This window comes from Aotus nancymaae, unplaced genomic scaffold (genome assembly GCF_030222135.1).
Source record: "Aotus nancymaae isolate 86718 unplaced genomic scaffold, 86718_ANA_hifiasm-v0.15.2.pri h1tg000006l, whole genome shotgun sequence".
Classification (NCBI taxonomy): domain Eukaryota; kingdom Metazoa; phylum Chordata; class Mammalia; order Primates; family Aotidae; genus Aotus; species Aotus nancymaae.
The window spans coordinates 73,043,977-74,197,409 of NW_026988417.1; the positions used below are offsets into that span (position 1 = coordinate 73,043,977).

A 1,153,433-nucleotide genomic window follows, 5' to 3' on the forward strand; every position below is an offset into this window, starting at 1 on the left:
CAAAAGCATTGACAACAAAAGCCAAAATAGACAAATGGGACCTAATCAAACTCCACATCTTCTGCACAGCAAAAGAAACAGTCATTAGAGTGAACTGGCAACCAACAGAATGGGAAAAAATTTTTGCAGTTTACCCATCTGACAAAGAGCTGATATCCAGAATTTACCATGAACTAAAGCAGATTTACAAGAAAAAAACAAGCCCATTCAAAAGTGGGTGAAGAATATGAACAGACACTTTACGAAAGAAGACATACATGAGGCCAACAAACATACGAAAAAATGCTCATCATCATCACTGGTCATTGAGAAATGCAAATCAAAACTACATTGAGATACCATCTCACGCCAGTTAGAATGGCGATCATTAAAAAATCTGGAGACAACAGATGCTGGAGAGGATGTGGAGAAATAGGAACACTTTTACACTGTTGGTGGGAGTGTAAATTAGTTCAACCATTGTGGAAGACAGTGTGGCGATTCCTCAAAGACCTAGAAATAGAAATTCCATTTGACCCAGCAATCCCATTACTGGGCATATATCCAAAGGATTATAAATCATTCTACTATAAGGACGCATGCACACGAATGTTCATTGCAGCACAGTTTACAATAGCAAAGACCTGGAACCAACCCAAATGCCCATTGATGATAGACTGGACAGGAAAAATGTGGCACATATACACCATGGAATATTATGCAGCCATCAAAAACGATGAGTTTGCATCCTTTGTATGGACATGGATGAACCTGGAAACCATCATTCTCAGCAAACTGACACAAGAATAGAAAATCAAACACCACATGTTCTCACTCATAGGTGGGTGTTGAACAAGGAGAACACATGGACACAGGGAGGGGAGCACTACACAATGGGGTCTGTTGGGGGGATATAGGGAAGGGGACAGCAGGAGGTAGGGAGTCAGGGAGAAATAACATGGGGAGAAATGCCAGATATAGGTGAAGGGGAGGAAGGCAGCAAATCACACTGCCACGTGTGTACCTATGCAACAATCTTGCATGTTCTTCACATGTACCCCAAAATCTAAAATACAATTAAAAAAGAAAAAGAAAAAAATTAATTTAGCCCTTTTTTTCATTATGTTATCTTATGTCCAACATCCACTACTGATCAAGGCACTTAAATAAACTTTACAGTAGCAACCAGGTTGTCTTGCTAGGTACTGAGGCTACAACTCCCCAGGGACACAGGGAATTACTCTCAAATTACTTAGAGTCTAGTGTGAAGGTATGCCATGATCAGAACCACACTAAGTAATAGACTATGTATCTGCAGGACCTATGCACCTTGGGTTCCAGGGGGAATGGTCTTGGTTTCAGTTAGTCTCTTCTATTTCCCCATAAGTATATAACAATCTATTAGAATATGTGTTTCTTTATGTGTATTTGTGTATGTGTATATACATATATATGTATATACACACACATACACATATATAGTCATCCATCTCCTGTTATCTGTCTATCCTTCCCCAAATGTTTCAAACACAGATGTTAAGATAAATTGTGAGAATAAATGTAAAGTATTTTCAATAAAAAGTGCTGGAGCAACTGAATATTCACATGCAAAAAAAATGAATCTAGACATAGATCTTAAACCCCTCACAAAAATTTACTCAAAATAGCGTATAGACCTAATTGTAAAACACAAAACTATAAAATTTATTGAAGATAACATAGGAGAAAATCTAGATGATCTTTGGTTTGCTGATGACATTTTAGATACAACATAAAAGGCATAATCCATAAAAGAAAGAATTGAAAAGCTGGACTTCAGTAGAATAAAAACTTTCTGCTCTGTGAAAGACACCATCAAGAATATAAAAAGAAAAGCCACAAACTGGGATTTGCAAAAGGCAAATCTGATAAAGGACTGTTATCCAAAATATATTAAGAACTCTCAAAACTCAACAACAAGAGATCACCTAATTAAAAAATAAACTGAAGACTTTAACAGACACCTCACCAAAGAAGATATATAGATGGCAAATAAACATATGAACAAACATCAACTCCACATCATGTCATCAGAAAAATGCAAATAAAAACAACAGTGAGATAACCATTACACATCCATTAGAATGACCAAAATCCAAAACGCTGATACCACCAAATGCTGGCAAGGACGTGGAGACACAGAAACTCTACTTCATTGCTGGGGAGAATGCAAAATGTTGTAATCACTGTGGAAGACAATTTGGCAGTTTCTTACAAACTAACATACTCTTACCATACAACCCAGCAATCACACTTCTTGGTATATTCCAAAGGAGTTGAAAACGTATGCTTACACAAAAACCTGTAAAAGATGGTTACAGCAGCTTTATATATAATTGTCAAAACTTGGAAGCAACCAAGATGTCCTTCAAGAGGAAAACTGCTCTATAAATTGTGGTACACTAAGCACATGGAATTCTATTGAGCACTCAAAAAGAATTGAACTGTCAAGCCATGAAAAGACATAGAGGAAACTTAAATGCATATAGCTAAGTGAAACAAGCCAATCTAAAAAGGCTTATTACTGTATGATCCAAGGGACATTTTGGAAAAGTAAAAACTATGAAGACAGTAAAACAATCAGTGGTTTCCAGGGATTAGGAGGGATGAATAGGCAGAGCACAGAGGACCTGTAGGGTAATGAGAATACTTTGTATGATACTATAATGGTAGATACATGTCATTACACATTTGTCCAGACACATACAACTTACAACAAAAAGTATGAACCCAAATGTAAACTGGGAAATAATGATGTGCCAATGTGGGTTCATGAAATGTAACAAATATACTACTCTGGTGAGGGATATTGATAGCGGGAAAGGCTCTGAATATGTGGAGGCAGGCTGTACATGAAAACTCTCTGAACCTTCCTTTCAATTTTGCTATGAACCAAAAACTGCTCTAAAAACAGTCTTTAAATTAATTAATTAATTAATTTAATGTAATACAAAAGAATACAATTTTAAACTAAATCTAACTTCACATGCCTGTAATCCCAGCCCTTTGAAAGGCCAATTCTGGAATATTGCTTAAGGCCAGGAGTTTGAGATCACTCTGGGCAACTTGACAAAAATCCATCTCTACCAAAAGGGAAAAAAATAATAATAACTAGGCGTGGTCGGGCGCCTGTAGTCCCAACTACTCAGGAGGCTGAGGTGGGATGATCCCTTGAGCCCAGAAGTTTGAGGTTCCATGAGCCATGATTGGGGCACCACACTCCAGCCTGGACCACAGAGACTCTGTCTCTAAAAAAATTTAAATGAAAGTAAATAAATAAATCTAACTACCCCCCGCTGTGTTAAATTCTATGGAAACAAAGAATCCAAAAAAAAAAAGTTTAAAACTCTACAACAATCATAACACATTTTTAAATCATTTATAAATAAAATGAAAGGTATTTTAGAATTACTTTATCGGAAAAATTTGTCCCCAAGTCTTTTAGACTTAGATGAAAATAAAGACAACCTGTTACAAGTCCAAGGATGTGAAGTACTCAGAAAAGCTTATTTTCAAAGCATGTATTGAATAGGTTCACTTTTCTCTATTTTCACGGCCACTCCATTCTGGTCCAAGCCACTGTTATCTCTCCCTTGGAAAATTAAATGGTTTTCTATCTGGTTTCTCCTTTTCCACTCTTGGCAGTCTTTAATGCACATTTTACATGGCAGCTAAATTCATTTATAAAACCACAAACTTGATAAGGATACTTCCCTGTCTACAGGGAAGCTCTTCAGTGGCTTCCTACTGCACTTAGGATGAAATCCAGATCCTTAGCATGATGGCTCCTGCCCACATCCCCAGGCATCTTGGGTTATTCTCCCCTCATGTTTTATGCTCCAGACATATCAGTGTTCTTCCCACTCTTTCCTTCCTTGAGGTCCTTAAACATCCTACCAATTCTTCATGGAATGTTCTTTCCCACCCCCATAACCTGGCTAATTCTTAAACAATTATTCTGAGTCATCTTCCATAGCCTCTTCCTCCACAAATCCAGGTGACGTCTGTTGCAGTTTGGGTTCTCTGGGAACCAGATTCTGAGATGGAATTTGGAGTAGGAATGTTTTTTTGAGGGGCAACGCCTGTACAGGAGCTGAGAAAGCAAGACTGAGCAAGAGGTAGCTTCAGATTATGATGCTGAAGACAAATTCTTTGCCAGACAAGCCAAGAGACCTGGAACAAAGGTTGTCTATTCCAAGGGTCTTACATTGGATAGCAATGGCTAATCCCTTATGCTACTGCCTTTTTCAGCCACTTACTAGAGCCACCTCTTCAAAGCAGAAGCTAATCCTTATGAAGCTAAAAGTTGAAGATTACCAGCTAGCCACCTGCCTGGGGTCTTGGCAGGAAGTTATTTCTTTTTTTTTTATTTTATAATTTTTTAGAAAATAGAGATGGGCTCTTTCTATGTTGACCAGGCTGTTCTTGAACTCCTGACCTCAAGTGAGTCTCCCATCTTGACATCCCAAAGTGTTAGGATTACAAATGTGAGCCAACGCAACTAGCCAGCAATTTATTTCTCTATTTTAACATTTTTTGAAGTAAAGCATGCATATAAAATACACCGTCTTCATCATTTTTAAGTGTACAGTTCAGTTGTGCTCTAAAAACAGTCTTTAGAATATATGTATATTCTTTCCTTTTCCCTTCAACCCCCTTCCTGCTAAACCTTCCTACCTTATGTTAACCACAGTCTACTTTCTGTCTTAGTGAGATCCACTTTTTTAGCTACCACATGTAAGTGAGAACATGTGATATTTGTCTTTCTGTGCCTGGCTTATTTCATTGAACAAAATGACATCCAGTTCTGTCCATGTAGCTGCAAGTGACAGGATTTCATTTTGTTATGACTAAATAATATTCCATTGTGTATATATGCCACATTTTCTTTATCCATTCATTCACTGATAAGCACTTTGATTGATTGTATATCTGAGCTACTGGGAATAGTGTTGCAGTAAATATGGCAGTGCAGATACATGTTCGACATATTGAGTTCCTTTTCTTTGGATATATATCAAATGGTAAAATTGCTGAATCATATGAGAGCTCTATTTGTAGTTTTTTGGAGGAACCACCATACTGTTCTCCATAGTGGTTGTACTAATTTACATTTTCAACAACAGTGTATGAGGGTTCACCCTTCTCTATATCCCCTCCAACATTTGTTACTGCCTGTCTTTGATACAAGCCATTTTAAATCAAATAAGATAATACCATCGTGGCTTTGATTTGCACTTTTCTGATGATTTGTGATTTTGAGCATTTTTCATATATCTGTTGGCCAATTTTATATATTCTTTTAAGAAATGTCTATTCAGATCTTTTGACCTTTGTTTAATTGGATTATTTATTTTTTGCTATTATTGTTTGAACTCCTTATAAATTCTGCTTATTCATTCTTTGTGAGAAGGATAGTTTGCAAATATTTTCTTCCATTCAGTAGGTTGTATTTCCACTTTGTTTATTGTTTCCTTAGCTGTGAAGAAGCTTTTTAGCCTGATCCCATTAGTTTTTTATTTTTATTTTTTGTTTGTTGTTGTTGTTTTGGTAGCTTGTGCTTTGAGATCTTACACAAAAATTATTTGCCCAGAGCAGTGTCCCAGAGGATTTTCCATTGTTTTCTTTGAGCAGTGTCATAGTTTCAGCTCTTAGATTTAAGTCTTTTGTCCATTTTGATTTGACTTTTTTTGTGGTGAGGGAGATAGGGTGTAGTTTCATTCCTCTGCATATAGTTATCTAGTTTTTCTAGCACCACTTATTGAAATGACTATCCTCTCCCCTTGTATATTCTTGGCACCTTTCTTGCAAATGAGTTGGCTGCAATATATGAATTGACATCTTGTTTCTCTGTTATGTTCCATTGGTCTATGTATCTGTTTATGTGATAATACCATGCAGTTTTGGTTACTACAGATTTGAAGTAAATTTGGATGTCGGGTAGTGTCATATTTCCAACTCCATTCTCTTTGTGCAAGGTTGCTTTGGCTATTCAGTCTTGCAGTTCCTTATAAATTTTAGGACTTTTAGGGACCAAGATGGGATCCCAACAAATGTGTCTACAACTTTGGGAAGGCGGAAGGTCTGCATGTACTCCTTGGAAGGGGGCAGCATCCAGAAAGACAGGCTGCAGCATTATTCTGCACTTCCACAGCACTTCACAAGATAAGGCCCACTGGCTTGGAATTCCAGGCAGCCACTGGCAACAGGGTGGAGCCCACCTGAGACCTAACAGAGCCACTGAGGGGAGGGACAGGTACCATCTCTGCTATATGGTCAACTCAGCTGTTCCAGCCTATGGGCTTTGGAAAGTCCAAACAATCCAGATGAGGAAAGGTGCCCACAGCAGTGCAGCACAGCAACTTTGACAGATTTTGTTCAGACTGCTTCTTTAAGCAGGCCCAATCCATCTTTCCTCACTGGACAGGGCCTTCCAGCCAGGCCCTCCAGCAATGCCCACCCACACATATTACAGATAGAGCTTTGATCTCCCCCTGGGATAGAGTTCCCGGGAGAGGGGATAAGGACCACTACCTGGGTTGGTTGGATGACTCAGCCATTCCAACCTACAGGCTTTGGAGAGTCCAAGTTGACAGGAGCAGAAGCAGTTCTCCAGCTTGACGCAGCTGTTGTGTGTGATCAGACTGCTTCTTTAAGTAGGACCCCAATCCACTACTCCTTCTGGCAGTTTCTCCCAGCTGGGTCTTCTCAGCCAGGGCCTCTGGCCACTACCACCTGTGTTCTAGGAGGCCAAAAAAGCTCTAATTTCTCCCTAGGACAGAATACCTGAGAAGCTAGGCAGGTCACCAACTTGGCTGTTCAGGCTTCTCAGCCCATTCAGCCTGTGGGCCCTGGAGAGCCCAAACTGATTGCAGGCTGAAGGTTATCCTCAACACAGCACAGCTGCTCTACCAAAAAGCAGCCAGACTATTTCTTTATCTGAGTCCTTGATCCCATTCCTCCTGTATAGATGAGACCTCCCAGCCAGGGTCTCCAGCCACCTATAGGAGCATTGGGCCAGAAATAGGTCAGTAACCCCCTGGGACTGAGCTTTCATAAGAAGGAGTAGGCTGCCATCTTTGTTGTTTCATAGCCTACACTGGTGATACCTCCAGGTATGGGAAAAACTGAGGCAACTATGGTCTAGAGAGGATTCCCATAAAACCACAGCAACCCTATGGAAGAGTGGCCTGACTGGATAAAGAAAAAAACAAACAAACAGAAAACAACAACAACAAAATCCAACAAAAACCCCATCCAAAGGTCACTAACCTTAAAGATCAAAGGTAGATAAGCCCACAAAGATGAGAGAGAATCAATGTAAAAATGCTGGAACATGAAAAGCCAGTTTCCCTTTTCCTCCAAATGACCACAACACTTCTCCAGCAAGTACTCAGAACTGGGTAATGTTGAGATGGCTGTATTGACAGAAGTAGGCTTCAGAAGGCGGGTAATAACAAACTTCACTGAGCTGAAGAAGCATGTTGAACCCAATGCAAGAAAGCTAAGAATTGTGATAAAACAATACAGGGGCTGATAGCCTAAATGGCCAGTTTAGAGAGGAACATAACCAACCTGTTAGAGCTGAAAAACACACTACAACAACTTCACAATAAAAATCACTGGTATTAATAGCAGAATAAAACAAGCAGAAGAAAGAATTTCAGGTCTTGAAGACTATCTATCTGAAATAAGACAGGCAGACAAGAATGCCTGTCTTCAGGCACAGAGAAAAGAGAATGAAAAGGAATGAACAAAACTTCTGAGAAATATGGGATGATGTAAAGAGACCAAATCTAAAACTGATTGGGCTACCTGAAAGAAATGGGAAGAATGGAACCCAGTTGGAAAACATACTTCAGGATATTATCCAGCAGAGCTTTTCCAACCTAGCAAGAGGGCCAGCATTCAAATTCAGGAAATCCAGAGAACCCCCGTAAGATCATCTATGAGAAGATCAAGATGAAAAGATCAGAGTCATAATCATCAGATTCTCCAGGGTCAAAATGAAAGAAAAAATGTTAGAGGCAGCCAGAGAGAAAGGCCAGGTCACCTGCAAAGGGAAGCCCACCAGATCAACACCAGAAACCCTACAAGCTAGAAGAGATTGGAGGCCAATATTCAACATTCTTAAAGAAAAGAATTGTCAAAACAATTTTATGTCCAACCAAAGTAAGCTTCACAAGCGGAGAAGTACGATCCTTTTCAGACAAGCAAATACCAAAGGAATTCATTACCACCAGACCTGACTTGCCAGAGCTCCTAAAGGAAGCACTAAATATGGAAAGGAAAAACCGTTACCAACCACTACAAAAACATACTCAAATATACAGACCAGTGACATTATAAAGCAACAACATACACAATTTTTTTTCAGACATAAGATTATGTTATAGAAACAAGGCTAATTTCACTTTTTCTTTTGCAATTTGGATGCCCTTTATTTCTTTCTTTGCCTAATTGCTCTTGCCAGGACTGTCAGTACTTTGTTGAGTAAAACTGGTGTAAGTAGGCATCCTTACCTTGTTCTAGATTTTAGTAGAAAACCTTCAACCCTTCACCATTTAGTACAATGTTATCTGTGGGTTTGTCATATATGGCCTGTATTATTGTGAAGTATGTTCCTTCTATACCCATTCCGATGAGTTTTTTTGTCATGAAGATATGTCGAATTTTATCAAATGCTTTTTTGGTATTTATTGAAATAAATATGGCTTTTATTATTGATTCTCTTATTGTGATGTATCATGTTTATTGATTTGCATATGTTGACCCATTCTTGCATCCCAGGAATGAATCCCACTTGATCGTGGTAAATAACCTTTTTTAATACATTGTTGAATTCAGTTTGCTAGTATTTGTGTATGTGTGAGTGTGTTTTGTTTGTTTCTATTATTTTATTTGTGATCTACAATATCTCTTTAAAATAACTTGCTATATCCGTAAGATGTTTTTCATAAGTCTCATGATAACCACAATGCCAAAATCTGTAATAGAGACATTATACCAGATAAAACCACTTCAACAAAAAGGAATATAGTAAGAAAGAAAAAGTCTGAAAACAACCAGAAAAAAGGCAACAAAGTGGCAGTAATAAGTTTTTACTTGTCAACAATAACATGGAATGTATGGTCTGAAATCTCCATGTAAAATGCAAAGACTGGCTGAATATAAAAAAATCAAGACCCAATTATATGCTGCCTTCAAGAAACCCACTTTACCTACAAAAACCCACATAGATTGATAGTGAGGGGGTAGAAAAATATATTCCATGCAACTGAAAACCAAAAAAGGCCGAGAGTACTATGTTTATATCAGAGACTACAAATCTAAGAATGTAAAAAGAAACAAGAAAGGTCACTATATGATGATAAATGGGTCAATTCAGAAAGAGAACATAACAATTTTAAGTATATATTCACCCAACACCCGAGCTCCCAGGTATACAAAGAAAGCATTAGAAGATCTAAAGGGAAAGATAGACTCCATTACAATAGTAGTAAGGGACTTTTACACCACACTCTCAGTTATGGGAAGATCATGCAGACAGAAAATCAACAAAGAACCAGTGGAGCTAGACTGCACAATAGGTCTAATAGACCCAACTGATATTTACATAACATTTTACCCAATTGCTGAAAAAAAAAACACATTATTTTCACTAGTACATGGAACATTCTTTGCAATAGACTGTATCTTAAGCTACAAGACAAGTCTGAACAAATTCAAAAGAATAGAAATCATATCAAGTATCTTTTCAACCACAATAGAATAAAACTAGAAATCAGTAACAAGAGGAATCTTGGAAAATACACAAACACGTGAAAATTAAACAACATGCTCCTCAATGGTCAATGGATCAATGAAGAAATTAAGAATGAAACAAATGAAAATGAAAATATAACATACCAGAATATATGGGGTACAGCAAAAGCAGTACTAAGAAGGACATTTATAACAATAAATAACTGTATTGTAAAAGGAGAAATAAATAACCTAACAACACATTTCAAGAAACTAGAAAAGAAAAAACAGACTAAACCCCAAATTAGTAGAAAGAAAGAAATAATGAGGGTCAGAGTAGAAATAAATAAAATTGAGACAAAAAATACAGAATATCAACAAAACAAAATGTTGTTTCTTTGAAAAGATTAACAAAATCAACAAATTTTTAGTTACACCAAGAAAAAAAGAGAAGATCCAAGTAAATATATAAAAACAAACAAAAAAAGAGGGATAACAACTGAGACCTCAGATATACAAAGAATAATTCAAGACTGGTGTGAGCAACTATATGCCAACAAATTGGAAAAACGAGAAGAAATGGATAAATTCCTGAACACATAAAACCTATCAAAATTGAAATATGAAGCAATAGAAAACCTCAACAAACCAACAATGAGTAATAAAATCAAAGCCATAAGTCTCCCATCTAAGAAAAGCTGTGGACCTGATGGCTTACTGCTGAATTCTACCAAACATTTGAAGAATCACTCTTAATCAAACTCTCAAAAAAATTAAAGAGGAGGGAATACTTTCATAAATTCATTCTATATAGCTAGGATTACCCTTATAACAAAACCAGACAATGACCCAACAGAAAAAGAAACTTACAGGCCAGTATCACTGATAACCATAGATGCAAAACTTCTGTCTTTTCTTGAAGGAAGATCTGAAAAGCTCATCTCTGTGTCCAGTACAATGTCCCTGCCTCTCTTCTTCTCAAAGCACCTGTTACTTTTCTTTCATTTCTCTACAATTTGAAACTTTTGTGTATGTATGTGTTCAATTGCTGGCTTCTCCACCAGATGGTAAACTTTATGAGAGCAGAGGTTGTGCTTTTTTCGTTTTCTACTATATACCCAGCACCTAGCCCCATGGCTGGCACATTGGAAGAACGTGAATGTTTGATGAACAAATGAATAAATGTTGCTGACACCTGAGGATAATTTGCCTTGAAGGTACTTTTCACTGGGATCCTGAGTAGTCAACAGATGCAGACCACTGCACATGACTCAAGCCTCTACAAGATTCAGATAATTCTGCTTTTCCCTGCCAGGTCTATTGCTTTTTCAACTAACAGGCCTTAGTCTAGCCTGTGAAATTTGGTCTCAGACCCTTGTGGTTTGACTCATTTTGTTTCCATATCCAGCTTAAAATAAAATAGTGCCTTCAGCTTCTAATCATCCTCAGTCTTTGGGAATCTAATTTTCTTTCGTCTTTTGTACTAGATAAAGTCATGAAGAGCTAATTTGAGTGAAGTCATGGTGATGTCATAACCACATTTACTATAAGCTACTGTTTCCTGCACCCCCCAAAAATCTAAATTTTCTCTCTCTAGACTTTGAAGCTTGTACGTTTCTGACATCATTTTCCCCCCTAAAACTACTTTCATGCTGTGTTATACTGGGTCTTATTGCCCATTCAGGCGGACAGCTAAGCAGTCCTCCTGACTCTTAGCTAGCAGTTCTCATTCAGGTATTTCCACTGTCCATTCATGGGGCAGAAGGGAGAGGAGAACAGCTATTAAGGCTATCAAATATTACAAAATTGAAGATCCCGCTGCTGAAATTTTACCAGCTGCTCTGCATACTGTCTACTAATCTAAGCTTGACCATGTGATTCTCAGTAACAATTTAGGGAGGAGGGGTTCAGATATCTAGGCTATAATTATTAAATGGTGAGAAAAATTTGGAGACTCCAACAATGATCCATTCGGTGTCTTTACAGAGGACTAGCCTCACCCCAAGTGATCATTAGGAGTTTCTTTTCAATCTGCTCAGTAATGTGATTGAGGAAAAGGATCTCTGGGCCCAGGTTCAAAGCCCAGCTCTGTCACATATTAGCTGCATAATGCTGAACAAGTTGCTTAACTTTCCATACCAACATCTTCATAAATAAGGAGGTAAAATAAAAGCATCTACATATAAAGTGTTTGTAAGGATTAATAAAGTAATGTGTACAAGTTGCCTAACAAAGTTTCAGGCACAGAAACAGAAGAAACACATAAAAATGTTATGGATTATTGTTATTTTCTGTATCATCACTCTTTTGTTCAGTTGACAATTTCTCTCACCTTCCTTTTTTCTCCTTTCTAGTCACTCTTTCTCATTCTTTCTCAGAGCTTTTCTATGAATGAAGGGAAAAAATAGTCTTATCTACTCCTGCCTTCACTAAGAAATTAGTCATTTATTGATAATGGGAGGCAATATTGCAAAGTGGTTGGTCTGGTAGACTCTGGAGCCTGATGTCTTGTGTGATATTGCCTCTGCCACATCCTTGCTGTGTATTCTTTGGCAAGATACTTAGCGTCTCAGTTTTCTTATCTGGAAAATGCAGATAATATTTGTGTCTGCTTCACAGAGTTATTTTGAAGATAAAATGATTTATATGAAGTACCTAGTGAGTAAGATTTCTAAATATTAACTTTATTTCTTATAGCTTATTTTTTATTTTAAAATAAAGAAAAGAATTACTGAAAATAAAAAATAAATAAAAACAAAATAAAACAAAAAACCCTGGCATGAACAAGGGAGGTGTCTGGGGGCAGATAGCCTCTCCCTGTTATAGATCCAAGGTACTATGTCTACTGAAGACCTCTCTTAAATAACATTCCCAATAGCCATCTCTCTTTCAACTAACTTTTCTCTTCTCTCTTGGGAGATTTCCCCTGGGTTGCCTGTTAGTGACTCACTTCCTACCGCCAGTCTTGTTCACACGTTAAACATCCTGACAGTTAGTGAATCACCTCTACATCCTGCTTTGTTATTGATTTATTTTTGCTTATCCCCTCCCTGTCCCTAACCCTACCTCACACCAGCCACCTAATTCTCCTGGAGAAATCAAACACAGAAGAGAAAAGACATTTAGGCCAAGAACATTGGATATCCATGGAAACTCAATGCCTTAAATACCTTTGGATGAGGCCTCAACTCAAATGTTGGTAAAATGTCTCCTCCCTCATTTCTCTTAATGTTAGAACCTACAATCTCGCAATTCTAACCTGTTCTTTTCCTCAAAGCCTCCAATTAAAACCTTGGGTACAAACACTTACTTTTGTTTAGTGAGATGTTTTTGGAAGATAAATTTCTAGACAGAAGAGGTAGTGTGATGAGAGAGAAGGAGAGGATAACAGTAAAAAGGATGGGGATGATGATAGTATAGGTAAAGAGAGAGGATGAGCGATAAAGAGAAATTGGAGAGACTAAAAAAAAACCAGAAAATAAAAACTGAAGAAAGTAGACTATAATTAGTCTGGTGATTAAGAGTACTGGTTGTAGAGTTAGAGTATCTGTTCACATTACAGCTTTAACACTCACTAGCCATGTAACCCAGAGCAAAGTAGTTAATGTTTCAGTACCTCAGTTTTATCTTTAAAATTGGAACAATAGTAGTACCCACTTCTTAGGGTTGTTATGATTAATGAGGTAATGCTTGGAAAGCATTGTGAACAATGCCTGGAACACAATAAGTGCTCAATAAAGGTGGCAGTGGTTATTATTAGTAGGAATATTTATTCTTATATTCAAGGTCATCATAGTAATGATTGCTTTCTTAAATTATCAGTATTTATAGCTACAACAACTTCTGAATGTCTACAAATCCAAATAATCAGGAAAACTTTTACTAGAGATGCCCAGTATATTTGTCAGTGATATTGAATGTTGCTATCTCACTAAGAATGTGCTAAAGAAAATTCAGCAAAACAAATTATTTACAATTTGCACAAACGTGCTACAAACATGCAGAAGAAAAATTTAACTGCATCTTTGTACTGTATTTAGTGTATCTATTTTAGAATATCAAGGCACTCTCCTAGGGCCATGACCTCCCGTTTTAAAATACTAGGGTCAGCGGGGAGGGAAGACTCAAAAGCCTATGCGTTAAATGTGTTTCCATACATTTCACAGGGAGCTGACCCCAAATCCCAGCATGTGTGTATAACTGCCTCAGATACCTGAAAGTAAACAAAGCGGATAACTAGTCCTGCCTATTGAACCAACGTAAAAGCTCTGATCAAAAAGATCTTCTCATCAGATGTTCATATATTCAAAAGTTTACCACATCCCATAATGTGTTGACATGTTTACTGTGATTTGCTAAGAGGCAGGAGAGACTTTTTTCCACTTAACAGGAGGCTTCTCCAATCAGGCTCCTGAAGGGTTTTAGCAGTTCAAGCAGGTGAGTGACAAATGTGATTATAATCAACAGGAAATAGAAGCTAGATCTTCTGCGTATTCTCCTACCCACCCCTCCCCTATAAAATATCTCACATTAAACTGCCAACATGATGAACTTCAGAAAATATTCATAGCCCAGTGACACTCACATATTCAAGCTGCTATTAACAACCACTCAGACACCTACTACTGCCTTGTTTTGTGTGACCTGAAGACTGATGAACCTGAGTTCTTTCCTTTTCACTGTTAGCTGACACTATCATTGTATAATAGTTGGGGCAGAAAGGGAAAATTTGCCTCAAGGAAATAGAAGACAATGTTTATGATATTATAGAAAAAAATGAAATACAGTTTACAGATCCTGTTTTTGCCAATAACCATGCCTTTGCCAATTAAAACATAAAAACAACGGTGTTTTACATGCAATACTTTCCACTAACTTTTCACACGTACAACCTCTTATAATCTTATCAATAAACTTAAGAAGACTTAACCTCTAAGATTAATCTCCGTGAAATATCCTAGGGCTAAATTTCCTGACCAATGAACAAAAAGTCTAAGATCTAGAAGAAAGAATGTTTATAGAAAAATAGTCTTTTCAAGCCTAGTAACTGCATTACCTTTTTTATTGTTTTTTTTCTTTTTCTTCTCTCCCTAGAAGTATGAAGCTCTCAGGCAACAAAAGTAAGATTTGCTAAAATGTGTTTTTTATTGTTTTTCTATAAATGATTTCACTTATTTCTCAAGTTTGCTCTAATTGATAAAGCTAACTTGGCTAATTCAAGGTGGCTCAGTCACTTTCAGATGTATCGCAATCTCTTTTAGTTTTGAACTCTGTTTCACGTTTTTCCCCATTCCCCTCTCCCTAAGGATAATCTAAATTCTGAGAGACGAACTTTTTGTCTCCAGGATCAGAACTGGGATGTCTATAAAGTATGCCGTCATCCTCTACCCACACTGGCCAAAGCTGAGTGTTTTGTTCATTTAGCCTTTGGGTACCATTCTGTCCGTTGATGCTTGTCTTGGCTTGGACAGTGTATCCTGTCATCCACCAGCCTACATTTAGCCCTTGCTACTAGGGTACATGGGGCTCTGAGAGGCTGTCTTTGGACCTATTATTAGACACCTCCTTCAGTAATGGTCAATTGTCACTCAGGCATGATGTTGGACTTGGGACTTCTTTTACTTTGCAGTTTGGGAGCTGCACCCTCTGAAGCTCTATCTGCTATGGATCCCCACACACTTAGCCAGGCTTTCTTTTACCCTCCCTATGAGGTTTAGACTACACAGAATGGAAGTAAGCAGGACCCTTTCTGGCACCCATTAAAGCCCTGATAGGGCCTTCTCAAATTTTTCTTTTCCCACCAGCTGAACAGACTTTCATCTCCCTTAAGTGACCAAAAAAAGACCCAGATCCCACATCATCCTGCATTTTTGTCAACTCTATAATGTACAGGATAAATTACATATCTTGCATCCTCTTTATGTTCAAAACCTACCTCTTGAAATTTTAAGGAAAAATATATTGTCTCTCAAGAAGGCTCAGGTAAATCAAAAACACTGGCTTTTGAACTACCTACATTTTCTAATGTACAGCATTAATAGCCCATTTAGTCTACTGTTAGAGTGAGTAATATGTAATGATTAGGCACTTAGTTTCAAGGGCCAGAATGCCCAAGTTCAAATCTCAGTGTAAATGTTTGCTACCTATCCAACATTACATAAATCAACCTGTCTGGTTTTTTCATCTGGAAAAATGAGCCTAATAAAGGTTCCTGTCTCAAAGGGTTGTTGTGATTAAGTAAGCTAAGCACGTAGTGCGGTGTCTGGAATATACATAGTGTTTAGGATTGTACATGGCATATAGTAAACAGTTTGTTTGCTATTAAAATTATCAAAATTATTATTACTTAGGAGCTGAAAAGTCAAGAATTTGACTTGCCGGGTTCTCTTGTGTTTCTCATCTTAAGGCAATAGTTTACAACCTAATAGGGAAATATTTAAAAATATCATTTTGCTATAAACAATGAAATCTAGTAGCTTGCAAACTACTGTGTACAAACCACTTAGACTGTATTGAACATAAACAAGTTGCTATAATGGCTAAGATAGACCCAGTAAGAGATAGCAGTTTATACTTTTTTCAAGTGTATCTAGATTTATCTAAATTTAGATTCAATGAATCTAAAACAATTACATTTTATTGATGAGTACTCTGTGCCTCCCCATAGATTCCCAACATTCCTCCTCTAACATCCCCATATACAACTAAATGTGATTTCTCTACTTTGATGTCTCATAACTCTGTTTCTATCTCTTATATGTACTTTTACTAAATATTGCATTATTGTGATTTTTATACTTGTTCACTCTCCCAGTTTGGATTGTTTGAATCAATTCCTTTTCCTTTACTGACAGTGTCTGCTGTAATTCTTCGAACTAAGAAGGTTACAAATAAATGCTATGAAGCTAAGTTGTAATGTGAAAAGATTATAAGAAACACTGAGCAAGATAAACACAATGCATCATAGTAGTTAATAGCAAGGACTTTATGTAAAGATGTAACAGGTTTCAATCCTAGCTCTGTTATGCTGCGACCTAGTATAAAAGTCCTCACAGTCTTTTCATCTTAAGCTGGGTACATTTAAAACCATAAGAGAGGATAGTTGTATGAATTAAGATTATGTACCAAGTACTCAGCACAGCATTTGGCATATGATAACCATCAATTAATAGTAGCTATTAAGCCTGAGAAGGTGATACCAAAAACTTTGTATGTACCTCAAAGTTTTGGCTAAATGAGTATTCTGATTAAAACTATTTAATTAGAAGGTTAGAGCCTGTGGTAGGCTGAAAAATGGCCCACTAATATAGCCACATTCTAATCCTCAGAACCTGTGACTATTACCTTCTATGCCAATTGGGACTTTGTAAATCTGGTTAAGCTAAGGATCTTGAGATAGGGAATATCCTGGATTATCTTGGTAGGCTTAAGGTAATCACAAGGATTCATCCTCAGAAGAGGGAGTTTAGAGATTAAAGAGACAGTAGGAAATGCGAAGACAGAAACAACATACTGTAGTGATCATGAGCCAAGACATGCAAGTAGTCATTAGAATATAAAAAAGACAAAAAGTGGATTCTATCCTCCGAGCCTCCATAGGGAACGAGCCATAAGATTAGTTTTGTACTTCTGACTTTCAGGACTGTAAGATAATTAATACAGGTTATTTCAAAGCACTAAATGTATGGTAATTTGTCATAACAGCAGCAAGAAAATGGTTTTCTTGTTTCTCAACCAGAGATTATGAAATAAAAATCAAAGCATTAGTACTTTGAAAAGTAACTTGATAATTTAATATAAAGTTAAACATACATTTACTTTGTGACCAAGCAATTCCACTTATAAGTACATTCCCAAAAGAAATGCGGACACAGAGTCTTATACACAGTTATTCATAGCAGCTTTATTCATAATAACTCCAAACTGATAAGAACATAAATGTCCATCTGAAGGTGAATAGATGAGCAAATAACTGTACATTCATTCAATGGAATACTACAGCATTGCAATAAAAAGAAACTACTGATAGAGTAACATGGATAAATCTAAAATATTTTGCTAGCTGAAGGCAGAAACAAAAGCATACATACTATATCATCCCACTTTTATATGTTTTAGACAAGGTGAAATTAATCCATAGCAATAGAAATCAGATCAGTGGTTGCCTCTGGGTATGGGGGCATTGGCTGTAAAGGAACAGAAGATAGGATGAAGGAAACATTTTACATTTTGATTGTGATGGTGGATACATGGACATGTAAATGTAATAACACTCATTAAATTGTCCTGGAAAAAAACCAATGGCTGTATTCAAGACCTTAGAAATGCTGAAGACGTTGGTCTAAACTAGAGCCTTAAATCCATATGGATTTCAAATGTTTCATTGTCATTTTCACAAAGTAGCCTGGGAAATTGCATGAACAAATACATATCTAATAAATTACAAGTAGTAAAATTGAAAAAAAACATGCTATTAAAAATATTCAAAGCATAAAAGAGTTGGTTTTTATTTTTTTATTTTTTGAGACAGCGTCTTGTTCTGTCACCCAGACTGGAGTGCAGTGGCCTGATCTCTGCTTACTGTAACCTCTACCTTCTGGGGTTCAAGTGATTCTCATTCCTCAGCCTCCTGATTAGCTGGGATTACAGGTGCATGCCGCCATGCCTGACTAAGTTTTGTATTTTCAGTAGAGATGGGGTTTCACCATGTTGGCCAGGCTGGTCTTGAACTTCTTGCCTCAAACCATCCACCTTCCTTGGACTCCAAAATGCTGAGATTACAGGTGTGAAGCACTGCACCTGGTAAGAGTTGTGATTTTTTTTTAAGTATTTTTTTTGGGGGGACATGTCTCTTTGAAGAAGACACATGTTTTAGATTGAACTACATGAAATTATCCTCTGTGTAAGTTAAAAAAATAAAATAGTGATTTTGTATTATTTTATTTAATGAGAAGTCAATTTTTCAACTAGCTCATTTCTTAGTCAAATACTAAAGCATAACTAAAATATTGACATTTTTCTTACAAGGTAAAAAATTACATCCTTGAGTGAATATCCTCTTACAATGTACACTTTAGAAATTAGAATAGAATAACTGTTATTGTTTTATTCTGTCGATTGCATTTCAAAGATGGTATATATTTTTAAAGGTTTTTTTCATACAAAATGCTGTCGGTTTAAAACACCCTGCATATATTTACATTCCAAATCAGTGTCACTTTCATCATATGTTACCATAGAAGAATGTTTCTTCTGTAGTGAATTTTAAAAAAGAGCAAAAACAGGGTATTCTTAAGCAGGCAGACTTTGACGAGCTGCTCTGCAAAGCTTAAGCGCATGTTTTTGATTAATTCAGGTATCTATAATTATCTAAAAAGCAATCTAGAAAAAACCAACTTCAATCCAATTCAGGTCATTCCGTGTTTCTAGTCTCTGGTTAAAATAGTGGTCTTGGAATGTTTGGAAACTGCTGTCTTATGAGTGACGTGGGGCAAGAGGGATAAGATGAGAACCTATTGTAAACATAAACTAAGAAAGTCAAGGAATATAACTGTGCTGCTATCTGCTTCTATTTGGCAGTAGCAGCCATAACTGACCTGGAGTGAAAGAGTACTGGGGGAAACCTGTAACACTTATGTCTCCTTTCTTGCTTTTTCTTTCTATTGGGTAAAAACAGAGGAAATTAGATCAGCTGTTTTAGTCCTTTGGAAGTATACCTACTGAAAGCATAGTTCTAGCAATCTTTTTTCTTTGACTGGAAGGTGCTTAAGTAAGTTTGGATTCAGAAACAAACAAACAAAAAACGTTCTGTAAAAGAAGAATATAAAGTAATTTATCTTACTAAGACTGTAGATTTGGGTCCTGGGAGAAGTTTCTAATAAATTCTGCTTTTCATTATAGAATAATACCTAAACTGCTGAAAATAAAGCAAAGAGAGGTGGTACTACCACCAGAATATATATTTTTCCCCTGGATATTTAGAAAGTATCCCAAACACATTATCTTCCATTATTAAACTTAGAAAATACTATGTATAAAGATGTTAATATTTTGCTTTAAATTTTTGTTCTGAAAAGTTCTCCCTTTGGATGCTGTAGAAAGTGTTTCATAAAATTTTTAGTGTTTTCTTCCAGGGCAATCAATTCCTTTCTCATGTCAAACCACTTGTGATCTACTTTTTTTCCAAAATCTAATTGTCCTTCCTTTCTCAGTAATTCCAAACTTCCAAATCCTCTAAAATTGCAAATTAACAAAGGATATGATTCTTAAGTGTATTTTTATATTTTTGCTGCTATAGCCAAGTCCACATATAATTCAGTGACTGAAAATAACTCTGTTTGGGGGTAAGGAGATATATTTTAAATACCTCCCTATGAGATGAAAATAAAACCCTCTTGTTTGTTTCTTCTTAAGCAATCATACTTTTAACCTTCTGTTTGTCAGATGGTGGAAGTGAATATCCACTTAACATGAGCGTGGTACCTAGGTAGGATAGCATGAGTCACAACAGGAAGAAAATAGGAATGTTTATTTCTCTATGATTTTTTAAAGTATGGTTTTTATTTTCTCCTCATTTGCCTGACTCTGAGGCACTGAATACTGATTATAAAAGACACATTGGTGCACCCAACTTCAGTCCGTTTTATCCATCTGGGTAGAGAAAGTTTGACAGGCGTGCGTGGGTGTGGATGTGTGTTGTGAGAATGTATAAGCAGGAATACAGGCTTGAGAGAGCGAGAAAGTGAGAGTGAGAAAATGGACTGTGAAAATTTAAGTCTACCCCAAATTCTGATTAACAAGTCTGTTATTTAATCTTCATTTATCTTCACTCATTTTGTAGTCAGGGCACAGGGGCATGATTTTTGTCAAGGAAGTGTTCTCTGATTAGAAATGCAGAGTCAATAGACCTGATGGCTCTTATTTCAAATGCTTCCCTGGACCTTATCTTTGGCTATCTGTCAGTAAATACAGAGACAAATAGGAAGGTCTCAAGTGTAATAACTAAAGCAAAATGTAGGGGATAACCCTGGTAATGGAAACAGACACACATCCAGGCCTGCAAGCTTCCTATTCAGTGCATCGCCTGTAGGCTCTGATACCTACCTTCAGCTAGACCTACTTTCATTAACTTTGCCTTATTATTTTTCTCCTGCACTCCCGTTCTTGGGTCTATTTTGGTTTTACCCTTTACCTTTCATCTTCCACTTCTTTTATTTTCTCTAATTTCTCATCCTTTTCTTCTTAAATTCCTATCATTTATGTCAGCTACTACAACTTCTATTTTCTCTTTTTACATATTTTAGGATTTTTTTTCTCTATAAACATGCATTTCATAAAATCTTCTAATTATCAGATAATTTAATTTTTTGGAGTGAAGTGGATTATACCAGATCCTCCTTCGACTTACTTCTCACTTAGGGGAAGTACACGGAGTTAATAAGCCTGTAGGTTGTTCACAGAGAGGAAAATGACATGTGTTAACCAATGACCCAGAGAAGTGAGAGCGGTGACTAGTATTTGTAGATTTCTACAAAATCCTTCTCATCAATATTATTTAATTCTCACAATCTATCAGTTTAGAAAGAAAGAATCAAGACTTAGAAAAGTTAAACCTCTTCCACAAAGTCATACAGTTAGTAAATAGAACAGGCATGAGCCCAGGCCCTCTGACTGTAAATATTATTATCTTTTAAACATGTAATCCTGAGCAGAGAACTGATCTTGAAAGTAAAAACCTACTGTGTACACAGGTTGAGCTGAAGGTGTTTCCTGTGAAATAGAAGCTTTAATTTAATGTGTTTATTATTGGCTGGCCTGTGCCTGCTTTTGAAAATAAAGTTCTATTGGAACCAACAGCCACACCTAAATGTTAATGTACTGCCTCTGGCTGCTTCCACATTGTAATGGCATAATTGAAGAGTTGCAACAGAGACCATATGGTACAAAAAAGCCTAAAGTTTTCATTGTTTGGAACTTTTCAAAAAGTATTTGCTGACTTCTCACATTAGATACTTTTTTACTATGGCTCATTCATAAAAAAACAGGTAGAGGAGTAAGAATAGATTGTAACCAGCAAAGTATTAGCTCCTTAGAAGTGAACTGTGTCTATACATAGCTGCCAAATTAACTATTTTAAGATTTTTTTTAATAGATCAAGTGCCAGTTACATTATAGTTGACTGATTCTACCCTGGGGTACTATTAATCAGTTATTGAAAATCAATAATACTGAAACAATTAGGTAGTGGTCCAGTTATTTTAAACACATGAACTCAAATTGTAAAGAAATTCCTGAGGTTTCAAGTGATTTTAAGCAGAGATTTTTCTGATATTAACTAATCTCCCCTAGGTGAGAATTAATTGATTTGCTTAAAATAGAGAAATGTTGAGAAATGTTTCTGTGTTTTGCACAGATTAAATCTGTTGGATGTTCACTGCTTTGTCTCAATAATAACTAAACAATATGAGGTGACAGATGTTTGAGAAACTCATGTAAATAATTATACATCTTCATTTTTAACTTCTCAATTCATGAAGCTATTGGTCCTGAGGAGGTGCTTTTTACCCCTGTCTCTGGTGAAACACCAAAGCATAGTAAATGAGAATGTATTAATATTCAGGTTAAAAGGCTAGAGATAAATCCAATAAACTATTTTTTCTTGAATAACAACTTAAACGCATACTATAAGAGTCTAGTAAATTCTTTTTGGAAATTCTACTTTTATCAGGTACTATCTCTCTCTTAAGAAATGAGTTTCATAAATCTATGCTGAATCTTTCAAATGAAACTTCTTTTGATTTATTCTTTCTTTTGCCTCTTTTATAAGAATTACCTGATTTTTACATACAAAACAATTATTTTCTCTCAAACTTCACCATTCCATTTGGAGTTTAAATCTTTTTGGTCTCCACTTAATATGGCAGCATGGCCATTCTTCCTGGTTGTTTCAGATGTCTGACCCCCACTGCTTTCCTTTTCATCATGTTCCTGACTGTAGTGATCAGAACTGTAAATAACAGACACATCTGCAGCTTGATTTTCTCTAAGAGGACATTGTGTTCTGTTTTGTTTCCTTTCCCTTTCTCATGATTGTCAGAATTCCATCAGTCTTTAATGGACTCATCCCTGTCCTCAGAGAAGAGTTCACAATGATCCCCGAACTGTAACAGATAGCTCCAAGCCCATTACTCTGCAGGTATAGTTTGGATTATTATTTTTCTACATGTATTGGCTCATTATTTTATCTTTGTCCCTTCTGAGGCTCCTATATCAACTTTCTGTTCATGAACGTAGCTTGATGAAGTCTTTCTGCAGTTTATTTCCATCAGCGTGGCATTTTCGTTAACCAGAAGAGCTTAGGGTCATTGGCAAACTTGGGAATTTCAATGTGAACATTTCCTTTCCACAGTTTATGAAGATGTTAATAAGACCAGCCTCTGAACCCATCCCTGATACTAAACTAGTGAATAGATCACTAAAATAAAAAAATTTATGGGGAAGAATTAAACCTTACATTTATCATTTCAGTGTATAACACAGTTTTGAATTAATGTCATTTAGAAAATGGATGAACTAAATCAACTGTTGTAAAAGGTGAAACAATATTTAAAAAGACCTTTACTTATTCACAGTGAGACCCTGTAAAAAATTGCTACCTTTCTTAACAAAAGACAAAAAAAAAAAAAAGGACAATCTCCACAGTAGTTAATTTGAGATTCCTCTTGCAGATTCCCTTATTCTTAAACTACTACCAGGATAGACCTTATAAGTGCTATTGTCTCTTAAAACTAAAAACCAGTTGTGAACATCAAATCTTTTTATGAGCACAATAGAGAGCAAACTGGAACATTTCAATAAGATTTTATTTAATGCCAGAGGATAACAAAATTAAAAGGACCTAGAGAATCTGGCCTACAAATTATGACATTTTTTTTTTCTAGAGCTTACGTTGCTCATCCCATCAAATTCTGACTGACCTTCAAGAAAGAGGTTCTCTTTAGCATCCACCCTTAAATAACCTAAGTTTTCACATTCAGTTTCCTCCCTGGGGACTGCCCTCAAAGTCAGTGCAATATAAAGGAAATGTTGACTGGATCAGTGGAGAGATAGAAAGCTAGATAGACACATACATACATATATAGATACATAAATAAAGTCATAGATGTAGATTAAAATAAAAATACAAATATACAGATATATCTGACAGTTCTGGAATTTGAAAGCTTTGCAAATAATTGTTTAGTCATATCAGGCCAACAGTTAAGGCACATATTGATGGGATGAATGTGGTAAATGTTTTTTCTTCTTTCGCGTATTTTCTGAATCATACTTGGAGCGGATGCTTTGTAAGCCCTGTACCACATCCTGTCAGTTCACGTTGGGTTGCATCTGCAGCTGTGGTGGAGAGACAGATCCTGTGCAAGCTGTAAGCATCTTTACCTGTCTCAAGCTTCTGCTCTTGCCACACCACCTTTCTTCATTATGCTGGCACAGGAGGCATTCCAGAAGTTGGGGGAAGTTAACCCTCCACCAACTGAGGACAGTCAGTGGACAAAGGACCCTTTTCCCTGTCCTCCCAGTCTCTTGGCCCTTTGGAGTTGTTTCTGAGTGCATTCTACATGACTCCTCAGAGGATCCCCAGTAGGACTGAGCTCCAGCTGTATGTAGCAACACAATAATATACCGCTTATCAACTTTTCATCATCTCCTGCCTCATTCTCCTCGTTTTTAGCCATGATTCCCCCCGACTGCTACCAAATAAACTGACATAATTCAAAGTTATGTCTCGGGCTCTGCTTAAGGAAACCCAAACTAATACAGTATTTGTGTATCAGACTTAACACGCTTCTCATCAAACAATACATTTTACCACCTGAAAAAATGGCAAATTATTACAATAGCATTTAGCAATGATAACCATGGGTATCATGAACACCACTAACAAATAAAAGAAAAACAATGCTCACCCATTAAGAATGATGTTGTAAGGAACTGAAATCATAGAATGATGAAAAGTACATCACAGTTCTACCAAAGTTGTGAAAATATGTGCTTGTTGTGGTTAAAAAAAAAATGCAAATCTAACTCTAGATATGAAATTGTGGAAGAGGAACTACATTCATGACAAGAAGTTACATACCATCACAATAGTCGTCATTTGTAACTACATTCAACAAAAAGGCTTGTAAATTTTAAGCTATGTTCTTACGGTTTAAAGGTACAACAATGTTGGGGTGGGAGTAATAAATAGCACCCTTTTTCACAGCCTCATTTTGGACTAATTAAGAAGAATCAAGCAGACAGAAATTTAAATATTCCCTTTATTGCTTTGAATGGCCCACAGGTCAGAGCCTTTTCTCATATTTCCTCATTCAGTCACAGAGAAAAACTGGCCACCGTAAGCAGCCCTAAGTAGAAGGTTTGCCCTGTAAAACTTACGCTAGGAGGAGCCAAATTGCTCTGTGCAGCTAGATCACAAAAGAACTAAAGAAATGAGAGGACTAAAATACACCTGTCTAGCTCCTCCTTCCAAACTCGGCTTTCAAATAAGTCACTCTTTCTTCTGTAGCAGATGAGTAAGGAAGAGGGCCACGAATGCCACCATCAGAAGAGGCCATGAATGTCATACTAGTTAGTACTCTCCATGTAAAATGAGACTCAGGCTGGGGGAAAGAGTAAGCTGTCAGCCCCCAGCAGACTGGACAGACTGTCACCAGATGAATTATCCCACAATCTCCTACAACTCTCAGCATTTTCTACTTCTGGTTTCTCTACCAAAAAGAATGTATTTGTTTCTTAAAGTGGGTTTGGTCAGGCACAGTGGCGTCTACCTGTGGTCCCAGCTACTCTGAAGACTAAGGCTGAAGAATTATTTGAGCTCAGGAGCTAAAGGCTATATTATACTGTGATTGTGCCTGTGAATAGCCACTGAACTCCAGGCTGGGCAACACAGAGAGATCTTGTACAGACCTCTATTAACTAGCAAAGAATCAATTAAGAATGGGTTTTTCTGAATTCTTTCATTTGAATTAGAGTTTTTCACACACTGAGAAGCCCAGAAAGGTTCAAAAATTCCCAGAGGCAACCTTCAACCAATGAAAGAGTGTCATTGGATAAAAGCCTTGACTTTCTGTCCTTTGGAGGGAAAAATTTGAGTGCATTCTACATGATTCTGCAGAGGATCTCCAGTGGAACTGAGCCAGTTCAATAACACATCCATTAGCAAGAAAATCATTGATTTTTAACCAGTAGCAATATTATCTCCTTTCAATAGTTTCTACTAAAAAATAATTTTGATGACCTCCTCCCCACCCCCGTCCCCTGCCACACATAAAAAGGTTAACTATTTGTGATGATGGATGTGTTAATTTCAATTTGGTAATCATTACACAATGTATACATATATCAAATTATCACACTGTGCACCTTGAATATATATAATTATTTGTGAATTATGCTCAATAAAGCTGTAAACATTTTTTAAATTCAGAAATAAGCTTAGAATCTGTGTTACAACTAGAAAATGCAAGTGTAACATTGAAAGTCACTCTCATGTGTATTGGGGGAAGAAAGCTACAGAAGGCGCGGACAGTTCAGAGTCATTTACAATTTTAGGAGTTCCTCATAGTTAATAGTCAATATTGATAGATTCTTTAATGTCCAAGGAGCTTTAATGTATCAATAAAAGTATCCTTAATGTCCAATTTACTTATCTAATAAAAACATTAAGCATGTAATACTCTTTCAAGCATTAAAATTAACATTCCTATAAATATCTACACTGTATTTACATAATAAATCAACATTTATCCAAATATAACATTGACTACAAACTTATTTATTTCTATTATTGTAAAATTCAATTTAAAACAAATCTAACATACAATAAGCTCCTGATACTCTAATGCTTTAAACTCCTTAAGAAATAGACAAATCACATGCTCAAAATAACAATAATTTAAATTTATTATTGCACTTATACAAAAACCAAAGCATTTAAAGAATTTTTCTGGAATTTAAAATCCACATATTTACATGTTATTTTGTTATTAGCTCTCTTCTTATTCTATTGCTTGTCCTTATTCTTACCTATGGGTTACGGTGAGGTTAGCAGACAAAACTTCCTAGCACAAGTCTTAGCAGAAACAAATGAAAAAGAGTTTTATTTGTAGCCTAAGCAGCAAATTCTGGATTATCTGTCAATAGATTCCTGATTGGGATGTGGGACCAGGATACACCTAAACTTCATTTCCTATCATTCTCGGTGTACTAATTACTTTGCTGCATAACAAATTATTCTTGAAATTTAATAGCTTAAAACAAAACTATTATCTCACAGCTTCTGTGGATCAGAAATCTGGGCACAGCTTAGCTGAGTCCAAGATATCACTAAATTTCCAATTAGTATAATTAGTAGAGTCATCAAGAAGTCTCATGTCCTAGGACATAGGGGTAAATTATGTGAAGATGAAGTTCCTCTGTAAGACACTTATCTCAGCATATGCAATTAAGCCCTCTCTGTGTGTGGTTATTGAGAATTTGACTAGCGGTGTTGACTATGGGTAACCACCAATACTGATCAGTACTTTTTGTTTATTCTTCTTTAAGAATCACTTGTTTTTCATATTGTTCTCTGTATTACTCATATTTACCCCGAGAGAAAAATATATCACCGTAATTTGTAAAATTCATATGTTTAATGGAAGGAGCAAAGTTGTCCTCTACTTATTAAAATTATTTTTAAAACATAATCCTGTTCTGCTACATTCTCTTGCTTTTTTGTTTTCAAACTTTTACACATAACTTTTTCTTTTTGATGTGTTATGAATTCATAGGCTTTCACAATTTATGTGAATTAATAATAATTATCAAAGTGATTTGATGCTCAGTGTTTAATAACTCAAACAGTACATTTTTCATTAGAAAGCTCTTTTATCCTTTCAAGCTTTACCCCTTGACATTTGTAAAAACATCTTTCCTCTCTGGCAAAAACTATATGTTTCAGATATTGTTTCGAATCCTAACTTCTTCCTGCTTCAAGTCATTTAAATAGCTGCCCTCTAAGGAGTCATGATTCTCTTCAGAGAAAAACAGCATCAGAAAAAAAAAAAAAAAAATCTGGGCATTAGTGGTACACACATTTGGTTGTAAGAGAGAGCTAATAATTGTTAAATTTTAGAAAAAGATACAGAAGAAGTTTATCTTTTTAAGGCTAAGTTTCAAGTTGATTTTTCTAATCTAATATGTTTAACATTACATTGTTTTATTTTACTTTTTTAAAAATGAGTTTTTGCAGACTACTGACAATTTCTTGTACATGAAACGCAATCAGGTGAGTAAAGCTCACCATTCATAGTCTCCTAATGAGGAAATGAAGAACTTCCTGATTCAATCTAAGCAACTCACGTCAACAGAATTGTAAAACTCATTTCAGTTCAATAAACATTATTGAGCAATCTTTGTGTGCACCTTCACCATTTCTCACAATATGCATTCCTGTGATTTTTTTTTCTCTGTGATCTAGTAGCTTCTTAGTGATCAGGTACAAAGGCTTTTTACTCTTGCCTGTTTAAAACTGCTTTTAGGTAAAGAAAGAAAAATCTGTATGGAAAATCTCCAGTCCTGTTGACCATTGTTAGTATTTGGGTAGCACATCCACCATCTCTAACACTTCTCCCAAATAAAAACAAATATCTTTACTTTTACAATTTATGCCATCTCCTCTACCAACTACTATCTCACTACTCATTCTGCATTTTAAGGGATAAACACTATTATATACACAGAAGATAGAATAAACCACACATGCATTGACATGCATGTATCAGTGTGTGTGTTTATATGTATAGTTGGATAATGTTTTTTACATACCTTCTGTGGCAAACATTGCTATTTGACTGAGCCAATATTCACTTCTATCCTCTTTCTCTCTTTCTGCTTCACATGGTAGCAGTTAGGAAAACTAAATTTTCACTGGAATGATCCCAACATAATTAGGTCATGTGACACCATCTGGACAATGAGATAAGAGTTGCTAAATCTACTTGCATTAGAATCTTTATTTTAGAATATTTTTTCTGGAGGAAATCAAAGTAAGGCAACAATGGAAAAGTGATAGCTTTGTAGTACTCTAGCAACACAATACGCCCTACTTATGGTGAATTGGGATGGACTACAGGTGAAAGAAGATACATGGCATTTGCAACATCCAAAGGGTTTGAGAGACAAGGAAACAATAAGATCTGTGGAGGTGTTTGTGTGTTCTTGTGCCATAAAAGTGACAAAGGAAGATAAGAGTAAATCACAAAGTCAGATCACTCAACTATCAACTCAGAACACAGCGTGGAAGCCACTGGTCTGCTGTGATAGTACTTAAATAGACCCTTATCTCTAGCAGCCAGAGGACATATTCTGCTAAAATTAGGCTATGGATTTTACCAGGACAGTAAAAGTTACAAATAAGGCTAACTTTACAATCCATTAGCAATTCCTTACGTTACAGTCCTGGCCCTGATAGGAAAAACAGAAAACTAAAATTCAAAATAAGAATATCTGAGTACATACACACGAATATATTGAACCACTAAATCTCCTGTAACTAGCAGAAGCAACTTTCTGCTCTTGGGCAGAGAGCAGCCTTTCCTTACCAAGAGACCATGAAAAGGCCTCATCTGAGGTAGGTGCCCCACAAGATGATGTCTGACCTTCTGAAGATCTGCCCCCATTTCTGCTCATGGCTTCTTGATAAGTGGTTCTCAAACTTTAACATGTATCTGTATCACCTGGAGGTCTTGTTAAATCATGGATTACTGAGCCCCCATCCCTAGATTTTCTGATTCAGTAGACTTTGGATGAGACTTAGAAATTTGCGTTTCTAACAAATTCCCAGGCAGTACTGCTGGTCCAGAGACCATACTTTGAGAACCACTGCTTTAGATCAACAAGCAGTAATAACTTTCAACCTAACCCTGACTAGGGAAGTACTATATCTGCTATAAAAGATTATCTACCCCCAAACCATAGAAGTTGACTAATTCATATTCAGATCATGACCAAAAATGAATCTGTGGGCATAGAGTAGGTAGGGACAGATATAAAGCTATCTAAGAGAGTGTGTTGATCTGCAGACACTCTTCTGTGATCAGGACTGTGGGAACAAAGATGCTTTAAGTCAATCTTAACTTGCTGCTGGGATAGTCCTTGAAGCATGAAGATGATAATGGCCTATAATAAATGAGGTAGAATTGCTTGAATTGCCTTGGTAGAGTACTGATGATGAGGCCAAAGTCTCACATTAATTGTTATATATGAGAAGAGAACCCACCAGTCATATTCCACAGGAGAGCCAAGAGGATATTTCCTTTATTAAAGCAATTTGCTTCACAATGCACTCTTCATTGTATTTCTTTTCTACTCTCACTTCTTCACTCCCTTACCCACTGTTTCCACAGATTATCTCCCAGATAAGCTATTTGCACTCAAATGTTACTTTCAAGGGAGGAATGTATATTAATATGTACAAGTAAGCAGAAAGGAGAATAAAAAGTTTCTTTCCTTTCTCCTTGAGGATTCTGGCATGATCACCACCTGCATTGCCCATAATTAACAAAGGATGTCCAGGAGATTTAGAATCTGTCATGTGCCCATTAGGCAAAAAGAAAAGACCAGGAATAGCACCCACTGAGTCTTTCTTTTGTGAGGTTTGTAAGAGATTTAGAAATTCTCATGTGAAGTAAATGAGTCAAGAGCCAGAAGGCCTGCTAAGGGGGATGAGAAATGTGGCATCGTTGTTGCAACTACTGAGGATTGGCAATGCTGCCAAGAGTTAAGGAAGAGGCAGTTATGTAAGTGGAGGATCCCTGTTCACTGGCCATGCCAAGAGAGCCCACCACAAGTTTCATCAGACGCAGACTTTGGCAGGTGATTCCAGAAGGGTGCCTAGTTTACTATTAGGGACAAAGAACATATCCCAGAAGCCAGGGAGAACCTAAAGCTCATTCGAGATGAACCCCCCACTGCTCCTACGACCATGAAGACCTATGAATCCTTTTGAATTCACATGTCATCTTTCAAGCAGAAGAAGGAATTCTCATAGAAAGCTGAACTTTGAGATGTCTGAGTAGTTATATATGATAGGACTGTTTTAAGCCAGAAAAGACTGAGATAATTTTAACCGGAAGCCTAAATTCTGCCACTGTACAATCCATACCATCCAGCACAGGGGGCTCCAAAGGAAGTTTTTACATGAACATCACCTTCGCTATATATAGATTAAATGTCTTCAAAGAATAACTATGCCCATGCTTTTCTTTGCTTGTTATAAGAAAAATGCTGTTGATATATAATTGATTTTAAAATGTAGCCTTTGAGTACATCAAGAAGTGCATGTGTACACAGAGACTTTCCAGAGATGTAGAGAAAGAAAAAGGCAAGGGCATCAGCACAGCAGGCTGCATAGACAAGAAAAGTCCTTGGGAAGCAGTCAGCTGCACTGACCTGAAACCAGGAAAGAACTGGGGCCATGAACTAGAGGATTTCAAACCTCAGGAAACCTGAAAACAGGCCAAAATCAAATAACAACCTTCCCTATCCATTTTCCTCTCACTGGAAACTCTTGTCCTCACATTCACTTCTGCTATATCTGTCCTGTGTCTTTTACTAATTCAGCCACTCTGAACCAAAATATTATTAAGAAAGATAACCCCACATAAAAGGGATCTTTTAAGCTACTTTAGGCCTAAAGAAATTTGTTTAAGAGGAAAAAATAATTGTATACTGAAACCATTAAAATACATTGAATTAAATATTACAGAATGGGTCCTAATACAGAAACTAGAAAAAGAGCAATGTGAGGTTCTGAGAGGTTAACTTGCTCACACAACTGTTAGACTGAACTTCAAATCCATGTCAGTGTTTCAACGCCTTGAATCACACTATATAAGGGCTTTACAAAGTGCTACATAAAAAATGATACTGTTATCAGAAATCTAAAACAGAAAAGACAATACCATACATAAAATTCCCTTTACAGATGCAATCTGATAATTAGTATGGGGAAAGGAAAAGTGAGGATTAGGCCATCCATACGCCTGGAAAGTAGAGGAAATGTTGGTAATGAAGAAATCGAGGGGTATCACTAAACCTTCTGTCAAGAAAAGTAGCAAAGTAAAGTCCTACTTTGATACCAGATAGACTTGAATTTTAATCATTGTTCTCTCACCTGCTACTTGTGCAATCTTGAGCAATTTATTTAACCTTTCTGAGAATTAACTGAATGTTGTATAGATTAATTGAGATCATATAAAGTTTTAGGAACATCATAGATACCCAATAATTACTAATCTTTTCACTCCATTCAAACCAGTCCCTCATCTGGGAGAGGGAGAAGTGGAACTTAGGATAAATTAGATTAAATATACAGGGGGAAGCTAGAAATCCAGGGAAAAGCACAGAAAGAAGATAAACAAAGCACTCTGCAGAAGGTGCCTTGATTTTCTAGCACACAGATTCTGATAAATCAGAATATTTTTATACTTGTATGTTTTTATTTCTAATCTAAGCAACCAGGCATTTACCTCATCGTGACGCCTATCAGGTCATTCCCAGCCTCCTCAAAATCCTCTGGAGTGGCCAGGTGTGGTGGCTCATGCCTGTAATCCCAGCACTTTGGGAGGCCCAGGCGGCTGGATCACCTGAAGTCAGGAATTTTAGACTAGCCTGGCCAACATGGCGAAACCCCATCTCCACTAAAAATACAAAAATTAGCCAAGCATAGTGGTGAGCATCTGAAATCCCAGATACTTGGGAGTCTGAGGCAGGAGAATCGTTTGAACCCAGGAGGCAGAAGTTGCAGTGAGCCGAGATTGTGCCACTACACTCCAGCCTGGGCAACAAGAGTGAGACTCTATCTCAAAAAAAAAAAAAAAAAAAAAAAAAAAATACTCTAGAGCCCATCTGAGATCAGGGCCAAGCTGAAAAATTGGCTAAAATAATTATCCCAGATCCCATGCTCAGAGATTCTCATTTAAAATATCCAACTGCATATTCACAAAAGAGGCTAATATTTTGAGATAACAGGTTTCTCTCCCCATTTCTCATCCATTACTTAATTTTTTTGTTGCTCTTCCCCTATTCAGTCAGAAGCAGCATTACTTTGAGGTACAAAAAGAAGAACAAGAACCTAATTATTAGTTTTTAATATACCGTTAAATTCCACAAAGTCCATAGCTTTGAAAGAGGGAATAATGCTTATTTTGAACAGCAAATCCAAGGATTATTCATAAACAATAGGTTCAGAGATGAGCTAGATAATCCCTCATTCTCCACCTACCCTTAGCTCTGACAAGGAAAAGGAGCCTAAGAGAGAGAAAATAGAATTCATTGTGATTGTAGAATTCCTGATAAGTAAAGATGACAAAGTTTTAAGGATATTTAGGCTAAACCCCTGATGACATAGAACCATTGAAAACAAAAAAACAACCAACCAACAAACAAACAAAAAATAGAAAAACCTCCAGAGCTTAGATACAACTTCAAAAAACAATGGTGGAGTAGAATGCTGAATCGGAATGGAGAATAATCCCAAATTTCTAGGTTTAACTTAATATGAGTAGATTACATTTTCTGTCATCAATTGATAACAGTGACTCTAGACAGAAATTAAATTCAAGTACATGACAACTTTATAAAAATTGTACTTTTCCACATATTTTAGAAATGGTAGTATCTACTATAATTTAAAGATTTTCTAAGTATTCTTGATACAAGTGGTGTGCAAAACACACTGAGAAATACTGTGAACTTCACTGAGTAGTTCTAGATTCCCTTCAGAACAGACATTAAGCCTTTCTATAAAATAAGAATAATGGTGTCTACTTCATAGGGTTAAGGTGAAGACTTAATGAGATCATGCACATTACTTGGTACATAGTAAGTTATCAATAACTATTGTTATTAGCAGGAAAACCTTTTTTATCCCTTCCTGATATCTCTCCCATACTGAGAGACCTTAATTAGCACAACTGCTGTCATGTTTTATACAATTTTATCATCTGTCCCAGGAACGACTTACCTGATTGGTAGATTTTGGAAGAATAAACAAGAGTTTTGTCAGCTCAGTTTCTTCCTCCTTCCTGCTGGGAAACTGTTGTTAGTGGCCTTTTACTGGGTGCTTCAGACAGTAAACCCTGTCTCTGGAGGAGTAATTAATATGACAAAGCTTCTCCTGGTCCAGGATTATGTGTGCTTGGGCAATCCTACTTACCCTGTGTTCAGTTGGCAGGTTCCCTCACACCATCTAACTTACCTTCTCTATGCATAAAGGTGCCATTTTGACTTACAGCTGGCATTCCTTTTTATTATGTATTAGTTTTAAAATGTTGTAGTCAAGAAGACTGCTATTTAGTTAGTTCCTAAGGAATCCCAGCATTTATTTTAGATGGGATAAGTAATATCCATATAATTTACAAAAACAAAAACAGAAAAAAACTTGGTTTTTATGTAATCTTAGACTTAGATATTTTAGGTAAATAAATATTTGAAAAAATATAGAAATATGTCTGCATGATATTTATGCAAAACAAGTTCCATTATTGAAAAAAGGTAAATATTCAATAATAGGTCACTAGTTTAAATATGGCACATCTATAAAATGGAATACTATGCAGAAATTAAAAATGATATTGTAGACTTCCAATGTAGACCAGATGAAATAACGTAGACCAGATGATATAATGCAAACCAGATTTACCCTCTTACTTTAAACAATGAAAAACATGAATAAATATATGGCAAAAATACTTTTCGGATGTGAGACTGCAGGCAGAACAGGACTTTGATATCTGAAAGTTGGAAAACAACAAACTGAGCCCTACATTTGCACTAGATTACAGCTTGCAGAAAGTTTCCAGCCCACAGTTGAGGAAGAGCCAGAGACCAGTAGCATTGCTGAGTTGAGGAAATGGAGACTGGAATTCATAAGGATTTATGTAATTGAAGGGCACAAATCTTAGGCGTACTACAAACAGCAAGTATGACTATGAAATCATAGATGATGTTCTATGCATCTAACCTGTCAAAAATAAAAAAGTAATTTCAATTAGCTATAATAAATATTTTATTCTCTTTATTAAAAACAATTCTACAATTTCTTTGTCATAAGAGAGGCAATCAAAATGTATTGTCACTGAAATATGAAGCACACTTAAGAGATAATTAAGTTTATTAATGCAACAGCAACAGAAGCTGAGGCAGGAGAATCTCATGAACCTGGGAGGTTGAGGTTGCAGGGAGCCAAGATTGTGCCACTTCATTCACTCCAGACTGGGTGATAGAGTGAGACTCTGTCTCAAAAAAGAAAAAAAGTATGCAACAAAAAAGGAAAAGGAAAACATTATAGAGACGCTAGCAATTCATGTTACTTACATTTTTCTGGATTTTACAATGTTTGTAATAATTGCCAGCTTTTCTATTTCTTTCGTTTCTATAATTTACTTTCTTCTCATAAATAAATATTTACTATTCTGCCTAAATTTCTATTCCTCAATTTATATTCTTGTTTTTAATGAGGGTCTCCAAAATTCTATAAGTTTCAGGTCCCATAAAACCTTGATCCTCTCTAAACATAAATGTTAAGGTGTACTTAAAGAATGTCTTATTGTTTACCACTGAAATATGAAGCAAACAGGAGATAATTAAATTTATGAATGCAACTGTCTGCCCTTCCTTACAACAGAATAGTTCTGAATTGTCAATGAGATCATCATTGGGAAAGCACTCTGAAAAGTATGAAATGCTGTATCAATACAAACTATTATCTTTATTATCCTTTTAAATATAAGCATCTGAAGTTCTCAACATTTGTTTGATAACTGTTTACTGATCTTCACTAAGTGCACGGCACTCTGGGGCTGTGGAGGTTATACAGATGAAATACATCCAGTATTTGCCTTTAGGGAGTTCATAGTTTCCAGGGTGAAAATACTGTACTAAACACAGAATTAAAAGAGAAATTCTATGTCAGTGAATTTCAGCCATTTTTTATTACAACTCACATTTTAAAGTGGAGATCATCATCCAGTAAAAACACACACATGCACACTTACATAAACATACACATTCGTATACACACTAAAATAAAAGTTTCACAAAAAAATTTTATTTACTATATACAATAATACTTTTCTGTAGTTTTCTATTCTATTCTACTTCAATTTTTAAAATGCTGATCACAACATTTTAAACAGACTTTATAGCCTCTAATCAATCACAATCTACCGTTTGAGAAATACTGTTCTCTGTAATTATTTTGTCCTGCTGGATATGGACTTAAAAATTGATGAACATAAACTCAATGAAAATCTTCATTAGCTCTAATAATATTTAAGTCTACTAGATGAAAAACTAAAGATGCTGAAGTCCTACAGACCCCTCCTGCCAATTATTCGTATATATTTTATTAGATCAGAGACATCAGCTGTCCTTCTATATACATACATACACACATATGTGAGAGCACAACACATATGCTCTCACACGCCTTCACTCCCTGTATCTATATGTTAAATCCGATTGCTTTTGCACAGTGACAACTGCAGTGAAAGCTCCCTGCAGGGAATCACAGGAGTCTGAGTGAAAGGGTTATTTTAGTGGTTCTTCACTATCTGAGAATTACATTGAGGCACAAGAGCTTTCTGACAGGACTTGGCAAGCTTTGCATTGTAGTCAAGATTGTTTAATCTGTTGGCAGATTTGTCATAAAGGGGTTTGGTTCTTTTCTAAAGTATGTTGTGTGTGAGCACATACATGTATTTATAAGTAGTCTATAAAATATTTTATATTTATTTTATAGAATGGGTATAAAAATACTTTCTTAATTCCTTATTGGCAACATTTGTACCCGAGTTTTTATGTATATACCATTATAATGGTAAACATTTACTTAGAAAATACATCATGCTGATAGAATAATGCTGACACCACAGAACTTACCTGCATTTAAAATTTACTTCCCATCATCAATTCTTTTTTTTTTTTTTTTTTTTTTTGTACTTTAGATTCTGGGGTACATGTGCAGGTCATGCAAGATTTTGAATAGGTACATTCATGGCAAGGTGGTTTGCTGCCTCCATCTCCCAATCACCTATACCTGACATTTCTCCCCACATTATCCCTACCCACCTTCCCTCCCACTGTCCCTCCCCTAGCCCTCTGCAATGGACCTCAGTGTGTGATGCTCCCCTTTCTGTGTCCATGAGTTCCCATTGCTCAACACCCACCTATGAGTGAGAAGATGTGGTATTTGATTTTCTGTTCTTGTGTCAGTTTGCTGAGAATGATGTTTCCAGGTTCATCTGTGTCCCTATGAAGGACACGAACTCATCATTTTTATGGCTGCATAGTATTCCATGGTGTATATGTGCTACATTTTCTTTGTCCAGTCTATCACTGATGGGCATTTGGGTTGGTTCCAGGTCTTTGCTATTGTAAAGAGTGCCACAATGAACATATGTGTGCATGTGTCTTTATAATAGAATGATTTATAGTCCTTTGGGTATATACCCAGTAATGGAATTGCTGGGTCAAATGGAATTTCTATTTCTAGATCCTTGAGGGATCACCACACTGTCTTCCACAATGGTTGAGCTAATTTACATTCCCACCGACAGTGTAAAAGTGTTCCAATTTCTCCACATCCTGTTCAGCATCTGTTGTCTCCAGATTTTTTAATGATCGCCATTCTAACTGGTGTGAGATGGTATCTCAATGTGGTTTTCATTTGCATTTCTCTAATGATCAGTGACGATGAGCATTTTTTCATATGTTTGTTGGCTTCATATATGTTTTCTTTTGAAAAGTGTCTGTTCATATCCTTCACCCACTTTTTAATGGATTTGCTAGCTTTTTTCTTGTAAATCTGTTTTAGTTCTTTGTAGATTCTTGATATAAGCCCTTTGTCAGATGGGTAGATTGCAAAAATTTTTTCCCATTCTGTTGGTTGCTGGTTCACTCTAATGACTGTTTCTTTTGCTGTACAGAAGTTCTGGAGTTTAATTAGATCCCATTTGTCTATTTTGTCTTTTGTTGCCATTGCTTTTGGTGTTTCAGTCATGAAGTCCTTGCCCATGCCTATGCCTGTGTCCTGGATGGTTTTACCTAGGTTTTCTTCTAGGGTTTTTACTGTGTTAGGTCTTATGTTTAAGTCCTTAATCCATCTGGAGTTAATTTTAGAGTAAGGTGTCAGGAAGGGGTCCAGTTTCTGCTTTCTGCACATTGCTAGCCAGTTTTCCCAAGATTTATTAAGCAGGGGATCCTTTCCTCATTGCTTGTTTTTGTCAGATCTGTCAAAGATTAGATGGTTGTAGATGTGTGGTGTGGCTCCAGAGGCCTCTGTTCTGTTCCATTGGTCTATGTCTCTGTTTTGGTACCAGTACTATGCTGTTTTGATTACTGTTGCCTTGTAGTATAGTTTGAAGTCTGACAGTGTGATGCCTGCAGCTTTGTTCTTTTTGCTTAGGATTGTCTTAGCTACGTGGGCTCTTTTTTGGTTCCATATGAAGTTTAAAGCATTTTTTTCCAGTCCCATCATCTACTGTTATGTGTGTTCAGAAGAAGATGATTTACAAGAAAAGATACAGTCACAATAAAAGGAAAATATGGTTTAAAATAAAATGTTAGTAATTTTATATTCTAGTTGACAAACAAAAGGTTTACTCAATGTATTTCTCTCTTTGCATGTGAATGAATGATGATACCATTGCCCTTCTTTGTAGTTTGCTCTTCATCAGAATTCACCAGAAGATTCACTTCCTTTGGCCATTTCAGGAATGGGCAAAACCAGGCTGGAGTAAGGGCCATGACCCAACAACTTTGGGGCATCCAAGGAATATCCCTGGTATAACCCTTGGAGTCATGCACAGTAGCTTGTGAGAGTTGCTCATAAACCCTCAGCTGGTTTAGCCATGCTACAGTGCCATGGAGACTAGCTACAGAAACATGTAGTGAGGTGGTCATAGGGAGGTGAAGAGAATGAAGGGATAAGGAGGTGGGGGAAATTATAAATATATGACAACCTGTTGCTACTTGAACAATAATTTTCTTGTTCTTAAATTAGTAATAAAATTTAGTAACTGTACTTCCCAATTTCCAAAATATCTATTTTTCTTAGTTTATCAGCCAAGTTCATTTTTGCTATAAACTACTGTGTCCATAAGTTCTATTTTTCTGTTTCCTGCTCTTTCCAATATGACTCTTTTAGGCCTTCTAAATGCTGTTTCTCCCAACTATAATGTTTTCCCTCCCTTTCTAAAAAACCAGGCTTCTATTTGTCTCTCAAGATCAAGCTTACCTCTGACTAAGTCCAGTAGAACAAAGCACTCTTTTTCTCATACCATGATTAAAATGTGTCTTGCATAGTTATTTCAGTCTTTTCTTCCTCTTCTACTAGATTACAAGCTTCTTGAGAGTTGAATCTGTGTAATATTTGCATTCTATCCTCAGTAGCTCTTATAGAAGCTAGTTCTAGGGTACTGAATTGATTTGTAGATTTATTAATCTATTGATTAATATATTTGTCCTGGATTATCTACTGTTCTTGAGACCCCTACATTATTCTGAAGCACTTTTCTCTATTCTTTCTGAATTTTCAAAAATGTATTTATTAGAAGTTCCTGAGACTAGTTTGTACCTATTTGGAAGTCTGTCTTCTTTACCAAAAATTTAAGCTATGTGATGACCCCGTCTCACTTGAGAATTGTTACCATCAGTGGTGGATAATGCCACTCTCTGGAGTCTGTATTACTTTGTTTCCTTCTAATGATCAGAGATAAGCTATCTGGAAAGTTTTGTCATGACTATTTTTTTTCTTACTGAAGGATTTCACAATTAGAACAGATAATCTAACAAGACATGGGTTTATAAGTAAAATCAGGACAGCAATTTGTTGCTGTTTCTGCTGAATTTGAGAATGCTTTCCCCTCTAAGCCAGACATGCTCTCTGTCTGAAGATGAAAAATGTTCATTGTTAATAGTCCCTGAGTTGTGATCATGATTTCTCAGTAATTGCTAATTCTGTGTAGTTTTTTTTCCCATCTACTATACCTGGGAGAAAAGTATTCTTCACTTATTATTACTTATTATTTTTTCCAGGCAGCATTTGGAACCATTCCACCTGTGATGAAACTCAAATTGTCTTGCTTAGACACAATTTTTTCCTATTTTATGTATGGATCTAAACATATCAATTGACTAATAAGATATAATTTTAAAACGAGCTTTTATAAAGAAATTTTATTTATTTTTTTCTTTCTTTTTAGTGACAGAACATTACAGAAAAGATATTGGCAAACTTAGACCACCTTGTTTAAGAAAAATAGTCAGATTTATCAGTCTTATTGTACCTATGGGAAGGAAATTATTATTACATGGTAGCATTCCGGAGATCTCAGGCCCCATTTGGGGACTCTTTTCATAGACTTCTCTATAACACAGCTCCATCTACTTTTCCTATATAAAGATCAAACCATAGAATCACTCCTTCCAGACAGTTGTCACCTACAGGTGAGAAGAGGTTTATCTCCCAACTCCAGTGACTAGCAATGAGACTACAGGGTGGACAACTTTAATAGTTGTTCTAATACAAGTTTTGTTACCTTATGTGTGTGTATACATATATGTGTGTGTGTGTGTGTATATACATATGTGTGTGTGTGTGTGTATATATATAATATGTGTGTGTATGTGTGTGCACATTTATTTATTTATTTTTTAAGATGGAGTTTGGCTCTGTTGCCCAGGCTGGAGTGCAGTGGCCCGATCTCAGCTCACTGCAGCATCCACCTCCTGAGTTCAAGCGATTCTCCTGCCTCAGCCTCCCAAGTAACTGGGGTTACAGGCACTAGCCACCACACCTGGCTAATTTTTGTATTTTCAGTAGAGACAGGGATTTGCCATGTTGACCAGGCTGGTCTCAAACTCCTGACCTCAGGTAATCTGCCAGCCTCGGCCTTCCGAAGTGCTGGGATTACGGGCATGAGACACTGCTCAGTTTCGTTACCTTATATAAGAGTTTCCTGATTCTTGATCTTATCTTCCTCTTTCGAACAACTCTTAGTACCCCCTTCTTAAATATGCAGTTCCTCTTCCCAACATTCTGTTAATGCCCTTAACATCTGTTTATTAGCTATATCTTGGATCTCAGACTAAACGTGGAGATAATTTGCTGACCCTACCAACTGTATTTCTACTCCTCTTCCTAGTCCTTCAAATTATTATTATTGCTGCCACAGAGAATTATTAGGTTGAATATTAGATGGAGAATATTTCAACAATCCTAACAAGAAATAGCTGGACTGCAGCAGTGGTAGTCAGCAAAAAAGTTCACGTTTAAGAACCATTTCAGAGTTATAATCAAATAATTTGATAATGAAGGTGATGAAAAGAGAAGAAGCTAGTAAGCAGAAATGGAAATGAGACTGCTCTTCTAGTTCAGTCACTGCAGTAACTTGAAAGGAAAAGATAAGCATGTGTGTGTGTGTGTGTGTGTGTGTGTGTGTGTGTGTGTGTGTGTGTGTGAGATATCCATCAAATATTTGATGGATTTGTGGGAATCCATCAAAATAGCTAAGGATGATCAAATAGTTTGTCTTACGTGAGACCATTTTTTACCTATATAAATGGCAATTTCATTTGCTTCAACCTAAAAGAATTAAACCCAGAAGGAGTCATTCTCATTGTTAACCATCTCGTTGGTACATTCACAATTTTCCATCTCCAATATTCCTTCTACATTTTTGTGTGTATTGAAAAATAGTGGTGAGTAGTACAAGCCTCCTTAGATCTCTAAACTACAGTAAATCTACAGATGTTTTCTCTTTAATAATAAAAATGCTAGATAAGTGCACTTTTACAAAGATTATAGCATATTATCCTCACAGTAATATCCCCAGGGAAGACATTATCCTCATCATACATATGGAAACAAGCTCAAAGAGGTTAAACGGCTTGTCTGATGACAAGTGGAACATAATGACCTCTAAGTACTCTCTCTGTCCTTTCCACTTTGTATCCACTGCCCCTCTATGAAACAGAAAGGAGGAGCTTATTTTCCATCAGCTATATGCAGTTAGCAGAGAAAACAAAACAAAACAAGACTGACTTTAATTTCCTACATAATCATTATCTCAAAATTGTGATTTTTTTTTTAACATGGGCTTGAATGCTTGTAGCAGCTTAAAAGTTATTAAAATTCTCATTGTTTACCTTTTTAAAAGTAGTTATATCCATAGACCGCCTCTTACATCACATCCTATGGAACTTCAGGGTTGGGAAGACCACTGGACATCCTCACAGTAAAGAAACTTCTCCTGTTCTTCTGCCAAAATTTGCCTTTCCTGGTGTTATCTGCTTTCGCCTTGTGACTGCATGTTATCTAGAGAACATACCCAGTGCATTTTCTTTGTTTCACAAATAAGGCCTGCAGAAGACTTTGGATTTTAATTTGAAAAATAAATAAATGCCCTCGAAAAAGGATGAATGTATTCCCCCAGGCCTCTTTCATTAATATGAGCTTCCTGAAATACAGAGTTCAGTAGTGAGATTGAAGGTTAGAGTCAGAAGACCATACAAACTTGGAGAAGCCTTAAAAAACAAGAGAGAAAAATGTGGTTTATTAGTTATACTAGTTACAGAATGAACAGCATATTGTATGTGCTGTGTTAGAGGTATGTTATGAATAACAAAAGCCCTGGAGCATTTACATATTTGTTTTCAGCAATCCTGGCAGTTGGATTTCACCATTCTATGCCTCTTTGCCAGAATCACTAAACACTGGTACATATGGCATCTGAAGTACCATATGCCATAGAAAATGTTAGCTGATGCCTATACTTCTATATTATATTTTTATTTCAGATTTTTGCAGTTTGAACAAAGAATAGTAGAAAAAACAAAATATTGGACAAGCAGTAAACAGTAAAGTGAAAAAAATGCCTTCAGAGAAAGCAAATAAAGGAAATGAATCCACCATGAGCTAACATGGCTATATGGTAATGAGTCAAATATGGGAAGTAATTGTTTTGCATGAACGAATTTCCATAGCCTTTCATTCTATTATTTTGGAACTAAAGGCTGCAGCAGGAAGAGTGAGGGCTGACATACTATTTTTACCTTATTCTTTCTGACATTTCTTGCTAGAATCAGATTCTTCATTTGATTGAAGTTAATTAGCATGAAGGCTATGGTCAGCAACATATAATATCTTGGTTAAAAATAAAAAATTCAAATACAAGAAATTATTTTGTAATATTTATTGAGGTATTAACTGGGATTTTTCAGTTAATATCTAGTATTTTTGTTTTTGTTCTTAGACACAGGAAAACTATAAAATTAAAATCAGTAATAATTAGATAGCTAGGTTTCCCAAATCAAGCAAAAATTCCATGGCCAACCTTTTGTCTATAAGAAAAATATCAAAATAACTAGATAGCTCAATATATAACAGGTAAGTTATGGCCCACTGGAAATGACTTGAGAAATACATTAATTCCAGGGGGAAAAATGCTCATTCACAATTTTCCAAACATTGTTATAATAGCCTCAAAAACTAGATGCAAACTTCTTAGTCTGAATTTGGATGATGGTCTGGAATAGGCAAGTGATCCAAAATTGTGGAAACTGATGTCAGGATAAATGACTCAGTGTTTGAATTAATTTAATAAAATAAAGAATGAGGGAAAATAACATGTTAACATAAAGTATAAATGTTGTAATATTTCAGCTTAAAATCGTCTAGCAATATTAATAGTTTTAAAGTACATTTGTGTAGTGTAGTGTCTTATAGCTTAAAAAGCATGTTCACATTCTTTCTCATGTAAAATAAACAATTGTTCAAGTTAGATACTAATGTTTTCTTATTTCACAGATAAGAAACCCAGCTCAAAAAGGTTTCCTTCTTGTCCTTATGTCCTAACTATATACTGAAATTACCTCCCATTGTAGAAGTAATCTTACTATGGATTGGAAGGAGAATAAAAACAACATACCTTTTCAGTGAAATCCTATATTGCCCAATGAGTTGCAAAATTGGATGTGACGTAGAATCTTATGCTTTCTTAAGAGTTGCTCTTCATGGGGGCTAATAAGAAGTCTGTGTAAACTTAGGGCTGTATTTTCTGTCACAATCATTTTAAAAATGAGAATCCCAGGCTCCCAAACTTACACAAAGAAACCAAATATATATGAGGGTTCTTCTATAATACTAGTGTGATCCTCACTTACACGAGCTCTAAATCTAAAAATGTAACAAAGTAGATGTATTTCTTTCCTAGGGCTGCCATAACAAATTAACACAAATGGTGGTTGAAAACAATCAAAATGAGTTATCTCATAATCCTGGACACCAGAAGTCCAAAATCAAGGTGTCACTCTCTTTGAAGGCTTTAGGGGGAAATTCTTCCTTGCCTCTTCCCTGATGGCTCTAGGTTATTTCCTGGTTTGTAGCTGCATAGCTCCCATCTCTGCCTTTGTCTTCTGATGATCTCCTTATCTTTCTATGTGTTGCTCTCCTGTGTGTCTCTTAAAAGGATAATTTTCACTGGATTTAGAACCTATTTACATAATCCAGGTTGACCTCATATTGAGATTCTTAATTGCATCAACAAAGAGGCTTTTTTCAAATAAAGTCACATTCTCAGGTTCTGGGGATAAGGATATAGACATATCTTCTGAGGGTGGCATCATTCAACCCCCTACATCTCACCCTCTGGCCCCCCACAATTCACACCTGTCCCACATAGAAAATATACTCATACCATACCAATATCCTCCAAAGTCTCAACCCATTACATCATGCATTCTAAGTACAAAGTCCCATCTAAATATCATCAGCTCAAAACTCCCAATCTCATCACCTAAATCAGGTGTAAATTAATCTCTGAGTGTATTAGTCCATTCTCATATTGCCATAAAGAACTACCTGATACTGGATAATTTATAAAGAAAAGAGGTTTAATTGACTCACAGTTCCACAGACCATACAAGAAGTATGGCTGGGGAGGCCTCAGGTAACTTACAATCATGGTGTTAGGGTGAAGTGGAAGCAAGCACCTTCTTCACATGGCAGAATAGGAGGAAGAGAGAGAGCGGAGGGGAAAGTGCTACACATTTTTAAACAACCAGATCTTATGAAAAGTGTATCATAAGAAAACACTAGGGAGGTAGTGCTAAACCATTCAAAACCACTCCCATGATCTAATCACCTCCCACCAGTCCTGACATCCAAGAGTCAGGATCACAATTCAACATGAGATTTGGGTTGGAACACAGATGCAAACCATATCACTAGATATGATCCATTCTGAAAAACTGTTCTCTTTCTGTGGACATGTTAATCAAGAAAACAAGTTATCTGAATCCAAAACACAATGGTGAGACAAGCACAGGCATTAAATATAGAGAGTATAAACTTCTTATTCCAAAAGGGAAAAATTGGAAGGGATAGAGTCACCAATTCCAATTAATTTTAAAATACACAGGGAACAATTTTGTTAGGTTTCAAGGCCCATGTAACTCCCACAAATAATGTATGAGAATTATAATTCCTCTGCATCCTAATCAACACTAAGTATTTTCAATATTTTTAAATTTAAGTATTGTAATATCAAATGGCTAAATTTATTCTAATATTGAAAATTATGTGGTTTTAATTTTCATATCTACAATGACTAAAAATGTTAGATATCATTTTATGTGGTTTTTTGTATCCATATATCCTCATTTGTGTGTATCTGTTCAAATCATTTACCTATATTTTAATTGAACTTTTTTATTTTCTTACTGTTGAGTTTTGAGTTTTTTTCTTTTTCTATTTTGGACAGAAGTCCTTTGTTGGATATATACATTGAAAATATTTTATCCTAGTATGTAGCTTATCTTTTCATTTTCTTAACAGTGTCCTTTCCAGAGGAAAAAGTTTTAAATTTTTATTAAATCCAATTTATCTTTTCCATAAATGAATAGTGTTTTTGATATCATGTCCAATAACTCTTTGATATCTTGCCTAACCCCAATTCCTGTGTTCTTCTGAAAGCTTTATAGTTTTAGGTTTCACATTTAGATCTATGATCTACTTTGCATCAATAGTGATATAGCCTTTCCATGCTACCCACAGAAGGGTCTATACAGCATTGTTGAGGATTCCCATTGTAACTTAAAGGGAAACTTTTACAATGTCCAAAGCCCTTGATGTCCTGCAAATGAAGAAGGAGGACATCCTTAAGTTCCTTGCAGCAGGAACCCACTTAGGTGTCACCAATCTTGACTTGCAAATGAAATAGTACATCTATAAAAGGAAAAGTGATGGCATCTACATCATAAATCTGAAGAGGACCTGGGAGAAGCTTCTGCTGGCAGCTCATGCCATTGTTGCCATTGAAAACCCTGCTGATGTCAGTGCTATATCCTCCAGGAATACTGACTGGAGGGCCCTGCTGAAGTTTGCTGCTGCCACTGGAGCCATTCCAATTGCTGGCTGCTTCACTCCTGGAAACTTCACTAACCAGATTCGGTCAGCATTCTGAGAGTCACAGCTTCTTGTGGTTACTGACCCTAGGGCTGACAACGAGTCTCTCATGGAGGTATCTTATGTTAACCTACCTACCATTGCTCTGTGTAACACAGATTCTCCTCTGCACTATGCGGACATTGCCATTCCATGCAACAAGGGAGCTCACTCAGTGGGTTCGATGTGGTGGATACGGCCCAGAAGTTCTGCCCATGTGTGGCATTTCCTGTGAACACCTGCGGGAAGTCATACCTGATCTCTATTTCTACAGAGATCCTGAAAAGATGGAAAAAGAAGAGCAGGCTGCTGCTGAAAACGTTATAACCAAGGAGGAATTTCAGAGTGAATGGACTCCTCCAATTCTTGAGTTCACTGCTACTCAGTCTGAGGTTACAGACTGGTCTGAAGGTGTGCAGGTGCCCTCTGTGCCTATTCAGCAGTTTCCTACTGAGATCGGAGTGCTCAGCCTGCCACAGAAGACTGGTCTGCAGCTCCCACTGCTCAGGTCACTGAATGGGTAGAAGCAACCACTGAATGGTCTTAAAATTTCTTGCACGGCTCTTAAGCAACATGGAAATAAGATTGATGAAAAATAAACACGAGTTTCTAAAAAAAAGATATAGGGATAAAGTTTAATTTTTCCTTTTATGTTTTGTTTGCAGGCGGATGTTCAATTGTTCCAACACCATTTTTTTTTTCAAAGAAACCAAACCTATTCTTTCTCTATTTACTTATTTTTCACCTTTGCCAAAAATCAAATGGTTACACCTATACAGGTTTATATCTGGATTGTCTATCCTGCTCCAAGACTGCTCTAGACTGATGTATGAGTCTGTTCCTTTGCTAATACCACATTTTCTTGATTACTATAGTTTTGTAGTATATCTAAAAGTCAGGTGCTATGAATTCTCTAATTTTTAAGACTGCTTTAGCCGTTTTAATTTATTTGGCTTTCTATATACATTTTAGAATCAGCTTGTCTACATCTACAAAAAAAAACCCACAAAAATTTGGTTAGAATTTTGCATAGAATTGTAATTTGGCCAGAATTAACAACTTTTCTTTGTTGAATCCATGAACAAGCCATATTTTTCCATTATTCAATTTTTCTTTGATTTCCTTCATCAGAATTTTGTAGTTTTCAGCACACAGATATTGCACAGTTTGGTTAGGTTTATTACTACATACTTCTTCTTTGTAGAGTGTTTTGTAATTTTAAAAAACAATTTCATTATCTAATTGTTCATTGCTAGTGTGCATAATAAAAATTGTCTTATGTGTCTACCTTGTAAACAACAAGGTCTGTGTTCTGTGTTCTGTGACCTTGGATTTAAAAAATAAATTCCTGGGAATTGTTATGTTGGAAATCATGTCATATGCAAAGAAGAACAGTTTATTTCTTCCTTCTCACCTTATACTACTTTTATTTTATTGTTTTTCTTGATTTATTGCAATGGCTATGTTTTCCAGGATGATATTCAGTAGTATTGGTGAGAGTTAATATTCTTGCCTTTTTTAGGACAAAAACTTTTTTAGGAGAGAAACTTTCATTCTATTACCAGTAAATAAAATGTTAGCATAGATTATTGTAGAAATCCTTTATCAGGTTGAAGAAGTCACCCTCTATTCCTATCTTGCTAAAATTCTTTATCAAGAATGGGATACTGACCATGCACAGAATAATAAAATTGGACCCTTTTATCACCCCATATACATACATCACCTGAAACTACAAAACTACTAGAATAAAATATAGAAGAAAAAACTTTCTTGACATTGATCTTCTCAAAGGTTTCTTAACTATGACCCCAAAAGCACTGATGATAAAAGCAAAAATAGTCACACTGAATTGAATCAAAGTAAAGAGGTTCTGTACAGCAAAGAAAACAATTAACAGAATGAAGAGACAACCTGTGAAATAAGAGAAGATATGTGCAAACTATACATCTGATGAGAGGATAATATCCAAAATATGTAACGAACTCAAACAACTCAATAGCAAGAAAACAAAAAACCTGAATTTTAAATGGGCAGAGGACCCAAATAGACATTTCTCAAAAGACATTCAAAGGGCTAACGGGCTGACACAAGTATATGAAAAAAATATTGAGCATCACTAATCATCAGGAAAATGCAAATTAAAGTCAATGAGAGACCACTTCAAATCTATTGAATGCCTTTTATGTTTAAAAAAAGATAGAAGATGCAGAAAAGATAGAAGATGTTTGTGAAGATGCAGAGAAAAAGGAATTCTTGTACATTGCTGGTGAGAATGTAAATTAGTATAGCAATTATAGAAAACAATATGGAGGTTTTTCAAAAAATTAAAAATAGAACTACCATATGATCCAGCAATTCCACTTCTGGGTATATATCCAAATGAAATGAAATCAGTTTGTGGAAGAGATATCCGCACTCTTGTGTTTGTTGCAGCATTATTCACAATAGCCAAGATATGGAATCAACTTAAGTGCCCATCAACAGATGAATAAATAAAATGTGGTACATATGCACAATGAAATACTATTCAGTCTTAAAAAGGAAAAAAATTCTGTGATTTGCAACAACATGAATGGATCTGGAGGGCAATATGCTAAGTGAAATAAGTCAAACACACAAAGATAAATACTATATGATCTCACTTATATGTGAAATCTTAAAAAGTTGAATTAAAAGATGGAGAGAGCAGAATGGCAGTTACTAGGGGCTGACTAGGGAGAGAGAGTATGGGAAGATCCTGACCAAAATGTTTAAAGTTTTAGTTAGACAGCAGAAATAAGTTCTAAAGATCTATTGTATAGCATGGTAACTGTAGTTAATAATAATGTACTGGGTACTTGAGAATTGCTAAGAGAGTAGATTTTGAATATTCTCATCACAAAAAAAAGATAAGTATTGGAGGTGATGTACATGTTACTGATCTTGATGTAATTATTCCAAATGTATACATATATCAAGGCATTATGTTGTACTGCATACATGTACACAATACAATTAAGAATATATATATATAGGCCAGTGTGGTAGCTCATGCCTATAATTCAAGCACTTTGGGAGGCTAAAGCAAGAGGATGGCTTGAGCCAAGGTGTTCAAGACCAGCCCTGGCAACACAGTGAGACCCTGTCACTACAAAAAATAAAATAAAAAATTAGCCTATAGTCATGAGGGCACACACCTATAGTCCCACCTACCCAGGAAGCTGATATGGGTGGATTGCTTGAACCAGGAAGGTGGAGGCTGCAGTGAACTGTGTTCACACCACTGCACTCCAGCCTGGGTGACAAAGTGAGACTGTCTCAAAAAATTTCTGTATCTATATCAAATGTATGTCAAATATTGTCAAATGCTATTTCAGGATCAATTGATATAATGTGGGTTTTTCTTCTTTAGACTGTCCCTGTGATGAGTTACACAGATTACTTTTCAATTATTGAACCAACCTTGCATTCTTTGAGTAAATTGCATATTTTCTTAGTGCTGTTTTCCTGTTTTCCTTTTATATAATTCAATTTACAAATGTATACCCAGGCACTTTTTGTGTATGTTCATGAGGAATATATTGGTCTTTGGAATTTTTTTCTGTATCATCTTTCTTTGAATTTTATTTCTAGCTTCATAAAATAAATTATGAAACATTTCCTTTCTTCCCTTTTCTGGAAGAAAATATATAACATTAGTGTTATATCTCCTTTTTTAAAAAATTGTACCGTAGGTTCTGGGGTACATATGCAGATCATGCAGGACTGTTGCATAGGTACATACATGGCAAGGTGGTTTGCTGCCTTTATCCCCCCATCACCTATATCTGGCATTTCTCCCCATGTTATCCCTCCCCATCCTCCCCATCCCCCACTGTCCACAACTGACTACAGTGTGTGATGCTCCCCTCCCTGTGTCCAGTTGTTCTCATTGTTCAACCTCCACCTATGAGTGAGAACATGTGGTGTTTTTCGTTTTCTGTTCTTGTGTCAGTTTGCTGAGAATGATGGTTTCCAGATTCATCCATGTCCCTATGAAGGACACAAACTCATCATTTTTTGATGGCTGCATAGTATTCTATGGTATATATGTGCCACATTTTCTTTATCCAGTCTATTGTTGATGAACATTTGGGTTGGTTCCAAGTCTTTGCTATTGTAAACAGTGCTGCAATGAACATACATGTGCATGTGTCTTTAAAACAGAACAACTTATAATCCTTTGGGTATATACCCAGTAATGGGATTGCTGGGTCAAGTGGCATTTCTATTTCCAGGTCCTTGAGGAATCGTCACACTGTCTTCCACAATGGTTGAACTAATTTACACTCCCACCAACAGTGTAAAAGTGTTCTTATTTCTCCACATCCTCTCCAGCATCTGTTGTCTCTAGATTTTTTAGTGATAGGCATTCTAACTTAGATGAGATGATATCTCAATGTGGTTTTGATTTGCATTTCTCTAATGACCAGTGATGGTGAACATTTTTTTGTGTTTGTTGGCCTCATATATGTCTTCTTTTGTGAAATGTCTGTTCATAACCTTTGCCTACTTTTGAATGGGTTTGTTTGCTTTTTTCTTGTAAATATGCTTTAGTTCTTTGTAGATTCTGGATATTAGCCCTTTGTCAGACGGGTAGATTGCAAAATTTTTTTCCCATTCTGTTGGTTGCCATAAACACTTAGTAGAATTTAACAGTTAAGATATCTAAGCATAAAGATTTCTTTTTTAGAAAGATTTTTTTGTTTAACTTTGAATTCAAGTTTTTAATAGCTGTATGACTGTTCAGGTTATCTATTTCATCTTGGTTAAGTACTGGTAATTTGTGGTTTTTCAAGAATTTAAATTTCACATAATTTGTCAAATTTGTTGCATTTTTCATAGTATTAACTTCATATCCTCTTAATTCCTGCAAAGTCTGTTATGATGTCTCTTCTTTTATTTCTGATATTGGAAACTTGTGTCTTGTCTCCTTTTGCTTTGTAAATCTTGCTAGAGTTTTCCAAATTCTATCAACCTTTTAAAGGATCCAGCTTGTGTTTTTATTAATTGATTATTGTGTTTCTGCTTTTCATTCATGTAATGTTGTTATTTTTGCTATTTCTTTCTGTTTTTTATTTCTTGTTTCTAGTTTAAGGTGGGAGCTTAGATTTTTTTTTTTTTTTTTTTTTTTTTTTTTTTGAGGCGGAGTTTCGCTCTTGTTACCCAGGCAGGAGTGCAATGGCGCGATCTCGGCTCACTGCAACCTCCGCCTCCTGGGTTCAGGCAATTCTCCTGCCTCAGCCTCCTGAGTAGCTGGGATTACAGGCACGCGCCACCATGCCCAGCTAATTTTTTGTATTAGTAGAGACGGGGTTTCACCATGTTGACCAGGATGGTCTCGATCTCTTGACCTTGTGATCCACCCGCCTCGGCCTCCCAAAGTGCTGGGATTACAGGCTTGAGCCACCGTGCCCGGCCAGCTTAGATATTTTTATTTGAGAGTCTTTTTACCCTCTTTTATCTCCTCCTTCCTTCCCTCCTTCCTTCCTCACTTTCTGTCTCACTTTGTCACCCAGGCTGGAGGGCAGCACAAACATGACTCACTGTACCCTCCATCTCCCAAGACCAAGAAATCCTCCTGCTTCAGCCCCCCAAGTAGCTGGGAATGCTGGCACCCATCACCATGCCCAATCAATTTTGTATTTTATGTAGAGATGTGGTTTAGCCATGTTGCCAAGGCCGGTCTCGAACTTCTGAGCTCTAATAGTATGCCCAACATGGCCTTTTGAAGTGCTGGAATTATAGGCATGAGCCACTGCACCTGACCTCTTCCTTTTTAAGTATCTTGTTATAAATTTTGATCTAAACAGTGACTTAGCTGCATCCAAAAGTTTTTATGTATTTTTATTTTCTTTCATTTCAAAATATTTTCTAATTTGTCTTGAGATTTCCGCTTTGATACATGGGTTATTTCAATGTGTGTTATTTAACTTCCAAGAGTCTAGAGATTTTTCTATTAATTTTCTGACATTGGTTTCTTGTTTAATATCCACTGTGGTCAAGGAACATACTTTATACATTCCAAATATTTTAAATTAGTTAATTTTGTTTTATGTTCCAGGACATTATGTAGCTTTGTAAATGTTTCATATGCATGTGGAAAAAAATGTACATTTTGCTGTTGTTTGAGGGAGTGTTCTATAAATGACAATTGGATCCAGTTGTTCGATAGTGATATTTTTTCTTCTATATCTTTGTTGATTTTTGGTCTACTAGTTATTCTATTACTGAGAAAATAGTATTTGAGTTTTCAATTATAATGCATATTAGTCTATTTACCTTTAAACTTCTGTTCATTTTTGTTTTGTGTAATTTAATGTACTATTACTAGGTCCATACAGATTTAAGATAGTTTTGTCTTATTGATGATTTGACTCTTTTAACATTATATACTGAGCCTTTTATCCCTGGTAGTATTTTGGCTGTAAAGTCTATATTGATAATCTGTATAGCCACTCAGCTATCTATTGATTAATGTTTTCAAGTATTCATTTTTATCATTCTCCTATTGACCTGCATCAAATTATACTTGAATATACTATTTTGTACACAGCATAAATTTGTTTTGTGGTGGTTTTTTTCCATGTCTTTTCCACTGATGTGTGTTTAGAACATTGGCATTTAATATAATTATTAATACATTTGCATTTAGAGCTGCCATTTTATTATTTGTTTCTGTTTAGCGTATCTCATTTCTGTTCTTCTGTTTTCCTTTTCCTATTTTAGGTTAAGCATTTTTTAGTACACTGGATTATATGGTAACTCTGTGTTTAACTTTTGGAGGAACTACCTACCATATCTTTGGCCACACTTATTATGTTTTTTCTTACAACCATTCTAATGTTGTGAGGTGATAGCGCATGATTTTGGTTTATCCATTGTTTTTTATTATATCTCTTTGTATAGCTTTTAAGCAATTGCACTATGGCTTATAAGATAGCGTGTTAGTTTTGCACAGTCTACTTAGAATAAGTATTTCACTACTTTAGGTAGACTATAGATATATTACCAGCCTATGTTTCTTTTTACCATCCCGCCACATTAAAACCCCATCAAAAAATATTCCCTCACCTGCAACATGTGCAGTTATAATAAAATATGTGTAAGAGATGGTCTAATAGGAGCAGCTCTGGAGTGTAGTTCCCAGTGAGAATGCAGAGGGTGAGTGATCATTGCATTTCCAAATGAGTTTTTACTGCCCACAGACCAGGAGATTCCTGGGAGGAAAAGTGCCATGAGTTTCCAGCATGGCTGTTTCAGCTGGTGCATCAGGTCTCCGCACAAAAACTCACACAAATCTGGGCAGCTGTTTCAACTGGTACCTGGAATACCTGGGAGACAGAGTCACCCGAGCCAGGTGATCTGGCTTGGTGGGCCTCATCCCCACAAATAACAGCAATCTGAAATGCTCTGGATTGAGAGTTTCAAAGCAATTGCAGCTGGATCCAGGACAGTCCAGCTCTGTGCAGGAAACAGCATCCGCCATTACTTAGGCAGTCCCCACTACCTAGGCAGCCTGCCATTACTGAGGCAGTTCACCATTACCGAGGCAGTCTGCCATTACAGAGGCAGTCTGCCATTACTGAGGCAGACTGCCATTACCTAGGCAGTTCTAACTATACCTCTATAAACAAAACCACAAGGAAGTTCACACAGCAGCTGGGCAGAGCCCACAGCAGCTCAGCAATGCCTCAGCTGGCAGACTGTGACTAGGCTACCTCCTCTCTGGACAGGACATCATTGAAAAAAGGCAGCAACGTGTCAGGAACTTATAAATAAAGCTCCACCTTCCCAGGACAGAGCATCTGGTATCCTTATCAGAAGAGGAAGAAACACCACAAGTGCATGCACACATAGGAGGAGACAGTGAAAAGGCAGCTATCTGTAACCCAGGAAGAAAGTTCATACCAGAAATCATCCCTGATGACACCTTGATCTTAGCCTTTCAGCCTCCAGAACTGTGAGAGAATATACTTCTGTTGCTTAAGCCATCTAGTCTGTGATATTCTGCTATGGCATCTGCACAGATAAAGAAAAATATGTTTGTCTTGTGCCAGTATCACTCTGTCATGATTACAATTGCTTTGTAGTAGATTTTGAAACTAAGATATATGAGCTCTCCTTATTTATTCTTTTTCAGGTTTGTTTTGATATTCTGAGTTTCTTGCAATTTCACATTAAGTTTAGAGTCAGCCATCAATGTCAGCAATGGCAGCTGGGATTCCAATAAGAATTGTGTTGAAACTGTAGATCAGATGGGGATATATTGCCATTTTAACAATACTAAGTCTTACTATCCATGACCATGTTACATATTTCCACTTAATTAACCTTCTGTAATTTCTTTTAACAATATTTTGTAGTATTCAGGGTGTAAATTTTATACTTGTTAAATTTGCTCCTGTGTGTTTTATTCTTTTTGATGCTAATATGAATTGCTTTCTTATTTTCATATTGTTTATTGTAAGTATATAGACATACAAATTATTCTTGCAGAGTGATTTTGTATCCTGCAAAACTGTTTAACTTAGTTATTAGTATAGCCACAACAGCTATCTTGTGGTTGTTGTTTGCTTGATTTTTTTTTCTTTGAGATAGGGTTTCACTCAGTTGCCCGGTTTGGAATGCAGTGGCACTGTCTCAGTTTACTGCAACCTCCACCTCCCAGGTTCAAGTTATTCTGATGCCCCAGCTTCCTGAGTAGCTGAGACTACAGGTGTATGCCACAATGCCCAACTAATTTTTGTGGTTTTAGTAGAGATGAGATTTCACCATGTTGGTCAGGCTGGTCTCAAACTCCTGGCCTCAAGTGACCTGCCCACCTCAGCCTCCATAGTAATGGAATTACAGGCATGAGCCACTGCAACTGGTCTTTGACATTTTTAAATTCTTTGATTTTCAATCTATTTATGTCTTTGAATATAGTTTTTCCTGCAGACAATATATAGTGAGCATGTTTTTAAATAAAGTCTGACAGTCTCTGCTTTTTTATTTAGTTGTTTAATTTACTCTGATAAATTTATTCTGTTGCATATTTCATCCAGTATACAGTTCATACTTTTCCATTCTTTTGCACTCTTCATATTTTGTTGTTGGAAACTGGACATTTTAGATAATACACTGTAGCAACTCTGGAAACTGGTACCCATTCTCCAAGATTGTTATTATTATTTTCTTGTTTATTTGTTTAGCAAATGTTGGATTATTTTATTAAAGTCTATTCCCCAGCTTCCTCATCCTCACTTCTCAACATGCACACAGTGGTAAGCCTCTGATGCTCTCTGATCAGGGAGGCACACTTTTGTGTGTATCCAACAGTTATCCTGGGATGTTAGTGGTACTGGTAAGACTCTCTTCCACCCTTTCCTGATTACACCTAGCTGTTAAACTCTACTAATTTCTGACACATTGCTTAATTGTTTCCAACAGTGCCCTGGAACATACATTAAAAAAAATAAATCTAATCATATTATGGCACTTTATATGGGAAAGTTTCTGAAATCAGTGTTTTCAGTTTGTATTAACCCCAAGAGAGCTCCTCTTATTTCTGAGATCAGTGTTTGCTATTTGTATTAGCCCCAAGAGGGCTCCTCAGCTATCTTATTTCCCATTTCTCTCTTACAAACTAGCCAGCCTATAGTCTAGGCTATGTCTTCATTAGCTACCCAAGTTTCCTCTCAATTGCTTTTAACCACAAATTCTACTGTTCTTGAGAGTGCCCTTAAGTTTAAAATTATCTACACTTAGTTCAGAATAAAGTAAGCTACCTTAAGAAGAGATAAGGAGTTGCCTCTTTTATGGCCTGATTCTCCTGCTAAGCAAAATTTCTGAGCTAGAGCTCCAGAGTTAGGGGTGGAAACAATGACAAGCTTGTGTCTGAGTGACACCATGGTTCTAAGAGCTGAATGCTTGGTGGATGGGGTGAGAGAGGAGTGTGGAGAAGCAGCATTTTGCAGGTCTTTCAGCTTGCCACACATGGTGTGGAACCTTTACTTCAAAGGCCAAGGAAAAGGCTCCCGGGGCTCCAGTATTCCCATAACAGCCTAATGCCTTAATCTTGCCCATTGCCCAGAAAAGCCAATTCCCTGAAAACAATAGATACTGTAGCAAAGAAAGCATTTAAGTATTGAAAGCTCAGAGGCTAAGGATAATTTAGCAGGCAGTGGCATAGGGACTAGGTGCTGCTGATTGGTTCAGGATGAAATCATAGTGTAAGGTCTGTTCTCGCCGAGGATAAAATGAAGAAACTGAGGCCAGCACAAAAATAATTCAATTCAAAGGGTTTTATTCAGGCTCCCAGGTGAGGTTCTGCGGTCCGACAGGAAGGGCCGGAGAAGTCGCGCAGACTCCTCTCAGACGTGGGGTTTTATAGGGAGTGGAGGCACTTGATTGGTTGTGCCCAAAGTGAGTGGGACAAAATGGCGGGGAGTGGGGCCCAGATGGAACAAAATGTCAGGGAGTGGGGCCCAGATAGGACAAAATGGTAGGCAGGAAGACAAAATGGCAGGCAGGGAGTGGGGCCCAGATAGGACAAAATGGTATCAGGTAAGTCCTGGTGGGGCTTTTTTTCCCGGGCTCCTTGGTGAGGGGGTGTCCGAGCTCCTGGCAAGGGAAGGAGGTGTGTCCGAGCTCTCTGTGAGGGAGGGGGGTGTGTCCGAGCTCCCAGAGAGGGAGAGGGGTGTGTTCGAGCTCCCCGCAAGGAAGGGGGGTGTGTCCAAGCTCCGACACAACCAACCTTACACATAGGTGTATCCAAAATAGTCTTCTTGTGCCCAATTTCAGGGTAGGGGTCACAGGACTGGTTAAGCCAGTTTCCTGGTAAGCGTCACAGATACAGATGGCATCAATTGATCTGCCAAATGCAAAAGTCTGAAAAATACTTCAAAGACCAATATTGGGTTTTGACCTGTTGTTATCTATAGGAGTAAACAGAGAACTTACAAATCTTGTCACCTTCGGAACTGTGGCTGGTTATCATTAAACTGTATCTACATCTTAGCAGAGTTCCCCACTTATAATCCTACGCTTGTGGCCTTTCATTAGTTTTACAAAGGTAGTTTCAGTCCCCAGAGGGGGTCAGATTTTCAGAGAGACTATTATCCCTTCTTCAATGTTAAACTATAAACTAAATTCCTTCCACAGATAACTCCATCTATACCCAGGAATGAGCAAACACAACTAGCTTGTGAAGTTAGAAGCAAGACAGTGTCCACTAGGTTACATTTCTCTCACTGTCGTAATTTTTGCAAAGGTGGTTTCATCTTCAATGCACCACACCCAAGGTAGAACTTCCCTTCTACAAGTAAGGGTTGGGTGAGAGAAGGAAGCTTCCTCCTCCCAGTTGTATTCACCTGAGAGTTAGCTTTAGCAACAGGAAGCTAAGGGCAGGACCAAAAAAGCTGAAGTATGTCCTATTTCAGCAAAGCTCTGCAGCTGAGACCTAGGGATACAGAGAGCCATATTCTTGGCTGCAGCAGTCTGGAGTAGAGTCTCTGCCTCACTGAAGCTGGGAGGGGCCAGGAAAGTAGTAGTTTCAGTTCAAATGTCATAGACTCACATTTCTTGCCACATTTTCATAGATTTTCTTGAATAGATATTTCTTTATTTGCTGTTTGCCCTTAGGAACATTTCCAGAGAATTTAAATGGTTGTTTCTTTATACATAATTTTCACCAGTTTCACTGAGGAATGGATCAGCAGTGTTTCCCACACTGCCATTCTAGAAGTCAATCTATTTCACTTATATTTATTGTTTAGCTATATATGTTACTTACAAGACTCATCTTTGCTTTTCACTCCTAATTTTCAGTTTTCCTATAGTTAACTTTGTCTCTCTCCATTAAAACAGTGGCTTTCAACTTTGTATCAGTTCTCTCAAGTTTTCAAACTCTTGGTTTATAGGAGATTTAGAAGTCAGACTTTTGTTTGTGTTGATGTTTACAGTGAATATTCAAGACTCTGATATTAGCTATAATTTCTTTTTTTTATTGTTAGGGTCTTGCATTACTGCTCAAGCTGGAGTGCAGTGGCAAAATTTTCACTTACTGCAGCCTTGAACTCCCAGGCTCATGCAATCCTCCCACCTCAGCTTCATGAATAGCTGGGACTACAGCCATGTGCCACCACAATCAGATACATTTATTTATTTATTTATTTATTTATTTATTTATTTATTTATTTATTTTAGAGACAGACTCCTGCTTTGTTGCCCAGACTGATCCTGAGCTCTTGGTCGCAAGTTGTCCTTCCAGCTCAGTCTCCCAAAGTACTGGGATTGCAGGCATGAGCCATGGCTACCTGCCTTGAGTATAATTTTAATCTAAGACTTCAGGGAAGACAGCATGCTTCTCCACCACTGTCCTCTTCCATTATTTTGTCTGTGGGTTAGTTCAGGTTTAGGAGGAAGAGATAGGGATGGCAAAGTTGGAGAGAGAAAATGTTACTTCAGTCTAAAATCTACACAGTCTCTGACATCAAGGGAAGCCGTTAGTAGGAATTCCTATTGCTGTGTGGTTGATTTGTTATGAGGTAGTCACCCTTTGTTGCAGCCTGGCTGGCTTCCTTGAAAACAATCAGCATGTGACTAACCAGGCATAGCAAGACTGGTGCTGACACAGGAAACCACAAAATGATGAGAGACCTGGGGATGCCCAAAGGAAGTCAATAGAGGCATACTCTCAAATTCTTTCAGGTTTTGGCTTGCAAAGCCTCCCAAGACTTCTGGAAATCCTTCATAAGTGCTACTAGGAACATTCCAGCCAAAGGGCTCTGAGAAATGATTCTTTAAAAGCTTGGATGCTTCAGTTTACAAAACCCATTAAGTTTTTACTTCCAGTTGAAATTGTGCATGAAAAATATGTTTTCAGCAAGAATTCTCAGATAATTCTATTTGTGAATAATAATAGTAGTGTCATGGTTATTCTCCATTTTCTCCCCAAAATCCATTCTCTAGCCTTCTCTCCTGGCTCTGTATTCTCAGAGGCTGACCCATGCAGATTCATTAGCATGCTCCAGTACCTTGCTGTTTAGTTAGTTTCCAGTTGGGTTTGGCCATTGGAATACATTAACATGACATTGGCTGGTGTGAGAAGAGAAAAGATGAGTTATTTCTTCCCTGTTCTCTCCTTGCTACACCATTGCCTCTGTGGCAGTAGCTGTGTCTCTATGCCTCTCCCTGGGCCCTTCTTCTAAGGTTCTGATCCTTAGCAGGCTGTGGAAACACTAATTCCTCTCCTAAGAGCTTCCTGTTATGCTAGTTTCTGTGTCTCTCACTCTCTTGTTTTTTCCCATCACCTGGTCCACATCTTTGTAGCATTCCCTCACCTGGGGAGGGGACAATTATTTCCAAGACCACCAGCGGATGCCTAAAATCACAGATCTTACCAAATGCTATATATGCTATGTTCTCTCTAATACATAAATACCCTGAAAATAATTGATTTATACATTAGTCACTGCAAAAGATGAACAATAAGATAAAATAGTACAAGTATAACAATATACCGTGTATTCCTATACATGCATGCATACACACACACACGTGTGTGTGTGTGTGTATATATATATGTATAAAGGAAAGTTTATTAAGTATTATCTCACATGATCACTAGGTCTCACAATAGGCCATCTGCAAGCTGAGGAGCAAGGAGAGCCAATCTGAGTCCCAAAACTGAAGAACTTGGAGTCCGATGATAGAGGGCAGGAAGCATCTAGCATGAGAGAAAGATGTAGGCTAGGCCAGTCTCTCCTTTTCACATTTTTCTGCCTCCTTTATATTTGCTGGCTGCTGATTAGATTGTACCCACCAGATTAAGAGTGGATCTGCCTTCCACAGCCCATTGACTCAAATGTTAATCTCTTTTGGCAACACCCTCACAGACACACTCCCATCCAAATACTATTACATAAAGTTAACAATACTTAAATGCTGATATGAAATCAATAAATCTTATGTCACATGATAAAGGAAAAAGAAATAAAATGCAGATAATTCCTTAGTACAAGTGTATACATCCACAAGCATGTTTTTTTACAAAAGAAGGAGGAAATACTCATGATAGTTTTAAGGTCCTCATTTCTGCAGCTGGTCACATGGTCATAGCTGTTATTGATGACTACCTTCTCCTACTACCCATTCTGTATTCCCTTTGCCTTCAGCAAGTACCTCAGCAGGTCATGTCTTTTTTTCCTGGTAGAGTGACCCAAACCTTCATCCTGAGGGGTCTGGACCATGTAGTCCTGCCTGGATTGGGCTGTTATAGTTCCCCATTAACCTTAATCACAGGACATGGTAATACTAAGAGACATCCTAATAGAGCTCCTGTATTCCATGTATATTCTTTCCTTCTGTTGTGGAGTAGTAGACTGATTTCATCTTGATAATCTGGGTCAGTCACCCCAGCCAACACCATAACTCCCTTTTCAGTCTGTTGACTTAAAGGTAGGAGAACCCTAAAGTGTCCAGGTGGCAATCTTAACTTCCAGTTTAATGGAATCGTTGTTGTGTTGTGTTGTTGTGTTGTGTTGCATCTCACAACACAACAATGAACACAAAGGAACAGGTGGCAGTGTTCCTCCCTCTGGAACTAAAACCTCTAGGCCAGCAGAAGTGATGTGGGAACAGGAAGCAAAACTTTTGCTAATGCATCAACTAGAGGTGATGATGAGTGGTGTCACTTCCACTTCCACCCCTTGATTCCTGGACCAGTGAATCATGGCTATGAGAGTAACAATACCTTATATTGGACGTTGATTCAGAGCATACATGGCCTTCTAGAGAACTTTGCCCTATCCCTGAAAAGTACTGTCACCTAGTTGGCATTGTAATTGTGACTTCAAAAGGCCATTCCACTATTCTATCAATCAAGCTGCTTCAGATTCATGGGGAATATGCTAAGACCAGCAAATTCCATGAACATGAGCCCACTGTCACACTTCTTTAGCTGTAACATGAGTGCCTTGGTCAGAGGCAATGCTGTGTGGAAACCATGTTAGTGAAAAAGGCATTCCATGAGTTCATGGATGGTAGTTTTAGCAGAAGCATTGCATGCAGTATAGGCAAACCCATATCTGGAGTAAGTGTCTGTTCCAGTGAGGGCAAACTTCTGCTCTTTCCCTGATGGAAGAGGTCCAATATAATCAACCTGCCACCAGGTAGCTGGCTGATCAGCCTGAGGAATGGTGCCATATTGAGGGCTCAGTGTTGATCTCTGCTTCTGGCAAATTGGGCACTCAGCAGTGGCCATAGCCAGGTCAGCCTTGGTGAGTGGAAGTCCATGTTGCTGAATCCATGTGTAACCTCCATCCCTGCCACCATGGTCTCTTTGTTCATGGGCCCATTGGGCCATGACACGGGTAATTTGGGAAAGAGGCTGAATAGTGTCCACAGTACAGGTAATTCTATCTACTTGGTTATTAAAATCCTTCTCTGCTGAGGCACCTATTGGTGAGCACTCACATGGGATACAAATATCTTCATGGTTTTTGACCACTCAGAGAGGTCTTTTCGCATACCTCTTTCCCAAATTTCTTTGTCACCAGTTTTCCAATCATTATTCTTCCAAGTCCCTGATCATCCAGCCAAACCATTGGCTACAGCCCATGAATCAACATATAATCACACATCTGGCCATTTCTCCTTCCATGCAAAGTGCACAACCAGGTGTACTGCTTGAAGTTCTGCCTACAGGGGAGATATCCCTGCATGGCTGTCCTTCATGTCCTAGAAAGGGGCTGTAGTGCTGCAGCAATCCACTTTCAGGTGGTGCCTGCATATTGTGCAAAACCATCTGTGAACCAGGTCCTAATATTCTCTTCCCCTGTCATTGATCATAGGGAACTTCCTATGAGGCCATCGTTGCAGGCTGGGGAAGAGATGGTAAGTTGCAAGAGTGGAGACAATGGGCATTTGAGCCACTTCCCCATGTAATTTACTTGTGTCTTCAGGACCGGCTCAAGCCTGATCAGATATGTACCACTTCCATTTGATGATGGAATGCTGCTGTGCACAACCCACTTTGTGGCTAGATGGGTCAGAAAGCACCCATTTCATGATAGGCAGTTCAGGTCACATGGTGACTTGATGATCCATAGTCATTCAGTTTCCACCAAAGCCTAGTAACAGGCCAAGAGCTGTCTCGCAAAAGGAGAGTGGTTATCTCTAGAAGATGGGAGGGCATTGTTCCAAAATCCTAGAGGCCTCCACTGTGATTCACTTATGGGGGTCTGCCAAAGGCTCCACACAGCATCTGCCACTGACACCTCAAGCACCATTGGATCTGTTGGGTCATGTGGTCCAAGTGGCAGAGCAGCTTGCACAGCAGTATGGACCTATTGCAGAGCCTTCTGTTCTGGATCCCACTCAAAACTGGAAGCCTTTCAGGTCACTTGACAAATGGGCTGGAGCAACACCCCCAAATAAGGAGTGTGTTGCCTCAAAAATCAAAATAGGTCCATCAAGCATTGTGCCTCTTTCTTGACTGTAGGAGGGGCCAAATGCAGCAACTTATCCTAAACCTTAAAAGGAATATCTCAAAAGAGCCCACACCACTGGACCCCTAGAAATTTTACTGAGGTAAAATGTCCCTGAATTTTTGTCAGATTTATTTCCCATCCTCTGGCACACAAACATCTCACCACTAAGTCCAGTGTGTTTGCTTACTGGACTTATTTCTTGCTTACTGGATCTAAGCAGCATAATTTCATCAATGTAATGGATCAGTGTCATATCTTGTCGAAGCAAAGAGCAGTCAAGTTCTCTCCCAATGAGACTGTGAGACAAAGCTGGAGAGTTGATATACCCCTGAGGTAAGACAGTAAAGGTATATTGCTGGCCTTGCCAGCTGAAGGCAAATTGCTTCTATTGGGCCTTATGGACAGGAATGGAGAAAAAGACATTTGCCAAGTCAATGGCTGCAAACCAGGTATCAGGAGATGTGTTAATTTGCTCAAGTAATGAAACCACATCTGGTACAGCAGCTGCAATTGGAATCACCACTTGGTTAAGATTACAATAATCCACTGTCATTCTCCAAGATACATCTGTCTTCTGCACAGGTCAAATGTGAAGGTTGAATGGGGATGTGGTGGGAATCACCACCCCCAGGTCTTTCAAGTCCTTGATGGTGGCACTAATCTCTGCAGTCCCTCCAGGGTTGCAATATTGGTTTTGGTTTACTACTTTGCTAGGTAGTGGCAGCCTCTAATGGCTTCCATGTGGCCTTTCCCACCATAACAGTCCTCACCCTACCAGTCAGGGAGCCAATGTGGGGGTTCTGCCAGCTACTAAGTGTGTTTACGCCAATTATGCATTTTGGCACTGGGGAAATTACCACAGGATGAGTCTAGGGACCCACTGGACCCATTGTAAGTCAGACCTGAGCTAAAACTCCATTAATTACCTGACTTCTATAAACTCCTCGTTTAACTATGTCTGATCATTGCCCTTTCCCCAATGTACACTTATCCTGGAAAAAGGCAGGAGGTCTCCTTGGGGAAGGATGAAGGAAAGACTCACTGTATAAATTGTTGGTAATGCAGTGGGGTCCTTCCTCAAAATGACCTGGCCTCCCTTTCATTCAAGGGGTTCTGTGTCAGTAAACTGACTCAGGTCTGGAAATTGATTGAGGGGCCATGTTTTCTGATTTTATAACTCAAATTAGTCTTCTGTTCATTTTACCTAGATGTTTTCTGCATATATAAATTAAGTAGGAACGTAGTAGGCTTCCTATCAATTTCACTTCTAGGAACACTGGATTATCTCAGAGCTCTACATGAGTCAGACTATTCTCATTGCCAGTTTGCCTCTGCTCTCCATTACAGTAGCTATGCCCACCTTGCCTTTGACAATTGAGCACCACCACTTGGCCCCTGACACCGTGGGATCCAATTATTCCCATTGTATTTAAATTTTGTAGTTGAGTTACTGCAGTTCTCACTGTTAGATCTGACATATAGACAAGAGCAATTACTGGGCTCATCAAAGATGTAGGTAATGACCTCACAATTCTATTTCACCAGGCATTGGACAAGGGTATATTTTCTGGACCCTCCCAGCTGGAATGAGGCGGTCTAAAGTGACTAGTCTACTCCACAATCTCAATCTCCATAAGCCTTTAGATTCTTTTCTCTACATTAAACCTAGGGAGATCAGGCATGTCCAGCTTGCTCACAGTGGGCCATCTTTTAATCCATATTTCAGCTAACCAAGCAAATAAACTATTAGAACCTTTTTTAAGTCCCCAAGCTGCAATATTAAATGCAGAATCCCTACTCAGTAAGTCCAAATCAATAAATTTAGCCTGATCCAACTCCATGTTTCTTCCACCATTATCCTATACCCTTAAGGTCCATGCCTGTTCTCCAGATTTCTGTTTATATAAATTAGAGAACTCAAATAGTTCTTTTGAGTGTAGTCCCTCCTCATGGGTCACACTCTCAACCTCACCTCTAGGGTCCTGCCGGGACTTCAGTCTAGTTATAGGCCTAGAAGCAAATAGAAGAGTTGGGGTGGCTCCTGAGGAGAATCAACATTATCTTGCCTGGTAACTGCCTCAGGGGAGGCCATCACTGTTGCCTCAGGCAGCACAGGTCTGTCTCCTCAGACAAAGGTGGAAAGGCTGATGGTTTCATGGGCTGGGCTGAGGAAAGGATGTTGTCACTACTGGGGATAGGGAAGCTTTTTCTTCTGGCAAAAAAAGGTTCATCAGAGTTTACAAACTCAGTGTCCCCAGCTTTATCAGGGTCCTCCCACACATCCCCATTTTAAGCTGCAGGGTCCCATTCTTTTCCAATCAATGCATCTACTTTAATAGTAGACAGCTCGTGAGGCTGTGCATGCATCTTTCATTGCAGGTCAGCCACTTGCATGGTAAGAGCTTGTGTCTGTTTTTCCACAATTTCAGCTCTTTCTCTATAGGAGATATGACTCTCACTTAGTGCAATCTTAGCAGATTTGAGGCTCAGTATCTGCTTCTGAACCTGGGAGACAGAATCCCTGAGTTCATCATTTTGTCCACTGAACTTAGGAGCAACCAACCAGCTTCATTATGTTCCTTGGTTCTCCACATATGGTCATATGGTCAAAGGTATTATGTATAGAGTCACTAAACTCCTTGCCTCTCATATATATATAATGTGTGTGTGTGTGTGTGTGTGTGTGTATGGGACTTTATTAAGTATTAAATTACACATACACAAGGTCCCATAATAGGCTGTCTACAAGCTGACAGAGAGCCAGTCCAAGTCCCAAAACTGAAGAACTTGGAGTCTGATGTTCAAGAGTAGGAATCATCCAGCACAACAGAAAGATGTAGGCTGGGAAGCTCAGCCAGTCTCTCCTTTTCACGTTTTTCTGCCTGCTCTATATTTGCTGGCAGCTGATTAGATTGTATCCACCAGATTAAGGGTGGTTCTGCCTTCCCCAGCCCACTGACTCAAATGTTAACCTCTCTTGGCAACACCCTCACAGACACACCCAGGATTAATACTTCATATCCTTCCACCCAATCAAGTTGACACTCAGTATTAACCATCACATACTATAATACAAGTTATATAAATGTGGCCTTCCTTTCTCTCTCAGAATATCTTATCAATACTGTATTCACCTATTTTCCAACTGCAGAAGGCAGAACCACAGATACAGGGAGACTACTCACCTCAATATGATTCATTTGGGCTGAATTCTGTTTCCTGTTGGGTCTCTGAGAATTGCCATATTTTAAAACCTTCTATGTGTATCATCTAAGCCTCAGGATAACCCTCCAAGGCATCAACATTAACCCATTTTACAAATGGGGAAATATTACTTAGATGAATAAAATACCCGAAGTCACACACCCAATGAGTTGTAGAATGGGAATTCAATTCTTGGTCCTTCCAACACTGAGTCATTTTCATTGTTTCACTTAAATTTATAAGTACATTCTAATTATACTACTAATGCAAATACTAATTTCATCTAAATTTAAGATAAATTTTACATCAGCTGTCTTCTGAACATATTAAGACCAAGCCCTTATTTTGAAATATTTGATAAAATTCACAAAGAAACTGCTAAACTCAAGAACAGTATCCCTTTAATGACTATAATGAAAACAGAAAACTTTTATTTAAAACAATGACAAAACTTGGTAAGCTATACTCTTGTTTGATGTTAATATTATTTCTTCTTTGATCTTTGGTTTCTTTGTCAGACACCCTTGGTTGCAGCCCAACAACTATTCCCAGTCCCTTATCCCTATCTTTTTATACTTTAAAGCCTAATTTTCCCTGACTCTTTTTGCAGAAAGAGTGGCCAGGTGATTCAGGTCTGCCTAATGAAAAGTGAAAGTATTCATTTCATTGATTAAAGCAAACAACCACAGCTCTTTGCCCCTGTTCCTTTCTTCATGTTTCAAACAATGGTTTGATGCTTGGAATTATGGCAGCTATATTGTCACCATAAGCCAACATGCCCAGCGTTGCTACATTTAGCAAATAAACATATGGAATGGCCAGCTAAAGTTTCAATTTTATATAAACTGTAAATAAATTCATAGTATATAGCCCAAATATTTTATAACATATACTGAAAAGAGTATGATAATTGTATAATGCACACAAACGTATATTATAAATAACCTAAAGAGCTTAAGCTAAAGTCAACCTAAACACTGAGTTCCACAAACTGTCAAAACCCTGAGTTTTGTTGTTGCTTTATTAAATTGTGAATGGATAAAAGGAATGTAAACTATGTGCATGGCATAAAGAAAAACAATATGCTGAATACTGTGTTAACTGCCACCCAGCCTAAGAAAAAGAACAACTTCAGAGGCAATTTCTATCCTGGATTTTGCGTTCAATCTTCCTTTGCCATTTTAATAATTTCCTTGCTTTCCTTTGTTCATCTTTATCCCCTCTGAAAAGCTAAGAATGGAAATAAGACCTTTGCGCTTTAAAATGCACTGAAGATAGACTGACAATCTTCCTTCCCTTAGCTCCCAAATTACTAGTCTCTGAGAATGATGCGAAATCTAAAACAGGAAGGTGCTCTTTATCTTGGTCCTCAGAAAAAACATTGCAAAAGTTGAACTTTGCAGAGGTAGTTAGGTTTCTAGACAAAAAGAGATACAAGTGACAAATGAAGGTGGGGGGGGTGGAATCCTACATTTAGGGGGTTGAGGTTTTAGTCTTTGTGTGTTTTTAGAGAAGCCACTTCAACTTTCAGATTTCTGAAAGGGCTCCCCTGCCTTTCCTTCAGCTCAGCCCTAGGCAAGCAGACCCCCTGCCCAAGCCTCCCTCCTGATATCATGCATATGCTTTCTTGCTAAATGACTCTTAGCACCGTTATCTCCTCATGGGATACATCTGTTGGGTGCCTCGCATCCTCAGCTCTACTTTCATCTCTTCTATCTCAACACATTGTTTCCTCCACTCCTGGTGCCAGGGTGGAAGGAAGCCATCCCGCCCGGCCGCGCTCGGGGATTGGCAGCCAATGAATGATTGGCAGCGGGCATCTCTGTCAGAGCTTTGGCATGTTGCAGAGTAGAAGTCCCGTGCTAATGAATGCCATCTACACCTACCAGATGTGCCACTGGGTGACATGCCAGATCTTTTACATAATGCCATTCTGCCGGACACAAGACAGCTGGGGGTGGGGAGGGTGTCTTAATGCTTTGGGATGGGAGTGGATCTGGCTTTCCTTTATTTTATTTCTTATTCAGACCACTCGCCACCGCCCATACACCCATTCAGCTCCCTTTACATTGGGCTAAAACCTAGGGCTCTGGGCATCTCTCTTAGAGACAGTGGTGAAGCAGAAGAGTATCCCCTGTCCAGGACAAATCCCCTGTCCCCTGGCTCTCCTCCGTATTCATCATTTCCTTGAGTTCCCTCCCTGCCCGCATCCAGATTCAGGAAAGGGAAATAGTTTTCAAAATTAAAGAAATAAAAACACTAATAGGATCTGAAATGAAAGGAAGAAAGGGAGGGAAAGCTACACTTCCCATCCTCCTACCTCCACCCCGCCCCCGTCCCTAATATTCTCTTCTTTTGTGCAAGGATGAGCTTCCCACAACTCATCCCTTTGGCAGCTTCTCTTGTTCTTTCCTCTTCCACCGTCCACAGGAAACTGGAGAGTGTTTATCCCCAAGGGTGATATCCTGTTAGTGCCTGTCCCACGTTCTGGCTGAAGTAGCTGTCTTAAGGTGGAGGCGTCCAAAACTCCGTGCCGTTTGGGGAGGAATATTTCCTGGAGTGGGATGGACATGGTGGGAGGAGAGGGAAATGAGCAAACCACTTCTGACGGACAGCGGGTGCGTGCGCCTGTAGGAGTGTTTGGGCTCTCCTCGCCCAGCCCTCCATCCCCGGAGGGAGAATGGCTGGAAGGGGCTGGGGGTTGCCAAGAGGGTCCCCTCTCTTTCGCTAAACCTGCGGGTACCGGCTGCCCCGTAATCTGCGGGACTTGAAGAGGGCAGGCCTCCGCTCCTCTTCCCCAGGGGCCGTGCCCCTCACACACACACCCACACCACCCCTCCCGCGACACACACGCAAGTACTTGGGGCGACTGGGCGCCGCTCCCACGCCAGAGCGCTGCCCCGCGCCAGCCTGGGGCCGAGCCGCCAGGCCCCTTCTCCTGCACCCCCACCCCCGCCCGCTGCCGAGGCTCCAGATGGCGGCTCCTTGCGCTCGGCTTGCAGCCCCCAGACGCCGCCCGGCAGCAGCCGGCGGTCGCTCGCTCCCTCCCTCCCAGCTGCTGCGGCAAGACCGGGGCCATTTCGCGAGGCGGGCGGACTCCTCGGCAGGCTCGGATTGGGGTGGGAGCGCAGCCGCCGAGAGGCCCGCAGGAGCTGCGCTCGCGGGGAAGGAGCCCCGCAGTCCCCAGGTAAGGAAGCCGCGGTCAGGCGCGGGGCGGGAAGGGAGGAGCGTTCACCGGACCGAACCCGCTCTCTCTCCTGACCTTCCTCCCCTCTGCCCCTTCTTCCCCGGCGCGGGAGGCGGGACAGTTTCTGGACCAGAGCACCCGCGAGAAGCAGGGAGCGGCCGCACAGCAGCCAGGAGAGGGCGCCAGCACCCCAGGGCCGGAGCTGCAGGGCTGGCTCTGCCGGGCGTCCCGCCCCCGCCCCGGCGAACGCTCCCTTGGCCGCCAAGGTGCCCCCTTCCGCTGGAAAGCGGTAATGCCCACCGCGACCCCCTTCCGTTCTCACTGTACTCCTCTCTCGCTTCCTTTTTGCAGCTCTCTTTCCTCCTCCTCCCTCCCTCTCTCAGTCTTTCTCCCCCTCTTCCCTCTCTCTGTCTTCCTCTCAGACCTTTTTCTTTTCTTTCTCCCTCCCTCCCCGCTGGCCCCCCCAGTACTTTTCCTTCTCCTTTCTGATCGCTGTCTGGGGCAGGGTTTGTCACCCGCCGGGAGGTAGTGTGGAGGGGATGGACGCATTTCCCGCTCAGGCTCTAGTTCGGGCTCCTCTCCGTAGGTGCCTCCCTGGGTGCTCGCGAAAGCAGCCCTGAGAATAGCAGTTCTCAGAGTTTGAAGTCATTATTTTCCGGGGACGGGGCACGGCAACTGTTTAATTTGGGGGCGAGTTATGCATTTGGGGCAGCGATTCCCTGGAATGCAGAGCTGGGGATTTCCCTTGCTAGACGGTTGCCTGAAGTAGTGAGCCCCTTTCTCCCACCAAAAAGGACAGTCGAGAGTCAGTCTCTCTCTCTCTCTCTCTCTCTCTCTCTCTCTCTCTCTCTCTCTCTCTCTCCCTCTTTCTCTTTCTCTCTCTCCCTCTCCCTCTTTCTCTTTCTCTCTCTCTCTCCCTCTTTCTCTTTCTCTTTCTCTCTCTCTCTCTCTCTCTCTCTCTCCCCAAAACCGAATGACAGCCTCCCTGTACAGTCTTCACCGTTTTCCTCCGAGGCAGTTCCGCCGGGGGTGGGGAAGGGGAGGGAAGGGACGCTGAAAGACCGAGATGGCTCGCATCTCCGCGCCCATCTGATGCCCTCTCTAATCCCCCAGTGCTCCGGCGCGCGCCCCAGTGTCCCCAGACCCTCCGCTCGCCCCTGCGCAGAGGTCGTCGGGTTTTAGACCTAGAGAGCACCTTCCGTAAGCTCCCGGTCCAAATCCCCTCGGAAACATTAATCACAACGACCAGCGGTTGCAAAATGTGTGCTTATGTCGAGACTGTCTTTTAATCCCGAACATAATTCTAAAAAGCAGCATCAGACAAGAGCTTTATTAATCCCTTACAGGAGCAAATGTGATCTCTGACCTACTAGACTTGTTTTCCTGCAATTTCACAGAGTTAGCCTCACTAGAGGAATGTGCAAGGACAGAAGGGAAACTATGAGGAGATCTGCGGCTCATTAGCGAAATAATAGGGTGCACTTCAATAAAAAATACGGTCCTGAAGTGGAGTGGACTCGCTGTCCAGGAGTCCGGAAATTCAACAGGGGCTGCAGCAAAGTGAGTGATGGGGATTGGAGGAAGGGGTATCTGGGCCTCAGGTGCAGAGTGTGGTTGGGAGCTGGGGTGGAAACCCAGTTCTGTCTCTTCTGAAGCCTTCCAATCCATGTGACTTAATTTGGGGGCTGTCCCCTTGCGAGGGCTCTATGACAACCGGAGGGGCTCACCTGCAACACGGATGAGTTCAGAGTTTGACCCCTTGGGGCCTGTTTCTTGCACTTGAGATTTCACTATCATGTAGTTCAATTAATCATATCTCCCTTCTCCCATTTTATTCCAAACCGTCTTCCAGTTCCCTCATAATCGTAATTTGCGTCATTGCTTTTTATCGTTGATTAATTAGGAAGCCGAAAATGATAATGGAGGGTCGGGCCAATAAATTAGCTTTAGGAACAGACGGACGGACGTCCGAGGCTGCCGCCTGGGTGGGCACTGTCCACTGAAGCGGGCGGGGGCCACCGTCGCTGCCGCTGGCCGCGCAGGAAGGGGTTAAGGAAAAGGTGCGCGGTACTGGCTGAGTGGAGAGATCCACTCTGAAATAAACCCGGTGGGTACAAGGAAAAACTTCTCACTGTACTAAGTGGAGATACTCCTATGACACTTAGCTTTTCCCGATTTCGTATAGAAAAAGAGAAAGGAAGAATGGGGCAGGATAAGAGTCAGACTCCTGTTTCTTTGAGAGGCCTCCCTACTAGCTGGTAAACAGGTTTAAAGTCTGGGACTTATTAGGAGTCAATTTTTTTTTTCCAGAGCTGAAATGTTAGATTTATTTTTGCAGCATTTCCTTCCTCTTTCAATTTACCTACTGGCCTGAAAGAAGAAAGAAAGAAGGGAGGAAACGAGGGAGGGAGGAAGAAAGAGGGGAGAGAGTGAGTGAGAGAGAGAAGAGAGATTGATTGTCAAGATCAGATCAGTTAACTCCCTGGCCAAAGAGGAAAGTTGCTCACGCAGAGTTGCTCCCTGCCCTTGAAGAAGCAGCAGCTCTAGGTAGACGGGTAGGGTCTCCTCTTTTCTCCCTTCCTGAAATAGATCACTCCTCCAGAGGGCTGAAGGAGAGCACTTTGCCAATCTTCACAGCTTCGCCCTGGCCTCTTTAGCTTTCAATTGAAAACCAATTAAAAGTTTCTATAAATCTGTTAGTGCCCCTTTTATCTGGGGACCCCTGATGCATGTGATATTGCCCTTCAGATGCCTCTCCCGTGTTTTGTTTTACAATTGTTGCATCAATATAATGCGGCCTTTCTTCTCCTGTCTCTATAGATACAGATACACAAGGAAAACCAAAGCTATTCAGGCTCCTCATTTGTCCAGCAGCCTAACAGTGGTGCCCTTTCTCTGCTGCTGCTTTCCCTGCTTCGGAAGCAGCAGTTATGGTAGAAGCAGATGGCTACTGATTGGGGGAGCTTTGTGGCTCTAATACTGAATACTTTATGGAAAAGGACTTTATCATGCTTCGTTCGGCAGAGGAACAAGGCATGAGATTTATGGCCAGGAAAAATCAATCTTTTTTCAAGTTGTGGCTTCTTCTCAGCAGTGTCTCCTTGGCCCCCGGGGGGTCGAACACTGAGGAATTGGTTTTATCTTATTCTTCTTTTTGCTGACAGCCCCTTTTAGTCAAGACAGTGTACTAAGAGCCAGAACTTCACGAAATACTCCAGGTTGTTGCTGTATCAGCATTCTCTGCCCTCAGGGGAAAAAAAAGCAGAGGGATATCTTCTGGAATGCTGTTTCAGGTCATGTTTTCTTGGATGTTCTCTTAGTTGATGGATAAAATATCATTGTTCATTATTTTATCGATGAAGAACAGAAAAGAATGTTAAGAGCTTCCATTTGAAGTCAGTGGAGGATACTGATATTGAAGGAGAGGGGAAATGATGGGGCATTTGGTGATGCAGGTGTGCTTCTCTACTTTGAAAGGGTCTGAGCTGTGAAGATAATTAGGGGATGCCTGTGAATTTAGGGTTTGGGGCTCCAAATTGAATTTTCAAGGTTTGGGGGATATACAGAGTCCAACCCTATACTGGAGGCCTAATTCGCCACAATATAGTCTATATCGTTTCTCTTTTCTTCCCTTCCCCTGAGTTTTACTTCTCTAACTTCTCTTGAGTCAGGTTTGCTCTGGGTCTCTTGCTGGATTCCTTCTCTATATGCAGGGGGATGCATCCTTCTGCTCCTCCTGTCCTCAGAGTCCATTTTTGTAGAGTAGTGTCACCCCCCCCTTCCTGAGATCTATAACAAAGTCACACAGAAATGCTTCTAACATATAGAGCCCTAAATGCCTACTGGCAGCCTGGCACCAAGAAAAGGTAATCAATTCCAATTCTGGGTCTCCATTCCCATTTCAGACACTCTTTGTCTCCCTGATTTTAGAAATGTCATTTTATGTTCAAGAAACATTTGTTGAGTGCCTTCCATGTTCCAAGTCTCTTTTCTCTGCCTTTCCAATTCTTTTACCTTGTACCCAAACACTGAAAAAGGCCAGGAGGACAGCATTCAGCTTTCACAAGGGTCACCTAACTTTCTACCACAAGGTACTTCCTTCCAACTCTCCAAGCACTGCCACCCCACAGTCTGGCATGCATCTTTGCATCTTGTTTCTCTCCAAAGAGGAAAAAAAAGTGGGAAGAGAGAGCTGATATTTTAAAAATCCTTTTTACCCAGGATTCCAAAGCAGAAGACACTGAGATGCTGTAAACTTGGGGCATTTCTTCTGTGCTAGGCTGAATGCTCTGCCAGCCTCATCACACTTAATTCTTATGCTGACCCTTTAAATATTATGTTACTGATGTTAAGTATTATAATACCAGGATTTCACAGATCCCCCTGCTTTACAGGAAACAAAAGCATAGAGATGCTAACTAACTCAAGCAGGTGGCCTAGCTGGGATCTGAACCCAGGTTTGACCGGCAATAGTCATAGCCACTCTATAAATAAATGTTGTCTTTACTATTTTACGAATGAAGATACTAAAATTCAGAGCCGTCAAGTGATTTGCTTAAACACACAGGTAAGAGATTACAGACCTGGGGTTCAGACCTGAGTGTTCAAAACCCCAAACATCAAACTCTTAACCACTGCCTCTTGCATCCTTCAGAAGGAAGAGCAACTGGAAACCCACAATTCGCTGTTACCTGATCCCCAGTCCTAGACTGGGCGGGAAGTTTCTTGTAACGTGAGACGGTGGGCTGGGACAAACGTAAAGCACCAGCTCATGGCTGCGCGTGCGCAAAAGCAGCGTGGGTTAGGAGAAGGAGGCCCCGCTGGGCATCCCGAGACAGGCAGCTCCGTCTGTCGTGCGGCCCACAGTGCTCCGCTCGAAGCCCACGCGAGGACGCTGGGACAAGGAGTGAGGGCAGCCACGGGAAGAACCTGCCCTGCACGAAGCTCTAGTACCAATGGTGTAGCTGCGGCCTCTGGGCACCAGTTACCTCCTCCTGCGGAGCTCTGGGACTTGAGTGTGTAGGGGAGGGCTGGGGCCATCCACCTTGTCGGCATCTGAGCCACAGCGCTTCACAGGAGAGGGGAGGTCGCGCGCGCTCTCAGAGGCCCAGAGCCCTGGTCAGCGCGGGAGGCCCGATCCCCCAGGTTTCTCTGCCCACCCCCAGACCTCGGCTTTTGGCCGCGGCGCTAGACTTTACCACCATCAACGTGTTCATAAGCTTCTTATCCCACGGCGTCTTCCGAATCAGCCTTTGACAGCCTGACTTACCTGCGTTTCTAATGTGGCACAGCGATCCTGACCCTTGGCGCTACCAGGCTTAAAGAAGTAACTCCCAAGATGGGCATGGGAGGATAGAGGTCAAATCTCAATCTACCAGGCAGGCCTTCCTCAGCAAACTGATTGCTCTTCCATTAAACCAGGGGTGGGGGTGGGGGGGCGGTGCGCGGTGCCAGCTGGGAAGGAGGAAAGGGATGACTGCCTTTCCTTCCGTTTCTCCCTAGAAACTTCGGGAAATCTTCAGCCCTCGCTGGGTCACTTGGAAGGTGGGTACACAATACAGTTCCCAGTTTTCTAATGAGGAAGGAAAGGCAGTGCTAGTCACAATAGGCAGCCCTGAAATGGGTATTTAGTATGTACCAAGCGTTGTTCTATGCTTGCTGAGTATCCACTCAGCCCTAATTTATGAACAGTGTCCCTTTACTGCCCTCAGTTCACAGATGAAGGACTGAAGTACAGACAGGTTAAATTACCTCTAGGGGGCTAGGATTTGAACCCATGCAGTCCTGGTTCCCCTATGGAGTTGTGGGCTTGCCCGACACTCAATTGTTGGTCCTTCTTCTTGGGTCAGTTTTCCAGACTTCTAAGGATAATGTTCATTAATGAAGGCATTGAGACCACCTCGTGTTCAAGACTGAAATGAAACTAGCCCTGGCTCTTGGAAGTGATCCCTTACCATCTGCTCAGCAACTGGCTTTCCAAAGCGCGCTCGCCCTCGTTCCCTTAGAGTCCTCACTGCGATCCGGGAGGCAGCTCTTGCCAGCTTTAGTTCAACCAGAGGAAAACCGAGGCTGAACAAGGTCACTAGCAGCCCAGCTAGTAAGAAATGGAAACACAGGCTCGTGCCCCGCGAGACAAGATCAGGCAACCAGCTGGTCGAGGTCGTGAATAGAGGCAGGTAGAGAGGGAGGTGGAAAGAGGGCTAGGTTCCCGCAGGTCCCGCCCTTGGGACGCCTTTCCGCAGATAAAGTGGTCACCTAAAGGGAAGCAAATGATGGCACTAATTCCCAATGGGAGGCTAAAGAACTTGGGAAATGTGGCGGGCCCTTGGGAACTGCACGTTGTCCCTGCTTCGCCTAGGGCGCATCTGGAGCGTACCTAGCGCGCCGCTTGGCCCCACACTGCCCCAAGTTCACGGTTTGTGCACTGTGCGTCTATAAGGGCGCCACCGGGCAGATGATGGCTTGTTTTGTTCTGCCCTGGTCTCCTCCCATGTCAGGGCTCTGCACTCTTTGGTGAATCAACTCAAACGGTGTGATCCGAGTCTGCGTTTCCTGATACTGTGGGGGCGTTGCCCTCCTTGAATCTCTCCCAGGGAAACGTGGTTTGCCCACATTGAAGTCTGCCATTTGGCCTTCTCTGGACTCTTACTTACTTTTGTCTCTGCACATTTTACTGAGACATGGGCATCGCACAACCTAGACATCAGGGATTGTCCTTGTCTAGCGGGCACTTCTGTGCCTTATCTTGCTGGCCAAACTTAGGACTCAAACTAAGCTGTGTAGGGTCTTGAGGATGAGCAGCTAATTCAGTTCCCCAGGCAAGAAAAGAAACTCGTTGTATTCAGTGCATTGGCATTGGGTTTCTAGAAGATATTTTCACAAGCTCAGGGGAACCCCACTTACATGGAACATACATCTTAGGGCTTCAGGAAACTGACTCTAGAATGTAGATAATGCTGTGGGACAGCTGATCACACACACAAGGTATTAGATAGTAATACTATACTCAGGAAATATATTCTTTATAACTCTATTCAGTTTGCTCCCTTGGGACCAATTGCTGTCCTGTGTGACTTCACACAAACTATTTACTCAAAACCATCTTACATGAAAACATTCAATGAAGAGCACTGGCTGCTTAATGAACAAGCATTCGAGGAAAATGACAGTCCTAGAACTTATTTTTAATTGCTACCTTTGACAACATTCACCCCAACCTTAAACACACACCCACAGCCATACACACATAGAAGACAATTTCTGGTCGGGTATAAAGTTGTTCAGGCCTATGTTAAATTCTAGGCCTAGCAAATCTCAACATCCAGGTCATTATATTCAATACGTTTGTTTTTAAGAATTTACGAGTGTTTTATTTAGCAATTCTGGATATTATTTCTTTTAAAATATGAGTTTTCCTTTAAACTTCCTTAAAGGGAGATTATGAATGATATCATGATTACTATATTGCATTACAGATACTATCAAATCAGCCTGGGAAGCAGCTTTTCATGCAGCAAGTTCAAGAGAACAACTATGTTACAGTCCTTGCCTATTCTTTCCTCCACTTCATAATGTAAGTCCACAGGTGTTTGTAGTAGTCGCGATATTGCTATCATTTGTGACATGTTGATCTTTGAATTTCTTTTTAGGAGACTACATTTACACGTATTAGCAGTGAGGAAAGACTTTACATTGGTAGCTTTTGAGTGTTTTTGAAAGTCTTCTGAGAACTAACAGCTTTTCATGTAATGTTTAGGGAGACATCCCCCATTGATGCTAAATTAATACCCCTGGATTAAATCATAGAATGCCTGGGATTCATCTGAATTTAAATCAAGAGGAATAGTTTTTACTCAAAGCATTCCATTGGCAATATGAGCAAGGGAGCAGTTTGGGAGCATAATTTGTAAAGAAATTGAACCCTATTTCCAAGACTCTTCAATACAATGTGAATCATCACTGTGTAGTTCCTAACTGGTATCTACTTCTCAAATCCTCTTTCTCTGTCTCTTTCTTCCTTCCTTTGTTTTTACTTTCTTTATCTCACTTCTCTTTTCCTTGAGAAAATGAAATGTCTCTCTCTTCGGGCCTCCAGAATGTGTACCATAGGTGTATTTCAAGTACTGGACATTTGTGTCCCCTGCTTAGACCCCTTTCCCAGAAAAGCCAAGCCTTTCACTGCTTTTTCCCCAGGAGCCCAAATTCTCATAGTCCACACCTCAGAAAGCAAACTGGGATTGGATGCCAAGGGGTGTAGTCTGCTCAGGATATATATGCTGTGTGTCTATTGTTGCCTCTTTATTTAACTCAGGGATTACATACTACCGAAAACAGAAAGGAAGAGGGGTGGCACACAGGTACTGAATCTTGGGATAATGTCCGTTCTCCTGGCCGTGTGAAGAAATTTGATGTAGAGCCTCTCAATGTTGTCACATTCCCAAGGCCTAGAGTTAGACTTCTCAAAGTGTCATTTGAGACTGCTGGACACAAATTTGAGATTGCTAGACATACCCTGATCCCCAGTCTGTCTAAAAAGCCTGACCCAGAGGGTAAGGAGGTTCAGAGTGGCTGATGGAGATTTGGCTACAACCAGCCAACCCCCCTCACACTGAGATGCATTCAAAGGCTTTATAACTCTATTCAGTTTGCTCCCTTGGGACCAATTGCTGTCCTGTGTGACTTCACACAAACTATTTTCTCAAACCCATCTTACATGAAAAGATTCAACAAAGAGCACTGGCTGCTTAATGAACAAGCATTCGAGGAAAATGACAGTCCTAAAACTTATTTTTAATTGCTACCTTTGACAACATTCACCCCAACCTTAAACACACACCCACAGCCATACACACATAGAGGACAATTTCTGCTCAGGTATAAAGTTGTTCTGTGATGTCTGAGTCTAGGAGGGACTTTGGAACCTACAGATTTGACAAAAATCCAGGCTTTTTCTTGCCAGATATTTACACACTGATCTGGGGAGGAGTACAGAAGTTGGGAGAATCTAGGGGGTCAAAATATTGGATATTGGATTTCGTTCAGAGGTCACACTCACATAGATGAGTATGAGGCACTGATTTCATACCTGTTGGTAGTTGCCTCCAATATCATTTCGGTTTGCTAACCCCTCTAAAAGTCATACTCAGAGGCTATGAAGCCAGTTGACTACAACCCAGATCCAGGAGAGGAAGATAACATATAGCTTTCAAAGACTATCCCATTCTCAGCTGAACTGCAACAGAAGTGTAAGTCAAACTTGGGAATGATCAGAGAGAAAATTTTAAACTTGCGAAAGGTAGATTACCATCGTAATAATAGTGGTAGTAGTAGCTGCAGGAGCAGCAGCATTAAAAGCAGGACCATTTATGAGGAAAAACCCAAGAGAGATAAATTTGAGTCAGGAATAATGACCCCTACAGTTGGGAGCCTGAAGTCCTTCCTCACAGGTTACAAAATTACCCAACTCTGAGTCTCTGGCTTCCCCAGGGCCAGCCTGGAAAACATTTGCTCATGTAATATCCAGTGAACCAACTACAATACTTAGGGTGAGGAAGAGACCCAAATGGAGCTTGTAATCTATACTTATAAAAAACAAGCACCTCTCCTCACACCCAACTCCCTCAGGTCATCCTTTATCCAAATCAGCAAGCAGACCTCTTCTTGACTCACCAAGATGTAAAACAAACAAACAAGCAAACAAGCAAACCCCTCTGTGTTTCTTTTAAAAAACTCACCATGTATCATTATCTTGATAAAGGCAAAATGGTAGAAAATGAGTTAACAACCTCTGAACATTTTTGGCACAGGCCTGGTGTTTTTCTTAATTGACCAGCCCATCATTTCTGTCTCTCTTTCATGTACAAGTAGTCAATCAAGTTTATCCCTTAAAAATTTCCTTATTCTGAACGGTGAGGCTAGGTAATGCAATACTCCTCCTTGAAGATCTTTTCTCTTGTGGGAAATTAATAAGCTTAGGAAGGAGCTGCCACTGTCTGCTCCATTGCCATTCTCTTATCTTCCAGTGTGAGGGCTCTTTTTTTTTTTTTCCTTTCACCACGAATTGCCATGCTCTTGACAATGAAGCCTTTGCTGGTGTAGTGTTTTGGCAGCAGGGTTAGAGGTGGGTAAGCCAGGACCTAGAAAGATATAGAAAAAGAAAATTAGTGTGTTTTCATTCTCATAGGATAATAATCCTTACTTGAATTATTATTAGAGATGTTACCTGCCTCTTATCACAGAAGTTGAAATATTTTGGGCTTCATTTTTCAACCTTGGGAAGAGAAGGGGTGTTCCCATTCTAATACTAAGAATTAAATTTCCCTTTCTCACCCTTTCTCCACCCTCTCACTTAGATCATAAAAGGCACCACCTTGGGTATCATTTATCAACCTCTCTCCAGCCTTCTCTTCCAAAACAACACTACAGTTTCCTACATGTGCATTTTTGCCAGGACTGCAAAGAGCCTTGCTAAAGTGAAACAAGGTGAGCATACCCACTCTTCATTGTCATCCTTCTAATCACTTAATTGGAAATAAAATCCTAGGGAATAGAGCTCCAAATATATGCATAAACCCATTGTTCCATGTGAATTACATAAAGCTATTGACTAGGTACATTTTTATAGTACTGTCTGAGGCTGAATTCCAGTAAGTATTAATGCAGAGTGATTTCCAAGTAGTTTATGTACCATTTTAGCCCATAAATTTCTACAGAAATAAAAGTAATTTGCAGATTTTCTTTATCCCCTATTAATGATTGTCATTAGGACATTTATATTACCAAGCAAAATGTGTACCACTTAAATTACTGGAAAACTCACCAAGTAAGAATTTCAACTTAATCTTACCCATATTGTTTTGTTATGTCAGCCATCTAACTCATAATAAAAAGAGTAGGTCAGATTCATAAAATGTGAGAAATTCTTATATTTAAGGATCTTTACCTGAAAGCAGTAGGGAAAAAAATTAATTAGAGGGCAAGAAAGTGAAACTGAAAGGAAGCATCTGTTGGCCAGATTCTCAATAAATCACTCCCCTCTCAAATGTATAAAATTGTCGCTATTTTCTAGCTTGAGATTTAAAAGGTCAAGCTCTTCCACCCTCAACTTAAGTACCAAAAACATTGTTTTATACAAACTGGAGTCAAAGCTTTAGTATCTCAAAAGAAACATAGTTTAAATGGTCTCTATACTCAATAAGAGAAAGGCTAGGCACAAGAAAAATGCCTTCCATTTAGATTTTATTTTCTAAATATCCGTATTCCGGAGTGGAGGCTTATATATTTCCAATATGTAAGATAAATTTTTAATGATTTGCATGGACAGATGACTTTTCCTGAAAGGTAAACTTCCAATTCTCTAAATAACACCAAAAGAAAGCACTAAGGAGTGTTCTGTTCAACAGGTTAATGAAATTATGTTCTTAAACACTGCTCCCCACACACCATATTGCATATATCAGTCTGTGGTTTCTAAGGGACCACGTGACTTTCTTATGGCTACTTTTCTATCTTGACTTGCAGCAGTTTATAACCGAGCCTCTTCTGTCCTTTATTTTTCTTCTTTCTTCTATGCTGAATTCACTTAAGTTTCTGGCCACTATCTTCAATCCTGAGGTTTATTTTCCAGATGTTTGAGACATGATTTTGACATTTCTAAATCTTCCACCCATTCTTTAAAGAAGTATTAGGGGGCAATGTGTCCATGCTTTGTGTGTGTGTGTGTGTGTGTGTGTGTGTATGTGAGAGAGAGAGAGAGAGAGAGAGAAAGAAAGAAAGAGAGAGTGTGTGTTTCTGTGGAGAGAGACAGGGAGAGAGAGAAATGAGTCTAGTATTCAATGGAGGAATCAGTCATAAGACAATTGGAAGCTCAGCACAGCAGCAGATTCCTATATACAGACATGTGAGAGAGCCCTCATTGCACTGAGCCTTGGTTGTTAGGAGTCATCCTCAGCCAAAGTACATAAAACTGCACATACTTGCATAAGAGAGATGATATATTAAGATTAAAGAAAACTGCACTTCAAGAAGCTTTCTTTGAAAAGTCAGTAGCTAACCTGAAAACTAAGGGATTCTCCACTTTCTCTCAATGTATGGGGATATTGCAGCCCTTTCTTCTGTGAATTTCAGCTTTGTCCTAGGCGGCGATTCGGAACTTGCATTGGGTACTGACCAGAAGAGAAAAAGAAACATGCACACGCACACACACGCACACACACACACACACACACAGAGAGAGAGAGAGAGAGAGAGAGCACCCAAGGAAGAAAATGAACTTCATGGGAAAGTCCTTGTACTTACTTGTTTCCTCTCAGCAAAATCCTCCCCTGGCCTCCTGGGACTGCAGTCACCAGGCTATCAATGCCTCAGTGTCCCACTGTGTTCCAGAGAAGGGTCCCAAAGCTGGGACAGGATCAAACTAACATGGTAAGCTGCTCTTTGACAACTCCCCAAACACATTATTTCAAAACTAGGAAAAACAACAACAGCAGCAGCAACGAGGCTGTCTCCTTAAGCTGTGGTTCTGCCTCCTCCACTTTAGCCAGCTACACAATCCGATTTATTCTATTGCTGACAGATTGCCCACTTCAAAGTAGTGGTATGTGGATGGGGCTGAAGGAGTTGAGGGACTGTCTATACCACTGAAAGGCCTTTCTTCCCTTAGGAGTAGAGAATTGAACTGTGAAAAAGAAGCCCGAGATCACCCAGTGAAATAGTGTTGCAGCCCCTGTGGAAGAGTCAACTTGCAGGCTGTTAAAGACCTCAAGTCATTAGCATCAGCTGCTGCACTAAAGGGGCAAGTCAGCGCCTCTAAGTGGCTTAGCGCACAAACGAGGCTCCCGAGACAGCCTCGGCAACTCCATCTCCTCCTCCTCCACCCGCTAGATGTGAAAAGCTTTCCGGAGCCCATCTTGGTAATCATTTTTACTTTCAATCACCCTTGCCCCGCAACCCCAAGGTCTCAGAGTGCCAACAGCACCCATTATGGGACCCCCTCCGGGACTGCGCAGAATGCACCAAGCCGAGGGCAAAAACAACCCAGCAACTGTTTGAGCTCAGTAACCAGCGCTCTTCCCATCAACCTCTCCACCCTACCTCCGCCCACGTACCCGTGTCCTGGGATTAGGAGGTACCTTTATGTCCCCTTCCGGGGTCTGGTGGCATTCACACGCCAACCTCATCTCCAGAGTTATGGGAAGGATGAGACAAGTTCTCACCAAAGCGCATCCTTTCTGAATTTTGCAGGGGGAAGCTTGGTAGTGTTGGCGCTCTTGTAGAGCCGGCGCCCGTTTATCACCCCCAGGCAACTATCTAGAGACTCCCTGGGGCTAACCGCACCCTTTTCCCTTTCACGGAACTCGGACTCCCGGGGAAATACGCACGGGGTCCGCGCGCGCTGGGTGTCCAACTCTCTGTCATAGCTTCTCCAAGTGCCTAGTGAAACAGGGAAAGGCCCTCTCCAATCTTTTTGGTACCTTCCTTTCCAATCCTGAAACGATTTTCCCCTCCTAGCAGTCCCAGAGGGCCCGAGCTTTAGGAGGAGGCGTGCCGGGACGCTGTCTAACAGGCGTTGCCACCCGGGGTAGGCGCTCAGGATCTGCGGGGCGCGGGAAGGCCAGGGGGAAAAGCTGCGAGGCAGGCGGCGCCGGAGGGAGCGCCTGGCCCAGCAAAGAGTTAAAGGGAGGGGACGTGGGCTGTCACGCGTCATTGGGCAGATTATGTGCAGCAAACAAAAAGTGTGTGTCTGCGTGCCAGTCAGTCACTGCATCGGGTCCATCTGTACAACTCTCTCCGTTTCTCTCTCTCTCTCTCTCTCTCTCTCTCTCTCTCTCTCTCTCTCTCTCTCTCTCTCTCTCTCTCCCCCCCCGCCCTTCTTCCCTCCACCCCCCAATCTATTTCTCCCCATCTCTCCATCTCTCTCTTATCTCTTTAGGAAGAGCCTAAAAGACCGCAACACCAATACCTCTTGACATGGAAATACACTGATACAATAGGCAAAAAGAAACACTGGATTGCGCATCTTCCCGGTTCCAGGTGGCCTTATTTGGGAGATTCTATACTGACCTTATTCCTGGTAAGTCTATTTGCATTGATGTGGGAGGGGGATGGGAGGAAGGCAGTTTGGTGAAAAGAGTAGAAATTTTTGTCTCCCGTCTCCTTATTATCCAGAAGAGAGAGAAAAATAATTGTTGAGGGGCACTCTACTGCCAATAATATTGTACAAAAGGAGGAGCGGGTAGGGAGCACTTTGCCGGAGAAGCCAGGGACTGGGGAGCGCGCGGCCGCTAGACAATGCCTGCCTAGAGGGAAGGGCTAGCGGCTGGCAGCGGCGACCGGCTTTCAGCGAGTCCCGCCGGCTCTGGGGCGGATTCTCAGGGCAGGCGGTTAAGAACCTGGGCCTACAGCGGGGCACAGAGCTGTGAAAGGTTGGGTGGCAAAGGCGACCGCACGCGGGCGGGCGCTCCCAGGCTGTTGCCCAGCGGTTATTGTGATGGGCTTGAGGCTCGGGTGGCTGGCGCCGCGACTCCGACAGCTATTAGCGCGGCGTAGTGAGGACCTTTTCACCGTATTGTTAGGTAGAACTGCATTTTAATGACTGTGTCCCTGCTGTTGCCCGAAGTGATGGGGGCGACCTCCCGGCACAATGAATCGCTTGTGTGAAAGAGATTTTTAAAAGGAAGAGAGAAATTGGGGCATAAAACGCTGAATTGAAGAAAATTGAAAAGAGGAGAATAGGATTCCGTTGAAAAGGGGATGAGAGGGTATGGGTTTTTTTTTTTTTTTAATGTATTTTAATTTGAAGTGAAAAATCAGGATGTCTACCTTGTGTGGGGTAAAAATGTCCAGGGATGGATGATGTAGCATGAGAAAGTTTCTACTTCATGGATATTTTCCCTTATTTCTGCTGCCTGGGAGATACAGCCCAACACTTGACATTTGGGGAATCCAAGAGGATGAATGGAAAATGAGACTAACCAAAGTTTTAGGCTATGTTGGCTGGAATGGGGAAAAAAAGCACTACCTTGTAATCACACGTGTAAGGTTAATTGGTTAATAGAAATTAAAACAAAAATACAAGTCACTGATATTCTTCCACAATGAACAGCTTTGCAGGAAAACAATTAGATCTATGCTTTCCTGCTACTTTAATTATTAAAAAAATACATAAATAATTGCCAATTGTGGCATTATTAAGGAACAACAAACTTAGAGGACTCTTTTGATTAGTCTGAAATACTAAGCAATGTACCTAGTTCAAAGCTAGTTTAAAAATTTAAATACCTGTTTTGTTTTTTTAATGATAAGTCTTGTACGAGGTATCCAGAGGAAGGAAAATGTCCCTTTATGACAGCTTAATAGAGAACCCTCCATTGGGGCATTACTTTCTAAATTGCTGTGGATTAAACAGCTGGAGAGCTCACTGAGGAGTGCTCAAGCAGGGCTGCCCCCTCTTGCCCAAACAGGGTCGTATGGGGTAGGGGGAGTAACTATTCACCAGTCATTACACACAGTATTTCAGACTGGGGACACTTTAGGCCTGTCCTGTACCTGCTTACTTCATGAGCCACATGTGACTCAATCCACCCCCTTGTATAACAAGGTAACAGGGATTCACTCTCATCCATAAATAAGCATGCCCAGACAAAAAATTACCTCTGCTTGCTGCTTTTAATTAAAGCCTCAGAGGAACAGTGTTGGATTATGGTAATGAGTAGACATACGTCCCTTCTTGTAGGCTGCAGAGAAAGGTTAGCTGACACAGAATTAGTGGCCCTGACACTCCACTTGAAATCCATTCGCCATGCTCCGCTGTCTCCGCCTGCTCACTAATGCTACTCCCCTCTTTGGAAGAAAAGAAAAAAATCAGCTCCCGGGCACCCAGTTCAATACATAGGCAGAGAGGCACTTTCCCCCAAGGGTTAGAAGTTTCTTTCAGAAAGGAAGGTCTATAGGCTAGTCTGAAAAAAAAAAAAAAAAGTATTATTCTGCCTTGAACTTCACCTCCAAAACCTACCCAATCCAACATCAACGTAATGCAAAAAATGATCTAGTCTTTCCTAGCCCCTTCTTTTCTTTCTCTCAAGAAGTCAGCTTCAGATCTCTCACTATTCTAGTTCTTTTAACAAGTATTCCTTAGTTTTCATCTTTAAAATATTCCATGTTAATCTGCTTTAATTTTGAAATAAGAGCTATGCAAAAAATCAGGCAAGTGTAAGGAAAATCTTCCTAGCACTTGAACAGTTCTGCCTGGGTTAATGGCGTGGAAGCATTAATGTAACTCACTTTCTTGTGCTGTGTGTCTATCTCCAGTGATGGAGGATACGGGCATCCAGCGAGGCATCTGGGATGGCGATGCCAAGGCTGTCCAACAATGTCTGACAGATATTTTTACCAGCGTTTACACCACCTGCGACATCCCTGAGAATGCTATATTTGGTCCCTGTGTCCTGAGCCATACTTCCCTATATGACAGCATAGCTTTCATAGCTCTCAAGTCTACTGACAAGAGAACGGTACCTTATATCTTTCGGGTAAGTCTCCGCTGGAGCTGTGTAGGTGTATGAGGGTAATGTCCTGTTGGAAATGGCCTAAAAATAATTCTAATGACAAGTGGAAATAGGTTTTACCTGTGGAAAATGCAATAATGCAAGCGATCCCATTTAACATATCAAAAATTCGAAAAGGAAAATTAAACTCAAATTATTGTCAATTGATTTTTTGGAATAAATGAATTTGATTTGGAATGTTAGAAATATCTAAATCAATGCTCTAGTTCTGGGTTTTCCTGCTGATGAACACGACTTCCTGAACTCTGGGAGATTTCACTGGGGCGGAGGCTATTTGCATACTAACTAGTTTCTCCAAGTTCTTTGACAAGTATTGGGTACATTTGCCTTCCATTTGAGAAGGTTTCTTCATCCCCTAAGTATTAATATCTTTAGTAATATTAGCTAGTGCCTAGAGTTTGTATTGAGATAAAAATGTTAATGATTTTGACAGTAAAGCATCATTAAATCTATATTCCTTAATTGGAAGATATAAGGCCTCTCATTTCCTATTCTTCTTCACAAAGGAAAGCTATTAATTGTTTAAGCCAAGATTAGGAACATGATTGCCATAGCATAATTTCTAAGATCTAAGCTTGCTTTATTTCTGAAACAAGCACAATTCTCCATACCTTTGTAATGTGGGATAACTTAGAATTAAACTCTCAAGAGGTTAACACTAAATTCTAAGAAGAAATTCCCTCATTTAGTATTCAATCAATATATAAAAACGGCGACTTAAATAATCTATATGATGATGCAGTGTTTCAAAGAATGGTTATCTTCCCTACTGGTTACAAACATGAGGACAGGTCCAATTTGGGCCAAATTTTTGGAAGCATGGTCTCAGATAAATTTTGGAAAAGACTAACATGGAAGAAATGGTCTTGCTTCTTCTGATTTCATTTCTTTCATGGGGGTCCCTCTCCCCCTCCTTCTTGTCTTCTTGCTTCTATTTCAAACCGCAGGTAGACACCTCAGCAGCAAATGGTTCCTCAGAAGGTCTCATGTGGCTGCGATTGGTCCAATCGGCCAGAGATAAGGAAGAGCAGAACCTTGAAGCCTATATAAAAAACGGACAGCTGTTCTACCGCTCTCTCCGCAGGATTGCCAAAGACGAGGAGTTATTAGTTTGGTACGGGAAAGAACTGACTGAGTTACTCTTGCTCTGCCCCTCTAGATCCCACAACAAAATGAATGGTAGGTTGGCTCGCGACCGGTGTGTGGGCCCTTCACTAGCCGGGGAGAGACGCGGGGAGCGGCCGGGGCTAACCCAGAGCGCTGGCGCGCCTTTCTTCCCTTTGGGTGTCTCACAGGAAGCTTCCGAGATATAGTGCGGAATGAAGCTAAACAGATAGGTGAGGATAAAGCGGGGACACTTGGCTTGTTTGCTGTATTCCCCCTAAATCAGGGGGAAAGTTAGATCAGGTTGGTCATTCTTTTCTCCGGCACTCAGGCCGTGAGAAATGAAGGTGGATTTGTCAAGGGGATGGTGGCAAACTGGCTTGGGGGTGAAGCTGAGTAATCATGTGGTGTGCGTGTGTGTGTGTGTGTGTGTGTGCGTGTGGTGTTTGCTCACTAAGCAGGGTCGTCCCCTTACACATGCCTGGAATGCAGCCAACGTTTCCAGTTTGAGTTCCCCTATGTGGCGCATCTGCGTTTCCGCTGCCCCAAGAGACTTCACAGCGCTGATATAAGTCCCCAAGACGAACAGGGCGGCGGCGTGGGCACCAAGGACCACGGGGGCGGCGGCGGCGGCGGCAAAGACCAGCAGCAGCAGCAGCAGCAGGAGGCGCCTTTAGGCCCGGGTCCCAAGTTTTGCAAAGCTGGCCCCCTCCACCACTACCCAGCCCCCTCCCCCGAGAGCAGCAACCCACCCGCTGCCGCCGGCGGCAGCAGCGCTAAGCCATCCACGGACTTCCACAACCTGGCCAGGGAGCTGGAAAACTCCCGGGGAGGCAGCAGCTGCTCCCCAGCACAGAGCCTCAGCAGCGGTAGCAGCAGCGGCGGCGGCGGCCACCAGGAGGCGGAGCTGAGTCCCGACGGCATCGCCACGGGCGGCGGCAAAGGAAAGAGGAAATTCCCGGAGGAGACTGCGGAGGGCGTCGGTGGCGCGGGGCTGGTAGGAGGCCGGGGCCGCTTCGCAGAGCGGCCCCTCCCAGCCTCCAAGGAGGATCTGGTGTGCACGCCGCAGCAGTACCGAGCCTCGGGCAGCTACTTCGGCCTGGAAGAGAACGGCCGCCTCTTCGCGCCGCCCAGTCCCGAGACGGGCGAGGCGAAGCGCAGCGCCTTCGTGGAGGTGAAGAAGGCAGCCCGGGCGGCCGGCCTGCAGGAAGAGGGGACCGCCGACGGCGGGGGCGTCGCCGCCGAGGACCAGGACTCTGGCGGCGGCGGCGGCGGCGGCTCCTCCACGCCCGCGGCCCCGTCGCCGGTGGGCGCCGAGAAGCTGCTGGCCCCACGGCCCGGGGGCTCGCTGCCTAGCCGGCTCGAGGGCGGCAGTCCTGCGAGGGGCAGCGCCTTCACTTCGGTGCCGCAGCTGGGCAGCGCGGGCAGCACCGGCGGTGGCGGCGGCACGGGCGCCGGGGCTGCAGGCGGCGCGGGCGCTGGCCAGGGCGCCCCGTCGGACGAGCGCAAAAGCGCCTTCTCGCAGCCAGCGCGCTCCTTCTCGCAGCTGTCCCCGCTGGTGCTGGGCCAGAAGCTGGGCGCGCTCGAGCCCTGCCACCCTGCCGACGGCGTGGGCCCCACCAGACTCTACCCTGCCGCCGCGGACCCTCTAGCAGTGAAGCTTCAGGGGGCCGCGGACCTGAACGGAGGTTGCGGGTCCCTGTCGAGCGGCGGCGGCGGCCTGCCCAAGCAGAGCCCCTTCCTGTACGCCACCGCGTTCTGGCCCAAGAGCTCCGCTGCCGCTGCAGCCGCGGCTGCGGCGGCGGCCGCCGGGCCCTTGCAGCTGCAGCTGCCCTCGGCGCTCACGCTGCTGCCGCCCTCCTTCACCTCGCTGTGTCTGCCCGCGCAGAACTGGTGCGCCAAGTGCAATGCCTCCTTCCGCATGACCTCCGACCTGGTGTACCACATGAGGTCGCACCACAAAAAGGAGTATGCGATGGAGCCCTTGGTGAAGCGGCGGCGAGAGGAGAAACTCAAGTGCCCCATCTGCAACGAGTCCTTCAGGGAGCGCCACCACCTCTCCAGGCACATGACCTCGCATAATTGACTCCGAAAGGACCCCAGCTTTCCACGCGCGCGCACGCACGCACGCACAGTCAAGCCACCTGCAGGAATAAACACGCGAGAACATCCACCGCTTCCTTGCACCACAAAATACTGCACACAGACACATACATCACCCCCACACACTACACAGGTCCTCCTCTCCCAGGAACCTCATTGAGATAATTACCCGGTACACACACACACACACACACACACACACACACACACACACCAGGATGGTGGATTTTTGATTGGGTGGGTTGTTTGAGAGAGTTTTCTTTTGAATGCACGCATTTTCACTTTCCCCAAAACAAAGGTACATTTTAAAAAATGTCATATATTGCAACATATTGATGCATTTGTCATACGTTTCTACTTAAATTATTAAGCACTTACGGTTTAGATGTAATAATTATATGTAAGGGCAAAATTTATTTTAGATATAAAGTAAAGGAGGAGGGTGAGATGCTTTGCATTTCTTGATGATCATTTGTGTTCTTACAAAAATAAACAAAATGAATAAAAAGGGATCGCCATTCAATTTGAGTTTCCAGGGGGAAGTGCATGTATAATGATATGATTATGGACTTCAATGAAGAATGTCATCAATTATGTAAATATGTATTTCCTTTTAATACAAAGTGTAATTTTGTGCCAGTGAAATGGAGTCTGAATAGTTATGTGTTTCTTTTATCCCTGGAAATATTTATTAAACTTTATAGTTTATCTGAGTATGTTGGATGCTTTGACAATAAATGACTATTTTCTTCAAAGCAAATATTTGGGAAGTTTTAAAATTTTATTGTTGTAGCTGAGGACTGTACTTTGAGTAAATGCCATTCATTTTCACTGAGTTCCTGAAAAGAAGGGAAGAAAGAGCATCAGAGAAGAATTATAAACCTGGCACCGTTTGCATTTATTTACTCTAAGCCAATTTTGAGCCTAAAAGGAGAAAAGTTTTTATTATCACTTGGAAAATATTTAGCTGGAAAGTGTTGGGCATCTTGATCAAAGACAAATCATTTAGACAAAGATGCCTGCCATGCAGCTAACCCTTCACTGGGACACCAGCATTCTTTTCAGCAGCAGGATAATTAGCATCTTCACAAATGGACTGAGACAATGTTCAGGCTGGGATCTGTGAGACCAGATGAAAAGCCCACTTTAGGTTCTACTAGTAATGGCTACATAGAAGGGTATCTTGTACTCTAATGTCATTACAATGGCATTTTGTCATAAACTATTAGAAGACCCTGTGGGGGAGTTTCCCTAAAAACCAAGGTGAAATGATTATGGTTGATCGTGGTCTATGTCTTGCAAGGCCCAGCTTTCTTTCTAAAGGCATGGACAACTGCATAGCCTCTGTAAAAAACTTGTCCTGAAACATTATAATGCAGAAAAACCTGACAATTTCCCTCCTCTTTCTACTCTTTCATTTTTGAAAAGTACTTCTGTACTCTTTATATACTGGTAATAATTCTTAGTTAAATATTGAGTGTACAAAGTCTAGGTGTATGTGGTATGACTAGTAACCATTAGACATAAAACCAATGAACAGTGATCCTTTAGGCTTTAAGATAGCATGCACTTAATCCACAGGAATCTCCATAGTCACTCTGGAAACAGGCACTACACTGGTGTAGCTACCACAGGAGTTGTCCCACTTTTTTTTTTCTCCTTTCTTCACATTCTGAAGACTCTCCCCTATATATGAAGGTGGATACTTGTGAAAAGGTCTGAAATGTACAGAGGTCTCAATACAGGCTTTGCAATCGTTTTCCCTAATAGGATATTAAAGCCTTCATTATTTTAGGACCTCTACAAAGCAAGTTATGATTAGGGCAGGGAGCAGGTTAAGAGTAGCTTTAGAGCAAAGTGATGTATCTACTGGGAATGTGACTTAGATTGGTAAAAAAGCAGGTGGGGTTCTTTAAGATCATCTTTTTTTTTTTTTTTTTTTTTTTTTTTTTTTTTTTTTTTTGCTACATTTCTTTAAGGCCTGCTCTCAGTTTTCCTAGGCAACATTTGGATAATCTAAAACACACAACCCCAGCAAGATGTGGTGAAAACAGTCCAAAATTCTAATTCTACCTCTGCTATTCACAACTAGTGTGACCCTGCATCTTTGCTGACGTAATTTGATTTACTTGCAGCTTGGTTTCCTCATCTGTAAAATAAGCAAAGCAGATTCTACTATTTTTAAAGTACTTCTAGCACTGGGAATTTTTTTTTTCCCTGATGAGTTAATCAGGCTCCAATTGAACACAAAGAGGTCTTTCTGGAGAAAGGCCAAGATTGTGAAGAAAATTTGATGACAAGAAGTGAGGAAGTGAATTGAAGGCAAATTTGAAGGCAAATTGAATCAACAGATCCTTAAATCACAATGCCTGATAGGCAGACTAAATTGTCCCTGTCTTGGACACTGTATCTCTGGAGCAAAAACAAACAAACACACACAGCTTATCTTAGGGCCTACCTCTACAAAAAAAATCCTGAATGCCCTTTTCCTTTCTATCTGATCCTTCTGGAATCTCCTTTTCCGTAAGGCAGCTTTGCTTTCCACTGAAAATTCAGACAGGGATGAACTAAGGTCTAGGAAAAGGTAAATATTGCTTTTTGAAATCGGCTTTGTTATAGGCTGGAATCATATTTTCTAAAGAGTACGCGTAGACACTGCCACGAGGAGACACTCAGTGAGCCTCCCCTGTGTTTTCTTTTGTATGGTCGTTAACTTAATCATAGGATCAGGAAGAGAGCCGAGCCTTGGCTGAGCTACTGCCCAGGCGATCCAGGTAGGTGTGTTAGTGGCAGCCACTTTCGGGCTGGGTAGCTATGCTGTTCAATCTGCTCACAAGGACATTTTGGCGGGAAGTAGTAGACGAAGAGTACCCAAAGCTACTTTTGCCTTCAGCCAAGGCAAACTCAGAAATGTTTTATTTTAATGCTGCATTTTCAAGCGTTCAGAGGTATCATAACCCTTTCCTGTGTCTGAACCTTCTCAGAGGGGAGTCTCAAGGATTTTATAACTCCATCCGTCTGCCAAACTAGTTGAGGTCACTCACAGCTGAGGTGGAAATGAGGTCACGGGTCATGCAGGCATCAAGCCAAGCTGGTCCCACGACGTCCAGGCAGGTGGCTGGGCTTCCAGCATAGGAATCCTAGGTTCTAAGGACGGGAAATTGAAAGCCAAGCGGTTGCTTCACCAGCATTTGTCGCATCCCAATCAGTGGAAGAATGCCCAGGATTGACTCAGCGCTTGGGGCCAGAGAACTCCAGACGTGTCTGCCCGGAAGATGAGTCCCTGGCCTCATTTGCCTTTCTACTTTTCCTAGGCCTTTGCGGGTGGGGCCGCCTGTACTCTCCAGGTTGGGTTTGCAGGGTACAGCGTGCGCCCACAGGCCTTGGAAACCAGAAGGCCCGGGAAGGGACCCACACATCTCTTTTTGCAGGCATTGGTCAGCCAAGATGGAAACCGGACGCTCTCCGGGAAAGTCCCCAAGGTCCCAGAGTCCCACCCGTAAGCTCTGCGGCCGTGCGACGCCCAAAGTCTCGCGTGTTGCAGCAGTAGTCTTGCGCGGGCTAGTTGTAAGCACGGGTGCGAGGCATGGGAGACGGGCTCCCAGCCCCGGGCCCTCTGAACCGCGCTCCCTGTTCTTTAAGTTTTCTCCGCAGTTGGTTTTTCATAGGGCGCCCTGCCCAGGGTACAAGACCCTGAACCGGGAAACCTTGAACACCCAGCACCAGTCACATTCAGAAGAGGGCTGGGAAATGCAGTCCTCCTCCCTGGCTCCCACTCCGAGGACGGGAACCCCGAGGCAGCCTCACCCCGCTGTCTGGCGCTGGCTGTCTCTCTCCCTGCCGCCAGTCCGCCCGGACTTTCCTCCGCCCTTCCCGGGGCCGTGCAGCCTGCTCGGGTGCGGGAGAGCGTGCGCTGCTCCAGCCCCGGGACCAGAACCGAGGAGCAGCCGGACGCGGAGCGCCGCGGAGGCGTGCAGCGCGACGGGCCTCCTTAGGCAGGTGTTAGCTTTTCTCTTTTCTTCTCTCGTTGCCCAATCCCATGTCCTGGAATCAATTCACCTCATTCTATGGTAGCTTCCATTTCTTCTTCCCTCAGCTCCTCCTCACCTGCACACTTTTCCGTCTCTCAAGCACTTCTGGAGCTTTTCGTCACCAAAGAAAGTTTTTTCCAGAAAGTTCCTTTGGTGACTCTGCGCCATCCACTAAGCAACTGACTGCTAAGGTGACGACGGTATCAGCCTAGAAGGAGACTGCACTACCGCGCTCTCCATTAGCTGGGCGCTAGGATGACCCCACCCAGCACCCAGGGATTGAAAGGAAAGGACAGGCACCAACACTCTCTCGCCCTCAAATACACACATACACACCACACATACCGCACGCACCACACCGCACACCACACACTGACACCCACACAAACACACCACACACACTCTCCACACACCACACACTCCACACCATACACCACATACACGCCCCACATACCCACACAAACATACTACATACACACACCACACACACTCTGCAAACCACACATGTTCCACACCACACACACACCATATACCCGCACCACACATACCCCCACACACACCACATACATACATCACACACATGCACCACACATACCACACACTGCTCACACACCCACACAAACACACCACAAACACACTACACACCACACACACTACACACCACATACACACCCCACACACCCACATATACCACATACACTAAACACACTCCACACCACACATACACCACATACCTGCACCACACACCACCCCCACACACCACATACACACACCACACACATGCACCACACATACCACATGCTGCTTACACACCCACACAAACACACCACATACACACACTCCACACACCACACACACTCCACACCCACACAAACATACCACATATACCACACACACTCCACACCACACATACACCACATACCTACACCACACATCGCCCCCACACACCACATACACACACCACACACATGCACCACACATACACCACACATATCACACACGCAACAACCCCACACACAACACACTACACACAAACACCACAGCACACATATATACACACCACACACCACACCACACACACCACACCACACACATACACACCACACAAACAACACACCCCCCACACACATACCACACACATACACACTACACATACCACATACACCACACACCACACACACCACACCACACATATACACACACCACACATACACATATATCACACACATACACACACACACACCACACATACACACACTACCAGCTGACTCCTGAACAGTTTCTCCCAGCTTGGAAATTTCATTGTCTTTCCGAAGGTGAAAAATGACCCCAAAGTGGTGTAGAAAATTTGGCTTGCCCAAGAGCTTAACTGGGATTGGGGTGAGAAGCTGGGCCACTCCCTTTTCCTCCTCTGAATGCATTTTATTTGACAGAAGGCCCAGAACGTTGAGGCAGAAACATATGCCTCAGGCTGGTGCGCCTGAATGATTGCCTTCTGGCTGGGTAACCTGCTTGGGCAGGAGCCATAGAGCTCTTTGCCTTTCTGCTCCACGGAGCATATTCCTAGAGCAACCTTTGCTTTTCACACTTTAGATATGGAACTTAGAACTTTTTAGAAATCTCTATTCTGCAGGACTAGTGAATAAAGAAACTGAAAAAAAATTTTTTAATTCTTTTTTTTTTTTAATCTATAAGGTTAGAGGTCTGCTACAGATGTTCTACTTGAATAGCTAACCTGGATAGGTTATTATTTACTTATCTCTTTTCAAGTTGTGTATGAGCACTAGAATATAAATCTATGCAAGTTTGCAAGCATGTTTATATGTGTTCAAATATGTAAGTATATATTACAAACGCCAAATTTGGTGGCCTTTCCATCTATTTATCTTAGTTTTTTTTTTTTTTTAACTTGAGAATGTGAATAATACCACCTGTATTATTGGGCTTATCACATAGGGGTGTCTTGAAAAGCAAACACATTTCTACATGTATCAGCTTTTTATATTATTAAGTATGACTGACTCCCATGTTGGTGAAAGAGATATGCTTTTGACCTCACCTTATCTTTCTCAGGTGGTCAAAATGCTCTAGTACCTCTACAAGAAGTCTTCTGTGGCTTTCCGCGCCACCTGCCGAGGGCTCCAAACAGCATTGTTCTGGATTCCCATCGTAACTTAAAGGGAAACTCTCACAATGTCTGGAGCCCTTGATGTCCTGCAAATGAAGAAGGAGGATGTCCATAAGTTCCTGGCAGCAGGAACCCATTTAGGTGGCACTAACCTTGACTTCCAGATGGAGCAGTATATCTATAAAAGGAAAAGAGATGGCATCTATATCATAAATCTGAAGAGGACCTGGGAGAAGCTTCTGCTGGCAGCTCATGCCATTGTTGCCATTGAAAACCCTGCTGATGTCAGTGCTATATCCTCCAGGAATACTGGCCAGAGGGCCGTGCTGAAGTTTGCTGCTGCCACTGGAGCCACTCCAATTGCTGGCCGCTTCACTCCTGGAACCTTCACCAACCAGATCCAGGCAGCCTTCTGGGAGCCACGGCTGCTTGTGGTTACTGACCCAAGGGCTGACCACCAGCCTCTCACGGAGGCGTCTTTTGTTAACCTACCTACCATTGCTCTGTGTAACACAGATTCTCCTCTGCGTTATGTGGACATTGCCATCCCATGCAACAACAAGGGAGCTCACTCAGTAGGTTTGATGTGGTGGATGCCGGCTCGGGAAGTTTTGCGCATGCGTGGCACCATTTCCCGTGAACACCCGTGGGAGGTCATGCCTGATCTCTACTTCTACAGAGATCCTGAAGAGATTGAAAAAGAAGAGCAGGCTACTGCTGAAAAGGCTGTGACCAAGGAGGAATTTCAGGGTAAATGGACTGCTCCAGCTCCTGAGTTCACTGCTACTCAGCCTGAGGTTGCTGACTGGTCTGAAGGCGTGTAGGTGTCCTCTGTGCCTATCCAGCAGTTCCCTACTGAAGACTGGAGCGCCCAGCCTGCCACAGAAGACTGGTCTGCAGCTCCCACTGCTCAGGCCACTGAATGGGTAGGAGCAACCACTGAATGGCCTTAAGCTGTTCTTGTGTGGGCTCTTAAACAACGTATAAGATTCATGGAAAATAAACATCAAGTTTCTAAAAAAAAAAAAAAAAGAAGAAGAAGTGTTTTGTGGCCTTAATCTATTTTAATGATCTTTGCTCATTTTTAACCAGAGGTGGGAGTAACTGCTGGTTTGATTTTGTGGTTGTACATGTAATTACTCAGAACTTTCTCTGTGCCTCAAGCTTACAGGAAGGTCACTGAAGAAATATTTGATACATAACATCATATAAGCCTATAGGTTCATTCATTTTACATATATATATACATACACACACACACGCACATTCCACACACACACAGGCACACCACATAAAACTGTATATATATATACACACACACACACACACAGATAGTTCTATGTGTGTATATATATATAAAACTTGGCTTAGCTGTAATAATCTTAAATTATAAATACAGTGTGTTCCTGGTGCTTAAAAATTATAAATCAGCCTAATGTTAAGGATGAAAAAAAGCTGTAAGAGAAGTTCTAGATATAATTGCCATGCTGTAGGAAGTACGGTTACAATGCAGGAGAGAAGCCTATCCCTTTTCCTAGTTACTATGTAACAAATAGCACTTTGCTTAGAAAGCTACACTGTGCTCAGTGCTTAATGAAGGCAATGTTCCCTCTACAGATCAAAACAGATACCTCACTCCAGCTCAAGTTTTTTAGTGTTTTTAAATGGATCTTTAAAAATAATGCATAATTTTAAAAATCGTAAAGAACGCTAATGCTACTAAAACATGGAGACTTGAAGAATGCATACAATATCTTGTTTCCCAAATTATTTAGGGAATAAATTCTTCAGGTAAAAAAGAAAGAAGGGGAGATGGGGGAAGGGAGGGGAGGAGAGGGGAGAGGTGGGGAAGGGGAGAAAGAAGAAAGAAAGAAAGAGGAAGGAAGGAAAGAAAAGAAAGAAAGAGAAAGAAAGAGAAAGAAGGAAAGAAGAAAGAAAGAAGAAAAGAGGAAGGGAGGGAGTAAAGGAAAGGAAAGAAGAAAGGAAGGAAAGAAGGAAGAGAGAGATTGGGAAGAAAAATAATCATGGGATGCATTTAACTTTTCGTCCCTTTACTTATAGCCCCAGAAATGTCCAGCCACAAATTCCAACTTCCTGTTACCCTTTTTCTTTTTTTAATGTGGCATTTTCTTTGGAGAAGAGCATTACTGTGGGTTTCAGAGTAGAAATCCAGAAATCAGTCCTACCGTTCACTAAGATCTATTGTGCACACCTGCTCCTGGGGTTAAAATCTGGATAGACACACCGTGATTGCACTTTTCTCTGAGGATTCAACTCTGGGTGGCTGTGTTGGTGTTACACTATTGCCTGTGCAACTCAAAGCAATTTTTTCTGTGTGTTGTTACTTTTTTGTGTGAAGTGTGAATTTTTTTTTTTTTTTTTTAAGCAATTGATGACTTTTTTCTCTCCCAAACAAATGAATAAAGATCTGTTTTACCCTCTGGCAAGATTTCACTGGGTCTTTGAGAGAGACAAACATAGCCAAACAGTGACACCCAGCCCCCAAATGGATGCAAATCATGTAATTAGAAAAATTTTAGTATCCATGATGTTCAATTCTTCTTTAGGCTCAGAGGTCCAGTGTCAGGGCTAAGTGAAGGTGGAGGAAAGAAAATAAAGGAAATATTCCTACAGGGTTCTTCCTAGAAAGATAAAAGTCAGCCTTTAGGGAGGAGTAAATTGACTTTTTCATTAAAATATTTTTGGAGACAGTACATTTTAACTATTTGCTTTAGCAGGGCTAGGAAGATAAATGGTGAATGTCATGAAGCTTATTTTCAGGGACATTCAATCTGCTCTCTAAATTCCATCTCAGAACCTCCCATTTTCAATGGTCCCTTACCATTAGACTCTCTTAGATGCCCCTCAGTTCTGTCCCCTCCGACAAAGAGTAGTATCCAAAATTGCCACCTGTATGAATAAACAGCAAAAAAAAAAAAAAAATAGTTTGAATTTACATGAAGATTTTTTCTTCTTCAGCTTAATTTCTAATTTTGGAGCAGTCTAAGTAAAGATGAAGCATTGATATGCAGAGGTACTTCTCCACCAGGGTACTAATGCCTAAAACGCCTTCCAAATCAGAGGTATTTGACTTTAAGGCTCCATCTGAAAGTGTTTATTAAACCTCATAACATGCCTAAACTTAAAACCAGGGAGATATTTAGGAAACCTAACACTCAAAAATCTAATTCCATGCATAGTAAAGCTAATAGCATGGTTAAACAAGTCTCATCAAGTTATATGATTGCCAGCAGCTCACATTTGAATTTCTTAAATCCTTTAAATATTCAAAATACATTTATTTATAACAACTCAGAAATAGAAACTTGGAATTTTAGACATATATTTTTTTCATATATATATTTTGGATATATAGATATATTCACAAATTACTCTCTTCTCTGGGGTGGGGGGTTTCCTTTGAATACATTTCAGGAGAAGAAATTTAAAGTTTAATGTACAATTTATGAGTGCCTATCATACTGGATCTTTACAGCAGTCTGCTCGAAGACCCAGGGGCATGACCAAATAGGAAATCAGATAAAGATGCTAAAAAGAGGGGACCTCCAGCAATGACTTCCCCATCTTATTGACTCCATAAAGGAAAGACTAAAAAAGAAGATAATTTTCTCCAAGACTTCCATCCTCAGAAAATTTTATTATAAACCACAGATACTGAGAGCTCACAAAGGAAAGAAAAATACTATCCATAGGACACTATGAAGATAGATCACACAGGGAGAGACATTTCTAAATCACCAAGGTAGCTGTTAAAAATGCAGTTTCCCATAGGTCCCATCAGAGATTTGATGAATCTTATGTTGGACCTAAAATCTTGCATTTTCAACAACCAGCACCAGATGATCTTAGAGTAGGTGGTTCTTGATTCTCACTTTTGGAAACACTGAAGAGAGGTTAGAACCAGCCCTATGATGACTTAAATTAAAACGTAGGAGCACATCAGTCTAGAAAATAGCTATGTTCCAGAAATATTGAGAGTAAATTGAATTATGTTGTTGGAAATACAGACTTTAAAAAAAAAAAAGTTATTTATGTTCTACCTTTGTTTCAGATTGATTTTCACATTTTACTCCTCCTTTCCCACTCAATTCTGGGTCATTAGTAAGAATAAGAAAAATGTAATTGCACAAGCAAGTCCCTATTTAAGGAAACTTTTAAGCTAAATCTTAATGGAAAATTTAGAATGTTCATCTATCATCACCCTCTGAAGGAATTCACTTTTTATTTTTTGGATTTTATACATTCATTTTCTAAAATTGTTTCACAACTTATTTATATGTATGTGTTCACAAACTTCACCAATTCAGGCTCTGACATCAAACTCCCAAGAGCTGTCTGAAGCTGTGTGTTTCAAATGAATAATAACAGCACAATTGAAAACTTTTGAGCTACCATTTTGCTCTCAACTCCAGCCTGCTAGTCAACAACTGTTGCTTCTCTGCCAGCTGATGACTACACGGAGGCTGCCACTTTCTGATGGTGAGTGACTCTGAGCCTCAGTTGATTCAGACACCCCTGATCCTTGCTGCAGAAGCTTCTGGTACTAGGGAAACAGACTCTCCCATTCACTTAATGTCACTTAACTTTCTACTGCAGTGTCCAGTTACCTAGGACTCAGGCCTGAGTCCGAGGAGATGGGGCCAGAGGAGCACCAGGTATAATGCAGTATTCACAATCACCCATCAGTTCTGATGTTGCTTATTATCTCCAAACACAATAATGGCTCTTGGAATGCAACCCTTATGTAAACATAGCTGTGATGATCCTGCCTTCTAGATGTGTCAGCACATGCCTGAAAGAAAGGGTAGGTGCTCACTAATTCTGAAGCCACAGCTACAGGAGCATTCTAAAGTCCTCACAGTTGCTTATAAGCACAGAGAATCCTGCTAAGAAATTAGATTAGATGTCATATTGAACATCTATTCTCATTGTGCCTCCACCATTCCCTAGCTGTGTAACCTTGGATGAACTGACTTCTCTAAACTCCAATCTTCTCATCTGTACATGAAAGGGTTAGATGAGATCAGAGATTCTCAGACTTCAGGATTTGTAATAATTACTAGTGAGAGTGGTAAATAGGCTTGGCTCTATTTCTAGAGATTCAGAATGAGGGAAGCAGTGGCTAGGATACTAAATTTTTAAAAAAATATTATTTTATTTTTTATTTTTTTTAAAAGATAGGGTCTCACTCTGTCACCTAGGCTAGAGGGCAGTGATAGGATCATAGCTCACTTCACCCTCCAACTCCTGGGCTCAAGCGGTCCTCTGTCTCAGCCTCCTGAGTAGCTGGGACTAAAAGTGCGTTGTCACTGTGCCTGGATAATTTTATTTTAAATTTGGGAGATGAGGTCTTGCTTTGCTGCCTAGGCTGGTCTTGAACTCCTGGTTTCAAGCAATTTTACTGCCTTGGCCTCGGGAAGTTCTGGGATTTACAGGAAAGAGACACGCTGCACCAGGCCTGAGATTTGCATTTTAATAACCTCCCCTGGGTAATTCTCTGACCACCTCTGGGAAATATTTGTCTAAATCAATGATTATTCACTGTGGTCCTATTAGAAACATTTGGAAAGTGTACAAAAATACACTCATGACTGGTCTGTCTTCAAATTAATTCATCATAATATCTGGGTATTTTGTCAAGTCATTGGTAGTGCCCCAAAGAAATCTTTGTGCATCAAGGATCAAGAATCAGTGGATTAAATAATCTATGGGAACTTTCCTCAGCTTTTGAACTCCAACTTCCAACCTAGCGTTCTTGGTTCTATACCACAATGCCTCGGTTATAAATGTGGAGTATGCTGTGTATGCAGACTTGCTAGTTATTATGAGCTGAATTATGCCCTTCCCCTCAGCCAAGTTCATATGTTGAGGTCTTAACCCCCAGTACCTTGGGATGTGAATGTATTTGGAGATAGGGCCTTTACAATTAGGTAATTGGTTGGGTCCTAATCCAAGAGGACTGATGCCCTTATGAGAAGAGTAGACTAGGACACACATAACAGAGACTATGTGAGGATACAGCAAGAAGGTGGCCATTTGCAAGCCAAGGAGAGAGACTTCAGAAGAAACCAAACCTGCCAACACTTTGGTCCTGGCCTTGTAGCCTCCAGAATTATGAGGAAATGAATTTCTGTTGTTTAAGTCACCCAATATGTGGTATTTTGTTATGGCAGCCCTAAGAAACTGATACTCTAGTCAAATAGTTTACTGAAACCTGTCATACTTTGAAGAAAATAATGTTTGTCTAATTAGTTCAGAAACAAAATATCTCTAAGTATGGACACAAATACACTAAAACAAAGGCTTAACTGTACAAAAATAAATGATTTTGTAGTTTCTTCCCAAAGTCATGATTGAAAACAGGTTATGGAAATAAGTAATGCCTTTTAAAATACCATGACCTAATCTTGAGGATGATGTTTTAAATAAAAGGATTAAGAAGGAGCAGGACTAAAAATAATTTCAGTGCTTTTTGCTGCCAATAATGAATAACAAATCCAATTCCAATTAAATCAACAAATAACTACCAAATGTTTATCATTATCTTGTAAGATATAATGTAAATTTTAATTATGAGCATATATAAAGCAGAATCTATTATTTTAGTTTTGATACCAGGTTTTTATAAGACAACCCTGTCTTTCATCCTTATATATCCCAATTTCCAAGGTGTCTCCCTTAAGGTTTCCTCAATCTTAATTTTCATTGTTTCTACTCAAAGTAAAAACACTCACAGATGTATTTGAAATCATACCCTGGGAAAGAACGGACTAATAAAGAAAAAGATATATTGCCACCTAGTGGAAGACAGGCAGAATCATCTGCTTGTAATTCAAGTTTTAAACCACAAAATGATTAGTACAAGCAATGTTTTTAACTGGTTTTTGATAGTGTGATATTATGCTTTGTTGTTTAGAAGAGGTATTTCATGCTTAACTGATAAATCACTTTTTATGTTTGAGTTATATATTTAGCAATCACTTAAATGTATATGCTGCTGTTATATATATTGAATAATAAAGTTGAACATGTCTTTCTGAAAAACATTGAGCTAGAATGATAAAAGCACTTACAGGTAAATCTAAAAAATATTTACCACCCACAGAAAGTCAATAGTATGGCAAACAGCCAATGTAAATATAGCTGACCAAATTTCGGCAAGTCATGTCTCTGAACCTGTATTCACATCTAAAACAATAGGGTTACACTATGTGATTTATAAAATATTTTCAATTCTAATATAATTAGATCATATAGTTATAATATACACTTATATTTATTAAGTTTCAGGTCTTTGTAATAATTAGGTGAGTGATCACACTTGGTTTAGAAAGTAGTATTGGTGAACTAATCTGTGTATGCCCTTGAAATAATATTTCATCATAGAACTAAAAGAAGTTTATGAATGGGAAGGAAGTTTCTATCTATTTATTTGGTTGCCAGGTTGCCAGAGTTTTTTTTTCCATAAGAGTAAGGTGACCTGGCTAATTTTAACTTCAGCAATTGCACTGTATCCAGTGAAGTTATCTTTGCAACTTTTATTTGGATATAGCATCCTTTATTGTTTCCTGTCCTAAACTTTTAGGAAGTTGTTATTAACTGAATTACCCTTATTGACCTTTAACAAATATAGATAATGACATTAACTACTGGTAATTCTATAAGAGCCTTTCTTACTATAAGCCGGGGAAGGAAAGGGGAGTTTAAAGATACTTCCCTTTTAGTAGCCCTTGGTATGTTCCAAGAATGTCACAATCCTTAATTAGTTAACCATACGATGTGCATGCCCTCTGAGAAGGTTCTATGTCAGATGGTGTCACACAGGGAGCTTAAGTTATCAAATTGTTCTGGCTCCAATTGTTGGATACAATTTCCTTCTGTACAGTATTAAGATAGAAGTGTCACCAAAAGACTTCCCTTTTAAACAGAATGAACTAAATGTGAAAAATGTCAATAAGTCTAATAAAAATAAGAAAGTATGGTAAATCAGTAGGTGTCTTAAATACTACCAATAGGAAGTTTGCTATCATCAGTCAACTTTTAAATAATTACTTGTGAGAAACTGCATAATATAATACATGATCATTAATAAAATACAGTACTTAGAAAAAATTGATATCTAAACTTCTGTTTGAGGGTTTGTCCAGAGATAAGGCACACAGAGAGGCTAATTATAATATTTCTAGTAACTTTGCTCACTTTTTCCTTCTATCCCATTAGCACAAAAAAAAAAAAGAAAAGGAAAAAGAGAAAAAAGTGTTAATTTTTCAGTTTACATTTATTCTGAATAAAGTTTGGAAAATAGTTTGGAAAAATAAAGTTTGGAATAAAATCCCAAATATGAAGCTGGAATATTTTCTGCCTTGTTAGAATATTTAACTGTTTCTCTGCATTGCATTTGCTATACAAATTATATGGTCATCAGATTAAACTAGTTTCAGAAGTAAAAGTTTCTGTTTATAATGTGAAATACTCTTCCTTTTATCAGCTTACACAGCTGCCTCACATCACTTTCATTATCCATGTCACCAGCCTTTTATATATTGTCTTCAAATTAGTCAGGTAGGTAGCTTCAGCAATTTACATATTTTAAATATATATACACTCACACATATATATTTTAAAAATATATACATAGATATATTTAAAAGAGGTACTGCATGCCTGAAACAACAGTTGAATGTGACAAAAATAAATTAAAGGTCATCACACATGTCATTAGAGAAATCATTTCTACAGGTTTGAAAAACCTCTCAGATTGATCTATATCTTAAATTTCAGCATAATTTAATATATCTGTTCCTTGAACAGATGCATCTGTCAACTGATTGCCATTATTATTCTCTTTAAGATAGCATTATTTCCTTAAATTATAATGTAGTAGTACCAAATAACAAGCATAATGATGAGATGATGCCCTACCTAGTGATCTGTGTCTGTCTGTTTACTGTTGCTTATCACATAGTACCTAAAACTAGGTAATTTACAAAGAAAGGAAACATTTCTTACAGTTGTGGAGGCTGGGAAGTTGGAGGTGGAAGGGGCACATCTGGTGAGAGCCTTCTTGCTGGTAGGGACTCTCTGTGGTGGGGCATCACATGGTGAGGGGACTGAGCATGTTGACCTCCTTGCTCAGGTCTCTCTTTCTCTTCTTATAAACTACCAGTTCTCCTTTCATGATAACCCACTAACCCATTAATCCATGAATAGATAAATCAATTCATGAAGGCAGAACCCTCATGAGCCAGTCACCACCCAAATGCCCACCCCCCAATACTGCCACATTGAAGATTGAGTCTCAACATAAGTTTTGAAGGGAACATTCAAACCATAGCATAACCTCTAATAAAAATATTCCATTTCAGTTAAAGAAGTCATCCTAAGTGGAGACCCATGGAATGGATACTTGAAAAGGTAACTTTTTTTTTTCATTTTATTACCCAAATGTACATTCATTTGATACACATTTTAGGGAAGGTGAATTTAGAAAATTAAAGGATCTTTGCCATGGTAAATGAGAGGACATTTCTGAAGTTATACATGTTAAATTTCATGTATTTTCTATGGCTCATAAGAGTAAGAAGCTGTAGTATAATGAAGTACTTTGGAAATGCTGGTACTCAGAATTTGGAAAGTGTTAAGATGAAAAATGTCCTAGGAAGCATAGGCCTACTAAAATGCCTCTTTTTTTTCTGGTAAAATATCAGTCTGCCTAGGTATCAAGTGTTTTATTAACCCTCAGTTGTATTGTATGCATTTATAAGCACACATGATAATAAGCTTATTTATATTCAATCAAACATTTATTTGGCAAGCAGCCTAGAATATTCTAGTGTTCTAAAGTCAAACAAATGCCTCAGAGATTCAAAGTCTTTTGCTTCTTTTTCAGTATCTCAAAGCATAACAATTCTTCGTCTTCTTGTTGCTGCATTCTAAACGTGTATTAATTGACAACCTACACAAGCTACCTGAAAGTTTTCTAAACCTACGTTAAAGGCAGAGTCTTCATTTGGGAATTATATTTGACATCTTTAATATCTTTGTGTACTTGAGTGGATGTATTTGACTTCTAGGTAGACTGAGAAAAGTCACAGGTGACATGTTTTTGTTTTGTTTTGTTTTGTTTTGTTTTAGTATAATACATCGGTGAAACAGAACTTGTTGAGTCAGGGTTCAGAATTATTGGTTAGGCAGCTAATAAAAATGCTAATTCAGATATTGAGAATCCTGATGGCTTAAGGAGTGACCACGGCCCTTATTGCCCTTCTAGACTGTCTTGGGAAGTAGAGCAAAAACAGAAACACTGGAGTCAGAAAGACCATGGCACTCCCTGTACCATTCAGTGGTTGTGCTCTGTTGGAATGAGTACTGTTGACAAGTCACCTTACTTTCCTGAATCTCAGTTTTCTTCCCTGTAAGCTGGAATATTGACAACTATATATGGTTGTAGTAAAGCTTAGAGATAAAATGTGGGAGTCCAAGACACACGATAGGCTGATAGGCACTACATACATTAATTCTATTATTTTCATAATCCCCCTTTGTAGGTCTTTGTGAATTTTCCATTGTCTTGCAGTTTCTCAACTTTAGGACTATAAACGCTTTTCTCTCTTTTGTGAACAAAGAGAGTTGTTTCCTGTGTTCCTTCTGTGCAGTAAAGAGGATGTTGTTGGGAAACTATGAAAGGGATACAGCTTGTACATTTTCATGAAAATGGTAGATGGGAAATTAAATAAGACAAATAAACTTGGGTGTGAATGATGGACTCCTCTACTCTTCAGAATAGATTCATTATTTTCCCCAAACATCTTGAGTAGAAATCCACTCCCCCAGACTCATTTGGAATCTCAGCACTGAGGAGTTCCCTTCCCTGGTGGTCTGGTGGAACCTAGGAATGCTGGCCTTTAGGGCACACAGCCAGACTTGTTTGCTCACTCATGCTTGGGGTGAGCAGCATGGGAGGTCCTGATAAGCTGGCTACTAAAGGATGCAAGATGCATTCTGAGCATTGGTATACACTAGTGAGACAAGTTGTCAAATAGTCACTAAGAAATCTGTATTCTAAAAGAATAAAGGCATGAATTTTACTGGTGTATTAGCCTATGAAAGCCCTAAAAATGATTCTATGTGAAATATTTTCAAATATCTATATGACTTTGGAAAATAACCAGCTAATCCCTTAAAATAATCTCTCAGATCTCCTCTTTTCTAAAGGACCTAGAAGAATCAAAACCTAAGTATCTATTAATAATGATGAAAAACTTCTTGTTTTGTAATTTATATTTTACAACAGAATAAAGTTAAAAAGAAATCAGGGAGAAGAGGGTAAATTTTAATCCTTGTTTAATTCAATCTCTGTCTGAATGAAGTTTTAAGTCTATCTGAAAAGTATATCGAAATAATACTAAGATTACACATCCCCATTTCATATTCATATTTCTCCAAATAAGAGTGGAGCTGAACTCGCAAAAGTTTTAAACAGTTACTGAAACCTCATTAATACTATAAAATGACAATATTTAATTGGAGAAGACCTACAAAGTTCAGCTTCTAAAAAATCCCCTAAACTTAAGACAATTTTCCCAAGTTAGGAAGAAAATAAAATGATAGTTTAGTATGTTTCAGCATATTTCCATATGCTCTTTAGAACTTGCATGTTTTATTAACCCTCAATTGATTTCTATGTTTAAATGAAAACATAGTTTGTGAATATATTTCTCTTTGTACTTAATAAATATCATTTTTTTAACTCTTTGGAAAAGACAGCTATCCTTTTTTAAAAATAAAATATAATTTATGATGACTTTTAAGAGAAATTGCATCTTTAACTTAATGAAGATCTCTTCTACTTTTACTATTTCATTACACTACCATAAATCAACATCTTGTTTTCAGCGTGCCCTTTGTAGATGATTTCCTTTAAGATCCTGAAGTCAGGAAACAACTGTTGCTGGTTTATGGCACTTGTTCAGCAGAGGATCTGGACTGCTGCAGAGGATTAATCTTATTTTAGAATTCGGGAAACCAGCAGGTGCTGTCTGGTCAGTCTTGGAGAGGTGTGCCACAGACCAGCTAAATGAAAGGTAAAAGAAATGAAACATCAGTCCCAGAAATGCATGTGCTGATGAGATTCCATCACTCATTTCTCATGAATCTAATTTGTATCCGTCATAGGCCAATTGGAAATGCATTTGACCGATAAATATCATGCCATGTGTGAAAAGTAGCCTTTAAAGTTTATCTTACTTTCAACATATTAGATCATATTAAGAGAACTTTTGAAATCCTTTCAAAGAAATGATTTTTAAATTTGGAAAGCAGTCAAAATAAATACATTATGTTACCAGGAGTGTTTTTAAAATATGTAATCCAGATTCTATGCCCTTAGTCATTTGTATTTATAATAAAAACTTATATTTATTCCAAAATGAAAAGAGCCTACTTTATGAGTGAAGCTAAGAGCCCACTAGAGGTCACTTTTTCAACTTATTCTCCTTAATAACTGAAAAATTCAACCTTGATTCTAGTCACTGAGTCTTTCTTACATGTCCTTCTTCGCAGAGTTAGAACTTTTGTTTCCTTCCAGAAAAAAATTCTGCTGTTTCTCAAACTCTTCTTTTCTAAAATCCTTCTAATAATACTCCTAAGTACTCTTTCTTATTCCCTGAGGTCACATTTTTTTCCTTTCTCTTTTTTTCAAAACGAGAGTCTCACTATGTTATCCAGGCTAGAATTCATATAGATATGATCATAGCACACCACAGCCTTGCACCCTGGCTCAAGATCCTCCTGCTTCAGCCTCTGGAGTAGCTGGAGCTAGAGGTACGCAACACCTCACCAAGCGTCCTGGGTCATACATTCTTATTTTTAAGTATAATTTCTATTGTGACATTTTAGTGACTTTCTTGAGCATCTAATAAAATCTATATTATTTTTGCTTATGTAAATGCTATTATTTGCAAACTAGCAATGTCTATTTCCTAAAGTTTTAATGGACTTTACAATGTTGTACTAGTATGAAAGAATCAGAGGAGGTACAGTCTTACTTAAGACTTAGAAGTATCCATTTAATTTCTATTTCTTGCTGCAAACACCAGTACTGCTGAAAAACGCCCAGCATTAATACCTGTTGCATTGAATCTCTATTTTCATCATCTTGATTAAATTTCCCTGGTGATCCATTAGAGCTCTGTTTTGAACCATGTTTTAAAAAGCAATAGTTCTAAAATGTGAATGCCTGATGTAATTTACCTAAATAAAGGACATTTTGTCATTTTTCTTCTTACATTTGAGATTTTGACTAGCATGAAAATGTTCACAACCTACTATTAGGTTGTTGGTTTAGCTACGCGTGTGTGAAAAGTAGCATTACAAACCTAGTCTTCTGTGTATACTATTAGACCATCTGGAATAAGGTTATGGTGTCCAGGCTTCCCAAATGCCCACATATATTTCCTGTATTCATAACCACATTAATTCTAAAGTATTTTCTTAGTAATTTAAAAAATTCAACAAAATTGCCATTTTAAAACTCAGAAGTAGTATGATATCTCATTTATCTATGGAATAGGGACAGTAGTAGGAAAATCACATACAGAGACTTATTCTTACCTTCCAAAGAATATCTATCTCTTTATGTCATTCATCTATCACTTGCCTATCTAAATGCCCTATAACAGAGGCCACTTTAACACCCTGTACCACTTTTGGAAAGACCTTATTGAAGAATATATTTAATATCTGAAAAAGGAGTTAAAACATCAGAATGGCTTTAAAATGTTATAGAAATAATAACTAATTTTGACAGTGTTGCCTGTTAAAATTACTTTTATGCATCAATACTTTCCTGATGTAAACTATTCAAATATAGATAAGCTGCTGCCTCCATTGTCTACTAGCCTTAATCTTCAGACCTTTCAAAGGTCACTCCTGTTGTGTGTTCTTCCAGACCTTGTGATGAACATTTTCATTCAAATGAGTGTTCACTTAGAATATATATCATAATATTTTGTTGTTCTGCGTACACAAGTATTTTAAATAAATGTTATGTAACACTGAACAAATTCTCCTATGTGTTTGGTTTATATTCAGTAATAACTGTTGGAGATATTTACATGTTGTTTTCTATAAATCTCTCTCATTTATTTTGAACTACACATACTGTCCTTGAGAATGAATGTACCCGTAGTTTACCCATTTTTCTAGTGGAGAACATTTAGTTTGTTTCGACTTGTTCCCTCTTACAAACAGTGTGGCTATGTTAATCCTTGTATACATGATCAAGCATTTCTCTACAATTGATATTGTGATATGATTGCTAGATTGTAAAGAAGAGGCATTTATTTTATTGATTCTGTAAAATAGCTCTTCTAAGTGGCTGCACTTAACAGTGCTTGTAGAATACCAGAAAATCTACACCTTTGCCAGCATTCAGTATAAAGCTTTAAATTTTTTATTTTCATGCTATCTCACATTTGAAATTGCATTTTCCTAGTTACTAGTATTAGTTAAGTTTATCTTCTTTTCATTTGCTTATTGGATATATGTATTTCTTCTGTGAATTGCTTATTCATATTTTTGCCCTCTTTTTTCTATTGAAAATTTGGTTTTTGTTCTTTTTTTTTTTTTAGTAGAGATGGGTTTCACCATGTTAGCCAGGATGGTCTTGATCTCCTGATCTTGTGATCCACCCACCTCAGCTTCCCAAAGTGCTGAGATTACAGGCATGAGCCACCACACTGCTTTTTCTTACTAATCCCTAATTTTAAAAGGTTTTGAATATTGAAGACTTCTTATATTCATGCAAATACTTTTTCCAGCCCATCTCTTGAGCTTTAATTTTGTTTATATGACTTCTCTGCCCTAAAGAAGTTTTTATTTTGATAGTGCCAGATAGATCCATTCTTTCTCTTATAATTTCAGTTTTGACATCTTGCTAAAGAAGACTATCCCTATCTTCAAAACATGCACCTCTGATATTTTTCTTCAAATTATTTTATAGTTGTATTGTTATTGTTGTTTAGGTCTTCAGATTTTCTGAGAAGTATTTTCATGTGTGAGGTATGAATGTAACTTTATTCTATTTCCTAAATGAATATCAGATACTTCTGACACCATTGGATGAGTGGCCCATATTTTATTACTAATTTAAAATTCTACTTTTATCATCATGTAAATTTTCTTATGTGCATAGAATTATTCCTCGGCATTTTTACTATTAATTATTATTGCTCTATTAATAGTAGATATACTATTATTACTGTTATTTTTGTATTTCTGTGTAATCCTGTATTAAAAAAGTATTATCTGTTTTGCTAAGTAGTAGAACAAACTCTTTTTCATTTTTATCAAAACTATCTTTGCTGCTGTTTCTCATGTATTCTTTCATGCAATTTTAGAAATGGCTTATTAACTTACTGAAAAATTATATGGAAAGTGAGAATTGCACTGTATTCACATATTAATCTTAGGGAGAAATTGCATACTGAGTCTTCTTATCAACAAATATAATGTATCTCTGAATTTATATGTCATATTGTTCTTCAGTTAGCATATTTTTCTGAGTCAGGCCTGGTCAAGTTTATTTCCAGTCATCCTATATTTTTTTTTTTGCTTTTGTTTGCTTTTCTGTTTGTTTTTTTATAAATAGAACCTTTAATTTTTTTTCCATTTCTTATGGTTGCTTGCATAAAGGAAAGCTACATAGTTTTAAAGATTGATCTTGCATTTGCCTACCTAAATGGATTAATTCTAATTGTTAATTTTAACAGTTTGACAGGTGATCATCTTAGATAGTTCTTTTATGTCAGTGATCATATGAAATTATGACAGTTTTGTTTATTTATTCATCAAATATAAGCCTCTTATTTAAATTTTCTGATTTATTGCATTAGGTAGGACCTTAAAAATGTTGAATAGAAGGAGTATTGGACATCTGTATCTTTCATTGACTTTAATGGGAAAATATTAATATCTTATTATTAAGATTTTACTGAACTGTTCTGACAGCCACTCTTTAATAAGTTAGAGAACACTGTATTAATTTTAAAGTTGCATTTAACAATAAAATATCGTTCTTGTCAAATAGGATAATTACTATTTTGAAAGTGTTGAGCTATAATGTATTATTTTGTTGCCTGGTACTCCAAATAAATTACATATAATATAAATTAGTCTATTAGATATCTAATGTGAGTAAAGCTGGGACTAATCTTTAAAAAATGCTCAGATGCCGCTGAAACAGCTAGCCTTTAGATTCTCTCTTAATTGAAATTCATTTTTCTAAGATTGCTTGTCAGTGAAATATATTGCAACAGATGTAAAGAATATACCACTGGTGTTGATTAAAATATCAAATAAAATGTACTTTTAAACTACATAATAAATGCTTTGTCTAATTTTTCCTGAGAACACTAATGCTTAAGATTTACTAATAGGTAGTCCAATATTGATCTTGACGTTGCTGTAATGAATACTTCTAACCAGTGACAATATAGGGAATCTATAATTTATTCAACAAACATTTATAGAATGCTTATTTCATGCCAGGAATAGAAAATAAATAGTCACGAGTTGCTTAATAATGGGGATAAGATCTGAGAAATGCATTATCAAGCCATCTCATCATTGTTGGATTATCCCAGGGTATACTTATCAACCTATATGGTACTGCGTACCTAGGCTACATAGTATACCCTATTGCTCCTAGTCTATAAACCCATGCATTGAATACTGCAGGTAATTGTAACACAATTGTGTCTGTGTATCTAAACACAGGAAAGTTAATGTATATGTTCTAAACATAGAAAAGCTAATATACTGTTGTGTGATGTTACAATGACTATTTCGTCACTAGATGATAGTAATTTTTCAGTTGCATTATATTCTTATAGGACCACCATCATATATGCAGTCCATTGTTGATGTAAGCGTTGTTATGTAGAGCATGACTGTATTGAATGTCAGAGGAAAATTATACTCTGAAAAGCTGAGGTGGTCATTTCCATGTTCTAAAAGTTGAACATGAGAAGGCATTTGTTTTACTTACCAGGCAAAATCTTAACCCAGGTTAAATCCAATTCCCACTTATTACATGCCAACACAAGTACCACCAAGCATGTTTGTAAAAAAAAAAATATGCAAACATGATGACTGGTCTCACTGTAAGTTCTGGACCATTAATCTCTTGTGGCTTAAGTGCTGCCCAGCGATCCTGTTATGTTTCTGTGTTTGATTCATATGCACATTGTCTCAGATAAACCACCTCCATCTGTGGTCATATATCCTGCTTTGTAGCTATTCCTTTTGATGAATTATCTCTGCATCTATCTGAGGACAAGCTCTCTAGATGTGTCCTCTTCTCATTCCCTTTTAATTAACACAGGGACTTGCCACTAAAATTATTGTATTGCTCTTTAATCATCACATCTTCTCTCACTCCTAGATTGTTTCCATCAGCAAATAAAAATGCAGCAATATCTCCCTTCAAAAGTAAAACTTTTTAAAAATATTCCTTTGGCCCATATTCCCTTTTAATTACTGTCCCATATCCCTGCTCTTTTATAACAAAACTCAGTGAAATACTAGTTTTTACTGACTTTGTCTTCCCACGTGTTTTCTTGACTCCATTCCATACGGCTTTCTTCCACACCACTTCTCTGACACAGCTCTTGGCAAGGACGCTACTGAATACCACATTGCAAAATCCGATGGTTATTTCTCAGCCTTTAATTAACTTAAGCTACTCACACTGTTATGTACTTCTTTCTTCATGAAGCCTTTTTCTTTTTTTAGCTGACAAGTAATGGGTTTTTCTTCCTGTGTTTTTGTGACATAAATGAATAAATCCACAAAGCATTAAAGCCTCCTTCTTGTTTCCTTAGGTTAAATTCCTAGCTGTGTATGGGTACCTATCGCAAGTGGCTCTTGGAAGGTCATTTCCCGTATATGAGTTGTATTTCTTTTTCTATTAAAGGATGATTCCCTCATAAAACATATTCTTCTTTTGCTTTCTGGAACACCCCTCTCTGAGTACTCATCTAACTTCACTCAAAACTTTTTCATTTCCTTTGTTGTTTTATTAATATTTTTTATCTCCCTGAATCTTAACTGTTCCAGAGCTCCATCCTTAGATCATATTTCGTCTATATCTCCATTTATTCATCTAGCCCCATTTCTTAAAACATCATCCAAAGATGGACAAATCCAGTTTGGATTTCTTCCCCAAAGAGAGAGACACATGTGTATTCAACTCTTATTTGATGTCTCACTTGGTTGTCTAATAGACAACTATATTTAACATGATTCAAACATAATTCTTAGTTCACAGCTTTCTCAATCAAACACACTCTGCCAATACTTCTCCTCATCACAATAAACATAAATTATATTCTCACAATTTCTCATGCCAAAACCTTGAAATTACTCTGGATTCCTCTATTTCTTTCCCACTCTATGTATAATCTATCAATATATTCAAAATATATCAGAATATTACCTACATCTCGCCATCTTTGCCATTACCAGCCTGTCTGGTTCAAGCCATGATGATCTCAAGCCTTCATTATTATAATAAACTTCTAATGTTTCTCCCTGCTGCCATCCTATTCTTCCTTCAGTGACTTGATCTGATTTAAATTTAGCTGTGCTGAGAATAGGCTATAGAAGGGGGCAAGGGTAAAATCAGTACGATCAATTGCAATAATTCTGGTGAGAGATAATTGTAGCTCCACTTGAGCTAGTGATAGTGAAAGCAGTGCCAATAGATGATTAAATCCTGGATGCTTTTTATTATTGGAAATTTCAAACACATACGAAAGTACAAAGAATAGAATAATAAACCCACATGCACCCACCTTCCAACGTCAATAGTGATTTACTCATGACCAATTCTTTTTTTATCTACAGCTTTCTACTCCTTGCTTTACAAGATTATTCTGAAGCAAGTTCCAGACAGCAAATCATTTCATTCATAAATATTTCAGTATGTAATCTTAAAAGACAAGGGACATTTTTAAAACAAAAATAGGCATTATCACATTTTTCACTTGATTAAATTCTTAACATCATCAAGTATTAAATCAGTGTTCAAATTTCCTTTATTGCCTTATACTATACTAACTTTTTAATTAGAGTGAATTAACAACTAAATTATAATTGATTTATAAGCCTCTTAATTCTTCAAAAATCTACAAATTCTCTTTTTAGTTTTTTTCTTGCAATTTATTTTATAAAGAAACTGGGCTATTTGTCCTGTGACATTTTCTATATCCTGGATTTTTTCTGATTACATTATTATAACGTCATTAAATCATGTTCCTCTGCTACCTTTACTTTCTGTTAATTGGCTGTTAAATCTTTAGAGACTTGACCAGAATTCTTCATAGGTGGTTTTTGTGAACACCTATCAGTAGTCACATGTTTGGTTGTCTCTTTTAGGAATGATAATGACCACTGCTTGTCACTGCCTTGACTCAATATTTCATTAGATATTTTAAAATGGGGATTTTCTACTTCTAACATTTTTTTCTTCCATTATTACCTGGAATTTTTTATTTTATCCTTATTTAATCCAGAAAGTAGAGCCTGAGACAAAGACTTGGATGCTAATAATTTTTTATAAAAAGTGATTCCAGGAAACAAGATAGAGACGAATAAAAGAGGAAAGGTGAGAAAGTCAATGGAATGATATGCTGTTGAGTTGGCCACCACCGTGGGCAGCTGAGATACAATCTCACTGGATTTCCTGAGTATCTGTGTAGAATGTACTTCACACATTTCTTTTCAAGGACAGAAGAGGCAAATTTATCCTCTGGCTCTGGTTCTCGATTAGCCAGTGGCCAATTTATAGGGTATTAACTTTTTTTTCTTCTAGGTTGTGTATGTACTGAGTGCCAGGAAGTTTTCAGCAAGTGTTCCACACCGAAGTGATTGAGTCTTCCCAGAGCAAACAGAACAAGACTGGTGGTACAGCTGAGGCAATGTGTTTTTAGGTTACAGCTACATGAAGCAGTCCTAAGTAATGGCCAGAACAGAAAGCATAGCAAGAGGTTATGAGACAACACAAACAATTTACATGAAAAGAAAATTTCTTCATTTAACTGTTTGATCATTTTGAGGTACAGGAAAATCACACTTGATCTCACATTCTTATTTTTACCAGTTTTCACAATAGTAAGTTGGGTTGCTAGCATCCTCTACAGATGATGAGCCAAGGTGTGTTACTGTGTGTGTGCGCTTCTTTGATATATAATGAACTGATAACAAAACATATTTGGTAGGTTTAAGTCCACTATGTATATAATTATTATTGATGAGAAATTACTGCAAGTGTGGTCAGTAGCTATGCCTTCAAGTTGGCTCCTAAGTCTTTAATGGTCTTTGACAACTTCTTTGCACTCTAGTTTAACAAAACAGCAGAATTTCTGCTCCAGATCTTGAATCAGCCGTGTCTCTAAGGAGCTCTGGTTCTATTAATAAGGAATGGTATTTACAGATTACTTTCTGAACACCAAAGATGGACATATTTTAAATGTAAATACAAAAGGATTTCCTGATTGGACATGCAGCATGAGCAAAAATAAGTGTAATAAAAGAGGGCTCCAACGTTTTTAGTTTGTCCAACTGGAAGAATAGAGCTGCCATCGAGTAATAGGGGACAGTTTTCAGGTCAAGCAGGTTTGGGAAGTGAAACTGGAGGTAAGATTTGTACATGGTGAGTTTATAATTCTATTAAAAATTCAAGTGTGGATATGCAATTGGATGTAGGAGCATGGATTGGATTCATGGGCATATAGGTAAATATTGGGAACCATGAGAGTTGTTGAATTCATCAACAAAGAATATTTAATTAGAGATAAGACGAGGTCCAAGATTGAGACTTCAGATAGTTCTTATGACAAAATTAAGAGGATGGTGAAATAAGTTGGTACCAGAAAAGAGAACAGGAAAGGAGTGTCTAGCGACAGGAAGCAAGCCAATGTGGTATCCTGGAAGCCAAGTGAAGAAGGTGTTTCCATGTGTGGGTCATGATCGATTGTATCAATGCTGCTGAAAAGGGAAGAAAAAACCAGGACTGAGACTTGTTCGTTATATTTAGCAAGTTGACATCATTAGGTATCTTACAAGCAGTTTGAGTGGTATTTTAGGAATGAAAGTAGAATTGAGTTGAGCATAAGCTCTATACGCATACGTGCTGCTGTTCTCTCTATTCTGTTTCATTGATTCATTTATCTATGCCTGGGCCAGTACTGCACAGCCTTAATTACTATGACTTAACAGTAAATCCCACTATCTAGTATAGCAAATTCCTCTTCCTTACTCTTCAGAAGTATCTTAAATATTCTTAATGTATTAGTCAGCTATAGACATTTATATAGAAAATCCAAAAGAGTCGACAAATAAATGACTAGAATGAATAGAAGTGCTTAGCAAAATGACCAGATTTCAGAGCAATATACAGAAAGTCAATTGTGATCCTACATACCAGCAGCAAAAGCTAGAAAATGTAATGAACAAAAAGACACTTTTATAAGAATCAAAGTGAACATCAAGGAATATCAAATACCTGGAAATAAAAGTATTTTTGTAAGACCTCTAGTAGGAAAATTATAAAACATTATCAAGAAATAGAAGAGAAAACCTAAATAAATGAAGAAATATATCATGCTCATAGAGAGGAAAATTTAATATTATACAGAAGCCAGTTCTTCTCACTATATTATAACAAGATTAACGAAGGAGAGAAGAGGACTAAGATAGAGCTTCAGAGAACAATTGCTCTTGGAGGTGGGAAGAAGCAGAGGAGTCAAGCAAGAATTTCTGGAAGATGCAAAGTGTCTTCTTCAAGGAGTATTATGAGAGAGTGCCTTGGCAAACAAGGATGGAGAACATTTCCAGAAACATTGAATAGTCAACATAACTTGATCATATCAAGGCTGGATTTAAAATGCTCAGATCTGGCAATTAGGAAGTCATCACCGAGTTTTGAGAGAAGAGTTGCAAGGAGAGAAGCAAACGGTTAGGAGGGAAGTGGAGACAGTGGACTCAGAAGGTGAAAGAAAAGGGAGAAAGAGATGCTAGCCTGACAAGACACAGTAGTCAATAGAAGATTTCAAAATAACGTTTTTTATTTCTGGGTTGAGAGGTTTTAGCTTAAATACACAGAGAAAGAACATAGCGAACCAATAGAGGCTATTTGTTGACCACAGGAAATAGTACAATAGGATGTGTATCTAAGCTTATTTTTCTTAAAACTGTCAGAAAATACCAAAGTTCACTTCATCATTATAAACCAATGGAATATATAAACTTTATAGTTTATAGAAAGCTAATAATTTTAAATATAGCTGTAAGCTATATAATTTTGTTGGCTTTCCATGCCATTGCTTTGTATTAAAGTGCTTCTCTTAGAGTTTACAAATCCCTTCCTCACATACTATCTCATTCAAACCTCAGAACAACACAATGAATTAATTTAGTTAAGTAACACTGCTGTATATTACAAATAAGGAAGCCTAAAATATTTTTTTAAAGTTTTAAAAACATTAACTTTCATCAAGTATTATAGCAGCAAATTAAGACTGTGTAACTTAGCCATAAATAACTATTGCATTGCCAGTGTTCATAGTTGTGTTGCTGAGGACGCAAGGAATGGATGAGTCAAAGGATATGTATGTGCAGCATCACTCGATCATGGCTAATTTGGCTCACCTGAATATTCTGAATGTCAACCAGCCAGGAGTGGGCCACAGGATATATAGCTGGGATGTGAATGAGCAAGCAGAAATAATTATCAGCGTAACATAAGAAGCATCAAACTTAGAAGTCTGTTCCTGACTCAGTTTGAGAATTTAGGCAAGCAGTTCCCTCTGCCTTATTTTCCCACCGGACCATAAATGAAGAAATTGTAGATGTTTTTTAAAAATTATAGGTGTTTTAACTTTTCCAGTTATATTTTGCATTGATTATAGGATTGAAAGGGTAGAAGGAAACCCAATTAACCAATGATCTTAGAAAATTAACATAATTGGTTTGGGCTGGTTTACAAAGAACAGATTTTAGAAATATAAATGAAAACATTTCAAAATGAGATAGTTTCTTCAATTTAAAAAAAAGTAACAACACAATCAGGTTATTTTAATATCATTCAATGAGTTCAAAATGACTACAGTCATTTTTCTAATTAACTCTAAGTTTTAAAACATTTCTGAGGTAACATGAATGTATATCCAAAATGAGTAATGTAAAATACCAAAAACTATATATAAATTTTACATTTTCTTTTGACTTTGATTTTTGTACATTTTCATTTCAATTTTTATTCAAAACATTTAAAATTATATAGTCATATAATCAGTAATGCAGTTAATATCCTGTAGCTCCTAATTTATCACCTGAGAAAGCTAAAACAGAATAAGCATATGGGTTTCCTTCTCCATGTTACTTATACACTTAACTTTTGAACTTTTGATTTCATATACTTTCATTAAGTCTCTCTAAAAAACATTTTTTTTCCTCTGTTATAGTGGAAAGAGTATCATCTTTGCTGCCATCCAAGCTGAGATTCAAAATTCTACCACTTTATTAACAATGTGGCTTCAGGAAATTTACTTAATCTGTAAGCTTTATTTTTCTTGTTCTTAAAATGATGATTTTTACATATATCTCATAAGCTAATTGTGAGAAATTAGAGTAATACCATGAACAGTGTCCAGCACTTAACAGGTGTTTTGTACACAGTAGTGTTTTCTTTTTTTTTCTTTTATTTTATTCCAGAAAACTTTTTTGCAAGTTGTTTTATTTACATGCCAACTTTTAAAGGTCACTAAGGTTAACTGGACAATAAACTAGGTAGACTTTGCTTTACAAAACAGAGGGAAAGCCCAAAATGCCACTTACAGAGAACCCACAATTCAGTTTTATTCAGAGAGAAGAAAAAAGAAACTTTCGAACATACTAGAAGAAACTCAGCCATAGGTCTGGAATCTGTACCCAAACTACAGCCACATTGAGGACAATATTCTGCTAATACAATTGAATTGCTGCTGTTTGTCTAATATTAACAATTATAAGCATAGCAGTGCAACTAGTATTTAGAACAATCCTGACAGTGTTACAGTGTCAGGCACATTTCACTTCTCTTCACACCACTGGTTCTCTTTGTGTAACTGGGTTTCCTCCTCTTCAGTAAAGTCATTTTTGATATTGAAGGTCTTGCGAATCTCCTCAGGAGTTTTCCCCTTTATCATAGTGGCAAAAGTCTTGCATGTAACATTAAGCAAACCTTTGAGGTCTAAGTAGTTTGTAGCCAGAATGAGTTCAAAAATTGTTCCTTGGTCAACTTTCAGGAATTCTTGGTCCCAAACAGGCATATCGTCTGTTCGCTTTTCTTTGTTCTCATCATCCTCAAGAGAAGGAAGGTCATCTTTGTGGTGGGTGCACCACTAAATAACCTTTCTAATAATATTGCTGCATTAACATTTGGTAGAGGAACTGGGTCATCATCTTCATTCCCAAATCTTCTAACATGGTCTTGATAGTCACAGATTGTTTGGTAATTTCCACATCAACTTCAAATATCTCTCCATCAGAACTCTGCAACTTGAAGGCATGGTGTTTGGTGTTAAGGAGAGGCTGGCTGGAGGCTGATGAGAGCCAGGAGGTGTCAGCGAAGGAAGAGAAAGGCGGAGGACGAAGCCAGTTACAGTAGTGTTTTCTATCCTCTGTTTACTTCTTTTTTTAACTTTTACGTAAGGATTTTAATTATAGAACTGGTCTTGTGAAAAAGTGAAACAATTCATCTCCTGCAGCCCCAATTCTTTTCCTTTCAGATATCAAGAGTCTTTTTCTCTAATAATCTCAAAATCCGTAAAGAGTTCTATAGTTTAGCCATTCATATGTGCTTAACACAGATTTAGTTTCAGATTCCGTTGAGTTTGAAAAGGACTTACAGATAGATAATCTAGCCCATTTTACAGTTAAGGCAATGAAGGGATAAAAAAATGTACATAATTTTCTCAAATACACATAGTGACAGTGCCAGAATTCAATCACTCTTTTAAAAATCAGGTCCACTGCTATTTGTATTACATCTCTTTTAGTATTTTAAGCTTCTTGGTAATTGTTGAATGATAAGCTTTGTGTTATCTTAACAGAATTTGAGTCCCAGTAAGTGAAAAGGTGTTTTGGGTTACAGCTGGGAAATGGTGCAGACATCTCAGACTGGTCTGGCTGCATAATTTTCAGGGCCCAGTGCAAAATAAAAGTGTGAGATATCTTTTAAAAAAAAAAAATAGAAAAAGAGTACCATTAAAGGTGTTCAAATATAAAGGTTTTTCTTCTATTTCTCCTTCTTTTTCAACTTACACTGTTTTTATTAGCATTTAATTTTGTTCCAAGTAGAAAATCTTTTAAATTTAAAATCATTAGCACAAATTTTACTCCTTGTCTTCATACTGTGCCATGCACAATATGTAAATATAATATGTAAATATAAGACCATTTAACCTGTATGCAGAATCACCAAAATTATACAATTCTATTTTGTATCTTGTATGTATTCTGTTGTTACCAGAACAGTAGAAATCTACACAAAGCTAACATGTTTTTATATTTTCTTTCTTGAAGGATACACATTCTACCAATACATTCTACTTTTGACTTACTGATAAGTAAGGAAGGAAAGCCAAAGGCATTGTGGACTGTCCTATCTTTCCCTTTTCTTCTGTCCTTATTTTCAGCATAAGTGGTTGGCTAATATGTAAAAATCAGCTCAGCACCATTGCCTTCTTTCTGCATTCCAAACAAGTTCTAGTTGAAACTCAAAGGGTGGTCTCCCAGGGACCTGAGCAAGTCCCCCCTACATCCCCACCCCACCCTTAGTCAATCTTAGTTGTAACAAACTGACCTCATACTGGCTTTATGTCTCACTGAACTACTACACCCTATGAGTCCACTGGAATTCTATGCTCATGGAGCATCACAAATGCTATATATAAATGTGGCAGCAAGGAACAGTGGTGGACACTCATATTGAGGCATCTATCTCCTGTGCCCACTCATAGGCTCCATCGTCCCATTAGATTTCATTTGCAAAACATAATTTAGGGATAAATTTATTTAAAATTTCAAGATGGCAATGGCAGAGCTTTAAACCTAACATGAGGTCTTTCTGAGTGTAGGACTCTGTGACACTGCACAGATTGCAAGCTCATGAAACTGAACCTACTTCAGAGGTTCTTGAAATCAAAGAATCGGGCCAATGCTTGGCTAGCCTATGCAGAGGGACAAAACTGTTCTACTTTGTGTTACTTCTTCTCTTCTTCATTTTTTTTCTTGTTTTTAGACAGAGACTCATTCTGTCGCCAGGCTGTAGTGCAGTGGCGGGTGATCTCGGCTCACTGCAACCTCCAACTTCCTAGTTCAAGCAAGTCTCCTGCCTCAGCCTCCCAGGTAGCTGGGACTACAGCCATGTGCCACCACACCCAGCTAATTTTTGTATTTTTCGTAGAGACGGGGTTTCACCATGTTGGCCAAGATTGTCACAATCTCTGGACCTCGTGATTTGCCCGCCTCGGTCTCCCAAACTGCTAGGATTATAGGCATGAGCCACCGCGCCCGACCACCTCTTCTCTTCTTCCCTTATTCTTTCAAGAAGTTTTTATCTAGAAATTCTTCCTTCACACCTGACAGTAACTTTCTACTGCCAGTTTCCTTTGCTTACTGATCTTTTATTTTATATTGTTGTGTTTTAACTTAATTTCTCTTTAGCACTGTTATTCACCAGTCATATGAAAGATCTGAAGTAGTTTATCAAATTTTCCAATCTTTTCAAAGGTATTTATTAACATTGTACATTATAACAAAACTATTGCTTGACTATTTTTTATTATTATTTCTGAAATATGTCCTACAAAGGCAAGCTATTTCTGCACAATTTTTTCCCCCAGGTTAAACCTAATACATTTTCATGTTGGGAGGGTGATTGTCTCCTTATAAAAGTAATAGTAGTAAAGGTTTTGCCTCTTGAAACTTTGCTTTTTTTTTTTTGCTTTCCCTTTTATAGTGCTTTCATAGTGTTTACTAAACTTCATGTTTCTCCCTAAATGTGCAGGAACTGAATTGTCTTTCTTCAGATGTATTTTATCATTTAACATCTTGCTTAGTTGAAGTATCAGTAATGAACATCTACAATGACTAATTTCAGGAGAAATATGAATAATAATAGAGTTTGAATTTCTTTAGTGTTTTATGGTTACCAAAACATTTCACATACATTTTAAAATTTGATTTCATGGCAACCCTGGGACTGATCTACAAATATTTGTTAGTCTTACAATTAATAAACAATACATTAAATAGCATATTAACATGTTTATTTCTTCCATCTTATGTTTAAACTTTCATTAGAACTTCTTTGGAAATTATACATTAGTCTACTTTCTAAAAGCCTCTAAAGGGGACTATCAAGCCTTCATGGTAAAGAAATAAAATAGTCATTTTGGAGTCATCACAGCCAGTTGAGTTTGTAGCCAACTGCAGCTAGCTACAATCTATAATCACAATTAAATAACTTTAAAGTAAATGATTCCTTATTACAATATATTTTTAGTTTGGCCTGTGTTATGTACTAAGTTAATGTAGAACATAGGAAAAGAGGTGGCTGGGTAATTAGGTTCAGCCCTTTTGTAGAGGCTTCTCGTGCTAAGCAGACTTAGCCTTTTGATGTTATAAAACACAGCTCCAAAACTATCATAAAACCAAACCCAAGCCCCACTTTTTTTCTCTCTTTCCTCTTCTTTTTTTTTTTTTTTTTTTTTTTTTTTTTTTGGCGACAGGCTGGAGTGGTGCAGTGGCATGATCCATGATCATGGCTCATTACACCTTTGACCTCCTGGCTCAAGCAATCCTCCTGCTTCAGCCTTCCAAGTATCTGGGACCACAGGCACATACCATCATGTTCAACTAACTATTCTTTTACTTTTTGTTGAAACATGGTCTCTCTGTGGTGCCCAGGCTGGTCTCAAACTCCTGGACTCAAGCAATCATCCTGCCTCAGCATTCCAAAGTGCTGGAATTACAGATGTAATTCCAGCTATACAGTCAGCCCCAATTTTCTTGAAAATATTTTATACATTACCTTCCTTCAAAATTTAAATTACATATGCTTATTCTTGATATCTTTATGCTTAAATAATTTGTTAGAGCCTCAGCTGTCTATTCTTAGGTAAATTTTAACAAAGCCTTCACTGTTTGCTGCCTTCTTTAAATTTTATTCTGATGACCAATTTCTATTTTAAATTCAGATTTCTTTTCCTTCTGCTAACTTTCCATAACTTTAGCTGTGAGACACCAATAGCTGGAATACTTTTGAACACCCATCCTTCCTCTCTCTGTGGTTTCACATTCCTTCCTTTTCCTCTCAGGTGTTCAGTTTCTCTATTCTCAGGTCCTTCCACATATGCTCCCTCCCTGCTCCTTCCTTCCGGTTGATATAGCTGACTAGGAGTCATCAGTTCCCAAAAAGAAGAGGCAGAAAGCACATTCATAGCCTATACTTTTTGGCTACTTTCCTGTTGTTGCTTCTTTTCTACACGTTTCTCCACCCTGTCAACCCCACCTTTCTCTATCTCCAAACCCCTTACCTCCCTCTCTGTGACTGTTATCTCTATTTCCAGCACATTCTCTCTATTTTTGCCCCTTTATTAATTTCTCATAACTGTTACTGGAATTATTTTAATCATTCTCCAGTTATTCTTCCATGTGGTAGTCTTTATGTTACAGCTTAAGAATAAAGGCTAAAAGATACAGTTATTATCTTCAAAAAGAAGAAGCATCATACATTAAACTCACTGAGTAAGGGTCACACTGACTGTTAATATTGGGGCTTAGGCTGGAAACTGGCAACCTCAGCCTCAGGCAGTTTCAAAACTTTTATACTTCTTGAATATTAAGAGTCGTGATAGGCCGGGCGCGGTGGCTCGAGTCTAATCCCAGCACTTTGGGAGGCCGAGGCGGGTGGATCACGAGGTCAAGAGATCGAGACCATCCTGGTCAACAAGATGAAACCCCGTCTCTACTAAAAATACAAAACATTAGCTGGGCATGGTGGCGCATGCCTGTAGTCCCAGCTACTGAGGCAGGAGAATTGCTTGAACCCAGGAGGCGGAGGCTGTGGTGAGCCGAGATCACGCCAGTGCACTCCAGCCTGGGTAACAAGAGCGAAACTCCGTCTCAAAAAAAAAAAAAAAAAGAGTCATGATAGTGGATTCTGGCTTTCCACTGCCAACATGCACACTAGAAGTAAGTGCCCTGCTTTTGGTGTGACGCCAATAATGTATAAGATAACTATGCGTTCATAAAAGAAACAATTTTTCTTCGGTTCTATCCCATATTTGTGTTTATTGTCAATGTCTTAAGAAGCATGTCTGTTGCATGCCTAAGGATGCCTTGAGGAAGTATATTCTTGCTTTAATTCACATAGAGATAAAGATACCTTATACTTTTTCTCCTGGGCTCCCATGAAAATTATTCACAAGAAAAATTCACTAGTATGTCATCGAAAAGGATTAATTCAAAAAGAAGAAGAACTTGAAGGACATGTCTTCAAGTAGCTGAAGTGTTATTAAATGGAGTAGCAATTAAATAATTAAACAAATTAACAGAGGATAGTAATAGGACCAAAAGTGAAAGAATATTAAAATGGGGGAGAATTTTTCCTAGTCGTACGTTTCCCTATCTTTAGATTATATCCTTTCTCTACGGCTTAGCTACTCTAGGGGAAAGGAGTGTTTTCTCCATCCTATGGGAGATTCTATCTTAAAGTCCTTCAGATCTGGCCTCATAGCTTAAATATAACTTAAAGAAATTTGTCAAACCTCTATCACAGTAGTTTTTAACTAGGGGTAATTTTGTTCACATAAGACAGTTTCTGGAAACATGTTTGGTAGTCACAACTTAGGGTGCGGTGCTCCTAGGGAGAAGCCAGAGATGCTGCTAAACAACCTGCAATGCACACTACGGTACCCCACAACAAAGAAATATTCATTTCTAAAGGTCAGCCATGCTGAGGATGAGATGCCCTAGTTTATCAAGACAATAGCCTGATTAATTAGTTCTGCTGCCTAATCCCATTTTGCATATTAGAAGCCAAATACAGTGGTCCCTATTTATCCATGGGCAACATGTTCCAAGATCCCCAGTGGATGCCTGACACTGTTAATAATACTTAACTCCGTATATACTGTGTTATTTTTTCCAACACAAACATACCTATGATAAAGTTCAATTTATAAATGAAGCACGGTTAGAGATTAACAACTTCTCTTTGGCATATACTTGGCTTCTTTTTGATATATTTGAATTGCCAGCATCACTACTCTTGTGCATTGGTGCCATCATTAAATAAAATAAAGTGTTACTCAAACACAAGAACTAAGTGACTAAGGACAGGTAGCATGTACAAAAGGATGATTCATGTCCCAGGCAGGATGCAGCAGGATGGCATGGGATTCATCACACTACTTGGAGAGACATACAATTTAAAACTTATGAGTTTCTTATTCTGGAATTTTTCATTTACTATTTTTGGACCAGGACTGACCATGAATAACTGAAACTGGGGAAAGCAAAACCATGGACGAGGTGGGGGATGGCTGTATGACTTCATTCTTTCTCTCATGCTTTCTATAAATCCTTACCATTGCTTCCCATTCCTAGGCAGTTGGATATTTTGGACAAGCTTGATGAAGGGCTCACAGAAAGAAAAAAGAGTGTATTTACAATTTTCCAAATATGGTCCTTGTTAGAAATATCTTACCATTAGAAACACTCACAAATAGTTTGTTAATATAGCTGAATAAGAGTTTGAGCTATTAATTTAAACTCCTTTAGCTCTGTATTTCCTCTTTCCATGATCTCCATCCAAGCAAATGGCTGACTCTACAGTTTGTTGAGTCAGAGAGACCATATGATTATGTAGAAACGAGAGCAGCATACAATATTTTTGGGATTTGTAGTAAAAACCCTAACACTTAGGAGAAGTTGGAGGCTTTGTGGATGAAGACAAAGGGACAAGGGGATTCACATACATCAGCAGGGTATCCTACAGACTCAACAGCAGAAACTAAAAGAACACTCACAAACTAACTTCCACCCACAAACTGAAAGAACCTCCAACATTGTAGGAGCATTTGTTCAGGAGGCAAATATATGAGGAAAGAAATAACTTGGGGCTGTAAAACTCTGGTAGCTTTGTCAGAGAGGAAAAAGACTTAGAGAAAAGTGTCTGGCAGATTTATACTGCAAATACAACACACATATAGCTGAGCTTTAATAATAATTAAGGAGTAGTTTAGGGCAACAATGATCATTCCAATGGCAATCAATATTAACAAATGGCTAATAATCGAGGTCCCCTAAATTACCCTAAGCTTGCTCCAAACCTGGAAGGCAGGATAGAAAATGCAACAGTGACTCATTGATATTTTGCCAATTTGACATAATGAAGAATTAGAGGACAGTGAACAATTGAGTTTACTTTTCTGATTCTTCACTATGATGGATCAGCAAAAATTGTATTAATGAGTCACTCTGGAGCTTTCCATCCCTTCCTCCAGGTTTACTCAATTGTAAAATTTTAAAAATTACATTGCTTATATCTGTAGATTTGGAAATTCATGTTTCTTAACAACAGAGTAGTACTTAGTTCCCCACCACTGAAAAGTGTTTAAGGAAAAAGCATATTTCCTCAACCATTCACATTTCACCTGTGCATAATCTGTTTAAAATTATATTTTTCAACCTGCTAATCATGGTCTATTCGTGAGTTGTGAAATCAAATCAGTAACTTACATTTTAAAGAGAATAGTTCAGATGAAAACAGAGTATGTCAAATGTATGACATATGCCTAGCTTAAGTATTGCTTGGTGAAAGTGTGTGCCAGAAGTCACATAAAATTTACTGCTTTAGCAAAATGTTTTAAAGACGTTGTTTCAGGAAACAATTAGTACTCATCCCATCTTCCCCTACATTCCAGTTTACTAAATCATCATAAGAAGTCTATTATCTTCATATAATTCTGAGCAATTTCTCATCGAACCTTTCTTCCCGCTTTCTTACCTCTCATTTTCCATGGTGCCATCTGGAACTCATGTTTCCTCATGAGAAAAATCCATTATATCTTCAATGGCATTTAAAAATGTCCCTTTATCCTCTTGTCCTAACTTAATCTTTGCTCTCCCTCAATGATCCTGCTTCCCCTACAGCCCTCTCAAGTCACATCTATTTCTCTCATGCTCTCTATGCAAGTTAGGCCAGAAGTGGGGTAAGTACTCTTCCAGACCACTGTCCCTCACTTCTTTTTAAAACCCCTGACTTTAGACCTGTTGCCATCAGATTACACCACTTGGTGTCCTACTTGTTGGGGACATCTACAGATGCTCAGATCTTCTTATTTCTTATAAATATTATTTCCTGGTTCTCTTGCTCCCTCATTATTTCCATTCTTTCTCTTCATAATTATTTCCATATCCATATTGTATGTCCTTCAATACCATTGCCTCTCATTTTTTCAATCTACTTTTCTCTGATGATCTTGCCCTCCACCCACAGCCATAGATATAATGCCTTAAGCATGCTGACTGGTTTTTACTTTAAATTCATTACCACTACCTTTTGCTCTCTGGCAATCTAATCCCTAGACTATTCACCCTCCCACTGTCCTAGATGCTGCTCTTCTCCTCTCCAATTTCCAATGCATTTTTTTCATTCTTATTCTCAAATGAAACAGAAACAATCAGAAGTAATATCATATAATCCCATTATTACATCTTCAAAGTTACCAGTATTCATGACCATTTTCCTGCTTTTCCTCCTGATATGACAGACAGACTCTCTGTACTTCTACCTAAGAGCAAGTAGTACACAAATGTTTCTCAACCAGGAGTGATTTTGTCCCCCATGGGAAAAATGTCTAGATGCATTTTTGGTTGTTACAAGTCAATGAGAGGGAGCAGGTGATTCTGGCATCTAGTCTGTAGAGGGCAGAGATGCTGCTAAACACCCTACGATATACAGAAGAGCCCCCACAACAAAGAATTGTCTGGTCCAGGGTCCAGGAAGTCAGTAGTGCCAAGGCAAAGAAGCCCTGTCTAGCGATAATGCACTGAAACCTGTCCCTCCCCAGCACTGCTCCCCTCCCTCTTTTACATCACCAAGTTTTCTTCTTATCCGATCATTTCTACCTTCATACAAACACACTGTTGATATTTCATATTTTAATAAGATTTTTCTCATTGCCATATTTCCTTCTAGCTACCTCTCCATTTCTCTGATCCCCATAAACAACAAAATTCATGAATGAGTGAGATAATTTTCTGCTCCAGAAATCACCAAACCTTTTCTTCCTGCTCTCTCTCTTGAGCTCAGAGAGTTCAACCAAACTCTCTCATCACTCACGATAATAGTGTATCATGTTGTCAAATGTCAGTTATTCTCATGTGACAACTATTAACATTTAGCATGATTGATCACTTCCTGCTTCTTGAAAGAATTTCTTCTCTTGGTTGCTGGCCACCTATCTCAGTTTGTCTCTTACCTCACTGGCTGAGGATTTTCAGTGTCTTGCTTACATTTTATTCATGGCTTACCTTTAAAACCCTTTGATCTCTTTTCTAACTATACTAGTTTCCTGGATGACATCATCTAGCCTCATGGCTTTAAATTTTATCTATCTGCTGATGGCTTCTGAATTTATCTCTCTAAGATCAATTTCTCTCTAACTCCAGACTTTTATAATCAACGCCTATTCAACATTGTCATGTGTTTACCTAATAGATAGCCAAAACAGAACTCCGAATTTTATCCCCCAGACCTGTTCTTCCAGCAGGTCTTTCCCTTCTAAGTTAATGGCATACCTGTTCTGCAAAACTGCTTAATTCAAAAAACTTGGTGTCATTCCTGTCTTCCTCTGTTTCCTCTGTACTGTACACTTTCTATCAGCAACTCCTGTTGCTCTATCTTCAAAATGTATCCAACATCCAACCTTTCAATCCCCTCCAGTGCAAATACATCAGTAAAAGCTGCATTATCTTAGGACTGAATTATTTCAATAGTCTCCTAATAAAACTCCAGCTTTCACCCTTGTGTGAAAGCTTTCAATCTATCCTTTCAGTCTATCCCTTTCAGTCTATCCTTTACCCAACTCCCGAGAGATCATTTTGAAAATTAATTAAGACCATGTTATTTTGCTCAGAACCCTTCATTGGTTTTTCTCTTTCAGATTAAAATTTGCAATCCTTGCCATTATCTATAAGCTCACACATGATAATGATCACTGTTTTCTTTGACCTCTTCTTTTACCAGTCTTACTCTCTCTCACTCTTTGTCAATCACACTGGCTTCCTTGCTCTTCCTGGACTACATCAAGCATGATTTTTCCAGAACATTTTTTCTCTCCATAGCTTTGCAACTTGCTTCCTCACTTTCCATGTCTCTGTTCAATGGCAATTACTCAAAAATGCCTCCCTTGACCACCAGTTGTTATTTAACAACACTTGCTCCTCCCACCTGATATCGCCATCCTGCTTACTATGAAAAACTATTCCTCTCTTCTCTTCTCTTCTGAAACAGGGTCTTGCTCTGTCACCCAGGCTGAGTTCAGGGGCACAGTCACTGATCACTGTAGCCTCAGCCTTCTGGGTCAAGCAGTCCTTCCACTTCAGCCTCTCAAGTAGCTGAGACTACAGGCATGTACTACTATGCCTGGCTAATTTTTTTCCCTTTTTTGTAGAGACAGGATCTTGCCACATTGCCTAGGCTGCTCTTGAACTCCTGGATGCAAGCGATCCTCCTGCTTGGGCCTCTCAAAGGGCTGAGATTACAGACTTGAGCCAATATGCCAGGCTAAAATATTTTATTTTTTAAGTGGTTTATTTATTATTTGCCTCACTCTATTGGATTGCAGTTCATAAAGGTCATGGTTGTTTTGTTGTTATTGTTATTTATTATCATATCTCTAGCACCCAGAATTGTACCTGGGTGCTATTATTTTAGTAAACACTTTTAATACATTGTAAAATTTTGTCATTACAAGTTGACATTTTAAAAACATCACTTTTAAAACTATTAAGTGTCTCAGAAAACACATCATAAGGTACTGAAATTAAACTCTGCTCTGTATCTCAACCCTCCCCTGAGCAGGACTGACACTTTTGGAATACTATCCTCCTAGAGGACTGCTTTCTTGTGTGAGACAATTTGTCAAGGCAAACATAATAAAATATTGATGGAATTCCATCACATTGAATTAAAACGTCTGCACATTATACTGTTACACAGTGTCAGGGCGGAACCCAAATCCAGCATTGCAGGAGTCCTCAGTGACTTGCTATTTTTTAGAACTTTAATGCAGCAATCTGGCATCAGTAAATATGTACTCAATTGAATCATATGACAGAAGTACTTTACAATCATCTATAATTACCCATCTTGATACATGGTCTTAACATGTCTATAGAATTGGTGCTCTAACAAGATGTTCAATCTCTGATTTCTAGGCTAAGAACTCTGGGTTTTTAGAGTATTTGCAGATGCCCAAGTGCTCCTCTCAGATTATTGTTCCCTGAGTGGAAAAAGAACAAAGCATCAACAACAAAGGAAAAATAAAATATCGCTAAGATTCACTTCTCTTTGTTTTCCACTCTCCGTGGTGGCTGCAGTGTATCACCTGCCTTCTGGCATGTAAGCTCTGGGTGACCCTCGGGTCTGCTGGAGTACTGCAGGCTTGCTTCCCTGTCATCATGGTGTGATCCTCCCAAGCCAATTTGGGGCTGCAGGCCACCACTTCCACTCTCATCACGTTCCCTGTTTGTGCGTGTTTGGGGGGTACCTATCATCCTGCTATGACAGTCTGTTCTGCCCTGCTTCTTTATCCCATGCCACTGTCTCTGCATTTTCTCTGCTATTACTAGTTCCTGAACTCTGGTTACCGACAGCTTGCCAACAGCACACTCTGTGCCCTTGTCATCTCTAGCCTATCACACCTGCTGCTGCCACCTGCTCCAGTACCTTGCCAACATCTCCCCTACTGCCTTCAATGCTGGCCATGCTCCTTCAGGAGGAGAAAGGACTTTTTCCAATCAGTGGCTGCTGCTGGACAGTGACACGCTAAACAGTGACATCTGGGAAATATCAAGTCATCTGTCCTTGAGATGGTGTACTACTATTATAGTTGCCAAGATATTTTACCACCAAATTCTGGGGTCTGTGGCGTTTACTGTTCTAATACCTTCTTTTCCTGGCTAATACTTGCAGACTCTATTAAAATAAATTCTAACCATTAGTTTAAACTACTCCATTGTCTTGTTTTCAGAGTCTTCTCCTTTGATTGTCATATCAAAATTTAGTTATGCGGGGAGGAAGGAATATGTAGTGGTTAAAAGTTTGGTTCCGGCATCACTGACATTAGCTAGGGTCATAGAAATAAGTCAAAACAAAGAGCGCTCTATTATGTTTACAGATATGCCTGAATTAAACATTTACATTTTAACATGAGTATTAAGTTGGTAAATAATCTATAAAAGATAATTAATTAGGATATTGGTAACTATATTACATACTTCTAGATAAATAATGTGTTCCATAGTATTCCGTTTTTCCAAAGTGCCAAGGAGAAGACTGGAGGTGTGTGTGTGAAAGAGAGAGAGAAAATGCGAGAATATTAATATAAATTTTTTATTTATATCAATATAAATTAAAACAATTGTTTTTAAAATGTATATCTATAAAATAACAGATTAGTAGAGATACACAGATAAATAGAAATCAAAACATAGTAATGTTCTTTATAAACAACAAATTACAGTACAAATATGAAGATGATTAATAGAAAGGTTATTTCCAAAGCACAGCTTCCAAAATAGTAAATTAACTTCTTAATAAAGCGGTCTATGTCACTAATGAGTAGCTCTAGTGCTAGAAAAATTACACTAAGCCAAAAGCTACTTTCCTTTATACTAGCTCTATGTTCTAAGTGACACAAAGTAATCTAATCTCACTTGCAAAGCTTATTAAATAATTGAAGACACTTTTATGAAATTGTAAAATCTAGAGCAGCCATATTTCCTTAGAAGTGAGGTGTCAAAAGAGTTTCATGCATTGCTCAAAGGGTTTGTGGAGAGCTTTTTGAAAAGTAATCTGGCAATACATATTGTAACATAAAATACACATAAACTTTAACCCAGCTATTCCAGTTTTAGGAATCTATGTCACATAAATACAATTACTGATACATTTGAATGTACCAATGTATATTAATGCATTGTAAACAAATGGTAAAAAATTACTGGAAACAACTTGAATAATTATAAAGTATATATATATATTTATTTGATGAAACTCTATTAAACATAAAGCAAATATTTAAGAAAGAGAACTATATCCATATATATTGATCTAGTTTGCCCTTGGTATATTTTTATGTGAAGAAAGCACAACCGTGTGTATTATAAAATCCAATTTCTTACAACTAACTATCCAAATATATATTTGGGGATAACAGCATAGAAAAGACATGGCAGAACATAGTACACATTGTTAACTGTTCATTATGCTTTTAAAATATTTAAAATATACATCCCTTTTATTTGAATGTTTGAATTTCTTTTAAAATTAAATTGTCTAATATCTAAAAATGTAAATTATTAAAAAATAAAGCACAATCTATGCTATTTCATAACTACATGAAAATATATTTGCTTCTAAAATTTCTTCTGGTTTGGAAATTGTATGCTTATTTTCTAGTCACAGACAAACTTATACCAAAAAACTCCTGGTTTTCAGACATGAATCACTAAAGATCTTGTTAATAGTTATTCAACTTCAGTAAAGTTATTCAACTTTAATAAAGTTATGACAAAAAGGCCCCTGTTATTTTAAAAGTACACACTTTTGTATTTGGATCAAAAGTGGGAATATATCTAAGTAAACGTCAAAAGGTTATACCTGCAGGAAAAGGTATGGTCCCCACAAATACTTTATTCTCTAGCCTAAACATCTTTCAAACAAAGAAAACATTCCCAGATCCTTTACGTCATGTTGATTGCCATTCTCTGGTTTCGGTTTAAGATATGTTATTCTGCTTTGGAAACATTTATCTATATCTTTCTTAAAGTATTTCAATATTGCAACTGATTTTTAGAAGACTTATCTCAATGGAGATTTACACTGATAGTATAGCAAATGTGTGTTGTATTGTAGTTGTGAATGTTTTAACATCGCTACGTTGAGTTGTCTATTATCTATTTTGTGTTTGAGCAACATTTTTTTTAGCGTAAATGCAGGACTTTACCGTTATTCATTTTCAATTTGATGATGTTCACTATGTTAAAATTAGAAAAGAACTATACTGTGCATACAGTATGGTAACCACTACATGAAAAATATACCTACCTGTTAAAATAAATCATGCTTACAGTGGTGCTATTCACAATAGCAAAGAGGTGGAAGCAATCCAAATGTCAATCAATGAATGAATGGATATACAAAATGAACATACAGTAGAATTTTATTGGACTTTAAATGGAAAGGAAATCCTGTCATATCCATAACATGGATGAACCTTGAGGACATTAGGCTAAATGCAATAAGCTAGTCACAGAAATACAAATACCGTGTGGTTCTATTTACATAGGGCGATTTAAAATAGTCAAACTCACAAACACAGAAAGTAGAATGGTGGCTACCAGAAACTGAGGAAAGGGGAGAATAGGAGTTGTTTAATGAGTACAAAGTTTCGTTTTGCAAGATGAAAAAGCTCCGGATATCCGCTTCACAACAATCGGAATGTACTTAACACTACCAAGCTATACACTTAAAAATAGATAATATGAGAAATTTTATGTTGCATGTTATTTAATACAGTTTTAAAAAGCAGAAAGAGCAAAACTTATTGATATAGATGTGAGGGATTGAGGGATAAGGTTGTAACAATAACTCAAAGCATTCTGCCTTAGGCAACTTGATAGATGGTGATTGCATTAATAGAAAGTTGAGCCCGGGTATGGTGGCTCATGTCTGTAATACCTGTACTTTGGGAGGCTGAGGTGAGCAGATCATTTGAGGCCAGGAGTTCGAAACCAGTTTGGCTAACATGGTGAAACCCTGTCTCTACTAAAAATATAAAAATTAGCCAGGTGTGGTGGTGTGTGCCTGTAATCTCAGCTACCTAGGAGGCTGAGGCAGGAGAATCCCTTGAACTCAGGAGGCAGAGTTTGCAGTGAGCTGAGATTGCACCACTGCACTCCAGCCTGAGTGACAGAGAGCAAGACTCCATCTCAACAACAACAACAAAACACACAGAAAAAAGGTGAATATATATGGGGAGGAGCAATCTGAGTAAATATAATAGACACTGTGGTGCTTTGCACTATCTCTTCTTTGCCCAAGTGATTTCAGTACTGCTCTGGTAAGCAGTCCCATGCATATTGCTAGAGTCCTATCTTAATGAGAAGGTTTACACCATTGCTTTTCTACTTCAGGGCTTTCTCCTAAGGCACAAGTACTCCAAACCAACACACAGATGCAGCCTGGAAGTGGGAGAAAGAGGAATCAATGGATCAATGCTCCTACTTTCCCATCCTGCTGGGATGCTGTTTTTAGGCAATTTCTACAGGATGCCTAATCTGTCCTCAGTGGATCTGAGCCCCAGTTGCTGATGCTGGTAACCAGTTTAATAATGTACCCCCCTCTTACTTTTTTTGTCTTTTTTTTTCAATTTCTGGTTTTATTCTCTGAATGCTCTTTTTTTCCCGGATTCTTAGAGTAATCTTCCAAATAAAATATATATTAATACACCCAATCTTTGACTCCGGCTTTCATCAAAACTACAGACAGTTTTCAAAAGAAGACATACATGCAGCCAGCAATCATATGATGAAAAAGCTCAACATCACTGATCATTAGAGAAATGCAAATCAAAAAACTACAGTGAGATACCATCTCACACCAGTCAGAATGGCTATTACTAAAAAGTTGAAAAATAACAGATGCTGGCAAAGTTGTGGAGAAAAAGAATGCTTATACACTGTTAGGGGGAGTGTAAATTAGTTCAACCATTGTGAAAGACTGTGTGGCGATTCCTCAAAGACCCAAAGACAGAACTACCATTCAATCAAGCAATCCCATTACTGGGTATATACCCAAAGGGCTATAAATATAAATTGTTCTATTTTAAAGACAAATGCACATGTTGGTTCATTGCAACACTATTCACAATAGTAAAGACAGGAATGTCAACCCAAATGCACATCAATGATAGACTGGATAAACAAAATGTGGTACATATACACCATAGAACATCATGCTGCCATATAAAAGGATGAGGTCAAGTCCTTTGCAGGGACATGGATGGACCTGGAGGCCATTATCTTTAGCAAATTAATGCAGAAACAGAAAATCAAATACCACATGTTCTCACTTATGAGTGGGAGCTAAATGATGAGAACACATGGACACATAGAGGGAAACAACACACACAGGGGCCTGTTGAAGAGTGGAGAGTGGGAAGAAGAAGAGAATTGGGAAAAATAACTATTGGGTACTAGGCTTAATACCTGGGTGATGAAATAATCTGTATTACAAAGCCCCATAACACAAACCTATGTAATAAATCTGCACATGTACCCCTTATTTTAAAATAAAAGTTAAAAAACAAAAAATAAATGAAATATTTAGGACATACAAAGTTTTAGGAACCTTTGGGAAATTTAGTTGAAGATGTGCACTAGAAAGTTAGAAATTGGCCGGGAATGGTGGCTTATGCCTGAAATCCCAGGGAGGCCAAGGTAGGAGGATCGCTTGAGCTTAGGAGTTCTAGACCAGCCTGAGCAACATAGTGAGACCCTGTCTCTACAAAAACAAACAAATAAATAAATAAACATAATATAATTAACTGATGTGGTGGCTCACACTTGTAGTTCTAGCTACTTGAGAGGCTGAGGCAGGAGGATGACTTGAGTCCAGGAGTTTGAGGCCTACAGTGACCTATAAACAAGCTACTCCACACCAGCCTGGGTGACAGAGCAAGACCCTGTCTCAAAAAATAAAAAATAAAAATTTACAAAGGAAGAAATTAATTAATGTCACCTCAAAAGTAGTTGTCTTTTCCATTTCTTGATCCATTCTACTCTTCATCTTCCAGAAACTGTTTTCTGCTACTCATTTACATCTGTCATTGTTTCTGTGCTCCTTCTCCCATTTTACTAGTGGTTTTTTGTTTTTTAAAGTCAGAGATCTTAAGAAAGTTCACTGAATAGAAAGTTTATTTAAAATGTCTCATCTTGACCTTCCTCAAATTGACCTTTTGTGACTATATATAGCTCTAGTTTCTTTTCGGAGACTCTTCTGTTCTTGAGTTTCTGGCCATAGGATCATACCTAATTTGTTTCTTAATCAAATTGCTCTGAATATTTGTATGTTCTCTACCTTCTCTGTAACTTTATTTCATCAAATGAAAAAACAAAACAAAACAATATCCTTTAAATATAGTGTGAAAAAACTTAAAGATATTTTGGCTTAATCTGGACTTGTCAGTCTAAGAGAGATTTACTCTTAAAGAGGTAGGTTTTCTTTCTTTCTTGTTTTTTTTTAATACCTGTAGGAACCCATTCTGTCCATGTGTCATATCTTATCTGATGCACAATGTCATAAATGTGGTTGAAATCTGGAAAAAATCCTGGATCTTTGGCACTTTTCCAAAGGCTAAAAGAAATGTTTGCAGAAATGATAGCTGTTGTGTCCTGGGAGAAGTAAAATTGTTCTGCTTAAATTCAAGTTATTGTTTTAAAGAGAACAAAAATGAGAAGTTTGGAAGATGAAGTGATGATTAATCCACTCTTGTAAGTTAGAGTACTCTTCTCCTTTTCGTTTTAATAGCTGCTGTGACTGTTTCCTTGTACTAACCATCTTCCTGCAAGCACGATGATCCCTATTTCCTGGGATATCATTTCCCCACTATGCTTTGCTTCTCCCAGTTTTATACCTACCTCTATTGTATTTTTCAGAAATAATTTTTTGCTATTAATTATATCTTCATCATAAAGTTTAGAGGACTTACTAATTTGACTTAAGTTTAAAGAGGATCATTAGAAATTGAACAGTTAAAATACGTTAACTCAAGAATTTTTTTTCTTTTTTTTTAAGACAGGGTCTCTGTTGCCCAGGCTGGAGTGCAGTAGTGTAATCTCAGCTCAAGGCAACCTCTGCCTCCCAGGTTTAAGTGATCCTCCCACCTCAGCCTCCCAAGTAGCTGGGGTTATAAGCTTGTGCCGTCACACTCGGCTGATTTTTGTGTTTTTAGTAGAGACAGGGGTTTTGCCATGTTGCCCAGGCTGTTCTTGAACTTCTGACCTCAAGTGATCCATCTTCCTTGGCCTCCCAAAGTGATGGAATTTCAGGCACCATGCCTGGCCTAATTAAAGAATTTTTATAATTTTAAATAAAAACCAGTAAAAGATACTGGAATAATCTGATGTTGATATTGAAAAATATCAGAAATATCTTTGTTATTCTCCTAAGTTTATACATAAGAAAATGAAGGTTCATGCAGTTTAAATAATATGTCCAAAGCCACATATCAATAATCAGCATTAGAAGAACTCAAACATTCTCTGTCATCTAATATAGTTTAATTTAATTTAACAAATTTAATATGATCAGTAAACCCTGAGATTAAGAGGAGGCATAAGTGACTTTTTCTTGTTGATTCTATATTTATGACTTTCACTTATTTATTTTATTTTATTTTATTTATTTATTTTTTTCTCAGATGGAGTCTCACTCTGTTGCCCAGGCCAGAGTGCAGTGATCCTATTTTGGCTCACTGCAGCCTTCACTTCCCTGGTTCAAGTGATTCTCGTGCCTCAGCCACCTGAGTAGCTAGAGCACAGGTGTGGGCCACAATACTCAGTTGATTTTTTTTATTTTCAGTAGAAACAGGGTTTTACCACGTTGACCAAGCTGGTCTCAAACTTCTGCCCTCAAATGATCTGCCTACCTTGGCCTTCCAAAGTGCTGGGATTATAGGTGTGAGTTACTGTGCCTGGACTCTATCTAGTTTTCAAAAGGTTTTAGCTGAGTGTGGGGGCTCAATGCCTGTAATCCCAGAACTTTGGGAGTCAAGTGGACGAACCCCTCACTGACTCCAGGAGTTTGAGACCAGCCTGGACAACAGGTGAAAACCCGTTTCTACAAAAAATACAAAAATCAGTTGGGCATGATGGTGTGAGTCTGTAGTCCCTGCTACTCAAGAGGCTGAGGTGGGAGGATAGCTTGAGCCCAGCAGGCAGAGGTTGCAGGGTGCCACGATGGCTCCACTGCACTCCAGACTGGGCAACAGAGGAAGATTTTGTCTCAATAATAATAACCATAATAAATTTTACATATTTTACATTTTATAAATGAGATTGACACATGGAGGAGGTAAGTAACTTGTCAAATCATATGGTTAATCAATGGCAGAGCCAGAGCTAGCACTGACTTATACATACATTTGCTTACTCGCGCAATAAATATTTTGAGTGCACACTCTGTTACAGGCATTATGCTAGGTAATGGGGATTCAATTCAATAATAACCAAAATAGAGTCTCCAATGGCATAAATGCCATGACTGGGTTGCTACATATCAATAATGATGGAAACAAGAGAATTCAAGAGCATTTAATTGTGGAATAGCAAGAATTCCTAGTTGATAGAACCTTCAGTGCTGTTGTGGCCTGTTCCCCCTATAAAGCATACACGATGGTAGTTTTACGTTTTTATTTCTCTTGACTCCTCTTACCCCATTAGCACTTTAAAGGAAAGACTAAATCAACATACTTTGCACATGCCAAAATGAAGAACTTAGGAAGAAATGAGCAGTCATATACAGTCCCTCATAAATTCATGTGATGCATGCCCTTTACTTATTTGTGGGTTCTGCAGTAAAGCAAAATGAAAGAAACCTTTGCTATTCTCTGAGTTGCCTCTCCTGCCAGTTTTTGAACCCAGACCAACTTTTGTGGACCAGCCTAGCTTAGAGCATATTGTTCAGTAAAAGCTACTAAAAAGTGCAGCAGACTATAGAATTTAATTCTAGAGGGAGTGAGACTAGAGGCAAATGTTCTGTCATTTGTTAGTTGGGCAATAAGTTCATACAAAGAAGTTTCCATATTTAACTTTATTTACATGCTTTATAAATCACACTGTTGATTTGCAGTTATACACTCTGACTCTTACTTCTCACAGCTTTTATCTAATTACTAGAGAACTAGGTGGGTTATTAATTTAAAATTTAATGGAAAGAATAGGCTTCTTTTAACATAGTACCTTAAAAGAATTGTTAAAACAAATGGTGTTCTTTAGAGAGACTGAAGGACCAACCAACACTCAACTCCTTTTTTAGTTGAGTTAGTGTGGGAGACAGACATTAGACAAATTATCCAATAAAAGCTATATACAGTTGGACTCGGTGGCTCACACCTGTAATCCCAGCACTTTGGGAGGCTGAGGCGGGCAGATCACGAGGTCAGGAGTTCAAGACCAGCCTGACCAACATGATGAAACCCTGTCTCTACTAAAAATACAAAAATTAGCCAGGCATGGTGGCATGCACCTGTAATCCCAGCTATTCAGGAGTCTGAGGCAGGAGAATTGCTTGAGGCAGAGGTTGCAATGAGCCAAGATCACACCACTGCACTCCAGCATGGGCAACAGAGTAAGACTCTGTCTCAAAAAAAAAAAAACAAAAAAACTGTATACATTAAAAAAAACTTATGTAGATATAATTTTGGTAAGCAGAGACACTTTAAGAAGAAGAGTATACTTTTGAAAACATTATGGAAGGACTTAGGTGTGGATTAGTCTAGATTTGGGGTAGGGGATGAGTTAGGGAAGGCTTTTGTGAGAAAATGGCTTTTAAGCTGAAATATTAGAAAAACAAATAAAAGAGAAGACATCAATTGAAGAAAATTGTGAGAAGTGGATGATTTATTGCAGAAGACAGAAGTACATCTCAGAAGACAGAACTTTCCTCTGATATTTTTCTCCATTCTTCATGTTTTCCATTTGAAGGACTGAGTCAGGCACACTTTGTCATTCAAATGATGTATTTCATAGTGCCAATTGAAACCACATTAAGATCTTGATTGTGATGATAGCCTATATGACTAAGCATTTGTCCCAACTCAGATCCGTACACCAAAAGAATGACCTTTGCTATACGTAAATTAAAAAAAAAATAAAATCAAGATAAAAGAAAATACAAATTAAGTTTACATCATTAACTACTGTTGCCCAGTTGCTTTTTCATCTTCATACCGTAAAGCAACAAGTAATATGTAAGTGTACACAGGATTATGTGTATTTCCTGGAAACTCTAATCTCCCCCTTGCAAATAAAATATTTGCTCTTGTTTGTATTTGTCTGATTTTTTCCATTTCAATCACAAGAGGGACGTTTTAATATGGTTTTAACAGGTGGATGGGCTAGGGAAATCCCCAAAAGAAAAATGTGTTTTGTAACATACTGATTTGACAAATGGAGTGTCATTTTAAGGCTTTATTCTGGCACTACCTGACAGGCACCTTTATTGTCTAGAAGAGATATGGCTACACTTGCTGGTAGAACACATAATGGAGGCAGCAGAAAGTCATCACTCAAGTAATGACAAGACACGAGAGATCATTATTTCCTAGCCTGAAAAACTTGTGTCCCATTGTTGTTAAATTGGAGGCCTGCCATTTTTCTGTATGTCATCTGATGACATTATCTCTGATATTTATGACAAAGGAAACGCCCTGTGATTTTTACCACTCAGGATAAATAACATTTTTTAATCATTCAATGGATTGAAGAAATCTTAGGAAAGGAAAGGAAAGTCCATTTAGATATATTTGTTGACTTGCATTGAAATGTCAATCCCTCTCTCCTCCAAAATGATTTCCTCCAAAATCTCCAAAGGGGAAGAAAGAGAGATTCTATTTTGACAGTTAATGGCAGTGAGGCTTACAATATCCCAGAAACTGACAGTCCTGATTTGCGCCTTAATTTTCACAACAATAATTGCAAATTTATTTCCCACAGTAGCTGGAAAACAGCACTCCTTGAGGCAGAAGTTATTGCTGTTTCAACTTTACAAAAGAAGAAACTAAGGTTCAGAGAGGTCAAGAAACTTGCTCCAGGTGGCAGAACCAGGAAGTGTTCCGAGAGTTGTGCACGTCACGGAGGCTTCCATGCTTTATCTTCTTGGGTCAGGTGTGCTGCTGGAGAGGAATAATGCTGCATCGCTTACCCAAGCAGCAGCCAGTGCTGATGCTTAGATGTGTGCTGATGTCTTCCCGTCAGATGCTTGAATCTTATGTCAATTCATATTAGGACCTTAGTATTTCCTGCTTCCCAGCATTAATCTTCCCTGTAATAAACTTCTTTTGATTCCCTTTAAGGAGCTCTAACCAAAGAGTCCCTTGAGTTTTGCTTAGTTAACAATCTTGCTTTCAATGGCAGTATATTAACTATGAAACAATTGTAAAAGAACAATATAAGAGTTTCCCTCTGCCTTATTAATAAATAAAAGAGTAATACAAATCCTTTTTTTTTTTTTTTTGAGAAAAAGTCTGGCTTTGTTGCCTAGGCTGGAGTGCAGTTGGTGCAGTCACAGCTTACTTCAGCCTTGAACACTTGGGCTCAAATAATCCTCCCACCTCAGCTTCCTGGATAGCTGGGACTGCAGGTTCATGCCACTATACCTGACTAATTTAAAAAAAAAATTTTGGTAGAGATGAGGTCTCACTATGTTGCTCAGGCTGGTCTGTAACTCCTAGATTCACATGATCCTCTTGCCTCTGCCTCCCAACAGGCATGGGCCACCATATCCAGCCATAAATTCTTAATAGCAATTTCAAATGTTAGTAACAAACCAGTGGTGATCTTTCACATTGATACATTGATATAGATTTTTTGTTTGTTTGTTTTTCTTTTGAGACAGAGTCTCACCCTATTGCCCAGACTGCAGTGCAGTGACGTGATCTCGGCTCACTGCAACCTCTGCAGTAGCTGGGATTACAGGTGCATGCCATCATGGCCAGCTAATTTTTGTATTTTTAGTAGATGGAATTTCACCATGTTGGCCAGGCTGTTCTCGAACTCCTGACCTCAGGTGATCCACCTGCCTTGGCCTCCCAAAGTGCTGGGATTATAGGCGCAAGCCACCATGCCCAGGCTGATATAGACTCTTTATGATTCTTCTTTTTCTTAAAACCCATAATCTTTTAAATTCTTAATCTTAGTCATGCTCAAAACTTTTACTAATATGACTTGTTATAGTAAACATACTGTCCTGTTGCTTATCTTTCTCCAACAAATCAAAGCACATAATAGATGAAACAATGCAGTAAGAGGTCAGAAAGTACTTTTTAAAACTTTAAAAATTAATCATAAATGAGGAAAACAAAGTTGACAAGATTGTATCTTGGTTTTATTAATGGAGAAAGTGACGTGAAAATGAGTTAAAGTCCATTGCAACTAAGACACGGCAAAGTTTAACTCAATCAATGTGAGGTTGTTTTAAGACACGTAGCTTTAACTATCATGGCATGAGGATATCTGTTACAAAGATGTTCTGACATGGAAACCTGAAATGAATTCCCTTTCTTTTAGAGAGTGGACAGGTTATCATTATGGATCAGCGTCAAAAGAGATGATGCATTGGTGACACTTGCCATCTTTATATAGTGTGGCAACAACAATAAAAATACTACTATTTGAAGAAGATGTTTGAAAATGCAGATGGACTTCTTTAATTACTTTCCTTTCCTTTACTGTTGTCCTTCAAAATAAGGCAGATAAATTTCATTCATTCTATAATCCACAAATGTTCACTGGAATTGCCTTTCAGCTGCTGAAATACCAATAGATAATCATATCAACATTGTAAAAAGCTACTGGACCAAGCTTCCTATCACAAAAAAACAAAGAAGTTGATTAATTTTATTTGCTTTACTGTTTGTATGTCCCTAAGACAAAATGAACTGATTAAAATACTTTTATACTCATACGTTAGGCGACATACCACATAATTATATTTGTATAATGATTTCACATTCAGAGTCACACGTGTGTTATTTTCTTCTTACAACAAAGAATACCAGATCAAAAGTTATAACTCCCATTTTTATAGAGAACAAAAAAATGAGGCTTTGGAGTTTGATCATGGCTATGTAGCTACTGTGTGTGTGTGTGTGTGTGTGTGCGCGCGCGCGCTACAGAATTAGACTTCATGTATATTGGTTTGTACTAGCAGTTTCTATCATTCTCTGTGCTGTCTTTACAAAATGAACTAACTTTTGAAGCACCACAGGCTTCTACTAGGTCCTGCTGGCATTTTAAGGAGATCTGGATGACAATGTTTTCTTTGTTTGCTTTTCAGTTGTGGGTACCACAAAGAACCAGTGGCATTTCTGGCACATGGTTCAATATTCTGGTTCCCAAACTATCTATCTGTCTGATGTTGTTACTATGAAATTCGTATAGAAAATGAGGTTAAAAGGTTAAGTGGTTTTGGTATGTGTAAGAACAAGGGTGAACACCCTACTACTTTTCTTTTTTTCCTGAATTTCTCCCACATTTACTTACTTCATTAATGGGGTACAGGAGGATGAGTGGAGTTGTAAAATAAGCATAATAAAAGCAGAGGGAAATAAAAGCAGCACCTCTGAGGAAATTTCCTGTATTCAAAAATTATAGGCTGAAATAAAATGTCTGGATTAGAATGCTGTTTCTCCTCATTCTACTCTGCCTGAAGCCACATGGAGTAAAGCTGAGGTTCCTGAGAAGTGAATGTTCTTGACAATGAACTTGAAATAATGTATCTCAAGCTGGAGAGCAAACGCTCAATCCTCAAGTTTATCATTTATTCAGAGAATAATTATTGGGTACTGACAATGTGTCACACATCATTCTCAGTGTTTGGTAAATACTTGTGAACAAAAGAAAGATTTCTCCCCTCATGGAACGCATTACTCCTAGAGCCACACTATCTGATTTGAAACCTTAGCCCCATCACTTCCTCATTGTGTGACTTGGTTAAGTTATGTACCCCCCTGTGCCTCATTTTCTTATGACCTATAAAATAGACAAGACAATAGTGCCAGAATATCTGGCTTATAGTAAGAGCTCTGTAACTGCTTTTAAAAAAATAATTAATGTGGAAAAAAATTAAAAGATAAGCAGTATGGATATTAGGGACTGTATAGAGGGGACAGGTATCATTTGAGGGGAAAGCAAGTGAGCAAAGACTTAAGGAGGGGAAGGAGTTAGCCAGACAAATATAATGGGGATGAGCAGTCCCAGCAGAGGACATGGCCTTTGTGAATGTGGGAAGATGAGAGCATATCTGCTGAGTTGGAAGAATGCAAGGAAGCCAGCATGTTTTGAAAGGAGTGAGCCAGGGGAGCAAGCAGAGACTTCAAGGTCGCTGAAAGACTTCAGTTTTGATTAAAATGATAGTTGATTGATGGTTTTAAGAAAGGAGTGGGCTGGGTGCAGTGGCTCATGCCTGTAACTCCAACATTTTGGGAGGCCGAAGTAGAAGGATTGCTTGAGCTCAGGAGTTGGAATCATGCCTGGGCAACATAGCAAGATCCTATCTCTACAAAAAAAAATTAAAAATATACTGGGAATGGTGGAGGGAGCATGTAGTGCAGAGAAATGAAAAAAATATCTGGGAATGGTAGTGGGAGCTACACAGGAGGCTGAGGTGCAAGGATCACTTGACTTGGGAAGTTGAGGCTCTATTGAGCTGTGATTCCATCACTGCACTCTAGCCTGGGTGACAGAGGGAGATTCTGTCTAAAACAAAGAAAAAAAAAGAGGAGTGACATAAACTGACTTTTATTTTTTAAAGGATTATTTTGATTGCTGCATTAAGAATAAATTTTAAGTTTCCAAGGCCAAAAGCAAGGAGACCAGTTATTTCAATCACCCGTGTGAGAGGTGCTGACTGTTGCAGTGGAGACAGTAGGAAGTATTTGGATTCTGGATATGTTTGGAAGATAAAGCCAAAAGGAGATTCTAACGGACTACATACAGGGAGTGCAGGAAAAAGAAAAATCAAGGATAAATCCAAGATTAAAATTTCTCTTAACGATTTCTCCTGTCTTCCCTCCTTCCTGCCTATAGTTTTTTTTATCCACCCCCATTTCCCTTTGTTTTTAATGCTAAGAGACCCCCCAAGACTAGGAAAATAAAATAAGGAAAGGAGAGTGTCTTTATGAGAGACAATGGGGCAGAATAGAAAAGCAATCTCCATCTGGAGGAAGAATTCAGGCTGGCAGCTTTTCCCACAGAATATTGTGGAGAGTAATTCTAACTGGAAAGAGATACAGATGGAAAAGCTCAAGTGCCCAATCCTTGTAACATCCAGCTCTGTGGATAATCTTTCACAGAATCAGGGAGGTTCAAGAAGTTTCCCTGAGCTATACCCCATAAATATATACACTTACTGTTTACCCACAAAAATTAAAATAAAAATAAATTTAAAAAGAGAAATTTCCCTGAGCCAGTATGGATTTCTATATATCTTAAGCATGAGCAACAAAAGACTAGGATTTCTAAAGATAAATACTGGTTCTAAAATTTATCTTTGAAAAAATGTGAGCTTTTTTTATTTCCTCTTTCTTTTTCCTTCCCAAAGCTTTTTTTTTTTTTTTTCATTTTGTTTTCCTCCATTTCCATGTACAGGCATAAGCCGCATTTAAGTATCTAAACTGTCAAGGGAATTGATAAGGACTTTTCCAGGGATGTCTATTATACTGGAAATGACTATTTCCATACATAGAACAAGCTCAGTACCACCAATGCACTCAAAAGGATCACTTCCGTAAAGAAATGATCACATAGGAAAAAATCATCTTTGCTTCCTTTTCCATATCAATATTTCTTTGTTTCCTCTCCTTTTTCTTATTACTTGCCTCTTTCACTCTTATCAGCTGGATATTCACCTATAAAAGCTGTTTAGATTTCGACGTCTCGAAGCCCTCATATCTCTTAAACTACAATTTCTTTTATAAAGTGATTTTCCTCAAATCTGATTACATTCATTCATTCATTAACAGATGTTATGGCCACAGGCTGCATTTCTCAGGAGTAGGCAGAGGAAAGGGAATGTATTCATCGACATCTTCTGTCAGAAGTCAATAAGCTGTCATTTGACCCTCCTGGGCCCTAAGCAGGTGCTCCTTCCTTTCTTCTGACAATTGCAAAGGTTCCCGAGACCCCTATGACAGCTCCTAAGTTAGTACTTAGTGGCTTCACTGACAGGTGTTTCTCTGTTTAACCAGACAACAGGTGTTTGCCCAGTGCAGCCTGCCAAAAGCCAGGGATTCAAAGTAGAAAACAAAGCCCATTTGCAAAAATGATTACTGTAATTAAGAGCCATGGTGATGCAAATGATGAAAACACTTGTATGTACACCACACACACATGCACACACACACACTCACACTCTCAAATCCTCACCCCCTTAGAAAAAGGAAACAGCAGACAAAAAAATCATTCACCATTACAATACACTTTTAAATACTGTAGGTTCTCACTTCTTTGGGGGAGAAAATTTAAATAATTATTAAGCCATCTTTTGAAGCCACTTCTTATAAGGATCTTCATTTAGGATTTTGATTATTGTGCATTCAAGAGATTACAAGGCAGTGTGTGCTGACAGATTTCCTTTGAGGAGCTTATGATTACGTGAGAGCATATATATCATAAGAAAAGTGAAACAGCTAAGCAATAATCAAATCACAATATGTTTGATGGTGACCCTGGTTACAACACAGAGTTCCACTGTGTGCTCCTTTAGCTCCCAGCATGAAATTGCCTCATTTACAACCAAGAAAAGTAGTATTGTAACATGCTGTATGCTCCTAAATCCCTCCCTTAAGGATTACACAAGAGTTTCAGAGATAGAGAAGACAGCAGGGTGACTTGCATGAAGTAAATTCTTTTGTTAAAAAAATCTAAGATTTTTTTTTAATGTAATTTTTCTAAAATGTTAGACTAGTCACTTTTTTTTTGTTTTGTTTCGTTTTTTGTTTTTTGTTTTCAGGAGCTAAGCTAGGACCTTCTTATTGCTCTGACCTGAGCCAGATACTGAAATGAAAAACAAATGAACCAAGGATGTGGACACAGTAGATACATGAGAAGTCATAGAATTTATCAGCATGATTGTCATAATATGAGTAAATGATCACAACGCTAAAACTAAGTTGTGTGTGTCATGTCTCTCTATTCCATTTTAAATCTCATTTTGTGTATGACTGCATGGGAGCTAATGGGGACCTGTAATAAGTTTGATTTTAATTGTTCTATAATGTGATTATCAAATGCTACTATACTGTGCTTATTAAATAAATAGTCCAAGATTGTTGGGCTAGCTAATTTGCAATTTGAAAAAAAAGATTAAAGGTGACAAAACGTGCAGTTCACAAATAATTCCCTTTTTAGAGGCCACAGAAAAGGAATTCTTTCTCTTCTCTCTTTTCTTTATTTCTTTTTTTTGTTAACAGCTTTTGTTTAAATCAAAATCATTTTTTTTTAAATTTCACACAAAGTGTCTGGTTTCAAGAAAAGTATGCAAGGAATATTTCTCTAGAATGTGATGCCTAAACTTTTCCTAAGAGAAAACAACAACAAAACACACCAAAAAACTAAACTGAAGCAAATTATCCACTCACTATTGTTGAGCACGTCTTTCAAATTAGGTGCACTCCCACCCCAGCAGTTGCATCTCCAATATTGTCCCCCTTCCCCTTCAGCAATGAAGAAAACTAAGCAACTTATCTGGGGGAAAAAAAAGGAAATAAGACATAGTTTGTGTGTTCTGGGTCTCAGACTTAATCTGAAATGTCACCTTTGATCTAATTATTTTCTGAACCAACAGGCTTTGAGTGGGTTGGTGAATGAATAGTATGTGCATCATAGTTCCAGCAGCTTCCTGCCTGTTTTCTTGCTGGTACCAGGCTTGGTCTCACTTCTGTTCTCTTTCTGCCATTCCCATTTGGCAAAGGAAATATGTGCTAGAAGAGGACACACATTTTCCCCCCATCCTCTACTCCCACTTTTCTTGAATGAGTACCATTTGCTTATAGCCTGTCTCTGTGGATATAAAACAAATGCTAAAGCTATTTGAATGGCAGATATGCTAATTTATCTTTTTTTTTTTTCTTTTCTCATAGATAAGAAAAATCTCTGATCCCTACCCAATGTACTCCTTTTGAGGAATTAAGACTGGAAGTATAGGCCGGGCACAGTGGTCCATGCCTGTAATCCCAGCACTTTGGGAGGCTGAGGTGGGCAGATCACTTGAGTCTAGGAGTTCAAGACCAGCCTGGGAAATACAGCGAGACTCCTCCTCCCATCCCCCATCTCTATGAAAAATACAAAAATTAGCTGGGCGTGGTGGTGTGCACCTGTAGTTCCAGATACTCAGCATTCTAAGGTGGGAGGATCACTTGAGCACAGGAGATGGAGGCTGCAGTGAACCCTGATTGTGTCACTGCACTCTAGCCTGGGAGGTAGAGTAAGACCCTGTTCCATTAAAAACAAACAAACAAAAAGACTGGAAGTACTATACCCCTCCACATATGCTTAGAATGTCCCCTTTGACGTTATTAGATACAGACTGTGCCAGTAAGAAAACCCATTACAAAGAGCAGAGAGGACTTTATTTGGGGGGCAGGGGATGGTGGTGTGATTTTAAATCATGATTTTCATACACGTGTAAGGAGTACAAGGAACTGTATCCTTTGTCTTCTATGGCTGGCCATAGACAGGATAAGGGGCTTCCAGTTCTTAAGAGCAATTATTTCCCTTCAATTGGATAATGCATGCTGAGATAACCGGGGGTCTGTAGTGCTTTGGGACTTAGTGCATGGATGTACCAGGAGCTAAAACAAAAATAGTCACTGGGATAATTGGAAAGCACAGGAGTTGGGCTTTATGAGAAAAACTGATTGCATTCAGTCCCCTTAGGTCACAAAATACTTCTCTTTAGTAGCAAATGCTGCTTTACTTTCTGACTTCATAGATATAATGCCCAGTGGCCAATGGCCATTTCCAAACAGACCTCTCCTCACAGGGAAGTACTAGACCCTGGGGAAAGAAGTCTAACCTCAGGACTTGCATAATTTCTAACTATACCTTCATCACCCTAAAAGTAGACATTGCACACATTCTTCCGTCCCTCTTGGTCTTCAGTTCCTCCTCACACAGCCGGCCCTTCCCAGTTCAGTGCTCCTTTAGCCACAGTCTATTTGTTGATGCAGTTGCTGCCAACTGGTTTGGTAAGAAGCCAGGCCTGGAGGAAACAGAGGATCCTGGCAAGAGCATGGACTACGGGCCCCCACCAGGTTAGCTTCCGAGTCCTGCAATGCACCATGCTTCTGTCTTAGTTGGCTTGGGCCATAACAAGACAACCATGGACTGAATGATTTAAACAACAAACGTATTTCTCATAGTTCTGGAGGCTGGGAAGTTTGCAATCAGGGTGCCAGCATGGAGGGACCTCTTCCTTGTTTCCTCATTTGAGGGATGTGGAAGGGGTTATGAGAGGAAGCAAGCTCTCTCCTGTCTCTTTTAATAAGGGAGAGGGGGAGGGGCATGCACTAATCCCATCATAAGGACTCCAACTTCATGATCTAATTACCTTTCAAAGCCCCATATCCAAATACTATCACATAAGAGAATAGGGTTTTACCATGAATTTCGGGTGATCCAAACATTCAGTCCATAGCAGTCTCTATTAAAAAGTGTATGAGATTTGAGGCCACTGTGGGGCTACCAGGGAATAATTAGCAAAAGATGGTACTATCTGGGTATAGCCTGAGAGTATGAAAGGGTGATAGGCATAGAGAGTTGGGTAGGGGCGGGGTGCAGAGGTCTTTCGGGCCATGTTTGAAACAGCTCTCCCAGAAAAGCATTCTAAAAATCCTTAGGCTTTCTTTGGATCAAAGATAACTTGGCCTTGGCTTAAACTGCACAGGCATTTTAAGCTAAGAACAGGCAAATTTCTCATAGCACCTTCACCTCCAGGACTGGAGATTTTGGGGTGACTGAGGCTCTTGGAACAGAAATCTGTGTAAGATCTGCCTGGCACAGTGGCAGCCTGGGTCCTGGGTCAGACAGCCTCCCAGGACAGTGGCTTGCATCGCCAGGATTGTTCATTCTATTCCATCACCTATCTCTCGTCAGTCCTTCCACCCCAGCATGAGACACTGTAGGATGAACAGTCTTGCCTTCAGGACCCTCTTCTCAGTGAGGCCTGGCCTCAGTTTAAACCCAGAGGAATGTTGTAAATATTGGGATTGTCTCTAGTGAAGGAAATATTGGGCACTGACTTATTCACCCTGACTTCTCTTTTCTTAGGCTTCTGGGTTCCAGCCTGAGGTCTCCGTAATTTTATCTTCTTTTGGATTGATTTCTGTCTCCAGTAACCAGATCACACTTGTAGTTACAACAGAGATAGGGGGAAATTAACCAACAGTTTTCAACACAGAAATAGGGGAGGCCTGGAAAGAGAGTTCAGATGCTGGGCTCCTGGAAAAGTGAGCCTGAGGGGGTTGGTCTAGGAAATGCGAGGCCTAGCGGGGTGAGACGCTGCAGAAAGTGAGCCCAAGGGGTGGGGGACCTAAGCCGAGGCCCACGCACTCACGGCCTGGCGCCTAGGTGACTGGTGGAACTTATCAATCTGTTGGGTAGTTTTTCCGTCCTCTGTCAGGTGGTGATGAGTGGAAACTAATCTTCGGGGCCCGTTTGTTTTACCTCTGCAAGAAGCCAGCTGCATGCATTTTTTCCCAAACTTGCTTTCGTGGCTGGGAGAACGCAGGAATTGGAGAAGCGAGCTGTGGGCCCAAATCCGCTCTTGCCCGGGAGATGTGGGCCGAACTTCGAGGCTTACTGGGGAAAGCCGAGATGTCTGCAGTAGAGAAAATGTGGTGTAGGCTTGCGCAATTTGTGGTGAAGTTCACAGGAGTAGGGCTCAAGGTAGCCCAGACAGTGAATTGAGATTCCTCCCCGCCCCACACTCCCCACTGCAGATTTGCTGTGGACACAGGCTCGCCAAGACAGGCTGCTCGGCGTGGAAGTCAGGGCGAAGACCGCCCTGGCGCATAGTGCAACCTTTTCCTCAGCGGAGCTGCGGAGGAAGAAGGCTTGGCAACTCAGCTCACGGAACAAGTGGAGTGCTGCCTTTCATGTTTCACTGTTCGGCTTTTGCAGGTCTTTATTAATGGCCCCAATACATAACCCTCTTGTTAAAAAAAAAAAAAAAAAAGTTTAAAAGTTTAATAGCATCCACGCTACACACGTATTCTCACTAATGGAGACTTCCTTTTAAGCCCAGCGCTTGTGGGCGCATTCCGCTGCCCGCCCAACCCCTAAGCCTCCCAACCCAGTGTGGAAGACAGTTAGGCGTTGAGTTCTGGTTTACCAAATTCAATCCTTTCCCGCAACAGCTGGTCACTTCTCTCCTCTTAGTGAGCCTCTGGCTCTTTCTAAGCCCTTGGAATCCAGAAAAGTGTATCTTGCCATCCTCCAGGTTAAGGTAAACTAAAGCCTGAGCAGGTGTCTTTGTCTTCCTGTCATTCCTAGGCAAGGATTTGATCCCCAGCTCGGCTCCTGCGGGAATCAAGAGGGAAACAAAGATGGTTATTTCAGCTCAGGCGGGGCTGCAGAAACTGAGAGAAGGGAGCAAGGGCAAGAGGCTATCAGTTGCAGAAACCGGGGCCCAGAGTCCTCTTGACCTCCTGGGTTTAGACAGGGGGCTGATAGTGCAGCTGGGGCAGGAACCACTCTCCTCCTCTTTCAGCACATTCCTTGGGTTAAAAAAAAGCGGGGGAGAAACAAGCAACTGGATTTGCTTTGGAGAATCTTTGTCACTTGAGGAATGGGTTGTGGATTGGTATGGCATTGGGGAACTTACGAATGGCATTCAGCAGCATCAATGTGGCTTAAACCCTGACAACTTTGCCACAGACCTCAGGCCATCATCTGAAGGAGGAACAGCACCCAGGTTCAGCATCCTGCAATCACCTACCCCAGGAAAAAAGGTGATTTCAATCAAGTGGACCATTCTGAGAGATGCCTTGACTGTCCTTAGTGTCTACTTTTACGGTTGCCTTGTAAGGATCTGCCTACCCACCCTAGTTAAGGGAGAAGTATATAACTTGAGCTTAGAACAGTGGAGAGGAGTGTATTCAGCCCTGGACAGTATCTCATAAAGGGTGCCCTCGTTATGCACATCTATGTGTGATGTCCTTTTTCTTTACCACAGTGTTTTTACTACGTTTTCCAGGTGACCTTCTGTTTTACAAGTACCTTGATGTTAAGTACTCTGGGGGTGGAAGATTCCAATCCTGAAAAATCTACATTCCTTTCATATGCTTTTCATTATTGAGACGGGAAACCTTAAGTGGGTACTCAATAATGGATAAGGCTGTTTCTTAACATCAACCTTGGCTCATGTGAATTGACCTTATCAGTCAATGTTACCGGCAGTTTCATTAAAATAACCAATGAATAATGTATCAAAGCTTAATTTAAAGTTTCAAAGATGTTTTCAGACAGAAACATTCCAAGAATGCAAGTCAGGTGTTTCTCAGATGCTGCATACGGGGAAATTCTCCGTTCTCAAGGAAATTCTCCGTTCTAGGTTTCCTGAGGTTGAAATCCAGCGTGCACGTCATTATTCATTCATAGGGTCGGTCCTTCAGTCAATGGCAGGTCTGAGTAAGCTAAATCGAGCGGTTAATCCTGCCATGGGGATCCTGGGGCGAAAGAGGACATCTGGGCGGTCAGTCACTTGTGCTGGCGGCCAGCCCCTGCCCCTCTTTTCCCGGTCCGAGCGCAGGGGTGCATGTGCCCTGACTCTCAGGAACACAGACCCAGAGCTTCCCAAAAGGAAAAGCAAATTCGTCATAATATTCAGCGCAGCCGAGACTTTCCAACAAGAAAGCAGCTCCAGTCGTGGCATGATGACTCAGGGTGGCGTTTAAACGCTGAATAAACCCTTTCCTTAGCTCTTTAATAAATCAATAACAACAACAAAAACATCCTCCCCCAACCGCACCACACCAAAGCCTTCCCAAGTTGGGCTACGAATCCCTGTTTGGTTTTCCGCCGCCGAAAGCCGTAGAAGCAGTGGGATGTCCTGGCGGGACGCGGTTCTCGAAGGGCTCCCGGGGAGGGGACGAGATAACAGGGTTTACGGGCAAAGAGAGGAGAATCTGGAAATCGTGTCATGGGGGGAAAGAATGCGTCGCCCAGTCGCAAGTGTGCGGTACAGGTGGGAGAGGACGAGGACCCATTTCCACATTTCAATCCCCCGTTTCTGTCGCTGCCCCTGGAGGACTCTGCTGCTCACGCAGAGCTGGTTTCCGCGCGGCTCTGGCCCTAGTCGGGGAAGCGGAGTGGCCGCGCTGCGCGTTGAGAACTGCTGGGGTGCATGGCTCTGGTATAGGCGCACCCAGCGTCCGGGGCGCAGCTTCTCTAAGCCCAGCTTCTCCTCCCACTCACTCTCTCGGATCTCCTCCCTCCTTCACACCCCCCGCCCCCGGGACTGCGAGGCTCCCTCCCCGCACCGGCCAGTGAGTACACAAAGCCGCGGGTGAGGGGAAGCTTCGCAGGCGTGCACGGAGCAGTGAGATCACTGGCGTTATAAATATCCCGGTGCCAGCGCGGAGATCCGCTCGGGTGGCCTCTCTCTCCCCCTCTCCCCTTCTCTTCCCCGAGGCTATGTCCAGCCGGCGCGGCGAGGCGGGCAGCGCCAGAGGCACTGAGCCACACAGGGGCTACAGAGCCCAGAATCAGCCCTACAAGATGCACTTAGGACCCCCGCGGCTGGAAGAATGAGCTTGTCCTCCCTTCTCCTCCTCTTCTTCAGCCACCTGATCCTCAGCGCCTGGGCTCACGGGGAGAAGCGCCTCGCCCCCAAAGGGCAATCCGGACCCGCTGCCAGTGATAGGAACCCTAGAGGCTCCAGCAGCAGACAGAGCGGCAGTAGCGCTATGTCTTCCTCTTCTGCCTCCTCCTCCCCTGCAGCTTCTCTGGGCAGCCAAGGAAGTGGCTTGGAGCAGAGCAGTTTCCAGTGGAGCCCCTCGGGGCGCCGGACCGGCAGTCTCTACTGCAGAGTGGGCATCGGTTTCCATCTGCAGATCTACCCGGATGGCAAAGTCAATGGCTCCCACGAAGCCAATATGTTAAGTAAGTTATTCGCTCTCCTACAAACCCTGTCCTAGGCGGGAGGCAGAAGATTCCGGAGGGACAGCAGGTATTCCCCGGGCCACAGGCTCACATTCCTGAGCCCGGGTCACTGGGACCAGTTGATACTCAGAAACAGCCGGGCGGGTTGAGTGGAGATGCATCTATGTGGTGTGCGCACACGCACCCCTCTCCTGGGCACGAGGAATGGCGATTTCTGAGGTGTATGTTACCTAGAGGCTGGTGCCCAGACGGGTACCTTGTTTCCAGTTTGCCCTAGCCTCAAAGACGAATCTCCAGTCATGAGGGGAGGGAACAAAAAAATCTCATTCCTTCTCATTCAATTTGTTTACCTTCTGCTTATGAACTAGCCTGGCATTTTTCATTAGGCATTAAAGTGCAGCCCTTCTCCATATCCATAACTGAGGTTATTTTTTAAAAAGAAGAATCAAATCTTAAATACTTCCCTCTTCCAACTGCTACCATAAACCTCAAATTAATATTGTATATGTATATGCATATGTGTATATATGTTTATGTATGCAATGCATGCACATAGGCATATATAGACACAAAATATAGATAGATAGATAGATAGATAGATAGATAGATAGATAGATAGATAGACAGACAGATAGATAATTAGGGGACACCAGAAAGACATTTCTGCTTGGAAGAAGATTGCGCTCTGGAAAACTGGACACATTTAGAGAGGGAGACGTGATAAACATTGTAACTACTAACTCCAGAGTTGGATTTAGAAACGTTTAGTATCTTGAGACCATGACTACACCTTGTTAGGAGAGTGGCCAGCCTTTGGTACCCTAGAACAGTTAGGGGAAAGTTTCTTATTTTAGAAGAAACACCGAGGTTAAACTTGGTTGGGGTGTAAATTTTGTAGGACATTTTATAAACAAAGTTTTAAATTTTCTCTCTGAGTTTTCTCTTTTAGCACGCGCTCTGTTCTCCTTTCTAATCTTCTCTTCCCTTCCATCCCATCTGTGTTTCCAGACCATCGCAGCCACTCCTCTGGTTTCCCTTTACTGCCTCTAGGCAGCTGGGGGCAGAGACGATTTGGGACTGTGTGTAGGACTAGAGGGATCTCTGTGTGTAGGACTAGAGGGATCTCTTCCAGCGCGGGTTGGTCAGCCAGGCAGAGCCCCAGCCAGGGCCTGTCAGGTACCCAGGGAGAGCGGAAATGTAGCCAGGAGACAGCACATAGTCACCTGTCTTTCAATGTCAGCCTAGTTGCTCCTAGATGTACTTACCTTGCTCCATCTGAGACCAACGACTCCGCGGGCCTTTGGGCTCCTTCTTTCACAGGCTCCAAGAGGAGCCTGGACGCCGCCGGCAGGCTGAAATTTTGGCAGCCAGCAGTCTCCGGAGCGGGATCGGAGCTGCGCAAGTGGGTTAGGTGGTAGGTTGGCAAGCCTCCTCCCGCGGGTTAAGGCGGCCTAGTGTGGAAGTCCTGATGGTTCATGCTGAGAGAGGAACAGGTCTATACCCGCCCCCCTGCGCCTGTCTAATCTATCTGGTGGCGCTGATTCAGCAGCCTGCTGCGCACGTGGTGAGGAAGACTGGAGTGCCCAGTTGGAGACAGCGCGCCCCAGTGAGTCCCAGGGCCTCCCTCACGCTCCCAAGAGGAACCTATTTCCGTATTTTAGAGTTTATTTCATTCATCAAATAACTGCTTATTTTGGGAATGGATAAAGTTCAAAATCTATTGGGGTGAAGGGAAATTTTCTGAGATTTGAGAAATAACCAGTAACGTCTGTTTCCCTTCGTCCTTCTCATTTTGTCTCAACCATCTCTTGACTCCATTAGCCATCACAGCTTATTCTCCACTTCAGTCAACCTTTCCTTCTCTCTCACAAGAAAATTTTCTCTCTTTCGTTCTTCCTGTAATTTATCCAGGAATCAGCAGCAACAGAGGATAACTTCTGTGAGCTCAAGGGAGACCCCAAACTAGCAGGCAGCAAGCAGCAGGTTGGAGCCCAGTGAGCTCAGAGAATGCCTCTGGGGAGGGTTTAGTTGTAATGGAGATCTCGGAAAGCAAGGCTTATTCCCAGGATATTCACCATCTTCTCTAGGAAGACACTATAAGAGACAAAGATAGTTTTACAGCTTAGGCCTTGCTAGAGGGGATGTTGTAGAAAAGCAAAGGGAGGAAAATAAGAGCACATCAAAAAGGATACATCCAGCTAAACCAGACATTTACAACTACCCAGTATGTAAAATGTACATTTTCTTTGAAAATCCATGTCGAAAGCTATCTACAAGAGAACAGGGATGTTTCCTAAAACTGTGCCAAAATAAAACTTAATTTAGACTTTTTCCTAATTTTTTCCTGTTTACAATAACCTTTCAGAGTTCAGTTTCTGTGTCTCTCACATGACTTGCTTTCATTCACATATTGATTCATTCTTTCATGTACCCAATATAAGACACCTATTTCATTAAGCATGATATTTTGGTTACTTTTGTGTTGTTTGTTTGTCTTCCATAGAGTACGCTTCCCCCCCGCCAGAAGAAAGCATAACAAATATTTAAATCATAGTGATTTTCTGCTTTGTGATGTCTGGAGTGTCTAATACTATTTCATGAAATTTTTACTACCATTGATCAAAGAAGAATTTGCACGTAATTTGGGAATTTAACATGGATCTCTGCCATTACCTAGCTGTAAAAGAGAAACAGAAGCTTGCTAATTACAATTGGTCATTTACCTCTTTGAATGCAGCACTTGACATTTCCTGACATTCCTGTAAACTAGGATGTTGGCCATGACCTTTCTTAGAGTATGTGAGGAAGTGTGTTTAAATCTCACAAGAGAGGCTGAGAGGGCTGGATCAAGATGTATCCACAGAGGATACATCAGTTTGATCTCATCATCTAATTCTACTGTCTGTGAGGTAGCAATGATAGAAAACATATTTCTTTTGTTACAAGCCTGATACTTCAGAAAAGTCAAATCTTTGCCATGAAACTTCATTCTAACAAGTTATTTTAAACCTAATGACATTCTGTAGTATTTGTCTGATAGACAGATAAACAGACGTGTTTCATAACTATTATTTGACAGTAAACTTTTTTATATATATTTTTGCAAATTACAAATATTTTCTGGTTTCACCATCAGAAGTATATTCTGGCCATGGACTTTCAAACATAATTTGTTTAGTTTACATGAACCAATTAATATATTCTTAGCTTCTTTTATACAATAGTTATCCCAAGTTTTGAAGACAGAGAATGAAATCAAGCTCATTGTATATAAATCCTTATTATGAAGAAACATGTGGAAAGATGAAGAAAGATGAACAAGACAAGATAGATGACCCAACTATTGCATGGAAACAAAGGGATTGCTTCAATTTATATGTCTTCAAGTTTAGTTTCAATACAGTGCTTCTGTTGACTTATCTTGGGCCACTGAATAATAGGTAATCAAGTAATTGCCAATTTAGGGAAGAAAAGTTTAAGGCTGTGGCTACACAAACTCAACACGATTACATGAAATATGAAAATTCCAAGCACATCTTTTGGCTAATAGAATCGCCAATGTTACTGCTTTTTAAAAAAATCTAAATTCACTACCAATTTTGGTGTCATGTGGAATCATTAGACAGACCCCTAAGCCTAAATAAATCAGAATCTATACTATGTAGAAAAAAGTCAAGTGGAAAATTTCTGTTACTAATTTAATCAGTGAAAGCTGCTAAACTGAATATTTCAAGATTCAGATTTGATAACTTGGCACAGCATATCTGTTACTTTGTGGATGCAAGTAGAGAAACTCCAGCTTTAAAATATTTTTCTCTGGGGATTTTCAGATGGGTTGTTGAAAGCTTCTGAATACATGGGATATCTATGCTTTTCTATATTTTATTCATAACAAAAGAGAGAAAAAGGAAAACTTTGTATAATTATACCAACCACTATCAATAGAGCCCTATTATATTAAAACATCTGCAGAGGACTAAGTCAAAAATCTAGAAATATATTTTTTTCAGAAGTAAACTTACTTCATAATGCATAAGTGGAATAGACTGTGTGTATAAGCTGAGAGACACCAAGAAATTCTTGCCTTCTTCATCCTAGGTGCCAATGCTGAAATCCCACGAAGAGAGAATAATTCCTTCTCTTAAGCATTCTCCTCTTCCTTTGACCCTCTTAAATGGGAACACCTTAAGAAAAAGACACAGGGTCACTAGCACTTTAATGTGAATTAATTCACACTGAACCACCCCCACCCACGGCTTCTAAGGCAGGAGAAGGCCACGGTATCAGGAGAGTACTAAGACACCTGTCCATACTTGTGTATACATGGGGTGTCCTGATGAGAGAAAAGAGAGGTAGTGAGAGAATCAAAGAAGACAGTCAAATTTAGCAAACAGTCATTGACTATCTATCATCTATGAGACAAGCTTCGCCTTCCACAATGTTGCTTAGAGATACTGTCTTGGCATTCATAAGGAGAATTGTTAAGTTTCCATCAAATTTAATATATCTGACTCCCAATGATAAAGGTCAGAAAATTACTGAAATTAAAAAAAAATCAGTGTCAAAGAAATGTTTTCTGAAATTTGTATATGTGTGATTTAATGTACATGGGTTTAAAAAATTATGTAGAATTCCTAAATGAGTTACTGAGATTTGTCATAGTAAAATCAATAGGCCTGTGACGTCTTGGGGGGGAGGGCAGGAAACTGAATCGTGTGATTTGTTGAATCTGCTCCAGTGTTTTAAAAAACAAGACATTGTGAAATCACTGCTGACATTACTTTGGAAATTATGATCATAATAGTGTTCTTAATATTAGATCATAATAATAGTAAGATTTAGAAGATCAATACCAGAGTTGCCTATGTGAAAAGTAATTCATCCATCCAATCTTACGTCTTACATCTCCTGTATTCCTTATAATAGTAAATAGAATGATATATGTAAAGTGTATTTTTAAGCTTTCAGTTAAAGATAATTTTCTTAAAGTTATAAAATCCTTTAACTCTCAGGCAATATATCATTTTTATCCTGGAAAATTTAAGAAGAAACCATGTAATATGTAATAAAATAATAACATTTTCACATATATTATTTCATCTTCCCCATATTTAAAATTCATTACATGCAAATTGTAAATAATATAGACACACAAAATGTACACTGTATTGAAATAAAAGTTAAATGATGCTAAGTGGGTCTTTCTCTAAAAAGAGAATAAGTTAGTTATCAGAAACTATTTATTTAAGCAAAGCGGTATTATTTCTATTAAAACAAATATTTATAAAGTCCTTTTATCTCAAAATCTTCAAAGTTAGCATACAAACACTTATCAGACTTTTATATTTTATTCTACCATATATTTTTCATTAATATACAATATATCTTCATGTTCAAAACCAGATAAATTTCCAGAGAATGGAATTAAAAGCCTCTGACAATCTAGCACCATGAGTAACTTGGAGGAACTATACAACCAAATCTCTCCTCTATCAACTCCATGTTGTCCCTTTTGTATCTATCATTCCACACATATACAATTTCTCACTTTCTTTCTTTCTCATTTTTGAATGCACATGTTTACATAAATATTTACAATCAATCACATCCCCCATTTCCCAAATATCTAAAAGCATTGATGCTATTCTCAGTATCATCCTGTAATTCTGATAGAAATTTAACTTTTTATCAGCATTCTAGTCACCCTTTAGTAGTAATATTACTATAACATATTACACCTGTGTCGAGTATTTAACTTTACAAAGCACTTGTTATGCTTTGTTAATATTTGATAAAATTATAATGCTTCTAAACCTTTGGGTGTGTATCATATGCAAATAATGTTCATAGTAAATTCTATTATAAATAGCATTTGAAAAACAATTTGAAGGAAAGGATTTATAAGACAATAGTGTTTTTTTGATTGTTTGTTTTTCAGCAGTTTGCTCCTAAAAGCAAAAGTAGTTTCCAATAGTTTTTAGTTTTTGTTTTTCAATCTAAAGAAACATCTATTAATGAGCTGGTACCTGCAGTTTCCCTAAGGTATGTTTTATTTACTATGGGTTAGAAACTTTTTTTTTTAAGTTGTTCAGTTATTCCCTTTTTCACATAAACTTTCTGATGAAGTTTTTTAAGAAACCAAGTTGAATAAATAGCAATGCTTGCTACAATTATAGATGTTAGCTCACATTGCACAATATAAGTGCTCAATCAAGTTGCTCACATATATTTATAAAATATTTTTTGTTTTCGGTAAGCAGAATAGTTTTATATGTACCTCAAATACTGTAGGGAGAAACTTCTATTTCAAGAAAATATGATGAATTTCTCTATTTGGCAGAGTCCTATTGAGATATCCTAATTTGTATATATGCTCAGAATATTATAGATCGAAGTATTGAGATATTCTTTTCTCCTTCCTCCCTTCTTTATTTCCATCTTTTCTTCCTTCCTTCCTTTCCTTTTTAAAACCAGAGATGAGGTGTCACTATTTTGACCAGATGGTCTTGAACTCCTGGCATCAGGCAATCCTTCAGCCTCAGACTCCTAAACTGTTGAAATTACAGGTGTGAGCTACTGCACCTGGCTTCCCTTTTTCCTTTCTAAAACAAGTCCCTTTTTAGCTCTATTGAACTAAAAACCTCTTTTTAAAAAATTTGAAATAGACAACTAATAAAAAACATTATGCTCTTTTCATGTTCATATAACATACATACATTTGTGTTAAATAAGCAGGCTTTCTAATTATACGCAGACTAAGAGTTTTATCTTATTGAAATACTCTATGAACTATGATGTGTAATTCTCTTGATTCAGTGGATGTGAACCTTGAAATTACTGTAGGAGACCAGAGAGACATTGACTTCATAATGCTAAGTATAAAATATAAAATATAAACAATAATGTAATAAACTATCTCATTAAATTTTTTCCACGAAATGATTTAAAATGCAAGATTTCTCAAAGCATAATCTATTAAACACTTAATTGAACCAATAATTTCAAATTATTTATAATGCTTTTGGTATTTTATATGTAGTCTTTAAATGTAGTCACTAAAAGACTGAGTATGGTATATGTTTATTTGTTACTACCATTAAAACCATGATGATTAGAGCAGAGAAATTTATTTAATGTAAATAAGTATTATTTTCCAGGCTTTCAAATGGTTATACTAGTCTTGAGCACAGAATTTATGTGCTTTAATATTCAAAGTGGTGTATTATCTTTGATGAAGAAACAATGGATGAGAATTATTAAAAATTTTTTTAATGTCTTCTCAGTTCTTTTAAAATCTGAGAAAACCGTATGTTCATTGTTTACTAAAAGCAAATTATTTGTCCAAAAAATTAAGATGAAGTAGAATTAAACTTTTAAATCTCGAAATTATCATGAATCCTAGTCTTGTTTTTCTACATAGTGAATGTCATGAAAAATAAGAATCTTAAATACAAAGTTCTTTTTTAAAATCACAATAATAAAGAATGAAAAGAATCTATGTAGAAATTTAATTCTTCACAATGATATAAAGAAGAGTCTGTTTTATTTTGGGATTTCTGTCATCCTAGGTATTTTGGAAATATTTGCTGTGTCTCAGGGGATTGTAGGAATACGAGGAGTTTTCAGCAACAAATTTTTAGCGATGTCAAAAAAAGGAAAACTCCATGCAAGTGTAAGTAGAACCACTTTATATTTGTTAAAGGTGCTATAAAGATTTCACATTTGTAAAACAGAATAAACTAATTTTCCAAATTGGTAGATGAGACAATTAGCCCAAAGAACTTAATTTTTTTTAAAGTATATATACATTTAACCAAGAGAATTTTGTGTGCTTCTAGAAGTAATCATTTAAATACTTAATTTGCTTGAAAAGATATTATAGAGTCTACAAAAAGTTTAAGCATAGGTGTATTTGGAAATAACATTCTCAAAGGGGTAGCCATCCATTTATTTCTTAGAAGTGGCCCACGTAAGAAGAAATATTATGGCAATAACATTTTTCATAACATATAAGTTTATAGTGATTGTGCGTTTGCTTAGTAGATGAAGTTCTTATTAATTTTATAAGCTCCTCATAATACCAAAAATTGGGTCTCAGTAATGTAAAATATTTTCATATTAACAAGTAGAGAGGGAAGAAACCAATAATTAGAAGACTCTGACTTTCATAGATAAATTTTATTTGATTAATTTGAAGAATTTTTATCTTGTATTTTTGTCACATCAAAAATAATAACAATACTATGAAAACAAATTTTGCATTCTCAAAAATTTATTTAGACCAGTTTTACATATTGTAATCAATTTACAAATTATTTATTTGCTTTGTTATGAAAGTTCCCATTACCTGGGAAGTATTCAAACATATTAAAGATAATAAAATATGTTCAGCTTAGTTTTCCCACTCATAGATTCTATTTGCATACTAATATATACTAATATATGCACCACACTTAAAGATGCTTTATGCTTTTTCTGTGGTATACTCATTTTCTTCATATTAAAATATTTTGAAAGCAATTATTCTTCAAAGTTAGTCCTTTAATCCTTATTCCTTCTAGTATTAAATTATTGGAATATCACTTTTTCAATTTTAAAAGTTATAGAAAGTTTTGATAGCTATCAATTGAAACTTACTATTTATAATTTTATTTTATAGATTTTTTAAAAATTCAATGAGAATACCACTTGGTTTAATATGTAAGACTTTTATAATTTTACTTTTCTTAACATCTAAAGGTGATTTGTTAATATCTTTCGGAAGAGACAGAATTTGAGTAATTGCTATAGTTATTTGAGGATTCAATGAGATAATGCATGCAATGTGCTTAGAATACTATTTGGTGTATTATAAGTGCTCAATAAATATTGCCCATTACTATAGGGTAACAATCCATAATCTGAATATAATAAACTACTAAAATCTCAATTTAATAACATGAATGGAAATCCTTTGTTAAACTCTGAAATCGCCAATTGCAAGAACTATTAAACAATTTACCTATTTCATTTTTTGAGCTGGTTACTATACTCTATCAAGCTATAACATAGTATTCATAAAAATATTTTTAAAATTTTTTCATTTATTTATTTTAAAGGACAAAATTCTGCATCACTGCGAAAAAGTAGGGTATTTAATTTTTTTAATTTATTTTTTATTTCAATAGTCTTTTAAGGAGTAGGTGGTATTTGGTTATATGAGAAAGTTCTTTAATAGTGATTTCTGAGATTTTGGTGCATCCATCACCTGAGTAGTGTGTACTGTACCGCATGTGTAGTCTTTTATCCCCACCCACTTCCCCTTTACCCCTGAGTTTCCAAAGTCCAATGTATCATTCTCAGGGCATTTAATTTTATTTAAAAATATTATATAAAATCCACATACAGAATGGAAAACAATGATTACACACATCTGAACAAAATAACTTTTCCTCAGTCTACTTTAAGTTTATAAAATATTAAAACACCTTCAAAATCTAACCATCATAATAATACACTATGCATGCAAAGAAACTTTCTCTTACTGGTTTGTTTTGGGTGAAAATCTTAACTTTTAAAATATTCTGATTTATGCTCTAGTACATGCAAAAAATAGTCTACACTTGGAACAGCTTAAGGATAATTGCCACAGAAAGTAACGTATTACAAATGGAAGCCAATTAGAAAGGTCAAACTAAGAGGTTAAGATACGTGATTCCTCTGTCAAATGCAAGTAACAAATTTCTAGAAATTTGACCCAAATGTCTAAAGATGGCTTGTTGAAATAATGCAGATAATGCAAAAGCAGCATCTGTTATTCTTTCTCATCTTGGCAGGCTAAAGTTATTTCATAGAATAATGACTTTCAAACAGTACAAAGCAAGTCTTGCTCTTGTCACTCACTGAAGCTCTTTGATATAAAAGTCATTCTGATGACTTTGAGCCGAATTGTAGATAAAAATATTAAGCCCTATGATTATGCGGATTCTTTTTAAACCAATTATCCAAGCTCACTTTCTCTTATCTGAGCTTTTATTAGCACTTTTCCTCTAGGTGAAAACCTAATTAAATTATAAAGTGATTTATTTTTTAAAGACGTTGAATTTAGAAATAGTATTAATGCTAGTAATTATCAGTTTTATGCCCAGTTGGTTTCTTTCCTGTTTTCAGATTCTAGTTAAATGTGTTGGGAAATTGTTCTTGTAACTCTAAATATGACTATTTGACTTAGTTAACAGTTCCGATATTTAAAACTTTACATCATCCCCAAAAAAGGTTAAAAACTCATAGAGTTTTAGGATTAGACTTGTAATTGGTGAGTTGCTTTAAATTAATAATTTTACAGAGGCACTTAAAGAGTACCTTTAGGGTTCTATCTACAAAGCAAAGGTGAACTAAATATATAAAATATTAATAGAATTCTGGGAAATGCAATCCCCCATTGTACTGAGAAATATTCATGGATACTTGTAGATATTCAACTCAGTTTTTGTAGTAATAATCAGAGTTTTATAAATTAGTTACTAGGCAGAGATAATGTACTTTCATAGTTCTCTAAAAGCTCTTTCACTCACATTAGCTCATTAGATAATGAGGTGATGAAAGAGTCTCATAGATGTTAAATTATTTTCCCAAGGTTACGCAGTTAACAAGTGATTGAACCAGAACTATATCCTCTTAAAATTTTCTCTTTTTCTTTAAATGCCATAGTGCTTGGTAGATAAAACTTAGCTTGAAAGAAGATATTAAGTTTTGTTTGGAACCAATTACATTGTTTTCATCTGTTAATTTATAGGAATTAATATGTGCATGAAAATATTTTCATATTACATATAAAAATGAATATTGTGGCATATCATCAGAATATTTATGGTACTTTACTTAATAGGCAAATAAACAGGCAATTTGAGATTTGTAGTTAAAGTTGCAAATTTTCCCATTCTAGGTACTTCCTTTTCTCTTTGATTCATATCACTTTTTTGAATTGGCATATTTTCCATCTACTCCTGCGTCTTCAGTGCTTCATTTTAGAATCTAGAGAAGAAGGGATGTGTCTGTCACAGAACTCATCACAGAATTTTACAAATGTTGGCTATTCTATGTCAATGATGAGTTGCATAGGGGACCCCTCCCTCCCAATATAAACTTTTGAAACAGAAAAGAGATCTGTTTTGCTCACAGAAATCTTTATTTAGTAAATATTTTACTGTCCATAGACACAAAGATGGCAAACTGAAAGTGCAGCCCAGAGCAGATTTAGGCAGCATTGATGCTAATTCTGTTTTTGTGCTAAATTTGTTAATACCATTAGAGAAGTCTTATTTAAACTTCAGCCATCTAAATGTGTGGGGCTCCATGGACTCATTCAAACTCCCGATCTAAAGGCAGCTCTCCTTCAAACCTTTATTGATATACTCTAAATATGCAATGCAAGCAAACTTCTGTCATGCAGGTTTTTCAGCAGTCTTCACAAGGATGAGGATGTATAGTCTTCTTCTCGTCCAAATGTATCAAGAATCATCAAGAGCAGAAGGAAGTAACTTTTCCAAAGAGCCATAAGGGCTACTCCGAGCCACAGCTGTGGCCAGCATGCTCTTTCTCAACACATTATGCTAAGGTATCTTCTGAGACTGAGCGCTCTTTTTCTGCCTTTCTTTGTCTGTCTGTCCCTGCACCCTCCTCGGGTTGGCATCATTACTGAAAACCCCTTTCTGGATTTATCTGAGGTGGGTCCAGACTAGGAGTAAAAAGCCTTGAGTGTGGTGGTAAAGACACAGTTAGATTGTCCCAGTTGAATCCCACTCCACCACTTCCTAACTGTGTCATTTTACTTCATCTTTCTATTCCTTGGTTTTAACAACTATTAAAGAAGGAAAATTAAAATCACAATCTATTGGGAGAGTTAAGTGTTTTAAACAAGATAATACGTATATAACACTTATTGTACTGCCTGAGAAGTGTTCTACACTTAATGTTTAAACAGATTTTCCTGAATTTGCTCTCAGGTGGCTGTTTGACAATCCTTAATCTCTTTCATTCTGAGGATCAGGCAGCTATGACCCTTAAATTATTCAGACCAGCCTCAAGTCCAATTAATCACTGATCTTTTCTTCCTTAGGTCAAAGCTTTGTGTGCTTATAGTTGTCCCTTATCTACTAGACTTTCCTTTTTCCAAGGAACCTAATTTCAAAGCAAAATTTCAAAGCTCAACCTTTTATAGAGGCATGAATTTCCTATGGTCATAATCTTGTTATTTTTTTTCATGGCTATGTCGTCCATCTTCATTTTTCCCTAAAAAATATAAATCTTGGAAAAGGTAGTTATCATGTATTCTTGTATTTTCATTAAAGCATGAATAAAGCTCATTGCCTATTGGGGAAAAACATGTTAGCTTATTTTAAACATCCAGAGAGAAGCATGTGGTGGAATTATTTTTGTTTCTCAGTGTTTTAGGGGATCATGTTTGGAAGGAAAGCTAATTGCAGAGTTTACGAAACAGGCATGGAATGTGTGCTTGATCAGTCCTAAGCAAGGACTAGAACATCCTCCTTTCCTGGTTTCAGAGGATGCCAGCTGGCTTGCCTGGGATGAGACTCCGGACTGGACTTCCTGCACTGCGGGCAGAGTGAAGAGTAGTCGGCAGCCCTAAAGCTGAGCATGTTTACTGAAAAGGGAAATGGAGCCTTGAGCAATACTTTTCATCATTAAAAAATAAATTTCTAAGCACTCCACTCTGCTGGTCAAGACCATGCATGAGCTAGATCAAGGCATTTGCATAGAATTTTTTATTGCCTTCTAAGGGCTTTCAATATACAGTAAAATTGAATGTTTGGCTATTCAGGCACAAAATGGGTTCAGATTCTGCCTTTGCAGTAAATACAAGTTTCCCCTCAAAAATAGTTTGCACTATGGAAGTCTGGTTAGAAGATCTATTTTATTGAGGAAATCTGGGTGTGATGAATTGCCTTGTAGATTCAGAAATCAATTTTAGCCAAAAATGAGAGATGGTAGTATATTTCTTTGATGATTTGGAGAGTGACACTTGTTATTCGTCAATATTTTAACAGGAAACAACTTCAGAGCAAGTAAGACTATATAAGCAAAGCCTAGGAGGTAGCTTTGGTTTGTATAGTGTTATGGAAAGAGCTTTAGTCTAGGAATCAGAAGATGTAATTTAAGTCACAGGTCTATTCTGGCACTTAATAAATGCAGGGTGATAGATGTATTATTTTCTTTACTTCCCTGGCTGAAAAATCAGACAATACTATCCTAATAGCAGCCATAGAATTACTCTGAGTTAAATTGTATATTTAAACCACCTGACACACAGTAGTCTCCAATAGTCCAGCTTTATGGAGTTATTAAGGGCCTCAGAAAGAAAGCCATATTACACTTTGTTTCTCCTGGTGTGGTCCTTACTTCACCTGCATCAAAATCACATGAGATGCTGGTTAGACATTAAGTCCAGAGTCTCTCTTCAAACTTACAAAAACACAGTCTCTAGAGATAGGGATTGGAGAACTGCATTTGAGCCTGCTCTCTGAGTAATTTTAAGACAAATTATAAAATTAAGAAAAGAGATCCTGTAGTTGATATTCTTTGCTACATTATCTCAGGTTGGCTAATATTAAAATCAACTAGTGTATTTTGTTGGTTGCTCAGTATGAAGAACTGAGATATAGAAGGAATGAATGTCCAGTACCAAGCAGGATATATGGCCATGCCTGGGAAATAGCATGGCAGGGCTGCAAGTGACCCACATACAGCTTATATAATCAGGAGTAAAAGGCAGCCCCTCTGCGTGCATGCTAGCCTGCACCAGGGCAAAAGTATACAAAATGACCTGAGCTCAGGGCACCTGTCCCAGGCAGCTCCATTGGCGGAGGGAAGGGATGGGAACCAAGCAGCACTGAAAGGAGGTAGGAGAACTAGAAGTGATGCATGTGGCAGGGAAACTTAGTTTAGAGCACAATTCTGCCTCTAATTGTTTTTATTATAGTCTATGATAACCTTCTTATTGTTTAATAATATTACAGTCTATAACAACAGTTTAATTATTTAGATTCGGCTATTTTTTTCTTAACTTTATAAGGTTTTTCAGGAGAAAGAAGCAAATCAAAGAAAACAAAATGAAATAAATCATTAAAATTGATTGAACACACACAAATTCCAAAGTTTATACTGGTGTCTGTTCAAAATCACTCCTATTTCTACATCTCATATACTGCATATTTACTTCTGTAGTTGCACATGAGCGTTGGTGTTTGCACAGCTTTAATTCATACTATACAAGGTGCTTAATCATCATAGAATGTGATATTTATTTACTGAGGAACAAAACTACAAAAAGAGATTTAGGGAGTTTTTTTTTTTAATTATCATTTTGGAAACAGTTTGTTTGGTTTAATTGAACTTTTGTTTTATTTCAACTTGGCAGAAATAGTCATTTCTGGAATATTGTAATTAATCAGAGTTGTATTTTCTTTGAATTTAATTTGACCTTTCAAAAATATACATTGTTTAAAACGGATCCTTCACTGTGAGAAGAGATGAGTAGAGCCAAGACAGTTTCCTTCTAGTAAAAAAAGGTTGTTTTTTTTTTTGTTTTTAAGATGTTTGCTCTTGTTGCCCAGGCTGGAGTGCAATGGTACAATTCTGGCTCACTGTAACCTCCACCTCCCAAGTTCAAGCGATTCTTCTGCCTCACCCTCCTGAGTAGCTGGGATTGCAGACATGCACCACCACACTTGGCTGATTTTGTATTTTTAGTAGAGATGAGGTTTCACCATGTTGGTCAGGGTGGTCTCAAACTCCTGACCTCAAGTGATTCTCTCACCTCTGCCTCCCAAAGTGCTGGGATTACAGGTGCGAGCCACCATGTCCAGCAGAAAGTTCTTATTTCCTTTAATAGTAGTGTGTTTCCTCTCCTTGTAATAATTTGAGTATTCAAGAAAAAATAGTTCAATTTAAGTTTTTTTTTTTGGTCAATTAGGAGTATACTAAACTACAAAAAATGCCGAAACATTTCATTTTAGTTTTGCAATTATGGCTTGTTGAACATAACTTGTTTTTATTCTTGCCAGATCTAGGAGAAATGAAAGAGATTTTAACATAATTTAAGTCAACAAAAACATGGGCAGGGCCATGCCAATATTGTTTTCCACTGTAGAAGTGGCACCTAGCATAGTGCCTAGCAAATGATAAACAATCAATAAACATCTGTGGAATAATTTAGTGAAAAATAAATGTAAAACAAAGATAGCATTTTTAAAAAAACAAATATTTAAACAATTGCTTCCATTGTAGTGGCTGATGGTAGTAAAACAATTAAATGAAGGAATCTAGATTTCAGCAACTTGTCCAAATTTTGATTCACCTCTCTGCTTCATACTCTTAACTATAGAAAAAGTCTGTTTGTCAACTTCAGTTTTATTTTTTCTAAAAAAAATAACGCAGTTCTATTATTTTATGCGGCTTTGACCATGTTAGCCAGGATGGTCTCGATATCTTGACCTTGTGATCTGCCTGCCTTGGCCTCTGAAAGTGCTGGGATTACATATGTGAGCCACCCCACCTGGCTCCTATTATTTTAAAGGTGTATATTTTATTAAAGGATTTCTTATAGTTAAAAAAAGATTTAAAAAATAAAAATCGGCCTGGAAAATTTATTATCCAAAATTTCCTAATGGTAAAAGTATGTATTTTACTATCTGTACCTAAGACCTATGACTCTTTGCTATAAAGATGGTCCATGCATGACATTATGTACAGAGATGTACTGCTTAGGGTCATCATCTTGTCTGAGTATGACCAGGAATATTAACAGAAATAGTCAGTCCTTCAAGATGAATAAATTCACTGAAATATTTGTTTCAAATGATTCTGTGTTCCATCATAGCTGGGAAAATTTTTCAAACAAAACATTAAATTAAAAGTCAATTAAGAAAGCCAAACCAGTCTGATTGCATTTACTCCCATATTAATGTAGAATGTAGGATTTGGATGGCTGAGGGGCTGTGTGTAGTGTGTGGGTCCTTAGAACTCTAGACATTTCTACGCTGGGTAACAGTTAGGTGACCTTTGAAAAATCTAAAGTCCGAATAACCATCTCCTTATAGGGCTCCTCATAAGAAAGAACTTTAGAATATGAATCTTGAGGAGGAAAACAAAGATTTTAGATGAAAAAATTTTAGAGGGTGGGGCAGTTTGTTTCACTCAAATGAAAGACTTGAAAACGGAAATGATATAGATTTCTTTTTTAAAAAAAAATGCTGTGGAGTGTGTTTTTACATGCACCCGTTCATGCCTATGTGTGCCCATCATCTGCATCAATTAAAAAATGACATGTTCTTTCTTTATGTTCTTGGACACTGTTGGGGGAAAATATTAAATAATGTAGTACATTTTAAAAATCTAACTCTGTCAAAATTGACTAAAGCAATCATTGCTGTTTTTGTGAAACAGAGGTAGAAGTCAGGTCAAGGCATAATGTATTATACATTTTCAAAAATGTCATTCAACTTCATTTTAAGAAAAAAAACCCTGAGACAAGGTAAACATACCTGATACTTTTTTAAATGAAATGTTTCACATCTTTCTAAAATTTTTATCCTTTTATAGAGCCAGAAAAATTCTAGATGTCTATAGCTTTTATTTTAAAATAATATATTGGGATTATCTAATTAAATGGGAAAGACCTTTTAAAAGCTAAGCAGCTGTAGACAAATCTACAATGAATTTGTAAGCAAATCTTTCTAATAAAAAATAGGAATAGTCAATGTGTGATCTTCAAAAGTGATGTCAGCATAGCAGTCCTGGCCTAAACGTAGACTGGCAAGGTGTATTGTAAGACAGGGTGAGAGGGATGCCATACCTAGGTGGTGATTCTTTAAAATACCTGCCTTCAGCTGGGCATAGTGGTGCATGTCTATAATCCCAGCACTTTGGGAGGCTGAGACAGGTGGATTATCTGAGGTCAGGAGTTCAAGACCAGCTTGGCCAAAATGGTGAATGCTGTCTCTATTAAAAATACAAAAATTAGCCGGGCATGGTGGTATGTGCCTATAATCCCAGCTACTCGAGAGGCTGAGGCAGGAGAATTGCTTGAGCCTGGGAGATAGAGGTTGCAGTGAGCAGAGGTTGTGCCACTGCACTCCAGCCTGGCCCACAGAGTGAGACTCTGTCTCAAGAAAAAACAAAAACAAAACAAACAAACAAACAACACCTGCCTTCAGCCTTCTCGAGATCATATCCAGAGATTCACTAGTAGACTCGTCAAAGATCTACATATATGGCTTCATATCCCCAAAATAGAACTTTGTTGACTGAACTACACTTAAATATAAGTAACTCTGGTAAACTATTATACATAAAGTTAATGTGTGGTTGGAAATTCTCTGATATTGGTTGACTTCTAATACGGTCAGTACCTTGCACTACTCAAAAATTCCATGTGGACTTAAACAGTGGATCTATGTAGATTGCCTTGCAATATTCAGATATTTAAATGTCAGTGTTATGATCAGTATTCCAAAGAAAAGTTTGGTGTTATTAGAAAAAGCAAGGGGAAAAAGGCCATTTTATTCCCATATAAATCTTCTTGATTTGATATAAAAGTATGTAGCTTTTAGTGCTTTTATATATAGGGGACAAAGTATTTTATATTCTCAAACACAGGAATTCTGTGTAAATAGTACTCCTTGAAATTATAAAACCTAGTAGTCTGAACTAGTATGGGAATTCTTATTTCTTTGGGGGTTATGGACTCTTTCAAGCTTGATAAAAGCTACAGATTCCTCCCTAGAAAAATATTTGGATTATTATAATAGCTCTATTGGTATAAGGTTTATGGATAAGGAGGCTAAGGCTAAGAACTTAATTGGCAGAAATGGTTTTTGATTGAATGTCTGACTCCAAGTTCACACTCTTCCCTCATTCTCCCACAAATTCCTTCAGATTTCACAACGTGGCTAACTAAGCCCTTTCAGAGCTGGTGGTGACCTACATTGGCAGGCTCATCTCCTTACTTCTCACATACATCCTAAGTAGAGGTCAGGCTGAACTACTTACAGGTATTTGAAAGTGTCATGCTGACCTTTGAACACACTGTTCCTTCTCCCTGAAAATCCTTTCTTACTTTGCCTGCCTCCCTAATGCCTAGTTGTACTTGAAGACTCAGCTCAAATGTCACCTTTTATAGGAAGACTTTTCTGCCCTCTTCTTGGCCACCTCCACCCTCTTAGATGCCCTTCCTCTATGCTGTCATTGTACCCTCTGCATACCGCTGTCATAATTCCATTTATCAAGCTGCACATGACGGATGTCTACTTGTCTGCTTTTCCTCTATTCTGTAAGTATTTCAAGGGCAGATTTTTTGTGTGTGTATCTAAGATCTGGACAAAGTATTGTTAGTGACTTCAACGACTTTTTTTCTTCCTGGAGTCAAATATGCTTTCCTGTATTGCCTGAGTAAAGATACTTTTTTTTTTCCTAAACATCTCTAACACGGGCAATATTAATGGGGGTCGTATGCTACTTCTCTCTCAGCGGCATGAATCACACTGATAATATTGAAGAAATGAGTGCTTGTTTCGAAGGAATAATTTTGACCCCATTTCTCTGAACAGGAATTTATATTTTACCAGGATATTGTTTCTTAATAGTTTAGTTCTATTTATTTTCTTGGTGAGTTAGGAAGAAAAACAATATGTTAAAAGATTTGTGACTATACGTTTCAAAGTATTTAAACAATAGTAATGGGGTTTAAATGTATCAAGAGTTCTGGTTATTTTTATATTCATTGATATTAATGTCACCAAGTAGGTAGTGAACAGAAATGTGATACAAAGATAAATGAAGTAGAAATATAGATACAAAAATAGTAATTTTAAAGCAACTTTAAAATAAGCAAATATATCTTTATAAAAGGAAATGGAGTAGAAGGAACAGACATCAACAAATTTTTTTTTTTTTCTACAAGATCTTATATTTTATTACATGCTGAAAAGATGGCCACAACTTAAATTTCCTTTTTTTTCTCCTCCCTAGGCCAAGTTCACAGATGACTGCAAGTTCAGGGAGCGTTTTCAAGAAAACAGCTATAATACTTACGCCTCAGCAATACACAGAACTGAAAAAACAGGGCGGGAGTGGTACGTGGCCCTGAATAAAAGAGGAAAAGCCAAACGAGGGTGCAGCCCCCGGGTGAAACCCCAGCATATCTCTACCCATTTTCTGCCAAGATTCAAGCATTCGGAGCAGCCAGAACTCTCTTTCACGGTTACTGTTCCTGAAAAAAAAAAGCCACCTAGCCCTATCAAGCCAAAGGTTCCCCTTTCTGCACCTCGGAAAACTCCCAACACAGTGAAATACAGACTCAAGTTTCGCTTTGGATAATATTCTTCTTGGCCTTGTGAGAAACCATTCTTTCCCCTCAGGAGTTTCTATAGGTTTCTTCAGAGTTCTGAAGAAACATTTTTGGACACAGCTTCGGCTATACTTACACTGTGTTGAAGTCACATCATTTGTTTCAGTGCGACTGAAACAAAACCTATTTTGATAGGAAGAAAACTGGAAGTCTTTGTACTAATACAGGGAGCACACTGCTTCAGTTCAGCAAGACATAAAGCCTTTTGCTTTATGCTTAAGGGATATTTAGAACTTTGTATTTTTGGAAAGTTAAATAACATGGACTATGTATTTTTCTGACTTTCACAGATCAACCTGAAAGAACATACATGATACATTTTTTATTTTTGGTTTCCAAAGAATATTTTGATGCAGATAAAATATTTTGTTAACTTTTGTTTTTCGTTTCGTTTGTTTCCTTAAAAGTACCTCTACATTGAGCGTTATTTTCTTACTTTTATTATTTTAATTAATATGACATAAGCAATCATTTTATGCTGTTCAGGAATTATAAATGTGTTTATGGCTCATTTGTAATGTGGAAATCTTTTACATTTTTCCTATTCATCGCACTTTTTTTTTCTAGCCATACCTCAGATACTATATTTACTTTTACATTTTAGTATGTTTAAATTCTTTTTTCATGGCACCAAAGGCTCAGCTTGAATTTGTGTGTATGTATATGTAAATTCATGACATTATGTGGAATCTACACCTTTGGTGGCTGGAATATGATGGGTTAGAAGCAAAGATAAAATATAAGGACATTTTGATGGATTTAAATTTGGGAGGTAAGGAAAAGGATTTAGAGGTAAAAGTACATTAAGTTTGCAACATTTATTGAGATCTAAGTCTGTCTTGCCTTCATTTCCCTTTTTATATACCCCTTGCCCTCATTCTTGAACAGCTGGAGGAATAAATTTTATTCTGTCCATCAGGCCTACACTATGAAATTGGAGTGCTTAAAAATACTTCTATGACTCTGTTATCCCACTGTATAGATCCACAGGGAGCAAACACTTAGAGGGAAATGACAGAGAACTGAAGGAGATGAATGGTTTAACAGTTGTCCGTGCCAAGTCCCATTGTCAGGCATATTCTTATTACTCAGTCAAACACTCTTTGAGCTTGCCTTCCTAAAGGTAACCATTCCAGTGAATAGATGTGTCCTTTTATAAGGAAACTTCTGATGTTTATTTTAAAAACTGGCCTTTTGATTGAGGTAACTAATTTGGGAATTCAACGTGTTGAAAATGGCATTTAATTTCAATGTAAATACTGACTGCTGGACATATAAATCACAGAAAATTTAACTTTAGAAAATTTACAAAATTTATTCTCAGTTAATCATTTTAATAAAGTTCTGCAAAATGCAAATGTTTATCTTACATTAGAAATGTGGCAAAAAAAAGAAAACCATATAGCTAATGGGTAAATGTATGGCTTTCATAGTAAGAACAAAAGAGTTCATAGAAATTTCATGGTTTGCATTTAAACATGTTTAAAGTATACTTACAAACTGTTTTTTTCTTAAAGCAAATTATGGCTTATTTCAGTGCACAAACACAAAGTGGAAACATCAAAATTGAACTAGCTACCATATAAGCAGATTGCTTTAATTTGATGGGAAAACAGTACATATACATATATATATATATAAAACATATATATATAACATATATATATAAAATAATAAATTTAAAAAGCTCATCCATCAACTAAAACATATGTATACATTAGTATAGTGTTTTATTATAAAGCCAATTATCTGATTAAACATTCTTTGCACTTAATGTATGATTTTTAAATGGAATAAAGTTAAATGCTACAAAAAATTGAATTAATTTATACTTTAAAGTATTTCTGGGTTAAATAAAACAATGAAATTTTTTAAACAAAGATATGTCCAACTCTCATCCAAATGGCATTTTATGTGTTTACACAGTATAAAGCTAAAAATATGACTCTAATTTATTCTAATCTATTGTTAAGTATTGCACACTGTATACCAAGTTCTTAGGGCACATGAAAAATTTAAGTTGTAAAACAGAAACTAGTAAACATAAGTTCCTAACTAAGGAAGGGAGAGGTGATAATGATGGTCAACAGCAAGCCACATTAATGCATAAGTTGTATAGGCTAAATGTTGCTTGTAGTCTACATTAATCTAAAAAGTAATCATTTACCTTATACTCCTAGTTTGATTTGATTAGCATGAATGTGAAAGCTAGCTACCAAATATATTATGCAAGTCAGGAATCGTTAATTTCAAAATTTAAAGCCAAGCTAAAATTTAAAAAATATATATTAAATTACACTTCTCTTTACTCATCATACACAATGAATTTTTCCTTTTTTTTTTTTTTTATTTGAGCCGGAGTCTCACTCTGTTGCCAGGCTGGAGTGCGGTGGCAAGATCTCAGCTCACTGCAACCTCCAACTCGTGATTCAAGCGACTCTCTTGCCTCAGCTTCCCGAGTAGCTGGGATTACACGCACGCACTCCCACATCCAGCTACTTTTTGTATTTTTAGTAGAGACGGGGTTTCATCATGTTGGCTAGGATGGTCTCCATCTCCTGACCTTGTGATCCACCCAAGTAGGCCTCCCAAAGTGCCAGGATTACAGGCACAACGATGTTTCATTATTGCTCAGTGAAGCATTAAGTTACCTACATCAATTAATTAAATAAACTATGTACAGAAAACATGTATAAATATATGTCTGTACTAATGCTTACAACATTCTAAGAGCGTTCTTGCTTATGTAGCTTTTTATTATTTTAGGTAACTAGAACCACCCAATACTGAATAAAATATTTGATTATGGTTATGTTCATCTAAACACAATACATTTTATATTAATATTTAAGAGCCTATTTTGCCTATAGGTGACAAACACCTCCAGACTAACATGTCAGTTTTATCAATTATATTATGTTTAATTATTTAAGATTTCTTTATATGGAACATCTATAAATAGAGGTTTTCAATTAGATGTAGTAACACTGTTATGTTTCTTTCACAGAGTCTATTTTCATTTCCTTCTAAAGAAACTAATTTGAGAATATAAGTGTATATTAATTTTCTTGATTCTTTCAGCTGAATTATATTGGTCCAGAAGTTCAAAACCATGTGACAATAATGAGGGATACTGATGATAGAAGTTATTCCCAAGTTTATATATATATATTAGAAAAGTTACATATATAAAACTAAGAGTTTTATTTATTTTTAAGCATGTATTTATTGTGACTAAAGATAAAACATCATAAATCTGATAGATACATTTCTTATGAAATCAATTTTGAGATAGAAAACATAATGATTTTATTAGAATTAGCATTTTTTTACCTTCCAAAGGAGGCAGAGAATAAATCATGACTTACCCCATTTTCAATAACAAAATGAAACTATTGCACTAACCAAAAACTTGCCTTCTGGCATCATTTTTACAGTGTCAGCAAATTGTCTCTAGAACTCATTAAAAAAAAAATAAAAGCATATTGCAGACATTGCTGCACTGGAAAGCAAACAATAACTTCTTAAAGGAATTCTACATCTCCTTTAAGATTTAATTCATTGTTACATCTAAATTCTGATAAAGTAAAATCCATGTTAAGCCAATAAAATTTTTAAATAGTTTTGAAAGAAACTTCTGGATAAATGGACAAGGCCTATTTTTTTTTTTTTCTGTCAATCCAATTGTACTGGCCAGTTTTTGAAATAAGATTATATGATTAGGTATTAGTAGAGAAAAAGAGTTACCTCCTCCATCTTACTCTGCCCTATTTGAAAGTCTCAGGGTAGAGAAGGGAACAAGAAGCCAACCCAACCTGAGTAGAGTCAGGTGAGGCATCTTTACATCTAAGAATCTTTATGATATTGAATATTTCAACTGTGCTACACATTATCAATCAGTACTTCAGCAATTATGCAATATAAAGAATATTAGATTATAAATCAAGAACTCTCATTTATGTTTTAGTTTATTAAATTGTTTTTGTCTTTATTCAGACATAAATACCACAAGTCACTCTCTCACACCTGTTTTGTCCTTCACCATTTGATCTCTAACGTGATTTCCAGATTTATCACCAGTGATTGTAGGAGTCTTAAAATGTTGAAAGTTCTACGAGATCATAAAAGGGACATGGTTCCTCCTCTGATGAAACTAAATCTATGTCCAGATGAAAATGGACAACCACATTAAAAAAAAAAAAAAGCTGTCAATGAAGTTACAAACACAGATCTTTTTAAAAGACCTTTTCTTAGTTTCAAAAACAAATCCACTGAGTAAGTGTATGAGATTTGATTAAGACATTTACAAAGCCGGGATCAATTCTGGGCTTAATATTTTATAAAGGATGTAAAATATTTGAATTAACCTGGAGGGGGAATGGTCAGAGTGGTATCATTGTTGATAATAAATAGTTCTACTTAATTAAACATGCAATTTTAAAAACACCTCTTTTGTGATTAAAATTTCCCATTCTACATGAACCCTTCTAGAAATTCTTGAAGAAATATGACTAGTTTCTTATTGGCATCACTCCTTCAAATAAGGATAGCTCAGGACACAATTTTATGTCACCATTCCCTTACTTTCACAAAAATTCAGGAAGTGTTTTCTGAGATCCCTCCTTGCACAAGGCACTTAGCTAGTAAGACATTCTTCAACTTGCTCAGCACTTCTTTAGTAGTTCTTTGTGGATATTTACATCAATGTACTCTTATATTTTGAACTTCTGGAGGGAATATATCTGCTATCATTTCATATTTTCCACCCTAAGATCAGGCTAATAAAAATAACTTAATAAATGCTCTTAGATAAAAGCAAATTTGAATAATGTGTTCCTCTGACTTAAACACTTTGTAGAGCTATTGGATATTCTAGTTATTCACAAAACTTAATGTATGATTATAATTATAGGTTCCTGGCATATGTTAGTTGCTCAGAAATGCTTCTAGGATGTATATAGGTGCTGAATAAAATTTACTGGACAAAAATGATGATGATGGGTAAGAGAACCCCATGTTAAATATAAAATATCTCCTACAAAAAAAGTAAGAACATTCACTGCCCCTCTTCGTGTACTTGAAGTTCTCAAACACAAATTTTTAGACCAGATTAAAAATATCAGGCACTTGCAGCTGCATTTAAGTATCAATGCATGTCATCATATGACACTTCAATTTCACTAGCAATCATAAAAATAGGTTACTATGCAAATCTCAATGCTTTTGCTATTTGTAGGCCAAACAAGCAGTCTAGTTGGATGCCAGTAGGTATCAGTGGGAGAGTAAAGACATTTCTTTTTGGTAATTTATTTCTAGATGTGTTTTCCCCTTTCCCTAGATAAACTCTCTCAGAGAAGACTGACATTTTTCTGTACCCTACAGAGAGATTAGTGAATGCATAATCACACAGTGACAGGTCCAGTTCCAGTGTGTTTCTCATTAAATTCTCTGTCGTTCCCTCTGCGGGAAACTGGACAATTTATCAGATTTTCATACAGGGCGGTGAATTTCTGCTGAGGCGGCAATACAATGTCTTTTACTTTCCGGAGTGCAATTATGGCTGAGCTTCCCCGATAGTACTCCATTTTACGATAGGGCTGTCTTTGTAGGATGTGGGCATTCTATAACTTGTTTCTATACTCTGACACAGGTTATATATTTACATTTTTTAAAGTTAGCTAGTTGTCCTACATTCGTCTCAATAAAGAATGTCTGAGATTAAGCGTACCTGTATACTAGAATATTGATTGTACAAGGAGAATATACAAAGACTTCTCTAACAGTCACCATCTTAATGGAGCATGTGAGAGAATAAGTTTCAATTCTGGAAACAGAAAGTAATGTAAAAGTGTATGTTTCAGTCAATTCTTGTGTTTTTTGCATAAAAGATGCATTTCAAAGGGAAGAAAAATATGTTTTCTGTTTAAGTAATGAAAGAATAACAGTGATGGCAATAACTACCATAAATTTTATCTGTGATCTGAAGTTCCTGTAAATTATGATTAGGAGGAAAAGTCACGCCCATTTAATTATGTTGCCACCTTAGTTGTATCACTGTGTAAAACAACAGATCATCTCTGACAGAGAGTTTAGATATCGTGTTGCTTAAGATTCTCAGCCTTTACCATTTAGTGATCTAACGAACAAATGGGAAAAGTACACACACATCCCACCTTGCTGGTGCAGAGCACAAACCACAAGATCTCTCTACTAGTCAAGGGAGTTTAATGTTTAATGATACAAAATCAACTCAGTGTAGCAAAACTCCAAGGTCCAAAGGAGCCAAGCAAACTAAAAGAATAATGATTTCTTGATTGCTAATAATTCATGGCAGAAACGACTAATAAATTTCTAATAAAAGCATCCACTGTTCATTTAACCCCTTATAATATACCTGGCATTATGCTGGGGTTGTGGGAATATAATTAAAAACATTGTTTTGAGGGAAATTTACATTCTTGCTTATAATATTAGGGAAGTGAACCATAGCTTTAGAACATGATATCCAGTTCTTGGTAGGTTAAAAATGACACTTATTCTTGCCTAAGGAATTTAGTATGTTGGGTCACTGTTGACCAGGATAGACCCCAAAGCTTAAGCTGTACTTTAGAAATAAATCACAAGTTTTAGAAATAAATAAATAAATAAATAAATAAATAAATAAATAAATAAATCACATTTTAGAAATAAATCACAAGTTTTTTGATGCTCCTTTTGGGAATTTTTAGCATTTTTAAATTGTTTAATAACTAATAGGATGTTATCAAAGATGCAAGAAGTTTCTATGCTTATTTAAAGATAGAGATTTAATAGAACAAAAGAAAAATGTCTGTAGGCTTTTCTAATTCCATCTGCTATAACAAACATTTACCTTACAGCTGGGATTGGAAAAGCAACATGATCTGATTTCAAGATTGCTCAGAAATTGGAAAAAAACTGACCTGTGCTTCTCAAATTTATTTCCCAAGACAAGGATGTCTATAGCACAGAAACAATTGCATGAATTAAAAAAATCAAGATGTAATATTAAAGATGGTCCTGAGTCTTGCTTAACATTTCAGTTCTTTTTCTACCTGTTTGCTGGAAGCAAGAACATTGTTAACAATTTAGCACCTTTTTTATTAAACACCACCTCCCACTGCTGGTCTTAAATAAAGGATTATATATATCAGACTTCCTTTGAGAACAGCTGCTCCTTTTTGGACTGCTAGGATTAGTGCAAACAAACCTCCCCCAGGACATTTAAGGGGGTTGGCAAATGTTGCTGTGTCTACTTTGGTTGTTATAGAGGCACCCTTGCAATGGTTTCAGCCAGCCTTCCTGTAAAGTTGGCCTGCAGTCAATAAATATTTCATGCTTCTTTCCCCTAGGGTGTGCTCAGAAGACCACCCTGCAAGTGTCTGCCTCTGTGGTCACAGCTTCATGCTGTGGGCGTAAAGGTGGGTGTGCAGCCAGAGGCAGGATGTGCAGGCAAGGCCCAGTGTGGTTAAAATTTGGGATCACTAGTCTGGCTTTAGGGAATCTGGAGACTAGTTTATGTTAACACTCATTCTAAGAGAGAAAGCATGTCCACCAGAGGATTATCATCAAGGATCAGTGTGACTCACTCAAGGATTAATGGAAGGAAACATTCATAAGAGGTGAGGTTTCAGGTTAAGAGAGAAATAGAAGTCTCTTGTTCTTCTCACCACAGTGTAGAATGTTCTCTTCCCTTTAGAAAGGAGATCCTCAAAGTTTCCAGAAGGTTCCTAAGGTTCCAAAAGGGACCCAAGTGAGAAAAGATCCATGTCTCTTTAACTCTTTAAAACATGTTATGAATCATACATCCAAACAATAATGTACTCAGTGACTGAGTAAACATCTAGTGAACGGAATGATTCAGAGATTGGTCAAGATTTATTAGTTGCTTAAAAAAGAGACCCAAAGGCCAGGGAGGACAGAACCAGTTTTGCTTTGCTTAAGAAAGTAAGAGGAAAAATGAAAATGATGTCGCACATTGATTTAGGGGCCTAATATCACTTCCCTCCATCCTCACAGAGGATGGGTCTAACTGTTGCAAATTATCATTTGGATGACTTGCTTAGTTATTCCCTATCTGTTTTCCATAGACATTGTTTGAGTACCTACTATATGGCAAATATGCCACTAAGTGATGGATGCAGAGATAAATAAGACCCAGTTTCTTTCCTCAAGAAGATTGTAGCCTAGATGAGAGGATGAACAATTAAACAAATATGCTCTATATATCCCATGGGGGAGGAGCTGGACAACTGTAATAAGTACTGCCACCTTACTTTTGAACAGCCCTTTTTAGTTTTAATGTAGCACTTAGAGCATTCAGAGTATATTTAGCTGCCTTGCCAAATTAGATATAGAAGTAAACCACCTAAAAGGAAATGAATGGCTTTGAAGATGTTAGCATTTAAACCTAGGATAACCTGATGCTTGGTTCAGATTCCCTCTTCAGTGCTTATAACTCAGCTGCTGAATATGCAGCTGGTCAAAGCTGTGCCCCTTACCCTTAGGGAACTGCCAAGGTGACATTCACTCCCAGGGTACCCTGAGGCCAATAACTAGCTGATTCAGAAATACAATGGCCTGATCTCCTTGCCACGATTCTTAATCAATATGAAGGACCGTAGCAGCTTCAAAACAGGATAATTTTCTCCCTCCACCCTGCATTTTTTACTTCCTTATGTGTAGCAACGCAGATACAATACTTTCAGTTAAATTTGAATTCCAGATAAACAATGAATATTTTTTTTGTATAAATATGCTCCAAATATTGCATAGGTATCCTGTATTTTTATTTGCTAGGTCTGGCACTACTATGTACTAATGTAACTCTGATGATCACTCCCTGTGAACCTCCTGTGTGCTACTCTCAGCCTCAGAGTGTTGCAGGGAAATCCATTCTCTGGGAAAAGGTGCTGTGGTCAGGAAACACAAGAGAGTGGCCTGGACTGCCAAAGAAGAGTGTGAGGGGAATAAGAAGAGGATCCTCTTTCTGCAACTGGGGATGGGAGCATATTTCAAGATTCTCATGGGCATAAAGAAGTTTATATGCATAAGCAAGGCAAACTTCAAAAGTTTCAGTGGCCATACGAAGCCTAAAATATTCTGTATTCAAAGCATGATCTTGAGGCCTTAATTCTTTGCTCAACCTCCCAAAACATTAGCTGTGTGTGTCTGTACATATAATCAATTTGTGACTTATTACCGATATTTCTGAAAGTCTCAAAAAGCTGATCACCCTTTCTTCATAAAACACATTTTTTACGTGTTTTACAAAGTGCCACATGCACCTGGCCTTTCTACTATCTCAGCAGCTGTTTCTTTTTTGTCCTTTTGGCTAGCTCTTCTTTTACCTGACCTGTAAACTTTGCAGGACCCCAGGGCTCAGTTTTTGCCTCTTTTGTGTTCTCTCTGTAGACTCACTTCCCATGTGATCTCACCTCTGCCTTACATACCAGATGTATGCTGACGACTTCTACATTTAAATCGCTAGTCTCAACCTCTCCCAGAATTCCACATTCCCGTAGCCAACTGCCTGTTGTAGCAATTCTATATTGCTACAGGATATCTAACAGGCATCTGAAGCTTAACATGTTCAAAACTCAACTCTTGTTCCCAAACCAGTTAAGCTTCCAGACTTCTACTATTTAATAAACAGCACGATGATTTATCCAGTGACTCGAGCCAAAAATCTAGGAATCATTCTTGTGCCTTTCCTTTCTCTCATAACCCTCGTCTAGTACGCCAGCAACTCCTTTGGCTAAACTTTTAAACAAATTCTGAGTTCTGTCTCTTTTATCTGTCTCTACTCCATACCCCATCTTTGGCTTGATCTGTCGCTATAGTCTCTCAACTGGTCTCTCTTCTTCTCACCATAGTGGATTTTACAGAGAAGACGAAGTGAAATTTTAAAAACAGAAATCACGTCTTTTTCCTGCTCAGAACTCTCCAGTGGCTTCCCAGCCCACTAAGATGGATCTAGTCCTTTCCTCACTCTCTTGTTAAATCCCCTAGTCTCTTTGACCTCACTAACTCTGCTTTAACCCAATGCCCGGAATGCCTTTCCCCCAGTTGTTCAGCTACTCTACTCTTTCCCTCCTCAGAGATGCCTTCCCTGATGACTGTTTGAACTATCTTCCCCCACTTACTCGATCTCATCTCCTTCTTATTTTTCTTAGTGTATTTTTCATGCTCCTTAATTATCTTGTATACTTTGTGTTCACTGATTTCCGCAGGGTTATATAAGCAGTCTGTTCCCCGCCCCTCCCCCCCAGTAGGATGTAAACATCTTGTGTAAAGACACTTTGCTAGGCTTCTTCACTGCAGGATTTCTGGTGCCTGGTGTGGACCTGCCACAAAGGAGGTACTCGATATTTATTTATTTATTTATTGGAATGACAATATTCTCTATTCTAGAAAAGGCTAGAGGGTTGAAAGTGAACTACACAATCAGCCAGAATGAGTCGTCAAGCTTTAATTCTAATAAGCTCTCCAACTGGAATACTAATTTGTCTGAAAGTGCAATTCATTCTCTGGCCAAACATAAAAAAACCTCACAACGATTCACTGATTTTTCAGTAAGGCAAATTTTGTAGAAGGGTTAGGAAAGCCTTAAACCCTAATGTGGCATCACCATGTTTGCAAGCTCCCCTAGACAATTTTCTATGCCCTTGCTGAATGTGATCAAGATTCTAAGGATCTGCTTTATGATAAACAGTTAAGAGCTCAGCACAAAATAGCATATTAATATTAATAAATATCTGTATGGCCTAAAACTGAGACATTCACCAACAAATATGCAAATATATAACTACTCTTTGATTAATTTTAGGATAATTCCCAAAAAGTAATATGAATATTATACTTTTCTCTTTCTACTATTAAAAAATGTAATTGACACATAATTGTACATATTTATAGGATACAATCTGATGTTTCAATACAAATATATGGTATATAATGATCAAATTAGGGTAGCTAGCATATCCATCATCTCATATATTTATGACTTTTTTGTGCTGAGAACATTCAAAAGCCTCTCTTCTAGATATTTTGTATTATACAACACATTATTGTTAACATAGTTACCCTATTGTGCAACAAACATTAAAACCTGTTCCTTCTATCTAATTGTAACTTTGTACCTGTTGACCTACATCTCCCCATCTTTCCTTCCTCCCTCCCCTCCCTATCCAGTCTCTGGTTATTACTGTTCCACTCCCTGCTTCTATAATATCAACTTTTCTTATTTGTCTTTCTGTGTTTGACTTATTTCATATAACATTATATCCTCCAGTTTCATTCATGTTGTCCTGATAACAGGGTTTCATTTTCCTTTATGGCTGAAAAGTATTTCATTGTGTATATTTGCCACATTTTCTTTATGTGTTTGTCCATTGTTGGACATTTATTTGGTCCCGTATCTTAGCTATTGTAAATCATGCTGCAATGAACATGGGAGTGCAGATATGTCTTCAACACGTGTATTTCTTCTGGATATATCCCTAGTGGGGAGATTGCCGGACAATAGGGTAGTTTTGTTTTTGATATTTTGAAGAAATTTCCTTCTGTGTTTCATAACTGCTGTACTAATTTATGGTCCCCCAAACCATGCATCAATGTTCCCTTTTCTTCACATCCTTGCCAACAGTTTTCTTTTGTCTTTTCTGATAATAGCCACTCTAACTAGAGTGAGGTGTATCTTGCTGTGGTTTTCATTTGTAGTTAGCACAAATGATTAATGACATTCAGCATTTTTTTCATATACCTGTTGGCCATTTGTCTTCAAAGTCTACTAAAAATGGTCTTTTGCCTATTTTTAAATTGGATTATTTGGGGTTTTTTGTTTGTTTGTTTTTGTTGTTTTGTTTTTTGTTGTTGAGTTGTTTCCGTTTCCTTTATATACAGGGCATTAATCCCTTGTCAGATGTATAGTTTACAAATATGTTCTCCTAGCCCATAGATTTTATTTTCACTCTGTTAATTGTTCCATTCACTGTATGCAAGCTTTTCCATTTGATGTAATCCCATTTGTCTATTTTTGCTTTTGTTAGCTGTGCTTTGGAGGTCTTACTTAAAAATATTTTGCCCAGTACAGGTTTATCCTATAAACATTATGCTGTGCAGCATTTCTTCCAGTAGTTTTATAGTTTCAGGTAATATTTATTGATTGAATGAACGAGCGAAATTAGTTTTGCTACAACAGTTGTTTTGAAAACACTAATTTGTTTCAACTCCATTGATAGAATGGAAAGCAATTTGAGCATAATGTAAATTTTGTGTTGACTTATATGCAACTTCATCTGTAACACTAGATATTTCAGCTGAACTGAGCTATGTGGAAATGTAAAATATACATATACACATACCTCATGAGATCAATGAGCCACACCTATTCATATCTGGTATTACAATTCAACAATGTTGTGGACTAAATTGTTTCCTCTCAAAATTATTATGTTTAAATCCTCACCCCTAATATAACTGTATTTGGAGATAGGGGCTTTAAGGAGATAATTGTGGTTAAATGAATTCAGAGGATAAGACCCTAATCCACTATGACTGGTCCTTAAAAACAAAGAAAGAGACACTGGAGGTCTCTTTCTCCCCATGCATAGAAAAACAGCAAGTGAGGACAAAACAACAAGGCAACACTCAAAGCCAGCAAAAGAGCCCTCAAAAGGAATTGAATCTGCTGGCACTTTGAGCTTGGACTTCCAAAACTGGGAAAATAAATTTGTTGTTTAACCCACCTAGTCTGTGGCATTTTGTTACGGCACCCTGGGAAGACTAACACAAACCACTTGACGATAGCTCCCAAGCTTCAACCCTTTCTATTGCTATCCTAGCCATGCAGCCCAGCATGTGTCCTTCTATTGTCCATGTCTTTAAGCTTTTTTGAATTTTTCCTCTGTTCTCTTTTCTTTTTCTCTTTCTTTTATGACAGAAGTTTTTTTCTCATTTAGTTTATTTCTTCTCTTCTTCTTTTACACAGAACAAACTAGAAACTTTAGTACAAGCAAACTTGAGACCCTTTTAAAGGTAAGATGCCCTATTTATTATAGTATTTGTGTATTTCTTAAACTTTTAACATGTTTAAAACTATGTATATTTTTATTGGGCTCCTATTTTTTCCATGTCTCTGATGAACGTTTGTTTTTTAGTTTTTATTTATTTATTTATTTTTATTTTACTTTAAGTTCTGGGATACATATGCAGAGTGTGTAGGTTTGTTACATAACTATATGTGTGCTATGGTGGTTTGCTGCACCTATCAACCCATCACCTAGGTTTTAAGCCCCACATACATTAGCTACTTGTCCTAATGCTCTCCCTCCCCTCTCCCCCAGCCCCCAACTAGCCCCAGGGTATGTCCATGTGTTCTCATTGTTCAACTCCCACTTTTGAGTGAGAACATACAGTGTTTGGTTTTCTGTTTCTGCATTAGTTTGCTGAGAATGATGGCTTCCAGCTTCATCCATGTCCCTGCAAAGGACATGATCTCTTTCATTTTTATGGCTGCATAGTATTCTATGGTGTATATGCAACACAGTTTTTTTTAATCCAACATAGTATCGATGGACATTTGGGTTGGTTCTGTGTCTTTGCTATTGTAAAACGTGCTGCCTCATGAAGGTTTTGAGTATTAATCACTAAACCCCATTTTCTTATGAGTCCTGTGGTTTTTATTCCACAATTTTGCATATTGCAGTGATTTTTTAAGAAATATATGTTGGGTTATAACAGAAATGACTGGTTTTTACCCTCACAAAAACCTAGTAAGTTAGAAAAATTTATCTTTATTTTACAGATGAAGCAGAAGTTTGAAGCATTAGGTATCAGCCACAGTGGGTTCTTTACTGTGCCAAATACACTTTTGTCTTGTTCTGTCTTGTATCTTCTGATATTAACTTTTATTTTTTAATGTTAGTAACCAGCTTTAATCTGATTAACTTTTAAAAAATTATATTTTTGTAGTATATTTATCTTGGTCCAAGGAAATGAGGACATGACCTAGATAATTTAGGTCCAAAGTCAAGTATTAACCATATGGTCTAGATTAAAATTTTAAATAGTCTGTCCTTCTTACTAGACTCAATTAATTGAGTTGGCAATTGCTTGATGCATGCTTCATTTTATTTTCTAGGTCATATATACATTATTAAATATATCAGTTTCAAATTAAACAGACTCAGCAGCAATTAAAAATTAATTATATTAACATTTAACGATTTTAAATATAACTTTAAGAAGCCATGCATTTTGTTATCAGCTAATATTTATCAAACTTACTATATGCATATGTGTAAAAATGACTAGAGAAGTCTTATTCTTCCTCTGGTTGTTCCATGTGTTTTGTCTTATTGGTTGTATAAGTTCTTTTGTTTGTGTGTGTGTGTGTGTGTGTGTGTGTGTGTGTGTGTGTTTTGATACAGACTCTCACTCTATTGCCTAGGCTGGAGTGCAGTGGCATGATCTCAGCTCACTGCAACCTCCGCCTCCCGCGTTCAAGGAATTCTTCTGCCTCAGCCTCCTGAGTAGCTGGGACTACAGGTGTGTGCCACCACACCCCGCTAATTTTTGTATTTTTGGTAGAGACAAGGTTTCACCATATTGGCCAGGTTGGTCTCGAACTCCTGACCTCGTGATCCGCCTGCCTTGGCCTTCCAAAGTGCTGTATTATAAGTGTGAGCCACCAGGCCCAGCCCAGTTGTTTAAGTTTTTTAAAGCTGGGAGCCATTTGTGTTCACTGCTCTATAAAGGAAAGAGCTGAGACTGGCAATAGAAATCTATTCTTTAGCTTAGCTCTGCCACAAATTAACTGAAAGAGCTTGGACATATTATTGGGGTTTGACCTGATAAACTGTAAAGTATCCCAGTAATAAGATCTGGGTTTTCTGCTGCTTCTACTCTAGCTTGGTTTCCGAATTGAATATATTTAGGACTGAACTATCTGTTCAGACTGTAAATGTCATCATGGAGAACTCTGTTCTTTCACCATAATTCCCCAGACCTTTATAAATTCCCTTTAGAAAGACACTGTTGTATAGATATGAATAAAAGGAAGTCTTCTTTTAGAATACACAGTCAATCAAACTTCTGAACATGGTGCATTCAGAAATGATCTATTTAACAGTTATAAACTGTTGAGATGGGGGGAAGAATGCCAATAAGACATAGTTTAATTAGTACAGTTGATTAAATGGACAAAAAATTAACAAACATTTCTTCATATCATTTTCTGGTGTAAGTCAATTCTCAAAGGTCTTTTAACATCATTCCACTCTGGTGTAGAAAGAATCAATGAGATGATTTCTATCTTAGAAGAAACCAAAAACATTAAACTCTCTAATGAGGTTTAAATCTTACTTTCAACTTGACTCTCCCAAGATAGAGCATACCCCCACCAATCTCTGATACAGAAGCTCACTTCTTTTCTAAGACTCTTTTTTTCTTTCTCAGAATAAATCCTTTTCAAATGAAAAGAGAAAGAGAAGGAAAAAAATTAAACAGTTATAAACACAAACATGACAAAAAACCAAGGCAAAGATAGAAATGTATACACAAAGACATAAGAAATTGGAGTAAATTGCTGCTAAGGCACTATCTAAATATAAGCTTTTATAAAAATATTCATTGGTGGTAAGCATGTTGGTTGACCAGCTGCTACATTAATTATAATTTAAGACATTTAATTAAAAGCTCACTAAAGTGGAAAATGATGGTAATAGCCCTTATAAGAACTGATCTTAACGTGTGCTTAAATATTTCTCTGATAAGCCACACATTCAGTAGTAAGGTACTCATTCAAAAAGCATATGATCTTGTGTCTAAGAGCTTTGTTAAGACCACTTTTCCACATATCTTGAGTAGAAGAAATGAGAACACCATTGTCAACAGCAACAAAATGAGCAGACGACTGCATGCTACAAAAGATGGTTTGTTTTGTCTTCAAAATACAATTGAGGGAAAAATAAAGGGCACTTGAAAAACGACATGCATATTTTTAGCAGAAGTTATGACCACTCATATGATTTAATAGAAAATATGTCACATCTACATAATAGCTTCATACTTGCTATTGTGCTAATTGAACTATGTACTTTTGACGCATTCCCCATTCATCTTAAAGTGTGGGTAACAAATGATCAAAGTCAACAGTCACAGCAATTGAACACACTGGATATCTTTCTTCTATGACTCTGAGTCAGTCTTCTCAGTGGATTACTAAACACATTCCAGAAATCTCATAAGTTACTACTGGTTTAAAAATGGATATAATTAAATATGAGTAAACCTACCGCAGAGCTTGATGTAATCTTCAGGCTAATTAACACAAACTATTTACAATAGACTTTTATTCCACTTTTTTAAAGATTGCATATATGTTACTACAAGTTCATAGACCTTACCATCACAGAAGTGACCACCTCCCCAACATATTCATACAAAGAAAGGAGATATCTGCATTGTTACAGCTCTAGGTAAGGTAGATCCAGTAACTGTGGTTGTAAACTTTAACCAGAGTCAGTCTAAGATCTGGGAATCCTTAATGAATTCCATTATTTAAAGGTTTACCAGTAGATACTTCTGGGTTTAGAAATGTGATGATTTGGAGCAATAACTTCCAATACTTAAGATTGGATTGCCTCATCTAGGTTGTTTTAAAAATTGCAATGTTACCAGCTGCACTCCATGGTGAGGGAAGAGATAATTAACTCCCCAAATTGTCTTTCATTTCAGGTCTGACAGAGTGTTATTAAATTCTTAAAAATAAGGCTCTTTTTCTTGCTGTCTCCTAACTTGCTCTTAACTCAGACACTAACTTTCTGTATAAGACTTTCCATGCTATGTGAACTAAATAGAAGACTTATGAAAGGACAGGACATTTCTGGATAATTTGCTGTATCTTTGCATTCATATTCAATGCCAGGTACTGTGCTGAGTGCTTTCATCTTCTTTCTTCAATTCTTATGACAATGGCATGTGTATGAGTAATTTTCTCTCTTTTAGGTTTAAGAGACTGAGGTTGAATAATTATATAAATTCCTATGGTTCACAAGGCAAAGCTCAGAATCATTTATTCTCTCCTGTCTTTTAGTTCAATGTTAGAAGGATAGTTGTTAATTACTAAGTTTTAGTTTATACAGTATCTTCATCTTTGATATATATACTCATAGTATATTACATAGTTCAAAACCTAAATTTTTCCTCCTTTATTGAGACAGATATGAGGGTGCTCTAGATTTAGAAAAGAAGAGCAAATGGTCAGATGTAAATTTGGTTCACTGAGCCAAAACAAGGAAAGTGTATGAATTTATGTTCTGATATAAATGAATTGCACCAAGCATTAAGGAATTACTTGACCAAATGAGAGGTTACTTATAGAATTCAGACATTGAGTTGACCTGCCTTAGTCACCGTATACTTCTAGAAGTGTCCGCTGATCTTTGGTATTTTTAATCCTTCTCATTTGTCCATTTTGATCTTTGAAAAATAACACAGAATTTTTCCCCATAGTTACACCTAGGGTTATGTCTGGTGTACTTCCATATTAGGGATTAAAATCACCTTTGATAATTTTTTTTTCTTGACATCAGAGATTCAGAAAACAAATTACAGAAATCAGTTGTCAGAAAACTCAGGACCCAAATTTTGTCTTCGAGATACCTTAGTCTCGTCATAAGTTGAGCTGATAGTAGTTTAGGAGTGGTTGAGAATATTTCCCTTATTCTTACCTGTCAAGATTCAGTTGATACATCACAGATCCCTAAAGCTATGTAGGGAACTCTCCCCTTAATTCCATCCACTACATTTCTAAGCATCTGTAATAGTCACGGCTGGGTTCAGTGAGAGTTCTGCTTGCTAGAAGTGTGAGATCATGCCCTAAGTAATTACAGTGAGCATGCAGTGAAAATATGTGGTGAATATAATGTCAGGAAATCATGCAAATTTTATTATCATCAGTGAAGTGGTGACTGGTAGAGAACTTGTCAGTATTTGCAACTTGAAGCCTCTAATTACCTTGATTTACTTGTAGTACCATTCATAACCTTGCTTCCGTGCTGTTCCTGACAGCACTTTTGCATTTTACAAGAAAGGAATAATGCCATGTAAATAATTTAAAAACAATAAATCATTTAGAGTGCCTTTAAACCAAAACCTAATGCAGTAGCTGGCTGAGTATTTGGTACACTTGACAGGTAGCTGGCATGCAGAATTCATCTGTGTCTAAGAGGTATTTACTTTTAAATTCACAAATTCAAAACAGGCAGACTGAAGGAAAAATGAGACCTAAGGCTTCTCTATCCTCAATAGCCCATTTCACCTTATCGAGGTGAAATGGGAAACAGGGAAATTAAATTCTACATGGAATAATTCTACTTCAAACACAGATTTGCTGAGTTATGCTAGGTAAATGACTAATTAAGGCTGATTTTGGAGCAGAGCTGGCTGAGTGTTGGAGGAATATGCAAACATGCCGGAGGCGCCACCCCCACCCACGCAAGAGCTGAGGGAGAGACTGGAGCGGTTGGGAGCGGGATGAGAGAACAGGGCTGATACGTAAGCAGTTCATGGAAGGCGAGGCTCATTTCTCTCTGGTCATTTCTAATCACACAAGACAAGGGAGATAATGAAAATGAAAATTCCATCGAAAAACTCCTACTTACAAAAAAAGGTAGGATGTCTTCCTTTAGCCAGAGGGAGAGCTGGGGCTGGCAGCTGCTTCTGGACAGTTGCGTTTCATGGGTGCCAAGCATGTCATTATCTCTTTTAATCCTCCCAACAATTCTCTGAGGTAGGTATGATTATCCCCTTTTATAGATAAGGACAAAACCTGAGCTAGATTAAGTAATTTGCCTGAGATCACCGGCTAGGAAGTGACTATAAGGATTAAGTCTGAATCTGTGTGACTCAGGCAGCACTCTCTCTCCATCCCCTGCTTTACCCTCTCTTCCAACCCGATTTCTTTCTTAACTCAATCTATAAATTCACTTACATCTGTGACATATTTTTAAGATAGTCCTATGAACATTCAGAATGGTTACATCCTATTCTGAAATGTTAAAAGGGATTCCAAAATCATCCAGTTGGGCTATGTCTGAAACATCCCCTCTTTACCTTCCAGAAAGGCTCTCCTAGTTTATTCTGCCTGAATACACTCATGATAGGGCAACAGGCACACATGCAGCATGTCTGACACAGGTGACAGCTCCATTTCTTCTTCAACATTGCTCCTACCCTGTAGGGTTCTTCTTCCCAAGTTTCCAGGCACCTTATTTCCCTTAGTATGTCTTTCTCTTTCAGGGGAAACCTTGCCAGGTCTGTTAAAACCCCAAAGAGTTTGTTTCTTGCTTCCAAAATGCCAACATTCAAATACGTATGTTCCTAGAGCAGTGGTTTTCAAACCTGAGTCTGCATAAGAATCACCTGAAAGGCTTGCTAAAACACAGATTGCTGTCTTGTGAATTAAAAATTCACAATGTAATGCTTTGGTTCATAGTAGGCATTCAGCAAATTTTAGTTCATTTTTTAATTCTAAATTTTTAGTGATCCACATTTTTTTTTCTTTTTTTGAGACAGTCTCGCTCTGTCACCCAGGCTGCAGTACAGTGGCCCTATCCCGACTCATTATAAACTCTGCCTCCAGGGTTTAAGCATTTCTCCCGCCTCAACCGCCCAAAGTGCTGGGATTACAGGTGTGAGCCACTGCTGCTGGTCTGATTCACACATTTTCTTGATTTAAGTTTATCCTGGCACTCCCAGACTTTAGGCTTCAGTTTTCCTTTACCAGCAGGAGTTTCCTTGGATTAATAAATTTAGAAGGAGGAAGATTAGGGGAACATTTTACCCATTTGTTTGTACTGTGTGAGGAAACAAAACGTAACATGCTTGCTACCCACGTCTGTATGCCATGGACAGGAGACACCGTAGTGTCACCACAGTTGTGCTACATTTCTATCTTTAGAAGATTGCTCCTTTCAAACATTATTTGAAATGCTCTGAGGAAAAGAGCGTTATTCAGTAAGAAATAAAAGCAAATAGCAGAGTCTTACTGGCAAAATCTGCTGGAAGGTTACTCATACTATTGAGAGGCCAGTACATTTGCTAGCCGTGAGTCACTGATGAGAGGGGAAGTAGTCAGGGACTTGGTAGAGTGAATTATCAAAGAATTTTGCCTTCCACGGAAAAAATCATTATAAAGGAAGAAATGAGTACACTTTTATCAACTGCTAAGGGTTCTCAAAGTGTGATCCCGGGAACAGCAGCAACAGCATCACCTGGGATCTTAGAAATACAGATTCTCTGGTCTCACCCTAGATATTCTGAACTTCGGTCATGGGGCCTAGAACTCTGTTTTAGCAATTTCTCCAGCCGATTCTGACGAACAGGAAAGTGAGAACATGGTCTTAGAGCGACTTTTCTAAATAAAGTAGATTAGAAAGTGCATTGACCTAAGATTTGAGCTGTGAGTCTAGTCTACCACGTCTAGAGAGTCTCTCATTAAGGACAATTAAAACTAGCAGATGGTCAAGAAGAAAGCTCCCATAGCTCTCCTCTGGAGCGTGGGGATTCTGAACCCTGATTGTACATTAAAAACACTCAGGGGCACTTAAAAAGAAATATTTCTCTTTTTTTTTTCACAATAATAGTAATAACAATAAAATGCTGTTCCAGGCTATCTCCTAGCAATTCTTATTTCATTGTCCTAAGGTGGTGGCCTTTGTTTTCATATTTTTCAGTTCTTCAGCTAACTCTAATGTGAAGGTCTGACTTGTGAGTTACTGTGGTAGAGACTTGAAGCTGGGAACATGGCAAAACTTAATACTGTGAGAGAAACTTAGTGATATTTCCTCAAAGCACAATTTAATTAAATACTGGATAATAACACCTACCATTTAGCTGAGTTATTAAAGCTCCTGTCCCAGTGAGGAGACTCTTCAGAATGCAAGTCACTGTCATGCTTCCTAGTATGACCTGTTATGCAGCCTTTCCAGGGCTCCAGGGCATTAGAAATGTCTACCCTTAAATCAAGCCCACTGCCCCCTTTGCAATTATTTTCCGAGGTGAAAATAAAAAAGTTCATGGAAAGAACTTTGGTTTCAGAGTAAGAAAGTTTGCACTGTGGCACCTGCTTTGCCAAAACAAGCTCCATAATGGCCAGACATTGTGGCTGACACCCCTAATCCTAGCACTTTGGGAGGCTCACGGGGGAGGATTGCTTGAGCTAGGAGTTCAATAAAAGAATGGGAAGCATGGCAAGACTCCATCTCTCTACAAAAGTAATAATACAAAAAATTAGCCGGGCGTGGTGGTCCATGCCTGTAGTCCCAACTACTCAGGAGGTTGAGGTGGGAGGATCATGCGAGCCCAGAAGGTTGAGGCTGCAGTGAGTGCACTCCAGCGACATGACAGAGCAAGACCCTGTCTCAAAAACCAAAAACCAAACCAAAACCAAAAAACTTCACAATGAGTCAAATAACATAAATGTTCCACACTTGTTTCCTTATCTATATTGCTCAGTAAATTTCCTCCTAGCTCAGAAATCGAAGCTTTGCTCATAGTTTCGTCTCATGGGAAGTGGCTATTTGTACATTTATATATTATTAAGAGACCACATAGTCCATTGCATCATAATTCTTAATCTCTAAGTCTTATTCCTTTGACTTGAAATTTCATTTATAAAGCTAAGCTTTTGCTTTTTGGTAAATAAGACAGATGGTCTGAGGGAAATGCAGAAATTGCCAGAATTATGTTCATACTGCGAACTAAGAGACTCCATGTTATCCCATCCAACTGTAAAATCACAAAAGTCACCAGGAGCAACCCACTAAGTTACTTATAAAATCAAGTTTTCATGAAAGAAACAGAATTGCCCATAGAAAGTAAGAAGCGTCTCAGGCTGCATTTTTTTTTGGACGACTGTTAGACGTGCTTCCATTTAATTTTGTGATTCCTTTTTATTATGAAGCCAATTTATAAGCTAAGACTGAGAAGGGATTGGATGCAGAACATTCCTTTCCTCTCATAAATGATGCTCAAGATAGCATGTGATTCTGAAAGGTACCATATGAAGCGTATCACACAATTATTACGCTCCATCCATCATGGTTGGTTTCAACTGCTGGGTTTGGAAACCATGCAAGGATCAGATTCTAAATGGAGTACTTAGGAAGGAGACAGATACGGCCTCTGTCTTTATTACATTGTACTTTATCCCTCTTACATTTAATGTTGTAAATATTCCTTCTGCTGTACCATAAAAGATCTTTTTCTTTTCCCATCTCTCTCTCTCCTTCCTTTCTTTCTCTCTTACTCTAATATATCTTCAACTATTAAGCCAGAAGACCTCATTTGAAAGCTTTGTGTAAACTTTTATTTTTGTTGAGGCACAGGTAAATCAATAAATGTCAATTTTTATTTACAAGATTTTGACAAACTTTGATTCACATATGTGTGTGTGTGTGTGTGTGTGTATGTATGTATGTATGTATGTATGTATTTGCTGCTTCCTTAGCAAAATCTTCTCCTTAACCAAAACATGGCCTTGGAGGCAGTCACATGACCCAGTACTAGAGGATGAACCAGGAAGTATTGGACCAGCCGAAATAAGACTTCTGCTAGATAAAGATGCACAATACCTTCTAATTAGCATGACAACCAATATTACCAGAGAAAATGGCAATTTATTTACTGGATTCCAACAAAAATTCTTTGTGTAATCAGCAAATGGGACTTAAAATGGTATTTTAATTCATTAAGCAGAGCCTACATTATACCTCCCTTATTTGGATCTATGTAGCTTGTAAAGGATGATTTTTGGTTATAACAGCCATTTAAAACAATATATTGCAACATACTGAGTTTAGAAGCAGCTTTCAATAGTTATACTACAAAGTGTTTGACCAAATCTTTTTAAAAAGTAAAACATTCAATGATATTGGTCTCAATAAAATATTACTAACATTAGAGAACAAAATTATTTCAATTGATAAGTAACAATTATTTAAAATATGGTAAATTTTATTTTATCCCGTCTTTTTTAGTTTCCATCTGATGTGTATTTATTACACATATGCTATATATAACACATATTACATATTCATGTTTTATATTCATATAGGAGGACCACTTTTCTAGAGGACAATTTATGACAGAAAATTAGTAATGAAGAAAGATTCTAAGATGAATGAAGGTACTGGGACTATTCACAAACAGAGGCAGCTACAGTCCTTTTATAAAACTAAACGAACAAACCAAAAACTAAGAAGCAAAAACTCCTACTGAAGGCTTGGTAAGAAGAATATTGCTATAATTCAGCAAGAGAAATACAAACAATACATCAAGACATGTTTTCCAACTATGAGTTGTGGAGTATTTCAAACACATAAATGTTTGTCAAGTAGAGTTACTTTGGTAACATAATTTGTGTGGCAGCTAAGAAGTTTGGGGAATTGGATACCTAAGAGACTTCTCACAATCTATTTTATGTTCACTAAATATTTTATGATATTTAGTCATACCTCCTGTATTCTATCACATCTGGGTGTAAACAACAAAAATTTGGGGTGAGAGAAATTTCAAGCTAAAAAAAGATGAGTGGATTAATAGTGAGATAGATGGTTATGTAGATGGATGAGGACTATTTTAGCACATACAAACCCTGTCCCAAGTCTCTGTATCCTTTATTAGTAAAAAATTGTTTGGCACCGCATGTTCTCACTCATAGGAGGGTGTTGAACAATGAGAACACACAGACACAGACAGGGGAGCATCACACACTGGGGTCCGTTGCAGGACTAGGGGAGGGACATTGGGAGGGAGGGTAGGGAGGGATAACATGGGGAGAAATGTCAGGTATAGGTGATGGGGGGAGGAGGCAGCAAACCACTTTGCCATGAATGTACCTATGCAACAATCTTGCATGATCTGCACATGTACCCCAGAATCTAAAGTACAATAAAAAAAAGTTTTTAAAAAATTGTTTGAGGCCACAGCCTGAATTTTTAATATTTATTTAAAAGTTATATGTAAGTACCACTGTATCAATACATGATTATCAGCAATACATATAAAAACAATGTAAAATATTTTATACTGGTTTATAGCATATCTAATGGGATGTTTTCCTTGCAATAGTCAACATTTTAATCTACCTTATCTTCTATCTTTCCTCAGGAGATGTAATTCTTGTTCACTGAACACTTTTTGAGTTCCTACTATGTTCTAGGTACTATGTTAAGCTATCTAGGTGATCGTCATAGGAATTGTCCTATCTCATCTACTGTGTGCTTAGTGCCTCTGAAAAGGATGCAGCCTGCACATAATAGCAACTGTTAATGTGGATATATGGTTCAATGGGGACTATGGTTTTCATCTTTTTATCTTCATTCAGAGTATGCTGCCTTCTTAGAAGTAAAAGAGGCAATAAACTGAATTTTAAGATAGAGAAGTTTAAAATCATATATACATAAATGTATGTGTATATTTTACATACTAAATTTGTGTTTCATCAATATCAATAGTAAGCATTATAAACTAATATGTTATAAATGAGAAATTTATAGTATATTCCTATCAGGTCTCGATTATAATTAAAATTATTGCATATAATACACATAAATTATTAGTGAATATTTTCAGGTAAGTAGGCTAAGAACGGGAACAAAATTCAAAGTCTATTTGAGAACTTACTATGTTCCAAGTACTGTGATAAATTTTTCTATGTGCATTTTCTCATTTAATCCTCTAAAACACCTGATAATCTACATACATCTGTTACTCCCAGTTTGTAAATAAGAGAACAGGCTTAGGAGAGATTTTGTGACTTTCTCAGTATAATATAACCACAGAGGGAGCAGATATAAGATTTAAATCTATATCATTCTGGTGAATAACTAAGGCATTGGGATCAATTCTAGATTGATTTTCCTTCCTCTTTACTAATATGGTTTCTTCAGTGTTTCATTGAGATTAAAATCAACGGTATTTAAATACCATTTATAGGGGCATGTTCAGATAAGTCACTTGTAAATAAACATTCTTGTGGTTTGCTTTATTATGAATTAATGATAACTTAGGCTATCAACTCTGCCAAATTTTAATATACATTTGATAAATGTTTTTATAACAGTTGAAGGCTTGGCTTGAAAAAATGTATGAGTGGGTAATTGCTAAAAATGTGAAATACAACCTGTCAGGCTAGAAGACTGATTGCTTAAAGCTTCCTTGTGAGTACATATATTTCCTTTATAGAAGCACATAATGCAAAATATCTAAGAACAGAGCTGAAGCTGTATTACAGATTAATCTCCTTCTGGTGAGTTTAACAATACTCTTAAGTGTAGCACCTTTGTCTCTTTCTGTTTTTCAGTCTCTTTCTTTATCAGTGTTTCTGTCTCCTAATATGTTAAACCTCTTAAAAGAGAATATTTTTGTGGAGAAACTTCATGGTCATACTCCTTGTAACATGCCCTGAGTTGTGGAGGTCACAGCCTGGGATCAAGAGGTTATCCCCAAACTCAATCCACTCTGTGGTAAAACACTAACCTGTCAGCTGAACTATTGAACTGGTGCCTCAGAAACATAATTCTAATGAATACAACCATATGTGGATGATACATGGATTTTGGACAGAAACAGACATGCTAAAAGCTTCATAGTGTTCCCAGAACCAGTTATATAATTCTTGACTAATTTTTATGGGTATCAGCTTTGTGCCAAAAGTAGACAGTTTTTATTTTTTAATCCAATGTGTAATAAGTGATTGCAGAAGCAGATTTCTAGGTAGAAGGCAAAAAGTGGCCATACATGGCAAGTATTTACATTTTATGATGTGGGGGACACTTATATTAAGAATTTAAGTTACCTCTTGCAGACAGATGTTCTATTGTACTATTCATATTGTTACAAACTTATTGCCACTTACTGTCAGTGATGAGACTAATGGGTTTTTGTACTTTTGATTCCTGTGTAAAATCATGTTATAGAGAAACTTGTCTAATTGTATGGAATCAAAGACTACTGGTCCTATGATTGGTTAGGTAATATAATCTCAGAATAAATAGTAATAACCTCCTTATTTTAGCAGGAAAGTAACAATTTTACTATGTAGAAGTATAGTAGCCAAAGGAAACAATTGTCGAAACAACTTATATTAAAGAACAGAAAACAAAAAGAAGAAGAAAAAGAATATTTTATTAGAGATAATCATGAACATCATGCACTTTACAACATTTCAGTCAATGATGGCTCACATATACAATGGTGGCCCTGTAAGATTATAATACCGTATTTTTACTAAACCTTTTTAATGTTTAGATATGTTGAGATACACAAATACTTACTATTGTGTTACAATCGCCTACAGTATTCAGTACAGTAACATCACAGGTTTGTAGCCTAGGAGCAATAGGCTATACCATAGAGCCTAGGTGTGTAGTAGGCTACACCATCTAGGTTTGTGTAAGTACGCTCTATGATGTTTACTCAATGAAAAAACACCTAACAATGCATTTCTGAAAATGTATCCTTATCATTAAGCAACATATGACTGTATTAGTGAAAAGTAGATTTTCACCAGGAAGACAAATCCAGATAACTAAGTGCTTACGTCAGAATATAGTACCTTCAACTGTTTCATTTAAGGCCAAAGCATTTTATATAATTATTTTAAAAAGGCATTATCAAGAAATAAAGCTATCTCTATTTGAGATGACATAGTTATATAGAAAAAAAATTCTAAATAATCCACTAAAAAACTATGACTAAATAACAACCTCAGCCAGATCGTGACATATAAATCAATACATAAAAATCAATTACATTTCCATACTATTGCAATAAACAATCCAAAAATGAAATTGAGTAAACAGTTTTATTTACAATAGCCTCAAAAGGAATAAAAATTTTAAGAACAAATTTAACAAGACAAATGTAAAACTAATACCTGAAAACTACAAAATATTGTTGAAAGAAATTAAAAATCTAAGTACATAGAAATATATTCTGTATTCTTAGATTGGAAAACTTAGTATTGTTAAGATGGCACTATTCCCCAGATTGATTTATAGATTCAACACAACCCCTATCGTGATCCCAACTGGCTTCTTTGTAGATCCTACAATGCATATGAAAACTCAAAGTGAAAAGATAACCTCAGAATGACAGAAATTATTTGCAAAACATATCTCATAGGGAGATCATGTCAAGAATATGGAAAGAACTTGTACAATTCAGTAATAAAAAGACAAATAACCCAGTTGAAAAATGGGTAAAGGATATGAAGGGACATTTTTTTCAGAAAAGATACATAAATGGCCAAAAGGCACATGAAAAGATGTTTAATATCTGTAGTCATCAGGAAAATGCAAATCAAAACCACAATGAGATGCCACGTCACATTCACTTGGTTGGTTATAGTCAAAAGTCGGAGAATAACAAGTCTTAACAAGATGTAAACATTTTGGAACCCTTATAAACTGCTGGTAGGAATATAAAATAGTGCAGCTAGTTTGGAAAACAATGTGGTGGTTCCTCAAACATTTATACGTGAAGCTATCATTTAACACATCAATTACACTCCTAGGTATATATCCAAGAGAAATGGAAACATATGTTCACACAAAATCATGTACATTGATATTTATAGCAGCATTATTCATAATAGCCAAGGGATGGAATCAACCCAAATGATTATCAACTGATGAATGAATAAACAAAATGTGGTATATCTATATAATGGGACATTTCAATCAGTAATAGGTATGAAGTACTGACACACGCTATAAATTGGATAGAATATTTATTAAGAGAAATAATTCAGTCCAAAATATACATGTTATATGATTTGATTTATATAAAATGTTCAGAATAGGCAAGTCTGTAGAGATAGAACATAGATTTTTGGTTGTCTAGGTCTGGTGGTGGGAGTTTGGGTGTTTTGGGAGGTGATAACTGGAGTACAGGGTTTCTTTGAGGAATGTGAAAATGTTCTAAAACTGATTCTGTTAATTGATTTCACAAATCTGTAAATGTACTAAAAATTATTGAGTTATGGACTTTAAATTTGTTAATTATGTGGTTTGTGAGTTATATTTCAATGAAGCTATTGCAAAAGACGGTATTACTTTTGAAGCAACAGTTACACAATTTTGGTATTAAGTATTCAGCCCTCTCCACATGGGGTTTTCAGCTGTATCTTTGCAAAATAAGCTTAAATTTTAGGCTGTTTTCTTGTTTTGAGAATGACTTTACTTGGTCTGGATGAGCAAATGTCCAATGCAATTCCAAAACACAGATTTATTTGAACTTAGTTTGTGACTTATTAGCATTGTGAAGTTAATGGTTGAAGGTCAAGGGATATGAAATAGGAGAACAAGTCTTTAGACTTTTTTTTCCTTTTAAAACAGGTGCACCCTATCCTGAGAAACAGTTGGTGTAACCCTTATATCCATTTTTGTTGTTGTTGATATCTCAGCAGAAAATACTATTTTCAGAAAGTATTGTTTTGCCAATGAGTTATACATTTACAACCCATTCATTGCTCTTACGCAACTATGAAAATAATCTTAAGACATTGCACCAGAATCCTGAAGTGCTGGTATAAGAGCCGATTCTGTTTGTCTCTTGTCTCTCTTTTGCCTGTGTGCCTTTCTACTTAATAAATCTGAAAAATGTATCAGTCACAGTGGTTTTGGATTCTGCTTTCCTAAAGCTCTGTTCTAAGTGAGCTCTTGCACTTCTAAACTAAAATTTCCCTGTTCTTTGCCATCTTTCACCCTGTGCTTTTCCAGACCTAAAATGTCAAAGTATCAAGCAGATGAAATTACATTTGGAACACTGGTTTGGTAGGAAATGACTCCATGCTTTCAGAAGATCTGTAGTTGCATTAAAAAAAAACACACACACACACAACAACAACAGCAACAAGGGACTGTTAATAAAAGGTTCACTGAGTCCAGTCCTTTGTCTCAGTTAACTACTGCATTTCGATAAAACACTTGATTCTGTAAAATAAAAAAATCAGTGCAGGCCATTTGCTGAGATACCTGGACAGTTATAGTAGACTAGATTTTTATTTAGTAATTCTTTAGAGGAGAGGGGTTTTAGGTACACTTGGATATACTTGAATTTCTGTGTGTGTGTGTGCACACATGCGTGCACATTTGGGCTTAAGAGGCTAAAACACTTCTGACCCCATTTGGCAGAAGATAAGAACGACTTTCTGTTTGTAAGGATCTTGTACCTATGGAGCATCAGGCAAGGACATTCTGTTATGCTTCTTAAAAGAACTGACACTACAGATCACTTAACTAGAAGTGCACAGTCATATTTTGTGATTGGCAGTATATTCTTTTTTGCTTTTATTTTTGTTGTTCCTCCTCTCTTTATGTATTAGATTGTGGACCTACATGACTCGGATTATGTCTTACTTACTGTGTTGTTGAATATGGCTAGAGAAAATGTGAAAATGAGTACTGAAAAAACAACTTACCAGACATCAGAAGTCCTTCTGGCTTCCATCACTGGTTTTGCCATACTCTCTGGCCTTAGATAAAATTTCCTTCACTCAGCTGATATTTTAAAACACATACCATGTGCAGAGTACTGTCTGTACGTCTAACCTCATTAGATCTCAGTTTTCTTGTCTGTAAAATAAAACATGAATTTTAAGCTTTAAACCTGACTGATTATTCTCCCATGATCCAGAGAGCAGAGGTTAACACATTTGACTGTCAGAGTAACTTCATCATGCCCCCATCAGAATTTTTGTTCCTATTTGCTAACTCCATGGTACAATCCTTTCTCACTCACTGAGATTTCCCCTATTTTTTTAAGTGGCACCAGTGAAGTCTAGTAAATGTGCTAAACTAAATTGAAAGTCATCTTAAATGAAAACTGTGTTTGTATATAAGCCTTTAGCAAGGTCGCCAGTTGAGTTGTGAAACTGAGCAACTTATGATATAGTGTCACAATTCTAAAATGGCTAAAAATTTCTTATACTTTGACTATAAGGGATGTAAGATATTTTCCTATTCTTGAAAGACTGTTAGATTTATTCCATTAGCTCTTCTATTTTTCAAGAAAAAAATGCCCAAATGCACATAGAGAATAATGTGGTTGTAGCCCAGTAGTTGTTGGCTGATGTTCTTAGTTTTGGAGACAAACAGAACGTGGGCCACGGGCCATTTTAGAAACTGCCCTTTGGCCCTGGTTGTGGGTGTCTCGGCCCCGCACAGGGCCAGTAAGCTTCCTCACAGTGGGAGATGAAGAGAAATAGTCCTGCCCCCACCCCACCCCTTTTTGTTTGAGACAGGGTCTCTGTCACTCAGGCTAGAGTGCAGCGGCACAATCACACTTCACTGCAGCCTCGACCACCCAGGCTGAAGTGATCCTCCCACCTCAGCATCCCAAGCAGCTGAGACTACATCGTGTGCCACTACTCCCGGCTAATTTTAAAATTTTTCTTTAGAGTGGAGATTGTGGGGGTGGTCTCACTATGTTGCCCGGGCTCATCTTGAACTCCAGGGCTCAACCGATCCTCCAGCCTCAGCCTCCCAAAGTGCTGCATTACAAATGTGAGCCACCACACCTGGCCATCCTTTTATTCTTCTCATTTCTCCCCACCCCAAATCAACATGGATAGATTTCCATTTGTTCTAAGAAGTGCCGTGCTGTTGTAAGTAGCTTAATTAATTAAATGTATCTTTGATGATCTGTTTATTAATTCATGTGTTCTTTCTTCTAGACAGCAAAGGGCTGGATTTTGTTAAAACTCACCCTTACTCAGAGGCTTTTATAAAAAAAATAACCTGCACAATAAAACAAAAATTCAGGGGAGATGTGGTGTGAGGTCCGCCCTGGGCTGCGGCAGGTGTTCTTTGGCTTCTCTTCTTTGCTGGTGCTGTAGCCACATGTCCCCCGCCAACCCCCGACCCACCACCACCACTGTCCCCATGCCCATGAAGGGCCGCCCCCCGCATTGCCACACCCTGCAGTACCTGAGTCAGAGGGAGCTGCTGTCCAAGGACTTGGCAACGGTCATGACAGTGAATTACAACACACATAGGGAGCTGGACGAGGGCACCAGGGAATTTACTTTTTTCAACATATTTCAGACTCAATACAAAAACCTATGAGTGCAGGTCATGATGTTTAAGAACAGGATGCCATCATCCTTCCTGTCTCTACGTCCACCAATACGTAGATTCTGGGGAGCAAGTCCTGTTGGATGTGGAGACCAAGAACAATAAGGAGGTCATAGAGCACATCAAAAAATATTGGGGAAGAATGAGGAAACCCTCAAGAAAGAGGAGCAGGAGAAAAAGCAGCTGTCTCACCCAGCCCACTTTGGCCCTGGAAAGTACTGCCTGCAGGAGTGTATTTGTGAACTGGAAGGACAGTTGTCCAGCCTGGGCCTGATATCCAAGAAGATGATGGGGAAGTGCAGAGCCACTGTGAAAGTCAGTGCCAGGACTAACACCCAAAGCCACTGTGGCTGTGGCAATTATGACTGACCAATAGAAAGACTGGTATGGGGTTACCTTGGCCCCAGGGAAGCCCTTGGTTCTGTCCCTGGAAATTCTGGAAATCCTTCTGCAGTAAAAGATTCCCTTTACACACCTGTATAAAAGGACATGGGGAGAGGACATCTGCAGCTGAACTGATAAATACATATCCCTACTCAATGGGTAAATAAAAGGCTTCCTAATCACTGCAACAAAGCAGCAATGACAGCAACAAAACAACCGCAACAATTCACAACATCCCAGGTTTTAGGCAGCAGAATCATCTGGTGGGGCTCAGTCTTCATACTTTCCCTTATGTGTCTGCTTGGATTTTTCTCATTTTGGTTACAGTTGCTGTCACTTCTGTTACCATCCCCCTGCGCTTGTACAATCCCTTGCCCTTAGTGAGAAGGCCAACTTCTTAAAATACTTTTTTTTTTCTTCTAAATACTAAAGTAGAGTCAAGGGGATATAAACAGATTACAAGAAACACAAAAACCCTGCTTTCCAAGCACCGTGTGTTCTGCTGTCATGATGGTTGAAATCTTAAGAAACCTTCAGTTTTCGGTAGTCATGTAAAAATAATTATTTCAGTAGAAAAAGGAAGGAATAGGGGCTGAAAAGATTCAGATTCAAAATAACAATGTTATTTTAAGAAGCAACACTAATGATCTTTGGCTGGAATTTCAGGTAGGCTGCCAGGGGAGTTTTGGCTGGCAAGCCTGATGCCCTTCAAATCACACCACATTACAGCCTTCACCTGTGGGTGAAGTTGATCCTGCAGGGCACCATGGCAGACAGAAGAGAAGCAGTGATTGGATCTTGCTCTCTGTGTCGGGAGACTCAGACAGGAGTGCCACCAACAGGAGGTTGAGCTAAATGCATTACTCAGAGAAAAGTAAAGCAATATAGACAGAAGAAATACACATCCTCAAGCCAGAAGCAGCAGTCAAGAAAGAACATAGCTAAGAAAGTAGGGTAGAATAGGGGGCAGAATAGCAATGTTAGACTGTACATGGAAGAATGACAAACTTCACCAGTAGCAGAAATGTCAGAAACAGGTTGGAATGAAGTATACAGATCAGCTCAAATGGTTCTGGACCAAACTAATGAACAATGGTTGGAAGCTGGCTGTTCTCTGATGTCTTGGGTACAGACCTCATGGACTAAACAGAGCAATATGACTTAGAAGAAAAAGCAGAAAACATGGTCTTTGTTTTATGTGGTTCATTTCTTACAGTTAACTTCACTGTTGAAAGCTGACTTTAGACTGGTAGAAATCTGTGACTTATCACCATTCTTCAATGGAGAAAGTAAGATACAAAGAAATTAAAGTATTTGATTACAGTTCCCAAGTAAATAAATGGAAGATTAGAATTGAACCTTGATTTTCTAAAACCTAGACCAGCACTGGGTATTTGTTGAATGTTGGCTTTTCAAAAAGATTGTCTTACTATTTTCTTGAGCTAATCAAAAGATTTAGTAAATTTTTGTTTCTGTTAGTATCCAAAGACTTACATGAAAAGCACATTAACCTTAAAAAGCTACTAATTAGAATTGTTTAAAACATGGAGGAACAAATTAGTTATGTAATCATGTGTATTATAATGGTCAATAAATTATATAAACCTATAATAGTATGAAAATATTTTATAAACAAAATTATTTTTCACTCGAATAATTATGCAGGTCAATCTTTCAGGAATCAGTGGGAGCTTTACTTTTATTTGTAACTACTTATATTTTTAGTCTGTTTTAAATTAACAATTAGATTTCCCTCTGTGTATCAATAATTAGATATACAAGTTTTAGGTTAATTAGAATGATTGCCAGTAGTCACATTGCTTTTTGATAAATTCCATTGTAATAATGCTTCAAGGTGATTACTGGTTCTTTAAGGTGTAAGAAATGTTATTCCTTTTTATTAAATTTTACTTTAAGTTCTGGAATGCAAGTGTAGAATGTGCAGGTTTGTTACATAGGTATACATGTGCCATCGTGGTTTGCTGCACCCATCAACCTGTCATTTAGCTTTTAAGCCCCACATGCATTAGGTATTTGTCCTAATGCCGTCCCTTCCCAACCCCCCAACAGGCCCTGGTGTGTGATGTTCCCCTCCCTGTGTCCATGTGAAGAAACAATATTCTTAAACTACATTTAAGACTCAGGAATTGGTTTTATGCTACATGTATACTTTTCCTGGAATACATAATCTACTGGGAAACATTACGAAAGAACATGGGAGTATAACTGTTTTGCTCTTCAGGGCAGTTATTATCAAAGGCTCTAAAAGTACTCTGCAATCAATTTTTATTGTCAGCCCTTTACAAAAATCCTCAAAGTCCAATAATTGGCTCGTAAAACTAAATAGTAAAGGGAAAGGGGAAAATTAAGCATGGTGCATTATACATGATATCATAAGTGGAGGCCTAATCTGTCACTATTAATGCATTTAGTTATTGATAAGCATGTGTCTGGAGTCACATTTTAAAGATTTGATCCTAATGTTGTCAGACGCACTGGCAGCCATTGCAGTGGTGTTGCTGCCATCATCTCCTCTGTCTCGATATTCTACCATGGAAATTAGGGATGCTAACACTGATGAACTCCGAGAGAAAACCACTTACAGAGAAATGTGAAATTCTGAGAATTATCAACAATGTTTTTTAAAAAATGGGCTGGCAGTTATATATTGGAATATTTACATGACAGAAGATGTTCTGAATGGATGTGGAACAGAGGAATTTTTAGGAAGATAAGGTAAAAAAAGAATCAGAGGCTGGGAGCGGTGACTCACGCCTATAATCCCAGCACTTTAGGAGGCCGAAGTGGGTGGATAACCTGGGTCAGGAGTTGGAGATCAGCTTGGCTAACATTGCAAAACCCCATCTCTACCAAAAATTAGCCAGTGTGGTGGCATGTGCCTGTAGTCCCAGCTACTCAGGAGGCTGAGGCAGGAGAATTGCTGGAACCTGGGAGGCAGTGGTTGCAGTGAGCCGAGATTATGCCACTGCACTGCAGCCTAGGTGATGGAGCAAGCCTCTGTTTCAAAAAAAAAAAAAAAAAAAAAATCAGAAAAATAACAACATCAGTGAAATGAAATCCTGGCAAAAACAGGCAACAACTGGGTACCATTTAATATGGTCAAACAATACATATTTGTGTTACGTCTATTAAATAAGTTTACATTTAAAATACTTACTGTTGAAACACAGTAGGTAGCTGGAATTATCTACTCTTGGTTATTGAAATGAATATATTTGTGTGTCAACCACACCATTTTGGCAATTCATTTTTATTAACAAATACATTCTGAGACATCACTATGTTTATTGTTCAGATTATTTGGCTAGCATTACCCTTATTTGTGTCTGAACTTTCCTAACAATAGTGTCCATCTTATTCATTTTTGCATTTGAAAATTAAACTGCTGGTCATAAATAAATTTATTTTCTACAATGGCAACAGTTAATCTCCTAAGTTAATATAGGAAGGACCTTTTCTATCTCAATAAGTAACATATTTGGTTCCAAATTAGCCACTTTAATTCCACTGCCACTGTTTCTTAGTAATCATACCATGTTTCTGGAAAATTTAATTTCACTTATTATGTGACTGGCTGGCCATCTGGGCATGTATTCTGGAAGAAGACTTTTGAAATAAAGCCATTCTTAACAGCCAGAATATAGAAAATAATCCTATTTTCTGAGTATCTATAGATGAAGGAAAGAGTATCTTCTTGTAACATCTTGCTGGGCCCTACACCTGAAGAAGATGAAAGCCAGCTGCAGCCCAACTAGCTGAACTGAGTAAAGACACAGATTGGTGTAATAACCATCCAGAAGCTCCTACCCACAGGCTGAAATTTATCCAAGCAATTTTTATAAGATAGTCTTATTCAAAAATTATCTTCCTATTTATGACTGGTATTTCCATTTCATTTCAATTAGCAGCATGTAAAGTAGTTTTTTTTGAAACTGTAGATATTAGATCCTGGAAGATAATTAACTCCATCATCTGGTTGTCCATATCTGCCGTCTGTAAGGTATATATGTTGTGTTCTTGCATGTCTGAATTATGGCTTTGGACTGTACCCTTGCATTTATTTTCACATCTCTATGGGATTGTGGGGTGTGTGTGTGTGCATGTGTGTGTGTGTGTTTGTGTGTGTGTGTGTGTATCCTATAACACAGCAACCTGTGGTTGGTTCATGTCAAATCCTTTAGAAGTTTGGAAAAAGAAAATGTGAAGCAGACAGGTGGAAAAAAAGCCGGTGTAATAAATAACAACTGGGAAGTTAAATTTCAGCTATGAATTCACAGATTACTTGAGACTTTATGTTCATTATGCCAATGTGCTGCATTCTGAGGAGATGGGGCATAGTTGCTACAGTGGTGTGATGCTGGGAGAGTGCTTGGGAGCAGAAATGATGATAATGAGCCACTCATCAAGATTTTTAAACCAGAATGACCAGTCACAATAGAAAACACTCTCAGACTATAGCTAGTCTGTGGTTTCTTCTGACTACTTTCTATAGTTTTCTTGAGGCACTAAGTGCTTTCTTATGGGTATCAGTGGACTCAGTGAGGCCTATTAGAAATAAATGTAGGTACAGTTTGTGTTCAGTTTCAACAACATTCTCTGATTTTAAATTCCTTTGGGTAGCCTTTTTAAAAATATCAAATAATTTTATAAAACTTCCTTGTTTATAATTTTATCTATAATTACAAAATTATATTTTTCACTTCTTTGTGTAGCCTTTTAAAGAATACAAAATGATTGTTATAAAAATTATTTTCATAATTTTATATATTTGTACTATAAAACTTGCATTCTTTTCATCATTAAATTTTTACTGAGCACCTGGTAGGTTCCAGGTGCTGTTATTGATTTCAGGCGTATACTAATGATCACTAGGCATATGATCTCTTTATTACATAGATTCTGCATTCCAATAAATAAATTTGACCAATATGTGACTAATACAATGCCAAGGATCATGTAATAACATATAATGAAGATTGGCTTGGTTACTTTGGCCTGGGAGTTTAGTATATGTCCTAATATATCTTTGACATTCTGATATCAGAAGGACAAAGAGGAGCTAGCTATTCAAACATTGGTGCAGGGAAGGAAAGATGGCATTCTAGGCCAAGAGTACATGACCAAGCATAGTAGATTCTGGGTAGAGAAAGAAACAGCATGACCATCAGGTAGAGTAGGATTGAGGTAGCATGAAGTAATAAATAAGACCAGAAAAACAGCCAGGGTGAGATGAAATGTAGACTTCATAAACCAAGGGAATGATTTTGGATTTTATTCTAAATCAATGAGGATTTAAATGGGAGAGTGACATGATTGGATATGCATTTTTAAATAAAATACCCTGGCTACTGTGTAGAGTCTGGATTAAGGAAAGAAGCAAAAGGGAAAATAAAGAAACTCTTTAGAAGTTTATTGTAGACAAGGCAAAATATCATGCTGGCTGCATTGAGATGAAAGTTGTAAAATGGAAAGCAGTGAATAGATTATGTTTTTATTTTATTATTTTATTTATTTTGCAGTTGAGAAAACTAGACTAGCTGATGGATTCCATGTGCAGTAGGAGGCAAAGGCTGAACCAAGTTAACTCCTAGATTCTTGGCTTGGACAACAGGGTGGATGGTATTTATTTAAAGCCATGGGATTTAATGAGATAATCTGGGGGCAGAGCTTATAAATTAGAAGAGGTGTGGGCCCAGGATTAAGCTCTGGAACATCCAAACATGTAGAAGTTTAGCCAAGGTGGTGGCATTAACAAGTTATGCTATAAGAACATGTAGTATGAGTGTAGTATGAGGGTGGTATTATGGAAGCTGAGAGAAGAGGGTATTTTGTAAATGACCCACAAGCTGTGCTTCATGCCACTGAAAGGCCAAATACATTAAAAGTAGAGCCACATCCCTATGATTTGAAAACAAGAAAGTACTTGGCGACCTGAAAAAAAAACAATCTTAGTCAAGTGCTGGAGAAAAAATTTGGTTGGAGAAAGCTTAGAAGAGAATAGGGAGATGAGGAAGTGGTGATGACAGTTACTCTTTCAATTAGTTTTTAAAATAAGGCAAAAATAAAAATGGCAGTAACTGAAACAAAATATGGGGTCAAAGGAGTTCACTTGTTTTAAAGACATGAGATTCTAGAACGTATACTGTTGGGGTGACCTAGAGTGGGAGAAATGGATAAAGCTAGGAAAAATGTGACTGACAGCAGGATGAAATCCTTGAGAAGGTAAGAGAGGACAGTATCCAGAGAATTGGAGGACATAGGTTGCATTTGATGGGAATATTATATTCATCCTAACAAGGGGCAAAATTAATACCTAAGAGCAAGTGTAGATAAGGTTGTATTGGGTGGGTAGGTAGGGGTGTGGTGGAGTGATGGTGAAGGGGAATGAAGAGTAAGAGAGAGGAAGATGACGATTTTGAATAGGAAAAAAGCTGTGAAATAGACTTAAAAAGTAACAAGAAAATAAACACACTAAGACAGTATGGCAGTATTGCCAAGTGTGTTGAGGCTTGTGGTCATGAATTAATTTAGTAAAATTCTGTGCTTTCTTCCAGCAAAGTGCATGATACGACAACTATTCCACTGTTATCCTCTCTTCTGAGTGATTTCCTGTAGGTTAAATCTGAACACTGGTTGAAAGTTTAAGTTAGAATATTATCACAGAATTCTGAAGCTAGATGTGCCTTCAGAGGCCATCCAATCCTAACTCATTGTTTTCCAGAATAAAAAATTACTTCCTATTGATTTCTTAAAACACATCATTCTTGCATTCTATGGTATGTACTTCACACATAGAATCCATTTTTTCTCATATATTTTCCACTTTGTACACCAAGCTTGTCAAACTTGCAGCCCACATGCCACATGCAGCCCAGGATGGCTTTAAACGCAGTCCAACACACATTAATAAGCTTTCTTAAAACAATATGTTGTTTTTTTTTTGCAATTTTTTTCTTAGCTCATCAGCTATTGTTAGTGTTAGTGCATTTTATGTGTGGCCCAAGATAATTCTTCCAGTCTGTCCCAGGGAAGCCAAAAGATTGGATACCCCAGCTGTATACTGTATCCATACGTATATGTTATCATGGCTCCTGAAAATTTCTATTTTTCTCACTTGTTTACACATTTATATATCCAATCTGCTTAGTTTTTCTCCTTCCTTTCTTTTATTCAGCCAACTACCAGTTCAGGTCCTCCTTCTGTCTTCCCTAAATGATAATATCCTTGAAGTTTTAAAGAATCAGATGTTGTTTGTTTGTTTATTTATTTATTTATTTATTTATTGCACTCTCAAAGCCTAGCACAGTGCCTGACTCTTTGGTGACTTTACATGATTATGGAGCTAAGTAAGTTTTACTTTTGCTTCAATAAGTGAGAATGAATAGGAAAGATGGATCAAAACATTTTTATTGTGATTAATCTGTAGCCAAGAATATTTGATATCCTAGAAAAGTAGAGCTGAGTATAATGAGTTGAATTAGCTCTTAATGGAATTGGCACCACTTCCTTTAATGTTTCCCTTGGGAAGTCTATTGATTTTTTTCCCTTTCTGTATCAGCTTGGTTGTGACTGGAGTTGTATTACTACTGTGGCTGCAGAAATACTTAAGTACCTGATGAGCTTTGATATGGTACTCAGAAGCTAGAAAAAAGATGTGGGTTTAAAATACATCAAACTCTTAGGAATTCTATAGAGATCATCTAAATATATTCCTCAGAGAGGCAGCCTATTTCCACCTTGTCTCTGGGGATTTAAAGGTGTCTCCTTTTATTTTCTCCGGAGATTTTATCTGAATTACCTTTTTACCCTCAAGTCAGCACCTCATTATTTGAGTTTATTATGTACCAGCACGGTTTCATTAAAAACCAACCATGTCATTGTTATTTCTTATTTTGAGCAGGTAAAAGTTTGATCTAAAATGAAAATCTTCTGACTTTTGCTTCAGGGCAAAAAGTGTGTAGTAAACTTGAAATCTCTCTGGCGGTAACATTCTTTCCCCCAAAGTTTCTTGAATCCATCTCCCCTGCAACTACTCCCAATTTCAACCTCCCCCCATTGTTTCCTTCTATCTCCTGACCTAAGGTGTCTTCCTACCTCCCCTCCAGTCACTTACTACTGTCAAAATAATCTTTAAAACTGTGGTTCTAATGATCACTTCTTTGCAAACACTTCTTTTGGTTCTCTTTTGCTTGGAGTATATGGTTAAAGCTTCTTAAATAGACCAGAGCACGGTCTACTTCAAACTTGCCTTTCCATTTTTCTGCCCTCTTGCATATATCCTGCGCTCCATATAAATTTCCCTCATCACGATTCTCTGAACATACCTCTCATTTTCTCACCTTGAAACTTTAGCACATGAGATTCAGTCACATGGACATTTATTCAGAGCCCCAGCTCCCCATCTCAGTACTTCATGTTCATCACAAAGGTCGTGTCCTCAAACTTTGCTTGACAACTTCCAATTGGAAGTAACTTTTCACTTATCTGAATTTGCATAGTGCTTCAAAATATCTCTTTGTCAAAAAGAATTCTGGCCTGTGCTATTATTATGTTGGTATTGCTAAGTAACTTTCTAAAATGTAGGTGCTAAAATTTAGGTTGTTGATCTTGATATTCTTCATATGGAGTGTAATGCCTTTCACCTTGTTTCCAAAATGAATGACTTATGTATAGAAAAACTGTTTTATTCAGCAAATACTTTTGAGGGATCATTATGTTTCAAGAACCATGTCAGATGCTGAGGATATAGTGGGGAAGAGGGTTGACATAGTCTTTGTCTTTATGTGCATGGATTCTAGTAAGCAGTATAGACATTTATCAAATACTTTATAATAAGCAAGATATTACAACAAATGATAAAGGCATTAGAAAGTGCTCTGGGGACATATAAGAGAAGACTACTATATCTCAATCTCTATACCTATATCTATAATAGGGAGCTAATAGGTAAATGGAAACAGTGTATACTGTGAAAGAATGTCCTAGGCAGAGGGAACAGCATGTTTGAGACCCAGTTGCAAAAGAAGTGGGGGCTCCTTTGAAAACTGAAAAAAGTCTGGTGTGATGGAACATGTAACGTGTGCAGTAGAGGCTACCAGAAGAAGGTCAGGATGTGGAATGTCTTATAAACCATGTCGAAAAGACAAAACAAAATTGTATTTTCTCCTAAGGGTAATGGGGAGCCAATGAAGGTTTTTAAAAGAGGCCTGATGAGAGCTGTGTTTTTAAACAAACACTAACTACATTGTGAAGAGTGGAATGGAAAGAGGCCAGAAGAGTATAAGGAAACAAGAAAAGATGATATTCTTGGAGTTTAGGTGCCAGACTTTGGCTTAGGCAAGGAAGCAATGTCAATTAGGTTGGAGAGAAATTTAAGCCTTCAAGAGAAGTACCTGAGAGATGAAAATAACACGCCTTACATTTCAGGGGTGAGGGAGGGGTAAGGTTCAAGACCGTCTTCCCTGTTTCTCACATCAACAACTGAGAGGAGGGAAACCTGTGTGTTGAAAGTGGGAACACAGGAGGAGGAACAAAATTAGGAGGCAGAAAAAGAGGAAAAAATTAATTTATACGTGTTATACATCCAAATGGCATCTGGCAGGTGTTTAGATACGTGGTTGGAAGAGTGACCTGGTTGATTACATAGATTACATTCAGAAGAGTGACCTGGTTAATTACATAGAGAGAAGAATCATATGCATGTTGAGCAGTAAGTAAAGCAATGAGTGTGGGTGAAACCGCCAAGTAAAAGTGTAGAGGGAGAAAAGGGTCTAGGGGAGAACCGTGAGACTCTCCAACTTTTACAAGCTAAGTAAGGAGAAAAGGAGCTACCAAAGAGAACAGAGAAGAAAGAGCTAATGGAAAACCAACCAACCAACCAACCAACCAACCAACCAACCAACCAACCAACTAACCAACCAACCAGCCTCAACGCGAAGTAACGTGATAGAATCTAAGAGAGGGAATTTTGAGGAGAAGGGCGTGGTCACAGTGTCAAATGCTGCTAAGTGTCAAGTAGTATGAGAACAGAAAAAATGTCTATTGATTATAATGGTAAAGATGTCATAACTGACTTTAGTGAAAATAATGGAGCAGTGCATGAAACCAGCCTGGAATATGTTGGGCAGAAAGTGGAAGGTAAGGAAATGGAGATAGTGATTGCAGATAACTCTTCCAAAAGCTTTGCTGGAAGGGCAGGAAAGCCTATAGCTAAAGTTGTCTGTGGAGGTGAGGGTAGTTTTGGGGATAATTTACTTATTTTAAAAATGGGAAAGAAGGATCGCACCATTGCACTCCAGCCTGGGCAACAAGAGCAAAACTCTGTCTCAGAAAAAAAAAAAAAAAAAAAAAAAAAAGGAAAGGAGCTGGGGTGGGGAGGGAGAGGAAGGATAAATTAACAACATAAAAGAGAGGGGATAATTAAAATGAGAAATTCTGAGAAGACAGAAGGTATTGAACCTGTGTAGTGAAGGTATAGGAGGAGGTAAATCTCTTCCTTTACACAATCGAAGAAGTAAATGTTGACATGAATGTGAATAAACTTGTATACAGCATTTGACTGCGGGAAATCTATTATGTTAACTTACCGCTTTTGGGAATAGGAGTTAAGTTTATTTGCTTTGAGAAAGGAGGATATAAGATTAAGGAGAGAGGAGAAAGTGGAAAAGCCATTGTAGAAAATAAGAGTGAATTGAAGAAAAAGAAAACATAGTAAGATTGTAGGGCAATTCTGAGCACCTGCTTGCAACTGGCAGCTTCACATTTATTGTGGTGGCCATCTATTCACATATGCTGTAGTCTGATCGCCCACTCACGGGGAGTGGAGTTTTAGGATACAGTCTGATTTCCATGTAGCCAAAAAGTTTGAGGGAATTTTCAGTGAGGTTGTTGGTAATGCCTTGTAGAGCCACAGAAAGCCCAAGTTTTTTTCTGTTCCAAAGTGGTGGCTGTGGTGATCATACCCCCATCATCTATCCCATAGCACAGTAGTGGTTTTCAATTTTTATCAGCTCCAGACATCTGTCACCCCAGTCCTGGAAGGAATTCCGTCTTATACTTGTATTTCTCTCTCTTCTGGAATTTTCCTTTCACACTGTCAGTGACAAGGCAGGAGCAAACTCCTGGATTATGACCATGAACACATTGTGTCTCTGGGACAGAGAAGCAGTGGAACCAGAACTCCAGCATCTTGGAGTAACTGAGACCATGTGGAAGTCCAGCGACATCATCACAAGAAACAGCTCAAGTAAATTTAGTGTCAACATTATTAGCATAAAATTGCACAAATTTAGTGCAAAAAAGCTCTCCTTGGCTAATGATTAAGCAATATCCCTCACCTGTAGTCGCAGACACTTAATAAGCAGTTGGGCAATATCAGACACAAATCTCTTGTCCTATTAGAGTAAGCCTATGTTTTTTCCCCCTACAATATAACATATGAATAGAACATCTTAATAGAGCCTCAAGTTCTTATTAACATAATAAGCAAAACATTACCCTTCTTACCATGTCAACAAACCAAAGTATGTTTTCCTTTCACTTTCTCAGCTATCATAATATATTGCCAAATATTTTGGAATAGAAAAGTGTAGAACTTAATTTGAAACTCTTCCACCAAGTATGTACCTTAAATCTGGCATATATTTTGTTATTCTTACATAACATATGTTTCTTCTCCCTCACATCTTTTGTAAGAGAGAGATTTGTTATGAATATACATAATCCTTGTTTGTCCTTTTGCAAAGAATGGAATTTCTGGGATTGGTGCTAAATTCCAGGTTTCAGTCTTTAAAAATCCTGGACTTGAAGTAGGAATTCATGTTATCCAAAATAAAGTATTTCTTGGTCATAACAAAGGCCTTGCGATGAAAAAAGAAGCTTGCTGAAACTTATTAATTTCTTTGTTGCCACCCTTTCATGTAATTTCTCAGGCACAGGTCTGAAAGTGGTTTTGAACTTAAATTGAAAGTTTGGAAAAAGACAATTGCTTATTATTAATTCTAGCCTTACTGCAAGGAACAAGGATAAATTTATGAATTTTCTCGATATTAACAGAGAAGCTAATTTGTTGAAAATCAGCCTCAGTGTTTTGAGTTAGAAGGCATTTCTAGTCTCATTGACTGAAAATAATTTCATGATTGTTTAAATTTAGATGCTGTAGAGATCACTTCATCAAAGAGAGGTTGACCAAGTGGTAAATTTAATGAGGTTTCCCTAAAAAATGCACAATCACAATTGATAATAAGAGAACAATATTATGATCAATTTTATGATCAGAATTATGATCAAAATTATGAACAATATTATGATTAGTCATGGCAAACCATGACCTCACATTTTACTAACATATAGGTCCTTTTCATTAAAGTGCTATAGTTTAATGAACCCAAACATTTCTTAGATGCTTTACTATATCTTAAAAGTGATGAAATCTTGATATAGGCGGACTTTAAAACAAATGTAACACATATAAGCACTCTGGAGACTTCAGTCGTATTCAGCAATGCATGGGCAGCTCCCAAAACCATTTTCATTGTATCCCTCTCTTGTTCAAGGATATGGGTGCTACTTTTTGCAAACTCTTCAACCTAGCATTCAAAGTTTTCCTGCCAGTCTACTGCCTGTATCTAGTGAGCTCCCTTCCCTCTGCTTTCCTTACTAGGCCCCTCACAACGGTCAAAACAATTTGCTGCTTTTTCCTACATAGAACTGATTTTTCTTGCCTCCCTATCTTGGAATATGCCATCCCTTTTGCTTCTTTGTTTTGTGTGCCAACTCATGTTCCCTATCACAAGTTAAATTATCTTTTTTATCCTCTTTACTTTTTAGAGACAGGGTCTTGCTTTGTTGCCCAAGCTGGAATGCAGTGGTGTGATCATAGCTCACTATAACCTCAAACTCTTGGGCTCAAGCAATCCTCCCACCTCAGCCTCTTGAGTATCTAGAATTGCAGGTACATGTCATTGTACCTGTTTAATTTACTTTTTTTAAATTTTTGTAGAGACAGGGTCTCACTATTTATTTTTGTAGAGACAGGTTGCCCAGGCTGGTCTTGAACTCCTGGCCTCATACAATCTTCCTGCTTTGGCCTTTCAAAGTGTTGGGATTACAGATGTGAGCCACAATGCTTGGCTTTTTTTTTTTTTCCTAAATAACAAATAAAGTTAATAATTAGTTCCATGTGGCTCTTCAAAATAATGAGTTCATGTAGCTCTCATTACCTCTACTATATTTATATGTGAAATCCAAAGTAATACATTGTGTTATTATTTTTGGAATTTTGGCCAAGTCATTTAAATTCATTCTGTATCTATATTGAGAACAGGACCAATGCTAGGTAGTGAGTTTGTTGTCATGAGCAAACAAGATAATGTATGTAAAGCATTTAGAACGGGTGCAGGCACATGGTAAGTTCTCACTGTTATTATTATTGCACTAAAGCAAACACCTATATTCTTTGTACAAAGAGACTGAATCTTTTCTAAGTTCACCCAGAATAATGCCTCTTTTGTGCTCAGTTCATCCAGCATAATGCCTCTTTCAGGAAGAATTTAGTGAACTCTCTAGACAACAGAGAATACTGAGACCTATATCCCTTACTAATGAACATGTTTTAGTCATATGTATTTCATCTGTATCCTTGGGCTACTTGAATTATCTTTAAAAATATTAGATGATGCCAAATTGTTGATGGTTGTTAATTTTAATACAATGAGGGTAATCTATTTTTGGCACTCAATACAGTGGCTGGCATGCAGGGTGCATTCAATAAAAGTTGTTACTATTATTACTTTTTTTTTTTTTTTGAGACGAAGTCTCATTCTGTCGCCCTGGAGTACAGTGGCGCGATCTCAGCTTACTGCAGCTTCCACCTCCTGGGTTCAAGCAACTCTCTGCCTTAGCCTCCCGAGTAGCTGGGATTACAGGCGCCTGCCACCACACCCGGGCAATTTTTGTAATTTTAGTAAAGATGAGGTTTCACCATGTTGGCCAGGCTGGTCTTGAACTCCTGACTTCATGATCCACCCATCTCGGCCTCCCAAAGTGCTGGGATTACAGGCGTGAGCCACTGCGCCCAGCCTATTATTACTTTTGATGGGTTACTAGTGTCTGAGGTTTTTCCTCCTTTTTGTTTTTCCAAATTCAGTGATTAAATTGCATTAAAAAATAAGGCCCAAAATATCCTTTAAAACATGCCAGAATACATTCATTGAACAAAAAACAAGTTAGTAATACCCTAAAGTTTGTGTCTATATCACTTCAAATTTGCAATTCATGATATCATAATTTTTGAGATGACCTTTTTAAATTAGGAAAGCTAACTGAAAGTGAAGTATCTTACCAGATGTTTTCATTAAAATTTTGTTAGCCCATCTGTGAAAATCTTCAAGATGAATTAAAAATGTACTTAGAGAGCAACAATTAAAGGCTTAGCATTGTATTATATGTTAATTCTCAAGAACGGTTTGTAAAATACTAAAATCCAAAAATTGGTTCTCAACATATTTTGCCAGCTGCTATGTTGGATTACTTTAAATTCATATTTTAAAAACACAATACTGTTCTGAAGAAAACCAAAAATCTTTAGTAAAAGCCTTTATTTAATAAGTTGTCACAGATATTTTATCCTTTAAAAAGGGCAGCTTCAACACAGCAAAATTTTCCAGTGTGCTAAAATAGTAAAACACATGAAAGCAATAACTTGGTGCCAAAAAAGGTCTGCAAAGACTTTTTTTTTTTTTAATTGAGCTTCTTTCCTTTGGGAATTTCATAAGTTGCTTCTTGTACACAAACATTAGCAATAATTTACCTTTGTTATAACTTTAAAAATAATTTAATAAAATCATTATTTTATTATTGTCCTTGTCACATCATTTCCATAGACTTGTTTTTGAGATACTCCTTTTGCCAAATATCTTCATATTTTTGTCTTGCATAACATCATTTTAGAATGCAATTGGGAGCTGATTCCTAGTATTTTGTCTGTCTCGGCGGTGTTATACTTTTTAACTTTGGATTGCAGTTTGCACCTCTCTGTTGCTCCACAGTTCAACTAAGCCTGAGTCGGTGGATGACTATCGGACCTGAACCTGGAGTGGGGTTAATAAAAGACAGTTTTCCCAGGAGTGAGGCAGGAGCCAGAAACTCAGCAACAAACAGGGGGTGGGATTAACGTGCAGAGCTCACGACGGCCTCAACTGATTGGCAGGAACTAAGTGGGTGGAGCTTCCTGACCCTGCCCCCCTACTTCCGTTGCTAAGGACGCTTCGGCTGAGGCTACCGCCATGGATCACGAAGAGGGGCTGAAGGCCGTGGACAATATCGTCACTCAGTTCAACACCTATGAAGATTTCCTGGACTCGCAGATCACTGCTGTGGACTTGTACTACCTGGAGGTAAGGAGGTAAGGGCGAAGCGCAGCAGAGTAGCCGCCATCCCGCGTCCCTCGGTCCCTCCTCGAGTTCCCGCTTCGTAGGCTGGTCGCCCCCTGGGGCTGAACAGCTCAGCTGTCAGGCTCCACGGTTTTGGGACGGCGACACCCGCTGGGGAGGTGAATTGCTGGGCCCTTCCCGCCCCGCGCTCCTCCGTCTGGACTGAACTTGGGCCCCTGGAGTTACAAAGCGCAGAAACGCGCGGGCACACGCACGCTGGGGAGTCCTGAATTTGTGCTTCTCGGCCTCCCCTGCCTCCTCCCAGCCCACTCCCCTTCCAAAGCCGCTCTCTGAGAGGAAGGAGGCCTGCTGAGAAGTCTCTGGCTGAGATCCAGGACAGACACCTGTTTCTCTTTGCCTCGCCAACTGATATATTAAAGAACAGAAGATGGCATCTTTATACCAACCTAGTGTATTTGGTGTTATATTGGGCATTTGGGTTCATAAACTTCCACCTCATGCTAATTGATTCTGAAAGTCCTTTCATTATAGACACCCATTACAGGTAATTGTGCAGACAAATTCCTGATTCAACTTTATCAAGTTGATGATCACAACTAACGTTGAGAGTAAAAATATACTCACAAAAAAGGCGCGAAATTGTATCTAATGGGTTGCTGTCCTCTGCCTAACAGCCAACTTCCCCTCCCCAGCTACCGCCGCTGCAGGGTGGTGGGGGACAGAGTGGAGGTCTAGTCCTCTGCCAGGGGAAAACCCGGACGCGCGGGAGTTAACAAGCCACCAGTGCTGGGAAGCTGGGAGGTGGACAGTGGCTCCCAGAGTCCCAGTATATTCCTAGCCAAACTCCCGGGACCAGGCCCACTAAACGGGCACTCACCTGGAGATTCTGCTGTGCTCGCCACAGGACTCAGAATTGCTCCATCCCTATATAGGCCAGAGAGAACAAGTGCCACTGTGTGGTGAAAAGCCACATCAGTCTGGGAAGGATATGCATCCTGCCACCAACCCCCCACACTTCTGATCTGTAACAAAGTAACTCTGCATTTTAGTGGATTGACACTTTTGGACTTCAAAGGTTGGTTACAGGGCCTTTCATTTAAATATGGATTACAGGTTTCAAAAGTGTTATTCTTCAGTACACTTAAAAAATAAATGTAGGTGGTATTTCCACTATAGGTCCTGGCTTCAAAAGCAAAATTTAAAAATATACAGATAATATATTTCAAGTCATGAAAGTCAGTTTTATGCCTTGCATCTAAGACACTGAAGGGAAAGAAAAAAAGTAATCCTGCTAAACAATGTTTACATCCAAATTTTTGAATGTGAGTATGGACCTAAAACATTAATATTAATTCAAGTGAGAAATTAAAAATTTGTGTTTCATCAGTCAGAGTTTTTGTTTTTTCTGAGATGGAGTTTCACTCTGTTGCCCAGGCTGGAGTGTTATGGCCCCATCTCGACTCACTGCAACCTTCGCCTCCCACTTCAAGCGATTCTTTTCCCTCAGCCTCCCAAGTAGTTGGGATTACAGGCCTGCACTACCACAGCCGGCTAATTTTTGTATTTTTATCAAATACCACATTGGCCAGGCTGGTCTCAAACTCCCGACCTCAAGTGATCCACCAGCCTTGGCCTCCCAGAGTGCTGGGATTACAGGTGTAAGCCACCATGTCTAGCCCATCAATCAGAATTTATTAAAGCTTTCTAAAATGGGAGATGGTAATTATATTTGTGGAAGTGATAAAGAAATTTATTTTTACATTTGGCATTGGTTAAGTTTATTTTTGTTGTACTTTCATAAAAAGTAAGATGAAGATTTAGTTGAATAATGATAATTAGATAGGTATATATATTATATATATTTAGATTGATTAATGATAACTTTTAAAGTGCTATTACTTCTGGAGAGCTACATTCTCAAATACTTTCTATGGATGCAAGTTCATTGTACACTTAGGTTACACAGAAACAAGTAGACTCCTCAGCATTCTTTCAGCGGTAAGGCAAGCATGTTTCACAAGTCATGGATCATGCTAAGGGAGCTAATACTTGTGCTTTTCCTTTCTCTCTCATCATCATCATCATCATCCCTAATTGACGTTGATTTGAATGGAACAATTTTTCAAACATTTTAGCTGACATAATTTTCTATATTTATCATATACAACATGATGCTTTAAATTACATATACATTGTGGAATGGCTAAATCAATTTAACTAACATATGTATTACCTCACATAATTCTCTTTTTTTTGTGGTGAGAACACTGAAAATCTATTTTCTTGACAGTTTAAAAGAGCATATGTTGTTATTAACTGTAGTCACAATCTTATACAAGAGGTCTCTTAAACTTATTTGAATGAAACAAATGGTAAACTGTAAGTTAGAGGTAGCATATTTAGTTAGAAGAGGCTAGAGTCATGAGATTTTTTTTTCTAACACTGCAATATTGTGTTTTTAATCAACTTGAAATTCCATTTTTTGCATACAAAATGAAGCAGTTGGATGAGATTACACTCAAGTTTTCTAATGTATATAAAATTTTATGAGTTATCTACACTTTCATCTACTTATCTATGTACTCATGTATTTATCCAGCCACCATTTTAGCTGATAATCCTTCACCAAGCACTTGATATAGTAGAGACTGCCTAAACTGCTAAGAGTTTTTAAAGAATCTGTTCTAGAATTGAGCTGAGAAACCTAAGTTTGGTATAGTGCTTACAGTCCAGTCTAAGTTTTATTTATTCAGCAAACATTTTACAAGCATTTACTATCTTCCAGGTACTCTTTTATTGTATAGCATATTATTCTGCTCCCAAAAGTTTTCAGTTAATCTTGATAGAAATTTAGTACAAATGATTCACATACAAAATAACCATATAATCTGTGCCAGATCCATTCTCTACCCTCTCTAGCTTTGTCTTTGCTCCTGGAAGATGACCTTCATGGTCATTAGTCAGGACTTTTTGGCTTTAGGTTGGTTTCAGCCAATAGGAGGTACCAGTGGGAGTTCAGGGAGCTGGAAGGAAGTAGTTAGAGGATTTATTCCCTGTCATCTTCCCACTGTCTGTGGTTTATAAGCAGCTGCATTCCTTAGGTCTGGCCATCTTCTCATTCTCTCCAGGGTCTGGCAGTGCTATAGACTCTCTCCAGGGTCTGGCAGTACTCCCTGTTCTAGGAATTGCTTCCTCCCTTACCTTCTTTTATGCCTAATGGTGTTAATGGCTTCCCACCATTGCTAATCCAAGGATGCTTACCATCCCATGTTGGTTTCCATTAATTTTGCCCATAGCTTTGTAAATAGTGCTTTTATTCTTTTTGGTAATTTCTTTTGAGTTTGCCAACTATTTGCTGCCATGACTCTAACCACTACATATAATCATTTAACATCTCAGATCACAATAAGTACACAAATAGTGTGTGATTCTAATAACCACACAATTTTTCACACGATGCTTGCTTAGGAAGAAAGAGAAATATGGAAAAAAAGGGAAACTAATACCAGTTAATTATTTGATGAGCTAGAGAGGAGTAAGTTGGCTCAGGAGAATAAAAGAAGCACTTTATGCTATGCACACTGTACTTTGCTTATTTTACTGAATAGCTTCAAGGCATCAAAAGAAATGCATCACATTGTAGCAATTAGATTTTCCTCTGCTAACCCAAATAACAATATTTGTTCTCGGAGTTAGTATCATCTAACCTAATTAACTTAATTCCCTAGATCAATATATAGATAGTTGAAGAGTTTTGGCAAAATTCTTAAATATAATTTTCCAGGTTCTTTATTGGCAATTCTTCTATTTAAATAAACACATGCCCTTTATTTTAATAAAGCTGCCTGTGACCACTGGAAAAATAAAAGTCCTGATTAACTGCTTTTCTCAGGTAAAGGATCAAAGAGTGTTAGAATTATTTAAAATGTCTCTGACTAATGGTTAGCAGTAACAGCTAAACTATTTACAGAGATAAACAACATGGAGTTTCACTTAGGGCATTGTCTTCCCATTATTTATAAAATAGAAATGGGGAGGGGCCAAGATGGCCAATTAGGAGCAACTGCAGTCTGTGGATCTTGTGGAGAAGAATGAAAATGGAGAGTGAATTTGGCACATTCAACTGAAATATCCAGATTTTAGCTCTGGGACTCACTAGGCAACCAACTTGACCCATGGAGAATGAAGAGAAGTAGGGTAGGGTGACGACGGTCCACCCCAGGGGTGGGACAGAGCCAAAGGAATCCTCATCCCCAGCCAAAGGAAGCTATGAGTGATTGTGCAACCCTGCCTGGGAAACCACGCTTTTCCCACAGACCTTTGCAAACCACGGATCAGGAGATCCCTTCATAAGGCCATGCTACCAGGGCCTTTGGTTCAATACACAGAGCTCTGCAAAATCTCAGCAGAGTAGTTGCTCAGGCTTACACAGAGGCTCACACAGATACCCAGGAGTTTTTCAGACTCCAGCCTCAGGAATCCTGACAAGGTGGGAGTTCCATCCTTACGTCCCCTTACATCCAGGGAGCCAAGCAGTATCATTCTGAAGGCCCCACTACCCCTGCACCTCACAAGTTAAGAGCCACTGGCTTGGAGTTCCAGTTGGCCAGTGCAGCAGGCTGGAGAATGCCTGAGATGGACAAATTTCCAGGAGGAAGGGTTCCTGACATTTTTGCAGTTTGGGAAACTCAGTTCTAGCTTCTCGTTCTGGGGAGTGTAGGCCCTGCAAGGAGGAGTCCCTCACAATGCAGCACAGCTGCTGTACCAGAATGTAGCCAGACTGCTGCTGCTGCTTTTTTTTTTTATCTTTGAGATGGAGTTTTGTTCTTGTTACCCTGGAGTCCAATGGTGCGCTCTCAGCTCACTGCAACCTCCATCTTCTGGGTTCAAGTGATTCTCCTGCCTCAGCCTCCCAAATAGCTGGGATTACAGGTATGTGCCACCACACCTGGCTAATTTGTATATTTTAGTAGAGATGGGGTTTCATCATGTTGGTCAGGCTGGTCTTGAACTCCTGACCTCAGGTGATCCACCTGCCTCAGCTTCCCAAAGTGTTGGGATTACAGGCGTGAACCACTGTGTCCAGCCCAGACTGCTTCTTTAAGTGGGACTCTAATTCATCCCTCCTCACTGAGCAGGGACCTCCCTGTAGGAATTTCAGTAACTCCAGCCAGGATTATACAGACAGACTCTGATCTCTCCCTGGGACAGAGGCCTTGTGGGGAGAAGCAGCCATTGTCTCTGCAGTTCAGTTGACTCAACCTTTCTAGCTTCCTGGCTCCGAAGAGTCCAGGCAGTGTGGATGAGGAAGGGTCCCCCCAACACAGCACACATGCTCTGCCAAAAAGCAACCAGACTACTTCTTTCAGTGGGCTCTTGATCCCATCCTTCCTGACTGAAGCCTCTTAACAGGGGTCTCCAGACACCTTCTACAGGAGTGTCTGGGCCAGCAAATGGTCAGTGCCCCACTGGAATGGAGCTCCCAGAGGAAGGAGAAGGCTGTCATCTTTGCTGTTTCACAACCTTCACTGGTGATACCTTCAGGTAAGAAAAACTGAGGCAGCTAGGGTCTGCAGTGATCCTCCAACAGCAGCCCTATGGAAGAATAGCCTGCTGATAAAAAGAAAAAGAGAAAGCAACAACAACAACAACAACAAAGACCCCACAAAAACCCCATCTAAAGGTCAGTAATTTCAAAAATTGGTTAGATAAGCCACAAAAGATGAGAAGCAGTCAATGCAAAAATGCTAGAACTCAAAAAGTTTCCTTCAAATAACTGCAACAGCTCTCCAGCAAGGGCACAGAATTGGACTGAGGCTGAGATGCCTGAATTAACAGAGGTAGGCTTCAGAAGGTGGGTAATAATGAGCTTTGTTGAGCTAAAGGAGCATGTTATAACTCAATGCAGAGAAGCTAGAATAATGATACAACAATACAGGAGCTGATAACAAGAATAGCTGGGTTAGTGAGGAGTGTAACTGACCTAATGGAGATGAAAAACACAACACAAGAAATTCACAGTGCAATCATAAGTATCTATAGCAGAATAGACCAACCAGAGGAAAGACTCTCAGAGCTTGAAGACTATCTTTCTGAAAGAAGACAGGCAGACAAGAATAGAGAAAAAAGAATGAAAAAGAACAAACAAAACCTCTGAGAAATATGGACTATGTCAAAAGACTGAACCTATGATTGATTGGGATACCTGAAAGAAACTGGAAGAACAGAGCCAAATTTGAAAACATACTTCAGGATATCATCCAGGAGAACTTCCTGAATCTAAGAAGACAGGCCAACATTCAGGTTCAAGAAATACAGAGAACTCTAGTAAGATACTCCACAAGAAGATCAACCTTGAGACACATAATTGTCAGATTCTCCAAGGTCAAAGTGAGAAATGAAAGAAAAAATGTTAAAGGCAGCCAGAGAGAAAGGCCAGGTCATCTACAAAGGGAAACCCATCAGACTAACAGTGGACCTTTCAATGAAAACCCTGTAAGCCAGAAGAGATTGCAGACCAGTGTTCAACATTCTTCAAGAAAAGAATTTCCAACTCAGAATTTCATTTCCAGCCAAGCTAAGATTCATAAGCAAAGGAGAAGTAAAATTTTTTTCGAGCAAGGAAATTCATCACCTCCAGCCCTGCCTTGCAAGAGCTCTTAAAGGAAGCGCTAAATATGAAAAGGAAAAACCATTACCAGCTGCTACAAAAACGCACTGAAGTACACAAGTACACAGACTAGTGACACTATGAAGCAACCACATAAACAAGTCTGCAAAATAACCAGCTATCATCATGATGACAAGATCAAATTCTCACATAATGATATTAAACTTAAATGTTATGTGAGAATTTGCTAAATGCTCCAATTAATAGACACAGAATGGCAAGCTAGACAAAGAGTCATGACCCATTGCTATCTTGTCTTCAAGAGACCCATCTCATGTTCAATGGCAAACATAGGCTCAAAATAAAGGAGAAAAATTTACCAAGAAAATGGAAAAAAGAAAAAAGCAGGGGTTGCAATCCTAATTTCTGACAAAACAGACTTTAAACCAACAAAGATTAAAAAGGAGAAAGAAGGGCATTACATAATGAGAAAGGGTTTGACTCAACAAGAAGAGCTAACTATCCTAAATATATATGCACTAATATAAGAGCATCCAGATTCATAAAGCAAGTTCTTGGAGACCTATAAAGAGACTTAGACTTTCACACAGTAATAGTGGGAGACATTAATACCTCACTGACAATATTAGACAGATCATTGAGAAAGAAAATTAACAAAGATATTCAGGACCTGAACTCAACTCTGGATCTAGTGGATCTCGTAGACATCTACAGAACTCTCCAAACAACAGAATATACATTCTTCTCATTGTCATATGGTGTTTACTCTAAAATTGATCACATAATTGGAAGTAAAACACTCTTCAGCAAATGCAAAAGAATTGAAATAGTAACAGTCTCTCAGACCACAGGGAAATCAAATTAGAACTCAAGACTAAGAAATTCACTCAAAAGCCACACAACTACATGGAAATTGAATAACTCCTCTTGAATATCTCCTGGGTAAATAATGAAATTAAGGCAGAAATCAAGAAGTTATTTGAAATGAATGAGAACAAGGAGGCAATGAAACTGGGATCTCTGGGATGCTGCCAAAGCAGCGTGAAAAGAGAAATGTATAGCACTAAATGCCTGCATCAAAAAGCTAGAAAGATTTCAAGTTAACAAACTAACAACACAACTAAAAGAACCAGAGTACCAAGAGCAAACCACAAAGCTAGCAGAAGACAGGAAATAACTATCAGAGCTGAACTAAATGAGACAGAGGCACGAACAACTCTTAAAAAAATCAACAAATCCAGGAGCTAGTTTTTTTTTTTTAAATTAATATAGGCTGCTACCTAGACTAGTTAAAAAAAAAAAGGAGAGAGAGATAAAGAAGAATCAAATAGACACAATCAGAAATGATAAGGGGGATATCACCACTGACCCTGCAGAAATACAACCATCAGATAATATTATGAACACCTCTTTGCACAGAAAATAGAAAATCTAGAAGAAACAGATACATTCCTGGACACATGCAACCTCCCAAGACTGAACCAGGAAGAAATTGAATCCTCAAGTAGAACAATAATGAGTTCTGAAATTGAAGCAATAATAAACACCCTACCAACCAAAAAAAGCCAGGACCAGAAGAATTTATTCTTGAATTCTACCAGAGGTATAAAGAAGAGCTGATACCGTTTCTACTGAACTATTTCAAAAAATTGAAAAGGAGGGACTCCTCGCTAACTCAGTTTATAAGGCCAGTATCATCTTGATATAACTTGGCAGAGATACTACAACAACAAATAAAACTTTAGACCAATATCCCTGATGAATATCAGTGCAAAAATCCTCAATAAAATATGGGCAAACTGAATCCAACAGCATGTAACAAACCTTATTCACCGCAATCATGTTGGCTTCATCCTTGGAATGCAAGGTTGGTTCAACATAGACAAATAAATATGTTGTTCATCACATAAACAGAACTAAAGTCAAAAAGCACATGATTATCTCAATATAGAAAAGGGCTTCACTAAAATTCAGCCTCTCTTTATGTTGAAAACTCTCAGTAAACTAGGTATTGAAGAAACATACCTCAAAATAATGACTAAACCACAATAATATGACAAAACCATAGCCAATATCATACTGAATGAGCAAAAACTGGAATTATTCCCATGAAAACCAGCACAAGACAAGGATGTCCTTTCTCTCATCATTCTCACTCAACATAGTATTTAAAGTTCTAAACAGGGCAATCAGGCAAGTGAAAGAAATGAAGGGTTTTCAAACAATGAGAGAGGAAGTCAAATTATGTTTGTTTACAGATGGCAGGATGCTGTATCTAGAAAATCCCATTGTCTCAGCCCAACATCTTAAGCTGATAAGCAACTTCAGCAAAGAATCAGAATACAAAATTACAAAATTAATGTGCAAAATTGCTAACATTCCTATACACCAACAACAGGCAAGCAGAGAGCCAAATCATGAATGAACTCCCATATACAATTTCTACAAAAAGAATGAAATACCTAGGAATACGGATAACAATGAAATACAGCTAATAAGGAGAGTGAAAGACCTCTTCTAGGAGAACTACAAACCACTGCTCAAGGAAATCAGAGAGGACACAAACAAATGGAAAAACGTTCCATGCTCATGGATAGGAAGAATTAATGTGAAAATGGCCATGCTTCCCAAAGTAATTTATAGATTCAAAGCTATTCCCATTAAACTACCATTGACATCCTTCACAGAATTAGAAGAAACTCTTTTAAAATAACATATAGAACCAAAAAAGAGCTCACGTGGCCGAGAAAATCCTAAGCATAAAGAACAAAGCTGGAGGCATTATGGTACCTGACTGCAAACTATAAGACTACAGTAACCAAACAGTATGATAATGGTAAAAGAACAGACGCATAGAGCAACAGAACAGAATAGAGAACTGAGCAATAGATTAGAATAGAGAAATTAGAAATAAGACCAAACACCTACAACTATCTCATCTTTGGCAAACCTGACAATAACAATGGAGAAAGGATTCCCTTTTAACAAATGGTGCTAGGAGAACTGGCTAGTTATATGCAGAAAATTGAAATTGGATGCCCTCTGTACACCATAAACAAAAATTAATTCAAGATTGATTAAAGACTTAAATGTAAAACTCAAAACGATGACAACCCTAAAAGAAAACCTAGGCAATACCACTCAGGACATCAGCATGGGCAAAGATTGCATGACAAAGATAACAAAAGCAATTTCAAGAAAAGCAAAAATTGACAAATGGGATCTAATTAAACTAAAGAACTTTTACTTAGCAAAAGAAAATCAGAGTGAACAGACAATATACAGAATTGGAAAAATTTTTGCTATTTATCTATCTGACAAAGGTCTGATATACAGAATCTACAAGTAACTTTAATTTATGAGAGTAAAACGATACTGTTAAAAACTGGGCAAAGGACATGAACAGACATTTCTCAGAAAAAAGGCATCCATACAGCCAACAAACATATGACTAAAAGCTCAACATCACTGATCATTAGATAAATGCAAATCAAACCACAATGAGATACCAACTCACAGCAGTCAGAATGGCAATTATTAAAAAGTCCAAAAGCAACAGATGCTGGCAAGGTTGTGAAGAAAAAGCAACACTTATACACTGTTGGTGGGAGTATAAATTAGTTCAACCATTGTGAAAGACAATGTAGTGATTTCTCAAAGATCTAGAGGCAGAAATACCATTTGACCCAGCAATCCCATTACTGAGTATATACCCAAAGGAATATAAATCATCCTATTACAAAGATACATGTACATGTATGTTCATTGCAGCACAATTTACAGTAGCAATGTACATGGAATCAACTTAAATGCCTATCAGTGATAGACTAGATAAGGAAATATGGTACATATACACACCATGGAATACTATCCAGACGTAAAAAGGAATGAGATCATGTCCTGTGTACCTAGAAATACAGCTAACAAGGGAAGTGAAGGACCTTTTCAAGATAAACTACATACCACTGTTCAAGGAAATCAGAGAGAATAGAAACAAATGGAAAAACATTACATGCTCATGGATAGGAAGAATTAATAAAATGAAAATGGCCATACTGCCCTTGGTAATTTATAGATTCAATGCTATTTCCATTAAACTACCATAGACATTCTTCACAGAATTAGAAGAAACTATTTTAAAATTATTATGGAATCAAAAAGGAACCCAAATAACTAAGACAATCCTAAGCAAAAATAACAAAACTGGAGACACTATGCAACCTGTTTTAAACTATATTACAGGGCTACAGTAACCAAAACAGCATGGTACTGGTACAAAAACAGACACATAGACCAATGGAACAGAATATAAGAACATCAGGAAGAATAACCACCAAGGCACACATTTATATGTGTAACAAACTTACACATCCAGTGCAGGTGCCCTGGAACTTAAAATAAAAGTTGAAGATAAAAAAAATTGGTATAAATGAATTATACAAATTAAACCTGTTGGATATAACCTTAAAATTATTTGGAAGGTATTAATAAGATGAGACTCTAGGGAAAATCTTGTAATATTATTCACAATGATTATATAATAAGTCAACTAACAAACAATGAGCCCATTGCCACACTTCAGTTGAGGGTCATGAGCAATGCTGTGTGGAATACCTTGATGGCGAATATGGCATTCTGGAAGTTCACAGGTGTGGTGGTTTTAGTGATATTGTGGACAGAAAAGACAAACCCATCCAGAGTAAGCCTCTCTATTCCAGTGAGAATAAAGGGTAGCCCTTTTTCTTCTGGGAGTGGTCCTATGTAGTTAACCTGGTACAAATAGCCAGTTATTTTCTTAACCTATGAAATAATAATTTTCTTTCCCCCAAGGCCTCCAACATGCTTAGAAACAACCAACTTTATTATACTTATTTCCACAAAAATGTCCTGTTCCATCTATTACAGGCAGAATTTTGTCCTCCTAAACTTTGTATGTTAAAAGTTCTAACCCCTAGTACCTCACAGTATTATTCTATTTGGAGATAGGGCCTTTAAAGAAGTAATTAATATAAAATGAGGTCATATGGATGGGCCCAAATCCAGTATGACTGGTGTCCTTACAAGATGAGGAAATTAAACACTGAGGAACTGAGGAACAACCATGTGAGGGCACAGTGAGAACTTGGCCATCTGCAATTCAGGAAGAAAGTTCTCAGACAAAAAACTCAACCTGCCGACACCTTGCTGTTCACCCTTCATAACCGTGAGAAAATAAATTTCTGTGGTTTGAGCTACCCAGTTTGTGGTATTTTCTTATGGGAGCCCTGGCAAACTAATATAGCAGCAAATACATGTTTACCTAAAATCTCATCCTTATTCCAGGTGTCTAACAGTGATAAACTAAATAACTTTTGCTTCTACATTCCATGGACTACACACACAGACAGACACAAACACACATAATTTATTTTATGGAGTTTTGACCGTACACAACGTGAGAGCTGTTTACACTGTTGATGAAAGGCTGTTTCTTTGGTGTTTCTGGTCCTGGAGCCTGAAGTCACACTTGAGACCTGAAAGGATAAGCTAGAATCCATGAGGACAGACTGAAACCTCTGTCACGTGCTCATCCCAGCCAGCCATACAGTTTTGATGATGGGGGCATTCTGCAGAAGAAACTGGCACCTTTAGTCACAGAGCTAACTATGCACCTGACACCGAAGTTGGAGAAGCTTAAGAAAGAGAGCCTCCAAAAGCTAAAACAATATTTTTGCTCCTTCACTTCTTTCTAAATGTATAACAAATGTCTCTTATGGCTCACCCTAACATGTAACAATACAAGGAAGTAAAATTATGGGAAATGAAATCTTAGCTTAGATAATTTGATGCAATACAATGCCATGTTTTAACATTTCACTATATATGCCATGTTTTAACATTTCACAAGGAGAATATATTTATGTCTGACTTGTATAAATAAAAATTATCACAAATAAAGGATGAGAGTTTCTCAAATTTGATAGGACATACATAGCCCTCACATCAATTTTAAGAAAGTGAAACAAAATAGAAAACTGAAGACTAATTTTACTTATGAACTGGATAAAAGAAATTTAAAATGAATCCAGAAATATATTAAGAAATAATATGTCAGTGTGAAAATAGTATGATTTGTTATGAGACTGCAAGGATGAACTCATGATATTAAATTTAAAAAGAGAAAAAGATTATTTCTATAGATGAAGAAAAAGCATAGATAAAATTCTAAAGCCACTCTTACTATAACTTGATAAGGAGTATATTCAAACACTTATAGAAAATGTCATACTCAGTGTTTAAACACTTGAAAGGTTAGCATTTGAATAAGAAACATGATAAAAATGGTTGCTACTACTAGTAATCTTTTATTGGCAGTCTACTGGTGCAGTGCTGCAATTTAAGAAAAGTGTCATAAATATTTGAAAAGAGTCAGAATACAATTAGATATAGGCAATATGATTATCTACAATGAAAATACAAGAAAAATTAGCTGATTTCTATTATAACTAATAAGTGAGTTTAGAAAGGAAATCTAAAATTGAGTGACAACAACTGTTCACCAGCAATAAATGAGATAATAACAAAAGACATAAACAAATAGAAATGAACACAGTCTCAGTAACCTGTGGGGCAATGTCATACTGTCTAACATACATTTAAATGGAGTCCAAAAGGAACAAAGGGAAGGAGGAAATAAAATATATTTGAAACATTAATGGCTAAACAGTTTCCAAATTTTATGAAAACTACAAACCCACAGAGCCAAGAAGTTCAATGAATTCCAAGCAGAATAAATGCAAAGAAAACTACATTAAAGGATATTTTTAATAAAATCACTGAAAACTAGTGATAAAGAGAACATCTTAAAAACAAAAGTAAAAGAACACATTATAGAGTAAACCAAAAACAGGAATGACTGAGTATTACCCAGCAATCCCATTACTAGGTATATACCCAAAGGATTGTAAATCATTCTGCTATAAAGACACATGCGCAGATATGTTTATGGCAGCACTATTTACAATAGCAAAGACTTGGAGCCAACCCAAAAATCCATCAGTGATAGACTGGATAAAGAAAATGTGGCACATATACATCATGGAATACTTTGCAGCCATAAAAAAGAATGATTTCACATCCTTTGGAGGGACATGGATGAAGCTGGAAACCATCATTCTCAGCAAACTTAACACAGGAACAGAAAACCAAACACTGCATGTTTTCATTCATAAGTGAGAGTTAAATAATGAGGACACAGGGAAGGGAACATCACACACTGGGGCTCTGTGGGGTGGGGGATGGGGCAGAGAAAGCATTAGGACAAATAGCTAATGCATGTGGGTCTCAAAACCTAGATGATGGGTTGATAGGTGAAGCAAACCACTGTGGCACATGTATACTTATGTAACAAACCTGCACATTCTGCACATGTATCCCAGAACTTAAAAAATAAAAAATTAAAAAATTAAAAAAAAGGAAATAATGCTAGACTAGAAAAATGGAATTACATCTTTAAAGTGCTGAAAGATTTGAAAAAAAGTCAACCTATAACATTAAATAAGAAGAAAAGACTGAGGTGAGATAATTTATTTTACAGCCAGGTAATTTGTTGTTAGCAGATATATATTACCAGAAATGTTAAATGTTCTTCAGGTTGAAGGAACACTTGGGTCAAAATGAAAATGAATAAAAAGCACCAGAAATGCAAAATATGAGAATTACAAATATTTTTTTCTCAGTTTTACATTTCTTTAAATATTATTGACTAAAGAAAAATAGTGACATTGAATTTTGTGGTTTATAACAAACATAGAAATACAATATGAAACAACAATAGCACAGAAGATAGGAGAGGATAATGTTGCAGTCGGTTCTTATACTTGAAAAGATGTAATATCATTTTAAAGTAGAATGTAGTAAGCTAATAACTCCTTGTAAATCACAGAGCACCTGCTGAAAAATAAAGTAGACATATAATGAAAAATGTAATAGTGGAGATAAAATGGAAATAAAAAAAGAAACGAAAAATAGAAAGCAAAACTAAAGATCAAAGCAAATGAGACTAAGAAGAAAGAAATAACAAGGTAGAATATTAAAACCCAACCATACTGAAAATTACATTAAATGTAAATGATCTAGACACTTCAATTAAAAGGCAGAGATGGTCAGAATAGATAAAAGTTTAAGAGTCCTATATGCTGTACCACTTTAAATGTAAGTAAAACAAGTTAATGTAAATTTATTAACATTAAGATATTAATATAATGTTAATTTATATTAATTATATATAATTAATGTTATATTAATACCTTAATGTTAATAAATTTACATTAACTTGTTTTATTTATATTTAAAGTAGGACAGCGTTATAATATAAATTTAACATTTATGTTAATATAACATTAATATTAATATATTAAGGGATATTTTTATATACTAATGTTATATTAATATAAATAATGTGAAATCAATAATTTATTAATGTTAATACATTTATATTAAATTGTTTTATAACTAATTTATTAATTATAAATATAATTTATAAATAATGTTAGTATAGTGTTAATTTTATATTAACAATAGATAATTTTTATTACATTAAAAAGATGAAAAATAGGTATTATAAAAGCATAAAGAAAAGAGGAGTTATAATGTCTATATTAATGTCAGGCAAAGTAGACCTCAAAACAAGAATTATTTCAGGGAAAAAGAAGGACTTTTTAACATACATAAATGAGTCAATCAGTACATTATAATAAACATTTAACCTACATGCCTCATACCAGATCTTCAAAATGCATTATGCAAAACTGATAAGAATTGAAAAAATAGACAAATTTACAATGTAACTAGAGACACGTAAACATTCGTTTTTCAGTAACTGATAGAACTAGAAGTTAGAATAAATGTAAGCATATCAAAGATTTAAAGAGCAGTCAAACGCCGGGCACAGTGACTCATGCCTGCAATCCCAGCACTTTGGGAGGCTGATGTGGGTGAATCATTTGAGGTCAGGAATTTGAGACCAGCCTGGCCAATGTGATGAAACCCCATCTCTACTAAAAATACAAAAATTAGGCAGGGATGGTGGTTTGCACCTGTAATCCCAGCTAACTGGGAGGCTGAGGCAGAACTGCTTGAACCTGGGAGGTGGAGGTTGCAGTGAGCCGAAATTGTGCCACTGCACTCCAGCTTGGGAGACCAGAGCAAGACTCTGTCTCCAGAAAAAAAAAAAAAAAAAAAATAGTTCCCACAACAATAGAACATCTATTCTTCTCAAAAGCACGTAGGACATTTATGAAGAGGGACCACATGCAGGGCCATAAAACAAATCTCAATACATTTAAAATATTGAAATCATATGAAAGTATATTCTGTGATCATAATAGAATTAAAACTAGAAATCAACTACAGAAACCCTCAAATTCTCAAATATTTGCATAGTAAACAACATAGTTCTAAATAACTCAGTCAAAAAAGAAAAGAAAAATTAGGAAAAAAAATTTATTTGAATAAAAAGAACACATAAATATTTGTTGGATATGCATAAAAGAATCTATAGAGGGAAATATACAGATTTAAAAGTATATATGAGGGGATAATCCAAGATGGCCAAATAGAAACAGCTCTGGATTGCAGTTTCCAGTGAAAACTCAGAGGGTGAGTGATTACCGCATTTCCAAATGAATTTTTACTGCCCACAGACCAGGAGATTCCCAGGCGGAAAAGCACCATGAGTCTCCAGCATGGCTGTTTCAGCCAGCACAACGTGTCTCTGCACAAAGACACACAAATCTGGGTGCCATTTTGGCGACTGGAATGCCTGGGAGACAGAGTTGCCCTTTCAACTGAAAAAAGGGGGCTGAAACAGGGAGCCAGGTGATCTGGCTCAGCTGGTCCCATCCCCACAAAAACCAGCAATCTGAAACGCTTTGGATTCAGAGTTTCACAGCAAGCACAGCTGGACCTGGGATGGTCCAACTCTATGGGGGGAAGGGCGTCTGCCACTACCGAGGCAGTCCGCCATTACCAAGGCAGTCCACCATTATAGACATAGTCTGCCATAACTGAGGCAGACCTCCATTACCAAGGCAGTTCTAACTATACCCCTATAAACAAAACTGCAAGGAAATTCACACAGCAGATGGGCAAAGACCAGGGAAGCTCAGCAATGCCTCTGTTGGCAGATTGTGACTAGGCTACCTCCTTGCTGGGCAGGGCATCTCTGAAGAAAGACAGCAGAATGACAGGAACTTATAGATAAAGCCCCACCTTCCCAGGACAGAGCACCTGGGAAAAAAAGGCGATTATGAGTTCCGCTGCTGCAGACTTAAATGTACCTGCCCAGCAGCTCTGAACAGAACAACGGAGGTCACAGCTCAGCACTTGAGCTTCTATAAGGGCCAGATTGTCTCCTCCAGCAGCTCCCTAACCCCTGTATAACCAAAGAGACACCTCATAAAGGAGAGCTCAGGCTGACATCTGGCAGGTATCCTTCTGGGACAAAGATAACAGAAGAAGAAACTGGCAGCAACCCTTACTGTTCTTCAGCTGCTGCAGGTGATCCCCAGGCAAGCAGGTGATTGTCTCCTCCAGCAGCTCCCTAACCCCTGTATAACCAAAGAGACACCTCATAAAGGAGAGCTCAGGCTGACATCTGGCAGGTATCCTTCTGGGACAAAGATAACAGAAGAAGAAACTGGCAGCAACCCTTACTGTTCTTCAGCCGCTGCAGGTGATCCCCAGGCAAGCAGGGTCTGGAGTGGACCTCCAGCAGTCCTACAGCAGGGGGGCCTGACTGATAGAAGGAAAACTAAGAAACAGAAAGAAATAACTTCATCAGCAACAAAAAGGACAACCACTCAGAGACACCATGTTAAAGTCACCAACCACAAAGACCACAGGTAGATAAATCCACAAGATGGGAAGAAGCCAGCGCAAAAAGGATGAAAACGTGCAAAAAGGATGAAAATACCCAAAACAAAGATGCAAAAATCTTCAATAAAATACTGGCAAACTGATTGCAACAGCACACCAAAAAGCTTATCCATCACGATCAAGTAGGATTCATCCCGGGGATGCAAAGCTGGTTCAATATACACATCTATAAATATAATTCACCACATAAACAGAACCAAAGACAAAAACCACATGATTATCTCAATAGATGCACAGAAGGCTTTCAACAAAATTCGACAGCCCTTTATACTAAAAACTCTCAATAAACTAGGTATCAGTGGAACATATCTCAAAATAATAAAAGCTATTTATGACAAACCCACAGCCAATATCATACTGAATGGGCAAAAACTGGAAGCATTCCCTTTGAAATCTGGCACAAGACAAGGATGCCGTCTCTCACCACTCCTATTCAATATAGTACTGGAAGTTCTAGCCAGAGCAATCAGGCAAGAAAAAGAAATAAAGGTATTCAATTAGGAAAGGAGGAAGTAAAATTGTCTCTATTTGCAGACGACATGATTGTATATTTAGAAGACCCTATTGTCTTAGCCCCAAATCTCCTGAAACTGATAAGCAACTTCAGCAAAGTCTCAGGATACAAAATCAACATGCAAAAATCACAAGCATTCCTATACACCAATAACAGACTTAAAGAGAGCCAAATCAAGAATGAACTGACTTTCACAATTGCTACAAAGAGAATAAAATACCTAGGAATACAACTAACAAAGGATATAAAGGACCTATTCAAGGAGAACTACAAACCACTGCTCATTGAAATAAGAGAGGACACAAACAGATGGAGAAACATTCCATGTTCATGGTTAGGAAGACTCAATATCGTGAAAAATGGCCATACTGCCCAACATAATTTATAGATTCAGTGCTACCCCATCAAGCTACCAATGACCTTCTTCACAGGACTGCAAAAAACCACATTAAACTTCATATGGAACCAAAAGAGAGCCCACATAGCCAAGTCAATTCTAACCAAAAAGAACAAAGCTGGAGGCATCACATTACCTGACCTCAAACTATACTACAAGGCTACAGTAATCAAAACAGCATGGTACTGGTACCAAAACAGAGATATAGACCAACGTAATATACCAGAGGCCTTGGAGGCAATGCAACACATCTACAACCATCTGATCTTTGACAAACCTGACAAAAACAACCAATGGGGAAAAAATTCCCTGTTTAATAAATGGTATTGGGAAAACTGGCTAGCAGTGTGCAGAAAGCAGAAACTGGACTTCTTCCTGACACGTTACACTAAAATTAACTCCAGATGATTTAAAGACTTAAACAAAGGACCTAACAACCGTAAAAACCCTAGAAGAAAATCTAGGCAAAACCATTTAGGACATAGGCATAGGCAAGGATTTCATAACTAAAACACCAAAAGCATTGGCAACAAAAGCCAAAATAGACAAATTGGACCTAATTAAACTCCAGAGCTTCTGCACAGCAAAAGAAACAATCATTAGAGTGAACTGGCAACCAACAGAATGGGAAAAAATTTTTGCAATCTACCCATCTGACAAAGGACTTATGTCCAAAATCTACAAAGAACTAAAACAGATTTACAAGAAAAAAACAAACCCATTCAAAAGTAGGCAAAGGATATGAACAGACACTTTTCAAAAGAAGACATATATGAGGCCAAAAAACATATGAAAAAATTCTCATCATCACTGATCATTAGAGAAATGCAAATCAAAACTACATTGAGATACCATCTCATGCCAATTAGAATGGCCATCATCAAAAATTCTGGATACAACAGATGCTGGAGAGGATGTAGAGAAATAGGAATGCTTTTACACTGTTGGTGGGAGAGTAAATTAGTTCAACCATTGTGGAAGACAGTGTGGCGATTCCTCATGGACCTAGAAATAGAAATTCCATTTGACCCAGCAATCCCATTACTGGGCATATATCCAAAGGATTATAAATCATTCTCTTATAAGGACACATGCACACGTATGTTCATTGCAGCACTGTTTACAGTAGCAAAGACTTGGAACCAACCCAAAAGCCCATTGATGATAGACCCGACAGGGAAAATGTGGCACATATACATGCAGCCATAAAAAACTACAGAATACTATGCAGCCATAAAAAACGAGTTTGTGTCCTTTGTAGGGACATGGATGAACCTGGAAACCATCATTCTCAGCAAACTGACACAAGAACAGAATATGAAACACTGCATATTCTCACTCATAGGTGGGTGTTGAACAATGAGAACACATGGACACAGGGAGGGGAGCATCACACACTGAAGTCTGTGGTGGGGGGACTAGGGGAGGGACAGTGCAGGGTAGGGAGTTGGGGAGGGATAACATGGTGAGAAATGCCAGATATAGATGATGGGGATGGAGGCAGCAAACCACTTTGCCATGTATGTACCTATGCAACAATCCTGCATGTTCTTCACATGTACCCCAGAATCTAAAATGCAATAAAATATATATATAAATAAAATTTATACTTAAATGAAAAAAAAGAAATAAATTATTTAAAGCTTTCATTGAAGAAAACTGCTTGACAAAGTCTATTTCAGAAATAGGAAAATGTTTGTAAAATATATACATTAACCCCAAACTATCTTTAGTTTACTTGGTTTAAGTGTCCTTCAGGAACTGAGGAGTTTTTCTGTTTGTAGTGGTTTTTCCTTTTTGCTAGGGGAGGGTACTTTGTGGAAATTAAATAGCTCAGAGGAACTTCTCAAAAAACAACAACAACAACAACAAACAAAAAAAAAGTATATATGTGAAAAGAAGAAAGGTCTAGAAATCAAAATGATAATAGGTTCTACCTTAAGAAGCTTTAAAAAATTACAAATTGAGTCCAAGTAAATAGACAGAAGGAGTAACAAAGATAAGAGCAGAAATCAATGAAGTAGAAAACTGAAAAATAATAGAGATCAATGCTATCAAAAGTTGCTTTTTTGAATATCAATAAAATTGACAAACCCCTTACTAGGCTGATTGTAGTCACCCTAAACACTCACCTTTTCCAAAGTCATACTCCCTTCTTGAGGCAGTTCTCTTTAAATTACTGCTTATTACGAGTTACAAAGATGTGATCACTTTAATCAATTTGGGTCAACTCTAAGAGACCACTCCAACTCCAGAGCTGCTGAGACTCTTTGTTATAAATCATCTCACCACCCAATCCTGCTTTCTTCACCCCACTGGAAGTGCAAGCTCCGGGAGTGCTCTCCAGTAAGCTTTCTGCACACAAATCCACATCCCAAAGTGTGTTTTGGGGAGATGCCTCCTGCTATAAGCTTATTCCAAAAATGTCATATTGTTTTAACATTAGGAAATCTGGTATTACAAATTATCCAGACTGCCATAATTAGTAGAATATGGCATTTGAATATTCCATGCTTTCTGACATTCCCAACCCTGACCTTTCTATCTTGAGTCAAGTAGCTGTACCTGGAAGCAGTTAGCTTGATACAAGTGAAGCTTGAAATCTGTGGAGGTCAAACAAGTTGTGGTGGAGCTTTCTCCCTGGGCAGGTTAAGAGAGCAGTATCCACACTATTCGTGATACAGATACAGTTGAGAGGGCAGAGAAACTAATTAATAGTACAGAATAGAAATAGAAAAATTTCGTCTAATATATTTAAGAATTGAATATACAAAATTGTAAAATTTCAAATCAGTGGAGAAAAAAGCAATATTCAACAATTAATGTTTCAGCTGTTCTTTGGAATAAAAAAACATTTTGAAAAAGTAAATGTATTTCTTTTTCAACAACAGGCACCAAAATATATCCTAAATGCTCTAAACATTTTGGTGTAAAACCTATTAAGAATTTCAGGAAAACTGACCTAGGAAAACAGTTGTAGATGTTTTGCAGACACTTATTGAATATATTTATTACATATGCAAAGTTGTTACTAGTTAGTAATAAATGAGCAAAGGGTTCATTTAATAATTCAAAACAATTCCAAAGGAAGAAATGCATATGACTGATGAATGTATGAACAGATGGTGAATCTCACTAGTAATCAAATCAATGCAAATCAAGTTAGGATTTCATATCATTTTCATTGTCAGAGGAAGGCAGTGAACTAAAGACACAATACTAAATTATTATATGTGCAAATACAGATTGTATGGAATATGTAATCACTAAAATTTTATTGTATATGTACTTAATGGAAAGGTGTTCAAGATGTACTGTTAAACTTTGAAAAAGTAGGTCATGAGAGATTTTACACAGTATGATTCACTTTTGTTTTTGCAAAATGTTTGAATGATTAAGTCTGCAAATTTTTCAATGACCTTTATTTAAACTTTATTAATTACAACATATTTTAATTTTTAAAGCATATATATGACTTTTCTTTTTTTTTCACTTTTATTTCAAGTTCAGGGGTACACCTGCACGTTTGCTACATAGGTAAAAGTGTCAAGGGAATTTGTTGTACAGATTATTTATTCACTCAGTTATTAAGTCTAGTACCCATAGTAATTTTTCCTGATCCTCTTCCTCCTCCCATTCTCTTCCCTCTGATAGGTGCCAGTGTGTATTGTTTCCCTCTATATGTCCATGTATTCTCACATGTAACTCCTACTTGTAAGTGATAACGTGGTATTTGATTTTCTGTTCCTGCATTAATTTGCTAAGAATAATGGCCTCCAGCTCCATCCATTTCCCTGCAAAGGACAGGATCTCATTCATTTTATAGCTACATAGTGTTCTATGGTATATATGTACCACATTTTCTTTATCCAGTAGGTAATTGATGGGCATTTAGATTGATTCTGTGCCCTTGCTATTGTGAATTGTGCTGCAATGAACATATGTGTGATGTATCTTTATAATAGAATGATTTATATTCTTTCAGATATATATAACCAGTGATGATATTTCTGGGTTTCTGTTTTTAGGTTATTGAGAAATTGCCACAGTGTCTTCTACAATAGTTGAACTGATTTACACTCCCACCAACAAAGTATAAGCATTCCTCTTTTTTTTGCAATCTCGCCAGCATCTGCTATTTTTTGGCTTTTTAGTAATAGCCATTCTGACTGGCATGAGATGGTGTCTCATTTTGGTTTTGATTTGCATGTCTCTAATAATCAGTGGTATTGAGCTTTTTAAAATATGATTGTTGGCCACATGTATGTCTTCTTTTGGAAAGTGTCTGTTCATGTCCTTTGCTTTTTAATGGGGTTGATATTTTTTCTCGTAAATTTGTTTAAGTTCCTTATAGGTGCTGGTTATTATACCTCTGTTGGATGCATATTGCAAAAATTTTCTCCCATTCTGTAGGTTGTCTCTTCATTCTGATGATAGCTTCTTTTGCTGTGCAGAAGCGCTTTCATTTAATTAAATCCCATTTGTCAGTTTTCACTTTTGTTGCAACTGCTTTAGTGATTTCATCATAAAACCTTTGCTTATGCCTATGTCCTGAATGGTATTGCCTGTATCTTCTTCTAGGGTTGTTATAGCTTTGGGTTTTACATTTAAGTCTTTAATCCATCTTGACTTAATTTTTGTATACAGTGTAAGGAAAAGGTCCAGTTTCAGTTTTCTCCATATGGCTAGCCTGTTCTCCCAGCACCATTTGTTAAATAGGGAATCCTTTCCCCATTGCTTGTTTTTGTCTGATTTGTCAAAGATCAGATGATTGTAGACATGCAGTTTTATTTCTGAGTTCTCTATTCTGTTGCATTGATCTATGTGCCTGTTTTTGTACCAGTACCATGCTGTTTTGGTTACTGTAGACTTGTAGTTTGAAGGCAGGTACTGTGGTGCCTCCAGCTTTGTTCTTTTTGCTTAGTATTATCCTGGCTATATGATCTCTTTTTTTAGTTCCATATGTATTTTAAAATAGTTTCTTTTAATCCTGTGAAAAATGTCAGTGACAATTTAATGGAAATAGCATTAAATCTTTACATTGCTTTGGGCTATATGGTCATTTTCACAATATTGATTCTTCCTATCCATAAGCATGAAATGTTTTTCCACTTTCTTGTGTCCTCTCTAATTTCCTTGAGCAGTGGTTTGTAGTTCTCGTTGAAGAAGTTCTTCACCTCTTTTGGTAGCTGTATTCCTAGGATTTTATTCTCTTTATGGCAGTTGTGAATGGGAGCACATTCAAAATTTGGCTCTCTGCTTGTCTGTTGTTGGTGTTTAGGAATGCTTGTGATTTCTGCACATTGATTCTGTATCCTGAGACTTTGCTGAACTTGTTTATGAGCTTAAGAAGCTTTGGGCTGAGTCAATAGGATTTTCTAGATATAAGATCATATAATCTGCAAACAAAGATAATTTGACTTCTTCTCTTCCTATTTGAATATGCTTTATTTCTTTCTCTTGCTTGATTGCCCTGGCCAGAACTTCCAATACTATGTTGACTAGGAGTGGTGGGAGAGGACATCCTTGTCTTGTGCCAGTTTTCAAGGGGAATGCTTCCAGCTTTTGCCTATTTGGTATGATATTGGCTGTGGGTTTGTCATAAATGGCTCTTATTGTTTCAAGATGTGTTCCTTCAATATCTTGTTTATTGAGAATTTTAACATGAAGTGATGTTGAATTTTATCAAAGACCTTTTCTGCATCTATTGAGATAATCATGTGATTTTTGTCTTTAGTTCTGTTTAAGCATTTAATTATGTTTATTGATTTACATATGTTGAACCACCTTGCATCCCAAAGATGAAGCCAACTTGATTGTGGTGGATAAGCTTTTGATGTGCTGTTGGATTCAGTTTGTCAGTATTTTATTGAGGATTTTTACATCAATATTCTTCAGGGATATTTGCCTAAAGTTTTCTTATATTGTGATATCTCTGTCAGGTTTTGGTATTAGGATGATGCTGGCCTTGTAGAATGAGTTAGGGAGAAATCTCCCTCTTCAATTTTTTTGGAATAGTTTTAGCATGAATGGTACCAGCTCTTCTTTGTACATCTGGTAGAATTCAGCTGTGAATTAGTTTGATCCTGGGCTTTTATGGTTGGTAGGCTATTTATTACTGACTCAATTTCAGAGCTCATTATTGGTCTGTTTAAGGATTCAATTTCTTCCTGGTTCAGTCTTGGGAGGGTTTACTTATCCAGGAATTTATCAATTTCTTCTAGATTTTCTGGTTTATATTCATAGAGGTGTTCATAATATCCTCTGATGATTGTTTGTATTTCTCTGGGGTTAGTGGTTATATCCCCCTTGTTGTTTCTGATTGTGTTTATTTGATCCTTCTCTTTTCTTCTTCATTAGTCTAGCTAGTGGCCTATTTTATTAGTTTTTTTCAAAAAACCCAGCTTCTCTATTCATTGATCTTTTGAATTTTTTTGTGTGTGTCTCAATATCCTTCAGTTCAGCTCTAGTTTTGGTTATTTCTTGTCTTCTGCTAGCTTGCTTTAGGATTTGTTTTCTCTTGATTCTCTTGTTCTTTTAATTATGATGTTAGGTTTTTAACTTTAGATTCTTCCAACTTTTTGGTATGGGCATTTAGAGCTATAAATTTCCTTCAGCACTGCCTTTGCTGTGTCTCAGAGATTCTGGCATATTGTATTTTTGTTTTCTTTAAAGATGTCTGCTTTAATTTCATTATTTACTGAAAAGTCATTCAGGAGCAGATTATTCAGTTTCCTTGTAGTTGTATGGTTTCGAGTGAATTGTTTAGTTTTGATTTCTAATTTGATTATGCTTTGGTCCAAGATATTGTTTGTTACGATTTCAGTTATTTTGCTTTTGCTGAGGTGTGTTTTACTTCTGATTATGTGGTCTATTTCAGAATATGTGACAGGTGACATTAAGAAGAACATACATTGTGTTATTTTGGAGTAGACAGTTCTGCAGATATTCATTAGTTCCATTTGATTTAGTGCTGAGCTGATGTCCTGAATATCTTTGTTAATTTCCATCTCAATGATCTCTCTAATATTGTCAGTAGGGTGTTAAAGTCTCCCACTATTAATGTGTAGGAATCTACATCTCTTTGAAGGTCTCTAAGAAGTTACTTTGTGAATCTGTATGTGCCTCTTTTGGGTGCATGTATATTTAGGATAATTAGATCTTGTTGAATTGAACCCTTTCCCATTATGTAATGCCTTTCTTCGTCATTTTTTTTTTTTTTAAATCTTTGTTTGTTTAAAGGCTGTTTTGTTAGAAACTAGGATTGCAGGATTGTAATCTCTGGTTTTTTTTTTTTTTTTTTCCTATTTTCCATTTGCTTGGTAGGTTTTTCTCCATTCCTTTATTTTGAGCCTATTTGCCTATTTATGCCATTGCTTGTGAGACTTGTCTCTTGAAGACAGCATACCGATGGGTTTTGGTTCTTTATCCAACTTGCTACTCGGTGTCTTTTAGTTGGGGCATTAGCCCATTTACCTTCAAAGTTAGTATCGATATGTGTGGATTTGATCCTGTCATCATAGTTTTAGCTAGTTATTTTGCAGACTTGTTTTTGTGGTTGCTTCATAGTGTCACTAGTCTATGTACTTCAGTGTGTTTTTGTAGTGGCTAGTAATGATCTTTCCATATTTAGTGCTTCCTTTAGGAGCTCTTGTAAGTCAGATCTGGTTGTAACAAATTCCATCAGCATTTGCTTGTCTGAAAAGGATGTTATTTCTTTTTTGCTTATGAATCTTGGTTTGGCCAAATATGAAATTCTGTTTTGGATTTTATTTTCTTTAAGAATGTTGAATATGGGCCCCCAGTCTTTTCTGGCTTGTAGAGTTTCTGCTGAAAGGTCTGCTACTATTCTGATGGATTTACCTTTATAGGTGATCTGACCATTCTCTCTAGCTACCCTTAACAGTTTTTCTTTCATTTTAATCTTGGAGAATCTGATGATTATGTATCTTGGAGATGATCTTCTTGTGAAGTACCTTACTGGGGTTCTCTGAACTTTCTGAATTTGAATATTGCCCCCTTTGTCTAGATTGGAGAAGTTCTTTTGATGATATCCTGAAGGTTCTCTGAATTTTCTGAATTTGAATATTGCCCCCTTTGTCTAGATTGGAGAAGTTCTTTTGATGATATCCTGAAGTATGTTTTCCATGTTTCTTCCATTCTCCCCATCTCTTTCAGGGACACCAATGAGTCATGGATTCCATCTGTTTATCTAATCCCGTATTTCTCAGAGGTTTTGTAAATTCCTTTTCATTCTTTTCTCTCTATTCTTGTCTGACTGTCTTATTTCAGAAAGCCAGTCTTCAAGCTTGAGATTCTTCCCTCCACTTGGTCTATTCTGCTGATAATACTTGTGATTACATAATGAAATTCTTGTATTGTGTTTTTCAGCTCCATCAGGTTAGTTACATTCTTTTCTTACTGTCTACTTTGTCTGTCAGAAGCTGCATTGATTTATCATGATTTTTAGCTTCTCTGCATTGGGCTTCACTGTACTCCTGTAACTCAATAATCTTTGTTCTTATCCCTATTCTGAATTCTATATCTGTCATTTTAGCCTTCTCAGCCCAGTTCAGAACACTTGCTGGAAAAGTGATGTGGTCATTTAGAGGGAAAAAGGCACTCTGGCTTTTTGAGTTTTCATCATTCTTATGCTATTCTTTCTCACCCTTGTGGGTTTATCTACTTTCAATTTTTGAGGTTGCTGACCTTGGGATGGGTTTTTTTTTTCCTTTTATCCTATTTGATGACTTTGAGGGTTTGACTGTGGTATAAAGTGGATTCAGCTGACTGGCTTTACTTCTGAGAGATTTTAGGGGGCCAGTGCTCAACTCTCAACTCCTGGACTGTGTGCTCTAAGTCTGGGGTACTTGTATTGGGCCCTGACTTTATTCTCTTACTCCTTGAGGTTTGGAATCCATGGAGTGAGGGAAGGGGAAGGAGGTGTGGCAACTGCAGCAAAGTGCTAGCGGGTGCTGAGGTGCCTACCTCCCTGCAGGCACTCACCACATGCAGAGGCAGTGCAGCTGGAGGGTGGATGAGCCCCTACTGAAGACTGTGCTGGAGGTGGTATTGACTTAAGGCATGCTGGTTGGGGATAGGTCTAGGTGCCTTCTCTGTGCCCTGCAAGCAGGAGTCATGATACTACTTTTGTTTAAAGAATTCCAACACATGTCAAGAGCAAAGATTGACAGGCTATACCCCAAGATGTCAGTGATTATCTCTGAATGATAAGATCATAGTGATATATGATGTGAATGATGTGTTTGTCTTATATTCCTAGATTTTCCACAACAATAATGTATTACTCTTGTAAGTAGAAATAGATAAAATGAAATTAGTAGCACTCATTTAGTTGTGAGGCGAGTGGCCAGCCACTAGCCTTCTGATTATTATAGATTTCACATTTCTGAATCCTAGGGCAGATAATGTAGAAAGGATATGCATCTTTTAAAAAACAAACTTTCCAGTGGACCTATAGATTTTATTTTCCAATTCAAGTCTATCTACCTTGTATTTGACAGAAAATTCTTATGGATTCTGGGAATATGAAAGCTGCCAAACCTTAGAGTTTGTCTTTGAGACTTTGTCTTTCTTTGTGTCCCTTAAAGACATTATTCTGGAGGTTGGGAAAAAGTTGTGTTAGAATATGCAAGTCAAGATTTCATTTTAAGCCAAATCCCCCAAGCAAGGCTCAGATTCCTGGGATAAACTTGGGCATTGTTCTTCCTTTGGGCTAGTAGCTTTACTCTTAATTAGGATATTTTGAAACATGTAAGAAATATGTTGTCATAATGGACAGATGACTTATGATTCCACCAGCTTAGGGCATGATAATGGTAAGTGAGGCAATCAATATAGACTTTCTGCTTGTTTTCTCAATAGATCATGCCATTTGTTGAAATATAGTTTAGCATTGGCGAGTCCAGAATTATTCAAATGATTTTGTGTAACCCAGATAGAGCATACAGGGATATAAAATTCACTCCGTGAGTAAATATAGCAAATTGTAAGTAATCTTTGTTACACAAAATTCTATACTGACCACAAGGAATTTATATTCCTACGAAAGAGTCCAACAACCTCACCGAGCTGAAAGACCTTTCTACAAACTCACTTTTAGTAATGTATTTAAGAAAATTCTTACTCAAATGATCTCACTTTTGTGAATTAATCCCCAAATCTGCATTGGTTTATCTTATAAAGATTAATTCCACTAGGTGGAGGTATTTGCTCAGTTTTGTGGTTCACACTAAATGGTACAGGAATAGAGAAATCTATTAAGTAAGGGAATGTCTCAGAAACAAGAATAATAGCCTTGGGCTTTCCAAGACCTGTTGCTTTGCATTGTTATCATTTGGCAAATGTGTACACATTGCTACATAGAGTTTAGTATTTGCTTTTAATGCTTATAAAAGAAAAGTGGTAGGTTTCTAGGCTTACAGTATATAATTGTTTATTTTGTTTGAATACTTATGACTTCAACCACTATGGTTGGAATAGACAACTAGACATCTTAAGTTTTCTCTTTTAACTATCAGACAGTTCTTGCATTTAACAGTGATATACTAATTGAGTGTTCATACTAATAAAATAGATTCTGTTTTCATCATGTTTTAGATATTTTACATTTAATTAAAATGATAATGGCCATTATTAATATATAAATACTGTTGTTTAACAGTTTAATCTTTATGCTAATAACTTTATGGAAAATGGTACCTCATCAAATAATGAGAAAACAATTTTTTTAAAGTATACCATGCAACTGACAAAAATGTATGTGATAATTCTTAAAGTAAGAAAAGTTTAAGGCCTAAAATACTGTGGGAATTTTTTTTTTCAATTTGAGATTTGTTGGTGATCTTGGTTTTCTACTTTCCTGTTTTTATTGGTACCAACATTATGTGGAAACAATCTTCATGGTTAAGTAAGAAATTCCTCTGATCTCTTTATTTTGCATTTGAAGTTATAATATTCTGTGCCATCAGTTAATTGACTTGAAGAGAGTAAGGCTTTGAAACACTGAACTCTCTGAAAGCAGTCTGATTCTCTCTTTCTCTCTTTTTTTTTCTTTTGCCATTGTTTTTAAAAAGTCTTTCGTGTATGACCACCATTGTCTCTAGTTTTATTGTTTTAAAGATACTAAATTAATTACCTACAGCTGTTCTCATAAATTGATTAAAAACACAACGGACTTTTGTCCTCTAATCTCTTAGAGAAAAGTTAACAATTGACATTTTCTTTTTTTTATCTTAAATATATGGGAAAGAAAGACCAAATCAGATTTGTATAATGTATTATTAGAAAACTTCATTTTTTATATCTAATAGATAATGTATAGTTTTAAAATAAATTTAATTTTTTATTTAAAGTAATTGCTTGATATACATTGCAGATGTAAGATGTACGTAAGTAAAAGTAATATGTCTCATTTGCCCACTGATCTAACAGTTTTCTCTTTAGGATGAAACCCTGGCCCGCCAGTTGGTGGAGCTAGGTCACCGAGGGACTGGAGAGAGAGTAAAAAGGAAAGATTTTGAAGCAAGGAAAGCATCTATAGAGATTGCAAGGCTGGCTGAAAGAGCTCAGAAAAAGTAAGTGTCCATGTTCCATATCCAGATTTTATGGTATATTCCAGATCTCTAGAATAATTCAATTTTGTTTAGATTGTTTAATTTAGAAGCACTGGCTGGAGCAGGTAAAACTTGGCATATCTTAAGCATGTATTTGTTCTGCAGATGAGCAACTGAAGCAACTGTAATGTGCTTGCAATAAAGCCACGTGCAACTTCAAGCTACTAATTTAAGAAATATAAATACCAAAATATGTCATCATACCAATAAAGTCTTGTTAAAAAGTAACTCGATGTTATTAGTTTTATATATTTATATGCTAAAAATATGAGTGACTTTTGCCTTAGAATTCTTTGTACTTTGAGGTCTGTAAATCTTAAGTATCATTTATGTTCTCACATTTTTCTAAGCATTAATTTATTCAACTTTATTGATAATCACTATTGTTTATATGACCAATTTATGTATATTAGTATATAATATGTGATTATGTTAAAAATAAATCTATAAAATATACTAAAACATATAATGAAAGAGATATATTCCTAAAGTGAACTGCACCAAACTTGTAAGACAACCTTATAAAGACTTGACTAGTTAACAAAGTAATAATCTATTTCATTTTTAAAAATGCATCATTAAAGTATAAATGTTGGGGATAATTACTTAAAAATCAGTGTATTATTATTAGATAACATCTTTAAAACTACCCAATAATTAATGAGCATAAATTTCCCATGTACTCATTATAAACAGCAACATTTGGTAGTGGAATGTGCCTTGGTCCTGGGAATATGCAATTGGAAGTGACTATTCTAGTGGTAATTGTGTTTCAAAACCACAGTATACTGAAGTTTAACATACTAATATTTGGGAATATATTAGTTTTCTATTGCTGCTATAACACAATACTGCAAATTTGGTGACTTAAAACACCTTTCTTTATTGTTTTGTACGTACAGTGTGGCTCAGCTGGGCCCTCTGCTTAGTATATCACAAGGTTGAAATTCTCATGTTGGCTGAATGGCATTCTTGTCTGGAGATTCTGAGGATCAGACTGCCTCCATGTTCAATTAGGTTGTTGGCCAAATTCAATTCCTTATGATATAGGGCTGAGCTCCCCACTTTCTTGGCTGTCATCTGGGGGCTGGTCTTTGCTCCTAGAGGCTGCTCACATTTCTTTTTAAGCTTTCCCACTATCTCCAGCAACAGTGGGTCAAGACCCCTGACTCTTCAGATTTTTTCCAACTTCCTCTTAAGAAGCTTCTTTCCTGACTCTGGTCAAAGAAATATCACTCCTTTTAAGGCCATGTGTGATTACACTGGACCTGTATAATGATCCAGGATAATACCCCTGTTTTAAAGTCTATAACATTTATTATATCATCAGCAAAGGCCCTTTGTGTGTGTGTGTTTTTTCTTCAACTTTTAAGTTCAGCGGTACATGTGCAGGATGTACAGGTATGTTACATAGGTGAACATGTGCCATGGTAGTTTGTTGCACCGATCATCCCATCACCTAAGTATTAAGCCCACCATCCATTAGCTATTCTTCCTGATGCTCTCCTTTCATCCAAGCCCCACTCTGGCAGGCCCCAGTGTGTGTTGTTCCCCTCAATACATCCTGTCCATGTGTTCTCATCATTTAGCTCCCACTTCGACGAGAGAACATGCAGTCTTTGGTTTTCTACTCCTGTGTTAGTTTGCTGAGGAAAACGGCTTCCAGCTCCATCCATGTCCCTGCAAAGGACATACTCTCATTCTTTTTATGGCTGCATATTAGTCCATGGTGTATATGTACCACATTTTCTTTATTCGATCTATCATTGATGGACATTTGTGTTGATTCTATGTGTTTGCTATTGTGAGCAGTGCTGCAATGAACATATACATGCATGTATCTTTGTAATAGAATGATTTATATTCCTTTGGGTATATACCGAGTATTGGGATTGATGGGTCAAATGCTATTTCTGTCTCTAAGTCTTTGAGGAATTGCCACACAATGGTTGAATAATTTACAGTCCCACCAGCAGCTTTTATAAAAGTGTTCCTTTTTCTCTACAACCTTGCCAACATCTGTTGTTTTTTACTTTTTAGTAATTACTATTCTGACTTGCATGAAATGGTATCTCATTGTGGTTTTGATTTGCATTTCTCTAATGATCAGTGATGTTGAGCATTTTCTTATATGTTTGTTGGCTGCATGTATGTCTTCTTTTGAAAAGTGTTCATGTAGTAAAGGACCTTTTGGTATGTAATACAACATATTCACAGTTCTTAAGATTAGAGAATGGACATCCTTAATCCCATTAATGTGAGAAAGGAGCATTCTACTTATCACACGTAATTTGATAAGCATTCTGCTTATCACACACAATAAAATCTCAGGAATTTACTGAACATAGTCATTCACTATCAACTTCTATTCTTGGATTGAAATGATGCAAATGTTATGTGTACAATGTAATGTGTGAAATGTGTCTTATGTAAAACATCAGGGAGAATCTTTTGTTTTTTGTGAGAATCAATAAACGTCTATCAGGAATGGAAGTGGAAATATTTTTGTGAGATTTTACAAGGAATTTGTGTAAATTCCTATGCGATTTTGTAAGTGATATAATCTATTTAATATTAAGAGGAGTTATTCATGTTTAAAGTGTGAGTTCTATCCATATCACATGTCCATTTTGTGTTTGAGGATCAAAGTAGGTATTTCCTTCATGCAATAGTCTCTTTAACTGGTCAGAGCTGGAAGTCATCAGAGCTGTAGGCTACTTATGAGTCAGTTTTGGGAGACTAATCCCCATTCAGAGCTGCTAGAATTTGAAGGCCCTTTCATCTGCAGATCTCCTCTGGTCGCCTTTGTAATGGGATGGGTACCATATGTTGCCTTTTGCCCCATGTGGGAGTCCATTCCTTTCCAGGTTCATTTAGTGTTGTTGACAGCAGGGCCAGCAGATGGTGTCCTAGAGTCAAATACGTTCTCTACCTATATTTGTTGGAGGATCACTTTGAAAATGTGCATGAACATCTGACTGCCTGCTAGCTGGCAACTTCGAAACACTTGGTTCCACTATCAGATCATCTTAAATTAACTTCTTTAATGCACAGGTGAGCAACTCCAAGTAGATCTCAATCCTTTGGTCTAGCAATCACAGACCATCTGTTTCAAGAAGTGCTGGTATCTAGGAGTATGTTAATTATTCATAATAGCTTCATAGGGGAAAGAGTCTGGAGAGACGAAAGTTAAAGATATCAGGAGTATATATTTTGCTTAGGGATGTTCCAGAAGAAGGCAAAAATGTTAAAAAATTATTTTGGGCTGCTATTCATCCATTCATTCACAATTATAGAAAACCATAATGCATTAGGCTCTGTGCTATAGGCTCTTGGGGATACAATAGAACACAAGACTTAGTTCTCACCCTCAAGAAGCTTGAGGACTAGAGAGATGAAAGGCATTACATTGTTGGTAGGAATGGAAAATGGAAAACAGTTTGGCAGTTCTTCAAAAAGTTCAATGTAGAGTTACCACTTGAGTCAGCAATTCTACCAACTACATATTCAAGGGAATTGAAAACCTAAGTCCACTTAAAAACTCATACACAAATGTCAATGGCAGTATTATTCATAGTAGTTAAAAGGTGGAAGTTGTCCAACCCAACAACTGGTGAATGGATAAAAAATTTGCTTCCTAAGTGTAATAAAATATTATTCAGTCATCAAAAAGTGTCAAACAGTGTTACATGCAACAACATGAGAAAACCTTGAACACATTAGGCTAAGCAAAAGAGGCTAGAAAAAAAAAGACTACATATTGCATGGTACCATTTATATAAAATGTCCAGGATCAGTAAATCTATAGAGACAAGTAGATTCATGGTTGCCAAGGGCTGGATGGAAGGGAGATTGGACAACGACTATCCATGAATATGGGGTTTCTTCTTGATGTGATAAAATTTATTATAAGATATTGGTGATAATTGCATAAATTTATAAATATACTAAAAGCCATTTAATTGTGTACCTTAAAAGGGTGAATTTATAGTATGTGATTTAAATTTCAGTTTAAAAAGAGTAAACATATCCATTTTGCCTTGATCCTATGATAAACTCCCCTTATTCATGAATTATTTTCTTTATTTTTTTGTCTTAATTTGTACCTGCTCCTTCACTAAGGCCTTTCTTTCTCCAAAAGCTATATCAACTAGAGGTACCAATTTCCACATTTATTGGGTTAGTATCCAAGGAGATGATGTGGGACAGGGTCAGGGGGATAGAGTAGATTTTTCATTCTTCTGGCTTCCTCATCCTTTGCTTCAAAATGATCTCTGCTCCACTATAATGTAAACATCTCTCATTTTTTCTCCACTGAAATTCATGCCACTGGTTATAGTAGCCATAATACAGAAGCTATAGAGGTTGGAAAAACGGATGGGAGTAATTTAGCTGATGCCTATTTGTCAGGACAGGGAATTCTCTTTCCCAGGGACTGGCCATGGTTTTCTTGCATAAGTGCCAGAGAATTTCTATTTATAGTGAGAAGTTCAGCTGATTGCCATGTGGTGGAGAGAAGGAACTTCAATGTTTGTGACACACATTAACTACTGGGTTCCTGGACCCTAGTTGGTAGTTATAACTTAGTCATCCCTCAGGCTGGATACTTTCCTTGATGAGCTTGTAAGATCATCAGTTTCTTCACTATAGGTCACCTTATCTTATTGGGAAATAAATTCACCCCTCTTAAAACTGGTTCTGAGATAATAACCTTATTTTACTAGAGCAGAGCATCCGAAATGCAAATGATTGTAATAAGTGGTAGCCCTGATGGATTCGATAATTATACTGGTTAGCTATTGCCATCTTTCTGGAAGATTTTGAGATGAGTCTTTGTAAATTACTGTCAGGATTCACTTGATAGGAGTTTCAGATGCTGTCAACATGGATCCATATGGTCTTTTTGTGCTTGATGAAGAGAATTTCTATAGTGATTTAGAGTAAGGTTCTTATGCCCTTTATCCTCAAGTATATCTGGAATTAAATGTAAAAGCTGGAAAAATCCCCAGCCTTTCTTATGCCGTTCAATCTAATTAATTCAGCATCTTTTAAATTCTACTTTCTGATATAATTTATAGTTATCTTCTTTAATTTGTTTTTAACTGTAGGAGGTGGAACTATCTATTCACTTATAAAATACTTTTAATTTTATGGAGATGAGCACTTTGGGAGGCTGATATGGGAGAATTGCTTGAGCCTAGGAGTTTAAGACCAGCCTAGACAACATAGGGAGACCCCAAATCTTTAAAAAAATTATGGTAATGAGTTGGATAAAATGCTAGAGTTTGTTTTATATAAGAATGGCTTTATCTTGTTAACTTTGTTTTATTTTTGCATATCATTTTATGATAGAAACTGAATACAATATATTTGAAAATTAAATGAGAAAATTTATATATTTTAAGTGTTCAGTGAAATAGTTTTAACTTTTTGCTTAGTTTCAAGTATCGTATTTTTAGTTATTCTCATGGTTTGTTGCTTTCAAACCAAAACAATGCAATTGTGATTTGTTGCAGATTAGCATCTCCAGGAAGCAGACAACGAGAGTTAGGAGTGCACAAGGTTTGTTGGGAAAGCAACACCTGTGAAAAGAAAAGTGAGGAAGCAGGACTGAGCAGGGTCAGAACCCTAACCTCAAACTTTCAGAGACTCACCCAGCACAGTGGAGAGCTCTGCACTACAAGTTATCCCACATGGGATGAAATAACCAGGACTTAGTACCTCCGCTGTACTCATTGACTGGGGATCACTAAGAAAAGTTGAGGCAGATCTTGAAAGAGTTAAAAGCTGGAGGCTGTCAGCTCACCAGGCGCCTCACAGCTGGCAGAAATTCCTTTATACAAGGTATAACTGAGTGATGTATCTTGTGAAATACAGATCTAGTTTATGTGCACATAGAGCAGTTCCTCTGAAGCACAGACGCCTCTCTTCATGAGAGGAAACTCACAATAAAGTCAATGGGAGGAGCTATAGCCCCTATCATTTCATAATCTCCCTGTTCCACTATCCATTCTAAATCTCCTGCCTTTGTCTGTCATCTTTCCAGGGTTCTGTGATGCAACCCAAAATCCTTATTCATAAATGGCCTGAGGCCCTTGTCATCCTCCTCTACTCAGGCCCATGTTGATACATTTGTCATTCTCTTTAAAATTTAGGAAAAGTATATGAACAGATGTCCAGGTGGCTCACCTGAATTTGTCATGTATTCTTCCCTATCCCCATTCTGTAACTGATGCCATTCTTTTTGCTGATCAGCATCAGTTACTCTTCATAAGATCATGTCTCCTCTTCTTGCCTGCTGCTTCCTGGACACGAGATGCCCAAGGTGCCTAGGTGGCAGCCATAGCTTGTAGTTCAGTGAGACACTTGCTGTTTTCCTTGGTGAGTATTCTAGTGCATGCCACAAAGATCTCTGAAATGCCCTTTGAGGCCTTTTCCCCATTATCTTGGCTATTAGCACCTGGATCCCTTTTTATTCTGCAAATTTCTGCAGACTGCTTGAATTTCTGCCCTGAAAATGGGGTTTTCTTTTCTCAATTTTGAACTGTATTGTTGCTGAGCTGGGAGTGGTGTCTTCAGTGGATATTCTAACACTTTTAGCTGACAGCTTCTGGATAGTGCATGCATAATATGACCGGAGGATCCCATGTTCATGAGCACTCTCCTGTACCTTTTTGCTATACAATGGATATATCAGTTTATTCTTACACTGCTATAAAGAAATAGATGAGACTGGATAGTTTGTAAAGAAAAGAGATTTAATTGGTTCACGATTCTGCAGGTTGTACAGCAAGCATGGCAGTATCTGCTCAGCTTCTGAGGAGGCTTCAGGAAACTTAACAATCATGGTGGAAGGTGAAGAGGAAGCTGGCACTTTACATGGCCAGAGCAGGAGGAAGAGAAAGGTGGGGAGGTACCACACACTTTTAAACAACCAGATCTCATGATAATTCACTATTGCAAGGAGAGTACCAAGGGGAGATTTGACCCCATGATCCGATCACCTCCCACCACGCTCCACCTTCAACACTGGGGATTATAATTTGACATGAGATTTGGTGAGGACAAAGAGTCAAACCATATTATTCTGCCCCTGGGCTCTCCAAATCTCATGTCTCTCTCACATTGCAAAATACAATCATGCTTTCCCAATAGTTCCCCAAAGTCTTAATTCATTCCACCATTAACTCAAAAGCCCACAGTCCAAATTCTCATCTGAAACAAGTCTCATCTTGAAACTAAACAATTCTTTCTGCCTATGAGCCTGTAAAATCAGAAACAAGTTAGTTACTTCTAGGATAGAATGGGGGATAGGCATTAGGTAAATACTCTTGTTCCAAAAGGAAGAAATTGGCCAAAAGAAAAGAGCTACAGGCCCATGCAAGTCTGAAAGCCAGCAGGGCAGTCATTAAACCTTAAAGCTCCAAAATAATCTCCCCTAACCCCATGTCTTACAACCAGAGCATGCTGATGCAAGGTAGCTCCTAAGGCCTTGAGCAGCTCCACCCCCACGGCTTTATGGATTCACCCCCGAAGCTGCTCTCTCGTGCTGGTGTTGAGTGCCTGTGGCTTTTCCAGGTGCAGGGTGCAACTTTTCGTGGTTCTACCACTCTGAGGTCTGGAGGATGGTAGCCCTCTTCTCACACCTCCACTAGGCAGCGCCCCAATGGGGGCTCTATGTGGGAGTTCTAACCCCACATTTCCCTTCCTTACTACCCTAGAAGAGGTTCTCCAGGAGGGTTCTGCCCCTGCAGCAGGCTTTTGCCTGGACATTCAGGCTTTTTCATACATCCTCTGAAATTTAGATCAAGGCTCTCAAGCCTCAACTCTTACATTCTGTGCACTTGCAGTCCTAACACCGGATTAAAGGCATCAAGGCTATGGCTTTCTTCCTCTGGAGCAGTGGCTCGAGCTATACGTGGGCCCTTTTGAGCCATAGGTGGAGCTGGAGTTGGGGTTTGGGATGCAGGGACTGGTGTCTTGAAGCTGCACAAGGTAGTGGAGCACTGGGCCTAACCCATAAAATTATTCAGTCCTCCTAGACCTCCAGGTCTGTGATGGGAGGGACTGCCACGAAGGTCTCTGAAATGCCTTTTGAGGCCTTTTCCCCATTGTCTTGGGTCTTAGCACTTGGCTCCTTTTTGTTATGCAAATTTCTACACACTGCTTGAATTTCTGCCCCGAAAATGAGTTTTTCTTTTCTGCCACATGACCAGGCTGCAAATTTTCCAAACTTTTGTGCTCTGCTTCTCTTTTAAATGTAAGTTTCAGTTTTAGGTTATATCTTTGCTCATACCTATGAACATAGGTTGTTACAAGCATCTAGGACATATCATGAATGCTTGGCACTTAGAAATTTCTTCTGCCAGATATCCTACATCAACACTCTCAAGTTTGAAGTTCCACAGATCTCTAGAGCCAGGGCACAATGCAGCCACATTCTTTACTAAAATATAACAAAAGTGATCTTTGCTCTAGTTTCTAGTAAGTTGCCTATTTCAATCTGAGACTACTTCAGTCTGCCTTCACTGTTCATATCACTATCAGCATTTTGGTTACAATCATTCAATAAGTCTTTAGGAAGCCTTAAGATTGACCTCATTTTCCTGTCTTCTTCTGGGTCCTCCACATTTTTCCCATTATCTAGTTTAAAACCTCTGCCCATTACCCAGTTCCAAAGTTGATTCCATATTTTTTGTTGTCTTTATAGCAATACCCAACACCTAGTGCCAATTTTCTATATCAGTCCATTTTTGCATTCCAATAAAGAAATACCTGAGACTGGGTTATTTATGAAGAAAAGAAGTTTAATTGGCTCATGATTCTGCAGGCTGTATAGGCAGCAGGGAAACATTTGCTTAGCTTCTGGAGAGGCCTCGATCCTCAGGAAACTTACAATCATGCTGAAAGATAAAGAGGAAGCTGGCACTTCACATGGCCCTAGCAGGAGGAGGGAGATGGGGGAGGTGCCGCACATTTTTTAGCAAGTAGATCTCACAAAAACTCACTGTCACAAGGACAGTACCAATGAGGAAATCTGCCCCCACGATCCAGTCACCTCCCAGCAGACTTCACCTCCAACACTGGGGATTACAGTTTGACATGAGACTTGATGAGGATGCAGATTCAAACAATGTGAATGGGTTCCCTGATTAGGATGCAACATTGTATTGGATTTGATGCTTCTGTAGCAGGCATTCAATAAGTCCCTAAATAGTAGTGTTGGCTAAGGCCAAGGAGGAGAAAAGGCAAAGTCCAGACTTGCAAGACAATACATTTCCATTTTAAGCCATCCTCTCTGTGATACTTTGTCATAGCAGTCCTAGACAACTAACACATTGAGTAAGGCTGTAGTATACCAGGGAAAATGTATGAAATGGCAGGACCCCAGAGCTTTGTAGGGTTTATCTGCCCTCCTCTGGAGTGACCATGCCTTTTGAAAGCCATGTACTACCCATCTCTTTTCATCCTTTCCAATCAGTGTGATGTCACTGATGGAATCAATCAGTATGAAGTTCTGTGGGATGTCCAACCAGCCTCAGTTTCACTATGACAGAGAACAGGAGAATAAACATAGCTCTAAGGCAAAATAGTAAGTACATGTTATTGTCTGTTTCATGTGTATTCAAACTGATTTTGACTTTATTTCCTAATTGGAGTAGAAAAGAACTTATTCACCAAATCAATAGGTACATAGTAACTATCTGAAGCCACATTAGTCTTTTCCAGCAAGTAGCACTGCAACTGCAATCAGGACTACTACTTGGAGGAGCTTGTGGTAGTCTATAGTTATGCTTTAGGATTCAACATGGGGGTTGTACCAGCTGCCAAGTATGACAATCTGAATTAGACATTTCAGTCAGAGATCCCTGAATGGTTGCATAGACCAGTGGACCTAGCATAAACCAGTGTTTGGCCAGGGCTCCATTTCTCTTCTGACCTCCATGAGTTTCCATTGTAAGAGTGGGACCACAGCGAAGCTTTGGATCTTTAGATACCAGTCTCAGCATGAATGCTGCATTCAGTAGTCTGTTAACTGTGTGAATATTACATTTTCCTTAATGTGTACTCATTTGAGTAAATGCCCATTGGTCTCCTTGGGGGAGAAGAGAATCATTGCAATGAATACTTGCTATGGTGAATACTGGACATGGTCACATCTTTAGAAGAAAGTTGGAGGCATCATGCTACCTGACTTCAAACTATACTACAAGGCTACAGTAATCAAAACAGCATGGTACTGGTATCAAAACCACATGGTACTGCTACCGAAGCAGAGATATAGACCAGTGGAACAGAACAGAGGCCTCAGAAGCAATGCCACACATCTACAAATAGCTGATCTTTGACAAACCAGACAAAAACAAGCAATAGGGAAAGGATTCCCTGTTTAATAAATGGTGTTGGGAAAACTGGCTTAACTCCAGATGGCTTAAAGATTTAAACATAAGAACTAACACCATAAAAATCCTAGAAGAAAACCTAGGCAACATCATTCAGGACATAGGCACAGGCAAGGACTTCATGACTAAAACACCAAAAGCAATGGCAACAGAAGCCAAAATAGACAAATGGGATCTAATTAAACTCCAGAGCTTCTGTACAGCAAAAGAAACAATCATAAATGTGAACTGGCAACCAACAGAATGGGAAAAAATTTTTGCAGTCTCCCCATCTGATAAAGGGCTAATATCCAGAATCTACAAAGAATTATAGCAGATTTACAAGAAAAAAACTCCATTCAAAAGTGGGTGAAGGATATGAACAGACAATTTTCAAAAGAAGACGTTTATGTAGCCAACAAACACATGAAAAAATGCTTATCATCATTGTTCATTAGAGAAATGCAAATCAAAACCACATTGAGATACCATCTCACACCAGTTAGAATGACGATCATTAAAATATCTGGAGACAACAGATGCTGGAGAAGATGTGGAGAAAAAGAAACACTTTTACTCTGTTGGTGAGAGTGTAAATTAGTTCAACTATTATGGAAGACAGTGTGGTGATTCCTCAAGGATCTAGAAATAGAAATTCCATTTGACCCAGCAATCCCATTACTGGGTATATACCCAAAGGATTATAAATGGTTCTATTATGACACATGCACAGGTATTGTTCGTTGCAGTGCTGTTTACAATAGCAAAGGAACCAACTCAAATGCCCATCAGTGATAGACTTGACAAAGAAATGTGGCACATATACACCATGGAATACTATGCAGCCATAAAAAATGATGAGTTCCTGTCCTTTGTAGAGACATGGATGAATCTAGAATGAATCATTCTCAGTAAACTGACATAAGAACATAAAACCAAACACCACGTGTTTTCACTCGTAGGTGGATGATGAACAATGAGAACACTTGGGCATAGGGAAGGGAACAATACTCACTGGGCTAGGTGGGATGGTGGAGGGGAGCCAAGGGGAGAGGAGGGACAGAGTGGGGCGGAGAGGACAGGGAGGGATAACACCAGGAGAAATGCCTTATGTAGGCCAAGGTGGAGGGATGGAGACAGCAAACCAGCATGGCATCTATATACCTATGCAACAATCCTGCAGGATGCAGGATGTGCACATGTACCCCAGAGCCCAAAGTACAATTAAAAAAGAAAAGAAAAGAAAGTGTCTAAAATCGTTCAATTAGCACATAGTAGAGCTGGAATTGAAATGGGAGCATAGTGTCTCCATAGCCCCTGGTGGTTTCAAGTTTAATAATTGACAATCAAAGAGATTTTTCCAGATTTATTAACATAGATTTATTGAGGTATAATTGTCAAAAATTGTACATATTTATGATATACAATGTGATGTTTTGAAATACATATACATTATGAAATGATTATCATAATCAAGCTTATATACATTTCCACCACAATACCTTTTTTTGTGGTGAGAACATTTAAGGTCTACTTTCTTAGCAAATTTTAAGTATATATTATGGTGTTGCTAATTATAGTTGCTATATCATATATTGTATCTCCAGAACTTACTCATTCTAAATTACTGAAACTGTATACCCTTTGACCAACATCTCCCGATTTCCCTTTTTCCTTAACCCCATCTGTTCTCTGCTTTTATGAGTTTGACATTTTATTTTCCATATACAAGTGAGATTACACAGTATTTGTCTTTCTGTTCCTCGCTTATTCCACTTAACATAATGTCCTCCAGGTTCACAGTGATGTTGCAGAAGATAGAATTTTCTTCATTTTATAGGCTGAATAATTACCTTCTCTCTCTGTCTCTCTTTGTGTGTGTGTGTGTGTGTGTGTGTGTGTGTGTGTGTGTGTGTATATATATCTCCCCTACATTTTCTTTATCCATCCATCTATTGATAGACAATTAGATTGATTATATCTTGGTTCTTGTGAATAATGCTGCAATGAATATGGGAGTGCAGATATCTTTTCAACATGCTAATTTCATTTCCTTGTATAGTCAGAACTTGGATTGCTGGATCATGTGGTAGTTCTAGTTTTAATTTTTTGAGAATCTTCATAGTATTTTGCATAATGACTATACCAAGTTATATTCCTACCAATGGTGTGCAAGGATTCTCTTTTGTCCACATACTTTCCAAAGTTTGTTAGCTTTTATCTTTTTGATAATACCCATTCTGACAGATGTGAAGTATTATTTCATCGTGGTTCTGATTTGCTTTCCCTGATGTCTAGTGATGTTGAGCACTTCTTTAAAACAGTCACACACTGTATAACAACATTTTGGCTAATGACAGACTGCATACGCTAGGGTGGTCCTATGTGATTATAATGGAGCTGAAAAATTCTTACTTCCTAGTGATGTCATAGTGCACTATAATACTCATATGTTTGTGGTGATGCTGGTGTAAACAAACTACTGTATTCTGTGCTGCCTCATATAAAAGTATGGCACAGTGTTTGGTGTGATGGCTCATGCCTTCAATCCTAGCACTTTGGCAGTCTAAGATGGGAGTATTGCTTGATACCAGGAGTTTGAGACCAGCTTGGGCAACACAGTAAGTCCCTAATCTCTACAAAAATTACAAAATTAGCCAGGCATGGTGGCACACGCCATAGGCACTCAATGCGAGCCAGTGAAGAACCTGAGAGGGGGTCTATACCCCACAAAGCCAAGGATTGGAGCTGCACAAGGCCATGGGAGCCCACCTCTTGCATCAGCATGACCTGGATGTGAGACATGGAGTCAAAGGAGATCATTTTGGACCTCGTGTCCTGGATTTGAGACGTGGAGTCCAAAGTTACTTTGGAATTTTAAGATATGATTTCCATGTTGGATTTCTGACTTAGCTCTTTTCAGCCTTTTAGGCCTTTCTTTGGCCTGTAGCCCTTTCATTTTGGCCAATTTCTTCCATTTAGAATAGGTATATTTACCCAATGTCTGTACCCCCATTATATCTAAGAAGTAACTAACTTGCTTTTGATTTTATAGGCTCATAGGTAGAAGACACTTGCCTCATCTCAGATAAGACTTTGGGCTTGGACTTTTGGGGGACTGTTGGAAGGGCATGATTGTGTTTTGAAATGTGAGGGTATGAGATTTGGAAGGGGCCAGGGGCAGAACAATATAGTTTGACTGTGTCCCCACCCAAACTTCATCTTGAATTGTAATCCCTGTGTGTTGGGGATGGGATCTTGTGCAAAGTGATTAGATCAAGGGGTTGGTTACCCTATGCTGTTCTCATGATAGTGAGTTCTTACAAAATTTGATGGCTTTATCAAGGGTCTTTTCCTTGCCTTCACTTGACACTTCTCCTTGCTCCTGCCGTGTGAAGAAGGATGTGTTTTCTTCCCTGCTGCTATGATTATAAGTTTCCTAAGGCCCTCCCAGCCATGCTGAACTGTGAGTCAATTAAACTTCTTCCCTTTATAAATTATCCTGTCTTGGGTATGTCTTTATTAGTGGCATTAAAATGGACTAACACAGACCCTATCTAAAAAATGAAAAAAAAAGTGTAACATTTACAATTGTGTATAGGACATACTACTTGATAATACTAACAAATGATTATTTTACTGGTTTATGTATTTACTATACTATTTATCATTATTTTAGAGTGTGCTCCTTCTATGTATTAAAAAAAATTTAAATGTAAAATAGCCTCAGGCAGGTCCTTCAGGAAATATTCCAGAAGAAGGCATTGTTATCATAGGAGATGACATCACTATGGCTGTTATTACCCCTGAAGACTTTCCAGTGGGACAAGACATAGAGAGGGAAGACAGTAATACTGATGATCCTGACCCTGTGTAGGATTAGGCTAATGTGCGTGTTTACATCTTATTTTTTAACAAAAAAGTTTTCAAAGCAAAAAATAAAATATAGGTTTTTAAAACAGGCAAATGCTTAGAGAATCAGGATATAAAAAAAGAAAATATTTCATGCAACTGTACCTTGTTTCTTTGTTTTAAGCTAAATGTATTACAAAAGAGTCAAAAAAGTAAAAAACTTTAGGTTTATAAAGTAAAAATGTTACAGTAAGCTAAGGTAAATTTAGTATTTAAGAAAGAATAACAATTCTGTGTAAATTTAGTATATCCTAGTGCAGTGTTTATAAAGTTTACAGTACAATAATGTCTTAGCTTTCACATTCACTCACCACTGACTCACTAACTTGTTGAAAGCAACTTCCAGTCCTGCAAGCCCCATTCATAAGTGCCCTGTACATGTATGTCATTTTTCATTTTTTATACTATATTTTTACAGTGCCTTTTCTGTTTAGATATGCAAATACTTACTATTGTGTTCCAATTGTCTATAGTATCCAGTACAGTAATATGCTGTTCATGTTTTTAGCCTGGGGCAATAGGCTATATCATATAGCTTAGGGATGTGATAGTTAATTCCATCTAGGTTTGTGTAACTACACTCTATGATGTTCAAACAACTACAGAATCACCTAGTGACACATTTCTCAGAATGTATTCCTGTTATTAAGGGATGCCTGACTGTACCTATTGACCATTTGTATGTTGATGTGGTTTGGCTCTGTGTCCCCACCCAAATCTCATCTCAAATTGTAATCCCCATAATCTCCACACGTTGAAGGAGAGACCTGGTGGGAGATTATTGGATCATGGGAGCTGTTTTCCCCATGCTGTTCCCATGATAGTGAGTGAGTTCTCATGAGCTCTGATAGTTTTATAAGTGTTTGACAGTTCCTCTTTCACATGCTCTCTTTCCTGTTGCCTTGTGAAGAAGGTACTTGCTTTTCCTTCACCTCCCTCCATGATTGTAAGTTTCCTGAGGCCTCCAAAGGCATGTGGAACTGTGAGTCAATTAAACCTCTGCCCTTTATACATTACCCAGTGTTGAGTACTTATAATAGCAGTGTGAGAATGGACTAATACATATCTCTTCTTTTGAAAAATGTTCATTCAATCCTTTGACCATTTTTTAATAGGGTTCTTGTGATTGAGTAAATTCCTTATACATTTTGGATATTAATTCTTTTTCAGATGTATGGTTGTATATTTTTTCTCTCATTCTGTAAGTCATTCATTAGCTGTACAGAAGTTGTTGTTGTTTTTTAATTTGATGCAGTTCCATTTGTCTGTTTTTGCTTTTGTTGTCTGTGTTTTGGGACATGTCTAAGAATTTATTGCTTCCTCCAATATTAAGAAGCTTTTTAGCTATGATTTTCTTTAGTATTTTTGCAGTTTCAGTTTCTTACATATAAGCCATTAATCCATTTTGAGTTGATTTTTATTTATAGGGTGAGATAAGGGTATAATTTCATTCTTTCGCATGCAGATAATCAGTTTTCTGAACAACACTTTTTGAAGAGAATTTTCTTTCCCCAATGTGTGTTCTTGGCACCTTCTTCAAAGACCAATTGACCATAAATATGTGCATTTATTTCTGGGCTCTCTGTTCTGGTTCATTGGTTTATATGTCTGTTTTTATGCTGGCACCATGCTGTTTTGATGGCTATTGTTTTCTAATATGTTTTGAAATCAGGTAATGTGATACCTCTAGCTTTGTTCTATTTGCTCAAGATTCCTTTCACTATTTGGGGTCTTTTGTGGTACCATAGAAACTTTATGATTTTTATTTCTACTTCTATGAAAATTCCATTGGAATTTTGAGAAAGAGTTAAATAAAGTTTAAGGGAGAAGCTTAAAGATTATGTTTAATGAGTCCTAACTTGATTATTTCAAGTTATTAGATAAAAGATCTGATTTTAAAATGGGATAATATAAGTAAACCTGTGGCAGTAAGCTTCTTACTATTTTTTTTTTTAACAATTTGGACTGAAGTATTAAAATTAAATTCCAGCTCATGAAACTGCTCATTTTTAATAAATTCATTGAATCAATCATTTACAACTATGCTAGTAAACATTGTTCACAATGTAATTATTCCGTAAGTTATTGGTGACATTAATTATAATTTAACAGAAAATACTTGACTAAGCCTAGAGAACCTAAAAAAGATTTATTTTCTGCACACATACACACACACACAGACATACTGTCTTTCTCTCCCTTCTTTTATTGTTCCTATCTTTTAATATGTTTAGAAACACCACTGAGAGAAATAAGTAAATAAATCAATAGATGTCTTCCATAGTGCTACGTATCATTGTCAAATTTGTCAGCATTCTCACTTAATTTGCTTAGTTGATAAATTATTTTTTGTGTTTGTTTTTATTTCTATTTAATGGGAAAAATCTTTAAAATGTAACTGTATGTTTGGTCTAAGGGAAGGGTGAAAAAAAAACACTACAATGGTCCTTTGCCTCTTTTAGAGTTAGAGATGTTCATTTCCAGCACTCAATAAATAATAGGAAGAGGTGTCAGGAGATGTGTAAACAGAATTTCTTCATGTGTTTTTTTTTTTATAAGCCAGCTCAGTACACCATAATATTAAACACCCATGTTTGCCTCCATCATTTTTTTGTAAACATTCACTGAGATAATAAGCATAATATATACATTTTATATTTATGATATTCAGTTATTGCAATCTAAGGATTTGTACAGTGCTTTTTATTAGCACTAGTATTACTATTAAGGAGGGGGACTATGTGATGAATTCTTTTTAGTGTACATTAACCTCGTAGTAGATTTATTTTAATCAAGGTGATTATAAGTGACCTGTGTAGTTTGATTTCTTTTTAAAATTTAAATGTTGAGACAGTTTTCAGATGTGGGCTAATTACTTGATCTGGCATAACTTACACATTCTAAACCAAAGGCTTTTATTTTGGGTTTAAGAGGGTAAAAGGATATATATCATATACTAGAAATTTATTAATATTATAGAAATACTAGACTTTTAATTAAAATTTAATTTCTCTATTTGTTGGATTTTTGCCAACTTGCAATATTATGACTTTAAATTTATGCTTTACTTACTTTATATATTCTCTTTCTCTTTGTGTATATCTGTTGATATAGATGCAATTAGACATATAATTGTGAATAATTTGACAGAGGACTTATACAAGTGTATTTTGCATATGATATAATAGTAGTAGTATTTTAACTATCATTTGCTGATGTGTGTCAGGAACTAGGAAGCAGTTTACATGTTCTAACTGGTTTAATGTTTACAGGCATTTTGAGAGACATGAAATTTTCTCCAGTTCATAAATGGGGAAAGTGAGTTGATATGGTTTGGTTGTGTCCCCACCCAAATCTCAACTTGAATTGTATCTCCCAGAATTCCTACATGTTGTGGGAGGGACCCAGGGGGAGGTAATTGAATCATGGGGTTTGTCTTTCCATGCTATTCCTGTGATAATGAATAAGTCTCCTGAGATCTGATGTGTTTATCAGGAGGTTCTGTTTCTGGTTCTTCCTCATTTTCTCTTGCTGCCACCATGTAAGAAGTGCCTTTCATTTCCCACCCTGATTCTGAGGCCTCCCTAGTGGAACTGTCAGTCCAGTTAAACCTCTTTTTCTTTCCAGTTTCATGTATGTCTTTATCAACAGCATGAAAATAAACTAATACAGTAAATTGGTACCAGTCAAATTGGGCGTTGATGAAAAGATACCTGAAAATATAGAAGAAATTTTTTGGGCAGAGATGGGAACAGCTTGGAGGGCTCAGAAAAAGACAGGAAAATGTGGGAAAGTTTGGAACTTCCTAGAGACTTGTTGAAAGGCTTTGCCCAAAATGTTGATAGTAATATGGATAATAAGGTCCAGGCTGAGGTGGTCTCAGATGGAGATGAGCAACTTGTTGGGAACTGGAGTAAAAGTGACTCTGTTATGTTTTAGCAGAGACTGGTGGCATTTTGCCCCTGCTCTAGAGATTTGTGGAACTTTGAACTTGAGAGAGATGATTTAGGGTATCTGGCAGAATAAACTTCTAAGCAGCAAAGCATTCAAAAGGTGACTTGGGTATTATTAAAGACATTCAGCTTTATAAGAGAAGCAGAGCATAAAAGTTTGGAACATTTATAGCCTGACTATATGATAGAAAAGAAAAACCCATTTTCTGGGAAGAAATTCAAGCCAGCTGCAGAAATTTGCATAAGTAGCAAGGAGCCTAATATTAATCCCCAAGACCATGGGGAAAATGTCTCCAGGCCATGCCAGAGACCCTCACAGCAGCCTCTTTCATCACAGGCCCAGAGACCCAAAAGGAAAAATTGGTTTCATGGGCTGGACCCAGTGTTCCCATGCTATGTGCAGCCTAGGAACTTGGTGCCCTGTGTCCCAGATGTTCCAGCCGTGGCTGAAAGGGCCCAATGTACAGCTTGGTCTGTGGCTTCAGAGGTAGAAGCCCCAAGTCTTGGCAGCTTCCACATGGTATTGAGCCTGTGGGCATACATAAGTCAAGAATTGAGGTTTGGGAACCTCCATCTAGATTTCAGAAGATGAATTAAAATGCCTGAATGCCCAGGTACAAGTTTGCTGCAGGGGTAGGGGCCTCATGGAGAACCTCTGCTAGGGCAGTATGAAAGGGAAATGTGGGGTCAGAACCCTCACACAGAGTCCCTACTGGGACACTGCCTAATAGAGCTGTGAGAAGAAGGTCACCATCCTCTAGGTCCCAGAATGGTAGATCCATAGACAGCTTGCACCATGCACTTAAAAAGCCACAGACACTCAAAATCAGCCTGTGAAAGAAGTCAGGAGGGAGGCTATACCCTGCAAAGCCACAGGAGCAGAGCCGCTATGACCATGGGAACCCACATCTTGCATCAGTGTGACCTGGATGTGAGACTTGGAGTCAAAGCAGATCATTTTGGAGCGTTAAAATTTGACTGCCCCTCTGGATTTTGGACTTGCTTGGGCCCTGTAACTACTTTGTTTTGGCCAATTTCTCCCATTTGGAATGGCTATATTTACCCAATACTTGTACCCCTGCAGTAACTAGCTTGCTTTTGATTTTACAGGCTCATAGGCAGAAGGGACTTGCCTTGTCTCAGATGAGATTTTGGACCGTGGACTTTTGGGTTAATGCTTAACTGAGTTAAGACTTTGGGGGACTGTTTGGAAACCATGATTGGTTTTGAAATGTGCGGACCTGAGATTTGGAGGGATCAGGGAGGGAATGATATGGTTTGGCTGTGTCCACACCCAAATCTCAACTTGAGAATCCCAGAATTCCCATATGTTGTGGGAGGGACCAAATGGGAAGGTAATTGAATCATGGGGGCCAGTCTTTTTTGTGCTATTCTCGTGATAGTGAATATGTCTCACAAGATCTGATGTGTTTATCAGAGATTTCTCCTTTTGCCTCTCTCTCATTTTCTCTTGCATCACCATGTAAGAAATGTCTTTTGCCTCCCACCATGATTCTGAGAACTTTCCAGCCATGTGGAACTGTGAGTCTAATTAAATGACATTTTCTTCCCAGTCTCAGGTATGTCTTTATCAGCAGCATGAAAACAAACTACTACATGAGTACACAGAGTTTATATCCAAATTTGTACAACCAATAAGAGGCAGGATTAAGACTCTAGCTTTCTGATGTCAGAGCAAACTTCTCTGGATTTCTAACAATATTCTCTTGCCTCATATAATAAAATTGAACAATAAATATTCTACCTTCAGAATGTAGCCTCTTCCTTAGACATTATTCCATGTATTTTCAATCATGTAAGTCATATGACCAAAACAATATTAAGGTAAAATTATAAGCACTGAGTACCACCTGACAATTTTTGGTTTGGAAAAAATGTCATGAAGTGCAGGTTTGTCTTTATCAGTATATAAGTGGCTGGTATAATTCACTCTAAATAGTAGATTTTGCAGTGGAGCTTTTGGTGACTAAACATTCATGTCCTTAATATGTTTATTTAACACGATATTAAATCAGTTTTGAAAAGGTGCAGGTGTGTTTGGGTGGCTTTTCTCTCTAAGTAGTGAATTTGCAACATTAGCAAAAATGTTTTTGCACTTGGATTTGGGCAGCAATAACAAACTTTCTCAGCCTAAGAAAAAACTGGACTCCTACTTAAAGTTTTTCTCTGTGATTTCAAAATGTTTTAACTCTAGTAGCCTTGAAAAAGCCCACAACAATAAATAAATTTATTTACATAGGTGCTAAAAAAATTTCCTTTTAATAGAAATAGTTGCTCTTTGCAATAAGTAAATAATCTTCAAGCAAAGAAGCTACGGTATAGAAAATAATTTATTTGTGGATTCCAAGACTGTTATCCCTAGGTTTAAAATGATTCTGTTGTTTTGAATCTTGTTCTTTTATTTTTCAATACAAACTATTAGCTCTGATTTTAATTCCTTAGTGAACATGAAGATTGTTCCTAACACAGGCCCTTTGCATTTACCATTCTTTCTGCTTGAAAATCTCTTCTGTCTGATTCATCATTGTATGTTGGCTCCTTCTTGTCATTCTAATCTTAGTTCCTGTGTCATCTCTCCATCACTTCTCCCAACTGTTCATCTAAACCAGCCACCCAGTCACATACTACAACATTCCTCTATTTTATTTTTCTCTGAGGTCACACATGACTTTAGATATTTTTGTTTGCATTGATTGATTAATATATGCAAGATTTTTCTCCTGAACTGCATTTAAGTTCCATATAAACAAATAACTTTTCTCTTTGCTCATCTCTGTCTTACCAGAATTAGTCATAGCACCTGTTAAATATTAGGTTTTCAATTATAGTAGATTAATCAGTTTCCGATTTAGGACTTGAGAATGCCAGTTTCTGTATGTATTATGAGCAAGGTAGCAGTAAGACTATTTGTCAGTCATTTTGCAACACTAATGTTTAGCCAGAATTGACAATGGGGTCCTATGTATGATGTCTGTGGCCTAGCCTAAGAAATAAATGACTTAAATTATGCCGTTTGAACATATATGATTTAAAAAAATCACATTACAAAAACCTACACCTACATATATCTTTTAAAAACTTATTTCAATTGTATAATTATATGCTTACGAAAATTGCTCGTAAGTGAAATTGCTGGGTCAGTGGTGATATAGCAATTGAGCAACCTAAGTATATAATATTATCATATACATACATATATATATACACAATATAATTTCTGTTTTTATTTGTGATAAAGTACACATATAACATTAAATTTACCATCTTAACCGTTTTTAGTGAAGAGTTCAGTAGTGTCAATTATATTCACCTTGTTGTGCACCCTATCTCCAGAGCTTTTCGCCTTGGAAAGCTAAAACTTCATACTCATTAAATAACAACTCCTCATTTGCTTATTCTTCAGCTCCTGGCAACTTCTATTCTACTTTCTGTTTCTATGAATTTGACTACTCTCGGTACCTTATCTAAGTAGAATCACACAATATTGTCTTTTTTTTTTGTGACTGGCTTATCTTACTTAACGTCCTCAAGGATTGTCCATGTTGTAGCATCTACAAAAATTTCCTTCCTTTTTGAGGCTGAATAATATTCCATTGTATGTATATACTACATTTTGTTTATCCATTCATTTATTATTGGACACTGGGGTTTCTTCTCTCTTTTGGCCTTTGTGAATGATGCTACTATTAACATAGTTGTACAAATCTTTCATTGAGAGCATGCTTTCAGTCTTTTGCATATATGCCTGTTAGTGGGATTGTTATATCATAATATTTTTAGTTTTTATTTTTTTAGGAACCGCCATACTGTTCTTCTTTTATTTTTCTTTTTTTAAAATTATACTTTAGGTTCTGGGGTACCTGTGCAGATCGTGCAGGATTGTTACTTAGGTCTACACATGACATGGTAGTTTGCTGCATCCATGCCCCCATCATCCACATTAGGTATTTCTCCTAATGTTATCCTTCCCCAGTGCCCCCACCCCCTGCTATCCCTCCCCTAGTCCCCCCAGTCCCCAACTGGCCCCAGTGTGTGATGTTCCCATCCCTCTGTCCATGTGTTCTCATTGTTCAATACCCGCTTTTGAGTAAGAATACGTGGTGTTTGGTTTTTTGTTCTTGTGTCACTGCTGAGAATGATGGTTTCCAGCTTTATCCATGTCCCTGCAAAGGACATGAACTCATCTTTTTTTATGGCTGCATAGTATTCCATGGTGTATATGTGCCACATTTTCTTTATCCAGTCTATCACTGATGGGCATTTGCTGCACCATTTGACATTTCCACCACCAGTGCACAAGTGTTCCAATTTCTTCACATCCAAGTCAACACTTGTTATTTTCTAATTTTTTGATAGTAACCATTCTGATGGGTGTGAGGAGTAGCAGTTACATATTGACACATATCATCAAACAAATGTCTCTTAGTTGTTATAGGCGATATGGACAATTGCAGAACATGAAGCTTTGAACTCGGCCAGTTTCTATACCTGCCCAATGTGGATCTCATTTCCTTGCTCCCAAGCTGCAAGAACTTCTGCAGGAAAAAAAAATGCCAGACACTGGCTTGCTGGCAGTGTGGCTTCTGTTCTTCTAAGTAGACCGATGCCGTATATTGCCTGTGGTAGTCTCAAGAATCAGTGTTTAGATGAGCTGAAAAAGACTCCTGATGGGGATTACAAAACTCTAATACTGTTTAATCATGACTAAATAGTGTTTAATCATGACTAAATGCTTTATTTTCTCTTGACATTTTAAATATAATTTGCAGGAATGTTCTATGCTTTTGATTTTCTCTTCATAAAATGAGAATAATAATACATTTCCCATTAAATCTTTAAATATTCATTAATAACTTTTGGGGTAACATTGACTTTATCTCAGAATGCATTTTGTGTGTATAATACTAATGTTCTCTCATTTGTAATTTAAAAAAATAAGGAAAAGAGCAAAAGCAGATTCAGTACATATTTGCACATTTAGAATGGGCTACTTCTTATGGTTGTTATATTAGTATGTATTCTAATATATTGTTTGGTATTATTAGTGTACTAGTAGTTAAGCATATCCTTCTGCAAATATCTAAATTAGTAGCAGATATCTAAAATATCTAATGCTTCAAATATGCCAACTGGCACACATTTGTACAAGGACTATGAGTATGAAACTAGAGTTGATTCTAAAATTTACTAGATGGAATACATTTTGTAATTTTCTGAAGAGCACATTATTTTTCTTCATTTTAGAGTTCCTTTTCAGCTCCTGAAAAATAATAGCTGTGCTTCTGATATAGTTATTAGCTATATCCCTGATGGTAGTTATTAATGATATCAACTCACATTGTTATTATTAGCTCATAGAAAATGATAGCATTATGGGTTATATTTTTACTGTACCTATTCCTCAGGATAGATCATGTCATGATTGAAAAAAACTCCAAAACGAAACAACAATAAAAAAAAACCTAATGCCCCACACAAGACCAAAGAGGAATGATTTTTGATAGAAATGATAATGTTAGTATATTGATTTAGGGTATAGTCAGCAGGCAGATTGTTTAATAAACCTTATACATTTGCTTTCAACGTGTCAAAAGAGTATGTAATGAACTTACACATTTGCTTCAAAATATCAAAGGCCTAGTTAAACAGACTCTTAAACCTCAGGTACAGAATGTGGTGTTGGTTGAAGTTGTGCATTTCCCAATGGGTGTCAGATTCACACTCTATCCATTCCTAATACAAACTTTTTTTAAGTTTAATTTTTGTTTTTTGAGACAAGCGCTCACTCAGTCACCCAGGCTGGAGCACAGTGGCATAATCATGGCTCACTGCAGCCTTGATCTTCTGCCCCAAGCAATCCTCCCACCTCAGTTACCCAAGTAACTGGGAACACAGGTCCATGCCACCACACCCAGCTAATTTTGTTTACTTTTTGTAGAGATGAGGTCTCACTATATTGCCCACGGTGGTCTCAAACATCTGTGCTCAAGAAATTCTTCCTCCTTAGTCTTCCAAAACGTTGAGATTGCAGTTATGAACCACCATGCCCGGCCCCTAGTGCAAACTTAATGTTAAATATCATTCACATCTATCAGGTAAAAAAAAATTTTCAAAGTCCAATACTAGTGAAACTCTTCACAATATTAATATGCAACTTGTTGATTATCTGTTGTGTTAAAGCTATGGATAAACATCCCATTTGTTTCCCACAACAACCTTGAAAGGTAAGTGTGCTTATCCCATTACATAGGTGATAGTAATGAGGCAGAGACAAGGTAAGCAGCAACTTACCTAAAATAAGTCAGTTAGTGGCAGGGCTTTGTATGTTTCCAAAATCTGGGCAATACCATATTTACATTCTTTTTTTTTTTTTTTTTTTTTTTTTGCAGGGGTTGGAAGGGTGATAAACCACAATAGCAAAATTTTATATTACTCTAAGTTAATATTCTTAAGATATAAGCAACTTTACTATGCTGCCTAATAATAAGCAGTGAGGTTAAGGGAACTGGTGTTATCACTAAGATGGAATAAAACAAAATAAATAAAAATTGTCAAGCAACGTCAATGAATGGAAGTATAGTTGTTTTTTTTTTTTAAACAGTAGAACACAAAATAATAAAAGCAAACAGAGTATAGCCCTGACTGCTTCAACCCAAGGGGTATCAATTATCTACTGTCATGAAAATGCTGCATTAAAACCTACCCCAAAACTATGTGGTTTAAAACAACCACCATTTATTCAGCTCACAAGTGTATGGGTTGGCTGGGCTCAGTCCTGCTGCTGTAGAACTGGCTCAGATGATCTTGGCTGGGCTTATTCCTCAGTCTGTGGTCAGTTTGTGAGTTGGCTGGGGCTGCCTGGTCTGGAATAGCTTTGGCTGGGATGACTAAAATCTGCTCCATATGACTTCCTAACTTCTTGCCGGCTAGCCTGACATGTTCTGGCAGAGGCAGGGTCTAATGGAGAAAGGCCTGGGCTTAGAACTTGCACCCTGTTATTTCTGTACAAGTCTGTTCACCAAAGCAAGTCACAAGGCTAGCCCTGATGCAAAGGGTGGAGAAATAGATTCCACTTCTTTATGAGAGAACTCGCAAATTTATATTGCAAAAAGTATAGATGTAGAGAAGGATGTGTGAAAAACTGAGCGCATTTTAAGAATAATTGGGGCCATTTTTACCTCCACAAAATAACCAACATTTTGAATTCTGTGTTCATTATCCTCTTTTCTTTTTTATATAATTTATTATATTTATAGGTGTTCCTAAAAAAAGTATGTTTTAAATTTTAGTTGTTTTGACTTTACAAAGAGATGATAGTACTAGATGTAATCTTGGGACTTACTTTTTCATGTACCATTTAATTACTAAGACTCATTCATATTATTGTGTCCTGCTCTATTTGTTTTGGCCAAATTTGTGTAACATTCTACTGAATGTATTACCATGGAGTCTTATATTTTCTTGTTGATGGAGATTTGGGTTTCTTATAGATTTTTTTCATGGTGAACAGAACTGCTATGTACATGTCCCTGAATGCACATAGGCGATAGTTTCTACTGGGTGCATGCCATACACTAGAATGTGTCAGATGTAGAGTATTATGTGAATATTTAACCTTTCCTCCAAAGTAGCTAAAACAATTTCCCCTCCTAACACCAATTAATAAAATATCTTTTGGGTCTACATTCTAGTACTTGTCCTAATTTGGTTTGTTTTTGCCATTCAACTATTTTAAAAGTAGTTTTTCTTTGTGCTCTTGATTTATGTTCCAAATCACTAAATATGTTAAATTGAAAATCTCTCAGTCATTTGGTCATTTCTTGGATTATTGGTCATTTGTGTTTCTCTTTTGTGAAAAGCCTGTTCATGTCTTTTGCCCTTTTAAAAACTCTATTATTTGTGCTTTTCTTTTTTATTTGGAGGAACATTTTATTTATATTTTTTGTTACTTATATTTCAAGCAGTTTCCCAGTTGATAATTTGTCTTTTTTAAATTTAAGGTGCCTTCAACAGTCAGAATGTGAAATTAACTTGGGCATGAGATTATTGGGAGTCACAGAGTAAGGTAGACATGTGCATTTGCTTGTGTGTAGAGCAGAAATGTATACTGGTCTCTTCTCCACACATGTCCTAGGTTATGTACTGCTATTTGAGGATATGGCTAAAAATGGTAGACTCCCAGAAGGGCTCTGATGTAAATGGGTGAAATGGGCAAGAAAATTACTTAATTTTTTAAAAATTGAATTTCTAGAATGAAAACATAACTTTTGCTGCTTTCTTCTAAATCATTGTAACATTTTTATTTTTATATCTTTGAGTTTTTGCATTCCTAAGCAATAAAATGGTTAAGTGGTGTCTTGAAAAATTAACCAGACATTGGTGGCATGTGCCTGTAGTCCCAGCTACTTGGGAGGCTTAAGTGGGAGAATTGCTTGAGCTCAGGAGGCAGTGGTTGTAGTGAGCTGAGATAGCACCACTGCGCTCCAGCCTGGGCACCTGAAGTGAGACTCTTTCTTGCTTCAGATGTATATATAAAAATATGTGTGTGTGTGTGTGTGTGTGTGTATATATATATACACACACACACATACACACCTGATAAATAATGTGTTAATAAACTATATAATTGTGACCTAACCTGTTTATGAACTGAGAATTTGTACATTATTAGGTATCTTCATAAAGGTAAATAGAAAAAGAAAAATATGATAAATTGTAGCTGGTTCCAAATATTATTATTTATAATAGGTCAAAGTAAAATATTTGAGATATTGGCAACTCGAAAACCCTCAGAAATGTATCGCTAGTTAAATACATTCAAGTATTTAAACTAATGCAGGTTTCAGAAAATGTGTTTGTAATGTGTAGTATTATAGAGTACAAATTAAAATTATAGAATTCAAATTAGATTTAAAATGTACTGGGACTTGCCATTTTTACAAATATATTGATAAAGTTTCCCATATATTTTAGCCTTTTATTTGTTTTGTTGTTGCTATTGTTTGCTTATAAAACACTCATACAAAGTTTGTTAGATTACATCATTCTTGTTTTAGAAAAAAATAAATTTCTACATACATATCATGAGAAAAACATGTTTTTAAAATGTCACCAAGATGTAAGTATTGATGGTTATTTCATGGATTGCATAGATTTTTGTTTTCCCAGCTTTACTATTTTAGCTTTTATAGAAGGTAGAAAAATGCTCTGAGGCAGTGCACTTCCAAATTTGATCCTTACTGACAGGAATTATTTGAAGCACCTGAAATCTGATATGAGCCTTGGACAAAAGTACCACAGATGATAGCATACATGAGTACAGAGCAAAGAGACTTAGAAAGAGCATTATATTTTTGGAAAAAAAGAGCAAGCACACCACTTCACTTGGAATGTTTTATCAAGAGAGGGATACAGAAGTGAAAAGTAATCCCTCTGCTTTATTTGGCATTGTTTCTGTGTTCAATTTTGGTCTTTGAATTTGGCAAGAGTGTGGAGACTCTGGAGAAGGTCCAGTGAAGATCAGCAGAAGTGATGTAAGGAATGGAGACTAGTTCCTAAGAGAGGGCTCAGTGAGATCAGGACTGTTTAACTTGGAGAAGGGAAGACGAAGGGGTGATTTAACTGTCTTCAAGTATTTGAAAGGTTATTATAGGGAAGATGCAGAACAGATGTTCTTTACTTCCACAGGAGACCAAATAAAAGGAAATGCTTTTAAATTGTAGCAAGAGAAAAAGTTCAGTTAGTCATAAAGATGGACATAAGTATAAAGAAGGGATTAAACACTGAAACAGGTAACCAAGGAATATGGGGAAATTTAATCCTTAGAGATTTTTCAAAACTAGGAATAGATAGCCATCTGCCTTGGATAATTTACGTGTCCTACCACCTCAGTGCAGGGAACTACCCTATATCTCCTTCTGAAACTCTTCCAACTCTCAAGAGTATATGCATGTTTTATTCACCCTGGTGAGAGTTACCTGGAAGATAGTTAATTAGGACCATATATCCAAAGACAGAAGCTAGCATTCAGCAGAGGCAGAGATCAAAGGGCTACCTGGTATTTCCATGGGTATCTCCGATCTCTCCTAACTAAACAGGTATTGGTGACTAGACTAGGGAAGAGAAAATATTTCTTATCCATCCATGCATAGAACTGTATTGCATATGGCCTTTTCCTTTAAACTTTCTAAATCAGCAATGATCATTCAGGAAATAATAACAGCTAATGTTATATTGAAGATCAAGCATTGCATTAATTATCTCACTTGTCACTGGCTGGTGGTATGTTTCTCCTTTCACATATAAAGAAATAGACTAAGAGAAATTTAATCATTAGCTTAAGGTCCTTCAACAGCTGAATACAGAATTCAAACCTTGGCCTGCTTGTCTGCTTTTTTTCTATTCTAGGAATAAGTTGTACATATTTAGAAACATCCTTCCTTAATACATGGCACCTTTCGTTAATATTAAGAATTATGTTGGCTCCAAAAAGTAATAATCTGCATTAGGAGAATATAAAGAAATGTGTGCTAAATGAATGAGGACTAAGACTTAGGTTTCAGGTAAAATTTGGTAATGCTTGGTATGTGTCATAATTAAGTCGCTCTTCTCCACTAAAATAGCATTGTATGTAACCAGGGATATTTATTTCCTTTGGCTATTGGACCCATTATTGGGATAATTGAATGCTGGCCTCTTGAATCATACAAGGTTTACAATTCAAATAATCCGTGGAGTTTGAGCATCTATATTTTCAAAAGCCATGAGTGACACGAGATATTAAAAATTTCAACAGTGAACTTAAATTTTAGAGGAAATTTGAAGAAACAGAATTTATATGCCTATGTTGGCACTTAATTCACTAATTCTTAATTGTCCTCAATCATCCTCAATCATTACTTCATTTAGTTTTATCACTGCCTAAGGTTTTCTTAGAGTTAACTTTTTCTGAATCTTTTTATTTCAAGTAAAAAATATAGTACTCTGGGAAAAATCCAGAAGGATGAAAGGAAATAATCTAAAATTTTAATTGAAAATTTAGACATTTACATGTTATAGTATTTATTCTTTAGAAAAATGGTACCTTTTTCATTTGTTTATTTAATAAGAATTTTTGAAGACCTGAAGCTACATTTTATGCACTATTGATTTTTTAGAAAAAATGTGTATTCTTTCACCATTTTTTGTTACTGTTTTGTTATGATATTTTCTGATTCCTATAAACTTATGAGACAAATAGATGTCAAGAGCCCTCAAATGATATTTTCTAGGATAAGATTTCTTTTTGGCTGTATTCTCTTTTGCATTCTGTAATTTAGACTTATTTTGCTTCGTAATAAAGAGGATGAGAGAACAGACATGTATTAATATAATAGTAATAATAAATAACATTTATTGAACATTCACTCCCAAGTGCCCACAGAGGGTATCATCTACAGTGTATTCTATGCAGTGGCTTGCCTTCTGTAAGTACTACTCTGAAAGCTTTTCATGTATTGTCTCTTCAAATCCTCAAGTCATCCAATGAACTAGGGGCTTATATTAGGTCCTTATATGGAATAAGAAAATAATTCACAGAGAGGTTAAGTACATTACGTAGGTCCCTCAGCTAGTAAATAGGGAAGTTAGAATTCATAACCAAGCAATCTAGTGACCATGCTTTTAGTCTTGTACTGTGCTTTCCTTCTATTGGAGACCACTTGCCTATGTAAAATTTCACAGTCTTTTTTTTTTTTTTTTTGATGGAGTTTCACTCTTGTCACCCAGGCTGGAGTGCAGTGGCGTGTTCTCGGCTCACTGCAAACTTCACCTCCCAGGTTCAAGCGATTCTCCTGCCTCAGCCTCCCGAGGAGCTGGGACTACAGGTGCACACCACCATGCCCAGCTAATTTTTGTATTTTTAGTAGAGACGAGATTTCATCATGTTGGCCAGGATGGTCTTGATCTCTTGACCTTGTGATCTGCCTGCCCTGGCTTCCCAAAATGCTGGGATTACAGGCGTGAGCCACCGCACCCGGCCCAGTCATCATTTTAACTGTTCCAAGCTTCTGCACTTCATTTCTGATCAATAGTCTGAATCCACATTTAATGCTTTTTTTTCCTGCTTATTAAACAGCAAGCATAAAAACATTATAATTCAAATATATATGTGTGTATTATAAGCTACTACTAAATGAATGTGTTTTCATGATATATTTTGAGATACAAAGTTAAGCAAGAAAGAACCCCTTTAAGAAGCTTACAGTTCACAGAGGAATAACACATAAACACAACTAAATATATTGCTTGAAGTGGAATGTGCTGACATAAACAACATATTCCAGTAGCACAGAGGAGCAAGTGATTCATTTTTATTTGGTGAGTGTGGTGCTGTGGACCTTACCTCAGGGAGAGAAAGCTGAAGGATTTGTATCAAGTAAGATAACTAGAAGACATGAGCATAGACAAATGCAGTATAAAAAATGGGGACATTTTTGCATCAGCTTTGCTCACTGAGGATGCTGAGGAATGCAGCAACATGTAGATATGTGTCTCAATTATTTACTGGATTTTTCTTTTTTTAAGAGATGGTCTCTCCATGTTGGCCAGGCTGGTCTCGAACTCCTGACCTCAGGTGATCTGCCCACCTTGGCCTCCCAGAATGCTGGGATTACAGGCATGGGCCACTGTGCCCGGCTGCTGGATTGTTAATATCAGGAAATGACCCCTTTCACACACATACCTATCCATTCACCTGTCATTCATGTTTTCACCAAATCCCTGGTTAAAGGAATCTCAGTTCATTGGGATGGCAATTATCTTCCTTAATGGGTATGCATCCTTCAGCCTCAAAAATATTTAGAATGTAGTATAAAAGTGCTTAAGATTCAGAATTTTAGCATTAATATTTGTGTTATAGAAGACCGTGTTCAGGTTTAGAATGTATTATATATTCATAAAATAAGAGAGTTCAGCCTTTTGAAATGGTAGCCTCATAACTTTAAGTTAAAATGTGCAATTGAGAATGTGTTCTCAACTTGTGTGAGAAGAGAATGGACCTTATTTGCATCCCAAAATCATCTGTACAATAACATCAAAAGTATGAGTGAAAGTTTAGAGTGAGTTTAACAGAGAATGGAAAGAGTGAAATTGCATAGCAAGTACAGATCCAAGTATAAAGCCAGACATTGCTGTCATTCCTTGAGCATTGACTATGGTGCTGGTTGTTGTTTTAAAGCCTTACTCTCAGGTGATTGTGAAAGCAGCAGGCAACCCAGAAAGGGACCAGAGTGGGAGAAGATAACAAGACTGTATGTGAGCTCACCTGTGACACTTTTCAGGGCAGGACCCAGGAGCTAGAGATGTTTACAGCTGGGTAGACGGAAAATAACACCTGCAAATTTAGCTTATTAACTTTAATGAAGACTGATTTGTACCTACAGACTTGAGAGCTGAGATGTACTTTACCTGAGTAAAAACAAAAGAAGAAAGGAAATCTGGGACAGTGAAGGGATTAAGAAACTGGAGGAACTATAGAGAGTGGATGTGTTAGCAATTCCAGATGAAAGAAACAAAAATTTGTTATTCGTCTGGGCCTCACGAGGCATGAAAGTCCAAGACCTCAAAGTCAGGAAATAAAGTTGACTCTGTTCTTCTCCAGAGCCTCATGGCCACTCATTCCTGCATTTGTACGTATGTTTGTATCTTTTTTTTTTTTTTTTTTTGCGTTTAACTGGCAAACCTGCTTCTCTATTTCTCTGTGTTTTTGCCGTAAAATTACTGTTGCAGTATTTTATCTTTCGGTCCAAGCACTTAGAAATTGACAAAAGTTGTGAGTCATAATTGCAAATTTCCAGGAGAGAAAAATGTGAGTGACCCAGGTTCAGTAATTTCTGGTTAAGAGGGCAGAATCATCTGGCCCATGTTCATCTTTATAAGCATGAATATCATCTCCGAAAAGAAGACTCAGTTATCTTCTTGGAGCCAGGCGTGAGAGGCATGCAAGAAACGAATGGACATTTTTATATAGTGAGACATGTCTGGAAAATGCAACTAGAGAAGAGTATTATTCCCAATCCAATTTTTTTAAATGCTTAATATTTTATTTTAATAATCAATCTTTAGAAGTAGGAGTTGGTTTCCTAGTTACTTTCTTTTTTTTTTTTAATTGCATTTTAGGTTTTGGGGTACATGTGAAGAACATGCAAGATTGTTGCATAGGTACACACATGGCAGTGTGATTTGCTGCCTTCCTCCCCTTCACCTATATCTGGCATTTCTCCCCATGCTATCTCTCCCCAACCCCCCACCCCCCGCTGTCCCTCCCCTACCCCCCACCCCCCGCTGTCCCTCCCCTATTTCCCCCCTACAGACCCCAGTGTGTAGTGCTCCCCTCCCTGTGTCCATGCATTCTCATTGAAAACCTTTGTTCACCCAGAATATCAAAGGATTCATATTAGTTTTAAAATAGTTTTTCATCAAGTTTAAGGAATGAAATGAAGCACAGTAATTAGGTCAATGGTTTTCAAAGCTTTTTGTTGTTGTTCCTTCAGCAGAATGTTTTTGCAAATTAAATCTCGTGCAGCTCTACAAGATAAAAGAGACTCAAGGGGGATGCTGTGTCTGAAGTATTGTCAAGAGTCATGGAATCCTCCCTGCCTATCCCCTGAAGGACATATGTTATATTCTAACAGGCTCCATTTTCTACTTCTATTACTAACCCCCTCTGTACCAACAACATCCACATGGAAGTACTCGTGAGTTACCTTAGGGAAATTCCATCTTTCTTGGCATATTTATTTACATACATCTACTCTTCATTTTGGCACATGTATTTTGTGTGAAAAGATTCATACACATTTGTGTTAAGTACCACTAAGGGTGAGACTATTCTCTTTTGGTTCATCATTGTGACCCTACCTATCCAAACCACTGCTTGAAACATAGAGGTGCTGAAGCAATAGTTGCACTGAATGAATATGTATAAATTAATAAAATTACATAGATGGGGGAAACCTCATTCTTTTAAAAAGAGTCTCCTAACAAAAGTCTAGTGGTTTTTCAATAAATATTTGCTAAATTACGTTAACTTAAAAAAAGAAAATGTAACCTCTATCATTTATATTACCTGGTAATGTTACAATTGTGGCAGTGACAACATAGCTAACAAAATTTTGGCAGACTTTCTGGATGAGCAAACTTTCGATGGGGCCTAAGAAATGACTTACAAAGTTAGAAGTTGCTACTAATTTTTTATGTTTGTATTTTCCCAAATAAATCTATATTACAAAGGAGGTATAAACATTCATTATTTACATAAAAATCACTGCCTCTTGTACAGTATAGTCAAGTACTAATTTGTGTATCAGTCTATGGGAACATATTGAATCTGAATGAAATAAATTTTTGAATTTTGTTTTTCATCTACATTTTAAATCTGTTTGCTAAAATAGTAGTTTAACTGTTAGTTTTATATAATTTTCACTTAAAAATTGTTAATATATACATGGAAATACTGTTTTACTTTGAAATATGTACATTGTAAAAAAGTTAATGTATTTATTTATGCTATAGACATTTGTTCCAATTATAATTTCATCAATAGATATAAATTCAAACCTCAGAAATAGGGATTTATAAAGTAATTTTTAGTAAAAATAAAATTTGAGACTTTTCTGAGGATTTGTTATATCATAGGGAATATCTCTCTACTCAAAGGATTTGTAGCAGTTGAGATTGCTCCTTAAGTCTCAGTAAAATATTGAAAAGCTAAGTTTAAAAGTCTGACGTACATACATGCATAGAGTGATTACTATAGGCTGAAATTGATGGATTTGTTTTGTTTGATTTTCACAAAGCTATAGAGCTATACAGAACTGAACATTAGAGCAGGTTGAGTATTTTATTCTGTGGACAGGATTAAAGTGGGTATAATTTCTGATAAAACAAATGATAAAAAAGCAAATAGGAGAAATTATTGTAATGGCTTTTTGAAGAGCATTCTTTCCTGAAAAGCTGTTGAAAGCAAGTACAAATTTTTATTAGTATACATACTAGAAGACCAGGTGACACCCATCCTATTGGAACTCTGGCACTGGGGTTGTTAAAATGTAGGCTTATATGGAAAATATCTTGACTGTGGGTTGTGTTTGTGATGGTCGACTTGACTTTGAAATTTAAAATTGTGCTTTTGTTATGTAACAAACTTGTTATGAATTCGTGTCCTAATCATAATTTTCCTTATACATATTTTATATTTTTTATTTTTACATTATTTAATTTTGTTAGGTTTTCACAAAAGACCTACTGTCCTTTCCTCAGAGGTTTATAATTTAGAACACGAAGCTGAAAAATGCATTAAAAGCATATATAGCTAATACAGACTCTTACCATAAGTGAAAATAGCACGGCTACTTGTCTGATATTGTAAATCTATATATTTCTGCCAATGATAAATAAATACAGCAAGTTTCTCTATGACATTTCAATATATTTCCATATATTTATCTTATCAGTTATTAATTTGAGTAAAATGAGAATAACTCCAAAAGGATGCCATTATAACAAGCTAACCAGATAAAAAGATGCTTTATACATTGCATCATTGTATTATAACTATTTACCTAAAGACTCATTTATAATGATCTCCTTGTGTATAAATGTAGCAGCTTGGGGATTTGGTAAGGTTCATAACATTGACATTCTGAAAAAGGAGGTATGGAGCAGGAGTCTACCACAGCAGCTCACCAACAGTAAAGTGGTCTTATTGTTACTGGAAAGGGGTCCTTATCTAGACTTCCAAAAGGGGGTTCTTGGATCTCATGCAAGAAAGAATTCAGGAGGTGTCCACAGAGTAAAGTGAAAGCAAATTTATTAAGAAAATAAAGAAAGAATGGCTACTCCATAAGCAGAGCAGCAGCCTGAGCTGCTGGTTTGCCATGTTTATGGTTATTTCTTGATTATATGCTAAACAAGGGGTAGATTATTTATTCATAAGGTTTCTGGGAAAAGGGTGGGCAATTTCTGGAACTGAGAGTTCTTTTTAGACCATAAGGTAACTTCCTGACGTTGCCATGGCATTTGTAAACTGTCATGGTTCTAGTGGGGGTGATTTCTAGTATGCTAATGCATTGTAGTGAGCAGTGAGGACAACCAGAGGTTACTCTTGTTGCCATCTTGGTTTTGGTGGATTTTAGTGGACTTCTTTACCACAACCTGTTTTATTAGAAGGTCTTCATGACCTGTATGTTTTGTTAACCTCCTGTCTCATTGTGTGACTTAAAATGCCTCACCTCCTGGGAATGCAGCCTGGCAGGTCTCAGCCTTATTTTACCCAGTCCCTATTCAAGATGGCATTGCCCTGATTCAAACACCTCTTACACTATCCCTGGATGTGAGGTTAAATATGAATACTCAACTTGGTACTGGTGGCTCTTTCCTTGAAGTGGTTACTCTTCAGTTTCCATTTTGATGATAATCAGCCACTTTGACTTTAACAGATGGATTAGCCCTTTGTTTCACAGTTGGGTGTCAATTTGAAATACAATCATATTTCCTGTTCTGTTACACTTTAGATTTTCAGTGCATCCCACTCCAGATGCAGGATGATGCATTGTCATTTGGGTAGGTTTTGACAAGGAGTGATTGTAACATGCTCCACCATTCCATGGCTTCCACAACTGTCTCTGCTTTTCTGTGTATACATACATGTATATGTATATGTACTTGTGTATATATATGCGTGCCATTTCACCATCCAAGGACCTTTTTGTCCTTCTGTCCCTTCCAACATGGGAGGACACAGCATATCTCCCTTCCAGAGGATAAAGCGACGAGGTACCATCCTAGAAGCAGACACAGCCCTCAGCAGATGCTAAATCTGCTTGCACCTTAATCTTGAACTTCCCAGCCTCTAGAACTGAGCAAAGAAATTTCTATTATTTATAAATCCCTCAGTCTGTGGTATTTTGTCATAGCAGCATAAATGAACAAAACCAGGTATTTATATACATATTTTCCAGGACTAATTTAGAAAGCCAATTGGAGATTCTGGGCCACTGGACAGTCTGGGACAATATATGTGGAAATAACTAACTCTTGAATCACTGTAAATTTTGTTATCCTGGAAGATGTACAAGCCCCACCAGTCTATGGTTTCCACATCTGTCTCTGCTCTTCTGTATATATATATATTCATGTATATGTATATGTACATGTGTATATATGTATATGTTTGCTATTTCACCTAAAGAATTTCTTTTTTTAGAAAATGTATTATACATTGATAAATGATAGTTATATATATTTATAGGATACAAAATAGTGTTATGAATTTTGAGTACAATGTGGAAGGATTAAATTAAGTGAATTAATTTCATCACCTCAAACATTTAACATTTGTGTGATTAGAACGTTAAAATGTATGATGAATGTTAGAAATGTATGAATAGAACTAATAATCAAGTTCTGCACACATTGTACACTAGTGATATTGAAATGTACAGAACTCGATTATTAGTTCTTTTCATCACACTGTGCAATTGATCTAAAAAAAATCAAACTTATTCCCTCTAAGGCTTTGTATCCTTTGACTATGATCTTTCCATTTCCTCCAACCCCCAGCTTCTTGTAACCACCATTCTACTCTCTGCTACTAATGAGTTCAGTTCTTTTAGATTTCACACAGAAGAGAAAGCATGCAATATTTGTCCTTATGTATTTGGCTTATTTTATTTAACATAATGTTCTCTGTTTTCATCAATGTTGTCAGAAATGACAGAGTTCCTTCTCTTTTTAAGGCTGAATAGTATTCCATTGTGTATATATGCCACATTTTCTTCATTCATTCATCCATCCCTCCCTTCATGGACACCTAGGTTGTTGATTCTATGACTTGTCTATTGTTAATAGCACTGTGATAAGCATGGGAGTGCAGATATCTCTTTGATACACTGATTTTCCTTGTTTTGGGTATATACCTGTTACCAGCAGCAAATCTGTATCCGTACAGGTCGCAGCAACCTCAATTCTTGCCTCCTCAGAAGAAAGAATTCGACTGAGGACCGTAAGGCAGAAGGAGAGACCCTGGCAAGTTTTAGAGCAGGAATAAAAGTTTGCTAAAAAGCTTTAGAGCAGGAATGAAAAGAAGTACACTTGGAAGAGGGCCAAAAGGGCAACTCGAGATTTCAAGCGTGCTGTTTGAACTTTGACTTGGGGTTTTATATGTTGGCATACTTCTGGGGTCTTGCATTCCTTCTCCCCTGATTTTTCCCTTGAGGAGGGCTATTCACATGCACAGTGGCCTGCTAGTGCTTGGGAAGGGAGCATGCACACTGTGTTTACTGGAGTTGTACACATGCTTACTTGAAGTGTTCTTTCCTTACCAGTCTAGCATTCCTATAAGAAGGTCATTTACCAGTGAAACTCTACCATTTTGCCTCCTAATGCACATGCTTGAGTCCACTTGCCCAACTCCTGAGATCTTATTGGGAAGCCTATGATCACCAATTTCAGGTTTTTTTCTGTCTATTGGAAGACTGCCTTTCCCTGGTGCTGACTGCGACCAATTATTATTTTACAGAGACTGTTAACAACCCACCTGATCATCACCTGATGGTCTCCTGAGATTCCCAATGCGTGGTCCCTCTCCTGCCCTGCTCATGCCTGACTACCTACCCATTGTAACATACCTAGTAGTGGGATTGTTGGATCATGTTATTACTATTTTTAGTTTTTTGAGGAACCTTCATACTGTTTTCTATATGATGTACTAATTTACATTTCCAACAACAGTGTACAAGGTTTTCCTTTTTTCCACAACCTTTTCTTAGGAGGCAAGAGAAAACTTCACCTTTGCCCTCTGAAAGTTTGCTGAGTAATTAACTGACAACAGGCATATGAGTTGGAGAAATGGCATACACATTTATTGACATGCACATGGGGGAGAAGCACAAAGTGATTATCACCTCCCCATGGGGTTTAGAAGCGTATATACCATTTTGAGGTTACAGAAAGAGTGGGGACCTGATCTTTGTCAAGCAGGTTATAGTGGCAGAATGGGTCATGGGAGGGGGAGAAGAGCAGGCCTGTCTAGCAAATGTGGTCTTATGATGTAAATGAAACCTCACAGGTAGCAGCTGTCAGAGGGAATAGATGGTAAATGTTTCTTTCAGACCTTTACAGGTGTCAAACTCTCAGTTAATCTTTCCCAGATCTGGACAAAGAAAAGCCTCAGAAAACCTGTTTCCATTAATGCAGATTCTCTATAAAAGCTTATCTCTCCCACAAAAGGCAAGGTTGCAGGGGAACTTCTGTTTGCAGGCCCTCTGAACAGTTATCTCAAAATATGTCAAAGAAGTGTATTTTGAGTGAGATAGTTTGATTTTTTAAATCTCCAACACTTGTTATCTTTTGTCTTTTTGATAACAGCCACAAATGTAAAGTGATAGTTGTTTGTGATTTTATTTTGCATCTTCCTACATACTGATTAGTGATATTAAGTTTATTTTCATGTATCTGTTACCCATTTGTATGTCTTCTTTTAAAAAATGTCTATTTAGGTCCTTTGCTCATTTCTTTTCTTTTTTTTTTTTTTTTGAGATGGAGTGTCGCTCTTGTTACCCAGGCTGGAGTGCAATGGTGCGATCTCGGCTGACCACAACCTCCGCCTCCTGGGTTCAGGCAATTCTCCTGCCTCAGCCTCCTGGGTAGCTGGGATTACAGGCACGCACCACGTGGCCAGCTAATTTTTTGTATATTTAGTAGAGACGGGGTTTCACCATGTTGACCAGGATGGTCTCGATCTCTTGACCTCGTGATCCACCCGCCTCGGCCTCCCAAAGTGCTGGGATTACAGTGCTCATTTCTTAATTAGATTATTTGTTTTCTTTTTATGGAGGTGAGTTCCTTATATGCTTTGAATATTTATCCCTTATCAGATGTATGGCATGTCAATCTTTTTTCCCAGTTTGGAGGTTGTCTCTTCACTCTGTTATTGTTTCTTTTGATGTGTGTCCTTTGATTCTTATATCTTGTTCTGTTCTCACTAAAACACAGCTCTGGTTTTGCTACCTTCTAGCTCCAATCCCTTTAATAGGTTTCCTTCACCTGTTGCTCCAGCCCACTTTGCACATCAATTTTGCTGGAGCTCCTTTCATATTTACTTTCACCAAAATTGCTCACTACACTGCACAAAAAGCCTTGGACTGACCCCTTCTTGGCCTTTCCATGATCTTTTGCTTGTTCATTTGTGGAATATCCATATATTGGGGCCTGCTTGGTGCTAGGGTCTGCTTTGTTCTTTCCACCAAGAAGGAAATGACCTCTTTCCTAATCTTCTCATATATAATCCTATCCATTATTCATAGCCCAGCTGAATACTCATGCAGCCTTTCTTGATATATACTAACAGCCCCACTCTCCAATTCTGGGATCACATAACCTTTTATTATATGATCTGTATTTTTCTAATAAGTCACATTCTGTTTTGCATTCTCATTACTTATGTAAGTGCCTCTATTAGATTACAGTCTCCTTGAAGACACAGACTTCATGTTTTAGTTAGTCCTTCTGGTTCCCCTATCAGATCTAGCATGATATTTTGTAAGTTTTCTTAAGTATTTGTGAAACAAATAACTAAGACTAGATTTTATACCACTTAAATACATACTGATTTCTACATGGAAAAATTAGAAAACCAAGAGATTTACTTTACAATGTTATCCAGTCTTGGTACAGAATTATTACTTAGAATTATTCAAATTAATTAGCACTTATTACTTATAGTCAAATGAATTATTTCCTTCTGGCTCTTGCTTATTTAAAACATTTACATAAGAAGAAGAAGAAGAAAAAACAAGATAAAATAACTTGATGTACACCAAATTAGTTTTTGAAGCTGGGTTTCTCAGACCCCTTAGAAGTAGGACTTCACAAATGAACTTGAGGAGGTCTTGGAATTCCATAAAGTTAGATGCAAATCTTCAGGGTGAGTTAGTAGTTTTCATTTAATTTTCAAAGAGATCTTTTACACAAAACCAAAACTAAATAAAGCCCCAGTGTTCTAATTCATCTGCTTTATCCATTTACTTTCTTCTGGCATTTCAAAGAATGCCACTATATATGAAAGGATTTTTAAAAACTAAGTTCTATATGTTAAATTAATTTTGGAGATTAATGTGGTTGCCAGCAAAACTGCATGACATAGAAACTACTAATTAGTGAGACAAGTGAATGTCAAGGGTAGTGTTTTTTTCCCCCTCCCCATCTTCCTAGGATAAGATACATGAATATGAAGTCAATAGACCTAAGGGCTGATGAATAATTATGAAAGAGAGTGTGATTTGTTCCTTAAGTACTAAAAGAGAGTAAAAAAATATACTACCTTGCTTAATGACTGCAGACATGACGCTCTCATTCCACTAAGTCTCTACTTAAAACCATACACCATAGTTCAGTGTCCTGTAAAGTTATTTGTATAACATACCAGATGGGAAGCAGACCTCTGTAGTTTATGAAATAAGTAGCTTTTCAGCTCACTCATCTCACAGCATGGGTTTTTCAGTGCTGCTTAAAGGAAAAAAAAAAAAAGAAAAAGGAAAAAAATTCCTTAGTTTAGCCCTCCATGAGTGAGCTACTTTTCTAACTGCATCTCCTACTATGTCCATAGGCAGATCCTAAGTTACTGACAGATGAGATTACTTGCAGGGTCTTGTACTTTTTCAAGTTTCTGCTTTTTCTCATCCTGTTGTTTCTTCTTTACCTATAATTATTGAATTTTATTATTTACCTAATCAGTTCTTATTAAATATCTTGGGCCAGGATCATGTACTGTGAGTAAGTGTATACTCATAGTGAGTATACTTAAATGCCCTGGCCATGTAAATAAAGTAAAATAAACTATTAGTAGATGATCAATATGTTTGTCTTGTATGAATGTAAAGTACAAGAATTTATGGGTGGCACTGCAGAATGAGGTGACTTCTCAAGGATGATTTAGGCAGAAAAAGTTACTGGTGATCATTAAAAAATATGGAGATAACAGATGCTGGAGAGGATGAGAAATAGGAACACTTTTACACTGTTGGTGGGAATGTAAACTAGTTCAACCGTTGTGGAAGACAGTGTGGTGATTTCTCAAGGACCTAGAAAAAGAAATTCCACTTGACCCAGCAATCCCATTACTGGGTATATACCCAAAGGATTATAAATCATTGTATTATAAAGACACATGCACACATATGTTCATAGCGGCACTGTTTACAATAGCAAAGACCTGGAACCAACCCAAATGCCCATCGACAATAGACTGCACAAGGAAAATGTGGCACATAGACACCATGGAATACTATGCAGCCATAAAAAATGATGAGTTTGTGTCCTTTGTAGGGACATGGATGCGTCTGGAAACCATCATTCTCGGCAAACTGACACAAGAACAGAAAATCAAACACTGCATGTTCTCACTCATAGGTGGGTGTTGAAGAGTGAGAACACATGGACACAGGGAGGGAAGCATTGCACACTGGGGTCTGGGAGGGACAGTGGGGGGTGGGGAGGTTGGGGAGGGATAGCATGGGGAGAAATGCCAGATGTAGGTGACAGGGGGATGGAGGCAGCAAACCACATTGCCATGTGTATACCTATGTGACAATCCTGCATGATCAGCAAGCACATGTACCCGAGAACCTAAAGTACAATTAAAAAACAAACAAACAAACAAACAAACAAACAAAAAACTATAGTCAGTCATGTGTTGCTTAATGATAGGGATACATCCTGAGAAAATAGTGGGTAATTTTTGTCCTTGTACAAACATCACAGGGTGTACTTACATAAACCTAGATGACATGGAGTACTAGGCACACCTAGGCTATATGGTACAGCCTATTGCTCCTACAAACCTACACAGCATGTTACTATACTGAATACTGTAGGCAATTATGTAACACAATGATATTTGTGTATCTAAACATATCTAGACTTATAAAAGGTACAGTAAACATAGGTATAAAAGATTAAATAGGTACATTTGCATAAGGCAGCTCCATTATAATCTTATGAAACTACCCCTGTATATATGGTCTTTTGTTGACAACAACCTTGTTGTGCAGTCTGTATGACTGTATAAGATAGGCCTTAGAGTCATTTCTACAAACCCAAACTGCCATCTTTATGTAAAGCACAATGGAAATATGCACATATGCCAAAGTTTAGAAAGTATTATTTTAAAATATATTTTAGATAACAAAAATCGAACAGAATTAGTAATAGTCCATTTGGGATTCCTGAGTAAAGTACAATATATCTCAGGTTGCCAGATTTAGCAAGCAAAAATACAGGATGTCCAGCTAAATTTGTTGCCAAAAGCCTTTTTCTCTAAATTTCCTAAATCCTCATCTTCTTCCTGGACTAGAACCAGCTGAGGATGGTATTGTTTTCCGGGGTAGCACTGGGCCAAGGTCTCAACTGTGTGGGCTGCAGACCCAGACTTCTGCTGGCGGAGCTCTCTGACCCCCTAGTCCATGTACCAAGCTAAAGGGTTTCATTCAGTTTCAACATTAAAAGAGATCACATTCTAGGAATGCAGTGATTGTGACCTAAAGAATTCAAGAAGAGACAGGGTAAGTATAACATGACCAGAAAAGGAATGATTATTTATATTTTTCTACGTTGTCTGGGTAAGACTTGCTTTTGTGGTCTTCATCAATAAAACATGTCATCTTTTGAGGGTCACCAGCTGTCAGCATTTATGGGAGGTACTGGGGATGAGGCAGCTTCTCAAAGATAATGTAATCAATAAGAAAGAAACGATATTAGGGAACTGTGGAGAGAAGAAGATCTATATTGCTTCAATACACACAAGTTCCAAAGAAGCATGGCATTATGAGTAATAACTGTCTTGCTACTTTTTTCTTGCTGAGAGAGATAGAAAATTAACCAAGAACAACATATGACAATAAAGAACATGAAGAGACAGTTTCTGGACCTATTCAGGATGAGATGATTGTTACCTAGGTATTAGGAGGAATCTTCAAATTCACTGACTGGATAATACACACACACAAAAAATGTTAAGAACCTCTTCTCTACCCGTTATATTAAACTATAATCAATCACTCAACATTGTATAGGTTTGTGATTTCTTAATGCATTATTTATTCAAATTGTTTATATGGAGAGGGGTCCTGCACAATCTTGAGGAGCCCAGCCAGAACCAGCACATAGTCCATGGATAGTACAGAAGAAATGGTGTCCATTTATTTCGGGAGACTCTTAGATGCTCATCTACTTGTAGGAGGACATTATCCCTTTTAATGGTCTGAGAATTTACAAGCCCTCTAAGACATAGGGTATGTCTGTTGCTGTGGTTTGAAGGTGTTCCCCAAAAAGCATGTGTTATAAATTTAATACCCAATACAACAGTGTTGGAAGGTAGGACTTAATGAGAGGTGATTAGGCCATGAAGGGAGAGGAAATAGATTAACTTAGTATTTGTGTTAATCATTTTTTAACCTCTTGCAAGGCCTACCTCATACTCTTTCACATGATATTTTTTCCCACACTCTATACCCAGCCCAATGCCTTACATATGAGTAACTGCATAATAAGCCCCATGGAACAAATTCTTAGTTCTTGCTTCTGGTAATGATTTCTCCATTAGGGGAGGATAAAAATTATTTGCCCCTTATCTAAGACATTTATTATTACACATAAATTTCTGAGAATGCAAGTAGCTTTGGGGATACCTTTGTTAGATCAAAGATAATCCTCACCCCTTCCTTTTCCTTGGGGAAGGACTAATTCAGGCTTCTGTGAGGATAAAGTTCAGTGTTATTTTCTTGTTCCATTATCCATCGCTAGGTCTTTTCAAGTAGAATCTTTGTAAATGCAGGTGTGTAAATAGCATTGTTTTCCATGAAAGGGAAACTTGCCTTTAGCAAGCCTCGGAACAGTTGTGCCCTGCACCTGCAGTAATAAAATTCGAGCGAGATAATGTACTGAATTTTAATCACATGTTGCCTTGTTACATATTCACTGTTTAAAAACATTTCCTTTTTGTGGAGTTGTTAGTAAAAGGGTGGTGTTGCCAATTAAGCCACTGAATAGCTTAGGGAGTGATTTTACACTGGGGAATGATTATAGTCTTGTGTAAAAATAGCAGACACTTTGGTTAAAGTGAAAAAGTCTAGTAAACAAGCTTGATGAAAGCCCATCTCACCAGAAATGCTTCAAATATGCATATGTATGTGTTTAAATTTGTGGATGAAGTTAGGTTTTTGTCCAAGTACACAAAAGAAAAGGATTTTAGTCAACAGCTATGTATATACAAATTTTGAGCACATCAGTATGTTTAATAAAATTGACCACAAAAGACAGCTTAATAGAATTCCCAGAGGTTTTAGTTTTCATATTTTTTAAATTTGACTTTAAAAAACAGTCTGACATTTAACATGTTGACTATTTCTATATTTATCTGAACATATTCATGCTTATTTAATAGATGTAATCTCAGTTGTTTTTTGAAGGGAATTATGAAAGGAAAAATGATGTTATATTTATTAGCCATTTATGTTTACTATATATGTTAATATGATCATTGCATTATGTTTTGCTATGTTTTCTGGAAGGTTTTTGATACAGTTTTTATATTGGAATATGGAGTTTTCTAAGAATTTCTTAAAGGAATGGAGATGAAAGCGTACGTATTGTTCTTTATAAGAAAAAAGTAAATCTACAAGCTAGAATACGGTGAATTCAGGCTATACATATATTAGAATTTTAGAAATTCAGCACTGAATGGTTTGAGGTTTTCCAAACTTGCCTGTTCGTTAAGAATCTTCTGCACAGGTTCCTTACTGAAATTGATTCTTGGGTCTTCCAGCCCTACCAAACCAGAATCTCCAGGGAGAGGAGGTTAGGACTCTATATGTTTAGCAAGCACTCCAGGTGATTCTTATGCTCAAACAAGTTTAGCAAACATTGGATAGTGGTTAAGAGCAAGTGTTTTGGATTAGAATGTCTGAGTTAGATTCTTGGTTTCACCATTTCTTAACAAGGTACTGTGCAGAAAGTATCAATAGCTTTAACCCTCAGTTTTCTCCGTTACCTGTAACCTGTCCTGACCTTCTTAATCCTTGTAGTTAATTCAAAGAAAACAGTTTTTGTATGAGTATAAAAAATATTTTTTCTAAATATTTTTTGAGAAATCTGCCCAGATGTATTATTTGTCTTTTATGTTGATATCTAGGTTTCTTTCAAGAGAAATAAAATGTAGATCTATAGGCTGATGTCCATTCAAAATGAATATTAATTAAAGCAATTGTTGATATTATCAAACTTGTCATCAGTAAAATAATTTCCAACAACAGATGCTTGGAGGAAAAGGGGATATCACAAGCAAAAGAATTTCAGGAAATGCTACAATAATCTGTCTCATTTTTGTATATTCATATAAGTCTGTGTTGTATAGTAAGGAAATACCCGCTTAACTTTGTTTAATCCAGCGTTTCTCCAGCTTATTTAACCATATAATTCCTTTCCACCAAAATATTTTACTTTACTTTGTATATCACTGATTAACTTTGAGCCTACTGTTACCTTTTAAGATCAATTTTAGGTTTGGAAATACAGATTTAATTTATTTATTTAATTTATTTAATTTATATGTGTGAAATGTTATTACTATATAATGATATAACTCATCTTTTCTTACCTTTTAAAGGTAATAACAAATCTTTAACTTTACTATGTTTTTTTCTTAAGATGGAGTCTTTCTCTGACACCAGGCTGGAGTGCAGTGGCGCATCTCGGCTCACTGCAACTTCTGCCTCCCGGTTCAAATGATTGTTCCACCACAGCCTCCCAAGTAGCTGGGACTACAAGCGCGTACCACCACGCCTGACTAATTTTTGTGGTTTTTAGTAGAGATGAGGTTTCACCATGTTGGTCAGGATGGTCTCAATCTCTTGACCTCATGATCCACCTGCCTCTACTGTTTTTTTCTTTCTTCTTTTTTCTTTTTGAGACGGAGTCTTGCTCTGTCGCCAGGCTAGAGTGCAGTGGGCAATCTCTGCTCACTGCAACCTCCACCTCTTGGGTTCAAGCGATTCTTATGCCTCAGCCTCCCTAGTAGCTGAGACCACAGGCGCATGCCACCATGCCCGGCTAATTTTCATATTCTTAGTAGAGACGGGGGTTCACCATGTTGGCCAGGATGGTCTCTATCTCTTGACCTCGTGATCTGCCCACCTCGGCCTCCCAAAGTGTTGGGATTACAGGCGTGAGCCACTGTGCCCGGCCTCTACAGTTCTTTTCTATGGGAAGTCCGCTCATGGACCTTTTCAGGTTTCAATAAATGACATGAAAAGCCCCAATACTGTGTGTGACATTTTGTGTGTAATATGCACATTTCTCTAAAAAAGGCTCATTGTTTTAAAATTAGATCCTCAAAAAGTTATGTGTCCCTTGAAAGATTAATACTCACTCCTATATAGGAGGTAATTGCCACTGTAGGTTGTTTTTCCATTCCCAAATCAAGGAGCTGCATTAAACAGCAATTTAAGTATCTAAACAAGATACACAAATACATTATAATACATTGGTGAAGGCATTCAGGACATTTTATTTTTATTTCAACTACCTATAATGCTTAGAATTTCTTTATTTTTAGATATTTAATAGTGATTTAAACTTTATTTTTCTGTATTGCTTCAGATTTCTGATGTTTATTAATTATATATTAATACTAATTCACAAGTAGTCATTAAATAACTGCCAATTGACACATATTAGAAACAGTGAAAAACAAAGAACCGTTGGGTGATTGTAAGGAGTAGCTCTCAATTTCAACTTTTTTATTTCTCAGGAGACAATAAAGTTAATATGCTAGACAGCAAGCCACTGAAGAAACCAGTGGCTCAATAAAAACAACTCAAAGGAAAGAGTTTTTGGAAGAGTTTGTTGAGTGGTTCTACACCTTTCCCTTGCTTTTGTTACCTCTTTTGGTATCTATTCTGATGCTATTATTCCTTGGCTGTGTATTATAGCTCCCCTAATTAATGACTGCCCTTTGTTTCTAGTTTAATTGTTAATTTGATTCAAGTCTCTACATTCATTCTGCTACCATCCCTATAAATTCAACATCTTTTTATAAAAAGGGAGTATTTTTTATCGGTAGTCTATAAAGTGATGTAACAGGATTTAGGTCACAGGTTATAATTTTAATAGTTTTAGTCATCTGCATGGAAATGGGGAATGGCTGGGAGTACAGGATTTGCACCTCCACCTTAGTAACAACATGTTTTAACCAGCTGAATTACTCTGGGAAAATAATGCATAAACATAGTAACATATGAAGAAAATGTTTTCCTGGGAGAAAAATGAACTACTTATGGTAAAAATATTTCAGCAGGAATAACACTGCTTTCTTTTTTTTTTTTTGAGACAGAGTCTAACTGTTACCCAGTCTGGAGTGCAGTGGCTCCATCTCGGCTCACTGCAACCTCTGCCTCCCAGGTTCAAGTGACTCTTCTGCCTCAGCCTCCCGAGTAGCTGGGATTACAGGTGGCTGCCACAATGCCCAGCTATTTTTTTTTTTTTTTTTTTTAAGTAGAGACAGGATTTCACCATGTTGGCCAGGCTGGTCTCAAACTCCTGACCTCGTGATTTGCCTGCCTTGGCCTCCCAAAGTGCTGGGATTACAGGCATGAGCCACCGCACCTGGCCAACATTGCATTCTTTTAAAATGAAATCATGAATAGAGGTAAACTAATATTTCCAGAATTATTGACACGCTATACACAATGTGTTTGTTTTTCTTGGCGTTAAACATTTTTTTTCCAGTAAATCAGATTCATTCTATTTGGCAAGATTTTCAGAAGGAGCACGAGGTTATTTGTGGGATGAGCATTTGACAAGTTCACACAATGTACAGTTCAGAGTTCAAAGTTGAAATTACAGTACTGTTTTTCTTGACGAGCTTGCTCTGGCAAATTGCCTATGAAAATTTTGGTAGGTTTCCATACATCCCACCCAGTACTCAACTTATATTATAAAATCACTCATCAGCTGGGACTAATTGCTGTAGAGCTATTTATTCGAATAATATAACTCTTTATTAGCCTTGTTGAAACAATAAGGACACATTTAATTGAAAGGATCAAGTAGTCTTTTGCCTACAAATTGGAGAGAAAATATATATTATACTTGTATCATTGAGAAAAGAAATACTTTAAACAATTATAAAATTGGTAAGATAATACTTCATATATCTTAGTATAAAATATAATTAGGAACTTTTTAGAAATGTTTCTCCTTTAACTTCATTTAATGACACATTACTGTTGCATTTTTACTGTGCCATCAACATTCCACACTTGTTCATTTATTTTGGTGGCATGGTGCTGAAATTTTGTGTCATTTTGAACTGCAAACTCAATTTTATGGAAATTTTATACATCTTTGGATAATGTGGACTGAGTTTGGTTATTATAGCATTACTCTGAAATTTGATATCAAGAACATGAGCAGGCTATGAAATGTTGAATAACTATTTCATAGTCAATCGTAATAACTATGTCAGTTACTCAACATATTAGTTTTTCAACGTATTCATAACTATGATTCTATATGATTCTACTGGAGTTCTTTAGTGTTTTTTAATAGAGTTAACCGTTGTTTTTTGAAAGAAGTTGATTTGGGGTTAAACACTGTAATTTGTAATATGTCATTGCAAAAAAAAAAAAAAGAAAAATGGCCATATTTGTAAAGGTACAAGGCTGAAGTAAAATAAATAATCTGGATGCTAAAGAGGACATTAGGAGTAAACATTTTTATATGTTATTTTCAAGATATTTTTTCTATATACTATCACTCTCTTCAAATTTTGTATTTCAATTGGTACCATCTAGAACATGAAGCTTTACAGCAATCTTCTACATTTTTTAATCTAATGAGCATTTTATGACCATACAGTATTTTCCATTACATTTTATTTTGGGTTTTTATATTTTTATTCATAAATGATATTCATTTATTTAATAATATATTTTTACCAAACATGAATTATGTACCAGGTACTGTTCTAGTTCCTGAGAATTAATGACAAAGATGGACAAAATTCCTGCCATAATGAAGTTTTCATTACAGTGAGATTAAGGATAATAAAGAAATCCTTCGGTCACTTCCCAGCCTTCATCTTATTTGACTTGTTGGCAGCATTTGACATAGATGATCTTTTTCTCTGCCTTGCAATACTTTCTTTCACTTAGCTTTGTGATTTTCCCAAGTTTTTCATCTTTGACTGTTAGTTCTCAATTTCCTTTGCTGGTTCCTCCTTATCTTCCTAATTTCTTAATGTTGTGCTCTGGGGATCAGTCCTTGAACTTCTCTTGCTTGCCTTAATTGCATATTTAAGTCACAAGGATGTATGATTTTGTATTTATTGGCAGGGCCTTAAATACACTCTCTAACAACTTCCTACTTCTTAGTCTTCAATCAAATCTCTCCCCTAAACTCCATTCTCATTATCAAATTGTTTACTACACTCCTCCTCTTGACTATCTAGTACATATAGACTCTGGAGCATCCCTTCCTAACCTGCTTATCCTGCAGGATTCCATTTAGTACATGGCATCCCCAGCCAAACATCTAGGGATTATCATTTGCTTCTCTCTTTCTCTCCCAGCACATCTCTATTAATCTGTCATCTTCTTACCTTATTAGCTCTAGCTTTCACCGCTCCAGCCATTCTAGCCTCTTTGCTGTTCCTTTGGTACTCCAGATATTGTCCAATATCAGGGCCTTTCGTGTGGGAACCTTTTCTTGCAGATAACCTCATAGCTTAGTCCCTTCACATCCTTCAGGTTTGTTTCCCACATTCGTGAAACCTCCTCTGACCAAGCCATTTAAAAATTACTCCCCTCTTCCTTCACAGCAGCTCTCTCTTCCTTGTCTATATTTTCTGTTAGGGTTTTCTTGGTTGCGTTTACCCTAACACAGTAAGTACATATTGTACTTACTTTGTGGTTATTGCTAGCTCCTCCCCCTACTAGAATGTGAGCTCCTTGGGCAGGATGTTTTATCTGTTTTGTTCAGTAACTAAGATGGTATCTGGCATTCAGGTACTCAAAGCAATGTGGGCCACTAGTAGCAGAGGAACTACATCTTTGCAGGGCTTTTCTTCCTTCTTCCCTCTCTTCCTTCCTTTCCTCCCTTCTTTCCTTCCTTCTTTTCCCTCACTCTCTCCCCCTTCCTTCTTCTTCCCTCCCTCCCTTCCTTTCTTCCTTCCTTCCTCTTTTTTCCCTGCCTCTCTTTCTCCCTCCCTTCCTGTCTTTTCCTCCCTTTTTGCCCCCCTCACCGGTTCCCTTCTTCTCTTTTCCTCATCTTCCTCTTTCTTCTCCTCTCCTTCCTCCTTCCCTTTTTTCCCTTCCCCTTCTCCTTCTTTTTCTTAAGAGACTTGGAGAAGCCACTGAGTTAAGACCAGTTTTCTATTTTTAGCCCTCTGTTTGGATTGGCAGCCACTTGGTTATAGGGAAAAGCAGTGTCTAGTCTTCATGCAGTATTGTCAAACTAGGACATCACAGAGAAGCCTCTTCACCTTCAGGGTCACTGCCCATTAACCCTATTATTCAGACTCTGCAGCTGGCAGCTTAGTAGCCACTGAATGCCATTGATATGTGACTGTAAAGATTATTCTGTTTTGAAAGTGATTTGTTCTTGTAGTAAGTGTTGGGGCTGCAGCATGCCAACATGGTCCTGGACGGCTTTTCTCTACTTCCTGTGATACTGTGCTACATTCACAGAAGAATTTATGGTTCTCTATGCCAATACATTGTAAGCTCTACTAGTATCGGGACATTTTCTGAATAACAAGGCCCACCTGGCTCACAAAAAGAACATAATATTTTTTAAATAAGTTAATGTACTATTCTCACTTATAGATAGAAAAATCTAAAAGAAAACCAAAATGGAAACTGTTTTGTGATTACAAAATCTTAGGAGTCAGCACTTAGTTCTTTGATTTGTTTTATTTATGCTTTTTCTAAAAAAAAAAAAAGTCTTTTTAACCCAAGTTTTTCAGTTCACATGCAATTTACTCTCTATGTTTTACATACTTTTGTGCGTGGTAATAGGAATCTAGAGTTGGAAGGAGGGTAATAAGTATGCTTAGCTTACCATCTTTCCCAGACTATTTTCATCAATGTTTATTTTTAATTAAAAACCTCTCATCTTCTTTACTCATCTTATATTACTGATGGAGCACTGACTGACTTTGTCCACTCTCAGAAAACAAAGTCTCTCATCAAGAAGAGTTTAGAAGATATCTGTTCTTAGTGTGGCATGGCGGATATTGAAAGTTTATTTTTCTGAACTTATTGTCCTTAATTTATTTTGTTCATGTGTTAGTTCCTAAATATGAAAAACCATAGAGAAAAAAAGAGATTCATAAAAGACTGAAATTACATGATTTCTCCTAAGGCATTATATTTTGGAAACCATGGAAGTACCATATACTTGAATAATTCAAACAAGTACTTTATGTGTATAGATGAAATTTTCCTCTTAATTCATAAACCACCTTCTAAATAATATATCTCAATGTGTACAGCTATGTATTCCTGAACATGATCTGTGCTGATAGCTTAATTCTGCTCCTAAGAATGAAAAATAAGAAAGAGGAACATTTGTGGGAAAATACAAAGAATACTTTACCTTAAAAAGAAAAACTTTACCTTAAAAAGAATAAAGTCTTGCTTTTGTCAGTTTCTCAAAACTATAATTGAATTATTTCATTCTTCAAATAAAAACACAAATGGCTTTAATGGTTATAAATAAATAGTTCACTTAGTTGTCACTGATTTAAATTAAAAATCCAATTTTAAGCAAATAATTACATGTCACATGTAATTTTTTTTTTACTAAAATCTTAAGTATGGAGTATTTGGCTACCAATTTTGTACAATATAAAATTATATAAATAAATAGCAGTTAATTTATTTGCTTTCAGAGTAACTTTTTCTTTCAAGCAAGTTAAAAAGAGGATACCCAATTAAAAATTATTTAAAGTTATAATAGTAAGAAAACAATTTAATTTGGAAAAGCTTTATTTTCTCTACACTCATTGGGAATTTTGTAACCAGTACTATCAGGCAAAATGCTGTCAACCTCTTCTGTTATGAGAACATACGTGATAATTAAAAAAACCTCTTCAATGTGTAACACATTTATAGTATCACATCAAGTACGCAATGCAATTTTTTTAATTGGTCAGTTCACTCATTGTTTCATTAAACAGCTATTTACCAAATGCCTGTTATGTAACACGAATTTACCTTAGAGATGACAGAGTTATGTAACAGGCATTTAATACAAAAAGTAAGCTGTAAATTTATATTTATTTATATTTTGAATGTTAAAAATATTCGATAAAAGTATTCTATAAAAAATTACAGCACCAGCTGTTTGTTTGCTGTTTTTTTTTTTTTTTTTTTTTTTTTGGAGACAGAGTCTTGCTCTGTCACCAGGCTGGAGTGCAGTGATACGATCTCGGCTCACTGCAACCTCTGCCTTCCAGGTTCAAGCAATTCTCTGCCTCAGCTTCCTGAGTAGCTGGGATTACAGGTGCCTGCCACCACACCCGGCCAGTTTTTGTACTTTTAGTAGAGATGGGGTTTCACCATCTTGGTCAGGCTGGTCTTGAACTCCTGAGCTCATGATCCACCTGCCTCGGCCTCCCAAAGTGCTTGGATTATAGGCATGAGTCACCATGCCCAGGCCAGCTGTTCTTAAAATAATGCTCTATTCAACTTGATTCTTATTGTTATAAATATTGTTTCACAATACCCCAATGTGTTAGATTAAAATAAGCAAGTCTCTTTTTTAAAATTGTAGAAAAAACACTTTTTGCTCCCTGATATCCATTTTTTCCTTCTCCCTTAATGAAAGGACTCTTGTTTTGTAGCAGGACTTATGGCTATGGAGTAAAGACTACATTTTCCAAGCTTCTTGGGAGATGATTCATGCAGCTTCCAAACATATCTTCAAAAAGAGGAAATGTTACATATTTTACCACCCTTTTCTCATCCTGCTGCTTTAAAAAGTGTTTTTTAAACACTTTTAAACAGGGATGTTTAAAAGTGGTGATGAGTTATATTACACCATGTAGGTAAGAGCAATACCTTAGAGATGACAAAGTTATGTGACATGAAGAGTCTGCATCCCCTGTAAGAGCCCTAGACAATATTTTCAGAATATAATGAACAGGCACTAAACCTCTGTTTTCTTTATGTACTGTAATTGAGACTCTGTTACACATTCCACACCTACATCCTAAGGCAGAATTTGGTGCCAGAAGTTGGGTGCATAAAGAGTCATAACCTAGATATGTGATGTATTATATTTAGCATTTGGGAGGCGGGAAAAGGAGACATAGATATTGGAGTCAGAAAAGCCTATTGATCCTTAAGGATGCTGAGGCAAACCATTGGTCTAATTGTAGGTTGTAATATCTTAGAAGGCAGTCCACAAGCTGAGACCGAACATTAGGGGAAATCATAGGAAAGCAGCAGAATCTCAACGTGTTGACTGCTTTTTGCTCTTTTAGTGAAATCTTAAAGAGATGAAGTTAGCCTAGAGTTAGCTAGTATGCAAGTGGAGGTGGAAAGGAATACAGTTCTGTGAAGAAAGGCTTTTTGTGCTAGGTTAGCAAATACCGAGAGTACTATAATTTGAGGACTTTAAGGGTTGAAAAAGGCAACTTTTCCTGTACTTCAAACCAAAGGAATTGTAATTGATGGCTTCAAAGCCACTGCCTTAGTAGGAGATAAGCTCAATGCCCTGCCAGATTTGGGAGCCAGACCAGAGGCAAAATAAAATTAAGGGTATTGCTTTCCCACCCAAACAAAATGGCTCAGAGAGCCTGAATGTATCTTCCATCCAGAGAGGGGGTGAGCAAGCACACAGGGTAATAAGGAAAGACAAGCATCTTTAGGGTTGAAAACTACATTTAAATTAGATCTTTGGCTATAGTTACTTACACATGGAACCAATCCAAAACAAATTGCCTAAAAGCTTACTAAGTTTTTGAGGGAATTGTATGAATAGAAAACAACAACATGGCCTGAAAAAGCCTATAATTGTTCAACCTCTAAAAACAGAAATCTCTGGGCTGCCAAACTTGGACCAGCAAGAAGCAGGCTACAAAAACATTGCAATCTCCAGAAGAATTTTTCTATAATGTCTACTTGATTCATGGCAAGGGAGGACACAAGATAGAAAAGCACCTTGCAGAGGGTTGAGCAAAGGGGTTTGAATCAGGTACTTCCAGATGGGCCTAACCAGGGGACTTACTCCATGGTTGATCAGGGAATATTTATAATTCCTACCTAGTGGGATGTGATTAATGTCACAGTCCAGGAACTACCATATGTCTATCAATTCCCCTTTTGCTTATGAGGGGCAGTTTAGATTGCCTTATCCAATTTCTTTACAACCCCTGAGTGTTGTGTATGTTGGAGACAGATAAACTTTTATTTTAGTTTATAGTTTGTAAAACCGTGAGGCCCTGTATATATATTTAATGCAAAGAGCCACACATCACCAGATGAGAGGGACTTTCAGCTGGGTGCAGTAATTGATGGGACTTGGAAGTTTCTCTTTTGTGGATGTGACAAATATGTTATATGTAAGTAAGAGAGATTGTGTATAGATATTTGGGTTGCAACATGGACAGACTGTGGCAAAGAATGTTAATTGCATTCAAATTTCCATTCTCTCCTTCTTTCACAGTGAAGTGGCTCCTTATTTTTAGTAATGATTTCAAAAAATATAGTAAGTTTTCTTACTTCCCTTAAAGCAAGGTGTGGCCATGTGACTTATATCTGATCAACAGTCTGTGAGGAAATTTAATGGGTACAAAATGTGGGCTGTCTTTAAAAGTGTGTTGCCTTTCTGCCTCTCTTCCACCATCCTAAATTTTTGGAAACATAGGTAAGGTATTAAGCTGTCTTGGAACAAGAGATAAAGATGATTTTGGATGGAAGATAGAGAAAAATATCACATGAGCTTTGCCCTTGGGTAATTTTGTGCAGATGAACTGTAATACTAGTCTTCTGCATTTACCTCCCTCTAGCATGTGACATAAGAGAGAAATAAACTGTTATCACATTGAAGGTGTTGAAATTTTGAGTCTTGTAACAGCTATCACTTCTGTTTAATAACAATACTATTAAAATCAAAGTGGCATAAAAAATAAGCATTTATTTTTTACTCATGATTTTAAGGAATTGTGGAAGATCTGTTTTATATTCACATAGTCTGGTAAGTTCTGCTGCATGTATCCCTCATTCTTCTCCTGAGACATAGGGCTAGTCAGATTATCGATACTGCTTGTAGCTAATAATTATATGATAACTAGATAAATGATATGATGAATTATTCTACATAAATGTTATGCAACTAAATACCATCTACATGAAAGGGAATTTGAGACAATGTTTCTAAGGTGTTATCTGTTATTATATTGAGTGTAATTGAATTACTATATCATTGCTAGTGCTGATGTACACATACAAAGTCCTATGATTTTGGCACCTGTCTCTCTAGAACTATAAAAAGTCTGAGATTTTACCTACTTGCCCACTACTAATAAGCTAGCCTGCCATAGTGTAATAAATGCTGACAGGAGACCAAGACTCCTGAGTTAGAGATGAAGGTGAATTTATTATTCACAGAAATAGCAGCAGGCAGAGTCTCAACAGCTTTTGTGCCTATTCTCTGAGCCCCAATTTCTGTAAGGGAACACAGTGAGGGTGAGCTGGTACCCTGCAGAGTTAGTGAGTCACATTACAGGAGAGGAATCCTGAGAGATAGAGAGCCCCAAATTTTAATACAAGGCAGTAAGCATGCCTGTCTTTTGCTCCAAGGGGAGACACTATCTCCATCTGCCAAAGTTCTAAGTTATATCTTCAAAGGCTGTTCACTATACAGATATCCTTGGAAAGATAGTCTGGAACAAAAGACAGTATCTCTGCTACTATCCTGTGTAGAAATGCAAGAGACCCATGGAAAATTGCTTCCCAGATTGGTCTTGACAAAGTGATTAGTAATATTCTAATTTTTATTCTAATGGGCACTTTTGTCTACTTATCCAACTATGCTTTTCTACAGTTTATAAAACTATTGTCATTGTCCTCCTTTTGACTTCAATTACAGCTTTTTTTTTTTTTCAGGTTTTTTTCTTATATCTTTGACCTTTTACTCTTTTCTAACTCATCAAAAATATTTTGAGCATTTAGTATGTCTTAGGCAGTTTTATAGGCATTGAGAAGTGAACAAAACAGAAAAAGCATTTTTGCTTTTATGAAGCCTAAAGTCTCATTGGGGAAGTTAGATGAAAAACACGATAAATAGCTACAATAATATGGAATATGTTCGATGGTGGCAATTGCTAAAGGAGAAAATTAATGCAAGCACAAGAATAGGAGAGTGAGTTTAGGGTGGGTTGCAATTTAAGACCACAGACCTCACTAAGATAACATTTGAATAAAAACCTCAAGGAAGTGAGCAAGTCATGAGGCTGTTTGGTGCAGGGTTGATGAAAGCGGTCTAGGAAAGCCTTCGGGAAATGCAAAGTCCTTGAGCTTCTAGAGGGCTTACTGTGTCTGAGGAATGGCAAGGAGGCTTACTCTTGCTTATCTCTTTCATGTCCAGCTTCCAAACATCATCCCAACTCTTACAATATAAATTTACTTTTACGCTACCAATATGTGTGTGCTTACATATTTCATCTATTTGTGAGGATTAAGGTTGTCTAATTTTTTTAAGACAATTTGAGTTATCTTTTTCTTTCTCCACTAATTTGAAATTTTACCTTTGCCATAAAATAAATTCCCATCTGAATTTGGTTTTATTTTTGACTTTCTACTGTTCTATTCATCTGTCTGTTTTTAAAATCTATTTAATGAACTGATTTAATTATTACAACTTTTATTCCTAGAAATGTCTAGGCTTTTCTCCTTTTTTCCCAATTGGAATTACAATCCTTATGAAATTTGAAGATCTTCTAGGTATTTTAATGTATATTGTACTAGTTAGAAAGAGAAATAGAATTGGCAAATGTATTAAGTTATTCCATACAAGAAAATGATTTGTCTACTTATTTCCTTAAATATTTTATGCTCTTCAGTTGATACTTCAATTACAATAGCATGTCTTTTTTGATTATTGGGTTTATATGTAGGTCTTTTTTGTAATTCTTATTTCAAATAGAATCATTTTTTAAAAATAATACAACAATGTTTTAAAAAGCTACCTGTTTTTCTATGTTAATCTTGTAATTTACTAGTATATATATGGTAGTTTTCCAATCCATTCCTTCATGTTATCTAGTAAAGGAACCTATACTGTTTGCGATTATTTTAAATTTGTCTTCTCCCTTCCTATATTTATCACTTATTTCTATTATCTACTTTGGTTTTGATTAGTAAATTGAGAACAATATTAAATTATAGTCATGAAATATGAGAGGACACAAACATATGGAAAACATTCCATGTTCATGGATAGGAAGAATCAATATCATGAAAATAGCCACACCGCCCAAAGTAATTTATAGATTCAATGCTATCCCCATCAAGTTATCATTGACTTTCTTCACAGAATTAGAAAAAACTACTTTAAATTTCATATTTAGCTAAGAAAGAGCCCATATAGCCAAGACAATCTTAAGCAAAAAGAACAAAGCTGGAGGTATCATTCTACCTGACTTCAAACCAACAAGGCTGCAGTAACCAAAATGGCATGGTACTGGTATCAAAACAGATATATCGCCTAATGGAACAGAACAGAGGCGTCAGAAATAACACCACACATCTAAAACCGTCTGATCTTTAATGAACCTGATGAAAACAAGCAATGGATAAAGGATTCTCTATTTAATTAATGGTGTTGGGAAAACTTGCTATCCAAATGCAGAAGACTGAAACTGGACCCCTTCCTTAAACCTTATGCAAAAAGTAACTCAAGATGGATTAAAGACTTAAACATAAGACCTAAAACCATAAAAACCTTAGAAGAAAACCTAGGCAATACCATTCAGGACATAGGCATGGGCAAAGACTTCATGACTAAAACACCAAAAGCAATGGCAACAAAAGCCATAATTGACAAATGGGATCTAATTAAACTAAAGAACTTCTTCACAACAAAAGAAACTATCATCAGAGTGAACAGGCAACCTACAGAATTGAAGAAAATTTTTGCAATCCATCCATTGGACAAAGGGCTAATATCCAGAAGCTATAGGGAACTTAAACAAATTTACAAGAAAAAAACAAACAACCCCATCCAAAAGTGGGTGAAGGATATAAACAGACACTTCTCAAAAGAAGACATTTATGTGGTCAAAAGATATGAAAAAAAGCTCATTATCACTGGTCATTAGAGAAATGCAAATCAAAACCACAATGAGATACTATCTCATGCCAGTTAGAATGCCGATCATTAAAAAATCAGGAACAACAGATGCTGACAAGGAGGTGGAAAAACAGGAATACTTTTACACTGTTGCTGAAAGTTTAAGTTAGTTCAACCATTGTGGAAGACAGTGTGGAAATTCTTCAAGCATCTGGAACCAGAAATACCATTTGACCCAGCAATCGCATTATTGGGTATATACCTAAAGGATTATAAATTATTCTATAAAGACACATGCACATGTATGATTATTGCAGCACTATTTGCAGTAGCAAAGACTTGGAACCAACCCAAATGCCCATCAATAATAGACTGGATAAAGAAAATGTGGCACACATATACCATGTAATACTATGCAGTCATAAAAAGGAATGAGTTCATGTCCTTTGCAGGGAAATGAAGCTGGAAACCATTATTCTCATCAAACTAACACAGGAACAAAAAACCGAACACTGCATGTTCTCACTCATAAGTGGGAGTTGAACTATGAGAACATATGGACAGAGGGAGGGGAACATCACACACCAAGATCTGTCAGGAAGTGGGGGGACAAGGAGAGGGATAGCATTAGGAATAATACCTAATGTTGATGATGGATTAATGGGTGCAGCAAACCACCATAGCACATGTATACATAAGTAACAAACCTGCATGTTCTGCACATGTATCACAGAAGTCTATGTGTATGTGTGTGTGTGTGTGTGTATATATATATATATGTGCATTTAAAGTATCACCATTAAGCATAAGGTGCTTATTTGTTTTGAGTCATATATTTTTATCAGGTTAAGCAAATATCTACTTCTGTGCTACTAAGAGTTTAAAAATTCAAGAATAGAAGATGAATATTGTTATACATAATTTGCTGGCATCTATTGAGATCATATGATTTTCTTTGACATAGTTAATATGGTTTATTACAGTAATAAATTTCCCATAACTGAGTTGTCATTGTATGCTAAAGATGTGTGTATGTGGTGTTGAGTTGGCATCTTTAAAAACTTTGAGGTCTTTTATTCTTTCACTCTGCCTGGAAGATATTGAAATGATGTGTCTCCCTTTGACATCTACGTTGCATGCTGAAGTGGCCAGGAGGAAGACTTTTAGATGGAGATGAGCATGCTTGACATGTTTTAGGGAGTGCCTCATTTGAGACCAATGAGGAAGAGGAAGAGAGGAGGACTGGGCAGAAGAAAAGGCATAGGTGTTTTGTAGATCAGTGAAGGCCTCAGCCAACCACCTGAGGAACTCTGCAGTTGTCCCTAGTTGTGTGTATGGAGGATGTATGGGGGAGGGTCAGGGGAAAGTGGCAGCACTTTTTATTCTTGCATCAAGCAATCATTGTATGTAGCCATTCAAAGCAGGAAGGGGGCAAGAACTTGTACAAGACAATGCTCTTCAACCAGAGGAAATTCCCAGGAGTCTGACAACTTGGGACTATCTGCCAACAGCAATCTCAGAAATGGTTGAAATTAGTCTTTCATTTCTGTAGGGAAGATCTAGTTGGCATATGACAGCATCTACCACATCTAATTGACTACTTTTATAATTCAGTACTCTACCTAAGTAATCTTAGCCTTTTCACTGTCTTTATGTACTATTTGGACCTTTATGCCATTTTTTTTTTCCAGCTTAGAGCCTTCTTTTGAGTTCTAGATCCAGAAATACAGCTGTCTTCTCTCCATTCCTTTCTGCATTAGGAACCTCAAACATCACATTATAAGACTGAACTAATTTTCTTTCTCCCAAATCTCTGCCACCGACTCTATTACATTTCTCACCTGGTAGCATTATAATCTATTTAGTCACTCAAGCTAGAAATTTGAAAGAAAACTTCTATCAATGACTCTTAACCCAGATGTTTAATAATAGTTTCTCAGGATATCAGTCAACTCATCAAAATGTGATATTTTATGTGTGCATTTTTATGGATCATGGCTTTTCAGATTTTCATAGTGTTTTGCAATTCAATAAAGGATTAAGTAAGCATCATGGTTCAAAGATTCTTTTTATGTAACCTCAATCAACAAAACTACTCACGAAGTTCTGTTGATTCTACCTGTAATAGAATCAATTTTTACCTACTCCTTCTATAAGTAGGCATTTACCCTCTCTTATGTGGTTAACAATTATAGAGGGTTTTTTTGTTTGTTTGTTTGTTTGTTTGTTTGTTTTGAGACAAAGTCTTGCTCTGTGGCCCAGGCTGGAGTGCAGTGGCACTATCTCTGCTCACTGCAACCTCTGCCTCCCAGGTTCAAGAGGTTCTCCTACCTCAGCCTCCTATGTAGCTGGGACTATAGGCATGTGCCACCACACCCAGCTGATTTTTGTGTTTTTACTAGAAACGGGGTTTCACCATGTTGACCAGGCTGGTCTCAGGTGATCCGCCTGCCTCAGCCTCCCAAAGTGGTAGGATTGCAGGTGTGTGCCACCATGCCTGGCCAACAACTGCAGTTTTACTAACAGTCTTCTTGCTTTCAATTTTAACATAATCCTCCCACCCCATCCTTTTTCCTGCTTTTCTAGTTTTCGATACTCTGGCCAGTTTAATCTTTTTATAGTGCAAATTGTCCAAAGACATTTCTCTAATGTAATTATACCATTGGCTTATAGATATAGATTCAAGCTCCTCAGCATGGCATACAAGGCTTTATATTTATATGATCTAGCATTTATGGATCTTTGCAGCCTCTCTCACTGGCACTCCCACCATCATGTTTTAGGTACCAGCAACCTGCACTCTGTGGAATAGATTTGTACATTGTATATTGTCAATGCATTCTCTCTGTTTGGATTACCCCATTTTGTGGCAATATTGGAGACTTTATTTCTCCTCAGTAAAGTGAGTTTTATTCTGGGTAACCTCTTTATTCACCTTTAGTGCACTCCATAGTACATGTCAGCAGCTGGGTTGTGTCTGGTGGTGAAAGTGTCAGAAAATCTTAGGAGCTATATGGCTGACTGCTGATTCAATATTACTTAGCATTTAAGAATGCCTAGTCCCCAAGAAAAAGAAATAAAGGGTATTCGATTAGAAAAGGAGGAAGTCAAATTGTCTCTATTTGCAGACGACATGATTGTATATCTAGAAGACCCTATCACCTCAGCCCAAAATCTCCTGAAACTGATAAGCAACTTCAGCAAAGTCTCAGGATACAAAATCAATGTGCAAAAATCACAAGCATTCCTATACACCAATAACAGACTTAAAGAGAGCCAAATCAAGAACGAACTGCCATTCACAATTGCTACAAAGAGAATAAAATACCTAGGAATACAACTAACAAGGAACGTAAAGGACCTCTTCAAGGAGAACTACAAATCACTGCTCAACGAAATAAGAGAGGATACAAACAGATGGAGAAACATTCCATGTTCATGGTTAGGAAGAATTAATGTCGTGAAAATGGCCATACTGCCCAAAGTAATTTACAGATTCAATGCTATCCCCATCAAGCTACCAATGACCTTCCTCACAGAACTGGAAAAAACCACCTTAAACTTCATATGGAACCAAAAGAGAGCCCGCATAGCCAAGTCAATTCTAAGCAAAAAGAACAAAGCAGGAGGCATCACACTACCGGACATCAAACTCTACTACAAGGCTACAGTAATCAAAACAGCATGGTACTGGTACCAAAACAGAGATATAGACCAATGGAACAGAACAGAGGCATCGGAGGCGACACAACATATCTACAACCACCTGATCTTTGACAAACCTGAAAAAAACAAGCAATGGGGAAAGGATTCCCTGTTCAATAAGTGGTGTTGGGAAAACTGGCTAGCCATATGCAGAAAGCAGAAACTGGACCCCTTCCTGACACCTTACACTAAAATTGACTCCAGATGGATTAAAGACTTAAACATAAGATGTAACACCATAAAAACACTAGAAGGAAACCTAGGCAAAACCATTCAGGACATAGGCGTAGGCAAGGACTTTATGACCAAAACACCAAAAGCATTGGCAACAAAAGCCAAAATAGACAAATGGGACCTAATCAAACTCCACAGCTTTTGCACGGCAAAAGAAACAGTCAATAGAGTGAATCGGCAACCAACAGAATGGGAAAAAAATTTTTGCAGCCTACCCGTCTGACAAAGGGCTGATATCCAGAATTTACAATGAACTAAAAAAGATTTACAAGAAAAAAACAAACAAGCCCATTCAAAAATGGGCGAAGGATATGAACAGATACTTTACAAAAGAAGACATACATGAGGCCAACAAACATATGAAAAAATGCTCATCATCACTGGTCATTAGAGAAATGCAAATCAAGACTACATTGAGATACCATCTCACGCCAGTTAGAATGGCGATCATTAAAAAATCTGGAGAAAACAGATGCTGGAGAGGATGTGGAGAAATAGGAACACTTTTACACTGTTGGTGGGAGTGTAAATTAGTTCAACCACTGTGGAAAACAGTGTGGCGATTCCTCAAGGACCTAGAAATAGAAATTCCATTTGACCCAGCAATCCCATTACTGGGCATATATCCAAAGGATTATAAATCGTTCTACTATAAGGACACATGCACACGAATGTTCATTGCAGCACAGTTTACAATAGCAAAGACCTGGAACCAGCCCAAATGCCCATCGATGATAGACTGGACAGGAAAAATGTGGCACATGTACACCATGGAATATTATGCAGCCATGAAAAACGAGGAGTTCACATCCTTCGTAGGGACATGGATGAACCTGGAAAACATCATTCTCAGCAAACTGACACAGGAACACAAAATCAAACACCACATGTTCTCACTCATAGGCGGGTGTTGAACAAGGAGAACACATGGACACAGGGAGGGGAGCACTATACACAGGGGTCTGTTGTGGGGAGGGGGGATAGCGGGGAGGTGGGGAGTTGGGGAGGGATAGCATGGGGAGAAATGCCAGATATAGGTGAAGGGGAGGGAGGCAGCAAATCATACTGCCACGTATGCACCTATGCAACAACCTTGCATGTTTTTCACATGTACCCCAAAACCTAAAATGCAAAAAAAAAAAAAAAAAAAAAAAAGAATGCCTAGTCCCTGCTTGTATTCATCTCATCACAAACTAATCATCATTCTATTTATACAATAAGTTTGAGAAGTTTTTGGAAGGTGTTAAAAATTGATTATATGGTTGAGTATATATTTGAGATGCTATTTAATATAATACTATGTAGTGGTAAATAGCTGTTTGTATCTTCTTATGACATTAAAAATGCCACCTACTCTATTATGTCACTAATTCTATTTAACATAAATGCTTAGAAAAGTTATTTTTACTTATCTTATTAAGAAATCTAGATTCTCTCTGAAAATTGGTGCGATCACCAGTACTTAAGGCTGAGAGCACAGAGTTTTCTGCTGTGTTTAGGTGTTAGTGATATCGAACATATAATAGAGAAACACACATCTCTGAACTCAATTTCAACTTTTTGGTATAATCCTTTTTCTCAGCTTCAAGTAATTTGTAGGATTCAAATTGCAGGGTTTTCAAAAATAATATCCTAATGAAATTATGACATATCCAATAAAGAAACTTACCAAACATATTTCTAAATGAAAGTGCTTGGTGCTCCAGATGATGAGGTAGTTATAGATCTTGGGACAGAAACATATCCCAAGTGACCATCTAATCTCCTACCTCCTCATAGGAAGAACTAGATTAAAAGCATCAGGCAAGGTCAAGTCGATAATGTACTTCTTGGAGATTAAGATCAAGAGAGGAATTCTACATCTTCCTCTGGTACACTTTACAAATTATACCAAATTCTTTTGTGGATGGTCTTATATCCCAATAGGTCAAATGCATATATCCCAGCAGGTCAAATGCAATTATGATTATAAGTTATATTTTCTGAGTTTTTCAGAAATGAATTGAATAATTTATTAATATTTTCTATTTTACTATCCATATACTTAATTTTTGAATTTTTTGTGATTGTTTTATATCATTTCTATGAATGCCAAAACCTAAAAATAACACTTTAAGGAATTAATTTTCTGAAGCCAGAAAGGTTCATGATTTCCTTAAGTACTTTATGTTTCATTTTTTTTAATATTCATAAAAATTATTTTCTCACCAGAATGTACAACTTCTTTCTCAAAGCTAGAAAGTTATCTAATTCACAAGATGAAATTCCTTGTAACTAATTGAACTATATAATGGGAAATAACTCAAATTACTTTTTTTGTACCCTTATAATTTCTCTCTTCCTTTCCCTAAGGATCTTATCTTCTTGGAACAGCTATGCAATAAAGCAGTGGAGCAAAGTAATCTATATTGGCACAAAATTTTTCCAAACATTATTTTGAAATTGCTTGCAACATTGTTAAATTGACTTTACAAATTAAGTGCAGGATTAATGACTAAAGCCAGGGGTAAACAAAATAAAACAAAACAAAACAAGATACCTCATATAACTGCAAATTGTTAATTTTACCAGCTTATATATGTATTTGAGACCAAAGAAGGAAAGAGAATTGAAAAGTTCTCCTTTTCAAAAAGTACTGTTAATAAATACATTGACAAACATGCCAAATATAATCAAGACAACATGAATTCAGAAGATTAATACCTCAAAAAGTTTTCATTGTCAATGGATGACTCCACAGAATTAATAACTATGCTCACATTGCTTAGAATCCCTGAGGAGAAATGCTTGGAAGAATATTATGTGTTCCAAAGAAGCTCTAAATCCAAGTACTAGGAATAAAATATTTAAAGTGGTAAAGGAATACTGAAACAAGTGAAATGCTAGACAAATACTAAACATACTAAATATTTTTGTGCACTGATGATTAGGTTAGATTGCAGGAAAGCATACAAGATTTACATGAAGAGTTCTTTTGAGAGTTGGAATTCAGAAATACAGTATTACTGAACATTTGATATGTTTATATATGTCAAAGTTTATCCATAGATCTATATTTCACATTAAAAGATGTTTTAAAAAATGATGAGTATAATAAATTCCTAGTCATTAAATTATTTTCAACTTTAATCAAGTAAATATAATCAGAACACTACTTTATACTGAAGTACATTCTGTTTCCCAAGCATAGTTAGGCAAGAGTTTAAAAAATAATGGATTAATGCCTCATGTGTGTGTATGTATGTGTGCGTGGCCGGGGGGAGAGAGAGAGAAAGAGCGCGCTGGCATGTGAGTGTGGGAGGGGAAAGGCCTCTGAACAATTCTGTACCCAGCCCAGCAGCTAGAACCCATCCAGCCTGTGATCACATTCAGATAATATCTGTTGAGTGAATAAGAGTTGTATTAGTTTGCTAGGGATGCCAACAAAATCTCACAGATTCAGTGGCTTAAATAAGAGAAATTTATTTTCTTACGTTTTGGAGGCTGGGAAGTACAAGATCAAGGTATCACAGGGCTGGTACTTTCGAGGCCTGTCTCACTGGCTTGCAGTTGGATGGCTGCCTCCTTGCTAAGTCCTCAGGTGGTATTTCCTCTGCGCAGGCACATATCTGGTATCTCTTTGTGTGTCCAATTTCCTCTTGTTATAAAGATACCAGTCAGAGTGGATTAGGGCCCACAAATGACCTTTTTTAATCTTAATTACTTCTTTGAATGTTCTATCTCCAAGTGCAGTTACATTCTGAGGTTAGGACATCAACACACATATGAATTTTGAGAAGACAGAATTCAGCTCAAAATATAGGGATCTATCTGTGCCATTGAGTACATTATAATACCTTATTAAAAATTGATTGTGCTTATTTTCTCAATGCAGAGATGATTTTTATATTATTCAATACTGATAAATGAAACAATTCTGTCCAGTACACAGTGTGGTGTTATCTACTGAAAAGAACTACATTCACTTAAAAGTTTCTTAATGCTTGATTTAAATCTTTTAACATAATAGATTCATTTTCTTTCCTCTTTTGGCTGTGTTACACAATTAAATGAAAGTTACAATGATATTTGGGTTAGATTAATTCAGTCTTCTCCTCACTTAACACATTAATATAAACAAACTATGCTATTGGCAAGATAGAGCTCAATTTAAGATTGACAACACTGAGCCGATAATTACTCGGTGAAAGATTAGATTCAATTAAATCTAAAGCCTGAGCCTGGTTTGTAGAAAATTGTACCTGGGAAGCTGACTTTCACTAGCTCCTATAGTAAACACTAGGATATGTGCTAAGATTGTTACCTTGTAACTTATGCCTACCTACTGGCAAATAGGCACATTATTTGAGTTTGGAACAGTTGATGGGAATGAAAGTATACATCCATCAGTAGAAATACAAAGGTAATTTCCTGAGGGCTACAGTAGATCTTCACCCCAAAGAGACATCCTGGTAGTGAATGTTTTATGGGGCCTGGAGGCAGGGAAGCCTGACCTCTGCCTGAGAGTGCTGCCACGTCATATGTGGTATATGTAGTAAGCTATATGTTGCAACCTGAATCCTTTACTTACATTAAAGTAACATGTAGCCTTTGCCTGGCTCTCTGGGTATCTTTCAGTCAATTACATCATTCTGTTGGGACCAACAGGCCCTCAGGTATTCATTTCATTCGCTATTTGTTCATCTTGATATCCCCCCAACTGAATAAATTATAGGATATATGAATCCAAATTAGTTTTTTCTGGCTACTGCCATTTCTGAGCAAGAGAAGAGTATTACTTTTAGAATTTCTTCTGAGAATTTATTGCTCTTAGGTTTGCAAAGACCATGGGTATCCTGTATAGAATTAGCTAAGTTACGTTAACATACTGCTATTTGTTATAAAATACTCTGATGGTTGGTTTATTTTAGATGATAGAAATTCAATGCCTTTTAGAATTAAAGCCACTATTGTTAATAGAGTTAACACGAAAAGGGATGTCAAAGCAAGCTGAATGAGAACAATGTGGTACAATAATATGTTTAAAATAATACAATTAAATTATAAGATTTTACTTGATTACTTCTTAAGCAGTAGAAATTGTGGGGGTAGATTATGGGATTTGTTTGAAGGGATGTAACACATTTCTCCAAATGAAAACATTTGTCCACATTGATGTTTTCCATTAGTCATCTTCAGAGATGTGAATTTAACTTAAAACAATTTACACTACTCTTATGATTACTTTTAAAATGATGTTTGCATTAGTTAAGTCAGAGACATCATGAGAAATGGGAGTGAAAACAGATGGCCATGACGATGCATTTGGTACTTTGAATGTTTAAAGCAGTGCTTAGTATTTGCTTAGGGATTGAGAGCAGAGTAGGAACTAAAATTGTCACAGATTATTAACATGCCTGGCTTGGAGAGTCAACCTAAACCCTGAGTAAGTCTCATAGAAACTGCAACATTATCATGTTTCATATGATTGACATAATGTGCACTCACCTATTATTCTACAGGGTCGTTGAGTAAGCAATGAAAACTCAATCCCTTTTCTTTATATTTAAGGAAAGTTTTTAGAATCATAAAAACTATTAGAAGAGATCATGCTTTTGTTTACTGAAATTTGTGTATCACAAACATTCTGGTTTTTAATAGGCAATAGAGTTTCTCTGAGTATTCAGGTAGAGATATTTAAATCCCTTTAAGAATACTCAAACTAAGATATGAGTTCTCATTTATCATTCTTTTATTGATTCTTAAATTTCAGTGTGTATGTAGCCTGTCTTATAAACCCTAATTTAATAGAGTGGCATGGTAATTTAAATTTTAACAAGCTTCTCAAATGCTTTAAATAATTTAAAATTTTTTCCTATACCCATTCTTCAAATTATCTCTTAAAAATAATCTTGTGGCCTGGCACTGTGTCTCACTGCTCTAATCCCGGCACTTTGAGAGGCCAAGGTGGGTGAATCATTTGAGGTCAGGAGTTCAAGACCAGACTAGCCAACATGGTGAAACCACATCTCTACTAAAACTACAAAAATTAGCCAGGTGTGGTGGTGTGTGCCTGTAATCATAGCTACTCGAAGGCTGAGGCAGGAAATCCCTTGAGCCTGGGAGATGGAGGTTGTGGTGAGTCAAGATCGTGCCACTGCACTCCAGTCTGGGCAACAGAGTGAGACTCTGTCTCAAATAAATAAATAAATAAATAAATGAATAAATGAATAAATAAATAAATAAATAAATAAATAAATAAATAAATAAATAACTTGCAAGCATGATGTTGATTTTCACATTCCTATTTAGTAATTTATTAGCATTGTACCTTTACAGTTGCTTTAAAGGTCTGAGAAGATTATTAGTTCAAGATAGCATGCTGATCTCATGTTGTTACGTCCTTTACCATCTCAGACCCCTGAGTTTTAAGGTTAAAAATACATAAACACTCCATAATGAAGATAATGTAAGGGGACCATTAGTGGTTGACAATTTTCACAATTTTCTGGCAGACAGAAAGCAGTTTTGAGAGAGGTATTGGAAGATGCAGGATAGAGCGACTAGAGCCTGGGAGGAGGTGATCTTCCTTGCTGCCTGGAGAGGCTCAAGACTCAGGAATGCCTGGTATGATGAAAAGCAGGAGTGAATAGTGAGTTGAAAAAGAAGGACATTAGAAAGCTATCAACAGAGGTCACTACAGTCATTTGATTCGCATTGAACAGGATATCTACCAGTGAGCATCATTTAGGCAAAATATTGAAGGGTTCTTGTCTTCAGAAAAAGTGACTGCCTGGATTGAACATGGACTGCGGGTATTGAAGTTGATGCTCAGCACAAAGACCTCTGGGAGTCCTTAGGCATGAGGATAGCTCATCACCAAAATATCCCAACAGCACTCGGGCACACATGCCCATATAATTGGGTTTTCATTGCCTCATTCCTAAATATATAAAGATAACTAAGGTTCAGCAGACATTTGAGGAAATTGAAACATAAGAAAACCTAATATACACATTAAAAATGCCTATAACTTCACACACAGGTGTAATCACTCAACAGGTTTTCCTTGCCTGCTGCCCAGACAGAGCCAGTTTATCAAGACCAGGGAAATGAAAGAGACAAAGAGTTTAAGTCATGCAGAGATGGCTGTACAGGAGACCAGAGTTTTATTGTCACTCAAATTAGTCTCTCTGAAAATTGGGAGACTGGGGTTTTTAAGGATAATATGGTGGGTAGGAGGTCAGGAAGTGAAGAGTGTTGATTGGTCTGGTTGGATATGAAATCAGAGGGAGTTGAAGCCTCTTGTCCTAAGTCAGTTCCTATGTGGGGGCCATAAGACCAGATGAGCCAGTTTACTGATCTGGGTGGCACCAGCCAATCTGAATGCAGAGTTTGAAAAATATCTTAAGCAACAATTTTAGGTTTTACAATATGATATTACCCCTAGGAGCAAATAGGGAGGTTTCAAATCTTGAGGCCTCTAGCTGTGCTACTCCTAAGCCATAATTTCTAATCTTTTGGCTAATTTCTTAGGCTTTCAAAGGCAATCTGGTCCCAGGGAAGAAGGGAGTTTATTTCAGGAAAGGGCTGTTATCATTTTTGTTTCAAAGTAAAACTATAAACTAAGTTTATCCCCAAATTAGTTCTGCCTACACCCAGTAATGAACAAGGACAGCTTGGAGTTTAGAAGCAAGATGGAGTGAGTGAGGTCAGATCTCTTTCACTGTCATAATTTTCTCACTGTTATAATTTTAGTCAGGGCAGTTTCACAAGCACCAATGAAACAGAAACAGATACTTATTCAAATTATATGGAGATTTGTGATACATATTCAAATCATTTAGGGATTTTAATAAACTCTTTCCATCCCACTCCTCACTTTTACACTTTATTCAATGTTCTTAAGAAACAAGGATAGAATACTACTCAAAAACAATACTTTGAGAGCAAGAATGAGCACACAAGGATTTGTAGAAAGACAGAGGCAATGAACAAATTCAGAAGTCAGAACAGCAAAGTTGTGGATGATTTCTAGAGAGTCAAAAAAAAAGATATTGAGTTACCTATTTCATTATGTAGCATATAGCTCAAGAGACCATGTATCTCTCTAACATGCCTTTAAGGTTTTCAAGTTAATATTTTCAGATATGAATATTGGTAGTCACCAGTTCATAATATTCAGTGACTCACATGTTAATAAATTATGCTCTTCCCATTATCTGATATTGATTGGGCACCTACTATATATTTGTCATTAAGCACCAAGGAATACAGCAGTGATCAAAAACATACAAAAATCCCTGTATCCACAAAGCTTATGTTTTAGTTGGGGAAGGTAGACAATGAAGAAGTGACAAAAAGATATGCTATGATAGGTGGTCATAAATTATTGGAAGAAAAATAAAGCAGGAAAAGAAGACAAGGTGATGCTAGGGCAGGGCTGTAGTTTTAAAGAGGATGATCAAGAAAGGCCTTATTTAGAAGGTAACATTTGAGCAAAAAGCTTAATGAACTGAGGTAGAAAGCCATGAGAATAGTTAGGAAAAGGCAAACTCTGTGCTTGGTCATAGCAAGGAGGTGAGTGTGGCTGGAGTTGGGTGATTTAAAGCAAATGAGATCAGAGAAATAAAGCGGGCGGAGAGGATTCATGGCAGGACATAATGTGGCTTGCACTTTTGAGATATGAAGACATTGGAGGGCTTTGCTCAAAGGAGTGACAAGATGATATTAAGAGATCTTCCTCTGGCTACAGTAAGAATAGTTTGTAGTGAGAATAAGAAGGCAAGCAGGGATAGCAATGAGAGGCTTTGTAATAAGCCAAGCAAGTGGCAGTTCTGCTTGGACTAGGATGATAACAGTGGAGGTACTGAGGAATGTCTGGGTTCTGGGTATATTCTGAAGATAGGACAGGTAGAATTTCCTGATGGTTTGAATATGAGATATGAGAAAGAAGATGACTCAAGGATGACTTTGGATTACCTGAGTACCAGAAGGATGAAATAGACCATGAGAGAAGGGTACATGGAGGACTGCAATCTGGAGTTTGTGTTTTAGATGTAGCAAGTTAGAGATCCCATGAAGAAATCTAAGTGGCTATGCAGAAAGCAGTTGGCTAACCATGTTGGAGTTCAGTGTAGAGGTCTGGGTTGGAGACATTAATCTGTGAGTTATGCATGTAATCATGTAAATAAATAAGATAGAGAAGAGTTCCAGGGATTGCGTCCTATAACACTCTAATACATAGAACTTTGAGTGATGAGGAAGAGCTAACTGGCAGAGCCAGACATGGTTTAGCCAGGAAGACCAAAGGCTATGGTGTTGTGGATTCCAAGAGGGGAAAGTATTTTGAGGAGGAGGAAGAAATCAGTTATTACAAATGCTTTTTTAAAATGCAGATGTTTTTGTCTGCAAATAGGTAGTGATAATATTCATATTATTAAAGAGACCATGAGAACTGTAAAAATGGAAGATTTATACAGCACAAGTAGTTTGCATTATGCCAAAATGTAGCCACTTCAAATACAACTTTGGAGTATAAATTATTCTATTAACCACCAAATTGAAGGAAAGAATTACAGTAATTGATGATCCACAAGCAGCGTTTTCCACAACAATAAATCACACAGGAAATTGAATTAGTATCTTTGTTATTAGCATATGTCCTAATAGCATTAACCTGAAATTATTATTGAGCCATGTTGGAAAGTTGTTTTTGGTAATTTTCCTAATTGAGGAAAAGAGTCAAATAGGCTATCATGTTAGTGGTATTAAAAAACATATTCTTTTGAGTTTTCACACTTACATAAAATTAAATTGGGTGACAGATGTTTCACCCACCAAATCCTTTTGGCTTGAATGGATTGGTGAAGTATCCGAAATATTCTTTTTTTTTAATACAGTTTTTGTGTAACTAGAATACTATTAACACTTCATGTACTGTAAATATATCAATATGTGGTAATTTGTTGAGATAGTATCTGTTGGTGTTTCCCCTATATTCCTCTGTACCCCAATCTCCTAAACAAGTACATAGGTCCTTTACCTTTCCTCCCCTCATTTATTTTCCTAGGAATCTTGCTTGGAGTCCTGTAGGGGAGAGTTCAACCTTTGAAAGTAGAGAGGTGTTCTAAGGATACCAATTAAACTGAATCTTCAGAAAGCATTTTCAAAGTGGGAGGAAAATAATGAATAAAATGAATGCATAATCTCTGCCATGATGGGCATTTGTTATCTAAACTAATCCTTTCAAAATGCTGTCAAGTATTCATTATAACCTCATCTTTTAGAGAAAATAAAAAGAGAGCCAGAACATGTTTTCCTCCTGAATTAGTTGAATGAAAGTTGACAGATCTTGAGTAGCAAGGGATCCATCTATACACCAGAACAATCTTCTGTGGAGTGGGCCTAGAGAGCATATGCCTAAGAATGGAGGGTAGGGGCTGTGCACCACAGATTCTGTGCTTGGGATGTGTCACAGGAGCAGCCCTCAGCTTCCATGGCCCATATGACTGTAGGCAACAAATGCCATTCATCTGTGACTTTTAGGAGACACTGGAACAAATTTATGTTTGATACTTTCATCTCTCTCATTCTTCCCGTTGATTCCTAATCTGCTTTAAAATCCAAGGTTGGGCCAGGCGCAGTGGCTCATGCTTGTAATCCCAACCCTTTGGGAGGCTGAGGTGGGTGGATCACCAGGTCAGCAGTTTGAGACCAGCCTGGCCAACATGGTAAAACCCTATCTCTACTAAAAATACAAAAATTAGCTGGACCGTGGTGGTGTGTGCCTGTAATCCCAGCTACTCAGGAGGCTGAGGCAGGAGAATCACTCAAACCAGGGGGGCAGAGGTTGCAGTGAGCCGAGATTGTGCCATTGCACTCCAGCCTGAGTGACAGAGCAGGACTCGTCTCAAAAAAAAAAAAAAAAAAAAAAAAAAATCCAAGGTTGGTAGAGTTTCTCTCTTGAGCCAACACTGTTTTGCCTGTTCCTTCTTGACCTTGGATCAATTTCAGATGTTTTTCAGGCCTTCTATAACCACATGCTACTATATCACTCATTTTTCCTGGGATGCTCCATGTAGTTCTTTTGCCCTAATTGAAACTAGCTGCTCCTCAATCTCCTCTGCTGAGGATACAATTTTTCTAGGAACTATCTATAATAGAGTCTATTTATTTATCCCTGATTTGCAGGGCTTGTAGCTCCCTGTTGATTTTCTGAAACATTACTTCTGCATTTTCCAGTAAAAACCGACATTCTACTTTGAGACTTAACTCCTGACATCCACCTCTATCCTTCTGTGGCATATTAATGCATCTCTTGTTTTTGTCAAGAACTTTGGCACCTGGATCTCAGTTTTACTTGTCACTCCAAGTGCCGTCATCTCTAACCATTCTGTTGACTCTCACAGCTCTGAATGTTCAGTTTTTAGCCCTTTTATACTCCAGAAAAAAAAAAAGACTCAGGAAAAATAGAAAAACAATAGCTCTTCATGGAGAGAAAAAAATCAGTAACAAATGGGTGCCCCAAAATTCAAGAGTCATATGAATATACATTTAAAATAAATAATTCAAACTAATTTTTACATACGTTTCTTTTTTCTCCTGAGTTGAAGGATTTATATCTCCAAGAGTCTAGTTCCGTGTCTGGGAATTGAATCCAAGCTGCGGTGCCTGCCAAATCCTAGCTATTGGACTATACGCTGGAGTGCATTTTTGCAAATCTCACAGGGGATCCAAGGCAGGCAGTTTGAATGTACAAAGGTTTTTAACTTAAAAAAAAATCTTATTTCTTAAAAAATCTTTTTTCTGCCTTTTTTAAAAAATCTCACCAAGGGAGTTTCTAAGGCTGTATTTTTGTGTGTATTTTTTATAGGTATAAGATAGCTGTTTAAGAAAAGAGCTCCCTAAAACATTTTTTTAAAAATATAGCCAATTTATTTATTTTATTAGCAGTTCAAGCCAAATAAGTCTTCTGCATGGAAAGCCCCAAAGATAAATTTCCAGGTTTAGAATACTATGGACATTAAGTGGCATTTTAAAAATGGGCACAGAAGGTGCAATCTTTCCTTCCAGGATCTCCCCAAAAATTCACTCCCAGAAACAGGCTGAAATAGCGAGGTTCCAATTGCCACAGACCATTAAGGATGAGGTTTTTGTGTTTAGTATCTTCAATATCCCAGTAACAGACCTGTTCATCTGTGGCACTGAGTAGGCCCTCCTGGGATTGAACTTTCCCAGGACTAACTAGGCAGGAAGCCTGGTTGAGACAATGAAAGCTCCTTGTGGATGGGACTTCTTTTTTAAAAAAATTTTTAAATTTTTAATTAATTAATGTATTCTAGATACAGGATCTTGCTCTGTCACTCTGGCTGGAATGCAGTGGTGCACTCACAGCTCACTGTAACCTCACACTCCTGGGCTCAATAGATCCTCCCACCTCAGGCTCCCTAGGAGTTAGGACTACAGGTGCATATCACCATGTCCTGGCTAACTAAAACAATTTGTTTTGTAGAGATAGGATCTCCCTTTGTTGCCCAGGCTGTTCTTGAAATCCTGGCCTCAAGCAGTCCTCCTACTTAGGCCTCCCAAATGCTGGGATTACCTGAGTGAGCCACTGCACCCAGCCAGACTTCTTATGAAGACAAACTCTCCCAAGAACTTGGCATATACAAGCAAAGTGTGCTGCTTAGTATCTGATGTGTCTCAGTCCTTTCAGACTGCCACCAGATGTGATCCAAAAATCACTCTCTCTGTATGGTGGAGACCTGGAAAGAGTGCTCCAACTACATCACTAGTGAAGCTCTTGAAGACATTAAACAAGATGAGAGAATCTTTATGACAAATACATATTCATATCTATTATCATATCAATCTATATATAATACAGATATTATATATCTGTAATATCTATGATAGAGACAAAGAAAAGACTATTTCTGGAAGGAAAAGGATTAGACAATATGAATAATCTTACCAGAAAATATACCAGAGTTGCTATAACTAAGACTAGCCTGTATAAATGCCTTCCTCCCATTGATATTGTTACAGTAGGTAGCTAGTCAGGCATGAGCAGTGCAGCAGAGGGCTCCTTGTCCATACACACACCAGGAATGTCAGGCCATTGTTAACAGTCTCTCTAAAATAATAATTGGTCATAGCCAGTGCCAGGAAAAGGCAGCCTCCCAACAGATAGAAAACACCTGAAGCTGGTGATCAACCACTTCCTGGTAAGTTCTCAGGAATTGAGTGAGTGGGCTCAAGCATGCAAATTAAGAAGCAAAATGGTAGAATGTACTGGTGAATGACCTTCTAGGAACATTTGACCGGTAAGGGAAGAACGCCTCAAGTGAGCATGCATACAACTCCAGTAAACACACTTATATGCTCCCCTCCCAAGCACTAGCAGGCCACTGCACATGCAGACAGCCCACCCCAAGGGAAGAATCAGGGAAGAAAGGATGCAAGACCCTGGAAGTATGCCAACGTAAAAAACTCACATTATAGGTCAAACAGTGCACTTGATGTCTCAAGTCACCCACTTGGCCCTCTTCCAAGTGTACTTTACTTCCTTTTATTCCTGCTCTAATGCTTTTTAATAAACTATCACTCCTGCTCTAAAATTTGCTTTGGTCTTTCCTTCTGCCTTATGCCCCTCTGTCTAATTATTTCTTCTGAGGAGGCAAGAATTCAGGTTGCTGTAAACCTGTACAGATTCACTGCCAGTAACAATATTAAACATGATAAAGAAAAACAAACAAACTGATTTTTACCATCAACACAACAAGACATCTGGAAATCCACATTCCACAACCAGACATCTGTAAATCTATGAAATTCTTACCCTTCTGCAAGCTTGTCAGGTCCAGAGTGCCCTTGACTGTGGCTTCCAGAAGAGCAGGGTGGTTGTGATTGTGTTGCTCACAGCTCCAAAACTGTAGAGGCCAAGGAAAAATTTCTGTTCTGCCCTCTGAAGGGTCACTGAAAATCAACTGACAAAAGGCAGGTTAATAAAAAAGGCATAAAAAATTAACATGCACAAGTGTGCATGGGAATTACAAAAAATATAAAAATTTAGGAAACAAGATGGTTGACATTTTTATACTATCTTGAGGTTACAGAAAGAATAGCAGATTGAAGCATGGCAAGGCAAGTGATGGGAGAGAGAGGAGAAGAAAGAAACTGACTTAGCTGGCAAAGACAGTTTTGTTATACAGATGAAACCTCACAGGTGGCAGTACTAAGAAAGCATAAGTTTCTGTCAGACCCCTGAAAGTGTCAGACTCTCATTCTCCCTTCCACAAGCCAATCTTTCTAACATCTGGACACTAGAGTTTGGGGTAGAGGGAGCTGGTGTGCCAGAGAAAGCTTGGCTATTTCACCAATGCAGATTTTTCTCTACAGATGCAAATCTCCACAAAAGGCAACTTTTTAGCTATTTTCTTGTGTTTTTAGACTCTGAAGAGCTATCTTGAAGGATGTCAAAGTAGTAGTATACATTTTGCAGTGAATTTTTTTTAAAGTGATGTATACTATCAAGCTCTGGCCTGACCCTCTACCTTCTCCCCTCAGCACCCAGAATGTTCATGAAAGTTGATGTTAAAGATGGCTAAAGCTTCACTAACTTGGCTTCCTAACTGCCTTCATGAAATCAATCCCATTCCTAGTTGAATATTTTTATGAGTAAGAAATAATATTCTATTGTGTTTAACCGCTGATATTTCTAAGTTAGGTACTGTAGCTAGTGTTATTGTAACCAAAGATAAATCCAATTCTATGTCTTTTCTCTTTCATATTTTTTTTTTTATTGCATTTTAGGTTTTGGGGTACATGTGAAAAACATGCAAGGTTGTTGCATAGGTGCATACGTGGCAGTATGATTTGCTGCCTCCCTCCCCTTCACCTATATCTGGTATTTCTCCCCATGCTATCCCTCCCCAACTCCCCAACCCCCACTATCCCCTCTCCCCCAAACAGACCCCCGTGTATAGTGCTCCCCTCCCTGTGTCCATGTGTTCTCCATGTTCAACACCCGCCTATGAGTGAGAACATGTGGTGTTTGATTTTGTGTTCTTGTGTCACTTTGCTGAGAATGATGTTTTCCAGGTTCATCCATGTCCCTACGAAGGATGTGAACTTCTCGTTTTTCATGGCTGCATAATATTCCATGGTGTATATGTGCCACATTTTTCCTGTCCAGTCTATCATCGATGGGCATTTGGGCTGGTTCCAGGTCTTTGCTATTGTAAATTGTGCTGCAATGAACATTCGTGTGCATGTGTCCTTATAGTAGAACGATTTATAATCCTTTGGATATATGCCCAGTAATGGGATTGCTGGGTCAAATGGAATTTCTATTTCTAGGTCCTTGAGGAATCGCCACACTGTTTTCCACAGTGGTTGAACTAATTTACACTCCCACCAACAGTGTAAAAGTGTTCCTATTTCTCCACATCCTCTCCAGCATCTAAAAACACTAGAAGCAAACCTAGGCAAAACCATTCAGGACATAGGCGTAGGCAAGGACTTTATGACCAAAACACCAAAAGCATTGGCAACAAAAGCCAAAATAGACAAATGGGACCTAATCAAACTCCACAGCTTTTGCACGGCAAAAGAAACAGTCAATAGAGTGAATCGGCAACCAACAGAATGGGAAAAAATTTTTGCAGCCTACCCGTCTGACAAAGGGCTGATATCCAGAATTTACAATGAACTAAAAAAGATTTACAAGAAAAAAACAAACAAGCCCATTCAAAAATGGGCGAAGGATATGAACAGATACTTTACAAAAGAAGACATACAAGAGGCCAACAAACATATGAAAAAATGCTCATCATCACTGGTCATTAGAGAAATGCAAATCAAAACTACATTGAGATACCATCTCTTTCATATTTTGTTTGCCATTGAATATACAGGAGAAATTCACACTATTACGTGTCTTTGTCCCAAAATCTACCACCTTCAACTTGCCAACAAAAAAAGTCAAACTCTGTAAAATATTTGAAGAGATTTATTCTGAGCCAAATATGAATGACCAATGGCTCATAACACAGCCCCAGAAAATCCTGGCAATATGCATCCAAAGCAGTCAGGCTACAGCTTGATTTTATACATTTTAGGGAGACATGACATCAACTAATGTATGTAAGATATACAATGCTTTGGTCCAGAAAGGTGGGACAACTCAAAGCAGGGAGCGGGGGGAATTTTCTGATTGGTAATTGGTTGAAAGAGTTATTATCTAAAGACCTGGAATCAATAGAAAGGAATATGTAGGTTAATATAAGGGGCTTTGGAGACCAAGATTTTGGTCTTTTCATGCAGACGAAGCCTCGGGCTAGCTGCTTTAGAGCTCTTAGCAGACCTAAAAAATGCCAGACTCTTAGTTAATTCCCTCTTGGATCAAAGAAGCGACCTGGAAAAGGAAAGAGATTCTCTATAGAACGTAGATTTTCCCCACAAGAGACAGCTTTCCAGTGCCATTTCAAAATATGTCAAATAAATATATTTTTGGGGTAAAATACTTCAATTTATTTCAGGACCTGCTGTCTATCATGTTGGTATCTTATTGCTAAGGAGTATTTGGTCAGCTACCAAGTCTAGAAACCCCTATCCAGGCAGCACTCAAGGCATTAAGAAGCAGACACCCCTTTGGGAGGCTGAGGCAGGTGGATCACGATGTCAAGAGATCTAGACCATGCTGGTCAACATGGTGAAACCCCGTCTCTACTAAAACTACAAAAAATTAGCTGGGCATGGTGATGTGTGCCTGTAATCCCAGCTACTCAGGAGGCTGAGGCAGGAGAATTGCCTGAACCCAGGAGGCGGAGTTTGAGGTGAGCCGAGATCGCACCATTGCACTCCAACCTGGGTAACAAGAGCGAAACTCCGTCTCCAAAAAAACAAAACAAAAAAAAGAAGCAGACACCCAGATAGAAAAGCAAAGTGGGACTATCTGGGGACCAAGAGCCTTCCGAGCTGAGAGCCTCAGGGGGCTGACAGCATTCTGGGCTGAGGGCCTTGAGCAGACTCTGACCCATGTATTTAGTCTCTGAACAGGTGATTATTAAGAAACAGGTGTTCTGTCTTCTCATAGAACCAAGATAAGCTAGGTAGGGAGCTGGTGCCTGCTTACTACTGATCAAGGACAAATTAGAAAGTATTCTCCATGAGGGAGCCACGGGGGCAGAGTCACATATCCCATGCTTAAAGAATTGTTTTAACCTATGTATGATATACATATACTGTTTTGCTACTTTAGAATGCCCCAAGCAGTTTTCACTGGGGTGGGGGCTGCTAGGTTATCCTTGCCGCTGTTCTTAGCAAACAATATATGTTATCACACACTCAGCATTTCTCAACATTTCCCCTATTTCCCACTTCCTGTTTTGACAAAGCTAGGTAAGCAAGCACAGCTTTATCTTGGTTAACTATTCTTGGAGTATTCAGGATCCACACCTGCAGACTACACAAAGAGAAACAAGACAAATTAATAACAATCACAATAGCAATCATAGATCCTCCAAGTATTTTCACCCAAATCACTGGATTTAGGGCTGCCAATCCATCAGCAGCTCCCTCACTCACCTCGGATTCTGAAATTAAAGATTGACGTGCTTGAGAAGCTTGACAAACTTCTTTTAATTTTCTCATATCCAGTGATAGGTCTTCAGCATGTCCTTCCAGGTGATGTTTTATTCTTTCCCAACTATGTTTAGTCTCATTACACTTTAGAGTTAATAAAGTCAATCTATACCTCTCTCACCACCAAAAGATACAGGGAATTTAACAGAGCTCTGAATCTAAAGAGCTTTTGTTCCTTATAAATTCTAATGAATAAGAATTAGGGCCTGATCATCTATAATATTTTCCTTCCCAGACCTTTATTGGTTTTAGGACCATAAGTATTTTCCAAAGTTCTTATTTAGCTCTTATCGTCGGCCGTACCATTTTTGGTCATGGTCCTACTAATCTTCCATTTATATCTACTGGGAGATCTAATTAAGTCATGGGCCACAACAAAGGAGGGAAAGGAATATATGCCCAATATGTGAAATTTCCTTTTTCTTCTGCCCCAGCTCCAGGTATACTCACTGCAATGGTGATAACTGTCATCATAGCTGCTATCAAGTTACTCACAGTAGGCTGTCCTGCTTTCTTCAGGTTTTCCTCAGCCATCTGCGAAAGCTTTAAATGTCTGGATGGTACCCACACTGGTTGATTTGGACCTGGAGAAACAAGCAAATCCTCTACCCCATATTATTATATTGCCTTTTCCCCCAATTCTTTGAGTGGATCTCACCACCAGATTAATTGCCCTACAGTTTCTTCCTTGGATTGTTCATTCAGGTGTTGTTCAGCCCTGTTAATTGTCCTCCTCTTGACAAATTCAAAAAATTTAAAGTTAATAATGCTAAATTTAGTTGCATCTGGAGTTCTCCACTATGTCCTTCCACAATTAAAACAAGCTCCAGGAAAAAACGCATTCCCTTTATTTTGAGTAAAGGAGCCCATGCACCAGTTCCTGTGAGCTATTCTATGGCAATATTAACCAGAGGTTGAACATTAGCATTTACATTAGCTTGAATATTAGACTCCTCAGTCCACCAGGTCTTAAATTGTAAAAATTTAGAGGGAAACAAACAAGCTCAGGTCAAAGTATCTAAATCTCCCTCTTTTCTCGCTTGTTGAGTTTCTGCCTGAATGAAACCAGTTACCATCGTTCTAGGAGTACACATCACAACACAAGCAGCTAGTTTCATTTTCGAGGTAGCTTCCGATTTCTCTAATGGAGAAATATCGGGAGGATCTGGCCATTCCTTGGCAAGATACTGAGGGTGGGCTGACAGGCATACCTTTTCCTCACTTGGCTTTTCATCCTTTTGCTCTATAATTTCTCTGCATACTTCATCATACACCCCTTCCTCTCCTAAATCTTCTTCATCGTTCATGTGAAATGGCTCTAAGGCAGAACGCATTAAAGCCCAAACAGACCACACCAAATAAGCCTTTTGTTTTCTTGATCTTTGTCCCATGTTACTCTAATACTACCACGCTCCCCCAGCTCACCCTGGGAGATTTTTTAAGAATTCTTGGGCTACTTCCAGCCTCTGCCTGACTCACCTGGGATATTCTTTCAAGAGTTCCCGGGCTGCTTCTGAGCTCCCCCAACTTACCATGGGAGATTTTTTCAAGAGTCCCTGGGATACCTTCAACTTAGCTTCTCCTTTCTCCATTACTCAGGCAACCCTTCATCCGGGTTGGAATCCCACGTCTGGGCACCACTTACCGAGTCCATCTTGGCTGTAGAGACCCCCCGACCCAGGCAGCACTGAAGGCATTAAGAAGTAGACACCCAGATAGAAAAGCAAAGTGGGACTATCGGGGGGCCAACAGCCTTCTGAGCTGAGAGCCTCAAGGGGCTGAGGTCTTAGAGCAGACGCTGACCCACATTCTCTCTGAACAGGTGATTATTATTAACAAACAGGTGTTCTGTGTCTTCTCATAGAACCAAGATCAACTAGGTAGGCAGCTGGTGCCTGCTTACCACTGATCAAGGACAAACTAGAAAGTATTCTCCATGAGGGAGCCACGGGGGCAGAGTCACATATCCCATGCTTAAACGATTGTTTTAACCGGTGTTGTAAATATACTGTTTTGCTATGTTAGAATACCCCAAGCAGTTTTCCACTTGGGGCAGTGCAGGGGTACGTGGCTAGGTTTTCCTTGTTGCTGTTCTTAGCAAACAATATATTTTATCATACACTCAGCATTTCTCAACAGTCAGCCTTAAGTTTTCTGTTTTACTGTTAACGCTGGTCATCTGTGCCTGAATTCCGAAGGGAAGAGTGTATAATGAGGCATGTCTGAGCACCCATTCCCATCATGGCCTGAACTAGCTTTTCAAGTTTACTTTGGAATGCCCTTGGCTAAGGGAGTGGTCCATTCAGTTGGTTGAGGAGCTTAGAATTTTATTTTGGTTTACAAACTGTAGCTAGTTTGCCAGTTATACTCAGGGATCATTCTGTATTTTATAATGCTTCCTTTTCTCATTTTCTTCAATTATTATTTTACACTTCACTATGAACTTCCTCACTTGGACACATTGATTTGCATCCTATATCATAGGATTAGAAAATACCTTGAAGTATGAACTTCCTCAAACTGCTGCCCTTTTCTCTCCATCTACAAACATGTCTGTATTCATCATGTCCACTTTACCCTTGTTCTGTCGAGGCACTGATTCTCCTCCTTCTTGAGGCTAATGACTCTGCTTGGAGTCTAATTTCATTTACCAATCTAAAACCTTTTGTCATTCTGGGATGCCGAGCAAGGAAGTAGCCAGGCTAATTTAATCCAACCTTGGATCCCCAACATGTAGTGCAGTGCAAGACAAACAGGCATTCAAAACAAGTTTCTTGAATGAAAACATAAATGCCTTTCCCCCTTGTATTTTCAACATCTTCCTTTTCACTGATACTTGCCCCTTAGTATATAGTCAGTCAATTCTGTTCTTACTAACAATAAATGAAGTAAATAAACCTCCTTCTACCTTTATTCTCCTCTAGCTCCTGCTATATTTTTCTTCCTTTCATGAGCAACCATTCTGGCAGAGTAGTCTACAGTACTCTACTCCTCTACCCACTATAGCTACACTTATGTTTCCATTGCTCCACTAAACTGCTCTTGCTAAGTTCAACAAAGGCTCTGTAGTTGATAAAAAGCTAAACAATCACTCCTCAGGACTTTCTCTGATTAAAACAATTTTGTCATCACTCCCCAACCTCCACCCCAATATGTTTCTCTGACACATAGATTTGGTTTGATCTCCTTATCCCTTCCCCACTCCCATATATTTACTTATTAATTGCTGGTCATACTCATTTGCTTTCTTCTCTCTTCATAGACTCTAAGTGATCTCATCCCACTCTTGCTTTTCCAGCTTACAATAGCTCAAACCTCTGCCCAGCTTCAGACTTGTTTACCAAACCACATGATCCAGATATGGGTGATCTGGAGATGCTTCAAATTCAGCATGTCCCATGGGCCCTCATCAGTCCATTACCCAGCAAAACTTCTTCCTCTTTCTAAATTTTTTTCAATGAATGACAAAGTCCCAATAACAGCACATACAGGAAATTTTAGGAGATTTTTTTAAAAAATCGTATTACTTTAGTCTAGAATATTGGAGAATGGGATACTAAGGGCAGGACAGGACTAGTTGACCCCTCAGGACAACAGAGCAAGACTAGATTAATACCCAAATGAAATTGAAAGTAGAAAGAGAACTATGAACATCAGCCTGTTTTGTAGTTGCAAATATTTGAAAAGAAATTGCCTGCTTCCCCAAAACAGTGAGTGAGGCAGAAGAAAACTCTAAAACCTATTTCTTGGCAACATTAAGTCTGATTAAAATGATTTTAAATCATTTAATGTCTTTTTAACACAAGACTTTTTAAAACTTTGATAAAACAAAGGAAACATCAGACTAAACACTCAAGAAAAGAAATACTTTAAAAATCACCTACAGCAAATAGCTATTTTAAAAAACACTATAATGAGAATGAGTCAATTAAGAATGAATGCTGCAAAATTATATGAAGAAAGAATGTATCACCAAAGGAACCTCTCTGAAGAATTTTATGAACAAATAAATGATCTTAAAGTGATTACATATAAATAATTTAATTGAAATTATCCTAGGTCCTTCCAGTTCTTCATATATTATGTGTATTAGTTTGCTTGGGGGTACATAGTCTGGATGACTTAAGTAACAGATTTATTTTTGTACAGTTCTGGTGCATAGAAGTCCAAGATTAAGGTGCAGTTAGGGTTTGTTTTTGGTGAGACTTTCTTCCTGGCTTGTAGATGGCTGCCTTCTTGCTGTGACCTCACATGGTCTCTTCTAAAATTGGCATCAGTCCTGTCAGATTAGGGCCCCAAACTTATGACCTTATTTAACCATGATTTCCTCCCTAATGACCCTATCTCTAAATAAAGTCACATCAATGGTTAGAGCTTCAACCTATGAATTTGGGGGCCTACAGCTCAGTCCATAACATTATACCAGACAGAGGGGAGGTTCACCAAAGTCATGTTTTCCTGTAAGTAAGAAATATTATTACTCCCATGTATAACCTCACATGCACAAACATTCAAGCTCTGCCAATTGGACCTGCTCTTTATTATCCAGAAAAGTCTGCAACATTTCATTTTTAAAGTTAAAACCGATTTTAAATAGAGATGCATAAAAGTATCCATATTCAGCCAAAATCATGTTATTTTTGGCTGTCTTTGACTAAATAACAAGAAAACTAATTTTGACTTTATTTTGTAAAATTAAAAAAAAAAGCACTCTCCAATCAAGAACTTCTGTGCCAAGTTTAAGCCTGAAACAAATGTTAAGAACAAATTATAACTCCCTAAAAATGTGGAAGTTTGCTAGATTCTTAAAATCACTGTACCGCCAATTGCTTGCTGCAATATTTACTTACATTACTAGGATTGAAGCTAAAGGAACTGGAACTGAGTTGCATAATTCAAGACACATGAAACTATATGCTATATTTTCTATGGATTTTACTCTTTTGTGCTTTTACTAAGAAAATGGATGTTTTTAGCTGGAGGTTAGAAAAGATGACATTCATTGGCCATTCAAAACATTGCAATGCTAACTGTTATAGCCGTGAGTGTCTTTGAGTTTTCCAGTTTTTAAAACTTTGCTCCTAACATTTCGAGCTTTACAGATGGAGTATCTCATCCAGGATTCCAAACTTCAAAGGCTTAAAAAATAAACTGCAAACTAGCAAACTTCTCATTTTTGTGTTACTTCTGTTATTTTTCTAACCTTTCCTTTTAAACACACTCTTTCTTGCACTTGCCATTTGCAGATAAAGTTAGCATTATTAAAATAATTCATTTTAATAAATTCTAAATGTGTTCAGCTTTCTGTGAGTTGGACCAAATGGCATACAACCTGTAAACTCCAGAAATTTTATAGCTTCTTGTACCTTGTCATAATATTTTGACATCTAGTGAGCTTCATATTAAAAAAGTATCTGGAATATTATTAATTAATAGAAAAACAAGGATCCTGTGAATTTCAGTGAATACTTTTATGTCTTTTAAGTTATTTAATATTCTACTCTGACAGGGTTTTTCTCCTCTTCTATAAGAATAATGCTTTAAGAATGGTATTAAAGTTATAAATTATTTTATAATTCCAGTTAAAATTAATTTTTCATGGCTAACTTGTTTTAAGGAATTAATCAAATTTTAGTTATAATTTATATAAAGATAAAAGTTATAATTCTTGGGCATGTGTAGAATATAATTCTTTTGTGTGGAACCTAAATAATCCCAATTGTTTTACTAAATTACTGCCCTTTTTACTGTATGTATTCAACCTTGTTTCCCAGCAGATAAAAGTCAAGAAAACAGAAAAATAGAATTTGACGTTTCCACTTCATATGATATCCTAATTTTGATAACTCAATTAAAAATGCTAGAAAACTCATAAGTAAACAAATCAAATAAAAACTCTAAACAGACTAAGCTGGCAGGAGAGGAGGGTGATGGAAGTGAGGTTCCTTTTGTCCAGGAGTCTCAAAACTCCTGGGACTCCAGAGAAAAAGAGAGGCAGGGTTCGTCACCTCAGACAAGAGGGAGAAGGTTGCAGAAGGTTTCAGAGGCAAAGATTCCAAAATGCCCCACAGATCCCAGGAGAACATGCAGTTATGTATTGTGGGGAGCAGTGAGGGACCCATGTGCTACAGTTTCCTATATTCTTCACTAACCCTCTGGACATTCTAAAAACTGTTGGTGTAAAATAAGTCCTTGCCCCCCAAGCTCCCATACACCCCATGCTTTGGTAGAATGAAAGAGAAAAGACTCAAATGAGAAATAGAGTGACATAGAATTAAAAACTAAACCAACAGACCAAACACACAAACATAAGGAATCACAAACTTCCAACACATTTTGGAGCTTGACCTCAACATTGTAACCCTCTTTAAGCTGTTCTTTCATTGAACATACATGAGTTGGGTTTCTAAAGCAGATGGTCCCGAAGAAAACAAAACAGAAAGAGGAATGCTGAAGGAATAAACACTACACATGTGATTAACATTCACAACCCTGAGGATTGCAGCTGGACAACCCCAAGCTGTATTTCACACGCAGAGAAATGTAAACTCTTCTTTCATTCGGTAGCCACAACTTCTGGGAAGAAGGAGATCTTCACAGAGGTCCAGAGAAGTACAGCAATTTCTAGGTTTTAAGGCTCCTGGTTGGAATTTTGAAATTTAAATGAGGATACCTGAAAATAATTCAGGTACTCTTAGAAAACAAAATTATTTTCTGATTTTGCCCATGAGTTAATAATCAAGAACAAAATAGCTTTGATGTAATGTCACCCTCGACCTGAATGGCATCTACTTAAATGTAAAAAATGGCATAAAGTACAAGTTAAATGCCCATTTTGAGCCAAGATCTTTCTAGAGTCTTTTTAAAAAAAGGAAATAGAAGTCATGGAAATAAACTATAAGTATTTGTTGTTACTTTTTTTTAACAAAAGAACTGATTATTTTAAGGTTCTAAAAATTCTTTCTGAATTGCTTATAAATGTTTGAAGAAAGGAAGAGGTATGAAGGTTTCCCTCAAAAAAAATTAAAAACAAAACAAAGCAAATATCCATTGCTATCTAAAATAAGTGCAAAGTATCCTGAGCCATATTTTAAAACATTGAACCTGAGGGCTCTGTTTTGAGGTACAGTCCTTTTCTGGACTGTTTACCAGCACTAAAATGATGGTAATAATGGCCACGGAAGCCTTCCACACTTGGAGGAATTGTTTTCCTTTTAGTCTCATCGAAGCCAACTTTGGTAGAGAGGCTTCTATCCTGCCCAGCCTACTCCAAACCACAGAGTCAGCAAAAGCAGCAGTCTTCATCCCTCAGTTCCTGAATCCTGTTTTCGTCGATGTGCCCAGAGCATAGACACTGTCCCTGACTTCAAGTAATGTTTTCCACCCTATTGAATGTCCTCCCACCCCATGCTTTTGCAGTCTTGCATCACTTCGGGCCCTTGCACTGCAATAGATAGCATCAGAGCAAGCAGAGATGTATGCCAGTACCAAAAGGTAGAAAACTGCATGCCCAAGTTTTGTTTAGAAACTTGATGAAAGGTAATCTCATGCCTCTCTATCAATTACAGGGGAGAGATGGCTTTCGATTTTACACAGTAGCATTTAAAATTCAACAGTCTAGCTGAAGGATATTGAGCTATTGTCTTGAACCTGTATTTGAACAGAAAGCCTGTTGTTTTTTGTTTTAGGTTATGTTATCATTTAAGGTGGGTTTAGAGCAGTATCGTGCTGGATCCAGCATTCACAGCCTGTAAGTCAATTGAGCATGACGCTCCTCAGATTTGCCACCTGTTGGCAGCTTGAAATTGGCCAAGCCAGAAGTATTTACACCACTAATATTAGCAAATGCTATCAATCATGACCCTCCCACTCCTGACCTCACTAGGTTTAGGCCTATTGATGGTGATTGAAGCAAAACAGCCAAAGCTGTTCTAAGTCAATACCTTGATGTTATCACTCTTATAACGACTTCCTAAAATGAAAATCTTGTCAATAATTATTTCCCTTTTTTCTCTCATCTTCATTTTGCTCTACATTTCCTCTATAGATGAATACTCCTTTCCTCTTTCCAACGTTTCCCACTCCACCTTTATAGTAAACTCACCCACCTCCTCAATCTTTTCACAGAAAGAGTTCCCTAATTCCTTGCCTTGCCCCAACCTGGCAAGCTTCTAAGATCACAGCTTCACCTTGGTTCCTCTTGTTCAATATGAAGAAGAATGTTTTGATGTGCTCTTCAACTCTGGAATATGTAATATAAACTAATGTAGATATTAATGCTAAGTGCCATGGTACAGGTGTGGATGTATTATAGTCAGTTTTCACACTGCTGTAAAGAAATACCCAAGACTGGGTAATTTATTAAAAAAAAAAAAAGAGGTTTAATTGACTCACAGCTCCACATGGCTGGGGAGACCTCAGGAAACTTACAGTTATAGTGGAAGGCAAAGGGGAAGCAAGGACCTTCTTGGTAACAGGAGAAAGAAAAGAGAGCAAAGGGGGAAGAGCCCCTTATAAAACCATCAAATTTCATGAGAACTCACTCATTATCACAAGAACATTACGGAGGAAACCACCCCCATAAGTCAATCACCTCTCATTAAGTCCCTCCCTTGAATTATGGGGATTATGCAGGTTACAAATCAAGATGAGATTTGGGTGGGAACACAGAGCCAAACCATCCATATCAGTGGATGAAAGTAAATTTATAGAAACTGAGTGTTGATACCAACATAGGTGTAATGTTGCCTGTTTTGTTTTAGTCCTTAAATGTAATCCAGATTTTTAACTCATAAAATAAGATTGAGCAAAGAAAATATTAAAATATGTCAAAGTTATAATTTATAATGTTCTTTTTTCTTTTTCTTTTTTTTTCTTTTTTGAGATGGAGACTTACTCTGTTGCCCAGGCTGGAGTGCAGTAGTGACTGGCCTGATCTCATCTCACTGCAACCTCTGCCTCCTGGGTTCAAGCGATTCTCCAGCCTCAGCCTCCCAAGTAGGTTTACAGGTGTCCACCACTATGTCTGGCTAAGTTTTATATTTTTAGTTTGCCCATATTACCCAGGCTGGTCTCAACTCCTGAGCTCAAAGTGATCTGCCTGCTTTGGCCTCCCAAAATGCTGGGATAACAGGCGTGAGCCACTGCACCCAACCTACAATGTTATTTTAATAAAAGGCAGTGAGACCAGGCACAGTGGCTTATGCCTGTAATCCCAGCACTTTGGGAGGCCAAGGTCGGTGGATCACTTGAAGTCAGGAGTTCAAGACCAGCCTAGCCAATATGGTGAAACCCCATCTCTACTAAAAATACAAAAATTTGCCTGGCATGGTGGCACTTGCCTGTAATCCCAGCTACTTGAGAGGCTGAGGCAGAGGTGAACCCAGGAGGTGGAGGTTGAACCCAGGAGGTGGAGGTTGAACCCAGGAGGTGGAGGTTGCAGTGAGGCAACATTGCACCATTGCACTCCAGCCTGGGTGACAGAGAGGTACTCTGTCTCAAAAAAAAAAAATGCAGTAAGAACCAAAATGAGAATTTGTTATTAGTTTTAGAAAACTCATTGGCAAATGTGATTTTAGAAGAGATAGTATTTCTAGGAGTCTCCTGGCTCCTCCTCTTTCATTATTCTTTTTCTTAGTAACTGGACCTACATTCAGACCCACATTGCCAAATAAATCTGAGAAAAAAAGCAATCAACAAAAATACTCTACTAAATGTGCTTTATATTTAGAAACTTTAGAATTCCAGGCCAGTGGTTGTTAATATATGGTCCTTAATTAGCAGCATTGCCATTTAAATTCTTGGGCCACAGCTTAGATTTACTGAAACAGAAACTCTGATGTGGGATCTCTGAGATCTGTTTTCAGAGGTCCTCCAGGTGACTCTGATGTCTGCTTATGTTCAAGAACCATTGCTCTGGGCTTTGGCCATTGAGAGACTTCCAATGTGGTGCAATGTATTTGTTTGAAAGTAAAAGCGGTTTTAGGAGTAACAAGGGGTGCATAGTTATTTAGCATTTACTGTTTATGTGATCCAGGGGTAGCAACTAAGTTTTCTTATTTGTCTAAGTGTTCTCATCTGTTAAGTGGGGATATTAATAGTATATAATTCAAATGATATTTTATGTGAAAACTAAAAATTATGCATTAGTATGAATATAATATTAATTATTATAGTACTGACAAAAAGTAACAATATATAGAAGGATGTCAGGTTGGGATATTAGGAAAGGACATTATTTAATATTATCTGTGGGTCTCCAATTGAAAAGACCAGGTGAGAAATTTCTTTAAGAGTGTAATGCCAGAAAAAATGTCTTATAGCTCAAGAAAAAGGTATCCTTATTCATTTTTATTAATGAGAATTATAATTTATCATGTTGTCATTTTGCTTTGGCTGCTAAGATTCTCAGGGCCAAATCTGACACTCAGTCAGACTAATTTTTTAAGTTTTCTTGTATATTTACCTGTTCCTTTCTCTGGTTCTCATTATCTTTTTTCTTAAAAAAAATTACTTATGAGTCCTTAAAAATATGCTTTTCATACTTCTTTTGCCTTAGTAAAAAATAAAACTGAGCAAGAAAAAAACTAGGAGTATCATTTGACTGAGTAAAATAACTCTGTTTAAGAATACTAGAAAAGTCTTCATTTGCACTGAAGGAATGTCTTTGTGTGTTCTCTGTGGTCATCAGCTATCTCAGTCTCTACTCTCTTTTGCCTAATGAAAAATGCTTCTCTAGTACCACAGACTAGTGAAAAAAAGCATTACACAGTATTCAGGAAAACCAAGAATCAGCCTCTGCCACCTTGGACATGTTACTAAATGTCTTATGTTCAGATCCCTCACAATGGATTGTGAAAATGTATGTAAAATTACTTGGTAAACAACAAAGAACTAGGTAAGTTTAAGCTGATGTATACAAAATTTTGGTTGCCTAGATACTATTTGTTGAAAAAAAATGCATGAATGAATGTTCAGTCTACGTTCTCATTTTCTTTCTTATGTTGCATATGACTATACTGGCTTTCAAAATACAGTCTAGGGCATTATTTTAATAAATCAAATTCATGTTGTCATTACAAACATGATATCATTTTATGTAAGTATCACCTTACCTGGAAATGTGTTACTTTTAAACACCTTATGCAAATCTAACTGTTATATGTATCATTACTGAGTCACTACATGTCACTTAATGGCCCATACCTGGTTTTATTTTCCTCAGCTTCAATTGAGAATGTGACAGTTTTGTCAATTTTATGAGATTGTGTTGACTTAAAATTTGTCACTTAGTTTTTGAAGCAGGATTAATAGCATGGCATAATATTCATGGAATTTGAGGATGCATTTCAGCAGGGCTTTATTTTTTTTACCCAAATGCTGTCTTTCATCCAGCAGAACATTGCCTCAAGAGAAGTGTTCAAAACTGAGAAAATAGGATAGGGTAGGGGCGAGATAATATCAGCAGAAAAATTAATTACAAATATGTTTATTTTTGTATTTTATTGTCAATTATACAATCAAGCAGTTTGGAAACCATACCAAATAAAGTTTAAATGAAATAAGCTGGTCCTAATTATAAAGTGATAAGGACAGCAATAATTATTTTGCACTATTACCAGGCACCGTACTAAGTGCTTTTTTTATTGAGTCATGTAATTATCCACAGAATAACCTCTCACAGGGAGTTATCACTGTTATCCCTATTTTACAAAGGAAGATCTGAGACTTGAGGGGTCACATAAATTGCTCAAGCCTCAGAGTAGTTGGTTGTTAGCTAAAATATGAACCCAGACTCTCTGCCTTCAGAACCTGTGTTCATAACTATTGACTACCCTCAAGATTATTGTATACTATGTTAACTGTTTTTGATACCAACTGATATATCAGAACACAAAATTAACTCCCCTCGAACAAATAACAACTACCAGAAAAGTAACATCCTAAAAACGAAAAATGTTCTCCAAACCCAAACCAATTAACAAACATTATTGTTATTGGTATATTTATTGATAATGTTTGTCATATTCATTATATATTATGCCTTAAAATAGCACTACTACACCATTCAAAAGACTTTGGCAGGAAAAATCTGGTGGCATTAATTCCATGCAACCATAAAAAGAATCTTTGCTAAATGCCAGCAAATGAGGTGGTAATAACTTCAGACTACTTTGCTCAGCAGGGAGAGACTCAGTGAGGGGGAGAAAAGATCTGCTTTCAAATCTCTTAATTTTGCAGTTGGAAACAATGATATAAGGTTCAGGTGTGCCTCATGAACCATTTAAATTGAGGATGTACTAACATGTGAAATAAGAAGTATCAATTTTACCAAAATGATATATTTTTGAAATTTAGCATTCAGACTCCACAGAGTGACTGCCAGTGTTTCTGCAACTGTGAGATGGGAGAGCGCTTGCACTCCTTCCCACACACCTGTGTTTACCTTGAGGCCTTGGCAGCACTGACGCGCGCCATCCTTCACTCCCAGCTTTCGGTTTGCTTTCAGCCATGGCAAGCCACACTGCCCCTGCACTTTCACTAGCTAGCACTGTTAGAATGTTGATTTAGGAGTCCTGAGCTTGGAATTTAATAGAAATCAGTTTGTTGAATCTCACTCATTTTAGAATGTTACACAGATATTTCCCTCAAGCCTAAACTAGAATTGATTATGTCTTGTAAATAGTGTTGAACTTTTAAAAAGGGGGCAGGAGAGGGAGTTGTTTTCATGTAACTTTTGCTTTTATACAGACTTAAGATATTTCCCCCCATTTGTGTCTCTTGGAAAATAGGGATTACAGACTTAAAATGAGTAAGTTATTTAGTAAAGTAGATAGTAAGATGGGAGGAGAGTAATGGTTTTTTTGAGGCTTCTTAGGTTTCAGGTACATATATTAAAGTGAAAGAACTCTATAATATAACACATTTACAGTGGCAGTTAATGTTTTAGGATGCTACCTTTTTAATAAAAACTTTGATGCATAATTATTTTTCCCCTCAAAACCATGCTATTGCTTTCAGAACCCAATGAATGAAACAGAGGAGTGCATTGGCCTCTTGATTTCTATATTCTGGTATAATAAGTGTGAATGAGGTGATGTCATGTGGGTCCCTATTGACTTCACTAGGGATAGCACCATGTTTGTGAGGATCAAGAAGAGACCCAGAGCCAGTGAAGGAGACATAGGATTTATTGAGGGAACTTATACACTGGACAGGAGAACCATAACCACTTATTAAAAGTATGCGGTTTATGTAGCACTTTTAACTCATCACCCTCTCCCTAGCAACCCCTACCTGGAAACTTTCATTTAACCCAAAACAAAGGAGAACCTCAATCCCCTGTATGGCACATGTTCCATGGGATGGAGGTAATTCAGATGTTCCTCATAGATAATAATGAATCTCCAGGTTGGCTTCTCCTGGATTCCTTAGTGTAGGACACTGAACACACATTCTTCTTCTTAAGTTATAGCTGACAGTTGCATCTGCAATACGGGTGATTAATTGGCACTCAATTCATTGAATCATGATGAAAATGATTACAAACTCTTTTAGTAGGGGCTTTGTGATAGATGCATTAGTGAAGAAGATAATCAGCTCCTGCCCTCAAGGGGCTTAAGATTTCTTAGGAGTTTAGACAAGCAAGTAGATCAGAACAATACAGTATTATATAAACACAAGAAGAGAAGTTCAGAGTGCTCTGGGGAATCAGAGGAGGCACCCCTAACTCAGGTGTTGTAGAGCCAGGAAAGACCGCATAGAGGGAGATACAGCTAAGTTAAGACTTTACAGATGAGTAGGGATCAGCCAGGCAAGGATCAGGGTAAAGAATATCCTAGGAAATGAGGAGAATGTATATTCTGTGGATTTGGGTTGCAGAGTTCTGTAGATGCCATGTGCAGAAAGCTGAAACTGGATTCCTTCCTTACACCTTATACAAAAATTAACTCCAGATGGATTAAAGATTTAGACATAAGACCTAACACCATAAAAACCCTAGAAGAAAACCTAGGCAATGCCATTCAGGACATAGGCATAGGCAAGGACTTCATGACTAAAACACCAACAGCAATGACAACAAAAGCCAAAATAGACAAATAGGATCTAATTAAACCTAAGAGCTTCTGCAAAGCAAAAGAAACAATCATTAGAGTGAACTGACAACCAACAGAATGGGAATAAATTTTTGCAACCTACCCATCTGACAAAGGGCTAATATCCAGAATCCACAAAGAACTAAAACAAATATACACGAAAAAAACAAACAACCCCATCAAAAAGTGGGCAAAAGATATGAACAGACACTTTTCAAAAGCAGACATTTATGTGGCCAACAAACATATGAAAAAATGCTCATCATCACTGGTCATTATAGAAATGCAAATCAAAACCACATTGAGATACCATCTCACACCAGTTAGAATGGGGATCATTAAAAAAGGAGACAACAGATGCTGGAGAGCATCTGGATAAATAGGATCACTTTTACACCGTTGGTGGGAGTGTAAATTAGTTCAACCATTGTGGAAGACAGTGTGGCAATTCCTCAAGGATCTAGAAATGGAAATTCCATTTGACCCAGCAATCACATTACTGGGTATATACCCAAAGAATTATAAATCGTTCTGTTATAAAGACACATGCACATGTATGTTCATTGTGGCACTGTTTACAATAGCAAAGACTTAGAACCAACCCAAATGCCCATCAATGATAGATTGGATAAAGAAAATGTGGCACATATACACCTTGGAATACTATGCAGCCATAAAAAAGGATGAGTTCATGTCCTTTGCAGGGACATGGATGAAGCTGGAAACCATCATTCTCAGCAGTCTGACACAAGAAGAGAAAACCAAACACTGCATGTTCTCACTCAAAAGTGGGTGTTGAACAATGAGAACACATGGACACAGGGAGGGGAACATTATACCCTGTGGTCTGTTGGGGGATGGGAGCTAGGGGAGGGATAGCAGAGGGTGGGAAGATTGGGGAGGGATAACATTAGGAGAAATACCTATGTAGGTGACGAGGGGATGGAAGCAGCAAACCACCATGGCATGTGTATACCTATGTAGCAGTCCTGCAAGATCTGCACATGTACCCCAGAACTTAAAGTAAAAAAAAAGAATATCTTAGGCACAAGAGTATGTGTGAATTCCCAAAGCCAATAACATATTTCTTCAAGACTAAGTAAAATAAGTTCAAGGTCAGTATCATTAATCCTTCCTAAGTGGTTCTGAAGTTTGATTTTTAACTTTGATAGCTTTTTGTCTGTTTAAGTGGTGTTCTGCTTAAAGAAAAATCTAATGTGTAAATTTCTTCTAGGTAGGTGAGCTCTCCCTCATGAAGTATGTATTTTATTTATAGATTTTGCATCCTTTCTGTGTAAAATAGGAAGAGCCCAGCCTTGTTAAAAAAATAGATTTTTTTTTGAGATAGGGTCTCCCCTTGTTGTCCAGGCTGGAGTACAGTGGTGCGATCATGGCTCACTGCAGCCTCAACCTTCCAAGCTTAAGCCATTCTCCTGTCTCAGCTTTCTGATTACCCTAATTGTTTTATTTTTTATTGTACAGACAGGGTCTCACTTTGTTTTCCAGGCTGGCCTCAAATTCCTGGGCTCAAACAGTCCTCCCACTTTGGCCTCCCAAAGTGTTGGGATTATAGGCATGAGCCACCATTCATTATAACTACATTAAAATAAATATCTTTTGGCTACCTAAAAATTTGTACTACTGCCAAATAATTCTTTTTGGTGTTTAAAATATATTTTGACTACTTAAACATTATGATTTTAAAATTGAAGTTTAAATCAATTTAATTCTTTCATGTTTTGATTATGTGTCAAGGTCCTCCAATATTATATTATCAGCATCTTCATTATGCACAGGAATATGTTGGGTAATAAGAATAAGAAAAATAATGTTTTTATTTGGACACTAATGTTTGAACAAAATTGTATCTCATAAATGTGATTATATATATACTTTTAACTTATTTAATTATGAATCTTTTTAAAGGACCAAGGAGTTGGATTACTGACATGACAAATAATATTTCTTACTTTAAAAATAGAAATAAACTAATTTATAATTAGAATCTGGCTTTTCTGCCTGAAATTTTTCTGTGTGGGACAATACATTTAAAGACAGTTTCTGAACATTTCAAGGTTAATAATGTATTAAATAACTGCCATGTTCATCTCTCAAAAACAAATCATCTGAGATAAATTTATTTTTTATTTGGAAATTTTAAAATGTCCAAGAATTTATTTGAACATTAGTATTTTCTATCCCATTCCACCTGGGACTTTAAGACAATTTTCTACATCTCACCATTCAGATACTACGATAAACTATTTATGGTTTTATATCATATACTAGAATGTGGGAAATGGGTAAGGTTAGAAATATTTTGCACTCTGCAAAGAATACAGTTGAGTTGTATAAGTCAGAAGTTGAAATTTGGTATTTTACAGTGATACAAATAATGAAAATGTAAAGGATATATTATTAATCAACTATCAATTTATTCAACAATATTATTTGTTGATGGAACTATTCTAGGTTCTGGGAACACAGAGGTGAAAAAAAGACATGGTACCTGTGTTCATGGGGTTTATATTCTAGTGAGGAAGACAGATCGTAAACAAGTAATGAGATCAATTCAAAATGTAATCTGAAGTAATAATTGGTACTATGAATATAATAGAGCTGAAAAAGGTGACTGGGTGACTTGAAGTGGAGCACATTATTTTAAACAGTGTGTTCAGGGAAAGCCCCAGCAGAGGTTTGCCAGCTGAGACAGTGAGCCCTGCAAAGATTCAGGAGTATCCAGACAGAGGAAATAATGGCTTTGAAAGTGAGAGCATGGCATGTTGAGGGGTAGTGAGAAGGCCAGGTGGCTGGGGCAGAGGAATAGAGGAGTGGAGGCTGGACCAATGCAGGTGCCAGTGTGGTATGGAAGTTGAAGGCCATGTAAAGATTTAGCTTAGAATGTTTAAAACAGGGCAGTAGATATGAATGCATTTGTGTTTGAAAAGATCTCTCTGGCTGTGGTGTTATGTGCAGATTATGGGGAGAAATACAAGCAGGCAGACTAGTAAATGGATACTGTAGTGCCCAGGCAAGAAATGGTAGTGGCTTGGTCCAGGGAGGTGGTGGAGGAAGTGGTTTATGACAGGATGAGGAATGATTTCTTTGGAAATAGAGTGGCAGGACATACTGATGGATTATTTATGCAGAGTGAAAAAAACAGAAGGATTAACTGAGACATCCAAGTTATTTTTGGCCCGAGCAGCTGGGTAAATTGTAGTGTTGTTAACTAACAGTGGAAGATGAGGACAGCTGAGATAGGAATGGGCTCTTCTGGAGGATTGGAAGGAGGGAAATAAGAATATCTTTTGGATATGTTAAAACTGAGATAGTTTATGTCATCTAAATGAAGATGTTGGTCCACTGTTGATATCTGAGTTTGAAAGTCAAGATAAAGTCAGGGTTAGAGTTGTAGGTTCAGAAATAGAAAAGCATCACCAACAAATACTTGGTGTTTGAAGCTATAAAACTAAGACCCTCTAAGGAGAGAGGTTGAATTAGAGGGCGAAGAACAGAGTCCTAGAATATTCTTAAATTTAGAGGTCAGTTGAAGAGGATGATCTAGGAAAGGTACTAAGAAAAACAGTCAATGAGGCTAAGTGAAAGCCAGGAGAATGTGACAGCCCAGAAACCAGTAAAGAATGATGTTGCTCAACTCTTAGTAGTTTCCAGTGAGGCCAAGTAGTTTATCCTTTTAATGAGTTACATAAAGCAAGATTCACATGGTGCTGTAATAATGCTGTCTCTCCTCCAACTCTAGAGCATTATTGACAAGAGTAAAAAAGGCTTTCTTGAACTCTCCAAACTCATGGAAAGATCTCCCTCACCCCTTACCCTATTCTCTTTACCCCTCTTAACACTCACAGCTGCACCATCATTCTCTGCCTTGATGGTGTTGGGAGGGAAACTTGTTCTCTTCCAAGTTGGGTCCAGTATTTGGGGATTGCAAATTAACTGACACTAGACAGATTAATAGGAGAAAAGACAAGTTAATTTGTGTATGTACAGGGTACACACAGGAATACTTAGTGATGAGTACCTCACTGGATGGCTGGAGGTTATTTGCCAAATTCAACAGGGGCAGCAGTGGGGAGAGGCTTCAATGGGAAGGTATGGAAGGTTCATCTGGACTTTTTGATACTAATAGAAATAGGCAGCCCATCTCCATGGCAGCAGAATTCCCAGGAAGCTTCCTGGGAGAGGAGTTAATGGCTGCTGTATTTTCTGAAGGCCTGTTTTGGGGAGGTTCAGATAAGAATTTTTTCTGCATCTTCTTTGGCTCAGATGTTTATACTTTCAAATAACTTTTATAACAACTCTGGGGGTCTGAGTGGGTCCCCACAATTAATCTCATTGTATTTTTCATCATTATTTGTATCAGTTATACAGAAACTCAGCATTTCCAAGGTTTATTATTCCCTGGAATTTCATTTCATTGGTACATCTCCTTTTCTGACTGTATCTGCAATCCAATTTCTGGATCCCCTCCACTGTGCTCTCTGGAGCTCTTTTCTGATCACCCCTTCACTGTCAGATGGCTCTTCCTTAAGGTTACTGTCTCCACAGTATGATGGTGGATTTTAACGCTTTCATATCCCTGGGGCCTGCTTTTTCTCAGGCACTGTGTGTGTGTGTGTGTGTGTGTGTGTGTGTGTGTGTGTGTGTGTGTGTGTGTGTGTGTGTCTGTCTTCCCCAGCTTCCCTCCCAGCTTTGAAAATCATGTCTTTAGACTATATCTTGTACCATCTCTGCTTCTTCTTCTTCTTCTTTTTTTTTTCTTTTGACACAGGGTCTCATTCTGTTGCCTAGCAGGTTAGAGTGTGGAGGTGCAATCATTAGCACATTGCAGGCTTACAGCCTCAACCTGCCAAGCTCAAGCGATTCTCCCACATCAGCCCCTAAGTAGCTGGGACTACAGGGATGTACCACTGTGCCCAGCTAATTTTTGTGTTTTCTGTAGAGACAGGGTTTCCGTATGTTGCCTAGGCTGGTCTTGAACTCCTGAGCTCAAGCAATCTGCCCACCTCAGGCTCCCAAGTGATGGGATTACAGGCATGAGCCACCACATCCAAACCCACCTCTGCTTCTGGATGTTATCTGTAGCCTCCTTTGCTCTCTCCACTTTCTTTATTCCTATGCCTGTCATAGCTCTTGGCAATTCAATATTCATGGAGATAAGCTTTCAATTTTGGCCACTCAGCCTTGGGCTATCCTCTCCTTCATTGAGCTTGTCCACCACCACCCATATTCATCTTATCTCATGATCACACCTTAGATCTTGAATTACTAATATCTGTAATCCTTCCATTATCTCAACTCCAAGCATTCTACTTTCTCACCACTATTCTAAACTTTCCATAAGTCTCCCCTTGGTTCTCTAGCTTTATCTGTTGACTCCATGAGACTTAGCACCTACTGTTCCTGCCACCTTTTAAAACTCTCTCACAGTCTCCATTCTCCCATTTGTCTCCCCTACTTAGTTTAGATTCTATAATCCATCATTATAATTGCTCCCTGGCAGCATTATCAACTCACTTGCTCCTACGTTTTGCTTTATTATTGTTGCCTGGCAAAACCCCAGCTCTTTTCTCCTGCTATACCTATACTTGCAAAGCTGAAAATAGCTAGAGAAAAACCTGCAAATAGAACTGATGTCACTTCGAATTCATGTTCATTAACCAGTATGGACCTTAGTGATCCTGCAATCCTACTTCATTTCCCTGGAGCAGTTATTTACTCTCCCACTGTCCTAAACCAGTGGTCTTCAAACATTATTGCTCATTTACTCCGCAAAAGAACTTTCAAAAACTATCTCCTTCCTCATATATTATTCAAGTTTACATATAATATATTTGCCATAATTTAAATTGTGATAAAGGATGTCGCACCTGGTGTATTGTATGCCAACTTTTAAGATGTATCCAGTGGAAGCTAAATACCACAGACAATGTCCACTATTTTCCATTTAGAAACACAGAAAAGCTGCTCTGTAACTGTTCATCATGTATGTTTCTTCTTGACTCTATTTCTATTCCATGTACCCCACATAATTTTATTTTATAATTTTTTTTGTTTGATAGCTTTTTATCATACTTATCTATAACAAAAGACATATAAATTGAAATTTAAAAATTCTTTTTTGTTTTGTGAGCACAGGTCTCTAGCAGTTAAAGTAGTTAATGAATTATCATTATAATTATTTTTAATTAGCAGTTTGTCAAATAAATGTCTGTTACACATTTTGAAAAACAATATTAAGCCTAAATTTTAAAAAATTACAGAAAGTTCAAACTCAAAAAGGGCCTGACATAATTTTTCAGTCTAATAACTATGCATACCCAGTGAAATCATTTTGTTTCTGCACATAAATGGTAGTTGGCTATGAGTTGATTCTATTTCCTTACATGTTTTCTATGGGAAAGTGTGACTTTTTGTCTAAATAAAAAATGAAATTTAAAGTACTTTGCTTTGAAAGACATTGTTATAGTGGAGTGCCCTGGTTTAAAAAAAAAGTCATATTTGGAGTGGGGAGGGAGGTAGGTGTTCATATGATGGGTTCACATCAATTTTAAATAATTTTCTCTTAACAAAGGAAAGTGAAACAATCTCAGACAAGTCTAAATGTTTAAAGAGACTTCTGACACATGAGGTATACTACATTGATTAGACTGATAGACCTAATGTTGAGTATCACAATTCAAGATGATTATAGATATTTTTTAAAAGGATTAGTTTCATAAGAATTATCAGATAGGTATAAATTGTGATTTATATAAAAATAGGACTTTGGTCTATTTAGTCTAGCAAAGTGAATCTAAGAGATGATGTAACAATTTTATAGTGTCAAAGCACAGTATCCTAGTGAATATTTACTGCATTGGAGTTGGAGTATATAAAAGTTGAGGTTAAGATTGCTATTTTACCATATCCTCTATTAAAAAATAAAACAATAATAATGAGACATAGGGACTTAAAATGCAAAAATATGGCTTGAAGATTTTGAAAACAAACTAATCAAGAATCCGAAATGAAGTTTCACAAAAGAATTTCCAAAAAATTTTGGAGGTATCTCTTTCATCTTCAGGCTTTTAAAGTATTTTCTCCATGAGGTTTATAGCTTTTAAGCATATAAGGATCCCATAGTCAAATAGCTTTGGGAAATGATTGGTTAAATATAATCAAATTGATTTCTTTATTGAAATATGCCAACATGCATACAAAAAGCAGATGAAATACTTTTTATATTATGTGAATTCACTGGGGAGAAATACCAAATGTTTCTATAATTAATTTCTCTTCAATTGTTAGGTAAAATGAGGACATATTTCTTGTCAAAAGTGTAAACATTTGCAACAGACTGATAATGAATTATTTGTTATGAAAACTGATCTATTTCAAATAATAGAGAACACTATGAAAAATCCATTAATTAGATTCATACTAGATATTTAAATATTAAGCAATTATATAGAATTCTTATTGTAACATTATGCAGAGCTACATTACTTTTGTCCGATAAACTTGTTTAGTTCCATAAAGTTAGCCTAAATCCTGGAATTTCAGATTGAAAAAAATTTTTATATTGGTACTGAATTAAGTGGACACCTGGAACATTAACACATTTTGGGAAGCCTTAAGAGACCAAGTGACAAAAAGCTCACAGCCTATTACTATAAAGCTAAAACATATGTTCTGATTTACACAAGCCAAGTATCTGTTAATGGTTGTATCCAGGTTTTTTTTCTTTAAATAAGTATGTGCAGCTGTAGCAATTTAATGTGGGCCTGGGCAATACCTAGTTAATGTATTCTTTTCCTTATGTACCAATGCATTTTTTAAAAAACACAAATTGATACAAAACTTTTTATTGTGTTCTTTCTTCAAAAATTCTCCTTATGGATGCTTTCTTATGGGTTACATAGTACTCCAAAGATTTTATATAAAAATGTTAGGTGGAAAATGTGAAGATGCTGCTGGTTGTTGTTTACAGTATTAAAAGGTAAACTGAGGCATAATAAAACTAATAAAGAGTAACAGACCTGCACGATCTGCACATGTACCCCAGAACTAAAGTATAATAAATAAATTAATTAATTAAATAAGAGTGTATTTGAGCAAATAGTGATTCATGAATCAGGTAGCTCCAAACCAGAAGTGGTTCAGGAGCTCCGAGGAGGGTACCCAAAGGGGAGGCTTTTATAGGATGTAGAAGGAAGAAAAGCAAATAAAATATTTGTTTGGTTACAGTTATACAGTTGTCTTATTTGGTCTATCCTGCGTTAGTTGACTGCTTCTGATTGGTTGACTTTAAATTCTGTTTTTCTCTAATTCAAGCATTTACAAGAAGTGATCCAAGTTAAGTTCTACTTAGGTTTGCAATTTAAGCAAGGTTAAGCTTATTTTCAAGGCCCAACTGGTTTTGTCTATTCAGATTTTCTTTTTGGCCTAGCTCCATTTTGATTACTCATAACAATTGGATAAACTGTTTCAAATGATTATATACCCAAGATACTACATTTCTATCAAAATGAATTTTCAGTGTTTGTATATGTTGAAAAACTCCTGAAGTTCTAGTATTTGATTTGTTCTGATCATTTGCAATTCAACCCAGTCTACAAACAGTTTGCAATATGAAAACCTATTTGCCCATAAAATATTTTAAAAATTATTGTGTATTAATTTACCTCATAAATTAGCTAAGTTATTAAGTGTTACCGTTAAACAGCAACTAATATCCAAAAAGCTGTTCATTATTACTGAAAAACTATCACAGCTATATATTATTTCAGATTCATATCATATTTTTATACCATTTTTCTCTTTAAGCCATTTAAGCAGAAATCACATCACATGTGGCAACTGGGATAGCATAGTCGTAGACACTTCTAAGAAGAGACAATACTATGTTGAAAAAACTTAGTAGAGGCAGCCAACAGACTTTCTATGGATTTTAGGTCTGAGCAGTAAAGGCCAATAGTTCAGACAAGGGTACCAGTACTTTATTGACTATAAGGATGCTATTGTGATGTTAATAGTTGGTTGTTTCTGGAAAATTTTCATATGCCACAAAAACAAAATAGTGTGCTGAAAGTATCAACCACCACCAATAAAATCCCCCTAAATGCATAGCAAATAATATAATATTTTAAAATATATTTATATTAGTGAGCTATTGATTTTTAAAATGAACAAAATTGAAACTCAATTGCTAGCTGTTGTACTCAGCTTAGACAAAGGCATATTTTTAAACTTCGTTGAAAGAGTAAATTGATCTGTTTTACTGGCTTTTTAAAGCACATGTGAAGTAATTTTGATAATGTGAAATTTTTTTCTTGGAAGAATTTGGGTTACTCACTATAGCCACCAAATGCTGTTAAAATTTTAAAACCGGAAGGGAGCTTGGAGACCCAGCCTTTATTTCTTATTTTATAGATTGAGGAAACTATACATGACCCTGAGTGCCTAAAAGTGACTAGTTTAAAAATTACATACTAATTAGTGACAGAGCTGGGGCTAAAAGTCAGCTATCCCTACTTCTAAACCTGAAAATAGAACATACATTGGAGCTATTAGATATATTAATTGTTACCAGTTAAAATATGGTGATAGTAGTGCTATGATATATTTTTTTCCATTTATTCTATGTAAAAATCTTCCAATATGAGCCTGGTTTAAATTTAGGACCCGGTACATGGCTAATATTCAATATCAAATATTTAATTAAGAGCTTTTTTCAGTGAAGAGAGAATATTTTTGTGTTTTTGTATATATGAAAAATATGGAGATTTACATGTTTTGCATGATTATATGAGAAAGGATTACTATTTAAAACTGGATCATAATAAAAAAGTGGAGGAGTCAGAAAATCTTGTAAAATGGCTCTATAACTGCACAGGTGACAATTCTATCTGGAAATATAGAATATAAGGAAACATTTTATTATGTTTGAAATTCTTTTACCAGAAGTGTGTACTAGATCAATAAGAGGGTGCACATTAAACTCTTTGCAGCAAAATCAGTTCTAGCTCTAACTGCCTTTTCTCATTTCTTTGACCATGGACAGGTATTAGATGATGAGAAAAATTCAGAGTGAAATATTGTCTCGTGTATCCTTTATTTAATAACATCATCCATAAGGTATTCTTTTTGGAAAAATTAAAATACCATTCAACATTATAATTCTGCTAAGAAAGCTCTTAAGTTATCCAAGAAATGAGAACATTTTAGCATATAAACTTGATAAAATATCTTGGTATGCAGGCTATAATAACAGGCATTTTAGACATTGTTCAAGTTACAGCAATAAAAAAGCAGTAGAGAACAGATGAAGGAAAACAGTCTTCTCTAGGCAGAAGTTAGAAGAGGTAGCATTACTATATTGTTTTTAATAATTGAATAATATTAGCTGGCATTGGAGGACTTACTATAGTAAGTCAGGCACTATGTTCATGCTCTTTCCTAATTTACCTTTATCCTCACAACAATCCTGTGAAGTATTATTGTCCCCATTTCTTAGATAATTTCAAAAATATGCTCCATCCCGCAGTCATTAAATACCAAAGCTAAAATTTGAATCAGATCTCTTGCTGAACTCTAGGTCTCAGTGAACTATAATGTTACCTCAATGTTTGTCTTTTAAATATATTTAGTAGTGTATATGTAAATTCCAAAGCAGGCGCTTTAAACAGAACTGAGATGTGGTAGGCAAAACATCTTCGCTTCCCCAAAATGTTCATATCCTAATCCCTGGAACCTGTGATTATGCCGCCTTACATAGCAAAGAGGTACTAAGGTTGTAGATGGAAATCAGGTTACTAGGCAGCTGGTCTTAAATTAGGGATAGGATCTTGAATTATACAGGTGCATTCAATGTAATCACAAAGGTCCTAATTAAAGGTAGAAGATGGAGGCAGAAGAGGTCAGGGTGGTTTGATGTGAGAAGGATTTGACCTGCCGCTGCTTGCTTTGAGAGCTGAAGGGAGCCACATGCCATAGAATGCTGGTGACCTCTAGAAGGTAGGAAAGGCATTGATTTTTCTCATAGAATCTTAACCTGTAGAACTGTAAGATAAGAAATCTATATTGTTTTACACCACTTAGTTTGTGGTAATTTATCGTAATAGCAGTAGTAAACTAATAACATCAGATGTAATTTTATTATTCTCTTTCTAATTACATTTTACATGAGTTGCACTGGTGATTTCTTATTTTTCATTCTTATTCGATTATGATTAAAATATAAATCATCTTGTCATCATTCTCAATTTTGTTTTCTTTGTAACCAGTATATTCATAATCTTTCATAATGTGTGTTTAAGGCAAGACTATAGTATAGGTTATTACCAGGGGAAGTATGAGGTCTATATCTTTTTAATGTGAATTAAAATATTTAAGAAAATTTCAGGACATGATTATAATAGCCAGTTCTAAAGAGCATACATTAAATGTTGAAAATATTTAAAAAAGTAACGTTCTTACAACTTTCTCCATGCCTTCTCCTTTTTGTTCAAAATGCATACCCTTGAGAATCAGAGACTCAGACCCTTCAATTCTTTTTGTTGTTAATTATTTCAGGAAACTTTAAATCTCTTGTGAAAACGTTTTCTTTTACACTTTTAAATACTTAGAACACTTAAACTTTTGAATTGTTATTTTGTTCAGTGCCAATTGTAACATTTGAATTTTCAGCAGTACTATTGAAAGCATTAATTTTTATAACTGTCTCAAAAGTTTATATATAGTTACAAGGCATACTTGAATGAATTTCTAATGCAAAACATAAAAAAAGGATAGTTTTATTTAAATACAAAGAAGTATTAATATAGCATAGTGATTTTTTAAATTATAAGTGATTTGCTTTTAGTTTGTGTTTATTTACCTTGTTATTTTCCTTTCTTCCCCTGAAGAATTGGTGAAATGACAAGTGAGGCAATATGCCTATTAGAAATATTTATAGGAAGTTAGTATGGAATGAGACTTGATTAACCAATACTTTTAATATTATTTTTCTGGCCTCTAAATTAGCATATAAATTTTAAAAATTATTTATTTCATAAATAAAGAACTTCTTGAAGTTGTTCAGAACGTTTTCCTGACATGAAAAAATATTAAAATGGTTTCCCCATATACTTGTATAACCTGGAGCTTAGCAATTTAATAGTGCGACTTTATATTTCTGAATTAGCTTCTATTGAAGAAAATGAAATGTCTAATGGGTTATTGCTATATCTTATCCATTCTTTGCTGAGATTATTCCTTACTCCTAAAAACTTTGTCTACTAAATGTAGTTAACTTCAGTTTCTCTGTGACTGTAATGCCATAATACAATGAATAATTGAATAGATCATATATAAGAATTAGTTTCTTTTTATTAACATCTGAATCATATTCACTAAAGTTAACTGTTAAAATGTATTGTATTGAAAATATATTTTATAAATGGAAATTAAGAATACTACATTTATTTTACTGGGCATAAATGAATATTGATGGCTGAAATTGTTTTATTATAGGACATTTTAAATAAGAACTTACTACAGGTGTGAGCATTTACTAATACAGTCACTTCTCAATTTTTATATAGTTGTGATAGAGGAAAAGAAATATTTTTCCTGTGACCTATGTGAACTATGCATTTCAGGGTAGAAATGACCCCAGCTGATGAGAGAACATTTCTTATAGAAAAACCTCAGCTATAAAGTATGGAAGGAATGACAGTATTAGCAAATTGCATTTTGAAATTCTATTGAATAATTGAGTGAGTCATTAGCATCAATGAATGTTAAGGCCATTAAGAGAAAGACTGACAAAAACTTTATAATGGAAAGACCAGGATTTTCTCATCACTACATGGAAGGAGACAGAGAGGCATTATGTGTCTCCTGATATGATTCTTTATGTATTTCACAGCACCACCAATGAAGTAGTTTTACTAAGAAGTTGAACCTGATTCTAGTAGAGTCTTTAGCTCTAACTACAATTTTTATTATACATTTGTAGATATATAATGAAATATACATGAAATATATATATATATACACACACACACACAGATATATGCGTGTGTGTGTGAAATTCAGAATGTGGGGTATTCTCAGGACAGCCAACCCAATTTCTCTGTCAATGGTTTGCATAAGTAACCAGGTAGATGGGAAGAAAACTTGTCGTAGACTAAAAGAGAATTCTAGAAACCGAAATACATGTGTGGACTTTGTTATGATCCCAGGTTTAATACACCAACCATAAAAAGCCATTTTTGAAGATAATTGGTAGAAAATTGAATAACACTTGATATTAAATATTTATGAAATCTTATTAATTTTGTTAGTTGTGTTGTAATTATGTAATAAAATGCATTTTGTGATACATATATAGAAATGTTTAAAGGAAAAATGGCATTATTTGAAGGATTTGCTTTAAGATAATAGAGAGCTAAAGAGAAAAAGGAAAAAAAAAGCGTAGATGAAGCAAATATGTCAATGTTAACTAAACACATTTTTAAGTCTTTATCCTAATATATTTTAAAGCATCAAAATTATGCATTTTCACGTATGTAGTAAAGGCCCTTTTAATTTCATTCTTCATAATGCATTTTTTTGCTTTCTGCTACAATGCCTTAGACACTAATACTCTAGATTTAATTTTCATTACAAAGCATTATAGCCCATGTAATTAAAACCTAGTCTCCAAATTCTGTTTTACTTCTTATTATATATTTATTTTTTTAGAAATAGGGTCTAGCTGTGTTACTCAGGCTGGACTCACACTCCTGGCCTCAATAGATTCTCCCCCCTCAACCTCCCAAGTAGCTGGGTCTACAGGAACATGCCACCACACCCAGCTTAAATTCTAACCTAGCCAGATTAGTGAGTATTAAGTTCTGTTTGCTTGGTCTTCAATAATATTTAGTTACTTGGTGTCTACAAGTTATTAGTGGAAATGGAGACAATGTGTGAAGTTGCATTTCTGGAAAGTCACAGAGTGCCTCTCACTACCCTTGTTTTCTAGAGAAAGTCTTCAAATGCCAGTGGTTTCTACACCCAGGGTTGCCTGCCTAGGGGTAAAATTCTTGCTATGTTTTATGGATCATGCTTCTGAGATGCAAATTCAAAAAACTGGGGGTTTTCCTTAGCCCTCACTCATCAAACCCAGGATACAGAGAAGTTCTTGTCCAGGTTTGGCTGCTAAAGGAAAAAGTCTTGGCCCTAATATTGAGCTTTAGGACTTTTATGATCTCTACATGACTTGTTTTTGGTTGCCAGAAAAATAGCCCAAACATTTGATTTATTTTCAAGGATGCAATGCAATAAGAAAACAAAATGTGCCTTCTCTCACTCTGCTAGGGTTCTTGTGCTTTTCTAAAGACAAATATCGCAGGCCTCAGCACTGTGTATCTCTGTGAGCATACCCTACCTAAAGGTTAACTACATCTTGGCTGCCCAGAGGCATACATATGACCAGTGCCTCTGCCTGGGTAGCTCTAACAGTTTTTTGACTTTCAGTTTCAATGTCCTCTGTAGGGGGCAGCTTTGATTCACCGATCCATTAAAAAAAACTAACCTGCATTTAGTCTACTGGCCAGCATTGGCTTGGTCCCTCGTTAGTTGTGTTTGGGTTTCTACACAATGTCCCAGGGTAGCCATGAGATTTAATGTCAGTAATGCACAGTGATATGGCTCAAAGTGAGAGAAGTGTCTTTGTGCTAGGAGCCAGCCAAATTCTCTGGAATAGTGCTTGAGTTCACAGTATCTGGGTTCACAACCTCTTCAGGTCCTGGAGACCACTGTGAATTTAGTTAGAATCAAGGCCTATATATATTTAAAATACCTTAACAATGAAGTAAAACTGATTCAACTCCTTTAACCTTTCCAGAAACTTGCATAAAATAACTCCCTTTGACAAGAATTTCCATGGGAGAATTTTATATATATTCTCCTTAAGTCTTTGAAATTGCCCATGGGAGAATTTTATATATAGTCTCCTTAAGTCTTTGAAATTGCTTTTCTTAATTTGCTGGTGAATGTAACATGCAAAATGGTCTTACTCTCCAAGTATATAACACTGTATCACTTCTCAGCAGGTATTTTAATTCTCAAAAATAATGGTATTTGTGGGATTTTAATTTACGGAAGTTACCAGTTTTGACTACTAGACAAGACTGAGGAGCACGGCATCAATCTCTTTCTAGTATCTTCTGCCATAGTATTTATTTGGCTTTCTGCAAAGGCAACTTAGGGAGAAAGAGGAAAGGGATGGCTGCCCATTCACAATGTTCTTCTTAAGTTACTTCTTTGGAGTCTAGAAGGCAGAGAGTGGTCTAATTTAGTCCTTTTTAGCTAAACATTTTGGTTATTAACATCAGCAAAGATTATTCAAGAGGTTTATTTTAGGCGTGCTCTGAATGAAGAGACCATCTAAACAGGCTTTGTGTGAGCAACAAGGCTGTTTATTTACCTGGGTGTGAGTGGGCTGAGTCTGAAAAGAGAATCAGCGGAGGATGGTGAGATAGGAGTTGATTTTATAGGTTTGGGGTAGGCAGTAGAGTGTTACAGAAGTTACAGTTCAGGGCTGTTTTTGCAAGCTGGGGGTGGGAGGTGTCACAAGGTCCAAGGTCCAGCGTCACAAGTCTGGCTTGTCAGTTGAGGCAGGAATGGTTGAGGCAGGAGCAATGGTGGAATGTCACAAGGTCAATTAATCAGGCACTGCAGGAGCTAGCCATTCTTCTTTTCTGGAGGTATACGTGTGGGTCACAGGAGTCACCACCCTGTAGTCCATGGTGCAGTCCGTGGTGCAGTCAGTTCAAATAACCCTGAATTTCTGCCTTTTTATATTAATGACGGAGAGGTAGAAAAGTGAAAACTAGAAAAAGAGTGGGGGCAGTGAAATTTTGGAGGTGGTACAGAGGGGTGATGGGTGATGTTTCTCAGGGCTTCTTTGAGCAGGATTGGGGGTGGCATAGAAACCCAAAAATGGGAAATAATTTTGCCTGCCAAGAGATTTTAAGGGAAGGGGTGATACTGTGGGTTGTTAAAAGGAGCATTTGTCATATTGACTGATTGGTTATAGCTTGGATACAATTTTGTAGGAATTGAGAGATTAGTTGGAAATGGCAAGGTCTGAGTTAAAGAAGGAGAAAAATTGGCATAAGGGAGCCTACTAATGGAAGGAGCCATGATACGCAGTTAGAGAGTGGCCAGCTAGATCCAGAATAATATTTGCCTGATTAGTGAGCTTTTGGGCCCTGTCTTTAAGTCTTTTGATGGCATCACGTACAAGGCCAGATTTGTTTAGATAAAAGTAGCATTCTTCATTTAGGTATAGGTGGAGTTCTCTTTTTTCAGCACTTAGTAGATTGAGGCCTCGGCAATTTTGAAGGACAACTGCCACCAGAAAATTAACTTCAGCTTGGAGGACAGCTAGTGGTTGAGTTATGTCTGTAATGCTGGCAGAGAAATCATTAGACTACGGAATGTAGTGATGGAAGTAGTAAGACCTGCTATACCTGTCCTGATTGCAGCAGTGGAAACTCCTAATCCTACAAGCAAGAGGATTAATGGAATGACTTTTTTGTCATGCAGGTGTTACAAAGGGGACCGGGAGGGGTTCATTTCCATTGGCAAACTGGATTTGGGGAGTAAGGAAAATTAAGGAACAGGTGCCTGTCCAGTTGGTAGGAAAGCAGAGATAGGTGGAAGAGCCACAGAGGAAAAAATGTCCTTGACTGAGGCAGAACTGGAAGTGTAGAATGAAGAGATGAGAAAGTGTTCTGGGAGGGCTGGAGTCTTGTACCCAGATACCAAGGGAACCAGCAAAGCCATGGCTATTAAAGGTTGTAGTGGGCTTTGATAGGGTAATTGTGTGGAAGAAGAGGTCTTGTTTTTATGATGTATGAGAAAGTGTTTGGTATCTATGGGTAACCATTCACTTTCATTAACATGGTTAGGTATGAGCAGGCAGGAAGAGCGGTCTGGAGGAGAGTCTGAGGAACAAGGGGAGGGCAGCCAAGGATGGAGTGAGAGACAGGGTAAATGCCTACCTAGGCAAAATTTGCTATTGACATTTTTAGGAGTGCTAGTAATGAGGGAGGGCCTTTCCGTAATGTGAAGCTGGTATGATCCTATTTCTTGGTTAACTTGAGTGACAGGGCCTTGCAGGTGGAGTGTAAAGGAACACAAAGGGAGTGGGAAGTTTCCTAGGGGAATTCCATTAGGTGATTGCTGGTAAATGCTTAAGGGAACAGCAATAGGGATAGTTGTTTGTGTGGTTAGTGGCCCAAAAATGGGGGTGTGGAGTTGACATAAGGGGAGAGATTACATAGATAGGTGCAAAAAAGAGCAGCAGCCTATTGGTACGAGATATTTGGGGTGTTTTTGTAGAATCTTTCTAGGAAGTAGAGGAGTTCTTCTTAGGGGGTACAGGTAGAGGTTGCTGAAGAAAGTCTGGAGGTGTAAAGAGATGGGAGAGTGCTCAGTCTGCTGGTAGGGCAGGGACGGCTGTGTAGGAGGAAGAGGAGATGGATATGCATAGCCAACAATTGCTGGCTAAGGAAGGGTTTGAAACAGGAGAGAATGGGTTAGGTTGATGGTATGTTGGAGGTAATTAGGTAGGGGTAGAGGGTAGCAGGAGAATGGGAGTGAGGTTAAGAGTGAGTATAAAAGAAAAGAGGACATCATCAGGGTGGAAGAATTGGAGAGTTCTTTGCCATAGAAGGTCATCTACCCACTCTAAGAGAGAGTTAAGGGTGGCAGCTTGCGGGTAAAACCATGAAATATCAGCTGTAACTGCTTGGAGGACAAGTGTATACCAGCAATGTAAATAAGACCATGGCATGTAAATAATAGAGACAGAGACTTTCTGAGATGTAGTCTAAATAGTAGGGGCGACTGCATTAAATAGTGGTGTTAGGAAAAAGGTGCCTAATGAAAAGGTATGTTAGGTTTATATAGGCTTATTCTTCCATTTTGGGGATATAGCTGAGTTTAAGAGAAGTTGGTGAGAGTATAGTGGTTTGGCACTACAGGATGGATGGAGAGCACTATCTGATTAATAAGGTGAAGATCTTGGATTAACCTGTAGGACTTCTCCCGTTTTTGGATGAGTAGGATGGGGGTGTTGTAGGGAGAGTTAGTGGGAACTAAAGGGTCATGTTGTAGTAAGCGAGTAATATCACACTTTCAGCCTTTAAAGCTTGTGCTAGGATGGGGTACTGGTGCTGGGAGGGATAAGGGTGGTTAGGTTTTAAGGGGATGATGAGGGGTGGGGGATTTGTAGCAAGGGATGGGGAGGTGGTGTCCCACACACTAGGGTTAAGGTAGGGGGATATACAGGGAGCTATTTAAGGAAGTATGGGTTCAGGCAGGAGGGTGGCAGTGAGGTATGGCTGTAGCCGAGGAATAGTTAAGGAAGCAGACAATTTTGTTAGGATATTTCAGCCTAACAGGGGAACTGGACAAGTGGGGATGATTAGGAAAGAATGTGGAAAGGAGTGCTGGCCTAATTGACACCAGACTTGGAGTTTTGAGAGGCCTGGAAACCTTGCTGTCAATTCCCACAACAGTTGGGAGGCCAAGGAGACAGGTCTTTGAAAAGAAGGCAGTGTGGTGTGGGTAGCCCTGTGTTGATTAAGAAGGGGATGGACTTCCCCTCCACTGTAAGAGTTAACCCAAAGCTTGGTGCCTGTGATGGTCCAAGGGCCTCTGAGATGTTTGGGCAGCATCAGTCTTCAGCCGCCAAGCTGAGGAGATCTGGGAAGGATTGGGTCAGGGAGCTTTGGATTGGTGCTCTAGGAGCTCTGGGAGCAGCAACGTGAATCTGACAGTCTGACTTCAAGTAGGGTCCCCGTACAGACGAGGCAGGGCTTAGGAGAAATCCCAGGCTGTGGGCATTCCTTGGCCCAGTGGCCAGGTTTCCGACACTTGAAGCAAGGTCTGGGAAGGGCTGCTGGACACTGCAGTCTGGGTGCTTTGAAGTCTTTGTGAGCCAGTGGTGGAGCTGGGGTTTTTCTTATGGCAGAGGCAAGCATCTGTATTTCTAAGATGCACTGCCACAGGGCAGCTTCTTTCCTATTATTGAACACCTTGAAAGCAAGGTTGATTAATTCCTGTTGGGTTTCAGGGCAAGATTCTAATTTCTGTAGCTTTTTTGTAATGTCAGGGTTGATTGGGTGATAAAATGCATATTAAGCATTTTTCAGGGGTGATAGTGAAGTCAGGATGACATTGCAAGTCACTCCAGGTTAAGTTATAGGACTGAGTTAGAGATTTGAACTCTTGTATATATTTAGTGGGATATGATGAAAAGGAGCCTAATTGTTGGCAGATTTGAGAAATGAATATGTAACGTGACTATGCCTTCAGCTCCAGTCACCTCTTGAAGGGGAGATTGTTGAGCAGGGGTGGGGGACTTAGCTGCAGGACGAAACTGTAAGCCGGACCGGGTATGATGTGGGGAGGGATGAGAGGGACATAAGGAGGTGGGGTTGTGGGCAAAGGAAGAGGAGGGAGACTCTGGGAGGGGCAGGGTTGGGTGTGGTTTGGACAGGCAGGGAGGAGAAAGGTTGGAAGGGTTGATGGACAAGGAGGATTCTGAGTTACTGGCAGTGGAGTCTGAAAAAATGCCTGGATGTATGGCACTTGAGACCATTTGCCCATTTGTTGACAAAAATTGTCTAGGTCTTGCAGAATAGAAAAATTGAAAGTGCCATTTTCTGGCCACTTGGAACCATTGTCTAATTTGTATTGGGGCTAGGCGGTATTGCAGAAAAAGGTGAGACATTTAGGTTTCAGATTGGGCAACAGCTGAAGAGGTTTTAGGTTTTTTAGGACCAGGCTCAGGTGAAGACAGAAGAATGGAGGGTGGAATATTGCCCCTGGTGATGGATGTGAGTTTTAAGGAAAGGAGTAGAGAGGAGGAGAATGAGAGGAGGGCAACAACTAGAGTTTATAGTCGGTGTCCCTGACTGAGTCCTGGGCTGTACCATGGGTGAGTAGTCAAGGCAGGCATCCCCTCTTTTGACCAGACACCAAGGAAATACTGTCTTCCTGAGTTTGTGACCAACGTTGGAGTTTTTGAGGGCATGGATGGAGAGTGTCTCCTTTGTCTCTACTTAGGAGAGGGATTTAAAGGAAAAGAGAGAGAGGGAGAGACTGGAGGGAGAGACTTGTCTCCTTTTTCTCTAGTTAGAAGGAGAAGGATTTAAAGGAACAGAGAGAGAGGGGAAGACTTGTCTCCTCTGTCTCTACTTGGAAGGAGGAGGATTTAAAGGAGGAAAGATAAAGGCAGAGACTGCTTACCCAATCTGAAGGTGGCAAGAAGATTGTTGAGCTGGTCTGATGCACTGAGGTTGCAGGTGGGTCTCTTCACAGAAGAGTGGGGACAGGGGTCAGGTATCCCGTTATGGGTTTTGTCACCAAATGTTAGGCACGCTCTGAATGAAGAGACCACCTAAACAGGCTTTGTGAGAGCAACAAGGCTGTTTATTCACCTGGGTGTAAGTGGGCTGAGTCCGTAAAGAGTCAGCAGAGGGCGGTGGGATAGGAGTTGCTTGTATAGGCTTGGGGTAGGCAGTGGAAAGTTACAGAAGTTACAGTTCAAGGTGGTTTTTGCAAGCTGGGGGGTATTGCCTGGGGGGGTGCCACAAGGTCTAAGGTCCAGTGTCACAAGGTTGGCTTATCAGTTGAGGCAGGAATGGTTGAGGCAGGAGCAATGGTGGAATGTTGCAAGGTTGGTTAATCAGACACTGAAGGAGCTAGCCATTCTTCTTCTTTTTGAAGGTATACACACGTGTCACGTGAGTCACCATGGTGTAGTCCATGGTGCAGTCAGTTCAAAGAACCTTGCTGTTTAGGGAGATCAAGCTGTGTGTACCCCACAGGGATGAAAAAAGGACAAGTATGGAAGCTCAGTGCATCGAATATTAATTTCTGTGTTGTTCATAATCAATACTCATGTTTTTCCTGCATTGCAACTATCAAGACTCTAAGTTATTACATACTTAGGCCTAAAATAACTTACGTTGACAGAAGGGAGATGGCCAGCAAAGAGCCATAGGTTCATGATTCAGTACTTCTCTCACATCGTTCTGCTAATTAGTCATCCATAGGAATTTGTGATAGGTGGAAAAGTAATGATGGTTCAATACCCTGTCTGTTTTCTATATTTCTAATGGAAAATGGCATAGCATATAGTACCTCCAAATTCTTATGCATGCTAACTTTTAAAATGTCATGACCACACATAGGCTTGACACCAGAAGTTAATAATAATCTTGGACAAAATATTAATATAAATAAAATGTAAAACAGTGATTTTGGGCAAAGTACTATTGCCTATGGGTATATAAATTAATCTGCAAAGAGATCTCTAGGAATGTTAAAATACATTATTCTTTCATATGTTTAAGTAGTAAAATGGACACAACCACAACAGCCCCCCACAGAAGTAATGCAATAGAGTGGGGTGTGGAGGAATCCTGAGTGGTTTTGGAAATACACAAAGATCTCAATTAAGAGTACTGAAATGTTGTCTCAGAAAAGAGACTGAACCATGATTGCAACTGAGAAATTTTAGGCATCATCAGCTTAATTTATTCATTAGTGATTACTGACTATTTCATACTATGTGCCAGCCTCTGTGCTAGGTAAAGAATAAAACAACAAAGAAAATAGCATGGTAACCACTCTTAACTGAATATGTTTTATCTTCTCCAAAGGTAGAACTCTGTTGAAAGAATGATGTTCAGCATGGAATCTGGAGTTGGACAGCAAAAAAAAAAAAAAAAGTTTATGTGTCTCCCAGCACTGTTCAGAGGAGTGGGTATTATAACATGTGCTCTTTCTGTTGGCCTTTCCAGATACTTCTGTACACAAGACCTTCTTCCTGGATCCTTTGTATTGATTCAGCTTTAGGGTTGTCTGAAACAAAAGAAATTACTCCATATTCCTTGTCCTTAAAGAGAAATGAAATTTATTTAGATTTAATAGAAAGGGTCAGCTGGAGCCAGGGTTGTTGTGTCCTCTCTGATTTCTTTTTTTTTTCTGATTTTTGTATGTTCTTCCAGGAGATGGGTCTAGCAATTAATAGGTCTTTGCTAGTTGGACAATGTAGACCTTAATTTTCCAACAAGATGTCTGTGAAGGCACTTTTACTATTATCTTTAAAACAACTTCCTCTTGTGGTTTTGAACTGGGAGCTGCCATTCAAATGGCTGAAGCTTCTCACTCATTGACTGATCTTGGTAAGCCCTGAAATTGGCAATTTCTTTAATTGCCAACTAGAGAAGGAGGTGGTGGTGAATGATGTACCAGAAATTCAGCTTATGGCAGCATGGAAATTCAGAGAGTCTGTAACTGAATGAAGTTTCAACTTTGGTTAGAATCACAGAAGACAAGAGATAATATGGAAGACAACAAATGCATATTTAGAAAACAAACATAGCCCTTCCTCTATCTGGGCTACATCAGAGAGTGCCTGGGAAAAGAGGTAGGATGAGCCAAGGTTACATGTAATGAACCACTTTAATTCAGACATCTGACCACCTCATCTCTTCTGCTAAAAATCAAAGTTCATTTCTCTGTCTCTGATAGCTACCTAACAGTGATAGGTTAGTGCTTTCATGTAATCAATTTTGAAGTAAGTTTTTCTGACCATTGTACCATATCACTTAAGCTTACCAGTCAGCTTGACAAATATGTATCATTATGATCTATCGGACTACTAATTATAATTTTGTTTTTGTTGACCATTAAGATTATTCAGCTATCTGCTTTTGTTAGAACCAGGGCCATTGAAGCAACTTTCTGATCTTAAATTTGCTTCCTGCACAGAATTTCCTGTTTTGAAGAAACAAGGTGATTATTAGCTGATGCAAATTTACTACTTTACTTCACAGTTATAACTCACATGTCAAAGTAGGTATCTGGTTTACATTAGTCTCTTAGGGGCTGGTTAGCAGAAATTAGTATCTCCTGAGCCTGATTACCTGTGACAGCCCAACTAAGTGACCAGCCAGCTGCTTCAGACATTAGTTGTCCTCCTAATTGTAACTTGACTTTGTATTTATTAAAATCCATGATACCTCTTACATGCAAAAAAATCTAGTAAGCAAAACTTTCTTTTTAGATACCAATTCTCAAGTGGTTTTTGGACACTTCACATAGCTTGGCCTCTCTTCTCCATTTCTAGGTGCTGCTGTAGTGCAGTGATTTTTCAATTATGTGGAATACTTTGAAAAAATGTATGTCACCCAAAAATGCAAAATAATCAATTTAGTAATTTTAAGTTTTTTTGTTTTTTTTTTGAGACGGAGTTTCGCTCTTGTTACCCAGGCTGGAATGCAATGGTGCGATCTCGGCTCACCGCAACCTCCGCCTCCTGGGTTCAAGCAATTCTCCTGCCTCAGCCTCCTGAGTAGCTGATTACAGGCACGCGCCACCATGCCCAGCTAATTTTTTTGTATTTTTAGTAGAGACGGGGGTTTCACCATGTTGACCAGGATGGTCTAGATCTCTTGACCTCGTGATCCACCCACCTCGGCCTCCCAAAGTGCTGGGATTACAAGCGTGAGCCACCATGCCTGGCCAATTTTAAGTTATTATTTAGTATACAAGTAATACCTACCTATACTGTGTCTCTTACTGATCCTCCTGACTTCAACAAATTACCACCCACTTTTGTCTTGATGTTTTCAACATCGATTCCATAGAATATGAGATCTATGAGTACAGAAAACTCCTCTGTCTTGTTCACTGTGAATCTCTTACACCAGAAGTGGTCCCACATTGTAATCTCTGTCAGTGAATAAATGCTCGACCAATTAGGCTTACATTCTATTATTCTTGTAGAAATAGTATAACTTACATATTCTTATAGAAATAGTATGACTTACATTCTTAACAGTTACCAACCTTGTATGGATATAATTTTTTTCATTTAAATTTTAAATCACTTTACAAAACACATGTATTTGACTTTTAAAAAAATCCCAGTTTGAAATTCAATGCATTAAGTAGTGATTAAGTGTGAGACCTAAGCTATTATAACAATTCAATAACTCAGTAAAATTTCTCTGCAGAAGGGATCACTGTCTTTTCAAAGACATAATTTACCCATTACTTTTTATTATTTACATTTCAATTTCTATAGTATTTATATGAGTAGGATTATGTGTGTGTGTGTGTGTGTGTGTGTGTGTGTGTGTGTGTGTGGTTAATCCATCTTATTTACCTCTCCATTTTAGGAAAGGCAAATAATTAGCTTTTATAGTGCTCAAGTAGCTTGTCATTCTCCTTGGAAAAAAATGAATTTAACATTTTACAACATTTGCCAAAAGTAAAAATATTCTAACACAAAATGCCTTGTTTAATATGTTTAATTTTGTTTAATATAGATGTCATTCAGCTTGAATCAAAATTACTTAACTGTAATAAAAATAACTGTAATACGGTTTTCAGAAAAGACTCACATTTTATGTAATGATTATTTTACTAAGCAAGACTTTAAAAAAATTATAAGAACAGTTTTATGATTTAAAAATAGAATTAATATACATTAAACACCAGGTTTCCTATAAGTTTTAAATGTTCATGAAATAAAGGTAATAAATTAGAATGTGGAATTCCAGTTGATAAAAACATTTCAGCAATAGTGAGTTTTGTTCAGGCTTTAAAAAAAAATTCTTTTCTGGAAAACATGTTATGTAAAAGCAACATATGTACATATATATCCAAATACAGTTGTTGACATTCATAAATAGGACTTAAGGATAATGTAGCCATTTTCTTTTTAAAGGATTTTTTTTTGTATTCAGATAAACACAATATTACACAGCTCATATATTTCTGTAGTAACTTCAGGAAACGTTCACTTTCCAGTCTCATCAAATTTTATAGGTTAATGTTGACTACTAAATTTTGATTTTTTTTTTTTAATCTTGCCCAAATTCCTATCTAAGGGGTCTGGGGAGTCATGCCCTGTAAATCATAAATTCTCATCAGATAGGTTTTATTTAACTCTATTTATCAGGATTTACTTTCCAACCTGACTCTGGCCATAACATTAAGACAAAGAAGAAAATCAAAATATTTGACCCCAAAACCTGTTTCTTTACTGTATTTTGAAATGGCCCTGCAAAACTGTTGTTTGTAAGACAAAATCTCCATCTGTAAAGAATCTCTGTTAACATAGCTAGATCTTTTTCTTCCAGATCCTCCCAATCCTAAAGAGATTAATTAAGATCTGAATAGGAAACATTTGTTACCTATTGTCTCTAAGCTAAGCCACTTTAAGACTTCAGAAGAACTTTGGTCTCCACAATCTTTAACTTAACATGAACATTCCCTTCTTGTCTATCCCAGGTCTTTAGACAAACTCAACCAATTGTCAACTAGAAAATATTTAAATTCACTCAGTCTGAAAGCCCCAGAGTTTGAGTTGTTCTGCCTTTCTGGACAAAACCAATGTATTTCTTAAATGTATTTGATTGATGTCTCATGCCTCTCTAAAATGTATAAAACCAAGCTGTGCCCCGATTGCCTTGGGCACATATTCTCAGGACTTCCTGAGGGCTGTGTCTTGGCTCATGGTCACTCATATTTGGCTTAGAATAAATCTCTTCAAATATTTTACAGAGTTTGACTCTTTTCATCAACAATGTTTTTGTCAGTGCAGTGTCAGAAAGAATTAATTATAGGAATGTTTGTGAAAGTAAATAAACATATGGTGGCTCATCATGATAAGCTGTTTCAAGGATCCAGATAAAATAGATGGGACTAAAAAGAGTTCAAAAGCAGAGTTTTTATATAAGAGAAAATATAGGGACTTGGGAAGTGTATGTATGGAGTCAGAGAGAAAAAGGACTTGGAAAGTGTATATATGGATCAGAGAGAAATGCAACTTGGTGTAGTATGATACCTAATTTTTTAACAACACTAGAATTTTCAAGACACATTTTCATGCATCTAGAATGTCTGTTTAAAATATAGGTTTCATTATTATTTAGATATGGTAAGGTCAACAGATCAGGAGAGAATCACCATTGAAAAGCTAATTTGTTGCTTACAGTTCCTAGGAGGAAGGGTTTTTCTCCTGGGCAAAGACCTTTATTATGGTTTCCTCAGAAAAGACAAAGCAAGGCTGAGTAAGCAGGTTTAAGATTGGCTTGTTTGAATAATTTCAGCAGGCCCTGTGGTGCTGAAGACTGGGGGATGGTGGCCTGGAGTGTGAGAGCTCAGTGAGAGCCCAATAAAGGAGGCTGTTAAAATGGGTGTGGGCCTTGAGTGGTTTGGTTTGCATGTAAAATATACACAGTCAGAATAGTTATTTCCTATCTCCAGGAAGTGACCAGCCCTAGGAGGGCAGCCTCGATAGAGTCAAGAAGACTCCAGACATCAAAGTATCGGAACAAAAAGACATGCTTGATACAGTCTTTTGCCTATCATTAAGGTGGATATAATATTTATAATTTTCCTCTTTAACTGCACATATTATCCATTCCTGTGGCTTCAAACTACTCATATGCTGTTGACTTAAATTTATATCCAGCTCTTCTGGTATATCTGTCTCTTTTATATCTTATATTCTTGAAGTTAGCAGAGTACTTGAATCCTACCTCAATGTTCTTCTTCCTGTTCTTCCCATCTCAGCATTTCTGAATCAGCTGGTTTCTGTCCAAAAGAGACCCTAAATTCCTTTCTTTGTCCCATCCCTCACATTTAACATATCAGCAAGTCTTACTGCTTATACCGTCAAAATGTGTCTCAAGCTCCTCCCATTATCCTCACCATCTTCCCACCAGCTCTTCCGACTATCCTAGACCAATTCACGGTCAAAGTATGTTGACTATTCCCATTATTTTTGCTCTCCTAGATTATTTCACATAATAGGCAGGATACATTTTTTTTAAACAACATGTATCTGACAAGTTAACTTCCTTGCTTAAAACCTTTGCTTGGCTTCCTGTTACAGGTAGAGTAAAATCTAAACTCCTTCTACCAGTTTATTAGACCCTGATGATCTGACTTTCCATCTGTGTCTCATAGCATTCTGTTTTACTCATAAACTTCTGGCACCCTAGCCTAATTTCAGTCCCTCATACCCTGAGAGCTTTCCTATTTTAACTATGCTTTCTTTCCCCTCTGCTTAGATTGTTCTGAGACATGTTCTACATGTATGGTTCCCCATTCTCCCCCAGCTCAGCTTAAATGTAATTTTATGTCGAGTAGTTAGTATCAATTATGTTGGATATGTTAATATGTATCCAATTATTTTACAAATATTGAGTATTTATTCTGATACAAGTTAATTATTTTCAAGATACAATAGGGATATAACTATTGGGTAAATATTCCCATTCCAAAAGGGAGAAATCAGCCAAAAGAGAGGAGCTACAGGCCCTACACAAGTCCAGATCCTAGTAGGTCAGTCATTACATCTTAAATCTCCAAAGTCAAAGTGATTATGGCAGTGAAGGGTCTTGAAGAGTTTTAATTCCAGTATCTGAATTTAATTCCAGCACTTTCTCCAGTTAGCCTAAGAAAGATGTATAACCATTTCACTGCATATGTTTTAAAGAAATCGCAGTTCATATATTAAGTTTTATTTCATTTTATTAAGACATATGTAGACAGGCTAAATTTTGTGGATTTGGTGTTTCTCCACAATGCTAAAATTTAGTATTAACTCATGTTTGTAATGAAAGTAGCAAGAAGAAAGAGAAGGAGAAAAACTATTGAATTTGGTTGAAACTCTAATTTCCTTCCTGAAATAGATACTTATATAGCATAATTTCCTAGCAAAAAAGGATGTGTAGCAAGGAAACATTTTGCCTATATATTTGAAATAACATTTTAGGAAATCATATAAAGAAACATTTAGACATTTAGCACCAAATTCTTGCAAAATTATTAATGTGGGTTACAAAAGAATTATACATACTCACTAATTATTAATGTCGGTTATTGTAAAATTATTAATGTGGGTTAAAAAAGAATTATATGTACTCATTTTCTCTTCATTTAGAAAGTTTTTCTTCATTTTCTATTTAAGTAATTTTACAATTCATATCAAATTTTTATTTTGATAAGTTTATTGGCAGGTGCAGTGGCTCACACCTATAATCTCACTGTTTTGGAACACTGAGGCAGGAAAACGGCTTGAGGCCAGGAGTTTGAGATCAGCTTGGACAACATAGACCCTATCTCTATAAAAATTTTGTTTAAAAAAATTAGCCAGGTATATTAGGCTATTCTCACATTGCTATAAAGAAATACCTGGGACTGGGCAATGTATAAAGAGGCTTAATTGGCCTATGGTTCTGTAGGCTGTACAGGAAGCATGATACTAGCTTCTGCTCAGCTTCTGAGGAGGCCTCAGGCAACTTACAACCTACCCTTGCTCATGATACTCTATTCACCCTCTTAAACAGTGGCCCAAGGTGTACCTGTACCCTTTTGAGCCGGGGCTGGAGCTGGAACAGCAGGATGAATGGAACAGTATCCCAAGGACCTGCAGAACAGTGAGCCCTGGGCCTGACCCAAGAAACCATGCTGGCTTCTTAAGCTTCAAGGCCTGTGATGGAGGGCTGCCTCTTAGATCTCTGAAAGGTCTTCCAGGCCTTTTTCTCATTGTCTTGCTTATTACGATTTGCCTTCTTTAAGTTATGCAAATTTCTCTAGCAATTGGTGGCTGTTTATCCTGCTTGAATTCCTTTCTCCAGAAAGCTGATTCTTTCTCTGCCACAGGGATAGGCTGCACATTTTTTAAACTTCTATACTCTGCTTCCCTTTTAAATATAAGTTCCAACTTTAAGTCATTTCTTTATTCCTGCATATTAGTAGAGTCTGTTAGAAACATCCATGCCACATCTTAAACACTTTTCTGCTTAGAAGTTTCTTCTGCCAGATAACCTATGTCATTGTTCTTAGGTTCAAACCACTGACCCCTGGAGCATGAACACAATTCAGCCAAGGTCTTTGCTAAGACATAACATGTCTGACCTTTGCTCTAGTTCCCAATAAGTTCTTCATTTTCATCTGAGATCTTATCAGCCTGGCCTACATTGTCTATATCACTATCAGCATTTTGGTCACAACCATTTAAGCAGTCTCTAAGAAGTTCCAAACTTTCCCTCATCGTCCTGTCCTGAGCTCTCTGCACTCTTCCAACCTCTGCCTGTTACACACTTCCAAAGCTCCTTCCCACATTTTTCAATATCTTCATGGTAATGCCCCATTTCTTGGTACCAATTTTCTGCATTAGGCCATTCTCACATTCCTATAAATAAATACCTGAGACTGAGTAATTTATGAAGAAAAGAAGTTTAATTGGCTCACAGTTCCACAGTCTGTACAGGAAGCATGATGCTGGTGTCTGCTTGGCTTCTAGGGAGGCCTCAGAAAACCTAGAATCATGGCAAAAGACAGAGTGGGAGCAGGCACATCACATGGTGAACATACATGCAAGAAAGAGAAGAGGGAGGTGCCACACTTTTTTTTTTTAAAAAAAAAAAAGGAAGAAAGAAAGAAAGAAAGAAAAATGAAGAAGAGGAAGAAAAAGGAAGAGAAAGAGAGAGAGAATGGGAGTGTTGCTTTCTTGCCCAGGCTAGAATGCAGTTTAGAAATGGGTATTGAAAACCTCTTTTATACCAATAATTATACTTAATGATGTAGACAGGAAGGAATAAGGGAGGAAAATAACAAACAACCAGCCAAACAATATTTCATTTAAACCTATGAAATGCTGTGCGATTACTGAGGAGTGATTTACTTCCAATTATGTAGTCATTTTTGGAATAGGTGTGAGGTGGTAATGTATGTTTTGTGTATTTGAAGTGGAGAGTTCTATAAATGTTTATTAAGTTTACTTGTTCCGGGTCTGAGTTCAAGTCCTGGATGTCCTTGTTAATTTTCTGTCTCATTGATCTATAGAATCGTTAGCTCTTCTTGTTACATTGATCCATTATGTAATGTCCTTCTTTGCCTCTTTTGATCTTTGTTGCTTTAAAGTCTATTTTATCAGAAGCGAGAATTGCATCTCCTGCTTTTTATTTATTTGTTTATTTTTACTCTGTTTGGTTGGTAAATCATCCTCCATCCCTTTGTTTTGAGTCTTTGTGTATCATTGCATGTGAGATGGGTCTGGATGCAGCATACCAATGGGTTTTGGCTTTTTATCCAATTTGAATATATATGAGTTTAATACTGCCATTTGATGCTAGCTGGCTGTTTTACCCATTAGTTGGTGTAAATTTTTCATTGTGTTGATGCTCTTTGCTTTTTGATATATTTTTGGAAAGGCTGATATTGGTTGTTCCTTTATATGTATAGTGCTTCTTTCAGAAGCTCTTGTAAAGCAGGCCTGGTGGTGGTGAAGTCTCTAAGTACTTGCTTGTTCGCAAAAGATTTAATTTTTCCTTTGCTTGTAAAGCTTAGTTTGTCTGGATATGAAATTCTGGGTTGAAAGTTCTTTTCTTTAAGGATGTTAAATATTGGTCCCCACTCTTTTCTGGCTTGTAGGGTTTCTGCTGAGAGATGAGCTGTAAGTCTCATAGGTTTCCCTTTGTAGGTAACCTGACCTTTCTCTCTGGCTGCCCTTAGTATTTTCTCCTTCATTTCAACCCTAATAAATCTGATGATTATGTGCCTTGGGGTTGGTCTTCTTGAAGATTATCTTTGTGGTGTTCTCTGTATTACCTGGAGTTGAATATTACCCTGCCTTGCCAGGTTGGGAAAGTTTTCCTGAATGATATCCTGAAGAGTATTTTCCAACTTGGATTCATTCTCTTCGTCACATTCAGGTACACCTATCAAACGTAAATTAGGTCTTTTCACATAGTCCCATTATTTTGTGGAGACTTTGCTCATTCCTTTTTATCCTTTTTTCTCCAATCTTGTCTTCTCATTTCATTTCACTAAGCTGGTCCTCGACATCTGATATCCTTTCTTCTGCTTGATCAATTCAGCTGTTTAAACTTGTGCATACTTCGCTAAGTTCTCGTGTTGTGTTTTTCAGCTCCATCAATTCACTTATATTCCTCTCTAAATTGTCCATTCTCGTTAGCATTTCGTCAAACCTTTTTTCAAGGTTCTTAGTTTCTTTGCATTGGGTTAGAACAAGTTCTTTTATTCACAAAAGTTTCTTATCACCCACCTTTTGAAACCTGCTTCTGATAATGGAACACACACGTTCTCCATTAAGCCTTGTTCCATTGCTGATGAGGAACTGCGATCCCCTGTAGAGGGAGAGGCATTCTGATTTTGAGTATTCTCTGTCTTTTTAGGCTGGTTTCTTCCCTTCATTATATATTTATCCCTCTGTCGTCTTTGTAATTACCGACTTTCTAACTAGGTCTCTGAGCGGACGTCCAACTTGTTGATTCCCAGTGCTGAAATCTGAGCAATCCACTGCACCGGCCAAAACAGTGGTGTTAAGATTGATGGTGCTTTTCTGCCTGGGAATCTCCGGACTCTGCACCAAGAACTGCCGTGCTGAGGCGCCAGCAAAACCTCCGCGCCGGCCACAAGAGTCGTCCTGGAGACCTGTGGGACTCCTCCACTTGGAATCTCTTGGCCCGTGAGCAACAAAAATTCGTCTGAAAGTGTGGCATCCTCTCGTTCTCTGCACTTTCACTGGGATCTACAATCCCGAGCTGCTAGTCATCAGCCATCTTGGATCTCTCTCACTGGGTGCCACACTTTTAAATGATCAGATCTCATGAGAACTTACTATCACAAAGACAGCATCAAAGGCTACGGTGCTAAACCATACATTAGGTATCTGCTCCCACAATTCAGTCACCTCCCACCAGGCCCCACCTTCAACACTGGCAATTATATTTCAACATGAGATTTGGGCGGGAACACACATCCAAAGTATATCAATAGGAATGGTGGTGCACACCTGTAATCCTAGCCACTGGGAAGGCAGAGGCTGGAGGATTGCTTGAGCCTGGGCGTTCAAGGCTGCAGTGAGCTATGATCATACCACTCTGAGTTGCAGCCTGAGAGATGGACCAAAATCTTGTCTAAAAACGAACAAACAAATAAGTAAATAAATGAGTTTCTCAAAGTGATAGTGCAATTTTTGGTTACTAGCAAATGACTTTTGTTATTTCTTTGATGTAGATTTCCTTCCTTGGTGTTGACAAATGAGACATTTGCCATAAATTAAAAATATGCTAATTTTAAAGTAGGTTACAAAATAAGGTAAAATAAGTGCTCACTATTCTAAAGGTAACTTTTTATTAAAAGTCTTTTTATGAAAGTGATATATGTAAATAGAAAAATGAGTGAACATAGTAAAGATTGCCTGTGATTTTTGTCACTGTTTGGGTATTTTTACATCTTTTTACCCTTCATTTTTTGCCCCATATATATGCATTTATATTTTGTATACTATTTAAGACTTGGATCATACCATATATTCCACTTTGAAACTTGTTTCTTAGTCTAACTGCATACAATGAAACACAATTAAAGTCATTTAATATCAGAAAAAACTATTCTAAAAGTCACATGGAACTGAAAGACACTGAATAGCATCAGCAATCCTAAGCAAAAAGAACAAAGCTGGAAGCATCATACTACTCAACTTAAAACTATATTGTAAGTCCACAGTAGCCAAAACAGTATGGTACTAATAGAAAAAAACAGACACATAGACCAATGGAACAGTTTAGAGAACCCAGATACAAAGCCATACACCTATAACCATCTGATCTTTGATAAAGTTGACAAAAACAAGCAGTAGGAAAACAACTCCTATTCAATAAGTAGTGCTGGGATAGCCGGCTAGCTATATGCATAAGACTAAAACTAGACCCTCTTGTTTTATCATATACAAAAATCAACTCAAGATGGATTAATGACTTAAATGTGAAATCTAAAATTACAAAAAACACTTGAAAGAAACATAGGAATCACCATTCTGGATATTAGACTTGGCAAATAATTTATCACTAAGTCCCCAAAAGCAATGGTAACAAAAAGGAAAATTGACAAATGGGACCTAATTAAATTAAAGAGCTTCTGCATAGCAAATGAAACTATCAGCAGAGTAAACAGACAAACTGCAGAAGGTGAGAAAATATCTGCAAACTAACATCTGACAGAAGTCTAATATCTAGAATCTATAAGAAACTTAAATTAACAAGCAAAAAAGAATCTTATTAAATATTAGGCAAAGAACATGAACAGATACCTCTCAAATGAAGACATACACGTGACCTAACAACCATATAAAAAAGTACTAAACATTAATCATTACAGAAATGCAAATCAAAATCATAATAAGATGCTGTCTTTCACCAGTCAGAGTGGATATTATCAAAAAATAAAAAAAAAATCAGATGATGCTGAGGTTGTAGAGAACAGGGAACATTTATATACTGCTGTTAGTAATGTGAATTAGTTCAGCTTCTGTGGAAAGCAGTTTGGAGATTCCTTGAAAAACTTAAAATAGAACTACCATTTGACTCAGCAATCTTATTACTGGGGATTTACTCAAAGGAATATAAATCATTCTATCATAAAGACACATGCACATACATGTATATGTTCATCACAACACTGTTCCCAATAGCAAATATATGGACCCAATCTAAATCATCAACAGTGGACAGAATAAGGAAAATGTGGTTCATATACAATATGGAATATTGCACAGCCATAAACAAGAGTGAGAGTCTGTTCTTTGCAGCAACATGGATGGAGCTGGAGGTCATTATCCTAAGCAAATTAATGCAGGAACAGAAAATCAAACACTGCATGTTCTCACAAGTGGAAACTAAACATTGGGTACACATGGACACAAAGAAGAGAACAATAGATTCCAGGGCCTACTTGAGGGTGGGAGGTAGGTGAAAACAGAAAACTTACCTATTGGGTACCATGCTTATTACCTCAGTGGTGAAATAATATGAACATCAAATTCACACATGTGATTTACCCATATAACAAATCTGTACATTTTCCCTCTGAACCCAAAATAAAAGTTGGAAAAAAAGAAAAATATAAAAAGTTGTTTGAGGGAAAAATGTGATTGGATATTTTTCTTTAACCTAATTTTTAATGGTACTATCATAATTTAGATGCACCATGTTAAGTTGTACTTTTTTATTGGGTACATTATTCTCTTCTAATACAGTATAATATGCTTCAAAATGACTTTGCTTTTTATAACACCAATAGATATTATTTTTTCCATAATATAATTTCCATATAATAATAGACATTTATTATTTAGCTCTAAGTATAATGTTTCTAACATTTCAACATTACTGTACATATTACTAACATTTGCCTCACGTATCTTTTTCATTCTTTACTTTTTACCTTTTTGTATTTTGAGTTAGGCATATATTTTTTTCCTAGGATAAGTACTGAGCATTAAAAACAACATTTCTTTGATTGAAATACTCACTTTAAAGTATTGTAGCAAAATATGTCTTATATGTCCTCACTAAACCTTGACATTTATATCTCATATTTTATTTATATAAATGAGGCATTAATAGCTAGTCTAGCACTAAGGACTTTAGAAACCTACTTATTTTATTGGCTTCATCTTTTTAGTTTGTTTGAATGACAGACTTTAGCATTTTGGTTTTGAAATAAGTTCAAATTTTATTTTTTTTGGTGGAGGGACTCTTAGCTAAAATTCTATTTAGCTCACAGCCCACCACAGTCTGGATCGAACCCCTATCTCAAGTAAAATTGCCCTGGCTGGCATGAATAGTGACTTCTAGTTAATCAATCCATTGATTATTTTATCCTGCTGTTCTACCTAGCCTCTCTGATGCGCTTCATATCCTTAAGAAGAAGTTTACAGAAGATGGTGGGATACCATCAGAGAAAGGCATTCTAACGGGTCTTCTTCTTTGGTGGCATCTGCTATGCCATGGAAAGCAGCTTCATTCAGTGTTCAGTCTTTGGCTCTGTTCCCTTCTGACTTACTAATGTCTCTTTGGGAGAGCTCATTGAAAAATTGTTTCCTAATTTTTCACATGCATTTTATTAAAGTGAGTATAAATCTGTGTAGGTTGTACTCTATCAATAAAATTAGGCTATACCAAACTATGAAATTTTGAATTGCAATAATTCTCCTGGTTCAACATACTTAATCTTTTCATTTGTTGGAATAACCTACTATTTTGTTGAAACTGCTGTCAAAGCAATAGTAAATTTATTCTAAAATGGTTTAATATTTGTGGTATTTGGCAGTATATTCAATAAGTCTTTAATTGCATCTGATAGAAATACAAGTTCCATCTGTCTCACATGTGCATCCTACTCAATGCATGGCACCAGAGCAAGTCTGTTTCCGATGCTCATAAATAAGATACCAACAAACCCACAATATTGGTACAGACTGTTCTGGGTTAGGTTCTAAAATGTTAACCACAGAAAGTGATCTTAGTTCTTTTTATAAAATGCTGTTTTCCCTTCATCAGCTGCCTACATGCTTGGTGTGGCACTTTAGATTTCCTGGATTCCGAAGGTATTAAAAATTACTAGAATAACCCACTGGAAGGGGATCTTATTTACATAAACAAAACATGGATAAGTAACTGCTAAAATCATAGCTATCTAAGCCTGTCTAGGATTGTTCTGATTGTTTTATTGAAAGTGGGGGTTTTAATAGGCCTACTAAAGTTTGTAAAATGTATGGTCATAGAAAATACAGATCAATGCATTAATGATCACTATTTCTAGTAATCTACAAGGTAACTTGAGCATTCATAACTCTAGCTTACCTTATCCCTGTTCTTGGTCATTTGTCTTTATAATATGAAATTACTTATTGAGTCTGAAATCATTTTAAATGATTGGAAACAAACGTACCAAAAATGGAATTGGTATATTATGCTTAATGATGGACCTAATTTTTCTCAGTAGTTGCTTACTTCTGCAATTAAAGTATATTTTCTATTAATTGAAATTTATATGAATGTATATTTACATAAAAATATATAAATATGTGATTTCATATAATTATATAAATATGTATAAATTAAAATACTCAGATTTATATTTATTAAATGATTTATAATTATACTTTTTTATTTGTAATGTATCTAAAAATATCTGTACATATAAATATATAAAATTTCATATGTAAATGTATGTTAAATATAAATATATAATTTATATGGAAATATATATAAATTATAATGAATTTATTAAAATTAGTTAAAAATTAGAAGCTATTTATTCATATAATTTTGGATAAGCTTCTAAGAGTTTTCTGAACAGTTTGAATTTATCTCAACATTTGTAAACACAGAAAAGATTTTACAATATTCAAAGATGTCACCATTTTTGATGGAAAATTGATCACCTTTACTTTTAATTAATTGACCACCTTTACTTTTACTTACTATTTTTATATTATAAAATGTTTAGCACTGGATGAATGAGTCAAATTTGTGCAGCGTTGGAAAAATGCAATTATATTCAAGACTACTATGGATCAGAATCTAATTTTATCAGAATTTAAAAATTGTTTTGAGTTTTGCAGGTATTGGTTTAGCAGATGATTTCTTAAATTAAGGAGTAAATAAAGTGTTATGCTTTGTACTTTGATGATATGAGATAAAAATCATGAATGTCAATGATTTTTATCTTGTATTGAAAACCAAAGCTGTAGGCAGGCCACCTTGCCCACGAGTTTACATTAATATCATGAAGAGCAAGTCAATTTTAAAGCTATTGACTTGAGTTTTATGCCACATATCAACTTATTTAGTGAGTTCAAGTTGCAGATTTCCTTTACTCAGGTGGTCCTTTTCTCTTTTCTAGATAGAAACAGGCAAATAAGATATACTAAATAAGTCAATCTGGAAAAACAAATCTATTGCTGTTTTTTTCTTCCTCTTACCTGATTTCTGTATAGCATTTGTCACTTCAGACCAACATCTCCTGATGTTACTGCGGCTCCTGCCTACCATGTAAACACCTCTTCCCTGGTTTTCTGTCTGCCTCCATGGATTCTTTTTTGGCTATTTCCCCTGGACCTTCTTCTGACTAAACTCACTGTAATAGTATTCTACTGGTATTTCACACCCACTTTTTTGTCTTTCACTTGACAAGTTATTCTTGGTTTATCTCTTCATTTATTCCTATGGCTTCAACTACTGATAACTTCCCATTTTATGTGAAATCAAATCCTTTCTTAGCTCAAGACACTGGTTCACACATGAAACCTAATTGCAAGCTGTAGTAGCTGTTAGAATAAAACTCTAGGGGAGCTATGAAAACAATTTAAGAAAATAAAAGGGTGAGTCCGAATAAGTTGGTGATACTTAGTTATAAAAGATTTCCTTAAGGAACCGATACTTGAAGTGGAAATTGAAGGTAGTGGTGGAAATAATGTCATGGAGAGGCAGAAGAGCAGGCAAGATTCTTGCAGGCTGCTGAAAACTGAACTTGTCAAACATCATTCTAATAAAACCAATACTTGATTAAAATCCTTCAGTGCTGTCTCATTGTCTAAAAATAAAGTTAAAACACTTTAACCTAGGATTCAAAGTCTTTCACCTGGCCTTAATTTTTATCTTATTTTTAGCACTCCCTCTGATCTGCTGGTGGTACCAGTTTAGGTGCATATATTATAAGTGCATATTAAGACTCTGATTTGTTGTCTACTATTCTCTTTGCCTGGATTGTCCTTCTCATTCTCTATTTTTTTTTAACTGGTGAGCATCTCTTACCTAATATCCAAAGCCCAGTGAAAAATTGTTTTGCTTTTGCAAGTTTTTCACACAGTGGGTTTTCATATAACTTTTTATGTGGCCGTATAATGTTCTTATTCTCAGGAGAGGCAGTGTTGTATTGATGCTAAGAGCAATGACTTTAGACACAGATCAACTGGAATTGGAATCCTGATTCCTCCATATATAACCTGTGTAATCCTGTACAAGTTAATGTTAGTACCTCCATCATAGAGTTGCTGTAAGGGTCAAAGGGCCTAGAACACTCGCCAGTATATATTAAGCAGTCAGTTGTATTAATAGTTGTTGCAGACAATCTTTAAATTATATATCTTCCACCATTTTCAGGCTACAAGCCCCTTTGAGAGCAGAGGATACTTTATTCACCTTTGTGCTTGCCATCAAGTAAATTAAGTAATTGATATTTGTAAGATTGAGTTGAAAGGGATGCCAAAACATTAATGTTCAGTCTTTAGTTAGTTGATGTGATGGTATTTCCTATTATGCATCAAAAGCATTCATTTATCCAGCATATAATTTATTGAGCATCTAGTCTGTCCCAGGCACAATTGTAGGAACTAGAGATGAATTTGTGAGCAAAGAAACATGATTCATACCTTTGTGAATTTTGTAGGATGGTACTTTAATTAAATAATTATGCAAATAGATGTATAATTCATACTGTGTCTAGTGCTACAAAGGGGTGGTATATGGCATTTCTCATGCTTATTTAGGGGAAGAATTTGACTTGGTTTGGGAGGTTGTGAATGGCTTTCCTGAAGGAATGACCAATGTTCTGAGGTGAGATGGCTAAGTGGATGTTAACTTGGTAGTAAAAAGAACCTGGTAAGCATGAGGGAAAGATGCCAGTGTGGGTATATTCTGGCTCCATGAAAGGATGACAGGTGCTTGCTGGTGCTTATACTTATGAAAATCCTTAAAAGTACACAAAGTAGACAGCTGCCCATGTGGTGAAGAGACTTTCTTGCCTGGGGTTTTTCTTCAGTTTTATTCTTTACTTTTTAAAAATTTGTATATTTTACTTACTTTTAACTTTTACTGAAACTTTGCTTAAAATCTCACCATTATACATATTTTTCCTTTGGAAGAATGCAAGATATTCTTTTTAAAAATTTCCTTGGAAAAAAAAATGAAGCTTCTGTTTAAAAATGTATGCAGTACTGGAAAGGCAACACATTATATTATTTTAGTTTGTTTATTAAGATCTAGGTTCTATTATTTGGGATTTTCTCAGGTTTTAAGAATAGGGGATTAAAAAAAATTGTAGAAGTGAGCGATTATGTGGCATTTGTAGTGAGGTCAAGGGTAGATGGGCTAAGAAGAGGGCAGCATGTGGTTACCAAGGCCTAAGAGGAGCAGGGGTGAAGTAGAAGATGAAGAAGGAAAATATATTACATATATATTTCATATATATAATAAAAAGAGGTAGAATATATGTTCCCCTGTTTTATGTACATCATATATAAAATGATGTATATTATAATTAATATATAATATAAATTATAAAAATGATTTAAATGATATATATATAATAGAGGGGATGAGCATACACTCTACCCATTTTATAAATTTTCTGGGGCAGCCATAAATTAGGTACTGATTTCTTTGATACTCCATAAGGAATATTGAACTATACACTAAATTGTGTAGTGACCAAATTAAATCCAGTTCTTTTCTGAAAAAGGAACTAACTTGGTACATTTTAAAGTACTGTTCTTTTTTTCCATTAATTTACTTGTATGAGTATTAATTGATATAGGAAATGGTGTCTTATTATTACAAGGCAGTGACATAAAATTTTATTCCCTTCTCTTGTGTCCAGGTGTATTTGTTTTGACAAAGACTGAAAATGATACAGTGAAGTTCTTAAAAGTAACAACTGAAAAATGACTATTGCAAAAAATTATAGATGCTATTCTATAAAATGTTATGAATAACAATCAAAATAGTTTCGACCACCCTATGTTTTTTTTCAGGCAAGACACTTGAATATTAAGCAATGCTAGAATGGTACCCACCGAAGAGCAAATGTATAATTATATGTGTGAACTTAAAATAGCTCCTCTCTAATATGAAATTTTGGAATAGACTTTATCCAAAGTGTTGATGTATATAGTTTATAATGAAGAATTTTTTTATTGCTTCATAAAGAAATCCCATGGGCCCTCCCTTTGTGTTCTTAATAAAAAATGTCTGCTTAGCTAAGCAGAGCAGAGTGGTGTGCACCTGTAGACCCACCAATTGGGTGGCCAAGGCAGGAGGATTACTTGAGGTCAGGAGTTGGAGGCTGCAGTACTCTATGATTATGGCTATAAATAGCAATTGCACTCTAGTCTGGGCAACACAGAGAAACTGTTTCTAATGTGTACACACACACACACATACACTCTCTCTCTCTCTTTCTCTCTCACACACATTTTAATGGTCATTAATTATTTATATATAATTGGTAATTTAAGTTTCTAGTTTAATTTGAATGTGCTTATTTCTTCCCTTTTTTTCTGGATCAGTGTAGGAGATGACACTTAGATGGATGTAAGTCATAAATATGACATTTTAATGACTTTCAACTTTAAATATAAAATACTGTCATTCATAAATCTCCAGGCTGAGTTATGATAGATAGGTATATTTTAACATCAGTTCTCATTTTAAGAAGTTTTGGTTATAGTAAATCCAGAGGAGACTATTTGAAACAGATATCAATATAAAAAGATGGCTGGATGTGGGAAATCTTATATTTTATATTCATATGGTTATTATTGGAAGCAGTGGGAGTTGTGTGTCTGCAAAGATTATAATTAGCTGAGGTAGTACATTGGTCAGGGGGAAATCTAATTGAAGTTAGACTAGCTACATGAAAGTCTATGGTTTGTTAGTTATAAGAAATGCTTTGAGTGAAATTTGTGGTACCAACCTTGCTTTAATTTCTACTCAAGATTTTGCAGAAAAAGAAAATTTGGAGAATCAACTTTGATTTTTCTGTCATTTGAATTAGTTGTCACTATATTGACTGATATGTTGATGTAAAATATCTAGAAAGCCCGTGACTGAATTCTGAGGCAGGAAAAATTTGTCTTTGTTCTCGTACTTTATTTTCCTTCAAGATGTCTTCTCAACTCTTAATCTCAGATAGTCAATTCTTTATTCCACTCTCATAAACTTCAACTCTTAATTATCTGGAAAGCAAATTAATGGTGATGGGATAAGAGACTAACAGAGAGATAAAGAGATAGGTGTGAATTATTGTCAGCGTTCTAGTTGCAAGGTTAATTCTGTTTATGCAGATCCAATATAATGTGAATAAAGAAAACAAACAAAAAAGCTGATCATGCATGGTCCATGGTCATTAATTCAGTTCTAGGAACTAAACTCTATCTAACAATATTTTTAATTTTTAGATGCAAAATATTATATTTTCCAGGGTTGTTTACATTTTAATAGATAAATGAATTTACTTCAAGTTAAAAGGAAGCAATCTCTGAATCATTTTAAACCCAATTTCAAGTTGTTCTATTATTTACAGCCCTAGAAATGCTGATTCTCCTGTTTCTTATGTCTGCTCATACTCTCATGGAGGCTTACTTCTTATAGTAAGCATTTAAGTGTTTGTAGTTTAGTGGTTGGGAAACAGAGCTGTCCATATAATCTCAATTCATCATATTGCCATAGATGCCTAAAGGCATTGGAAACGGTGAAATTTCAGAGTGACAAGCCCTGGGCAGTGGTGATGAGAGGAACATTCTGTGGGGGCCTCACATGGTCTTACTACTTCATCTGTTCCTAGGGTAGGTACTGATAATACTTATTTTAAACTATTGTTAGTGTATTTGAATGCCTTTAGAAATATATGAGAAAATATAATATAAAAGAATTGAGGCAACATTTCAAAGTAGTACATTTGGAGTGTCACATTAATTTTATAAGACTAGGTTTTGAAGCATTGCTTTCTTGGATCTTTACAAGTCTTCTTTTGGAAGATTCAGTTATAATTGAAATCTAATCTATCATCAAAGCATGCTCCTTCCACCTCAAAAAGAGATGCCAAATCCATTGACAGCTCTGTGTTTTCACAGCCAGTGCTCTGGTCTAATTACATCGCCTACCTAGAATACATGGTCTGAGTGCTCTCACTTCTGCTTTCCTTTTCCACAAGCCCCCAGTTTGGTGCTCTGATAGCCTGAATACACTATGGGTACCAAGTGGCAAAGCTCAGGAACCTTAGTGAGAGACGCTTGGGTCCTAGAAGCTCTACTCATTGGGGATTTATGTTGTTTCCTTCACTTAAAAATAATAAATTATAACTGAATTCAATCCCACGCTTGGCTTAATGTAAAGACAGATGACACAATAACAGTTTTATCCTCATCCTACACACTGTAATTAGTGACCCAAAATAACTTTAATTATTCTAGCTTCATATATTTTTTAAATTGGTCTCAGCTGGTATATAATAATAATCCGTAACTGAGACCTTAAAAAGTGTGTCATGTCTACTGTACTCTAGGAAAAAAGCAAAATAAAACAAAGATCTATATTTAGATTTTACTGAAAAGGTGTTATTTCTCTAGGGGGGAGCAATTAGTATGGCCTTAATTCTTTTTCGCTCATTTTCTTCTGACATTTTCTATGCTTTTGATTTTTAAATTTTAATGTCTAAATAAACTGACCACTATGCCATCAATTGCTTCTTGGAGAGGAGCTGTGAAATGATACTGTTCAATGATAAAATTATGTTACACAGAATTATTTTTCAATAGTGTGGTGAAAACAGATAATTTTCTCTTTTTTTCCTAATTTACAAACAATTCTGTGGGATGGACCGTCCCATATAAATAATTTCTGTGTTTTGGTTTGTTTTCTCTCCAATGTGTTAAAAAAGAAACTTGCTATAAGAATTGAGTTGTATTATCCTCCTAATGCCTTTATCTTTCTTTTAAATTGTTATTATTTTCATATTCTCCTCACTTTTTCAACTGTAATCAGCCAAACTGATCACCTAAGGTAAACTGAGACAGAGTCTTGCTCTGTTGCCCAGGCTGGAGTGTAGTTGTGTGATCATGGCTCACTGTGGCCTTGACCTTCCAGGCTTAAGTGATTCTCCCAAGTTGGCCTCCCCAGTAGCTGAGACTCCAGGAGTGCACCACCATTCCTGGCTAAGTTTAAAATGTTTTGCAAAAATAGGGTCCCACCATAATGTCCAGAATGGTCTTGAAATACTAGGCTCAAGCAATCCTCCTGACTTGGCCTCTCAAAGTGCTGGGATTGCAGGCGTGAGCCACACCACCCGGCCTGCTCAGTGTTTTTAGGTTTATTGTGGAACACAGCTCTCCAGTCACCAGAAAGGGCCAAATGACGGGCTGCCAACAGAGCAATATGAGATATGACGGAGAGCACATTGTAGGCTCAGAACTATAGACTTCTAGAGCTGAAGGGCAGCTTTAGAAGTTTAGCTTTTCCTAAATTTAAATCCTAGAGAGAACTTCCTAACCCCAGATGTTTCCATGCTGATCTTTGTTACTAATGAAGGAGAAGAGAGATGTTGAAACCACAGGATATAAGGTGGTTGAACATAGATGCCTAACTATGGCTGTTATACATTAAATACAGAATTTGAACATACACTGTTAATATGTGAAATTACTTAATTTTAGTTTTAAACACCTTATGAAAATAAGAGCATTGCAGTCTTTTATTAGCTTATAGCATGCTAAAATATATTGTTAATTCTTTGATTCATGTGGAAATATTTTAGAGCAAGCCTGAGTAGAGAAGGTGGAATTAAATGTATTTATTGACAGCTGTACTCTGCTTACAGAGGAAACAAAAGTTTAAGATGTATTTTGCTTTTAAGTGATGTGGGCCCAAAGTGAAAGCTGAGTAAATAACAGAATCTTCTGTTTTTTCCATGTGTGAATGTGGCATGTAGTCAAAGAATATGTTGTCATATGCATTTATTGTAATTTTCCTTTCTCAAGTCTTGAATCTTGACCTCTGAATGTGAATATTGGAACTCTATATTGTGCTCTTATAAAATTGCTTATTTCTGAAACATAACTAGCAACAGGATTTATCAGATCATAAATAATTTGAAGAAAACTATTCATTAGGGAAATACAATTATTATTTCTTCATACAGAATTGACTATCACAGATTTTAACTAATCTACAACCAAAAGTGGCCATAGGTTTTGAAGACTGAACATTTTGCTTCATTGAGATGAGTGATGAGACATCTAACTTGCCTAGAAAACACTGTGGGTTTTTCACAAAACTGATGAACATCTTCTGCACTGTTGCCTGATTTTTTAAAAAAAATACAGCTTACAGTTAATAGTTTTTCTTCTTCAAGATCCAGTGGGTTCTTCACTGCTCACAGATTCCCCACCATCAGCATCAACTTCATGGACAAGCAACTTGTGTCATTGCACAGAGTCCTGCCCTTAGAAGAGGGCCCCATGCTTGGCTTAATGCTCTGCCACCATCTTGAAATTTTTAATAATTTGAACAAGGCACCTGCATTTCCATTTTGCACTGAATCCTCAACATGATTTGGGAAGCCTTTTCTAGTTGCCTCAGAGAGAATTTGTTGTTTCCTCTTTTTTGTTATTATGCGTTTTTTGGTTTCATTTATCTGAATGATGATACTAAATTACGCTACACATTAATTGTAATCCATCTATCTTTACAAGAGGGGTGTAGTGTATGCTGTTGGTACTTATCCAGATCTCTTTTACCAGTCAGTTCACCCATCTTCTAGCTGCTGTCAGTGCTGGCTGCTCCTGTCCTGCAAGTGCTCTTCTCCAGAGAATTGTGATGTTACAGAGGTACAAAATTGGATTCTTTGCCTCAAGATGGGGCAGATCTATGGTGCCATACATGTTCCAAAACACCTCATAGTCTCCCTTGAGATCAACCTGAAATGGACTATAGCTGAGCTCACATTCTTTCTTGAGTCATCCTCTGACCTACCCTGTCCCCATCACTGCTTTTCCCCCCTGAGCATTCCCACGACAGTTCACAGGTACCTGAATCCCTGACCCAGCCTCTGCTTTTAGGTACTCCTGTGTAAGCCGGTCATGAATTAGTACTGGGATCTTAAAATAACACCAATATATTCCCTTTTTAAATATGAAGGTTATTCAAGAATCTGTAAATATGTTTTGACAATAAACCTGTGGAAACAAAAGCCATATTCAAGACTTGCAAGTGAACATCACCCCAACTATTTATCCTTTGTAGTATGTATTTCGTTAGATCCAAAACTCTGAATGAGCTGTCATTGACTCCCAGCCCTCCTGACGTATTTGGCACTGCCTTAGAAAAATGGGTATTCATTAACTTACTCTGGTGGATAACTGATAACTGTCCAGCCTCTGGCTTCTTTTGGCCATCTAGGGAGAATGAATTTGGTATTTCTCTGAGAGGAAGCTTATTGAGCTCCAGTAGCAGTTTTTATTAATACTTTGGTCTAATTTTTAATATTCCTATTTATTGAAGAAGCAATATAATGTGGTGATTAAGAGCATGAGTGCTCAAGTTGTACTATCTGGGTTCAAGTCCTGCTGCTTCCCTATCTGTATACTATCTTGAACAATCTGTTTTATTTCTTTGTGCCTCTCCTTATCTATATTAAAAGTACCTACCTAGTTCATGCAGTAATTATAAAGATGAACTAAGTATATATGAAAAGATGAGAATGGGGACACACAGATAGCTTTATATAGATGATGGTCACTGTTATTATTGACATGAAATACAGGAGATACACATAGCATCTAACAATGTATTTTTTAGTACAATCCAGCTATTTTCAATGTTGATTAATAAATGAAATTTACTTAAGTATAGAAAATGACTACATACTTTAATTTGGCTAATCTTTTATATTAGGAAATATGATCACAGTTTAACATAACTGTGACATATTGAAATGTTCAAAATGAGTTTTTCATATTTTTTCACTGAAGTGAATATGACTGACTCTTTAATATGTATTTTTTGTAAGTCAGTAGTTACTGACAGTGAAGGTAATGGCCATGAATGTGGTAATGAAGTTGACCATTATACACACTTAAGATGTTCTTCTTTTCCTTGAATGTTATTAAAGGCCAGGATCTTCAAACAAAACATATAGTGGCATTTTATAAAGCTACTGACCCCAGGGCCATCATATGACCTAAAGGTTGACTAGAGAGGATCTTTATGTATTTTAATGATGCAGCCAGTAACTATAGTCAAACCAAGCATAAAATAACAGGCCCTCTTCTCTTTAAAGTTATATTAACTTAGATATGAACTTAATGCTAAATTCTCTTAGGATTATTGTAGGAAAGACCACACTAGGAGTAAGATTTCATATGAAATACTGAGAGATTCATAGAAACCTAAAAATTAACTTTTAAAAATTCTTGAGTTTTGGAAATTATTAATCAACTTTTATAAGTTTCTTTAAACACGGGTCTCCTGGCCCTCGCCGTAAATGCTTTCAGGAACTAGGAAAAATTAAATCAAGTCATTCAACTTTTTCAACACTTTTTAACACTTTTATTTGTGTGAAATCAGATTAAAATGAATATTAAGTATAGTCTTGGAAGAGGAAATAGTAAAAAATCAATTCCACTTATTTTAGGTTGGTAGTGATGGAAGGCATACATATTATTCTGTGTGTGTGTGTGTGTGTGTGTGTGTGTGTAAGAAACAGAGTCACATCTTTTCCCATTAACTATCTCCTCGATTGATTACTTAGATTCCCACTAAGCTGAAGCAAGTGGGAGAAGGTGACAAAGCTTCCAATGCTGAGTGTCTTATAAAAGAAAAATTGCACCTAACTTTTACAAAATAACTCATGCTGCAACATGCTTATGAAACACATGTGGAAAACTGCTCTAAATGTAGTACTCAGCTTAAGGACTTATATTTTTGATTCAACTGAAGACATGGTCTTCAGGTCATTTGGCGAATAAGCTATATAATAGGTGTGATCTGCCTAATAGGAGAACTAGAACCACTTCATAGTGAGGCAGTGAGGAAAGGAGTTAAGTATGAAGCTCAGGAACTTACATTGCCTGGGTTCAAATCTCAGCTGTATTATTTACCAGCTGTGGGGCTTTATCTAGCTGCAGAAAAATTACGTTAGAGCTGTGATGCAAAAAGCATCTCTGGATGTCAAAAATAAGATGATTAAGTGATAATAATATTGAGGAAGACAATGCTATGTACTTCCCTCTTCAAGATTAACTTCAATTGTATATATTATATATAGTTCCATATTTGACATTTTTATAATCTCTCTCTTATAAATAAATTATATAATAACATGTTTTTAAGGTAATTTAGTTAAAAGCATAAAATAAAATGCAGATCAAGAATATTTCTAACTGTAACCTAAATTGAATTCACATTTTAACTTTGCAGAATTTCCATTTAAAGAAAAATTTATGGAGGAATTATATATGCTCATATCTGCTGATATTAATGAGACATATGCCTGTGGCTTAGACAGTTTGTCAGTTATCCCAGTATAATAACTCCTAACACTCTCTTTTACTCTCAGAAATATTGTGCTTTGATTGATAAAGCATATGCATATCCTACTTAATATAGGGAATTTACATAGGAAGTGTTGTTATACCTAAACAATTCTGAAACATTTCAGGCAGCAGCTGTGAGCCACAAGTAGTGATAAAAATTGTGTCTGGTCAGGGCAAGCATTCGCAAACTCTGGCTGGTTATTCTTACTTGTTTGCTGTATGACACATTCCTCCAAATATTTTGCAGCCCATATTCCTTAAAGTAAAAAGAATATTACTTCATAGTAGCATATTTTATTGAAATGATAGTCTAAAATGCAAGCCTACATATTTTCTAATGTATTTCATTCCTGTCAACATTTGAATCTGTGCAGTATTCCAGAGTTTTGGTTACTATTCAGTAGAGAAATGAATTTGTGGAAGCTATACATTTGTTAGATAATTTTCAGCCGCAAATAAACTCTGGCTTCTGAAAGGGTCCCCCTGAATGTAGCACAATGTCTGTTATTCAGTAGGTACCTAATAGATATGTGTTAAATGAGGAAATGTGTAATGATGGTAAATGGTTTTCTTAACTTTAAAAAAATGAATTTGAATTTTGTAAGTTAATAGTATTTTTTTTCCAATCATCCCAACTACTATGAGAATAATAAAATTTTACTCAAAAAGTCTCTCATTACTACTATTCATATTTATTAGGTAAAATATAATGTGTATACACTAAGGAAGAATTAATTAAATCATCCCAATAACATATTATGTGAGAGACCTCAGACCATATATGTTTGAATATGAAAGAGGAAAATATGTTTAAATATGAAGGAGAGAGAACCATGAGATAATTGAACTTCTTGTCATGGTTAATGGTGTTCCATTGAATTTCAACTATAGAATTTACTGTTGAAAGCCTGTCAGTGATCATTTTGGAGTCCCTCAAAAATGTGTTTTTCTTTAATGTTATGTAACAAATTCCTTTCATGGCCAAAGAGATGGCTTATAATTTTATACTAACATCATTTCAAAAAAATAGACTATATTATTAAGGAGAAGAAATTGACAACAATTAATAATGAACTTTTCAGCTGGTAATTTGAAACCAAAGTTTGAGGACCGCATCTTCAGGGATGGATGTTGCTCTTTGGTCATGTTATTAATCTTTCAAGATTTTAATAACACTTAAGGCAATTTTATTATTTAACTAGGGGGTAGCCAATAATTATTATAAACTTAAGTGTCCATAATAGCATGATGAGAAAAGAGAAGGCCAACAAAAATTTAGATCTTAAAATAGAGTTTTAAAAGTTTTTGAACTCTTCAATTCTAATTGGAAAATTATCGGCATAAAAATGAGCTAATTCAGGTTAATTATAAACAGGTGACTGGCAAGCCCTTACCAAATAAAAATGACTATTTAAATCCCACGGGTCCCTTAATACTGCAATTGTATGACATCAAAGACCAAAGCTTCATAGCCTCTTGGCATTACTAGCACATCTTTGTTTACCTGGTGATTCATTCTCTGCTGTTCTCCCTCTTTTCTCTTGGTTTTATCTGCCTCTTTGAATAGATTCAAGTTGATAAGAAAGAATATAATTTAATATTCTTTATAAAATAAAAATCTAATAGAGAGAAAAGCATGGCCACTTCAATGTTCAATAATTATGTGTTGAAATTGCTGGAATAAGTAAGATAAATAGTAATTTAGTAAGCTCAGATTATTTTATAAAATACTAATTTATCTTATTTCTAAATTTGATGAAAACAGTTTTCTAAATAGAAAGGATACAAAATATTAATAAGTCACCTCAACCCACCCAGAACTGTGTCTATTCTAAGAGAAAGAAACAAATTCCTGGCAATGCAAATTCCTTTGCTTAAATGTCTTTTAATGTAATGCACAAACATAAAAAAACTGCATGCAAAAATTTTAGCATCTTAAATTTCTCTGCATTTGTTTAATTTTAACATCCAAAGAATCATTTTTAAACCAAGCATCAGTTATTGCTATGTTTCCACCAAGTGCTTCTCCATTAAAATTGATTCTTTGAAGTATGCAAGTATCTGCTTTGGGAAGACATCTAGAAATATATTTTCACATGGAGGCTATTAAAATATGAAATTACACTAATGCTCAGGTTGTTGTTGAAATAAATGTTCCACCCCACTATGTTGTTACAGAAAATATCAACATTATTATCCAAGCTGTCTTTCTTAATTGATCTAGCTCTCATAATAATTGCTATGATATCCATTTCATTTTGTCTTTATAGGCACAATCTTTATCTTTAAAAAAATTGGCAAAAACTTAGCAGCATTCAGAATATTCTGTCTTTGAAAAGTTTGCATATTTTTCTATATTGTTTTTCTGATGAGAACATTTGTGTTTAGTTTACATGCCAACAAAACACAGAATTTTAAATTTATCTCCAGTGAACTTTCCTCTTAGAGTTAAAAGAAAATATGATGCCACAAGTAGTTAGGGATAACAATTAATAGTTGATTCCAGTGCCTCATGGAATTATAGAACCCAATAAAACAGTCTTTGTTTTAATAGACTTAATGTAAACCACTTGTTTCACATGCATTGATTTATCTGTTCATTTAACAATGGGATCTGATTTTTCAGTGAAATGGCTAGTTTCACAATCTGTTGAGGAGTAAATAGGAAATGTCTAAATATAAGCCAATGTGCAGCAGCACTTTCTAAATTGTGGGACAGGAAGGAAAGAAATAGGAAATGATTTAGAACAAATGGACACTGATTGAGTGTTCATTTAACAATGAACAGATAAATAAGGCTCTGGGATTTAGCTGGAGGATAAATGGATAATTTCATATAAAGCCTTTGCTGATGGAGCTGATGGTTGTGTAAATAACAAATAATTACATGATAACACAAGAAAGAAGATAAAGTAGAAAGTACATTGCAAATGCATTAATTTTGCAGAACAAAGTATAATATCTAATAGGGTGTGTTAGTCTGTTTTTGCATCTCTTTTCTTTTCTTTTTTTTTTTTTTTTTTGAGACAGAGTCTTACTTTTGTCACCCAGACTAGAGTGCAGGGGCTTGATCTCAGCTCACTGTAACCTCTATCTCGTAGATTCAAGCGATTCTCCTGTCTCAGCCTCCCAAGTAACTGGGATTAAAGGCATCCTCCACCATGCCTGGCTAATTTTTGTATTTTTAGTAGAGATGGGGTTTCACCATGTTGGCCAGGCTGATCTCGAACTCCTGACCTCAGGTGATCCTCCTGCCTCAGCCTCCCAAAGTACTGGGATTACAGGCATGAGCCACCATGCCTGGCCCTGTTTTTGCATTTCTATAAAGGAATACCTTAGGCTGGGTAAGTTTTAAAGAAAAGATGTTTAATTGTCTCATGGTTCTGTGGGCAGTACAAGCATAGTTCGAGTATCTGCTTCTGGTGATGTCCTCAGGAGGCTTACAATCAGACAGAAGATGAAGAGAGAGCAGGTGATATCACATGGTGAGAGAAAACTCTTTCAAACAACCATATCTCAGGTGGACTAACTGAGTGAGAACTCATTTATCACCAAGAAGGTGTTGCTAAGCCATTCATGAGGAATCTGACCCCATGATCTAATCACCTCCCACAAGGCCCCACTTCCAACACTGGGGATCACATTTCAAAATGAGATTTAGAGAGGACAAACATCCAAACTGTGTCACAGGGAGACAGGAAATGTGGTTATATCTGACCTTCAAGAAAGTAATTGCCATCTTAAAGCTTCTGAAGAGCCCTTGCTACAAGATTTAAAAGCCAATTGGGAATGCAGTATAATTAAGTTATTTCCTCAAGTATAGAATACTTATTCAAGAAGCACACCTCTCAGTGCACACTCAGATTATTATCACTGTAACTCTTTAGAAATCATATCCCCAAGGGCAGCATTCTTTTTTTTTTTCTTTCCATAATTCTATCTTCACCTAGTTCAGGGCCTTGATATAATAAAGGCTTAGTAAATATGTACTGAATGAATGAGTGGATTAAGATAAGGACAGATTACTTTCCATTGGGTTTAGCAGCAAGGAGTTGATTTATAACCTTTGTGGGATCTGATTTTTCAGTGAAATATCTAGTTTCACAATATAATGAGGAGTAAATAGGAGATAAGCCAGTGTGCAGCAGCACTTTCTAAATTGTAGGGTAGGAAGGAAAGATATAGGAAATGATTTAGAACAAATGGACATTCAGTTTAAATCAGTGAGGGTGTAGTAGAGAGACGAGTAAGGGAGTGAGGACATGGTAAGACAGTGATTGATGAACTGCACTATGAATACAAAAGGATATAAAGTAGAGACACAGGTAGGCTCTTTGATAGGAAGAAAGTAGAAGCATTAGGAAACTGGGTGCCTTGCTGAGATCTAAGAACAGATCTAAAATCTGAGTGATAGAGCTAGGATATTGGGCAGCTGTATTTGTTTGAATTTAATAGTTTTAGAGTGGACCAGTTTTAGATGATGACAAGGTTGGGGGTATGGACATATGAGTTGGTTGATAAAGAGGAGTAGAAGTAAGGTTAATTGAGGATGAGGAGGCAGAGGATCTGAGAGATTATGATTGTTCATATGGACTTTGAAGGCATCCAAGATGATATTAGCAGTTGGTGTACAGGAAATGATGCTGAGAACAAAAGCCTTCACTTAATGTGGAGAAATGACCAAGAAACTGGTAGATAAACAACAAAGAGGGATAGACTGGAAAGCCAGAGCACTATGTAAGCCATTAAAGATCAAGGGTTCCCAAAGAATTCTATAGATATAAAGATCTGGAGGCATCATTAATGATAATAACTTGTCCTGACTCTAACATAAACAGAATATGAGGAAGTCAGTAGATTGTACTTGTGAGTTCTGTACAGGAGAACCAAGCTTGAGTTAAGGTAAGAACACAAAGAAAATATGCAGTGAAGATGCTCACAATGCAAGTCAGTTTGCTTCTTGTGAAAATTGAAGTTTTGTTTATTTAGCACACAATTTTAAGAGGACAGAAAGCTCTAAGATGCTTGAGATGCAGGGAATTACAGAACAGTATAGAAATACATATTTAAGGGAGAAAAATGACTGAACAAGCTTATATATTGGCTGGTGACCAGGGAGAGTGTAAGATTTCTCGTCGAGTTCAAGGAGGAAACAGACTGGAGTAAGGAAATTAAAAGCCAATTTATTCAGCTCCCGGGAGAGGTTCTATGGTCCTGGAAAGGGGCCAAAGAAGTCACGCTTCTCTTCTTGGGACGTGGGGTTTTATAGGGACTAGAGGTAGCTGATTGACCGTGGGGAAACAAAGAGGAGGTAATTTCATTGGACACGAAAGTACTGGGGACGGACGAGGTGAACAAAGTGGAGGGATTTCCATTGGTCATGAAGGAACCGGGCACTGGCGAGGGGCTGGTCGAGGACATACAGGGGAAGCTACCATAGGGCAGGTCCTTGGCGGGCTTTTTCAAAATTTCAGCGGGTGCAGGGCTGAGATTGGAATGCGGAAACGGGTACAGGGAGCCCGCGTGGAGAGGGCAAATGCCGAGTAATGCGCTCAGAATGGTGACATTGTTTTCAGGCGCGGAGAGAGAGGGGCGTGTTCATTCAGCTCTCAACTGAGGCAACCAGCCTTACAGAAAGATAACAGGATTGTGTGTCACATGCTGGCTTTGCTTGACCATCAGGTTTCTCTGCTTGGTGAATGGAAGTATGGGACCCTCAAGTTGCTTAGAATTAGCAATTATGGCTTGCCTGGGTTGGCATTTGAACTAGCACTTGAAGAAATAAGTAGAACTTTGCTTTGAGAAGAAGCATGGGAGCGTAAAACAGGCAGAAGGAAGTACAAACACTGAAGACTTAAAAATACAAAAGTACTGGCAAGTGAAGTGAATGCTGAAAAGTTAAGTGTAAATAGATATGTGGGGTGGAGTATTAGACCATAAGGCTTGACTGTAGAAGAGTCAAAAATTTTGTTAATGTTGGTGATTAAATAAAAATTAATTTTGTCCACTTTATCTCTGCAACTCTACCTTTACTGCCTAGCATACTTACTAGTACATAAAAAACACTCTGTTAACATTTGTGTGTGTGTGTGTGTGTGTATGTGTATGTGTGTCTGCATGTGTTTTGAGATGGAGTCTTGCCCTGAAGCCCAGGCTGAAGTGCAGTGACATGATCGTGGCTCACTGCAATCTCGGCCTCACAGGTTCAAGTGATCCTCCCACCTCAGTCTCCCAAGTAGCTGGGATTACAAGCATGTGCCACCACACACAGCTAATTTTTGTGTTATCAGTGGAGACAGGGTTTCACGATGTTGGCCAGGTTGGTCTCTAACTCCTTAAGTGATCTGCCCACCTCAGCCTCCCAAAGTGCTGGGATTAGAGGCATGAGCTACCATGCCTGCCCTCAGTTAATATTTGTTGGACAAATACAATTGCAGTGACTTAAAGTTTTGAAGAATAATTAATATATTTGAATTGAAACTCAAAAATATAACAACAGACTGGGGTGAAATTAAACAATGAGATACAGTTAATAAAGGGACCAATATAAAATCTTAGATCCACGTTCAGTAAGTCAGCCACCTAAGTGTAGAATGGAGGTGGTAGTCTGATGGTGAGCCAGGCTTAAGAGCCATTCAAGGCTAATGAGTGTAGAAATTTCAATAGACCATGACGAAATACATCAACACTATCATGGAACTGCCCCCAAATTTTGGGTACATAAATGTATGTTGCATACCACAAATTACAAAAGCAAAATGAGCAAGATCCCTATAACATGTACATATCAGTCGACACCTGCAGTCTCATTTTGAGCTCTGAACACATAATTTTGTAATTAGAATGGCATAAAAAATTAGTTAGTGAGGGTCAGGATGGGACAGAATAAAGAGAGCTATACAGGAGAGGCTTTTGACACTTCCCTTGCCTCCCCTATCTCTGTTCTAGGCTATATTAATTTGGAGTTTCACTTGGAGACAAAGTGAAAAAAGCTGGTGATGACTTTTGAAGCTATTTATTTAGTTTTTCATTTGTTCTTTCTTTCTTTAAAAACTCTGTTTTGAGTACCTGATGGGCTAAGTTGTTTTACTACATTATGTAGCACAACCAAATAGAAATAAGTGAGGCTAAAAGAGTGTTCTGGGAGGGGCATTGCTGAACTCATTTTATCTCCTCTAAGCATCAAAATACTGACTGTACCAGCTAAATGGGGTATACCCAGTAGCAGTATCTTAGAGTTCACTGGGTCCTGTTCTCTATCAACATGCTTTCTGTGGTAACCTTCTCTGACACAATAGGGAGAGTCATACTTATCTTCATTTTCAGAATAACCTACTTGTTTAAGATTCTTTTTTCCCTAAAGTCCTCTCCCTCACCTTCAACATGAAAATGTCAAAGCATTTCTAAGGTGCCATCATTAAACATTTGCCAGAGGCAGTAGCTCAACTGCAAGGCAGCTTCACCAAATCATGTCTCAATAGCACTCAAGTTCCCGAGGTACTGAGGTCAGCCTTGCCTGTGAGAAGATGAAACCTTGAGTGTCTCTATCTATTCATGCATAGTGGGGAGGTAAGAATAAACTTCCAAAATTACACATACTTAAAAAGGTAGCTTAAAAAATAGAATTGAGGACAAGTTTTAAGAAATTGAAACTATAGCTATATTTATGCACATTAAACAAGACTTTCTAATGGCCTTTAAAAATTATAAGTTGTTATATTCTTATTCCACAAATGATTTAAGACAATTTATGACAAGCAAATGTAAATTAGAAGCAAGAACTACAAGGGATAAAATAAAGATCAAATAGAGCTAGGAACATAATTCTCATGAAAATGCACATATGGAGGACATGGTGGGGCACAAATTTGTTAATTACAGTAAATGAAAATAGGAAATTATTTAAGTAGAGAAAAGAAATAGAAGAAGCTTCTGCCATTAAAACAATGACATCAAATATGTAGACAAAAGAAAATCCTAGGATCACTTGAAACCCTACTGTTAGCATAATTAAAGTAAGTATTAAGAATTGGCCTGTAATCCCAGGCCGAGGCGGGTGGATCACGAGGTCAAGAGATCGAGACCATCCTGGTCAACATGGTGAAACCCCGTCTCTACTAAAAATACAAAAAATTAGCTGGGCATGGTGGTGCATGCCTGTAATCCCAGCTACTCAGGAGGCTGAGGCAGGAGAATTGCCTGAACCCAGGAGGCGGAGGTTGTGGTGAGCTGAGATCGCGCCATTGCACTCCAGTCTGGGTAACAAGAGCGAAACTCCATCTCAAAAAAAAAAAAAAAAAAGAAGGAATTGGAATGATGGAGATTATAGGTCTTTTTACTGAGGAACTAAACAGACAAAAAAATTTATTCATATATGTTGTTCTAAGTAAGACATTTCCCTAAATGAGATCAAATTAGGCATAATATTTCCCTAGGCACAATAAACAGGTAATTTTATTCTCATTCTTATTTGACTATCATAATATTGATGTTCATTTGAATATCTGATTTAAATGGCAGTGGTTTCTGTTTCTGTTATATGAAACTAGTGTTTTTATATTTTAATTTTACGACATAGTCTTTGGCTATGACAAAAATAGGTAAATGGTTATTTTGTTTTAATCTCGAAAAAGACTACATACATGAAATCTACCTGTTTAATAAATTTTAAAGTGTACATCACAATATTGTTAACTACATGTACATTGTTGTACAGAAGATCTCAAAAACTTTATCATATTGTATGACTGAAATTATTCCCATTGACAGTAACCCACCATTTTCCCTTTCCCCTACCCCCTAACAATCACTATTATACTTTCTTCTTTGATGAGTTTGACTACTTTAGATACTTCAGAGAGTGGAATTACACAGTATTGCCCTTCTGTGACTTGCATATTTTACTTAGCAAACTCTCCACAAGGTTCATCCATTTTGTAGCACATGGCAGGAATCCCCCTTTTTTTGTTAAGTTCAATTAATATTCCATTGTATGTATATGTCGCTATTCTTTATTCATTTAACTATTAATGGACACTTTAGATACTTCAGTTTGACTACTTCAGATACTTCAGAGAGTGGAATCACACAATACTGCCCTTCTGTGACTGGCATATTTTACTTTGCAAAATATTCACAAGGTGCATCCTTATTGTAGCACATGACAGGAATCCCTTTTTTTTGTAAGTTCAAATAATATTTCATTGTATGTATTTATCACTTTTGTTTATCCATTCAATCTAAGTATCCAGTGGACACTTAGATTGATTTCACCTCTTGGCTATTGTGAATGATGCTACTACAAACACTAGGGTGCAAATATCTCTTCCAGATCCTGTTCTCAAATTTTTTTTTTTTCTGGAAAAATACAAAGTGAGATTGTTGCATCATATGAGAGTTCTATTTTTAATTTTTTTGAGGAACCTCCGTACTGTTTTCCATAGTGGCGGCACCATTTTATATCATTCCCATCAAAAGTGCGCAAGGGTTCCAAGTTCTCCACATCTTCACTAACACTTCTGTTTTGGTTTTTATTTCCTTTCTTTTTCTTTCTTTTTTTTTTTTTTTGAGATGGAGTTTCGCTCTTGTTACCCAGGCTGGAGTGCAATGGCGCGATGTCGGCTCACTGCAACCTCCGCCTCCTGGGTTCAGGCAATTCTCCTGCCTCAGCCTCCAGAGTAGCTGGGATTACAGGCACGCGCCACCATGCCCAGCTAATTTTTTGTATTTTTAGTAGAGACGGGGTTTCACCATGTTGACCAGGATGGTCTCGATCTCTTGACCTCGTGATCCACCCGCCTTGGCCTCCCAAAGTGCTGGGATTACAGGCGTGAGCCACCGTGCCCGGCCTTTGTTTTTTATTTCTATTAATTTAAAATATAAGGGCCATTTTAACAGGTATGAGATGTTATTTAATTGTAGTTTTGATTTGCATTTACCTAATGACTAGTGATATTGAACATCTTTTTATATACTTGTTAACCATTTATATGTCTTCTTTTCAGAAATGTCTCCTTATCCCTTTGCCCATTTTTAAACCAGGTTATTTGTTTTTATGTTATTGAGTTGTAGGACTGCCTTATATATTTTGAATACAAACCCCTTATCAGTTCAAGGTCTGCAAATATTTTCTTCATTTTCTGTAGGTTGCCCTTTGACTCTGTTGATTGTTTCCTTGGCTGCATGGAAGCTTTTTAATTTAATGTATTCTTACTGGTCTATTTGTTATTTTGTTGCCTGTGTTTTGGTGTCATACAAGAAATCATTGCCAAGATCAGTATTTTGAAGTATTTCCTATACGTTTTCTTCTAGGAGATTTATAGTTTTAGGTCTTAGGTTTGTCTTTAATCTATCTTGATATATTTTTTGTGTATGAGGTAAAATAGGGTCTAATTTCATTCTTTTGGATGTGAATGTCCAGTTTTCCCAGCACTATTTGTTGAAGAAGCTCTTCTCTTTTTTTTTATTATTTATTTTATTTTTTTTGAGACGGAGTTTCGCTCTTGTTACCCAGGCTGGAGTGCAATGGCGCGATCTCGGCTCACCGCAACCTCTGCCTCCTGGGTTCAGGCAATTCCCCTGTCTCAGACTCCCGAGTAGCTGGGATTACAGGCACGTGCCACCATGCCCAGCTAATTTTTTGTATTTTTAGTAGAGACGGGGTTTCACCATGTTGACCAGGATGGTCTCGGTCTCTTGACCTTGTGATCCACCCGCCTCGGCCTCCCTATTCTTTCCCAATTGTGTAGTCTTGGCACTCTTGTCAAGGATGTGACAATATATGCATGAAAATATATGCAATTTGACCATATATGCATGGGTTTATTTCTCAACTCTCTATTTTGTTCCATTAGTTTATATGTCTGTCTTTATTCCAGTACCATACTGTTTGATTACTATTGCTGTGTAATACTTTTGAAGTCATGAAATATAATACTTCCAGATTTGTTCTTTTTTCTCAAGGTTGTTTGAACTATTTGGGGTTTTTGTGGTTCCACATTAATTTCAGTATTGTATTATTATTTCTACAAAAAATGTAATTGGGATTTTGATAGGAATTGCATTGAATATATACATCACTTTGGATAAAATGAACATTTTAACAATTTTAAGTCTTCCAATCATGAACACAAGATATCTTTAGGTCTTCTTTGATTTCTTTCAGCAATATCTGCAGTTTTCATTAGATCATTTGCCTTCCTGGTTAAGTTTATTCCTAAGTATTTTATTCTTCTGATGCTATTGTAAATGGGATTGTCTTCTTAGTTTCCCTTTTGGATTGTTTGTTGCTACTGTATAGAAACACAACAGATTTTTGCATGCTGGTTTTTTATCCTGCAAACCATGACTAGTATTATAATTTGGTCATAAACTTTTAAAGACTCATTATGAAATAATATAATGTTTTTATTGAGCAAATGATTTTATTGCCCAGTTGTGATGTTTCATTTTATATGGCAACTTGATTGGGCTAAGGGATGCCTAGATAGCTGGGTGTGTCTGTTAGGATGTTTCCAGAAGATAATAGCATTTAAATCCGTAGACTGAGTAATGAAGATTGTCCTCACCAGTGTGGGTGAAGCATCATTCAATCCATTGAGTTTAAATAGAAAAAAAAAAAGATGAAGGAAGGGTGAATTTACTCTTTGTGCATGAGCTGGAACACCCATCTTATCCTGCCTTCAAACATTAACATCCTTATTCTCAGGCCTTAGCATTTGGACTGTAACTACATCACTGGCTTTCCTGGGCCTACAACTTGCAGGTGGCTGATTGCAGGACTTTTCAGCCTCCATAATTGTGTGAACCACTCCCTCATAATAATTTTTTTTCTATATATCTTTTGTGTTCTGTTTCTGGAGAACCCCGACTCAAACACCAGGTATGCTAGTTATTGATTGAAATCAACTTGATTTTTTTCATAATAATATGAATAATAAGAGAACATGTTAATAAGAATCAAATCATGCAACATTGAGTTTTACAATAGCCAAGCCTTTGGGTTAGTTAACGCTGGAGCACTCACTTCTCTTGAAATAAAATAGTGGATGAGATCATCAAAGAAGAATATAGGCCAGAAGGGAAAATACATAGGACAAACTCTGGACATACTCAAACTTTATATAATATAGAACTTTCCCTTCTACCTTCCTTTCAACCTCATCTATATTTTCTTTGCAGGTTAAATTTTTATCCAGCCACAAAATGTTGACCTTCCTGAAGGATCAATTTTAAGTCATCTTGTCTTTTCACTTTATGCTTTTTCCTAGATAGTCTAACTAGTGCCCATGGACTCATACATCACTTGCATACAAATTAAAGGGTTTATATAACTAGCCCAAAGTTTCTCAACCTCAGCACTGTTGACATTTTGTTTCTAGAGGAAAGCGTAGGAATCTGTGCTGTGTATTATACGATGTTTAGCAGAATCCTTGTTTTCTCCCTATCAGATGCCAGTAGTAACTTCCAGTTATAACAACTCAAAATGTCTGTAGATGTTTTCAAATGATTCTTGAGGGATAAAATCACCATTGATCTAGCGTATGTCTTCTTTTGAGCTTTTTGGCCCATACGTATGACTGACTAATTGATATCTCCTCTTGGGTGTCTTAAGGAATTTCAAATTCCTTAAGACAAATTCCTTGATTATATTATATACTCAAAGGAAAACTCATGATGGAGCACCTAACCTAAAACCTGAGTCTTTACCATTGCTTGCTCCTTCACTGAGATGCACCACACCCTCTGCCTCACGGAGATGCACCAGAAATTTAGGTATCATCTCCATTACTTTAGATGTATTCATTATCTATTAATATGTAACAAACTACCAAATTTAGCATCTTAAAATAACTCACATTTTTTATGTCGCTGTTTCTATTGTCAGGATTCTAGGCACAATTTAGTTGGCTCTCTTGCTGTTTCTCACAAGGCTGCAATCAGGTGTTGGCAGGGCTGTATTCTTGTCTAAGGGACTGAGGGGGGAAGAATCTACTTTCGGCTTGGGTTGTTAGTCATGTTTGTTACCATGTATCTGTATGACAAGGTCCTGGCTTTTTGCTGGCTGTAGGTAGAGGTTGTCCTCAGATCCTAGAGGCTGCCCACAGTTCCCTGCCATACAGATCTCTCCATAAGCAGTTCACAACATGACATTTGCTTCTTTAAGGCCAGCAAAAGTATCTCTTTTTCTCTCTTTTTCTAAGACAGAGTCTCATATGACATAATGTCATGAAGGGCGTGGCATCCGATTACCTTTGCCATATTGTATTGGTTAGAAGCAAGACACAGGCCTTACCTGCACTTAAGGCAAGAGGATTATATAAAGACATGAATCACTGGTTGTCATTTTAGGATGTGTCTGCCACAGTGGAAAATCATTCCATCACCCAACACCTGTGAATTTCATCTTATCATATTTATCCATATCCATCAGCTTCTGTTTCCTTCTCAACCTTTATTATGAACTTATCCCAACCTACCATTATTTCTTACTTCAACAATTCAAGTATTTTCTTTAATGCATTTATCTGTATCTACTCTGGCCATTCTCCACCCTTCTGCCAGAGTTATTTCTTTGAATTGAAAAATATGGTCATTTCCCACTCTTGTTTAAACTTTTCTCAGGCTTTCGAGAGCCCTTAGGAGTGGGATAAAACTTTTTCGCAAAGCTTACAAAGCCCTGCATAATCTGACCATTTCCTCCCCAGTCTCCTCTCTTGACTATCTCTGCTCCAGCCATTTTGGTTTCTTTTAGATCCTTGGCTGCTTCTTGCCATAGGGTCTCTTTATTCATGCTTTAAAACTTCCTTACTACTCAATTACTGCCAGCTCACTTCTTCAGATAACTTTCCTGATACCTCTGAATATAATCTCTGATTATGCCAAATTCTTCCTCTTAGAATTTACAGTAGTTCCAATCTCTCTATCCTTCACTATATAATAACCTGTATGAACACAAGGACATGAAGATCTGGTTTAGACTTAGCATGAAACAATTTAATTAAGTGCATTTAAGTTTTTAAAAATCTTAGTGAATAAATGTTTTACCACAGAGTTAATTCAGAAAATTGTGGACATATAGGAGATATGGCTGCTTTCAGTTGGGCTTTTAATATCAACTGATTCTAAAGTGAAAACAGTACATGCATGCACTATTTAGCAGTTATGTATCTCACAGTTCCTTTCGGCCAGACCTTGATGTGCAAAGACCTTGATGTGGATGTGCTTTAAGGAGTCCTAGTGTGGATAAGCAAGAGAGCTGGTAGGAAATGAGATCCAAGACCTGAGTGTGGAAGTCAACTTCACTCCAGTAGAGACCACATAGGGCCTTGTATGTCAATATACAAACTTTGTGTTTCATTTAGTATGACTAGAATTTTTAGATGGTTTTAAGCAGAGAAAAACATAATTTGTATTTCAAAAGCATGGCTATGGCTGCTGTGTTGAGAGGCAGAGGAGGAAATAGAAAGATCAATTAAAAGACTAGTTTTATAATTAGTCCAGATAAGAATGGCTTGGATCATGAGTGACAGGAGGGCAGAAATAGCAAGAAGTGGCCATATTGCAGATATATTTTGAAGATAGGACTCGCAAAATTTCCCAGTGTATTGGTTTTTAAATGCTAGTGAAAGAGAGAAATCATGCATGCGTTGAAATTTTTTCCTTTATACTTCTGGCATTTATATATTTATATATAAATTTCTTTATACATTTTGTGTTAATGTATAGTGCACAATTTTAAGTATTTCTTAAAGTGTGAAGCAAAGTACTTGTTAATTTTGCCAATTTTCAGTATTTTAGCTTGTGGTTCAAAAATTTGTTTTTGACTTCACTCCAGGGCAGTAGACACCACCTACAGCTGATATAATTTTTCAACTTACTATTATGTTTCTAAATTTACATTTTTAATTATCTTTTAAAACCTACAGAGAAGAACCCCAAAGATTATCCTAGACTGTAGCAACTGATAGTGACCTATTCAATATCCATTCTGCCCTTCTTTATTGAAAATAGATTTCTGATTTGGTCAAGATGGCAATGTTCCTAGCTAAAAATACTAATTTTCCCAGCTTTCCTTGCATCTAGGTGTGGGTATGTGACCCATTTCTGACTGAGAAGATAGAATTTGTTAATGGGGCTCTAGGAAAGATATTTTAAAAGACATGGATGACATGATGATTCTCTCTATTGCCTTTGCTTCTTTTTGATGCTTAGACTTGAGCCATAGAGAAACAAAAGCCATCTTAAGATCTCAAGAGAGTATTTTATGTATTGTAGACTTTGGCTCTTTTGGAAATACCTTATTACGGCTTAATACTTTTTCGATTTTTAAAATAAGACAAATTAGCATGTAGAAGGATGCAGCATTTTTCAAGGTCCTTTACTAAGTGTTGGGGAAAAAAATGTCAGAAGGAAAAGTGATATTAAAAAATGGGAAGTAGTCCATTATAATCTTTTTGATTTTTAAAAAAATTTCTTTGCACCATTCTAGCATGTGTAACTGTAAAGCCACAAGTATCTTGCTTTGTTCACTTTTCTGTGGTGTCAAGTAGAGTTAGGATTGCCTCCTGTTACTTTTTAATCATTATGCAGCCTTAATCCAGTTGAGTAATCAAGCTAAGCCTTAGTTTCCTCATTTGCAAAATAAGATTAATAGTCATTTTCTTATTAATTAGTGAGGAGTAAATGACATAGTATAGGTAAATTATATAAATCCTATTAAGTCCTAGAGTCTGCATGGCACATGGTAAGAGTCAATTACATGTTAACTGTTATTATTGTGGTTATTATTTCTGTTGATATTCATAAATCTATGTGTTATTTATTAGAGCAGTGAAATATTTTGCAAATTAAACTTGAGTTGCACATATTGTTCGTAAAAGCAGGAATAAAACTCTGCAGAGCTAGCAGTGACTGTAGACCACTGAGGGTGGCTTCCAAGAAGGTACAAAGGACCTCTCACAAAGAGAAAGCTTGTAGCTAGCTCAGAACTTTTTCTGACCTTTTTGTTCTCATTACTTTAATGTCACCTGGCCACACATCTCAATACTAAAAACAACTTGATGAATTATTGTTTTTTGTGTGTCTGTTTCCCATCTAATAATATCTCAACCCTGTGTATACTATGCTTTATTGAATTCCTTCTAAGTATTGTCTGCATTTGAAAAGGTTTTCACCTGATCTACTGTAATCTGAGTTGAGCAATCTAACATGCAGAATGTCTGCAGAACAGGATTTAAGAACTCATTAGAAATATTAAATCCAGAGGAAAGCACAGGTGCAGGACTTCTGACTTCAATTTCATTTGCATAATAGTAGCTGGGTAATTGAAGCTGTCAGTGGTTACCTGGCTAAATACAGAAGATAAAAATACTGTATTCAAGCATGGTTCCCTAAATCTGTTCAGCTTTTACTCTTTAAAATGTTGAATGAATGTTGTTAACATTTACTAGTAAACACAGGTGTGAAATTCTAGAATTCCTATTTATAAATTCTTTTACTGGAATGTTCCAATCACTTCTTTAAACCTTATTTTTGACTCCTTTAGCTGGAAAAAAGTTTTTGCCACTAAATCCCTTTTTCTTTTCAAGATGGGTACTTTTTGCAGTTTTAATTATAGAAGAGCCTTAACTGTTGGCATAACAAAGCTATTTGGTTTCCTGCCTCTGGGAAAGTTTAAAAAAGGATTGCAGAAAATTCTATGCACTAAATATCTAAGATCCAGTCATTTCTCAAAGACGTTTAATGTTTCAAAAAAAAAAATTAAAAAGCCCTGTAACAACAATTTAGCAATACATATCAAAGGCCTTTTGATGTAAATTAATTTTCATCACTTAGTATACATGCTCCAAGGATGTTCATGAGAGTTATTTATAACAAAAAATACCTGGGAAGCCTTCTAAAGTGAAATATAGACTCCAACATAGAGTTACATAGTAAGCTGTCCATTCTAGTAGTGTTTAAAAACACCGTTTCATGGCAATATGTTCTGGATCTCTTAAGTAAGAAATAAAAATAACAAATATGATAAGTTCATAACATTATGTATGAATAGTGGGAATATACATAAGCATTGATTAAATTCAGTACCGTGCTCAGAATTATCAGGCAACTACTCTGATCATTGGAATAGAGCACCATGATTAATTAATATATCTACCTCTGTAAAATAAAGTAAACAAAAATCTACAGTGCCACATAGTTAAGATTCTTGTAAAAAACAAAAAACGTGATTATTTCTGGGAGGTGGAACCAAAGGGTATTTTTTTTTCTTATTTTTGTTTATCTTTATTTCTATCTTTGATAAAATCAATTTGTTATTTTTATAACACTGAAAAAGTCCTACTCTGTGTTGTGTGTGTGTGTGTGTGTGTGTGTGTGTGTGTATTTTTAAAAATTATACTTTAAATTCTGGGGTACATGTACAGAACATATAGGTTTGTTACATAGTTATACACGTGCCGTGGTGGTTTGCTGCATCCATCACCCTGTACATTAGGTATTTCACCTAATGCTAGCCCTCCCCTGACCCCTCATCCCCTGATAGACCTGGGTGTGTCATGTTCCCCTCCTTGTGTCTGTGTGTTCTCATTGTTCAACTCCCACTTAAGAGTGAGGACATGTGGTGTTTGCTTTTCTGTTCTTGTGTTAGTTTGCTGAGAATGATGGTTTCCAGCTTCATCCATGTACCAGCAAAAGACATGAACTCATCCTTTTTTATGGCTGCATAGTATTCCATGGTGTATGTATGCCACATTTTCTTTATCCAGTCAGTCATTGATGGGATTTGGGTTGGTTCCAAGTCTTTGTTATTGTGAATAGTGCCACAATAAACATATGTGTGCATGTTTCTTTATACTAGAATGATTTATAATTCTTTGGGTATATACCCAGTAATGGGATTCCTGGGTCAAATGGTATTTCTGGTTCTAGATCCTGGAGGAATCACCACACTGTCTTCCACAATGGTTGAACTAATTTATACTCCCACCAACAGTGTAAAAGCGTTCCTATTTCTCCACATCCTCTCCAGTATCTGTTGTCTCTTGATTTTTTAATGATCGCCATTCTAACTGGTGTGAGATAGTATTTCAATGTGGTTTTGATTTGCATTTCTCTAATGACCAGTGATGATAAGCTTTTTTTCATACATTTGTTGGCGGCATAAATGTTTCCTTTTGTGAAGTGTCTGTTTATATCCTTCACCAGCTTTTTAATGGGGTTGTTTTTTCCTTTTAAATTTGTTTATGTTCTTTGTAGATTCTGGATGTTAGCCCTTTGTCAGATAGGTAGATTACAAAAATTTTCTCCCATTCTGTAGGTTGGCCATTCCCTCTAATGATAGGTTTTTTTTTTTTCTTGTGCAGAAGCTCTGAAGTTTAATTAGATTCCATTTGCCAATTTTGGCTTTTGTTGCCATTGCTTCTGGTGTTTTAGTCATGAAGTCCTTGCCCCTGCCTATGTCCTGAATGATATTGCCTAGGTTTTCTTCAAGGGCTTTTATGGTGTTAGGTCTTAGGTTTAAATCTTAAGCCATCTTGAGTTAATTTTTATATAAGGTACAAGGAAGGGATCCAGTTTCAGCTTTCTGCATATGGCTAGCCAGTTTTCCCAACACCATTTATTAAATAGGGAATCCTTTCTACATTGCTTGTTTTTGTCAGTCTTGTCAAAGATCACATGGTTGTAGGTGTGTGGCATTATTTCTGAGGCTCCGTTCTGTTCTATTGGTCTATATATCTGTTTGGGTACGAGTACCATGCTATTTTGATTACTGTAGCCTGTAGTGTAGTTTGAAGTCAGATAGCCTGATGACTGCAGCTTTTTTTTTTTTTTTTTTTTTTTTGCTTAGGATTGTGTTGGCCATGTGGGCTCTTTTTTGGTTTCATATGAAATTTAAGGTGATTTTTTCCGATTCCATGAAGAAAGTCAATGGTAGCTTGAATGAGGATAGCATTGAATCTATAAATTACTTTGGGCAGTATGGCGATTTTCACAAATTGATTCTTTCTAACCATGAGGATGGAATGTTTTTCCATCTGTTTATGTCTTTTCTTATTTCCTTGAACAGCGGTTTGCAGTTCTCCTTGAAGAGGTCCTTCATGTCCCCTGTTAGTTGTATTCCTAGGTCTTTCATTCTCTTTGTAGCAATTTTAAATGTGAGTTCACTCATGATTTGGCTCTCTGTTTGTCTGTTATTGATGTATAGGAATGTTTGTGATTTTTCCACATTGATTTTGTATGCTGAGACTTTACTGAAGTTGCTTATCAGCTTAAGGAGATTTTGGGCTGAGATGATGGGGTCCTCTAAAAATATACAGTCATGTCATCTGTGAATAGAGACTATTTGACTTCCTCTTTTCCTAATAGGATAGGCTTTATTTTTTTTCTCTTGCTTGATTGTCATGGCCAGAACTTGTAATACTATGTTGAACAGGAGTGGTGAGAGAAGGTGTCCTTGTCTTGTGCTGGTTTTCAAAGGGAATGCTTCCAGTTTTTGTCCATTCAGTATGATATTGGCTGTGAGCTTGTCATAAATAACTCTTATTATTTTGAGATACATTCCATGAATACCTAGTTTATTGGGAGTTTTTGTTGAATGTCTTCTCTGCATCTATTGAGGTAATCATGTGGTTTTTGTTGCCAGTTTTCTTTATGTGATAGATTATGTCTATTGATTTATGTATCTTGAACCAATCTTGCATCCCAGAGATGAAGCCGACTTCACAGTGATGAGTAAGCTTTTTGATGTGCTGTTGGATTCAGTTTGCCAATATTTTACTGAGGATTTTCACATCGATGTTCATCAGGGATATTGGCCTGAAATTTTCTTTTTTAGTTGTTGTCTCTGCCAGGTTTTGGTATCAGGATGACATTGGACTCATAAAATAATTTAGGGAAGATTCCCTCTTTTTCTATTGTTTGAAATACTTTCAGAAGGAATGGTACCAGCTCCTCTTTATTTCTCTGATAGAGTTCAGCTGTGAACCCGTCTGGTCCTGGCCTATTTTTGGTGGGTAGGCTATTAATTACTGCCTCAATTTCAGAACTTGTTATTGGTCTATTCAGGGATTCAACTTCTTTTTGGTTTAGTCTTTGGAGGGTGTAAGTGTCCAGGAATTTATCCATTTCTTCTAGATTTTCTGGTTTATTTGCATAGAGATGTTTATAGTATTCTCTGATGTTAGTTTGTATTTCATTGGGATTGGTGGTGATATCCCCTTTATCATTTTTTATTGCATCTGTTTTATTCTTTTCTCTTTTCTTCTTTAGTAGTCTGGCCAGCAGTATATCTATTTTGTTGATCTTTTCAAAAAACCAACTCCTGTATTCATTAATTTTTTGGAGTTTTTTTGTTTGTTTCTTTATCTCCTTCAGTTATGCTCTGATCTTAGTTATTTCTTGTCTTCTGCTAGCTTTTGAATTTGTTTTTGCTCCTCTAGTTCTTTTAATTATGATGTTAGAGTATCTATTTTTTAGATCTTTTCTCATTTTTCTTGTGGGCATTTAGTGCTATAAATTTCCCTCTACACGTTGCTTTAAATGTGTCCTAGAGATTCTGGCACATTGTGTTTTCATTCTCATTGGTTTTAAAGAACATCTTTATTTCTGCCTTCATTTCATTATTTATCCAGTAGTCATGCAGGAGCACATTGTTCAGTTTCCATGTAGTTGTGCTGTTTTGAGTCAGTTTCTTTATCCTGAGTTCTAATTTGATTTCATTTTGGTCTGACAGACTGTTTGTTATGATTTCCATTCTTTTGCATTTGCTGAGGAGTGTTTTACTTCAAATTTTGTGGTCAATTTTATAATAGGTGTGATGTGGTACGAGAAGAATGTGTATTCTTTAGATTTGGGGTGGAGAGTTCTGTAGATGTCCATTAGGTCCACATGGTCCGGATCTGAGTTCAAGTCCTGGATATGCTTATTAATTTTCTGTCTCATTGTTCTGTCCAACAAAATATTTAAAGAATCTTTCTTTAAAAACATAAGTTATCCACAAACATAACAAACAGGAAACTCATTTTGCAAAAAAAATCAACCAAAATTTTCTGATTATATTTTTAAGATTTAGAAAGTTCAGATAACTTTTACAACATTTTTATACAGAGACATTCCATCTCATTTAGCTTTTGGCAATTTATGCTGACATATTCTTAGTTATAATGTACTTAGGTACAATGCACAATTAGCTTTTTTTTGTCTTTTCTTTTTTGAGATGGACGTTTTACTCTTGTTGCCCAGGCTGTAGTGCAATGATGAGATCTTGGCTCACTGCAACCTCTGCTTCCTGGGTCCAAGTGATTCTCCTTCCTCAGCCTCCCAAGTAGCTAGGATTACAGGTGCATGCCACCATGCCTGGCCATTTTTTTGTATTTTTAGTAAAGACAGGGTTCCACCGTGTTGGCCAGGTCTGGTCTCAAACTCCTGATCTCAGGTGATCCACCTGCCTTGGCCTCCCAAAATGCTGGAATTAGAGGTGTGAGCCACTGCACCCAGCCCACAATTAGTCTTGATAATTGGAAACAAAATTCGCTCTTAACATTTTGATAATTTTTTAGAGCTTAACAAATTTACTTTTATTTATCTACAGAAATGAGAAAATTTAGTGTAGCAGTCAATGGGATATAAAAATAAGATTTTGAATTTTCTGCTATATGTTTAAAGTATAAAGACATTTTCTGATAGGCTTATATGACCCTAGAAATGTAACTGAAATTAATTTTTATATGTATTAACACTTGTATAGAACAAATATATTTTATAAGTCACACTGAAATATTATAATGGCATCCACCAACTGACAGAGTGACAAGAATTTCCTTGTCAGCATTTTTAATTGCACATACATTTTCCCTTTTTGTGAAATGTAAGAATATTAGAAATGATGGAGCGATAGGAATAATTGAAGATGAATTTATATAATATGAAAGAATCTTTAAACTTCTAAATTCGATAGAGCATTTACTTGATTTCTGAACAATAAAAGTAATAAAGGTTAAAAGAGAACTGTCATCCCAACCCTGTGCATGACAGAGAGGAAAGACTAGGAATTTAGCAATTTGTGTGTGTGTGACTATTCTATTAAGAAAAATCGTCTTCAATCTGGGTAGGACAAAGCACCCATTATAAAAATATAATAAGATAAGTGGGAAATTAGTTCCCATTTCTCAGACCTAACAACTTACCTGATAAGAAGTTACACAGAAGGATCATTTTGTTTTCTGAGTCATTTTGTTTTCTGAGTTTTCTTTAACAATGGGAAAAATAATACCATACCTGAAAGGGGACCCTTCCTTCATTTTCCAAATGGTAAAAAAATGTTTAATTTCGCACTGGACTGAAGAGCTTCATGTCACTCTCCAGCCATGTTTCTGAATAGATAAATAAGCAGCTGATTGGTGAACATTTAGTGAAGAGAAGACATTAACATTAGAAGAGAACCTACATTCTCAGGTACAGAAATCTCAAAAGCCTCTCTTCCTGCTTTTGATAAATTTACTAGCTTGGTAGTCATTCATTTGCTTTGTGCTTTAACTGGGTATGACTGAACCTTGCTCATGCCTTGGGCAATTAAGTAAAAATAGCTTTAAGGTTTATTAAGATCACTATGTGTCAACAGCATGGTGTAATTACTTAGAAGTATAAAGCACAAGTTATCCTTGTATCCTCAGTTAACCACCTGTAGCATATAGTGCTAGAATGTGAAAACTGTATTTTGTAGGAAATACTCACTAATTGTAGTGTATTCAGGGGAGGGTTATCAAGCTAGGGAGAGATCTAGAACTACTGTGTGTGTTGAAGATGTTAAGGAATTTATAATATTTAGCATAAAGAGGTGAAGACTAAAGAGGTCACATAATAGCTATCCACAAATAGTTGAAGATATGACTGATAGTTAACATAATTGTGAGGCTTAAGAAAATAGAAGAAGCAGTGGGTGATAGTTATAGGGAGGATATTTCAACTCAATGAAGGAATCATTTTATAATAATTAGAACTGCTCAGTAGTGGAATAAAGTGCCTTTAAAAATTCCCTACCATTGAAAATATTTCAGTACAATCTGAATTACTGCCTTTCAAGAATGTCACTAAGTGGATTCCAGTAGTGGATAGGAACCCTTACGTGCTCTGATTTAATAAATCTATGATTTTTCTCTATGTCTGCATAATTACTCCACCAGTAATTCTAAATCACGGTATATATGTTTTATTTGAAAGCAATCTTGAGCAAAAGGAACAAACCTGGAGGCATCATATTACTTGACTTCAAAATCTACTGCAAAACTAATGGCTAATACTATATGCCGTAAAAACAGATATAAAAACCTATGGAACAAAATGGAAAGCCCAGAAATAAATTCACGCATTTACAGTCAATTGATTTTCAACAAAAGTGCCAAGAACACACAGTGAGGAAAGGGTGGTCCCTTCAAAGAATGGTGGTGAGAAAACTGAATATACACAGAAGAATGAAACTGGATGCTCATCTCATATCGTGTAAAAAAATTCCAAGTCAGAATGAAATAAGACTTAAATTTGAGACCTGTAACTATAAAATTAGTCAAAGAAAGCATAGATAAAAGGCTTCTTTACATTGATGGGTAATGAGTTTTTTGGATATGACTCCTAAAACAGAAGCAGCAAAAGCAAAATAGACAAATGGGATTGCAGCTTCCGCACAGTAAAGAAAATCAACATAGTAAAGAGACAACTTATGGAATGGGAGAAAATGTTGCAAACCATACATCTGACAAAGGATTAATATATAAGGACCTCAAACACCTCAATCACAAGGACAGTAAACATATAACCTGTTTAAAAAATGAGAAGTGGAACTAAATTGAGATTTTTCAAAGGAAGATATACAAAGGCCAACAGGAATAAAAATGCTCAACATTGTTAATCATCAGGGAAACACAAATTAAAAGGTCAATGCAGTATTACTTCACAACTCTAGAATGGCTGTTTTTGAAAAGACAGATAATAAGTATTGATGAGGATGTAGAGAAAAAGGAACCCTCATTCACTGTTAGTGAGAGTATAAATGGGTACAGCTGTTAGTATCAAAAATAGTATAAAGTTTCCTCAAAAAAAGTAAAGATAGAACTATCATATGATCTAACCATCCACTTCTGGGTATGTATCCAAAGGAAATGATATCAATATCAAAGAGATATCTGCATCCCCATGTCTACTGTCACGTTTTTCACAATAGCCAAGCTATGTAATCAACCTGAGTGATCACCAATGCATGAATGAATAAAGAAAATTTGTGTGTATGTACAACAGATTACTATTCAGCATTAATAAAAGAAAATCCTGTCATTTGCAACAGCATGGATAAACCAGAAGGACATTATGTTAAGTGAAATAAGCCATACACAGAAAGGCAAATACTGTGTGATCTCACTCACATGTGGAATCTAAAAGAGTTGAGCTTGTAGAACAGAGCGTTGAATGGTGCTAGCCAGACACTGAGGTGAGAGGGATAGGGAGATGTTAGTTAAAAGATACAAAGTTTTAATTAGGATGACTAAATTCTGGAGATGTATTGTATAGCATAGTGACTATAATTAATAATAATGTATTGTATATGTGAATGTTGCTAAGAGATTAGATCTTAAATGTTCTCTCAAAACAACTGATGTGATGAATGTATTAATTAGCTTGATTTAATCATTTCCCAAAGTGTACATATATCAAAACATCAAGTTGTACACTGAAAGTGTATAAAAGTTTTGTCAAAAATAAAATACTTTAACTACTTTGAAATTTGTCATATACAGACTGCAGTCATGTGCCACATAATCACCTTTCAGTCAATGATGGACTGCATAAATTGCCCATAAGATCATAATGGAGCTGAAAAATTTCTGTCTCCTAGTGACATCATAGCTATGGTAGCATTCCAGCATTACTCAGGTGTTTGTGGTGATGCTGGTATAAACAAACCTGCAATGCTATTTCAAAAGTAAAAATAGAAATTAAATCTTAAAAAATATAAAGTCTTATAGAAAGAAAAATATTTTTATACTTTTACAACGTTTGTCTTTTAAGCTCAGTGTTATATAAAAAAGTTAAAAACTTTTAAGAAATAGCTTATAAAGTAAAAAGTTATAGCAAGCTAAGGTTAATTTATCATTGAGGAAATAAAATTTAAAAAATAAATCTAGGATAGCTTAATTATACAGTATATGTAAGTCTATAGTAGTATACAAGAGTGAATGTCTCTAGGCCTTCACATTCACTCACCACTCACTCACTGACTCACGAGAGCAACTTCCAGTTCTATAAACTTCATTCATGGTGAGTGCCCTATGCAGGTGTACCATTTTTTATCTTTTATACTGTGTTTTTACTGTACCTTTTCTATGTTTAGATATGTTTAAATACATAGATACTCATTATTGTGTTACAATTGCCTACAGTATTTCAGTACAGTAACATGTTGTAGAGGCTTGTAGCCTGTGAGAAGTAGGCTATACCCTATATCCTAGGTGTGTAGTAGGCTATACCATCTATGTTTGTGTACGTGTATTCTATTGTATTTGCATGACAAACTTGCCTAACTATGCATTTATCAGAATATATACTCGTTAAGTGGTGCACAACTATATTTCATTAACCAAAATTCATAAAAGAGTGCTACATCTTCCCTAATGCTCAGATTAAGCTACTTTGAAACTTGTTTTATGAACGATAAAGTTGACATTTCTTTGTGCATTCCTTAATAGGTTTTTAGTTGAGTTCCTAGCTCAAAAACATCTTCACACTCAAGAGTTAATTTTAAAGATTAATGATGGTTTCCTCAGGGAAGCATGCTAAATTAAAATTTGTATACACTTTTTCCCACTAAATTAAATCAATAGAAAGAGTTTCCACTGGTAAAAGTATCTCATTTACCTAGTAGGTATATCTGTCATTTTTCATGTTTGTAGCTATACAACATTTGGAATACCCACCTTACATTTGGACAGTTCCTCGGGTTATACACCTTTCCTTCCTGTTCTAAAATTTTGTACCGAAGATTTTGATTTAATCAGGTATAAAAAAGTGTCAAACATGGAGACAACTGCCTTTGAAAGAATAATTAATTACTTATATTTTCCAAGAGAAGGGAACATGTCATGCCACAAAGAACCACATAGGGAAGTACCAGGTTCAACAGGAGATAGAAGCAGTAGTGAAGGGACAGCTCTGGACATAAATCCAGAGCCTTTATTGTGTTTCTCATGGGAAAGTCAAGGCAAGGGAGGAGAAATAGCTTAGGACTGGCTAGTTTGAATAATGCTAATGGACTCTGGGCTATAGGGCCTTTAGTTTTCTGTACTTGGTTCTGGGTAATTTAGGGCTGGTTGTGGGTAGGGGTGATATTGGCTTAGTGTGTGAGAGTTAAATACAGGAAGCAGGTGATGGGTTTGTAGTCGGAATTCATTGGAGAATTTGTAATATGATTTTCATAGTAATGGTAAAGCTGGATAATAGGAGAGATACAAACAACTTTAGCAGTTAGCTTGGCCCCGTGATTAATGGACGCCAAGTAGAAAAATATAGAATCTAAGAAAACAAACTTTGAATACCTCCTCAAAGTAGAAAATAAAGATTATTCTCCCAGTCTGTCTTGCTGCCAGGGCATAAAAATACGACTGTAGCGTGAATAATCAATGCATTGGCAGGAGATTTGGATTTAGAGGTGTCCAAAATGAGGGAAGCAAGTATATTGAGAATGCTTCTTTTAGTGAGCATTTAGTTCTTGGGGCCAGCAGCAGAGAATCTGAAATCTAGTTTTAGTATTTTGTTTAAAAGCTATGGAGTCTGTAAAAGCTTCACTGTCTTAGCCAAGTGCACAGGCATTCGTGTTTTTGCCAAAGGAGTTAATTCAGTATGGTTGAGCACTTTCTAAATGCTGTAGCTTGTGAGTCTGGATTTCTGGCCTTCTTAGAAGTTTTGTGAGCTCCTTAAGATCTTTCAATAAGTTTCCTTTATGCATAACCTATTCAGAATACATTTTGTTGCTTGCAACTAAGAACATTAAGGTATGCAGTGAATTTCTGGCATCTAATTTTTCCTGAATTTCATTTTAATAAACAGGACACACATAGATGAAACTATTATTTAACCATTTTAGGATTAATGAAATGTTCCTGGTTTGAGAAATCAGTAGCTACTCTATTGTTTGATGAAATAGAGAAATTGTAAGCCAGTTAAGTAAATAATGTTACAAGAGTATATAAATTTGATACTCCAAATAAGGGCAGAAAACAACAGTATGCAAATTAGCTTGTAAACTACAATGATAAATGTAGAGTTTGGTGACTATTCTGATGACACAGATCTACAGGAAAATGATTCTTTATAATGAGTACCTTTAGCCAGAAACCAAAACAAAGTCTGTTTGCACACAGAGGAAAGGCAGAGTTGGCGATCATACATCAGGGGTATCCGGCATGTTTCTACACATGGATAGCAAGTTAAAAACCTCTCATTCCAACCAGAAGGATGACGTGTGTATATTTTCCATGTGTATGTTTTATTTTCATGATCTAAAGTAAATTTGTATATTTTAAGATGTAGAAATAATGGAGAGCTCTTAATATGTTACAAATGGCACCAAGTATTTATTTCTTATAATAAACCTTTATAGTGATTAGCAGGAACTATCTAACAAGCCCTTTCAACTTTTATGAAACTCTCATCTGTTCCTTTGACGGGGATTTTTTATTCTTGATAATTATCAGAGCTTCTAACCACAAAGAAGGATCAGAGAAGCAGATGACTTAGTTCTTACTCTGATCTCTGTGTCCTACTCAAATTAAAACCTTGCTACCAAAAGAGAAATTTGCTTCCCCTAAGATATTTAGTAGTATTTTTAACAAGAAATATAATGGATATACTACTTGATGTGATTTAAACATATGAACGGAAAATAAATACAGTTTCATATGACAGTAAAGATAATTGTGAGAAAAACCATACATAAAGATTTTTCTGACTTTCCTTAGACATTGTAGAAGTATAATTTCTCTGTTTATGTGTACTCCATATAAACATGGTTAAGTTTATTTGAACTCTTTGTTTCCATGTTGCTTCATTGTGGCTGGTAATTCTGATCATTGTATGAATTAAACATTTCTTCAAAGAAACAGATGGTTTACTTCAATCAAAGTTGTAAATGTGTTGAAGACCTATATATGCATATATGCAAAAGAACCTTAGGATATTTTTGATGCAGTATTATATACCATTTTCTATAGGCTTATTTGGTACGCAGCTTGCATCAAAGATTTTACCAAATTTTAAAATTATCTGTTTGATGTTTTATCTCCCCTCATTGCATCTGTAGCTCTTTAAGGGTGAGACATACATAGTTTCATAGTTCTATCTTTAGTCCTATCAGAGTAACTGATGCAGTAGGTACTTCATATATTAATTTATTCAGTTCACAAACATTCACTTTGCTCTTCATTAGGTATGCAGAGTTCAGAAAAATATTCTTGCTCTCACTAGATTCAGCTTAATGAGGAGAATAGACATTTAATAATTAAACACGATAAATGTTATAAATGCTGTAAAGAAAAGAAAAGGATCCTGTGAATTTATGGGAACTGTAAAATAATGTTTACCTGTTACCATGGTACTAGGCCATTATTGAGCCATTACCAAGCATGAACAAAGGCATCAAAGACAGAAGTCGTATTCATAATAATAATAAGAAAACCCAAAATAGTTTGCTTGTTGAATCTGCTCACTCTCTCCAGTGCCCTGGCGTATGAGTGGCTACTTCTTTTGCCCTTGGACATCAGACTTCATGTTCTTTAGCCTTTAGACTTCAGGACTTGCACCAGCAACCTCCCAGCGACTCTTCAGCCTTCAGTCATTGACTGAGGGCTGTACTGTTGAGCTTTCCTGGTTTTGAGGCTTTTGGATTTAAACTGAGCCCTACTACCAGCTTTTTTCTTTACTTAGCTTGGATACAGCCTATCATGGGACATCACCTTGTAATCATCAGGCTTGAGAAAATATGGCCATTTAAATACAGCCAGAAGAACTTCTCCCACTGAGACAGACCAGAATATCCAGTAAACCAGCATACTCTGAACAAACCATCTGAGAAAACACACTGAGAGGCTAGATAGACGATCCAGATGTTGGGACTGAAGGAGGAGGACACTAAGAATGCTGTATGGGCTTGTGGAGTACCAGAATTCATTCCAGGCCTGGAACAACTCCTATGAAGGAGGTGGCTCTGACCTATGTTAGCTGTCAAACATGGAGAGAACAGGGCTGTCTTTCTTATGGGACCAAGGCAAGTCTGATCTGCACTCCCTGTTCTCTTCCAGTCCCTCCCAGAGTCCCTATATGGCTGTGGATTCACACAGTGTAGGCTCACCTACCCTGCCAGAGCACTTTTGCCAGTGGCCATCACCATAGTTTTTTCACCAGAGGCCACTACTACACCACTGGAGTGCTTTTGCTGATAGCCTCTTGCCAGAACATGTTTGCCTGTGACCCTGCTAGTGCCCCTTTAGAGCACATTTGCCCCTGGTCCCTTGATACATCACCAGAGTGCTTCTTACCTTCATGCCCCTGCTGCCCCTGCTGGAGTACTTATGCCACCACCAAGCACTGCCCACTGTCCCCTACAGAGTGCTGTTGCCAGTGTTCTGGGAGCACCTCGACCCCTCCATTAGAGCCAGGGCTTAGTCAACCTCAGAGTACTAGAGGACAAATTTACAGACCTGGTCCCAAACACCTAGGGTTAGAGCATGCAGCTCGGGAGTACAAAGCATTGCCTGAAATCTCTGAAAGTATCCAGAAACAGTCATTCAACTATACCCAACTGGCACCACAGTCAAACCATCAGGGTGATAAAGATCACAAAAACAAAAGCCCTATCCAAAGGACGACAACTTCAAAGTATAAAAGAACATCAGCCTTCATAGGTGAGAAGGAACTAGTGCAAGAACTGGCAACTCTAAAAGCCAGATTGTTTTCTTACCTCCTAATGATTACACCAGCTCCCAGCAATGATTCTTAACCAGAATGAAATGACTAATATGTCAGACATGGAATTCAGAATCTGGACAACAAGGAAACTTATCGAGATATAACAGGAAATTGAAACCTAATCCAGGGAAAACAGTAAAATGACCTAAAAGTCAAAAGATGATGTAACTGTTTTGAGTAAGAACCAAACTGAACTTAGGAAAATGAGAAATTCGTTACAGGAATTTCAAAACACAATAGGAAGCATCGACAACAGAGTTGACCAAGCCAAGGAAAGAATCAGAATCTGAAGCACTTCTTCAAAGCAACAGAGGGAAACAGCAATAACTTTTTAAAATGAACAAAACTTCTAAGAACATTAGGATTATGTAAAGAGAAGAAACCTATTGTTTCACATTCCTGAAAGAGAAAAGGAGAGAGCAAGCAACTTGGAAATTATATTTGAGGATAAAGTCCATAAAAATTATCCCACTCTCACTAGAGAGGTTGACATACAAATTCAAGAAATTCAGAGAACCTCTGTGAGATACTATGCAAAACAATCATCCCCAAGACACATAGTCATCAGTTTTCTAAGGTCAGTAGAAAACAAAAAATCTTAAAGGTCTTAAAGGCAGCTAGAAAGAAGGGGCAGCTCACTTAACAAAGGGAACTCCATCAGACTAACAGCAAATGTTTCAGCAGAAACATTACAAGCCAGAAAAGATTGGGGGCTTATTGTCAACATCCTTAAAGCAAAGAAATTCTGACCAAGACATTCATATTCTGCCAAACCAAGCTTCACAAGCAACGGAGAAACAAAATCCCTTTCAAACAAGCAAATGCCAAGCGAATTTGTTACTACTAGACCTGCTTTACAAGAGATCATATAAGGAATACTAAACATGAAAATGAAAGGACAATACCTGTGACCCCAAAAACATACTTGGAGGAATACCTCATTGGCACTATAAAGCAACTATACAATCAAGTCTACATAACAACTGACTAACAGCATGATGACAGAATCAAATCATCACATATTAATGTTATGTAGCTCTTTACATTTGGAATATAAACAGGCCAAATGCCCCACTTAAAAGACATAGAGTGGCAAGTTGGATAGAGAAGCAATACCCAATTATCTCCTATCTTCAAGATACTCATCTTGGGGAAAGTTCTGTCAGGCAAAAGGAAAACAAAAAAAGAGAAATTTTGCTATTCTTCTGTCAGATAAAACAGACTTTAAAACAACAGTGATCAAAAAGGACAAAGAGCATTACACGATGACTGGAGGCTCAATCCAATAGGAAGATGTAACTATCTTAAATATATATGCACCCAACATTGGAGCACCCAAATTTATAAAAACAAATTCTTAAGAGAGCTATGAAGAAATGTAGACAGCCACACAGTAATGTTGGGGGACTTTAACACCCAATAACAGTGTTATACATTATTGAGGCAGAAAAGTAACAAAGATATTCTGGACTTAAACTCTACACTTGACCAAGTGGACCTCCTAGACATCTATACAACACCCACCCCATAACAACAGAATATACATACTTTCTTCTTATCTGCACATGGCACATGCTCTAAGATCAATCATATGCTTGGCCATAAAACAAGTCTCAAAAAATTAAAAAAAAAAAGAACACATATCAACCACAGTCTTAGACCGCAATGTAATACCAAGAAGATCTACCAAAACTGTACAATAACATGGAAGTTTAAAAATATGCTTCTGAATGACTTTTGGGTAAGGAACAAAATTAACACAGAAATCAAGAAATTATTTGAAACTAATAAAAACAGATGCAACATACAAAAATCTTTGGGACACAGCTAAAGCAGTCTTAGGAGGAAAGTTTACAGCACTAAACACCTGTATCAAACATTTGGAAAGATCTCAAATTAACAACCGAAAGTTGTGCAGAGAGGAAGTAGAGAAACAAGAGCAAACCAACTCCAGGGCTAGCAGAAGAAAATAAATAACCAAAATTGGAGCTAAACTGAATGAAATTGAGATTGAAAAATTCATGCAAAAGATCAATGAAACTGAAAGTTGGTTTATTGCAAACCACCCTACAAAAGTAAAAAAAAACAAAACAAAACAAAACAAAAAAACAAAAAAAGCAAAACATACCTTAGAGACCATTACAAACATCTCTTCGCTTATAAATTAGAAAATCTCGAAGAAACTGAAGTCCTGGAAACACACAGCCTCCCAACATTGAACCAGAAAGAAATTAAAATTCTGAACAGACCAACAATTTGTTCTGAAATTGAATTAGTAATGAAAACCTTACCAACCAAAAAAATTCCTGGACCAGATGGATTCACAGTCAAATTCTACCAGATGAACAAAGAAGAGATAGTACCATTTCTACTAAAAGTATTGCAAAAATCAAGGAGGAGAGACTCTTCCCTAACTCATCCTCTGAGGCAAGCATTATTCTGATACCAAAGCCTGATAGAGACACCATGAAAAAGAAAAAAAAAACTTCTGGTCAAAATCTCTGATAAACATAGATGCAAAAATACTCAACAAAATACAAGTAATAGTAAACTGAATCCAGCAGCGCATCATAAAGCTAATCTGCCACAATCAAGCAGGCTTTATTCCTTGGATGCAAGATTGGTTCAGCATACACAAATCAATAAATGTGATTCACCACATAAACAAAATTAATAACATAGACCACATGATCATATCAGTAGACACAGAAAAGACCCTTGACAAAACTCAGCATCCCTCGGTGAAACACCCTTAACAATTAGACATCAAAGGAACATACCTCAAAATAATAACAGCCATCTCTCACAAGCCCAAAGCCAGCATCATACTAAATGAGCAAAAGCTGGAAACATTAACCTTGAGAAGTGGAACATGACGAGGATCCCACTCTCAGCACTCCTATTCAACGTAGTACTGGAAGTCCCCATATAGACTCTACCAGAAGGCTTCTAGGACTGATAAACAACTTCTTTGAAGTTTCAGGGTACAATCAATGTACAAAAATCAGTAGCATTGCTATACACCAATAATACCCAACCTCAGAGCCAAATCAACAATCCAATCTCATTTACAATAGCCACACAAAAAAGAATAAGATGCCTAGTAAATGCTGCTTACCAAGGAGGTGAAAAATCTCTACAAACAGAATTACAAAATACTGCTGAAAGAAATGAGATGATACAAACAAATAGAAAAATTTCCATGCTCTTGAATCAGTAATATAGTTTGAATATTTGTCACCATCCAAATCTCATGTTGAAATGTAATCCCCAGTGTTAAAGGTAGGGCCTGGTGGGAGGTATTTGGGTCATGGGGCAAATCCATCATGGCTCACTGCTGTCCTCATGATAGTGAGTACTTGTGAGATCTGATTGTTGTAATGTGTGACACCTCCCTTCCACTCTCTGTTTCCCTGCTTTTGCCATGTGAAGTGTTTTCTGCCCCTTTGTCTTCCATCATGAGTAAAAGCTCCCTGAGACCCTCTTAGAAACTGAACAGATGACAGCACCTTGCTTGTACAGCTTGCAGAACCATGAGCCAATTAAAACTCTTTTCTTTGTAAATTGTTCAGCTGCATGTATTTTTTTTATAGCAATGCAAGAATGACCTAACATGGATGGAAGAATCAATATTGTTAAAATGGCCATATTGCCTGAAGCAATTTATAGATTCGATGCTATTCCAATCAAACTTCTAACTTCATTTTTCACAGAATTAAAAAAAAAAACTATTCCAAAATTCATATGGAAGCAAAAAAGAGCTGAAATCACCAAAGCAATTCTAAGCAAAAAGAACAAAGCCAGAGGCATAGCACTACCTGACTTCAAGCTATAGTATGAATCTGACAACCAAAATAGCATTGTACTTGTACAAAAACAGATTACATAGACCAATGGAAAATCATAGGGAACCAAGAAATAAAGCCACACACCTACAACCAGCTGATTACTTGACAAAGTCAGCAATAACAAACAATGGGGAAAGGACTTCTAATTCAATTTGGGTGTTATTCAATAAATGGTTCTGGAATAGCTGGCTAGTCATATGCAGAAGATTGAAACTGGTCCCCTTCCTTCCACTATATTTGAAATTAAACTTAAGATAAATTAAAAATTTAAATGTAAGACCTAAAACAATTAAAAAAAAAACACTAGAAGAGAAGCTAGGAAATTCCATTCTCGTTATTAGCCTTGGCAAAGAATTTATGACTAAGTCCTCAAAAGCAACTGCAGCCAAAACAAAAATTGACAAGTGTGACCTAATTAAATTAAAGAGCTTCTGCACAGTAAAAGAAACATCAACAGAGTAAATAAACAACCTACAGAATGAGAGAAAATATTTGCAAACCATGCATCCAACCAAGGTCTAATAACCAGAATCCGTAAGTTAAATCAGCAAGCAAAAAACAACCCCATCAAAAAATAGGCAAAGGACATGAACAGACACATCTCAAAAAAAGACATACAAACAGCTAACAAATACATTTTAAAATGCTCATCAATTGTTACAGAATTGCAAATTAAAACCACATGAGATACCATTGCACACCAGTCAGAATGCCTATTGTTAAAAAGTGAAAAAACAAGATTTTGGTAAGGTCGTGAAGAAAAAGGGAACACTTGTATCTGCTGGTATGTAAGTTAATTCATCTACCATGGAATACAAGTTGGTGATTTCACCAAGAACATAACACAGAACTACCATTTAACCCAGCAATCCGAGTATTGGGTATATACCCAAAGGAAAATCAATTGTTCTATCAAAAAGACAAATGCCCTTGTATGTTCATTGCAGCAATGCTCACAATAGCATAGACATGGAATCAACCAAGATGCCTATCAATGGTGAATTGGTTAAAGAAAATATGGTACATATACACTATAGAATACTTAGCAGCCATAAAAAAGAATGAGATCATGTTTTTTGCAACAACATTGATATATCAATAGCTGGAGGCCATTATCCTAAATGAACTAATGCAGGAACAGAAAACCAAATATTGCATGTTCTCACATATAAGGGAGCTAAACATTTTACAGACATGGACCCAAAGATGGAAACAATAGGCACTAGGAGCAGCTTGAAGTTGGAGTATGTGAGGAGGGCATAAATTGGAAGTCTACATATCAGGTACTCTCCTCACTACCTTGGTGATGGGATCATTTATATGTCAAGTCTTAGTGACATGAAATTTACCCATGTGATTACACATGTAACCCCTGAACCTATAATAAAAGGGAACCCATTGTAAAACATGAGAACTAGATTTTTAAAATATCTGTCTACAGAACAGATATGAGAAGCCCAGGTTCTATGAATGCAGTATATTTTAGTCTTATTCCAGTGAGGTTGCTAAGGCTCCTTCATCCTCTTATCTCCTTGTGTGTGTTTGCATGTGTTAGGACTCTGATCAGGGTATGATGATTTGCTTAACTCATTTTTCCCTCTAACATTGCTATCTTCTATAATAAAATTTAGTTTTTATATGCTGTGTTGTCAAGTTCTAGAATTGTCTTTCATGGAAATCATATAATGGTATACAGTGCAACCTGATTTAGAATGGAGATCAATAAGGTCTCTATCAGGACATAGCATTGAAAGAGAAATTACAGATAAGCAGGAGTGAGGGAGACAAAAAAAATCCAGGTAGCATTTTCAACAAAGAAAACAACGTATAGGGAGACCTAAGGTGGGAAAAATCATCACATGTTTCAAGAACTATATGCATAGTCAGTGTAGGAGGAAAGCAGTCAGAGGAAGACAGTGGCAAGAAATGTCTCACAAAATCTTTTAAGACAGGTTTGTGATTTTTATTTTTTTTAAGTATTATGGGAAATGATTGAAGTGGTCTAAGCAAGAAAACAGCTCACACACCCACACAAACACAATTTTTAAACTATTCTGGCTTCAGTAAGGAAAATTGATTGGAGAGTAAATTTGGAGACACCTACTAAGACACAACTGTCATATTAAACATAAATGATAATGGTGATTTGGATTTATAATAGTGGGAGAAATTATAGAGGAATTCAAATGGATTGTAGATATATTATAGATGGAAACTTAGTAGGACTTGGTGAAGAGTGAAAAAGAAGACAGCATCAATTAAACTATTGGAATGTTTACCACAGCTTTTAAAAAGATATATTCTACAGTTTACTTGTTACACATGTTAACAGATGTTCTCTGAAAAGACGAAAGTGATTTTATGGTTAAGTAAATTTTAGAAACATTGGATTAAGACAAAGTTGAAAAGCGTCTTCAGTATAAAATGTTTCAGTGCCTTTAATGTGCTGCTGTGCATTGTGGATTTTCAACAGGGTAACTATGGAAACATTTTTGATCAAGTTCTTTTAGGCCCAGACTTTTACTGAGCATATTGTGATTTGCTGTTTACCTGAGTAAATGATCTCTCGTAAAAAAGTAGTTGTTCATATTAAATACTGTATTTGAATTTTTTTTAATCAATTGACAGTACTCATATGTTTTATGAATTAAGAAGAGATTTTTAAAAAATCCAATGCAAAACATAATTTTTGATACACACATTAAACAAAAGCAGTACTCATATGTTTTATGAATTAAGAAGAGATTTTTTAAAAATCCAGTGCAAAACATAATTTTTGATACATTAAACAAAAAAGGTTTACATACATTAAACATTAAAATTTGCTTTCTCATTGTTGCAAGGTAAAAGGAAAATATGAAAATTTTCCTACACAAATTACTTTGTTAAATTTTTTCTCTATTCATTCAAACTTCTTAAAATGTTACCAATTTATGAAATAACATATTAACTTTTATATTAGATTATGTTATAAATTAAAGTATTAAACTATCTCAAAAAATATTTATAATTTTAATATTTTTGATATTTAAATATTTTATAATTCTATATGATGATAGGGATTAAAAAATGCAGCCATCTACATTTTCATACAATACACCTTTAATATGTCCATCCCTATAGATTTTATTTATCAATTCACCAATCACTTATTAAGCTCAAATGTATACTAGGCATATGTAGCTTATAAAATCATGAATAAGACATGCTAATTATGTTATATCTAGTAAACATTTAGTTAATACTGGTATTTGTTGATTGATATGAGGTGCTGATTATCCCATTTTATTGCAATTGAATTAACTGAGTCCTGGGTCACTATATGCAACTCTTCAACCTCTCTTCCCTACGTTTAAATACACCTTTATCTACATATGTTTGACTGATCTGATACAGACAAACTATGTATTTTATAGTCAAGTCTCAACTTAATTCTCAAATGTCTTTAGATATTTGTTTGGGTAATATCATCTTCTTGTTTAAGTGACTTATAAGTGGGTTTTGGTTTATGATTAACTATTAATAATTAGTTAAATTGAAAATGGTATTAGAGTTTGACACTGATGATTCTTAATTCCCCACCATTTTAATCCTGATGTTAGCAATGTTTCTAATTTAATTTTCTGTGTGATTCAGGGAGTAGCCATATATATATATATATATATATATTTTTTTCTAAGTACTTAAAGGTATAACTGAAAACACACACACACACACACACACACACACACACACAGTCCTAAATATGAAATCTGAAAACCAAAAATTGCCTTTTCATATATACCAGACTATGCTGTAACTACTTAAGGAGAGCCTTTCAATTACATTGTCTTCCTTTCCTGGAAGTGATGAGTTTTACAAACTTAGCAGAAAGTTGATGAAGAACCTTAAAAAATATATCATTAATGATGGATAATTGACATAGGACATGCTGCTGTTAACTGTTTGAAACATTCATGTCGATATTTGGTCAGGTGTGGACTTCCAGTGTAAGGCAAAACCCTGATAACCATGAAAACTGTAATATTTATTAGAGTAACCATGCAACAATAATATTTAAAAAAACATTTAGTCTGTGGAGTTTAAAATATCATATAGTAAGTATAGCTTTGACAATTACTTGTTAATTTTATTAAAAAATAATATATGCCATATTAGGGTTCTTACAAAGGCCTATGTAGTACATTAGATTATGTAGGCAACAATCACATTTTTATAGTAGATTTTTCAGCTGACAACATGCCAACAATGTCAAAATGACTAACAGCCTACACTTTAGAAAATAACTTCCTAATCCGATTGTTTCTTGTAAAGGATAGAACATTTTAAAAGTCTTTTAATTTGGAAATAAAATACATTATAGAAAGATAGAGGTAAAATGCATGATAGAATGATATTTAGACATAAATAAAATATATTTATTATGATAACATATACATTATCTCTGATTCTATACTAAGTCCAGAGATCAACTAAGTCTTCTATTAATAGTATGATGTATAATCGTACCATGGTTTTAGAAAACATATCAGCTTTTTTTCCTTGAAATGAGTTTTAGTTATATACATGGAAATTTCTGTGTATAATTTCTCTAATATTGGAGATAAGATCTTCATATAACTAATACTCTAATTTTTTTTTTTTTTTTTTTGAGACGGAGTTTCGCTCTTGTTACCCAGGCTGGAGTGCAATGGTGCGATCTCTGCTCACCGCAACCTCCGCCTCCTGGGTTCAGGCAATTCTCCTGCCTCAGCCTCCTGAGTAGCTGGGATTACAGGCATGCGCCACCATGCCCAGCTAATACTCTAATTTTTTGTGTATAAAAGCTTTCCTTGTAAGTGATTTATCTACGAATGTTTTTAAAGGAGCTGAAACCATTAATCTGCTTAAGATATAAAAGCATTCTATGCCTTTAAATGATATATTTAAATACAAATGGTCAAAGAATATAAGGTAGTTTGTTTTCTTTATTGGGACAACATAACTGATATATACTGCCTGGTGACATCAGCTAATAAAGTGTATTAATATATTACTGGTTTAAATGGGAAAGATATCGCTAATTAAATGAAGTTATCGTACATGATCTCTTGTGTGATTGGGAAAATGTAAATAGATCCTATTTTTGCTAAATTAGAGAGTGTCTTCAAGTGGAAATGAGAAATGAAATGTCCTTTCCATGGCCTTGACCTGTTAAATGTTTTCATAGCACAAATGTAACTGTGCCAGTAACCCTGAGTCAGCCAGGTGAAATTCTCAGCCAGAATTGCATGTGCCATAGTGGTGTTTATTGGAAATGAGTGGTTTATTTTATTATCTAGACTTTAAAGTCTGTAATATGTCTTCTAGGTTTTTGTATGATTCAAAAAATTACAAAGGAAACTGTAGAGAGGAAAATGATTATGGAAAAATAAAAATGTTTTGCTAACATGAAAGATGACTTTACAAAGACTTAAATATATTTTGAATAATAGTTTATTACTACATCTAGTAGTTTGGGGTTTTTATTTAGAGATAGGGTCTTACTCTGTCACTCAGGCTAGAGTACAATGGCATGAGTACAGCTTATTGCAGCCTCATACTCCTTAGCTCAAGCAGTCCTTCCACCTCAGCCTTTCAAGTAGCTAGGACAACAGGCACATGCCACCATGTCCAGCTAATTTTTAAAGTTTTTAGAGATACAAGTCTCACTATATTTCCTATGCTGGTCTTGAACTCCTGGCGCTAAGTGATTCTCCTACCTTGACCTCCTTAAGTGCTGAAATTACAGGCAGAAACCACTGCACATAGCCAATAGGTTTATTCTTTTTTTTTTTTAACTTTTATTTTAGATTTGGGAGCACATGTGAAGGTTTGTTACATAGGTAAACTTGTGTCATGGAGGTTTGTTGTACAGATTATTTTGTTACCTAGGTATTAAGCTGAATGCCCAAAAGTTATCTTTTCTGCTTCTCTTTATCCTCCCACCCTCCACCCTCAAGTAGATCCCAGTGTCTATTGTTCCCTTCTTTGTGTTTATGAGTTCTCATTATTTAGCTCCCACTAATAAGTAGGAGTATTTGGTTTTCTATTCCTGCAGTAGTTGGCTAAGGATAATAGCCTTGAGCTCTATCCATGTTCCCACAAAAGACAGGATCCCATTTTCTTTTACAGATACATAGTGTTTCTGTGCATATATGTACCAAATATGTACCAAATTTATCTATCTGATCTGTCATTGATAGGCATTTAGGTTTTTTGTTTAATTCTATGTCCAAATTTTGCCAAATTTTATCTATCCAATCTGTCATTGATAGGCATTTAGGTTGATTCTACATCTTTGCTATTGTGAATAGTGCTGCAGTAAACACTGTCATGTGTGTATCTCTATGGTAAAATGACTTACATTCCTCTGAGTAAATATCCAGTATTGAGATTGCTGGGTCAAATGGTAGTTCTAATTTCAGCTTTTTGAGGAATCACCATACTCATTTCCACAATGTTTGAACTAATTTACACTCCCACCAACAGTGTGTAAGTGTTCTTTTTTGCCTTGTCAGCATCTGTTACTTTTTAACTTTTTAATTATAGCCATTTTGACTGGTGTAAGATGGCATCTTATTTTGATTTTGATTTGCATTTCTCAAATGGTCAGTGATATTGAAGTTTTTTTTATATTCTTGTTGGCTGCATCTATGTCTTCTTTTGAAAAGTGTCTGTTCATGTCCTTTGCCCACTTTTTAATGGGATTGTTTTTCTCTTGTAAATTTGTTAAAGTTTCTTACAGATACTAAATTTTAGATCTTTGTCAGAGGCATAGTTTGCAAATATTTTCTCTTATTCTGTAGTTTGTCTGTTTACTCTGTTGATTTTTTTTTTCTCTATAGAAGCTCTTATGTTAAGTTAAATCCCATTTGTCAATTTTTACTTGGGTTGCAATTGCTTTTGGCATCTTTGTCATAAAATCTTTGCTCATTCCTCTGTCTAGGATGATATTGCCTAGGTTGTCTTCCAGGGTTTTTATAGTTTTGGTTTTTACATTTAAGTTTTTAATCCATCTTGAGTTGATTTTTGTGTATGGTATAAGGAAGGGGTCCAGCTTCAACCTTCTGCACATGTCTAAGTTATCCAAGCATTATTTATTGAATAGCAAGTCTTTTCCCCATTGCTTATTTTTGTCAGGTTTGCCGAATATCAGATTGTCATAGGTGTATGGTTTTATTTCTGGGTTATCTATTGTGTTCCATTACTTTATGTGCCTGTCTTTCTACCAATACCATGTTGTTTTGGTTACTGTGGCCCTGTAGTATAGTTTTAAGTTGGATAATGTGATGTGTCCAGCTTTGTTCTCTTTACTTAGCATTGCCCTGGCTATTTGGGCTCTTTTTGGTTCTATATAAATTTTCAACTAATTTTTTTTTTTTTTTTTTAGTTCTGTGAAGAATGTCATTGGTAGGTTGGTAGGAATAGCATTGAATTTATAAGTTGCTTTGGACAGTATGGCCATTTTAATGTTATTGATTCTTTCTACCCATAAGCAAGGAATGTTTTTCCATTTGTTTGTCTCCTCTCTGATTTCTTTGAGCAGTATTTTGTCATTCTCATTATAGAGATCTTTAACCTCCCTGGTTAGCTGTATTCTTAGGCATTTTATTTTTTGTGTGACAGTTGTAAATGAGATTGATTGCCTTCCTGATTTTGCCCTCAGCTTGGCTGCTGTTGGTGTATAGGAAGACTAGTGATTGTTATACATTGATTTTGTATCCCAAGACATTGCTGAAGTAGTTTATCAGCTGAAGGAACTTTTGGGCAAAGACTATGGGGTTTTTAGATATAGGATCATGTCATTTGTAAACAGAGATAGTCTGACTTCCTGTCTTTCTATTTGGATGCCTTATTTCTTTTTCTTGCCTTATTGCTCTGGCTATAACTTCTAATATTATGTTGAATGGGAGTGGCGAGAGAGGGTATCTTTGTCTTTTTCCAGTTCTCAAGATAAATGCTTCCAGCATTTGCCCACTCATTTAGCTGTGAGTTCATCATAGACAGCTCTTATTATTTTGAGGTATGTTTCTTCAACACCTGTTAATTGAGAGTTTTTAACATGAAGGGGTGTTGAATTTTATTGAACATCTTTTTTGTGTCTATTGAGATAATCATATGGTTTTTGTCTTTAGATCTATTTATGTGATGAATTACATTTATTGATTTGCTTATGTTGAATCAAACTTGCATTCCAGGAATGAAGCCTACTTGATCATGGTAGATTAGCTTTTTGATGTGCTGTTAGATGTGGTTTGCCAATTTTTTTTAAAAAGTTCTACATTGATATTTATCAAAGATATTGGCATAAAGTCTTCATTTTTTTGTTGTGTCTCTGCAAGGTTTTGGTGTCGAAATTACGCTGGCCTCATAGAATAAGTTGGGGAGGAGTTTCTCCTTCTCAATTCTTTGGAATAGTTTCAGTAGTGATAATATCAGAACTTCTTTATACATCTGGTAGAATTTGGCTGTGAGTCCTTCAGGTCCTGGGCTTTTTTTAGCTGGTAGGCTGTTTATTACTGATTCAGTTTTCAGAGTTCATTACTGGTCTGTTTAGGGATTTAATTTCTTCCTGGTTCAGTCTTGGGAGGATGTATGTGTCCGGGAATTTATACATCTCTTCTAGGTTTTGTAGTTTTTGGGCACAGAGGTGCTCATTGTAGTTTCTAATGATTATTTTTATTTATGTGGGGTCAGTGGTAACTTTCCTATTATCATTTCTAATTGTGTTTATTTTGATCTATCATTACAAATTCTGGAGTAACTAGGCAGAGATAAAGAAATATGACTCAAATTCTTCTTATAAAAGCATGCTTAATACACATAAAGTATATTTCAAGACTATAAATAGCTCAAAAGAAAAAGATTCTCCAGACTCTGAAAATAAATGAAAGAATCAGCAATACTTCAAACAACGAAAGCCATAAAAATTGATTTTGTCTTCTTTCTACTTCATATCGGGTTAGCAATCTTAATGAACACATAAGCCTTTTGATTGGAACCCTGGAAGTTTTCTATCTAATCCAATGACGCAATCTCCAAAGTTGTCAGAAAACTTGTATTTAAGAGTCCTTTTCATGAACTCCTCCAAAGAAGCAAGCTTGAACTGTAGCTGAGTATAAGTCACTTTTTTTTTTGAGAAGGATCAAAGCAAAACATAAATTGTGGATGACAAAAGTCTTAAGACAGCCATGAAGACACAGTTAACAAGGAAATTTGGTTATTTCTGTGGCATGCAACAATTTAACAGAATAATTATATGTTATTGACAACATATAATAAGGCATATGAGAATTTTAGGAATCTCATACACTCCTGTAACACATCTATAAATATAAGTCGAAGGAAGCTAAACACCATCTTAGATTTGACAATGCTTCTTGTATAATTCTAACATTACAAATAAGCCTAATAAGCCCTCTATGTTTCTCTTGGACTTCAAGGAACTTAATATCCAAAAAGTTTAGTTTGAGGTCAAAAGATTAAATTTAACTTGAAATTTTGCTGTTGGAAAGTCTGTCAGATGTCAAAGGTTTAAGACACTAGATATCACAAAATAGGATTACAAGTTACTATAAAATTGTCATTTAGGTAGCCAAAATTACAATACAAAGATGTTTACTCTTCGTAGAGAGGATACAGATTTTCCCAACAATAAGACCTAATACTTAAGACAGCTTGAAGCCAACCAAACCTGTCTCTTCCCCCTCCATTTTCTCCCTGTAGTTTACCCAAAAGGTAAACAAAATCTTTTATCTCTTAATATTACATAAACATTTTATTCAAAAGAGAAAACCAAAATTTTACCTTTGTATGGTATATTACTAATGTTAAAGTTAATTGTAATAAAACCTTATACAAAATCTAATTTTAACCAGTTTCACCATAAGGTAAGATTTTCATAACCTTTTTAAATTTTCTATTAAACCACAGATCAATGCTTCAAGAAAGCCCTGTTATTCCAACACATGCGCCCAAATACTGGCCTTGCATCAGTGTCCTTTTTATATTAATGTTTAATTTACGGAAAATTTCTGAACTAATCTTATCCCTCAATATTGGCTATTATAGTCTCACACACCCACCTCTTCCATGACAGTCCCTGGGCCTAGAGGAATTGAATAATTTAATTTCTAGTCTTGTGTCTCACAGAAGCAGTTTATTTTGATGGTCACCTTCTCCTGAGTCTGTTGTTGATGCATCAACTGGTGTCAATACTCAGAATTTGGAAGGAGTCAGTGCCTTTTTCAGATCCAGGAGTCAAAGCCCTGTAACTTAGCAGTAGAAGCATTAGTTAATAAGATACTTACACTACAGAAGGTCATATTATTCTCTCTAACATGTTACAAATTAAAACACTGTGATACTGTGTTTAAGATTTAATGCCTGCAGTACTTCAAACCAGTGTATTAATGTAGTTAGGTTACTCATTGCATATATCTGACTGTTAGTATTCTGGTGACAGAACTGTGGCCAAAACCATGAAAAATGTCGTTGGTCCCATGCCAAACATATCAAAGTAAGACAACTAACTTTACTCTCCACCATAAAAAAACAGTAAATGCAAATAACAGTTTTGCAAATTTAAAATAAAGAGAAATAATCTCCTTTTACTTAAATATTATATGACAAAAAAGGACAAAGCAAGAACAAACAAAAAATAATTTCTTTTCAGCTACTTTAAAAGAGCATCGTCACATATTTCCAAGATTGGTTTCTGGATACAGTGATCAGCTGACTTTCACCACCAAAATCTTCAAACCAGTGCAACACTTGCACCTAATTTGTTTTCAAGTACACTCATGACGGCCCATCAATAATAAGTGGCTCGGGATCAAAAATCACTAGAAAGTCTCAAAATTTTTATTACTATTTAGTCCAAGTGAATGTCCCTTAATTTTAATAATGGTAACACAATCGAATTAGTCTGAGAGAAATATCAATCAACATAATTTTCTTAATGACAAGGTCAATTTTTTCTGAACATTAAAACTTTGTACCCATGTCACAGTTTGTCTTTGTTTTCTAAAGAAGATGTAAAACCTACTCAAATTACTAATTAAATCGAATTACCTTGGAAATGAACATCATTTAAATATTTTTATTCCTACCTACTTTTTCAAATAATAATATACAATTTCTGTTCAGAACTTATTTAAAAAGTCTTTTATGTAATTTTTTTCTTTTTTTGGACAGGAACCTTAAAGGTTTCATAGCTCTCTAGATTATTAGAGGCAAGCAAAACCAACCAGATTCTAAATGACTGCTATGCAAATCAATTCCTGCAGGCCCGACAAAGGTAACTTCGGAATTCCAGAGGTCATTCTCCTAAGAAGGCCCAGATCAACACAGACCTGAGGTTAACTCTTGACTCAGAATAGTTAGAAAACACCACCAAATAAGAACCCCAGGCACAGATGATTTCACAGAAATTGAAGAAACTTTTAAATATTATATAATCCCAGATGTGACTTAGACTATTTCAGAGCATTGAAAAAAAAAAAAGAAAGAAAACTTCTAAATTCATTTTTTGAAGTGTATAGAACATAGATTCAAAAACCTAATAAAGATTATATCTAAAAAGATATCTACAGACTGACCTCACTTATGAATATAATAGAGAAATAAGTAAAATAGAACACTGCATTTAAAAGTAATACCTCATGAGTAAGTGAGGATTACCCTAAGAGTACAAGAGTGATTCAGTAGAAGACAGGAAACAGTATAATCCACCATATAAATAGCACTAGGAAGAAAAGATGTAATCATTTCTATTTTGGTTATTTATTGCTGCATTCAAACCACCTCAAAACTCAGTGGTTGATAAAAATATTTATTTATCTGCTCATGGTTCCACAAATTGTGCAGGTCTTGGCTGGAGAAGCTTGTCTCTACTCCATGTGGTATCTGTTAGGACTGGAATATCCAAGAGGGCTTCTTTAGTTACATGTCTCCTCAGCTGAGAATGGCTGGAACAGCTAGGGGTTGGTCAAACATTTTTCTCTTCTCACGTGGACTTTCCATGTAGCTAGCTTGGGTTTTCATATAACAGGACAGGTTCATGGTAGTTGGACTTCTTCCATGGTGACTGGCTTCTCCCAAGTATAAAAGTGGAAGCTTTGAGGACTTTTTAATATCATTTCTGCCATAATATATAGCTCAAAGAAGGGGGAAGTAGATTATACTTCTTGATGCAGGAGTGTAAAACTCACATTATGAGAGAATATATGGGAAGAGGTGGAGCGAGATGGGGGAATAGAAGGCATCACCCATAGTCTCTTTGCCAAAAGGACACCAATTTAACAACTACCTACACAGAAAAAAAGCACTCTTGTAAGAATAAAAAATCAGGCGGGCCCTCAGTAGCTGTCTTTAACTTTATATCACTGAAAGAGGCATTGAAAAGATAGAAAACACAGTCCTGAGTGGTAGATGCCAGTCTCCTCTCCCCCACCCCAGGCAGCAGCTGGGTTGTGTGGAGAGCATCTCTGGCCACTGGTGGGGGAGAACATTGTGATTGTGAAACACTGAACTCATTGCTGTCCTGCTAGAGTGAAAAGGAAACCAGACCAAATTCAGCTGACTCTTGCCCATGCAAGGAGCATTTAAACCAGCCCTAGCCAGAAGAGAATCGAGGAACCTAGTGGTTGGAACTTGAGCTTCCACACACCTCACAATGGAGGGCTACAGAGCTCTGTGTCTCCAAGTAAATTTGAAAGGCAAATCTAGGTCATAAGGATTGGAATGCTTAGGTGGGTCCTAGTGCTGAACTACGCCTAGAGACAGTGGATGAGGGGGGTCACACAACATATTGAGACACCAGCTGGGGCAGCCAAGGGAGTGCTGGCAACATCCCTCTGCTAACCCCAGACTGCACAGCCCATGGCTCCAAAAGAGATCCCCTCCTTCTGCTTGAGGAGAGCAAAGGGAAGAACTGAGAGGACTTTGTCTTGCATCTATGATACCAGCTCAGCCTCAGGACAGGGCACTGATCAGAGTTGTGAGGCCCCTGTTTCAGGTCCTAACTTCTAGACACACCCTGGGTCAGAAGGGAACCCTCTGCCTTGAAGGAAAATACCCAGTCCTGGCAGCATTCATCACCTGCTAACTGAAGAGATTTTGGGCTCTGAATATCAACACGAATACCCAGGTACTATGTCAAGAGCCTTGCGAACCTCTGAGACTTGCTGGTTTCAGGTGAGATTCAGCACATTACCAGCTGTGGTGGCTACAGGGCTAAACTTCTTTGGCTTGGGAAAAGCAGAGGGAAAAGTAAAGGGGATTTTGTCTTGCACCTTAGGTACCAGTATAGCCACAGCTGGGTGGAACACTAAGTGGTCTCTTAAGGTTCCTGATTCTAGGACTTGACTCTTGGATTGCATTTCTGAACCTGCCCTAGGCCAGAAAGATAACCACTGCCCTGAAACCTGAGTCTCAAGCCAAGCAGCATTCATGGCAAGCTGACTAAACAGATCTTGACCCTTAAGAGAACATGAGCAGTAATCTAGCAGTACTCCACAGGGCCTGGGGTGATGGTGGCTTTGTGGTGAGACTCCTCTGCCTTTGGAAAATGAGGGAAGAAGTGGGAAGGACTATGTCTTGTGGTCTGAGTGCCAGCTCAGCTGCAATACCATAGAACACTAGAAGTCTAGGCTTTTTGACTCTAGCCCTTGACTCCTGGATGGCATTTCTGGACCCATATGGGACCTGGGGGACCTCACCACCATAAAGGGAAGGACACAGCCCTGTCTGGTTTTGCCACTAGCTGATTGTAGAGCTCTGGGGTCTTGAGTGAACATAGGCAGAAGCCGGGGAGTAGTTACAGCAGGGCTTGATGAGACACAGTGCAGTCATAGTGGTGGTGGTCACAGGGGTGTTTGTTTCACTACACTCCCAGCTTTAGGTGGCTCAGAACAGAGACAGAGACTCTATATACTTGGGAGAAAGTAAGGGAAGTGAGCAAGATTCTCTGCCTGGTAATCCAGTGAATTATCCTGGAACTTGTTTGAGCCCATCAAGGTGGTACCTTTAGGAGCCTGAAAGAACCATAGCATTACTGGGCTTGGAGTGCCCCCTAAAGCAGAGACAGCTTGGATCACAACACTCAAGTCCTTTTAGATACCTGAAAAGACTTCCCAAGAATGATGGCTACAAATAAGCCAAGACAATGAGGACTGCAATAAATACCTAACTCTTCAATGCCTAGTCACCAAAGAACAGTTAATCAGGAAAACATGGCTTCATCAAATGAACTAGATAAGGTATCAGATAAATCCTGGAGAAAATATGTCATCATTTGGGTAGTCTTTTTTTCTTTGTTAGTCTAGTTAGTTTAACTTTTCAAAAAACCAACTTTTTGTTTCATTGATATTTTTTGTTGTTTTATTCATTTTAATTTCCTTTATGTCTGCTCTGATCTTTATTATTTCTTTACTTTTACTAATTTTGGGTTTGGTTTGCTCTTGCTTTTCTAGTTCTTTATGATGCATCATTAGATCATTCATTTGAAGTTTTTCCTCTTTTGTTACGTAGACATTTATAGCTATATACTCACCTCTGAGTACTGCTTTTGCTATATCTCATAGATTTTGGTATGTGATGTTCCTATTATCATTTCTTTCAAGAAATTTCCTTCTTAATTTATTCATTGACCAACTGGTCATTCAGGAACATATTTAATTTTTATGTATTTGTATAGCTTCTAAAATTATTCTTTTTATTAATTTCTAGTTTTCTTCCATTGTGGTCAGAGAAGATGCTTAATATTATTTTAATTGTTTTGAATGTTTTAAGACTTCATTTGTGACCTACGGTTTATCCTTGGAAACGATCCTTGTGCTAAGGGAAAGAATGTGTATGCTGCAGCTCTTGGATGAAATGTTATGTATATATCTGTTAGATTCAGCTGGTCTATCCTGCAGAGTAAGTCTGATGTTTCTTTGTTGATTTTCTATCTGCTTTTGCTATATCTCATAGATTTTGGTATGTGATGTTCCTATTATCATTTCTTTCAAGAAATTTTTCAGTTTCCTTCTTAATTTCTTCATTGACCAACTGGTCATGAAGATCTGTCCGATGCTGAAAGTGGGGTATTAAAATCTCCAGCTATTATTGTTTGGGACCTCTCTCTTTAGCTCTAATATTATTTCCTTTATATATCTAGGTGCCCCAGTGTTGGGTACATATATATTACAATTGTTATGTCTTCTTGCAAATTTAGCAAAGTCCCAGGATACAAAATGAATGTGCAAAAATCACGAGCATTCCTTTACACCAACAATAGGCAAGCAGAGAGCAAAATCATGAATGAACTCCCATTCACAATTGCTACAAAGAGAATAAAATACCTAGAAATACAACTTATAAGAGATGCGAAGTACCTCTTCCAGGAGAACTACAAACCACTGCTCAAGAAAATAAGAGAGGACATAAACAAGTGGAGAAACAGTCCATGCTCATGGGTAGGAAGAATCAATATTGTGAAAATGGCTATACTGCCCAAAGTTAGTTATAGATTCAGTGCTATTCCCACCAAGCTACTATTGACTTTCCTCACAGAATTAGAAAAAACTACTTTAAATTTCATATGGTACTAAAAAGAATCCATATAGCCAGGACAATCCTAAACAAAAAGAACAAAGCCAGAGGCATCATGCTACCTGACTTCAAACTATACTACAAGGCTACAGTAACCAAAACACCATGGTATTGGTACCAAAACAGATATATAGAACAATGAAACAGAACAGGGGCCTCAGAAATCATGCCACACATCTACAACCATCTGATCTTTGACAAACCTGACAAAAAACAAGCAATTGGGAAAGGATACTCTATTTAATAAATGGAGATACTAGCTAAACTTCTCTAAATCTTAAGTTGTAGATTTTATTGTAGAATTCAGTGAATATTTTATATAATTAAAAGGAAAAATTTAAAATATCTTAAAAATTGAAAAATAAATGAACATGAATGTGTATCTAGCTGGTATCATACCTGTTTAAAAATGACCTTTTGCAACTGAAGTTACTTTAAAACATAGTTGTTTGACCATACATCCATAATAAGATATACCCTAAGGAAAAAAAGATCTGCAAAAAGCCTTAAACTGTTTTGAATAAGCATGTTATTGATAATAATATTGGCAGTTTTATTTTTCAATTATGTTTGTAATAAAGCAAATGAGTGATGTTGGGGTTTTTGGACCTTAGGATTTTTGATTTGGATGAAAGGAGACTGTGGTGAGGATAAGAGTGTATCTCATACAGGGAGTGTATCTGACTTAGGGTTTCATCACTCTTTGAAATCCAAGATGCATTTGTACCCTCATCACATCTACCATGGGCTGCTTTCCCTCAGTGACTAAGTGTGGACATGATATTAAGGTGAACCCATTGCAGGGAGTCATAGCCCTTTATGGACTGACTTTGGCTCAAGAACTCCTGTATGGCTGTGTTGAACCTTCCATAGAAGTCTAGGATAATTCCATCCAACTCTCTCACTTTCTCATTCTTTCTCTCTCTTTATCACTTGGAGTCAGACTTATATCCCAGTACTTCAAGTTTTATTAAAGGAGTAATACAGGCTATATAGAGAGGGCATCATGCAACAAGCCTTTCTGATAGTACTTTTTTAAGCATCTTTCTTCCCAGACTCTGATATGTAAACCCCTCTTTTTTCCTTACAGCCCCTACCCTATTTGTGTATTGCTCTGCTCTGAACATTAAAGAGCCTGCCATTCCTGAAGAATGACAGTCTCTACCACTTTGAACAGTTACTGAAAAATGCAGGTGGGCTCTGCTTTGACTGCTTTCTTTTGGCAAATTGTTGCCCCCATTTTATCAAGTTTTCACCTACTTATTAGAATCTTTCAAAAATTAGAAGAACACAGAGACTAGACATATATAGCACAAGGACCTTCAGCTTTCTAAAACCTCATTTGCTCATGACTAGTCTCAGCATTCTGCAGAGTAATGACTGCTTCACATGGATGGAGAGGAACCTGGAGGCAGGTGTACCAAACAAGAGGTTACTTTCTTTACTTTTAGTTTTTAAATTGGCTTTCCCTATATCACTATAACCAGAAGGCCAGGAAATACATTCTAAATCAGGATTAAAAATGTAGCTGCCTCCCAGAAGAGAATGAAAGTAAAGTTTTAATGTGTTTTCAGAATAAAATCAAACATATTCAGACACAAAGAACATTTATTTCCTCTCGAAGTACCTTTATCTTCCCAAAGTGTGAGCATATCTTGACCTACCATATTTAAGAATTAACTAGAGAAACTTGCCAGATGTACAAAAATGAGGAGCTCAGAGACAATTTCTTATACAGAAGGAAGCCGTTTTGTCTCCTCAAAAAAAAAAAAGTAAAAGTTTTCATCAAATAAAGTAAAATCTGACTGATTTAAGACACTATAGCTCCAAAGACTCCCACTTGGATCTTCCTCAAAATAGAAGATGAGAAGAAACCACTGTCTAGTGTGTATATTAGCATTTCTTGACTTTTTTCTGTGTGTCTGTAACAATCAAAGTTTTTCCCAGAGATGCTGATAGCTTTACTGTGCATTTGATGATTTGAAAACTTTTTCACATAAAAAAAGATGGGGAAAGTGATATCATTTTTCTTCTCAGTGGAAATTTGACCCTCATTTCTTCTCACCAATAAATGAATTTCATTTCTGAAGTAATTTTCTCCCTTTCTGAAAGTTATTAAAATACAAATTGATGAGCATTTCCATGAAATCTCCATAATGTAAAAGTTCTTAAACCACAAATCTCTCCAAATGTAATCCTGACTGACCTGGGTCCTAAAAGAATATTGTTTCAATTGAATTAAGAGTAAGTGAAAAGCCAATAAGAATAGTTTACAACAAAAGACAGGAGATTAAAAATGCCCATATAGAACTGAGCTCCACTGTTTTCTCCCTCCAATCTTTAAAAAATAATCTCTCAGATTCAAGGCAGATTGTTCATTGAATTAATGTACAAAGGAAAGGACCTGAAATTGTTCACTGGTTGTCTTTATCCTTCTATGCAATTTTGGCTTAAAAATGATATCCTAGTGTATTTATGTATATATATTAGTATATATGATTTTGTTGTTTAAATAAAAATAAAAAATTGTTTAAAGTCTAGGAAAACAAAACATAATTAGAATGATGCTTGAAATTTTCTTCATTTTTTTGCAACTGTGAAATGTAAGCAATGTATATTATTTTATAAGTTTACATTATATCATAATATAATGTACATTAGAGTCAATTGAATGTAATATGCACTATTAAATCAATAAAAACCTCATTTTTAGAACAATTATTTTTATTTTAATTATAGGTTCATTTCTGCTAATTCAACAAATAACTTCAAAAATTTTGAGGAAAAGATGACTGGTGTAAAATTTAAAAATAATAATAAAAGTGTGTTTCTAAAATGTTAGGAAAAATGAGTTAGGAAAAGTTTTAGGAAAAATGAGTATTGTGATTCTGATCAATTAATATTATATAAACACACTGAACCTGTTTTATACATTTGTATGCTTATAATTGGTCTACATTTTTAATAATCTAGTCAGTTACATGGAAGCTTCTACATAAAAATTTAATCTTAGAATTGAATGTTATTAGAATTTAATTATTTAGAATATAGCAAAATTATAAATGTTTCTTTTGCTATCCTCTGAAATATGTGAATGCTAAAATAATATAAAGTTAATCCTAGAAAAATCATAACCAAAGTTTTGTAAACTTAATTTTCTCTTTACTTTCAATTAAACTAAAATAAAAACAATGACAACAACACCAGAAATAAAAGTTGTTGAAAGACAGATGATAGTCAAGCCTTTTCCAAGCCTATGTTGTGGTGATCACACTGTTTTTCTCTTAAAAATAGTGAATATAGTAGATTGCACTAATTGATGTTCTATATTGTAATAACAATTAGAATACAATTTATTGAGTCTTTACTGCAGACTAAGTGGAAAATCAAAGTACTCAGTTTTTCTGGTGTCCTGCATGGAAAGGAGAAAGAAGAAAGGATGGCAAAACGAAAATGATTTATGGAGCACATGATTTTTCAGTCCTGCGTAGAGGTATTTAGGGAAGAGTGTTAAGAAGGACCTTCTGGACTGAGGGTTGAGGGCTATCAAAGGCACAGGAAACTGTGCAATGACTGTAGTGTACCATGCAATTGGATTGATGGCAAATCAAAAGACAAGGTTCTGGCCCCAGAGGATAATCTCTGTGTACTGTATCCTCAAGAACGAAACTGTAAGGCAGGAGGATATAGAGACTGGGCCACAATTTTATTGGTAGTCATGCTCTCTGCAGATGACCATACTGGCTATCAGGTGGCCAGCTAGTCAAGGTTCTATGTCTGTTACAGCATTCCCTCTTTGCCTCCTCAGGCTTGAGGGTGAGAAGAAGATCATCCTACTCCATCACTATGGCTAATTCTTGTGTGTGTCCATCACCCTGTGTGAACTTTCTTACCCCTGTTGATATCTCTATTATACTCTCTTCTTCTAAGCTCTTTCACTGTTTCATTTGTTTTCTGCTGGGACTCAGACTGATAAAGCGAATATTGGATGTGGACAGTGAGGAATAAAATCTCAGAGGATTCCATATATTTTGGTTTGGGTGTTCAGGCAAATGGTGTATAGTTGACCATTTATGTTGAAAAGTTATATTAATATATTTCTTTAGAAATATTCTATAATGTAATCTTGTTCAAAAATATTCTAGTTAATTTTAACTAGCTCTTTACTTTTATAACGTAAGACAAAAGAAGAAAAAGTTTTGAGAAATTTTAACCTAGTGTCAGGTTTGGTTTGTAATTCATAACAAAGATAAAATGACTAATGAGGAAATTAAAATCTGCATGTCAAATTAAAGAGAACTGATAAAAGTAGTAGGGAATAATAATGGAAGAGTTTAGCAAAACTGCATGATGCAAAGTAAAATACAAATTACATTTTATTTTACATAAAATCAAAAAGCAGAAAATAAAATAAAAAGCTTTCCACATTAACATTAATATCCTGTTGTTAGACATAAGTCTAACAAAAGATGTACAAGACTTATTAAGAACAAATACAATAAAACTTTATTGAACTTTAAAAATCATAAATAAGTAGTGAGACACACACTATTTTTAGCTTCATGATTGGAGGCTACAGTAGCATAAAGATGTTTATTCTTTACAAATTGGAAATTCAAAAAAATATTCCAAGAGCTTTTTAAAAGTGGAAGTTGACAAATATGTTTTAAAAATTTGACAGCGATATAAAAAAGATCAAAGACATTTTGAAAAGAAAGGATAATATTTCTTTTTCAAGATTTATCATAAATGTTCAGTCATTGATTGTATGATATTGGCATGAAGGCAGATACATAAAAACTGGAATAAAATAGAGAGGCTAGAAACAGATCTATGTATGTATAAATATTTGACATATGGTAAAAGAGGCATTGCAGGTTCTTTTCATTAAAGTTTTAAACATTGCATAAAGCAATATAGTGATTACTTCAGGGTGGGGAAAGATTTATTTAAAGTGAAAAAAGTCTATAACAATGAAGAATTTTGATATATTGTTATGGATTCAAAATAGATCTAATTATACAAACTCCAATAGAGAGAAAAAATACCAGCTATGTGTGGAATAATATATTTGCAGTGCATATAATAAATATAAATCTAAAATCTAGAATATATGAAACACTTTTACAAAACAATGAAATATAAATAACTCAACAGTAAAGTGGACAAAAAACTGGAATGAGCATTTTGCATGAGAGGAAATTAATATGACAAAACATCACTAAACTAATATTAGGAAAATGCAAATTAAAAGCACTCTGAGATTGCTAACCTCACACTGGGTTGCTTCATATTAAAAGGTTCTAAAATGTTACATGTTGGGAATGATGTAAAGCAAAAGGAATTTTCACAATCTCATAGTAAAGTGTAAATTGGACCATCAATTTTGAAAACAAGTGGCTTTATTTTGTAAATTTGAAATTACAAATGTCCTGTAACACAGCTCTTCTATTGCTAACCATAGATATTTGAGAAATGTATACTCAGAAATGTACACATGTACAGGAACTTCCAGCAGCATGTTTATAATAGACCCAAAAGAGAAACATCTCTGAGGTCTATAATAAGAGATAGGATAAATAAATGGTTGTATATTCATAGAAGAGAATACAAGGAAAATGAGATATAGCTACTTGCATCAACATGTGGAACATACTGAAGAAACGTGGAATATGCTAAAGAAACAATTTGTTACAAATACATACTTTGTGATTTCATTTACAGAAAGTTGAAAAACAAGCAAAATTATACCACATTGTTGAGGGGTACACACTTACATGATACAAAGAGGTGATGATTCTAAAATTTGGAGACTGAAATAAAGTGTGGGAGTAAATATCATAAAAGAGAGAAAGTAGTTAGCCATGTTGGAGGAGGTAGGAAGATGGGGTTGTGAGCAGGATGGAGTGATCAGGGGTTTCTATCTAAGTGTCATAGTCTTAGTTCTTATTTCAAAATATTTTATGAGTATATTATTTTAATACAAATTCATATTCAAGATAAGGAAGTTTTTTCCATGCTCTTTGAGACAAGTCTCTGTAGTCCCTTTCATTTGGGCCTTTTTGTGGTTATATGGCTTGAAATTTTTTTGCACTTTTCTAAAGAGAGCTGGAGAGAAATACTTTGGTAACTCAGTTCTGCATATTTCAGGAGGTGAACATACTCTAATTTAGCTCACATGGTGAAAGAAAACTTGAAGTAGTCTCAAGTTGTACAAAAGAAGTGATAAGCACGAAAGAATATTTAAAAAATATAATGTAGAAAATTATTACATCTTGTTTCAAAATGAGAAACAGCATGTTATGGACTAAACTGTGTCCCTCCTCAAAATTCCTATGTTGAAATCTTAACCCCAAACATCATGGTATTTGGAGACTGAGACTTTGGGAGGTAACTAGGTTTAGAGGATGTCATAAGTGTGGGGCCCTCATGATAGAATTAGTGCTCTTGTTAGAAGAAACACCAAAGTTTGTTCTTGCTTTCTCTGCCATGTTAATACAGTAGAGTAGCAATCTTAAAGCCAGAGAGAGAGCTTGTACCAGAACACAACCATGCTGACACCCTGATCCCTCACTTCCAGCTTCCAGAACTGTGATAAAAATAAATTTTTGTTGTTTACACCACTCAGTGTATGGCATTTTGCTATGGAAGCCCAAACTGACTAATACAGAGCAAATATGCAATGATACGTTGAGAGAAGGAATGTAAAGATTCAATAGCATTACAGATACATATGAAATATTTTTATTTTTTTAATTTTTTCTTTATAATTTCTGTTTGTACATAGGGTAGATATATATATTTATGGGAGTACATGAGATATTTTGCTACATGCAGAGTAAATGGGGCATCATCATTATTCATCACCTTGTGCATTTATCCTTTCTTTGTGTAATGAACATTCCAATTATATGTTGGTTCTTTTAAATGCACGATAAAGTACTGTTGAGTGTAGTCACCCTGTTGTGCTATCAAAGACTACATCTTATTCATTCTGTTTTTTTGAACCTGTTAACCATTCCCATTTCCCCAGCCTAACTATTCTTCCCATCCTCTGGTAACCATCATTCTACTCTCTATCATCATTAATTCAATTTCTAGCTTCCACAAATAAGTGAGAACATGCAAAGTTTGTCTTTCTGTGCCTGGCTTATTTCACTAAATAAAATGACCTGCAGTTCTGTCTGTGATGTCTGTCTGTGTTGTTACACATGACTGGATCTCAGTCTTTTTTTTTTTTTTAGATGGAGTCTTGCCTTGTTGCCCAAGCTGGAGTACAACGGCACAATCTTGGCTCAGTGCAACCTCTGTCTCTCAGGTTCAAGCAGTTCTCCTGCCTCAGCCTCCTGAGTAGCTGTGATTACAGGAATGTAGCACCATGTCCAGCTAATTTTTTGTATCTTTAGTAGAGATGGAGGTTTCACCATGTTGGTCAGGCTGATCTTGAACTCCTGACCTCATGATCTGCCCACCTCAGACTCCCAAAGTGCTGGGATCACAGGTATGAGCTACTGTGCCCAGTCCAAGCTTAGTCTTTTTATTCCATATATATATATACACACATACTACTTTTTCTTTATTCATCTGTTGAAGGACACTTAAGTTGCTTACAAATCTTGGTGATTGTAAAAAGTGCTGCAATAAACATGGGGCATGCAGACATGATATACTGATAAACTTTGTTTTGGGTATAGACATAGAAGTGGGATTGCTGTATTACATGATACCTCTATTTTCAGTTTTCTGAGGAGAACCTGCAAACTGTTCTCCATAGTGGTTATACTTATTTACAATGCTATCAACAGTGTATCAGGGTTCTCTTTTCTCCACATTGTCACCAGTATATGTTATTGCCTATCTTTTGGATAAAAGCTGGAATGAGATCCGATATCTCACTGTAGTTTTGATTTGCATTTTTCTGATGATTAATGATGTTGAGTACGTTTTTATATGCCTATTTGTCATTTGTGTGTCTTCTTTTGAGACATGTCTATTCATATCTTTGGCCCATTTTTTGATTGGATTATTAGATTTTAGCCTGTAGAGTTGCTTAAACTCTTTATATATTCTGGTTATTAATCCCTTGTCAAAAGGGTAGTTTTCTCCCATTCTGTGGATTGTCTCTTTACTTTTTTGATTGTTTCCTTTGCTGTGTAGAAGCTTTTTGACTTGGTTTGATCCCTTTTTTTCCATTTTTGCTTTGGTTGCCTGTGCTTGTGGGGTGTTGTTCAAGAAATCTTTGCCCAGATCAGTGTCCCAGAGATTTGTACTAGTGTTTTCTTGTAGTAGTTTCACAGTTTGAGGTCTTAGATTTAAGTCTTTAATTCATTTGGATTTGATTTTTGTATATGTTGAGAGATAGGGGTCTAGTTTCATTCTTCTGCATATGGATATCAAGTTTTTCTGGCACCATTTATTGAAAACTCATTATCCTAATATATATTCTTTTCACCTTTATAAAAAATGAGTACACTTTTTGTGTATGGATTTGTTTCTCAGTTCTCCATTCTGTTCCTTTGATTTATGTATTTGTTTGTATGCCAGTACCATGCTGTTTCAGTTACTACAGCTTCATAGTATGGTTTGAAGTCAGGTAAAGTGATTCATCTAGTTATGTTCTTTTTGCTTAGGATAGCTTTGACTATTCTGGGTCTTTTGTGGTTCCATATAAGTTTTAGAATTGTTTTTTCTGTTTCCGTGAAGAATGTCATTGGTATTTTTTATAGAGATTGCATTGAATCCATAGATTTCTTTGGGTAATGTGGACATTTTAACAATATTGATTCTTCCAATCCATGAGCATGGCATATTGTCCCATTTTTTGGTGTCTCCTTCTATCTCTTTTATCAACATTTTATATTTTTATTGTAGAGACCTTTCACTTATTTGGATAATTCCTAAGTCTTTAATTTTATCTATAACTATTGTAAATGGCATTAATTTTTGATTTCTTTTTCAGATTGTTCACTTTTGGTATATGAAAATTCTACTGATTTTTTTCTATGTTAATTTTATATCCTGCAACTTTACTGAATTTGTTTATCAGTTCTAATAGTTTTTTGGTGGAGTCTTTATGTCTTTCCAAATATAAGATCATCTTATGTGCAAACAAGGATAATTTGACTTCTTATTTGCACCTTTCTAATTGGATGACCTTTCTTTCTTTTTCTTTTCTGATTGCTTTAGCTAGGACTTCCAGTACTATGTTGAGTACAGTGGTGAAAGTGGGCATCCTTGTTTTATTGCAAATCTTAGAGAAAAGGCTTTCAATTTTTCACCATTAAGTATGATACTAGCTGTGGGTTTGTCATATTTGGCTTTTATTATTTTAGGAGTATGTTCCTTTTATTCACAGTTTTTGAGGGTTTTTGTTCTTCAAATACAGTTTACTGTTTTTGTTTTTCTTATCATAACTTCAATGGTAATTAAACTAAAGAGCTTCTGCACAGCAACAGAAACTATCAACAGAGTAAACAGACAATGTACAGAATGGGAGACAATTTCTACAAACTATGCATCTGACGAAGGTCCAATATCCAGCATCTACAAAAAGCTCAAACAAATTGAAAAGGAAAAGAAGCCAAACAACTGCACAAAAAAGTGGGCAAAGGACATGAACAGACACCGCTCAAACAAAGACATACATGAAAAAAACCTCAGCATAACTGATTAGAGAAATGCAAACCAAAACCACAATGAGATATCATCTAACATGAGTCAGAATGGCTATTATAAGAAAGTAAAAAAATAACAGATGCTGGTGAGGTTGTGGAGAAAAAGATTCCTTTTTTTAAAAAAATCAAGAATTTACCAGAGACAGGGACATACAGCAGTCTTAACTACATCTGCAAACCAATAGGTAGAGTTTTTATAAATTTCTTTTCAATAACTAGGTGACCTTTAAAGGATATTGGCTTTATTAAATGGTCGCCATCTCAGCTCCTCTCCCCAGATAACATTTCTTGTCTTTGCATTATCATTAAAACTGCAGTCCCACAATTCTTAAAATCATACCTGGTTTTAAAATGCATCTGGAATTTTCAATGAAACTGCTACCCTGCCTTTGAGTTCCCCCTTCATTCCTGCATCTAAAGGATTTACCTTCCTTTTCAGCTTGACTTAAACATAATTTTAATATAATTTCTCTAGTATCTGGAATTTAACTGCATCTTTAAGTTGTAGCTGGAGGGTGTGCCTACTAACTCAATCTGAGGTAAAGTTAGCACTGAGACCAAACTATTATTTAAAGGAAAAAAAGTTTATGGAAAATATTAAAATATTGTATTAAATATATTTAATTAACTAATTAAATATATAAGTATATTAAGAATGCATAAGAATAAGTTATTAAACATTATGAAAAAAGCCTAGTTTTGATTCCATTAAAAAAATCAATTCACCTTGTTTTAGATATTTGCTAAAATTATTTGCTTTTGTTCACTGAGAACAACTATTCTCCTCAAGTTCACTTGAGAGGCAAAAAATGTTTACTGTTTTTGGGGAGTACAAAGGGCCTAACTGAGAGCAATTTGCTCTTACATTACATTCTGAGCAAGAAGAAGGAAAAAACAAATATCTTATAATTTTGTATTTGTTTTCTCGTTTTAAAATTGCTATTTGAAATCCTCAGCAATATTTTCCTACAGAAACCATTTAAAGAATCTGTTTTCCAACTGAAGCCAGTGATCCTAAATGCATGCCTAGACTCAGGGTTGTGCCCGTTTGTTTACTCCTCTAATTCCATAGGTAGTACGGTTCTAGCACTAGCACATGGTAACTTTTCAAGAAATACCATGGCATGAATGGATAAATGTGCTCACAGCAATTCTCCAAGTACGATAACAAAAATGTGGTACGTGAGTTATTGCCAGAGAAATGCTGCTTAAGAAACTATCCCCACAACTCAGTAGTATAAAGTAATATTTATTTTTATATCAATGTGGTTTTGCTAATCTAGGCTGTGTTCAGCTGGTCTCACTTGTGTGTCTGTATGTTGAGGATTAAAAAACATAGGCTGGACACACTGAAGGCAGCTTATGTGGGCTTTTAAGTGTCTCTCTTGGTAGAGGTTTTCAAGATGGCCGATTAGGAGGAAGTCAGGATCGCAGCTCCGAAAGAAGGCGCAGAGGGTGAGTGGACGCTGCATTTCCAGACGGATTTTTACTGCCCACAGACCAGGGGATTCACAGGAGGAGGAGCCACACGGGTCACCAGCGCCGCTGGTTTGAGCGGTGCGCCGCTCGGCCTACGCCCTGAGGCGGGGGGGCGGCGGATCCACGTACAGAGCGAGAGAGACTGAATCCCCTCTGAGCCAGCAAGGAGAGCTGAAGCAGGGATTCAAGCCAGGACACTCACGGGCAAGGGCGCGCAATGAATCTCAGAGCCGCTGCTTTGGCTGATGCAGTGGGTCACAGGGCAGCGGATTTTTACTGCCCACAGACCAGGAGATTCACAGGTGGAGAAGCTCCACGGGTTGCCAGCGCTGCTGGTTGGACTGGCGCGGCTGCTCTGCCTGCACCTGAGGCAGGGAGCAGCGGCCCCTTGTGCAGAGTGAGCGAGACCGGATCCCCTCTGGGCCAGCAAGGGGAGCTGAGGCAGGGAGTCAACCCAAGAGATTCCCGGGCAAAGAGGAAGCCTCCGGAAACACGGCTGAACACGGGACGGTCCAGCTCTGTGGAGGAGGGGCGTCACCCACCGGGAAACACCCTGCAGTTCCCAGGACAATTTGCCATAACGAAGACAACCCGCCACTATAGAGACTCCGTCACTACAGGGGCGGGTCAGCATAGCGGAAGCAGTTCTAACTACACCCACATAAACAGGACTGCAGGGAAGCTCACACAGAAGCTGGGCGGAGCCCACAGCTGCTCAACGAAGCCTCTGCAGGCTGAGTGTGACTAGGCTGCCACCTTGTGGGCAGGGAAAACAATTGCAGCAGCGGAAAATCATAACGCCCTAATTGCCTGGGACAGAACACCTAGGGGGAAGAAAAGGGGGTTTATGAGTTCAGCTACTGCAGACTTAAAATTACCAAAGTCAGAAAGACAGCAACTACAAAGTCGATAGGTGGATAAATCCACAAAGATGGGAAGAAACCAGCGCAAAAAGGATGAAAACACCCAAAACCAGAACACCTCTCCTCCTACAAGGGAGCACAACTCCTCACCAGCAAGGGAACAAGACTGGATGGAGAATGAGCATGATGAAATGACAGAATCAGCTTTCAGAAAGTGGATAATAAGAAACTTCCGTGAGCTAAAAGAACATGTTCTAACCCAATGCAAAGAAACTAAGAACCTTGAAAAAAGACTTGACGAAATGTTAACGAGAATGGACAACTTAGAGAGGAATATGAGCGAATTGATGGAGCTGAAAAACACAACACGAGAACTTCATGAAGCATGCACAAGTTTCAACAGCCGAATTGACCAAGCAGAAGAAAGGATATCAGCGGTTGAAGATCAACTCAATGAAATAAAACGAGAAGGCAAGATTAGAGAAAACAGGGTAAAAAGGAATGAACAGAGTCAACAAGAAATATGGGACGATGTGAAAAGACCTAATCTACGTTTGATAGGTGTACCTGAATGTGACGAAGAGAATGCATCCAAGCTGGAAAATACTTTTCAGGATATTATCCAGGAAAACTTCCCCAACCTAGCAAGGCAGGCCAATATTCAAGTCCAGGAAATACAGAGAACACCACAAAGATATTCCTCTAGAAGAGCAACCCCAAGGCACATAATCATCAGATTCACCAGGGTTGAAATGAAGGAGAAAATACTAAGGGCAGCCAGAGAGAAAGGTCGGGTTACCCCACAAAGGGAAGCCCATCAGACTTACAGCAGATCTCTCAGCAGAAACCCTACAGGCCAGAAGGGAGTGGGGGCTGATATTCAACATCCTTAAAGAAAAGAACGTTCAACCCAGAATTTCATATCCAGCCAAACTAAGCTTCATAAGTGAAGGAAAAATAAAATCCTTTGTGAACAAGCAAGCACTCAGAGATTTCATCACCACCAGACCAGCTTTACAAGAGCTCCTGAAGGAGGCACTACACATAGAAAAGAACAACCAGTACCAGCCACTCCAAAAATGCACGAAATGGTAAAGAGCATCAACACAATGAAGAATCTGCATCAACCAATGGGAAAAACAGCCAGCTAGCATCAAAATGACAGGATCAAATTCACACATAACAATATTAACCCTAAATGTAAACGGACTAAATGCCCCAATCAAAAGACACAGATTGGCAAATTGGATAAAAAGCCAAAACCCATCAGTGTGCTGTATCCAGGAAACCCACCTCACATGCAAGGATACACAAAGGCTCAAAATAAAGGGATGGAGGAAGATTTACCAAGCAAATGGAGAGCAAAAAAAAGCAGGAGTTGCAATTCTCATCTCTGATAAAATAGACTTTAAAGCAACAAAGATCAAAAGAGACAAAGAAGGACATTACATAATGGTAAAAGGATCAATGCAACAAGAAGAGCTAACTATCCTAAATATATATGCACCTAATACAGGAGCACCTAGATACGTAAGGCAAGTTCTTAAACACTTACAAAGAGACCTAGACTCCCACACAATAATAGTGGGAGACTTCAACACCCCATTGTCAATATTAGACAGATCAACGAGACAGAAAATTAACAAGGATATCCAGGACTTGAACTCAGACCTGGACCAAGCAAACCTAATAGACATTTGCAGAACTCTCCACCCCAAATCCACAGAATATACATTCTTCTCAGCACCACATCACACCTACTCTAAAATTGACCACATAATTGGAAGTAAATCACTCCTCAGCAAATGCAAAAGAACGGAAACCATAACAAACAGTCTCTCAGACCACAGTGCAATCAAGTTAGAACTCAGAATTCAGAAGCCAACCCAGAACCGCACATCCTCATGGAAATTGAACAACTTTCTCCTGAGTGTTGACTGGATAAACACTGAAATGAAGGCAGAAATAAAGATGTTCTTCGAAACCAACGAGAATGAAGACACCACATACCAGAATCTCTGGGACACATTTAAAACAGTCTCTAGAGGAAAATATATAGCAATAGGTGCCCACATGAGAAGAAAGGAGAGATCTAAAATTGACACCCTATCCTCAAAATTGAAAGAGCTAGAGGAGCAAGATCAAAAAAACTCAAAACCTAGCAGAAGACAAGAAATAACTAACATCAAAGCAGAATTGAAGGAGATAGAGACACGAAAAACCCTACAAAAAAATCAATAAATCCAGGAGCTGGTTTTTTGAAAAGATCAACAAAATAGACAGACCACTAGCCAGATTAATAAAAAAGAAAAGAGAGAATAACCAAATAGATGCAATAAAAAATGATAAAGGGGATATCACCACAGATGCCAGAGAAATTCAAACCATCATCAGAGATTATTACAAACAACTCTATGCACATAAACTAGAAAACCTGGAAGAAATGGATAAATTCCTGGACAGTTGCCTCCTCCCAAGCCTAAACCAGGAAGAAGTTGAAACCCTGAATAGACCAATAACAAGGTCTGAAGTCGAGGCAGCAATTAAGAGCCTACCACCCAAAAAAAGCCCAGGTCCAGATGGGTTCACAGCCGAATTCTACCAGACATACAAAGAGGAACTGGTACCATTCCTACTGAAACTATTTCAAATAATCCAAAAAGAAGGAATCCTTCCCAAATCATTTTATGAGACCAACATCATCCTGATACCAAAACCCGGCAGAGACTCAACAAGAAAAGAAAACTACAGGCCAATATCCATGATGAACATAGATGCAAAAATCTTCAATAAAATAATGGCAAGCCAATTGCAACAGCACATCAAAAAGCTTATCCACCATGATCAAGTAGGATTCATCCCGGGGATGCAAGGCTGGTTCAATATACGCAAGTCTATAAATGTAATTCACCACATAAACAAAACCAAAGACAAAAACCACATGATTATCTCAATTGATGCAAAGAAGGCCTTCGACAAAATTCAATAGCCCTTTATGCTAAAAACACTCAATAAACTAGGTATCCATGGAACGTACCTCAAAATAATAAAAGCTATTTATGACAAACTGACAGCCAATATCATACTGAATGGGCAAAAACTGGAAGCATTCCCTTTGAAATCGGGCACTAGACAAGGATGCCCTCTTTCACCACTTCTATTCAATATAGTACTGGAAGTTCTAGCCAGAGCAATCAGACAAGAAAAAGAAATAAAGGGTATTCAATTAGGAAAGGAGGAAGTCAAATTGTCTCTATTTGCAGACGACATGATTGTATATCTAGAAGACCCTATCATCTCAGCCCAAAATCTCCTCAAGCTGATAAGCAACTTCAGCAAAGTCTCAGGATACAAAATCAATGTGCAAAAATCACAAGCATTCCTATACACCAATAACAGACTTAAAGAGAGCCAAATCAAGAATGAACTGCCATTCACAATTGCTACAAAGAGAATAAAATACCTAGGAATACAACTAACAAGGAACGTAAAGGACCTCTTCAAGGAGAACTACAAATCACTGCTCAACGAAATAAGAGAGGACACAAACAGATGGAGAAACATTCCATGTTCATGGTTAGGAAGAATTAATATCGTGAAAATGGCCATACTGCCCAAAGTAATTTACAGATTCAACGCTATCCCCATCAAGCTACCAATGACCTTCTTCACAGAACTGGAAAAAACCACCTTAAACTTCATATGGAACCAAAAGAGAGCCCGCATAGCCAAGTCAATTCTAAGCAAAAAGAACAAAGCAGGAGGCATCACACTACCAGACTTCAATCTCTACTACAAGGCTACAGTAATCAAAACAGCATGGTACTGGTACCAAAACAGAAATTTAGACCAATGGAACAGAACAGAGGTGTCGGAGGTGACACGACATATCTACAACCACCCGATCTTTGACAAACCTGATAAAAACAAGCAATGGGGAAAGGATTCCCAGTTCAATAAGTGGTGTTGGGAAAACTGGCTAGCCATATGCAGAAGGCAGAAACTCGACCCCTTCCTGACACCTTACACTAAAATTGACTCCAGATGGATTAAAGACTTAAACATAAGACCTAACACCATAAAAACCATAGAAGGAAACCTAGGCAAAACCATTCAGGACATAGGCGTAGGCAAGGACTTTATGACCAAAACACCAAAAGCATTGGCAACAAAAGCCAAAATAGACAAATGGGACCTAATCAAACTCCACAGCTTCTTCACGGCAAAAGAAACAGTCAATAGAGTGAATCGGCAACCAACAGAATGGGAAAAAATTTTTGCAGCCTACCCGTCTGACAAAGGGCTGATATCCAGAATTTACAACGAGCTAAAAAAGATTTACAAGAAAAAAACAAACAAGCCCATTCAAAAATGGGCGAAAGATATGAACAGATACTTTACAAAAGAAGACATACAAGAGGCCAACAAACATATGAAAAAATGCTCATCATCACTGGTCATTAGAGAAATGCAAATCAAAACTACATTGAGATACCATCTCACTCCAGTTAGAATGGCGATCATTAAAAAATCTGGAGAAAATAGATGCTGGAGAGGATGTGGAGAAATAGGAACACTTTTACAGTGTTGGTGGGAGTGTAAATTAGTTCAACCACTGTGGAAAACAGTGTGGCGATTCCTCAAGGACCTAGAAATAGAAATTCCATTTGACCCAGCAATCCCATTACTGGGCATATATCCAAAGGATTATAAATCGTTCTACTATAAGGACACATGCACACGAATGTTCATTGCAGCACAGTTTACAATAGCAAAGACGTGGAACCAACACAAATGCCCATCGATGATAGACTGGACAGTAAAAATGTGGCACATATACACCATGGAATATTATGCAGCCATCAAAAACGAGGAGTTCACGTCCTTTGTAGGGACATGGATGAACCTGGAAACCATCATTCTCAGCAAACTGACACAAGAACACAGAACCAAACACCACATGTTCTCACTCATAGGAGGGTGTTGAACAAGGAGAACACATGGACACAGGGAGGGGAGCACTATACACGGGGGTCTGTTGGGGGGAGTGGGGGGGACAGCGGGGGGTGGGGAGTTGGGGAGGGATAGCATGGGGAGAAATGTCAGATATGGGTGAGGGGGAGGGAGGCAGCAAATCACACTGCCATGAATGCACCTATGCAACAACCTTGCATGTTTTTCACATGTACCCCAAAACCTAAAATGCAATAAAAAAATTAAAAAAAAAAAATCAAAAAAAAAAAAGTGTCTCTCTTGGAGATGCAGTGACAAATTGGCTAGTCCATATGTTTCTTTTAAGGTCAGTGGCAGAAGCTAGGAGAGCAAGCCAATTTCTAGACTATTTTTTATTGTTACATAGTTATATATGTATCATGGTGGTTTGCTGCATCCATCCCCGCCGTCATCTACATTATGTATTTCTCCTAATGTTATCCCTCCCTGTTACTCCCAGCCCCTGCTATCCCTGCCCTAGTCTCCATTCCCCAACAGGTCCTGGTGGGTGATGTTACCCTCCCTGTGTCCATGTGTTCTCATTGTTTGACACCCACTTTTGAGTGAGAACATGTGGTGTTTGGTTTTCTGTTCTTATGTCAGTTTGCTGAGAATAATGGTTTCCAGCTTCATCCATGTGCCTGCAAGGGACATAAACTCATCCTTTGTTATGACTGCATAATATTCCATGGTGTATATGTACCACATTTTCTTTATCCAGTCTATCATTGATGGGCATTTAGGTTGGTTCCAAGTCTTTGCTATTGTGAACAATGCCTCAGTAAACATACGTGTGCACGTGTTTTTATAACAGAATATTTATAATCCTTTGTGTATATAACTTCAGCTTTAATTTTGTTACTTATTATTGGTCTGCTTACGTTTCGGTTTTCTTCATGGTTCAATTTTGGTAGGTTATATATATCTATACATTTATTCACTACTCGTGGGTTTTCCAATTTATTGGCATAGAGTTGCTCATAGTAGCCTCTAGTAATACTTTGAATTTCTGCAGTATCAGTTGTAATGTCTCTTTTTTCACTTTTATTAATTTTTTTTTTTTTTTTTTTTGAGAACAGATCTCACTCTGTTTCCCAGGCTGGGATGCAGTGGCACAATCAACCTCACTGCAGCCTCAACCTTCCAGGCTCATGTGATCTTCCCACCTAATCCTCCCAGGTAGCTGGAACTACAGTCAGGGCCACCATGCCCAGCTAATGTCTTCTTTTTCACTTTGATTTTATTTGTTTGGATCTTCTCTCTCTTTTTTTTTCTTAGTCTGGCTAGAGGTGTGCCTATTTTGTTTATCTTTTCAAAAAAACCAAGTTTTCCTTTTGTTGAACATTTGTATTGTTTCCTTTATTTCAGTTTTATTTATTTCAGATGTTTATTATTTCTTATACTGATTTTAGGTTTTTTTAGCTCTTGCTTTTATAGTTTTTTTAAGATGCATCATCAGGTTGTTTATTTGAAATTTTCTTGTTCTTTTGCTTTAGGTGCTTATAGCTATAAACCTTTTTAGTACTGCGTTCGCTGTATCCCGTAGTATGTTGTGTTCCCATTGTCATTTGTTTCAAGATATTTTCAATTATCTTTCTTAGTTTCTTTATTGACCCACTGGTCATTCAAGAATGATAAATAATTGTATCTGTGGAAATGTAGAATTTTTTTCTCCTAATTTATATAAAAGATAAAACAGAAAGATAACATATTTTCTGGGAAACATACAAAAATACTGTCTGTCTGATAGAGCAATAGGTGCCCCATGTCAAAACACAGTAAAAACATATCTTTCATATTTAATTCTCAAATGAGTCCTCTAAAAATGAATATATTATGGTAAATAAAATTTTCTTATCAAGTTTACAAATAATTTTCCATTTCGGCCTCTAAAAATAGAATATAAATTATTTAGGATCATACAAATATAAATATATACAAAAGTTCTGTCAGTAAATTTATCCATGGGATATAGAATAATTTCTGAAAACTGTGTTTTCATAGATATGTTCATTTGTTTTTTAAGAAGGTAACGTTATCAATTTTATATAATACAGTTTTACTGAACTACTATTTTTCACTGTACTCTTCATTGATTTTTTTCCAAACTAAGTATACAACACGTTTTAAGGAACTAAGGCACAGAGAAGTTGCATTATATACTGAAACAAGTGTGAAGGAGTTGAATGTAAATTCTCTAAATGTGAAATACAGGCTAGACTGGAGTTCTCTGGCTTAAAAATTAAATCTACCTTTGAAAAGAGCAGTTGATGAGAACTTCAGTCTAGACTGGAATGGTGATAATAGCTAATTAACTTTCCTGAGAGACTACAAGACCAGCAGACTCTGATTACTCCCAGGGGCACCCCCAGATAAAGGCTGCAAATCTCAGTCCTACTCTCCTACACCGCTACTAATTTATGTTACTTCTCCCAGTGAATTCTCATTGTTTTCACAATGTGAAAATATTATGATGTAGTGTTTATGATATGCTACTTTGATATGTTGTGTGTCTTTATTATAGTGAAATAAAGCCTGAAAATTGGTGAATCTAGAATAAAAACCAAATACCAGCTGATTATAATCAAGTTACAGATATACTTCTCATTAGAGTTTATTTGAAAATAATTAAAATTGTTTGCAATATGCCTAGTATAGAGACTAGTACAAAGACAGTGCCCAATAGCTAAAAAGTATTGCTGTTAGAATGAATTTAATCCCAGATTTGAATTAGGAATTATTAAGAAACCAGTTATTAGAAAACATCTTTTATTTATTTATTTATTTATTTTATTTTATTTTATTTATTTTTATTTTTATTTTTTTTTGAGACGGAGTTTCGCTCTTGTTACCCAGGCTGGAGTGCAATGGCTCGATCTCGGCTCACCGCAACCTCCGCCTCCTGGGTTCAGGCAATTCTCCTGCCTCAGCCTCCTGAGTGGCTGGGATTACAAGCACGCACCACCATGCCCAGCTAATTTTTTTTTTTTTTGTATTAGTAGAGACGGGGTTTCACCATGTTGACCAGGATGGTCTCGATCTCTTGACCTCGTGATCCACCCGCCTCAGCCTCCCAAAGTGCTGGGATTACAGGCTTGAGCCACCGTGCCTGGCCTATTTATTTATTTTTGAGACTGAGTCTTGCTCTATTGCCAGGCTGGAGTTCAGTGGTGCGATCTTGGCTCACTGCAACCTCTGCCTCCAGGGTTCAAGCCATTCTTCTGCCTCTGCCTCCTGAGTAGCTGGGACTACAGGCACACATTACTATACTCAGCTAATCTTTGTATTTTTAGTAGACATAGGGTTTCACCATGCTGACCTGGATGGTCTTGATCTCTTGACCTTGTGATATGCACACCTTGGCCTCCCAAAGTGCTGAAATTACAGGTATGAGTCACCATGCCTGGCCTAGAAAACATTTTAATGATTAATCAAACTTTGTTAGACACTTTCAACAAACATTAAAAAGGTTATACATTAAAAATCCAAAAAATAGATACCACAAATATGTAGTGAAAGAATTTATTTAACGAATAAACTCTTAAAAAAGTAACTTGAAGTAAGTTTCTACTTTAACAGTTTTCCAATTTTTTTTTGTTATTCATTCTTTTTGAGTGTTAAGCTAATAATGTCAGTTTGTGTGATGATGATATACAAACAACACACTTAAATCATAAAACCAGTAACCTAATTTTTGAAGATTAATAATATGTTTATAATCTTTCATGTAGCATTATATAAATAGCTTTAGCTATTGATTAAACATGGTTGGTAAAATTTAACTCATCCATATAACCTTTACCACATTTTGAAAGTGCAGTGGAGTATAAACAATAAAGATGGAGTATTTGCCTTTGTAGAACTTAGAACACTAAGATTTTGAAACAGACCTACTTCACTTCTTGACGAAGTAACTGCTTTTGTAATATTTACTTAAGCAAGCTTTCTCAGGTCACTGACTGTTAAAGAAACCTAGTTAAATAAGAGTAATGCATGTTGAAGATTTAAGAATTCCTTACCTCACACTGCATTAACTTTCATTCTTTTCCAATATTTTCTTTTGCTGAGACGTTTCAGGTTCTCAGCTGTAGCATGATATGAGTGATAACTATGTAACATTTTTTCTCTGCTTCACATAGCTTTGGAGCCAAAAATCTTTACCCTCTCTGTTCCAAATTCATATAATACTTCTATCTTCCTCACTGAGTTTATAAGAAATGATGTAAAACTATGTATGTGAGACTTGCATAGTAATGAAAGAAGAACAGTATGAACTTAGGATCTTGTCAGGATAATAGTCTTTTTCTTGGACTAATTATATTTTAATGATGTTTGGTAATAAATGATACAGCATGATTGCTTTAGACCACAAGTTTTACATCTGCTATTGGGCCTCGATATTATTTAGCCCATCATGAAATCCAGGTTCAGAAAAATGTGGTTGTTTGGACTAATCAGTTGGTAAATGAGTAGGAATTAAAGACTGATATTCCATCTTATATTTTAGTTTAATTTTCATTATCTTGTGCTATTATTTAATAGACTTTAATCTAAGACTGTTTTAGAAAATTCATTTTAATTAGGTAAGTAAGATGGTCTCCTGGGAAATTCTTAGAATATTTCAACTAAGGTTAAATTCCAATTTGATAACCAAGCCAATCCCACAAGAGCATCTTTTTCAGAAAAGTGAACAAATTTCAAATGGTCAAGTATCTTTTTGAATTAGGTTGGTAAAAAAAAAAAAAGAAAAGAAAAGAAAAAGAAAACACCAAAATGACAGTAGCTGAAATCAAATAGAAATTATTTTCAGTCTCATATTCAAGAAGTCCAGCTGGTATCACTCAAGGCTGTGTTGGTACTCTAAAGTATCGCGAACCCTGCTCCTCTCTTTGTTTCTCCATAATAGTGGCCTCCAATTTATGTCCAAGATGGCAGTTGGAGTTTCAGTTATTATATTGCATTCTAGCTACCAGGAAATAAGTACCCATCTCTACTTTAAGTACACTCCCTAGAAGTCGCAAATCATTTTCACTTGGCTCTTAATGTGCAAAAGTTAGTGACACGAACATAACTAGCTGCAAAGAGGCTAAGAAATGTGGTCTCTATTCCAGGCTGCTATATGCCCAAGTGAAAATTGAGGCTTTCATTTTTATGGAAGAAGGGGGAAGAGTGTCTGCCCTAGTAAGTGTCCAGGGACAGCAAGAATTCTATTGCCTATTACTTTATTTTCCTGTCCAGCCTAGACATCTGCTGAAAACCTCAGCCATTAGCAAGAGAGTCAGGCTTAGCAAAATATTAGGAGTTCCATCCTTATTAGTGAATGATGCCTAAAAATCTATTCTTCTGGCATTTCATATCTGATATATCAGGGATAATTTTTATTTTCTTGGAACTTTCATAAGCATCAACTTCCAGGAATAGTTGTAACAACAGCAATAAATCAGTAAGTTGTGAAATATGTAATGAAACGAACAACTGACCACATAATGCTATATATGTTTTTATTAGTACACAAATATATATCTATATATAATTTTAAAAAGCCTTAAAGCCTACAGGCAAAACTTCTAATGATTGTTACCTTTTGTGTTATGTGATCAGGGTTGATGATCAAATTGGACTTTATCTGTGAAGTTCTAAAAATTTACAACAAAACAAGGTACGCTTGGGAAGGTAGCAGGAGAAGGAAGTAGATATAGTTTGTGGAAACTCAGGAATTCTGGTGTGTCCTAACTGTATAGCCATTGTATCAATTATAGGTTTTTATTGTAAGCAACAGAAACCAACTCTAATGAATGAAATCAAAAAGGGAATTTATTGGAAGAGCACTGATTATCATAGATTCAAAGATAAAATTGAATAAACTATGTAGTAGGAAGTAAGGGTACCACTATAACTCCAGCTGCCTTTCATTCTTTTGTCTCTGTTAAAGATTCACCTATGAGGTGAAATGACATTGGCAAAGCTTGAGGCGTATTCACTAGCTGAGGTTTGGGAGGTCAGAGTTTTAAGTGGGTACCTTGATTCTACTAAGCCAAAGAGTGTGGAAAAGACAGTTGCCCAAGTAAAAGTTAGGGTCGTGTTGCCAATAAAAAGGGAGAAAGAATATTAGGAGGCAAAAGCAATAGATGTCTACAACTATCACAAAACCCTAATTCTATTAATAGTTCCTTCCTTCAACTGTAATTTGTAGGATGCTCTGTGAGTATTTAGGGGAAGTTTGGTTTTGGAGCTAGGATTAGTGATTTTCATTCTCAAAAGAGCCTTTACTTGGTTACATTACAGTGAACCAAGTTAACAAATTTTCTGTACTATCAGAATTTGTTCAAAAATTGTTTTATTTACTGCTCTTATATACTGAGCAATCTAGTCTCAACCTTTGTTTTTTATGGTATAGGAAGCCATGAGTGTCTGAGCTACCATTCACAAATATTTGCTACAAATGCCTGGACAGGATTGTATTTTCTCACCCCATTGAGTTCAGGGTTTGGCCAAGGAAATATGAGTAGAAGTGATATGTGTTACTTTTAAGCAGAAGTTCTGAGAGACATTGTGTGGCTATGTTCTCTTTTCCCTCTGCACAGTAACCAAAGATGGTTCCGATAGAGGATGTTTCATCAGTGTTTCAGTCCCTTAAGATGAAGAGCCACAGTAAACCTGCTATCGATGCATATTTTTATTGAAAAGTAATCTCATGCAATTGCAAACCACTGAGATTTGGACCATTGGTTACTATACTATAACCTGACCGCTGTTGATTGATGTACTTGTAAAATGAATTCTCTATTCAAATTTCACAGAGAATTTCCAACAGAATGTGGTTTTAAAACAGACCATAAGCAGGAAATTAGGTGGAAACTGAACAAGTGATTAGAAGCTTATGCTGTGAGCAGTAGAAAACAGATAGTTTTTTTCTAAACAAGCAACTGACAAAATTACTTTTTTGTTTTAGACATTTAATATTAAATTTAATATTAAAGCAGTACATAATGCATATTTTAACATGCAACACTCACTTATGGACAGAACAATGGATTAAAGAAATTCTCAAATATCTGACCTCTCCTTTGGTACTAATTAGTAGTTATTTTACACGTTTATTAAGGTTTTTCGATTATTAAGCGATATATATGTTATATATATTATGTGTATAATATATTATATATAATATAATATACATATTATATAAACATATTTATATATATATGTATGTATATAAAAAAAGCTGAGGAACATAAAGGTAGAAAGCAAAAGCAGACAAGTTATGATGAATTTAAAGAGTTGCATTTCTAGATCAGCAACATAAACAAAGGTTGCAATGATTTAACCTAGTAGTAATCTCTCCTTAACTCTTCACAAAAAGCAATCACTAGGTCCATTTTATCTCTTAAATATTTCCTAAATTCATCCTTTCCTTCCTATCCTTACCATCACTTCTTTAAATCAGATATTCATCATCTCTTTCTAAAGGTTTGTGATAGTCTCTTAATTAATCCCTGCAGTGTTGTTCTTCTTCAGGCTGCCTTTCTCATAGTTCTGAATACTCTTTCTGGAACACAGATTCGACTATTTTATTTGCTTGCATTAGACCCTTTTGGTTTAATGCTTTCTGGTAGTATGACAAGGTCCAAGCTCCTTAAGTAGCATACAAGCCTTCCCTGAAAGGGACTGTAAAAATGAATTCTAAAACCAGACTCTACTCTCTGAACTTAGTAAATATTTATAACAGTATGTTGATTAAAATCTTAACTTCTAATAATATTATCTGGTTTCCCCCTCACTTCCTGTGTTTACTCTCTGACTGCTTTGCCATTACCCAATTGCCTTGCAACTTTAAATCTGTATTCCTTCGTTCCTTTGTAGTTACTGATAACTCTCTCCTTCCACCCCTCAAACTATCTAATACTATCTCAAGTTTTAACATTAAATTCAAGAATAATTGCTTTTATATTTCAGATTAAGTGACTTTGCCTTGAATAAGTTACCTTCTCTTATTAACCCCTTTGTTACTCTGTCTGTATCTCTATTATTCCAGTTATCACATGGTATGACATTATGTTTATATATCTGTTTACCTCTATGAGACCATACACATCTTGAGAGCAGGAACTATGCCTTGTGCATCATTGTGCCCAGATACAGTTCCTGGTACTTAGCAGACACATAATGAAAAAGTCTGTGGAATATGTAGGAAATTGCTGTATAAAGAAAGGGTGATTTTACAAATCACTGTTAAACTTACTATTATGTGGTTCAGTTGTGCTTGATTGAGATCTTTGTGATATATTTCTTTTAAAATATATTTCCAGAGAACGTTATTTCTCTCTTGAATTCTTGATGCTTTCTTTCATCTGACAAAGATAAGTCAACCTAGTTTCCTTTCTTGCCTTGATTATCTCTACTCATAGGGCTAAAATTAATGTTCTACTCCAGTAACTGTATTAGCATAGGTGTCTAGTATTTTAATTTCCTTAAATTAATAAACTATACTTATAGGCAGTTAAACATTTTTGTGGGAAGTGAGAGGTACAAACATGGTGACTTTTCTTGGTATGTTAAAAAGAACAAAATGGGCATGTAAATGAAATTATATACGGCATGAGTCTTGATATGGATATATTATTTAAAGGCTTGATTCCAACTATTTATAAATACTCTATTACTATATAAAATTAAATTGAGGACTCTAGTAGATAATAATGATTGTGTTTATATGGTTTTCACATTGCAAGGAAATTGTCACTTGGAATAAAAAAGCATTATTGTTGGCCCCGGAGTGTTTGAAACATCTTTGTTATCTAATACATTGTAACTGAAGATCTGCTTTTTACAGGACTCTGACAAGTGCTGGTAAAGACCTACAAGATAATTTTCTGATGGCCCTGGCAATGAGAGAAGAAGACAATCGCAATGGAAAACTGAGTGTAAGTACATTTCACTCAACAGCTTAAAATGTATACACTAAAGGCACAATTAATATTAAAAATGTAATATTGAGAATGTTTTTCTTAATTTATGGGATATAAAATATGGTTCCTCTTTATTAATTATTTATTATAGGAATATATCTAGAATGTTAAAAATTCTCATTTACATCTCTAGAAGTAGCCAAATGGTTAAAAAAAAAAAAAAAAGAATTCTAAACATTCTTTTGCAGAGAAAAATGCCTATGCATGGCAGAATGGTTCTCTAACTCTATGCCACCTCTAGGTAAAGCCTCCTGCTTTTCTTAAGCCCAACCTCTTCTTACACTCTCTCAAGTGTCATCACCCACTGACTCTGAGTTTTGTCCCCTGATTTTATGTGACTCCTAGAATATAGTAGCATAGTCTGCCTTTTATTACTACCTTGGAAGATGTGATAGCAATCATGTAATAGAAGAACATGTGTTATTATTATTATTTTGAATGATTCAAGGAGAATATACTTTTAGTTTATTAAAATGTGTGCTATATCAATATCAAATACATAGAGTATGTGAATATTATTGGGAATAAAGATTTACTTTCACACTTTGTTAATATGATATTTGCGATAACAGTCTTTGTAAGTCTTAACATGTTCCAAATGAAATTTAATAGAAAAGGCAAATATTCACGCTAAAACTGTAGTAGGTGACTGACTTACAGAAAATTATTTGGAAGTAATGTGATGAAAAATTTAGAGGAACAGAAAAATATGTATATAAGGAGAGCTCTTCTACCAATGTTTTCGTAATAAAAAAGTTGGAGTTTTACTCACTATCAGGTCCACTGAAAATATCACATGAAAACAAAACCCTCAATGTACTTCAGAGAGATAAAAAAAATCATACCATATTTAGTTAATAGAATAGAACTAACCCTGATTTAAAATAAGGAAAAATTTCTTATAGGAAGTAGGCTGACAGAGATTTTAAAGGGGTAGGGATGGAAATATGGGCAGAGACTAGATTTTGGACAACCTTATTAATCACAACAGAAAAGTCTGGAATTTATCTGACTGTTAGTAGAGCAGCCAGAGAGGTTTGAGGAAAGGCAGGAGAAAAAGGTATCAAAGGAACATGGGTTAAGGATGTCCACAAAGGAGCAAGTGATTATCAGTGGTCAAACAAGATAAGAACTGGAAAAGCATCCATTGTGTTTGGCTGTATTTTTTTTTTTTTTTAATTTGTCAAGAACAAATTCTACCCATAGTAAAGGTGGAAATCGAATTCCATAGAAGTGAAAAAAATGGTCCATGATTATTAAATAGTAGGACCAGCAAGCACAGACAGCTTAAAAAACCCAGAGTCTGTGATTTGAATCAGAATAGGCTTCTTTTCAAGCACATCTTCTTTATCTTGTTCTTCCATTGGTATCCCCTTTGATGACAAATTACGGCACTAACCACCCATTTACTCAGATTAAAAGCATATCAGTTACAGACTCTAATTTCTTTCACCCATGTTGAATGAACTACCATCTTCTCTTAAGTATAAGTCAAATAAATTTACTTTATTCATCCTAAATATTATTTACCTTGATTCAAGCCACTATTATATCTTAAATAAATTAAAACAGCCTTTTACATGATATACATATATATTTTCTTGCTCAACGTTCATTCATTTTCCAGTCACTCAAAACACATTTCTTGTGCACTTGCACAAGCTTGGAATGGTTCTAGGCATTGGGAGCCTGGGGGTGCTGTGGCGTTCATGATCTTAGCGGGTTTATATTTTAGAGAGTGAAGATAGAAAGTAAAACAAAATAAAAGTAGAATAATTAAATTCAGCTCTGGATGGGCACTATAGGAAATATAATATTAATATTTAAATTAGTATGATCTTCCAGCATTTATTTATACAAAACATTCAAATTTATTTGCAATTTATGTACAAAAATACTTTTAAATATTTTTGATTTTCATATAGTTCTTCAAATGACGGGCACAATGAATGTTTTTTCTCTAGTGATATAGCTATTTAGCTTTATTTTAAATGTGAGCCATTCATGTATGAAAATGTTTCTACCTCATGCCTCATGTATTTCAGGTTTAAAAATTCTTAAAAGGCTAAAATGAATAATTTTATTATTTCGTTCTCATTTGTATGCAGATTTATTATTTCCTGAGCAAGTAATGTAGTTTTCTGACTGCTCATGTTGTGAAGTTAACACTACCACCACAGTGAAGCATTTATAAAGTGTGTGCTTGTGACAAGTGCTTGCTCCAGCACATTATACTGGTCTGGTTCAGAATAGCCAGCAACTCACATTAGAGGCACATGACAGTAATGCAAACAAAGATGTAAAAAATGCAGACTTGAACTCATTGAATGGATATACGAGATATTACAAATGCATTTTCCCAGAAATATCAATGGAAAAGTTATAGAAATTAAATATTTAAATGAGGCTGAGACTAGGACATAATTTAATATCCAGAAATAGGATACAAATGTAGTAATATAGCTATACTTGCAATAGGAATGGTAGAATTATAGAGAATGCTTTAATGAAGATGTACATCTTGAGAGCATTTCATGTATATGATAGAGACTAAGGAAAATCTTAGAGGTCAAGATGTGATAATTGAAGAAAAATCTAGTTACAAATTAAAGGGGTAAAATGGATTATTTTGAGACAATAATCTCCAGTTTCTTTCCAGACTACTCTGAGGTATTTACATAGCAGATCAGTCTGTTTTATTTTCTACCTTGGTGTCTATGACATAGTTATCTTGTAGTTTTTCTACCTTTCTTCTGACTTTTTAACTGAATCTCTTTTTTGGGCTTCTCATCTTATACCTCCAGTTGACCTGCATCTCTACTACTATACACATTTTCCCTTAGCGAATCATTGAAACCCATGAGATCACTAACTATGTTCCTTGTTACAAAAAATAGAAACCTAGATCTTTTTTGTCCATCTATTAATTACTTTTTTCAATTAGTCATTAAACAAATAGTGATAAATGGCTCTATACCAGGCATCATACTAATTGCTTGGAATACAATGAGTGGCAAGTGCTTATGGAGCTTATAGTTGGTTGGGGCAGAAAATGAATAACCAAATATCTATTTGCATAGAAATAAGAGCAAATTTGCACTGTGACAGGTGCTGTGGAGGAAAAACACTAAAAGCTCTAATTGTATGTAAATAGGTAGAGGATGATATAATCGATTTTCAGATAGAAAACATCAGTGTGCCTTTAGTATAGGGAATAAATTGCAGAAAGGATAAAGCAGATACCAGCAGATGCATTACAAATTCAGATGAAAATAAGAGAATGATTTGGGAGCTATTTAGAAGATAAACTTGACAGGACGCTGTGATAAGATACAGTTAAAGAAGGGATAGAAAGAAAGAGAGTGGTTTTGGAGATAGATAGATGATACTGCCACTCTGAGATGTAGAGCACTCCAAGATCAGAAATCGGACACAGAGATAATGTGTTTGATTTTGGGCGTAGTGAGTCTGAGTTGTTTTTGACAAAAGAATATGTTCAGTTAAGTAGGAAGCTGGAGAAAAAGATCTGAACTCCATTCCAATGTTTGCCTCCATGTTGCTATCTCTCAAATGCTCAACGTTTACTCTATTGCTCTATTGTGTGTGTTTTTTTTTTCCTTTTCTACTTATCAGATCTCATATCCATTTGATCACGAGCCCTGGTCAATTCTACTTGGTAAATATTTCTCAAATAAATTTGGGAGAGGAGGCAGGAAGTCAAAGTGATGGGCAACAGCCAGGTGTATAGGTTCTGTTGCTGTGCTCAGTAGCATGGACAGTGCTACTGAGATGAAGGTGATGAATGTCCTTAAAATAATTTATGCAAATGGTTGATGTGAACAGACATGCAAGTTAGGAGTACACTGGCAGCAGTGTATGGGGATAAGTGTGTGTATATAGAGATGGAAAATGAGATATAAGACAGGGAGGTCAACTGAGAGGATATTATAACAGTGCTGGCAATAGATAATAAAGGCTGGGATAAATAAATGACAGAATGAACAGTGGCAGGGGGGAAGATGGATTTGACCGGTTGCTTAGGAGACAAAATCTGCAAACCATGTGCTTTGTTTTTATGTAAGAAATAGAGAAGGAGCTGTGGAGGACTATTCCTATGTTTCTATTTGTGTGATTCAGTGGAAAGTGAGCAGCTGATAATAATTTTAATAAAGGAAAGAAGTATAATCCTGGCTTTAGAGGATTTAGTATAGTTCAGTGATTAAAAAAACAGAATTTTGAGGTAGACAATATCTAGACTGATGTTCCAGACTGACTTCCAACCAAGTATTATAGATTGCAAAAGGACATTATTATATTTTCTAAGCCGCAATGTCCTTCTCTGTAATATGAGGATTAAAAGAGTACCCTCATATTAATATTGATTATTTAAAATATAGATTAAACATTTGTCACACTTATGATACATGACAACTATTTAATATATAATAAATTTTTATAATAAAGGTGTATTATAACTGCTAAAGCTATAATTGTGAATAAAATAGATATGGAAAATATGCAATACTTTTGCTGATAGTATTTAAGGAAAACATGATTAGATTTGAATTTATCTTCAGATAAGATAGTTGAAACAGTTCTTTGAGACAATCAATTGCTTATAGATTTTATTAGAGATGTAAAGATTGTTGATCATTGTAAGATATTATAGCCATCAGAATACTTTCTTAAAGAAACGCTATATGGGGTTTTTTCAATGTTGTAGGAACCACTGTCCATTTTAACATATACTCAGCGAAAACCCCTTTACTGTTTGGCAGAAACAAACATGTATAGAAAATGGGACCTCCCTATAATGTTTCTAATGTAATAGGATTTTGTAACTCTTTATAGTGAACAAGCAGCTGGGGGAGGACATAATTGTTTTTAAGATGGTGGTAAACTAAGAATCTTTGATTTGTTGAATGAAAAACATAAAAGTAAAATGTTTCCTTACTAATCAGAGACTCATGAGGATTATAATGAGAGGTCACATGCTGTTCTGAGTGGGAAAAGTGAAACCCATTGACACTTGTTTTCCCACTAAATGTTGACTATGTAAACAGTCACATGAGTGACTAGTTTTAGCTTTGAAATATGCATTATTGAAGCTAGGAAAAAACATTGCCTACAGCTTTACTTTCAGAGTCATTCAAAGAAACCACTGTACCTGAATCAGGAAAATCTATGAATTAAGGCAGTTCCTAATATACCCATTTCCTGTGTTGAAATCTCTATGAAACATAAGATTGCGTTGTATATGACCAATAACATTGTGCTGACATGATCTTTTCCCTCCTTGCTATTTTCCAACTTTTATAAAATGTTCCCTTTCAAGAAAATGAAGGTATTATACAGATGTTTATTTCCTTTTTAATAGAATTCATGCTTGTCCACTAATAAACTCTTATGGAAATTACACGACTCACACAATCTTACCCTCATTTTAAATAAATTACATCAACGTTTGGGGGATAAATGCATATCAACGTTTATTTCACTAGAAAAAGTATAGCTGGATAGATCTTTAATTTCCTTATTTCCTGGATAAAACTATGATACAGAGGCAGTGAGAAGTGCAGGAAAGAGCAAAGATTATGGAGTCATCTTATCTGAGTTTAAATCTTGGATTTTCTGATTATCACAAGCTAAAGACACATTTCTCAACTCAACACAGCCTGAGTTTCCCCACTCAAAGTATGAGGATGATAATTTCCACACCGCTGAGATATTTCCAGAATAAAATTATATAATGTGTAAAGCACATTTAAGCCTAAAACTTGGTAGGTGTTTTTTCTCTTTTCTGAGGCGGTGCCTTGCTCTGTTGCCCAGACTGGAACGCAGTGGAGCCATCATGGCTCACTGCAGCCAGGAATTCCTGGGCTCAAGCATCCTGCTGTCTCAAACTCCTGAAAAGCTGAAACTACCAGCATGTGTCACCACACCCAGCTAATTTTTTTTATTATTTGTAGATACAGGGTTTCCCCATGTTGCGCAGGCTAGTCTTGAACACTGGGCTCAAGTTATCCTCTTACCTGGGGCTCCCAAAGTGTGAGCTACCACATAATAGATGTTTAATAGAGCATAAATACCGTGTGTTATGTTAGGTAAGGTTCCCTGTAAGCAGATCCTTGGATGCCAATTTTAGTGCCAGCGATATATTGAGAAAGTTCTCTCATCTCATTATCATATTGAGAAACCTCTCTTATAACGGGTTATGCATGAGGGAAGTATGATACTGTAGAGGAAGAAGTCAGGCAGAGATGTAGTTTCAGTGGAAATCTATTCTTAGTCTGGTCTCACAGAGAGCTCTGGTGTATAACTGTTTGGTCTGCCTGAGGCAGGGGGAATGTGCTTTTATACTCTTCCTTCCCCATTCCTCTCTCCGTCGATTAATCATCATCTGCCACAGAGGTGGAAGACTGAGAAGTGGCCCCTGTCAGTTAAGGACATTCCTTTTGAGGAGGGTGCAGGTGGGAACCATTAGCTTTTAACACCTGCAGGTCTGGAGCTGGGTACATATGCCTGGGAAATAAGATCTAAGAGGGACACTGCCAACATCCACTGCAGTGCTCTAGAACTACAGATGCAAAAGCTTAGTGCTAGCCATTTTAGGGAAAGATAAAAAGTATGTCATTGTTGCAATAATGTAATCTTATGTAAGCAAAACATAATTTTGTTTAGGTATTTAAATTTATCAATGATTTTATATGAAAATTTAATGACATCTTTAGTGTTCCATGTCTGACATAAGACATAGTCATTTGAATTAAAAATTTTACATATGTAAGAAGCTTTCCCAATTAAATCTAATGTCTGCTAGTACATGTCCCATATATAATCAGTGCTTCGTTTTTCACACTGACAGAATCAAGACAGCTAATTATACTTCATTAAGAGAGTTTAAAAAAAATAATGATGATTATAATTTCAGCAAAAGCTAATATGTATTAAAAGCTTACCAACTACTGAACATTTTTCGTAAGTGCTTTATATTCTTGAACTCTTAATTGTTACAACATATATGAAGTAGGTATTATTTTAATATCCCCTTTATAGATGAGAAATTTGAAGCATGAAGAGATTGAACATCTTACCCAGGTTTACATAACTGGTTAGTGAGTGAGTTGAATTTAAATCTAGGGAGTCTAGCTCCAGAGTCTGATTCTTAACCACTATGCAAATGAACAAAATTGCCCTTCAGAGAGCAGGACCTATTATAAAACCATGTTACTTACCACAGTGGGATGTTAGCTCAGAAGCAGCAGATAAAATTGATATTAATAACAACAGTAGATACATTAGTAGCTTGTATTGCATGACAGTCACTGCTCTAAGCACTTTATTTGTTAACTCAATCACACCTGATTTATATCTTTATTTCCAGGTGACAAAATGAGCCACAGAGAGGTTAAATATTTTGCCCAAAGTTCATGGTAAAAACCCATGTTTAAACCCAAGCAATCTGGGTCCAGATTCTGGGCTCTTAACAATCGAGCCCCAAAAGAGAGACATTCATCCATAGAAAACATGAATACTACTTCCATGTGATTAAACAGTTAAATATGAAAATATGGGAAAATATCTTTATACCTTTTGGGAATAATTTATTTAAAAAAATATTAAAATCACAAACCATTAAAATTTAGTGAATCTTATTTCATTAAAACTAAAACCCTTTATTGACAAAAGATAACTGTTTAAAGACAAGCCACATATATATGCAATACATAAAGCTGAAGAAGCATGTGTATCAATAATTTAAAAAGGATTTTTGCCAGCTAAAATCCAGTCAATAAGCATACAGATTATATACAGGAAATTCAGGGATGAAGAAGCCAAATAGTTCAATAAATAGAAAAAGGCACTCAAATGTACTCATGTTTCAGAATGAAGTGTGCAGAATGACTCTCAGTCACTGATAAGCCCTGTTCCTTCTTGTATCAGTTTCCTTATCTGTAAATCAGATTACTACCTGTATTAAATAGAAAGTGCCTGAGGATTAAATGAATTTATACACAGGTAAAAGTATTTAAAACACTATTTAAAACAGAATGTGCTGGGCGTGGTGGCTCATGCTTGTAATCTCAGCACTTTGGGAAGCCGAGGTGGGCAGATCTTGAGGTCAGGAGTTCAAGATCAGCCTGGCCAACATGGTGAAACCCCATTTGCTAAAACTACAAAAAACAATAGCCAGGTGTAGTAGCAGCTGCCTGCAACTCACAGGGTTGCTACTTGGGAGGCTGAGGCAGGAGAATTGTTTGAACCTGGGAGGTGGAGGTTGCAGTGAGTGGAGATCGAGCCACTACACTCCAGCCTGGGCAACAAAGTGAGTCTCCAACAACAACAAAACAACAACAACAAAAAATACCAAGCAAACAAAAACAAACACACACAGAATGCTTAATAGCTTATTATTTAAAATGTTTATATAAAGTTCAAAAACTAACAAAATAATCATTTTTATGGACATACTCATGTCCTAATCACATGAAAACTATATAGTACACACTGAGGGATAATATACCTTAAGTTAAGGAAAGTGATTACATTGTGCTAGGTAGGAGGAAGTTGGAAAAGAAAGGAGAGAAAATAATAGAATTGAAGAATAGGCTTTTATATAATGCTTTGTTTCTTTAAAATTTGTGATTTTAATGTGGGAGAAGGTTCAAATTTGAGCAAGTTGCTTAGCAGGATGTTGGCTACTGAGTATTAGGTATATTAGTTATGTTAATATTTGTTATTTTAATCTTTCTTAGTTTAGTTTATGTTTATGTTTAAAATATTTTATAGTCATACACAGAAGCAAGAAAGATATAACCCTTTAGGAAAATTTTTAAATGAACAATTATAGGTGAATTAATTATATCTAGTAACTTGTTTACAAAGAAACAACAACAACAACAACAACAACAAAAATGCAGCCAAGAGGTCAAACCTTGGGATGGCAGCTCACAATTTTTCTTCTCTGGAAATGGAATGCAGATCCAGGACAGGTGCTCCAGAGGCCACGAATGTCCTCCCTAATCCCTAACCCTCTCTACCTGGATGATAGATTATTGTTGAGCCAATAGGATTCTCTCTGTTGGCAATAGACATTAGAAATGAAGAGACACAGCCAAGGAGTCACCGAGGCTAATCTTTTAAAATATATGATCATAATTTCCTGTTGTTGAGGTCCCTGACCTACCTATGTATCTATCGCTTTGTCTGGAAGGGCCTTCAATAGGGTATTTAAATTTGGGAGATATTACAGGACCATTTCAGTAAATCCTCCATTTTGCTTAGAGTTCAATTTGTGGTTTATAGCAAAGAGAACATTAACTATAACTTTAAAATTAGTACAATTTATTTTTAACAAAAAAAGGATAATCTTTTAGTAGAATCCTTTCATGGAAACAGATTATTACCAATTCCATCCAGAAAAATCTTTCAAAAACATTAGTAAACTGGAGTCTATGGATTCACACTCTGTGCAAATAAGAAAGCTATTACATCTTTGCAACTCAATTTTATGTACTTTTTTCACTTATTAATTCAAATATTAAGAGCTATTAAAACTGCTACGAATTTTGGAGAAATCAAATGCAAAATGTGGCAGGTTCAATAAATGTAAAACTATTGAATATGCTGGTTGTAGTGATGTACATAAGGGTTTTTACTTTTTGAAATATTTGTGTTACTGAAATTAAGAAAGCTGCTGTTGTACATAACTGAGGAAGCATTTACAGATTGTTTTGAATTTGTATATGTGCAATAAAGGACAAATATATCCATGAGACTGTTTGACCCTCGATACAAAATGATGGTGATATTTCTTTCTTCAAATCTATAAATTGTAAGAAAAAACTTCTGGCTGCCTAACCTTAACAAGTACAATGGCTTTCATATTGCAAATGATACAAAACAAGCAAAGGAAAAAATAATTTGCTATGTGAAATATGTCATTAGAAACAGATAAATTAAATGGCTACTCTGTCAAACAAACAGTTTTACTTCTCAAGATTAAAAGAGGACCTCATAAGAAAGATTTGAATAAAAATCAGTTGTCAGGAAAGATGTTGAGTGTGCTATAATAAATAACAGAGCTAATCTTCAGAGCAATGAGTGGGATATAACCATGATTATTTTTTAAAATTTATGAAAATTATGGCCCAATCTAATTTGCAAATCATGATGGTGAATTTGGCAGAAAACACTGAAGTAATATGTAACAGTTCTAATTTAGTGTTTTTGTTATTAGGAGAAAATTAAATTGCACAATATTTGAAAAAAATTTTCTTCTGATTTTCCAGTTGAATATAATTTAATCCTTTAAGAGTTTGGTATCTATAGCAGAGTTTGGATCAGAAACAGAAATTTAGCAATCATGTTGATTTCTTTTTTTCTTTTTAACTCTAAGATGTGGTTAATTAATTAAATGCTCTTTACAACCTAAGTTTGAAGCAGTACTATGTTTATGTAGATGCTATAACTAAAAAGGGAACACAATTGAGCCTTCCCATTCCTTTTCTCTACTACTTTGTCCAGGAGAAGAATGTATTTTGCAGTTGAGTCTTCACAGGGTTGTGGTGGGCATATATTGGCAGGTGCTATATTTTGGACCAACTGTAGATGTCTGACCTCATTGTTGGTCTCTATTTACTCATTCTTGGTAGAGGGGAAAGTCTAAATCTGAACCAATGTCTTCGTTGCAGCTAAGATAGCAAGAATACCTGTTTGAATTGGCATGGTGGGTGACTTTATATTATACATATATATATATATATATATATATATATATATATATATATATGTATATATACTCTGCTTCGGTTTTTGAGATATGGAAGGGAAGTCTCAGAAGAATCCATTTACCTGTCATTCTTTTCCTAGGAATTGCTACTCATCTTCATATTTGACTAATATAGGGCTTTTGCAATGTTAACTATTGCAATGATAATTAAGGTTACTGTCTTTTATTGAATGCTAGCTTTGTGTTGGCATTTGTAGTTTGTCAAATCTATTGGTATAAAATTATTTATAGTATCCCCTTATTATTTTAGTGTCTGTGGGATCCATGATATTCACACTCTCCAGATATTGGTCTTCTATTTTTTCCTGAGCAGACTGGCTAGAGATTTATAAGTTTTGTTGGTCTTCTCAAAAGCCAGCTATTGGCTTCATTGATTCTGTCTTGTCCATTTTGTTGATGTCTGATTTTTATTATTATTTTTTTTCTGCTTACTTTGGGTTTAACTTGCTTCTCTTTTTCTAGTTTTTTAGATGAAAGCTTAGGTCATTGATTTGAAGCTTTTCTTCTATTCTAACATAGGTGTTTCAATGCTATACATTTCCTTCTAAGCACCACTTTTGTATACCATCAGATACTTTGATAAGTCATGTTTTCATTTTCATGCAGTCCAAATTTTCTAATCTCCCTTTTGGTTTATTTTTAACCATGAGTTATCCAAAAGTTGTTTTTTAGTTGCCAAATGTTTGAGTATTTTCCAGCTTCTTAAATTTCCCTAGCTTCACTGAGGTTGTTCATTTGATTAATTTTAAATACTCATTCCTTTTCTTCCTTTCCTGTGAAGATCTTATTATTTCCACATACTAGGTGTATTAGTACATTTTCACACTGCTATAAAGAAATATCCAAGACTGGGTAATACATAAAGGAAATAACCTTAATTGATTCACAGTTCCACATGGCTCAGGTAGGCCTCAGGAAACTCAGAATCATGGCAGAAATGGCAGCAGTCACCTTCTTCACATAGTGGCAGGAAAGACAGAGAAAGGGAAGGAGGAACTTTTCAGTCACTTATAAAATGGTCAGATCTCATGAGAACTCAGTCACTATCATGAAAACAGAGTGGAGGAAACCTCCCCCCATGATTCAAATACCTGTCACCAGGGTTCTTCCTCAACACCTGGGGATTACAATTTCAGATGAGATTAGGATGGGGACACAAAGCCAAACCGTATCACTAGGATTGGGCCGAATAGGCATATCACTAGTTTTTCATTTTTCTTTCCTCCTTACCCTTTCTACAACTTACCTTGTGTTAAAAAGCATGAGTAATCTTGCTTTATATGTCATTTTCATTTTAAAAATCGTATACCGTTTTATGTGATCCTGAGAAAACTAGAATTGTTGTTTTGATTTGTTTGCTTTAAATTTTATTCTATTCCCTGAATTACTTCTGTGTCTACCAGGATGAATTTTTCTCTCTGTATATATTTGTGTCTACCACATCATAAGATTTTCCTCAAATATCTAGTGATTCTTGGTTATTCATTCACATTTAAGAATAACATGACATAAAAGCTATTAGCTCTGTGATTCTAGGTAGGGTCGACTAGTTAGTAATCACTGATGGGTTTTACATTAATCTATGATTGGAGAGAAAGCTTGCCATTAGTCAGAGGCCCTATTAAATATGGAAGGCCTTGCTGTTTGGCATCAGCTCCCAAGCTATGTGTTCTAATTCTCCCCAAAGACTTGGTTCAGTTTCTTTATTTATTAGTCATCAATCCTTTGCCTGGGTGTTTGAGGGGCATGACTATCTGGCAATGGATAATTCTTTCTTATGGGTAGAGTGTATTTTCAGCTGACCTTCTTGTTTTAGCCCCACTTAACCCTTCTTACCTTCCACATCACTGGAATTCCTGAGTCCTGAGCTTCTCCAGGACTCGGCCAAGATCGGTTTCCTTCTTGCCTGCAGCCCGTCCTCTCTTGCCCCCTCCCAAAGATAACAAAGGTATATTTCTATTTCAAAGTCACAATTATATATTCTCATGTTATCTTCTAAAAGTTTTATTGTTTTAATGCTCACATTTAGATGTATATTTCACCTGCAATTACCATTCTTTCTCCTTTTCTTCTTCCACAAGGTAAGCCCAATTATGCCTGCTTCCCTTTTATTAATAATGTTCAACGCTAGCTTGTCCAAAATTTTATATGTATCTGTTGCTTTGCAATAGATGCAACTTGATAGGCTAGTTCTACAGTGACTTGTTGATATAAATGCTCTGTATCTTATCGGATTGGGGTAAAGAGTAACAAAATGGCATCTCAATTAGTTGAGAATTAATTTGCTGGAATGAATATAAAATTTAACAAGTTGCTGTTGTTTGAAGGTTTTCTGTAGACCTAAGAAATGAAAGTGTCTTTGAAAGAATGTTACATACCACTTTGACATCTGCAATCCAGTATAAAATATTTATCAAGTTTTCAAGCTAGAGAAATTATGGACATATTTTCTGGTGTATTTTCTGAGGTGGTGAAGTTATCCCAAATACTTGGAAAAATATTTGAGGAGGAGGAACATCCAGTTCCAAAACACTTTCTCTTTTAAGGAGAATGGATTTTGCAGTGTATGCAATACATAGCACTCTATATATGACCCCTCATGAGGGTTCCCGTTATACTGGTGAGTCTTTCTGAGACTCTCCTGAATGAAACAGAATTGAGCAAATGAAAGATCTCATTTTCTATAATTATCTTTTTGGAGTTAGAAGAGGGAGAGTGGGATTGTAAATGAGGGGGGAAGGAGAAAAGCAGAGAGGCACAGATACGTGTTTGACACAAATTTCATTATGAACTATACCCTCTTAGAAATGAAGGGAGCAGAGTTTATCTTGGTCAGCCTCTGACTCATTATGGGAATCCTCCTTTGAGCTTCTCTGACAGATGGCTATGCAGTCTTTGCTTAAATAGTTTAAATATTTTCATTGATAGGCAGCTCATTTCTTTGCAGGTTGTTATTTGGATTTCAGCAAGTTCTAATAATTAGACTGCAGTTGGCAAAACCTACCTTCTTTTAGTTATTGGCCTTTCGGAGCAATATAAAATAATGCTTCTGCTCCATTGTGATTTTTTAAGATAGCTTTCACATTTTCTTTTAAATATTTAGGGCCTTTTAAGGTTAAAATTTAAAATTTGCTCTTGGCATTTTGATTTTTTTTTTCTTTCTGGATACTCTCCATATATTCAGTGTCTCTTTAGAAACTTCTTTTTAAAATTGAGGTTTAGCAAACATATAAAAGCACACAACTCATAAATGTTCAAGTCCATAAATTACTACAAAATGAACAAACCATTTGATCACTACCCAGAATAAGAAAAAGAACATTACTGATTCTGAATAAGTCTTATGTATGCCCATTTAGTCACAACTCTCCTATTAGCAAAGATAATCCCTCTTCTGATTTCCAATACCATAGAACAATTTTGTCATTTTTAAATGTTATATAAATAGAACCATATTGTCCGACTTCTTAAACTAAATATTTTGTTTACGAGAACCATCCATGTTGTTGAGTATAGTTGTGGTATATACTATTTTATTTCTGTGGTTTTCCATTTTTTGATAACACAATTTTTTTTGTTTTACTTTTATGGACAATGGGTTGTCTACAATTTTTGGTTGCTATAAATAATGAGGCTATGCTTATACATATCTTTGTGTGCATATATGTATATGGGTTTCTATTGGTTATATATCTACAAGTAAAATTGCTAGGTCATAGGACCTATGTATGTTCAGTTTTGTTTAGTAGACAATGCCAAATACTTTCCAAGTGATTGGACCAATATAAATTCAGAACAACTGTGTATGGGAGTCCGTATTGCTTCAGGTCTTGCCAACATTTAGTATTTTAATTTCTGATTTTAAATATCCTAGTAAGTGTATAGTGTTATATCATTATTGTTTAAATTTGCATTTACATGATTATTAATGAAGTCATCAATATGTTTATTGGTCATTTTAATATTTTTTGAGAAGTGTCTTTTCACATTTCTTATCCATTTTTCTACTGTGTCTTTTGCCTTTTTCTTATTTAGGCATTTTGTACATATTCTGGCTAAAAATTATTTGTTGATTATATGTGCTGTGAATATATTCTCCCTATCTGTAGCTTACCTTTTTGCTTTCTTAATGAAAGTTCTAATTGTAATATGGTTCAATTTATTAATCTTTTCCTTTATGGCTAGAGATGTTTCCACACTGTTTAAGATAACTTTGCTATCTCCAAGTTACAATTATATGTTCCTGTGTTATCTTCTAGAAGTTTTATTGTTTTAATATTTACATTTAGATGTATATTTCACCTACAATTCCTTTTTTTTCTTTTTTTTTTTTTAAGATGAAATCTCACTCTGTCACCCAGGCTAGAGTGCAGTGACATGATCTTGGCTCACTGTATCCTCCCCCTCCTGGGTTCAAACGATTCTCCTACCTCAGCCTCTTGAGTAGCTGAGATTACAGGCATGTGCCACCATTCCTGGCTAATTTTTGTATTTTCAGTAGAGACTGGGTTTAGCCCTGTTGGCCACACTCATCTCAAACTCCTGGCCTCAATTGATCTGCCTGCCTGGACCTCCCAAAGTGCTAGGATTACAGGCATGAGCCACCGTACCTGACCTATAACTACTATTTGGCATATAGTGTGAAGTTACATTACGATACCCATTGCACATCCTAGCAAAGATGTCAAGCAGGCATAAATATAAAAATTTGGATTTTGAAGTAGAGGTCTGGATTGAAGTTAAAAGTTTAGAAGTTTTCTGTATACAAATGCTGCTATGAGATTAGATGGTAAAGAGTGTAGCATAGATAAACAAGAAGCCTGAGGACAAAACCTAGGACATTCCACTAGTATGGAATACAGTGTGCTATAGATTCCTATTACCTGGATACTACTTTTAGAAATGTACCCTACAATTGTATTGATTTATTACATTGACTTGTGCCTGTCACATCACTATATAAACTTCAATGTTACAGCAAACCAAAATGTGAGATATTTAAATACAAATTGTGTTTAAGCCATGCCCTTCATTAACCACTACTGGACTATAAAAAGCAGCAATTTACATGTTTTCTTAAGCATTTTATGGTGTTTTCATGTTATTCAGATTATTTGTTCAAGCCTGTCAGGGTATTTTGGAATCCTAAATAGTTAATCCAACATGTTAACTATTTTTCCTTTATTTGGGCATTCAGCATTGGCAGATATGATAAAAAAAAGTGACTAATAGCAAATACCAGATACTATAGGATCATACCCTAAAATCTCTGACTGATATACTAGAGGCCTTCCTCCTCTAGCTGACATTGCTCCCAACTGCAAATATCATTTAAGCAAAGCAATTTAATTGTACCTAATATACTGTCATCCAGGTCCTATTTCCTCATGTTTTCAAGAAAAGAAATCATAAGACAAGACACCTTTCTATGAATCCCTGCTTATGATTTTGAGGTAGGGCACCCACTTGACCACATTCTTAGAGTAAATCACTTTTTATTCTGTTAGAAAGAATACCCACAAGATGGTATGATGCATGTCTAAATGTCATACTTTGGCCTCTAGCTACCTCCAACTATGTGAAAGTAAAAGTTTTATGCAAAATAATTTTTATTTGGCCAAATCCAAGAAGAAAGTATTTAAATATGCATTCATTTCAGTTGCAACATTTATAAAGTGCCTGTTTTATGCAGTACACTATTCTACATATTATTAAGGCATAAAGGAATTATGGATCTCTGTCCTCACACCTTGTATCTAATCTCTGTATCTGTCCTTTATACTGCTGTTGAATCTACAATTCTATAATCATCTTCATTTTCTGCATAATTTGTTTATGAAATCACATCCTGTGATAGCACTGTTTCTTAAGACATCTCCATACGTTGTTGCAAGGTGCTTTTCTAACTCCTTATTAGCAGTGATATTAGTTGGCTCTTTACAGTTATGTGCCTAACATTCATATCCTGTGAATTATCTTTAATTCTCTACTGTTTTATATAGGTTTGGCAATATTTAAAGATAAGAATCTTTAAATCTTATCTTTAAAGAAATCTTTTAAAGATGCTTTAAAGATAAGCATCTTTAGTCTTATAGAGGTAAAGTCATGTAGTTAGTGACTCAGAGGGTCTAGAAAATACTTTTAAAAAAATCTTCAGTCCTATCATTTTTTTACTAGCCCACACAGTATAACTTCAAAATTACAGAGGTATTGACTTTAAGGACCCATATTAGCAATCAGTACAAATTCAAAACTCTCTTAGGATACCTCATGATTGCATTGTTATAAATTTCACATAAAATTAGGGCCTGCTTCTCCTGATCTTGCAGGCTACTACTGTTACACCCCTAGGACATATTTAAGGTGGGAAACTTGTGTTTAAGTTGTAAGGGATCATTTATTTTTGAAATATTTACAGTAATGCTTTTGTAAAGCATGTGACCAAATCATAATATGGGCCTTTAGTAATGATACAATGAAGGTTGTTGCTTATCAATGGAAAACTTGGATGTTATATACTTGAAATTGGGATACAAAAACAAAACAAAAAGGTGCAACTTATCATATCTCAAAGGGAAAATTCATAATTCATGAATAATAAACAAAGAAAGTATTTTTTAAAGTGAGGGTGTCCGAATGCCTCTGAGATCAGTTTAAGATATATGACCTACACTTATAAATAGCAGATTACCAAAATCCACACTGACCTTGGCCACTGTATGAAGGTGATATTTTTGAAAGAATGAGCTGTACTGAAACAGTTTCTGCAATATATTAGGCACAAATATGCTTTCCTTCCATGTTAGGCATGCAGAACCTTTTCCCACCTGTTGACTTTTCCTTAAACAAACATATTATGTGATGTAACTAGTCCAAAGAAAATTTTCTCTTCCTCTACGTGAATGAACTCCCCTTTTACCCTTTTGCTAAATCCTGCAGTTCTGATGTAGTTCAGGATCTTATATTACATCCATGTCACTTTTTGGAATCTCTTCAATGCTATAGTGCTTTGAATTATTTTCAAGCATTTAATCAACTTCTGTTTAGGTCTGTTTTCTCCTTTCACTGTGTACATTTATTCTCCAAATACAAATATAATACAGATTGGACTCCCTGGGCTGTTGCGAGCTTTTAAATTAAAAACAAGCTTTGTCTTACAGTCTTTAATAGTTGCAAAAATGACAAAATTAAGAATGTTTCATCAATCAGTTTGTACTGTAGCTATCATGACAATTATTGCATACTGTGGTTATTTGCTTTCTTCTCACTGTTGAAAAAGTCAGTTTTTTGTTGTTGTTGTTTATTCATGGGAATAAACAACTCCTGAGGAATGGCTCTATGTATCCAAAATACAAGGAAAGTTTCTGGGACATGGATTTAAACTTATTCTGTGGTAAAGATAGTTAGCTCTAGAGTTAGAATTTTAAATTTGTAGTTGAATTCTGATACTTACTAGTCGAACCACTTTGGGGAAAAAAAAGGCTTTTCCTTTCTGTGCCTTAGTTTCATCAGTTGTAGAAAGAGGGTGACTATTGTATCTACTCAATGGAATGTAGAATGATTTAAAGGAGATGGAATAAGTGATGTGCTTAGTATGGTGTCTGTATTTATTGAATGCTTAACAAATATTCGTTGTTATTAAGACTTATATATGAGAGTATTATATAAAACTGCAATCTTCCCAGATGGTTAGAGAGAAGAATCAATAGGAAAGAACTTTAAAAAGTTTCCTAGCTTTTAGTTAGCAGATAGTGAAATTGAGACTCAAAGAGGTGATAACTTATTATATACACCTTAGTTATCTAAGAAGGAACAGAACAGAGGCCTTGGAGGCAATGCCACACATCTACAACCATCTGATCTTTGACAAACCTGACAAAAACAAGCAATGGGGAAAGGATTCCCTGTTTAATAAATGGTGTTGGGAAAACGGGCTAGCAGTGTGCAGAGAGCAGAAACTGGACCCCTTCCTGACACCTTACACTAAAATTAACTGCAGATGGATTAAAGATGTAAACATAAGACCTAACACCATAAAAACCCTAGAAGAAAACCTAGGCAAAATCATTCAGGACATAGGCATAGGCAAGGACTTCATGACTAAAACACCAAAAGCATTGGCAACAAAAGCCAAAATAGACAAATGGGACCTAATTAAACTCCAGAGCATCTGTACAGCAAAAGAAACAATCATTAGAGTGAACTGGCAACTAACAGAATGGGAAAAAATTTTTGCAATCTACCCATCTGACAAAGTGCTAATATCCAGAATCCACAAAGAACTAAAACAGATTTACAAGAAACAAACAAACCCATTTAAAAATGGGCAAAAGACATGAAGAGACAGTTTTCAAAAGAAGACATTTATGTGACCAACAAACATATGAAAAAATGCTCATTATCACTGATTATTAGAGAAATGCAAATCAAAACCACATTGAAATACCACCTCACACCAGTTAGAATGGCAATCATTAAAAAATCTGTAGATAACAGATGCTGGAGAGGATGTGGAGAAATAGGAATGCTCTTATACTGTTGGTGGGAGTGTAAACTAGTTCAACCATTGTGGAAGACAGTGTGGCACTTCTCAAGGACCTAGAAATAGAAATTTCATTTGACCCAGGAATCCCATTACTGGGTATATACCCAAAGGAATATAAATCGTTCTATTATAAAGACACATGCACACGTATGTTCATAACGTCACTGTTTACAATAGCAAAGACCTTGAACCAACCCAAATGCCCATCGACGATAGACTGGACAAGGAAAACATGGTACATATACACCATGAAATACTATGCAGCCATAAAAAATGAATTCGTCCTTTATAGGGACATGGATGAACCTGGAAACCATCATTCTCAGCAAACTGACACAAGAACAGAAAATCAGACACCGCATGTTCTCACTCATAGGTGGGTGTTGAACAATGAGAACACATAGACACAGGGAGGGGAGCATCACACACTGGTATCTGTTGAGGGGTTCAAGAGAGGGACAGTAGTGGGGTGGGGAGGTGGGGGAGGGATAACAAGGGGAGAAATGCCAGATGTAGGTGATGGGGGGATGGAGGCAGCAAACCACATTGCCATGTGTGTACCTATGCAACAATCCTGCATGATCAGCACAGGTACCCCAGAACCTAAAGTACGATTAAAAAAAAGTTTTTTTCTCACTGTTTTATCATGTGACATTATTTAAAGTAGAAAATTTGTTCTCCTATAACTTAGTTTTGCCTAAATTTTGAGTGAATCTGACTTAAATACTTCTTAAAATTTTTCATTTGATAAATTTTCCTTGACTACACATACTGAAATGTAAGTCATATGAATAAATAATAAATACTGTTAGAGTTTGAGGGCATTATTTACTATGACTTCATTGTGCCACATGTACCTTTGCAATTAGTTGAGAGAAAATTCTAAAGTCAAATGGAATGAAAAAATAATATTAACTCTTAAACAGATAAATCTATACTGGAATGATGGCTTGGAATGAAAGCAAATGGGTTTGCCATTGCGGTATTTTTCCTCTTTTCTAGACTTTGGAACAGCCAGACTAAGAGAAAGTTTGTTGTGTATAGTGGAAAATACCTAGGGTTACCACACCACCTCACACTCATGGCTATTGCTTTGTTATCTCTATCCAGGTGAGATAAGCATGGATCATGCTCTTGTTCATTTCCCCAGGGAGGAATAAGGGATAGAACAATGTAATTAAAAGTTTCAGCACTATTAACAACAGTAGAGACATGTAATAAACCTAAATGCCAGTCAATGATAGACTGGATAAAGAAAATGTGTTACATATACACCATGAAATACTATGCATACATAAAAAAGAATAAAATCATGTCCTTGGTTGAAGGCCAATAATGGCTGAAGGCCATTATTCTTAGCAAGCTAATGCAGGAAGAAAAATCCAAATACTGCAGGTTCTCGCTTATAAGTGGGAGCTAAATGATGAGAACACATGGATGCTTAGAGGGGAACAGCACACACTGGGGCCTATCAGAGAGTGGTGGGTGAGAGAAGGCAGAGGATCAGGAAAAATTAACTAATGAGTACAAAGCTAAATACCTGGGTGATGAAATAATCTGTATAACGAATGCCCATGACACAAACTTAACTACGTAATAAACCTGCACATGTACCCCTGAACTTAAATGTTAAAAAAATATTCAACAGGTTCTAAATAAATGTAAATAAGGAGAAAGCAGTTATGAAACACTAGATACGTGCTTTTTAAAACCAGGTTACATGTCAGGAATGCTTGCAATCACTTTGGTTGTACAGGCTTATCCTAGTGGCTCTAACATAAGAAATAACATAATAAAATTAATAAAAAATGTATAAACATGGAAAGGAAGAGTCCAAAATATCTATAATGGAAAGAGATGTGTTTTTTTCCAAAGTTTAAGAGAACTAATTGAAAAATTATTAACACTACCAAGAAAGTTCTGAAAGAAGACCAAATAATAGATCTCTGCCTTATATCAGAGAATTCTAGCATAGAATTTTTTTAAATTATATTTTAAGTTCTGGGGTACATGTGTAGATCGTACGGGTTTGTTACATAGGTATACACATGGTATACACATGCCATGGTGGTTTGCTGCATTCGTCCCCGCATCATCTACATTAGGTATTTCTCCTAATGTTATCTCTCCCCAGTTTCTCCTAATGTTATCTCTCCCCTGCTATCCCCCCTAGCCCTGACAGGCCCTGGTGTGTAATGTTCCCCTCCCTGTGTCCATGTATTCTCATTGTTCAACATCTACTTATGAGTGAGAACATGAGGTGTTTGGTTTTCTTTTCTTGTGTCAGCTGAGAATGATGGTTTCCAGCTTCATCCATGTCCCTGCAAAGGACATGAACTCATCCCATTTTATGGCTGCATAGTATTCCATGGTGCATGTGTGTCACATTTTCTTTATCCAGTGTATCACTGGTGGGCATTTGGGTTGGTTCCAAGTCTTTCCTATTGTAATAAAGGTACGTGTGCATGTGTCTTTATAATTGAATGTTTTATAATCCTTTGGGTATATAACCAGTAATAGGGTTGCTGGATCAAATGGCATTTCTATTTCTAGCTCCTTGAGGAATCACTACAGTGTCTTCCACAATGGTTGAACTAATTTACTCTCCCACCAACAGTATAAAAGCATTCCTATTTCTCCACATCCTCTCCAGCATCTGTTGTTTTCTGATTTTTTAATGATCGCCATTCTAACTGGCGTGAGATAGCATCTCAATATGGTTTTGATTTGCATTTCTCTAATGACCAGTGATGATGAGCTTTTTTTCATATATTTGTTGGCTGCATAAATATCTTCTTTTGATAAGTGTCTGTTCATATTCTTTGCCCACTTTTGGATGGGGTTGTTTGTTTTTTTCTTGTAAATCTGTTTTAGTTCTTTGTAGATTCTGGTTATTAGCCCTTTGTCAAATGAGTAGATTGCAAAACGTTTTTCCCACTCTGTTGGTTGCAGGTTTACTGTAATGATAGTTTCTTTTACTGTGCAGAAGCTCTTAAGTTTAATTAGAACCCATTTGTCTATTTTGGCTTTTGTTTCCATTGCTTTTGGTGTTTTAGTCATGAAGTCCTAGGCACTACCATTCAGGACATAGTCATAGGCATAGAAATTTAAATATAGAAATTAACCCATCATTAATTTAGATTGATGAGAAACAAGTCTGGTTGGCCCTGGTGGCTAATCTTTCTTTCTTTCCTTGGTTGGCTAGTAGAGAGCTGGCTCAACAAGTCTATTAGTTTAATAGAAGGACAGCCTCTGGGGCCCAGAGGCTCCCACTTTCTAACAAGGCCGTTCTGTGAGAAAAAGTCTGCTTCCATTGCAAATCACAAAGGTTCTCCTGCCCTTTGGCCTTATGAATACATGAGGCATTACTGACTTCAAGGCCCTTCTCTGCTGGAACATTGGCCATGTGCACACAGACCTGGGCAGTGGGTGATGGAGGTGAAGAATGTGGAGAGGGTGTGCTCTACTGTTTTTCTGCTTATCAGTTTTCTCTTGATGCCCCCAATGCTATATTCTCATTACGAGGTGCTGGTGGTGTGTGCTCAGACCCCATACTCCCAAAAGTATAAGCAAATATTTTTATGTACATTTAGGATAAAGAAGATCTCTGAGCGTGACACCAAAGCCGAAAATGTCAAAGGCAAAGAATTATGAATTTGACTAAAGAAGACTTTAGCATGTTAAAAGTCCCTGTAAGCAAAATGAGAATATGAAAGGCCAAATGTGAAAACTATGTTAGCATATTTTATATATTAATTTTAAAAAGACATATTATGACATATTACTTAACAGAAAAATAAGCAGAAGAATGAATGGACATGAAAATGCCCAAATGTCCAGTGATCACTTTATAAATATATGGTGCAACATATCTAAGCTAAATTGAAACAATAATTAGGTACAATTTTTGCTTCTTAATATAATATATACGTAGATATATGCATACACATGCACAAATGTATATGTATATTATAAGACCTATCATTGAGTGCTGAGAGAGGCGATCCCATGATCACGTTGTACTATTAGTAGGAGCATGTTAGCAATATGTGACAATAAGTAGAATAATATGTATATCCTTTAGCCACTTATAAAAATCATTTCAAAGAAAATATTCATGAATGTGTTTAAGGACTTAGGTATGAAAATATTTGTTCAGCATATTGTTTTTTAATTTGGAAAAAATGAATAGCAACCTCAATCCTAACAGCAAACAATTACTGAAGTAATGCATTATTCATCTATATGATAGAATACTGTACAACTATTAATAAGGTTGAAAAATACATAATGGCTGTAAAATATTGTCAACACATTATTGAAGAATAAGAAACTCTCTTTCTCTTAATAGCCCCATTTAGGAAAGCAGGAAAAACAGTCTCTAGAATTATTTTTGAGTGGTGGAATAATGGGGTCTTATTAGTTTTTCTTTATTTCTCTCTTTTTTAAAAAAATTAACACAACATGTTACTTCAAGTGGTAACAAAGTGTTCACTTAAAAATATATGAATATAAAATTACATATTAGACTAGAATTAAGATATTTTAAACCCAGCAATTTTACTTGTTGCAATTATTATCTTTATCTCTAGGAACCTTAATTCCTTCAGGAGCTTGGCCTAGGGAAGGGAGGACCAAAATCAAAAGAAAAATTTAAAGCCTGATAATAGAGACACTGTCTTAAAAGAACTCACATTTCAAAATCTAGGTTTCGGGGAGAAGAAAAATCTTTTGAGTGTCAAAATCTCAATGCTTCTGGGACTCAGGTCATGTATAGAAAATAATAAAGTAAGGGAAAATGCAAGCTGATGCACTTTTTTTCTGCCTAATCATAAAACAAAAGTTTGGCCAGCTGGCAGTAAGATAATTGGAAGTGTACATGACTAAAAGTTAGGCACTGGTGGGTCCCTGGGCAACAGCCCAGTGTTCCACTCCCTAGGTGCGTCTTGATGTCTTGACACAATTGACGTCTTGACACAGTCTGACAATTGAAACTCAAGAGGGATCTTCACCTAGCTTTAAAAGTGTTGCCTGGATTACAAACCCCAGTGAAATGATCTGTGTCCAGAATGGTGCCTGGGTATTTGCAGTGAATGCATGAGATCTTTTGTCAGGTGGCCTGATGACAGACCCTTAAAGTCAAGTTCATTTAGGCAAACATGAAAACTTTTCAAATTTATTTCTTGGAGGACACAATGAACTAGATAGGACTGGCAACTGGAAAGCAAAGTGAGATGCTTACATTTCAAGGTGAATGCAAGGACAACAATTAAAAAACGAAGTATGAATTGTACAAAAGTATGAATTGCACATCACATCAGAAAGGCAGGATGGGTAGATATCAATAACCTTGTATCAGACACTTGTCCCCAGAGGGCAATATAATACCAGAAGAAAACATGTAATCCTAGGAAAATGGAAAGAATAATGGAGGGGAGAATTCTGAACTGCCCAAATATTTTCCTCAGAGAAAATGTGTTTCAGCTAGAAAAAAAAGTAACTGAGTTTATTTTATATTGGCAAGATGATATGTTTTGCTACCAGTGAAAATGGGGGCTAAGAAGGTAAGTTCAGTTATGAGAAAAACTTTCAAAGCTACATTTTTCATTCCTGAGTCATATAAAATGCATACCTTTAAAGAGAAATGATTATTTGTAATTCTATCTGAGGTCATGTTGAAATAATTCATTTGTATTTTAGAAGGTGAGAGATAGATGATTTTCATTGAAGAGATACTCCAGTGCAGATACATTATCTTTTGAACAACATTTACTTTTCAGCCAAATGCTTAATGAGCATGTCTATGACTTTATTTTCCAAAGGTAAAAAGTGGCCTGATGGGAGGGGAAAGAAAATACCAGAATGATTTTTCTAAAGTGTTTTCATGAAAATCACTTTTTCTTAAACATAAAAACACACTAATACATTTTACTCTAAATACAAACTGGAAAACTGAAAACTAGATTATATAGCCAAGAGGAAATGGCATTAGAAAATGCTCTTACTGACTTTACCACATCACCTTTTAAATAAAAGCAATAGAAACAAATGTCAGGAATGTGTTTTCAAGAATGAGATTTTGCTTGTGGTATTTCATGCTGGCTCTAAATAACCTCCAAATAAAATTAAAGAAGACATTTATTTGTTTCTATAATAATAAAATGTTTGCATGTCTCCTATTTAATAACATTGTCATGCTAGCTTTTGTTTTTTATTTTTCTTTAAATCTTTCTATTTGGAAATAATTTCAAACTGTAGGAGAGATAAAAAATAATACAAAGAATACCTGTATATGCTTTACCCAGATTTACCTAATATTGCTTATTTTTATTAACACTTAAGATTTATTTTTTAACATTGTGAGTTTTTTTTATCAAAAATTAGTTATACTGTATTGTTCTGTGTTGGTTTATAGGCAGCATCTCAGTCTCCCACAGCTTTGAGGGTTGGATAGCTTCTGCCTGACCATGGAAGTCCTCTTAGGGCAATAGGGGCCAACCTGCCTTTATTTTGCATCCTATGAGAAGCCACATCACTTGCTGTGAGAAGAGTCAGTGAAGCTCTTAACTGTTGTAGCTGATGAATACATTTTTTAAATTAATAAAGGTGTGGGCAAACAAGTCAATAGTGGTGTATATTGTAAAAGTGAAAAACCCATTCTCCAACTGTATGTCCCTTTCTTCAACTAAGAGTATCTTGTCTTTTCAGAAATATTCTGAGTACAGTATGTACAAAGATATATAGCCATAGCTACAGTAATAGATGTGTAGATACAGACAGGTATACATCTATTTCTTAAATTAAACATATAAATACAGAAATTTTTTTCCGTATTTGAAATAATGGTATTAGACTCTACACATACTCTTGTATGGCTTGCTCTTTGCATGTAATAATATATCTGAATTAGTTTGTGATATGAGTTCATATAAATGTGCTTCAGTCTTTTTAAAGATTGCATAATATGTCATTGTATGAGAATGCCATAATTTTTAAATCTATACTTTAAATGATATGCTTTTTTAAAAAAAAAAAAAGTTTCACTGTTGCAAATCTAAGATTTTTATTTTCCTTTTGTGAGAAATTTCCTGTAAGATACATTTCAAGGAGGTTACTTTTGCATTTAAATTGGGATAAGAACTTTGATAATCATCATTTGACTTTTCTTGTCTTTGGTGCATTTAGTAATGTTTGCAAAAGGAAGGAAGAAGAAAAGAAGAAAGTCAAGTAGGCTAGTTTTTTAGGAACAGTGCTTCCTTACATGAGTGAAAGAGGACAGGGAACTTCCTGTCAAGATTATCGTAGACTTTTCATACCAATTTTCTGTTGTGAACTTTTTATGTCTTTCAGAGGGAAGCCAAAGTATTACTTTCTCTGGAAAAGTATAGCAAATAGAATCTGAAATAATATTTTTATTGTATGGTCCTGTGGCACCCTAAATTTCTTCATTGCACCTGAAATTTTTCTCAATATCTATCTCCTTAGATAGATAAGAAACAGGAAGTACTATAGAGTCTTGTTCATTCATGTATTCTCTAATTCATAAAGATAACTGGATGCTCAGCCTTTCTTAAAAGCAAAAAATAGGGTGTGGAGAAAAAGAGAGAAAGTGGTGGAGACATCCAGTGAGACAGACAGAGAGACACCATGAGAGAGAGAGAGAGAGAGAGAGAAAGGAAGAGAAAGTATGAAAAAGAAGGAGGAGACATACAGGTGAGACAGACACACAGAGAGAGACCATGAGAGACAGAGAGAACGTAGGAACAGGAAGGAGGAATGAAGAAGGGAGGAAATGAGGGAGGCAAGAAGTTGATGATGCCAGGGGTTAGAGGTGTAAACATCAGAGAATTAGGGAGAAAATGAAATGTAAGGCAGAAAAAGGAGAAAACACCAAGATGTAAGAATTCAACATTTTTCTACTTCAGAAACCAGAGAAACATTGTGTTATTTTCCATAAAGTCAAAGAAGTCGACAATGATAGCTCAGCTTCTGGCTGCAGACTGAAAGCTATGTGCATTGGAAGGGCATGATTCAGAATAAAAAGGATTGTTTCGAGAGCTTGTATTATAATTTAGGTTGTGCAAGGAGAACTGGGAAATATGTCATTGCAAAGGCAAATCACTTGCTTTCCATTTCTTAATGCTATGGGAATAGAAATTTAATTATGGCCATGAATCTTTCATAGCAGGGCCAGCTTGGAAATTACATTGAACTAGGAGCCTATGTATTGTAACAATGTGAAGGTTATATGAAGTAATTTTGCTTAATTTTATTTTAGATTAGAATGTAGTATAGTAGAGACATTTAGAAATCATTTCCTAGCCAAAGTTTCTTTTTAATTTTACTACATTACAATTTTATATACAAATATGTGTGTGTGTATATATACACACATACTTACCTGTACAATTATAATGTATAGGGATATTCATGTTAAAGATATGTGCTGTTTTAATTTTTATACCATTCACAAGTATTGTTGAGCCTAAGTAATTAGGAAATAGATAAGTGGTTCCAACAGTACCAGAGGGTGGGATTCAAGCTATACTTTAGATAGAAGATTTGCTTACATGTGGAATACACCTCACTTGGATTTCCCCTCTTAATTTATTCAAGCTAAATCAACAGGAGGTCAATGCTGCTCATACCTTGAAGAAGCAACTGGCAGCAAGTACTGCTTATGGAAAAGTTTCCTTCACAAGTTAGAAAAACATTTTGGCTTCATCCTACGTATATGCTCCTCTCCAAGGTCTATTGCTACTGTTTTCCGAATTACTCACCGGCTTGATGAATGGCAGTCACTAGTAGTGCTTTTATTGCAATGTACAGATGTTGATATTTTCCATAATTTTCTTAAATGGAAGGCTTTCATTTTGAAAAAAACTAATTTAAGATTTAATGAAGGAACTTAGATTTTCACTTAAAAGAATCCATACAACTCTTACATTTTAAAATCTTATTTTTTAAAGAAAGTTTGTTTAAATAACCTGTTGTCTTTGGCATTGATAGAAAGCAGATGTAACCAATGGGATGAAGCCAGGAGGCTTAATGAGTAATAATAGAGTTAGAAACAGAATAATCATGTTAAGGGTCAGAAATGGGTTAGAATTCTTGTGTAAAACTGGGTTAAGCTTACAGTATGTGTGTGTGTGTCTTCATGTGCACAGAGAAGGAGACAGAGGGGATTATTAAAAGGAGAATAAAAAAGAAAATGTTACATGAAAACATTTTCCGATAAAATACGATTCTAAAAATAACTTGAGATTGCCTACATTTAAATTTATTGTATTGGGTATTTTATATTCACATAGTGTTTGAGACTGTTAAGTCAGGACTTATAACTCAATATAAAGGAATGTATAAATCAATTTTTGGAAAAGTTTCCAAGGGCTTTAGTGTGCATACATTTACTATTTGATTACTTTGCTGTATCCAGAAATGTAAAATGCTTTTAAAAAATAAGTATATGTTGGGTTAAACAATTTACAATATGTTGTAAATAAGTAGGACTATTGCCTTGTGTGCAATTACACTAGCAAAACTTCACAGTGAAATAAAAATAATATTCACGGTTATTAGGAGCTTCTTTCTGTGATATTATTTAGTTAAGGAATCTTGATAACTATGTCATGCTGTTCTACAAATATTTCCAAGGTTGGAAACTATGTAGTGAGAGAAGGAAGCTATTTGGTAGGAGAAGGATATCCTTTTAGAAATGTTTCAAGGTTTGGTTTATAGGGTTTATTTATTAAAGTGTAAAGGTTATTTAGATATGTCTCTTTATGTTGGATTTTATCAACAGAATATTTATTTAATATCATATAATTTTAAGTAGTCCAGAGTAATAAATGCTAATGTTATTTTTTATTTCTTGTTTATTTTTGGAAAGAGCCAAAGTAATAATGTAACATATAATGATTTTGTTCATGGCACAATTAATGTGTGCCACTTTTCCTGTTTTTTGTTTATTTAACATTTGTGGAATTTCTTACAATTGCTATTTTATGTGTAACTGTGCTTTGGTAGTTCTCTAGTAATACATAGTTTGTCTATATTTGCATGTTTATATGCTACATTCTATAAGTTTTTGTGTTCATATCCCTGTGCCTACTAATGAATTTTGTCCAGGAAAATAATTGTGAGTAGTCTATAAATGACCCTCAAAGTGATATAGTGAAAAGAAGCTAAAAACTCTAGACTATGTTTGAACAAACCAAATGCACTTTAGTAGGCCCATCCTCATCCAGATTATATCTGGGCATAATTTTACCCAAAGGCCATTTCTTCTTAAGACCTTCTAAAAGGCTGAATAATGTTTATTCGTGTCTATAGATTTGCAGAAAATTTGCCTACTTATTTTATTTTTATATTTTATAAAGTAGTTCTAAGTAATTTATTAATTGAAGAGATTCTGGTTCTCCCTTGTCTCTCCTCTTTCTGATCACTTTAACAATCTTTTAAATTTAACAGATGCTCTAGAAAAAGAAAAAAAAAATGACACCAGTGAGGTGTGGACAGAATTGGGAGTCTGCTCTCTGTTCTTAGAAGATAGTACATTAATTTCACTGGAGTGAATATTACTGGACCAACCAGCACTCCCAGTGTTCCCCAACCCCTAACCTGGCCTTAGTACTGAAGTGGTGAAATATTCACATTTAAGAAAACAAGAGCAAACTCTAACAAAATGGTATGCAAATTTAGTACCTACAAAGAAATAGCCACTTCCTGTTTTTGTCTCCCATTCTATCTTCTGCCTTTCTTAGGTCACTGTCACATTCTTTCTCAGGTTATAGTAATTCACATTTTATCTTCTCTCTTTTACAACCTTAATTTTCTGAAACTCAGTTTCTTAGCTTGGCATCTTAAAAATAATAGTACAGAATGTATGTTAGTTTAGTTAGTGTCATTTAAAGAACTTTTAAAAAAAGTTTTCATCAAAATGGACCTAAAGCTAAAAAGTTCCTTGAGACATTATTTTTGATACCATAAAGTCTACAAAGTCCCTTTCTAGATGCAAACCTATCGATTCTATTCAATGATAATAATAAAGGCTTTTTATACCCAGATGGCTATCTCAAATCTTGTTATCAGCCCAGCAACTTAGTGGCAGGAGGGTTTCACCAGTCATGACTATATTGCTCTGGGTGGGTGAGAACCATTATGCTACTGTCAGTTGGGGGATCAGCTGGTCACCCTATAAGTTTCTTTAAGTTGTTCTATCAGGCCTCCAAAAGTAAATGCAAATAAGCGGGTTCCAAACCCCTTTAGAGTACACTGTAAATCTTTGTAACTTCATGGCCAAATGGTAAACCGCAGGACCACATGGCTCAATTCCCTTGAGACAGTCATGTTATTCCTGTCAGACTTTTCTTCTCTCATTCATCAGCTTGAAGCTTTCATCTCCTTTTAAAGCCATGGCCTTTCAAGTAGGGGTGAAATTACACCTGTCAGTAATAAATGTTCCCAGTGCTCTCTGTCATTCTGTCATTTCACAAAAGATATTAAAAGGAAGCATAGCTTATTCCACATTCAGTTAGCACTACTTTTTTTTTCTTTCTCTACTTTTACATACCTTCCTGTTATGTAATTGTTGAGAAAGTTTTAAAATGTTCACTAAATCAGGGACATGTGGGAATGCTGGGGAAATTAGCTTCCATGTGAACTGTATGTTATATTCAACAGCTACATTAAACTTATTTGACAGAATGATTTAACTATATACACAATCTACAACGGCAATCTAAATGTGCCCTTTAGCACACTTGCTCTGTTTATTTTTTCTAAGTTACACTCTGATAACTTTGTGGTTGCCCATAATACCATACAGCAGGTGCACCTGTGTAGCCACCATTTTATTTACATAGAGAACCAAGTTAATGTTTTATCAAATCCAGACCACACCTGGGTTGGGACATTTGTAGGAAGCAGGATTCAAGTCAAAATTACAACTTGCTTTTAGCCTGATATTTGAACTCCACTGAGCAAACTCTTTTGAGTTTTCTTGGAAGTTTTGAGAACTTGGTCTCTTTACTCTCTGTTAACTGAAGGATGAAATGGGAACTGAAAGACTGAATACATTACCTGTAAACCCTGCCACTAACCGTGGTAGGTCTTGACTCAAGAAATAAGAATAACTGAATTGTGTCATTACAGCCCGCACCATACATACAGTGTCCCAGGCAGATAATTCTTCAAGTACAAGTGTATTTGGCTTGATGTACCTGAGTGTGAGGGCAAATATATATTTTGGTCAGTTTTCTAATGCTAAACCAGATTAATAAGTAAATGCAGTGTGAAATTTGCTAATCACCAGTGAAGGTCATGCTCTAAAGCTTTGTTGTTTTGTTTTATTTTATCCCTCATAGGGAAAGCATGTGCCATTTTTTTCGTAGATTAGTGATACTGCAAAGAATTTGTGAAATCACATAATCTCTCAGAATTATTAGCAAGCCATCATGTTTTATTTTTTCCAGAACACAGAGGAAGTATATAATTTCTCTATTTTTATACCCTATTTCTTACCTTCTGTCTTTTCTTATCTCCTTCCTCTTCAGGAGAAAAATAAAATAGTAAACTGAAAAACAGACCCTAAAACTCAGTGAGAGAGATAGATTGACTCAATTTGTCACTAAACTAAACAAAAAGTATCTCAAAGCACAATGTTGATCTAATTTCTCTGGAAATGGTTATACATTTATCATTAGAGTTTTTTTTCCTATCAAATAGGTTCTGGCATATTACTAGAGTTTGATGAGACAAAACCTATAGTATATATTTCAAGTCTAATCAATTAATAACCTTATTTGCAGAAACACCCCACCCATATATAGGGCTGAAAATAAATTACTATTATTTAAAATTATGTTTTGTGAAATCTCTGTAACTATATAAAGGATTTGAGAAGTTGAATTATTTCTATTTGTATAGCCAAATTATCCTTATATTAAATAATTTTCTGTGGTTTAATTTAAAGTATTCCAATAATACTCCCACCTTAAGTAGAGCTTGAACTTAATACCCTCAACTCTGAATTAATTACATAGTTTAAATTAATTAATTTAGTTCAGAATGCCTTTGAACTCTGAATTAAGTACATCATTTTAAATTAATTAAGTAGTTCAAACCCTAACATTGTGGCCTTAGGCACTCACTTTTATTTAGCATGTGTCTTAACAAGCTTGATTATCTGTTTTAGTCACCTTCTAAAGATAAAAATACATCAAACTAAAAGAACCAAGTATATCTTCTAAAGATAAAAATACATCAAGCTAAAAGAACCAAGTCTTGCAGTTTTGAGAATTGCAAGACTAATAGCCTAGGATAGACAGGAAATGTAACAGTGAAGTACTGGACATGTTACGAGGCTCTTTCATATTCATTACACATTTGATTCCCCACAATCCTACATAAGATGTGTAACTTATTTCACGAATAAGTAAGCAAGGTATAGAGAGCTATGCAGTTTTCCCAAGGCAGGTAATTGGCAGATTTGAGATATTAACTCAAGATATTTTATCTTAACTCAGTGGCAAATGTCATAAGTCACCTGTACCAGCTTAAATATTTTCTAGTATATTCTGTTTGTGCAGGAAGTAGAAAATTCATTTTAGAAAGAGTCCATAGAAATGCTAAAACATACAGAGCTTTGACACTTGAAATTATTGGCATCATATCTTTTGTGGAACCTCTCCTTTTCTAAGGATAGTTAATACATTATTTTACTGAATGATTTAACTCTAAAACTGATGTAGCACATATGGCAATTCAAATAGATTTAAATAACTCAATTCAACTCAATTTATCATAAACAAAAATTACATTATTTCTTTCATTATCTCTTCAAATCTAGGTTACATGCATAATGTCAATTAAGACAAATAGGAACACTTTTTCCTCCTGAACCTATCTCCTTCACCAAAATTGCAGCTGAGTTTTATGTTTTATTGCTATGCATGCATACCACATAGCAGTGTTTTACAAAATGCAGTCCATCTGTCACTTGCATCAGAATCACCTATGTTGATTTTGTAGAAAGCTGACCACTGAATTAGGTCATCTGGAATTCAGCCTTAGGCTTATTAAAGTTTGAAACCCACTGCCTTTCAGTTCAACATCATTTGGCTTTGCACTTTAAGATGGCCCTGCTCTACAACTGACTGCATTTCACAATTCATCTGTTCTTGCAAAGACTAATGCTTGACCAAAACACTGTTAGCTGAGACAAAAAAATGATGGGAAAAACATATATCTCTCTTCATTTTATGACTTTGATAACTCTTAGCTCTTCCTTATACCTTTGGTACAGGCAGGCAGGCAGGCAGGCACATGTTTGATTCATTTTCTCCAGTTTATTTTATGTATTACTATTGTTTCCCAATTAATATGAAGTTGGGTTTTGTTATTTGAAACTGTAGTTTGTGGGCACCTGCTTTGTCTGTTAAGGACACTTCTAATTTTGTATTCCACTTTTTCCTTTTTGGATATATAACAAATCATCCATTTTCAAGTGAAATTTACTCCAACAGAATATTGTCCGTTTGCACTGAAATAATGCTATTTTTTCTTCCTTAATGAAAAGAATTTTTATTAAAATTAACTGCTACTTAGAAGTCTTCAGGAGTGATTCAAAACAAATAGAAAATATGTTCCTGAGAGACAGTGTCCTAAGAGGTGCATTTGTGTGACTAATAATGACCTTGATCCCTATTGCCGTATATTTAATGGAGATGACAGACAGTCCATACTAGTGGTGAGGCAGTAACTTTAAACTAAGGCACATCTATTGAAAAGGAGCCCTTGATCTAATAGGCATCACAGATGATGTCATTAGAAAAGATGGCTTGGATTTTATTTGCAAGACGGGAAAGCACCAAGAGGCAACCACTCTGTGGGGGTGGCATGTGCCATGGGTATAGTCAGAGGCCTGACTGCCTCCTAAAAGATTGGGAGCAAAGTTAATGTAGTTTGGTTGACAGAGAAATTAGAAGACTCGGGACAATGCTTTTTAATTTTTTTCTTTCTTTTGTTTTTTAACTTGACAGATTAAGTACTAACAGTTGCTGGCAATATGGCTCATTCTGAATGGGGTTACAAGTCTTGAATTTCAATGAATTAATCGCTTTTATTAAACATTTTTTTTAAAAAAATGCTTACACATGCTGTTTAAATGTTGTTTGAAGTCAAAATGTTTTGAAATTGGTGTCTGATTAGCCCAGAAAAACACAATTTTAATGTCAACATGCAAGAAACACCTTTGGTTGCATTTATACCAAAATGTTGTAAATTAGTATATTTAATTATATCTCCTGATTTCCCATTTTTTCACTGATATATTTAAAAGTTTATCAGCTAATTATATGTTAAATACTATGTGATATTATGGATTTCCTCAGCGGTAACATGTTTTAAAACTTCGTTCATTTTTAATGATATACCTTATTTGAAAATTTCTATATTTTTATCTCATTAACTTTTTCTGGCCCTCTATGCCCCCAGTAACTTTTGACTAATATTGATAACAAAAGCTGCTAATATTTACAAATCTGAGCAAATTAGTTTACTAGACTTTAGGAACTCTAATTTGAGCTTAGGGAACTGCAAACAGTCAGAGTGCAGAATTTAGAAATCACCGGTTATCTACTAGTCAAATATTGTTCATTGGCTAGGTAAACAGTGATATGGAAGCAAACTTGTACAAGTGCAAAGTAAATAACAATGTGTTTACTTTTTCTAATATTTATATCTATGTATAAGAAATTGGTTGGAAGTCATACTTACTTACAAAGTAAAGTTTTAGAAGTATTTAAATACCTAACTATAGTGTATCTACTTTGAATCAGAAAGCTTAGATCTAAGCTTAGATTCACTCTAAGTTGGCTTGCAGGCATCTTTCTTTCTTTTTTTTTTTTAGAGGCAAGGTCTTTCTTTGTCACCCAGGCTTGAGTTCAGTGACATGATCATAACTCACTGTAGCCTCAAACTCCTCCTGGGTTCAAGTGATGCTCCTTGACTCAGCCCCCCAAGTAGCTGAGATCACAGGTGTGAACCACCATGCCCTGCTTAGGCATGCATCTTGATACTTTTAGCAAGATAGTTAAGAAGTAATTTCTAAATTACTTCTAAATAGGATCCTTCCCTATTTCATTCAACAAGCTCTGCAAGACCTTTAAGAGAAATTGAGGCACTTCTATTAAAAGAAACTACATTATTGATGGTGGTCCAAGAGTAAAGTGGGCTTCTGGCTCTCAATACCTCCTTCAAAATATTGTACCTTGCAGGGGCGGACACTCTCACTTCCATTCCTTCAGATTTTAGGAGCTGTTAATTGATCCTACTTTTCTACCATTAATACTTAGTTCCTAACTCATTCCAGGAAAAGATGACTATTTCTTCTCACTGGTCAATGTAAACTCAGATGTCTGAGCATTAACTTCACCAAAAAATTTAACAAATATTATATTTAATTGTATCATAGACGGTTTCCATGTAAGTTTTTGCTTCTGTGTCTTCTCAACTAAACTTTGAAGTTTCACCTGTGTGCTTATGGTGCCTAGGACTGGAACCAGGCCCATGTGACTCTTCTTTGTGACCTCAGGCCTTTTGTTTGTCCCAAAACACACAAAATAGATAATTTCTGAAGCTGAACTTATTCTCTGTGTATGCTAATACTTTGTATAACAGACTTCAAAAGAACTATAAAGTTCTATATATACATATAAAATTTATATACATTTTGTAGTTTTGTATATGTAATTTTTATACATAGACATATGTATTATATATTTTAAATATGCATATATACATAAATAATACCCCTGAGCTGAAAGGGCTTATAGAGATCATCTAGTCCCAACTTTGTTTTACAGATGAAAAAACACAAACTGAGCAACAAAAAGTGACTTTCCCAAGTTCCCAATGCAAGTTAGTAGCTAAGTTGGGGCAGCCGGGACTCCTAACACTCAGACAATGCTTATCTCACTTCATCACATGCTTTCCTGGCAGCCCTAAGAATGCATATTTAGGTTAACCCTCATTACATGTCTCAGAGTTGTATGATGTACTGATGGTCCTAGCATACTAGCCAGATCAAAAATGCAAATATTTTATTGGACAAGTATACACAATTCTAATGAGAAAATGAGCAGAAGATAGAACATCCATATAGGGGTATAATTAGACATTTATATGTACATATGCATATGTACATTTTATATATAATATACTTATTTTAAGAATTCTAAATACTGAATGTTTAATAAATCAACAATGCTAGCAAAGATGCTGAGATGGATTGCTAATGGAAAAATACCTCAATGCAACAGTTTTGGGGAGTTATCTATCTCTATACAACTAAAATGCATATAACTATAGATCCAGCTATTTCCACTCTTAAAACTATATATAGAAATAGAATTTTAAAGATATATGAATGAGAGTACTAGACCACTATTTATAGTGTGAAAAAAAAGAAAAACAAAATGAAGAAAAGCCAGGTGCTTCGTCATTAAAGGAAAGGTAATTTTAAAAATTTACAAAATTGTGAATATTAATTAGGCCTTTGGAGATATAACAGGAGGTTTGTACTTAATGGGAAAAATTGGGAGTGTTTCTATTTTAGTGGCCATGTTGCTGCTATAAAACATGTTCATATTTACCTGGAGTTGCTCAAAATTGTGTTAGATATTATCGTTAATTGAAAAAGAGCCTGATTTTCCTTGGGCTTGACCACCAGCCCCAGCTTCCTGACTGTGAGATGCCCCCATATCCTGCCATCAACTTACCTTTTTGTTCTTTGCAAAGCAAGAGAATGAATGACTTGCTATAAACTCACCAAATGTTCAGTCTGGTTCATGGTACACCCCTTTCCACTTCCCTAAGATTATTTCAGATGACTCAAGAAGTCTGTAGTCTAGAGGAGAATGTTCTTCTCAAATCCTACTATTAAAACTTTACAATAGAAAAAAAATTACTTCAAATTACTTCTATTAAGGGGGGCAGACATAAATTCCCACCTAATGTTAAAAGATATTCCTACCTAAACGTGCCCATCATAATGATAATCAAAACTATGAAAATGAATTTATTTAATAGGGAAGGGAACAGAGGAAAGAACTAAGGGATAACATAATGAAACTATAGTGTAAGCACTTTGATATGTTTTTTCTTGTGTGGTCAAAACATTAACAGAGGAAGGAGTTATTTGAAATTGTTTAACTGCATCTCTTGACCCACGTGAGTAATTGCAATGTTAAGATCTGCCCAAAGCAATTAAAAATACATAGGCTCACTTTTTCTTACTTCAGAATGGAATATATTGTCATTAACTTAAAAAAATAAGAAAGAAAAGAAACTAACCATCAAAATTGGAGGAACAAAAGAAAAATTTGTGATATATGATAGTCTGCATACTGCATAGGTTGTCCTATGCATGTTTGAAGAGGAAAAGCAGGATGAAGGTGTAATGATTAAACCCTGATAGCATATGAAGTATCTCATGGTCATGGTTGAAAGTTAAGTCTGGAAGGAATACACTTTACTCTGTCAGGTGTTTAAAGAAAAAAATTAAAGGTAGAGCAAAGTATACTTCTTAGAATTAAGAGGTAAGAGGTACAGTATAAAGGCAATGTGTTTTATAGAAAAACATTTAGTGTTGAAAAACATTTAGTGACCCGTTTCCAAAACATTTATTATTCTCTTCACTACTAAAAGAAGGAAAGAAGAAACCAATAAGAGAAGAAATCTACCATGTGTAAAAATTTTTACCTCATGAGCATGTGAGTAAGGAGAGTCAACAGTTTTTCTCAAACAGTGAATAGTACTCAAAGACAACCAGCCACGTCAGTACTTTGATAATAATGCAATTATAATCCTTTCAAATTTGTGATCAGGTATTCTTATGGTCAAAGTGTGTCATAGATCCAAAATTTTGATGATCTCCACTGTGTTCGGAAAAACAACGAAGGAATATATAGAAATAATTTAGAGGTAATGTGATATGAAGTAAATATTAATGAATTTTTAGATGAACATGGGAACATAAGTAAAAATCATATGAAAGTTACGTACAAGTAGTTGAGGCAGAGGGAAGGGAGTTCTCTATGAAGGATCTTGCAGCCTAATTAGCCACATGAACTCCAATTATTTCCATGACTTTTATTGTGACTCAATTAAAAGATACATTAAATTAATTCCTTTCCATTCCAATTGAGAATAAAGTGGCCAATAACAAGTGGATTTTTACCCTATTCAGGGTAAATATAAAATATAATGTTATAAATAAAATAAACTACTAGTTGTGGGAGCTAAAAAGAAATGCTTTCCAATAATAGAAATAAAATAAAAACTGTTTAAAGCACATATGAAAACCATGCTAAAATTATTCATTAAAAAATAGTGGAGTGTGACACCCATATGTGTAATAGTTATTACTTAAGGGATCTATGGATTTTCATCACTTTATGAAGTCATTCAGAAATTAGAGACAATTTTAAGTAGTTGAATATTTTATTTTATTAGATGGTAATTGTTCTGTCTGAACATGTAAAAATGCAAACAAGATATAAAAATAATTACTTATCACAGTATTAAAATGCAACTAGAAACAGTTCACTCCCAAAGTAAATATTCAAGAAAGATTACCACTTTTAAAATCAAACTTAATTCTGATTAATTAGGAATGTCATGTATCAAAACTATTGAACCAAAATGCCACAAGGTGGCAGTGGCCTGTCCAAGGTACAGTCACAGAGCACTGAAAAACCATCTCTTCAGTGTTGACATTCATTTTCTTCTTATTTTTTTTTTAAATAATTAATCTTTCTTCTTAAGCCAAGTGAAATTTTCTGAATATGCTTAATGTTGAAAAACATTTAGTAACCGATTTCCATACCTTTATTATTCTCTTCACTACTAAAAGAAGGAAAGAAGAAACCAATAAGAGAAGAAAACATAAATTTATTATATATTGCATTCAGCCACCTAACTAGATGGTTTACATATGTTATATATCTAGAATATAGTTAAATATGCGGCCAGGCATGGTGGCTCATGCCTGTAATCCCAGTACTTTGGGATGCTGAGGCGGATGGATTAGGAGGTTAGGCGTTTGAGACCAGCCTGGCCAACATGGTGAAACCCAGTCTCTACTAAAAATACAAAAAAATTAGCTAGGTATGGTGGCATGCGCCTGTAATCCCAGCAACTCAGGAGGCTGGGGGAGGAGAACTGCTTGAACCCAGGAGGCGGAGTTTGCAGTGAGCCGAGATAGCACCACTGCACTCCAGCCTGGGTGACAGAGCGAGACTCCATCTCTCTCTCTCTCTACATATATATATATATATATATATATATATATATATATATATATATGATACTGAATACTATTGAAAGGCTGAATACAGAATACAGTGTTTTCTGTCATCTTCAAACACAGTGCAGTCAATGACTAGGTATTACTAAGCAGTTAAAACTCTCTTGCTTTCCAGGCACCTATACTGACTGTGACAGTTTATTTCATTTACCTATTTAAAATATATTTTCACACATATATTTGTTAGTAGACATATATTATGTCTAATAAAATGATTATGTATTATCTCTTCATTGTAATGGGCTAAACTGAGATTGAGAGAATTTGTCACAGTGGATTTTGACTGTTTATTTTCCCCTGTGAAAATTCACAATTGCTACAAAGAGAATAAAACACCTAGGAATACAACTAACAAAGGATATAAAGGACCTATTCAAGGAGAACTACAAACCACTGCTCAAGGAAATAAGAGAGAACACAAACAGATGGAGAAACATTCCATGCTCATGGTTAGGAAGAATCAATATTGTGAAAATGGCCGTACTGCCCAAAGTAATTTATAGATTCGATGCTATCCCCATCAAGCTACCAATGACCTTCTTCACAGAACTGGAAAAAACCACCTTAAACTTCATATGGAACCAAAAGAGAGCCCACATAGCCAAGACAATCCTAAGCAAAAAGAACAAAGCCAGAGGCATCGTGCTACCTGACTTCAAACTATGCTACAAGGCTACAGTAATCAAAACAGCATGGTACTGGTACCAAAACAGAGATATACACCAATGGAATAGAACAGAGGCCTTGGAGGCAGAGCCACACATCTATAACTATCTGATCTTTGACAAACCTGACAAAAAGAAGCAATGGGGAAAGAATTCCCTATTTAATAAATGGTAATGGGAAAACGGGCTAGCAGTGTGCAGAAAGCAGAAACTGGACCCCTTCCTGACACCTTACACTAAAATTAACCCAGATGTATTAAAGACTTAAACATAAGACCTAACACCATAAAAACCTTAGAGGAAAACCTAGGCAAAACCATTCAAGACAGGGATAAGCAAGGACGTCATGACTGAAACACCAAAAGCATTGGCAACAAAAGCCAAAATAGACAAATGGGATCTAATTAAACTCCAGAGCTTCTGTACAGCAAAAGAAACGATCATTAGAGTGAAACGGCAACCAACAGAATGGGAAAATTTTTACAATCTACCCATCTAACAAAGGGCTAATTTCCAGGATCTACAAAGAACTAAAACAGATTTACAAGAAAAAAACAAACAAACCCATTTAAAAGTGGGCAAAGGACATAAAGAGACGCTTTTCAAAAAAAGACATTTATGTGACCAACAAATACACGAAAAAATGCTCATCATCACTGGTCATTAGAGAAATGAAAACCACATTGACATACCATTTCACGCCAGTTAGAATGGTGATCATTAAAAAATCTGGAGACAACAGATGCTGGAGAGGATGTGGAGAAATAGGAACACTTTTACACTGTTGGTGGGAGTGTAAATTAGTTCAACCATTGTGGAAGACAGTGTGGTGCTTCCTCAAGGACCTAGAAATAGAAATTCCATTTGACCCAGCAATCCCATTACTAGGTATATATCTAAAGGAATATAAATTGTTCTATTACAAAGACACATGCACACATATGTTCATTGCAGCACTGTTTAAAATAGCAAAGACCTGGAACCAACCCAAATGCCCATCGATGGTTGACTTTTGACGAAGGGTCAAGAACACATAATAGGAAAGGACAGTCTTTTCTATAAATGCTATTAGGTAAACAGGATATTCACAGGCGGAAACATAAAATTAGACCCTTATTTCACACCATATACAAAAATTAACTTAAAATGGATTAAAGACTTACATGTGAGACAGAAAACTATGAAACTGCTAGAAGAAAAGTTAGAGGAAAAACTCTATGACATTTATCTAGGCAATGACTTTTTGGATATGACCCAAAAGCACAGGCAGCAAAAGCAAAAACAGACAAATAAGATTGCATCAAACTAAAAAGCCTCTGTACAGCAAAGAAAACAACCAACAGAGCAAAGAGACAACCTGCAGAATGAAAGAAAGTATTTGGAAACAGTGCATCTATTACGGGGTTATTACCCAAAATATGTAAGGAATTCAAACAATTCAGTAGCAAGGAGACAAATAATTCAACAAAATTATGAACCAGGAAAGTGAATGGACATTTCTTAAGGCATCCAAATGGTTAACAGGTATGTGAAGCAAAAGCTTTATATTACTAATTAGGGAAACAAATTAAAAACACAATATGACATTACTTTAGATCAGTTAGAATACCTATCTTCAAGATAAAAGGCAAGTGTTGGCAAGATGTGCAGTAAAGGGAACCCTTTCACACTCTTGGTGAGAATGTAAACTGATGCAGCCATTTTGGAAAATGGTATGGATTTTCCTCAAAAAATTAAAAATAGAACTGTCACATGATCCAGCAATCCCACTACTGGATATATATCTAAAGAAATAAAATCAATATGTTGAAAAGATTCCTGTACTTTCATGCTTATTGTAGAATTATTCACAAAATCCATGATATGGAATCAACCTAAGTGCACACCACTAGATGAGTAGTTTAAAAAATGTGGACACAATGGAATACTATTCAGCCATAAAAAAGAAAGAAATCCTGTCTTTTGCAACAACATGGATTAACCTGGAAGACATTATGTTAAGTGAAATCAGCAAAGCACAGAAAGACAAATACCACATGATCTTGCTCATATGTAGCATTTCAAAAAGTTAACTCACAGAAGTAGAAAGTAGAATAGTGTTACCAGGAGCTAGGGTATTTGAGAGTCAGGGTGGGGAGATGTTGGTTAAAGAATATAAAATTTCCATTAGATAAGAGAAATAAGTTCAAGAGTTCTAATGTACAACTTAGTGACTGTAGTTAATAACAGTGTATTCTTGAGAAATGCTGAGAGAGTAGATGTTAACTGTTCTCACTACAAAAATGATAGCTATATGAGGGAATACATATGCTAGTTAGTCCTTCTGTCTATATATATACTTCAAACACTATGCTGTACACAATAATATGTGCATTTTTATCTGTCAATGTATAAAAATTGGCTGGGCACTGTGACTCATGCCTGTGATGCAAGCACTTTGGGAGCCTGAGGCTGGAGGATCACTTGAGGTCAGGAGTTCAAGACCAGCCTGGCCAACATGGTGAAACCTGGTCTCTATTAAAAATACAAAAATTAGCTGGGCATGATGGTGTGTACCTGTAGTCCCAGCTATTTGGTAGGCTGAGGCAGGAGAATCACTGGAGCTAAGGAGGCAGAGGTTACAGTGAGCCATGATTGTGCCACTCTGCTTTAGCCTGGAGACACTGTCTTCAAAAAATAAAAATTTTAAAAAAAGAGAGAGAAAAAAAATTATAAAGAATAGAACCAACTGAAACTTTTGTGAATACAGCTATTTTCATTGAAAATTTTAAAACTTCTAGGTGGAATAAATTCTAGAGTTAAAATAGTCTAAGAAAAAATTAGTGAACTGATCACAGGACTGAGGATTTTACCCAGAATGCAGCAAAGAAAGGCAAAGAGATAGGACTTATGGAGAAAGAAAAAAAAAAAAAGTCAGCCATGGGATAATGAGATTGAAAGGCTCTGACATACTTTGAACTGACCTTCCAGAAGAGAATGGAAGTAATGTTTTTGTGTATACTCTTTTCTTTTCTTGTGGCAGAGAGTAGAAAAGCAGTAAACAGTAAATTAACAGTAAAGTAAAATCATTCCAAAGTGAACCTCATCATTCTATATCTGTGAAAGTTGCATATGCGAATTCCAATAACTTTTCTGTTATCAGAGAATCTTACCTTTAAAGATGTCTTAAAAGGAAAATTCACATTATGCTCTAAATTTGTTTTCTACTTAATAATTTGATGAATGGCATACATTTAAAAAGTTCTGGGTTATTAGAGTAATGACTACATTAAAAATAGTGTTTTTAAATAAATCAAAATATTGATTTTATGAAACATTATCATTTAAGAATATCTTAGAAAATGCTTTAGTGGCAACTAATGCTAATTTTCTGTGAACATGGGAATCATTTCAATGAAGGACAAAGATACAATGAAGTGTTTAGTATATATGTTTAATTATTCAATACAAGGGATTTAAGTATTTTATTCATGAAATTAATGATCTGTATATATTGAGTAATATATTGGCAATAGAAGCATAAGATATTTATAAGCACTTAAATGAAATTATTTCATTAATAGCAGATTTTCCATGAAACAAATGCCAAGAATAGGCAGACTTGTAAATTATTTTTTTCTTACATATACATGATTAAGAGTTATGTTAACATATTACTTCAACACAAGATGTTTTAGAAATTAATTAGGCTTTAAAGAAAATAGATCCTCACAAATTTCCATTAATGACAGGAAGATGCCATTTAGACTGTTAAAATATTAAAATTAGAAAGCATAAAAGAGGTACAATCAATTGCAGGGCTATGCATAAAATATAGTTGTTTCCTTTATTAGAATAGTGTTGTTTAAATTAATTATAAAATAACATTATGTTCACATCAATTGGCCTAGTCTTTAGTATGTTAACTGTCATAGTCACTAGTTGATTTTATAGTTATTATTTATGAAAGTTGCCATTATTAAGTATTTATAAAAGTTGCCAGGGTGGTAAATAAGAAAAGTAAACTTTTTGTTGTTTTATAATTTATTTTTATAAGAAACATTTGTTAGTATAGCATTATATAATTCATGTCTTATTAATTGTGTTTACATTAATTGTATTTGGCTGATAAATTGTATAAATTGCATGAGATTCAATGCAAATACTTTGAACAGATACCTAGGCAAACATCAAGTACAAATTATAAAGTAAAGAGTAAGTCTAGAAATTGGTAGATATTCAAACTAAATATTAAAAGAAAAAACATATTTTGGGATTTCTGGCTGTTTGCATTTCTTCCCTTTTAAAAATTTTCTATTAATCTAGCATTTTTTTCTTATGCTTCTTGATAGGGTTATAATTTTAGTAGCTCCAATGTTTAAGGCTGCATCTTACATTTTGAAAAAGAGAAAGCACTTTATTTTGTCTCTCACAATATTTAAGTACTGTCATAAATCCATTTGTATAAATATTTTATTTTCGAGTTAGTCAATTTATTCAATTTTCTTTCAAATACATTTTCTTTTTAATCTATGTCATCATGGATTTTGATTGCTTTGGCCACATGAACAATAGTAAAAGCATTTTGGAAAATCTGATTATTTTCTGTATAGTTTCATGTTGTAGTTTGTTTTACAGGTTTAGGCTATCAGTCTGAATATTTGTGCCCACCCCAACCTAATTCATCTGTTGACATTCTAACATCCAAGGTGATGGTATTAGGCAGCGAGGCATTTCGGAAGGTGACTTGACTGGGTCATTCATGAGGCAGATCCCTCCTGAACAAATTTATGCCCTTATAAAAGAGGCCCCAGAGAGCTGTTTTGCCTCTTCCAACCCTGAAGAAGAGCCTCTCTAGAACCTGACAATACTGGCACCCTGATCTTAGACTTCTCAACCTTTAGAATTGTGAGAAGGAAATTTCTGTTGGTTATAAGTCATCTATTTTATGGCATTTTTAATAACAAACAAATGGATTATGACAACATTTTTTTTCAACATTAACATTTTGTGATAAAATAATTTTCTTGTATCAAAATTATTTTGAAAACAATTTGATTTTCCTTTCACAAAGAACAAATGTACTTTGAGTTATTATTAGAAATTGTAATTTCCCTTCTTCATGTTACTTAATTTACTCATTCATTCAATAAATATACATTTATTCAGCATTTATTAAAAATTGTAATTTCCTTTTTTCTTCATATTAAATTGATCATTCATTCAATGAATCTACATATATTCAGCATCCATTATGTGCCAGGCAAGTGCTAGCTACAGTTAATAAAACTCTGGACAATATTGACAAGTCACTTGCCAATATGGAAATTACTGCTCAGTGGGAGAAGCAGACTGCAATACTATGATGAAAATAAAGATAAAAACGGTGTATAGAGGCAGATTAACTTACATATATACATATGAGTAAACGTACAATTGTTACTTGTGCATATAATGAGGGGAAGTCTTTTCATGATGAGGTACCTATTTTCAAGCTTTTTTTTTTTCCATGCATTTAACACTTAAAGATCATAGAACTAGGAAAAAAATGTATTGTCAAATAAATATGAATTTAAATATTTTCCAAGAGAACATCAATGAATTTCGTTAACCCATTTATCTGATTTGTAAAAAAATAAAGAAAAGCTCCTTGAAAATTATCTCCTATATGAATAATGTAATCCTAAAAAGCACAATCTGTATCATGCTGAAAACGCATAATATAATGCATGGACAATATTATGTGATTTTTATTTGATAGCACAATTAAGACATAAAATCTTACTAAAAGAACGTATATTAAACATGCTTATTTCTCTTCTCTTTAAAATACTTTTTAAAAATTAAATTTCCATCTCATCACCATAATTTCTTCTTACAAGTGAGAAACACATAAATCATATAAATTAGTACCCTCCTTTTTTCTTCTTCTAACGTGAAAATGGGCTGGGCGTGGCAACTCGTATCTGTAACCTCAGCACTTTGGGAGGCCAAGGTTGACGGATCATGAGGTCAGGAGTTCAAGACCAGCCTGGCAAACATAGTGAAATTCTGTCTTTACTAAAAATTCAGAAGTTAGCTAGGCATGGTGGTGTGCATCTGTAGTCCCAGCTACTCAGGAGACTGAGATGGGAGAATCCCTTGAACCCAGGAGATGGAGGTTGCAGTGAGCCGAGATCATGCCACTGCACTCTAGCCTGGGCGACAGAGAGACTCAGTTTCATAAATAAATAAATAAAAGTGAAAATGGCTACTAAACTTTCTAAATTACGGCTTTAAATTACCATGGCAATTTTAATAGACCTCATATCTTGTTACAATTTGTCATCTTAAAAGACATTTTTGTAGAGGAAAAATGTAGTATAATTATACCATTGCTTTAGGAGTTTAGATATGACTAAATACTGTCAAGAATACTGATACTTTCCTTCCTAAATTTTCTTTGCATCTAATTAAGACTACTGCTCAACAAACCATTAGAAAAATAAAAACTTGCTCCTTTGACTGATTGAATTTCATGGGAAAATAATTTATTACTTTGCTCAGAAACCAAATTTGTATAATACTAATTATCTTAACATACATGAAGCAGTTTCTCCTGAAAATAGTCTTAATTAGAAGATTTTCTTTACATGGTTGATATTTTCCCTCTTTAAGCATTTTCAATAATGTAGAGAACAGACTGAAAAGTCATGGGGCTATTGCAATCAATAACTGAGTGTAAACTCTTGCTCACTGAGGAGCTAACTCCTGAGGTAGCACAGCATGGTGGCTAAGAATGTATGTCCTGGAGCCATAACAAATTCAGTTGAAATCAATTCCTTTGCCATTTACTTAATCAATTCTTTACTGAATCAATTATTGGGCAATTTACTTTATCTTCTTGGTCTTCAATTTCCTCATGTGTAAAATAGAGAAGGTAGTATTTACCTTAGAGTGTCATTTCATCATCTGTCATTTCATTTTGTATATGTGTATACATACTAGCATACTTAGAAGTGTGCCTGCTAGTTTATAAATACTATATTAACCTTAGCTATTATTTTAAACATTTTCTGCTTAGCTGTTTAAAACTTTTTACCACAGCTGCTGCGATTATTACGAAGTGGTATTATCTTACTGCATGTCGGGGAATGGGTATGTGAAACAACACACATTTTTAGATGGGCTATTATAATGGGATCACTAAAATATACTCAAAAGTACAACCATGTTGTATCTCCTAATTTAGATTTTAGAAGCTTCCAAAAGCATTTAGGAATTTTTAGTTATTTGAAGACATCATTATGAACATCTAGTATCATTTAATTGAAGTTGTATTAACTTTTTGGTTGACAGAGTTCCATTTAGTGAATGCCAACCAATCTAGAATTTGCTAACATGTAAAACATGTGGGATACCCCTTGTCTAACCTGAAATAAACAAAATATAAATAGTAAAATAAAATTAACATTATGTATTTCACTGAGATCATTATAAATCATCTCTTGTTAAGCTATCTCCCAGAGAAAGCTAATGTTATAAGATTACTTATCAAATAATTGCACTTTTCTTAATATAGGCACTCAATCTAGCTTTATAATCAAGCTTCATAAGTAATATAGCTTTATAAAGTTATATAATTCTTAAAATTAGAAAGCAGAAAATACATTTAGTGCAGTTTACAAAACTATTTCATTTATGACATTTCAGATCTAATTCCAGCTTATCTGAAGTTTAATACAAGTACAACTAAACTGAAGATAGCTGAAATTGCAATTGTCATATGCAACCTTTCCCATAGAAAGTGTTTCATGAGTAATACCCCACTGAATACTGAAACTATAATAAAGTCTTCCTACCAAAAGTTAGATTTAGAATCTACTTTTGCCTTCTTTTTCTTCTTACTACAGCTGTCTTATAACTAACACTTTTACTCTCTACATTACTTCCTTTACTCCTAACAAAAGTAAATAAAGAGAATAGACTTAAATTTTAATTTTTGTTCAAATATAACATTTTATTAAAATTTAAGATAAATTCTTAAAAACAAAATGGATAAGTTTTTAAATATATGTTGATGACTTGCTATGTTCTCTTATTTCTCTGTGACTTATCCTTGGAAGTAAAATTGATAAGAGAAACATAAAGATAAAAAGAATTGATTATTTTATAATTTTATATGCTCCCTTACCTTTTCACAGCTATTTTTAGATTCCTCCCAGGTGGTACACCAGTAATTTGGTAGAAAGCAGATTTTTATGACCCGTGTAAGTACTGAAAGTGGTAGCTGACATTGATTTTTCGGTTAGTATGCTAAAAACCATGGGCCCTCACATATTCAATTTTACTACCTTAGGCAACTGCACAGAATTTGGATATCTTAGGTCTTTTGTTAAACATGGCCTATTGACCATGGGTAGTTTCACGTTCTGGTAAAAATAGAAATTATGTATTTTCTGCAAGAGACTTTATGTAAGTTCACTGATACTAAAAAAATATGTACATTGAAAAGCAAATTTTAGGATTTCTCTTCAGTTAATAGAAGCCCCAAATTATAAAAATAACAAATCTTTTTAGTGTAATTATCACATATTCATGGTCACTAATATATCTCAGAAGGTTTAAATAATAAAGCTTTCTCTGAAACCTTACTCCCTTCTTTAAAAGTACAGACAGGGATTAGAGAGGAAGAAAGTGACATCTGCTTAGCTAGGTGGATCAGCAGCTTTAACTTTCAGCTGGTCTTAACCTTCACGTGACCATTTATTGTGTCCTCAGACCCTTCCTTTTCAATATTAAAAGGTCATCTATGAGTAAATGGAGCATTTCATTTGTAACCATTCAGAAATTTTATTGAGTAATTATGAAAGTTTATTTTTAAAAGAAAAGCAAGAAATAGTTTACAGATTAAAAAAAATCTTACCAGTTTTAGCACTGTGCTTCTTAGCATTTGTTCATAAATAGTCAAAGAACTGTTCAAGTGACTGAAAATATTACCAATTGATAACATTTGCCTGGACTAAACTCCTTCAATTTACAAATGAAGAAGCTCAGATACGTTAAGACATGCCCAAAGTGACATAGTTGGTAGAAAAGTGTTCTAAATCAACATATCTCAGTATCCTATATTTATCACATATACAATACCTCTTACACACTGAGATAGAGCAGGAGCTGGCAAACAATTGCTCATGGGTCAAATCCAGCCTACCTAATGTTTCATGGGCAAATAGCTGTACTGATTCATTTACATATTTTCTATGGCCACTTTTGCACCAGATGGCAAAGTTGACTAATTGGAACAGAAACTGTATGGCCAACTAAACCTAAAATATTTACTGCCTCATTAAGGAAAAAGTTTGTCCACTCCCAGTACAGAAAATTAAGGTATAGGTATATATTAGAAAATAAAAAATTGAAGTTTTTAAAAAAGTATTCTTCCCAAAAATAATAATTATAATTTAAAAAGAAAAAAAATTGTTCAATGTATCTATCAAGTAATTGTTTGATACTTCCCTCTGAATCAATAAACAAAACAAAGACTATGAAACAAAAAAGACTATGGTCATCTATGGATGCTACAAAGAATAGTTCTATCATAAATTAATTTTGTTCATTTTTTGTAAAGATCAAGGACCTAAAACCCATTATATAATGTTTAATAAAGATAAAGTGTTGGTTGGAAGGTCTGTACAAAGGGTATGATAATGTCCCTTAAATTGTATTACAACAAAATACAGGGAAAATGAGAAAAATATGCCATTGTCAGCAAGGTGTAATAGATATAATATAATATACAGTAAAAGGAGAAGTGATAGACATGCAATTTTTTTTTCCTGTGAAATGCCCTTACTTTGGAAAGAAATGGTTGTCAATGCCTGTGCATTTCCTTGACAGATTATACCATGCTGCACAATGGCAGCATTTGTCTTTGGTCTGTGGACCTAAGACATTCACTATCGGTGGAAACTTTTTCTGTACAGGTAATAACAAGGTGGTCAGTCATGCAACCGAAAGATCAAATTTAAAGTTAAAATTAAAGAGGAATTCCCAGCACTATAACATTTCATTTTATGTAAGGCTCCCCACCAGCCAAACTCGTTTACTTGTCATACCTACCCAAATGAGAATACAAGGTTGACATGAAAGATGCAAACATGTAAGGTAGTCTCATTCCATAGAAAAGGACCTAACAGAAACACTAGAACAAGCCTATTAAATGACTTACAAGAATAATAAAAAGAGTAATTAACAAAAGCATGTAACCTCTATCATGTCCTTCAAAAACTAACATGTGTAAGCAGTAGTTCAACTTGAGGTCAGGGTGCCTTGCTTCCCAGTCTTCACTGGAGAAGCCTCATTTAAAGTCAGTACAATCTCTGTATTTCTTTTATCACACAAAGTTGACTATCCTAAAATATTTAATTTAAAGTATCATGGTTGATTTCTAGCAATAAGGAAAACTATTTTCGAATAACTTTTTTTTAATGTAATTAGCATTTTGTGTGAGAGGAAATTTGGTGGCTATAGGGAATCTTCATGTGTTCAGAGTTCAAGGAGATCCAGCTCATCAAATTCTTTTTTACTGACAAATGAGAGAGAGGCTCAGAGAACCTCATTGCCAAAGTCACAAAAGAGAGTAGGAGCATGGCTGGTAGACCAGAAACAAATAACTCCAACTTCCTGCTGCAGGCCCTTTGCTCAGTGCCATCCTAATCCCCCTGCATGGAGAAGTTTTTATTCAGTTTTAATAATGGGGTGTGGCAGGGAGTTAATTTATGCCAAAAGTCTCCAATTTGAGGACATTTTCTTTAACATTTGAAGATTATGATACATTTTATTGATATGTGAATTTGTGATAACATAAGCTGTGAAGCCTATTTAGCCATACTTCTTGGGTCTAGTGATAGGTCTTCCTTGATGAGAATGCAAGGTTGACATGAAAAATACACAGAAGTAAGATAGGCTTATTTCAAAGAAAACAAACTAGAGATCTCCCAAATCAGAAACACTAGCGTAGACCCATTCAATGACTTAAAACCGGAGTCCAACTCTTGAGTCATGCTTGTGCATTTCCTTGACAGATTAGGAAGTTACAGGTCAGTTACAGGTCACAGTTTAACTGCCTGGATTGTGTTCCTGACGAGTTTCTAGATTACCGAAATCATCATTTGTTCTGATGGATAATTCTATTATTCTCCTTTAGTTCCTGTTTAAAGTCCAACAACAATGCCAAGTGTGATCCATTATGGGTGCATACAGCCCCTGTTGCTTTCAGTGAATATTTTAGGGCACTTACTACATATTAGGTTGTCTGTGCATGCTCCCATAATAAAATATCATGAATGGGGTGGCTTAAACAACAGAAATTTATTTTCTCACATTTCCAGAGCCTGAACATTTGAGATCAGTGAGTGTGGTAGATTTCTGTTGAAAGTTCTTGTCCTGGCTTTCAGATTGCTGCTTTCTTCCTGTGCCCTAATGGGCAGAAAGAGAAAGTAAGAACAAGCTCTTTGGTGTTATTTACTTATTTATTTATTCATTCTTTAAATTCTGGGGTACATGTGCAGATCTTGCAGGATTGTTACGTGGTGTCTCTTCTTATAAGGGCACTAATCCTATCATGAGGACCCTGCTCTCTTGACCTCACCTAAACCTAATTACCTCCCAAATCACCTCAAACTAATTATCTCCAAATACCATCACATCGGGGAGTTAGGGCTACAACACATGAATTTTGAATTTATTCCATAACCCATGTGTTATACCAGTAGCAAATAAGTAAGACACAAATAATTCCTCCAGCAAGAAAGACATATTTAAAAACAAAGAGTCACAATGCAATGGGAAGTGGGCCCTTAATGAGTAAAATACAAATACTCTAAGGAGCTTAGGGCACTGCAGTGTCTACTCTTCAACTCACAGAGGAGATGAAATTTAGGTGAGGCCAGAAGAACATGGAGATGTTTTTTTGGTATAGAGAAGATATAGGTAAGGGGTTATAAAAATTCACAGCAGGGCTATTTAATTTGTGAAGAATCCCATGCAAAATGAAAATGGAAAGGCCCTTGTTCCAAAATTATTGACAGTTTTAAGACAGTGACAGAAAAACATTAAACCACATTTGAGAAAAAGAACAAGTATTGTGTAATACCATTTATATGAGGTATCACCCCTAGAGTATTTAAATTCATGGAGACAGAAAGTGGAAAGGTGGTTACTAAGAGCTAGGGGAGGGAAGAACAGGGAGTTACGTTTTTTTGTTTGTTTGTTTGTTTTTGAGAGGAAGAATAGGGAGTTACATTTTTTTGTTTGGTTGGTTGTTTTTTTTTGTTTTGTTTTGTTTTGTTTTGAGACAGAGTTTCGCTCTTGTTGCCCAGTCTGGAGTGCAATGGTGTGATCTTGGTTCACTGCAACCTCGTCTCCCAGGTTCAAGAAATTCTCCTGTTTTAGACTCTTGAGTAGCTGGGATTAGAGGCATTCACCACCACACCCGGCTAATTGTGCATTTTTAGTAGAGACGGGGTTTCACCATGTTGGTCTGGCTGGTTTCGAACTCTTGACCTCAGGTGATCGGCCCGCCTAGTCCTCCCAAGGTGCTGGGATTACAGGCGTGAGACACCACTCCTGGCCAGGGACTTATGTTTAATGGGCATGGAGTTTCAGTTCATGATGGTGAAAAAGTTCTGGAGATGGATGATATTAATAGTTGCAATATGAATTTACTTAATGCCACTGAATCGTACTCTTAGAAATGGTTCAAATGGCAAACTGTATGTTATATATATTTTACCACAATAAAAAATAAAGTAAGTATGGGGCTCTTCTGACTTCATGCTGCTGTGTGACTGCCCAGGAGTTATGGCCATGAAGCCAGCTCTGATTTGCAACATGCTGGGGAAATGTTAAGTCGTTAGACCTGATTAGAATACTGGAGGCATGTATATGGGTATATCAGAGCTGGCAAGAGGTGAAAACTGGAATAGTAGACTGAGACTGGGTTGTTTTAGCAGATAGCATTGCTTGCCTACCCAGCCAGGCTTACCCCTCTTTCCTCTTAATAAGCCACCTGTTTTGTTTAGGTATATATCCCTCAGGCAAACTAATCCAATCTCAAGCTCTGAGATTGATGCTGATTAGCCCATGAAAACAGAGCCATACCCAGAGTATTCCCCTTGTCAGTGGTTGGATTAGCACCAGCCCCAAATTCCTCTTCATAGATTTTCTCCATAGAATGCTGAGAAACACATATAAACTTGTTTCAGAATTAGTCCCGGGAATTTCATAATTCCCCCAAAGTTAACTGCAGAAGTAACACTAAATATTACCTATCATATTCATTTATTTGCTTATGTGTAGTCTGTTTTTCCTCTCTGTTTATTTTCTGGTGTATTATTATTTCCCTCCTGTGTGCATGTTGCTTATATTCTGTGTCTCAGAGGGTTATTCAAGATTAATTAGTGTTCCCCTGGGTATAGAAAGTGACTACTTCTGTAGTTTATCATCGGAGCACATTATCAATTACTTTGCTCTACAAAAATCCAGATGAAAATGTTTTACTTTCAGTGTATGTGTCAAGGTAATATGCAAACAATATGCTATGTGCATTAATTAAAATTGTCTGGGTAATAGTGCCACTATAGATATAAAGTTTTAGTATCTGTAAAATATGACAGTGGTTGAATTACATGAATTTGAATAACTTTATCTGATGGGGTGGCATATTTTTACAACTGAATATATATATGCAGATATAACATTACATATCTGTATTTTGAAAGTCACTTATTTAAGTTAATATATTCATCATAACATATTTAGCTACATGAACTATTTTTTTTACTTCTTTTTTTTTTTTTTTTAAGACAGTCTCTCCGTGTTGCCCAGGCTGGAGTGCAGTGGCACAATCTTGGCTCACTGCAACCTCCGAGTTCCAGGTTTAAGCAATTTTCCTGCCTCAGCCTCCCAAGTAGCTGAGACTACAAGTGCTCACCACCAGACCCAGCTAATTTTTGTATTTTTAGTAGAGACAGGGTTTCACCATGTTTCCCAGGCTGATCTTGAACTCCTGACCTTGTGATTCACCAGCCTCGGCCTCCCAAAGTGCTGGGATTACAGATGTGAGCCACTGCACGCCCTATTTTTCTTTTAAATCCAAGTTCAAAATGGTATCTAGCTGAATATTGCCCTACATTTTACCCTATTTATCAACTTAGGTTAACAACTTTTAAATTTAAGCATATATTATGCACAAAATATTTTGTTAGGTGGTGTACAGAATTTAATCATCAATAAGGAATCAATATACAGCTTATACAAGAGTAGGTAATTAGAAAGACTACACAGGGCATCATATGGACATGATCTAAGTGAGCATTATTTGCCCATAAAGTGGGGTGATTTAGATATCATTTAACTAAACAGAGATGCTTTCCAAAAAAAAAAAGTGACATATGATATAAACAGATGGGATATGGGAAATCTGTTTAAGGTAAAATCATGTGAAGTACAATCTGACAAGTTTTTAATGAATGGGTCATTCTGGGTAAAGATAAATCTATAAAATCAGTGACGTTGCTGCATGAATGCATGTATCTACTTCAGGAAAAAAGAATGTTTCTGTTTTACGGATATTTGGGAGCCACTATATGAAGGTAATGCGACAGAAAAGTTCTGCATTTAGTATGGCCTTGAAGACCAGACCGAGGAGTTTGTATTTCATCTGTTACTTTCAGAGAGTTAATAACATTTATCAATTGTGAAATACCATGCTCAGTCTTCTGGTTCAGGGAGATTAATGTGTTAACAATGTAAAGCTATGGAAGGATATAGGCCAAGGCATCTGGTTGGAGGGGACATGGTGAACATAAAACCTCATAGACATTGGCAACTGATTAAATATGGATTTAAGTGTGCTTTTGAATATCCTAGTTGTTTAGGGAAATGAATGATGTCTTATTAATTAAGCTAGGAAAGTCATGGAAAATGCTTTGTGAGAGAATATAATTAATTCCATTTAGGTATTTTACAAATTAATAAGAACTCTTAGGATCCACAGTGCTAGAATTACCAGTATCTACCTTGACAATTCAGTTAAAAGTAAATAGTTTTCTTTTTTTCAGCATACTATAGATTTGTTCCATGGTCTCCTATATTCCAGACCGTACACTGAGTGCTGGGGTATTCAGCAGTTCACAAGAGACAAAAACGAACAAACAAATCCTCTCTTCATAGAGTTTACATTTTAGTTGAGGGTGGAGTGGGAACAGTAAAGGACACTGAGACATAGCCAGTGAAATAGGAGGAAAAACCTGAGAGATGTTAAATTAAAAGAAACATAGAGCTGGCTGTGGTGGCTCACGCCTGTAATCCCAGCATTTTTGGGAGGCCAAGAAAGGAGGATCACTTAAGCCTGGGAGTTCGAGACCAGCCAGGGCAATATAACATGACCTTGTCTCTAAATAAATAAATAAATGAGAGAAGTGAAATAATTTTTAAGAAGGTGTGATTAACTAGGCCAAACACTGCTGGTAGATTAAGAGGAAGACAAGCAAAAGGTCATTACATTTGGCTAGATGGAACTCCTTGGTCTTTTGAGAGAGGGGTGGTGATGATAGAAACCTGATTAGAGTGGGATCAAGAAAAAAAGAGAACTGCCAAAAGAGAAAAAGGAATGAATATGGACAACTATGCTACTTATTAGAGGAGTTTGCTATAAAGGATTATGGATAAATGGGCCAGTGGATCAAGAGGAAATGGAATGTTTTTTTGAAGTGGATGAAATTACAGGATGTATATTGATCGGAAAATCAACTAGAGAAGGAAGAATGATGATGAAGTAGATGAGAGAATTTCTAGAGTAATGTCTGAGTAGGTGAGGGGCAGTAGCATCTAGTATACCAGTTGGAGAGCTTGACCTTGGATAGGAGGATGGATGATTCATCCTATATGATAAGGGGAAGCCGTATTTGTGGGCCCAGATACAGCGATTGGTAGATTTGATCATGGGAACATGTGGAGTTTGTTCTTACTGCTTAGGTACCCCTTCAGTCCAGGGATGTAAGAATCAAGGAAATTAGCTGAGAATGAGTTTTTCGTGTAACTTCCATCAATAATTAGAAATATGTTATTTTATAATAGGCTTTAAAGAGAAAAATCCTTAGAATAATTCCATGTTATAATGTAATATGCTCTTTTCACAAATGTTTACAACATTTGGCAGTACTGGATGCTTTAGTATTTATATGAGATATTGATTTCTGCATTATGTGAATTCTAAGACGCAAATTTCAGTACCTCTAATGTCTATAGCAAAGTAGTTGAGTGCATCATAGTGTTTCCACACTGGGGAATACTGTGTAGTTATTAGAAAACAAATGTAAGTTAGATCTATATATATTATACTTGAGGGATATTCAATATGCTTTTGTCAAATCAGAAAAGCCACTTACAGAGTAATGTGCTTATTGTGATCCCTAGTTTTTTAAAAACAAAACATGTGCTTTGTGTGTGTTTTTGTATGTCATGTTATTATTATGAAAAACAATATAAAAGGATACTAGGCTATTAGCATTGATTATTGGAAGGGGTGGAGTATGGAAGGGTTATGGAGAGATTAGGAGCTTTATTTTTATAGATCTTTTCAGTGTTTTATTGTTTCATTTTTCACTCAGGATGATGAGTACACTTTTTGAAATTTGAGACTAAAAATCAAAAACTTCTGGAGACTATGAGTCACTCAATATATATTTGAGTAACACACCGACATTAGAACCTAGACCTAGCAATTTCATTCAGTGGTTCTTTCCATTAAAATAATCTTCATTGACACTCTGCATATATTGGACTTTTTATGCTACTATCCTATTTGCCTCTTTCTGTGTCCCTGTGGCATTACAGGTGAATTAGTAATTGGGGTGGAGACAATATAAGTATTGTCTCCAATACTTATATTGGAGACAGAATGTTTGGAATGTTTGGAAAATTTCAACTCCTGTTCCTTGAGTAGGATTTTGCACACTCCTTAGAATACTTTTATTCCAGGGAAGCTGCTGCCTCTGGAATGGTCCCATGTGTGACTCTGAGCCCACTGCCTGTCCTCACAAGGCATTATTTCTTAGGCTTTGATGTGAAATGAATTATTTTTTAAAAAAATGTCTAATTCATAGCAAAAATGTGAGGGGAAAAATATTAGATACAGGTTATTCTTCACCTCTACTCTTACTTATCTTTCAGCAGCATTAATCACATAAACCTTCTTGTAAGATTTTATTAACCTAGCTTCTATGATGCACCAGTACCCCTCAGAAATCTTACTTAACCCATATTTTTCAGTCCAGACTTATTACCTGAGTTTCAGAGTACATTACTTTACAGGTCCTCTTTGCTAGATCAAACATTTCAAAACTGGAGTTTCTCAAGCTAAATTCCTGATCTTTCCCACCAGTACTTTCTAATGTTTGCCCTCTTAATGAGTAGTACTATCATTCATCCAGGTGTGGATGTCCAATATATACTCTTAGCAACTGCCTCTTTCTCATTCCCTATGCTCAGTTTACTATCAGGACTTGTTGATTTTACTGTCATTTCTACACCACTCCCATATCCTCCTAAATGCCTACCTATCATTTATTCTATACCCATTCATTCCCCCCACATTCTTTGAAGTGTAGTCAAATTAGTTTTGATACTGGTTTGAATTTGCCAATGATTTCTCATTGCTCTTAGAATAATATGTCCAATAAGAGACTCTAGGCTCTCTGTCTACAGTCTGCTCTCTAGCTACAGTATTCTACCTACATTGACCTTCATTTAGTTCATGTTTTGGCAAAGCCCTCTCTTGTCCCTGAGCTTCTCCACATACAGTTTCTATTGGCGGGGGTGGGGGATGGGGAGTGAGGAGTGGGGGGTGGGGGGTGGGGAGTGGGGAGTAGAGGTGAGGGGTGGGTGTTTCATCACCACGTTCTTTACCTGGTCACCTCCTATTCAACCTTGAGATATCAGTTCAAGCATTACTTTCTCAGAAACGCTTACCTGGATTTTTTAGGCTAAACAAATTTTCATTTTTTAAGTTCCCATTGCACCATTTACCTCTCCATCTTAGTTACTGTCTTAATAAAAGTTGACATTTTTTATATGATTTAACATCTCTGCATTCTAGCAGAATTTTCAACTGTTTTTTTCACCGTTGTATTTCTAGTGTTTAAAGCCAACTATATTGACACTTAATAAATATTTGTTCAATATGTAAATGGATTAACTTTCATAAACATTTAAAACTTCATCAATATTTCTTAAAATTTACCATTTTTAGCATTGATATTATAAGCATACGAGAAATACACAAACATTGAGATCTGTTAAAGGGTTAAAGATGAGTAGATATTTTGACCTGTCCATTTAAGATGAAAAATTGGTTATTTATTTGTGTATATACTTGTCAACTTCCTCCTACTTCCTTGTCATATTTTCTATTATCTAGACAAACCAAATACTGTGAAGCATCAAAGAATGTTATTGTTAAATATTTGGGATCCTCTTTTATTTTTACTTTTATTTTTGTCAGGGTCTGATCTTGGGATACAATGAAGGCTGGAGAAATCGATACTAATTAGAAGCCATTTTTGGTGACTTTAGGCACTGGGATGGTATAATAAGCTCTCTATATATAATAAACAGAAATAAAAATTAGGTGAAATTGCAACAGGTCGTTGGACAAATTATCTTGATTCTGTGTGTATATCGTCATTTAAGTCAAAACTTGCATGAAATATAGAGTTGCGGTTGAGAATCAAGGGTTTTAGAGTTATACAGCACCAAGCTCTACTTACCTTCTTTTAGCCTAATTTTTTTCTGTTGTAAAATGGGAAATATTAATTTAATCTATCTTTTGAAGATGTTGAGAGAATAAAAAATGTATCTGTGAATATTCCAGAATAAAATATCTATATTCACAGATTCGATATATAAATACACACATATATGTGTGTATTTGTATTTGTGTCAAGTTATATGCACACACACACATGAACATACACATAAACACATACATATTCACCCTAGGACAGTGACTAGCACATTCAGTGCTCAAGAAAATTTACCTGTATTTAGAATTTAAGATGTTTATGTTGCATGCCATCTAACTTACAATGTAAAATAACTAGGAAAAAAGGGAGAACTGATAGAACTCCAGGTAATTTAAATAGCTTCCTGACTCTTGGAATATTTTTGAGGTTAGGAAGAGATGTTTGGCCTCTATCATGTGTTGTTCTTTCTCTTACTTGGCATATTTTCAAAGGTCTTTATGACTTAAAAGATCAAGTATTTATTGTACCTCTTCTCACAAACAATATCAGGTAAAATTGGGAAAAGTGCTTGGTAGATGTATCTGCAAAGAATTTTTGTTTAGAACTTTTGTTTTTGCTATGACTGAATTTCTTTCAGTTTGAAAATTTTGACATTTATCATGATCTTGAAGTATGTGATTCTTTCCACTGCTAGTTTTTAGGACTTAGCTTTTATCACATCAATCACCAAAAAAGCAGTATCCTGCCCTAAATGTGGTAGTATCTTTGAAGCACAAGTTAATGAAAATGAACAATTTTAACTGCCAAACCACAGCAGTCCCTCCAGTGTCTGTCATCTTGCTTTGAGCTGGTGCAAATGCATGTGTTCTACATCTGTATTAGAGAGTTTAGCCTTGACATTCTTTCGTCCCATGCAATATTTGTTAAATAAAAGAAAAAGAGAGGAACAGGCATGCTTCACCCAGATGTGATATTTAGTCAGCCTGGAAATTCTTTTGCTATGGCTTTACTGTCACTGAACAGTACTCACCAGTGCTGGCCTCCTGTATCCAATTTAAATTGATGATTGCTGGAGATATATTACCGTAATTTCTAATCAGCTAATTACAGTGAATCTACTGTGCAGAACAAGAGTAGTACAATTAACTCCAATAGAAGCTTTACTCTCAGTTTCATGTTTATAAATTCTATATTAATTCTCTTGCATAACCCACTTTAATTTTAAGTATCTTTCTTTTAAAAGCAATCCAAACATTTAAAAACTTTCATCAGAAAACAAGGTCACATATCACCTTCATTCCTAAAAAAATGCACAATGATTCTTATTGATAGAATCCATTGTCTTCTCTCAACTCTAGATGCCAGAAAACCTAGGAAATCTTGATATTGTTTGTTCTTTCTACCCTCCCTTTTGTCCCTTCTGTGTTGCTCCTCTTTCTCTCTTCTCTTTTCACTTCTCCTTCCAAAAGATAAACAGTATTTAGTTGTGCTACTAAAGTGGTATAAATGCTAAATGGATTAATAATTAATTCAGTTTTAGAACATGTTCTCCAATCTGGCAGTATAGGTTTAAAATATATAGAGTTATGCTGGGCACGGTGGCTCATGCCTAGAATCTCAACACTTTGGGAGACTGAGGCTGGCAGATCACGTGGTTAGGAGTTCGAGACCAGCCTGACCAATATAGTGAAATCTCATCTCTACTGAAAATACAAAAATTAGCCAGGCATGGTGGTGCACACCTATAGTCCCAGCTACTTGGGAGACTGAGGCAGAAGAATCTCTTGAACCTGGGAGGCAGGGGCTATGGCGAGCCGAGATTACGCCACTGCACTCCAACCTGGGCAACACAGCAAGTGTCCATCTAAAAAAATATATATATATGTGTGTGTATATATATATATATATATATAGAGAGAGAGAGAGAGAGAGAGGGAGTTAGAAAAATATGTTTGAAACTAGGTTTGGACTAGGTTTTCCAATTCTTCGATGGTGTGTGTGTGTGTGTGTGTGTGTGTGTGTGTATGTGTGTGTTTTAAATAGATAGGTATAGATGTACATATAGATGTTGATAGATACAGATATAGATTTAAAAATAGATAATCCTCAAGTATTTTTACTAGTTAGCAATATGTTAACAAATAGTTTGGAGACTGCCACTCCAAAACATAAATTCTAAAAGGAATGAATCATTTTATCATTTACTTCCAAAACCTAACACTATTGGTTATATGCTTTGGTAGCCAATAAATATTTATTAAATTAATTAATGGATGACTTCAGCACACTTCGTAGAGCTCAATCAAACATCAGTCAAGTCTCAGATATATCTATTTGGTGCATGCTGTTGTCATTGTAGGCATTTTAACAATATCAAGTAGTATTTTAATGGCAAGTAGTAAGATGATATCCTAAATAGATTTCATAGGCATTAGTTTTCTCTGCATTTTTTATTTATTTATAATGGAGTCCAAATATTGCTAAATAATTAGTATAACAGAAACTCTCTGAATCTGTGCTTAGTGACTCACTGGACAGTGAGATGACCCTTCTTCTCTGAAACCCTCTGACTGATGCCCACACTTGAATGAATGCTCATACTTAGTGGGATACTGCTTGTTACCCGTGCACTCTGCCTTTTATAGTTGTGCTGTATGCTAATCAAGAGCCATTCACATTTGTTTCCAAACATGTTTATGCTACTTGTTATTTACTATTAAATTTAATATTTAATTGTTCATGTAATTGAATCAAATGTTATAAAAGATGATGAAATGTGAGAGCAAAAAGAAATGTTTCTAGGCTGGGCACAGTGGCCTACACCTGTAATCTCAGCGCTTTGGGAGCTCAAAGTGGGCAGGTCACCTGAGGACAGGAGTTTGAGACCAGCCTCGCCAACATAGTGAAACCCCATCTCTACTAAAAATTAGCTGAGGATGGCAGCACACACCTGTAGTTCCAACTACCTGGGAGGCTGGGGCACAAGAATCACTTGAACCCAGGAGGCAGGGGTTACAGTAAGCCAAGATCGCACCACGGCACTCCAATCTGGGTAACAGAGTGAGACTCTGTGTCCAAAAAAAAAAAGTTTCTAAGAAAAGTAGTTAATGTTTTGGAAAGTTTTGGCTAACATTATAGTTAAATTAGGTGTGGAAAAACAATGTAAATCATTGGAAAGAGAATCATAAACATCTAGATGATTTTCATGAACAAGTCACTTAAAAAGTCACTTTAGCGCTCTCACTCATAAGTGGGTGTTGGACAATGAGAACACATGGACACAGGGAGGGGAATATCACACACTGGGGCCTGTTGGCGGGTGGAGGGCTAGGGAAGGGCTAGCAGGGGGTGGGGAGACTGGGGAGGGATAACATTAGGAGAAATATCTAATGCAGGTAACGGGGTCATGGAGGCAGCAAGCCACCATGGCATGTGTATACCTATGTAACAATCCTGTATGACCTGCACATGTAACCCAGAAGAGTATAATTTTAAAAAAGTTATTTTAGGTTCCTGCTATGCTTTCGAGAAACTGATACTAGAATTTATAAATAATGAATTGTAGGTAATTTGTATGAGAAAGATAATAAGAAACTCTGAGGAGCAGTCAATTCCCCAGAAGGGCCTTATTTATAGTTTTAAAATGGTTATTACTTGGACATTTGTATGTTTTACATTAAAAACTATGCTTTACGTGCTTTGTATGATTCTCTCCTTAACTGTTCCTTTAACAAACTGACTAATGACAGTCCACAGCTGTGTCAGATTAAGAGGATTTCTACTGTACTTCAACTTTGACAGTTCATTCTACTCCCTTTTCATGGTTCTGGGGCAATGTAATTGAAAAATCTTGATATAAAGACGGTGTTAAAATCAAGTACTATTTGCAATTTTCTTAATATTTTACTACCCAAAGAAAATCGAGAAATAAACAAAAATATACAGCTGATGGATGGGATAGCAAAAATTACTCAGATTTTCTCATTTCAAATATCTCTCACAACAGCCTATTTTTACTGATTAACAGTAATTTAAGTAAAAATTATAAATGCAAGCCCAATCAAAAAATTCTAAAGCGTATTTTAAAAAATTGGGGATCTATAAAAGTTTTGATCTGAAAAGTGTTTCTTTTTCAGAAGATGTTTCAAATGCTGTATTTTAGAGTGTACAAAAATGGTTAAAACTCTGTCCAAGCTTTCAAGAAACAACAGTAGAACAACATCAAATTGACACAAAGGAGATAGATGGTGAGTTTACTTCTCACTAAAGAGATAAGGGAGATTTCACCTAGAAAGTGTAGTTTTAACTGCAACTTAAAATAAGCAGTTTTCTGGTATGCAGCTAGAAGGAAAGCTCATTTCAGAGAGAGGAAACTGGACTAATGAAGGGTGATAGGAGGAGAGCAGAAAGTATTATAGAGGGAAGAAACTATGGGTAAGGAGAAGGGAGCTGCCTGAAGGCCAAGGGGTTGGAACTTCTAAGTATGTTGGTTATTTTAAGTACTGATGGTGTTTGAGTCTAGAAATGATAATTTATGGAACATCTGTTAAGATGGGTATAAAGTGTTACGGGAGACCCTGTGAAATAATGACTGGTTCTGCCTATTGGGAAGCTTCTTTACAGATGAGATGACACTTTATTTCCATTTGAATTATACACATTTTGAGGCTACTTAGAGGGCTTTGTTTGAACTGAGAGGAGACTAGAAGCAGAGACAGCAATACTGAAAGGGTGCAATGCAAAATAACTCATGAACTTAATGAAACAGTTTTATTTCATTTTCTGGCAATTCTTGTGGATTTAAAAATAAAATCTAAATTAATAGAATTTAAATTAATAAATATTTTATTTCATTAGTAGCATTCTTTTATTTTCAGAAATTACATCATTAAATTGGTATCTTGAAAGAATTTCCCTAAAGTAAAAAATTAATGAACTTTTAGATCAAAAACTGTGTCATTCTTAAATAAAATGAAAGGCAAAATTAAAATACAATTTTATTATGTAGAAAAAGGAAATGTTTGCTCAAACTGTTTGTTATTAAAAGGACACTAAAATTGGATTTTAAAATATTTTAAGGATTCCAAATTGTTGTCATGTTTCAGTTTTATGCACCTTTAAGTAGCATGTCTTCTTTAGGCATTAGGGAGTTCCCTTCATAAATCAATGAAGAAAATGTTCTTCTTAAAGTGGACATTAGTTTTTGTACATGATTAATAGGAAGAAGGAGTACAGTTTTATTATTTTTCAATGCTGTACTGGCTTTCAGTTGGGAGGTTAGCTTACTTTGTAAACATGCAAAATAGTGACACAATAATTTCATCGTACAGAAGTGCTTTGTAAATTGCATAAGGCATATGAAAATATGAATACCATTTATATGTATAATTATCTAAAATATGTTAGGAAGGCCAATATTTGCAAAACTTTTCAGAATTCAAACATCTATATATTGGGAATTAACATTTTTGAACATTGAGAAACACAATTTTTAAAATGACAATTTAAAATTAATAAATTTAAAAAATTAGAAATATCAGTTAAATAAATACTTTTCATCCTACTATCCAGAAAGTACTTTGTAGGATATAACTTTTATATGTACAAAAAAACTATGTAAACTACATTTTAAAAACCATATTCTCATAAAATTATATTGATACATCATTTTCCTCCAGTTCTTTATTTAGCATATCTCTTTAGCATCTTTTAATATTCAAAATTGTATTTCCAGAACACAATCTTAATGACTAGACAAATGTTATGCTATTTGATGCGTCAGATTTTGTTTGACCAATTATCTGTGGTTGGCACTTAAACTTTTTAAATAGTCTCTAATGTAACCATGGGGGTGAACTACCTGAGACCTAAATGTCTCTACCCATCACTTAGAAGTACAGTACAGGGTTAGGGTTAGGGAAGTAAACCTTATGCATCTTAATAGCTTTTCATTCATAGTATGAATTAGCTTTCCAATTTATATGCTCCTTTCTCTACACTTTCCCATCCTGGGTAGTATCTTTGTCTTCTTTTTTGTTATTTTAAAATTATTGGGAGCTAAACTATGAGGATGCAAATGCATAAGAATGACACAATGGACTTTGGGACTCCGAGGAAAGGCTGGGAAGAGGGTGAGGTATATAACGCTACAAGATATATAACACCCAGGTATATAACAGTACTGGGTGCAGTGTATCCTGCTCGGGTAATGGGTGCACCAAAGTTTCACAAATCACTACTAGAGAACTTACTCATGTAACCAAACACCACCTGTTCTCCAATAACCTATGGAAATAAAAAATATAATTTTTAAGATTTAACATTGTTTACAATTATTAGTGATTTTTTTCTGTAAATTTTATATTAATATACTTTTCTGTTAATTTATACAGGTGCCTGTTGCCATTTAGGTTGCAAATATTTTTCTCCTCTTGTTATTTGCTTTGATATTTTGTTATGGCATTTTGAAATGTAGATATTTATAATTTGGTGAGCCAAATCTAAGAATCTCACTTTGTTTCTTTCTTTTCTTCTGACTGGTTATTTTGTTGTTGTTGTTGTTGTTGTTTTTGAGACAGAATCTCTCTCTGTTACCCAGGCTGGAGTGCTGTGGCATGATCTTGGCTCACTAAAACTTCAACCTCCTGGGTTTAAGTGATCCTCCCACCCCAGCCCCTCAAGTAGCTGGGACTACAGTTGTGCACCACCACGTCTAGCTAATTGTTTGAATTTTGTAGAGACAGTCTCGCACTGTTGCCCAGGCAAGTCTTGAATTCCTAAGTACAAATGATCCTCCTGCCTGAGGCTCCCAAAGTGGAATTGAGAGCCTCAGGAATGAGCCACTGTGGAATTGGAATTACAGGAATGAGCCACTGTGCCTGGGCGAATCTCACTTTCTTTTTTTCTAGGCTGTTAGGTATGCACACGTGTGTGTGTGTGTGTATGTGTGTGTGTGTGTGTGTCTATGGTGGGCTATAGTAAATGGGCACAGAAGAGACAAAATCAAACAGGTAAACTTTGAAATATCAATTGACCATATATTATTCTAATCATTCAGGACAAAGTCAAAAATCCTATATGAAGAGTTCATGTGTTTATGAATTAAGAGGATTCGTTTAGTTGCAAGGATGAAGCCTTGAAAATTTCTTGGGATTAGTTAATGTTTTTCCGAAGGAAGATATTACTTTGACAATCAGGAACCAGAACAGACTCTACTCTAAAGCAGTGAATTTGGATGATTTTGAAAATACAGAAGAAACAATTCTTAGGAAGATGAAAAGTTAGGCTGCAATTGTCACAACAAAATTTTTGTCTGATGAGACCCCGAAGCTGACTACAGGAGTGCCAATAAATGTTTCCCATTAGAAGTGACACTGCACATTTTAGACAATGAAATACTGTTGTTAGTGGCTGTAGAACTTTAATGTTGCTAGAAATATTTTATGAAGTAGAGTCTCTGCATGCGGTAAAATTTCGTCGAGTGGAGTTGCTACATGAGGAAAAACTTCACCAAGTTAAAAAATTTTATGAACAATATTTTATAAACCATGTATTTATATATTTGGCAAACTTATAGAGAAAAGTAAGAAATTAAAAACATAAATTTCAGGATAGTAGTTACCTCCGGGAAAGAGGGAAGTGGGTGGAATCAGGGAGGGTAAATAGGGAGCAACAACTGGACTGGGAATGCCAAAGTCTGTGCTGGTTACACAGGGTTGTTTTACATTATTCCTTATATCTTGTATATGCATTGTTAATAGGCTTTGTTTGAATAGGATATTGAAATATTTAATAACTAACTTAAACAATTCCCAAAATATTTGCAATGGATACAAGAATGGTCAATGCATATTGAATACATTATATGAACCCTCAAGTCCTGGTTCCCTTCCTGGTCATTTTCTACACTGTGTTGACCACCTGCACTTCTGGCATGTCTGTGCTGCCTCTAGTGCTCCCTCATTCCTCTCTGATGCTTGGCCCTCCTATTTTGCTGTCCAGAGTTTTCTCTGAAAAATATCCTAGGAAAGTTCTCCCCAGCAGCATACAAATGAACTTGAGTTCCCAAGCTTGAATTTCCAAATCTGACTTGCCTCCAATGCAGAATTGACTTGCCTATGTCTTACTGCTTTGGAATTGCATACTCATGCCCTAGGTTTTCCATATGGGGAGTCAGGCAGTGTAGTAAGCTAATCTATGAAAGTTGTTAATAAAAGAAGTAGAGTCTCTCCTCTTGTATGTCTCAGGTCAATTCAGAGACAATGTACCCTGCCTTTGTTGTCTGCTTAAAACTGTGAAGTGATAGTTTCCAACCTAGATCTCTTTCTCAGGTTCAATCCTCTGTAAACAGCTGTATGCACACTTGTATATCAGATATACATAAAATTGGATGCATAGTTTTTCATACTTATCCCAAACATCCTCTTTTTGTCTCATAACTTGACAAATGGCAGAGCTACTGTCTGGTGGTTCAGGTAAGGCACATAGGAGATATCCTAAAGCCATCTCCTCCTCACCTCTTCATTTTCAGTGATGCTTCCTTTGCCATCTGTCTTCTTTTCATTTTTTTTTCCTCTGGCTTCATTTTTACTCAGCTAGATTATGTATGCAGTAAAAAACTGTAAAACTTACAAATGACCTCCCTACTGAGCTATAATGTCATCTACTCCAATTTATTTTCTACCCAAGGTGAATGCTATAGTACATTGATCTGTCAATGTCATTCTCCTGTTCAAAAATCACAATGTCTTCTCATTGTCCATATCACTGATTCCCAAACACATACCTGAGAGAGAAAGAAAGATGAACAAGTTAAGTGCATGAAAAAAAATTAGCACTTCCATTTATATTTGTTTTGAATGTAACACAAGGATACAATGCTTTATATGATAAAAGGATAGTATCAAGAAAGACTTCATTTTACATTTAAATGCATTTGAAGCATTCAATGCATTTTTAAAAGATTTTCACCAAAATCATTGTCTGTAACTTAAAATGCTGAATTATAATGTTGAAAAAATTGTCATAGTCTAAGTTGTTATTCTTGTTAAACAATAATATAGTAGTCTTTTCTTCCTGGACATTTCATATGAGTGTTTTATATAATTATTTACTGCCATCAAATTTGTATCTCATTTGTTCACACATCTGTAATGTGTGTTTATAAATATGTGGGTATGCATGTCATGCTAATAAAGGAAATTTATTTATATATATATATATATATATGTGGTGGGAAAGAACTAATGCATTGAGGTGATTTTATTTTAGATGCTTGCTCTGCAGTTTTGGGTTATACAATTTGTCCAAATTATGGCTAATCTATTAAAAAGTTCCTTTACATTGCAGTACTGGGGAATGATGGACAATTTCTTAAAGCTTAAAGATTAATACAATCAATAATAGCAATACATTATTGAATTTATGTTTTAAAAATTTTGATGTATGTTTTTAATTGCTTGTGTTCAAGATAGATAAAGTGCATTCAGTTATTTTTTTTGCCCTCAGGGTAAAGAAAGGCACTGAGATTTTTACTCTGTTGGAGTGGATATTTCAGTGGTATTTATAGGTCAATGAAGATTGCTCATGGAATTTTCTATAAAGTCTGTTGCTCCAGTGTCTGGATAGTGTGTTTACGGTTCTTGGACTTTCTTTCTTCACCTTTAGGGTAACTCTATATTTTATGTTTCACTAATCTATTGTAAAATTTTCTGTTCTAAATGAATAATTATTTGAAGGCAAAGTATAGTCAGAAATTAAAATAAATCCACCTTCTATATTGCACTGAGTTAATAATCTGTGCAATTCAATATTCATTATTCCAATTTTTTTGAGAGGAGGGAAAAGGTCTGACTTAGTTGCTTAGGCTGGAATGCACAGGCATGATCATTGATCATAGCTTACTGCAATCTCCTGGGTTCAAGGAATCCTCCCACTTCATCTCCTGGGTAGCCGGGACTACAGGCATGCATGCCACCATGCCTGGCTAGTTTTTAATTTTTGAAATTTTTTATTTTATTTATTTTTATTTTTGTAGAGACGAGGTCTCCCCAATGGCTCAGGCACTCCTAAGCAATCCTCTTGCCTTGGCCACTGAAAATGCTAAAATTATAGGTAGGAACCATCATGGCTAGCTACTCTAACATTATTTTTAAAAAATTAAAATAGATATTTTCATTTGTTGAAGTAACAAACATCCAAACACTTTTATTTCTTAGTCCCTTTAGTAAGACCACAAAATATAGTATTTTAATAAAAGACATTAAGGGTGAATTCTAGGGTGATGCCAGTTAATTAATAATACTTAATCTATTACCTTTACTTAAAAATCATTCCCTAGGAGTTTGTGCACTAAACAGAATAAATGACAGTCAAAACTTTTAATTAGACTGGTTGCCCTGAATAGGTGTTATCCATTTAATTATCTTTAACATATCAGTTGTGCATTTACTATTTCCAGTAATCTAATTTTTGGCTAAGCAATCTCTCTAATATGATGGAAAGAAAATATTTAAAATGAAGTAACGGTAACACTGAAAATTACAAAGATAAGCTATTGTCTATTGGTGCCAGATACAATATGACTGAAATGCTGATTTTAAAAGAAGCATTCTGGAATCATGACAGGAAATGTATTTTACATGGATTAAACTTTATGAAATACTTAACTTCAAATTTTGGCTTTAGTTCTGAAACTAAGTATGGAACTTCATATACCAAAGGGACTTTTTCCCCTACTATCACCTGCCTAACTACAATGTGCTTTATTAATACTGGGCAGTTAAAGATATAAAATCAAAAGCAAAACTATAATATCCTATATGACAATACTTTTATGACTTCCAAAAAGGATGAGATTAAACAAAATTCAAATGTGCAAACTGCAGAGGTAAAGTTAAAAATGCATTGATTATGAGAACTTCTGATTTCTGACCATCAAAATCAATGAAAAAAATAAAAAAGAGGTACTACACACTGAGAGATGATATTTTGTATACACATAAACGACAAAGGATTAATGAATATTCAAAAATAAATAAAAAGAATCATAATTTATAAGAAAAGAACAACTCAAAATAATAGGGAAAAAATTTAATAGGTACTTCGCAGAAAGCAAATCTGAACAGCCATAAATGATGCCCAATCTAATAAAAGTAAATAAAAATAAAAGTAAATAAAAATTAAAACCACATTGAGAGTTTATTTATAACTCACTACAGTGGGGGAAAAACAAAGTTTGTTATTTTTTGTGTGTGTTGGTGAGGATGAGAGTTACCAGATCACTTATGTGGTACTTCTCATAGATACAAAATGATATAACTACTCTGAAAAATAATTTGGCATAATCTGTACACTTTTTTGTGTTTCTGTCTTTACATTTTCTAGGAACAAAGAAAAAATTTATTTTGTAATTCTACATAAATTATATTTCAAGGTAACCAAATAAGTGATAAGGAAAAGTTTTGCTCTGTAGAAGAATTCAAGCTAAAAATTCAGAATAAATGATAGAATTACAGAGTCACCATTATTCAACCCTTAGTAAAAAATATTTAGGTAGCTTTCAATAATATGTGCTAATACCATTGGGTGAAATTTTATGGAAAATCTTGTGATGAAGTAATTAGACTGACACTACCTGAACCTACTGATCAAGCTCAGGAGATCTAAAATTGGGGCAATAGTCATTATGGAGCAACACATGTTAATATTTCTCACTTAGAAAAATACTATACTGCATTTAATCAAATCAGTGTACAGGGAATAGAGGATTATATATAGTAGAACAAACAGCACAATTTTACTGGGTCAGTAACATCCAGAATGTGAGACATTTCAGGACGATGTTTTTCAGGACCTGGTTTTTCCAACAAATAAATAACGTAGAAGATAAGAAGAAGAGGGGGACTGTTGTAAAGGAAAAATGATGCAAGAGGTCAAGATATAGTATGACAAAACAAAGTATCACTTGAATTTTGATTGGTCAAACCAACTATAAAAATAAATTAGACAGTCAATTAAATGTTAATAAGGGTGAAAATGAAATGTGAACTAGGTATTAGATGACATTAAGGAAAGTATTTTGTTAGGTATGATGTCATGATGTTTAAAAAATATTGCTAGATAAAGATGCATGCTGAAGTGTTAGCAGGTAAAATGAGGTATCTTACATTTGCTTTAACAAAACAAAACTGCTAAGATAATAGAATTCAGTGTTTTTAATAAATTATCAGTTATAAGGGTGGTGATGAAAAACAAGAGGTCTAGGATAACATCTGGATTTTGCCTTTGGTTTCAAGGGTGGTGTCATTTGCCAGGACAGGTGATACAGAAGCAACAGCAGGCTTCAGGAATTAAAATTACTTTAATTTTGAACATAAGTTTTAAGAGTCACAATGGGCTTGATTGAGTTTGGAAACCATAAATTATTAGTAGCAGCCATCCACACTGTTGTGAAAGTTTCTAAAATTTCCTTCAGCAGTACCCAGGGGTGTAGCTACAAGTGCAGGGAAAAAAGTGTCTGGATTAATCTACTTTGGAATGTTAGTAGGTCAGATATAACCAAAGACCAAAAAGACATGGGCAATGGGGATTATTGCAAGAAAGAAGTTAAAGGTTATGTTATCTTAGGTTGGATAGGAAAGTGCTAAGTCCATTAAAGTGGTGATGGAAGATGGGTGCGGTGGCTCACACATGTAATCCCGGCACTTTGGGAGGCTGAGGCGGGTGGATCACCTAAGGTCAGGAGATTGATACCAACCTGACCAATATGGTGAAATCCATCTTGTGGTGATGTGTGCCTATGGTCCCAGCTACTCCAGAGGCTGTTACAGGAAAATTGCTTGAACCCGGGAGGTGGAGGTTATAGTGAGCCAAGACTATGTCACTGCACTGCAGCCTGGGTGACAGAGCAAGACTCTGTCTCAAAAAAAAAAAAAAAGTGGTGATGGTTAGGAGGTCTTCAGATAATATCAGTAAGGATGGATGGAGGATAACAGACATCTCAGAGGAGGTATGTATTGTTATAATAATCAAATAATGATCTGAATGCAGCAGTGGAGTGTTAAAGCAGAATGCTGCTACTTAATTTTGGGGTTCTCTAGTTAAGTAAGAGAGAATAAAAAGTTTTAGCTTGCATGCAATGCTTGCTTTTAGAAGCCAGTAGAAGAATCCATCTGTGAATAGACTGGCAGTGTAGAGTAGATCCTAGATGGTAGATAAGGGTTCTAGAATAAAAAGCAAGGGTGAATAGCAAAAAGAATGATGCATGTGAAGGAATGGGTGTCCCGAAATAGGACAGAGATGAGAGAAATGAGGGCCAGCTGGTCAGGGGCCAGCACTTTGGCTGGTGACCAAAGAAAAGTGGAGCAAAACATGTTAGATGAGCTGCTCTTGAGGCTTCTGGGCAGACTAAGTCCCAAGTGCTGCAAAAACATCATGAGGTTAGCAAATTTTAGGCACTATTTATCATTGAAAAGGAATGTCACTAAGAATTTACTTATCTTGTCTCTGAAGAATCCTTTTTCTCAAGCTGTTGAAGGAAAAAATGGGGTTATATGCTTATTCCTTATTTTAAGGTTTAGTTCTTTTCATATTAATAATCAGTAATCAGTTGTATCACATTCCCATTATATATACATTAGCATTTTAAAAATTTTTATTATTTTTAAAAATTATACTTTAAGTTCTCAGATACATGTGCAGAATGTGCAGGTTTGTTACATAGGTATACACGTGCCATGGTGGTTTGATGCACCCATCAACCTGTCATCGATATTAGTATTACTCCTAATGCTGTCCCTCCACAGCCCTTCTGTGTGATGTTTCCCTCCCTGTGTCCACCTGTTCTCATTGTTCAACTCCCACGTATGAGAACATGTGGTGTTTGGTTTTCTCTTCCTGTGTTAGTTTGCTGAGAATGATGGTTTCCAGCTTCATCCATGTCCCTGCAAAGAACATGAACTCATCCTTTTTTATGGCTGCATAATATTGCATGATATGTATGTGTCACATTTTCTTTATCCAGTCTATAGTTAGTGGACATTTGGGTTGGTTCCAAGTATTTGCTATTGTGAATAGTGCTGCAATAAACATACATGTGCATATGTCTTTATACTAGAATGTTTTATAATCCTTTGAGTATGTACCCAGTAATGGGAATGCTAGGTCACGTGGTATTTCTGGTTCTAGGTCCTTGAGGAATTGCCACACTGACTTCTGCAATGGTTGAACTAATTTACACTCCCACCAATGGTGTAAAAACATTCCTATTTCTCTACATCCTCTCCAGCATCTGTTGTTTCCTGACTTTTCCATGATCGCCGTTCTAGCTGGCAGGAGATGGTATCTTTCTGTAGCTCTTATTTGAATTTCTCTAATGACCAGTGATGATGAGCTTTTATTCATATGTTTGTTGGCTGCATAAATGTCTTCTTTTGAGAAGTGTCTGTTCATATTCTTCACCCACTTTTTGATGGGGTTGTTGGTTTTTTTCTTGTAAATTTGTTTAAATTCCTTGTAGATTCTGGATATTAGCCCTTTGTCAAATGGATATATTAAAAAATTTTTCTCCCTTTCTATAGGTTGCCTGTTCACTTTGATGATTTTGCTGTGTAGAAGCTCTTTAGTTTAATTAGAGCCCATTTGTCAATTTTGGCTTTTGTTGCCATAGCTTTTGGTGTTTTAGTCATGAAGTCTTTGCCCATGCCTATGTCCTGAATGGTATAGCCTAGGTTTTCTTCTTGGGTTTTTATGGTTTTAGGTCTTATGTGTGAGTCTTTAATCCATCTTGAGTTAATTTTTATGATGTGTAAGAAAGGGGTCAAGTTTCAGTTTAATCAAAGATCAGATGGTTGTAGATACCTGGCATTATTTCTGAGGCCTCTGTTCTGTTCCACTGGTCTATATATCTGTTTTGATACCAGTATCATGCTGTTTTTGTTACTGTAGCCTTGTTGGATAGTTTGAAGTCAGGTAGCATGATGCCTCCATCTGTGTTTTTGCTTCAGATTGTCTTGGCTATACAGGCTCTTTTTTGGTTCCAGATGAAATTTAAACTGTTTTGTTTGTTTGTTTGTTTTCCTAGTTCTATGAAGAAACTCAATGGTAGCTTGATGGGGATAGCATTGAATCTATAAATTACTTTGGGCAGTATGGCCATTTTCACAATATTGATTCTTCCTATCCATGAGCATGGAATGTTTTTCCATTTGTTTGTGCCCTCTCTTATTTCCTTGAGCAGTGGTTTGCAGTTCTTGAAGAGGTCCTTTGCATCCTTTATAAGTTGTATTCTTAGGTATTTTATTTCTTTGTAGAAATTGTGAGTACGAGTTCACTCATGATTTTGCTCTCTGTCTATTATTGGTGTATAGGAATTCTTGTGATTTTTGCACATTGATTTTTGTATCCTGAGACTTTGCTGAAGTTGCTTATCAGCTTAAGGAGATTTGGGGCTGAGATTATAGGGTTTTTTTAAATACTCAATCATGTCATCTCCAAATGAAACAATTTGACTTCCTCTCTTCATATTTAAATACCCTTTATTTCTTTCTCCTCATGATTGCCCTGGCCAGAACTTCCAATACTATGTTGAATAAGAGTGGTGAGAGAGGGCAACCTTGTCTTGTGCTGGTTTTTGAAGGGAATGTTTCCAGCTTTTGTTCAATCCATATGATGCTGGCTATGGGTTTGTCATAAATAGCTTTCATTATTTTGAGATATGTTCCATGAATACCTAGTTTATTGAGAGTTTTTAGCATGAAGAGGTGTTGAATTTTATCAAAGGACTTTTGTGCATCTATTGAGATAATCATGTGTTTTTTGTCATTGGTTCCATTTATGTGATGGATTAGGTTTATTGATCTGCGTATGTTGAACCAGCCTTGCATCCCAGGACTGAAGCTGACTTGATCATAGTAGATAAGCGTTCTGATGTGCTGCTATATTTGATTTGCCAGTATTTTATTCACAGTTTTCACATAGATGTTCATCAGGGATATTGGCCTGAAATTTTCTTTTTTTCTTGTTTCTCTGCCAGGTTTTGGTATCTGGATGATACTAACCTCTTAAAATGAGTTAGAGAGGCGTTTATATTTTTATATTGTTTGAAATAGTTTTAGAAGGAATGGTACCAGCTTCTCTTGGTACCACTGGTAGAATTCGGCTGTGAATCTGTCTGGTCCTGGGCTTTGTTTGGTAGGCTATTAATTACTGCCTCAATTTCAGAACTTGTTTTTGGTCTATTCAGGGATTTGACTTCTTCCTGGTTTAGTCATGGGAGGGTGTATGTGTCCAGGAATTTATTCATTTCTTCTAGATTTTATAGTTTATTTGCATAGAGGTGTTTATAGTATTCTCTATGATACTTTGTATTTCTGTGGGATTAGTGGTGATATCCCTTTATCATTTTTTGTTGGGTCTATTTGATTCTTCTCTCTTTTCTTCTTTATTAGTCTGGCTAGCAGTCTATCTATTTTGTTAACCTTTCCAAAATCCAGCTCCTGGATTCGTTGATTTTTTTAAAAAGGTTTTTCTTGTCTCTATCTCTTTCTGTTCTGCTTTAATATTAGTTGTTTCTTGTTTTCTGCTAGCTTTTGGATTTGTTTGCTCTTGCTTCTTTAGTTCTTTTCATTGTCATGTTAGGGTGTTGATTTTAGATCTTTCCTGCTTTTTCCTGTGGGCATTTAGTGCTATTAATTTCCCTCTAAACACTGCTTTAGCTGTGTCCCAGAGATTCTGGTACATTGTGTCTTTTTTCTCATTGGTTTCAAAGAACATATTTTTTTCTGCCTTGATTTTGTTATTTACCCAGTAGTCATTAAGGAGCAGGTTGTTAAATTTCCATGTAGTTGTGCAGTTTTGAGTGAATTTCTTAATCCTGAGTTCTAATTTGTTTGCACTGTGACTTGAGAGACTGTTTGTTATGATTTTCTTTTTTTTCCATTTGCTGGGGAGTGTTTTACTTCCAATTATGTGGTCAATTTTAGAATAAGTGCAATGTGGTGCTAAAATAATATATATTCTGTTAATTTGTGGTGGAGATTTCTGTAGATGTTTAGCAGTCCATTTGGTCCAGAGCTGAGTTCAAAGCCTGAATATCCTTGTTAATTTTTCTCTCTCATTGATCTGTCTTGTATTGACAGTGGTGTTTTAAAGTCTCCCACTATTATTGTGTGGGAGTCTAAATCTCTCTGTAGGTCTCTAATAACTTGCTTTATGAAACAGGGTACTCCTGTATTGGGTGCATATGTATTTAGGTTAGTTAGCTCTTCCTGGTTGCATTGATCCCTTTACCATTATGTAATGCTTTTCTTTGTCTTTTTTTATCTTTGTTGGTTTAAAGTCTGTTTTATCAGACACTAGGATTGCAACCCCTGCTTTTTTTGCTTTCCACTTGCTTGGTATATATTCCTCCATCCCTTTATTTTGAGCCAATGTGTGTCTTTGCACATGTGATGGGTCTCCTAGATACAGCACACCAATGGGTCTTGACTATTTATCCAATTTGCCAGCCTTTGTCTTTTAATTGGGGCATTTATCCCATTTACATTTAAAGTTAACATTTTTATGTGTGAATTTGATCCTGTCATTATGATGCTGGCTGGTTATTTTGCCCCTGAGTTTATGCAGTTTCTTTATAGTGTTGATGGTCTTTACAACCTGGTATGTTTTTGGAGTGGCTGTTAACTGGATTTTTCTTTTCATATTTAGTGCTTCTGTCAGGACCTCTTATAAGGCAGGCCTGGTGGTGACAAAAATCTCTCAGCATTTTCTTATCTGTAAAGGATTTTATTTCTCCTTTACGTATGAAGCTTAGTTTGGCTGGATATGCAATTCTGGGTTAAAAATTCTTTTCTTTTAGAATGTTGAATATTGACCCCCACTCTCCTCTGGCTTATAAGTTTTCTCCAGAGAGAGCTTCTATTAGTCTGATGGGCTTCCCTTTGTGGGCAGCCTGACCTTTCTCTCTGGCTGCCCTTAATTTTTCCTTCATTTCAACCTTGGTGTATCTGATGATTTTATGTCTTGGGGTTGCTCTTCTTGAGGAATATCTTTGTGGAGTTTTCTGAATTTCCTGAATTTGAATGTTGGCCTGTCTGGCTAGGTTGGGGAAGTTCTCCTGGATAATATCCTGAAGAGTGTTTTCCATCTTGGTTTCATTCTCCTCGTCACTTTCAGGTATACCAATCAAATGTAGGTTTGGTCTTTTCACATAGTTCCATATTTTTGGAGATTTTCTTTGTCCCTTTTCATTCTTTTTTCTCCAATCTTGTCTTCATACTTTATTTCATGAAGTTCATCTTTAATCTCTGATATCCTTTCTTCAGCTTGATTGATTCAGCTATTGATACTTGTGTATGCTTCATGAAGTTTTTGTGCTGTGTTTTTCACTCCATCATGTCATTTATGTTCCTTTCTGAATGGGTTATTCTAGTCAGGAATTCCTCTAACCTTCTTCACTGTTCTTATCTTTCTTGTATTGATTGAGAACATGATCCTTTAGCTCAGAGGATTCTGTTATTACCTGCCTTCTGAAGTCTACTTCTGTCAATTCATCAAACTCATTCTCTGTCCAGTTTTGTTCCCTTGCTGGCAAGAAGTGTGATCCTTTGGAGAAGGCATTATGATTTTTTGAATTTTGAGTCTTTTTTCACTGATTTTTCTTCATCTTCGTGGATTTATCAACCTTTGGTCTTTGATGTTGACCTTTGGATGGGGTTTCTGTGTGGACATCCTTTTTATTGATGTTAATGCTATTCCTTTCTGTTTGTTAGTTTTCCTTTAACAGTCATGCCCGTCTGCTGCAGATCTGCTAGAGTTTGCTGAAGGTCCACTCCAGACCCTGTTTGCTTGGGTATCACCAGTGGAGGCTGCAGAACAGCAAAGATTACTGCCTCTCTTTTTCTTTGGAAGCTTCATCCTAGAGAGGCACCTGCCAGATGCCAGCTGGAGCTCTCCTGTATGAAGTGTCTGTTGAACCATGCTGGGATTGTCTTCCAGTCAGGAGGCATAGGGATCGGGGACCCACTTGAGGAGGTAGCAGAGCACAAGCACTGTGCTGGGAGATCCACTGCTCTCTTTGTAGCTGGCAGGCAGGAATGTTTAAGTCTGCTGAAGCTGCATCCAGGTGCTCTGTCCCAGGGAAATGGAAGTTTTATTTATAAGCTTCTGATTGCAGCTGCTGCCTTTTTTTCAGAGATGGCCTCCTCAGAGAGGAGGAATCTAGTGAGGCAGTCTGGCTATAGCAGCTTTACTGAGCTGCAGTGGGCTCTGCCCAGTTTGAACTTCCAGGTGGCTTTGTTTACACTGCGAGGGGAAAACTGCCTACTCAAGCCTTACTAATGGCAGACGCCCCTGCCCTCGCCAAGCTGGAGCATCCCAGGTTGACTTCAGACTGCTGTGCTAGCAGCGAGAATTCCAAATCAGTGGATCTTAGTTTGCTGGGCTCTGTGGGATTGAGATCCGCTGAGCTAGACCACTTGGTTCCCTGGCTTCAACCCCCTTTCTAGGGGAGTGAGCTGTTCTGTCTCACTGGTGTTCCAGGCACCACTGGGGTATGAAAAAAAAAAACTCCAGCAGCTAGCTTGGTGTTTGTCCAAATGGCCACCCCAGTTTTGTGCTTGAAACCCAGGGCCCTAGTGGTATTGGCACTGGAGGGAATCTCCTGGTTTGTGGGTTGTGAAGACCATGGGAAAAGTGTAGTATCTGGGCCTGAATGCACCATTCCTTATGGCACGTTCCCTCACAGCTTCCCTTGGCTGGGGGGGGCAGTTCCCTGACCCCTTGCACTTCCCTGGTGAGGTGATGCCCCATTCTGCTTTGGCTCACTCTCCATGGGTTGCACCTACTCTCTAACCAGTCCCAGTGAGATGAGCCAGGTACCTCAGTTGGAAATGCAGAGATCATCCACCTTCTTCATTGATCTCGCTAGGAGCTGCAGACCGGAGCTGTTTCTATTTGGCCATCTTGCCAGTCATTGAGTTATGTTTTAATTTATTTTCTGTATATTTTGGAAATTCCTACCAACCTTTGGCAAAAGCTACAGAAAATGTTTCTTATTAAAGTTCCAAAAACATTTTATTTAGTTTCTTTTATTATTACTCCTCACAATGATTAATCCTATTTTGGGCTGTTGATGATAGTCATTTGCTATTGTCAAAGTCTTGTCAAATAATGTGTGCCTTTCCACATTTTCTTCTCTATTGTTACGACAGTACTAATACTTTGTAACTTTTCGTTAATTTTCACTTTTTTTGCTCTGTTCTTGTGTGTGTCCAGCTGTATATTTGTTGTGTCTTTAATGTTTTCAAACATTTTAGTTTTTCAAAATTATTAACTCTCTAGATATGTCTTATGATTGCCTTAAATTTCCTCCTAAATTCTGCTTTATTGTTTGTAGTCTGACTTCATATTTTTTCATACAGTATCTCCAAACAAAAAGAAAAATATTGGTTGTCATTTGCATTTAAGATAATATGGTTTGAATCTGTGTCCCCACCCAAATCACATGTTGAAATGTAATCCCCAGTGTTGCAGGCAGGGCCTAGGGCAAAGAGATTATATTCTGGGGGCAGATTTCTCATGAATGTTTCAGTACCATCCCCTTGGTACTGTTCTCACCATAGTGAATGAGTGCTTGTGAAATCTGGTGGATTAAAAGTGTGTGGCACCTCCTCTCTCTCTCCCTTGCTCCTGCTCCTGCCATGTGAGATGCCTGCTCCCTCTTTGCCTCCTGCTATGATTGGAAGTTTCCTGAAGCCTCCTCAGAAGCAGAAACCACTATGCTTCCTGTACAGCCTACAAAACTGTGAGACAACTAAACTTCTTTTCTTTATAAAATTCCCAGACTCATATGAGATATGTGAGGCTAGAATTGTCTGCTGTAGCTAAATTCATTGTTCTTTTCCAAAATTTACCTTGATTGGATTATTTCTTATAGCATTTGTCAGTATTCGTCATTTATGTTTTTGCCTTTTTTAAACTTGCCCTCCTACCCTAGGCCTAGTACTTCTCTATAGCAGCTTTGTGTTTCTCTGCTAGCCCCTTAACAATGTACCAGAGTCTTATTCAGATTTGCTTATATTCCTTTCTCCCTAAGCCTGCTCTACCTCTTCCTTTTTTCCACGTTTTCATCTCATGGTGAAGGTTCACAAATCTCTATCATTTCTGCTCTCTTCGCTCAACTCTGGAACCACATGATCAGATTTTAGTGGAGATCTCCACTGGATTCTGATACCATAACGTTAGCTTGTCCAAAACAGGACTTATTTTTCATTTTCTTTTATCCCAACCTGATCCCAGCCCCTTATATCCCCACCACTATTTGCGAAAGAAAACAGCCAAGGATATCGTGATCTGGACACTGTCTTCCTTCTCATCTTATGTCTTCCTTTTCATCTTATATCTCACAATACTTATCCAGGTTCATCAAATTTAGCTTTTCAATACCGATAGCAAATTGTCTCATTAAATATCATTTCTAACCCCCTTTGACCTTGCCTTCTTTCATGTTAGAAACTGGAAAATGATAGAACTATATATTTCCAGACTCTCTTGTAACTGAATCTCTTCATGTGACCTGCATGCCACCAAACAGGAAAAAAAGCAGTAGTCACACTCACTGAGTATCTTCTCTCTCGCCAAAACTTAACAGCAGAGCTGTATGGCTTTTTGTGGACTGCTAATACAAAGTTTCTAGCATCCTGGATCTAAAAGGATAAAGAATGATGGAACATCTCTCCTGACTGAGTTTCCTCTACCTCAGTTTTTTTCAGGCTACATAGCATCAGAACTTGATACTTTTGTTCACCTAAGGATCCTGTGAATGTCTTCTATACCTTTCAGCTTAAACTCACTAGACTAGGTTTCGCTGTTTTTAACTGAAAATCCTGATAAATACAGTATGTCTCAAATTTATTTAAATTTTCCCATCACATAAGTCACTACCTTTGTTCAACCATTCTTTATCCGCAAAGGAAAAGGCATTGTGTCATCATTATTTGTTTTATATGTTCTCTTTTCAATTTTATCTTTTATTGATCTATAATAGATGTAAATATTTTAGGGTACCTATGATAATTTAATATATTCACATAATTTGAAAAAATCAAATCAGTGTAATTGTGATATTCATTATCTTAAATATTTGTCTTTTCTTTATACTATACACATTTGAAATATTTTCTGCCAGCTACTCTGAAATATACAACAGATTATTATAAACTAGTCATATTGCTGATATATGAAATACTAGGTCTTATTTCTTCTATCAAAATTGTGTTTGTATCTATTAATCAACCTCACTTGCCCCTCACTTACCCCTTGCTTGCCCCTCAACTTTTCCTGTCCTCTGGTCACCACCAATCTACTATCTTGCTTCATGAGACCCACTTTTTTAGTTCCCATATATGAACATGAAATGTTTGTCTTTTTGTGCTTGGGCTTATTTCAGTTAACATAATGACTTTCAGTTCTGTCTATGCTGCTACAAATGACAGGATTCATTATTTTTTATGGCTGAATAATATTTCATTTGTATATATATTTTTTCTTTATCGACTCATTCATTAATGGACACTTAGGTTGATTCCATTTTTGGCTATTGTGAATAGTGCTGCAATAAACACGGGAGTTTAGATATCTCTTTGATATGTTGATTTCTATTATTTTTGATATATACTTAGTAGTATAACTGCTGAATCATATGGAAATTCTATGTTTAATATTTTGAGAAACCTCCATATACTTTTCCATACTGGCTGCATTAATTTACACTTCCACCAACAATGTATAAGGATTCCTTTTAATTTACATTTTTGTCAGCATTCGTTGTTCCCTGTCTTTTGGATAAAAGCCATTTTAACTGGTGTGAAATGGTATCTCGTTGTGGCTTTCATTCTCATTTCTCTGATCATTAGTAATGTTGAACTTTTTTTCAGATCTCTGTTGGCCATCTGTATGTATTCCTTTGAGAAATGTCTGTTCAGTTCTTTTGTCCATTTTTAAATCATTTTTTTTTGCTATTTAATTGTTTAAACTCTTTATATATTCTGGTTATTAATCCTTTATAAGATGGACAGTTTATAAATATTTTCTCCTCTTCTGTGGATTGTCTCTTTACTTTGTCTGAGTTTTCTCGGCTCTGCAGAATCTTTTTAGTTTGATATAATCCTATTTGTCTATTGTTGCGTACTTTGCATGTGCTTTTAAGATCCTGCACAAAAATTCATCACCGAGACCAACATCCTAGAGCATTTCCCCAAAGTTTTTTGTTAGCAGTTTCACAATTTGAGATCTTGACTTCAGTCTGTAATCTATTTTGATTTAATTTTTATGTAAGTTGAGAAGTGGAGATCTAGTTTTTTTTTTTTTTTTATGTTGGTTATCCAGTTTCTCCAGCACCATTTATTAAAGAAACTGTCTTTTCCCTATTGTTTGTTATTGGAAACTTTGTTGAAAATGAGTTGGCTATAAATATATGGATTTATTTCTGGGTTCTCTATTCTATTCCTTTTGTCTATATGTCTGTTTTTAATGCCAGCGTTATGCTTATTTGGTTGCTATAGCTTTACAGAATATTTTGAAGTCAGGTAATGTGATGCCTCCAGCGTTACTCTTTTTGCTCAGGATTGTTTTGACTATAAGTCTTCTGAGGTTCCATATAAATTTTAGGTTGTTTTTCTATTTTTGTGAAGCATGATACTGGTTTTTTGATAGGGATTGCATCAAATCTATAAATTGCTTTGAATAGAATTGTCATTTTAACAATATTAATTCCTTCACTCCACAAACACAGAATATCTTTCCAATTTTTTGTGTGTCTTCTTCAATTCCTTTCATCAGTGTTTTACAATTCTCTTTGTATAGATCTTTCAATTCTTTAAATCGGTTTCTAGGGGTTTTATATTATTTGTAGCTCTGATAAATAAAATTACTTACTTGATTTCTTTTTTTCTTTTTCTTTTTTTTTGGTGAGGAAGTCTTACCCCGTTGCCCAGGCAACATTAGTAATAATTACTTATTTTACAAGACCAACATTACCTTGATATCAAAACCAGACACAGACATAACAAAAAAGAAAACTACAGGCCAATATCATTGATAAATGTAGATGCCAAAATCAACGCAACCTCCACCTCCCAGGTTCAAGCGAATATCTTGTCTCAGCATTCTGAGAAGCTGTCATGCGCCATGCCTAGCTAGTCTTTTGTATGTTTAGTACAGATAGGGTTTCAACATGTCGGCCAGGCTGGTCTAAGTTTAGAAGTGTTCCCTCCTCTTCAATTTTTTTTGAAGAGTTTTGGTAGGATTGGTGTTAGTTCTTCTTTAAATGTTTGGCAAACTCAGCAATAAAGATATCAGATTCTGGGCTTTTCTCTGAGGAAAAGACTTTTTATTATAGCTCCAGTTTCATTACTCATTATTGGCTTGTTAATGTTTTTTATCTTTCATGATTCAATCTTGGTAGGTATTATGTGTCCAGGAACTTGCTCATTTCTGCTAGGTTTTCTGATTTGTTGGAAAGCAGTTGTTCATAATAGTTTCTAATGATTATTTGTATTTCTGTGGTCTAAGTTGGTTTGTCTCCTTTTTTATTTCTGATTTTATTTATTTGGGTCCTCTCTCTTCTTGTGTTAGTGTAGTTAGTTAGTTTTATTTATTCTTTCAGAAAAACAACTTTTCGTTTTGTTGATATTCTACACTTTTTCAGTGTCAGTTTTCTTTGTTTCTGCTCTAAACTTTATTACTTTTTCTCCTTCTACTAGTTTGGGGTTTGCTTTGTTCTTGATTTTCTAGTTCTTTGAGATTCATCATTAAGTTGTGTATTTGAAGTTTTTCTGCTTTTTTGATGTAGGTGTTTATTGCTATAAACTTCCCTCTTAGCACTGCTCTTACTGTATCCCATAGATTCCATAAGTTGTATTTCCATTTTTCATTTGTTCCAAGAATATTTAAAAATGTTCTTTTTTATTTCTTCATTGACTCATTGCTTATTCAAGAGCACATTGTTTGATTTCCATGTGTTAGTGTATTTTCCAAAATTCCTCCTGATATTCATTTCTCGTTTTATGATATTGGGATCTGAAAACATACTTGGTATGATTTATGCTTTTGATTGAATTATTTTCTACTGTTTCTTCTACTTTCATATTGGGACGTAGGAAGTTTTTCAAAGGTTGTATACAACAACATTTAATTGTGATGTCCATCTACTTTTGTGGGGATAATTAATAGGGGTGTGTGTGTGTTTACATAAAAATAATGACATCTTTCCATAACTAAAGCTTAAGATTTTATTTTTCTCAAGGATAAAACAAAATAATGTGTCAGACCCCAGTTTGTTCTCCTCCTCTCAGAACGTATCATTATGATACAATAATATCATAAAAACTTCAAGAAGCGGCATTGATGGCAAAAATAAAAACAAATCTATATTGTTCCATATATATCTAGTGTAAACTTATAAGGAAAATTATTCACTATTTTTTTACTTTATTTTTTTCACTGTTATCTCTCATGTAATGCCTTGCTAGTAGTTGTAAAGTTAATTTTATAGTAGATACAAGAGTCAATTTTTGTCAGAAATTCTTCCTGTGTGGGGTTAGTTTAGTCCAAAGTCTTCATTTAAAAAGATAAATTCCATTTTTAAAAATTGCATTTCAAGCCAAAATTGTTTTCAGGGTATTTGATTGCAATGTGTTACTGAAAGCCAATCTTCAGAGGATCCTTCCTGTTTCTGTCTTTTCTATTTGGGAAATCCCCATTTCAGTAAATAGTTGCTGGTTAAGGATTCTCTTATATTTCCATTTTAAAATTTATCATCAGTCTAGTTGTAATACATTAATAGATGGCTTATTTGGGGGTTTTAACCTTTGGGATATTTCTTTTATGAAATATCCTTTTTTACTTTTAACTTAGGTATTAATTGTCTCCAAAATCCTGTCTGCTCTTCTCTGTCCTAAACAAACATGTTACCCTCCCCTCAACATTCAAGCTACTGCTCTGTTCTTTTTCTATTATGGCAAAGAAACACCCGTTTAAATTTGCTTTCATTTCCTTCTTACTCTTCCTTCTTGACAAAATGTGGCTTCTACTCTAAGCATTTTACAGTGGATGTTTTCTGCATTACAAACTAGCTTCCCAGTTACCTAATAAAGTAAAAATTTACATTTATTGAATGCTTATTATGTGTCCAAAATGATGATTACTTTTGGAAATTGACTTGTTTTCACTAATCAAAATGACCTTAAGATTTGTCTGGATTGTTTTGTGTAGGGACACTTTATTCCTTTATATAGATAAGTAATATTCCATTGTGTGGTGGTTTTAAATTTTGATTGCCCTTCACCCAATAAAGGACATTTTGGTTGTTATCAGTTTTTTTTTTTTTTTGCGATTACAAATTAAAATGCTAAAAATATATGTGTTTATTTATTTGTGTGAACATGAGTTTAATTTCTTAGCATAAATGCCGAAGAGTGTAAATCCCATTTAGTATGGCAAGAGCACATTTAATTTCATAAAAAAATGGCTAAACTATTTTCCAGAGTGTTTATACTATTTCACATTGCTACCAAAAAACATTTTAACTACCAATAGGTATATAGTGATATCTTAAGGTGGCTTTAATTTTCATTTCCCTAATAGCAAATGATGTCAATGTTTTTTCTGAGTGCTTGTTTGCTATCTGTATCCCCATTTTCGTGAATTATCTGTGTGTGTGGTTTTTGTTTTTCTGTGTGTGTTTGTGGGGGGTTTGTTTGGCTTATTTTCAAATTGGATTTTTGCCACTTCACTGTTGAGTTTTGAGAGTTTTTCATACATTGTCATACATTGTTGGATATGTGGTATGCAAATATTTTCTCCCAGACTGTAACTTGCTTTTTCATTCTCTTAACATACGGTTCATTGAGAAAAAGTTTTCAGTTTTGATGAAATTCAGTTTATGGGAACACCCCACCCTGTCATTCCTCAACTCCTGACTGTAGTCCTTAGCCATTCTGTCTTCTTTCTGACTTTCAGAGATTGCCTATATTTGTTACAGTATTTCTAATGGATTTCAATTGTAAGGTGGTGATATAGGGAGGAATAGGTCTACTGCCTTTTCTCTGGAACCAGAAGTCAACTTTCATTTAAAAAAATTGCCTAACACAGTTTCTGAGACATTTTATTTTTGCAGCATTCTCCTAATATCTAGGACTATGAGTGATTTTCATTTTCTATTCTCTATCAAATCTCTAATTTAGATATCTTTCCAAGATTTCTTCTAGCACCTCTTAACTCCCTCCCTTTCATTGTCTGCAGTCTCTTGACAGTAACAGTCAACCTCTGGACCAAATCTTCATTTCCATGTAAATAATTCCTCAGTTTATATTTCTAGCCTAGATCTCAGAACTTTAATTTCCTATTTTCATTTTGTTGTCTTCTTCAAGGTTGTTTTTTCATATTTTCATCTGGATATCTCCTTAGAGCTTTGTTTTCATATTTTCATCTTAGTATCTTCTCTAAAATAGTCCAATGACACATCAAATGAAATTGTTTTGTAACAAGGGCAATATCTTGGAAATAACAATCAACATTTTTTCCTGCCTTCTGAATAGAAGAGATGTGCATCTGCCTATTGGACAAAGATGGTTTCACAGAGGACAGGGAAAGACTGAAGAAAGAAAGAGTAACATTGTGATGTTCCATGTGGGATTTTTACAGTAAAATTTTGAAACGTAAAGTTTGAGAAGAAAGAATTTTCTAAATTCCTTTAACCTTCATTTAGGATTATTAAGGCCCAGACAAGGAAAACCTAATTGTGAAATCTCTCCCACTGTTCACCCTCAGCCATGAAGTGAAATTCAGGAAGAAGGTTATTAACTGAAGGATGTGAAAGAGAAGGCTGCCCCTTTTGGATCTAGGAGATTATTGAAGTGGATTGCAGACTTCAGAAGGGAATGGAGAGCTCAGTGTCAAGGATCATGTTTTCAAATCTCCTATCTTCTCCTGGGCCAATCCTAAGGAGATTATAAGGGAGCCTTGGAAGTATCTAGGGGCTTAGTGGAGGAATGGCTAGGGAAGAAGACTTTTGCTCTTCTCTTCAAGAACATTGTTCTAGAGTTGTCTCTGTACCAATTTAAATCTAAAATTTCATAAGAAATGTAATACTTTTCAACTCAGCATGATAGTGTTTTAATCTGTTCCCCCTACTAATCCTAGTAAATGTTATAATTTTGAAAAATAGCCCCCTCTCTATTGAATATGTATTTTATGTAGCCCCTCCTGTGACAGAGGAAATCTCATTCTGAGTTCTGTATATGCATATGTTTGTTAATGTTCCATCCATCAGGAGATTGATGACATGGAAGTTTAACAAAGGATGAAGAAGAAGTTGTACTCAGGTGTGCAGAGAAGAATGAGTCAGGTAAACAAGATAAATCACCAGGAGTTAGTGCCAGAGGCAAAAAAACAGAGAAATCAATGAAGAAAAGAAGTTGGAAAGTCTATAGAACTGTAAAGTTTGGGACTAAAATGCTGGAAACTTGGGCATGAGAGGACATTTCTACTTAGGCATTAGAACCAGAATTAGAGCTACCCTCTTCTTTAGTTGCACAGGAACCTAGAGATGAAGCAGTAGAAAGACAGAAATATTTCTAAAGTATAGGAAGAAAAGGGAGAAGCATAAAAACAGGTTCAAATTAGAAGAGAATGTAATATGGCATAGGCTTAGCCAAAAGTAATTTAACATATGGCATAATATAAGATGCATAATGTGATCCTGACCAGTGACTGTCAAATATTATGTAAAGTCTTCTATGCCCATGAATTCTTTGTGGGAAAACATTTTGATATGTGAAAACTGGAAAAGGGCTATTTTTATGTCTACTTTCATGTAGCACAGGGCAAAGGTAGCCCTTGAGAATTCTAGATCTAGAGCACTTTAACATAGAAATTTCCAGAACTTTGGCATAAGCCTTGGAAATTTACCACCTCAGGAGCTGGTGGAGAATGGGGATACAAGGTGTTACTGGGATAAATGTGAAGAAGAAAGAGGAGCAACTGGCTTATTGAATGGGCTGAGTTCAGCGGGATATACAGAAAAGGTTCATTTTATTTTTCAACAAAAGTGTTTTCAGATTTGTTCTGTGGGATCTGCCTTCTTTTTCTCTGGACAGTATCATAGACATAGTTTTCTAATGTCTTCACCCATAAAAATAGTTTTATGGTAATTCAAATTCACTTTCAGTATTTAAAAGCTCAATGCATTCTAAATCTAATCTTTAGTCTAATGTGCAACTATTATTATTAGCTAAGGCCTCACTTTACCTTTGGAGAAAGGAATTGTGATTTGTGTTGTTTATTTTTTATTTTTTTGTATCCACTTTCTCCTCTGTCTGGTTTCTAATTTGGGGGACAGAGAAGAAATATTAAAGGAAGAGGAAACAACAGTCTTATGTGATTAACAATGCTGTATTTCATAGATTTCAACCAACCCCTTTGGTTATAAGTGGTATCCAAAGAATGGTCTCCTTTGTAGAATATATATTGAACTCTTTGGAGGAACTTCTTTACCCTAACCATGGAGATACTCACTTTATAGTGTCCTGAAAGAGGTGATGCAATCTAGTTAACCTCTTTGCTACTGCAGTTAAGCTTCTTTGTCTAACTATACATAATCTACCAGACATAAAGGTAAAAATCTTGGACCATTAACTGACGATTAACTGACACTGGGCAGGTTACTAAACATCTAAATCTCACATTTGTAAACTTGAAATTGTACCTTCCACTTAGATACAATAATTTAAGCTGTATGAAGTGCTTAGAGCAGTGCCTGGCATATAGTGTGTCATATTATCTATTGTTATTGGAGTTGGATTCCTCCATGCCAGTAAGCATAGCAAAGAGTAGGGGAAGGCTGGACCCACCAAAATTGCTGCATCCTTATCTTGCTAAATGGAAAAATAAAATTTACACCACTGCTGATCACTATCTCCTAGCTGTAACTTCATGTAGCACTCCAGCTAGCTACTCAACCGAAGGGAACAGAGAAAAGACAAAACTCTCTTTACTGACAAATTTCCCTCAATGTGTCTTCATAATAACTCTCTAGCCATCTCTTAGCACACTTGAAAAGAGAGAGATTTTGACAGAGGAAGGATTTGTTCACGTACTCGGTTAATTCTGTCTAGCACCTCCCTTTAGAATATGGGGGCCAGGCACGATGGCTCACACCTGTAATCCCAGCACTTTGGGAGTCCGAGGTGGGTGGATCACTTGAGGTAAGGAGATTGAGACCAGCCCAGCCAACATGGTGAAACCCTGTGTCTACTACAAATACAAAAATTAGCCAGGTTTGGTGGCAGGCACCTATAATCCCAGCAACTTGGGAGGCTGAGGCAAGAGAATTGTTTGAACCCGGGAGGCAGAGGTTGCATTAAGTGAAGAATTCACCACTGCACTCCAGCCTGGGCAAGAGAGCAAGACTCCATTTAAAAAAAAAAAGAGAGACTATAGGAATACTGTTCAACTATTATCTTCAGTGTCAAATCTCTGGCTAAATTCTGAAACTACAGATACAAAATTTTGTTTAGTAATCTATTAAGGGACAAAAATTCTAGAATGGAGATTGTAAAAAAAAAAAAGGAGGAAGTCCTTTCAAGCACTGGGTGGTAACAACTACCTAACTGGTCCTTCAATTTTGTTACATGCATTAGATTGATACTTGGATGTTTTATTTTTCATCCTAAAGTTATAAATCTCATTAGTGGGCTTAGAAAAATGCTTAATTTTTGGCTGGGCATGATGACCCAATACTGTAATTTCAGCACTTTGGGAGGCCAAGGTAGGAGGATTGCTTGAGGCCAGGAGTTCAAGACCAACCTGGGCAACATGCTTCTACAAAAAAGAAAAATTAACAAAAATAAAAGAAAGAAAATAAAGAGAAGATGTATATATATTTTTTTGTATTCTATTCCTTGAATTTGTTCAGTCTGGGGTCTTTGTTGTAAGGCAGGAAAGTAAGAAAATGAAGTCATTTTCCTGCAACATTTAAAAAGCCATTAAATTCTTCATTAAAAAAAGAAGTCGGTTTTAAATACACTGTTATGAAAGATTCAGAAATCATAGATTCAATTTTAATTTATAACATAGTATGTTAAAAGTAGAAGCATGTTGTCTGTTTGAAAAATGTAATTTTAATAATTGTTAATATTTTTTCTTTACTCCAAATATATGATAGATAGGTTGGGCTATTAAATATGTCCCATCTATTGATCAGATTTCTCAAATTTCTCAGCTACACTTTATTTTACCTTAATTTATGAACTTAATTAGCAAATATCACAATTTGTCCTTCATAATGCAGTGGATTTGACTCCCTTATAGTAACACCTTTTCATGTGTTTGATGGATAAAACATATTGATAGAATTGCAATGACTGCATGGTGGAATCATTTTTGGAGAATTGGACAAACAACACAGGTTTGATAGGTTCAGCTTTTTGCTTTGAGTTTTTAGGTTTTAATTTTTTGAAATTTTAGTTGTTGGTAAAAGCAAATATGCTTGAGATGATCAAAGAATCAACCTTATATTAAGAAATTAACAGATGTAACTTTTTATTTCAAATAAAAATGAGAAGATAAGGGAGAATATTGGGGTATAGAAGGGTTTAGCAGAAAATGAAGTATCAGGAAAACTTAATTATGGAGAACTGATATTATCTTTCCAGTTTACCCAAGACTAACTCTTGACTTGAAGTTAGCATTTAATGAATATCTAATGAAGGCCTCAAGTACAAGATTTTGCATAAAATAATTTCTTAATCAATAGTAGGTATTATTAAGATCATCAAAATATGGAAATGCTTCAATCTCTTGTCAATAAAATGTTTAATATGAGTTTGAGGCACTGAAATAAATCACTTAAATTTCCTATCTTACAGATAATGAAAATTTAACTTCATTAAATTGCTTTATAAATACATGTTCTCTCATCTATTTCTTGTTTTGGGGTGTTTAAAACCCAGACTTAATGCTGAGTTCATGTTTCCACTCTCAAAATAGTGGGTTTTTTTCTGAAAAGATCCAAAATATTACCAACATTCTATATCCTTAATAGTAATAAAATTTTAATAATTAGAAGAGAAACAATGTGTCCTACTGAACAGCACATGGTACTTGTTATTGTGTTTTACTTTGATAGTTTGTCATGGAGTTACAATGATATTTGGTAAGTTTTAATTATCCCCTACAAGATATATTAATTAGAACTGTAGCTAAATTTTTTCCAGCCCCTATTAAATTCTAAGCAGTTATATTCTACATGCATAACACATTTATTTTTTATTTTTTGTAAAAACCTTACTCTTGCCTCCATCACATATATAAAGGAACAGATACTTAGAAGGTTAGGTTTCTTTTCCCAAAGTCACATTTTTACTGCTTTTAGTAGGCTAGATCTTATACCCTTTATTTTAAGACCAAAGGCAAAATTTAATGCCCATTCCTCTTAGATTTCATTCTTCAAGTTTCATTCTATCATTTTGACCCATTGGCATCCTTCCAGTCTTGTTTCTGTCATCCCACATATTAAAAATTCTTCCTAGCTCTTGAAACCTACCATTGGATAATACTTTCAGTGGCATCATCCTGATTATAGATAAAAATGTCGAGCAGATTGGTGCCAAGCATAGAGCCCTAAGGTCTTTTTCCAGAAAGCTTCCCAATTGCTATATCAATTCATCATTCAACATACTTTAAGGGACATTGATTAATAGATCTTGTATTACCTCTCATTAATCCCATTTTTTCTTCATCTGGTCCACAGATTTTGTCAAACTCTTTCTGCTTTTCTTCTATAACACTTCTATCTTAAGATAAGAATGAATTTGCTATTCTATGGACTGATGTGGTGATGGTAGTGGGAAGGGGAAAATTTTGCAGAATACAGTGTAAATGTGAATCATCTGTAAACAATTATTGATTCACAAAGCAAGAAAACATCTCAGAAAGTACCCCAATACATTCTCCTCTATATAGGTGTGTTAATTAATTTATTCAGTTCTTAAATCTCTACAGGTTCTTATGCTTTTTGGTAACAACATCTATACCAGATATGTAAATTTTCATAATGTCACAAATTCTGCATAAGTTCCTTTTGGTTATTCAATATAATATTTTTTTATTCTGTCATTTCCAAGAGATGTTTAACAGGGGAGTCTGATATTTATTTGATAACATAAAACTTACAGGTACACCTGGAAAATCTCTATCTTCTTTCACGACCTATTATAGATCCATTAATGCCAAATTTAATAAAATATCTCTTGCACATATTTATATTTTTAGTTTAACTCTTAATGTGTTCCATATGTTTACTACTTAACTGCTCAAAGTATCTTATAACCCTTTAATAATGCTAGTTTTTAAAAATAGGGATAGCACAAGCTTTGGAAATCAGTACACTTATACATGTTTTAACTGTGTATGGTTTTTGGGTTTCTGGAGATATAATTGGATTTGAGATATTAACAGTGTTTTGAAATATTTATCAAGCATGTACTATTTATACAGTACCTTACCCACAGCAGATGCTTAATAAATATTTGTTTTTAAATGCTTGTACGTTATCAAAGAAATTAGCGCATTTCATTTTCTGTATTATAAAACTTTTTTGAGTTTGAGTGTACATTACTTTTAGTACCTTATTATTTGGTGGATAAATCCATTTCGGTAACTTTCAGGATCTTATAGACTTCAATTCTGTATATTTAAAATTGTACTTTCTAAACTAAAGTCCCTGTTGATTCAAGTGTAGTTTTACATGAGAGATAAGCCTATTCTTGCCTATTACAGTTGTCCATATCTAAATTTTTGCCAAATCGATTATATTCATTCTGTTCTACACTAATTAATTGGAATGTAAGCTTTCAGGTGTATGTGACCATTGTTCTTTGTTTAAGAGCATCTTAAGACTTTTTTTTGTTTGTTTTTATTTCTGTCATTTACTCTGAGATGACTATTTTAAGAAATACTTCTACCTGTTAAATACTGGTTTAATTCATTAGAATCAAAGAGTCATTATAGTATCTAAACTAGACTTTGTTCTAAAATTTATTTTTTTGTGTGGTTCTTTAGTGAATGGATACAATTTAACCACTATTTGCCAGGAATACTAATCATTTACATCATTAAAATCTCCCATTACAGCCAATGTCATGCTTTTCCTTTCCAGAGCAAAAATTTAAAAAATGTACACTTTTCTGTACATTCTCAAGCCTACTTACGTAGTCTCAAAACAATGTATCTCTGTTTGTTAAGCCCAGGAACTTCAGACATATGTGTATATTATGTTTGTCCCATTTTAAAGGTTAATAAATTTTTGAAACTTAGAAATAAAAAAATAGTAAACTTCATATAAACAGTACAATAATGTTGATATGTATTATTTTGTATAATTACATATAATTTCAACATATTAGAAAATCATTGAAAATTTGAATCTGGATGTTGCTTTATTAAGACAACAAACAGGAAACTTTTTCTTAAATTCAGAATTAAATACTCTATGCAATGCTATCATTCATTAACAATTTTCAGATAAAAGAGACTCTTGGGCTTGGTCCCACACATTTACCTAACATTTCTCTGGAGTTTTCATCACTTATTCTAAGAAGCTCTTGTTCAGTGAATATATTTTTTGACTGTTATTAAATTTGGGTTACTAGTTTCTCAGATTTGGTTTGAGATCTCTGAGGGAAAAATCCAGGGCTTCAGCATTAGCTACCCAATGCATAATGTCTGCTTTCAAAACAATGCACAGGGAAATGTGACCCTGCGCTTGGGAATTGAAATCTTGCCAACTGTGCTGAAGTGTTACATTCATTATGTCATACCACACACATCTGATAAGGGCAGACATAATGCTGTTGGATAGGTTCTTGTATACAAAAACTCTGTAGGTCAAGTAAAGAGCTGTTTTTCATTTAATAACGGAACTATGCAGGTGCTAATTTAAACCATATGCAGGACAATGCAGAAATATGTTACTCCACAGTGGAATGGTTGTGTGTGGGGCGGGGGTGGGTGAGAGCGAGCGAGCGAATTGGTATTAAGGGGAATTTTTTGATTAATTAAGGTGCCTATGCTCTGGTTAGTTTAAGCCAGGGAGTTCAATTGACATAACTTATAACTTTGTAAAGAGTAAAGCTTGCAGAAAACTGTCATAATGCTGAATTTTTTTCCTGTTCCTTTTCTTCACACACCCTGACTTTTTGAAGCTCCCCATGGACCAGTTCATTTGAGAGAAACATATTGGACACTGGGAAAGGCCAAATTAGGGCTGAGGCAGAAATTGACTCCCTCATTAAATATGCCTGCCATGGGATCTACATAGTGTATCTGGCACAAGTAAAACTGAATGATTCAGGTTCTTAATATTTTTCATCTTCTTTTGGGAACTGAGTTAGAAAAAGAACCCCAGAGGTAACATGCTAAGAACCATTTTCACAATTTAATTGAAAATTTACACTGACCAGCCAAGTATAGCATACATATTGAAGATTAAATAAATCCATGGGAACGTTAATGAAAAAAAAATTAATGCTATTAGAATCAAACCCTAACTCTTTAGATTGTTGCCCTATTTAGTGAAATATACATTTCATAATCTTCTACTCATGAGTGACAATTGCTCATGAGTTCATTCTGGTCGTTCTCACACCGAGATGCTATTATTTCCTGACTTATGTCTATGATGAAAAGATGGCTTAGAGAGCAGCAGCAGGGAGGAGGAGCCTTTGGTTCAGAGAGTGTCAGGCCCCTTGGTTGATTATGCTTCTCTAGATTTCTGTGCTTGCTTTTTCTCTTTTTTAAGGCTAAGTTAAAAAAAAATGCCTTCATTTGTGTTGCAAGTATTTTTATCTGACTTCATCAAAACATCAGGAGAACTAAACGATTTTTCCATTTATTATATTTATAAAAATCCTACTAAATATAGAAATGCTGCCCCAGTTCTCATATTTTCATGTGTTTTACTGTTGTTAATCAACTGTGAGGTTAACAGTATAGTGGCAGTGCATGAATGCAGCCCCAAATTCCAAGGAACTAGAAAATTTTGGTAGAATATAATTATTAGTCTCTCTTTGGTGCTTCACCAGGAAGATGGCCTTTCTTGAGCCTAGATTTTCTCCTGTGATGTGAAGCATTTGTCTTGTAGAATGAAAATATGGACAAATTCCTGCCAAAGATGCATGTAAAAACTACAGCACAGTGATTCGGTGGCATGTGCATGGTATAACATTTCTGTTTCTTCCTTTATACTTCCAGCTGAAACCCCCTGACTACTGTTCTTTATATACCTGTTCTTACTCTCCTATAGCTTTCAAATTAGATGTATTCCCTCTGATATAACTATATATGCCAGTCTTATAAATTCCAATGGCAAATACTTTGCAAATGTTACTATTCTTCCTTAGAAAACACTTTTCACTCTTAAATAAAACCTGAACCCTCAGATAGACATTCAAGTCATTCCACCATCTGACCCAACTTACCAGCCGACTTTCTCTCCTACTGATCTCCAATGTGAGTCTCCACTTAAGTCAGTCCATCCCATCACAAGACTTCTCACCTCTAACCTGAGCTCACTCAATTCCACTTCCCTGGAATGTGCTCCTCCGTTCTTTCCGTTTATTAAATCCCCATATTTCACACTCCCAGGTCAAAACCCAGCTCTACCACTCAGGATGACTCTTGCAGTTTTTTTTTTATGGTATCTCAGAATTTCATACCTAATAGGAGCTTTGTAAATAATCTATCATAATGTCCTTGTTTTATAAATAAGAAAACTGAGACCCATGGAAGATAAAATTGCTAGCTAAAATTGCAGTTGTAGAAAGTTTTAAAGATAAACAGGGAGAATTTACACTGAGGTGAGCCATTGCAGTTGTAAATTCTTTGAGATCAGGGTTTAGGTCTTATATCCAACACTGAGTAAGCATGTACCTGCTTTGTAAATAATTTGTTGATGACATTCTGATCAGATTGACATGATAGAATTTAGTGACCATTTTTATTCATCTGAAGGCTGTCTACAACATAGAGCATTAGCTTCCATCATTAGAAATTTTACAACCCAAATGTCCATCAATGATAGACTGCATAAAGAAAATGTGGCACATACACAGTGTGGAACACTATGCAGCCATAAAAAAAGATGAGTTTGTGTCCTTCAAAGGGACGCAGATGAATCTGGAAACCATCATTCTCAGCAAACTGACACAAGAACAGAAAACCAAACACCGCATATTCTCACTCATAGGTGGGTGTTGAACAATTAGAACACATGGACACAGGGAGGGGAGCATCACACATTGTGGTCAGTTGTTGGGGGCTAGGGGAGGGACAGTGGGGGGAGTGGGGAGGCTGGGGAGGGATAACGTGGGGAGAAATACCAGATACAGGTGATGGGGGGATGAAGGCAGCAAACCACCTTGCCATGTATGTACCTATGCAACAATCCTGCATGATCTGCACATGTACCCCAGAATTTAAAGTACAATAAAAAAAAAGAAATTTTACAATAAAAATTGTAAAAGTTATTCATTCAACTCAGTAAATTATTACCATTATGGCTTTCATAAAAAGCCTAATTACGAAATTGAGGAAATCATTCCTGTGATTTCCCTATTGTTTATATAGAAAGATTATAAAAATCTTCTATTTGAAAAATTATCATTCATAAAATTGCCACTACCCCAAAACCTTTGTTATTTCTGGCTTACAATTTAATATTGGAAATGCAACAGTCAATTTCCAAAAGTCACACATGCAGTACATTCTTTGGAATCTTCTTTGTTTGATCACCATTGAACAACACATGAAGCTTTGTATTTTTTCACCTGAATAAATAGTACCCTGCATTTCACCCTTTGAGGTCAGTACATACGTCTCACAAGACAGGCGTTCATCAGCTCTTTTCCTGCCAATTCTAAAGAAAAGCAAAAGCTCAACATCCATGCCACCTGACTGAGAGTGAAGTCTATGCTTTATATTCTTATTTTGCAAGGCCAAATGCTGGTCACCAGTAGTTTATATATGGTAATGTTTTTTCAGTAAGAAAGGACAATATATATCTATATTCTCCCCTCAACTTTGATTACTAACAGTTTCAAATAATATGACTTACTAAATACTCTGATTAATTAAACTTCATTATAGTATGCAATAACAGGTGTGCAGAAGAGTTGCCAATGTCTGTATAGTGTTTATGAGTTCAGTTGTTATTTGCCAGAATAAAATGGTATTTAATTGATATCTTGAATTCTAACTTGGCAACAGCTCTCTTTCAAATGTTTCAGCTTTCAATAGGAATAATTGTATTTAATTATCTTTAAATGTCAATTGTGGGTAGAGGCATATTTTCAATTCTTAAAATATTTTCAAATTATTTACAGAATGAATTAAGGTGAAATTGCTAGTTTTGTTTTGAATGCATCTTAAGTTTTATGCTTTGAAAAAAATTACTCTGATTGAATTGTGCAGAATGAATATATTATAAATTTGAGAGTTCAAAACAGCAATAAAAGCTTCATTTACATGGCTTAGATGAGTCTCTATAACTTGAATTTTTATTAGATGCAAGAGCCAGATTTTTTGGGGTACACTTGTGCTAGCAGTGACCAAATCATTAGGGTTTTCTAAGAAACCCTTTACACTCTGTGGTATTTGGGCATGCCTCATGGTAGCATCATTTTAAAACATTAAGTAGATATGAAAGCCAAGAAAATACAAATATATGGATGGTTTCCATATTTGGGGACAGGATAGTATTTATAGTATTTCCATATTAAGTCCACATCTCATCCTTCGTTTGGATAAATATTTGATACATTGTTAAATAATAGCCAGCTACTTCTGAATATACTAGAAAATCAGTTCCATTATCATGTCTCCCAAGTAAAGTCTGGTGATTATTTATGGACTGCTAAACCCTTATTGTTTAATTTAGTTTTTGACCACCTAGCTTCTTTCTACTAATCTTATTCCAGAAGTAGCTTTCTCACAGATAGTTCAGTGTGAAGTCTGATTGCCATTCTCAACAGACACCTTCACTACCCAGATGGGACAAAGCTGTGTCCTATTCATCTATAGGTGGTTGTTGTTGTTGTTGTTGTTTTTGAAGGAGAATGAGGCCCAAATGGATGTAGGCACTTGTATAAATATTGTTTGTATTGCTTCCTACCACTACATCCTAAAATGAGCCTCTTCTTTTGTATAGCTGCAATTGACTGTATCAGAAATCAACCAATGTAGACCGCATACGCTCTGCACAGTAGAAAATACTGAGGATCTTGTGATCTTATCCTTATCAGTTTTTTTTTTTTTTTGAGATGGTGTCTTGCTCTGTTGCCCAGGCTGGAGTACAGTACAGTAGAATGATCACAGCTCACTGCAGACTTAACCTCTGAGGCTCAATGATCCTCCCACCTCAGGCTACTGGCATGCACCAAGACATCAGGCTAATTTTTGTATTTTTTATAGAGATGAGGTCTCACTATGTTGCTCAGGCTTGTCTCAAACTCCTGGGCTCAATCAATCTGCCAGCTTTGCCCTCTCAAAGTGCTAGGATTACAGGCATGAGCCACAGTACCCAGCTATTGTCTTAAATACTATAAAATCTTGGGGATAAACAGACTAAAGCCTCTCATATATAGAATTTTTAAAAGAGAAGTAGAATTTAGTCCACTATGCCTTAAATATACTAATTTTAAATGAGACATTTGTTCAGAGAATATACAGGAAAAGAAGTTATGTTTATGAAGAATAAGTATGGTCTTTCTGCAGTTTAAATGAATAAACACCCTTTTAAAAGTGACAGATGGCAATCAAATACGAATAAGAGACAGAAAAATAAAAAAATAAAATAATAAACAAAATGAAAATGAATAAAGTGCGCAATAGTAAAAATACTATTTTTACATAATGTGTTCTACTCAAGGAGACAGACAATAAACACATAAATATTTTAAAAACTTGGTAATTTCATGTGATAAATGTAAAAAGGAATAAAAATAGGGTGTGTGGTAATGAGTGAGTGGCAACATTCAAAGGATGATTATGGAAGGCTTCTCTGAGACAGTGACATTGGATGGCTAGAAGAACAATGGGAAGTACAAAGATGTGAAGGCATAAATGAACTTAAGGTGTGTGAAGAATACTAAGTCCAATGTGCTTGGACAGTGATGCATGCTGGGAAGAATAGAGTGAAATGAAGTTGGGGAAGTAGTCAGAAGCAAATCATGTATGATCTTTATGCATAGATAAGCAATTAGGATCAGATTCTTTTGTCAATGAAAAATATGTTCAATGCACTTGAGACATATAAAGGTCTAATATTTTTGTAAAGATTTTAATCAAGCAGTTAAATCTTTAAAAAAAATAGTCATTTCTTAAGAGTTATTTCTGCTGAGAGCAATGGCTCATGCCTGTAATCCCAGCACCTTCGGAGGCCAACGCAGGATGATTGCTTGAACCTAGGAGTACGAGACCAGCCTGGGACACATAGTGAGACACTGTCTCTACAAAACTTTGAAAAAAAATTCTACAATCTACTTATATATATTTTAAAAAATCTTTGTGAAAGAATTAGAGATCCTTGGTAAATAGATCTCAAATAGGTTGAATTTCTTTATAGACTAGTGTAAGGTTTAAAGATAATTTTAGAAGCAAGTATGTTTGTACAGTCATTGTTTTGGGTGTTTTTTAAATCCCTGCTACTCTTGTGACCCTCTTGCCTCACCTTTCCCAGTCTATTCAGACAGATACTGGAGCCACTAATACCCTGATTCCTAAACAAAGAAACAAACTAAACAAAGCAACAATAGCAAAATACAGAATTAAGTGAGAATCAATTATTCCTAATCTTTTGGATTGGTGTTCTGGGCCTATAAACTTTAGGCTAAGCCTTAGCAGGTGATGGTAGTGGGGACTACCTGGGTTTGATCATGGCCATCTCTTAGATTTTTGGAATAGTGGCTTTGGACCATGATGAAATATGAGAGCGATCATAACAATTAGATTTAGCATAATCAAGGCAGCCAAGGGTAAGATTTATGGCTGCTGCCATCCAACTTTCAATTTGGTCCTCTAATTTCACGTGAGCTAACATGACATAGGATAGTATATCCCAAGATGTGTCTAAACAAAGTGACACCCAAGATAATTTGGGGTGGCATGAGGAAAACCTTTTAATTTTAGGTACATTTTAGGTAATTTTAATGTATATTATGAAGAAAATAAGTTATTAATCAATCAAACCAAGGATTAGATTAATCAGTCAAACCAAGGATAAGTATTCATGTTTTTGAAAAGCCCAAGCCAATCTGTTTAAATTGAAATAATACCAAATAAGACAAAAAATTGCCAGTGTCATAGACGAATGATGGAAAATTAAGAAATGCTAGCATTTACCTAACACAGATGTCAAAATTGAAATTCTGGCTTGTAACTTCCTAGATGCATGACTCTGGAAAATCACGTTAATCTTTGAGTGACCACTTTTTATAAAATGTGGTAAATAATACAAATTTTATTATGTTGTGAGAATTAAATGAAATCATTCATTTAAGACACTAACAGAGTCTCTATCCCACAGGTAAGTACTCCCAAATCAGTAGTTCCTATCATTTTCTATCACAGTGGGATACTTAAAGGCAAGAATTATGTTTTGTACCACTACATTCCCAGAATCTAGCCCAATGCCTAGCAGTCAGTAAATGTTTTTGAATGGATAAAAGACTGGATATTTGAACTTCTTAATACGTGAAAGTAATTTGACTTTTTTCTCCATTTGTATTAAGTTTAGTGTAGTAAATATTTTACATGCCTGGTATTTACTAAGCACTGTTTTAGGTTGATGATTGTTGCCTTCAAAGACTTCACAATATATCTGCAAAATATTTACAACACAGACAAAGTGTATTAGTCTATTCTCATACTACTATAAAGAAATACCCCAAACTGGGTAATTTATAGAGGAAAGAGGTTTAATTGACTCACAGTTCCACAATGCTGGGGAAACCTCAGGAAACTTGCAATCATGGTGGAAGGGAAGGCAGGCACATCTTACATGGCAGCAGGCTGAGAGAGCATGTGAAGGAAGCAAAGTGGGAAGAGCCCCTTATAAAAATCATCAGATTTTGTGAGAACTCATTCACTGTCAGGAGAACACCATGGGGGAAACCACCCCCATGATCTAATCACCTCCCATCAGGTCCCCTCTCAACACGTGAGGATTATGGGGATTACAATTCAAGATGAGATTTGGGTGGGGACACAGTCAAACCATATCACAAGGGTTAGAAAAACAGTAAAAAGGTCACAAAAAATTGAAAAATTACCAAGCATTTACTATTTCCGGCATAATTTAAATTTCCTTAGTTCCTGTAAGATTGTTGATACTGAAGAAGTCACTTAAAAGTAATATTCTAATTCTGCAGCTTCTTTCTACCTTACAGTAAGTACCTTAGACTTGCCCCTTGGCAACCTAGGTATGTCTGAGATTAATCAAGTATTGTCTCAGATGTGCTTATAAGAAACTGTTTCAGATGTTCTGCATTTGCTTTATTGTGCATAAGAGACTCCTCTGATAGGCTGTAGGTGGTTTGTCAACATCTCACTGGACGTTCTGGCGTTGCTGCTTCAACAGATACCATGTTATCTATTGCTGCTTCTCCACACTCCCTAACTCCCGATCAGCTGTCACATTTCTTCCAGCTGCAGAAAGCACAATTACTATCGTACCAGGCAGTACCAGATACACCCTGAATCCTCATAGTGTTCTAGGTGGGACATATTCTGTGGCAAAATGGACAAAGGTGATTTTCTCTCCTCTTATCAAGAAATATTGTTAGCTAATGTTTTACTATATTCAAGTTCAAGAGAACAGCTGAAGAGATGGTCAATGTGCCATATTTGAAATAACTTTTCAGTTCCTATAACTAGGGCATTGTTACTAGATCAAGTCATTTGTGAGCTCACTGGCCCTCCAATTCAATATTTCAAAAATTTAACTCATTATGTTATCATTGAAACTTACCTTGACTCCTAACCTTGGCCAGTTTTATTTTTTATTTTTAACTCTAGGTCTGAATTAGCTCAGAAAGTTTCTAACTCTTTTGCTCAAGAGACTTTGCTAGGTTATCACACATGCCTGAACACCACCTAGACTTAATTTGGAATTGCTGTTTTCCTGAAACATTATATGTGGTAAGAAAAGTGACAATCAAGATAATTTGGGGTGGCCAAAGTTGGCTTGGAAGAAGGAGGCAATGTCTGTATCACTCAGCTTAAGTTTCTATTGCAAATATCATTGAAGCATGGAAATAACTCATCAGAATTTAATATTAGATACATCCTTTTGGAAGGATTAGAAAAGAGATTGGAAATAACTTGAAGCAAAGAGTATAGCCATCATATAAGTGAGAAAATTATAATTTGAAGAGATCTGTTTGATACCTAAATAGTACTTAAAAAGAACAGAATTTGGTACTAACCCATTAATGGAAGTGAAGAAAAATGCGAAGTTAAAGGTGATTGCCATCTTTCTGATCACCGTGCTGAACTCATTATAGTAAGGTAGTTAAATGTTCCAAAGCCAGAATACTAGCCTTTACTACTTCCTAGCTGTGTGACCTTGGGCAAGTTACTTATACTTGTTCTTTATCAAATAATATTAATAATTATTATTTCATAGGAATTTTGTGAACACTGAGTTAATATTTGTGACTATACTTAACAATGAATGGCATTTAATAAACATTTAGTAAGTTTTAGTTACTGCTTTTGTACTTTGTAATTAATATCATAATACTTATTGTTTCAATATAGTCAGTGTGATGGTGATGGTGCTGCTAACTAGAATAGGTAATTGAAGAGGAAAAGAAAGTTGGAAAACTAAGGTATTAGTACTTTAATTTTAGATTTACTGAATCCAAGGGCCACTCGTGTATCTAAGTAGCAGTGTACAGCAAGATATATCTGGAACTCTAGTTCGACACTGGCTAGAAGAAAGTGAGAATGTTAAGACTGCCTTCTGAAAGAGCTAGGGTACTAAGCAGAAACCAGTACATTCAGGAGTACATGAAATGAGACTATGGGGATAGGATATTTAGCCTATTCTTTCAAGAAATTGTAAAATGAGATGGTAAATAGGTATGACAATAGCCAGAGAAAAGGAGAATACCTAAAAATAATTTTTAAAATGTAAATAAAAATGCGATAGATTTAATATCGTTAGACTGAGTTTATACAAAGCCAGAAGAGGGGTAGGCAAGGAATAAACAAAAACCACAATGAAAACTAAAAAATACTAATGATTTACTAATAGAACGACATGTTTATTTTGTGCCAGCCACTGTTCTAAGCACTTACATGCATTATCTTTATAGATCCTCAGAACCAAGCAAGATTGTTACTAGAAGAGAAAGCATGGGGTGTGAGGGCTAAGCTGGAGCGAGTGGCCCTGAGCCATGTGTTGTCTGGTACCCAAGTTCATACTTTTTAGCACTGTGCTATTTTGCCTTCCATACTTTGAAAAAAAAGGCATAATGAATAAGGATCTTAAAAACATTAGTATGGATTAGAATTGAGAACACAAGTGGAAAAATCAAGAACATCAAATAGTTGAGGATATGGTTTAAGAATTGTTGGGTTGGGTTAGAAGAGAAGATATTGAGTGAAGGATATAGAAAACAGTCTTGTGGATGTAAAAATGATATTATTTGTACTAAAAATATCTGAATTCAAACATTCAGTTGTCAAACACCAATCATCAAACAAGTTTACTTACTTTTTCAAAAATAGCTAAATGTGTTGGTTTTCTTGAGAAAGTGCTAAGACTCTTTTGGCAAGGAGTGCTATTTAAAAGTAATAATCCTTTTTTTTCTTATTGAGAGCCTAGTCTGATGTGAGTCCATTTATCTACACTGGTTTTAGGTAGGAAATCCAGTGAGATTTATTGGTGTCTCTATTATTTTTCCCACAGAAGTTCAAGTGTGGTTAATGGTGTAATTGTTAGCAGAAACTTTCTTTTTTTTCAGCAATGTTGGTGGGCTTTAAAATCTCTTGCACTTATCTTTTTTCCTTCTTGCTTTTAGCTCTGCAATATTTTCTTGAGGTGGAAAAATCCCTATTGATTTATACCAGGCTTATAAAACAAAATGTGTGCTTTTACTTTTTATAGGCAAATGAAATAGAATGATTACAAACAATGAACTTGCCAATGTGATACTGCTAATCAGCTTGTTTAAATAAAACCCAAATCATATGCCAGATACCTGCCATCTTGTAAAGGAACATTTTATGTTCTTCATATGTAGCCAGGTTTTATCTCCCAGAGATTTTATCACCCAGAGGCTGGAATTCAATTTGAATTTGGTTAGGAATGATATTAAGTCCTAGACACTCTGCCAGAGCATATCTTTCCAAACAGGTGGGAAAATGAGGTGAGGTGGAAAGAACTCTACAGTGATGCAGAAGAGATGCATAAATAGATTTATTTTTATAATATCTTTTCAAAAATCTCAGCCTTTTTCAATTACTCAACTAGATCACAAGGTTAGGAAGTTTTCATTACCTACTTTAACACAATACAGAGGAGACAGTTCAATATTTGTAAATATTCATTTTTATAAACTCTTTTGACATGTATTTCATAGATCTATACACAGCTTATTTGTTTTGTTTTGCCTCTGTTAAAAAGACATTTATCCTTTAAAGAAAGCTATGGCACAGAAAATTTCTCTTGGAAATGCAAAGAAATAAATTATCTCTCTGCTTTTATATATGACACTGAGCTGTTTCTTAAGTGGAATGGAGATAAATACCTTACCAAATGTATGAAATGTTGCCATCAGTGCATATTAATCTGCATGTCTGTGGTGAAGAGTTGGTCACTCTAGAACACTGTGCTCAGGTAGGACCATACAACTATTTATATTTATCCCTTTTAAAATTACTGCTATTTGGGTAAATTCCGAAATTTTATTGAATATTACTTCCTGGCTCTCTTGCCTCACAAAAAAAATGGTTTGCTGCATTCATCCCCCTGTCATCTACATTACATATTTCTGCTCAGTAAAAGAATGTGTCTCTGCAAATACTACATATTTTGAATTTTAAAAGTAAGCATATGGGTTCTCAATAAAATTAGCTTATATTAAGCATTTCATTCTACTTAATTACTAGCAAGGTTTAAAATCTTGTATCATGTAACAAATGTCAGAAAAACTCAAAACAATTCCAATCGAGTCTGTATTCTGAATCATGGAGTATTTCTGTAGTACTCGGAAAACATGACATACTGGAAGAAAAAATGCTTAACTTTCTGGAAAGATACCATGGAAATAAACTGTGCTAATGCCATCCTTCAGAGAGATCAACCTCCAGCGCTCCATATACTGAGCTGTCTCTTTCTTATTTGATTCTATTTCACCTTCCATGACCCTGCCTTGACTTCATGAGACTGGAGAGGAATCTTCACTTCCTCCTTAACAGATACATAGCATATGTCTATTTAATAAAGAAGTTAATGGCTTCTTGCTTGCTAAATTGTAACCTCAGGTAGCATCTATAGGATTTTTGTTCAATAAACTGAAATCTCTCTTTATTTGAACCTGGATCTGCTGACCCTACTAGTCTCTGTAACTAATAATCTATTACCTCAGCTGAAATGCTGGTGTCTGAAAGACTGATGAAGAGAATAATCTAGGTTGACCTATAGATATTCTTAAAGACAATGATGTGCTAATATAGCCCCTAGATTATTGAAATGACTCTGATAATGAGCATATCTTTTTCTTTTCTTTTCTTTTTTATTATACTTTTAAGTTCTGGGGTACATTTGCAGATTGTGCAGGTTTGATACATAGGTATACATGTGCCATGGTGGTTGGCTGCATCCATCCTCCTGTCATCTACATTAGGTATTTCTCCTAATGTTATCCCTCCCCAATACTCCTACCCCATGCTATCCCTCCCCTAGTCCCCGACCCCCTGGCAGGCTCCGGTGTGTGATGTTCCCCTCTCTGTGTCCCTGTGTTCTCATTGCTCAACACCCACTTATGAGCGAGAACATGTGATGTTTAGTTTTCTGTTCTTGTGTCAATTTGCTGAGAATGATGGTTTCCAGCTTCATCCATGTCCTTGCAAAGGACATGAACTCATCCTTTTTTATGGCTGCATAGTATTCCATGGTATGTATGTGCCACATTCTCTTTATCCAGTCTATCATTGACAGGCATTTGGGTTGGTTCCAAATCTTTGCTATTGTAAATAGTGCCACAATAAACATACATGTGCATGTGTTTTTATAATTGAATGTTTTATAATCCTTTGGGTATATACCCAGTAATGAGATTGCTGGGTCAAATGGTATTTCTAGTTCTATATCTTTAAGGAATTGCTACATCGTCTTCCACAGTGGTTGAACTAATTTACACTCCCACCAACAATGTAAAAATGTTCCTATTTCTCCACATCCTCTCCAGCATCTGTTGTCTCCAGATTTTTTAATGATTGCCATTCTAACTGGCATGAGATGGTATCTCGGTGTGGTTTTGATTTGCATTTCTCTAATGACCAGTGCTGATGAGCTTTTTTTCATGTGTTTGTTGGCTGCAAAAATGTCTTCTTTTGAGAAGTCTCTGTTCATATCCTTCCTTTTGTGCAGAATACTAGCATCTTTCTTGTGACCAAGAATCAAAGTATTAAGAAATAATACTGGCTTAAATTAAACTCTTGGAAAGCAAGACCTGTATATAACATTGAAATATCTATAGAAATTTATAGAAATATTCATGTAGATGTCTATGAAATTATTTTTTTCCTTCTGCCTCTCTCTTTGCTCTTCTTTCTTCCTTCTCAGGTCTCTAATATTTGTTGTTTGTTTGTTTGTTTTTGAAACAGTCTTGCTCTTGTTACCCAGACAGGACAGTGGCAGGATCTTGGCTCACTGCAACACTCGCCTCCTGGGTTCAAGCAAATCTCCTGCCTCAGCCCCCCAAGTAGCTGATATTACAGGCACCCACCACCATGCTTGGCTAATTTTTATATTTTTAGTAGAGACAGGGTTTCACCATCTTGGCCAGGCTGGTCTAGAACTCCTGACTTCAGGTGATCCACCCACCTTGACCTCCCAAAGTGCCAGGATTACAGGCATGAGCCACCATGCCTGGCCAGTCTCTGACATTTGCAGGAGAAATTTCAATTTCCATTTGTCGCTCTGGAGTCCCCAGTCCATAACTTATCTTGGACCTTCCCTACCATACAGAAAAAAAAATCTAGTATCTGTTTAGTTATTAGAAAGCAATGTCACCTGATTTCTAACCTGACAGCAGGTAAACTAACCCAAGCAGTTTATTACTGGGGAAAAGTATAGTATCTCTTTTCTCTGATAACTTTCCCTTAAATGGTGGCATTTTTGTGAAAGCACTCCTTGCCTTTCTTGTCTGCATGAATTATTTTTACTGGATTTAAAATTTAAAACAGTTTTTATATATACATATGGATACTTTTGATGCCCTAGGAATGGCCCAAATGATGCCATGATAAGAGAATGAGCCTGATACTCACCTGTGTTTTACACTCACTACTTATATGGCCTTTGTCCAAACTCTTGACTTCTCTGGGCCACCCTTTCTTGTTTTACAAATTTAAAAAGTTAGTAAATATAAAGCCTATATAACAATGTCTGGAACACAGTAAGCTTTTCATTTCCTGCACGTAGTTGTGTACATATTAGGTCTGCCATAACTTGCGTCAGCAGGTACATGAAATGCCATTACACATCATAACTGCATAAATACCATTATATACCAAAAGCTTGAAAGGATCAGTGACAATCATATACATTTACCTCGTAAAAGAGCACATCTGTTTATAAGGGTGAATTAGCAACTCAGGAAGCTCCCTATTATAATCACAGCAACCTTGAGAAAGAATGAGATCTCAAAAAGCCCACAGGAAGTCTTAGAAGTAATGGTAAGCAGTTATTTATCATGCTTTTAACCAGAATTTCCTTTATTAATGACTTATTCACACATTCAGATTTGTATTCACTGCCTGTCATATGTTATGTCAAATATAGTATGTGTAAATCTTCATTCTGATAGTGACAAATAAAGCTGTGAAGTATGTCATAGTATAATAAGGACATTGACCATTGGATTTGCTTTAAAGGCAGAAGTGTACAGTAATAGGAAGAGACAAAATAGAGCCAAAGACTAGGAGGTGGAACTGAGACGAGTGGCTGGGTCTCTGTTATACATTTTTCTGATTTTAAATTGTTTCTGCTTATAGTTGGTGGTGTTAAAGATTGTGAAGTATTTGTTTGCTTAAAAATACTTGCAATGGGCCAGACACAGTGGTTCAGGCCTATAATCCCAGCACTTTGGGAGGCCAAGGTGGGCAGATCACAAGGTCAGGAGATCAAGAACATCCTTGCTAACACGGTAAAACTCTGTCTCTACTAAAAATACAAAAAAAATTAGCCAGGCAAGCACCTGTATTCCCAGCTACTCAGGAGGCTGAGGCAGGAGAATTGCTTGAACCCTGGAGGCAGAGGTTGCAGGGATCAAAGATTGGGCCACTGCACTCCAGCCTGGGTGACAGAGTGAGACTCCTTCTCAAAAAAAAAATAAATAGGCTACACTGGAAAGATGGCAGAGCAAGAGCAAAGAAAAATCCCTTTGGTTCCAGAAAATCTCCTGAAAAAGAGGAAGGCTTATTAAGCCCTCAAAGCCATCCAGACAAAGCAGGCACTTTTGACAAAGAAGGAGCAGAAGAAAGGAAAGGGGCCCAGGTTTAAGCAACTGGAATCATTCCTACATGATTCCTTGCGGCAGACACGTGACAAGTTGTGTGTCAGACGACTAGAAGTGAAACCTCACACCTTGGAATTGCCAGATAGATAAACATTCCTTGGCCTTTGTTGTACGCATCAAAAGGATTGATGGCGTGAATTTACTGATGCAGAAAACCATTGCAAGTCTTTGCCTAAAAAATTTTTAGTGGTGTCTTTGTAAAAATCACCCCCCAGAATTTAAAAATGCTGCGTATAGTGGAACCTTATGTGACCAGGGGATTTCCAAATCTGAAGTCTGTCTGGGAACTCATTTTGAAACATAGACAAGCCAAGGTCAAGAATAAGACCATCCCTCTGACAGACAACACAGTGATCGAGGAACACCTGGGGAAGTTGGGTGTGATTTGCTTGGAAGACCTCATTCATGAAATTGCCTTCCCGGGGAAGCATTTCCAGGAGATTGCATGGTTCTTGCACCCTTTCCACCTCTCAGTGGCCCATCATGCTACCAAAAGTAGAGTGGGCTTCCTCAAGGAGATGGGCACACCTGGCTATCAGGGTGAACGTATTAGTCAGCTAGCTCACTGGCCAGCTGAACTAGACCCAGGTGCCAAACTGCAATAAATTTTTATAAATGAAGTGGAAGCATGTGTTTTTCGGTTTTGGAGACTTTGTATCAGGTATCTTCAGAGAAGATTATTTCCTGCTTTATCTTCAAACACCAGAAAGGAAGGGTCAAAGAAAAGACAGTAGCTGGCTGGGTGCAGTGGCTCATGCCCGTAATCCCAGTACTTTGGGAAGCTGAGGAGGGCAGATCACCTAAGGTTGGGAGTTTGAGACCAGCCTGACCAACATGGCGAAACCCCGTCTCTACTAAAACTACAAAAATTAGCAGGGTGTGGTGGCCCATGCCTGTAATCCCAGCTACTCAGGAGACTGAGGCAAGAGAATCACTTGAAATCGGGAGGCTGAGGTTGTGGTGAGCCAAGATTGCACCATTGCACTCTAGCCTGGGCAACAAGAGCGAAACTCTGTCTCAAAAAAGAAAAGAAAAAACAGTAGCTTATGTTCATGGCAAGCACCTCTCATCAGAGTCCAGTTTCAAGGAAAAATTATGTCATTTTCTACATTGGCTGCCCCCTCGTCTGAAATCAGCACATTCCATGGAGGAAGGAGTCCTGCTTTGCTGCATCTCCTATCCTAGGGTTTAATGTTGGTAATTGAGTAACTCTAGCATTTGTACAAGGCTCCCTAAGACTCCTGCAGCAGTGGACAAGCCCAGGGACATAAGTGAATCTGGAGATTCCTGGGGCCTTGTTGTGAAAAAGACTTGAAATACATATGGGAGAAAAGGTGCAAAAATAAATGTTCACTTGTCTCTGCAAATAAAATAAAATAATAAAATAACTTCAATGAAAGCACTGAATATTGTGCAGTTCTTGCTATTCAGAGCCCTCTGTAAAATATCATATTCTACTTTTCCAGCCCTTTCTCTCATTCTTCCCCTGAAAGTACACAAGTTTACCATCCAACATAAATATTTTCCTCCAAGTGTGTCATCCTTTTACATCATCCTGCCTTTGCTCTTCTATTTCTATGTCTTAGCTTATCTTCAGCTGACAATTTCCAGTCTACTTCTTATTCAGATTAAGAATAATTAAGAAACCAGTGTCTGGGGAAGGAAAGAAAGTAGAAAGTGTAGATTTTCCTTTTAAATATTTGTGAAAAGGAGGAGAAAGATGAGATGACATTGAGAAGCCTTGGGGATGATTTTCTTTATTTCATTCTTTTGTCTTTATGGATATGTAGAATCTTGCTTCAGACTGAGAAAAAGAAATTGATAGAAGAGAAAATTGTATGTGCTGTGAAAAAGAGGAGGTCTGATAGAAAAAACGTGGAGGAGACAGAAATACATGGAGTCAAGAGTAAGAATGGGTGTGTATTTAGATTACAGGTGGCATATGACAAGGCTGGAAAGAGCTGATGGAAAGTTATTCATATGCTGTGGAAAGTAAGAGTAATAAATATATAAATGAAGATAAAGATGGGGGAAAGTCAAAGAATTTGAGCAACTCATGTATGATGGCCTGCATCATCTCAGTAATATCAAATGCTGAAAATGAGAAATGCAGGGTTGGGGATGGTCACTGTAGAAGAGTGAAAAAGGTCTGGAGGAGCTATCACAGGAAATAAGATAGGTTGTCAGATGAATTTAAGGAATGCAGAGTTAAATTGAAGACCTACTTAAGATTAGATACATACAGAGATGATGCAAGTTGCATTTAAGAAATCTATTTTGTTCATACCTAAGAATACCATGTGATGTATTTTACAGTTACTTTATGGTTAAGTTCATAATAGATAGAGCAGATAATGGGCATAATTATATGTCAATGTTGTCACTGGCAAAAGAGCAAACATTCCTGAAATTTTCAGAAGCAACATTCTTTTCTTTGCATTTAATTATAATAAAAGGAATAAATATTGGTTGCCAAAACAATCTAATGTAATACCAGCTCTGACTATTCTAGATAGAACTATGTCTGCAAAGTAGCAAGCACTTTTGGAGGTTTCGGACAACTCTAATGTATTCTGTTTTATAAATGTTGATATATGTGATTTTTGTATTATGTAAGTTGTCAATTTAGAACTGGGCCTACAGTGTTAAATGATCATTCTTACCATTTTAGATGTGATGCTAGAAATTGAGAAAGGCTCAGCCACATTTTGTATGGAGAGGAGAGCATAGAGCTATTACCCTTAGGCCTTTACTATAGGCTAAAGTAGAAACTGCTGATAACAATAAAATCAGGAGTAGTGCAGGCATCGGGGAGACAAAAGTGCTAGCAGTTTTGCCTTGGAAAGAAGAGAGAAAAACACAACTTTCTATTTGCCTGTATCTCCAATTACGTTTAATAATATAATAGTAACTGCTGAAATAAATTCACACCCAATATTTCTAATTGCTTAAGCAACCAGAAGTTTATTGCTTACAAAATGCCCCTGAGTAATTCCAGATTATTTAAAGTGGGTGACACTCTGTTTCACTTAGTGATTCAGGGACCCAGGTTAACAGAATCTCTGACCTCTTTATCACATGGCTGCCTCGGTGGTATAGTAGTTTCCTTTCAATGAAAGAATAAAGAAGATCATGGATGTTGGTGGATAGATATGATTAAATATACATATGAGCTAGCCTAAAAATGTTGCACATTGCTTAAGCTAACATCCCATCATCCAAAACCCTGTCATGTGGCCAAATCTAATTTTAAGAGAAACTTTAATCTGGTCATGTGTCCAAGAAAAGAGGAAAAGGAGTTTGAACAATTCTGTTCCATTATCAGTAACATACTAACTGCTGAGTAGGACGTGTGAGAACAGAACTGGTCTATTGATCTAACAGGGAAAGCCATCTTCTATCTAACCCCAGTCTCCACCTAATGGTGGGGAACACCGGACTGGTTGCCTTCTAGTTAGTTATTGCTTGTATGCAATTTTTAAATTTAAAAATCAGCAAGCAACCTAATTATCTAACAATTGGAGACTGATGAATATAATTAGAATTTACTTACTCAATGCTATTACTATAAAAGACCTTTATGATGATAAGGAGGTGACATGGAACACAGTTGTGATTAATGCAGGACGTGAAGTTTTATCTCCACTATGACTGTTAACATTAAAAATAATGAGTGTATTTTAACTGGGGAGCATACGAATATTTATTTAATGTAGTGAAATTTTTTATTTTTTTGAATTATAAAAATTTCTGCTACTGCTGAAATATTGATTATGTAATAAATCTTGCAATTTTTTTTTTGATGGAGTCTCACTCTGTTGCCCAGGCTGGAGTGCAGCAGCGCAATATCGGTTCACTGCAACCTCCACCTCCTGGGTTCAAGCGATTCTCCTGCCTAAGCCTCTGTAGCTGGAACTACAGGCATGTGCCACCACACCTGGCTAATTTTTTATTTTTAGTAGAGATGGGGTTTCACCATGTTGGCCAGGCTGGTCTTCAACTCCTGACCTCAGGTGATCCTCCCATGTGCTGGGATTACAGGTGTGAGCCACAGTGCCCAGCCACATCTTCTTTAAATGAGTACATGCTTCTCAAATGTGTTGAAGTGTATATGTTAAGGTATGAATATGTATGTTATCATTAACTAGCTGCTATGGAATGCTCTAAATTCAGATTATACTTCCTTTATAATGCCAATTTGACTTGCAGTGTAGGCTCTTAGAAGCAAGTATACCTAGATGCACTCTAAAAACTTGACATCATTTTTGCCCTTTGTTAGTCTGTGGTCTCTGCTATGTATTAAGCAATGATAATTTTGCTTAATATTTTGCTAAATATTTTCTCATATTTGAGAGTTGGGTTTATGCAAACGTATCCTAAACATTGAAAGTTTTAATTAAAACAAATGAGGATGTTCCAGAACCCCTGTATTGTCTAAGTATTAAATTAAAAAAAAAAAAAAAGAACCACTTATATTAAATGTTGGCCTATTCAGCTAGAATAAACCTCAAAGTTTCAAAGAAATCAAAGGAAAGGATTTTGAGGGATAAAATGTGAATTTAACTCAGATTTAAAATAATTTTCCTCTTTTCTCCTGATACTTTCCCAACATACAAACATCTGATTATCATAGATATTGATATATGAAATTATAGTCAGAATAATTATAAGGTGAAAATTATTCAAATTTTATAGATACATTAAACTATTTCCCACTGAGAGACAAAAAGCTATATGTGTATGTGAGTGTATATGTATATATTTCTATATGTGTGATGTATGTTTTAGCATATATATACAACTGATTTTTCTAGTTTCCTTTTGTCTTAGTACCAATTTGTTAGTGTGATATTTATTGAGTTGGTTTATGCCAGTCGGTTTTGACATTTTGGTATGTGATTATGTGTATATATGGACTCCTCTGGTTTCATGCATGACCATGAAATATTGATTTGGTCATTTATAAAAACCTACCAAAGTATCTCTATCTTGAGACAATTGCTCTTGAACTTTGGTATACATAAGAATTAACTGGGTCATTTATTAAAAGTTTAGGTTCCTAATGAAATAAAATTGGAAGTAGGCATGAACATACATTTATAAATACCACCCACTCCCCACAAAGTGCTTGATTCATGGATCACACACCAGGGAACACTGCCTCAAGTTGCCAATAAAGGCTATGTAGGACTATTAGACTCTTGTATCCTCTTGCATCAAGGCTTAAGCAAAGTGCTTTTTCTGAAAATAAGATTTTGTGTCTTCCCAGATTTATGTTTAATTTCAAGTCTGTAGTAACACATGGGGACCCTGACCAATAACCTAGACTTCTTTTGCCTTCAAGTGTGAAATATCTAAGTTTTAGAACAGGGGCTGGAATACTATGACGGCCTGTGGACCAAATCTGTTCTGATACCTATTTTTGTAGGACTCATGAGCCAAGACTGTTTGAAATGGTTAAGAAATAGTCAAAAGAAGATGAATATTTTATGACACATGAAAATTATGTTCCAATTTCAGTGTCCATAAATAAAGTTGTATTAAAACACAGCCATGCTCATCTGTTTGTGTATCTATGGCTGTTTATGCACTATAATGGCAAAGTTAAGAAACCACCACAGAGACTGTGTCTGGTGCTTTCATTGCTTCTCAATACTGATAAGTGCAGTATCCATCAATTGACACATATAATTCCACAATGTTTAAAGTGCCATACATAGTCATAACACAACATAAGCAAAATATATTTATTATGCAGTGACATTATAGTCATGCTAAAGTAATACAGCATATGTCAACATGAAAATCACCACCTAAGCACTCATCACAGTGTTGCAACCTATAAGAAAGCAATAATCAGAAAGTATTTAAAATTTACAAGTGGTGTGTCTTATTATAGCAGAATTTCTTCACATGAGTCAAAAGTGAAATGAGGATGTAACCAAAGTTTCTGCATTACTCATTTGTTAGTCTAACAAGGAAAGACATTTGTCAATGTTGAGTTAATTGACTCATGGGTTTGATTGCAGCAGCTGAGGAAATTTGTTCAGAGAAAATAAATATGTTTAAGACTATTAGCCTTTTTGTGAAAAAAAAAAAAAAAAAAAAATGTTGTCCAAAGAATCAAGAATGTTGACAGCAACAGCAGTAGTCAATTGAAAAACAAGGCAAGTGCTATATAGTAGTTTCTGTGACTCTTGATAAGCCAATAAATGTTACCAATACTGCTCAGTTGTTTGAAGGGTCAATCTTGAGTATAAACTTATTGAAGCATTAGTACCTATAAATAGTCTACATGGAACAACTACAGGCAAGAAAGTTTTGAAGTTGAGGAAACAGTAATTCGGTACAACCCAAAGTGGAATCAGCCAAGGTGTTACAACGGATAGTGAAAACATGTATACAGCGGAGAGATAATTAGTTTTACAAATTTACAAAACTTATGAAAATAAAAGGTGTTTATTGTTTTTCACTAGGAATTTTGTAGAAAATAATTGAGTCTAATGGTCTAAAAGTGTCAATAGTAAACATTATTTATACTTATGCCTTAACCCTCCATAAATTTTTGTCAGAAATAGAATATCATGGGTTGCCCTATAATATAGTCATTCTATAGATTAGCAATGGTCAAGATTTATTATAATTTTTACACTCAGAGATGAGACTGAAATTTTTCTCAACAAGAAGAACAGCCCCCACCAATTTTAAAATACCAAATTATTTTAGAAATCAGCTTTGCTTCAGACTTGATAATGTGTCCTGATGGATTCAACATAAACTCACAAACAAAACAGTGCTTGTATATGAAATTTTTTACTGTAATAAATTCATGTTAACAACAATTTACAAAATTGTTTAAACCAAACACATTGATCTTTTATTGCTGTATAACAAATTACCATAAACATGGCAGCTTAAAATAATACTCATTTATTAGCTCACAGTTCCATATGCTGAAATAAAGTGTCAGCCAGGCTGAGTTCTCATATGGAGGGACTGGGGAAAACCCACCCCCAAGTTCATTCTTGTTGGCAGGATTCAATTCTTTTTAGTTGTAGGACAGAAAACCAAATTTCCTTGCTGGCTGTTAGCCAGAGGCCACTCTCAGCTTCTAAAACTTGTCCACATTTCTTCCACGGTCCTCTCCATCTTCAGGCCAACAGTGATACATCAAATCCTTCTCCTAAATAGCATCTCTGATTTTCACCATCTCTGACCTCCAGACCAAATTTAAAGGGCTCATGGGGCAAGATCTAATCATGGCATTAAAAGCTATCCTAGTTACAGTCTTAGGGACTATACAAAGTGTACATTCCGGGGGTGGAGATCTTGGGAGTCATTTTACAATTCTACCTATTACACACAAGTAAGTCAAGGTACTTCATATACTTTCTGTGCAGTAGAAGGTGAAATGAAAGACAAAATATTCATTTCCATTCACATTTGCCATGGCTATATTTTCCAAATTCAAACTTCAGATCCAGGTAGTGTTTTTCAAGCTTCGGTGCAAGTACAAAGGAAATTTCTATACTTAAAAATCCATTTACCTGTGCAATTGAGAAAGTCTTTCATAACCTTCAATTGGAAATAATTAGTCTGCAATGTAATGACAGGCTAAAAGGAAAATATCAAGAGAAGAATGTAATAGGATTCTATAAATGCCTTCCAAGCAAAAAAAAATGCTCAATTAAAATTGTATTCTTGTAAACTGATTTAAGTGTTTGACAATATCTGTGTGAAAAAATATTGTCAAATATGAGATATGTAAAAATCTCATTTCAGATCAGAATTAACAATGAAACATTATTTTGATGATAGATGACAATATATTTAAACCCTAATTAAGCAAAATATTATTTTGAAAAAAAGAATTACATTCTTGTTATTAGTAGACCTTTATTAGAAAAAAGTGAGCTCTATAATTATTATCATTTGAATTTCTTCAACATGGAATTTTTTTCTTCTCTTGTTAAATAATTACCTACATAATATCCATAATTTTACCTCTTAACCCAGTAAATGTAAAATATTTACTATTTGTCCCTTTACAAGAAAATTTTGCCATCCCCACCACACTCACTCACTCCTCGCTTTATGCAATTTTCTATGGAACCATGATAGTGATAGTCTATATATTTTAGTGCTTGTTTTAGTGTGATGTCATATATAGGACTGGCTACATAGCACCCTTACTAGGAATGAATGTCTATATGATTTTCCTGGCTTTGTCATTCTCTTTTAGCCATTGCTTGTTCTATATATCTTTAGCCCTTATGTTAGTTAAGTTCAGTTATAAATTTCATGCTCTTGAAATTTCAGCACACATAGAATTTTCTGGTAATTAATCTCAATTTTAAAAATATTAATTGGTAGTAGATTTAGAAGCTATGTAATTTTATGTGTATATATATATATACACATAATATATATATATACATAATATATATATAATATATATACACATAATATATATATATATATTATATATAGGCCAAAAGTGGGCCTGTAGAAGTGGAATAGGGAGTTTGTTGGTGAGAGTCCATCAATAAACTCTTTTTTTTCCCTATTTGCAAAATGCTAAGGTTGAAAATGAAACTGGTAGACTACATGTATCACAGTTCTGCATTATTATTAATATTAAACTCTCCTAAGAAAAATTTAACATCACAGTATCAAGGTATTCTTCAATAAAATAAACCAAAATAACTGTTGTCCATTCTTATTTTTGACCTCCATTTTGAGAACAGTATACATCATGATTTTCTCAGATGTTATTCACTCATAGTGTTTCAATTTACAAACACTGAAGACTCATGTCTACTCTTAAGGAATTTTGAACTCTCTCTGCAGTGTCATATTCCAAACTTATATGGACTGTCAAGCTTAACATGTCCAAACTGAACTAATTTCTTCATTATCTCTAAATAGCTAATAAAACCAAACAAATGACCATACCCTTCTCCATGAATTTCCTATTTAGGTATGCTTTCTTCATCTTTCCTACATACTCAATTCTCCATTTCTTTCCATTCTTTAATTAAATAAATATTTAGCACCTGTTATATGCCAGGCACTGTGTCAGTCACAGTGGGAAGGCAGAGGGTGAATGAGAAAGACTAAGTTCCTGCTCTGATGAGCTCACACTCTGGTTTGGAAGGCAAATAATAAAATTAAGTAAAATAAAAACAAATGCAAAATATTTGTAAGTTGTGGTTAATGCTATTCATTCATTCAAAATACTTATTGAATTCCTTTCCTGGAAAAGATACTGGACTAGATATTGTAGATATGACAGTGAACAAAATAGGCAAAAATATTTCTTTATGGAGCTTGCAATCTAGTGGGAAGAAACAAGCAAGGAATTGAAAAAGAGGATATGATCAGGGTCTCCATTATATCAAATGTATAGGGAATTCTTTCCTATGGTGAACACAGACACTGTGATCTAAATGATGAGAAAAGGTATTCATGCAATGAATGGAAGGATGAGTACTTCAATTAAGGGGAGCAATGTATACAAAGATTCTGAAGCAGGGCTGATTTCATTTACTGCAGTATTCCCAGCATATTTGTTACACTTGTTCAGTAAATATTAGTTAAATTTGTGACCTGTAGTATTGGGTATTAAAAAAAATGTTGCAAGATGAGGAGAGAAAGAAAGGCTATTCAGGGCATTGCACACTTCTAAAGGAAGTTAGATATACTCTAAGTGTAAATATAAGCCATTAAAGAGTTTTAAGTAAGGGATGATATCACAGATTTACGTTTGAGAAAGTCATTGACCATATCATTACCACCTACCACCAACCAAGATGGTCCATTTCTTCAACCAGTAGTTTAGCCAGACTATATTTTTCTTTACTCAGTAAACATTTAATGGCCCATCAGCATTCCATGACTGTACATACATGTTTATGTCCTCTCTACCTAAAAGATTCTTACATTTCCTTTCTCTCTGAAATCTTCCACCTATATCATTTAAGACTCACCTTTATTACCACCTATTCTATAAATCTTTCCCTGACTCCCCTAACAGATTTAGTTGCTCCTTCTACAGCAGTTTCCTGGTAGCTTCGTATTACTGTATTCCAGCCTATTCCAGATTACATGTTTGAATCTGTCTCCAGTGATTTGAACACAAACTTTCAAAATAAAGACTTTAAATCTTGGTTTAGGCTTGGGAGGAGGCAACTGTCCAGGAATTTATCCATTTCTTCCAGGTTTTCTAGTTTATGTGCATAGAGTTGTTTGTAATAATCTCTGATGATGGTTTGAATTTCTATGGAATCTGTGGTGATATCCCCTTTATCATTTTTTATTGCATCTATTTGGTTATTCTCTCTTTTCTTTTTTATTAATCTGGCTAGTGGTTTATTTTGTTGATCATTTCAAAAAACCAGCTCCTGGATTTATTGATTTTTTGAAGGGTTTTTCGTTTCTCTATCTCCTTCAATTCTGCTTTGATCTTAGTTATTTCTTAGTTATTCATGTTTATATATCCTACATCTTTCACTGTGCCTGGCACATACTAGGTATTCAGAAAATGTTGACTGAATAAAGAAAGAAAACTATGCAATATTTTATTCCCTGTATCCGCTTTAGTTGTTATTCCTGTTTAATAGAAACCATGATTTCCAGGAGACTGGTAGATTCACAAAAATTAATCACTTTCACTGTTAGAAGCAATATAGTTTGGATAAATATATTTGGCTAAAAAAGAAAAATAGCTTGAGTTTGGATTCTGATTACTAATTCCAATTAAGATTAACTTTAAAAAATATCCAGATAAGTCCTGCAGTTCTTCTGTAAATGAGGAGATGTTTCATAAAGGTCATTGTCTGATGGTGGTAAATATATAATCTATTTATTTTTAAATGAAAATTAGATAAATTGGTAATATTATTCAATTAAATTCCATATTAAACTGAGAGTTATGAGAATTAAGTTTATGTGAGCTTCTTTTGATATCCATGTTATTCACATGTCAATGTGGTCTCCATCTTTATTTTACTTTCTATTTTATTTACAGAGGTTTGTGGAAAACAGGTGGTATTTGGTTACATGAGTAAGTTTTTTACCGGTGATTTGCAAGATTGTGGTGCACTCATCACTTGAACAGTATACATTGTACACAATTCGTACTCTTTTATCTCTCCCATTCTTTCCCTCAAGTCTCCAAAGTTCATTGTATCATTCCTATGCTTTTTACATCCTCATAGCTTAGTTCCTACTAATGAGTGAGAACATAGGATGTTTGGTTTTCCATTCCTGAGTTACTCCACTTAGAATAGTGGTCTCCAATTTAATCCAAGTTTCCACAAATGCCATTATTTTGTTCCTTATGATAGCTGCATAGTAGTCTATGGTGTGTGTGTGTGTGTGTGTGTGTGTGTGTGTGTATCACAAATTCTTTATTTCTAAGACACTTGGCTATTTCTAGCACTTGATTTAGTGTCGTTGAAAAGTAGAAGGGACTCAACATATGTTAAATGGTTTCAGAAAAAGGCAAATGAATCTGCATAACTTCCCCAAGTATTTTCATGGCAAACTCATGCATTTTTCTTTTCACCTATTATCATATTTACTTTAAGTAACCTCAGCATTACACTAATGACAATCTTAATGTCATCCCACAATGTCTTGCTCTACTCAGCTCTTATAAGTTTCCCTGTCACACTGTGGCCGTTACCCACTTGCAAGGTTGTGCCATGTGTCATTCAGAACTCTTCACCTCCAGTATGATCAAATTTGTAAAAAAAAAAAAAAAACAAGCTTCTATATTTTCAACTTCCTCATACTGATAGTCATTAATTTTGATTGTTCTTGCCATAGGCAGCCTCCAGTTTTTTCTTCAAACTATATCATATCTTTAACCTCATTTGTATCTAACTTGTTTTCTTTTAGCCACAATGATTAGTCGGCCATTTTAGCAGTGTTCTCAACTAGCACACCAGGTGCCCTTCATCATGTATTTCTATCTTGATAGTCTTTATAATATCTTATAATTCAATTTCATCACTTTGACATTTAGATGGCCTCTACATTAGACCATGCCCTAATTATCATTGGCTTTGACTTTTAATATTGTTTATTTTTAGGGCATACACAAACTCATTTAGGGTACACACAAGGTAGCTCAATATCTCACCTTGCCAAGTATTTTGTTATTTCATAATGCTTCTTCTCATTCTTCTGGTCTCAGGCATAAAAAATCAATTTTAGTGTACCAAATGTTTCATTTAACTTTATTGAATTTATGTCTCTTATGTGGGCAATAATCCCATTATTTTCAACTTTGAATATTTTAAAACTTCAATAAGTGATTTATACATAGCTAAATTATAATTATCTGTGTAGCAAACACAAAGTTGGGGTAAATGCATATTCCATTGTAGTTCAGGAAAGTAGTCTTGCATATGTACCCATTTGTCACATCAACTCTAGCTGTGATGAATCAGATTAATTCTTTGGAGGCAGGAAAATTCAGGAATCTGATGAAGGACTTTCTGAAGGTGCAATCAACACAGATCAGGAACTTTGCATTCTCAACCATGAGGAACAATTAGTGCAAGCTTGACATTTAGTTCTAAATCAGAAAATCAGGAGCCAGTATCAATAGAAATCAGGAATCTAGCAACTTCACTAGAATATCCAGGCTGCATTAGTTCAACAGAAAGCTCAACTCTTGGCATGCTTTCAAGTTAAGTTACTTCATTTGTTTTAATTTTTATACTTTGACCAGTAGATGGATACATAATTATTTCCCTAATAGATTTCAATCAATTCTTTCTTTGGGGATGACTAGTAAAGGACTGATCAATCTATGCTTTACATTCTTAGATCTTTGTTTCTTTGCAGACCACCTAGATAAGAGTTTAACCCTAGTAAGAAACAGAGGCATCCCTTGTCCTTTTGCTCTTTATGTAAATACATTCCAGATTCATCCTGCTTTACTGAAAGTAAGTAAAACTGAGTCCAGCATTCCATGTGATGCCTGGCATTTTCTTTCTTTGCTTCTATGATTTCCAGTTAAATTAATCTCTTCAGATATAAATTCAATTGGAAAAGGATATTGGTTGGTATTTTTCTTAGAAGGTATGCTAAGATTATATTTTAAGTTAGTGTTAAAATATTTGTGAAAAATTACCTTTGATGTTAATATTTTTAACATACTGAAAGTGAGTACATATGCATCTGTTCAAACAGCTTTCAATGGAAAGAGTCACTTGGACAATTTTCAGAGTTGCCAAGTGACTATAAACTCTCTCTGCTTATGATCACTCACCCACAAAAACAATGCAAATAATAATGTAGATAAAGGCAAATAAAATTTAAAGCTGATGCATTATGAAAAAATGCCCTCAAATGTAAACTTTTAGTTACCAATAAGCAAAAGTACAACTCAAAATATTAAAATTGATGACTATAAGCATTGTTTACAAATGTAAAAAAGGACATATTTAAAGATTGATATAGGGAACCAGAGTATGTTTAGTTTGTCATCCAATCTGTATACTATCATATTAAAAACTGTAAAAGTTACACAAAATAAATGTCAGCTCAATTTTTACTATTACAAATACTGTGGTTATTAATACTTTAACTTTTCTCAATAGTTGGAAAAAGCATGCTAAATTAAAACAAGCCCAATAAATGTTAAAACTAAGACAAATATATTCCTATAGTGAAAACCCTTTTGCAATAAGGTATTAGTCAGTAGCTCAACTCATTTTTCTTTTCAGAGTTTAGCTGTTTTATTCATCCACGTGTTTTACATTTGTAAAGGATGTGGCTTCTTTGAAAGACATTTTGGCTTACATCCTTGCTGTTGTATGAGTAAATGAAAGCAAATCATGCTGTTGTAACGTATAAAGACAAAAAAAAATTTGCCAAGGTTGCAAACAAGTATAAGCCTGTAATACATATAAATAATCTGGATTAAATATCAGGGTTGTCAGAAGCACAGTTAAAAAGTGCTGCTCTCTGCTTGATATAAATCATTACTGCTATGTTTAAGAACCTTTATTGAGCACATTTCTTTCTAAGTTTGAACTGCTGTATCAACCTGAATGAACCAATGCTTCACCTACCCCCTAGGAGTTCAGATGCTGGACAATCTGATTCAGCAAAGGCTCACACTGTTCTGTCATCCATAAACTAGATAAAATGTAACACAAACACAGATCAGGCCCTTGAGGTCACTAGGCACAGTGTGAAACAGACTGGTTGCACAAGAAGTTTGTTTTGTTAAGTCAACACCTTGCACAGTATTCTTGATTTCACTGATGTTGGCTTCAATGTGCAAAAAGGGGACTTTACTTCAACATTGTGGGAGCACAAAGCATATCTTAGGAAAAAAGGTAGATGGTAAGGGTATTTCGGCCAATAAAAAAAAAGAACCTCTCATTTTCTTTAAAATTAACATAATACTTTTTAAAAAATAATACGAATTTCAAGAGATAGAAGAATGTAATAGCTAAGAGCATGGACTCTAGAGCCAGTTCTAAGTCTTAAAGCTGTGTGACCTTGGGCAAGCTGCTTATTATCTGTAGGCCTCAATTTATTCATCCATAAAGTGGGAATAATACTAGCAAATGCAGCCGAAAGAAAGTATGTAGAATTAGAAATTGAGGTTCAAAGGGGAAGAAAGTTCTGTAACCAGTTGTCTCCATACTTGAAAAATCAGAAATATGAACTAGGAGAGGATTTCTTCTAAGCCTTAATATTTAAAAACCCAGAGTGAAAGCAGGTAAACTCATTTGTTTTCTCATTGGCCAGGATGTCAGAGGATAATAGGATCAACTTGGTCCAAGGAAAGCAATATGCAGAAACCAGAAAAGAAAATTAGATTTCTTCCCTAAGAATTCCAGAAGGGATGCCAGAAAAAGACAAGTTTTTGATTGAAAGAAGAAAGCTGAAGTAAATACACTAAGAGATAGATTTGATGTCAGCTGTGCCATTAAATGGCTGGGTGATTAGAACAAGTAACAACAGTCTCTCTGAACATGGACTTTCTTAAAAAAAAAAGAAGTAAGTTGGACTATCAAGCATTACAGATTGATGGTCTGGGACAAATTCACATACCAGAAATGAGACTTTTTTTTTTTTTTTGGTTCACGATGTTTAAAATATTTTGAATCCAAAATCCTAAAGAGAGAGCATACATTTCCTGATTCCACCAGTGTTTCAACTGCTTCATCCCTTATTCCCCTTACTCACTCGCTTACTTCAGCCCTGACAGCATTTGAGCTTGAAATTTCTCTGCCTCGCATTCTACTAACATTTTTCACTCACTCTAAAATTCAATCAGACTGCACACATAATGATACAATGAACAGTAATACTGGCTAATCATTAGGATCCTTTTACATGCCCAGGACTTCACAAACAAATATCTAACCCTCAAAACAACTTTAAAGGGTAATATAAGGAACATGGCTGTGCTTTGGTCAAGAATAGGCCCAGGTAAACATCCAGAGTGACTCAGCAAGTTTAGAGCACAGGCATATAACTCCACTTGTTATCACAGCCATGTAGTCATAACATGGGAAGACTCATCATTTGACTCTAAGCCTCTATTGTCTGTAAAAGGTATAATTGCCCTGCTGACACTGTACAGGTGCACTTGTACCCAGAAAGAGAGAGAGAGAGAGAGAGAGCCATCTGCAAAGATGGAGAGCGGGGAGCCAGGGCATGCATGGCTCACCTCGTGCCCAGAGAGAGCAAGAGTTAAGGTGCTGACCCTGAAAGCAGGAGAGAGCTGGCTGTGCAGCTGTATGTGGGCGACACTGGACTAAACAGCCAGGGCAAACAGTGCGAGAAAGCTAGTGTGAGTGAGCTGCTGAGAGGAGCCGCAGAGCTGGAGCAGACAGCTGAGACAAGGCGGACAGTGAGAGAACTAGTGTTAAGTAAGCTGCTGATAAGAGCTGCTGCTGAATAAAATCATCTTTCACCTGCCTATAACCCCCCAAGTGTTCTTTCAGTTATCTGCTTATCCACACACTCCCCTCGGACCTCAGTATGGGCTGGAACCTGGCCCTAGGCATGACAGTTGGTGTAGTCATGGACCTGACAGGTAGATAACATTATATTTATTTTAGAGATAAGGAAACTGGGGCTAAGAAATGTTGAGTGACTTGTCTTAGGGCACATAGCTTGTGAATAGCAAGGCCAGGGTCCTAATTCCCACCTAATGGGAACCAAGGCTGACATTCTTTCCATTACACAGTGGGAGCCAACGCTGACATTCTTTCCATTACACCATGCTTTGTTATGCTGTCATTTACTATTGCTATTTAAAAAAATATTCAGTTATCTGAAAGAGGTTCTCATCCAGAGTACCATATTTTCTAATTATGCTGGAGAAATGAGTTGCTTCCATTCATCAAATGAGACAACTTCAAGATTAGGCCATCCAATAGGCTTAAGAGACACTTCGCCCAAACATTGGGGAATGCACGTTCTATGAATTGATTCTGCTCTTTTAAGACAGATCAAAATGTGCTCTTAGAGTTACCATCTCAGTGTTTAAAATTGCGTCCTTTGTTTGCATTTCTAAAATGGAGCCTCCTTCCTGGTTACTTCCTAATGATAGCTGCTAGGAGGAAATACTTACCTAGATCATGGTGTATTGCCAAGTGCACGTATCTCAAAAGTGTAACTAAGCTAAGCATCTGGTGGGTTTACACATGCTGAGGCCATGGTTGTGAGGTAAACTTCTTGAAGGTTAATAGTACAAGCCACTAACAACATGCCGCATTATGTATTTAAGGCATTTGGTTACTGACCAACAGCCATACTCTCCTCAGAACCATTCCTTCTCAGCATCTTCTCCTTAAGTACCATCTGAATTACAATTGGTTAGCGTACCGAGAAAAAGAAGTGTTACTATTAATATTACAAAGCCAGTATAGCTGGGATGAAGCAGATTAGTTTCATTTTACCTCAAGTATCAACAAAAACTTTAGATAAGTACTAATTCCAGCTCCAGGTTGTATGTGATAACATGAAGCATGACAAAGACTAACAATGGCAAATTTAATTTCTTAGCTACTAGCTTGAGCTTGTAGTGCTGGCTGAATGAAAAATCTTGTTTTGACTTGAGCGAATTAAATGTATAAGTCAACAATGGTGACTAATTGTATAATCCATAATTAAGAGTTTTTAATTATTTTCTTCACTAAGATGAGTAAACTCTTAGCTTTCAAATTCAACAACTCAGTATATTATAATGTGTCCAAAGCCTTTTAAAAAATCACATATAGAAATGAATTCATATGTTTCCCCCTTTCATAATAACTGGATTAATTCAACTAATCAGCGAATGGTGTGTTGACTTTTAGATTTCACAAAAATTGTACTGTAAGTTTCCATATTTATATATCTGAAGACTGTTTTTGATAATGCGACCAATATTTTGCTTCAAAGTTGCAAATGGAGACTTCCTTGTGTCTCTATTTCCTCATCTCTCTTAGTGGGTGCCCTATCAGAACCCTGTCAAAGGTTTCTTTTGTTCATTTATTTTTTGACAGCATGCAGTATATCAAGCAGTGTACTGGGTGCTGGGAACAGTGGTGAGCCAATCATTGAGTTAAGAGATCAAAAGGTAGTGTAAAAACTAACCATTCCAGGGTATGTAGGAGTTAACCTAATAGACTGGAGGTGAGAGGGCATTCTAACAGAGTAGAGAAACAGCAGCATGTAGGTGAGAATGGGCACAGTATGGAAAGCCTTTCAGGAGGTTGGTGTTAATGGAGCATAAACTAAAAAGAGGAAGGGGAAAGAGAAGAAGCTGGAGAGTTGGACAAAAGTTGGACTCTTTTAACTCAATTGAACCCCTGTAGAAGGCCATTGAAGAGTTGCAGTCCAGAAAATTGCACATCCAGCTGTGCAGCAGACTGCTGCCTACGGTTTTGAGAACTATCAAACTTTACAGTAAGAGGCCAGGCAATAGACAACGATGGTCTGAACTAAGCTGTTCTTATTCCATCATATTCCATAGAAAATAAATTGCTTTCTATAATGTGGGAGGCTACTAGAAGAATCCCACAAAGGCATCACCAATAGCCAACATAGTTATATCAGTGGCAACATCAGTAGCCACCAGAATTTATGGAGCATTTATTATACACCAGGCATTCTGCCAAGCACTTTACATGCTCCAATGCAACCCTTACTACAACATTGTGAGTTAGGTGCTTTCATTATCCCCATATTTAGAGAAAGTCACACAACTAAGCAGTGGGTGAGGTGAGACTCAAATCCAGATTTTCTTTAGAACTAGAGCCTTATTCACTCTGGTGTGCAACCAAGCTTATTTAATTTGTAACTTTAAATTCACTAAGGTAATAAAGTAATGGCCTTCAGAATAATAATTGAAAAAAGTCCCTCCTAAAAGAATGGAAGTAAATGGACTTTGTGGCTGCTTTTGCATTTGCTTCATAGAGATATCTAACTTCCTGTTTATTGTCATTTAAATGAGTCATTCAAATTCAAACTCCAGGAAGGAGACTGCAGATACCCAAGTAGACATATGCCACAGAGCAGACCCTATTAAACTTATGAGATAGTAGAATATATATATATATGTATCTTCAGCACTTCTTGCTTCTTTATCTTTATTCCTTATTGAATTTTATCCTTCTGCGTGAGTTATCTGTAATTTAATGTTGTCTCACTTCTTGAGGCAAGAGTTATTTGAGAAACTGATTTGAAAAGCAGTGGTTGTTAGTGACCCTATAGATACTCCTTCTAGAGGATATTTTTCTTTTTTTTTTTTTTTTTTTTGAGACGGAGTTTCGCTCTTGTTACCCAGGCTGGAGTGCAATGGCGCGATCTCGGCTCACCGCAACCTCCGCCTCCTGGGTTCAGGCAATTCTCCTGCCTCAGCCTCCTGAGTAGCTGGGATTACACGCACGTGCCACCATGCCCAGCTAATTTTTTGTATTTTTAGTAGAGACGGGGTTTCACCATGTTGACCAGGATGGTCTCGATCTCTTGACCTTGTGATCCACCCGCCTCAGCCTCCCAAAGTGCTAGAGGATATTTTTCTATGAAGTGTGGGCTATAGAGAGTACAGAGGAAAAGAGAGGAAAGCTTCCAGAATACCTGGGAAGGGCTGCTTTGTGAAAGGACTAACTCTAATTTTTCAACGGTCATCTGAGATGATGAATTTAAATATTTAAATCATACAGTAAATAGTCTTATTCAACTTCTGATTACACTCTGACTTGCATTGTGGTTAGATTGCCTGGAGAAAATGCTCTGGGTAAAGGATGAAGTACCCAAATACATAAGCGGTTACAGTTCTCAGTGCTAATCCTTAAAATATTGTCTGGTTTTATCCATTGTTTCTCCATGAACTTTGGTTAATGTGAGTCAATTTCTAAGACATAAATTAACTTCCAGAATGCCAACAAATCAAATTCCTAAGTCTGAAACTTTGAGGATAGACCTGGAGTCATGTTGAACCCATCAAGGAAAATGCTCTCCTTTAACATTGGCAGTAATTTAGTTTTTTAGTTTTCAGTATTTTTCATCATACCCTTAACTTGCTATATGGTCTTTCCCTTTGAAAACTACAAAAGTTGTTCGGAAAGCAAAATTGTAAGCATCCCCGAACTTAAAAAGGAGATAGAGTTTTGAGAAAGGAGAAAGCAGAATTTCCCATTACTTCCAGACCATACCATGTAGGAAAATTGAGCCAGTTTTGGAAATCTACTAATCATACTTTGAACATTGACTATTTTGTATGTTATTCCAGGAAAAAATATCAATTCTGACACATGACAATTTCTTATAATTGCAGTTAATCAAAGAGTTTATGTTAAAGCTGCCGAGAGTTCTTACTGCATTCCACAGGGCTGACTCTTGGCACGTTTAGGAGTACCGATAGTCTTACTAAAACCTCATAATTTTCCAGGTAGTTCCCTGTCTTACCCAATAAATCTTAGTTTCTCTTTTCAAAAGTTATTAGACTTCCTGGGCAGAGTACCAAGTTGGGCAGATGTTTTGAAGACGTTCTGATCAGTCCAAATTAGGAAATAGGTGTTTGAAGTTCACTATATAAACATAATGGTTCTGAAACTTGGCTATGTGATTTGGGTGGAACATAGTAAAGAAACACAAAGCATTTTGTTGCCTCCATATAAACCAACCTTGTTAAGTTTTAGAGAGGGAGAAAATGACAAGTTGGCTTACCTCAGATATGTTGATTTCCCTATGAATTCTGGCAATGCTTAGGTCTATTTGCTGCTGATAATAACAGATCAAGAAATACTTTCCACAAAAAAGGTTTGTTTAGTTTTGCTGCTGATAATAAGAGATCAAGCAATACTTTCCACAAAAAGGTTTGTTTTGTTTTGTGATGGCAGAGTTTTTTTTTCTTGTTTCTGATGTGGTAATAGCAAACCTTTTAATTTCCTGAGGTTGTCATAAATATTACACTTCTGAAAGACCAAAATGGGTCTACACTTTATGTTATCAAAGAAATATATTCAATTTCTCATCAATTTAGTTAACATTAGAGTATGTGCTTTTTAGAAATAAAAAATTTATTCAAAAACAAATAAAAACTGGTTTTAAATATTTGAAATGTACATTTTTCTTTTAAATGCATCTTCTTATAAATATTGACTATGTGAGTAAAGCACAAAGTCTTTGTAACAAACTGCTATTGGCCATTTGATGGAATTTGATAATTTTTAAGACAGTTTACATTTATTACCACCATTTTATCGATGGAAGTTTCCACTTAAGAGCTGCAATGCTGATAAATGAAGGGCAACATTCAAAAATCAATTGCAATATTGTTTTGATCAAACATTTTAATGGTATTTGCCCTCATTTTAATGACAACCATGGAAAAGCAAACTTTCAGTGTAAGCAATTGTTATTTTTCTGGGAATCCCATTTGATTTTCAAAATGCCTAAATCTGAAAATAATCCTTCAAACTTACTAGGATAATGCTGATAGAATTGAAAGAAATCAGGAGTAGTCACCTACAAGCTATAAACCCACAAATGCAAATAAAGAAGAAAACGAAGCTTGCTCACTAAAATAAGTACAGGGTAAGAAAATAGGGATAACTGTGTTAACAATCTTTTAAAAATGTTGAAGTATTTTATTATTGCAATGTGACTTCCATGTGGATATCTTGCTTGCTCTTCCCTTGAGCACATGAGAGAAACAAGGCACATAGTATTTTCACATTGCAGATGAGAAAAATGAGGTGTAGAAGACATACATAATCTATTGCCTGACAGCAAGTTAATGCCAATAAGGATAACACTGATGTATTCTGTATATATCCTAATATATTCTGTAAGATATATCCTAATATAGCCTATAAGACAGATCAATTTCGACTTCAGTTGAGTTCATTGATGACACATGATACACCCATGCAAAAACACACAATCATATTGTGTCTTGTCTCAAAATATTCACTCCCAACGTGCAAGCTTACGTCATATTTATATGCATCCTTGTTCTTCCATTAACAAGCTACATGATTTGGCTCTAGCTGTGGTATATTTTGTAGTCTACTTTATTTATAATGAAAATAAGCATCCTGCCCCATTAAAGTTTGTATCACTGAGTGAAATTACATGATAAAGCACCTAACTTTTATCATGTTACATAGGTACTTCTTTACAAACTAGCTAGTTAAATCTGAATATAGCTATGGATTAGGAAGCCCTAGCTCATTCTAAAGCAGTGTCAATTCAGAAGATTTCTGATGGTCTGTGGGGATTGTCAGGGATAGAAAGGTTGCCCTGGAATTGCAACCTATTCAAAATCTTTGAAGGAATATGTTTGCAAATTTTCTGGTGTCTACTTCAGACACAAGTTCTAGAACTGTTTCTGGCCTTAAATTTAAATCTGCACAACTATTTGAGAAATTTGTTCATTTACCCACTCATTTATTTAATATTTATTGAATAACCAATGTTGCATAAAACAATTGCTCAGGGCTGAGGCTACATCAGTGAACGTGACAGATATGTTTTTTCTTGTTTATGAAGGTTTCAGTATGTCAGGAAGAAATAACCACAAAATAACTATGAAAAAAATGTGATGAATTCTACGATAGGGTAAACTGAGGTGGTGGCATAGGACCCCTTAGAGGAGTATCTGACCTACCCTAAAAGGGATGGTCTGTTTAAGGCATGTTTAAGCAGAAAACTGAAGGATGAGTTGAGTTTGGCTGTTTTTTAATAAGAGAAGAGAACCAGAACGTCTGGCAATGATTTTCTCTTGTATAGTTCTAGCTTCTCTCATGACATTTGAGATATACAAAATCATATTTGAATGCTTTGTTGTGACCGCTGTTGCTGGAAATAAACTCAGGTCAGCAGAAATCACATATGACTACTAGTTTTCTTTCCAATTACTGGTAGAAAAAATATCTAACGTCCTGCATTTCCCCCCAAATGTATGCTAGACATATCTTTAAGTTATTTATGTCTTAGGATGATTCTTTCAAAAAATTACAATGTCTCTTTATATGAGAATGAAGTAATAATTATGAAAACAAGAATGACTTCATATTCAGTACCTGCTCTGTGTCAAGAATGTTTTACATTCATTAATTCTAATTTTATCAACAGCCAACAAGGTTGACATTTTTATCACCATTTTGTACAAGTAAAAAATGCAGGAAAATTAGTCTAATTGTCATGTTATCCTCTTAGTTGTAAAGTTACACTTTTATAAAATATTAAATGTGCAGATGTGTGCTAGTTGAAACATTTAATTTCCTATTTCACGAAGACCTTTTCATTTTTAGTCACTATAATTTTATAACCATTTTTTAGTTTTACAATTATAATGTATATTAACCTTTTGGTATCTATTATTTTTCTCTTGCTTCTCCTATGGTTTTATAATTAGTAATAGTAATGTCCTACTAGCTGTTTTAAGCCAGAATCTTTATGGCTCAGATAAAGGTAAGAAAGAACAGGGAAAGATGAAGATGATACACATTCTTGTTATTAGGGATCATCGGTATAGTTTTTCTGAGTAGGCTCTATAGGAATTTCGAGTAATACAGCATGGCAATAGTGAGTATTTGGAACACTGTTCTTGAAAAATGGAAACAAAATCATGGGACATTCTAGCAAAACTCAGGGAAGGAAAAGCATGGGAGAGTACCATGTTCCTTCTGAGTCAAGGATCAGGCCTTCAACCTGGCATCTTTGGTATCCAATTATATTAAATATATTTTTGGTGAATTGAAGCTTCTACAGATGTAGGGGAAAGGATTTCTCTGATGAGCAATTTGCTTATCACTATTATTTTCACCAATGCAAATGTGGGAATTGTGCCTCTGTATAGTATTTTGGAACAATTGTGAAGAGTAGATAATTTTTTTTATTGCATTTTAGGTTTTGGGGTACATGTGAAGAACATGCAAGATTGTTGCATAGGTGCATATGTGGCAGTGTGATTTGCTGCCTTCCTCCCCTTCACCTATATGTGGCATTTCTCCCCATGCTATCTCTCCCCAACTCCCCACCCCCCACTGTCCCTCCCCTATTCCCCCCAACAGACCCCAGTGTGTAGTGCTCCCCTCCCTGTGTCCATGTGTTCTCATTGTTCAACACCCGCCTATGAGTGAGAACATGCGATGTTTGATTTTGTGTTCTTGTGACAGTTTGCTGAGAATGATGGTTTCCAGGTTCATCCATGTCCCTACAAAGGACACGAACTCATCATTTTTGATGGCTGCATAATATTCCATGGTGTGTATGTGCCACATTTTCCCTGTCCAGTCTATCATTGATGGGCATTTGGGTTGGTTACAGGTCTTTGCTATTGTAAACTGTGCTGCTATGAACATTCGTGTGCATGTGTCCTTATAGTAGAACGATTTATAATCCTTTGGATATATACCCAGTAATGGGATTGCTGGGTCAAATGGAGTTTCTATTTCTAAGTCCTTGAGGAATCACCGCACCATCTTCCACAACGGTTGAACTAATTTACACTCCCACCAACAGTGTAAGAGTGTTCCTATTTCTCCACATCCTCTCCAGCATCTGTTGTCTCCAGATTTTTTAATGATCACCATTCTAACTGGCATGAGATGGTATCTCAATGTAGTTTTGATTTGCATTTCTCTAATGGCCAGTGATGATGAGCATTTTTTCATATGTTTGTTGGCCTCATGTATGTCTTCTTTTGTAAAGTATCTGTTCATATCTTTTGCCCACTTTTGAATGGGCTTGTTTGTTTTTTTCTTGTAAATCTGTTTTAATTATTTGTAAATTCTGGATATCAGCCCTTTGTCCGATGGGTAAGCTGCGAAAAGTTTTTCCCATTCTGTTGGTTGCCGATTCACTCTAATGACTGTTTCTTTTGCCATGCAGAAGCTGTGGAGTTTGATTAGGTCCCATTTGTCTATTTTGGCTTTTGTTGCCAATGCTTTTGGTGTTTTGGTCATGAAATCCTTGCCTACACCTATGTCCTGAATGGTTTTGCCTAGATTTTCTTCTATGGTTTTTATGGTGTTATGTCTTATGTTTAAGTCTTTAATCCATCTGGAGTTAATTTTAGTGTAAGGTGTCAGGAAGGAGTCCAGTTTCTGCTTTCTGCATATGGCTAGCCAGTTTTCCCAACACCACTTATTAAACAGGGAATCATTTCCCCAATGCTTGTTTTTGTCAGGTTTGTCAAAGATCAGATGGTTGTAGATATGTTGTGTTGCCTCCTAGGCCTCTGTTCTGTTCCACTGGTCTATATCTCTGTTTTGGTACCAGTACCATGCTAAGAGTAGATAATTAATGGTAGTAGAAATTTAGAGTGTTTAATAAAAGTAGAGAGAAGATTTGAAAAATATTGGAGGTGAAGACAAATATAAAAATAAAACAAAAAGCATACTACTATTCAAAAGGTTGATAATATATTAGGTCACAAATAAAGCATTAGTAACTTTCATAAAGTATTACAACAACTCTCCAATCACAAAGCAATACAACTGGAAATGACTGATCAAATTTTAAAAAGCTTTTTCATCAGTAAATTAAAAATTTTAAAAATTGTTAACTCTCATATAAAAAGGGAAAAACAAACTAAAATTAAAGGATTACTAAACAAGTGATAATAAAAATACTACATATTAGGACCAATGACATATATTTAAACAGTAATTAGGGGAAAATTCAAAGCACTATGTCAGGTTGGAGAAAGAAAATGTGGTACGTATACACCATGAAATACTATGCAGCCATAAAAAAGAACATTATGTCCTTTGCAGAAACATAGATGGAGCTGGGGGGTCATCATTCTTAGTAAAGTAATGAAGGAACAGAAACCAAATATCACGTTCTTACTTAGAATTGGGAGCTAAATGATGAGAACTCATAGACAAATAGAAGGAAACAACAGACATTGAAACCCACTTGAGGGTGGAGGGTGGAAGGAAAAGGATCAGAAAAAATATCAGATACTAAGCCTAGTACCTGGGTGATGAAATAATCTTTACAACAAACCCCCATGATGTGAGTAAACCTATATAACAAACTGAACGTAAAATAAGTTTTTAAAAAGAAAGAAAGAAGGAAAGAACGAATCTTAGTGGCAACAGTTTTCAAGATAAACTCAAGTGCATTATTCTATGTTGACATTTTTGTTTCTCTTGGGTCTTATGGTATGTCCATGTTTAACTTTATAGAAAAGTACCAAACTGTTTCCCAAAATGACTGTACTATTTGTATTCCCATTTGCAATGTATATGAGTTCCACATCCTTGCCAGTTCTACATTAGCTATATCCTATAAATTCTGATGTGTCATGTTTTAATCTTATTAAATTAAAAATATTTTCTATTTTTGAAAAAGAAAGAAAATGCTATATAAACTTCATGCTCTTTGCAACAGTTGCAGTTTTTCTGTCTGGGCTGCATTACTTGGCATGTGGTTTTATCCAGCACACCACTACTGCAGTGTAGGTAAAGCAAATATATTGTCCAACCTGCCACCATTGGACTGTTTGTGAGATGCCTTGTCCAGCCCACCATCAATGTCTTGTCCAGCCCACCGTCACTGTAACATTTCTTTATGTAAGGCACTTCTGTCTAGCCCACAGCCACTGGACTGTCTCCTCTGTGTGTAAACCCCTAATACAACTCTATATCTTGTTTTAAAAAATTAATGAACTGGATAGAACAAATGTTATCATGACATTCAGTGTCAGAAAACAAAGGACACTAGTCTCCGAGAGATGGGAAACAAACCAAATAAGCCCTGTGATTGTCCCAGATTATTGTCTGGAAAATGTTTCTAGGATTCAGTGAGGATGGAGGAAACCAGGGAGAGCCCTGAAGTCTCCTTGTGTTGAGGAGGTGGAGCTTTCAGTATAGGAAGGTGAAGGCATCTATTGTCACTGAGAAGTACATTTAAGAAGAGTAAACTTCACAGAGAAAAAGCAGCAGAGATCTGAAGATGACCCCGCAAAGTATTGAGCTGAGTATTGGTGATACATGTGAACAACTTACCTGGAGCAGGGGAGAATGGGTTATCTGAAAGGATGAGAAGGAATAATTTTTAAAGTCAACACAGGGTCACCAACTAGAGTGAAAAATCTCGTAGTTCACAGAACATTACAGTACTCAGAGGGGTTTTGCCTCAGCAGTGGAGAAAATTAATCCTAGACTGAATGTTGCTCTAGCCCCACCTAACCTTAAAAGTAAGACCTGAATGGATAAAACTAATTATAAGTGATCTTACCATGTCCAAGAATAAGGCTCTCAAGGATATTTAAAGGAATAAAAAAAATCGAGTGCCTAAAATTATAAAATTTACAAATTTTAGAAATTGTTGGGAATACAGAGAAACAGGAAAATGCTACCCATAATAAATTCCACTGAATGAGGAGAAAAATCAATGAAATAAAACAAACACAAAATTGATAAAGATGGTAGAATGAATGATCAATGATATTAAGAGTTTTTATACCTGTATTCCATATGTTCAAAAATTACATGAAAGACTAAATGTGGCAGGTAAAGAATTGGAAGATAGTTTTTAAATGACCCAAATTGAAATTCTAGAAATAGAAACTACAATGTTGCAAATGAAAAATACACCAGATATGGCTAATAGTAGGGTAAATATTAAAGAAAAATAATTGCTCAAGATATTAGCAGTCAAATCTTCAAACATTAAACACAGAGAGAAAAGAATAAAGAAAATGTATACACTATCAGTGAACTAGGAGATAATTTCAAGCAACCTAATATATATATCATTTGAATACAGAAAGTTAGGAGATGAAAGAAGAAATAATAGCTGAAAATTTTCAAATTTGATGGAAGTCCAAGAATCTCAGCGAATCCCAAATGTCAGAAACATAAGCAAAATACATCAAGGAATGTTGTATTAGTTTTCTAGTAGTGTCATAACAAAATATCACAGACTGCATGGCTTAAATGAAAGAAATTTATTTTCTCGCAATTTTAGAAAGCTACATGTTTGAGATTAAACCAGTAGCCGGTTGATTTTGAGGGTTCTCTTTTTGGCTTATATCACATGTCTTAACATGGTCTTCCCTCTGTAGCTTTGTGTGTCCTCATTTCCTCATCTTATAAGGGCACCTGTTGCATTAGGTCAGGGCTTATCCTAATGACCTCATTTTAACCTAATTACCTCTTAAAAGACTCTATCTCCAAATACAATCATATTTTTGAGGTACCAAGGGTTAGGACTTCAACATATGAATTTTGGGGGGAACTCAATTCAGCCCATTATTCACATCAACATCAAATTACTTAAAACTAGAGATAAATAAAAAATTTTAAGAGAAATAGGAGAGAGAAGGGAAAATATATTATATACAGAGAAACGAGGTTAAGGCAAATTTTGGTAGGAAATTAGGCAAGTTAGAAAACTGTGGAGTGACATCTTTAAAAACCAAAAAGAAAATACTGTCAACCTAGAATTCTTTACCCAACAAAATTATGTATTTCAAGAAAAAAGACAAAATATATTGACAAATATACAAACGTTAAAATACTTCAACATTCCTGCACTATAAAACCTGTTAAAGATGTCACTCAAGCAAAAGGTAAATTATACCAGATGGAATCCAAATCTAAACAAAGGAATGAAGAACACCAGAAATGTTAACTACATTGGTAAACAGAAAGACCTCTAAAAATTATTGAAATATCTGTAACATATAACATCCTGTTTAAAGCAAAAATAATTTTGTCATATATAGAAAATAATCTGGCAAGGAATGGTGGCTCATACGTGTATCCCAGGAGTTTAGGAGGCCGAGGTGGGTGGATCACCTGAGGTCAGGAGTTTAACACCAGCATGACCAATATGGTAAAAGCCCATCTCTACTAAAAATACAAAATTAGCTGCACGTGATGCTGCATGCCTGTAATCCCAGCTACTTGAGAGACTGAGGCAGGAGAATTGATTGAACCCGGGAGACAGAGGTTGTGCCATTGCATTCCAGCCTGGACAACAAGAGCGAAAATCCACCTAAAAAAAAAAAAAGAATGCATAGAAGAAAGCTTGATAAACTGGGCCTTATTTAAAATTAAGAATGTCTGTTCTTCAAAAGACACTCTTAGTAGAATGAAAGGGCAGCCACAAGCTAGGAAAAATCTTTCAAAGCATATGTCTGTTAAAATACTTTTAAAACTCTCAAAATTCAATGATTAGAAAAAAAAAATCCATAATTAAAGTAGGAACAGGTTTCAACAGACACTTTACCAAAGAAGGTAGATGGATGGTAAATAAACACTTGAAAAGATACTCAACATCACTAGTCATTAGAGAAGTCCAAGTTAAAACCACAGTACGATACTACTACATTCCTATTAAAATGTCTAAAATAAACAAACCTGACCATACCACCTGTTGACAAGGATGTGGAAGGCCTGGAACTCTCATATACTGCTAATGGGATTACAAAATGGTACAGTCACTTAGGTGAACTTTTTTGACGGTTTTTTAAAAGGTTAAACATGCACTTACCATATTACCTAGACACTCTATCTCTAGTTACCCAAGAGAAATAAAAATATATGCTTATACAATGATTTGTACATAAATGTTTATTGGAGCATTATTCATAATAGCCCCTAACTAGAAACAATACAAATGTACGTCAATAGGCTAAATGATATTTAAAAAGCAGTAAAATATTACATAGCAAAAAATAAATGAACTGTTGATACATGTTACAACATGATGAATCATAAAATGATTATGCTGAGTAAAAGAAACCAGATAAATGAGTTCACAGATTATTTCAATTATATAAGATTCTAAAAAATACAAACTAATCTATAAAGAAACTGTATCTGTGGTTGTCTCAGGATAAAGGGTTGTGAAAAGGTGGGAGAAAGATACATTATATAGAAAGAAAAAGAAACAAGATAACTCTTGGGGCAATTGTATTTATTATCTTTATTGTTGTGATAATTGTATGAGTAGATTTAAGCTACACACTTTAAATATGTGTGTATTTTGTTGTATGTTAATTATACCTGCTAAATTGTAAAAATAAAATGGATAAATGAATTAAATATCTACACCAACAAAACCTAGATTAAAAAAGGGAGGAAGTATAAAATATAAAAGTAGAGATCAGTGAGGTAGACAATAGAAATATAGTCCACCTAATTAATAATTCAAAATTATTTTGTTATGAAGAATTTAATCAAATAAACAGTTGATTTCACCAAGAAAAATGGAGACAGGAAGAAAAATTATGCAAGATAAGAAACAATAAGGGAAATAACAATTAAAACATGAAAATTGTACTTCACAATAAATTCCAGAAAATATTATACTGTCCCTGTCTTTGTTTCCTTGGATTCAACTCTAGTAGCTTTCTAATGTTTCTATTTTGAATGTGACAGTTAGAAATATCACTAAAATATATTCATCACAAATTTTACTATAAATTTGTATTGTATTTGGTAAAACTTTCAAAATATTTCTGGATTTAATTATGAATTTAAGGTGGAGGATATAATGTTAAGAGAAAAAGCAGAACTTGAGTTTATATGTAAGATGAATGAATGTAGCACAGTGGCACATGTCAGAAGCAAACTGTACAATTGGGATTTCTTCCATAACTTCCATATAGAATTCAGTGTTTATTAAAGTTAACAATGTATTCAAAAGCTCCAAATTAGTACATTTAAAAAACAAATAATTTTTAAAATGTACTAATTTGGAGCTTTTGTATACATCAATAAAACTCGAAACAACTGTAGCCACTGTTTAGAGTTAGATGAACTAAGGCTTTTTATAGGTAAGAATATTTTATCAATGACTTTTTTTTGGAATTGATGGCTCATGATAACAATAAAAAGCAGGTTTTTAAGTTGGTTTTATAATTTTTAAATTCTCTATACACAGTGTATATCCCCTTATTTCCTACACCCTTAGAAAGTCACTTCCATTGCCCACCATTGATACACTACTTTCCTTTTTTTTTTTTTTTTTTTTTTTTTTCGGAGACAGAGTCTCGCTCTGTTGCCCAGGCTGAAGTGCAGTGGTGGTGCGATCTCAGTTCACTGCAACCTCTGCCTCCTAGGTTCAAGCAATTCTCCTGCCTCAGCCTCCCGAATAGCTAGGACTACTAGCATGCACCACCATGCCCGGACAATTTCTTTTTTTTTTTTTTTTTTGTATGTTTAGTACATATGGGGTTTCACCATGTTGGCGAGGCTGGTCTCAAACTCCTGACTTCAGGTGATCCACCCATCTTGGCCTCCCGAGTGCTGGGATTACAGACAGGCATGAGCCACCGCACCCAGCCTGCTTTCTTATGTTCTGAATGAATGACTTTCTCTTAATAGTTTGAGGATATTAATTTCACATATCTATGGAGAAATATGTAAAATTTCTATTTTTTTCTTCATTGATTACATTTCCTGTGAATCACTTTGTTTTCTTGGCTTTTTCATCATCTTTGTTTCATGGTAAACACTTCCTTCAAATGTCTAGTGATACTTGGTTGTTTAAGAGAAAGCTCTGAAAAGTTCATGGGAGGTCTCTAACCCTGTGTCTGACTTTTCCAAAGGTGGATCTCACCATGGGGGTACTGAGAGAAGAAGCATGGAATTAGTTAGGCAACCACCCCTGGAAAAGTCAGATGCTTCTCTTCACAGATCAGTTTCACCAACAAGGACTGCTCTAATCTATCTGTATTAAGTATAAAAAGGATGCAGTTACAAATGTCATTGATAGCCTGATAGCTAGTAGATAAAGGTGCTGGTCTTCTAATTCAGACCTTCCTGTTTGTAGGTTTTCCCTTTATGGTCTTGTTTTTAATATGGTGTCTCATCCTCATGCTTGACTGGTATCTGAGTTTCAGACTCTGTGTGCTTCAATTTCATTAAACTTTTGTAGTGGGAGGGGACACTTTCCTGTGTGCCAAAGCTGAGGAGGGAATAGAAGGCATTTCTAACTGTTCGTCATACAGATTTTCACAAATTCTGATGTCAGCCCCCACTCACTGGCACATACAGGTACCTGGTGCTTTTTCTAATTTTCTTTCACCTCTGTAGAGGACATTTGGGCTTCAATATTATTTTCTTCTCTATTAATTAGTGGTCATGGTCAACAATCTGTTTTATAGTTTTGTAGATTTCTTTCCTCTTCACTCACTTCTTCCCTTGTTCTTATTGCCCTTATGAGTTTATATCATCTTTATTCCTTTACTGACATTGTGTTAGACTTTCCAGAGAGAGTAGAGGTAAATGAATGTGTTTAAGCTGTCATATTTGACCAGAAGCTTAAACTTTTCCTCTATGACACAATTAGAATGATAACGTTACAATTTATATATTAAAGATGCCTATAATTTTCAGCATTTGAGTTTTGTGGTTTTTGCCTTTTAAAAAAAATTGCCCTATTAAATGGTCATTGATATTTGTTAAATTTAACCTGTTAAAAGAAAGAAAAAGATATATCTTTAAAAGCCTCCAAATAAATTCATTTTGTGCTTATAGTTATGTAAATTCATTTAAAATAAAAGTAAAACAAATATATTTGTATAACCTGTGTTCAAATTTGAATCAATAACCATCAAATAATGGTAGGAAAACAAACTGTATCAAGAAGAGATGAACTTTTTTTCCATACTTCACTGGTGCTGAAATGTGTTATGAGCTATCTGTCTTTGTAATTCTTTTGGCATTTCACATGCAGAGCAAATCAATACTAACATATGTTCTTTCCCTGATTTTCCATTTCTTCACTAACTTAAACATTGTGGGGACTGACGGTTTTACTCACCAGTGGTGGAATAAAGTAGTTGGCTTGAAACTGATTTAAATTACATCTGATACTTCAAAGATACATATCGTGTTTTTGCAGCATTACCACAACACCCATGAGATATTATATAATCAGTTGGATACAGGTATGTGTTTATCAGTTGGTATTTTCTCATCTAGGAATACTTTCCATGATTAATGTTTTTCTTTTAGTTCACTAATTTAGTTCCGAAAAAAATCTTCTTAAGATTTCCTCTTTTCACACCCCATCCACCCCCAGCATTCCAGCAAAAATAAAGTAAAAAAATAAATAAAAGAAAATAGATCAGTGGGAGTTGGGGCAATGTCCTATATGTTCCAATATAACATTTAAATGTTTTAGGAAAAATATTTCCTTTCAATATGAAAGAACCTCTATGTATCCTTTCTAGAAAAAATATTTTATTTCTGCTCACTAGTAAAATATGACATAGCCCAGAATTCCAGGTCATTTAGTGAAGGTATCTATATGCATGTTCCTCTTTCCCTTATGGAATATTTTACTTACTACTTTACTATTTACATAATAGTAATATTACAATATTACTATTATAATATGTTTTAAAAGCTAGAATACCTTCATGAAGTTATTTAAATAGTCTGTACTTCACTTTACTCTTGTAAAAGTGTGAACAGTATAGAATATAAATTGTATTCATTTACATGCTATAATCATGTGTTACTGGCTTTAGGGCAGCAAATGTATGAAAACCATGTAAGGGTGGTCAAGAGAAATGAACTCTTGGGCCAGACTAGCTGAATTCAAATCTTGATTCCACCACTAGCTCTCTTGTGGAGGCAAGGCCCTTGGGTTCCTTATTTTTAAAAGAGGGCTTATAATTATACTATATAGGAATGTCAAGAAGTAAAGAAAATAATGCACATTTAAAGCATAAAACACTGTCAGTTACTCATAAGAATTAAATAAATGATATCTATTAACTATTGTTATAGCTATAAATATTATTATTGTTATTACTAAGGTGCTCATTTCAAGATGTTGCTCAAACATATTCTGTCATTATATTTGGGACAGAGATTTCTGACCCTAATTCTAGGTTTATGACATTTGGCTTTCATTGACAAGCAAAATATTTTCCAGGAAAGAGTCTAGAAAACAAATATGAACTATTTGGTAATATATATTAGGAAATTATTCATACTATTATAAAGCAATAGTTATGTTAATATTTTTAACTGTGATATTTATAAATATATTAATATAAATTAAAATTGAGATTCCACATTATTTATTTGTTTTGCAGTCAAAGAATATCTAGGTTCAATTATAAATTAAATGAATAATAAAAACATAATTTCTATAGATGTCAAGGTTTTTCCTCTAAAACATTGCAATTTCAAAATTAATAACAAAAATGTTTTCCAACTGGGTTTGGAAAAGAAATGATCCTCAGCATTTCCATTGTCAAAGCTCAGTAAGTCATTTATCAACTAATGTGATTTGTTGCACAATATCCTTTTTCTATCCCCTTATGTTTCAAAACTTATATTCTTTTTTAAAAAAATAATTTTAGAGCTTTTTTCTTTAATTGCATGTCCACAAAACTTTGATTAACACTTCTCATATTTCTAAAGACAAAGAAATAATACACTAAAAAGTACTGTAAAACAACAACAACAAAAACACAGTAGACTGGAGAATGTTATGAAATACATTTTCTGGATTTTTTTTTAAATACTTTTTCCTGTAGCATAATTTATTTTTAATTCTATTTCCATTTTCTTTTGCCTGTATGAAACTATTCAGGGCCACAATCTCTATTTATTTTTTTCTAATATCATTTATTATGAGCTTGTATTTTCTTCTATATTCCCAAAATAATCTTATCAACTAATCTAGAAGCCTGGAAACTAACCTCACCCATCTTTCGTTCCACACACCTATGTTCAATCAATCACCATGTCCCATTCATTTTGCTTTTAAAAAATATTTGAATTATATTTTCTCACTGTCTTTCCTGCCTATATCTTAGTTCCTGCACTAGTCCCAAAACTGAGGACTTGATAAGACAGTATCCTAACCGCATGCTATCCAACCCAGTCTCTCTCTCCATTGCTGTCAATGTGGACTCTGTCAATGTGGTCTCTATGTCATGACCTCTTCAGAGCTCCTTAGTGTGAGAGAGGAAGCCTATCTTCACTGGTTTGTGCCTACCTGTCTAATGTTTTGCTTTACCCTTTGCACCAATGGTATCATCAGTTTTTAAAAGATGCAATACCTGAAAGCTCCCCACAACCAGCAAACAACAAAAAGAGATCCCGTTCTCTTCTTGCCTTGCCTTTTACCTTACCTTACCTTACCTTACCTTACCTTACCTTACCTTACCTTACCTTACCTTACCTTACCTTTTACCTTACCTTACCTTCTTTTTTGTGACAGAATCTTGCTCTATACTCCAGGCTGGAGTGCAGTAGCACAATCTTGGCTCACTGCAACCTCTGCCACCTGGCTTCAAGCGATCCTCCTGCCTCAGCTTTCTGAGTAGGTGGGATTACTGTTGTACACCACCATGCTAATTTTTGAATTTTAGTACAGACGGGGTTTCACTATGTTGTCCATGCTGGGCATGGACTGCTGACCTCAGGTGATCCATCCACCTCAGCCTCCAAAAGTGCTGGGATTACAGGCATGAGACATCATGCTTGGCCAGGGCCACTTCTTTCTCCTATGATCAAGTGAACTGAATTTGATTAACCAAGATAAAGTTTCTTAGAGGAAAAAAAGATTGCAGGGCCAAATGGTATTTCTGGTTCTAGATCCTTGAGGAATCACCACACTGTCTTCCACTATGGTTGAATTAATTTACACTCCCACCAACAGCATAAAATCATCCCTATTTCTCCACATCCTCTCCAGCATCTGTTGTTTCCTGACTTTTTAATGATCACCATTCTAGCTGGCATGAGGTGGTATGGTATCTCATTGTGGTTTTGATTTGCATTTCTCTAATGACCAGTGATGATGAGCTTTTTTTTTCATATGTTTGTTGGCTGCATAAATTTCTTCTTTTGCGAAGTATCTGTTCATATCCATTGTCCACTTTTTGATGGGGTTATTTGACCAGCAATCCCATTACTGGGCTTATACCCAAAGGATTATAAGTCATTCTACTATAAAGTCATATGTAAATATATGTATGTTTATTGCTGCAGCACTGTTCACAATAGCAAAGACTTGGAACCAACCCAAAGCCCATCAATAATAGACTGGATAAAGAAAATGTGGCACATATACACCATGGAATACTATGCAGCCATAAAAAAGAATGGGTTCATGTCCTTTGCAGGACATAGATAAAGCTGGAAACCATCATTCTCAGCCAACTAACACAGGAACAGGAAACCAAACACCACATGTTCCAACTCATAAATGGGAGTTGAACAATGAGAACAGATGGACACAGGAAGGGGAACATCACACACCAGGACCTGGTGGGAGTAGGAGGGCTGGGGGAGATATAGCATTAGGAGAAATACCTAATGTAGATGACAGGTTGATGGGTGCAGCAAAACACCATAGTTTGTGTATATCTATGTAATAAACCTACACGTTCTGCACATGTATCTAAGAACTTAAAGTATAATAATAATAATAATAAAGAAGATTGAAGGTTGCTGTTGTTGACTTGTTCTCTTTTTCCCCTGTAAGGTTGAGTTTACAAAAAAAAAAAAAAATGGAGATGCATCTTGCTTTTCTACCCTAAGTAAATATCTGTAGTTCTGGATATGTTCAAGAAGCCTTCATAGATTTTCTAGTCATCCACACAATTGAGGCCACCAGTTTGCTCTCTTAGGCGGAGCAGTAGTTAAGGTTATGTGTGCAAGCTTTGACTTACACAATTGCCAGCTCTATACTCCTTTTGTTGCTAATTCCACAACCTCAACAGTGCTACCTTAACCCATGCCTGAAAATAGATTCACGTGTGTCTGTTATAGGCAGCCTCTACGATGGCTCTCGATGGTCCACACCTCCTACTATATTCATGCATTTAGGTAATTCCATTCTCTTGAGTGGGCTGGACTTTGTGACTTGCTTCTAACAAATAGATTACAGGAGAAATAATGGTATGTCATTCTTGATACTGAATTATAAAAGGACTGTGGCTTCTTTCTTGGGCACTCTCTTAGGTCACTCATCCTGAGAGAAGTATGCTGCCATGTAATGAGCAGCCTTTGGAACAGGCTGTGGTGAGTGCTTATAATCTTATGATGCTCTAGCATCTATTTTTAAATATAAGTTTATCTTGACACAGTTTCCAAAACTATACCCTACCTAGATGTCTCCAGCTGAAGGCCAGAGATTAAAACTTAGAGATATCTTTCTAAGCATGCTGGGAGCTCTGCTTTTTTGCTGCTTCCTTCAAATAGACCATTTAGACATTTGCCTGGAAACTTACAGGGACCAACTCTTAGTCACATCGTGACTCCTGGAACAAGTGCCTGCTTGCTTTAAACCCATAATGTCCTGGACCCAATGGAGGTATTGCTCCACATGTTCCTTCTCTCTCTACCTGCCTGTGCTCTCTGACCTCTCTCTCTCTCTCTCTCTCTCTCTCTCTTTCTCTCTCTGTGTGTGTGTGTGCGTTTGTGTTTGTGTGTCCTCTGAGCATGCAGTGTATCCCCCAGGGTCTGTAAGCACAGAAAACATTGTGGTTGTGTCATTGAGGCCATGCCTGAAATCCTACCCATGGAGGCAAGGCTCCCAAAGAGACCCATGCAGGTGAATCCCTTGCTGGTGCTCTTTCATTAGGGCCTCTGGTGGCTGCTGGGCACATTGGCTACCAGCTAAGCTGATAAAAAAAGTTTCATTCAAAACAAAGTTCTATTTCAGTAAGCTGTGAAGTGGATTCTTCACTCCCAGTCAAACCTTGAGATGCCTGCAGCCTTGCCCAATGGCTTGACAACAATCTCACGAGAGACCTTGAGACAAAAGTAGCCTAAGTAGAGTCCAGAGTCTTGACTCACAGAAACTGTGAGATAATAGATGTTTGCTGTTTTAAACTGCTAAATTTTGAGGTAATTTGAGGCAGCAGATAACTGTATGTCATTCTTCACAATCATTGTGCCTTTTTGCAATGCACTGGCTGCCATTAGCTTAATTATACTGCTAAAATGTTGAACTATTTGGAAATTCCCACAGACACCGTTATTTCATTTTATCCTGCCTTTGCACATGCCTTTCTTCTTCCCATTTAGTACTTCCTCTGAGGACTTCCTGAGGAGGTAACTAGGACCTCCTCTGCATTAATGTACTTAATACTATTTTTGCAATATTCTTTTATTATACATAGTTATTATTTGAGAGACACAGTGACTCACAAACATGATACCTAATTCTATGTGCCTGTTTTCTCTGAGTATATTTTTATAGATGAAACCTACTATTCCTTTTGGAAAATATAAAGAAAAATCTTTTGAGAGCCACTGGTGCCTATCTTACTTATTTTATTTTAACTTCTGAGGAAAATTTTAAAATACCAGATCAACTCATATACTGAAGCTAGCACAAGGGGGTTCCATGTTGCTAAAATGAATGTTAATATAGAATATGTGAGTAAACAAAAACAGGCACAGTAAAATCACCAGATCTTTTGCATTAAAAAAATGCCTCTTGGCAATTTTTCCTTGAAACCTCCACTGATGATAAAAACGGAGGCATGCATGCGGAAATGCACAATAATAGCTTGTAAAATAACTTTCAAATTAGAAGGAGTCAAGCATTCTGGTTTCCATCGGGCCCACTGGCCATTATCAGGCTTTAATGGGTGCAGGTGCAGTTGCTTCTTAATGTGTTTTTATTTTTTTCACTTAATCCCCTTATCACTGGTTGTTACCAGTTCTACTCCATCTGCTCACCAGCCCTCTTCCTCTCTTCTCTCTCTCATTTAGTATGCCATGACAAGCTCAATTTGCCAATGGCAAGAAAAAAAATTCCCTGATTTCACCACAATCAAATAGTATGTGACCTCACATTTTTAAGTTTATTAGCCTAAACTATGGAAGTCTTTGGCAGAGTTGATTTTTGTCAGTTATTCATGCTTTTTCTCATAATGTCATGATTATTACCTGTTCATTTTCTAGGTACAGAATCCTAGAAAATCCTTGATTAAAAAAAATCTCATCAACCCTCAACATGGCACTGATTTGTTTTTATAATTCATAATTTTTAATTTATCAATTTATCATGTGTTTGTATAAGATACAACCCTTAATTGCCCTGTTTCTAAAAGTGTCCATAAACTTTTGTTCTTTTTATAGACTATTTCTCCTTAAAAGTCCAATGCAAAGATTTCCCTGCATTCACACACACACACACACACACACACACACACACACACAGAGTGTTGTGTGTTTTGAATGCAGACAATCTAAACAGGAAAAAGACCAATCCGATCGGAAATATTCCAGAAAGGGTGGAGTATTTGAAGGAAATGATTCAATTTCATGGTTTTCCCTCATAAATCTTGCTGTTTATTTGGAGAAAAGCCATAGATACTCTGGAAGTTAGCTTTAAGAATCACCCATCTTAAACTATGAGTTTCTGTTCGCGCTTTCCAGATGCATAGAACAACTATTCTTCCATTACACATTAACCTTGATTCCTTTGATTTTTAATAATTAAGAAATTATCTTAACTTTTGACTGAAAACACAAAAGATAGGGCTGTCACATACAAGGATTAGGTAGAAAATGTATCTGAGTTTTCATCTACTTAGAAAAAAATAACAACTGGAGAGAAATTCTTTTGAATACTATAATCTTTAATTTTAATTTTTCCAATTTGGCTTTTTGAAGCTGAAAAGCAATTGTCTCTAATGGTCCTTATCTTTCTCTTCTTTCCCTCACAGATTCCTCTCTTCAAGATCAGTTATTTCCTCCAGGGAAGTCTTGCTTGACACACTTTCCTGTGTCCTCCACACTAAGTATTTATCACAATCACATGACATTATTATTTTCTACATTCTTTTCTGTATCCATCCCTCTAAACTTGGGCTCTAGTACAAGTATCTATTCCTTGTACTAGAAAACATTCTGTTATATAATAGACCCTCAATGATGCTATTTAGAAAAGGAAGCAAAAAGGAAAAACTTCAATATAAATTTTCATTATCTGCCAAGAGCTGTGAAAATAAATTTAGCAGTGTTTTCTAACTTTTGATGATATAAAGCTTAACAATGCACTTGGCATAGATTATCATCAAAACTATCAGGAATATACATGTGTATAAATTGTGCTCACACTGGTATAGTACTGTTGCTTATCATCTATATGTGGCCACATTTTGAGGTAATAATATAAAAATTTATAATAATTTTGAGGTCTACATATATCTACCAACTTGAACTAAAACTGAAAGCCTATGAATGGATATTGGCTGTGACTTAAAACTGGTAAAAGCATGCAAATAAACTTTTAATGAACTACTAAGTTGCTCTTTTAATGTATGCCAATTTTAATGAAAACCTAATATTGTCTCAGCTTAACATAGGATATTAAACAGGGAATAAAGTAAGAGGTATCTAAATAGCATTCTTTTAATTTTTTTATTTTTAATATTTATGCATTAATAGCTGGTGTATATATTTATGGAGTACATGAGATATTTTGGTACAGGTATGCAATGCATAGTAATTACATCATGGAAAATTGGGTATCCATCACCTGAAGCATTTATCCATTGTGTTACAAACAATCCAATTCTGCTCTTTTAGTTTTAAAATGTACAATTAAATTATTATTGACTATAGGCACTTGTTCTGCTATCAAATACTAGGTCTTATTCATTCTTTCTTTCTTTTTGTACCCATTAACCTTTCTTACTTTATCCCACTCCCTACCTCTCACTACTTTTCCCAGCCTCTGTAACCATCCCTCTAATCTCAATCTCTATGACTACAATTCTTTTAACTTATGGATCCCACAAATATGTGATAATGAGTGATGTTTGTCTTTCCACGGCTATCTTATTTTACTTAACGTAATGACCTCTTGTTCCATTTATGTTGTTGCAAATTATAGACTCTATTATTTTATATGACTGAATAGTACTTTATTGTGTATAAGTACTATATTTTCCTTATCCATTCATCTGTTGATGGACACTTAGATTGCTTTCAAATCTTTGCTATTGTGAACAGTGCTGTAACAAACATGGCAGTACAGATATCTCTTTGATGTACCAATGTCCCTTCTTTTGGATATACAGCAAACAGTGGGATTGGTAGATTGTACAATAGCTCTTTTTTTTTTTTTTTTGAAATTAAGTCTTGCTCTGTTGCCTAAGCTATAGTGCAGTGGCATGATCTTGGCTCACTGCAACCTCTGCCTCCCGGGTTCAAGTGATTCTCCTGCCTCAGCCTCCCGAGTAGCTGAGACTACAGGCACATGTCACCATGCTTGAATAATTTTTGTAATTTTAGTAGAGACGGGATTTCACTCCGTTGTCTAGGCTGGTCTCAAACTCCTGACCTCTTGTTCCGCCCACTTCAGCCTCCCAAAGCACTGTAATTACTTGTGTGAGCCACTGCGCCCTTCCTATTTTTAGTTTTTTAAGGAAACTCCATACTCTTCTCCATAGTAGTTGTATTAATATATATTCCCACCAACAGTATTAGGGTTTCCTTTTCTCCACATCCTCACCAGCATTTGCTATTGCCTTACTTTTGGATAAAAGCTATCTTAACTGGGGAGAGATAATATCTCATTGTAGTTTTGATTTGCATTTCTCTGATGATCAATGATGTTGAATACCTTTTCATATGCCTGCTTGCCATTTGTATGACTTCTTTTGAGACATGTCTATTCAAATGTTTTGCTCATTTTTAAATCATATTATTAGATTTTTTCTATAGAGTTTTTTGAGCTCCTTATATATTCTGGTTATTAATTACTTGTCAGATGGGTAGTTTGCAAATAGGGTCTCCTCTGTGGGTTGTCTCTTCACTTTGTTGATTGTTTCCTTTGCTGTGCAGAAACTTTTTAACTTGATGTGATCCCATTTGTCCACTTTTGCTTTGCCTGTGCTTGTGGAATATTATTCAAGAAATTTTTGCTCAGGCCAATGTCCTGGAGAGTTTCCCAGTGCTTTATATAGTAGTTTCATAGTTTGAGGCCTTAGATTTATCTCTATAATCAATTTTGATTTGATTTTTGTATATGACAAGAGATAGCAGTCAAGTTTTATTATTCTAGATATGGATATTCTATTTTCCCAGCTTGTAGATACTATCTTATAACTCATTATTATAAGTTAATGAGTTATAACTTACAATAACAACAACCTGAAGACCTCTGAAAAAAAAACTGGATTTGTATTTATTTTCTGTTTAATTTTCTCTGGTGTTATACTTTAATTTCTTGTTCTATTTTATTTTTTTGTATGTGTATCCATTGGAATACTTCAATAACAACTCATTAACTCATAAGTTGTTGAAGTTTTCTTCTTTTTAAAAGTGGACATGTATAGTTATAAAGGATCCTTTTAGGACTGGTTTCACTGTATCCCATAGATTTTGGTATGTTATGTTTTCATTATCACTTGTTTCGAAAAATGTGTTAATGTTCACTAAAAGGAATACCAAGAAGAAAAGAAAGAAGGAAGAGAAGACGCCAAAACAGTTTCGAGAGCCTCTATTCCCTTGCAACATTTCATTAATTACACCTTTTAATTATTGCCACGGTGTTAGAGTTGGCAAGAGTGCTTTGAACCTAAAGGCAACAACCAGAAAACAGATAGCAAAATGAGGCTTGCAGGTACTATCTTATAACTTTTTATTATAAGTTAATGAGTTATAATAACTCATTATAGAAAACTAATTGGTTTTTCGGTTTGAGGTTACCATGAGGCTTGCAGGTACCATCTTATAACTCATTATTTTGAAATGATGGCAACTTAACCCTAATTGCATAAACAAACAAACAAACAAACATGTAAAAACACAGCTGATAAAACTTTACACTTTGGTTTCATCCTCTGCTTTTTAACTTTTTGTTCTTTCTCTTTATGTCTTATTGTACTGTCCATGTCTTGAAAAGTTGGTTTAGTTACTGGTTTTGATTGGTTTCTCCTTTAGTCTTTCTACTTAAGTCAAGAGTAGTTTGCACAACATGTTACAGTGTTATACTATTCTGTGTTTTCCATGTGCTTACTATTACCAGGGCATTTTGAATCTTCAGATGATTTATTCTTGCTCATTAGCATCATTTTCTTTCTGATTTATGAACTCTCTTTTGCCTTTCTTGTAGGTCAGGTCTAGTATTGATGAAATCCCTCAGCTATTGTTTATCTTGGAAATTATTTATTGATGTTTGAAGGATATTTTCACTGGATATACTATTCCAGAGTAAAAGTATTTTTTTTTCTCTTCAGCACTTTAAATACGTCATGCCACTTTCTGTTGGCCTATAAGGTCTCCAGTGAAAAGGATGCTGCCAGATATATTAGAGTTCCATTTTTTGTTATTTGTTTATTTTATCTTGCTACTTTTAGGATCCTTTATTTATCCTAGATCTTTGGAAGTTTAGTTTTCCTTGAGGTAGTCTTCTTTGGGTTAAATCTGTGTGGTGTTCCATAAGCTTCTTTTCCTTGAATGTTGGTATATTTCTCTAGGTTAAGGACATTCTCTGTTATCCTTTTGAAAAAAACTTTCTACCCCTATCTCTTTGTTTCCTCTTGAAGGCCAAGAACTCTTAGATTTGCACTTTTGAGGCTATTTTCTAGGTATCATAGGTGTGCTTCATTATTTTTTATTCTTTTTTCTTTTTTTTTTTTTTTTTTTTTTTTTTTTGAGACGGAGTTTCGCTCTTGATACCCAGGCTGGAGCGCAATGGCGCGATCTCGGCTCACCACAACCTCCGCCTCCTGGGTTCAGGCAATTCTCCTGCCTCAGCCTCCTGAGTAGCTGGGATTACAGGCACGCGCCACCGTGCCCAGCTAATTTTTTGTATTAGTAGAGACGGGGTTTCACCATGTTGACCAAGATGGTCTCGATCTCTTGACCTCGTGATCCACCCGCCTCGGCCTCCCAAAGTGCTGGGATTACAGGCTTGAGCCACCGCGCCCGGCCTTCTTTTTTCTTTTGTCTCTTCTGACTGTATATATTAAAATATCCTTTATTCAAGCTATTTCTCTCTTCTGTTTATTCAATTCTGCTATTAAGAAACTGATGCATTCTTCATTATGTCAGTTGCATTTTTTTACTCTAGGATTTCTGCTTTATTGTCTTTATTTAATGTCTTTCTTAAATGTATCTGATAGCATTCCGAATTTCTTCTCTGTGTTATCTTGAATTTCTTTAAGCGTCCTCAAGGCAGCTATTTTGAATTCTCTGTCTGAAAGGTCATAGAATGCTGTTTCTCCAAGATTGTTCCCTGATGGCTTATTTAGTTCATTTGGTAAGGTCATGTTTTTCTGGATGGTGTTGACACTTGTAAATGTTTCTTGGTGTCTGGGCATTGAAAAGTTAGGATTTGTTGTAGTCTTTACTGTCTGAGCTTGTTTGTGTCTGTCCTTCTTGGGAAGGCTTTCCAGGTATTTGAAGGGACTCATGCTCCAAGCCCAATAACACTGGGTTTTACAGACTTGCAGAGATATTGCTTTTGTGGTTTTGAATAAGATCTGGAAGAATTCTCTGGATTACCAGCCAGAGACTCTCGTTCTTTTCCCTTACTTTCCCCCAAAGAATCTCTCTGTGTGTGCTGATCCACCTGGAACTGGGCATGTGACCATGCAAGTATCCTGTGGCCATCACCACTGGGACTGCACTGGGTCAGACATGGAGTCAGGTGAGCACTGGGCCTTGCCACGGCCCTGCGCTTCAGGGTAGTGAGTTCCCCCAGGCCATGGACATGTCCAACGATGCTGTTTGGGAGCCAGGAATTAGAGTTAAAAATCTTAGCCATTTACATGCTGTTTATTCTGTTGTGGCTAAGCTGGCACACAAGTGACAATACAAAGTCCTTTCTGCTCTTCTCTCCCCTTTCCAAAGATAGAGTGACCTCTCCTGGTGGCCATTACCATGACCAGTCCATGGGGGGATCTACCAGGCCACCACCGATGTTTACTTAAAGCAGAGAGCTCTTCCATCAGCTTGTGGTAAATGCTGCCAGTCCTGGGACTCACTCTTCAGAGCTGGCAGGTCCCTTCTGGCCTAGTGCAGGTCCAAAAATGCTATCCAAGAGCCTAGACCTGGACTTGGTGACCCCAAGAGCTTGCCTGTTGCTCTGTACCCCTATGGCCTAGCTGATATCCAAGGTACAAGAAAAAATCCCCATAACTTTTCCCTCTGCTTATCTCAAACAGAAGGAGTCTTTCACTGTAGCCACCACAGTTTCAAATGTGCTGTTTCACTCCTGAACAGAGCATGTCTCAGAGCCCGTGGTCCACAGCATACTCCCTGAGTATTGCTGCTGGTTATTGAGGGACAAGGGTTTTTGTTGTTTGTTTGTTTTTTGAGACAGAATCTCACTCACCCAGGCTGGAGTGCAGTGGTGCAATCTCAACTGACTGTAACCTCCATCTCCTGGGTTCAAGCAATTCTCCCACCTCAGCCTCCTGGACAAGGGTTCTTTAGTCAACAAGTGATGAATCCTGCAAGGACTGAGTCCCTCCCTTCAAGGTAGTGGGTTCTCATTTGGCTCAAGGTGTGTCTTCAAATGCCATCTTGGAGCTAGGGCCTGGAATGGGGGCCTCATGACTCTGCCAATTGCTGTATCCTACTGTAGCTGAGCTGGTATCCAAGATGCAAGACAAAGTCCTGTTTACTCTTTGCTCTCCTCTTCCTAATCAGAAGGAAAGAGTAACTTTAATTTCTGTTAGCTATAGTGCCTAGGGTTGGGGGAGGGACGGTGCAAGTATTCCCTTAACCATGCCAACTAATGTCTCCCTGGGTCACATGCTACTCTAGTCCATTGGCTCTACGCCAGTGTAGCACTAGTAATTGCTTAGGAATTGCAGTCCTTGTGTCCTAGACTGCCTTTCAAGTTTACTAAAGAGAACAGAACAATTCAGCCTCTGGTGGTGAGCCTTGTTGAGAAATTCAAGTTCCAACCACTGGGATGGATGATTTCTGTTTGGCTAGGGCTGATCCAAATGCTCCCTCCATGTAAAGGCACTTCCTGAGCCCAGCACAGCTTTATTCTCTAGTGTGTCAAGGCAGCATTGAGTTCAATGTAAGGTCCCCCATTTGCTGTGCTCTCTATCTCAAAAGTACACTAATTATCTGCCCTGCATGGCCATTGTGGGAGAGATGGGGGAAGGGTCACTTCAAGGATTCAAGACTGTCTCTCCTGCCGCAGAGGCAATGTTAGATCTTACGGTAAATGCAACTCACTTCAGCAATCCATTTGTCTCGATACTTCATGTAAGAAAAGGTGATTCAGATATATATGTGGACATAACTGTGTATGTAAAAAAATTTATCCTAGAAGGTATTGTTAACTTGGTTGGTCTAACCACATTTATAGTTGACTCAACCTGATTGTGCAGCTAATTGTTAATTTTAATATTTTTCTTATATGTAATCAAAAGTTGTACAAGTAGGCCAAGGATGGTGGCTCATGCCTGTAATCCCAGCACTTTGGGAGGCCAAAGCAGGTGGATCACCTGAGGTCAGGAGTTCGAGACCAGCCTGGCCAACATGGTGAAAACCCATATCTACTAAAAATACAAAAAAAATAGCTGAGCATGGTGGTGGGAGCCTGTAATCTCAGCTACTCAGGAGGCTGAGGCAGGAGAATTGCTTGAACCCAGGAGGCAGAGGTTACAGTGAGCCAAGACTGTACCAGTGAACTCCAGCCTGGGCAACAAGAGTGGAACTCCATCTCAACCAAAAAAGAAAAGAAAAAAGTTATACAGGTATATGCATGTATATACACCTAATGCATTTATGTTACATAAGAATCTATTTCATGCATAGAAATGCTCAAGCCACTTTTTCAACCATTATTTTGTTAATACTTATTAAACTATTAGGATTGTTTGAGGTAGATTCTCAAGTATTGAATAGCAAACAGTCAAGTGTTACTTTTATTTCTACGGGAGTTGGGTTTAAGTCATTAGGTTTCTTTCTCAAGTCCAGGCAACTGGTAAAGTCCTCAGACAAGACAGAATTTTCTACTTTTCACAATCATACAAGAGTTGAATGTTGCCCTTAAAAACTAAACCACACTTCTAACTTTCCATTTTGTGAAATTTTGATTAAAAACACATAAGAAAATAGTAAATATTAATTTTTGAAAGCATGTGTATAGATAGATCAAAGCATTTTTATTTATCCTTTATAGAGAAAATCTACATTCTTGCCCATTTCATTTTTTTTAATTAAAAATGACTGTGCAACATGCACTGAAATTTATGAATATACTTGACTTCAGTAAGTTAATATGCTGTCATGTGTGGTCATAAGTGAGGCTTCATTATACATTAACAGTTCTGACTGTATATAATTCTTTAAATTTCACTAACCCTGTAACCTGGCATGTTGATGCTAAAGTAACAAACTTAGATCACACTTAGCACAGAAATATTTAGCAAAACTATTTGTAGAACTATGACTTAAAGATCCCCATCTTTAAATGAGGACCTGTCTATAATTTGTTGCTAGACAATAACAAAAAAGTAGGAGGAAGAAAAAATTTAAACATCATAGTAGATAGATTTATATATGTGTATATATATATTATTTTCTATAGATACATATGTATACATACATCACACAGATAAGTCATATGATTTGTAGTTAGATTTTGACATCTGATAAAATAGGAAATATAAATGATGGTGGTGATTAATATATGTGAATAAATGACTATAAATATAAAAATATTAAATCTTAAATGCACAATATATAATGACTCGGTTTTCACACACTAGTTTCTTGCATTCTCAGTACAGGTCTTGCAAAGAGACTACCATTCAACTGCTCAGAATGAACAATATTAAGATATTTGAGAATGGTATCTGAGAATGAGTAGAATTGAAATCTATAAAATATGACTTCATTTGCCACATGCCAGAAGCCATAAAAGAAAATGCATTTATTAGGACAAATACCTAATGCATGTGGGGCTTACAACCTAGATGACAGGTTGATTGGAGCAGCAAACCATCATGACACATGTATACCTATGTAGCAAACCTGCACATTCTGCACATGTATCCCAGAACTTAAAGTAATTAAAAAAAGAAAAAAAGAAAATGCATCTAAAGGTCTTTCATGCCTACACGTATAACACAAGTGGTCTTTTCATCATTTGTAGTAAACATGATTGTTGCCAGATTGTAAATATGGATCCAGACTGTTCCTTGGGAGATTTAATTTAATGTGTTTGCAACTCTTTACAGATGTGAGTTTTCCACAGAGATAATCTGTGCACTTCACTGTAAACTATAGATTAGATAATTTTATGTATCTTTTAAAGGTACATGATAACATTACTTATATAATTCATGTTAGATGGATTGAATGTTCATGATTTTCTATTTTCAAAAAGATAAAAGAGAAAAGGGTAGGAAAACACTATGGCAGTTTCTTCATAATAGAAATTTGTCTTATTTTCAAGACAGCAGTATAATTAACTTAACAGATGGGCTGTCACTGCATTTCCATTTCCTGAATATCTTAGGAAGACTCCAAGGACAATCATCTCGGATCCTGATTAGGAGCCCTGCTGTTCTCTGTACCTTCATTTGCAGCTCTCCTCCAAACCTGACCGGCCAGTCCAGAAGTGTTTCTGAGACTCACAAAATGACCTGGGGGTGGAGGGAGGGGAATGATGGATAATAGATAGATAGACACTCATCTTCACTTTTGAAAAATTCATGTACATTTTTTACTAATGTGGGTCAGCCCCAAAATTTGCATGTGAAGGGGTGCCTTATTCTCTGCAGGTGAACATCTCCTCTCCCTTACATTTTACAGTTTTGGTCCTTTTTTTTTTCTTGAGGGTTGGTCACTCTGTTAATCCCTACTAATACACGAGCTCTACCCAGCATACAATTTATTATTTAGGAATCATTTAAATAGTTAATAGGAAGTACATTGGCTTGTTAAGAATTTGACCACTGTTTATAATGACAAGCCTCAATTTTTCCTCAGCTTGAGAAAAAGAGTTCTATGACTTAAAAGAAGCCAAATCATCTAGATACACATCACTTTATTTTTAAAATGTTACACAAAATGTTATTTTACTGGGTGAAGAGGGAGGATTGGTACCTTATATATATGACAGCAAATCTTCACACACGGTGGCTACACATCACTTTGTTGTGCAAGGTCAATACTCATGTTCTGTGATCCGTCCAGATACTATGTGCCTTAACTCATGTTGCAGTGAAATCTCAAAAAAAAAAAAAAGTTTCTAATCTACTCTAATCTACTCTGCATGCCCTCTGAATGTCTTCAGAGTTGTTACATACAGAGTAAAAAAAAATTGATGTTTCACACTCCCAAAAACTGGTGATGTTTGAACGAGAAAGCAGCATTTTTGAGAGTTTACATATGTGAAGATCTTTCTTCACTAGGCTTAATACCATTATCTCATTTTGTCCTAGCCTCATTCCTGTGAGTTACATCCACTTTACACATGAGGCAACCAACTGAAACTAGTTAGGGAACTTGTAAAAAGCTATGTCTTGCTGAAAGTATGAAACTAATGCCTTAGAGTATGTAAAAATAATCTTACTAATTATTGATGACCAGCATACCAAATGGGATACAAACCAACCATATTTTATTTAAGTTGCAGCTTGAAATATTGCACATGAATATGATGCACCAAATAAAATTGCATGCATTTTGGCTAAATCTTCACCAAAAATATTGTATTTAGTGTGAGAATTATGTTTAAAGGTCTTAGTAAAAACAAATTTCAGAGTAGTTTTTAAAAAAATATTTAAATAAACTTTTTATTTTAAGAAAGGTTTAGATTTACAGAAAATGTGTAAAGATAATACATAAATTCAGTTTACACTATTATTAATATCTTATGTTAGTATGATACATTTGTCAGAATAATTGAACCAATGTGGATTCATTAACTAAAGTACATACTTTATTTAGATTTCTAAAATTTTTACCTAAGGCTGTTTTTCTCTTTCCGGATCTCATCCAGGATACATCATTAAATTTAGTCATCATGTTGCCTTAGACACTCCTCTTGGCTGTCATAGTTTCTCAGACTTTCCTTGCTTTTGAAAACATTGATAGTTTTAAGGGGTACTAGTGAGGAATGCTGGTCAGAACATCACCCAGTTGGGATTTGATGTTTTCATTTGTCTGATGTGTTTCTTGAGATAAGAAATTCTGAGAAATTCAATTTCCTTTTATTTTATTTTACTTAAGTTTCCTTTTTTAAAAAAATTTATTTATTATATTTTAATTTCTGGGGTACATACAGGTTTGTTACATAGGTATACACATGCCATGGTGGTGCTGCATCCATCGCCCTGTCATCTACATTAAGTTTTTCTCCTAATGCTATCCCTCCCCAATCCCCCACCACCTGCCATTCCTCCCCTAGTCCCGCAGCCTCCAGGCCCTGGTGTGTGATGTCCCCCTCACTGTGTCTGTGTTTTCTCATTGCTCAACACCCACTTATGAATGAGAACATGCAGTGTTTGGTTTTCTGTTCTTGTGTTAGTTTGCTGAGAATGATGATTTCAAGTTTTATCCATGTCCCTGCAAAGGACATGAACTCATCCTTCTTTATAACTGCATAGTATTCCGTGGTATATATGTACCACATCTTCTTTATCCAGTCTATCATTGATGGACATTTGGGTTGGTTCCAAGTCTTTGTTATTGTAAACAGTGCTGCAATTCCTTTAGGCTCCTTGCCTATTTCTTCAAACATACATATGCATGTGTCTTTATAACAGAATGATTTATAATCCTTTTGGTATATACCCAGTAATGGTGTTGCTGGGTCAAATGGTACTTCTATTTCTGGATCCTTGAGGAATCACCACACTGTCTTCCACAGTGGTTGAATTAATTTACACTCCCATCAACAGTGTAAAAGTGTTCCTGTTTCTCCGCATCCTCTCCAGTGTCTGTTGTCTCCTGATTTTTCTAATTCATTTTTTTGTGTGTGTGTGATCTTCTGGCTGTCAATCCCTTCTGGGTTCAGGTGATCATGGTGTAAAGTCTCTAAAGTACAAACGATTTAGGACTTAGGGCTTTTCTGTAAGTAAAGAATTGGGAATATCATGAGGTCAAAAGAGACCTATATTTGAGTCTTATTTCAACCACTTATTTAATTTTTGGACGTGGGCAAATAAATTAATTACCTAGACCCAGTTTACTCATAAGCCAAGAGCTACCTTCTACTACAGAGGGTATTGAAAGGATTTAAAGACATGGCGAATGCTAAGTTTCTGATAACTTTCCTTGACATTGTAAGCTATTAATAAGTAGTAGCTTTTTAAAGCTGTTATTAGATACTATATATAAGGAATTGGGCACAAACTAAACCTTAATAAAAATCTATTATTAAAAATGAGTGGGGCCGGGAGTGGTGGCTCACGCCTGTAATCCCAGCACTCTGGGAGGCTGAGGCGGGTGGATAACGAGGTCAAGAGATTGAGACCATGCTAGTCAACATGGTGAAACCCCGTCTCTACTAAAAATACAAAAAATTAGCTGGGCATGGTGGCGCGTGCCTGTAATCCCAGCTACTCAGGAGGCTGAGGCAGGAGAATTGCCTGAACCCAGGAAGCAGAGATTGCGGTGAGCCAAGATCACGCCATTGCACTCCAGCCTGCGTAACAAGAGCGAAACTCCGTCTCAAAAAAAAAAAAAAAAAAAAAAAAAAAAAAGAGTGATTTGAGAAGTAAGTCTACTTAGGTTGTGGAATATTTAATTTGGGAAAATGTGTTATCCTAAGGGAAGTAACATTTTGCATATGGTTTCACTAGAATGGCATTATGACCCTTTCTCTGAATAAACAATCTATTCTGTTTTTAGAGTAGTCTCTCCTAGTTTGTTCATCAAATTTAAAGGTTTATATAAATCAGGTTGACATAACTTTTTCAGGAATAGAGATGGATGTGCTCCTTAGTGTCCTAGTTGCACCCTTGAGTAACTGATAAGAAAAATTGCATTCACAGTCAAACAATAGTTAATCCTATAGTGAAAATACTCTTATAATGGAGCTGACAGCTGTTTCCATGTATTTCTATTTAAGAAGATAGTGAAAATAGCAAGAGATACTATGTAACCTTATTTATAATGTGTTTTTCAGTTAATTTATGAAGAGCAACCTAATCAAGCCCATTCAAAGCTTGTGTGCAGAGACTTGTCCATTAGGATAACTAACTAGAAACCAGAAAATGGTCTTCAGAATATGACAAGCTGGATAAGATTGAGTGATCATGATACTAAGGATTGGCCTTTGCATCCATAACTTCAAAGTAATCAGAATAGGTTCAATGGAAATGGCATTGAACCCAAGAAGAAATAGGCAAGGAGCCTAAAGGAAATGCAGTGTTCTCTGTTCTCCTTTCTGCTTTCTATTTAATTTCGTTTTGTAAGAAGTCTCCAATTATGAGACATTTTTAAATTTATCATACATGTGGTCTGTTACTGACTAAAATGTCATTATATGACACATACGGTATAATAAATACATAAACTAGTAACATAGTACTTTATTATCATTATCAAGGATTACATACTGTATGTAACTGTATGTACTATACTTTTATATGACTGGCAGCACAGTAGGTTTGTTTACACTAGCATAACCACAAACATGTGAGCAATACAGTGCACTACTGTGGCTACGATATCACTAGGCAATAAGAGTATTTCAGTTTCAATGTAATCTTACAGGACCAGCATTGTATATGGAGTTCATCACTGATTATAATGTTGTTTTGTGGTGCATGAGTGTATAAGAGAGTTATATAGTAGGATTCTGAAAACAATTTTGACTTTTCCCTTCCCTGAAGACCTTGTGGTCAGCCACAGACATTGATGAGAATAATCTTGGTCCTGGTTTCCTTACTATTATTATTTGCATTGTTTACATTCTAATTCTCCATAATGTCTTGGCAGTACTCCACACACTTGACTACATAGCAGTTTATTAGTATGGCCCTGGTCTTCACTGACATAGCAAGTATTTACCTGATTTTCTTGATATTTCTCAGGCTCTCTTAGCAAATTCTATGATATCTGATTTAAACTGGCAACTTTTTAGAGCTGTCTTCCCTAGATTTTCTTCTTTTCTCACTATTACTCCTTCTCAGGTGTTCTTATCAATATTCATGGTTTTGCCTATCATTTGTATGCTGATGACTTACCTATTTGTACTTTCAGATCAAACATCTTTCTGAATTCCTGATTTACAGACCCAATTGGCTAAGTAATATCTCTATTTAGGTGTCTTACAGGCACCTGAAATCAAACATGTCCAAAAATGAACTTCTGAACAACTCACTAATGTTTTCTAGCCCAGTAAATCACACCACCATATAGCCTCTAGTTTGAGTTAGAGGTAATAATCCTTTATGCCCACCTTTTCTTTAGTATCCCTTATTTATTGTCACATTTCTCAGAATTTATTCCTGTCTTTAAGTAACACATGACTATATTCGTCTTGTTCAAGACTCTTAAGTCATAGACAGATTGCATAAATAGCCCTCTAATTAGTCCTCTTACTTTTATTCTCTAGCTTTAATTCATATTTGAGAATTATCTATTTAGAATGGAAATATTAACTTGTCACTCTCTTGCTTAAACCCTGCAATAATTCTCACATCTTTAGGATAATAAAAAAAATTCCTAAGATCTTAAAGTGGCCTAAATAATCAAACATGACTTAGTCCTTGCAGATTTCTCTAGCTGAATTCTTATCACTTTCCTAGATGAACTTCTGTTCTCTACTAGATTGCAAACAACATGAGAACTTGCTATTTTTATTTTTTGACACATAATACTGGTTCAAAATATTTTTATTGAATTGATATAATGTATCATGGTATTCCTTTTCACTTCCCTATTTACATTGGAATATCACTTTTTTAGTTAGATTCATATCTCCACTATTGTTTAGGAACTTACTGACATTCATGAAGTACAGTATTTATTGTTTCTTTAAGGAGATTTCTCCTCATCAATATTATCTCTAAAATATTATCTCTAAATTATCTCTATTTCACAAAATACAAAATGTGCTTTGTATTTTGTGAAACTCTACTTAAACTATTCTTTAAGAAAGACAAAATCATAAAGCATGTTGCAAGTTTATATCACGTTTAGAATTTCAGGAGTTGTGAACTTTTTATTTGTCAACTTGTAACAGAGACCTAAGAAATGAGGAGAGAGGAAAAGGAATATGAGGACTTCCAGGCAGCATGATATATTTTCAAACATACAATCTATTAAGTAGCATGCTTCCATTTAGTAAAAGTTAAAGTGAGAGACTTTGTTCAAAATACAGAGAACTGTCATTCCAGTTTTCTCTTTTAAAATTTAATTATTAAAAAGTCAGGGTTCACTGAATTTTTACTTTCACTTTTCTTAAAGTATTTCTATTATTTTTTCACTCTGCTTTCTTTAAATTTAAGAGTTCTTATTTAAACATTTTTATTCATTATTATTTTTGTTCATTAAACTTTATTGAGAGCTAAAGAGGAACTGTGAGATACCAAGAAGAAGAGGAAGAGGAGGATGGGCTAGACAAAAAGAAAGAGGAAGAAGTAATCTTTGCCCTCCAATATCTCCAATATCCATAATATTCTCAAGTCCAACTATCTCTAGCTCAAGACAGTATACTATGTACCATGTTCATTTACAAGGGCTGTTATAACAAATTACCACAGACTGTGTGGCTTTAAACACAGAAATTTATTTTCTCAATTCTGGAGGTTACAATCTGAGATTAAGATTTTAGCAGTGTTTGTTTCTTTTAAGGCCTCTCTCTGTAACTTGTATATGACTGTCTTCCTCTGGCATCTTCACACCTTCTTTCCTCTGTGCAAGTCTGTGTTATAATCTGCTTTTATATGCACAAGAATTATTTTGAATTAGAGCCACCCATATAAACTCATTTTATCTAAATTACCCCTTGAAAGGCCTCATCTCCATGTACTATTACTTTATGAAGTCCTGAGAGTTAGGACTTCAACATAAGAATTTGGGTGATGAGGGCACAATTCAGCACTTAACATGTATACTAGTAGAAATTTGAGCAAATTAGAATACTAAAAGAGTGGATTTCGGCCAGAGAAATTTGAGAGAGATTCATGGTAGAAGGAGTATATACTCTTAAGTTTATATATGTTATCACATGATGGTAGGCTGCATTTTAGGGCTCTGGACAATTTAAATAACTGATTATAGGTATGAATAGAATTAATTTTTCAGGAAGTAAGCTAAGTATAATGTCCTTAGCTGCTATTTATGCCAGTGTAACATTGAAACATACCAAACTCTCTGCATTGATATTCAATTAAAAATATTTTATATTAAAGATTGTTTTACTTATAAAAATACATGAGCTGTTTCACAAATTTTTTCCAAATGTGTGTTCCCCAATATATTTTCCTGTGGTTTTACTTCTTTGTTGTCATTCTGGAATAAGAGCTTGCAATACAAAAGAATTATGTAGGTTTAATTTAAAATGAGACAAAATATTTTTCTTGTATTTCAGTTTTAAAAATTAAATTATGAACTGGGATGTGAAAGGTTATAAACATGCAGGTATTTTGACTTAAATTGTCTAACTTTTGTTAACTATTAAAACTTTTTTTAAAATAAGAGAATGCTGTTATAGTCTTATAAAACATACACTGGTTTAAGTTCAGCTTACATTCCAATTTCCTACAACTATCTCTATATGTTCAAATAAAGCATTTTATTTGCAGTATAATTACTGTTATATTTTTGCATCACTCTATCCTTGCTTTGTTATAAAGATATACTTTAGACTGGGTAATTTATAAAGAAAGAGGTTTAATTGTCTCATGGTTCTACAGGCTGTACAGAAAGCATAGTGACATTTACTTCTGGGGAGGCCTTAGGAAGCTTACAATCATGGTGGAAGGTGAAGGGTAGATAGACTTGTCACATGGTGAAAACAGGAGCAAGACAGAGGGACTGGGAGGCACTACACACTTTTAAACAACCGCATCTCACAAGAAGGCACTCACTATTGCACGGACAGCACCACGTGGATGGTACTGAGACATTCATGAGAAATCTGCCCTCACGATTCAATCACCTCCTGCTAGGCCCCATCTTCAAACTTGGGGATTACAATTCATCGTAAAATGTGGGCAGGGACATTTATCCAACCTATATCATTTTGCCCCTGGGCCCTCCCAAATCTTATGTCCTCACATTTAAAAATATAATCATGCCTTCCTAACAGTACTCCGAAGTCTTAACTCATTCCAGCATTAACTCAGAAGTCCAAAGTCCAAAGTCTCATCTAAAGCATGACAAGTTTCTGCCACCTGTGAGGCTGTAAAATAAATAAAACAAGCCAGTTATGTCCAGGATACAATGTGGTTATAGGAATGTGGTAAACATTCTCATTGCAAAAGAGGGAAATCAGCCAAAAGAATGAGGGGCTAAGGACTCCATGCATGTGTGAAATCCAGAAGACGGTCATTAAATCTTAAAACTCCAAAATAATTTCCTTTGACTCCATATCCCACATCCAGGGTAATATGGTGTAAGAGTTAGGCTCCCAAGATGGTGGACAACTCTGTCCCTCCAGCTTTGCAGTTTTCAGCCTCAAAATCTGCTCTCACAGGCTGGCATTGAGTGCCTGCAGCTTTTCCAGGTGCAGCATACAAACTGTTGGTGGATCTACCATTCTGATGTCTGGAGGATGATGACTTCTTTCTCACAGCTCCAGTAGGCAGTGCCCCAGTGGGAACTCTGTGTGGGGACTCCACATTTTCCCTCTGTACTTCCCTAGTAGAGGTTCTACCTGCAACTTGCTTCTTTTGCCTAGACATCCAGGCTTTTTCATATACCCTCTGAAATCTAGGTGGAGGCTCCAAGCCTCAACCCTTACATTCTCCCACAGGCTTAATAACATGTGGAAGCTACCAAGGCTTATAGCTTGCACCCTCTGAAGCAGTAGCTGGATCTATACCTGGTTGGGGGGTCCCTTTGAGCCATGGCTGGAGCTGGAGTGGCTGAGATACAGGGAACAATGTCCCACAGCTGCACAGGGCAGCAGGGCCCTGAGCACTCACAAAATCATTCTGTCCTTCTAGGCCTCTGAGCCTGCAATGGCAGGAGCTGCCTCTTAGATCTCTGAAATGCTGTTAAGATTTTTTCCCATTGTTTGGCCTATCAGCACTTGGCTGCTTCTTAGTTATTCAAATAACTCTCCAATAAGTCATATCTTCACACCCTAATATAATTCCTGCCCCAAAATTAGTCTTTTACTTTCTTGTTACATGGCTAGGCTGTATATTTTTCAAACTTTTCAGTATGTTTCCCTTTTAAATATAAGATCCAACTTATTTCTTAGCTCCTGCATCTGAGCATAGGTTGTTAGAAGCAGCCATGCCACAACTTAAACACTTTGCTGCTTAGAAATATCTTCCACCAGATACCCTAAATCATCACTCTCAGTTTCAAACTTTCATATATCCCTAGGACAGGGACACAGTCCAGCCAAGTTTTTTGATAAAAAAATAGTATGAGTGACCTTTGTTCCAGTTACCAGTAAATTCTTCATTTCCGTCTGAGACCTTGTCAGCCTAGACTTCACTGTGTATCACTGTCAGCATTTTGGCCACAATCATTTAACCAATGTCTAAAAAGTTCGAAACTTTCCCTTATCTTCCTGTCTTCTGAGCCCACTACACTCTTCCAATCTGTGTCTGTTACTCAATTCCAAACCTGCTTCTCCATTTTCAGATATCTTTATAGCAGTACCCTAGTCCTGATACCAATTTTCTGTATCAGTCAATTCTTGCATTGCTACAAAGAAATACTTGAGACTAGGTTTATCCAACTGTCATCTTTGTAGTCATTGACTTTCAGATTGGGACTCTGAGTGGACGTCCAGTTTGTTGATGATGAAGTTATTTCTTTCTGTTTCTTAGTTTTCCTTCTAACAGTCTGTCCCCTCTGCTGTAGGACTGCTGAGACTGGGTAATTTATTAAGAAAGAGGTTTAATTGGCTTATGGTTTTGCAGGTGGTACAGGAAACATCGTGGTATATGCTTCTGGCAAGACCTCAGGAAACTTATAATCATGGCAGAAGGGGTAGGGGAAGCAGGCACATCACATGGTGAAAGCAGGAGGAAGACAGAGGGAGAGGGAGGTGCTACATACTTTTAAGAGACCAGATCTCTTGAGAAGTCCCTCACTATCACATGGACAGCACCAAGGGCATGGTACTAAATCATGTGTGAGAAATTTGCCCTCATGATCCAATCACCTCCTACCAAGCCCCACCTTCAATCTTGGGGATTTTAATTCAACATGAGATTTGAATGGGGACACATATGCAAACTATATGAATTTTCTACATATTATTTTAACATGTAAAATTGGGATAACAAGAACAATTTCAAAAAATAAATCTATAACCAGGAGGGAATAAAAACCATTTCAAACATTGTAAATCGAAAAAATACGGAGAGATAAAACCCAATGTGCTTTTTAAAATAACACAAAATTGAAATTTTAGATAGAGTATTTAAAGACATGATATATTTACTGGTTTATATTGATGACAAAGTCCAAGATTGGGATAAGGATGAACATAATAAACATGACAAAGTTGTAATTTCATTAACCAAAACAAGTAGTTGAAAATTGTCTTTAGTGCCTCTTTATCTCTTCTGGTCCAGAGGAACTAGGTAGTTCTAAGAATTCATAAAAACCTAGTATTTCTACCACCTGGCTCTCAAAACTTCGTATTTTCTTTTACTTTTAAATATGTTCTTTCTCTCTTACTTCTGTTACACTACCACAGTAAGAATTCATAGTCCAATTGAAATTGACACATAAGAATAAATTTCTAAGAGTGATAATAATGTTAATTTTAGACAAAATGAAGGCTAACTAGGTGTATGTGTAAATCACACCATTAACTAAAATTGGTCTTTTATCTCACACAGTTTATATGTATATCAAGTTTATTATTTTGATTTATACAATTACTTATGATTGAGGTATGATCCAACTACTTAGTCTTCTAATAGATGATTATGTATAAACAATTTATATATACATTCTAAAATAGTTTGTAAATATATACATTCTAAAATAGTTTATAAATAATCATCTATTAGATGACTAAGTAGTTGGATCATATTTCAATTATAAGTAATTGTTTAAATCAAAATAATAAACTTGATGTACATATAAACTGTGTGAGATAAAAGACCTATTTTAGTTAATGATGTGATTAACTATGTAGTGTTCTGTGATGGTTGTTTGTATTTCTGTGGGGTCAGTGGTGCTATCCCCCTTATCATTTCCGATTGTGTTTACTTGATTCTTCCCTCTTTTCTTCTTTATTAGTCTAGCTAACAGTCTATCTATTTCATTAATGTTTTCAAAAAACCAGATCCCGGATTCATTGATTTTTTTGAAGGGTTTTTCATGTCTCTATCTCCTTCAATTTAGCTCCCATCTTATTTCTTCTGTTAGCTTTGGTGTTTGTTTGCTCTTTGGTTAAGATGTTAAGTTGTTAATTGAGATCTTTCTGGCTTTTTGACGTGGGCATTTAGTGCTGTAAATTTCCCTCTTAACGGTGCTTTAGCTGCATCTCAGAGATGCTGGTATGTTTTCTCGTTGTTCTCATTAGTTTCAAAGAACTTCTTGATTTCTGCCTTAATTTAACTATTTACCCATGAATCATTCAGGAGAAAGTCATTTAATTTTTAGTTGTGTGGTTTTGAGTGAATTTCTTAATCCTGAGTTCTAATTTGATTATGCTGTGGTTTGAGAGACTGTTTCTTATAATTTCAATTATTTTGCATTTGCTGAGGAATGATTTAATTCCAATTATGTGATCAATTTTAGAGTAAGTACCATGTGGTGCCAAGAAGAATGTATATTGTATTGTTTGAGGGTGGAGAGTTCTGTAGATATCTATAAGGTCTATTTGATCCAGAGCTGAGTTCAGGTCCTGAATATCTTTGCTAATTTTCTGTCTTTATGATCTGTTTAATATTGTCAGTGGGGTGTTAAAATCTATTATTGTGCAAGAGTCTAACTTTCATCATAGGTCTCTGAGGACTTGCTTTAGGAAACATTTGCTACTGTATTGGGTGAATATATAGTTAGGATAGTTAAGTCTTCTTGTTGAATTCAACCTTTTACCGTTATGTAATGCCCTGCTTTGTCTTTTTTGATTTTTGTTGGCGTAAAGTCTGTTATGTCAGAAACTAGGATTGCAACCCCTACTTTTCTTTGTTTTCCATTTTCTTGGTAAATTTTCTTTCATCCCTTTATTTTGAGCCTACGTGTGTCTTATCACATGAGATGGGTCACTTGAAGAGAGTATACTGAATAATGTTGACTCTATCTAGCTTGCCATTTTGTATCTTTTAATTGAGGAATTCAGACCATTTATATTTAAGGCTAGTATTGTTATGTGTGAATTTGATCCTGTCATCATGATGCCAGCTGATTATTTTGCAGACTTGTTTATGTGGTTGTTTCATAGTGTCACTGCTCTCTGTACTTCAGGGTGTTTTTGTAGTGGTTGGTAATGGTTTTTCCTTTCAATATTTAGTGCTCCCTTCCAGAGCTCTTGCAAGGCAGGCCTGGTGGTGACAAATTCCCTAAACATTTGCTTATCTGGAAATGATCTTATTTCTCCTTTGTTTATGAAGTTCAGTTTGGCCAAATATAAAATTCTGTGTTGGAAATTCTTTTCTTTAAGAATGTTGAATATTGGCCCCACTCTCTTCTGGGTTTCCACTGAAGGGTCTGCTGTTAGTCTGATGAGTTTCCCTTTGTACATGACCTGACCTTTCTCTCTGACTGCCCTTAACATTTTTACTTTTGGCCGGGTGTGGTGGCTCACGCCTGTAATCCCAGCACTTTGAGAGGCCGAGGCAAATGTATCACGAGGTCAGGAGATTGAGACCATCCTGGCCAACATGGTGAAACCTCATCTCTACTTAAAAAAAAATACAAAAAAATTAGCCGGGTATGGTGGCACATGCCTATAGTCCCAGCTATTCAGGAGTCTGAAGCAGGAGAATCACTTGAACCCGGGAGGTGAGAGTTTCAGTGAGCCGAGGTCGTGCCACTGCACTCCAGCCTGGGTGACAGAGCAAGACTTGGTCTCAAAAAAAAAAAAATTTTTTTTTACTTTCATTTTGACCTGGAGAATCTGATGATTATGTATCTTGGGGTGGATTTTCTTGGGAATTATCTTACTGGGTTTCTCTGCATGTCCTGAATTTGAATGTTGACCTGTCTTGGTAGATTGGGTAAGTTCTCCTTGATGATATCCTGACCAACTTGGTTCCATTCTCCCCATGTCTTTGAGGTACCCCAATTAGTCATAGGGTTGGTCTCTTTACACAATCCCATATTACTCAGAGGTTTTGTCCATTCCTTTTTATTCTTTTTTTCTCTATTCTTGTCTGCCTGTCTTATTTCAGAAAGTCAGTCTTTAAGCTCTGAGATGCTTTCCTCCACTTGGTCTATACTGCTATTGATACTTATGATTGCATTGTAGAATACTTGTGGATTTTAGTTCCATCAGGAACTAAATCCTTGTGTTTCTCTCTAAACTGGCTATTCTGTCTATCAGCTCCTGTACTGTTTTATCATGGTTCCTAGCTTCTTTGTATTGGGTTACAACATGCTCCTTTAGCTTAATGAAGTTCATTATTACTCATCTTCTGAAACCTGCTTCTGTCAATTCAGAAATCTCAGCCTCAGCCCAGTTTTGTGCCCTTGCCAGAGAGGTGTTGTGGTTATCTGGAGGTGACACCCTTTGGCTTTTTGAATTTCCAGCATTTTTGCATTGATTCTTATCTTTGTGGACTTATCTAGCTTCGATCTTTTAGGTTGCTGACCTTTGAATGTGGTTTTTTGCCTTTTTTGTTGATGTTGGCTATTGTTCTTGTTTTTTGTTTGTTTGCTTTTCATTTAACAGTCAGACTACTCTACCACAGGGCTGCTTCAGTTTGATGGGAGTTCACACCAGATCTAATTGCCTTGGTTTTTTCTTGTACCTGGAGCTATCACCTGTGAAGGCTGTGAAACAGCAAAGATAGTAGCAAGTGCCTTCTTCTGGAAGCTCTCTCCCAGGGGCTACTGATCTGAACACACCTGCAGGACGTGGCTGGGGTGGGGGATCCCTATTGGGAGGTCTCACTCGGTCAGGAGGAATGGGATCAGAGACCTGCATAACGAAGCAGTCTAGCTGGTTTTGGTAGAGCGGGTGTGCTATTTTGGGAGGGATCTTTCCTCATGCAGATCGTTTGTATTGTCCAAACCTGGCAGGCTGGAATGGCTAAGTCAACCCAACTCTAGAGGTGGCAGCTGTCCCTCCCCCTTGGAGCTCCATCCCAGAGTAGGGCTCTAAGATTAGCCCTAGTGAGGAGGAATGGATCAGAGTCCCACTTAAAGAAGCAGTCTTGCCATAATCCAGCAAGGTAGTTGTGGGGGACCCTTTTTCATCAGGACCATTTGTATTTGCAAAGCTGGCAGGCTGGCATAACTGAGTCTACAGAACTGCAGAGATTGTGGCCCCATCCCTTGCCCACTGTCCCAGGAACTTAAACCCTGTCTCAGGCAGATTCTAGCCTGTTACCATTGTCTGGCTAGAATTCTGAGGCAGTGGTTTTTAACTTGTGAGGTGCATTGGAAGTGGGGCCCACAGAATGATGCTGCTTGGCTCTCTGGATTCAACCCCTTTCCTAGGGATATGGACGGATGTATTTTCTGCCTTGCCAGGGATCCTGGGACCAGAGTATGTAAAACTCCTGGGTTTCTATGTGTGCCTGAGCTGCTGCTCTGCTGAGACTCCACACAGCTCTGTGTATCAGACCCAAGGCCCTGGTAGCATGGGCTCACAAGGGGATCTCCATCTGCCGGTTGCAAAGATCCTTGAGAGAAGCATGGTTTCTCAGGTGGGGTCACACAATCATGGCTTCCTTTGCCTTGGGGGTGAGGTTCCTTTGGCTCTGTGCCACTCCCAGGTGGGCCGCCTCCTCTGTCCCCCTTCGCTTTCTTTCTTCTCCACGAGTGAAGTTGTTTGGCTAATCGGTCCCAATGAGAGAACCTAGATATTTCAGTTGAAGATGCTGAATTCACTTGCCCCTTTTCATTCCTCTTCCTGAGTGCCATGGACCACAGCTGCTTCTAATCAGCCATCAAATATATATATTTCATTTGTTCATGATACATATATTTTTTCTTCCTTTTCCTTTCAGTGTATTTGTGTCTTTATACTGAAGTTGTGCTTTTTCTGTAGACACTACATAGTTGGGTTTTGCTTTTTTTTAATCTATTTGACAATCTCAGTCTTTCTGATAGTGTGACTATATCATTTACACTAATATTGTTACTCATTTAAATGTGGCAAAATCTGTGACCTCACTAATTGCTTTTTGTTCTTGTTTTGTACCTCTTCTCTGCCTCTTTTGTATGAATTAAGTGTTTTTTATAATTTTATTTTATTTCCACTGTTGGCTTTTCATTTATATGTCCCTTTTAAATCTATTCTAGTGATTACACTAGATTTTAAAATATAGCATATATTATTAATAAGTTAATGACTATCTTTAAATAATATGCAACTTTGTCTATAGTGTAAAACCTTGGAAGAGATTATTTCAAATTCATCCCCATCCTTGTGTTATTATTGTCATACATTTCGATTTTTCATATGTAATAACATAATACACTGATACTATCCTTTAGACCATTTGTATTTTAAAGCAAATACAAATATTAAAAAACATTGATTTTATATATACCTTCCTTTATTCCATTTTCTGCCTTCTTTGTTAATTTGTGTAGGTCTAAGTTTTTGTCTTGAAAAATATTCCTTATGCTTTAAGAACTTTTAAAAATATTTTGTATAGTGAAAGTCTGCTGGCAATGAATTGTTGCTGTTTACTTTTGTCTATAAAAGTATTCATTTCTCCTTAATTTTTATAAATATTTTGGCTGATTTTAGAATTCTAGATTGATAAAAAATTTTTTCTATGAGCATTTGTATCACTTCATGATCTTATGATTTACATAATTTATGTCATATATAATTCTTCTGTAATTATTATTTTTGTTCTTCTGAATGTAATGTGCCTTTTTTCTCTGGTTGTCATCAAGACTCTCTGTGTCTTTGGTTTTAGCAGTTTGTATATGATATTGGCTTTTTGTTTGTTTGTTTTGTTTTAATCTATTATACTTGGTGTTCTCTGAGTTTTTTGTGGTTTAGTATCTGACATTCATTTTGGAAAATTCTCAGCCATTTATTTCTTCAATATTTTTACTGGTTTGTTTTCTTTCTCTACTCCTTTTGCAGTTCCTGTTACACATATGTTGGACTCTTCGATAATGACCTGAATCTTTTGGATGCTGTTTTGTAGTTTATTTTTTCCCTCCTCTTTGCTCTTCAGTTTGGGACATTGCAATGGATTTTTTTTCAAGTTCACTGATTCTTTCCTGTGCTATGTCCGGTTTAATGAGGAACTATTTGAAGGCACTTCCCATCTCTGTTGCCATGTTTATTTGTTTGTTTGTTTTAGTTTTAGCATTTCCATTTGATTATTTTTTTTATGGTTTCCTTCTTCCTGCTAAAATTACCCACCTAAATCTGCATGTTCTCTGCCTTTTCAACTAGAGTCTTTAATACATTAATCATAAAAATGTTAAATCCACTGTTAGATGTTTCAAACAATAATGTTATATCTGAGTCTGTTTCTGTCGATTGCTTTGTTTCCAGTCCATACGTTTTTTTCTTGATTTTTTGTGTATCTTGCAGTCTTGTGGTGGTGGTTGTTGTTGTGAACTGAACATATTGTGTGGGACAATAGCAACAAGAGTAAATAGATTTCATGCCTAGAAATGGGTTGCCTTTCCTTCTGCTATCCCTTTAGTGTGGAGAGTTATTATTAGTGCACCATAGGCTTCAAATTTTTGTAGTATTACCTCGTATTTAGGGTAGGAGCTCGTTTCCTAAACAGTTTGTCTCAAAATCTGCTCTACCCTCACCTTTAGGTCTTTTCTTTGTACTGTGTCTTAGAGTGTCTTCCAGCAAACTCTTGTTCCTCTCCTGAGAGTAAGACCACTGATACTTAATGCTTGCTATCCTGCTGTGGGTAGGAGAAAGAAACATTCTTGATTATACTGATAAAGGCTTGGTCTTAGGCAAGCATTTTGTCAATGAGTGTTGATGTAGAGCCATCTCAGTGACTCACCTCTGGCCCTAGATTTGGGTGTGGGACATAGATGTATTCTTCCGCCTCATAGAGGGAAGAATAGGTGTTTTTACTTCCATTCTTCCTACTATAATAGGTTTTCAAGGGGAAAATGAGGGGAAGGATCAGCACAGGATTTTGTGCCTTTTTTTTTTTTTACAGTGGTTGTTCTTAAACTCCAATATGTTTGCACACTCTGGGAGGCTTTCTCATGACTCTCATTGGTCTTTTTTGCCAGAAGAGCTTGATAACTAGTATAAATTATGATTTTCTTTTCTTGTGTCTGTGGTTTCCAAATGTTCTACATTCTTTTGCTATCTCACACCTAGTCTTCAGCAATTTGTTAAAAACGTTCTTCTTTCGAGGGTTCCTTGTCTCTGCTACAGGTATGAAAATGCTTGCATTCAGTCTTTAGAGATGCGTCTTTTTTCTTAGATTTCATGTTGATTACTTCGTTTGTGATTTTAACTCTCCAATGAGTTCAGGAAAAGTTTCATGTTTGCTCATTGTTTAAACACAACACTTTTCCTGAACTTGTAAGGAAAGTGTTCTTGTAAGGGTGGAAACGATGTTCTTTCCTACTGCCTATGTAAAAATAGATATTCATTTTTAAGTCATTAATTGTCAAGACACAACAAGAGATCTTGTCCCAGAGATTTCGAGTTTAATAAAAGTTCAGTCTGAGGTTTTACTAGGTGAATATTATTCAAATGAGATAAAATCTATAGTACTACAAAGAGGGAAGTGGAGGTTTTATGGCAGTTGTCTTTTTTCCCTATTATTTTTTTCTGATTCTTTTATAGAAAGAATCTGAATATAACAGTATTTGATCTGCTGCTTGGGAGACATGAGTAGAACCAAGGTACATGAGGCCACATGTAAAATTGGCTCCTATAGAGTCAGTTCTAACAACAACAAAGACAAATTAAAAAATTATGAGTGAAAAATGTTAAGCTCTTTGTAAAACATTAAAATTTAGTACTTCCTCCCATTACATTTGATTTACTTAGGAACTATTCTTAATGTGCTTTCAATTATAAATTATGACCAAGTAATTTGGGAATGAAATTAGAGGACCATAAGTCATGTAGAACAAATGCATGGAAGACTTCTTAGAGGATTCTACCACTTGACTATTAAATTCACCCTTTACCCTTCAGGGTAATAAGTGGATAATAAAAGTGGCTGTTGAATTTGAGGGGAGTAGAAATTCAACATAATTCAATTAATGGTAAATCCTAGATAAATCTTTGTCACTGGTAAAGAAACTCAAATGTTCTCTTTTCTAAGTTGTAATTCCTGTGCAAGGAGCAGTGCAGTTTCATTAGGATTCTGTGGCCAGCAGAAACATCCACCTAATTCATTTTACTAGCAAGTATTTTTATACTTCTCATGAATAAATAAAAATGATTCTGGCTCAAACAGCACTGTTCCTTTCTAATGGTGCCTTTGGGAACAAAATGCTACTCTCAGTTAGGGCCATCTTACTATCCTGCCCAGAGTCTTGCATAAGAAATATTTGAGAGCTATAATATGTGGACTCCGTTTTCTCCATATTTAAGAAAACATCAGTTACCCAGTTCCTTGGGCATGAAGAGAAAAGTGTATATATGCTGTTGGACCCCTCATTTTCCATCAAAATTTAATCTTTTCAATGTCCATCAGTATTCCTTTGTTTTACAAGTTAGGTAGTTTTAATATAGAAAACAGTAGTGCCCATCTTGAATCACACAATTCTCCAAAAGAAAAACTAATTAGTATAATAGTTTAGTCTCGTTCTTTGCTGATTTTATTTTTAATTTTTTGTACCCTAGGTCTTTTCCATTTTTATTTTTTTGTGAAGGAAGTATGTTTTAGATATTTGGCAGATTACCTTTGCACAGTGTCATTGGATTTATTTATATTTATAAAAACTTATTGTGTGGCAACAAAAGCCAAAATAGTCAAATGGGATCTAATTAAACTTAAGAGCTTCTGTACAGCAAAAGAAACAATCATTAGAGTGAACTGTCAACCAACAGAATGGGAAAAAATTTTTGCAGTCTACCCATCTGACAAAGGGCTAATATTCCAGAATCTACAAAGAGCTTAAACAAACTTACAAAAAAAAAAAAAAAACCCTATCAAAAAAGTGGGTAAAAGATATGAACAGACATTTCCCAAAAGAAGACATTTATGCAGCCAACAAACATATGAAAAAATTCTCATCATCACTGGTCATTAGAGAAATGCAAATCAAAACCACATTGAAATACTACCTCACGCCAGTTAGAATGACAATCATTAAAAAATCTGGAGACAACAGATGCTGGAGAGGATGTGGAGAAATAGGAATGCTTTTACACTATTGGAAGGAGTGTAAATTAGTTCAACCACTGTGGAAGACAGTGTGGAAATTCCTCAAGGATCTAGAAATAGAAGTACCATTTGACCCAGCAATCCCATTATTGGGCATATATCCAAAGGATTATAAATCGTTCTGTTATAAAGATACATGCACATGTATATTCATTGCAGCACTGTTTACAATAGCAAAGACTTGAAATCAACCCAAATGCCCATCAATGATAGACTGGATAAAGAAAATGTGATACATATATACCATGGAATACTATACAGCCAAAAAACGGATAAGTTCATGTTCTTTGCAGGAACGTGGATGAAGCTGGAAACCATCATTCTCAGCAAACTGACACAAGAACAGAAAACCAAACACTGCATGTTCTCACTCATAAGTGGGAGTTGAACAATGAGAACACATGGACACAGGGAGGGGAGCATCACACACCAGGACCTGCCAGGGGTAGGGGGATAAGGAAGGGATAGCAGGGGGTGGGGAGATTGGGAAGGGATATCATTAGGAGAAATACCTAATGTAGGTGACAAGGGGTTGGATGCAGCAAACCACCATGGCATGTGTATACCTATGTAACAATCCTGCATGATCTGCACATGTACCCCAGAACTTAAAGTATAATAATAATAAAAAAATTATTGTGGGTTTTTTTCTCTAAGCATGAAAATATATTTAAGCAGATTATTTGTCTATGTCTAACCACTAACAGTGAACTTGAAACTGTCATTCAACAACTGAAATCAGTTGACAGATTCTTTAATACCCCATATCTGGGGTTGGCAACATATTGCCCACAAGCCAAATGTGGTCCACAAGCTAAGAATGTTGTTTATATTATTAGGGTTATGTATAGACTACAAGGCTAACAATGTTTCTTACATTTTTTGGTGTTAAAAAATAAAAGAATATTTGTAACACATAAAAAATAATGAGATTTAAATTTCGTGTCCATATATAAAGTTAAAGTAGTAGAACACAGCCACACTCATTTGTTTATGAGTTATTTATGGATGCTTTTATGCTATAGTGACTGAGTTGAGTAGTTGGTTGACACAGAGATATATGGCTCACAAAGCCTGAAATATTTATTATCTATCCATTCACAAAAAAAAATTACTGACCTCTGTCATATATAAAGTATCTAGGTAGATCAAGATTAGAAATATTTTAAGGAAAAAAAGGTGCAGGTGATGAATGGGGAGGGAAGCCAGGGAAGGAGAAAATATTGTACTAAAGAATACATGATCTGAAGAGGTAGATGCTGTCATCATTGTCATAGAATTAATGGTCTCCTAAAATATATTGGATATTTACAAAACAGTTTATTTGTCATTTATGATCACATTAAGCTAATATTGACACCTCCCCAAGAATGTGAACACTGTGGTTTGGATTTTAACCATTTCATGTGGAGAAAAGTTTTAGAATAATAAATAAGATCATGCAAGCTGCACATGGAAGTTAATATTATGTTTTTATAATCACAACCTATCAAAGTTTGATTTTTCATTTGTTCTGGTAAGACAGCTTTTAGGCTCTCCTTATTAATTCACATAAGATAAATTAGATTTCTTTTTTTAGAAAACCAAAATTGTAATTGAAAATAAAATATCAGATATTTGATGGCTATTGAAAGTTCAATTGTTTAAAATGTCTTATTAACCACAAGATTGTTTAATATTCAAAGTTCAGTAAAGAGTAATTTTAAAATTGTTTTTCTCATGATTATGAGCCATTAAAATTGTAAGAAATAAGGGGACAAATGTTTCAGAGATATTGTGGTAGAAAATTTATATTGTTTTTATTTATATTTATTTATCCAAAACATTTTCTGATAGATAACATATTTATACCAAACTTACATTCTTTCATAGTCTTACTAACGTCAAGACAATCTTTATACCTTGAAGACTTCTATGGATTCTTACCAGAGCTATGATTGCATTATTCAGTCAGTTAGTCTAGTGGTATCAGATGTTAGCAAGTTAACGTTAGCATTATTTCCTTGTCAAACATTACTCTCTTTTTCACAAAGTCAGGTTTCTTTTGCATTTTAAGCAGTTGCATTTGAACTAAATGATTACTTCTGAAGCAGGATATTTCTCTGACTCCTGTGTGGGTGGGAACTGGAGTGCATGGATGCTGGACATAGCCAGGTGCTTTGGAGTCAACAGGGGCAAATTCCACTCACTGGAACCTGCTATGTTCTACCCCTTGTGGGAGGGGGAGCACGGGTGAGCAGGTGAAGGAGCTAGGGTGAGCAGGTGAAGGAGCTAGGGTGAGCACCTTTGGAAGCTGGCAGGAGCAAAACTTCATGGAGGCTCTGTGGCAGCATCTGGGGCAGTTGCGCCTGTGACCCCTGAAGCCCCAGAAGAAATGTTACAGTGCCCTTTTAGCTTTGCCATCTATAGATGGCTTAAGTGTTAACAGCTCACTGGAGGTTCAGTGTGACAGCCTTTTGCACCCACACCTGAGTTCTTGTCCAGCATCCAGAGGAATGAGGTCTCATGAACGAATTGAACGTGGTAAATGTGGGCAATTATATTGCTGATGAAACTGGCTCTTAGTGGGTGGGGGAGCTGAAAAGGGGGCAGAAATAAAAAGTAATCTTCTCCTGAGGTCTGGCTATCCCCGGTCAGACTCCTCTCTGAAGCTATGACTTCAAGCTGTCTCCCTAAAGTCAAGCTGCTTCTCTGCAATGGCCAGCCATAGTCTCCGACATTCAGCTGCTTCTCCTCTCTCTGCCAGCTGAGTCTGGGTTTTTATGGACATAGGATGGGGGGAAGGGAGGGCCACAGGTAATTTTGGAAAAGGCAACGTTTGAGTGGGAAAACGGATGTATGTTGTCACTTTGGGCCATGGTTCCAGGCTTGAGACTGCGACTCTCGCCAGGGACCCACTTTCTTCTGCCCAGAATTTCCCTGCCTACTGTCCCTATCACTTCCTCATAGACCTCTGTTCCATAACGTATTTATAATAAGAACCATAAAGGATAATAAGGGAAGTCTAAATGGCAGCATTTTGGACCTAAATGATACTAATACAGATAGATCAGCATTTCTCTTTATTAAAATGTTTATTCATTTGATGGCAAAAAATGCACATCTATCATGTAAAGGTATGTTTTCTAAGGCTAGCAAAACAGAGTATTATCATCAAAGATGACCATAAAGCAGAGGTAAACTCTCTTAAATATGGGTAAAATCAGGACAAATTGTATTGATCAAAATAATTTCTCTAAATATTAAAATGGCACAAAAATGTTACTGATTTTTTATACTATCATAGCTGTTATTCTTAAGATTAATCCTGGAAAAGAAATAGTGAAGTTCAGTCAAATTATTCTGATAAATATGTACATATTTAAAACATTTCAGTATATGCATTTAAGAAATAAATGATTGCCACAGAAAGACATAAAACTTGATTTGCGTAATACTCATGCCTAAAACTTCTTATTTTTTTCCAGCATGGTTCAATCTCGTATTTCATATCTGTTTGTTTATTTATTTATTTATTTATTTATATAATAAATCTCTCTTATGTACTGACACAGTGTATAGGCTCTGAAGAGGATACAAAGCTGACCAATATATAGACCTGGTCTTCAAGGCACTCGTGGTCCACCAGGTGATATAGAATGTGTACAATAACTACATGGCAAAATGTGTATTAGGTAACGTTATGGGAAAAAAGACTTAAAGTGGTAGTTTGAGGACTGATTAAAGGAAACCCTTAAATGCCCTGGTTCTAGTTTTAACTTTATTCTCTACTCATTACAAACTTTTGAGCAGCGGGCAATTGTCATCATGGTTGTGCTTAAAAACCATGAAAGAAATATGTGAGCAAGTTTTTATTTGTTTTGCTTTATTGTTTATTTTTCTCCTTCTAATTACTATTCTCACCTATGTTAAGAAATGAGGAAAAGATCAAAAATAGTAATATTGTATATCCATGACAAGTTTGATACCACCAATATTTTATTTCTATATAAAATTATTTTTTTGTTGTTAGAGTATAGGCCAGGCTTTCCAGTAAACATAGCAAACTGAAATTACTTGATGTCAGTTTTACAGACTTAATAAAAATAGAAATAATTATTATTTTACATAATTTTTACACTGAATTTATTTAGTAACTGAGTTAATTCCAAGACAAATTTTCCTTAACTTCATTCACCTAGTAACCTATGTCTCCTTAAGCATGTTTTTCTGTAAATCTCTAGATCTCATCATAACAATTTTGTATTTGGGATTATGTTATAGAGAAGTTTGTCCACAGCTGCAGGCAACCTCTTTATAAGTCTTTTTTCTCTGGTCTTGGAAATGTATCCAGAGCCAGAGAAAAAAAATTATTTAGCTGACTTTGATTTAGTCAGTGTTATGCTTTTCATAACTCTTTATAAAGATAGACTATCTTTTTAAATTGCCAAATGAATTCAATTTCTCTTTCTCTAATAAAATCTAATAGAAAATCACTAACCTTAATTTTGAATATTTGCATTTTCAACTTCATTTAAAAATAAATGTATGAAATAATATAAAAAAAAGAAGTACATTAGTGATTATTATATGTGTCAGTGAAGATTTGATTAGAAAAGCAGAGCTACTATGAAAATAATGGACTGATGGATTCATTATAGGAATTAGACGTAATTATGGAAGAAGCTGAGGTATTGTTTCCTGGAAGGAACAAGAGTTGGGCACAGAGCAAGGGAGAGTAAGGACAAACTGGGAGCTCCCACACCTCTGCATCTTTCCCACCATATGTAACCACAAGGATGTTCAAAGTGTGATGGCCTTGTGCAAATTTTTCTCATACCTAACTTTAACCAAGAGGTATACAAGACACGAGATCCTGTGAAACATAGTTTCAGCTTAACTAAGGTGACATAGTACAAAACAACCACACTGCTGTTTTGCTGAAGATACAGTTCTAAACAAGACTGTCTCTTCTCCTCAAAATTCAATTTTTTCAAGAACACAAATATAAGAAGCACGTAAAATAAAATTCATAGAGAATTACAGGTAAAATTTACAGGGAAGACGAAGCCCTTGCAATAGAATCACTAGGGATGTTTTCCCAAGCAATAAGACATTTAAATTGATAGCTGATGGATGGATTCAGGTGATGAATGGGGAGGGAAGCCAGGGAAGGAAAGTCACATGTGAAATGGCCCAGACTGAGAGACAGCATATGTTGGGAGAAATGAAAAGTTTCAGTATACCTGGAATGCCAAGTCCCAGGAGGAATAGGTAATCATTAATGAACAACTTATTTTTTATTTTGTAAATTGTTATAAATGTATTTAAACTTTTCCTGCTCCAATACTCATTTTGATAGCAATTCAGTCATTCAAAAAGGCATGCCATTTTAAAATTACCCTGATCCTGAAGTGTGCTTTAATTGGTTTTATTGTCTCAAAGCAGATGTTTTAGAACTAATTAAATCTGATGGAAACTTCATTTTATTTTAAAATCTCTATTTAAATTTGTCTAAAAGTATAACATAAATGAGAGAATGTGTTTAACAAAACTTTCTTTCCTCTGAGTAAAAAGTGTTTTACTTCTGGGTGGTCACCATTGTGGTATTTGTTTTCATACAAACAGAAATATAGGAAGGCTAACTTATAAACTAAGACACAATGGAATTTTGCTTAGAATTGCTAAAGAAACCACAATTATGCATTACTTCCTGGAGTTATTAATAGCATGGTTGATCTTTAGCTACAATAATATACTATATTTTTGAAGCTAAAATATTAATATATTTGTATGGAAGGAAGAAATAATTTATCTTAGATTAAAATACACAAGCCATAAAAACTAGAAAGAAATAAAGGGTAGTCAAATAGGAAGAGAGGAAGTCAAATTGTCTCTGTTTGCAGATGACATGATTTTATATTTAGAAAATCCCATCCTCTCAGCCCAAAAACTCCTAAAGCTGATAAGTGACTTCAGCAAAGTTTCAGGATAAAAAAAAATCAATGTGCAAAAATCACAAGCATTCTTCTACACCAATAAGAGACAGCCAAAGCATGAGTGAACTCCCTTTCACAATTGCTAAAAAGAAAATAAAATACCTAGAAATACAACTTACAAGGGATGTGAAGGATCTCTTCAATGAGAACTACAAACCACTGCTCAAGGAAATAACAGAGGACACAAACAAATGGGAAAACATTCTATTCTCATGGATAGAAAGAATCAATAAGTGAAAATGGCCATAGTACCCAAAGTAATTTATAGATTCAAACCTATTCCCATCAAACTACCACTGACTTTCTTCACAGAACTGGAAAAAACTACTTTAAATTTCATATGGAACCAAAAAATAGCCCATATAGCCAAGACAATCCTAAGCAAAAGAACAAAGCTGGAGGTGTCATGCTACCTGACTTTTCTATACTACAAGGCTACAGTAACCAAAGCAGCATGATATTGGTGCCAAAATAGATGTATAGACCAATGGAACAGAACAGAGTCCTCAAAAATAATGCCACACATCTACAACCATCTAATCTTTGACAAACCTGACAAAAAGAAACAATGGGGAAAGGATTACCTATTTAATAAATGGTGCTGGGAAAATAGTCATATGCTAGTCATATACAGAAAAATGAAACTGGACCCCTGCTTTACACTTACGCAAAAATTAGCTCAAGATGGATTAAAGACTTAAATGTAAGACCTAAAACCATAAAAACCTGAAAGAATACCTAGGCAATACCATTTAGGACATAGGCATGGGCAAAGACTTCATGACTAAAATACCAAAAGCAATGGCAACGAAAGCCAAACTTGACAAATGGGATCTACATAAACTAAAGCGCTGTCATCGAAGAGGTCCTTTACATCCTTTTTAGCTATATTCCTAGGTATTTTATTCTCTTTATAGCAATTGTGAATGGGAGTTCACTTTTGATTTGGCCCTCTGTTTGTCTGTTACTGGTGTATAGAAATGCTTGTGATTTCTGCACATCAATTTTTTTATCCTGAGACTTTGCTGAAGTTGCTTTTTAGTTTAAGGAGATTTTGGGCTGAGACAGTGGGGTCTTCTAAATATACAATCATGTCGTCTGCAAATAGAGACAATTTGATTTCTTCCTTTCCTAATTCAATACCCTTTATTCCTTTTTCTTGCCTGATTGCTCTGGCTAGAACTTCCAATACTATATTCAATAGGAGTGGTGAGAGAGGGCATCTTTGTCTAGTGACAGATTTCAAAGGGCATGCTTCCAGTTTTTGCCCATTCAGTATAATATTGGCTGTGGGTTTCTTGTAAATAGCTTTTATTATTTTGAGATACGTTCCATTGATACCTAGTTTATTGAGAGTTTTTAGCATAAAGGGCTGTTGAATTTTGTCAAAAACCTTTGCATCTATTGAAATAATCATGTGGTTTTGGTTTTTGTCTTTGGTTCTGTTTATATGGTGGATTACATTTATAGACTTGCATATGTTGAACCAGCCTTGCATCCCTGGAATGAAGCCTGCTTGATCGTGATGGATAAGGTTTTTGATATGCTGTTGCAATTGGTTTGCCAGTATTTTATTGAAGATTTTTGCATCTAGGTTCATCATGGATATTGGCGTGAAGTTTTCTTTTTTTGTTGAGTCTCTGCCAGGTTTTGGTATCAGAATGATGTTGGTCTCTTAAAATGATTTGAAAAGGATTCCTCTTTTTGTATTGTTTGGAATAGTTTCAGAAGGAGTGGTACCAGCTCCTCTTTGTACGTCTAGTAGAATTTGGCTGTGAACCCATCTGGACGTTGGTTTTTCAGAATGGGAAAAAAATTTTGCAATCTACCCATCTGACAAAGGGCTAATATCCAGAATCTACAAAGAACTAAAACAGATTTACAAGAAACAAACAAACTCATTCAAAAGTGGGCAAAGGATATGAACAGACACTTTTCAAAAGAAGATATATATGAGGCCAATAAACATATGAAAAAATGTTAATCATCACTGGTCATTAGAGAAATGCAAATCAAAACCACATTAAGATACCATCTCACACCAGTTAGAATGGTGATCATTAAAAAATCTGGAAACAACAGATGCTGGAGAGGATGTGGAGAAATAGAAACACTTTTACACTGTTGGTGGGACTGTAAATTAGTTCAACCACTGTGGAAGACAGTGTGGTGACTCCTCAAGGACCTAGAAATAGAAATACCATTTGACTCAGCAATCCCATTACTGGGTATATATCCAAAGGATTATTAATCGTTCTATTATAAAGACACATGAACACGTATGTTCATTGCAGCACTATTTACAATAGCAAAAACCTGGAACCAACCCAAATGGCCAGCAATGATAGACTGGACATGGAAAATGTGGTGCATATACACCATGGAATACTATACAGCCATAAAAAGCGATGAGTTTACATCCTTTGTAGGGACATGGATAAATCTGGAAACCATCATTCTCAGCAACCTGACACAAGAGCAGAAAATCAAACACCGCGTGTTCTCACTCATAGGTGGATGTTGAACAATGAATAGATGAAAAGTCATGAATCTTAAGACTTGAGAAGCACAATAAATTAAATGCAGGACAAATGAAAATAAGCCATCACCTAGACACAACTTAGTGAAAATGTATAACACCAAAGACAAAAAGAAAATTTTCAAAACAACTGGAGGAAAAAACCTTAATCACCTATAAAGTTAAAATCTCTACAAGAGTCTAAAATGTTAACAACAATAGAGATCAAATACTATGAGAAATTAGCTCTAAATTTCATAGACACAATACATTTTACAATAGAATTCTGGAGAAAGTTAAACTGATGTTCGGGACTAAGATTCTACTTATACAGATGGAAATAATTCGCTGGTTTTTAAAAAACTATTATCTTGTGTTTAAGATAATGAAATTTTATCTCCTTTAAACAGATACAAGAAATCATTGATGATGGCCAAAGATTAGTTTTGTTTTATTTATGAGATAATTGCAAATAATACAAAACTTTACCATTTTTATATAGCCTTCAGACACACATACAGACACACAGACTGGAGAGAAATATTATTCCTCTTTAACAGAGAATGACATTGAGGCTCTGAAAAAGTTTATGGCTTCTCTAGCCCTTTTGACTCCAGTTCCTTCATTTTCTTTACTATACCATAATAGTTAAAACTAACCAACAAACCAAAACCAAACAAATTAGCGTGAATGTTAGGATTTTGTGAGTGCCAGATAACACTATTTGACAAAAATTTTACCTGATCTCATCAAATTTGGCCTTGCAAATTGCTATGAAGCCATTGTCTCACATTGTCTCATTCTTAACTCCTAGATTTAAGAATCTTAAGTATTGAGAGTCATTTCATTAAAATAATTGTGTGTTGGTGTGTATGTGTATGTATTAAAAGAATACATTTCAGTTCTAAGGGGATATGAATTATGTTGCATTTCTATAAACCCAGGATAATATAATAAGGTCAATACAGCAGTCCTCCTTTATCCACAGGATATATTTCAAGACCCTCAGTGAATACCTGAAATATAGAATGGTGCTTAATCCTATATGTGCTACTTTTTTCAGATACATATATATACAAATACATACAAAAATACATACATTGTATTTTCCTGTGTGTACAATATACAATATATACACGTATATTCCTATATATGTAATAAAGTTTAATTTATAAATTAGACAAAGTAAGAGGTTAACAATGGTAAATAATAATGAGAGAACAATTACAGCAACACTCTGTAATAAGTTATATGAATATAATCTCTCTTTATCCTCAAAATACCTTGTACTATACTCATTGATTTTCAGAACTCAGTTGACCATGGGTAGCAGAAATTGCTGAAAGGAAATCATAGATAGTATGGGAATATTGTAGCTGATTTAATAGTGTTTTCAGTATTCAACTGTACGTTTCTTCTAACTTTCATCACCTTACTTATTTCTTCATTAGTGGATGACTTTCATCTGTTTGAGGAACTTAAAAGTTGATTTGTTCACTTATTTATCAAACACAACTCTCCTTTATCAAAATAGACACTCTATTTTTTGTTTCACTAGTTATATCCTTTTATTGCCCAATATATATCTTTTTTAAGAAAATTAATATTAGTGTTGATATTTTAAAAACCAAAGCTGGAGTTCCTAGTAAAACACAATATGCCTGGTTGTACACAATTTGTTTGCCTTGGTTATAAAAACATATTTGTGCTTCAGTTTTGCAAGTGAGAACATTTTAACAAGTGCAGTCCAGAGTACCATCAACATTATTGGCACCCATTTTCTCCCCCTCAGGAAGGATGAGTCATCAGTAACCAAACATCAGTAATAACACCTAAGATTCTAAACACAGCTTTGGAAAAGCACATAGAGTTTCACAGATGTTCCCAAGAAGTCGCATGTTACACCTCAGAATTAGTATGGTAACAACCAATAGTAAAATGTATCTGTTTGTTAATTTGAATTTAATGGGTTACCCTAAAGTCAAAGAGACAGAGATTGTTCAACAACACCAGGAAAAAAATCAGTGGTAATACGAAAAATCAAATCCATTAAACACATATCATATTTTTAGATACTTTACAGAACATTTTATTTTATTTTATTTTATTATTTTTTTTTTTAAAAAGAGAGAGAAAATGGGGAGGTGGAAAAAGGAAGAGAAAGAGAGAGAGAGAATGGGGAGGAGGAAAAAGGAAAAGAAAGAGGGAGAGAGAATGGGAGTATTGCTTTCTTGCCCAGGCTAGAACGCAATTTAGTAATGGTTATTAAAAACCTCTTTTATAATGATAATTATACTTAATGATGTAATCAGGAAGGAATAAGGGAAGAAAATAACAAACAAACAGCCAACCAATATTTCATTTAAACCTATGCAATGCTATGCGATTACTCAGGAGTGATTTACTTCCAATTATATAGTCACTTTTCTAATAGGTGTGAGGTGGTAATGTATGTTTTGTGTATTTGAAGTGGAGAGTTCTATAAATGTTTATTAAGTTTACTTATTCCGGGTCTGAGTTCAAGTCCTGGATGTCCTTGTTAAGTTTGTATCTCGTTGATTTATAGAATCGCTAGCTCTTCTTGTTACATTGATCCTTTTACCATTATGTAATATCCTTCTTTGCCTCTTTTGATCTTTGTTGCTTTAAAGTCTACTTTATCAGAGGCGAGAATTGCATCTCCTGCTTTTTGTTTATTAGTTTATTTTTACTCTCTGTTTGGTTGGTAAATCTTCCTCCTTCTCTCTGAGTCTTTGTGTATTGTTGCATGTAAGATGGGTCTGGATGCAACATACCGATGGGTTTTGGCTTTTTATCCAATTAAAATATATATAAGTTTAATACCGGCGTTTGATGCTAGCTGGCTGTTTTGCCCATTAGTTGATGTAAATTTTTCATTATGTTAATGTTCTTTGCTTTTTGATATATTTTTGGAAAGGCTGATATTGGTTGTTCCTTTATATGTATAGTGCTTCTTTCAGAAGCTCTTGTAAAGCAGGCTTGGTGGTGGTGAACTCTCTAAGTACTTGTTTGTTCGCAAAAGATTTAATTTTTCCTTCGCTCATAAAGCTTAGTTTGGCTGGATAGGAAATTCTGGGTTGAAAGTTATTTTCTTTAAGGATGTTAAATATTGATCCCCACTCTTTTCTGGCTTGTAGGGTTTCTGCTGAGAGATCTGCTGTAAGTCTGATAGATTTCCCTTTATGGGTAACCTGACCTTTCTCTCTGGCTGCCCTTAGTATTTTCTCCTTCATTTCAACCCTAATAAATCTGGCGATTATGTGCCTTGGGGTTGGTCTTCTTGAAGAATATCTTTGTGGTGCTCTCTGTATTACCTGGAGTTGAATATTACCCTTCCTTGCCAGGTTGGGAAAGTTTTCCTGAATGATATTCTGAAGAGTATTTTCCAACTTGGATTCATTCTCTTCATCACATTCAGGTACACCTATCAAATGTAGATTAGGTCTTTTCACATAGTCCCATATTTCCTGGAGACTTTGCGCGTTCCTTTTCATCCTTTTTTCTCCATTCTTGTCTTCTCGTTTCATTTCACTGAGCTGGTCCTCGACTTCTGATATCCTTTCTTCTGCTTGATCAATTTGACTCTTTAAACTTGTGCATGCTTCACGAAGTTCTCGTGTTGTGTTTTTCAGCTCCATCAATTCACTTATATTCTTCTCTATCTTGTCCATTCTCGTTAACATTTCGTCAAACCTTTTTTCAAGGTTCTTAGTTTCTTTGCATTGGGTTAAAACAAGTTCTTTTAATTCACAAAAGTTTCTTATCACCCACGTTTTGAAGCCTGCTTCTGTTATTGCAACACACGTGTAATCTATTAAGCCTTGTTCCATTACTGATGAGGAATTGCGATCCCCTGTAGAGGGAGAGGCATTCTGATTTTGAGTGTTCTCTACCTTTTTACGCTGGTTTCTTCCCTTCATTATATATTTATCCGTCTGTCGTCTTTGTAATTGCCGACTTTCTAACTAGGTCTCTGACGTCCAACTTGTTGATTCCCAGCGCCGAAATCTGAGCAGTCCACTGTGCCGGCCAAAACAGCGGTGTTAAGATTGATGGTGCTTTTCTGTCTGGAAATCTGCAGACTCTGCACCTAGAGTTGGCGCGCTGAGGCACCAGCAAAACCGCCACGCCGGCCACAAGAGTCGCCCTGGCGACCCGTGGGGCTCCTCCACTGGGAATCTCCTGGTCCGTGAGCAACAAATATTCATCTGAAAGTGTGATGTCCTCTCGTTCTTTGCGCTTTCACTGGGAGGTACGTGCCCGAGCTGCTAGTCATCGGCCATCTTGGATCTCTCCCCCCATTTTATTTTTAACTGAACTTTATAAACTATCTGGTTGTTCCATACTGTTGAATATATGCACAGTAGAGTCAAACTGGCAGCAATGTTAAAAATAAATTCATATTAAATCCATTAAAATACATGTATTATTAACCATGCCTATTATTGTTGATTTGCCAAACAAGGCCTAATACTTAACCGTCTAAAAAATACAGGAAAATTATTTCTTTGCCATAGAAAATTGAAAGTGTTGCATGAACTAAATATATTATATGGAATTCTCTTTTGATGATCTATTTCAATTTAGTATATGCTGGTTAAGTTTCTACTCTGTAATAGACGATTGGCAAATTTGAGTGTCAAGGGTCCAAGGCAAAGATGTAAAGAGTACAACTGAATTAAAACAGTCTTCAATTTCAAGACAAGGTAGAATGAAGTGTACCTTAACGATAATGAATATCCTATGCTCTGATAGCTCAGAAGGTGGCCTGATTGATGCTGTCTGAGATGCTTCAAGTAAAGCTTTATGTAAAAAGCAGCATTTGGATTCGACATGTGAGGTGCAGTAATGCTTTCCAAATTTGGAAACAAGGTAGGGGAGCAGAAAAGATTAGATGACATTAGGTTAAATCTTTGATAGATGCCAATACTGTCAATTGAAAGAAAAAAATAAGGGTTTTATAATTTTCTTGGCAATCATGGCAAATACATATTGTTTAGTGGTTACCAGGTGCCTGACATTTGCTGCTGAATAAGAATTATTTCATTCAATACACTATGGTATGACATGAGTATTATCCTATTTTACTGATGCAGAAGTTGAGGCTTAGCGAGTCTGTTATAAAACTTTTACTAAAGGTGACAAGACTCATTGGATATATTCATTTTATGTTACTATACAGTAAAATACTATAAACTTAGTGGCTTATGTAATTCCTATTTATCTATTTTTTGAGATATTGTCTCCCACTTGCCCAGGCTAGAGTGTGGTGGTATGATCTTGACTCACTGTAGCCTCCACCTCCTGGCTCAGGTAATCCTCCTACCTCAGCCTCCCAAGTAGCTGGGACTACAAGGCATAAGCCACCACGCGTAGCTAATTTTTAAATTTTTTGTAGAAATGAGGTCTCACTATGTTGCCCAGGCTGGTATGGAACCCCTGGGCACAAGCAATCCTCCCATCTTGGCTCCCAAAATGCTGGGATTATAGGCATGAGCCACCATGCCCAGCCAATTTCCATTTCTTATCTCACAGTTCTGTAGGTCAGAAGTCCAGGAATGGGCTAGCTCAGTCTCCTGCTCAGAGTCTCAGCAAGCCAAAATCAAGGTGTTGACCAAGGCAGCAATTCTTATCTGAGGATTGGGGTCCTCTTTCAAGCTTATTTACTGGCATAATTCATTTTCTTGTAGCTGTCACTAAGGCCCTTGTTTTCTTGCTCATTATCGGTTATTGATTAGTTTGTAAGGCCTGGGAATTAATCTCTGTAGCTCTCTGTTCTACCCTCTAGTCTCTTAGTTCCACCCTCTGAGTCATCTTTTCTTTTTATGAAAAGTAGCAAGCTTTTGCAGCTGAGTAGTTTATTAGCTTGTTTCATGTCAGAAGAATTTTGTGGTCCAAAAAACTTCTGTTTTTGTACTTTCTTGGTCACTTTCAAGTGAAGCATGCAGCATTTCGGCTAATATAATGTTCTCAAGGACTTTTTGTACCTTATGTATAGATTTCTGTCTATAGATTTTTACTTGATTAGACAAAAGTCATATCCATAAATATTTTATAATAACCACTTTATTTTTTGTTCCCCTTGGTAGAGGCCCTCTGGCTTGATTGAGGAGATATACAGGGCAACTCTATCTCTTGAAATAGCCTAAATACTCTGACAGTTTACTATAAGCTAGCACCTTTAGCCCTTTGCTTAACAATCTCCTCAACTATATGTTCAAGTTTATGGATTGAAAGCTGTGTTTTCTACATAACTGCAGGGGACAATTTTGCTAAGCATTCTGCCATTACATAACGGAGGTCGTACTTTCTATTTTTTAAGTACAAACAAGGTACATATTAAAAACCAATTAATATTTCTGCTCTCCCAAACATCCTCTCCAGAGATGTGTGTCCTTTCAGTTTTTAAAATCTGCTAATATAAATTTATAAAAATATGTGTATACATATTTAAAGTTTACTTTCTCTTTCCATTAAAAACCTATTTCTTTGAAATCAAGGTGTCAGCCACTGCCTTCTCATTTGGAATCATAACTAAGGAAATATTTGTTCCCAACCTCCCTCAGGTAGTTTGCCAAACTCAGTTCTATTGGTTATGGGAGTAAGTCCCTGTTGTCTTGTTATTTGTCAGATGGGCCCACTCTCAGCTTCTGTGGGTTGCTTTCAAGTCCTTGCCAGATGGCTCCCTCCGTAGATTCTTCACCATTTTCAATCTTAGTGACCTCAAGCATTCCCATGATTTCTTAAGGGGCCAGCTAATTAGGTCAGACCCACCTAGATGTTTTCTTTTTTTACTTAACTCGAAGTCAACTGATTAATAACCAATTATGGGAATCATATCCCATTGTATTCTCAGGATCTGTCCACACTCAAGGGGAAGGTTATCCTAGGCATGCATAGCGGGAAGTGGGAGTGGGAGTGGGAGTCAGGTGGGCTGTTTGAGAATTCTGCCTACCACAGTGGCACAGCCACAATCCAGTCCAGATATATTTACTCCAAAGCCTCTTCCAGTAATATTACTCTATACCCACATGTCCTGGAGTTATTTTGAAGCATATTCCTTAATTTAATATTCTAAAACCAGCATAGAGGTTTATGCTTTTTCAAAGTGTCAGGCACAGACCAAATTTATTTACCCATCAATGCAGAGATAAATCCATATTTGCTCAGAAATGTAGATATTTGGTGCAGAAAAATTTACATATGTAGATATTAATTACAATGTTCTATGGTAAAATTAATATAGCTAATTTTTTGTCATAATCGATAATCACAAAATCATGATATGTTCTCAAATAATGAAAACTAGTTAGGTATGTTACTAAGTATCTTCTCAGATTATATTGTTATTTGGAGGTCCATCAACTCATAATAAATGGTAAAGTTCCACTGGTTTAAAGAAGATAGGCTTTTCTCTCCTCTTGAAGTAACAGGCTGACTATAAGCATCTAGGGCTGATATGATGGCCCCTAGGTACCGGGGCCTTATATGTTATTGCTCAGGCATCTTCAATACATGTCTTCCATCATGTACTTTAAGGTGGTCCCTCCAGCCCCCTCCATAATTCCAGGTAATATGGACAAGTGGAAGGATAGAGAAAGCATGCTTATTCAAATTAAGATGAATGACTAGAAGTTGCAAGCATTGCTTTCCTGTTACATACCATTTTTATAGAGCCGAGTCAATGTCTATTCCTAGCCACAAAGGAGTCTGTGAACATTACTCTTTGCTGAACAATGACAGACTCAGCTAAGAATTTTTATTATTATAGAGAAAAGGAAAAATGGACATCAGAGGACCACTAGCCATGACTGCCACGTTTTCTAATGCAGTCCCAAAATTTGTTGGCCAGTATTTCAGGTTATTATGAACAGCTCTGACCTATTATTTCTGGGTGTAGAGGCAGGGGAGTAATAATACTGGATTCAAAAATCTAAATTCTTGTTGACTTGTGGCAGGAAAACACCTTTAAAGTGCCAGACAGGTAAACAGATAGTAAAGATTAGTGGTCAATAAGAGATTAGTGAATATCCTTTGCTTTACAAATATGATAAACATCAATGCAGCCTTGAGGAAATTGACAAAAATATGTCAAGAGTTGCCAGACAAAAGTATGGTTCAGGCCCCATATCACTTTATGGGCTATGAAGAAAAGGAGATGTGACTGACTATAGACATAGGAACATAATTGCATGGATACTGAGTAGTAGTAATTTCATTTAGGTCTGATTCAGGTGGTAGTGTCATTTCCAGGAACTCACTCTAATCTGCTAAATGGAATGAAATCTCATATGTAATTAAATTATTTATCTATAATCACTTGAGAAAGGATACTTTCCCAATAGATATCATTTTTTAAATTTTACTCTAAGTTCCAGGGTACATGTGCAGGATGTGCAGGTTTGTTACACAGGTGTACATGTGCCATGGTGGTTTGCTGCACCTATCAACCCTTCATCTAGGATTTAAGCCCCACATATATTAGGTATTTGTCCTAATGCTCTCACTCCCCTTGCCCCCCCACCTTCCAATAAGCCCAGGAGTGTGTTGTTCTCATTGTATCCATGTGTTCTCATTGTTCAACTCCCACTTAGGAGTGAAAACATGCAGTGTTTGGGAACCAGAAATACTATTTGACCCAGCAATCCCATGATAGGGTATATACCCAAAGAAATATAAATAATTATACTATAAAGACACATGTAGCTGTATGTTTACTGCAGCACTATGTATAATAGCAAAGACATGGAACCAACCCAAATTCTTATCAGTGGTAGACTGGATAAAGAAAATGTGGTGCATATACACCATGGAATACTATGAAGCCATAAGAAAGAATGAGAACATGTCATTTGCAGGGACACGGATAAAGCTGGAAGCCATCATCCTCAACAAACTAACACAGGAACAAAAATTGGCACTATTTTATTTATAATGTTATTAGTGTGATTTTAATGAGGTAATCACAGAATTGGTAAAATTCTGGGAGATATAAGGAATGTAATCAGGTATCATTTAAATATCCATAAGAATTGTGACACAACCACACTGGAAGAAAATGAAACAATTCAGAATAGTATAAAACAGGGACTAGATTAGTTGAGTCCTAGTAGGTGGTAAAGCATGTAGGATGTGAGGCTATTGACTGAAAATGACAGAAAATGATCTCTGCTAAATGTTCTTGAGCAGGCTAGTGCTATTAGCCTATCCTATTTGGAGGGTATGGATTTGAATACATGGTTGACAAAGTAACTAAAAAAAGTGGACCAGTATTTTTGACTTAGTGACAACAAAAAAACCCATCTGATGTCTGCAGACAATCTGTAATCTTTCATTCTGCAGAGATGATAACCTCACTTTTCTTTTTTCCATGGTGGATAAGTTTTCTTTAACTCCTGGCAGTATTAGAATTGTAAATATGTATGATAAAGTATCATATATTATCATTGTCTTATTTTATTTTATTTATTTTTTTAATTGCATTTTATGTTTTGGGGTACGTGTGAAGAACATGCAAGATTGTTGCATAGGTACACACATGGCAGTGTGATTTGCTGCCTTCCTCCTCCTCATCACCTATATCTGGCATTTCTCCACATGCTATCTCTCCCTAACTCCCCATCCGCCACTGTCCCTCCCCTATTTCCCCCCAACAGACCCCAGTATGTGATGCTCCCCTCCCTGTGTCCATCTGTTCTCATTGTTCAACACCCACCTATGAGTGAGAACATGTGGTGTCTGATTTTCTGTTCTTGTGTCAGTTTGCTGAGAATGATGGTTTCCAGGTTCATCCATGTCCCTACAAAGGACACGAACTCATCGTTTTTGATGGCTGCATAATATTCCATGGTGTATATGATGTGCCACATTTTCCCTGTCCAGTCTATCACTGATGGGCATTTGGGTTGGTTCCAGGTCTTTGCTATTGTAAACAGTGCTGCAATGAACATTCATGTGCATGTGTCCTTATAGTAGAACAATTTATAATCATTTGGATATATACCCAGTAATGAGATTGCTGGGTCAAATGGAATTTCTGTTTCTAGGTCCTTGAGGAAGTGCCACACTGTCTTCCACAATGGTTGAACTAATTTACACTCCCACCAACAGTGTAAAAGTGTTCCTATTTCTTCACATCCTGTCCAGCATCTATTGTCTCCAGATTTTTTAATGATCGCCATTCTAACTGGCGTGAGGTGGTATCTCAATGTAGTTTTGATTTGCATTTCTCTAATGACCGGTGATGATGAACATTTTTTCATGTGTTTGTTGGCCTCATGTATGTCTTCTTTTGTAAAGTATCTGTTCATATCCTTTGCCCACTTTTGAGTGGGCTTGTTTGTTTTTTTCTTGTAAATCTGTTTTAGTTCTTTGTAGATTCTGGATACCAGCCCTTTGCCATATGGGTAGATTGCAAAAATGTTTTCCCATTCTGTTGGTTGCCGATTTACTCTAATGACTGTTTCTCTTGCTGTGCAGAAGCTGTGGAGTTTGATTAGGTCCCATTTGTCTATTTTGGCTTTTGTTGCCAATGCTTTTGGTGTTTTGGTCATGAAGTCCTTGCCTGCACCTATGTCCTGAATGGTTTTGCCTAGATTTTCTTCTAGGGTTTTCATGGCATTAGGTCTTATGTTTAAGTCTTTAATCCATCTGGAGTTAATTTTAGTGTAAGGTGTTAGGAAGGCATGCAGTTTCTGCTTTCTGCACATGGCTAGCCAGTTTTCTCAGCACCATTTATTAAACAGGAACTCCTTTCCCCATTGCTTATTTTTGTCAGTTTTGTCAAAAATTGGATGGTTGTAGATGTGTTGTGTTGCCTTCAAGGCCTCTGTTCTGTTCCATTGGTCTATATCTCTGTTTTAGTACCAGTACCATGCTGTTTTGATTACTATAGTCTTGTAGTATAGTTTGAAGTCCAGCAGTGTGATGCCTCCCACTTCGTTCTTTTTGCTTAGAATTGACTTTGCTATGTGGGCTCTCTTTTGGTTCCATGTGAAGTTTAAGGTGGTTTTTTCCAGTTCTTTGAAGAAGGTCATTGGTAGCTTGATGGGGATAGCATCAAATCTATAAATAACTCTGGGCAGTATGGCCATTTTCACGATATTGATTCTTCCTAACCATGAGCATGGAATGTTTCTCCATCTGTTAGTGTCCTCTCTTATTTTGTTGAGCAGTGGTTTTTAGTTCTCCTTGAAGAGATCCTTTACGTTACTTGTTAGTTGTATTCCTAGGTATTGTATTCTCTTTGTAGCAATTGTGAATGGCAGTTCATTCTTGACTTGGCTCTCTTTAAGTCTGTTATTGGTGTATAGAAATGCTTGTGATTTTTGCACATTGATTTTGTATCCTGAGACTTTGCTGCCATTGTCTTATTTTTTCATTAAATCTAGAAATGAATTTTTTTTGTAATAATTTGGTCAATCCATTACACTTGATGTTTGGCTTTAGCGTATTCGGACAGGTAGTGCTTGATTGCAATTAAATGTACATTTGAGTAATCTTTTAGAAATTATAATTTTTTAGGTCAAAAGTTATAAAATAGTTTTTATAATATTAAAAGGTCTTAAGTTGCATTATATTTTGGAGTTTAATATTAGAGTTACTAAAGTTACTTAAATACTCTAGCAAATTGCTAATGTGGAGTAATTGGAAAACTTTAGAAGAAAAGTTACTGAGTTTATACATGAGATGTAGTTGAAAACATTTGAAATCATTTAATTAAGTTTATAAATAGTAGAAATTGTTAAAAAAAAATTTAGTTTATGTTAGGCTGATCACATATTAATCAAGAATTTTGTGAGAGGTTTTTAAAATTTTCCCAATTTATGAAAAGAAACAATGAAGAAAATATAAGATAACTTAAAATTTGAACTTAAAATCTTAAGTAAAATAGGCCTGTGAATATGTGAAGTTGTTAAATTAATATTAATTTGAAGACTTCAAATAGCTATAAGTAATTTTTTCCAGGCACATAAGTTACCCTGAAGTCACCAAAACTTTGCATACACAAATACCTTTTTAGGGGAAACATGGTGATACTTTATTTTAAAAAATTTAATAATAATATTAACAAAGTCATATATAAAAACTAAATAATCTGCACTTTCAAACTTTCTCTTCCAGTGGTATGTATCAATTTGTATTTTTTTACTTTCTGCTAATATAAAAATGCACATTTATGTATATGTAGTTAAAACTTATTTTATCTTTTCCTTTAAACCACATTTCTTTGGACAAAGACCTTAACCAATTCACAGAAGATTTAGAAGTGGTCAATAAATATGTAAAAATACTCAAACCCACCTTCAATTAATATATGCATTGAGATAGCTACATTATAATATGTATTGTGATAACTACATAATTTTCATACATCAATTTGGCAATCATTTAATATATACTGTTGGCAAAATTAGTAATGAGAAATCAGCACTCACACACATGGATGATGCCATTGCAGAAAACTCTCATGCAGAGAGTTTGGCAATATGTCTTTAATATCTTATAATATCCACAATTTTTGATCTAGTGATTCTGCTTCTAAATATATATGGACACAGATATTCATCACCATCAAAATTAGGATGAATGCAATATCCAAAGAACGTACTCATTAAAAATAGTGTTTACATTTGGTGAATATTGCCATTAAAAACTATTTTCAAAGAGTAATGGCACATATAAGTAATATGCTTATTGCAAAACTAAGACATAAACCTATATATAAATCTCTCTATATTTGTAACCTATATATAAACCTAAATAAACATGCTTCTAATTAAATGTCTAACATAGGGATATATTGGTAAGGTATAAAAGAATACAAGAAAGTATTATAGCATAATTATAATATCTCAGCATGGTGGAATTACCAGCAGATTTTTTTTTCTTATGCTTCTCTTATAGCTAGGTTTTCTTCAATGAGCCTGAATTACTTTCACATAAGGGATATTTAACTTATTTATTTATACATTGCATTTAATAATTTATGACTAGGTCTCTTTCATCTGTAATGTACCTTATTTATTTTCTTGCTGGTTAGTTGATATATTTTTAGATTATACAGTTAATCGGTTTAGGGAGTAAAATGAGAACACACTCTTCAGTTTCCAACAAAGTAGTCTTTACCTAGACTACACTGCAAAATAAAAGATAATTTGAAACTTTACTAAAAGAAGCACCAGACACTAAAAGTACAAAAAAAAAACTGTCCAAATATGTTTGTACAAAGGCTTAAAATCTTGTACTTGTGAGAATTTTGGAGAATATTTTTGAAAAACTGACCATCCAAATAAAACATGTTTGTCTGGGATGCAAATTCATAAACAAAATGGTTGTAAGAAGTGAGAAAGACATGCGTCCTTGTTTGCTTTGATATTATTTTTAACACACTGAAATATTCCAGTAAGTGATTTGAATTGCAATTTAGGAACCAACTGAGTCAATAAAATAAATATGACAATTTGATGCCATCTGAGAATATTGGCATTTTATAAAAGAAATTGTCTTGTAGAGCAGATGATAGTACTGGCTCAGGTTGCATCTCTTTTTCTTCCATTTCTCCCACTGGATGTAGATTGTTGCCATTAGGTTCAAAGTACTCTTGCCAACTCTAACACCATGGCAATAATTAAAAGGTGGAATTAATGGAAGACTGCAAGGTAATAGAGGCTTTCAAAACTGTTTAGGATACAATGAAATGCTTGTACAGGTGATCAGTAGTGGGAACATTCAAATATAAAATATTAATTTGGCAATTTTCACAATTATTTTAGAATCTTACCAAAAACTCACTAACCTGTTCTTACATTTCACTACAGTGTCATGCCACAGTTCTTGCTCCATTTCTACTTGGGCATTTCTAGCACCAGAGAACTTTCAAACTCGTGGTGGTTCTTAACTTGGGATCACAGACTCCATAATAGTACATAAATTAGTGTCAGGAATTAACATCGTGAAACCATATGCAAATTTTTCAATGTGTAGGTTAAGGTCCATGTCTCAATCAGATTCTCAAAACTGTCCGTGACTTCAGAAAAATTAAGATGTTCTCACTCATAAATGAGAGTTGAAAAATAAGAACACATGGACCATGGGGAGGAGAACATCACACACTGGGGCCTGTCAGGGGGTGAAGGGAGAAGGGAAGGAGAGCATGAAGACAAACACCTAATACATGCAGGGCTTCAAACCTAGATGATGGGTTGATAGGTGCATCAAACCACCATGGCACCTGCATACCTATGTAACAAACCTGCATGTTCTGCACATGTATCCCAGAACTTAAAGTAAAATAAAACATAAATAAATAAAATAAAATAAATCGTTACAGAGATAGTCAATTACATTTTCAAGCAGCTCAAATAATTGAACAATTAGATACAAAATGGTGTTACAATAATAATTTCCACCTCCCTATCCTAAAAACCCTCTAGGACAACACGGTCTTATCATTCAACCTGATTAGAACCCTATACATAGAATAGGTTATATCCTCTTGAAATCTCTTCCACTCAAAACATCCCCATTTTCTTAATTGTTTCCCTTTTTGATGACTGGTTGCTCTATTATCATGTCTACTCTTTTTATACACACTCCACTTTGATTATTTATTGCTTCCCGAAGAATGACTCCCCAGGTTACACTTTTCAGGTGTGATATAAACCATGTACACCAAAAGGGATTAAATTTCTCCTATTCTGCACATTAATCTTTTAGAGAAACATTTACCTTTTGGAGGGAGCCATAACAAATGCATATTAATCAAATGCAATGTTGCAAGCTTGCTTGTATCCTGATTTCAATAAACTAACTCAAAGAAGCTATAAAACAATTGGGAAGTTTTAGGTGTATCAGTCCTATTTTGAACATTTTTAAAAGGCCCTTAACTCTTAGAGGTGTATACTAAACTATATGCAGATGAAATACAACATTTATGATTTCCTTTAATATAATTCAGTGGAACTATGGCTACATGAATAGATGAGACAAGATTCACTGTGTTTATATTTTTGAAGCTGGTCAATAGGAACAGGAAATTTATTATTCTATTATATCCACATTTGTATTTGAAGACATTTCCATGATAGAAAAGCCTACATCTTAAAAAAAGGGAAAAAAATTACTTTTAGCGCTCTGAGTTGAACAAAATTAGCTTACACTTCCATAAAAAAGTCACGAGAATTACTTTATGGTACTTAAATCCCCAGTATTTCCTCAGAGACATGAAAAGTCAAGAAAACAATTTCTGCTTCTAAAGTTTCATTTTCCTTATTGAGTCTCAGGATTCTTTTTAAGTATCTTCTTTCTTTCAATTTGTGCTATAGACTGATTCAAGACTTTCTAGCTAAATTACAACAGATATTTAGATACTGCCTGTGCAGACTATGCTTCTTATACCAACTTGGAGAGGAGCAATTCTTATTTTATACCTGTATTAACCCATAGAGCTCCCCTATATAGATTAGAAAAAAGTAGTACTACCTCTGATGGAGGCAATTTGTTTGGGCTGGACCTTTTGTTGATCCCTCAACTAGATGTTATTGTGCAGTGAACAAATTAGGTTTTTGTGATAGCCTTGAAATTGTAGAATCTTTCCTTTATTTTCCAAATTCCACTGACAGTTAAACTGAGTTTGTTTTGTTTTGTATAAAATTACTGGTTTACTATTTCCCCTCTTCCTCCACATATACTGCTGGTACAAATTATTTTTAAGCTCTTACTAGATGACTCCTCCCTTCATATCCCATGCAGTCTTCCTCTTCATGTTAACCAGTGCATGCAACATAGCCGTTTCTTCACAGATTTATAAAAGGAATAGAGAGCAATCTACATCTTTTAAAAACTAAACTTTTTAATTTGAAATAATTTCACTTACACAGTCTTTCCCAATGGGAACATCTTACAAAACTATAACACAATATTACAACCAGTATATTGACTTTGATACAATCTGTCAATCTTATTGAGATTGCCCCAGTTTTACTTGTACTCATTTGTGTATGCATGTTATGTTCCATGCAATTTTGTCACATGTAAATTAACCCACATATTTTTATCTGTATGATTTTGTAGATACTGTGTCTTACACTATTGTAAAATAATAGCTAACATGTATTTAGTATTTATTATATACCCAACAGTTTTCTAAGCATTTCATATATATTCACTCACTCAACACTCAGAACAAGCTTAGAAGGCACACACCATTATCTCTGTTTTACGGATTAAAAACACCTGATGTACAGATAGAAGTAGCTCACCGCTGTATCATGTAGCAAACTGCAGAGAAAGCTAAAGCTAGCATTAGGCAGTCTGTTCCAGTATCTGTGCTCTTAAACTCTACACTGTACTTTCTAACAAATAACTTCATTTTCATTTCTTTCTTGTCTTCTGAATGGGCACTGTGAGCATTTTTTGAGTCAACACCTCTATTCAGTATATTATCTAATTCTACCCCAGAAAAGCTATTTTTTGCTGGCTCTGATTTCAGGTCATAACCTGGCCAGCCCCAACTAGCAATGTATCCTACTTTGCTAGTGTAGTATGAATATTAAATGAGACCAGGCAAGTCACCTGTCTAGGACAGTGTTGGAGACATAATGAGTTATTTGTCTTCTTTTCCCCTTGCACCTATCATTTGTTCTTCATTTCACCATAGGTAAGTCCAGTCCATGTCACCATATGCCTGAACTCCTGCTAGATGTTAAATTCAAACATTCAGACACTGTTCATGTATATACTGCAAACAGGCTGTGGTCTTTTTAACCTTCCTCCAGCCTCTCCCAGCCCTGTCTCCACTGTCAGCCCCCAATCAGTAGGTTTTTTCCTTATGCACTGGCATAATATTTCCAAATCTGCACTTTGCCACCTGCCTAATTAGCACTGTAGTGTCTTCACAATTTTTGACTATCAGCTTTCATTTATTTACTCACTTATGTATTTGTATGTAAAATGGTAAAACTTTTCTTTGAAAAAAGCATAGGCAAAATTCAATATGTAAGAGACATTGGAAAAAACATATATTCTTCAGAATCCCACTGACTCAAAGTTTCCCTACCGTGCAGCCGAGCTTGAAAACACCTCTGCCTGTTTTTACTATACTTTCCAGCATTATTGTCTGTAACTTGTTCCACTGCTTTAGACTCTCTTCTCTTTTTTTCATATTCCTACTCTTATTGCCACAATTGTTCATTTTTTGCTTTGATTCATACTTTTATTCCTTGTCTGGTATGGTCTCCTTCCCTCTCTCCACACCTGCAAATCCTGCTTATTCTTCAAACAAGCTCTAAAAGATTTTCAAAGAAACTGCCTCCATTCTTTACTCCATCGCCACCCCTTATTCTCCTCTCCAGCATCTCTTTAGCTGCTATTGCCTCACCACTCATTTGGGATTTAATAATGGTATGTTACTTTATTAGAATTTATTGCTGCTGATGGTCTTTCTGTGCCATTGTAAGCTTTCGAAAGGCATTGCCACTTTCTCAGAATCCCATCTTTGCCACTAAGAAATCTTAGACGAAGTACTTTGTATTCCTATAGCAATTAGCACAGCACACTAAAAGTCTACCCAGATGTTTTGCTGAATGAATTACTGAAATGTATACAACATCAGAGCATAAGGTATAGAAATTACTTGATGTACTCAGTATTTAAGAAGAACAACTTTTGGGTTGCCTTAGAAGCAAGCAAATTATTCTTACTAGTCTCATTGTTCTTTTAGCATCAGTAATCCTACTTATATCTACTGCTTTCATTAGAAACTTTAGTTAATACAAATTTATGTCTTTGACCATATACATAGGACTATTGCTAATGACATGCTAATAGAAATTAAATAGATGAACCTATATATCTATACAACTAAATTTTGGAAAAATATATACAAAATATGTAATTTGGTGAGACACTATACGTTGTCTGGGTAAACATAGTCTATATTTATAGCAGAAATAGAATAAGTGGTAAACAAAAATCTAAAGAAGAATGGATAAATTGATTTTTTCTATGTATTTATGCCTATGAATCAGACCCAAAACTCATGTATGTTTATGTTTATGCTGATTCTTTGTGACAACTTTCTTCTGTAAGAAATCCATAAAAAATATATATAACATTATTATATATATGATTATATGCTTTTTATATTTAGATAACATTATTACACCTAATTTTTATAGGTAATCAGGGTCAAAAGACCCTATTATATTAGGTAAAGAAGGAAAATTCATTTGCCTTCTATTCAAATATCTTCTATTGTAGATGAATAATTTTAAAAATCTTGTTTTGAGGTAAAAACTCACACCATTTTTCTTCAGAAAAAGTAACTGTGGAAAATTATGTCTTTATCATCAGAAATATTTTATTAATATTGTTGATCTTTAAGAGTTTAAAGTTATAGTGAAAGGTGTAGCTGTAATAATCAGTCACAATTTTAAAGTGGTACTTCAAAAAACCCTGAGGTAAGAGTGAATTTCAAATAAGAGAGATGTATATGATATTGATATATTAGATGAGGGGGACAGGTAAACACCTATATTTTGTATAATATTCTGGAACAGTAAATTGTTTTTGTGACTTTATCTTAAAGGAATGGATTTCATAAAGAGCAGAAGGAATAGCCAACAAAACTTGCCTGTCACAGCCTTTCTCTAGTCTAGGAATTAGACCAAGACCATTTGGAAGGGCTGAGAGGTAAACGATTAAATGTCATTGTCTATGCAATAAATATAGGGAAGGTTTCACTAACAAGATTGTGCACTGATTTTCTATGGTCAGGCTTACTTGAGGTATTTGATATGACTCTAGGTTTAGTAAGTTTCCCGGTTTAAGTAGATTGGATAATTGGAGAAAATGACCATATTACATAGGACAGGGGTATAATTTAGGATAAAGGAAGTAGAATAAATGTAGCATCTGAATAACTCAGATTGCTAAGCCACAATAGAATAAAAAAGAAAATAATGTTCCTTAGAGAGGAAATAATGTGGTTCAGCACATGGGCTCTGGAATCTGACTGGCTCTTCTCTGGAATCTAACCGGCTGTGCAATGCCAGGCATGCTACTCAAGCCTTGTGCTTTATTGTCCTCCTTTGTGGAATGTGATAATAATATTATCTACTTCACATAATTGTCATCAGACATCTACTATGTTTGCCCAGAATCATTCATCCTATCATAGGCATACCCATTTCCCCTTTTGACCTATGTGTTCATAAGAAAAAGTATGTGATTTTATTGAGACAATTATGAAATTGAATTTATTTATTTATTTATTTATTTATTTATTTTGGTTGTGGTTGGTTCAGAGACATTGACATTCTTCAGTCAAAGCAAAAGTGAGACATCTTCTTTTCCACCAGCCTGGACCCTAAAAGATGTAGGGGTGAAGCTTCTACAGTCCCACTTGCTGGGAAGAATATGAGAACAAAAATAGAAGAGAGAAAAACCCATGGATAGAAAGAGATAGGATACTGTTTTAGCTCCTGAGTTTAGCAGTTTGTAAAACAAGCCCTGTCATACTTTTAGCTATTGTAAACAACAAATTTTTCTTTTTCTTCAGCTTAAGCCAGCTTGAGTTGGGTCTTCTGACACCTGAAATACGGTGCTAACTAAATGGGGTTTAAATTATAAATATATAGTGTGTGTGCACATGTGTAATTACATATATATATTTCATGTACATATATATATTTTAGGAACTGAGATATATATATATATATATATTTCAATGTATCCATATCCCAGTTCCTAAAATCTACTGGTGCTCATGAATATAACTAACACTTCTTGTATATTCATTAAATTCTAGATACTTTTCAAATGGCTTCAGACAAGTATGTAATTCTTATGACCTTATCAGACAGAGTATATTAGTTATCTATTGCTGCACAAAAAATTACACCAAAACTTGTATTTATTATTTCATAATTCTGTGAGAAATTCTGGCTGCTGGTCTCTCATGTTTTATTTCAGCCAAAATGTCATTTAAGGCAGCAGATTTCTGAAGGCTTGACTGAGACTCTAGTACCCACTTCTAAGATAAAAGAGATATTGAAAAATAAAGTAAGACAAAAACCTCAATATCTTTTATTCTCAGAAACACTGTGTCATTTACACACTATTCTGTTGGTTACTCAAGTCAGTCTATTCAGTGTAGGAGGGAACTAGCTAAGAACCAGACTACTAGTAGGCAGGGACTACTGGGGGCCATTTCGGAGACTAACTACCATATGTGGTACCTCCATTTTATAAATGAGAAAATTAAGACTTAGAATATTTCAGCAATTTGTCAAAGTTTGCATAGCTATTAGGTGGTGCCAGTATTACATAATAATGTATTCAGCAACTCATTTTCCTTCATAAATGGATGTAAAATTATAGAACGTAAAACTTCTTTAATGTTTCTATCACTTGAATTCTGAAATAGGTCTTTGTTTTAAAACTGTAACACACATTAATTAGGCTGAAAGTTGCAAAAGACTTTTTCAAAGTGGTTATACATATATTATGGCAGTTTGAACAACATCACTGGCTTCTAAAATAGAGCCCATTTTTTTGTTTTTAGGAATCTTTCAAAATTTGTTTTAATTCAACAAAATATTCTGAATGGTAATATTGCAACCTTGCTCCTTCTTTCATTTTGCTTTAAGTTTCTGTCTTAATCCTTTCATATTAATTCATTTTGATTAACAGTGTAGTTGGAAATCTTAATCCAGTTCATAAATTTTCTTCTCTAACCCCACCCCTGGTAACAGCCGTTTTATTCTCTATCTCTGTATATTCAACTTTTTTTAAGATTTACATATATATGAGATAACTAATATTTTTCTCCCTTTGTATGACTTATTTCACTTTGCATAATGTCCTACAAGTTCATCCATGTTGGGGCAAATGACAGGATCTCCATTCTAGAGGCTAAATTATAGTCCATTTGTGTGTATTATGTATTGTTATTTCTGTATCTTCATTACAGTGAATACTGCTGCAATGAACATGGGAATGCAAGTATTCTTACAAAGTGGTGTAGATATACTCATTTAGTGTAAAAATATAGTCCTTTGTGTATATACCCAGAGGAAGGATTGCTGGGTCATACAGTAGTTCCATTTTTAATTTACTTAGAACCCAATTTACATTCCCATTAACATTGTATGAGGGTTTCCTTTTCTTCTCACTCTCACTGGCACTTGTGATCTCTTGTCTTTTTGAGGATGCCCATCCTAACACATGTGAGGTGATACGTCATAGTGGTTTTAATTTGCATTTTCCAGATGATTGGTGATATTGAATGCCTTTTCATTTACTTCTTGGCTCTTTTTATTTCTTATTTGGAGAAATGTCTACTCATGTCCTTTGCTCATTATTTAATCAGTTTATTTGTTTTTTTTTTTTTTTTTTTTTTTACTAATAAGCTGTATGAGTTTTTATAAATTTTGGATATTAATCCATTATTAGATACATGGTTTGCAAATATTTTCCCAGTACATAGGTTTCCTTTTCATTTTTTTGATTTCTTTGCTGGGCAGAAGTTTTTTGTTTGATGTAGTCTCATTTATTTTTGTTTTCTTTTATTATCTGAGCTTTTTTTGTGTGATATCCAAAAAATCATTGTCAAGGTCAATGTCAAGGAGCTTTTTTCTGTTTTCTTTTAGGAATTTTATGATTTTAGGTCTTACATTTAGGCATTTTATCCATCTGAGTTTATTTTTGTATATGGCATAAGACAGTTCAATTTCATTATTTTTCATGTGGAAATCCAGTTTTCCCAGATCATATATTGAAGAGACTATGATTATACTTTCATGGATAACTATATATCGTATCCTATTTTCCCACTCTTACCAATAGTATTCCATTCACCACTGTCCTTGATCTAAAATGTTCTCTTAACCATCAAGTCTTTAATTCTTCTTCCAGAGTATCTGTAGGGTTTACCATTTCCTTTCTATTTTCCTGGCCAGAATTTCAATAGACACTCTAATAATCTTTGGCAATTTTCTGCTGGATGCTTGCATTAAATGCCCCAAATATTTATTTAGTAGAAATTGTTAAAATTTGGAATTACGAGATCTTGCATAGACTATTTTTTATTATACTTTAAGTTCTGGGGTACATGTGCAGAATGTGCAGGTTTGTTACATAGGTATACACGTGCCATGGTGGTGGGCTGCATCCATCACCCCATCACTTACATTACATATTTCTCCTAATGCTATCCCTCCCCTAGCCTATCACCCACTGACAGACCTGATTAAATAATCACTTCTTGGCCTTTTGGCTAAGATCAAGTTTAACATTGAAATTGAAGTTTTTTAGTTAGTGAAAATCATTAGGTTACATGGAAAGCAAGAGGTTAGTAGAGATGTTCTCATCTATGAGACGTAATTATAAAGCTGTTTATTGAAGCCCTATGAATGGATATTTTTCCCAGTGTTTACTGAACTTAATATTTTCCACAGCTTGTAACTTTTTTAACTGAAAGGGTCTACAATTGGTTTCATCAATTTAGGAAAGTGCCTTGCTTAAAACGTAGTTAACGTAACTCAGTGTGGTAAAATAATTAATATTTTTTGAGGCACACTTCTTAAATCTAGTAATAAAATTTATGTTCAGGGCCAAGCAGAATAGAATAATGAAAAAAAAATCCTTGTAAGATTATTTTTCCTTTTAATGTCCAAAGGACCTCCACATATTTTCTGGAAATCTTGAACTTTGAAATTGCTATTATCTTTGGCTCTGATTTAACCCATAAACTAGTTACCCTGAATTCTAAGACATTTGTGATAGACATGTGGCTAGTGAAGTATACCCTCTGTTTTGAGGGCTATAGTTTTTGCAGAAAGAACTAGTATTCCAGGATATTTTCTTGCCTTGGTTTAAAAGGATAACCTTAGTGTAATTAAGTCATAGTTTAGGGTGGAGAGGAGGTAGAAGAGAGACATTAAAACCAATGAAAACACAGCTGACCAAATTACTTTGACTATTTGATGTAGCAGATAAAACAGATTAAAAAGTGATGATTTACAACACTATACACTTCACAGTCCAAGAGGGTTTGACTTTCAGATTAATGAAGCTATAAAGATAAATTGCTACCTACATGCTTTTCCACTTTTCAAATATGAAATACTTTAAAAACTGAAGTCTAATTATGGACTATAGTCTTTCTGTGAACATTAATAAAAGTTTGGCCAAACCTAAATTATGCTTTCCACAACCTTTTTAAAGTCAAATGAAAACAAAACAAACCACAACCAATTATAGTAACCGTGCTGTGTAGCAGGTTTGCAAATATATGATACATTTTGACAGCTGTTTTTTACTGGAATCCTATCAAGACAATCACTAAATATTTTGGAATGCTTAAAATGAGAGAATGCTAAATTTGTAACAGTGCTTCAGCCACTGGAGGCCCCAGAGTTGGAAAGTGTCTCTTGGTTGCTACAGTGCTTCCTACCAATGCTTGAAGTGCTTGAAGGGCTGCTATAGTGCTACCAATGCATAAATCTGGGTGAAAATTTCTGTAACTCAGATTCTCCAGTAATTAATGCAAAATACTTACTTTAAATGTAATCACTCACTGTTCAAAACATTTATACCATTTGTGAAAACAAATATATCCTTCTGATACACTTGATCAGTAAGATGGAGAAAAATGATGTTCAGAGATTTGTCCCAATAAAGTAAGTTGAATGATTAGAAAATAATATTCCCAAACTTGCTAATAACAGAATGCTCTCAAGATACAGGAGGTAATAAATGAAAGTGTGCCATGCTGATCCTTGACCTTGGTACTCTCAAAAGTAACTTAGATAATGTGATAATGTCTTATCTTCTGAGCTGTGCATATTATATATATCCACATATATCCATGTGGTTAATCTCAATGTTCCTTCTGTTGTTGTTAATGTTATATGTGTTTTATTTAAAATAAGTTAATCTGGATCTTAGTAAAAATCACCTTTTCCTATCCTTCTACCCCTTTTCTTCCCTTTTCACTCTAATTCAGTCACCACATTTTAAATGTGTCACAGCCAAGAAAGCCTCAGAGCTTCTAAGAAGCAACTGAGTCAATGCCTTCTTCTCATTTCCTTCTAGTACTTCCTTCTTGGACAGCAAATTTTCTTCCTCCCACTACGTGAAAGCATCCTGAGGAAGCTCAAGGTGACCACGGTTAGTAATAGTTATGTCACCAACAGGAAACCCAAGTTTTGCAGAAACACCAATTTCAACCCCTTTTTAGAATAGTTCCTTTCAGTTACTAGAGCTCCTGTGCCAGAACTACATGAAACAAGGCCTAAAATATTTAAGGTGTAAGGTTAATTCTAGTTTATCTATTACCACTCCCTAACTCTGACTTTCACTTTCCAGGAATATCAAACATGTGGAGTTCTTCCCTATCTGTTTTTGGTAATGCTATCCATTCTGCCTGAAGAAAACTATTTTTATAAATCCTCCCTGACACAGCTGACATGTCAATTTCTCCAGAAATCCCTCTTTCATATCTGCAAGATAAGTTGTGTGTTCCCTCAAATCCATGTCTTTCTAAGCTACTGGTTCTCAAACTTCAGTGTGCACCGAAACCACCTGGGAAGCTTATGAAAATATAGATTACTGGGACTCACCTCCCTGAGTTTCTGATTCAGTAGGTCTGCAATGGGGCTTGAGACTTTGCATTTCTAGCAAATCCCTAGGGGATGTCAATGCTGCTAATCTGGGGATTACACTTTGAGAATTTTGTTTTACATTTTAATTAAATGTAGAAAATAAGACAATGTAGACTTTCCCCATCTCAAATGTGAACTCCTTGAACCCAAAGGACCTGGCCTTACCTGTACTTTTAGTTCCTGAGCACAGTGCCTGACACTCAATGGGCCATCAATGTTGAAAAATAAAAGTTTATAGGCTTGGGAGTTAGGCAGAAGTAGACCTGTAGCCTTATTTTATTGATAACTAACTGAACTAACTGTTGGATAACTTGGGTAACTAATTTTACCTGTTGTGCCTTCAGTTTTCTCATGTCCATTTGAGGATTAAAATGTAGTGTACCCATTACATCTTGTCATTTTGAGATTAAATTAAATATATTGACATATATATCATGTGTGTATGTGTGTGTGTCATAATCTTCTCTGTGGGTTATATGTGCATAGGGATAAGCTCATTAGCTAGAACATCCTAAGTACTTTGTAAGTGGTACCTTACTAGAGCTATGAATAAATTTGTTGAAAAAATTCTTTTTTTCTGCTTGCTAACAATTCTAAGTGCATAGTTTATACTGGCCAGCTTCTCTGAGGGTGAGGGGAAGGGAAGCAAGAGGAAGAGAAAAGCCATTATCCATAAAGAACAAGAGGACACATAATCGGCCTCTGAAACATAATTTTCTGTGGCAACTGGGAAATCTGTGTTTATTAAAAGTGGTTTAGGGTTAGACAATATGTTCTTGGGTTTCCAAAGCAGTCCTGAAAACTGGGCATGCCTTTGTAAGCATCTTATTCTTACATTGCAGTGAATTAAGCACCAAGAAGAAACTGATTTAATAGTATATTTGGGTCAAGGTTTAGGAGGGGAGCAGCATCAAATTTACAAAGGACTCTTAATTTCAATTAAAATCCATTCTACCACATTAGACAGCCTCATGAATTTGGGCAAAAGTTAGTACTGACACAAAGTTATCTGATATCAAATTACTAAACGATTTTGTTAATATGTTGGTAAATTATTCTGTTCTAAAAATTTGTATAGATAAGTGTTCAATTACTTTCACATCTATGAGTGAATAAACAAACCTCCTTAGCATGGACTATATTTAAGTATTTTGAAACACATTTATTCTTCACATGGCTTATTTTTATTGCTACTTTAGAGATGAGCAAACAGAAGTACAGAGTAACAAATTTGTCCAGAAAATAAGTTTTAGGAAGCTGTTTTGAAGACCAACTCTTGACTGCAATTCTAATATTGAGAATATTTTAATGCCTTCTCATCAAGCATAAAAATTTATTAACCTGCTCAGATATTTTAGAGTCATGCTCTTTCTGTATGTTAGCAATCTATTTTACTGTCATAGACCACTCACCTTAAATAAATAAAACATATCTTTATATCAACCTCTAGTTGAATAGGCAGACAAAGGTAGGTATTCATATATCTACCAGTATTTTCTTACCTTAGTAGGAATCAGTAGATTTGCTCAAGAATATCCAACAAATTAAGTCAGAGTTTATTTCGCCATACTTTCACCCCAAAAATCAAAATTTTGTTGCCCTTCCATGATAATTTCTGTATGGTTCCTTGTGTGTAGATTAAGATTTAGCACTATTATTATTATTAAAGCATCCCCAAAATTTACTATTTAAGTGTTTGAAAACCACTAGGTCTAGTTTAACGCATAATTTCTTTGAAATATGAATTGACCTGTGGCAAAATCGTGTGCAACTTCTCCATCTTCTGGTTCACAGTACCACTTTGAAGTTTCATAGTCAAAAGATAACACATACATATTTCACAAACCCTCAATGGTCTGAAAGTCTCTGTCTTAGTGGTTAGAGCAGGTTTTTTTTATTGATACTGGGACACATCTTGAATCATGTTATGGACTCAAAGTCTATGACCTTCCCAGCTAAATTCATATGTTGAAATCCTCACTCCCTAGGTGATAGTGTTAGGAAATGGAGGCCTCTGAAAGGTAATTACATCATGACAATGGAACTTCCATGAATGAGATTAGTGCCTTTATGAGAAGAGCCCAGAGAGGTAGCCAGCTCTCTGTCTCTCTCTCTTCGTCAGGTAAGGATACAGTAAGTCTTCAGTTTGTGACTTAGAAAAGGGCCATCACCAGGACCCTACTGTGCTGGCATTCTGATCTTGGAATTCCAGTCCCCAAAACATAAAAAATTAATGTGTTGTTTATAGGCCATCCAATCAATGGTGCTCTGTTATAGAGCCCAAACTATTACAAGCCACAATCAGCAGGATACTCAGGATGTACTGGGGAGAATTATTTGCTAAAGTTAGTATGACTATTACATGTGAACAAAGAACATATTAGAATAAAATATTTTACCCCAAATCCTAAATAGCACAAATGTTTGCCATATTAGAATTCTAATGGGGACATTTATCAATTTATTTTTGAATATACATTAAACTCTAGACTACGTAACTGAGACTTTGAAAATTTCTAATTATATAATGCCAATCATACATTTTCTTCCCCTAACATCCCCACCAAAAAGCAAAACAAAGCAAAATAACCTTCTAAGCTTTCAATGACTAGATCTTAACCAGCTTCAAAGAAACCTGAACATAGTATTAGGGTGAATGCTCTGATTGCAGATTTTATTATTATTCTAGAGAAAGAAAATATTGCTTAACAAGTCTCCTTTTGTTCCCTGAAAATAAAAAAAAAATTAATTTCCCTATTACAGATGGAAATTTCAGGAAAAATATATAAATCTGTGGACTTTAAAGTCATTTAGGGTGGATATGAATTCTAGCTCTTTTATTTCTTAGCTGGATAAACTTGGGCAAATATTTAATCTCCTTGATTCTCAATCAAGAGGTATCATGGGAGATAATGGTGCCTATTCGTAAGAGTAGTAGTGAAGATTAAATGAGATAATACATATAACATATTTAGTACCATTCTTATACATAGGAGGCCCTCAATATTAGCAATTATAGCAATTGCTGAGATATAGTGCACTTCAAGAAATTAATTTTTTTGATAAAATAAAAGTAAACTTTCCATGTATATTGAAGACCTAACCCTCAAATCTAAGAAGGAGCATGTCATTGGTGCAAAGGGAGTAAAATTCATACTGCTCAAACATGCCTTTGCAAACACCTAAATATGTGCAAGCTGACTTAGAAAGAACACAGGTCTAGAAATAAAGACCAATGAGTGAAAATTTCAGCGAGTCAAGCTGTATTTTTACCTGCAGAAATGATCAATATAAGATGTAGAATCTCATTGAGAAGGGAAGTTGAGACCATATTCCCTCACAGAATGATATACTGACAGATACATATATGTTTGAAATGAATAAAATCTTGACTGTTTACATGTGTTCTCAGAAGCATGGAGAATGACACTGAGAAGCAGGGTTATCAAAAATATAAACAACTTCAGCAAATGACTACTAAATGAAATACATACAAAATCAGTTGAAATAAATAATTCAATGTTATAATAAAATTTATCTGAAAATTTATATAATGTTATCACATATGATTTTGTTTACGTAGCTTGAAATTGTTATCAGATACATTTCTATATATAATAATCACTGTGTGTAAATATTAAAATAAAAATTTAACTAAAATAAAATATAACTAAAAATTTAGCTCCTTGGTAGCACTGAGGTGGGCCTTTAATAATATTATAAAAAAGCTACAATCTCTACTTCATGTTATTGGTTTAGCAGAGTATTTGCAGGGATAAGGCAGACTTTCGAAGTAAATTATGTCTGGGTTGATGTGGTCTCATAAGTAGTTTGAACTTTCTGAGTTGCAGTGGGATTTATTACACTTTTGAATTAAACTCCTAAACTGTAAGTGATAGACTAGACAAATGAGTATAAAAACATCCCTCCCAGAGATGGTGCAAAAAAATTAAACAACCTTTGGAGAAGGAAGAAATACCTTAGAGCTCAAAACACTGGGTGAAATCATAGTGTTGATATTTGAAGCTGTCATTACAGTAATTGTATATTTTAAGCTTGCTTCATTTAAATGTTATTTTTATAGTGGTTGTGGGTTTGAGATAGTATTAATAAGGCAAATAATCAAAGTTGTTAAGTAAATCATACCTGGAATTTATTTTCTTTATATTCTTGCATCAACTAAGTCTGTGCTGAGAAATATTTGTTCAGATAGATTTCCTGCATTTATCCCTTTCACAACCCAGTTTGTGTAGGCAAATTTAAATTTTGCAGAATCAACATATATTCACATACACCTCTTAAATATAAATAAAAACTTGGTTATCTGTACAACAAAGGAAGATTCTTAGCTTGGTCTTTCCATAATATTTATGTAAATGTAGAAATCTAGTAATATCTAATTTGTTTATATTCTAACTATGTAATCCAGAGACATTTATTTCTTGTGCAACAATGGAAACAGTGAATTTTGAGCTTTAAAAACTCATTTTCATATTTTCATATGCTAAATAAATTTTGAAATTATATATATTAGTCAGTTCTCTAGAGGGACAGAACTAATTAAAAAATATATATATATATATCTCCTATTAAGTTTTAACTTAATAAACTTATATATCCTATTAAGCTTTTAAGTATTAACTCACATGGTCACAAAGTCCCACAATAGGCCATCTGCAAGCTGAGGAGCAAAGAGAGCCAGTCTAAGCCTCAAAACTGAAGAACTTGGAGTCTGATGTTCAAGGGCAGGAAGCATCCGACACAGGAGAAAAATGTAGGCTGGGAGGCTAGGCCAGTCTAGCCTTTTCACGGTTTTTTTTTGCCTGCTTTATATCCTGGCTGCACTGGCAGCTAATTAGATGGTGCCCACCAAGATTAAGGGTGGGTCTGCCTTTCTCAGCCCACTGACTAAAATGTTGGTCTCTTTTGGTAACACCCTCACAGACACACCCAGGATCAATATTTTGCGTCTTTCAATCCAATCAAACTAGTACTCAGTATTAATCATCATAAGTCCACCCTTTGTCAACTTGCCCCATACACATCTCCTGAGATCATATATAATCTTCAAATGAAGACAATAATAAGGCCATAATTGCACCTAGCATAGTACAGCTATCCTTCATACAACCAGAAATACACCAATCCTCAACCCAAATGCTATTACATAAAGTCAACAATACTTAAATGCTGATATGAAGTCAATATATCTTATGTCACAGGATAAAGGAAAAAGGAAATAAAATGAAGTTTTTTTTTTTTTAGTAAAAGTGTATACATTCACAAACATGTTTTTAACAAAAGAAGGAGGAAATACTCATGACAATAACAGTTCTCATTTCTGCAACTGGTTGCATAGTCATAGCTGGTATTGATTACTACCTTCTTCTACTACACGTTCTGTATTCCCTTTGCCTTCAGCAAGCACCTCAAAAGGTTGTGTTATTTTTCCTGGTGGAATGATTCAAACCTTCATTCATGATCGGTCTGGCACATTTATAATCCTGCCTGGATTGGGCTATTGTAGTTTCCCATTGACATTAATCACAGGACATAGCAATACTAAGAGACACCCTAATGGATCTCCTTTATTCTATGCATACTCTTCCTTACCTCCATTGTGGAGTAGTAAACTGGTGACATTTTGATAGTCTCAGTAAATCACCCCAGCCAGCACTGTAACTCCCTTCTTAGCCTGTTGACTTAAAAGTAGAGGAGCCCAAACTGTCCAGGTGGCAGTCTTAAGTTCTAGTTTAATGGAATCATTGTTGTGTCTCCTGGTGGCAGTGTTCCTTTATTTGGAACTAAGACCTCTACACAGCAGAATGTAATGTTGTGGGAAAAGAAAGCAAAATAGTGAATCATTAGGGGTGATGGCACATGTTGCTATTTCCACTTCCACTCCTTGATTCTTGAACCTGTGAATCCTTAATATGGGAGGAACAGTCCCATATCATACAGAACCATCTGTGAAGAGTCAATATATTGGGTCTGATTCAGAGCATACACTGATCATCTGGCAAACTTTGCCCCACCCCTGCAAAGCACTGTCACCTAGTTGACATTGTAATTGTGACTTCAAAAGGCCATTCCACTATTCTATCAATCCAGCTACTTCAGGATGATGGGGAACATGGTAAGACCAGTGAATTCCATGACCACGAGCCCATTACCACACTCGCGTAGCTGTAAAGTGAGTGCCTTGGTCAGAGGCAATGCTGTATGGAATACCATGATGGTGGATAAAGCATTTTGTAAGTCCACGGATGGTAGTCTTGGCAGAAGTATTACAAGCAAGATAGGCAAACCCATATCTGGAGTAAGTGTCTATTCTAGTGAGGACAAACCTCTGCCCTTTCCATGATGGAAGAGGTCCAATATAATTAACCTGCCACCAGGTAGTTGGCTGATCACCCAAAAGAGTAGTGCCATATTGAGAGCTCAGTGTTGGTATCTGCTGCTGACAAATTGAGCACTCAACTGGCCGTAGTCAGGTCAGCCTTGGTGAGTGGAAGTCCGTGTTGCTGAGTCTATGCATAACATCCATCCCTACCACCACAGACACTTTGTTCATGGGTCCATGGGATGATGACAGGGGTGGCTGGGGAAAGAAGCTGAATGGTGTCCACAGAAGGGGGTATCCTATCCACTTGGTTATTAAAATCCTCCTCTGCTGAGGTCACCTGTTGGTGAGCACTCACATGGGATACAAATATCTCCACAGTTTTTGACCACTCAGAGAGGTCCATCTACATATCTCTTCCCCAAATTTCTTTGTCACCAATTTTCCAATCATGCTTCTTCCAAGTCCCTGTCCATCCAGTCAAAACATTGGCTACAGCCCATGAATTAGTATATAATTGCACAACTGGTCGTTTCTCCTTCCATGCAAAGTGCAAAAGCACGTGCACTGCTGGAAGTTTAGCCCACTGGGAAGAGTTTTCCTTCTCTGCTGTCCTTCAGGGATGTCCTAGAAAGGGGCTGTAGTGCCGCAGCAGTCCACATAGCATACAGCACCATCTGTGAACCAGGCCCTTGTCTTCTCTTCCTCTGTCAAATACTGATCATAGGAAACTCCTCTTGAGGCCACTGGTTCAAGCTGAGGGAGAGAAGGCAGGGTGGCAGGAGTGGAGGCCATGAACATTTGAGCCACTTACTCATGTAACTTACTTGTGCCTTTAGGACCTGCTCAAGCTTGATCATGTATATACTACTTCTATTTAATGATGGAATGCTGCTGTGCACAACCCACTTTATGGCTAGATAAGCCAGAAAGCACCCAGTTTCATGATAGGCTGTAGAGGTCGCATGATGACTTGATGACCCATGGTCAAATGCTCAATTTCCACCAAAGCCCAATAACAGACCAAGAGCTGTCTCTCAAAAGGAGAGTAGTTATCTGCAGAAGATGGCAGGGCCTTGCTTCAAAATTCTAGAAGCCTCTGCTCAAGCACCTTTGGATCTGCTGGGTCATATGGCCCAAATGGCAGAGCAGCTTGCACAGTAGCCTGGACCTATTGCAGAGCCTTCTCCTGCTCTGGACTCACTCAAAACTGGCAACCTTTGAAGTCACTTGATGAATGGGGCAGAGTAACACACCCAAATGAGGAATGTGTTGCCTCCAAAATCCAAATAGGCCCACTAGGTGTTGTGCCTCTTTCTTGCTTGTAGGAGGGGCCAAATGTAGCAATTTATTCTTCACTTTAGAAGGAATATCTCAACTCTCAACAGGTCCCACACCACTGGACCCCTAGAAATTTTACTGAGGTAGAAGATCTCTGAATTTTAGTTGGGTTTATTTCCCATCCTCTGGCATGCAAACATCTGGCCAATAAGTCCAGTGTGTTTGTTACTTCTTGCTCACTGGATCCAATCAGCATAATTCCATGAGTGTAATGGATCAGTATGATATCTTTCAAAAGTGAAAAGTGATCAAGGTATCTCTGAATGAGTTTATGGCAGGAAGCTGGAAGATTGATATACCACTGAGGTAGGAAAGTAAAGGCATATTGCTGGCCTTGTCAACTGAGGGCAAATTGCTTCTGGTGGGCCTTTTGGACAGGAATGGATATAAAGGCAATGAAACTACATCTGGTTCAGCAACTGCAATTGGATTCGCCATTTGGTTAAGCTTATGATAATCCACTGTCATTCCCAAAGATCTATCTGTCTTCTGCACAGGCCAAATGGGAGACTGAATAGGGATGTGGTGGGAATCAACACTCCTGCATCTTTCACATCCTTGATGATGGCAATAATCTCTGCAGTCCCTCCAGGGATGTGATATTGTTTTTCATTTACAAGTATTCTATGTAGAGGCAGCTCTAGTGGCTTCCATTTGGCCTTTCCCACCACAATAGCACTCACCCTACCAGTTAGGGAGCCAGTGTGAGCATTCTGTCATCTGCTAAGTATGTCTATGCCAATTATACATTCTGGCATTTGAGGAAATGACCACAGGATGAGTCCAGGGACCCACTGGATCTACTTTAAATTTGACCTGTGCTAAAACTCCATTAATTAGCTGACCTCCATAAACCACTATTTTAACTAGAGAACCACAATGACATTTTGGATCCCCTGGGATCAACATCAGCTCAGAGTGAAGTCCAGTAGTCCTCAAAGTGTCTGATCATTTCCCTTTCCCCAGTGCGCAGTTACACTGGTAAAAGGCTGGAGGTCTCCTTGGGGAAGGATGGGAGAAAGATTAATAGCATAAATTGTTGCTAGTGTAGTTTGGTCCTTCCTCAAGGGGGCCCTTGCTTCCCCTTCATTCAAGGGGTCCTGTGTCTGTAAACTGCCTTAAGTCTGGAAATTGAGGGGCCATGATTCTTTGTTTTTATAATTCAAATTAGTCTTTTGTTTATTTGTCCTAGAACTTTTCTGCTTTTATAAATTAAATAGGAATTCAGTAGGCTTCCTATCAATTTCACTTTTAGGAACACCATGATCAATTAGCCAATGACAGAGCTCTACACAAGTCTGACTATTCCAATTGCTGCTTTACCTCTGCTGTCCATTACAGTAGCTATGCTATCTTGCCTTTGATGGTTGAGTGCCACCACTTGGCCCCTGCCACCTTGAGACCCGATTATTCTCATTGTATTTAAATTACATATTCCCATTTCAAGTTACAGGATCCCATTTTTTTTCCAATCAGTGTCCTTACTTTAACCATAGATACCTGGCAAGGCTGTGCATGCACCTTTCATGACAGAGCAGCCACTTGCATGATTAGAGCTTGTGTCTGTTTTTTTTACAATTTCAGGTCTTTCTCTACAGGAAATAAGATTCTCACTCAGGGCAATCTTATCAGATTTGAGGCTTAGTATCTGCTTCTGAAGCCAGGAGTTAGAATCCCTGAGTTCATCATTTTCTTTCATCACTTGGTCCACTGAACTTAGGAGCAACCAACCAACTTCATTCGATTCCTTGATTCTTCACATATAATCAAAGGTGTTATGTATAAAGTCACTAAACTCCCTTCCTCTAATGAGCAGTGAATCAGGAATGTCAAATGCATTTATTTTGCATAACTCTCTAAACAGTTCACACCAAGGATTATCAGTGTTCTCCATACTATTGTAAGTAGAATTCTTAGCATTTTGCGGTCTAATCATATTAAGCAGCCAACTCCAGAAACCCCCAAACCAATAAAAGAACTCTCCATCCTTAATATTCTGTTTCTCTAGAACCACTCCTCGTACCGAAATCTGTATTAGTCAGGGTTCTCTAGAGGGGCAGAACTAATAGGATACACACACACACACACACACACACCCTATATCCTATATATCATATGTATGTATATATCATATAGATCATATATATATATCAGTGTATTATTAACTCACATGATCATAAGGTAGGTCCCACAATAGGCTGTCTGCAAACTGAGAGCTGAGGAGCAAGGAAAGCCAGCCTGAGTCCCAAAACTGAGGAACTTGGAGTCTGATGTTTGAGGGTAGGATGCAGCCAGCACAGAAGAAAGATGTAGGCCAGTCTAGCCTTTTCACATTTTTTCTGCCTGCTTTGTATCCTGGCTGTGCTGGCAACTGATTAGCTTGTGCCCACCCAGATTAAGGGTGGGTCTGCCTTTCCCAGTCCCTGACTCAAATGTTAATCTCCTTTGGCAACACCCTCACAGACACATCCAGGATCAATACTTTGCCTCCTTCAATCAAGTTGACACTCAGTATTAACCATCACGCTATGGTTTTGATAACTTTCTATCTGCAAGGGTTTATTTACATCCCAAAGACAGCATTATGAAATGGAATCTATGAGTGACACAAATATAATAATGATTAATTTTTATCAATAAAATGGATATCCTTTGCTATCATCTTACTCTAAACATTTTGGTAAAACGCCCCAGGAAGAACAGCTTCAAATAAAGGGAAAAATGCATTGTCAATCATTACTAGGAAAATTGTTAAGATTGTTGATAAACTATTTCTAAAATTCACATATATAAGAGAGAATAAAGGCTGTATCTTAAAGTATTTGATCAAATCAGTTTTATGAATTATTAAATCAGAATATTCTGCTTCTTCTGACTGTTGGTTAGTAGAAGAAATCATGATAGGTGAGTCAATCATGTTCCACTTATTATCTATGGATTGTTTGCAGATTCTTCTCAAATTCTATACAGTTAAGGGCATTAACTGGGAAGGAGGATAAAGAAAAGCAAAATAAACTGTTGATCACCTTGAAACAGGCAAATCTTCATGCAAAAAGAGGCACCTTTAACTTTCACAAGGAAGGGTTGAGTAAAATTTAAAACCCATTTTGCCTAACGCACTCTGCTTTTTCACATTCAAGCTCCTGTAAAGTTCAGTAGAAATGCAGTCCTTATGTTTTTGATTCATTTTCAACTAATTCAGCTCAACAATGTTTTGCAAGCACTTTTTGATGTCAGAGAAACATGTTGTTTTATCTCTATAAAGCCATTTTCTCTTGAAGCAGGAAGTCACTAATTAGCATAAAGAACAAAACACTGTACTTTTCAAAACATGATTTAAACCTTCAAAATGAATTAAAATTATCTAAATTTAATTGTTTTGCTCAAAATTTTAATTAAAATATTTGAAAAGGTTCATATCTCAAAAACCTGATTCATTTTACAAAAGAAAGACTATTTGTAGGGTTTGCAAAGATGGATAGAGTAAACAACTAATTTTAAATATATTTTGAATGCCATGGGACAGAGGTTTTAGAATACTTAGGCTTATCCATTTTGAGGCCTGGCTTTACTCAAAATACATGGTCTTAGTAGTGGGTGAGTGCTTTGAGTTATGGTATATGATTATCTTATTGCTTTTCACTTCATATTCTCATTCTATCATATTTCATGTTAAAAGAACCATAGAATTATGGGTTCTCTAGTACATGCCTTTAACATGCTTTCATTATTAGCTACTATGATGTCAGTTCATAAGTTGTCATCTATGAGTACTTTAGACATTCCCCCCAACTTAGAAGCTCCCAAATACACTCCATTCTTTCTGCCACCAAAAAGTCTTTGATATTTGAAACCTACAACATATAGAAGAAATTCTGGAAAATTTATCAACATTTGAAATAGGTCTCACCATGCCTTCTTTTCATTGCTTTCTATCTCCTTCAATAAGTATAATTTGAAAAAGAGTATTTATGTTTCTCTTGATTTTCCTGAAGTATAAACAAGTAGTGATCATTTAATTTTGGTAAATTTCATAAATTTTAAAAAACTGCACCATCAATAATACAATATGTAAGAAATTGTATTCTATATTGTGACATTTGCATTATTAACTTGTATAAATTTTAGTAAGTCCTTTATAGTGAAATCTCTCAGTAATATTAAATTAGAACCTGGAAACATCTGTACTTTATTGACAAAAAGTTAAAAGTCAAGGAAGCTGATATAAAGGATGTACTTTCAAAAGCAGGGTTAAATAGGATGCAATAGAATAAGGGATTCAGCTCAATTTTCATCAACTGTGTAGTAGAGTTTAAATAAATTTTTCAAATTCACATATCTCATCAGTGATGGGAAGATAATTCAAACCAAATTTGTTTGACTCCAAATTACATTTATGTTTTTTATTCCACAAACACTTAAGTGAATCTAGGCTTATGGGAGAATTCAAAGCCTCTTATAGGAATTAAGTATGCACCAATAATTACAATACAGTGCAATAAGGGAAATTACTAACATATACAGATGTGGAAACATCATCAATGAAGTGGCAATGCTGCCTGGAGAAATCAGAGAAGATCTCACAAAAACAACTATTGAATTATATTTTGTAACATTATTATGATTTGTTAAGGAAATTAGGAATTGAAATAATTATTATAAAAGAGATTAAGGTATTCCAAAATCTGAGTGTGTACAAAAGCTTCCCAGACTGGACCATAGAGTATATACCAAACTGGATCATAAGCTAGACCAGAGGCACACCTAAAGCCCAGCTAAAAAGTTGAACAGGAAAGTGAAAGTTAGAGCAAGGGGAAGTTTACATGTATCTTATACACCAGCTCCCTCCAATAGAAACATGACACCAGTTACATATGCAATGTTAAACTTTCTAGTAACCATATTCAAAAAGAAAAATAAAATCTAGTAAATTTAATTTTAATATTTAATATACAGAATATATTACATTTAGATTTTTATATAATGTATAATATATATTTCATTTAACAAATATCATAAAATATTATCTTTTCTGCAATTTTTTTATTGTGGTAAGGTACACATAACATAAAATTGGCCATCTTAACTATTTTTCAGGGTATAGTTTAGTGGTGTCTTAGTCTGTTTGTGCTGTTATAACAAAATACCAAGATTAGTAATTTATAAAGAATAGGAATTTATATCTTAAGTATCTGGGGGACATCCAAGATCAAAGCACTGGCATTCAGTGTCTGGTGAGGGCCTTCTTGTGTCCTCACATGGTGGAAGAAAGAAGAGCAAAAGGGCTGACTTTGTGTAAAGCCTCTTTTATAAAAGTTGTAATCCCATTCAAGAAGGAGGTGGAGGTGCTCTCAGGACCTCCTAAAGGCTTCTCTAAGCACCTCCTAAAGGCTTCATTTCTTAATACTATTGCATTAGAAATTGTCTCAAGGTGAATTTGTGGAGACACATTCAGAACATAGCAAGTGGTATTAAATATAGTCATAATGGGTGCAACCATCACCCTCCATCTTCATAACTCATTTAATTTAAAAAAATTGAAATTTTATACCCATTAAACAACAATTTCCTGTTCCCCTTATCCCCTGAAAACCACCATTCTACTTTTTGTCTCTATTATTTCATTATTCAAAGTACTTTATGTAAGTGGAATCATCTGGTATATTTGTTGTTTTTTGGCTTGCTTGTTTCAGGTAGTGTGATGTCCTCAAGGTTCATTAATGTTGTAACATATGTTAGAATTTCCCTTCTTTTTAAAGTTCAATAATATTTCATTGCATGTTTATACCACATTTTGCTCACCCATCCATCCTTCAATGGGCACTTGAGTTACTTCTACATTATATCTATTGTGAATAATGCTGTTATGAATATGGGTGTACAAATATTTCTTTGAGTTCCTGTTTTCAATATATAATAACTTGATCTCTTATAAACTTTCTTTATTTAAAATCTATTTTGTGTGATATTAGTATAGCTACCCTCTTCTCTTTTGGTTATAATTTGAATTAAATGTCTCTTTCCCACTGATCACTTTTAATCTATTTTTGTCTTTGAATCTGAAATGAGTTTTACAGATAGTATTATTTATGTCATGGGTTTTTATCTGTTCAGCTAATCTTTTTTTGACTGGAGGGTTTTATCAATTTATATTTAAAGTAATTACTGATAAGGAGAGACTTTTGTCATTTTGTTGTTTGTTTTCTATGCCTTGTAGCTTTTATGTTCCTCATTTTTTACACTACTGTCTTTTATGTGTAGTTGATTTTTTGGAGTGAATCACATAATTTCCTTTGGGATTTCCTTTTGGGTACATTCTATAGCTATTTTCTTTGTGGTTATCATGGCCATTAAATAAATTATTATCATTTCCATTTTATAAATATAAAATTGATTCACAAAGAAGCTAAACTATTCATTATCTTTATGGAAATTTTTATTTTGAGAGCACAAGCATAAACCAGGAAGAAATATTTAGGTTTTATATTTAAAAGAAAATTTGAGAATGGGGTCTATTACAAATAACATTGAGAGATAAAAATCACTTCTACAAATTTTCACTGTATTCTTTGTAACTCTCCTATCAAAGTAAAATTTTTGTCATCACACATATTTTAAAAGAAAGAACCACAAAACTTCAGAGGAAAGTAAATAAGCAGGTCTTTTTCTCTACTATTTTAAATGCTTTATCAAAGCAGGAACTACATCACTTTCATTCATAAAATAGATAATTTTAAATTGAAGCAAATATATTTAACAAATGAAGTTGCAATTAATTGAACACCTACTCAGAACATCATGGTACACTAAAACTGTCGGAGTACAAAGAAATATAATAATCTTAGGCCCAGTGCAGTGGCTCATGCTTATAATTCCAGCACTTTGGGGGGCCAAGGCAGGAGGATTGCTTGAGCCCAGAAGTTCAAGACTACCCTGGGCAACATAGGGAGACCTTCATCTCTACAAAAAGTAAAATTAAATAAATAGATAAATAAACAAACAAACAAACAAACAACTGGACTTGGTGGTGCATGCCTGTAGTCTCAGCTCAGGAGGCTGAGGCAGGAGGCTCACTTGAGCCCAGGAGGTTGAGGCTGCTGTAAGCAGACATCATGCCACTACACTCCAGCCTGGCTGAGAGAGCAAAACCTTGTCTCAAAAAAATTTTTTTTTAATTAAAGTGAAATTTAAAAAAGACATTGTCTTAAAACAAAACAATAAAAAAGAAATAAAAATCCAGATGTGGGACTTTTTGATACCATCAGTGATATTTTTTTAAAAACTGGTACATAGAAGCGAAAAGATTAAATTCTACTTCTTAAAAATCACAAAAAAACTAGTTTAAATTGACTTCTTCGTATGTTCAAAATGTAATGCCAAGAAAAGCCAAAACCCATCATTTGTATTAACTTTTTTTTTAATCAAAAATTGTTAACATTAGAAACATAGTATGAAGTGCCTTTATCTGCTTAGACCTAAGGAAGATTTTAAAGTTGGGTTACACAGGAAATGATTATGCTTAAATTTCTTAGTAAACAGTGCTAAATACTACTTGAAATTATTGTTTACAGATTAGTGACAAGAGCTGGGGTTAGGATTCAGTTGGACTCTGACATCCAGATGCCCTCAAACATACAGAACTTCCAAACTCAAGTCCAGACATAAGCTATTTTGCCAACATGTCAGAGTAATCTGTATTTTTGTATGTGATTTCTACTTTTATAGACTTGTTTTAAAATAATAAAACACATTTTTATAAAAATGAAAAAAAAAAAAAAAAGAAATAATGTCTCTGCACTCGAAGAGTCCATAATATACTATGGCAGGATTATAGTAATTAATAACATGTAAAATAATAATGAATTAACTGTAAGAAGGATGTCTTCTAACATGACAGAACAATAATGTATTCAATAGCAGCTAAGAGAGATTGTGAACTCACTTCTTTCTATGTATTCTTAAAAATAAGTTAAATATTCATGCTGATTAATTTCATGATTTAAAATGGATAATTTTTAATGCTCATAGATGAGCAGACTATATATGTTATCATTTGACATAGAGTCCTACTAAAGAGATTAATCCATAATTCTTCATATTCTACCTCTGTTTACAATTTCAGAAAAAGATACTTTGCTTGCTTTTTAAATTCATCTTACCAAATATTAAGCCATTAGATATTTAATGAAAACCTGCTGTGTGACAAGCTTTGCACTAGGATCTGGAGTTGTGAAGGTGTACTTAGAGAGCTTGACAGTCAAATCAAGAACCAAAATATAATGTGAAACACTCTATAATTAAGAAATCTGCAATGAGAGATTCATTCAGCAAATATTTATTGACCTACTACCATGAGCCATTATTGTTCTAGAGATAAATCACTAGAGGTACATTACAAACAAACCAGCAAAAATCACCACTCTATAGAATTCAATTTGCAGTGTCATTGCACTTCCAATGAAAAGACAGTTCATTCCCATTATTGCAAAATGTCAACACAAACAACAGAAAGTGGAACACTTAGGTTGAGACTTGAAAAATGAACTGGAATTTGCTGGGTCAGCAAGGAGGTGCTAGGCATTGCTGATGAAAGTAGCAGCATTCTCAAAGGCATTGAAGTAGACAGAGATGCCACAGTACCTGTTCATTCACCCCCCTTTTTCTTATATGGCAAGAAGTTAAGAAAATCTAAATCCTGTAAGATAGTAGAAAATCCCAGGACATTTCTAGCATATATCTTGTTAATCTTTAACCATTTAAAGATGTTAGTTTTTCTGTTAATAATTGAAAAAATATAGACCTGATTATATTAAGTATGCTTTGAAAATGAGAAAGAATTACAATGAAAAGACAATTCATTCCCATTAATGCAAATTGAATTCCATAGGGTAGGGATTTTTAGACTTATTCATGAAGTGTCAAAAATGTTAGCTGAAGCTTGGTGGTTTATAGATATAAAATTGCACCAAGTGCTTCCTCTCTTAAAATCAAATTATCTACCTGAATCAACAGAAATATGCATATTAAAGAAATGTTTTTTTCTTTGAATATATAAGTTTATTGAGGAAAGAAGTTTAAATGTAAAAACTTATTTAGGAAATGTATAATAAGAGTGATAAATATAGTATACTTCAGCACATAATTTTGCCTATAAAGCCAAATATTTTAAATAAAAATATTTTTAAAATGAAACATATGATATATGTTGTAAATGTACAACCATTTTGTGAATCACAATGTCAGAATGCATTGTGATAAAAATTAATCTACTCATTTGCCAGCGGTGAAGAAATTAACAGATATTTCAAGATGCCATACCAGACACATTTTAGATTATATTCTTTTATCACAAAGAGATACCAAAGAAAGGTCAGAAACTATTCAGAAACATTTAGTTAATACTTTAGAAAACTCAAGGACTCAAATGCAAATATGTAAAATGTGTCAACTTTTAATAAATATGCTCTGGCAGAAAAATATCTTCTTAAAAGCTGATCTTTAATAAAGGCCTTTGGTACCTTTCAACCGTAGGTCATGGCACAAAATGCTGTTGTTTTGCTCTAACTGGTTTAAAGAGTGCTTTCACATTGAATAAACATAAAAAATGCATTCATACACAAAATCTGATAGGTGGTTTACTATATTCCTCCAACTGATGACATTTTTCAGACATTTCAAAATTTACATGCTTAAGTATTTCTGTTTGTTAATAATGTGCGGTGTAAAGTAAAAACATCATAACCCATTTCAACGTGTGTCATAATTAAAGGGCAGGGAGGAGGTTAGGGAACATCATTGGTTGCACTGTTTTATTTCTAAAATTCTTAAAGTAACTCTATATGAAGTTGCCACAAACAGAGAAAACCAAGAAAAAAAATGTATCATGTGAGTAATTTAAACATTATTAATGAAGAATAAAGAAAACAAAGGGAAAATTAAGCATTTTATTTAGTATTTATTTAAATAAATAAATATTAAATTAAATATTATGATACAGAACCTTAAAAAATTAAACATGGCTAAAAATTGTATTTGTAAATATTCAAAAGTTCATACAGCTATATTTCAAGTTTTCATTTTGATACTGAAATATCAAGTTAAACCAATTAATTTGACTATTCATTTATAAGATTAATATGTTGACCATTAAGACGAAACCATGTTTATTCAGAGTTATTTTGGTGACTAATCAGAATTCCATTTGAAGAAAGAATCTGCCTTCATAACATACTGCTACCCTAGAAAATCTTTATGAGAAGATTTACGTATACAATGGTAGAAATATTAGTTTAGTCTGAAATACTAAATATAATGCTGTGATGATCTGTGTATTAATCTCTACCTATTAGCACAATAATTTCATAAAGAAATGTTGAACTTAATTTTAATTCGAATACGTGTTTCAAAATGCCCTAAAATGCATTCTTAATTCTGACCTAAAGGGAATTTATTGAATTTTGTGACGTGGAGGTCTTTGATTTCAGTATATGTTAGATGGTGAGTCATAGTGCCTTTGTATTGAGTATATAGTGATCTTTTCTATCTTTTCATAAAATAAGTGTTTCAAAAACTACTAACCTGCTATTCTGTTTACTGCACGTTAGACATTAAATAATGTGATTTTTCAAGCATCTCTTACATGTGACACATTCAGAACTTTTGAGGGTCTTGATTCTGAGAGCCACAATTATAGGTTAGAGCCCATTCTCCCTTTTTATTTGTGGTTCAGTTTTAATGTGGTCATGGTATATAGTCCCATGATTTATGATCAGATGGATTAACCACTGACTTATGCCTCACATAAGCATTATAAATTTATATGCATATCTTCCAGATGCAGGGAAAATGCAGAGAGAATTTTGTAATGGATTATTCAGATCATTTTAAGTAGGGAAAAACTAATCCAAAGCAAAAACAGCTTTTACATATGGCATCCATAGCTGCAAGGTTATTTTGCAGAAAGTGCTCAGATGAAGCAAAGATGTCCTTGATAAAGGCAAAAAATAAAAAAGCCAACAAACTATTTATAGCTGGAGCTGTCAAATTTAGAGTAAACCTTTTGCCTCTAACCACATTTGCTGCAGAATTCTTCTGGCTAATTGCAGGCTACTCCTACTTTGCATGGAGACATCTGCACTATGGCACACCCTATAATTATATGGGAAGGGATCACTCATGATTTTGTTGATGGTGTATTATAGCTAAATCCTTTGGGTGGGAACAGGAGAATTGCATTGTTTCATTCTAGGGGACAAAAGGTGAAACTTTTAAGGAAGTAAAACTGTCCATAGAATAAACCATGCAAGTGTTTGGTGGTGATGTTTTATACTTTTTCTTGATTGCTTAGAGAGACCCTTTGCATTCTATGAAAGGCAGGGAGAGGGAGAGAAAGGTGTCTACACAGCCAGGATTAATCCCTCTAGCACATGTTGAAAATGGGTCATAATTTCCACCACCCTAGTGCAGGCCCCTGTCATGCCTTGACTATTTGTTGCAAAGGCTTTTTATTGCAGAAGCCTCAAATCTACATTCTTCAATACATTCTGAACACTAACCATTGGCGCAATTTTTACAAACTCTCTGTTTTCATGATGTTAAACATTTCTCAAAAACTTCAGTGACTCCCATCACCTACAGGACAGAGACCAGGTTTCCTTAACTGCCTGTCCTGAACCTCCAAGTCTTTCCCCACTTTCTCTTCTAGCTGTATCCCTAAAAGTGTGACATCAACACAGTGTTTGAAATTGCCTGTGACCTCCTCAAAACAATTTTTGGGGATTTGAAGTCCAGCCACATTACTTACCAGATACATCAGTGTGAATAAGTGGTTTGACAGCTCTGAGCCTCAATATCTTTACTCATAAAGTGAATATGACAGTTCCCTTATTTTTGGGTTTTGGTGAAATTTAACATATTAAATATATATATATTTAATATATGTTATAAGCGTGTATGTATACATACACACTTATAACAGTGCCTGGAACATGAGTAAACACTGAAAATTTAATAGCTATTTTTATTGTTCTTGTTTATTGGAAGATAGATACTAGGAATCTTTTGGATGAATTTTTCTTACAAAAGTGTATTGTCTGGCAAGCTATGTTTAAATTATTTTTTTGAATTTCTATGTTTTTTAGACTGATCTTGCTGTCTAACAATATACTATTCACATTTGTCATTCCCTACCCAGCCCTTGAAGGAATTCAATCAGAGTCCTCTGCTTATGTGTGCACTAACCTACCCATCTGCAATGGGTTGAATAATATGCCCCTCAACCTCTGGACACACACACACACACACACACACACACACACACGTCATGTTTACGCTGAACCTCAGAATGTGGCATTATTTGAAAATAGAGTCTTTGCATATGTAATTAGTGAAGAATCTTGAGATTAATTTGTCCTGGATTTATGATAACCCTACATCAATTCAGCTCTAAGAAGAGGAAAAGATACAGAGAGATACAGAGAAGAAGGCAATGTGAAGATGGAGGCAGAAACCGGAGGGATGCATCTATAAACCAAGGAACACCAAAGATTGCCAGCAACCAAGCTAGGAGAAAAGCGTTGAACAGTTTTTCACATAGATCCTCCAGAAGGAACCAACCATGCCCACATTTTTTTCAGACTACTGGCCTCAGGAACTGTAAGATGATAAATTTCTGGTGGTCTAAACCACACAGTTTGTGCTAATTTGTTATAGCAGCTTCAGGAAACAAACATGTGAGCAACTTCCTATGCAACTTAGAAAACTCAGTTCAGTTCTCACATATATGGTGAAGACTTTGCTAATTAAATCACTCCAGCCTGATACAATATCCCTGTTCTGAACCTTCATCGAAACATTCCAGCTGCCCCGCTCATGTGATTCTTACCTTCTTGTCTTGTTGCCTTTGTATCTGCATATGTGTTGTCTCCACAACAAGAATATAAACTTTGTAATAATGAAGACTTGACCCTACACAGTTTATATCCCTTACAATAACTTCAATAGGATAGTTTATTATAAATGCTAGTTGATTTATCCAAACCACCCTTGAGCATTATGAGTAATTCATTTAAATTACAATAACCTTTTACCAAGTTACATCTAATATTCAATTTGTATATTTAAAATAACAACACCTTTATAATGATATGTTATATTGATACCAAGAAGCACATGTACCTAATATTCATTGCAAAAATGTGCTATATTTCTAAAAGAAATACACCTAATATATTTACTCTGTGGTCATCATAGTGTAGATATTCTTTTAAATATGGTTTAGTTCTATAAATTATGATTAGCTATGGTAATGAAAGTGTTTATATAACTAAAAAATATATCTTGATTTGCCGTCTGTTTAATATAGGATCATATAGGTAACTGTCTCACTGAGTTGTTAATAATTAGTGCTTTAACAACCATGGCCAAGGCCATGGGTTTAATCTCCTTTATGGCCTGGTTAATTTCACTCTATTTTGCAGCTACAGACTGTCCCTTTTACCACAGCTGGCTGACTCACAGATTTGCAGCCACTCATGAAAGTATCCTACCACTACCTGGTAGTTCTGTCTGCTTTGTGTTCAAAGGGCAGTGAGCTGAAAAGCTGCATTATCAGAGAGTCTGTTGTAAAGGAAATTCAAAGATTGAAGATCAGGCATCTGACACTCGGGACGTGGCAAGGTTAATCTTGGTGTAAACTAAAGGCCCAGAGCCATAATTGGACAAAAAAGAGAGCGGATAGAAAAGCACAATGAAACACACAGAGAGAGAAATTTGGAGAGACAGGCAATTAAACAAGTCTGGAATAAAATGAGAATAGGAGAAGTGGTAATAAATGCACAAAATGCAATATATAAAGACATAAGCTTGAGGAAGGGTTTTAAAGAAAATGAAGCTGAAAACCAAAATGGTCACGTGAAAGAGGATTACAGTAGCAGCCATATTGTTTCAACACTGGGAAATGAAGTGCATTTTAGAATATATGAATACACAGAGTGATGTATTCATAATATTCTAAAATTCCAAAAATTAAGTTTGTAAAAATGGTGAATAGTATGTGTCTATGATCTGTACCCAAGAAGATAGATTGAACAATGAATCATAGCTAGAATAAGCTGCCTTCCAATCTTCTTGAATTTTGATCACCTCTTACGTGCCATAGCTTCTCTGGCAGACACCGTCCGTGCGTCCCATGAGACAACAGGTGTGGGTGCACATACTGACACTATGAAACTACAGGATGACAAGTGTTTTGATAGAAGTTTGTATGCCAACAGCTAACATTACATATAAGAGTCCCCTCGCTTATCCTGGGATTGAATAAGGAAAATTTCCCAAATGAGATGACACTTAAGATGAAGAAGGAGGCTCTAAAAAGTGGTAGAAACACTAAACTGTGTTATGAAAAGCTACTTTTATTTATTTACTTAGTAAGTCATAATTGAACCATTTACTATTTCCAAGGTACTACACAGGGCTTGAAAACCTTTTAAGCTTTAAGAACTAATGTAGAACTTGCAGTCTAGTACAGACAACCAAGGTGGTCAAATTAGCATCAATAGAGTTACATTGGTTTCAAACCAATAAAAATTTCCACTGAGGAAATACAGAGCATTCATATTAAAAATTGGAAGTCTACAGAGAAAATACTTTAGTTGATCAATTTAAATAAATAGTTTTCATATTAATTTATCCCAAAGCTTGACTAAAATACAGTTGAGATTTCTATATTACTTACTATGAGGAATGTTATATTTTACATTTGGGTCTAATGATATCACTAATAGGATTTATAGGCACATTCATTCATTGACATCTATGGACATTTTTGTGAAAGATTATTGAAATTTCACATGAAGTGTTATTTTTTCATTACAGCATTCTATTAATCAACCTTCAAAAAATATTAAATCAGAAGAAAAATGTGTGTTGCTTTAAAATTTGAAAATATTTTAACTGAACACTTTGTAATATAAGAACAATTTGAAACTATTTTTGCATATTAAGACATAATGTCTAGTAGACATATAAAATGCTTTTTCTGCCTGTATGCACAAATGTTGATGTACACATAAAAATCTATATACTTAATGAAAATACACATATTTCTGCAGAGAAAATAGTTAATATTATCAATGTTTAGAATGTTATTAAATATATAAGAAAAATTATCTTGGGCCTTTGGCACAGTAACTTTAGAAGTAACATTCTATCAGTCAACGACTAAATTTTTTAAAGGAAAATGTTCACAAACAAAGGAAAAGAATTTTTCTGGAGTTTAGAAGTTAATTCTTAAAACTATATTAAATCATTCAACATATTTTTTGTAAATATCAAGGATAGTTGTATATTAAACAGTGGGGCAGAGTAATTCTTCATACGTTTTTACAGAAAAGACATTCTTTTCTGTTGATCCTAATATAATTATTGAAAGTAGGTATCTTGTCCAAATAGTAAGCCTTCAGGGCTTGTGAATAAAAACAATGGCTATATAACGACCATATCTGTACCAAATGAGACAGAACATGAAGACTGATTAAATTCACATAGAATTCAGAAGTTTAGAAAACCAGAGTTCATCTAAACATTAATTTTTGGGGAGGAAATTATATATGTGAATAGCTATAACAGGCATTATAAAACAAACAAAAGTAACACCATCAAATCATTGCCAAATGTATAAGTATAGATTTAAGGCCAAATCCTGATGCAGTAAAAAATTTGACATAATTTTTTAGCCAGAAAAGGAAAAAAAAGACAATATTTTGAAGGGGTATTTGAAAAGCCCTTATCTTATTGTGAAATCGGTTTCATCAATTTTCTGTATTTATTATTGGTAAATAAAGAACATTTGAGTTTTTTTCTTTTCTAGCTAATAAATTATGTTTTAAAAAGTTAATGTATATTATTCTACATCTTCCAACCTGCTATGATTGCTTATATGTTAGCTAATTCCCAAAAGTACTGGAAAGTTTTATTTAGTGCAATAATTTTTCTTTTTATGTACATCATTGCTCTTTCTTGAAGCTCTAAGTAGAGACTACTTCTTAAAAATTTGGCAAGATTTTTGAACAGGTTGAACTCTATTACACTTCATCACTTCCCTAAAACAAGTGAGCTAATTATGTTCTTTCCTTTAAAATGTTTATTGAGACATTCACACGTGTTGCTCAGTAACACCACAAACTTGTTAAAAGCACGTGCCTGTTTTCATGCTCTGAAAATGTACTTGATGCTGGCATTTGGTATCAAACACAGATGGACGTAAGTGTCATCATGTCTTTAGTAAAGCCATTTAAAGGCAGTTTTCCATGTTTATAGTGGGTTTTGAAGGCCGTTAGACAGTTTCAGTGAAAGGGGGATACTTGAGCCAGAACACACATTCCATAGAAAAATATGCAAGAAATCAACTCCCTAGTGGGTTTTGTGTTCGTGTGATTCTTTTTTTCTAAGACTCCCTAATTTGGGAATAATTTTAATGTCTCTGAGGAATTTGTACTCTGAGTATGTGAATCAAAATACTTCCTTGGAGTATTTAGCAAAATTAGCTATTTTTACTTGCTTTCAGCTATTAATTTAAAATAAATGTTTAAAAATCTTTATTAAAAAAAAAAAAAACAGTTTGGCTGAGAAGAACTCCCAAGTGAATATTAGCACTAGAAAAAAAAAGCACAGTAAAGTCTGAAGTAACCTCTTATCTCCATAAGGACAAACAAGGGGAACAAAAAAGAATTAAGAAACAAAATTTGCTCCCCAGATAAAGTCTGCATTGAAAATTCTGACTCAGATATCAGGGAAGTACCTAAAGAAATATAAAACCCAAAACAAATAACACACAGTCATCACAAAAAATTGACCGATGCAATCAGCTCCTACAATCATCAAAGGCATTTATCAAGTATAGATAAGAACAAATACACCAAACTTGTCAAACATTTGGTGAAAACCAGTAGCCAAAGAATAGTCCCAAACTCAACAAACAGAGCTGGAAGAACAAATTATTCTCTAAAATGAAGCACAAAAATGATGTGGAGATGGAAAATATGAAAGAAAAGCCAAAATATAAAAGATAAATTTACAAGTGCTACTGTTTGTCCAATAGGAATTCTAGATGATAGGACTGAGAAAAATGCAGTTAAAGAAACAAGCAAAGAAATAGAAGAAAATAAATTTTTAAATTAAAGCTGATATATATATATTTTCAGCTTACGTGTGTGTGTGTGCAATCAATTCTGAAACAGAGAATTTTCGGAGTATAGTCTCAGAAAGTCACTAAGACCCTTTCTATTATAATTACTTACATTTACTATAATAAAAAGATTGTATACCATTAATATGAAATAAATTTAAGGCAGAGGATGACATTGAACACAGCAAACAGTGGTGAGAATAGGAAGTACTGGTGCTTATAATAAAGCATTACTGAATGATGAAGTATTAGTTTAAAAGTTAATAAAATGACAGCAACTATAAGGGAGTAAACATATTACTAATCATAATAAATATGAATTAATTAAATGTATCCATAAAATACATACTGTATCCACAAATTTCTTATAAGCATATTGTGGAGCCCAAAATGATTTCCAAATCAAACATAAAAATGACGGGGGGTGGAGGCAGCAAACCACCAAGGCATGTGTGTACCTATGCAACAATCCTGCAAGATCTGCCCATGTACCCCAGAACTTAAAGTACAATAAAAAAAAATCAATTAAGGCAAGCAACAGAATGATATATTAATTATGATCATAATTATGTTTAAATGATATAAACATATACATATGTAAAATTTGAATGCATAGCAAAGGGCTAGAAATGTATACCCCAAATTTTTAATGATGTTTCTCTCTCAGGAATTTAACTAGGGTTGGTATAAAAAACTGTATAATAAATAATTTTTGAAATAAAATATTTTTACAATACTTGCAATATTAAAAACAAGAGAGGTTTTACTACTTTCCAAAGATGATTCCATTGATAAAAATATTTTGAACATAGAAAAATAAAATTATCACATATGTATTCATAAACTACTATTTGAGAAACAATTTCTACAAAGAAACTTGTAAAGTCAATAAATTCATAGAGTATATCAAAATTTGAGAATAAGATTTAAGAAACAGATACCCTCTTTGGAATAAAACTTCATATAAAATATGTGCAAATATTTCATAAAAGGAACTTAACTCTGGTAGATAATTTGTAAATGATTATGGATGAGATTCTTCCAAATCTAGAACCAATATGTGAACTGTAACAAAGATAAAATGTAAAATCTATATTAAGTCTGGAAAACTTTTTGAGAAAAAAAGGATTTATTAGTATTTCTTCAGCAGTAAAAGAATATAAATCCCTCAAATACAGAAAATGATATAATGGTACACTCTCAATTTGAAAATGACTTTTTTCCTGATGCCAAACAAATCAAGAAACCTTCTGGGTATCACTTTTGTTTCCAATTTAGCAAGAATGTACTGGTCAGTCAAAACATATTTTAGTCCTCATGTCAGTTATATTTCTCAGTGAAAATGAATATACTGGAGTTTGGTATGCATATCACTATTTTATAAATTATGTTATTGTGAATGCATCCCCTTTTCTCAGCATTAAGGGAAAAATTGATGTATTCAAGAAGAGATTCCAACTCTGGACCCTGGATGACCCATTCATGTAAACCATGTAGTTCTCAACTAGAAACCGTCAGTATAGTGCAGGGGTGTCCTATCTTGGCTTCCCTGGGCCACAGTGGAACAAGAAGAATTGTCTTGGACAACACATAAAATACACTACCACTAACAATAGCAGATGAGCTTTAAAAAAATTTTCAAAAACTCACGATATTTTAAGAAAGTTTATGAATTTGCGTTGGACTACATTCAAAGCTGTCCTGGGCCGCATGCAGCCCGGCGACCACGAATTGGACGAGCTTGGTATAGTGCATGCTATTGTAGTTCCCTTCAGGTCAGAGCCACTCTTCCCTGCTACAAGCAGTTGAATGCCTTCCAAGAATTACTTTCAGCAAAAATAAGCTTCTTTATCCCAAGTTAGGCTCTGTCTCTGGAGGCAACCTATACGCAATGATGGTCAGGTTGAGAGCCGAGATCATGCCACGCACTCCAGCCTGGGTGTCAGAGCAAGACTTGTCTCGAATAATAATAATAATAATAATAATTGCCTCAGCCATCCCAGCAATGCAGTCCCCTAGAGGATTAGTTGAGACATTTATTGCAGCTGCATTATAGATCAGCTTCTCCCTCTGCCTAGTCCTGTTTCCCTACCCTGCACAAGTGGTGGTCCATTGAGCGCACACCCCAGAAAAGCTCCTCCATGCAAATACTCCTATGAAAACTGCTTACAATCTTTTCCATGCAAATATTCATCAAAAATCTGCTTACAGGGAATCCTGTGTAACAAAATGAGTCTTTCTAACCCATCTTAAGTTCAACAATGTTCAGCTTAAATTTTTTGTTTTCTTTTTTATATAAACATTCCTTTTAAGTTTTTTCCTGAAGTAGTAAACGTTTATAATAAAATGCAAAAAAAAAAAAAAAAAATACAGCAGAAATCAAAGAGATCTTTTTAAGACAGTTAAAGAAACATGGCTACAATTAACATTTTCTATATATATAAATTTTATCATAAAAATGAAATCATTTCTTAAAATTCATAATAATCTATATTTTAACTTAATAAAATATGAATGTTTTAATCCCGTTATGTATCTTCATATCCTTCTGAAATGCTGCGCAATGTTTCAATGAAATAATGCACTACATATTTACTTAATGGACTTCTGATTGTTTAAAAAATTCAGCTATTAAAATTATTCTGCATAAAATATCATTGTGTACACATACTAGTGCAGATTCATTAAAATTTCCTTAAGACACATTTCTCTGTGTAGAATTTCTAGAACTAAGGGCATGCATATATTTAAGGTTGTTATTTCTCAGTTTTCCTACAAAAAAATTGTACTCATTTGCTGACCATATGTGTTTGAGAGTGTCTGAAAGGTATCTTTCATCATACCAATTAAAGCCATAAAAATATATGTTGTTTTAAGTTAATTTTTCATAACAAGTAAGATTAAATATTTTCCATATGTTTATTGAGTATTTGTGAATTTTCTATGAAGAACTGCATATTCATTTGCTGGTCCATCTTTTTCTGCTTGGTTAAATGTATATTTTTCTTTATTAAATTGAAGAGTTCTCTATATATTAAGAATATAATACATAGTATATTATTAATATGAAAATAAAAATAAATACTATATTTGCTATTAAAAGTTTGTATTTTATGTTTTATTAATATTGACATATGAATAAATTCAAATTAATTGATTTTACAAGGTTAATATGAATACATTAAAGTTACGTTACAAGTGTAAGTACTCTAATGTGGTCGTCTAGACCCAAAAATACACATTAGATTCCCTTGGTATTATGTCTTATGCCATCATGCAGTCTTTCTTCACAGATTCTAACTGGATGTTCATTTATGTGGATACATATTTAATAAAATAAAAATTTGTTTAATTCCATTAGACTGGAAGCTTCTTGAAAGCAGGTACCATCATCAATGATTCACATTTAAGACAAATTTGGCATATAGCATGCAATTAGAATTATTTCTTGTTCAAAAGCATTTTTGTATATAAGTATAAACAACTATTTTTTCCAAATTTTTCTTTGCCTTTTAATTGTATCTAGGTTTCTTTTTAACTTTCTCCTTGTGGCATTATTTTCTTCAAATACTCTTACATTTTTTTTTTGACTTTTAAGTTCAGAGGTACATGTGCAGGATGTTTAAGGTTATTACATAGCTAAATGTGTGCCATGGTGGTTTTCTTCATAGATCATCCCGTCGCCTGGGTATTAAGCCCATCCATTAGCTATTTTTTCTGGGGCTCTCTCTTCTCCAACCCCCTGCCTCCGACAGGCCCCAGTGTGAGTGTGGTTGTTCCTCCCCAGGTGTCCATGTGTTCTCATCATTCAGCTCTCACTTATAAGTGAGAACATGCAGTATTTGGTTTTCTGTTTCTGTCTTAGTTTCATGAGGAGAATGGCTTCCGACTCCATTCATGTCCCTGCAAAGGATATGATCTCATTCCATGTTATGACTGCATAGTATTCCATGGTGTATAAGGACCATATATTTTTAATCTAGTCTATCATTGATGAGCATTTAGGTTGATTTATACTTTAGTCATCTTTAATCTAGTTCAATTTTAGAAAGTAATTATTTTATTAAAAATTTTTTTGTTTGGTTCCAAATTGTTTGCCATTTTTTCCCAAGAGCTTTTATTAAATAAACTGTCCTGTCACCCTTCCTTTGAAATACTACTTCTTTTTATACTTAATTATTTTATATGTACTTGGGTCTCATATTATATTTGGCTCTGCCTCTTATATTATATTTGGCTCTGCTGCTGTATCTGACAATGCCTTTGCTATTACTATAATAGTGAAGTTAGTGAAGTTTTACAGTTTTCTTTATACTTAGCCACTCAGGCATTATTCTTCTTTTTAATACATCATTAGATAGACTTACATTTTTTCAAGGATACAAAAAGTCATCAACCCCCTTCATCTCTCCTCACCAAAAGAAATTTGAATGTATAATAATTTGCTGAAATTGAAAACAATAGATGAAAGAGAGCTACCAAAACAGATTTGGAATTTCTTTATAGCAGTTTGCTATAAGGCACTAGAAATAGTTAATTGCCACATTAAAATGTAACCTAAGACCATGGAAATGTACTGTTTATCTCAAAACAATTTTAGAGCCTTCCAAACAGAATATTTAAGCATGAATAGAATCAGAAAGACCTAATTTACTGAAGCACATTGAAGGGAGGTAAGCTGAGAGTATCTTGGAAAAGAAGATAACTTCTCAGTGTTACAAGCGGGGTTTGAATAGTGTGTGCATGTTAACTCAGAATGAGACAGATGACTGCTTAAAAGGATTGATTGACATATGCAATGTAAGGAGAACTGGAGAGATGTGATTTTCTTTGATTTATGTTAATTAGGAAGTCATTGTATATGAAATCAATTTAATGTGCAGCAAGAGAAGGCTGGAAGTGATAACTTTTAAATAATGAATTCTCAGAAGAAGCTATATTGGATTTACAAAGGCTTCGAGCAGAGACAATATACTCTGTCAGAGCAAAAACAAATTTAGAGAGCAAAATCAAGTGATATCTGGGGCTTCAAAAGAGTCATAGGAGAGTTTTACAACAGTGTTTGTATAAAACTTTTTGGAACTAAAGACTAAGCCTGGTTTAGTGAATGCAGATGACTTAGGGCTTCTGGTTAGGAGTGTTAAGAATGCTGAGTGAAAAGAGGAATTAAATCAACTGGTAGGTTTTGGAAACTGTTGAGAGGATGGTTGCAGATAAAAGTGATACTAATAAGCTAGCCATATCCACAAGACATAAGTTTTCAAGTCAAATAAGCCAAGCAAGTGGATAAAATTAACTTGACTTATAGACAAGTAAAAGGGGGGAAAATGCTAACTGATGGGGAGGAATAAATTGCATAACTTTTCAAAAGAGTAAGTAAGGAACCAATAGATTTAGTTACTTAGGCTAAAATAATGATCTCCATATACACTGATTTTAATAATTTTTTTCTAGTTTCTTAAAGTGAAAAGATCTATGGGGGAACACCCCAATTCACAAAATCCAAAAAAGCTTTTTGCTTCAGTAATTACTATGAGACGCTTAATATAAGACTGGAAAAACAAATACAACAGCATCAACGTTGTGCTTTGACCCTTTTAAAGCTCTTTAAAAAGGACTCTATTCTTGCATCTAGTCAAAGCCTCAGAAGCAATTTTCGTAAGCTTAATTTTAAATGCCCAGCCAAAGTTCTTGAGAACCAGCTACATATTCTTGGAAAACAAAGACTTTTTTCCCCTTCTTTTGTTGTTGTTATTTTTGTTTTTAATCTCCAGAGAGTCTGAAAAGGGATAAGAAAATTGTATCACAGCAGCCAAAATAAATAGTAAGAAAGCTTGAAACAAATATTGCTTTCCTTGACTTCTGAACACACATTTTTTAATATCATGTAGATTTGTATACTGATATACATTTAAGAAACATAGACAGGTATATAAGTATTTCAATATCCTATAACACAATAATTTTTCATGATATTATGATTATTCACATATCTCCTTCTAATTAGACTAAAGGCCAGGTCTTCATGCATTCATTCACTCATTTAACAAATATTTGTAGAATTTCTACTATATGAAAGCCTGTTCCAGACTCAAGGATACAAGAAAGAAACTGAAATAACAAAAACTCTTTCCTTTGGAAACTTGAGAGATGAGACAAAAGCTAGAGATTACTGAGAACAGAATCAGATCAGGAGTAAAGGAGAGATGGACGTAACAGAGAAATGTGCAGCCACAATTTGTAGAGCAGGTGAGTGAGGAGAATGCTCAGTATGTTTAAGGAACAGCAAGAAGGCCAGTGTTGCTGGAGGCATGGATGGAGGAGCCAGATGGGTCATTAAGGCCTCAGAGGGGATTGTAGTAGTTTTAAGGAGAAGAGCCATGTAGTAGGACTCGTGTTTTAAAAGGATCCCTGTGGTTGCTGCGGGTCAGTGTGGTGGGTGGGCCAGAAGGACCGAATCATTCTTTTGGTGTCCACATTTCCTTGACTGCCATATTGCCCAACACACATTAGTGTCTCAATGAATGCTTATTTAGTGAGTGAGGTTTTAAGAATATAAAACGAAAGAACTTTTTAAATAATATAAGCTGTGATTTTGGATAACACAGATCATTATTAAAAGAGAAATCGTGTAAGCGCTGAGCACCAGTTAAAGGGTTCCCAGACTAATAATCCTGAACCACTGTTAACTTTACCAGATTCCTTTAAGTGTAGTGAACTGGGTCCAGAATATTATTAGAGTAGTTATCAGGAAAAGTGTCAAAGATAATCACAGACCTGATTGATCAAAAAAAAATTGCACTAACTGACTTCAATAAAGTAGTGATTCCTTCAGCAGAAATTGTTCTTCACTATTGTAATTAAGATATTAAACTTGACACACACTTCACCATGAGTAATCCTACTAAGTAAACCACCATCCTTCCTGTGCATTATAATTTACAAATTCATCACAGAACAATCTTGATAAGAAAGCTTCATTCTTGTTCTTGGGTCACTGAAAATGTAAGTTGAAGAGAAAAAATATTTTAAATATTAAAAGGTGTTTATTTCTTCTTATTCAACTATAATTAATAGGTTTGAAAACAAAATATTTCAAAATCATGGCAATGATTCTTAACTCCTCTAACAGTAACCCCCACCTCCTTCATTTTTGGAAAACAAATTATACAAACAAACTTCTGAAGAAAAGAAATGCTTCAGAACTGAGCAGAAGATGTGTTCCTCTGGTAAAAGAGAAAATGAAAAAGCGGCACACCTGCTTCCAGCTGGTCCCCACTTCACAAATCTCACACGGCCTCTCCATGTGAAGTCTCGTCCAAGTCAAACAAGTAGCAATTTTAAAGTAGCACCTAAAGAGGAACTTGGGCAGGATTTGCCAGCAAAACCCCAGACCCTAAAAGTTCCTGCTGTACAGGCTTTATTTTCATTTCCTTGACCCATTTGCAGAGACTTGTTACTGATGGCTGGCTAGGCCTCCCTGTACACAGCACACGAATAATAAACAGAGGCCAGCTGACACCCAGAGACACCTGCAGAGTACTCACAGTGTAGGATTGTTCATCCAAGGGGAAACGTTTTGATGGGGGTGGGGTGGATGCGTAGCCATCCCCTACCTCAGTATACACACACACATACACACACACACACACACACACGCACAAGCGCGTACCATCTCCTGGCTCAGTACATACACACACACACACACACTCAGACACACACACATAAACACACCTGAAGTTTACTGAGGACTCTCCTGAGGGCCTCCTGAGCTGCCAAGAGAGCTAATAAAAAAGAACCGCTGACAGTGGTAGCAATGTGTGAAAAGGCCTCTGTAGTTAGTCATCCCCTTGTATCCCAAGCACTTGGACCTGCTGAAATTAATTTTTCAAAAGTTTGGTAGAAACTTCATGTAAGCCTTTGCACAAAGACTTTAATGCACTGAGCTTATTATTCTAATTTCTCGGAATCCAACTTCTTATTTATTCATAAATTACATATTTGCCAATGAAAATACTTTGTTGAAGGTCTGATCAAGCAGGTGCATTCAAGTAGCCTGAAAAGCCTTCACTAACATTTGAAACTTTTCAGAACTGGGTTTCTTGGAATTGACAAGAAAAGTCTTTTTTTTTAATTCCATGAATTCACATTTGAAATATTTTTATAAATAATTCAGAAAATATGATTTAAGTTAGTGAAGGATCAAAAGGAATATATACAATAACATTCATCATATGATGAAAGTAGATTGTTTCAAATCTATTTAAATATAATAATTAACATCTTTAAGGTGCCTGCTCAGTATTTAAAATATTCAGTTCATTCAATGTTTTTTCACTAATGTTTATTCATCATAGGAGAATTAGAGAAAAGCTGATTTTATAAATGTGAAGCTTCAAAGACCTAAGATTCAATTCACTTATCATAATATTTTTGAACTGGATAAGATCTCTGAGAGCATAAGCACAGAAAAATATTGAACCCAAAGATGTAACATGATGTAACCAAGAGCCCCGTAAGAGGAACAGAATTACCATAAAAACTGGATTCCAATATTCTGATACAATGTGCTTATTCTAGAAAATTGTGCAGCCTGATTTATCAATGATACAGTAATCTTCTGTAAGAAAAATGACGAATTGGCCCACACTGTGCACTATCTTTAAAATAATGGTTGAGTGATTCTAGCATATTGAAATCTTTTGTTTTTGTCTCATTGTTTTTCTTGTTAGCAAAGTGCATCTTTCTGATGTTTTAAAAAAACACTTAAATAAAATTTTAGGAACAGTCCAAACCACTCTTGGACTTTGGTGAACACACCAGCTGCAGTTTAAGCAGCGATGCAGCTGTATAAAGTATGTGAGCAAGACCTGAAGCTGGAGAAAAGGCAGTTTGTCTTAAAGAATTCCACCTGGACCTACTTAGCACCTCCTATCTTGCCCTAACCTAAACACATGCCCCTGGTCTCCTCAGGGACAGGAATGGAGCCTGGGGAGAGAAAGAGGCTTAGGACTCAGTTCGTGTTGGCAAGATTATTCCAGGGCTTTTCTATTTCCTACCTCATCATAGTTTAGGCCTTCACCTGCGTCCTTCTTTGCTCCATCATAAAACTGAAACTTAGAGCCAGTAACTACACATTGATAAATAAGGAAGTACAGCATTTCCCCATATTTTTTTTATTTTTATTTTTTGGAAAAAATCCAAGGAGACCGAAAGACCTTCTTTCATTGTGTGTAAACAGGAGAGTAAGTCACTGGGCTGCAACAAGACAACAATGTCCTCTCTCATCACTCCCATTCAACATAGTATTGGAAATTCTGGCCAGGGCAATCAGACAAGAAAAAGAAATGAAGCATACTCAATTAGGAAAAGAGGAAGTCAAATTGTCTTTGTTTGTAGATGACATGATTATATATTTAGAAAGCCCCATCATCTCAGCCCAAAATCTCCTTAATGTAATAACTTCAGCAAAGTCTCAGGATACAAAATCAGTGTGCAAAAATCACAAATATTTCTATACACCAGTAACAGACAGAGATCCAAATCATGAGTCAACTCCATTCACAATTGCTAGAAAGAGAATAAAATACCTAGGAATGCAACTTACAAGGGATGTAAAGGACCTCTTCAAGGAGAACTACAAACCACTGCTCAAGGAAATGAGAGAGGATACAAACAAATGGAAAAACATTCCATGCTCATGGACAGGAAGAATTAATATTGTGAAAATGGTCATACTACCCAAGCTAATTTATAGATTCAATGCTGTTCTTCCCATCAAGCAACCATTAACTTTCTTCACCGAATTGAAAAAAAACTACTTCAAATTTCATAATGGAACAAAAAAAGAGCCTACATAGCCAAGACAATCCTAAACAAAATGAACAAAGCTGGATCCATCACACTACCTGACTTCAAACTATACTATAAGGCTACAGTAACAAACACAGCATGGTACTGGTACCAAAACAGACATATAGACCAATGGAAAGGAACAGAGGCCTCAGAAATAATACCACACATCTACAACCAACTGATATTTGACAAACATGACAAAACAAACAATGAGGAAAGGATTCCCTATTCAATAAATGGTATTGGGAAAACTGACTAGCCATGTGCAGAAAGCTGACCCTGGATCCCTTCCTTACACCTTATACAAAAGTCAACTCAAGATGGATTAAACACTTAAATGTAAGACCAAAACCCATAAAAACCCTAGAAGAAAATTTAGGCAATACCATTCAGGACATAGGCATGGGCAAAGACTTCAAGACTAAAACACCAAAAGCAATGGCAACAAAAGCTAAAATAGACAAATGGGACCTCATTAAACAAAAGAGCTTCTGCACAGCAAAAGAAACTATCATCAGAGTGAACATGCAACCTACAGAATGGGAGAAAATCTTTGCAATCTACCCATCTGATGAACAGCTAATATTCAGAATCTACAAAGAACTTAAATTTACAAGAAAAAAACAACCCCATCAAAAAGTGGCTTAAGGATATGAACAGACACTTCTCAAAAGAAGACATTTCTGCAGCCAGCAAACATGAAAAGAAGCTAATTGTCACTGGTCATTAGAGAAATGCAAATTAAAACCACATTGAGATACCATCTTTCACCTGTTAGAATGGCGATCATTAAAAAGTCAGGGAACAACAGATGCTGGAGAGGATGTGGAGAAATAAGAACACTTTTACACTGTTGGTGGGAGTGTAAATTAGTTCAACCATTGTGGAAGACACTGTGATTATTCCTCAAAGATCTAGAACTAGAAGTACCATTTGACCCAGCAATCACTTACTGGGTACATACTCAAAGGATTATAAATCACTCTCCTATAGAGATACATGCACACACGTTTATTGTGGCACTGTTCACAATAGCAAAGACTTGGAACCAACCCAAATGCCCATCAACGATAGACTGGATAAAGAATATGTGGCACATATACACCATGGAATACTACGCAGCCATAAAAAATGATGAGTTCATGTCCTTTGCAGGGACATGGACGAAGCTGGAAATCATCATTCTCAGCAAACGAACACAAGAACATAAAACCAAACACCACATGTTCTCAGTCGTAAGTGGGAGTTGAACAATGAGAACACATGGACACAGGGAGGGGAACATCATACACCAGGGCCTGTCTGGGGGTTGGGGGATAGGAGAGGGATAGCACTGGGAGAAATACCTAATGTAGATGACGGGTTGATGGTTACAGCATATTACCATGGTAGATGTATACCTATGTAACAAACCTGCACTTCTGCACATGTACCCCAGAACTTAAAGTATAATAAAATAATAATAATAACTGGGCTGCAATTTTTATGTAGGTACATTGGTTCAGCTAGTCAAGAAAAAGTTTTCATATTCATATTCTTCAGTATACTTACCCTTAAGTAAAGGCACTACTGTCTTTCAACCAGTAGCTGAAATCATATTAAAGTTATTAAAATTATTTTAGGAGTATCTTCAGGAACCACATTATGTTTTCATATATTAATTCAACAAATGCTAATTACTATTGTTTACACTTACTGTATATCTACCTTACACCTGGTGTGAGGTTAAGTACTCTGCACAGATATCATGCAATTGTTGCAGCAATACATGAAATAAGTACTACCCTTATCCCCCTTTTCTAGATAAGGATACTAAGTTTTAGGGAGGTTAAGTTACTAGTGCAAGTATACCCAGCACTGATTTATAGAATTAGTATTTGAAGAGAGCCTTTGGTAAAAATGTTAATGATAGCCTCTAGGAAACTTCTGTGTAAGGGTTCATTATAATGTTTTTAATGTTTTGTGTTTATAAATTTGTATAATAAAATGTGAGAAGGCAAACCATTTTTATTTTCATTCCCATGAAACTTTTATTGATACAACACATTGTGCCTCATTTGATATTCATTTGGAGTGACATTACAAACATCAATGCAAAATATAGGTACTAAGAAGATTTTTTTTTTTTTTTTTTTTTTTTTTGAAACGGAGTTTCGCTCTTGTTACCCAGGCGGGAGTGCAATGGCGTGATCTCGGCTCACCACAACTTCTGCCTCCTGGGTTCAGACAATTCTCCTGCCTCAGCCTCCTGAGTAGCTGGCATTACAGACACACGCCACCGTGCCCAGCGAATTTTTTGTATTTTTAGTAGAGACGGGGTTTCACCATGTTGACCAGGATGGTCTCGACCTCATGATCTCGTGATCCACCCGCCTCAGCCTCCTAAAGTGCTGGGATTACAGGCGTGAGCCACTGCGCCCGGCCCTAAGAAGATTTTTAATAGGTTCATGGAGGAGGAAGCACCAGGAATCTCTCTTCCCACCTAGACAACAACCACACTGGCAAATTGGTTTTCTATGAATATTTTGGAACTTTGGAGTATATTGAAGGCTTGTAACATTCAGGAGATGTCTTGCCAATAAATTGCAGTCAATTTTAGTAAAGTTTAACTTTTAGCTCAGCAGTGACTACCTGTTCTCTACCTCCAACCTAATTGCAGGGAGCTGTGCATGATTATGGAGCAGTGTATACACAGTTTTCAGCAGCTGGAGAACCCTGTTCTACAGGTATTAGGAATTTATGCTCTGTTCTACTGATTGCTGCTTCTGATCACCGAAGTACAGACACATAGGTAGGCAACTATTGTTGCACACACCTTCCTTCTGTGTGATTGTAAGCCCCTCCCCCTCTGACTAAAGCAACTAAAGGATTTAAAGAGCCAGTGCCTTGTACTCTCCCTTCATTTTTATCTTTCCCCTTTTTAGAGCCAGACATTAGAGACCAGGATTTTCAAAAGCAACTATGTGCATGAGGGAAATTAGGAAGTCACTGCACATGGTCAGAGAAAGGTGGAGAATCAGAAAAGATGTGAGAGAACCTTAAGATTACATGCTAGGCACGACATGAAAATGAAGACATATTAAAACCAATAAAAAAATGGAACACAATAAAGACAAAAAAACAAAAATGAAACATAAAACCACTGGGAAAGAGGGAAAGTTTTATCTCCAGATTTAACACATCATTAGTTTCAAATATTCAGTTATTAACAAAAGATTCAAGGCATACAGGGAAACAAAATATAGCCCATTCAAAGGAAAAAAAAAAAACTCTCCAGAAAGCAACTTGTCAGACCTACTAAACAAAGACTTTACTAAAAGTCTTTGCTATCTTAAAGATTCTCAAATAACTAAAGAAAGATATGGATAATGTCAAGAAAAAGATATATGTACAAAATGTATATATCAATAAAGAGATGAAAACCTAAAAAGAAACCAACAATATGTTCTAGACCTAAAAAATGTAATAACTGAAATAAAAAATTTACTAGAGAGACTAAAAAGCAAATTTCAACAAGCAGAAGAGTGAATCGCTGAACTTGAAGATAAGACACTGGAAAATAATACATCCAAGGAAAAGAAAAAATCATAATTAAAGAAAAGTAAACAGCACCTTAGAGACTGGTGGGATATCTTCAAACAAACCAATGAATGCATTATGGAAAGATGAGAAGGAGATTAGAAAAAGAAACAGATTTGAAAAAGCAATGGCCAAAAGCTTCCCAAATTTGATTTTTCAAAAAACACACATATAAACACGAGTAACTTAAAAATTATAGAGACCCTTCCTGCAACACATTGTAATCAAACTGTTGCCAGCCAAAGACAGTTATAAAATCTTTAAAACAACTAGAGAGAAGCAACAATTCACATACAAGAGATTCTCAGCAAATATATCAGCATATTTCTCATCAGAAACATTTAAGGCCAGAAGGCAGTGAACTAGTATTAAAGGTGCTCCAAAAACAAAAACAAAAACAAACAACAACAACAAAACTAAGAATCCTATGTCTATCAAAACAGTCTTTAAAAGTAAGGGAGAAATTAGTACATTGCCGATAAGCAAAAGTAGAGGGAGTTTATTACTACTAGACTAGTTGTATAAGAAATCATTAAGAGAGTCCTAGAGGGTGAAATGAAAAGGAGAATAGATAGCAACTTGAAGCCATATGAAGAAATAAATATTTCAGGACAAGTAAACACATGAGCATTTATAAAAGCTAGTATTGTTATAAAAATGATTTGTAGGTTTTCTTCTAGGGTTTTTATGGTGTTAGGTCTTATGTTTAAGTCTTTAATCCGTCTGGAGTTAATAATTGTGTAAGGTGTCAGAAAGGGGTCCAGTTTCTGCTTTCTGCACACTGCTAGCCAGTTTTCCCAACACTATTTATTTATTTATTTATCTTTTCTGCTTATTGAAACCTAAAGATCTTTAAGTCATCTTTAAGATGACTTTTTTTCATTAAATTGTATTTGTGCCCTGGGGTACATGTGTACGTCCTGCAACCTGCAGGATTGTTGCATAGATACATACATGCCATGGTGGTTTGCTGTCTTTATTCTCCCACCCCCCGCCCCCACCAGCCCATCACCTATGTCAGGCATTTCTCCTGGTGTTATTGGTGTTATCCCTCCCCATCATCCCTGCCCCCCCGCTGTCCCTCCCCTCCTCTCCTCTTCACCCCCTCACCTAGCCCTGTGAGTGTTGTTCCCTTCCCTGTGCCCAGGTATTCTTGTTGTTCATCGCTCACCTATGACTGAAAACATGCAGTGTTTGGTTTTCTGTTCTTGTGCCAGTTTGCTGAGAATGATGGTTTCTAGGTTCATCCATGTCTCTACGAAGGACATGAACTCATCCTTTTTTATGGCTGCATAGTATTCCATGGTGTATATTAAACAGGGAATCCTTTCCCCATTGCTTGTTTTTATCAAGTTTGTCAAAGATCAGATGGTTGTAGATGTGTCACATTGTGTCCAAGGCCTCTGTTCTGTTCCATTGGTCTATATTTCTGTTTTGGTACCAGTACCATGCTGTTTTGATTACTGTAGCCTTGTAGTATAGTTTGAAATCAGGTAGCACGATGCCTCTGGCTTTGTTCTTTTTGCTGAGGATTGTCTTAGCTATGTGGGCTCTCTTTTGGTTCCATATGAAGTTTCAGGTGTTTTTTTCCAGTTCTGTGAAGAAGGTCATTGGCAGTTTGATGGGGATAGCATTGAATCTATAAATAACTTTGGTCAGTATGGCCATTTTCACAATATTGATTCTTTCTAACCATGAGCATAGAATGTTTCTCCATCTGTTTGTGTCCTCTGTTATTTCTTGAGCAGTGGTTTGTAGTCCTCCTTGAAGAGATCCTTTACATCTTTTGTTAGTTGTATTCCTAGGTATTTTATTCTCTTTGTAGCAATTGTGAATGGGAGTTCACTCATGATTTGGCTCTCTGTCAGTCTGTTATTGGTGTATAGAAATGCTTGATTACTGCACATTGATTTTGTATCCTGAGACTGCTGAAGTTGCTTATCAGTTTAAGGAGATTTGGGGCTGGGACGATAGGGTCTTCTAAACGTACAATCATGTCTTCTGCAAATAGAGACAATTTGACTTCCTCCTTTTCTAATTGAATACACTTTATTTTTTTTTCTTGCCTAATTGCTTGGCTAGAACTTCCAATACTAAATTGAATAGGAGTGGTAAGAGAGGGCATCCCTGTCTAGTGCCAGTCTTTGCCCATTTAGTATGATATTGGCTGTAGGTTTGTCATACATAGCTTTTATTATTTTGAGATATGTTCCTTCGATATCTAGTTTATTAAGAGTTTTTAGCATAAAGCACTGTTAAATTTTGTCAAAGGCCTTCTCTGCATCTATTGAGATAATCATGTGGTTTTTGTCTTTGATTCTGTTTATGTGGTAGACTATGTTTATAGACTTGCATATGTTGAACCAGCCTTGCATCCCTGAAATGAAGCCTACTTGATCGTGATGGATAAGCTTTTTGATGCGCTGTTGCAATTGGTTTGCCAGTATTTTATTGAAGACTTTTGCATCTATGTTCATCATGGATATGTGCCTGAAGTTTTCTTTTGTTGTTGAGTCTCTGCCAGGTGTTGGTATCAGGATGATGTTGGTCTCATTAAATGATTTGGGAAGGATTCCCTCTTTTTGTATTGTTTGGAATAGTTTCAGAAGGAAGGGTGCAGCTCCTCTTTGTACATCTGGTAGAATTCAGCTGTGAAACTGTCTGGACCTAGACTTTTTTTGGTTGGTAGGCTATTAATTGCTGCCTCAACGTCAGCCCTTGTTATTGGTCTGTTCAAGGTTTCAACTTCTTCCTGGATTAGGCTTGGGAGGGTGCAAGTGTCCAGGAATTTATCCATTTCTTCCAGGTTTACTGGTTTATGTGCATAGAGTTGTTTGTAGTAACATCTAATTTCTGTGGAATCGGTGGTGATATCCCCTTTTTCATTTTTTATTGAATCTATTGGTTATTCTCCCTTTTCTGTTTTATTAATCTGGCCAGCAGTCTATTTTGTTGATCTTTTCGGAAAACCAGCTCCTGGGTTTATTGATTTTTTGAAGAATTGTTTGTGTCTCTATCTCCTTCAGTTCTGCTCTGATCTTAGTTATTTCTTATCTTCTGCTAGCTTTTGAGTTTTTTGATCTTGCTCCTCTAGCTCTTTCAATTTTGACTATTAGGGTGTCAATTTCAGATGTTTCCTTGCTGCTTTTGTGGGCATTTATTGCTATAAATTTCCCTCTAGACACTGCTATAAACGTGTCCCATAGATTCTGGTATGTTGTGTCTTCGTTCTCATTGGTTTCAAAGAACATCTTTATTTCTGCCTTCATTTCATTGTTTATCCAGGTGACATTGAGGATCAGGTTGTTCAGTTTACATGAAGTTGTGTGGTTCTGAGTTAGTTTCTTAATTCTGAGTTCTTATTTGATTGCCCTGTGGTCTGAGAGACTGTTTGTTATGACTTCCATTCTTTTGCATTTGCTGAGGAGGGATTTACTTCCAATTATATGGTCAATTTTAGAGTAAGTGCCATGCAGTGCTGAGAACAATGTATATTCTGTGGATTTGGGGTGGAGATTTCTGCAAATGTCTATTAGGTCAGCTTGGTCCAGATCTGAGTTCAAGTCCTGGATATCCTTGTTAATTTTCTGTCTCATTGATCTGTCTAATATTGACAGTGGAGTGTAAAAGTCTCCCATTACTATTGTGTGGGAGTCTACATCTCTTTGTAGGTCATTAAGAACTTGCTTTATGTACCTGGGTGCTCCTGTATTGGGTGTGTATATATTTAGGGCTGTTAGCTCTTCTTGATGCATTGATGCTTTTACCATTATGGAATGCCCTTCTTTGTCTCTTTTGATCTTTGTTGGTTTAAAGTCCATTTAATCAGAGACTAGGATTGCAACTCCTGCTTTTTTTTGCTCTCCATTTGCTTGATAAATCTTCCTCCATCCCTTTATTTTTAGCCCATGTGTGTCCTTGCACATAAGATGGGTTTTCTGAATTCAGCACACCAATGGGTCTTGACTTTTTATCCAATTTGCCAGTCTGTGTCTTTTGATTGGGGCATTTAGCCCATTTACATTTAATATTGTTATGTGTGAATTTGATCCTGCCATTTTGATGCTAGCCCATTAGTTGATGCATTTGCTTCATTGTTTCGGTGGTCTTTACCATTTGGTATGTTTCTGGAGTGGCTGGTACTGGTTGTTCCTTTCCTTGTTTGGTGCTTCTTTCAGGAGCTATTGTAAGGCAGACCTGGTGGTGAGGAAATCTATCAGCAATTGCTTGTCCAAAAATGATTTTCTTTCTCCTTAGCTTATGAAGCTTAGTTTGGCTGGATATGAAATTCTAGGTTTAAAATTTTGTTCTTTAAGGATGTTGAGTATTGGCCCCTACTCTCTTCTGGCTTGTAGGGTTTCTGCAGAGAGATCTGCTATGAGTCTGATGGGCTTCCCTTTGTGGGTAACCTGACCTTTCTCTCTGGCTGCCCTTAGTATTTTTTCCTTCATTTCAACCCTGGTGAAGCTGATGATTATGTGCCTTGGGGTTGCTCTTCTTGAGGAATATCTTTGTGGTGTTCTCTGTATTTCCTGGACTTGAATGTCAGCCTGCCTTGCTAGGTTGGGGAAGGTCTCCTGGATAATATCCTGAAGAGTGTTTTCTAGCTTGGATTCATTCTCTCTGTCCCATTGAGGTACACCTATCAAACGTAGAGTAAGTCTTTTCACATAATCACATATTTCTTAGAGGCTTTGTTCATTTCTTTTCACTCTTTTTTCTCTATTCTTGCCTTCTCGTTTTATTTCATTGAGTTGATCTTCAATTTCTGATATCTTCTGCTTGGTGGATTTGGCTATTGAAATTTGTCTTCATGAAGACTTGCTTCATGAAGTTCTCGTGCTGTGTTTTTCAGCTCCATTAGGTCATTTATAGTCTTCTCTAAGTTGTTTATTCTAGTTAGCATCTCATCTAACCTTTTTTCTAGATTCTTAGTTTCTTGGCATTGGGTTAGCACATGTTCTTTTAGCTCTGAGAAGTTTGTTATTACCTACCTTCTGAAGCCTGTTTCTGTCAATTCATCAGGTTGATTCTCCATCCATCTTTGATCCCTAGCTGGTGAGGAGTTGTGATCCCTTTGAAGAGGAGAGGTGCTCCTTGTTTTTGGTGTTTTCATCCTTTTTGTGCTAGTTTCTTCCCATCGTAGTGGCCTTATCTACCTGTGGTCTTTGTAGTTGGTGACTTTTGGATGGGGTCTCTCAGTGGATGTCCTTTTTGTTGATGTTGAAGCTATTTCTTTCTGTTTCTTAGTTTTCCTTCTCTCAGTCAGGCCTCTCTGCTGCAGGACCACTGGAGGTCCACTGAAGACCCTACTCACCCAAGGATCACTGGCAGGGGCGGCAGAACAGCAAGGGTTGCCACTGGTTTCTTCCTCTGCTATCCCCTCCCAGAAGGGTACCCACCAGATGTCGGCCTAAGCTCTCCTTTATGAGGTATCTCTTTGGGCATATGGGGGTCAGGGAGCTGCTTAAGGAGACAGTCTGTCCCTTATAGGAGCTCAAATGCTGTGCTGGGAGCTCCATTGTTCCATGCAGAGCTGCTGGGTAGGTACCTTTAAGTCTGCTGCAGCTGAACTCGTAACCACCTCTTTTCCCAACTGCTCTGTCCTAGGAAGGTCTGCTTTATTTATAAGTTCCTGTCATGCTGCTGCCTTTTTTCATAGATGCCCGGCCCCACACAGAGCAGTCTAATCAGAGTGCCAGCAGAGGTGTTGCAGAGCTGCCACAGGCTCTGCCCAGGTGCTGTGTGAACTGCCTCGATAGTGACAGACTACCTTGGTAGTGGGGGACGCTCTTCCCCCACTGAGCTGGACCATCCTGGGTCCAGCTGCACTTGCTGCACATTTCAGATTGCTCGTTTTGTGAGGGTGTTACCCGCCGAGCCAGATCGCCTGGCTCTCTGTCTCTGCTCCCTCCCTTTCAGTTGAATGGGCAGCTGTGTCTCCCAGGTGTTCCAGGCACCAGTCAAAACAGCCGCCCAGATTTGTGTGAGTTTCTGTGGGCCAACCCGGCACTGGCTGAAACCACCGTGCTGAAAACTCGTGGTGCTTTTTGGCCCCAGAATCTCCTGGTCTGTGGGTAGTGAAAACTTTTTGGAAATGCTGTGAGTGCTCACCCTCTGCACTGTTCTCACTGGGAACTGCATTCTGGAGCTATTCTTATTCAGCCATCTTGGATCCTCACCTGAAGTCAACATCTTGAATGGATATTAAATGCCCATGTTCATAGCAGCATTAATCATAATAGCTACAACATGAAAACAACTCAAGTGTTCATTCATTGGCAAATAAATCGATAAAATGTGGTATATACATACAATGGGATATTGTTTAGCATTAACAATAAGGAAATTCTGATAAATTCTACAACATGGATGATCTTTGAGGACATTATGTTAAGTGAAATAAGCTAGTGACAAAAAGACAAATATATTATATGATTCCACTTATATGAGGTAGCTTGAGTAGCAAAAATCATAGAGACAGAAAGTAGAGTGGTGGCTACCAGGGGCTAGGGGAAGGTAGGGAATGAGAGCTTTTTGCTTAAAGGATATAGAATTTCAGTTTTGTAAGATGAAAATAACTGTAGAGATGGATGGTGGTAATGATTGTACAACAACATGAATGTGTCCAATACCCCAGACCTGTAAGTTTAAATATGGTTAAGATGGTAAATTTTAGGTTATGTGTATTTTACAGTGGAAAAAAATTAAAATGCAGGCACTAAAATGGAAAGTCATCTAGCTATTCCAGAGTATGTTTGTTTTCTTTTCATAGATTGTTGCAAAACTAAAAATAGTTATAGAATGCCTCGTTGTCAAATAACAAACGTGAAAATCATTCAGATGCCCATATCCCAGCATGAAATGCACTAAAGTGGATAAACAATTACAGTAAAATGTGATGTGTATTATAAGAGGGAACAGGATGCTTTACAAGTCCATAGAAAAATATTTAAGGCTACTCAAGGGGAACAATAATCTTCCAGAGGAAGTACGGAATGAGTATATGTTAGTCATACTCTCTGAGAAGTAGGTATGTGTTTTAGGCAGCAGGAAATCATATACATACACCTGGTTCAAGATAGAGTCTGGCACATTTTAAGAATGAATGTCTGGAGCTTAAAGTATGGAGCAGAAGTGCAGAAAGAGACAAGATTCTAGGCTTGGCCAGGGACCAAAATGAGGAGGATCTTGTAAGTAATGTTAGGAAGTTCAAACTATCTCAAGGGCCAGAGTTGGACATTAAAGAAGTTGAGCAGGACATTGGCATGTTAGATCACTCTGGCAGCAGGTAGAACCAGTGAGCCAGAAAATGAGTAACTCGACTAACTGTGCTAATCCAGGTAGGCAAGAGTTGATATTGACTAGGTCACTGGCAACAAGAATGGATACAAATGGATAAAACGCAAGGCAGTTAACAAGTGGCAGGGTCAGAAAATAATGACTACCTATGAGAAGAGTAAGATGTTAAGAACGATAATAATAGCTGACTTATAAAAAAGCTGATGAAGGTCCAGATATTTTATTAAGCACTTTACATACATCATCTCATTTAATTTTCACAATAATCTACAAGATATTTACTATTTTAGAAATATTTCTTAACATGTTCAGTGTTGCACAAACAGAAAATGGCAGAAGCAAGGCTGAAATCAAAGGCTGTTAACTCCCAAGCCCATGTTCAATGATTACATACCTAGACAGTCTATTCTCAAATTGGGTAGAATGGGTATCGCCACTGACTGAAGAATATGGGAGATGATGTGTGGATGTTTTATATATATATATAATTTATCAGTTTTATGATTAAATATTAAAAATTTTACTGTCTCTCAAATTAAATAGATAATTAATTAAAGTATATAATAACATACAGCAAATGGAAATTAATTCTGTTTAGCAGTGTTCCTCAGCCTAGCTGCAAATCAGAATCACCTATAGCATTTTTAAAACCTGTGTATATCTGGACTTCAACCCCATATAGTAGATATGTTGAGAGGTATCCACATTTTTTTTAAACTTCTCAATGAGGCCTGTTCTATGAGCAACTATTATATTCAGTTTATATTCATTGTGAGAAACACAATGGAAGGGTAGAACTAACTGCTGGCGTTAGGAATGTGGGAGTGCTTATTAAAATACATCTTCCAGGTCTATTCCCATTATTTTAAATCAGAATATCTGGGAGTGATGCCCAGAAAACGCATTTTAACTCTCAAGTGAGTTACATACAATGAATTCTGACAACTATGAGTATGTGCTGCACTCATATTAAAGGATATATAGTGAAATCTATACCATTAATATTCCAAGTATATACAGCTGATACTATCCATTGATGACATACCATTTTGGCATCTAATAATTTCTTGTTTCTTCTTGTTAACTGTTTAAAACTGTAATACTTTATTGCTCATCATTCCTGAATTAGTCACCATTGTGTGACAGAGAGAACATGAATCCTTGAATCATCAGGAACTGTTACTTGTTAATGATGTTTCAAATAATTTTGCATGTTACAACTATACTATACCATTCATAATAAATCTAGGCCATAGCACGTTACCGGAGCTCTTTCCAAATAAGGCTTCCATAGAAAATATGTGTCAGATTTGTTTTCCTGTGTCAGAACAATGAGCACAATATGAATGGATTTTTACTCCTTTGATGCCCCAAACTATTTCTTGTTTAATGCCAAGGAACTCTGTCTCCCCTGCAGCTAACCTCCCAAGTGTCTATTAGTTAGATCTGTCTGCATTTTCAGCAATACAGGATATGCAGTACACAAACCCAGGGGGTAACATCCATGTTGTGGTCTGTGATGTGCAACATGGTGCCATTGCTCAGAGGCATTAATTATAACCCAAGGGAGTTTTTAAATTCTAAATTCAGCTTGTCTTTAACGATTTCCTTTTACATCACAATGGAAAATATGTCTACAACTAGAAGTGCCACATGTAAATTTGTTGACTAAAATGACCTGAAAATACATTAGTAAATAAAAGAAAAGCAAGACATATATTAGCCATAGATAGTACCATTAATTTAGTTCGGGAAAAATGTGATAAAGACTATAGCAACTGGTTTCAAAAAAGCTTATATAATTGTTTTAAATATTAAATTTTCAGATAAACAAAGATTCTGATTTTTTCTTAATTTGGCTTTAATTTAAAATGTAATTATTTAAGACTGATTATTTTAGCTTTGACTATTTAAGTGGATGTTAAGTAGATGATTTTTAATTCATGTTCTGAATTATAGAGTTTATTATCATAAAAGCTGAGGTCCCACTTAGAAAAAGGGTTTTCTATTGCATGCATATAAGTTGTGATAATGGAATCATTGGTTTAGTACAAGTTTTTATCAAATAGAGATTTCAATATAAAATTGCCACTTTACATTGGAAGCAAGAAGGTAGAATTTGTAAAATGTTTAAAGAAATTTGCAATAATTGTTACCATTGAGAGAGAACAAATTTTAAAAATTCCTAGTTTTTTAAAATCATCTGTTTCTATTTTATTTTTGACTTCTTTTGCTCTCCTAAGTCCACAAATTTAAAAAGAGTCTAAATGTGAAATATTCATAACTGGAAGAAAGTATTACATTTTATGACTTTATAGTAATTACATTTTCTTAAATATATATTTTAACAATATTTTACATTACTCAGCATGTTGTTATCCAAAACAGATTTTGCAGTATTTGCTAAACATACTAGCCAAAAGTGAGTCAAATATTTTAGATACTTAGAGACAAAATTTACAAACTCACAAACCCTTTTTATGTAGTCCTATAATTTTAATTTCAGAATAAAGACAATTATATTAATGTTTCTGAGTCCAGAAATGTATTAAATACTGATGGTTCAAATCAACAGTTGTTTATTTAGGAACTGAGAGCTCGTGAGGCCCACTCACACTCATCTTACCCTTTCCAGCTCCCTGTCTCACTGATACTTTATAGAGTTATCAATAATTCTACGAGGAGTAGGGAAGAATAACACATACTGGGCCCACTATGTGCACATAATAGGTGAGGGAACTACTTTTAATGGAAATGAGAAAGGGAAGAAGAAGAGGCAAAACATAAATGAGAAAATTTTCTACTGCTTAGTAAATCTAAAAAGCTTAATAAGGAAATACATGACATTACTGATTAGAATTGTAACTGGGGATTTTTCTCTCCATTTCATGCATTCATTGTGATTCAGTCCACAATAAGTACACTTGATTATTGGACATATTTTAAATAAAAAAGGATTTTAGCTGCAAGTAAGCAGTGGAATCTACCCCTGGATAGAAAGCTGTCTACCAGAGTATGCCTTCAAAGGAAAAAGCTTCCTCTGGTGGATCTCTCTGGCATTACTCCTACTATGACACACAAGACAACTTCATCTCAACTTTCTCAATTAAATCCAATAGAGAATTTTTGGCCCAGAGTAGAGTAAGAAATGGAAGCTGAAAGAGACCATTCCAAATCACTGGCATACAACAGCAGATGGAGGTGTTCACTGGTTAGGTTTACAAGGAGAGAGGAGTAAAAATGTAAAGTTCTTTAAATCATTTCAGACAGAAAATACTTGCAGTTCACTAATTGTATGCACATATGAAGAAGCAGAGTGCTCAGTGGAGGAGGGGATGTGTTTTTTTGTTTGTTTGTTTGCTTTTTTTTTCAAAGTGGATGTATATTTCCAGTTCATTCACGTTGGGTTACACTGAATAAATACGTACTGAGTGTATGAACTGGTAAGTACTTCTAAGACTCATTTTTGATTAAAGGGACTGTCTGAAAGATTCCAAGTGAGACAGGGGAGTTTTTAGGAAGCAGTGACTCTGGGCCCCAAGGCGATAGTCTCCTCATCTGTTAAATGACTCCCTATTTCTTGGGTACTTGTGAGGATGACTTGAACCCATAAAGCTCTTGAGGAAGTGGCTGAAACATAATAAACCCTTGATAATTCCTGGTATCATTAGCCTACTATCAACATTACAACATCTATTACTTAATGTGTGGTCATAGTGTTATGAAAGCTCTGAATTTTAGGTATAAAAGCTCTCAATTTTGTGACTAAAGGAATTTCCACTAAAAATGTCCAATCTGATTCTGACACTTTTCCACCAACCAATTTAGTGGCTCCCTCACACTAGTTTCTACTTAGAATTGCTAACGATGGAAAAGGAGTACATGGATTTAGAATGTAAGTGTAATTTCATGCCCTTTATATTAGCCTGATAAATTATCACTAATCCTGGTAGTCGGTGGACAGGGCAGTTCTTACCACATTTCACATATAGCAGGATCCAAACCTCATGGAACATTTTGGTTGAGCCAGGTGCTTGTCATAGGTACTTGGATGAAGGAGAGACTTGCACCTCTGGACAATGGGCAGCCACCTACAGAGAATCAATGGCATAGTAACTCCAAATATCTCTGCTGTTCTCTTGATTCTGCACATTTTTAAATTAGAACTGAAAATATTTATTGCTTTCATTTAAAATCTTCATTCCTTAAAGTATAAACGTTGTATTAAATTATAATATTTTGCCTTCTTACTTACTCTTTCCTTCACTGCCAGTCATCCCATCCAATCACTCACCAAGCTCTGAGAATGTCACCTTCAAATATTTCTTGAACAGTGCTTCTTGAATTTTAATCTGCACATACATCAGCTGGAGATCTTGTTAAAATACAGATTTTGGTTCAGTGGATCTGGAGTCAGACTCATTTTATAAGGTAAACACAATTGAGTATAGAACCCACATTTTAAAAAAAAGATTATTATGAGCACTCCAGAAGTCAACTATAATTGGCTAAATGGTGGTTCCCAACGATATCAGGTTCTGACCCCTGGAAACCTGTGAATGTCATCTTATATTGTAAAGTTTTTGTAAATGTAATTATACAAAGGATCTTGAAATGAAGAAATTATCCTGGATTATCCAGATGAGCCCCAAATGCCATCACGAGTGTCCTTATAACAGCTGCAGAGGCAGCTTAAACACACGTGTGGACCTGCCAACACCTTAATAGGGGACTTCCATCCTCCATAACTGTGAGAGAAGGACTTTCTGTTGCTTTAAGCCACCAAATCTGGTAAATTTTTATAACAGCATTAGGAAACAAGTGCACTAGCCTAAATTCCTTTCAAAATAAACTACCTCTCATCCTTTCATGTGATTAAGACTTATATTCTTTTCTGGTAACACTTTTTAGGAAGTCTGAAAGAGATGAGTGCAAAGTACTCTGTGTGGTATCTTTATATTACTATATGATATCTCCTGCTCATTTTCTACTCTTTTTCATTGAAGATACCCTTACATATTGAGCATTGAGAAACTTTCCTATTTCTGTATCTCAATTACTGTACCTGTTTGCTTAATTCATTAACTATTGCAATTATTAAATTGGTTCAGAACTTTTGTACTAAGCATATGTATGATTCATTATAGAATTTGATTCTTCTAAATAATCCCTGGCTATAACTAATATTTGAATATACTTTCTAATATACAAGTAAAGTAAGTTATTGAAATTTCATACTGTATTGCTTTCTATACTGCTTATAACAAATTAACACAAAATTAGCAGCTTAAAAAAAACACAGTTTATTATCTTACAGTTTTGTAGGTCAGATACCTGGCAGGGGTCTTAGCAAGCTAAAATCAAACTCTCAGCATGACTGAGTTCCTTTCTACAGGCTTCTGGAAGGAATCATTTTTGTTGCCTTATCTAGCTTCTAGAGGTTGCCCACATTCCTTGGCTCATAGCCCCTTTCCTCTACATTCAAAGCCAACATGTTGAATTTTACCTGACCTTCTTGAGTAGTCACATTGCCCTCTCTAATCACAACTGGGGAAGGTTTTTCCTCTTTTAAGGACTCTTATAATTACTTTGGGTTGACTCAGATAATCCAGTATAATCTTTCCATCTCAAGGTCCTTAACTTTAAGCACAGTTTTGGAATCCCTTATGTCAAGAAAAGTGACATACTTAGAGGTTCTGGAGACTAGAATGCATACATCTTTGAGGGAACTTAATTCTGCCTGCTACATAGTTTCCAGTTACACAGCCTAATTTTGATGATCTAGGAGATTTTGAGGTATTCTTAGAAAACAAAAGACTTTTTGATTATATTTATATTAACTACCTTTACTTTGTAAAATCACACAATTTAAAAAAAGTTTTCACTGAAAGTGTTACTCCTCCAAACATTTTATCTTTCTGAAATGCTATTAAATACAATTCTAGATTTTCAACTAGTAGTTTTTATAATGAAATTGTTGTTTTCCCTAAACTAGGGTTACATAATAATGTTTAATATTATTAACAAATATATTGCTAAGTAGCTTCTGATATGTCTTTTGAAGTGAATGATAAAATTGCCCTATTTTTATGAATTGGAAAACTGAGATGGAGAGATTGGTTTTACCAGTGCCTATCAAGAGAAATAAAAAAGCTAAAATTAGAGGTCACAGATATTTCACCTATAATTCTTATAGTTCATTAAATTCCAGTGTCACCAAGTTATTGATTTACTGTATTTTTTTTTTAATTCCTCTCTTTTTGTTCATTATACTTTAAGTTCTGGGATACATGTACAGAACATGCAGGTTTGTTACATAGGTATACATGGGCCATGGTGGTTTGCTGCACCCATCACCCATTATCTACATTACATATTTCTCTTAATGCTACTCTTTCCGTTGCTCACCACCCCCTGACAGACTCTGGTGTGTGATGTTCCCCTCCCAATGTCCTTGTGTTCTCATTGTTCAACTCCCACTTACAAGTGACAACACACGGTGTTTGGTTTTCTGTTCCTGTGTTAGTTTGCTGAGAATGATGGTTTCCAGCTTCATTCATATCCCTGCAAAGGACATAAATTCATTCTTTTTTTATGGATGCATAGGGCTTCACAGTGTATATGAGCCACATTTTCTTTATCCAGTCTATCATTGATGGGCATTTGGGTTGGTTCCAAGTCTTTGCTATTGTGAACAGGGCTTCAATAAACATACATGTGCATGTGTCTCTATAGTAGAATGATTTACAATCTTTTGGATGTATACCCAGTAATGGGATTGCTAGGTAAAATGGTACTTCTAGTTCTAGATCCTTGAGGAATTGCCACACCATCTTCCACAATGGTTGAACTAATTTACACTCCCACAAACAATGTAAAAGTGTTCCTATTTCTCCATATCTTCTCCAGCATCTGTTGTTTCCTGACTTTTTAATGATCACCATTTTAACTGGTATGACATGGTATCTCATTGTGGTTTTGATTTCTATTTCTTTAATGACCAGTGACGATGAGCTTTTTTATATATATTTGTTGGCCACATAAATGTCTTCTTTTGAGAAGTGTCTGTTCATATCCTTCACCCACTTTTTGATGGGGTTGTTTTTTTTTTTGTAAATTTGTGTAATTTCTTTGTAGATATGAGCCCTTTGTCAGATTGACAAATTGCAAAAAATTTCTCCCATTCTGTAGGTTGCCTGTTCACTATGATAATAGTTTCTTTTGCTGTGCCAAAGCTCTTTAGATTAATTAGATCCCATTTGTCAATTTTGGCTTTTGTTGCAATTGCTTTTGGTGTGTTAGTCATGAGGTCTTTGCCTATGCTATGTCCTGAATGGTATTGCCTATGTTTTCTTCTAGGGATTTTATGGTTTTAGGTCTTATATTTAAATCTTTAATCCATCTTGAGTTAATTTTTGTATAATGTGTAAGACAGAGGTTCAGTTTCAGTTTTCTGCATATGACTAGCCATTTTTCCCAACACCATTTATTAAATAGGGAATCCTTTCTCCATTGCTTGTTTTTGTCAGGTTTATCAAAGATAAGTTGGTTCTAGATGTATGGTGGTGTTTCTGAGGCCTCTGTTCTGTTCCATTGATCTATATATATCTGCTTTGGTACCAGTACCATGCTGTTTTGGTTACTGTAGCCTTGTCAGGTTACAGTAGGTAAGGTAATTAGTTACCTTACCTACTGTAAGTCAGGTAGCATAATGGTTTCAGCTTTGTTCTTTTTGCTCAGGATTGTCTTGGCTATATGAGCTCTTTTTTGCTTCTATATGAAATTTAAAGTAGTTTTTTCAAATTCTGTGAAGAAAATCAATGTATTTTTTAACCTATTGAGTGGATGTGTTGCCTAAACATTAGAGAAAAGCAGGAACTCTTATCTGCTGGTTTTTTAGATATCTGGATACTTCTATCTGTTTCCAATCCTTGAATTCATCAAAATCCATTTACATTCCACTTTTCCAATGAGCCTGGACTGATAATCCTAGATCACAGTGAATTGTCATTCTTTTAGTGCATATGAGCTGCCTTGAATTGTTCATTGCCTTTTATATGAATTAAAGATTTCCTTCAAAAAGAATTATGAACTGCTTGGTGGCAAATGATATACATTGTGCTTCTTTATATTCATTTTATTCTTCTTATACTGTTCTTCCCAATGTAGGTATTTATGGTATATTTGTTAATTGATCAGCAGTATCACATCCTCATCATTATTATCAGCATCATTGCAAACCATGTACTGAGAAAATGACTAGTTGTTTAGAACATTGTCTAGAATGTCCTTAAAAATGCTTACTGTCTATTGTTCTCTTGTGCTACATGGGGAAGGAAATACTGTCTCTTTTTCTGGTGAATTCATGGAGGTTTGCCTCCCTCTTCTGCAAGCCTTTACTGGCAGCCTAACTCAAGGCAAGCCACGTCATCTCAGCTGTAACTGTTTCCTCATCTGTAAAATGACCACTATGGCAACTTTTTCCTACGTACACTAATGGACTATGCTGTTGCTAGAATAAGCAAATAGAAGATAATTCACTTTAAAAAGGTAAATTCCTTATAAAAATCAAATTATTATTCATGGTTATCTCAAAGCCACATTCACTGATGAGAATATGCAAGGGGACACACTTAAAAAAAAAATACTCTCTGTAGAATTTCCATTTTTAAAATCCCCTGAATGTCTTTCAAGGTAATAAAAGCCTCTGGTTGGCGTTGCATAGCCCATATGCCTTCCTTGCTTCTGAGACTTTGAAGTCCCTAGAAAACATCCAAGAAACAACCAGGGTTCCAGCAAGGAAAAGAGGCCCACTCTGAAGCCTCATATGTCTTAATTGTTATTTTTTGTCTCCCCTTTACATATAACAAAACTGCCTTATAGGATTTTGTTGTGAATTGCAAATTAGATAATTCTTGTGAAAACCCATATGCAAAGACATTGTTTTTAGCAGCTTAACTTAGAAAAACTGAAACAGTTCATGTCTGAAATTTTCTTTGTTGTTGTTATTAATAAGAAGTATTTTTTCAGGAAAAATTTATGAATTTTACACTTTAGATTTCAGTGATCCACATTCAAATTAAGTTACCCATAATCAGAATATGTAACTTGAACTAGATAGTAGATGTTGCTTTCTAATCTTCAATAATTAAGTACAGGCCGGGCGCGGTGGCTCACGCCTGTAATCCCAGCACTTTGGGAGGCCGAGGCGGGTGGATCACGAGGTCAAGAGATCGAGACCATCTTGGTTAACATGGTGAAACCCCGTCTCTACTAAAAAAAATACAAAAAATTAGCTGGGCATGGTGGCGCGTGCCTGTAATCCCAGCTACTCAGGAGGCTGAAGCAGGAGAATTGCCTGAACCCCGGAGGCAGAGGTTGCCGTGAGCCGAGATCGCGCCATTGCACTCCAGCCTGGGTAACAAGAGCGAAACTCCGTCTCAAAAAAAAAAAAAAAAAAAAAAAAAATTAAGTACATCAGCTACTTCTAATGGTACAATCTATCAATGATGTTTACCAGGTTGATAGGTGTGACTAAAATGGTAAACAAAGGCAGAGAGAACTTAGATGACATAACATTTAAACTGACATCAATGAAAGTAGAAAAGTTGGAGTTTAGTCTTAAAGGCAAATGTTACTGGGTTATTTTGGCTTAGTTATTATGGTTAAGAACAAAATTATTTTACACAGGGAGATAAGAAAGATAAACACACATTTGGTTTTTTTTTTATCTTCAGATCACAATTTTGTATGTGCATGTTGCCCTTAAACCACATCCTGCATGTTTTGGATTTCAGAGACTTTAAGATTAAGAGCAGTTCTTTTTATCTGATGCTTATTTTCATGGTTTGTTTTTATTTTTTTTTCTAGCATGATATATAAGAGTTTTGAATTGTTTAAAAATCCTTCTGGACTTATGAGCAAAGGAAGAAGAGGATTAAGATGATCTTATTTTTATTTCATATTTATTAAGCACATAAGTTTTTCCAGGATTTTTAGAAAGCGCCAAACTAAAATAGCCTTTAAATAATTGGTTTTGCCTCTTAGATTTTTAGAAGACCCATTCAGATGTCTTTTCAGTTCCACCTCCTTTCTTTTACATATGAGGAAATTTAGTCACAAAGAGCTTAAGTTAGTTATCTCTAGTCAGAGAGCTGGCTAATGGCAGAACTGGAAGTAGATGTTTTCACTCCCATCCAGTTGAGAATCCCTTCACTATACCAAACTATGACTTAGAACAATTAAATATTTCCAATAAGGACGGATGTATAATTATATATTAGAATGTAAGAACATTAAAGGTAGAAATAATCTTATTCACCCATGTGCCCAGTACACGGTAACAATAAACACTTTATAAATATATGTTGAATAAATGAAATGTTAACCAGCGCTCATTTCACTGTATCACATGGCATATGGAATCAGTGCATCATCTTTCACTGAGGTAAGCATCTTAATTGAAGACCTAGCTATTCATTTAGCCTAGACTCTGTGGTCTCACTGGTAATAAGGCCACTAAACTCTTCCTATCTAGGATAGAATAACAACCTCTAGAGCACTAGTCTTGAAAATCTTAATTTTCAGAGTGACCATACAAAAGTTCCTGTACAAATACCATTTTATAACTATTCAATGTCATGTTCCAACATCATCTCTGACTGTATTGTTATACTGCCCAGATGAGCAGTTAAGTCTACACAGGTTTAGCAATTTCTATCCCAATAGGATCTTTTAATAATATTTTTAAAAACCAAATAAATAAATTAAAAATTACAAAATTACTATTAGCAATGTGACTTATATAAAAGGTGGTATTAAGATTATATATGATCCCAAACTAGTATCCCCAGATAACTAAACTTCTGTGATAACAACCTTCCCTGACAGGTTCCTAAGACAGTAACTTAGGCAGTTAGGTACCCTGTTTTAAAATGAAGCTTTTGTCCCAAAACCCAAGGAGGCCCATAGGGAGCTAAGTTAAACCACATGAAAGATTTTTCCTGTGCTAAACATTGTCTTATATGACCAAAGACACTCGAAATAGATTGAGAGGCCTTCTTACCTCTTATTACCCAAGCCCTTTTCTAAATTGTTTACTAGTCTAATAAAAAAGTCTTGGCAAGAAAACAACCCAGCATATCTTTGTGAGGCCAAGAGGAAACAGCCTAATCTGCTCACCCCAGTCTTTCTCAGTGTATGAGCAAGGAAAAGAGACTAAATGTCCCTTGCATGTCTACTTAGTACATGTGCCATTTTATAACTCTTCAATGTCATGAAGAGGAATAAAATATCATGAAATATCATAAAACCTTACTCACCACTTCTCTTCCTTGAGTGTAGAATGAAAAGGTGGCTGGTGAGGGGTGGGAGAGATGGGGACTTTGGCTGGGTTTTCCCCTAGATATAAAAAGCAAATTACATGCAGATGAGAAGAGGCTACTGTATGTTTCTGAGCAACATCCATGAGTTCCTGAGTGCTAACCCTGGCTTTTTACCATCTACTACACAGGTGAACTCAGCCAAGTCATCTAGTAGTTCTAGCATAGACATTGGGCCATGGTTGACACCTCTTTCTTTTTTCATGTCACTGGCTGATCCCTCCAGCTTTTCCTTACTATCAGAGTAGGAGAACGTTACTAGAGCACAATAGTGAAGAAAAGTGGCTTAGGAATTTGGCACAGTTAGCTTATAATTCCATCTCTGTCATATATAACTTGAGAAAGTTACTCCTATAAGTGTGCTTGCTTAGTAAGTTATATTGTGAATTTTTTTTAGCAATGAGAAAGTTATTTATTCTACATATTAATAGCTAATTTTAATCATAAAATGATGAAATATTGTGAATGTTAAATGTAATAATGCACAGAAAGTGTTTAGTACAGTGCATGATCCAGTTTGTTCACTAGTAAATATTAGATTTTAGCAACAATAGCTGAGGCTTGTGAGCTTAAGTGGGATACGGGAAGACACTTTTCAGCCAGCTGAAATCTTAGACTTAATTACCTTGGGCACCTAAGTAACAGTTGCTCCTTCATGTGGTTAGGCTATTAGACCAGATATTGCCAACAAAGCCTCAGAGTAGGGAATATTTACTATTCTGAAAAGTTCATTTCCTACAGACTCTTTGCAGTCGTGAGTAGTGGATATGGTTTGAAGGGGTATTCTTGCTAAATCCAATCCTACTACTATCCCTTTAACCATAGCACAGGTTAAATGCCAACATATTGCCTGAAACAGGAACAAATAGAATTTATGTTTATCTTGCTCATATTGGTTGCAACACTTCTAATCATGAAGGATTGGGACAACATCTTCTCTTTGTTTCCTATGTCTCAGCAATCTCATCTGTTTTATCATTGACCCTTATTAATAGGACCATCTGCTCAAGTCCCACACTGTTTTTTTTTTTTTTTTCAGAAGACCTTTCAATATTTTCAGTGACGTTTTTAAAAATCTGACCATTTACATTTTGTTGCATAAAACTGTTCAATGACTGTTATTGCATTTAAGTTAAATTGAAAGTCGTTATTAGAAACCCATATGGTCTACAGAAATTGGTTCCTACCTAATCTCAAATTTTATTTCACATCATGCCTTCTCCACCCTTTTCTTTGCTCTCACTACTGCCCAGTCACATTGACCTTCTATTCTTGAACAGGCAAGGCCATTTCCTGCTTTAGGGCCAGAGTACATATTATTCCCTTTGCCTGTAGTGTTCTTCATTCACATCTTCTTTTGGATTTTTTATTATTCAAGTTTCAATTGAAACAGTTTCCTCTCAGGAAGATCCTGTTCAACTACCCTGTCTGCTAGATTGCTTTCAGTTAATCTCAACTTCATTGCTTTCACAGCACAGTATCTCTACCTATAATGTTGATTTGGGGAAAAATAGTTAATTTTTCTGTGATTATAAAATAGAAATAGAAATACCTAACTTAACAGAAATGCAAATAAAGGCCCCATCACATAAAGGATTGCTAATAAATTGTGACTTATTTATTATTAAGAAGTTATTTTTTCTTTCTATTCGAGCATGCAAATGACTCATGCTCATTTTGAAATTAAATATGAAAAGTGGTAAAAGAAATACTTTTTATCTTCTTTTTTCTATTGTTCACTCACACATTTGTCAATCAACATTATTGCATGTTTCCTCTACGCTGGGTGTGATGCTTGATTGTAAAGATACCAAGATAAATGCTAGCATCACTAATTACAAGCAGCTCAAGCTCTAATAGGGAGAGTTTATTAGAGGCACACTGCATCACATTCATTTCTTGAGACAGACTGCCTCAAGGAATGAGCTAGAAATGAGTTCTGTCAGGACACTGCATTGGGATGGAGGAATTGGTCCACAAAATCCTCCAATGAGATGAATTTCAAAGTGATAAGGGAAGATGGCCAGATGGTAAAGGAGTAAAGGAGAGGAAACTCATTCCATAGTTTTAGGTGATAAGATGTCTGTGTTTTTCACTAGACTGTGAGCTCCATGAGGTCAGGGTCTTACTTTGTTCAATATTGTATCTCCAGCACCTAGGACAGCACTTGGTACACAGTAGTCTCTCATTAGGTATCTGCTAGATTTCTGAGTCCCTCTAAGGCATAGTATGATTTACTCTGTTTGGTGCCCATACAAGATACAGATGGGTTTTTAAGCTCAGAATCTGAAAGAGAAAATGAGTTTTTTGAGGTTGACAATTTATAATGAGAACTGTAAATAATTTACTACATACTCATATTAAGTGAATTATGAAGCCTATCCAGTGGTATCAAATATTGACTTACAGTTTTTTCTTACTAAGAAAGTGGTTTTAACCCATGATTAGCATTAGTAATTGATGGTATTCTGCTCAGGCTTGTTGATAACCTCTGTTGTTTGTCTCAGGATGCTCTTATTCCATTGGTATGACCACATTCTTTTAGACACCTTTATCTCTGATTTTTTTAGTCTTTGCTTTCTCCTGAAGCCCTTTAATACAAATCAGCACACTTTGCAAAGTGCTGAGTGCCTATCTGCCTGCTGCTGAGAATGCCTCTGTAATATTGCTGTCCTTTTTCTGTTAGTTTCCAAGATTGTCCCCTATTCTCCTTAGCAATTGCATTCTTCTGCAAAAACAATATCCCTTAGTGATGATAGTGAAAAGGCAACAAAATTCTCTTTGTTCAGAAGAATCACTTTGTTCGTGGAGTCTCAACTAAAAATGGAACCTAGTTTCCTGCCTGCCACCCTAAAAGCATAGTATAGTAGTAACATCATAGGCTTCATGTCCAGTTGCTTGGGTACAGATCCCAGCATCATGACTGACAATTCCTACCACTTTAGATTCCTTTCTTCCTTCTCCACCCTACTCTACCCAGGGAGGCTGCTTTCATTAAAGTACGTACATGATGTCAGGCTCTGGCCACAGTGGGATATGGCCAGTATGAAACTCTAGCAAGAAGGTACTTATTCCCTTGACCCTACATAGACTTATAGCTGTCTGTGTCCCTTGACATAATGTCTCTGCGGTTCTGTAGGATACTCGCATACGATTTTTTCTCCCTCTCCCTTTTGGGTTCTGATAAATTCTCCCTCTTGGGAATCAGTGTTGGGGGAAGGCTAGTGGCAGAGATGGTGTCAGTTTTATTACTAGTAGTTCCAGGTTCATGCAATTTCCCTTGTGGTAACACTACATGCCATCCATTAGTCCCTGTGTAAACAAACAAATGTTGCCATTGTTTCCTGTTAGAAATCTGACTGATACACTAGGTATGAGACCCTGGGCCAGGTACTTAACCTTCTCACACTTCAGTTTTCTCATCTGTCAAACAGAATTAATAATGGTACCTACATTATGGGGCTTGGGTTAAGAATAAATGAGAAAATTTCTGGCATATAGTAAACACTCAATAAATAATAGCTTTTAGGGCTACTATTTGTTGCATGGTGACACTTTCTCTCAAGCATAATTAGATAAATAGCTCCCTGAAGATTATTTTGTTGGCCTTTGCTTAATTATCTCAATCCCAAAATCCGGTTGATGCATACCCATTATGAATCAGGACAGGAAACATTAAGAATACAAAATTAAGACTGGGTGTGGAGGCTGATGCCTGCAATCCCAGTACTTTGAGAGGCTAAGGTGAGCCGAATGCTTGAACTCAGGAGTTCAAGACCAGCCTGAGCAATATGGTGGAACCCTGTCTCTACAAAAAATAGAAAAATTAGCTGGGTGTGGTGGTGTGCACCTATAGTGCCAGCTACTTGGAAGGCTGATGTGGAAAGATGGCTTGCACTCAAAGGATCAAGGCTGCAGTGAGCTGAGCTCATGCTACTGCACTCCGGTTTGGGCAACAAACTGAGACCCTGTCTCAAAAAAAAGGGGGGGATATGAAGTTTGATAAACATATGCAATCCAGAGTAAGAGGACCTCAAAAGCCACAATATAAAGTGATGAATACTAAAATGGAAACATAGTTATGCCTCAGGGATATGTTCTGAGAAATGTGATGTTAGGCAATTTCATCTTTTTGTAAACATCGTAGAGTTTACTCACGCAAACTTAGATGGTTATTGCTTCTAGGCTACAAACCTGTACAACGTTACTGTCCTGAATATTGTAGGCAATTATAACACAATGGTAAGTATTTGTGTATCTACACATAGAAAAGGCACAATAAAAATACAGTATATTGGGCAACTGTGGCAGGTGGGATTGCTTGAGCCCAGGAGTTTGATAGTAGCTTGGGTAATACAGTGAGACCATCTCTCTCCAAATACTAAAACTAAAATTAGCTGAGTGTGGTGGTACAATCCTATAATCCTAGCTGCTTGAGAGGCTGAAATGGAGGATCACTTGAGCCTGGGAGGTCAAGGCTGCTGTGAGCCATGATCACACTAATTCACTCCGCCTGGGTGACAGAGCAATAACCTGCCTCAAACAAAAACAAAAACAAAACAATACAAAAAACAGTATAAAAGATTAAAAAATGGTACACTTGTATAAGGAACTTACCACAAATGAAGCTTGTAGAACTGAAAGTTGTTCTGCGTGAGTCAGTGAGCGGTGAGTGAATATGAAGGCCTAGGACATTACTGTACACTATGGTAGACTTTATAAACACTGTATACAAGTGACAATAAATTTACACAAAATAATATTTTTCTGCCTTCTATAATAAATTAACTTTAACTTACTCTAACATTTTTACTTTATCAACTTTCAAATTTTTAAAACTTTTTGACTCTTTTATAAAACATAATATAAAACACAAACACACTGTACAGCTACATAAAATATTTCTGTTAACCAAACACCATAGGTTCTCACTGATAAGTGGGTGTTGAACAATGAGAACACATGAACACAGAGAGGGGAACATCACACACTGGGGCCTGTTGATGGGTGGGGACTAGGGGACGGGGGCTAGGGGAGGAATAGCTTTAGGAGAATTACCTAATGTAGATGACAGGGTGATGGATGCAGCAAACCACCATGGCACATGTATACCTATGTAACAAACTTGCACATTCTGTACATGTACCCCAGAACTTAAAGTATAATAATAATAATAATTCTGTCTTTATATCATTATTCTATAAATTTTTATAATAAATTTTTTTTATTATTTTTCTTTACTTTTTAAACTTTGCTGTTAAAAACTAACACCAAACTGACCTACACTGGGTCAGGATCATCAATATGTCACTAGGCAATACAAAATTTTGAGCTGCATTAGAGTCATATGGGGCCCCATGGTGCATGAGGTTTGTTGCTAACCAAAATGTTGTTATGGGGCACATGGATATATTTTAAAAACTGTTACGGGAGCTCAGATGGGAAGCAGAAGAAATTCCCAAGATGATAGTAAAAAGACTTCCCCAAAATAACAGCTAATTCTGTCGGAAATCTAGAAAAAAATCAAGTACAGGTAAAAGAAAGCAGTGAACTTCTGAGAGCACATCCCCAAGAAAATAAAAACAGACAAACTATGAATTCATTGAGAAGATAGTTATGGTTCTGCTGGAAATTTTGATGGGATTAGTGATAGGTACGTAGAAAATCAAGAGAGTAAGCATGATCTCACTTATATGTGGAATCTAAAAATGTTGATCTCATAAAAGTATAGAGGAGAATTGTGGTTACCAGAGGCTAGGGAGGGTGGAGGGAGGGGGAAATGCTAAGAGGTTGGTCAAGAGGTATAAAGTTGCAATTAGATGGGTGGAATAAATTCTGAAGTTCTATTGAGTTCTATTGCACAGTAGGAGACTACGGTTAAAACAATGTAGTGTATATTTTAAAATAATTTGAAGAGAAGATTCTGAATAATCTCACCACAAAGAAATGAGAAATGTTAGAGGTGATAGATATGCTAATTACTCTGATTTGATCATTACACAATGTATACATGTATTGAAATATTACACTGTACCCCATAAATACATACAATTATTATGTGCCAATTAGAAATTTAAAAAGCTTAAAAAATCTGAGGGTGTAAAAAAGTCCAAACAACCCAATAGAAAATAAAAAGTTTCAAGAAAGGAAATTTAATCATAGCTAGGGAATAAATACTTCAGCCTTCCTGATTCTATAGCTCAGCTGTGGCTAATGTTTATAAGGGACAAAAATTGTAAACACTGACTAATTATTTAACCTAAAATTATGGCATAGCTTTATTGGGTGGGGGATAGGAGGAAAAAAAGTTAAGGAATGGTTTGAGAGGGGAAAAGGACACGTTAGAAATCATCAGACACAATTAGAAATCATTATCTTCCATAGTTAAAAGTAGAAACAAAAAGAAAAACATTAAGAAATATCAGTATTAATATGTTATTTAGAAACAGCAAAGAGTTAAAGGAGGTTCATTTGAGGAACAGATATCAAGGTGAGGCAGGAGAAAAGGGTAATACTATATTTCTTGGAAAACTTTGAGGTTAGTATTTGAGTTTTAAAAAGTATATGACTGCATTATTGAATAAAATAAATATAAATATGAAATTAAATATCTTGCACAAAGGATTTATATGTAAGGGAGAGGTGAGAATGGTGCTAGAATAATAGTTTGGTAGGACATGATGAGCAATCTGCAATACTAAAGAGGTTGCACTTTAGAACTCCAAGTAGCTAAAAAAACAAGAGAATCATATGCAGAGTTCCACTCTAGAGAAGAGTTTCTCAGCTAATTTTGAAGATGGATAAAGTGAGGAATGAATGGTATCCAGGAAATTAGTTATGATAGTTCAACAGAGAAACAATGAGGTTTGAAATAAGATGTCCGCAATCATCACATAAAGCAAAGACATTGTTTGAGAAATTTTTTGAAGCTAAAATTAGCAGAATTTGGTGATTAATTAGATGTGGGAAGTAAAAGAAATTACAGTTAATACAGAAGCTTCTACTTTTTGGTTGATGGTGCAGATATTTGTTCTTTAAGAAACATAGAGCGAATTTGTGGAATAATATGGTTTGAAAACCTAGATGCCTGAATTACATCCAGTTAGAATGATGTAGTCGACAGTAACATACACAATTTTAAAAATCAAGGGAAGCCAAAAAACTGGAGATAAAAGATTTAAAAGCTTCTGGTGTATAAGTAGTAGTTGAAGTCACTGTCCCAGAAAATAGTATCTGGCCAAACTAAGGAGAATCTATATTTAAAGAGGATTCAGTAATGAAGCCTATAAAAATGTATTAATTCCTTATTAATTTAATCATTCTTTCAACAAATATTTTTAAGTATCTACTATGAGCTAGGCACTGACAAGTTCTTTGTAAAACTTCCGTCAAAGTTTCCTGTGGTTCTAAGTAAATTCTTTCTTTTAAACCTCTTAATGTTTTGTGAAAATAGATGAAAAAAAGAGAGGCACTAAAGATTTCAAAATTTCACAATTATGTCATTTTACACTTATAAAAAATGTAGGGAAAATACATAGTTGGAATGAAAGGAGAAGGAAAAGAAAGAATGATTGCCTATGTAGGAACTGAAATGTATAGAAGAAGGTCTGGGTATTTGGGGAACCCTGGCCCATGAATCAATCCATAAAGTAGAAGAAAATGGCTTGGGAAAGGCCCAGTCAAAGCATCACACTACCGGAAAAATCAAGTAAGCTACAGGATCATGTAGAAATAATAATTTCAGTATGAAAATATGGGATGGGATGGGACCATCTTCAGGGATATTCAGTTCAGCCTTCATCTTCTACTAAAGCTGATCTATCATTTAGGTATTAGAATGATATCATGCATCTTGGCTGTCTGGCACATTGTTATGTTGGTTACAGTAGCCTCAGTGTGGGACTACAGATGAATTTCTATCATCATTCAAACCCTAGTGATATGATTTGTCAGGAAGGTTCAGCTAGTGTTTATTACAGACCTGAGATTGTGCTACTAAATATATGTCAACTTTTACAAGGATAGATCTGGGCTCCTTTTGGCAATTATAGGAATATAAGAGGAGAATATAAGAAGAGAGCTGGATATTTTTATTCAGACATATCTATATAACTGACTCTTGAATTATTAAACATTTTTGTTTTATCTTTATAATTCCTTCCTGCCTTCTCTTCCCTTTTCTGTTTCTTCTCCTTATTCTTTCTTGCCCTGTTTCAAGTCAGCACTAAAACACAAACACATTAGAATAAAACTGTAGTTCTCGAAGTGCAATTCCCTTGATCAGCAGAATCAGCATCATCTGAGAGCTTGTTAAAAATGCAAATTCTTGGACACCATCCCAGACCTGCTGAATCTGAAACTCTGGGGATGGGGCTCAGCAATTGATGCTTTGCAAGCCCTTCAGGTGATTCTTAAGTGTGGTGAACTTAGAGAAACACTCAATAAAATGAAGAAATTGGAGACACACACACACACGCACACACACACACGCACACAGAGAGAGAGAGAGAATAATAAAATAATAAGATAAATCAAAAAGAGAAGTTTGAACATAAAAATTGTCTTTATGGCAAACAAAAAGTTTGATTCTATGTTTTCCGAACATATAAAAACAAAGAAGGAAGCATTATCAGTTTATGTGATTCCTTTGACACTGCATTCTATTCAAGAAAGAACCAACTTCATTTCTCTGTTACTCTTAGCAGAAAGTTTTCTGAAGGATTATCTAAGTAAGATAAGTTTATTTCTTATTTCTTTATTCACTCCTTAATTCATCACAGTCAGTCTCATTATCTATTGAAAATGCTTGTGATGACATCCTCAGTATAAAGTTCTCTTCCTAATATTCAGCAACACAGCTAGTTATTCTATTCTATTCATTTTGATAGAGGCACATTATGAACACCATCAGTTTATTCACTTAACAAATAGTTATTGAGTGGCCAGTATGTGCCAGGCACTGTGCAGGACATTGTTGATAGCAAATAGAACAAAAAAAGTCTCTACCTTTTTGACTCTTGCAAACTAAGGAGAAAGAAAGGCAATTTATTTTGTTTTATTTTATTTTACTTTTTTGTTCTTTTTTCGAAACAGAGTATCGCTCTATCGTCCAGGTTGAAGTGCAGTGGCATGATCTTGGCTCACTGCAACCTCCACTTCCTGGGTTTAAGCAATTCTCATGTTTCAGCCTCACTAGCTGGGATTACAGGCACCCACCACCACAACCAACTAATTTTTGTATTTTTAGTAGAGATGAAGTTTTACCATATTGGTCAGGCTTGTCTCAAACTCCTGACCTCAGGTAATCCACCTGCCTCGGCCTCCCAAAGTGCTGGGATTACAGACATGAGCCACTGTGCCTTTCCAAAAGGCAATTTTAAAATGAAGTAAAACATGACAAAATAAATACCAAGATAAATATAACTGCTATGAACAAAAATAAAATTTGGCAAAGAAATGCACCTGGAAAATATGAGCTACTTTTGTTAGAGAGGTCAAAAAAGAGTTCCAGAGGAGTGAAATTTTAGCAGAAATCTCTATGAAGTGAGAGACTAAGATTTTAGGTAGCTGAAGAAAGACCATTTTTGGAGAAAACATATCATACAAAAGGGCCCTAGTCAGAAACATTTTTATCAGAAGACCAATATAGCTGGAGTAGAATAAGTTATAGGGAAAATAGTGGGAATTAGGTTGGAAAAATATACAAGAAACAGACTATATATGTTGAAGGTAAAGGCAACAAGACTTGTGAGTGGATTGAAATGAATGTGAAGTGTGATGAAAAGTAGGCATCAAAAGAACACCCAGGTTTTTGGTCTGAGCAATTAGGTAAATAGCGTTGCATATTACATGGAAAGATTTGGTTAAGGTGGTAATACAGGATATTAAAAACTGTGTGATATGCATGTTCAATTTTAGTTGTCTATAAGACCTTAGAAAAGAGAGAAAATAATATATATACTAGTCTGAAATTCAAGGGAGAGTAAAAAGTGATAATTAAATAAATTCATGGAACTGGATAAGATAACTGGTGAGTGAATGCAAACAGAGAAAAGATGAGGACTAAGCCTGGTGGAACTCTAAAATTTAGAGGTCAAGAAGAAAAGAAGGAACCAATAAAGAGATTGGTAAAGCAGAAGAAAATCTTGAGGATATGCCATGTCACCAATGCAGACAAAGAAAACATTTCACAAAATAAGGTGGTGAACAATTATGTCAAATGCCACTTGGAGTTAAAGTAAAAAATTTTTTAAATCAAAATTGACCATTGGATTTGGAAAGATAAAATGGTTAGTATAAGAGACAAAGCTATTTCAGCAGAGTGCTGCAGGAAAATGACTGCAATAGCTAAGGAAAAATTGAGAATTCTACTGTAAAGAGAAGCCAACATGTGGAAATGTAATTAGCTGGTTTCTTTTTCAATTAGTAGATATTATAGAATGTTTAAATGTTAATAGTAATGAACTTACACAAAGTAAATGAGAAATCAATGATTTGAAAGTAACGAGATGAAATGTGGTCAAATGCACAAAAAGAGAGGCTGGCTTTGGATAAAAGCTTGGATATTCAAGCCATTATAACAGTATGAAAGGAACAACATGGATCTTGGTGCAGATGGATCTGTACGTGTGATGGGAGGAAGACAAAATGGTTCTGTTCTGACTGCTTGTATTTCCAGAGAGAAAATAATTGAGTGTGAGAAAGGGTATTGGTAAAAGTTTGATGAAGAGAAGATATGTAAAAAAAATTTCACTGAGACCAGTCATCATAGTTTCCTTCTCTAGCCAAACTCAGCAGTTGCTATGAAAAAAAAAAAAAAAATAGAAAAGGAAAAGTGGGTTGAAGCAGTATCACAATTGTCTAAACTAGTACAATAGAAGGATGTGTGCAAGAAATTTGAAGTGCTACACAACCGAACAATTATGATGCTGCACCATGACATCTAAATTTAATAAAGAGAAAAATGAGGAAATAAAGAGGATAAGCATACTAAAATGTGATGGTTTAATGAATTAGTGGCTCCAAAGAGCTGAAAGGATTATTGGATTGCAGAAAGATAAATGATGGAGGTCAGAAAACAGTGGAAAAAGACAAGATTTTGGAATTGCACAGTCAAAAAAAGAGTAGATATTCATTTTAGGAAATTTAGAAAATATAAACAAAATCACCTTATGGAAAGCATATATATTGCATGCATACACATTTGTGCACATGGATGTGTTTGTGAAGTTATTAGTTTTCATTGATCTATATCTGTCACTGTACCAATGATATATGATTTAATTATTATAACTATTTTGTCTAATACCACAAGTTCTACTGTTTATATATTTCTCCTTTTAAAATCATCTTATTCTTAACCATTTGTTTTTCAAGCTAAAATTTTAGTAATCCAAGATACCCAGTTGTATTTTGCTTAAAATTTCACCACAGTTATTTTATGACTTTTGTTCAACAATGTAATCTATTTCGTTTTTATGTTGTCCTAGAAATTTATTTTACAAAAACGTTTCACAAAATGTTATAATTCTAATAAAAAATAATGCAAGTAAAGATTGCATGCACAATAGCTAATGGGTTATTACTAGCATAAAACCCATTTAATTTTTGTATAAGTATTTTGTATTGGATCAACTTATTGAACTATCTTATAAGTTTTTCAGTTCACTCTTTTGGATTTTCTAAGTAAATTGCCAGTTTATATATAAATATAATAATTTTATTTTCTTCTTCCAAGTAGTTAAAGCTCAATTTTTAAAAATTTTCATTCCCTGAAACTTCCAGGACATTTTGAATACTGGTGAAACGAAGTATTCTTCAATTATTCCTGATTTCACTGTTAATTCAAAATAAAGCCATTTAGCTAGGCACAGTAGCTCACACCTGTAATCCCAGCACTTTAGAAGGCTACAGTAGGCAGATCATTTGATGTCAGGGGTTCAAGACCAGCCTGGCCAACATGGTGAAACTGCATCTCTACTAAAAATATTAGCCTGGACCGGTGGCATGCGCCTTTGTTTCCAGCTACTTGGGAGGCTGAGGCAGGAGAACCACTTGAAACCAGAAAGTAAAGGTTGCAGTGAGCCGAGATCACACCATAGCACTCCAGTCTGAGTGACAGAGCCAGACTCTATTTCAAAAAAATACATATAAATAAATAAATAAAACCATTTAAAATATAGTTATGTCTTATAAACTGGGATAGAAAAATAAATCAATGATTCCACCTCAGAAATCAACCACCAACCATTGCAAAATGAACAAGCCAGCTATATACAAAATTCTCAGTATCTTTATGGTAAATAACTACATATTACAAAATGGCTGGAATTATCCACTTTGTCCTTTATCCATGACCCTTTGCAATGACACTTGATAGCTCCTCCTATCAAGAGAAGTCACTCTGCCCTGCCTCTTGAATCCGGACTGGCCTGCAACCTGCTTTGGCCAACAGGATGTAGAAGTAACAGTGTGCTTGTTCTGAGCCCAAGCCTCCAACAGGAAAGATAAAGAACCGTGCTAAACATAACCCTATGAATTGTATGAACAGTGAAATATATATATATATTTATATAAAACTACAACTGACTGAGAGAATATAGAATTTAAAAATAGTTATCAGCACAAAAAATTCAGAAAATAACTTGTTGCAGAGAGATTTATAATGACAGACCTTTTTAAATGTTAGAAAACAATAGTTTATTCCTAGAGAACTTAAGCTCCATTTGCAAAATCACTTATGTTCTGAAACAAAAAGAAGATACCCTAAAATTAATGATTCATTAGAGCATTCCAGAGTTTTAAAATTCTAGCACATGACAATTCCTTCATTTGTCTCTGTCAGAGAGCACACTGTTGACAGTCTGCTCTCTGGGTAACGCAAGAACTTAGCTTTGTTTGACAGCTCTCATTGCCTGGAAAAGGATGTTTCGGTTTTAGTGCAGCAACATACTGCTTAGTATGCTTTTTTTTTTTTTTAAGTGACTTTGGCTTCACTGTCAATAAAGTCCCGTTTCAATGTATCATGTTTATGTCTCCTCATTAGTATTTGGCAAGAAAAATCAGGCAACACATGTATTCAGCTTATAACAAGTTTATGAATTTGTATTTTAATCCGCTTCTGGGAAAAGACAAGCAGCCAAAGACCCAAATGATATATTAATGGTCTAAATTTCACTTTAATTCATCTTTTTCCAATATATGAGTGATAATGAGGACCTAACTAAGTGCTGCGTGAGTCTTTTCAACTAACGTTGGTTCACTTTTGAGGTCACAGACTATCTCAATAAAATCTCAGATTCTACATGCCCTTTGGTGTCTGATTCCCCACTTCAAAATCAGAAGTAATGTATCTTGATGTTTCTTCATTGCTTGTTCTTGTGGGAATTTTAGATGGTTAAATAAAAACTATTATTTTCTGCTTAGGTTGCTAATAAATAGATCAGTATTCATGGCTTCAAATTAATAGCATTTGATTTATTTAATGCTTTTGTTGGTTGTACCTTGACTTGCTCTAGACAGGATTAAAGAGTCTTATCCAAGGAAGATAGGAATTTTGGAAGTTTTTCTTTAAAAACATAACATCATTTTTAAAAAGGCTTTTGATATATAAAGTATAGTTTTCATGTGTCTTTTGGGAAATGAACTGTGATTAAAAAATGTTATTAGAATGAAAAAGATCATGTATTGTATGATTCAATTTTTATGAAAAATCCAGAAAAGGGAATCTATAGAGAAAGAGAGTAGATTAGTGATTGCCTGGGGCTGGGGGTGGGAACAGGGATGGCTACAAATGGTCATAAGGGATCTCTTGGTGGTGATGAGAATATTCTAAATCTGAGTTTTGTTGTGCAACTCCATAAATTTACTAAAAATCATTAAATTGTACACTTAAGAGTGAATCTTTATGTTATGTAAACTATACTTCAATAGAGCTATTATTTAAAAATGTTATTGGGTAAACCTAAACAATTATTTATAACATTTTAAAATTATTCTTAAGTCTGTAGAGGGCTCTGAATAACAAAGCTTTCAGTTACTGAAATATGTCACACTCAGGCTGAAATAAACCTAATTCTTCAAGGGGCTCTCTTGACCTATCTGTCCCATTCTGGATGCCAGAATAGTGGTTTTATTGTCAACTGGGTGTGTCTTGTGTGTGTGTGTGTGTGTGTATATATATATATGTTTTAAGGTTTAGTTTCTTCTATTATAAAATGGGCATAATAATACCTACTTTAGTGTGTGAATTAAATAACACTATTTTGCTAAGCACTTGGTAATGCCTGGTACATGGTAAGCACTCAATAAATAGTACCTATTGCTTTTGAAAACTTTTGTCACATATAAAACTAAAAAGCTGGTTTCAATTTTAGCTTCAAATTATATCAGAAGTTTTAACTGTGAATAACTAAACTTAAGAAAGAAATTGAACCATAACTATATACACCAGGTAATGGAATTCTGATATGATTATTCCATTTCCATATCCCCTAAGGAATTTACAAAACTCTTAACATACTACAGATACAATAGCAACATTGATGACAAAAGTTTTCAAAAGCAATAGATACTATTTATTGAGTGTTTACCATGTACCAGGCATTACCAAGTGCTTAACAAAGTAGTGTTATTTAATTCACACACCACTTTAGGTATTATTATGCCCATTTTATAACAGAAGAAACTAGATCTTAAAACGTATTAGTAACTTACCAGTTTCACACAGTAAGCAGATGACAGAGCCAGCATTTGAATCCAAGTCTGTCCATCATGCAGTAGATAAGAACCTGAGTGTCATGGGAAGCCAACCTGGGTGTGAGTTTGGTGCTCCACTCTCTACATGTCCTTGGGAGTTACCAAAACTCTCAATGCTTTCATCTCCCGCATTTATAAAATGAGGGCAATAATGCTATCTAGCCATTATAGCATGTTTGACACAATTAAATAAGATAATGAATGTAAAACTCTTAAAACTTCACTGAGAATATAGTGGCCTCTTAATAAATGATAACAAATATTCACAGAAGAAATAATTGCTATTAACTCTGGAGAAAAACATACATTTTGAAATAAATACACAATTAAGCTGATAGTATAACTTCATTCAAATTCTTAGGTAATCCACAAAACGTAAAATAAATAAGACAGAGAAATTTCAACCAGCCCTCAAGTTCTTGACAACTATTAACATCTGCCACCGACTTCTGTCTGATTATCAGTGTTATCACCTCTTCTGCTCCATAACCCCAAACTGTGCCATTTAAAAGATGCATTTCTAAAATTAAATGCTGAGTTGTAATTTCCTGATGATTTGTCAGCAATTACCACATACTAATAGTTCCAATCAAATTTTAAAAATAATTTAATAAGGTATTTCTATCAATGTTAGAAATAAAGCAATTTCTATCAATATTGGAAAAATATTTTATTTTAGCAAACTTTTTAAAAACTTTACTAAAAAGTCTTCTTAAAAATCTTCCCAAGTCTTATACTTTTACCCATATGTAGCCATAGTTGGAAAGACATAATGAGGGAATTTATATTTGTTCTATACAGATTTGTGTGAAAACAGCCTCATATGATTATCTCTTTTGCGTTTAGAATTTTAAGTTTAAAATTTTTAATTGGGCATTTTTTGTTGAAAATTAAACAAAAAATCATAGATACAATGATTATTAACCAGAATTCTAACTGAGGAAAAAAAAAACAGTATTTGTATAATGCTTTTGAATTGGTTGCTGAGGGCAGATGACCCCGACAGCACGTGAATGTAAACTGAGCAGTTCCAGGCAGGAAAGGATTATTCTCTTGCTCTACAGAGTTAAAGGAGAAACATGAAGAATGAGGCTGCTTAATAGCCAAACTCGCTAAATGATCAGGTCTAAGCAGGATTCTGTTGTTTTGTTGGTTTTTGTGTTGTTTTGTTTTTGACAGAAACTTGCAGGATTTTTCAGGAGGATGCTTAACGGCCCAGAACTAATGAATCTAAGCAAGACATTGAGAGTAGTTTGAGTGACTTGCTGAGGTCTCTATATAATGATTCTAGAGGGATGCACACTTATACTCTATTTGACCTCATTTAAAGTCCTCCAGCATCAGAAAACCAAGAATTCACAAAAATCACAGAGAAGACATTTAACTCTCACAGGGCTGGAGAAGTGAGATTTGAAATAAATTTAATCATGTTTCCAGGAAAAGGGGGATTTAACTGACACAAGCAGACTATATACAGTAACATAAAATAGTGAAATCATGGCCAAATATATATAATTTTAGATTATCTGTCATTTTACTTACAAGAACATTGAAGTGTAAAGAAATTTTGATACTAGCCTACCATAAACCCCAAGACTTCATGTTTGTGTTTAAGTCTTTTAAATCCATATTAATTCTATAATTTTTATGTATTCATTATCTTCTTAATCTAGAAATAATGAAGGAGATGAATTAACCAAAGTGATAACGGCTTGTCTACATATCCTTCTAGTTCTATCAATTTGTGCTTTAAATATCTTGAAACTTTGTTTTTAAAGACTTTCTCAAGTTTAGAATTGTTGTATTTTTCTATGACATTAACCTTGTATCATTATGCAGTGAAGCTCCATCTCTAATAATGCTTTTTATGTTAAAATCCATTCTGGCTAATATTAGTATACTGATTATTCTCTTTTTGGATGGAAATTCTCCTGTATATATGTTCTTTGATTACCTAACTTTCAATCTCTAAGTGGTATTGTTTCATATTATATACATATATATATACTAATCACCTTGTTTTTAACTTAAACATTTAGTCATTTATACTTATTGCACATACTTAATTATTTTCTTATTATAATCTGTCTGAGTTTGCCAAGACTGCCACTACAAAATACCCCAGACAATGCCTTAAGCAACACAATTTTATTTTCTCACAGTTCTGAAAGTTACAATTCCAAGATAGTTGAAGGTGTTGGCAGGTCTGGTTTCTTGTGTGGGCTTTTTCTTTTCCTTACAGGTGGCTGTCTTCTTGCTGTGTCCTCACAGAATCTTGACAGTGTACACGCTCACCCCTAGCATCTCTCTGTGTGTCCACATTTACACAATCAGCTTGAATTAGAGCCCACCCTAAAAAGCTAACTGTAATGTATTCACATTTTGATAGGTTCTGTCTTCAAATACAGTCACCTTTGTGGTACTGGAATTCAGGGTGTCAACTTATGAATTTGGGGAGAACACAATTGAACCCATAGCATTATCTTTACATTTTGTGTATTTATTTCTCCTGACTCTTCTATATTTTTCCTTTTAGCTTTTGTGTTCTATTTAATTGATTTATTACTTTTTCTCGCCTTATGTATCCCAATATAATTAAAGGTCATATATATACTATTTCTTATTTCTTAATAATCATCCTAGATTTATACACATGTATTTATCAAATTCTAAAATTGATCAATATATCTGCCCTCATTCTGAAAAATTCCAGGACATCACAGGACTTTAATCACTCCCTCCCAACATATATGTTTATTTAAAACATTTTAAAAATAATATTCTTTGTTTATTTAAGAAGTCATCATTGTTGTTTTATACAGACAATATTTGTTTCTATTTACTTCTGTATTTGCAACTTTCTTTCATTATAATTTTCTTTATCTTTGACTTGCTAGCTAGAATCATTTCCTTTTGCTTGAAATATATCCTGCAGAATTTCTTTGAGCTATGATCTGTTGTTAGTCAAGCCCCTCATTATTATTATTATTATGATGATGATTATTATTTTATCTGAAGATGTGTATATTTTGCTCACTGGAAAGAATTTTCTCTGATGTACAGTTCTTGGATAATTGTCATATTTTCTGGACTCATTAAAGATAGTATTTCATGCATTTTTGATTTCTCAGCTTTCTGTTGAGGCAACACATTCTATGAGCCTCTGTCTCTGAAAGGGTGGAATTTGTTCGCTGCATCCTTACCCTGCAAGGTCATGGAAACCTTGCTCAAATTCCCTGAGGTTGGGCAAATGCTTGCAGGGCAAAGATTATTTTAAGGCCCTGCTCTCCTCCCTGGGTTCCTGCTTTCACTTAGTTTTTGGACTCTTTGAGTATTTCTTTTCCTTGCCAAAGCATCAATGCATTTTACAAGTTATTGTTTTAGATTTTACTCAGAATTTTTATTTGTTTTTAGTAGGAAGGTCAGTCACAATATCTAGACTGCCATTCTTCTGGAGAAATAAGTCTGGTTCATCTCTCATTTAAAGAGTTGGTGGGGGATATTTGGGATATTTTTCTAATAGAATTTCATTTAAGGGGGCTTCTCTCTCTCTCTGAGTTTGTGCGTGTGTGTGTATGTGTGTGTGTGTCCCAATATGACATAATTGATATCAGGAGCATCTTTCATGGTGAAAAAATGCCAAATATCTTTAAGAATGCATATAAATATTAAGAATTATAGCTTATGTCCTTGCTTAAGGAGGTGTAGTATTGCTAGTCATTGGTCTGCAGTGTGAGTCTCAGGAAGTCTCTGAGTTACTATTTGTTTATAATTTGTGCTGCAGAATTAAAGACGTGGCTTAAAAGCATGGAGAAATTGATATTAATTTACGTGGAGTTATTTGGGCAAAATGAAAAGGGCTGAGGATTGAAATCTATATAAGATTGCACACAGGAATCGGAAAGAATGCTAGTTCCTCTTGCCATATCTGTGGGATATATAACTAATCCATCACAACACTTTCTCCTCTTAACCAAGAACTTGCCTGGGAATCCTTTTTAGCACAATATTCTCAGCATTCAATGCTAAACAACCAGAATAAGCAATCCAGGTGAAATCTATCAGCATAATAACAACTAATTGTTAATTGTATCTTCATTGTTCTTTTCCTTTTTCAATTGGAATATTGTTAGTAACGTTTTTTGTTTGTTTGTTTGTTTGTTTGTTTGTTTTGTTTTGAGAGGGAAGTTTGTTCTGTAGCCAGGCTGGAGTGCAGTGGCAGGATCTTGGCTCACTGACAACTCTGCCTCCGGGTTCAAGCGATTCTCCAGCCTCAGCCCCCTGAGTAATGATTACAGTCGCGCACCACCACGCCCGGCTAATTTTTTGTAGTTTAGTAGAGAGGGCTTTTCACCATATCAGAGAGGGTGATCTTGATCTGCTTACCTTGTGATCCCACCCGCCACAGCCTCCCAAAGTACAGGTCTATGCCACCACGCTTGGCCAGTAACGTGTTTTTGTTGTTTTTCTTTTTCTTTTTTTTCTTTTTTTTCAAGGTGTAGTGGGGAAAAATAATCTGTTCAATGTTATAACCACTCTTTTGGAAGCCCTGCTTCCTAAGGTCACTCATAGTAGTGTTTTACATTATCCTATCCTATAGCATTCAATAATAAATCAGCTCTTTTGTGTTTTTCTCTTATTCTCTATTCTGCACTACCAGTCCGTGATCTTTATTCGTGACAGAAATTCTCATGGGCAAGAGATATCAGGATATATCGACTATGCCCACAGGCTAAAGACTGAAGATTTTGAAGTCTACTTTAGCGGGAAAAAAAGACTTCTTCCAAGGCCCAAAGATATGAGGTAAATTATATACAATTCTTTCACCTTTAGAGGCAGGGACAAAGACTTTTTATTTTACTGTCAATATTGTGCCTAAAATGCTAATGTATATATAATAGGAATGTGATACAACTGATTACTAATATGAAAAGAACTAAATCTTAAAATAAGGAATAAGCATAGATGCATTTTTTCCCATTAATAACCTGAGAAAAAGGACTCTTCAGAGATAAGATAAATAAATTCCCAGTGACACTCCTTTTCAATTATAAGTAGTGCCTAAAATTTGCTAACCTCGTGAGGCTTTTGCAGCACTTAGGACTTGGTCTGCCCAGAAGCCTCAAGAGCAGCTCATCTAACATGTTTTGCTCCACTTTTCTTTGGTCACCAGCCAAAGTGCTGGCCCCTGACCAGCTCGCCCTCATTTCTCTCATCTCTGTCCTATTCTGGGACAGCCATTCCTTCACACCCATCATTCTTTTTACTACTGACCCTTGCCTTTTATTCTAGAACCCTTATCTATCACCTAGGATCTATTCTACTCTACCTATCTATCCACAGATGGGTTATTCTACTTCCTTCTATATAGTATGCAAGCTAAAACATTTTGTTCTCTCTTACTTAACAATAGCATCCCAAAATTAAGTAGCAGCATTCTGCTTTAACTCTCCACTACTGTATTCAGATCATTATTTGATAATTATAACAATACTTACCTCCTCTAGATGCCTACTATCCTCTATCTACGCTTATCAATATTATCTGAAGACTTCCTAACCCATCAGCACTTTTGTTGTCGTTGTTGTTGTTGTTGTTGTTAATGAGACAGTGTCTTGCTCTGTCACTCAGGCTGGAGTGCAGTGGCACCATCTTGGCTCATGGCAACCTTTGCCTCCAGGGTTCAAGTGATTCTCCTGCCTCAGCCTCCCAAGTAGCTGGGATTACAGGTGCACACCACCACGTCCAGCTAATTTTTGTATTTTAATAGAGACGGTGTTTCACCATATTGGTCAGGCTGGTCTCAAACTTCTGACCTCAGGTGATCGACCCAACTCAGCTTCCCAAAGTTCTGGGATTGCAAGCATGAGTCACCACACCTGGCTCCCATCACCACTTTAATGGATTTAGCACTTTTCTATTTAACCTAGGATAACGTATCATTTAACTTCTTTCTTGCAATAATCCCCATTGCCCATGTCTTTTTGGTCTTTGGTTATATCTGACCTAATGACATTCCAAAGTAGATTGATCCAGACATTTTTTTCACAGCACTTGTAGCTACACCCCTGGGTACTGCTGAAGAAATTTCTAGGAAATTTCAAAAAGGTGTGGATGGCTGCTGCTTATAATTTATGGTTTCCAAACTCAATCAAGCCCTTTGTGACTCTTAAAACTTGTTTTCAAAATTAAAGTCATTTTAATTCCTGAAGCCTGCTGTTGCTTCTGTATCACCTGTCCTGGCAAATGACACCACCCTTGAAACCGAAGGCAAAATTCAGATGTTATCCTAGCCCTCTTGCTTTTCATCACCACTTTTATAACTAATAATTTAAAAAAAACTTGAATTCTATTATCTTAACTTTTTTGTTAAAGCAAATGTAAGATATCTAATTTAACCTGCAAACACTTCAGCATGGATCTTTATCCGATAACATTTTTAAAGAAAACATCATGACATTATCATACCTAACAAAATACTTTCCTTAATGTCATCTAATACTTAGTTCACATTTCATTTTCACCCTTGTTAACATTTAATTGACTAAATTTTTTTTATAGTTGGTTTGACCAATCAAAATTTGAGTTATATTATGTTTTGTTATACTGTATCTTGACCCTTTGCATCTTTTTTTCTTTACAACAGTCCCCCTCTTTCTTTTTATCTTCTACGCTATTTATTTGTTGGAGAAGCCAGGTCTTGAAAAACATTGTCCTGAAATGTCTCACATTCTAGATTTTACTGATCCAGTAAAATCCTGCTGTTTGTTCTATTATCTGTATTCCTCTATTCCCTCTAAACTGATTTGATTAAATGCAGTATAATATTTTTCTAAGTAGGAAATTTTAATACATGATGCTCTATACTGCCTGTTGCCTCTGAGCTTAATCAGTACATTCAGGTAGTGTCAGTCTAATTACTTCATTACGAGATTTCCCATAAAATTTTATCCAATGATATTACCATCTATTATTGAAAGCTATCTAAATATTTTTACTAAGAGTTGAATAATTATGACTTTATAATTCTGTCATTTATCCTGAATTTTTTAGCTTGAATTCTTCTATAGAGCAAAACTTTTCCTTATCACTTATTTGGTTACCTTGAAATATAATTCATGCAGAAATATAAAATAAATATTTTTCTTAATTTATAGAAAATGCAAAGCCAGAAACATGAAAGAGTGTACAGATTATGCCAAATTATTTTTCAGAGTAGTTATGTTATTTTGTATCCACGAGAAGTACTGTATAAGTGATCAGGTTAACCCTCATCCTCACCAAGACAAGATGTTAACAAACTGTTTTTTCCCACTGTAGTGAGTTATAAATAATCTCTCAATATGGTTTTAATTTTTATTTACTTGATTATTTATTAGATTGGGCATCTTTTATTGGCTGTTCAGATTTCCTTTCTGAAAAGTACCTATTAAGATTTTTTCCTATTATTTAAAGTGAGTTATTCTTCTTTTTCTTGTAAGATTCCTTTTATTTATTTATTTTTTTGGATATTGACTAATCCTTTGCCTCTCATGTGTATTACAAAATATCATCTCTCAGTGTGTAGTTCTTTTTTTTTTTTTCATTGATTTGATGGTCAGAAATCAGAAGTTCTGATAGTCTTTTTAATGCATTTTAAACTTTATCTCTGCAGTTTGCACTTTTGTATTTTGTTTAATAAATTTCATCCTTTTTGAAAGTAATAAAGATACTGTCTTATAGGATATTATACTTTTGCTTTTGATTTTACATCTTTAACTGCCCAGTATTAATATAACATATGGTAGTTAGGCTGTTGTTACTAGGGGAGAAAGTCCCTTTGGTATATGGAGTTCCATGCCTAGTTTGATTCAGAACTAAAGCCAAAATTTGAAATTAGGTATTTCATTAAGTCTCTATATTCAAACCTTTTGGCATGGTCTTTTAGTCTGTGTGGAGACAAAAGTTATTTCTACAATTCAAGTCTTTTGCATTTTTACTGTGGAAAATATAAATATCTGTAGACAGCTACTACTATTATGAAATGCAGCAGAGAAAGGGCCCTGACCACTTGGTAATCTTTTCAATTCAGCTTCCATCTTGACTATGTCTTTAAGATTCAGTACTTTCTTTCTGACACACTTGTGAGTAATTATAAGTGGATAGTAGGTTACAGTTGCAAGCTCCTTCACACTTCCCTATTGATATGGGTATGACAAGTGTTATTCTTACCATCTGAGAGAGAATAAAATAAAGAGTAAACCACCTACTTAAGTTTACAAGTCAAACATTGATGAGAGAGGACAAGTTGTTCAGCATTTTAATTCACTGCTCACCTCCAGAACACTATTCCTGGTTTAAGCTTTTATATCCCAAGGACAACTGTTCCATGTAGAGTCATTTCTATTCTTCTGCACATGTATTTGCTTACATTTCCATGTTTATGCATTTGTTGAACAAAGATCTAAGGCTTGCCTATAGAGCTGTACCCATCCCTCAGATAGGATAATCAAAAAGAAATGAAAACTTTTTCTTTGTGTTTCTTTTTAGAGCTTCCATGAAATATTCATACCCTTGACCAGAAAATGACATAAAATACTAAAGCTTTTAAAGATATTATTGTCAGATTTCCCTTTCAATCCCATTATCTGTTTTATTAAAATGTTTAGTGTTCCAAACCCCTGAAGTTAGAATTATAAACACTTATCCTGTGCTTAAGTGCATTCTTTTGAAAGCATTCTGATAACATATTGGCTGGTTCTCAAATTTAAAAAGGAAAAAGAAAAGCAGTAAATGAACTCAGGGCTTCTACAAATAGTATTACTATTGCCTATTTTTAAAGTTATTAATGCTTTTCCAAATTCCAATATGGGATTGTTCATTAGAATATTAGTTTAGTCTCTTCAGCAGATATTCACTGAATTTGAGAGGGGGAAATTCTTTGAGCGAAAACCCACTACCTGAGACTTGCCACATTTACCTAGCTCCTTGATATACAAACTCAAATGCCTCAGATGCTTCACTACTGGTTCATGGACTATACTTTGTATATCAAGGAGCCAGATCTAGTCCAAATGGCTAATTGGTGATCTCTGGTTTCTGGCTTCTTACATCACACCTATCTAAGATTAGTACTGGTTCTAAAGATTAGGGTGAGATTCAGCCTCTGGGTTGGGGAAAAGTAGACCAGAATAGTGTTGCTTAATAGAGATATAATATAATATGAGCCAACAATGTGAGCCATAGATGTATTTTTGAATTTTCTAGTACTCACATTAAAAATAAGTAAAAAGAAATAGATGAAAATTATTTTAATAATGTATTTTTTAACTTAACGTATCTATCACATTATTATTCTAACATGTCATATAAATTTACTAAGAAGAAATTTTGTATTTTTTATGGTAAGTCTTTAGAATCAAGAGTGCATTTTACACTCACAGTAAACTTAATTTAGGGTTAACCATACCTCAAGTACTCAATAGCCATATGCAAGTAGTAGCTACCCTATTAGAGAGCACCAGTCTAGAGCATGCTTCTCAAAATTTAATATTGCTATGGTTTGAATGTGTACCCTCCAAAATGTATGTTAAAACTCACTACCCATTGTGGTGTATGATGTGGTAGGGCTTTTGGAAAGTCATAATAGCTCTGCCTCAGAAATGGATTAGTGACTTATAAAAAAAAAAAACTGGAGGGAACTAGTTTAAGTCCTTTTCTGCCACCACCTTGGAAGCAGAAAGAAGGCCTCACCAAATAGCAATTCTGCCAGCACCTTGGTCTTGGACTTTCCAGCCTCCAGAACTGTTAGAAATAAGTTTCTATTGTTCATAAATTACTCGGTCTGTGGTATTTTGTTATAGCAGCAGAAACTAAGGCAAACATGCATATGGAAATTTTGAGGATCATGTTAAAATGCTTCTGCTTTAAATTGCTATCTTAGATCCTAGAGGTCATATTTTCTGTTAGAGTAGTCATGATATTCTTTGCTCACCCACTATGGGTGAGTTTAATTTCAGCCCTTGGTCTCCCTTAGGTTGTTCCATACCACTGTGTTTACAAGGTTGAACTGAGTCAGAGTCTGAGATGATTATGATGATGATTTAAAAATGATGATGATAACTGAGCACTTACTGTGCATAGTACTAAATAATAACTAAAGCACTGTATTAAATAATTTATATATATTACATATATAAATATTATATATTACATATATAAATATTATATATATAAGAAAAATTTCACTTCTCTCTTTTCAACAACATTATGGGTTAGGGACCTGATATGGTTTGCCTTTGTCCCCACACAAATCTCCTCTTGAACTGTAATCCATATAATCCCCATATGTCATGGGAGGGAGCTGGTAGGAGGTAATTGAATCATAGGGGCAGTTTTCCCCATGCTCTTCTTCTGATAGTGTGTTCTCACAAGATCTTATGGTTTCATAAACATCTGACTTTTCCTTTGCTGGCATGCATTCTCTCTCCTGCTGCCCTGTGAAGAGGTGCTGTCTGCTTTGATTGCAAGTTTCCTGAGGCCTCCCCAGCCATGCAGAACTGTGAATCAATTAAAACTCTTTTCTTTATAAATTTTCCAGTCTTGGGTGTTTCCTTATATCAATATGATAATTGACTAATACAAGACCTTTTTCACATTTTAACACTTAAAGAACTTATATCATAAAAGTGTCAGCTGGCTTAACCAAAGTTATATACAGATACACACACATACACTATCAGAAATCCAAGACCAAACAGAGATCCACTGCCATATTTTTTTATTCAGTACATTATTGTATTTAAGACTTTGACATGTAAAGATGTCACTTTTGACTTCATATCCATATCCCAATCTTTGTCAAATCATATATTTTTTGGCAGAAGCATGTCTCACTTGACAAAACCTAATTTGGGATTGTTTTTCAGAACTTTAAGCAATCCTGCTGTCCACAGTTAAGACTAGAAAATTTTGGCTATCCTGTACCCACCCTTGCCACTTCCTTCTTTCATTGAGCTTGGCAAAAAACAGCCCTTTGTACTTAACCAGGCTTTCATTTTCAGTCACTGTGAGTAAGAATTACAGTGTCCCCACAGCTTTGTATGTGGAAGAGCTCTGAGCAGAATTAAAAGTGACCTGCAATTGTGGTTTCAGCCTGAAAGTCTTTAGGGAAACATTGGCCCTGACTTGTTGAACCTCAGTTATGTCCCAGGATACTTTTAGAATCTATTCACATCCTCTGAACTGTGGTTCACAAAATTTTTGTAATATCTACTTGGAATTATTTTACAGATAAATTTAATTTTCCAACACTTAACTCATTTTAGCTTCTCTTTATTCCAAGCTAAATATTAAGTACTGTCTCTCATGGAAAATTCAGAAATGGAGAAGAGAGATCCCAAAAGCCATATACTATGCAAATAACTCGTTAACTAGGACTAACAGTTCCTACTGAATCCTTACTAAAATAGCTGTCTGTGTTATCTAATGATAGAAAGGTATTCAGGTGCAGTTTGGTCCATTGCTTTAAGAGAAAAAGTCAGAATGCCAGAGCAATCATTTGGTAGTTTCTTTAGTTGTCTAGAATGTGATTCCTTGAAGATTGTATCTCTGGATAAACCTTAAGTGAATAATTAGAAATCTCACAAAACCTCTAGTTTATTGACACTGACTGTGGTTAAGGCAGGATTACTCTTTACATAAGATTTCCTTCCAACTTTTTAAAATTTGTGGTCAAAAACACACAACATAAAATTTAACAATTTAACCATTCTAAGTATACAGTTCAGTGACGTTAAATATATTCAAATTTTTGTGCAACTTTTCCAACTTTTTATTATTAAAATTTTTTAAGTTTTGGAAAAGTTCAAAGAACAACCGTACAATGAAGGCCAATATACTTACAACATAGACATAATAATTGTTAACATTTTTCCAGATTTGCTTCAGTTGTCTTTGGTATTTTGGTGTGTATGTTTATTTGTGTCTATGTTTATACCATTTCAAAGTAGCTTATAGATTTCACTCTAAAATATTTCATCTTGCATCTTCTGAGTATAAGGACATCCTCCTGCGTAACATCACCATTATTCTAGATAAAAAATTTCATAATTATTTTCTACTATCATCTAATGTTTAGCTCATATTTAAATTTTCTTAATTATGTCCAAAACGTATTATAGCTACTTGTGTGAATTATCATTCTATCAATGTATAAAAATTACATTGCTTGTGTCTTTTAACTGTCTTTTTCTTTAAAAAAGCACCTCTCTCCATACTTCCCAGACAAATATTCTTTGCTTTGTGACAACATTGACTTTTTTAAAACACAGGGCCAGTTGTCTTTTAGATTGTTTCACATTCTGAGTTTGTCTGATTGTTTCCTTATGGTAATATTTGACTCATTTCTCTTATCTCTGTATTTTCTTTATACTCGGAGATAACTCTAAAGGCTTGATTTTGTTCAGTATAAATATTTCTTTTAAACAAGAACTTCTCCATTACATGTTGCATCATATCAAGAAGCACCTAATGTCAAGTTGTCCAATTATCAGTGATGCTCAGTTTAACCCCTTGGTTAAAGAAGTATTGCTGTATCATTCCTCTAAAAAGATATATTTTCTTTTTATAACAAAATTTATGTAGCACCTAAACTAATATGAACTAACTTTTGTGTATTTATATAAGCCTACTTGTTTTTCTATTACTTCTTTAAAATTTATGTTTTACAAGAAAATATATTAGTAACAATTTATCCTTGCTATCTAGAGTTATTTTCATTTAATTTTCTAAATTCAAATAAAGGGTAGTACTTATGATAACAGAATTCAAGTAGAGTTAAAGCTGTAGAGTGGAGCTTACAGAAATTGTATACAACTTTCAATGTAGAAATTAGCTATGCACCAAAATTAAATTGTTTATTGCTTAGAACTGAGAACCATTTTTCTCGAGATACTGTCTTATAAGAGATAGTTTGTCAGGTCATGTCACAAATTTTCAAACCCATTATTTCCATGGAAAATTTGATTTTATTTTATGTGGCAAAAAGAAACTTGAGGATATTAAATATCTCTACCATCCTACAAGTTCCCTGTCTCAGCTCTTACGATGACTATATCATTTGCATTAATAAAAGAAATAAGGATGCATCATGATCATTATTCTTTAGATAACATTCCACACAATAAAATCACTAAGGTAAATGATACTTTAGGGGACACATTTCGCTCTTCGAGGTATCAGGAAATATCAGTTCCTATTCTTGGAGTACATGTAAATCAATATATGTCAGGAAGCATTTGTGCAGTGGTCCAACATTAACAACTCGGGTAGCCCTAGAAGTCTAGTGATAATTGGAAATCTAAAATCTATAGATGCTTAAGTATAAACCCCACAAGTGAAGAGATATGTAATTAGCTTGCTTACGAACAGAAGGGTAGATGTAACAAAAATGGGACTAGATCCTAGGTCTCCTAATCCCTTGTCCAATTATTTTTTAACATTCCAGCATGCTATATATTTATCTATCCTTTGATTGCCTGACCATTAAACGTTAGAATAATTACATGTTAATTTAGCTGTAGAAGTGGCAGTATAATGTTAACTTGTTGGTTACATGGATCTAAAAATCTCATCTCAGTGTTTTCATTTGTTTTAACACTCAGCATTTTATGTTTATTTTTTTTTATTTTTATTTTTTTTTTTTAAGAGAGAGAGAATAGGAAGGAGGAAAAAGGAAGAGAAAGAGAGAGAGAATGGGGAGGAGGGAGAAGGAAAAGAAAGAGGGAGAGAGAATGGGAGTATTGCTTTCTTGCCCAGGCTAGAATGCAATTTAGTAATGGGTATTGAAAAGCTCTTTTATACTGATAATTATACTTAATGATGTAGTCAGGAAGGAATAAGGGAAGAAGATAACAAACAAACAGCCAACCAATATTTAATTTAAACCTATGAAATGCTATGCGATTACTGAGGAGTGATTTACTTCCAATTATATAGTCACCTTTGGAATAGGTGTGAGGTGGTAATGTATGTTTTGTGTATTTGAAGTGGAGAGTTCTATAAATGTTTATTAAGTTTACTTGTTCCGGGTCTGAGTTCAAGTTCTGAATATCCTTGTTAATTTTCTATCTCGTTGATCTATAGAATCGTTAGCTCTTCTTGTTACATTGATCCTTTTGCCATTATGTAATGTCATTCCTCGCCTCTTTTGATCTTTGTTGCTTTAAAGTCTACTTTATCAGAGGCGAGAATTGCATCTCCTGCTTTTTGTTTATTAGTTTATTTTTACTCTCTGTTTGATTGGTAAATCTTCCTCCTTCTCTCTGAGTCTTTGTGTATTGTTGCATGTAAGATGGGCCCGGATGCAGCATACCGATGGGTTTTGGCTTTTTATCCAATTAAAATATATATAGGTTTAATACCGGCGTTTGATGCTAGCTGGCTGTTTTGCCCATTAGTTGATGTAAATTTTTTATTGTGTTAAAGTTCTTTGCTTTTTGATATATTTTTGGAAAGGCTGATATTGGTTGTTCCTTTATATGTATAGTGCTTCTTTCAGAAGCTCTTGTAAAGCAGGCCTGGTGGTGGTGAACTCTCTAAGTACTTGTTTGTTCGCAAAAGATTTAATTTTTCCTTCGCTCATAAAGTTTAGTTTGGCTGGATAGGAAATTCTGGGTTGAAAGTTCTTTTCTTTAAGGATGTTAAATATTGGTCCCCACTCTTTTCTGGCTTGTAGGGTTTCTGCTGAGAGATCTGCTGTAAGTCTGATAGGTTTCCCTTTATGGGTAACCTGACCTTTCTCTCTGGCTGCCCTTAGTATTTTCTCCTTCATTTCAACCCTAATAAATCTGGCGATTATGTGCCTTGGGGTTGGTCTTCTTGAAGAATATCTTTGTGGTGTTCTCTGTATTACCTGGAGTTGAATATTACCCTGCCTTGCCAGGTTGGGAAAATTTTCCTGAATGATATCCTGAAGAGTATTTTCCAACTTGGATTCATTCTCTTCATCACATTCAGGTACACCTATCAAACGTAAATTAGGTCTTTTCACATAGTCCCATATTTCCTGGAGACTTTGCTCATTCCTTTTCATCCTTTTTTCTGCATTCTTGTCTTCTCGTTTCATTTCACTGAGCTGATCCTCGACTTCTGATATCCTTCCTTCTGCTTGATCAATTCGACTGTTTAAACTTGTGCATGCTTCGCGAAGTTCTCGTGTTGTGTTTTTCAGCTCCATCAATTCACTTATATTCTTCTCTAAATTGTCCATTCTCGTTAACAGTTCGTCAAACCTTTTTTCAAGGTTCTTAGTTTCTTTGCATTGGGTTAGAACAAGTTCTTTTAATTCACAGAAGTTTCTTATCACCCATGTTTTGAAACCTGCTTCTGTTATTGGAACACACGTGTAATCTATTAAGCCTTGTTCCGTTACTGATGAGGAATTGCAATCCCCTGTAGAGGGAGAGGCATTCTGATTTTGAGTATTCTCTACCTTTTTACGCTGGTTTCTTCCCTTCATTATATATTTGTCCGTCTGTCGTCTTTATAATTACCGGCTTTCTAACTGGGTCTCTGACGTCCAACTTGTTGATTCCCTGCGCCGAGATCTGAGCAATCCACTGAGCCGGCCAAAAGAGCGGTGTTAAGATTGATGGTGCTTTTCTGCCCGGGAATCTCCGGACTCTGCACCAAGAACGGGCGTGCTAAGGCACCAGCAAAACCACCACGCCGGCCACAAGAGTCGCCCTGGCGACCCGTGGGGCCCCTCCACTGGGAATCTCCTGGTCCGTGAGCAACAAATATTCGTCTGAAAGTGTGGCGTCCTCTCGTTCTTTGCGCTTTCACTGGGAGGTACGTGCCCGAGCTGCTAATCATCAGCCATCTTGGATCTCTCTCCCTGTTTATTTTTTATTTATTTTTTATATATTATTTTTAAAGAGTGGAAAGCAGATAAGCCTTCAAGATATGTCATTTTAATTATTGAACATACCTTACAGTCTAATAACATATGTATGCATACATATGTTACTAGATTGTGTGCCAAAATTTAGTGAAATGTCATAGTGGCACTTTTTAAAGTTGTTCAGCTTTGCTAGTCATAACACAGAATTCAACCTTTTTTTCCATATCTAATGTTCAAATAAATAAAGCAATAATAAATGAGTCCAAACATGAAAAACCAATTCATTCAGAATGCCAATATACCTTCTTATTAGTTCCTATAATTTATCTTCACTGTCATTCATGCAATTGGAAGTCTACAAAGTCAGACTTTTGGGATTCCATTGTTTAAATTTCAGGATAAACTGAGTACCAAAGTCTTTTGACTGTGATGCATTGTCAAGAAAGTTCAGAAGATGAATATAAAAAAAATTAAGGATGGGAAAAATAAAGGAGAAAGGGCGTGAAAATCTATTCAAACAAGAAAGGGAGGAGGAGAGAGAGGATGGAAATGGTTTGAAGTTCATGAAAACACCTCCAAATTAGGAAATCTTATTGAATCCCTTTTGTATAAATACATGAAATGAGTTCATTTAAATAAGAATTATTGCTTTGGGAGAAGGTGGGGGAATGTAATCAAAATGGCAAAGTAGAAAGCCATAGCTATTATTTCTCCGGAAAAAAAATGTCAATATAACAACAATATAAATACCAAAATATTTTAAGGAGAAATTCAGAATGCAGTTAAGAAATAGAATCGGCTGAGTGCGATGATTCGTGTCTCCAATACCAGCACTTTGGTAGGCTGAGGCAGGCAGATCACAAGGTCAGGAGTTCGAGACCAGCCTGGCCAATATAGCGAAACCCTGTCTCTACTAAAAATACAAAAATTACCTGGGCATGGTGGCAGGTGCCTGTAGTCCCAGCTGCTTGGGAGGCTGAGGCAGGAGAATCGCTTGAACCCAAGAGGTAGCGGTTGCAGTAGGCCAAGATTGTGCCACTAATTCCAGCTTGGGCAACAGAGCAAGACTCCATCAAAAAAAAAAAAGAAAGAAAAGAAAAAAAAAGTAGACTCACCCGAGGATGACACACTGAAAGCAGTTACATTTATATGGATTAAGAAAAGGATGTTTTACTTTATCCATGTCTGTTCCTCCCCCAAACTACCTTAGTTTATCACTGAGAAGCTTGCCTCAGTACATTATTTCTCCTATAATGGGGGAAGTGAGGGTGCAGTATGCGTCTGGCCTCCTAGCCTCCTGCCTTTTCAGGGTGCCCTTCTTGGAGCTAGATTCTTCTTGACATCATACTGAGCACTGAACAACCTGTAGATCCCAGTCCTCTAAACAGCTAGAAATAAAAGAGAATTCCCTCACAGCCAGCATTGCTATTCAAGATAAGGAAGAGGCACAGAACTGAGGTTGTATCTCTCGGAGGAAAGGAAGAAAGTACGTGATGTAATGGAATATTATTCAGTCTTGAAATACAAGGAAATACTATTTTTGCATGGATGATGTGGAGGACATAATGCTAAGTGAAATAAACTAGACACAGGAAGCAAAACACTGTATGGTCTCACTTTATATGTGGAATCGAAAACAGTCTCACTCATAGAACCAGAAATAGAAGGGTAGTTTACATTAAGGGAGTTCAGGGGCAATGGAAATGGGGAAATATTGGTCATTATACAAATTTTTAGTTATGCAGGATGAATAAATTCTAAAGATTAAATGAACAACAAAGTGAATAGTTATTGATACTCCATTGTATACTTGAAATTTGCTAAGACAGTAAATCTTAAATGTTCTTACCACACACACACACACACATACACACTCACACACACACATACACACGCAATAGTAACTATGCGAAATGATGGCTGTGTTAATTAGCCTAATGTGGTAATCATTTCACAATGTATACATATATCAAAACATCACTCTGTAAATCTTAAATATAGGCATTTTTGTCATTTATGCCTCAATAAAACTAGAATAAAAGGATTATATTAATTTGAACCACTTTAAATGCATTTGGGTGTAATACTCTGTAGAATTTGGTTAATTAATCTTCAATAAATAAACACAAGATTAGAAATGTTGTCAATATTCTTGAAAAGTCAGGTTATTTGTTTTCTGAATATATGCCTTTAAATTTTTTCACAAATACATGCTTTCATTAGTTTGCAAAGAATATATATATAATTTGAAGGATGCAGAGCTAGATAGTGTTTTTCTGTATTCAAATTCCCTTGACTACTCACTCAATAAAAATATGTAGCAATGATAACTGTCCCAAAGAGACTTCAATCCCTGCTTCTGTCAAAGCTATATAGGATCAGCCCATTCTAATGAAGATGAAAATGAGCTATTTAGCTCATCTGGGAAGCAGCTGTGCAGAATTGTAGAAGGCAGTGGTAAGAAAAAAACCACTATTAGGTAAACAAAGCAACAGAAAGATGGTGAAAAGGGTAAAGGAATAAGAAATTAGAATTCATTCAAACAAAACTCACTCGGATGAATAAGGAAGTAGTTTTTTTCCTGCCAACTCAGTAAATGTTTAATCTGGAAAAGCATGCTTCCACATCTGGCTTATGTTTAATATTGTAAATATTACTTCTTTAATTTTTTATTTTATTTTTGATGTGAATTTTAGTTTATGAAAAAAAATCAGTGGAGAGACATTTTATTTAATATTACAAATGTTGAATATTTGTTATTCAAAATACAAACTAGTACATGATCTCTTACACGTGCTTACCATAGTCTCTAATGAAAACTGAAAACATTAGAAATATTAGATATTTGCACTGTTTGAATTTGAGTCACCTAATATATGAATTAATATTTTAAGAAATCCCAAAATACCCCCAATAGTTATTTTGGGACCCATGTAATACACATGATTTTCAAAGTGGATACAATTCATTAAAAAGGAAATTAAAAGGAATAAAAAGGAATAAACGAATTCATTTACATTTATTTGTTTGAGGACAGTATTGTATAGGCAGGAATGAACTACTTCTAAACTGAATTAGTCCTCCATTTTTTGAGGAACTACTCTGAAAGAGCTTTCTGCTTTTCAGATCAAACATACAAATTAACATGTGGCTTCTGTGGGCTTCCTGCCTTTTCTTTTCAAGGCTTGAAAAAGTTAAATCGTGTGTAACACAAGTAAATTCACAAAAAGAAAATAAATGGAGTGAACTGGAAATCTAACTACCTAGAAAGAGAAATAGGTGAATTGAGTGACAATAGAGAAATAAGTGAAATTGAGTGATAATTTTTCTTTTATTCTATATGTAATAATAAATGTAATGACTTACATTTTTTAGTTTATAACACATTTACACAAGCAAGCATATGTCAATTTAATATATTCCTTCACTCACAGATTTTTTTAACCTAGTCATTATAACACAATGACTCAAAATATTATGTGTTATTCTAGAAGTGCTAAAATAATGTATCTGCATTAAAGTATGATTAATCAAGCATAACTTGCTGCTATAATAATGTATTATATGTGCTATATTAATGTATCTAATTCAGGTGTGATTAATCAATCCTTTGAGGGAAGTACAGGAAAGACTGCTGTAAGAAAATAATTCAGTTTGTCCTTGAAAATGAATAGGAGTTCACTCAAGAGAAAAGTGAAGAGCATGACATTACAAATATGATCAGAAAAGTGAAAAAGTCATGGCGAATTTTAGCAACAGTGAGAATCTGGTAACTATTCAGTAATTGTAAACTTCTGGATATATTCTAGAACCAAGCCGAAATGGAATATAAGACACACAGAAAAAAGAGCAAAAAGAACTACTTAGAAGTTCTTTACAGGGTATTCCAGAGCAGTTTTCATCATTGTGCAAGAGATTAAACATTTCTAAAATTTTGTGTTCTGAAATTTGGTAATTATACATTAGGCATCTACTCTGAGCTATGCTGTGCCTGGCATTGGGAATTCAGCAATTGACATTAATGGTTAACTTCTCTTGGAATGCTTATATTCTGGTACGTAAATGAAACCCATGAATTATTAGATGTACTGATCAGGATCATTAATTGCGGACAACAGAGTCTGTTGAAGCTAGTTTAAGCTTGGAGGGATTTAATAAGCATATAATTAGTTCACAACATCACTGGGAGGACTGAAGAAACAGACTTTAGGTTTAGCTTTCATAATAACTCTTAAAGCCGTGCTGAAGAACTGAGGTGGCAAAAAAGCTGCAGCCTCTACTACAATCACAAAACTGCATAATCAGGAAGTTCCTACCACTGTGGACAGCTCCAGAAACATGTTTCTGCAAGTCAGGAGCCACAATATCAAGAATCTTCTGCCACCCCTGACAACTCTAGAGCTGTGCCTTTTCTACCATAATCTGTTTGAGCCCAGTTGTTCCTTATGTCCCGTATCTTGACTCCGTAACTTAGTTTCACATTAATTTCCCCTGTGAGAGCTTCTGATTTGTGAAAGCTAAGTTGAAATAGGATATTTCGCTGACCCTTCACAGACCTCACAACAGGGGTACCTCACTTAACCTATAGCACTCAACCCCTTGCAGGAGAGTGCATGCAGGTGAGTCGGTGCAGGAGCCAGGGCAAGTGCTTTTGGGCACTTGCAGGAGTGAACTCCATGTGGGGCCTTGTGACCCCATCCAGGGAGGTGTCCAGAACCCCTGAAGCCCCAGAGTGAGTTACATTAAGAGCTCTTTTAGCTCTGCCATGTGCAAATGGCTTAAGTGTTAACAGCTCAGTGAGACCTCTTCTACCCACACTCACAGCTTGAGCTCTTGACTGGTGTCCAAGAAAAATGAGGTCACATGAATGAATTGAAGATGGTAAATGTGGGGCATTTTATTGCCAAAGAAAGTGGCTCTCAGCAGGCTGGGGAATTGAAAAGGGAATGGGCAGGAAGGCAAGCCTCCCCTGAAGTCCTGCTATCCCTGATCAGACTTCTCTTCAAAGCTACACCTTCAAGCTGTTTCTCTGAAGTCAAGCTGCTTCTCTCTAACATCCAACCATAGTCTCTGATCTCCAACTGCTACTCCTCCCTCTGCCAGCTTAGCCTGGGGTTTTTATGGGCACAGGATTTGAGGGTGGGATGGGTGGTTTTGGAAAAGGAAACATCTGAGTGGGAAAATAGGGATGTGCATTCTCATTTTGGGCCATGGTATCAGGCTTTTCAGCTTGATACCATGAATTCTGCCCAGAATTTTCCTGGGAAATTACATGGGAAAACCTGCATGTAAGATAATCTGAGAAAAGCAGGTTTTACCTTTCTACCTCTGCAATCCATAAAGGCATACCATAAAGGGATTTGAGTGGGTATGGAGCAAAATAATTTATGGACTATGACAATGATGATGAGTAAATTAAATGAACAATTTTTAATAAGTAATTTCCAGGAAATAAAAGGAAGCCAATACTGAGAGGAAGCAGGCAGGAGCTACTTTAGACAAGAAAATCAAGAACAGCTTCTCTGAAAAGGTAAAATTTAGGATGATTTCTACAATATAAGGGATTGCTATCTTTCCATGCAAAGAATAAGGAAAATATTATTTTAGGCAAATATATCTATCATTCAGTTAAAGAACAAGATCTCTTTAGTCAAACAGGATTGAACAGTCTCTGCCCCTTACTAGCTTGGTGATCTTGGGCAATTTACTCAAACTCTCTCACACTTACGTATAACATGAGCTTAATAATAACACCTACATGGAAGGCTACTGTGAAGATTTTATGAGACAATATATGTAGAGCACTTAAAACAGTCACTGGCACATAGCATGCACAATTAAAAAATTTTCTATTATTATTAACGTTTCCAATTGTTAAATTTGAGTTATCTATGAGATATGTCTAGATATGAGAGATTTGTAGATACAAACCTAGAAGTATTTAACATAAAGTTAGTGCTTAAATCTCTGGGAAAGAATGCAACTAACTAAGGTAGGGAAAAGATGAGATATAATGTGAAAACAGCCAATTTTATATGTTGGGGAGAGGAAAAGAACCCAAAAAACTAATCTGAGAAGGTAGGTACAGTAGCATAAAAGGAAAAGCAAATCACAATCATGTCATGGGACTCAAGAGAGGAAAAGTCTTTCAGTAACAAAGAAGTGGCCACCTGCTGACTAAAATGAGCGTGGAAGTCAAAGACAGGCCAAGTGAGCTTGAGAAAGGTGATTTTAGACTAGGAATGTGAGAGATTTCAGTCCTGCTAAGGAATAAGAAAGAATGTAGAAGTTTGACAAGAGCAGTCACAGACTATACAGAAATACACAGTGATAAAAAATGCAAAACTCTGGCATCAATCTGCCTGGGTTCAAATCCTGACTCTGCCTTAGCAGCATTGGGCAAGCTACCTGGGTTACTCTCTCTGCCTCATTTGTCCCACCAGTAAAATTGAGTTAATAATACCTGTCTCAAAGTGTTGTTGTGAGAATAGAATGAGTTTACAAATGCAAATTAATTGGAAATGTTTAAAAAGAGATGAACATCTAAAAATGCCCATTGTATCTGGAAATAGGAAAAACATTGGTGACTTTATAAGAACAGCTTCCGTCAAGTGGTGGTGGTTGGATCAGAGAAAAACCCTATTGTAGTGGGTGGAAAGGTGGCTTGGAGGTGGAAGAGAAATAGCATGAGTAGAAGACTAAAGTTTGACAAGAAAATAAATGACATAAAAGTAGAAGAAAGTGTGCGTGTGCGTGTGTGTGTGTCTGCAAGAGCGGAAGGGAACAGTCATATATAATGGAAGTGTGATACGAGAACTAAGAAAGAGGTTTATAAGATAGGATATATAGGAGCACAAGGAAACTGAAAGGCATTTATATAATTCTATCCTATAGCATTCTAAATAAACTTATATTTCTCTATTATTCATTTATGTATTTTGTAACTATGCAATGACTATAACAGAGATAATATTAGCATAGCAATATTCTGTCTGATTGTATATCTTATATTTGAAGACTCTGGGTAAAATATCAGACATGCTACCATGAGCTAAAGCAAAGCATTTATCAAGACTAATATCTGATTTATCAGTTTAGTTTCTCAGTAACTGTATTAATATATGTCACATAAATAAATCTGTTGCTAGGATGGCTGTATTTTAATCTGTTGTAGGTAAAATATGTTCAATAAGAAAATTAAGAAGGGGTTGCTTCTTTCAAATAAAAGTGGAAAAGTCCTAGAAGAAAAGGCTAGAAGTTGCCATAGTTCAGCTTTATATGGCAGTATTCTATGGAAGAAAACACAATTTAGTAGGATTCAATAAATAGTTCTTTTAAATAATAATAATAAACATGGCTGGGATTTGAAATCAATCAAAATTTTTTTCTAATTCTGGCTTCATCATCTTAGACAAGTTCCTTGATGTCTATGTCCTTTGGTTTCTACATTTTATAAAAACGAATAATAATATATACATTAGTTTGTTATTGTGAGGGTCAATATGGTATTGCATATAAGCTAACCCACAGCAGATGCTTAACATTTTAAAGAACTAAGTGACTGAGTATCATTGAGTCATGATGTCAATTAAAAAGGGCTTGCAATAAAAAATTATGAAGGTGAGTAAAAAAGGAATTTTTACAGCATAACTCATCACCATAATAAACAATGGTATACAGAGAGCAAGGTTGTCTGTTGAGGTCAGACTCTTGCTTGGGGCATGAAACAAGTTGGAGAGGGGTTATGGAGGGAAATCAAAATATACCTAGCACAGTCTAAAACATAATTTAGTTACAGAATCTATTCCTGTAGCATATGACTAGGACATGCATGTGCATACACATACACATACGTATCACATATTAAGCTATTTTAATTTTGAAATTCATTACTATATCAACAGGCTTGTTTTTCTAGCAGCTCTCAGCATCCGCTAGGAATATCTTTGGGCAGTTCATCATAGAAGTAGGGTTATGCAATGGGTGTCTTTTGAAACATTCTGACTCCTTCTTTGGGTAAAACTGAGCATAAGTTATTTTCTCTTATGTCATCCAAAGTAGCAAACATTAGTTTAGAAATGTATTTGCTGTCACTTTGCCACTTTTAAGAGGCCTCATGACCCTTAGGAATTGCCACAGGTATATAACAGCCTGTTTAATTTACTTGGAATTTTAAAACTAACCACAGTTGGGTCACCATGCCAATGTTTCTTCTTATTCCACTGTCTAGAACAACAGATTTCCAGACTACATATTTAATAATTATTAATGTTTTATCCTCTGGCCCAATCATTGCCAGCACTTGGTTCAATCCCTTCATTTCTTCCAGATATGGATACCTACTTTAGTTTTGAATATAACTAGAGACTTATTAAGCCTTAAATTTCCAAAGAGAACTCTAAATTAAATCTTTTAAAGTTTTAGAATAGTTTTCATTTTTGCTTCTCAAGGATTGCCAACTGAGTTCTTCCCCTTTGTCCTAAGTCAGCCAACTAACTCTTGGCTTACGTTAAAGTGTGTTTCTCTCTCTCCATCCTCTGATCTTGCTATTTCTAAAATTAAACAGTTTTGCATGTATATATTTATATGACATTGTGAAAAACAGTTCAGCCTTCAAGAATGGCACTTTCAAATAGCCAAACTGTAATATTTTCCCGCTGGGTCAGCTGCCTCCCTCTTTCTCATTGAAGGATGTTCTGAAGTCACATTTCTTCTGTGAGAAAAGTTTAAACATTTTTCCTAAAGTAGAAGTGGCAGAATGTATAATTAAGAGCCCTTTCCTTCTCTGGGTCCAGGATAAGAATAAGGTCTATCCTGACCATCTACATGTTCACAGCAAATTTGTGGCGCAGAATGGCTCCTGTTCCTTTATGTCATTATTTTATTCATGTATATATACACACACTTTGGTGACTCCCTAGTTGTGTTGTAATATATCATCAGTCTTTGGTAAAGAAGGAAGAGTTGGTTTGCTAACCACATAAGAACTTGTTTCAAGACAAAATCATTTTTTATAAATGCAGACTTGTTGAGGCAACTTTTAAAGACTTTGATAAACTACTTTTATTTTTACCTCCAATTAGTTTTAAAACTGTTCCAATAAGAGAATAAATTATCTTTACAGAGTAAAATATATAGGACATTATGTTAGTATTTTATCTAGTTTTAGACATATACATACACACACAAATCATAAGTATATTTCAACTAATATCTGCTTCAAAGAAATTGAGACTATTGAAATATTTTAGTATAATATCTTATAAAATGTTACAGTATAACCAATAAATTATAATTTGCTAGATTCTTAGAAAGCCTCAATCAATGTAAGACTTTAAAATGGATTTACCGGTAAAGAACTAAATCTTTGGTGAGACGATATTGAAAACTTTCCTAACTTTTTGGGTAGAGAGACTATGGAGCATTATAAAGCATCTTTCATTTTGATGACAGTTGCTGCCCTGGGCCACTCTGACCTCAAAGTTGAATCACATGTTTTCCTGCAAATGAGCCAAGGATAAGAAGCCCTTGGTGTTGCTTCTACTCGTATCATTAGTTGGTCTGAGGAGAATTTTTTCCATTTGGCTCAAAAAGAGCCTAAAATTCCAGATAAATTGGAGGAGGAAAACAGGAAACTTGTACAACTATTTATTATGGAGAAAAGCAAATTTCTAGTTATTTCTCAATTATATAAAATAAAATTGAAATCTGAAGAAATTTTTAATAAGATATTATTTTTGTTATAATACTATTTTGTTCTAATTATAAAGACAACCTCTATTAAAGACAATTCAGAAAGTGAACAAAATATAAAAAATTAAAGTCACTTATAATTTTACCATTACTATTATTATTTGGGTTTTTGTTCTACCAGTATTCCTTTATGTAGGAAGATATATATTAGCAATATCAAATTTATATCAAAATACGTACACTGCAGCTATAGATAAGTACATGGATGCTAATATTGCTTTTTTTTTCAAAACTTGGATTATTCTTTCAAATGCTGTAAGAAAGTCCCTCAAAGATATATCTGAGAGGTAGCTAGCTATCAGTCTATTCAATGGAACACGTTAATTAATTTTGATTAGCTGTAACATATGCAGTAATGTAACACATAGTCTCCAGAGACTTTTATTATTTCCCTCATTTACATAGAGATTCATAGAAAAGAGTGAAAGATTTTCTAAACTTCCTCAAGACATATGCACTTAATAGAAAATCTATCATTGTTTATTTGAGGACACACTTCAATGAGATAAAGTCATTTTGAAATACTTCTCATAATGTTCCTGTGTGTGCTAGACCCCATTTAGAGCAATAAATATGAAGTGCAATTAACTGGTTATCTAAGGATTTAAATGAAAGGTTTTCCAGTTGTGAGCGTATTATTTTTGGAAATGTTACATGCATAGCCCTCTGCTAGGTATGATATTCAGTGTTTCTGGGATTAGTCCTCACACTGAGCCTGTTGGAGGGATGCACATTTTTGGTCTGGAAAACACTGGATTAAAGCAATGCTTCCTAAAAATGGTTCCAGAGTCAAATCAGATTGGGAATAGTTTCAACTCTTCTTAGAAACTGGGAGTGCATAAGAGCAAGTTAATGAGTGAGGCTTCCTGCAGTAGAAACACCTACTTCTCTCCACCCTAGGTCCTAGTCAGATTGGCAATTGGGAACCTTTTGCTTGGGTGCTATGAAGAAATATTTTTAAGGAGGCCTAAATCAGATAATTTCAACTTTTTCTTAATATCCTACCAATGGTTTTTTTTTTTCCTCCTTGTTTTCCTTGAAGGACATTTCCTCTGGGCTTGACTTTCCTCATCCTTAATGTAGTAAGATCTGGAGGGACTGATATCAGAGTTAGGGCCTAAAAAAGGAGACAGGGAAGATGTTCAACATGTTTGTTATAGGCCTTAGGTCAACTAGCTTCAAAGAAGACCATCCTTGGTGTTTCCTCATGGTTCAGCCTAGCTATGAAGAGAATATATTGGGATTTGGGACAAAAGCCTAACAATTAAAAATAATGTGTATTTACATATTGGTGAGAAGAGTGGAACCTTACAATGGTTGGTTAAACTGGTATTTCTCCCCCAGGAAACCCTGAGATATATGTCATAAACAGCAAACATGTGTCCTAAGCCTTTGTCACAGGCAGTAAAATGCAATGCTTAATATGAGAGAGAAAAAAAGATTGTAATTTAGAATATGAATAAAAAGTGGTTTTATACTATGTGCTAGTATGCAAATATCCAGCCTAATGATACTTAAAAGTATGTGTGAGATATTAAAGAAATTTTGTGAGAAAGTTTTGTAATAATAATTCAGATTTTTATAAGTTAAAATAAAATCATGTTTTAAAAAATATAATACTTGTACTACCTAGCCTTTTTAGGTTGAAGGGCCTCACTTATTGAATTTGGAAAAAACTGGAAAAGCTTAGTTAAATTAATAAAATGAATATTACTCTATTGCATTGAAAAAGCTATGCTTTACTTGACGGTCAAGTATTACCATTTCAACCATTTGACCATTCCAGTCCATCAAGTTATTGGTCAATATGTTTGAATCTGGTCCACTCAGTGACAGAAGACCAGAAACACATCCAGCTATTAGATTACACTTGCTAGTGAGTTTGACAGTAAACGTGGACTGTCTTCTAATTCCTTTTCCTCAACTGAGACTGCAGGGCTGATTTCCATTTTCTTTTCTAATCATTAAAATATATTGTAATCAGGAAATAGATTTTTTTAAAAAAAAGACCATAATTCTCAAGATTTGCATATGCACAGCAGTAATATTTTTAGTGCTTGTATTAGTCTATTCTCACACTGCTATACAGAGTGTGAGAACACTGCCTAAGAGAGGGTAATTTATAAAGGAGGGATGTTTAATTGACTCGCAGTTCCACAGGGCTAAGGAGGCCTCAGAAAACTTACAATCTTGGTAGAAGGGGAAGCAAACATGTCCTTCTTCACATGGCAGCAGGAATAAGTGCAAAGCCAAGGGGAAAAGCCACTTATAAAATCACCAGATCTCGTGAGAACTCACTATCATGGAAATAGCATGGGAGTAAAGGCACCCATGATTCAATTACCTCCCACTGGGTTCCTCCTATGACATGTGGGGATTATGAAAAGTACAATTTAAGATTGGATTTGGGTGGGGACACAGCGAAACCACATCATTCCATCCTTGGCCCCTTTCAAATCTCATGTCCTCACATTTCAAAACACAATCAGACCTTTCCAACAGTCCCTGAAATTCTTAGCACATTCTAACATTAACCAAAATGTCCAAGACCGAAGTCTGATTCCACCCTTGGCCCCTTCCAAATCTCACGTTCTCACATTTCAAAACACAATCATGCCTTTCCTACAGTCCCTCAAAGTCTTAACACATTCTAGCATTAACCCAAATGTCCAAGTTCAAAGTCTCATCTGAGATAAGGCAAGTGCCTTCCACCTATGAGCTTTTAAAATGAAAAACAAGTTAGTTACCTCCTAGATACAATGGGCATATGGGCATTGGGTAAATATACATGTTCTAAATGGGAGAAATTAGCCAAAATGAAGGGGCTGCAAGTCCAAAATCCAATAGGACAATCATTAAAACGTAAAGTTCCAAAATGATCTCTTTTGACTCCATGTCTCACACCTAAGTCATGCTGATGCAAAAATAGGCTCCTACAGCCTTAGGCAGGTCCACCCATCTCCTGGCAGCTTTCATGGATTAGCACTTTTGCAGGATACAGCCCCCGTCCTGGCTGCTTTCATGGGTTAGCACTGAGTGTCTACAGCTTTTCGCATGCTGCATGTTGCCAGGCAATGTACCATTCTGGGGTCTGGAGGATGGTGGCCCTATTCTCACAGCTTCACTAGGCAGTTCCCTAAATGTGGGAGGACCAACCCCACATGTCTCTTCCACACTGTCTTAGCAGAGGTTCCTCACGAGGGCTATGCCCTGAAGCAGTCTTCTGCCTGGACATCCAGGTATTTCCATACATTATCTAAAATTTAGGTGGAGGTCCCCAAACCTCAATTCTTGTCTTCTGCACACCTGCAGGAGGCTTCCATGTGGAAGACTCCAAGAGTTGGGGCTTGCACCTTCTGTAGCAATGGCCCAGGCTGTACCTTAACCCCTTTTAGCCATGACTGAAACTGAATCAGCTGGGACACAGGGCACCATGTCTCAAGGCTGCATAGAGCAGGGGACCCTGGGCCTTACCAACAAAACCATTTTTTCTTTCTAGTCCTCCAGGCCTATGATAAGAGGTGCTGCTGTGAAAGTCTGTGACATGCCTTGAAGGCATTGTCCCCATTGTCTTGTTAATTAACATTTGGCACTTCATTACTAATGCAAATTTCTGCAGCTGGCTTGAAATTCTCTCCAAAACATGGAGTTTTCTTTACTATCACATCGTTAGGCTGCAATTTTTTCAAACTACCATGCTCTGCTTCCTCTTGAACACTTTGCTACTTAGAAATTTCTTCCACCAGATACCCTAAATCATTTCTCTCAAGTTCAAAGTTCCATAGACCTCTCGGGCAGGGTCAAAGTGCCATCAGTCTCTTTGCTATAGTATAACAGGAGTCACTTTTGCTCCAATTCCCAACAAGTTGCTCATCTTCATCTGCATCTGAGACCACCTCAGCCTGGACTTCATTTCACATAACACTGTCTGCATTTTGGTCAAAGCCATTTGACAAGTCTCTAGGAAGTTCCAAACATTTCCACATTTTATTATCTTCTGAGCCCTCCAAACTGTTCCAACCTCTGCATGTTACCTAGTTCCAAAGTCACTTCCACATTTTTGGCTATCTTTATAGCAGCACCCCACTCCCTGTACCAATTTACTGTGTAAGTCCTTTCTCACACTGCTATAAAGAACTTCTTAAGACTGGGTAATTTATAAATGAAAGAGGTTTAATTGATTCACAGTTCTGCAAGGTTGAGGAGGCCTCAGGAAACTTACAATCATGGCAGAAGAGGAAGCAAGCATGTCCTTCTTCACATGGCAGCAGGCAGGAGAAGTACGGGCAAAAGGGGAAAAGCCCTTTATAAAATCATTGAATCTTGTAAGAACTCATTTACTATCACAAGAGCATCATGAGGGTATCCACCCCCATGATTCAATTACCTCTTATTGGGTCCCTCTCACAACACATGGGGATTATGGGAACTACAAGGTAAGATTTGGGTTGGGATACAGCCAAACCATATCTGTTCTTGAAAGAAATTTTCTGACAATGTTTTTTATTATCAATCTCCCTCACCCAGAATGGTATGGAAAAAAGCATTGAGTTCACCAACAGCAACCTGCCAGAAAACTTAAGAGCCTCCATCACATTCCCTTTGTGACGTGGAAGAACAGTTCTGTTTGTTTCACGTTGGCTTTGCATGCAGAGTTTCACTGGGGCAAAGGGCTTGTCCCTAAGATTTTTCATCATTCTTTTCAAACTGAGATTAACAGGCAAGTGCAAAGTGATTTCAGACTTTGCTCTGGGAACCTAAAGTGTCTTGTTCATAGGCGTCTGAATTTTTCAACTCTCATAAATTCTTCTACTGTTATCCCAATGCTTCAAAACATTTAGTAAGTTGGAGAATGTATAATGCACTATGGTGTTGCAGTTGACACTACATCTGTATACGATAACAACTTGACTTCAGGTAGTACATAAATCCTGTGGGCTACATTTATCAGAGCTGTAAAAATAGCCACAGAAAGTCCGTAACACTTAATTTATTTTGCTGATTGGATGTCCCATAGAGTTTAAATTTTAAACATACTTTTTTCTTACTTTGTTTTGTTCTCCCTTGTTCTTTGTTTAACAGTTTGAGAATATTGATTTAGCGTGACATTCCTACCTGATAAAGTAACAAAGTTTGGAAAAAATTAGTGGAGAAGTGTTCCAAAGTATAGTTGCTCACATGCCAGAATTTTACTCTTACATACTCTGATTTGGTGATGTACCTGCCTGTGCACATTAGTGTCACCAGAAAGCATTTCTTTCACTCTGGTTCTCATTACATCTCCAGATCAAAATGTTCTTTAGACGAAAGTGTGCAAGCCAAATTGCCTTATTGGTAGAACCACACCTCAGGTAATACTGCTAAGTTCATTCAAGTGTTGATAGATACAAATATTTGCTAAAGCAGATTACAAGATTGTTAATGTTAAAGTGAGTGCAAATGCTTATTTCTCTCATCACCACTTTACCATTGTGCTTAATCTATATCTAAAACTCAACTCTGGATTTAATCCAAATGTTTCAAAATACATTTTAAATACACACACACACACACACACACACACACACACATCCTGCCTTAGTTCTACCTGTTTTGAACTCTCAGCTAATGAGAGACACATGTTTACCTTAAATGCTAATGCTAAAATTATGCCTCCAAACCTCTGGAAAGTCTCTAGCTAGGTAAAACTTCATACTATACATACAGTTTTGTTAATTCTCACAATTCTCCCCAAGTTTACAAATGCAAAACCTGTAATCACTTACTTAAATAGCTGTAGTTGTGGTTTTGATTTTGAATTCAAATCTGTATTTCTAATTGCCTTTATTCTTTTTCTATTACTTAACTACAATATTTAACTAGATTTGGTTCAATAGTCACCAAACTTCACTGAGTGCCACGGAGGTTCATTATTGTAGTAAAAAGGAGTTCAGTCTTTTCCAGAAGAATTTATTCAGGGATCTTTTACAAGATTTAGTTTCTGACTTTGGCACGAAATTAAAATTTGTAATTTAATTATAATGACAATGCAAATAATAAATTCATAATTATTCTAAGCAGATATGAGAAATCCATCTATTGCAATTATTAAAAATACATATTAATAACATACAATTTTGAGTCCCAACAATTTTTAAACTATAAATATGATATGCAATGAATGCCTTTATAGTTTAGTGCTCAAAAAAATTCCTGAAATAGTTTTTACTATAAATCTTTCTAAGTTTTTTGAAACTTTTCTTTGAGAAAGTTTTGTTTTAAAATTTTTCATTCTAAGGAAGTTTTCTTCCTAATGACTTCCTTTTATAAACTTTAAATGGGTAAGGATTTATGGTAATTTTTAAACTCTTCTCCTTTACAAATGGAGATATTTCAATATTTCAAATTTATAAATAAATAAGTAATTTTAAAAAGAAGAAATAGTTTACATAAAATATGGAAAGCAGCATACTTTAGACTATCCAATTTCAATATTTTTCCAAAACAAGCTTGCAACAAAAACATTTTTTAATGGTTAAATTTAGCCAAATAACTAAATTTTTTTAAAAAAACTATAAATGGAACTCAAACAACTTATAATTAACTGACTATGTTTTTAATAACAGTTTCTTGAATTAACTCATGCTTTAAAAAAACCACACATTGAAATTTATATCTAAATTCAATATGCAAGAAAAGGTTTAGAACAGCTAAATATATGTTTGATTACAAAAAGTCCTCTTAGCCTAGCAAGCTAGATACCAAATTTACATATAAACTTTACCCTAGAATTGACAGTTTCTTTGATATAAATTATGAATTTTATGAAAACTAATTGTTGTCAACAGAGCTGGTGAGGTTGCAAAGAAAAGGGAACATTTATACACTGTTTATGGAAGTTTAAGTTTGTTCAACCATTGTGGAAAGGAGTGTGGTGATTCCTCAAAATGCTAAAAACAGAACTACCATTTGACCCAGCAGCCTCATTACTGGGTATATATGCAAAGGAATATAAATCGTTTTGTCATAAAGACACATACATGCAGCATGTGTTCATTGTTCACAATAGCAAAGACATGAAATCAACCTAAATGCCTATCAACCATAGGCTGAATAAAGAAATTGTGGTACATATACACCATAGAATACTATGCAGTCATGAAAAAGAACAAGAACTTGTCCCTTATGGGAACATGGATGGAGTTGGGGGCCATGATTCCTAACAAACTAATTCAGGAACAGAAAACCAAATACTGTGTGTTCTAACTTATAAATGGAAGCTAAATGATGAGAACACATGGGCACAAAGAGGAGAACAACAGACACTAGGAGCTATCTGAGGGTGGAGGGTGGAAGCAGAAAAAATGACAATTACTAATCTTAGTACCTGAGTGACAAATAATCTATACAACACACTCCCATGACATTTACCTATATAACAAACCTACACATGTACCTTGAACTTAAAATAAAAGTTAAAAAACACAAGTTATTGTCATCATTGACTACTCTAAAAGCAGAATCGTCTTAGAAGTATGAACTCAGGGTTTTCTACAAGATTTTTGCTTTCCTTTCCAGTTCTCAGTGTATTGGAAATGCTTCCAAATTTTAAAAAAGCAATTTTGATAATTTAATAAACATTCAACAACATGTTATCTTACTAAATTTTTTCTAATCTTTGGCTGTCAGTCTCTCAACTCATCACAAACTTACCATTTAATTCTTAAAATAAGTATTTATCTTTTAATGTATGTAAAGTCTTTACAACTGTGCACTTCAGAGTATTTAAATAAAATAAAACATAAGTTGTTTGATCCTTTCTACATTCCTATGTCCCTGGGCTATTCCATTATTTCAAAGTTTTGCTTGTTTTGCTCAGTTTTTTTTGGGGGGGAGGGGGGACCATCTCATCTTCTTTCCTATATTGTAATGATTATTTTTTTCTACCTTTTTAACCTTTTTTTACTCATGCATTTCTCCCATTCTATTCAGCCAAATTCACATTTGAAGACGTTATTCTGACATAAATATAAGTCAGCTTACAAGAATTTTTGCATCAAATATACAAGTAAATGTGTTTATTTTAAAAAGAATAAGAAGCAAAACCTTTTCTCCTTCGATTTTATTATTAACATAGAATTTTGATAGACTTGGAACCAGTTATCCACTCCAAATGGGATTTTTTTTTAACCATTGTTTGTCCATATGCTAAAAGAAAATTCAAATTGAGTGCATTTATCATTCAAATTGTGATTGTTAAGAACAAAGTCTGGCTGCAATAAGATTCTAGTCAATTCCATAAATCTCATTATGACTTTCATGTCACACTAAGTACACCACATCGACCTCAAAAGCCATACCATATATCAGAGAAAGGAAATCAGAATTGCCTCTGTCAGGATCAGCACACTGTCATAAGAACTCCCAGATTTATAAAAAAGGGAAAAGGCGCTTGTTCTACATTCAAGAAATCTGTGTTCATTTACTTAATCTTTTTTCATACCATGCAAAAAAATGGTTTAATCTTTGACACTGAAACAGATTTGGAACTGAGTTTCAAAAGCTAGATTTGTCTGAAATTGCCTCCATATATATGTACTATAGTCTAAAAGCTGACCTCAGGGCACTAAACCACTGTTATTTAATAACTTCTTTCTTTTAGAGACAAAATCTTAAGCATTTGATCCTCTAAATAAAACTTTCTACTTATTAAGAAAATTGACTATTTTGTGGGCCTTTCAAGCCCACAAAATATCAGAGAAATCTATCAGAGAAAAATAAACAAAATAATAATTACATGCTATTGCCTAATAGAAAGCTAGGTGCAATGAAAAAGAAAAAGAATTGTAAGATATAGTGCCTCTTCAATATCTTAAATTACCTCCACTGGGAAAGTTAACACTTCGGCTGCAGTTATAGAATAGTTAGGCTTCAACTTATTATTACACCCCTGCCTTCCACACATTACAGCAGGAAGCTAGACAAGGATTCCAGTGGCAGAATGCGTCAGAAAGGTTCATCCCTAGTCTGCATGGCCTAAGAGAAACCTTGGAGAACACCTCACCATATCAATGAGTCATCCATTGAAAAAGCCAGTTCGTGCGGCAAGGCAACAGTGACCTTGGAGGACATAGGCTTGGCCACCCCTGGGCTACTGCCTCCTGCATTGTGTGAGGACTGCAAAAGGGGTAAAGTGTTACAGACTGAGCAGAGCTGCAGTTGGACCACAGACAAGGGAGAGTTGGCACACTGGTTCACATGTATGGCTCAAGGCCAAAGGTCAGTTGTAACCCGGAGCCCTGAACCCAGAGTTCTGTGTCTGATATGTCACAATTACCCCAAATCAACTTTCAGGCTAATTCTGGCAGCACTAACTCACATGATACCATAAAATATATACTGTACCAGTCAATAGGAGTGATCCACTGGCCAGGCTACCTTCCCGAAATGTGGGCACACTCCCAAGTACCAGGAAGAACCCAGAGGCCTGAATCTGGCGCGCCCAGAGTCTTGTTGTGGACACTACAGACAGGAGTGAGGAATAGAGGGGAAACCAACACTCTAAAGAGAAGAAAGCAGGACCAGACATAACAGAGGGCTTGGTTCACTCTGATTCCCCACCCAAACAGCACTGCCTACCCCAGTCACTCTTCACCGGTATATACCACTATAAGCATAATGAGAAACTTTTTATAAAGGCACCTCCAAAACACGGGGTCCCCTGAAACATAAATCTTGCCTTCCTGGATCTAAGAACATTACTGATGGAAAGAAGGAACTGGAGCAAGAATTTAAAAGCTAGTAAGGTTTCAGAAACAAATAAAATAGTATTGGACAGTGAGTGAGAGAGAAAAGTTGGGAGGCAGCAAGGGAGCCATCCCAACTGAGAAAGAAGAAAATAACTAATGTGAGAAGGAGGAAAGATACTGACACTTCAAGTCACTACATGAAGATGGGCTGAGGACTTGTGAATATTCTGGAGTGGTATATGCATTTTGGTTTCAACTTCTGTTTAATATACCTTAATGTACAATACTGCATCCAGTTTGGTGGTGTGAACTATGACATTGTAGGCAGCCTCCTAGTTAGGCAAGAGGCTTCACAATTTTGACAGAGACTGAGTGGTTTTGAAAACTATAGGATAAGCCTATAGTTAGAGAAGGCATTTCTGTAATTTGGCATGAAGTTGCTTTTTTCTTTAATCAGCATATTTTTAAGTATAATCTACATATAGTGAAATTTCTTTATTTTAAAGTGTACCATTCATGAGCTTTGGCAAATGTGCACAGTTTTCTACATACCACTGCAATCAAAATAGAGAATGTTCTCATCACCCCCTGAAGTATACCTTTTGGACCTTTGTATTTGATCCTCAACCCCTACATTGGCCCCATTGATCTACTTTTTTAGTACTATGGAGTGGCTTTTTCTTGAATTTCAGTTAACTAGAACTGAACAGTCTGTACAGTTTTTTGGCTATGACTTCTTTCCCATAGACTAATGCTTTTGACAGTCATCCGTGCTGTCCTTTTTATGAATAGTTTATTCCTTTTGCTTGCTAAGTAGTATTCCATTATATAGATATGCCACAATCTGTTCATTCATTCACCAGTTTACAGACATGTGAATTCTTCATAGTCTGCGGCTAATATGCATAAAGTGGGTATGAACACACAAGTCTGTGTAGACAAAGGTTTTTATTTTTCTTGGTTACATATTTATTAGTAGAATTATTGGAGATGATAAGTACATGTTTAATGTTATTAGAAACTGCCAAAGACTTTGTTAACATTTTTCATTCTTACCAGTAATATATGAGCTCCTTTTATTCCACATCCTACTCAACAATGGTATTTTAGTACCCCTTACTTTAGATATTACAGTGTGTGTGGTATCAGATTTCTTAACCTCAGCATTATAGACATTTTGGGCCAGATAATTTTTGTCCTGTGCATTGTAAGATATTTAGCAATATCCCTGACCTCTACCCACTAGATGTCAGTTAGCACCTCTCCAGTTATAACAATCCAAATTGTATTCAGACATTGAAAAAAGTCTCCTGGAGGAAAACGCCTATGCATACTGAGAACCACTAATGTAGTGGTACATCATTGTGTATTTAATTTAGATTTTTCTAATTATGAATGACAGTGAACATCTTTGCATGAGCTTATATATAGGACCCTACAGGTTATTTATTTCCTCAATCAAGCATTGACAATTTGCATCTTTCAAGAAAATCATCCATTTCATCAAAGTTGTCAAATTTATTAACATAAGGTTGTTCATAATATTCCCTCATTATTTCTTTAGGATATATAGTGATGTGTCCCCATTTGATTGCTGATATGAATAATTTATTTCTTTCTTTTTCTTGATCAACCTAACAGGGATTATAAAAGGTTTATCAGTTTAATTGATGTGTTCAAATAACAAGGTTTTGGTTTCATAGATGTTCTTCATTGTTTTTCTGTCCTCAGTTTTATTGATTTTTTCTTTTATGTTTATTATTTTCTTTTTTTCCTATCTTAGATTATTGATTTGTGGCCATTTTTCTAAAATGAGCATATTTTTGCTACAGTTTTCCCCTAAGACTGCTTTGGTTCATTCCATAAATTGTTATGTATTGGTTTTATTTTAATTTATTTTAAATATTTTGAGGGGAGAGGATCCAAGATGGCCGAATAGGAACAGCTCCATAGTACAGTTCCCAGCAAGAACAATGTAGAGGGTTAGTGCCCACCACATTTCCAAGCAAATTTTCACTGCTCACAGACCAGGAGATTCCCTGGATGAAAAGCACCACGAATTTTCAGTATGGTGGTTTCAGCTGGTGCCGACTTGGCACACAGAATACTCACATAAATCTGGGCAGCCGTTTCAACTGGCACCTGGAATACCTGAGGGACAGAGCCACCCATTTAACTGAAAGGGACGAGACAGAGACAGGGAGCCAGGTGACATGGCTTAGCAGGTACCACCCCCACAAAACAAGCAATCTGAAACACTCTGGATTGAGAGTTTCCCAGAAAGCACAGCTGGACCCAGGATGGTCCAGCTCAGTGGGGGGAATGGCAACTACTAATGTAGAGGCAGTCCACCACTATTGAGGCAGTTTACACAGCAGCTGGGTAAAGCCTGTGGCAGCTCAGCAACACCTCTGCTGGCAGACTCTGACTAGACTACTCTGTGCAAGGCAGGGCATCTATGAAAAAAGGCAGCAGCATGACAGGAACTTATAAATAAAGCCGACCTTCCTAGGACATAGCACCTGGGAAAAGAGGCAGGTTATGAGTTCCACTGCAGCAGACTTAAAAGTACCTGCCCAGCGGCTCTGCACAGAACAATGGAGCTCACAGCACAGCACTTGAGCTCCTATAAGGGAAAGACTGTCTCCTGAAGCAGCTCCCCAACCTCCGTATACCCAAAGAGACACCTCATAAAGGAGAGCTCAGGCCAACATCTGGCAGGTGCCCTTCTGGGATGAAGATAACAGAAGAAGAAACTGGCAGCAACCCTTACTGTTCTACAGCCACTGAAGGTGATCCCCAGGCAAGCAGGGTATGGAGTGGACCTCCAGTGGTCCTGCAGCAGAGGGGCCTATTAGAAGGTAAACTAATAAACAGAAAGAAATAACTTCATCAACAAAAAGGAATCCACTCAGAGACCCCCATCCGAAAGTCACAAACTACAAAGACCACAGGTAGATAAAGCCACTAAGATGGGAAGAAACCAGCACAAAAAGGATGAAAACACCCAAAGCCAGAATGCCTTTCCTCCTCTAAGGGATCACAACTCCTCACTAGAAAAGGAACAAGGCTGGATGGAGAATGAGTCTGAAGAATTGACAGAAACAGGCTTCAGAAGATGGGTAATAAAAAACTTCTCAGAGATAAAAGAACATGTGCTAACCCAATACAAAGAAACTAAGAATCTAGAAAAAAGGTTAGATGAGATGCTAACTAGAATAAACAGCTTAGAGAAGAATATAAACAACTTGATGGAGCTGGAAAACACAGCACGAGAACTTCATGAAGCATACACAAGTTTCAATAGCCTAATCGGCCAAGCAGAAGAAAGGATATCAGAGATTGAAGATCAACTCAATGAAATAAAACGAGAAGGCAAGAATAGAGAAAAAAAGAGTGAAAAGAAATGAACAAAGCCTACAAGAAATATGGGATTATGTGAAAAGACCTAATCTGCATTTGATAGGTGTACCTGAATATGATGGAGAGAATTAATCCAAGCTGGAAAACACTCTTCGGGATATTATCCAGGAGAACTTCCCCAACCTAGCAAGCCAGGCCACCATTCAAGTCCAGGAAATACAGAGAACACCACAAAGATATTCCTCAAGAAGAGCAACCCCAAGGCACATAATCATCAGCTTCACCAGTGTTGAAATGAAGGAAAAAATGCTAAGGGCACCCAGAGAGAAAGGTCAGGTTACCCACAAAGGGAAGCCCATCAGACTCACAGTGGATCTCTCCACAGAAACCCTACAAGCCAGAAGAGAGTGGGGGCCAATATTCAACATGCTTAAAGAAAAGAACTTTCAACCTAGAATTTCATATTCAGCCAAACTAAGCTTCATAAGCAAAGGAGAAAAAAAAAATCCTTTATGTACAAGCAATTGCTGAGAGATTTTGTCACCACCAGGCCTGCCTTACAAGAGCTCCTAAAAGAAGCACTAAACAAGTAAAGGGACAACCAGTACCAGTCACTCCAAAAACATACCAAATGGTAAAGACTATTGACACAGTGAAAAAAATGTGTCAACTAAGTGGTAAAACATCCAGCTAGCATCAAAGTGGCAGGATGAAGTTCACATATAACAGTGTTAACCTTAAATATAAATGGGCTAAATATCTCAATCAAAAAATGCAAACTGGCAAATTGGATAAAAAGTCAAGACCCATCAGTGTGCTGTATCCAGGAAACCTATCTCATGTGCAAGGACACACATAGGCTCAAATAAAGGGATAGAGGAAGATTTATCAAGTCAATGGAGAGCAAAAAAAGCAGGAGTTGCAATCCTAGTCTCTGATAAAATGGACTATAAACCAACAAAGATCAAAAGAGACAAAGAAGGGCCTACATAATGGTAAAAGGATCAATGCATTAAGAAGAGCTAACGATCCTAAATATATACACACCCAATACAGGAGCACCCAGGTACATAAAGCAAGTTCTTGATGACCTACAAAGACATTTAGACTCCCACACAATAATTGTGGGAGACTTTAATGCTCCACTGTCAATATTAGACAGATCAATCAGACAGAAAATTAACGAGGATATTCAGGACTTGAACTCAAATCTGGAACAAGCTGACCTAATAGACATCTACAGAACTCTCCACCCCAAATCCACAGAATACACATTCTTCTCAGCACCACATTGCACCTACTCTAAAATTGACCACATATTTGGAAGTAAATCACTCCATGGCAAATGCAAAAGAATGGAAATCATAACAAACAGTCTCTCAGACCACAGAGCAAATAAATTAGAACTCAGAATTAAGAAACTAACTCAGAACCACACAGCTTCATGGAAAAGGAACAATTGGCTCCTGAATGTTGACTGGATAAACAATGAAATGAAGGTGGAAATAAACATGTTCTTTGAAACCAATGAGGTCAAAGACACAATGTACCAGAATCTCTGGGGCACATTTAAAGCAGTGTCTAGAGGGAAATTTATAGCAATAAATGCCCACCAGAGAAGCGAGGAAAGATCTAAAATTGTCACCCTATCATCAAAATTGAAAGAGCTAGAGGAGCAAGATCAAAAAAACCTCAGTATCTAGCAGAAGACAAGAAATACCTAAGGTCAGAGCAGAACTGAAGGAGATAGAGACACAAACAATCCTTCAAAAAATCAATAAATCCAGGAGCTGCTTTTTGAAAAATTCAACAAAATAGACAGACTGCTAGCCAGATTAATAAAAAAGAAAAGGGAGAAGAATCAAATAGATGCAATAAAAAATGATAAAGGGGATATCACCACTGATTACACAGAAATACAAACTCATAGCAATAAAAGCAATATACTACAGACCTACAGCCAATATCATACTGAATGGGCAAAAACTGGAAGTATTCCCTTTGAAATACAGCACTAAATAAGGATGCCCTCTCTCACAACTCCTATTCAATATAGTATTGGAAGTTCTAGCCAGAGCAATTAGGCAAGAAAAAATAAATAAAGGGTATTCGATTAGGAAAAGAGGAAGTCAAATTGTCTCTATTTGCAGATAACATGATTGTATATTTAGAAGACCCCATTGTCTCAATCCCAAATCTCCTTAAACTGATAGGCAACTTCAACAAAGTCTCAGGATACAAAATCAATGTGCAGAAATCACAAGCATTTCTATACACCAATAACAGACTAACATAGAGTTAAATCAAAAGTGAACTCCCATTCACAATTGCTACAAAGAGAATAAAATGCCTAGGAATACAACTAACAAAAGATGTAAAGGACCTCCTCAAGGAGAACTACAAATCACTGCTCAAGGAAATAAGAGAAGACACAAACAGATGGAGAAACATTCCATGCTCATGGTGAGGAAGATTCAGTATCATGAAAACGGTCATACTGCCCAAAGTAATTTATAGTTTCAACACTATCTCCATCAAGCTACCAATGACCTTCTTCACAGAACTGGAAAAAACCACCTTAAACTTCATATGGAACCAGAAGAGAGCCCACATAGCCAAGACAATCCTAAGCAAAAAGAACAAAGCTGGAAGCATCACACTACCTGATTTCAAACTATACTACAAGGCTACAGTAATCAAAACAGCATTGTACTGGTACCAAAACAAAGATATAGGCCAATGGAACAGAACAGAGCCCATGAAGGCAATGCCACACATCTACAACCATCCTATCTGTGACAAACCTGAGAAAAACAAGCAATGGGGAAAGGATTCCCTGTTTTATAAATGATGTTGGGAAAAACTGGCTAGCAGTGTGCAGAAAGCAGAAACTGGACCTCTTCCTGACACCTTACACTAAAATTTAACACTAGTTGGATTAAAGACTTAAATATAAGACCTAACACCATAAAAACCCTAGAAGAAAACCTAGGCAAAACCATTTAGGTCATAGGCATAGGCAAGGACTTCATGACTAAAACACCAAAATCATTAGCAACAAAAGCCAAAATAGACAAATGGGATCTAATTAAACTCCAGAACTTTCTGTACAGCAAAAGAAACAATCATTAGAGTGAACCAGCAACCAACAGAGTGGGAAAAAATTTTTGCGATCTACCCATCTGACAAAGGGCTAATATCCAGAATCTACAAAGAACTATAACAGATTTACAAGAAAAACAAACAAACAAACCCATCCAAAAGTGGGCAAAGGATATCAACAGACAGTTTTCAAAAGAAGACATATATGAGGCCAACAAACATGAAAAAATACTCATCATCACTGATTATTAGAGAAATGCAAATCAAAACCACATTGAAATACCACCTCACACCAGTTAGAATGGTGATCATTAAAAAATCTGGAGACAACATATGCTGGAGAGGATGTGGAGAAATAGGAACACTTACATTGTTGGTGGGAATGTAAATTAGTTCAACCATTGTGGAAGAGAGTGTAGTGATTCCTCAAGGACCTAGAAATAGAAATTCCATTTGACCCAGCAATCCCATTACTGGATATGTACCCAAAGGATTACAAATCATTCTATTATAAAGACACATGCACACATATGTTCATATCAGCAGTGTTTACAATAGCAAAGACCTAGAACCAACACAAATGCCCATCAATGATAGACTGGACAAGGAAAATGTATCACATATACACCATGGATTACTATGCAACCATAAAAAATGATGAGTTTGTGTCGTTTGTAGGGACATGGATGAATCTGGAAACCATCATTCTCAGCAAACTGACACAAGAACAGAAAATCAAACACTGCATGTTCTCACTCATAGGAGGTTGATGAACAATGAGAACACATGAACACAGGGAGGGGAGCATCACACACTGGGCTCTGTTGGAGGGGGGCCAAGGAAGGGCAGTGGTGGGGTGGAGAGGTGGAGGAGGGAGAACATGGGGAGAAATGCCAGATGTAGGTGACAGGGGGATGGAGGCAGCAAACCACATTGCCATATGTGTACCTATGCAACAATCCTGCATGATCTGCACATGTACCCCAGAACTTAAAGTACAATTAAAAAAAAGGTTTTAAAATTTTTCTCAAGTTATTCTTTTTGTAAATATTTTTATTTCAGCTTGTTTTTGAAAGGTAATTTCAGTGGGTATAGAATTCTAATTTGACTGCATTTGTATAAGCATTTTAAAGATGCCACCGAATTTTCTCTAGCTTCCATAGTTTCTGATGGATAGTTTATGTAATTCTTACCCTTTTTACTCTGCATGTAAATGTGTCTTTTTATTTGGTTTTAAAGGTTTTTTTGTCGTGGATTTTCCACACTTTGATGTATTTCACACAATTTTTGATGTACTGGTTCTTTGGTCTAATTTTATTTTGTAAATATTTGTTCTACTTGTTTTTTTTTTTCTTTTTTTTATTGCATTTTAGGTTTTGGGGTACATGTGAAGAACATGCAAGATTGTTGCATAGGTGCATACGTGGCAGTGTGATTTGCTGCCTTCCTCCCCTTCACCTATATGTGGCATTTCCCCCCATGCTATCTCTCCCCAACTCCCCACCCCTCGCTTTCCCTCCCCTATTCCCCCCAACAGACCCCAGTGTATAGTGCTCCCCTCCCTGTGTCCATGTGTTCCCATTGTTCAACACCCGTCTATGAGTGAGAACATGCAGTGTTTGATTTTGTGTTCTTGTGTCAGTTTGCTGAGAATGATGGTTTCCAGGTTCATCATGTCCCTACAAAGGATGCGAACTCATCATTTTTGACGGCTGCATAATATTCCATGGTGTATATGTGCCACATTTTCCCTGTCCAGTCTATCATCGATGGGCATTTGGGTTGGTTCCAGGTCTTTGCTATTGTAAACTGTGCTGCAATGAACATTCGTGTGCATGTGTCCTTATAGTAGAACGATTTATAATCCTTTGAATATATACCCAGTAATGGGATTGCTGGGTCAAATGGAATTTCTATTTCTAGGTCCTTGAGGAATCACCACACTGTCTTCCATATTATGGTTTCTCTTCAGATTGCATAAATCTTTTGCCTGCTACTTGGTTTTTATTGAGCTTCTAAGAGCTGTGAATTTATAGATTTCATTAAATTTGAAAACTTTTAGAACTTTATTTCTTCAAGCATTTTTTTCTAAGCTCCCTCTCTACCATTCTCCCAGATGCTCCGGTTGTATTTCTCCTCTCCTTCTAGAACTCCAAGTACACATGTTACTCTACTGAGCCACTGGTAATTTTTTTATTGTTTCTATCATTACAGCTTTGAGAATTCACTGATTTTTTTCTTCAGCAGTGTTTCTAATCTGCTATTAATTTCATCAAATATATTATTTATTTCAAGTATTATGTATTTTCCCTCTAAAATTTAATTTGGGTTATTTTCATGTCTTCATATTCTCTTCTTACCATATAAATTTTTTAGCATATTTATCAAATATATATTAGGTGTTTTACATTTGGCAACCAGTCGTTTCTACTTTGTCATTTCTGACTATACTTCCATTAATTAATATTTTATTTCTGGGCCAGGTCCAGTGGCTCAAGCCTGTAATCCCAGCACTTTGGGAGGCTGAGGTGGGTGGGTGGACCACATGAGGTCAGGAGTTCAAGACCAGCCTGGCCAACAGGGTGAAACCCTATCTCTTCTAAAAGTACAAAAATAACTGGGCATGGTGGCAGGTGCCTGTAATCCCAGCTACTAAAGAGGCTGAGGCAGGAGAATCACTGGAACCTGGGAAGCAGAGGTTGCAGTGAGCCAAGATCACTCCAGCCTAGGCAACAAGAACGAAACTCCATCTAAACATATATATATATATATATATATATATATATGTACACACACACATATATATATTTCAGTTACAGATCATCTGTTCCTTCATCTTTGTGTATTAATTGCATGCTGTGCATTGTGGATTTTACATTATGGGTGCTAGATATTTCTGTATTCCTTTGAAGAATTTTACCTTTTTGTCCTGAAATGTAGCCAAGTTATTGGGAATCAGTTATAAATTTCTGACACTTGTTTTAAAGCTATGTTTGGGGATGTCTAGAGCATAGGTCAAGCAAAAGTCTAAGTTGCTCCTATGACTTTGCCCAATAACCCATATATTATAAGGTCTCTGTACTCTGCCTGGTGGGAAACTTGAACTATTTCCAATCTTGTGTGAGTTCTGGTAATTCTTCCTTTGATGCTTTCAATAAATCTCTGATTTCTCCCATTTAGCCACAACAGGTTACATAAAATTGTAAATGAAAAGGGAACAATTGTTGCAGGGATTATAAAAGTATAAATAAAAAATATAAAATTATAAATGATATTTAAATAATATAAATTACAAAAGACATTGAAAATCAAGCCAAACTGCCAATTACAATTTGATTTAAGAGTAAAAATAGAATTATTTATGTTGAAATGGTGATACAATATACAGGGAATAAATTCCAAGGTAAAGTAATGCATTCTATGTCTTCAGACAAAGAAGATCTAGACATAGGGAGGCTGGCAAGGTATTTAATTAAGTAATCTAGGAGTTACTCAATAGAGGTAAGCATAGAGCAGCAGGAAGAGGAAAAAAGGGTCAATATCAGCAATATTTGGAAGGAAGAAATTATTTGGAAGAAAACGTGTGGTGGCGAACTGGATAGAATGATGTTAGGAAAAGGAAGGTAGGAGTCAGAGATTACTCCAAAATTTCTAACCTAGGTGATGCTAAGGAAAAACAGCTTCAAATAAGAGAGATGAGTAAGTTTTGGACTTTTGTTTTATGGTAAAGGTAGCACATCCAAACAACAATATCTTGGAGACCATTGAAATATAATGTACTATTTTGCAGATAACAGATCTGGGCAAGGACCATAAATCTGAAATAAAAGATATGGTCAATATGGAGGGGTTCAGTGTTTTACAAATGTATTACTGTTCAAAATTCTATTGTCATGTCAATCTTGCATTACTAAAAGAAAAACTAATAATTAAATTTACTTTAGACTTTGAATGCCATTTGATTTCTAGATTTGAAAATGAATTAGAAATATTGTAACAATGGTAAAGGAGGCTGGTCTTCTGTATAATTACTTACACAAGTATTGGAAACCTCACATAAAATGTTGTGTTTGAGTGAACTCCAGGCCATATTCTCTACCAGAATTTTGGCTAACCTTTAGATAAACAAGCCACCAAATAGTTCAATAGTCACCACCAGCAGTTGCCAGGTTGATGCTTTCATTTCCTTTCCATGGCACATTTCCCAAAGAATATGAGCCTTTTGTGTTTTAAGGAAGGATTTCAACACAGCAGAAATAGGTTCTAAAAACACAGCAGATTATTATTTTGTTCCTTTTATGAAAAAGACAACTATCAAGATACATCTCACAACTGTCTATTCTCTATAAACAATTTCCTAGGGTCGCAAACAATTCAATGTTGCTATTCTAATCATTAAGCAAAGACATAAATTATAGTATTCTAGGGGGTATTAGAAATCGCCTCCTCCAAATGCTTTATATGTAGATATAGAAATCATTGCTATGAAATGATGTAGTTACCTGTCCAGATTAATGGCATATTTAGAACAAAAATTAAATTTCTTGTCCAGTTCAGTGCTTCTTGCTGAACCATTAGCTCTGCTGTTTTGAAAACATTTCTAAATTCCTTTTAAGTTAGAAAGATGCCAATCAAGCATGATTTCTTTGCCTTAAATGCCAGTATCTTATGTTGTCCTGGTTTCCTATTACACTCATCTCCAACTGGCCATTCAGTGGGTTTCACAACACATCTGAAATAAGCATTTTGCTAGTATCTCTTTTGTTACTACATGCCTTGAATCTCATTATGAGATAAACTTCTAGTTCACATAGCTATAAATAATAACAAAGTGAATTTTCCTCTACTGTAAATTGATGGGGAAAGTTAACAAACAATCTGATTTGCGAGTAATCATATATAGCTTATCCTTGTCAACCCAAACCTACAAATGATATTTATTCCAAAATATTGCAAGCTGGCTATAGGAATATTTATTGTTTTCCCAACAATGTTAATGTGACAGTTAAGTAAATTTTATAATACTATCATTTCTATGGAGAGAGAGGAGAGCAAAAGGAGAGAGAGAGAGAGAGAGAGTGTGTGTGTGTGTGTGTATGTGTGTGCTGATTTTAAGGGAAAAATTATAACTAAAATGTATTATAGTACTGGTTTTATGTCTCAAAAAAACTTTTATAAGTTCTAATATTTGTTGCCGATAATATCTCTTCCCCAACTCTAACGATGAGAGGAAGACTTTGCTGCCCCTATCCAGGCACAGGTTGCACAGTAGCAGCTCCAATAGAGGAAGGCATGGGAAGGAGGGAGGAGAGGCTGATGAAATGTTACAGCAGTGTCTGGGCTGCTTCAGTGGCAGCTGCTGCATCAGAAGTTCCAGGTTCAGGGAAGTGGGTGTTGAGGGCATAGGTTCTATTTATAAGGTTCATCTCTGAGGATGTTAAGTTGCATTGAAAGATCTGTAGACTGTGAAGGTGGGTGAGATGTCCAGCAGAAGCAAGAGCCCCTTTATCAATGAGAAGCGTGAAAAAAAAAGCCCCCAAGAAAAGCAAGTATAACTTGCTTGGGTTCTAAGTTATATGGACAAAATCCAGGAACTGTCTGTAGTTTCCACGGTTTGGCACTGAACTAACTCACAACCCTAAGGACTTGAATTCCTTTTCTTCTTACTGTTTTAACAAATACCCATTTAGTTCTAAATACTAGTTCTAAAGCATGCTGCAAGTTGAGCAAATTATCAAACAGAATATTCCTAATTAGAAAGATTTCCAGATCCCACAATTCAAGTTATAATCCAATGTATTCTATCAGTACTTTAGCCTCCATATGTTTTAATAACCATGTTGAATTACCATGCTGCCCTCTAATTCAACTCACTGAACAAATGTGGTACAAGAAATTCCAGGATTTAGCCTCTGGTCATAATCATATCTAAGGCAGAAATGCAGTCATCTGCACATCATAATTCAAGTGTATAGAGTTTTCTGTTATAGTTTCAGGCTATTACAGTGTTTTTCATTTTGAACTGTTAGTATGAGATTCTCAGGTGAAGTAGAATTACCCATTATTTATGCAGTTATTTTATTTTCCAAACTGCATAAGAAACTGTTTTTCTTTTGAGTCCATGACTCACAAATTCAATATGTTTGGATCATTTTGTTATGAATTGAACATTATTTTCTAATGTATTAATTCAGATTTATCTGGTACACATAGAATGAGGACATCAAATTCATTCAAATGAAATATATTAAATACCAATTAATTCCAGGCCATGTTAGATACTACTATGTATAGACTACCATCCAGATAGAATCAAAGAGAGTACGAATTTTTTTATATTATAGACCCAAGTCCCTCCTGTGTCAAAAGTCAGATACATACCTCAGATCATTTGCGCAAGCAGGGCTTTGCCCCCAGCATGGAAGAGTTTGCTTGGATACCCTACCCAGCTCCACAATATTGGCTACAAACATTAGTTCTTATAATTCTCTAAGAACTATCTGACCTTTTTAAAAAACTCTTTCTTAGTGAAAATCTAGAGTTGCAACTTCCTCTATGCAAAGCACTACTCATGTACGGTGCATTCCTCCCACCTCCACTAAAGGATCTCCCATTGAAGTTTTGTCTACCCTTGTATGCTCCTTTTCAAAGGTAGAGGGAAAGACAAATAATCCTGACCAGAACACTTTCCTGACTAACAGTCATAGTGAGATTAGTCAATATCCATTAGACTAATATAGAACTAGACCACCAGCTCCCCATCTTGAATGTGACTCACATATCTTCCCTTCATTGAATACATGCTATATCCTATTCAAGATGGAAACATTTCCTCACTGAACCAAATGGAACTTGAACCAAAGTTAAGCAAAGCCATGAGGATGGAGTCGGGTAGGGCCAGATTGTAGTGTCAACATACCTAACCTGCTTCACTGTGCTACGCAAGAGGCAGAAGCTCACGACTTAAGTCTTTATAAGATGTACATCACTGATTCTCCTTAGGTCTTCAGAGGATAAGGCACATGGATGCTCTTTCATCTTCCAATTCTAGCTCCTTTTCCTCCTTTCCTTCTCTTCATGTATATTGCTTTTTAGCTCTTTTACATGTGCTATCCTGGGCCAGCCTATCCTAAGACATGCTGCCTTTTACTATACCATATTAATGTCTCAACCTCCAGTTTATTTTAGTTGCTTACATGTAATGTCCAGAAGTTCCCTGAATCTCAATGACTTCTTCCTGCAACTGGAAGGGGTGAGCGCTGGTCTCTGTTCTGCCTTCTGGAGTGCATGTGGAGTATTTGGAAAGGAAGGGTTCAGACAGAGACGAACTAAGGGTGAGGATTTTTATTCTGGGCTATGTCTTATTTTCTAAAAGCAATTAAAATTAAGCCGAATTTTCCACTAAAAATGTTATTCTCTTACTCAGGTTACTCAACATAGTACTTATGAAAAGTACACATTCTTTCTATTAACATGCCTTTTATTATAGTCTTTATAAACCAAGAATTATTTTCTTATTTGTTAAATACATGTTTGTTGCCTTCCAGTCTGTTTTTGTAGAGCTTTCTGCACATTAATTGACAAAGTCAAGCACCAAGCCCAGTTCTCATATTCTTAATCCCCAACAGGTTTGGGGAAAACAGTTTAGTGTATTCTCCCACACATCATTTATTACTTTATTTTCAAAATTGATATCATGATCCTACTAGTCTTGGGCATATTATTAAGTGTTTTGATAAAGATTAGTAATACACAATTCCTTCCCTCAAGGAACCCATTTTTTTTTTGGAGAAAGTCAGACTTAGACAATTATAAAATGATTTGGAAATGCAATGAGATAGATATGTTCAGGATGTTTTCCAAGTTACAGAGGAGAGCATAGAAGAAGTTAGTGTGGGGAAAGAGGTAAGAGTTCCTAGAGGAAGTGCTGATAGAGCTAATTTTTAAAGAATGTGTAGACGTTTGCAGGTTTGAAAGACGGGGGAATGGCATTTAGGCAGAAAGGAGAGCATAAACAAGGGCATAAAACTGAAAAACAGCAGCTATGTGAAAGGGAAACTATCAGTAGTTCAGCCTTGCTTTAGCGTAGATCTGAGTAGGAGCAATAAGACATGAAGGGCCATGTAAAAGCAGTAAGACAAGAAGTTTGGGATTTATGCTATAGATGATCATGACTCATTGAAAGAAATTTGCCCCAGGAGATAACATGGTTAAATCTGTGTGTGCAAAACACCCCTGGAGGCTATGCAGAAGTCAGATTGAGTAGATATAAGATGGAGACAAGGAGACAAGCAAGCTGTTGGTGAGGGCCTGAACTAGAGCAGTGTGGAGGCAAGATGATAAGAGGAAGTTATGAGAAATGTTTATGGAGGGAATCTGGTGGTGAATGAATGGAAATGGGATATGATGAGAGGAAAGAGTCAATCACAATTCTGAGTCTACAACTCAAAAAACAGAGGTACCAAATAATGTAAGAAAATTCCTGGTTCAGGAGAAGATCAAGGACTCAATTATGCATATGTTGAATTTAAAGTGCCTGTGGAACATCTAGACTACAGTAGATAGATGTATACATCTGAATCTACAAAATGTCTACAGACAAAGAAAAAGGACGTGGAATTTATTTGAATATAAGTAATAACTAAAACAATGACAGAAGTTGAAGTTATCCAAGGAGGTTGTTCTTTCTACCATTAGCCCTAATATATTGTTCTTTTTATAGGAGCGGTGAATCTGTTCACTCTTTTTGAGAAATTGCTATTATTATTATTATTTACGCATGTGGATTGCACATTTGTTTAGATATATGGTTGGGAGATAAATTTTTACTTGCAAACTAAAATATATATAGGTAAGAAAAAAGGTAAAATCTTTTCATTATCTTATCATTAAAAACTTGAAGGATAATTTTAAATATTGTTCTTCAAAGTAAAACAATAGCTTACAGTTTATAGACTGATTCTATGTCAATTCTTGCTGTTCCAGATAAAAAAACTCAAGGATACTCTATTTCTCAGAATAATTCCTAGTTTATACTCCAACATTTTCATGTAACCTTACAAAGCATATCATGTTCAGACAGATACTTAGAGCCAAAGGAAACTAAACATTTAATTTATCTATATGACATACGTGTTATAATAAAGGGGATTTTTATCTCCTCTAATTAAAAAGAAGCACTCTTTCTCTTTTTGGATTTAAAAGTAATGCAAACCCATTGTGGAAAATATGTTGACTATGGAAGAATATAAAGTATAAATGAGAAAATTAAAATCACTTTGAATGCTCCCAACTAAAAATCTTAAAGTGTTATAAATGTTGAAAAATATGTTATAAAATGTACATATAAAGTATTAGTATAAATATTTTAAAATATTATAAATATAATCTATACATACGTATAATATATGTTAATACTGTATAATGTATACAATGTATACATTTTATATATATTTGAAAGAGAATGGTAAGCGATCAGCTATTGGGCAAAATTGTCTTCACTGTAGGTCACTGTATGCTATCTAATCAGCTCTACATGCTGTCTATTTGCTAAACAAAAGCAAGAACTGCAAAATGTTTACATTTAGATAATCTGCTTCAAGGGGGAACATTTGCTAGCTCGAGGAGGGATTCCTTCCTGGTTGTTATGGGCTTTGCCTTCAAAGGGCTTCTGCTAACACAATAGTTCACCCACAGCCAAGAAGAGGAAGGGGTTACTGATACTCTCAGACCTCACCCCAGTTTGTAGAGTTGGAGTTGAATCCATCCGAGTTCCAAAAATTTTGTGCAATTCACATACACACCCTGTGAACCTCTCACTACACTTCCCATTATTCCTTCCACTACATCCTTTCACTTTTGCCTTTCATTATCATCTCTCAGTGTGTGTGTGTGTGTGTGTGTGTGTGTGTGTATATATATATATATAAAGGCATTTTGAGCATATATGTGCCAGTAGGCCAATATTGAAGAAATTATTTGTCCATTTTCACTGTGACGGTACTATAAGGAAAAGTTTCTCAAACATGATAATGTCAAGTAGCCAACTATATGTGTGTGTGCGTGAATATGTTTATTTGCTGCCCTACTGAATATCCATAACTCTACATCCTATTATATTATGAACACATTATCTTCTCTCTTAAAATTCTTCCTGAATATCAGTTACAGTAGGTGCCACTATGATGCTAGTGTTTAATTAACCAATTTTCATTAATTAAACGTCGTTTCAAAATCATTTTGGTGACCTCTATGGCTCTTTGTCTTTCCTTGGTTGAAATATCAAGACTCCTAGAAATCATGGACCTCATTTTAATTCTGAGCTGTGCAAACCATCCATTTTAAAAATTATAAGACAATTGGGGAAATCTGAATGCTAACTGGATATTTGAGGATATTGAGGAATTATTGTAATTTTAAGGTATTATAATAAAACTATAGTTAGATGTAGTTTTAAAGAGCCATCTTTTAGAGATCCATAATCAACTCTTTTTCAGAAGAAATGATTTGATATCTGAGATTTGTAAGCTTTGAAATGATTTCATTGATGAGAGTGAGTTTGCAGGAAGGAAGAGATGAAACTGGCAGGCATTTGTGAATAACTGTTGATTCTAGATGATGGGAACATGGGATATCATTTTGTTCTCTACTTTGGAGTCTTTGAAATGTTCCATGAAACATTTTTTAAAGGAGAAGAAAGAGTGGGTAACCTGAATCTCTAAGTAAATACACTAGGCAAACATTTTGTGAAACTTTTGTTCACGTTTACCCAGAGAAGTGCACTTTATGATTTTCTATTGTTTTCTATTCCATATCTTACTTTTGGCTGTCGCCCACTAAATTGATCTTACAGTTCAAAAAAAGACCACAGTAGCTGCTCTGTTTTAAAATTACTATTCTTTCCAGGTTCTACCTCTTGTTTACCCTATTTTGCTACTAGCCCTTCATTGCTGTGGCTTGTGGCAGACCCAGTTGAAGTCAGAATTTGGCCTACTGATTATTTAGAATGGGAATTTGGACCACTTAGGCTAATTCCAAACCATTGCTATAATACATAATCGTTGACAGTTCATTATTTATATATATATATCTGTGTCTATAATTTTTCTAGAAGTGAAATTGCTCAATTATTTATGTTACAATTATAATAATTTATAATGTTTATGAGTACATATAAAGCTTGTTATGCACATTGCCAAATTTTTTTCCAAGGTGTATGATTTTCACAAGCTATATGTGAGAATGCTTATCTCACTGCACTCTAGCTCCATCAGCTAGAGTGTTATAAGTATTATACTCTTTCTTATCAACTTTAAAAGACAAAATCATTTTCTTTTACTCACATTTCCTTTGTTATTAGCAATGCTTATGCTTATCACAGTTCTTTATTGACTATTATTTTATTTTCTGTGATCTATCTAATCTTGTCTTCTCCCAGTGTTTAAAGTTGAGATGATTGAAATGTTTTAAATTACTATGTAGAAAAGCTTTATGTTTCAAGGACATTTATGGCACACATTTTCCCTCTTTGCTATTTGTCTTTATTTTTATTTATGACTTCTCTTAATATAAAGTTTTATTTTTTAATTGTTATGATGGTAAACTGACCTTTTCTCCTTTAGAGTTTCTCTCATTGCTCCTAAGCTTACTATGTCCCTCAATGTGTGCCAATCAAATAAACAGTAACCTACCTATTCTCCCTTTATTGCTTGTTGAGGCTTTCTAATTTTCATAATGCTTTCACTCTTAATCTTCTTCCTCTCTCTTTCCTGAATAATATATTCCTGCTTTACCTTTGTAGGGTTCATCATCATTATTAATTTCCAATTTGTGTCAAAACCATATGTTACCAGCTTCTTATGAGTGGACTTTTAAATGCAATATGATTTACCCCACTACAATGATCTCTGCTCTTCAATCTCCAGTGGGGTGTCTGATGCTTCTATCACACTGACCGAGAGAATTATGCTTTGTAGGAGCAAAAAAGATTGTTGAGTATATGATGTGGTTGAAAGACAGGAAACTTTTTCACTTCCCACTCAAAATATTAATATCTCCTCTTAAAAGTGCCAGCATACACCTGCAATTATAGAGATATATGATATTGACAAATGAAAGAGGAGACAGATTATTTGATACTAGTCTATAAGTGTCTAAAAACATCCTGACCTCAATCTCTTAGTGAGGCAAAAGACTAAAGATAAAAGAAGGTAAAAGTAGAGAGAAGAGCAAAAGAGAAGCTGATGCTGAAGATGAATGTCAAGTCACAAGATTCATGGCAGTCTCATGGTAGTAAAGGAATAATTTATTATAATTAGAATAATAATGGTGAACATGTATTGGAACTGGCCAAGTTCCAAGGTGCTGCGGTAAGGTCTAGAAATAGTCAAGTAAGGCGTGGTTCCTACCCTTACAGGGCTCACAGCCTAGTTGAAATGACAGAGTTTAAATCAGTTATTTTGGAACAGAACTTTAGTTCCTATAGTATAGTATCCATTTGTCCCAGAACTTGGAATATAAGTTAGTTTGGTTGTAGGTTCCCATGGGAAGTATTGCATGATATGATATTTGAAGGATGTGCAGAACTGAGCTAGATGAAAAACAATGTGGTGATAGTAGTCCAGGCAAAGAAAACAGTATGCTCCCTGGCAGGAGGCACTAGCAGAGCCTGGAAGGGCATGTTTAGAGAAATGTACATAGTTTAAAAAGCTCAAGAGAAATATGAAGTTTGGGGTGCATGATGTGACTAGAGAGATGGCTTCCACGTTTGGAGGAGTTTGTGTGCTAAGCTACAGAGAGTGTCTGGAAAGCCATCGATGTTAGGGAAGTATTGTAAGCAGGGAGGTAATATCTTATGTGATGTGTTTTGAGATAATTGTGATTGCAAGGGGATGATGGATGAGAAGGGTTGCAGCTCAAAGGTGGCAGGAGCCAGAAGAGACTGATTGCGAAGCTATTATATTAATTCAGGCAAGAATTGATACACAATGAAATGTTTGGGAAGAAGTAGACATGAGAAAGATTAAGGAGATAGAAGATCTATAAGACTTGATGAAAGACAGGATGCAGGGTGAAGGAGAGGGAACAGCCTAGGATAATCCACATTTCTAGCTTTGGTGCCTGGGGCAGATAGCAGTATTACTTACTGATGACTCACATTCATCAAATTATGACTCATAAACATGATAAGACATTGCTTCTTTCTGTTTCACTATAAAAATGGCAATAGAGGGAGGAAAATAATCAGTTGCAAAGGAAAAGTTAGAGCATAGTGGAAAGAGTTCTGATATAGGAATTTAACGAGCAATTATATGGCAATGGTATCACTTGCAAATATAAAACATTGAACATTTTATTATATGAATTAAGAAGGTCCTTAACAGGAGATATATCAGATGGCAAAGACTAGCTGGATGAGAGCTGTAATTATTTCCCTCGAATGTTTTATCTTCTTGATTCTTACTACCATCACCATAATAGGCTGCAACACATAACTGCTCTAATGTTAGTTATGGCCCAGGATAAACCAGCACATATTTCCTTCATTTAACTCTTTACAGTTCAGATAGACGTACATATTTTCCATATAATGTGCAGAAATACAACATTGCTTAGTAAAAAGTCAAAGGTTATGAAGCTTTAGCTTCTCTTTCTACCAGAGGCTGTTTTTCTATGTGGGTTCAACACTAATTTAGTTTGTGTTGTTTCAGTGTTATTTTTGTTATTTCTCCTTGATTACATTATAATTATAACTTATATTCCTGATTCCCCAACCTTAAGTACAAAATGAGGTCAAATTCCTTTCAACATTCAAAATAAATTCCAAGCCTCTGGTCCATCCCAGCATCCCAAGTATCCTAAAATGTTTATTTCCTCTTCAGTCTGCTCCCTTAAGGTAATGCCAAGACCCCTCCAATGTCTAATATATTGGTTTCCTACTGCTGAGTCACAAATTACCACAAATTTAGTGGCTTAAAATTACACCCATTTATCAAGTCACAGTTCTATCTGTCAGAAGTCCAGAAAAGCATGGCTGGATTCTCAGTTCAGGATCTCACAAGGCTGAAATCAAGGTGTTGGCAGAGCTGCATTTCCTTCCGGATGCTCTAGGGAGGAATCTGCTCCTAAATTGACTCAGATTCTTGGCAAAATCTAGTTCCTTCTGGCTACTGGACTGAGTCCCGTGGCCCCTCTATCTGAAAGCCAGCAACAGTGTGTTAAATCCTTCTCATGCTTTGAATTTCTCCTACTTCTTCTGCCTTCCTCTTCTGCTTTTAAGAGTTTAAGTCATTACACTGTGCCTACCTGAATAATCTGGAATAATCTTCCTATTTTAAGGTCAAATGACTAGCAAACTGATAATGTCGGCAAAGTTGTTTTTACCAAAGCACATAACATACTTGTGAACGCAATGCCAGGAGGGGTAGATCACAAGTGTTATTTTCAATTCTGCCTACCACATCTACCAGCACTACCACCTGATACTGTATCCACCTGAGTAAATTCCTGTTCACTTAAGAAAGTTACTTTAGGCCCATGAGGGGTGGGGATCCCAAGGTGGCCAAATAAGAGGCAGCTGTGAAAGCAACTCCCAGCAAGAGAGATGCAGAAGCCGAGTGGTCTCCACAATTCCAAACGAGGTACCAGGTTCATTTTGTGGGTCTGGTTGGACAGTGAGTATAAACCAAATAGGGCAAGTTGCAGCAAGGTGGGGCAATGCCCCACCCAGGAGGAGCATGCAATTGGCCGAAGGACCAGGGGATCTCCCTTTATGGGACTTAGGTTCAGATACAGCTCCATCCAAGCGCTCTACAGCCCACAGAACAGGAGATCTTCACCAAACTGAAAAGCCTCAGCGAGCTGCCTTAACAGGGCAGAACAGCAACTTCCGCCGGCAGCCCTGGGACTGTCAGCATAGATCTAGGCAGAAGCACTGGCTGACACCGAGAAAGTCAAAAAGCCACTGTGACAGAGCTACCCAACCCACAGTAAGAAGGAGAACAGAACACGGGGAAACAGCCCAAATGGCAGGATGGATCCCCTTTTTGCACAAAGCCCAGCAGGCCAAAAAACTCTCACTCCAGAGTTAGGCACGCAGAACATCAGTTAGCGACCAGGAATGATCCAGCTCTGCTGGTGAAAGAGAAGACACCATTACAGAAACCGGCCTAATTTTCCTGAGTAAATAAAAGATGCAGCAGCTCCACTAAATCTGTGGCAGCCCAGCAGTGCCTCTGCAGGCAGACAAAGGAAAGGCTGCCTCCCCAAGCAGCTACCTGAGATGAAAACTATATAAATCCAAGAGATGGAGAGAAAACAGAACAAGAAGAATGAAACCATCAAAAACCAGAACGTCTCTCCCCAACCACAAGTTTATAACTCCTCACAGGCAAGGGAACAAAGCAGGATGGAAAACAAATTTGACAAATTGACAGAAGTAGGCTTCAGAAGATGGGTAACAACAAACTTCTCTGAGTTAAAGAAACATGTTCTATCCCAATGCAAATAAACTAAAAACCTTGAAAAAAGGTTAGACGAAATGCTAACTAGAATAACCAGCTTAGAGAAGAACATAAACAACTTGATGGAGCTGAAAAACACAGCACAAGAACTTCAGGAAGCATACACAAGTTTCAATAGCCGAATAGATCAAGCAGAAGAAAGGATGTCAGATATTGAAAATCATCAATGAAATAAAACAAGAAGGCAAGAAAAGAGAACAAAGAGTGAAAAGAAATGAACAAAGCCTTCAAGAAATATGGGATTACATGAAAAGACCTAATCTACGCTTGATCAGTGTACCAGAAGATGACAGGAAGAATGAATCCAAGCTGGAAAACACTCTTCAGGATATTATCCAAGAGAACTTCCCCAACTTAGTAAGGCAGGGCAACATTCAAACACAGGAAACACAAAAAACACCACAATGATACTCTAGAAAAGCAACCCCAAGGCACATAATCATCAGCTTCACCAGGGTTGAAATGAAGGAATAAATACTAAGGGCAGCCATAGAGAAAGCTCAGGTCACCCACAAAGGGAAGCACATCAGACTCACAGTGGATCTCTCGGCAGAAACCCTACAAGCCAGAAGAGAGTGGGGGCCAATATTCAACATCCTTAAAGAAAAGAACTTTCAACCTAGAATTTCATATCCAGCCAAACTAAGCTTCATATGTGAAGGAGAAATGAAATCCTTTATGTACAAGCAATTGCTGAGAGATTTTGTCACTACCAGACCTGCCCTGCAGGAGCTCCTGAAGGAAGCACTAAACACAGAAAGGAAAAACCAGTACCAGCCACTGCAAAAGGGAACCAACTGGTAAAGACCAACAACACAATGAAGAAATTACACCAACCAAAGGGCAAAACAACCAACCAGTAATAAAATGTCCGGATCAAATTGACACATAACAATATTAACATTAAATGTAAATGGACTAAATGCCCCAATCAAAAGACACAGAGTGGCAAATTGGATAAAAAGTCAAGAACCATCGGTGTGCTGTATTCAGGAAACCCATCTCACATGCAGAGGCACACATAGACTCAAAATAAAGGGATGGAAGAAGATTTACCAAGCAAATGGAGAGCAAAGAAAAGCAGGGTTGCAATTCTAGTCTCTGATAAAATGTACTTTAAATCAACAAAAATCAAAAGAGACAAAGAAGGGCATTACATTTCGTAAAAGGATCAATACAAGAAGAGCTAACGATCCTAAATATATATGCACCCAATACAGGAGCACCTAGATAGATAAAGCAAGTCCATAATGACCTACAAAGACACTTAGACTCTCACACAATAATAGTGGGAGACTTTAACACTCCACTGTCAATATTAGACAGATCAACAAGACAGAAAATTAACAAGGAAATCCAGGACTTGAACTCAGATTTGGAGCAAGCGAACTTAATAGACATTTACAGAATTCTTAACCCCAAATCCACAGAATATGCATTCTTCTCAGCACCACATCACACTTACCATAAAATCAACCACATAATTGGAAGTAAATCACTCCTCAGCAAATGCAAAAGAATGGAAATCATAACAGCCTTTCAGACCACAATGCAATCAAATTAGAACTCAGGATTAAGAAACTAAGTTAAAACCACACAACTTCATGGAAAATGAACAACTGACTCCTGAATGTAGATTGGATAAATAATGAAATGAAGGCAGAAATACAGATGTTCTTCGAAACCAACAAGAATGAAGACACAACATACCAGAATCTCTGGGACACATTTAAAGCAGTGTCTAGAAGGAAATTCATAGCAATAAATGCCCACATGAAGAGCAAGGAAAGGTCTAAAATCAACACCCTAGCATCAGAATGGAAAGAGTTAGAGGGGCAAGATCAAAAAAAAAACCTCAAAACCTAGCAGAAGACAAGAAATAAGTAAGATCAGATCAGAATTGAAGGACATAGAGACACAAAAAACCCTTCAAAAAATCAACAAATCCAGGAGCTTGTTTTTTGAAAAGGTCAACAAGATAGATAGACCACTAGCCAGATTAATAAAAAAGAAAAGAGAGAAGAATCAAATAGATGCAATAAAAAACAATAAAGGGGACATCACCACCGATTCCACAGAAATACAAACTACCGTCAGAGATTACTACAAACAACTTTATGCACACAAACCAGTAAACCTGGAAGAAATGGATAAATTCCTGGACACTTGTACCTTCCCAACACTAAACCAGGAAGAAGTTGGATCTCTGAATAGACCAATAACAAGGGCTGAAGTCGAGGCAGCAATTAATAGCCTACCAACTAAAAAAAAAGCCCAGGTCCAGATGGGTTTACAGCCGAATTCCACCAGACATACAAAGAGGAGCTGGTACCACTCCTTCTGAAACTATTCCAAACAATACAAAAAGAGGGAATCCTCCCCAACTCATTTTATGAGACCAACATCATCTTAATACCAAAACTGGGCAGAGATGCAACTTAAAAAGAAAACTTCAGGCCAATATCCATGATGAACATTGACACAAAAATCTTCAATAAAATACTGGCAAACAGAATGCAACAGCAAATCATTAGAGTGAACCAGTAACCAACAGAATGGGAGAAAATTTTTGCAATCTAGCCATCTGACAAAGGACTAATATCTAGAATCTACAAAGAACTAAAACAGATTTACAAGAAAAAAAAAACAAACAAACCCATTCAAAAGTGGGTGAAGGATATGAACAAACACTTTACAAAAGAAGACATCGATGAGGCCAACAAACATATGAAAAAATGCGCATCACTGGTCATTAGAGAAATGCAAATCAAAACTACATTGAGACACCATCTCACACCAGTTAGAATGGCAATCATTAAAAAATCTGGAGACAACAGATGCTGGAGAGGGTGTGGAGAAATAGAAACATTTTTACACTGTTGGGAGTGTAAATTAGTTCAGCCATTGTGGAAGACAGTGTGGCAATTCCTCAAGGACCTAGTAATAGAAATACCATTTGACCCAGCAATCCCGTTACTGGGTATATACCCAAAGAATTATAAATTGTTCTATTATAAAGACACATGCACATGTATGTTCACTGCAACACCGTTTACAATAGCAAGACCTGGAACCAACCCCTATGTCCATCATCGATAGACTGGATAAAGAAAATGTGGCACATACACACCATGGAATACTATGCAGCCATAACAAACGATGAATTCATGTCCTTCATAGGGACATGGATGAACATGGAAACCATCATTCTCAGCAAATTGATACAAGAACAGAAAACCAAACACTGTATGTTATCACTCATGGCGGGTGTTGAACAATCAGAACATGTGGACACAGGGAGGAGAGCATCACACACTGCAGTAGTAGGGAGTGGCTAGGGGAGGGACAGCAGGGATGGGGAGGTTGGGGAAGGATAATGAGGGGATAAATACCAAATATAGGTGATGGGGGGATGAAGGCAGCAAACCACCTTGCCATGTATGTACCTATGCAACAATCCTGCATGATCTGCACATGTACTCCAGAACCTAAAGTACAATAAAAAAAAATCGCCCATGAGGAATACAGCTAGGAAAGGAGCCTGATAATGCATGTACTTGTGCTAAAACATTGAAAGGCAATAAAGTTGCTAAGAGCCCCCCCCCCAAAAAAAAAAGAAGAAAAGAAAAGAAAGTTACTTTAATAACCTGGTGCTCCACTGCTAACTTGTTGATGTTTCTCCAGATATAGCAATAGAGAAGGAAGTCTCTCTCCTCCAGCATTCTGTCCTGTTTCTCCATCATAGTTCAAAGCTGCCTAAACCTGCATTCACAGTACTCATTCATAATATTATGCTCTTTAACTGCACATGTCTTTTTAGTTTTCACACATTCAGAGCCATTTAACCACAGGCACAGGCACAGTATCTCAGCCTGAAAGAGTGGCCAACAAACCTATGCCTCGCAACAAACCTATACTCCTGAATTTTCTAGCTGATACCTAGGACCCAAGCCCTATTATGGTTTTCTCCCTCATTATACTGATTTCTTTTAATGAAAATTCTTATTTTGTCATGTAGTCATGACTGGAAAATTATGATTCTAGCAAAGCCTAGAAATTTATCCACACATATGAAGGAAAAGTATGGTGATAACAATGAAGAACTTCTGACTACTCACAGAAAGATCAATCAAGCAAAAGAGTATCCCTATATTCATAATGTAAAAATAGGGATGTGGTTGTAATGGCTCAACATATTTTCTTAGTCATGCAATTTGAGTTGCCAAGACCTTGCAAGAAGGAGAGAATATGTTAAGCCAAAGAATGTTTATTATTTTTAAAGAACAGAATTTTAATCTTATAATTCCAGTAGTAACAGCAAAGATTACTTATCCATAAAATCTCTTTAGCCTAAGGTAAATATACACTAGTCCCTAAGAGGACCGTTACCAATAACAGCTACCAAATTTTGGTGTTTATTTTACCATTCTTTTCCTGCATTTGACAATGGGGATCTCCCCATTATTTTTTCATACCTCATATTCCCTTCTGTCCTCACAGTACTATTCTATTATGACTCTCTTGTATATTTGTATGCAAATCTGATCTTCTCAGGACCTTCCACATTTTCCTAAATGTTGATGTTTCATAAAGTCTCTTAACAATGCACTATTTTTCTAATTCCCATCAAATCAGTAGAGCAAAAGGTCAGACATGCTTAAGAAAAATTTCCCTTCATAGAAACTGCAGGCATTGACAAGGTGTTTTCTTCTAATTTGCCTACGTGGTAGTACCACTACCCATCCAGTCTCCATCATACCACTACCCATCCAGTGTCTATCACACCACTACCCATCCAGTCTGCATCACACCACTACCCATCCAGAGTCTATCACACCACTACCCATCCAGTCTCTATGGCACCACTACTCATCAATACTCAGTAGCACCACTACCCATCCAGTCTCTATAGCACCACTACACATCTAGTCTCTATCACACCACTACCCCTCCAGTCTCTATGGCACCACTACTTATCAATACTCAATTACACCACTACCCATCCAGTCTCTATAGCACCACTATCCATCCAGTCTCTGTGGCATCACTACCCATGCAGTCTCTATGACACCAATATCCATGCAATCTCTATGACACCACTACCCATACAGTCTCTATAGCATCACTGTCCATCAGTCTCTAGAGCACCACTATCCATCCAGTCTCTATGACACCACTATCCATCCAGTCTCTATGGCAGCACTATCCATCCAGTCTCTATGACACCACCACCCATCCAGTCTCTATGGCAGCACTATCCATCCAGTCTCTATGGCACCACCACCCATCCAGTCTCTATAGTTTCACCATCCATCCATTCTGTATGGCACCACCACCCATCCAGTCTCAAGGGTACCACTACCCATCCAGTCTCTATGACACCACTATCCATCCAGTCTGTATGGCACCGCTACCCATCAAGTCTCTATAGCACCGTGATCCATCCAGTCTCCATAGCACCACTATCCATCTAGTCTCTACAGCACCACTACCCATCAAGTCTCTATAGCACCATGATCCATCCAGTCTCCATAACACCACTAACTATCCAGTCTCAAGGGTACCACTACCCATCCAGTCTCTATGACACCACTATCCATCCAGTCTGTATGGCACCGCTACCCATCAAGTCTCTATAGCACCATGATCCATCCAGTCTCCATAGCACCACTATCCATCTAGTCTCTACAGCACCACTACCCATCAAGTCTCTATAGCACCATGATCCATCCAGTCTCCATAACACCACTAACTATCCAGTCTCTGTGGCACCAATATCCATCCCGTCTCTGAAGCTAGGAACCTAAGGGTCATCTGTAACACTGCTCAATAATGACTTCTATAATTGCTATCTTCTATATAATTCTTAAAGGTATCTCATTTTCTCCAACTCCATAATGTACAATCCTATTTCCATTCCAGCCTGGGTTTATGAGGCGGATTCTAAACTGGTACCCTGACTTCCAGCTCTTTCTGCCTCAAGCCCCTTCAATCCATTCTCCATCCATTGCCAGGATGGACCAGGAACTGCAAATCGGGCATATCTCTTTATTGCTTACACCCTCAGATGCCCTTATTAACTTCCAAATTTTTTTTCCAAATAAAGTTCATATTGTTTGATGTTGTAAACAAGACCTTCAGAGATTTGTTCTGTGGGTATGTCTCCAGTCTCATTTCTTACACACTGTAATATTATGAAATACATACTTGGTCTTCATTACCATCTCCTGGCATATAGCTTCTAAAATTCTCATAACCTTCAAAGTGATGTCTTTCCGTATGCTAATGAGATGACTGGGGTTTGGGGGTCCTACATAACTGTAGGATGGGTGCATCACCAGAAAGAACAAAGCATGATCAGATGGTTGGGATTTTCAGTCCCATCCTCACCCCTTACAACAACCTCTAGAAAAGGGGCTGAAGGTTAAGGTTATCACCAATGGCCATTTCCTTTATAAATTATGTAAATTTAATTAGGCCTCCATAAAAACCCAAAGGGACAAGGTTCAAAAGGCTTCTGGATAGCTGGAAATGTAGAAGTCCCCAGGAAGGGTGTGGAAGCCCTTTCCATACCTCTCTATGCATCTCTTCACCTGTATCCTTTGTAATATCCTTATAGTAGACCTGAGTTCTATTTTTCCCTGAGTTCTGTGAACATGTTTCCCTGAGTTCTGTGAACTACTGTAGCAAATTAGTAGAAGCCAAGGAGAGAGTCATTGGATTACCAATTAATAGCCAATCAGTTGGAAGCACAGATAAAACAACTTAAAGCTTGTGATTGACATCTGAAGTGGGCAATGTGGGCGGAGCATCTTGAGGACTGAACCTTCAACCTGTGGGATCTCACACTATCTCCAGGTAGATAGTGTCAGAATTAAACTGAAATAAGACACCCAGCTGCAAAATTGTTTGCTTGCTGGTGTTTGGGGAAAGCCTCCCACACATTTGGTCACAGAAATCTGTGTTGATTGTTGTGGGTGAGAATGGAGGGAAAAAAATTGTGTTTTCTCAGTCAGACACACCGGCTTACAGTTTTGATTCCACTGATATTGACTTGCTGGCCAGTTCTTTCCAAGGAAAAATTGGGCAGAACTACTTTGAAGCCAGAAAACTTCCAAAGATCCTTATTTTCCTAAATGTTTCCCTTATAACTTCAAAGATGGCCCAGTTGAGTGGGAGGAGTGACGGAAGATGGTTTCTGAGACAGGGAGAACCCCATTCAAACAAGACAATTGGCAAAATTGACATGAACAATGTCAAGTATTTGGAGATGTTCTGGACCAGATCACCAGTTCTGTTCAACTTGAAGCAGGCCATGTCTCACTCAGCTGTTAACCCTGGCACTTGCACAAGCAATTGCTCCTACAAGAATCTACTCATTTCATAGCTATAGTATGCCAATGATCAGTGCAAGACAAGAGAGGGCTCAGGAACACAAAAAGACTGCACAGGGAGGCTTGATTTCAATCACCATCCTGATTTAGCTAGATGGTTTAGCTAGCTGGTTTAGCTAATTTTAAAATTCTCTCTCTCTCTCTCTCTCTCTCACACACACACACACACACACACACACACACCCTTGGCCTAGTGAACTCAAGCAAAGCTTAAAGATTTTCAATCCTACTCTAACACACATAGTGAAGCAAGCCAAGTTTTCAACAGGCATCACCCTGCATCTTCCATGAGATGAAACAACTATTTCTTTGTGGCTGCTTTTTCAACTGTAAGGAGACAATTGTCATCAAAAGTCCCACTTGGGAGATTATTCCTTGCCTTCCTTCTTCCTGTGGTTTGCTCTTAGGGGAGAGTCTTTACTGATTCCATAGGTTAGCAGGACTTTTGGCCTAGCCTGAAATCTGACATATAGTAGTAATTAGCAAAGTCCAGCCATGAGAAAAATCATCTTAAAATGTAGACTGAATGCCCATTCTGCTATATAACACCTAGAACATTCTATAGCTTCAATTTTCCCTTTTCCCATGTTTCAAAATAACAATAATGATACATGACTAAATGATCTAAGGAACTAAATGAACCTTCTGACTGTTGCCATAATGCTTAACGTTCTTAATTATTTTTATAAAGAATATAGTAGGTTTTTCAACCATTATCTATGTTTTCCTAAATAGCATATCCATTTATTAAATTTCAGATTGAGGTTAGAGATACAATATATAGTCATAAATAGGAGCCAAGTTAACTGACTTATAACAACACTGAACTTTAGATTTTATATTCTTATCAACCCAAATAACTGATCAAACACATATTTTTACATGGAATATAACATTTCAGAAAATTAATCTATTACAGAATATATTATTGCCTTGATATATTTGAAAAACATAAAAAAGAACATGAATATTTATTGTTCTAGATTAAATTTCATGTCTCTGTACCACAAATGCAATTCCATGTAATATAATTTTTCCACAGCAATAAAATGAAATAAGATGAATCAACCATAAAAAACATATTTTAACATTGTTTAAACATCTCTATCATATTTTTGGCAAATCTATGACAAAACTTTGGAATCATTTAGCAGAAACATTGAATATATCAACTCTAATTCAACAGTGTTTAAATGATTTGTAAGTGTGGAGACTACACATCTGATTCCCCAGGATAGTCCAGGCTTACTCTTGTCTTGGCACAATTATTAGTAACAGCCTGTGTCTTTAGCAATAGCATCCTAGTTTGAAAAATAAAATTATAGAGTCACCTTTTTTATAGGCCGGCTACACAAAGATAAAAATAAAAGATAATAGTGCATAATACTTAAATGTCACCATGATTAATATAAAATCTTCTGTTTTCCCTTTTATCAAAAAATTATACATTTAAGGTGTACAACTGTGAAATATATATGTATACATTGTGAATAATCACCACAATCAAGCTAGTTAACATATCCATCACTTCACATTGTTACCATTTTCCCTTCCCTCCCTCTTTCCCTTCCCTTCTCTTCCCTTTCCTTCCTTCCTTTTCTTCTTTCCTTTCTTTTTTCATTTCTTCCTTCCTTCTGTCCTCCTTCCTTCTTTTCTTTCTCTTATTTCTTTCTTTCTTCCTTTTTCTTTCTTTTCTTTTATTTTGAGAAAACTTAGGACCTACAGTACTATATTATTACCCATAAGTCATCATGCTACACATTAAATCACCGAAACATACTCATCCCTTCAACCAACATCTTCTCATTTCTCAGCACCCCTTGGCAACCATCAGTCTACTGTCTGCATCTATGAGTTTGACTCTTTTAGGTTCCACATATATGTGAGATCAAACAGTATTTGCCTTACTGTCTGGCTTATTTCACTCAACGTTAGTGCCCAACAGGTCTGTCCATGATGTCACAAATGGCAGGATTTCTTTCTCTTTTAAGGCAAAACTATATTTGCATTGAATCTGTAGATGGCTTGATGTAGTATAGACATTTTTTAAATGTTAGTTCTTCTAATACACAAACATAAGATATATTTCTATTTTTTATGTCATCAATTTCTTTCATCAATGTTTTCTAGTTTTTAGTGTATATATCTTTCACTTCTTTGGTTAATTTTATTTTTAATAATTTCATTTTTAGAGAGTTCATTGTTAATGTATATAAATGCAATTGAACTTTTATTATTGATTTTATCCTGTAACTTTACTGAATTCATTTATTAATTATAACAATATTTTGGTCAAGTCAATAAGGGTTTCTGTATATAAGATCGTATCATTTGCAAACATAGGAAATTTTACTTCTTTCTTTCAAATTTGAAGGTCTTTTATTTCTTTTTCTTTCTTATTTGCTCTGGTTAGGTCTTATGGTACTACATTGAATATAAACGGTAAGAGTAGTCATCCTTGTCTTGTTCCTAATCTTGGGGGAAAAGCTTTTAGCTTTTCACCATTTAATATGATGTTACCTGTAGATTTGCTATATATGGCCTTTATTGTGTTGAAGTACATTCCTTCTGTACTAATTTATTGAGAGTTTTTACCATGAAAGGATGTTAACTTTTGTCAAATTCATTTTTTTTTGCATCTATTGAGATTATGTAACTTTTTATCATATGATGATATATCACATTTATTGATTTGCATATGTTTAGCCATCCTTGTATCCCAGGGAAAAAATCCTACTTGATATTAGTGTATAATCTTTAGATATCCTGTTCAATTTAGTTTGTTGTAGTTTTGTTGAAGAATTTTTATCTATGTTTATCAGGATTATTGGTCTAGAATAGTCTTTGCAGGTGGATTATTTGTCTGGCTTTTGTTTCAGGATAAAGTAGACCCATAAGATAAATTTTGAAATATTACCTCCTATTCAATATTTTGTGAGAGTTCAGGAGAATTAGTATTAATTTTTCTTTAAATGTTTGGAAGCATTCACAAGTGAAACTATCTGTTTCTAAGCTTTTCTTTTGTTAGCCATAAGCAGAAAGTTGAAATTGAGCCCCTTCCTTATATCATCCACAAAAGTTTTTTTTCCTTGCTGAGTCAACTTTCTTACTCATTATTTATCTGTTTAGATTTTCTCTTTCTTCAAGATTCAGTCTTGTTAGATTGGATGGTTTCAGGAATGTTTCCATTTCTTCTGGGTTATCCAGTTTGTTGGTAAGTGTTAATAATAGTCTCTTAAGATCCTTTGTATTTCTGTGGTATCAAAGAAAATGTCTTCTCTTTCATTTCTAACTTTATTTGAGCATTTTCTCTTTTTTTGAATTAGTCTACTTAAGGTATGTCAATTTTATTTACCTATTCTAAAAGCCAGCTTTTTAGTTTTATCTTTTCTAATGTTTTTCTAGTATCTACTTCATTTATTTCTTCTTTGATCAACAGTGTTTCCTTCCTTCTGCTAACTCTGAGCTTAGGTTGTTGTTTATCTAAATCAAATAAATAAATTTAGTTTATTTGAGATTTTTTTCTGAATATAGGTATTTATCACTATGAAGTTCCTTCTTAAAACTGCTTTTACCGAATCTCATAAATTTTGGTATATCATGTTTCCATTTTAATGTATTTCAGTGTATTTTTTTATTTCACTTTTGATTTCTTCCTTAACTATTGGTTGGTTAGGAATATGGTGTTTGATTTCCACAAAGTTCTGAATTTTTCAACTTTCCTCATATTGTTTATTTCTTGTTTTATATTGTTATGTCAGAAACTGCACTTGGTATAATTGCATCTACTTAAATTCCTAAGCAAAAAGAAAAAAGCTGGAGGCATCATGTTACCTAACTTCAAACTATACTACAGGGCTACAGTAACTAAAACTACATGCTACTGGTACAAAAACAGATACACAGACCAATGAAACAGAATAGAGAGCTCAGAATAAGGACCACACACCTACGACTATTTTATCTTTGACAAATATGATTTTTTAAAAACAGCAATGAGGAAAGGATTCCCTATTCAATAAATGATTCTGGGATAACTGGTTAACCATAAGCAGAAAGTTGAAATTGATCCCCTTCCTTATATCATCTACAAAAGTCGACTATAATGGATTAACAACTACAATGTAAAGCTTAAAACTTAAAAAAATCCTGGCAGACAAGCTAGGCAACACCATTTTGGACATAGAAACAGGCAAAGATTTTGTCACAAAGATGCCAAAGCAATTGTAACAAAAGCAAAATTTGACAAATGGGATCTAATTAAACTTAAGAGCTTCTGCATGGCAAGAGAAATGATCAACAGAGTAAACAGACAACCTATAGAATGAGAGAAAGTATTTGCAAACTATGCATCTGACAAAGGTCTATCCTTGTCTTAAAGGAAATTAAATTTACAAGAAAAAAACATTAAAAAGTGGATAAAGGACATGAACAAAGACACTTTTCAAAAGAAGACATACATGCGGCCAACAAGCATATAAAGAAAAGTTCACCATCACTGATTATTAGAGAAATGCAAATCAAAACCACAATGAGATACCATCTCAAACCAGTCAGAATATGTATTATTAAAAAGTAAAAACAAAGTTAGGTTGGTGCAAAATTGCAGTTTTTACCATTACTTTTAATGGCAAAAATGTAGTTACTTTTGCACCAACCTATAACAGATGCTGGTGAGCTTGTGGAGAAATGGGAATGCATACACACTGTTGGTGGGAGTGTAAATTAGTTCGGCCATTGTGTAAAACAGTGTGGTGATTCCTCAATGACCTAAAAACAGAAATAATGTTTGACCCAGGAATCGCATTAACGTATATATACCCAAAGGAATACAAATTATTCTATTATATAAATGCATCTGTATGTTCATTGAAGCACTATTCACAATAGCAAAGACATAGAATTATCTAAACGCCCATCAATGGTAAACAAAATAAAGAAAAAGTACTACATATACACCGTGGAATATTATGTAGCCATAAAAAAGAACATGATTATGTATTTTCTGGGAACATAGATAGAGCTAGAGACCATTATCCTACCAAAGTAATGAGGGAACAGAAAACCAAATATCGTATGTTTTCACTTATAATTGGGAGCTAAATGATGAGAACACATGGACAAAAAGGGGGGAACAACAGATACTGGGGCCTATCTAAGGGCACAGGGTGGAAAGAGGGAGCAGGATCAGAAAAAGTAACTTTTGGGTGCTGGGCTTAGTACATGCATGACTAAATAATTTGTACAATAAACACCCACGACATGATTTTACCTATATAACAAATCTGCACACGTACTCCTGAACCTAAAACAAAAATTAAAAAAGAATAAAAGTAAACAATAGAACACGCTAAGATGAAGAAAAATAAAACTTGTTATGTGACCTAAGGTATAATCCAGTGTGGAGAATGTTCTATGTGTCCTTGAGATGAATGTATTATGCTGCAGCTGTTGGATGGAATGTTCTACATCTATAATGTCATATATATGTTAGGTTTCCTTGTTCTATAGTGTTCTTCAGATCCTCTGTTTTTTATTGATTTTCTGTCTGGATGATCTATCCAATGCTGTAAATGGGGTGTACATGTTTTCTACTATTATCGTATTGCTGTCTGTTTTTTCCTTCAGTTCAATTAATATTTGCTTTATATATTTAGGTGCTCCAGCATTGAGAGATGTCTTTATTATTGTTATAATATCTTGATGAATTAATCTCATTACCATTATACAATGACTTTCTAATTCTTTTGACAGTTTTTTAAAGTCTATTTTGTCTGATAAAAGAATAACTTTTTTTTTTTTTGATTACTATTGCATAGAATTTGTTGTTGTTGTTGTTGTTGAGAAATGGTCTTACTCTGTTGCCCAAGCTGGAGTGCAGTTCTGTGATCACAGCTCACTGTAGCATCAATCTCCTCCCACCACAACCTTCTGAGTTGCTGGGGCTACAGTTGTGTACCACCATGCCTGGCTAATTTTTTTTGTATTTTCTGTAGAGACATGGTTTCACCATGTTGCCCAGGCTGGTCTCTTGCATTCCTGGGCTCAAGCAATCTGCCCATCTTGGCCTCAGGAATATTTTCTATTTCTTAATTGTATCTTATATGTGTCCTCAAACCTAAAGTGTATCTCTTGCAGGCAGCATATAGTTGGATCTTTTTTAGAAAAAAAATTGATTTAGTCACTGTATTTTGATTGGAAAATTCAATTTGTTTAAATTTGCAGTATTTGTAGATAGGTGAGGACTTTTTATTGCCATTTCAATGTTTTCAAAATGTTTTGTAGTTCTGTTCTCTTTTTAATCTTCTTTTTTCCTTTAAGATTTGTTAGTTTTTTGTGGTGTTATGTTTTAATTGTGCATTTTTTAATCTTTGTGTATCTGCTCCTGGTGTTTTGTTTTTTGTATGACTATAATGAAACTTACATAAAACATCTTATAGTTATGACAGGCTATTTTAAACTTATAAAAACCTAACTTTGATCACAAACAAGAATTCTATACTTTTACTTCTCCCTCCATTTTATGTTATTGATATCATGTCCCTATTTATACCTTTTTATAACATATATCCATTAACAAGTTATTCTAGTTATAGTTATTTTTAATACTCTTTTCCTTTAGATTTTACATTAGCATTAAAAATGATCTTTATGTAATCACTATAGCATTAGAAGATTCTGAACTAGAGTACGTACTTATCTTTACCAGTAAGTTTTATACTTTTAAGTTTTCATGTTGTTACTTAGTGTCCTTTTGATTTATCTTGAAGAACATCCTGTAGCATTTCTTGTAAGGCAGGTATAGTGGTGATAAACTTGCTTAACTTTTGTTCATCAGTGAAAGTTTTTATCTCTCCTTCATTTTTTATGGATAACTTTGCCAAGTAAATTATTCTTTGTTGTCAGGTTTTGGTTGTTGTTGTTGTTGTTGTTTTCTTTCAGTACTTTAAATATATTGTTCTACTCTCTCCTGGCCTATAAAATTTCTACTCAGATTTCTGCTAATGATCTTGTTATTGGGGAGAGGTGAATGTTCCCTTTGTGGATGATGAGTCATTTCTTTTGCTGCTTCCAAAATTCCCTTTGACTTTTGACAATTTGATTAGAATGTGTCTCAGTGAAGATTGATTGATATTTAGCCTATTTGGGAATCTTTGTGCATCATGGATTTGGATGTTCATTTTTTTTCCCAATATCTACAAGATTTTATCTATTTTTTTAAGAAAACTTTCTTTTCCTTTATTTTTCTCTGCTCTTTCTGGAACTCTCATACTACATATACTGTCTCATTTGATGGCATCCTATAAGCAATACAGGCTTTCTTCACTCTTTTTCATTCTTTGTCTTTTTAGCTTTCTGACTGAATAATTTCAAATGACCTGTCTTTGAGTTTGCTGATTCTTTCTTCTGTTTGAGCAAGTGAGCTGTTGTAGCTCTCTATTCATTTTTTTAATCGTTGTAATCTTCAGCTTTATGATTTCTGTTTTTTTGTTGAATTTCTCACTTTGTTTATGTAATGCTTTTCTGATTTAATTTAGTTGTAAATCTGTGTTCTTTTGTAGCTCATTGAACATATAAGATGGCTATTTTTAATAATTTGTCACACAACTTGTAAATATTTCTTTTAGGTCAGCCACATGAACTTTATTTTGTTCCTTTGGTGGTGTCATGTTTCCTTGATTCTTCATATTTTTAAAGTTTTGTGTTGAAAGCAGCAGTCCCATTTTCAAGTCTTTACTATCTGTCTTCAATGGAGACCTTCACAAGTCAGCTGAACTAGAGATTTTGAGCATCTCTCAGGCTTTTTTTATGGGTATGCCCACCCGACTGCTCTTTTATCCTCCTATGAGGAAGTCCTGGGATTGTGTGCCTTCTCTTGATCCTGTTAAGGCAGGCCAGATGTTGAAAGCCTTGTCTTTATTTTTCACATGGAAATGCTCTGACATATTTAGTCTTGTGTGCCTTTTCCCAGTCCTGCAGCATTGAGCTAGCTGCTAATATACATGCACTCTGTGTGGGGATTTGCTCACACCAACTCAGGAGTGCATGTAGAATGAAGAAGGTGCATATTAGCCAGTAGGGGACGATGCTGGTGATGTTTTTCCATAGAGCTCACAGGTGGGCCTCTTGTGGAGTCCCTAAGCCACTTAATAGGATATATGGCCATATTTTGAGATCTGCACAGTGGTTGCTTTGAAGTCGCATCCCTTCCTCCCTGCTCCTGTTCCCCCCAAGACTATTTACTCATGCCAGTCACCTCAGAAATCTGGTAACGGGAAGACCAATGTAAGCCTCTTGGTTACCATTCCATAAAATTGGGGAAGCTAGGTCCTCACTCAGCTCTCACTTTCCTCTATGGGAGAAATCATGGGCCTGGGGGATCTCCCTTAGCCATAGACTATGCTGCCGTAGAAGAGAGTGAGGTGGGTAAAGTGTAACTATTCTTACCCACTTAGTGTATTTATCCTCAATCTTTTTTTTCCTTGAACAGGGTTCTAGAATCTCTCCACTATGCAATTCCTAGATCATTCTTAAAATCGATGTTGCTGTGGGGGTGCGAGGGCTGGAGTCTCCTATTCTGTTATTTTGATCTTTGTGAGTTTTTTACTTAATTTTTGTTTGTACAAATTCCCTTTAAATACTAATATCTCTCTGTCCTAAAGAGTTATACCTTGTAAATATATATAAAAATTACTCAGCCTCATACTACTGTGCTCTAATCAGTTAAAGGCCTAATTCAATTATTTTAATTTGGCATGAGGACAGTGGTAAATATAAGCACACAGATAGGTACTGAGATTATATAGTTGTGTAATGAGTCATAAAATGTTCATCTAGATAATTCAGAATATTCAGTTTTCCATTTGTATCTATGGAGGATTGCTTCCAGGACCTCCTACAGATACCAAAATCCATGAATACGCAAGTCCCTGATATAAAATTGCATGTAAATGTGGTGTAAATAGTTGTTACACTGTATTGTTCAGGAAATAATGACAAGAAAAAAAAGTGTGCATATGTTCAATAAAGACACATTTTTTCCCAAATATTTTGAATTCAAGGTTTGTATTCCATAGATGTGGAATACAAAGGACTGACTATATTTGTATTTTACATGTATTAAACTGCTCAGAGAGGTCACACTCCCAGAAATTTGCCATGGATCTCAGTTTAAGAAACACTGTGCTAGACCAGTTTTCCAAGATCATGTTTTATTTCATAGAAACCTTAATCACAACACCCAGCTGGAACATACTGGGTACTAGTTAAATGTTTGTTTAATTAAAAATTTCAAGAATTTAAAGCAGCCTAGATGTCATAGGAAACCATTAAATAGGAATTTTCTAAATTAGCTCAACTCTTTTGTTCTCATGTTTCTCCAAAGTCCAAATATCTTTCACATACAGCTGTATTTGTTTGTTCTTGCACTGCTATAAAGAAACATCTGAGACTGGGTATTTTATAAAGAAAACAGGTTTAATTGGTTCACAGTTCTGCAGGCCATACTGGAAGCATTGAAAACCCCCTGAGGCCTCTTCAAAAGCAGATGCTGTCATGCCAGGAAACACGGCAGGAAGCATGCCAGGAAGCATGGCAGCATCTGCTTTTGGAGAAGCCTCAGGGAGCTTTCAGTCATGGCATAAGGCAAAGAGGGAACAAAGTGGAAGGCACTTCACATGGCTAGAGCAGGAAGAAAAAGATGGGAGAGGTTTACACACTTTTAAACAACCAGATCTCACAAGAACTCACTCATCATTGTGAGGACAGTACTAGGAAGAAAATGTGCCTCCATGTAACCTCCTTCCAGGCCCCACCTCCAACACTGGGGATTACAATTCAACATGAAATTTGGGAAAGGACACAGATCTAAATCATTTCAACGACTTTCAAATTTATCATCTCCATTTCAGCTAACTGGCTGGGAAAAAGAACATGAAAGGTTTTGATGGGCCCAGGCTAGTAGTGGTAAATAGCACTTTTGCCCTTTTTACAGTGACTCAATTTCTATTACATGGCTACACTGCAAGAGATACCATAGTTGTAGTCTAGAGGTCTACTAAGAAAAAGTTGAAAATTTGTATTTTGATCAGCAGTTATATATGCTACAGAGCTTCAGGTAGTGTAGTCACCACCAGTAGTATGTGGGACAAAGAGTACATGTATAAGTCAGTGCAGGCTCTGGAGTCAGTCTTTAATCGGAATCCAAGTGATGTCATTTCCCTGTCAGTTCTGCATGAATAAAAGGATATTTTACACCTACTCCCTGGATTTGGTGATAAGATTAAATGAGATGATTGATTCATTGGACTTATAACAGTACCTAGCACATGACCATTATTAGATAATTGTTATTTATTTTTGTTAAATATTAATAATTACCAGCTACTATAATTGGCATGTGAAATAAAGCTTGTTTTCCATCTCTGCTTGGGAGAACAAAAGTATTGATGAAACAAGCAAAATGTTTTCATCAAAAGAACCATAATATTTTATATAAATGTTTTCTACATAATAAAGTAAATTTATATTTATATAAAACCTTCCTGGACTTCAATAATGAGACTTTTAATTTGGGGTCTAAGCAATGAGATAGGAATGTGTAGTATAAACCATGCCACTCTCAGAACATCTCTGACTCAAATATTTTGGTAGAATTATCTGTATCTATATCTCTCATAAATAATTATTGAGGGAGAAACATATGTAAAGTTGAAAATCACACCCATGTCCCCCACTCCAATGTGGCAATATTCTAACTGAACTGTCAGCAGTATGGATATCAAATTATGTTTTTTATTGTGAATTAAACTGAATTGGAAAATCCAGCTTGCGTGTATAGTCAAATTGACTCCTAATGCCTTCACCATTGAATGGACTGGCAGTACTGCAGACTCATCCTGTGCCATCACTCCACTGGGGGCTGATCCTGCCATCATAAACCTCACTTGTGAATGCTTATTAAGTTGAGGGCCTAAAAGGCCATGAATGCACAACACTTTTTCTCAGTTCACCAATCACATAGTCATTCCTGTTTTCTTAGGGTGAATTGATAAACAGGCAAAGAGGGTCGGAAAATTACTTTTTGTACTCTGTGACTCAATAGGGCAGATATTCTATGTCTTGGCCATAGAAAAGGTAGTAGGGGTAGAAAATTGTTCTCACTGATATGCTTCCGCCCAGTAACATAAATATGTGATCTATACAATCAGTCCTTTCCAAGTATTTAAAAATTTGAGAGTAAACATTGCACTTTTAGGTAATAATATGAAAGTGGTAATAATGATGCCTCAGAAAACAATACAATTCAGTGAGTTCAATCAGTGAAATTCACTCTTTCCAAAAAAGAAAGGGAATAATAGAGGGCAAAACAACCTAGAAATAGGAACGGAAGATTATCATTAAAAATAAATATTACAAACATTTGAGAGACACCCTGGTTTATGTTATTTCTGTGACTGTCATTTTAAAAGCAAATATAGTATTAGAAATGTATTAATAGGAATGAGATACATAAAAATAAGTATATTGAGGATTCTTTCAACTCATATGACAGTATTACATTCATTTCTGACAAGTAAGTACAAAACAGGATGTAGAAAAAACAGGAAGTTTCCATACAAGATAGAAAAATAAAATAAAATGTGCCGGGGCGGTGGATGACGCCTGTAATCCCAGCACTTCGGGAGGCCAAGGTGAGTGGATCATGAGGTCAAGAGATCGAGACCACCTTGGCCAACGTGATGAAACCCCATCTCTACTAAAAGCACAAAAATTAGCTGGATGTGGTGGCACACTCCTGCAGTCCTAGCTACTTGGGAGACTGAGGAAGGAGAATTGCTTGAACCCAGGAAGCAGAGGTTGCAGTGAGCCAAGATCATGCCGCTGCACTCCAGCCTGGCAACAGAGTGAGACTCAGTCTCAAAATAAATAAATAAAATGCTAGAAGGCAATGCTGAAAAATAGAAAGTGCATATATGTGCTTTGAAACACACAAATTTTGGTTGAAATATTAGCCCTGTGACATGTTAATTTCAAGACTTTAATGATGCTAGTTGACATCCCCTAGTCTCTTTGCTTTGTCCATAAAATAAGAGCAACTTCATATGAGTGTTGTGATAGCACAGGTCACATCATGTTTGGCCCACGGTAAGCACTCAAACATAAATGATTTCCTCACTCCTTGGGAAACATATTATTGAAAAAAAAACTGGAGGCTGAAAGAAATGTATTTATTTGGAATTGTTTTGAATGAAAAGAGGTGTTTTAGTGTACCCTCCCATCCAGTAAACAGTCTGTTAACACCCTGAAGAACCTGCACTCGAACAAACAGCCTTACATTGCATCAATTTTCATCTTGACTTCCTGGGAATGTAATAATACTGTAAGAGGATGTAGGCCTTAGAAGTGTTCAGAAAATAATGCAAAACCATCATAAATATGTGTCTAAATAATTTGAGAATAACCCAATCTAATCTCTTTTGCAAGTATTTTAATCTGTGTATGGCACGTCTTATCCACTTATCTTATGACTGAACTTCCCCAAATCGTTCTGAAACTATATTTGTCAATTTAATGCATTATACATCTTAATTTCTAATAAATGTTTATTTTTATAGCTTTTACAACTGGGACACTAATATTGCTGTTTGTAACTCAAGTCCCAACTATCAAGTGATTGCTGATAATCCAGAAGGCTTACTTTTCAAATTCAAAAGAGACAGAAAAATTCTCAATGTGGACCCAAAGGTAATTCTGCTTTTACACTTAGATATCTCTTAACATGTTGTTGTACTTCTGCCATTATTCAAAAATCTATTAAGTGTTTGACACTCTTAAGTTGTTAAATTTAGAAAGGAAAAAACATTTTGAAACTTAGAGCATATACTACCTTTTAAAAAACACTCTAATGCTTCATAAATTATTAGAAATTAATAAGAGAACTCACAAGTGGAAACACGTCTTTTTTTAAATATATATTTTATTGCATTTTAGGTTTTAGGGTACATGTGAAGAACATGCAAGATTGTTGCATAGGTACATACGTGGCAGTGTGGTTTGCTGCCTTCCTTCCCATCACCTATATCTGGCATTTCTCCCCATGTTATCCCTCCCCAACTCCCCGCCTCCCACTGTCCCTCGCCTAGTTCCCCCGACAGACTCCAGTGTTCTCAGGAAACTGACACAAGAACAGAAAATCAAACACTGCATGTTCTCACTCATAGGCGACTGTTGAACAATGAGAACACATGGACACAGGGAGGGGAGCATCACACACTGGAAACACTTCTTAATGTTTGCATTGCACCAAGGAGTCAGTGGGCCACGCATGTGCTTCCCCTGATCCTGGAGATATCCTGATGCTTGTTGCTGTTAGTTAGAAAAGGGAGACTCTTATCTTACATTTGTACTCAGAATTCTAATACCTCTCTGTGTATGTGACTAACACTAAAAATGGGGTACTTCTTAATGTATTTCTAAGTGTTAATTTGGAAAACACTTTTACTTAAATATTTTAAAGACATGTCTCATGATATTTTGAATTTGTTCAAAGACAAATATTTGTGTCTTGCATATTTGCAAAGACTGCATTTGGATCATGACTTTTGCTTACAATTTGTCATAAGTCTAGGGATGAAAGTTGAAACTTTGCTTGAAGTCATTATGTGTTTGAGTTGTATCGGTAGGTTTCATTTTGTTGTTGTTTTATAATTTTGAAAACTATTATTCACATGACAGCATCACTCTAAAATCCAAATGCACAAAAAATATTCCTTCATAGTAAAATAAATAAAAATGATATGATACATATGGAATATAGGCAAAGATGGGGGGAGTCAGGTTATAAAAACTTCTCCAAAAGTTTTTAGAAAACCAAAGTCAAAAATCCAATCTATATATCATGTCCACTTAGTACAGCTCCTTGCACATAAAAAGTGCTAAGTGACCATGTGTTTGAAGGATTAATGAACAAAATTCTGTAGCAAGAAATAAATGATTACCTGAAATGAGATTTAGCTACAAATATCAGAAATGCTGACATAGTAACTTAAGCAGGATAGAATCTGCTTTCTCTTCCATATGTAAGTCTAGATAGTGACAATCCAAGGTTGATATGACAGCTCTACAGTCATCTGGGCCAAGGTGGCCCTCATTTTCCTGAACCAAGATAGATCTCCAGCCAAAACAACCACATTCAAGACATAATGCATGGATGAGGGTGAGAGGGTACCAAGAACATTCCCCTGCTGCCTTTAAAGGGAGTTTTCAAAAAGCTACCATACAAATGTTCACTTATGTTTCATTGTAAGAAGTTAGTCTTATGGAGATGATTAACCACATGCAAAACTGGGAAATACAATCTTAATTCAAGTGGCATGCACCCAGCTAAAAACAGGTATTCTGAGACAGGGAAAAGAGAGTTGAAGGAGACAACTGGCAACTTCTAACACAATGCTATCTCTTTTGAAATAATAATACTCTTTTTTGGTCTGAGGTTTCTCATTAGTGAAATGCTATTTATTAAGTTTTCTGTACTTTGCCCCAACCGATCTCATTTTGGTTTTGTTGTTGTTGTTGTTTAAATTTATTTATTTTACTTTAGGTGCATACTATATCTGGCATTTCTCCCCATGTTATCCCTCCCCACCCTCCCCTCCCTCCCCACCCCCCGCTGTCTCTCCCCTATCCCCACCAACGACCCCCAGTGTGTGATGCTCCTCTCCCTGAGTCCTCGTGTTCTCATTGTTCAACACCCACCTATGAGTGAGAAATGCGGTGTTTGGCTTTCTGTTCTTGTGTCAGTTTGCTAAGAAGTAAAGAGGAACCATTATGAAGAAGTAGAGTTGATAAACTACTCTGGTATTCATCGATTCATAATAAATGCGGCCCTATAACTCTGATCCAGTACTTCATTTCACTTCCTTAGAAGTCTAAACTACATAAATAAGAAAAGATTTTAAATTATTAACACTCTTGTTAAGATGTGTAAAAGAAATATTTGAATCAGTTTTGAATGACATCATATTTAAACTATTTTCGGGCTGTATTTTAACTAATGGCATATTTCAAGAATGTATGCCATGAATTATAGCTTTTATGGTCTTTGGGGAATCATTATTGAATGTGAACTTTTGCTTAAACATGGTTCAAATGATTTTAACTAAAACTCTCACTTCCCACATAGTCAACTATGAGATTTCAACATGACATATAATGTTTGTCTCTTTTCTTCTGAAAGAGTTTTATTAGAATTTATGATAAATTTGAAGAAAAAATTTTCTAACTCTTGAAGAAAGAAAAAGCATTTGGTTAATGAGTGATAAGAGTAAGAATTATTAGGTGAGACATCCAACAACATTTGGATACATGTATTTCTTTAAATTTTAATTTTATCTTGTGGAGAACAAAAATCAGTAGTAGACTTAAGATAAGAAATCTTGGTCTCAGCATTAATAAATAGAGTTCTAGGCTTTACTATTAATTGGCTGCATGACCTTGATAAATTCACTCAACTTCCCTGGGTTTTAGTGGTCACAATTAGAAGACAGACGGTTTTTCTGTTGTTGTTTTTGTTTGTTTTGTTTCTTTCTGATATATAGAGTTCATTTAAAGCACCAGGCCCAATTTTCAGAGATTCTGCCTCAACTGGGACCAGAAGTACAGATTTTAATAAGCAGCCAGTATGATTCTGCTACAGGTTGTTTAAGAACTGCAATTTGAGAAAAAGCTCCATAAAAAGTCAATAGTCAAAAAAAATGTGTCATTCTGTTCTCAAAAATAAGTAGAAAAACACTTATATATTTTAATTACTATGGACCATATTCACTCTCTTCAACGATCCAAGATCTTTTGTATTTTGTGCATCAAACATAAGATTTCTTATAGACCTACAGAAGAACCAAGAAATAAGCAAAATGAGTGTCTGTAGTTATATTAATAACTACAAATACATAGTGATAGGAATTACATTTTTATATTCAATCGTTTTTTAGCAATTTTATTGAAATTCTTCCTAAGGTGAACATCTCATAAATCCAGTAAAGTGCTATAAAATAATATAAGAGCAATTCAGCTCTCCTTTTCTTCTCCTTCACGTATGCTCTTTGAAATACTTTATGGTTAAAATTAAAGAGGTCAAGATAAAATGAAAGGTGGAAACAGTGATAAACAGGATGTGTTTACTTTGTACAACACAGATGTGGGCTCATTAATTCTGAAGCATGTTTCCCATGAAAGGCAGTTGTTTAGGAATGATAACAATGGAAAAAGAAATTTGTGCAGGTCTTACAACAAGTAATATGAGTTCATTGGTTAAGAAATTCCAAATGCAATAAGAGTTTGGTTGCATTAAAAACAGGACCACTGACTTTAACTTCCCTGCAGCTGTATAACATCTGGAACAAATAAGCCAAGTTTCTATTTTTGAGTGAAGAATGCTTGCTTGAGTGATTCACATCCACCAAAATGTTTCCAGTGTATTATCTTTAGAAGAATTAAATGGAAGCACTTTGCACTCTGTCCAATATATTATCTGGACAAATTTTTAAAATAGGCCTTTTTTTTAAACTTTTAAAAAAACATTAACCATGGGAGAGTTTGCTTTGAGTCTTACCATAGCATAAGTGGTCTAAAACTGGATGAACCACTAATAAGGCAAGAGAGACAGAGAGTTAGAGAGAGAGAGATTGTATACAATAGTTACAAAAAAAAAATTCTTGGTTACACCAGCTTTTCTCCACTTCCCCTTTCTGAGAGACCATCACCTGGAAAAATGCCTTGCTAATAAATATTTAATGAATATTCATTAAATTGATGATTGAATGGCTCATTCCCTCCAAAAGCAATAACAACAACAACAAGAATACAGTAATTAAAAGTTAAGGAGTAAATTATGTTAGTTATTTGATATAGCAGTGATAGAAGAAATGGTATAGTTATTTCCCTCTATACTCACCCAAATAAGTCAGAAAAATTGCAAGATTTATTACTGAAATCAGATTTCAGAGCAACTATGCAGAAATCTTTATTTTGGTCTATGCTTTCATACCTTCTTGTGCAGTCTCCCAGGAATATGTAATTTAAACTGTCTCAAATTAAGCCTATTGATTTAGAACATGATTTTGATTTATCAACAGACTTCAACAGATTAAATGACTCACTCACAGTTACACAGTTAATTATTAGTAGAAACCATCAATGAAGCTTAAATATTATGAGACTCATGGAGGAGGTGAAGATGAGCAAGACTTTAATCTTTGTCCTTTAAGTGCTGTTAGTGTCTTTAGGGAAATAGGCAGGTTATGTTTTAACAACATGCCTGCAGTATAAGGCAGAAAGTGGTACATTGCACAGGAGAGAAATACTTTGGGAATTCAGTGGAAGAAGAGATGATTTTTGATCTGAAGACAGGAGCTAGTAGAAAGGAATGGTGAGGGGAGAGCACTGGAGATAATGTTAAGTGCTAATGGAGGAAGTAAACTTTACCCAGGACTTAAAGGAAGATTAGGAATTGAGCCAGAGAGGGAGAGAATTGAACACATAAGGAGGGAAAGGCAATCAATTCCAGGAATTAAACCTATTACCCAAGATAAGATTCACAAGTGTAAATCAGACAAAGGAAAACCCAAATAGTTCAATTTGGCTGCTGCATTGGCTTGAAGGGGTGAAGTGGGAAATAAGCCTGGAGAGGTCATCAGAAGCTTTGACTGCAGCACTGATGCAGATCTTGTACTGGACTTAATAGAAAATGGGGAAATATGCCAAGGGTCTTGTGCAGGAAATAACAGGATGAAAATTAATGTTAGAAGGTGTAGAGTAGTACAGATTAGGAAGGAAAAACTGGAGAAGACAAGCAGAATAACAGTAATCCAGGTGAAAAGTAAAAAGGACTGAAGTAGAGGTCCTGCTGTAGTTGGCAAATTTTGAGTTGATACTTTCGATATTGCAACTACCAGATCATTCAGGCGTATATAGAACTTATATATATATCTATCTAGAAAAGTTTTTGAGAGACCTCACTTTGCCCCAATACTCAGAAAAAAAAGAGGGGGACAGAGAACGTGTGTGTGGAAGAGAGGAGAGAGACACTATTGCTGGATGAGTATAGAGGAAATAGGTGAGCTGGGTGGGCGTCTGACACCTCTTTGTTTTTCCCTCCACTTCACTCTTCCTCATTTGATGTTTCCTGGGCAACTGTTGAGCACTTTGAGGTATTAATGTGAATCTGAAAGGTAGATTTCTTGCCCTAAAAAGCTTACAGGTTAACTAGTGAGTGGGTGGGAAAATATATGCAGAGACATGGCAAACTAGAAAGTAACCTGAGAGGACAGAAAAAGTTCTGTAAGAATTCAGGGGAGGCAGAATGTACTTTAGACCAAAGATGTTCAAAGACCAGTTAATAAAAGAGATAGCCTCTGAACTGGATCTTGAAGGGTGGGTATGGTGAGGACATGAGGACTGGAGAGGAAGGGTGTTCTGATAGAAAGGAAAATCACGCACAAAGGCATGGGAGCACAGAACACAGGGTTGTGAGGAGAAGGCTGAGGACCTCCTTGTGGCTACAGAGTGGCTGTCAGCACAGATCAGAATCACCCAGGAAGCTTTAGAACTTATGATGCCTAGCCCATCCCAAGAATGCTGGATAATTGGTCTGAGTGGAAGGCTTTGGCATTGATATTTTTCAAAAATACCCTGGGTAATTCTAGTGGGTAAGAAGGGTTGAGACAAAAGTGTAGGAAGGAGAGTCATGGCAGAAAAGTCTTGGGAAAATAACTGAACTCCAAAAGTGGAAGCCAAATCTAATTAGTTTTTGCCACTCTATACACTTCAAGGAGATTCAGTACCATGTGTGTCACAATGACTTATAATCAAAATTTCTAAGTATGAAAATGCATATTCCATTTTGAAGGTAGGTGACATGACTTTTCTGTTGGCTAAACTTCATCGGTGTGCTTTTATAATGCAAAAGAAGATCAATTATATTAAAATGTGAAATTTTACAAGGCAAGCTCTCTTTTTGTTATCTTATTTAATGTCTAGTAGAGTACATCTTGAATATAGTTACTTGGTAAATCACTGATAACTAAACAAGCAAACCAAAAGACATGAAAAATCTCAGAGATGTATGGTTTCTATCGGATGCAGGACATTAGTGAAACAAAAAACACTATTATAGAATATGACTTTCTGGTTCCATGCTGATTGTCACAAAGTTTGGAAGGCATGTGCAATGTGGACTGTGCATGTATTTAGCAGGATTTATTTCTTTGTTCTTTTTGTATCAATACTCCTATTAAGCCCAGATTCCTCTATTTGAAAATTGTTCACAGTTGTTCAAACATAACAATGAGCTACATTGGCATGTAATCTATTGTCACAAGAGCTCTTTATCAGTACCAAGCCTGCCATGGGTTGATTAGGAGCAATTCATATTAATTCAGGAAAACATTTCCTCTTCCTCTCTTTTTCAAATTCACCAATCAGAGAACTCCAGGCTCTGTCCTTAGATATCAAACTAAATCTATCTATGGTGAGGCCCAGGAATTTATATTTTTAAAAGCCTCTTCAGGTAACTCTAAAGATTAGCTGGTTTACATAGTACTATTGTCTTAGCTGTTGCTTCACCTTAATGTATGTGCATAAAGCAATCAAACTTGATTCCTATAAAATAAGCTGTACTTCAACAGTCTTAATTTTAAGTCATTGAAATGACACATTCCTGGGACTGCACAGACCAGAAAGCACAGACCATATACCAAAGAGTGCTGGTAACAAGATACAACTGCAGTAAATGATTCTGCTAATAAATCACCATCACCGCTATTTTTGCTTCTTATTTGGATCATTATGGAAGCCAGAGAGTGGGTAGGGGCATGTGGGGGTTTACACATTCTTGCTATTACTGCCTCATGGAACTTCATTTTGTGAAGTGAGTTTGCCTAAAGGCTCAAATGAAAAAATACACATGACAGAAACTTGTAAAGCATAAACTGTTAAATGTAGGGCAGGAACTCTTTCTGGACATTTTGCCATTGTATCACCAAGGCTAGCACCATGCCTGCACACCAGTAAACATCTGTGGGGTGAATAAATTGATTATTAAATATTTGCTAAAGAAATGAATGGTAGAGTCAAAAATAATTCTTAAAAAAAACTGAGGTTAACTTAAAATATTTTAGGGTCTTAGGCACTGAAAACGTGGAGAGCTAAAGCAATTTTTAGCTAAAAACTAACAAAGTAATTGACTTCAGTGCTTTTCTGCCTAGGTAGATGGATGAATGAATTAACACTCAGGGTTCTTTGGGGGAACTTTCGAGGGTAAATGGTGATTTGTCCAGGGTAATGGCAATGAGTTAGGTGCATGGGGGAATGAGAGTAGCAATTACTTTATTATTTTTAAAATAAATGTATAGTCATTGTTATCTATTATTTTACAAGTGCTAAAAACAAATATGTCAAATTATTTCTTTTTCTCTGAGCAAAAGACTAGACACATAAGGCTTAAAATTAAAAATAAATTCAACTAATAAAATCACCTGTTTTTGTTTTTGCAGTTTTTTTAATTTAGAGGAAGATTCCAGCAACATCTTAATAGAGCTCCCCTCTCCTCTGTCCTGCCCTCTCAAGCAACCCCCACCAAGCACTTGCTACTATTAGTAGGAAAAGTGTTCATTACCTGTTTAATGCCACCTCTGCTTCTGAGGTCATTGGCTCCTCTTCATTTCCCTTGCCTCCCAGACCCTAAAATCCTAACCCGTCACAGCCTTGAAATTGATATTCTCAAAATGGAATCCTATAACATTTCTACATCCTATCAGCAGATGGTCTGAATTCAACCTCTTGGAACCTCGCCCTTCAGTGAAGGTCCTCAGTTTTAAAATCTGCTTTTTACAGGAGCCACATATAATCCTTTTTAAGAAACAAACAAACAAACAAACAAAAAGCTGAAAAGAAGTTTTAAGCAAGGCTATGCTTTCCTCAATGTCTCAGAAATGTTTCTTCAAAGTCCACTGTAAACCTAATTTAATATTGGGCCAGTGGAGCAGGGGATATCTACTGAATCACCAACACCACCTTTTTGGCCCCTGGATTTTCCTTGGAGGCCTCTTATAAATGTTGCTTTTTAACTGTGGCATAGTCACAGTTATTAAGTAAAGCTGAGGCCTTGCCAACTTTCTGGTTTTGCTACCCAAATTACTGAATGTTTGGTTGATTATAGTCCTAAAACACCCACATACTAAGTAGCTTTTAAACATTTTCTCCTCTGGGTAATCACCTGGTATATCTGAACTGAAAGCCCATCACATATAAATTAAGTATTTACTCAACTAACTACTGCTAAAATAGATGGCCATGAGGAATACATTAAAATTATATAACAGAGCTTGGCTTTTATGAATTAAAACTCCTAAAACTTAAATGTCATGTCCTCCACTTGACCTGAAAAACTGACTTTAATTTTATATGCAGTATTTAAGGAACAACCCCAAGAGATAAACACATTGTTCATAAATGTCCAATGCATGAACTCATATATGAACTGTAACACAAGAAATGTAAGCTAGAGGAAAGAAAAAAATACATTTTTTTGAATTTAGAATTTTACATATACATAAATATGTATGTGAATGTTTAGTAATAAGAGTATAAATGATAAGCCTCCAACATCTGAGCTGAATATATGCAATGAAGAGAAAGGTACATATCCCAGTAAAGCATACTTGACAAAGAAAAATTATTATTTTAAGCTTTTAATTCCAAGAGCAGCCTAATCAAAAAACATGATGCCAAAAGTAAAAGTGGCCCATATGGCCTAGAGATATAAGAAAGGAGAGATTTGAGAAAGAGAGCTTTAGGCACAGTTCATGCCCACTTTTTCACAAAATGTATTACCTCAAATCAAGAAGTACAAAAGAGAGTAGAAGTTAATTTCCTGGCAAAATGAAATGATTGAATAAGAACAAAATAATCGTTTCCCTTATGATCTTAAAACACTGATAACTAATAACACAGAAGCAGGCATCAGAAAACACGTGAATCAGGCATGGTGTCATTGCAGGTGCAAGACCACAGTTGAGGGATTATTACTAGTTCAAAGAAAGAGCATGTTTTTTTCTGGGTCTCGACAATTGAACAAGTAGTTAACTCCCATGACGTTTTCTCAGCCATTCAACACTCCCAGCAAATACTCATAATTTCTCAAAAATGGAAATCCCGAAGCAGTGAGAGTTGAAGTTTATTAGAATATGGAACACAATAGCATGAATAGTGACCAAGACCATTAGCAAGAGACAAAAATCTCATGTTGCTAACTTATAAGTGGTTATTGCTGGCTGAAATATCTTTGGCATGTACATTGGTGGCCCTGGACATACACATTGCCTCAAACAGCTGAGGTGAGCTTGAAAAAGAAAAACACAATCAAACGAACAAAAATGTCAACAACTTGGTAGGTCAGAAAACTACCTCTTAAGTATGTGAGGTTGTACCAAGGGGATAGGTTCTTAATTTTGAGGGGAAAACAACTTATTTTAAAAATCTGATAAGTTTCATGGGCTTATGATACAAACAAACAAAAAAAAATCAAACATAACCATATACAGAGTAGTATAATTGTATTTTAGGTTATTCAAAGACCTGCCTGAGTACCTTAATGTATCCCACCTGAAAATTCGCCAAGACCTGAGGATTCTCTAAAATACTTGGAAGCAATTGAAAGCAGCTAAAACTGCAGAAGAAGTTGGAAGAGACTGAGAAATGGCCATCAGGGCTCAGGCCAAGCAAAGTTGTTAAGAGGGGCAATACTTAGAATGAGTTGAAGTTACAGAGATCTTATCAGCTTTGTGATTAGGGAAAATTAGTTTACCCCTTTGAGCACTTCACCTCAGTTTTCTCACCTGTAAAAATCTAAAATTTTATAGCCATTTACAAACAGTTGTTGTGAAAATTAAATGAGGGGATGTGTTTAAAATGCCTGCCACGGTGTAGGTGCTCAGTGAATGAAGATTGCTTCCCAGTAGTGTATTACCTTAGAAACCATGAAAACTCTAAAAGAATGATCGTTTTGCATTTCAGGAGTTAAAAACTGGAAATAATTTTCATGTTCCTGACCAGGCAATGGTTAAATTATGATACATGCACACAAAGAGCAGTATGTAGCAGTTTAAAAAGTTAAAGCCATATTTACTGACGTTGATGGATTAGTACAGATGTTCAAGATATACTATTAAGTGAAAAAAGAAAATAGAAAATAATGTAGATAGACCAGGCACAGTGGCTCAGATCTGCAATCCCAGCACTTTGAAAGGCTGAAGCAGGCATATCACTTGATGTCAGCAGTTAAAGATCAGCCTGGCCAACATGCTGAAACCCCATCTCTACTACAAAAATATTAAAATTAGCTGGGCATAGTGGCATGCACCTGTAATCCTGGCTACTTGGGAGGCTGAGGCAGGAGAATCACTTAAATCTGGGAGGCAGCAGTTGCAGTGATGTGAGATTGATCATGCCACTGCACTCCAGCCTGGAGGGAGACTCTGTATCAAAAAAAAAAAAAAAGAAAGAAAGAAAAACAAGAAAGAAAGAAAGAGAGAAAAGAAAGAAAGAAAAGAAAAAATCAGAAAAAATAATTTTGTAGATAATATTCTATCCTTTGAATTAGTCATAATTGGTATAAGAATTTCCCACTTACGGACATTTAGCTTGGTTTCTGCTTTCCCTTCAGTTTAATTAACAACTCTCTACAATCAAGCTTCTGATTTTACCCCCACTTAGGACAGATTTCTAAAATGGAAACTGCTTAGTCAAAATATATGTATTTTGTAAAGCTTTAGATACATGTTGTCAAATTGCTTTGCAGTTAGACCATGTCAATTTACAATTATATCTGGGCTGTTTAAAATTTCCCATTTCCCATGCCCTCTTTATTTTGCATACTTTTTAATTTTGTTAACTTCACAGTCTAAATTTGTTTGGAGTCATTTTGATTTGCATTTTTTATTACTATTGGAAATGAACATTTCTTTTATATGCATGCTAGTATATAATATTTCTTATTTATATATTTATTTTAGAGACAGAGTCTTGCTCTGTCACAGTCCGGAGTGCAGTGGCACAATCATAACTCACTGTAGCCTAGAACTCTTGGGCTCAAATGATCCCACTTCTACCCCAGCACATCCCCGCTCCCCAGCCTCTGGCATAGCTGGGACCACAAGCACTAATCTCCATGCCTAAGTGTTTTGCGGTTTTTTTTGTTTTTTGTTTGTTTGTTTGTTTGTTTTAGAGACAGTATGTTGCCCGGGCTGGTCTCCAACTTCCGACCTCAAGCAATCCTCCTACTTTGGCTGCCCAAATTAATGAGATTACAAACTTGAGCCACCATTCCCAATCTCCTTTTTTCTAGAATTGTTATTGCCTTCTACCTACTTTCCTGTAGGGTTTTAGAGGGAATTTAAAAATAAATTTTCAAAGTGTTCTATGTATAGAGGGTAGAAAACTTTTGGCTATCATATTTTTGGTGACATGCCACAATTTATTTATCTTTTAAAGTTTACAATTGTTTTGGCATGCAAAACTTTAAATTTCAAATTTTTCTATGGTCCTAACTACTGATTTCTCTTTCTGATTGCTTCTGAATTTAAAAAGAGTGCTCTATAACAATCAGAAAAATATTTGGGTATATTTTGCTCTAAATTTGTTTATGTTCTTTTGATACATTTAAATATGTAATTCTTCTGGGATTTGGTAGAATAAGATTAGAATCTTCTCATTTTGTTCCACCAATTATTATTTTTCAGTAACTTTTTACTGTTGGTCTTACTCCAATGTCTTGTTTTACCCATATTTTATACTTGTCTTGGAGTGCCATCTCTCCTGGGACCCAGTAATGGTTTCAGGCAGTAAGTAATATTTTCACAGCTCCTTATAGCGCCATGAATGTGAAGGGAGAGCTTTCTAAGTGCTGAATTTTCTCAGCCAGTTACATTGTTTGCTGTTACTGTTGTGTATGTGTGACTGCTTTTAGCACTCTTTTTATACATTATTAAGAAACAATTTTTAAAAGAATATAGAAGCATCATTCTCACATAGATATAAAGTAAACATGTGGCAAAGATCTTTAACTCATTAATTAATTAATGAGAGTCCAGTAAGGTGTTACAACTGGTTCCAGAGAATTCAAAGAGCAGAGACATAAAAAGTGAATAAACAGATTTTAAAATATTTACATATAAATTTAAAAGGGTCTGTAAAAATCAATGCAAAAATTATTTGAATTATTGTTGGATTTCTACAATTTGCCGAATTGTAATATAGATCCTAAATGAGAAAGGCTAAATGAGTGAATAGTTAAGATACCCACTGTTTGATTTTTTTGCCCATTTCAAAGTTTCTCACAAGTTTCCCTGGCAGTCTGTCTCCTTCCCTCTTTTTATCATAATAATTTTTGAAAGGTTATCTTGATCATAAAATATAGCTAGTCTTATTAGATTTGCCTTACTGTTTATATAGGTGTAGCAAAAGTGTTATTTTACCATATAGGTCACCATAAGTTTGTAAATTCTAAAGCTATACAATTTTGAAGAAATACAAGAAATCTCAAACTGGACTTCTAAAGCCCTCTATTAATGGTCATCCTGATGCTTGAAAACTAAATCCAAGAAATTCTGTCCACAAGATTTCACCTATAAAACCTACAACTTTGGGTAAATTAGTCTCTTTTAAAAGTCTCAAGATATCTTAAGATAAGTTATACATAGTATACAATATTCTTGACCATTAAAGCCAAGAAGTAGACCAGTTTTTCTGGAAGGTCTCTGTAAATACTACCTCCATAAGTCAAATCAAACTTAATTCCTTAAAAGTCGCTGTTTCTATATGATTCAATGAACATTGTTTTCAAACGTGACATTACAAAGAAGGCTTTGGTTTTATAATCTGTACAATTATATCCTGGTAAAAAGATAACAGGTTCTTACTGAACTGATGCAGATTACTAAATGGCCATGGTAAGTAAAAAGACAATAATAATTTCTGAGTCCTAGAGGAATAAATGAAAATCAGATATCATTTTCAAATGCTTCATTTCATTTTATAAAGTAGATTCTACTAAATTTCTATGCATTACAGATTTATTAAGAAGAAGGAGAAAGGGTGTTCTTACATACCCAAAGGATTATAAATCATTCTATTATAAAGACACACACACATGTATGTTCACTGCAGCACTGTTTACAATAGCAAAGACCTGGAACCAACCCAAATGCCCATCGATGATAGACTGGATAAAGAAAACGTGGTACATATACATCATGGAATACTATACAGCCATAAAAAACGATGAGTTCGTGTCCTTTGTAGGGGCATGGATGAATCCGGAAACCATCATTCTCAGCAAACTGACACAAGAACAGAAAATCAAACACCACATGTTCTCACTCATAGGCGGGTGTTGAACAATGAGAATGCATGGACACAGGGAGGGAAGCATCACACACTGGGGTCTGTTGCGGGGGACTAAGGAAGGGACAGCCGGGCATAGGAAGATTGGGGAGGGATAACATGGGAAGAAATGTCAGATATAGGTGACAGGGGGATGGAGGCAGCAAACCACATTGCCATGTATGTACCTATGCAACAATCCTGCATGATCTGCACATGTACCCTAAAACCTAAAGTACAATAAAAAAAAATTTTAAAAAATGAGTTATTAAGTATAGCACAATTTAACTTTTAATTTTCTAATTTTTTGGAATTTTATGAATATTTGGTTTACATAAGAACATATTTATGTAAGAACTCTATAAGCCAATCAGAACAGAGTTTCTTTAATTTAGGAGATATTTTAATCTAATTCATTACCCTCCAGAGAGAGGAAAATATTATGCATTCATTCAAAAAGAGATAAAGGTTTTTCTAAAGTATAAGCATCTAGACACACAGACACAAGACTGCTTATAACTTCAGATCTAAGTGTTAGCCACATATCAGAAGTAAACACACAAAAAAATCACCAGTTCATATATCAAAGAGGTCTACTGTTTCCTGATGGGTCCAAGAGTCTTCATTTGAGCTCAAAACAGACAAGTAATAAACAATAAAAATAAAATGCTTAAAAAAGATTATTGTCTATCACACAACACACAAAAAAATCACCAGTTCATATATCAAAGAGTTCTACTGTTTCCTGATGGGTCCAAGAGTCCTAATTTGAGCTCAAAACAGACAAGTAACAAACAATAAAAATAAAATGCTTAAAAAAAGATTATTGTCTATCACATAAGGAGAATAAATCTCTATAATCCATTAATCCTTTTACAGAGATCACAATGGCTAGCCCACAACATTCTGAATCACTGCTGTCACCAGCAGGAAATAATTTGTCAACCTCAAAAGTTCCAAAGACAAAAACAATACACAAAAATAGCCAAAAAGGAAAATATAGAGACAGAAGATCCGCAGAGTTAAATTTCTATTGCTACTAGGGATTTACCTTTGGGAGTCTGGGTTTAAGACCCCCAGGGGTACAACACACTTCCATCATGCAGGTTATTCATCTATCAGAGGAATCCACCAACTACTGGCAGTAGAATCTCCAAAATATTTACAAGATAATTTTTTAAAGGGTGTAATCATAATTCTTATGCAGATATAACAAATGTTCAAATTATTTCATTTAATTCATTAATTATAGAAGAAACCAGTTAGATATTATAGCCAGTTCAAAGGAGAATTCAAAGAGCGGAACATATCTGCATAGGGAATAAGGAAAATCGAAATAAAATAGATACAAAACAGGTCTCTATACAGGACAATGATTAATTGAATTTCACTAGGCACAATTATTTTGCATCTTTGTGGGCAAGATATTTCACATTATTATCAATTTTATACAACTTAAAGAGTTGTAAAATAGCACAAAAACAATAAAAAGCGAAACTAACTTAGATGGGGGCACAGTCAGGACACTCACTTTGTTTAGCACAATAAATTAAGTACCATGTGGAAAAGGCAATACCAAGGCTTCTCTTTATCCTCAATTCTAAATTTATAATTATCTCTTCTTAAAAGAGCAAATAATCTCATTTTTACATCAAATATACAAAAGGCCTAGTAACTAAAATTTTCTAATTCTACATATTGTGCAACTCTTTTGGAATCATTTTTTTCCCATCTGTTGAAGCATCAGCCTCACCCAAACTTCTTTCTTCTCTCCTTGTCAATACCATATTAATAAATTCTTGTTTCCATAGAGGCTTTCTAGAAGCCTATTAGTATGATAAGCTATCCTGAATTTTTTTAAAAAGATGAAATCCTTTTAAAAACTTATAATTTGAAGGAAAAAATAAAAGCAGATCAAATAGTTTTTGAAGTGATGAGAAAGATGCTTTATGTGAAGCTCACCATGGACAGGTACTTCCACTGGTCTGAACCAATCCCAAACTTGAGAGATATTATATGACAAACTTGAAATCAAGATAGGATTCTTTTTGAATTATTACCCTGAAGTCACATGTGTTTGTAAAGCCCTTCTACAGTTAGTGACTCATGGAGTTCAGTAGAGTCTAGACAAACATGAGCCTGTGACACTGCTTTGATCCTGGGCATTTTCAGTAATATCACAACCCAGGGCCTCAAAGCTCCTAATTGGAGTTATCATCACTCCTGAGAAAAAGACTGGGGCAGGGGGCGGTGGGGGACATGTATCTACGTCCATGGAAATAGCCTTGCTAGTTTTGTTTTCTACAATATAAAGCAAAAAAAAAGGAAAGAAAAAAAGAAAAAGTAAGGCCAATTATTTGCATAGACTTGACTAACAATGTAATTTATGTACTTTAGGCGCAGCCAGGTGACAACTCTACTAGAATCCCTATTCCAACAGAACTCTACATACAAGCTGTCATTTTTGACCACATTTCCAGAAGGAAGACTTAAGCACCAACAAGTTAGTTTCCTAATACTTTACTAAATTTAAATAAATTCCATAGACAGCGCAAATTAGAATAATAAATCAACTCTGTAGCTGGAAGGCAAATTAGTACAATAAAGTTAATAAAGAAATTAGAAAGAAAACTGTAATATTGACTGTCCTTTTATTACACAGATAGCCTCTAAGCTGATTGCAACAGTTCATGGGAGAGAATTCTGGTGCTACTTCAAAGATACTATAATTGGTGACATATTATGTAGCTCAGATTTTCAAAACGAAAAAACTGTTCCAGATCCTACTATTGCTAAATTGAATGGACCAAGCTTTTGCCATATAGCAATGCTAGCTGCTAAAATCATTGAAAATTGACTGTTAAGGGGTCCTAAATTGGCAGTCAAGTATAAGCAAATATAAATACAAGGTTTATTCAATAGTGCTAAACAAGTAAGTAAAATCTGCAATATCCCATGAGATGATGTATATAATGAATGAAAGTGTTTAATATGCATGTATGCCTAGATAACATGAATCCTGTAACAATGAAGCTCAGGAAATGAAACCTAAAGGAAACTAGATTTTAGAAAAATCAAGACATTATGGTAGAAATAAGCATTTTTTTTTCCTACTGTGCCCTGTAGGTGACTCTTGGGCAGAAAAGATATTATTTGAAGGCCATTTTTTATTAAAAAATAATATTTGGTTATTTCTCTTCTTTTTCCCATTCAATTTGCTTCCTTTTAAACAACCCTGTACTAGGCAATTAGGTGGAGATAAGCCCAGTGGAAATCTGCTTAGGTGTGGGGTTGGGAGAGCCCAAAGCAGGAAGTCACAGTTCAAATGCAAGGGTGTATTCACGGGGAAGGTGATGGCTTGGCACAATATGCCAGATCCCAAGTAGGGTGAGTGGAGTGGTGTTAAATTGGAATTGGGCATATCAGGGTGATCGCATCACTTTCAATGTATACAATATATAGAATAGATATAGAATATACATATGTGCATATATAGTCCCTCACTCTGTTCACTGGAAGAGCCCAGGAGCAGCCACCCACCAATGTCAATGAGCGTACCTAGTGTCCAGACCTTAGATTCTCAACACCATTTTCCACCAAAAAAACAGAGATGGGGATCCTTGGGAAAACAACTAATTTAGGGGCTGAAGCAGGAAAAATGCAAGAGTCTAGAATATCGTTTTGTGCCAGAAATTTTAAAAGTTCTCAAAAACAAATGGGATTTATCAAAAGGATCACGGAACTCAGTTTGTAGGGTACCCTCTGGCCAAATCTGGGGCAATTGGGGCATCAGAAAATTGATAATTACAGAGATAAAATAAGAAGCAATGAGTCCATGTTGATCTACAGACATGAATAAATTGGAAATTAGATAATAAAGAGGATATAGTGTTTATAAAATATTTATTAATTACAGAGAAAACAATGGCAGATACCACTTTCAGCAAATTATCAAAGAAAATATTGTCAGTAATGAAGCAAAATGAAATTATGCCATAGCAAATAAGATTCATGTGTCAGTCAATAGTCAAATACGACATTTGAAATTGGAAGAGCAAGGCTTATCTGATGCAACAGAGGAACGTAGCGTCCCCTTTGTAATAATACTTCCAAAGTTGCATAACCTGAATCTAATCAATAGAAAACTCAGACAAACCCAGATCCAAGGATGTTATTCAAAATAACCGGCCTGTAATCTTTAGAAGTGTCAAGATCATGACAGTGAAGGTAAAAAGAGAAACTGTCCCAGGCTGGAGAAGAATAGAGAGAAAGACATCACAATGAAATACAACACATGATTCTGAAGTGGATCCTTATTTTATAAAGGGAATTTGGGGGCAACTGGTGAAAATTTAATTTTTCCAACTGGCAAAAATTTAAGGTTCTAATGATTAAGTGGTAGTAATATAAGAATATTTATTTCCCAATTTTGATGGTTATATTGTGGTTAGATTAATTCCTACTTTTGATTATATTGTGGTTATGTAGTAGAATGTTCTTAAATGTAGGAAATTACATTAGAGTTCAAGGAAGAATCATGTTAGTAGATTGTTTATAAATAATTCAGGGGAAAAAGCTTTTGCTGGTGTACTTACAACTTTTCTGTTGTAATAAAATAAATGTTTGACTTATTAAATTTATAAATTAAAAACCATAGTTTCATATACTTTGTAATGTATGAATTTTTTATTCTATCTATAGATTTGACCAAATTTTAACACTTTTATGGGCCCTTCTATAGTTTAACTAAATTCCTTTGAACATTTTAAATTTTAATTATAAACTTTATTATATTTAATTTTCTAAGGATTTAAAATTTTTAGCTAAAATAAGCTTTCCCATGCATTTAAATGACTATTTTTAAACCTAATGGAATAAATATAATGACTCTTAAGTTTGCTTAAGATATTCCAGTATGGCTTATAAATGCATAAAATTTAAACTTAAAATCATGTCTGAGTCAATTATTCAAGTATAACACATTAAATTGGAATAACAAGACTTATCTGTTAGATATTCTGTATTGTAATATGCCAACTTCTCTAAAACATAGCTACTTATTTTTAAATGTAGGTATTTACAATTTTTAAAATGACAAATATTATTTGCAATTTATTCCTATATTTAATGCTAAGTTTTAAAGTACTAAAAAGTCAATTATATTATCACAAGTAGTTTTTATATTAGCCTCTGAACTGAATTTACTGACAGTAAATACTAATTGGAAATTTAAGTTGGGTTTTGAGATGTATTTGTTTGCAAGGACTGCTCTAATAAAATCCCACAGACTGGGTGGCTTAAACACAGAAATGTCTTTTCTCGCAGTTCTGGATTTTGGATTTCCAAGATCAAGTGTCAGTAGGTCTGGTTTCTTCTAAGGCCTGTCTTCTTGCCTCACCAATGGCAATCTTCTCTGGATGTCCTCACATGCTCTTCCCTCTCTGTGCACATCCCCGGTATCTTTCTGTGTATCTAAATTTGCTTTTCTTATAAGAACACCAGCCAGACTGGATTAAGGTCCACTCTGCTAACCTCATTTTAACTTAATTATCTCTTTAGAACCCATATCTCTAACAGATGAGCATATAGTTTTCAACATACGAGTTTTGGACAGACAATTCAGACCATAGCATGGCACATAGATTACAAGCATCCAGGACATTTCCCAGTGATTAGACACTAATGGCCAATGCTAAGCCAAGTCTAGACCTCTGAGGATTCCAGCATCATGCCTTTTAAATTAAGGCGGTCTTGTCTAAGTGCCCTGGATTCAAATTTCTTATTATCTAATACTCTTAATCTGATTTGAGTTTTATCATCAACTGAGGTTGACTGATAGTCAATGAGTCTATGCGTGGTGTCATTCATGAGTCTATGCGTGGTGTCATTCTATTTCTAAATTGTTTTCATATTCTTTCTATTGGCCAGGATACAACCCCTATAAAAGATTTAATGGCATCTGATTGTATTGAGCATTATCTCTCAAGTCTTAACTTGACCTGTTGTCACAGTTCTAAAGTCACACTAATGCAGCTATTGGAACTTGGAAAGTCCTTTGTGAAAACTTATTGAGAAGATTTACACCCAGTAAAGAAGAGAGATCGATTAGGGAACTGATATGAATGAGTTCAGGTACACTAAGAAAGTAATTTTAACCTGAAGCTAATGGTTGAATGCAGAACCAAGGAAAGGGGACATGTGAAATGTACATGATAATCTCCATAAAGAACAGTGAGCCAAAGAGGCATGACTGAAGAATGAACTAGCCAACTGAAGGGAAATGAAACAAGGAGTGGAACAATGCAATAAAGAATAAAGCACATTAAGAACCAGACTATTTGTGAAGCTGAGTTGGTATTTGGGCACATTAGCTTATCTCTCCAGACTTTGGCTCCTAAAGGTCCCTTCATATTCAAAACATCTATGATTCCTCCTTGCTGTTTCTTCAATATATTTGTAGACTCCCCCAGCTGAAGAGACTCGCCTAGTAAGTTAGATGTGAAAGGAATATGTTTATATTTCAGGAATAATCATAATCAAAGACTTGAACACTCTCAGAATTCCTTGTCTATCTTGCTAGTATTGAGTTCTCTCTATGCATCATTTCCTCTTTCTGGAAAGCAGCCTCTGTGTTTCTCTAGAGCTTCTGTTGTCACAGAAAATATGTTCTGAACCATTCTAGAGTCTCATACTCTTTTTCTCTCCCTTTCCCTATCTCCTTGCCACTATCCCTCCCTCCTCTCCTTCCCCTTCCACCACTTTTTCCCAAGTCCAGAATTTCAGAGAAGGAACATTTGACTCAGTTGGCATTTTTTGAGATTTTGTTTGTTTGCTTGCAAGCCCCAAAAAAGACAAAAACTAAAGAAAAGAAAAAATCCTCACACATTGAAACAGAGATAAGGTACTGGAATCCAGAGTTAAGACTTGAGAAAGAAAGAATACAGAGGAATTGAGGAAGCCTCTCTGTCTGTCAAGCACTGGCAGTAATAGAGCTAAGCTCCAAATTCTCCCCAGTCCCTTTATGTAAATCCCACATTTTGAATTTCCAGGAGTGGAAACCTGATTGACCACACTAGTGTCAGGGTTTCCTTCTTGAATAAATCATCAATGGTCAGGGTCAGATGGTTAGATATAATACCTAGAGGTTCATCCCTGTGTGTCAAGGGCTGTTTCCAGAGAGGGAAATTTTCATGAGTTGAAAAGACATCACCAGAAATATCTGCTATAAAATCGCTTGAAACATGTACTTTGAAACAAACTTTGCTAAAATTTAGTAAGTAGATGTTGACTCAATTTAATGTTAGAATTTTTACTGGGAGGGATACTTCTTTCCTAAGTTGTTTTCGGGTTTTTTTGGATATTTCACCAGGAATGTGTATCAGTGTTTTCTTCCAAATTCAGTTTTGTTAATCAATTAAAACTATGTTTATAAATAAAATTGTTATATGATAAGCTTTGTATATAAATTTTAAGACGCTTTTCAGTTAAAATGCATCTTGAATTTATTCAATAAATTTTTCAAATTGATTTGCTTGTATGTTATTTGGAAATTTTGCAACTCTTCTTATAGGAGCACTTAATTATGTGTGTAGTTTTTTCTTTCCCTTCTGGCCGGTAACACTTGATTTATGGACACTGAATATCGAATTTCATGCAATTTTTTTAAAAATTTACAGACTTTATATTTTTATATCAATGTTAGGTTTACAAAATAATTGAACACAAAGAACAGATAGTTTCCATATACCTTTTCTCCATTACATATTCACACAGATTCCCCTATTGCACGAGTGTGATATATTTGTTATAACTGATGAACCAGTATTGAAAAATGTTAACTAAAGTCCATAGTTTACATTAGGGATCACTCTTTGTGTTGTTCAGTTTTATAGGTGTTTTTTTCTTCTTTTTAATCTTTTTTTCAGAGACAGGGTTCACTCTGTTGTCCAGGCGGGAGTGCAGTGGCACAATCATAGCTCATTGTAACCTTGAACTCCTGAGCTCAAGCAGTCTTCCTGCCTCAGTCTCCCAAGTAGCTAGGACTACAGGCACACGCCATCACACCTGGCCCAGTTCTGTAGGTTTTAACAAATACATGCTGTTTTGTACCCACCATTTCAGTATCATACAAAACAGTTTCACTGTCCTGAAAATCACGTTTGCTCCACCTACTCATTCTTTCCTCCTTACCCTCTTAAATCTCTAGGAAACTCTACTGTTTTTACTGTCTTTATAGTTTTGCCTTTTCTAGACTGTCGTACAGTTGGAATCATATATGGCATCTTTCACTTAGCAATATGCATTTAAATTTCCTCAATAAATTTTCATGGCTTTGATGGCTCATTTCTTTTTCAATCACTGAATCATATTACCTTGTATGGATGTATGACAGTCTGTTTATTCATTCACCTATGGAAGAAAATCTTGATTGTTTCCAGGTTTTGACAATTATCAATAAAACTGCCATAAACATTTGTGTCCGGGGATTTTATGAACGTAAGTTTTCAACTCATTTGGGTAAATATCTAGGAGCATGATTGCTGGATCATATGGGTTAGCTTTGTAAGAAACTGACAAATTGTCTCACAAAGTAACTATACTATTTTGTATTCCCACCATTAATGAATAAGAGTTCCTGTTGCCCCGCATTCTAGTCAGCACTTAGTAGTGTCAGTGTTTTTTAATTTTAGCAATTCTAATTGTTGTGTAGTAGTGTCTTATTGTTTTATTTGTGATTTCCTGAAGACATATGGTGTTGAGCATGTTTTCATGTACTTATTTGTCATCTCTATGTCTTTCTTGATGTGGTAGCTGTTCATATATTTTGCCCACTTTTTAATTGGGTTGTTTGTTATTGTTAAGTTTTAAGAGTTTCTTTGCATATTTTGGATGTGAGTCCTTTATCAAATGTGTTTTACAAATGTTTTTTTCCCCAGTCTGTGGCTTGTCTCTTCATATATAGTTTTCTTAATGCTATAGCTAACAGATTTATTTAAATATCAACATTAAATTGGCTTTTTCCATATTATAGAAAAGTATGCAGAATTTGTGTTATCTATATTTTTAAGTTTGACATAACCCTCAAAAGTAAGCCATATGGATTAAAAGCTTTTGAGAAAAAAGTATTTTTTTTTTGAGCCAAATTGGCTCAACTTGAATAGTAAATTTTCTCAAAAATAATCTACTTCTTTGAAATATTAATATATTTTATAGAATTGTATAAAATATATTTTATGATATATTCCCTTTGTTCTTTTTATAATATCAAATTTCTGATCCCTACTGTATCTGTGGGAAATACCATTCTGGACATAGGCTTTGGGAAAGATTTCAAGATGAAGGTGCCAAAAGCAATTGCAATTAAAACAAAAATTGACAATTGGGACCTGATTAAGCTAAAGAGTTTCTGCACAGCAAATAAGATTATCAACAGAGTAAACAGATAACCCACAGAATGGGAGAAAATTTGGCAGCCTGTGCATCCAACAAAGGTCTAATATCCAGAATCTATAAGGAATTTAAATTAACAAGTAAAAAATTCCATTAAAAAGTAGGCAAAGAACATGAACAAAAACTTTGAAAAAGAAAACATACATGAAGCCAACAATCATATTAAAAAATGCTCAACATCCCTAACCATTAGAGACATGCAAATCAAAACCATAATGAGATACCATCTCACACCAGTCAGAATGGCTATTACTACAAAGTCAAAAAATAACAGATGCTGGTAAGGATGTGGAGAAAAGAGAACATTATACACTGCTGGTGGGAATGTAAATTAGTTCAGCCATTGTGGAAATCAGTGTAGCAATTTCTCAGAGAACTTAAAACAGAAGTACCATTCAACCAAGCAATCTCATTAGTGGGTATATGCCTGAAGGAATACAAATTATTTTTCTATAAAGACACATGCATGTGTATGTTTATTTCAGCACTATTCACAATAGCAAAGACATGGAATCAACTTAAATACCCATCAACCATAGAAAAGATAAAGAAAATGTGGTATATATATATACCATGGAATACTATGCAGCCACACCCAAAAAAATGTGATCATGTCCTTTGCAGGAACATGGATGGAACTGGAGGCTATTATTCTAAGAAAATTAATGCAGGAACAGAAAACCAACTACTGCATGTTCTCACTTGTAAGTTGGAGATGAGCATTGTGTACTTGAGGATAGAAGACTAGAGCGAGAGACTCAAACAACTACTTATTGGGTACTATGTTTATTACTTGGATGATGAAATAATCTGTACACCAAACACCTGTGACACACAGTTTACCTGTATAACAAACCTGCACATATAACCTGAACCTAAAATAAAATCTTAAAAACTAAATAAATAAAATAAAATTTGTATTGTATCTCTTGTTATATTTTAGTTATATAAGATTTGGTTTTAAGGAACTTACCACTTTAATTGATTCTGATTTTGTTTTTCTGTTCTTTTCATTACTTCCTTTTTGCCTTTTTTTAGGTATATTGTGTTGTTTTTCCCAACTTCTTAAGTTGTGATCAGTGATATATTTTTATCTCTTTTCCGAAAAAATAACACAAAATATTTCTTTCTGAGTACAGCTTTGGCCAAATTCCACAAATTTTGATAATTAATGTTCTCATTTTTCTTACTTAACAATTATTCCATACTTATAGATTTGTATCCAACATTTCTGTTGGACTTTTTTTAAATTTCAAGGTAATTCCCATTACTTTTATCTAAGCTTGTGAACATGATTTCTAGTTTTATTGCATTGTGGTAAAAGAATCTAGCCTTTACACTTTGTACTTTTAAGATTTTATTGATATTTACTTTGTACCTTAATTTAAGATTAGTTTTGGTTTCAAAATTAATCTTCCACAAATGGTTGAAAAAATGTGCATATTTTCATTTTAATATGTATCTAAACTTTATTAGCATAAGTAACTATGTCTTTTATGTATATATGTGTATATATGTACATATGTTTGTATATATTTATTTTGGCTCATCATAATTTACTAGAGACATGGCCATGTTTTCTACCAAAAAAAATGTTTATTACTCTTCAAATTCAGCAGTCTTTGCTGAATTGATTTTGAAGCCCTTCTTTTGCTATTCTTCATGGGCATTGTCAACATGAGTTGTACCGTTACTTTAAAAAAAAAAAAAACTTACATTTTTTGTTTTTCACTTGAATCCTCTTTTTTCTGGATCTTTAAATACCACAACTGCTTTATTTCTGTGTTTATTCATCTGATGAGGAATCATCTTATTGTCATTCCCAACACTTTTTAGTACTTTTTCACGTAATCTGGAGAGGTTGTTATTTTTAATAGAATTTTTCTTTCAATAATATTTATTGAATTTAAAATCAGTTGTTTTTTTTTTTTTTTTGAGATGGAGTTTCACTCTTGTTACCCAGGCTGGAGTGCAATGGCGCGATCTCGGCTCACCGCAACCTCCGCCTCCTGGGTTCAAGCAATTTTCCTGCCTCAGCCTTCTGAGTAGCTGGGATTACAGGCACGCGCCACCATGCCCAGCTAATTTTTTTGTATTTTTAGTAGAAACAGGGTTTCACCATGTTGACCAGGATGGTCTTGATCTCTTGACCTCGTGATCCACCCACCTCGGCCTCCCAAAGTGCTGGGATTACAGGCGTGAGTCACCGCGCCCAGCCCTAAAATCAGTTTTGTAGTGATATTTTTGGTAGTTTACCTTGATTCCCTATTTTTACATGCTAATTTTATCAAGTAATTTTTTTCTTCTTAATTCCAAAATAATATTTACATTTTCATGGGAAATGATTCAAATAGAATTGCAAAATATAAAAATGAAAGTAAAGACTTCTCCCTCACAGTCCAGGAGTAGAGTGAGTCACATGACATGCTTAGGGAACAAAAGAGGAGACAATCTCAGAGTGCTTCCTCAAATTTATTATACCTTGGTGCCTGGCTCACCTCACTCTAGATCTGGCCCTGCTTCCTCATGCACATTCCACTCGAGGTAAGACACCACTCCTAACAGTTTCTTGTATCTTTTCCCAAAAAACTGTGAGTGCATGTGTATGTGTATGAGTAGTGATTTTATGTTCTTGTTTTAAATACCTGAGATCATTGCTATCTACTGTTTCTCATTGTTGTACACTCAGAATGAGGACAATCCACTCACCTTAGCAAATATTTATTTAGTATTGACTCAGTGAACATGAACATATTTCACTCTTCCTAAGACTGCATACCATTTCAATGTTTGAAACTACCACAACGTTTTTAACCAGTCGGGTATTGATGATGTTTAAGCATTTGTTGTCATAATCTATACTTTTGTTAACATTCTTTTCTCAAGTAGTTTTGTGCAATGAAGTGAGTATTTGTGTGAGAGAAATTAGTAAAGATGAAGCTACCAGATCAAAGGTAAGTGTGCTTAAATGTTGACAACTATTATCAAATTACCATCCCAAAAGTTGCACCAATTCATAATTCTACAGTGTGTATATATATATAAATGTATATATATTAAATTTTTTATTTTTATTTTATTTTAGCTGGATTTTCACTCTGTCACCCAGGGTGGAGTGCAGTGGCGTGATCTTGGCTCACTGCAACCTCCACTTCCTGGGTTTGAGTGATTCTTCTGCTTCAGCCTCCCTAGTATCTGGGATTACAGGCACCCACCACCATGCTCAGCTAATTTCTGTATTTTAGTAGAGACGGTATAGTTAGGTGTATCTTTCCCCTCATTGATAATGGGTCCCCATGATCTTTTCGTTATCTGCTTCTGTAGGTAAGTATTTGTATTCCATTGTACTTTTTTGGGTGTATTTCTTTAATTATAAGTGAATTTGAGCATATTCTCATATGCATATTGAACATCTTTATACTTTTTTGCATTTTTACCTAATTCTTATTTTGCGTTCTTTTTTAATTGATTTGAAAAAGTTTGAGATATATGAAAATATTTTTTTCTAAAACATAAAATGCAAATATTTTTCTCAGTTGATTTATTAGTTTTTAATGTTCTATAGTAACTTCTATTTTGCATAAGAATTTACTTGTGAGTAGTTAAGTTCAATTATGGTTTTATTAATAGATTTGCGTTTCATGGCAAAAAGACTTTCCCACTCAAAAATGATAACTTTTCAATTTTTTGCTAATAGTTTTCTCATATTTAGATGTACATTTTTATTCACTTGTGATTGATTTTTCATAAAAGATGCAGAAATTTAATATTTTTCTCAAATAACTATTGATTCATTCCAATGTCATTTTTCAAAAAAATCCATTTTTTTCCATTGTTCTCAATTCCATATTTGTCTTAGTAAATCATCTCCCTCTTTTATTCAGTTTATTTCTACTGTCCCTATATTGTGTCTTGCTGGGTCATCACCAAATGCTTTAATTTCTTTTTACTTACAATCGATTTTAATATTTTTTAGGGGCAAGTTCATGTTCATTAATTTTTTCATAGTTCATACAATAATTTATTGTATTATCTTTAATATTTTTTTAATTCCAAAAGAGTATATAAGGTTAAAATAGACAACCAAGGTAAACATTTAGAATAATACCTGCCACATAGTAAATATTCAATAAATTTTAGCTTCTGAAATAAATCAGCTTTCAATTGAAGTAGAATGTATCTAGACATTATGCATTGCACCTGCTACCGTAGAAGATAATGAAATTTCTATTATCCCAACTCATGTGCTCTCAGATGTTGCTTAAATTCTCTACTCATATCTATTTCACAACTACAGCAAAATGTGTGCAACTGTCTTTTGACATCATTTATGTAGTGTAGCTCTCTTGGGCTGAGGTTGGAACTCTCTTCTATGTTGTTCATCATACCAAATGTCAACGGATATAATGGAAATTTTTATTTCTACCATGCATTTTTATCAAGATCTGTCTCTGACCAAAGATATTATACCTCCAAGCATATGCATAGCACTTCAAGGACCCCTTCCTCTTCTTGTTCAGTTATTGTAAGAGAAATGGTAGAATAGTGGTACCCATGTTAGAGAGCTGTACATTTTAAATTGTATTCTTCAGAGCTCTGATATCATGTTTAGGAGCCTTAAGGGCTTTCTCAAAGGGTGATGGGATGCAGAGCCATGAGCTTCAAGACTCCTGAGCGATTTCAGCCAGAACAGATCTCCTTTATCTTTCAAGAAATGGTTCATTTGGACAAATTATTCTAAAAATAAAAGTGAGGGGAAGAGAGGACAAAGAAGTAGAGAAATTCCTGTCCAGCTTTTTAGTTAGTATAAATCAGGGTTTCTCAATCAGCACTATTGACATTTGGGGCTGGTAATTCTTTGTTGTAACCTGAGGGAGGAAGGATGTCCTGTACATTGCAGGATGTTCAGCAATACCCCTGGCCTCTAGCTGGTAGCATCCACATCACAACTGTGACAGCGTGACAGCCAAAAATGCCTGCAGATTATTTTGGGGTAGCCACTATTATACCCATTGCCAAAAGGGTATATTAGTGGATGCATGAAGCACCTCCTTTCTTTCTTCAGTTCAGCAAGTTTGCTATTTATAACAAAACAAATTATGACTCTCAATCCACTTAATTAGTCTTAATTAGTAGAGGTTTCCTCCCAAGTCTGATTTAGTCTTTAGTGTTTGTAGGGTTAAGAAAAGCTGTATCAAGGCCTCCTAGTGTGATAGCGTTTATTACCAGCCTTCTTAAAGGTTTTAAGCAATAAGTTATGAAATAGTAATACAGCATTTAGTTATTAATGAATATTAACCAGCAAATGCAAATAAAATTATTGAGCAATTTCTCATTGGTGGATTTCAGCCTCCAGCAGCCTATCAAAACTGCATGAATGGACACCTGGTAACTGCTATTAGTCTTTAACTAGTCTTTGCTTTACTTTCACTTATTTCTACATGGTCAAATTTCTGTTCACTGACAATATGGTCTTCTACTTACAAAACTCTCAGATTCCTTCATAAAACTCTTAGAATTGATAGTAAAGTTTCAGGATACAAAATCAACATACAAAAATTAGTAGCATTTCTATACACCGATAATGATCAAGTGGGGAAGAAAATCAAGAAGGCAATCCCATTTGCAATAGCTGCCAGAGAAAAATACCTAGGAATATATTTAGCCTAGGAGGTGATTTATCTAACATTTCATTTGCTCTATTCTTACACTTTGGAAAATAGATCAGTGGATACTACCAGCTTTTACATTTTTATTTGGCTCTCCCAGTTCTTATCACTGATGATCTTTATTTTAATAGTATTTATATTTAAATAACACGAATCAATTTTTAAGAAAGAAAGTATTGTTTAATTTAAAATGGCTTATAACCAAAAAGAGATCAATATTAGGCATAGAGGCAGTCTCTCAACTCTGGTAAGGAAAAGACAAGAAAACAGATTTTCTTCTACAACCTGCAGAAAGGAATATAGCCCTGCTGACACCTTGATTTTAGTCCTGTGAGACCTACATCAGACTTCTGACCTTGTGCTAACTAACTTGTGTTGTTTTAAGTCATTAGGTTTGTGGTAATTTCTTACAGTAACAATAGAAAACACTCATGTGCTGCTAGGTTAAACAATTTAAGAACATATCTGATCACCCATACTCCAACTCAAAATTCTTCCCAGCAACGATTTGCCTACCAAATACAATTCAAATGACTCAAGTTTACATACAAAAGATTTTATAATTTTATTGCAGACATCTTCCACTATTTTCCTTCACCACTACACATCTAAGGAATGTCTATAAGTCTTTCCCCAAATTGGTTCTTCATTTTTTCACCACTGTGCCTTTGCATGTCTTTTGTATAAAATGTGCTTCTCTGCATCTTCATTTGCTGAAATTCTAGTGGTCCTTCAAGTTTAAAATTCATTATCACCTCCTCCAAGTGGTCCTCTCTAATTTCTCTAGCTGGATATCAGTCATTTTTCTCATATGTGCTTTCTTGACCACTGTATATATCTCTTAATTTGGTTTTATCTCATTCTGCCTTCTTTGCAGAAATATTGCTTTGTCCTTATTAAATTCATAAGTTTTGCACAAACAAGAATCTTGACTTTCTTCTTTGAATTCCTAAAGCCTCAACTTCAGGTAATGGCACTAAATAAATATTCAAGAAATTTTTAAATTTTATTTATGATATTTCCTGTTGACCGGTTTAAAGAAGACCTGGTATTTCTGATCTTCTTTAAATAAAACACTTTTGAATTTTAGTTATTAGTTTTATTGAATTGCCTTAATAATATTAAGTAGTATATTATGTTCTTAGAAGGTAGTCATAATAAATTTACCTGATACAACAATATCATCTGGGTCTCTCTATAGTATACAATGCAATAAACACTGTAGGTAACCATTAGACCATGAACATTCTTGTAGTCTGAACATTTCCCTATGTTGATAAGGTGGTTTAATGGCATGCAATGTTTCTTTCTCCATTCTCTGATTTGGTTATATTTTCATATTTTGAAAGTGACAATTCTGTCTTCTCTAAACAATGTCATCTCAGAGCTCTAGGCAGAGGACAGTGTGTAACAAATGTGCCAGACATATGGATGACAGGAGAATGATTTTTCCAGAAATTATAACCACATGAAAGTTCTCAGAATATCCTCTTGGGTTTGGGGACATTTTAGCCAAATGAAATGTAAACTAAATGGACTAAAGTGGGAGTCATTTAAAAAGAAATGAGTTAAGAAAACTGTCTCAATATTTTTAGAAAAGAGAATCTCCTTCATGACATGCAAAATATCTTCATTATTCCTATAGAATACTCACAACACTTCTAAAATGGCACTGTTGAAAATAGCACTTTTTTGAAAAAGAAAATCACTGTTGCTGGGACTAACAAAATATGGGGATATAAAAGGAGTAGTAATTAAATTTTATTTAGGAGATCATTTATTGGATGTCTACTCGATTGGGCACTGGACTGAAAATTGGGGATGTCAAAATAAAATAAGAAACATAAGCACTAAGACAATTCATAGTTGGTTAACTCACAAAGGTTTAACTGGATTTCAATTATTTGTTTTCAGTTATTTAACTTTTGGTAGATTCACCTGTTCCTGAGAACATGTAAGAATTTCTGAGAAGTGAGAATATGATGGTAGGAATAGATAATTGTTATTTTAATTCAGTACTGAAAATAACAAGACAGAGTTTTCACAATGTTATTTGATAGTCTAAAGAAGAAGCATCCAGAAAACTTTCTGGATGAGGTAATCCCTGAGGTGGGCCCTGAAGAAAAAGGAAATAGCTAGGCAAAGATGGGACAGATATAATAAAAGAAGACTCGTGGAGAGAACAGGACATGATTGAGGAATGCTAAGTAGATTAGACCTGCTGGAACAAGATGTCTTGGGTAGGATGTGAATAGTGAGACATCAAGAAGGAGAGGTGCACAAAGACGAGGTCATGAGAGGTCTTGTGCACTCTGCCCATGCATTTGTATTTTGTTCTGATAAGCCTAGGAAAACAAAAGTTGTTGAAATATTAATAATATTTAGGTCAGACAAAATGGAAGAAAGCATTTTAGTTTTAGATTAGATTAAATTCTGGCAAAAAAAAAAAGAGGTTGGTGAGTTTTTGAGCAACTAAGTGATATTATTAGATTGCTCAGTGTAATGGATAAATTACACTGAAGAGATGAGAGGCTGGGAGGGTCACTTAGGAGTCAATGCGATAATTCATGCAAAAAATTACAAGGCAGTGATGGAGGTCTAAGAGAAGGAAACAAATGTGAGGAATATTTTGGAAGTACAATTAATGTGATTTAGAGACCTATTAGTTATGGGAAAATAAGAAATTTCAAATGACCTAGTGATCTCTAGCCTGAGAAACTAGTAAAGTGATGATGGGATTAAACAATATTGAACCTAGTGACAGTGGAACAACATTTAATTGTGGAAGAAGTAGGGGAAAAGCTTGGTTTTTATTATGTTGACTTGTACCTATTAGCCCAGCATCTTCATGGAATCTATTAAATTTATCCAAGAGCTAAAAAGTTGTAACTTAGTATGATTTTGCACTAGAAATATTTTCTCCATTTGCCTAAACATGCAATTAATATATAACAAAGTGCATGAAAGCAGCTTTTGTATCCCCTTTGGGAGTAGTTTCTATATATTTTTAGTGAATAAAAGGGAAGGACAGTAACATTTGCTAAATACCTACTACATTCAGGTACTGTTTTGAGTATGTTTGCATATTCCATCCTCTAATACTCATAAAATTAGAAGAAAAAAAATGACGTCCAGGAAAGTTCAGGTAACTTAGAGGTTGAGTCAAGTCTGACTACATCCATAACCTAAATCTTCATTTTGTAAAGTACTGCCTGTGAGTGCTGAAGGCTACAGACTAGCAAATGTTCTTTGTTTTTCAGCACAAAGGTAGACCATATAGAGAATAATACTTTGTTTTTTGAGGGCACTCAGCTTTGTACGTCTTTGATAAACTAGTAATCTGTTTGGTCTTGTGGTGTGTGATAGTGGACCCGAAATGTATCATTTGGACACTGAATGGCAATATTCTAAATGGACTACTTTCTACTTCCCTGTGTCGGGGGGAATCTAACATACGGTTTGCAAAACAAAGCTTCATTTCTGAAATTCCTTTCGGAATCTGGCTTTCTGAGCCTTTTTGATGTTTGTGCCAACAGAAAATAGAAAAGGCAATTTGGCTAAAACTGCCAGTCAACATAGTCAAACACTTGTAACAGGTCAATCGTATTATCTTTGATGATAGAAACAATACACATAGTAAACTAACTCCAGAAGACCAAGGGCTAGGTTAAGTTTTCTTATAGTGAAATTGAAAATCTGAACACATTCAAATAATTTCTGTCCCATTGAAAAATGTGAATATCAATACTTCTGCAACAGCTATATCTGATTAACATATTCTGAACTGAATTTGGTCTGGGTGTGAATATGTTTTACTGTCCCCCAAATTGGGGAACTTGTGGAATCTTTATTGCAGAGATCTGTTTGGGGCAACCTAACACCAGGTTAAGCACTTGAGAGGAAATAGATGACTTTAACAGAGTCAGCTGGCTAGAATTTGGTATTAAGACAGAAAGGGAAGATGATGTGTGGAAATAATGAAGAAGGTCATTATTATTTGATTTACCTCTACATATGAAAAAATTTAGACTTTTTTATCCAAAAGAAGGAATACATAGTTGTGTGTATTTGAGGTGGTTTTTGTTTCATTGTTCCTTATTTTGTTTTGAAATATTAAAGGATGTGACTTGAAGTCAGACTTGTACAATTCCAGAAAGCAATATGGCAGGATCCTCAGAGGTTACATGGACTAAACTCTAGGAAAAGCTCCTCACTTCTTCAAACTTTTTGGAGATAGATAGGACTTTATAATACATTGGAAATCAAAACTAAATCACTCAAGCCAGCCATGTGCCATAAAAGCACAGATCTTGGCCATCTCCCTGGGCAGTGTCTCAAAATGACAATAAGGGAAAGTAATCTTGAGAACTGCATTCAACCAAAAGAGTCTAGAGAAGTTTAGCTCTTGGAATAGCTGTCAAAGCTGAACTGGCTTCATGTGCAGATGTGTGCCCAAGCCAGAAGGGACTTATGCTCACCTACAATAGTTTGCTCTGCTGCACCATGCTATTGTTCTCTTTATAGTAGGAGTGATATTTTGAAATGCAAGGGAAAAAATTATGCCCCAAAACAAATGTAAGTTACCAGCAACAAAAACTTGCTCCCCATGCGAAAAATATATAATATGTGGACACCATTCAAGTGTTATCTTCTGCTTTACCATGTGGATTTCTATGTGAGTTTAACTGAGGTTGCTGAAGATTCTGAAATATCTAGATCAAAATAATCTTACTTATTAAAAAGAAAATATTAGAAATCAAATACATTTTATTGAATTTCAATTCCTCTAATTTCTAAAATATAGTGGAATTGTGAACTCATGTTTTATGAGTAGCTGATTGTCATTTTCTGGGTATACATCAATGTAATATAGTGCTAAAAAATTTATATTTGAAATAAATAAAATATGCACATTTTGAGCAGCAAGGGAAATAAATCCATTCTACAATTGCAGGTATATTCTCATTTGCATTCTCTATATTCAGTTTCCAAAAAGGTTACATAATTTACTATTTCCAAATTGTTTGTTTTATTTGTAGAGTCAATGGCAGATATATTCAGGTAGGTGATTGTGGAAAAATGTTTAGGTTGTCATCTAAGATTCGAGTACATTCTAAACTTTTGGTGTGATATTACACATAATTGGGAAATTCATTTAAAAATACGCATACTCAACTTCATTTATCTCTAATGAGAATCTCTAGACAGTGGCACATTCATACACTTCTGCTAGAAACAATGAGATAGCCAACAAAAGATTAATATTCAGAGTCTACAAGGAACTCAAACAAGTCAGCAAGAAAAAAACAAACAATTCCATCAAAAAGTGGGCTAAGGGCATGAATAGACAATTCTCAAAAGAAGATATACAAATGGCCAACAAACATGAAAAAAATGTTCAACATCACTAAGGATCAGGGAAATGCAAATCAAAACCACAATGCAATACCATCTTACTCCTGCAAGAATGGCCATAATCAAAAAATAAAAAAAAATAGATGTTAGCATGGATGCAGTGAAAAAAAAAAACACTTCTACACTGCTGGTGGGAATGTAAACTAGTACTACCACTATGGAAAACCGTGTGGAGATTCCTTAAATAACTAAAAGTAGAACTACCATTTTATCCAGCAATCCCACTACTGATTACCCAGAGGAAAAGAGGTCAATATACAAAAAAAGTTTTTGAACAACCATGTCTATAGCAGCACAAATTGCAATGGCAAAAATATGGAACCAACCCAAATGCCCATCAATGAACCAGTGGATACAGAAATTGTGATATATGTATAGCATGGAAAATAACTCCTCCATAAATAAGAATGAAATAATGGCAGTCGTAGCAACCTGGATGGAATTAGACACCATTCTTCTTCTAAGTGAAATAACTCAGGAATGGAAAACCAAATGCTGTATGTTCTCACTCATAAGTGAGAACTAAGCTATGAGGGTTCAAAGGCATAAGAATGATACAATGGACTTTGGGGACTCGGAAAAGGGTGGGAGGGTGATGAGGGATAAAAGACTACACATTGGGTAAAGTGTACATTGCTTGGGTGATAGAAATACCAAAATCTCAGAAATCACCACTAAAGAACTTATTCATGTAACAAAATACCACCTGTTCTCCAAAAACCTATTGAAATAAAATAAAGTACCAAAACAGAAAAAAAGAAAAGAAATAATGAGTTAACTCTCTTCAGTTGTGTTACGGCCTGGCAGGTAGCCCTCCGTGGTGGGATCCTTTCAAGATGTCTCAGCCCTACCCCCTGCTAAATACCGTATACTCTTCAGGAAATTACATATTTTATTTTCCTGCCAATGTATGGAAGGACAACCTTCTTTCTTCAATTTGCTCACTTTCCTCTTGCAGAATTATCCAAGTGGGAAAAAAAATCACTGATTTTCATTACCGCATACATTTCCAACCCCTAACATACACAGAGGTCATACCCGATTCTGTGGTCAAGTCCCGTGGCTACACTTGAGCCCATAATACTGCAGCCCAGTCAACATTGGGTATATGCTTGCCCAATTTCCCTACGTATTTTTGGACTTGGAGACCATGGAGACATGTTGACCAAGTTTGGTCACCATGTAGAATGAGGAAATAAATTGGGTAATTCTCTTGAGAATACAGGAATGTTTATCCCTTGTTTTTAGCTTTCAGCTTTCACCAACATTTAGAAAAAAAAAATCCCTTTTAACATTGCATTTGATAAATATTCAAACTCAGTGAGCTGAATGCAATAATACAAATATATAATTCTTTCTCACTACTCACTGCTAAACTGATTCAGTGGGCCTGTTCTCTCCCCAACACCAAGTACCACCTAAACTTCAGGAGAAATTCATCCCATAGGTTTTCCGTTCTTTGCTCAGTCAAAAACAAACTCAATTAGCTTATACCATTTCAGTTAAATTTTGAAACTGCTTACTATTCAAGGATTCTTCAAGGCAGTTGTTAAAACTTTGGTAGCTTGATATGGACTATGGTGGGAGTATTTACACCGTGAAAATTGGCAAACACTAAAAGTCTGAGTTTGGAGGGAAAGATTCAGTTTACCAACAGTAGTCAAGGGTAACAATAAAAATATTAATTTAAAACTACCCCTCCCTAATATTTGTAAACTGTACTGTAAGTATGACTATTACATAAACAAGATGTTAGTGAAAAACTTTTAATAACTGCTACTTCCCCTAGCCCCAAGACTATGGCTAGCTTCTAGCTTGGAAGCCTAGAATAAGGGAGAATATAGTTTCTTGTACATTCTTCCTTGCTCTTATAATACTCCTCTCCTGCTTGATAGTTGCTGTTTCTTATCTTTCTAGAGTTTGGCTGCAAGGAAGGGAGATTAGGGAGAAAGGACATAGCCTCGGGTGGCTGATGAAGTTGTAACCTAGTGTTGGTTCCCCAACTGTGATGGAGGCACACTCACTGTGCTCTTTCTCCTACTCCGGCTGACTGCTTAGGTCACTCCTCCAGTCACGGGGTCCAGGCTTCAGTTGGAGTTATATGCACCTCTTGACTGTCCTCTGAGGTGAGATTCCTTTTAAAATGATTCCTGATAGGCTGCCTTCTCCCTCACCCGCATTTGCCCTCTCCCCCATCCTTGTTCTCAGAAAATAGGCACTTGAAGCCCTCTATGTGCTCTGTCCTTCAAGACTCTCTTGCCCTTGACTTTGCAGACAGGAGTCAGCTACTGGTCCTTGTGTCCTCCAAACTCCAGACAACATAATTGTAATTCTCTTGAAAAGCAATTCTCTCAAAACATCTTTTCTCACTTGGGTTAATATGAAGAACAATCCTCCAAGTTCTGCTCAATGGGGAAAGAAATCCATAAAGCAGAAAAATACCTCTTCAAAAATGTTTTTCTCCCCCTATTTCTATTTTGTAGCCCATGATAGGTCAAGGACCAATGGAGCCAAATGAGCTTTACGGCTTTTGTACATACTGCATAGAAAATCAAATATGTTGCTTTATTATGTGGACATAGTTTGCATTTATTGTATTGTTCTAGGTGTTTGGAGAAAAAGTCATATTTAACATTTTATTATATATATTTATACATTTGAATTTATTTATAGAATAGACTTAAGTAATACCTATTCACACAACTTAACTTCTGGAGAATAGCATTTGAGAGAAACATGTTCTTTTTTTTGAACAGTGTAGTGTGAACAACTTAACCTCTGGAGTGAAGCATTTAGGGGAAATGTGTTCTTTTTTTGAACAATATAGTGTAATATGTTTTTTTGAACAAATTTTTGAACAATGCAAATATATTACATTGTTCAGAAACAAGGGTTTTTGAAAAAAAAAGGCTGAAACAAATATAGGGGAAATATTGACATTTTCTTTTACTTTGTAGTAGCATGTATATATGTATAATTTAAATATTTCATAAACTGGAAATTTTAAGGAAAAGATAAAAAGAAAAACACTATGTGATACAATAGTTTGAAGAACATTTTCTGTGAAGTCAGAACAAAATCACAACAACTCTCTTCTACCTGTATCACCCAGGCTGAGTTACCAGGCCAAAAGATGTCTTTATTTGTAAAATTCAGATAGTAGTCATGTAATCCATACAAAATTATGTAGTAAAATGCCTTGTAAATTATAACATAATGCAAATATTCATATTTTTCTTATTTCAAATTCCTTAAATTTGGGTACCATACTTTCTTCTTCTTTATATATGCTCCAACTGTAAGCTCAGTACCTAGTTATGGGAATACTGTCTATATTTCCTGAATATAAACTAAGAATTTTCAAATCTGAAAATACAAAGAAATTCATCCCAGGGAAAGCAGTGACTAGGAATTGTAGCCCTGATTTTTTTTCCCCTGCGATTCACCCTCCCTGTGGAAAAATGGTTGTCAATTGTGGCTGCTTGAGTTCAGCAACCTCAAGGGACACTGCTCTCTCCTTATCCATGCTGTCTCAGGGTGCATTCATGATTTCCCTTGGCTGCTCTTAGCCTGGTTTGGAATAAGCCAACTCATTAAATAGACTTGACTAAATACATATAGACAGCAGTAAAATTTCAGTATAAAAATACTTTACTAAATACTTGGAGATAGCAAAAAGAAGATGGAAGGGAGGAAAGAGGAGGAGGAGAAGAGAAGAGAAGAGAAGAAATAATAAAAACCAAATCTGATATACCATATCAGTGAAATACACTAAACCAAATAATCTTATTTATAAAATATTTCTTTCTCTTCAGAAGTCCCAGACTCTATCCCAGCCTAGCAATCATCCTGCCTCCATGTAGAGAGTGCCATGTTAGTACATGCAATCCAAAGGTTAGTACATGACCTTTGAAGAGCATTCTAGTCACTGAAAATGGACTGTCAAAGAATATGACACATAAACACACATTCACACATATATCCAGCTGTTTATCAATTCTCATTTAATCTAATTTAAAAATGTATTCATTAGCTAGAAACATTTCTGGACTATTCAGCAGATGAAGTAAGATTAGTGTCTCAGAAACTCAGGCATGTTAAAGATGTCCTAAGCTTTAGAAAAAGAAAATGGCTACTTGTCTGAGTTTGATGTTCATAACATGATCCATATTATATGTTTAATCAAAAATATTAGCACATAGAATTAGTTGAATATTTCCATTTTATGATCTTTCTTTGGTCTAAAAACACACACCTGTTTTCCAGCTTAAGTAAGATTTAAATAGTAGGAAGAGGAAGAGCTCTTTAAGATTTAAATAGTAGGAAGAGAAAGAAGCCCTTGAAGAATTGTTCTGGGTTCTATAAAGTTCAACTATTTATTTTTTTAAATTCAATTAAGGAAACTATTTTTCTCCCCAGGAAGACACTTTTTTTCTTTCCTATTTTTTTATTTAATTACTTAATAATTTAATAGATATGGTCCTAAAACTCAGGAAGTGAAAAATTAGAAAATAAGCATAAAGGCTCTTGAGGGATAAATGATCTCAGGCACAGATCAAAAACATTAGAGTCATTATTATTATAGAAGAATAAAGCAGGGACTTCCTAATCAAATCAACAAAGAAGAAATAAGCTTTCCACTGCCAAACAGATTCAGTATTATGAAATAAACTGACTTTCTAATATGAGTATATCATAAGCCATGTTCAATTATGTAACTTTAAAACTCTACCATAAAGAAACCGACTACAACCAGTGATCATTCAGAAAATTCCAAAATTCAATAACGAGGAACTTATCCTCTCTGTTCATTAAAAGAGTTTAATATACATCACATTTTTAATGATGCAAATATTTAATCAGTCCAAATGACACATATTAAATTCACTTTCAAGCCATCCTTTAAGCTTCAAGATTTCATTTTTGTTGCATTGTCCATATTATTTTTTCTATTTTTATTTCACTAGATTTAGTGGTACAAATGGCTTTTGGTTACATAGATGAATTGTATTGTGGTGAATTCTGAGGTTTAATGTACTTGTCACCCAAATAGTGTATATTATACCCAGTAGGTAGTATTATATTCCATCCCCTACCCCTCTTCCACTCTCTCCTCTCTGAGTCTCCAGTGTCTTACCACTCTCTATGCCCCTGCTTCCTCCTAACTTAGCTCCCACTGATAAATGAGAACATGAAGTAGCTGGTTTTCCATTCCTGAGTTACTTCAGGAATAATGGCTTCCAGTTATGCCCAAGTTGCTGCAAAAGACCTTATTTCATTCTTTTGTGGTTGAATAGTACTTCTTAATATATTTATACCACATTTTCTTTATCCACTTATTGACTGATAGGCACTTAGATTCATTCCATGTCTCTGCAGTTATGAATTGTCCAGCTTCAAGATTTCTTGCCTGTAGAATAGATGTGGTCAAAACTTAGTAGTATCCAAGCAGTCTGAGGTATCACACTGTTCCCTATTTATTAATGGGTTCAAAACATATCTGGTGAGCACATATTATATAACAGGCTCAAAGGTATGAAAAGAAAACATCACCTCCGTGAGGCTTACTAAATTATAGGGAAAATGACAAAATAAGTAATTAAAACAATGTAAGTATCATAATTGGAGAGGTACAGTATTCTCTGGAAGCAAGACAGAAACAACAAATGTATTATGTGATCTATGGTTGTGAAAGAGGGTGGGGCAGATACCAGAGTAGTGATCTGAAAATTCGTATGTGGCTCTTTCTTCTCCCTACATCCTTACATTTTTTCTATTTTTTTCCTACATCCTTACATTTTTTTCTTCTATTTTTCCTGTTTTGTATCTTATTCCAAATATCTATATTTCTTTTTCTTGCCCCAACATGCCTAGTATCTGTTGTTGTTTGTTTGTTGGTTTTGTTTTTCATTATCTGCAGTTAGAATCAGCATAGGACTTGAGCAACAGTTCTCTTTACAGCTAAAACTCATTTAATTCATATCCCCGTTTAGTTTCCTAGACCCACACAGATCTTGTGATGTGAGTATTAAACTGGTCGTCAACAGACTCAGATCGAAATCTTGATTTTGCTGATTAATAATAGCAATGTGGCTGAAGACGAAATGGCCTCTCAGAGTCTCAACATCTTCATCTTCATGATGAACCAACTTTACAAGGATGGTTTGTAGAGAAATATAGATAAGGTGGTGTATAAACGCAGTTAGTCAAACAAAGGAAATAGTCATCAAAGAAACAAACCAAAACATGTCTACTTGGACTCAGTTGAGAGGTATTTTAAGAGATGGATTTAAAATACATGAAAAGTGATACTGCAATGGCACCATCGCCAAAATGAATGATATTGCAGAGTGAAGATATATGGGGCAATGTTGTACGGAAGTTTGTTTTGTTTTTAATGAATTTTTTCATGAAATGTAAGTATGTGAACCTGACTGAGTTTGGAAAATGTGTTTTTAAAGAATATATGTTCAGCATGTGTCCTACTGTTTCCATTTATATAGCTTTTATGTATATATACATACATAAGAGCAAATTGCCGCAGCACCTTGCATTTACAATAGACCTTTGTCCAAGACCTGGAGTGATAACCCCCCCTTTTCAAGTAGTTTTTCCAGACAGTGAGACACCGTTTAGCAGAAACTTTTGGAAGAGCATATTTTAAACTATAAATATTTTTGTATTTTATAAAAGGATCTTGCATACTTTATTTTCTTGTCAGAATATTTAAATTTTTCTTTTCTGTAGGCAATGTAATCTTCAATTAAAGGCATTTAAGGGAAACCTATATCTGCTTCTATTTTGGTTACTGACTACTCCAGTCACTCCAAACAAGTATTTATTGAGGAACTGGTATGTACCAGGTAACCCTTCAAGGGTTATTTTATTTTATCCTCTGGCAATACTGTGAAGTGCATATGGTTCCCATTTTTAGAGTAAAGGACAGAAGGCAAACTAAGCAAAATTCTATGCAAAGCAGACAGATAGGCTCTCTGTCATTTATGTCTTCATAGAATTAGTTTGTTCATCTAAGCACACTCGAAAATACATGTCAACCTGATTAGAACAGTGTTTCAATGGCATCCCCTGCACTGTGGATAGGTACTGAGTCACTGTGTCATGGCTGAGGATGCTGAACCAGATTTCTACACTGTACAACTGCCAATGCTGTCAGAACCAAGAAAGACCAGGAATCAGCTTTCTCATGTCCAGACGATTTGCCACCTAGTGGTCAGGTTTAGCAAAAATTTCTGGAGTCGCTTGTTTGTTATGACAACTTAACTCTCCTTAAATTCTACTTTTCTTAGCTCTAAATAAGGGTCCCAACTTTGCTCAGCCACTTCCAATGATCAGGGCAGACACATTTTCATGATAAGTTACTAGGCAGAGTTTCTAGGGATGGCAAGAAACGTCTCTGGCTCTTTCTTGAGTAAAGGGCAAAAGTGCATGCCTCAATCAAATGCTGTTGCCTTTGGGGCAAGGCATAATGCTCCTTATGTAACAAAACCATGCAGGTACAAACAGTAGAAAGACAATGTAAATATAAGTAAACAGAATTAGAATTTGAAAGCTTGTGGATTCAAGAAATGTCTGCCTTTGTTTCTCTGACTTTTAAAAAAGGTATTGGAAAATATTTTTCTTCTTGGCACCCTATTTTTTAACTTTTAAAATGCAAATTTCAGCATTTCTCACCAAGTGACAAATTTAAAATGTTTTTGAATTTTCAGAAGAACATTGTTTTGCTAGACACTGACTGCAGTCTACCAAAAATTCTGAAATTGAAGTCTGAGAAGTAGGAGACTTTAATTAAATGACCAAGCAAGAAGGATACCATTTCTACGTCTTGTGTAGGGATATGATTTTTTTCATTTTCTGCTACAACCAGATCATACCACTGAAATATCTATAATATTGTGACCTGGGACCAGGGTATGGTTTTGTTTTAGAGTAGGAATGAACTGAGCCACTCATTTTCAGACAAAATGCATGCAGTCAAGAACTCCATGACTATCTGTGCGACAGATGGGAACTCCTGATGCATACCAGGCAACTGTTCTTCAGCAAAGAAAACAAAAACCCAGGTGCAGAATGTATTGCAACAGTGCAGATGGGTCTTCAAGGGTGTTCACTGTTTACAAGAAAAGGAACAGAGCTCTCATCATCGAGTGACCACTCTTCCTGGGGATCCATTTCCCCCAGCTGGCCTCAAGAAGAATATCCCCCAAAGGCCCAAGCACCAGCTGTCAATGACCTCTGCCCCTTCAAAGAGAGAGACTGGGTGGCCGCTTTCACCCTGTCAAGATGTGCTAATTACTGGAATGCTGAGAATCAGAGCCTACCTCCTACAATGGTATTTCTCTAGCTTGTCTCTTTCCTACACATCTTTCTCCTCTTGTTCTTAAATATTTTTAATATACAACAGCTTACATCAATTTCAGTATAGATTATTGGCATCTTTTCTACCCAGTTATATGTTCTCAGCTCTCATATTTTATATTTTATAAAAGGATCTTGTATACTTTATTTTTTGTCAAATAATTTTAAATTTCTCTTTCTTTAGGCAAGGCAATCTTCAATTAAAAATCCCTTCATATAAGACAGATTTGGAAATAGAAAAAAGCTCTCTTGATATCTACTCTATGCCAGAGGCATGTCCATCCATAGACATGGCTTCATCTAATTATCATCATAAACTTAGAAGAGAACATTATTATTCAAAGTTGCCAGGCAGGGAAACTGAGGCTGAGAGGCTAATACTCTTTATGCATGACTCTCCAACAATTCCTCTCCCAATTCATAGTTTACACTGCCTAATTATTCTTTCTAAAATGTATGTCTGATTATTTCATAGTCTAGCATCCTTTTCTTGTCTGGTAAAGGAAGTATAAACTCTTCTGTTGGCCTTTTATGGTGTAATCTCAGCCTAATCTTCCAATTGTACCTCAAACTTCTCACTAACACAAATCTCTTCAGCGATATGCCAGGTTTCTGCCCTTTCTCTAGCAATTCAGTCTTCTCTGACCCATTTGTCTTAACTTTTATTTTTGCCCTTCTCACAGAGATATCTTAGCATATTCCACAATCAGCACATATATCATCTTCCTCATGAAACCTGTCTTCCACCTTAAATATGTGTAAAACCTATTATAATTCTTATATTAAACTTTTAATTCTTAACACTGTTCACTAAAGATAATGTTGAACAATCTAGATTCACACTGAAAATCACCATCAAAATGGAGTATAATAATTATCTTCACAAGACAGTATACTAGACATCATGTAAGAAAAATTCAAGAAAAGTGACAGAACTTCTGATCTCTTCTGAGTAGTGTCAAAAGATAGAGGGAAAAAGAGAACTGAGCCAGATAAAATAAATCAATTTCAAATATGAAATTGATTTTCCAAGTAAAATTTTATTGTCATTTGTTTTATTTTATTTAAAGGAATAAAGATCAAAGGTTTTCAGATGTAAATATTCTATAGGGATGGCTGAAGTAAAGAAAAATACATATTGCATCCCTACAATTGGCAAAATCCTATTTATTTTCTCATTTCATTCATAGAGAGGTACTAATAAATGTTTAATAACAATTTCTGAAAAGAAAAAAACCATGATTTGAATTCTTTGCCAATTTCTGTAGTGTAAATATTTTTACTACTAATTTTTCCATTTCAAGTTGCTAATGTGGCATTTCTGATCATGGAGTTAGAAAAGATGTTCACACCTGCTTCTCACGCTGTGGTACAATGTCCTTCAAGCACACAACTATAAACGCCAATTGTTGTCCCTATTAACAAGAGGAAGAAAGTGAGAATCAGAGAGGTTTTTATAACTTGCACAAGATCACACAATAGATATACAGAAAACAGATTATTTAAGTCTGCTATGTAAGATTACAATTTCCACTTCTGGCTAGAGCACATGCCTGACCTCTATTAGCAAGTTACTGAATTAAGCAAATTGAAAATAGACATGCCTCAATACCCTCTTGTTTCTACCAGAAGTAGAGAAACAGAACACAGGAATAGTCACATAGTGGACAGGGCCTCAATAAAAGACTTCAACAAGGAAGAAATTTCTAGTAGCATAGAGTAATAATTCTCAGGAACATAAAACAGAAGATGAGCATAGATTGAGCTTTTGCCTTTTCTCATGAGCTTCCTCTGTTTACCCAAGCCTGTCACTTTTATAGAAACCTACTACTTTCTGTTGGCTCTTAACCTAGCCACACAATGAATTTCCCCTTATGGTCAGTATTTTCTCTTCTTCTCTCCCTATTTCCTTTCCTTCCTTTTTCTACATTCCTTTCTTCCTTCTTTCCTTTGCTTTTTTCTTGTTTCTTTCTACTGATACTATTTTATGGTGGTTCTTTAAATTATCAAGTGTCAGAAATACATATACTATTTTCTAATGTTACACATCGAACATAACTCATCCAGAATTGTCAGAAAGGTAGTTAAGTGGTCACAGGTCAGGCTTCGTGGCTCATGCCTTTAATCCCAGTGCTTTAGGGGGCCAAGACAGGAGGGTTGCTTGAGGCCGAGAGTTTAAGACCAGTCTCGGCAACATAACAAGACACTCTCTTGAAAAAAAAAGTGATCACAGAGTCAGGGTATATTAATTTAGGATATAGATGTGCATTGTGAGGGTCAGATAGATTTACCTAGAGGAACATAAAACATTCCTATTGAAAGTCTGGAATGCAAAATTAACTTCTGAGTTACAAGCTGAATTTTGGTTTTCTCAGTGTGTACAAACCAAGGTTAAAGTACAAATGTTTCTGCACATAACTCAGATTCCAGTGTCATACAGAGGAAGAAGAAGTACTATAAGAAGTGGACAAAGTACCCTTCTTATTCCCATAATAAGCTTGCCCAATACACTGTTAATAATGAAATTAATTTCTAACTTAGCCTTTATAATTAGAAGGACCAAGACCAATTCTAGGATAGTTGACATTGAATATCAAGTAAAACATAAAACAACTCATGACAAAAAGAGCCCTTCCAGTTAAAATAAATGAGGGTCTTAAAAAGTCACATACTCAAGAGTCACTTTGTAGTCCTTAGCTTTCTTGTCTAAAGTATTCCCAAGAGCAGGTTGGCCTTTCTCCCACCCACCAGCACCTTCTCTTATTCCTCATTTTTCAAGTCATTTGTCAGCACACAGCAGTATCCAAAGTGCCTGGACTCTGTCACATTCTCATCTGGAAAGCAAAGCAAAGCTGTCTGAAGCCACTCACACGTTGATCTCCTAGCAATGAACAAAATCCAACTTACATGAAACCTGTCACTCCTGAACCATGCTTACGGCAGAGCACTCTGAGCAGCTGTGACCCCTTTATCCAGAGTACCATGTCAAAAATGCATAAAAGGAGTAACAGAAGAGACAAGAGACAGGAATGAAGACCAGGCCATGAGCACCTCCAGGACTCAGTTTCTTCATCTTTACACTAGACAAGATATGGGTCAGATGATTTTAGGATCATTTTTGGCTCAAAATCTCTAAAACTTAAATAAAAGCATCACAAAGCTGAGGTTTCTGTTTATAAAAACTGCATCAGATTCAGGGATTCAATAAGGAAAAATAATTTAACTTTTGTGTCATTTGCTCCAACCAGAAAAGAAGTGTGATACCAGTGTGTGCTTTGGAACTTTGCTCGGGTACCTTAGAAATTTTCTGAAACAAAAAATATATGAAAAAGATCTCAAAAAGAAATGCTAACAGTTTCTGCAGCAGAAAAGGGACTTGCTATCTATTTAGCATCCACTCTGGGTTAAATGATTTGAAGAAATTCGCAGAAAAGCTTCTGAAGCCTGCAGTCTCTTGGTGGAGTCATTATCATCTATGATCCAGCACTGAGTATTCATAGTTGTGACCATTTTAATAAGTGTTTCCTTTCTCTTTGAAATGAATACATTTAGAGAGCCTATCTCACTTTGACTAAATAACAACTGCCATACAAAAACTGTGTTTGGTACTCTTTTTACAATATGTCTTTTGATACTCACCAGAGCATTATATTCCTATCTTATAAGGTGAGAAAAGTGAAATTTAGAAATGTTGAGTCAGTCACCCAAACTCATGCAGATTTTAGAAAGAGGCAGAGTTTGGTTTCAAAGAGAACTGATTATAATCCCAAAAGACACAATCCCAAATGCCTTAAATCTGAAAGCTGAAATCCCAAATATGAAATTTTGGTCTAAAGTTTAAAATCCCAAAAATATAATTCTAGAAAAAAATTAAAAATTATTTTAAAGACATTCATTTACATTTTTAATGAAGATATATTTGAGAAACATATACAAATACACCAGGACATTTCATAGGCCAATTTACACAATAAAATATGCCATATATATTTTGCAAGCATAAACACTCATGTACACTAACGACACTCACATGAGGAGAACAGTTATGAGCAGATGAGCCATACTCATGTTGAAATAACAAGTCCAAAGCCAAATGTATAAACACATACCACTATGGTTGATAATCGTGTGACTCCAGCTTCATAATGCCATCACCTGACATACCTCCATGGATAACTTGTCTTTTGACAAGATTGTTCAAAAACCACAATGGATCACTACAGCATATGCAGTCCCCCAAAGGGCTGAGAGCTCAACAAATTTTATCTTTCATAAATGCAGATGTATAAAAAGGACATTTCTTCATTTATTGGGAAAGTTGCAAGGTTTTAATTCTGAGAACCAGAGAAGTTGATGGTTTAACCCTTAGTACGAAGCTGAAAGTCTAAGGACCCCCCAAGGTCAGGGGTCCTGGAATCCAAAGGCCAGTGAGTCTGGGGTTCTGGTGTTCAAGACAGCAGAAGAAAATATGGTCCCACTCTCAGAGAAAAACCAGTTTGCCTTCTGTGTTTGTTCTCTATGGGTCCAAGGCTGATTGGATGATGCCTTCCAAGATTGAGGGCAGTTCTTTCCCACCCAGTCCGCTCAGACTCACGTACTAACCTTCTCTGCACATATTGATATAGTCTGGCTCAGTGTCCCTTCCCAAATCTCATCTTCAATTGTAATCCCCATAATCTTCACATGTCTAGGGAGAGAAATCATTGAAGATGATTGGATCATGGGGGCAGTTTTCCCCATACTGCTCTCTTGATAGTGAGTGAGTTTCCCCAATATCTAATGGTTTTATAAGGGGATCTTCCCCTTTTGCTGCTCACACTCTCTCCTGCCACCATGTGAAAAGGTCCAAGTTTGCTTGCTCTTCACCTTCTGCCATGATTGTAAGTTTCCTGAGGCCTCCCCAGGCATGCAAAACTGTGAGTCAATTAAACCTCTTTTTTTTAATAAATTACCCCATCCTGAATATGTATTTATTAGCAGCATGAGAACAGACTAATACACCCATCCTCACAGACACATTGAAAATAATGCTTTATCAGGTCTCTAGTTACTCCTTCATCCAGTCAAGTTGACACCAACAATTAAGTTCACAGTCTACCCCTTTTTAAATTGGCATCCATATGTATCTGCTTAAACCATACTTAATTTCCAGATGAAGATAGTAAGGAAATAATTGTTCTGCCTAACACTATGTAACTATCCTGTGATTGTGATGTTCAGGGTTTTAGATATTAGAGATTTTAGATTTTATAGACTTAGACTTTAGGAATTTTGGGATTTCAACATCTCATGTTATGGTGCCCAAGATTGTCTACTGAGATTATGATCCAAACCTGTTTCAAACCCTGTTCTAATTATAAAGCTACTTGTCTTCAATATCTCAGTGCAAAGTGTGATCCAAAGACCACCTACATCAGATTGGTTTAAGGTGCATGTTGATAATGTTGGCTTCTGGCCCCTAGGTCATACTTTTTAAATCAGCACCTGTGTGTGCATGTATTTGAGAGAGAACTGGGAATAGAAGTTTAGATTAAAAAAAAAAAATTCTCAGGTGATTGTTTTACACATTCCAATTTGAGACCTTTTGCACAATATACTCTATTGCTTCTCTAAGTAAAAATTTTAGGAACCTGATACAAATCCAAAATGCATATATAAAGAACTACAACAAGAAATATAGAGACAAAGAACACTGTAATACTCAGGTTGGATGCTTAGTCTATTCTCTCCCCAGCACTTGAGAAACTAAACTCCTCTCAGAATAGGGCCTGGAGAACAAGTGTGGAGGGGGTGCAAAGGGGTTTGGACTAGTTCATGAATCATGCCATCCTGTTTGTCTCCACTCCACAATGGGCTTAAATCTGACAAGGGAATCAGTTTGCCCAGCACCCTCAATGTAGACCACCTGTAAGTCACCCCTGATAAAGTCTCACTCTTTGTTTCCCGTGGCCTACCTTACTCTCCCATTGACACATTTTTAATCAGTTGGGGACCAATAATATCAACTAGATTACGGTTTTTTCAGCTTCTGAAGAAACAGCTTATATACTTCAATTAGAGTGAGACCCTTTCCTGATTGCCTCTATTAATTGCATACCTGCAAACTATTTTTTCAACAGGAACAGTTTTGTAGAAAACATAAATAGCTGTCACTTATATATACCATGTTCTACATAGCATTCTAATAATTGACTTGTGTTATCTTAATCAATCTTCACAGCAGACCTATGAAGAAAATACTGTTCATTGTCTTCATTTTACAAACAGAAATTGAGGCACAAAAAGGTTAAGTAAATTTCTGAGGTCCAAACACCTATAAGCAGCAGAGCCTGAATCTGAACCCTTGCAGTGGAACCCCAGTCCATGCTCTTATCTCCCCTGTTATTTTGCTTCTAAGAATATCTTATATGCTTGTTTTTGCTAGTTTTATTCTTTGATGGTGACAAACTTATCTCCACATTCAGGTGGCATTTTAAAGAAAGATTACAAATCTAACAATTAAATACACAACTGACTCAGCATTACATTTGTCACAGGCATAGGAGAATTACCTGAAAAAAGTAAATAATCGTTACAATACCTGCTTGTTATGTCTCCATAAGCCTAGTACTCACCTTCAGTCAGGACTTATTTTAAAATTACATAATGCAGATTCTAAACATAAATGTCACTGGGAATATTAATCAACTGGGTAAAACAGTGGGATATACATATATCACTCCTCTCTTCTGTTTACCTCACCCATCCTGATGTTTGCATGGATATTTTTACTCATAAATTGTTTCATACTCACCACAATATAAATTAATTGAGACTTCCCTGTTTTATAATATTATCCTTACTGTATTGCTGCTGTTGCTGAAGATGACTTCCAAGTAAGTTAAAATATGTTATACATTTTTATTGTTTCACTATCTCTATTCATTTTGAAATTAACAAATAAAAACTATGTATATTTATGGTGTACAATGTCATGCTAAGCTAATTTATGCTTTATAATTTGTTTTTAAAATACTCTTTTAAGATTCATGACATCAGGAAGTGAGGGTGTGCAGGAATAACAGGCTAGACACAAGTTTCTACTATCTTTCTTTTCTTTTGTGTGAAGCCCTGACTTATACAAGAGCCTAAAATTTCCACACTGCAAACTCACCGATATTGATGCTGGACCTCTCTCAAATAGAGACAAGACTATTTGAATTTTCCAAACAAGTGATTTAGAAAGATGTAATCTCTGTTGGAGTTTAGAACTGGACAATGTTTCTTCTTGAAATGTTTGTCTTATTTTTATAAACAAATTAAAGGTGCAAGAATTTCTCTCCTCCAACTTTCCCATTGCTTTGATTATATGTTTGGTTGCTAAATAGCAACCCAGTCTACAGTATTTCACTTTAAGAAAAACTCCAGCAACTTATCCCAACCGAACACTCAAAATATACCATCATGTTCCATCAAACCCAAAGATACTTACAAATAATGCAAAGACTATTTTATACTTCCTGCTCTACCACGAAGTCAAGCATTCAATCAATTCATAAATTGCCAGAAGATCAAATATTACAACAAAGTCAAAAACAGATTAAATCATTAAGTTGTAGATGAATGACTAGCTAAATGCCAATAGCCCTTGAAAAAGAATATTAAGAAGTCTTTTATTCTAGAGGAATGTCTTAGTTTGTTCAGGCCACTACAACAAAATATTTTCGATTGGGTAGTTTATAAATAATAGAAATTTATTTCTCATGGTTCTGGAGGCTGGGAAGTCCAAGATCAATGCACCAGTAGATTTGGCCTCTGGTGAAGATTCTCTCTCTCTCTCTGCTCCACGGATCGTGCCCTACTGCCATGTCCTTACATAGCAGAAAAGGCCAAGGAGCTCCCTTTAACCTCTTTTATAACAACACTAATCCCACTTATGAGGGTGGAGGTTTTATCACTTAGTCCCTTCCCAAAAAGCCTCATCTTTTAATACTATTACCTGGAGGATTAAGTTTTAGCATATGAATTTTGGAGGGACACAAAGATTCAGACGATAGCAAGGATGAATATCAAATATGCATCTTATGCATAAGTTCTATGATTAACACCTTGAAGGGCATGTATACAATACCAGATCTTCCAAGATTTTCCAGGAAAACTCTGATTTCAAACATCTTTTTTGATGACTTAGTGAAATTATTGAGTGGCTGCTATATGCCATACAGAGTATGTTGCTGTTTGTCAAACTATGTGTCCTAAGTTTTTCTTTAGAAAATGTGGTCAGAATAGAATTTTAATTCTTCCACCATCAATGAGCTTTCTGAGAATCGCCTTTCAAAATGTGCCTGATAGAGAATGGGCTTGATGGAGTTAATTTCAAGAGTTCATGTTTCTGAAACCAGGTTGTTTCAATTTTATTAGCTGTGTGATCTGGGAAATACTATTTAACCCCACTGAGCCTTAGTTTTCCCATCTGCAAAATGAATAATAATAGAGCCTACTCCAGCAGGTTGGAAAGATAAATTAATGTAATAATAAACCTAAAGTTTTTGAAATACTCCTTAACACATACTAAGTTTTCAATAAAAGTTAACTCATATTTTATCTAAATTATTAATCAATTTAATCAATGACTAGATGAGGCCTATACTGAGATATTGCCACTTTACCACAAAAAAAAGGGATCTGCACAATAAAATGAATATTTGCATTTTACCAAAATTATGGATTTGTTGATATAATTTAATCTATTCCTGGGAAAATGTTTTCCTTTTCACCTTGCTTTTAATTTATGATGTAACTATTGTTTTGTATAATGAATACCTTTACAATGTGAGAAAATAATTTTGTCTGTATCTTAGTTAGCCAATATTTTATTGCCTTAATAATTCACTTCAGAAAAACCTTGAGGATTGCAACATCACATCTTCCTCATTATCGGTCTCATACATATATAAATTTGAGTGGAACTGCCTATGACATCAGGACCAAATTATTTCAAATATATCACATCAAAGACATATTTGTTTGCTATGCTCTTTTCTGATTCGTCTATTATTAAACATTGATACATTATATCAAAAATAAGATATTTTATTGTTGATGTCTAATGAAAGCTGGAAGAATGAATATTTATGTGGCTTTTCTCAACTTGGGATAGAAAATACTTACATATGACTCCTTTTTTCATCATTATGCAACCTAAATAGAAAAAATAATATGAAAAAGTGTACAAGCAGGAAAATACAAGGCCAATAAATAAGAATCCATTAATTCTTGAAAAAGTAAATGTCACAATAAGTGTTTATGAAGGCCCTGGCTGACTCTTGCAGGAAATCTGTTCTCCTGGGTCCACTACAGGAAGGATAGATGAGATAACATGTGAGAATCAACTGTGAAGTGCTAAAGTACAGTTAATGCATTAAGGGGGTTGGGGGAAGACAGGTTAATTAAGACATATGTAGAACAACTTTAAACCATACCCCTAACACAAGCAAAACCCAGACATGCAATCAACACTAAGCCTCACCCATTGTAGGAGTTCAAGAAATATTAGGGGGTGAATGAATAAATGAATTAGCTTAATCCTGAACTACAAGAGGATAGAAAATGCAAAATAATTTATGATGTGTGATGTGAGTTTTTCTGTTCATTGTCAGAAAAACAATCAGTTAACCTCCTTGAACCTTGATTTATTCATTAGAAAATTGGATATAATCATATTATAATTTAATAGTCCTTTCTACTTCCAAAGTATTATTGTGACTTGCAAATTGAAATACTTAGAAATTTACAAATTATATACAAAATTAAATTGTTTTTATTTTACTTCCTTAAAAAAAGTGAAAAATCTTTGATATATTTTCACTGATTTTCTTACTCTCAATCTACTTGTACAAACCTAGAGGTGTAGGGATGAGGTTAAGGATAGAGCAGAAAAGAGAAACATGAGCATTGGTATACAGATTACCATCTTCAGCTTTCTCTGTGATAGTTCAGAGGGGTTGCCTGGAGGTGTGAAGTGAGAGAAAGGAGTCATCATTATTTCTTTCTGTAAGTCAAGCACTGGATAGTTTATATGTAACAAGGTGTGGTGAGTCCCTGAGGAAAAAGGTGAGAGATAGCAGCCACAATCATAAGTTGAACAACAGTCATCACAGGTTCAAAGTGTGAAAAGCACGAGCAGTCAAGCCTGGCTATTTTAAGCTTCACTTGCACTCACAGCTGGCAATGTGTGAGAAATGTAGCCCCTTCTGAAAGCCATGGGCGATGGAAGAGGGAGGGAGGAGAGAGAACAGAAAGAGGAACCAGAATTTCCTATGTTAAATATTAATTATATGTGGGTGGTATTTTTTAAACATACCCAGGAGTTGCTATTGAAATGTAAATATGTATTTATTGCCATGAGGGAGATGTTGTAAAAGAAAAAAAAATTGACAATACCCAGAGCTGGAAATTGCCCCATGGGCCAAGGGCAGATGTTGGGTAAGAACACAAACATGCAGGGAGGACAGGAAGAAGGCAGTAGGAACAAGGGGAAAAAAGGACCAGAAAGAAGTAGAAAAGGCCAGCATGAACATCCCAGGAGAACTAATTAAAAAGTTAGAGCTGAGCCCAGCACTTGTCACAAACCAGGAAAGAATTCTCAGGATTTAATGGGTAGAGTGGTCAACTAGTGAGAATTGGAAGACTCTTCTCAACTGAAGCAGAAATGTTAAAAAATGATCTATGCTGCCTTAACAATTGGTGACATAATGGTAAATGGTAAATGGCAGCAAATGGTAAAAATTGATCAATATTTCCTTAAGTCTTCTAAATAGAAGCAAAAACAGTAAAAATTGATCTATGCTGCCTTAGCAATATAAAATAACACTGCACCTGGTGTGATAGAACAGATATTTCCTCTCCTTGTAGTGAAAAGTTGGATTAGAAATAAAGCAAGGTTAGAAAACTCAAGTATGGAGCAGAAAAGTGATATCACTAGAAATGCAATAGAAAAGAGAAATCAGACAGGAAGGGATCCAAGATGGCCAAATAGACACAACTCCAGTGCACAACACCCATCGAGACAAATGCAGAAATCCAGAGCTCTCCTAGCTCCAACCGAGGTACCAGGTGCATTTCAACAGGACTGGTCCAATGGTGAGCAAAGTCCAGGCAGGGCAGACCGAGGCAGGGAGAGGTGCTACTTCACCCAGAAAGTGCATCCGACTGGTGAGTCGGAGGCTCCCCCTCTGGCACTCCGGTCCAGATACAGCACTTCCATACAGCACTTCCCCCAAAGCCTCAGCAATACACAGAATAGGGGATCTTTGCCAGTCAAGCGCCGGGAATTACAAGCACAGAGTTGAATAATAATCCAGGACGGTATCCCGGATTGGCACACAGCCCAGTGGAGGAAGGGCACAACCCGCCATTAGAGGGGTGGGACTGGGCTACATGTTTTAACAAAAAACACAGGAAGTCTACACAGCATTCTTGACAACCCAGCAGTGCCAAGAGGTCAGCAGAAGAGGCGGGCCTAATCTCCCAGTATAAACAAAAAAGACACGGGAAGCTTCCCTAGTAACCTGAAGACCTTCCTAGAAACCCAGTAGCACGTCCACAGGCAGACAAGCGACCTCATCAAGCAGCTCCCTGAGACCACAACCAGGTAAATCCACAAAGATGGGAAAAAAACAGCACAAAAAAGATGAAACCATGAAAGACCAGAATGATTCTAACCCAATACAAAGAAACCAAAAACCTTGAAAAAAGGTTAGATGAAATGCTAACTGGAATAACCAGCTTAGAGAAGGACATAAACGACTTGATGGAGTTGAAAAACAGCACGAGAACTCTGTGAAGCAAATACAAGTTTTAATAGCTGAATTGATCAAGCAGAAGAAAGGATATCAGAGATTGAAGATCAACTCAATGAAATAAAAAGAGAAGGCAAGACAAGAGAAAAAAGAGTGAAAAGAAATGAACAAAGCCTCCAAGAAATATGGGATCATATGAAAAGACCTAATCTATGCTTCATTGGTGTATCTGAATATGATGGGGAGAATGAATCCAATCTGGAAAACATGCTCCAGGATGTCATCCAGGAGAACGTCCCAAGCCTAGCAAGGCAGTCCAAATTTCAAATTCAAGAAATACAGAGAACTCCACAAAGATATTCCTCAAGAAAAATAACCCCAAAGCACATAATCGTCAGGTTCACCAGGGTTGAAATAAAGAAAAAAATGCTAAGGGCAGCCAGAGAAAAAAGTCAGGTCACCGACAGAGGGAAGCCAATCAGACTCACAGCGGATCTCTCGGTAGAAACCCTACAAGCCAGAAGAGAGTGGGGGCCAATATTCAACATCCTTAAAGAAAAGAACTTTCAACCCAGAATCTCATATCCAGCCAAACTAAGCTTTGTAAGTGAAGGAGAAATAAAATCCTTTATGGACAAGCAATTACTGAGAGATTTTGTCACCAGCAGACCTGCCCTACAAAAGCTCCTGAAAGAAACACTAAGCACAGAAAGGAACAAATACCAGTCACTACAAAAGCAAACCAGTTGGCAAAGACCAAAAATGCGATGAAGAAAATGAGTCAACTAATGGGAAAGAAAACCAACCAGTAACAAATGGCAGAATCAAATTCACACATGACAATATTAACATTGAATGTAAATGGCCTAATCGCCCCAATCAAAAGACACAGACTGGCAAACTGGATAAAAAGTCAAAACCCATTGGTGTGCTGTATTCAGGAAACCCATCCCACATACAAAGACACACATAGACTCAAAATAAAGGGATGGAAGAAGATTTACCAAGCAAATGAAGAACAAAAAAAAAGCAGGGGTTGCAATCCTAGTCTCTGATAAAATGGACTTCAAACCAACAAAGATCAAAAGAGACAAAGAAGGACACTACATAATGGTAAAAGGATCAATGCAACAAGAAGAGCTAACAATCCTAAATATATATGCCCCCAACACAGGAGCACCCAGATACATAAAGCAAGATCTTAACGACCTAAAACGAGACTTAGACTCCCACACAATAATAGTGGGAGACTTCAACACTGTCAATAATAGACAGATCAATGAGACAGAAAATTAACAGGGATATCCAGGACTTGAATGCAGAGCTGAACCAAGCAGACCTAATAGACATATACAGAACGCTCCACCCCAAATCCATAGAATATACATTTTTCTCAGCACCACATTGCACTTACTCTAAAATTGACCACATCATTGGAAGTAAATCACTCCTCAGCAAATGCAAAAGAACGGAAATTATACCAAACAGTCTCTCAGACCACAGCGCAATCAGACTAGAGCTCAGGATTAAGAAACACATTCAAACCCTCACAACCACTTGGAAACTGAACAACTTGTTTCTGAGTGTCGACTGGATAAACAATGAAATGAAGGCAGAAATAAAGATGTTCTTCAATACCAATCAGAATGAAGACACAACTTACCAGAATCTCTGGGACACCTTTAAAGCAGTGTCTAGAGGGAAATTTATAGCAATAAATGCCCACATGAGAAACAAGGAAAGATCTAAAATTGACACCCTATCATCAAAATCGAAAGAGCTAGAGGAGGGAAGATCAAAAAAACTCAAAAGCCAGCAGAAGACAAGAAATAACTAAGATCAGAGCAGAACTGAAGGAGATAGAGACACAAAAAACCCTTCAAAAACTCAATAAATCCAAGAGGTGGATTTTTGAAAAGATCAACAAAATAGACCACTAGCCAGATTAATAAAAAAGAAAAGGGAGAAAAATCAAATAGATGCAACAAAAAATGATAAAAGCGATATCATCACTGATCCCACAGAAATACAAACTACCATCAGAGATTACTCCAAACAGCTCTATTCACATAAACCAGTAAACCAGGAAGAAATGGATAAATTCTTAGACACCTGTACTCTACAAAGACTAAACCAGGAGGAAGTTGAAACCCTGAATAGACCAATAACAAGGGTTGAAGTAGAGGCAGCAATCAATAGCCTACCAACCAAAAAAAGTCCAGGTCCAGACAGATTCACAGCCGAATTCTACCAGACCTACAAAGAGGAGCTAGTTCCATTTGTTCTGAAACTGTATCAAACAATACAAAAGAAGGGAATCCTCCCTAACTCATTTTGTGAGACCAACATCATCCTGATACCAAAACCAGGCAGAGGTTCAACTAAAAAAGAAAACTTCAGGCCAATATCCATGATGAACATAGATGCAAAAATCTTCAATAAAATACTGGCAAACAGATTGCAAGAGCACATCAAGAAGCTTATCCATCACGATCAAGTAGGCTTTATCCCGGGGACACAAGGCTGATTTAATATACGCAAATCCATAAATGTAATCCATCACATAAATGGAACCAAAGGAAAAAACCACATGATTATCTCAATAGATGCAGAGAAGGCCTTCGACAAAATTCAACAGCGCTTCATGCTAAAAACTCTCAATAAACTAGGTATTGATGGAACATATCATAAAATGATAAAAGCTATTTATGACAAACCTACAGCCAATATCATACTGAATGGGCAAAAGCTGGAAGAATTCCCTTTGAAATCAGGCACTAGACAAGGATGCCCTCTCTCACCACTCCTATTCAATACAGTATTGGAAGTACTAGTCAGAGCAATCAGGCAAGAAAAAGAAATAAAGCATATTCAATTAGGAAAAGAGGAAGTCAAATTGTCTCTATTTGCAGATGACATGATTGTATATCTAGAAGACCCCATCGTCTCAGCCCAAAATCTTCTCAAACTGATAAGGAACTTCAGCAAAGTCTCAGGATACAAAATCAATGTGCAGAAATCACAAGCATTCCTATATACCAATTACAGACAGAGAGCCAAATCAAAAGCAAACTCCCATTCACAATTGCTACAAAGAGAATAAAATATCTAGGAATACAACTAACAAAAGACGTAAAGGACCTCTTCGAGGAGAACTACAAACCACTGCTCAACAAAGTAAGAGAGGACACAAACAGATGGAGAAACATTCCATGTTCATGGTTAGGAAGAAAATTAATATCGTGAAAATGGCCATACTACCCAAAGTAATCTATAGATTCAATGCTATCCCCATCAAGCTACTAATGACCTTCTTCACAGAACTGGAAAAAAAAAAACACTTTAAACTTCATATGGAATCACCAGAGAGCCCACATAGCCAAGACAATCCTAAGCAAAAAGAACGAAGTCGGAGGCATCACACTGCCAGACTTCAAACTATATAGAAGGCCACAGTAATCAAAACAGCATGGTACTGGTACCAAAACAGAGACATAGACCAATGGAACAGAACAGAGGCCCTAGAAGAAACACTACACATCTACAACCATCTGATCTTTGACAAACCCGGCAAAAACAAGCAATGGGGAAAGGACTCAATATTTAATAAATGGTGTTGGAAAAACTGGCTAGCAATGTGCAGAAAGCAGAAACTGGACCCCTACCTGTCACCTTACACAAAATTAACAACTCCAGATGGATTAAAGATTTAAACATACAACCTAATACCATAAAAACACTAGAAGAAAACATAGGGAAAACCATCCAGGACATAGGCATAGGCAAGGACTTCATGACTAAAACACCAAAAGCAATGGCAATAAAAGCCAAGATAGACAAATGGGATCTAATTAAAATTCAGAGCTTCTGTACAGCAAAAGAAACCATGATTAGAGCAAATCAGCAACCAACAGAATGAGAAAAAATTTTTGCAATCTACCCATCTGACAAAGGGTTAATATCCAGAATCTACAAACAACTAAAACAGATATACAAGAAGAAAACAAACAACCCCATTCAAAAGTGGGCGAAGGATATGAACAGAAACTTTTCAAAAGAAGACATATATGAGGCCAACAAACATATGAAAAAATGCTCATCATCACTGGTCATTAGAGAAGTGCAAATCAAAACTACATTGAGATACCATTTCATGCCAGTTAGAATGGCGATCATTAAAAAATGTGGAGACAACAGATGCTGGAGATGATGTGGAGAAATAGGAACACTTTTACACAGTTGGTGGGAGTGTAAATTAGTTCAACCATTGTGGAAGACAGTGTGGTAATTTCTCAAGGATCTAGAAATAGAAATTCCATTTGACCCAGCAATCCCATTACTAGGTATATACCCAAAGAACTATAAATAGTTCTACTATAAAGACACATGCACACATATGTTCATTGCAGCCCTGTATACAATAGCAAAGACCTGGAACCAACTCAAATGCCCATCAGTGATAGACTGGACAAAGAATATATGGTACATATACACCATGGAATACTATGCAGCCATAAAAAACGATGAGTTGGTGTCTTTTGTAGGGACTTGGATGAATCTGGAAACCATCATTCTCAGCAAACTGACACAAGAACAGAAAGCCAAACACCACATGTTCTCACTCATAGGTAGGTGTTGAACAATGATAACACATGGACACAGGGAGGGGATCTTCACACACTGGAGGCAGTTGGGGTAGAGGAGAGACATCGGCAGGTGGGGAGGGTGAGGAGGGATAACATGGGGAAAAATGCCAGATATAGTATGCACCTAAAGTAAATAAATAAATTTAAAAAAAAAGAAAAGAGAAATCACTGAATTGAGGTAATATTTACTGAAGATATTTCCCACTAACCTTTCCTACTCAGTGAATAATGGCAGAGAAGAAAATTGAAAACTTGCTAGCAGTGGTCTGGAGGAAATGGGAAAAGTCAAATAATCGCATGTCCCATTGTTTAATCACTTCCCCACTTTTAGACAACCTAGGATATGAATTTTAAAAATCTAGATATGCTTATAGACTAAGACAAAATTAATCATCAATGAACCATTGCTATTTCTGGGCATTTTAACATATAAAGGCAAAGTGCTTAGGAAACTTAAATATGTTTAGATTGGATGAAAAGCAGCGATAGAACAAAATTCATAACTTCGTGTCTCCTACAGATACATACTACCTTTGTATGTGACTCCATGTATGTTCATACGAAGTATTGTAGAACTATGTATTTCATTTAGAGATAAAATCCAAATCACGTGGAATTTAAAATCAGTTTTCTTAATTGATTTTTTCAACCGAAACTTATGTGTAAGTGCTTATTAATGTGCCACATGCAATTTGGGTCCTGAGGATAAAGCAGTGAGCAAAGATGGACATACGGCATAAACTTTATGTCCAGATCAGAGAAATGCAAGAGTGTTCGGGAGTTACCCTGGAAAGTCATTTCCTGAATTGCCCAGCTCTTTTATTCTTAATGAGATGGACAATAAGAAATCATTAAATGTGTTTTTCTCAGAGAAAAGGCAGAAGCAATTTATACTGCAAAAAGATGAATGCATTAGTTATGTGCCAAATAGATGAGAGAGAGAATCAAGAATTTGAAAGGTTGGAAACCTATTTTTTGAGGTTGCATAGTTATGAGGACAAAGAAAAATGAATTAGAGTGGTGTAAGTGAACGTATAAAACAAGCAATCAGATCTTTGTCAGAACTGGCAAAAGTTGGGAACAATTGCAGAGGATAAAAGAGGAAGGAGGGAGCACAAAAAATTAGAAGTGTTTAATTAAGGAAGGCCACATGATAGAGGTCAATTTCCTAATGTAAGTGACCTAAATTATTCTAAATCACATAAAACCAATAAATCAGTAAGTTCATTAAGTTTTAATCAAATTGGTGGTAAATGATAAGACATGTCAGAATGCTTACAGCTCTCCAGGCACTGGGGTCAAGAGTGGGGCTCAGACTTCAATGTTACTTGATCTATAATGTTAACATACACTGCATTAGAGCTAACAGTTTGTTTTACAATTGATGGAGATGCCCTTCATCACTCCTAAAAAAAGATAAGTGTTAAAGGAAAAAAACACATTTGAGAATGACCTCTTTTTTAATCAATAAGGACATGAACTCACCTCCTTTCACAGAAGAGAAAATCTTCAACTTTTTTTTTCCTCTAACACTGCTGTGCCACATACTAGTTATGTGGGTTGGATAAGAAAGGCAACACACTATGGTTAAACACACATTAAAACTGAGAACTCAGGTAACATTCTTTCATTCATTCATTCAACAAGCCTGTTTTGAACATCCTCTTCACGCTAGGAACCATTTGAGACCCTGTAGGGAAGACAGAGAAAATAACATCAGGTGATAATAGTGAAACATAAGACAACACAGTATATTAAGAGTGCTACTGCGGAACACAGGAAAGCTGCTCTTGGCTATGGAAATTTCATGAAGGAAGTAAAATCTGAACTCAGTCTCAAGGGTTGAGCAGTAGTTCGCCATATGTATCCACCAAGGAAGATTTTCCCAGTAGAAAGAACTGACCAGCACACTAAATCCCATTGGGTTGGCATTTAAGTGTTGTCTTTTGGAAACCAATCTTGTAAATCTTAAATGCAAAAGTATTTCTTTACAGAAAATAGAGCATATTCTTTTGAGAAGAGATAGGAGAGTTGAGGATGGTAGAAATTACCATCTTAGGGATAAAGTAATGAGAAATTTTATGAAAGCATAAAAGAGTTGAGCAAGAATCACATTTCCACATTGACATCAGAGTAATGTGGACAGATAAAGGATGTTTTTAAATAGTGGCCTGTAAATTCAGTATTTTTACAACGTACACGAGTTTTTACAGGTTTCTTCAATGTTTAATTTTTGCTTATTTTACTGAAAAGGCCTCAAGAATTCTGTTCAATTGTATGAACATTTAGAAGCTTACTGATTTATTAATGTTTCAATCAATTATTAGAAGTGGGGCAATGAGTTTATATTTTGAAATGGTAATTACTTAATTCTATACCATAATTTGCAGTAAATATAGTAATAAATAGTTTTTATACATATCCTTCAACTATAAAATTCTAAAAATACTATAATTTCTTTGAGATATAGGTTCTAACATGTACTTTTAGAAATGATGTATTGAAACAACATAGATTTGCACTAAGTGATCTCTAAATTAGAATGATACAGAAGTCTTGAAAGAGAAAAACACAAACTCTACTTTTTGCCAAGCACATTACATTATCTTATTTAATCCATTTAATACTCTTATGAAATGGAGTAAATTCTTATTATTCAAAATAGTTACATTCTACAAAGTCACCATGAACACTGAATTAGCAAATACTAAATCATTGCTCCTGAGAGAAATACAGGATTAGGTTCCTGGGAGTCTCTGGCCACAATAATTTTATCAACCAATCAATATAAAACCTTGCTATGTGTGTGTTTTTGTTTAAAAACACCTTACTTAATCTATCTCGTTGATTAATTTACATTGAACTAATAGCCAACATTACTGTAATACATGGCTGAATGAAGGTTATCGGACATATGTGCTTTCTCCATATGGCATATCACAGCCTTCTGCTTGAGAACACTAGTCACTTCCACATTTTTAGGTATCTTTTCAGCAGTGGCCCACCCTACTGGTACCAACTTATTGTATTATTCTGTTTTCACACTGCTAGTAAAGACATACCTAAGACTGGGAAGAAAAGGATGCTTAGGTTGGGTGCGGTGATTCACACCTGTAATCCCAGCACTTTGGGAGGCTGAGGTAGGTGGATCATGAGGTCAAGAGATTGAGACAATCCTGGCCAACATGGTGAAACCTTGTCTCTACTAAAAATGCAAAAATAAGCTGGGCATGGTGGTGCATGCTTATAGTCCTAGGTACTCTGGAGGCTAAGACAGGAGAATCTCTTGAACCCGGGAGGTGGAGGCTGCAGTGAGCTGAGATAGCACCATTGCATTCCAGCCTGGCAACAGAGCAACACTTAGTCTCAAAAAAAAAGAAAAGAAAAGAAAAGAAAAGAAAAATATACTTAATGTTCTTACAGTTCCACTTAGCTGGGGAGGCCTCACAGTCATGGAGGAAGGCAAGGAAAAGAAAGTCATGTCTTACGTGGATGGCAGCAGGTACAGAGAGAGTTTTTGCACAGGAACTCTTCTTTTTCAAACATTAGATCTCATAAGACTGTTTCACTATTGTGAAAACAGCACATAAAGGCCTGCCCCAATGATTCAAATATCCCTCACTGGGTCCCTCTCACAATACATGGGAATTGTGGGAGTTACAATTCAAGATGAGATTTGGGTGGAGACAGCCAAAGCATATCACCACCCATGCTAGTGGCCCATATAGTCTCTGATCACCTATAACACTTGTGGGGTGTGTGTGTGTGTGTGTGTGTGTGTGTGTATGTGACAGAGAGAGAAAGAGAAAGAGAGAGATATATAGAGAAACTAAGTCTTAAGGAGAATCAGTAAATTATCCAAGATCAAAACTGAGATACAGGCACAGCCAGGGCTCTGCTCTGATACCTAAGCCCATTCTGTTCTGTATATTACATGTACAAAACCATTAACACTCATTTTATATAGCAGCAAATCAGCACAGTGAAATTCAAATTTAAGTATAAAGTCTAACAGAAAGATGAATATTATCAAGTGGGCTCAGTCAAAGAAATCATAATGTCAAGCATATAGTGTGTTTCCAATGATGTATCACACTGAATTAAAAACTTGCCTGAAGGAATTGAGTTTTGGGCAAAACTTTATAGAATCAAGGAATACATTGGGAGAATGAGTGAGGGAAAGGGTTTCAGGGTATAAATCACTTATTCATGCATTCAACAACTATTTATTGAACAGCTACTGTGTACCAGATGTTTTTCATAGTACTGAGGCAAAAACTGTCCTCAGAGTCATGGAGTTTACAGTACAGAGTAGGTAGGTTACTAGCAGCAAATAAAATAGATGTATTGAGCTTATGGGGAAAAATGAAAATGGAAATAAATTGGATGGAGTAGATTGACAGAAATCCTGAATTCTGGACTGGGAAGTGCAAATGTTAAATGCATTAGGCCCTAGAGAGTCCATATAGATTCCTGAACAAATATGAAGTGAGACATCCTTGGCTCTTCTAGTTCTATCTCTGTGAGATGAGGGATACAAAAAAAAGTACCATCCCTAATCCAGCATGAATATGAGTGCATCCTGTCAATGAAAAGTAGAATAACAGTAATATCTATGGAAGAGGAAAAGAAGTCCTTCCCTTCCCACTTATTCACAGGATTTTTTTAAAAAATCCCAACCCAGACTGACTTTGAGCCAGGCTTAGCTATGCATTCGGATATTACTCTCAGATAAAACATACTATAAAGCACCTGTGTTAGGTAATAAATTCAACAACATTTCCTTTGTATCAAGACTTAATCTATATTTATCAATATTTTGTAGGACTTCCCTCATGGCCTAATAAATAGATAAAGATAAGTCCACTTCTCTGCACAACTGGAGATAAGTACTTCCACAAAATAATTCCAGTATGATGCTACTTAGATCCCATTTACAATCCTGCAATAAAACCAATAATAACACTTTGTACTTATGTACTGCCTCACACTGAAAATCTCAAATGTTTTATAGATCATAAATTCTCCCAACACCCTTCATGAGAAATATAATTACTCTCTCTAATTAACAGGTAAACTGGAAACTAGCATAGCGAAATAACTTGCCCAAGGCCACTGAGGCAAGACAGAGTCCATTTGCTCTGGAGGCTCAAGCAGGACTGTCCTCAATAAAGTGGTAAGGGAGGCAATACTTTATACTGCATGCTGTTTCTGCTTCCCTTTTTGTTCTCTACCAACTTTTGGCAATTGTCCTAAGTTTCCCTTAAGGTGTTAACTGATACCAGTTGATAATGCTCAAGGTGTTAGCCTTCCCAGTGATATCTACCTTTTATTAGGGGGCTCTTAAAGTCTGGCTGAATGTCAAGAACCAAAGAAAGGACCTCTTGAATCACTGATGGAAAGACTGCTCCCATCTCATAACTCACAAAGTGTCCTGCCCCGAGGGCCATTAACTCCTGTACCCTGCCACCACAGAGACCATCTCCAGAGAGAAGCTTCCTCTTCTACTACATCAGTCAGTACCCTAAGGTCTTACTTTGTTTCAAGGGCTAAAGTGGAAACAAAAGGAATTGCCTGTACGCCCAGAACTACCTGCCATCAAAATGGGTCTGGTTCTGTCTGAGCCATCTCTGTATTAGGAGGCAGGATCCCTTACAACGTTTTATAGCTCTCATTCTTTGTGCCTAAATATTGTTGGTAAGTGAATTGTTTCCTGACATTTCCTGTGACTACAACCCAAACACTGCCACCAGGTGGGATTTCTTTCACCTGAAAGGACAGACATTTTCCATGACATTTCCAAGGAGATGAACATTTGAAATATCTTCCTACCTGAGGGGTGATGGAAATGGAACAATCTGAAACCACCAGGAAAAGGCCTGGTTGCCCATTGCCCTTTGTTGGGACTTGTATCTGATTTCCTGAATTAATTTTTAGCAGCTAGTCCTCTACTTACGATTCAAGAGAAAAGTCGGAACGAGGAACCCAGGGACAGAGGTTTGCTGTAGGATTACTTGGCTATCTATTATGGTATGCATCATTTAAATGATTTGGAGAAGGTGTACACGCATTATGAGCAAGTGCTGAATGTAGAGAGAAAAAAATTACAGATGTCGTCCTTTTTTCTGTTTTAACCAATCATCACTGGAAGAAAGTAGTGCCACCTTTCTCGTAAAAAGAAAGCAAATTTCTGCTATCAACATGTAGTTTCCCTGTATAGCTCCTGTTGAGGCTGTTGAGGTCTAGCTTAAAAGTTTTTTTTAAAAAAAGGAAGTTTCTTTTCATCTTTCTGCCATCTTAGATGACGGAATCAGAATATCACTAATTGTTCTTCAATATTCTTCTTTCAACCACTTTCCTAAAGGGTGTTTACTGAATACCTAATGTGGGCAAAGAGTTCTCCAAGTGCTACGCATGATTCTTGTCCTTAGGAAGCTGCATTTTAGCTGGGCATAGTGGTGTGCACTGGTAGTCCCAGATACTTGGGAGGCTAAAGTGGGAAGATCCCCTGAGCCCAGAAGTTAGAGGCTGCAGGAAGCTATGATGGAGCCACTGCACTCCAACCTGGGTGACAGAGAGCCCGTCTCTAAAAATAAAAATTTTAAAAAGCTGAATTCTAAATAGAGATACAAACATACTCAAATGCCCATTTCATATTGTCATCAAATCACAATGAAGAATGAAATCTGAAAGTCACTGATCTGGAGAGGATAAACATTTTGGTTTTGGTTGTGTGTCATATTACCAGGAAATTTGCTCTAGAATGCTTTAAAGCAAGAACAACTGACACAAGCCAGCAAGAGATTCCTTGGGGGTATTCCTTGTCAGTGCCTCAGAATCCAAAAATACATCATGAACTAGCTACAAAGGTAATCACAAACCTCTATTTGATTATTTGCATTTCCTTGAAAATATGTAATTCAATAAAATGTATTGTACACTTAGCATAGATGTGGGATTACAAAAATGGAAAAGCAGCAGCCCTTGGTCTTGCTGAGTATAGAATCTATCCGTTTCCATTCTGTTTTCATTTCTGTTTAGTCAAATCTTTCTCAGCTCACCCAGCACTATCCAGACACTCCTGCTCTGTTTACAGCTCAGCAATAGTTACCAGGATTGACAACATAGATACATGAAATATTTATATAGCATTTATGCAATCACTCTTCATTGCCCAGTAAAAGAACTGGTTTGCAGAGCTTGGCTCCTTGCCAGAGTTATCTCAATCTTAATTTTATAAGGCAAGAATTTACTCCAGAGTTCAAAAATTGAAAAATAGGGTGGAGGAGTTGTGGGTAGGTGATCATTTGTGGTCAAAGAAAGCTGTTTGCTTTTCCGTGGGCAGATATCCAGGAGCAGTTTTAAACTACTTCCTTCAAGGAAGAAATGCCAGAAAAACACCTGGAAACCCCGAAGCACATGTAAAGAATAAAATTAGTCCCCAGTGGTGATATTTATCATTTCCACACCCCCATCTGTCCATATTTTTAAAGCATTCGTCACCACACCTAAGCAATTTTAATTGATCCTGTTAAGGTTTTACATGGGTCATCTGAGCAGCTACACCTGGAAATTTGTAGGGTGAAAAGGCAGACGCCAGCAACCATGCTAATGAATTGCTGAGGTGACAAATGAGATCACCTTTCTTAAGTGCCTTTCAGCTCCAGATACTGGAGGGTCAGTAACCTTTCAACCCACAATCCCATTGCCAAGATTTCCTGGACTGCATGTAAGGATAGGGTGGTGGAAAAGAAGAGGGATGAGAGGAGGAAGAATTAAGAAAGTGGAAGATAGTAAAGAGAGGAGAGTGAACCCTAGAGCTGGACAGGAGAGAAAGATAGAGGTTGCTGCATGTATTTCAGCATTGACAGCTAATCCTTACCTATGGGGGCCTGGAGATATGACCACCTGGGAGAAAATAAGTATAGAAAAATGAGTGAAAATGAATTCAATGAATTTTGTAGGGCACAAGTGCCAGGGCACACAATAAATTTGTTACATTCTTGGCAACTCAGTTCACAAAACTATCACCAAAGGAATTAGGTGAAAAAAAGAGATATAAGTTTCAAAAAGAAAACAAGTTTTAAAGTAACAACTTTTCCCAAAAGACAAAAATCAGACTCGATAAACCGCAGTATACAGAAATGGCTGATAAGACCAAAAGAGAGAAAACTGCTGGTAAAAAGAAGTCCTTTCTGAAGCCACAAAAATTTAAACACAAATTACAGAGGAAGGATGCCAGCTGAACTGCCTGCAGAAAGAAACAGATTAGGACAGTGGGTAGCATTCCACAAAGCAGAGCCTGTTGGCTACACGTGGGAAACAGTACAAAGGGCACCTGAGCAGACTTCCCAAATACCACATCGCAAGGAATAAATCACAGCCCGTGCAAGGGAAATCTTCAAGGTGGGCTCACAAAATTTCTCATGCTGTGACTCAAGCATGACTCAAAATATTCTACCTTTTTTTCTTTTTTTTTTGGTGTGAGGAGATGTAGTGATAATTTCTCATAGCATCATTATCAGTAGAAATTTTCGGTAAAAGTGGAATTGAATTATACGAAGGAAAATATGACTATGTTAATTACTTATTAAACCTTACTGTGGGCCAGGCATAGTGGCTCATGTCTGTAATCCCAGCACTTTGGGAGGCCAAGACAGGTGGATCACCTGAGGTCAGGAGTTCGAGACCAGTCTGACCAACATAATGAAACCCTGTCTCTACTAAAAATACAAAACAATTAGCTGGGTGTGGTGGCACGCACCTTTAATACGAGCTAGCTACTCAGGAGGTTGAGGCAGGAGAATTGCTTGAACCCAGGAGGCAGAGGTTGCAGTGAGCTGAGATCATGCCACTGCACTCCTGCCTGGGCAACAAAAGTGAAACTCTGTGTCAAAAAACAAACACACAAACAAAAAAACCCTTAGTGTACCTGTTGTTCTGATATATTAATATGAAGATGAGCAAGGATATGAAACACCATAAAAAGGGATTCCTACTCTCATAATTTCTTAATTTTTAATTAAGAAAAATCAAAATGCTTTATATGATTCTAAAGACATAATCATACAGAAATATTCTATGCTCTTGGCATAGAAAATGGGATGCTGGGAAGATATATCCCAAAATGCTAATTTTGACTTTGTTCGCATCCTGTGACTATGGGTGATGAGAAAATATATAAAACACAGTCTCTGCCCTTAAGGAGCTAATTCTTATTCTTTATTATATTTGTTTAATCATCTTTACTTTTCATATCATTAAAATTTGAAGGAATGTCTTAGTTTAGGGTGGTTGAAATGAAGTTCAAAAAGGAGGATATAAGCAAAGGCTAAATTCAAATTATTTTGTGTTTTAGGAATATGATTACATATTTTTATTCTGTATATTTATATAGGGAAACAAATGTGTTTGGCAGGAGGTATTTGATATAACACCTGTTTAGCTTATCACTATTCAATTAGATTCAGCTCAACAAATATCTACCAAGCAAGTAATGGCATAAAGGAAATCAGGGGAAAGCAGGGGGAGTAAAAGTTGAATAATAATCTTGCCTTCTAGGTCTCTGTATCTAAAAAGAAGTAAACTAATGTAATTCTACTTCCACTTCCTCCCAACCCCAATTGCATCCCATGGATTCTTGTCTGATATTTCTATTTAGGACAGAGAACAGGACCAAGGCTTTGTGTAAAGCCCCCTGAGAGATTGATTATTCTTAATGTAAATCATTAAGAAAATGGGAGATTGTTAGTCAGTGGACAAGGCCCAGCAGGCAGCCCTCCTTTCCAAGTGCTGCTGTCTGGGGCATGTTTCCTCCAGACTTTATTATGGTTGTCTTTCATACCTTATAGGTCTCAGTTCAAATACCATGTCCTCAAAGAGGCCCTTCCTGACCACCTCACCACCCTAGAACACTGCCACTCCACCCTCTCACCACACTCACATACGCACTATTCTTGATCTACTACTTTGTTTTACTGTTCTAGAAAATTCTTTCTTTGTTTGAGTTTGTTATTTCTTTTGTAATACAAACCCCATAATTGTGGGGATTTGACAAGTCTTTTGCATGGCTATATCCCCAGCTTCTAGAATAGTGTGTGCTTCATAATGTACATTTGATGAATATGTATGAACAAATAAGAGAGGGGACATCTGTTTCTGCCTCTCTTGGTCTTACTGTCTTGACCCTAGACTTTTAAAAAGAGACAAATTTTCACTTCGTTTCCAGTGGCATCTCCAGCATGTAGAAGAATGTCTGGTACATAGTGGATATTCAGTAAAAAGTTGATAGCAAAAATGATAATAGGACAGGAGCCAGGAAGAAAAAGACTTAAATAGCAGAAAATCAAGAGCAAAAATGTTTGTAAGACACAGTAGTTTGCTGCAAAAGTAATTGTGTTTTTTTGGCAATAAAAATAATGGCAAAAACTGCAATTACTTTTTCACCAACCTAATATGTTGGTGTGCATTGATCGCTGTGTGTTTATTCCCGTAAGTCTATAGTCAATTGTCTACAAGTTCCAGTCTTGTCTCAAGTCTGAGACAAAAATTAAAAATGATCTGTGTATTAAAGCTTAGGGCAGAGTAAGTGAGAAGAGAGTAGTAGAATTAGAATCCCACAGTGCAGTGCAGTAGAAATAGGAATCAGCCAGAGAAGGACTGGCAGATGGAAAATTTCTGGAGAAGTAGTCAGACAGGAGGTCCAGCCACTCCCTCTCCAGGTGGATGTTCTCCCATTACTGCCAAGCCTGGAGGAGCTGGGTTTTATTTTATTAGAGAAACAATAATTTCTTTATAAAAGTAAACAAAAGCAGCATGTAACAAAATCTCTTAATGCTGTAAGTACTAAATGCTATGAAGAGATAAAGGATTAAGAACTCACAGCACATCAGGCTTATTAGGAATCATGTCATGAGAGAGACAGCATTTTCAGATACATCTTAAGGAGGACAAACCAGGCAGTGGGACATGGCAAGTGAAGGAAAGCGGAAAAGAAACACATAGTATGGCTGGTGCATAGGAGATACGTGAGAAAGGAGAGAGATATGGAAAACTAGATTGAGGACAAATTGGTCAAGGCTACAAGTACCAAACGGAGGTGTTTGGTTTTTTTTTTTTTTAATTTACTTAGTTGATAATGAGCAGCTAGTTATTGCTTTTTGAGAAAGTTTATAACTCATGGACTAAGTTTTAGGAACATAAATCTAGTGACAGTAATTACATGATTACTATAGTAGGCCGAAATAACTCTCAGTGACCCATCGTCTTGTATGATCCCCTCCATTTTGAATGTGGAAGGAAACTATGAATATGATGGGATATTACATGATTAGATTATGTTAAATGGCAAAGTTGACTTTAAGAATGGGATGTTATCCTTGGTAGGCCTCACTTCAGGGACATTCTCTACAAAGATGGGGTTTCTTTCTGGAGAAATAAATTAGAAGCACTGTATTCAACATACAAAAAAATATTTATTACTGGTTTTAATATGGAGGGGAACACACAGAAGAAATGGCAAGTGGCTTCTAGTAGCTGATAACAAGCCCTGGCTAAAAGTCTGCAAAAATATGGAACCACGGTCCTACAATTACATGTAAGGAACTGGATTCTGCAAAAACCTGAATGAGCTTGGAAGAAGATTTCTACCCAGAGCCTTCAGATCAGAATACCAGCTGGCCAACACATTGAATGTGAGCAGAGAACCTGGCTGAGCTCCCCTGAACTTCTAACCTATAGAATGGTGAAATAATAAATGGGTGTTATTTTAAGTCTCTAAGTTTGTAGTAATTTGTTATGTGGCAATAGAAATCAGATTCATCTGGAGTGGGAAAGACCTGGAAGCTATTTAGACTAAAAACATAGCTTAGATTAAAATAAGTTAATAACTAAGTGAAAGGGGTTGCAATTGAAATAAAAAGAACAAATTAAAGAAATAATAGAGACATCCTGTACGTGACTTAGCAATTAATATGTGACAGCCAGAAAGAAGGAGAAGGTTAATACAAGTCTAAGACTTGGAACTTGGATGACTGAAAGGATAAAGGTGTCAACATAAAGGTTCAGAAACCAAGAATATACTGAGGATAGTTGACCAATTTTAGATGCACTGAATTTATGACACCAGCAGGATAAACATAGTTTATCAAGAATGGGGGTGCTGAAATACTGAAATACTGTAGGGGCCTAAGGCTAGAAATCCTTGTGGAGTTATTGGTAACTAAATAAAAGCATATAACGCAAGTGAGTTAACTGAAGAAATAATGGAGAGAAAGATTGGTATGAAGTTGGAAGAGGATCCCAGAAGAAAGATTTCTCCCACCTATATGTAGATCATATTCTTCCTCTCTCCCTGAAATAGTCTATCTAAAATACCCCCGGAAAACCACCTACTTTGCTTTTAAATCTCAATTCAACTATCATCTCTTCCCTTCAGCACTCTCTGCCTTACTCAGCAAAAAAAAAAAAAAAAAAAAAAAAAAAAAAAAAAAAATACCTTAAAGTTTTTCAAGTGGTTATTTCTATCTCCCAAGTAGACTAAGTTTTCATAGGACAGAAACCATTTCATTTCATCTTTGTATTCTCAACACTAAATTGTCAATAACACAATAGATATTAAATATGTATTGAGTGAATAAAACGAAGATAGGAGTAATAAAAAAAGAGGAAGGAACCAGAACTCCACAACTGTTAATGCAGCCTTACCTAAGTATTCAATAATAATGGTTGAGAAGTTTTTTAGAAAATAAATGTATATCACTCAAGAATATCAATGAAGACAAGCATAATATACATGAATTCATACATACATGCGTAGGATTTTTATAGTCAGAATTCAATGCAACAGAATCCACTAATCCACTAATCTGCTGTTCTTTTTTTAGAAATGCCTTCCTTTAACTCTCCTCGTGTTTAGGAAAAAAGACTGATAAGTATGCTCTGATTCAGCAGTTGGCTATAATAGTCACAATCTCTAACATAAAATAGGAAGGTCCTATTATTTAAAAATTAAAACAACTCTTAATTAATGCAACACAACAGAGAAATCAGATACAAGACACGTGTACCACCAATATGCTTACCTCAGTTCTTCCTGAAAAGCTACAAACCCTCCATACATCAAGGAAACCAGATGCCCAGCCAGAAATGTGAATCCTACGATTTATACCATTTGAGTGGAGGCATCTCAAGATGCCACCATTCTGAAACAATTTAATCCATCCAGATTCGGGATTCTGTAGCCTTTGATAAGACAAACACTGTGCTACTGTCTTGAAATACAAGGTGTTCTGATGAGGGGAGTTGTTTCTTTCCCATTCAATTTGCTTTCAATTCAATTCCCCAAGAGGTCATTCCAAGAGTCTGGCAGGGGTATCATTTATTTGTCATTGCTGGACATGCTGCTGCTGGCTTCATCAATCTCATTCATTGCCTCCTCTTCCTGGATGTATATTAGTTGTAAATGAGTTATTTTAAGTCCAAAATTTCACTGCTACTAGAGTTCTCTAGTTTGCTGGCTCCCTATCCAGACTGTCTATTCTAGTCTTGCAATTACAGCTGGGTATCTCTGTTAGGAATTATTCTACCTGCTCATCATCCCCTGTTACTTTCATTATTCTGAATATAATAGCTGGTCACTAAAATATAAAGATGATTATGCCTTCATTTCTGCCTCAGACAAAACAGACAAGTGATTCTCTTAGGAACTCAGCCGACTCTTCGTAAGTGTTTAAGAAGAGTGCTAGGCCCTATGCTAAGCTCTTGACATGGACTATCCAATTATTCTTTACAACAACCCTGTGAGATGACACTATTATTTTTTGCTTATGGCTTAAATAACAAAATGGAGGCACAGAAAAGGGAAGGTACATATAGCTAGGAAGGTAAAGGGAGGCATTGCAGACATGCTGTCAGTCTTCAGTATCCACAAATGAAGAATCATATGGAGTACAGAGTGGCAAATGCTGTGACAGAAATATGCACTGCACCTAAAGGGAGGGAAGTCTCAAAGATGGTTTCAAAGGGGAAGAGGATGAATTTTTGGCAATGAGGACTGAAACTGGGGTGGCAGGGGGACCCAGAACTATATATTTAAAGGCCAGAGGTGACCACCAAGGCAGAATAAGTGAAAAAGAATTTTCTTCTGGATTTGGCATTCTCCCACGGCAGAGTAAAGATGTCAGGAACACTTGAGCAGGCCTAGAAAGATGAAGCAGCTCACAGAACTGAAAGAGAGCAGAAAGGAATGGAAAAACAACCAATGGTTCACAGGGAAAATCAAAGAGAGAGAGAGAGTTTCCAGGGTCTATTGAATTTTGCAATTAGATCTTCATTATTAATCACAAAAGTTATTGTGTTCTTTATGCCAAGCAAAGATCAAACACATGATCTCATTTAATCCTCATAACTACTCTTGAAGTATGTGTTATTATCTGCAGAACAGTTGTCGGGGTGGCTAAGGGCAAAATCCAAACCGCAGTGGGTTGAGAAGTGACTGAGTGGGGAGAATGTAGTCTGCATTTGGGATAAATTTAGGATAGAAAAGGATTGAGCCCCTACTAAAGGCTAGTCAGTGTGCCAGTCACTTTAGCACTGCTTTCTAGTGTCATCCAAACAAAACTTTAAAAGGAATGTGTTGTTATTCACCATCAAAGAAGAAACTCAGATTTGGAGACTCGGTGTGACTCCAGGAGACTATCTTCTTTTCAATCAACTCTATTGCCCCACGGAGGGGAAGAGGGATAAATGCACTAAACATTGAGGATTTTACTGCATCTGGCCAAGAACTGCACTAAGAACATTTACATGGATTGTACACTGAAAATTCGATTTAAATGCTAATTTCATTATTAATAGTGTGATGATCTGGCCTGAGGCCAGAAGTCAGACTCCCTGAGTTTGGATCCCAGTTCTATCACCTACTGTGTATCCTTTTGCCTCAGTTTCCTCATCTATAAAATGGGCTTTATTGTGAAAATTATTTGGTAATACACGTGAAAGATAAATAACAAGGCATGTCTAGAGCATGAAAAGTTGTGGTGTTTTTTGTTTGTTTTGAGACGGAGTCTTGCCCTGTCACCCAGGCTGTAGTGCAGAGGCACAATCTTGGCTCACTGCAACCTCTGCCTCCTGGGCTCAAGCTATTCTCCTGCCTCAGCCTCCCGAGTACCTGGGATTACAGACTTGCAACACCACGCCCAGTTAATTCTTGTATTTTTAGTAGAGACGCGGTTTCACTACGTTGGCCATGCTGCTCTCGAACTCGTGACCTCGCGATCCGCTCGCCTTGGCCTCCCAAAGTGTTGGGATCACAGGCGTGAGCCACCGTGCTCGGAAGCTCTTAGTTTAATCTCCATTGTACAGCCATGACAAGAGAGAATTAGGAAGACAAAGCTAGCGACTCTCGTATTCTGTTCCGGACTCCAGGATCTTCCAGACACCCTTGTTTTTAACGACCACTGCACCATCCTGCAGGGAAACATTTTAGGACTTGTAGGAAGGAAATCTTTGAGGGGAGCTGTAGGTGGGACTGTGACGTGTTTGCTTGTTTTTTTTTTTTTTTAACTTGTTTTTAATATGGAATTGACTTGCACATATTTCTCACCTCGAGAGAAGACGATGCGGAAGAGAAGGGTGCTATGATGGTTATGCTCTCAGAAAGACAGGAAGCTATGACAGCGGGGTACAGGTGCAGGGGCCCGCAGTCTCCGTCAAGAAGAGACTAAGGGAAGTAAGCGAGAATGGTGTTCACGCTGTGACTTTGTTTGGAATCAGAAGAGCGAAACGCCAGGAAGAAGTTCTATTTTCCTCTGCCTCCTTGCTAGCCAGCATACAGCAACTGTAATTGCAAAATCTAAAAAACCCGTCCCTTCTACCATTTCTTTAGTCCTAAATCTCCTTTTCCCTTCCCCTCCCCAACCATCCCACCCCTACTTCCTCTCCTCTCCCTCCTGCTGCCAGTTCTCTGGTTACTTCCCTCCTTGCTTCTATCCCAGCCTGGTGCAAACTGCCTAGGAGGGCAAGGGCGAGGGAGTGGGAGAGATTGACTGAGGACTCCACAGCAGATCAGCTAGAGAGCGAAAGAACTAAGTCAGTCTCTCTCTCTCTCTCTCTCTCTCTCACTCACACACACACACACACACACACACGTACCCACTAAAAAACTCGGACCAGCCGCGCCGCAGCTACTCCAATCACTGGAAAAGGCGATCGAGCGCCCTCCGGACCGCTGCGCACAGCCCCGGCTCCGACCCCGCGCCCAAAGCAGCGCTAGTCCTAGTCCCTACCGCGGCCCGTTTGGCCGGGTGTTCCCAAAAAATAAAGCGAGGCGGGAAGGTACAGACAAATCCTGAAAACACCCGGGCCACACACGCCGCGACCTACAGCCGTTTCTCAGCGTTGGAGTGGAGACGGCGCCCGCAGCCCCCTGCGCTGGTGAGGTCCGCGCGGCTGCCGGGAAGAGCCCACCTGCCGGGCTGCGCTCGGCCCGCGCCGCAAGTGGGGCTGGCCGCTATCTCGCTGCACCCGGCCGTGACCGGGGCTCCGTGAGCCCTCGCACCAGCTGGTTTGGAATTCAACCCTCGGCTCTGCCGCCGGCTCCCTGCGCCTTCGGAGTGTCCCTCAGCGACGCCGGGAGCGGACGCGCCGCGCGGGTATCTCGCCATGGCTGGAGTGAGCGGGCTGCTCTTTCTGTGGCTGGGCTGCTTCTGCGTGAGCCTGGCGCAGGGAGAGAGACCGAAGCAACCTTTTCCGGAGCTCCGTAAAGCTGTGCCAGGTGACCGCACGGCAGGTGGTGGCCGGGACTCCGAGCTGCAGCCGCAAGACAAGGTCTCTGAACACATGCTGCGGCTCTATGACAGGTACAGCACGGCCCAGGCGGCGCGGACACCAGGCTCCCTGGAGGGAGGCTCGCAGCCCAGGCGCCCCCAGCCTCTGCGCGAAGGCAACACGGTTCGCAGCTTTCGGGCGGGAGCAGCAGGTGAGTGCGCGAGGTGAGAACTCCCTTCCCGCGGTCCCGCCCCAGCTTTCTCCCAGTAGCCCCCACAGCTGCCTATTCTGCCCCTCGCTCAGTGGCGCTGCCCAGGGACCTTTCTCAGCCCTCCGCAGCTGCCCTCTGGATTCCTCTGTCCAGTCACATCCCGCGTGTCGCCAGCTGCATCTCCTGTAAGCCCAGTTTTCAAATCCAAAGTGAGAGGGGGAAATGGAGAGAAGGAAGGGCGCGGAGCAGTGGAGGGGGTAGGCTGGAGGAACTTCGTGGAAAAGGGGAAGGGTCGACACCCCATGCCTGCGAGGCCTCCTGCCCTGAGTGTCTGGAGCACCTCTAAGGTACCTTATTCTGTTGATTCCTAAATCGGCCAGCGGAAATTCCTTTGGACTGGGCTTTAGCCATGTTTACTAAGAGGCAGATGCCATTTTATGCCAATGCTAGGGCCCAAGAGAGAAATCAGTCTTGAATTAGACGCTTTTAAATAGTTGCCCTCTCCTTTTAAATAGTTGCTTCTCCAAATCTTGCACCCGCTCTGAATTCGCACCCTTTGTGTTACTGTACTATATTTGACACTTTACTTGATAGTTCCTTAGTGGCAACAAAACAAAACAAAAGCCAGGTGCTTGGGTGTTTCTATTATTTAAAACGCATCTGGGTAAATAGGGGCTGTACCACATCCATGCTGGGAGGAGCTGGGGGACAAGGGGAGGGAGCAACCCTGGTTGTAAACACCCCTTGGAAACTGCCCAAGAAAATCTGCTCATCCCATTTTTCAGCACAGATCACTTCGGACTGAAATTAATGGCTTAACAAGGTTTCTCCTAGCCCCTGTGGTGAAGGGAATAACTTATGCTAACAGCCTCCCTCCCTTGTGTTAACAGCTTGAGGGAAAGCTTCCTGGACACTAACTCTGTTTTTATGCTTTGAGGATTCACCAGGCTTTTTTGTTCACTACATTCATGATAAGAAGAAATGTAACTGCAAAGCCTATTTTCAGTGAACTGTTGAACAATAGCCAAGAATCTTGAAGGAGTAAGGCCATGCCTCAATCAATACTGTCAGAACCACTAGAAAGAAATCGCCCAAAACTTTGATATGTAGGACTCCTGCAAAAAAGGAAAACTAAAGCATTCATCAAGGAAAGCCCTGTGTTGTCTGCGTAAATATATTCTAGAGCTCATAGGCATGATGACATTTACAATAGATGTGAATTATGCTTCCTAATGCAGAAGTCTTAGCCAGGACTGAACTGAACCAGATTGTACTTTCTTCTTAAAACCATGAGCATGATCTGTGAGGAGCTGGCCACCAGTAAGGAAAGAGAAACCTGCTCTGTGTTATCCACAGCATCCCAGCCACTGGAGGAGCTGTCCTGACAGCTGACCACACCAGTGAATGCTCTGTTTACTTTAGTGCAACTCTAGGGGCAGAGCTCAGTGAAGGACTCGTGTGGGAGTTGCAAGGATTGGAAGGAAGTTGTGTGAGCTAGGCAGGTGGCAAAAATGAAAGCACTCATATAGTTTCTTATCTTCATATTTATTTTCTTGGTTCTATTCCTAGGGAATAGTTGAGGCTCCAAAGAGAAAAACAGTAATTTTTTTTTTGTATTAACAAGTTTCATTTATAGTATGAACCACTTGGTTTGAAGGTAGAATTTTAGCTTGTTTCATTCACAAATTATATGGCTTATATTTGTTTTAGGCTAAGTTAACCATAGATAAAGATTTTAATAACTCAGGCACCAAATAGTCTGTGGCTTCAACTCATTATTTTCAATATAATTCCAGAGAGTCCTTTACCAGCCTCACTGTAGTCTCATAGCATCAAATGATAAACTCTGATACGGAGGCCAGACATTCCCTTGAAATGATGAGTTGCAGCTTGATGCATATATACGAGGCTGTGTGCCCTGATAAGAAAAGTAATCCCTTTAACATCGTAGAGACTGTCTTAATGACTTATTCATCAAATGTAGACACTGGTTTTTGTGGAAACTTAAGTGTCATGTTACCTCATTGAGACTCCTGGAGAGGCGGTTGGTGTTGGACCCCTTCCAAGAGTGTTTAGTTACTAACACACTAAAAAGACTATTATAAGGCAGTTCTGGCTCTAATAAGGTAGGACTCCAGGAAGGTGCTAAAATTTTCATGTGTGTTCCTCTCTCTTCATCCGTATCAGCATGTCCATAACACCCTTTCACCTTGTGACATATGTCTCCTCGTAGGTGAAAGATGCTGTCTAAATTAATATGGTAAATACATTTTCCAGTCCAAAGTTTTTAAGTTTTAGAACATATGGGTTTCTCTACACTGAAGATATTAGAAATTTTAATGGAAGGTCAGGTGGTGTGCTATATATGGGGCAGCTGCTGATCCGGCAGCCTCCAAGTGCTTATTCAGGCTGAGTTATAGCCTTAGAGTCCTATTTGTTCCTTGGAACATACCTGATTAAAATTATTTATTGTTCTAAACCTAGAATATCTTTGGTTGAAATTTAGCTGCTGCGGTCTCCCTCTGATTACTTTCTACTTAAACCATTACTTGATGGTGGGTGGCATCCATCCTAAATACACTTTCTGCTAACCCCTTTTCTCCTCCCTGAATGCTATGTAGTTGGTGTGCCAAAACCGTAAGTTTGGAGTGCTCATAAGTTTTTTGTGATGTAGAAGGGTTTATGTAAAGATAGGTTTTATCTTTCCTTTTTCCAAAGGTAATTTACAAAATATATTAATGACAAAGAAGTTCAGTTTCATAAAACACACTGTGTGAGGGAAGACAGAAGGATATGAAATTAGCATTTATTTTTATTTTGGTTTAAGTTGTCTCTGGCTACTATATGATAAAGAAGAATATTTTACATGAAGTTTTCTTCTGTTTTGATCTTTTAAGATACTTAACGATCATCAGTGTCTCATGATTCCCATAGTCACTTAATCTTACTTTTATTAACCAAACACTGTTATGTTCTCACTCATAGGCGGATGTTGAACAATGAGAACACGTGGACTCAGGGAGAGGAGCATCACACACTGGGGGCAGTTGGGGAGCAGCTAGGGGAGTGACAGCGGGGGGTGGGAAGGTGGGGAGGGATAACATGGGGAGAAATGCTGGATATAATATGCACCTATGCAACAACCCTGCACATGTACCCCAGAACCTAAAATAAAAATTGTTTTTAAAAAACTTACTTTTCATAATGACAAATGTAATCTCTTTAGGAAAAACAACTAAAGCACACGTTATTAGAAAACTATCACTATTTAGACATATACCTACAAAAATATCACATTTTAGTGAGTATTTGTCACCTTTAAAAAAACACACATACTTCATAGGTTTAAAAAAATAATTGAGGTAATCCAGCCCCACAAGTGAATATTTTCCTGCAATGAAGAAGAGGAGATTCTTTCCTCCTATGACCAAAATACTTTTAAAATAAGTAATTATAATATTGAAATGTTTCTGAAGTATAAGGCTAAAATGTAAGGTTTTGGCAAAGATAGTATATTATTAACTGTTTAATGATCATTCCAATAAGAACCATTCCTTCAAAATTTATAGAACCAGTGGGAAAACATCATTTGTGATGAGTTTGATGCTAAGGGACTATAAAAACTATTAAAACATAGTTACCTTGAATTGCCTGGCACCTAGAAGCTAGGCTTGAAATTTACAAGTACTTAGATAATCTGATGCTTTCATTTAAAGGACAATAGTACATCTGGGGAAGAGGAGCTGGATGTGCAGCTGCTTTGAATTACACAACTCTCTGAATACATGATAGCCTTTAATGAAGTTTTTACTGTAACAAGCAAGACAGCTTTACAATCTCTGACATTTAAAAAATCATAATGCCATGAATTCTTGATTATTCATGCTAATGGAAAGGAGAAAGGAAATGAATTACATAAAAAATAATTTAAATTTAACTTTGTAGTACAGCCAGAAACACTTAAAGAGACCAAGAGACCATGGGGGTCAATGAAAAAAAGTCTCCTAAGCACACAATTCACTCAAGGAGTATTTGTATATTAGAAATACATACATAATTCAGAATGAATTAGAAGGGTTACATACATTTTGCCTAAGTAGTGGAAGTTCATAAGCACTTGATTGAATGAGTTCAGATTTTTCTAAAAATTAAATGGAGACATGAATATCAAATGTGCTTTTAAGCATTTTTACATTATATAATTTTATATTTGGAAGACACATTTAAGAAAACAAGTCCTTCCTTTAATGGAAGCAGAAATAAGTACCATGATGTGTTTGCCAGACAATTTTTCAAACATACTGAGCTCATCTCAAAACCTGTTATTTTTAATAGCCAAATCTAATTTTCTAGGATACATTTTCACAAAAAGAGGTCTTTGTGAGTTGTTAACAGATGTTATATAAAATTGGGTCCCATGTTCAAATTTTGGACAATGTGATCAATTTTCTTTGCTGTGGGATCCTTCAAGGCCTTTAAATGCTAATGAGTCCCCATAAAAGGGGAATATTTTCTCCTGGAGAAAGCATTTCACAGAAATGTCCTTCTAAGATGTCTAGTTGGGAAAACAGTGATTCAACTGAACACTGTCTCATTTTTCATTTCCCATGCAGTACCTATCTCACTATGTTTACTTGTATTACTGCTTTTTGGACTTGCATTCAATTGGCATTGTACCATCTTCCTGCTTTTATGTTATAAACTTCTCTGAATGTAATTTTAGAGTTCTTCTGTCATTAAATTTTATTTTCCCCTGTATCTTTATGAGTTCTCCTTCATTGTTTTCTTCCATAAGATTAATATGCATTGTTTCACACAGGTATCATGCTTTAAAAAGAAAAGCTAGTTTATTTGTGGAAAAACTCACTAATAATCATACATATCACTTTGTTAATGTTTTATCACCATTACTATCTTGATGAAAGACACATTTACTCAAGATATCAATCAAATTCCTTATGTTATAAATCGCCAGTATTTGTTACATTTAATAGGCATAATAAAAAAATTATACATATCAAAAAATCTCATGAAAATGCTTGAGCAACTAGTTATATATATTCTGTTGGCTAGTCAGGACTTTTGTGCTTCAATAACAGAACTTCTCTTCCCAAATTTTGATGATTCTCCCATATGCTCAGTTTATATATCCTAATAATCAGTTAGTGTCTTAATACCTTCATTTTGGTGACAGTAGTGAAAAGACATTTGGCATCACAAATAATCTTAAATTGGACTTTTGTATGCCATGTTTCAATTGAGTTAATTTTTATGATTATATTATAAATCCATGAAAATAGAATATGTAATAAAAATATAGACTTAATTAATCAAGTAACACAAGTATATCAGGATTATATCTACTTTTTAGAGTAGTAAAAGATGAAATGTAACCAAAAAGCTTTCATATATGGAATACATTTTACAGCCAATAAAATTACTATTTAACATTTTAGCAGTGGTTGTGTCATAGCATAATGACATATACAGCAGTACTCCTGGATAACACACATTTTGAGGAATGATATTTTAAAGTCATGGATTTCTCTTTGTCTAAAACACCAGCATGTAGATCATAGAGTCAAATGACCATGGGGCTTTTATTGACTCTTTTAACGATCTATATTTCTTCAAAAGCCATCTTCTCATGGCAATAGAACTATGGTAAATGTAGTACCTTGGTGGTATTCGGGCATACCATGAATATAAGTGTGTGTACAAAATGATCTCACTATATTACTAGCTTCAGTTAGTTCTTCTTACTTTGCTAAGGTACTGTTAAATATTTCTTTTTACAAAATAATTACTTCCAACACATTTAAAAGTACAAGGTTCTTTGTTCAGCCCCCTCATTTTACAGTTAAAGCTACTGTCCAACACACTTTTATTTGCTTTTCTTTCAAAAACTTTTGCTTTAATTGCATGCAATTAAAGACTGATTTAAGGATAATTGCTGCACTTGGTGTGGGTTAAGTAAAATGATTTTCAAGTAGAGAAAAGATTACTAGTGTTTTGTTTTTTCTATTACCTAAGGCTAAGAGTTAGGAGATCTAACTCCTATTGCTGGCTGAACTGCTAATAAGTAAAGTCATCCAATATTATTATTCTCAATTTTTTCATCTATCAAATGGGTTAAATTATACCTACTGTGCCTGTCTCACAGGAAGATGGTGAAACTCGATTGAGAAAGTGAATGTAAAGATGCTTTAAAAATTTAGAATCCTATATAAATTAGGTATTCTAATATTTTTAGTATTTTGAGATTGTTTCCCTCTAACTTTCCACAATGCCTTAAACATATCTCAAATGTTGATAATGTGTACTTGTGTGTAGCACAGAAAATATTTGGATGATGATGTAAAAACAGTTGGTAATCATCTGTGCAATCTATGATATCCCAAACCTATATTAAACAAATATACTATTTTCTGTCCTGACCATGGTGGCTGAGTGGTGCACGGTTATACCTTTTTATAGAGATTTGTTGAAGTTAGTTGTTTTTAAAGTATAGTTTGTGGACTAGCAGCATCGATACTACTTAGAACCTTATTAGAAATTTCTCCAGCCCATACCAGACCCACTGAATCAAATTCTGCGGGTGGAGTTCAGAAATTTGTGTTTTAAAAAGCCATCCACAAGATTCTGATTCATATTTGAGAAATACTGCTCTAAGCTTCTGTCCCTAGAGTTTTGAGTATTTTATGTCAAAATTAGCCTCTTCAAATCTAGAATTGATTATCACGTTATTCTTCATCTCATCTGGCTCTTTTAGTGGGCCTATCCATAGACAAATTGTTTATTGACTTATATAATGATAAGCCTTTTTAAATGTATACCTTAGACGGTATATTACAGTCTTTGTGATGGTTTTTGCCATACAGAAGTATTCAAAGTAAGTTAACACCTGCTTACCCTTCTCTTATAGCTGCAGAGAGTTTGTGATGTAATCAATTTGCTAGAAGAAAAATATGGTATGAGTAGGGTCCTACAAAGCAAATCCCTGGGGAGTATGGAGTCTATCTCATTTCCTTTGTGTTCTGAGGACCTAGCACAGTTCGCCATATAGTTGACACTCGCTAAATACTTCAGTTGAGTTGAATTAGATGTTCAGGAGAAGAAATGAAATGGTTAAAAAGCTATCGGCCAGGCAAATATCCTTTAAAAATAAACTTGAAGGAATTTCTTATGGGGCGTTTTACCACTTATATTTATTCATCAAATGGCAATACTTTTCTACTTCATATACAATGATTATGAAAATTCTTTTTCTAATGAACTGAAGGGAAATATCATATGGTATTTGTACCCAAAAAGGGCTCTTGCTGACTTGGGGAACTTGAAATTACTTGAAAGTTTTTACACTTTGGTGTTAAGTAGGAAACACTTTTAAATCTGTTAAGTTTACAGTGTTGTTCATTCAACACACTTAACAAATACCCTTTGGGATTTAAGTGCTCCAGGCTGCGTGAAGTACTAGGAATTCAAAGATTTATAGAACATAGGTCTGCCCTCTGAACGCTCACAGTCTAGGAATGCCTTTGGGCAGAGGCTAAGAGTAGATAAACTGATTAATGAACATTTTACTATTCGAGAAAAACATACATCATATCATCTTTGGCTGTTTTTACTTTGGACATAGAGAATGGTTGTTTTGAGATCCCATAAAGCACAGTCATTTGACTGGACTGTTCAGGAGAAACAAAATTCTGTGACTTCGTGTTCTCTGCAGAAATTCTCCCTTTGCCTGTGCCTGAAAGTTGAAGGCAGCACAGGGACACTGCAATCTTGACTAAGTAATCTGCAGCAAATATTCGGCCAGCGACTGAGGGTGGATGTGTCCCTGTCCTAGGCACTCCTGGCACTTCTAGCAGCTGTACTTTGTTTGAAGAAAGAAGTTGGGGCAGGGGGAGGTTGGGGAGGTGGCTGTTCTTAGTTACATATTTTCTGGATGACTAAAATGTTTTCCATGCTTCCTGAGGATTTAGCTAATCATCAAGATTTCATCTAGTCTATTTGTTTTAAAATCAGACTTTACATAGAAAGCTTTCCATTGTATGTTCTAATTCCCTTTGAAAACGTTCTGTGTGGGCCAGCACAAAGGTGAACTTTCCCTTACCACTCCCTGGACACAGCCTCAGCTACTCCTGGAGAGGCACTGAAGTGTTGCAATAGCATGGCCAGCCCTAAGTCCCTAAATCAGAGCCCAACTTCCTGAAATGAGTCCTGGGCTTCATCAGGTGCAAGTGCTTTGTTTTTAGATAAAAACAGAAATAAATCTTCTACCTTTATTTAATAATCAAGCTCCTTTTAAAAAGTCTACCCAGCTTCCTCTCCAAAGTCAATTGCTAGCTAGCTGGCTAACTCCTATGGCCCTTCATGTTTGCATTTCTCTAATAAGTAAGTTGAACTAAATTTGCTCACTGATTAAAAAAAAAAGCATTTATTGAGTACTGCTTTAGGGTCAAGCCCTGTGTTACAGGAGGCTGAAGAGTCTGATATAATACAGAGCCTTGTCTTTAAGGAACCTATGGCCTTAAGAAGGAGCAACAGTGTAATGAAATATTAATAAAGGCAGGGTCCTAGCCAAAGAAGTGGGTTGTCATGACAAATTTGCATCCAGGAGTGGTATCTCTGCCTTGCCTTAAAAAAACAAATCTGGATTATCAAGGAGAAAAAGGTTGGGTAGAGACATTGCAGAGAGAAGCAGCAACAGGTGCAAAGTCCCAACAAGTGTGTACAAGAGAGTTTGGCTTGTTCAGAAACTCACCTGACTTCTAACCTCCTTTTCAGTTCTCAGGTGTTAAAACTCTAGAAAATTCAAAATATAAGATTACAATGCCACTGGTAAACCCTAACTAGACTGCAGTAGATATATTCCATGTGCCAGTCCCAGCAAACAGTAAGAAAATAGCACCACCTATTGGTAGTCACATTTGACATTAAAATATATCTTTGGGGGAAAGCTAGAAAAGAAAGCTGGTTATAGCTACTTGCAAGGGCTGAGAGATTCTCTCGTTCACCTTTCACACTCTGCCCTACCATAAAAACATCCTCCTGTAATAGTCATGACTTATCTCCAGTTGCCCCATTCCCACAGATGGCTCTCACTAAGTAAAACAGTTTGAAAGTCATGACTTCTATTGCCTTGGATTTGGCCACCATTTAACTATCACCTTTAGACTTCATTCTCATCTTTGACAATGGAAAGAAAAACCTTGATCTCTCCACAGTCCCTCAAATATTTGAAAATAATTTTCATGTCATTGCTAAACTTTCTTTTTCTCCCCCCAGTCCATGTTTTCTTATTTATTCAATTCAAATTTAAAAGATAATTTCCAGACCCCTCAACATTGGTTAGTTTCCAAGTTTCTCTCTTCTGCATTAATAAACTGGTTGGAATGAGAGCACCCAAAATTAGGCATGCAACTCCAGATATATTTAGATGATCAGTGTAGCATACAATTAATATTTTCTAGTACCAAATACTATCCACAGCCTAAAAATGCGTAAGTGTTTTTTTGTAACCTGATAAAATCCACCCTTATTTATTGTATCATTATTATATCAGTTTGCTCTTATTAGTCAGGAAGTACATTCAGGTTTTGTATTCAATCATTCCCAATAGATAAGTATCTAAATATTTCAGGATATTCTTTGTATCATTATTTTATCAGTTTGCTCTGATTCATCAGGAAGAACACTTCAGGTTTTGGATTCAATCGTTTCCAATAGATAAGTATCTGAATATTTCAGGAGAATAGAAAAGGTGAATATTAAGGGACTTTTTATTAACTGATATTCAAACATATTGTGTACATAGATAAAGCATAGATATTTGTGTGCATAGATAAAGCTGTGCTACAACTCATGAGGAAGAGAGAGACAATACAAATCTTTTGTTCATAAGTATGGAAAGATACTTTAAAAGTTAATATAAAATTCAAAAAATAAAGGAGCATGAAAGTAATTGAATAGATATTATTATGTAGTGGTATTTGCAGGAAGGTGTTTACCTCATTCTTATTTACTTCTCTATATTCATTCACTTGACCCCATGCTGCTCTCTTATTACTATTTTTTTGCCCATTGTAAATGCTAACTATATGTTGAGTTTCTTTGGAGAGAAGATTATTAATTTACACAAAATAAAATGTTTTAGGATCAGAAAAGACAAAAATAAAGTATTGGTTAGAAAAGTCAAAGTCAATGAATACTTCATGAAATGGCTGACAATTCTAGGCTATTGTTTTGTTTCTTGGATTTTCTTTTTTTTATTTTTTTAAGCCAGGAGGGAGAGGATCTAGAACAGGCAGAGATCCCTAGCCTAGGGAAATAGCAAGAGCAAACACATCAAGTGTTGGGCATAACATAATGCCTTTGGTTAGCCTTCAAATTGGCCATGCCTTTGCTCAACTTGGATGGCTTAGACATTTGCTAGAACTTCACTTCCATAGAACTGCTAGAACTTCAATAACTAGGCTAATTATAAGTATTTTTCTATTTTCTATTTAAAACGTCCACAACACTTCTTTTGCAAAAGCTTCCAGATATACAGCACTACATACTGCTAGAATGTGTTCTTCCCATTCCCTCGCCAAAATTTCTTTCTTCCTTCGTCTTTAAAAGTCTGATCAAAGCTTAATTCTTACCTGTGTGTTTCTTCGCCTCTACCCGAGTAAAGTTAATGGCTCCCAAAATTCTGTTCCAAACATAGTTAACATCTTCGGCAGCTTGTATTATCATCATGGCATAGCTACCTGCATGATGCTCAATTAATCCTTTCCCCCACCACAGTGTGAGCTGGAATATCCATTTGTGCAGCCCTGTGATCCAGTCCAGGATCCAGCACCTAGTAGATATTCAATTCATGTTTGTAAAGTAAAACAATTTGTTTTGGTCTCTGTTCTCTGCTGGTTTTGGTGTGTTTATGTGTGTAACACACAAATAATACAATTGAAGCTATGTATATAAATAATCTTTATGCCAAAAGGCACTGTTGCTAAAATGCCATGTTCTGTGAAACAGCAATTTGTTAGTCTCAGACTTTTGATTACAGATTGAAATGATTAGCTACAGTTTGTGGAAAAATTAAAAGGTAATCACCAAAATTATCTTTATCTAATATGTCCTTCATAAAGAAAGAATATTGCATTTCAAGAAGTTAATATTTTGTCCAATTTACTGCTTTGTTTGCATATTCATGTTTAGCAGAATTTGAATTCTTTAATGCATTCGGGAAAATATGTCTTTTTTTCTTTCCATTTTGACTACAACACTAGTGATTATTCTAGACCACGACCATCCAATAGAGATTTAATGAGAGTCACAAATGTGAGCCACATATGCAATTTAAAATTTTTAGTAGCCACATATAAAAGTGTGAAAAGCAATGTGAGATTAATTTTAATAATATATAATTTCAATATATATTGAAATAATATAATAATAATTTAATAATTTCAATATAGTTGAATAAAGTTCTTAACACATGCTGGCTCAATATAAAATGATATTTATTTTCATTTTCATACTAAGTCTTCAAAATTCAGTGTGTATTTTACACTTACAGCACATCTCAATTTGAACGTAAGTGGCTACATACTATCATACTGGACACCACCGTTCTAGTTAGCTAACATTTACTGAATATTTTCTTTGTGTTTTGTGTGTCTTATCTCAATTAATCCTCACAACAACCCTGTAGTTGGTAGTACTGGACCCACTCTATAGATGAGCACACCAACACTTAAAGAGCTTAGGTATTTGCATGAGGGCAGCTATTGGGTGTAGTGGAACTGTGACTGGTCCAATGGGCTTTGACTTCAAAATAAAGCACTGTTTTAAAATGAGAGCCATTGGAAGAGGCAGTATGACAGATTCTGAGACTTTTACAAGAAGATGTTATAGATTGGACACAGAGGTAAAGACTAATTAACAGCAGGTCACAAGGTGACTAGAAGGAAACATGTCTGAAAGAAGAAAATATTTTGAAGCAAAATGTGGGGCAAGGGGCAGGACTGGTTTATCCATATCCCTTGGAGTTCATTTATTCCCCGCCACCATGTTTGTTTGGCAACCATTGGATTGCCACATAGCTAGAACAGAGTGGCTTCTCTTCCTTCCACTTTAAACTTCTATCTGCTCTGGTGACTGGTATGAATTAAGGCTCAAGTCTCTGAACAGTCCTGATGCCATGGCTTTGTTATAAAGGTCTGTAAAGTATTACCCTGGTATCATGGATTATACAAATGTGCACCAATGGCAGTTTCCTCCTTTTCCTTCACACAATGTTAAAAATGAATAAAATATGTTTCCCATTGCACTTCCCTTGTGCTTGGGGACTCAATGAACTCATTTTAAGTTTCCACATCTTTATAAAAATGTTTTGTTTTTACTGAAACATGTTTTTGATCAAGAACATAAGTTCACAATGGCGTGTGTGTTTCTGAAACAAATATGTATATGGAACAAGTGCATGGAGAAGGGCTTAGGCCCTGGTGACTGATCCCAGAGCTGGAGATTCCTGAGTACTAACCTCAATCGTGCGGATTTCATTTTATGAGCTTAAAGGAAGGAATCAGATTTGGCCCTTATTAATTAATCTCTCATTCTCTTCTCTCTCATTTCTGGATTTGAAGAATTGGAAGTATGAGTGAACAATTTTAATCATTTCTGTTAAGCTATATAGAAATTTAACTCTTAAATTTATGGAATGTCATAAACTTCAAACAAGCTCCACAACAGCATTCTTTTTTCTTTTTTGACATTTTTGCAGTATGCCTTATTTTTTCAGACGTATTATTTGAATATTGAGAGGCACTGGATCCTACTCACCCAACGCTTACCATGCATAGTACATTATTATTATTATTTTTTTGAGATGGGGTCTCACTCTGTCACCCAGGCTGGAGTGCAGTGGCATGAACTCAGCTCATCCCACCCTCCACCTCCCAGACTCAAGCAATTCTCCACCCTCTGCCTCCTGAGCAGCTGGGATTACAGGCATGCACCACTACTGCCTGGCTAATTTTTTGTATTTTTAGTAGAGACAGGGTTTCACCATGTTGGCCAGACTGGTCTCAAACTCCTGACCTCAAACGATCCACCTGCCTCAGGCTCCCAACGTGCTGGCATAACAGGTGTGAGCCACTGCACCTACATTTTTTGAAGTAGGTAGAAGAAGACATAGTCCCTGTAAGACTGTTAATACCAGAACTAATAACAATAGTTATTTATATTTAAGAAACACTTCATAGACACTTTATGGACTGCTTTACAGATTTCTCATTTAATTCTGATGACATGAGAGGTAGATACTGTCTCATTTTGTGAATGAGAACATTAGCTTGTGTAATGTTGTGAAGTTAATAAGTGGCTGAGAGAGTACTCGAATCAAGGTGAGTGTAATTCGAAACCCTGAGTTTGTAACCCATAGATTATATGTGCCTCAGACAAAAAGCTATTGTAATACTTTACCAAATCTGTAGGAGTAAGTCTTGGTAGTCTTCTGTAACTCTGAGCTTTCACCCCTTTAAGTTTCTTCTGTGTTACAATGTCCACACATTTATGGTGCTTCAGTAAAGGAAAGAGCAAATTAATTAAAATGGCTGATTCTTGTTAATCTTTTTCTGTCTTTTAAAATTATTCCTGTTTATTACTTCCATTTTATTCCACTTTCAGGAACCCTCAAAAACAAGAGACTGCATAATTGTTTTGCTTTGTTTTAATTGAGGTGAAATTCACATAGTATAAAATTAACTAATTTTAAGTAAACAATATAATGACAGTTAATACACTCACAATGTTGTGCTATCATCAAGTCTATATAGTTCCAAAATATTTCCATGATTTTAAAGTAAAACTCTGTAACCATTAAGGAGTCTCTTTTCATTAGCCCCTCCCTTTAGCTTTTGGCAAACTACAATCTGAGATTGTCTCTATGGATTTTACTATTCTGGATAGTTTATATAGTTGGAATCAAACAATATGTGACCTTCCATGTCTGGCTTTCATTTAGCATAATTTTTTCAAGGTTCATCCACATTATAGCATGTGTCAGTACTTCATTTTTTTCATGGCAGAATCATATTTGATAGTATGGCTGTACCACAATTCGTTTATCCATTCATCCATTGGTAGTCATTTGATCCAGTCTAACTTTTGGCTATTGTGACTAGTGCTACTATAACCGTGTAGTTATTTGAGTGCCTGTTTCAATTCTTTGAGATATATATATAGGAGAGCAATTGCAGAATTATAATTATTCTATGTTTAACTTTTTGAGGAACTGCCAAACAGTATTCCATATCAGGTGAATCATTTTACATTCCCACCAGCAATTTGAGAGTGCTCCAATTTCACCACATTCTCAGTAACTTTCTGGGTTTTCTTGTTTATTTGTTTGTTATAGTCAAGTAGAGCTTCACTGTGATTTTGTGTTTCCCTGATGACTAATGACGAGCATCTTTTCATGTGCTTTTTGGCCATTTGTATATCTTCTTTGAAGAAATGTTTATTCAAGGCATTTTTCCATTTTTATTTGGTTTCTTGGTCTGTTTATTGTTCAATTGTAACTGTTATATATACGTTATGGATACTAGATTTATCAAATGTATGGTTTGCAAATATTTTCTCTTATTATGTTGGTTGCATTTTCACTTTCTTGATAATGTCCTTTGATACACAAAATTTTTAATTTTAATGAAGTCCAGTTCATTTTATAAATTTACCTATTTTATTGATGTATCTACTTTTTCTTTTATTCCTTACACTTTTGGTGTCATAAATAAGAAGCCATTGCCAAATTCAAAGTCATGAAGATTAACCCCCAGGTTTCTTTTCAAAAATTTTATGGGTTTAGTTTTTATATTTAGGTTTCTGATTCATTTTGATTTAATTGTCATAGTAAGGTAAGGGTCTTGTTTACTCCTGTTTACTCTCTCTCTCTCTCTCTTTTTTTTTTTTTTTTTTTTTTTTGCCTTCCTAGAAACTCTTGAAAGCAAAGGACTGCATATTTTCAATCTGACGTCGCTAACCAAGTCTGAAAACATTTTGTCTGCCACACTATATTTCTATATTGGAGAGCTAGAAAACATCAGCCTGAGTTGTCCAGTGTCTGGAGGATGCTCCCATCATGCTCAGAGGAAACATATTCAGATTGATCTTTCTGCATGGGTCCTCAAATTCAACAGAAACCAAAGTCAACTCCTTGGCCATCTGTCAGTGGATATGGGCAAATCTCATCGAGATATCATGTCCTGGCTGTCTAAAGATATCACTCAACTCCTGAGGAAGGCCAAAGAAAATGAGGAGTTCCTCATAGGATTTAACATTACCTCCAAGGGACACCAGCTGCCAAAGAGAATGTTACCTTTTCCAGAGCCTTATATCTTGGTATATGCCAATGATGCTGCCATTTCTGAGCCAGAAAGTGTGGTATCAAGCTTACAGGGACATCGGAATTTTCCCACTGGAGCTGTTCCCAAGTGGGATAGCCACATCAGAGTTGCCCTTTCCATTGAACGGAGGAAGAAGCGCTCTACTGGGGTCTTGCTGCCTCTGCAGAACAACGAACTACCTGGGGCAGAATACCAGTATAAAATGGATGAGGTGTGGGAGGATAGAAAGCCTTACAAGACCCTTCAGACTCAGGCTCCTGAAAAGAGTAAGAACAAAAAGAAACAGAGAAAGGGACCTCATCAGAAGAGCCAGACACTCCAGTTTGATGAGCAGACCCTGAAAAAGGCAAGGAGAAAGCAATGGATTGAACCTCGGAATTGTGCCAGGAGATACCTTAAAGTAGACTTTGCGGATATTGGCTGGAGTGAATGGATTATCTCCCCCAAGTCCTTTGATGCCTATTATTGCTCTGGAGCATGCCAGTTCCCCATGCCAAAGGTAGCCATTATTCTCTGTCCTGTACTTCCTTCCTATTTCCATAGGTAGAAAGACACATTGACTAAGTTGAGTGTGTGTATAGAGGGTTTGTGTAAGTGTGTGTGTTTCCATTTGCAAAATCCATTTGGACCATTATTTACTACATTCTAAAGTATCATAGGTAATATGGTTATGCTTTCTTTAATGGCTGTTAAAGTAATATGAAGTCAGTATTGGTATAAAGAAAGATATGAGAAAAAAAGCATTTGTAGCTGGGCGTAGTGGCTCACGCCTGTAATCCCAGCACTTTGGGAGGCCGAGGCGAGTGGATCACGAGGTCAAGAGATCGAGACCATCCTGGTCAACATGGTGAAACCCCGTTTCTACTAAAAATACAAAAAATTAGCTGGGCATGGTGGCGCGTGCCTGTAATCCCAGCTACTCAGGAGGCTGAGGCAGGAGAATTGCCTGAACCCAGGAGGCGGAGGTTGCGGTGAGCCAAGATTGCACCATTGCACTCCAGCCTGGGTAACAAGAGCGAAACTCCGTCTCAAAAAAAAAAAAAAAAAGTATGTGTAAAACATGCTTTTGTGTTGCTTCTCAACATGGTACATATTCAGCCACATAGTTATGTGTGAACCTACACCTGTCCACGTAAGCAAGTCCCAGATGGTAGAAGGCTGATCTCTGAGGAGTATTCAAGGAATAAGTGAATGTCATGGGAGCACAGAGAAGAGCTAATGGGATTGATGCCCTAATGCGGAACATTTTTTAAATAAATACCCTCTTGTGAGATGATTTGTCCCACAGAGGTCAGGATCAGGACGAAGTCAGGTAAACTGGTCTTGTGAAATCCACCACATTCTTAATTCATTTGCTTCACTGATAAACATCAAAAAAGAAAGCAAAATAGGATATGATGGCTCTGTAAACTCTTTCCAAGACTAATTTCACCCTGTCAGAGCTTACCTGTGTCTCTTCCAAAATCCTTAAGGTCTGTACTTTATCATATCAGTTCTCAGTCTCCTGACAAATATATTTGTAGAAGTCTCTTCAATCCCTACCTCCAACTTGCATAGCAAGTTCAAGTGACTGTTCTCTTTGAATTTAAGTTTAAATAGTACACTCTATAGTAAAATATAGTAATGCTCTTTAGGCTTCATTTAAGCTTATTGGTTCACTTCCATTCTCAGCTTGTAGAAGTTTATATCTCTGTTATTTAAAAAAAAAAAAAAAAAAGTAGCTTAAGGAACAGAATTCAGAGGAAGAATACTTTTTTTTTCAAAATTTGAAATGAGTCCATTTTTATTATTGTATGATGATGAAGAAAAAATCCTTTGTCTTAACAAGTGATCAGCTTCTGCTTATACATCTCTAAAATAGCATTTTCATGTTCTAGCCACATGTAATACTTGGCTATAATCATTGGGATGCCAAGCATAACACACACATAAATTCAAAAGCCTTTAGTCTGGCATAGTGGCATGCCTCTGTAGTTCCAGATACTCTAGAGGCTGAGGCAGGAGGATCATTTGAGTCTAAGAGTTGGAGTGAGCTCTGATTGCACCATTGCCCTCCAGCCTGGGTGACAGAGGGAGACAGTGAAACCCTGTCTCTGAAGAGAATAAAAAAGAAAAAAAAGCAAAGGGCTCACTGCACAAGGCTGGGTTAGCCTTTTCAGGCCACAAACTTGATTGAAATTTTATTTTCTTATTTATCATACTTTTCTAAGACCCTTTCTTTCCCAATAATTTTTGATCATTTTATGTTTCATAAACCCAAGCATAAAGTATGAATTCTATACACTTGCAATTATATAAAGAGCTTGTCTTATCTAAATATTCATAAAGGATATTTTACTGATCAAACAAAACTTGTTCAACTGAGATAATATTTAAAATCACATACAACAAAAATGGCAAATGTAACAAGCAGTGATGAGTCTTTATTTTACCGTGTTTTGCCTTGTGGCATTGAGAGGCAAGAATGGTTTCAAAATCTGTCTTTAAACCCAGGAAAACTAACTTCAATTGGGTCTTGAAGTTTGCTAAATAATCTCTCTCATTTATAAATGGTAACATGTTCTGGGTAGCCTAGGGAAGGAGTTTTTCTCTTTTCCCCTGACTATAATTTTCAGAACTCAGGAAGCCATGACAATGCAGAGATACTCTGTTGACTTGCTTTTGAATCCCTAGCTCTGGAGAATTGGTTTGGTATCCACCCCTCCACAATTACTTCCAATTTGTCCCTCTCATCTGTTGGTTCTACTTGCTTTTACTGTTCAGAAACCTGCTGTTGCTTCAGAAGAGCTCTGTCGTGGTTCTTAATGATCTACAGAATAATAATTTAAGAACTGATGAGGAATAAGGCAAAAATAACAGAAATAAATTTAGTAGAGAAGTATGTTAGTGCAGGAGAATAATTAAATGTACATGCTTGGTCATAGCAGGGCCTCTTAAACCTTAATGTGCTGGCAAACTTCCCTGGATTTAGTTAATATGTAGGTTTGGATCCAGTGGATATAGGAGTAGAGCCTAAGATTCTGCATATCTAACAGGTTCCTAGGTTCTACAAATGCTGCTGATCCACAAATTGCACTTTGACTACCAAAATTGACAGTCAAATCCTTTTAGCTTGACTCTTGATTCCACCACTTACCTGCTATGACTCTTTGAAGAAGTTATTCAGACTCTCTACCAGTTATTTTTACAGTTTGAAATGGGTCATATGGTAAATAATAAAAATAATAGTTTCTATATAACAAAAACAGTGGGAAAATGAGACAGTAGAGCACCTTGCACATAGTAGGTTCTCAATAAATATGTATTATTGACATTATTATTCATGGCCATTTCTGAGACTAAAGAGAAAGAAAAGCAAATGTAGGACTTTGAAGAAAGACTGAGTAGGAAATAAGATCAAGAGAATAAACTTTGTAAGGCAGGAAAATGTTTTCTAAATATCTCTAGTCCCTTTTCAAACATCACAAAGCTGACAATAGGTTTCCCCCTGTGGGTTCAACAGTCCACGAGCTCTTCCAAGGAAGTTTCTCTGGAGAGTAAGAGAATCAGGAGAGCATAGTTGCAGCAACTGAACTCCTCATAATATTTGTCAAAACTTGGAATGGCATCAGAACTCCAGGGAGACATAACAGGGATAAGCGTGGAGTTTTCTCTCTGAGCTTCAGATTTCCTTTTGCGAAGTTGAGAGTGGAAGTTTGGCTGTTATGTAAGTTCTCAATCTCTCATCACCTTGTGTGGATCTGCTTAACTTTTAAAGCTTTCTAGTGGTTCCCTTTAAGTCTTCCAGGCTTTGTGTCTTTCAAGTAGTACGGTGACCAAAAAAGATGAGAAACATGAAGCCAAATGAAGCTGCTACATTAGGGGTAGTTAATGCATCCCTGTTATCAGTACGGTGTCCAATACAGCAACTAGAGTGAACTATGTAAACAAAAATATAGTCTAAGCAACAGAGGAGAATAAAGGCTGCTGGTCACATCAGCATAAAACATGTGGAATAATTGAGGTGCCAAAGACCTTTCAGACTTTAGATATACTTTTTGACCCAGAGAAAGTTCTCCCAGGCTAGACTGCTTTGTTGGCCCTCCTTTTTTTTTGGCCTCCTGAGCCAAAGACTGTTCTATATGGCGGGGCTTTTCGTCTGCAAAAGTTGACAACCTGTTCTGTAATTCAGAACAGCTGTGTTCTTTCTGCCTTTCCCAAATTCCAGGCTTTGCCCTTTCACTGATTCCAATTAGATAGTTTCTGGGCTATCACACCCATGTGGGCTGGGCTAGAAGAATTGTGGAGTAAACCTCCATGGCCCAGGTCAGGAATGAAGGCTCTTAGCTGATGACATGCTCTCCCCTGCTAATGCATTTGTAATCAAATTCAACTCGAGGACATCATACACAGCTTGGCAGGTGCAGGCCTGACCATTGTAGATTTCATTCACAGACACAGCAGTTTGGATTTTTTTTATTTCTAGCCCTTACAGCCAATCTGTTCTCCCAGAGAGAGATTCTTGGAATTCTGCCATGAGATGAAAAATACCCATACATTTAAAGCCAAGTTCTATACGTTTGCCTCTCCTCATCACCTCAGAAAATATGGAAAACAGAAATTTCAAATGAAAATGATTGAGCTGTTGTCACTGACAGAGATCCAAAAGAACCAACAATAAGGATTAGAGGAATGAAGTGGTTTTTTTTTTTTTTTTTTTTTTTTGGTAAGCAATTGTGCAAAAGCTAGAAATAGCAAACGCAGAATTAGGCAGCAAAGAATCTAAACACTTTGAAACAAGTATTCCATATAAAGAAGAAATTCACATTTAATGAGTTAAAAGTGATATACTCTCAATTTCTTGAGTCTTCCAATTCTAATCTCTGGTCATAAAAATGAACCCTAAAAACACTAAATCTTGATGTGCTGAGTTATCTAAGCAAAAAATTACCTAACTGCTGTTGAAGTTGTTTTCACCCTGATTAGAAAGAGCAACTGGTAAGGAAAGTAGTACATATATGCATTAGTAATTGATATATTTCTTAATTTTTTAACTTGTTTAGTAAGGAATCATGAGAAACATGATCTGAACTCAGAAACAAATGAAGATTCCGGACTGGCAATATGCTTTACACCAGCAAATTACTGCATGGAGCTTTTGTGCATGACATAGTTGTTTCTGGTAATGGCAGGTTGATCAGAGGATTTCATAGTGAGAAACAAACAAACAAACAAAAAAACGGGAAAATCCCTAGCAATCTGCTAGGTTTCTGATAAGACACACCAATGCAGAATGAGGGGCTTCTATCTGAATTTCAGTGAGTCCACTAAAGACTACTCATATACTCATAGTTTCTGAATCTATCATTTGTTAGTTGGAGCTTAAAAATAAAAGACAGGAATTTTCCTAGGAAACACCCATGAATATTTTCCATATCTACACCAGGTCATTTGCACAGAAACTTGTATTTTTGTTGATAGGAATTATTTCCACGGAAACGGATAAAATGGAGGGTATGCTGTTTCTTTTCCATATTTCATCCATTTAACAAGTAATTATTTTGTGCCTAGATTATACTAGGCACACAGGAACAGTAATGCACTGCAGTATTTATCACCCAAGGTCTCATCTAATTAAGTTGATCCACTTTGTATAAAATTCAAATATTACAGAAGTCATTAAACATTAAAGTTACAGAATAATTTTGGAAAATACAGGTTAAGAATCATTTTTGCTTTCATAAACAGAATAAACAAGCTATTTGGATGATTGAGTCATCAAAATAACTTCAAATCAGTAAAGAAAAGTGGATGACTGCAAAAATTTTCTTTAGAAATTTCCAATAGTAAAAACAAGCAATGGCTACTGATATTTGTTGCACAATACTGATTACCGTTTGTGTAAATTACACAGATATTATTGGTGATGCAGGGCATACAATATGCAAAATAAAACAGCATGGACTTTCTTTCCTTAAGGGAGGAATAACTTGCTTTGCAATTAATTAAAGCTAATTAATTAAAAGTTAACCAGCATATATTGAAAATCTCTAGAAAAAAATGAGTAAGAACAGTTGCCCATCATTAAGACTAATTACTTAGTTCCTTATGCCTAATCACAATAAAGTTGAAGTCTGATATATGGATTTTATTTCATTGAAATTAAAAGATGGGATGAGATAAATGAGATTTGCATTTTTTTTTTTTTTTTTTTTTTTTTTTTTTTACAGTATGCCTGCTTTCTACATTATTTGTTTCTCCCTTGGTTTGTATATACCCCTAACTTTTTAACTTGTTTCAGTTTCCCATGCTGGGAGTTTTAGGAGTTTGAAATTAAAATACCAATTCACTGGGGCGTGGGTTCCTCTGAGTCATGAAAAACATGGCTCAAAGTCTCAAAATTAAAAAGTAAAAGTTTTGGTTGAAATCCTACTCCTGAATTGGTCTCTGGCAAGTTACCAAATTTCTGTTTCTCAGTGTGTTTAAAACAAAACTATTTTCACCTGCCTAAAAGAGGCATCGGGAAAAACTGGTGTTGCACAGTGCAGCATCTCTTAGGAAGTCCTTCTTACCACTCTGGCAATACCTAACATTCTGGGCTTGCAAAAATGACTGTCCCTTTAGTACTTTTAGCTAGAGCAGAGCTGTATGGGTTCTCTAAAGAAAACCACATGCTTCACATGGATGTTAGTGGTCCCATTTGGCTTTTTCTCAGGGAAAAGATTCTTACCCAGACTTCTTTGGTGAAAGTTCTGGCATCCATAGAATAACTTTAGGCCCTGGTAATTCCCAGAGGTAATCCCCAGAGTACATGGCCCACTTTAGAACACACCACCATGTTTAATTCTAAACCAGTGGAGTAACAGTGACCCCCAGTGGCCAGTGGTGTGGTCTTGCTACCCCCAGTTTGTGCTTCTAAAGAGAGTTGAATAATTACGTGTGGAATAGTCACCATCCAATTCATCTTGGCAACTCTTAAATAAATAAATATTCCTCTGACCTGCTTCGTTTTATTTTAACAATGCTTAAATATCACTATAGCAGTGGCAATAATGTATCTCTGTTAAGTAGAGTGCTTGTTAGGGTTATGATTAATATAGGGTTAAGAACAAATCATTTTTGTTGCAATCCTGTTATTGAAAACACTGTAGAATGTATTAATTCCATGTTTGGGGACTAAGTTGTTTGTAATTAAATGATTCTTGCTGAGATAACTGGGTTTAAACCTTCTACCATTTACAAGCTATATGACCCTAGATATGTCATTTAAGCTTTTTGAAACTTTGTAAAATGTAAGAAATGTTAGTTTTGTTGTAAGAATTAGAGATACTACATATAACATGCCTGGAATGCAGCAGGCACTTAATAAATAATAACCATTTTGGTAATGTGGCAGAGGAGATTGGCCTGAATGTATAATGATGCTACAGGTTTAATTAAATTGTTGAAACAGATTCATTAAATAAGTATTTTATGTAATGAGGACTGAGGAGTGGAAAACCAGTTCCACCTAACACATGTGTTCTTCTTTCATTTCTTTTTCTAGTCTTTGAAGCCATCAAATCATGCTACCATCCAGAGTATAGTGAGAGCTGTGGGGGTCGTTCCTGGGATTCCTGAGCCTTGCTGTGTACCAGAAAAGATGTCCTCACTCAGTATTTTATTCTTTGATGAAAATAAGAATGTAGTGCTTAAAGTATATCCTAACATGACAGTAGAGTCTTGCGCTTGCAGATAACTGCAAGCAATGACAAATAACTCATTTGAATGCATAATTCAATCATTAGTTTATTTTTATGGACTTCTTTTTTTTTTTTTTTTTGCACTGCCAATGCATTTTGTTTCAAAAGATTATTTCTATAGTCAGATGGGAATGAGCAAATAGATTGAAGATTTCCACCAAGCAGAAGGACTGTATTTGCTTCTGAATGTAACTTAAAGTAAAATTTTAGTAAATATGGACATCTATTTCTCTTTTTGTAATCAAACACAAAAACTTATCAAACTGTTTTTGGAACTATTAGAGAACACACTGGTTTATTTTTGTAATGTTCTTTGAAAATAGAATGGAAAAACAGCAATAGCGTGTCATTTATCTCTACTCATTTAATGATTAAAGGGAAATAGAGAGTAATTTCGTTTCGAATTAGGCTTATTGCCTTGAATTCCTGAGAAAGTGCTAAATAATCAGCTCTGATGTTTATCTTAAGTTGTTGAGACTTTTGTTTACTCTTGTTTTTCCCCCACAAGTCATTGTGTAAGTGTAATGGAAAGTGTGTGCTGAGCGTTAGTGTGTATGTATGTGTGTACATGTGCCAGGTGCCTGTGCCCTCTGTAGAATGGTTTGCTTAATATGGTTTTATAATTCAGCTTACACAGAATTCTTTATATTTTTAAATTTTATGTTTTGGCAAACACCATTCAGTTATGAGAATGTTGCCAAATATGATAGAATAATCCAAGAGCATATACAGAGAGTTACCACTTGACCCAGCTATCAATTGCAAATACAGTTGTTTTCATTTCATTTCCTACCAGAAAAAGAAATCAGCAACCCAGTTTTATAAAACACAAGCGTAATTCCTCTTCTGTACTTCTTTTACACAAATGCTTTTGTTTATTCTAAATTGAATTAAAAAATCCTTCCTAAAGCCATTAACTTTTTAATTCTCTTTATATGCCTTTACTTCCTATGAAGTTATTGATAGATGTTGAGGTCCAAAAACTGATGGAATATTGAAGATCTTTTTAAATGATCAATTTAACCATAATCACATATTGAGTATCTTTCTTCAGTCACATCTAAGTCAGGCACTTTTTCACATGGATCAGGACTTTAGCTCAGTCTTTAAATCTATACTTTAGCAAAGCTCACTAAACACTATTCACCAGGTATGGGAATCAAATATAGACACTTGTTTGTCTTTGTCTGCCATTTTTATGTGTCACATACATGTGTCCTCTTATACTTTTACTCTTGAACATTATTTCAAAAACCTTCTTCTCACTGTATTTATTTTGTGTGTCGGAAATGTTTTTAGGCCATAGATCATTGTTACTGTTAATCTGTGGTTAAATCTCATTTCAGTTCAGTCTTACCTGATAGTTAGAAACATCTCAGCCATTTCAGAAGCTGTGCAGTATCAGAAGACATGGAGTTTGTTCTGTCTCTGCCTGTAGCTAATTATGGTGGTTCAGTCATTTAATAAATATGTTTCGAGCATCTATTTTGTGAAAGGCACTGTGTTACCTGTGTGTCTTTAGTGTTCTCACGTAAAATGAATAGGCTGGCCATGAGCTGGAAGGGTTAAGTTTATAATTCCAGCTATTTCATATCAGTCTTCCTTGAAGGAATGATAGTGATAGATATAAAATCACTGTAAGTCCCTCTTTTAATAAATTAAATGCAAGAACACCCTGTACTTCACTGTTCATAAACTAGTATGGCATTTGCTTTGGTTTAAGTGGTGTTTTATTAAAACCCCATTAAAAGAACCCATGAAAAGAAGCTCTTTGACGCCTTGGGGTACACACATGTTGGTGTGGTGTGTGTTAATTCTGTGAGTGAGACACATCAGTTCTAAAAGAAATGAGTGAAGTTCTGGTGCCAAAGTTACTACACTTTCTTCTAGTTCATTTTTTGTCACAGTAGCATAAAATTAAAGATTCAAAATGAGATGGAGGACATAATTACTTTTTAATACATGTTCTCAAACATTTGAAAATAAAGGTATATGATAGAAGTGGGACAGAGTGTGACTACAATTCTGATCATACTGTCTTTCAATAAAGAAAACTTTTTCATTGGTAAATTTGGTGAAATTCTAAATTTAGTATTTTTCTAGAGATGTATTAACCAAAACTTTGGCAATTCCCAGTATCACTTCTTATCTTCTTATATCCAAATATCTGTTTGTTACCTTTCTTAATTTGAACCAATGTGTACTTATTACAGATTGCACCCCACAATGGCCAAAAACCCACTATATAATAAAATTTACAAGTACCAACTAATAATGATTATATTTTAAGTAGCAATTGATATAAAATTACAGCACAATGAAAAAACTTGGTAATCTCTTAGCAATGGAAATAGGTTTTAACCAGTAGTTTTTCTGGGTGCTTTGTAACTATCATTTCACAAAGATAAAATTCCTCCTGAATTGAGGATGTATTATGGTATAAATTGGAAAAGTTTTATTTCCAAAGAATAAAGCAAGATTACCTTTCAGTAGTAGAGACCGAAGTAAATGTATTAATATTTTAATCAATACAAATTTATTAAGAATAGTTAGAAAATTGAGTAAGTGCCTGATTTACAATTTGTTAGGTACTCATTTCTGTATAATTCCTACATAGACATTTAGAAATCTCCTGATATTAAATTATTAAATTGGGATTCATGAGAAGAGAAGCTACAATTATAAACGCAGTTTGCTAAATCATGCATGATATTCTCTCTCTCTTTTCCCCGACAAGTAATCCCTCTACCCCTGTTTCCAGATGTAGCTCAAACACACACACACACACACACACACACACACACACACACAGTTACTGAAAAAAGAATTCTTTTTTTTTTTTAAACTTGTTAATATGGAATGTCGCTCTTGTAGCCCAGGCTGGAGTGCAGTAGCACGATCTTGGCTCACTGTAACCTCTGCCTCCCAGGTTCAAGCGATTATCCTGACTCAGCCTTCCAAGTAGCTGGGACCACAGAAGCCCACCACTGCACCTGGCTAATTTTTGTATTTAATAAAAAGAATTCTTTTTGTTCAATTAACTGTTCTCTTGATTTCAAATTAGGGGACGCCAATGTCAATAGAATATTTTTTAAATACTTTCTTGTAACCTGTGTAAATAATATACAATTTACAGGATGTGGGGTTGTAGAATTTAAACTGGAAGATTGGATTCCTCATATCTCAGGACTACAATATTCCAGATAAATTTTTACATTCCCTTTGCTATATATTAACTGATGATCATTTATATGTTAAGATTTTTTACTTTAGTATTTCTAATTAGAACTCTTATTGCCCATCTAACATTTTCATAGGCAATCAAATGTAACACTGTTAACAGTATGATTTATTAAAAATGATTATATAATTACATTATTCAGTTTAGTCTTTTGGCTTTCACTTTTCTCTGTGCTAACAAGTAACTAATGTCTGGGCATTGACTTCTTACTGAATCAAAGTTGGGTTAAGAAATAGCTATGCACACCTGATGTGTAAGATTAAAGAAGAGATTAAATAAGAAATATTGGGTACATCTGACTTTTCTGTATAGATCTTTTTTGCCCCCGAGTTGTATTTTAATGTAGTTTATAAGTGATAAAATAATCCTTATTTTCTAAAAACCAGTCCTTCTCTTCAGCTTTCCACACTAGTTTCTGTAAATGTTTTAGTTGAGAATTTAATACTTGTACAGTCAATGGCAATTTTAAATATATATATTATATATGTATATGGAAAAAGTATAAAGATGCTTTTAATTTATTTAATGACTATTGCTTTCCTATAATAATTTTCATCCTTAATTATGATAATAATTTTAGTTAAAAAATCCTTTTAGCTACAGTTTTTAGATGCATAATACAGTTTGGCTCTTTAGGTAAATCCATTTAAAGGATATATTGCAGTGAAACTGTGAAGAATACTTCACTACCAATGTATAAGCTTTGTTGAATTTGTATCGTTTTCTTTCAGTAATGAAAAGCGATTCATTATACAGTATGAAAATAAAAGTTGCTTCATTGACCATTTCCCTATTCATTTTTACTTATTGGGAAAGACTGTATTTCCAGACACAAGTGTGCTGCATTTGAAAAGAGTTAATAAAGCCTATGCATAGAGTTGAACATTTTCAAATGGTATTCTAAATGGAGCATCATAACTTACTATGAACATAACATGATTAACATTGTAAAATAATATTGAAATACATATGTCAGGAAAAATATATCTTTCAGACTTGAGAAACTCAACTTAGTTGTTTCATATTTTCCCTTCTTTTTAAACCAAACACTCCGTGTTTTATAGTTGGAGATTTTTTCTCTCTGGATGTCTGACTCACCATTCTGACAATAACTTTATTTCATCTATCATTTTTACCATATCCTCTTCTTTTAGAATGATAAGTATCTAAATTTAATTAACCTTATCATTGAGATCTATTTTAGCCATTTTTGTTTAGGCCATAGTTTTTTCTTTAAGGAAAAAAAATGACCTGATATAAAGAAATAAAATATGCTTTTATATTATTTTTATTATTTTAATCCATCTCTGTAACACTGTGTGTGATGTCTGAAATTACAAGGAAATTTTAAAGATCATCTTGAACAAGTTCCTTAACTTCTCAGTGCCTCATTTATCTCACTTATAAAATGGGCCAATAAACTTTCTGCTTCATAGGGTTGTTACAAGGTTTAATGAGATAATACATGTAAGTGAGTTAACCAAGTGTCTGAAACAGAATAAAGACTTAGTAAAAATAAACTTATTATTTTTATTATTATCTAATCTAGTCTTTCCATTTTCCAAGTGTAGAAATGTAGACATGCTATGCTATAAGTTTGAATGTCTACCCATCATGCCTCCCTTTGGAACTGGCTCCCACCAACAGGAGTGGGTTCCTTGACACATGACAAAAGTGGGCATCTGTCAGAAATAAGACCGATGTTGGTAAAGCTGGGAGGTTATTTAGCAGCATGGCTGGCAATGGAGACTGTCACTGATTTTTAGCAGGCATGTAGAAAAGTTGTAAAAGGTAGTTGTGGAGAGAGAAGAGTAAATTGGGCTTGGATAGAGAGAGCATTGGGCCAGTTAGGCACAGTGGCTCATGCCTGTAATCTTAGCACTTTGGGAGGCTAAGGTGGGCAGATCACCTGAGGTTGGGAGTTCAAGACCAGCCTGACCAACATGGAGAAACCCTGTCTCTACTAAAAATACAAAATTAGCCGGGCATGGTGGCACTTGCCTGTAATCCCAGCTACTCAGGAGGCTGAGGCAGGAGAATCATGTGAACCCAGGAGGCTGAGGTTGCAGTGAGCCAAGATCACACCATCACACTCCACTCCAGCCTGGGCAACAAGAGCAAAACTCCATATGAAAAAGAGAGAGAGAGAGAGCGCGTTGGGCTTTGCAAAGTAAAAAGAGTGGCTGCTCTGTTTCCTGATGATATTTTAGTTTTGGTACATTTTTCTCATAAATTGAACTTCCTGCCTTTGGATTACATAGGCTATCTCTGAAAACTCAACAAATTACCCACTTGTACTTATGCTGGTTTAAGCCAATATCTGTAACTTGCAACCAAAACAGTCTTGACTATGACATAGTTGACTAAGTATGCCCAATTTCATAAGACTAGCTACTGGAAAAACTGGTATTAGAACCCTTAGTAACATTACAGAGAGAACGTGGTCTTTGAGATCATACTATCTTGAGTTTGAATTCTGGTTCTATCAGTTACTAGCAGAGTGATGTATGCCTTTGAGGAATATTGATGGAATCATCATACTTTCAGGGTAGCCAGTTTTGTGACTGATGAATACTTCCAAAAGAGTTGCCTCAGTTCTCATGCCAGAGGATTGTTTTGAAATACCATTTAGAATTGGTCTTTGTAGCTATTAGAAGATATGGTGGAGGTTAGGGTTAAGGATAAGAACGTTGAGCACACATTCACTTAGTATTACCAAGGATTGTTCATATTGTACAAAACTCAATTTTAATGGGTAGAGGTGTGCTTGATGATATAAAGCATTAATGCCCATAAAGAAGTTAGTTATATGTGGCTATTAACAAGTGAATATCAATCAGTAAAATGAAAACATATTCACATAGGAAAAGCACAATGTTATAGGGTTATATATTTATATCCACAACACACAAAATGTAAGAACCCATGAGCCTTCCCTTCATACTCTTTTGTTCACAAAAAGTCGATGTTCTCATAAAATGATATTTAAATTTTAATTTGGGTTGTATTTATTTTTCAATTGCATTTGAAGCAACATCAGAATCTATGGAAATGCTACACTCTGAACTTCAGCACTTTCCTAAGTTCCTTCACCTTCTGGAAGTCTTAATTTTCTTCAAGTGGTTGTTAAAATTCCTTTTTTACTCTAGTATACCAGATTTCATGATTCAAACATCCATATTAAATCACAGCTCATAAATATTTTTCTCCTAATTATGTCTTGGGGAAAAAAAAGTCATGATGGAAGGGAGAGAGAGAAGAATATAAGAAAGGACCAGGGGAATAGATCATCCATCCTTCAACTTAGGAGACTGTTGATTCTGTCTCACTTCTATCATATGATGGGTTTTGTGAGACTCTTTTACTTTTCATACCTACATTTTACTTAGAGCATTCATCCTCTTACTTTAATAGTAAAAAGTAGGTATTATTATTTGTCTTACTATATTTTAACAAATTATTAAGACATCTAATACCTTAAAAAAAACAAAGCCAAAATAATTGTAGAAAATAGACTAAAATATTATTTACGTGTGTTTCTGGATATAAGTTTATGAAAGTTTATTGTTATGCATATTGTATTTTATTGATACAGGCTTGGAGTCAGACAATTTACATTAGAGTCTTAACTCTGTCACTTACTGTGGGACCCTAGACAAGTTATTAAGCCTCTTCTGTTTCCATGTCCTCATGTGTAAAATGAGAACAAAACACAGAGACTACCTTCCAGTGCTGTGAAAATTACTTGAGCCATTATACATGAAACACTTATAAATGTTCGTAGCACAAAGCAAATATTCTTCAAAATTAGCTTTTTAATTTTTTAAATGCATTTGATACACTACCATGAATGAGTCCTCATTTGACCCAGAGAAGTAGTGGTGAGTATTATCCATATTTCACTGACCCAGGAAAATAAGTGACGAGCCCTAGGTCAGAACCATGCTAGTAGCATCAAGGCTGGGGTTCCAGCAGTGATAATCTCACTGCAATTGTTCTATTCTTTTGCCCTTTGCCTCAGATGCCTCTACTTAAAGATGCCAGAGTAATCTTACCCATTTTTCCCGGAGTTCTGAGAAATTTGAGGAAAATAGACTATGGCATCATAAAGAAAGCCAAAAAATGTTTTAATAATGGTACTGTTTGATTACTGTTTGGATCTGAGAACTTTCCCTTGAGTTGAACTTCCCTGCTCAATTTCAGCTCAACCCCAGTGGTACAGAAATGGTCTCAGTGAGCTAAATTTTTGGAAGATGGGAAAACGTGTGTTTTGAATAAAAAATTTCTGAAAAATGGAAAGTCAAAGTGGGGCTGAATTGTGTACTCTCAGTTCCCATTTCTTATCATCAATCAGATGTGTTTCTCCCCTTAAGGAGAAAGGATGGGGACAAGAGCAGAAAGTATTACTTCAACACTGTTTCTTATCATCAATTAGGTATGTTTCTCCCCTTAAGGAGATAGGATGGGGACAAGAGCAGAAAGTATTATTTCAACTCTGTTTTCACTCAGAGAGTACAAAGAAACTCCTGTTCCTGTCTAAGGAAAGTAGAGGTGGTATATTAGTAAAAGCCTCCCCCTCAGCCCCACAATGCCACTATATAGGAAATTCTGGCCTTCCCTACATCCCATTAAGCTTGAAAAGCCCACAAGAACAACAGCACAACTGACTGAAATTTTAAATCTAACATGGCCCTGCTAAAAATGTGGGCCAATGGGCAAATTGTTAGTTTTTACACTCTCATCAGGTAGGATCATCGCTTCTTCTCCCATGAGGAAGAGCCTGAGAGGAGGGAGAAAGAAACAGGAAGTGTCTTCCACCACTGCTTTCTCTTAACCAGTGGGGTGGAAGTTGAGCACTTTTTAAAGGAAAATGAAAATTGGGGTAAAAGTGACTTTCTTAATGTATCTTGTGATATGAACTTCTCATCTCTTTTTAAATTAAAATAACATAAATTATGAAATTTAAGCAAACACTATATATAGTACTCATTTTAGGTAGTTGAGATTTATTCTATTTTCATTTTTTGGTATGAATTTCCCTGTCTTATGTCTATGTGTATTTTCTCTAGGGTTGTCAGAGGATTTGGAAAGAAAATCCATCTTTGATTTGCCTCAAGTCCAAGACCATAGTTGTCTAGGTATTTGAGATACCTCTTATAGAGAATGAGAACTCTATTCTCCAAGACAACTTGAGTCTGCTCTGTTGATAATTAACAAGGTCAGAACACCTGAGAAGCATTACTTTTTACGCTCCCTGCTCAATGTTGTCAATTTTTGTTGGTGACAACTTGGTTTTAGTTTATTCCTCATTTCTTTTTGGTTTATCAAAACACTGCCTCGAGGTTATTAAAAAATCCAGTCCCAGAAAAAGTAGGAGGTGTTTTCTTCCCCTTTGTCCCTTGATTCCAGTCCCATATTCAGATACACACACACACACCCTAGAAAAAGTTAAATCAGTGGGTAGCAGGTGTTTCTTTCTCATATTCCCTTCATTCTAACCTGCTCACAACTGGGAACCAGGGATGGGGGAAAGAGGGAGGGATAAAGGGAAAGAAAGAGAGAGAGATAACTAGCTCTTCCAGAACATCACAGAAGCAGGGAGAGAGATATGGTTATGATCCAACCGTTTCCTCAGAATATTAGCCAACTACATTTTCAGATTCAGCACACAGGCAAACTGCCATCAAGTTGCAATGAAAACCAACCCCAACTTCATGGGGACTCAAGCCAGATGTGAATGCAGTGGTCCCAAGGTGAGGCAGTTATGTGCAAGAACCATGTGACAGAGAATTCCCCAAAATGGACTCACTTAAGGAAAACATTTTGGTGTTTATAGGACTTCAGCCTGTTTTCTGGAGATTTTCCATCACTGTAAACATTGACATATACATACATGAACATATGCAGACTTTTTAAAGTGGGCCTAGCATATTTTACTAAATTATCTCATTTATTATAAATGAAAAAAAAAACAATGGTACAATATCAAAAAGTTGGCAGGTGAAACAGTCACATAGGCAAATGCTGAATAGGATCCAGTGCCCACCGGCTAGTGATAATACATGGAAACTTGGAGCTGTTAGTAATCTTCAGATGATTTTATAATGCAGAGGTAGATGACCTGCCTAGCTAGGGAGCGTGTGTCAAAACCAGCCCCTTGGAGCTCTGCTTTCTATTTCTCTGCTTCATTTGATTTAAAGGCCAGCTTCTAACACATCCAAGGGATAGCAACATATTATAAAGAGAGGTTTCAGGTGTAATAAGATAGGCTGAGAGCACTTCAAAGTTCATTTTCTTTAGCAGTTCCCATTTCCTGTTTCACAGTATAATGGAGTTGACTTTAAATTCTATCCCACTATAACCAGTTATAGAACTGAGATCTATAATTTATCATTAGATGCATGAGATTTCTGTCTTGTTGCAGGCAGACTCCTCTACAACAATTGTTTTGAACTGCCTGTAAGAAAATAACCCTAAGCTTTGAGAACAAGGAAAAAATCGTCTAAACACGAGTATATTGATTTAGATTAAAATGTCATATTTTACTTGCATAAAACATCTTAAATAATCTGGACTTTGTTAGTATTCTTTCTTTTGCAGCTTTCTGTAATAAAATTTGAATTTGAGAGAAAGCTCAGTAGCCTCTAGGATGGTTATCAGGCACATATAGATGATGGCCTACAAATCTGAGCTAGTATACAAAAATAAAACAAGTTTTTAAAATGGAGTGATTAAATCTGCTTATCGAACAAGTAGTTTTTGAATCTTTTGTTTATTGAATTTATGGAAAAATAACAGAGCCAAATCCTAGACTTTCATAATTGATGAAAAGTAATTATTTGGACTATAAAACCTCTTATTCAAAAAATAATGTTTGTTTTGAACCACTGGGACTTTGAAGAGTATTACCATGACCACCATCAGAGGCAAGAGGTCCTGAATAGTAATTTATCTATCAATTGACATAAATAGCAGTGGCTGACAGTGGTGAGACTCTAAATAAAAGTAATTGTTCAGTAGTTTGGATTACAGGCAGATTTTCATTTTGGCCTAAGTTTTAAAAGTCTAGCAAAAATAATGTTAAACCACTCAGAAAAATTCCCTTAGTAGATGAAAGAGTTGGGAGAGCGTCTGTGCTGTACCATAGCACTAGTCATATGTGGCTATTTAACTTTAAATTAATTAAAATTGAATAAAATTGTAAAATTCAGTTTCTCAGTCCAACTAGCCACGTTTCAAGTGCTTAATAGCCATGTGTGACTAATGGCTACCTTTATTGAATCAGCTAGTTGTGAAACATTTCCATTACCACAGACAGTTCTCTTGGATGATGTGGATATAAGAGATAAACAGAAAACAGATCGATTTTGACTCTTCAGAAAAGAAAAAATGTTGCCTGTTGTGTGTTCCTCAACTGAATAAGAGGCACTATCAAATAGGGAGATACTTGGCCAATACATAGATGCAGAAAAGCAATAGAGGACTCGGTGTCCTCATGGCTGACTCAAAATTGAAAAATAATTACAAATTTATAACCCATATTTATTTGAGATTATATGTTAATCACTCCCTGACATATACATTGCCTGAGGTCATTTCTTGTGGTCATTTCCAGTATTTACTCAACAGAGATTTATAATACAGATGTTAATTACCATTCAAACACAGCCATGCTATTTATGCCAGCATACACTATGAAGAAAGCTTTCCTAACACATCTTTCCTTTCAAAACAACTTATTTTTGTGACACTAAATCCGTCCACAGTAATTTCTAATTCGTCATTCAGGTCCACTTTTGCAAGAAACTGATCTTCTGCTCTTTCTGAACATTTAGAATCTAGTTAGACAGGTAGGTCAGTTAATATATAGACAGACAGACAAAAAGATATATAGATAGATAGATAGATAGATAGATAGATAGATAGATAGATAGATCAGGTCAAACAGTATTAAACTATTTTAACCTTTTCATCAACAATTATTTCAATTTCTGTTTGACAATAACTCAGTCTGATAATTCTTGTATATAAGCAAATCACTTCAAAATCAAAACATTGATAACATGTACAATGTGGTAGAAAAAAATCACAATAATTTTATAGAGGTTTAATTTAAATTATATTATATATTTATATCTTCTACAATGAGAAAATTTCCTCCAAATTTCTTATCAGTCTATCTTCGAGATAGATTAAAATAAGTAATAAACATTTTAAAATAATTAGATCAGAAAGGTTACTTTTATTTATTTATTTACTTTTTTTGCACTTCCATTCTTACCTGAGGTTGTATTATAAAAGCACATGCTGGTTGTAACACTTCCAGCAATGCAGAAATGAGCAAGGGGAAAGTGGAAATTTCCGTGGACACGGCCACAGGACCACACTTTTGTTCCTGGTTCCTGTTGGGATGCCTGGGTCGGTTTCACAGGTCGCCTCATAGTCCTGTCGGCTGAACCCGTCGACTGCCTCCTGGGCACACTGGGGCTACGCGACGCATGCGCGCTTGTCTAAGGTTCAGTGCCTGCAGTCAGGAGTCTGCACCAAGAATGGTCCATCACTGAGGGAGAGTCCTCCCGGGGAGGGGCTTCCGTGCTTCTCATTCTGGGCACTTCCAGACTTTCTGCAGGAAGTGCTCTCCTTGAGTCATTCTGTTTAGTCCCGAGACTGCTGTGAAGAGGAGGACAGGTGAGCACATGCTGGAGGGTGGGGACATGAGGGATGGCTTCACTCCAGCACAGCCGCAGGTCCCGGCTGCCCCGCTTTCCCTGGCCAGAGAAGAGCAGCCCCCAGAAGGCTGCGGGCACAGTCCCGGCTCATGCACAGCCTAGAGCGCACTGCAGGGCCCCAGGACCCCGCCTTAATTTTCACCTTTGTTCCCTCCTGCTTTCCAGCTTTGGAGTCCTTGTTAAGAGGCACTCGAACCACAAGGTTATAAACAGCACACCTGCATTCCCTTCCAATCCTTCATGGTTTTCTTTTTTGCACACAAAGTTTACAACCTTTACTTTTTCCAACTGGAAAACCAGTTTTTCCAACACTTTTTTAAAAAACAAATTATCCTTTTCTCATATGCTGAAAGCTCTACCCATAACAAGCCCACTTCTGCGTTTGACTCTGTTCACTGACCCTTCATTTGCTTCCTAAACCGCCCCTGTTGGTAACTTTCAGTGAAGAGGTGGCTTTAATAAATATATTCTCCAGAAATCTCCAGAACCTTAGCGTGTGTCAGGGTGAGAGGTGCCGCCACGATGTAAACAGAACCCCTGAGTCTTCCGGGTAGGCGCCAGGTGCCATCTGCGCAGACCGCGTGTGGGAGGCATGGAGTCAGAGGCGCTCCCTCAAAATGCATCCCCTGTCTCCTGCGGAGCACACAGGTCCCAGGGCCCCGTGGACAGGGCTGGTCCTTGCGAATCCACGCCACTTCATGGACTTGGGGACGAAACGCCAGAGGCTGCCTCCAGCAGGAAGCCACGCAGAGGCCAGGGCCTCTTGTTCCACTTGGCAGAGACCCCAGAAGGAGCCAGGGGGCAGCATCAGAGCCTGGGGCCCGGGAAGGGGTCTCCAGGGGCACAGCAGCTACAGGCCATTGGCAAGGCCGAAAGATGGTGAGTGGAAAGCCGGGGCGTGTGGAGAGACCCCGAGAAGGGGCTGTTGAGCTGGGAGTCCTGCATCTGCCGTTTGCGTTTCGTCCGGCGATTTTGAAACCAGGTTTTTATCTGGACCTCTGAGAGCTACATCTGTCTCCCCGGCCAGCCTCTTCTGCTCTAGAGGGCCCAGGTATTGGTGGCGCCGGTGCCGGAAGACGGCACCAGGCTCCAGGGCATGGACGTGCTCCTTGGTGAAGGCTGAGCGGACACGGTGGCAGGCCGCGAGGGGTTTGGCTCCTTACTCAACCCAGCCACAGTCCTCTCTGGCGCAGGCAGATTTGACTACCTAGCCTCCTTGATGCTGACGGCCTAAGGAGGATCCCGAGTGCCGGATGCCTGGCTTGGGCCAGGGAGGCTCCCCGAGGAGGCGTCCACAGACCTGGGGGTGTGGGTCGGCCCCAGCTGCTCTGGGAGAGCCAGTTCACCGAGCCAAAGCTGGAGGGCTGCTGCCGGCCACGAGGTCGCGGGGAGGAGAGACGCATGGTGGTCAGTGGGCCGGAGGGAAGGCCGGGCGGGGCTGGCCAGGCGCGGGATCCACAAGGTCACTATTTTCAAGGCTAACATAGAAAGTTGTGGGTATAAACTGGACAAAAGCAGTCAGTTTTAGCCTCTGCAGCTACTTCTACATGTGATGAATGTTTGTCTGGAAAAGCTTCAGTTTTAGAGGGGAAATAGTCTCTATAGTCACAGGATATACTTGCTTTCTGTATTCTAAAGGACTAGTGTCCCTCTAAAACATTTTATTTATTTATTTATTTATTTATTTATTTATTTATTTATTTATTTATTTATTTATTTATTTTAGCTTTTCAAGGTACAAAAGTTTCTGCTCACTGACCAGAAGAGTTAATGTTTCTGGCACTTAGGATGGAACTCACAGATCATGTGCATGAAATATATCTTAGTTATGTTTTTCAGAATGTGTAGGATGCTTTAGAATTTTTTTCTCAGTATCCTATCTACAGAAAGAAATGGATAAATGAAAATGTGTATTGAATTATTCATTCTTGCTTCCAAGCTAGTTTTAAGTAGAAACTTAATAACTGAAGTAAGATGTTTGAAATGGAAACTCTGAGCAATAAGTAATCAAGAAGATGATACACAAAGTGTTAGGGTTGACAAGTGTTCAGAAATTCTGTTTGAGAAACCAGTAAATAAGTAAATGAGAGACTTCTAAAGATGGGAGAGTAAAGAGTTCTAGCACTTGCTTTGAAATTCTTCCATGGCTCAGAATGAGTCATTACAATTTTTTTCTCCACTGTCTTTCTCATTGAATGCAGGAAGAGGATTTCTCATTCCCTTTCTCATGTATGGTGTGTAGACAGACATGCCTGTGTGTATGCATGCATGCACACACACGCACACACACACACACACACGTTACAGAAATTTTCTCTCCAGATATTCCCCCCCACACCTGACAAATCTACATTAAACTTTCTTCAGTCTCTGATGCACCTGCATTCTGATTTTCTGGCTAGGGAAGAGAGTGGAAACTTTTGGAAGCTATCAAATTCCTCTTAAGCCAGCCAGGTAAATGAGTTACACATGGCTTTTAGTGTTCATGGGAGCTCCCTAATAATATGATGAGGAACAAATGCAATCCACAGTCATGCATACAAGCATACCAATACTGCATAGTTTATTCCTATGTTATGAATCCTGTGGTTGTGAAAATATTCTGTGCACCATAAAATACTATACAACTTTTAGTTACTGTTGGTTTCTATGCATCATTATCTGTCAATTCACTCTCAATTCCCAATAATCCAAACTTAATAAATCTTGCTGGCTTTCTAATTGTGAGTAAGAATGTTAATGGTACTTTTTTATTTTATGGATGTTATATAAATAATAGAAACAAAACTTATGAAATTCTAAGACCTTAAAACAACTTTAGATGTGAATAACAATATTGATAATACCTTTCACTTACTGAGCAATAGATAATACTTACTTTTCACAATATCTGGTTTAATCTTTACAGCAACAGAAACTGAGGCTTAGAGAAAGAAGCTAAGTAACTTTCAAGATCTAACAGTTAATAAAAGTTATATTCAAACTTCAATATTTCTGAATCCAAAGCTAATAGCATAGTCACTATCAATAGTGCTAATGATTTATCATGACCAGAATGCATTATGTTATTCTGTGAGCTTATTATTCCCACTTAATAGATACAGAAAATGAGCCCTAAAGATAAGTGAATTTATAGGAAAAAGTACAATACTCTTCCCATTTTTTCTTATTTCATAATTATTTCGTTATTACCATTTTCATTTATTTTTTCCACAGATGTTTATTAAGCTCTGTGTTCACTATGCTATCTGGGCTGGGAACACAAGCATAAACAAAACAATTTTGGTGCTTGCTCTCAAACGACTCACAGCCCAGTACACAAGCAAAGCAGAGTGACACCACAGGATGTCAGGGAAGCCAGGTGGTGTCCCAGCCCCTTCAGAAATCCCCAGAACATCTTATGAAGAGCAGCAATCAGCAACCTCTATTCTTGATGAAAGAGACAGCAGTGATGATTGTTGCTACCTTAGGCTGACCATAAGAATACATTTAATTATCCAGCAGCTAGAAAGCTGGGCTGACTGCTATGAACCACCCAGAAAATGCTGGGGCCATTTCCGGGCATCTGAGACCAATATTTCCAGGGCATCTGGTCATGAATTCACTGAACATTTACTTAGTAAGTACAGTATGCTAGACATAAAGTCAAATAATATACTATGGAAACACTGCTGTGCTTGCAAGTAATAGTAAAGCAACAAAGTGCACTGTGAATATGTGCTCAGGGAGTTCTCACATTCTCACAACCCATGTTCCCCAGAGAAGTCACGTAGATTCAGTGCTGATAATAAAGTACCAACCACTGTAAACATTGTACAATTTCAGAAAGTCAAATTAAGACCCTTACAACTAGAATGGCCATCCATCTCAGTTTGCCAGATTGCACTTTGCCTCAGCATAACCAAAACATGCCTTTTCACTGTCAAGAGTGATCTTATTTGTTTAATAAATTATTTGGTCACCCAAATTATGACTAATGGAAGTTAATAACCACTTTGCTTTAATATACAGGAAATGGCTTAATTTTCATTTCTGGAACACTGTGTGCTAGGCCCTATACTTGTGCCCCTTTATCTTCACAAGAAGTGAAAGCAATGGGATTATCTCTGCTCTATAGATGAGGAAACTGAGATTTTAGCAAGTTCGGTTATTTCCCCAAGGATCACGTAAACATTAAATGGTAATACTAGGATTCAAGCACAAGGCTGTCTGGCTCTTCCACTGTGGCAGCAGATAGAGTAAGTTTGACGCAACGTTCAAGAGTAGAGAAGAGCATCCTTAAGGGAGCTGCAGATAATGTGCTACCTGCCCAGTGGGAAGATAGCAGAATGTGAGCTCTAAGATAAGAGGTCATGACTGTCACTGAGCCTATGGAAGGCCTGCACAGTCATCAGTCATACCCACTTCCCATAGGCTTATCTCTTACTGGCCATTTCTTCAGCTCTTACACCTTGATGCTGACCACAGCACATACACCAGGCCCATAGGGGGCTGACTGTAGGCAGAGGGGGATGTGTCCTCACCATATAAGCTCACTTTGTCATCATACTTCCTTCAGGGAGGGTCTTTGTGTCTTTTGCAAGTGTGTTTTTTACCTTTTTCCATATGGATGCTTAAAATAGTGCCTAAGAGACATGAAAAGAGAATTTTTCACCAGTGAAATGCAAATTTTATGGTCTGTGAAAAGATGCATCTCTTTTGTTAGTCCCTTTATTTACCTCTGCAGTACTATAAACTGAAGCAGGAAACTGTACTTTCGGATTAGGAAACACTGTGGAAGAGGCAGTTAGGGATCTTCATGAGAATTTGCCCCAGTTGCTCAGGCTTTCTCATCCTCAATAAAATTTGCTTAATTTTGCCTAATTGGTTTGTATACTAATAAAAGTCATTTTTCATAATTGTAGGAAACACAGACAAGAGAGAAAGGTATAAAAAGAAAGTAAAAATTGCCTGTAATTTCAGCACTGAGTGATATCCATAATAATGTTTTAATTTATATTTTTCTGGATGTTTTTCCATGCTAATTCACATGTACACACAATTTACTCTTTTAATAAAATTGTGGCATATCATACATATTCTTTTATAAGCTATTTTCTCCCTAACATCTTATAAGTATTTTTATGTTATAAATGTAGATCTACAGGAATTTTCTTTATAGTGAAATGCTCTATCATGTGGCTCTTCCCCAATTATTTAACCACTCCCAAAGAGCAAGTTATTTAGGGTTGATTGACTGTTTTTTGTTGTTTCTGTTGCTATTATACAAAATGCTAAAATGAAGATTATCACACAGACAATTTCATGTAGCTGTTCATTCAGTTTTTTTTTTCAGATATACCACTAAATATCAAGTATTTTACATTTTGACCCTTATCACCAGCCTTTTCTCCAGACAGAGTATCGATGTATACTCCCTTCATCTAAAAGCCTGTTTACTCCATGGCCTCGACAATACTAGTGATCATCAACTTCAGATATTACTGCTTTAATCAGAATTTTTGATTTTGTTAGTTACAATTAAATTTATTCAATTGAATAATTAATGTTTGAAAATAATTTAACTAATTAACATTTAATTTAAATTATCTAGTTGCTAGTATGCTTAGATGTACTTGTTGCATATTTTTGGAAATCTGTAGTTCTCTTTTTGAGAATGGCATGTTTATATCCGTTTCCCATTTTGTCATCAAAAAGTTTGATTGTTTTAATTCATTTGTAAGAGTTCTTTGTACATTAACAATATAGTTTTATCTGCTACTCATGTTGCAAACCTTTTTCCCCCAAGTGGTCTTCTTTTTGTTGATTATGGATTTCATTTTATTGACTATACACATGTATATTATATATACATATATTACTGTATGTATATATTGTGTTTAAATGTGTATACATGAACAGAGACTAGACAAAGAGACAAGACACACATAGATACAGATCAATATTCATGACACCTCCTCAGGCCTACCACCTCTAGTTACTTATCTAACCCTCAGTATTCTATGTGTAACTCTCTTGTGGCCTTCTGGTACAAAATTTATACTTCCTATGATGTATTTTAGATATTTACATTAATATTTTATCTTTTCTTTTGAGCTTGAAACCCTTTGAGCCCCACAAAGCACCCAGCCTAGTACCTGATTAGTATTAAACGAGTGGAGGAAAGCTTTGCATATCACCCTGGGGTCTTAGATATGAATAAACTGTCACACACAGATTGAGTATCATGGACCTGCCCCAGGTCACAGAGCAAAGACAATTTTCCTGACACTCCACCCAGTGCATTTTCCAATATCTTCTCTTGTTTCAAATAATATTAATAATAAAATGCACCATACAGCAGACATCAGTGTGGGACTGGTTTAAAGTGAGCAAAAGCACTCCTGGCCTACAAAGGCCTCAGCCACAACAGACTCCTTCCTGGAAAAAGGGGAGGTATCAAAGCATCTCATATGGAGAGGTACAGATGCTCTGTCAGAAGCAGCAGCCACTTCCAGAGAACAATACCAGTCTATTTGGTTTAAAGTCTACAAGTCGCTAGATCTCAGTTCATTATTGTGACCACTAGAGGGAGTGCAGCTATTAGCCTGAAAAGACAAGATTGCTTGCTTACTGCATCCTAGCTTCTGTGTGGACCCAGTGACCTCTCTCAGGTGAACCAGAACATGACCTTGCTCCTGTGCAGAAATAATTTTTAGGCAGCCCTTTCTTCCAATGAGTACGATTCCAGAGAAGGTTGGAGATCATAGGGTTTTTGTCTTTCTCTTTACTATGAATTCATTATCCATTAGTGAGGCTCTTCAGTGGAATTTTGAAGTTACATTTATATGTTCATATAATCTCTCAGACTCTCTCCCCTCACCGCAGTCTCCTCTCTCTCATCTTTATTGTTTTCTAAGATAAAATAATCTGTACATCCCTGTTCTCAGTATCATTTATTTCTGCCCAAAAAGAATTCTAAACGACTGCATTTGTCTGGTGACGGCTGTTGCTACACTGAAATAGAAAACATCAAGAAATAGCTTCACTCTTTAATTTAATCGAAAGTATTAAATGCCAAGTGGATCTAGGATGGAGTTCCTTTTGATCTTATGTTCAATTAAAATTTTTTCAGGAAATAGATTCAGGAGTGCTTTTCATCACATTATTGGATGTTCTGTCAGTCACAGTGGACATAGGAAATTAAGCATTTGTCATGTTTTTGTATGCTTTGAATACTTCTTGAATTTATACAGTTTGTAAAAAACCCATCAAATTCACTGAACCCAGAAATATTTGACTGAGGACAGGAATGTTTAGAACACTCCTTCTCTTCTTTTTTTCAGTTTTCTATTTTTTTAAATTGCATTTTAGGTTTTGGGGTACTTGTGAAGAACATGCAAGATTGTTGCATAGGTACACACATGGCACTGTGATTTGCTGCCTTCTTCCCCATCACCTATATCTAGCATTTCTCCCATGCTATCTCTCCCCAACTCCCCACCCCCTGCTGTCCCTCTCCTATTTCCCCCCAACAGACCCCAGTGTGTGATGCTCCCCTCCCTTTGTTCATGTGTTCTCATTGTTCAACACCCACCTATGAGTGAGAACATGTGGTGTTTGACTTTCTGTTCTTGAGAACACTCCTTCTCTTTAAAAGCAATAAAGATAAAGGAGAGAGAGAGACAGAGAGAGAGTCTATCAACAGCTAAGTGCAACTTCAAAATTTCACTGAAGAGCTTCACAAACAGATAATTCACTCACAGCAAAGAGAAAGACAAACCCATGTAAACCCATCAAATATAAACATGAATGAGACATGGCTGAAAGTAAGACAGAGAACAGGGAATAGCATTTTATCATTTTATAATTGCTGAGCACTCACTTTGTAAAATTAAATCCATTCTTCACTTGTACAAAAAAAAATGAATTCCCAAGATTCACCAGGATGCTCACCATCAGTCAAGTAAACCTAATTCTCATTTAGAATCTGAGAAAATATCTTATAGATATATACTCATATGTCTAAATATTGTATCCTTTAAGCAGCTCAAGTTTGTGACAAATGATACAAATTTGCAGGGCTCCCCTGAATCAATCTTCACATTGGTTCATCAGTCCACTTGAGAATGATTGTGAAATTTGAAACACAAGTTTGGGGAAATAACCAATCATTTAACCAGTTAGTAGTAGGGTCCCATAAGTGTGACCTACAAAACAGTAAACTTTCAGATTAAGTCACCTGGTACATTTTTGATGCTTGTAAAAATATATAATGTTTCCTACCCCATAGGTTTCCTTTTAATATATATAGTTCAGGTAGGAAAATAGACTCACACTTTATTTTCTCTTTCCCTGATTCCCTGACAAACACTAAAATTCTCAGGCAAAATTGTTTGAAGACAGGTTGGACCTTGCAGCTTGAAGTGAAAGTCAAAATGTTAGATAATGTTAATGATCTCATTGAAAAATTTAATCAAACATTCCCTAAATTTGCTGCAAATTGGACATTTACATTAAATACATGAAAATGAAATTTTGTCTCTCTGTGCACAACTTGGTCTAATGTGCTCTTCTGCTTAACATACTAATTTGAAAATTTTAGGGTCTATGTTACGTTCTAGCTCTGATTTATTTTAAAAAAGAAAACAGTCAAATTCTAAAAAAGGATCATTCGAGAAATCAACAAGTCAAAACCATACTCTGAATTCTGTGGTCTTTGTATAAGAAAACAAATCTATTCAATTGTAAGCATTTATAAGTAGCAGACAGCCAAAAAAAATTCAAATTTAATTTAGCATATAGATGTTGTAAGGGTAAAACAGTATGCTGAAAAGGTATATTGGACTATAGAATCAGAAAATGGAGACTATAAGGAAGTTTGCTAACATTAGGTGAAGTTGTTTAACTCTTCTAGGTTCAGTTACCTCACCTAAAATTCATTCATTCATACAAGAATGTTTGTTAATTGCCCATGATAGGTGAAGCATTTTTCTACATACAAGGGATACAGCACCTTGTCCTTATCAAAGTTATACTCTACTGGAGGGAGACAGAAAATAACAAAAATATGTAGATAAATATATAAAATGCATATCATGTTATATTATATTATATTGAGTCATACATGCTATGGAAAAAGTAACAAGGGGAAGAGGGATAAAGAGTACTAGAGGGCTTGCAATTTTAAATAGGTCATAAAGAAAAAGCACACTAAGAAGGTTAGATTTGAGTCAAAACTTAAAGAGAAGTCAATATGATCAATATATGGAAGTAAATTCTTAAATTTCTGGAAGAGAAAAAAAGTGCATGCAAAGACCCTGGGGTGAGAGTATACCTGCCATATTTGAGGAAGAGCAAGGGAGCCAATGTTGTTGGAGTGGGGTGAGTGTGAGAGAGAAGTAGGACATCAAGTCAGGCTGCTGACAGAGATGGAAGTGGAATGGGTTAGGCTATTGGTTACGAATTATTTTGGCTTTTCTTCTGAGTGAGATGGGAAGTCATCACAGGATTTTGTAGAGAGAAGTGATATGATTGTCTGGCTTATATTTAGCAGGATCTTTCCCATAGTCTAATTTCTCAGTGTCTCACATGGATTTCTAATTTGTTTCCATATATCCAGTTTTATTCTTTTCAATGTGGATATCCAGTTTTCTCAACATCATTTGTTGAGGAGACTGTTCTTCCCCATTGTTTATGCTTGGTTCCCTTGTCAAGCAGGTCAGAAATCAGTTGACCTTTTAAGTATGGTTTTATTTCTGGGCTCTTTGTTCTGTTCCATTGGTCAATATGTCACCTTATGTCAATATTGTACTGTTTTAATCATTGTAGCATTGTAATGTATCTTGAAATCAGAAAGTGTGTTGCCTCTAGATTTGTTCTTCTTTCTCAAGATGACTTTGGCTATCAGGATCTTTTCTTGTTCCAAATAAATTTTAGAATTGTTTTCTTCTATTTCTGCAAATAGTGCCATTGGATTTTGATAGGTACTGTATTGAATCTGTAGATTGTTTTGGCTAGTATGGACATTTTAACACTATTACATCTTTTTATTCATGAATGTGCAATGTCTTTCTGTTCATTTATGTCTTCTTCCATTTCTTTCATCAATATTTCATATTTTTCAGTGTACATATCTTTCATCTCCTTGGTGAAATGTGTTCCTAAGTATTTTTGTCTTTTTTATGCTTTTGTAAATAACATTGTTTTCTTAATTGCCTTCTCAGACAGTTTGTTGTTAGTGTATAAACGCACAACTGATTTTTATATCTTGATTTTGTATCTTACAATTATACTTACTTTTAAAATTACTTCTAACAGGATTTTTTGGTTTTTGTTTTGTTTTTGTTTTATAGAGTCTTTAATCTTTTCTATATGAGATTTTGTTATTTACAAACAGAGACAATTTTACTTCTTCCATTCCAATTTAGGTGTCTTTCATTTATTTGTCTTGCCCAAATGATCTGCTTAGTACTTGCAATACTATGCTGAATAGAAGTAGTGAAGGTGAGAATCTTCATCTTTTTCCTAATTTTAGAGGAAAAACTTTCAGTTTTTTTTATCATCTAGTATAATATGAGCTGTGAGTTTATCATATGTGACATTTATGATATAGAGGTAAATGCCTTCTACATCTAGTTTTTTGAGTTTTTATAGTGAAAGATTGTTGAGCTTTGTCAAACATTTTTTCTGCATCATTAAAGTGATAATGTGATTTTTATTCTTCATTCTGTTAATGTAGTGTTTCACATTAATTGATTAGCAAGTTATACCATCCTTGCACTCCAAAGATGAATCCCATGATGTGTGGTGCATGATGTATGGTCCTTTTAATGTACTGTTGAATTTGATTTGCTAGTAGTCTGTTGAGGACTTTTGCTAATCGAGAACATTTGAACATGTAGTAATCTTTTTTTGCAATGTCTTTGTTTTGCTTTGATATCAGAGTAATGATGGACTCAAAATATGTTTGTAAGTGTTCCTTTTTCTTCAATTATTTTGGAATAGTTGGAAAAGATTGGTGTTTGCTCTTCTTTAAATGTTTGGTAGACTCACCAGCAAAGACATGTGGTTCTGTGTTTTTCTTTGTTTGGAAGTTTTGATTGCTGCTTCAATCTTCTTGCTTATTATTAGTCTGCTCAGATGTTCTGTTGCTTCATGATTCAGTCCCAGTAAGCTGTATGAGTCTAGGAATTTAACTGTTTCTTCTAGATTATCCAGTTTGTTGGTGTATAATTGTTTATAATAGTCTCTTGTGGTCCTTTTTATTTCTGTGGCATAAATTGTAATGTCCACTTTTATTTCTGATTTTATTTATTTGAGTCCTACAACTTAATAGGAAAATAAACAAATAATCCAATGAAAAGTGGGCAAGACTTTAATTGATAGTTCTCTAAGGAAGACATACAAATGGCTAACAGGTATATGAAAAGATGCTCAACATCATTAATCATCAGAGAAATGCAAATTAAAACCACAGTGAGAAATCACCTCATACCTGTTAGGATAGCTATTATCAAAACATAATAATAACCATTGTTGGTGAGGATGTGGAGAAATTTAAACCTTTGTATACCATTGTTTGGAACATAAAATGGTGCTGTTTCTATGAAAAGCAGTATAGAGATTTCTCAAAAAAATAAAAATAGAACTACTATACGATCCAACAATCCCCCTTCCAGATATGTATCCAAAAGAATTAAAATCAGCATCCAAAAGGGTTATCTCCATTTCCATGTTCATTGCAGCATAATTCACAATAGCTAAGATAGGGAAACAACCTTAATTTCCATTGAGAAATGGATGGATAAAGAAAATGCAGTATGTACATATAATTGTAAATCATTCAGCCTTATAAAAGAAGAAATGCTTGCTACATGTGATAATACTGATGAATCTGGAAGACACAACGGTAAGTTAAATAAGAGTCACAGATGGACAAAAGCTGCATGGTTCCACTCATAGGAGGTATCTAAAATAGTTGGACTCAAAGGAACAGTAGAATGGTTACATGAGCTGAAGCACAATGGAAATGAGAGTTGCTATTCAACAAATAATAAAGTTTCAGTTATGCAACATGAATACATTCAGAGATCTGCTGTAACAACTTAACCAATTGAGAGGGTAGATCTCAGGTTAAGTGTTCCTGCCAAAACAAAAAAAAATCTGTTCATGACCAAAATTTTTATTGCATATATTTTCATTAATTTAAAGAAATATTTAGAACCTAGGAAGCATGGAAAATGATCTATTATTCTGCAACTCAGAGGTCAGCGTTTTGCTAATCGAGAACATTTGGACCTGTAGTAATCTTTTTTTGCGATGTCTTTGTTTGGCTTTCGTATCAGAGTAATGATGGACTCAAAATATGTTTGTGAGTGTTATTTGTTATTTTCTTTTGGTCTTTTCTTTCTCTCTTTGTATGCAAATACATTTAACATTTGTAGCAACCATGAAGTTTAAACTTTATTCTATTCTCCTTAATATTAAACAATGATTCTTTTTATATGATATCCAATATTCCTCTGTAATATAAAAAGTGTACTGAACCAAGGCCAAGTCATTAATATGTAATATGAAATCACATCCATAACCAAGAAATTCTTTGGGGTATTTGACTTCCGTTGCCTTATGGATTATTGTATGTACTATAGGTGCTCAAAGATGTTTATTGAATGAATGTTGAATTTTAATGTAAGAAAAAATTAAATAAAAATAGGCTAAAGGACAAAAAGAAAGAGATAGTATTCCCAACTCTGTTAAACTTAAAAAGTAGCAGAAGTTGAACTTTGAATGAAGACAAATTAAAAAGCTAAGTTTAAAACTCTCCCACTGTGGTCACATTTCATCATCTAAAACCTTCACAACACTGCTTGTACATAATATAGATATTTTGACTGACACCCTGGTATGATGCCTACTTGAGAATATTTTCGACCATAGCTAATACATATTATAGTTAGTGCATGAAACACAAGGTCTTTGGTTTTAAGCCATTTTGAGCTTGAAAATGCACAACACAACAATGAGGATTTAAAACTCTTTTATTCTTCATAAATGGTCATAGTGATAGTAACGGTGTTACCCATTCTGAGTAACAACAATAAATATCATGTACATAGTAGGTCCTTTAAAATTGTTCATTGAATAAGTCTTTGAAGTGTGCTAATTTCTTTTCCAACCTGGGTCAAGCTTCCACATCTATTATTAAGTTGGTGCAAAAGTAATTGCAGTTTTTGCCATTGGAAAAAAAAATGACAGAAACATTAATTACTTTTGCACCAACTTAATAAATGGCAATAATAATAACTACATAAAATGGAGGCAAAAATTTCAAGTGAGATACCATATATAAAGTACTTAGCACACTGCCTGTCACAGAAGTACTTAAAATGTGACTCTCTTTTTCTTTTACCTCATACAGTTCTAATCACTGATATTTGCAACTCTACTTGAAAAATAGCTGATACCACAGTCTGCAAACGTTACTCAAAGAAGGGATATTTTACACACACATATACAGACACACACACACATATATACGTACATACATATCTGTGTACATTCTGTTACCAACTTAGAACCTTGAAAACCCCAAGGATCGTCCTTGCTTATTTCTTCTCTCTCCCTCACTCTCACATTCAATCTCATCACCTCTCTCTCTGGAAACACAGTTCCAGTCTACCCAGTATTCTTTGTCCATGACCCACTTGACACTCTAGTCTGAGCCAGCCTCCATCAGTTTTCCCCTGAATTAAGCAATTCAACTGCCTGCTTCCTTTATTCTTCAATCTATGTTTCATCCTAGCATAGCCACCAGAGTGATCATTCAGAACCATAAATCAGATCCCTCCTTTGCTCCAAAAGAAAAAAAAAAAAGATCAAATGGCTTCATATTTCATTTGGGATAAAATCATACTCTTTACTGTGGCCTACGAGACTCACAATCTGGGCCTGTCTACCTCTCTGGGCTCTCACAGTTCTGGAAACTTACAGGACTGCTTTCTGTTTCTGAAACATGCCAAATTCATTAATACCCCCCAAGCTTTTGCATTTGATTTCTCTGCCTGGAACACTTTATCCTAGACTGTCTCAAGTCTGTTTCCTTTTCATCGTTCAGGTTTCAGCTCGAATGTCACCAATGCAGGAAGGCATTTCCTTACTACTTATTCAAAGCCATTCTCACCTCTTCTCAGCAGCACCCTATCCCATGATCCTGTTTAATTGTATTAATAGCATTTATCACAGAAATGAAAGTTTCTGGTGTATTTATTTTTGCAAAGGGGAAATAATTCTCTTTTTAAATTATTAATGTGATCTTGCCTTTGCTTACCGAAAATAAATCTTGGCTCTTTTCTGGAATCATCCACCTGCCGACAGGATTAGTTCCAGTAGGACTGCACTGAGAAAGTCCTAGGAAACATTAAGCTTTTGAAATTCAAAGGACAAGATTTGGTCTTCAGAAAGGATTATATAAATTCCTATATCTCCTCCTTCAGCTTATAAAGGATCAGGCTTTGTGGAAGAGACAAGAGAGTTTTATGTATGTAAGGGATGTCCAGACATAGCAGAAAGAGGAGAAAATCTGCACTTTTCTACCCTTGGGAAACTATGGAAAGAAAGAGAAAGGGGAAAAAAAATCCCTACTTCCCTGTGTTTGTGGCTCCTCACAGGCTTCCCTGGGGCAGACTGTAGCATAGTAATATTGAGGGTATAGCCTAGTTGGGCAGCAGGAGGCCATGAGCTATAATTTTCTGAATCCTTTTGGGTTTTACATTGTGAAAACATAATCTACAACTCGGAATGTCTAGCTAGGGAGCTGATCAGAGGGGATTCCCTTAGTAGGGAGGAAGTGGGTTTGTAGTGAATTCTGCAGAGCAAATCTTGCCTAGAACTGCAAGAGACTGCAGTCAAACCCTAAAGGTCTCTAGTGCTAGCATAACCAATGGGAATCTGAGTCAATGAAGGAGGCTTTGGGCCCTGTCCCAGCCCAGAGAGACAAATGATGAGCTTCTCTAGCCATAGACTTTGACCACGAGTATCAGCCAGGCAACAACCAAGTAGACATCCTGCCTCCGAGCACTGGCCTTTGCTCCATCTTGGTAAGAACCATGTTTAGAAGAGATCAGAATGAGGATCTAAACATTTTTGTTTAAGAGGGACTGAAATTTTCATAAAGCAAAGGTTCTCATACTTTGTCGTTTGTCAGATCCACCTGGGTTGTTAAGAGAGCTCAGAGAGAACCAGGTTCCTTGAAGGGTGTGGCCTAAGTCTTAATGCATGTATCAACTTCCACACCAAAATCTGAGAACCACTGCCTAGAGGGACTGCTTAAAGTATCTGATTAGATCAACTTTAAACTGAATCAAACTTTTCATTTCTTCTCCCTACCCACTAACTAGTATGTGAAAGCTCAAAAGAGATGAGAGAAGCTACAGACACTACTTTTAAATTTTTTAAGCACAAGTTTTACTTTGAGTTAAATTTTTTAATACCTTCTTTTTTAAACTATTTACTAAAATTGTCATGCAATTAGAATATGTGTTTTATGATGAAAGTGTATATTGTTTACTGCTGAACACCAGTGCCTGGAATTGTGCTTGGAAAAGAGTAGTCACACAAATGTTAGTTGAGAGAATGAATCAGTCAAGTAACTAATTAATTAATAAGTAATATGTATGCATTTAGCACAGAGGATTTATTGTCAGAAAATACTCTGCCTGGAGGTGAGGGAAAAGGTGAAGGAACAAGGCATAGGAAGTCTGATAGAAGTAGGACTAAACATTTTTTTTAAAACAGCCAAAAATTTAACTAAAGAACTTCTGCACAGCAAAATAAACTATCAAAAAATGAAACAGTTTTCACAATAGGAGAATATATCTGTAAACTATGCAATTGACAAAGGTCTAATATCCAGAATCTATAAGGAACTTAAACAAATTAAAAAGTGAAAAACAAACAACCCCATTAAAAAATGGGCAGGACAGGCATGGTGGCTCACACCTATAACTCCAACACTTTGGGAGGCCAAGCAGGGTAGATCACTTGAGGTGAGGAGCCTGGCCAAAATGGTGAAACCCAATCTCGACTAAAATACGAAAATTAGCCAGGCATGGTGGCACACACCTGCAATCCCAGCTAGTCAAGAGACTAAGGTGGGAGAATCATTTGAACCCGGGAGGCTGAGGTTGCAGTGAGCTGAGATTGCACCACTGCCCTCTAGCCTGGGTGACAGAATAGAACCCTATCCAGAAGAAGAAAGATTTTATTAAAATGAGCAAAAAATATGAACACACACTTCTCAAAAGAAGATATACATGCAGCCAAAAAGCATTTGAAAAAATGTTCAACATCACTAATCATTAGAGAAATACAAATCAAAACCACAGTGAGATACCATCTCACACCAGCCAGAATAGTTATTATTAAAAAGGCAGCAAAATAACAGATACTAGCAAGGTTGAGGAGAAAATTCCCACTGTTGGTGGGCATGTAAATAAGTTCAGCCACTGTGGAAAGCAGTTTAAAGATTTCTCAAAGAACTTAGAACAGAGTTACTATTTGATCCAGCAATCTCATTATGTGGTGTATACCCAAAGAAATACAAATTATTCTACCATAAAGACACAAGCAGATGTATGTTCATCACTGCACTATTTATAGCAAAGACATGGCTTCACCCTAAATTCCCAGCAATGGTGGACTGGATAAAGGAAATGTGGCACATATACATAATGGAATACTATGCAGCCATTAAAAAGAGCGGTATCATGTCCATCCATGTTTGCAGTGACATGGATGGAACTAGAGGCCATTATCCTAAGTAAATTAAGGTGGAACAGAAAACCAAATACTGGAGAATTCCCACATATTGTTGGAGGGACCCAATGGGAGGAAATTGAATCATGGGGGCAGGTCTTTCCTATGCTGTTCTCATGATAGTGAATATGGCTCAGCAGATCTGATGGCTTTAAAAGGCAGAGTTTCCCTGCACAAGCTCTCTCTTTTCCTGCTGCCATCCATGTAAGACATGACTTGACCCTCCTTGTCTTCTGCCATGATTGTGAGACCTCCCCAGCCATGTGGAACTGTAAGTCCATTAAAAGCTTTTCCCTGTATAAATTGACCAGTCAGGGTTTGTCTTTATCAGCAGCATGAAAACAGACTAATACATTAAATTGTTAACAGTAGAGTAGGGTGCTGCTGAAAAGACATCCAAAAAACGACTTTGGAACTGGGTAACAGGCAGAGGTTGGAACAGTTTGGAGGGCTCGGAAGAAGACAGGAAAATGTGGAAAAGTTTGGAACTTCCTAGATACTTGTTGAATGGCTTTGCCCAAAATGCTAATAGAAAAATGGACAATAAGTCCAGGCTGAGGTGGTCTCAGATGGAAATGAGGAACTCTTTGGGAACTGGAGCAAAGATGACTCTTGTTATGTTTTAGCAAAGAGACTGGCAGCATTTTGCCCCTGCCCTAGAGATTTGTGGAACTTTGAACTTGAGAGATATAATTTAGGATATCTGGTGAAAAATTTTTCAAAGCAGCAAAGCATTCAAGAGGAGACTCCTGTGCTGTTAATGGCATTCAGTTTTAAAAGGGAAACAGCATAAAACTTTGGAAAATTTGCAGACTGACAATGTGATAGAAAACAAAATTCCAGTTTCAAAGGAAAAATTCAAGAGTCTATAGAAATTTACATAAGTAACAGGGAGCTGAATGTTGATCTCCAAGACAATGTGGAAAATGTCTCTAGGGCATATCAGAGGTCTTCACAGCAGCCCCTCCCATCACAGGCGTGGAGGCCTAGGAAGAAAAGATGGTTTCATGGGCCTGGTGCAGGATCCCCATGCTGTGTGCACTCTAGGGACATGGTACCTTGTGTCCCAGCCACTCCAGCAGTGACTAAAAGAGACCAAAGTACAGCTCAGGCCATTGCTTAAGAGGATGAAAAACCCAAACCCTGGCAGCTTCCACATGGTGCTGAGCCTGCAAGTGCACAGAAATCAAGAATTGAGGTTTGGAAACCTTCACCTAGATTTCAGAGGATGTATAGGAATGCCTGGAAGTCCAGGAGGAAGTTTGCTGCAGGGGCGGAGCTCTCATGGAGAACCTCTGCCTGCTAAGGCAGTGCAGAAGGAAAATGTGGGGTCAGAGCCCCCGCACAGAGTCCCTACTGGGGCACTGCCTAGTGGAGCTGTGAAAAGAGGGCCACCATCCTCCAGGCCCTAGAATGATACACCCACTAACAGCTTGCACCATCCACCTGGAAAAGCTGCAGACACTCAATGCCAGCCCATGAAGGCAGCTGGGAGGGAGGCTGTACCATGCAAAGCCACAGGGCCAGAGCTGCCAAAGACCATGGGAAGCCACTTGCATCAGTATGACTTGGATGTGAGACATGGAATTTAAAAAGATCATTTTGGAGCTTTAAGATTTGACTGCCATGCTGGATTTCCGACTTGCATGGGGCCTATATCCCCTTTGTTATGGTCAATTTCTCCCATTTGAAGTGGCTGTATTTACCCAAGGCTTGTACCCTCATTGTATCTGGGAAGTAACTAATTTGCTTTTGATTTTACATGCTCACAGGCAGAAGGGACTTACCTTGTCTCAGATGAGACATTGGACTGTGGACTATTGAATTAAAGCTGAAATGAGTTAAGACTTTGGGGAACTGTTAGGAAAGCGTGATTGGTTTTGAAATGTGAGGACATAAGACTTGGGAGGGGTCAGAGGCGGGATCACGTGGTATGGCTGTGTCCCCACCTAAATCTCATTTTTACTCTCACATGTTGTGGGAGGGACCTGGTGGGAGGCAATTGCATCGGGAGGGGCAGGTCTTTCCCATGCTGTTCTCATGATAGCGAATAAGTCTCATGAGATCTGATGGCTTTAGAAGGTAGAGTTTCCCTACACAAGCTCTGTCTTTGCCTGCTGCCATCCATGAAAGACATGACTTGTTCGTCCTTGCCTTCCACCCAGCCACGTAGAACTGTAAGTCCATTAAATGCTTTTTCCCATACAAACCCAGTCTCAGGTCTGTCTTTATCAGCAGCATGAAAATGGTGTAATACAGAGCAACACCAGGAAGTCTGTAAAGGTTCAACTCAAAGATTCAAGTAAATAAAGGTGCTGAATGCTGTAGAGGCCTGAGAGAGGCTTAGCAAGTCTGCTGCCAATAAACTAACGTGATGTAGTAAAATTTATAGATATTCAACTGTCTCCCCCCCACCCCGACCTTGCTTTCTTGTGTCTGTGTGCTTTGTTTGTTTTGTTTTGTTTTGAGTTGCAGTCTACTGTGTTGCCCAGGCTGGAGTGCAGTGGGGCGATCTTGGATCACTGCAACCTCTGCCTCCTGGGTTCAAGCAATCCTCTGCCTCCAATCCTCTGCCTCAGCCTCCCGAATAGCTGAGATTACAGGCATCCACCACCACGCCCAGCTAATTTTTATATTTTCAGTAGAGGTAGGGTTTCACCATCTTGGCCAGGCTGCTTGAACTCCAGACCTCGTGATACACCCGCCTCAGCCTCCCAAAGTGCTGGGATTACAGGCATGAGCCACTCTGCCTGGCCCAGTCCCCACTTTTTAAAAATAATCATTCTGATATTTAGCCTGCATTTCCGATTCAAATTTCTTTTTTTAAGTGAAATGTTTTTCTTATTATAAAATATGAGTTCATTTGATAGAATATATAAAATAGAGATGATAGAAAAAATATGCATGATTATACCACCTGGAGATCATCACTGTTAACATAGTTATATAATAAATATAAGTATATATTTGAACTATAATTTTTATCCTTCTGCTGTGTCCTCATCACGTAGAACAATGCCTGGAACATAAGTGCTCAAATTCACAACTGTTGAGTGAAACAGTTAAGACATGTATTCAATAATTTTCTTCACACTCATCACCCATTTGAATAAGAGGTCTCCCTTACTCTCCTTAATCCTTATGAGCACTCAAAGAGAAAAGGCATACTCTAATATTTTGACTATCTTTCTCAAAAACAAAGTTGAGCACAAGACACTACGGGAGGCTGACCAAGGCCAGGTGCAATGGCTCACACCTGTAGTCCCAACACTTTGGGAGGCTGAAGTGGGTGGATTGTTTGAGCCTAGGAGTTCAAGACCAGCCTGAAAAATATGGTGAAACTCAATCTCTACAAAAAATACAAAATAAAGTTGTGTTTGGGGGGTGTTTTGTTTTGTTTTTTCCTTGGTCATGGTGCGCACCTGTAGTGCCAGTAACTAGGGAGGTTGAGGTGGGAGGATTGCTTGAGCCAGGGAGGTCAAGGCTGCAGTGAGCTGTGATTGTGCCACTGCAGTCCAGCCTGGGTCACAGAGCAAGACCCTGTCTCAAAGGAAAAGAGGCTGAACAAGCAGAATGCAGAAAAGAGCAATGTTAGAGCTTTTGCATGTTAGGATCCATTTAGCAATCTGAGGATCCTCCTGAATTTTAAGCAGCAGGATTGGGTGGTTGGCTCATATCAGCTTGTGTTCCAGTGTGACTCCTAGCTTTCTTTCATTTTCCTGAAAAGTAAGCCCCATTTGTTCCATTATCACATCATCTTCTGCCTTTCCCCCCAAAATGCATGTCTGTGTTTTCCTTACTGAGGAAGTTTATACTTATCAAAACAAATTTCATGTTACTTTTCATTGTACCACTTTTAATTTAGCAACCAACAATTAAATAAACAAAAATATCTTGTTTTATGTCTTTCAGAATTGAAAATGCTCCAGCTCTAATTCAGTTTACAGCTTGCTTGTAAATCACTTGAGACAAATTGTTATCAGTGGTTTTGATTGAGTCATGTGTCCCATGCCCTAAATATATTTCAAAGATTATTGGGTAGAAAGAGGGAAAGCAAATCTCATTACTTAATCTAACTGAATAAATTACATAAGAATAATAATATACATTTTGCTAGTTTTAAAACTGAGAGACTTTGTACTGTGTCAATTTAGCTAAGCCAGAAATATGTTTCCCAGAATTCCCTTCTCAGTATGGTTCTGCATTAAGCCTTTTCACAAGAGAAATTTACGTAAGATCTGAAAGGCAGACATGAGAAGCAGCTATATTTGCACTCCAGGGGACAGTATAAGACCAAGTACTGCTGCAGCTCATACACATTGTCTCACTGGTTGACTCACCCTGTTGGTATAGAGCACAGCCAGGCCTCTGGCTCTTCCAGCTCCAGCCAGATTGTTCTTTCAGCATCTTCAAATCCTAAAGCAGGAATGTGTTAAAGGTGCCAGTTTATCCTGTAGGTCGCCTATATAACCAAGGTTGGCAACCAGGAAAGATAGGTGCAGTTCCAATTTGTCCTCATGTGTTCTAGCTTGTGACTACAAATTTCTTTTTTCCTCAAGGATTCCACTTTCTTCTCTTCTGTGCATTTTGTCCTTCTTCCTCCATTTTATGCCAATCTTCCCTTCCCAAATTAGTAGTTTAAAAAAAATGAGCACTTATTATCTCACACATTCTGTGGGTCAAGAACTCCAGAATCACTCGTCTGAGTCCTCTGGTGCATGGGCTCTCACTAGGCTACAATCCAAATATCAGCTGGGGCTGCAGTTCCATCTGAAGGCTCAACTCAGTGGAGGATCTGCTCTAAGTTCAGGCATGTGGTTGTTGACAGGAGTCAGCTCATGATAGGTTGCTGGACTGAAGGCCTCATTTTCTCACTGACTGTTAGTCAGAGGTTCCCTCAGTTATTTGCCACATTTGCTCAAATTGCAGCAGCTGGCTTCCATCAGAGCAAGCAAATGAGAAGAGAGGATCAGGAGAATATGTGCAGTCACCTTATAATCCAGTCTCAGAAGTGACATCCCTTCACTTTGTTTATATTTGTTTCTTAGAAGGAAGTCACTAGGTTCAGCCAATACTCAAGAGGAGGGGATTATAAAAGGCCATAACTACCATAAGCAGGGATTGTTGGAAGCTATCTTTGATGGTGCCTACCACAGCCCTTCAAACAGACCTTTGAGGCATCTCGCATGTGCTGTACAGAACTTCTCTTTTAAAAAGCAAAACTTCTAAGAATCTTAAGTGCATTTTCTCAGAGCATCTTTAGAGAAAAGATTTGTGACTGGCTATTGTACAAAGGACTGCATTAGGAATTCATATATGGAGAAGTCATGAAGTTTTTAAAACAAGTGTATCAGCCTGAAATAAAGAGGCAGAGATAGACAAGTTGAAAGAGGCATTTCTACTATCAAATTTTCACAGGCAGCAATGTGACTAAGATGTCTACTCAGTTGATAAATCAGCTGTATCTTATTGGAGAGGAAGGATGGCTCAGAAGACAGAACCAAGATTTTAAATGGTGGTGCTATGAGCTATAAAGAATGACTCAGAGAGTAGGAGTGAGTCCTAAGTAGAGAAAAGCTCATATGTGTTTAGCCAAATTTCAGGATTATCACAGATCAGTGACTGCTTTGTGCCTTCCATTCTTTCCTCCTAAACCAAGTATCTACTGTGGTCATCCTTTGCTTTTTACTGCTCAATTTGTGAGTGTCCAGGCAGATTACTTGTTTACTTATTTCATAGGATTTTAAACTTAAAATAACATATGGAAGGAATTACACCTGAAGAGTATCATCTAAACCTGAATTGGATTTAGATGACACGACCTGGGACCATAAGCCAGAGCCTGATGATATTTTTAGGGAGGCTAATGGGAGAGAATAAATTGGTTTTTCATATGAGAGTAATTTAAGAAATCTGTGGCCAGAAAGTGAATTGTGGCAGTTTTAAAACTTCCTCACAAATTCTTTAAAACTCTCTTCATTAAGAAGTTAAGTCTGGCAGGGCACAGTGGCTCACACCTGTAATCCCAGCCCTTTGGGAGGCCGAGGCAGGTGAATCACAAGGACAGGAGCTCGGGACCAGCCTGGCCAAGATGGTGAAACCGCATCTCTATTAAAAAAACAAAAATTAGCCAGGCGTGGTGGTAAGTGCCTACAGTCCCAGCTACTCAGGAGGCTGAGGCAGGAGAATCACTTGAACCCGGGAGACAGTGGCTGCTGTGAGCTGAGATCCCACTTCTGCACTTCAGCCTGGGCAACAGAGCAAGACTCCATCTCAAAGGAAAAAAAAAGAAGCTAAGTCTATGTTCTCTCCTCTCAAATCTGGGTGGGTTTGTGTTTCCACCAGCAGAGTATGGCAGAATGGCAGAAGTGATGTTATTTGACTTCCAAAGCTAATTCATAAAGGCTAGCTTCTGTTTCGTTAGCTAGAAAACTCACTCTAGGAGCCCTGGGCTCCTACGAGAAAAGTCTGACTAGTGTAAGGATGCAATGATGTGAGGAATCCAAGCTATGGAAAAGGCATTGTGTCGGCAACCTGGTCCTAAGTCCTGTCTTTGAGATGACACAGCCAGGTAGCAGACGTGTGAGTGAACAAGGCTTCAGATAATTCTAGCTCCTAGCCACTGAGTCACCTTTACTCTTAGAGTCTTTCCACCTGGTTCCCCAGATATTGTGGTGCAGAGACAAGACATCCTTGTCATGAATTGTCTGAATTCCTGACCCACGGAATCTGGGAGAGTAACAAAATGGTTATTCTAAGCAACTAAATTTTGGGGTAATTTGTTACATAATTACAACAACTGGGACTAAGCCACGCAAAACCATCAGAGCTAAATTGTGAATGAAATGTGTATTTAAATTTCAGTGATGGGTACACTGAAAATCAAATCTCCACCATTATGCAATATACCTATGCAACAAACACGCATGTGCACCCCGAAGGTAAAATTTTTTAAACAAGATGGAGATATAAAATCATCATCATCATCATTATCATCATCATCCTAGATCCCTCAGGTAATTTAAAAATAAAATAAATTGAGCATCTATTTGTAATGCATATTTAAGGCCAATAAATAAAAAAAATTGTGAAGAAAGTCAACTCTCAGAGTATTTATAATTATTTTAGAATCTTGTGTGAGTGAATCAATAGACATAAGTACTCCTAGTACAATGCCTAGCAATAAAGAACAAGGATTTATTATTGTGCCCAAAGAAATATACATATATACTTATTTTCAAATGTTTATTATTACCTACCAGTAATAATATTCTGGCCCAAGATTTTAAAGCTTTAAATGTCTCTATCCAAGTTACAGAAGAGTAAAGATGTGATTTCATGTTCAGGGTTACACAAATCTGGGCAGAGCTGGAATTCAAGCCCAGGTTTTTGTTTGTTTGTTTTTTACTCTAAATCTTTCACTTTTCACTACTATACTCTCTTTTCTTCAGATATGTTTATAGTTAAAGAAAACATTAAGAACCTATAATTATGAAAAGTTGGTCCCACCAGAAGAAACTCAAGGATGAAAAATGAAGTTTACATCCTAACAAGAAAGATTAGGAATGATTTAATGGTTAGAAGAATGATGGGTTTGCCTATGTGAAGGTAATTTTCTATATCTCCTTGTATGCGTGTATCTTTAATTCATAAAAATTAAAATTTAGGTTATCTTAATGAAGCACTTCATTGTAGTGAGTTAACCCTTCATCTCATACACCAAAGTTTTTAATCAATCATTTTTACTTCATGGTTTAAAAGAAAAAAAAAAAAAGACAGATTTGAGAAGTACAATTCTGGATACAGATACCAATGATACATAAGATTCAGGACTAAATGGTTATTAAGGCCCCTTTAATTTTAATAGAGACAGTAACAGTAGCTCCCATCTATGCAGCAATGGTTATTTCACAGATACCAGGCAAAAGACTCTCTGCATAACTGAATTGATCCCTGAAACAAGCCTCTAAAGTAAATGTTACTTTACTCTGCCTTTTTCTACAAATGAGAAAGCTAGTACTCAAAAAAGCTAAATCATTTTCCCAAAGTCACTCAGCTAGGACATAGTGGAGTTGGGATTATTTAATGGTTCAATCTCTCATTTCTTCATCTTTTAAAGTATTCTAAGAAAACAATAAAAATTACAGGGGAGAATAACACATTGACATGGCCAATCACAGGAAAAATAAACCTGCAGTACTCTAAATTGGTTTTTATTTCTATATATATGTAAGGTTTTAAAAATTACAACTATTGATCTGGTTTAGAATATCATTGCTATTATAACTGTACAGTTCTGATATCCACCCAATACATAAATTTTCTATTTTTATAGGTTGGTAATTTAAAAATATATACATGGAAAAACATACAGTACAAACAAACCAAATTCAAATAAAAATCTTTTAAAACTCTTAGAAATTCTTTAAGCAGGTTATGTCAATCCTATTAAAAATGATTATTCTATGTACAATACATAATCTTTAAAAACACAGATCCAGGAAACAAAAACTCTTTGGTTCAGCAAAAGGATTATAAATGTGGAAATCTAATTTGTTAAGGATGCACCTTTCTGGGTTGGGTTTCACTTATCTGGCTTAACTCTTCAAGGAAGCATATAGCTGGCTTTCTCTGAATTATGAAATTATAAGTGGGGACTGGGTAGAGGTTGCTTTTCACATAGAACATTACCATATGAAAATATAACCAGAAGCTCAAATAATCCTGGAACTTATGCAGTATTTTTACTCTGCTAGATTTAAAAAAATACAGCAAAGTCTCTGCTCCTCATTCATTTTGGAAGGAGGACAAGGGAGTGACCATGGTCAATACATACAACCATTCACCAGTAAAGTTCTTAAATACTAGGGTTCCATGCTATTGAAACTATCCTATTTATTATTTGGACAATTGCAAGAAAGGGATAGGAGGCAGGGTGTTCTCCCTTTTACTTCTGAAATCCTATCACTTTTCCAGTGGCTTGTCTCTTAACAATTTAAATTTATAAACACCTCCATGACTCAGATGTCTTTAAAAAGAGCTATTAACTCAGCAATGATTACAGTGCATCAACATTTGTCAATGAGATTTTCATTAAAAATTAATGATGGTTATTGTGTACAATTTTGGTTTATTAATAGCAACAATCACAGAACTTTTCAAAATACCTCAGAGTTTCAAAGAGTTAGAAGTCTTACCTATTAGAATATATTTTCCTCTATATTTACTGGGAAGCAAAAGCCTTCATAATTTTGTTCCAGCATATTTTCTACTTTGGTTGTGGAAATATTTTAGCATCATTTAACCACACATTGTAACTACCTTTAACAAGGGCTTTTGAAAAGTCTCTAAAGTATCACAGCTGATCATAAAGGAAAGAAAATAATTCTTGCTTTATTTACTTTTTTTCCAAGTTCCCCAATAGAAAATAATTACCTAACTGGATTGATTGATTCAGTTACTTTAGGAAAAGGTACCACTGCTTAATGCTCAACCTTGCCTTTTCCTGGACTCATGTCAGAGGCATATTAGTATACTTCCAGTTTAAAAGCAGGTGAAAGTCAGGAGGTTCCTTTGACTACCATGCTTTCTGCAAACCACCATTTTAAGATGCCATCATGCTTATATGAAGTTTCTGAGAGCTGGGGATCTCTCCAAAATTTACCACTGTTTTTCCTTCTATTTGTATGACTTGGTTATTCAAGAGCAAGACACTTTTTAAACCTTAGTAGTACTCAAACGAGAAGGATATGATTGGGATAGAACAATAGATTGCAGAGAAAACTGCCGCTTTAACAAAAATGAGTCTGATTGTGGGAAGGAAAATAGGGTAGCCTCTAGCAGTTGATAAAAGCAAAAATAGAATATATCAATAATTCACAGCATCTAAACGAGACATTATAACTCAAAACCACATCCATACCACTCTCCTCTTCCCCTTGTGCAGGGATTTCTTTTCCCTAATGGCCTTCCAAAGATATTATAGTACTCTGAAAAGAAAATAATGTGTTGGATTATTGATCCTTGAGGTCCTCTTCTGTAATGTACAGGGAGTAATCATCTTTTCTTTTGTCAGAAGTCTTTATCCCAGCCTGAGAGCTCATCTGGAGGCATTCCCTTTTCAGGAGGATACTTGTCAAAGTAGCTGTGATCTATGGGTCCATTGAGCTAATGTAGACAGAATTAAAACAAAGGGAAGAATAATGTTGACAAAGCATGCTATTACACATATGGGTAATGCTTTTTATATTAGAATGCTGATTTCATACTGCAACCACTTAGAAGTCATATACAAGGAAAAGATGACCAATTATCATTCTTGAGTCCTAGTCTCAGCTTCATGAGATCTTCTCTTTACAACCTAATAGATTTGGTCACCAGATAACATTCAATAGTAACTACCTGACATGAGGAGTTTTCATAAAGAAAAGGTTACAGAAATAAGGCAGGCACTGTGGCTCATGCCTGTAATCCTAGCACTTTGGGAGGCTGAGACAGGAGGATCACCTGAGGTCCAGAGTTGGAGACCAGCCTGGCCAACACGGTAAAACTCCATCTCTACTAAAAATACAAAAATTATTCAGGCATGGTGGTGCACACCTTGATCCCAGCTACTTGGAAGGCTGAGGCAGGCAAATCACTTGAACCTGAGAGGTGAAGTTTGCAGTAAGCTGAGATCACACCACTGCACTCCAGTCTGGGTGACAGAGCAAGACTCTGTCTCAAACAAAAAAAAGGGACAGAAATTATATCCATTTATTTTTTAATTTTAAACTATTTTAAAATCAAAATCTGCCTTCATTCTTCTTCCATTGTATAAGTTTCTCACCAATCCTGACTTTTTTTTATGGTTAATTGATCCATATAAAGTATTCAGAATGCTGAAAAAGGAGCAATTCAAAATATTAGTGACCCTGTTGAAAGAGTGAAATGATGCTGGTCTTAAATTATGTCACAAATAAAATGGTTTCTAACTCTGCCTTCAAACAAATGTAAGTAGTGCTTATTTGAATGATTAGCTGAAAAGTTATTAAAAATATTATTTATGATAAATCATAATGTGGTGGAGGAACAGAGCTAGAGATCATTCAGAAGGAGCTCAAAGTGACATTGCTATAATAAATCTCTCCATTCCCACTTACATATGTGAGAACATAACTCTTAGAACTTGTATCTGTATAACAATAATTTTTAAAATGAATAGAATTGATGCTGAATCTGATCCCATTCTTAATAAATAATATTTATCCATAAGTACATGCAATAATCTCTTCTCAAAAAATTTTTATTTAATAATCACCTTTAAAAATTTATAATATTTTATGTCATGGACACAGCATGCCATAAAAATGTAATTATAAATGAATTCAGAAGAAATATTGGTGTTATCATAAATTTTAAAACTACAGAAGCACTTTAGGAAGAAATCTTATAAGGAACATATAATGAAAATATAGGGAAAAGGAGTGATGCAATAATTCTGCTGATAATTTATAAGTGGGTGATAAATCTCAATGGTATTTAGATTATAGTAAACATATTAAAAGGAATGAAGTAACAGTAGTGTTTTATTTTTAAATGTCAATATTTATAACATACTAGAAGTCATATTCTCCACAACTATACTTTGATGAAAATTCAGATGTCAATGTACAAATGTATAAGAGAAAACATAGATCTTTGCAATCTTTTGGAAAAAACACTAACATAAACTTAGTGGTATGTTGACCTAGATCATTCCTGAATCATTCTTCCTCCCAAGTTAGCTGAAGTTCTGCTTTCTCCAGAGCTGTGCTATCCAATAACATAACCATTAGCAACAGGAAGTGACTGAACACTTGGAATGTGGCTCATCTGAACTGAGATGTGCTTTTACAGTAAAATTTGCTTGGGATTTAGAAAATTTAGTATGGAAAAATAAATGACATATCTCACTAATATTTTATATTGATACATATTGAAATAGTATTTTGGAGGTATGATAAATAATTAAAATTATTTTCACCTTTTTTCACCATTTTAACATGGCTATTAAACAATTTTATGTTACATACATTGTTTACAGCATATTTCTGCAGTCATTTGTCAGCCTGAGCAACACTGACTACTTTGGGATTTAAGTGGCACTGACATATATTTGGTTCCTGATAGGTAAGTCAATGTCCATCAACTAGGCAGTACTATTTAGTCCCTATAATCACAATTACTAAGACAAATTCACTTAATTTAAAAAACTGTTTAAAAAAAACCCATCTAAAATCTGTTATGGACATATACATACACCTACAATTTGTGTACAGAAACAAATTCTTAGGAAAACAAGTCAAAAGAGTAATATAGTAAATACCATACCTCTCTTTGTAAAGGTGATGGAAGGTTGCGTGCTTTCAGTCCCTCCCAATTAAAACCATTTAACCACCTGAGAAATGAGAAAGAAAGAAAGGAATATTACTTGGCTGATAAACTACTAGCATGTCAAATTACCTGTCATGGCTTTAAATAGCACTCACATACTAATTATTCCTGACCAAGACCACTCCATCAGCTGACAGGCTAAAGTCTACAACTACTATTCGTCTTCTCACAATTGGATGTCTAATAGGCACCTGGCATGTATCGGGTCTGAATAGAAGCTTCAGATTTTCTTCACCAACCTTATCTCAATTCTTCCAGTTGCTCAAACAAAAGTTCTTGTAGCTTTCTTCCCTCTTACATCCTGCCTGAGTCCATGAGCAAATCCTGTCAGTGCTAGCTTCAAATTCTATCTATATTCAGTATCTGGCCAGTCTTCAGTACCTTCACTCTACTAGCATGGACCAAGCCCTACTTTTGTGCTGGGGAAATAACAGCAAGATTGATTATTTATAGCATAAATCAGGCCACATCATGCCTCTGTTCAATACTCCCCAACCTTTTCCTTCTTATCCAGGGTAAAAGGCAAAGTGTATTCCATGTCTTTGCTATAATCTACAAGGCTTTATAAAATCACTGTTTCTACCACCATCCTTCCATTACCTTACCACTGTTTTACTTTTCTCTTTCTTTCTCCCTTAACTCATTTATCTTCTCACTATTCTAACAAGCTAAGAATATTCCCACTTCAAGGCCTTTTTACTCAAGGCTGGATTGTTCTTTCTCTAGATTTCCATGTCTTACTCTTTCAACACCTTCATGTCTTTTCTCAAAGGTCATCTTCTCAGTGAGATCTTCTTTGGCCATCCAATCTAAAATTGCAGCACTCCCCCACCAACACACACACACACACACACACACACACACACACACACACAAGCTTCTTATCCTCCTTCCCTACTTTATTTTACCTGCTTAGCATCTATAGCTATCTGATATATGACTAGACTTAGTTATCATGTTTACTTTCTATCTCCCCACTAGAAAGCAAGCTCCATGTGGGCAGGGATTTTTATCTATTTCCTTTTCTCTGTGCCCCAACACTTGGAGAAGTGCTTGATATAGGACAGGGGCTCAATAAATTTTTGTTGAGTGATTGAATGATTCTGAAAAGGAACACACTTACACAGAAAAAGCATTTTACAGTAATCTGAAAATACGGGATTAAGCTGAAGTTCTTTTATCATTGCTTACACATCATTAATCTAAAAGAACTGAGCTGATCTTCATATATTTCAAGCATATATTTCAAGCTTGATGGTCTAGAAATATAACACCAGCAGTCAAGAGACCTCATTTCTCTTGAATAGAAACAACCTACTCTGTCTCTCTGGATCTTATATCAAGGACATGAAATCATGCTGTTCTATAGCCACTAATCTTTTCTACCTGCACACTAAGGTCAGCTCAGCCAGCCAACTAATATTTATGGAAAGTCAACTTTGTCTCAGGCATCAGAAAAGACAAGCACCCTGCTTTTAAGATGCTTTTGTTTCGCTGGGAGGTTCTAGAAAACAAAGGAAGTAAACAATATAAATTCTTAAATTAATTTCTGATAGTAGTAAGTACAAGGAAAGTCAAAGAGAATAAAGTGGTAGATGATGGCGGGAATAAGGATAGGTTGGGAGGGGCTGCTTATAGCTAGGGTGGTATTTGAAGAAGTTATATTTGAAAAAGCCAGAATGAAGAGAAGGGGAACTATGGGAAGATCTGTGGCAAAGTCCTTCCAGATGGAAGGAGTGAGCTGAAGTGTAGTGAATGTAGAGGAAATTAGAAAAAAAAATGATGTCTGAGAAAGAGCCAGAGGCTAGGTCATGTAAAGTTTTGCAGGCACAGTAAAAAATCAAGATTTCCACATGTAGTGAAAGAATCAGAAAGTTCTAAGTAAATGACACAAGTTAGTTTTCAAAAGATACTTCTGGTTGCTTTAGAGAGAATGACCACAGGGGTCCAGAATGGGATGGTGATGTGGGCATGTGATCAAAGGTGGAGAGACTTTCAGGAGGCTGTCACATTCCTCTGTCTGTTGACCATACCAGAAGTTAGGCTCTTCCACCTTTTTCAATCTCTTCTCATCCCCAGACTTGGGTTTGGTTCAGTGCTTGACTGGATTTCCTATTCCAAGTCTAAGCTTAGCAACAGAAAAGGAACCAAAGACAGAGGGCAGACTCCAGTGCATTCCATTGCAGGTGCTATTCTAAACCAAAATATCATTTTGCTATAAGCTACTGGAACTTTATTAAAAGTGTGAGAGTCAGACAGCAACCTAGTTGTTTTATATCCCTCGTCTGCCCTTGCTGTGAAACCACAGAAGTCCTCTCTTTGTTCTACCCATTGCTTTTTTACACAGACTGAGCCTCCACTTTTAGGGATTTCTAGGTACAGAGTTCTATGGATTCTTTTATTTGTCACCAACTATGGCAACAATTCCTTTTAACATATTTTACAATGCTCTCTACTCAGAGGTACTTCATAAATATTAATAAAAATCATTACCATTACTCTACTGAATCAAACAGCCCATGTGTTTCTTACGGAGAATTTGTTACAATCTGACTTATGGCAATATTTACTTAACATGAGTGGCTATTCACTTAACATTTGGCCTTTTGACACTAACCACATTTTAAGTAATGTAAGCGCCAGCATGCACTGGTGTGTAAAAATATTCACCAGAGAAATATTAGCAGCAACAGCACATAAATTGCTTCTTCATTTCAGAAGACTCATAGAGCTATTCTTGAAAGTAATTTCAAAGACTAGAAATATTTTTTTAATAAGTTAAAATACAGGCATACCTTGGAGATATTGAAGGTTCAGTTCCAAACCACTGCAATAAGGCAAATCACACAAATTTTGTGGTTCCAGTGCATGTAAAAGTTATGTTTAAACTAAACTGCTATGTATTAAGTGTACAACAGCATTATGCCTAAAAATGTACACAATTTAAAAATACTTTATTGCTAAAAATGCTAACAATCACCTGAGCCTTCAATGAGTCATAGCCTTTTTGCTGGTGGGAGGTCGTGCCTTGATGTTGATGACTGCTGACTGACCAGGGTAGAGGTTGTTGAAGGTTGGGGTGGCTGTGGTAATTTCTTAAAATAAGACAATGATGAAGTTTGCTGCATTAACTTTTTCTTTCAAAAAAGTTCTTTATGGCATGTGATACTGTTTGATAGCATTTTATGCACAGTAGAACTTCTTTTAAAACTGAGGTCAGGCTGGGCATAGTGGCTCACGCCTATAATCCTAGCACTCTGGGAAGCTAAGGTGGGAGGATCTCTTGAGGCCTGGAGTTTGGGTAACATGGCAAGACAACCATATCTACAAAAAAGTTGTTAAAAAATTAGCCAGGCATGGTGGCATGTACCCATAGTACCCGCTACTTAGGAGGCTAAGGCAGGAGGATAATTTGAGCCCAGGAGTTCAAGGCTGCGGTGAGTCATGATCACACCACTGCACTCCAGCCTGGATGACAGTGAGGCTCTGTCGGAAAACAAACTGAAGTCAATTTTTTCAAACTCTGTTACTACATTATCAACTAAGTTTATGTAATATTTAAATCTTTTGTTGTCATTTCAACAATGTTTACAGCACTTTTGCCAGAAGTAGATTGTATTTCAAGAAACCACTTTCTTTGCTTATCCATAAAAAGCAACTCCCCATCTGTTCAAGTTTCATCATTAGATTGCAACAATTCAGTTCTATGTTCAGGCATCACTTCAAATTCTAGTTCTATTGCTATTTCTAGCACATCTGCATTTACTTCCTCCAATTAAGTCTTCAACTTCTCAAAGTCATTTATGAGGGTTAGAATCAACTTTTTACAGACTCCTATTATTTGCTATTTTAACCTCCTCTGATAAATCACAAATGTTTTTAATGGCATTTAAAATGGTGAATCCTTTCCATAAGGTTTTCAATTCACTTTGCCCAGTCATCAAAGGAATCACTATTGCAGCTATAGCCTTACTAAATGTATTTCTTTTTTTCTTTTTTTTTTTTTTGAGACAGAGTCTTGCTCTGTTGCCAGGCTGGAGTGCAGTGGCACAATCTCAGCTCACTGCAACATCTGCCTCCTAGGTTCAAGCGATTCTGCCTCAGCCTCCTGAGTAGCTGGGACCATAGGCATGTGCCACTACGCCTGACTAATTCTTGTATTTTTAGTAGAGATGTGGTTTCACCATGTTGGCCAGGATGGTCTCAATCTCTTGACCTCGTGATCTGCCCACCTCAGCCTCCCAAAGTGCTGGGATTACAGGCGTGAGCCACTGCACCCGGCCTAAATGTATTTCTTAATAACAAGACTTCAAATTCATCAAAATTATTCCTCGAGGTCTAGGTTGAAGTGAGCCATGTTTGTGCCACTGCACTCCAGCCTGAGTAACAGAATGAGACTCTCAAAAAAATTTAAAATAAAAAAAAATACTCCTGGGTTCATGGACTGCAGAATGGATGTTGTGTTAAGAGGCATGAAGATGTATTAATCTCCTTGTACAGTTCCATCAGAGCTCTTGGACTAGGTGTATTGTCAATGAATCGTAATATTTGGAAAAAAATTTTATTCTGAGAATTAGGTCTCAAGAGTACACTTAAAATATCCAGTAAACCATTCTGTAATCAGATATGCTGTCATTCAGGCTTTGTTCAATCTGTAAGGCACAGGCAGAATAGATTTAGCACCATTCTTAAGGGCCTTAGGATTTTTAGAATGGCAAATGAGCACTGAACTTCAAGTCACCAGCTGCATTCCACACAAGAGAGTCAGTCTGTTCTTTGAAGCTTTGAAGCTAGACATTAACTTCTCCTCTCTAGCTAGGGAAATCCTAGATAGCATCTTCTTTCAATGTATGGCAATTTATTCTTCATTGAAAATCTGTTTCATCAATGATCTTAGCTGAATCTTCTGGATAACTTGCAGCAGCTTCTGTATCAGCGCTTGCTGCTTCACCTTGCCCTTCTAAGTTCTGGAGATGGCTTTTGTCCTTAAACTTCATTAACCAATTTCTGACAGCTTCTGACTTTTCTTTTTTAGCTACCTCACCTCTCTCAGACTTCATAGAGTTGAAGAGAGTTAGAACTTTGCTCTAAATTAGACTTTGGGTTAAGGAACTGTTGTGGCTGGCTTGATCTCTATACAGACTACTAAAATTTGTGCGTATCAGCAATAAGGCAGTTTTGCTTTCTTACCATGTGCCCATGTGTGTTGTGATGGTTAATACTGAGTGTCAACTTGATTAGATGGAAGGATACAAAGTACTGATTCTGGTGTGTCTGTGAAGGTGTTGCCAAAAGAGATAAACATTTGAGTTAGTGGGCTGGGAAAGGCAAACCCACCCTTAATCTCAGTGGGCACAATCTAATTAGCTTCCAGTGTAGCTAGAATATAAGCAGGCAGAAAAATGTGAAAAGAGAGACTGCTTAGCCTCCCAGGCTACATCTTTCTCCCGTGCTGGATCCTTCCTGCCCTCGAACATTGGGCTTCAAGTTCTTCAGTTTTAGAACTCAGACTGGCTCTCCCTGCTCCTCAGTCTGCAGATGGCCTATTGTGGGACCTTGTGATAGCATGAGTTAATACTTAATAAACTCCCCTTTATATATCTATTCCATTAGTTGTATACCTCCAGAGAACCCTGACTAATACATGAGTGTTTGCTGGAGTAACACTTTTAATTTCCTTCAGGAAATTTTCCTTCGGATTCAAAACTTGTCTAATTGGCACAGGAGGCCTAGCTTTCAGTCTGTCTCAACTTTTGATAAGCCTTCTTCACTAAGCTTAATAATTTCTAGCTTTTTATTTAAAGTGAGGGACATGAGAATCTTTCCCTTGACTACTTAGAGGCCATTGTAGGGTTATTAATTGGCCTGATTTCAATACTGTTGTGTCTCAGGAAATAGGGAGGTCTGAGGAGAGGGAGAGGTGGGAAAATGGTCCATCGATAAAGTCATCAGAACACACAACACGCACTGATGAAGTTTTGCATCTTATATGGCTGTGGTTTGTGGCACCCTCAAAATTAAAATACTAACATCAAAGATCACTGATCACAGATTACTCTAATAGATGTAATAATAATGAAAAGCTTAAAATATTGTAAGAATTACCAAAATTTAACACAGAGACACAAAGTGAGCACATGCTGTTCGAAAAATGGCCCTGATAGACTTGCTTGATGTAGGGTTATTACAAACCTTCAATCTGCAAGGTGCAGTAAGTAAAGCAAAGTGCAATGAAGCAAGGTATGTCTGTACCTGAAACAAATGTTTTCTTTTCCTCTCAGGAAAGATATCATTGTACCCTACAAGTATATCAACCTTCTTTTAAGATATGTGTTGGCAGACATGACTGGTGCCTAGCTTTGAACTAGCTCTTAGATACAGGAGAGTAGAGCTCTGTAACTATTTTGAGGAAAAGTTATTTACTATAGAATGGAGAGGTACATACAACTGTATTGTTTTTAAATACAAAATTAAAGTAACTAGTTCTCTAAGAAAAAAAAAAGTTTTACCTTAGAAGAGACTGGGAAATTTTAATTCTAAGAATATACTGAGTAGAGAAGCTACACAGCTTAAAGACTTGTGGAAGGTTTTTAAATACTCATATTTGGAGAGAGAGACCAAGTTTTCTGATGTTCCCCACCTTCAACTTTATAGCTTAAAAAGCACTATGAAAATGGAATAAAAAATGCTTTTGAGCATTTACACACAAGAAGACACTGTGTAAATTTGGTATATCTTATTAATCACCTCTATACTCTGCACTCCAACTCTACATTACATATAGCAAAGACAATCTTGCCTATTAAGAAGGAATAGGCAAATTAACCCCTACAGGGAAGAAAATTCAAAATTCTTTATTACTATGCTGAGGTGAGAAAATCCTTTAGCATCAATTTGCATGTGCATCTAATGACAATTTGACAGCTACATTTAAATGAGCCTCAGGTAAAGAAGAATTAAAAGCTAAAGCTGGAGCCTATTAACAAATATATCACTTCTGTTTCCCAGCTATGCCAGAGCAAAACATGAAGACCCTTCTATAATTAGAGTAAGAGAGAATGCATATTGGAAGAATGGCTTTAATTGACAGAGCACTTGTTTCCTTAATTTGAATGGTGTGTTTATCTGTCATTTTATAATGAGAAAAGAAATGATGATAACAGCATGTACTGCCAAAAGAAAATAAATTAAAATCTAAGACAAATAATGAGCTTTACAACTGAAGGCAATCCAAAAGATAACACAGAACACTAGGATACTACAAGCATTTTGATTTTATAAAATCTACATGTGTCTTTTTCTTTCTTTCCTTCCTATGTTTGCTCCCTCCCTTTCTTCCTAAAAACACCCTTAAGGCAGAGCTCAGTATGAATGTACAATATTGAATACACAACTTTATTTCAAGTAAGTTCATAAATACATAGAGTAGGGTTGGCAGCTTGATTTTTTGTATTTGTTTTGAAGCTGTACTGCTACTGTTAAGAAACGTGAATAGCATTTCTATTCAGCAACAGCCCCTCTCCCTTTATTTTCATACCATGTTGATGTGCCCCTAATTCTTCAGTGAAAAGATTCATAAAGCAATGAGGTGTTTTCATTTCTAAAAGTGAACATATCAGTGTAGTCAAATGATTTCAATCATGACATTCTCAAGTGTATTTTGCACTATCTACATACTCTTAGAAGTTAATGTTTTATATCTGTGAGTCATAAGCAAAATGAAAACATCTTAAAGATGAAAGGAGTTAGCCAAGCACTGATTTAACATCAAAATCTTGAAGGTTTGAACTGCCACATTTGAATATTTAGTAAATCAGAGAGGGTGTCTTATGAAGGTTATCAATGGCTCTGAAGATCAGCTTTAAAAATTCACAGAACTAGAAAAGTACATGTCAGATTACTGCACAAGGATAAGGCATGGTTTGAGGTTCTGTGGAAAGCAGTGAAATCAGTGTCCTTTACCCAAAAAATAAAATACATCACGGGGGAGAATTTGAGGATATTCAAAGGAAAATTATATTTAAAATAAATATGTATTATTAATTAAACCTGAAATCAGATACTTTTTCACAGTTGATTTAGGTGACCCATCCTCTTGAATACTGACGACAACAATGGTATCCTCCTTTACTTACAAATTAAATGCCAAAATTAGAACATAATTCCTTCACAGACTCCAAGTTGATATTTCAAAGTATAATAAATATATACAACTCGTATAGATCAATAAAAATACACACTAAAGAATAATAAAGACGGAAGTGGATAAAAAGCTAATTTGCTATGATTTGAAGATGTGATTTTGTAACTTCTTTCGTAAAGTCAGTCATTCTGATATGAACTTCCAGCATGAGACAAATTACTTTGAGATTAATTATTGTACCTACATCTACTAAAACACAGATAAAAAGCAAAGCACCATAAAGAAAAAACTGAAAGTCTGTAAAGGGACCCTTGCGGCCTCCTGAGAGAAGCTTCAGGAAGTACCACATTGTTCTCCAAATTTCTATATTTTTCTGGGCAAACAAATAATTATATACCTGTGTTTCTTAATGTCATTTATTCCATTCTTCAGATTTCCCAGCCTTTCTGTTGGATTTTGCCTAAAATAATAATTTGTAAAAGGAAATTGATAATAATACAATTGAGAAAATTATAAATCAAAATTTAACATCTATTTGTTAATTAATTCATTCATTAAATAACATGCATTAAGTTCCTACTGTAGACCAGACATCTGAGTTTAGGGAGGTGAAAAGATGTGACCTCCTCCTGGAGAAGCCACAGCTAAATGAGAGTTTAGTGTGTGTGTGTGTGTGTGTGTGTGTGTGTGTGTATTATTTATAATACATATATATCTATAATTTAACTAATATATATATTTATATTATAACATATAGCAATGCTTTAAATAAGGTACGAATAAATACTTTAAAGAACAGGCAGGCACTATCTTGCTAACTCTGCTGAGAAAACCAGGGCAAGCTTTAGAGAATCATTTACATCTAAACTGGAATCTTAGAAGCATGCAGGAATTCCTACTGGCAACCCATAGCTAGGTTTTTAGTTGTAAATTTACCAAATTTTAATGCTTTTTTAAAAGTTCAGGTAGAAAAAAGCAGCAAAATGAAATTTTAAACAAAAATCTAGAAGTCTCCTATTTTCTGATAAATTATTTTTAATGGTAAGTAGAAACGGTGGTAATTTAAGATAAGAACAGAGGAGCACTTTTTAAAAAATGAAGATTGAAAGAGGTTATATAATGACACTTCATTATCACGACTAATTTTCTTTCAAAATAACGAGATTATAAATAAATTACTCATTTTTTATATTGTCAAAGTTTATGTGGCACATGAAAAATCTGTAATGTGTATATAAAGCCTAATGATCAAGTCAGGGTGTCAAGGATGTCCATTGCCTGAGTACAATACATTTTTGTTAAGTATTCAACTGTCCTCTTCAAACACTGAATTTATTCTTTTTACTGTAAAATTATATATTTAACGCACTTCCCTTCATCCTCCCCGCTCCCTTTGACTCACCCAGTCCCTGTAATCTACCTTTCTATTCTCTATCTCCATGTGTTCAAAATTTTTTAGCTCTTACATAGAAACAACAACATTGAGTATTTGTCTCTTGGTGTCTGACTTATTTCACTTAAGATATTGACTTTTAGTTCCTTCTATGTTGCTGAAATGACATGGCTTCATTCTTTTTTATTGCTAAGATAGTAAATTACTCCTTGGTTTATTTTGCTCTATAACAGATAAAGATGATCCCCAAAGGTTACCTGAAAAAATTAGATCTCTTTTTAAACTACTTTATAAGTAGGTACTGTGATTCTGTAATGTGAGGTCAATTAAAACTCCCTATACTGCAAAACAGAAAATGACTTTTTAAAATATAATTTACCTATATAAAAAAAGCACAAAAAGTAAATATGCACCTTATTTCAAAATGTGTAGAAACAGAAAACAAAGCCTTTACACTTTCTTCAAGACAAGGGGTTACTGACTGTCATTCTTACCTGCAAAGTCTCCGAATCAAATCCTCAGGTCGTCGTGTTATCTTTCTGGGAAAATCAATTTTTTCAATTCCTTTGAGAATCAAATTGTAAGTCATCATTTGGTCAATCCCAGAAAACGGTGGGCTAGAGAAAATCCAAAACAGGACACATTAATAACAGGGTCTGAAACACATTTGGAATGAATTTTCTTCCTTCCATCTTTCCTTCCCTCCCTTCTTTCCTTTCTTCCTCTTTCATAAGTTGTTTTATAACAAATCTGGATATATCCTATAAAATCATCTCACTAATTTAATATTGCTTAGCACATCACGCACACACGCGCGCGCGCGCACACACACACACACACATACAGGTAATTGGTCAGGTGGGAATAAACACTAAAAAGAAAATAAAGAAAGGGACAGAGGTGTGATTTTTTTGAGATAGAGTGAATAAGAAAAGCCTCTTAAAAGCTGACAACTGAGCAGAGGTATGAATAAAGAGAGAGAAGGAAGTGAATGCAACACACCACTACGTGTGGCAGAAGGTTCTAAGACAGGAATCACAAAGGCCATGAGTCAGGAGTGGGCCTGGGTGGTCCTGCATAGCGAGGTGGGCAGTGTGGCTGCTGGAGTGAGGAAGCAAGAGGGGAGTACAGAGATGAGGGCAATATTGTATAGATGAAGTGGCTATCAGAAGGACCTGGGAATATATTCTGAGAGGAATGATCTCAATTATAGCAGCCAGAGTTAAGCTTTTCCTAATGCATGGTGGATAAACTATGATGGTGGTAGTGAGAAAGTCAGGGGAAAGGAGCCCCAGTAGCCTTGCGTAGGACAGTAGTGTTGAAAGTAGTGAGATATTACTGCATTCTAGATCTATTTAGACTGTGCAATATGCTGAATGTCTGTGTTCCTCCAAATTCATTTGTTGAAACTCTAATCCCAATGTGGTGGTATTTGGAGGTGAGGCCTGTGGGAGGTAATTAAATCAGGAGAGTGGAGCCCTCATGAATGGGACTGGTGCCATTCTAAGGAAAAGGTAGCGAGCTAGTGGCCTGGCTTCTGGCCATGTGAGAATACAAGGAGAAGTCAGCAGTAACTCGGATTAGGATGCTCACCATAACCCGACCATCCTGGTAGGCACCCTGATCTGGGACTTCCGATCTCCAGAACTGTGAAAAATAAATGTTTGCTACCTAGGCCACCCACTTTATAGTATTTTGCTATAGTCGCCCAAGGTGACTAAGACACATGGTAAAGCCATCAGGATTTGCTAATGGGGTGAATAAGGCATGTGGGAGAAAGAAAGAATTCAAGAATGATGCTAAAGGGTTTCGGCCTTGTTGGAGATGTTATTTCCTAAGAGAAGAAAGACGGAGTTGGAGTGGGTACAGAGCAGGTTATGGGGAAGGGAATCAAGTGTTATGTATTAAACATCCAAATGGAAATGCTAAGTAGAAAGGTGGATTTATGAGACTGGCATTCAGGAAAGGGGTTAAGGCTGGAAGGATGACTTGGGGAGTCATCAGACAGTATTTATAGCCGTGAGAATTGATGGTATCCAGAGAGTGAGTGGGTAAAAAAGAGAATAGAGGTCAAGGACTGAGTTGGTCCAATGTTGAGGGTTAGGAAGATGAGAAGAATCTAGCAATGGAGACTGAGAAGGAGCCACCAATGTGGGAAAAGGATAGAGAAGAAAATTCTAGAAACCAAGTGAAGAGAGTATTTTTTTAAAAGTACTGCTAAGATTGGTAAGCAAAGACTGAGAATTGACCACTGAATTTGGATAACATTTTAACTCATATACTTTGCTTTTAAAAATACTTTCACTGGGGTCTATTGGGGGGTGGGCTAGGGGAGGGACAACGGGGGAGGGATAACCTGAGGAGAAATGCCAGATATAGGTGATGGGGGGATGGAGGCAGCAAACCACATTGCCATGTATGTACCTATGCAACAATCCTGCATGATCTGCACATGTACCCCAGAACCTAAAAAGTACAATAAAAAATAAAAATACTTTCAAGGCCAGGTGCGGTGGCTCACACCTGTAATCCTAGCACTTTGGGAAGACAAGGCGGGAGGATCACATGAGGTCCGGAGTTACAGATTAGCTGGCCAATATGGCGAAACCCCGTCTCTACTAAAAATGTAAAATTTAGCTGGTCATGATGGTGGGAATCTGTAATCCCAGGTACTCAGGAGCCTGAGGCAGGAGAATCGCTTGAACTCAGGAGGCAGAGGTGGCAATGGGCCGAGACTGCCTCACTGCACTCCAGCCTGGGCGACAGAGTGAGACTCTGTCTCAAAAATAAATAAATAAATAGTAGAAACACTTTCGTATTTATTCTATTACGTCATTTAATTTTTGAAAATGAAAGATGACTTTCGTGAACTACTTTGCTGTATCTCAGTCATGCTGGAGACCTTGTGCTACTGAGCCTTCCCACTGTAGGTAATAAACGAGACAGTCAGTGCAGCAACTTTTTATTAAACTATGTTTCACTTGTAAAGAAAATGAAGCAGGAAACCAAAAACCTTGTTATTATGTTTTTCAACTTATTTATATATTTACACTATTGGTTTTGTTTTTTGTTTTGTTTTGTTTTTTATTTTAATTTCCCTCCTATGCTCTAAAGTTCAGGGCATTTAAAGTTAACCTTTCTCATGCCCTACCCAGAAAATCATTTACAGGGGGGAAAAAAAAACAATTGTTACAAAAAAAATTTTCTTGGCCTAGTGTGATGGCTCACACCTGTGATCTCAGCAATCTCAGCACTTTTGGAAGTTAAGGTGAGTAGAGGACTGCTTGAGCCCTGGAGTTTGAGACCAGCCTGGGCAGCATGATAAGACCCCATTTCTGCCAAAAAAAAAAAAAAAAAGAAAAATTAAAATTAGCTGGGCATGGTGGCATGTGCCTGTAGTTCCAGCTATTCTAGAGGCTGAGGCAAGTGGATTGCTTAAGCCCAAAAGGTGAAGGCTGCAGTGACCAGTGACCACACCACTGCATTGCAGCCTGGGTGACAGAGTAAGCCCGTGTCTCAACAAACAGGACAAAACAATTTCTCAACTTCTTTATGGCCTACTCCTTCTAACACGTTACTCCAGCTGGTGAAAAATGATATATATATCTAATTAACTACAGGAAACATCATGTATCTCTTACAAATGCAGCTGACAAATTTCCCAGAGAGGAAGAAACAAAATTTTTGAAATAGAATTCGTTGTGCCCAAGCCCTTAAACAACTTTTCTCTGAATGACTCTGGATATTTTCTCTTCCTTCCTTCAGAATCATAAGCAATGAATATTTGAAAATGATTACAGACAATATAAAATGATCTTTCATATTTGTTTGCTCAATGCATGTGGACAAAGTTGTAAAATGTAGCCACAAATAGTCTAACACTGAAATTTGTAATGTAAAAAGTTCAAGAAGATTCTATGAAAGTATTTTCGTAAAGTATGTGTTAAGACTTGTATCCTTCAGATTTTTTAATGATCACCATTCTAACTGGCATGAGACAGCATCTCAATGTGGTTATGATAAAAAATCTGGAGACAACAGATGCTGGAGAGGATCTGGAGAAATGGGAACACTTTTATACTGTTGGTGGGAGTGTAAATTAGTTCAGCCATTGTGGAAGACAGTGTGGTGATTCCTCAAGGATCTAAAAATAGAAATTACTGGGTATATACCCAAAGGATTATAAATCATTCTATTATAAAGACACATGCACATATATGTTCACTGTGGCACTGTTTACAGTAACAAAGACCTGGAACCAACCCAAGTGCCCACTGATGATAGACTGGACAAGGAAAATGTGGCATATATACACATGGAATACTATGCAGCCATAAAAATGATGAGTTTGTGTCCTTTGTAGGGATACGGATGAATCTGGAAACCATAATTCTCAGCAAACTGACACAAGAACAGAAAATCAAACACTACATGTTCTCACTCATAGGTGGGTGTTGAACAATGAAAAACCATGGTCACAGGGAGGGAAGCATCACACACTGGGGTCTGTTGTGGGGGGCTAGGAGAGGGATAGCAGGGGGTGGGAAGGTTGAGGAGAGATAACATGGGGAGAAATGCCAGATATAGGTGATGGGGGCATGGAGGCAGCAAACCACCTTGCCATGTATGTACCTATGCACAAGTACCCCAGAACCTAAAGTACACTAAAAAAAAGACTTGTATCCTCACCACTAGACTCATTCTAGTATTTCTTAAAACATTCCAGATGTAAATGCTCTCTGAAATTAAGACTGAGATTATTTGGTGATAAAAAATTATAAGGATGATAAAATCAGTTACTCAGAAATGGAGCTAGAAAACCAGAAAGAAAACTTCCTTGAATCATCTGTGTGTATGCCCATGCATTATATCATAAACGCATATCGAAGGAAAGTGCGTCACATTTAGTCAGAAGACTTAGTATCACGTTATTGATCTTGGACAGGTAGCTCTCTCACCTGGTTTTCTAATCTATAAAATTTAAGTCATAAAATAATCATAATAAAAATTCCTAACTTATCTTCCACACAAGTTTATGAAAACTAAACTCTATAATATACATGTAAGGGCTTTGTAAAATGTAAAGTACTTTACAAATGTGAGGTAATATCACATATAGCCTGTGTATGTGTGTGTGCGTAGGTGTGTAATGTGTGTATAGACGTTAAATATTTGAGATCCTGGATTCATTAATACAGTCCTTTAATCTTTTTGGGAATGACAATTCAATTTTCACTGCTAAAACCCCTGCAGTGTCTTGTCTTTGTTCATTAGCACCTCTAGAAAGCAGCTGACAAGAGGATTAAAATTTAAATCCTGAAATGGGGCTTTGTTCTAGCATTTCTGGTTAATGATATGTTGGGAAGATGGATAAATTTAGTTTAATTGATCAATGGATTTAACTAAACTAAGATTGCTGTTTTCTCCCTTACACAAAAAAGAGGAAATAACATAGCCCACAACTTTCATCCCTTCTCTTATTCTTATGCTGAATTATTAAAGCCTTCATACTTAATTCGTTCTCTACAGTAGTAAGTCTTGCCATGCTAGGTAAACCACAGCAATTCTGTATTTCTTTCCTTTGCCTTCTTGAATCTTCGTGTTATAAACCAGCAAGTTCACTGTATGTGAAACAATGTCATGAGAAAAAGGTATCATATGTAATCAAAAACATTTTCAAAATGTTATGCTCTTAAAGTATATACACTTTATCATTAGTAACGTTATTTTTGCATTTCTCGGAAGAGGTGGCTGCACAAAACTTGAAGGTACATACTTGCCCGTTAGGAGTTCATACACTAGAATTCCAAGTGACCAGAAATCCACACTGAAGTCATGTCCTTTGTTGAGAATGACTTCAGGAGCTACATATTCTGGAGTCCCACAGAATGTCCATGTTTTCTGTCCAGACCCTATTTTCTTTGCGAATCCAAAGTCAACCTGGTAAAGAACAGCAAAGAAATTTTATAGAAACCATATAACTGAAGCTCATCTTTAAGTCTCCATCTTACCTCTGAAATCTGTTTTCTACACTCAACCCTTCCTTTTACACACATACACACACACACACACACACAGAGAGAGAGAGAGAGAGAGAGAGAGAGAGAGAGAAACCATCTCATGTATTCCTTTGCAGGGTCAGATGTGTATCTAGTTGCACTGGGGACTGTTCCATGCACACACCCCTCTGCCCAGGACCCCAGAGGATAAGAGGAATGGCTTAGCAAAGGGGAGCCATAACAACACCTTTGAAGCTCAGGGCAAGCAGGACTAAACACATGTTCAATTCAACGGTGGTATTCTTTGGGAAGAAGAGACAAGGAAGAAGTGATGGACACCTGTGTAAGTAAAGCTCCATCATGAATGTAAAAACAATAACAAAATCAAGAGTTTGAGAAATGTATTACTGCTGAGAAGAGGGGCTTAAAATTCTGGGCAGTCTTTAAAAACCATTATATGCAATGTCTGCACCCTACACATTTTGGCAGTCCAAAGCAAAGCCAGGGTAATCTCACGCCAACTTTGTCTGGGCTCTATATACTTTTTGCCTCTCTCAGGAAGGCAAGGGATGGGCAGCATCTACATTAACTTATTTATTCTGAAAACATACATTTCGCACCCAGTCAAGGTCAGGCTTTGTGCTAGGCTTACAGATACAGAGTTAACTCAAACATTCAGTATGTTAGCAAAATGTACACATACATGATTAATATTATGTCATGTCATGTGATATAATTAAACAAAGTATAAACTCAGAGGGCAAAAAACATGTATGTCGAGAACATTAGGGAGATGATGGTTCGGGAAGATGTTATTAGGAGGTGACATCCAAGCTTAGCCCTGACTGAGGATTAGGAACTCTCCCAGGGTAATGAATCAGTGCCATCCTCTTCCGTCTTGGCAAAATAGACTTTTCCTCTTCTCTGAGGCCCTATTCAAAGAACTCCATGCACAGAATAGACAGAAAAAAAGAAAAGGGAGCTACAGAAGGGCCCCTCATTGAATCGAGGCAGTGTATATGACTGAAATCCTTCCCTGCAAAACAAACCGTTGGTTTCCTTTCACAGGGGTATTTAGCACATACTTTTCATCTCCAACATGTACAGATATTATTTTAATAAAACTGTCCTCCACTTTCCTCAAATAAACAGTCACACAAATTGTTCCTGGGCTTCAACGTGCACATTTCACATAGACCTTCTCAATAATACAGCAACAATCTTGGCTAAAAGATAAACAAACAAGGTTCACATATCAAAATAAGCCCTCACCTAAAAAAATACGAGTCAGTGAACTATAAAATCCAGCCCCTATTTATTCAAATATTGATATTTAAAATCTTAATTTACCTTAAATAAGCCCCTTAGAAATTTACCATTTTACTGGTTACTTTTAGTATTTATCATACAACAGCAAGGATTTTCCTACTGGAAAAAAAAAGAAACTTAAACAATCTAATTTTAAGTGGGCATTTGTTGATTTTTCATCCGCACAGAATGACTCACAGTGATTATATCTACTAGGTGGCTGGGGATATTACAAAATTAAAATTTGTAACCAGCTGAGATTAGCACAGCAACATACTCCCCAGAGAAAGAATCAATATGAAAATCCTAGCTAATTTTATAAAGACCAAAATTCAAAAGGCAAGAAAGTGATGTTTATAACTGCATTTGTATGCAAACATATATGAAAATATTCTATTTTGTTGGTTTATAACAGGCTTTTGACTCATTTTTTAAAATTACATTTAAGTTTTCCTCGTAACGATCACTGGAAGCTTACTAGCTATTTAGGAGAATTTCTCTAGCTCTGAAAGCGGTGTATTTCCATTGAAATTGCTGGTTTAGCTTTTGCAGTATTTGAATATTGGCCCAAAGAGATGGCAATACTTACATTAAAATTTTAAGATTTATGTAAATGTATCACTTTCTTTATCTCCTTTGATCATATCAACTTTGATCTAATTCATTTTGTCAGAGGAAACTGACACTCAGACCGATCCAAAACATGTGCCTAATACAGAAGGCCCCAAATCTTCCACATCACATTCTGTGTATTTTCTATAAAAATCATGCTATGCCTGTCTTGTACCACCACGGATACCACCAGAAAGTCTCAGTCTTTTTTTTCACCCCAGCTCTTCTAGACAACAGAAAGGTTAAGTTTCTGTATTCATTCAATGAATATTTATCAAGTATCACTATATACCAAAAAGACTCACTGAGGAGGTAGCATTTGAGCAGATTTGAGTAGAAATCTCAGTGAAATAAGAAAGAGAGCTCTGTAAGTATCTAAACAGCAGTCATGCTGGTAACAAGAAGAACTATGCAAAGGCCTGAGATGGAATCATGCATGGTAGGTTCAAGAACTGGCAAGAAGACCAGCATGGCTGGGCAAAAATGGATGAGAGGAAGAGAGGCAAGAGTGAGAGCACTGTGGGTTTGTAAACCACAGAAACAACTTCAGATTTTTTTTCTTTTCTAAGAAATCACAGTAAGATTAACAAAAGGGGTGTGGCATGGTCTGACATATTTTAAAGGGATCTATCTAGGAGACAAGAAAATAGACACTCCCCACTTTTTTTTCAAACTCTACTAGCAAAACTAGTAGAGGTTTCAAGAATACCTGAGGGAGCAGTACACAGGTTTGACCTTGTCTCTATTAAATTCTCATTATTAATGACGGCTTACATCGTGCTGAAACCATCATCTCCAAAGATTTTAATAAACTAGAAGGTTTTAAAATGATTCTAAATCTGCAGTGATGATTGCATCATTCAGAAATAGAAAAAATTGCATTGTGGCTTGCTGGAACTGGTATCCAATAAATATGAACTCTTTCCCAGAAGTTGCTCTCTAGGTCAGTAAATTTGTCAGACATTGGTTCTCTTGGCCACATAAAAATGGACACAAAATGACCAGTGTAATTAAACCAGATGACTCATGGTGACATATCATTCCAAAAAAATATTTACGTGGCATTTTTAGTGTACTTCCTTTATCCAAGTCTACACAAGGGTAAAATGAAATCTGTTTATCCTGTCCACCAACAACCAAAGTTGATGTAATGTCTTTCTGCTACTAACATCCATCCACTAAAAGAGGCAACAATGGATGGTTTCAATTGAGTGGAAGTGAAAGTGAAAGAGGCTAAGATACGGGATGAATGAGTCTTTCCAAGTAATGGCCCATTCTTTATGTTTGGTGTACAAATTCAGCTGAAATACCTAAGAGTATTTAGTAGAAGGTGGGCGAGATGAAGGGAACTCTTGCATACCTAAGGACAAACTGGAAATATTTTCTGAGGCTCATCTCATATGCCACCATTTCTTTGAAGTCTTACTTGAATTTACAGAACCAATTCCTTTCTCCTATAAGGTTCTGCAACACTTTTTATATTCCTAATTACATCCCTGATGGCAGCAGTGTCAAGTTGTGAATAAATCTAGCTCCTTTGAAAAGGCAATTCATCCTATACATTTTGTACCTCTACAGCATTTGCAACACAGATGTTCAACCTGTGTTTGGTGAAAAAAAAATGAATGAAGAGATAATCATTAATGTCAGTTTCAGTAAGACATAATGAGGTTTAGCAAGCTCATGGATACTTTTCTGTAGTAAAATTTGAACCAGGTTTCAAAGGGGCGCTTCTTATTATATAAATTGATAAGGAAGTAGAAGGTGTTAAAGTGAGAAGCCACAGCATGTGTTAAGCACATTGGTAGGAAAAGCTTAACTGTCAAGTATAGCTAATAATGATCTGGCTAATAATGGTGTGGCAATAAAAATATAGTTCAAGTTAGTGATTATTTTTAATTTTCGATTTAGAAAATAATTGATACATATAAAATGACATATAAACAAGTTATAAAGCATGAGAATAAAAACACCCCTACACATACCACCAGTTTAATGACTACACAGAACCAACCACAGAAGCCTCTGTGTTCCTCCCACAGTACCCTCTTGCTCATTGCCCAAAGATCCCACTACCCTGACTTCTGTGTTCATCATCTGTTTGCACTGATTTCTAATTTAGCTACAAATCTAATATCCTTCTATATTTATATTTTTTATTTTTTGTTTAATTTTAGGTAAATCTTAACCTATTTGATCTTGGGCAAATAGTCTTTTTTACTGAAAAATTATATTTGTCAATTTAATCCAGACTGTATATGGTCCATTTATTTTTACTGCTGTATTATAACACCATTGGATTAACACAGCATGATTTTTTGTCCATTTTGCTGTTGACGGACATGTGTGTTATTTCCAATTGTATATTATTGCAAAAATGATTCTATTAACATAACTTTCTAAGTTATGTAGTAGAAATGTACACAAGAGTAAAAATGCTGGGTCAAAGACGTGGCTTCTTCAACTTTACTAGATATTGCCAAATTATTTTCCAGAGATTGCACGATATTGCCACCCCTTTGTTGAAGAGTTCTGACTGCTCTACATTTTCACCATCATTTAGTAATATAAACTTTTTAGTTTTTGCCACCTGTGAGTATAAAATCACTGTGGTTTTAACTTGCCTTTCCTACACTAATAATTAGTTTGAGCTACAGCATTATAATTAGTTATCATATCTAAGGGAGGAATTTATTCCCACACTGTTCTCCTTGTTTATCATCAGAAATGTCTTGGCTATTTTTGGCCCTTGGTTATTCTACATAAGTTTTAGAATCAGCTTGCCAAGTTTCACAAAAAGCTCTGCTAGAATTTCCATTGGAAGTTTATTTAATCTGTAGCTAAGGAGTGATTCAGAAATGCAGGTTTCTTCCATCTTAGGGCTCTGTCAGCTTCCAACTGGCTATGTTCTTTAACAAGCCAGAAAGAACGCATAAAGATCAGCTGCAAACAATTTTTATAGTTCAGGTCTGATAGTGGTGAACATCACTTTTGCTCACATTTCATTATCTGTAACTATGCCACAAGGTCAAAACTAACCAGAAAGAAGGCTGAGATGTATTGTCTAGCTCTGTACCCAGAAGAGAGAAAAAGCCATATTACCTATTAATTTAAGTCTTTTAAACATCTTTCCATACTTCTTTATGTTTCTCAATAAAGCTTTTATACACTTTTATTAGAGTTAGCTCTAGATACATATTATCATGCTTTTTGTAAATGGCATTTTTATTCCTATGTATCAACTATGTTTCTGGTATTTAAAAATACACTAAGTTACTGTATTATTAATCTTACACCCATAACCAGACTAAACTCTCTACTTGATTCTTGTTTTTTTCTAACTTTTATTTTAGTTCCATGGGTATACGTGCAGGTTTGTTATATAAGTAAATTGTGTGTCACGGGGGTTCACCCAGGTGATAAGCATAGTATCCGATAGGTAGCTTTTTGATCCTCTCCCTCCTGCTATCTTCCACCCTTAAGTAGGTCCTGATGTCTATTATTCCTTCTTTGTGTCCATATGTACTCAGTGTTTAGCTCCCACTAATAAGTGAGAACATGCAATATTTGGTTTTCTGTTCCTGTGTTAGTTCTCTTAGAATAACTGTCTCCAGCTCCAACCATGTTACTGCAGAGGACATGATTTCATTATTTTTTATGGCAGTGTAGTATTTCTTGTTGTATATGTACAACATTTTCTTTACTGTTGATGGTGATTTAGGTTGATTCCATGTTTTTGTTATTGTGAATAGTGCTGTAATGAACAAATGTGTGCATATGTCTTTATAGTAGAATGATTTATATACCTTTGGGCATATACCCAATAATGAGACTGTTGGGTTGCATGGGTAATTTTAAGTTCTGAGAAATCACCACACTGCTTTCCACAATAACTGAACTAATTTACAATTCCTTCAGCAGTGTAAGTGCTCACTTTTCTCTGCAACCTTTCCAGTATCTGTTATTTTTTGATTTTGTAATGTTAGCCATTATGACTGGTGTGAGATAGTATCTTACTGTGGTTTTTATTTGCACTTCTCCAATGACTAGTGATGTTGAGCATTTTTTTTTCATATGCTTGTTGGCCACATGTATGTCTTGAGAAATGTCTGTTCACACCCCTTGTCAATTTTTGAATGGGGTTGTTTGTTTTTTCTTGTAAATTTGTTTAAATTTCTTACAGATTCTGGATATTAGACTTTTGTCAGATGCCTAGTTTGCAAAAATTTTGTCCCATTCTGTATGTTATTTATTTACCCTGTTGTTACTTTTCTTTTCTTTCCTTTTTTTTTTTTTTTTTTTTTGAGACAGGGTTTCAATGTGTCACCCAGGCTGGAGGGCAGTGGCATGATTTTGGCTCACTGCAACCTCAACCTCAACCTCCTGAGCTCAAGCAATCCTCCCACCTCAGCCTCCCAAGTAAGCAAAACTACAGGTGCACACCACTACACCCAGCAAATTTTATATTTTTTGTAAATATGGGGTCACATTGCCCAGGCTGGTCTCAAACTCCTGAACTCAAGCAATCCTCCCACCTCGGTGTCTCGAAGTGCTGGGATTACAGGCACTGTGCCCAGCCTCTTGTTATATTCTGGATTTGCATAGATTTAATCATATCACCTGGAAGGTTTTATTGTTCACTTTCCAATCCATCTTTCAATTTTATTCATAGTTTGCTGCATTGGGATGTCCCGTAAAATAGTGAATAGAAGTGCTTATACCACTGACTTTTGAGAGTCAATGGTACACTTCTAATGCTTCGCAATTATGTACAGTGTTTGCCCTAAGTTGTGTACAATATCGTTCATTAGATTAATAAAATTATTTTTCTTCACAGTTTGCTAAGATATTTTTTCATAACTGAATGTAGAAATATGTTAACATTTTCTCAGCATCCATTAAGGTAGTTATATAATTGTTTTTCTCATTTAATCTGGTAAAGTGGCAATTTAATAACATTTTTAAAAAAATTTTAAGACCTCATTTTTTTAGAGCAATCGGTAAAATGGAATGATCCAGAGATTTCCTGTGTAATTCCTGCTCCCATATGTAAACAGTTTTCCCATTATCAACATCCCTCACCAGAGTGAAACACTTGTTACAACTGATGAACCTATATTGACACATCATAAACACCCGAAGTCCACCTGTTACATAAGAATTCACTCTTGGTTTTGCATATTTTATGGATTTGGACAAATGTATAATGACATGTTTCCACCGTTACAGTATCATACAGAGTATTTTCACTGTCCTAAAACTCCTCTGTGTCCAGCCTATTCATTTCTTCTCCCCTGCCCCAAACCCCAGCAACCACTAATCTTTTGCTATCTCCAATAGTTTTGCCTTTTACAAAATGTAATTTAGTTGGAATAATAAAGTATGTAACCGTTTTTTAGATTGGCTTCCTTCACTTAATAATATACATTTCGTTTTTCCATGTCTTTTCATGGCTTGATAACTCATTTCTTTTTAGCACTGAAAAATACTCCATTGGTTGGATTTAGCACTGTTTATCCATTCACCTACTGAAGGATATTGTGGCTGCTTCCAAGTTTTGGCAGTTATGATTAAAGCTGCTATAAACTTCTGTGTATAGATTTTTGTGTAAACAGAAATTTTCAACTGCTTTCCATGAATATCAAGAAACATGACTGTTGGATCACATGGTAAAGGTATGTTTAGTTATGCAAGAATCCTTCAAACTGCCTGTCAAAGTGGCTGTACCATTGGTATTCCCATCAACATTTGGTGTTGCCAGTGTTCTAGAATTTAGCCACTTTAATAGGTGTGGAGTGGTATCTCATTGCTTTAATTTGCAATTCCCTAAAGACTTAACAATTTTGAATATGTTTCATGTGCTTATTTGAGACCTGTATATCTTCTGTGATGAGGGGTCTCTTCCAGTCTTTTGCCCATTGTTTAATCATGTCGTTTGCTTTCTTACAATTTAAAGCATTCTTTATATATTTTTATAACAATCCTTTATCAAGTATGTTTTTTACAAATATTTTCTCCCAGCCAGTGGCTTGTCTTCTCATCCTCTAAACAGTCTTTCACAGAGCAGAAGTGTTAGTTTGTTTTGTTTGTTTGTTTTTTTATTTGTTTTGAGACAGGGTCTCACTCTGTCACCCAGGCTGGAGTGCAGTGGCATGATCTCTGCTCAATGCAGCCTCCTCTTCCTGGGCTCAGGCAATCCTCCTACCTCAGCCTACCAAGTAGCTGAAACTACAGGTGTGAGCCACCATGCCCACTACTTTATTGTGTTTTTTGTAGAGATGGGGTTTCACTATGTTGCTCAGGCTGTTCTCAAACTCCTGAGCTCAAGTGGTCCACCCATCTTGGCTTCTCAAAGTGCTAGGATTACAGATCTGTGCCACTGGACCCAGCCAAGAAGCTTTTGATTGTAATAAAGTCCAGTTTATCAATTATTTCTCTCATGGATCATGCCTTTGGTGTTGAATCTGAAAAGTAATTGCCATATTCAAAGTCCTCTAGATTTCCTCCTATGTTATCTTCTAAAAGTTTTATAGTTTTTCATTATACATTTAGGTCTTTGATCCATTTTGAGTTAATTTTCATGAAGCATACATGTTCTGTATCTAGATTTACCTTTTTTGCATCTGGATGTATAATTGTTCCAGCAGTATTTGTTGAAAAGACTATCTTTGCTCCATGTATTGCCTTTTCTTATCTGTCAAACATCAATTGACTATGTTTCCATGAATCTATTTCTGGGCTCTATATTCTGTTCCATTGATCTGTCTTTCCTTCTGTCAATTCCACACTGTCTTCAGTATGGTAGCTCTATAGTATGTCTTGACATTGGGAAGTGTTAGTCCTCCAACTTTGTTCTCCTTCAATATTATATTAGCTACTCTAGGTCTCTTACTTCCACATATAAACTTTAGAATTAGTTTCTCACTATACACAAAATAACTTGCTGAGAGTTTGATTGAAATTAAATGGAATTAATAGATCAAGTTGGGAAGAACTGACATATTAAGGATACTGTCAAAGCAAACTAAATATGGCCTGAGAAGGACTCCATACTTCTATATTTGAGTCCTCGTGGACAAACTGCAACCGAACCAAATAGGTAGACAAGATTGAAAACCTAACTTTGGAGTATGCACCTGTAACAATGGCTGAGTCTTGGCCATTGTATGAAGTATGGCCCAGAAGCCATACTTCAACCACTCATACACTGCTGAGTGTTCAAACAGTGTTCAAATAAGGAAAACACCAACCTATAACCAATCCCCAGCTGTATATCTTACTTCTGATTTCCGTATGTCACTTTCCTTTTTTTGTCTAAAAACCTTTTCTGACCATGAGGTACCCCTGGAGACTCCCTGAATCTGCTGTGATTCTGGGGCTGCCCGATTCATCAATCATTCATTGATCAATTTAATTCTTTTAAATTTAATTTGACTGAAGTTCTTCTTTTAACAATACTGAGTCTTTCAATTCATAAACATGGAATACTCCCCATTTATTTTAGTTTTTTTTATTTCTTTCATCAAATTTTTGCTGTTTTCTTCACATAGATCTTACATATATTTTGTTATATTTAAACTTATTTTTTTGTGTGAGTACTAATGTAAATGGTATAGTGTTTTTAATTTCAAATTCTGCTTGTTCATTTCTAGTATATAGAAAAGTGATTGATTTTTGCATGTTAGCCTTGTATCCTGCAACCTTGCTATAAGCGCCTTTTAGTTCCATGAGATGTTTTGTTGTTGATTCTTTAAGATTTTCTACATAGACAATCACCATCATCTGTGAGCAAGGACTTTTATTTCTTCCTTCCAAATCCTTGTACCCTGTATTTCCTTGTCTTGCTGCATTAACTAGGACTTCCAGTGTGATATTGGAAAGGATTGGTAAGAGGAAACATCCTTGCCTTGTTTGTGATCTTAGTGGAAAAGTTTCTAGTTTCTCATCATTAAGTATGATGATGTGAGCTGTAGGCTTTTTGTAGATATTCTTATCATGTTGACAAAGTTCTGCTCTGTTAATGGTTTACTAACAGTTTTTATTATGGATGAGTATTGGATTTTGTCAAATGGCTTTTCTGCATTTATTGATATAATAATTTGATTCTTCTCTTTTTTTTCAACCTGCTGATGTAATGGATTGCATTCACTGATTTTCAAATATTGAACCAGTCTTGAATACCTAGAATAAATTTTATTTGGTTGTGGTATATAATCTTTCTTATACATATTCTATTTGTTAATATTTTCCTGGAAGCTTCTGCATCTATGTTCATGGGAGATACTGGACTCTAGTTTTCTTTTCCTAGAATGTCTATGTCTGCTTTTGGTATTAAAGTAATGATGGCCTCATAGAATCAGTTACGGAGTATTCCCTCTGCTTTATCTTCTGAAAGACATGGTAGAGAATCAGTATTATTTTTTCCTTAAATGTTGGCTGGAATTCACCACTAAACCTATCTGAGCCTGGTTCTTTGTGCTCCAGAAGGTTATTAATTACTGATTTAACTTCTTTAAGAGATATAGGCCTGTTTGAATTGTCTATTCCTCTTGTGTGACTTTTGACAGATTGTGTCTTTCAAGGAATTAGTCCATTTCATCTAGATTATCAAATTTGTAGACAGAGCTGTTCATATTATTCTTATCATTTTAATATCCATGGAATATGTAGAATCCATATCCATGAAATCTATGAAATCCATGTGCCTGCTTTCATTTCTGATATTAGTAATTTATGTCTTCACTCTTTCTCTCTTTTTTCTTAGTTAATCTGGACAGAGACTTACTGCTTTTGTTGATCTTTTCAAATAACTTTTGGTTTCATTCATTCCTATATGCTAAACTACATGCTAAGTTCAGCAGTAGACACCCTAGCATAGTTTGCCATTACAGGGCTATCAGCATAGAGAGGTAGATAGGTGATCAAGAGTCAGGCAATGATATCAACATTTAATATGTATTGTATTATATTTTCTTATACTCTGTATAAGATTAAATTGCTCTGTTAACACATCCTGTGAAAAAGCATGTAGGCAGGCTCTGAATTTTAGTTGAGGTGTATTACTTCACATGAGTCAACAATACACTCATATAGGACATTTACTGATGAGCAGCAGCTGAGATTTATTGGATTATTATTTGTTAGAGTAAAACCAAGTTTTCTCCTGAAGAATTGCAAAAAGGCTAGATATTATGTAAATGCTACATAGGTTGCAAACAAAGTGGGTTTTCCTTTAAATTCTTTAAGTATTGCCCTACACCTTAATATTGTTATTGATTCATTCACTACAACCAGAAGAAAGGTTCTTAACCACTATTGCCTTCATCAGTTCTTCTTGGCCTGAAAAGTGAAGTAAGATATAGGAAATTCTGTGATGCGCAGGTAAGGTATAATGATGTGAGAGTTTTCATGATCCTTTAGTTCTTTAATTTCCACTCAATGTGTTTTCTGATAAAAACAGCTTGAACCCAGGGGAGATTCATTTGAGAAAAAATCAGGCTGACAATCTCAATCATGACTAAGGAATAAGAGTAGAATGAGGTCTTAATCTCTCAGCACAAACTCATCATCTGTAATTATTATGAAAGGACACACCATTACAGGCTTCCAAGACACACTTCCAAACTCCAGACTTTTCTCCTCTTATTTAGGTCTTTTTTTCTGGGATTTCCCTGGTTTTTCCTCTGCTGAAAAACAAACAGACAAGCAAACTTTCCCTTACTTGCCTTCCTTAGGTATCTGACCTCTCACAGATATTGCCAAGAATTAATGAAGTAGGATAAAAATGCCAATTAATAGAATTTGTAGAATGAGACCAAAGTCACTCTTATAAGACACTGTATCCAAAACTGGACTGCCCACAGTGTCCATCACCCAGATGGAAGTCCTGTTGTACTGCTACAGGGGACACCCCACCCCGGTCCACCCTTTCCAGCCTCCATCCCACTGTAGTCCGCTCAAGAACCTCAGCTAAAACAGCTTTGCTGGGCTGCCAACCCAATCAGTTCCCATCTTTTCTATTTGATGAAACTTGCTTAATGTCCCAGTATATGATCACATTTTGTTAATGTGTATTCTCCACCTATAGGGAACAATATTATACAAGCCCATTAGATGAAGTGTATTATTTGTGTTGTATACATCCTCTAAAGCTTTAGTGATTTGGGATCTAAATGTTCTACCAATTTCTGAGGACCATATATTAAAATTATGCAATTGCTCTTATGTCCTTATCTGCCGAGTTTCTTTTATTTTTATTTTTGAAGCATTTCATTAGGTTAATAAAAGATTATGATTTTTATATTACTTTGGTGAAATTGGTCTTTCATGATCATGTGGTAACCCCACTTATCTCCAGGAATTCCACCTTTTAATTCCAACCTGTGTGCATCCTCATATTTTAATCATATCTCTTGTAAACATCACATAGGTGATTTTTATTTTTTAAATGTATTTGACAATTGTTTTTTACATGGAGAGTTAAGTAAAATCCATTTGCATATACTGTATTTCTTTTCTATTTTCTTAATTTATGCTTTCTCTTTGATTATTTTTTAGATTTTGTTTCTTTTTTGCAGCTTTTTTAAAAATAACACTTTCTCAAAAAAAATTCCTCTTGCATGTTCTTCACATGTACCCCAAAACCTAAAATGCAATAAAAAAACTTCTTTATTTTAATTCCAATTATACCTACTCTCAGTTTGCATGTTCAGTTACTTCACATTATTTTAAATTTTAATACTATATATGGGAATGACAATTATTACTTTATGCCATAATTTTTAACAAGTTAATATGTTTACTATTTATTTATGGTCACCACTTTTTGTGGCATATCAGATCCTTCATTAGGGATATTTTTTTTCTCCCTTTAGCATATCCTTTGTATTTAGAAGTAAACACCCTTTATCTTTTTCTGAAAATGTCTTTATTTAACCTTTCCTGAAAGACAGTTTTCCTGGACATATAATGCAAGTTTTTCATTTACTTTTTTTCAGAACTTTAAATTCTACTGTATTTTAGCTTCTATTGTTGCTGTTCAGATGTCAACTAAAAGCATAATTTTTATTCCTTTATATGTATACTATCTTTCTCCTTGGGATAGCTTTTAAGACTTTATCTTTGTTTTTGTTTTGTACTTTCACTACTACAAGAGCGAACATCCATGATATCCTTTTGGTACTCTGACCTGCCTCAACCCACAAGGAATAAGGGCAGGCCCTGTGTAGTCAAAAGAATACATTGGAAGTGCTATTGTGTGACTTTCAAGAGCAGGTCTTCCAAAAGCTTTGTAGCTTTTTCATTGTGTCTTGAATGACTCACTCTGAGGGAAGCCAGCTGCCATGTCCTGAGAACATTCAACCAGTCCCAGGAAGAGGCCCACCTGGAGAAGAATTAAGGCACCCAATTAATAGCCAGCATCAGCTTGCAGCACATGAGGGAGTTGCCTTGGATTCGATTCCTCTAGTCTAATGGGTCCGTGAGCCTCCCAGTGACTGCAGCCCCCGACACCACCTGACTATAACTTCCTGAGAGATCTCAAGCAAAATCACTTCCAAATTCCCTACTCACAGAAACCTGAGACCATAAATGATTATTGTTGTTTCAAGCCATTATATTTTGGAGTGATTTGTTAGGTAAAATAGGAACTTGTTTATCCCAGTTTAGATTTGTTAGGGTCCCTTTACTTGATGATTGGCATCTTTTTTAATTTCTGAAAAAATTTCAGCTTTTATTTCTTAAATATTGCTTTTCCCTCATTCTCTATATGATTTTGCCACTCTGTTCTCCAACTCTTTTCATTTCTTGTTCTTGTGTTCCATGTTTTCATGTCTCTATTCTATGTAAATTACTTAAATTTATCTTTCAGTTCACAGATTGTGTTCTTTTTTGGGTCAATCATCTGCTATTTAACCTTTATGCTACAGTTTTTAAAACTGATTTATAAGCAATAAAATTTATTGATTTTTAGTGTACTGTTCATTGAATTTTAATGCATATTATACTGATGTAGCCGCAGCCACTGTACTGTCAAGATGTAAGAATTCCCTCATAATGCAAATCAAAACTACACTGAGATACCATCTCACGCCAGTTAGAATGGCGATCATTAAAAAATCTGGAGACAACAGATGCTGGAGAGGATGTGGAGAAATAGGAACACTTTTACACTGTTGGTGGGAGTGTAAATTAGTTCAACCATTGTGGAAGACAGTGTGGCGATTCCTCAAGGACCTAGAAATAGAAATTCCATTTGACCCAGCAATCCCATTACTGGGTATATATCCAAAGGATTATAAATCGTTCTACTATAAGGACACATGCACACGAATGTTCACTGCAGCACAGTTTACAATAGCAAAGACCTGGAACCAACCCAAATGCCCATCGATGATAAACTGGACAGGAAAAATGTGGCACATATACACCATGGAATATTATGCAGCCATCAAAAACGATGAGTTCGCGTCCTTTGTAGGACATGGATGAACCTGGAAACCATCATTCTCAGCAAACTGACACAAGAACACAAAATCAAACATTGCATGTTCTCACTCATAGATGGGTGTTGAACAATGGGAACACATGGACACAGGGAGGGGAGCACTATACACTGGGGTCTGTTGGGGGTGAGTGGGGGGACAGCGGGGGGTGGGGAGTTGGGGAGAGATAGCATGGGGAGAAATGCGAGATATAGGTGAAGGGGAGGAAGGCAGCAAATCACACTGCCATGTATGCACCTATGCAACAATCTTGCATGTTTTTCACATGTACCCCAAAACCTAAAATGCAATAAAAAAAAAAGAATTCCCTCATGCTCCTTTCCAGTCAAATGTTTTTTCCAGAGATAACCATTGTATTGATGTCTGCCACCTGCTCTAGAACTCTTATACATGGAATCATGCAGAAAGTTCTCTTCTGTGTGTGGCTTCCTCTGCTTGTCAATTTAAAAAATGCATTCATGTTGTTCCTTTTTATTGGTGAGCAGCATTCCATTGCTGAGTGCACTACTATATGTTTATACATTCAGTTGATGATGGATATTTTGGCAGTTTCCAATTTGGGGGCTATTAGGAAAAAAGTTGTTATAGAACTTGTGGCCAAGATATTTGAAAATATGACTTCAGTTTTCCTGAATAAACACTTAAAAAATGGAATTTCTTGTCACAGACTAGGTATATGTTTCACTCTATGAAAAACTGACTAGATATTCTTTGAATCGGATTTTCTTTTCCTAACAGAAATGTAGAGAAACATCCTCACCAACACTCAGTATTATAAATCTTTTTAAGTAGATATGAAATGGCACCTATGTGGTTTTAATTTGTGTTTCCTTGATGGCTACTGACATGGCTTAGTGACCATTTCTATAGTTTCTTTTGTGAAGTCTTATTATTATCATTATAATAACTTAAGTACTGGGATACATGTGCAGAACATGCAAATTTGTTACATAGCTATAAACGTGCCATAGTGGTTTGCTGCACCCATCAACCCATCATCTACATTAGATATTTCTCCTAATGCTATCCTTTCCCTAGACCTCTGTTCCCTGACAGGCCCCAGTGTGTGATGTCCCCCTACCTGTGTCCATGAGTTCTCATTGTCCAACTCTGACTTATGAATGAGAACATGTGGTGTTTGGTTTTCTGTTCCTGTGTTAGTTTGCTGAGAATGATGGTTTCCAGCTTCATCCATGTCCCTGCAAAGGACATGAACTCATCCTTTTTAGGGCTGTATAGTACTCCACGAAGTATATGTGCCACATATTCTTTACCTAGTCTATCGTTGATGGGCATTTGGGTTGGATCCAAGTCTTTGCTATTGTGAACAATGCTGCAATAAACATATATGTGCATGTTTCTTTATAGTAGAATGATTTATAATCTTTTGGGTATATACCCAATAATAGGATTTCTAGGTCAAATGGTATTTCTGTTTCTAGAACCTTGAGGAATCGCCACACTGATTTTTTAACTAATTTACATCCCCACCAACAGTGTAAAAGCATTCCTATTTCTCCACATCCTCTCCAGCATCTGTTGTTGCCTGACTTTTAATGCTGCCTGACTTTTAATGATCAGCGTGAGATGGTATCTCCTTGTGGTTTTCATTTGCATTTCTCTAATGACCAGTGATGATGAGTATTTTTTCATATGTTCGTTGCCTGCATAAATGTCTTCTTCTGAGAAATGTCTGTTCAGATACTTTACCCACTTTCTGATGGGGTCATTTTTTTCTTGTAAATTTGTTTAAGTTCTTTGCAGATTCTGGATATTAGCCCTTTGTCAGATGGATAGACTGCAAAAAGTTTCTCCCATTCTGTAGGTTGCTTGCTCACTCTACTGATAGTTTCTTTTGCTGTGCAGAAGCTCTTTAGTTTAGGATCTTTTGTTGCCATTGCCTTTGCTGTTTAGTCATGAAATCTTTGCCCATGCCTATGTTCTAAATGGTATTGCCTAAGTTTTCTTCTAGGGTTTTTATGGTTTTAGATCTTATGTTTAAACATTTAATCCATCTTGAGTTAATTTTTGTATAAGGTGTAAGGAAGGGGTCTGGTTTCAGTTTTCTGCATATGGCTAGCCAGTTTTCCCAACACCATTTATGAAATAGGGAATTCTTTCCCCAGTACTTGTTGTGGTCAGGTTTGTAAAAATCAGATGGTTGTAGATGTGTGGGTTATTTCTGAAGCCTCTGTCCTGTCCCAATGGTCTCTATATCTGTTTTGGTTACTGTACCCTGTAGTATAGTTTGAAGTCAGGTAGCATGATGCCTCCAGTTTTGTTCTTTTTGCTTAGAATTCTATTGGCTATATAGGCTTTTTTGGTTCCATATTTCAAGTTGTTTTTTCTAATTCTGTGAAGAAAGTCAATGGTAGCTTGATGGGGATAGCATCGAATCTATAAATTACTTTGGGCAGTATGGCCATCTTCACAATATTGATTCTTCTTATACATGAGCATGGAACGTTTTTCCATTTGTTTGCGTCCTCTCTTACTTCCTTGAGCAGTGGTTTGTAGTTCTCCTTGAAGAGGTCTTTCACATCCCCATTGCATCCCCAAGTATTCCTAGGTATTTTATTCCTAGGTATTTTATTCCCTTTGTAGCAGTTGTAAATGGAAGTTCACTCATGATTTGGCTCTTTGTTTATTACAGGTGTATAGGAATGCTTGTGATTTTTGCACTTTCATTTTGTATCCTGAGACTATGCTGAAGTTGCTTATCAGCTTAAGGAGATTTTGGGCTAAGACAATGGAGTTTTCTAAATATACAATCATGTCATCTGCAAACCAAGACAATGTGGCTTCTTCTCTTCCTATTTAAATCCCTTTCTTTCTCTTGCCTGATTGCCCCGGCCATAATTTCCAATTCTATGTTGAATAGGAGTAGTAAGAGAGGGCATCCTTGTCTTGTGCCAGTTTTCAAAAGGAATGCTTCCAACTTTTGCCCATTCAGTATGATATTTGCTGTGGGCTTGTCATAAATAGCTCTTATTATTTTGAGATACGTTCTATGAATACCTAGTTAATTGAGAGTTTTTAGCATGAAGCGGTGTTGAATTTTATCAAAGGCTTTTTCTGCATCTATTGAGATAATCATGTGATTTTTGTCATTGGTTCTGTTTATGTGATGGATTATGTTTATTGATTTGCTTATGTTGAAACAGCCTTACATCCCAGGAATGAAGCCAACTTGATCATGGTGCATAAGCGTTTTGATGTGCTGCTGGATTCAGCTTGCCAGTATTTTATTGAGGATTTTTGCATTGATGTTCATCAGGGATATTGGCCTAAAATATTTTGTTTTTGTTGTGTATCTGCCAGGTTTTCATATCAGGATGGTACTGGCCTCATAACATGAGTTAGGGAGGAGTCCCTCTATTTCTATTGTTTGGAATAGTTTCAGAAGAAATGGTATCAGCTCATCTTTGTACCTCTGGCAGAATTCGCCTGTGAATTCATCGGGTCCTGGGCTTTTTTTGGTTGGTAGACTATTAATTACTGCCTCAATTTCAAAACTTCTTATTGGTCTATTCAGGGATTTGACTTCTTCCTGGTTTGTCTTGGGAGGGTGTACGGGTCCAGGAATTTATCCATTCCTTCTAGGATTTTCTAGTTTATTTGCATAGAGGTGCTTATAATATTCTCTGATGGTAGTTTGTATTTCTGTGGGATCAGTGGTGATATCCCCTTTATCATTTTTTATTGTGTGCGTTTGATTCTTCTCTTTTCTTCTTTATTAGTCTGGCTAGTGGTCTAACTATTTTGTTAATCTTTCAAAAAACCAGTTCCAGGATTCATTAATTTTTTGAATGGGATGTTGTATCACTGTCTCCTTCAGTTCTGCTCTATTCTTAGTTATTTCTTGTCTTCTGCTAGCTTTTGAGTTTGTTTGCTCTTGCTTCTCTAGTTCTTTTTATTGTGATGTTAGGTTGTTGATTTTATATCTTTCCCACTTTCTCCTGTGGGCATTTAGTGCTATAAATTTCCCTCTAAACACTGCCTTAGGAGTATCCCAGAGATTCTGGTACATTGTGTCTTTGTTCTCATTGGTTTCCAAGAACCTATTTATTTCTGCCTTAATTTCATTATTTACCCAGTAGTCATTCAGGAGCAGGTGTCTTTGCACATGAGAAGGTGTCTTGAATACAGCATACTGATGGGTCTGGACTCCTTATCCAGTTTACCAGTCTGTGCCTTTTAATTTGGGCATTTAGTCTGTTTACCTTTAAGGTTAATATTGTTATGTATGAATTTGATGCTGTCATTGTGATGCTAGCTGGTTATTTTGCCCGTTAGTTGATGCAGTTTCTTCATAGTGTCGATGGTCTTTACAATTTGGTATATTTTTGCAGTGACTGGTACCAGTTTTTCCTTTCCATATTTAGTGCTTTCTTCAGAAGCTCTTGTTGGGCAGTCCTGGTGGTGACAAAATCTCTCAGCATTTGCTTATCTGTAAAGGATTTTATTTCTCCTTTGCTTATGAAGCTTAGTTTGGCTGGACATGAAATTCTGGTTGAAAATTCTTTTCTTTAAGAATGTTGAATATTGGTCCTCACTCTATTCTGGCTTGTAGGGTTTCTGCAGAGAGATCCACTGGTAGTCTGATGGGCTTTCCTTTGTGGGTAACCCGACCTTTATCTCTGGCTTCCTTTAACATTTTTCCCTTCATTTCAACCTTGGTGAATCTGACAATTATGTGTCTTGGGGTTGCTCTTCTCAAGAAGTATCTTTGTGGTGTCCTCTGTGTTTCCTGAATATGAATGTTGGCCTGTCTTGCTAGGTTGAAGAAGTCCTCCTGGACAATATCCTAAAGAGTGTTTTCCAACTTGGTTCCATTCTCCCCATCACTTTCAGGTACACCAATCAAACATAGGTTTGATCTTTTCTCATAGTTGCAGATTTCTTGGAGGCTTTGTTCATTTCTTTTCATTTTTTTTCTCTAATCTTGTCTTCAGGCTTTATTTCATTAAGTTGATCTTTAATCTCTGACATCCTTTCTTCTACATGATCAACTCGGCTATTGATACTTGTGTATGCTTCACAAAATTCTCCTGCTGTTTTTCAGCTCCATCAGGTCATTTATGTTCTTATCTAAACTGGTTATTCTAGTTAGCAATTCCTCTAACCTTTTTTCAAGGTTCTTAGATTCCTTGCATTGGTAAGAACATTCTCCTTTAGCTCAGAGAAGTTTGTTAAGTTTGTTATTACCCACCTTCTGAAGGCTACTTCTGTCAATTCAAATTCACTCTCCATCCAGTTTTGTTCCCTTGCTGCTCAGGAGTTGTGATCCTTTGGAAGAGAAGAAGCTTTTTGATTTTGGGAATTTTCAGCCTTTTTGAGCTGGTTTTTCCTCAACTTCACAGATTTACCTACCTTTCGTCTTTGATGTTGGTGACTTTCCTGTGGAGTTTTTGTGTGGATGTCTTTTTTGTTGATGTTGATGCTATTCCTTTCTGTTTGTTAGTTTTCCTTCTAACAGTCAGGCCCCTCTGCTGCAGGTCTGCTGGAGTTTGCTGGAGGTCCATTCCAGGCCCTGTTTGCTTGGGTATCACCAGTAGAGGCTGCAGAACAGCAAAGTTTGTTGCCTGCTCTTCCTCTGTAAGCTTTGTCCCAGAGGGCACCCACCAGATGCCAGCTGGAGCTCTCTTGGATGAGGTGTCTGTCGACCCCTGCTCGGAGGTATCTCCCACTCAGGAAGCATGCGGGTCAGGGACCCACTTGAGGAGGCAGTCTGTCCCTTAGCAGAGCTCAAGCACTGTGCTGGGAGATCCGCTTCTCAATTCAGAGCTGCCAGGCAGGGATGTTTAAGTCTGCTGAAGCTGCACCCACCACTGGCCTTCCCCCAGGCACTCTGTCCCAGGGAGATGCAAGTTTTATCTATAAGCCCCTGACTAGGGCTGCTGCCTTTCTTTCAGAGATGCCCTGCCCAGAGAGGAGGAATTTAGAGAGGCAAGGCTTTGCGGAGCTGTGGTGGGCTCTGCCCAGTTCCAACTTCCTGGCTGCTTTGTTTACACTGTGAGGGGAAAACTGCCTACTCAAGCCTCAGTAATGGTGGATGCCCCTCCCCCACCAAGCTCCAGCATCCCAGGTCAACTTCACACTGCTGTGATGACAGCAAGAATTTCAAGCCAGTGGATCTCAGTTTGCTGGGCTCTGTGAGGATGGGATCCAATGAGCTAGACCACTTGGCTCCCTGGCTTCAGCCCCCTTCCAAGGGACTGAATGGTTCTGTCTTTCCAGTGTTCCAGGCTCCAAGGGGGTATGAAAAAAAATTCCTGCAGCTAGCTCATTGTCTGCCCAAATGGCCACCCAGTTTTGTGTTTGCAACCCAAGGCCCTGGTGGCGAAGGCACCTGAGGGAATCTCCTGGTCTGTACATTGCGAAGACCATAGGAAAAGTGTATTATGGCTTTCCTTGGCTACAGGAGGGCATTCCCTAACCCCTTGTGCTTCCTAGGTGAGGCAATGCCCCAGCCGGCTTCTGCTCACCCTCCATGGGCTGCACCCCATGTCTAACCAGTCCCAATGGTATGAGCCAGGTACAGAAATCACCTGCCTTCTGGCTTTATCTCACTGGGAGCTGCAGACCAGATCTCTTCCTATTCACCCATCTTGCCATCCACTGTGAAGTGGTTTTTTAAGATGCTGATCATTTAAAAGTTGTCTTTTTATTAGTGATTTATCAGAGTTCTTTATAGATTCTAGATACAAGTCTTTTGTCAGGTAAACATATATTGCAAATATTTTAATCCAGCTTATGGTATGACTATTCATTTTTTTAAGTGTATTTTGATGATCACAAATCTTTAACTTTGATGGAGTCCAGTTTGTCTTTTTTTCTTTTAAGATTAATATTATTTTTATTATAAGAAATACTGGCCTACCTCAAATTGTGAAAATATTACCCTATGTTTATGTCTAGGTGATTTACAGGTCTAAGATTCATCTAGAATTAACTTTTGTATATGGTTTGTGGTGGGATTTAGGTTAATTTATTTCCACATATGGATATCCCATTGTTTCAGCAATGCTTTTTGAAAAGATTTTTTTGCTGACTGTGCATGCTTATTTTGGACTTTATTCTATTAGAATGAGTTATTTGTCTATTTCTCTACCCATATCACACTGCCTTGATTACTGTAGCTTTATAGTCTTGATATTGATAGTATGCATTTTTAAGTTTTGCTCTTTTTCAAAGTGTTTATTGACCCTTCTAATAATTTTGCATTTCTATGTAAATTTCATAATAAATGCCTCTATTTTTTAAAAAAATGGCTGCTCAAATTTTTAATGCAGTAACATTGAATATTAGATCAATTTTGGGAGACTATCTTATCAAATATTAAATTATCTAATCCATGAACATAGTATTTCTTGCCATTTAGTTATTTTTTCTCAGTGATATTTTGTGGGTTTTAATGTAGAGTTCTAATACTTTTTTACATATTAAATTTACTCAAAATTTTGTTATAATTTTTGGTGTTATGTAGGTTATTTTATTTCATTTATGAATTTTTATTGCTAGTATATAAAAGTTGAATTTATATTTGGAATTTATATTTGTATATTGACTTTTTACCTATAATCATGCTTAACTTATTGTTTCTAGTACCTCTTCGGTAGATTTTTCAGACTTTTCTACATAAAAATTCACAACTGCAAATAAACACAGGTAACATCTTCCTTTATAATCTTAGGGCTTTCATTTTTCTTTCTTAGTTTATTTAATTTGCTAAGACCTCTATTACAATGTTAAATAAAAGAGGTAAGAGCAGATATTCTTGCCTTGTTCATGACCTGATAAAAGATGCTATCTTACCATGAGGTGATGCAATTTTAACTAAAGGCTTATTCCCCATTCCTTATACATTGAAGAGTGTTCTGAAGTGAACAGCTGCATAACAGTTGTTTTAATGTGAATCTCACTCAGTATGGTTTTCTTTATACAAAGCTTGCATATCTACTCTTTGTTTCTTTTCAGTGCCTTCAGTTACGATTACTCTTATCAAGAGGATAGTCCAATGCAAGCTACTCCACCATTAATAAAAGCTTTCATTGCATATATAATTTCAATCATTATACTCTTAATTTCTTTTTAAATGCTCTATTTGTTAGTTTCCTTCCAAACCTGTTGGATCTTTTTTGAGTGTCTGATCCTTGCTCATTTTTTATCCCTCTCTTAGTTTTAAAACATATTAGATGTATTCATTTTACAGTCTATATCTGATTACTCCAATAAATGAGGCACTTATGTATCTCCTTCTCCTCTTTTTGTTTCTGGAATCTAATGCTTATAATAGCTTTTTTCCTCATACATTTTTTTTTTTAATGTTGGCTTATATTCCCTAGAACTTTAGATCCAGTAGTTCTTTGTGTCCTGAGTTCAGAGTATCTTCCAGAAGGAATATACATTGATTCTTGGGACCTTGGGCATGCCACAAACATAGATTCATTTCATTTAAATTCTTGCTTAGATTTTTCCATCCTTGAAAACTGGGGACCCAACCTCCATTAAGACCAATCTGTGGCCAAGAATTCTTAGAGGAGAGGTTTTTATTCCTCTACCAAGAGCCAAAAATGAGTAAAACATGTTTCTTTGCATGTAACCTGTCAATATAAATTTGATATTTTTTCTTGTTTTCTATTTCTGTGAGAGTTTAATCTGTATGATTCCTAGTTTCATGCAATATTCTCTGATTCACCTACTCACATTACATAGGTCCAAAGCTTGGTCCCCTGTTCCCAAGGAGCACAGCTACTAAAATCAAAACTCTAGACCACCTAGGATTGCTAGGTGCACATAGGATGGCAGCTTCAATGTGTGACTTCTGCCAGATACCACTGCTCAAGTTTGCTTTCAAAGCCCAGAGGAATTCTCATGCTGTCTTATAAACTCAGCCATATATTTCATACTGTTTTCATGTTTCATCCAGTAGACATTTTGTAGTGAGAAGATTTCAAGATATCTAGTTTAATATATAGCTAGAAATTGAAATATTCAATGTTTACTTTTTAATCACTGAAAAATGTTGTTCTTATTCTTTGTTTAGCTGATCGGCAAATGAATTAGCAGAATGATAACAGCAGTTACTTATTGACATCTATGCCTATACATGGGAAATGTTTTTTAAAAAACAGCTTTTTAAGAAAATCAGTTATGAGAAAAAAGAGATGGAGCTACTGAATTGCCTGTATCCCTCATGTTGGTTTTACTTTACAATACTCCAAAGGATTTCTGTAAAGCAATGTAGAGGGCATAACCAAGGAAGGAATTGTGAAAAACAGAAGTGATTGGGGTCTAGTGTTAGTAACTCACCAGTTCTCAAAGCTATCTTTCATGGATAAAATAAAGCTTGAATGAATAAGAATGTTTCTTGGAAGTTAGCCAGATTTCACATGAAAGGGCTTCTATTTTACTCTTTTACCATGGAGAACAATATCTTAGCAATTACACACAATACATTTAATTCCTAAGGATGAATTATACAACTATAACATGTGGATGATAAAATCTATCTAACCTATCTTATAGATTGTTCAATAAGTTAACCGTAAAAGGTTTAGCATAGTAGCTTTAAACATAGTAACTGCCCATTAAATGGTAGCTATTTTTATTTCCTCTTATACAAGTTCTGACATGAGAAACTTTTAATGTCTTTGTAAATGTTAAGTTCAAAAATTGTTTAACATCCTTGAAGTAAAAATGGACTCAGGAAAAAGCTTGGGTTCCCCATTCCAGTGGGGCTCCTTCCTGAGGTCCAAAGTGCCTTGCTTTCCCCTCAAGTTATGACTATCCAGTCTATTACAGTTTCTCACTGAAAGCAGTTTATGTGACGGATAGTAATTTTTTTCTTTAGTGTGATGTTCAAAGGAGTTCATATTAGGGATTGGTGAGTTACAAAGATGGACAGCAAGGAAAGTCTCTATCCTCAAGAAGTCTGTACTCCAGGGTTGTGATGTTAAACCCTGGGGGCCCATTATAATCACCTCCAAAGATTCCAAGAAAAGTACTAACGTCTCTATGTTTATCTTGTCTTTTTATACAGACAGTTGATATCTTGGGGCAGAAATCATATTATCATCTTTTCTTATTCCTTATAGCCACTCCCTAAGTGTAGCAATTATCAATTTAAAAATAGTTAAAATTACTAAAAATTAAACAAAACTACTGACAAAATACAATTTTAAAGGCAATCTATTATGTGAATCTTCAGTGGGAGTTACAAATAAATTCTTAGGTCAAAAATAATGTACATGTAACATTGCTCCCTGTATTGTCTCGAAATTTCAAAGGCCATATCCCCCAAAGAGAGAACAACAGCTGCACCAAAATTATAAAGAAAATTGCAACTATAACACAACGTTTGCCAGAGGAAAAATTTCATATGAGACTGTAAGTGAGAAAACTTGTCTTACCAATTTAAGGTAACCCTCAGCATCTAGAATTAAGTTTTCTGGTTTCAGGTCTCTGTAGATAATACCTAGTCGATGCAGGTAATCAAATGCTTCTGTCACACAAGCAACGCAGAATTTGGAGGTGGGTTCATCAAAGCTGCCTCTGCAAAGAAATCATTTTCCCTTTAATACTCTGGATACACATCTTTGGTGCTGTTCTAGGTGTCAAATCAATTACTGGATTGGCAAATTTATGCAATATGAATATTTTGCAGGGTATCAATAATAAAATGCATTTTATACATTGTATAAAATAATACATTTTAAAATAAAATGTATTATTAAGCTGTTTGCAAATCATAAGGCAATTCAGGGAGATATGTGATACAAACAAGAACTATTTCACTAAAATTAAAATACCAATAACTGTTTCTGGTAATCACACATGAACATGTGAAACAGAAAAATCCAAAACAAAAACCTTCTTTAAACACCCATCACAAACTCTGGAGAAACCGCAACTATTTCAGTGGAGAGCTTAAACCAGACTTTTGCACTGTATTACTTGACTTAAAAATGACTCAAAGGATTATTTTCATTTCCTGTTTGCATAGTACGTAAGAGTAACCCAGGTAGAAATGGGGACATAACTTTGTTCTTTTTGGTGCCCCTTGATCTTTTATTAGAGTCCTCTCTTTCAGCACTATGTGTAGTTTTACACACTGAATTTTTTTTAATGTAGTGGTGATTTGCCAAAGGGTCTCACAGAGGAATGTAGCTTTGGAGTGACAGGAACTAAATTTGACACCTGTTTATTTTACTTACTATATCCTTGATCAAGTCATTTAACTGTTCAGAGGCTCAGAATCCATATCAGTAAAAAGGGTTTGCTACTTACTTAAAAGCGTTTTCAGGATTAAGCACAGTGCTTAACAGGTAGGGATAACTGCCTTTCCTAAAATGATTTAGTTTTTCTCAACAAATTTGCCTATTGAAGCAAAGATAGAAGAGGCTAATGCATTTGCAGGTGTCGTGAAAGTCTCCTCATCCTTCCAGGTTCTCCCCATTCAAATCTGTTCAACAAAATGTTCCTGACACAACACATTCATCTTCTACTCAGATGCTCAATGTTATTTTCTTGCCTAAGTCGGTGATTCTCAACCATAAATGCACATTAAAATTGCCTGAGAAGGGCCGGGCGTGGTGGCTCACGCCTGTAATCCCAGCACTTTGGGAGGCCGAGGCGAGTGGATCACGAGGTCAAGAGATCAAGACCATCCTGGTCAACATGGTGAAACCCTGTCTCTACTAAAAATACAAAAAATTAGCTGGGCATGGTGGCACGTGCCTGTAATCCCAGCTACTCAGGAGGCTGAGGCAGGAGAATTGCCTGAACCCAGAAAGCGGGGGTTGCGGTGAGCCGAGATCGCGCCATTGCACTCCAGCCTGGGTAACAAGAATGAAACTCCGTCTCAAAAAAAAAAAAAATTAATTAAAAATAAAAATAAAAAATAAAATTGCCTGAGAAGCATTTAAAAAATCATTTACTGGACCCCATCCCAGATTAAATAAATCATAACCTCTGGCATTAGGGCCCAGTATTTTTACTTTGTAAAAGCTTTCTACGTGAATGCATTGAGTGGCCAACTTTGAAAAACACTGACCCAGGTATCATTCTAAATATGTGGCCTTGCGTCAACTCCCACAATCTAATCCAATCTACATTCTCATGCCTTCTTCTGTTGACTTTATCTTCCACCCAAATTCTTCTGTTCACCCACAAAGAGACTTAATACTACCCCAACTTCCCTGCTCTGTCTTAAAGCAGTTTCCCTGCCTCTGCCTTTCCAAATTTTGGTCATGTTTAGAGCTTAATTCAAATCCTTCCTCTACCATCACATTCTCTCTCTCTCTCCCCGCTCCTTGGAGCTTACCATCTACAACACTATTTGACATTTAACTACAAATTTTCAACTTCTTTGTCAACATTTAGTTTTCTCACTAAACAATGAAATGTTTTAAAACTGTATACATAATCTCACAAGGAAACTCTGAACTCGTTGGTGAAAAAGTTTTTACTTTTACTCTTCTGGTTAGAAAAGTCCACACTGTCTAGAGCTTCTCCTCCTGACCCCTACTGTGCACTACGAAGCCTTTTACATAGGTGGTGCTTAGTAAGTATCTGTGGTTTTAATTGTGTGAGAACCACCCCTTGTGTAAAACTGAATCTTTGCAGGCATCTTGCTCTGCTTTTCAGTGAGGGCTTACCCACTCTCCACCCCGACCTTTGTTTACCATCCTACTTCTGCTAGCAGATCTGGAATCAGAAACATCTGGGTTTTTACCCTGACTCTGCTTTGTTTGTGTAATCTGGGATAGTTCACCTCTCTAGTCCGGGATTCTTTAATCCCTAAAATAGAGATGACAACAACTACCTTGTGGGGTGTTATACCACTATTGTAGTGTTAGCTAATAAAACATCACGATTACTGCTTTATTTTATCACATATTTGCTTATAACAATTTCGTAATGATTTCCTCTATGCCTTTTTAAATGATCATAAATATAGCACCCCTTAGACCAGATGTGAGTACACAAACTTTTTCATTACCTGTCCCTTAATATACTCCATAGTTCCCCACCTAAGCAGGCCTCCAGAAGCATGTATACATACTTATTGTCCTTGAAAGTACGATATAATCTGTGAAAACAGATAAAAACATGATTATTTTTAGAAATCTAGTTTAAAAACCTTTTTAAAGCTGCTTAGAACTATCACCATAACATTATGAACAGTAATCCTTATCTCCATATAAATATCCCACAACTGCACTGGCCAAATTCTCTGATTTCCCTATTGTCTTCTTCTGCTCCTGTGGACCTCTTTACTTAGACTGCCCTTTCTCTAACCACAGACTGAACTTAACTTCAGTTTTACTGTAAAAATTTTATCCATACTTCAGGGTCAATCTCCAAGTCCATCTTTTAAACAAAACAGCACATTATCCTAACTACCAAATATGGCCTCTCCTTTTTCCAAAAACTCAGAGACCTCTGAGTATGTCACCTTTAAGATCTGCCTTGCATAGTAGTTACTCATGTCCATGTCTTATGTTCCCTAGTTGGTTAATTGATGTTGGATTCCCCTGGAAATAGACTCTGAGACAGATTTGCAAGCAGTCAGTTTAGTGGGGAGTGCAATTGGAAACAACGTCTGCCAAGGAGGAAGGAAGTAGAATTGGGCTATGTTTTAGTTTTGACAAAAACCTCAGCTTCAAGGGGCTCTGCAGTTGTTAGATGGATGTACCTGAAGACAGCATATGATCCTGGGCAAAGTGGTTCTCTTCACCAAAAAAAATTCAAAAAACAATGTCCAGAGAGGAAGTGAGCTAGAGTCTTCAGCTGACAACCACACTCCTAGAAGCTGGGAGAATGGGGGCCTCAGTTCCGAAATGGGACCTGGGCAGGGCATCAATTTCAACGTTGTGTAAAAGCAGTTTTGGGGTCTTAATCCTCAAGAGACCCCCCTCCCTTTTCTCCCTAGCACTGCACTCAGGCCAAAGCAGACAGTAGAGCAGCCATATCGTGTACAGATAGAAGAAGCAATCGGGTAAAATGGTGCAAAGTGTGGGCTCTGAACCAACCTGCCAAGGCTTGAATCCAGATCAGACATTTATCAGCTATGCAACCTCTGTTTTCTCATTATTTCTCAATGAACATCTATTTTCATTTTACTCTATACTGATCACATATTATTAATATGTATATTATTGACTTACATTCATTGAAATACATATATATATCCATTTGATTCTAATTGACCAGTGAGATAAATGTGTTGATTATCTATACATATAGAAGATATAGCTTATAACAGCATCTGGTATGTTAATTTCTCAATAAATGTTGTCATTAATATTTATTCTTCATATTTTTGCCCTACTACATGCTAGACAGTTTGGAAAGAGTTGAAAATAAGACAATGAATGCAATCTAATCCATGCCCTGAAGCTGCTCATCATAGCTTGTTAATGAAATATTAATTTTAAAAGGGCATCCATTCTAGGAACATAATTAACATAAAGATAATTGCATGTCTCTCTATTGCCAGCACTGCCTGGGTTCAAATTTCTTTGTTAATCTTGAGGGGAAAAAAATGGGTCTGGAAAGATGGATAGGCAGAAAGAGTCTTTTAAAGCATTTGATCAAAAAGGATAAATTCTAGTCATTATAGGGACATTTTACACTGCCCAGATCACTAAAACTATGCTCTGGGGCATTAAGACATATATGAAAGCATAAATTGGCTTACATCACTACCCATGAATTTACAAGGATGGAGAGCTGTGGCCTATAATAATTAATATTTCTTCTGCAAACTCTTATGACAGTTACGGAAAGAATAAGTATTAGGACATGGATGTTTTGGTACTTACGGTACTGCTAAGACCAGGGTACATTCCACCTTGGCATCCCACATATGCCCAAATGCCACCCCTACAGAAATTCAACATCAGGATGCTTTCTGAGGAGTTTCTTACAAATCCTTGCTTCCCTAGTCCCCAATTCTGCATTAGGTCTGAATAAAATAACCAGTTCAAATTATTCCCCAATAATTTTATATTTACATATATACATACTCAAACACATATACACACACACTTTTGTGATATTTACTCAAGGATAAAAACAACTGGAAAACATCTGACCCCAGATCTCAAACTTCTAACATTTTTAGTACTGTTGCTGTGACTGGGATGGAGAATCCAGAGTGAGACCTCCCCCTAGAAGAGCCATACAAAAAAATGAGATTCTGTCATTTGCAACAACATAGATGGAACTGGAGGTCATTATGTTAAGTGAAATAAGTCAGACATACAAAGACAAATATCACATGTTCTCACTTATTTGTGGGATCTAAAAATCAAGCAATTTAATTCATGGAAATAGAGAATAGAAGGATGGTTACCAGAGGCTGCGAAAGGTAGCGGGGAGACAGGGGTGGAAGAGGAGATGGTTAATGGGTACAAAATAAAATAGAAAGAATGAATAAGATCTAGCAATTGATAACACAACGGGGGATTGCAGTCAACAACAATTTAGTTGGACATTGTAAAATAACTGTAAGGGTATAAGTGGATTGTTTGTAACACAAAGGATAAATGCTTGAGGGTATGAATACCCAATTTTCCATACTGTGATTATTATGCATTGCGTGCCTGTATCAAAATATTTCACACACCTGATAAATATATATGCATACTATGTACCCAGAAAAAATAAAAATAAAAATAATTTAAATAAATAAAGAGTATGAAAATCCTAAGTCCTAGGAAGCCAAGGGCTCACTTACTTCACAATGAATGGAGAGCACAGTTCCTCTAAGATCCTCTTCTCTGAGTAGACATGCTCCTGTTGCTTAGTGTCAACGATGTGCTTCTTCCTTATACACTTCATAGCAAAAGCGACATTTTCATTTTTTACTTTAACCTATGTAAGAAATGGAAAGATACATCAAAATTAACTTATAGCTACATAAACATGCTAACTGATGAGAGTTAAAATTGTTCCATGTTTATGGAAGCCCTTAACACTTATCCCTCTGAGAACTTTCATCCAAATGTACACACTTCCCTTTCATCGTAATTTCTAGAATAGTTCATCTATCTGGGATGTGGCTCTAAAATTTTTGTATTAAAACAAATTCTGTTAGACTTAATAGTTAGACAGTTATTCTGTTTTTAACTGGGTGACATAAAAAACTTTGATCAGAATTGCCAGACATTTTTTTCTTATTATTCACTTTGCTTTCAAAGAAAGATATATTATTATTACTATTTTAAAACACAGTTTCACTCTGTCGCCTGGAGTGCAGTGGCACAATCAGGGCTCACGGCAGCCTTGACCTCCTGGGCTCAAGCTATCCTCCCAGCTCAGCTTCCTGAGTAGCTGGGACTAATTTTTCTAATTTTTATAAAGATGGGGGTCTCACTATGTTGCTCAGGCTAGTCTGAAAATCCTGAGCCCAAGCAATCCTTCCACCTTGACTTCCCAAAGGGCTGGGATTACAAACTTGAGCCACTGCACCCAGCCTAAAGCAAGATATGTGAAATCAAGCTCTATATCTGTACCATCCAATAGGATAACTGTAAACCACATGAGGTTACTTAAAGTTAAATTAATTAAAGTTAAAAATTCAGGTCCTGAGTTATATTAGTCACATTTCAAAAGCTCAACAGTCACGTCTAGTTAGTGGCTACCCTATTGAACAGCACAGATACAGGACATTTCCCTCAGCACAGTTTTATTAAACAGTACTACTCTAGATGCACAGTTGAGTATTTCCTTAAAGGAAATAAAGATTTTAAAATACTTTTTTTGATAGATTTAAAACTCCATAAGCAGACTATGCTAGACAAATAACTATATTGTGCAGAAATGACTGCGTTCCATATTTTGCTCACGTTTGCCATTAGTGCTGCCCATGACTTTTAAATCAATGGTGGATTTACTGCTTCAATTATTACTAGAAAAACAGATTTCAGCTTTGTTAATTCAATCCTTTTGCCACAAACTTGGATGAAAAATACCACTGCAGATGGGTATTATCTTTATCTGTCCATAAGGCATAAGAGACATTACACACATTCTTTGTCCTGAGGAACCATTTGCCCCCAACCCCCATCAGAGATGAAGTAAGGACTAGGTGTGAAGTATACTGTCCAGACTACCCTGACAGCATTTCAAATCTACAATGCCCAGGGCCAGCCAGCAGACCAAGGGGTCAACAGAGTTCCCAGAAGTTAAGGTATGGTGAATCCTTAATGAATCATTAAAAACCTGATGGGCAAAAGGACTTGGTAATTGCCAAGGCCTCAGAGCCATCTGTACCCAGTAAGGCACAGATCTCTACTCCACAGTTTCCTCAGAACACTTGATTTGACTACTACTTTCGCTACTCCTTGGAAGCTGATAGCTCAGAGAGGGGGTGATGTGGAAGGCACAACTGAAATTAGGCTGTAAGTTCCCAGATATCCTGATCAACACTACAAAAGGCTGCTCTTCGAATGTTCCCTTGCATTCATCTTGTCTTTTCTCACATATGAAATTTTGAGCAGCCCAAAAATAAGGTAATAAAGGTGAAATACAGACATGGTAGGGGAGTTGTTTAAAGAACAGAAACTATAACACTGAATATTTCATTTCTATGGCATTTTCATTTGACACATTCTTCTTTTCTTTGGTGAATAGAGACTAAATGTGTCATAAATGTGTATATAGACACACATTTGCTGTTAGAAAATACATTTTTTATGTTTCCTTTTGTAAGTGCTTACTTGGTACATTGATAATTATCAAGAACAAAATTCACGAAAGATGTGATGTAAGCTTGAACTAGCAGCTGATTATTACAAGTTACTTACTAGGACAGACCTGCTACTATACAATATACAGAGTGAAAAGTTTACTTTCTCAATTTCAGTTCAAAGCAACATTTAAGATAGCAGTAACAATTCATATATTCCTCCAAGATATGCTGGAACATAAAACAAAAAAAAAGTCAAAAGGCTTCTCTCAGATGCTTGAAACGTAAACCCCTTACAAGCTCAACTCTTCCGAACCCACCAACGCCCAGAGTTGCAATAATCTCAAGGTTCTGGAATGGGGATGATGAGGAAAATCTGGCCACCTTCTCCTTCAGCTGAATCATTTCCAAAGAGAGCGCTTTAGACAGCTTCCAGTTAGACATGGACCGCCTGGACAAGAGAAGTGAAACTTTACACACACACACCCATAATCAAGCAGGTGTCATGCCATACATAAATTTCACTCCTATGACAGTCTTATTTCTGCTGTAACTATGATTTATAGTTGCCACAAAAGCTATCTCAACTTTTATGGATCAGATTCAGTCCCAAGCAGGGAGAAAACAATAGAATAAACAAACATGAAATTAACACATACATATACACCAAGAAACAGACAAATGCCAAATTGAATCAATGAGAGATAAAATAGGTATCGTTTGTGGTATTTAAAATATACCTCTTAGATTTCTCCTCAGTGTGAAAAAAAAATTTTTTTAATTAAAAATATGGCCAGGCACAGTGGCTCATGCCTGTAATCCCAGCACTTTGGGAGGCTGAGGCGGGTGGATTACAAGGTCAGAAGTTCGAGACCAGTCTGGCCAATATAGTGAAACCCCATCTCTAATAAAAAAACACAAAAAATAGCCAGGTGTGGTGGCAAGGTGCTTGTACTCCCAGCTACTCGAGAGGCTGAGGCAGGAGAATTGCTTGAACCTGGGAGACGGAGGTTGCAGTGAGTCTGGATCACAACACTGCACTCCAGACTGGGTAACAGAGCGAGACTCCATCTCAAACAAAACAAAACAAAACAAAATTAAAAATATATAAACCTCAATAAAGCTATTTAAAAAAACACCATAAAAAGCAGTCAATGAAAGGGAATAAAACCAGAGAACCACTTCCTTTGCGTCATATACAGGAGAATGCCCCCCTGAGAATCTTTCCTATGTTTTTCTACTTCTATCAGATCTTGAAGCTTTGCATGGCTGAACCAAAATAACTGCTTTGTGAAATATGACAAGTACATTTTTTACTTTATATCTAAGTACTGTTGTTTGGAAATACCCATTTTTTTTTGTCTTTTAATCAAGATTTACTGCTCTGGGTTATATATTCATTAATTGTTACCACAAGAGGGCTTCAGCATAAAAATTGCAAATGTATTGCTTGCAGAAAACATATGAAGTACTGATGGAATATTCTAATTTAATTCAAATTTAAGTTTTCTAAGAATTTTGACTATATGGGTTTGATAGCACTATCTAGTGAACATATGCTTAAGCATTCACTCTAAAAATGTTTCAGCAAACAATTTTCAAATAATTTTCATTTAACAAAAGTAGAAATTTCTAGGAAATTTAAAAAAATTAATCACTATTACTACATTTAGAGACCTACTCAACCCCCTCCTCCACATATCCCTGGGTAATGGTTTCCTTATATTTTGAAAAAATTCTAACGGTAACCCTGCTCTTTACTTGTAATCAAGTATTAATGTTTTTTTGAGCTAAGTCACCAGGCAACATAAAATATCCCTTTAACATTTCTCCTTAACATTCCTACTCATCACCCAAAAGAAAAGGAGTAGACTTCTTATAGACTTGGATAATATCTATTCTAGTGGAGGTGGTGCTGTTTTTGTGGAAGAAAAATTAAAAAGAACTCTCCAGAATTCTCTAGTGAAGGCACATTAAAAATTACCACACAGCAAGTCACACCCTTTGTTCCCTTCTTTATCAGCTGCTGGAAGTCAGCTCTGGCTCAGGAAAACATTCCTTCACTTACTTGGCATGTCTTTTTTCATCATCACGGTTCAGGTTTGCCACATATCCCTCAAGGTATTTTTGCAGCTCTTCAAATGTACCGACAGTTTGGTTGAATGTTCTAAACAGATAAAATAAAATAAAATGCTCTGTGCTAATAGTTACCAAGGCAACTTGACATTCTTCTAAGCTCATAAAACACTAGCTGGTTATTCATGACTTTATAAATCATTTTTTAAATAATTTATGAAATGTTAAGGTTGGTGTAATATATAGAATGGTTATTAAAAGCTATATGTAGTTGATCCTTTGAATTTATAAAAGCAAAAGGGCTATTAGTGAGAATAGAAAACTTTTTAAAATAGGTTTCTGCCTTGTATTTAAGGTTTAACAACAAGATTTTTTAAAGAAGATAGTGGAAAGGGAACATCCTTACATGATCTGTTTACTGAATCAACAGGTTACAGGGGTTACAGATTCTTTTAACTTTGCTTAATTAAGTTAAGATATATATATACACATATATATACACACACACATATATATGTATATATATTTTTTAAATCAAGGATAACATTTATCTCTTGTTTCAAGATAACTCCATTTCACATTCTTTCATAATTAAATCCAATACATTTGTCTTAACTTAGTAGTTCTCTGTCTTAGATTCAGCCAACATCTCTTCACCTTTCTCACCCTTCCTGGATCACAGGTTTCTCGTGGGCCTGATCTAATCTCTGTCTCCAGTCCATGATCCTTGGGAATTCTAACATAGTCCTATTCCCATGAAAAAAATAATCCCAGTGAAAGGCCAACTTTCTTGATTACTTCCAATGCTTCCCTGCTTCTATATCCAATAATACACCTTGACTTGTGATTTTTAGAGTGCTTCTTTTCCACACTACAAAATAGTATCCTTCTTAAAGGTAAAAACCATGCTTTAATCATCTTTGTAACATTTGAAGTACCTGGTACACAGTAGAATGAAAAGAGTGAGTTTACCTCTAAATATCTAAAACTAACAAGCCAGAGCCTCCTCAATATTGTGCTATCTCAACTTACTGCCTCTACCCATTTACCTGACAACCAATCTATATTTACTTTATTAAGCATGTATTACATACTGTGTAGGATATTTTTTCTTTTCCCCTCCAGATCTATTCTCTATTTTTCTCTAGCCTGTTCTATGGACTGACCTTTGTTGACTGTAGAGTAGCAAGACATAAAATAAGATGGCTATGAATTTTATAATTTCCAATAGTTGAAATTTTCTGTTAAAAAGGAAGCATTCTTACTTTGTTTTACTTTTATTTATTGTATACTTCACCATTATTTTGCTTGCTATTAAACTAACTGCAGTATTGTAATAAAAAATAAAAAATCTTATTTTTTAAATAGAGGTGAGACTGGTGCTATAGGTCTCTAGAAATTCTCCACTAGCTAATCCTAAAGCCAAGTTCAAACAGCTACAACATTGTTGCTGTGATATACAAATAGCCCATATTAATTCAGATCCTATAGCCTGAGTAATAACTAATCTACTTTTTTTGAAATTTGTCCAAACAATCAATGGTAGAGATGTGACAAATAGCATTTCCCATGTGTTTAGAGCTCTTGCCCTACAAAAGGATTAACATTTTATTACATTTAAAATATGAAATATAACTCAAATGTTAACTCTCCTTCTTGCACTGTATTCAATCTAAACATTTGTAAATATCGTGAATTAAGAAAAGTAGAAAGTCATTGGCTTTCAGTCACTATACTTTATTGCAAGGATGGTGCCCTGTACTCAACCACCATCTGGTGAGCACTTCCCATGTGCCAAAGACTACGTCAAAGGCTGGGCACTACAACTGCAGTGAACAAGTTACATGATTCTGTATTCATGAAGCTTACAGAAGCATGGGAAGACAGATGTTAAATAAAGCAATCAAAGTGTTATAATGATATGATAAGGGTATAAAGGCTGCTAGGAGAGCATTATTGCGGGATCTTATCTAGTCTATAAGTCATAGCTAGCATGATCATATAATTTATCATCCAAACTGGAATACATTTCAGAGTGAAATGCTGTGTCAATATTAAATATGCTGTGTAATCCGGACAGTCTCAGTAAATCCAAGATGTAAGTAAATCTAGTCATATCTGATAATCAGCTTGTTTCACCTACAGAAAAAATTCATAACTTTTTAAGTCTCATTGTGTCTAATGCAATATTTTGTACGTTGCAGACTCTAAATTATACACATGTAAACAAAACATTTTAAAACTATTAACTGGCAAGTAACTTGAAAGCTATATAAAAGTACTGCATCCTCTTTATGGATTATGAATACGTGAGATATTGTATAAACATGTGGTATATGTGATTACAGTGAAGAAAAAGGAAATGAGTTCTTCCTTTCTATCCTTCTATTTTTAGTCCTAGCATTTTGCATCAATTTGTAATATTTTACCACACAGCTAGTGCCACTCAGTGCTTGCACACACTTTAAGGAACATATATACAAGACGATGCATTATAGATATAACACTGTACCAACATATTTTCCATTTGAGAGTTGGCATCCAAAGATTACCTTTATCTGAAAACACTTGGCACTTTTCTAGCCCCATGCTTTTGCTTGAGAGTTTTATTTCACCTACGGTGACGTAGACATTTCCTCTTTGCCTAGAAAAATCCTGAAAGTCCCATTTCCACACATAAAAATTAAGATAAAACCTTGACCACTTTACTGCATAGTGATTGCTTCTCTTTTTGAACGTGTGCTTGGGAACCAACTGGCAGGATGGAAAGCATGAGGAAATGAGTCAGGAAGCCTGGCCAGAGACAGCTCCCACACAGGGAGCACTGCTAGGAAAATTATTTAATCTACCTGGAACTCATTTTGTATCTGTAGAGGAGAGAATCAAAATAACTCTAAGTGATATTAAGAATTATTGTTGGCCAGGCACGGGGGCTCACATCTGTAATCTCAGCACTTTGGGATGCCAAGGCAGGCAGAGCACGATGTCAGGAGATCAAGACCACCCTGGCCAACATGGTGAAACCTCGTTTCTACTAAAAATACAAAAATTGGCTGGGCATGGTGGCATGCACCTGTAGTCCCAGCTACCTGGGAGGCTGAGGCAGGAGAATTTCTTGAACCTGGGAGTCGGAGGTTACAGTGAGCAGAAATCATGCCACTGCACTCCAGCCTGGCAACAGAGCGAGATTATGTATTAAAAAAAAAAAATTATTGTTAACTTTTCAGGCATGTTAGCATTATTGCGGTCATGCATTACATATAATACTTAGCTTTTATAAATGCAACTCAAATGTATAGATAAAATAATTTTATGCTTGGAATTTGCTTAAATAGTGTGGAGATAGCAAAGAGTGGTAAAGGGGTATATATCAGGCATGAAGTGATTATTGTTTAATTTGCATTATGGGTTTATGATACCATTCTGTCTATTTTTGGATATGTTTAAAATTTTCCATAATAAAAACATATTCTAAGTGCTCTAACTTTTTTTCCAGCTCCATATCTCTAGAATCCATGTTCAATAAATGTTGTATTTATTTAGCAGTCAACTTTATACTCCCTCATGGTATCTGTTGTCATTTTATAATTTTTGTTAATATTTCATATGAGTATGCTCTATTTCTTTGACTACACCATGACTTTTTTGACAACGGCCTGCCTTTGGTATCACTGAATTTCCTTTATTTTGTCAAGCAGATAATCAATATATAATGAATTGATAAATGGGAAACCCAAGGGGGCTGATTCAAACATGGTTTAAAATGAGTGATGGTTATAAAATGAGACCTATTTTGAAGAATGACCTAAGACATTTTGAGATTAATACTGATACACACCACTTATAAATTACTACAAATGTTCAATTAAAGCCTCTCTGGAAAATATAAGCTAATAAATATTTTATGCTTTGAGAGAGGTTTTGTTCAAAAATTTTTTGACTACTAAAAGCATTTTAGAAATGGTTTACTATATTGTTCACTATATTATATGGAAGAAATCCATCAGAGAACTAATAAACTTACTTTGCTAGAAGATGCAGAATTTAAATCAGTCTATTGCTGATATTTATGTACAAACCCTGCACACAAAATATTTAGCCTGCCAGCAGATCTGCCACTGCCACAGACCGATTCAGCTAAGAAGGCCCTGTTTCTCCCCATGAATTTTAATAGAATGTACTTGCAGCTGAGATTGGCCAGTATTTCCAAGTGGTGATGAATGAGAAAACTGATCGGCCTTGGAGTAACAGAAGGCCAAGTCTTCAAAGGTGGCAGTGGTCTGCCTCCTCCAACATCAGTATACTCACTCTCGGTCTATAACCAGGCATGCAACATCATTTTCTTCAGCAATAATGTTAGCTGACCTGACATCATCACTGCAAACAAAAATAGAAAGTCAATTTTCACTACAGTTAGAAATTAAACATCCATCTTTATTAGGGAATTTACTAACTTTGTATGAAAACACAATCATCACTTAAACCTTCCAAAGACTTCTTATTTTAAACATCATAATTTATATCCAAAAAAAAAAAAGATTTGAAATATGCCCCAACAAAGGTTAGGTACACAAAGAATTCAGAGGAGAAGAAGATAATTGCACTGGAAACAGAATAATTAGTGACTACAACTGTTTATGGAATCTCATTCTGAGCTTTGTGAAAGTCAAAATAAAATAGCTCTCTTCGGATCAAAGGAGAACTGTTCATTAACAAGAAGACAAAACTGAAATTAATTGATCAAAGCAATATTTTGAGAAAAGTCAAGTAATTAGCATAAGATAAACCAATCAATAATAAAATAAAAAAACAGTTTCGGTGTCATATCACCAAATGAATACCAAAATACTTTCATTTCAAAGCATAAAATGTATATTTTACAAGAAAATCTCTGAAATTAGAGCATATCTTAAAATTGATAAATTATAGTATATTTAGCAGCACTTTCTTTTTCTTAGGTGTGCATAATATAGCAGTGCATCTTATAACTGACATCTTGCAATTGTATATGATCTAATCGTAGCAAATTTAATTACCTAATGAATGCTAATGGGTCAAGTACCACTTAAAGTACTTCTTTAGAGACCTCTTTACTTGTATTAGCTTCCTCCCTCTATTCGTTACTAACTCAAAGACACACACCAAAAAGGTACATCCACAATGCACGCAGTGCTCTGAGATTTATTTAAAGTGACTTGGGAGTAGCAAGCATACCCTGGAGTATGCTTTGGGACTCTTCTAGTCAACTTCATCAAAAATGTTATCACACAAAGTGTATTTCCTTTACCTTCCCTTAGTAATAGGACAGGGAAAACACTGGCAGCCTATCTCTACTGTTTCAAAGAAGACCCTCATCTATCTAGCTCACATTCTGAGACCTTCTGACATAACTCACAGTCCCTCGGAAGTTTACAGGGTCCTTGTTAGAGATACTAGTGAAAACACTTCCGTTTCATGGACTTTGGGGACAGAAGCAGGATAGTTTGTACTTGTATACGTTGAGGTAGAGATAGAGATAGAGATGGTGGATGTAGAGCCAGACAGATCCAGAAATAGACATAAACATAGACATAGATATAGACATGATCTTGACTGTGGGCCAACCATTTGATTTGTGAGCTTAGAGACAGGAAAGGCATATGGTACTCCTTCTGCATGTCAGTATCATGATTTTGACTAAGAATATTCTCTGCAAACACTTTACAAGTATTAGATGTGTGTAAATACACTTATTTTTCTTTCATAGTAACTGTGTAAGTGACATAGTTTTTTATTTTTTTTTTTTGCACATAAAATTCTGAAAGAATTCCAGGGATTATTTAATGTCAAGTCACGGAAATATACAGAATATAAGGAATACTGAATCACAGTCAGTGGCCCTAAAAAGTGATAGCATTAAAATGCACAAAAATATAAAAATATTTGTTTCTAACTTTCCTTCTCACTGATTTTAGCTTAATGCTTTCAAACACCTTTAGGAGTTGAGTATCTATATTAAACATAAATTCCCATGTTTCTTATGGGAAACACTATAATTGGCTAGCTGTAACATATAGCATAAAAAATTATTTCAGGCCCAGCAAAACTAAATAACATATTTTCTTTCAAGAGCTATTTTGACTCTATACTGCATTTATAAAGTTATGTGCATTTTCAAACTTCAGTTTTTTTGCTTGAAAGTATGGGGAGACCCATAAGTGTTAAGAACAAATACATTTAAGTCCTGGATAATGATATTACATTATTATATTGCATGAGTGTATTAATATTCTGTGACAAATAAACAAAAAGAATAATTTTCCTAATATTGAAACTAGTTCATCACCACCTGTAAAGTGGTAAAGAAGAATTCAGCTTGTCTTTAAATTCCACTTTTAAATTGTTTACATAATAGCTAAAACTTTATTTTTAGTAGATGATTTACTTTAAAAACTAAGAGATTTATGATTTTTAAAGACTGAAATTTGTCTTCAAGTAATTTCTGAACACGTTTGCTTTGCTCTGTTCTTAGGTAAACCTGATCTACAAATCAGCAGAATTGGGGATTCATAGGCAAAGGTTAAGAAGATAAATGAACAGAAATACTATTCCTGTTTTGTTTTGTTTTGTTTCACATTTTGGCTCAGACTTTATTTTGTGTATAAAAGCCCTCCTAGTGGCTCTATCAAGTGAACATTTAACATTTACTATTTTGTTTATAATAATTAAAATAGCAATGTTTGGCCTTGTCTGCTTACAAAATAAATCATAGCTGTCCTGATGCTGAGAAACATACCTCAGGAAATCTGAAATACTATTCCTTTTCTAAAAGCATACAGTTGAAACAAATGCATTTAGTCTTACATAAATTTTAACTGATTTCTTAAGTAATTCCAAGTATTCATTTGAAAACATAGAAATTTCCAGTAAAGTGTATTGCCCTAACTTTAACTTAGTATTTTAAAAAGTTATTTATATTTAGGAAAATGTATTTGATCAGACTTGAGGTTTTATGCATTCCAGGAGGTGCAAAGTATGCCTTGAGCCATTTAATCGGCTTTTTTTTTAAATTGCATTTTAGGTTTTGGGGTACATGTGAAGAACATGCAAGATTGTTGCATAGGTACACACATGGCAGTGTGATTTGCTGCCTTCCTCCGCATCACCTATATCTAGCATTTCTCCTCATGCTATCTCTCCCCAACTCCCCACTCCCTACTGTCCCTCTCCTATTTCCCCCCGAGCAACCCCAGTGTGTGATGCTACCCTCCCTGTGTCCATGTGTTCTCATTGTTCAACACCCGCCTATGAGTGAGAACATGCGATGTTTGATCTTGTGTTCTTGTGTCAGTTTGCTGAGAATGATGGTTTCCAGGTTCATCCATGTCCTACAAAGGACACGAACTCATCGTTTTTGATGGCTGCATAATATTCCATGGTGTATATGTGCCACATTTTTCCTGTCCAGTCTATCATCGATGGACATTTGGGTTGGTTCCAGGTCTTTGCTATTGTAAACTGTGCTGCAATGAACATTCGTGTGCATGTGTCCTTATAGTAGAACGATTTATAATCCTTTGGATATATACCCAGTAATGGGATTGCTGGGTCAAATGGAATTTCTATTTCTAGGTCCTTCAGGAATCGCCACACTGTCTTCCACAATGGTTGAACTAATTTACACTGCCACCAACAGTGTAAAAGTGTTCCTATTTCTCCACATCCTCTCCAGCATCTGTTGTCTCCAGATTTTTTAATGACCGCCGTTCTAACTGGCCTGAGATGGTATCTCAATGTCATTTTGATTTACATTTCTCTGATGACCAGTGATGATGAGCATTTTTTCATATGTTTGTTGGCCTCACGTATGTCCTCTTTTGTAAAGTGTCTGTTCATATCCTTCGCCCACTTTTGAATGGGCTTGTTTGTTTTTTTTTCTGTAAATCTGTTTTAGTTCTTTGTAGATTCTGGATACTAGCCCTTTGTCAGATGTGAAGATTGCAAAAATTTTTTCCCATTGTATTGGTTGCCGGTTCACTCTTATGACTGTTTCTTTTGCTGTGCAGAAGCTGTGGAGTTTGATTAGGTCCCATTTGTCTATTTTGGCTTTTGTTGCCAATGCTTTTGGTGTTTTGGTCATGAAGTCCTTGCCTATGCTTATGTCTTGAATGGTTTTGCCTAGATTTTCTTCTATGGTTTTTATGGTGTTAGGTCTTATGTTGAAGTCTTTAATCCATCTGGAGTTAATTTTAGTGTAAGGTGTCAGGAAGGGGTCCAGTTTCTGCTTTCTGCACATGGCTGCCCAGTTTTCCCAACACTATTTATTAAACAGGGAATCCTTTCCCTATTGCTTGTTTTTGTCAGGTTTGTCAAAGATCAGATGGTTGTAGATGTGTGGTGTTGCCTCTGAGGCCTCTGTTCTGTTCCATTGGTCTATATCTCTATTTTGGGACCAGTACCATGCTGTTTTGATTACTGTAGCCTTGTAGTATAGTTTGAAGTCCAGTAATGTGATGCCTCCAGCTTTGTTCTTTTTGCTTAGAATTGACTTGGCTATGAGGACTCTCTTTTGGTTCTACATGAAGTTTAAGGTGATTTTTTCCAGTTCGGTGAAGGAGGTCATTGGTAGCTTCATGGGGATAGTGTTGAATCTGTAAATTACTTTGGGCAGTATGGCCATTTTCATGATACTCATTCTTCCTAACTATGAGCATGGAATGTTTCTCCATCTATTTGTGTCCTCTCTTATTTCATTGAGCAGTGGTTTGTAGTTCCCCTTGAAGAGGTCCTTTACATTCCTTGTTAGTTGTGTTCCTAGGTATTTTATTCTCTTTGTAGCAATTGTGAATGGCAGTTCGTTCTTGATTTGGCTCTCTTTAAGTCTGTTATTGGTATATAGGAATGCTTGTGATTTTTCCACATTGATTTTGTATCCTGAGACTTTGCTGAAGTTGCTTATCAGTTTAAGGAGATTTTGGGCTGAGACGATGGGATCTTCTAAATATACAATCATGTCATCTACAAATAGAGACAATTTGACTTCCTCCTTTCCTAATTGAATACCATTTATTTCTTTTTCTTGCCTGATTGATCTGACTTCCAGTACTATATTGAATAGGAGTGGTGAGAGAGGGCATCCTTGTTTCGTGCCAGATTCCAAAGGGAATTCTTCCAGCTTTTGCCCATTCAGTATGATATTGGCTGTTGGTTTGTCATAAATGGCTTTTATTATTTTGAGATACGTTCCATCAGTACCTAGTTTATTCAGGGTTTTTAGCATAAAGGGCTGTTGAATTTTGTCAAAGGCCTTCTCTGCATCAATTGAGACAATCATGTGGTTTTTGTCTTTGGTTCTGTTTATGTGGCGAATTACGTTTATAGACTTGTGTATGTTGAACCAGCCTTGCATTCCCGGGATGAAGCCTACTTGATCATGGTGGATAAGTTTTTTGATGTGCTGTTGCAATCAGTTTGCCAGTATTTTATTGAAGATTTTTGCATCTGTGTTCATCACGGATATTGGCCTGAAGTTTTCTTTTCTTGCTGAGTCTCTGCTGGGTTTTGGTATCAGGATGATGTTGGTCTCATAAAATGATTTGGGAAGGATTCCCTCTTTTTGTATTGTTTGGAATAGTTTCAGGAGTGGTACCAGTTCCTCTTTATATGTCTGGTAGAATTCGGCTGTGAACCTATCTGGACCTGGGCTTTTTTTTGAATGGTAGGCTTTTAATTGCTGCCTCGACTTTTGCCCTTGTTATTGGTTTATTCGGGGTTTTGATTTCTTCCTTGTTGAGGCTGGGGAGGATGCAAGTGTCCAGGAATTTATCCATTTCTTCCAGGTTTACTAGTTTATGTGCATAGAGTTGTTTGTAATAATCTCTGATGATGGTTTGTATTTCTGTGGAATCTGTGGTGATATCCCCTTTATCATTTTTTATTGCATCTATTTGATTATTCTCTCTTTTCTTTTTTATTAATCTGGCTAGTGGTCTGTCTATTTTGTTGATCTTTTCAAAAAACCAGCTCTTTTAAAAATATTTCTTTCATAAATTAGATCAACAGTAAATAAATTCATACCTCAAAACTGAAGGTTGTGGGAGAAATTTCATATACACTATTTTGAGTTTTTTTTTTAACCTTGCAAAATGAGCTGATAAAAATTCTTAAGAAAATACTACTTTTGACCTGATGATTTAAAAGCACACAAAATATATAAAGCCAGTGTTTCCTAATTTTTAAAAAGGTAAAACCTCTAAAGTAGGAAATATTTCAAGCCTTGGAAATATAAAAACCTGTTCACAAGGGAAAATATAATTTTTACATTTTTAATCTTTTCTCAGACCCTTTTTGAAACTAAAACATTTAATAGAACACCAATTTCATCTTCACTAGCAAACTTAAGATTTTCCAATTATTTCCTCTGCAAATTAGTATACTTTTTTCCTGCATAATTTTTTAAAGAAATCACTTCAAAATATTTAATATTAGGATATATGTTGCCATTAACTCAGTAGTTCAATTTAACAACTCTAAATGATTTTACATGCAAAATAGTCAAAGCATTTTATCTAAAGTATGACATAAAAATTCATGAATTCACCTGATAAGAGCTTTTTCTCCAAAGTATTCTCCTTTCTGCAGTGTTTTTATCAGTTGTGGTTGATCGTGGCCTTCTGTACTCTGTGTTACTTTTACCTAAACAATGTTAAACAATACGAAGAGAAAGAGACAGAAGAAAACGGAGAACCTGAATACACATTTATTCAACCAAATCCTCCAGACCTATATAAACTTGATCAAGGAAAAAGACAACACTTTGTTTTGATTTTACAGTAATTAGGACAATTTACCTACACTCAGCCCATTTTGATGGATGTGGGAAATCCTATGGTCTAATATGATCAAATAACTCTACCCACTGTAAGAGGAAAATTCACCATCTAAACCCCACCTTCTAAAGTTATATTTTAAATATGAATCCAGTGATTCCTTCTGAGAGATCCACAAAGCAAATAATAATGATCCTGTGAAATTTTTTCTATTTCGTAAAGTCTAATAGAGTTGACAAAAATTAATCAAAAATAAGGGTGAGTATCAGTAGTTCTAAGTCTGGTAGCAATAGATTAACTGGCTGAATCCTGTATCCCCTAAAACTGAATGCAAAATGTTGACTGAAGAAGGGTCTACAACTTTCATGGGCATCTCAAGGCAATCTCTTGCCCAGGAAGGCTTAAGAACCCCCCACCCAGCAGGGCCAAACAGCAAAAGCCTTGTTTGTGGCTAGAGCTATTCCAATTCAACATGGTAACAAGTGCTGCTTCAGGCTGAATAGAAATTCTGTTTGGCACTTATGTATGTCATGATGAATTAAAATTTCAAAAATAATAAATGCAATTTTTTATTAGTAAGAATTCTTTCAAAGTATGGCATCTAGGTTGGGAAAAAAATGACAAGAAGTAGTTCTAAGTGTTGAAGAGTTTCAGAGGTTCAAAACTATTTTGTTCATGTTTTTCCTTTACTTGGGGCCAAATTCAAAGTTCAACCACAATCCAGTTCACAAATGGCAGTGCCTCACTCCCTGATGATAAGCTGTTCCATAGAAGAAAACATATGTAAAAATCTGACATTTTATACACACAGGTGCTCAAGGATTGACCCTTTCCTTCAATATTTCACAAATGCTTTTCATCTCTGAGGAACACTGTTGAGTCAACATTGGAACAACTGGTAACATGTTATCCATTCAATATCTAGATAAAGAAAAAGACTTATTGTACATGTTAGTATAAATTTTGCATCAGCATCTAAATTCACTTGAGCTTTTTTGTATCAGTTGAAATTCTGAGCCATATTGGTTCTATAAACTTGATACATAATCGTTACTGTCTGCAATTGCTGAATTCATTCTCTACCTGCTATGTGTCATATCTGTTGGGATGAGAAAATATTCTAGTACTGATCTGGAATCTGGGGATGATTGAGAATCACATATTCACAGCTAGAAGGGACCTTATAAATAATCCAGCCATCTCATACACAATTAAGCTAGGTCTCCCCTCCCAAAAAAAATCAAGTGACCTATGTAACATCACTAAGAAGTTATTATCTCTTAGGGGGTCCTATGGCTTCCATTCCAAACCCGGTGTTCAAACAGAACTGCATGGGACTCTACTGGTAGAAGCTCCTTTATCTGTCCAAAGTGGAGGACTTACTTGGCAATGCAAAGCATAGTTCAGCGTATGGCAAACTGATTTAAAATAATCTTTTTGATTTAGTAAGCTTTAATTAGTAGTTACCTTTCCTTTTGCCAAAATGAAAAAGGTACTTCCTTCCTCGCCCTCTCTAATGATGTAATCTCCTTTGTCATAATATTCCTATTGAAATGAGAGAGAAATGTTAGATCAAGTGGAGACATGCAACTGAAGACATAAAGAAAGCAGAACTCCTTTTGTCTTTGAAATGAGTATTCCACGCGTTTTTTTGTTTGGTTGTTGTTGTTGCCTATTGTAACTGTGAGCTTTTCTTACATTGCAGTCATAAACTGTAGAAAAGTAATGAGACTTTTGCTTTATTATCTGCACTTATGTTCTTTTTTTTTCTTTCATAGAGTAAATTCACCTGGAATACTGAATTTTAGGCATGAAGTCCAAAGATGTAAAGAGAAATGAGAACCTGGCAACAATCACTGGCTATCACCTGTATAATCTAAATATAAACCGTTTGGTGATCAGTAACATTCTAAAAATTAAGTCTGGGGTCTAGAAAAAGAACAAGTGATTATATAATATACCCAATGGATATTAGGAACATTGCCATTAATTTCTAATTCCTTGAAAAGCAACTTCTAGGAAGATTCTACATTCACAGTAGGTAGCTCTGTCATCATACTATATCCAAAGATTTGTCATCACAAAACATTGACATTAGAATTTTATTTAATGTAAATTTATCCTCATGAAATCTCAAATTGTTGCATATTTCTTTTCATTTATTAACATCTGTTTTTCTCATATATGTTTGTGTGATTAGAAGATTCTTGAGGAGGGGAAAATAATCTGTCAGACCAAAAGAGCAACTAAGTATCTTAGAAAACAAAAGATAGATTAAACTGTCCACCTTTACTCTGCTTTAATTTGACATTGTCTTAAAGTCACAGAACCAAAATGGATCTCTTAATTATTCATACAAACAAAAATGGCTTCTTTAATTTTTAAAAATGGCATAACTAACCACATAATTACTCTCTCTTGTTTTTCATTTAGATTTGAAAATAAATTCCAAACTACTTTTGTGTTTGTTGTTTTTCAACACTTTCTTGATCATTTACATTTCTGGAATCAATATTATTCATAATACTAATAAACATGCCTTTTATTTTCATAACACTATGTACATTTTATAAGACATGTCAACATCTCATGGAAGGAAGTATAATATTTTTGAAGTGAAAAGTACTTTGAAGTCAAACAGATTTATATTCAAATCTCAGTTTACAATAATTTTTACTTTCCTTAACCCATAAAATTAAAATAACAACACTTATCTCCAAAGATTTAGGAAAGTGCATTAGTTTTTTATTGCTGCTGTAACAACCACAGACTTGGTGGCTTAGAGCCACATCCTTTTATTATTTACAGTTCCTATGAGTCAGAAAGTCTAGTTACAGTGTTGCTCAGTTAGATTTCTCAATTAGGGTCTCTCAGGACTGAGCTCAAGGTGGCTTATATCATTCTGGAAGCTCAGGGGAAAATTCACATTCAAGCTCATTCAGGTTGCTGGTAGGATTCACCTGCAGGATAAGATCCCATTTCCTTACTGACTGACAGTGGGAACTGCCCTTGAGGTCTCTCCCATCCCTGCAGAGGGCCCTCTCCATCTCAGAACCAGTGATGGCATGTCCAATTCTTACCCTCAGAGTTTCTCTGGATTCCACCTCTGCTGCACCTCTCTGGCTCCAACCAAAGCTAATTCTATGCTCATGTAGCTATATTCAGACCACCTAGCCAATCACGATAATCCATTTTAAAGTCCCAAACTTTAAGCATACCATTAAAGTCCCTTTTGCCAAGTAATATAAAATATTCATACATTCCAGGGATTCGGATCTGGATATCTGGCAGGGGGTTGGGTGGGGCAGGGGACCATTCTGCCTACCACAATAAGCCAATGAAAGGTAATGTCTGAAATATTAGGAGCATCTAAAACATAGTAAATGCAAAATCAACAGTTGCTATGTTAAGGAGTATGACAATGATTTGCTCCACTGTTTCCTACATCTTCTGGACCTCTGTTTCCTTTTCTGTAAAATTAAGATTGTATCTACTACTACACCTAATGTTGTTTGAGGACTAATTAAGATGGTGTATCTAAAGTACCTGATGGAACATTTAGTACACCCCAGGTAACCAGTGACTTTTAATTTTGTGAAAGAGGCTGTGAGCTGGTCATGAGAGTCTTCCAGAGGAATATATGACTGTCCAGGTAACTTGCACTTGCCAGCCTTCTGCTCTTAACTACGGCCATGTGATGAACTTTTACCTAAAAGTATCTGAGTGAAAGGGATCTGTGACACTTCCACACCAAGCCCATGCACACTTTATGCATATGTCTTTACACTGTTTCCCTAATTATAATGGCATGGCCCACACAAACCTGGAAAACCACATGTTAAAAATGGCAGAGTAGTCATCAGCTTGGGTTCCCGAATGACTGTGTGGAGCCAATTGGGACCATTTTCCCTGGACAGTTATGTGAACAAAAGACAAACTTCTATTTCATTTAAGCAATGATATTTGGGGTTTCTTTGCCTCATAGTTTGCTTATTCAAACTCTTCATCCCTTCTCAATTTTAGCTTTATCACAAACCTTGACTATATGCAAGTGTGATTTTGAGGTGGAGATGACTATGACCCTTATGGGATGATCCTGATCCCACAGTCCAGCTGTCTTCACCATGTAGCTAACATTCAATGTTCTTTGCTATAGCTGGGGATTGTGTTAGCTGTTCCTATTTCAGATAGTCTGCTCTTCAAGCTCTCCTGTTCCCATCATAATTTTAGTCCTTATTACCCACATGGAGCAGAAGAAACACGAAGTATTTCTCAAGTGTTATTAGGCCATTCTTCAGTTATTATAAACCTTTGATGTGTGAAGAGGTGTGGCTTTAATTCCTGACAACTGGATAAATTCAAAGCAGGGAAAGCTTGAAAGGGGGCACTGAGGAAGAGCTTTGTTATTTTTCAAGGGACAGCCTTCCTAGTGGTATTTTTTTTCCATGGATGATTGTCACCCAAAACCATAGGAGGAAGATAAATAATACCTCCCAGTGTGTTGACAGTAATTTCATAGATCAGAAAAGGCTGTGGAAATAGGTCAGACCAAAAATATATAGTGGTAAGTACTGACTGTGATGCTAGACTGCCCAGTGTTTGTCAACTGGGGAGTGCAACCAGTCAAACCAGGGTAGTCACTGAGACCAAAAAGAGAAATGCAAATAGTGTGGTTATTGTCCTTGTGGTTACATTGCAAAGGTGTCCCTTAGAGGACCAAGAAGCCATAGACCGTATCCTGCAGAGCAATGGTTTTCAAGCATTTTTTACTCTGACCAACAGTAAGAAATACATTCTGCATGTACACCCAATACACATACAAGAGCATGTACACATATTTACACAAAATCGAAACATTTTTAAAATAATACTTCTACTTACTATTCTGATTTTTTATATTCCTCTAAATTGGTTTCATAACCTGGTAACAAGTTGTAACCCATTTTTACTGTAAACAAAATGTTCATTCTGTGATTATCTAGCAAAATGCTAGAGCCTGCATATCTATAAATACAATATATAAGACCAAAGGAAATTCCAAAGTGACAAAGGACAAAGACAAAGAAGGAAGACGATGACTTCCCTAGAGTCTTTAATTTGCAGCTAGAAATCTTCTTTACAATATCTTGCAAAAAGAAAATAAAATCTTCATTAAAAAGAAGTATCGGAAGTATTGATGATATACAATCAGATGTATACATACACACACACACACACACACACACACACCTCTGTGCATTGTGTGACTATGTACTCAAGTTTGTTTAAAAAATTGTTCACAGTTAGTTATTTACGTTGTTAGTAATCTTTGTTTTCCATGGATGATAGTTGAGAACACCTCAGAAATTTTGAAGCAAGCACAACTGCATCAGGTGGGCCCAGTCAGCCATTTGGCAGTGCCTGACTGGTTATTTACAAAGAAGCAGATACTACAAAATGAAAACAAACAGAAGTTATTCCTATTTGGGTAAGCCAATCATATAGAATTCTGTGATTTCAATGTTGAAAGGGGTCATAGAGATAGGCCCACCACTCCATTATTTTGTAGATGTGGAGATGACATATTAAAGCTCACCACAATTAACTGACAGCTGATAGAGCAACAGAGGCAGAACCACAAGCCCTAATCTCCAGACTTTGGACTAGTGAACTTTCTACAACACCTAGCTGCCCCACCTTTAGCTCAATGGTTCATAAACTGTAGCAAAATCTACAATTATTTCAACTTTCTTATAGCTCTGGATTTAACAATTAAGATGACAGGGAAAAAAAAAAATCCTGGTTTATGCAAGTGTTGGTAAGGACTACAAGAAAAACTAGACTTTTCAAAAGTGATTAAAAATGGAAAATTCTCAAATAAACAGGCAGATGGTTGCAAACTCTAAATATTTATAACTAAACCAATGCCTCTTAGACTTTAATATGCATACAGATCCCACCATTAGAGTGTTAAATGTGGATTTGAGGGCCCCACCTTGAGTTTCTGATTCAGTAAGTGTGGGGTGGTGCTTGGGAATATGCCTTCTCATCAGCACCATGGGTGATATGACTAAGGGCAAAGGGCAAGGGTGTTCCACACTACACACCTCCAGCTTTGTGAAAGATGGCAGGTCACAGTTGTGGTGCAAAAGGCCACTGGGTCAAAGTCCAAAGCACTGTGACTAACAGGTGATTTTACAATGAATCACAACGTTTGTGGCTCAGGAGGATGGCACAGTCAAATCTCATGCTTAGTGGATTCATCACCATGTGTGGGAGCAGAAACTACTTCCACTCTCATCTTCCATACTGCACAACTGCCAGGTGCATAAGTCACATTGTTATTTTCATTGTCATTAATCTTTACACTCCATTCTGAATCTGTATCATGCTTTTCTGTTTTCATTAGTTAACTCTTAATGAACCCTAGTATGTTGGTGTTATTCCCACCCTTGTTTCCTATCAGAACACAAGAAGAAGCTTAAAGGCAATGGCTGCCTCTGTAACTAAATGATCTGAGTGATTTAAGCTAAAGCAAGAAATGCTATTGGAACATTGCACAATCAGGGCCATTTGTTATATGAGTTCAACCATCTAAGTTTCAACAAACACATCAGATCAACTGCTTGGTGATGGGAAATTTTGATTCTCCCTTCCCTACCCCCTGCTACATCAAAACTCCCAGATCAACTCCTAAACTGCATGACAAATTTAGCCTGGTTTTTTTTTTTTTTTTTTCAAAGATTATCGGGCCAGTTTGTGGGACAGCTGGTCCTAGAACTCTGGACACTGTCAAAACTGATGGATTAGTGATTGGCTGTTGTCAGGACTAAGTTGATGGATCATTAGTCCAAGCTATGCTGGTAAATCACATGCTTTTCTTAGAGCTAAATAGATCACATTACTCCCTTGTTAATCACTTTCGCATTTGAGAATTTTCACACATCACAGAGACACATTTGTTTGCCAGGTATGAATAAAGAGCCCTTTATAAACTGTGCTACTGTCTGCAAATGCTGAGATACAGCAAATCCTTTCCAGGGTGTTTGAAAAGATGAGATTTTCAAATTTGAAGTGTGTGTTAATTATTACTGGATTTGAGCCCCCATCTATATATTCTGTAGCAATTGCCATGGCTGCTATAAATATGTCTAATTTACCATTTATTTTTAATGATACAAAATTTTTGTATTTGCTTTCAACACAGAATTCCCTTGTGGTGAATCTACTCTATTAGTATTATATTAAAAGCATATTTCCGTGGTTAACAAAAAAAAAAAAAAAGAAAAGAAAAGAAAAGAAAAGAAAACCTGGGGCCTCTCCAGCTTAAAATTAGAAAAAAAAAAGCCCTTAGAAATTAGGATGAATTATTAATTTGTAACATCTGTGATTTGGTTATGTTACAATGGGAGACTCCCAAGAGATGCAGGGTAAGCAATCTTTTTGAAAATGACTTCATATCTGAACCCCCTGGGGCCACAAGGGCAGGAACTGTGTCACCATGGTCTGTCCTTGATAAACTGATGGATGGGTTCCATGAATTGTAAATGGAAACATTGCTGGTGTCACTTACACTTAAGGATAAAATGGTCCCTACTCCCTGCTTGACAGATATTAGTTACATTGTATATTGTGATTGACAGAGGCATGAATCTGTCAACAATCAGCCTTGCAGGATTTTCGGGGTTTTTTTTTCCTCCCACTGAGAACAGCTTTATAAAAGCTTAAATTCTATATGTGACTTCTTTACTATTCCTTACCTCTTTTAAATTCCATAAAAGCCATCTGGGTTTCAATGAAATTGACCGTCTCAAAAAAGTTAAAGGACTTATTTGCTTCGAATTTTAATCTCTGAAACCTGAAGAAGTTTTTCACAAAATGCATATCGTTGGAATCCAAGGTACATGTCGTAAAAGTATTATTCATAAAAAGACTTGACTAGTCTTGGACTAGAACCAACCATCTGGGTGATGCCTAAAATGAGTTTTTGAACACATTCCAATATGCCGTTTCCCCCTAGATGTTAAAATAGATAAAGTGCTTCTTAAGTACAGTTTTTAAAATGTGTTTTTGTGGTCTAGAGTGTTCAAGCAGAAAGTGTTTCACAGCCTGACTCAGAGGCTTGCCACCAAAAGGACCAACATACCCTTTCTCTGCTCCATTTCCTAATTATGCATCAGTGACTCCTTTATACTATGAAAACTCTGTAAGGGATTGTGATGTTAGTTGTAGAAAATCAAATGCTTCTTGAGTAAGGCAGCTTCGTTTTATAAGATATACTAAAAAGATTAAAATATGTAAATCAAATTTCACTTTACACATGCAAATCCAATTTCCTTTTTTACATCTAAAGAGTTTAAACCTTTCTCTGCCCCTTAATGCAGCATGAGTTGGCTTAAGATTTTTCACCACAGAAAAAGGCTCTTGGTCTTTGTAAACTGGTGCTCTGGCATCTTTTTCTTATTTATTTACAGTGTTAATAATATAACTAAATTCTAATATCTTCTAATGAAATTTATTTTTTACTTCAAAATCTCTTACCACTTCCAAGCAGTCAATAATCTTGGTTAATTTATCTTCAGGTAAATTCTTCAGCAAGGATACACTTCAAATATAAAAAGAAACCTTCAATTATCTTCCTGAATTAAACTATAAATACACATATATATGTAAATTCTAAAATCTTTACATACATTTAAAAAATATAATGCACTTTGATTCTTCCAAAGTAAATGTCCAAATAACTGAAAACACAGCAATAACTGAATTTCACATACATTGGAAATTATAGACATGTAATCACAGACATGCGCCACAGGCAAGTAAATGAAAATAGTAAGATACCAGACAGGAGAAAAAAAATTACATTTTGCCTATTTGGTGAAAAAAAATTTACATTTGTTGTTGGTTTTCAAAGTGAATTGCATTTGGAAATTTCTTGCTCTCCACATCTCAATATATCTCTTATTAGTTTATGCAAGGAGCTCTGCTTCCAGTGGAGAATCCGATTTTTGTCTAAATCCTTGTAATTAACTAAGGACTGAATCCGGGGGTGCGAAGGAACATGGGAATTGACATTGAAATGATCTCTGATTATTAGTCATACTCTACTGTCTTTGAAAATTAATGACAGCCAGAGGCATGGATGAACTTCAGAAATAGGCTAAATCAAGCTACAAGCAACATTTTAAAGAATACCAAGGGAATGAGCACTAAACATCAGAATGCAGATACCCTCAAGGAGAGGAGGAGGAAGAGACAGAAATAACATGGGGAAGTACATAAGAACTTCAGCAACTGCTTTCTCTTCCTTAGGCTGGCCAGTAGCTTCACAGGTGTTCATTTTGTTGACATAACTTACATATGTACTATGTATCACATAGAATACCACATACTTCATAATAAAAAATGTAAATTCAAAAAACAACATACTGTATATTATGAAACAAAGATTACTGTATTCCCCTAATTATATATCACTATAGATGAAATGGTAAAAGAATCAGTCAGAACTTGTCATTAACACAGGCTATCATAAAAGTTTTACTTCTGGTCCGAACAGGGATCTATAACATCAGTGAAAATTAACTGTTACAAACCTAACACCTTTGGAGGTTGGTGGGAAAAGAGATACAAGAAAATATCTTTTCTCTGTCTCCTCTCTATGAAGGCAAGAATCGGATTTATCCTATTCACTACAATATTTAGTGCCTGCTAATAAGTATTAGTTAGATGAATGAAATAACAAAAGGAGGGAAGGAAAAAATACTATTACTAGTAGATTATCTGAGCTTTTTTCACTAAGAACGTGGTAGACTCCAAGGGAATTAACTGCTATGCCTAGTTCAGGTTTTATCTCAGATATTCAAACACAACCAGGCACACTGGTTTATTTATGTACCTCTTTTTTGCCCTTGTGTAAGTGTAGCTTATCAGTATTAAATGCTAAGTTGGTAGATTTTGAGATCACCTAGATTCAAGTCGACCCCACGATATGATAGCTAAGGTATTGGCTGGCATATAGGTAGAGAACCTGCTTGTCATTATTGCAGCTCTCGGCCAGGAGACATTATTGTCTCTAGGAGGACAAATCAGTAAGACTTTATACGAGAAATCTTATTCATGTTTAATTGAGCCTACACTATAAGCTAAGCACTATACAGCCCTAAAATCACTGGCTTTGAAGGGTTCTCATGCTAGAAAAAAAATCACCATAAGAAGAACTTACAATTTATTTTTGGAAATCATGTGATACATTATTTTTATTATTATTACATATTACAGGTAACATTTCATTATAGAATGTATTGCAGCTTCAGAAACTTGCAAAACTCCGACTAAAGATACAGCTTTGTTTAAATAAATAACTTACACTTCTAAATAAAGTGTTCATGTGGGACTAGTTTTTTCACTTACATAGACACTAGTTTCCTTATAAATTGATGCATCCAAGTTATTGAGGTACAGAATAATTCACAAAATGAGTATGTTCTAAGTCCCTGTCATCATGACGAGTATATTAACATTTTTAGCAAGTCAATTTGCTACAAATATTAGTAATTTGGGAGATGGTGTGACTATGCAAAAAAGAAAGCCTCAGGTAAAGCAAATAAGGGAAAAAATTAATTTTACTACTATTCTAAGCAAAGAATTTTTAGAAAGCTTGTCTTTCAGCTAACCACTTTCAAATTTCAAATGCCTTTCAAAGCCAACTGAACAACCCAATGAATAGTTTTGGTTTTTTGCACATTTTTCTATGCTGTACACTATGGCTCCATCAAAACAAGGGCAAAAACTAGCAGCAGATATAAATGGGTGTACAATGCAAATGGAAATTAAATATAGTTTTTGGTGTGCACAGGCATTTACTGCAAGCAACATCACTTTGGTTTAGTCATGTGGAAAATGCTTACATGAGAGAAGCTATAGTAAAATTATTATTATAATAAAACCAACATATTCACAATATGGCAATTCCACTGTCTGCACTTTCTCCCAACGTATTATTCTTACCTTCTGAGGAAGTTTCTGTATTGTTCATCTCTAGCTTGGGCTGTTCTCCTCATTATATTCTGGAATACCTCTCGATCTAGTGCCCACGTTTTAACGTTGGTAATAGCTTTAGAAAAATCAAGAAAACAATAAAACATTTAGTACCACACTGTGAAAACATTCCAAAATATAAATCAATAAATTTGTTATATGTTCTTACAAAATGATATTTTTTTTGGAAAATGCATTATTTAAACATACAAATGAGGGAGATAGCAAAATAAATAGTGAACAATTTTATAAATCATTTTGGCCTTGAAATACACCATTATTTGGAAATGACTAGAAAAAAATGTCCTTTCTAATTGTGTTATAGTTAGAATGATATTCAAATTAGTTTGCAATTCCCAATTATGCACTAGATCATCAGGATGTACTCTAGAATTCCTGCTACGATACAAGAGAAAGCCAATTTGTAGCATAATAGGAGAGTGAAGTCACAAACAGATGATTGAAAGCTAAAGATACCTGTGTGTATGTGTGTGTTTTAATGTGTCTTTTTATGTTGTTCAGACACTATTGCTAAAGAAGCTACATATTATTTAAGAATCTTTACAGTTACTTTTGTGTAAAATGCATACAAATTACTTGAAAGAGACTATAAAAGAAAGTTTTTGAGACAATTTTTTTTACAGGAAAGACTTAAAGGCAAGTATAAAATTTAAAAAGAAAGTGGGGCAGAAATGGTGGCTCTTAAAAATCTAGATGAAATTGTGGTTGTATAATTTTTTAAAAAAAGAATAATCAAAGTCTACAAAATAGGGTAAAACCCAAAGCTCTGGATTAACAAACTTTAAATTGGAATCATCCTGATATTCTTGTTGGAAATACAAGATCCCTGGGCTCCATTGCCAGAGACTCTGATCCAGGTTGGGAGTAGAGCCCCAGAATCTACATTTTAATCAAATACCTCAGCAAAGCTAACACATATAACCCAGTCCCAAACACTGAAAAACATCATATATATGTGTTTCCGAGATCATTTCAATGTCAATTTCCATGTTCCTTCTCACCCTCAGATTCAGTCCTTAATTACAAGGTTCTAGATTGCTGTAAAGTCAATAAAACAGAAATCTAAAGAAAAGCAAATAAAGTAATCCAATCCCAAAGTCATTCATGAAAATTCTAATTACTCTAATTCTTATTCCTTTTGATATATACACATTTTCATTGGTTTAATTAATTTTTCTGGCTTATAATATGGTCAGAATCTCATTGAGACTAGCTAGAAAGCAAACATTCTTGATGAGCCAAAGGCATAAGTCTACATAGTAAAATGTGAAGTGGCAATTAAAGCAAATATTGGAATCAGTCAGCTTAAAGCCATTGTTTTTGGCAGAAAAAAACGTTTTTATATTTATTTTTATTTAATTTAAAGTTCTGGGATACATGTGCAGGGCATGCAGGTTTGCTTCATGGATAAATGTGTGCCATGGTGGTTTGCTGTACCTATCAACTCATCACCTAGGTATTTAGCCCCGAATACATTAGCTATTTATCATGATGTCCTACCCCCCACCCCTCCCGATCAGGCTCCAGTGTGTGATGTTCCCTTCCCTGTGTCCATGTGTTTTCATTGTTCAACTCCCACTTATAAGTGAGAACACGCAGTGTTTGGTTTTCTGTTCCTATGTTAGTTTGCTAAGGATAATGGCTTCCAGATCCATCCATGTCCCTGCAAAGAACATAATCTCTTTCCTTTTTATGGCTGTGTAGCATTCCATAATGTATATGTACCACATTTTCTTTACCCAGTCTATTGCTGTCATTTGGGTTGATTCCATGTCTTTACTATTGTAAACAGTTCAAAGTCGTCTTACATTATATACACAGGTATCCAGAAAAGTTCTTTTTATCTTAAATTATATAGGTAAATGCTTCAATATAAATCCCTTAATAGGCATAGCATTTGTATTATAAGAACATATGGGGTAAAATAGGAGAAAAAAAGACTCTGGATCAGGGTGCAAATGTGACTGAACTAGATTATCTTTAACATGGCACAACAGTTCAAAGATGGATCATTTCCTCTTTTATTACCTTTAACAGAGGCAGTCCTTGTACAGTTGTATAAAATGGCAAGCTCCCCAAATGTGGTCCACATAGGAATGGATGACAGCAACTTCTCCCCCTGGAACACCTCTAGTCGACCCTCTATCAAGTAGAATTTTTAAAACACCCACACAAATAATCAAAATCCATGTAGATACCATAAATTAGAAAAATAAAACAATCACACAAAGCACACAAAGTATACAGGTAAGATATTTTATGATTCTCATTATAATATACCAGTTAAAAGCGCAGAATGAAAAAACCTCTGCCACTTACTATTAGCTGGGTCATCTTAAGAAACTTACTCTATCTGTCTGAAGTTCCTCATTGACAATGAGGACGATAATAATAATAATTATTATTATTTGACAGTGGTGAGAATGAAATAAGTTAATATAAGTAAGGAACTTAGGACAATGACTAGTGCATAGTAAATGCTATGTAAGTGTTAGCCATTATTAATATTATTATTTTTACAATGTTCTTTTCCTGAAGCAGTGGATGGCAAGTGTTTTGTTTAAAATTCATTATAACCTATGAGAAATGTAATACATGAAACTATTTCTTTTTTATGAGGAGCTCAACCATCACTGTATGTCTTAAAAACACAGAGCAGTTATTCATACTGATGGAATGACAATCTGTCATAACCAGTAAGTAGATCAGACCTGGAATCAGACTGCCTGGTTGTGTCCTAATTCAACCTGTTTTTGCCTATGTGACCTTGGGCGAGTTGCTTCGTAGTATATCAATTGTTATCTAACCTCTCATTTATTTAAATGTAATACATAACAGTTACAAATGAAAATCACTAAGAAGAGCATTTGGCACTTATCTTTACCTAGGCAAAGACTGGAGGAAGAGAGAGGCAGAACTGGGCAACCCCTTCACTATTTTTTTGCCTTGGCAGCTTGACTCTTCTTTGGCTTTGAACAAATACAAACAAAACTTTAACCAACTAAAAGCATAAGCGAAAAAGATGTAAGTTCTCAGAGGAAAAAAAAATGGTGGGGCAATGTCTCCTTTCCTTAAAGAATTAGTCTTTCTTTTTCCTAATTCACCACTAAATAGCTCTGGGTCATCTCTGTCCATCCACTCATTCAGCAAAACTGATCTGACCACCTATGTTGTGCTGAAAACTGTTCCAAGTGTCAAAGCCATAGAGAGGACAAAAGAGAAAACATACTTAGTCTGATATAATTTATATTAGCAGGGAAAAAAAACCACTCAGTTGTGGCTCCAAATCCTACAGGTTAGACATGCAATTCAAAATTTCTCATTATCTAAATTCTATTCTATCAAAGCCACTTAGTGGTACTGTCCATTTGATATCACGAATCTTAATGTATTTCAAGTTTTTTTCTTGAAATTGGTTACAGCTCATGATACCTGAGCAATGCTGAAGGATTATATGGAATATCAAAAGTTTAAGCTAAATATGCTTTTACTATTTGCTATTCATGCTATGTTTCATAAAGGAAATATTTTTAATTATAAAATTAATTTGCTCAACCAGATAATTAAACCAGGCAATTCAGTCCTTAGGTGACACTGTAATTAATTCAAATAAGAAAACTTCCAATTTTCACTTCCATGTGTGCCATAGTCCTGATCTCAATAGCTATTTTGATACTGACTTGTGTTCAACCTCTTCTCTCCCTGGGCCTTTCATCAGAACTACTTGGGAAGAGACAAGATAGGCTAACATCAGTTTCTTATCCTCTCCTAGGAAGTTCCATAAATATTTGTTGACTTAATGACCCATCTTCTTTTGCCACAATACTCTAGTGTTGCTAAAACAGAAGTTAAAATGGCTAAGAGAAAAGTTGCAAGAGAGAAAACTTGTCCCTAAAAAATTGAAGGCTGGCTAAATTAAGACTATAACTCATTAGTTAAGTAGAATGATTACTTGTGAATGACTGCATAATTTTAAAGGTACCTACAAAAATATATATGGCAGATTGATAAATAATCATAAAATTAGCATGTTCAAATAATCAAAGTATATAAAAACAATCTTTTATATACTATAAATAGAATAATATATGTTTATTAATTTGTTTACATAGACAACTTCTGCCTCATACTTAAGGCCCCAAAGGAACAAGAATAAAAGCATTATTTAGATTATCAGGAACTATACTGCAAAATAAAAAGCATACCTCCATTTATTACTCCTTCTGCGTAAGCCAGTTTTAACTTTTTTCCCTAAAACTCAAAAAGTTGTGCCAGAATGTGACAAAATGTTCTATAACTTTAATCCCTGTTAAGATACTTTTTTTGCTTTGATGTATAAAAAAGAAAAACACTGAATAGTCATTTTAAGATCTCTAAATCACAAAAATAAATCCTTTGCCTAATCTAATCATTATAATCTTCCCAAAATGTAAGCATGTTCAAATTATCATAGATAAAGGAAACCATTTAAATGATTCTAAAAACACCAGTTTTAATTGTAAGACGTATCATTTGATTTGTGTGTTGGTCAAATGTACCTAAATTATGTTTTTAAAGCATTGGTATAAAACTAAAAAATTTTCCAGAACCAAAATAATAATTGTTTTCTTTTTTTCCAGGTGTATTATCTTAAAATGTTAACTTAAACAGCAGTATTTTGAATAAAAACACTTTTTGAGTGAGTGGTATTGTGATTAGAAGGATTCTTCAGTCAAATTGCCTACATGTGCATTTTACCTCTACTGCTTATGAGCTGTGTGGCATTACTCTCTCTGAGACATAGTTCACGTTAGTAACATGGAAAAACCAGAACTTGCCTTACAGGGTTGGTGAGAAGATAAAATGAGATCTCTCTATCAAGTGTTCAATAGGATACCTGATACATAAAAATCATTCAGCACATATCAAGTATTACCATCATCATGATTAGATCAATAATCTTGCTACTTCATGAATTCAATATGTTACATTTTCTACAAATAGAGCAACTAGTTTCACATTTTTATAAATGTTTGCAAAAAATCATAATAGGCAAAATATTTATTATATAATAACTGGAAAAATCTGTCGAACCCACCTGCCAGCACAAAGATATGGTTTCCTGGTTCTCCCTGCTTAATAATGTAACTCCCTTGCTGATAGTTTCTCCCATACATGCATTCCACCATGTCTTTGATTTGCTGAGGATCCAGTCTTTTCAGAAACTGATTTTTATTAAGGGCATCTGTAATGAGCTTCTTCTCGCTGGTATAATGAAAAGGAGATGTTAGTTACAATTAATGAAAATCATGTTTTACTATTTAGATTCACTTTATTCTGATTCTTTATAATATTACCTACAAAATTTTAACTTTCTAGCAAGGACATTTTTTTCTAACCCCACCAAACACTTCACCCTTATAACTACCAAACTTACATGGAAAACCTATGACAATGTTTTGAATATTATTCTGGTAGTCATTATGACACCAATATTATTATTGTGCTTAACTGCCATCACCAGAAATGTAGGATTTCTCAAGATCCATAGATGCACTACTAATGGACACATGATTTTTTAGATGGAAAGCAAATCTCGTGGATATAAAGGAGTTGTATTTAAGAGATTACAACACAGTCTTCACTCATTGGTGTATTCATGTATGCATAGAGCCTATAGTACTAGTTATTTATATTTTATTTAATCCTCATGACCATATTATGAGATAATTACTATTCCTATTTTATGAAGAAGTAGACTAAGAAGTAAGAAACAACTTATTTTTCATGGGATTTAAAACTAAGTAGGTCAGTCTGAAGTCTGGGCTGCTTCCATTCCATCCCATTTTCTCTTCTAAGGGAAAAAGCTTCTAAGAGAGAAAGCTCTTGGGGCTGGTAGGTTTGATCAGCCATAGGTGGTGATGGTGATAGTCTAGGTTTGACTAGGTTTTACTCTAGATATGTGTGAACTAGACAGAACTAACATTTCCAATCTCACAGCCCCATTCATTCCTTAAATCCAAGTTCTACTTGTTGATATTTTTATAACTCTCTGCTTTATTTTGGAAAAGATGTAGCTCAAAATAGTTACTCAATCTTCATTAACATAAATTTAAAATGTTTTAATTAAAATTCTTTATATATAGATATCACAAAATTATTGCACCAAAAGAAAAGATGCTCTATGGGCTATGTCAGAATCTGCACAATATATTTAATCTTGATCAAAAAACCCCGCATGATTTTGTAAATATTTTTTTCTGTATTTTTCATTCAAACTCTCTCTCAATTACTGTTTGGAAACTGGTGATCTTTTCTACACAAAAAGTTTTCAAACAAAAAGTAAGACTTAATGAAATTAAATAATTCTTTCATGGCTCTATCCATCAGATCATCAGGCTACATGAAGAAAACAGTATGAAGTCTTGTACAAAGAAATTTCTTCTTCCCTCCAGTGACTCAAAGCTATTCAAATTCTTTGAGTGCCTCCAGAACTTTCATCTAATCTATTACCAAATCTTATCAATTCTCTTTAAAAAGTATCACTGTTACCCATTTTATTTCCCATTTTCAAGGATGCCACCACAGTCCAAGAACAAATGTTAGGTCTGGACAACCTTCAAAGTTTCTTTTCTTGGATTTAAGCTTCTAGCCTATTTCCCTTAAAATCCATCTGTACTGTATTATCAGATTATTCTCGCTTTAAAAAAAATCAAAAAATGGATTTCATGCTCATCCCATTCATTTTTATCCACTAAAGTTAACTCACTTAATATATATTGAGAACATATCTTTGCTAGGTAATCCTCTTAGTACAACTAGTAGAACTGAACAGTATCAAGAAGCTCCAGCTTTCACAGACTTTATATGTTAGTATAATATTCCAGTCAGTGTTTCCTCAATGCCCACACATCCCAATTTTCCAAACTATGTTCCAAGAAACACTGTTTCTCTAAAAGCAAAGTGTGCTAAGTTTAAGCAACTTTGGAAATTTACAATGCACACTTTAAAGATTCAAAGAAGTCTTGCAGTAAACAAATCTCTTTACCAGTATTTTGCAAGCTTCAGTGTATTTTTTATTTATTTCTTTTTTGGTTTAACTTCTGCCAACATTCCGTGGAAGTACTCAAAAAGACTCTTTTGCCCATAGAAGAAAATCAATATCCTACAACCCGGTATTCACCATTTTCTACAACATGGCTCCACTCTATCTATCCATTACTTAGTCCCTCAAGCAAATTTTCTATTATAGATAAGCTGGTATTCTTAACTTTGAACTTTACCTTAAGAAATGGAACATGTTTTCTTTTTTGACTTAACTTACTTTTAACCCCTCAACCTTTCCAAACCTTATACATCCACCAAGAAACCCCTCATAAGTTTAAATGGATGCTGTAGCTTATACAGTCCTTTCTTTTTCTTTGGACTCCTAGAGTTCTTATATTCACATCTGTTCTGTTTCTAAAATGTCATTAAGCACTTACTTAGGACATAAAAATTAAACATGATCCATGGCCTCAAAAAGTTCCCAGACTTTTATAACTTAGTGTGTAAACATACTGTAATAGTCTTTAATTAGTAAAATTATCTCTGAATTTTTCTCAAAAGAAGATTATAAATTTTTGAATAATTATCTTTTCTTGAGCTTTCTGTTTAAGGGCAGCATGCAGCAGTGATTAAAAACATAAACATTACAACTGTGACAGGCCAGCTATTATCAGCACAAGTCTTCTTGTTCCCACAAAACCACCAAAAGGTGATTAGATAGAAAATATGTTGAAAGTATTGAAGATCTAGCAACATAGCAACAACTTAGAGTCATGACCTACAAGAGAACAGGAGGCTGACATTCTGCTCTGCATTTCCTTCAAGGCATTTGCTGCTTTGCAAGCAGCTACTTAACATAGTTTGGCTATCTCAAAGAAAAAAGTTAGTGTTCAAAGCACACCAAGAAGTGAGATGATGGGATGGTTAGTTCTTACTCCTAGGATTAAGCCCTTCAGATGTCCCATCTGAAATCCTGGGTGTTTACCAGAATCCCAGGTAAACCAGAATCTCAGGTAAACACCCAGGATTTCAGATGGGACATCTGGAGGGCTGCAGCCTAGGAGTAAGAACTAAGCAAAACAGGATAGCTTTCAAAAACACAGCTACCAAATAAACAAAACACTAGTTTGGTTACAGCTATCAGCTACTAGTCTAACTGCCTGCCAGAAGTAAAAGTAAATATTCTCCATAGGAAGTTCACAAAATCTAGACACTCAAAGTTTCTCCAGTTTTTTTAATAAGAAATATCTGTCATGACATTAGAAGTTACCAGGCATACTAAGAGAAAAGGCCAAATGACTAAGGACAAAGAGAAAAAAGACAATAGAAACAGAACCATAGTAGATCAGTATATTGCAGCTATCAGACGCAGACTTTAACTATAAGCACTATGCTTTAAGGAAAAACAGAGATATCAGTAAAAACATATATCTTAAAAAAAATCAAATGGAAACTCTAAAACTGAAAAACACAATATCTGAAGCTTGAAACTCAAAAGATCAGTTTAAAATCTGATAAAATGCAGCTGAAAATAATTATAAACTAAATATAGGCAGGTAGAATATATTTATAGAAGATTAGAGAGAATCTAGGATGGAAAACAAAGCAAAATATAACAGCAAAAATCAAAACATAAGAGATCTGTGAGGCATAATAGAGAAGTTGAACATATGTATAATCTGGGATACTGAAGAAAGAGAAATAATTGAGCTGAAACAATATATGAAGGAATCATATTCAAGAGTTAGCTTAAATCAGGCTGGGTACGGTGGCTTACACCTGTAATCTCAGCATTTTGGGAGGCTGAGGTGGGCAGATTATGAGGTGAAGAGATTGAGATCATCCTGGCCAACATGGTGAAACCCCATCTCTACTAAAAATACAAAAATTAGCAGCACATGGTGGTACATGCCTGTGGTCCCAGCTACTCAGGAGACTGAGGCAGGAGAATCACTTGAATGCAGGAGGCAAGGTTGCAGTGAGCTAGGATCATACCACTGCACTCCAGCCTGGCAACAGAGCAATACTCCATCTCAACAAATAAACAAACAAACAAACAAACAAACAAACAAAGAGTTAGCTTAAATCAATTAAAAGACATCAAGCACAGACAAGATTCATTATAAACTCTGCATGAATTAGATACAAAGAAAACCATATCTAGGCCTACCATAGTCAATTTGCTGAAAACTGAATACAATGAGAAAATTCTAAAAAAAAAAAGGCATTATTTTTCAATGACTGACTTACTCTTCAGCAGAAATAACAGAAGCCAGAACACAGTAGCATACCTTCGAAGTGCTTCAAAGAGCCTGTTTCACTATCTTTACCCAGTGGAAATCACCTTCAAAAATGAAGGCAAAAGGAAGATATTTTCAAAATGTATTTTCATTGGCAACAGATTCATAACAGTGAAGAGCTCCAGACAGAAGAAACTGGCAGATGTTAGAAGGAAGAAAGAGCAATGGAAAACATAAATCTGTGGGTGACTAAAGAAAGCTTGTATTTATCAAAGAGCAATAATAATGCCATGTGCAGTGTGAAATATGTAATAAACAAATGTAGAAAACAGCCAAAACTGCAGGAACAATAAATGGAGTTAACATAATGTAAGGTCCACCAATTGATAAAAGTACTAACCTATGTTAAAAATTTAGTAAATTAAGGATGGATGCCATAATTTATAGTGAGGCCTGAAAGATTAGTCAAGAATGTTTAACTAGAAAGCTAACAAGGATAGGCCAGGCATGCTGGCTCACACCTGTAATCCCAGCCCTTTGGGAGGCCAAGGTGGGTGAATCACTTGAGGTCAGGATTTTGAGACCAGCCTGGCAAACCCCATCTCTACTGAAAATACAAAAATTAGCCAGGCATTGCGGTGGGCCCCTGTAATCCCAGCTACTTGGGAGGCTGAGGCAGGAGAATCACTTGATCCCAGAAGGCGGAGTTTGCAGTGAGCCAAGATTGTGCCATTGCACTCCAGCCTGAGCAACAAGAGCAAAACTCCATCTCAAAAAGATTAAATAAAATAAATAAATAAAAGCTAACAAGGATAAAATGGAATTAAAATATATAATTACTGAATCCTCAAAACATGGCAAACAGAAAAAGAAACTGAATAAGTGGGAGATATTAGATTTAAACCCAAATATTTTATATTTACATCAGAGACAAATATAGCAAATACCCAAAATAAAGACAAGATTGTCAAACTAGTAAAATAAAATTTAAAAGGAAACGATAAGTGTATACTGCTAATAAGATACATCCCTTAAAGATAATGTATAGAAAGGCTGAAAATAAAAAGGTGGAAAAAGACATACTATGTAAACATCAATTAAAAATAAATTTTTCTCTGATACAGGAAAGTAGACCTTAATGAAAAACATATTTCTAGAAATAAAGAGGAATATTTCATATTTATATCATGAAAAATATCTAAATATTCTAATATATATGCACTTAATAAGAAAGCATCAAAATACATGGAGCAAATTCGGCAAAATTAAAAGAAGAAAAAGTCTCCCACAATGATTTTGGAAGATTTTAACATATCTCTCTAATTAATAGAATAAGCCAGCTGGAGCCCAGAAAACTATGATTATGTATGTGAAAAATACATATCATACATACCCCATGGAGCCCAGAAAGCTATGATTATGTATGTGAAAAATTCAAAACAAAATACAGGTAAACCACCAATATTAACAGGTGATTTCAACAATTCTCATTTGATTTAAAGTCAGTATACAAATTTAATTGTATTTCTATATTCCAGTATTAAACAATTAATAATAACAATTTAAAATAATTTAAAATTATATCAACTATAAAGGATTATATCTAACAGATATAAGTAAGATGTCCATATAGAAGAGTACAAAATATTATTAAAAGAATGAGAGAAAACCTAACCACATGGAGGAATATACCACAGTCATAGATTAGAAGATGATATTTTTATTTATGTTAATTATATTCAAGTTGATCAGGTTCAGTGAAATCCCAATCGATTTTCAAAAAAATTACGAAAATTGACAAGCTAATACTAAAAAGGCCAAAGAATAGCTTCAAAACACTGAAGAGTAATAACAAAATTGGAACACTTAAAGTAATAGGTATCAAAAATTGTTATGAATGAAAATAATTGAGAGTATATATACTACTGGCCCAATGATGGATAAAAAGACTTCTGCAGAGTGGCTGGAAAGATGGTCAAATAGGAATAGCTCCAGTCTGCAGCTCCCAGCAAGATCAACTCAGAAGGCAAGTGATTTCTACATTTCCAACTGAGGTACCCAATTCATCTCACTGGGACTGGTTAGACAGTGGGTGCAGCCCACAGATGGCAAGCTGAGCAGGGCAGGGTGTCGTCTTACCCAGGAAATGCAAGTGGTTGAGGAATTCCCTCCCCTAGCCAAGGGAGGTCATGAGGAACAGTGCACTCAGGCCCAGATACTACGTGTTTCCCACAGTGTTCACAACCCAGGAGACCAAGAGATTCCCTTTGGCCTACGCCACCAGGGCCCTGAGTTTCAAGCACAAAACTGGGTGGTCATTTGGGCAGATACCAAGCTAGCTGCAGGAGTTATTTTCATACTTCAGTGGTGCCTGCAAGCCAGCAAGAAAGAATCATTCACTCTACTGAAAAGGGGGCTGAAGCCAGGGAGCTAAGGGGTCTACCTCAGTGGATCCTACCCCCATGAAGCCCAGAAAGCTAAGATCCACCAGCTTGAAATTCTTGCTGCCAGCACAGCAGTCTTAAGTTGACCTGCGATGCTCTAGCTTGGTGTGAGGAGGGGCGTCTGACATTACTGAGGCTTGAGTAGGCAGTTTTCTCCTCACATTGTAAAGAAAGTCACCAGAAAGTTCGAACTGGGTGAACTTCAGCCCACTACAGCTCCACAAAGCTGCTGTAGACAGAATGCCTCTTTAGATTGCTCCTCTCTGGGCAGGACATCATTGAAAGAAAGGCAGCAGCCCCAGGCAGGGGCTTACAGATAAAACTCCCATCTCCCTGTTATGAATCTGTTGCCAATGAAAAAACATTTTGAAAATATCTTCCTTTTGCCTTCATTTTTGAAGGTGATTTCCACTGGGTAAAGATAGTGAAACAGGCTCTTTGAAGCACTTCGAAGGTATGCTACTATGTTCTGGCTTCTGTTATTTCTGCTGAAGAGTAAGTTAGTCATTTAAAAATAACGCCTTTTTTTTTTAGAGTTTTCTCATTGTATTCAGTTTTCAGCAAATGGACTATGGTAGGCCTAGATATGGTTTTCTTTGTATTTATTTCATGCAGAGTTTATAATGAATCTTGTCTGTGCTTGATGTCTTTTAATTGATTTAAGCTAACTCTTTGTTTGTTTGTTTGTTTGTTTGTTTGTTTGTTTGTTGAGATGGAGTTGCTCTGTTGCCAGGCTGGAGTGCAGTGGTATGATCCTAGCTCACTGCAACCTTGCCTCCTGCGTTCAAGTGATTCTCCTGCCTCAGTCTCCTGAGTAGCTGGGACTACAAGCATGTACCACCACGCGCAGCTAATTTTTGTATTTTTAGTAGAGATGGGGTTTCACCATGTTGGCCAGGATGATCTCGATCTCTTCAATGCAGCTGAAAATAATTATAAACTAAATATAGGCAGGTAGAATATATTTATAGAAGATTAGAGAGAATCTAGGATGGAAAACAAAGCAAAATATGAAAGTAAAAATCAAAACATAAGAGATCTGTGAGGCATAATAGAGAAGTTGAACATATGTATAATCTGGGATACTGAAGAAAGAGAAATAATTGAGCTGAAACAATACATGAAGGAATCATATTCAAGAGTTAGCTTAAATCAGGCTGGGTACGGTGGCTTACACCTGTAATCTCAGCATTTTGGGAGGCTGAGGTGGGCAGATTATGAGCCAAGATAATTCTAAGCAAAAATAACAAAGCTGGAAACATAATGCTACCTCACTTCAAACTATACTACAAAGCTACAGTAACCAAAACAGCATGGTACTGGTGCCAAAACAGATATATAAACTAATGGAACAGAATAGAGGCCTCAGAAATAACACTGCTCATCTACAACCATCTGATCTTTGACAAATCTGAAAACAACAAGCAATGGGGAAAGGATTCCCTATTTAATAAATGGTGTTGGGAAAACTGGCTAGCCATATGCAGACAACTGAAACTGGATCACTTTCTTATGCCTTATACAAAAATTAACTTGAGATCAATTAAAGACTTAACTGTAAGATCTAAAACCATAAAACCCCCTAGAATAAAACATAGGCAATACAGTTCAGGACATAGGCATGGGCAAAGACTTTATGACTAAAACACCAAAAGCAATGGCAACAAAAGCCAAAATTGACAAATGGGATCTAATTAAACTAAAGAGCTTCTGCACAGCAACAGAAACTATCATCAGAATAAATAGACAACCTACAGAATGGCAGAACATTTTTGCAATCTGTCCATCTAACAAAGGGCTACTATCCAGAATCTATAAAGAACTTAAACAAATTTACAAGAAAAAAACCAACAACCCCATCAAAAAGTGGCTGAAGGACATGAACAGGCACTTCTCAAAAGAAGTCATTTATGCAGCCAACAAATATATGAAAAAAAGCTCATCATCACTGGTCTTAGAGAAATGCAAATCGAAACCACAATCAGATACCATTTCATGCCAGTTAGTATGGCAATCATTAAAAAATCAGGAAACAACAGATTCTGGAGGCGATGTGGAGAAATAGGCACACTTTTACACTGTTGGTGGGAGTGTAAATTAGTTCAACCATTGTGGAAGACAGTGTGGCAATTCCTCAAGGATCTCAAACCAGAAATACCATTAGACCCAGCAATCCCATTACTGGATATATACCCAAAGGATTATAAATCATTCTGCTATAAAGATGCATGTACATGTATTTATTGCAACACTGTTTACGACAGCAAAGACTTGGAACCAACCCAAATGCTCATTGATGACAGACTGGATAAAGAAAATGTGGCACATATACACCATGGAATACTATGTAGCCATAAAAAAGGATGAGTTCATGTCCATTGCAGGGACATGGATGAAGCTGGAAACTGTCATTCTCAGCAAACTAACACAAGAACAAAAAACTAAACACTGCAAGTTCTTACTCATAAGTGGGAACTGAACAATGAGAACACATGGACATGGGGTGGATAACATCACACACTGGGGCCTATTGGAGGGTCGGGGACTAGGGGAGGGATAGCATTAAGAGAAATACCTAGTGTAGATGATGGGTTGATGGGTACAGCAAACAACCATGGCATGTGTATACCTATGTAACAAACCTACATGCGCTACACATGTATCCTAGAACTTAAAGTATAATAATAATTTTAAAAACTAAAAGAATTAAAAAAAAAGACTTCTGGAACAGAAAATAAAATTTAAAATTGACGTACACATGCATAGATTCCTGATTTTTGACAACAGTTGTACTGCAGAGCTATGAGAGATAAACGGACCTCAATAGAAAATATATACATTGAAAAGTGCTCACCATTGTTAATTATCAAGGAAAAGAAAACTAAAAGGATGCTGAGATACCACAAAATACCCAGTGGAATGGCCCAAAATGAAAAATACTGACTGAATGCTATTGAACACGTGAAGCAATTTAATACAAATATGTGTTGGTGGGAATATATATCTGTTTAGCCACTTTGGAAAATTATTTGGCAATCTATCTTAAACTTGGATATAATGTACTACTCAGTAACTTCACCCCTAGGTTTATACCCATCATAATTTATATGCACTATAATACACGTACAAAAATGTTCATCATGGCATTATTTATAACTGCTAAATACCAGAATTAACCAAATGCCTATAAGTCATAGAATGAACAGATTGTGTACAGTCATACAATAAATACTATATAGCAATGACAATTAGTGAACCTCTGTTACATACAATAATATAAATGAATCTCACTATAGGAACAAAAGAAGCCAGAGTCTTTAGAGTATATACTCCATACTTCCATTAAATACATTTTAACAATAGGTAAAAAGTAGTGCCTCTGGTAAGAGTAGTGCAAATAATAGCTCCCTTTAAGGTAGATAATGGGTAGAAATTGAAAGAGGCATGAAGGGCTTCCAAGGTGCTGATAATGTTCTATTTTCTGATAATTTTGGTGGTCACAGGGGTATGTTCAGTTTATTTTTTGTGTACTCCAATTAAAAATTAACTTTACAAAATGTGTGTATGACTTTGGAATCAGAACATCTTAGGTTGAAATATCAACTCTGGCACTTCCTAGCTTCAATTTTAGCATACGTGCTGCCAGAGTAAGCAACACCATCCTCAGTTCATCATCTTGGACAAGTAACTTCGCCTTTCTGAATCTCATACTTCTCATCTGTGAATAGGGCACAGTAATTATGCTTACTTCAAAGGAATATTATGCACATTAACTTAAATAACGTGCTAATGACATTAAATGGCAGTAGTAGTAGCAGGAAATGGTAGAAGTTTTTCTGGGGGAAAGAGTGGAATGAGAAAAGTTATGGAAACCATAGAACAACAAGGAGGCAATGACAAGATCCTCTGCCCAGTTCAAAGTTCCTCCAGTGGGGCTGGATCTTGAATTCTTACCCATTTGAGGTGGCAGCAGTAATCCTTTTGTAATCATTTTGGGAACCCTAACTTACACAGTCAGCATTTCTTGAAGCAGTAAATTTTCATCCTCTAAGTTGCTTCAGGAAGTTTAACTTGGCAAAGTTTACCTATAGTTGTTGTATTAGGCTCTCAATCTTCCTCCTCCAGGCTTGTATATTAGAGGCCTGTGTTCTCACTGCTGTTTTTTCAAGTCAAAGTATGTATCTTGCAACCTTCTTTGAATAAGGCTCAGTGCAAAGCTGGGACCAGTAGCCTTCACCTCCCTTCATCCTTATCTATCAAGGATTTTTTGTGAGCATAAGAGGCAGCAACTTTACTTGTATTTCATTTCATAGCTTAATTATATCCACATGCAATTAGAAAACATATGGCAAGGCATATTTGTGAAGGTCACAAAATCTAGTAGAGCTGGAATGCCAGGATTTTATTCCAACTTCTGCCACTTACTAACTGCAGAAGCTTAGGCAAGTCACTTAACCTCTAAGTTTCCTCAGCTGTAAAACAATAATAAACACAGTGCACAGGTCACAGGATTTCTATGAGAATTAAATTAGTTAACAAAATAAAGCACTAAGAACAGTGCCTGGTACATAAAATATACTGAATAAGGGTTAGCTATCACTATAATAAATAGGCAAGTTACCAACGCCTTAAATGCTGAGTTGGAACAGATTTTTAAACTATGCTGGACAGGTGCGGTGGTTCACGCCTGTAATCCCAGCACTTTGGGAGGCCGAGGCAGGCAGATCACCTGAGGTCAGGAGTTCTAAACCAGTCTGGCCAACACGGTGAATCCCCATCTCTACCAAAAATACAAAAATTAGCCGGACATGGCAGTGGGCACCTGTAATCCCAGTTACTCAGAAGGCTGAGGCAGGAGAACTTCCTGAGCTTGGGAGGCAGAGGTTGCAATGAGCTGAGATCACACTACTGCACTCCAGCCTGGGAAACAGACAGAGCAAGACTCCGTCTCAAAAATAGTTTTTTAAAAACCCAAAAAACAAAAAACAAACAAAAACATGCACACACAAAAAAACAAAACTTTATACTTAAGATCTATCTTTACTTATTGAAGGAGGCCACTTCAAAATGGTAATGCTCCTGACAATCCAGGCATTACCTCTGCCTGTCCAGGTTCCTCATACTTGAGGTACCCCAGGCCCACCAAACCACACAGTGCCAGGCCTCTTTGTCTCCTACAATCTATTCCTCCTTAAAAACTCAGCTAAAGATTTTCTCTTCTACCCCACCAAGTAAAGAATGTGCCCACCTTCCTTTGTATGCCAATCTCTTAGAATATTAATCCCATAAAAATATAAAATAAATTATAATTTCCCCAAAGAGACTCTGATCTTCAAAGGTATGACTATGCATTCTTCATTTTCTTATTACTTAATATTTGGAACTCTATTTTGCACACATTAGAAACTTGACAAAATTAAGAAACCCAAAGGACATTCAAATTCTTTCTCCCAATTTAAAAATTATGGGTACAAGGACAAGAGTGGAATTGGAAAACGTCAATTCCACTATAATAAATTCACCCTAATAAACAATGCACATTTAATAAACAGGATACACATCTCTATTTTCTTCCCCATTCCCTGATAATTGTTTTTAGTGATGAAACAAAAATAAAAAACCTAATAAATGCATAAGTTTATAATTTGAGAAACTGGCATGAGAAAAACGAGGTCATCCCATGGAAGTCATAAAATAAGCATGACTTTCTTCTGTCAGTTCTTTTACTTATTGCCCATATAATTAAATACGGTTGTATATTAATTCTGTCTGCTGTTATTTCATGCTCAGAACAAAACATTTCTCTCTCTTTTACTTAAGTTTGTGTAGATGATGCTATTCCCATGAGCATTAAAGAACAGGGTTTAACAATGAAATGTTGAAAACAGCCAAAACTTACAAAGCAGTATGTCTGACACACTCAATGACAAGCATGATCATCACTGTGTGGCAGGGTAATTAGGTATAAATGGCAAACAGTTCCATTACATGTCTGTAATTAGTACTGCTCTTAAATCTTCAAACCAAGTATTTGAGACGTCAGCAGCAGGAAAACCTGCTCCTATGACAAAATGCTTCTCAGTGGTGTCTTCATATGAGAATCAGCAGAGGAGCTTTTAATATATATATGTATTAAAATCCATATGCCCAGGGCTCTTGCCTCAAATCACTTTAGTTAGACTATCTGGGGGTTAGACCCAGACATCAGTACTTCTTATTACAGGTTATTATAATGTGCACTTAAGATTAAGGATTATAGCTGTAAACAAGAACATGTAAGGGAGTTGAAGGGAGTTCCCTCTATATTTCCACAGCACTGGGAACATGCTCTACTGAGGGCTCATCAAGTAATCAATCAATTAGGTAATTACAAGTGTTGATTAACAATGATTAATTAACGTTTGTCACAAGACTTTGGCATAGCTTGTTCTTTTCTGCAGTATAATGTACAAATGAGAAAACCCTTACTCTCCTCTCCCTCCTCCCAGCATTCTGTCTGGAACCTGAAGTGTAGCCTGGCACCTATACACATGCTTTCAAGTCAGCCTCAGTGTCTGGTCTTCTTTTTTTTAATTGTAGTAAAATATCTATAACACAAAATGCACCATTTTAACCATTTATAAGTATGCAGTTTAGTAACAATAAGTATAGTCCCATTGTTTTACAACCATCACCACCATCTATCTCCAGAATCTTCCCAAACTGGAACTCTGTACCTATTACATACTCTCTGGGTTCCCTCATCCCTCCTGTCCCTGACAATCTCCATTCTACTTTCTGTCTCTATGAATTTGACTACTCTAGGTACTATTCTAGGAGTCCTGGAGCATTTGTCTTTTTAAGTCTGGCGAATGTCTGCAAGCTTCATTCCTGTTGTAGCATGTATCAAAAGTTCATTTGTAAGGCTGAATAATATCCCATTGCATATATATATACTACATTTTGTTTTTCCATTCATCCATTGATGGACACTGGGTTGTTTTTACCTTTTGGCTACTGTGAATAACACTGCTGTGAGCATGGATGTACAAGACGTTTTATGCATAGCTTTACCTACCCAGCATGACCAATATTCCTAAACAGGAATCTAATACCAGAGAAGCAAAAGGGCTTGGTGAGTCAGGAGTGGGAACCTGTGACTTGCTTCTCATCAACAAAATACAGCAATGATGATGGAAAGCCATTCTGGTGTAGTTTATATAAGACTTCATCTTAGCCAACTGTAAAGGGCTTATCCAGCTGGCTGTGAAGAAGTAAGCTGCCATGCTGTGAGAGGGCCTGTGAGAGAGACACATGGCAGGAACTCTAGGCAGTCTCTAGGAGCTGAGAGAAGCCCCACCTGAAAGCCAGCCAGAAAACGGGGACCTCAGCCCTACAACCACAAGGACCTGAATTTGGCCAAAAACCTCGTAAGCTTGGAAGAGGACCTCTTCCTGTAGAAAGCTCCACTAATGAACACAGCCAGCTGACCCCTTGGCTGCAGCAGAGAAGATGACTTAAATAAGCCATGCGTGGACTCTTGGCCCACTGGAAACTGAGATAGCAAATATGTGTTGTTTAAGCTACTTAGTTTGCGGTAATTTATTACACAGCAATAGAAAACTAATATGCTTGGGTTTCCTGAATTTCTGTTGCCAAGAAATTTCAAGTTATGTCTTGTTCCTGTCACTTGTTTTTCCTCCTTCCTTATCTCACCTGGAAAGAGGGAACTTGAAGCTCCAGGTCTTTCTTTCTTTCATATTTCCCAGAGCTTCATCTGCAAGTCCCAAAAAGACCATTTAAACAGCTGCTTCAAATTTACCAATTAAAATTGTTTTGGCGTCACAAATAACCAAAGAAGTATTAAACAGATGTTGGGGGACCCTGATCATTCACACACTATAAAATATATATAAAATATGTAATGTCCTCTGGCGATTACTGGCTATAGATTAAAAAAAAAAAAACTGTCACACATAACTGCACTGAAAAATCTACAACTAATAAATACCTCTAAGGAGAATCAGCAGAAAGAGAAGACAAATCATTTTAAAATGAGACTTTAATGAAAAGAAACAGTTTTAGTTAAAGGATAGATATAAGAAATGTATCTTTCACAAAGAAGGGACTTCCAAAGAGTTTGAAAATCGAAAAGTTTCATTCTTGTCTTCAGATCTGTTCCTTTTTGAAAATTGTATTGCAATTTAAACTCTAGAAAAAGGCAACAGGAGCTGAGCTTTACAGAAAGTGAAAGGAGGTTCTGTGGAAACTGAGTACTGCTCAGTTTGGGAGGCAAAGGCCAGTGGTGATGTTTGTCTCTTATCCAGCAAGCAAGGAAAAGAAAGACCAGTGTCTTCTCAATGATACTATTTCTATTACAGTCCTTTCTGGGTATCTAGCAAGGAACGGGCAGTATCCAGAGTGTTTCTGAGAAAAAACAATGGGTCAAAAAGACCTGCACATTTCAGAGGACATTTAGAAGACATAAGGGAGAAGAGGTGGAGGCTCCTGCCCAGGCATCCAGAATCCTTGATATAAGCTAGCACTGCTCCAACTCACCTGAAATAACCTATCTGGAACCAAGCGGATCTGAAACTGCTATAAATATCCTATATAAATTAAAATGATGGCAAGTGAAATAAAATGAGAATAGATTTCAGAGTTATTGTGATTAAGAGTCAGATGTTTTAACATCTAGGTGAGTTTATACAAGCCTTAGCCACTACTAGAGATAACCACGGGCTAGTTACTTACTCTTGATAAGCTTCATATAAACTACTTGCCTGATAGGTTTACTGTGAAAATAAGTGAGATAACTATAGATAGGTCATAGCAGAGTGTGACCAATAATAGATACTCAAAATTCATACTGTTGGCCATTGACTAGTTAGATACTGAGAATGAAAGAAGATTAGGAAGAAACCAAACCAAAGAATTAGTGAAAAAGATGACGAGGGAAGACAGTAAGAAATAAGGAAAAGAGAAGCAAATGTGGAAGAAAATATTAAAGAATCAGATGCATTGATTCAATATTCAATAAATATTTGTTGCATTGAATGTATCAATCTGAAGGAGTAAAGGGAACCTTGGACATTATAGCTGCTAAGCCAAGGCTAGGTACTGGGTCCAAAAGTGCCATGTTTTTTGTGTAGTGCAAAAATAGCTTTGCGCGTCCCCTTAGGAATGTAGCCCACAAGGCAATGGTAGGCTCCTGAGAGTCAGCACAGCGCTTATAATGAGCACTTAGACCTTTGACTACTCAAAACAATTAGGCTTCAAATCCTCAGCGTTTTCCAAGGCTTCATTAAACATTTTTCCTAATGCCTAGCAACTAACAAACCAGAAGTTTTTAGGATAAAGTGAGAAGGACTAAAGGGCAGATACCAACTAAGCAGAAAACCATTTGAGACACTGAGGGGGCTGAGGTGGGGAAGCAGAGTGAGTAAAGCCCAGAGCCTTTTGGCTCCTTAGAGAGAAGAAAAGAGAGGCACAAAGGGAGAGTGGCTGGGTGCCAGGACTCAGACCAGCTGCCAAAGCTTGTTTAACTTCATCTAGATGTCAAGGAAGCTGCCACTTGATTCCAGTCAGGCTCCTAAATTCCTCCATGTTTTTTACCTCTTCCTTTTTTTGCAGCTTAACAGTACCACCCACCCTACCTCACCCCCACAAAAAAAGCCCCCAGACTGGTTACACAACCCCAAGAGAAGCCACTCACACGGTAGGCTGCATGGGCTATAAATGTTGTGCACATTGTGGTAGAGAATACACATTTGACATCAGACAGACTCAAATTGGAAAGCTGTTTCCAAAAAAAGACAAACATTACAAACTGGAGCAAGTGGAATGACCCTGAGCTTTAATTTCATCTTCAGTAAAACAAAAAAACTGATGCCTCATTAGGCAAGTCTAAGGCCTCTATGAGTTAATTATGGAGAACGACAGACATGTAATAGCCAACCAATAACTTAGTTTTCTCATCGCATCCCCGAGTAGCTTGTTTTGATATGAGTGTCTACATGTACATTATCTATCACTATGAAATATAACCTTTTGTTTTCAAGCATACTGACAACTTTCACCAGACACATCACCCAACTACTTTCACCCACAGATTCTGAGTATCAGATCACCACACAACTGGACTATTTTTCTTCTTCCATGCCTTATTGTATATAGACAGCTTCAATTTTTGCTTTTCTGAAGACCCAGGTTAAGGCAATAGTATTTATAAGAATATGTACCAATTTTTTAACTATCCAACTAGTAAGAACCTGTATATACACTCTTAAAAATTTTTAATTGTCTATGTAAAATCTAGATCTAGAACTTCTCATATGGCAACATGTAAGTCACTATTTTATGGAAGGGAAAAAAGGGGTGTTTCCACCCCAGCCAAATTTCTCACTACTGCAAACTGCAGTTTCTTTCCGGAAGAATCATTTTCAGGGAAAAATAATTGCGGGCAGATTTTTATAATCATTGCATTTTTAAAAATTTTTAACTCTGACTACATATTTAATTTTAAAATAAGAGTCCACCTCTGATTGTTATCTTAAAAGACATCATCTATAGTAATGATTAGAGCAGACTGTAGATAGCGAGTTTTCTGATCTTGAATCCTATTTCCCATATTAAGATCTATGTAGCCCTTGGCAGGTTATATAATTCTGTATGGCTCAGTTTTCTCATATATAAAATGGGAGTGATAAATAATATCTAACTTACAGGTTTGTGAGGATTAAATGATTCAGTATTTGTGAGACATTCAGAGTGGTAACTGGCTCATAATTTGTGGTATATATATATTTTTTCCATGGAAACATTCCTCTCCAATAAAGAAAACATTTTCTGTAGTGCACATCCTCAAATGCTCAGTACTGCTTTAGAAAGGAAGCAAATTAAAAACAAACATATTCTTTCACAGTCCTTTTCCACATCTTATTTAATCATATGACTCACTAGCATTTTCTTCTTTTACCTATTCTGCTCCTGTGGTAGGAGTGACAGATAAAACTAATTGTCCTTCCTAAAACTGGAGTCAACATCTGAAGTCAGACGGCAAGTCTTTGTTTTATCTTTCCTTTTCATGAAAGAACAATAGTTTCAAATGATAGTTTAAGCATCCCTAGCAAAATGCAGTCATACCAGCAACTTGCCAGATGTCTCTGATTAATTTGCCTGTGTTCCACCAGACATTCAGAATGAGCTACTAATTTTGCTATGATGAAGTTTGCTAAACAATATCTACATAAACAGAAAAGAAAAACTTAATCTCAGTAAAAGGTCTGACATCTGAATACATGGTTGTCTTGGTGCTCAAGGCAGACCAGACATGGGCAGAAATGCTATGTTAGCTCTTCTCTGCCCTCTCTGCCAGTGATATTCAGTTCTCAGTCTTGAGAAGCACTGTACTTATTCAGGAACCCATATGTGACCCTTCATATATGCCACAGTTAGTGCCATCAGATGGATCAAACCCATTCTCAATGATCTTTTCTCACAGACCTCAGTTCTAAGGATCCAGAACTTGGTAGGCATTGATGCAACGAACAGCCTCTGCTCAACTCCACATGGATGAAGCTAGGGAGCTCCAGGAAGCACCACCATTCTTAATATCAATCAGTGAGACATATTATAACAAGGCAGACTAGTGTCTACGCTGGTCTAATCAAGGCCTTTCACATTTATGGGTAGTTCTTAGAACACAAGAGTAGGACTCAAGAGGGAAAGAACTGATGTCAATGTCAACAGTCTTGGATTCCAATCTTAGCTCTGCCACCAACCATGGTATATTCTGTAACTCTCCAGCATCTGTGAATTTACTTCTCTACTAAGGGACGTAGCATCAATCTCTAAGGTTCATATGGCTCTAAGGTCTTCTGATGTTCAGCATATTAAATTTAAATCAGAGATCAGAGTATTTGATACTGTGTAGTACTCTGACTTGTCATGAAATTTATAATACTTCAATAAAGCTGAGTGCCTGTTACAGAAACAGGCTATATGCCCACTGCATGCTGCATGCTTTTGAAGATCTAAAATGATCAGTAGGCACAAAACCAAGTCCCTACAAAGGACTATGATATACTGCAGGTTGGGTGTAGCTGACCAGTGATTCCACATTGTGCCGACCTCAATCTGACAGGCCTTTACAGTGAGGCAAATCATCATTAATCCATATACAGGAGAGAGAATATCCTTCCTTTGTCCCATTCACTATAGACAGACAGAACGAAGTCTGGTTTGGCACAGAAATTGTGTATAACTACTGATTCCTTTTCCTGGTTATAACAGAGCTAATAATTTATCCTTAAATACATTCAAGGAAATATGCTTATCTCAGATTGTTCAGCACCAGGAGAATGCTGTTTTGCCTCAAGATGAGTGTAAGTCTTTTAACAAAGTAATTGAACATAATCTTGGTTCAGGAGAATACATCTGGTGTCATATATAGGGAGGAGGTCACAGATGAATTGCTACTAAATTCTCTTACATGTCATTCTACATAAAAAAGCACATTGCTATTTGTAACATTTTTGTGGGTAAATAATATATTATACTTATGTGTGCATATATAGTAATGTAATGCATATTTTATAATATTGTTATTATGTATAGTGCATATATATATACACATATACTATATAGAGTTCATATATCTCTGATATAGCAAAAGAGAACACTGGATGATGTTGTTTTTGAAAAGAAATATAAGCTCATGCCATCTATTCAGAATTCATGCCACTAAAAATACTATTACTTTGAAAGGAAATAGATAAGAAATTTTTAGACCAATAAAACTTTTGACTTAATAAAACTCTGCTGAAATCCAACATTAATCAGATCTCCTTCAGCCACAGGATATTACGATTAATAATCTGGCATCACTAGCTTCCTTCACAAATATTTATTGATCATTCACTATGAGCCAAGTACTGTCGACAAATTGATTAATTAAAGCTCCCTTTATAATTCTGTTGTTAAAATTAATCATTTGTTTGTCTAGGTCAGATGTTTTATCTTAATTCATATTACTTTGTTCCTGAATAAGTTAAAATTTGTTTTAATTTCACAAATCTTGCATTTTACAATAGTGATTCAGGCTCAGCCAAGGTATTATCAAGGCAAAAGATAGAATTTCAATTAATAAATACTCAGTTAAAAATAGTGAAGAAAGGGGATCCTAACTCATGATGTTTCTAATAAATCTTTCCTGGCCCAGAAAATCAAACTTTTGCTCATAAAGAAATGTACACACACACACACACACACACACACACACACACACACACACACAAATGCAGTGGCAAATATTTATATGTTCTTTTAAAAAGTCAAAAGTAATTCTAGCTTTTAATTGTTTCCTGTTCCTGAAATCCTCTTTCTGCCTGGTTCATGCTCCTTTTCATCACTGAGGTCTGGTTAAAGGTCACTTCCTCAGCGAAGCCTTCATGACAAGCCTGCTTCTGTTGTCTCTTTGCCCTCCTTTCCCCTCACTCCAGACACCACCTGCTATAGTGTTGGTTTTATCATATTATTGATTCCAATTAATAATTACACATTGCTGACTTGTTTCTGTGTATACTGTTTACTGCCCCCACTAGAAAGGCTCTATGTGTATTCACTGATACATACCTAGCATCTAACACAGTGACTGGCAAAGAGTAGTAATCACATAAACTGGAATGAACAAATTATGTCATCTTTCTTTGAAGTTCCAGCATGTTCCTTTTTCATGATACTTGAAGACTAACTACTAAAATGTGATTTTTTGCTAACATAGCCACAATTCATTGTGATGTGTGTACATTTTTTTTAAGTTCATTACTCTAGAAAGAGAAGTGTACACTTCCTAATACTATTTCTCTACTCCCCTAGGGTTTTCAAGGTAATAGAAAAAACTGTCAGTAAACTGAGTTCCTCACCGAGAGAGACATATAGTGGAATTTCTGCTTTAAACTTCTGCCCAATGGGAGATTCTGTTACAAAACAAAATCATTTCAAAAACCCCTCTACCCCCAAAGCTGAAAGGGTTAATATGTTCTTTATCATTAAGGAGGCTTAATAAATATTACTCTCATATTTTGCAATATTAAGACCATCTGAGTCTAAATGGTGCAGAAACTTCTTACCTGGAGTCCTTTCTGACTCTTGCTTTCTCAAAGGAAAATTCAGGGGGTTTGTTGAGGTCATAGGTCCGGGTTGTTGGCTCAGCAGACACGCCAGCCTTTGCTCCCCTTCTGCTATGGAGTGAGACCAATCCGGAGGTCTTCCGGTGGACCTCAAGAGGCACTTTATCTGGAGAAGCCTGAAGCGGGCTTCCTCCCTGCATATGCACCACATCCTGAAGCTTGTTCAGCTGGATGCACTTGTTCTGGAGCTCCTCTGTGAGCTCAGCAATGGCCACAGTCTGCTTCGACAGCTGCTCCCGCAGCTCCTTCAAGTGGTACTCCCGCTCCTGGATCTCAGCATCCTTCCTTCTCAACTCTCTCTCTAGCTCTGTCACCTTGTTCCGCAGAGCATCAGTGGTGAGATTCCCAGAGTGTCCATCTGGGTGCTTGGAATGTTTAGGTTTCACTGAACCATTTCCCATTTTGCTCAGGGACCTGAGAAAGGGCACAGAATTGGTAAGTATCAAGTGGAGTTTCACTTCCCAGCAGTCCCCACCATTCCTCTCATTCCGATCTTGTTTCATAAATAGGAACACAGCAATCATCGTTTGAAAAGCAATAAATTTCCTCATGTTTCCAGAAGAGAAGCTAGCTATTGATTTCTTTTTCTCCTCTATGAAGAGGAGTTGGCATTTGTGTTCATTCTTACCTGTCCCTTTGAGAGCACAAGTATCACACCTAAGCATTTTGTACAAATGACCTGAGTTACTTGCTGTTTTCTCAGGACACTCTCTCTGAACAGCTGTCAAAAGCATTACAACAAAACTGCGATTTGGATGTCAGCATGGCAAAGATAAAACGCAAATGAGCAGCTAAAACAACAGAGGCATGGAAATGTCACAACTTTCACAGCTCCCCATGTGGCAATAGTAAGAAACCTTCCCCAGATTTAGAAAATTATACATCTGCATTTCTCAGAAGACAGAAGCAGGGTTGGTGATGCCTGATTAGCATTTTTCTCCTGCTATATGTATCTATTAAGTTTTGCATTTCTGATAACACTCACTGCTAAAAACTTCTGAATGGTGGTCACCAACAGGAAGAAGAGTTTGAAGATTGTTCTACATCCTCTACTTTATGTCAAAAGCTAAGAATCTCCAAAATTTATGACCCATGCTGCAAGGCTCTATTCTTTTCCTATTAAGAATATCCTCCTATATTGGTGTAGTGTGGGAAGTTATGAAAATTTCAAAAATTAAAAAAATTAATATCCTGAATTCAGGCCCAAAAGTAATCAAGAATCTAGTGAATCTCAGGATGTGATATGCAGATCAGGGGTTAAGAGAGTTGACTTAGTTGATTCAGAATTTGTTTTAGTCTAATAGCTATATATTTAACATTTATTTGAAATATAAATAACTATCACCACAGAGTATTGTGTGTATAACAGTATACACAGAAACTAGGTATTTAGGTTTACTGAGTCAATTCAATGAAAATAAAAAATAAATCATCTGCACATAATAAGCACATATGAGCATAATCACAAAAGTAGAACTTGAATGAGTGAAGTTTGGGAAATACTGCTCTGATTAATTATTACAATGTTTAAAGGGTTTTTAGATTATCTATTTAAACTTCATACTTTTGCACATGAAGTTTTTGACAATTGATATTGTTTGGCTGTATCCCCACCCAAATCTCACCTGAATTGTAGCTCCCATAAATCCCCACGTCATGGGAGGGACCCAATGGGAGTTAATTGAATCAAGGGGGAGGGTCTTTTCCCATGCTGTTCTCCTGATATTGAATAAATCTCACAAGATCTAATGATTTTATAAAGAGGAGTTTCCCTGCACATGCTCTCTTACCTGTCACCGTGTAAGACTTGCCTTTGCTCTTCCTTCACCTTCTGCAATAATTATGAGGCCTACCCAGACACGTGGAACCGTGAGTCCATTAAACCTCTTTCCTTTATAAATTATCCAGTCTCAGGTATGTCTTTATTATAATAGCAGCATGAGAACAACTAATTCAACAGCCACAACCCAAAAAGCATTATAACACTTGTAAACTAAGCTTGAGTTATTTCTGATTATCTCAAGTCAGAAGTCAAACTTTGCAGTTTTATAACCCACATGTCTGCCCCTTTCTCTCTCTAAACTTCAAACTTAAATAGAAATGAAATACTTAGAGTTTTTCCCTAGTTCTACCAAAATTGTGACCTCTACAACAATAAAGGCACAGATGCAAAGATGTAACACAGCTTCTAGCTTTCAAACAGATGCAACCAAATACCCAGTGCAAATCGCCTATGATGGATGGTACAAACAGAAAATAAATGTGTTTATAAAGCAATCTTGAAACACCTAGATATTTCTCATAGAATTCAGGTTCCAAGTAGTCATTAATAAACATTAGCCTTTGGAGAATTGCCTTAATATGTTGCAGAGATTTGGCAGGTTTTACTTTTAAGTTTCTGTTGACTTAGCAGCATTTACTGATCTTACATATTTTGAATACATAAGAAGCATGAAGAGACTAGAATTCAAAGAAGTAGCCCTGGACATACTTGTATCCCAAGTAAGCAATTCAGAATATGTTAGATTGAAATCTGAGAATAAACCTGAATGAGATTATGAATTACAAGCATAAGAAAAGTACTCCAAAAATATCTTAATGTGTACATACATTTTTAACATGCATCAGTAAGCCATTTTCTAGACAGCCTTCTTGCTTCATGGACAAGTATTCTTAGTTCAGCAGAGAAAGAAGGGAGATGGGATGATAGGAGGAAAACAATTTGCCTTATAAAGAAAAGAGCAAGAGGGATAACAGGGGAGAAATGCCAGATATAGGTGACGGGGGGATGGAGGCAGCAAACCACATTGCCCTGTATGTACCTATGCAACAATCCTGCATGATCTGCAAATGTACCCCAAAATCTAAAGTACAATTAAAAAAGAAAAAGAAAAAAAAGAGCAAGCACAAAATCTTTCAAATCTAATATTAAACTAACAACTACTTCATTTTTGTTCATGGAAAAATTGTTTACTAAGACCTAAGTATCACATACTATATCAGGGGCATAGCCCATCATGGATTTGCAGTCAAATTTGACACAGAAAACAGTTTTAGCATTCTAAATATTAAAAGGTTTAGAATCCTTTTTGCTCTATGAATGGTATTCAAAAACATCTTGTACCAATCCAATAGTTTTACAAACTTGAAGCACAGTTAGGTAGAGGATGTTAAATTCTCCCAAAACACCAACTATCCTCTGGTTTCCTTGGAAGTTATGTAAATCTTTCAAGCTATTTAGAATTTCAAAGATGGGTGAAATGAGAGTAACCAACTGATCTTTGAAGTCACTAATTCAGGATACATAAGTAAGTTACTAAATGGCTCAATACTAGTCTGATTTCTTACTTAGTTCATCCATTTAAATATTGTTGTCCCTGAAGCCAAGGTTTCAAGTCTCTGGCTTCATAAAACCTAATTAGGTTCACTCTGTTTCCTGTATCAGTCACTAAGATAAGCTATTTCTCAAATATGTGTTGCTAGCCACAAGGAGAATTGAACCATAGGATGTTGCTCCATCAATCTGGCAACTGCACGTTATTAAAATCATTCTTACAGTAAGAGGGCAGCACATGACGTAATAAGAAATGAGTTTGAAGATAAAGATCAGAATTTAACATGAGCAATAGAGTCAGGCCAATTAGGGTTATAAAACAATCTTCTCTTTCTCAACATTCTATATATTCCTTAAAATCTTTGAGTCTTACTTTCTTATCTATAAAAGGGAATATATTTATAGCCATCTCATAGGGTTACTATGATGATTACATGTGTAAAGTACTCCATGCAATGCTTGGCAGGAAACAGACATGAAGTAGACAAGCAGCTCTTATTAGAGTATGTAACTAGAAACAGGCAATTAATATCTTGGTGTGAAGAAAACTCAGAAAGAATCATTTTTGGGTGGAACAGAAGTCTAGTAAACTGGACATCTTCCAACAAGAGTCTTTTGTGTTTTTTTTCTTAAGTGATAAGGTCTCACTCATGCAATGAGATGCAGTGGCCATTGGTGCAATCATGGTAACCTGAAACTCCTGGGCTCAAGTGATCCTCCTGCCTCAGCCTTCAGAGTAGCTAAGACTACACAGGCACTCCACCACGTTCGGCTGATTTTTTTAATTTTGTTGTTGAGATGGGGTCTTGCACTATGTTGCTCAAACTGGTCTCGAAACCCTGGGTTCAATGGATCCTTCTGCCTCGGCCTGTCAAGTGTCAAAACCATGCACATTATTCCTTTTGGAGGTGGTGGCAGGGAGCAAGGGACTCTTACTTTGCCTGGATTATATCTTCCATTGAGAAAAGAAGTCATTTGGCAACAAACAGCCTGGAAAACAAGTTCCCTACCAAAAGACAGAGACAAAAAAATAATTATGAATGACATGGAGCCAGTTCATGACTACAAGGACTTAGTAACTGAAGCTCTGTAATTCCCTCATGTAGCCCCTATTTATTTTCACACATTGCAGTGAAATCTTTAAAACACAAAGGCACACCTAACTATCTTTGAAGACAACAAAAAACTGTAGCTCACTGTGGAGGCAACACTCTTCCGCAGTTAGGTATGGGAGACAGCAATCAAATGAGTAGTGGCATTTAGCAAGAGCAGAGGAAAACTAAGACTACAAAGTATCATATTAATGTAATCGCCATTTAGGAAAAGCTGTCCACCAAGAGGTAATTAGAAGAGACATAAGAAAACCAAAAGTGACTGTGAAGGCACTTGCAGGCGGATTAACACCTGGCAGTCAATGTGGGAGGAATTAAGCTTTGTTTTCTGTTTTTCCTCCAGCCCTGTAACAGTTTGAAACCAGAATCTTGGCTGTGGTCTAGATAATATCTATTTCTCTCTCTACCCATCTGGAGTCTGTTATAAATATACACAGACAAACACACACATATATAGATGCGTGTGTATAGCTACATGTATATCCGTCAATATGGGAGATGGTATGGTGCCGGCTAAGGTTATGGAGCCAGAGTTTTAGTCGAAGCACTTTCATTTAGTGGTCTATATGCCCTCAGGTGAGATACTTGCGTGTCAATAATGGAAGAAAAAGAAAGAAACATTGATAGATAGACAAAATAATACTGCCTGTCATTTAGAGTTTTTAAGAGGATTAAATGGGATAAACATGAAAAAAAATTAGCACAGGTATTACCATATAGTATTTGCTTAACAAATATTAAATATTACTATTATTATTACAGTTAACATTATTTATCCAACAGGACAATTTATCTTAAAAGAAAAACTTATTGATCAGAAAATATGTACTAAACCAACACAATATTGAAGAAGAACTGATACTATCCAACTTTAAGGCTTACTGATAAAGTAACAGTAATCAATATAGTGTTGTACTGGTGAAAGAATAGACAAGTAGATCAATGGGACAGAACAGAGATCCCAGAAGTAGACTCAAACAATAGAATCAACAGATCCAAAGATTAAAGAATACAAAAGAGAGCAAAGACAAATCAATGGAGTAAGGATAATCTTTTTTAACAACTTGTAGTGGAACAACTAGGCATTAATTTTTTTTTTTTAAAAAAGTAAAATCTAAATACAGACTTTATAGCTTTCACAAAAGTTACCTTAAAATGGATCACAGCCCTAGATGTAAGACACAAAATTACAAAATCCCCAAAAGACAACATAGGAGAAATTCTAGGTGATCCTGAGTTTTGTGATGACTTTTTAGATAAAAGACCAAAAAGCCTGATTCATACATAGAAAAAATTCATAATTTTGACTTGATTAAAATTTAAAACTTCTCTTCTGAAAAAAAAGAAGAGAATGACTGTTCTGAAAAAAAAGAAGAGAAGCCATACTGAGAGAACATACTTCTAAAATATATGTCTAATAAAGGAGGAATTCTGAACACTCGATAATAGGAAAACAAATAACCCAACTGAAAAATGGGCACAAGATCTGAGCAGACACCTCACCAAAGAAGTCACACAGTTGGTAAATAAGCATATAAAAAGATACTCAACATCATACTTCATTAGGGAATCTTAAATTTAAACAATAATGAGATTCCACTCACATCTTTCAGAATAACTACAATCCAAAACAGTGACAACACCAAATGCTGGTGTGAATAGGGAGCAACAGGAATGCTCATTCATTGCTGGTGGGAATAAAAATGATATAGTTACATTAGAGGACAATTTGGCAGCTTCTTACAAAGCTAAATATACTCTTGCTCTACAATCCAGCGATCATGCTTCTTGGTATCTACCCAACTGATATGAGACATATGTTTTCACTAAAACCTGCACATGAATGTTTATGGCAGTTTTGTTTGTAATTCCCAAAACCTGGAAGCAACCAAGATTTCCTTCAGTAGGTAAATGGATAAACAAACTGTGTTACATCCATATAATAGAGTATTATTCAATAATAAAAGCAATGTCAACCAATGAGAAGATATGAAGAAACTTTAAATGCATATTGCTAGGTGAAAGAAGCCAATCTGAAAAGTCTATACATCGTATGATTTCAACTGTATAGCATTCTGAAAAAGACAAAACTTGGAGACCATAAAAAGATCAGTGGTTGCCAGGAGCTTGGGGAAAGATAGAAAGGAATATGTATGAAATAATTTTTTTAGGGCAGTAAACTACTCAATATGATACTGTAATGATATATACATTTCATTATATACTTGTCAAAACCCATGGAATATGCAAAAGGAATGAACCCTAATGTAAACTATGGACTTTAATAATAATGCATCAATAACAGTTCCATCACTTGTAACACACGTACCATACTGATGAAAGATGTTAAGAGCAGGAGAAAGTCCTGTGAGATGGGTATATAGGAACTCTGTGCTTTTTACTCAATTTTTCTATAAACCTAAAATTTCTCTAAAATAGTCTACTAGTTTAAGAAAAGAATATGTATTAAAAAATGAATTTAAGAAAGCTGATAGCACATTCAAGGGACGGCTAAAATGTATGATAGATGAAAGGAGAGTAATGAATAATGAAGCTGTAAAAGTAAGATACTGGGCCGGGCGCAGTGGCTCACGCCTGTAATCCCAGCACTTTGGGAGGCTGAGGCAGGCGGATCACGAGGTCAGGAGTTAGAGACCAGCCTGACAAACATGGTGAAACCCCATCTCTACTAAAAATACAAAATATTAGCCAGGCATGGTGGCACCTGCCTTGTAATCTCAGCTACTCAGGAGGCTGAGGCAGGAGAATCACTTGAACTCGGGAGGCAGAAGTTTCAGTGAGCAGAGATCATGCTACTGCACTCCAGCCTGGATGACAGAGCGAGACTTTGCCTCAAAAAAAAAAAAAAAAAAATTCTGAAAAATTTCCTAGGGTATCTGAATTTTAAGATACACTAAGTTTTCTAGTTATGTGGTCAGATTTGTCCTTTAGGAAAATAATATTCTCATAAATAAGAAATGGAGTAAAAAGAGTTTAGAGGAAGTGAGACAAGGAAAGATACTATTGCACCAATCCAAATAGGAGGTGATCATTCCAGGACTAAAGCTCAGAGTCCCAACACTATTTAACGACTTGAACTTCTTGAACTCGAGAAAAAAATGGACCATCTCCATGGCAGCCAGAGAGAAAAACATTGTCATAGGAGACTTAATAAAAGTTACAGCTATAGGTAACCCTGCAATGTCCTTCTCTTCAATAAATCACGAAAAGCAGAACTGATTTTTTAATGATAATGGGCCGTTCAGTTTGAAATCGGAGGAGTGAATTATACAGACATTTATAGATAATATTCTAGGTGGATAGGAAACTGATACATTTGGTGTTACCATTAGCTTGTCTCCCTAAAGTTTCTTTAGAAAATAATTGAATATATAAATCCCTGATTCTTCTCCCTGAAGCAAACTACACCGAGTTGTCCATGTGGGAATCAGCTCACTTTCACATCAATGACACAATTAAAAGCTTCTGTCTGTCTGACCTTGTAACTGTTGACCTGAGGCTCAGTTTGGAATCTTCTGCTTGTTTTGTCTGTCTACAGCATCTTGGTTGGAGAAAAACTTTCTCTTGACAGGCAATCACATAAGCTTATTGTACCAAAGTTGCAGCTACTCTGGAGGTTGATTGTATCTTTGAAGTGCCCCTCTCTCCAGCAGAGTGTTTGCAGTAATTTCGTGAATGCCACATATCCTATATGTGACTGCCAAATTCAGCTATTTTTGGGGCTACATTAACAGATAAACAAGCAAACACACAGAAAGGTAGGTCTGTAAGTCTAGGTCAGAAGATTACAGCTGACAGAATTTTTGAGTGGTGGCAAGAAGAAAGAGGATAAGGATTTGAAAGTTTACATTGTAGCAACTGAGTAAAAAGTGATGTCATTGACCAAAATGAGGAGCACATTTGAGGGACAGGACAGTGGGCTTAATTTTGGACATACTCAGTTTAAAGCACCTGTGGAAACTTTAAGATAGAGAAGTTTAGTGAGCAGTAAGAAATGAGGGATAAGAAAAGCTAAAGAAAAAGGAAAACTGAAAATACTCAGAAGTTGTTGATATATAAATAGAGGCTGAATTTGAAGACATGGATGCAAGTGCCTAGGATATTGATGATGAGGAGAGGAAGAGGGTCTAGGCCTATATGAGGTTGGAAAGAAAACTGTAAGACATGGTAAGAAGCTACTGCTTTGATTAAAGTGAGAAAGGATGTGAAGAGATTAATATTACAAGAAGAGGATGAGTGGGAGGAACACTGCAGAGTAGCGTCTCTAATGTAGTAATTAAGTGGATGTGCATGGGAGGGCAATCAAAATGATTTCAATGTTTTCATCTTAGGAATCTTGAAGGAAAGTAGTACTACCTACGTTTCATTCATTCAGTTATTCAAAAAGAACACATAGGGCACCGTGTATGGGCTAGGCACTGACACTGACAGAAATCAGGAGAATGAGCATGCTTTGTAAAGACAGTAATGAGTCTGGATTTACATTTATTAAGCTTGAGATGCTTGTGGGTCATGATGATGCAAAGGTCTAGCAGGTAGAAGCAAAAAAGAAAAGTGAGGGGAAGAGACTGCTCCATAGAAATAAGACTTGAAGTCCCATTTGTAGATGAGATCACTAAGGGAGATAAGAAAGGAATGTCTCTATTGTTACCTATGAACATATAGGTAATTTCTGTGGCTATTATCTGAAGGAGAGGAGAAGGAGAAGCAAACAACAAAAAGAAGGAGAAGGAATCAAGTGTACCAGTAAGAGATTTAGGAGAAGCATCAGAGAGGCCATGCAGATAAGATCTTTAAGAGGTGAGAGCAGGCTGTGCCTCACATCCCACAGGCTTGTCACAGCAAATGAGATCAGAGGGAAAAGTACTGAATCTAACTTGTCAAAGAGTGAGGATAGACACCCAATTACAAAGGACCACGGAAAGAGCTGGCGCCAAGAGTAGGGCCTGCAAGATGGCATCGTGGTTCATGCGAGGGATTTTTAAAATAATGAAAACTTCAAAGTGTCTGTAGCTCCAGGATAATGAAGCACAGGAGATAGGAAAAATGAAAATATGGGAGAAGAAGAAATAATTGATAGGAAAAATAGCCTAGAGGAAGCAAGACAACAAGGGATCACAGGACTTGGGCAACAGCCGGGCAACATATGCCTTCACTGTGAGGTGAATTCTTATTACCCTCACTTGTAATGACTTCATAGAACTGAAGTTAAGGATTTCATGTAAAAGAGAAAGATCCCTGGGTATCATCTTTTCAGGTCGTTTATTCTTAGTTACACAATGTTCCGACAGAAACGATAAGCTCTAATTCTCCAAAGAGAATTCTCTACCCTACTAGCTCATACCCTCCTGTGCAAAACTGAACAGGAGTACTGAAAACAGCTACTGTATGTTATGTGGGATGATCGCCTTCTCCATGAGTTAAATAGAAACTTGCAAAGAAAAGAGACAATTTCTAAGAAACTGTAAGTATGGGGGTGTGGTGGGTGGAGGCAGGTGTATGTTGCTCTTCCTTTAAAAAAAAAAAAAAGCAGCAGCCCCCCCGGAACTTGGGAAACAAGATGAAGATCAGGAAACCAAGACATGTGTCCCAGCGTCATCCTTTTCTACCTACTCATTCTGCATGCACTGCTTCTATTGTCAGCTCTAGCCTCAACTGCTTTGTGCTTGCACCGTAGTTCTCAAAACTGAACCCATTTCTTTTTCTCTCATCCCCAAAGTGGCTGATTTCTGGGCTTTGTTTGCTTGCTCTTGTTTCTTCATCACCGAGAAATATAAATATGAGAAAGCGCCTCACGGTGCCGAGAGTGACAAGAGGACATCCACACAAGTTTACCAGGACTCCTAGAAGTCCTTGCCTGAGTACTGTCCCCTAGCAACTACCCTGTGCTCCACGAGCAAAGCCGGGAGCGCACGCCCTGACAGCACCGCCAAACCCCCAGCTCGGAGCAACAGCCTCCACCGCCGCTCCTCGCTAAAGCCTGGAGAACACTGAGGACTCCTCACTGGGGCTGAGCCCCTCCCGCCCTCAGCAGAGCCTCTAAACACGAGTAGCCTTTCCCTGCCTCCAGGGGCTCACGAAACGCTGCCACACAGAGCGAATGCAACGCGTGCACACGTCCATACTCGAACAGCACAAGCCGAAGACCGGCTGGGTGTGGAACAGAGGCGCGCATCCCGCAACGCAAGCACAGCATGCACATGCTCGCACCCCGACCCCGTTCCTCCCCGCGCGCCCTGAACACCCCGGCGCCCAAGCTCCCCAGCCCGCGAACCTCACCAGACAGACAGCCGGGTAACTTTCCAGGTGCGCAGCTTGTCACCTCGGCGCGGCCGCCCCTGCGTCTCGGCGTCCTCTCCCACGCCGCCCTTCCCAGCCGCCAGCGGCGCCGGAGCCCCGCGCAGGTCAGCTCAGCCAGCCCCGCCGTGCGCACAGTGCGCAGCGCTGGCCCGGGGCTGCCGGCGCAGCGGCTCCGGCTACGTGCGAGCCGCGGGCGCGGGCGAGCGCGATGCGGGCAGGAGCTGCGGCGGCGTCGGTGCTGCCGCCTGTCTCCGCGGCGGGGGCCGGTGCAGAGGCGACACGCAGGGAGGGAGGGAAGAGAGGAGGAAAGGAGGAGGGAGGGGGTCAGCCGGGGCTACTGCGTGGAGAGTAGGCGCCGGCTTCCCTAAAGGTGGGGTCACCCGCGCCCGCACCCACACTAGCCCGAACCTTTACTCCCGACACCGCCGCAGTCTGCACTTTATACCCCATACCCTCCAGAGTGAGGCAACATTAGTAGGGCGATAACATCGTGGTTGTAGGCATTTTTTGTTCGTGTTATTATTTCTATTTCAAGTGTGTGGGACGAGGAAAGAGGAAAGTTCAGAGGTGTTCGTTTTTTCCTTCCCCTCCCTTTCCTCCATCCTTCCAGTCTGTGTTCACTGCAGGCTCTCACCACTTCGGCTTCCCTCCCAGAGCTCAAACAGGCGCACGTACCCTGGACAAGCCCTCCTCTATTACACCAATGCCCTTCTACAAAGACATGTGACCCCGAAGCAGCTCGGCGACGCGCCCCTCCCAGACTCTAGGGCCATAACTTACATCTAGTTCACGTGATGCTGGGGGCAGGGGTTGAATCGAGTTTCGAGGGACAGAAATTATACCTTCCGAATCTGCAGGTCTTTGGGCAGGGAGCTTTCTTGAGCACCCAAGGAGATAATGTTCTCCCGTCTCCTTCTGAGTACATTTTTTTTTCCTGAAGGGTGCATTATAATTTTCTAAATATATATGTACACCCCACCGCATTATTTGCTGTGCTCTGGAGTTGTGAGATCTCCGTGTGGCTTTTTCCTTTCCTCCTGCTCCCAGAGGAATTTCACTAGCAAATCCACTGAGGACAAGGGCAGTTTCTGTGTTGAGAGATGGAGAGTACAGTGAGGGTCTATTCCTCACTGTGCACCTAGAGAATGTTAGAACCAGCTCTCTTGGGTTTTTAAACCACATGGTGGCAGTGGGGCTCATGTAACATTTGTATACGCTGTTACATACATAAACTTATATAAAAAATGAGACCCGTGTGAAATATGTTGAATGAGGCCATTAAGTTTCAGAGGAGGAGGAATATAGTCCTGCTTGTTTTTGTGCTAACCGGAGGAAAATAAGCAAAAGTACACAAAGTACTGTTTCATGAAGTTATCCCAGAATCTGCACGTTTCATACAGACCGCAAAAAAAAAAAAAAATTAGAGGAGAAAGGAGTGAGGAAGAATTCCACAAGAAAAGAGAAAATCAGGCATTGTATGTCACTGTAATCATGGGCTTTTAAGTTGATGAGCTGAATTTTTATAAAGAATTTAATGACAAAAAGGAGAAAAACAAATTTTCAAAGTCTTTAAAGGAAACATTTTTTAGATTCAAGGGTACAAGTGCAGTTGCATTACACAGACATAACACACAGTGGTGAGGTCTGGGCTTTTAGCACACCTATCATCCGAATAATGTGCACTGTACCCAATAAGTTGTATTTCCTACCTCACCCACCTCCCACCCTTCCACCCATTGGTGTCCCCAATGTCTATTATTCCGTTCTGGGTGTTCATACCTACCCGTTGTTTAGCTCCCACTAATAAGAGATTGTGCAGTTTTTGACTTTGTTTCTGAGTCATTTCACTTAGGATAATGGCCTCTATTCCTATCCATGTTGTTGCAAAAGATATGATTTCATTCTTTTTGTGACTGGGTAGTATTCCATAGTGTGTGTGTATGTGTACATACACACACACATATGTATACATATATACATATATATAGTACCCCTGAATCTGAAATTTTTTAAGAATTTTTCAGGTGATAGGTACACATTGTGTGTGTGTGTGTACCACCATAGTATGTATATTACCACATTTATAAATCCAATCACTCCTTAATGGACAAGGAGGTTGACTCCATGACTTTACTATTGTGAAGAGTGCTGCAAAGTCCTTATGTCTCATTTAGTCCCGGGCTTTTTTCAACAATGGGTTGCTAATTAATGGATCATAAAATTGAGGTATTGGGTCAAAGCCAGCATTTTTAAAATGATACAGAATAGAATAAAAAATAGCAGAGTCTGTGTGCACACTGGGTCAGCTGGGTCATACGTACTTTCTTACTGTTCATTGAAGTAAAAGCTTGAAAGCTGGGAATGTAATTCAGGCTATTGCCCAGGGTCACCCAGCTAGGAAGAGTTTGAGGAGAAACTGAAGTTCCCTCCTAGCAATCCTGTGCTCTGTCAACTCCACCATGCTCAGCAAGGAAAAGGAGGAAGAGAAAGAAAGTGACCACTTTTCAAGCCTTTTAATCAGGCTTTCAACAAATGTGCTTTCAGCAGCTCCTGCATATTAGGCCCAGTGCTAAATGCTGGGAATTCAATGGTGAACAAAATTAACTTGTGATCTCCCAATTTAAGAGTGAAACAGTGAGAGAAACAGACGTTAAACAAGTAAACACAAAAGTAAGCATATATGGGAGAAATACTGTGAAGGAAAATGAGAGAAAAAAGTATGGGGTTATAATTTAGATGTGAGAGGCTGCAATTAATAATTAACCTAATTTGGAATGTCTTAAATGATAAGGAAACTTACTGTTTCACAAGGCAAGAAGTCCCAAGGTCAGGAAGCTTTAATTGGTGAATTCAGGGAGACAATTGTGTCCAGGAAGGCCCTGAGCTGTTCCCGTTATTCCCCCTGCCAATCTCCAGTGTGGCAGCTTTGTCCCTGGGACTGTACCACCCATGGCTCTAGGATGACTGGAACAGCTCATTATTACGGGCAATCCCAACAGGGCCCAAAGGTCGCAGAGAATCTCTTTTCCAGAGTCAGGAAATCATTCTTGGAAGCTTCTAGGAGACTTCTCACCTGCCATTAGTCCAAACTGAGCATGTTCCCACCCCAAAATGCTGGAGATGGAGTGGGGAATCACCATTCCCAGGCTCTTAGGCTCTGCAGGATTGGTTCCTAGCTTTTCCAGATAGCATTGTTTGAGAAGTGTGTACCCGAATAAAAAGGAGAGGATGGCAGTGGATGCTGAATAGGCAATCTAGAGTCTGCTACAGGGACTCAGGGATAATGTCTCTTGGGAAAAAAATGGGGCACATTTAAACTTAAGGTGAGTAAGAGTGAGACAGGGAGTGAGGAGGAAGCACTTTCAGGCAGGATTCTGACCTGTGGTGTCGGACTCTGTGTCATGTGTTAAAGGCTCCCATGTAATTTCTCATTTACTCTATTGACCTGTGGAGGTAAGCGCACCCCAGGAAGGAAGCTCAGAGGGTTAAATAACTTTGATCTCATTCACAGAGCTAACAAGTTGCAGAGCCAATTTTTGTAACTCCAGACCCTAAAATCTTGATGACTTCTACCTCTACAAAGACGAGAAATCAAAATCCACTGGCCTTTCTCTGCCATTGACTGAGGAACACAGCCCCCTCAGAGCCCCATCTGCAATGTTAAATCGAGCATACAGTCAATGTGGGACATGTTCATGACTAATCCTCCTCCCGCTGGGTAAGCCTCTGCTCCGCTAGATGTCCTGGTCTCTGCTAAGCCCTGTCACCGAAGCACTAGCGTTCTCATGATGTCAAAGTTCCGAGGTAGCCTATGGAGATGGGGACAATGAAAGGCCTGTCTTCCCTTGTTTTATACACAGCTAAGTCCCCAAGCAGCCCTGGTGTTTTACAGAAATCTCCCGGTTTTGCCTGCTTTCTGTTTCTTGGGGGGACCTGCATCCAAGAGGCTGGACTAGGAAGTGATCCAGTAATGTTTCCATACTGAATTCAGACTCACAAGTCTTGGGATAAATTTCCGCACAGGAGGCTCTGTAGTTGCCTTCGTACACAGACTCCTGTCAGGGCACCTCATCAGATAAGCCTTGTGCTCATAACCTTTAAACTCCAGCTTGGAGCCCTCCAACGCCCAAATGAGGTCCCTTCTATGTATCAGCAGAAAATCTCCTGGGAACATAAGAGGGACAAAACTGCCATGCTGGTGATTCACACTCCATTTTCTTGCCATTTCTTTGGTTTTGTTTCCTTCCCTTCTTTATTCTTTCCTTTATCTTCAGGCTTGCTTATCCTACCACAGTGACTTCATCAGCAGCCATTTCAGTTGCTAAGGCTAGAACCTCAGGTCATAATGCCCTTCTTTCTGATTGGTTTTGCCAAACCCTAACCCAGAAAAAAAAAAAAATCCTTTTTGCCTTTGATGCTTTAGCTGTCCAGGTTCCAGCATCATTCAATATGGTTATAAAACTAGGCCAATTGATTCCACCCCAATTTTCATGTTGTCTAAGCTCCCTGCAACCCACAATCCTTTTATTTACCTCAGTGCCATTTATCTCTTCCATGAAGTCTTGCTGACCATGCAAGATAGTGCTTCTCTCCCAATACCCCACAGCAACATGGTGCTGCTCCAAGTTAAAAATCCTTGTTGACTTGTCAATCTCCCTCATTAGACTTCAGAGCAGGGACTTTGTTGTATCCATGCTTATATCTCCAGAATATACTCAGCTCAAGTCTCTTCGTTATTTAAAAAGCAATTTAAAATTTTCACTCTTTAGTCTACTATCTTCTTTAAAAAAAAACTGTCTATCAAGATACTAGAGAATACTTACTTTGTGGGAGTTCATCAATAGTGTCATACAATTTTTCAGGCCTAGCATTGGAAGCATCACTCTTCTTTCCACTCCTTTTTCCAATGGGACAGTGACCTATCATTCACCAATGCCTTCCCAATGATCCCGAATGGGGTTGAGAATGTTACAGGCATTAACTCCTGGCACATCTGGGCCATGTCCAAGCTCCTCCAAGCAGCAGCCAAGCCTTCATGTGATCCCAGTCTAGAATTGACCTGTCTCTTGCCCATTCTCTCTGTGAATGTCCCCCCTCATCTATTCCCACTCCCACCCAGTCCAAATTTTCCCAGGATTCTGATTCTGACCTTACCTTCTTTCTTCTCTCTGTCATTGTCTCTATATCTGTCTCTCTGTCTGTCCCTCTCTCTCTCTCTCTCTCTCTCTCTCTCTGTCATCTCATAGCTTCACTGATTATTTCTAGGTATCCACCCTTTCCAGAACTTGCTAGCACTGTACTTTGTCTCAGCCCTTCTTATGGTATTTATCACTTTCTACTTTGTATTATTGGTGCCTAACTACATTTATCTCTTCTAGGAACTGTAAACACTTGGAGGGCATGGTTCACATTTGATTATCTTTGCTGTATCTCTGTCAGTACCACACACAGGAGATCCAATTCTAGAGTTGATAGAAAGCCGTGATTTGTTATCCGGAAGAATTTTGCTTATGTTTCTGAAGTTCTATAGAAAGAATTTGAAGCACCTTCTTGATTTTCCTTCTGGAATAAAGACAATTATTTAGAATAATGATATAAATTAGAAATTAATTGTCTGCCCAATTAACAATCAGGTAATGGTAAATTTTACTTTAAAAGTACAAAATATAAATAAATTTGGTTTTCTGGTTTTATTTATACATAGTAAGTTTCGGCCCAGGGTGCATTTACTTTCCTAAATAGTAATTTTTTTCTAGGTATAGGTAGTCATTAAATAATATAGTTAGTGTGCACTAACTATTAGCATCCCACCATCTTGTGCTATTTTAGAGTCAACCCAGACTACCCATTCAACACTTTAACCTCTCAGCTCCTTAGTCTTCCCATATCTAATAGCTCCATCTCAGCTTCGGCCCGTCACTACCATAGTCACACCTAGAACTCTCTCTAAAATCAACAATTCTGCTAATGCATATGCACCCCAGATCCACATGGCCCTGCCTGCCTCCAGGGCTTCAGTCCTTTGCCTTGCTTCTCAGCCAGAATGGCCCAGGCAATGGCTGGTGTTGTCCCCATGGTTGTAAGTCCCATTCTAATGCTGTCACTGACCTCGGCCTCCCTTGGATCCAGGGCCAGACCAGCATGACCTTCATAACACCCACTGTAGAGGGAACATCAGCAGCTCCAGGCCCCTGGGCTGACCTGACTGAACCCACAGAAACTCTGGCTTCCCTCACTGCTGCCTTGAGAGGCCCAAAACACAACCCAGAAATACAGTGGAATTAATGCCCTGTGGAGCCGACTTTGACCACTGAGAGACAGGAGCCAGGAAGAAGACAACAAATAAATTGTCCACCCTTCCTGCCCACCCAGGAGCTGTTCAAAGATGCAATGGTTCTGTATTTCTGGCTGCTCTGACATGACTCAGCAACCAGCTTTGTTTTCTAGAGAAGCTGTAGGCAAATTGGTAATGCACAACTTGGAATCTGCTTTTTCTCCTTCTCTCTTTTATTTCTGTTTTTTTTTTCTGCTCATTCTTGCTTCCCTAGGATAATATTCTAAATAGAATGTCACATATGAACTTTACCTTAGGTTCTATTTCCTAGAGAAACCAGACTAAAATAAGACAATATATACTCTATGACAACAGCTTTCCATTCTTCAAACTTAATTGCTCAATTATATTCTCTTCATGTGTTTCTGGCCCCATAGTGACCTCTAGTTCCTTTATCCCCTATTTACTTCCTTGCTGTTTTTACTGTCATCCTTACAGTTTTGTATGGAATGCATTATCTCACACTACTGGTACCTTGCCCCAGACTTATGTTTTACGATAGCCAGGAGAAGCCCACATTATGAAGGAATTCCACTTCTTCTTATTGTACTTAAACAATAAGCACTGGTGAAACAAGGTAGAGATAGGTCCTGTTCTCATAAACTTAAATTCTGGGTCAACAGTAGGAGATTTGACTGGTAACACCATTCTAGAGAACCATCTGGCAGGATTTACTCAGATTAAGAATATGTATAGCCCATTGGCAATTCCACTTCTGAGTATATTATATATCCTAGAGGAATTCCCATATGAGTCCATAAGGGAACATTTACTAGGATGTTTACTACCACTCCCTTTTTATTGTTAAGATTAAAGGCTAGAGGGCACCTGGTATGCATCTCTGGGAGGGTGAATAGGTTAAGTTCCTATGGCTATATGCCATAGAATATTAAACAATACTTAGAAACAACAAGTTAGATGTTCACAAAAGCAAAATGACATACCTTAAAAATAACAGTATCTAGTAGAAAACAGAAGCACAATGAGATATATATATAAAACACAATATCCTTTGCATAAATTAAGAATAATATGCAAAAAATACATTATTCATTTTGCATAAACACCTACAAATAAAAAGATACCTAAAAAAGCACATTATAATGTTAGGGAATGGAGTATTTGAATAAAAGAAATGACAGGGGAGAAAAGGAAAAACTAGAAAAGTAAATGGAGAGCTACTTCTGAGAGGTGATATTCAGAAGACCTCTTTAAGAGGGAGCATTTGAGTAAAGCCCAAATGATGAAGCAAAGCCTACCACAGGATGATCTAGGGAGGAATATGTCAGGCAGAGAAGAGCAAGTGCAGTGGCCAACAGGCCTGTATTAGTCCTGTTGGACTAATAAAGAACTTCCTTGAGACTGGGTAATTTATAAATGAAAGAGGTTTAATTGACTCACAGTTCCACATGGCTAGGGAGGCCTCAGGAAGCTTACAATCATGGCAGAAGGTGAAGGGGAAACAGACTTGGACCTTTTCACATGGTGGCAGTAGAGAGATTGGGAGGAGCAAAGCAGGAAAAGCCCCTTATAAAATTATTGAGTCTCATGGGAACTCACTGTCATGAAAAAAACATAAAGGAAATCACCCTCATGATCCAATCACCTCCAACTAGGTTTCTCTCTAGACAAGTGAGAATTACCGGGATTACAATTCAAGATGAGATTTGGGTGGGATCACAGCCAAACTATATCAAGACCAAAGACCTTGGTGAGTTTCAGGGATAGAAAGAAAGCTATTGTGGCTGGAACCCAAAAACATGGAGGACTGTGATACAGCATACATCAGAAAGGATACAGTGGGGCCAAATTACATAGGGCCCTGTAGGCAATGGTAAGGAGTTTGGGTTTTACACCACTCTGAATTCTTGATATCAATCTCCTCTGGGTACTGAATACTCCCTGGTAATCTTGCTGAATTTACGTGGTCAGCTATATTTCTCTCTACTACATTGAAAGTGGTAAACCTTTTTCCTCTTTCTTCAAATCTTTATCTAGCCATTCTTACTCATTGGTCTCACTGACTTTTCACAGAAAGTAATTGCTATGGATTGAATTGTGTTCCTCCTAAAATTCATATGTTGAAATCCCAACTCCCTGTACCTCAGAAATGTGACCTTTTTTTGATAGAGGATTATTACAGATGTAATTAATTAAGATCAGGACATTAGGGAGGCATTAGGGAGGACATTAATCTGATATGATTCATGTCTTTATTAAAAAGGAGAAATTTGGACACAGAGACAGACAGGCAAAGCGAAAGGATAATGTGAAGACAACCATCTGCAAGCTGAGGAGAAAGGTTTGGAACAATTCTTTCCAAAAGCCCACAGAAGGAACCAATGCTGTCAACACTTTGATTATGGATATCTACCCTCTTGAATTGGGAAACGATAAAATTTGTCATTAAAACACTTGGTTTATGGCACTTTGTTACAGCAGCACTAAAAACTCATACAATAACAATAGTATGTGTTGAGCAGTTTCAATGCTTGTGAGCACTGCACGTGACATGCATTAATGCGGTTAATCCCCAGGAAGATCCTATGATATATCATTATTATAGCCATTTATTAAATAAGAAAACTTAGGCACAGAGCAATTAAGTACCTCTCATCAGTGAGAACTACCTCAGTGTCCCTACACAAAATCTAGAAACTTGTCTGCACCAAGATATAGCCCTTTTTCCCTCGTTTCCCCTTAGGATGATGTGTCCATTACTCTCTCCAACATCAGTGCTTCTACCTGTGCTCTTGATCACCTGCCTGTCCTTAAGGAACTTTGCTTCCTTAAGTTTCTCCCACATGAAGCAAGAGCTCCTTCCATTATATCTTATAATATCATATACTGCTCCTTCACAAATTTTCCAACATCCACACACACTGTCTTCATTTCCTCTGTCATTCTTTTGACTATCAGTATAGGTATGTTTCCTAATGCTGCTATAACAAATTATCACAAATTTAGTGGCTTAAAGCAACACAAATTTATTTTCTTACAGTTGATAGAGTCAGACTCTGAAATGGGTCTCACTGAGCTAAAATCAAGATGGTATCAGAGGCTGGGCGTGGTGGCTTACACCTGTAATCCCAACACTTTGGAAGGCTGAGGTGGGTGGATCACTTGAGGTCAGGAGTTCAAGACCAGCCTGGCAAACATATTGAAACCCCATCTCTACCAAAAATACAAAAATTAGCCAGTCATGGTGGTGGGCACCCGTAATCCCAGCTATTCGGCAGGCTGAGATGAGAGAATAGCTTGAACCCAGGAGGTAGAGGTTGCAGTGGAGCCAAATCGCACTACTGCACTCCACCCTGGGTGACAGAGCAAGACTCTTTTTCAAAATAATAATAATAATAATAATAATAAAATCAGGACTGTTTTCCTTCTGAGGACTCTAGGGAAGAATCCATTGCCTTGCTTTTTCCAACTTCTAGATGCTGTCCACACTCCTTAGCTTGTGGCCCCTTCCTCCATTTTCAAAGCCAACAGCTTGGCATTTTCGAAGCTCTTTGACTCTGTCTCTCTTGCCTCCCTCTTTCACACCTAAAAACTGCTGTGATTACATTTGACACACCTAGATAATCCAGTATGATCTCCCCATTTTAAGATCCTTAATCACATCTGCAGAGTTCTCTGCTGTGTAAAGTCATATCTTCATAGGTTCTGAGGATTAGGACATGGGCATCTTAGGGGAGCTATTATTTTGTCTACTAGACTCAGTGATTTGGCTTCCAAAACATTCTACCAAAAGCATTTTCCCTAAGGTGACTAATGACCTCCATCTTTCTAGTTTCATGAGAAATGTCTGTCTTACTTGGCCACTCAGCAGCATTGAGTGCAGTTACCTCACTTCTCATAGGAGTAGTTGCAGTGACCACATAATCTCCAGTTTCTCTTCTTCACTGGCTGCACCTTCTCAAGGCTCCCTTGCAAACGACTTTGCCTCCAGCCACAATTGTTAAAAATCCTTGCGGTGTTGAGCAAGGTTGTCTTTCCTTTCTGTGGGCAGCCATCCTCTTCAAAGTAGTACCCTTTTTCCATTTCTATAAAGAAAGAGAAGCCTAGAAACATCCTTGTTTTAATTACCATCTATATATTCATGATTCTCTAATCTGTATTTTGATTTCTGAGTTCTGTGATCAAGAACAGATTATTTGTCTACCTTTTCAACATTTCCACTCTAGAATTAAAGTGTTTGCCCCCTCAATATCAACACGTCCAAAAGCAAAGGAGTATCTTTTCCCTAAGGACTAATTCTTCATCCAGTGTCTTAAACAAATAAGTCATCCTCTAATTAGATTTTTTAATTTTAAATTTAGAAAGTTGTCTTTGTATTCTTTTCTCCCTCACTCTCCATAAATAATCTATCACAAAGCCCTGGAAATTCTGCTCACATATATCTATAATATTCCTAGGAGTCTCTTCAATGTTACCATCAGCAGCATTTCTTGCTGGGATGTCAGGAGAGTCTCTTCACCATCTCTCTGTAGCCACTCCTATGCTCACTCCAACACTGCTGTTAAATTGATCTTTTTAGAATCCAAAGCTGCCTTTGTTACTTCCCTGCTGTAAGTTCCTTAGTCTAGCAGACATAGCCACAGTGTTTAGGGCTATAGGTTATCAATAACCTGTAGAATTGTATGGGGCTCCCATGCTATAAAAAAGAACATTATGAAATTGAAATTATAAAATGTTTAATTATATACAAAACAATATTATGCCAACTAGCAATTCTGGTGTGTGTATGATTTTATGTATACATATATACGTGTGTGTGTGTGTGCATGTGTGTGTGTGTGTGTATACACACTGTTTCCCCAGTGCTAGAACCTGATGGTGTCTTTGGTGGTATCACTGCTTTTATCAAGCAGTTTTATAATTATATGTTAATTTGCCTTTTTTAGAATTGAACTGTAATCTCCAGTGCAGCCAAGATAATGTCTTCTTCATGGTAATCACTTAGTTAAGATCAGTGAATAAAAGAATGATGTTAAAAACCTTCTCAAGTATAACTTCCAGCCAGAATGCAATATAGCTCTGGAATGCTGAGAAATAATTCCATCTGATAGCACAACCTCACATAGAGTAACCAGAGAGAAGTTAGCCATTTTGGCATGCAGATGCCATGTGTCCCAACAAATAGAAATAGCACATAGCAACTGGTCTATAAATGCAGCCCTATCTATAATTGTTTTCAAGAAATCCATGCCTAGCTAGCAACAACTAGGGTAGCATAAGCTGCTTTTTTACTAGTAGCTAATTTTTGCTGCTTGGTTTTGGTTTGTGCTATTTGTTGTTCACATTGTTATTATATACTAATTTATATCCGCAGCAGTGACACCTTTACCTTCAAAGTAATGAAAGATAAATGAAAATAACTTAGGTGTTCTTTTTTTCACTAGGCTTTTTTTTTTTTTAGATTCAAGTATTATACCATGAAGATATGGGCTATTATCTGTCCATCCTGGCATTTAAATAGAAGAAACCTGGCTTGAACTATGTTAGATTTATCTTTTCACATAACCTTTCAAGAGGAACTAAATCTATTAGGACCTCATTGGAGATGCAGTCACATTTCCTAAACCCAGACTGTCCGTAACTGATCCTTCCTCCCAGAAAGTCCTCCAGATACCAAACGTTTTATTTAATCAGTTAGCAAGAATATTTCTTTGAAATAAAGGTAATTGAGAATACTATTTAGATTCAGTCTTTCATTGGGTCAAATTGTTTTTCAGATTTTGTTTGGTCTGTGTAAACAGTGTACAACTACGTGAGCTTATTTGATGCCATAACACCAAGTAGAACCATCTGCTCAAAGACAGCAGATAATAAATCATCTCTGGACCTGTAACTAGCCAGCATGTCGCATGAGGAAGTCTCTGATGCAAGTACATAGTCTTCTATCTTAGCATATTGTCACATGCCACTATTTATTTCCATTTTATGATCTTGCCAATGGGAGTAACTATAGATTAGCCTGAGCTACATGAGGTTCTCCTTTTTTCTATTTTATTTGTTATTTACTTCTCAATTTACACATCTCACTTCCCTTAGGAGATCCTAATTGGGAATAATCTACCAATTTAGTTGTCCAATGCGGTGCATTTAAAACAGGCTCCCATGCTAATGAAGCATAATAAAAATTTCACGCATAGTTTGTCCTGCTCTTTAGTTACTTCATTTTATAAGAGGCAAGATTCAATGACTATTTATCAGAGGCCAGTCACAGGCTACACACCAGCTTCTAGGCTGGTTATTTACAAACATTCACAAAGTGTACCTAACACATAATGGGGAGTCAATAAACATTTCTTAAATGAATGTATGCATGTGCTAGGCTACTTAGCTGTAGGACCAGAGGTAAAAGTCTTAATTTTTTGGCAATTTAATAAAAATGAAAATGTTTTTGGATCAATTTTTAATTATAGATTCTTATTAGAAATTCTGTGACTGTGATTAAAGGTCACTTTATTTTTCCCCATTACTGAATAGCTACTTTATTGAGAGAACATTCCAGAAACTACATAATTAGCACAACTGCCAGTAGCTTATTATAATGACTTGCGCTTGAACAGATTTTGTGAAGGAGTTGAGGGTCCATGGTGCTGGGAGACAAACACTTTGAGGGATTTGCATTAGGAAGAATGCACACTAGAGTTTGGCCTCAGGCCAGAGATTAAATATTCAATTCTAGGCTGGGTGTGGTGGCTCACTTCTATAATGCCAGAACTTTGGGAGGCTGAGATGGGAGGATTGCTTGAGCCCAGGAGTTTGAGACCATCTTAAGCAACATAGCGAGAACTTGTCTCTACAAAAAAATTTAAAATTAGCCAGGCATAGTGGCAACCACTTGTAGTCCCAGCTACTCAGGAGGCTGAGGTGGGAAGATCGCTTGAGCCCAGAAGGTCGAGACTGCAGTGAGCTGGGATTGTGCCACTGCACTACAGCTGGGGTGACAGAGTGAGATCCCGTCTCAAAAATAAATAAATAAATAAGTATACATTCAATTCTAGTTGCAGATTTCTGGGAAAAAAGTAGAGTTACTCTTATAGAAAGACTAAGTTAAGAGCAATAAAGCAGAGAAAAAGATGGACATCCTAAACTATGTAAATGATTCACCTTCTGCCTTTTATGCCCACCCTACACAGCAGCAAGAACGAAACATTCTCTAGGCAATAGTTTCTGAAAGGACAGTGTGTTTTGAAACTTCTTATGAGTCCAGGTTTATCTAATTTAGTGGTTCTAAGATTTTTGGTCTCAGAAGAGTTTTATAGTCATACAATTATTGAGGACCTCAACATACTTTTGTTTATGTGGGTTATATCTATCAATATTTATCATTTTCTAAATTAAAACTGAGAAGTTTTTATAAATATTTACTCATTCTAAAATAACTATTATAAGACCATTACATATTAGCACAAATGACATCATTTTATAAAAACTATTTCCCCAAAAAAAAAATAGTGAAGAGAAGCATTGTTTTATATTTTTTCCAAATTTCTTTAATATTTGGCTGAATAGATGATAGCTAGATTTGCATACTGATATCTACATTCAATCTGTTGTTACGTCCATAGTGTCTGGGAAACTCTACTTAATGAAAACCAAAAAGGTGAATAAGATCTCGGTGCTGTCATATAATCATTCTGAACTGTGACTCTCTGAAAAGATTCTGGGGACTCCCAGATGTCCCTGGACCACATTTTGAGAACCAAGACTCTAATTTATGCATCGCATAGTACTTCATATGTCATGGATGGTCCCAAAGGCAGTTACTAATCTGGCTGCCTCTAAGATTCAGCCAATAGCCCAATTAGCTTCCCCAAGATCAAACTTCCAATAATTACCAAAAAAAAAGTGGAGTAATTATTCAGTTGCAAGATGCTTTCTCAATTCCTAAGTGTAAGTGAGCAAATGAATGAATAAATAAACAAATGACACAATAAAATTGTTCCTAGATTTTAATATTTTCAGTTCCTTGATCTTGTAATTAGATTAACTACATTCAATCTGCAGTTAATGGAGATGAGACAAACTTTTGGGCCATTGTATCATGTTTTATCACTTGCTCTCAACCCTTGTTAAATACAAAAGGAAAATTGCCACATGCAGGGCTTCTAGTCTGCTGTAATTATTCATTTAAGTATTCATTCTTCCAAATTATTCATTCAACCAGCAGACTTTTATTCAACTCTGTGGAGTAGAAATTGAAAAACGCAAGGTCTCCCAGAAGTTCACAATGTAATACAAAATGCTATTTTCATTCTATAATCCATGCATGCATTTATTCAACATACACTAATCTTTTCAACAAATATTTATTAGGCACCTACTATATACTGTTACTAAAGCAAATGCAAATAAAGAAACATTTCATGTATAACTTAACGTAGTAGAGATCTGAAATAGCATAGCATATCCAGGAAACAAATGAAATAAAGTAAACTTGATAAGTGTATATAGTAAAATATCACAAAGTCCTTATTGAGGTAAAGTCAGAATTTCATTACTTTTGCTTAAATGTCACGCTCTGAAACACCTACAAAGAAAAAAGAAACCAAGATAGAAAGCCTTTGCTACGGTATAGCACAATGCTGGCGGAAAAGATAGAAAGGACTGAGTTTCTGCATTTAAAACTAGGTGATACAGTTTGGCTCTGTGTCCCCACCCAAATCTCATCTTCAATTGTAATCCCCATGTGTGAAGGGAGGGACCCGGCAGGAGGTGACTGGATTATGGGGGTGGTTCCCCATGCTGTTCTCCTGATAATGAGGAAGTTCTCATGAGATCTAATGGTTTTAAAAGTGGCAGTTTTCCCTTTACTCTCTCTCCTGCTGCCTTGTGAAGAAGGTGCTGGCTTCTCCTTTACCTTCAGTCATGATGGTAAGTTTCCTGGGGCCTCCCAAGTCATTTAGGGCTGTGAGCCAATTAAAACTCTTTCCTTTATAATTTACCAGTCTCAGGTAATATCTTTATAGCAGTGTGAAAATGGACTAATAAAGAGAATTGGTACCAGGGGTGGGGCACTGCTACAATGATAACCTAAAAATGTGGATATGACTTTAGAATTGGGTAACAGGCAGAGGTTGGAACAGTTTGGAGAGCTCAGAAGAAGACAGGAAGATGCAGGAAAGTTTGGAACCTCCTAGAGACTTATTGAATGGTTGTGACCAAAATGCTGAAAATGATATGGATAATGAAGTCCAGGCTGAAGTGGTCTCAGATAGAGATGAGAAACTTTTGAGGAACTAGAGTAAAGGTCACTCATGCTATGCTTTAGCAAAGGAACTGGTGGCATTTTGCACCTGCCCTAAAGATCTATGAAACTTTGAACTTGAGAGAGATGATTTAGGGTATTGGAAAGAAGAAATGTCTAAGCAGCAAAGCATTCAAGATGTGACCTGGCTTATTCTGAAAGTGTTCAGTTACGTGCATTCACAAAGAGATGGTTTGAAATTTGAACCTGTGTTTAAAAGGGAAACACAGCATGAAGGTTTGGAAATTTTTCAGCTGACCATGTGTTAGAAAGGAAAAACCTGAGAGAAGATCCCAGATGGCCGGTTAGGAGCAGCTCAGGATTGCAGCTCCCAGTGAAAGCGCAGAAGGTGAGTGGACGCTGCATTTCCAGACAGATTTTTATTGCCCACGGACCAGGAGATTCCCAGGTGGAGGAGCCCCACGGGTTGCCAGTGTGGCTGTTTTGGCTGTCGTGGCTGTTTTGCCAGAGCCCTGGTGCGGCTGTTCCTGGTGCAGAGTAAACAGGACTGGGTCCCCTGTTAGCCAGCAAGAGGAGCTCCAGGAAGCTCTGGGAAGGCAGAGTCACTCATTCATCTTACTTAAAAAGAAGGGGACTGAACCAGGGAGCCAGACCAGGAGATTCCAGGGCAAAAAAGCACAATGAATCTCAGCGCCGCTGTTTCAGCCGGCACAGTGGGTCGCCGCATGAGAAATCACACAGATCCTGGTGCCTATTCAACAGGACTGCAACACCTGGGAGAGAGCCGATCATTCAACTGAAAAAAAAAAAGGCTCTGAGGCAGGGAGCCAGGTGATCAGGCTTGGCTGGTCCCACCCCCGCAAAAAAAAAAAAAAAAAAAAAAAAAAAAAAAAGCAAATGGAAATGCTCTGGGTTAAGAGTTTCACAGCAAGCACAGCTGAACCTGGGAGGGTCCAGCTCTGTGGGGGAGGGGTGTCTGCCATTACCGAGGCACTCCACCACTATGGAGGCAGTCCGCCATTCCTGAGGCAGCCTGCTGTTGCCGAGGCAACCCGCCATTTCAGAGAGAGTCTGTCATTACAGAGGTGGGCCACCATTGCCGAGACAGTTCTAAATACACCCATATAAACAGGACTACCGGGAAGTTCACATGGCAGCTGGGCAGAGGCCACAGCAGCTCAGCGAAACCTCTGCAGGCAGACAGTGACTAGACTGCCTCCTTGCTGGGCAGGGCATCCCTGAAAAAAAAAGGCAGCAGCAAGTGGAAAGTCATAAATAAAGCCCTAACTCCCCAGGACAGAACACCTGGGATAAAAAAGGCGTTTATGAGTTCTGCTACAGCAGACTTAAACATACCTGCCCAGCAGCTCTGAATGAATAACAGAGCTCACAGCTCAGCACTTGAGCTCCTATAAAGGACAGACTGTCTCCTCAAGCAGCTCCCTGACCCCTGTATATCCAAAGAGTCACTTCATAAAAGAGAGCTCAGACTGACATTTGGCAGGTATCCTTCTGGGACAAAGCAGAAGAAGAAACTGGTAGCAATCCTTACTGTTCTGCAGCTGCTGCAGGTGATCCCCAGGCAAGCAGGGCCTGGAGTGGACCTCAGCAGTCCTACAGCAGAGGGGCCAGACTGTTAGAAGGAAAACTAAGAAAGAGAAATAACTTCATCCTCAACAAACAGGATGTCCACTCAGAGACCCAATCACAAAGTCAGCAACTACAAAGACGACAGGTGGATAAATCCACAAAGATGGGAAGAAACCAGCACAAAAAGGAGGAAAACACCCAAAAGCAGAACACCTCTCCTCCTACAAGGGATCACAACTCCTCACCAGCAAGGGAACAAGACCAGATGGAGAATGAGTGTGATGAAATGACAGAATCAGGCTTCAGAAGGTAGATAATAAGAAACTTCCATGAGCTAAAAGAACATGTTCTAACCCAATGCAAAGAAACTAAGAACCTTGAAAAAAGATTTGATGAAATGCTAACGAGAATAGACAACTTAGAGAGGAATATAAGTGAATTGATGGAGCTGAAAAACACAACACGAGAACTTCGTGAAGCATGCACAAGTTTCAACAGCCGAATTGACCAAGCAGAAGAAAGGATATCAGAGGTTGAAGATCAACTCAATGAAATAAAATGAGAAGGCAAGATTAGCAAAAACAGGGTAAAAAGGAATGAACAAAGTCAACAAGAAATATGGGAGTATGTGAAAAGACCTAATCTACGTTTGATAGGTGTACCAGAATGTGACGAAGAGAATGCATCCAAGCTGGAAAATACTCTTCAGGATATTATTCAGGAAAACTTCCCCAACCTAGCAAGGCAGGCCAATATTCAAGTCCAGGAAATACAGAGAAAACCACAAAGGTATTCCTCAAGAAGAGCAACCGCAAGGCACATAATCGTCAGATTCACCAGGGTTGAAATGAAGGAGAAAATGCTAAGGGCAGCCAGAAAGAAAGGTCGGGTTACCCACAAAGGGAAGACCATCAGACTCACAGCAGATCTCTCAGCAGAAACCCTACAGGCCAGAAGAGAGTGGGGGCCAATATTCAACATCCTTAAAGAAAAGAACTTTCAACCCAGAATTTCATATCCAGCCAAACTAAGCTTCATAAGTGAAGGAAAAATAAAATTCTTTGCAAACAAGCAAGTACTCAGAGATTTCATCACCACGAGGCCTGCTTTACAAGAGCTCTTGAAAGAGGCACTACACATAGAAAGGAACAACCAGTACCAACCACTCCAAAAACACATGAAATGGTAAAGAGCATCAACACAATGAAGAATCTGCATCAACTAATGGGAAAAACAGCTAGCATCAAAATGGCAGTATCAAACTCACACATAACAATATTAACCCTAAACGTAAATGGACTAAATGCCCCAATCAAAAGACACAGACTGGCAAATTGGATAAAAAGACAAAACCCATCAGTGTGCTGTATCCAGGAAACCCACCTCACATGCAAGGATACACAAAGGCTCAAAATAAAGGGATGGAGGAAGATTTACCAAGCAAATGGAGAGCAAAAAAAAGCAGGAGTTGCAATTCTCATCTCTGATAAAATAGACTTTAAAGCAACAAAGATCAAAAGAGACAAAGAAGGACATTACATAATGGTAAAAGGATCAATGCAACAAGAAGAGCTAACAATTCTAAATATGTATGCACCCAATACAGGAGCACCCAGATACATAAGGCAAGTTCTTAAAGACTTGAAAAGAGACTTAGACTCCCACACAATAATAGTGGGAGACTTTAACACCCCATTGTCAATATTAGATAGATCAATGAGACAGAAAATTAACAAGGATATCCAGGACTTGAACTCAGACCTGGAACAAGCAAACCTAATAGACATTTACAGAACTCTCCACCCCAAATCCACAGAGTATACATTCTTCTCAGCACCACATCACACCTACTCTAAAATCAACCACATAATTGGAAGTAAATCACTTCTCAGCAAATGCAAAAGAACGGAAATCATAAAAAACAGTCTCTCAGACCACAGTGCAATCAAGTTAGAACTCAGAATTCAGAAACCAACCCAGAACCGCACAGCTTCATGGAAAATGAACAACTTTCACCTGAATGTTGACTGGATAAACAATGAAATGAAGGCAGAAATAAAGATGTTCTTTGAAACCAACAAGAATGAAGACACAACATACCAGAATCTCTGGGACACATTTAAAGCAGTCTCCAGAGGAAAACATATAGCAATAAGTGCCCACATGAGAAGCAAGGAGAGATCTAAAATTGACACCCTATCCTCAAAATTGAAAGAGCTAGAGGAGCAAGATCAAAAAAATCAAAACCTAGCAGAAGACAAGAAATAACTAAGATCAGAGCAGAACTGAAGGAGATAGAGACATAAGAAACCCTTCAAAAAATCAATAAACCCAGGAGCTGGTTTTTTGAAAAGATCAACAAAATAGACAGACCACTAGCCAGATTAATAAAAAAGAAAAGAGAGAATAACCAAATAGATGCAATAAAAAATGATAAAGGGGATATTACCACAGATTCCACAGAAATTCAAACCATCATCAGAGATTATTACAAACAACTCTATGCACATAAACTAGAAAACCTGGAAGAAATGGATAAATTCCTGGACACTTGCATCCTCCCAAACCTAAACCAGGAAGAAGTCGAAACCCTGAATAGACCAATAACAAGGTCTGAAGTGGAGGCAGCAATTAAGAGCCTACCACCCAAAAAAAGCCCAGGTCCAGATGGCTTCATAGCTGAATTCTACCAGACATACAAAGAGGAGCTGGTACCATTCCTTCTGAAACTATTCCAAATAATCCAAAAAGAGGGAATCCTTCCCAAATCATTTTATGAGACCAACATCATCCTGATACTGAAACCTGGCAGAGACTCAACAAGAAAAGAAAACTACAGGCCAATATCCATGATGAACATAGATGCAAAAATCTTCAATAAAATACTGGCAAGCTGATTGTAACAGTACATCAAAAAACTTATCCACCATGATCAAGTAGTATTCATCCCGGGGATGCAAGGCTGGTTCAACATACGCAAGTCTATAAACGTAATCCATCACATAAACAGAACCAAAGACAAAAACCACATGATTACCTCAATAGATGCAAAGAAGGCCTTTGACAAAATTCAAAAGCCCTTTATACTAAAAACCCTCAATAAACTAGGTATCGATGGAATGTATCACAAAATAATAAAAGCTATTTACAACAAACTTATAGCTAATATCATACTGAACAAGCAAAAACTGGAAGAATTCCCTTTGAAATCTGGCACAAGACAAGGATGCCCTCTCTCACCACTCCTATTCTATATAGTATTGGAAGTTCTAGCCAGAGCAATCAGGCAAGAAAAAAAAAATAAAGCATATTCATTATGAAGAGAGGAAGCCAAATTGTCTCTATTTGCAGACGACATGATTGTATATTTAGAAACCTCATTGTCTCAGCCCAAAATCTCCTGAAACTGATAAGCAACTTCAGCAAAGTCTCAGGATACAAAATCAATGTGCAGAAATCACAAGCATTTCTGTACATGAATAACAGACAGAGAGCAAAATCAAAAGTGAACTCTCATTCACAATTGCTACAAAGAGCATAAAATACCTAGGAATACAACTAACAAAGAATGTAAAGGATCTCTTCAAGGAGAACTACAAGCCACTGCTCAATAAAATAAGAGAGGACACAAACAGATGGAAAAACATTCCATACTCATGATTGGGCAGAATCAACAAAGTAATCTATAGATTCAGTGCTATCACCATCAAGCTACCAATGACCTTCTTCACAGAATTGGAAAAAAACACTTCAAACTTCATATGGAATCACAAGAGAGCCTGCATAACCAAGACAATCTGAAGCAATAAAAACAAAGCTAGAGGCATCATGCTGCCTGACTTCAAACTATACTACAAGGCCACAGTAATCAAAAGAGCATGGTACTGCTACCAAAACAGAGACATAGACCAATGGAACAGAACAGAGGCCTCAGAAGCAACACTTTACATCTACAATCATCTGATCTTTGACAAATCTGACAAAAACAAAACAGTGGGGAAAGGATTACCTGTTTAATAAATGGTGTTGGGAAAACTGGCTGGTCATGTGCAGAAAGCAGAAACTGGAACCCTTCCTGATGCCTTACACTAAAATTAACTCCAGATGGATTAAAGATCTAAACATAAGACCTATCACCATAAAAACCCTAGAAGAGAACCTAGGCAAAACCATTCAGGACATAGGCATAGGCAAGGACTTCATGACTAAAACACCAAAAGCAGTGGCAACAAAAGCCAAAATAGAGAAATGGGATCTAATTAAACTCCAGAGCTTCTGTAGTGGAAAGGAAACAATCATTAGAGTGAACTGGCAACCAATAGAATGGGAAAAAAATTTTGCAATCTACCCATCTGACAAAGGGCTAATATCCAGAATCTTCGAAGAACTAAAACAGATTTACAAGAAAAGAAAAACAAGCAAACCCATTCAAAAGTGGGTGAAGGATATGAACAGATACTTTTCAAAAGAAGACATATATGAGGCCAACAAACATATGAAAGAATGCTCGTCGTCACTGATTATGAGAGAAATGCAAATCAAAACCATATTGAGAGACCACCTCATGCCAGTTAGAATGGCGATCATTAAAAAATCTGGAGACAACAGATACTGGAGAGGATCTGGAGAAATAGGAACACTTTTTCACTGTTGTTGGGAGTGCAAATTAGTGCAACCATTGTGGAAGACAGTGTGGCAATTCCTCAAGTATCAGAAATAGAAATACCTTTGACCTAGCAATCCCATTACTGGGTATATACCCAAAGGATTATAAATTGTTCTATTACAAAGACACATGCACAAGTATGTTCATTGTAGCACTGTTTACAATAGCAAAGATCTGGAACCAACCCAAATGTCCATCAACAATAGACTGGATAAAGAAAATGTGGTACATATACACCATGGAATACTATGCAGCCATAAAAAATGATGAGTTCATGCCCTTTGTAGGGACATGGGTGAATCTGGAAACCATCATTCTCAGCAAACTGGCACAAGAACAGATAACTAAACACCACATGTTCTCACTCATAAGAGGGTATTGAACAATGAGAACACATAGACACAGGGATGGGAGCATCACACACTGCGGTCAGTTGCGGGGGCTAGGGGAGGGACAGTGGGGGTGGGGAGGGATAACGTGGGGAGAAACACCAGATAAAGGTGATGGGGGGATGAAGGCAGCAAACCATCTTCCCATGTAGGTACTTATGCAACAATCTTGCATGATCTGCACATGTACCCCAGAACCTAAAGTACAATAAAAAAATGAAGAAGAAGACAATTCAACCCATAACAATCCTTAATTAATTGTGAAACTGAATCTAATAATGTATGTGGTGGTGAGAGTGGGTCCGATGGACTCTTTCCACCTGTCCAAAACCTACCTGAAATGATAGAGTCATAAAACAAACGTAACAGAGTGCCTTTGAATATTCCAACTCAACTGAGGTATTATTAATGAATTGAGGAGTAATTTGCTGTATCAACTGTGTCAAAAAATAGGTTTTGGACACATGATGATAAACCAAGGTGTTTGTTCATGACCACTGAGGCATTAAGGACCTATTGATGTTTCTAAGTACCAAAACAATGTGATCAAGCATGTTATAGAAAAATTATTCCAGCAATAGTGTGAATAACACATAGTTCAGGGAAAAGATTAGAGGCAGAAGTAATAATTAGGAAACCTCTACAAGGTCTTGGAGAAATAAGTTAGTGGGAGAGGGCTGAGATATGTGTGTATATGGCAGTGGGCAGGTATGTTGGTTCAGTGACCATAAAGAGAAAGCCTTAAAATGGAGGGGAATGATTAGAGAACACTCTGAGTGACTATCACGTATGACTAGTAAGAAAGGCAGAGGAATTGATATTGACTCTGAGTTGATGGGCTTGGGTAAGTGGATAGAACGTGTCACCATTAACTGTCACAGAAACCACAGGAGAAAATGCAGATTTTCTTTTTTTATTCCTTTTATTGTTATTATTATACTTTAAATTTTGGGATACATGTGCAGAACATGCAGGTTTGTTAACACAGGTATACATGTGCCATGGTGGTTTGCTGCACCCATTGTCCCATCATCTTCATTAGATATTTCTCCTAATGCTATCCCTCTCCTAACCTCCCACACCACCACAGGCCCTGGTGTGTGATGCTCCCCTCCCTGTGTCCACATGTTCTCATTGTTCAACTCCTACTTATGAATGAGAACATGCGGTGTTTGGTTTTCTGTTCCCATGTTAATTTGCTGAGAATGATGATTTCCAGCTTCACCCATGGCCCTGCAAAGGACATGCACTCATCCTTTTTTATAGCTGCATAATATTCCGTGGTGTATATGTGCCACATTTTCTTTATCTACTCTATTATTGATGAGTGTTTGGGTTGGTTTCAAGTCTTTGCTATTGTGAATAGTGCTGCAATAAACATATGTGTGCATGTGCCTTTTTAGTAGAATAATTAATAATCCTTTCAGTATATATCCAGTAATGGGATTGCTGGGTCAAATGGTATTTCTGATTCCAGATCCTTGAGGAATTGCCACACTGTCTTCCACAAGGGTTGAACTAATTTACACTCCCACCAACAGTGTAAAAGAGTTCCTATTTCTCCACATCCTCTCTAGCATCTGTTGTTTCCTGACTTTTTAATGATCACCATTCTAACTGGCAGGGGATGGTATCTCATTGTGGTTTTGATTTGCATTTCTCTAATGACCAGTGATAATGAACTTTTTCTTTCATATATTTTTTGGCCACATAAATGTCTTCTTTTGAAAAGTGTCTTTTCATATCCTTCACCCACTTTTTGATGGGTTTTTTTTTTGTTTTTTTGTAAATTTGTTTACGTTCCTTGTAGATTCTGAATATGAGCTCTTTGTCAGATGGATAGATAGCAAAACTTTTTCCCATTCTGTAGGTTGCCTGTTTGTTCCAATGATAGTTTCATTTGCTGTGCAGATGCTCTTTAGTTTAATTAGATCCCATTTGTCTACAACCATCTGATCTTCCACAAACCTGACAAAAACAGGCAATGGGGAAAGAATTCCCTATTTAATAAATGACATTGGGAAAACTGGCTAGCCATGTGCAGAAAACTGAAACTGGACTCCTTCCTTACACCTTATACAAAAATTAACTCAAGATGCATTAAAGACTTAAACATAAGACCTAAAACCAGAAAAACTCTAGAAGAAAACCTAGACAATACCATTCAGGACATAGTCATGGGCAAAGACTTCATGACTAAAACACCGAAAGCAATGGCAACAGGAAATGCACATTTTCTATGGGATAGAGAGAATAATAATAGACAAAATGTTAAACAGGGATCACAAAGGCATGAGTTCTATAAAACACATTTATGAAAAACTACCTTTGCCTGGGGAAGTTATGCAAGGACACTGCATTGCAGTGTTCTCTAATCAAAAGGGCTGCAGTCACTCCACAGTCAAAACGTCCCAAAGGGCAAATTTTCCCTTTTTGTTCTCAACTTTCTCCCCTCTCCCACAGCCAGTCTTGTATTTTCTATTCTGGTGGATAGCACCACCATTTACTTATCTCCAAACCCATAGAACTGGAAACTTCCTCAATGTTTCCCTATCATTGAACCCTCATATCTAGTTATCAAGTCTTGTCTATTTTATCTTATGAATCTCTTAAACCTACCCCATCTCTCCATTTCCACTGCCTCTGCTTTACTTAAGGTCACAGCATTCTTTCCCCTGCTTTATTGCCATAGCACCTTACCATATCAATCTGCCATTGCACTTGTCCTCATTTCAACATTGCAGCCAAAGTGCTCTTTGCAGAAGGCAAATCTGATCATATTGCTTCCACCTCAAGACATTTCACTGTCCCCTGCCTGACTGCCTGTCAAAAAAACTTCAAACTGCATAACGTGACCTACAAACCCTATGCTTTGCATCTGCTTATTTCTAAGCATGGTCTCCTTCTGTAGGACTACTTTCCCAGTACTGTAGGATTTTCCAGCACATTTAAGGATTGGGGACCTTGCTTCTTTGCATGGAGTTTCCTCCACCTGGGTTGTCCTTTCCTACCTGCTCCTCTGGAATGACCTCTGCTTTAATGCTCTCCCTGATGCTGCTGTGCACAATTGACCCTCTAATTTTCTCTCTTAATTCTGTATTGACGTACTTCCCTTGTTACACTTACAACATTGTGTGTCATTTTTAATGCAGCTGAATCCCTAAGTCGTCTGCAAGCTCCTTGAGGGCAGGGATTGTCTAAATTCCATTCTGCAGCAAGCTGAGCAGCTATTTTGTTTCATGCACTATATTTTTGCTCAAGATATGAAGATGAATGTGTTGCTTGTCTCAAGTTTATATAACCTGTTGACCAAAAAATTAGATTATTCAAATATTGGAAATGAGTTTACCCTAATAGGAAAGTCAAGGAAAATAAAAATATTAGAAAAAAATTTTTTGGTAAAGTCAAAACTGAATGATAACGGGTAAGATCACAATATTAAGGCATTTAGTTGAAAGCCACAGTAAGACATACAAACCAGAGTAGCTACAGTATATTCTTTAAAGCAAACCATATGATCAAAACAGAACAAAGTGAGAGTTAATTTCCAAATATAAAATGACATTTTTTAGTTCTTTCAAGGAAGAAATCAGTAGACCGATACATTGCCTTTGACGTTTTCTTTGCACCAATTAAAGTAACTCTGTGCTTTTCTCCAGTCAAAATGGAGACATGGTATAAAAATAAATATATTTTAAGAAAACTAGAGTAGGTAAGCTCTTCATTTTCTGCTGATAACTGACCTCCAGAAACATCTCACCTGGCTTCTGAGGGAGACTTTCCTTCACGGCCACCAACACATGTGAAAGAACCACACCCTTTCCCCACCTGAGTTACTGAAGTTATGTCCTCCTCGAACTTCCCTGATCTCTCTTGCTCTTGAATATCATATCATATCTCCTTCTTTGTTCTTAAGGTCCAGTCCCCTATTTAGTTTGCAGATCCCTGCATAGTCTGCCCATGCCTATGTCTGTATGCAGCCTACTTTTGAAATGGAAAAAGTTCCCTTGTCCCCCTCACAGGGCATGCAATGGGGTTGTGTCTTGCTTCTTCAGTGCCCAGCTGCTTAAAAGTCTAGGGGAGCACACAGATGGGCAGACTGTGGGGCTCTGACCCCACAACAGTGTCTAGAGGTGAATTTCTAAAGCTCCTGAAGCCCCCGTGGGCGTGTATTACAGTGTGCTCTTTCTTAGCCGTCTGTATGAGGCTTGGGTTATTAGCTCAGTTAGACCCTCTTCCTTATCACAAGGACAGAAGGCTTTCTATATCCCAGTGTTTATTCCCTTGGTGTACCAAAAGAATCGGATCAGACATGGACTTGGAGAATGAGTACAAGATTTTGAGTAGAAGTAGCTCTCAGCAGATGGGGGACCCAGAGGGAAATGGCTTTCCCCTGGAGTCAGGTGGCTCAATGTCCCGGCTCTCTTCTGACTGTGCTGGCCAAACTCTGCCTTGTTCTGTCGGTCAATGGCCTGCCAGCTTGCCGGCATTTGTCCCTGTGCTCCTGTTCCACACACTTGCTCCCCTCGATGTCCTTTCGATGTCCAGCATTTTTCTTCTTCTGCCAATGTGTTCCTCTCGCCATCCAGCATCTGTCTCTGCCTTGCTAAGGTCTTTGGTTTTTATAGGCCCAGGATGTGGGTCATGGCAGGTCAGGATGGTCTTAAAAATTGCAATATTTGGGAGCAAAGGTGGAAGTGCCTGTCCTCACCTAGGACATAGGTGAGGGAGTAGAGCCCTAGGGGACCACCTGCCTTTCCCTAGCCAGCACTTCCCTGGCCCTATTCCCATATCATTTAAAGGGGCCAAGCTCTTCCCTTCCCGGCACTCCCGTATGGCTTTCAGCTTCAAACGCTTTCTTTTTTTCAGGGAATTTGTAAAATGCCACATTTAAACAAACAGACTCAGCAAATGCTGAGGATTTCATAACAAAACTATCTTGAGATAATTTGATATGTAACTTTTAAAAGTGAAAGCATGAACACGGTTGTGGTGGAAAAAATCTGAATCTTGTGGAACTTGCTTACATCTACTTTGTGGTTTAGCATAGTTTTAATTTTGAATTACTTAAGGATGTATATGTTTCTGGGGAAAGGAAGAGCAATACTTTTTCAGAACTTAAGACTTCTTTCCATCTTAATTCAGTTTGCTGTAACAATGTGAATGAAGATTTTTCTCATCCCTCCACTAACTGTTCTCACCTTAAATAAAATTTACTTATTTAGAGAGGCCCTCCCTTACCTTTCTACTCCACATCATGCCTTCTCATTATAAGCCTGCACTTGTCTGTCTATTTCTCCATCACATGGCCCTAGGCTAGGCCACTGTCTGTCCTTCTTGACTTCAACTACTGCAGCAACTTTAAAAGTGGTTCCACAAAAAAGAGCCTGCATAGCCAAGACAATCCTAAGCAAAAAGAACAAAGCTGGAGGCATCATGCTACCTGACTTCAAACTATACTACAAGGCTACAGTAATCAAAACAGCATGGTACTGATACCAAAACAGAGATATAGACCAATGGAACAGAACAGAGGCCTCAGAGGCAATGCCACACATCTACAACCATCTGATCTTTGACAAACCTGACAAAAACAAGCAATGGGGAAAGGATTCCCTGTTTAATAAATGCTGTTGGGAAAAGTGGCTAGTCATGTGAAGAAAGCAGAAACTGGACCCCTTCCTGACACCTTACACTAAAATTAACTCCAGATGGATTAAAGACTTAAATATAAGACCTAACACCATAAAAATCCTAGAAGAAAACCTAGGCAAAACCATTCAGGACACAGGCATAGACAAGGACTTCATGATTAAAACACCAAAAGCAATGGCACCAAAAGCCAAAATAGACAAATGGGATCTAATTAAACTCCAGAACTTCTGTACAGCAAAAGAAACAATCATTAGAGTGAACCGGCAACCAACAGCATGAGAAAAATTTTTTACAATCTACCCATCTGACAAAGGGCTAGTATCCAGAATCTACAAAGAACTGAAACAGATTTACAAGAAAAAAAAACAAACAAACCCATCCAAAAGTGGGCAAAGGATATGAAAAGACACTTTTCAAAAGAACACATACATGAGGCCAACAAACATATGAAAAAATGCTCATCATCACTGGTCATTAGAGAAATGTAAATCAAAACCACATTGAGATACCATCTCACGCCAGTTAGAATGGCGATCATTAAAAAATCTGGAGACAACAGATGCTGGAAAGGATGTGGAGAAATAGGAACACTTTTACACTGTTGGTGGGAGTGTTAATTACTTCAGCCATTGTGGAAGACAGTGTGGCGTTTCCTCAAGGATCTAGAAATAGAAATACCACTTGATCCAGCAATCCCATTACTGGGTATATACCCAAAGGATTATAAGTCATTCTATTATAAAGACACATGCACACGAATGTTCATTGCAGCAATGTTTACAAGGGCAAAGACCTAGAACCAACCCAAATGCCCATCAATGATAGACTGGACAAGGAAAATGTGGCACATATATACCATGGACTACTATGCAGTTGTAAAAAACTGTGAGTTCATGCCCTTTGTAGGGACGTGGATGAATCTGGAAACCACCATTCTCAGCAAACTGACACAAGAACAGAAAATCAAACACTGAATGTTCTCACTCATAGGTGGGTGTTGAACAATGAGCACATGTGGACACAGAGAGGGGAACATCACACACTGGGGTCTGTTTCGGGGGCTAGGGGAGGGACAGTGCGGGGTGGAGAGGTTGGAGAGAGATAACATGGGAAAAAATGCCAGATATACGTGATAGGGGGATGGAGGCAGCAAACCACCTTGCCATGTATGTACCTATGCAACAATCCTGCATGGTCTGCACATGTACCCCAGAAGCTAAAGTATAATGTAAAAAAAAAAAAGTGGTTCCACTAGTCCTATTTCTAATCTTCTCAATCTAATCTCCACACAGCAGCAGATTGTTCTTATAATAGGTCATGTCACTTTCTGCTTAAAATCCTCCTGTTGCTTCTCACTTTATTTGAATAAAATCAAACATGATCTGGCTCCTGCCCCACCTGGCTCACTATCCTCCAACCATGGTGATCACTGGTCTTCAGTTAAGATGCAGGTTGCATCATATCAAAATTATTTACCCCTCTGAGCTTTGCATTTCTTGTTTCTTCTGCCTGGAAATTGTCTACCCTTTCATCTGTAGATTTCAGCTTAGATATCACCTTCTCTGCAAGTTCTTATCGGATAACAGCCTCTAAAGACAGCCCCACTTTGTCTTTTTCTTGTTTGTTTTCTCATAACACTTACCACAAGTTATAAGAATGATTAAATGTTTGTTTATTTTTAATTAGTTAACTAATTGGTTTTTGGTCTTTCTCTCATCCTAGAATAAAGAAAGGGATGGGTCTGACTCATTAGCCTTGGCATTCCCAGTGCCTAGCACATTAACTACCTCATCATAAGCTATCCAATATATGCTTATTGAATGAATGAGATTTTATTGCACACTTTATGTTATAGTTAGAACTTTTTACAATTTTAATTATATTTTTATGTGTGCTCTTACTGACTTAATATTTTCTTTGCTAAAGTTCTATTAGAGTAAGAATCAGGTCCATTTTGTTCACTGCTATATTACTAGAACATTGCAAGTAATAAGGCCCTCAACATAGTATTTATTCAGTAAGTGAATTAAATAATTATCAATCCAAGGGAGATGCTTTAAAAGGTAATATTGATGATTCTAGAACATCTTTTGTGTTCAAAGTAGGTGAACACTGCTTTGAATAACCAGAACTTGGGAAAGGCAGTTTCAACAAGTAATAATTTGCTATGATGCCTTTAATTGTTTAATTCTGTCTATAAAACTTGTATCTGATAATCAGCCTGTCAGGTAGAGATTTTGCCTTCTTTTTATAGTGATTCAGTCCTTTTACGTTAGTATCTGCATGAAATACTAGTTGATTATGGAAATGGAATACACTTAAAATCACCTATGATGTTTGACAACCTAGTCTGTTATTTAGATATTAGCCTCAGTATAATTTTCTTTTCTTTTCTTTTCTTTTTTTTTTTTTCAGAGAGAAGGTGGATCTCACTATGTTGCCTGAGCTGGCCTCTAACTCTTGGGCTTAAGGGATCCTTCTCCCTCCTCAGCCTCCAGAGTGCCTGGAAATATAGGCATGTGTCCCCATGCCCAGCTTAGCCTCAGTATAGTTTTGACAGAAGGTTCCCTTTAAGAGGTTTATTTAATTGATATTAGAGCATAATGTAGTCCCATATTTCTGATCTCTGGAAAAGGTTTAGTGCTATAATGTTAAATGGCCATTGTGGTAAATGGCAAAAATCGCCACAACATATGTCTTCTACCAAGAGGTGGAGTCTATTTTCCCAGCTGTTGCTGTCCTGGCCCTGGGACTTGCTTTGATCAATGAATTATGGCAAGAGTGATGTTGTTCCAGATCTAAGATTTAAGAGGCCTTACACCTTTTGCTCTTGCTTTCTTAGAAATTTGCCAATGCCATATGAATGCACCTGGCTAGCCTCCTGAAGGATGAGAGACAACATAGAGACAGGCCCCAATTCTTTCAGATATCCCAGCTGATGCCATCACAATCAGCCAGGCTGGCCAACCCACTGGCACCTGCAGATGCATGAGAGAGCCCCGCTGTATTTGTTTGGGAGGGCGGCTGTAACAAAGCCTGTAACACCACACACTGGGGAGCTCAACCAATAAAAACTTATTTTCTCACAGTTCTGGAAGTTAGAAATCTGAAATCAAGATTAGGCAGTATTGTGTTTTGTGTGTCTTCTCGGGTTTTTTGTTTGTTAGTTTTTGAGGACTGTGAAAGAAGAATCTGTTCCAGTTCTCTCTCCTGGGCCTGTAAACATCTGTTTTCAGGTGGCATTTTCCCCTTATCTTCATATTATCTTCCTCTGTACAAGTCTGTGTTCAAATTTCCTCTTGTTATAAGAACAACAGTCACATTGGATTAGGACTCACCCTAATGACTTTATGTTCACTTAATTTCTTCTGTAGAGACACTATCTCAAATACTATTATCAATCTGAGGTACTAGGGATTAGGATTCTGGCATATACATTTTTTGGAAGGGGAAGAGATGTAATTTGGGCCAAAACACTAGCAAGACTAGCAAGACAAGGAGAACTGCCCAACTAAGCCTATCCCACAATAGTGGCCCATGAAGAAAGCCCAGTAAATGCTGTTTTTTAAGTTACTAAGTTTTAAGGTGGTTTGTTACACAGCAAAGGTTAACTGATTACAGCCATATTTAATTAATTTTGGTTTGTTTATTTGGTTTTAAAACTGTAGACTTTTTGCGTATTACTAAGAGAGTTGCCAGAGCTGTGTTGGTTATACTGGAAATGCTGAGATCAACATTTCCTGGCAATATAGTGTCTCTAGCACTTCAAGGATAAGCTAGCTGTAATTTCACATAAATATTTCATTTCTTCTTTCAGGTTGTCCTTTGGGAAGTCCAATAGCACTGATCACACTATGGCCTTAAATTTAAAGTTAATATATTTCACTTAATACCGCTGCCAAAAATACGTTCTTCAAAGTATCTTCTTGTCCAAGTTTAACATGACCCATTTTCTAAAAAAAAATCAAATCAAGTGCACCTCATAGCACCTTCACTCAGATAGAAACCATGGTTTATTTATTTTTAGGCATAATGCTGCATCTCTAAATACCAATATTTTCACCAAAATAAACTTAGTCTTGTGAAGTTAAATTTCATGCATGTCAGAAGTATTTCCTCAATTGAGTAAATATTGAGAGGAGCAATTCTACTTTTTGACAGAAAGTGTTCAATGTGTTTGGTCATCAAATTTGACTTAGTATTCCAAAGATTATCCAAATATTTTTGGCAGTCTCAAAGTTCTTACGAATTTCCCAGCCAACCATTGCTTTGATGGGCAATTTCTTCACCTGGCAGGAAGTTTTTCTAGTTAATTCACCTTTACTTCAAGTTCTATATTTTCCTCTTTCATTTTTTCCTACATACTTAAGCACAGTTAGACTGTGACCAACAGATGCTTTGGAAAGTCCTACCTGGTTAAGTGGCCTCATGGTTCCCTTATTGGGAAACTGATAACTTGCAATTCTAACTGGATTAGTCTCATTCAAAATCCTGTCCTGCATATTACACATCTTATTACCTATGTTAGTCCATTATGTATTGCTGTAAAGGAAAACCTGAGACTGGATATATAAAGAAAAGAGGTGTATTTGGCTCAGTGTTCTGCAGACAATACAGAAAGCATGGCACAGCATTTGCTGCTGGTGAGACCTCGGGAAGGTTTAATCATGATGGAAGGCAAAGGGGGAGCAGGCATGTCACAGGTTAAGAAAGGGAGCAAGAGAGAGGGGAGGAGTGGTCACATTCTTTTAAAAAAAAAAAGCTATTGTGTGAACTAATAGAGCAAGAACTCAATACCACAAGGGTAGCACCAACCAATTTATGAGGGACCTACCTCTATGACCCAAACACCTCCCACTAGGCCCCCCTTCAACACTGGGGATCATATTGTAACATGAGATTTGGAGGGGACAAGTATTCAAACTATGGCACTACCCAACTTCATGAAGAATTTAGTAACTATTAAAAATGCTGTGAATTAAGATGTTTTCTACTTTTAAAGGACCACTACTCACATCCTAGAGCAAAATTTAGAACTAAGTCAATGTTTTATGTAGTTATATTTTTCTTTCAAAGACATTTTTGTAAAAATTTAGTTTACTGGGGATAATCCACTAAAAATCATGGACAATTCTACTCTCAAAAATGTCACTGTACCCATATCATCCACTACCACCACCACCACCACCACCACAGTTTCTCACTGTATTAAGGGTCTGTTACTGTCTTGCTTGCAAGTGTCAACATTTTCCCCTTGTGGTTGTCTGGGAATTGGACAGGGCTTTCCACTGCTTGATCTTCACACTGCTTTCCTTTTTGCATTGGCTTTAACTGGGCTTCTGCCATTTCCTATGTTTCAGGAAGGCTGATGCTTTGGCTTGACTCTAAGTCAGTTTGTTAATATGTAAAATTTATCTTGTTTATGAACATAGATTGATTTATAGATAATTTCATCTATGTTTGCAAATTGTCCCCTTCAGATAAGAGCCTTAACCTCCATGTGAGCTCGTCCAGACAGCCTTTTGTGCTTTGACCTTTTATTTCAGTAGTCTGTAGCTGGAAAAAGTTGGTTTGGCATATAATCGTCACTTCTTTGGCTGGTGATCTTTTTCTTTCTTCCTCTCTGGTAATGCAAGAAGATCACTGTAGTTTTCTTTCTTTTTAAATTATTTTTTAATCTTTGAAGGTTGAAAAGCATTCTCCAATTTTTCTTTGTTTTTCTCCTTTCTGGAGATACTCTAGCTCCCTCAGGGGTCCCTTTGATAACCTATTTTCTTTGATTTTACCAGATCCAACAAGGAAGTACTTTTTGCTATAGTCTCTCTAGAGCAGAAAGTCTGCGTATCAGACCATATTAGAAAAATTTCCCCAAAAACCTCTTAAAATTGAGGATACATTGATGTCTATATTCTTGGGAAAATAACCTTTAGAATCCCCTTTCTTAAGGTTTCCAGGAGCTTCCTGTCTTTGGAATGTACTCTTCCTTGTTCAACAAATTTTCCACAAATATAGAGATTATCTGTCTCTGTTTAGGAATATCAGTTCCTAACAAACAAAACCAAATTAAAGGTACAGCCAATTACAATAGCCAGAATTGTTCCTTAACATTGCCCTGCTTCTCTATTTAAAAAATAGCCCTCTGAGCTTATGATCACTATGACTGTAAGGGCCAGGGAATAGAACATTATTCCAAACAAATTATTTTGATGGTTTTTATGATAAATGTAACTCATATCAGATAATGTAATCAGCCATTGAGATGGTCAGAATATTCTTCAGATAGATTTTATCATGAGGCCTCCTTTTAGGGCATCAGATACTCCGTGAGACTGTCTGTATTGCTGGGTATGTGAAAATCACTAATTTTTGGAATGTCCTTAAAAGCTTTTCTAGGTATCAGATATTCTGAGAAAGTCAGATGAATTGGTAGTTTTAGGAGTTTTAAAAGCAGAATGTTAAAGTGCTTAGATGACAAATGAATTCCAGTAAGAGCAAAAAAAGAAATCGATATTTATTAGGTTTATACTGTAATGGAGACACTTGACATAATGGTCTCTTTTTCTTTCCAATAATCCTTTAAGTACCTATCTCTATTTTACAAATGAAAAAGCTAAGACTTGGAGACATTAAGCATCCTGTGTGAAGTCACACCCTGCCCTGGCTGGTGGGCTAGAGCCAGGATTATAAAGACTATGCTTATTGCCCTCTAATCATATGGCTTCCTAAGAAGCAGAACTAAAGGGAAAAGGCAGAGGGATAGGATTTATTCATCTTAGTCACATTTACTAAATGATCTATTTTTCCCATATACTAGAAGCTTAGGAAAATGATGTAAATGTCGTGGGACATAATGAATATATATGTTTTCTGCATAGGCAACTGATGACTGAAAAGACTGACATCAGCATTGAAGTCTGTTATTTAGGATCAAATGATATGAATCAGATACTCTATGGATATGTTTTCATATTCACAGATGATCAGGGATTTAGTATAGTGGTTTAAAACATGGGCTTCTGGAGGAAGAGAGGAGGAGGGCAGGATAGGGAGAGCTTGGTTAATGGATACAAAATTACATCTAGAGAGCAGCAATAAATTCCAGAGTTCTATACCACTGTTGGGTGAATATAGGCGACAACGATTTCTTGTATATTTTCAAAAAGCTGGAAGAGGGGATTTTGAATGTTCCCAAAACAAAGAAGTGATTAATGTTTGAGATTATATATATGCTAATTACCCCAATTTGATCATCACACATTGTATACATGTACTGAAATATCACTCCGCCTTCCATATTATGTGTCAAGTAAAAACAAAAGGGAAAGAAAGAACATGGGCCTCTGGAGCCAGACTGGACATGTCAAGACCCTGTTCTTCTTCTTATCGACTGTGTGACTCTGAGCAAGTTACTTAGCCTCTTTGTGCAATAATTTCCTCATCTGTAAAACGAGTGTGGTTTTAAAGAACAGCTTACCTTGCTGGGTTAAAAGGATTAAATGTGCAATATGTAAATGTTATTTAGAGTAGCGTCTGTCTGGCTTATAGTAAGTACTTAAAACATGCTTCCTCTTATTATCTTATGCACTAAATCTCAAAAATATTATAAATCTCTATCACAAACATTAGCCATCAGAACTAATGGTAGTATCATTAGACTGTCTTTGAAGTTCTCAAGATATATCACAGAGTTCTTGGGAGCATAATCTACTATATATAGTAATCTGTTAGTCGTAGAGAACCAGTGTAGAACATTGGTTAAAACTGCAGATCGTCAAGCCATTTGTTCCTACTAGAAATATAACCAGGGTGTCCTAGCTTAGTGTTTTTCATCTGTAAAATAGAAGAATAGTAACTACCTCACAGAACTATAGTTGAGATTAATAAAATCATGCTTTGAAGAGTATCTAGAGACTCTTAATAAATTATTTATCAATATATTCATCATATCAGTTAATTATTTTAATCCCAGAATAGGAAATTATTTGTTTAGTATCTTCTTAGCTTACCAACCATAAATCTTACATTGGTCATATCATCTTTATTTATGTATTTGTTTGACATGGGGTTTCACTTTGCCATCCAGGCTGGTTTCAAACTCCTAGCCTCAAGCCGTCTTTCAGCTTCAGCCTCCCAAAGTGTTGGGTTTGCAGATGTGAGCCATCACGCCTAACCTTGATAAGCTCTTAGACTTGTGTGGTTTGTTACAACTTCACTGTTCCACATTCATCATATCATTTTATACATAACCTAATTTTTGAGACAGGTATCATTACTCTTAGGTTGCAGAGAAAGGTGGAGAGTTTTACCAAAATCACAAAGTTGATAAATATAAAGTTAGAACTTGAATCCAGATCTTCTGAATTAAGACTTCTGTAATAGTTTTTCATGTTTTCCTACCTTCTTCTGAATGTTCTCAGGAGAAAGAAATATTTGAGGATATGTAGGAAAGGAGTCATGTCTGCAACTATCATACATTACATTGGCCAAAGTGAAGCAAAAAAAAAAAAAGTACCCAGTTTTAAAGTAGATAAAAGGAAAAAGAAGCAAGATGATGTGCTTCATCTTTTGCAAATATCTTTCACTTGCAGCTCTCAAGTCAGTTAAGAATCATGTGAAAAGTTTACAGAGTTCCCATTGAGATTAGTGAACCCAAAAAAGGTAGGCAGGAAAACAGACAGACAACCAAATATTTTATGTTTTCACTTTTTAAAATATTCTATTTCCGTGCACACCCAAATATAAACATTGATAAACTGTTCTAAAACCTAATAGTGACATTATTAAGGTATTTAAAAAAACAGTTGAGAGGGATATGGAAATAATTACTATAATTTTTTTTTTTTTTGCCTTAATTCACTGTCAATAACTTATTCCAGTGGTATAAACTGACATTTACTTTCTTACCTTTTTTAAACTTCTGGGTTTCGGCTGAAGTTCAGTTTCCAGGAAATCTCTCCCCATTTGGGGTCAGTGTGTACCACAGCCTCAAATTCCTCCCAAGTCTCTTGCCCATGTACACAATCATACAACTCGCTGTCTGTTCTGGATGGTTTAGTGGACAGTGCCCATGTGACAAAATTATATCCCTCTGAAAGGAACTGGAATGAGAGAGAACAGATATTACCCACTCATGGATGGGTTTTAATGTAGGAAAACTATGGCCATGACACAAGCTTTGCCTGCAGGCTCAGATATTTGTGCTTCAGTCTCTTGTATCTGTCACAGTCCCTTTTCAAGGTTGTTAAGAATATAGAAAATATAAGAGCAAGTACTTTTATCCAGGAAGCTAGCCCTGCTGATTTTCACATTGAGAAGTTTAAACAGACATAAGGTCAGGATATTATAATAATCACTCCTTGAAGAGGAGTAGTTACAGGTCAAATATAAATACCTTGACAAAGCTAAAAGGACTGAAGAAATAAAACTGTGAATCAAGCTATACTGAGATTCACTTTGGATTAATAAAAAGAACAGGTTTGACTGTATTTTCTAAAAACATTTTTCCCAGAATGATACATTTAAAAGCCTGAATATTTGCTATTTCGCCCAATATCACACATTCCTTCTCCCACACTGAAGAGACCACTGTTACTTAGAAAAATCAGTACTTTTAGTTGTTCACTGTAACTGTTTTGTGAGCTTATTTATCAGCTGCACAGACGCACTGCAAAGCCTTCAGTGGGCTTGGGACCACAGGTGAGTGTGTGGTGAAAAAAGACCTCACCATGCAATTTAGCAGATTCCAAAAAAAGGAACAAAAATCTTAAGAGAAGGCATTCATGACAGTAAAAATTATGGTTGGTGAAAGTTGGCTGAACTGGCTAAGAAAATCATCTTTCTAAAAAGATTTGCTTCATGTATTGGGGTTAAGTTCAGCCCTGAAAGGACCTATTTGAAATCATGTTGTTCTTGCATCTGGTTGAGGACAAACTACACCAAATTAACTACACACAAATGCCATTTTTAGTCTTTCAACATTTTATTAAATCAAGGGTTTGCATCCTTTGAAGCACAATTCTTTATGGTTTTCATATGGTCAATAAAAATTTGAAGGCTTATTACACTCTGATGAAGAGAATTTTCTGCCTAGATAAAATGTTATTCATAATCAATTTTTCTCTCAGTGTTTATTGAAAGTCATGCTAATATGTCTTAGACTAGTTTTCTGCTTTAGAAATGATAGTGCACTGATGTAATTTAATACTTCTTAAATAATGGTAACCTACAAGCAAAGAAAGATAATAAATGTCTTAAAAATTGTCTTCTGAACTGTGATCACCATGACTCTATGGCCCAGGACAAAGAACACAAATAATGAAATATCTGAACAAGAAATTCTGCCTTCAAACAAATATTTGGTTTAGATATCTTGGTGTGCTTTCAGGTTACCGTTATGATTATTAAACATATATCCTAAGTGATGTTTAAAAGATGTTGACTTACCAACTAAAGATGTATTCTCAAACATTATTTGTAAAAATTACATGATTTGTATTCATAGCAGCATTATTCCCAATATTTAAAAGATGGAAACAACCCAGGTGTCCATTGTTTAATGAATGAATAAGCAAAATGTGTATATACACATGAGGGAATATTATTCAGCCTTTAAAATGATGGAAATTATGACATATACTACAATATGGATGAATCATGATGAGATTATGTTAAGTGAAATAAGCCAGTCACACACACACAAAAATACTGTATGACTCTAAATATGAGGTATTTAGAGTAGTTAAAATCATAGAAAGAGAAAATAGAACAGCGGTTGCCAGGGGCTGGGGGGCATACAAAATTGTTGTTTTGTGGGTGTAGAGTTTCAGTTTTGCAAGATAAAAAAGTTCCAGAGATTGGTTGTACAACAATGTAAACATTCTTAACACTAAAGTTTATGTACGCCTAAAAATGGTCAACATTCTAACTTTGATGTTATGTGTATTTTACTATGATTAATTTTTTAATTTGTACAAATTTTAAAAGTACAAGTATGATTTTGTTATATGGATATATTGAGCAGTGGCAAAATCTAGGCTTTTAGCATATTCATCACCTGAATAATTTATATTACACCCATTAAGAAATTTCTCATAATATCCCCCCTCACATTGCCACCTTCCCAAATCTTTCATGCCTATTATTCCATACTACATGTCCATGTGTACACAAAATTTAGCTCCCACTCGTGGGAGAACACGTGTTATTTGACTTTCTGTTTCTGAGTTGTTTCACTTACAATAATGGCTTCCATTTCCATTCATATTGCTGCAAAAGGCATGTTTTCTTTTCATGGCTAAATAGTATTCCATTATGTATGTATGCCGCATTTTCTTTATCTAATAATCTGATGATAGACACTTAGATTGGTTCCATATCTTTGCAGTTGTGAACAGTGCTGTGATAAGCACACAAGTGCAGGTATCTTTTTAATATTATGATTTCTTTTCCTTTGCATAGATACACAGTAGTGGGATTGCTGGATCAAATGGTAGATCTAGTTTTAGTTCTTCAAGAACTCTCCATACTGTTTTCCATAAAGGTTGTACTAATTTACATTCCCACTAACAGTGTATAATAGAGTTCCCTTTTCTTCACATCCTTGCCAACATCTGTTATTTTTTCTTTTTTATAATAGCCATTCTGATTGGTGTAAGATGATATTTCATTGTGGTTTTAATTTGCATTTCTCTGATGATTAGTGAGGTTGAACATTTTTGCAAGAGCTTATTGGCCATTTGTACATCTTCTTTTGAAAAATATCTACTCATGTATCTTGCCCACTTTTTAATGAGGTTATTTGTGTTTTTGTTGTTGTTGGGTTGGGTTGTTTGTGTTCCTTGTATGATCTGGGTATTAGTCCTTGCATAGTTTGTAAATAGTTTCTCCCATTCTGCAGGCTGTCTGTTCACTCTGCTGATTATTTCTGTCACTGTGAAAAAGATTTTTAGTTTAATTAAGTTCCGTTTTGTCTGTTTTTGTTTTTATTTCTTGTGCTTTTAAGGTCTTAGTCATGAATTCGTTGCCTACACCAATGTCTAGAAGAGTTTTCTTTAGGTTTTCTTCTAGTATTTTTATAGCTTCATGTCTTACATTTAAGGCTTTAATTCATCTTGAGTTTATTTTTAAAGTTTTTTAAAAATTTTTTGGATACATTGGTGTATATATTTATGGGATACATGAGATACTTTGATAAAAGTATACAATGTGTCATAACCTCATTAGGGTAAATGGGGTACCCACCACCTCAGGTATTTATTATTTCTTTGTATTACAAACATTCTAATTATACTATTTTAGTTATTTTTAAATGTACAATAAATTATTGTTGACTGTAGTCACCTTGTGCTATCAAATACTAGATTTTATTTATTATTTCTAACTATATTTTTATACTCACTAACCACCCCTACTCCTCCCTCCCAAACTCCCTTATCCTTTCTGGCCTCTGGTGACCACCATTCTACTCTCTATCTCCATGAGTTCAATTTGTTTTCATTTTAGTTCCCACAAACGAGTTAGAACATGTGAAGTTTGTCTTTCTGTGCCTGGCTTATTTCACTTAACATAATGTCCTTCAGTTCCATTCATATTGTTGCAAATGACAAGATCTCATTCTTTTTTAAGACTGAATTGTACGCCATTGTGTATATGGGCCATATTTTCTTATCTATTTGTCTATTGATGGACACTAAAGTTGCTTCCAAATCTTGGCTGTTGGGTATAGTGCTGTAGTATATATTGGAGCATGAATATCTCTTTGATATATTGATTTCATTTCATTTGGATATATACCTAGAAGTGGAATTGCTGGATCATATAGTAGCTCTATTTTTAGTTTTTTGAGGAACCTTCATACTGTTCTTCACAGTGGCTGTACTCATTGACATTCCCACCAACAGTGTACAAGCATCCCCTTTTTTCCACATCCTCACCAGCATTCATTATTGCCTGTCTTTTGAATGAAAGTGATTTTAACTGGGATGAGATGATATCTCATTACAGTTTTGATTTGCATTTTTTTGATGATAAATGATATTGAACACCTTTTCATGTAACTGCCATTTGTATGTCTTCTTTTGAGAAATGTCTATTCAAGTCTTTTGCCCATTTTTAAACTGGATTATCAGACTTTTTTCTTAGTTAGTTGTTTGAGCTCCTTGATTTTTGTATATAGTGAGACACAGGGGTCATGTGTCATTCTTCTGCATATAGCAACCCAATTTTCCCAGCATCATTTATTGAAAAGTGGGTCCTTTCCCCAGTGTATGCTCTTGTTGACTTTATCAAAGATTAACTGGCTATATATATGTGGCTTTCTTTCTCGGTTCTCTATTCCCTTCCATTAATCTATGTGTGTATTTTTATACCAGTACAGTGCTGTTTTGGTTACTATAGCCTTGGAGTATAATTTGAAGTCAGGTGATGTGATGCCTCCAGCTTTGTGCTTTTTTCTCAGGAATACTTTGGCTACTTAGGTTTATTTTTGGTTCTATATAAATTTTAGGATTGTTCAAATAATATTATTATTTTTTAATTTAAAATGTCCATGATTTAAGCTTGGAAGTCTGTCACTTCCTTCTCATAAATTTATGTTTAGGAAAAAAAATGTAGATTGGTAAAGGGATGTTTATTGAGATTTTACTCTACAAGAAGCATGGGGAACAACAAGGATACAATTATCCGGTAGCCTTGGTTTCCCTTTTAATGCAGACAGTGTTGATGAGAAATACAATCTTTCCCCTAGAAATCAATGAAGAGATTATTTTCAAGAATACAGAAAAGGTTGTTCCCTAACATTTTCTAATTCCATTTATCTCCCCTCTATTTTGTTTCTTTCATTTCTCTATCTCCTCTGACTCTTTGCCCATAGTCTATCTACATACTCAGGACTCCAGAATCCACTAACTTGATTTTCCCTCATTCTACCTCCTATCATTTTCTACTCCTTTATACATACAACTGGGACTTTATATACCATTGGGACTAGGTGGGAGAAAGTTGATAAGAGAGTAGGAAATTCAAAATGCTAGGTAGGAAATCTAAACTCTGTGGAATCAGCATTAAAGATTCAAGCCTAGATCTGAGAGAGGAGGCAATGGAGCGAGTGCTGGAGTATAGGCTGAAGAAGGGGCCAGGTAAAGGAAAAGAGTGGTCAGAAGACCAAATAAGGGACAAGGTCTTCAATTAAAGGTACAAAGAGACCTAGTATAGGGCCAGGTATGACGCCCATACAGGACTGCAAACAAAGTACTGCCAACTTTTACATATGCTTTTAGGGTGAGTCCTTAAAACAGTAAGTTCCCATTGAACAACGGCTGTTTTTTAAATGCTACAATTAATGGAGCAATGCTTCTAAAGCTTTTTGTAATTTAATCGCAGTCTATATTTTGGCCGCCTATCTTGGTCATATATTCCCAGTAAACTACTTCCTCTTTCACCTTTCTGTAATTTTATTCATACTATCCTTGATCTAGATAGAGTGTTGTCTAATAGAACATTTTTTGTTGATGGACATGTTCTACATCTACATGGTCCAGTACAGAAGCCACTAGTCATATATGACTAGAGAATAAAATATTGGACAGCACAGGTCTAGAATCTTCTTTCCTATTTTCAAATGTTGAAATTCTACTCTTTCCTTTCAACGTCCATCACTGTAGGGAACACAGTCAATGTTTCACCTACAGCCTCTCAGATCTCTTTTACCACTGCTGTTTGTATTTCTCCCTGCCTCTCAGCTTATGCTTCTAATAGCTTGTACCTATAACTCACTTCAGAGGACTATCCTGAAACTACTGGAGCCATTGTGCACACAGAAGCAGAGCTCAGAGGGCCTGAGAGTTTATGTCCTGCCCCCTCTCCCCAACCTCACCCTAGGGCAGCCTGTAGCCCCTGACTGACTGATATAGAAGCATGAATATCCAGCCCACTTCCCTTTAACTCACAGTAAAACTCAAACTCTCAGGTGCCCCTGCAATATCAGACCAAAACTACCTCTGCAGGACTTTGCCTGAAATCTCACCCTTATTCCTGGCTTATTTCCTTCCCCTGTTCTGCTTCCCCTTTTCCTTACTAGTTTCTCCTGGGAGCACTTCATCACTTTCACATGAATCTTCGTATCAGGGTCTGTGTCTAAGACAAACTAAAATGCTAATTCCTCTATGAAGCTTTGATTGGGGATCCCAGTCTCCAATTGAAATTAAATATAGCATTTTATTTATATCTTCATATGGTACCAGTTAAAAGTTAGATAATTGTATTCATAACTGGTTCCCTGTGAACTGTATCCCCTGTAAAATTCATATTTTGTCCTAACCCCTAATGATTATATTTGGATATAAGACTTTTAAGGAAGTATTAAGATTAAATGAGGTCATAAGCATGGGGCCCAAATCTGATAAGACTAGTGTTCTTAAAAGAAGAGACACCAGAGATCTCTGTCTTCCCCACCCTGCTCTCCTTTCCTGTCTATGTGTACCCAAAGAAAAGGCCATATGAGGACACAGTAAGAAGGAGGCCTTCTGCAAGCCAGAAAGAGAGGCCTCGCCAGAAACTGAATCTGCCAGCACCTTGATCTGGGACTTCTGGCCTTCAGAACTGTGAGAAATCAATTTCTGTTCTTTAAGTCACTCAGTCTGTGGTATTCTGTTATGGCAGCCTGGGCAGACTAATACAGTCCCCAACTAGAACGTAAGCTCTCAATGATTAAGAATCATGCCATAGTCATCTCTCTATTCTCCTGCTCAGTGTCTTGTATGGTAAATGTCCTTCAAAATATTTGTTGAATGTATTGACTATAAAGGAAAAAGTGGACATAATGGCTTTTCTGGTCATTTTTTTAAAAAAACATTTTATGATTTAAAAGTATTAAAGTTGTAGAAAACAGAGTTTATTGCCATGAGGTATTTATCTATCATACTACAGATTCTTTACATACTCCGTAGTGATGGCTAATCATTCTTTAAGTTGAAAAAATAATATAAAAATGATTCATACTCACTGACAATAACAATGATTATACTTTTTTATTTTTATGAGTTCTTCAAATTTAAGAGTCTTTAGAAATCCAATTAGGGATAACTCAGATATATTACTGAGCTGAATCAGTGACACACATACAAAAGAAAGAAAAAAGCCATACCCCTCCCATCCTTTGTTGAACACAAGTTGGTAAAACTAATAAAACATGGACCATGTCGACTATCTTGTAGTGACTTAGAAATGAATAGTTGAAAACACTCAATAAATACCTATCAGATGAACAAATAAGTAATGTTTAAACACAAGCAATAAAACAGGTCACAGAATAGTGCTTTTTTATAAAAATGAAGTATATAGGTATATGTTAAATAAAAGAAAAAATAAACGAGAATCTTACAAATGACTGACTCTGAGTGGTGAGATTTTTGCATGTTTCTATTAACTTCATCATAATTTGTTAGCTTTTTCCATGTTTTCTACTGTGAATATATACAATATTTGAAACCAGGAAAAATAATATTTTTTAAGCCTCTAGCCACATCCACATCTTCTAGCTCTGCCTACACCAAAAATCCGCAGCACCAATCAATCAAAAACTTAGGTTTGGATACGAGGGAATAAAAATGAAAATAACAGTTATTTTACTCATTAAGGTATCATTTACAATTCAATCCATTATAGGGTAATCAGCTTCTGAAAGCTTGATCTTATGAGTCAGGCAAACCCACGCACTAAGCTGTTATGATAAAGATGTAACCAAATACAAACCATGTGGAGCCAAGATGATTGCACAACTTGATTCTTCCCTTAGCACTCTCATAAAGCCTATGACATGATGATAAAAGGCACTGATGATCAGAAATAAATCATTCAGAGAATCTCTGCTGACCCAGTTGCTCAGATTTCTCAAGGAAATATCCTAACTTTTTGCCCTTAGAAATTCACCTTTGGCAATAAAATAATTAGAAAAAACAATAAACCTCACCTCAACCTCACCTTATGGAAAGACAGATGGTCTATAAATTACAACATTTTTAGGTAAGCTCAATATTAGCCTCTGTCTAAAATTATTTTAAATGCATAGCAATATTTCTTTTTAAAATATATTCATCTTTATAAGCACATGTTATACATATAATGGCACCGAGAAATTGGTGGGGCAGATATCATTATCCTTAATTTACTAAGATAGATTCTCTTGAAACCATGCTGCATTTTGAGCACAGCCCTTTTGACCTTGTATTCCAAGTGCATTCCAGCAGGTATGGGTTTAAATACCCGAGGGATGGTCTGTGCACGTTGCAAGCTGAGAGGAAATAATATTGCTCTACCACCTCGGAAAACTGCTGAGTGCCCTGATGTCCTGAGAAATTCTCCCGAATGCTTGGCAGAAATGCCCCACCCCTGAGTGCAGAATGGGGCCATGTACCCCTACTCCCACTGTGGCCTGCTTGATCTTGCACCATCCATCCATCTGGGTGGTCTTCAGGGGAAGCCCTCAGAGGAAGACTGATTGAAACCAGAGTTGCTGTGCCACCCACACCAATTCTAGTGTCTGAATGCAGCCAGCTAAAGCATATTCGCTATCCTAAAATAATAAAAACAAATTAATGGAATTGGCTCAAGGGAAATCAAGTTCCACTTATAGGCCCAGTGGCAGAAACAGCTGTTAAAATTCATTAAATTGGAAGTTCCTGTAGTAGCTTCTTAAGAATGTTGTTTAAAGTCTTTGGACCACTACTATTAAAGACCAAGTTAAACATTATTCATCAGGAAGTGTTTTTGTGGAAGGACAAGGAATGCATTTGGAAATCTGCATAGGATGTAAGATTGTGGCTGGATCATTGGCAAAGTTTGCGTTTCAATAAGCTTTGATCGACAAGCCTGTTGTAGTTTGAAAATTTAAGAAGATATCAATTGCTACATTAAAAATCCCAAAAGCATTTCCACTGAGTATGAATTTCCTTATTATAGAACTTTCTATAAGATGTTTACAGAATTTTACAAGTCTGGCTATGAATTCTACAATAAAAGTCTCAGGTAATAATGACAATCATTTAAAACCTATGCTATTTAAAAAAATTTTTTTTCAAGAGTTGTTTATATACCTTTTTTTTTCCTCCAAAGGTATTTCTATGCTGTTAAAATAATCGTACTTTTTATCTACATGAACTACCTTTTTTTTAAAGCTTTATCATGTAAATTTATTTATTTGTTTTTTATTTTATTTTACTTTAGTTTCTGGGGTACATGTGCAGGTCATGCAGGGTTGTTGCACAGGTGCATACATAACCAGGTGGTTTGCTGCCTCTATTCCCCCTTTGACTATATCCGGCATTTCTCCCCATGTTATCCCTCCCCCCACACTGCAGTCCCTCCCCTAGCCCCCGACAACTGCCCCCAGTGTGTGATGCTCCTCTCCGAGTCCACGTGTTCTCATTGTTCAACACCCGACTATGAGTGAGAACATGCTGTGTTTGGTTTTCTGTTCTTGTGTCATTTTGCTGAGAATGATGGTTTCCAGATTCATCCAAGTCCCTACAAAAGACACGAACTCATCATTTTTTATGGCTGCATAGTATTCCATGGTGTATATGTGCCACATTTTCTTTGTCCAGTCTATTTTTGATGGGTCTTAAGAATTTATATAATGTTAATAATAAAGGACTGTGTCTGAAAACAAACAAACAAAAAAATGAACTTAGCTGCTCTCCATCCTTCAAAATTCTTCATCTTAAAAAAAAAAGAAAGAAGTAGAGTTTGGATTGGATAATGTCCAAGGATTTCTTTGACTTTTGATTCTAGAAACTACAGTTTGAAGGGTGCTATTTACACCAGTAGCAGCCAGCTCTCTATATGCAGAATTAAGGCCAACCAAATTCATTCTGCAAAAATTGAGGATGCCAACACTGGAAAACTGAATTCATAAATGTATCCATTAAGGTTGTTTGATTACAAATATCAAAACTCAAATCTGACTAACTACAGGTAAAAGGGAAATAAGGTCATGGTGGGGGTTCCCAGACCCTGAGGGAAATCTACAAAAGCAGAAGCCTAAAAGGACAGGAATCAGGGCGTTTGGAGGATCTAAGTAGCTAGTCTTCAGGAAACTGCAAGAGGATCCACTGGCTCCAATCATTTTCTTCTGTTCTTTAACCACTGGCTAAAGAGCCTAGGGAGAGAGTCCATTGTTTACATGGTGGATTAATATTCAGTATTTATTCTGCCCTCATTCTAGGGTCCCTTCAGTCATTGTCAAGTCTAGAAAGCTAAATACTACATTCCATAGTCTAGTTTACAGACAGTGTTCTTAGTTGCATGCATTTGCGTGAGATCAGAAAGGCAGAAGTGAGGTAGAGGACACATTTGTGCTGATTTTGCAATATTTGGTGTAGAACATAGATGGCAAGGTGTTTGATTTTTCTGCAACAGCTTTAGCTGAGTTCCTAGTAGCTAGTCACTTATTATATATTGAGAGGATGGCATGGGTCATCCATTTTGCTGGTGCAGTCCTACCTAGCAGGCGTGTTATGGCTCTGGAGCCAACAATTGTGGCCATGGTTTCTGATCTGTCAGTCACAGCTAACGTGCATATTTCTGATATCAATGGTTGCAACGACAATCAGAAGTTGGCATCATGGTTCCTACTTCCTCAGCTTCCCGATGTTAACAGTTGTCTTTGCAGACTGTTATTTGTTATATAGTAATTGTCTGTTATGGAACAATTATTTGTTCTGAAAATAATTACTGGAGACTCAATTCTCTGTAAGAAATCCCCTTTTGCTTAAACAGGTAAATAGTTCCATTTCAGTCCAATTTTCCATTATGGCTCATATGCCTACCCCTTGGTGGGGCTGATTGGCAGCCCTACCAAGATTGCACACACAATGGAAGAGGGATAATTCCCCCAGAAGAAAATAAGATGCCCTTATCAAAAAAAAAAAAAGGGACGATTGTAGCAGAATATAACTACCAGCTATCCTCTAGACAAATACAAAGATAATTAATCAATATCATATTCAGAGTGTCTTGTAGGCCTATTACACAAAGCAAAGTTTTCTGAAGTCCCGAAATAGTATAATACATTATGAAAGCTTAACTATCTCAAGGGAAAGAGTCAGGGAATGTCTCAGAAAGAGACATCTGATCTCAATCTTAAGACTCAGATATGAAGGTCTTTCTAGGTAGTGAGAAATTAATGACTTAATTTGTACTCTGTGCCTGTATGTGTCTGTGCACACGTGCTTACACACATGTGTGTCTAGTATCTAAATAAAGATTGAAGAGTCGATAAACTAGTAAAGTGGAAAGTTTCATTTTGAGCTTTTCTCTCATTAATAGTTGTACATTTCATAGTCAGAAGGAACTTTTAAAAAGGCATGGCAAACAATTAAGACACTGTAGATTCAGGTTAGCTAGCAGGAGATTCCAAGAGCCCGTACCCAGAAGACACACAGAAGCAGGCAGCTGCCTATCACTACCATTTAAATTGCCCTATGCATTCTGACCTCCTTAGATAGAAATTCAATTTAACTCCTGAACATGTTCCAAATGCTAAGGTTCATGATCCATGGACTTTCACATCATATGACTTTTTTCATGACTTTCCAACATTCTTTCCTGGGCTTAGTTTGCCTCCCACAGTCGTGGTCGCTAGCTCATGGATTGGCCCCTGGGGATGCTAGGTTTGGGCTTCTATTTATTCCTACTTTCCCAAGAGAAGCTAGACCCATATTATTTCCTTCTCAATGCCAGGTAAGGCTACAGCTTTATTCCTATCCTGATCTGTGACTTTGCTATTTTTCTCACTCAGCCATTTCACACATTGAATTGAAGTTAACTTTTACCTGCATTGAAAGTGCTACTGAGACAATATTGTCACAGTGATGCTCTGACCCCAACTTACACAATCTGTTTTTGGTCCCACCTGGTAGCACCATCAAGAGCGGGAAGGGAAGGAAAACAAACACTAATTGAATTTCCGTTAGTGTTACATATGCTTCTAAGATCTTTCCCATGTGTTATTCATTTCATATAATTTATACAGAGGTCTGTGTCCCAGAGCCAATCACCCTTCAGTCTATGTCAGCACTTCCCAGGGACTTGCTACAGCAGAATTCAGCTTAATTAAGTACCTTCCATTCAGCAATGTCCTCTCTCCCACTCAATCTGCCTTTTGATCCAGGTGACTCTCAAATGGAATCTCCTCTGCCCTTGCTTTCACCACTGCCATCCTCAGAAACCACTTCAGTCCTACCTCCCTGCTTTCCTATTCTTTTGTTTCCAATCTTTCTACAGTGAAGCTCGGACCCCAGCCCCAATGTCAAGCCAGCTCTAAGTAAAATGCATGTATCCCCTCAGATATCAGTACTGACCTCACAGAGAGGAAGAAATTATAATAGGAACCAAATATCAAACATTCATATCATTTTTCTGAAACTATGTCCACCTGTTTTGAATCAATGTCATATATTAAATGAATGTGATTCTTCTTCCAACAGGATAAAAATGAGTACATGTTACCTATCATACAATTTTTCAAAGCTTTTCTCCTCTTCTTGACATTCCACATTTTCCTTCTGAGTAGCAAGAGGAGTACTAAAAGATAAGGTTTCAGCATATGATAGAGTATTCCTCAAAAGATTAGGGAGTAAAGATAAAAATGAATAGTGATGTAAGCAGCGCTGAGGAGTCCTCTGTGAGCTGCTGAAAAAAGAGGAGAGTCATGATTTCCCTGTGTACAAGCTTCTGCACACACAAACCCACCCACAAATTTACCATTTACTCTTCTTAGGCAGCATTTAAAAGTCTAATGTGTTGCATTGCCTCCATTTTTTCACACACTGAATTCCTAAGCATAAAAGCTGTAAAGAAAAAAAAACTCTATTTTTGCAGTAGGATTCCTGATAATAGGTGCTGGATCAGGCTCTGCCTTGTAAAACAACTATGACCATAGCCGAGGGAAAAAAGAGTGCTAAGTTCCTGAAAGAACTGTGAGAAGTTGAGTCCAGACACCTTTCCAGGGCTTGAGGTGTTAGTACAAGGCATTTCTACGTCTCTTCTCCCATCGGGTAACACTACAAAAGAGAAATGGGAGCCAGATAGAGTTCCCTTTTAGGGGAGAACAGTGGTGTTTTTAATAAGAAGAAACTGTTTCCTTTCTGCAGCTCCCCCTAGTGGAAAAAGGGGATTTTTCCTCTCTGAATGCAAGGGAGAGTCGCCCCTCAAGATTTCTTGTAAGATTTAGGGTGACTGCAGGAAGTGCAGATTGATGTTTCACTCCCTGGTTACAGTTCTGCAGAGGAGCTGAGCTGGTTTGTCTGCCCAATGCTTCTCAAGTCCAGACATTGGACACTGGGGAAGGTGGTGTGGTGGCAAGGGCGAATGGAGGGAGCCAGTTCTAGTATCTGTCCCCATCCACCAGATCCTTGCCCCTGAGATGTCATAGGAGATAGATCACAGAGGTGGGGACTGCAGCTAGTGCACAGGGCATGCAGTCTTGCTGGGAACCACAGCAACACGGGGGCAAAGAGAACTTCTTAAGAGAAATACTAGGTAGTGCCATCAGTCACATATGTGGTAAGAATGAAAATATTTTAGCCTTTATATATCATTACATATCAGACTGAAGTAGTAAAACACGTATGTGCTTCACAAATATTTCTCTTAAACTATTTTCAAGAAGAGACTTCAAAACAGATTTGAGTAATGACAACTAAGTGGAATGGGCACATTATTTTTCATAGTGGTAATTTCGAAAGAAAATCCATTTGGATACACCTATTTTCTTGCATCTGTTGTAAAGAATTTCTGTCCACACTTTGTAGTCTCAGTTTACCTGGATTGTTACATAACTGAAGTAGCTCTACTCTTCTCTCCAATCAGGAATACGTCTAAAGGTGAATTCCCTTGATTAACTTTTGCCCTCCCACTCTCCATTCATTGACCTGCCACAGGCAGTGACGTTTTGAGAAATGTTTAACAACGGTGTCTTCTGGGAGAAAAAACACATCAGATATGTAAAGATTGCCAGTTACTGTGGTAAAATTACTCCCACCACAATAACTTCAAGCTACCACTGTAAGCCCACTAAATGTGAAGTTAGGAAGAGGTGAGCACAGTCAGCTCTCAAGAGCCACAGCAAACCATCTCTAGCACAGCAGTGACCTGAAATGTGATCTTAAGATCCACTCCATCTTCACTATCACTTCACTTAAAGCCGTTGTTGAACTACTGCTTTTTATTTGGTGCTATATGCCCTTCCTCAAACAATTCCAAATGGCACAGAAAGAACAAATATGGAAACCAAATATAAACAAGAAGAAAAATAAAATAGAGAAAATGAAAAATGTCATTTTTCAGAGAGGTCTTGACAGATGAAGTAGCTAATTGTTTACAACATGGTAGATAAAAATCATGTTTTTAATAAGACAAAACAATAGTCCCCCAGTTTTAGATTCATAACATATTGACGCCTACTGTAGCATATCTTAAAGCATAGGGCTTTGGGGTAAGTTTGCTGACTGTGGCTTATAAAGTATCTCAAAGGTATGTGGTATTCATGGAACTTGCTTTTCCTTTGTATGGGAAGTAAGCTTATCAGCCACACAGGGAAGCACAGTTCTTTACACCTCTGCAAAGGAGAGAAGGCCAGAGTGAAAACCTGGTGGAGGTTTTATTCCAAAGAAGAAGGTGTTGTCCTAACCTGATAGCAGGGTGTACCAGTGGCATGCCAAAGAAGCCCAGAGATTGTGCCCAGCTGGTAGTTTCTGAAATAAGGTTTCTACCTAGGCCTCTAAAGTTGTTCTGCATGAACTCAGATCCTCAGCTGTAGCCAAGTGGAGATAAAAATGATCATTAAGGTACACACTCAAAAAATGAAATAAAAAGATTATGGCTGCTAGCACTGTCCTTTCTTAGAGGAAAACTCCCAAAAGTCATACTGTTTTCAATCAAAAACAAAAAAATAATTAACAACATGACCTCAATTTCACATCTGCATTAACAATTCAAGAAGAGCAATTTTGCAATCATCTATGAGTAGAAGATCTATCACTGGCCCAATTCAATTACATGTTGAACTAAGGCCAGGTTCATAAAAAAAGCTTCCGAATTTTCACACAGAACGATTATAGAAGGTTCATTTTGATTTTGATGGCTACATTTACACACTCCAATTATGCCTTTATAAAGCTCAGTGAGCAGCATGAGATCAACCCAATTAAATGGCAGCAAGAAGACCTTCTTTCACTCCCAGGTCCATTCCTGTCTGGCTCCAATAATCTAATTTTATAATAACTAAAACCTTAATATAAAGCTGAAATTTAGAGGTCTTACAATTTCTCTAATATATTAAATAGAGGAAGAGGTTGTCATAATGGTTTTATTTAAAACCCATTCTAGGTATATATAATATAATATATTTTCTCATCACCAAATGTATAGGTCAAAGTTATATTATCATATGTACTCATATTTTTCACTTGTCATAATCCATTCTCTTTTTTGTCATGAGAGAAAGAGGAAAGAAAGAAAAAGAAAGGAAGGAAAGAAAGAGAATGAAAAAGAAAAAGAAAGAAAGAAGAAAGAAAAAAGAAAGAAAGAAGAAAGAAAAGAAAAGGGAAGAAAGAGAAGGAGGGAAGGAAGGAAGGAGGGAAAAGGAAGGAAGAAAGGAAGGAAGGAAAGAAGGAAGGATGGAAGGGATCAAGGTGCTTATACTACTATACTGCTTATACTGCTTCAGGGGACTCTTCCCATATTTAAAGAGTTTCTTCAGTCATGCAGAGGTAGAAGCAATACCTGCAATGTGTCAGGAAATTGTCAATCCAATATTGCGCAGATGGACAAAGAAGAAAATCTAATTAAGCAGGCTAACATCTTTGAAATGCCAGCAGGCAGAATGTGACTTCAGAGCCTAATGTCCAAGTCTGAACATGGTGAAAGTGATACCTACCTTGGAAGTCACGTCTTGCTTGGGCATTTCCAACAGCATTCTCAGTGAACCTATTGAACAGGAAATGGCCAGCCAGAGACTCCAACAGTAAAGTGACATTCATACTGGCATGGCTTTAAGGAACTGGCCCCATTTGGAAAACAGATGACCACCAGACACTCAAGGAACTTTCATAATTGTGAGCTAAGTAGGGCAGCCACAAGCAGGATGGGACACAAGGACTATTTTAAGGATTCCCTGAAGCACAACTTCAAATGATGAGGCTCAGCTTTGTCACACTGGCATGATGAGGCTATGCTTTTAAAGACCTTAGGCTGACTCAGGAAACTCATAGCAAGCAAACGGCTCCAATTCTGCAAATAGCAGCTGCAACCACACTTCCAAGAACAGAATGAGTTCTTTCTGCCATGCTTATTCACTGTCAGTCTCTGTCACTGTCTTCTTGGAATTGAAAAGGCTATATGCAAGTGATGTGATCTGGACAGAGAAATTCATTTGGAATAATTTGTCCCAGTAATATACATAGCAGGCAATGAGTCAATATATAAAGAACTGTCACATATTTCTTAAAGTAGATCTACAGTCCTCAGTAAATATGTGAAAAAAAAGTTCAATCTAAATATTGAACAGACATAAAAATTACACCATTAACAAGATACCAATTTTTTCCTATTTGAAGACTTCTTAAATGATAATAGCCAGTGCCAGGAATATGGTAGGAAAACAGAGATTTATATACATTTATTTCTTTAATATTTATTGAACATATACCATATGCTAGGCACCATTCCAGATGCTAGAAATATGGTAAAGATCAAATGAAGCAATGTCTTTGTCTTCGTGGACCTTACATTCTATAAGAGATATAAATAAATTATTAAAATAAGTTCAGACAGTGATAATCCTATAGAAAGTAAAATAAGGTAATTGTATAAACAATGACAGAAGAGGGGTCCATTTTATACACATGGGAAAAGACCTCTCAAAGGAGATAGCATTTCATTCATAGTGGGAGTGTAAAGCAATTTTACCTCTGAAAACATATGTTAAAGAAATAATATTTCTAAAAATATTGCATTGTGAAGATCTTTAATTGCACTCTTGTTTTTATTTTTATTTAATACATAATAACTATGTATGTTTATGGGGTAAGTGTGAAATTTTGATAACTGCATATAATGTGTGATACATATATGTAAATGTATATAATGATCAAATCAGCTCGAATATGTATCATTTCTTTGTGTTAAGAACATCTGAAACTCATTCTTCTAGCTATTTGAAAATATAAAAAAAATTATTGTTAGTTATATTCACCCTGTAGTGCTATAAAACACTAGAACTTATGTCTCCTATCTAACTCTAGTTTTCTAGATGTTAACCAACCTTTGGCTAGTCTCCCTCCCTCTCCTTTTCTTGCCTCTAGTAACCATTATTCTACTGTCTACTTCTATGAATAAATTTTTTAGCTTCTACATATGAGTAGGAACTTGTAGTATTTATCTTTTTGTGCTTGTCTTATTTCACTTAACATAATGTTCTTCCATATTATCCATGTTGCTGCAAATGACAGAATTTAGTTCTTTTATGGCTAAATAGTATTCCATTGTGTATGTATACCATATTTTCTTTATCCATTCATTTGTTGATGGACACTTAGATTGATACCATGTCTTGGCTATTAAGAGTAGAGCTGCAGTAAACATGGGAATGCAGATATCTCTTTTATATGCCATTTCCTTTCCTTTGACTCTATATCCAGTAGTGGGATTGCTGGATCATATGGCAGTTATATACTTAGTTTTTCTGAGGAAACTTCATATTGTTTTCCATAATGGTTGTACTAATTTACATTCCCACAAAGAGCATGTAAAGTTTCCTCTTTTTCCACATCCTCACCAGCATCTATTTTTTGTCTTCTTGATAACAGCCATTTTAAATGGCATGAGATTATATCTCATTGTAGTTTTAATTTGCTTTTCCCTGATGATTAGTGATGTTGAGAATTGTTTGCATACCTGCTGGCCATTTGTATGTCTTATTTTGAAAAAATGTCTATTTAGCTCACTGGTCCATCTTTTGATCCCATTACTTGGTGGTTTGTTGTTGAGTTGTTTGAGTATTCTGTATATTCAAGACATTAATCCCTTGTCAAATGAGCAGTTTGCAAAGATTTTCCCCCATTCTACAGGTTGTCTCTTTACTCTCTTGATTATTTCTCAGGTTGTGCAGAAGTTTTTTAGTTTGCTATAATCCTATTTGTCTATTTTTACATTGTGAAGATGTTAATTGCACTCTATATTTCATCTACACTTTTCAGATTTTCTTCATAAAATCTTTGCCCAGACCAATGTTCTTAAGTGTTTCCCACATTTTTTTTTTCTAGAAGTTTCATAGTTTCAGGTCTTACACTTAAGTCTTTAATCCACTTTGAATTGGCTTTTCTATGATGAGAGCTAGAGACCTAGTTTCATTTTTTTGTGTATAAATATCAAGTTTTCCCAGCACATTTTATTAAAGAGACTATCCCTTCCCCAGTGAATGTTCTCGGAATCTTTGTTGAAAATCAGTTGACTGTAAATTCATGGATTTATTTATAGATTTTTTATTCTGTTTCATTGGTCTATGTGTCTCCTCTTATCCTAGTGCCATGCTACTTTGATTAATATCACTTTATAATATATTTTGAAGTAAGGTAGTTCGATGCCTTCAGCTTTATTATTTTTGCTGAGAATTTCCTTAACTATTAAGGGTCATTTGTGGTTCCACACAAATTTTAGGGTTTCCTTTCTATTTCTATTAAGAATGTCATTGGCATTTTGATGAGAATTGCATTGAATCTGTATATCACTTCCGATAATATGGTTACTTTCACAATGTTACTTCTTCCAATCTATGAACATGGGATGCCTTGTCATTTTTTGTGTGTCCTCTTAATTTTTTTTTATTAATGTTTAAAGTTTTCCTTGTAAAAACCTTTCACCTCCTTGGCTAAATTTATTCCTAGGTATTTTTTATAGGTATTGTAGATGAAACTGCCTTCTTGATTATTTTTTGTATGCTAATTTTGTAATCATGAAACTTTATTGAATTTGTTTTTCAGTTCTAAGAGCTAAGAGTTTTGGCAGGGCTTTTAGCGTTTTCTATAAATAAGATTATGTTGTGTGCAAGCAGAGGTAATTTGACTTCCTTCTTTCCAATTTGGATGCTCTTTACTTCTTTATCCTGCCAATTGCTCTAGCTAGGACTTTCAGTACTATGTAAAATAAAAATGATGAAAGTAGACATTTTGTGTTGTTCTATATCTTAGAAGAAAAATGTTCAGCTTTTCCCTATTCAGTATGATGTTGACTTTGAATTTGTTATATATAGCCTTTATCATGTTGAGGTACGTTCCTTCTATACTTATCTTGTTGAGAGATTTTCTTATGAAGAATTGTTTAAAATATCAAAATTTTTCTGTGTGCATATTGAGATGAAAAGATGTTTTTAATCCTTTATTCTATTGATGTGATATGTAACACTTACTGGTTTTCACATGTGGAAACATCCTTGCATTCCTGGGATAAACCCAACTTATTCACAGTGAATGATCTTTTTAATGTGCTGCTGGAATCAATTTTCTAGTGTTTTGTTAAGGATTTCTGCATTTTATGTTCATCGGGGAGATTGGCCTATAGTTTTATTGTTGTTGTTGTTGCTGTCATGTCCTTATCTGGTTTTGGCATCAGGGTAATGCTGGTTTCATAGAATCATTTTGGAAGAATTTCCTTTTCTTCAATTTTTTGTAAGAGTTTGAGCAGAATTAGTATTAGTTCTTTTTTAAAAATATTTTGTAGAATTCAGCAGTGAAGCCATCAGGTCCTGGACATTTCTATGATGGGATACTTTTTATTCTGGCTTTGATCTTATTTTCCATTATTGGTTTATTGAGATTTTCTATTTCTTCATGGTTCCATTTTGATAGGTTTTATGTGTCCAGGAATTTATTCATTTCTTCCAAGTTTTCTGATTTCTTGGTGTATAGTTTTTCATAACAGTCTCTAATGATTCTATTTCTGTTGTCTCAATTGTTACATTTTTCATTTCTGATTTTATTTATTTTTGATTTATTTGAGTTGTCTCAGCCTACCTAAAAGTTTATCAATTTTTTATGTTTTCAAAAACCCAACTTTTTTGTTGATCTCTTTTTTTTTTCTTTTTTTTTTTTGAGATGAAGTTTGTCATTCTGTTGCCCAAGCTGGAGTGCAGTGGCACAATCTAGGCTCACTGCAACCTCTGCCTCCAAGGTTCAAAGCACTTCTCCTGCCTCAACCTCCTGAGTAGCTGGGACTACAGGTATGTGCCACCATGGCTGGTTAATTTTTGTATGTTTAGTAGAGACAGGGTTTCACTATGTTGGCCAGGCTGGTCTTGAACTCCTGACCTCATGGTCCACCCACCTTGGCCACCCAAAGTGCTGGGATTACAGGTGTGAGTCACTGCACCCAGCCAATCTTCTTTTTAAGTCTCAATGTCATTTATTTCTGCTTTGATCTTTATTATTTAAAAAATAATAATTTAAGTTCTGGGATATATGTGCAGGATGTGCAGGTAGTTACATAGGTAAACTATTATTTTTTTATTCTACTAATTTGCAGTTTGGTTTGTTTCTGCATTGATAGTTCCTTGAGATGCATCATTAGATTTTTTATCTGAAATCTTTCTACTTTTTTTGATATAGGTGTTTATTGCTATAATTGTCCATTTTAGAACTGCTGTTGATGTTTCCCATAGGTTTTGTTATGTTGAGGTTTTTGTAATTTAAGAAATTTTATTTTTTTCCTTCTCAATTTCTTCATTGACTCAGTTATTCAGGAGCATGTTTTTAAATTTCCATGTATTTACACAATTTCAAAAATTCTTTTTGTTACTATTTTCTAGTTTTATTTTATCATGGTCAGATAAGATATTTGATTTGATTTCAATTCTCTTAAATTTGTTAAGACTTGTCTTGTGGTCTAATATGTGGTCTATCCTAGAGAATTTTCAATGAGCTGATGAAAAGAATGTTTTCTGAAGGCATTGTATAAAATGTTCTCTAAACATTTCTTAGGTTTATTTTGTCTGAAGTGCAGTTTAAATCCAATGTTTATTTGTTGATTTTCTGCTCAGATGAGCTATCCAATGTTAAGTGTAGGGTCCTGAACTATTATTGTATTGGATTCACCTCTCTTTTTAGATCTAATGATATCTGAGTGTTCTGGTTTGTTGATCTGAGTGTTCTGGTTTTGGATGGATATATATTTACAATTACTTTTCTGCTTTCTGAATTGATCCCTTTTTCATTATATAATGACCTTCTTTGTCATTTTTTAAATTTTTAACTTAAAACTAATTTTATCTGATATAAGTATAGCTACTCTTGCATACTTTCAATAGTCATTTGCATGGAATTTCTTTTTCCATACCTTCACTTTCAGTCTATATATGTCTGTACGGATAAAGAGAGTTTTTATAGGCAGCATATAGTTGAGTTACTTTTTTAATCCATTCAGTCAGTCTTTATCTTTTAAGTCAGTAATTTAATCTGTTCATGTTCAAGGTTATTATTGATAGATGAGTACTTACTTCTACCATTTTGTTTTCTAGGTTTTGGTATATACTTTGTTCTTTTTTTCCTCTCTTTTCGTTTGTCATCAAGACTTGTTGGTTTTCTATAGTAATACAGTTTGATATTTTCTGTTTCTCCTCTGTGTATCTTCTCTATCAGTGAGTTTTATACTTTGTCATGTTTCCATGATAGTGATTCCTATCTTTTCACTTCCTGATATAGGACCTACTTGAACATGTCTTGTAAGGCCAGTCTAAGTGGTGATAAATTCCCTTAGTTTTTGTTTATCTCGAAAAAAATTATTTCTCCCTCATTGTGAAGGATAGCTTTGCTGGCTATTGTATTATTGGCTGCATATTAATTTCTTTTGGTACTTTGAATATGTCATCCCATTCTCTCCTGGCCTGTAAGATTTCTGTGGAGAAGTCTGCTATTAGTCTGACGGGAATTCCCTTATATTAACTTGACACTTTTTTCCTGCTGTTTTAAAAATTATTTTTGTCTTTTATTTTTGACAATTCGATGATAATGTGCCTTATGAAAGACATTTTGGGTTGAAACTATTTGTAAATCTTTGCAGTCTCTGAATCTTGATGTCCATCTCTCTCCAGACTTGGAAAGTTTTCAGTTATTATTTCGTGTAATAGGTTTTCTATGCTTTTCCACTCCTCTTCTTCTGGAATTCCCATATGCAAACATTTATTTGCTTAATTGTGTCCCATAAGTTTTACAGGATTTCCTCACTCTTTTTCATTCTTATATTTTTTCTCTGATTGGGTAATTTCAAATGACCTATCTTTAAGTTCAAAGATTCTTTCATTTGCTTAATCAAGCCCACCACTGAAGCTCTCCATTGTTTTTTTTTATTTATTCATTTAATTCTTCAGCTGCAGAATTTCCTTTTGATTCCTTTCTTGTGATTTCTATCTCTTTGTTAAATGTCTTGCTGATATCATTACTTGTTTTCCTGATTTTATTGAATTGTGAATATTTTCCTCTATTTCATTGAGTTTCCTTAAGATCATTATTTTGCTTTTGTTTTCTGGAAATTCATTGATTTTCTTTTCATTTGGGATCTGTTTCTGAAGAGTTATTACGTTCCTTTGGTGGTATCATATTTCCTTGCTTTTTCATATTTCTTGTATCCCTTCATTGATGTCTGTGCATCTGTTGGGACAATCACCTCTTCCAAACATTCTAAAGTGGCTTTTGTAGAGAATGACTTTCACCTGCATTTGGGTTTTAGTGTGCTGATTGGTGACTCTGTTTCTATATGGGTCTGTGCAACTTCTTCAGCTGCATTCAGCATCAGTAATAACTATTTGCACTTCAGTGCCTAGTCAATTACTTTCTATTTCCTTTTTAATTTTTATTCATTATTGAATAATAACTATTATTATAGTATAGGAGACTTCAAGAATATCAATTGATAAAGCTGCTAAAATTGCAAGGTTTGCAACATCATCTATGTTGGACTAACAGAGAGACAGACGAATTGAAATATTGGTTCTTTTGTAAATTTAAATTATTAGCTAGAGTCCTGCATTGCCTAGTGTCTTAGAAGTTTCCCTTGCCTGCTTTACTTATTATAATCCATTTCCAAATATGGGTGTATAAGAGAGTCATTCTTCAAGCATTAAATTGCTGCTGTTCTCGGACCAAACTGAAGATCGGGCTGCTATTTCTCATGGACCAATAATGAGATGCAGATGAACTGGGGAGAAAGAGAGTTTCTATTTCTATAACCATTTACAAGGAGAAGGCCTGGAAATTATCATCAGACTAACTCAAAATTACAAAGTTTTCCAGAGCTTATATACCTTCTAAGTTATATGTCTAGGTGTAAGTGTACATTCATCTAAAGACATAAGTTATTAACTTCTTTTAATCTATAACTAAGGTCTGAGTCTTAAAGACCTTCCTCGGGACTGGAGCCTCAGTAAACTTACTTAATCCAAATGGGCCCAGGTGCTGAGGTTATTACCCTTATTTTGTCTGCTTCTAAATCATGGAAGTTTAGGGAATTCCTTCAGACCCCCAGTAAACTTGTTTGTGGAGGCCTCGAGAGTTTCTTTAGACCCCCCAATAAAACTTGTTCAATCTTAAATGGGTCCTGCTAAGAATTCCTTTGTTATCTTGTCATGCTTTGAGGCCTAGGCAAAACTCTTGGTAGGCTTTTGTTACATTCCAGCCTTTGTATAAGGACCCTAGCTCTTTCAGCTTTTAATGTTTAACTTCACAACTCAGTCAGTACTGAAACAGTTGTTATGGAGGCCCGCATTAGTGAGACCTGGCCTACCACACTACCATATTTTTCAATCCTTGCCTAGCTTCTCTCCACTATCTAGCTGACACCTAAGTCCAGGATGCATGACTATTTAGATGTTAGCTTTAAGAAAATAAACAAAAAGACCAGCAAAAATAGCCCACACCTGTAATCCCAGCACTTTGAGAGGCCAAGGTGGGTGAATCACCTGAGGTCAGGGGTTCAAGACTAGCCTAGGCAACATGGTGAAACTACATCTCTAATAAAACTACAAAAATTAGCTGGGCATGGTGGAATTACATGCCTGTAATTCCAGCTACTCAGGGGGCTGAGGCATAAGGGTTTGGCTAGGTGGTTCTGGATGCAGTCAAATAGTGTCCAGGACTGAAATCATCTGCAGTCTCACTCACTCACATGTCTGAATGGGGTACCTGCAGCCTCTCTCTCTAGCCCTATGGAGTCTTCAGTGTAACCAGACTTCTAATATGGCAAGGAAGTTGGCCATCAAATTCTGTCAGAAATGAAAGTGATATTGTTGGACTTTCTCATTTGTCTTTTATTTTGCAACTTGTTTAGGACCTGGGCAGGAAGTAGAGCTGCTATTTGCTAGGGCACCTTACAGTCTCAACACTACAAAATAACTTTCCTTTCATTCCTGAAGAGTCTTCCTGTTTGGGGCCCTGCCTTGCTTGGTGCCCTACTGCACCCATATCCTTATCTCCCCAGCCCCTGCAGGGCTTCAGTCTGCCTAATTTACTCCACCTGCCCCCCACTCCCCTATAGGATCCTAAGGCAGCCCTATGGCTTATGTCATGCCCTTGGCTATCTGCTCATCTCCTGCTAACACTCAAAATCCTGAGTATTAGGCAGGGCTAGGAGATTGCTTCCTTGCGTAGAACTCCAAAAGGTGGAGTCTATATGGATGTGGAGCTGTCTATAAAGTTTTCTGGGGGATGTGAGGTGAGAGAGTACAACAAGGAGTGGCTGTAACTTAACTATAATGGGGAGAGAAGAGCATACCCCTCCTGATCCCCACTCACCCATAGTTCCAAAAGAAATTTTCTTTTCTCTGTCTACTTGAAAGAATTGTCAAATTAAATGACATCAAGTATCTAATAGTGAAATGTCACAATTCTCTTTGTGCTCTAACAGTAGTGAAGCCATATGACCAAACACAATCACATGAAGCCATCAGTGCCTTTCAAACAATATTTTCATGCTATGCTTGAGGCCAAAGAGCATGAAAGGCCTATGATGTAGGCCTATATAATTTTCACTCTCTTTCCTTCTTCCTGAGTTAGGAAGGTTATGGAGAAAAGGGAGCGCTTCCACACATCAGTGGCAATGTAAATTGTCGTAGCCATTACAGAAAATAGTATGGAGGTTTTTCAGAAAACTAAAAATAGAAATATCATAGGATGCAGCCGTTCCACTATCGAGTATATACCCAAAGGAAAGGAAATCAGTGTGTGAAGAAATGACTCCACTCCCATGTTCACTGCAGCATTGTACACAATAATCAAGATATGGAATTAACCTAAGTGTCTGTTGACAGATGAAGGTGTTGGTATGTATATATACAATGGAATATTATTCCACCTTAAAAAGAAGGAGATCCTGCCAGCTGAGACAACATGGATAAACTTGAAGGGCATTATCCTAAGTGAAACAGCCAGATGCAGAAAGACATATACTTCATGATCTCACTTACATGTGGTAAAAACAGGTATTAGAATGATGGTTATCAGAGACTAGGGATGTGGGAAATGGAGAGATGTTGGTCTAAGGGTACAAATTTTCAGTTATAAGATAAATAAGTTCTAGCGATCTAATGTACAGCATGGCAATTATAGTTAATAGTAATGTATAATTGAAATTTGCTAACAAGGTAGATTTTAAGTGTTATCAACATGAAAAAGGGGGGCAACCGTATGAGGTAACAGATATGTGAATTAACTTGATTGTGATGATTATTTCACAATGCATATGTATATTAAATCATCACATTGTATACCATAAATGTATACGAGTTTAATTTGTCAATTATTCTTCAATAACACTGGAAAAAAATAGAAGAATTTTATGCTATCAATTTTCTCCCATCCATACCCATTGGTTGTCTATTTGGAGAGAAAGAAGGAGACTTGGGAACATTGTCATTTTCTATCTTCTGACATAAAATGCTTTCTTCTCCAAGTATTTTGGTGGATTGCGTTGCCTTCACCTGGGTTCCCCCAGAAACCAACCCTGAGACAAGATTCAATTGCAAATAGTTTACTTGGGAGGTGATACAGGAAAACACTAGTATGGGTGTAGAGAAGAGAGGCAAGGAAGAGAAGGAAGCCAATTAAGAGGGCATGATCATGTCAGTTTCCATAATAGGCAATTGAAGCTCCAGGAATTGGTGTAGACCACTCACCTCAGAGTTATTACTCAAGTTGAAGTAGGTGAGCATGTTTCCACCAGCCCACATCAGTGACTGATTCAGTGACTCCTTTCCTGGAGGGCAGCAATCTCCCTTTACTTCCAGCCTCCCTAGCAGTCAAAAAGACTTCAGAAAAAAAAAAAAAAAAAAAAAAAATCAGAGGTGCTAACAGTTTGCAGTCGACCTAAAATGGTAACTTGTTTACTACAAAAGTTGATTTCTGTCTTTTCAGGTGACTCTCTCTTTCAAAATGCAAAGGCTCATCTCCTAATTCCTCAGTAATATAGTTCCAAATTACTGAGTGTCCTATTCTAGAATAGTGTGAGGCTCACTAGTCAACTTGATATTTTAGGAAAACTTACCTGCACTATTGCTTAGGTCCAGCCAGTTCCTCTACAGTCCTTTCCTACTCCCATTGGGTTTCCCAGGGAAATATCAATCAGTGAAAACAAGGTAAGTCCACTCATATCCTCTCCCCTGTATTTAGGCCTAGACCGACCGACCTGAGTTGTGTCACTTCTGTGCTTTGGAGTATTTTACATATATTTATCCACTTAGTCCACATGACAATCCTGTTAAGTATGCACTGTCATCAACTTCATTGTATAAATAAAGAAACCAGCAAAGTGAAGTGAAGGACTTTTTCCTGGTCTCATAGGTAGTAAGAGTAGAGCAAGAATTCGATTTCAGGCTGGGCGCGGTGGCTCAAGCCTGTAATCCCAGCACTTTGGGAGGCCGAGGCGGGTGGATCACGAGGTCAAGAGATCGAGACCATCCTGGTCAACATGGTGAAACCCCGTCTCTACTAAAAATACAAAAAATTAGCTGGGCATGGTGGCACGTGCCTGTAATCCCAGCTACTCAGGAGGTTGAGGCATGAGAATTGCCTGAACCCAGGAGGCGGAGGTTGCGGTGAGCCAAGATCGCGCCATTGCACTCCAGCCTGGGTAACAAGAGCGAAACTCCGTCTCAAAAAAAAAAAAAAAAAAGAATTTGATTTCAGGCAGCCCTGTTCTACAGTTTGTGATCATGACTCCTAGGAATTGTCCAGAAGGTGCAATGGATTTTGGTTTACTTTGTTTTGTTTGGAGGATTTGTTTGTTGTTTAATAACATTGATTTTCATGTCTCCTTACACTTTCCAGAATTTTCTTATCATCATCTAAAGTCTCCTGGCCTCTTGTCACAGGCCTGAACATTTTCTTTTTCTTTTTTCTTTCTTTCTTTTTTCTTTTTACTCTAAGTTCTGGGATACATGTGCAGAATATGCAGGTTTGTTACATAGGTATGCATGTGCTATGGTGGTTTGCTGCACCCATCAACCCATCATCTATGTTTTAAGCCCTGCATGCATTAGGTATTTGTCCTAATGCTCTTCCTCCCTTTGCCCCCTACCTCCCAACAGTCCCTGGTGTATAATGTTCCCCTTCCTGTGCCCATGTGTTCTCATTGTTCAACTCCCTCTTATGAGCGAGAACATGCAGTGTTTGGTTTTCTGTTCCCGTGTTAGTTTGCCAAGAATGATGGTTTCCAGCTTCATACATATCCCTGCAAATGATATGAACTCATCCTTTTTTGTGGCTGCATAGTATTCCATGGTGTATATGTGCCACATTTTCTTTATCCAGTCTATTATTGATGGGCATTTGGGTTGGTTCTAAGTAAGTCTTTGTATTGTAAATAGTGCTGCAATAAACATACGTGTGCATGTGTCTTTATAGCAGAATTATTTATAATCCTTTGGGTATATATCTACTAAAGGGATTGCTGGGTCTAATGGTATTTCTGGTTCTAGATTCTTGAGGAATCACCTTACTGTCTTCCACAATGGTTGAAGTAATTTACACTCCCACCAGCAGTGTAAAAATGTTCCTATTTCTCCACATCCTCTCCAGCATCTGTTGTTTCCTGACTTTTTGATGAGTGCCATTCTAACTGGTGTGAGGTAGTATTTTATTGTGGTTTTGATTTGTATTTCTCTAATGACCAGTGATAATGAGCTTCTTTTTTTTTTCAAATGTTTGTTGGCCACATAAATGTCTTTTTTTGAGAAGTGGCTGTTCATATCCTTTGCCCACTTTTTGATGGGATTGATTTTTTTCTTGTAAATTTGTTTAAGTTCCTTGTAGATTCAGGATATTAAACCTTTGTCAGATGAATAGATTGCAAAAACGTTCTGCCGTCCTGTAGGTTGCCTGCTCACTCTGATGATAGTTTCTTTTGCTCTGCAGAAGCTCTTTAGTTTTATTAGATGCTATTTGTCAATTTTGGCTTTTGTTGCAATTGTTTTTGGTATTTTAGTCATGAAGTCTTTGTCCATGCCTATGTCCTGAATGGTATTAACTAGATTTCCTTCCAGGATTTTTATGGTTTTAGGTTTTACATTTAAACCTTTAATCCAACTTGAGTTAATTTTTGTATAACATGTAAGGAAAGGACTCAGTTTCAGTTTTCTGCATGTGGCTAGCCAGTTTTCTGAGCAACATTTACTAAATAGGGAATCCTTTTCCCATTGCTTGTTTTGGCCTCAGAAATAACACCACACATCTACATCCATCTGATCTTTGACAAACCTGACAAAGACCTGAATATTTTTGAACCAATGTTATTTAAATATTTACATGCCATTTTTCCCAGGACACTGCCTTATTTGTCTTTGTAGCTCTCACAGAATTTAGTATTCTTGTTTATACATGGTGGGTTATATATGTTTATATGTGTATTGTTATATGAATATGTATAGTTGTGTGCATGTATATATGTACATATGTGTGTATATATATACATTTAATATATACCATGTCTTACTTTTTCAATAACACAATGTTTTGACTCTGCCATTCTGTATGAGAAAACCAAGCCATTTCTCATGCTCAAATTTGACAGTGCAACCACATAAATATGACAGCACTCTTGACATATCACAGATTAGTAAACATTCTGACTTTCCCAAGGTCTCATGCTATGTATCAAACTCAATACAAAATTTAAGTGTTTCATGTACATGTGGTTTCTAATGTATCTGCCCCATTTTTTAAACTCAGCTGTTTCACATCACATGCTACTTACAAGTAGGAAATGATTGCAATATGGTTTTAAAAACATAATACAGAGGTATGTTCTGGTAATATTTCTATAGACTTCAAAAAAAATGGTGACAATTCACCAATTCCTTGCTGAAGACCTGTGCAAAGGCACACATGGTTTCCTTACCTGCACTAATCATGGTACCTGGTTAGCAAGAGTAAACTTTTTATGGCTAGTGAGAGAAGGAAGGGAAATTTCACAAATTCAAGAAAAAAAAGTAAAGCAAAATAGTTAAGATGAAAGAATGGACCTAGTAAATAAAACATAGGATACCCTTTAAAGAAAATTATTTAAACTTAAAAATTATAAATTTTTGTAACTATAAGTTTCTAAAAAAAATAATATAGCAATTTTTAGCATTGTGCCTACCCAGTTCTTAGGACAACAAAGAAAGGTTACTTCTCATATTCTTTGAAGAATATGTCCGTGAATTTTAGGCCCTTTTAGTCAAGAAATATCTCAGGTAATCCTGTTTAGCAATGTTTCATTAGGTAGAGAACATTGCAGTATATTTTGGATATAATCCAAATCTACAATGGGGTGATATAGGTGAGAAGCTTGATATAACTTGAAAAGACCTAGACTCAGATTCCAGTCCAGATTCTGCGAGCCCTGAGCTCCTACATTTCTACTGTCCCTCTGGAGTAATGGCCTTAATCACCAAAAAAGGGTTGAGCCTGAAGATTCTATAGTTCCTTCCTTTTCCAGGATTATATCAAAGCATCTGATTTAGGCAGTTCATATTCCAAATGTGCCTTTAAAATTACAATTCATGTGTCTGACTCAACTAGAATAATAAAGAGTACAGTCATTAACACATGTATTTAATCAAAAAACTATTTACTCTTATTTTCCATTTTATTCTACTAGCCAGCTATTTCCTTAAATAGACTAAAACCAATCTGTTGTTTAAAAAGTCATATAGACACAGATTAGATGAGGTGAAGATGGTTTTAGTAAGTCAATGTCTAAATAAGAATCAACAATACTCTGTTCCCTCCTAACATTGCTGGCTTAGTAACGTGACTTTATTTTGACTACATTATAAAGCAAGGAATATGGTAGTTTTGATTAAATTGTCATTATAAGCCAGTTTTCTATATTAGTATTGTATAATGTGTGTTCAATAAAGGAAATTAGTATACATGAAAACAACTATCTCTATTCTAGAGCTAATAGTAGAATAGATTTAACTTATTTTTTAAGCACCTTCTAAATTGTTAATAAGATTTGCTGATAACACCCTGAACAGTAGCAGTCAGTCCCCCAAGGCTAATTTTAAACGTCTGCTTTCATCATTAAAGTTATTGTTCATTTCTTCTTAAAATGGGAATAATACAGCACTCAGCTATTCCAGAAATAGATCTATCACTCCTAAATAATTACTAGTCAGAGCATTATATTACAGATAAAGAAAATTTATACTCAATAATTCAGCAAATAGACATATCCCAGTTTTAAGATAAATCGCAAAAACAGACCCTGCCATAGACTAAATTCTGCCTGTTCTCCCCATCCCTTCACCACCACAAAATTCTTAGATTGAAGCCCTGACTCCCAGTGTGACTTCATTTGTAGCTTCGACTGTTACTGAAGTACTTAGAGATAATGGAGGTGATAGGGTGAAGCTCTGATCAGACAGGCTTTGTGTCCTTATAAAAAGAGAAAGTGAGACCAGAGCTTTCTTCCTCTTCTCTTCACTCCAATGACCAAGGAAGGACCACGTGAGAACACAGCAAAAAGACAGCCCTCTACAAGCCAGGAAGAGAACCCTCACCTGCAACTGAATTGGCCGGTCCCTTGATCTTGGACTACCAGCCTCCAGAACTGTAAGAAATACATTTTGTTCTTTAAAGCATACAGCCTGTGGTATTTTGTTTTGGCAGCCCATGTGGGCTAATACAAATGCTATGATGGGAGAAGAAAATCAATATTAAGATAGGAAAAGAGAAGATGAATAATCCATTAAGTAAAAGATGAATGTGGCTTTTAGTGTCTTCTTGCAGTTATTATTTGCTTGTTTCTTTGTTTTGCAGAAGTGGAGATTCCCAATATGGACTGTGAAATAAAGAAAACATTCAAAAAAGGGCAGAAAGCTAGTGTGTACATGACATACAATTCTTGACAAGCTCTTTCTGTGCTTTTCAGGAAACCAACCTGAGCTTCCAACTACCCGATTAGCAGATAGGCTTACGCCTCTTCTATCAGCCATGACACCTATCCATATTTTCTTGACCTGTCTAGAATTACTATCTAGGTCTCACCGACTACCCTGAAGGACCCGTTGAAGGGGCTAAAAATACTATAAATTTACAGATCTCATGAGATTGGTAAAGATAGCAAAAGTAGGTCCACATGAACACTACTGTTGTTTGAGATCTGATGTCAGACTCATTTTTATCTTCCCAAGTGGGAGTACAGTTAAAATATTCTATTAAAAAAATAGTGTTTGTTTCTTTTCATAAGAGACATAGCAGACAAAATAGCTGGGTGAGAGCTAAAGGAGTCATTGTAGAATCACAGAGATAGATTAAGTAACAAATATATGCTGTGAATAACATTTCTGGAACACAAACTATGCAATGTGTACTCTGGGGAACTCAAAGAGGTGGAATCTGACCCTGCATATGGTGTAAGGTGATCTTATGAAACAACACAGCACAAAATCAATCAACTCATATTTACTCAACCCTAACTATGCTCAAAGCATCATACTTGGTTCTATGGTGCATATTCAGTTTTTCTAGATTTAGGGAACTAATTGGAGAGAGTCTGCACACACATACAAATAGATGATTTGCAATAGAAAATAACAATAATTTACTAGAAAGTTGTTTAACTTACATGAAGACAATAATTCTTAACCTCATAGCATTTTGGGTAATCAGGAGTGAGGATTAAATGAAAAGTAAAATACTTAAAGGCTCCAGATAAACTTGAGTTTGATTCCCTGCATTTCTTCTTATGAGATTACCTTAGACAGCTGATTTACCTTTTATTAAGCCTCAGTATCTTCATTTGTAAGAAGAGGTGATAGTAGCTTCTTATGATTGTTGAGAGGATTAAAGAAGAAGATTTGTATATAAGTATCTAACACAGTACCTGACATGTAGTAAGTTCTTAATAAATATTAGTTAATCCATTATATGCATTTAAATACCCAGCACAAGAACTGGTTTGTATAATCGTAACAGATGATATTTTTCATTCTTTTTTTCTAAGTGTCAAAATAAGAGGATCATTAACAAGAAATAACATATACAATAAATATGTAATTAGAAATAAATGAACAAAAAAACAGTGAAGGAATGGGACTATAGGTTTATCTAATCTGAGCTACAAACAGACATAACCAAAAGCAAAAAGTATTAGAAGATTACTGCCCAAAGCCAAATAACTCTTTGCCTTCAGATCTTTGCATGGGCTATTCCCGCCACTTGGATCTTTTGTCCCCCAGGTAACTCCCTCATCTTCTTCAAGCCTTTGCTCAAAACTCAACTTCTCAATGATGATTACCTTATTTTAAACTGTCACCTACCTCCTATAACTACCTCTTCCAGCACTACTCATTACATAAATCCCTGCAGGGTCTATGTAATCAAATCCATTAGGAAATCCATTGGACGGTGACTTTAGAATAGGTCTTGCTACCACCACTGTTATTGCCAGGTCCAGATTACATCATGTGGTAGCTGAGTTACTGAAGTCATCTCTTGACTATTTTCCAGCCTCTCCCCCACCCTTTGTGCTCTATTCCTACATGGGCAGAGTGATTTTTTTAAATTGTGAGATTGCCTTTGTCTGTTCAGGCTGCTATTTAAAAAATCTTAAACTGGGTACATTTATAAATAATCAAAGCAATAGAAATTTGTTTCTCACAGTTCTGGAAGCTGGAAAGTCTAAGATTAAGACTCCAACAGATTGGATGTCTGCTTGTTCCTCACCAGTGGCACCTTCTCTGTGTCTCACATGGCAGAAGGAGAAGGCAGACCCCTTCAACTTCTTTTATAAGGGTACTACTTCTACTCATGAGACTGGAGCCCTCCTTAAAATACCCCACATCTTAATACCACCAAAATGGGGATTCAATTTCAACATGAATTTTGGAGGCACGCATTCAGATGACAACACAAATCATGCCATTCTCCTGATTAAAACCCAACCATAGCCCCCAATTTCACTTACAGTAAGAGCCTCTATCGTTACTATGTCCTACCAGGCACTCATGATGAGCTCCCTGCATCTTGCACCTCTTCTCTGCTAGTTCCTGACCTCATCTTCCATCAGTCTACCCCAGCTCCCTCTGCTCCAGTTACAGAGCATCCTTGCTGTTTGTTGAACATGCCAAATAGCTCTTTGCCTTAAGATCTTTGCATGGGCTGTTCCCTCTACTTTGATCTTTTGTCTCCCAGGTAACTCCCTCATCTTCTTTAAGACCTTGCTCAAAACTCAACTTCTCGATGATGATTACCTTATTTAAACTGTCACCTCCCTCCTATAACCAACCCCTCCAGCACTACTGATTTACTTGTCCTGTTCTACTTTTTTTCCCCATAGCACTTAGCACGTAGTGAACTTTCTCATTTATTATGGTTATGGTTTATTTGGCTTTCCTCCAGTAGAATATAACCTACACTTACAAAGATTTGTGTCTTTTTTGTTAATGATGTTTTTCATAGGACTAAAAGAGTATCTGGCAAATAGCAAGTATTCAAAAATTGCTGAATGAATAATCTAATATACTATGAAGATAATTAATATACTACTAAAAATCCTAATACACTAATAATTACTTATGAGTCTAATCTTCTAATATAGTACTAATCTAATATAGACAGGTAAGCATTTGAAGTGTCATGGGTTTCCATGGAAGACACACATCCCTTTGAGTTTGTTGACTGAGCATCAGTTCTGTAGGTAGGCTTCTCATGGGCCTGGTTAGAACAGTCAGAGGTATTGCCAGACATAAAACAATAAAAAAAGAAAGAATCTTACCAGCCTTCACTATGGAAATGACCAGCAAACCTATCTGGGGATGCAGTGGTTATAGCTTAATGATCAAACTGAGGCTGTGAATTGGACTTTTAGGTGGATGACTTAAATCAGGATCATCTAGCAAGTCTTTTAAAAAATAAATCCATTGGCCTGATAAATTATGTAATGGATTATTAATCTCTGAATATATCATTTCCAGAAACTGAGGGATGAATACACAGAGAAATACTGCATTTGTCATGCTCCCAAAAAAGCAGAGTTGATAAAGTCAACATATTCATCATCAAGTGTGTCTTTAAAAGAAGACCTTGGCTCTGACCCTGGGTGCTGTCAAGCCCCTGACACCAGATGAATTTCTTTCCTTCTGTACCTCCCCCAAGGCCCCCAGTCTGTATGGCATGCACATGCAGTCCCTTCATATGAAAGCAACAAAATTTCTCCCACTTCTTCCCCAGATACATTGTTTATCATTTTCAACTTATACCTAAAGTGTGGAATACATAGTTTCCTCTTACCAAGACAAGGTTCTGTTCTCAACAATTTGTTTCAGTGGTCCACAGGGAAGAATAGGTGTTTCTTCACATAACCAGATGTGAAATGTGGATTTTTCTTTAGCAATTTACTGACATATATTTTCTCTCTCTCTCCTCTTTTCTTTGCTTTTATATCTTTTAAATCTTGTAGGGTGACACAAAATTTTGTGAGAAAAATAAAGTGTCTAGAACTTTGCGATGAAATTTACTTGAGGATAAACTTTTTCTAAACTTTAATATACATTTTCATTTCAATAAAAAACTGAATTCCCTTTAGTTTTCTTCATTTAGAGGAATGAAGACATTTTTATTTAAATACAGGAAAGTTTTACATCTTCATTTAGAGGAATGAAGACATTTTTATTTAAATACAGGAAAGTTCTACATTTTCAACTATCTGCTGTAGTAAGTACTACGTGAATACCAATGGAGAGGGCTACTCTCTTAACAGTAGAAATCAGGTCTAGAAAAAAAAGTTTAAAAGAAACTTCCAAATTCCAAACAATAACAAAGCATATATTAATAAGTTCTCTATTAAAAGTTTCATGTTAATGTAAGGGGTAGCTTATTGAAAAGGACTCTCTATTAGTTTTGGTGGCTGACTATGAGAACTATCACCTTGTTTTGTTATTTCAGAATAATGTTGCCGCCATGTTCCCTTATATTAACAAAAATCTCTGGACTTTTTTCTGAGTCAAGGTCAAAGTTTGAAAGGAAAAGGGTTACTGCCTACTCCTTTAAGCAAAAACCACCTTTATAAGAACCTAAAGAGTCTCAAAAGCATCTCAATTTTTTTAAGAGATGGGATATAAATAATAAATGAACTCTGGAATCAAAAACATCAGGCAAGATGGCCTAGCTCTCTAATAGAACACCAGGCTCTGCACTGAGAGCTGGTGACAAGGAAGAGCCAAGAAGGCATTAATGGTTCCTCTTTACATCATTCAGGCTGGGCTGTGTGCCATGCCTCCATAGTGTCTTGACATGACATCAACCTCTATAGTACATAACTAAGTCACACAGGAAGGACACAGACACATAGCTTCATGTGGTTTCAGGGAGCCCTATACAGGACTCCAACTGACAATATATGTTTTCATTCATTGGTTTTTTTTTTAATCACTGAGCTCTGAGATATAGATAGGCATGCCAAGAAGAATGAACCTCCCACAACTTAAAAAATAAGTTTTTGTGCCTTACCTTGTTAAAGGGTATGCTCAGTAGCAATATTTTAAGAACCACAAGTGTTAGAGCCACCGAATCTTGAATTTGTTGAGATACTATGTGCTCTATAGATTTTTTTAACTTCTAACAGTCTCTGAAAAGGTCACCTTTTACTGACTCTAGAGTCAAGGAAAATGAAGCATTTCTTCCAGATTTGGTTTAGGGCAACTTCTTTTAATAAGAGGTGAAGTCAGTGAGGTTTCAATTTGACTTTCAGAGTAATTCAGATTAATTTATTTTTAAAGAGCACACATATTATTGCCATGCAGGGATTTGCACATTAGCCATTAGGTGTAGGATGAAAGAAAATGAGAATCAGTCCTGTTATCTCACTTTGGTATCTCCCACAATGCTTGCTTTCGTGAGTTAAACTCAGAGTTATTCACTGCACCCCATTAGTAGTATTCAGCAGAGAAACAGTCACTGTACTGTTCAGTTCATCGTTGATACAAACTTGGCTTTAGTTACAGAGAAGAAGATCCCCACTTAGGTATATGAAGGGACTGTGTCAGTCACCTAAAAAACTCAAAAGTGTTAAGCACAGCTTGAGGGAAACCTCCACCGTGGTGCTTAGGATCTGCAAGTCCTTAGAGGTGTTTCTATGCCAAGTTCAAGTCCACAAAACTCACACCACTTTCCACTTCTTTGAGTCCATTCACCTTTAGTTTTCAGCCATGCCCAAAGGTCTCAGGAAGAGGTATTTTTAACTCCACTTTCACCAAGAGGCTGATTTGGCTGGCTGGCAACCATTCCTATAACTCTTTCTGCCTCCACAATTTCTCTGACAGGAAATCCTACAACACTGCCTTGCTTTACCATGTAATTGTGTCCTATTCATGCGTGAACCTCCTCAGGGAGTCTGAGAGCCTGTCAAGTGTGAAGCCAGACCTCAGCTTATGTTGGTGGTTTTCCCCCTCCTTCCTTTCACCCCTCCCACGGTGCTTTACCCTGTGTCCATTTTGAGTAAATTGCTTTACTGAATAGGACTATCATCCTTTATAGGAAAAATATACTTTAAGACAAATTGGTTCTGTGACTCTTTATAAGTTTATATTTTACCCGCATAGGCAAATTTTTCAAAAAAGATCCCAACTGTAATAAACATTTCTCCCAAAAACTGATTAAAAACCAAACCTGAATGGACAATACTGTCTTATCAATGGACTGTGGAAAGTATAGTAGTGACACTTGTGAAATTAGCACATTCACAGGAATAATGTATTATTTTAGAATTGTACTAATTCACTTCCCACTTCTAATAATTTAGTGTTTATATCTCTCTCATTGAAAAAGGATTAATAAAATGTTTAATAAATAAAGACTAATTTTGAAAGAGCTTTGCTGACTCAATTCTATGTAAGAAGAGCATGTTGTAATCCCAGCTACTCAGGAGGTTGAGGCAGGAGAATTGCCTGAACCCAGGAGGCGGAGGTTGCGGTGAGCTGAGATTGCGCCATTGCACTCCAGCCTGGGGAAAAAGAGTGAAACTCTGTCTCAAAAAAAAAAAAAAAAAAAAAAAGAAGAGCATGTAAGAAAAGGGAATAATACAACATTTTATGAAATACCCTCTGAGACTCTTCCTCGTCAAAGAAACAATTTGTAAATAAATTGTCCTCACATTATAAACTCTTTGTCTTCATAGTCTGACATATGGGTGCCAAGCTTAGTGATTCATAGCATGGGAAGGCAAGTGTTGTAGCTGGATAGTCATAGTGACATGAAGGTTCTGCTGGTTTGGAAAGCAAGCATTTCATATTTTTGTCCCACAATTAAGCCAATGTTTTGCCCCAGGGACAAGAACATTTCCTCAATTATAAGAAAAAGCAAGAGAGTATGTCCATTCCATGTTCTTGAGAAGTCCTGGCTCAAGCCCATAAGGCTTGTCCTTGTCTACAAGGATGGAGATCAGTTTCAGTCTGTGGTCACACAGACTCTGGCAGACAGAGACTAACAGGATCTCCTAACAGTAAACCTGTTGCTGTCCAAGACAGAGCCCCAAGTTGCTAACAGGCTGTCAGGCTTAAAAAAGTAAGTTCACGGGATTGGATCCAAGATGGCTGGTTAGGAGGAACTCGGGATTGCACCACAAAGATATTCCTCTAGAAGAGCAACCGCAAGGCACATAATCGTCAGATTCACCAGGGTTGAAATGAAGGAGAAAATACTAAGGGCAGCCAGAGAGGAAGGCCAGGTTACCCACAAAGGGAAACCCATCAGACTCACAGCAGATCTCTCAGCAGAAACCCTACAGGCCAGAAGAGAGTGGGGGCCGATATTCAACATCCTTAAGGAAAAGAACTTTCAACCCAGAATTTCAAATCCAGCCAAACGAAGCTTCATAAGTGAAGGAAAAATAAAATCCTTTGTGAACAAGCAAGTACTCAGAGATTTCATCACCACCAGACTAGCTTTACAAGAGCTCCTGAAGGAGGCACTACACACAGAAAAGAACAACCAGTACCAGCCACTCCAAAAACACACGAAATGGTAAAGAGCAGCAACACAATGAAGAATCTGCATCAACCAAAGGGCAAAACAGCCAGCTAGCATCAAAATGACAGGATCAAATTCACACATAACAATATTAACCCTAAATGTAAATGGACTAAATGCCCCAATCAAAAGACACAGACTGGCAAATTGGATAAAAAGCCAAAACCCATCGGTGTGCTGTATCCAGGAAACCCATCTCACATGCAAGGATACACAAAGGCTCAAATTAAAGGGATAGAGGAAGATTTACCAAGCAAATGGAAAACAAAAAAAAGCAGGAGTTGCAATTCTCATAAAATATTCTCAATTGCATATTCATAGAATATGCAATTCTCTGATAAAATAGACTTTAAAGCAACAAAGATCAAAAGAGACAAAGAAGGACGTTACATAATGGTAAAAGGATCAATACAGCAAGAAGAGCTAACAATCCTAAATATATATGCACCTAATACAGGAGCACCCAGATACATAAGGCAAGTTCTTAAAGACTTACAAAGAGACTTAGACTCCCACACAATAATAGTGGGAGATCTCAACACACCATTGTCAATATTAGATAGATCAACGAGACAGAAAATTAACAAGGATATCCAGGACTTGAACTCAGACCTGGACCAAGCAAACCTAATAGACATTTACAGAACTCTCTACCCCAAATCCACAGAATATACATTCTTCTCAGCACCACATCACACCTACTCTAAAATTGACCACATAATTGGAAGTAAATCACTTCTCAGCAAATGCAAAAGAATGGAAACCATAACAAACAGTCTCTCAGACCACAGTGCAATCAAGTTAGAACTCAGAATTCAGAAACCAACCCAGAACCGCACAGCTTCATGGAAAATGAACAACTTTCACCTGAATGTTGACTGGATAAACCATGAAATGAAGGCAGAAATAAAGATGTTCTTTGAAACCAACAAGAACGAAGACACCACATACCAGAATCTCTGGGACACATTTAAAGCAGTCTCTAGAGGAAAATATATAGCAATAAGTGCCCACATCAGAAGAAAGGAGAGATCTAAAATTGACACCCTATCGTCAAAATTGAAAGAGCTAGAGGAGCAAGATCAAAAAAACTCAAAACCTAGCAGAAGACAAGAAATAACTAAGATCAAAGCAGAATTGAAGGAGATAGAGACACGAAAAACCCTTCAAATAATTAATAAATCCAGGAGCTGGTTTTTTGAAAAGATCAACAAAATAGACAGACCACTAGCCAGATTAATAAAAAAGAAAAGAGAGAATAACCAAATAGATGCAATAAAAAATGACAAAGGGGGTATCACCACAGATTGCACAGAAATTCAATCCATCATCAGAGATTATTACAAACAACTCTATGCACATAAACTAGAAAACCTGGAGGAAATGGATAAATTCCTGGACAGTTGCCTCCTCCCAAGTCTAGACCAGGAAGAGGTCAAAACCCTGAATAGACCAATAACAAGGTCTGAAGCTGAGGCAGCAATTAAGAGCCTATCACCCAAAAAAAGCCCAGGTCCAGATGGGTTCACAGACAAATTCTACCAGACATACAAAAAGGAACTGGTACCATTCCTACTGAAACTATTCCAAATAATCCAAAAAGAGGGAATCCTTCCCAAATCATTTTATGAGACCAACATCATCCTAATACCAAAACCCGGCAGAGACTCAACAAGAAAACAAAACTACAGGCCAATATCCATGATGAACATAGATGCAAAAATCTTCAATAAAATACTGGCAAGCCGATTACAACAGCACATCAAAAAGCTTATCCACCATGATCAAGTAGTATTCATCCCGGGGATGCAAGGCTGGTTCAATATACGCAAGTCTATAAATGTAAATCACCACATAAACAGAACCAAAGACAAAAACCACATGATTATCTCAATTGATGCAGAGAAGGCCTTCGACAAAATTCAACAGCCCTTTATGCTAAAAACTCTCAAAAAACTAGGTATCGACAGAACATATCTCAAAATAATAAAAGTTATTTATGACAAACCGACAGCCAATATCATACTGAATGGGCAAAAACTGGAAGCATTCCCTTTGAAATCTGGCACTAGACAAGCATGCCCTCTCTCACCACTCCTATTCAATATAGTACTGGAAGTTCTAGCCAGAGCAATCAGGCCTGAAAAAGAAATAAAGGGTATTCAATTAGGAAAGGAGGAAGTCAAATTGTCTCTATCTGCAGATGACATGATTGTATATCTAGAAGACCCCATCATCTCAGCCCAAAATCTCCTGAAACTGATAAGCAACTTCAGCAAAGTCTCAGGATACAAAATCAATGTGCAAAAATCACAAGCATTCCTATACACCAATAACAGACTTAAAGAGAGCCAAATCAAGAACGAACTGCCATTCACAATTGCTACAAAGAGAATAAAATACCTAGGAATACAACTAACAAGGAACGTAAAGGACCTCTTCAAGGGGAACTACAAACCACTGCTCAACGAAATAAGAGAGGACACAAACAGATGGAGAAACATTCCATGTTCATGGTTAGGAAGAATTAATATCATGAAAATGGCCATACTGTCCAAAGTAATTTACAGATTCAACGCTATCCCCATCAAGCTACCAATGACCTTCTTCACAGAACTGAAAAAAAACCACCTTAAACTTCATATGGAACCAAAAGAGAGCCTGCATAGCCAAGTCAATTCTAAGCAAAAAGAACAAAGCGGGAGGCATCACACTACCGGACATCAAACTCTACTACAAGGCTACAGTAATCAAAACAGCATGGTACTGGTACCAAAGCAGAGATATAGACCAATGGAACAGAACAGAGGCATCGGAGGCAACACAACATAACTACAACCATCCGATCTTTGACAAACCTGATAAAAACAAGCAATGGGGAAAGGATTTCCTGTTCAATAAGTGGTGTTGGGAAAACTGGCTAGCCATATGCAGAAAGCAGAAACTCAACCCCTTCCTGACACCTTACACTAAAATTGACTCCAGATGGATTAAAGACTTAAACATAAGACCTAATACCATAAAAACCCTACAAGGAAACCTAGGCAAAACCATTCAGGACATAGGCGTAGGCAAGGACTTTA

General features: G+C 36.5%; 6 protein-coding genes and 5 pseudogenes across 15 annotated transcripts; 8 read left to right on the forward strand and 3 right to left on the reverse strand.

The window, feature by feature from the left end:
* Positions 1–45,983: 45,983 nt before the first annotated feature.
* On the forward strand, positions 45,984–46,862 carry LOC105713263 (small ribosomal subunit protein uS2-like; annotated as a pseudogene).
* Positions 46,863–69,143: 22,281 nt separating this feature from the next.
* On the forward strand, positions 69,144–89,734 carry PRDM8 (PR/SET domain 8). Of its 6 annotated transcripts, none has more exons than XM_021669635.2 (9): positions 69,144–69,202; positions 74,705–74,746; positions 76,678–76,775; positions 79,555–79,684; positions 81,864–82,113; positions 83,133–83,273; positions 85,511–85,731; positions 86,715–86,946; positions 87,333–89,734. In XM_021669635.2, the coding sequence occupies exons 7-9, from the start codon at positions 85,513–85,515 to the stop codon at positions 88,955–88,957; spliced, it is 2,076 nt and encodes a 691-aa protein (XP_021525310.2). In that variant the 5' UTR covers positions 69,144–69,202; positions 74,705–74,746; positions 76,678–76,775; positions 79,555–79,684; positions 81,864–82,113; positions 83,133–83,273; positions 85,511–85,512; the 3' UTR covers positions 88,958–89,734. The 6 variants fall into 6 exon arrangements, with proteins under 6 accessions (XP_021525310.2, XP_064224418.1, XP_064224415.1 ...); XM_064368348.1 differs by lacking the exon at positions 69,144–69,202 and adding an exon at positions 70,545–70,762; XM_064368345.1 differs by lacking the exons at positions 69,144–69,202; positions 74,705–74,746 and adding an exon at positions 70,545–70,762.
* A 5,464-nt stretch (positions 89,735–95,198) lies between these two features.
* LOC105713265 (small ribosomal subunit protein uS2B-like) lies at positions 95,199–95,957 on the forward strand. Its single transcript, XM_064364569.1, has one exon. It carries the CDS (start codon positions 95,199–95,201, stop codon positions 95,955–95,957), a length of 759 nt encoding a protein of 252 aa, XP_064220639.1.
* Positions 95,958–119,285: 23,328 nt separating this feature from the next.
* Positions 119,286–151,351, reverse strand: LOC105713266 (S-phase kinase-associated protein 1-like; annotated as a pseudogene).
* Positions 151,352–154,041: 2,690 nt separating this feature from the next.
* On the forward strand, positions 154,042–197,129 carry FGF5 (fibroblast growth factor 5). 4 transcript variants are annotated; one of them, XR_010339465.1, is made up of 5 exons: positions 154,042–154,440; positions 162,009–162,112; positions 173,467–174,617; positions 186,855–186,901; positions 196,986–197,129. XR_010339465.1 is itself a non-coding variant. In XM_012447068.2 (3 exons), the coding sequence occupies exons 1-3, from the start codon at positions 154,086–154,088 to the stop codon at positions 173,812–173,814; spliced, it is 807 nt and encodes a 268-aa protein (XP_012302491.1). In that variant the 5' UTR covers positions 154,042–154,085; the 3' UTR covers positions 173,815–180,504. The 4 variants fall into 4 exon arrangements, 3 of the variants coding, with proteins under 3 accessions (XP_012302491.1, XP_012302493.2, XP_012302494.1); XM_012447068.2 differs by lacking the exons at positions 186,855–186,901; positions 196,986–197,129 and having other exon boundaries at positions 173,467–180,504; XM_012447070.2 differs by lacking the exons at positions 173,467–174,617; positions 186,855–186,901; positions 196,986–197,129 and adding an exon at positions 166,983–167,063.
* A 7,690-nt stretch (positions 197,130–204,819) lies between these two features.
* On the forward strand, positions 204,820–205,380 carry LOC105713267 (small ribosomal subunit protein mS25-like; annotated as a pseudogene).
* A 15,282-nt stretch (positions 205,381–220,662) lies between these two features.
* On the forward strand, positions 220,663–842,727 carry CFAP299 (cilia and flagella associated protein 299). 2 transcript variants are annotated; one of them, XM_012447076.2, is made up of 7 exons: positions 220,663–220,811; positions 250,734–250,864; positions 467,800–467,890; positions 495,889–495,939; positions 753,574–753,716; positions 826,275–826,404; positions 842,494–842,727. In XM_012447076.2, the coding sequence occupies exons 1-7, from the start codon at positions 220,701–220,703 to the stop codon at positions 842,587–842,589; spliced, it is 753 nt and encodes a 250-aa protein (XP_012302499.1). In that variant the 5' UTR covers positions 220,663–220,700; the 3' UTR covers positions 842,590–842,727. The 2 variants fall into 2 exon arrangements, with proteins under 2 accessions (XP_012302499.1, XP_012302500.1); XM_012447077.2 differs by lacking the exon at positions 495,889–495,939.
* On the forward strand, positions 576,773–577,542 carry LOC110568032 (large ribosomal subunit protein uL30-like 1; annotated as a pseudogene).
* A 59,356-nt stretch (positions 842,728–902,083) lies between the features above and the next one.
* On the forward strand, positions 902,084–929,557 carry BMP3 (bone morphogenetic protein 3). The gene is made up of 3 exons (XM_012447067.3): positions 902,084–902,410; positions 917,397–918,307; positions 925,334–929,557. Exons 1-3 carry the CDS (start codon positions 902,095–902,097, stop codon positions 925,523–925,525), a joined length of 1,419 nt encoding a protein of 472 aa, XP_012302490.1. The 5' UTR covers positions 902,084–902,094; the 3' UTR covers positions 925,526–929,557.
* An 8,554-nt stretch (positions 929,558–938,111) lies between these two features.
* On the reverse strand, positions 938,112–938,902 carry LOC105713291 (homeobox protein VENTX-like; annotated as a pseudogene).
* Positions 938,903–961,607: 22,705 nt separating this feature from the next.
* Positions 961,608–1,074,989, reverse strand: PRKG2 (protein kinase cGMP-dependent 2). The gene is made up of 19 exons (XM_021669634.2): positions 1,074,924–1,074,989; positions 1,064,118–1,064,591; positions 1,043,374–1,043,540; positions 1,040,325–1,040,438; positions 1,038,246–1,038,351; positions 1,035,774–1,035,837; positions 1,028,721–1,028,798; positions 1,027,025–1,027,119; positions 1,020,754–1,020,822; positions 1,016,438–1,016,536; positions 1,014,667–1,014,820; positions 1,012,417–1,012,553; positions 1,009,675–1,009,764; positions 1,007,084–1,007,225; positions 982,023–982,186; positions 976,741–976,863; positions 975,251–975,313; positions 966,648–966,714; positions 961,608–964,463 (listed from the first exon to the last, which is right to left on the reverse strand). Exons 2-19 carry the CDS (start codon positions 1,064,576–1,064,578, stop codon positions 964,368–964,370), a joined length of 2,289 nt encoding a protein of 762 aa, XP_021525309.1. The 5' UTR covers positions 1,064,579–1,064,591; positions 1,074,924–1,074,989; the 3' UTR covers positions 961,608–964,367.
* Positions 1,074,990–1,153,433: the final 78,444 nt, after the last annotated feature.

What these genes read in the sequence shown, in the direction of transcription:
- PRDM8 (XM_021669635.2), top strand. Translation starts at nt 85,513, where the DNA reads ATGGAGGATACGGGCATCCAGCGAGGCATCTGGGATGGCGATGCCAAG. An exon ending in CGGTACCTTATATCTTTCGG is followed by an intron (nt 85,732 to 86,714) that starts GTAAGTCTCCGC and finishes TTCAAACCGCAG; the next exon opens with GTAGACACCTCAGCAGCAAA. An exon ending in ATCCCACAACAAAATGAATG is followed by an intron (nt 86,947 to 87,332) that starts GTAGGTTGGCTC and finishes CTCACTAAGCAG; the next exon opens with GGTCGTCCCCTTACACATGC.
- LOC105713265 (XM_064364569.1), top strand. Translation starts at nt 95,199, where the DNA reads ATGTCTGGAGCCCTTGATGTCCTGCAAATGAAGAAGGAGGATGTCCAT.
- FGF5 (XM_012447068.2), top strand. Translation starts at nt 154,086, where the DNA reads ATGAGCTTGTCCTCCCTTCTCCTCCTCTTCTTCAGCCACCTGATCCTC. An exon ending in CCACGAAGCCAATATGTTAA is followed by an intron (nt 154,441 to 162,008) that starts GTAAGTTATTCG and finishes CTGTCATCCTAG; the next exon opens with GTATTTTGGAAATATTTGCT. An exon ending in AAGGAAAACTCCATGCAAGT is followed by an intron (nt 162,113 to 173,466) that starts GTAAGTAGAACC and finishes TCTCCTCCCTAG; the next exon opens with GCCAAGTTCACAGATGACTG.
- CFAP299 (XM_012447076.2), top strand. Translation starts at nt 220,701, where the DNA reads ATGGATCACGAAGAGGGGCTGAAGGCCGTGGACAATATCGTCACTCAG. An exon ending in TGGACTTGTACTACCTGGAG is followed by an intron (nt 220,812 to 250,733) that starts GTAAGGAGGTAA and finishes TTTTCTCTTTAG; the next exon opens with GATGAAACCCTGGCCCGCCA. An exon ending in CCTTGAAGAAGCAACTGGCA is followed by an intron (nt 495,940 to 753,573) that starts GCAAGTACTGCT and finishes CTGCACTACCAG; the next exon opens with TCCGTGATCTTTATTCGTGA.
- BMP3 (XM_012447067.3), top strand. Translation starts at nt 902,095, where the DNA reads ATGGCTGGAGTGAGCGGGCTGCTCTTTCTGTGGCTGGGCTGCTTCTGC. An exon ending in CTTTCGGGCGGGAGCAGCAG is followed by an intron (nt 902,411 to 917,396) that starts GTGAGTGCGCGA and finishes TTGCCTTCCTAG; the next exon opens with AAACTCTTGAAAGCAAAGGA. An exon ending in GCCAGTTCCCCATGCCAAAG is followed by an intron (nt 918,308 to 925,333) that starts GTAGCCATTATT and finishes TTCTTTTTCTAG; the next exon opens with TCTTTGAAGCCATCAAATCA.
- PRKG2 (XM_021669634.2), bottom strand. Translation starts at nt 1,064,578, where the DNA reads ATGGGAAATGGTTCAGTGAAACCTAAACATTCCAAGCACCCAGATGGA. An exon ending in CCATATCTTTGTGCTGGCAG is followed by an intron (nt 1,040,439 to 1,043,373) that starts GTGGGTTCGACA and finishes TCTACTTGATAG; the next exon opens with AGGGTCGACTAGAGGTGTTC. An exon ending in GGAGAAAAAGCTCTTATCAG is followed by an intron (nt 1,020,823 to 1,027,024) that starts GTGAATTCATGA and finishes TTTTGTTTGCAG; the next exon opens with TGATGATGTCAGGTCAGCTA.